General features: G+C 42.0%; 7 protein-coding genes and 2 long non-coding RNA genes across 38 annotated transcripts; 6 read left to right on the plus strand and 3 right to left on the minus strand.

The window, feature by feature from the left end:
- Positions 1-16,962: 16,962 nt before the first annotated feature.
- On the minus strand, positions 16,963-140,771 carry galnt11 (UDP-N-acetyl-alpha-D-galactosamine:polypeptide N-acetylgalactosaminyltransferase 11 (GalNAc-T11)). 7 transcript variants are annotated; one of them, XM_073054941.1, is made up of 15 exons: positions 139,998-140,169; positions 139,340-139,406; positions 138,210-138,348; positions 123,687-123,745; positions 58,053-58,373; positions 46,006-46,129; positions 42,324-42,490; positions 41,385-41,510; positions 39,628-39,877; positions 38,405-38,522; positions 35,241-35,393; positions 33,108-33,332; positions 25,331-25,435; positions 22,069-22,206; positions 16,963-17,578 (listed from the first exon to the last, which is right to left on the minus strand). In XM_073054941.1, the coding sequence occupies exons 5-15, from the start codon at positions 58,333-58,335 to the stop codon at positions 17,447-17,449; spliced, it is 1,821 nt and encodes a 606-aa protein (XP_072911042.1). In that variant the 5' UTR covers positions 58,336-58,373; positions 123,687-123,745; positions 138,210-138,348; positions 139,340-139,406; positions 139,998-140,169; the 3' UTR covers positions 16,963-17,446. The 7 variants fall into 7 exon arrangements, with proteins under 7 accessions (XP_072911042.1, XP_072911041.1, XP_072911043.1 ...); XM_073054940.1 differs by lacking the exon at positions 138,210-138,348; XM_073054942.1 differs by lacking the exon at positions 139,340-139,406 and having other exon boundaries at positions 139,969-140,169.
- On the plus strand, positions 123,912-133,917 carry LOC140732380 (uncharacterized). Of its 2 annotated transcripts, XR_012100065.1 has the most exons (5): positions 123,912-124,166; positions 125,262-125,520; positions 130,556-130,731; positions 131,794-131,858; positions 131,965-133,917. It is a non-coding gene; the product is annotated as an uncharacterized lncRNA (long non-coding RNA). The 2 variants fall into 2 exon arrangements; XR_012100063.1 differs by having other exon boundaries at positions 131,794-133,917.
- LOC140732378 (THAP domain-containing protein 2-like) lies at positions 140,305-175,575 on the plus strand. Of its 7 annotated transcripts, none has more exons than XR_012100060.1 (4): positions 140,305-140,524; positions 161,352-161,544; positions 165,183-166,490; positions 171,484-175,575. XR_012100060.1 is itself a non-coding variant. In XM_073054944.1 (3 exons), exons 1-3 carry the CDS (start codon positions 140,454-140,456, stop codon positions 165,585-165,587), a joined length of 669 nt encoding a protein of 222 aa, XP_072911045.1. In that variant the 5' UTR covers positions 140,305-140,453; the 3' UTR covers positions 165,588-167,871. The 7 variants fall into 7 exon arrangements, 1 of the variants encoding a protein (XP_072911045.1); XR_012100061.1 differs by having other exon boundaries at positions 165,183-166,261; XR_012100059.1 differs by lacking the exon at positions 171,484-175,575 and adding an exon at positions 167,763-167,877.
- Positions 175,576-197,267: 21,692 nt separating this feature from the next.
- On the plus strand, positions 197,268-713,005 carry prkag2a (protein kinase, AMP-activated, gamma 2 non-catalytic subunit a). 8 transcript variants are annotated; one of them, XM_073054948.1, is made up of 16 exons: positions 197,268-197,405; positions 368,911-368,982; positions 422,676-422,952; positions 538,710-538,924; positions 598,597-598,648; positions 614,265-614,371; positions 617,209-617,290; positions 644,756-644,814; positions 670,561-670,606; positions 681,548-681,602; positions 687,064-687,190; positions 690,230-690,395; positions 695,637-695,674; positions 700,828-700,974; positions 704,368-704,461; positions 711,340-713,005. In XM_073054948.1, the coding sequence occupies exons 1-16, from the start codon at positions 197,352-197,354 to the stop codon at positions 711,369-711,371; spliced, it is 1,623 nt and encodes a 540-aa protein (XP_072911049.1). In that variant the 5' UTR covers positions 197,268-197,351; the 3' UTR covers positions 711,372-713,005. The 8 variants fall into 8 exon arrangements, with proteins under 8 accessions (XP_072911049.1, XP_072911047.1, XP_072911048.1 ...); XM_073054946.1 differs by lacking the exon at positions 197,268-197,405 and adding an exon at positions 250,759-251,377 and having other exon boundaries at positions 704,368-704,527; XM_073054947.1 differs by lacking the exon at positions 197,268-197,405 and adding an exon at positions 250,759-251,377 and having other exon boundaries at positions 704,368-704,515.
- On the plus strand, positions 400,104-409,082 carry LOC140732383 (uncharacterized). Its single transcript, XR_012100066.1, has 2 exons — positions 400,104-400,245; positions 408,989-409,082. It is a non-coding gene; the product is annotated as an uncharacterized lncRNA (long non-coding RNA).
- Positions 713,006-735,697: 22,692 nt separating the features above from the next.
- Positions 735,698-830,209, plus strand: rheb (Ras homolog, mTORC1 binding). Its single transcript, XM_073054954.1, has 8 exons — positions 735,698-736,106; positions 765,086-765,157; positions 812,446-812,513; positions 815,050-815,132; positions 817,700-817,756; positions 817,843-817,890; positions 819,368-819,449; positions 828,830-830,209. The coding sequence occupies exons 1-8, from the start codon at positions 736,055-736,057 to the stop codon at positions 828,920-828,922; spliced, it is 555 nt and encodes a 184-aa protein (XP_072911055.1). The 5' UTR covers positions 735,698-736,054; the 3' UTR covers positions 828,923-830,209.
- A 21,563-nt stretch (positions 830,210-851,772) lies between these two features.
- On the plus strand, positions 851,773-878,033 carry LOC140732385 (gamma-crystallin N-like). Of its 2 annotated transcripts, none has more exons than XM_073054956.1 (4): positions 851,773-851,891; positions 870,974-871,222; positions 871,568-871,713; positions 877,816-878,033. In XM_073054956.1, exons 2-4 carry the CDS (start codon positions 871,058-871,060, stop codon positions 877,949-877,951), a joined length of 447 nt encoding a protein of 148 aa, XP_072911057.1. In that variant the 5' UTR covers positions 851,773-851,891; positions 870,974-871,057; the 3' UTR covers positions 877,952-878,033. The 2 variants fall into 2 exon arrangements, with proteins under 2 accessions (XP_072911057.1, XP_072911056.1); XM_073054955.1 differs by lacking the exon at positions 851,773-851,891 and adding an exon at positions 868,510-868,640.
- Positions 878,034-958,114: 80,081 nt separating this feature from the next.
- On the minus strand, positions 958,115-986,102 carry LOC140732388 (NEDD8 ultimate buster 1-like). Of its 2 annotated transcripts, none has more exons than XM_073054969.1 (13): positions 985,988-986,102; positions 984,624-984,722; positions 983,037-983,101; positions 982,272-982,345; positions 980,178-980,309; positions 974,364-974,443; positions 973,485-973,591; positions 971,503-971,689; positions 966,718-966,825; positions 964,723-964,875; positions 963,282-963,392; positions 961,016-961,118; positions 958,115-959,714 (listed from the first exon to the last, which is right to left on the minus strand). In XM_073054969.1, the coding sequence occupies exons 1-13, from the start codon at positions 986,006-986,008 to the stop codon at positions 959,554-959,556; spliced, it is 1,401 nt and encodes a 466-aa protein (XP_072911070.1). In that variant the 5' UTR covers positions 986,009-986,102; the 3' UTR covers positions 958,115-959,553. The 2 variants fall into 2 exon arrangements, with proteins under 2 accessions (XP_072911070.1, XP_072911071.1); XM_073054970.1 differs by lacking the exon at positions 985,988-986,102 and adding an exon at positions 985,297-985,343.
- Positions 986,103-991,845: 5,743 nt separating this feature from the next.
- LOC140732386 (NEDD8 ultimate buster 1-like) lies at positions 991,846-1,035,578 on the minus strand. 8 transcript variants are annotated; one of them, XM_073054959.1, is made up of 15 exons: positions 1,035,418-1,035,578; positions 1,028,154-1,028,286; positions 1,024,652-1,024,810; positions 1,021,489-1,021,556; positions 1,021,025-1,021,095; positions 1,019,546-1,019,728; positions 1,017,194-1,017,273; positions 1,014,148-1,014,254; positions 1,010,923-1,011,109; positions 1,010,629-1,010,736; positions 1,002,565-1,002,717; positions 999,095-999,244; positions 997,459-997,548; positions 996,020-996,191; positions 991,846-993,654 (listed from the first exon to the last, which is right to left on the minus strand). In XM_073054959.1, the coding sequence occupies exons 2-15, from the start codon at positions 1,028,280-1,028,282 to the stop codon at positions 993,491-993,493; spliced, it is 1,821 nt and encodes a 606-aa protein (XP_072911060.1). In that variant the 5' UTR covers positions 1,028,283-1,028,286; positions 1,035,418-1,035,578; the 3' UTR covers positions 991,846-993,490. The 8 variants fall into 8 exon arrangements, with proteins under 8 accessions (XP_072911060.1, XP_072911059.1, XP_072911066.1 ...); XM_073054958.1 differs by having other exon boundaries at positions 1,028,154-1,028,302; XM_073054965.1 differs by lacking the exon at positions 1,035,418-1,035,578 and adding an exon at positions 1,035,189-1,035,267.
- Positions 1,035,579-1,045,340: the final 9,762 nt, after the last annotated feature.

A 1,045,340-nucleotide genomic window follows, 5' to 3' on the forward strand; every position in this document is an offset into this window, starting at 1 on the left:
CTGTCAAATTAGTTTAAACCCTCCCGAACAATTCTAGCCAACTTGTCCACAAGGATATTGGACCCCTCGGGTTCAGGTTCAGGTGTAACTGGGCCACTTTGTACAGGTCGTACCTTACCCAGAAGATCCCAATGATCCATAAATCTGAGTCCCTGCACCAGTTCCTCAACCATGCATTCACCTGCCTAATCATCCTATTTTTACCCCTGCAGGCAGCAAATCAGAGATTACTACCCTGGAGTCTCTGTTTTTCAGCTTTCTACTGAGCTCCCTAAAATCTCTCTTCAGGACCTCATCACCTTGTCATTGCTGCCAATATGCACCAAGACTACTGGCAGCTCACCCTCGCCCTTGATAATGGCACGGACCCGATCTGAGACTACCCTAATTCTGGCACCGGGGAGCCTAATTCTGACTGATGGCAGAGAGGGACTGCCAGAGGCAGGGGGTTGTGCGGGTGCAGATACTCTCAGCCCTGAGACACCAGGCAAGGTCATTTGATTCCAAACAGTTGGTTTAGTGATCATTACAGAGTGTTTCTCTGATGCTTCTTGCTCCCTCTGCTCTCCGTTCCTCTTTTCCCAACCACGATTCCCCTCTCCCTGCTCCCTTCCCACTCTCGGTCCACAATAGAGATCCATTTTAGAATCAGGTTTACCAGCACTCACATGTGTCAGGAAATTTGTTTTTTTGAGCAGCAGTATAGTACCAACACCTAAAATTGCTACAGTACTGTGCAAAAGTTCTGGTCACCGAATTATAGGAAAGATGTCAACAAAATAGAGTACAGAGGAGATTTACTAGAATGTTGCCTGGGTTTCAGCACCTAAGTTACAGAGAAAGGTTGAACAAGTTAGGTCTTTATTCTTTGGAGCGTAGAAGGTTGAGGGGGGACTTGATAGAAGTATTTAAAATTATGAGGGGGATAGATAGAGTTGACGTGGATAGGCTTTGTCCATTGAGAGTAGGGGAGATTCAAACAAGAGGACATGAGTTGAGAGTTAAGGGGCAAAAGTTTAGGGGTAACAAGGGGGGAGCTTCTTTACTTAGAGAGTGGTAGCTGTGTGGAATGAGCTTCCAGTAGAAGTGGTAGAGGCAGGTTCGATATTGTCATTTAAAAAAAAATTGGATAAGTATATGGACAGGAAAGGAATGGAGGGTTATGGGCTGAGAGCAGGTCGGTGGGACTAGGTGAGAGTAAGCGTTCGGCTTGGACTAGAAGGGCCGAGATGGCCTGTTTCTGTGCTGTAATTGTTATCTGGTTATAAACGTCTTAGGCACCCTAACTATATATATAATGTGCTGAAGACTTGCACAGCAGTGTGTGTTCTATAAAAGCCGTATTTAATAAAATAGTTTCTGGCAATCAATCACTTGGAAAGAAAGCAGTCCTCTGAGGTTTCTTTGTGGGGATTGGGTGTGTTAGCAGTTGAGCATTAGGGTTTTGATTCATAGCCTTCAGTGGGCTATTGATGTTCAGCCATGTCTTTTGGTACATGCGTGAAAGGGTTTTCAATTAAAGATTTACTTGGCCAAGGTCTGTGCCATAAATAAAAATGCTATTCATTTAAACTCCTGCCAGTTCCTTCAGTATTTTTCTATATCTTGCTCCTACTTTAGTGGGATTTGTATTGAATTACAACACACTATTAGGATAAAAATTAGCTTTAAACTCACAACATTTAATAAGCTTTACCTTAATGTGTATGTCTGAAATAAAGGTGTAAAATTTTAACCTATTTCACATCATCTCAAAGCAATGGGATTGCACTGTTGTAGGCTTGTAATCTGTTGCTGTCATGGCACAGCAACAAAGTCCAGGCTTAACTAAGTGTTAAATGAAGCTGTGGACTATCAGTCCAGTGACCCGAGTTCAGATCACACCACATGGAGTACAAATTCAGTTAATAATCTGGAATTATTTTTAAAACAAATCATTGTAGATCACAAAACTTCCTTTTGTCTTGAGTTCAGTAATGACCTTCAAGGACAAAAATCTACTACCTCAACCTGGAGCGCACACATCAGACCCATTAATGTGGTTGACTCTTGAAACTCGAGCAAGCCACTCAGTTTAAGGGAAACAAGGCATGGGCTGTGACAGAGTTTTTAAAAAGTGATACCAGCATAAGACCATAAGATACAGAAGCAGGCCATTTGGCCCTTCTTGTCTGTCCTGCCATATCATTATGGCCGATTTATTATCCTTTTCAATCCCATTCTCCTGTTTTTTTCCCTGTAATCTTTGACCCCCTGACTTCGCAGAAACCTATCAACCACCCCTTTATATACACTCAATAACTTGGCCTCCACTACTGTTGGTAGCAATGAATTCCACAGATACGCTTCTTCGGCTGTCCATCAATTTTGATGTTGACTATGCTGAGAGTTTAGTCTCTGCAGGCTCGTTTATGGGCCACAAGACTAGCATTGGATCGGTCGCATTTGTGATTTGACAGGTCTAGCACCAAATGTCTGCGTTCATGACCTGCTTCATATTTCTTCTGCCTTTTCTCAATAGCTGGGATTGACTTCTTGACAATGCAACGCCAACTTCTTCAGTCCAAAGCATCTTTCTCCCAGGTGTTGACATTCATGTCAGTGTTCTTCATTTGGCGCTTGAGTACATCTTTGTAGCGCAGCTTCTGACCACCATGCTTCCTCTTTCCTTCACGTAGCTCGCCACAGAAAACAGCTTTGTGTAAACGATCATCACTCATTCCTGTGACATGACCAGTCCAACGCAGCTGAGAAGCTGTGATGAGCGATTCTGTGCTGACTGTCCCAGCATGTTTGAGCACCTCCACATCTGGTACCCTCTCTTGCCACTTGATGTGCTTCTGATACAATGTCATTGTTTCAGTTGAATAAAGCCAAGATGGTAAAACAGCTGTGTTATACACTTTGACCTTGGTTGCCATTTTAATGTTGTGGTGAGACCAAAGTCACTTCTGCAAAGCACCAAAGACTTTTGTAGCTGATTGAATTCTCCTCTCAACTTCCAGATCTGATGAGTTGGTGCTGGTCACAGCGCTTCCTAAGTATGTGAGAGAGTCAGAACATTTCAGCGCTACCCCATTGATTGATATGACTGGTGGCTGGGTCTCACTTTGACTACACAGAGGAGGCTGGTACAGAAGTTTGGGTTTGGAGACATTGATTCTTAGACCAAAAAGTGGCAGCAAACGAGAAGCGGTCTACAATTTCTTGAATCACATTAACATCAGTAGCAACCAGGGCTGAGTTGTCTGCATACAGAAGCTCTCTGACACACATCTCTCTTGATTTGGTTGAGGCTTTGAGTCTTGACAGCTTGAACAATTTTCCATCTGAGCGAGTCCTGATGTACACACCTTTGTCCAAATTATGATCCATTATTTCCAAAACTGCAGCAAGATATAGTGTGAACAAAGTTGGAGCAAAAACACATCCCTGTTTTATGCCATGGTTGATGGTGAAGGCTTCACTGACGTCTCCTCTGATAGATACTTTGCCAGACACGTTCTCGTGAAACAACTTGATCATCATAACCAGCCATCTGGACAGCCACAAGTTTTGAGCACTTCCCAGAGTGTTTCTCTGTCCACCGTATCAAATGCTTGTGAGAAATCAACAAAGACAATGTATAACAGTTGCTGCTGTTCTACCGCCTTCTCCTGGAGTTGCCTCAAAGTATAAATCATGTCAGTGGTTGCTCTTCCAGCCCTAAAGCCACATTGGCTTTCAGGAAGCACATCTTCTGAGATGATCTTGAGCTGGTCGAGCAGTATCTTCGCCATAATCTTGCCAGCTGTGGACAGAAGGGAGATTACTTGGTGGTTTCCACAAACACTACGGTCGCCTTTCTTCTTGTAGATGGTGACTATCAGCGCATCTTTGAAGTCCTGAGGGAGATATTGATTCTGCCAAGCATTACATAAATTCAACAGTTCAGTCTTCAGAGCAGGGCCACCTTGCTTAGAAACATAGAAAATAGGTGCAGGAGTAGGCCATTCGGCCCTTCAAGCCTGCACCGCCATTCAGTATGATCATGGCCGATCATCCAACTCAGAACCCTGTACCTGCTTTCTCTCCATACCCCCGATCCCTTTAGCCACAAGGGCCGTATCTAACTTCCTCTTAAATATAGCCAATGAACCGGCCTCAACTGTTTCCACTGGCAGGGAATTCCACAGATTCACCACTCTGTGTGAAGAAGTTTTTCCTCATCTCGGTACTAAAAGGCTTCCCCTTTATCCTTAAACTGTGACCCCTCGTTCTGGACTTCCCCAGCATCGGAAACAATCTTCCTGCATCCAGCCTGTCCAATCCCTTTAGAATTTTAAATGTTTCGATAAGATCCCCCCTCAATCTTCTAAATTCCAGTGAGTATAAGCCTAGTCGATCCAGTCTTTCTTCATATGAAAGTCCTGCCATCCCAGGAATCAATCTGGTGAACCTTCTCTGTACTCCCTCTGGCAAGAATGTCTTTCCTCAGATTAGGGGACCAAAACTGCACACAATATTCTAGGTGCAGTCTCACCAAGGCCTTGTACAACTGCAGTAGAACTTCCCTCCTCCTGTACTCAAATCCTTTTGCTATGAATGCCAACATACCATTTGCCTTTTTCACCGCCTGCTGTACCTGCATGCCCACCTTCAATGACTGGTGTACAATGACACCCAGGTCTCGTTGCATCTCCCCTTTTCCTAATTGGCCACCGTTCAGATAATAATCTGTTTTCCTGTTCTTGCAACCAAAGTGGATAACCTCACATTTATCCACATTAAATTGTATCTGCCATGAATTTGCCCACTCACCTAACCCATCCAAGTCACCCTGCATCCTCTTAGCATCCTCCTCACAGCTAACACCGCCGCCCAGCTTCGTGTCATCTGCAAACTTGGAGATGCTGCATTTAATTTCCTTGTCTAAATCATTAATATATATTGTAAACAACTGGGGTCCCAGCACTGAGCCTTGCGGTACCCCACTAGTCACTGCCTGCCATTCTGAAAAGGTCCCGTTTACTCCCACTCTTTGTTTCCTGTCTGCCAACCAATTCTCTATCCACATCAATACCATACCCCCAATACTGTGTGCTTTAAGTTTGCACACTAGTCTCCTGTGTGGGACCTTGTCAAAAGCCTTTTGAAAATCTAAATATACCACATCCACTGGCTCTCCCCTATCCACTCTACTAGTTACATCTTCAAAAAATTCTATAAGATTCGTCGGACATGATTTTCCTTTCACAAATCCATGCTGACTTTGATGATTTCACCTCTTCCCAAATGTGCTGTTATCACATCTTTGATAACCGACTCTAGCATTTTCCCCACCACCGATGTCAGACTAACCGGTCTATAATTCCCCGGTTTCTCTCTCCCTCCTTTTTTAAAAAGTGGGGTTACATTAGCCACCCTCCAATCCTCAGGAACTAATCCAGAATCTAAGGAGTTTTGAAAAATTATCACTAATGCATCCACTATTTCTTGGGCTACTTCCTTAAGCACTCTGGGATGCAGACCATCTGGCCCTGGGGGTTTATCTGCCTTTAATCCCTTCAATTTACCTAACACCACTTCCCTTCTAACATGTATTTCCCTCAGTTCCTCCATCTCACTAGACCCTCGGTCCCTTACAATTTCCAGAAGATTATTTATGTCCTCCTTAGTGAAGACAGAACCAAAGTAGTTATTCAATTGGTCTGCCGTGCCTTTGTTCCCTATGATCAATTCGCCTGTTTCTGACTGTAAAGGCCCTACATTTGTCTTGACCAATCCTTTTCTTTTCATGTATCTATAAAAGCTTTTACAGTCAGCTTTTATGTTCCCTGCCAGCTTTCTCTCATAATCTTTTTTCCCTTTCCTAATTAAGCCCTTTGTCCTCCTCTGCTGGTCTCTGAATTTCTCCCAGTCCTCAGGTGTGCCACTTTTTTTTGCTAATTTATATGTTTCTTCTTTGGACTTGATACTATGCCTAATTTCCCTTGTCAGCCACGGGTGCGGCTTCAGTACATCTGATGGAATGCTGTCTTGTCTGGGTGCTTTACCACTTCTGGTATCTTTTAAAGCCTTATTAAGTTCTGTCATAGTGATGATCCCACATAGCTCTTCTCGTACTGGTCTAGTTTTGAGCCTTTCACATGCATTGTGGTCAGCTGCACCTTGTCGATTTAGAAGGTTACAGAAGTGTTCCCTCCATCGCTCAGTGATGTCTTTCCTGTCAGTGCATAGCTTGCTTCCAGCTGCAGTTTTTACTGGGGCCACTGTATTGCTTCTTGGACCAGAGACTGAGTTATAAGGAAAGATTGAAGAGGTTAGGACATTATTCCTTGGAACGTAGGAGAATGAGGAAGAGGTTGATAGCGGTATACAAAATGATGAAGAGTATCAATAGGGTAATAGTGTAAATGAAGGCAGGCATTTTCCAGTGAGGTTGGTTGGGACTATAACTAGAGGTCATGGGTTTAGGGTCAAAGGTGAAATGTTTAAGGGAACATGAAGGGAACCTTCTTCACTCAAGAGGACTGTAAGTGTGCAGAATGAGCTGCCAGTGCAAGTGGTGCATGTGAGTTCGACTTCAATGTTTAGGAAAAGTTTGGATAGGTACCTGAATAGTAGGGGTATGGCCCAGGAGCAAGATGATGGGTGTAAGCAGTTTAAATGGTTTGGTGCAGACTATATGGGCCAAAGGGCCTGTTTCTGTGCTGTTCTTTTCTATGACTTTAATATACAAAAGATTTCAACCAGATCCTCCCTCATTCTTCTAAACTCCATCAAGTACAAGCCCAGAGCCATTAAACACTCCTCATGTGTTAACCCTTTCATTCCTGGAATCATTCTCATTAACCTCCTCTGGACTTTCTCCAATGTCAGCACATCTTTTAGATAAGTGGCCCAAAGCTGCTTACAGTATTCCAATTGTGGTCTGACCAATGGCTTATAGAGCCTCAGCATTACATCCTTTAATATTCTACTCTTCTAAAAATGCATTTGCTTTTCTTACCAGTGACTCAACCTAAAAATTAACCTTTAGGGAATCCTGCACGACAACTCTGAAGTCCCTTTGCACCTCTGAATTTTGAATTTCCTCCCAATTTACAAGAGTCCACACTTTATTTCTTCTACCAGAGTGCAGTACTGTACACTACCTTATATTCTATCTGACACTTCTTGCCCATTTTCCCAATCTGACGAAGTCCTTCTGCAGCCGCCTTGCTTCCTAACACTACCTGTCCTTCCTTTCTTTGTATTGTCTGCAAACTTGGCCGCAAAGCCATCAATTCCATCATCCAAATCATTGACATATAATGTGGGAAAAAGTGATCCCAACACACCACCTGTCACTGGCAACACACACCAAATGCTGGTGGAACGCAGCAGGCCAGGCGAAACGTTGACAGCGCTTCTCCCTGTAGATGCTGCCTGGCCTGCTGCGTTCCACCGGCATTTTGTGTGTTGCTTGAATTTCCAGCATCTGCAGATTTCCTTGTGTTTACCTGTTACTGGCAGCTAACCAGAAGAGGTCCCCTTTATTCCCTCTCTTTGCCTCCTGCTAGTCAACCAATCTTCTATCCATGCTAGTATCTTTCCTGTAATATCACGGGCTCTTATCTTGTAAAGGAGCCTCGTGTGTCACCTGGTCAAAGCCCTTCTGAAAATCCAAGTAAACAACATCCACTGACTCCCCTTTGTCTATTCTGCCTGTTATTTCCTCAGAGAATTGCAACAGAAATAGAATCAGAAAAGCAGCATAGAAACAGGCTCTTTGGTTCACCTAGTCCATGCCAAACCATTTATACAGCCCACTGCCATTGACCTGCACCACGATTACAGCCCTTTATACCCCTACCATCCATGTATCTATCCAAATTTCTGTCATGTTGAAATTGAGCTCACATGCACCACTTGTGCTGACAGCTCGTTCCACACTCTTACCACCCTCTGAGTGAAGAAGTTTCCCCTCATATTCCCTTTAAACATTTCACCTTTCACCTCTAGTTCTAGTCCCACCCAACATCAGTGGAAAGGCCTGTTTGCATTTACCCTATCTATACCCCTCAGAATTTTTGTGTACCTCCATCAAATCTCCTCTCAATCTTTTACGTTCCGAAGATTTAAGTCCTAACCTATACAATCTTTCATATAACTCAGGCCCTCCAGACCTGGCAACATTCTTGTAAATTTTCTCTGTATTCTTTCAATCTTATTTACATCTTTCCTGTAGGTAACCGAAACAGCAACCGAAATACTCCAAATTAGGCCTCACCAATGTCTTATACTACTTAAATGTATCATACCATTTTCTGTACTCAATGCTTTGATTTACGAAGGCCAATGTGCCAGAAGCTTTCTTTCTGGCCCTATCTACCTGTGATGTCACTTTCAATGAATTATGGACCTCTAGTCCCAGATCCCCTTTGTTCCACCACACTCCTCAGTGCCCTACCATTCACTGTTTAAGACCTACTCTGATAGGTCTTACCAAAGTGCAACACCTGCATTCAATTCCATCTGCTTTTTTTCAGCTGATGCAGATCCCTCTGCAAGCCATAATGGTCTTCCTCACTGTCTACTATACCCCTAATCTTGGTGTCATCAGCAAATTTGCTGATCCGGTTAACCACATTATCATTCAAATCGTTGGCATAGAAAACAAACAGTAACAATCCCTGAAGCATTCTACTAGGTACAGTGGAACAGGCCTCCAATCGGAGAGACAACCACTCTCTGGGTTCTCCTACAAAGGCAATGTCTAATCCATTTACTATCTTATCTTGAATGTCAAGCAACTGAACCTTCTTGGCCAACCTCCCATGCAGGACCTTATCAAATGCCTTGCTGAAATCCATGTGGACAACAGCCAGTGCCTTGCCTTTGTCAACTTTCTCAAAAACTCTATATTGGATATCACGACCTACCACACATGAAGCCATGCTGACTTTGGCTTATTTTATCATGTGCCTCCAAGTACCCTGAGACGTCATCTATGATAATGGACTCCCATCCACTCCATAATGTACTGGTTAGGCATAGGAGTACATTCAGCCAGAGACTCATTCCACCGAGATGTAACACTGAGCGTCATAGGAAGATATTCCTGCCTGTGGCCATCAAACTTTACAACTCCTCCCTCGGAGTGTCAGACACCCTGAGCCAATAGGCTGGTCCTGGACTTATTTCCACTTGGAATAATTTACTTATTATTATTTAATTATTTATGGTTTTATATTGCTATATTTCTACACTATTCTTGGTTGGTGCGGCTGTAACGAAACCCAATTTCCCTCGGGATCAATAAAGTATGTCTGTCTGTCTGTCTGTCTGCATCTTCCCAACCACTGAAGTCAGGCTAACTGGCCTCTCTCCCTTCTTGAAGAGTGAAGTGACATTTGTAATTTTCCACTCCTCTGGAACTATTCCAGAATTTAGTGATTCTTAAAAGATCATTATTAATGCTTCCGCAATCTCTTTCAGAACACTGGGATGTATTCCATCTGATCCAGATGGCTGATCTACCTTCAGACCTTTCAGCTTCCCAAGCTCCTCCTTAGTAATAGCAACTGCCCTCACTTCTACTCCCAACACTCTTGAATTTCTGACATACTGCTGATGTCTTCTGCAGTGAGAACTGATGTAAAGTAATTGTTAAGTTAGTATGCCATTTTTGTCCCCCATTGCTACCTCTCCAGTGTCATTTTCAAGCAGTCTAATATCCCCTCATCTCTCTTTTACTCTATATATTTGAATAATCTTTCAGTATTCTCTTTTGCAGTTTTGTCTATTTCATCTTTTCTCACCTTATGGCTTTTTAATTGCCTTCTGTTGGATTTTAAAAGCTTCCCAATCCTTTAGCATAACAATCTTCTAACATGAGGTGATGCCTCATGATCAGGGGGTTCAAAAGGATTGTTGAGTGATTGTGTTTATGATAGTTGATATTGTCTGTAATAATAGAACTACTTCTTACTAAAGTGCAATCTTGAATTGCCACTGCAAAAAAAAATCTAACCTTGGGATTCTTGAAGTTGTATTTTTAAAAGACAGTAGCTTTTCTCTTGGTAATTATTGCAAGTAAATTTTTACAAGCAGTTCAGTTCTGTTTAAATTTTCTGTCCAATTTGTCAAGAAAATAGGAGACGGTAGATAACACATGAAAAATTGGAAGTATTAAATTTACAAAATAGATGGTAAAAATCCTGGATTTAAGTGTATTCACTCATGAACTTCTTAACATGCTAAACCTGCCTCATATTTTGTTCTTGGTTCAGAATTCCTATGCAAATTACAGCATTTTCCTTAAAATTACATGTATATTTCATTCTTAGCTGCCTTCACTTTTGTTCACTCAAATGACTAGAACCCTTACAAGCTGCACGGGGCAAGTGCCTTCATCATTTGGCTTACAGTGGTTCAAGTCCTCAGTACCATTACTTCACTGTAACTCGGGAAAGGCCAGTCACCCACATCTTCGTTCAGCAGTGTCAGTCATGGCTGTGCAAGATTGAGAGAACCAAGCCAAATGCGATAAAGAGGAGGTGAGTCATTTGCCTCATGGCAAACCGATTACTTTAGAAAGTTAAAGTAGTTTAATTTGTAAATTTTATTTGACTTTCAGTTTCTTACGAGATTAAGTTGCCATTAGTAAAGGAGACAAATGATTGGCTGCAGTGGCAGCAACAGAAACGCGAGATGAAGCCTGAGGAGGGAAATGGGTGTGATGAAAGTACAACTTTGTAATATACATGCTTTTATTTGTAACTTTCACCCATCACATATCAAAGCTACATATTTGTGGTCTGCTGTTTAAGAACACTGAGAAAAGACTTGGCCCCTCCTGTAGTAAAGTAAGCAGGATGCTTGTAATGGCGAAGAAGATGCTATGTTGCAGCAAAGGGCAATCATTTTGAACACCAGGGCAAAGGGTAATACTTATGTACGGACAAACTGATTTTGTGAAAAGGCCTGGGAATCAATTTGGTCTTCTGAAAGCAGGATTGCAGGGGTTGTGCACAGAAGGGGGCTCAGAGCACCTGCGGGTTTGGACATGGGTAAATCACTCACACACCAATGTCCAAATTAAACCATCTGTTATCTTCCTGATAATTTTTCATGACCTCCCATCTCTCTCATTGTCTATGGAACAACAGTGGCAAGGGGATCCCATTTCAAGGTTAAGGCTATTCTGTGCAGATGTTTTGAAAAGATGGCATCAGTAATGTATGCAACATTTTGCAGGTAGCTCACGATACTACCAGATATGTGCTCTCTGAACTACTTTGAACTTCTGAGTAATTTGCAAGCCACCATCTTACTATTGATTTGTGGAAGCAATCAGGTCTTTGAGCACTTTTCTATCCCAAGAGGGCAAATTCTTGGAAATTAAACTGCAAAAGCCTAACAGTTCATTAATTTGGCAATCTACCAACCTGCTACATCAAACCTAGAATTTTGTCAGTCATTAGGAGTTCAACCAAAGTTGAATGTAAAAAAAACCTTTTAATGAAATGCATGATAGATAATGTGTGAAATCTGTGATCTATTTGGCAACAACATATACACTTCAAATTTGTTAGCATATGTTTGAATACTTTTAAGTATCTGTTTGTACACAAGATGTACTTAAATATATAAATAAGTCAAGTGCCAGGATGGTAATTTAAATTAGCTTGGAGGTTCATTTCTTTCCAAGAGCTTTGTGCAAGTGCAGAATTGAATGAGACTAAGTTATTTTGATAAAGATGCTTTCAGAAACTCTTTCTTTGATGTGGGTTGCCTTGAAGGGTGGTCCAGTACTCCACAAGACCATGCAGTTTTAAGATTTAGCTTCCCCTTCCTCGTGGCCAATCTACATGGGGATCAGTGGAAAGAAACTGTTGGTCCACACTGAAATTGATGTTAACTCTGCTGTGACCCCAAGTGCAAATCCTCGATCACAATTGGCAAATGCCTGGAGTCAAGGTTGCCTGATTACTTTTATTTGGTAAATATGAAAAACAGTATAACAGAACTGAGAACAGAATGCCCCAGAAAGAGAAACTAGTCTTGTCCGTTGTGCAGTCCTCAGCATCTCAGATAGGAAACATTTCTTTTTATATATCTATGAAAAGGCCTCTTTTACTCAGTATCTGGTCAAGTAAGTGTAGCAGGTTACCTCAGTTGTGTGGATGTGAGAGAAAACAGAATGAATTCCTGCTTGGTAGCATGAATGACTTGTGTCAGGTCAGTCCTGAATGCAGGAAACTTGCCCATGGCAGATCTGACACTGAGGAGGGGGAAACTAAGGAATTAGCAAGTTTCAAAATGTGCAACCTGGATCCTGCCCGAATTGTAACTCATGAGTTAGGGATAGTCAGTATAATGGATGTGCCAATAAGATCTCATTGATGACTACTTTGGCGATGATCAACAAATTTGCTAGAATCAAACCAAAGGAGATATGAAGGTGGACTACGAAGTGTTTTGATTTTAATGAAACTTTCAGTGGGTCTTAAGAAGAGAGAGAAAGTAGGTTAGTGACCCTTTTGAAGGCATTTAAAAATGCTTAAGAGACAGAAGCTGGAGAATTAAAACCCTTTGAACATAGGATGAAAATTTGAATGCAATGTTCATACTGCAACTACAGTAGGTCATTAATGAAGGGTGAACAGGATTCATGAGGATAGGCTGCTAGAATGGTGTTTTTTTGTATCAGCACAATTATTAGGAAGGATTTCCAAGATAACATATGACTAGTTGTGCTTATGTGACAAAAAGAGTAGATGAGGGATTCAGAATGTTGAGCAGCAGAATAATACTGCAGAGGCAGCTGAAATGATAGTCATGATAATAGTGACAAGGTATTGTTTGAGCACTTTGAACTTAAGGAATTAAATGTATGGACAAGACCATCATTTATTTATTATTTTTTTATTTAGAGATACAGCATATAGACCATTCTGGCCCTTCAAGCCATGCCCCCCCAGCAATCCCTGATTTAACCCTTTAGACTGTGTAAGGAATCTGGAGAACCTGCAGAAAACCCACACATTCCACAGGGAGGATGTACAGACTCCTTACAGATGATGTCAGAATTGAGCTCCAAACTCCAATACCATGAGTTGTAGTAGTGTCACGTTAACACTAGTCTACTGTAACGCCCAGAATCATAATCAGAATCAGGTTTATTATCACCGGCATGTGACACGTAATATGTTAATTTAGCAGCAGCAGTTCAATGCAATACACAATCTAGCAGAAAGAGAGAAAAAAAATAAAAATAGTAATAAATAAACAAGTAAATCAATTGTATATATTTATTGAATAGATTACAAAAAAGTGCAAAAACAGAAATACTCTATATTTTAAAAAATGTGAGGTAGTGTCTAAAGATTCAATGTTCATTTAGGAATCGGATGGCAGAAGGGAAGAAGCTGTTCCTGAATCGCTGAGTGTGTGCCTTCAAGCTTCTGTACCTCCTACTTGATGGTAACAGTGAGAAAAGGGCATGCCCTGGGTGCTGGGGGTCCTTAATAATGGACACTGCCTTTCTGAGACACCACTCACTAAAGATGTCCTGGGTACTTCGTAGGCTAGTACCCAAGATGGAGCTGACTAGATTTACAACCTTCTGCAGCTTCTTTCAGTCCCATGCAGTAGCCCCTCCATCCCAGACAGTGATGCAGCCTGTCAGAATGCTCTCCATGGTACATCTATGGAAGTTTCTTGAGTTTATTTGTTGGCATGCCAAATCTCTTCAAACTCCTAATAAAGTATAGCTGCTGTCTTGCCTTCTTTATAACTACATCAATATGTTGGGACCAGGTTAGATCCTCAGAGATCTTGACACCCAGGAACTTGAAGCTGCTCACTCTCTCCACTTCTGATCCCCCTATGAGGATTGGTATGTGACAAAGCCAAAAATAAAACTAAGTAGTAATAAATGCAAAAGTACAAAGTTCTTCCAGGTTGAGGGCTAAAGACTGAAATAAGAGCTTGATGGTGTTGCTGCTTGAGTCTTGAGTGCTTTCTTCAAAACTGATGCAATGAGATTGGGTTTGGTTGGTACAGTGATGTGAGAGTGTGGGGAGTGTACCCTCTGAAGATACAATTCTAAAGTTGCACGGTTCAAGGGAGTAGTTAAGGGAAAAGAAGTTCATAATTCTAAAGGGAGAGAAGCTGATCAGAACTGGAAGAGCAGAACAGTCTTGATGATAAACTCTGGGAGGTGGGCTCAGTTAAACCATAAAGTTTCAAAGACAAAAGGGAGTGTGGGAATGAAAATGAGATGTGCAAGAGCAGTGCAGGTGCCGGAGGAGTGACAAGGCTGATCAGGATAGGGTATGGTAATAATGGATTGCATTCAGAACGGAGTATGGCTGAGGAGGCTTCAATAATGGCATACAGCTATTACCAATATGCCAAGTTTCCATCAAAGCCAAATTATTGTTCAGTTATGTGTACTACTTCTGAATCAATCCCTCTGAGCCAATGTGACTTCTTTGTACAAAAAAATGAGAAAGACAGAATTTAAAATTGAAGAGGAAATAGCTAACGATTCAGAAAAGCTGAATTTAACTAAACCTTAGAATGCAATGATATTAGTAAATAATCTTTCAAGAATGACTAGCTTCTGGAATAGTTCCGGGGGCTGGAGAATTGGAAAGTCACTCCACTCTTCTAGATGGGAGAGAGGTAGAAGAAAGGAAATTATAGGCCTGTTAGTCTGACCTCTGTCGTTGGGAGGATGTTGGAGTCGATTGTTAAGGATGTAGTTTTGTAGTATTTGGAAGCACATATTAAAATAGGCCATAGAAAACATGGTTTCCTTAAGAGAAAATCTTGCCTGACAAATCTGTTGGAATTAACAAGCGGGATAGACAAAAGAGAATCAGTGAATGTTGTGTACGTGGATTTTCGTAAAGCCTTTGACAAAATGCTGCACGTGAGGCTGCATAACAAGTTAAGAGCCCATGGTGTTACAGGATAGATAGTAGCATTGGCTGTTTGGCAGGAGGCAAAGATTGGGAATAAAGGGAACCTTTTCTAGTTGGCTGCTGGTGACCAGTGATGTTCCACTAGTGTCTGTGTTGGGACCACTTCTTTTAACACTATATGTCAGTGATTTGGATGACAGGGAGTGTTGAGGAAGCAGGGAGACTGCAGAAGGACTTGGACAGATGAGGAGAACGGGCAAAGAAGTGGAAGGTGGAATACAGCAACGGGAAATGTATGGTCATACACTTTGGGAGAAGAAGTAAAAGCATTCTTTTTTCTAAATGGAGAGAATATTCAAAAATCTGAGGCGCAAAGGGTCTTGGGAGACCTTGTGCACAATTCTCTGAAGGTTAATTTGTAGGTTGAGTTGGTGGTGCGGAAGGCAAATGCCATGTTAGTATTCACTTTGAGAGGACTAGAATATAAAAGCAAGGTTGTAATGTTGGGGCTTTATAAGGCACTGGTAAGGCTCACTTGGAGTATTGTGAGCACTTTTAAGCCACTTACCTAAGAAAGGATGTGCTGGACATTGGAGAGGTTTCAGTGGAGGTTCATGAGAATGATTCAGGAATGAAGGTGTTATCATGTGAGTACCAATAGGTGGCTTTGGGCCCGTACTCATGGAATTCTGAAGAATGAAGGAGATCTAACTGAAACCTATCGAATGTTGAAGGGCCTCGATAGAGTTGATGTGGCAGAATGTTTCCTTTGGTGGGGGAGTGTAAGACTGGAAGGCACAGCCTCAGAATAGAGGTGCATCCATTTCGAATGGAGATGAGGAATTTGTTTAGCTAAAGAGTGGTGAATCTGTGGAATTTGTTGTCACAGGCAGCAGTGGAGGCCAAGTCTTTTGGGTATATTTAAGACAGAGGTTCTTAATTAGTCAGAAATGAACCATTACAGGGAAGTAGGCAGTAGATTAGGGCTGAGAGGAAAAAGGCAGAGCAGACTCGATGGGCCAAATGGCCTAATTCTGCAGCTATATCTTATGGTTTTATGTTGGGATGTTTCACCAATGATAGAATCATGAACAAGATGACACCAAAGCACTAACTAAGGTATGCAGAGGGTGGTGTAGCTGAAAATTTCTGCCCTGGCAGGTGATTGGAAGGGGGAATCAAGGTCATAAGCATGTAGGAAAGCAGGGATTGCTATTATGCAGCGTATTGTGAACCTTTGTGCCTGTTTGGAAATCTTGATCTTAAAATATTCTTTTGAATCAGCCCAAGGCTCTGCTGGCAGTAATGAAAATTCTGCCTTTGCTGAGAGGAGGCTCCTGAGATCTGGAAAGTGGCTCATATTTTCAAGGGTCTTCGTGTGAACATTGAATCGTAAGTTTGTGTTGTACTAACAAAGAGCTTGAGAGTCAAGGACCTTTGCCTTCTGAATGTTGAGTTTAAAGTCCATTCTCTATCAACAAGTCCACAATGAATCGGAACTTGACTTCTCAATGTCTGTTGATGCAACTACAGATTAGAGACTGAAGTGACCTTGGTTCTGGAATGCAGATACTGTAGATTGAACAGTTTCCCATAGAGTAGTTTCATTCCTGCAGTTTGTTAGAGGTGAGGTGCAGCATTCATGGAGAAAGCATTTGTGACGCTAAGGTTTCAATAGTAAATTAATGTTACATTCTGGATGGCAATGCAGAACTTGACCTCCTCAGATCAGCTGGGAGAGGGAAAGTAAGTCTGAATTTGGTTTAATTTGAATCAATTTGATGCAGCTCCTTCAATCCCCCTTGTCAAATTAGTAATATCGTATACTTTCAATAGTACATTTAATAACAATTAAATGAAAATGTCTCCAGCCATTTCATACAACAGTATTCCTTTGGTTCTTTCAAGTTATCATTTCAAATAGGCCAGAAAGCTTTGAATAGAGGGTAGGTTGGTGATTATGATTTTAATCTGGATGTCTGTATCAGAACCATCCATACTAAACACTTTAACCTTTTAACTACCACAAGGTTTAGAATATTATTGGATTCACCATGTAATAATAGATGAAAGAGTTCATTTTAATAATGTATAATATAATTACAATTTATACACGTGTCATACATAATACATGATAAAATCTTAATTAAATGGCTCTATGGAAATGTAATTCACATTATATATTGTAAATTGTTTGTGACATTTGTTAAAAACTGATGCAACCCTGTCAATTTTAGAACAATCATATGACTGATGTTTATAAATAATAATTAAAAACTTGATACAGTATTTTAAAACCATTTCAAACTTAGTCATCTCATGATGTCCATAGAATCTGAGGCAAAAATAGAAAAATATTTTGTGGTAAAACTATTATTTTAAATCAATATAATCAACAAAGTGAAACATTTGAGATGAAGATCCTGTCAGGGATTTCCTGACTTTGTGTTGCAACATGAATTTCTAGCTTTTCTTGCTCCTGAGAGATATTTCTCAACAGTGATTCAGTCGTCTTCATAAACCACTTCTGAAAGCCCACTTCTCCGTCAGCTCTCCATTTGCCATTGCTGAGCAGCAGAGCCATCACAGATTGCCATGGCGATGTATCCTTTAATGCTGCCAGGGTTTACCACCTGAAGGCACTGCCCAGCTGAGACTTGGTATATGCGGTTATTTATCTGTAAATTTTAAAGCATTTTCCTGGATTAATTTCACTCCCACATGATGTCAATATAGAGAATAATGAAACTTGCTCACTATACTCTTAGTGATATTGATTGTCCTTACCAAAGGAAGGATTGCAAGAACAGGTGCTCAAAGGGCTGCTTCTACTTACTGTAACTAAGGGATTGTCTGAAGGTAATGGCTACTTAGACCTGAGATGTGATGAACTTCCTACACCATGACCTGCATTATTTGTTCAAGTGGGGTACTGGACACAACAGAATAATGAAACCTCAGGTAAGCATCAATCATGATTTGACAAGGCTTGAGTGCTGCTGAACTTGTGACGCTTGCAGTCTGTGGTGGCAGATAAACTTCCCTGCCACATTGTTTGATCTGTGCAGCAGCTGCAAATTTTTTTTATAATGCTGGTGACATGTTCGGCAGATGGTTCTGGAGAAATGAAATGCTCTGTATGCATGGGAATGCAAAAGGATTTCCACTGTACCTCAGTACTCCCTTCATTTCTGTGGGGACATGTTTACCATGTATTCCCATTTTATGTTCCCTTTGTCCTTGCGTACCACACCATGAGCCTCTTACACCTTATTCTCCACAACTTCCACCGTCTCCAAAGGGATCCTACCACCAAACATAACTTTATCTTACCCAGCTGACCCCCACTCTCCACAGGGATTACTCCCTCCATAATTCTCTTGTCCATTTGACCCTCCCCACTAATTTTCCCTTCTGGTATTTATCTCTGCAAATGGCAGAAGTGCCGCATTCACCTTCTCCCTCACCTCCATCCCGGGTCCCCAACAGTCCTTCCATGTGAGGCAACACTTCACCTGGGAACGTGCTGGGGCCATCTATTGTATCCAGTGCTCCCAGTGCGGCCTCCTCTACATTGGTGAGACCCATCATAAATCGGGGGACAGTTTCATTGAACACCTCTGCTCCATCCACCTACAGTGGAACTTCACGGTGTAATTCCAATATCTATTTCCATTCTGACATATTGGTCCATGGCCTCTTGTGCCTCAATGAAGCTACCCTCAAGGTGGAGGAGCTACACCTTATATTCTGCCTGGGTAACCTCCAACCTGATGGCATAAATATCAATTTCTCCTTACGGTGAAAAAAAAATTTCTATTCCCCACTCAGGCCTCTTACCTCTTCTCACCTGCCTTTCACTGCCCACCCCTGTCCTCACCTATCACCTTCCAGCTAGCCTCCATCCCCTCTTGGCACCCTTGTATTCTGGCATCTTCCCCTTCCTTTCCAGTCCTGAGAAAGGGTCTCAGCCCGAAATGTCAACTATTTGTTCTTTTCCGTGGATGCTGCCCGACCTGCTGAGTTCCTTCAGCATTTTGTGTGTGTTGCTTTGTATTTCCAGCATCTGCAGACTTTCTTGTGATTACGTTTCATTTTCCATTATTAAGATCAAACTGAATGATGACCACCATAAAAGTATTTTCCAATTAACTCATCTACCACCTGCTCATTGCTTGAAATTAAACCCAGAATTGCTGCTGCTCATTGCTGCATATTGGCTTACAATTCCTGATTTTGTTAGAAATTATCTGAGCACTATAGTTTCATGCAGAACCTCCAGTTAATACAGCAATTGAAAGTTCCCATTGTTACCTCTCCAGGGGCTTAAGCACTTGTCAAAATTTTGCCTCACCTTTCCCTCAGTTGCAGATACCTACAGCATGTTAGTCCCTTAGTTTTGCTCAATTAGCCTCATATTATCTCCAATCTATCATCCCTCTCAAAGCTATGATGACGTTACAAATGCAGCCACCCATTCGTTATTTTTTTCATGATCCAGCCATTACTGGCATTTATTCCCTATTGCTCTCGAGAAGGTGGTAGTGAATTAATTAATGCAGATGGTACTGCCACAGCTCTGTTGAGTCAGAAGTTCCATGTTTTAGACTCAACACCAAAGACAAGTTATTTCCAAGACAGGATGGTGTGAGTTTTGGTGGATAACCTGCATGTGGGGATTCTATTTTTCATGACGGCATTGTCCATTTGATGAGAGCAGACACAACTCTGAGAGGCATTTTGGAGTCATCTACATAAGAAATTGAAGTTCTTTTTGTAGATGGCACATATTGCAGGCCCAGTGTGCCAGTGGTGTACAGAATTGAAAGTTTAGGAAGTTGGATGAGCTACCGAGTAGGCTACTTTGTCTTATATTGTGCTATAAGAGTGTTGAAGCCGCATTTCTTAGCTAGGAGAATTTTCTATGGTGCCACAGCTTTTGAATCTGGTCTATTTGAGTCATTGATGAAGCCACACTCAGGTTGGAGGAACAACACCTTATATACTGGCTGGGTAGCCTCCAAACTGATGGCATGAACATTGACTTCTCTAACTTCCATTAAATATGTCCCTCCTCCCCTTCTTACCCCATCCCTGATATATTTAGTTTTTCTCCCCCCTCCTCTTTTTTCCTCTCTCTGCCCATCACTCTGCCAGTTCTCCATCTCCCTCTGGTGCTCCCCTCCCCCTTTCTTTCTCCCTAGGCCTCCCGTCCCATGGTCCTTTCCCTTCTCCAGCTCTGTATCACTTTTGCCAATCACCTTTCAGGCTCTCAGCTTCACCCCACCCCTTCCAGTCTCCTCCTATCATTTTGCATTTCCCCCTCCCCCTCCTACTTTCAAATCTCTTACTATCTTTCCTTTCAGTTAGTCCTGACGAAGGGTCTCGGCCCGAAACATTGACAGTGCTTCTCCCTATAGATGCTGCCTGGCCTGCTGTGTTCCACCAGCATTTTGTGTGTTGTTTGAATTTCCAGCATCTGCAGATTTCCTTGTAGTTGAGTCTCTGATCATTTGGTGAGACTCTGTATATTGAAGATGGTAGTTCCTGCTGCATCAGTTGTTTAGTTTTCTGAGGACTTGTGAATAGAATTTAACCAAGTTGCACTTATTCCAACTTTAGAAGGAAGGTCATCGATGAAGTAAGTGAAAATGGTTGAGCCTAGGACACTACTCTAAGGAATTCCTGCAGGCTGTCCTGGTGGTGAGGTGATTGAATGTCAAGAAACATTTCCCATTGATTTCAATTTTACCAGCATGTCTTAATGTTTTGACATCAGGAACAATCTCCTACTAAATTGAGTATTTTATTCCATTATAAAATTCCATATAGAAACTGAGGGCTTGAGCCAAGTGATCTTGGGTAGACAAACACTATGAGCAAGTTAATGATGAGTAAGTGCTGTTTAATAGCATTATCGACAGGACTTTCCGTAATTTTGCCGGCTGACAGATTTTTAGGAGGGGGTCTCATTAGTCATTTCTGCCTCCTGTGTTATCACTTAATGTCAACATTCCTGATTACTGGGATTAAGTCTAACTGACTAACTGTGGGAAGTGAAACGTAGCAGTGCAAAAGTAAAAACGCTCAAAATGTACTTTTAACATATTATAAAACCCCTTTACACGCATTTTACTATGGAGCTATTTATTTATTTAGAGATACAGCACAGTTCTGGCCAGCAACCCAGCTATTTAACCCTAACCTAATCACCGGCATTTTGTGTGTGTTGTTCACCGGACAATTTACAATGTCCAATTTACCTATTAACCACTGTGTCTTCCTATGGAAGGACTTCCATTGAAAGTGGCATCACAAGTAAATAGGGTCGTAAAGAAAGCCTTTATTAATCAAAGCAGTGAGTACAGGAGATGTTGGTGAGGCCTAATTTGGAGTAGTGTCTGCAGTTTTGGTCACCTACCTACTGGAAAGATATAAACAATGTTGAAAGAGTTCAGAGAAAATTTACAAGAATGTTGCCAGGTCTGGAGGACCTGAATTATAAGAATAGATTAGCACTGTATTGTTTTAGAATGTAGAAGACTGAGAAGAGATTTGATCGAGGTATACAAAACTATGTGTGTTAAATATAGGGTAAATGCAAGTAGGCTTTATCCACTGAGGTTGGGTGGGACTATAACCAGAGGTCATGGATTAAGGGTGAAAGGTGAGAAGTTTAAAGAGAACTTGAGGGGAAACTTATTCACTCAGAGGGTCACGAAAGTGTGGAATGAGCTGCCAGCACAAGTGGTGCTTGTGAGCTTAATTTCAGCATTTAAGAGACGTTTGGATAGGTACATGGATAGTAGGGATATGGAGGGCTCTGGTTCCAGTACAGGTCGATAGAAGTAGGCAGTTTAAATGGTTTTGGCCTGAACTATATTGGCTGAAGGGCCTGTTTCTGAGCTGTACTTCCCAAGATCTCTAAACCAGAGAACATGGAGGAAACATGCAGTCATGGGGAGAACATAAAAATTCCTTACAGACAACTCCGGAATTGAACTCCGAACTCTGAAGCCCCAAGCTGTAATGGCATTGTGCTAACCGCTATATTACTAAGCACCCGGTAAGAATTATGTAATGATTTGTTGCAAGTTTACTTAAACATTAGGCATTGCAATTAATCAAAGATGCTCTAGCACCTCAAAGTAAAAAAAAAACTGCTTACCCCCAAAATCCACTGTTGGGATCCCCCAGACCCATGACATTTCATAAGACGTGGAGAATCTGATTGGTGAGTCTCTGCCATGTCCAAGCAGAGAAGGTTGGCAAGAATTAGTTCGTGTTCTTCATTATAAACCCAAACCTGCAAATACCACCACCGATGAGAATAGTAAATACAAATCAAATACACAAACAGAAACTTGTCTTCTATCGTTCTGTGCTTGAACTCAGCTTCTGAAAATCTTCTGACTTAAAGGGATCATCAGAATCAGGTTTAATATCACCAGCATATGTTGGGAAATTTGTTAATTTACTGGCAGCTGTACAATGATAAATATAGGAAAAAATAAAGGATTTACAGTAAGTATATACATGTGTGTATTAGTTTAATTAAATAGTGCAAAAACAAATAATTTAAAAATGAACTCGCTTTCACGGGTTCAATGTTCATTTCGAAATTGGATGGCGGTTGGGAGGAAGAAGGGAAATAAAAGAGAGATGAGAATGGATATAGGACCGCTAGAAAATGAGGCTGGGGAAATAATAATAGGGGAGAAGGAGATGGCCAATTAACTAAATGAGTATTTTGCATCTGTCTTCACTGTGGAAGACACTAGCAGTGTGCCAGATGTTGAAGGGTGTGAAGGAAGAGAAGTAGGTGCAGTTACTATTACAAGGGAGAAGGTGCTCAAAAAGCTGAAAGACCTAAAGGTACATCAGTCACCTGGACCAGAGGAACTGCACCCTAAGGTTTGGAAAGAGGTAGCAGTAGAGATTGTGGTGGCATTAGAAATGATCTTTCAAAAATCATTGGACTCTGGCATGGTGCCAGAGGACTGGAAAATTACAAATATCATTCCACTCTTTTAAGAAAGGAGGAAGGCAGCATAAAGGAAATTATAGGCCAGTTAGCCTGACCTCAGTGGTTGGGAAGATGTTAGAGTCAACTGTCAAGGATGAGGTAATGAAGTATTTGGTGACACAGGACTAGATAGGACAAACCATGTTGGTTTGCTTAAAGGAAAATCCTGCCTGACGAACCTGTTAGAATTCTTTGATCAGATTACAAGTAGGATAGATGAAAGGGATTCAGTGGATGTTGTATATTTGGACTTTCAGAAGGCTTTTGACAAGGTGCCACACATGAGGCTGCTACCAAGTTAAGAGCCCGTGGTATTACAGGAAAGCAACTAAGATGATTAGAGCATTGGCTGATTGGTAGGAGGCAGTGGGTGGGAATAAAAGGATCCTTGTCTGGTTGGCTGCCAGTGACTAGTGGTGTTCCACAGGGGTCAGTGTTGGGACCACTTCTTTTTATGCTGTATATAAATGATTTAGATGATGGAATAGATGGCTTTGTTGCCAAGATTGCAGATGATATGAAGATTAGTGGAGGGGCAGGTAGTGTTGAGGAAACGGGTAGGCTGCAGAAAGACTTAGACAGATTAGGAGAATGGGCAAGTAAGTGGCAAATGAAATATAATGTTGGAAAACGCATGGTCATGCATTTTGGTAGTAGAAATAAATGTGCAGACTATTTTCTAAATGGGGAGAAAATTCAAAAATCTGCTATGCAAAAGGACTAGGGAATCCTTGTGAAGAACACACTGAAGGTTAACTTGCAGGTTGAGTCAGTGGTGAGGAAGGCAAATGCAATGTTAGCATTCATTTCAAGAGGTCTAGAATACAAGAGCAGAGATGTGATGCTGAGGTTTTTTGAGGCTCTGGTGAGGCCTCACCTTGAATATTTTGAACAGTTTTGGGCTCCTCATCTTAGAAGAGATTTGTTGGCATTGGAGAGGTTCCAGAGGTGGTTCACAAGGATGATTCCAGGAATGAAAGGGTTATCATACAAGGAACATTCAATGTCTCTAGGTCTGTGCTCACTGGAATTTAGAAGGATGAGGGGGGATCTCATTGAAACCTTTTGAATGTTGAAAGGACTAGACAGAGTAAATGTGAAAAGGATGTTTCCCATGGTGGGAGGGTCTAGGACAAGAGGGCACAGCATCAGGATAGAGAGGCACACAAAGTGTATCCAACCAAACAGAGATGCAGAGAAATTTCTTTAGTGAATTTGTGGAATGTGCTGCCAGGTGCAACTGTGGAGACCAGGTCATTGGGTGTATTCAAGCAACACACACAAAATGCTGGTGGAACGCAGCAGGCCAGGTAGCATCTATAGGAAAAAGTACAGTCGATGTTTCGGGCCGAGACCATTCGTCAGGACTAACTGAAAGAACAGATAGTAAGAGATTTGAAAGCGGGAGGGGGAAGGGAGATCTGAAATGATAGAAGACAGGAGGGGGTGGGATGAAGCTAAGAGCTGGAAAGATGATTGGCAAAAGGGATACAGAGCTGGAGAAGGGAGAGGATCATAGGACGGGAGGCCTAGGGAGAAAGAAAGGGGAAAGGGAGCATCAGAGGAAGGTGGAGAGCAGGCAAGGAGTGATTGAGAGGGACAGAGAGAGAAAAAAGGGGGAATTAATGAATAAATAAATAAGGGATGGGTAAGAAGGGGAGGAGGGGCATTAACAGAAGTTAGAGAAATCAATGTTCATGCCATCAGGTTGGAGGATACCCAGACAGAATATAAGGTGTTGTTCCTCCAACCTGAGTGTGGCTTCATCTTGACAATAGAGGAGGCCATGGATAGACATATCGGAATGGGAATGGGACCTGGAATTAAAATGTGTGGCCACTGGGAGATCCTGCTTTCTCCGGCGGACAGAGCGTAGGTGTTCAGCGAAACGGTCTCCCAGTCTGCGTCGGGTAAATAGAAGGCTACACCGGGAGCACCGGACGCAGTATATCACACCAGCCGACTCACAGGTGAAGTGTCGCCTCACCTGGAAGGACTGTCTGGGACCCTGAATGCTGGTGAGGGAGGAAGTGTAAGGGCAGGTGTAGCACTTGTTCCGCTTACAAGGATAAGTACCAGGAGGGAGATCGGTGGGAAGGGATGGGGGGGGGGGGCAATCGAATGGACAAGGCTGTCACGTAGGGAGTGATCCCTGTGGAAAGCAGAAAGGGCAGATAGAAAAATGGAGGGCTCTGTGGGAGGGAAGGGTTACACTGATCTTAGAATAGGCTAAAAGTTCAGCACAACACTGTGGGCCAAAAAGCCTGTACTGTTCTATGTGCTAAGGGTTTACTTATCAAAACAAAATCACAAATTAAATTCAGCATTTTCATCTCCCCAACTTAGTACAGAAAGTCTAAGTGAGCTGGTTATAACCCAAACCCAGTAGGAACAACCTACTCACCTGATCTGGGTCTGATAAGTTGCATTCTTTGACTATCACTATTCCTCCTTTTTGGCTAGGATGGTTCTGAGCACTGATACATTTGGCTGTCTGTAGATGTCTTATCTGTGAAGACAGGCACCAAGTTTGGTCACATCACATCAAAATGGGATTCATCTATCCAATGGTTCCCAGACGTGGCACATAAAATGCTTGCATTCTAATTACTCACACAGATGAGGCTCAGGTTATTGATACATAAGAAAAAGTGGCCCACAAAGTGTATTCAGTTCTACAGGAGGGATCCATTATAATAACAAATAGATTGAGAGCTTTGACTGATATTATCAGCCCTCCCTTGACTGCAATAATACATTCTAATTACTTTTTACATCTAGATATTTCTCCCGAGTTAATTTACAGATTTACAGTGACAGTGGTTCTGGTCTGGTCCAATGAGTATCTTACTTCCTTAAGTCTGACCTGTCAGACGCATATGATAACATGGGGAAGAGGTTACTAGGCTGGCATCTGGCAGTCCAGACCATCCACAAATTACACCACAGCAGCTGGGGAATTTAAATTCAAGTAATTAAATAATATTATAATTAAAAGCTGGTATTACTCATGGCAATCATGAAACTATAGGATTGTTATACGTGGTCCATTCATAACTATTCAAAAGGAAATGTGTCTTACCAAATTCTGACCTCCAAGCCTTAAGAATCACCAATGTGATCGACTCTGACTTTTAACTGCCTCCTCAGTTTGAGGGTAAACACTGGTGGACAATGAATTCTGATGTTCTCAGCAAGATCAGTATCCCCAGAATAAATTCAACAAAAATTCCTTTTGGATTTGAAGAATCCCCTTCTCCTTCCCCTAGCAAATCAAATCAAATCACTGTCATACTCTTTGAATTTAAGAAGCCTCCCAACAGCCACCCACATGTGAGGTTGCTCAGTTCCTACTCTCCACCTTCAGATTCTAACTCCATACCTCTTGAGCTTCCGTCATCGTCTCCTGAGAAATGTCCTGTTATAAGGCTTGGAGGTCTGTTAATGAGTTTCCTTTTATCTATCATAGATGTCAGTTTCCTAACTCAATTGCTATCTGTGATTATCTCTTCAGATACATGTACTAATTACTGTGACATATACATGCCAAAACTAGTTCCTCAGGGTCTCCAATCTCACTTCTCGGATGTTCCTCATGACTTGTTACCACTTTTAAGCAATTTGTGATTTAGATATATATTTATCTCACAGTAGAAATAAATAACTTAATATTTAACTCAAAGTCATACAGCATAGAAATGGCTCCTTCAGCCAAACAAGATGCCTACCTTGGCTAGTCCTATTTGCCTGTGTTTGGCACCTACCCCTTAAACTTTTCCTTTCAATATATGTACTCTTCTAAAAGTCTTTTAAACACTGTAATTGTCCCCACTCTTACCATTTCCTTTGGCAACTTGTTTCATCCCACCACTCTGTGTGGAGAAACTTTTCCCTCAGATTCCCTTTAAATCTTTCTCCTCTCACTTTAAACCTATGTCCTCTAGATTTTAGACTCCCCTGTTCCTGGAAAATTAGTGTATCAGTTTACTCTGTCCATCAAGGTCACCCCTGTGCCTCCTCCATTTCAGGGTAAACAGCCTCACGCTACGCAATCTTTCCTTACAACTCAAATACTCCAGTCATTGTCACGTATCTGCATCTTTCTAGCTTATTGACATCCCTCCCACAGCTAAGCAATTTATCAGCCTCACAGAGGTTGATATGTCAACTTCTACTCTATGTGCACATGCAATGTGAAATGACCCTGTGGATGCTGGCACCAACCCATCCATTTCATTACCAGTTGCTTCAGGATGTGCTAGAGTCAGAAACTAGACCTCAGAAAACCTATTTCACTTTATCAGCTGACAACACAGATGTAGAAGGACACAGACCTAATGCAGGCAAATGATTAGTGTAAAAAGGGCATCATGATCAATATTGACAAGCACCAAAACAGCTCATTTGTGTTGCATGACCCAGCACTCATTTCTATATACTCAGTTTCTTTAGCTGAGTCAAAACCTCAATTTTCCTTCTCACTTGAAAATGCAAACACTTAAGGGAATTTTTCCCCCCACAAAACATTCAAGGAACTTTTGCCTCATCAGCTGCTGTTTCCAGTGTAAAATATTAGCACTAGCTGCAGTGGAAGTGATTGGTGATTCTCCCATCAATCACAGCTAGAGATCATTCTGATGTAGGTGACTGGAATTGATTTTAACCCTACAATTTATGTTACCATCATTGCAACTTAGGGAGCAATCACCCTGTTATTTTTGGAAAATCTCACAATAGTTATGACTACAAGTTCTTGTTCCATTCTATAGATGATTTTCCTGTAGTGCACAGTAGATTGTTCACTGAACCCTCTATATTTCCAATTCACTGGTTAATACAGTCCTGTCACTGCACATTAGATCAATACAGGTTTTGGTTTTAGAGTTTTGGCCAAAAGCAAATTAGTTGAAAGAGCCATGAGTTTCTTTATAACGTGTTTTATTTCAAACACAAGACTCTCACAATCTGTTGAAAATGAAAAGCAATATCAAAGAATGAAAAAAGGAAGCCAGCCATTTTACAATGATATTTTTTATAACTAACTGAGAAAGGGAAATTGATGAGCAGCAGTAATTAACTGAGGTAGAGTGTTTAAAATACTTCCCAAGAGGGATTAATTGGTCTCACAGGTACAGGACAGGTTAGCAGTAAAGCAATATAACCACACTCCAGAGACTGGCAAGTACTGCCACTGGAGCTCGGGAACTTGATTTAAAACTCTACAGATTTTTTTATATATAGATTTTACACTTATTAATATAAACAGTTTCATCCAATTACAATTACAAACTGAAGCAGTTTCACAGAAATGTATCAACATGCTTCATACTTGATACTAGGTATGGTCAACTTGCAAGATTGACTTCAATGTGATAGGTATCCAGTACATGTTAATACAAAACAGTTTAAACTTCCTGTTTCCACCTTGAATACTCTTGCTTTTTACATTGCAGAGTTTTGGTACAGATGCACAGGCATAAACATAGGTTTGTCCAGCAGCCGGGATAAACTTGGGAACAATGCCCACCACATTCATAAAGGCTGAAACATTACTGGACAGGAATAAGGAGAAATGAAAGATTACTCAGGGAACAAATAATTTAATTATGCAAAGGTTACTCACTTCTCTGCAAAGCACTGTAGCCATTTTATTTCTCAAGGGTTCTGAATTAATTCCAATCTTATTACAGCACATTAATTGCCCTTCAGTTAAACTGATTCACAGAAATCGACAGGAAAAAAATGATTGTCAAACACTACTGAATGTTGGTGAACTAACTGTCATAGTCCTATGAAGTTATCACATTTTGGAGAATTGAGCAATAGTTTAACAATGCAGAATTTAGAATACTTTAAGAATGCATTATTTCTGTGAAATTACTGGATGCAAGTTCTATTATTGCATCCATTACTGGACTAAATAATTCTACACTTTTAAACATTTCACATGTCACACTGACAATTGCCACAGTGGAATGTGTTATAGGCGACAGAATATTGAGAAGTATTTCTCCAAGGACAGAGTGAAGGAAACCGGAGTAGGTATAGCCAATATTATCACAGCAGTTATATTCAGCAAGGACCTAACATTTCAGAGACAATTTTCTTTGTTTTTCAAGATTTCTTTTTCACTACTTAAAGCAACACATGTTTTTAAGAAGCTTGTCTCACTGAGTCATTTTGTACCACAAGAATCGCAACCAATAATCTGAGGCAGGAACCGAATTGAAGTTATTGCACTTCAGGTTGCTGGCTTCTGGGGCTTCCAGGCTGTGTTGGTGGATAATGAAAATGAGGTTAGCCAATTGTTCCCTTCAGCATTAAGGAGATGAATACTATCAGGTGTAACTGAGCAAATGGCTTTATCTTTTTTTTTACAGGAATCCAGCTGGCAGGACAGGTTTGTAAATTATAAACACATGAGATTTTACAGAAAATCCAGAGCAACACATACAAACTGCTGGAGGAACTCAGCAGGTCAGGCAGCATCAATAGAGAGGAATAAACTGTCAATGTCAGGACTGGAAAGGAACAAGGTTGGGGGGGGGGGGGGAGAGAAAAGGAAGAGGAGAGACAGCAGAGGGAGGTGATGGGCAGATGAGGAAAAGAGAAGGGGCAGTGGAAACCCAGAATGGATAAAGGGAGAAGGGGGAAGGGAGAGAAAGTTACCAGAAGTTAGAGAACTCTATGTTCACGTCATCAGGTTTGTGGCTACCCAGATGGAATAGGAGTTGTTGCTTCTCCAACCTGAAAGTGCCCTCATCATTGTAGTACAGGAGGCCATGGACCGACATATCAGAGTGGGAAGTAGGTAGCCACCAGAAAATCCCACCTTCCTTTGTTTGACAGAAGGACAGATTGATTTGAGTTGCTCTGTTACTTAAGCAACTGTTTAATATGTTGGTTCCATTTCACTGACTAGCCTCTGGAATAAGATCCATGAACAACAGACCTTCCTAGTCTATACCCACTTCATCAGAGCAGCAGAAATAGTTAAAAAGCTGTTTCTTTCCACCTATAGATCATGGAAATAAAATCAGTTAGGTCCAGGCACTTCTCCGGAAACAGACCCCAGTGACTGAAATACAGTGCAATCAAAATCCAAGGATCATCTAGAGCCCATGATAAGTTGGACACTGGAAATTTTCAAATAATGATTCCAATGCCTAGTACTTCCCAGCAAATTCAATACATTCTATGTTTCAAGTCTTGTACTCTGGCTGGGTCTGCAATGGACTCTAGCTATGGATTCACATAATAAGATCATAAGACACAGGAGGAGGATTGGGCCCTTGATTCTATACCACCATTCCAGAGAGTGGTGAGTGTGTGGAATGCGCTGCTGGCAACAGTGGTGGAGGTGGATACGATAGGGTCTTTTAAGAGAGTCCTGAATAGGTACATGGAGCTTAGAAAAATAGAGGGCTATGGGTAACCCTAGTAATTTCTAGGGTAGGGACATGTTGGGCACAACCTCGTGGGCCGAAGAGCCTGTATTGTGCTGTAGGGTTTCTATGTTTAATGCTTTTCAAAAGCTCCAGCACACACTCTTTCTTAATGTCTATATATTCAAGTGTTTCAGTCTGCTGTAAATCATCCCCACAATTGCCAAGGTCCTTTTCACTGGTGAATACTGAAGCAAAGTATTCATTAAGTACCTCCGCTACCTCCTCTGACTCCATGCACACATTTCGACTATCGCACCTGATTGGTCCTATTCTCACACGACTCATCCTCTTGCTCTTCATGTACTTGTACAATGCCTTGGGGTTTTTCTTAATTTTGCTCGCCAAGTTCTCATGGCCACTTCTTACTCTCCTAATTTCATTCTTAAGCTCCTTCCTGCCAATTTTCTAGAACTCCATCAGTACCTAGTTTCTTAAACTTTCATAAGCATTTCTTTTCTTCTTAACTAGATTTTCCACATCCTTAGTACAGCATGGTTCTTTTACCCTACTATCCTTTCTGTCTCAATAGAACATATCTCTGCAGAACACCATGCAAATGTTCTCTGAACTTTTACCACGTTTCTGCCGTGCATTTCCCTGAGAACATCTGCTTCCAAGTTCCTGCCTAATAGCATCATATTTCCCCCTACCCCAATTAAATGTTTTCCCAAACTGTCTGCTCTTATCCCACTCCACTGCTATGGTAAAGGAGATAAGAGTTATGATCACTACCTCCAAAAAGCTCTGCCACTGAGAGATCTGACACCTGACCAGGTTCATTTCCCCAATACCTGATCAAGAATCTATCAACCTCCACTTCAAATATACCCAATAACTTGGCCTCCACAGCTGCCTATGTCAATGAATTCCACAGATTCACCATCCTCTGGCTATTCCTCCTCATCTCTGTTCTAAAGGGACAGTATTCCTCCCCCCAGTATTGAAAACATCCCCTCCATATCCACTCTATCTAAGCCTTTCAAAATTTTATAGGTTTCAACGAGGGCCCCCTTCATTCTTTTAAACTCCAGCAAGTACAAGCTCAGAGCCATCAAACACTCGTCATATGTTAACCCTTTCATTCCTGGGATCATTCTTGCGCACCTCCTCTGGAACTTCTGCAATGCCAGCACATTATTTTTAGATAAGGAGCTCAAAATACTCTTACGTGCAGTCTGACCAATACAAACCCTGAATATTACAACCTTGCTTTTATATTCTAGTCTTTTTGAAATGAATGCTAACATTGCATTCCCTTTCTTCACTTCTTCACACAGCACAGCACGGTTGTGTAGTGGTTTTGGCGACCCAGGTTTAGTTCCTGCCACTGCCTGTAAGGAGTTTGTACATTCTTCCCATAACCACATGGGTTTCCTCTGGGTGCTCTGGTTTCCTCCCACAGTCCAAACATGTAACAGTTAATTGGTCATTGTAAATTGTCCCATGATTAGGCTAGGATTTGTGACTTGAAGGTCCAGAAATGCCCATTCCATGCTGTATCTCAACAGATAAATTAACAAATAAATAAAGACTTGCACAGTTGATAATGTGCCTGTAACTAGAGCAGATCAGTCACAATTCACTAAAGAGCTCTTTATCTGACCACTCCTGCTGTGACAGAATATGCAGCAAGTTTCCCACTTGAGTGCACCTCAGATTCTACAAATCATCCAACGTTGCAGAGTCATGAGCAAATGCTGTATTTCCATAACGATTTCATAAATACTTAATATTTTATTGCCAGACTTAAAGGTTTAACATTAATTATCACAATTTGTCATTAATGCTTGTCAAGTGTTCATTACATACAACTTCACTTAGGAGGCACTCTCCAAGAATGTGCAACAAGATATGAGGATAATGTGGATACTGAATATCTGAGATGCTGATGGATGGAAATTTCTAGCTTAGTTTGGAGAGCTCCTTGCTTTGTACATGCAAACATAATCAGTTGGAAACCTAGTATCCTTTGGTTGTGGGACTGAGAGGATTCTTCTGTACTGTGATTTCAAGAGGTAGTAATATGCTCTACTCCCATTCTGTTCTACTGTAGAGCATCTCTTACCTAATCTGCAGGACCAGCAAACAGAGGAAATTAAAGGATACTTTTGATAGCTTTCATCTTAGACTGGATACAGTGAAAATGTTGTTTCTGATCAGGATGGAAATTACTATTTTCACCGTCAATTGGGCACTAGTATGAATGATTGAAAGTGATTTTGTGCACATTAACTGGCTTTAATTATCTTCCACCCACTGCATTTCTTGCAAGGGATATCACTCTGCTTTTAAAAGGAAAACCTGCTGTATTTTTCTGTCACAAATTTTTCCAAACAATAATTAACTATTTATTATGGCCACTGTCATAAACCCTGTACTAAATTCATTTATTTGGCTGACAAGACTCCTGTCGATACTCATACTTCAAAATGCAGCCTGGTTTTTTTTATTGTCAAAGATTTTGGTGCAAGTTGCAAACAGCAAGTAATTAAATGCTGTAAATTTTGTGTTAAGATATTGGTTGTGGAAATTCAGGATAATTGGGATGATCATAATACTAGATTACTATAGACACCCATTATGCTGTAACTGAAAAACTTCACAAAAAAAACTGAAAAGTACAACAGAAGGACTAATAATACTCTCTTAGAAGTTCTGAAAACTAACACCAGGATTTTAGAACAGTTTTTCAAAACGTCTTTGTTAATTTGGCACGATGTGACTGAGCCTTACCCTTCCATGCTGAAGAACCTTTGGCCGTTTCAGAGCTCTATTAACCAATACTGGCTGCTGCACTCTGGCTTTTTCATTTGGTCCAAGAACTTGCATCTCTGGGTAGATATTGTCCAAGTACCACTTGAATGATTTGCAACCGAGTCTCTTTCTCAACTGAACACGTTCACTGATGTTACCGTAGCTCTGGGCTATGAGCTCAGGCCGGAGGGCGAAGTATTGTTCCTGAAAATTTTTTTAAAGAAAAGAGTTATGCAGTTAAAATTGAAGATGATTTTTAGATTTTTCTTTAACTTTAGATTTTTCTAAAGCCTCAAGTGATGATGGCGCTAAACAGCGACTCCTTTGCTTGCATCTTTGGAAACTGCTAGCTCTATTTCCATCTTTAATACAGTATCTTTATTTTCCCCTTCAGGATTCTTTTGAAGACCCTGACCTGGAATTACACGCTGACTACGCTTCTTTGCGGGATTGGGACCCGCTCTCGGGGTTTCATAACCGGCTATTGTTCGGCATGCCAAGGGTTCGGCCTAAGAGTTCAACGCGGCTTTGTAGGCCTAGGATCTCGGGGCTCTGGAGATGGGTGGATCTAAAGTTAGTGTCACGGCAGGAGACCCGTGTGTTGTCAGGGGAATCGGAATATCTACAGCTGTGTGCGCAGATCTTTGGGCACAGAGCTCAGAAAAAAAAGTGATGTAACAGACTTTTAACATCGTAAGCCAGCAAGTTGTTTGTTATGTCTCCCTGCTCGCTGTGAAAACAGAGACACCTCTTTCTCCCATATTAGGGGGGGGGCGAGAGAGCCTGTGGTATGTCAAATACTGGATGAAACGCCAAGTCTTTGGGGTATCTGCAAGTCTATGTTTTTGCTGTTGCTTTGCTCACGCTTGAGTGCTTAGTGGCAGGTGTCGATGCTTTTTTAGCTGGTGGATTTAGGGGGGGGGGAATATTGCTTACTGCCACTTATGTGTGGGAGGGAGGGGAGTTGGGGGGAACTTTGGGGTTCTAACATTTAACTGTCATTCACTCTTTGGGGCTCTCCTCTGCTTTTGTGGATGTTTGCGAAGAAAAAGAATTTCAGGATGTATATTGTATACATTTCTCTGTTGTTAAATGTACCTTTGAAACCCTTGAAGTGAAGAAACCCTGACAATTATATAATAGGAGAAGAAAACATCTTGATAGAGATATCGTGAAGATAATTAAATTTACGTAAATTAATCACAGCATTTGATTAAAGTTCAAAGTTCAGGGTAAATTTATTACCAAAGTAAATCTGAAATATGAATCCTGAAACAATCAGACTGTCATAAAGCCATGTGAAGATAATAGTGATAAATTATAGAAGGATACATACAGGCTGGTAGAATAGACAGATGCACGAAAGATGCAGTTAATGAGGAAAAATGTGCGACGATGCATTTCATTTGAGAGAATGAGGCGAGGAAATATAGAATACTGATCTGAAGGAGCAGGAGCCTGAAATATGGGTGCACACATCATTGAAAGTGGCTTCATTAATAAGAGGTTTAGAGTGGGAAAGCGGGGAATTCATGCTGGAGATTTGTGTTCATAGCTGGTCACCCCACTATGGGAAGTACATGAAGATACAGAAGAGATTTATGACGACAGTTTCTGGAATGAAGGATAGTTAGGGAAGGCTGGGTCTGTGTTCTTGGAGAAAGCAGAGGAGTGATTTGATAGTATATGATATGGAATCTGGATAGAGTGATCAGTGGGAGGAGGGGCCATGAACTACGGGTCACAGATACAAAGCAAAGAGAAATGAATTAAATTAAAAATTATTATACAGAAAAAAATCCTCATTTTTAATTTTATATATGTCTGGAATCTGGAAATCCCTGATGGAAGCAGGTTCCAATGTGGTCTTGAGGAGGAAAATGGATAAAATATATTGTGAGGGAAAATATTACAAGCATCAGGGTGTAGACCTGGTAGAGAGCCAGAGTGGATACAGTGAGCTGAATGACCTGCTTTTGTGTTGTAGCCATTATATCAAATGGCCAACAATCTTAAACGGACCAGAAATACTTTTGCTACATCTCAAAGCAACTCATTCTATACATCCAACCTTGATAACTTATCCTTTATATGGTCTATGATATAACATACCTTATACTCATCCATCCAGACATGTGCCAGACGAAGAGAATTGTGCGTCATGGTATCCCGCCCTTTAGGCGAACCATATGGTCGGCGTTTTCGGAAAATATGCCCTACCCTGGAGCATGGAATTATTTCTAGCCGACCACCGCACATCCAAATCTGAACCAAAGGATAATGAGGGAATATTACCAAATTGCACAAAGCAGGAATCACGAGTAACAGACATAACTTAATATTTCTGAAACTAGGAAGGTTTTTAATTTTTCACAATCAAAAACCCCACTCACCCTGGATATTTAACTCTTCTTCCCCCACCCCTCACTCCCTCCAATTAGGCAGAGCCTGAAAGCAACAAGGACAGCTTCTACCCCCACTGTCATAAGACAACTGATTCCATCTCCTGTACAATAAGCTGGACTCTTGACCTCAGAATCTACCTCATTATGACCTTGCACCTTATACTGTCAGTCGGCATGGCACTTTCTCTGTATTTCTAACAGTTTATTCTGCACTCTGTTCTGGTTTTAAACTTGTATTACCTCAATGCACTGTTGTGATAAACTGATCTGTATGAATGGTATGTAAACCAAGTTTCTCACTGTACTCAAGTACATGTGATAATAGCAAACCAATTTACCAATTTGATTTACCGGTTTTGTGGAAGTTCCATTTTAAAGAGTTGACCTGCACATTAACTGCCTGAGCTGCAATAAGATACAGTACTATTGTGAAATCCTTAAATTTATGTATGTTGGTGCCTTACTTGGGGACCAGAGACCAGCTGTGCAGGCCCAATCTACTGGTTTATAATGAAATGCAAATTTCCAAATGGTAATTTCAACAAAATCATTAGGAGTAGCTGACAAGCAGAGGCCAGGTGTTGTAGTACCGAGGGAGGGGAAGGTCTGACCAAGGGATTGCCCGACTCTTTACAAAACTACATTAAAGAGTGAGACAGGTCAGTTATAAAGTTGACTTAAAAACAGGCTGACACAAAATAGAATTCATGTCACGAATGTGAATCATAAGTCCACTTTTTAATTTTGTTTTGTATTTGGTTTCTCCTGCCTTTCAAATTCTTCAAAAAATTTGACGTTAAAACATACTTCCAGTAGGAGCCATTATGATTCAGGTTATTCCATGTCAATTCTACATAGATGTATACACTGAATAAAGGATGGAAATACCATCATCTTTGGAAAAGAAAAAATATAATATTAAAATGCCTTGTGTGATTTCAAGATGCCTCAAAGCTCTTTACTTTCTCCATAGTGAGGTAGGATCAATGCCTGCAGTGAGCTTCCACAACCTGGCATTAACTGGATAACCTACTTTTGCAGTGGTCTTGGGTGGGGGGAATAATTATCCAGAATGCCAGTTCTTCTCTGAAGCACATTTAAAGCTAACTGAAGGTAGACAAGGCCACTTTTTTAACCTAACATGTCCCATGACATTCACCTAGTTGAGCTACAGTTGGGATGCTGATGCTGCAAACTACAAATATTATTACACTGTATTTAAGTTATTTATTTAACACAGCAATTTATCCCTTCTTAGGAAAGTCATCAAATACTCCAAATTCTGACACCAAGCCACATAAGACATATAGACCAGAAGATGCAAAGCTTGGACCAAAAGGTGGATTCTAAGTGAGATCTTTAAAGAAAATGAGAAATTTCAGACGAAGGCCTAAGCAGCCAAAGGCACAGTCACCGTCACCACTGTCAAAGCAGAGGCATGACTGGAAAAGCATAGATTTCTGGGCCGGCTCCAAGACTGCAGACAAGGATATAAGTAGGAACAAAATCTAGGAGGGAACTGAAATCCAAGGATGAGAAATGAGGTGTTGCTCAACCAGGAGCCAACACAAGTCTGCAAGAAAACAGTGATGGGCCAACATGCTAACATACTTGTTGGGAGAAGAGCAGCAATTTTGAAAGAACTTACATTTAAAACAGAAAAAGTGAGACATGTTCACCTGAGTCTATCCTAAAGTAGCAAAGATTAGGGTGAGGGTTTCATCAGAAGATGAGCTGAGTGCAAGGCAGAGCTGTGTGGGTGGAAATGGGCACATTGGCATGATATTTAAATTAAGTTGGAAACTTATCTTACGGCTAAATAAGAGACTGTGATCATGAAGAACCTTATTCAGTTTCCCAAGGATAGAGAGGAAAGTAATGACTGGGAACAAGTGCAATCCCGTGCCGTTGAATGAAAGAGGTACCTTTTTTAAAGGCTGGTATGTGGTCAGCTTTGTGAAACCATTGCATCAAGCTAAGAAACTGAGGATTATCTTTGTCACCCAAGTTCTGGAAGATGGGAATATGGTCTTATGGGGCTGAGAGGGATAATAAATCAGCCATGATGGAATGACAGAGCAGACTCAATGGGTTGAATGGCCTAATCCTGCTCCTATGTCTTTTGGAAACTTGGAGGTTACAAAATATCTCAGGACAGAGGGATCAAAGGTTGCTTTTTGAGCACAGGGATACATTACCTGATGGGAATGAACCTATGAACCAGTAGCAGTATCAGCCAGTATAGATTTCAGGAATGAATGCGTGGATTAAGCAGTTTAGTGGAAATAGGGTGGAATTCCAAGTTGACGTAAAGGGAAAATGATGGGTGTGTAGGGCTAGGATGGGGGGTAGCTTTAAAAGTCTGGCCTGGTACACTGGAGAAAAGATAAAATGCAGCAGAGACAGATGATTGGATCCACACTTCAGAAGCATTTATTCATAAATCTGTTCAAAATCATTTTCTTTGGATCTCAGGGAGCAGGCAGAAAGAGAAGAGACCAATTATTTTAACAGGGGCTTAAGACATCAAAAATGATGCTAGATTGCTAGCTTGGCAGTTGCTGAGGTGAAGGGAGAGCTACTCGGTAGATAGTTGAGATTTTGAAAGTGCAGATGAAAATAAGAGAAGGGGGGCTTGTATTGGGAAAGTATCACAAGGAAGTGATCGTGGAAATACCAATTAAGAATGAGACAGACAAAGGGAGAAATGGGAAAATATTTACAAATAACTAAGCTCTTTATCTGACCAAGATTTGTAGAAAATGTTTACGTATTATCATTTGGAAAGAAATTTATCTCAGTAAATTTGACTATATAAAACAGTGCACTCTACTATATTTTAAAACTGAGGGAAAATTCAAATAGCATTACCCTAAATGAAATTTCCAGATTTTCTCCTCCCCAAATATCCATGCCACTGTCATACTGTCCAAGTTCATAGAAGTAATGCCTGTCCATTGCAAATAATCCTCCTGCCATTGTAGGTGACCTGAGTAGGAAGAATTTGTAAAGAACTTTGTAAATGTATATACCAGTGAATCAGATCTGAATTATCTTTCAGTTTCTAACTCTGTATACACTAACTGCATTTTAATGACATTAGAACATGGTTGTCCCCTGTTCTTTTCCTAAAAATCATCAAATGTGTATTTCCTAGAGAGTATCAGCATGGCTGAACCCCAAAATAAAAAGAACCCTTTTCAACCCGCTGGTTTCTGTATTATGCAACAATATCCCTCTGCTGACAAAGTAGTAACTATTGTCAGATCAGCAGATTACAAGCTACTGAATGCACAGCCATTTATCTTCCTGTGACCCCCAGATCATGCTGGTATTTTCCTCCCACCTGTGGATGTGTTAGGAGAAACTGGGCAAGAAATTGAAGCAGCAGCAAGAAGTAGGAAACAAGGATCTGCTGACAACGGAAGATGGGAGAAAATGTGCACATTTATTGGTGTGAGGGGAAAATAATCAGGAAAGGAGGATGCCAGCCTGCAGGATTTGGGCAGAGGCAGAAAGAATTATAGCAATATTTTACCAAGGAGGTATAGCAAATCAAATGAAAAGATCAGGAAGGTCTGCAGGTTGACATAGATGAGTTCAAAGAAATGGCAGAGGGGTATCAGATACAAAGTGCAAAGAATTATAAAATATTAGGAAATTTAGAGATTATTTTCCGGCATGTTCTGCCTGATGGGATGATAGCATTCAAAAGGAAGTTGAACTTGTGCTTGAAAAGAGGACTTTTATTTTTGCCAGACAGATGCAAAGAGCCAATGGCCATCCTCCATGGACGGGGATCACAGAAAGGAAAGCAGAATTCAGAATACACCCAATGATACAATTCAACAGCACGAAACAATAACAAAAAAGCTGAATGTGAAAATGAAAAGAGAAATAAAGGTTGGTTATCTCCGATACCTTCGCTGGTTGCAAGAGAAATTTTGGTTTAAATTATCAGGCAGTACATTCCCCTTCATAAAGGCAGATTTGCCAGTTGATATTTTCATGAAGGAACCTTTATCCCAGACTGCAAAAAAGTTAAGAAAAACTCGTACATAAAAAGCATACAAGGAATAAAATAGGTTTACTACTTGATTGGTGCTGTTGGTCCCTCCGGTCCATTCAACATTGAGGCAGGCACTGGATCCCACTTGAAATGCAGACCCCAGTTAAACCCTCCCCTCACAATTGGGGAAGAGCTGTAGATTAATGTGTCAGTATTGATGATGTCAATCACTGGGCACACCACAGTCTTGCGATCCTGCATCACGGGAGTCAGCAGGGGTTGCAGCCACAACTCATTCACCTCACAGTGACTGTCAAGAAACACCAGCACATGCCCTATGGAAAGAAAATGCTAAACAATTAGGTGACAGAACTGATTTCAAAGCTAAAACTCGTTTATATTAACACCAAAAAGACAACTCAATTGGTGAATCATTAGTAGGGCCCTTACATTATTTAGAATTTAATTTAAAAAAAGAAAATAATTAGCTCTATCATTATTAATCTTTGGAAGGCCAAGTGAAGTTAATTCAAAAAATCATAAGAAATGCACAGACTTTTATGATATTTAAAAGGGCAGGTCAAAAAAAGCAGTGCAGTAAGAATTTTTTTTAAGGTTTTCTTTGTGACAATAATTTGGTACAGCAATCTGTCTAATCACATTTATTCCAATATTGTACTTTGAATATTGGGAAACAAATCAGGCTTGTACCAAGGTGTCCAGTTGGGTGGGGTGAGGCAAGAAGTGGGTAGGAGGAGCCTGCAATTTTGCCTTAGAAATCTGCTTGTAGAACATGCACCCCAGACTAGCGGGCATGCTCATTTGGTTACCAAGGAATGACTGTGATGAGAAGAATAAGTACAAACTAATTTCCAGTTTTACTCTATTTGAGTTGCTATAAATATATCTCACTATTTTAAGAGCTTTTGTATTTTAATTTAATTATTAACCACAAATTAATTGCATTTTTAATTTTTAACAGCTCTTGTGTTATTCTGTCAACATTAAACCTAGCCTGAAGGCGTGGAATAAATAACTTTCAAGGACGAGATTCTGCAGATGCTAGAAGTCCAAAGCAACACACACAAAATGCTAGAGGAACTTTCAAGGACTTATGGGAATGAGTCGGTACTTGTAAGAATTGGCCCCGAAATAGACTGGGACACACTTATCAGCTGTGAAACCGTTTCTGGCGAAAGGTAGTGTCAGATCCACCGTAGCTTTAAAAAACAGATTTCAACAGCAGTTCACTCAGGCTCTGCAAAAGGTGATCCAGGCATTCAGTTCAATGGAACTGAATGTGCAAGAGGCGAATATAATTTATAACAATACTCTCACGTGATTAAGCTCTGGCAACCTAGACAAACTGCACCACCATTCACCGTAATCTACAATATAATACCACTCTCACAATAAAATGTTCATTAAGTATTACAATGAGGTGGCAGTTAACATTTGCATGATCAGTCTTCTATGGCCTGATTCTATGATGCTCTGACTCAGAGGAGAGATAATGCTTCCTTAAAGCTAATGCTTGCATTATAAAGCAAAAAAAAAAGATTTATACTTCTGTAACCGATATACAGGTTAATGGAGGTTTGCAGAACTCGTGCCAAAGTGTGGGATGACTGGGCAGATCTTTTTTGACTGGTATCAGTAAGATGGGCTCTAACACCTCTTCTGTGTCATAAACATTCTGTGATTATGTACTTCACAGTGGCATGTTATTATGCATTTAGTCAGAACTACAGACCTCCTGCATCATTATCTTTGGAATCCCTTAGTAATCTATTTTAGCACTCCAGCCCATTTTCCCTCCACATGGCAACTGTGTCAGGTTACCTGTTGCATGGGATGCTCCAATCATTCTGCCACGTATCAATCCCTCTCGTTCAGAGTTTCGCACTAGCTTCACTTTTTTGGGTAGACTTTTCCAGATGTAGTTCTCGAGCTCATCTTTCAGATTAACTGGCAAAGCAAATCAGAATGTTAACTTATCTTTTGATGCTGATTCACAAAACCATAAGACACAGGAGCAAAAGTAGGTAATTCAGCCCATTGGGTCTGCTCCACCATTCTATTATAGCTCATTTATTCTCCCTCTCCACCCCATTCTCCTGCCTTCTCCCCATAACCTTTGACACCCTGATTTATCAAGAACCTAATGAACCACTTTAATGATTTGGCCTCCACAGCCATCTGTGGTATTGAATTCTAGAGACTCACTGCACTCTGGCTAAAGAAATTCCTCCTCATCTCTGTTCTAAAGGGACATCCTTCTATTCTGAGGCAGTGTCCTCTGGTCTTAGACTCCCATACTGTAGGAAACATCCTGTCTTTGTCACTCTATCTAGACCTTTTGATATTCAATAGGCTTCACTGAGATTCGCCCCTCATTTTTCTAAACTCCAGCAAGTATAGACCCAGAGCCATCAGAGGCTCCTCATGTGTTAACCCTTTCACTTCCAGGATCATTCTCATGAACTCCTCTGGACACTTCACCTGCTACCAGGTGGTCTTGATACTGTGCATCAAGAGATGAAGCTGCCTTTCAGGAGGTTGACTGCTTTTTGGGGTCTTAACCCTTTCCATATGAAGACATCAACTGCAAATGACTGTGGTGAACAGGTACATGGTTGGAATTCGTGTCCCGTGCTGGTGTCTGGTCTGTCTAATCATGGATTATATCTGCTGATTTTGGAATCTGGTCTAAGAATGATACAAAATTCAGCACAGACCAAGGGAGGGATGAATAGAAGAGAAAAACTGAATAAGACTCACTGAAATCACTGTTGTCATCTACAAGGATAATTTCATGCAGCAAGTTTGCAGGAGAACGATCCAGCACCGTTTGTACTGTCCGCAGTAGAGCTGATAAAGCCTCGTTATAAAAACAGATAATAATGCTGGCAGAAGGCAAATTCACTGGGTAGCTTTTTGCTTTACACCTGATAACAAAAGAGCCATTTAGGGTTAAACCCAAAAGAAGGAAGTCATAAACTTCAAAAAGAAAACTAACTTTGCCAACTAAAATTCTGCAACTTTGGCTTGATTGACCATGTGGCAATAAGGTGGTGTAAATCGCATTAAAACATATTCTAGTGTGGTGATAATTAAATTCTGCAAGTAATGTTTAAATAAATATTCCTCTTGGTGTTAGAGACAATTCTTTTCTTTATAAGATTATGTTCCATATGATAAGTTGATGTATTGTCTACCTGTCTAGATTATGATCTATCAGTGGATACAAATCTAACTCATCCAAACATTCCTCAAAAGACACCCATTATATGTATTAGTCCTGCAGACTTTCTCTGAACTGTTTCTGATGAAATAACATATTTTCCTAAGAATACCGACATGGTCCTTTTGACACACAATAATACTTTGATCTATAATACTGTATTTTTGACTAATGTCTTTTGCCTCAAATCCAGTAAAATTGGAAATTGCATATGTAATGTGCTTTTCAATTGAAAAAGCTCACTGTCCTAATTATTTCTACCATTTACACCTTTTTAATGCAAAGATACTACAATTTCAAGTCCATGAATTTACTGCAGAATACCATCTGATAATCATAGAACCTCACAAACTTTAGATACACCTTTCTGCAAAACAGAACTATCATGCTATATCATCTTCAATATGGTCACTTAGGAAATTCCAAAGAGACTAAAGAGTAGAGCAGAGCTCATGACAATAGGGTTTAATGAGGTTACAAAGATGGATAATATAAAGATGTCAAATCATGGATTATTCAGCTTACTATGTCCATTTTGCCCACAAATGGTGCTATTCATGCTATTCACTTTCCAGGTGTTCATTCTTTATGCCTTGAGAGGTTGGTCAGGCCCAAATCAGCCCCTACCTACGCAAGGACCCAAACCTGGTGCAATTTGCCTATCACCACAATAGGTCTACAGCAGGTGCAACCTCATTGGCTCTCCACTCAGCCTTGGAACACCTAGATAACAGCATTACCTACGTCGGGCTGCTGTTTATTCATTACAGTTCAACGTTCCACATCGTCGTACCCTCAGTTCTAATCAACAAATTCCAAAACCTGGGCCTCTGTGCCTTCCTCTGCAACTGGATCCTTCACTTCCTCACCGAGAGACCAGTTTTTGCGGATTGGAAATAATATTTCCTCCTAACTGATAATCAACACAGACGCACCTCAAGGATGTGTGTTTAGCCTGCTGTTCTACTCTTGCAATACTATGTGGCTAGGCATAGGTCGAACACCATCTATAAACTTGCCAATGACAGAACAATTGTTGGCAAAATTTCAGATGGTGACGAGGAGGCATACAAGAGTGAGATAGATCAGCTAGTTGAGTAGTGAAGCAACAGCAACCTTGCACTCAACATCTGTAAGACCAAAGAATTGATTGTGGACTTCAGGAAGGGGAAGTCAAGAAAACACACACCAGTCATCATCAAGGGATCAGAAGTGGAAAGGGTGAGCAGTTTCAAGTTCCTGAGTAAACATCTCTGAAGATACAATATATCCTGGATCTAACATATTGATGCAATTAAGCAGAAGGCACGGGAGCGGCTATAGGAATTTAAGGAGAATTGGTATGTCACCAGAGACTCTTGCAAATTTCTACAAGCGTGCCATGAAGAGCATTCTATCTAGCTGCGTCTGGTTTGCAGGGGCCACTGCACAGGATCAGAAAAAGCTGCAGAAAGTTGTAAACTCAGTCAGCTCTATCATGGGTACTAGCCTCCCCAGCATCGAGGATATCTTCAAAAGACAACATGTATCCCTAAGGCCCCCATCACCCAGGACATGCCCTCTTCTCATTGCGACCATCAAGGAGAAAGTATAGGAGCCTTAAAGCTCAATGTTTTAGATACAGCTTCCTTACCTCCACCATCAGATATATATATATGTTTGTAAATCTGGCCTGAGCAAAGGATGTTGGGAATGGTGAGGGTGGAGCGCAGTGGAAGAGATGTGGGATAAGCAGCAGAGAAAGAGTGCCAAGGACAGAGAGTGGCACAAGTGCAGACACACCCAACCCTGAGACACTGGCAAGGTCATTTGATTCTAAACAAATGATTTATTGATCATTACAGAACGTCTCTCTCATGCTTCCCGTTCCCTCCCGTCTCCCTTCCCCTTTTCCCAACCATGATTCCCTTCAACTTAGCTCCTTCCCACTTTCAATTCACAATAGAGACCCATATCAGAATCAGGTTTATCATCACTTGCACATGAGGTGAAATGAGTTCTTTTTTGCAGCAGCAGCAGCAATACATAAAACGAGTATAGTACTGTGCAAAGGTCTTAGGCACCCTAGCTATATATATGTGACTTTTGCACAGTACTGTGTGCCAGTGATGTAACTCAAATATGATTAAGTTATCTGCCTCAACCACACTTTTGGGCAATTCAGATGTAGACCCTCATTACTCTTCCAAAAAAAAAACTCAACTCACTAAGAGGTGACTTGATAGAGGTGTACAAGATGACAAGAGACATACATCAAGTGGACAGTCAGAGACTTTCTCCCAGGGTAGCAATGGCTAATACAAGGGTTCATAACTAAGATGTCTTGAGGAAGGTATCGGAGGGATGTCAGAGGTAGGTTTTTTTTGTTTTTATTAAATACACAGTCAGTGGTGGATGTATGGAACGTGCTGCCAGGGTTGGCAGTAGAAGCAGATACATTAGGAACACTAAAAAGACTCTTAGCTAAGACATGGATGAAAGAAAACTGGAGAGTTGTGTGGGAGGAATGGTTAGACTGATCTTGGAATGAATTGAAGGGTCTGTATGGTGTTATGTTCGATGTTCACTAACAGTTCTTCTACCAAATCAATTTATATTGGCGTCCCTTGTTATTGACCGCCATTCCAAGGGAAGTAGATCTTTTCTATTCATTCCAGCCAGCCTTCTTGGAATTGCTTACACTACACTTAATTTTCCATCAGAAAACAATGTAGACCTGGCAACATCCTTGCACCCTCTGTGTTTTATCCTTCCAGAAGTCTAAAGAGAACTCCAGGGGTATCCTAGCTAGTATTTTCTAGCTCCATCCTGCTCTTATCATTCAGAAGTTTTGCATTTACTTATTTCACTACTTTCAGGGATCTATAGACATGCACCCTGCACCAACTTTGCTCAGTTACATGCAGTATTTCAGCATTTACTACGAATAACCTGCCTTTATTGCTCTTCGCAGTTGTAATGGACCTGACGCCTATGGGGATCAGTGTGAATCTGACTAACATGGTGAAAAGGATTAAATAAACCATCACATGCAAGCAGAAGGCCTCTAAAAGAAAAGGGTGATGGACATTTGTCAGCAAGGAAGGCACTGCTAGTATCATGTTCAGAGGAGATGAAGGTACCATGACAGCTTTGAAACTCAGCATTAATATATATCTATACATGCAAATATGAATATGCATCTTTAAGTCGAGTGATAATTAAAGAATAAGAACTTGCTTTGGGTCTCTGGTATCAGGAATATCTCTTCTGTATCCCAAACGATTACTGATGAGCACATTGAAGGCATGTTTCTGGTATCCAGCATTCCGAATCTCCTGATCCACTTCATTGAAAATCATACCTGAAAAAACGTCATTGATATTATTAATATATTCCAGAATACAAAGACAGATTAGTCTGTTTTAACAGACTATAAACTTCAAAGTCAGAAAATCCATCAATCTGGGACTATGCACGTGTCTAAAGCTCTAATCTTATTCTCCACGTTGGCTGATTCCACTCAGCAACTCTCAAGCCCCCAAGCAATGCCGTTAGGTACTGACTGCTAGAGGGAGAGAGAGAAAAGGCAGCAAGGATAAAAGGAGTATTATCTGATTGAAGAGATGTGATGACTCTTGTTATCCAGGCAAATATATAGAGGGAGAAAAAACACAAAATACTGGAGAAACTCAGCAGGCCAGGCAGCATCTATGTTAAAGAGTAAACAGTCGACGTTTCAGGCTAAGACTCTTCATCTGGACTACAAAGGCTCTTGGCCGAAATGTCACCTATTTACTCTCCGAAGGCTCTCAGTCCAAATCATTGACAGTTTACTTTCTTCCATAGATGTTGCCTGGCCTGCTGAGTTCCTTTAGCATTTTGTGTGTATTACTTTGATTTCCAGCACCTGCAGATTTCCTTGTTTGAAATATACAAGGGCCTCAGTTCTTCACAACACACATTATTGATGGTTTAAGGAATAGACTAACTGGGCAGGGGGATGGGAGCCAGAGTGATAGGACTGAGGATGGGGCAGTTGGTATACAAGTAGATGCAGTGTGTAGTGAGACTATGACTTCAGGAAGGGTAAGATGAAAGAACACATACCAATCCTCAGAGGGATCAGAAGTGGAGAGAGTGAGCAGCTTCAAGTTCCTGGATGTCAAGATCTCTGAGGATCTAACCTGGTCCCAACACATTGATGTAGTCATAAAGAAGGCAAGACAACCTTCTATTAAGAGTTTGAAGAGATTTGACATGTTCACAAATACACTCTAAAACCTCTATAGTTGTACCATGGAGAGCATTCTGACAGGCTACATCACTGTCTGGTATGGAGGGAGGGGCTACTGCACAGGACCAAAAGAAGCTGCAGAAGGTTGTAAATCTAGACAGCTCCATTTTGGGCACTAGCCTACAAAGTACCTAAAACATCTTTAGGGAGCGGTGTCTCAGAAAGGCAGTGTCCATTATTAAAGTCCTCCAACACCCAGGACGTGCTCTTTTCTCACTGTTACCATTGGGAAGGAGATACAGAAGCCTGATGGCACACGCTCAGTGAATCAGGAACAGCTTCTTCCCCTCTGCCATCCGATTCCTAAATGGACTTTGAAGCTTTGGACACTACCTCATATTTTTAAATATACAGTATTTCTGCTTTTGCACATTTTTTAATTATTCAATATACGTAATTGATTCACTTATTTATGTTTTATTTTATTTTTTCTCTCTGCTAGATTATGTATTGCATTGAACTGCTGCTGCTAAGTTAACAAATTTCACGTCACATCAGTTCAGTTCAGTTTCAGTTTATTGTCATTTAGAAACCACAAATGCAATGCAGTTAAAAAATGAGACAACGTTCTCCAGAATGATATCACAAAAGCACACGACAAAACAGACTACACCAGAAAATCCACATAACTTTTGGTAATCCCCAAATCCAGAGAGGCTGCTGCGTATTAATATTGCGCTACCATCTTAGCGCGTTCCCTGGAAAGGAGCTCCAAATCCACCAGACAAAACACGACTACCCAGACACACCGAGTCAAGAGACCAACTCTACCACCCAACAAACGAAAAACTAAAGTTACAAGACCTACACAAAACCACATAGTTACATATAGTTATAGTTAACATATAGTTACAACAGTGCAGACAATACCATAATTGATTTTTAAAAAAAGACCATGGGCACAGTAAAAATAGTCCAAAGATGTTAAAAGATTATAAGTTCGAAAGAAACCAGCACACAGTTTGTACAAGTCCTCAGGGTCCCGATAGACTCGTCATCCCACGCAGGCGGCAGAAGGGAGTACCCCTTCTATGGACTTCCACGGCGCCGGACTCAGCCTCGCAGACGCAGCACACAATGAAAGCTCTGGTGATATGCCAGTGATAATAAACTTGATTCTGATTCTGATAGGGCAAAATTAGAGTCAGTTGGAAATGGTGAAGTGTAACATGGGAGCAAAATCAAAGGGGGTAACGTATACAAGAATGGAAGTGTTATATTTGAATAATGCAGTATATTGTATAAAGTAGATGATCTGGTAGTGCAGCTAAAGATTGGCAGGTACGATACTGTAGGCATCAGTTAACCGTGGCTGAAAGAAGATCATAGTTGGGATCTTAACATCCAAGGATACAGATCAAAAGGACTAGTAGTAGGTAGACAGAGATGTGGGGTGGCTCTATTGGTAAAAAAATGAAATTAAGTCTTCAGAAAGAGGTGACATAGGATTGGAGACGTAGAATCCTTGTGGGTAGAGTAAAACTGCAAGGGTAAAAAGAACCTTGATGGGAGTTATATACAGGCCTTCAAACAGTAGCCAAGGTGTGCTATAGATTACAACAGGACATAGAAAAGGGATGTCAAAAGGGCAATGCTACAATATTCATGGGGGATTTCAATCAGCAAACAGATTGGAAAATCAAGTTGGTACTGGATCCCAAGAGATGGAATTTGCAGAATGCCTAAGAGATACCTTTTTAGATCAGTCTGTGGTTGAGTTCACTATGGGAAAGGCAATTCTGGACTTGGTGTTGTCTAATTTGATTAGGGAGCTTAAGGTAAAAAAACCTTTCAGAGACAGTGATCATAATATTACAGAATTCACCCTGCAGTTTTAAAGGGGGAAAGATAAAGTCAGATGTATCAGTATTACAGTGGAGAAAAGGGAATAATAGAGGCTGGAAAAGCTGACGTGAAGGAGATATTTTCAGCGATGATGGTAGAACTGCAATGACTGGAGTTTCTGGGGGTAATTCAGAAGGTGCAGGAGATATACATTCCAAAGATAAAAAAGTATTCTAAAGGGAGAATTAGGCAATCGTAGCTGACAAGTCAAAGAGAGCAAAAAAACGGGGCATATAATATAGCAAAAATTAGTGAGCAGTTAGAAGGTTGGGAAGCCTTTAAAAACAAACAGGGGGTAACAAAAAAAAAAGCCATAAGGAGAGAAAAGAAGAAATATGAAGGCAAACTAGCCAATAATATAAAAAGGGATAAAAGTTTTTTTCAGATATATAAAAAGTAAAGAGAGAAGACTGCTGGAAAATGATGCTGGAGAGTTAGGAACTGGGGACAAAGAAAAGGCATACGAATTTAAAAAATATTATGCATCAGTCTTCACTGTAGAAGACACTAGCAGTATTCCACAAATTCTAGTGTGTGTCAGGGGGAGAAGTGAGTGTAGTTGCTATTACTAGGGATAAGGTGCTTGGGAAAACTGAAAGGTCTGAAGGTAGATAAATCACCCAGACCAGATGGATTACATTCTAGGGTTCTGAAAGAGGTAGCTGCTGAGATTATATAGGCATTAGTAATAACCTTTGAAGAATCAATTCTTGAATGGTTCTGGAGGTCAGGAAAATTGCAAATGGCACTATTTAAGAAAGGAGGTGAGGCAGAAGAAAGGAAATTACTGGCTCATGGATTGGCAGCAGTGATGACTGGCTTCATGGCTGTGGACTCACTTCCATGAACTTCCATTCTGAATGTATTTGCTTACTTTTATTGTTCGCACAATTTCCTTTTTTCTGCACATTGAATGTTTGAAGGTCTTTTTATATAAATGGGTTCTATTGGGTTTCTTTGTTTGGTGGCTGCCTGTAAGGAAATGGATTGTGTATATAGTACACATACTTCGATAATAAATATATTTGAACTTTCATTTTGAATGTTGCAATTATGATGCGATCCTTAGGTTTATTGACTGTGCCTTTAAAAAGAGAGAGCATGTGTGTCACTGATTCAGCGAGAGGGCACCGAGCAGTTCGTGAGTCGCCATGGTGATGGAAGGGCGGAGCTATATGATGGACAGCTGGCATACAGCATGTTTGGGATATATACAAGGTCAGCTGCCGTTCAGACACACGGAAGGCACACAGAGACACCGAAGAAACAGACACTAGATGAGTGCCCATGAAAGAGTGGGTTTTGCTCGCAGTGTGGAAAAGGGGCTGACTTTTGGAAAGCTATCAGTGTGTTTAACCCTTGCCTGGGTCGATAGCTTTACTGCGTGAAGATGGTGCCCTTAGTGTGGTCACAGTCGGTGACTTTAACAGGACTTTGGAGGACAAAGTGGGAAGATCGACGGCATTGGCTTACTTGGAAAAACAATCACCTCTCCTCAATTCTACTCAACTCAATATCACGAACTGAACAGACTTTGTTCCTATACTATTGTAAGACTGTATCATTTACCACCTAAGCTTGAAGTAGTTTAGGGTTTTATATTTCCACACTTATATATGCATAAACTCTGCTAACCTGTTTGATTTATCTGGTTTTATACTACTATATTATGTAGATACTAATAAATAGTGTTTCGTTTATAGCAAAACCAGACTCCAGGTGTGTTCCATTTCTGCTGGTTCTTTTAACCCGTTACGGGGTACATAATACAATGAAAATGAAGATTTGAAGAATGCGATTGTCAAAAGCCATTTACGAAGACAGTCTGCATTACCTGTCTATGCTGATTTTGTTCACTTGATGAATTCTGTCGATAACTATTAGGAACTAATACACAGTTTTACAGTACTGTGTATAAACCCGCTGTTCCTTCGGTCATTATGGGGAACGTGAACTCGCTGCCAAATAAATTGGATGAGCTAGCCTCATTAGTAAGGAATGTTAAAGCATACAAGGAATGCAGTTTAATGTGTTTTTCCGAGACATGGCTGACGGCTAACATCCCGGATGTAAATGTAGAATTACCTGGTTTTACTACGGTAAGATTTGACAGAGATGCCAAAAAGTGTGGGAAGAAGAAAGGAGGGGGACTCGCTGTCTACATTAACGAAAGATGGTGTAACCCCGGGCATGTGAGTACAAAGATCTCCGTTTGTGAAAGAGATATTGAGCTGATCGCCGTGAGTATGAGGCCATATTACCTGCCTCGAGAATTCGCAAGCGTCATTGTTGTGAATGTGTATGTCCCGCCGCGTGCCGACGCAACGGTAGCGTGTGACGTCATCAGCTCCGCTGTTGCTAGGCTGCAGACACAGCACCCTGAGGCACTGGTGATAATTACAGGGGACTTCAACCATGTGACTTTGGACAAGACACTACCTGCTTTCTCCCAGTACGTGGATTGCTACACCAGGGGTAATAGGACTATTGACCTACTGTATGCAAACGTAGAGGAGGCATATAGTGCATCCCCACTGCCTTCATTGGGGAAAGCTGATCACAACCTGGTTTTGTTACAGCCCAGATATAAATCAATTGTGATGAGGCATCCCACTACCACACGCTCTTTTAGGAAGTGGACTCCTGAAGCTGAACAGGCCCTGAGAGACTGCTTCGGTACTACTAACTGGGATGTACTGCAAGGGGGGCTCTGTGGGGGCGTTGAGGAGGTCACTGAATGCACAACGGACTATATTAACTTTTGTGTGGATGCAGTTGTCCCTGTTAGAACTGTTCGCTGCTATCCCAATAATAAGCCCTGGATCACTAGTCACATCAAAGGCCTCCTAAACCAGAAGAAGAGGGCCTTTAAAGATGGTGATCGGTTGGAGCTTAAAAGAGTTCAGAAGGAACTCAGAGTACAGATAAGGGGGGCAAAGGAGCAGTATAGGAGGAAGCTAGAACTAAAGCTGCAGAAAAAAAGCATGAAGGAGGTGTGAGATGGGATGAAGATCATCACCGGATGCGGTGCAAAGCGGGGGGTGAACATAAGTGGAGATGTGGAGAAAGCAAACCAGCTGAACAACTTCTTCAACAGGTTCGACAGCTCAATCTCATCCTCACCGCAGAAATCCACACCAGGCTTACTTCCCTCACAGGAAAATAGCCACTCACAGGAGACCTTGCCCACGCCCAGGATTACGGCTGCACAGGTGGAAGGTCAACTGAGGAAGATCTGTACCAGCAAGGCGGCTGGACCGGATGGAGTTTCCCCACGTGATTACTGTTTCCCCATGTGATTACTGAGGGCCTGTGCTACTGAGCTGGGAGAACCACTACAGCGCATCTTCAACATGAGCCTGGAGCAGAGAAGAGTACCCAGACAGTGGAAGACATCCTGTATTGTCCCGGTACCGAAGAAACCACAACCAAAGGAGTTGAATGACTTCAGACCTGTTGCCTTGACGTCGCACGTGATGAAGACCATGGAGCGGCTGATAATACAGAATCTGAGGCCACAAACCAGGCACGCCCAGGATCCTCTTCAGTTTGCATATAAGGAGAAGGTGGGAGTGGAGGATGCTATCACGTATTTGCTGCACAAATCACTCTCTCACCTAGAGGGGGTCAGTTGTGCTGTGAGGATTACATTCCTTGACTTCTCTAGTGCCTTTAACACCATCCAGCCCAAGATCTTAAGGCACAAACTAACGGAGATGGGAGTAGACTCTCACATGGTGGATTGGATAGTGGACTACTTGACAGATAGACCTCAGTATGTGCGGTTGGGAGACTGTAGGTCTGACACGGTGGTCAGCAGCACAGGGGCGCCGCAGGGAACCGTACTCTCTCCGGTCCTGTTCACCCTGTACACATCAGACTTCCAATATAACTCAGAGTCCTGCCATGTGCAGAAGTTCGCTGATGACACGGCCATAGTGGGGTGTGTCAGGAATGGACAGGAGGAGGAGTATAGGAAACTGATACAGGACTTTGTGATATGGTGCAACTCAAACTACCTGCATCTCAATATCACCAAGACCAAGGAGATGGTGGTAGGCCCCATATGGAGCCAGTGATCATTAATGGAGAACGTGTGGAGCAGGTTAAGACCTACAAGTATCTGGGAGTACAGTTAGACGAGAAGCTTGACTGGACTGCCAACACAGATGCCTTGTGCAGGAAGGCACAGAGTCGAATGTACTTCCTAAGAAGGTTGGCGTCATTCAATGTCTGTAGTGAGATGCTGAAGATGTTCTATAGGTCAGTTGTGGAGAGCGCCCTCTTCTTTGTGGTGGCGTATTGGGGAGGAAGCATTAAGAAGAGGGACGCCTCACGTCTTAATAAGCTGGTAAGGAAGGCGGGCTCTGTCGTGGGCAAAGTACTGGAGAGTTTAACATCGGTAGCTGAGCGAAGGGCGCTGAGTAGGCTACGGTCAATTATGGATAACTCTGAACATCCTCTACATAGCACCATCCAGAGACAGAGAAGCAGTTTCAGTGACAGGTTACTATTGATGCAATGCTCCTCAGACAGGATGAAGAGGTCAATACTCCCCAATGCCATTAGGCTTTACAATTCTACCGCCAGGACTTAAGAACTTTTTAAAAGCTATTATTAATGCTTTTTGAGACGGTGATTTAGATGCATATCATATTTTTTTTTACTGAGTTAAGTATTGTATGTAATTAGTTTTGCTACAACAAGTGTATGGGACATTGGAAAAAAAGTTGAATTTCCCCATGGGGATGAATAAAGTATCTATCTATCTATCTACTGTAATAGTATAGGTAATGTTCTAATTTATTCTGTATTTCATTTAAATACAGAATTGGTTGCTCAGTTAAATGGTGGTTTGACTTCTATACCTTTTTAACTATTTCCCTGAAACTTTGACTAATTAGTGCAGCCTCTTAATTCAACCAAGACGTACTGTTCCCAATGTGTTCCAAGCAATCGGAATCCCCTGTATAACCCAAGTCCCTCGGTGGCATGGCCTGAAGGTTGATCGTGCATGGGATGCTGTCCTGGAGCCATGTTTCTGAAAGAGCAAGCACGCAGTAGTTCTCTATCACACACCAGTGCAGCTGCAGACAAATGCAATCTAGTCAGCAAACACTGAGAGTAGCACCAACGGGACGGATCAGCCCCCAAACCAGCGCACACTTCAGTGTGCCCATCATGCCCGTGCTCCCCCCCACATCACTTCTGGCATCTCCTCCCTCAGGCGGCTGCAACAGGTGACAGACGCCATGGCATAAGGGCCTCATCTGCACAACAACTGAGGCTATACAGTTTTTCCTTATGCTCTTTTTAAACATTTCATCTTTTACTCATGACCTCTAGTTCTAGTCTCACCCAAACCTCAGTGGAAAAAGCCTGCTTACATTAACTCTATCTATACCCCTCCCCATAACTCTGTATACCTCTATCAAAGCTCCTCTCATTCTTCCTACACTCTAGGGAATAAAGTCCTAACCTATTCAACCCTTCCCTGTAACTGTGGACATATTCTCAACCTATCAAAGTTCTTCTTAATTTTATACACCTGTATTTGGTCACAGCAATGCTGTTTTTCACAATTAAAAGAAACTTGGTGTGTTCATCATTTCCTAATATACAGTACTGTGTAAAAGTTTTGGACAAATCTATATAGGTAGGGTGCAGTACTTTTGTGCAGTACTGTATTTATCAACATGGAGCAGAGAGTAAATTTGTAAATGTGGCAGGAGCAAAGGATGTTGAAAATGGTGAGCAGAGTGCCAAAGGAGAGGTGTGGGACAAGTGGCACAGAAGGAGTGACAGGGGTGGCAGGTGGTGAAGGTGCAGACACACCCAACCGAGACACCAGGCAAGGTCATTTGATTCCAAACAATTGATTTACTGATCATTACAGACTATCCTTCTGGTGCTCCCTGCCCCTTTCCCAACCATGATTCCCCTCTCCTTGCCCCTTTCCCACTCTCAGTCCACAATAGAGACCTCTGTCAGAATCAGGTCACTTGAATATATCATTAGATTTCTTCTATTTTGCAGCAGCAATACAGTGCAATATGTATGGTGCAAAAGTCTTAGCCATCCTAGCTATATATATGTGCCTAGGACTTTTGGACAGTACTGTATACCCCTGCACTTCAGGCATCAACCCTTTTCAGTGCTTGAATATCCCTTTGCATAATATGACAACTAAAACCACTATATTACTCTTAGATACAGTCTAGCCAAACTTCGGTAAAAGCTCAGCACAACTTCACCCGTTTTGGCAGCAACTATACACATTTGACTCTGTGGTTCACCACTCTACTGGCAGACAATTTTTGCTCTAAATAGTTGGATACTGTGAACACTCAGAAAAGTCTAAAAGAAAGGAGAAACTACAGGACAAGACAAGACAGTGTCAAGAAAAAACAGTGACAAAAGCAAGTCAGGTAAGCTTACAAACAGATGAATACAGCAAAATGCACAAACTTGTCTATAGATTTTGGGATTTCTCAGAGCAGTTCACAGCCAATGAAGCACCTCTGAAGTTTAGTCACTGGTGTAATGAAGGAAGCAAGATTTTACATTCAACAGCTATGTGATAATTTTCATATAATTTGTTTTTCATCTGGGATAAGTTAGCCTCAGATTTTTTCCTCAGGCTAGGGAAGTCCAAAACTAAAGGGTATAAATGAGAGGGGAAAGATTTAAAAGGGTCCTGAGGGCAGGTTTTTCCCCACACAGAGGGTACTGAATATATGAAATGAGCCACCAGAGGAAGTGGTAGAGGTGGGTATAATGACCATATGTAAAAGTCATTTGGGACAGGTAAATGGATAAGAAAGGTTTAGAGGGATATGGGCCAGATGCAGGCAAATGTGACTAATTCAGTTTGGCTTCAACAAGTTGGGTGGGAGATGCTGTTTTTCATGCCATAACTATAATTATGACTAAATCAAGGCTGAGACATCATGAGAAACAGTATTTTTAAATAATGCAGTCTTTTATAGCCACTGGAGAAAGTTGCTTTAGAAGTTGTTTTAGCTGAGGATTAAAACATCAGCTAATATTCTGTCTTCTAATCAATGGAGTGGAACTGGAACACATAATCACTGACTTGAAGGTGAGTACTTTCAATTGAGCTACTGTCTACTCCAAGATGAAAATGCACTTCAGTCTTAAATTTCTGAACAGCTTTCATCAGCATTATTAATAGGATTTAAATTCTGTCTGCTTTGATATTTTTTATTATTTTATTATTTCATCTATTTTGAAAGTATTTTTAAAACTCATGCAGGAGGGAGCCATGGGATGTTCCTTAAGGGCTAAATTATATTTGGAGTTTAAGTTTTATAAGCATACATAATTCAGAGATAGAATTCTTGCCTATTCAGTCAATAAGCTAAGAATCCTTCCATGATCAGTAACGTAAAATCTTCTAAAGTCCCTTAATACTTTATGAGGGGCATTGATCATATGAGAGGCTGTTTCCCAAGACTAACACGAGGGTGCACAGTTTTAAGGTGCTTGGAAATAGGTACCAAGAGGATGTCAGGGGTAAGTTTCTCACACAAAGAGTGGTGGGTGTGTGGAATGCACTGCTGGCAGCAGTGGTGGAAGCGGATACAATAGGGTCTTTTAAGAGCCTCTCAGATAGGAGCTAGGGAAATTCTAGGCAGTTTCTAGAGTAGGTTACATGGTCGGTACAACATTGTGGGCCGAAGGGCTGTAATGGGCTGTAATGTGCTGTAAATTTCTATGTTCTAATACCTTGTCAAAATATTGTTTTTATAACAATTCTATTCAGTGTATCTTTAATCTTGACATTAGTAGCAGTTGCAATTACAAATCTGCCCAGGAGTTACTGATGACAAAATACCCTGGCCAATATATTTTTAAACATTTTACATTTATAAAATTTGCTATCATAGTTAATTTAGCAAAGTTACACTGCCATTCACCAGTAAAATTCAACCCATTCTAATTGTATAATATCAGCATGGCATAAATTTTTCTCTATGTAGATTCCTTAAGCAAACAGTCTGAAAAGTGTCTCCATAGATTCTAGTCTCCAATGTGCAAAAGCAACAGGGCTTTGCCCCACGGGACACTTGCACCAGCTGCATCACTCTTCCGAGCATAGTTTTGGATTATGGAATGCGCAAGTAACAAATTTCTATCATGAACAGCTGCTTGCAGTGTAAGACTAATGAGTTTCAGTCAAATTAGAGAGTATTTTCAGCAAATTTGTAATCTTTGAGAAGCTGATATTCATCGGTGGATGCCTCTGGAAACAGCCCACAGTGCAGAGCTGTGTTACACAAATGTTTGAGATGAACTTTGACAAAAAACACTAACACTTTCCAGACCTTAGCAAAGAGATTTTTCAAATGGACTATTGGTCTCCTCCCTAGTGCAGATGTCTCAAAGACAAGTGGTGATGAAGAGACTCAGGCTGTGGGTGAAGGATCTGATGAGGAGGCCCTTATTCATCACCAGCCAAACATGGATTTGGTACTTGTTTGAAAGTTTTGATGATAAGCATAATGTTGAGAGAATCATTTAAAAGGATCCACCATCTCCTTTTTCCACATGGCCTCAAGGACATCCTACATAGCCCACTGTCTGAATGACATGGTCAAAGGTGGTCTTGAACAACTTTTTTATGGAGACAGCATGGTCTAGTTGAGGGAACATTCAGCAAGCTGACCCAAAACATTAAATGGTTTCTTTTTCCATAGTTACTGCTAAACTGGCTGAGTTCTTCAAGCGTTTTGTTTTTTTTTGTTTCAGATTCCAACATCTGCAGTTTTGTTCACAAGTGGAAAAATGGATGAATTATTAGACAAAATTTCATCTAGTTTTTCCTGCTTGCCAATTGATTCATGCACAAAAAGTTTTTTTAAAATATCATAGTTAAGGCAGCACAGACAGCACTCCAGAACTACCCTCAGTGTAACTTTGATTAAATCCACCATCAATGTTAATTTATGAACAGCAGAGCAATATTGTGCTTTGCACCTCGGTGTTTAATGGACGCAGACATACTGGGTTGAAGTACTTTATGAAATCAGTTATTTAAGAAAAGGTAATATATTCCAAATGAAATGCAACATTATTAATCTGCTATCTTAAATTACAGTGTCAAACTGAAAGAAATACTCACCCAGTTCTGGGAAGTGTTCTAAGTTTTTCTTTGACTTATTTGGTATATGTTTAAGGAACTGGCTGTTTATTTTGTCTTGGCGCTGGGATTCAAGCAGATGTTTGGATCCTTTGGTAAATCGGGGCTTGAATCTCCACTGTACTTGCTGGCTCCCCGGGAAGGGCACATTTCTGAATGTGTAGCTTTCGTTGCTCAAGTTGAAGTAGATGAAAAGGAGAAGTGTCCAGGTCACGGACGTGAAAAGGCATCCATAGCAGAAATAGCGTAGCGTGACACTGCCCATGGTAGCCGAAGCATTGTTAGAGGCCCATTTTCATTCCTCTGAAACACACAAAGTCAAAGCTGCTTGAGAAGTGAACTGTTGGTGATTATCTGCACAACAGAAACTTCACAAAAGTTCCTCTGGAATAACCAACAAAGCATTACAGATAAAAGATTTATTTTCCAATATAAATACTGCAACCACTGCCAATACAGTATAATGAAACATTGAAAAGCTACAGCACAATACAGGCCCTTCAGCCTACAAAGCTGTGCCAAATCTGCCCCTACCTTAGAACTACCCATAAGTCCTCTATTTTTCTAAGCTCTACGTAGCCATCCAGGAGTCTCTTAAAAGACCCTATCATTTCCGCCTCCACTCCGCCATTGGCAGCCCATTCCACACACTCACCACTCTCTGCATTGAAAACTTACCCCTGACATCTCCTCTGTACCTACTTCCAAGAAAAGGACAGCAACCATCCGAAACAAACATCAATAACCATCTGAATTTGTGTAGCATCTTCTATACAGTTACATACCTCAAACCAACACTGAAAAATAATCAGTTTGCTTGGTGACATGGGTTTTCATGTATATTAGTTGTTAAATAACAAAAAGCCATGTAACATCTTCTCATGCAGCAATACCTTAACATTAATTTCTGAGAGGAGAAAGCTTAGTAGAGACATAACATCCCATTATAACACTGTGCTGGTTACTGGACAAAGTTCATTGGTAAGACTAGCACATTACAGATCAATTATTAACAGTAATTTTTCACAATGAAAATGTTTATTTAACATTTGTAGATACCTGAGGCCCAGGCCTAAACTATCCACTACTACAATGTGCCTATCTGAAAGAAACAGAGGGAAATCTAAGCAGTGAGAGTTATGTAGTCATAGAAAAGTACAGCACAGAAACAGGCCCTTCGACCCTTCTAGTCCATGCTGAACCATTTAAACTGACTAGTCCCATTGACCTCATTGTCCACAGGAATGGTACCGGAGGATTGGAGGGAGGCGAATGTTGTCTCCTTGTTCAAAAATGGTAGTAGGGATAGTCCAGGTAATTATAGACCAATGAGCCTTACATCTGTGGTGGGAAAGCTGTTGGAAAAGATTCTTAGAGATAGGATCTATGGGCATTTACAGAATCATGGTCTGATCAGGGACAGTCAGCATGGCTTTGTGAAGGGCAGATCGTGCCTAACAAGCCTGACAGAATTCTTTGAGGTGACCAGGCATATAGATGAGGGTAATGCAGTGGATGTGATCTACATGGATTTTAGCAAGGCATTTGACAAGGTTCCACACGGTAGGCTTATTCAGAAAGTCAGAAGGCATGGGATCCAGGGAAGTTTGGCCAGATGGATTCAGAATTGGCTTGCCTGCAGAAAGCAAAGGGTCGTGGTGGAGGGAGTACATTCGGATTGGAGGGTTGTGACTAGTGGTGTCCCACAAGGATCGGTTCTGGGACCTCTACTTTTCGTGATTTTTATTAACGACCTGGATGTGGGGGTAGAAGGGTGGGTTGGCAAGTTTGCAGACGACACAAAGGTTGGTGGTGTTGTGAATAGTGTAGAGGATTGCCAAAGATTGCAGAGAGACATTGATAGGATGCAGAAGTGGGCTGAGCAGTGGCAGATGGAGTTCAACTTGGAGAAGTGTGAGGTGGTACACTTTGGAAGGACAAACTCCAAGGCAGAGTACAAAGTAAATGGCAGGATACTTGGTAGTGTGGAGGAGCAGAGGGATCTGGGGGTACGTGTCCACAGATCCCTGAAAGTTGCCTCACAGGTAGATAGGGTAGTTAAGAAAGCTTATGGGGTGTTAGCTTTCATAAGTCGAGGGACAGAGTTTAAGAGACACGATGTAATGATGCAGCTCTATAAAACTCTAGTTAGGCCACACTTGGGAGTACTGTGTCCAGTTCTGGTCGCCTCACTATAAGAAGGATGTGGAAGCATTGGGAAGGGTACAGAGGAGATTCACCAGGATGCTGCCTGGTTTAGAGAGTATGGATTATGATCAGAGATTAAGGGAGCTCGGGTTTTACTCTTTGGAGAGAAGGAGGATGAGAGGAGACATGATAGAGGTGTACAAGATATTAAGAGGAACAGATAGAGTGGACAGCCAGCACCTCTTCCCCAGGGCGCCACTGCTCAATACAAGAGGACATGGCTTTAAGGTAAGGGGAGGTAAGTTCAAGGGGGATATTTGAGGAAGGTTTTTTTTTTTAAACTCACAGGTGGTTGGTGCGTGGAATGCACTGCCTGAGTCAGTGGCGGAGGCAGATAGACTAGTGAAATTTAAGAGACTACCAGACAGGTATATGGAGGAATTTAAGGTGTGGGGTTATATGGGAGGCAGAGTTTAAGGGTCGGCACAACATTGTGGGCCAAAGGGCCTGTACTGTGCTGTACTATTCTATGACCTGCACCTTGACAATAGCTCTCCATACTCCTACTATCCACGTACCTATCCAAACTTCTCTCAAAAGCTGAAATCGAGCTTGCATGCACCATCTGCGCTAGCTGATCATTCCACAATCTCATGACCTTCTGAGTGAAGAGGTTTCCCTGCATGTCCCCTTAAACTTTTCACCCTTCACCCTTACATCATGACCTCTAGTTGTAGGCCCACTCAACCTCAGGAGAAAAAGCCTGCCTGTACTTACCCCATCTATACCCCTCATAATTTTGTATACCTCTATCAATATATTCTCAATCTTCTATGTTCCAAGGAATAAAGTCCTAACTTATTCAAACTGTCTTCAAATTTCAGGTCCTCCAGTCCTGACAAAATCCTTGTAAATTTTCTCTGCACTCTTTCAACCTTATTCACATCTTTCCTGTGGGTAGCTGACCAAAACTGAACATAATACTCCAAATTAGGCTTCACCGATGTTTTATACATTTTCAACATAAAATCCCGTCTCCTGTACTCAATACTTTGATTTATGAAAGCCAATATGCCAAAAACTTTCTTTATGACTCTATATCTACCTGTGACGACACTTTCAATGCATCATGGACATGTATTGCTAGATCCCTTTGCTTTACTGCATTCCTCAGTGCTCTACTGTTCACTGTGCAAGACTGACCCTGGTTGGTCCTACCAAAGTGCAACACCTCATACTTGTCTGCAATAATTTTCATCTGCCATTTTTCACCCCATTTTTCCAGCTGGTGCATATCCCACTGCAGGCTGTAATCATCATCCTCACTGCCACTACTCCCCCAATCTTGGTGTCATCCGCGAAATTGCTGATCCAGTTAACCACATTATCATCCAGACCATCGATATAGATGACAAACAACAATGGAGCCAGCACCTACCCCTGTGGCACACCACTAGTCGCAGGCCTCCAGTCAGAGAGGTATCATCTACTACCATTCTTTGGTTTCTTCCACAAAGCCGATGTATAATCCAATTTACTACCTCATCTTGATTAACAAGCAAATGAATCTTCTTGACCAACCTCCCATGCGGAACCTTGTCAACATGCCTTGCTAAAGTCCATGTAGACAACATCCACTGAACTGCCTTCATCAACTTTCCTGGTAACTTTCTCGAAAAACTCTGTGAGATTGATTAGACATGACCTACCATGCACAAAGCCATGCTGACTGTCCTTAATCAGTTCCTGTCTATCCAAATACTCATACATCAGGTCCATCAGAGAACCTTCCAGTAACTTTCCCACTACTAATGTCAGACTCACTGGCCTACAATTTCCTGGTTTATTTTTAGAGCCTTTCTTAAAGAGTGGAACAACATCATCTATCCTCCTGTCCTCTGGTAGCTCACCTGCCACTAAAGATGATTTAAGTATCTCTGCTAAGGGCCCCTACAATTTCTGCACTTGCCTCCCACAGGGCCCGGCTGAACACCTTGTCAAGCCCCGGGGATTTATCCACCTTAACTTGCCTTAACACAGCAAACACCTCCTCCTCTGTAATCTGATCGGGCCCATGGCCTTGCTGCTGCTTTGTCTTACTACTACAGACTCTGTGTCCGTTTACTGAGTAAATAGAAATGCAGAGTAAATACAGATACAGAGTAAATACGGGTTATTGCTGTGCAGATAGCTCTAAACTAGAAATATTAGTTCATTACCTTTTGTCATCCCAAACTTTGTAAATGAGTTGAAGAGGCAAAAAAACATAGCAACGTCCAATTTCCCTGGCCACCCACTAACCCCACAGAAAATACCTTGCTGTAATTGTAAAACAACTACAGGAGCACTGTGTGGAGTTCAGGTCTCTTTATCTAGGAAAGGATGGACTTGCATTTGACGGAGTGCGGCAAAGGTTCAACAGGCTGACTCCTGGGATAGTGGGACTGCCACGTGAGGTGAGATTCGTTTCACTATCTCTGCATTTACCAGGTATTAATGAATTGTTCAATGCACTTGAAAGTAGTTAATTGTATTAAATGTTTCCAGTTTTAAATGTCTTACCATAGAATCTGCTCTACAAGTTGTACATGTTTACAGTATAAGTTGCTTTCCCATTTTTTTGTAAGGATGTTAATTCTAGGAATGTCCATTTCTTGATGGAATGCTAACAATTTTTCACAAAACTTTTCTCCATCCACATGAGCAAGAGTTGCTCACTTTGCACACTATACAGAATGCGAGAAAACTTGCTGCCCGAATTACAAGGTTTAAAAAAGTTTGCAAAACAAAACTTGAAACTTGCATTCTTACCTATGGGGTGAATGCTGGCAGGAAGAATGGAATCAAACCAGATCACTATATTGGCAGAATATTGCAGGGGGAGAAAGGAAAGAGCTGACTAGGCTATTCTTGTCCAAATTCAATGAGTCAGAGATGGACCAAGCCATAAGACATAGGAGCAGTTAGGCCATTGGGCCCATTGAGTCTGCTCCATCACTCCATTATGGCTGATTTATTACCCCTTTCAACCCCATTCTCCTATAAAGTCATAAGATACAGGATATATCAAAGAGTTGAGAAGGGAAGGAAAGAGAGGCACTGTATGGTGAGCTTACAGAAATATATGCCAGTGAGAGAGAGAAAGAGATGGTATCTAGGCTAAGATAGATGGGAGAAATGGGATGTGTAGGAAAGGAGAAAGTCTACAGTGAGGATATATGAGGGAGGGAGAAAGAAATGTGAGGGAAGGATCATAAGAGATAGCTAGGCCATTCAGCCCAATGAGTCTGTTCACCATTCACTCACAGCTGAAGGGGAAATACTTAAGGGAAAAAGAGGAAATTCTTGAGTTAGAGAGATGGTATGTAAATAAGAAGGAGATTGTGCATCAGGACATATGGACGTGCAGAAAGATGATATATTAGGTACAAACAGGTGATGTGCAGGCAGAAGAGAAATGGTGTTGGTGGTGTAAGATTGTGCACATTGATAGAGCTGTTGTGGAGAGAAAAGAGATGTCCGTAGGGAGAAAGATGGTGCATGTGGGGAGGGGAATTTTTTATAGTTAGGAGAGATGATGTAAAGGAGAGAGAAAGTGTACATTCAGGACCCTTCACAAACCTCTAACTCTCATTCCCCAAAGCCCACACACTCCATCTTTCATCTTTTCCCCTTGAATACACCAGGGAAGGCATGTTAAAAAAAAGCCCTCCCACAAAAAAGCAGCAGGAAATTGGGGGAGGGCCCAAAAAAGAGATCCAAAATCAGCAACTGGGGCTTGGTGTGCACCACATTAGGATCAGGTGGAATGGCTTACTCAATATGGCGGAGATAATTCTCAGTTTATTGAGCTACCAATAAATGTACTGGTGTATTTTAAACACTTCAAATTTTGTAGAAAACAGAAATTCCAGATTATTTAATAATTTTAAAAATGTTTTAATAGAAATAATTAAGTGTATTGATTTTAATTGATTTGTTTTTAAACTATATTAATTTTAATAGCATTTTGTATTTTTGTATCGGTTATTGGCTGACTGTTGCTTAACCAGTTGACAAGGTGATGCAAGCTCACCAATGACACCTGGGACAAAGTTTTATTGGACTGGACATAGTGGAAAACAAATAATTGCACAAAAGGTGGGGGGCGAAAACCAAATGAGAATCGTTGCAGTTTTTCTGTACCACTTGGGATCAACAAGTGTGAGCAAAATAATCAGCAATTAAAGAATTCTGAAAAATAGGTTCAAGTTCAGCTAGACTGATATTTCTTCTTCCCATTTGACCTCCAGGTAGCATGGATATAGGGAGGCTTAACCAACCATATGTTTGCAAACCCACTGAGGTCTGATGTCCCAAGAATGGCTGGTATGAGAAACTAAATAAAATTGCCCTTCGTGGCTCTAACAAGTTTGATGTTGCTGCATTTCTGACCATTGCCATTTCCAGGTCACAGAGCAGCAAGAAACAACAGCTTGAGGCTCACCAAAGTGGACTGGATGGAACTGTCCCATGGGCCAGATCCTGCCAGCCGGCCATATGTTGTGCACCATGAAGTTATGTGAAACACTTGTCAAACCACACAGCACAGGAGGTTACCATTGAGCTTGCTGAGAAATCCAATTAGTTCCACCCCCTTCTGCTTTTTCCTTATAAGTCTATATTTTATTTAGAGTAAATATCCACCACCCTGCTGAAAGTTGCTAATGAATCTGTTTCTAGGTCCTGCACTGAGACAATAACCTACACAATTCTAATTAATTCTCTCACTTTCACCAATTACCTTATGATACAAACTTTTAGAACCTCTATTATTTCTCTGCTAACAATAACAACTTCTATCTCCTTAAGAGTGTTGAGCATTGAGTGAAGCTGCCCAAGGACTAAGCAACCCAGGGAAAAAAACGTAAATTCTTGTTAACACACAGATTCTTGTTTATTAAATAGATCAATCTTATTCCTTATCATTATCTGTTAATAATGAGTCATTAAAAATAATACATTATGATTGGGATTGATTCAGGTAATATGGATACCAACTGTGCTCTGCCTGGAAATAAATTGCCTGACAATTACCTGGCAAGTTTGGAATTAGAAATGCTTTTTTAAAAAAAATCAAAGACACTGCTTACTCAGGTTAAATTGCAAAAGACATGAGGATAAGAGAAACCCAGCCCTGTAGAAATTGTATTTAATATTGATGGAAAAAGCATCTTTAAAGCAAGAAAACAGCCACAGGCAAACAACCGGATGGCAAGTATATTAGGCAAGATTACTAAAAGCATTATTAAAATCTATTATTATATACATGATAGAAGAGAGAAATCTTTGTAAAGATCTTAGGAGAGGAGGCAGAGGGACTTAAGACTTAATGAGGAAATTCCAGCTATACTCCTGAAAGCAAGATCTGCAAAGATGGGACGAAGTAAAAATCCAGGGCAACACCGAAGCACAACTGTTAGCGTGACACTAATACAGCTCAGGTCATCAGAGTTCAATTCCAGTGTCCTCTGTAAAGAATTTGTATGTTCTCATCGTGAACGTGTGGGTTTCCTCTGACTGTCCAAAGATGTACCAGTTGATAGGTTAATTGGTCATTGTAATTTGTTCTGTGATTAGGCTAGGGTTAATTAGGTGGGCTGCTGGACAGTGTGGTTCATTGAGCCAGAAAGGCCTGTTCCCACTGTATCTCGAAATAAAATAAAAATAGAATGCACAAACTGGAGGATCACAGGGCTTCAGAAGATTTCAAGGAAGAGTTGCGCCATCATGTAAAGGTTCAAAGAACAGGTTCAGAGTACTAAAATTCCGGCAACATTGGTCAAGAAATACATCAGTGGTAAATGAACAAGACTTGCTGATGGGCTATGTTGAATGAATGGGGGAGGGTAGATATTGAGAGATCTGGCAGAAAAGATGTATGAAGATATTGCCAGAACAAGAGGGCCCCACTTATAGGAAGAGGAGAATGAGGGGCAATATTACTGACATGTTTAAAAATGTTCTTTTCCCCAGGGTAGGGGAGACGAGATCTAGGGGGCATAGATTTAGGGTAAGGAGTAAGGGACAACCTTTTCACGTCGAAGATGGCGAGTACAGGGAATGAGCTGCCAAAGGAGATGGTTAAGGCAGGTACTATAGTATCATTTAAGAAGTACTCGGAAGGGTAGGACTTAGCGGCATACAGACCAAACACAGGAAATTGGGACTAGACAGGTCAGCATGGACTTGTTCAAGTTCAAGTACAAGTTTGGTGCACTGGCATTCAACCATGCATGTATACATTGCCAAAAGAAATAATGTTTTTCTGGACAAAAGTGCACAAGACAGTAAACACAACTCACAAACACAACATAAAGTAATATTACCACAAATAAATTGTGCATTTACGACACAATCTCAGAAGTAAACAGTATAACTGACACTTCATATGTGATGAGACCAGGGTGGCAGAGAATGCAACAGTTTCACGGCCTGGGGAAAGAAACTGTTTCCTTCCCATCCCATCCCAACAGTTCTTCTCTTAGTGCTACAGCACCTTCTGCCTGATGCTAGTGGTCAAAGAGATTGTTGGGATGGATGGGAGGGATCATTGACATTGCTGAGAGCCCTGTGTACAGGGCTCAGCGGTCCTGATAAATATTTGCTAAGACTACAAGATACTGGAGCAGAATTAGGCCATTTGGCCCATTGGGCCTGCTGCGCCTTTTCATTATGGCTGATCCATTCTTCTTCTCAGCCCCAGTCTCCTGCCTTCCCCTCCATATCCCCTCATCCCCTGACCAATCAAGAATCTATCAATATCTGCCTTAAATATACTTAAACAAAGACTTGGCCTCCACAGCTGCTTGTGGCAAAGGATTCTGCAGATTCACTACTCTCTGATTCAGAAATTCCTCCTCATCTCCATCCTAAAAGGACACCCCTCTATTCTGTGTCCTCGGGCCTTACACACTCCCACCATAGGAAACATTCTCTCCACATCCACTCTATTAAGGCCTTTTAACATTGATAGGTTTCAATGAGGTCATCCCTCATTCTTCTGAATTCCAGTGAATACAGGCCCAGAGTCATCAAACACTCTTCATATGACAAGCCATTTAATAATGGAATCACTCTCCAGTGTCAGCACATCTTTTCTAAAGTAAAGGACCCAAAACCACTCACAATACTCCAAATGGGGTCTCACCAGGGCTTTATAAAGTCTCAACATTAACATCCTTGCTTTTATATTCTAGTCCTCTTGAAATGAATGCCAACATCACATTTGCCTCCCTCACCACAGACTCAACCAGGAAATTAACCTTCAGGGAATCCTGCACAAGGATTCCCAAAAATCCTTTTGTGCCTCAGATTTTTGTATTTTCTCTTCAGTTAGAAAGTCGTCAACCCTTTCATTTCTTCTATTAAAGTGCATTACCATACACTTCCCGACACTGTATTTCATCTGCCACTTCTTTACCCATTCTCCTAATCTGTTAGAGTCTTTTTGTGGCCTATTTCCTCAAAACTACCTGCCCCTCCACCTATCTTCATGTCATTTGCAAACTTTACAACAGAGTCATGAACTCCATCATTCAAATCATTGACTTATACCATAAAAAGAATTGGTCCCAACACAGACCCCTGTGGAACACCACTGGCACCTTGTAAAAAGGCCTTCTGAAAATCCAAGTACACAAAATCAACCAATTCTTCTTTCTCTATCCTGCTGGTTATTTCTTCAATGAATTCCAACAGATTTGTCATGCAAGATTTTCCCTTGTGGAAACCATGCTATGGCCTATTTTATCATGTGCCTCCAAGAACCCTGAAACCACATCCTTAACAATTGATTCCAACATCTTCCCAAACACTAAGGTCGGAACAACTAGCCTACAATTTCCTTTCTTCTGCCGCTCTCTCTTCTTGGAGTGTCATTTGCAATTTTCCAGTTTTCCAGAACCATTTCAGAATCTAGTAATACTTGAAAGATCATTACTAATGCATCCACAATCTCTTCAGCTACCTTGTTCAGATCACTGGGGTGTACACCATCTGGTCCAGGTGACTTATTCACCTTCAGTTTTCTAAGAACCTTTTCTCTAGTAATGGTACCTTCATACACCTCATGACCCCTGATACCTGGAACTTAAAACATAGAATAGTACAGCACATTACAGGCCCTTTGGCCCACAATGTTGTGCTGACCCTCAAACCCTGCCTCACATATAACCCCCCCCCCCTTAAATTCCTCCATATACTTGTCTAGTAGTCTCTTAAACTTCACTAGTGTGTCTGCCTCCACCACTGACTCAGGCAGTGCATTCCATGCACCAACCACTCTCTGAGTGAAAAACATTCCTCTAATATTCCCCTTGAACTTCCCTCCCCTTAACTTAAAGCCATGTCCTCTTGTACTGAGCAGTGGTGCCCTGGGGAAAAGGCACTGGCTGTCCACTCTGTTTATTCCTTTTAATATCTTGTCTACCTCTATCATGTCTTCTCTCATCCTCCTTCTCTCCAAAGAGTAAAACCCGAGCTCCCTTAATCTCTGATCATAATCCATACTCTCTAAACCAGGCAGCATCCTGGTATATCTCCTCTGTACCCTTTCCAATGCTTCCACATCCTTCCTATAGTGAGGCGACCAGAACTGCACACAGTACTCCAAGTGTGGCCTAACTAGAGTTTTATAGAGCTGCATCATTACATCGCGTCTCTTAAACTCTATCCCTCGACTTATGAAAGCTAACACCTCATAAGCTTTCTTAACTACCCTATCTACCTGTGAGGCAACTTTCAGGGATCTGTGGACATGTATCCCCAGATCCCTCTGCTCCTCCACACTACCAAGTATCCTGCCATTTACTTTGTACTCTACCTTAGAGTTTGTCCTTCCAAAGTGTACCACCTCACACTTCTCCAAGTTGAACTCCATCTGCCACTGCTCAGCCCACTTCTGCATCCTATCAATGTCTCTCTGCAATCTTTGACAATCCTCTACACTATCTACAACACCACCAACCTTTGTGTCGTCTGCAAACTTGCCAACCCACCCTTCTACCCCCACATCCAGGTCATTAATAAAAATCATGAGAAGTAGAGGTCCCAGAACCGATCCTTGTGGGACACCACTAGTCACAACCCTCCAATCTGAATGTACTCCCTCCACCACAACCCTCTGCCTTCTGCAGGTAAGCCAATTCTGGATCCACCTGGCCAAACTTCCCTGGATCCCATGCCTTCTGACTTTCTGAATAAGCCTACCATGTGGAACCTTGTCAAATGCCTTACTAAAATCCATGTAGATCACATCCACTGCACTACCCTCATCTATATGCCCGGTCACCTCCTCAAAGAACTCTATCAGGCTTGTTAGGCACGATCTGCCCTTCACAAAGCCATGCTGACTGTCCCTGATCAGACCATGATTCTGTAAATGCCCATAGATCCTATCTCTAAGAATCTTTTCCAACAGCTTTCCCACCACAAACGTAAGGCTCCCTGGTCTATGATTACCTGGACTATCCCTACTACCTTTTTTGAACAAGGGGACAACATTTGCCTCCCTCCAATCCTCCGGTACCATTCCTGTGGACAATGAGGACATAAAAATCCTAGCCAGAAGCTCAGCAATCTCTTCCCTCGCCTCGTGGAGCAGCCTGGGGAATATTCCATCAGGCCCCGGGGACTTATCCGTCCTAATGTATTTTAACAACTCCAACACCTCCTCTCCCTTAATATCAACATGCTCCAGAACATCAACCTCACTCATATTGTCCTCACTGTCATCAAGTTCCCTCTCATTGGTGAATACCGAAGAGAAGTATTCATTGAGGACCTCGCTCACTTCCACAGATTCCAGGCACATCTTCCCACCTTTATCTCTAATCGGTCCTACCTTCACTCCTGTCATGCTTTTGTTCTTCACATAATTGAAGAATGCCTTGGGGTTTTCCTTTACCCTACTCCCCAAGGCCTTCTCATGACCCCTTCTTGCTCTTCTCTGCCCCTTTCCTGCTACCCGATATTCCTCAATAGACCCATCTGATCCTTGCTTCCTAAACCTCATGTATGCTGCCTTCTTCCACCTGACTAGATTTTCCACTTCACTTGTCACCCATGGTTCCTTCACCCTACCATTCTTTATCTTCCTCACCAGGACAAATTTATCCCTAACATCCTGCAAGATATCCCTAAACATTGACCACATGTCCATAGTACATTTCCCTGCAAAAACATCATCCCAATTCACACCCGCAAGTTCTAGCCTTATAGCCTCATAATTTGCCCTTCCCCAATTAAAAATTTTCCTGTCCTCTCTGATTCTATCCATTTCCATGATAATGCTAAAGGTCAGGGAGTGGTGATCACTGTCCCCCAGATGCTCACCCACTGACAGATCTGTGACCTGACCCCATTCGTTACCTAATACTAGATCTAATATGGCATTCCCCCAGTTGGCCTGTCAACATACTGTGACAGGAATCCATCCTGGACACACTTAACAAACTCTGCCCCATCTAAAACCCTTGGAACTAATCAAGTGCCAGTCAATATTAGGGAAGTTAAAGTCACCCATGATAACAACCCTGTTATTCTTGCACCTTTCCAAAATCTGCCTCCCAATCTGCTCCTCGGTATCTCTGCTGCTACCAGGGGGCCTATAGAATACCCCCAGTAGAGTAACTGCTCCCTTCCTGTTCCTGACTTCTACCCATACTGATTCAAGAGAGGATCCTACTACATTACCCACCCTTTCTGCAGCTGTAATATTATCCCTGACCAGTAATGCCACCTCTCCTCCCCTTCCCCCCCCCCCATCCCTTTTAAAGCACTGAAATCCAGGAATATTGAGAATCCATTTCTGCCCTGGTGCCAGCCAAGTCTCCGTAATGGCCACTACATCATAATTCCATGTATGTATCCAAGCTCTCAGTTCATCATCTTTGTTCCTGATGCTTCTTGCATTGAAGTATACACACTTTAGCCCTTCTACCTTTTATTCTGCTGCTCTTTCCTCAAAGCCTCTCTATATGTTAGATCTGGCTTTATCCCATGCACTACTTTCACTGCTCTATCCCTCCGGGTCCCATCCCCCTTGCAAATTAGTTTAAACCCTCCTGAACCATGCTAGCAAACCTACCAGCAAGGATATTGCTCCCCCTCGAGTTCAGGTGCAACCCATCCAATCCAATCTGTACAGGTCTCTGTATTAGGGACATCCACCATACTGCTAGTGTCCTCCACAGTGAAGACTTTTATATCCCATCTTTACCCTCTTAATTACTTTTTTAGTTGCCTTCTGTTGACTTTTAAAAGCTTCCCAATCCTGAGCTTTCCCACTAATTTTTGCTCTATTATATGCCCTCTCTTTGGCTTTTATGTTGGCTTTGACCTCTCATTAGCCATGGTTGTGTCATCTTGCCATCAGAATACTTGTTCCCTTTTGGGATGTATATGTCCTGAGCCTTCGAAATTGCTTCCAGAAATTCCAGCCGCTGATCTGCCATCAGCCCTGCTAGTGTTCTCCAATCAATTCTGGCAAACTCCTCTCCTCTCTCAGGCCTCTGTCATTTCCTTTACTCTACTGTAATACTGATACATCTGACTTTAGCTTCCCCTTCTAAAATTTCAGGGCAAATTCGATCATATTATGACCACGTTCCCCTAAGGGTTCTTTTATCTTAAGCTCTTTAATCAATTTCAGTTCATTACACAACATTCAATGCAGACTATCTGATCCTCTAGTGGGCTCAACCTCGAGCTGCTTTAAAAATTAGGCATCTCATAGGCATTCTAGAAATTCCCCCTCTTGGAATCCCACACCAACCTGATTTTCCCCAATCAACATGCAAATTGAAATCCCCCTTGACTATTATAACATTGACCTTTTCCCATGCATTTTCTACCTCCTATTGTAACTTGTAGATCACATCCTTACTGCTGTTCAAAGATCTATATCTAACTCCCATCAGGGTCTTTTCACCCTTGCAGTTCCTTAGCTCTATTCACAATGATTCAACACCTTCCAACCCTATGTCACCTCTTTCTAATGATTTGATTTCATTTTTTACCAACAGAGCAACGTCACCTCTTCTGCTTTCCTAACTATCCTTTCGTGTATCCTTGTTCATTAAGCTCCCAGCTATAATCTTCTTTCAGCTATGATTCAGTGATGCCTCCTACATCATACATGCTAATGTGTACTTGTGCTACAAGTTCTCTGACCTTATTCCGTATTCTGCATGCATTCAAATATAACATCTTTAGTCCTATATTTACCCTTATCGATTTTTTCCACCTTTTACATTGTAACTCATCCTGTTGACTGCAATTTTACCCTATCATCTTGTTAAGAGTTTCACTGCACATTGCCTCTGTTTGTAAACCAACCTCCTCACCTTCAGCACCATCACTTCAGCTCCCATCCCTGCCAAATCATTTTAAATCTACCTAAACAACTCTAGCCAACCTGCCCACAAGGATATTGGACCCCCTTGGGTTCAGGTGTAACTCATCCCTTTTGTACAGTTCATACCTTCCCCAGAAGAGATCCCAATGATCCATAAATATGAATCATTTCCTACACCAGTTCCTCAGCCATGCATTCAGCTGCCAAACCATCCTATTTTTACCCTCACTGGCATTTGGTACAGGCAGCCACCCAGAGATGATTATTCTGGAGGACCTGTTTCTTAGCTTTCTATCTGGCTCCCTAAAATCTCTCTTCAGAACCTTCTCACCTTGTCTAACTATGTCATTGATGCCAATATGTACCAATACTTCTGGCTGCTCACCCTCGCCCTTGAAGATACCATGGACACAATCAGAGACATCCCTAATCCTGGCACCAGGGAAGCAACATACCACTGGGTGTCTCTATCACATCCACAGAACCTTGTCTCTGTTCCTCTGACTAAAGAGTCTTTTATCAACACTGCAGTCCTCTTCATCTCTCTGCTCTTCGGAGCCACAGCACCAGACTCGGTGTCTGGTCACTTTGGCTTCCCCCCCACTCCCCCACCGGTAGGTCAATAGTATTTAAAGTTATATACTGACTGATAAAAGAGAGAACTCGATGATCCTCTCTGCAATCCTCACAATCCTTTGTAGGGACTTGTGGTCTGATGCCCTGTAATTCCCATACCAGATAGTGATGCAGCTGGTCAGGACACTCTCAAAGGTGCTCCTGTAAAAATTGGTTAGAATGGGGGTGGGGGTGGGGGTTCGGGAGGGGCCTTGTTCACCTCAATCTCCACAGCAAGTGGAGACACTACTGTGTATCCTTGTGGACCAAAAAGGTGATGTTGACGGACCAGGTGAGATCCTCCATTACGTGTGCTCCCAGAAACTCTGTCCTTCTAACTCTATAAGGAAGAGCTCTTTGTCCTGAGAGGAGTAGTCAGCCTTTACCTTCCTAAAATCCAGAATCATCTCTTGACCAAGTTGAGACTCAAGTTGTTGTGTTCACATCTCTTCTCTGTATGTGTTCACAACCACTGCTGTGTCATTAGCAAACTTGATGATTTAGTTTGAACTGTATCTAGAAATGCAGTTATGTGTCAGCAGTGTGAACAACAGCAGGCTGAGCACACAGCCCTGGGGAGTGTTGGTGCTCAGTGTGACTGAGCTATTAATGTTTCTGCCAACACTGACTGACTGTGGTCTTTCTGTCAATAAGTCCAGGATCCAGTTACAGAAACAGGCAATGAGATCCAACGAGGATCTTTTACCCACCAGTTTCTGAACGATGATTGTGTTAAATGCCAAGCTGAAGTTAATAAGTAGTATCCTGGTGTATGAGGTCAGAGTAAGTGCAGAGGCTATATGGCATTGATGATGGCATTCTGAACACGAACTGGAAAGGTTCCAATGTAGCAGGAAAATGGAATTTAATGAGATTTATAACCAGCTACTCAAAGCACTTCATTATTGTTGACATCAGTGCCACTGGATGGTAGGTTACTGTCACCCTCTTTAGCATGAGGATGACGGTGGCCACCTTTAAGCTCGTGAGGACAATGGACTGTCCACAGCAATGCTCAAAATGTCTGTTCAAACCTCTGTATAACTTACCAGGTAGTATATTATCAGGCCTCACAGCCTTATATGGGTTGGCCCCAGATAAGGTCGTTCTTACATCAGCTGTGACCAGACAGAGTGCCTGCTCTTTGAGGGTAAGGCTGGCCTTTTTCCATGCAACAAACCAAGCGTAAAAGTCATTCAGCCGTATCAGGAAGAGATGCGCCACTGTTGTTGACAGCAGGGTGGACTTGTATTCTTTTCATTCAGCCCACCAGAGAGGTGTCTATTATGACCTGCATGCCCTGTACATGTGCTTCATGTCTCTGGTGTCACAGAAATGGATCCACATTCTCTATGAATAATCCTGTTGTCTTCCTGATGGCATGTGAAAGCACAGGTCTTGCTGACCAGAGAACCATCTTGTCTACCTTGCCCCCGCACCCCACCAATCTGAAAGAAGCATCCTAACTTCTCAGCCATACCTGGACTTCTGCTGTCAGCCAAGGCTTCTGACATCACTCACATAGTTGTGTTTAATAACAGTGATGTCCTCTATTAGTTGGGCTGATGCTCCACCATTCTCTAAATAGCTGAATGTGGAGGTACAGAAGCATGGTGGTAATCAGAAGAAGCAGGGACAGCCAGTATTTGTCATATCCAGGATATGGGACAAGAAATTGAATTTAAACAGACAAAGGTAGCAGAATAAAGAAATGTGCACACAAGAGATAGACAAGAATATAAGCAGAAATATGAGACAGATTTTATCATTCTTATTAATCACACACTGGGAGCACATAGTCAATGCAAAATTGTACAGAACAGGTCCATCAAATACTGTCAGGCAGCTTGAGAGTATTTCATTACAAATTCCAGCGATTTTTCAAATATTGTACATCCAGATTCTCTATTCAAAATGTTGAGTTACGGTTCAAGGAATTAAGATTTAAGATAGATCAAGACAGGTTAATTAAATTTTAGATGTTGAAGGTCTAAACACAAACCAGACTACATGTATAATGTAAGACTGAAAGCCCAACTTTTTTCTCAAAGCATTATTTGAGAGAGAAATGTTAAACTTTCTTGGAAAGCTTAATCTTAATTGAAGTAACATCCTCTGAACTACACAGGATGGTTTTCTCCTATGTTATTTTATCGATAAACGCACAGATTCACCAAAACAATCTCCTTTATCTAACAACACACACAAAATGCTGGTGGAACGCAGCAGGCCAGGCAGCATCTATAGGGAAAAGTACAGTCAACGTTTTGGGCCAAGACCCTTCGTCATGACTAACTGAAAGAAAGGATAGTAGTGGATTTGAAAGTGCGAGGGGGAGGGGGAAATCCAAAATGATAGGAGAAGATAGGGGTGGGATGAAGCTAAGAGCTGGAAAGATGATTGGCAAAAGAGACACAGAGCTGGAGAAGGGAAAGGATCATGGGACGGGCCTAGGGAGAAAGAAAGGGGGAGGGGAGCACCAGAGGGAGATGGAGAACAGGCAGAGTGATTGTGAGAGGGGCAGAGAGAGGAAAAAAAAAGGGAGAGAGAAAAAAAAGAGGGGAGATAGATAGATAAAGAAATAAATAAGGGATGGGGTAAGAAGGGGAGGAGGGGCATTAACAGAAGTTAGAGAAATCAATGTTCATGCCATCAGGTTGGAGGCTACCCAGACAGAATATAAGGTGTTGTTCCTCCAACCTGAGTGTGGCTTCATCTTGACAGTAGATGAGGCCATGGATAGACATTTCAGAATGGGAATGGGATGTGGAATTAAAATGTGTGGCCACTGGGAGATCCTGCTTTCTCTGGTGGACAGAGCATAGGTGTTCAGCGAAACAGTCTACCAGTCTGCATCGGGTCTCACCAATATACAAAAGGCCGCACGGGAGCACCGGATGCAGTATATCACACCAGCCCACTCACAGGTGAAATGTCGCCTCACCTGGAAGGACTGTCTGGGGCCCTGAATGGTGGTGAGGGAGGAGGTGTAAGGGCAGGTGTAGCACTTGTTCCACTTACAAGGGTATGTGCGAGGTGGGATATTGGTGGGAAGGGATGGGGGGGGGGGGAACGAATGGATAAGGGAGTCGTGTAGGGAGTGATCCCTGCGGAAAGCAGAAAGGGGGGGAGGGAAAGATGTGCTTGGTAGTGGGATCCCATTGGAGGTGGCAGAAGTTACGGAGAATTATATTTTGGACCCGGAGGCTGGGGAGGGGGGGGGGGGGGTGGTAGTTCAGGACAAGGGAAACCCTATCCCGAGTGGGGTGGCGGGCGGATGGGGTGAGAGCAGATGTGCGTGAAATGGAAGAGATGCGTTTGAGAGCGGAGTTGATGGTGGAGGAAGGGAAGCTCGTTTCTTTAAAAAAAAAGAAAACATCTGCTTCATCCTGGAATGAAAAGCCTCATCCTGAGAGCAGATGCGGTGGAGACAGAGGAATTGCAAGGGGATGGCATTTTTGCAAGAGACAGGGTGGGAAGAGGAATAGTCCAGGTAGCTGTGAGAGTCAGTAGGCTTATAGTAGATATCAGTTGATGAGCCATCTCCAGAGATGGAGACAGAAAGATCAAGAAAGGGGAGGGGTGTTGGAAATGGACCAGGTAAATTTGAGGGCAGAGTGAAAGTTGGAGGCAAAGTTAATGAAGTCAATGAGCTCAACATGCGTGCAGGAGGCAGCACCAATGCAATCGTCGATGTAGCAAAAGAAAAGTGGGGGGCGGATACCCGCATAGGCTTGGAACATGGACTGTTCCACAAAGCCAACAAAAAGGCAGGCATAGCTGGGACCCATACGGGTGCCCATGGCTACATCTTTGGTTTGGAGGAAGTGGGAGGAGCCAAAGGAGAAATTATTGAGAGTAAGGACTAATAGTAAGGAATAATATTCCTCCCACTTCCTCCAATAATGTTGAGTGTATGTCTTCAGGCCCCTGCACCTCCTCCTGGATGGTAAAAATGAGATCAGGACATGTCCTGGATGTTGGGTGTGCTTAATGATGGATGCCACCTTTTTAAGGCATCACCTTTTGAAGATGTCCTCCAAGCTGGGGAGGCTAGTCACCATGATGTAGCTGGTTGAGTATGCAACTTTCTGCAGCTTTTTCCGATCCTGTGCAGTAGCCTTTTCATACCAGATGATGGTGCAACCAGATAGAATGCTCTTCATGGTACATTTGTAGAAATTCACTAGTCTTAGGTGACATACCAAGTGACCTCAAACGCCTACTGAAACATAGCCACGGTCATGCCTTCTTAGTAACTATGTCAATATACTGGACCCAGGAGAGATCTTCAGAGAAGTCAACACACAGGAATACGAAACTGCTCACCTTTCCACTGCAGATCCCTCAATGAGGACTAGTGTGTGAGAATTATGCCATTCAGCCACTCTGCTCCACCATTTCATCGTGCTGATTTATTACCCCCTCTGAACCCCATTCTTCTGTCTTCTTGTAAATTTTTCTGCCATTATAATCAAGAACCAATCAACCTTTAAATATACCCAATGACTCAGCTTCCACAACTGTCTATTGCAATGAATTCCAAAGATTTACCACACTGTGGCTAAAAAAAAAAGTCCTTCTTATCTCTGTTCTATAGGCACATCCTTGTTTTCAGCAGCTGTGCCCTCTTGTCCTAGAATTCCACCACCACAGGAAATATCCACTCAAAATAGGCCTTCCAATATTCAACAGGTTTCAATGAAACCCCCCTTATTCTTCTCAACTCCAGCAAGTACAGGTCCAGAGCCATGAAATGCTCCACATACATGAACCCTTTCATTCAGGAATCATACTAGTAACTCTCCTCTGAAGCCTCTCCAATTCCAGCATATCCTTTCTTAAATAAGGGTTCCAAAACTGTTAACAATACCCAAGCATGGTCTGACCAGTGTCTTTTAAAGCCTCAGCATTACATTCTTGCTTTTATATTCTAGTCCTCTTGTCACGAATGCTAACATTGCATTTGCCTTCTACAAAACCTACTCAACCTGCAGCTTAACCTTTAAGGAATCCTGCAAAAGGACCCACGAAAAGTGGTACCTTTCTGGGTAGATGCTTTTTGTGGGCTCCCCCACTGGAAGGCCGTTCACATGTCAGTCCCATCGGGGGCTGTGTGAGTCTGTGATGACTCCTCTATGTGGTGTGCTCAGCCCCCTGCTCTACTCACTTTTTGTGCAGCTAAGCACAGTTCCAATGTCATATTCAAGTTTGCTGATGACACCAGTGTTGTAGGCTGAATCAAAGGTGGTGGCAATCAGCATATAAGGAGATTGTTTTTATGGCTCCACTCAGCCAGATTTTCAATCTCTTACTCAACTCTTACCAAGAAGCTGATACTGATTTCAGGAGGGAACCAAAGGTCCATAAGCTACACCTCATTGAAGGATCACAGGTGGAGAGGGTCAGCAACTTTAAATTCCTCAGTGTTATCATTTCAGAGGACCTGTCCTGGGACTGGCACTTAAGTGCAATTACAAAGAAAGCACAGCAGTGCCTTTACTTCCTTAAGGGTTTGCGTAGATTTGGCATGACATCTAAAACTTTGTCAAACTTCTATAGATGTGTGGTGGAAAGTATGCTGAATGACTGCATCACAGCCTGGTATGGAAACACCAATGCCCTTGAATGGAAAGTCCTGCAAAATGTAGTGGATACGGCCCAGTCCTTCACGGGTAAAGCCCTCCCCACCACTGAGTACATCAACACAAGGCATTATTGCAGGAAAGCAGTATCCATCATATGGCAATGCTGCACTATTTTCATACAAAATCATGATAAATTCCTAAAATCTGATGACACCTATCTCTTAATGACTAAGGACATGATGGAACACTGGTTTTCATTATCTAAAGACTGAACTTGAGGACTAAAGGAGAGAGAATATGGAAAATTCCAGATCAGATGACAACAGTAGGGGAGATGTCTGAAATTATCCCTTGGAACAGGCATTCCCAACCTTGGATCCACGGACATCTCGGTTAATGGTAGGAGTCCACGGCATAAAAAAATGGCTGGGAACCCATGCTCAAGAGAAATAGTAACAAGGTGCTAAAAAGGGCCGACCAATGGTGTAGTGGTATCAGCACTAGACTTCAAGGCGGATGGTACCGAGTTCAAATCTGGTCGGGTTCCAGCCTGGGGCAATGTGCACAGAAGAAAGGCCTGGCAATCTACTTCCATATCTTGCCATGAAAACCCCATGGACAACTACACTATCAATAGGGTTGCCACAAGTCAATGACGATTCAATGGCACTCAACAACAACAACTAAAAAGACATCACTGAGCAGAGTGGCATTTGACAAATTTGTTTGTTTTTGGGTTGGAAATAACAGATTAGATTATATAAAATCAGTAGATAAATGCATTTGGACTCAAAAATTATTTTTAATAAGTTACACAAGAGCTTATTAAATGGAATAACAGTACAGGGAATGGGAATTATATATTAATATAGACTAAAAATTAGACAACAATAAGAATAAACAGGTCATTTTCAGGTTGGGTACTACTTGGTGATTAGTGCTTATTTCCTTACTGTTTATGATCTATATTGATGATTGATCTTGAGAAAATCAAGAGTAAGAGAGTAAGTAATATTTGCTGGGTGGCAAAACAAATTCTTAGATGGATACAGAATGGCTCCAAAGGATAGCTTAGTGAATATTCAAGGTCATGTCAGACGGAATGTACTGTGGAAAAGTATGAGGTTATTCACTTTGGTCAAAGAAATACAGAAGACTGAAGAGTGAACTGGGAGAGAGAACTGTGTTGATATCCAGAGCAACCTAGATATCTTTGAGCAGAAATCATTCAAAAGTACAATTAGGAAAGCAAATGGCCTTTACTGCAAGAAGCCATGAATGAAAAATGAAATTACATGGAACTCTAATGAAACTACATCTGTAATATTGTCTAAAGTCTGGTCTTTCTAATGAAAAAGTATCCAACAATAGGAAGGCTTATCCTATGAGAGATGAAGTAGACCAGACATACCCTCTCGAGTTTGTGAAGATGAGAAGTGATCTCATTGAAAAGCACACAGTTAATATGGGATTTTATAGAGTTGCTGTTTCCTCTGGCTAGGGTGTCTAAACAGGTCACATTCTCAAAATAAAAGAGGTGGCAATTGACGAATCAGAGGAAGCACTGGAAATCTCAACACAAGAGGGCTGCAGAGTCTCAGTTGCTGAGTACTTTAGCTACTTTAGTGGTTAGTGTGGGAAAATGGCATTAAGGTAGATGATTAACCATGATTATATTGAATGGCAAAGCTGGCAAGAGGAGCCTTGTGGCTCCTCCTGCTTCAGTTTCTTGTGTTCTTAGATTCAAAACTAAGCAACCATTTTACTTTGCCTTGTTTATAACTAGAGTGATGGATCTTAATCCTCCATTACATTTCAAACACTTAAAAATACAATTTTGTGAAATGCAGTAGAATGGCTCTTGTTTGTACATATCAAAAAAAATAAGCAAGGACTTCCTTTTGAGTAAGTAGAACACTACTCTAAGATATTCACAAAGAATTATCCCTCAAAGGAGCTTTCACATGATCAAACTCTAAATACTTTAGCATTTTTGCAACAATAGAATTGGATGTTAGCCTAGCAATCCCTTTATAGAGTGCTCTTCAGAATCTTGAAGCAACTCCAAAGGGCTCTTAGAAGAGCTGGGATTTTTCTTTGCTTCTGTGGAGATAATATTAACTGTTAAATAACCTACAGTAGCAGATGTATCCAGGCAGTGTTAATTGTCCGTCCTGAACTGTCGTTAGGAAGATAATGGTGAGTCACCATCTTGAAGATACTCTCACGTTCTTGTTAGGAAGACAAATAATTTGTTTTGTCCACAATGAAATAAATAGTATATTTACACATAAGAATGGTTTATGACTTGTAAGAAAGCTTGTGAGAGTTAGATGAATTTCTTGGGTCAGAAATACCTATTTTTTAACCTGCTTGGAGCCTGTATTCACATACCCTGGTCAAGTTGGGTTTGGTTTCAGTAAATGATGAGCTCTTTGATCTTGATGAGGGGAGGTGTGGTATGAATAACTCGAATGAATGTCAAAAGAAAGGAATAAATTCTCACTTACTGGGGTTGGATATTGCCTGATACTCCTACAGAGAAGATGTTACATTTACTTATATTCTTAATTGTAAGAGTACACTTAGGATTAAGAGAGTGCAGTAAAGTGTTCACCGTTGGCTCTTAGAATAGTGTGTTCATCATAACAGAAGTTATGCTCTGAGTTTAGAAGGATCTCATGCAAAATATATGCAGGGGTCACATTCTCAAGATAAGGTTTGGACATTCAGTAGAAAGGTAAAATATTTCACCCCAAATAGTAGTGAATCTTTGATATTCTCAATTCAAGATTCAAAAGTGATGTCAAGGAAAGGGTACAGAGGAGATTTACCAGGATGCTGCCTGGTTTAGAGAGTATGGATTATGATCAGAGATTTAGGGAGCTAGGGCTTTACTCTTTGGAGAGAAGGAGGATGAGAGGAGACATGATAGAGGTGTACAAGATTTTAAGAGGAATAGACAGAGTGGACAGCCAGCGCCTCTTCCCCAGGGCACCACTGCTCAGTACAAGAGGACATGGCTTTAAGGTAAGGGGAGGGAAGTTCAAGGGGGATATTAGAGGAAGGTTTTTTTTAAACTCAGAGTGGTTGGTGTGTGGAATGCACAGCTTGAGTCAGTGGTGGAGGCAGATACACTAGTGAAATTTAAGAGACTACTAGACAGGTATATGGAGGAATTTAAGGTGGGGAGTTATATAGGAGGCAGGGTTTGAGGGTCGGCACATCATTGTGGGCCGAAGGGCCTGTAATGTGCTGTACTGTTCTATGTTCTATGTCCAATAGTATTTTGGTTCCTAAAGGAATCAAAAGTTCTGGTTTGAGTGAAAGAAAATGCCTCTTGAGTAAAAGATAAACCTTGGTCTTACTGAATGGTGGAGCAGAAGGAGAGATTGCATTCTTGCTCCTGCTTCTTAAATTCTTGTCGTCAAAATGATTACATTCAGTAAAGAATGCTATCATTCAGAAAACCTGATAGTATTTCAAGGGTCATCAGATGAAATACCTGGCATTGACTGTCATGCAGTCAATCTCCTATTCATTTCTATAAATGTCAAATGATGATTGGAGTAAGGACAGACAGTGGATAACTTCACTCACCTCAACATTGAGATGATCATTGAACAATCCATGGATTCACTTTCAAGGACTGTACAACTTATATTCTCAATATTATTTATTTATTATTAGTAGCAGTAGTATCTTTAGTACTTGTCTTTTGTCACACACTGGTTGTTTGTCAGTCATTGTGTGTAGTTTTTCATTGATTCTATTGTATCTCTTTATTCAATTGTGTATGCCTGCAAGAAAATGAATCCTTGGATAGTATACGGTGACATACATGTACTAATTTATTTTGAACTTTGAGAAATCACATATGGAGGCACAACAATCAATTCATTACTAGCTACCTTTTGAATGCCTATCAACCACGTTTTCACAAAAGATTTTGCTGGAGGATAAAGTCAATAACTATATGCATAGAAATTATAGCAAGCAAAGAATGTCATCAATCAAGTCTGAAAGTTTTATTTAATACTGTTCATAATCATCTGTTAGAAGAAATTATAAACATTGCCAAATCCAAATAAATATCTACAATATAGAACTATAAAACTGCTTACCAGATTTTAAAAATTCAATGGCCATTATACTGGTATTATTCAGAACTTTGTAAATTATCTGCAATCCTGTCACTTTAGTGTTTTCTACTAGAGATTAGAGGTGGTTTTACTAATTGCTTATCTATATTATACATTGACTGTTAATATTCTTTCATTGTGAAGCTTTGCATCTGTTCAATTGCTCTAGGCTCTTGAAATCATATGAAATGTCATACAAGAAAATTACAATTTTCTGTAATTGGCCTTAATGAAATGTGGCTTTCATTGTGCTTTTCCCTTATTCAGTTTCTGATAATTATTTCCAAAATGGTGTAACCCTTTCTCAAAAGGGTTGGGTGACTTGCGTATAGTATAGCTGCAGAGAGTATGTGCTAGAAATACCAGTACTTATATGAAGAGTGTTTAATGGCTCTGGGCTTGTATATGCTGGAGGGAGAATCAGGGGGGATCCTACTGAAAGATATTGAATACGGAAAAGCCTTGATAAAGTGGATGTTTCCCATAGAGAAGTCATCTAGGACCAGAAGGCATAGCCTCAGAATACAAAGGATGCCCCTTTAGAATATAGATGAGGAAAAGTTTCTTTAGCTAGAGGTGGTGAGTCTGTGGAATTCATTGCCAGCGACAACTATGAAGGCCAAGCCATTGGGTATATTTAAAGCAGAGTTTGATAAGTTCTTCATTAGTACGGGTGCCAAAAGTTATGGGAAGAAGGCAGGAGAATGGGGTTGAGGGATAATAAACCAATCATAATGGAATGGTGTATCCTTATAGAAATATAGCTTCTTTACCAATAAAAAAAAAGTATAGGTCTGTTAAATGCCAGACTGTTTAAGCTCAATCTGCTTTTAAGTTAATGTTACAAATTACTCTTGCAAAACTAACATAGCTTGGAATTTTCTGTTTTAGATGAGTAGGTAAGAAGCTGCCTTTTTCACCATTTTAAGGACATATTTGGTACTTATTGCATTAGTGCCTGCAATAATGATGTAGTCGTGCTGCAATGCAATGATACTGTCATACATGGGACAATTTGGTCCACAGGCATCCAATGCATCAGTCTGCACATGCAATCCCTACTGCACGAAAGCCGTATTATTGCCACTGAATGCAGAATTACACTGCTGAAAGAGGTAGAGAATTCAAGTATGTGGTACCTCAGTCAGCAGAATACAATTACAAATGGTAGGTGCAGCTGGTAATAAATCATTCATTTACCAACACAAATCAATCTGATTTCCAAGACACAGGACTCCAAGCAGTGCCTTAATCTATGTACCTGTAAAGAACTTAAAAGTATAGAAAGTGAATAAAAGATGATGTTATATGGTCTATGCAGTAGCAAGGAAGATGTTGCTATATAAAGCAGCATTGTCAATCTTCAAGACAGATTTGGGATGTTGGAAAGTTCACTCATATCTGCTCTAGTACCAAGAAAACATAATTGGTTTCCATTTCTTGCCAGCATTCCAGAGGAAGACAACTACTATAATTGAGTAAACTGCCATTAGCTTCAGACATTCTGAAACACAGTTATGAATTATTAGCATCTAGAACTATATGAACAGCATTTATTTCTGATGGCCCTCCAGTGTGCTGAAGATGACTGAGACTTAAATGAACAAATTCTTGGAATCCTTTGGTAACAAAGTGTTGTCAAGCTTCTCTAGCGTTAAATTATTGCCAAGAAGGGAGTCTGCAGAAGGACTTAGATTAGGAGAATGGGAAAGAAGTAGCTGATGGAGTGTAGAATAGGGAAATGAGTGATCATGCTCGTTGGCAGAAGGAATACAGGCATAACACTATTTTCTAAATGGGGAGAAAATATAGTGGGAGAGTCTAGCTCCAAAGGGCACAGCCTCAGAATAGAAAGATGTCCCAATAGAACAGAGATGAGGAGAAATTTCCTTTGACAAAGGGTGGAGAATCTGTGGAATTCATTGCCACAGACAGCTGTGGAGACCAAGTTAAAGCAGAGGTTGATAGGTTCTTCAATTAGTAAAGGTACCAAAGGTTACGAGGAAAGGACAGGATAATGATGCTGTTTTTGCAAGTAAAAACTCTACAACCATGCTTTTGTCTTTTATGAAACAAACACGATCTCTGCTAAGCAAAGATTCACTGCTTAGCAAAGTTGACTTATCCAACTGAAATGCAAATTCTATTATCATAATTCTTCCACATTTTCACACATTTCATCTATTCATCTTTGAACAGTTGCCGCTGAGTTGAACTGATTTAAAAACTATTTGGTCTGGTGACAGTTGGCAAAATTATTTCTTCTGATTGTATGGGGCTTTCCAGATTTAGCAATGAAACGCTGTATGCAGCACGCAAACCAGCACTACTTTATTGTGAAGTGCTGGCTAACATGTTTTAAAGTGTTTTACATTTCTGAAACTTTTCACGAGGTGACTGAAAATAAGCCAAGTGCTTCTTTGCTTCATCACAGTATATTATCTTCAAATGTTCAAGAAGCCTGAATGATTTCATTGCCTCAGCAGACACATTGGTGGCTGCTTGGTGCTGATACAAATCTATATTCCAGATACTCCACACTATACTGTCTACATTTCTTTTTCATTTGGCCTGCTTCTGCCATCTTCATCATGGATTAACAACCACAGTCAATCATCTACTGTTGTTTAAGTTCAACCTCAAGTGCTGCAATCAATACAGGGGAACGTGACATCATCATAGATCAGGCAAAACCTGCTTCCTGCCTGAAGGTACATAAAAGGAGGGGGGGGTGGTAGTGATATCTCAGTTGGGCTAGAGAAATGCAGTCAAGACTCTTCAAAAGGGCAGAATCTGAACTTTACCCCACTGAATGCCTAATTCACAGGAATTGTGCCACTGCATGATTAGAGTATGGGACGTGTACCAGTTAACACTTTACTACCGTTGTTGTTTCTCTCTGCGCCTTGTGGTGCATCAGGCGACCACCTTGCCATTTCTTTAGCATTTGTCTGTTTTTAACTAGGCTAAGTTGCTAGCTCAACACTCAACCCAGCTCAGTAGCAAGAATCCAGCTGGATTCGAACTCCAGGCCACTCGCCTCAAATTCCAATGCAGATTCTATAAACCACCAGCCAGCAACTGTACTACAGTACTGAATGGAAATAATGTGCAGGCTAGGCCCATAAATACCATGACTTTTTTCAGTTCAGATCTTTCCTGCTATAACTAAAAACAAAAGTGTCACTTTATTCTCTCCCTCTTTTTAATCTCTGCCTCTCCCAGTGTAGAGTGCCATCCTGCTTCAAATTATCCATTGTTCCTGTACCAAAAAAGACCAAGGTGACATGCCTGAACAACTGCAGTCCTGTTGCACTCACCTCAATAATAAGCAAATGCTTTGAGAGGCTGGTCAAGGGCTACATCTGCAGCATACTACCACCCACACTGGACCCCTACAATTCACCTAACGACACAACCGATTGACAGATGACGCAATAGCCACTGCTCTACATACCGTCCTTACACATCTGGTGAAGAAAGAGAATGTGTGAATGCTGTTCTTGGACTACAGTTCAGCATTCAACACCATAGTTCCATCCAGGCTCGACAAGAAGCTCAGAGACCTCGGCCACAACCGTGCCTTATGCAGCTGGATCCTGGATTTCCTGCCAAATCACCAGCAGGTTGTAAGAGTGGGTTCCCTCATCTCCAACACTCTGACTCTCAATACAGGAGCCCCTCAGGGCCGTGTACTGAGTCCCCTCCTTTACTCCCTGTATGCCCATGACTGTTTCGCCACCCTCAGCTCCAATCTACTAATTAAATTTGCCGACAACACTACATTGATTGGTCTTATCTCAAATAATGATGAGGTGGCCTATGGGGAAGAAGTTATCTCTCTGACACAGTGGTGTCCAGAAAACAACCTCTCCCTCAATGTCGCAAAAACAAAGGAGCTGGTTGTGGATTACAGGAGGAATGGAGATGGGCTAACCCCTATTGACATCAATGGATCTGGGGTTGAGAGGATAAACAGCTTCAAGATCCTCAGCATCCACATCACTAAGGACCTCATGTGGTCTGTACACACCAGCTGTGTGGTGAAAAAGGCACAACAGCACCTCTTTCATCTCAGACGGTTGAGGAAGTTTGGTATGGGGCCCCAAATCCTAAGAACTTTCTACAGGGGCACAATTGAGAGCATCCTGGCTGGCTGCATCACCACCTGGTATGGGAACTGTACCTCCCTTAATCACAGGACTCTACAGAGTGTGGTGCAGACAGCCCAGTGCATCTGTAGTTGTGAACTTTCTACTATTCAGGACATTTACAAGGACAGGTGTGTAAAATAGGCCCGTAGGATCATTGGGGACCCAAGCCATCCCAACCACAATCCATTCTAGCTGCTACCATCCGGGAAACGGTACCGCAGCATAAAAGCCAGGACCAACGGGCTCCAAGACAGCTTCTTCCACCAGGCCATCAGACTGATGAACTCACGCTGATTTGAGTGTACTCTATATTACATTGACTGTTCTATTTACTATAAATTATTATAAAGTACTATGATTGCACATTTAGATGGAGACACAACGTAAAGATTTTAACTTATGTATGTGAAGGATGTAAGAAATAAAGTCAATTCAATTTGCTTTTCAACAGCTATAACACACTTCGAACAGTCATAGAGAATGATGGGCTAGCAAGAGATGAGGTGATTATTATAATCAATTATGAGGCACGGAGGATCAAATGCTTATAAATAAGCAAATAATTTCTTAAATTAAACCTGTAATCCCTCAGTTGCCCCCATTGCTTCCAAGCATTCCCCCCCAGTGCCCTCTATCTGTATCGCCTCCCCCTTAGAAACTCCTACTGCTCCCCCCCTGAGGGGGGGGGGCTATATCACCCACTTTTGGAACCACTGGTCTAAAGTGTAACTTATTAAAATTATAATCTTTCATCTCTGCAGGATGACTTTCCTGTCATGGACAGAAAAAAAGGACAAGTTGTGCAGGAAGGTAAGCAACAGAGTGCTCACTTGCCAGCAAAAACATTGCCATTAAATTAGCATTAAAAGCTGACTACGCTTGACGTAAGTAATTTACATTAGGTCAATTTTATGTGTCACATGAACCAAATGAATAAGGCTTGCAACACACTCAAAACCAGTGGAATCAAACAGTTAATTTTAGTTTCATATAAAATAAATGCCTTCTTGGATCTGGCTGTATCCCATAGGACAATTTTTGTACAAAGGCTTCAACAACAGCAGTGCATGAGAAAATCTCTCCTGCAGCAGCACCTCCCACTGAGATCACTGACACTTCATTCCACATGTAGCTGCCAGATTGAGCACCAGCCACTTAACCTTGGCACAGAGTGATGCAATCATCCAGGGAACAATGCTCGCTGATGGCTACTGTAAAAAATGTAAGCGTTAATCAACAGAAAGTGCTTGAAATTTACCTGCGAACCTCTTTTGAAGAAATGAAGTGACTCGTGGCCTTTCTTCTTTTATTGGTAGTGCCGAACAGGAAACACAACAGGTACAACAATGTATGTCTTTAGCCCTAAAACAGCTTGACTATTTTCTTTCCAGAAGCACTGTAACTGGGAAAGGTTTCACTGCTAACGTAATGGTCTTTCTGTAGAAGCAGTGTTTGGGTTATGGCTAGAGATAACGGGTGCTTTGGAATGTGAGCTGGGTCCTTTGTTCAGCTGGAGATGAAGAGGGAAGACGCCGGAGAGAACCAGTCGTAGGATTCGATCCAGTGGGGACTGTAATTCAATGGAGCAAGGTGTCACAGTCAACTGAGGATCGGTGAATATGACTTTTGGAAGAGTTAAACCCCAACTTTGCACATTTGACTTTTAATTATAAAGGGCCCTATTGTTTTTTTTCTTTTCTTTACTAACTCTTTAGTTAAGAATCATAAATATAATTTATTTAATTGACAGCAGTGTGCTGTTATTTCTTGGCACTGTGCTGTAACAGGGCAGCAAATTACACAGTATCCACACAAACCGGGGTCTGGCGTGGGAGAGCCATCTTAATCTCACGGGTCTGGCGGCACCGGAGTGGGTATTCCCCAGACTTACACAGCCAAGGAAACCAGCAAGGTTTCACACATACACTCAGTGGCCACTTTATTAGGTACATGAGGTATTCTAAAGCCACTGAGTGTACGTTTGTAGTCTTCTGCTGCTGCAGCCCATCCTCTCAAGGTCTGATGAGCTGTGCATTCTGTGCTCTTCCGCTAACTACTGTTGTAACGTGTGGTTATCTGAGTTACTGTCGTCTTCCTGCCAGCTTGAACCAGTTAGGCCATGCTTTTCTGATTTATTTTATTAACAAAGCATTTTTGTCCACAGAATTATCTCTCAATGTTTTTTTGTTGTTGCACTGTTCTCAGTAAACCCTAGAGACTGGTGTGTGTGAAAATCCCAAGAAATCAGCAGCTTCAGAGATATTCCTTCATAATAAGTATAATAATAATCATGTTTTGACAATGTCCTTCAACTAAATTAACTTCAATGGGTCGATACAAAATCAGTCCAAATTCTGAAGAAAAAAATTGGAATACCAATTCTTATTTAGGAGTTGCTAATACAGAAACTCCTTTCAGATAGGCAAGATAACTCAATGATTGTAATTGGAGTCTAAAGTTGTAAAAAGTGAAAGAACACAATAAACCATATCTCAGCAAACTATAAAATAATTCAGTTACACCTCTCGTAACTACATGTGACATTTCAAACTACATTTTAATTAGCAAAATACGCATGTAAATAACTGGATTTTGCATCAATTTACTTATTTCTGAAAATCATAGTTGAAAAAGCTGCAAAGCTATCCACCTTATAAAAGAGCATGATAGCAGCTTCCAGATTTCTACATCTAACATCATTACAAATGCAAAAGTTGAGCCAATAGTGACTTCTTAAAAGAAACTGGATAAATATTTAATGGAGGAAAATCTGTAGGGCAATGGTAATAAGTAGTTGGTTTTTGACCAAGCTACTTAAGAGCTTGTCTCCTTTTGTGTCACATCATTCTTTCCTTTCATAAATTCTTGAATACTTACCTTTCTGCTTCCCTGCACTGTTTTCAAAATGTTAGAATTTGATTGCTTGATTTCAAGCCAATATCAGAAGTTTGCCAATTTTTGGATACTTTCTTCCACCAGAGGGAGTAACTATTATCTAACATTTAACATACAAATTCAAATTTATAAAGGGTTTCTGGAAGAAATATGCTGTCCCCAGTGTATTTCTTTCATCAAATAGTAATTCTGGCTTATTTGAGACATGCACTGTAAGCAAGTACAGTGGTTTCCTTTACTTGCAAGTGTAAATAAGCAAGTGTTTTGACAGCAAAATAGTTTTCCCCCTGGCTCTGGCACAGGTAGATGCCTTGTCTGTACTTCTGTATCTGTAGTTTTATTTAGGAAATTTTTGAATTTTTTCTGGCATGATTTTCCTATTTTGCAGCACATTCTTTAGATACTTTTTTTTAAACTGACAGCTTCCAAAAAAAAATCGTGTAACTTTTTTTTTGAAGGCTGCAAAATCTTTAGTGACTTAGCCACCTCAACTGGAAAATATCCTGGCAACTATTTCTGCTACAAGCAAAATGAAACCAAGTGGTATATGCTCAAGTAAAAAATATGATTCCCAGTTTCAGTTTAACACAGTAAATTTCACGGGTGCTAATGAACATTAGAAGCCAAACAGCAAAATTCTGCCTTCTTGGCTTCAACTCCTCTGGTATTTGCTCACTTCAGAATCACAAACACGTGAAAATAGCTAAGTAAAACAATGTCCTTTACTCCAATTATACTTTTTAAATCTATGTGGGAACTTATGTACAGATGAATATTTGCACATTGAGTTATCTTGGTCTCTATTCGTGCCTTATAGTACAAACACTTCCCATTTCCTTCATATACTATGTCTTTTACCCCTTTCTCCTTCATGAAGTTCCCTATTAGTACACCTATGCTAGTAATAAAGTGTATTACATTAGCTTCAGCAATTCCGTGTTGAGAGTTGCAGTCAATTTTGTTTGAATTTCTTCATGAATTTAAAAATCCTTTATTTATGACTGAGCTATTTAGACTCTCAATTTTCTGTGCAATGGAAATAAACATTACGTACTTATTATGTGCTTATGAGTGTAATTTAGTTTTTTTTAAATGGAATGTAACATGTCTAATAGTTTTTTCTATTAATTTCTCAAGGCAATATTATTTCCATTTTTCCAAATGTCCCAAGGGCATCAATGTCAACCATGCAATGACAGACTAGAGTCACATATATGCTTGGTTAACAGGAACAATAAACTTGTTTCCCTGAAGGACATGAGTGAATTCATTGGAATGTTTATGACATTGTTACTTGGCACATTTCTAAAAACTGAGTGATTTCAAAATTTGCCCTGGTATGATCTGGGCTCAACAGTTTGCGGTGCACGTATATTACCATAAACAAAACAAATGACATCTTTCTTGTAATTATTTTGAAAATTAGTTAGATTTGATGAATGGCTGGGAAACTAGAAAAATCCAACAAATCTGGTATTCCCATCGGAAGAACAGTGCCCCTGACTGCACAACAAAAATGCAGGACAGTAATTTGACATTTCAGAATATGCTAAGGCACGACTAGAACAAAACTTCCAATATCCTGTAAATGTTTACCTCATCGATATTTTGTGACCTAAAAATTGTTAAGACAGTTATTTATAACACTATACATGATCAAAACAGTTATTTTACAGACATTATGCCAAATAATTTCAGTGAAGTCCTGTAGCATGTACACCATAAAATGTGAAACTTTGGAAACTAGTGTAATATAATGATTATCAGTCTATCTGATTTTTTGCTTACCTTTGTCATTAAACTGTCATATGAAAGTATTAGAATGGCTACAAAAATGATTAAGCTGAAAAAATGCAGTCATTAAACTGAGTTATTATACCTTTTAATAAGTCAATGATCTGTGAAATTGAAATTGAAAAGCAAAGAACAAGTCAGGTTTATTAACAAAGCATGTAATTTAAAATATATTACCAGCTGCACCAAGTTAAAATATCTGTGACACTTTAGTTTTCATACAAAGGAAAATAACTTTTACTAGCAACAGAGCAACATAACTGCTAATGAATTACTTTAAAATACTTCTTCTTCAGAATCCTCAGCAATTTGATAGCCTTCTGCATTTTTAGCATTTCACTGGAATTTATCCAAGTCTGATCAAAATCTAATTACACATGAGCTTAAACAGAGTGGAAACTAATTTTCTAATGTCTGAGATGACATTTGGGGAGATCATTAGTGAGATACTATTTAAGTAAAACAAAGATTGAAGGCTTAAAAAAAGTGGTAACTAAATTTGGAGTCTATGCATTTTCTTTTCAGATGTAGCTTTTACTTTTATATACAATGCCCATAAAAATACTCCGCCCCCAAAAGTTTTTATGTTATATTGTTTTACAACATTGAATCATAGTGGAGTTAATTTGGATTTTTTTGACACTGATCAACAGAAAAATGCTCTTTTGTCTCAAAGTGAAAGCAGATCAATACTAAGTGATTCAAATTAATTACAAATATAAAGCACAAAACAATTGATTGTATAAGTATTCATCCCCTTTAATATGAAATACCAAATCATCACTGGAGCAGCAATTGGTTTTGGAAGTCAACATAATTAAACGGGGATCACCATTAAGGAGGTTCACAGTTAAGGAGGTTCTACTGATTATAGTAAAAATACACCTGTGTCAGGAAGGTCCAACTGTTGGTGAGTCAGTATCCCGGCAAAAACTACACCATGAAGACAAAAGAACACTCCAAGCAAATCTGCAAAAAGGTTATTGAGAAGCACAAGTCAGGAGATGGATACAAGATAATTTCCAAGACACTGAATATCCCTTGGAGTACAGTTAAGTCGCCCATCAAGAAATGGAAAGAATATGGCATGGCTATAAATTTGCCTAGAGCAGGTCATCCTCAAAAACTGAGTGACCGTGCAAGAAGGGGAATAGTGAGGGAGGCCACCAAGAGATCCATGACAACTCTGGAGGAGTTACAAGCTTCAGTGGCTGAGATAGGAGAGTCTGTGCATACAACAACTGTTCCTCGGGTGCTTCACCAGTCGCAGCTTTATGGGAGAGGGGCAAAGAGAAAGCTACTGTTGAAAAAAAACTCACATGAAATCTCGGCTAGAGTTTGCCAGAAGGCATGTGGGAGACCCTGAAGTCAACTGGAGGAAGGTTCTATGGTTTGAAAATATCAAAATTGATCTTTTTGGCCATCAGACTAAATGCTATGTTTGGCATAAGCCAAATACCACACATCATCAAAAGCACACCATCCCTACCATGAAGCATTGTGGTGGCTGCATCATGCTGTGGGAACACTTCACTGTAGTAGGCCTGGAAGACTTGTGAAGGTAGAGGGTAAAATTAATGCAGCAAAATACAAAGAAATCCTGGAGGAAAATCTGATGCAGTCCGCAAAAGAGCAGCAATTTGGGAGAAGATTTGTTTTCCAGTAAGACGATAACCCCAAGCATAAAGCCAAAGCTACACAAGTGGTTTAAAAGCAACAAAGTTAATGTCCTGGAGTGGCCAAGTCAGAGTCTAGACCTCAATCAAATTGAGAATTTGTGGCTGGACTTGAAAAGTGCTGTTCACTCACGATCCCCATGCAATCTGACAGAGCTTCAGCAATTTTGTAAAGAAAAATACGGGAAAATTGCAGTGCCCAGATGTGCAAAGCTGATAGAGACCTATCCACACAGACTCAAGGCTAATTGCTGCCAAAGGTGCATCTACTAAAAACTAACTTGAAGGGGGGGGGGGGGGGTGAATACTTATGCAATCAATTATTTTACATTTTATATTTGTAACTATTTAGATAACTTTGTAGAGATCAGTTTTCACTTTGACATGAAAGAGTCCTTTTCTGTTGATCAGAGTGGGGGAAAAAAGCCAAATTTAAATCCACTGTGGAATAAATGAGGTGCTCAAGGAATGTAAAGAATGTAAGAAGAATCTTAAAGAAATCAGAAAAGCTAAAAGAAGATACGAGTATGCTTTGGCAAGTAAGGTGAAAATAAATCCGAAGGGTTTCTACAGTTATATTAATAGCAAAAGGATAGTGAGGGATAAAATTGGTCCTTTAGAGAATCAGAGTGGACAGCTATGTGTAGAGCCAAAAGAGATGGGGGAGATTTTGAACAATTTCTTTTCTTCGGTATTCACTAAGGAGAAGGACATTGAATTGTGTAAGGTAAGGGGAATGAGTAGGAAGTTATGGAACCTATGACGACTAAAGAGGAGGATGTACTGGCACTTTTAAGGAATATAAAAGTGGATAAATCTCCGGATCCTGGCAGGATATTCCCTAGGACATTGAGGGAAGTTAGTGTGGAAATAGCTGGGGCTTTGACAGAAATATTTCAAATGTCATTAGAAATGGGGATGGTGCCAGAGGATTGGCATATTGCTCATGTGGTTCCATTGTTTAAAAAGGGTTCTAAGAGTAAACCTAGCAATTATAGATCTGTCAGTTTGACATCAGTAGTGGGTAAATTAATGGAAAGTATTCTTAGAGATAGTATATATAATTATCTGGATAGACAGGGTCTGATTAGGAATAGTCAGCATGGATTTGTGCGTGGAAGGTCATGTTTGACAAATCTTATTGAATTTTTTGAAGAGGTTATGAGGAAAGTTGACGAGGATAAAGCAGTGGATGTTGTCTACATGGACTTCAGTAAGGCCTTGGACAAGGTTCTGCATGGAAGGTTAGTTAGGAAGGTTCGATCGTTTGGTATTAATATTGAAGTAGTAAAATGGATTCAACAGTGGCTGGATGGGAGATGCCAGAGAGTAGTGGTGGATAACTGTTTGTCAGGTTGGAGGCCGGTGACTAGTGGTGTGTCTCAGGGATCTGTACTGGGTCCAATGTTGTTTGTCATTTACATTAATGATCCGGATGATGGGCTGGTAAATTGAATTAGTAAGTATGCAGATAATACTAAGGTAGGTGGCGTTGTGCATAATGAAGTAGGTTTTCAAAGCCCGCAGAGAGATTTAGGCCAGTTAGAAGAGTGGGCTGAACGATGGCAGATGGGAGTTTAATGCTGATAAGCCTGAGGTACTACATTTTGGTAGGAATAATCCAAATAGGACATACATGGTAAATGGTAGGGCATTGAAGAATGCAGTAGAATAGAGTGATCTAGGAATAATGGTGTATAGTTCCCTGAAGGTGGAATCTCATGTGGATAGGGTGGTGAAGAAAGCTTTTGGTATGTTGGCCTTCATAAATCAGAGCATTGAGTATAGGAGTTGGGATGTAATGTTAAAATTGTACAAGGCATTGGTACGGCCGAATTTGGAGTATTGTATACAGTTCTGGTCACCGAATTATAGGAAAGATGTCAACAAAATAGAGAGAGTACAGAGAAGATTTACTAGAATGTTACTTGGGTTTCAGCACCTAAGTTACAGGGAAAGGTTGAACAAGTTAGGTCTTTATTTTCTGGAGCGTAGAAAGTTGAGGGTGGGCTTGATAGAGGTATTTAAAATTATGAGGGGGATAGATTGAATTGATGTGGATATCTTTTTCCATTGAGAGTAGGGGAGATTCAAACAAGAGGATATGATTTGAGAGTTAGGGGGCAAAAGTTTAAAGGTAACACGAGGGGGAATTTATTTACCCAGAGAGGTAGCTGCGTAGAACGAGCTTCCAGTAGAAGTGGTAGAGGCAGGTTCAGTATTGTCAATTAAAGTAAAATTGGATAGGTATATGGACAGGAAAGGAATGGAGGGTTATGGGCTGAGTGCAGGTCAGTGGGACTAGGTGAGAGTAAGCGTTTGGCACGGACTAGAAGAGCCGAGATGGCCTGTTTCCATGCTGTAATTGTTATATGGTTATATGATTCGGTGTTGTAAAACAATAAAACATGGAAACTTCTGGGGGGGTGAGTACTTTTTATGGGCACTGTAGATGTTATCATTTATTTAATATATGTTACATGTGATTGAGTTAAAAACATATAACTGGCTATAAAGTTATTTGAGTTATAGAGAATGAATAATGAAAGATGCTGTTCAAATACAAAGCTTCCCAAATGGTTTCCAGTCTAGCCCCAGTCAGTAATCACAGATTTAAGGAGGGCTCATAACCACAGAAATAATATAATTAACAGGAGGGCCAGAAGAAAGATTGCAATCAATGCCTAAGGAGAAGTAGAAGTAGATTGAAATGCAACATTCAAATGGACTCTGGATGAATATTTGAACAGGAAATCTATTGAATAGTTCTTAGTCTTAATGGTAAGACTCTTGGCAGTGTGGAGGATCAGAAGGATCTTGGGGTCTGAGTCCATAGGACACTCAAAGCTGCTACACAGGTTGTCTCTGTGGTTAAGAAGGCATACGGTGCATTGGACTTCATCAATCATAGGACTGGGTTTAAGAGTCGAGAGGTAATGTTGCAGCTGTATAGGATCCTGGTCAGACCCCACTTGGAGTACTGTGCTCAATACTGGTCGCCTCACTACAGGAAGGATGTGGAAACCATAGAAAGGGTGCAGCGGAGATTTACAAGGATGTTACCTGGATCAGGGAGTATGCCTTATGAGAACAGGTTGTGTGAACGGACTTTTTTCCTTGGAGCGACGGATGATGAGCGGTGACCTGATAGAGGTGTACAAGATAATGAGGGGCACTGATCGTGTGGATAGTCAGAGGCTTTTTCCCAGGGCTGAAATGGCTAGCATGAGAGGGCACAGTTTTAAGGTGCTTGGAAGTAGGTACAGAGGAAATGTCAGGGGTAAGTGTTGTTGTTGTTTTTTTTGTTGTTGTTGTTTTGTTTTTTTACGCAGAGGGTAGTGAGTGCATGGAATGGGCTGCTGGTGGTGGTGGTGGAGACGGAAATGATAGGGTCTTTTAAGAGGCGCCTGGATAGGTACAGGGAGCTTAGAAAAAGAGGGCTATGGGTAAGCCTAGGTAGTTCTAAGGTAAGGACATGTTCAGCACAGCTTTGAGGGCCAAAGGGCCTCTTATTGTGCTGTAGGTTTTCTATGTTTCTATGTCATGTTTCTAGCTCCATAAAATAGCCGCCGTGGGATTGATGGCTCCAAGGACCTCCTTTTGTGTTCTGCTTTTCTAATGTTCACCGACATACAATGGCATGCAGAAGTTTTGGCACCCCCCAGTCAAAATTTCTGTTACTGTGAATAGCTAAGCGACTAAAAGATGAACTGATTTCCAAAAGGCATAAAGTTAAAGATGACATATTTCTTTTATTTCCATCTTTTACAGTTTCAAAGTAACAAAAAAGGAAAAGGGAGCGAAGCAAAAATTTGGGCACCCTGCATGGCAGTACTTAGTAACACCTCCTTTGGCAAGTATCACAGCTTATAAACACTTTCTGTAGCCAGCTAAGAGTCTTTCAATTTTTGTTTGGGGAATTTTCACCCAATCATCCTTGCAAAAGGCTTCTAGTTCTGTGAGATCCTTGGGCCCTCTTGCATGCACTGCTCTTTTGAGGTCTATCCACAGATTCTTGATGATGTTTAGGTCGGGTGACTGAGGGCCATGGCAAAACTTACAGCTTAAGCCTCTTGAGGTAGTCCATTATGGATATTGAGGTGTGTTTAGGATCGTTATCCTGTTGTAGAAGCCATCCTCTTTTCATCTTCGCCAAAATTCAGCGTCAGAAGTTTGCAAAGAACCATCTAAACAAGCCTGATGCATTTTGGAAACAAGTCCTCTGGACTGATGAAGTTAAAATAGAACTTTTTGGCCACAATGAGCAAAGGTATGTTTGGAGAAAAAAGGGTGGTGCAGAATTTCATGAAATATACACCTCTCCAACTGTTAAGCACGGGGGTGGATTGATCATGCTTTGGGCTTGTGTTGCAGCCAGTGGCACGGGGAACATTTACTGGTAGAGGGAAGAATGAATTCAATTAAATACCAGCAAATTCTGGAAGCAAACATCACACTGTCTGTGAAAAAAAACCTGAAAAAGACGATGGCCTCTACAACAGGATAATGATCCTAAACACACCTCAAAATCCAGGATGGATTACCTCAAGAGGCGCAAGCTGAAAGTTTTGCCATGGCCCTCACGGTCCCCTGACCTAAATATCATCAAGAATCTGTGGATAGACCTCAAAAGAGCAGCACATGCAAGACAGCCCAAGAATCTCACAGAACTAGAAGCCTTTTGCAAGGATGATTGGGTGAAAATCCCCCAAACAAGAATTGAAAGACTCTTAGCTGGTTACAGAAAGCATTTACAAGCTATGATACTTGCCAAAGGGGGTGTTACTAAGTGCTGCCAAGCAGGGTGCCCAAACTTTTGTTTTGCCCTCCTCTCCGTTTTTGTTATTTTGAAACTATAAAAGAAGGAAATAAAAAAGTTTTCTTGCTTAAAATATTAAAGAAATGTGTCATCTTTAACTTTATGCCTTTTGGAAATCAGTTCATATTTTACTTGCTTAGCTATTCACAGTAACAGAAATTTTGACTGGGGGTGCCCAAACTTTTGCATCCCACTGTATATTCTTTAAAGGTAACATCCCCACATAGCAATGATGTTCTAAACAAATAACAAATAGAGTCTGTTGATTAGAAAAAAAAACAAGAATGATAAAATACAAATGTTTTCATAAATTGAAAATCCATTTACTCTAATTATCATTTATTATATATATAGTGGGGCTTCATATCAAAAGGGGTTTGCACGTCACGAGACAATAATTTTCTCCAATTTAGCTACCCTAGAAATAAAAAGCTTTTATGCTCAAGTAATGGAAGCTTCTGACCTTTCTGTTTAACATTTCACCATTAACAAACAGGTGGAATGGTACTTAAGTAATTTCTAATCTTTCTGCTCATTAATGCAACTAGTGGGATTTAATGAGAAATCCTATTAAAGGAATCTATTATTTTGAAAACGTTCAAAGTCTAAACTGTTGAATTGAAGTGGAATTTCATAATAACACACAGTTGACAAGTTCCAGTATGTGCCTGTATAGAAGGAACCGCATTGCAGATTTTTGAAGGTATAACACCATTTGATGCTAGATTTCATATAACACCATAGATTTCAGCCTAGTTGAGTGCATAGGAAATATACAGTTTGCAAAATAATCTTAAATGACGTACAAATTAATCCCATTATTAGAGCAGGCTCAGAGATTCCCTGGACCGAGGGCAAGAAGATAGTGAAGGCCCTCTAAATGGTTGCTAACAAAATGTTGGCAGATTAATTTAAAATAAGATAATAACACATATGGATATATAAAATTGTGTACCTTGATAAAAATGCTTTGAGTACTAGAGAGTTTAAGTCACTTCAAAAGCTGTTAGAGCAGCAATAACAAAGATGCTACTTACCAACCCTTCTAAATGCTAAAATAATTGCAGAGCAAGAAACACGCATCTCTTAAACTATATCTGGTATACTGGTTCTGCTAATATATTCGATAGACACACAGACAGCAAACGTTTGCTATTCTGGGGCAAATTCCCCCAGAATGTTTGGTAGTAGATGGCAGTTACCAACAAATACACTGAAGCAACTTCTAAACTCAGACCAAGGTGGAAGAAGGTCAGTACATGGGAAGACCACCACCTGAGATTTCCTTTCCAGGTGACACCTTTGTCTCCCAAAAATCATCATTCCTTTATCATCGTTCATCCATTAAGTGCCATATCATATAACGTAAGCAAACATTGTCATTTGATGATCATGATTGCTCTTGGCAATTTTTTCCAACAGAAGTGGTTTGCCATTGCCTTCTTTTGAGCAGTGTCTTTACAAAACAGGCGACCCCATCCATTTTCAATAGTCTTCAGAAACTGTCCGCCTGGCATCAGTAGTTTCATAACCATGACTTGTGATATGCACCAGTTGCTCATATGACTGTCAGTCACCTGCTCCCATGGCTATACGTGACCTTGATCTGGAGGGCTATGCAGGAGCTACACCTTGCCCAAGGGTGATCTGCAGGTTAATAGATGGAAGAAGCACCTCACACCTCCTTTAGCTGAGACTTATCTCCACCCCACCACTCCTTTATCATCACTGGGTCTAAATCTTATACAGTTGGCCCTCCTTATCCGTAGAGGTTTGGTTCTGGGACCCCCTGCAGATACCAAAAAACCAAGTTATTTAACCAGTCTCAGTGCAGTGGACTTTAGGACCTGCCACCCGCGAGTGCTGCTGAATCCGCAGTGTTTCTGTTCCGTTGATGGAAAATGATCATGATTGAAAATAAAGTGATCAGAAAGAAGTGAAACGCCATCGGTCATTGGAAAAGCGTTGGTCTACAGTCTGTCAACGATCGGAATAATTTTAATAGATAGAAAAGTGAGAATAATGGAGCATGGGAAAGGCCCTGCCCCGATGAAAGCTACAATTGTTACTAAGCAACGCAGTTGTTTAATTTTTGAAATACATACGTTTCTTAAGTGTTTTATATTCATAGAAATGTCCGGAAGCAGCCTGGTCGAGGGAAGTGCCTGGTGTGAAAAGTGCTAGTCTTTGGCTCCAGAGTCTTCGGTGAGGAGACTACGCCAGGCACAATTGCAGAGGGTGAAGACATGACTGCTAAGCTGATTCAGTGTGCTACGTGCATGATGTGGGAGGTCAGGGACACTGATGGTGCCCCCGGCTGCTACAGCTGTGTAAAGTGTGTCCAGATTCAGCTTCTGAAGCAGCATGTTGCAGCACTGAAGAAAGAACTGGATGACCTCAGGTTTATCCACGAAAACGAAGGTTTTCTGGACAGGACCTACAGCGAGGTCGTTACACCGAGGATACTGGAAGAGAGAAAGGGGGCAACGATGAGGAAGGAAAGGATGCTTGAAGTACAGGAGATCCCAGGGGATGTACCTCTCGTAAACAGGTTCACCTTCTTGGAAGCTGTCAGGACAGAAGATTCTGCCAGTCTGAGAGGCGGACAGGTCTGCGAGCCGAAAATTGGTGCAGAAGCAGAGCCGAGGAGTCAGACATCAGGAAGAGCCGTGGTAGTAGGGGATTCCATAGTAAGAGGTACGGAAAGGGGTTTCTGCGGCAACAGGCGAGATTTAAGGATGGTGTGTTGCCTCCCTGGTGCTAGGATCCAGGACATCACGGACCGATTGCAGGGAATCCTCAAGGGTGAAGGTGAACAGCCGGAAGTGGTACTGCATGTACCCATCCATGCATGTACTGCATCCAGCCCAAGATCTTAAGGCACAAACTAACGGAGATGGGAGTAGACTCTCACATGGTGGATTGGATAGTGGACTACTTGACAGATAGACCTCAGTATGTGCGGTTGGGAGACTGTAGGTCTGACACGGTGGTCAGCAGCACAGGGGCGCCGCAGGGAACCGTACTCTCTCCGGTCCTGTTCACCCTGTACACATCAGACTTCCAATATAACTCGGAGTCCTGCCATGTGCAGAAGTTCGCTGATGACACGGCCATAGTGGGGTGTGTCAGGAATGGACAGGAGGAGGAGTATAGGAAACTGATACAGGACTTTGTGATATGGTGCAACTCAAACTACCTGCGTCTCAATATCACTAAGACCAAGGAGATGGTGGTGGACTTTAGGAGATCTAGGCCTCATATGGAGCCAGTGATCATTAATGGAGAATGTGTGGAGCAGGTTAAGACCTACAAGTATCTGGGAGTACAGTTAGACGAGAAGCTAGACTGGACTCCCAACACAGATGCCTTGTGCAGGAAGGCACAGAGTCAACTGTACTTCCTAAGAAGGTTGGCGTCATTCAATGTCTGTAGTGAGATGCTGAAGATGTTCTATAGGTCAGTTGTGGAGAGCGCCCTCTTCTTTGTGGTGGCGTGTTGGGGAGGAAGCATTAAGAAGAGGGACGCCTCACGTCTTAATAAGCTGGTAAGGAAGGCGGGCTCTGTCGTGGGCAAAGTACTCGAGAGTTTAACATTGGTAGCTGAGCGAAGGGCGCTGAGTAGGCTACGGTCAATTATGGATAACTCTGAACATCCTCTACATAGCACCATCCAGAGACAGAGAAGCAGTTTCAGCGACAGGTTACTATCGATGCAATGCTCCTCAGACAGGATGAAGAGGTCAATACTCCCCAATGCCATTAGGCTTTACAATTCTACCGCCAGGACTTAAGAACTTTTTAAAAGCTATTATTAATGCTTTTTGAGATGGTGATTTAGATGTATATCATATTTTTTACTGAGTTAAGTATAGTATGTAATTAGTTTTGCTACAACAAGTGTATGGGACATTGGAAAAAAAGTTGAATTTCCCCATGGGGATGAATAAAGTATCTATCTATCTATCTATGTCGGCACAAATGACATCGGGAAGAAGAGGAAGGACATTCTGCAGCGGGACTTCAGAGAACTCGGAAGAAGGCTGAAAAGCAGAACTTCCAGGGTGGTTATCTCTGGTTTGCTTCCAGTTCCTCGTGCTGGAGAGGGCAGGAACAGGGAGATAATGGATCTGAATGTGTGGCTGAGGAACTGGTGCAGGAAGCAAGGATTTACATTCTTGGACCACTGGGATCTCTTTTGGGGTAGGGATGAATTGTACAAAAGGGACGGGTTGCAGCTTAATAGGCGGGGGACCAGCATTCTAGCAGACAGGTTTGCCACTGCAACACGGATGTGTTTAAACTAAGTAGTGGGGGGGAGGGGATGAACTGGAAATATAAGGATTGAGTTAAAGGGAAAGTGAAAATAAGAAAAGTTAAAAAGGACAACAGAATCAATGGAGTAAAAAGCTCAAGAAGAGATCATACAGTATGGCCAAGTGAAATAGGAATTGATATGAAAGGAGAGGGGCGTACCGAATTAAAAGTATTATATATGAATGTACGAAGTATGAATAAAGTAGATGAACTTGAGACTCAGTTGGAAATTGGCAAGTACGATGTTGTGGGAATAACTGAGACATGGCTTCAAGCTGACAGGGCCTGGGAAATGAATATTCAAGGATATACATCTTATCGAAAGTACAGACTGACTGGCAGAGGGGGTGAGGTGGCTCTGTTAGTGAGGAATGATATTCAGTCCCTTGCGAGGGGGGACATAGAATCAGGGGATGTAGAGTCAGTATGGATAGAACTGAGAAATTCTAAGGGTAGAAAGACCCTAAATGGGAGTCATCTACAGGCCCCCAAACATCAGTCTGGATGTAGGGTGTAAGTTGAATGAAGAGTTAAAATTGGCATGTCGCAAAGGTAATGATACAGTTGTCATGGGGGATTTCAACATGCAGGTAGACTGGGAGAATCAGAATGGTACTGGACCCCAAGAAAGGGAGTTTGTGGAGTGCCTCTGAGATGGATTCTTAGAACAGCTTGTACTGGAGCCTACCAAGGAGAAGACAATTCTAGATTTAGTGTTGTGCAATGAACCGGATTTGATCAGGGACCTCGAGGTAAAGGAACCATTAGGAGGTAGTGACCATAATATGATATGTTTTAACCTACAATTTGAGAAGGAGAAGGGAAAATCGGATGTGTCAGTATTACAGTTGAACAAAGGGAACTATGGAGCTATGAGGGAGGAGCTGGCCAAAGTTCAATGGAACAATACCCTAGCAGGGAAGACAGTGGAACAAAAATGGCAGGTATTTCTGGGAATAATGCAGAAGGTGCAGGATCGGTTCATTCCAAAGAGGAAGAAAGATCCTAAGGGGAGTAAGGGGCGGCCGTGGCTGACGAGGGAAGTAAAGGGCAGTATAAAAATAAAAGAGAAGTATAACATAGCAAAGATGAGCAGGAAACCGGAGGAATGGGAAGCTTTTAAAGAGCAACAGAAGATAACAAAAAAGGCAATACGCCAAGAAAAAATGAGGTACGAAGGTAAACTAGCCAAGAATATAAAGGATAGTAGAAGCTTCTTTAGATATGTGAATAGCAAAAAAATAGTTAAGACCAAAATTGGGCCATTGAAGACAGAAACGGGTGAATTTATTATGGGCAACAAGGAAATGGCAGATGAGTTGAACAGGTACTTTGGATCTGTCTTCACTAGGAAAGACACAAACAATCTCCCAGATGTAATAGTGACCAAAGGAACTAGGGTAAAGGATGAACTGAAGGAAATTTATATTAGGCAAGAAACGGTGTTGGATAGACTGTTGAGTCTGAAGGCTGATAAGTCCCCAGGACCTGATGGTCTGCATCCCAGGGTACTTAAAGAGGTGGCTCTAGAAATCGTGGACGCATTGGTAATCATTTTCCAATGTTCTATAGATTCAGGAACAGTTCCTGCTGATTGGAGGGTGGCTAATATTGTCTCACTTTTCAAGAAAGGAGGGAGAGAAAACAGAGAATTATAGACCGGTTAGCCTGACGTCAGTGGTGGGAAAGATGCTGGAGTCAATTATAAAAGAGGAAATTACGACACATTTGGATAGCAGTAGAAGGATCAGTCCGAGTCAGCATGGATTTATGAAGGGAAAATCATGCTTGACTAATCTTCTGGAGTTTTTTGAGGATGTAACTATGAAAATGGACAAGGGAGAGCCAGTGGATGTAGTGTATCTGGACTTCCAGAAAGCTTTTGATAAAGTCCTACATAGGAGATTAGTGGGCAAAATTAGGGCACATGGTATTGGGGGCAGAATACTGACACGGATTGAAAATTGGCTGGCTGACAGGAAACAAAGAGTAGTGATTAACGGGTCTCTTTCGGAATGGTAGGCTGTGACCAGTGGGGTACCGCAAGGTTCGGTGCTGGGACCGCAGCTGAAGGGATTAAAAGTAACATTAGCAAATTTGCTGATGACACAAAGCTGGGTGGCAGTGTGAAATGTCAGGAGGATGTTATGAGAATGCAGAGCGACTTGGACAGGTTGGGTGAGTGGGCAAATGTATGGCAGATGCAGTTTAATGTGGATAAATGTGAGGTTATCCACTTTGGTGGCAAGAACAGGAAGGCAGATTACTATCTAAATGGAGTCAAGTTAGGAAAAGGGGAAGTACAACGAGATCTAGGTGTTCTTGTACATCAGTCAATGAAAGCAAGTATGCAGGTACAGCAGGCAGTGAAGAAAGCTAATGGCATGCTGGCTTTTATAACAAGAGGAATTGAGTATGGGAGTAAAGAGGTCCTTCTGCAGCTGTACAGGGCCCTGGCGAGACCCCATCTGGAGTATTGTGTGCAGTTTTGGTCTCCAAATTTGAGGAAGGACATTCTTGCTATTGAGGGAGTGCAGCATAGGTTCACAAGGTTAATTCACGGAATGGTGGGACTGTCATATGTTGAAAGATTGGAGCGACTGGGCTTGTATACACTGGAATTTAGAAGGATGAGAGGGTATCTGATTGAAAGATATAAGATTATTAAGGGATTGGACACACTGGAGGCAGGAAGCATGTTCCCGCTGATGGGTGAGTCCAGAACTAGAGGCCACAGTTTAAGAATAAGGGGTAGGCCATTTAGAACAGAGATGCGGAAAAACTTTTTCACCCAAAGAGTGGTGGATATGTGGAATGCTCTGCCCCAGAAGGCAGTGGAGGCCAAGTCTCTGGATGCATTCAAGAGAGAGTTAGATAGAGCTCTTATAGATAGCAGGGTCAAGGGATATGCAGAGAGGGCAGGAACGGGATACTGATTGTGTATGATCAGCCATGATCACAGTGAATGGCGGTGCTGGCTAGAAGGGCCGAATGGCCTATTCCTGCACCTACTGTCTATTGTCTATAAAGGTAAAATATATGCTATATACTAAGACAAATGTTTGACTAACTGACACCAAATAATACCGGATGTACCTGTTCCGAATTACTTATAATACCTAATACAATGTAAATGCTATGTAAAATAGTTGTTATACTGTATTGTTAAGGGAACAATTGTGTGTACATGCTCAAACAACAAGCGCTGGGTTTGTCAAATCTTAAAACACATTTGACTTCATACATTAAAACAAATTGGGAGAAGGAAGGAGGGATGATTATATCTGAGGAAGAATGGACAATAATACGGAGGCATCGATGGAAGTGTACCAGTTCACAGAAATGGAGGGAGTTCGGATGGAAAAACTTGACAAGGTATTTTATTACACCCTCTCAGAAATCCCATTATGATAGTAACCTCCCTGTTTGCTGGAGAAATGGAGGAAATCAAAATGCAAACTATTATCATATTTTCTGGGAATGCCCCATTACCAAAGACTATTGGAGGCCCCACAAGACATCTTTAAATGTGAAATACCCTTAGAGAGTAAGACCATATATTTTGTGTACACACCCCAAGAATATTTGAAAAGAGATAAATATTTAATGAATATACTGTTGGTGGCTGGTAAAAAGACTCTTACTAGGAAATGGTTACCACATGAGAGGCAAACCTTAAATGCAAGGATGGAAATTACAATGGACATTTACAAAATGGAGAAGATAACAGCATCTGTTAATCATAAGCTGGAACAATTTGATTCATACTGGGAAAAATGGTTTAACTACATAATACCTCATAGGCCTGATTTTATCCTCACAAATCAATTAATATGTTATATAAAAAAAGATCACTCCCTACTTGTGCATAGCTTTCGCTTGTTCTTTCTTTCCTCTCTTTTCTACAAGTGTATACCTCAGATAAATATTATGTAGAGATTTGTGGCAAATATGACTATATGATATATATGTACAATATCTGAAATACAGCTTATGGAAATGTTTGTTTGATGATGAACTACAATAAAAAATAAATCAGAAAAAAAAGAAATCCTGGATCAACAGTTCCATGCGAGAAGCACTTACCACACAACAGAGCTTACATTGCCGGTGGCCAACAGGAACTCCAGAAATGCAGCTACGATCTGCACAAAGTCAGCAAGGCAGCGAAACAACAATACAGGGACAAGAATCAGACACCAACAATACACACAGCTTATGGCAAGGTCTGCATACCACTGCAGACTTCAAAGCGAAACGCAGTGGAGTTTCCAACATCGCTACCTCTCTCTCAGATGAGCTAAATTTATTTAACCTTGATTCGATGTTGCCAACACCGAACCCCTGAGGAGAGCCACTGATACGACCTGCAGCTTGGTCATCTCCGAGGCTGTGTTTCCAACAAGTGGCCGGTTGCAAGGCTGCGGGCATCCCAGAGCGGGTATTCAGAATGTGCACAGCACAACTGGCAGGTGTGTTTACAGACATTTTTAACCTTTCCCTCTCCCAGTGAGTGCCGTCCTGCTTCAAAACATCCACCATTATTCCTGTACCTAAAAAGACCAAGGTAACATGTCTGAAAGACTGGCATCCAGTCACATTCACCTTAATAATAAACAAATGTTTTGAGAGGCAGGTCAAGGACTACATCTACAGCCTGCTACCACCCACACTGAACCCCCTACAATTCACCTACCGACACAACCGATCGACAGATGACACAATAGCCACAGCTCTACACACCATCCTTACACATCTGGAGAAGAAAGATGCTTATGTGAGAATGCTGTTCTGGGATGACAGTTCAGCATTCAACACCATAATCATAATTCTCTTCAGGTTCGACAAGAAGCTCAGCGACCTTGCCGTTCACCCTGCCTTCTGTAGCTGGATCGTGGACTTCCTGTCAGATCACAGACAGGTGGTAAGAGTGGGCTCCCTCACCTCTGCCCCTTTGACTCTCAGCACAGGTGCTCAGGACTGCGTACTAAGCCCCCTCCTTTACTCTCTGTATACTGTCGACTCTGTCACCACCCACAGCTCCAATCTGCTAATTTGCTGATGACATGACACTGATTGTGCAAATCTCAAATAATAATAAGGCATCCTACAGAGAAGTCATCACCCTGATATAGCGGTGTAAAGAAAACAACCTCTCCCTCAATGTCGCAAAAACAAAGGAGCTGGTTGTGAACTACAGGAGGAATGGAGGAACAGACTAACCCCTATTGACAACAATGAATCTGGGGTTGAGAGGGTGAACAGCTTTAAGATCTTCAGCATAAACATCACCGAGGATCTCACATATCAGCTGTGTGGTGAAAAAGGCACAACAGCATCTTTCACCTCAAACAGATGAAGAAGTTTGGTATGGCCCTCAAACATTCTACAGGGGCACAACTGAGACCACCCTGACTGGCTGCATCACTGCCCGGTATGGAGACTGTAATCGCAGGACTGCAGAGAGTGGTGCAGACAGCCTAGCGCATCTGTAGATGTGAACTTCCCACTTTTCAGGACATTTACAAAGACAAGTGCGTAAAAAAGGCCTGAAGGATTATTGGGGATCCGAGTTATCCCAACCACAAATTGTTCCAGCCACTACCATCCAGGAAACAGTACCGCAGCATAAAGGCCAGGACCAACAGACTCCAGGACAGCTTCTTCCACTAGGCCATCAAACTGATTAATTTATGCTGACAATTGTATTTCTGTGTTATATTGACTGTCCTGTTATACATACTATTTATAAATCACTATAAATTGCACATTGCACATTTAGAGAGACGTAATATAAAGATTTTACTCATGTACGTGAAGGACGTAAGTAATAAATTCAATAGAGCAGACCAGCAGAATTTCATTTCCTTTCAACAGAAATCTATTACAATGAGGTAGTTTATTTACTAGATTATTTTCAGAACAGTTGCTATGAATCCCAACCTCCTATGTGTTTCAGATACATGGACAATTTAAGACAGCTCCTAGCAGACCTATTTAAGATGTCTATCTCATTATTGATTAATTAAATCTAGGGAAGCTAGAAAGAGTTTCCAAAAGGCAAAGCTCGGTTTGAAAACAGCTAGTTAAATTTTACTTCTTCTCAGACAGTATCTAAGAAAGGGATGATTGGCTTCCTTCCAATTCCAGTTAAATGGCCTCTACACACTCAAGGATTCCCATGATTTGACGAGGATGATATTTTCTTTTAAGGAGGCCCAAAATGGCTGGTTTGTCTATTTGAACAATGGAATTGGCAGTTTTTTTTTAAAAAAAGAACAGCGATGGCATGGATAGTACCTTGCCTCCGCTTTAACGTACAAGATTACCCCATTTCCAAAACATAAAGGAGAGGAGGATTCACTGTTGCTAGATTTGAGGTCTTGATCTTTGAAACACTTTTCCTCAGTCAGTCAAAGGTGATGCTGATGCAATGGAAACAAGAAAATCTTCAAATGTTTCCTTTACTGTCTCACAACTATCTCACTAATCCACATCTTCAGGGTCCAATCCTGAATCTTGATTGACAAGAGCAGTATACTAGGTTCACTGGTAGAAGACTTTTGTCTTCTGAATATTTGTTGTAAAGCCCATTCTCTTATATACTTATGAGGAGTCAACTTGATTGGAACTCTACCTCTTAATGTGCACTTAGCTGAGATCTTTTACTCACAGAAACTGTGACTGAAGTTGGGATGAACCTTGGTTGTAGAGTGGAGTAGACAAAAACTGAATAGTTTCCATTCCTGCTATAGATTAAATCCAGCAGAAGCTTGTTGAAGGCAAGGTGCAGGAAGGAAAATTGAGGGAAAATTTTGTGAGATGATATATCTATCCTTGCTTAACACCATAGTACAGTGAGATTGGGTGAGTGATGAACTCTTTGATCAAAGTCATGGAATTCCATAGCATTTTTTAAAAAGATGTAGATTGGTACTGAATTTGAGGATTGCCAAATTTGAGATAGATTCTTCTCAAAGCTATCTAAAGCACAAATACCCAGGATCCAACCTAATGCAGTCAATACAGCTTATCAAAGACAGAAGTAGCCAGCAAAGATTTTACCATGTGAGATTATGATTTACACAAGGGTCCTTGATTTCATCTCACAGCAAGGTACTCACAACCTCAACCACAGGCCAGAAAGAGGATCAAAAGACTATTCAACAAGCAGACAATAAAAATCCTACTGGAGTACCAAACAACTACTTTAGACATAAATTCATGAATTTATGCCTCACCAGGGTAAAGGAAATCATCAAGAAAGGAGGCTGTGATTGCATTAGAACCATAGAACATTACAGCACAGAAACAGGCCCTTCGGCCCTTCTTGGCTGTGCCAAACTATTTTTCTGCCTAGTCCCACTGACCTGCACCTGGACCATATCCCTCCATACACCTCTTATCCATATACCTGTCCAAGTTTTTCTTAAATGTTAAAAGTGAGCACGCATTTACCACTTCACCTGGCAGCTCATTCCACACTCCCACCACTCTGTGTGAAGAAGCCCCTCCTAATGTTCCCTTTAAACATTTCCCCCTTCACCCTTAACCCATGTCCTCTGGATTTTTTTTCTCCCCTAGTCTCAGTGGAAAAAGCCTGCTATCTATATTCACTCTATCTATACCTATCATAATTTTATATAACTCTATCAAATCTCCCCTCATTCTTCTACGCTCCAGGGAATAAAGTCCTAACCTATTCAATCTTTCTCTGTAACTCAGTTTCTCAAGTCCCAGCAACATCCTTGTAAACCCCTCTCTGCACTCTTTCAACCTTATTAATATCCTTCCAGTAATTCGGTGACCAAAACTGCTCACAATACTCCAAATTCAGCCTCACCAATGCCTTATTAATTATGAAGGAATCTCTATATTGACTGCCACAGGTATCACAAGGATTCTTAACTACTTCCTCCCAGTCACTGAAGAGCATCTCCTATTTACACTACGAATTCCATCTATCAAAAGAATGGACATGATTTTCACTGTGCTTCAAATGCAAGTGTCAAGAACAGCATCAGTTGCTATACGTGACTCTATTGACTTTTTAACCTCAGAGGTGATTTTGTTTCCATCAATGGAGAGGCATTATAACGAATCTGCAAATGTGTCTGTCCTCATCAATTTATTAGCATTCTACATCTGCTACACAATGACATGCAAGCCATGATCCTGACCTTTATATCCCTAGAGTGAAAGGACATACATATGTATCACTGCATTAAATTGTGCACTGTTCATTAATCTATTTTATGGGACGGACGGACGGACGGACGGACGGACGCACGCACGCGCACACGCGCACACACGCACACACACACACACACACTTTCAAATGTTGTGTCCCAATTTAGCTATTCTACAATTTGCACATTAAAGATTATAACTGCTAATATACAGAGCATGTTTTCCAATTATCATCTTTACATCTCACCTTAGTTTACCCAAATACAATTCAAACTGGATTGTAAGTGTGACAACTGAGGCTACATCCACACTAGACCGGATAATTTTGAAAATGCTGGTTTCGCGTAAAAACAATAGGTGTCCACACTATGCGTTTTTGAAAATATCTCTATCCACACTGAAACAGATATTTCGGTGAATCTCCTCCTCCTGCGCATGCGCAGGACACATCTACCGAAAACAAGCAACATGTTTCGTGTTGAATCTTGCCGTAAAAGTGCATGTTTGTGTAGTTACAGACCAAAAAAAACTTAAAACGACGGACAGCTGTTGGCTCTCGCGTAGGAGAACTTAAAACTAAAAAAAAACCAAACACTGGAGCGTACGGCGGCAACCGACAGGGAATTCACAGACAGATTGACCCGACTGAAGACGAACATTGAAAAACTGACCAACTCTGTTGCATTGATAAAGCACCTTGCTAAATGTATAAAACATATCTGCATCAGTGTTATCTTGTATTTCCATATAATGTTACATTAGGCTGCTACACATCTATTGTCAGAGAAGTACTTGCATAAATAGGTAAACCACCTTCATACGAGCAAGGACAGAAAACAGGGCAAAGTGAGTATACTTATTTATTCAGTAAGTTATGGGTCAAAGTATTTGGTGAGTACATCTCTAACTCTTCTGGCTTCAGTCTCTTTGCCGTCTGTTCTGAAATTGTTAGGTTGTGTTCAAGAAAATAATGAAATAGCGCGCAGCCGTCTGACAGCGCTTTCAACAGTCTCCGGTTACCCCGACCACAATGATCTGCCCGAGCAGCGTTTTCAAAAATACCCACGGTGAAAAGCGTTTCTGAAAAGCTCCGGTTTCAGGGGACGAAAACGCCGTTTTAGTGTGGACGGAGGGTAAAAATGAAGACAAAAAGCTTCTGTTACGGATTTATCCGGCGTAGTGTGGGTGTGGCCTGAATGTTAACTGTGAACAACTATGCAGTAGACAAGAGATTCATTCCGTTGCTACAGGTACCGAAGTTCAAGTTGTCTGCAAACCAAATATAAGTAAAGCTCACTAAAATCAGTGGCCAAAAAAAAAATCCAGTGAATACTAGAGGACCTGAAACTTGTTTTTAATGAATCCCAGTAGATTTACCTCTGGCAGGTGGCCAACTGCTCAAGATCAGTGCTTCAAAAGCCAGCTTTCAGACAGTGTCCTCTATGTTTTCATCCATTAAGATTTCCAATTCATTTCATTAAAAGTAATAAATCACAAATTGTGCCTCAGCTAGAGTACCAATTGGGAAAAAGATGTCAAGGTCCAGAAAGAACACAAACGAACCATGTAATACCAAGACTTTCAGTTATGTAGGAAGACTAGAAAAACTGGTACTGTTGTCCACAGGACTGAGAAGGGTAATGGTAAATTTAACAGCAATGTTCAACATTATGTGGGATTTTAATCAAGGAGACAGAAACTCTTTTCACTGGCTCGAGCAGTCATGAACTCGAGTTAACCATTTTCACAGACGAGATGGGCTGAAGGGCCTGTAGCAAAAGAACCACTAATGACAGGAGGAGAGTGTCTATGATCTGGTTGATTGGGTACTGTTAGCAGATTCAATATGAATTTCAAAAGAATTACAATTTAAAAGAGGGAACAAAGAGCAGAACCTTAATGAAACAGGAGATGGCCCTTACAAAGGGCTGTTTTTCAGTTAGATGGTTTAATCAGGAAGCAGCACGGCAACACCGAGGTGAGCACAACGTTTTACCATACAGTTCAATTCCCGCCACTGCCTGCAAGGAGTTTGTACATTCTCCTCATGACTGTATGGGTTTTCTCTGGGGGCTCTGGTTTCTCCCCACAGTCCAAACATGTACCGGTTGGTAATTTAATTGGTCTTTGTAAATTGTCCCATAATTAGGCTCACATTAAATCAGGAGTCTGCTAGGTGGCATAGCTCGAAGGGCCAGTTCCACGCCATACCTCAATAAACGAATTCATAAATAAATAATGGGAGGGAGATTGAATAATCAGCAGATTAAATAGTTTCATTTGGTTAATGGTACGCATAAGAATGGAAAACGGAGCTGCAAATAAACACCACATTATAAACGATTTAAATGATGGGACAGAAACCTACCTATCCAGGTTATTTGTTGATTCAAAGACAGACAGCATTCTAGCCAGAATGGATGGAAGTAATGAAGAAATGCTAAATGACAAGAGCAAACGAGAAAACTGTCGTAAATGGATTTTAAAATAAACAAATATGAGGTCATCTATTTTAAACTCAATGTACTTTCTAAATGGTAAAAAGCTGTAAGTAGTGGAGGCCCAATAATACTCCAGGATCCATGACTTATACATTATGGGAAAATCAAGTCTCGGCCTAAAACATCGAATGTTTATTTCCCTCCACAGAAGCTGCTTGAATGCTGAATTCCTTCAGCATTTCACGTGCGTTGCTCTGGATTGCCAGCATCTGCAGAATCTCATGCCTATGTGTAGGTAACTGATGAATTGCAATAAAAGTGAGTTGAATGTTACAAGTATATAAAGTTTAATTAGACCACAGCTGGAAGTTTCAAATATGTACTCCATTCTTTATGTGCCAAAGAACTATCTTACTTCACTCCTAAAATTCTGGTTCTGGGATTTTGGAATTTTTTTTTTGCAACCAGCATAGAAAAGTACAGCACAGAAACAGGCCCTTCAGCCCATCTAGTCTGTGACGAAATGCTTAATTGCTGGTCCCATTGACCTGCACCCGGACCATAGTCCTCCATACCCCTTCAATCCATGTACCCATCCAAACTTGGAATGATGCGAGGTCATATTTTAATTTTAAATCTGAGGTTGATAAATTTTCATAAATCACCTATGCTTTATAAAGAGTTTTCATTATTTGTAAATTACCATGTTTGCTTTGATCTGACTCACTTAATTAAAAATAAACTTGCTTTGAAATACTGGATGCCTATATTCTAAAGGTTGTTGGTGCATTTAATCAACATCAGTCTGCCAGAGCATTTTGAAGAACTGGGTTGCAATCACTTGGGGAATTAAATGTAGCAACAATTTTTTTTTCCACAGCAGCTATATCATTTCTACGATAGTCTACAATAGCAAGCAGATAAAAAGCTGAAGACATTTATGACTGAAGACATATAGTGACCACAAAACAGCCAGAAAGAGTACACTACAAAAATATCCCTGATGTAGGTTTAGGATGCAGTTACAGCAATCAAGACTATAATGACCAATTAATGACAGCATCATCTGACCCACCCTAGCTTATCACAATAGCAAGGTCCCAACCCACTGGTGGCAAGAGTGCTGGATGTTTCACTGCTGAATTTTTAATGATTGTAGCCTGTCCAATCCCCTCCCATCAATGGCGCCCCTGCCAGAAACAGAATTTTATCTCATTCAGTGCTCAGAGCTGAATGCAATTAATTTTCATCAAAAGCATTGTTGCAAAGAACATCTTAAACCTGCTTGACTTTGGATATTAAAGGAAATTCAAGGCACTTTGTTTAATTTCTTTTATAAACATTCAAAGACAAAGCTGGAAGCTGAAATCCTTAGTTGTTAGGCAATTTAAATATAATCTTATCTCTGAGTCTATCAATGTAGTTATCCTACATCCTAGGCAAATTAGCTTTTTCCATCACTAAATCAACAGAAAGTGACACTATTGAAAATAACCCCTTTAAATCAAGATGAAAGTGACAGTGGAGAAAATTACACAGTGCACAAGCCATTGCTGGATTAATTAAACTGACCAAAAACTTCAGCTGACAGCTTTCAAACTAGAACAGCCAGGTAAATTATGTTTGTAATTTCAAATTATACCTGTCATGCACTGTAAAACTTGAGATATAAGGAGACAGAATTCCATTTTCCTTGAAAATCTGGGTTATAACTCAAAAGAATGAAAAAGACACTACTCAATCTATCTTTGTGAAAAGGCACCGATATAGCCCTAATTACCATAAGAAAGGCATATAGGTTACACTTTTGTTAAGTGTCAGGAAATGTAGCCAATGTTATGAATCTATTAGGTACAATTTTAATTTAGTACTAATTGATCAATTACAGATTAAAGATGGGTTCTATTACTACAAATATTAACTGTCGGGACTGAACCACCTCTTTCCACGTTCTAATCTCCACCACCCAGATTTGAAAAAAAGATATCTAAACAACGCATGCCATTATTAAACTATAATATTTGAAACTGCCACAGTTTCTGGACGATTTATGCCACTATCCTGTTAATTTTCCAAATTTTGCCTCGAAAAGCACATTCATCTTGGCACAAAAGGTTATCAGTAAATTGATGTGATTACTAATCAACGTTCTTTAAAAGAGTGGAGTCTTATTCCCTTAAGAACAAAGAACATTATAGCCCAGTACAGGCCCTTCAGGCCATGATATTGTGCTAACCTTTTTATCTATTCTAAGATCATTCTAAACATTCCCTCCAAGTGTTGGACTAGTCTGGGAAATCTAGAAATTCCTAATATTTAATGAGAATTAATAGATATTAATATAATTCATCTACTTTGAACTCAGAGTTAGAATAACAATGCTTCCTAAAAAGGCAAAATGATTTAGGCAGAGTAGATCTAAAAATATAGAAAACAACCAAAACATTTCATGGGAAATCTGGTATTTATTTCTAAAGAACTGGGATAAAGAAGACAGACTTTAGTCCATTACGTTATGTGGTTATCCAAACTTTAGATTAGAGCAGTGCTGGGATATTGAAAACAATTCTGGGCACCATACAATTTCAAATTCTAATTTTAACATTTTTTCTAACTACCTCTTTTTTTAAAATTCAGATATATTATTTTGTACCTAGCATCATACTGATATTGTCCTCCTTCTCAACCTGTAATTCTGAATATTGCCTCAAAGAAAGACAAAGCAATAATCTGAGCAAAACAAGTCTAGCAATGAGCAAATATCTTTCCTTGATTGTACAGCTGCGTTAAGTAAATATGTACTAACGACATTGAGAAAACCTTCACCAGTAAAGTTTCTCCTGACTTTAATAGCCTACAAACGAGGAAGACAGCATAACAAAGGAGTGTTAACTTGTTAAAGCAAACAATAAAAACATACCAATACAAAATGGAAACAATGACAAAGCAGTATACACTTCTTACCATTTCCTCCAATACCAGGGCCACAGTTTATACCTCAATAAAGCAGGGACTTGTGACTTATCTTTCACCTCCAGACAGTTGTACCAATTATCATTTTGAGTCAAAGCTAACTGGTCTGAATATTTTGGACTATTCAAAACTATTTTACTCACCCTTTTCACTCTCCATAACATCTGAGAAACTAGATAACTATTAGTGAATGGAAAATACTTTTGAAAAAATGTATATTAAAACCAAGCTACTCATTTGTTTTCGATCCAAATACACTATTGATGATACCTGAAAACACCTAGTTTGTAATTGTGCCTAAAACTTTAATGAAAATCTGTTTTTCAAATCTAATGGCACAACTGAATAAAAAGTGACAGTTATTGTGTTAGCATTATTTATTACAAATTTGAGGTAAGCATTTTCTTTACTGTTAGGTATCATTAGTCCACGAATTTATTTGACCAATGACACAGTCCACTCTTTACTGATAATATCAGACAAATGCTGCCAATCATTTTAATTACCATAACAATTAATTGCACAAGACATCGCTTATTAAATTATCCATATTATCTTGGAAATTTCAATGGCAGTTTTGAAGGCTGTGCTGATTTTAGGCAAAGCCAAGTTTCAAGTTGCTGCAATCAGCTATTGTCAATTTGTTATGACTATAGTAATAAGATTTCAAATGCAACAAATGACAATTTAGGAAGGAACATCTACAAAGTGAAGTCGTTTTTTTTACAATATTTTTCTCTTTAAGTTATGAAATTAAGTTTGCTTTAGAAAACACTTCAAAAAACTAAAAAAAATTGTAAAAAAGGAAAATCTTCAATGCAGTATGAAAAGGTTTAATGACTTTAAGGCATATTGATTTAATATTTAAAATAAGAAAGGGAAGCCAAATAGAATGCTATGTATAAATGGATTCAAGGATACCAGAGGATGTTTGCCTAAAACAGCGATTATGGTTTTATTTGCACCCTCCAGCACCATTGAATTTGCATTTCTTCCCCTTGTATTCTCCAGATTGTTGTTTAATAAGACAACTAACAAGGTCAGTGTCTTAGAATAGCATTTTCTGGAGCCAACCAGTGGGCAAGCCATTCTAGACCTGGAATCGTGTACCAAGATAGAATAAATTAATGACTAATTGAGAAGGTGTCCAAAGCTGTAGCAATCATAACACAATTAAATTTTATACTTTGTTTGGGGGAGAGATTTTCAAGGCAATTACAAGGACATAAAAGCTGAGCTCATAGATCATAAAGATTGCTACACTGAACTGGAAATAGGTAAATTGATATGCAGTGGCAAATACTTCTAAGGGGATTTTCAGAATACACAGTGTGTAGTCTAATGAGAAAGGAAGAAAGTCAAAGGGGAGGACCAACCATCCACTGTTAACTAACAAAGCTAGTTGGTATCAAACAAAGCATACACTCAGTGGCCACTTTATTAGGCATGCCTGTATACCTGTTCATTATTACAAATATCAAATCAGCCAATCATGTGGCAGCAACTCAGTGTGTATAAGCATGCACAAATGGTCAAGAGGTTCCGTTGTTGGTTTGACCAAACATCAGAATGGAGAAGAAATGTAATCTAAGTGAATGATTGTTGGTGCCAAACAGGGTGTTTGAGGATCTCAGAAACCGGGATTTCCATACACAACAGTCTCTAGAGTTTACAGAGAATGGTGCAAAAAACAAAAAAAAAAAATCAGTGTGTGGCAGTTCTGTGGGCGAAAATGCCTCGTTAATGAGAGAGGTCAGAAGAATGGCCAGAATGGCTCAAGTTGACAGGAAGGCAACAGTAACTTAAATAACCACGCAGTACAACAGTGGTGTGCAGAAGAGCATCTCTAAATGCATAACCTTGAAGTGATTGGGCTACAGCAGAAGAAGAAAACGAATATACACTCAGTGGCCACTTTATTAGACACAAGAGGTGCCTAATAAAATGGTCACTGAATGTACATTTATGCCAAATATGGCACATATATTGCAAGTCAAAAGACTGGGTAGAATAAAAGACAAGACAAAGAATAACTAAAATATTAAAGAAAAAAAATTAATTATGAGATAAACCTGGCCAGGCATACAAAACAAAACCAGGAGTCACTATTGATGTTTAAAGCAAAGTTCATAAAGTGTAATTAGTTTTGGGAATTAACAATGGAAACTAAGAGATGGCAAATGAATTACTACAGAGGATAGCTGTAAATAAGTGGAAGGGGAGGAGGGGACTCAGGAAATTTACAATGATCAGAGAAGTGGTGGAGCTACGATCTGACCTGTCTCCAGGTCCTCATGCATTTCTTCCTAGCAGCTTTAAAGTAGTGTTTGGTGAGTTATGCATTGCTTTTACATAGAACCATACACCAGAGTTGTGCCAGACTCATTAACTAATTCAGTTTTAATTTTCCAATATTTTCCAGATTGGCGGAAGGTTCCATTAGGTTATAATCTTTCAAATGGAACGTCTTTATTAAAAGGGAAGTGACAGAAATCAATCTGTCCTAGAGAAAATACTTGTAGATATTATTGAAAGCATGATAGTAGATCATTTAGATTCAGGAAAAGTTAGTGATGTGTCTTAGCAGTAAGGACAGAAGAGATGGTTGCTATGTTTTCTGATGGTACACAGACAGATAGAAAAGTGAGAAGAAATATAGAGACTACAAAGTGCTTTTGATACTGAAATAATGAGTTAATGATCTGGCAAATGTAGTTCAGTGAGGGGGAAAAAAACACTTAACCCATGAGGTTTGGGTGGGGGGGGGGGGGGGAGGAGTGAGAGAAACTTTCCCGGCTTTCATGATGAATAAACTCTTCTATGGCTTCCAGCCAGGTACAGGTATCAATTACAACTTCGTTATAAACAATATCTGTACCCGGCTAAAAGCTCAAGAAGAGCTTATTCTTCAGATCCTTATGTGATCTACAAGGGAGCAATCAATTCCATGCTTCTCTATAACTAATAGCAATAATCAGAATGTAACTAGTCGCTATTAGGTCAATAAGTACGCAGTCGAAGTGGAAGATATGGAAATAATACTGTGGCAACCACTAGTCCAGGACAAAGACAGACAAAATGGATTTGATCTTGACTAGACTACTGATGTGAGCAATCATATTGGATGAGAACAGAAGAAATAGTAAAGGTAGTTCCTGGAAACAGGATTTAAGTCATTACTCAACACTGGAGCAAAATAAAATCCTGGGATCACAAAGGAATCCCCAAACCAACACTTGTAAAAAGATTTTTGAAGTCCGAGACTCAGAGGCTTAAAGGAAGCCAAACTTGATCCAGTCCTGAAGAAGGGTCTTGGCTTGAAACGTCAACTGTTTGTTCATTTCTGTGGATGCTGCCTAACCTGCTGGCTCCAGCATTTTGTGTGTGTTGCTCTGGACATCCAGCATCTGCAGAATCTCGCGTCTTGATTCTAATCTCCTTATGTTTTGATGAATAGTAGACTATGCAAGGTGTGAATGTTTGTATATTGTCTTTGCATTTAAGTATTTGAATAAATCCATGTACAATTTTCACCAGTTGTTAGTAGAAAATTTCTAATCTAAATGTGGATGTAACACAGCAAGCTTCAGCATTCTTGGTCCCATTCTCTACGATCTCCTTTAAGAATTCATCAACCTTTTAAAAATCTTCTGTAAACCTAACCCTCCAGACAGATTTTCAGGAACTCCACTTAAAAGGTTTTCTGACTCTGCTGAGCAACAAACTTATATTGTGTTTTGTTTTCTTAAGAAATAGAAACTACTTAAAAGCACCTTTAAAATAATTTATAAACATAACAGTTTAAAAGACCACAAGACCATTACACCATAAGACCATAAGACATAAGAGCAGAATTAAGCCATTGGCCCACCTTTAAACTATTTCAATTCAATATCATGAGATACATGAAACCAAGTACTTAAGATATATACGAGACACAACCCAAAACACCAACTCAAAGAGAACAGAAAACAAAAAGCGGTTAATCTGCAAGTTCAAGGTCTATATAAATAACTATTCTGCTCAATTCCTGAAATGAGACAAAGCAATGAAGTTTAAAAAAATGCAGCACTCATCATTACCCAGAGAAAAACAAAGACAAAGCTTTCTTTATCCCAATATAAATCACTATGGAGACTGTCAGCATGTATTTGCTATGCAAATTTAAAGAATAAAGTTCTAAAATACCTGATTAAATTCCAACAGTGCATTTTAGTTTCCAAAACCGCCATGGACAGTCCCAAACCCAGATGCAAAAGGAAGAGGGTTGTGCATGGGGTAGGAACCACATCTCGTAAAACCCACAGCTACAGAAACACCGACAGAAGCTCCAAAGACCTCATCCCTAGACAGAGGACTCTGGCAAGCTGCTGTCAACAGCCTGTGCTGCAGTAGGGATGGGGCTTAAGTAAATATATCAGTTCCCATTGTGTAACAGTCAGTAACTTAAGGGTTATGCAGAACAGAAATGGGTCCTTTGCCCCATCATGTCCTTGCCAACCTTTCTGATCTCCACTAATCCTATTAGCTTGCATTAGATCCATATGCTTCTCTACCTTACCTTTTTAAAATGTCTATCAAAATGAATCTTAGAAGTACTGATTGTACCCAAGTCCATCACATCACCTGATATCAAGTTCCAATTATAACCACACTTTATGTAAAAAAAAATTCCCCTTGAATCAGTTTAAAACTCTTTCCTCTCACCTCTGCCATCTTCTTTTTGATACACAAGATAACAGCTTTCCCCAGGTTGTGGCAGGAATTGTTTTGTAACCCAGACAGTTTGCAAGTTGGAAATGTAGCTATGAATCTAATTCCCAGGTGGTAGGAGATATCTGCAGCCCTGTAGCAGCTGGTAAATTGATTTCAACAGCCTCACAAAACACTCATTTATGTGCACAAGTTGTTCTCAGTTGGGAATTGGTAACCTGAAGATCTGTACTGGAAATCTGCGGGGAAACCATGCTTCCTATAAGTTTATATACTTCTGAAGTTAATATTTTCCAAATATTAACACCAATCTATTTTCAACTCTTCATACTCACATATCTTACAACTCTATCTTCGAGAAACACCATTTACCTCGGCACAGCACATTACCCTTTCAAAATTCCAGCACAACAAAACCTTGGATAGTTCAAATATAATGTACAACAAGCAGTTTTCAAACATTGCTAATATGAACCCACATCTACAAATACTTTTCCACCAATCACTTCCCAACTTCTTATTTCATCCAATCATATGACTTCACCTACCACTTGCCGAAACGTCAAGTGTACTTTTTTTCCCATAATGCTACCTGACCTGCTGAGTTCCTCCAGCATTTTGTGTGTGTTGCTCTGATTTCCAGCATCTGCAGACTTTCTCTTGTTTGTGACTGATCACCTATCTCCTTCTAGCTTGCCCTCCTTCCTACCCCTCCCCCACCACCATTTTATACTGGCACTTTCCCCCTTCCTCTCCAGTCCTGATTAAGGGCCTTCAACTGAAATGTCAACCGTTTATTCGCTTCCATAGATGCTGCCTGATCTGCAGAGTTCATCCAGAATTTTGGATTTATCTACAAATACCAGTTTAATTCAACAATGAAGACATCAGCGGAAATGACAAATGGGCCAGAACCATTGGATACAACCATCAACTTGTTCTGTTTTTTTCCCTCTCTCCACAGATTCCACTACAGATCTTCTCCAGGTTACCAATTCCCAACTGATGACAACTTGTGCACATAAATGAGTGTTTTGAGAGGCTGTTGAAATCAATTTACCAGCTGCTACAGGGCTGCAGATATCTCCTACCACCTGGGAATTAGATTCATAGCTACATTTCCAACTTACGAGCTGTCCATGTTACAAATAATTCCTGCCACAACCTGGGGAGCGCCTGTAAGTTGTGTTTTCATTTTTGATTCCCATTCCAGCATTATTTTATTTATTGGTCAACCATGCTGCCCTTATCCACAAATCATCACTCAACATGTCCAAACACAATCCATGCTAAAGTAAAAACAAAAAAATGTTTTAAAAAAACACCTACCTAATGGTTCCAAAGTTCCTTTGGAAACATAAACAGTGTTGTCAGTCCAGTTACTCACTATCCCATTCACCTGTCTAACATTCACTCCCTCCAACACCAGCATACAATGGCAGATGTTTACTATCAAGCACTGTAGCAACTGTTAAAGCTGTCAAAAGCACTTCCACCTCAGCCACCACCTAAAAGTAAAAGTTCAGCAGAAGAATCACCTTCAAGCTCCCCTTTAAATTGTGCACCATTCCAAATTGGCATGGCTTTATTCTTGCTCAGCCAAAATCCCTGACAAAACACTTTGGGAGCTCTTCATCACATTAAATAAACTCTTGGTAGTAAATAAGAAAGGCAATAAATGTTATCTATCACTAATGCTCATAACCAAACAAAAAGTCAGAGGTTACCTTCCAACTTTTCTGATCATTCCTGATAATAAATCAAGAATTATTAAAACTGACAAGTTATATCTGAAATATTTATTGTGTTTCTCTATACACAATTGTTCTCTTGATATGAGTAATCCCATAATTTTCTATTTTGATTATGATTTCCAAGTCTTCAACATTTATATAACCTGTGATTTAAAATCCTCACTGCTGATTGAGTGCAGTCATGACAGTAATCAAGCCTAATAATACCAAAATTATCAGTACAGAAGGAGCACTTAAGAACCATCTAAATCAGACGAGCTCATATGATCCGATCCTCAATAACTCACTGGAATATTTATCCCATTAATCAGCAACTGACTAGTTAACCTAGTTAAATGCACTATGTATTGCTGTAATTCACAAACACTCAAACTTTACTGCAACTTTCATAGTTATGAATAGTAATACAGTATTGGGTGAAAAGACCCCACATTCACTCCCCATACCAATTAAGCTAGTCATACATCAATCACTACTACTTTCTTGTCTCTTGGTCACTATCCTGGAAATTCCTTAAAAGTTTACTGCTGTGGCATTACCTCCTACAAAGTAAAACTACGTGATGTATGTGACAAAAAGAGCTCAGAGCTTTTTATGCTTGTTTTGACTGACAGAACATGGGGGCACCATCACATGTAATATATAGTAAATTCTATGTATTGCACTGTACTGCTGCTGTAAAACACTAAGTTTTATGGCATATGTCAGTGATAATAAACCTGATTGTGAAAATGTACTGTAACCTTCGACAAATAAACTTATTTTTTGTTTCTACACACTTTTTAAAATAATTATATATTTTCTCTTGTCCTGCAGATGAATGGTGCAACTCTGGGCCACACAATACTCATTAGTTGCAATTAATTCAGTCCTCTGTGACAGGTTTAATTGCTGGTAACTTTGTTCAGTATAATTGATATAATGATCAGCATAATAGAAGTTGATAAATCTGAGAAAATTTACACAAATTAAGAAAAGAAACAGGTTAAACTAACACTTACCCCTGCTATACATATTGCATTGCTTCATTCCTTCAAAAAGCATTGAATGTCTTTTTCACCTAAAGAAAGAAAAACTGTATTACCAAAATCATCCAAGTATGCTCAAGAATCATTTAAGAAACAGTAAGTATTGTACACAGGATAGTGGTAAAAATTCTAAAAGAATAAAAAATGTCCTAAGTTAGATAAGTCGTTTGTTTGTTTTATTTGGTGGGGATTAAAATTTAAATGATATAGTGTAAATTGTTAACAAGTACGTAATGTATCTAGATGTTTTATACATTTTTTAAAATTATACTGCAGAGATGTGCAAGGAAAATAATTGCTTCATGAGCTAAAGTAAGGCAGAAATTACAGTCACATATTTATTTTTTTAAAGGGCCATTGCTGGACAACTGAAGAACTAGTCATTCAACACCAAAAAAAAGGCTCTTTGGCACAAATGGTCCATGCCAACCATGATATACAGTACTATCCAAGGTAATCCCATTAATGGTTTGGCCTTCTAAACCTTTCCAATCCATGAAACTGTCCAAATGTCTTTTAAAAGTTGTCTTTTAAAAATCTAAGCTACAAGAGAAGAGAGAGCACTCAGTGTTGGGTACACTACTGGAAACAATAATCTGGGCAAATTGTGTGGATTAGTTGGAAGCTAACAGAGAACTATAATATTGTATTCATCGACCAGGGGACCAAATATTCATCCACCATTGAAATGAAAATCAAAAATTTTAGATACTAGAATAGAGGCACACAGCATTTTGTCCTCGATCACCAATTTTTGTCCCCCACCTAGTTCATTCCACCTACTACCCACAGATTTTAACTACCAGATTCCACTCCCCCATCTGACTTATATTGCTACTTCTCCACTAATGGTTCCCATTATCACCTTGCATGCTCAGATTACAGCACTGGTGGTTTTGTGTGTCTACTTATTCTCATCTTCCAACTGCCTCCACCTTCATACTCCTCTCTCCTCACCTGCTCCATCCACCTCTTTTGCCAGCCTCCATATATTATCCACCTCCCTATCTCCAATCTCCATCCTTCCATCTATCATTACTCACCCACACGAAGTACACCAATCTTCCCTCTCCAAACATAGTGTTGATATAGGACTTTGACCCAAAAACATTAACAATTCTTTCTCCTCCCCCCCCCCCCCCCACCCAAGGCTAATTGACCACTGAGTTCCTCCAGTACTTGTTTGTTGCAGATACTGGAAATCTGAAAAACTCACAGATCAGTTTGCATCTGTGCAAAGGGAAACAGTTAACATTACCTTTGTTGCCCTTCAGCCCAGAATGTTAACTGATTATCTTACCACATTTGCTACCTGATTTGCTGAACTTTTAAAATATTTTCTGTTTCTATTTCCCCTCACTTATCTTCCTTTGTTTGGCTAAATGCATTTTCACTTATTTACTCCAAACCTGCATGGATCCAAGTCATGCTTTTGTCTTTTATGGGATACATGGAACAGTCATCATTGGGTGTTAGTCTCTCATTCGTTCGTTATGTGCCACGTCGTATGACCATGACTATGATTGCTCTTGGCAAATTTTTTTACAGAAGCCATTGCCTCTCTTGGACACTGTCTTTACAAGATGGGTGACCCCAGCCTTTACCAATACTCTGCAGAGATAATCTGCCTGGTGTCAACGGTCGCATAACCATGATTTATGACACGCACCAGCTGCTCATACGACCATCCACCACCTGCTCACATGGCTATATATGCCCTTGATCTGGAGGGCTAAGCAGGAGCTACATCTTGCCCAAGGATGACCGGCAGGATAGCGGAGGGAAGGAATACCTTACACCTCCTTTGGTAAACATGCATCTCCACCCCACCACCCTTGTTCCTCTGTCACCTCTTCTGCTCCCCGTTCTCATAAAATAGTCAAGTGTTGACAATCTACGTTTCCAGATTCCATTCTGCTCTTATTTTCAAATGGTCCATTTCTGATTTTTCTCATGTTTTCCTTGACTTTTATCTCAGGGGCACAAGTTAGTTACAAACAATTCTGCAGATGCTGAACATCCAGAGCAACACACACAAAATGCTGGATGAACTCAGCAAGTCAGGCTGCATTTATGCAAAGAATAAACGATCGACATTTTGGGCCAAAACCCTTCTTCAAGACAGGAAAGAAGGGGGCAGATGCCAGAATTAGAAGGTGGGGGGGAGGGGAAAGAGGACTAGCTAGAAAGTGATAGATGAAGTCAGGTGGGTGGGAATGGTAAAGGGCTGGAGAAGAAGGAATCTGATAGGGGAGGAGAGCAGACCATGGGAGAATGGGAAGGAGGGGCTCCAGGGGGAGGCGATAGGTAGGTGAGGAGAAGAGGCAAGAGGCCAGAGTGGGAACAAAAGATGATGGAAGGGGGAGAGAAGTAAAATCACCAGAAGGAGAAATCAATGTCAATACTCGTGCTATCAACCTTGGAATCTACCTTGATGGAGAGTGACAAAAGAGAAGACCATGAACTGACATGTTGGAATGGGAATGGGGGACAAGAATTAACATGGTTGGACATGGTTGAGAAATTTCACTTTTGGTGAAATGTCTTTACATTGGGTCCTAAAATGTTGAGGAGGCCGCATAGGGAGCAATGGATACAATAGACGACCCCCAACAGATTCACAGGTGAAGTTTGCATCATCTGAAACAACTGTTTGGGGTCCTGAATGGAGGTATAACCCTCTCACCGTAGGCTCATAATGAGTTAGCAATACTGTGAATGCAAACTAACAGTAACACTACTCAACAATGCATGGGAATAACGATGAAAAGGTAATTTCCAATATATAAACACATCTAGAGTAAATACTATTTGGGTAAACACAAAATGTAACAGTTTGAGAGTTCCTTTAAGGGAAAGTAGGGCTGTTACTTGTATGAATATTGACACACCCATGCAAATTTACTGCTCGCCAGGAAGCAAAATTTAACTCACACCAGTATAAGCAAGTAGAAATTGTACTGACAAAATATTTTAAACTATAACAAACAAAATAAAGACAAGGGCCCATTACATGTATATTAGCCTACAGTCACAAAATCACTGGAGCCCATTATTGCATAATCAATCTGGTTTGCTTCACTTCATTTGCTCACAGTACCAAACAATTCTGCCTAAAAACACAGTCCAAGCAAAATATAAATAAATATCCACACAATATCAAAGGACAAAGTGTCAGACTTTCTCAAAGGTCATGTGAGAACTAGCTAACTAAAAGTTATCTGCACATTCTCTGTGAGACCAAAGTATGCAAGAAGATTTTCTGATAGCAGTATCTGTTCTTCCGAATAAGTTCATGTTCCTCTGCTATTTTGTTGTCTGTTTCCATTTTCCTTCTTTCTCCTTCTTCCCCCAAAACTCACATGCTCTCTCCAAAAAAATGGCTACCCCTGAATCCCCTAGAATGTTCCAGGGCATCTTATTGGACAAAACATTAACAAGACAAATCCTATTGGCTATTACAACAAGCCTAACTTTATCAGCTGAATTATTATTTTAAGTAAAAAAATAAATACCTGATTGTATAATTAAAGGAATACATTGCATTTTGAGAAAATCTGCAGAAAATAGAACACCTAACAGCATAACGGTATTACTGCAATAAACCAGGTTATTACAGAGGTAAGAGAGGTGAATGGGCAGGTGTAGTATTTCCGCCACTTGCAGTGATATGTGCTAGGAGGGAGATTACTGGGGAGGGACAAATGGACAAGGGAATCACAGAAGGAACGATCCCTGCAGAAAGCAGAGAGTGAGGAGGAGGAGGTAACAATGTGTTTGGTGAAAGGATCATGTTGAAGATAGCGGAAGTTGCAGAGAATGAAGTGCTGGATGACAAGGTTCCATTACAAGAGCACAGCTATATAACTAGGTCTTCCCCAATCCAGTATTATATAACATTCTATTCTCTGAGTTTCTCCGGTGCTGTTACGTGTTCTGATAATGACATTTTTGACTCGAGTAATTCTGAGATGCCTTCGTTTTTCCACAATCTCAACTTCTACTCCATTAAAGCTCCATTTCCTAAATTACTTCATTAGTTTTATTCTTTAAGATTTGTCCCAAATAAACAGTTGCCCCGATTAAACAATAGCCCAATTAATCAGAATCCACTCTATATTCTTATTGTAGTATATAGTAATTTTAAGTATTGTACTGCACTGTTGCCGCAGAATAACATTCGTCAGTGATATTAAACCTGATTCTGATACATTTCCCTCTCCTCTCAGCTTACAACTGAGATTATTCCCTCCATCGTACCAGAGTTCACTCTTCCATTTCCACGAACCCCTATCACCTTCCTGCACAAGGACCCAAAACATTCCTTCCATGTTGAGCAGTGATGCACTTGTACATTTGCTAATTTAGTTAACAACATCCAGTGATCACTTCATAGTTAGCTCTACAGTGGATAACTCCAGATTAGATGACTATTATCCATGGAGTCTGCAAGTATAATTCTGAGTGCTTGCCACTTTAATTCTCCATTCCACTCTCACCTCTGTCTTCTACACCTTTGTAATTGAAGCAAAATATTAAGCTCAAGGCACAACGTCTCATCTATCTAGGCATTTTAGAGCCCTTGCAACCTGCTTTTATTTCAATCTTAATGAAAAATCAACAGGTTCCTTAGACACTGATAATCTTATTATTTCAAGCATTATTTTATTTCAGCAGCTGTGTTCTGTATCTCAGTTTAAAAATGTGTTTCTTTATTCCTGTCCTTATCTATCTCATTCTATTTTACAATTTCTCCAAATAGATTAATTGCAATTAACAAGCCTTCACCAGCTTCTCGCAGATGCACCTGGGTCATTAATTCTGGTTCTGAGGCCAAGAGAAACATCACTGACAAATGTTGTAAAACATGCTGTTTTGTGGCAGCAGTACAGTGTGATATATAAAAAGATTACAATAATAAGAAATAGAAAAATAATAAGTAGTGCAAGAGAGCAAATTAGTAAGGAAGTGTCCATGGGATCGTGGACAATTCAGAAATCTGATGGCAATGATAACAAAGCTATTCCTAAGACACTGAGCGTGTGTCTTCAAGATCCTGTACTTGCTCCCTGATGGTAATGAGACAATGGCATGTTCTAGGTGTTGAGGGCCCTTAATGAAGGTCCTCCATCCTATCACACATTGTTTTATTCTGAAGACCACCTCCCCAGTGTAGCATTTTCTGTGGAATACAATGTACCATCTCCATGTTGTTCAGTTTTTTGAGGTTTTGAAAGAAAAAGTGATTTTGCTGATTTTCACAAAATACTTATTGTACTTAAAGTAGTGCATTATAGGCACTATTTGCTAGTCACCTCTTTTTTTAAGATCAGTATCTAATCTTAGAAAGAATAAATAAGAAATCCAGAAAAACGTATAAAATACTCTTACATACAGATGTTTGTTTCCAAGATAAAATGAAAATGTGCTAGCATAGCGTTACTGTAGAGTGAAGTGTGAACAGCAGAGATATTAATTGGTGTTTCCATCAGCCTGTCTGTCACCGCAATCACTTCGGTGTTTTCAACAATTTTATACATGTGGCAATTCAACAGTAGGTTGTAACTAACTCTAGTTAAAAATATCAATAGTTCATTCTGTACATCAGCATGAGAAGTACAATAAGCATGTTTGACAGAAAGAACTGAGGCTCTGTGCAGCCAATACTTCCTGAGCACACCAAATAGTCTTTTAGATTTCCCACTATCTTTGTCGTCAGCTGACCAAGGATGATCAGATGACCATTCCCTTTCAAGTTTTCACTAAACTATTCAAAATAATCAGGACATAAATAAGAAGCACATAAATCTGCATTAAGCTTCGTCTTTTCTAAAAACCTCACATTCAACAAAGAACATGGAACAGTACAGGTTTCCCCCCGCTATCCAAAGGTAGAGTGTTTGTATGAAAATGTCATAAAGCGAAGAAGCAATTACCATTAGTTTATATGTGAAAAATTTTTGAGCGTTCCCTGACCTAAAAAATAGCCTACCAAATCAAACCAAATAACACATAAAACTTAAAATAACACGAACATATAGTAAAAGCAGGAATGATATGATAAATACACAGCCCATATAAAATAGAAATATTCTATGTACGATGTAGTTTCACTTATCAAAATCGGGAAGACAGCGAGACAAAATTAATGTAGAGAAAAAAAGATTTGGCACGTACACGCATGCGCACACAACTGCCCGCACAAGGTTTCACGGTCATGGTAGTCTTTCTCGGGGTAACACACGTATTACGCAGGCGTCTTTTTTTTGTAAAAGCGAAAATCCTCTTTGGTTAGTGAAAACCGATGCTAATGTAGGTCTTTCGTAACAGTGAGCTGTCGTAAAGCGAACGTTCGAAAAACAGGGGTCACTTGTATAACACGGTATAGGCCTTTCAGAATATGATGTTGTGTCTACCTTTTAACCCACTCCAAGATCAATCTAACCCTTTCCTCCCACATGGCCCTCTATTTTTCTTTGTTGATGTGCCTATCTAGGAAATCATTTTAAATGTCCATAATGTAACTGCCCCTAGCACCACCACCGGGAGTGGCTTCCATGCACTCACCACTCCGTAAAAAGAAACCTACCTCTGATATCTCTCCTATACTTTCTTCTAATTACCTTAAAATGATGGCACCACATAGAAACCATTGCTGCACTGGGAAAAGGCACTGGCTGTCCACTCTATACCTCTTATTATCCTATGCATTTCTAGTAAGTCACCTCTCATCCTCCTTTGCTTCAAAGAGAAAAGCCCTAGCTCACTCAATCTTCCCTCATAAGACATGCTCTCTAATCCAGCCAGCATACTGGTAAATCTCATCTGCATTGTCCCTAAAGCTTCCACATCGTTCCTATAATGAGGCAACCGGAACTAAACACAAGCAACACACACAAAATGCTGGAGGAACTCAGCAGGCCAGGCAGCATCTATGGAAAAGTATACAGTTGACGTTTCGGGCCGAGACCCTTCAACAGGACTGAAGAAAAAAAGGATGAAGAGTCGGAGTAAGAAGGTGAGTGGAGGAGAGGAAAAAAGTCGGTGAGAGGTAAAACCGGGAAGGGAGGGGGAGGGGTGAAGTAAACTGTTAAGTTTATTGGTGAAAGAGATACAGAGCTGCAGAAGAGGGGATCTGATAGGAGAGGACAGAAGGCCATGGAAGAAAGAAAAGGGGAAGGAGCACCAGAGGGAGGTGAAGGGCAGGTAAGGAGATAAGGTAAGAGACAGCAATAGGAATGGGAAATAGTGAAGCAGGGGGGTATTACCAGAAGTTCAAGAAATCAATGTTCATGCCATCAGACTGGAGGCTACCCAGATGGAATACAAGATCCTCCAACCCTGAGGGTGGCCTCCTCTTGGCACACCTTGGCACAAGAGGAGGCCACGACTGATTGTTTGGATAACCCCAGAGATTTTTTTCCCAAGGTTGAAATGGCTAACACAAGGGGGATTTCAGAGGTCAGTTTTAAAGTGCTGGAAGTAGGTAAAAGGGGAATGTCAAAGGTAAGTTTTTCACACAGAGAGTGGTGGGTGAGTGGAATGCATTGCCATTGAAGGTGGTAGAGGCAGATACAATAGGGTCTTTTAAGAGACTCTTAGATAGATACATGGAGCTTAGGAAAATAGAGGGCTATGCGGTAGGATAATTCTCGGCAGTTTCTAGAGTAGGTTGCATGGCCGACACAGCATTGTGGGCTGAAGGGCCTGTAATGTGCTGTAGATTTCTATGTTCTGTGACATGTTGTAAAGGGAAATGGGAAGTGGAATTAAAATGGGTGGCCACTGGGATATCCTGCTTTTTCTGGCAGGCGGAGGATAGGTGCTTGGTGAAGCAGTCTCCCAATCTATGTTGTTTGAGTGTTACACTTTCTCAAAGAAAGCTTGATGGAATAGGCAGGTAATATAGGAAGGAACAGTGTTTTCCTATCACTTACGAGAGGTGATTGATAAGCTTGTGGCCTAAGGTAGAAGGAGTCAATTTTAGAAAACTTAGCACATTTACTTTTCAACATAGTCCTCTCCTACATTTACACACTTAGTCCAGCGGTCATGGAGCATACGGATCCCTTCTTTGCAGGTCGGTGTCTTGGACCTCCAGAAAGTGGACAACAGCAGGGGTGATTGATAAGTTTGTGGCCTAAGGTAGGAGATGAGTTATACAGCTCTTGTTACATGCATGTGCAGTTCAACTCTAAGTGATTGTGCAGAAAGTTTGAAGTTAATAACTTTTGTGGAATTTCTGTTTCAGATAATTGAAAATTGCAAGTAAGCACTGTCTGAGAAAATGGACAACATCGGCCTTCGTGCAGTCATCCGCTACTTTGGTCTCAAGGGCTTATCACCCAAGGAGGTCCAGAAGGACATGGTGGCAACACTAGAGGAGGGTGAAAAAGAAATGTGCTAGGTTTTCTAAAATTGACTCCTTCTACCTTAGGCCACGAACTTATCAATCACCCCTCGTATATATTGTGAGCTTTCTCTGACTCAAGTTATTACAAGGTTCCCAGGTCCTCCTCCTCCATTTTGATCAGTCACAGGTCATGGATTCCTACCTATCCCGTGGTGTCTTGATAAGGTGGAAATGGAGAGGACAAGTGCTCATGTGAGTTAACAATTAGGTATCACTGTTTAAAAGTAAAGAGTCATCTATTTAAGCTTAAAATGAAGCATATCCTTTTCTCTGATACTTTGGAACTCAATTTCTCAAAGGCCTGTCAAACAGTTTTTGATTAATTTAAATGTATTAGGAGATAAAATTGGTGAGGATGTTACAGTTTTTATACCCCCAAAGGACATTTTGGGTGAGCCTTGAACACTTCTGCTATTCTCGTGGTGATATCTTGATAATGATAGAGCTTGATGTTTTCAAAGCTTGCAGAGAGATTTGGACCAGTTGGAGGAATGGGCTGAAAAATGGCAGATGCAGTTTAATGCAGACAAGTGTGAGGTATTGCACTTCGGAAGGTCAAACCAAGGTAGAACATACAAGGTAAATGGTAGGACACTGAGGAGTGCAGTAGAGCAGAGGGATCTGGGAGTACAGATACATAATTCCCTAAAAGTGGAGTCACAGGTGGATAGGGTCATAAAGAGAGCTTTTGGTACATTGGCCTTTATAAATCAAAGTATTGAGTATAAGAGATGGAATGTAATGGTGAGGTTGTATAAGACATTGGTGAGATCGAATTTGGAGTACTGTGTGCAGTTTTGGTCACCTAATTACAGGAAGGATATTAATAAGGTTGAAAGAGTGCAGAGAAGGTTTACAAGGATATTGCCGGGACTTGAGAAACTGAGTTACAGAGAAAGGTTGAATAGGTTAGGACTTTATTCCCTGGAGCATAGGAGAATGAGGGGTGATTTGATAGAGGTGTATAAAATTATGATGGGTATAGATAGAGTGAATGCAAGCAAGCTTTTTCCACTGAGGCTAGGGGTAAAAAAACCCAGAGGTCATAGGTTAAGGGTGAAGGGGGAAAAGTTTAAAGGGAACATTGGGGGGGCTTCTTCACGCAGACTGTGGTAGGAGTGTGGAATGAGCTGCCAGATGAAGTGGTGAATGTGGGCTCACTTTTGACATTTAAGAAAAACTTGGACAGGTACATGGATGAGAGGGGTTTGGAGGAATATGGCCCAGGTGCAGGTCAGTGGGACTAGGCAGAAAAATGGTTCGGCATAGCCAAGAAGGGCCAAAAGGCCTGTTTCTGTGCTGTAATGTTCTATGGTTCTAATGAGGAATATTTGTTTCAGGAGGGTTGATTCAGGCATGTGCAAGTGGAATCTCAATGCTAGAATGTTAGCTTGAAATAGAGCATTCATGTTCACACATTGGATTGCTGGTGGATTGGAAAATCTTAACAGTGATTATTTGTAATAACTTTCCAGTATTTTGAGGTGTCATCTACGTTATCATTAAATACAGTAGACAGGCATCTCCATGATCAGGCTAGCATTAAATTAGTGGATTGCTGGGCAGCGTGACTCACAGCAAGAAGGGCCTACTCCACACTGCATCTCAATAAATAAATGAAAAGATCTGTTGTTTGACAGACCATAAACTTAATGCATAGCTTAAGGTCTCAATCTTTGAATAATGTCTTCTTCAAATAACCAAAGTATGTGCAGGGTGCGAGAGGTAAAGTTGAATTTTATCAGTAATGTTGGCTTTTAACAAAATATCGTTCCCAAGTTGACCAATAATTTCTAGGGTGTTGCCATTAATATTATGCAAGAGTGGGAAGAGGGTGGTGGAGGGAGGGTGGTTATTGTAATATTGAGCAGCAGGTACAAGATGGAAGAGTACATCTGTTTTATAGATGCTCAGTGAAAAGATCCAATCTCACATATGCATCAGTTATTGATGACCTGAGCCTCAGCTTCTGAGTTTGATATATGGATAATTTGTAACAGAATAAATGCCTTCTATTCTTACAAATGCGGCTCTTTTGTCATGGGGAAAGTATTAAAAGCCATATTAAAAGAAATTATAGCAAGGCACTTGAACATACTCAAGATAATTGGGCAAATTTATCAAAGTTTTGTGCAAGACAAGTCAAGTTTGACTACGTTATAATCAGAGAGCCATGGAGTTGTACAACATGGAAATAGGACTTCCAGCCCAACTGGTCCATGCCGGCCAACAAAGTTCCCAACAATTTCTTTTAAAAACAGTTGCGCTGACCAACCATTGCTCCAACCAGGTGTGGCACTTTATGTCAACATTATATAAAATAAAACCCCAGCTGCGTGGCAACAGCTATATGCATGGGAGCTTTTCAGTTACTGCGCTGCTGCACACCTGCACAACTTGGAGGGAACAGTGCCGACCAAGATTCCCATCTAGGCTAGCCTCATTTGCCCACTTTTGGCCCACATTTCTCTAAACCACAGAATGCCAACATTTTTTATGCCATGGACCCTATTAACCGAGGTATCCATGAAGCCCACCCAGGTTGGGAAACCCTGCTCTAAACCCTTCCTAACCATTTACCTGTGTAAGTACCTTTTAAATGTTATTGTACTTGCCTCAACCACTTCCTCTGGCAGGTCATTCCATATACTGACTACTCTTTGGGTGAAAAAGTTGCTCCTCAAGTTGCTACTAAATCTCTCTCCTCTCACCTTAAACCCATGCCCTCGGGCTCTTGATTTCCCAACCCTGAGAAAATGACTGTGTGTATGCACCTTATCTATGCACCAATGAAAAACGTCCCAAGCTGTTCAACCTCTCTCCATAACTCAATCACTCATGTCTGTGCAACATTACTTTAGTTCTTTGAAGTTATACGTGCTGTGGCTAAAAGGAAACCAGTATACGTACTAGCCTTACATTTCCAAAAAACATTTATAAAGGTGGAAAATAGTGTGGGAAGTGTTACGAACGTGCCACAACTCTGAGGGGCCGAAGGGTACAAAGTAGCCCCCTCCTTTTCGAGAATCGCAAGATCGCTATTAATTCGGGCCTGGGGACCCAGGAAATGAGAGACGTTTGGAATGTGTCCTAGCCTCCGCGATACAAAGCCACGGATAACGGCCATTGTCTCTTGGAGACAGAATTATGTACTGAGTACTGTACTATTCATTGAAGCCCTCAGGGAATGACCAAAGTGGGCTGGTTGAGGGATGGCATCATCCCAACCTGATTGACATCTGAGACCCTGTGAGTCAGGATAAAAGAGGGTCTGGGGAACAACCCCTTCAGACGCACCAGGAGAAACGCTAGAAATCCCGTGACAGCGTTTAATAGCGACAGCCGGTGGGGCCCGCGTGCGTCCTTTCCCGTTGCCTGGGATTGGCGGGACTGACCACGGAAGAACGGCTTAGCTAAAAGGAAAAGGACACCCACGACATTTCGAAGGATCGACATCATAAAAAAGGAAAATCTGGCAAGTTCCAAAATCTCTCTCTCTTGACTCCAACCAAAGGCTGCAGCCTGAATGAACTAAAGTGACTTTTATATTTCCATCGGACAATACATTATCCCCTAGACAACGATAGAGCTATTTCTTATTGATTATTATTATACCCGCGCTTTTAGATTTAGTATTGACGACGTATATTATCTGTATGTTTGCATTGATATTATTTTTGTGTATTTTTATCAATAAATACTGTTAAAAATAGGACCATCAGACTTCAACGGACCTCTCGATCTTTGCTGGTAAGTGACCCAGTTACGGGGTACGTAACAGAAATAAGACATTGGCACAGATATACTATTGGCTAGCTACCAGGAAAAAGAGTTGGCATAAATTAGTCTCTAACTAATTGAGAAATGGTAGTTCAAAGATTGATGCTGAGCCTCAACATTTTACTAATTATATAAATGATGTCTGAAGGTACCAATTCTAAGGTTGTTAAAATTATGAACAACATTAAGTTAGAAAGCATGTTATGAAAGAACATAAAAGTGGAAATAGAAAGGTTGTGAGTTTGCAAAGATCTGGTAATTATTGTATGATATGGGAAAATGTGAAATTGTCCATTCTGGCCAGCAAAATAAAGGAAAGCATCACATACAACACGCTGGAGGAACGCAGCAGGTCGGACAGCATCCGTGGAAACGAGCAGTCAACATTTTGGGCCTAGACTGCTCATTTCCACAGATGCTGCCCGACCTGTTGGGTTCCTCCAGCGTGTTGTACATGTTGCTTTGACCACAACATCTGCAGTGTACTTTGTGTACAGGAAAGCATATTGTCTAGAGGCTGAAGGATCTCAGTGACCCAGTGTAAGATTTGCAATAGGCTGACATGCAGGGGTACTATGTAATCCTGAAAATATATATAGTTTAATGCAAAATGAATACAGAACTAAAAAAAACAATGCCTCCATTCAGGAATTGGTAAGAATAAATCCAGAGTCATGCAGTCTTCTCACAGCTACCATCAGGCAGGAGGCACAGAAGCCTGAAGCCCCACCTCATCGGTCCAAGAACCATTCAGCAAACCCTAATCACTGAAGAAGGGTCTCTGCCTGAAACACTGTTTATTCATTTCCAGAGATGCCGCCTGACCTGTTCAGTTCATCCAGCATTTTGTGTGTTACCCTAACCAGTAGTTTAGCAACACTGTGACCACTGTGCACTACATTGGACTTTGCTTTTTTTTGTTCTAATTGAGTTCCCTCCTGTTAAAAATTTCTACTTTATATTTGTCTTTCTTGTAAGTGTTGCTTATTAGATGCTATGGGCCGGTGATGCCATTATGTTTTTCATTGTACTTGTCCATACTGTACATCTGAATCTGATAACACACTCAATTTTGTCTTTGTCTTAGTATGTCGCATTAAACATTGGCCTTCTAATTGCATAAGCAGCTTAGAGGCTTACTGGGCTGACAACAGGAATGGATTGGTTATCTGTTGAGCAAAGGTTGGCAAGTTAGGCTTGCGTTCATGGGAATTTAAAAATGGGTGAAGGGACTTGAATTAAAAACATTCTTAGAGTCCTAACAGAGTGAACATGGATAATGATTCTTCTTGTCAAAGAGTTTAGGAGGAGGAACTACAGTCTAAAAGTAAAAGGGTCACCTATTTTAGCTGAGGACAACTCTCTTTTTGTCCTAGAGGGGTCAAGGTACTTTTGAACTTTCTTCCTTCCAGAATGGTGGAAAAAAAGTCTTTTAATGTTTTATGAATGTTTTAAAGTTAATAGTTGACAGATTCATTATAAGCATGGTAGTGAAAGATTTCTGGCACAGGGATGCAGATTCATGATCTTAGTGAATGGCAGAGCACGTTCATTGAGCCAAGTGAATTTCATGTTCCCAATTAATATGTTTCTATTAAAAAATGTTGCTCTAAATTAAACTAGTACAATTGCAATGCCCCAATGAGTCAGGGAACTGTCATACATTTCTCAGTAAACATCTTGAAATTATTTCTTGTAACTCAGTTAGGTTTAGCTCAAAATAGTCTCCCATGGAAACAATATTCATTTTTGCAAAGTAAAGCAAATGGAGACAGTGGAAATCTCAAAAACAAAGCTGAGTATATTCAGTAGGTCAGGGAGCAGCTGTTGAGAGAGAGAAATTAAAATAACGACTTTTAATCAAAATGTCCGAATTTCCTGATCAAAGATCAACATGAAATGTTAATTTTATATATCCATACAGAAGCTGCCTGACCTATAGATGTATGGTGGAAAGTGCAATGACTGGCTGCATTACAGCCTGGTACAGGAATACCAATGCCTTCGAACGGAAAATCCTACAGAAGTAGTGGATTCGGCTCAGTACATCATGGGTAAAGCCTTCCAAACCATTGAGCACATCTACATGATACGCTGTTGTAGGAAAGCAGAATCCATCAAAGATCCTCAACACCCAGGCCTTGCTATTTTCTTGTTGCTGCCATCAAGTAGAAGGTGCAAGTGCCTCAGGGCTCGCACCACCAGGTTCAAGAACAGTTACTACCCCTCAACCATCAGGCTCTTGAACTAAAGAGGGTAACAACACTCATCTATTGAGATGTTCCCAGAACCAACGATCTCACCTTAAGGACTCTTTATCTTGTTATTTCATGCTCTGATTATTTATTGCTATTTGCATTTGCATAGTTTGTTGTCTTCTATGCGCCTGCTTTTTCATTGCTCCTGCTTACGGTTACTACTCCATAGATTCGCTGAGTGTGCCTACAGAAGAAGAATCACAGGGTTGTATGTGGCAACATGCATCTACTCTGATAATAAATCTTACTTTGAACTATTGAATTTTTCCAGCTATTTTTATTTTTAAGCAATAATTATTTTCTCATTCTTTGATTTTCATGTAGTTTGTCAAATGAGAAGTCTACTGTCCTCAAAAAAAATGTTAATTTTTCTAGTCACAGATTCTCATGAGTCAATCTAAAAGAGATGTGCATGTGCTATACAAATCAACCACGTTCCCTCCCAAAGGAAAAAATTTACATCCTTGTCAGTGTTGCCTCTCACAATAACCCAACAGATTCACTAATTTGCTTAAGACAGATAAGCCACCATTTCTTCTCTACCTCCATTTCACTTGAGAACCCTTTGCTAAAATGACAATCTATGATGAAAAAAAAAACCCCATCTATTAGCATTTCAGACTCAAAGTTTTCAGTATTTGACTTGGATGACTGTTTTAAAAGCCACAGATTAAACCTTTCTACCAACATTAAGTTATTAGTAAATAATGTAGACAGGAAAAAGAGAGAGAATTAAAAAAATTAGGAGTACACCTGTGCCAGATAGAATATTGAATGTGGGGTCTTTCATTTTGGGTTTCAATCAAATAATTAACTTTAAAAAAAGACTATGGATAAGCAAAGGTTTAAGGATCTATACATAGAACCCAAGTGGAAAGTTATAACTGCATTACAAAGACCAAATGAATTTTTGCCTTACCCTCAAGAATACGCCTACAAATCTAAGAGTTAGACGCATTCCTGGAGTACTCTGTTCAATACTGGTAACCATATCAGCAAGGAAGGGACGATCTATGTGATCGTATACACGATCTACATGAGTGTATGTGTGTGTGTACATTGATTAAAGGATATAATAAAATAAATTAATAGCTCAGTTGTACAGAATATGGGACATAGCTTTTGAAAGCTAGAGTTGTCCTGTTAATGGATGGTGTCAGGTAGCATTTCCTTACCCAAATTATAGCGGAAGTGTGTAATTTTTCTGCCACAAAAACAACTAAGGTTGGAATAGTTGTATATCTGAATTAAATTTGTTTAGATTTTGTTAGGAAGGTAAACAATGAAATTAGATAGTTATAAGACAGTTAAAATACAAGGTTGGCAATGACAAAGGGAGGGGAACAAGTCAAAATATAAAACCACAAGCAAACATTTTAGTGCAAAAGTTAAAATTTGGCATAAGTTTAATGATGACTTTATTTTTAAATGTATTTTTTGCCAACAATTGAATTGTGATTGCCTAAAAAGTTTTAAACAAATTTCACTCTTATACTACATTTATGCCTACATCAACTTAAATATTGTTTTAACTTTTAATCCAGCATCAATAAATAACCCTTCCTAGAGAGTCCTGTGACTCAAGGGAGGGTCTACTTTCTGCAAGTTTGCAACAGTATTTTTTAAGCAAATACTATTTGAGAGCATGTCTCGATCGCAACAGAAATAATTTTGAAAGAACTAGCAAACGTTAACAAGGATATATAAACAGGTAACTAAAGATGCAAATACGTAATTCCTTCAAAGTACACATGCAGTGCAAAAAAAACACTAGCCAATGCATTCTGAATCTATAAACACTTGCCATAATTAATATAGCGAATCAAAGGATACGAGATTAGTGCGAGTGAATTGCAACGAGATAATGGATCAGCCATGATGTTATTGAATGGCGGAGCATGTCGGAGAAGCCAAACGGTCCCTTTTAGTGTTCTTCTCCACACATACAGAACCAGCCTTCACCGAGAACGGGACGCAATTTACACTACAACCTCCCCAGCCTCCTGTCTATTTACAGCCAAGGTAAAAACGTCACCCACCTTGCATTGGAATGGCCTTTACCCACTGAGAAGGGAGACGTCTTCCCACGCCGCGCGTTCTGACGTGAACCTCCCCCTTTCCCTCCCCCCGTCGACGGCAAGAGTCTGCTCGCAGATCTGCCATCTTAGTAAAGGAGGTCGGAGAACAGTGGGGGGGGGGCAAAAAGGGCATTTCGGACGCTGTAAAAGCAAACCGTTTTGTGATTGGAATTGGAGGGAAGAGAAAAATTATTTCTCATCCCTCCTGATAATGCCAACCAGTTGCGCGGCCTATGGGTGCACGGCAGTGTACAGGAAGAACACCAACACCAGCTTCCACAGGTAGGAGAGGGCAGGGGGATGGGGGTCGGGCTGGGAGGGAGGAGGTGGTGGGTGGGGAGAAGCGCTTCAGGTGACGGCGGGCGTTGGGGGGCATTAACCATGGGCCTACATTAGTGAGGGAAACCTACCTGCTACCCAGCTGCGTTGAAGTCCCGCCCACTGCCCGGACGCGGCATTTTGTTCTTTTTTAATTATTAATATATATTCTTGTTTTCTTGTCGCCCAATGATGTAGGGGGTGGGGCGGCGGAAGTCCCGGGGCCCGGCGCGTGCCCGCTTCTCGAGCCCGGCGGCTGCCACCATTTCCGCTGCACGGCGGGGACGCGCGGGCTCGACCCCGGCTGTGCCCGTGCCCCTGGTGGGGGCGCGCGGCCTAATGCTGTATGTGAGACATTGCACCTTCAGAATCCTATTTCTCACCCACACGTGTCGCGAATTTTGTTGTTAAGCAGCAGTACATTGCAATCCATGAGAAAAATTACAAATACTAAGTGCATAGTGTAATTGAGGAATAATGACAATTTATACGTAGGGAAGAGAAAATCTGCGGATGCTGGAAATACAAGTAACACACACAATGTTGTAGGGATTCAGCAGGCCAGGCAGCTTCTATGGAAAACAGTACAGGCGACGTTTTAGGCTGAGTCCCTTCAGCAGGACTGGGGGAAAAAAATAACTGGAGTCAGACTAAAAGGGTGGGTGGAGCAACACAAGATGATAGGTGAAACTGGGAGGGGTGAGGAAAAAAGTTGGGAGGCAGACTGGTGAAAGAGACTTGGGGCTGGAGGAGGGAGAATCTAATGGGAGAGGACAGAGGTGGTGGAGGAAAGAAAAAGGGGGAGGAGATGAGGTAAGAGATGGGAATGGGGGTGGGGGGGAGTATTCCAGGAAGTTCAAGAAATCAATGTTCATGCCATCAGGTTGGAGGCAACCCAGATGGAACGTAAGGTGTTGCCTTCTCCAACCTGAATGTGGCTTCATTGCTGGCAGTAGAGGAGGCCATTGACTGACATGTCAGAATGGGAAGTGGAATTAAAATGGGTGGTCACTGGGAAATCCTGCTTTTTCTGGCAGACAGAGCGTAAATGGTCAGCGAAGTGGTCTCCCAATCTGCACTGGGTCTCACCAATATATACAAGAGGTCACACCAGCAGCATCGGATACAATAGATTACCCCAGAAAACTCACAGGTGAAGTGTCACCTCACCTGGAAGGACTGTTTGGGGCCCTGAATGGTAGTGAGGGAGTAGATGTAGGGGCAGGTGTAGCACTTGTTCCACTTGCAAGGATAAGTGCCAAGAGGGAGATCAGTGGGGAGGGATGAATGGACAAGGGAGTCGCATAGGGAGTGATTCCTACGGAAAGCTGAAAGTTGAGGGGGGTGGGAAATAGAAAACCTAGAGCACAGTGCAGGCCCTTTGGCCCACAAAGTTGTGCCGAACATGTCCTGACCTTAGAAATTACTAGGGTTACCCATAGCCCTCTATTTTTCTAAGCTCCATGCACCTATCCAAAAGTCTCTTAAAAGACCCTATCGTATCCGCTTGGTGGTGGGATCCCATTGGAGATGGCGGAATTTACGGATAATTAGGTGCCAGATGTGGAGGCTGGTGGGGTGGTAGGTGAGGGTAAGAGGAATGCTATCCCTGGTGTGGTGGCGGGAGGATAGGGTGAGGGCAGATGTGTGAAGTGGAAGAGATGCAGTTGATGGTAGGGGTAGGGAAACCCCTGTTTTTGAAGGAGGAGGACATCTCCTTCACTCTGGAATGGAAAAACCTCATCCTAAGAGCAGATGCAGCAGAGACGGAGGAATTGAAAGAAGGGGATGGGATTTTTACAAGTAACAGAGTGGAAAGAGCTGTAGTCCAGGTAGCTGTGAGAGTCAGTGGGTTTGAAATAATCATCAGTGGATAAGCTGTCCCAGAGACAGAGAGATCGAGAAAGGGAAGTGAGATGTCAGAAATAGACCAGGTAAATTTGAGGACAGGGTGGAAGTTGGAAGCTAGTTGATGAAATCGACTAGCTCAGCATGGGTGCAGGAAACAGAACAGATGCAGTCATCAATGTAGCATAGAAAAAGTGGGGGAGTGACACCAGTGTAGGCTTGATACATGGACTGTTCCACATAGCCGACAAAAAGACAGGCAAGGCTGGGCCCTATGTGAGTTCCCATATCTACACCTTTTGTTTGACAGAAGTGGGAGGAGCCAAAATAGAAATTATTGACAGTGAGGACAAATTCCGCTAAATAGAGCAGAGTGGTGGTGGAGGGGAACTGGTTGGGTCTGGTGTCCAGAAAGAAACAGAGAGCTTTGAGGCCTTCCTGGTGGGGGATAGAGGTATACAGGGACTGGACATCCATGGTGACAATAAGATGCTCAGGGCCAAAGAATTTGAAATCATTGAAAAGATCAAGAGCAAGTGTTACAGATGTAGGTAGGAAGGGACTGAAGCGAGGTGGATAAAACTGAGTCGATGTGTTCAGATACAAGTTCAGTGGGGCAGGAACAAGCTGAAACAATGGGTCTACCTGGACAGGCAGATCTGTGGATCTTGGCAAATTTATTTATAGAGCATTTTTTCATACAAACAATGTAGTTCATTGTGCTTTACAATGGAATAAAGTGCAAACGTAATAACAAAAGACAAAATGATGTTAGTTAAAAGCAAGGTTAAAGAAATAGGTTTTGAGCTGGCATTTAAAATTGTCAACTGTGTCTGCATCCCTTATAGTTTTAAGTATTGAGTTCCACAGTTTAGGAGTGTAGTTAAAATAAGCTGACCTGCCAGTTTTCTTTTGAGTGAGATTGAGGTAATATTCATGGACCATTCAGAAATCTGATCGCAAAAGGGAAGAAGCTGTAACTAAAACATGGAGTGCAGGTCTTCAGGTTCCTCTACATCCATCCCGACGGTAGCAATGAGAACAGAATATGTCCCAAATGAGACTGACTGAAACTGAGCAATACTGAAGCTGTAACTGGGAAGTATGGGTGTCTTTATTCACAGCAAATCTCCAGGAGAGAGAATCCAGGAAGATTCAAGAGAGTCTCACTCACTTGACTTGATGTTTTGTACTACTACTTCAACACAAAGATAACAATAAACAATTAACTACAGTTCAACTGCCAGAATCACTTACTTTGACATTTTGAAAATAGATAAAATTTACATATTTACAACAGCAGCACATCAAAACCAGCAGAACTCCTTTAAATATTCAATACTGGTGTTGTTCCAAAAGCTTCTGAGTACAAACTGGGGATATCCAAAATATATCCCTTTTGTTATCATGTTGAAAGATGGCTCCATGAATACGTAACTAACCGGAAGGTTGAATGATAAAACAGGCTTGTCCTGAACTGTTCATTATGTGGCAGGGACACTTTTGTCCACTAGCCACAAAATGTCCATTGGAAGTTAAATCGTGTAGTTTTAATTTCCGCAAGACCATAAGACAAGAGCAGAATTAGGCTGTTCAGCCCATCAAGTTTTGCTCCACCATTATATCATGGCTGATTTATTATCCCTCTCAACCCCATTCTCCTGCTTTTTCCCTGTAACATTTGACACCCTTACTAATCAAGAACCCATCAACATCCACTTTAATTATACCTAATAAATTGGCCTTTGTCTGCAGCAATAAATTTCACAGATTCACCACCTTCTGGCTGAAGAAATTCCTTCTCATCTCTGTTCTAAAGAGGCATTCTTCTATTCTGAGACTGTGCCTTCTGGTCCTGGACCCCCTGCTTTAGGAAACATCCTCTCCAGGTCCATTCTATCCAGGTCTTTTAATATTCAGTAGGTTTTGATGAGATCCCCCACCCCCATTCTGCTAAACTCCAGTAAGAACAGGACAGAGCCTTCAAATGCGCTTCGTATGTTAACCCTTATCATTCCAGAGGTAATTCTTGTGAATCTAGACCAATTTCCTGAAGCCTGGCTCTCCTTTCAGTTAGTCCATAATTATGCTTTCCATCACTTTTCACCCTCCAGATAATGATCGCTAACAACATCAACAATTTGGCTCTTGTGTCATATTGTTAGAGCAGGATAGGTTTGATTTATTAATAGTTTCTTTGCCAAAGACAAAGGTTCCTGAATTAATAAATAAAAAGGGAGATTGAAGAGGCAGGGAGATTTTCAGAAAACCTTACAGGGGTAGTGATCAAAACTGCCAAATTGATAAATGGCAAAGATAAAAATAACATAAGACATTAAGAGCAGAGTTAGGCCATTCAGCCCATCAAGTTATCACTGCAAAAATAAGCAATTTACCCAAATGATCCATGTTATTCTCAATGCTCCATGTGCATGCTGTGTATTACCACAGTACTTAATCAAACCTCTGAGTATATCCTGTTCTTTATTTCTTCATGTACTTAATGAACTTTCCCTTGAATCCATTTTTGATATTTATCTAATTATTGAACGATTTCAGATTTTACATTCCACATATACTCTGGGCAAAGTTTTCCCCTAAGTTTTGTTTTAGGTTGTCACTGGATGTCTATAACTTTAAAATGGGTATTTTCCACTAAGTGGGAATATCTGTACCTCTTCCTCTCAAACCTCTTTGTAATGTTAAAGAACTCTATTGATTAGCTCATATTCGTACATGTAAGGAAAAGAGCTCCAGTCTACTCAATCTTTAAAAATGAGGATGGGATTTTAAAATTTAAGAGTTTATGGAACTTGGAACAATGTAGGCTTTTAAAGACTAGATGGGTCAGCGTAAACATCAGAATATGGACCCTTTTGAGGGTCATGGATGTTGTGTCCGAGCTGTCTAGATATGCAAGCAAGGGCAAGACAATGTGGAAAGCAAGCTGTTACCCGTGTAGCAAACTCACACATCTCTAATGAATGTCGGAGACCCATACAGTTTGGCACCACCAGCAACAGAGGAACTGAATTGTCTTTGTTTCTTACATCCTTTATAGATAGATAGATAGATAGATACTTTATTCATCCCCATGGGGAAATTCAACTTTTTTTCCAATGTCCCATACACTTGTTGTAGCAAAACTGATTACATACAATACTTAACTCAGTAAAAAATATGATATGCATCTAAATCACTATCTCAAAAAGCATTAATAATAGCTTTTAAAAAGTTCTTAAGTCCTGGCGGTAGAATTGTAAAGCCTAATGGCATTGGGGAGTATTGACCTCTTCATCCTGTCTGAGGAGCATTGCATCGATAGTAACCTGTCGCTGAAACTGCTTCTCTGTCTCTGGATGGTGCTATGTAGAGGATGTTCAGAGTTATCCATAAATGACCGTAGCCTACTCAGCGCCCTTCGCTCAGCTACCGATGTTAAACTCTCCAGTACTTTGCCCACGACAGAGCCCGCCTTCCTTACCAGCTTATTAAGACGTGAGGCGTCCCTCTTCTTAATGCTTCCTCCCCAACACGCCACCACAAAGAAGAGGGCGCTCTCCACAACTGACCTATAGAACATCTTCAGCATCTCACTACAGACATTGAATGACGCCAACCTTCTTAGGAAGTACAGTCGACTCTGTGCCTTCCTGCACAAGGCATCTGTGTTGGCAGTCCAGTCTAGCTTCTCGTCTAACTGTACTCCCAGATACTTGTAGGTCTTAACCTGCTCCACACATTCTCCATTAATGATCACTGGCTCCATATGAGGCCTAGATCTCCTAAAGTCCACCACCATCTCCTTGGTCTTGGTGATATTGAGACGCAGGTAGTTTGAGTTGCACCATATCACAAAGTCCTGTATCAGTTTCCTATACTCCTCCTCCTGTCCATTCCTGACACACCCCACTATGGCCGTGTCATCAGCGAACTTTTGCACATGGCAGGACTCCGAGTTATATTGGAAGTCTGATGTGTACAGGGTGAACAGGACCGGAGAGAGTACGGTTCCCTGCGGCGCCCCTGTGCTGCTGACCACCGTGTCAGACCTACAGTCTCCCAACCGCACATACTGAGGTCTATCTGTCAAGTAGTCCACTATCCAATCCACCATGTGAGAGTCTACTCCCATCTCCGTTAGTTTGTGCCTTAAGATCTTGGGCTGGATGGTGTTAAAGGCACTAGAGAAGTCAAGGAATGTAATCCTCACAGCACAACTGACCCCATCTAGGTGAGAGAGTGATTTGTGCACTCTTTATATACCCGAGAGTAAAAATTTTTACATTGCATCTCTGTTTAAGTGTGCAATTTTTAATAAATAGTGTGTACAACAGGAAAATGTAACATAGAAATACAGTTGTGTCAGCATGAATTAATCAGTCTGATGGCCCAGTGGAAGAAGCTGTCCTGGAGCCTGTTGGTCCTGGCTGCTTCCTAGATGATAGCAGCTGGAACAGTTTGTGGTTGGAGTGACTTGGGCCCCCAATGATCCTTCAGGCGTTTTTTTTTAAATGCACACCTGTCTTTGTAAATGTCCCGAATAGTGGGAAGTTCACATCTATGGATGTGGTGGGCTGTCTGCACCACTCTCTGCAGGGTCCTGCGATTGAGGGAAGTACAGTTCTAATACCAGGCAGTGATGCAGCCAGTCAGGATGCTCTCAGTTGTGCCCTTATTGCCAGTCAGCATTGAAGTGAAACGTTGTACTGCCTTAGGGACTCCAGCTCCAGATATTTTCCTTGGAATTTACTCCCAAAGATTTCCTCATGAATGGGAATAGCTGCAAGGCAGCAGAGGCTAAAGGTCAGTTTTCCTTCTAGGTGAGATGCGAGCCACAGCTGATGAGCCCCATCAGCCCGAAGCAACTGGTTTTAAGGTACCAATAACCCATCTTTGTCCCTTCTCCTGTCAGTAGAAATGGCTCCATCGAGCTTGGTAGCTAAGCCACATGTGCAGGAGATGCGAGTGACAGCAGCATAGAAACATAGAAAATAGGTGCAGGAGTAGGCCATTCGGCCCTTCGAGCCTGCACCGCCATTCAGTATGATCATGGCTGATCATCCAACTCAGAACCCTGTACCTGCTTTCTCTCCATAACCCCTGATCCCTTTAGCCACGAGGGCCATATCTAACTTCCTCTTAAATATAGCCAATGAACCGACCTCAACAGTTTCCTGTGGCAGAGAATTCCACAGATTCACCACTCTCTGTGTGAAGAAGTTTTTCCTCATCTCGGTCCTAAAAGGCTTCCCCTTTATCCTTAAACTGTGACTCCTCGTTCTGGACTTCCCCAACATCGGAAACAATCTTCCTGCATCTAGCCTATCCAATCCCTTTAGAATTTTATACTTTTCAATAAGATCCCCCCTCAATCTTCTAAATTCCAGTGAGTATAAGCCTAGTCGATCCAGTCTTTCTTCATATGAAAGTCCTGCCATCCCAGGAATCAATCTGGTGAACCTTCTCTGTGCTCCCTCTATGGTAAGAATGTCTTTCCTCAGATTAGGGGACCAAAACTGCACACAATATTCTAGGTGCGGTCTCACCAAGGCCTTGTAGAACCTCCCTGCTCCTGTACTCAAATCCTTTTGCTATGAATGCCAACATACCATTTGCCTTTTCCACCACCTGCTGTACCTGCATGCCCACCTTCAATGACTGGTGTACAATCGGGTCTCATTGCATCTCCCCTTTTCCTAATCGGCCACCGTTCAGATAATAATCTATTTCCCTGTTCTTGCAACCAAAGTGGATAACCTCACATTTATCACATTAAATTGCAACTGCCATGAATTTGCCCACTCACCTAACCTATCCAAGTCACCCTGCATCCTCTTAGCATCGTCCTCACAGCTAACACCGCCGCCCAGCTTCGTGTCATCCGCAAACTTGGAGATGCTGCATTTAATTCCCTCATCTAAATCATTAATATATATTGTAAATAACTGGGGTCCCAGCACTGAGCCTTGCGGTACCCCACTAGTCACTGCCTGCCATTCTGAAAAGATCCCGTTTACTCCCACTCTTTGCTTCCTGTATGCCAACCAATTCTCTATCCACATCAATACCATACCCCCAATACCATGTGCCTTAAGTTTGCACACTAATCTCCTGTGTGGGACCTTGTCAAAAGCCTTTTGAAAATCTAAATATACCACATCCACTGGCTCTCCCCTATCCACTCTACTAGTTACGTCTTCAAAAAATTCTATAAGATTCGTCAGACACGATTTTCCTTTCACAAATCCATGCTGACTTTGTCTGATAATTTCACCTCTTTCCAAATGTGCTGTTATCACATCTTTGATAACCGACTCTAGCATTTTCCCCATCACCAATGTCAGACTAACTGGTCTATAATTCCCCAGTTTCTCTCTCCCTCCTTTTTTAAAAAGTGGGTTTACATTAGCCACCCTCCAATCCTTAGGAACTAATCCAGGATCTAAGGAGTTTTGAAAAATTTTCACTAATGCATCCACTATTTCTTGGGCTACTTCCTTAAGCACTCTGGGATGCAGACCATCTGGCCCTGGGGATTTATCTGCCTTTAATCCCTTCAATTTACCTAACACCATTTCCCTACTAATATGTATTTCCCTCAGTTCCTCCATCTCACTAGACCCTCGGTCCCTTACTATTTCTGGAAGATTATTTATGTCCTCCTTAGTGAAGACAGAACCAAAGTAGTTATTCAATTGGTCTGCCATGTCCTTGTTCCCCATGATCAATTCACCTGTTTCTGACTGTAAAGGACCTACATTTGTCTTGACCAATCTTTTTCTTTTCACGTATCTATAAAAGCTTTTACAGTCAGTTTTTATGTTCCCTGCCAGCTTTCTCTCATAATCTTTTTTCCCTTTCCTAGTTATGCCCTTTGTCCTCCTCTGCTGGTCTCTGAATTTCTCCCAGTCCTCAGGTGTGCCGCTTTTTTTTGCTAATTTATATGTTTCTTCTTTGGACTTGATACTATCCCTAATTTCCCTTATCAGCCACGGGTGCACTACCTTCCCTGGTTTATTCTTTTGCCAAACTGGGATGAACAATTGTTGTAGTTCATCCATGCAATCTTTAAATGCTTGCCATTGCATATCCACCGTCAACCCTTTAAGTATCATTTGCCAGTCTATCTTAGCTAATTCACGTCTCATACCTTCAAAGTTACCCTTCTTTAAGTTAAGAACCTTTGTTTCTTAATTAACTATGTCACTCTCCATCTTAATGAAGAATTCCACCATATTATGGTCACTCTTACCCACTGGGCCTCACACGACAAGATTGCTAACTAACCCTTCCTCATTGCTCAACACCCAGTCTAGAATGGCCTGCTCTCTAGTTGGTTCCTCGACATGTTGGTTCAGAAAACTATCCCGCATACATTCCAAGAAATCCTCTTCCTCAGCACCCTTACCAATTTGGTTCACCCAATCTATATGTAGACTGAAGTCACCCATTACAACTACTGTTCCTTTATTGCATGCATTTCTAATTTCCTGTTTAATGCCATCCCCAACCTCACTACTACTGTTAGGTGGCCTGTACACAACTCCCACCAGTGTTTTCTGCCCCTTAGTGTTATGCAGCTCTACCCATATAGATTCCACAGCCTTCAGGCTAATGTCCTTCCTTTCTATTGAGTTAATCTCCTCTCTAACCAGCAATGCTACCCCAACTCCTTTTCTTTCCTGTCTATCCCTCCTGAATATTGAATATCCCTGGATGTTGAGCTCCCATCCTTGGTCACCCTGGAGCCATGTCTCTGTGATCCCAATTATATCATATTCATTAATAACTAACTGCACATTCAATTCATCCACCTTGTTACGAATTCTCCTCGCATTGACACACAAAGCCTTCAGGCTTGTTTTTACAACACTCTTAGCCCTTATACAATTATGTTGAAAAGTGGCTCTTTTTGCTTTTTGCCCTGGATTTGCCTGCCTGCCACTTTTACTTTTCACCTTACTACTTTTTGCTTCTACCCTCATTTTACACCCCTCTGTCTCTCTGCACGTTCCCATCCCCCTGCCACATTAGTTTAAAGCCTCCTGAACTGCAGTGGCAAACGCTCCCCCTAGGACATTGGTTCCAGTCCAGCCCAGGTGCAGACCATCCTGTTTATACCTGTCCCACCTCCCCTAGAACTGCTTCCAATGCCCCAGAAACTTGAATCCCTCCCCCTTGCACCATTTTTCAAGCCACATATTCAACTGAAATATCCTCCTATTTCTACTCTGACTAGCACATGGCACTGGTAGTAATCCAGAGATTATTACCTTTGTGGTCCTACTTTTTAGTTTATCTCCTAACTCCCTAAATTCACCTTGTAGGATCTCATCCCGTTTTTTAACTATATTGTTGGTACCTATGTGCACCACGACCACTGGCTGTTCACCCTCCCATTCCAGAATGTCCTGCAGCCGCACAGAGACATCCTTGACCCTTGCACCAGGGAGGCAACATACCATCCTGGAGTCTTGTTTGCGGCCTATGGTGGAGGAAGGGAAGCCCCATCCTTTGAAGATGTCAGGATGCTGATAGCCATAGAGGAGTCAAGGGATATGGGGAGAAGGCAGGAATGGGGTACTGATTGTAGATGATCAGCCATGATCACATTGAATGGCGGTGTTGGTTCAAAGGGCCGAATGGCCGACTCCTGCACCTATTGTCTATTGGAGCAGGGATCCATTCACAGACCCAGTACTGTGACGCTGACTTTGTTTGCACCTTGGGATTTGTTACTTGATTAATATCACTGTGTGCACAGTTCAGGCAGAGATCAAAACATCCAGAGAAATCGGGAAACAGGCAGAGTCAATATTCGGATGGACAGAGTACAGATACAAATGCTGGAAATTCACTGGCACAATCTTGCAACAAACAGGTGAAAACACAGGACTGAAATACACTGAGCAGTAAACCGAGAGGCAGATGATAGGTGGAGCACAATGAGACAGGGGTGGCAGCAATACAGGTAATAATGAGAAACAAGTGAGAGATGGAGTAATCAGTGATACAGGGGCTGGAGTAGAGCAGGAATGGGGACAGGAGCACATGGCAATACAAAACCACAGACTGACAGCTGTGGGAAAACACACAAGACAGAGTTCAACTGGAGGTACTGACAGAAGAAGGGGGATGTCCTGGAAAAGAAAGCCTCATACTGGGAGCAGATGCGTTGGAGACAAAGGATCTGAGCTGTTAAGTACCCCGTAACTGGGTGTCTAACCAGCAGAGAAAGAAGAATTCGTTGGAGTCTGGTGGTACTATACTAAAGGTGTTTATTAATAAAAATAAGTAAAACCATTTCAATAATGCAAATATACATATAAAACAAGTTAGCAGTAATAAACCTAAAAGTGTAGGAATAATAATAATAAACAAGCTCTATCGATGTCTAGGGGTAAATAAATTGTGATAGAAAAGTATAAAGTTCAGTTCAGTTCATGAGTGCTGATGTAGTTGTGGTTGTTGTATTGTAATCGTTGGAGAGAAAGAGAGAGAGCGAGCGAGCGAGATGTAACAGCTACAGTCAGGCAAACCTTCCTTTGCTTTCTTAATCCATCGTATCGGTGTGGTAATTCAGTTATGACCTCTCAGTCCTTCTGCTAGACCGTTCTTCTGCGGTGGACTCGTCACTCTGGCATGAGTGGACATACACACAAGTCCCCACTGGCCCTGCTTTAACACCGTGAGCTTTACTGACCGATCTCCTGTACTCCTCAGTACAGCCCTTTTTACTTCCTCATAATCCCTAGACTCATCCATGAACAATGCCGAATACGCTTGCTGAGCCTTCCCCCTTAGTATGCTCTGTACCAGAACAGCCCATTTTCTCTCAGGCCAGTTCTGATTCACAGCCACTTTCTCAAAATGGAGGAAGAACTTATCAACATCCATCTCCTCGAATGGAGGTACCAACTGGATCTCCCGACTAATCTTGAACCCCTCATTTGGGTCTGCCGCCCGGTCTCTTCCCTGCTGTACCTTTAACCTCTCTATTTCCAGCGCATGCTGCCTCTCTTTCTCCCTTTCCTCCATCTGCCTTTCAGCTTTCCTTTCTTCCTCCTCTCTCCTCCATTCAGCTTCCTCTTTTCACCTCACAGCATCCTCTCTTCGCCCTGCAGCTTCTCTCTCTGCTTCCAGCTGCCTCGTCTGAAGTTCATGCTGCCTCTTCTTCTCCTTCTCAACCAACCTTAATTTTTCTATCTCTAACTGAACCGCCCCCTTGGCTGGTTTCCTCTCAGGGAACAGGTCCAATACATCTGGTGTGAACACACCCTTGGATACATAATGCATAACTATTTATCTCTGTATATCCACCTTTCTCATCGACGATTTCACCTCTGGGAGCTCTAATCATTTTGCAACAATCACCAATTCAGCCTTCCTGGCAACCTCTAATGCCCCTGCAGTTGGGTCTTTTAAAAATTTGACAATGTCCATCTCTGTTGGTTTCCTGTCTGTTTAATCTCACAACCAGATCAGATTAGGGACTTTTATCCCGATTCACTGGCCCCCTAATTTGGTAATCAAATCCCGGATGAGCCCCAAATTTGTTACATACCCCGTAACTGGGTGTCCAACCAGCAGAGCAAGAAGAATTCGTTGGAGTCTGGTGGTACTGTACTAAAGGTGTTTATTAATAAAAATAAGCAAAACCATCTCAATGATGCAAATATACATATAAAACAAGTTAGCAGTAATAAACCTAAAAGTGTAGGAATAATAATAATCAATAATAAACAAGCTCTATCGATGTCTAGGGGTAAATAAATTGTCATAGAATATAAAGTTCAGTTCAGTTCATGAGTGCTGATGTAGTTATGGTTGTTGTATTGTAATCGTTGGAGAGAGAGAGAGAGAGAGAGCGAGCGAGCGAGATGTAACAGCTACAGTCAGGCAAACCTTCCTTTGCTTTCTTAATCCGTCGTATCGGTGTGGTCATTCAGTTATGACCTCTCCGTTCTTCTGTGGTGGACTCGTCACTCTGGCATGAGTGGACACACACACGTCCCCACAGGCCCTGCTTTAACACTGTGAGCTTTACTGACCGATCTCCTAGTTCGGTCTCCGAAGCCCCCACCTTTCTTGTGGGTTCCAACACTCAATCAGTGTCCACTGGCGTGTCTAGAGGGTGTCTCTCCAGACCTGTCTTTTTATCCCTACTCACGGGGACTCAGCTATCCATCACTCCTGAATGACTGTGTCCATCAAATAAGGCCACTCCTTCAGTCCACTGAGGAATGTTTATGAGCAAACTATTGTCCTTGCAGCGAAACAATAAATAATTCAAAAAGGAGTCACAATACAGTTAATCAGCAATTTCCCCCTCTCTCTTATCTGTCGCCGATGTTCTTGCTCGTTTTTCCGTCTCTCTTTCTCATGGTCAGCATAGCAACAGTAATAGTTAGTGTTTCTCAGGAGGGGAATGGTTAACTCTGTACCCCATTGTCCATCAGATCTGTTCATCACTCATAACAGAGCAAAGAGAATAGCATTTTTACAGGGAAAGGGTTGGGAGAGATTTAGTCAGGATAGCCATGGGAATCAGTAGTTTTATGAATGATGTCAGTAGACTGTTTGTCTCCTGAGATGGAAACAGAGATCAAGAAAGGAGTGGGGGTGTCAGAAATGGATCAAGGGAAGTTGGAGGCAAAGTTGATGAAGCTGATGAGCTTAGCAAGGGTGCATGAAGCAGCACCGATGCATTGCATAAGAGTTGGAGAGCTTGGAACATGGACTGTTCGATGTAGCCAGTGAAAGGGCAGGCACAGCTGGGGTCTGTGGGAGTAGCCATGGCTAGCCCTTGAGTTTGTAGAAAGTAGAAGGAGCTGAAGAAAAAATTGTTGAGGGTGAGGACCAATTCTTGCAGATGGAGAAGGGTAGTAGTGGAGGGGAACTGGTTGGGTCTTTTGTTGGGAAAGAAACAAAGAGCTTTAAGGCCTTCTTGACAGAGGATAGAAGTTTATAGGGACTGGACATCCATGGTGAAAATGAGGCAGTCAGGGCTAGGAAAGTTGTTGAAGGGATCGAGAGCATGTGAAGTGTCACAGATGTAGGTGGGAAGGGACGGAACCAAGGGGGATAGAATAGAGTCGAGGTTTGTGGGCACGAGCAGGCAGAGACAACAGGCATACCTGGACAGTCATGTTTGTGAATCTTGGGTAGGAGGTAGAAACAGGGTAAGAGAACTGTGAGTTTGGTGGCAGTGAGTGGGAGTCCTTCAGCGTTAATGAGGTTAGTGAAAGTGTCAGAGTCAATCTTCTGATGGTCTGGAGTGGTGATCTTTTCAAGGGGTAAGGAAGAGGAGGTGTCTGAGAGTTGCCGCCTGGCCTCTGCAAAGTAGATGTCAGTTCGCCACACTGCAACAGCAACTCCATTGTCTGCGAGTTTGATGGTAAGGTTGGGATTGGTGTGGGGAGACTGAAGGACAGTGCATTCAGAGGGGGTAAGGTTCGAGGAGGAGAGAGGAGTGTTGAAGTCCAGCCAGCTTCCCAGATTCCCCAGATTACCTGATAAATTCTTGTATTTAAAAAGTTTGTCCAAGTCACTCTTACTTTTCTAATATGCAGAATCCACAAGCTCAGTTTGTGTGATCTCTCCTAATAATATGATCCTTTTAGTCATTCTGGTAAATTTACACTGCAGTTCAGGTAAGGCCACTTTATCTACCCTAAAGTAGTTTGGATGATCTGTCAAGGCTTTGTATACTTCTAGTTAACCTCTACACTCTTGATGCTCCATTCCTTTAAAATATAAAGACCACCATTCCACTGGCTGTTTGATTATTTTCTGCATCACTTCGAACTCCACTGTTGTAATCTTTTACTATTTGTAAGTTATTAAAATCTATCCACGTTATGTACAAAGTTTATGACTGCAATCTTGCCTGCAGTAAAATCTTTGAACCACAACTACTTATGATTTTACCTAGTCAAGTGCTAGAACCTTTTACTTTAAATAGTTAATAGTTCACGGTACCTCAAAAAAATTACAGAAATATCCCCAAGGTGTATAACAACATTTCAATATATTAAATAATCTAGAACAATATGTCATTAGAACAATAAAATATGAATTATCTTACAAAGTAATCTTAGCACATTGTGGTGGTTTAATTCCATTATTAATGTATTAATATGTAAATAAAATATCATTAATATATAATAAGTGGGATCAGGGTGGCATGGTAGTGTAACAGTTAGCACAATGTTTTACAGCGCTAGCTGTAAGAACGGGGTTTGATACCCGCCACTATCTGTAAGGAGTTTATACGTTCTCCCCATGGCTGCATGGGTTTCTCCAAGTGTTCCAGCATCCTCCCACATGCATTTGGGGTTAATAAGTTGCAGCCATGCCATGTTGGTGCCAAAACTGTGGCGATATTTGGGGACTACGCAGCACAATTCCCTCTGCCCCCCAGCACTCCATTCCAGACAGTGATGCAACCAGTCAGTATGCTTTCCATGGTACACGAGAGGTGACCTGATAGAGATGTAGAAGATGATGAGAAGCATTGATTGTGTGGATAGTCAGAGGCTTTTTCCCAGGGCTGAAATGGCTAGCACGAGAGGGCACAGTTCTAAGGTGCTTGGAAGTAGGTACAGAGGAGATGTCAGGGGTAAGTTTTTTTTATGCAGAGAGTGGTGAGTGGGTGGAATGGGCCGCCGGCAACGGATAGGGTCTTTTGAGAGACTACTGGATAGATACATGGATTCCAGAAAAATAGAGGGCTATGGGTAACCCTAGGTAATTTCTAAGTTAAGGACATGTTCGGCACAGCATTGTGGACCAAAGGGCCTGTGTATTATGCTGTAGGTTTTCTATGTTTCTATCTGTCGATCTGTAAAATCGACTCACCATAGATTCTACCACTCGCTTACATTAACGTTGGATTGGACTGTATAATTGTTACTTCCCTTTTAGCTTAACTTTCCTATGCTTGCATGTATTTTTATGTAATCACCTACATACATGTAATTGTTCAGTGAATTTTCCGGTGGTTGTGGTGCAGTTACCTCTGTATTTTTCTGGAAACTTCTTGGTTTCAGTGACGTGTCAAATTACTTGAACTTGCCTATCCTATTGTTTAACTGTTACAATGGAATACAGTCGGCCTTCCTTATCCACAAGTTCCATATGCGTGAATTCAACCAACCGCAGATCGAGAAAACCTGGAAGTTCTCTGTCCAGCACTTGTTGTTCAAGCACGTACAGACTTTTTTTTCTTGTCATTATTCCCTAAACAATGCAGTATAACAACTATTTTACATAGCATTTACATTATATTAGGTATTATAAGTAATCTAGAGATGATTTAAAGTATACAGCAGGATGTGCGTAGGTTATCGTGGATCGGGATCGGAAAAAAATCGGAAGTTCTCTTATTAAGTAAGTCGGAACAGGTACATCCGGTATTATTTAGCATCAGTTAGTCAAACATTTGTCGTATATATTTTACCTTTCTGTGCATATAAAAAACTTAAAACATACGTTTCAGCGCCGGGCTTGGGAACTGAAGTTCCCGAGTTTGATCCAGTGACAGATCGCTCCTGAGTGCGCTCTCCATCCGTGCCTGGTTGATGTGGAGGATCAAAAACCCAAAACCCAATAATTAAACCATTGTGTTGCTTATTGTAGCTTTCATCAGGGCAGGGCCTTTCTCACTTTATCCTTTAAAATTGTTCCGATCTTTGACCGACTGTAGCCTAACGCTTTTCCAATGACCAATGGCGTTTTACCTCTTCATTATTTCCACTTTATTTTCAATTGTGATCGTGATTATTTTTGTGAACAGAAACACTGCAGATTCAGAGCTCCGCCGTCGGGTCCTAATGTCCACCACACTGAGAAAGGTTAAATAAGGTCTAGGGTTCTGCTGGGTCCTAAGGTCCACCGAATTGAGACAGGTTGAATAAGGGACTTGAGCATCTGCATTTTTTGGTATCCACAAGGGGTCCCGGAACCAATGCCTCGCTTATAAGCAGGGCCGACTGTATTCTGTTGTAGTTGGGTATGAGGAGACCATGACTACTTTCTACTCTGATCTTTCCTTTGATTCTCTGCTCTTGAAACACTTGATACGGCCGTAAGCCACGAGTTTTATGCCTCATTCTTGACTTCCAAATAACTTTTGGATTGCAAAGGCATCAGGATCTGACAGTACAGGCAGTTTACAAAGGGCAGCTAATCTAACAACCCATATCCAGCAGCCCAATCAGTGGCCACAGCACAAGGTTTCTCACAGGTTGGCGACGCTTGTTTAAAAGTACAGAAGGGGCCATTGTTGTGAGTAGGCCAGTGGTGAGAGGAGGAGTGTCAGGTTTTGGCTCAAAGGCTTCAGTTCAAAAGAGGCATTGTTTCTGGATAAGCTTTCATTGAGGTTCCCTTTTTTTTCTCGTACTGTACCTAGTGTAGTAAATGGCTGTTATCTGTTCTTTATGCCAGATGTGGAGTCCCGGGAGACCCCGAGTCTCACAGGGAACCTTATCTGCATGAAGAGCATCTGGCTGCAGCTCCTTGAAGACCATGTTGGGGATCTGGAGCAGCAGGTGGTTGACCTTTGGCTTGTACGGGAGAGTGAGGAGATAATTGATCAGAGTATTTGTATACCCCGAAGTTGCAGGGGGCGAGTAGCTGGGTGACTGTCAGGAGAAATGGAAACAGGCAGTTAGAGCAGAGCACCCTAGTGGCTATTCCCCTGAATAATAGGTATACTAATTTGGATATTGTTGAGGGGGATGGTCTCCCAGGGGAACGCCATGGAGACCGGGTTACTGGGACTGAGCATAGTTTTGTGGTGGAGAAAGGAAAAAGGGAGAAGAGGGGAGCAGTAGTGATAGGGGACTCAGTAGTCAGGGGAACAGACAAGAGATTCTGTGGATGTGAACGGGACACCCAAATGGTATGTTGCCTCCCAGGTGCCGGGGTTAGGGATGTCTCAGATCTCATCCACAACATTTTGGAGGGGAAGGGAGAGCAGCCAGATGTCTTGATACATATTGGTACCAATGACTTAGGAAGAAAAAGCAAAAAGGTCCTAAAGAGAGAATTTAGAGAACTAGGTAGAAAGCTGAGTTGCAGGACCTCACGGGTAGTAATTTCTAGATTGCTACCTGTGCCACATGCCAGTGAGGGTAGACATAGAATGATTTGACAAATTAATGCATGGCTGAGAAGCTGGTTCAGGGGACAGGGCTTCAGGTTCTTGGATCATTGGGATCTCTTCTGGGGGAGATATGTTCAAAAGTGATGGTGACCAATATTCTTATGGACAGGTTTGTTAGAGCTGTTGAGGAGTGTTTAAACTAATTTGGCAGGGGGGTGGGAACTGGAGTGAAGGGACTCAGGATAGGATGGATAGCTTAAAAAAAAGCAAAGATAGCCTTCAGTCAGACTGTTAGAAAGGGCAGGCAGATAATAAGACATAATTGCAGCCAGCGGATTGAGTATCAGTGCATAAAGGAGGCAGAATCAAAAAGGGTAGCAAATACAGTGTTATATCTCAATGCACAGACTGTATAAGAAATAAGGTGGATTACCTTGTTGCAGTTTTGTCAGGTATGATGTTGTGGCCATCACTGGATTGTAGCTGAAGGTTGGTTGTAGTTGGGAGCTGAATGTCCATGGTTACACATTGTATCTGAGGGTTAGGAAGGTAGGCAGAGGGGGTGATGTGGCTCTGCTGGTAAGGAATGGCATTAAATAAGTAAAAAGATGTGATATAGGATCGGAAGATGTTGAATCCTTGTGGGTTGAGTTAAAAAACTGCAAGAGTAAATGGACCCTGATGGCAGTTATATACAGGCCTCCCTACAATAGGTGGGATATGGACCACAGTTTACAACAGGAAATCAGAAAGCTGTGTTATAAGGGCAATATTATGATAGTCATGGGAGATTTAAACATGCAGGTCAGTAATGGGAAAATCACGTTGGTAATGGATTTCAAGGGAGTGAGTTTGTTGAATGCCTGCAAGATGGCTTTTTAGAGCAGTTTGTCGTTGACCCTACTGGGGATCAGCTATACTGGTTTGGGTGTTGTGTAATGAACTGGAGGCAATTGGGGAGCTTAAGGTAAATTAACCCTGAGGAGACAGGGTGTGAGGGAAGAGAAGTGAGTGCAGTTACTATTACAAGAGAGAAGGTGCTCAGAAAGCTTAAAGACCTAAGGGTACACAAGTCACCCAGACCAGATGAACTGCACCCTAGGGTTCTGAAAGAAGTAGTGGTAGAGATTAATAAGGCATTAGTAATAATCTTTCAAAGACCATTAGACTTGGGCATAGTGCCAGAGGACTGGAAAATTACAAATATCATTCTACTCTTTAAGAAAGGAGGAAGGCAGCAGAAAGGAAATTATAGACCAGTTAGCTTGACCTCAGTAGTTGGGAAGATGTTGGAGTCAATTATTGATGGAACAGGACAAGATAGGACAAAGTCAGCATGGTTTCCTCAAGGGAAAATCTTGCCTGATCAACCTGTTGGAATTCTTTGAGGAGTTTACAAGTAAGATAGATAAAAGGGATGCAATGAACATTATATATTTGGACTTTCAGAAGGCCTTTGACAAGGTGTCACACATGAGGCTGCTTATCAAGTTAAGAGACCATGGTATTAAAGGAAAATTACTGACATGGTTAGAGCATTGGCTGATTGGTAGAAGGCAATGAGTGAGAAGAAAAGGCTCCTTTTCTGGTTGGCTGCCAGTGACTAGTTGTGTTCCGCAGGGGTTGGTGTTGGGACCACTTCTTTTATATTGTATGTCCATAATTTAGATGATGGAATAGATGGCTTTGTTGCCAAGTTTGCAGATGATATGAAGATTGGTGGAGGATCAGGTAGTATTGAGGAAACAGGAGGCTGCAGAAGAACTTAGATTAGGAGAATGGGCAAGGAAGTGGCAAATGAAATACAATATTGGAAAATGCATGGTCATGCACCTGGTAGTAAAAATAAAGGTACAGACTATTTTCTAAATGGGGAGAAAATCCAAAACTCTTGAGATGCAAAGTGACTTGGGTGTCCTTGTGCAGAACAACCTAAAGGTCGAGTCAATGATGAGGAAGGCAAATTCAATGTTAGCATTCATTTCAAGAGGTCTAGACTACAAGAGCAGGGGTGTGATGCTGAGTCTTTATAGCACCTGAGTATTGTGAACAGTTCTGGGCTTCACATCTAAGAAAAGATGTGCTGGCTTTGGAGAGGGTTCAGAGGAGGTTCACAAGGGTGATTCCGGGAATGAAAGAGTTATCATATGAGGAACATTTGATGGCTCTGGGTCTGTACTCACTGGAATTTAGAAGGGTGAGGGGGAATCTCATTGAAACCTTTCAAATGTTGAAAGGCCTAGACAGAGTAGATGTAGAAATGATGTTTCCCATGGTGGGGGAGTCTAGGACGAGGGTACAACTTCAGGGTCAAGGGATGTCCATTTAAAACAGATACGGAGAAATTTATTTAGTCAATAGGTTGTGAATTTGATACCACAGGCATCTGTGGAGGCCAGGTTGTTGGGTGCATTTAAGGCAGAGCTTGATAGGTTCTTGATTAGACACATAACAAAGGTAACGGGGAGTGGGGCTGGGGGGGGGGGAAGGATCAGCCATGATTGAATGGGGGGGCAGGCTCGATGGACCAAATGGCCTAATTCTGTTCCTCGGTCTTATGGACTTTGAGGTGTGGTAGGAAACTGGAGCACATTGGAAAAAGCTACACAGTCACAGGGAGAACGTGCAATCTCCACACAGACAGCGCCTGAGCTTAGCAATGAACGGGGTCTCTGGTGCTGTAAGATACAGCTCCAGTGTCTGTGCCACCCTATCATGGTTGTTTATTTTTCTCCCTTTCAGTATTTCTAAGAAATTGCATTTTTTAAAATCTTTCCCGAAATTTAGGTCTACAGTTCCCAGTAAGATAACTTTTTACTTTTTATTATTAAGGTTTCCCTCTAACCCCAGGAGACGGATGGAGTGGATACAACTTGTTCGGCGGGAAAACTTCAAGCCAAGCAAACACACTTTCCTTTGCTCCAAACATTTTGAGCAAACCTGCTTTGACCGGACAGGACAGACCAGACGCTTGCGAGAAGATGCCGTCCCTACAATATTTGATTTCCCTCCACATATTCAAAAAGTAAGAGAGGGGTTGCACAGGTGTTCTGATCTCTAACTGATCCCAGGCAGCACTGGGATATGGTCTCACTTTCGGTGTGTATGCTAAATTTGCAACTTAATAATTTATGTCATGAACTTTGCAATTCTTTGGAAGAAGCGGAGCTGAAGTGAGATCATTTTAATAGGAAAGTTGATAACCAGAGAATATAGATCTAAGGGTTGAGGGTAAAAAAAAATCACCCAAAGGATAGTATGGGTTTGAAAGTTGCCACTATAAAAGGGTGTTGGAGGGGCTCCTATTCAATTAAAGAAAGTCTGAACATGTAGGTGAGTATTTGTAATCTACAAACCAGTGGACTGAGAGCTGAGAAATGGGAGTAACCTTATTAGATTTTTCTTAAGCCAACAAATATTCCATTAACTTTTCGTATCCACTTCTGACTCGGTTTACTAGAACTACATTTCAGGCTCAAGGACATAACAAGCAGAAACAGGAACCTCAGCCCCTCTGCCATTCAGATTCAGATTCATTTTTTGCATGTACATCAAAACATACAGTGAATTGTGGTGTTTGCATTAACAACCAACACACCTAGGAATGTATTGGGGGCAAACGCAAATGTCACCACATATTTGTGCACCAACATAGCGTGTCCACAATGCTTGGCAGAGCAACACAGATTAGAACACAACAAGCATCAAAACAGCAATATGAAACCAAGGCACGGTAGTGTAGTGGTTAGCATGATGCTTTACAGTACCAGTGACTTGGGTTCAATTCCTGCTGCTGCCTGTAAGGAATCTGTATGTTCTCCCCATGAATGCATGGTTTTCCTCCAGGTGCTCTGGTTTCCTCCCACATTCCAAAGACGTGCTGGTTGGTAGGTTAATTGGCCATTGTAAATTGTCTCATGATTAGGCTATGGATAAATCAGGGGTTAGGACATTCATTGCTGCCCTAAACATCAGTGGCATAACAGGCATAACTAATTAAATCAGGGATTGCTGGGCAGTGTGGCTCAAGGGGCCAGAAGGGCCTATTCCACACTGCATCTCCATAAAAACATTTTTAAAGGACCCTTTCTTCCTGCCCACTTCCAGACATACACAATCACACCTCCAGGCTTCAGTAATTGGGTTTTGACTTCCAAATGGCCAATCAGCCTTCGGGCTCTGACCTTCAGTATTGACCCCAAACTCCAGCTCCATTCAGTAAAGATCATGGCTGACCTTGTCATGGTTTCTCGTGCCCCACAAACGACCAGGAGACGCAGAAGATTCTTCTTCAAGAAGTATTAAACTTTAATTTGCAAATCAAAGCTGAGACAGTCATTGAGCTAGTCGCTGATTGCCCACCGATCCTTGTACATAGCATTTTTTTTATAGCAATCTCCTGGTTTAGTTGCATTAGCATATCCAATCGGTCTACAGTTGCGTATCACAAGTACATCCGCCACTATTGTTTCTACCCATTGACTTAATCATGTTCTAATCTACATCTCTTAACTACCCCTCATTAACACACCATTGTCTTCCAAATTCTTAAGATTTCATTCTCCTACTAAATTGGATACATGCATAGCATTAGGGACTACATAATCTACATCTCTTAGCTACCTCTCATTAACACACCATTGTCTTCTACATTCTTAAGATTTCATTCTCCTACTAAATTGGATACATGCATAGCAAATAGCAAACTCAGACTACATAATCTACATCAAAACTGACTACATAGTTTTGGTTACACAGCAAACAATGCAACTTTTATACTCCAATAACCTTTAAGCTCTGTACCACGCTCTGTTTAAATCCCATATTCCTTGATTTTATTAGCATTAAGATCTATTGGTCTGTCCAGAAAATAGTAATTGAACCTCAACTCTCTTGCATATGAAAATTCAAGGCTTCACTGGTCTGTCTTCTACTCTCTTGATAAGCTAATCATTTCGACTCCCAGCCAAGGGAATTATCAATTTCACATCTACCCTATCAAACTGCATAATAAATTTATGTGTTTAGTGAGATCAATGACAGACATCTCAATACATTTTTAAAATTGAAATTATCATCAATTTAATTTTTTTAAATTATTGGCATCAGTACTGATTTCTGAAAAGTTTAATGTTACAGAAATAATGTTTTCCTTGTGTCTTATTAGCAAAACTTACTGCTTTTGTAAAAGGAACCAAGTACAGGATGTCAAAGGTAGTATGAAAATGCTGAGAGAAAGCAGATTATAGAGACTACAAAGAAAGGGAGTTAATAGAGAGTCATTGAAACACCAAAACAAGTTTTAACTTAGTTCAGTTTTTTCAGTGTCACACTCGTTATCATTGTAAAAGCTGCTGACTCGTGCTTTCTCTCCTTTATTGCTGCCTTCTCTATCTCTTCCACCTCTCTACGCTCCTGTCGACTTCTCCATCCATTTCTTCTATTGCTCCACTTCCTATGTGTGGTAGTGTAGTGGTTAGCACTTTCTTTTACAGTGTTAGTTGTGAGATCAGGTTTTGTTTCTCGCCTTTGCCTGTAAGGAGCTGAACGTTCTCGCCAGGTGTTCCAGTTTCCTCCCGCATCCGAAGTTAGTTAGCACCAGAAGCATGGCGGTGCTTACGAGCTGCCCAGCAAATCCTGGCTGATTTGATTTGGCATAAATCAATGTATATTTCAAAGCACATGTGACATCTTTAATCTTTTCTTTGTCAACCCCAACCCATGGTTACCTGCCTGTCACAAGTAGGATTAAGAAGTCAAAAGAGTGGAAATTGGAAATGTGATCAGAAAATTCTGAAAAACACTCAGAAGGTCAAGCAGCTTCTGTGGAAAGCGAGAATTAACATTTCAGGTTAGAAGCACATGAGCAGTACGTCAGGTTAGTATTAAGATGCAGAAGGGTTGGGATGGAGTGGAGAGAAAGTTTGTAAATCTGGCTAGAGCAAAGAATGTTGGGAATAGTGAGGTTGGAGTGCCACAAGAGGGGGTTGGGACAGGTGGCAGAGAAGGAATGCCAGTGCAGGGTGTGTGGAAAAGGTGCCAGATACACCCAGCTCTGAGACACCAGGCAAAGCAATTTGATTCCAAGCAATTGATTTGAACATTATAGAATGTCTCTCTGGTGCCTCCTCTCTCTTCCCCTTTTCCCAACCTGTCCCTGCCCCCTTCCCACTCTCTCCACAAAAGAGACCCATATCAGAATCAGGTTTATGATCAGTGACAAATGTAATGAATGTTTTTTTTACAGCAGCAGTACAGCGCAATACATAAAATTATGGAAGTACTGTGCAAAAGTTGCCCTAGCTATTGATATGTGCATATAGTAGGAATTTGCTGCAGTGAGTTGACTTGAGAAGCAACAAAGAGCAACATTCAACAATTATAAAGGATTATATAAAAATAAGTTAAAGGTTAAACTAAGGATTTGGAATAAAAATGTGGGTAAATACATAAATACTAGCATGCATTTACATTGCAACCATGTTTATAATAAGCAGTTTAAAATGTTTAAAGTGTGTTGCAGCGTCTGAGGTACTAAATTAGAGAGGGTGGGTGGGAGCTAACTAGAAAGGTTGATCAGATTAATGGCCTGAGGGGAAGAAATTTTTTAAGTGGCATGAAGTACTAATAGTAATTCTTCTTCTTTTTCTTTTTGTTTTGAAGAAATTAGCAGGCAGAAAGTCCCCCCTGACTTCTGGGGGCATCAGTAACGAACAAACCCCACCCAAGTCCTTCACCAGCTCTGGCAGTAACACTAACATTAGCACAAATACATGTAGTAGTACCAGTACCCAAACCAGCAGCATCAAGGAAGTGTTCCAAGAGCACAGTTACTGTTTGGCAAATCCTGTTGTTGCCAAGAGGAAGATAATCCAGCTACAGGATGAAGTGGATTACCTCAGGCAGCAGATAAAGATCAGCAAGCAGCGGGAACGCCGCGTGGTCAAGAAGTGGAGAGGGGTCAGCAATCTTCTCGTGGAGCTCAGAGAGAAAAACCTTCTGCCTAGTGACAAGGAGCCAGAGCTTATTCAGACCATCTTAAGTGACAAATCGCTTAAAAAGCTATGAGCTGACAGAAATTCACCAGTGCAAATGGTTCTGTGGCCCAGAAAAGGCAGTTTGTTTCATTATCTTTGACTCTAAAGCACAGAAGCAAAATGGTTTTCAGCAGCCTTTCATTCACCAAATTGCAATGCCTGGGTGCTTTTGTTTATTTATTGTTTATCAACAAATCATTCACAAGTGATGCACATTGCATTTGTTGATGTAAAGTGTAACAGTGTTACATGGCACCAGTGTTTGCGTTGGCAATAAATGTCTGCTCAGAAGCACAGTCAGACAGGTGCTTTATCATGGTTTGTCAGAAGGTATTGGACAGTTAAACCATGCTGTGACATTTTTATTCAGCGAACCCTGACAAATAACCAGCTTGAAATGTGCCTTGACACCTCATAACCATTCTGAACTACAGCCTCAAAACCTTTCAGTGATGCATTCGATTTCAATACCAATAGTTCTGTCTGGAAGTGCCCAAGAAGACTTGTGCCAGACAATGGCACACCACAAATACAATTGAGACTTCATTTGATACAGGATTTCTGTGGATAGCAGTAAAAGAGATAAGGTGCTTATTCGACTAACTGGAAAGAACATTTGTCAGTAACTGGTGCTACGCCTGCTATTGTTTGAGCAACAAGAGGATTCCCCGGCAGATGCAGTCTTTTGATGTGCCATCCATGGTGGTAGGTCTTTGGCATTTAATTGCCTCTTTTTATGTTTTTTTTTAGAAAGTGATAAAATATATTTTGATTTACAGGAAATCTAATGGGAACACACCAAGCACTTGTGCCAAATCAGAATTCAAACAGTAAACAGGGGAATCAAAACCTAACATCAGATAATAATCTGTTGTTAACTCTTTTGTGTGACACTGAAGGAACTCGCACTAATGAAGTATTACCGTTCATTGAGGTAAATGAGGTCAATGTGTTCTAATAATGGATTAGTATGGTTTTAGTGAATGTCAAAGAGACACTGCTGGCTAATACAATGAGTCTTGTGTGCCTCACCCTTTCCCAAAGTAATCTTTCAAAATTATGTTGTAATATCTTTCCATAACATACAAAGCCTGCTCCAAATTTCTATCTCTCCCTGTACCTCCCACTAATTTTTCCTTTTATCTATCCCAACCCACATGTCATTTCTTTGTGTGGAATTTCTCTGGCCACGTTGTTTGAATTTCCACTGTTGCTATTTGCAGACCCTCACATTCATTAGAGTCATACAGTATTGAAACAGGGCCACCTAACAGGCCTATCTAAGCTCATCTAAATTGCCCATGTTTGACCCATATCCTTCTAAACCAGGGATTCCTATCCTGGGGTCCATGGGCCCCTTGGTTAATGGTAGGGACACATGGCATAAAATAAAGGTTGGGATGCCTTACTCTAAACCACTCCTATCCACATTCTTATTCAAATCTCTTTTAAATGTCGTTAATGTATTTGCCTCAGTCACTTCCTCTGACAGCATGTCCCATATACTGGTAAAAAAGCTACCCTTCAGGTTCTTTTGTGGGCCGAAGGGCCTGTACTGTGCTGTATTATTCTATGTTCTATGTTCTCATTAAATCTCTCCTCCCTCACCCTAACCTTGGATCTTCAAGTTCTTGATTACACAATCCATGGAAACAGATTCTGTGCATTCACTCTATCTATGCCCCTCATAATTTTATACACCTCTATAAGATCACCCCTCATTCCCCCGTGCTCCAAGTTATAAAGCCCTAGCCTGCTGAATCTCTCTCTCTATAACACAGTCCTTCGAGTCCTTGTAAATCTCCTTTGCACTCTTTCTAGCTTAATGGCATCTTTCCTGTAGCAGGCTGATAAAACTGAGTACAGTGTTCCAAATGTGGCCTCATTAACATTTTATTCAGTTGCAAAGTGACATTCCTACTCCTATCGTCACTGCCCTGACTGATGAAGGCTGGTGTGCCAAAAGCTGCCTTCACCACCCTACCTACCTGCAACACCACTTTCGGGGAATCTATCCTGCCCTTTCCCTTGCACTGTTTTCCTTCTTGTTATTTAATCTTGGCTGCCTTCCACCCCATTACAGACTTCCTTCGTTTTACTCCCATTTCTTCTCCCTACCCATCCCCAACCCAACCACCTGTGTCTCCATCTTAATATCCATTTCTGATAATAGTCCGCCAAATTATTCTTCTGTTTCTCTCAGCAGGAACCACGTAAACTCCTGGGCAGTTCCACTATTTTCTGATATTTATCTCAGATTTTCAAGATCTGCAGTATGTACAGTGCATGCAAGATACAATGCCTATAAAAAGATTTCACCCCCTTGAAAGTTTGTGTGTTTTATTGTCTTACAACATTGAATCACAGTGGTTTTTTGGCTGATCTGGCTTTTTAGACACTGATCAACAGAGAAAGACTCTTCCGTGTGAAAGTGAAAACAGATCTCTACAAAATGATCTAAATTATTACAAATATAAAACACAAAATAACTGATTGTATAATTGATTCAAGGCAGTATTTAGTAGATGCACCTTTGGCAGCAATTACAGCCTTGAGTCAGTGTGGAAAGGTCTCTATTAGCTTTGCACATCTGGACACTAATTTTTCCCCATTCTTTTTTACAAAACTGCTCAAACTCTGTCAGATTGCATGGGGATCATGAATGAACAGCACTTTTCAAGTTTAGCCACAAATTCTCGATTGGATCTGGACTCTGACTTGGCCACTCCAGGACATTAACTTTGTTGTTTTAGGCCATTCTTTTGTAGCTTTGGCTTTATGCTTGGGGTCATTGTCTTGCTGGAAAACAAATCTTCTCCCAAGTCTCAGTTCTCTTGCAGACTGCATCAGGTTTTCCTCCAGGATTTCCCTGTATTTTGCAGCATTCATTTTACCCTCTACCTTCACAAGCCTTTTAGGGCCAGCTGCAGTGAAGCATCCCCACAGCATGTTGCAACCACCACCATGCTTCATGGTAGTGATGGTGTGTTTTTGATGATATGCAGTGTCTGGCTTATACCAAATATAGTGTTTAGTCTGATGACCAAAAAGCTCAATTTTGATTTCATCAGACCATAGAACCTTCTTCCAGCTGACTTCAGAGTCTCCCACCAGCTTTCTGGCAAACTCTTGCCAAGATTTTATGTGAGTTTTTATCAACAGTGTCTTTCTCGTTGTCACTCTTCCATAAAGCTGCGACTGGTGAAGCACCCAGGCAACAGTTGTTGATTGCGCAGTCTCTCCCATCTCAGCCACTAAAGCTTGTAACTCCTCCAGAGTTGACATAGGTCTCTTGGTGGCCTCCCTCACTAGTCCCCTTCTTTCACGGTCACTCAGTTTTTGAGGATGGCCTGCTCTAGGCAGATTTACAGTGTGTGCCATATTCTTTCCATCTCTTGATGATTGACTTAACTGTACTCCAAGGGATATTCAGTGACTTGGAAATTGTCTTGTATCCATTTCCTGACTTGTGTGTTTCAGTAACCTTTTGACAGAGTTGCTTGGAGTATTCTTTTGTCTTCATGGTGTAGCTTTTAACCAGGATACTGACTCTCCAGCAGCTGGCCCTTCTAGATACAGGTGTATTTTTACTACAATCAATTGAAACACCTTGACTGCACATGGTGATCTCCAATTAACTAATTGTGTGACTTTCAAAACCAGGGATGATTTGGTGTGTCAAGGTGCACTTCAGCACAGTACAGACCCTTCAGCCCATGATGTGCTGACCTTTTAACCTGCTCTAAGTTCAATCTAACCCTTCCATCCTCCATGTTTCTTTCATCCGTGTGCTTACTTAAGAGTTTTTTAAATGGCTCCAGTACATCTGCTTCGACCACCACCCCAGGCAGTGTGTTCTATGGACCCATCACTCTCTATGTAATGAACATGTTTCTGACATCAACACTCCCTCGCCCCCCCCCCCCCTATACATTTCTCCAATTACGTTCTTTTGTATTAGCCGTTTCCACCCTGGGGAAAAGCGTTGTGGCAATCCACTCACTCTATGCCTTTTGGTAATACATAAGAGCTGAAAAACACGCATTGACTTATGGAAATAATAGAAAGAATTGAAGAATACTTGGTATTTACTAGTGATAAACAGAATATTAAACTGTAAGAGGACAATGTCTGAGTTATTTAAAATTTTGAATGTGGAATGAAGACCTGAATTCCCTCCTCCACAGAGACAACAGAGGAGTAAAGAATGGAGTGGAGGTTTAAAATTAAGCATCTTGGAATAAGCTGCCGAGTTGCTGTACACGTCCCTGTTTGAGCCATGCAAATCCAAGCTGATGTTTCATTGTCCCACTGAGATCGGCCTGTATCAGCACAGTCATATTCCATGTGCCAAGCCCTGATCACTTCCTCCTGCATTCTGGCTACAACCTCTTGCTGCCTGCCTTCCTGGTCAGACTATTAATCAGGCGGGCTGCCAAGGAGAGAGATGTGGGTGTTGTTGACTATGTCAGTGTAAACCTCTAACCCCTGAACTGTGTGGCTGTAAGGCTATTTCACCAAAAAATGTACTACATTGCAGTGGTTCTGGTGTACACTGCAAGGGAGGATAGTAGAATTCCTCCCTTGAGCAGCATTAATGATCCTTTATTTCTTTGTTTTGCATGTCAGTCTGACAATTATTTAGTCACTATTAGTGACACTTGAAAATCTGGATTTATCTGAATTTGAATTTTCTGTGTTGGTATTCAGACATCTACCCAGTTCAACAATCCATGTTTTGGATACACATCCAGCAATTTAACCACTTATGATCTTGAATCCATTCTAGTCTCACCAAACACTACAACACAAAAACAGGCCCTTTGGCCCATTTAGTCTGTGACAAACAATTATTCTGCCTAGTCTCATCTACTTGCATATGAAACATAGCCCTTCAAACCCCTCCCATCCATGTACCTATCCAAATTTCTCTTAAATATTCAAAACAAAACTGCATCCACTACTCCCACTGGTTCCACACTCTCACCACCCTTTGACTGAAAAAGTACCTCCTCATGTTAAATGTTTCACCTTTAACCCATGACCTATAGTGCGAGTCTCACCCAACCTCAGTGGAAAAAGCCTGCTTGCATTTACCCACCACTCATAATTTTGTATACTGCTATCTAATCTCCCTTCATTCTCCTACATTCCAGGTAATAAAAAGTTCTAATCCATTCAATTTTTCCTCATAATTAAGGTCCTCAAGTCCCAGCAAAATCCTTGTAAATTTTCTCAGCACTCTTTCAATCTGATTGATATCTTGACCAGAACTGCACACAATAATATGATGGTGGTGTTATTATCAAATGATCCTCCATATCTTGAGGAATTTACATTCACCATTCACTTCTCTGTATCCATCATTCAAGCATTGGGCCCCATTATATCTTTGATCAGGTACGTACTCGCAAGGCAGTATAAATTTTACATTCATCATGGACGTGTAAGGGAACATATTTCTGTCATGGTTATTAATGAGTTAATCACCAGGAATGGTTGTTGGAGTTAAATGTGTCTTAACTTTTAAATAAAGATTTTAAGTTGAAAAGAAAGAGGGATTAATTTGGAAAATATCCATCATATACCTAATGATTCAAACTGTGGCACCTATCATTTTCAATTACTACTGGCAACTGCCTGTAAGGAGTTTCTACATTCTCCCCATAACCGTTTGGGTTTCTTCAGGGTGCTCCAGTTTCCTCTCTCAGTCCAAAGTTGGTAGGTTAATTGGTCATTATAAATTATTCTGTGATTAGGCTAGGATTAAATTGGGGGATTGCTGGGTGGTGCGGCTCTAAGGGCTAGAAGGGCCTATTCCGCTCTTTATCTCAATAAATAAATTAATATATTCTCAGTGAGATGTATATTTTTTAACAACAATGATGAGTATCTGAGTCCATTTTTTCTCTCTCTTTCATTTTTAGGGCCTTATTCAGAACTCCAGGAAATTCTGAAATGGCTCCCTCTTCCCTGCAAACTAAAGCCCTGTGACTGCAATTTACTCCCACTTGGCCACACATTAGTGTCTTCCGTTGAGTCTGCTGGCTGTCCAACCGTGTACTACAACTGTTGTAAACATGAAATAAACTGAGTGAGGAAAGAGTCATTGAATGCTGACACCTGGCTATTGACCAATTGGAGAAGGAGAAGTATTCATTGTCACATCAGTAGGTCTCATCAAGGAATGATTATGTTCCCTTCAGGATTCACTTGCAGAACTTATAAAAACAACTGATATAAGCATACTGGCATGGTTAGGTAGCATATTGACAGAATACATATTCAGGAAACCCAATGCAGAATTTTTAATGTCAGTCACATGAGGAGGATGTCAGTTGACTTTTAGGTACTTGCCTGCATCAAGAAGATGAATCATTTCATAAGACATTCAGATACTACATATTGTGGTATTATAGGATCATTGTAACTGGCCTATCAAACATTCAGCTAATTGCATGATGAGTTCAAAAAGCCAGAGACTAATTTCCACCCCAATTCATTATTAAAGAGAAGATGGAATTTACACAATGCTACAGCTGCCCTGAAAATTACAGGTACCGGGGACATGGGACAGGAATAAGGCCATTTAGCCTGTTCCAATTAGTGTACATCTGATCAAATCTTAATGCTGCCCAAGACCTTGGATCACTCTTACCTAACAAAAATATACCAACTGTGCTATTTATTTTTTGTGTTACCCATTGAGTTCCCACTGCCAAAGGAACAAATATAGGATTACAGGTTGAAATAGGTCACAGGTTGGATTTCTGTGGTCTGGTGACTCCCGTGGTCTGATGACTCCCATGGTCTGACATGTTTTGAGTTTATAATACAGATTTGTACTAATCAACTAACTCTACCTAAAACCTAACCAAGATCTAAAGTAAAATTTGTATTAATCCATATTTAATTGACCAGTGCAACTTTAGCAATATCAGCCAAAAGTTTTCCCAGTTGACAGAAACTTAAGTTGACAGACAGTTCTTACAATCTTCCCATTTCCATTGCCCCAACTTTCCCATTATAAAGGTCCTTCTCAGCTATCAAAGGCCCTGCTTGAATGCACGCAAATGAGCGTTTGGGAGACTGGTGGAATGTATGGGGATGGATTTGTTGGCTGCTGCTGGCATCTTCTGCTACCTGGAAAACTGGTTCACAGCTGCCTTGCAACCTTGTGAGTTCATGAACCCTAACGATGACGTGACTGGTCAGGGCAAGATAATCAGGAGAAATTCCTGATCAGCTCCCAAGGGGTCAAGTACTTGTTTGCTGGTATGTTATAAAAGTGTAGCTCATTAATACTAGACAATCTATATTACTTGCAACCTCATGTCCATGAATATTGTTAGCTGCAGGTAAAAACAAAATTCATGCCACACGTTTGTATATTCAAACCAGTTTGCCCAATGCGATTCACAAAATGACACTTTATGAATGTAAAGTTTGTAACATTGAATGTATTTTGAAAGGAGTTTCAATTTAAATTTCAACTACCTGCATGTTGAGAATAAGTGCACCTAATTTAAAGTTTCAAGTCAACCTCCTCTCAGCTCCAACTAATTCAGTATCTCTTTCACCAAATTCAAAAAAAGTTGATTAATAAGTAGCTTGAAGATTCATAATCTTCAGGACCATGAGGCAACAGCTGGGAAGCTAGTTTTAAACAAGAGTCCATTTTTGGTTGCCATGGTCACAAGCCAAATAGTGTCCTTTTGTACTGTAAATGCCCCTGCTATTTTCCAGCCACTACACTGAATAGTCTCTGAAAATCTCTTCCTAATCTACAACTCTCCATTCCCTTTTTTGTTTAAGAATTTACTTATTTCAAGATATTTTGGTCACCTACCTCTCACATTTTAATTCAGTTTTGGTGTTTACTTTCCATGTGCCCGTCTGTGAAATACCTTGTGATTATTTTTCTGCATTACATTCACTCTATAAATAGGGGTGGTAATCATTAATAAGGGGAACTTAATGTCAATAATAGTTTCAATATGCTATACAAACCATTCAAAGATGCATAATGTTTGACAAATGGAGTGCACAAAGTACAGGAAAACATTTGTGATAGTATGTAGCATGTGAGAGCAGATTTGGAAGCTCATAATTCATTTACTCCTGTTTGGGACTTGTTTTGAGATTTATTTCAGTCTGTGTTAGTACAAAAACAAAAAAGGCTGGGAATCTGCTCTCAGACTACCATAACAATAGCTACCAGCAAAGGACAGGATATGGGTCCTTGTTATTAAATGGAATAACTGACTGAACCTTTCCATGTAAGCTGCAGTTTTGTGCACTAATGAATATTACCATCACAAATATTTGAATAGTACAGAACAGGAAGCACTATCTGACCCACACAGACTGCAATAATTCTGTTGAAGGAGTGTACTCCCCTTCATGCCCCTGCGCTGTTTTTACCCCTCAAAGTATTTGTTCAAATAACTTGTAGTAGTTTCTCTCCAGTGTCCTGCAAACAATACATTCTATGTGCTAACCTCTCATTATACATGATGCTTTTCTTCTTATCACCTAATTATTTTGCCAATCACCTTAAACCTGTGCCTCTAATTATAGCCCCTGGCATCAGTTTCTTTCTCTAATCTCTAAGTGTTTCAAGATTTTTGATATCCCTGTCAAATTTCCCCGAGCCTCCTCCATCATATGTTGTGAACAACAGATTTCATGACATATGTCAGTGATAACAAACCTGATTCTGATCCCTAAAGAAACTAATCCTTTATCCCATTAACCATTAAACAAGTGGGCTATAACCATTGGTTTTGGAAAAGACTGCCTCAGTGAGATCACTCTCAGGTTTGATATCTCATATTCTGTCTGGGTAGACTTCAACCTGATGGCATGAACCTTGATTTCTATACTTTCTAGTCATTTCTCTAAACCCCCCCCCCCTTTCTCTTTTTCCATTCCCCATTCTGGCTTCTCTCTTGCCCTTCTCACCTTCCCATTGGTGCCCCTCCCCCTTCACTTTCTCCCATGGTCCACTTTCTTCTATTAGATTCCTTCTTCAGCCCTTTACCTCTTCCGTCTATCACCTCCCAGCTTCTCACATCACCCCTTTCCACACCCACCCACCCACCTTACCTGGCTTCACCTGTCAGCTGCCAGCTTGTGACATTTCCCTTTTCCTCACCTTCTGGCTTCTTTCCCCTAATTCCCAGTCCTGATGAGTGGCCTCGACCCAAAATGACAACTGTTTATTCTTCTCCATAGATGGTACCTGAAATGCTGAGTTCCTCCAGCATTATGTAGGTTGTTCTCGTTTGTGGAAAAGAAACCACCTGTGCTGTTTTTTTTAAAAACTTTACCCTTTTTTTCTTGTGGAATAATGTTTGCAATTGACCAGAGGAAGAATGGTGTGGATGTAACAGGATAGTGATTGCTGTCCCATTGTGTGCTGTTATTCCACAAATCATTTCAGGGGAGAATTCTGGTATGGCATAGATCAAATGTGCCATTTCACAAAGAGACTCTGAAGATGCTGGAAATCCAGAGCAACACACACAAAATGCTGGAGCAACCCATCAAGTCAGGCAGCCTCCACGGAAGGGAATAAACAGTCTGCGTGTCAATCCCAGACCTTTCACCAGGACTCACGAGGATCTGGTGATGGGTCTCGGCCCGAAAGTTCAAATGTTTATTCCCTCTATAGATGCTGCCTGACCTGCAGGGTTCCTCCAGCATTTTGTGTGAGCTTCATAAGGGTGAATGCTTCAATACAAAGGAGAAATAAACAGTGAATCAGACTTAACAACTTGCTCCTTTCAAATTTGTGTGTTTAATTTGTTTACAGTGACTAGACAGTCCAAGGTGCTAGTATTTCAGATTAACTAAAGGAGGTTGAGGAGTACCATCTTTCTAGTCTTGGTTGCAATTGCTTGCAGTCACAGATCCAGGCATGAGACTTAACAAGGATTCTATTTTATTTAATATTGGTGTTCAGAACACTGTGCATTGTGACAAATGCAATAAAGAATACTTTTCCAAAAAAAAAATCAAGCTCATGTTCTTTAATATTTTTAAGTCTTCGTGCTAGTATTTGTGAATATACTTTGGCTCCATTCTGTGATTACAAATTTCAAGCCTGAGCCAAAGAAAATTAAGTATTTGCTTCCCAAACAACCGCATGAGGATGATAAAAAGGTATTGAATAAGTCAGCCAGGAAACTCTTCCCACGCCTAGAAAAGACCAATAAATGATGTTTGTTTTTACTCCTATCAACAACTATGTCACAAGTAAACTATGCTTTGACTTGCTTGTAGCATGATAGCATTCACCAGGCAGTTGTCTATCCAACCCATATGGTGACAAATTGCAGTATTATGATTGTAAATAGTTTAATAATCAATTGGATTCATTCATGTAGTTATCCTTTCGAGGGTAACACACACAAAATGCTGGAGGAACTCAACAGGTCAGGCAGCCTGGAAAATAGAGGAATAAAGAGTTGATATTTTGGGCTAAGACCTTTCATCAGGACTGGAAAGGAAGGGGGAAGATGCTGGAATAAGGTGGGGGGGGGGAATGAAGTACAAGCTGGCAGGTGATTGGTGAAACCTGGTGGGGGGGTGTGAAATGAAGTGAGAAGCTGGGAGGTGATAGGTGGAAAAGGTAAAGGGCTGAAGAAGAAGGAATCTGATAGGAGAGGAGAGTGGACCACAGGAGAAAGGGAAGGAGGAGGGGAACCAACTGGAGATGAAAGGCAAGTGAAGAGAAGTAAGAAGGGAACCAAAATGGGGAATGGAAAAGGAGAGAGTGGAGAATGTATTGGAAGCTGGAGAAATTGATGTTCATGCCATCAGGTTGGAGAGGATAGCCAAACAGAATATGAAGTGTTGTTCCTCCAACCTGAGAGTGGCCTCATTGTGGCAATTGAGGAGAGTCTGGACCAACATGTCGGAATGGGGAGTGGAATTAAAATCGTCGGCCAGTGGGAAACCTGTGAGTGCTTTAGTTTTTGAGATATAGGTATCCCTGCAAAGGCTGTCATTTGTTAACTACCCATGGTTACCCCTCAAAATTGTGATGAACAATCGTGTTAGACTTCTGTTGGTGAAGGGGATGCCACAGTAGTTTTTTCCAGTGAGTTTCAGGAGTCGTAAGCAGCTATAGCGAAAGTACAACTCTGCCATTTACAGTTCCAAGCCCGTCTGAGAGCAGCAGGGTTAAGCATGGGTATAGAAACCCCAACTGATAAAAACTCAATGCTACAAAAATGCCCCCAAAGACCACATCCGTGGGATGGAAGCTCCAAAGACCACATTCTGGGAGAGGAAGGATCTTCGATGGCTGCACGGGGGGACAACTTGAAAGACTGATCCTGGGCGGAGGACTCTGGCAAGCTGCTGTGGGCAGTAATTGGGGTGATGGACTTAAGAAGAAGAACAAGACAGTGATTAATTTTCAAATGAAGAAGTTGTGTGACATGAAGGGAAACTTGCAGAAGTTGACATTCTCTTATGCTTGCTGCCCTCAAGTAGACAGAGATTAATCTTACATAATTGAATTTGTATTTGCATTGGTTATTGGAATACATTTAAGAATCCCTTTAGGAATCCCACTGAAATAATTTATGTACTGGTGCTGCAAAATGGTAAACACAAGAGAACACAACCATCTCAGTAGGTTATAAACACTTCTGTATTGTCTATTAACATAGTACACATGTCTAGACAGGGTAGATATTAAGAAACTTTTCCTCGCGCCAGAAGTATCTAAGACTAGAGGATTTAGGTTCAAGGTGAGGAAGAATTATTTTCACCCAAAGAGTGTTTGAAATCTGGAACACACTGCCTAAGAAGGTGTAGACAGATGTTCCTACAACATTTAGGAGGCATTTAGATGAGCACTTGAATTCCACAGCTTTAATCGGTTATGGACCAAGTATTAGTAAATGGGATTAGGGTAGTCATACATGCACAAAACGGCCCTTCGGCCCACAATGTTTGAAATACGTTGTAGAAAGTTGTGAACTCAGCTCCATCATAGGCACTAGCCTCCCCAGCATCCAGGGAATTTTCAAGAAGTGATGCTTCAAAAAGGCAGCATCCATCATTAAGGAACCCTATCACCCAGGACATGCCTTCTTTTCATTGCTACCATCAGGGAGGAGGTACAGGAGCTCAAAGATACACACTGAACGTTTAAGGAACGTTTTAATCCCCTCCGCCATCAAATTTCTGAATGGACATTTAACACATGAACACTACCTCAGTACTACTTCTTTCTCTTTTTGCACTACATTTTAATTTAACTTCTTTAATATGTATACTTCTCACAGTAATTTACACTTTATATTACTATGTATTGCAATGTACTGCTGCCACAAAACAACAAATTTCACAAGGTAAGCCAGTGATATTAAACCTGATTCTGATTCTGATCATAGAATGTTGGCTATTGGTTCCTGCTGCTGTCCATTAGAAGTTTGTTTATGCTGCCCAAGACTGCATGGGCTTCCTCCAGCTGCTCCAGTTTCCTTCCACATTCCAAAGATGTACAGGCTAGGATTAGGGTTAGTGAGTTGTGGACATGCTATGTTGACACTGGAACTATGGTGACATTTGTGGAGCTAATCTCTTTCTTCGTTATGCTTGAGCCAACCCTCTTTGAGAGCGATCAAAGTTCTATCTTTATAGTCTGATGTACAGCTGAGCCACATAAACAGGAAGGTTCAGTCCCCAGCTTACACTGTTTGTGAATACAGGCACAAGAGACTTTGCGGGTGCTGGAAATTCATAGTGTAGTGTTGGAGACCCTTCATCAGGATTGGAGAGGAAGGAAGAAGATGCCAGAAGAGGGGTGAGGGGAGGGAGTACAAGCCAGAAAGTGATAGGTGAAGCCAGGTGAGGGAGAGGGGATGTAGTGAAAAGCTGGGAGGTGACAGGTGGAAAAGGTAAAGAGTTGAAGAGTAATCAGCAGAAGAGGAGAGTGGGCCATGGGAGAAAGTGAGGAGGAGGGGCACTAGAGGGAGGTAATGGTAGTCCTGTTGAAGGGTTTTGGTCCAAAACATTGACTGTTTATTCCTTTCCATAAATGCTACCTGGCTTGCTGAATTCCTCGAGCATTTTGTATGTGCTACATGTATGTGAATCATCATGAAGTGTTTCGAGGGGCTTGTCATGAGGCATATCAAGACCCTGCTGCCCCCCTCACTGGACCCCCTGCAGTTTGCATACCGTCCCAACCACTCAACAGATGGCGCCATTGCCACCACCCTCCACCTGGCCCTAACCCACCTGGTCAAAAAAGACACATATGTTCGGATGCTGTTCATAGACTTCAGTTCAGCATTCAACACAATCATCCCTCAGAAACTGATTGGAAAGCTGAGCCTACTGGGCCTGAACACCTCCCTCTTCAACTGGATCCTAGACTTCCTGACTGGGAGACTTCAGTCAGTCCGGATCAGGAGCAGCATCTCCAACACCATCACACTGAGCACGGGGGCCCCCCAGGGCTGTGTGCTCAGTCCACTGCTGTTCACTCTGCTGACCCATGACTGTGCTGCAACACACAGCTCGAACCACATCATCAAGTTTACCGATGACACGACCGTGGTGGGTCTCATCAGCAAGAACGATGAGTCAGCTTACAGAGAGGAGGTGCAGCAGCTAACAGACTGGTGCAGAGCCAACAACCTGTCTCTTAATGTGAACAAAACAAAAGAGATGGTTGTTGACTTCAGGAGGGCACAGAGCGACCACCCCCCGCTGAACATCGACGGTTCCTCGATAGAGATCGTTAAGAGCACCAAATTTCTTGGTGTTCACCTGGTGGAGAATCTCACTTGGTCCCTCAACACCAGCTCCATAGCAAAGAAAGCCCAGCAGCGTCTCTACTTTCTGCGAAGGCTGAGGAAAGTCCATCTCCCACCCCCCCCATCCTCATCACATTCTACAGGGGTTGTATTGAGAGCATCCTGAGCAGCTGCATCACTGCCTGGTTCGGAAATTGCACCACCTTGGATCGCAAGACCCTGCAGCGGATAGTGAGGTCAGCTGAGAAGATCATCGGGGTCTCTCTTCCCTCCATCATGGACATTTAATACTACACGCTGCATCTGCAAAGGAAACAGCATTATGAGGGACCCCATGCACCCCTCATACAATCTCTTCTCCCTCCTGCTGTCTGGGAAAAGGCTCCGAAGCATTCGGGCTCTCACGGCCAGACTATGTAACAGTTTCTTCCCCCAAGCTATCAGACTCCTCAATACCCAAAGCCTGGACTGACACCTTGCCCTATTGTCCTGTTTATTATTTATTGTAATGCCTGCACTGTTTTTGTGCACTTTATGTAGTCCTGTGAAGTCTGTAGTCTAGTGTAGCTTTCTCTGTTTTTTTTAACGTAGTTCAGTCTAGTTTTTGTACTGTGCCATGTAACACCATGGTCCTGAAAAACATCTCATTTTTACTATGTACTGTACCAGCAGTTATGGTCGAAATGACAATAAAAGTGACTTGACTTGAATAGAAGTGTGTTTTAATTTACCACTGTATTTTCATCTGCAGAGGGGTGAGGGTGGGAAAGATATTTGAGGATGGAAATCAGTCAGCTTTTTTTTTCCCCTGACCTTCAATGACCAATATTGAAAAGTATGCATTTGGCAAACACAGGGTTTGGCTTGGCCAAGATGCAACCACAAATAGCCTGCCAATATTCACTGACCTGGCAGGCATATGAAAATGTTGGCCTAGCATCTGGAGAAGGATAAAGACCATGAAGAACAACTCAACAATTTCAGGGAGGGAGAAAATAGACAATAAAATCAGTAAGATTGTCATCATTATTGAAGCCTTTCTCCATGGAACAAATAAGAATATAATTTGGAGAACAAACATCTTCCAGCTCTGGTGATTAAAAATTCAGGAACAAGAATTGGCTATCGAGGCCACATATGGGATTTTGACCCAAATGAAAAATCATTATTCTGAATAACAGGAATTATCAGTTAATTGTGAATCTCGATTCTGCCAGCACATCGATTTAAAATTCTATCAAGTAGGCCAAAATCACTGAATTTCATTAAAATCAATGAAATATTGGAAATTTAAAATTGTAACACAACCCGCTAGAGAAGTATGGTGTTGTTGCAGGCTGATGAACTGGTCTATATCTTGAGAGACCAAACATCAGGTCTCAAACGCATCCTTTGCTTGGTAGCTGGAGGAATCCTTTTGAAATCCAGTTTTGATCGACAGTGTGTTTAATATCATAAGATACCTTTTGATCTTGACAGCACCTCTTGGACTTCAAAGAATAGGGGAAACAAACAACTTATAGAATAGATTATTTTACACATTTTCTTCCTAACATGGGAATACTTCTCGAGCTGGTGGGGTGAGGTCCAGAGAGCTCAGCACATAGAAGCACTCACACGGAGGGCATGCCAGCATCTTTACTTTCTTAAAAATTTTCCACCTTGCTTCCTGTAGATACCTGATCTACAGGTATCCTTGCTTCCTGATGGTGGGGAGGGATGTGACATATTCAGCTGAGTCCACTGTTCTCTGCAGTCTCCTGTGTTCCTGTGCATTCAAATCGCTGTACCAGTCTCCCCTACTATGTGAAATATCCTCTCCGTTAACTTACTCCAATCTACTCCTCATCTCGTTTTTCTCCAGTCCTGTTGAAACGTCAACTGCACTCCTTTCCACGGATGCTGCCTGGCCTACTGAGTTCCTCCAGCATTTTGTATGTGTTGCTCTCCATTAATTGTATGGTAACTGGAGCCCCCCCCCCCCCCACACACACACACATACACACAAATGAGTACAGTTACAAGGAGAACAGTCACAGGAAGACAACATCTATCATCAAAGATCCCCACCATCCAGACCATGCCATCTTCTTGCAGTTACCATCAAGCAGGAGACACAGAGATAAAGTCCCACACCACCAGGTTCAAGAACAGCTACTCCCTTTCCCTTCAACCATTTAGTTTTTGAACCAACTGACAAAACCCTAACCATGATTATTTAGCAAGATTATAACCACTTTGCACTACAATACACATTTTTTGTTCAAAATGTGATATTCCTTGTTAAAAAAGTGTATAATATATATGTAATTTATGTTTTCCATGTGAATGCTGCTATGTACTTGTGTTTATGAGAATAATTTTAATTTTGACTTTGACTGAACAAAGCAAATGTAAATTGAATTATCACTTTGGGACCACCTGTATTCAACCCACAGAATTAATCCTGAGCATCCTATTCCCCAGCTTTTGAATTCCCTGCTCCACTCCCATGGCCTATCTGTATGTGGCCTCCTGCAATGTTATGGTTGAGAGACACCACCTCATTTTCTGTCTGGACATGTTGCAGCCTTCTAAGCTGAATGTGAAATTGTCCAACTTTTGGTAACTCGCTCGTCCTGTCTGTCTATGTTGGAACCAGTTAATTCTGTGCATCATTATATTGGTTCAGTTTCTTCTCTATTAGTGAAGTCTGGCCTTGTTAAGAACAGCTTATACAAAGAGACACTATATGCTTCCGCATTTCCTTGTTTTACCCATCCCTCCCTCTTCCCACTCACCTTCTCTGCTACTGAAATCTAACTTGTTTTCTCTTACCCTCTGTTCTGATGAAACGTCACATACCTAAAATATTGTAGAAAGAGAAATAGTTAGAGGTTGTGTCCTGCTAAATGTCTCCAGCATATAACCATATAACAATTACAGCACGGAAACAGGCCATCTCGGCCCTTCTAGTCCATGCCGACGCTTACACTCACCTAGTCCCACTGGCCTGCACTCATAGAAACATAGAAAATAGGTGCAGGAGTAGGCCGTTCAGCCCTTTGAGCCTGCACCGCCATTCAGTATGATCATTGTTGATCATCCAACTCAGAATCCTGTACCTGCTTTCTCTCCATACTCCCTGATCCCTTTAGCCACAAGGGCCATGTTTAACTTCCTCTTAAATATAGCCAATGAGCCAGCCTCAACTGTTTCCTGTGGCAGCGAATTCCACAGATTCACCACTCTCTGTGTGAAGAAGTTTTTCCTCATCTCGGTCCTAAAAGGCTTCCCCTTTATCCTTAAACTGTGACCCCCTCGTTCTGGACTTCCCCAACATCGGAAACAATCTTCCTGCATCTAGCCTGTCCGATCCCTTTAGAATTTTATAAGTTTCAATAAGATCCCCCCTCAATCTTCTAACACTCAGCTCATAACCATCATTCCTTTCCTGTCCGTATACCTATCCAATTTTATTTTAAATGACAATACCGAACCTGCCTCTACTACTTCTACTGGAAGCTCGTTCCACACAGCTACCACTCGCTGAGTAAAGAAATTCCCCCTTGTGTTACCCTTAAACTTTTGCCCCCTAACTCTCAAATCATGTCCTGTTGTTTGAATCTCCCCTACTCTCAATGGAAAAAGCCTATCCATGTCAACTTGATCTATCCCTCTCATTATTTTAAATACCTCTATCAAGTCCCTCCTCAACCTTCTACACTCCAAAGAATAAAGACCTAACTTGTTCAGCCTTTCCCTGTAACTTAGGTGCTGAAACCCAGGTAACATTCTAGTAAATCTTCTCTGTACTCTCTCTATTTTGTTGATATCTTTCCTATAATTCGGTGACCAGAACTGTACACAATACTCCAAATGCGGCCTTACCAATGCCTTGTACAATTTTAACATTACATCCCAACTCCTATACTCAATGCTCTGATTTATAAAGGCCAACATACCAAAAGCTTTCTTCACCACCCTATCCACATGAGATTCCACCTTCAGGGAACTATGCACCATTATTCATAGATCACTCTGTTCTACTGCATTCTTCAATGCCCTACCATTTACCATGTATGTCCTATTGGATTATTCCTACCAAAATGTAGCACCTCATACTTATCAGCAATAAACTTCATCTGCCATCGTTCAGCCCACTCTTCTAACTGGCCTAAATCTCTCTGCGAGCTTTGAAAACCTATTTCATTATCCACAACGCCACCTACCTTAGTGTCATCTGCATACTTACTAATCCAATTTACTACCCCATCATCCAGATCATTAATGTATATGACAAACAACATTGGACCCAATACAGATCCCTGAGGCACACCACTAGTCACCAGTCTCCAACCAGACAAACAGTTATCCACCACTACTCTCTGGCATCTCCCATCCAGCCACTGTTGAATCCATTTTAATTCTTCAATATTAATACCTAATGATTGAACCTTCCAAACTAACCTTCTGTGCTGAAGCTTGTCAAAGGCCTTATTGAAGTCCATATCGACATCATCCACTGCTTTACCCTCATCAACTTTCCTCGTAACCTCTTCAAAAAATTCAATAAGATTTGTCAAACATGACCTTCCACGCACAAATCCATGCTGACTATTCCTAAGTCTATCCAGATAATTATATATACCATCTCTAAGAATACTTTCCATTAATTTACCCACCACTGACATCAAACTGACAGACCTATAATTGCTAGGTTTACTCTTAGAACCCTTTTTAAACAATGGAACCAGGTGAGCAATATGCCAATCCTCTGGCACCATCCCCGTTTCTAATGACATTTGAAATATTTCTGTCAGAGCCCGTGCTATTTCTACACCAACTTCCCTCAAGGTCCTAGGGAATATTCTGTCAGGACCCGGAGATTTATCCACTTTTATATTCCTTAAAGGTGCAGGACTTCCTCCTCTTTAATTGTCATAGTTTCCATAACTTCCCTACTTGTTTCCCTTACCTCATACGATTCAATATCTTTCTCCTTAGTGAATACCAAAGAAAAGAAATTGTTCAAAATCTCCCCCATCTCTTTTGGCTCCACACATAGCTGTCCACTCTGATTCTCTAAGGGACCAATTTTATCCCTCACTATCCTTTTGCTATCAATATATATCAGCATTTTCTGTTTTTATTCACTACACTTGTTTCCATGCTGGATAGGATGTAGTCCGTCATTTGATTCCTGTTGGCTTATTGTCTAAAACAAGGTTGTTTGTCCATCATCGTCGATGAAGACCTCGACACCATTATGATGATGATGGTATCGAGACTAGCACTTGATTTGGATTTAAGTGAGGGAGAGTTGCGCAGCGAGGGGGAGGACAGTGGGGGGGGGGGGGTGCAGTGGCACTGCATAGGATCAAAGTAAGCTGCAGAAAGTTGTGAACTCAGTCAACTCCAAAATGGGCACTAGACTCCCCAGCATCCAGAGCATCTTCAAGGAGCCATGTCTCAAAAAAATGGCCTCCATCATGAAGGCCCTCTTCTCATTGCTACCATCAGAGGCGAAGTACAGGAGCCTCAGAGATTCAGGCAAAGCTTCTTCCCCTTTGCCATTAGATTTCTGATTGTACCCATAAACCTTACCTCACTACTTTTTTCTCTTTTTACACAAATTTAACATTTTAAGTATATACGTATTTACTGTAATGTACAGTTTTTCTTATGTATTGTAATGTACTGTTGCTGCATAACTACAAACTTCACGACATATACTGGTGATATTATACCTGATTCTGATTTTGTTGCTGTTTCTGAAGCTCTGGAATTTTATGGGATGGGATTGCTAGCCCCATGCCCAACCCTCCTCCTTTTGCAATTGGGCTAGGGACCGTCCATGGTGGAGATGCAAGTTATTTGCTCCAAGTGATTTATGCTGTTAACTCTTTTGCTGAACAATGCAAATCATTCTCTTCTATTTCTTTTTGTTTCCATCATCCTAATAGCATTGAAGTTTAGATCAAAACTTGTACTGCAGGACTCTTTGTTCATTGTTCCACATACTGGGTTCTAAATTTAAATGCGCAATGCCCTGATACAGAGAAAACGACATTATAAAGTCAAGCTAACTCCAACACAGTGACTCTTCAGGGTAGTCACATGGGAAAGAGTATTGTCTGTATGAAAGCAAAGAGTGGGGATTAGCTTTATTTGTCCTTTGTACATGGAAACATCGAAACAAACAGTGAAATTCATTGTTTTGTGTCATTGAGCAACACAGCCTAAGGATTGTGCTGGGGGCAGCCCAGACATGTCGCACCAACGTAGCATGCCAACAATAGTAACTGTTATAAATACAGAATAATTGTGTTTTCCCAGCAAATTAAACATTTCCAACAAATGAGACAGATTGTTGTGTTTTTTATTGGAATCTGTATAAACAAATCAGTAAAATAGAAGACACAATACATTGATAAAATCTTCCAGTTTTTGCTATACAAGAACCTAGTTTATAGATTTGTGTGACTAGACTAACTATTGGGTAACAGCCCATCGGAGAATGAGTGAATCTGAGAAAATCTGTTCTTCCAGGCCTTTTCATGTTATTTAGCTAAGATACGCTACCTTTTTTCAGTCATTCAGAAATTATTCTCAAGCTAAATTTCATACCACAATGTGGAATTACAGCCTCCAGCCCCTTGGCTAAGAAAGTATATAAGAGGTTCAGAAGGTTCACAAGTCGATTCCCTACATGTGTTGAGTTGAACATTACTAACCCTTAAATAGAATATTGTTCTTCAACAACAATTGGGTTGCAACAACAAGAGGGAGCAGAAGGAATGTGTGGAGAATAAAATGGATTAGGGTAAGATTAGTACAAAAGTATGTGCAGACTCGGTTGTCTCATGGGCCTTTTCCATACTATGCTCGTCAAAGTTCAAAGTAAATTTATTTTCAAAATGCATATATGTCACCATTTGCAACCTTGAGATTAGTTGTCTTTCAGGCATACACAGTAAATCCAAGAAACACAATAGAATCAATAGGAGGTGAGAGTTGATATTGAACCACTGGAAAATGATGCTGGTGAGGTATTAATGGGGGCCAAAGAAATGGAGATGAACTTAATGAGTATTTTGCATCAGTCTTCACTGTGGAAGTCTTTTGGTATGCTGGCATTTATAAATCAGAGCATTGAGTATAGGAGTTGGGGTGTAATGTACAAGGCATTGATGAGGCTGAATTTGGAGTCTTGTGTACAGTTCTGGTCACCGAATTATAGGGAAGATGTCAAAAAATAGAGCGAGTACAGAGAAGATTTACTAGAATGTTACCTGGGTTTCAGCACCGAAGTTATGGGGAAAGGTTGAACAAGTTAGGCCTTTATTCTTTGGAGCATAGAAGGTTGAGGGGGGACTTGATAGAGGTATTTAAAATTATGAGGGGGATAGATAGAGTTGAGGTGGATAGGCTTTTTCCATTGAGAGTAGGGGAGATTCAAACAAGAGGACATGAGTTGAGAGTCAGGGGGCAAAAGTTTAGGGGTAACACGAGGGGGAATTTCTTTACTCAGAGAGTGGTAGCTGTGTGGAACGAGCTTCCAGTAGAAGTGGTAGAGGCAGGTTCGGTATTGTCATTTAAAGTAAAATTGGATAAGTATATGGACAGGAAAGGAATGGAGGGTTATGGGCTGAGTGCGGGTCAGTGGGACTAGGTGAGAGTAAATGTTCGGCATGGTCTAGAAGGGCCGAGATGGCCTGTTTCCGTGCTGTAATTGTTATATGGTTATAAGTCACTAGCGGTGTGCCAGAGGCCCGTGAGTGTCAGAGAGCAGGAGCGGGTGTCATTGCTATTACAAAGGAAAAAGGCAAACTCAAAGGTCTTAAGGTGGATAAGACACCTAGACCAGATGGACTACATCCCAGTGTCCTGAGAGAGGTTGCTGAAGAAATAATGGATGCATTGGTCATGATCTTTCAAGAATCCCTTGATTCTGGCATGGTTTCAGAAGACTGGAAAATTGCAAATGTTACTCCACTCTTTAAGAAGGGAGGAAGGCAAAAGAAAGGAAATTATAGACCAATTAGCGTAACCTCAATTGTTGCGAAGGTGTTGGAGACTATTATTAAGGATGAGGTATGAGGTTTTGGGGTACTTGGAGACTAATCATAAAATAAGCCAAAGTCAGCATGGTTTCTGTCAAGGGAAATCTTGCCTGACAAATCTGTTAGAGTTCTTTGAGGAAGTAACAAGCAGGGTGAACAAAGGAGAGGCAATGGATGTCATTTACTTGGACTTTCAGAAGGCATTTGATAAGGTGCCACAGATGCGGCTGCTTAACAGGATAAAATCCTATGGCATTACAAGAAAGATACTGGCAGAAAAGTGGCAGATGGAATATAGGGTTGGAAAATGTATGATAATGCATTTTGGTAAAAGGAATAATAGTACAGACAATTATCTAAATGGGGAGAAAATTCAAACATCACAGGTGCAAAGGGACTTGGGAGTCCTCATGCAAGACACCTAGAAGATTAATTTACAGGTTGAGTCTGTTGTAAAGAATGCTAATGTAATATTGGCATTTATTTCAAGGGGAATAGAATATAAAAAACAAGGAGATAATGCTGAAACTTTATAGACACTGGTCAGGCTGCACTTGGAGTATTGTCAACAGTTTTAGGCCCCATATCTGAGAAAGGATGTGTTGTCATTGGAGAGGGTCCAGAGGAGGTTCTCGAGGATGAGTCCAGGAAAGAAGGGGTTAACATATGAGGAGCATTTGGCAGCTTTGGGCCTGTACTCACTGAAATGTAGAAGAATGCGAGAGGATGGGGAATCTCATTGAAACCTACCAAATGTTGAAAGGACTAGATAAGGTGATGTGGAGAGGATGTTTCCTGCCGTGGGTGTATCCAGAACAAGAGGGCACAGCCTCAAATTTGAGGGGCAAACTCTTTTAGAACAGAGGTAAGGTTTAGCCAGAGAGTAGTGAATCTGTTGAATGCTCTGCCACAGACTGCGGTGGACACCAAGTCCATGGGTATATTTAAAGTGGAAGTTGATAGTTTCCTGATTGGTCAGGGCATCAAAGGATATGGCGAGAAGGCAGGTGTATGGGGTTGAGTGGGATCCGGGATCAGCCATGATGGAATGGCAGAGCAGACACGATGGGCTGAATGGCCTAATTCTGTTCCTACGTCTTATGGTCTAACCAATGAGAGACTGCACCCAACAGGACAAACAATCAATGTGCAAAAGACAACAAACTGTGCAAATGAAAGAAAAAATACTAATTAATAAATAAATAAGCAGAAGTTGTCAAGAACAGATGAGGAAGAATGATTGCAAGTGAATCCATTGGTTGTGGGAACAGTTCAGTGATGGGGTGAGTTAAGTTATCCCCATTGATTCAAGAGCCTGATGGGTGTGGGGTAACAACTCTTCCTAAACCTGGTGGTGTGAGGGTACCTTCTTCCTGATGGCAGCAGTGAGAACAGAGCATGGCCGAGGTGTTGGGGGTCCTTGACGAATATATTTCACGATCGTACTCAATCACATTTCCTTTTCTGGCTTCTGATGCAGACAGTGTTGGCAACATGGAGTTTGTGATGAGTTGTCTGCAGATTTTAAAACTGGCTTATTTATACTATTTTTATTGAAGAAATTATTGATGCAAAATTTAGTGTGCACATGTTGTCACTGGGCAAATAAATTGCACAGCACAAGAGTTTTGCGCATGATGGTCATTACAAATAAGAGGGAACATTGACTCTGAATGATTTTGTGGAGACACACTCATCTATGACTTTATATAAAGTCCATGACAACTGTGGTGTATTCATTCACATCCTCCGATGACTCCCTGAATATGGTCCAGTTGAATGACTTGAAGCAATTCCATGGCCACTCCTCTGCCTTCTGCAACCACCTCTTTGTTGTTCTTATCTCAGGAGCCTAGCTCTTTATCTTCTTCCTGGATGCCAGTAGGAGAAGCACAGACAAGTGATCAGACTGAAATGTGATCCAGGTAGGCATTGCTAATTGTAGTATAGCAGTGATCAAGTGGGGTGGGACCCTTGGTGCTGCAGGTTACACTGATGATCATTGGGCAGAGATTTCCTCAAACAAAACTGATTGAAGTCCCAGACTATGATTTGAAATGTGTCGTGGTAGGATGTTTCTTTTTTGGTGACAGCAGCATTGAATAACTTGAGTGCCTGATTAACATTGGCTTTTAGCCGTATGTTAATTGTGGTCAAGAACTCTCTTGGTAAGTAGACGGTCAGCATTTATTCATTAGATGTTCCACATCAGGGGAACAAGAATGTGACATGACTGCTATGGAGTCAATCATAGAATAATACAACATGGAAACAAGCCCTTCGTCTCAACCCATCAGGCCAGTGTTTTTTCCCCAGTGGTTGAATGAAATAAATTTGATTCTTAGCTAAAGTAAGGAATATCATATTTCCTCTTAAGGACTGTATTTTTGACCTGCAATAGTACATCTTAAAATTGATGTCTTCATGGATATAAGTTCACACCCGTTGGGTTGAATGCATCTGCTTCATGGAATGTATAGGTTCAAAACAAATGGAAGTGTTCAAAGGATATACATAATCCTCACACGCAACACGAGTGAATTTGCAGATGCTGGAAATAAATAAAAAACACAAAATGCTGGCAGAACTCAGCAGGCCAGACAGCATCTATGGGAGGAGGTAGTGACGACGTTTTAGGCCGAAACCCTTCATCAGGAGTGAAGTAACTTCACTGATGAAGGGTTTCGGCCCGAAACGTCGTCACTACCTCCTCCCATAGATGCTGTCTGGCCTGCTGAGTTCTGCCAGCATTTTGTGTTTTTTACATAATCCTCACAGATTGTTTGTTCTTTTTTCCATGCAAATTTCTTTATAAAATTGAGGGCTTCTGAGTGACTTGTTACAAGTCTTCAAGATTCAGAAATGGCTTGACAGGACACACACAAAGAAGATGTTCTACATCTAGGGCCATAAATAAGTCACTAACAAATCCAAAGGGAATTCAGAGGGGGAGGATCTCATTACAGCAGGGAATAATTTGGACAGAGAGGCTTTGAAGAGAGAAAACACACAAGAGTAACAGCATTTGTACCTGAACCTGAACTTCCCTTTTTTTTTATACAATAATACTGTAATTATAAAACATTTTTGTAGACCTATTTTTAAAAATTAAATTTTTCAACACCAATAAAACTTTTGCTGGCAATATAAACTCAGTGACCACTTTATTAGGTACACCTGTACACCTGCTCATTAATGTGAATATCTAATCAGCCAATTCTGATAAAGCAACTCAATACATAAAAGCATGCAGACATGGTCAAGCGGTTCAGCTGTCATTCAGACCAAACATCAGAATGGGGAAGAAATATGATCTAAGTGACTATGACCGTGGAATGTTTTTTGGTGATAGATGGGGTGGTTTGAGTATCTCAGAAACTGCTGATCTCCTTGGATTTTCTTGCATAACTCTCCAGAGTTTACAGAGGATGGTACAAATAACAATAAACCTCCAGTGAACAGCAGTTCTGAAGGAGAAAATGCCTTGTCAACGAGAGGTCAGAAGAGAATGGCCAGACTAGTTCAAGCTGACAGGAAGGTGACAGTAACTCATATAACCTCACATTACAGCAGTAATGAACAGCATCTCTGAATGTATAATAAGTCGAACCTTGAAGTGGATGGGCTGCAGCAGCAGAAGGCCATGAACGTACACTTTGCAGCCACTTTATTAGGTACAGGAGATACCTAATAAAGTGGCCATGGAGTGTAATGTGCAATATCAACCATAAATTTTGTTTTAAGAATGAGGCTTTTAAATTCAGATTCAGATTCAGATTCATTTTATTGTCATTTAGAAACCACAAATTCAATGCAGTTAAAAAATGAGATAACGTTCCTCCAGAATGATATCACAAAAGCATATGACAAAACAGACTACACCAGAAAATCCACATAACATTTGGCAATCCCCAATCCAGAGTCCGGAGAGGCTACTGCATATTAATATCGTGCTACCATCTTAGTGCATTCCCCGGAAAGGAGCTCCAAATCCACCAGACAAAACAAGACCAAAAATTAAAGCTACAAGACCTGCTCAAAACCACATAGTTACAACAGTGCAAACAATAGCATAATTGATTTAAAAAAAACAGACCATGGGCACAGTAAAAATAGTCCAAAGATGTTAAAGGCCTATAAGTTCGAAAGAAACCACCACACAGATTCCACAAGTCCTCAAGGTCCCGATTTGACTCGTCAACCCACGCCAGCGGCAGAAGGGAATACCCCCGCTGTGGACATCCACAGCGCTGCCCGACTCAGCCTCGCAGACATAGCACACAGTGAAAGCTCCCATTAACTTGTTCAGATTGTCTTAAAATGTATTAAGCCATTTGCCCCATCATGTCCACATCTCTCAGTATCTCAAGAAGGTGGCATCTATCTTTAAGAACCCCCACCATCCAAACATGCATTCATTTCAATGCTACCGTCAGGGAGAAGGTACAGGAGCTTGAATACACATACTCAATGTTTAGAAATTGCCACTGGATTTCTGAACATGAACCCATGAACCCATGAACAGCACATCTACTTATTTTTCTTTATTCCTTATTGTAAATTATAGTAACTTTTAGGTATTGCACTCTACTACTGCCACAAAACAATCAATTTTATGACAGATGTCAGTGATATTAAACCCAGGTTCTGATTCTGTTGACTCTCAAAGCAACCACATTATAGATAGATAGATAGATAGATAGATAGATACTTTATTCATCCCCATGGGGAAATTCAACTTTTTTTCCAATGTCCCATACACTTGTTGTAGCAAAACTACTTACATACAATACTTAACTCAGTAAAAAAAAATATGATATGCATCTAAATCACTATCTCAAAAAGCATTAATAATAGCTTTTAAAAAGTTCTTAAGTCCTGGCGGTAGAATTGTAAAGCCTAATGGCATTGGGGAGTATTGACCTCTTCATCCTGTCTGAGGAGCATTGCATCGATAGTAACCTGTCGCTGAAACTGCTTCTCTGTCTCTGGATGGTGCTATGTAGAGGATGTTCAGAGTTATCCATAATTGACCGTAGCCTACTCAGCGCCCTTCGCTCAGCTACCGATGTTAAACTCTCCAGTACTGTGCCCTTTCTCTTTTTCTCTTTCTCTGTTTATTTCTTTATATTTAATCTCTCACCTACCCATATTTTCCCAATTCTCTGCCATCTAGGGGCAATGTATAATGGTTAATGAACCTGAGAATGTGCATGTTTGGAATGTGGGATGGGATTGTCACACCACAGGAAGCCCACTCTGTCACAGGGAGAATGTACAACCTCCACTGAGGTCAGGATTGAACCTAACAGCTGGAGTTGTGAGGGAGCAGCAGTACCTGTGATGTCAAATGAGGAACCCCATAGCAGTGAGAATGTGCTAGAAATGGTGCAAGTATTATTTAGACCATAAGACCATAAGATATAGTAGCAGAATTAGGCCATCTGGCCCATCGAGTCTGCTCTGCTATTTCATCATGGCTGATCTAATTTTCATCTCAGCCCCAATTTCCTGCCTTCCCCCATAAGCCTTCATGCCATGACCAATCAAGAATCTATCGCCCTCTGCCTTAAATATACATAAAGACTTGGCCTCCACAGCTGCCTGTGGCAATGAATTCCACAGATTCACCACTCTCTGGCTAAAGAAATTCCTCCTCGTCTCCATTTATTGTCATTATAGTAGCAGAATACCTTTAATTTAGGAATTCAGCTAAACCCATGAGAATATATACTTTACTTTGAATTGCAGGCAAACTTTGTTAGCAAGAGAAAACCTGATGGACTAAATGGCCTAATTCTACTCCTAAAACTTATGGTCTAATTAGATGTAGTAACAAAGGTCAGGAGACACAAAGATCAGACTGGTACAGATGTAAGGATGAGATACCAACCAACAAAACAAGTATTGATGGCAAGGAAACAAATAGCAATGAATAACATTAATGTATAAGAGAGATAAAGATTTGGGGAATTATCTTCACGTTCAGAGATAATAAGGATCATCTTTAAGAGGAACAGAATCATAGAACTCAAACTTTGGATTGACACATGACTAATAACAAGGTAATTAAACATGATTAAAAGGAAATGCTTTAGCAGGGAGCTGTGTCTCTCATAATTCAGACCTTGAACCTGCAAAACAACAGACCGCAGTTAATGATATCTGTGACCTTGTATGAGGGGTGATTGATTAGTTCATGGCCTAAGGTAGAAGGAGTCAATTTTAGAAAACCTCGCACATTTATTTTTCAACATAATCCCCTCCTACATTTACACACTTAGTTCAACAGTCATGGAGCATATGGATCTTGGACCTCCAGAAAGTGTCCACAGATGGGTGATTGATAAGTTCGTGGCCTAAGGTAGAAGGAGATGTGTTATACAGCTCTCGTTACATGCACATGCAGGTTAACTCTTTGAGTGATTATGCAGAAAGTTTGAAGTTAATAACATCTCCTTCTACCTTAGGCCACAAACTTATCAATCACCCCTGATGAATTATTAACTTCAAACTTTCTACATAATCAGTCAGAGTTGAACTGCATGTGCATGTAACGAGAGCTGTATAATTCATCTCCTTCTACCTTAGGCCATGAACTTATCAATCACCCCTTGTACATCTGTGCAAATAGACCATAAGACTTTAAGATATAGGAGTGGGAGTAGGCCATTTGGCCCATTGAGTCTGCTCCGCCATTCAATCATGGGCTGATCCAATTCTTCTAGTCATCTCCATGCCCCTGCTTTCACCCCATAACCTTTGATGCCCTGGCTGATCAAGAACCTATCTATCCCTGCCTTAAATACATCCGATGACTTGGCCTCCATAGCCGCTTGTGGCAACAAATTCCACAGATTTACCACCTTCTGACTAAAGTAATTTCTCCGCATCTCCGTTCTAAAAGGACGTCCTTCAATCCTGAAGTCGTGCCTTCTTGTCTTAGAATCCTCTACCACAGGAAATGACTTTGCCATATCTAATCTGTTCAAGCCTTTTAACATTCAGAATGTTTCTATGAGATCTCCCTTCATTCTCCTGAACTCTAGGGAATACAGCCGAAGAGCTGCCAGGTGTTCCTCATACAATAACTCTTTTATTCCTGGAATCATTCTCGCGAATCTTCTCTGAACCCTCTCCAATGTCAGTATATCCTTTCCAAAATAAGGAGCCCAAAACTGCACACAATACTCCAAGTGTGGTCTCACGAGTGATTTATAGTGCCTCGACATTACATCCCTGCTCTTATATTCTATACCTCTAGAAATGAATGCCAACATTGCATTCGCCCTCTTCACAACCGACTCAACCTGGAGGTTAATTTTTAGGGTGTCTTGTACAAGGATTCCCATGTCCCTTTGTATCTCTGCATTTTGAATTCTCTCCCCATCTAAATAATAGTCCGCCCATTTATTTTTTCCACCAAAGAGCATGACCATACACTTTCCAACATTGTATTTCATTTGCCACTTCTTTGCCCAATCCCCTAAACTATCCAAGTCTCTCTGCAGGCTCTCTGTTTCCTCAACGCTACCCGCTCCTCCACTTACCTTTGTATCATCAGCAAATTTAGCTAGAAATGCTCCCCAACTCTTTAAGCACTACATTGATGACTACATTGGTGCTGCTTCATTCATGCATGCTGAGCTCCTTAACTTCATCAACTTTGCCTCCAGCTTTCACCCTGCCCTTAAATTCATGGTCCATTTCTGACACTTCTTTCCCCCTTCTTGATCTGTCTCCAACTCTGGAGACAAACAGCCTTAAGGCCCTCCGTTGGTTGTGGTAGGCCATGAATGCTACGTCTTAGCTGTCTATGTGATATTCAAGCCAGGGCAATATAATATAGAGAGAGCTAGTTCTTGCCCGTTTAGCAGACTTCCCCTCTCCACACAGCTGATGAATCAAAAGAACGACAAAGATCAATACAGCTTGGCACCAATGGTGTTACGGGAGTTGCCAGTCAGCATTGAACTTAATATAGGACTGTCTTAGGGACTCTAGCTCCAGATATTTCATCAGAGTTTACTACTGAACCCCTCTCCATAAGTGGGTATAGCTGCAAGGCAGTGGAGGTTTAAGATCAAATTTTTTCCTCTCCTATACGAGCTGCCAGCCATGGCTGATGAGCCCCATCTGCCCAAAGTGACAGGTTTTAAGGCACCAGTAACCTTTGCCTCTTCTCCTGTCAATAGAAACAGTTCCATTTTGTTTAGTACCTAAACCACGTGTGAAGGCCAGGAGCTGGACTTGGTTGTCAGAGGCTTTTTGAGACGCACACCGTTGGGAGCATTTAATAGCTCCCACTACCTTCCCCAACCCAGCTATAACAATCTTAAGGAACCACAAACCAGAAACTGCCTACCAACATCTTTTTTAAACTATTAATTCCCACAGCTATCTTAACTATACCTTGTTCCACCCTGTCTCCTGCAAACATGCTATTCACTTTTCTCAGTTCCTCCATCTCCGCTGTATCTGTTCCCAGGATGAGGCTTTCCTCCCCAGAACATCAGAGATGGCCTCCTTCTTCAAAGAACGGTGTTTCCCTTCCTCCACCATTGATGCTGCCCTCAGCTGCATCTCTTCCATTTTCCTGACATCTGCGTTCACCCCTTCTTCCCGCTGCCTTAGGGCTCTTCTTGTCCTCACCTACCACCCGATGAGATTCCGCAGCCGACACATCATTCTTCTCAACTTCTGCCATCCTCAATGGGATCCTACCAGCAGACACACCTTTACTTCCTCCCCACTCTCCGCCTTCCACAGGGATTGCTTGCTCCATGGTTCACTTCTCCATTTGTCCCTCTCCACTAATCTCCCTCCTGGCACATACCCCTGCAAGCAAGAGAAATACTATACCTCCGCATTCACCTCCATCTATGGCCTCAAATAGTCCTTCCAAGTGAGGCAACACTTCACCTGCAAATCTGCTGGAGTCGTTAATCTATCTAATGCAGCCTCCACTACACAGGTGAGATCCAACGCAAATTGAAGGACTGCTTTGTCGAGTACTTCTGCTAAAAAGTGGAATTTCCCGGTGACCAACCATTTTAATTCCTTCCCTCATTCCCATTCTGACATGTCGGTCGATGGTCTCCTCTTCTGCCATGATGAGGCCACCTAAGGGTGGAGGAACACCTAATATTCCTCGCCTTCCTGTATTTTTTTTTTCTCTCACACTCCTCTTTCCCTCTCCGTCTACTCCCCACTCTGGCCTCTTACCTCTTCTCCTCCCTATTAGCTCGCCCTGGGTCCCCTCCTTTTCCCCTTTCTCCCATGGTCCAGTCTCCTCTCCTATCAGATTCCTTCTACTCCCGTCCTTTACCTTTCCCATTCCCACGAACCTGCTGTCACCTATCACCTTCGACCTTGTCCTCCTTCCCGTTCGCCCCACCTTTTAATTCAGGCACCTTCCCCCTCCCTTTCCAGGCCTGATGAAGGGCGAAAACATCGACTGTTTATTCATTTCCACAGACGCCGCGTGACCTGCTGAGTTCCTCCAGCATTTTGTCTGCGTGTTTTTGCCCGTTTTAATTACAGAGTTTGCTAAATAATTGCTAATTTGAGGGAAAGCCATGAAAGGAGGCGGAAAAAAAAACCAAAAATTAGATGAAGGAGAATGTTGTAGAACATAAACCATATAATTTGGTCGAAATGACCAGCTTCAGCATAAAAATTCTCATATATTATTCACCGAAGTAACTTTATAAGGCAATATTTTCAACCATGTTATTCACTATGATCGTTTAAAAAGGATTACAGAGGGATCTCTGAAGACGTTTGACAGCTTTGCGCTGTTGTTATAAGAGCCCCCCTACCTGTGTGTTTGTCTTTTCCCGCCCACGGCCTGAGGGAGCTTTGCGCCTGCGCTCTGGCGCCTCGGACTCTAGCTGTCAGTCAGCAACTATGTAAGAAGACTTGCCAACAAAGAGTTTCAGGATTGCTGTCTCCTTAACGCTCATCATGGAATACAAACGTGGCTCAAAGGGTGTTCTTCTGGAAGGCGACTGCAACCAGGTACGTTCGAAACTTGTGAGGCGTGAAACGGGGATAGTTTTTTTTTTGAGCAGTTGTTGCCTGAGGAAGTGAGTGAGCCACTGTGAGTTCGCTTCGGGTTAATTACGGAGGATGGTTGCAAGTCAGCATTTTTAGGTTAATATCTTTGGGGCACGCATCTGCGGAGTTAGAGCGCCGATGCATTGAGTGCAGGAAGCACCCAGGCGGCACTTGACTCCATCGGTGGGTGAGTCGATCTCATGGAGGATCAAACGAGTGAAAAAAAAACCGAACGGGTGCTGGATCCTGAAGTCTGTTCTCGCAGAATTCGGCAATGCTCTTCACTGCCAGGTCAATAAGTCTTTTAGCGAAGAATAATTTTTACCTCAATCACCAAATGGTGGAAAAAGGATTGTTCTTACATCCATTATCATTCAGTCGCTGTCGACCTCTGTCGTTTCTTCGATGCACTTTAATCTGTAGAAGCATAGTTATCCAATATCTTCACGGCTGAGGGGTCATGGCAAGAGTTAGCCCGTAATTCCTGGCACTGAATAAAGTGGAAAAGGAGGATATTCAGCCTTCCAGCGCCGTGGGGCGATCGCTTCAGTATGGTTGAACCATATAATAACTTCATTTTACCTGCTTTGGCTCATATTCCCCAATATCCACACAAACAAATATATATCTTAGCGTTGGTCATGAAAGCACACATTGTCTGATCATTCAGAGTCTTTTGCAGGAGAAAATTCCAGATTTCTACAGAAAGTTACATGGCATGGTAAATAGTGCACGGCACAACGCTTTACAACACCAGGGACCTGGGTTCAATTATCGACACTGCCTGCGGGGAGTTTGTACGTTCTCCCCATGGATAATGGGGTTTTTCCCACAATCTGAAAACCTTCCAGTTGTAACCTAGGGGTTGCTGAGTGGTGTGGCTGAAGGGCTATTTCACACTTCATCTCAATAAATAAACAAAAGAGTGCTTTTTTCAGGCTGGCAAACTGGTGGGATGTCACAGGGATTCATGCTAGGGCCACAATGATTTGCTATCTAATTGGGGACTTAAATGTCGAGGGCAAGATAAGAGGGAATTTAAGTTGGGATACTGGAAAGTCTCTCATTAAAGCCTTTCATTGTAATATTGTTTACAATCAGATTTTTAAAAATATAGACCAAAAACAAAGAGAGGGAATAATTTTTTTTTGAGGTTGGCAGAATGTGCTTAGTGGAGTATTGTAGGGACGAGTCGCTGTAACAGTTTATATAAGCATTTTGGGTGAGGGGACCAAATATCATGTTTCAGCTTGTTTCAATGTGTGGGGATGAGGATGTAAAGAGACATTAGGAGATTATATTCCTGCTAAGTGAGAGGATAGGGGTGTAGCAGTTGGAATGTGTTGTGGGAAAAATGTGAAGTTGTCCAATTCAGTGCACACACTCAACGATTTAGGAATAGCTTCTTCCCCTCTGCTATCAGATTTCTGAGCATTACCTCACTACTTTTTTTTCTTATTGCACTACTTATTTCATTAATATATATATTATTGTAATTTACAGTTTTTACTATTGTGTATTGCAATGTACTGCTGCTGCATAACAACAAATTTCATGACAATATGCCAGTGATATTACATCTGAGTCTGAGTCAGTGCACAAAACATAATAGATCTCTTTTTTTTAAAAACATGGTGACAGACTGGGAAATGTTGAGTTCAAGCAGACTTAGAACCTGCCTTATTCCTGCCTTAAAAGAGCAACTATTTATTCTGAAATAATGCACTCTTCATTGCAGATACTTGCAGTCTTAGTAGGAAAAACAAACTTGCAGCATCTGTCTTGTTAATCCTCCTAAGATTTTTGTCTTTCATTAAGATGACCTCTCATTCTTCTAAACTGCAATAAGTGTAGACTCAAAATGCTGGAGGAATTCAGCAGGTCAGGCAGCCCATTTGATTTCCTCCAGGATTTTGTGTGTGTTGCTCAGGATCTCTTCTGTTTATGAGTATAGAAAAGACTCACCCTTGCCTACCAACCAGGAATTAATGCAGTCGACCATATCTGTACTAGAGTATGGATAATGGGAAAAACAGAAATAAAAAATCTTAATTTTGATTCACAAATTAGATTAGTGTATGCTGGCAGTTGGTGAAAGCACATCTTATTGGTGAATGCATGAATGGGTGTTGAAGGTGAACCTGTGAGTGGTGGTATCTTCATTATTTCTCATTCTCAAATCCCTGGTCTTTCTTACTGGTACAGATCATGGGTTTGGATATTTTCTACTGTGGGGGAATCTAGCACAGTCTCAGAATAGGAGGATGTCCCTTTAAAACAGAGATGAGAAGGAATTTCTTTAGCCAGATAGTGGTGAATCTGTTGAATTCATTGCCAGTGACAGCTGTGGAGGCCATATCATTTGGTGTATTTAAAGTGGAGGTTGATAAGCTCTTGATTAGTAAGGACATCAAAGGTTAAGGAGAAAAGGCAGTTGAATGGGGTTGAGAGGAATAATAAATCAGCCGTGATGGGATGATGGAGCAGACTCGATGGACCAAATCTGCTGCTATGTCTTATGGAAGGTGCTGTTAAAATACCTTTGGTGAGTGGTTGCAGTGTATTTTGTTGTGGGTGCACACAAGATGTGGTGCAATGATGTTGATAAAGAAAAGTGTGACATGTTAAATAGCCTAAAATTTATAATTGTGTTCAGCCAGAAGTACCAAACAGGTGATCCATCTCAGCTTTCTCCATCACAGAAGCCAGTCTCTAGCCAACTGGATCCTCCCTATATCACATCAAAAAGCTACTGAGAGCACTGGACACAAAGGCCATGGGTCCAGACAACATCCCTGCAGTTATACCAAACACCTGCACTGCAGAACCATAAATACCAGCAGATTCTGCAGATGCTGGAAATCCACAGTAACACACACATAAAATGCTGGAGGATCTCAGCAAGTCAGGCAGCAGCTATAGATGGAAATAAACAGTTGACATTTTGAGCCAAGATTCTTCATCAGGACTGAAAAGCAAGGGGGCAATAGTCAGAATTAGAAAATGGTGGGGAGGGTGCTTGAGAAGTAAGGAGGGAAGAGTTGGAGAGCAGTAGATGGGAGTTCAGTGAGACTCTCTCTCACATCTCCCCTTCTGATATTTCTGCTATATTATTCTGATGATTGAGTTCAAGAGTCACTTGGTAACATTGCAGCTCCGTAAAACTCTGGTTAGACCACATTTGGAGTTTTGTGTTCAGTTCTGGTCACTTCATTCTAGGAAGGATGTGTAGGCTTTAGAGAAGCTGAAGACATGATATTCTAGAATGCTGCCTGGAGAAAAGCTTGTCTCATGAGGAAAGGTTGAGGAGTTAGGGCTTCTCTCTTTGGAGCATAGGAGTATGAGAGGTGACTTGATAGAGGTGTACAAGTTGTTAATAGGCATAGATAGAGTGGACAGCCAGCACCTTGTTCTCCAGAAATATATGTGTCTTTTGCCAAGTTGTTGCATTACAGTTTCAACAGAGCAAGTTGAACATGTTTACCATGTCCATAAAATTAAAAAAAAATCTGATCTTGCTAAATATCAGTCTGCTTATGATGAATGTTATGAACGATGATGCTATCAAAGTTTTTTTCCTTTTTCTTTTTCCAATATTTTTATTAGTTTCTACACAGAAGAATATAGGGTACAAGAAAGTGTATATTAAAGGTAAAAAAACATTTTTTAAAACTACCAATTACATTATATCTGTTCATAATAACAATCTCATTACCCGGTATTCATATAAGTTAATCAATAGTTAATTGAACTAATTTATTACAAAAAAAAGAATCTAACCCCTACCAAGACCGAAGCTGTTCATTAAGGAGAAAAGAAGGTAAAATACCTTCTCATATAATAAAAATCAATAATAGCCATCATCTGAGTTTAAACAACGAATTGAAAGTTTTAAAAGTAATTCAGAAAAGGTCCCCACAATGTTTGAAAGTCTTGATGAGATTCAGAAATTGAACAATGAATCTTCTCTAAATCTAAACATGACATAATGTCACATAACCATTGAGCATGAGTAGGAGGAAAAACATCTTTCCATTTAAACAAAAGCGTCCTCCTAGCGATAAGAGAGCTAAAGGCCAAAATATGTAAATCAGATGCCTTCAGCTTAATATCTTGTCATGCAACAATACCAAATAGAGCTGTCAGAGGATTAGGCTTAAAATTGACTTTAAAAAGTAAGGAAAAAGTTTGAAAAACTTCCTTCCAAGATTTGGACAAGTCAGACAGGCAGACATACTTTATTGAAATGTACATAATTGAGATCTTAAAAAGTCTCTGACTTGTAAATATCTAAAAAAGTGAGTTTTGGGTAAGCTATATTTAGCTGACAATTGCTCAGATTAAAAAAGGTTTCCTCCAACAAACAGATCCCAAAAACATTTAATACCCAACCTGTCACATTCTTTAAAAACTAAATCAGTCATGGAGGGTTTAAAAAAAATAGAATAAATGGGAAAATCTCAGTAAACCAAAGTGTTTTCTAAATTGTATCCAGATCCTCAGAGTATGTTTAACTATTAAATTATCAGTTAGTTTACTTACAGATAAAGGAAGTGAGGATCCAAGAAGAGAAATATTAGAACATTTATTAACAGAGTTAGCATCTAAAGAAACCTGTACAGGACAATCTATACGATTAATATAATATAGCCAAAACGTAAGATATTGTATAGTAACTTCCCAGTAATAAAACCGAAAATTAGGTAAGGCTAAACCTCCAGACTTTTTAGTTCAGTGTTGAGCTGAGTGAAGTTATCTATGCTGGTTCAGGAGCCTGATGATAGATGGGTAATAATTGTACCTGAACCTGATTGTGCACCTCCTGCGTGATGGTAGAAACCCGAGGAGAGCATTGCCTAGATGGTGGGATGAATCCTTGGAGAAAAAGATGTATGTTAATTTGAGTGGATGTAGGAGTTTGAGAGAAGATTTGCAAGGATTGTAAATACATAACCTGGATCAGTAGGGCTGAATGGGCTTTTCCTATAATTCACATCAATGCAAAAACAGAGTTACCATTCTGGATTTTGTATCACAATTTGATAACAAAAGTGATAATCATTCCTAAAAGAAGATAACAAAAGTGCAGATTTTGCTGTGGGAGTATTTAGTTATTTTTAACTGTGGACAAGAGGTAGGGTTCAAAATGTATTCTCAGAACTGAAGGAGTGTTATTTATACACCCACAAGATAAGAACATAACTGACGAAGCCAGTGATTATGGTGTTTATGAACTGAGGAGAAGGTTAAAAGGAAGTCATTTGGTGGATCTGGAGTTACATATAAGCCAAACCAGGACAAAGGGAGTATATTGAGTTCAAGAATCGCAAGGTAATGTTACAGCTAAATAAAACCCTAAAGAGACCACACTTGAAATACCATGTTCTATTCTGGTTGCCTCGTTATAAGAAGGATGTAGAAGCTTTAGAGAGGGTGCAGAGATTTGAGCAAGCTGGGGCTTTCTCTTTGGCACGAAGGAGGATGAGATGTGATTGATAGACGTGTACAAGATGATAGGAGGCATAGATCAAATGGATAGTTGGAGACTTATTTCCAGTGTGGAAATGGCCAATACTGGCGGTCAATGGGAGAGGTGTTAAGGTGATTTGAGAAAAGTATAGGAGGGAAATGAGAGATAGTTCATTACACAGAGATTGTTGAGTGCTTGGGAAGACATACTAGTGGTGGTGGTAGATATATTAGGGGCATTTAGGAGACTTAGATGGACACATGAATTATAGAAAAAATGGAGGGCTATGTAGGAGGAAAGAGTGAGATGGATTTTAAGAAGGCTAAAAGGTCAGAACAATAATGTGGGCTGAAGGGCCTGTACTGTGCGGACTGTTCTAAGTTCTATGTTCTATTTCCTTCCCTGAAGGACATATTCCAGTAGTTTCATGATTGCATTACAGATGTTAATTTTTATTTCCATTTCATTAACTACTTGAATCTGAATTCCCAGCTATCATATTTCAGGCTTCTGGATGTAAACAATCACTGTGCTACTGTAACCTATGTTTTTGGATAATAGTATTATCTAGACATTCAATTCAGGATTTTATGTTGTATTAAAAACAAATCTGAAAAAGGTATTATCATCTTTATCGTCAAATTAAAGTTAAAGTTTATTGTCATCTAACTGTACAGACAGACATACTTTATTGATCCCAAGGGAAATTGGGTTTCATTACATCCGCACCAAGAATAGTAAAGAAATAAGGCAATATAAAACCATAAATAATTAAATAATAATAAGTTAATCATGCCAAGTGGAAATAAGTCCAGGACCAGCCTATTGGCTCTGGGTGTCTGACACTCGGAGGGAGGAGTTGTAAAGTTTGATGGCCACAGGTTGGAATGACTTCCTATGACACTCAGTGTTACATCTCGGTGGAATGAGTCTCTGGCTGAATGTACTCCTGTGCCTAACCAGTACATTATAGAGTGGATGGGAGTCATTGTCCAAGATGGCATGCAACTTGGACAGCATCCTCTTTTCAGACACCACCATCAGAGAGTCCATTACGCTGTTATGTGCTGGGGCAGCAGGCTGAGGGTAGCAGACACCAACAGAATCAACAAACTCATTCGTAAGGCCAGTGATGTTGTGGGGGTGGAACTGGGCTCTCTGATGGTGGTGTGATATATATATGTGTGATATATGTATTGTGAGTGCACTATGGTCATGAGGAATGTTGTTTTACTTGGTTATGTACATGTGCGTATATATATATATATTTATATGTGTATATAACCAAGTAAAACAATATTCCTCATGACCATAGTGCACTCACAATACATATACCACACATAGCACTTAGAACTTAGATGTGCAAAGTGCATGTAGTATGTAACACAGGTAAACAGCTTGATGTCCTGGTCACGAGACCTCAGTGGTGACAGGGTATTCATTAGTTTCACAGCTTGAGGGAACATGCTGTTACCCAGTCTGGCATTCATAGTCCTGATGCTCTGCACCTTTTTAAAAGCCTATGCCTCAAAAAACGGCAGCACCAGTCATTAAGGAACCCTACCACGCAGCAAATGCCCTCTTCTCATTACACCATTAAAGAGGAGTTGCAGGAGCCTGAAGCTATACACTCAAAATTTTAGGAACAGCTTCTTCCTCTCTACCATCAGATTTCTGAACGAACAGTGAACCCATGAACACCACCTCACTATTTTTTCCTCTCTTTTGCAAGTAATGAAGAAAAAAAATTAGCACAGCAGCTGGTTATGTCAGTGGTAGTAGTGGTAATATGTTGAATTTCAGTACTGCGAAAGGAGCTGGTTAAGTCTCTTAAATAATTTGCAGAGGTGTGAAGGTTATGTTTCATTAGGAGTTTGAGGACAATTGGTATGTTACCAAAGACTCTAGCAAATTTCTACAGAGGTACTGTGGAAAGCATTCTAACTGGTTGCGTCACTATCTGTTATGGAGGGGCCACTACACATCTACAGACGGTTGCATACTCAGCCAGCTCCATCAGGGCACTACCCTCCCTGGCATCGAGGACATTTTCAAAAGGCGATGCTTCTAAAACTCGGTGTCAGATGTGGGAGGTCCTGGAGACTCCCAGCCTCCTGGATGGCCATATCTGTACCAGGTGCGTCGAGCTGCAGCTCCTTAGGGACTGGGTTAGTGAACTGGAGATGCAGCTCAATGACCTTTGTCTGGTCAGGGAAAGTGAGGAGGTGATGGAGAGGAGCTGTAGGCAAGTGGTCACACTGGGGCCTCGGGAGGCAGATAAGTGGCTAACAGTCAGGAGAGGGAAGGGCAAGAGTCAGATATTAGAGAGTACCCCTGTGGCTGGCCCCTTAACATTAAGTACTCCTGTTTGAGTACTGTTGGGGAGGGCGGCCTACCTGGGGGAAGCAACAGTGACTGTGCCTCTGGTACAGAGTCTGGCCCTGTGGCTCAGGAGGGTAGGGAAAGGAAGAAGATGGCAGCAATGATAGGGGACTCTATAGTTTGGGGGTCAGTTAGGTGATTCTGTGGACACAGGAAAGAAGCACGGATGGTAGTTTGCCTCCCAGGTGCTAGGGCCTGGGATGTTTCAGATCGTGTCCAAGATATCCTGAAGTGGGAAGGAGAACAGCCAGAGGTCGTGGTACATATTGGTACCAATGACATAGGTAGGAAAAGGGAGGAGGTCCTGAAAACAGACTACAGGGAGTTAGGAAGGAAGCTGAGAAGCAGGACCACAAAGGTAGTAATCTCGGGATTACTGCCTGTGTCACATGACAGTGAGTATAGGAATAGAGTGAGGTGGAGGATAAATGCGTGGCTGAGGGATTGGAGCAGGGGACAGGGATTCAGATTTCTGGATCATTGGGACCTCTTTTGGGGCAGGTGTTACCTGTACAAAAAGGATGGGTTGCACTTGAAACCCAGGGGGACCAATACCCTGGTGGGGAGGTTTGCTAAGGCTATTGAGGAGAGTTTAAACTAGAGTTGCTGGGGGGTGGGAACCAAACTGAGGAGATGGAGGAAAGGGCGGTTGGCTCACAAATAGAGAAATCTTGGAGACAGCGCAAGAGGGAGGATAGGCAGGTGATAGAGAAGGGATGAACTCAGACCGATGGTTTGAGATGTGTCTATTTTAATGCAAGGAGTATTATGAACAAAGCGGATGAGCTTAGAGCATGGATCAGTACTTGGAGCTATGATGTTGTGGCCATTACAGAGACTTGGATGGCTCAAGGGCAGGAATAGTTACTTCTAGTGCCAGGCTTTAGATGTTTCAGAAATGATGGGGAGGGAGGCAAAAGAGGGGGGGTATGGCACTGTTGATCAGAGGTACTGTCAGAAAAGGAGGAAGCCATGGAGGGATTGTCTATGGAGTCTCTGTGGGTGGAAGCTCTGGGTGTTTGTTATAGACCACCCAATAGTAACGGACATCGAGGTGCAGATAGAAGATAGGTACAGAGGAGATGTCAGGGGTAAGTTTTTTACGCAGAGAGTGGTGAGTGTGTGTTATGGGCTGCCGGTGACTGTGGTGGAGGTAGATACAATACGGTCTTTTAAGAGACTGCTGGATAGGTATATGGAGCTTAGAAAAATAGAGGGCTGTGGGAAACCCCAGGTAATGTGCGGCTCAGCATTGTGGGCCGAAGGACCTGTATTGTGTTGTAGGTTTTCTATGTTTCTATAAGTTAATCCTTTCAATCCTGGAATCATTCTCATGAACCTCCTCTGGATCCTTTCCAATGCCAGCACATCCTTTCTTAGGTAAGGGGCCCAACTGTTATTGACTGTACAGAGTCAAATGTATCCATAGTCCTGGTGCTGAGTTGCTGACTAGTCCGAGTTTGTTTCTTGTAGATGGCTGATGATCCTGGATGATGATGGATACAAATGCTGTGCTCTTACTTAAGTTTGTGTGCTCAGTTTCTGTAATTGTCCCATCAGGGTGCTTCTTGACAATGAATTCTGTAAGTCTGGCAGAAGCAAAAACTAGCTGAATTAGACCATAAAACATATAAACATAATTAGGTCATTCGACCCCTCAAGTCTTCTCTGCCATTCCATCAAGCTCGTTCTCCAGCCTTCTCCACATAACCTTTCTTGCCCTTTCTAATCGAGAACCTGTCAACCTTCGCTTTAAATATACCCAATGACTTGGCCTCCACAGCCATCTGCGGCAATGAATTCCACAGATTCAGCACTTTCTGCGAAATAAATTTCTCATCATCTCTGTTCTGAAGGGACGTGCTTCTATTCTGAGGCTGGGCCCTCTGGTCCCAGACTTCGCTATTACAGAAAACTTGGTCTCCATTCATTTTCTATTAACTGGAGGAATTCTTTTGAAATTCAGTTTTGATTGACAAATTCTTTCATGTCGGAAGATACCTTTTGATTTTGTTTGCACATCTTGGACTTTGAATGGTGGGGAAGCAAATAATTTATAGAACAGATCCTTCCTGATGGGGGAATATATCTAGCTGTGAGGGGCTGATGGAGTGAGGTGCAGGGAGCTTGGTGCTGAGCAATATGTTTAGCCCTCACTGAAGCGTGATACAGGCTCTAAAGCATTTCTGTGGCTTTGGGGTTATTGCCTAGAAATTGGTTATCATATGTTAAATATATCCCATACAAAATGCAAATACCCAAGAGGACACCCTGTTTAAGATAAAATCATGATGATCAGAAAATGGTCGCTGATGTTGTGCATAGTTGACAAAATAAAATGCATTGTCAAAGTATGTTTCTATGTATGTTGCCATATACTATCTTGAGGTTCATTTTCCTGCAGACAATTGCAGAAAAATAAAGAAATAAATAGAATTACAAAATCCTATACATAAACAAAGACTCAGCAACCAATGTGCAGAAGAAGACAAATTAGTATGCAAAAAGTATACAATAATACTGAGAATATGAGTTTTAGAGTACTTGAAAGTGAGTCTGTAGTGTTACGAAGGATGAACAGCTCTGATGGGCAGAAGGGTGCAAGATTGCCCATGTCCCCCTCCCCTGGGAGAATCACAAACTGTTACTGTTACCACGCTGCTCATGAGAGAGAATGAGAGAGACACACAGATAAGAGGAAAACAAATTGGAACATCTGCTGCTGATAAGAGAGAGGAGAGGAGCCATTGATTTACTGTTATGTCTTTTGGAGAGGGCTGTTTAATTGGTACCATTCTGTTCATTAAAATTCCTCAGTGGACAGCCGGAGTGGGCTGGTTTGATGGGCTAAGCCATTCAAAACTGATTGACACCTGAGACCCCGTGAGTAGGGATAAAAGTGAGGTCTGGGGAGACACCCCTCAGATGCACCAAGAGACACACTAGTGAGCACTGCTTAAGTGTTGGAACCCACGAGAAAAGTGTGGGGCATCGGAGACCGAACGAAAGATCGGTCAATTTTAACTCTCACAGTGTTTATAGCGAGGCCGGTGGGGGCTTGTGTGTGTATCCACCCTTGCCTGGGTGACGAGTCCACCATAGAAGAACGGTCTAGCTAAAGGACAGAGGGGTCATGCCTGAATGGCCACAACAACATATCGACGGATCAAGAAAATAAAGGAAGGTTTGAATGACTGTAGCTGTCACTGTTTGCTCTCCCTCTCTCTCTCTCCCTCCAACCAACGGTTACAACAAAAGAACCAACTACTACCTCAGCCTACATGAACTGAACTGAACTTTATACTTTCCCATGATAATTCCTTATCCCCTAGACAACGATAGAGCTTGTTTATTATTGATTATTATTATACCCACACTTTTAGGTTTAGTATTGCTAACGTGTATTATCTGTATATTTGCATTGTTGATATTGATTTGTATATTTTACTAATAAACACTGTTTTGAAAATAGTACCAGACTCCAACGGATAGTTCTGTCTTTGCTGGTAAGACACCCAGTTACGGGGTACGTAACAGTAGGTTGTAGAATCAATTTAGATTTGTGGTGAGTGAAATTATCCACATTGGTTCAGAAGCCTGATGGTTGTAGGGTAATAACTGTTCTTTAACCTATAGCTTCTGTACTTTCTACCCTATGGCAATAGCAAGAAGAGAGTATGGCCATGGTGGGGGTCCTTGATGATGAACACTGATTTCTTGCAGCTAAATAGTGAGGAGGGCTGTGCCTGTGATGGACTGGGCTGTATCCACCACTTCCTGTAGTCTTTCCCATTCCTGGACATTGACGTTTCTGTACCCTGATGCAATCAGTTAGGATACTCTTCACTATGCATCTATAGATGTTTGCCATAGATTTTGGTGACATGTTGAATCTATGCAGACTTCTATGAAAATAGATGTGCTTTTGTTCCTTTTTTGTGATGGCACTTGTGTGCTGCTCACAGGAGTTGGATAAAATCTTTGTCCTTACCTTGTAATGTGCTGTTCTGCTGCTGGAAAATACTCTGTGCGTACAGTATATGCCTATGACAATGAACGTGAATTTGAATCAACCTCAAAAGAAGTCTCCACATGTCAGAAACAAAACAACTTTGGACGGAGGTAAAATGAGAGGGGGAAACATTGCAATCTCCATCGTCACTCGCCATGTATTCCTATTCCCCAAATGAGTTTCAATCCATGAGTGACTCCAGAGCTCTTTGAGATGTCCGATTATCAAGAGGCCAGAGAACACAGCACATGTGGCACGTGGTAAATTGAGCTCTGACCAGCCACCAATCCAGACAGCAGAAGTTTGAGTGAAGGGGGTTTCAATCAGGTCACTGACTGAGTAGAAAAAGGCAGCGGTGGATTGTGGTGGCGTAAATTGAGCTCTGACCGGTGACCGATCGGTGTTTAGGGTTAATTAGCAATAGCAAATTAAAGGAAAGAAGGGTCAAGCGCAGCAGCCTTCGTTGCAGCTCCCACCGTCTGAGTGGACAGAGTTAGAGTGGAATTATGGAGGCTTCAGCAAAGAGAGGCTTCATTCAGAGAAAGCAAAGGAAAGTAAAGCTCAAGGTTTTTTTTCCTGCCCTTCTTTATATCTGCTCAGCTAAGACGGTAGAGATGCCAGGCAGGATAGTTAAATGCTCCTCTTGCAGGATGTGGGAAGGTGGGGAGGCCTCCAGTATCCCTAATGACTACATCTACGAGAAGTGCATCCAGCTACAGCTTCTAACAATCCGTGTTAAGGAGTTGGAGCTGGAACTGGATGAACTCTGGATCATTTGGGAGGCTGAGGGGGTGGTAGATAGGACATATAGAGAGTTAATTACACCCAAGGTGCAGGACACAGGAAACTGGGTGACAGTCAGGAAGGGGAAAGGGGTTAACAGCCTGTGCAGAGTACCTCTGTGATCATACTGTCAACAACAGGTGTACCACTTTTGATACTATTTGGGGGGGTGACCTAACAGAGAAAAGTCACAGTGGTTGGGTCTCTGGCACTGTCTGCCTCTGCATCTCAGAAGAGCAGGGTGGAGAAGAGGTACACTGTGGTGAAAGGGGATTCCTTGGTTAGGGCAAGGGACAGGAGGTTTGGTGGATGAGAAAAAGATTCCCGGATGGTATGTTGCCTCCCAGGTGTCAGGGTTCAGGACATCTCGGATTAAGTCCTCTACATTCTTAAATGAACAGCCAGTAGTCATGGTCCATATAGGTACCAATGACATGGGTTAGACGAGTGACTAGGTTCTGCACAGGGAGTTCAGGGAGTTGGATGCTAAGTTAAAGGACAGGACTTCCTGGGTTGTGATCTCAGGATTGCTACACGTGCTAGTGAGGCCAGAACTACAAATATTATACAGTTGCTGAGGAGTTGTGTAGGAGGGAGGCTGAAGATTTTTGGATCATTGGACTCTCTTCCAGGGAAGGTGGGGCCTGTACAGAAGGGACATTTGGCACTTGAACTGGAGGGGGACTAATATCCTAATGCTGCATGGTGGGGTTTAAACTAGAATTGTAGGGGAAAGGGAACCAGAGTGCTAGAACAATTAGTGGAGAGGTTGTAGAGGCAGATGTTGTAAGACCTCAGACAAAGTTATGAATGGAATTATTGATTATGGTGTGACTAGTGTCCTGAGCTGTGTTTGAAGAAGCAAACATTCAAATTCTTCATCATTATCTTGGCAAAACAAGCAAAATATTCTACTATTTAGAATATTTTTGTGTGTGTATATGGTACTCCATCAGTTGTACAAGAAATCGTGTTCCTAATCAAAACGACGAACTACAGAGTTATTATTCAGAGGAATTGATTTTAAAATACTGGTGTCCATTTTGAGAACAGTGATGCACACTTCTGATACTGCAGGCATTACTAATCTTTCACCAGTTTTATGAGATTTTCCACACTTTGTGATGACGAGTGCTCACTGCCTGCAGAGCTATGGTATTTCCTGTGTTCTCATGCCTCATCCTTCTTTTTTGGAAGTGCCTGCTCTACTAACGGCTGGTCAGGTCTCGTGCCTCAAGTCAGGGTGCCACTTACTGCCCCCCACCCCCAAGAATATTCTAATATTTGGCTGACATGGACATCCTGTGCTGAATGCCTTACTTCTGTTAATGTAATTAAATGAATATTGTCTTTTGGATTGCTGCAAAACCAGACAGCAACTTGTTTTTTTCTACTACATCAAGAACTCAGAATCAGGTTTATTATCACTGTCATGTGTCGTGAAATTTGTTAACTTAGCAGCAGCAGTTCAATGCAATACGCGATATAGAAGAGAGAAAAAATAAGTAAATCAATTACAGTATACGTAAACATAAGCTGTAACTGGGAAGTATATAAGTCTTTATTCACAACAAATCTCCAAAAGGATCCAAGAGAGTCTCCCACTGTCTTGACATGATGTTTAATACTTCTTCAACACAGATAGCAATAAACAATTACCTACAGTTTCAACTGCTAGAATCACCAGCTTTAACATTTTGAATATAGATAAATTTATATATTTACCACAGCAGCACATCCCATCCAGCAGAACCACTTTGAATATTCAATACTGGTGTCTGTTCCAAAAGCCCGAGTACAAACAGCAGACACCAAAGTATATCGCTTTTGATTCTCTGTTGATACTTGTTTTTAACTTTTTAACAAAAGAAAATTTCTTCAAAAACTTTTCCATTGTTGATAAAATATACATGGCCATTAGCAATGTCTCATTTTCTCACATAGTTGACTCATCCAGTTGTATCCCAAATTCTGTTTTACGTAGCTCTGTGCAAAGTTGATACTCAATGTCTTCACTCATTTTGTCAATACGACATGGAATTGATTTTAAAATACTGGTGACCATTTGAGAACAGTGATTCACACTTCTGATACTGCAGGTATTAGTAATCTTTCACCAATTGTATGAGATTTTCCACACTTTGCTACCATTTTGGAAATGTAATAACAAGCAATGAGACTACTATCAAAATTATTTTCAGCTTTCTTCACAAATGACTTAAGTGTGTGCAACACTTTTCAAATGCTTCTTTCATCTTCTGGAACCGAGTAATACCATAAGTAGCCTTTTCAGGCTGTCTTTTATGGAAGTGTGTTCCTGCAATCTTTATGGTTTCATGGCTTCATTAGACAGTACAGTATTACAAGTAAGACACATGGGGGCGTCACTGGTCTGACGGGAATGAAATAAAACCATAATCCAGGTATGTAACATTGTATTAACCATATAACAATTACAGCACGGAAACAGGCCATCTCGGCCCTTCTAGTCCATGCCAAACGCTTACTCTCACCTAGTCCAACTGACCCGCATTCAGCCCATAACCCTCCATTCCTTTCCTGTCCATATACCTATCTAATTTTACTTTAAATGACAATACTGAACCTGCCTCTACCACTTCTACTGGAAGCTCGTTCCACACAGCTACCACTCTCTGAGTAAAGAAATCCCCCTCGTGTTACCCTTAAAGTTTTGCCCCCTAACTGTCAACTCATGTCCTCTTGTTTGAATCTCCCCTACTCTCAATGGAAAAAGCGTATCCACGTCAACTCTATCTATCCCCCTCATAATTTTAAATAACTCTATCAAGCCCCCCCTCAACCTTCTACACTCCAAAGAATAAAGACCTAACTTGTTCAGCCTTTCCCTGTAACTTAGGTGCTGAAACCCAGGTAACATTCTAGTAAATCTTCTCTGTACTCTCTCTATTTTGTTGACATCTTTCCTATAATTTGGTGACCAGAATTATACACAATACTCCAAATTCGGCCTTACCAATGCCTTGTACAATTTTAACATTACATCCCAATTCCTATACTCAATGCTCTGATTTATAAAGGCCAACATACCAAAAGCTTTCTTCACCACCCTATCCACATGAGATTCCACCTTCAGGGAACTGTGCACCATTATTCCTAGATCACTCTGTTCTACTGCATTCTTCAATGCCCTACCATTTACCATGTATGTCCTATTTGGATTATTCCTACCAAAATGTAGCACCTCACACTTATCAGCAATAAACTCCATCTGCCATCGTTCAGCCCACTCTTCTAACTGGCCTAAATCTCTCTGCAATCTTTGATAACCTACTTCATTATCCACAACGCCACCTACCTTAGTATCATCTGCATACTTACTAATCCAATTTACTACCCCATCACCCAGATCATTAATGTATATGACAAACAACATTGGACCCAGTACAGATCCCTGAGGCACACCACTAGTCACTGGCCTGCCTCCAACCTGACAAACAGTTATCCACCACTACTCTCTGGCATCTCCCATCCAGCCACTGTTGAATCCATTTTAATACTTCAATATTAATAGATAGATAGATAGATACTTTATTCATCCCCATGGGGAAATTCAACTTTTTTCCAATGTCCCATACACTTGTTGTAGCAAAACTAATTACATACAATACTTAACTCAGTAAAAAAAAATATGATGTGCATCTAAATCACCATCTCAAAAAGCATTAATAATAGCTTTAAAAAGTTCTTAAGTCCTGGCGGTAGAATTGTAAAGCCTAATGGCATTGGGGAGTATTGACCTCTTCATCCTGTCTGAGGAGCATTGGATCGATAGTAACCTGTCGCTGAAACTGCTTCTCTGTCTCTGGATGGTGCTACGTAGAGGATGTTCAGAGTTTTCCATAATTGACCGTAGCCTACTCAGCGCCCTTCGCTCAGCTACCGATGTTATACTCTCCAGTACTTTGCCCACGACAGAGCCCGCCTTCCTTACCAGCTTATTAAGACGTGAGGCGTCCCTCTTCTTAATGCTTAATGCTTCTTAATGCTCTTCTTAATACCCAACGACTGAACCTTCCTAACTAACCTTCCGTGCGGAACCTTGTCAAAGGCCTTACCGAAGTCCATATAGACAACATCCACTGCTTTATCTTTGTCAACTTTCTTCGTAACCTCTTCAAAAAATTCAATAAGTTTTGTCAAACATGACCTTCCATTCACAAATCCATGTTGACTGTTCCTAATCAGACCCTGTCTATCCAGATAATTATATATACCATCTCTAAGAATACTTTCCATTAATTTACCCACCACTGACATCAAACTGACAGGCCTATAATTGCTAGGTTTACTCTTAGAACCCTTTTTAAACAATGGAACCACATGAGCAGTACGCCAATCCTCCGGCACCATCCCCGTTTCTAATGACATTTGAAATATTTCTGTCAGAGCCCCTATTTCTACACTAACCTCCTTCAAAGTCCTAGGGAATATCCTGTCAGGACCCAGAGATTTATCCACTTTTATATTCCTTAAAAGCACCAGTACTTCCTCCTCTTTAATCGTCATAGTTTCCATAACTTCACTACTTGTTTACCTTACCTTATACAATCCAGTATTCTTCTCCTTATTGAATACCGAAGAAAAGAAATTGTTCAAAATCTCCCCCATCTCTTTCGGCGCCACACATAGCTGTCCACTCTTGATTCTCTAAGGGACCAATTTTATCCCTCACTATCCTTTTGCTATTAATATAACTGTAGAAACCCTTCAGATTTATTTTCACCTTACTTGCCAAAGAAACCTCATATCTTCTTTTAGCTTTTCTAATTTCTTTCTTAAGATTCTTCTTACACTCTTTATATTCCTTGAGCACCTCATTTACTCCATGCTGCCTATACTTATTGTAGATATCTCTCTTTTCCCTAACCAAGTTCCCAATATCTCTTGAAAACCATGGCTCTATCAAACTTTTTTAAATAAATTTTTTTAATTAGTTTTTCAAAACATTTTACAAAATTAAAAACCCCAAATCCCAATGAGGAGCATTAATACAGTGCAAAATTAAGCATACAATAACAATATGCTACAAAGGAAGAGAATTTAACAAAAAAGCACCTAAATTAAAGACAAGTGAGCTTAGTGTCCTCCCCAAGCCCCACAACACAAGAAAAAAACAACAACAACTCCAGACCAACCACCACACAATATAGAGAGTATAAGTCAGGACAGTCAAACTCCCAGACTGTGAATACACTTAGCAACAGAGGATAATAATGCCTACTACCAGAAAAAAAAGGGAGCTGAAAGCAAGGGACCGAAAAGAGGAAAAAAAAAGAAAAAAAAAACCCTAGTCAAGAGGAAGGTTATGAAAGTACTCGATAAAAGGTCCCCAGACCTTATGGAACTTTAGATCCGAATTAAGAACTGAATAATGAATTTTTTCGAGGTCCAAGCAGGCCATAATGTCGTTAAGCCATTGCGCATGAGTGGGCGGGGCAACATCTCTCCATCTAAGGAGGATCAAGCGTCTCGCCAGGAGAGAGGCAAAGGATAGTATTCGGCATTTGGTCGGACCCAGACATAAATCTGTCTCGCCCCAAAAACCGAACAGAGCAATTAAGGGGTTAGGTTCTAGGTGCTGATTCAGAATACCCGATAATGTAGTGAAGACATCTTTCCAGAATTTCTCCAAGCTAGGACAGAACCAGTACATATGGATGAGAGAGGCCACGCCCCTCTTGCATTTATCACAGAGCGGACTAATGCTAGGGTAGAATCGAGATAGTTTAGATTTAGACATATGGGCTCTATGAACAATCTTAAACTGTAAAAGGCAATGGCGAGCACAAAGGGAGGTTGAGTTAACTGATTTGAGAACTGAGTCCCAGCTCTCCTCGGATAAGGAGATATTTAAATCCTGCTCCCAGGCCATTTTAATTTTATCCACAGGGGCCCGTCGTAAGGCTGCTAGTTTATCTCGGATAATTGATATTAAACCTTTACCTAGTGGATTAATGGAAAGAAATAGGTCCATAGCATTTTTCGCAGGCATTTCAGGAAAGTTAGGAATTAAAGGAGCAGTAAAGTGTCGGATTTGGAGATATCTGAAAAAGTGAGCGTTAGGCAGGTTGAACTTAACAGAGAGCTGCTGAAAAGAAGCGAAGCGATTATCAATGAAGAGATCTTCAAAATGTCTAATGCCCTTCCTGTACCAAACATGGAATGCTGAATCGTACGTAGTAGGTAAAAAAAGGTGATTATGTGCGACAGGGCTAGAAACGGAAAACCCCTGGAAACCATAGCATTTCCTGAACTGAGCCCATATACGCAAAGTGTGTCTAACAAGAGGATTAGCTATTGATCTGGGCAGACTGCTAGGGAGTGCAGAGTCAAGAAGTGCAGATATAGATAATTCTTTAGTGGAGCTCAACTCCATTGCCACCCAGTTAGGGCACTCGGGTTGACCGTGGAAGAAAGACCAGAAGGCAGCACAACGTATATTAGCTGCCCAGTAATATAAGCGAAAGTTAGGTAAAGCCATGCCACCCTCTTTTTTAGATTTTTGGAGGTGGATTTTATTAATTCTAGAGCGCTTATTCTGCCACAGGTATGACAAAATAATAGAGTCTAAGGAATCAAAAAAAGATTTAGGAATAAAAATTGGGATAGATTGAAATAAGTATAAAAATTTGGGGAGAACATACATTTTAACAACATTAATACGACCTACCAAAGACATAGATAGAGGTGACCATTGTACCAGACTCTGTTTTATAGCATATGAAAGATTGACAAAGTTTTCACGAAAGAGATCTTTAAACTTCCTTGTGACTGTAATTCCAAGATAAGTAAATTGATTATGGACTACTTTAAAAGGGAGATCACGAAATATTAGTTCTTGTGCTTCTTTATTAATTGGGAAAAGTTCACTCTTATGTAAATTGAGTTTATAGCCAGAGATCTGGCTAAACTGGTCAAGAAGTGAAAACATTAGAGGTAAGGATGTAGACGGATTTGAGAGAAAGAGTAATAAGTCATCAGCATAGAGAGAAACTTTATGCTCAACACTCCCTCTCCAAATCCCGGTCAATTCAGGACAATTTCGAAATGCTATCGCCAGAGGTTCTATAGCCAAATCAAAGAGAAAGGGACTTAAGGGGCATCCCTGACAGGTGCCACGTTTGAGATTAAATACTTGGGATTTCTGAAAATTAGTTAGAACAGAAGCAGTAGGACACAGGTACAGCAATTGGATCCAAGAGATGAAAGTTTGGCCGAGGTCAAATTTTTCTAAGACTGCAAAAAGGTAGTTCCACTCTATACGATCAAATGCTTTCTCCGCATCAAGGGAGATAACACATTCAGGAGTCCCAGTTGGAGCTGAGTATAAAATATTAAATAGACGCCGAATGTTAAAAAAAGGGAGACGGTTTTTAATAAAGCCTGTTTGGTCATCAGAGATAATGGAGGGAATAACGGTTTCTAATCTATGAGCCAACACTTTAGCTAAGATCTTTACATCAACATTGAGCAGAGAGATCGGCCTGTACGAGGAACACTCTGTTGGGTCTTTGCCCTTTTTTAAAAGAAGTATAATAGATGCCTCATTGAAAGAGGGTGGCAATTTGCCGTAATTAAACGAGTCAGATAATACTGAAAGTAACTGAGGAGAAAGAAGTGAAGAGAATGATTTATAAAATTCTACAGGGAACCCATCAGGTCCAGGAGATTTCCCTGAGGACAGTGCAGAAATTGCAAAAGATATTTCTTCTGGTGATATAGGCGCATTGAGTTTGGCTTTGAAATCAGATGAAAGTGAGGGGATATTCAGATTCTGTAAAAATTGATCCACAGAGATATTGTCATTCAGAGATTCAGAGGAATAAAGCCGAGAATAAAAATTTTTAAATGCGTCATTAATTTCTAAATGATCCGATGTAAAGTCTCCGTTCTCCTTCCGGATCTTTGTAATATGTTGTTTGGCTTTGGAACGCCTCAGCTGATTGGCTAGGAATTTACCAGACTTATCCCCATGAATGTAAAAGCGACTCTTGCTTTCGAGAAGTTGGTGTTCGACAGGTTGAGTGGACAGAAGGTTAAATTTAGTTTGGAGTTCAATGCGCTTCTTGTATAATTCAGGGTTCTTAGTTTGGGCATATATTTGATCCAAATTTTTAATCTGGTTAATGAGGTCTGCTCGATCTGCACGGGATCTTCTATTGAGATTTGCTGTGTAAGAGATTATTTGACCCCTCAGATATGCTTTCATGGCATCCCAGACAATCTGGGATGGCACTTCAGGTGATGTATTAGTGTTAAAATAAAAGGTTATCTGATCCTTAATAAATTTTACGAAATCATCATCCGATAATAAAGTTGAATCGAACTGCCAGTGTTTATTCCTCTGAGGGAGACCAGGAAAGTTCAGAGAGAGGGTAATTGGGGCATGGTCAGAAATCAGTATACTCTGATAATCACAAGAGTGGGCAAATGGGATAAGTTGGTTATCGAGTAAGAAATAGTCAATTCTAGTGAAGGTATGGTGAACATGTGAGAAAAAAGAATAATCTCTCTCCGTAGGATGGAGGAAACGCCATATATCAGAGATACCAAAATTAGAGAGAAACGATTGAATAGCTAAGGCAGATTTGGTAGGTGATCTGGTAACAGAGGACGATCGGTCCAGTTTAGGATCCAACCAACAGTTGAAGTCACCACCCAGTACAAGAGAGTATGAGTTTAAGTCAGGTAGTGAGGAAAAAAACCGTTCAAAAAAGTTAACATCATCAAAGTTGGGGGCATACAGGTTTGCTAGTGCAACTTTAGTGTTATATAGTTTACCAGAAACAATAATAAAACGGCCATTTGTATCGGATATTTTATTATGGAGTTCAAAAGAAATATTTGAGTTAATAAGAATGGAGACTCCCCTAGCTTTAGCGGCAAAGGATGAATGAAAATGCTGACCCGCCCACTTTGACAGAAGCCGGGAGTTATCAAAACAACGAATATGAGTTTCTTGGAGGAAAGCAATGTCAGCTTTGAGTTGTTTGATATGTGAGAATACCTTCCTCCTTTTAACAGGGTGGTTCAATCCCTTTACATTCCAGCTCACGAATTTAAGTGCACTAGCCATTATCAATTACTAATGCATAAAAGGCAGCAGGCATATAAAAAGTCAAGCAGTACAATAGCAGTCTGGGAGCAGAGATGTAAACATAGATTCATAAAGTCAAAATATAAACATGTCCTGAGCAATAAAGAGAAACAATAAATACAGTGAGTGATGTTGGAACTGGAAAATCACCCCACCCGCACAACCCAAAACTAGACGGCTACCAAAACAAGTAGCTAGCTCTACCAAAAAAATTAACCCAAATACAACTTCCAGATCTGTGTCATTAACAACAGTTCCGTATAAATACTATAGCAAATAGTAACTAGTTTATGCACTAGAAAACATAACTACAGATTAGAACACCTTCTGCAGAAATATAAAACTTAATACAGAGAAAATCGGAAGAAAACCAAAACTAACCTACCCGCGAAAAATTATAGAAGAATAAAGTAAGAGAAAGGGAAAAAATAGGTAAGAAAGAAAAAGAAAAAAGAAGAGGAAGGGGAAAATTATAAATTCAAGACGAGTATTTATCAACCATTTACAGAGAAGGGAGAAAAAAATTCAGAGATTAGAAAAAAGGGGTGAAGAAAAGAAAAAAAAAGATAAAATAAATAAATATTTAAAAAAAGGAAAAATAAATCAGCAATTAAACTGTGAACCAACAAACAGGGAGGCCTTCACTAAAGACTTCGAACCTCCAAAACAAGTTAGGGTTAGTTGTAGAACTCTGTAGGTAAAGTTATACAAGAATAAAAATAGATTACACACACACCAAATCCCGGGAGAGATTGTCAACAGCCCTTAAAGTTTCAATGAATAATGTCTGAGTGATTCAAGTGAAGTTTGAGTCCAGAAAAAGTAATTTTACTACGAGGAGTACTTATCCACCATTTTAGGAGGTCCGATCAGATTCCGAAGATGACTGGATAGCCGGAAGACTTGCCACAAACACTTCAGCTTCCTTCGCTGATTTGAACCACTTGTATTTCCCGGTATTAAGCTTGATTCGTAGATCGGCAGGATTGCGAAGAGAAGGTTTGAAACCACGATCAAAAAGCACTTTCATTGCGCCTTTAAACTCAGCGCGCATCTTTAAGGTCTGGGGTGCAAAATCTTCCACAAAGCGAATGGTTGTATCCTGGAAAGGAAAAGACCCCCTGCGACGCGCCTCTACAATCAGACTGTGTTTTACCTGGTATTGATGGAAACACAAGACTACTGGTTGCGGAAGGGAGCCCAGAATTCCGGGGGGAACGTAAACTCTGTGTGCCCGTTCGAGCTCGGGCAGCTTCGGAAGCAAATCTTTCCCGAATATCTCACAGAGAAACTCGGCGAAAAACTTCACGGTTGATCCCTGTTCAGTCGCCTCTGGCAATCCAAGAATTCTGAGGTTGCATCGCCTGCTGCGATTTTCGAGATCCACCATTTTGGAAAGAAGTTGGTTAGATTTTTCCTCTAAGCTGGAACAGAGAGTCTCCAAGTATCGAACACGACTTTCTAAATCTTCAGAAGTCGAATCGATGCGAGATAAGTGTTCAGCATGTTTGTCCACTTTATCGTTGATCCGATCCAGTTTGTCTTCTAACTGTTTGAAAGCGGTTTTAAATTCCTTTAAAATTTTGTCTCGGAGCTTTCCGAGCGCAGCCAGAGTCTCGTCCGAAGGGGTCATAGCTTCTTTTCTCCCAGATTTAGAACTCTTGCTAGACATTGTAAGTTAGATATATTCACAGGCAAGTAAGAGATACCGAAATAATTCCTAACTAAGGTTTAAAAAATGGAGACATTTAGTGCAAAGATAGCGACAGTAACGGAATAAAAGTTCGGAGCAGCTAAACAATCGCCATCTTACCGGAAGTCGCTCTATCAAACTTTTAACCTTTCCTTTCAACCTAACAGGAACATAAAGATTCTGTGCCCTCAAAATTTCGCCTTTAAATGGCCGCCATTTCTCTATTACATCCTTCCCATAAAACAAATTGGCCCAATCCACTCCTTCTAAATCCTTTCACATCTCCTCAAAGTTAGCCTTTCTCCAATCAAAAATCTCAACCCTGGGTCCAGTCCTATCCTTCTCCATAATTATATTGAAACTAATGGCATTGTGATCACTGGACCCGAAGTGCTCCCCAACACATACCTCCGTCACCTGACCTATTTCATTCCCTAACAGAAGATCCAACACTGCCCCTTCTCTAGTTGGTACCTCTATGTATTGCTGCAAAAAACTATCCTGCACACGTTTTACAAACTCCAAACCATCCATCCCTTTTACAGTATGGGCTTCCCAGTCTATGTGTGGAAAATTAAAATCTCCCACAATCACAACCCTGTGTTTACTACAAATATCTGCTATCTCCTTGCAAATTTGCTCCTCCAATTCTCGCTCCCCATTAGGTGGTCTATAATACACCCCTATAAGTGTTACTACACCTTTCCCATTCCTCAATTCCACCCAAATAGCCTCCCTAGACAAGCCCTCCAATCTATCCTGCCAGAGCACCGCTGTAATATTTTCTCTGACAAGCAACGCAACACCTCCCCCTCTTGTCCCTCCGATTCTATCACACCTGAAGCAATGAAATCCAGGAATATTTAGTTGCCAATCACACCCCTCCTGCAACCCTGTTTCACTAATAGCTACAACATCATATTTCCATGTATCAATCCATGCTCTAAGCTCATCCACCTTTCTTACAATGCTCCTAGCATTAAAATAAATGCATTTAAGAAATTCTCCACCTCTTCCTCTCTGTTTATCTCTAACAGTACAAAGAACTTTACTGTCTTCTTTTTCTTCCTTCTCCCATACATCTGTTCCTACACTCTGGTTCCCCTCCCCCCTCGTATCTAATTTAAATGCACTGGAGCCTCTCTAGCAAACCTACCTGCAAGAATATTTGTCCCCCTCCAATTCAGATGTAAACCGTCCTGCCGGAACAGGTCCCACCTTCCCTGGAAAACTGCCCAATTATCTATAAATCTGAAGCCCTCCCTCCTGCACCATGTCTTCAGCCATGTGTTGATCTGTACTATCTTACTATTTCTAAACCCACCTGCACGTGGCACTGGTAGCAATCCTGAGATTGCTATCCTGGTGGTCCTGTCCTTTAACTTGGCACCTAGCTCCCTAAACTCACCTTTCAGGACCTCCTCACTCTTCCTACCCATGTCATTGGTCCCTACATGGACCATGACATCTGGCTGCTCACCCACCCTCTTGAGAATACTGAGAACTCGATCCGAGATATCACGGACCTTGGCACCAGGGAGGCAATAGACCATCCGGAATTCTTGATCTCTTCCACAGAATCTCCTATCTGTCCCCCTAACTATCGAATCCCCTATCACTACTGCTCTCCTCTTTTCCCTCCTTCCCTTCTGAGCTGAGGGTCCAGTCTCAGTGCCAGAGACACAACCACTGCAACTTGTCCCTGGTGGGTCGTCCCCACCAACAGTATCCAAAACGATATACTTATTGTTGATGGGAACGGTCACAGGGGTGCTCTGCTCTTCCTGTCTATTCCCCTTCCCTCTCCTGACAGTCACCCAACTACCTGTCTCCTGACTCCTAGGGGTGACTATCTCCCTGAAACTCCTGTCTATTTCTGCCTCTGCCTCCCGAATGATCCGAAGGTCATCCAGCTCCAGCTCCAATTCCCTAACATGGTTTGTCAGGAGCTGCAGCTGGATGCACCTTTTGCAGGTGTAGTCATCTGGGACAACAGTGCTCATCCTGACTTCCCACATACTGCAAATGGAGCTCTCAACTGCCCTAACTGCTGCCTCCATTACCTACTCCTAAGCTAATCAGATTAATTAAAGGAGTTTACCCGGCCTTACCTCACCTGGAGTGAAGCTCGTACTCAGCCTCTGCTCACTTTTTAAATTCCTCCGCTGATCTCAGAGGCCGACTTTCACGTGCCTGCGCAGTCTAGCCTCTTTGCTGCGATCAGTTTAAAAAAAACAGCTTCTCTCCGAGCTTCTTTTACCTCTTCCCTCTCCGCCTCTTGCTGCGATTTAAATAACCGTTGAAAACTTCCTCTCCTTTTTAAACCTTTGGTGTGCTACGTCACGCGCCTGCGCAGTCTAGCCTCTTTGCCGCGATCAGTTAAAAAAACAGCTTCTCTCTAAGCTTCTTTTACCTCTTCCCTCTCCGCCTCTTGCTGCGATTTAAATAACCGTTGAAAACTTCCTCTCCTTTTTAAACCTTTGGCGTGCTACGTCACGCGCCTGCGCAGTCTAGCCTCTTTGCCGCGATCAGTTAAAAAAACAGCTTCTCTCTAAGCTTCTTTTACCTCTTCCCTCTCCGCCTCTTGCTGCGATTTAAATAACCGTTGAAAACTTCCTCTCCTTTTTAAACCTTTGGCGTGCTACGTCACGTGCTTGCGCAGTCTAGCCTCTTTGCCGCGATCAGTTAAAAAAACAGCTTCTCTCTAAGCTTCTTTTACCTCTTCCCTCTCCGCCTCTTGCTGCGATTTAAATATTGATGCACTTTCTGTAGTTTCTTTTTCTTATCAGCATTAGAATTCAAGGCTTCACTGCCTTCAGATTAATAGAGAGCACATATTTATCCATCATTAACGAGGTTAAATTAAAATTAAAGTTAACACAAACTGGGAATGCCTATCAGATATTGATGACGGCAGTGAGTTGACACGGATGGAATGATAGTGGCACGCAAAGGAATGGCAAGATGAAGATGATCACAACAGCGAAAATTACATTGACCAGGATTCAGATTGGAATCTTAATGCTAGTCGAGTTAGAGCTACTGTTCGGCAAAGCTACCTTTAAACTATTCCAGTTAGCACAATTGACCAATCGCATAAGGTCTCATAATCCCCGAAGATGGTTCTTGATGTAACACCTGCCCAACAGACTGGTATATGTCTAGGGGAAGAACTCCAGCCACTCTCCAACCCCACCTCCTGTATACACAGATGCTGTGGAAAACAAGTTAATGCAGCGATGCACACACAATATCAAACTCACACCGGATACTATTATAGAATATACTTTAAAGATTTTACTAGAACTAAAAGGTTACTAACAATGCAGTATATATGAAGGAAAAAGGCGCCAAAACTTATCAGAGTTCAGTCAGTTTAGTGCACATCGTTGGAGCTCAACCATCGAACCACTCGACCCCTCGTCGCTTTCCGCCGACCTCCATGACCTTGCACCTGGGACCACCCTGGTGGTCGACCGAGCAGTGCCGCACATGTCCACTTTCCTCAGCGTCCTCTTCACGACTCCTTGAAAAGACCGCGAAAACCCCCCCAGCTCCCAGCCACAAGACAAAATAACATTTCCCCATTGGTTAACAAATGAATACAATCCCAATATCAGCAAGTCTAAAGCTAAACAACTGCGAGAGAAAGCACTTATCATAACAAAGAAGCATTTCTACTCTTAACAAACAGAGAAGCCATTTTGATTAACATACACAGTACATTGTACATTCTCCCCCCACCAGCAAATGTCATGCCCTCATGACATTACCAGAGTTCCCCAAGGCTTCTTGCAACACACAAAACCCAAAACCAGGTGCAGAAAGCAGCGACATAACTACCCAGGGCGGTAGAAATCACACTCGGTTCTCCTGGCACCACATATGTCAACCGCTCCGGGGGGCGCCTACTTCTCTGAGATCTCCGTACCCTTCTGCCGACCCTTCCGCCTCAGACCCCGCGGGGGACACTCCTGTTGGACCCTCCCCCTCCCCCTCACTGGGCTCCCTCTTCACCTGCGAACCCTCTGCCTCGGACACCCCAGGTCTACCTTGACTACACATATGAAGCTGAGGTCACTTTGAACACCTCAAGAAGAATCCTCAGGGTCGACAGGTTCACTGATTGGTTATGTTCCACTCTTTGGTTTGGCCAGCGCTGTATCATTAAATGACCTGTTTTCTATAGATCTGTAGAGAAAGTTGAGAGGGTGTACTTGACATACGAACTGTTAAATTGCATGAACTCATTCCATGCCTGAGTCAAAGGGAATTGTTGGGCACCCTGGTTGCTAATTTATGAATCCCCAATAAGGTCTGTTTGGTTGGTAAGGTCGGATGAGATTGCTGAGGTTCAGACATGTTGCAACGACAAGTGCTCACCGCCTGCAAAGCAATGTTTCTTCCTGTGTTCCAGTGCCTCATCCTTTGGAAGTACCTGCTCTATTAACTGTCGGTCAGGTCTTGTGCTTCAAGTTAGGGTGCTACTTACCACCTCCTACCCCCAAGAAACTTTGAATGCCCCCCCCGACGACTTCTATATTCCCTAACCCTCCTTAGACCACATAACTGTCCCTTTGCGGGGGCAATACCACCCCCCATTGGTAATCACTGGGATAGAGTTTGTCAAATGTGTTCAGTAAAGTTTCCTTCATCAGTACATAGAAGTCCCAGCGAGAGAGTGAGCGACACTGGATCTGCTTTTAGGGAATTAGACAGGGTGGGTGATAAAGGTTTTCATCCAGTGACCACAATGCCATTAGTTTCAAAGTAAAAGTGCAGAAAGATCCAGGTCCGTGGGTTAAGATTCTAAATTGGAGAAAGGCCAATATTGATGGTATTGGAAATGATCTGGCAAATGTAGATTGGGACAGGCAAAGATGCACTTCAATGAAATTTTGAGAGTACAAAGCTTGTATGTCCCTGTCAGAATGAGAGGTATGAATGTGTGGGGAACCTTGGTTTTCTAGAGATGTTGAGGCACTGGCTAAGCGAAAAAGAAAGTGCATAGTAGGTTTCGGCAAGTAGGAACAAATGAGGTGCTTATGGAGTACAAATATTGCAAAAGAACACTTTAAAAATAAATCAGGAAGGCTAAAAGAAGGCATGAAGTTGCTCTAGCAGACAAGGTGAAGGAGAATCCTAAGGAATTCCACAGATATGTTAAGAGCAAAAGGATTGCAAGGGACAAAATTTGTCATCTGGAAGACCAGAATGGGAATCCATGTGTAGAGCCAAACAGATAGGGGAGATCTTAAATGAATTCTTTGCATCTGTATTTACTCAGGAGATGGATACAGACTTTAGAAGTGAGGCAAAGCGGCATCAACTTCATGGACTCTGTACAGATTACAGAGGTGGAAGTGTTTCCTACCCTGAGACAAATTAGGGTGGATAAATCCCAGGGCCTGACAAAGTGTTGCCTTGGTTTCTGTGGCAGGCAAGTGCAGAAATAGTTGGGACCCTAGCAGAGATATTTAAATCATTCTTAGTGACAGAAGAGGTGCCAGTAGATTGGAGGATAGCTAATGTTGTTCTGCTGTTTAAAAAAGGCAACGTAAACCAAGAAATCATAGGCTGGTGAGTCTGATATCAGTTGTGCAAAAGTTATTGGAAGGTATTCTAAGGCACCAGATATATAAGTATTTGGATAGATACAGACTGATTAAGGATAGTCAGCATGACTTCATGCGCGATAGGTCACGTCTGACCAATCTCATGGAGTTTTTCGAGCAAGTTACCAGGAAAGTGGATGAAGGCGAGACAGTGGATGTTGTCTACGTGGACTTTAGTAAAGCATTTGACAAGGTCCCGCATAGAAGGCAGGACAAGAAGCTTCAGTAGCTTGGCATTCAGGATGAGGTAGTTAATTGGTTTTGTGGGAGAAGCCAGAGAGGGTTACCTCTCTAACTGGAGGTCTGTGACTTGTGGTGAGTGACTGGGATTGGTGCTGGGTCTTTTGTTTGTCATCTATGTCAATGATCTGAATGATAATATGGTTAACTGGATCAGCAAATTTACAGATGACTCCCAAGATTGGGGGTGTAGTGGTCAGTGAGGAAGGTTATCATGGCTTGCAGAGATATGCACCAGCTGGAAAAATGGGCCGAAAATGGCGGATAGAATTTAATGCAGACAAGTGCGAGGTTTTGCAGTTTGATAGGATCAACCAGGGTAGGTCTTACAGAGTGAACGGTAGGGCACTGAGGAGTGTGGTAGAACAAAGGGATCTGGGAATACAGGTCCATAATTCATTGAAGGTGGCATCAGGGGTAGAAAGGAAAGCTTTTGGCACATTGGCCTTCATAAATTAATCTATTGAGTACAGGAGATGGTCGTTATATTGAAGTTGTATAAGACATTGGTGAGGCCTAATTTGGAGTGTTGTGTGCAGTTTTGGCCACCTACCTACAGGAAAGGGGTAAACAAGGTTGAAAGAGTGTAGAGAAAATTAACAAGTATATTGCCAGGTCTGGAGGACCTGAGTTCTAAGGAAAGATTGAATAGGTTAAGACTGTATTCTTTAAAATATAGATGATTAAGAGGAGATCTGATAGAGGTTTACAAAATTATGAGGGGTATAGATAGGGGAAATGCAAGTAGGTTGCTTAGGACTACAACTAGAGGTCATGGGTTAAGGGTGAACGGTGGGAAGTTTAAGAGGGACAGGAGGGGAAACTTCTTCACTCAGAGGGTGGAATGAGCTGCCAGTACAAGTGGTGCATGCAAGCTTGATTTCAACACTTATCGGAAGTTTGAATAGGTATGTGGATAGTAGGGGCATGCAGGGCTTTGGTCTCCATGCAGGTCAGTGTGAGTAGACAGTGGGCCAAAGGGTCTGTCTCTGTGTTGTACTTCTCGGTGACTCTATAGAACAATACAGCACAGATGAAGGGGCTTGATGAAGTGTCTTGGCCTGAAATGTTGATTGTTTATTTCTTTCCATAGATGCTGCCTGACCTGCTGAGTTCTGTCAGCATTTTGTGTGTGTTACTCTGGATTTACAGCATCTGCAGAATATCTTGTGTTTAGAGTATAGCACAGTAGAAGCCCTTCAGCCCATAATGTTGTGCCAACCCTTTAACCTACTCTAGGAATCAAAATCAGGTTTGCTATCACCAGCATACTGTGTATAATGAGATCTGTTGTTATGCGGCAGTACATCGTAATACTTAATTGTAAAAACTGTAAATTACACTGAGTACATATGTCTATATTTTAAAAGTTAAATTTAATAAATAGTGCAAAAAGAGGAAAAAAAAGTAGTAAGGCAGTGTTCATGGGTTCAATGTCCATTCAGAAAGCTGATAGCAGAATGGAAGAAGCTGTTCCTGAATTGTTAAGTGTGTGCTTTCAGGCTCTTGAACCTCTTCCCTGATGGTGTCAATGAGAATAGGCCATGTCCTGGGTGATGCAGGTCCTTAATGATGGATGCCACCTTTTTGAGGTATTGCTCCTTGCAGATTTCCTGGATGCTGGACAGGCTATTGCCCAAGATGTAGCTGACTGAGTTTCAAGTTTCTGCAGCTTATTTCAATCCTACGCAGTGCTCCCATGGCCCACCAGACTTGATGCAGCTGGTTAAAATACTCTCCACAGTACATCTGTAGATATTTGCGAGTGTCTTTGCTGACGTAACCAAATGTCCTCAAACTCCTAATGAAATATACCTGCTGTCATACCTTCTTTGTAACTCTATCGATATGCTGAGTCATGGATAAATTCTCAGAGATGTTGACAGCATTAACAAAACACTGGAGGAGTTCAGCAGATCAGGCAGCATCCTCCAGCATTTTGTGTATTAAGATAGGGTGCTTTCTGTAACGTGCCAACAAAAATTGGTGAAGGTCAAGGAAAATGTTTTGAGCTGAGGGAGTCGAGGCGCTAGTGCGCTTTCTTGGCCGTGGTACCTATGCTGCTGAAGCAGGGCAGGCTCTTGGTAATGTTTACTCCCAGGAACGTGACCCACTCAACCATCTCTACTTCAGCACTATTGATGTATTGTGTGCATTGTACCCCTCATGAAGCCAATGAACAGATCTTGTTTTGCTGACATTGAGGGGAAGGTTGTTGTCATATTGCCAGGCTCTATATCTCTTTCCTGTATGCCAACTCATCATTACTTGAGATCTAAGATCATAAGTGGGTTCTATAATAAGGCAGCAAAATGGATGTAGCAATCAGTCATCGGGTTTCTAACATTGTAAGTGTATGCAGCATATAGATATTAGAACAAAACTGATCTCAGTAGAGCTTCTTACTGGATTTTTAGTGAAGATCTTGGTTTGCACCTATGAGCTTCGATTTACTTCATTAAGTATGTTGTGTAACTTGTGAATTCATTTGCTGCATCACAAGTACCAGCTGTACTAAGGTAAATTCCACCTGGGAATGCCTGCTCCCACTGGACATAATTTTGCCCAGAAATAGTTCATTAGCTTTTATCTAACTCAGGCAAAATTAATTTTTAAGTGCAATTTATACATGAGAAACAGGTGCTGATGGATCCAAATTCTCTCTATCATTATTCTGTAGCATAAAATAATTTAAATGCTTGATGTTTTTGTTTATTAAAGATCAGAATCAGGTTTAATACAGTACTTTGCTACTGTATATATAACTAGGGTGCCTGAGTGCCCAACATGGAGCAGAGAGTGAGTTTGTAAATCGGGTGAGAGCGATGGATGTTGGGAATGGCAAGGGTGGGATGTCGCGAGAGGGGTGTGGGACAGGTGGCAGAGAAGGAGTGCTAGGGTGTGGGGGGGGAAGGGGTAGCGCAAGTGCAATGTGCCCAGCTCTGAGATACCAGGCAAGGTTACTCGATTACAAACAACTGGTTTATTGATCATTACAGAATGTCTCTCTGGTGCTTCCCACTCCCTTTCCCTTCCCTCTCCCTTCCCTTCCCCTTTCCCCAACCATGATTCCCCTCTCCCTGTCCCCTTCAGTCCACAGTTTTTTTGTAGCAGCAGTGCAGCACAATACATAAAAAACAAACTATAAATGAGGATAAGAAATACATTTAATTAAATAAATAGTGGAAATAGCAAAAATAGTGAAGTGCTCATGGGTTGGTTCATTGTCCATTCAGAAATCTGATAACGGAGGGGAAGAAGCTATTCCTAAAACATTAAGTATGTGTCTTCAAGCTCCTGTACGTTAGCAATGAGAAGAGGGCATGTCTTGGGTGATGGGGTTTTTTAATATTTCTTGTTGCCTTTTTGAGGCATCATGTTTTGAAGATCTCCTTGATGTTATTGGGGAGGCCAGTGCTCATGATGGAGCTGGCTGAGTTTGCAATTTACTGACTTTGATTTAATGCAATTTAATGAGTCTTGACGAAGGGTCTCGGCCCGACACGTCAACAGTGTTTCTCCTTATAGATGCTGCCTGGCCTGCTGTGTTCCACCAGCATTTTGTGTGTGTTGTTGCAATTTACTGCAGCTTTTTCCGACCCTGTGCAACGGTGATGCAACCAGTTAGAATGCTCTGTATGGCACATCTGTAGAGATTCACTGGAGTCTTTGGTGACACACCAGATCCTATTGGAATATTTCTGAATTTGCAAAGTGTTTTGAAGTAAAGAGTAATGGGAAAAAATGCATAGTGGTGGGTTGCTATGGTAGCTGTTACATAAAGTAGTAATGAGCAGTTAGATAATCTACTTATAGTGAAGCTAACGTTTTAAAAATCAGTTTTTTACACATATGCGGAACCTGATTGATGGTTATTATGCAAATGAATCATGGGGTTGCTATGGATTCATAAATTATTCTGTTTTCTTTAATGAACCAGTTGGGAGGGAACAAAAATTTGGCTTTCTGGGGTAAAGGGGAAAGAAAATGCATCTTAGCCCAAACACAGCTGAATGATGAAAAATTGGGTAGTACCGAAGTAGGCCATCAGTCTATTGGAGACTGAGAGGTAATTTCAGAGACATGGCAGGATCCTGTTTAAAACAGGGCAAAGAGAAAAAGCTTCAAAGCTTCACTGACAGCAGTTTAGTCGCAATCAAAAACATTATATACAGAAAGGTACTGGAAAAAAGGCCAGCGATACCATGAAGGATCCCATCCACCCTGCTCATGCTCTGTTTAGACCATAATATATAGGAGCAGAATTAGGTCATTTGGTCCCAAAACTTTATTCCGTGATGCTGCCTGACCTGCTGAATTCCTCCAGCATTTTGTGTGTGTTGCTTGGATTTCCAGCACCTGAAGATTTTCTCTTGTTTATGCTTCAGCCTGCTTTGCCATTCCATCATGGCTGATTTATTATCCCTCTCAATCCCGTTCTCTTCCCTTTTCCTCATAACCTTTGATGCCCTAACTAATCAAGAACCTATCAATCTCTGCTTTAAGTATACTCAATGACTTGGCCTCTAGTGACATCTGTGGCAATGAATTCGCCAGATTCACTATCCTCTTGCTAAAAAAATTCCTCCTTATCTCTGTTCTAAAAGGATGTCTCTCTGTTCTGAGGCTGTACCCTCTGGTCCAAGACTCCCTCAGTATAGGAAACATACTTCCCACATCCACTCTATCCAGACCTTTCAGTATTTAATAGATTTCAGTGAGATCCACCCTTAAACATCAATACTAATGCTTTATTAATCTCTTCAGCTACCTTTTTCAGAACCTTGGATGTAGTCCATCTGGTTCAGATGACTTATTTACCTTCAGACCTTCCAGTCTCTCAAGCACCTACTTAGTAATAGTAATTACACTCACTTCTTCTCACAACACTCTTGAATTTCTGACATACTGCTAGTGTCTTCCACAGTGTTACAAAATACTTGTTAAGTTCATCTTCCATTACTTTGTCCACAGTTACTACCTCCCCAGCATCAATTTCCAGTGGTTTGATATCCACTCTCACCTCTTTTTTTATTCTTTACATATTTGAAAAATCTTTTGGTATCCTCCTTATGACTTTTTTGTTGCCTTCCTTTTATTTTTGAAAGTGTCCTAATCTTCTAACTTCCCACTAGTTTGTGCAATATTATATGCCTTCTCTTTTTCTTTTATGCTGTCTGACTTCTCTTGTCAGCCATGGTGGCCTCATCTTCCCTTTCAGAATGTTTTCATCTTTGGGATATATCTATCCTGCACCTTCTGAATTCCCCCCAGAAACTCTAGCCATTGCTGTTCTGCTAGTGTTCCCTTCGAATTAACTTTGGCCAGCAACTTTCTGATGCCTCTGTAATTCCCTTTACTCCACTGTATACTGATACATGTGACTTTATCTTCTCCCACTCAAATTACAAGGTAACTTTACAAGGTATCATCACTATCTCCTAAAATTTCCTTTACGTTAAGCTCCCTGAGGAGTTCATCCCACTCCCGTCACGGAAAAGGCTATGCAGCATCCACTCCAGAAGCAGCAGACTCAAAAACAGTTCCTTCCCCTAAGCCAAACACGAGGAAATCTGCAGGTGCTGGAAATTCAAGCAACACACACAAAATGCTGGTGGAATGCAGCAGGCCAGGCAGCATCTATAGGGAGAAGCGCTGTTGACGTTTTGGGCTGAGACCTGCATTTTGTGTGTGTTACTTCCCCTAAGCCGTTAGGCTGATCAACACCCCCGCCCACCCTTCCACACTCCCTCCCACCACTATAATCATAATTTTCTGTCTGTAACCTTATGCACAGTTACTCTTGTACCTAGCATCACTCTATGCACATAAGCTAATCTTATGAATTTATACTTACTGTTTTTCATTGTGTTCCTTATGCTTGTTTTTTTTTGTTGATGCTGCATTGGATCCGGAGTAACTATAATTTTGTTCTCCTTTACACTTGTGTACTGACGAATGACAATAAACAATTTTGAATCTTGAGTATATCATCAAAGGACTGGAGATGCAGATTTAAAATTCTGGGTAAAAGGTACAAGGGGGATGTGAGGGGAAACATTTTTATACATGGAGAGGACTTAAAATTTGGAAGTGTGCTTGAAATAAAGTCAATCAGAAATTTTAAAAGGCAGTAAGGGGAGTCATTTGCAGGTTAAGGGGAAAGGTTGAGCCACGGGATTGATGAGATCTTTCTGTTTGCAGCCACTACAGTGTCAATGGCCTGTTGGTTTGCTCCCCTACCATAATGATTCAAATTTTAAAAATCTCGTATTTTATTTAGAGGTACAGTGTGGAACAGGCTACTCTGGTCCAACGAACTGCGCCATCCAACTACCCACCTTTTTACCCGAGCCTAATTACCGGACAATTTACAATGACCAATTTACCATGCTAATGCTGCTAACAAGCCTTTACACTGTGGGAGGAAACTGGAGCACCCAGAGGAAGCCCACACGGATATGAAGAGAATGCACAAACTCCTTACAGGCAGTAGCGGAATTAAACTCTGAACTCCGATGGCCCAAGCTGTAATAGTGGCGCACGATCCACTAAACCACTGTGACGCCCCAAATTATTCCTCATCATCAGAATCAAAATCAGGTTTACTATCACTGATGTATGCCATGAAGTTTGTTGTTTTGCAACAGCAGTACAATGAAATCCATAAAAACAGTACTATAAGAAATGTAAAAAAATACCTAAGGGCGCAAAAGGAGAGAAAAATAATGACGTAGTGTTCATGGGCTGTTCAGAAATCTGATGGCGGTGGGGAAGAAGCTGTTTCTAAAACACTGAGTGTGCGTCTTCAGGCTCCTGTACCTCCTCCCTGATGGCAGCAATGAGTCTTTCGGTTTGGGCTGTGATGCTTTAAAATAGAAAGCAATGTTGCTTTAGTCTGTTCCACCACCCAAAGCAACTGAATTCCTCTGGAGTCAACAGTTCAAGTTGATTCCAGTGCTGGACTGGAATGGGTTTGACCCCATGCACAGACTTCAATTTGCTTCTGAACAAAAGCATTAGTTGGAATGTCTTTCAGGAGTTCCAACTCCATCTCTGAGCTTCAGCATGTCGACAGGAATAAATTGGATTTATTATCTAAAGACCTCTTGCATTGGGATGACTGCCCTTTTCTTATACTAAGGAAAAACCATGTCCAGAAATGTGGTATTTCTACAGCGTTGAACTTATAATCAATGATCAAGAAACTGTGATTGATCAATAGACCCTTTCATTGTAATGTTAACTGGGACAAAGCATCCAAATCTAATACTAGAGAGCATTCATTTAAGATGAATTGGGGAAAGTACAAAGGAGATGAATGAGACAGATTTTTTTTACATAGAGTGATGGTACCTTGAATGTACTACCAGGACGGTGGTGGATGCAAATATGAAGGAAGAATTTAAGAGGCTCTTGTATAGCAATGTTAATGTGCAGGACATGGAAATGAGTGGGTCATGTGCAGGCAGAAGGGATTAGTTTAGTTGGGCACTGAATTAGTTTCTTAATTAGTTTGGCACAACATCGTGGGCTGAAAGACCTGTTCTTGTGCAGTACTGAACTGATCTACGTTCTTTGATTTGCTTTGTGAATCAGAACTATACACCATCTCTAAGTTTGTGAGGGACACAACTCTTGTTGGCAGAATCAGATAGTGACAAGGAGATGTCCAGGAGTGAGATAGATCGGCTGGTTCAGTGGTGTTGTAAATTTTCACTCGATGTCAGTAAGACCAAGGAATTGATTGTGGACTTCAGGAAGAGGAAGTCGGGAGAACACACACCAGCCCTCATTTAGGGGTTAGCAGTGGAATGGGTGACCAACTTAAAGTTCCTGGGTGTCAGCATCATAGAGAGCCATCCTGGCCCAACATATCAATGCAGTCACAAAGAAGACATGCTAGCCGCTATATTTCATTAGGAGTTTAAGGGGATTCGGTATGTCACCAAAGACTCTTGCAAATTTCTGCAGCTGTACTGTGGAGAGCATGGTGATCGGTTGCATCACCATCTGCTATGTAGGTTCCAATGCACAGCATCAGAAAAAAAACAGAGCACTTTTTCCAGGTGTAATGGTGTGTTGGGCCACTAGAGGGGGATAACCCACTTCAGGAGAAATCAATCATCTTTTATCTTCTTGCCTTGTCTTTGGAGAATAATTAGTTTCTCTGTGTATGTCTGTGGAGAGCCGAGTGGCTTAAATTCTTATAGCCATGCCAATTATTAATTCTAATAGAATACTTTCAGTCTCAAAGAACTATGCTGGCTAACCTAAACTAATCCCTGTTTAATCCTGCTTTAAATAATACTACAGTTGTTTAATTTCCATAAAACAATAACTGGAGATAGACATTGCAAGTTCAAAATTTATTGCCATTCTGAGATAACTGTATAAAATCCTTGGAATTCATCTCGTGAAGGGTTTGCCACTTTCTATTAGAGGGAGATTTACAGAGATTTCATATATAGAATGAAAGAACAGGATATATTTCCTACAACTCATGTACTGAAGCCATTGCCTCTGTTTATTAGCGGGAGATTTACAGGGATTTCATTTATAGGATGGAGGGACGGGATATACAAACAGTGGCCACTTTATTAGGCACACCTATACAACTGCTTGTTAATTCAAATATCTAATCAGCCAATCATGTGGCAGCAACTCAATACATAAAAGCATGCAGACATGGTTAAGAGGTTCACCTGTTATTCAAGCCAAATGTCAGAATGGGGAAGAAGTGTGATTTAGTGACTTTGACTGTGAAATGATGGTTGGCGGCAGGCAGGGTGGTTTGAGTATCTCAGAAACTGCTGAACTCCTGGGATTTTCATGCACAACAGTCTCTAGAGTTTACAGAGAATGGTGCGGAAAACAAAAATCCAATGAGCGTTATTTCTGCGGGTAAAATGCTGTGTTAATAAGAGAGGTCAGAGGAGAACGGCTGACCAGGGGTTCAGCTGACAGGAAGGTGATAGTAACTCAGATAACCACAATTAAAAATAGTACTGTGTGGAAGAGCATCTCTGAACTTACAGCATGTCAAACCTTGAAGTGGATAGGCTACAGTAATGGAGGGCCACAAATACGTATACACTAGTGACTACTTTATTAGGTACAGGAGGTACCTAAAACTAGGTACCTAAAATAAATCACAATGTAAGAGACTAGTCTTCTGTTTCCTCCCCTTGTTCCAGGAAGTGATAAATCTGCTTTAAACGTCACAGTGATAATGCTAATCCGGACAAGATAGCTTCTTAATAAGTCACATGGGATATTGTGGTGATGATCTAGTATTGCTAGTGAGCTATGTGTTCAGCTACTCTCTTAATTCCCATTCACCAAACTGTGGACCAGGGTACTGATTTGGAAAACAATGATTGGAAGTATTATACTATTTCACCGTCTTTATACTCTAGACCTGTCTGGTAATTGCCTAAGTCTCCATCATTCACAGCTGATTAACTCAAACTGTTTGTCCCTCTCCCATCAGGAGGAGGCTGCACAGCATCCACGCCAGGACCACCAGACTCATAAACAGCAAGATTATCAACAACTCTACCCACAAACCCACCCCTCCACACCCCCAACCACCACTGCTTTATCATTTCCTGTCAGAGTCACTTTATGTACAGACAATCCTGTGCCTAGCCTCACTTTATGGACATACATTCTATCTATATATGACGAAGGGTCTCGGTCTGAAACATCGACAGTGCTTCTCCTTATAGATGTTGTCTGGCCTGCTGTGTTCCACCAGCATTTTGTGTGTGTTATTTGTATTTATTGTTCTTTTTAAATTTTTTATCTTTTTTTTGTGCTGCTTCAGATCCAGGGTAACAAATTTTTTGTTCTCCTTTACACTTGTGTACTGGAAATGGCATTAAAAATTTTGAGTCATGAATATATACCTGATTAATTCACAAAATGAAATATTGCTATATCCTGTGACCTTCAAATTTTTATGATTTTATACACATCTGTAAGGTCACCCTTTAACCTCCTACATTTCATGGAATAAAACCTTCGCCTGTCCAAACTCTCTGTATAAATCAAGCTCCCGGGTCCTCATAGCATCCTCATAAATCTTCTCTGCACTTGTTCCAGCTTAATGTGGTCTTCCCTAAAACAGGTAACTGTTTATATAACAACACACACAAAATGCTGGTGGAACACAGCAGGCCAGGCAGCATCTATAGGGAGAAGCGCTGTCGACGTTTCGGGCCAAGACCCTTTGTCAGGACTGTTTATATGTAATTTTTCATTGATTCTATTGTGTATCTTTGTTCTACTGTGAATACATGTAAGAAAGTGAATTTCAGGGTAGTATATGGTGACAATAATAAATTTACTTTGAACTTTGATCATTATATGTCTGAACGGCTCTCCCTGATCTCTTGTACAAATAAGCTTATTGATTTCTCTTTAAACTAAATTCTCTTATCTACCCTTTGGCTCGAAACACTGCAACACACAAGTGAAAGTTTCCATGCAAGAATGTTGAGTAATTATGAACTTCGTAAACTGTTCACGATACTCCAAGTGGTTTGTTATCACATTGCTGGTAGTACAGTTGCAAATTGGGAAGAAATTAATTGCTAAGACAGAGCATTTAAGCTTGGCGCATTCTGCACTGTGCTTAGCAAATGAACCTGAAAAGAGTCCTCTACTGTAATGTACAGCAGATGAACCCATGGACTCTCATAGCTACTTGGACTATACTTCCTCCCACCCTGTTACTTGTAAAAACGATATTCCCTTCTCTCAATTCCTCTGGCTCTGGTGCTGCTCTCAGGATGAGTTTTTTCATTCCAGAACAAAGGAGATGTCCTCCTTCTTCAAAGAAAGGGGCTTCCCTTCCTCCACCATCAATGCTGCTTTCAACCGCATCTCTTCCATTTCACGCACATCTGCTCTCACCCCATAAAAGGGATTGGGGTCCTCTTGTCCTCACCAACCACCCCACCAGCCTCCATATCCAGCACATAATTCTCCACAACTTCCGCCAACTCCCAATGGGATCTCACCACCAAACACATCTTTTCTTCTCCCCCTATTTTCTGCTTTCCGCAGGGATTGCTCCCTACATGACTCGCTTGTCAATTTGTCTGCTGATATCCCTCCTGACACTTTCCTTGTAAGTGGAACAAGTGCTCCACCTGCCCATACACCTCCTCCCCCACTACCATTCAGGGCCCCAAACATTTCTTCCAGGTGTGGCAACACTTCACCTGTGAGTCTCTTGGGGTCATTTACTGTGTCCGGTGCTCCTGGTGTGGCCTCCTATATATCAGTGAGACCCGATGTAGATTGGGAGACTGCTTCACAGATTACCTATGCTCTGTCTGCCAGAAAAAGTGGGATCTCCCAGTGGCCACCCATTTTAATTCCACTTCCCATTTCCATTCTGATATGTCTGTCCATGGTCTCCTCCACCGTAGTGAAGAGGCCACATTCATGTTGGAGGAACAATACCTTATATTCCGTCTGGGTAGCCTCCAATCAGATGGCACGAACATCAATTTCTCAAACTTTAAGTAATGGCCCTCTTCACTATTCCCCATCCCCTCTCCCTCTCTCACCTTATCTCTTTGCCTGCCCATTGCCTCCATCTGGTGCTTCTCCTCCCTTTTCTTTCTTCCATGGCCTTCTATCCTCTGCTATTAACCTCCCTTTCTAGCCCTGTATCTCTTTCACCAATCAAGTTCCCAACTCTTTACTTCACCCCTCCCCCTCCCGGTTTTACCTATCACCTTGTGTTACTCCCTCCCATCTCCCCACCTTTTAACTCTACTCCTCATCTTTCTTTCTCCATCCTGCTGAAGGGTCCCGGCCCAAAACGTCAACTGTACTCTTTTCCACAGATGCTGCCAGGCCCTCTGAGTTCTTCCAGCATTTTGTGTGAGTTGCTTAGATTTCCGGCATCTACAGGTTTTCTCTTATTTGTCACAGAAAATGATGGTGGAACGCAGCAGGCCAGGCAGCATCTATGGAAAAGAGTAAACAGTCAACATTTGGGTAAGACCCTTCATCAGGACTCATGATGAAGGATTCAGCCCAAAACTTCAACTGTTTAGTCTTTTCCATAGATGCCACTTGGCCTCCTGAGTTCCTTTAGCATTTTGTGTGTGTTGCTTCGGTATCTACAATTGTTTTTTTTAACTTTCTGAAGCTTAATTACCTTTTATCAGCTGATATACATTCTCATGCAAGTCAGAATAAGGCACTGATTTAATCAGAATCAGGTTTATTATCACTGGCATATGTTGTGAAATTTGTTGTTCAAAACTGAAAATTTAAGGGTTCATTTGAATACCAGTTTAGTAGATGTTGACTTAATCAATCAGGAAAAGACACAAACTGTTCTATGATTTAATAGTAAATAGAGTAAAGCAAAAATAATCTGGATAAATAGTATGTTAATTTCTTAAGAGACCAGACAATTGTGGTCTTAATTTCTACTGCATATTAATTTAAAATGTGTCTGTACATTACTCTTGCATAGAAACTTACACTTGTTGTTGCAGTGTTTCAAGCCAAGGGGCAGATAAAGTGTGAGAGGCTTTAGTTTAGAGAAAATCAATGAGGCTGTTTGTAGAAGAAGTCAAGGAGAGGCATTCAAACATACAGCATTAAGTTAACAGTAAATTCATAATCAAAGTTTGTATACGTCACCACATGCTACCTGGAGATTCATTTTCTTCAAGCATTCACGGCAGAACAAAAAATATATATTAGAATCAATGAAAACTACACTCAAAGATTGACAACCAATGTGCAAAAGAAGGCAAAATAAATAAATAAGACTGACAACCTGAGTTGTAGAGTCTTTGAAATATAAAAAAAAACAGTTTAAGATGCTAATATCCCTCATGCCAATGGGTTGTGAACACTTGCTCGAGACTGCCTTGATGTTGGGAGTGACCAGGGTTGACATGGAGTTTTTAAGTGGGCACCCTCCTTCCTCAATGTTTCATCGATTAGCCCACTACATCTCCAGAGAACTCAACAATGACTTCTGGTGTCCGAGAGTCACCCCCGTTGTGTCTTCCCACTCTTGATACTATCTTGAAGCCCAGGAGATGTCTTTTGCTTGATTCAGAGCCAATGGCTACTTCTTTCTGCTGCCTCTGATGTGTCTGTGATGGTTTGCCGTAGAGTCTGACCATGGATCCCTAGCTCCCTCAGCAGTTTGATTGTGAATGTGGCTATAAATCCCCTACAATCTACTTCTGCAGGACAAACTTTGGTTTCCCAGCCCCAACACTGAGCTAAAGCTGCTAGATCTGCATAGCATAGCTTCTTGCACTCATATGCTTCAACCACTAAATCCTCCCACGGGACTGTGAGTTCCACAATGTAGATGATCTGTAATGAATTGGACCAGAGAACCCAGTCTGGCATAAGGTTGGTGGTAGCAATTAGCAGTGGAAAGGTGAGATATTTATTGACATCCACCAGCATTTACCAGTCACAGGCCATGTTCATCTGTCCTGTTTCTCGATAAGGAGGGAGATTAGTTGGTCTTTTCCCTCCCTCCTGGATGAATGCTACTGGTGTCAGAACGTTACTCGTTCTAGGGGGCAAGGAGTTTGTTGCTATCCTCTTGTCTTAATTGCCGCTACCAGACTCTCCAAGACCCGTTTGTGATGCCAAGTGTATCTGCCTTGTGTGAGGCTGGTTTTGCAGCTTGTCAGGATATGCTGCAATCGGGCACAGGGCATGTTGGGTCCTCACCGACCACTGGTGGAGGTATTATTTTGTGAGGGAAGCACATCATATGCAGCTCAGATGAGAGAGCTAAGTCTGTGTGCTTCCATCTCTCATATGTCCTTCCAGCTGATTTTCCTCCTCTCAGTGCTTTCCCACTGCTTCCATTGCCCCTGCTTAGCCAGGGAGACAGCCTTTGCACTTCTGTCTCACTCTTCTTATTGCTGCACTTCCTTGACGACCATCTTCCTTCACTCTGGAATTGTGGCCTTGTGCCAGGTGGGTCCACTTGCTGCCAGACCAAAGCTGCCCCTGCCCTTTTGCACTTGCCCCATAATGTCCCTCTGCCTAAGGGCTGCCGTTGCTTGTTGCCCTGCATCAGCTGGGGTCCATTTCCGCTTAGTTTATAAGGTCCATAGCGTACTGATGGTCTTGACACAAAAGTCTTTGAGTGTCATCTGTAGACACATCTTAGAACACTTGAATTCCCCTGTAAGGCCAGTGAAAGGCAGTTGAAGGACTCCTTTACCATTGAGATTGATGTTACTGATACACCTTGGGACACCGAGCCACTTATTTTTGAATGACATAATGGTTCACTTGTGTTTCTTTACAGTTGTTAGTGGGATCTCAGACAGTGAGTGGCCACATTACCTGGGGTAGGAATCCAAACTATAAGCACTGCAGCTTTAGTTTTCCAGGCAGCATGGTCTTGTCGATATTATCCCGACCGTTGGCGATGTGCTACTTTAGTTGCTGCTCTTTGTCCATGAGGCTGGTGTTGTACCATCTACCCAGGCTTTTGATAGACTGTTCAGACACTGTTGGAATTGGGTCATCACCGATGAAGAACATTATGTCTTTCAGTATTCCCTTGACTATGGAGATGCTTCATGACTTGCTGGGTTTGATTTTCATTTTGGTCCGCTTGATGTTTTCCTGCAGCTTTCCAAGTAGTTGAAGTCCAGCACTTACTCTTTCACTGCCTGCCACCCATCTTGAGGCCCTGATGATGACCTCCATGGCCATTATCTAGGCCAAGGTGATATAGTGCAACCTGCCATTGCGCTCATTGCTTGTGGAAGCAGTTCAGAGTAGAAGTGAGTTAAATTATCCACACTGGTTCCTGAAGTTCAGGAGCCTGATGGTAGAGGGGTAATAGTGTTGTATTTGACCCTTCTATTAAATTTGAAAAGACATGGAGACCATTTATTCAATATTTTCATATGATGTAATTTGACCCTGTTCCAAACCTATTTGTTTTTCCGGTTTTGATTATACATATGTTGAGAGGATCGGAGTTGGCGACACTGATGATTTTGTATTTTTTTTAATAGATATTATAAACAGCCCACTATTCATTTTTTTTTCTTTTTTCTTCTTCCTTTTTTTCTGTCTATGTTATTAGGTTGTTAGATTAGTTTTTCTTAGGGTTAAATTTTTTTTCTTTTTCTCTTTTTTTTTACATATAATATGATATACCTAGTTTTGCTTTGTTTATATGATATTTGTATCATTCATGATTTGGGAAGACTTAACTATATTGTAACTATTGCTTGTGTATCCTTTCATGTTCAGTTTAAATTTGTAAGTTTGTAATCCCACTATCTATGTATTAATCTTATCATGTTGATATTATTAATAATAATAAAAAGATTGCAAAAGGTAGAGGGGTAATAACTACTTGTGAACTTGGTAGTGTGGAACCTAAGGCTCCTGTACCTGCTCCTCAATGGCAGAAACCAGACAAGAGCATGGCTTGGATGGTGGTGTCCTTGATAATACTTTCTTGTGGTAGCAGTCCTAGTAGAGATGATGTGGAGGGCTTGGCCTGTGATGGACTGGGTTATATTCCCCACTTTTTGTAGGTTTTTCTGTTCCTGGGCGTTGGTGTTTCCATACCAGGTCATGATGCAATCAGTTGGGATACTCTCCACTGTGCATATATAGAATATTGTCAAAGTTCTACATGACATGCCAAGTCTGTGCAAACCTCTAAGTAGAGGCTATGTCATGCCTTCTAATTCTCTGATATAATATAAAACCAGAGGGTATAGGAACAGAATTAGGCCATTTGGCCTATTGTGTCTGCTCTGCCATTCCATTATAGCTGATTTATTATCCCTACCTCATGCCTTCTCCCCATAACCTTTGACACACTTACTTATCAAAAACCTATCAACTTCTGTTTTAAATATACCTAATGACTTGGCCTCCACAGCCACCTATGGCAATGAATTCCACAGAATCACCACTAAAGAAATTCCTCCTCATCTCAGTTCTAAATGGACATCCCTCTATTCTGAGGCTGTGGCCTCTGGTACTCCCCCACTGTAGGAAACACCCTCTCCACATCCACTCTATCTAGGCCTTTCAGTTTTTGGTAAGTTCTAATGAGATACTGATACACTCTGATGTGATGATACTGGCAAGAGAGATCACAATTAGAGGATGCAGACTGAGGGTATAGAATTAGAGAGGAAATGATCTTGCAATTATAATAGCGCAGCAGGAGGCCATTCAAGGACAGCTTCTATCCCGTGGTTATCAGACACTTTAATGGACTTCTCATATGCTAAAAGATGAACTCCTGGTCTCCCAATCTATCTTCTTGTTCTTCTTATGGCCCTTCTAATAACATTCCTGATTGCTGGGATTAGGAGATTGGGGTGGGGGGGGGTATGGAAATATCTGATGTAGTTAATAACCCCTTTTGCCCTTCAAAATGCATCAGTCAACGAGATGATGAGTGACATAGGCGCAGAATTAGGCTATTCAGCCCATCGAGTCTGCTCTGCCATTCCATCATGGCTGATCCTGGATCCCATCCACCCCATGCACCTGTCTTCTCGCCATATCCTTTGATGCCTTAACTGATCAGTAAACGATTAACTTCTGCCTTAAATGCAGTCTGTGGTAGAGCATTCCAGATTTACTTCTTTCTAGTTAAAAAATAAAATCCTTATCTCTGTTCTAAAAGGCCGCCTCTCAATTTTGAGGCTATTCCCTCTAGTTCTGGATACCCCCACCATAGGAAACATCCTCATCACAACCACCCTATCAAATCCTTTCAATATTTGATAGGTTTCAATAAGATCTCCCCCCCGCATCCTTCTAAATTCTGAATACAGGACTGAACATGTTATATTTGAATGCACACAGTGCATTACTTGGATTCCTGGAGTGCATTACTGGAATGTACGCAGTACCTGGAATAAGGTAGATGACTTTGTAGTGCAATCAGAGATCGGCAATATGATGTCGTGGGCATCACTGAGATACGGCTGAAAGAAGATCATAGCTGAGACCTTGTATTGAAAGGACAAGCAGATAGGCAGAGGGGGTGGGGTGGCTCTGTTGGTAAAGAAATGAAAACAAATCCTTAGACAGAGATGACACAGGATTGGAAGATGTAGAATCCTTGAGAGTGGAGTTAAGAAACCTTGTGGGTTGAGCCCACAAGGTGGAAAGGTAATTCTGGATTAGGTGTTGTGTAATGATGGGTGGCAGGATGGAGATATGTCTGTACCAAAGGAGGAGTAAGGCGTTCCTTCCCTCTGCTAGCCTGCAGGTCATCCTTGGGGAAGGATCACGAGAAGCCATGGGAGCAGGTAGTGGATGGTCATATGAGCAGCTGGTGAATATCACAAGACCTGGTTATGTATTTCAAAGTTTCAAAGTGCATTTACTATCTAAGAATGTATAAATTATACAACCTTGAGATTTGTTTGCTTACAGGCAGTCGCAAAGCAAGGAACCTGAAAGAGCACTGATGCCAGGCAGACAATCTCCAAAGAGTATTGATAATGGCTTGGCTCACTTGTCTTTAAATACACTGCTCAGAAGAAGACAATGGCAAACTATTTCTATCGAAAAAATTTTCCATGAGCGCCTATGTCATACTACACAGCATATAATGATGATGTTGTGTACTGAACCAGTTTGATTAGAAAGCTTAAGGTGAAGGAATTGTTGGAAGGCAGTGATCATACTATGATAGAATTCACTTTGCAGTTTGATAGGGAGAGATAAAGTCAGATGTACCAGCATTATTGTGGAGTGAATGGAATTCCAGGGGCAGGAGAGAGGAGCTGGTCAAACCTCATTGGAAGGGGATACTCATTGGAACAGAGATGATGACAGAGAAGCAATAGCTGGAGTATCTGGGGGCAATTTGGAAGGCATTGGACAGGAGAGATATATCCCAAAGATGAAGAAGTATTCTGAAGGGAAGGATGAGGCAACTGCAGGTGACAAGGGAAGTCAATGACAGCATAACCGCAAAACAGAGCAGAAATTAGTGGAACGTCAGATGATTGCAAAGCTTTTCAAAGCCAACAGAAAGCAACTAAAAAAATGTTAAGGAGAAAAAAGATGAAATATGAAGGTAAGCTAGTCAATAATATAAAAGAGGATACTAAAAGTTTTTTTCAGATATATAAGGAGTAAAAGAGAAGCAGGAGTGTATATTGGACTGTTGGAAAATTACGCTGCAAAGTAGTAATGGGAGACAAAGAAATGGTGGGCGAACTTAATAAGTATTTTGCACCAGTCTTTACTGTGGAAGCTGTGTGCCAAAAATTCAAGAGTGTCAGGAGGCAGAAATAAATGTAGTTGTTGTTACTGAGGAGAAGGTGCTTGGGAAGCTGAAAGGTCTGAAGGTAGATAAGTCACCTGGACCAGATGGACTGCACTGCAGGGTACTGAAAGTGGCGGCTGAAGAGATTGTGGAGGGATTAGTAATGATCTTTCAAGAATCGCTAGATTTTGGAATGGTTCTGGAGGACTGGAAAATTATAAATGTCACTCCACTCTTTAAGAGAGAGGCAGAAGAAAGGAAATGATAGGCTAGTCAGCCTAACTTCAGTGGTTGAGATGTTGGAGTCCATTAGTAAGGATGAGGTTTTGGGGTACTTGGAGGCGCATGATAAAATAGGCTAAATTCAGCATGTTTTCCTTAAGGGTAAATCTGGCCTTACTAATCTGTTGGAATTATTTGAGGAAATAACAGCAGGATAGACAAAGAGTCAGTGGATGTTGTTTACTTGGATTTTTAGAAGGCCTTTGACAAATGCCACACATGAGGTTGCTTAGCAAGATAAGGGCCCATGGTCTTACAGGAAAGATATTAGCATGGATAGAAGATTGGTTGATTGGTGGGAGGCAAACAGTTGGAATAAAGGGGGCCTATTCTGGTCGGCTGCTGGTGATTAATGTTGTTTCGTGGGGTGAGGGGGTATTGGGCTTGCTTCTTTTCACAATATAACCAGTGATATTAATCCTGATTCTGATTCTGGAATTGATGGCTTTGTGGCCAAGTTTGCAAATGATACAAAGATAAATAGAAGGGCAGGTAGTGTTGAGGAAGCAGAGAGTCTGCAGAAGGACTTGGACAGATAGGGAGAATGGACAAAGAAATGGCAGACAGAATATAGTGTAGGGAAATGTATGACCATGTACCTTGATAGTAGGAATAAGGCATAGACTATATTGTAAATGGGGAAAAAATTTAAAAATCTGAGTCCTCATGCACAATTCCCTAAAGGTTAACTTGCAGGTTGAGTCACTAGTAAGGAAGGCAAATGCAATGTTGCTTTATAAGGCATTGGTCAGATCGCACTTGGCATATTGAGCAGTTTTGGGCCCCTTATGTGCTGGCATTGGAGAGGAGGTTCTCATGAACCTCCAGAGGAGGTTCATGAGAATTATTCTGAGAATGAAAGTGTTAATGTATGCGAAGGTTTGAAGGCTCTGGGCCATTACTCATGGGAGTTTAGAAGAATGCTTTGGGATCTCATTGAAACCTATGGAATATTGAAAATTGGATGTGGAGAGAATGTTAGTTATAGTGTTTCCTACAGAGTCTAGGGCATAGTCTCAGAATAGAGGGACATCCCTTTAGACCAGAAATGCAAGCTAATTTCTTTAGCCAGAGGGTGGTGAATCTGGAATTCATTGCCATGGACGGCTGTGGAGGCCAAGTCATTGAGTATATTTAAAGCAGCAGTTGTTAGGTTCTTGGTTGGTCAAGGCATCAAATGTTATGGGGAGAAGGCAGGGCAATGGGCTTGAGAGCAATAGTGAATTAGCTATGATGGAATGGCGGAGCAGACTTGATGGACCAAGTGGCCTAATTTTAAGCCTATGTCTTATGGTTTTATGGTCTTATGATGGATAGTGTTGTCATTCATGCTATTCAGCAGCATCTATTCACCAATAACTTGTTCAAGTTGCTCAGTTTTAGTCTACCCAAGATCACTTGGCTCCAGCCCTCTTACAGCAATAGTTCTTATAGAGTCACAGAACACTACAGCACAGAAACAGGCTATTTGACTCATCCAGTCTGCACTAAACTATTATTCTGCCTAGTCTCATAGACGTGCACCTGGACTAAACTTCTAAATGTTGCAGTTGAACTTGCATCTACTAGTTCTGTTGGCATCTCATTCCACTCTTGCACCATCCTTTGAGTGAAGAGGTTCCCCTTAAATATTTCAACATTCATCTTTCACCCATGATCTCTAGTTCTGGTCTCACCCAACCTCAGTGGAAAAAGTCTGTTTGTATTTACCCTATCTGTACCTCTCATACTTCTTTCAAATCTCCTCTTACTCTCTTATGCTCCAAGAGAAAAAAAAGTCCTAACCTACTCAACCTTTCCATAGAACTCAGATTCTCAAGACCTGGCAACATCCATGTAGATTTTGTCTATACTCTTTAAATATTATTGACATCTGTCCTGTAGGTAGGTGACCAGAACTGTACCCAAGGCTCTAAAATAGATCTCACCAATGTCTTAAGTTTATTTATTTATTGAGTTACAGCGCAGAATTGGCTTTATCATACCTTTGAGCCACACCACCCAGCAACCCATGATTTAATCCTAGCCTAATCACAGGACAATTTACAATTAACCTACTATCCGGTATATCTTTGGACTGTGGGAAGAAACCGTAGCACCTGGAGGAAATTCATTCAGTCATGGGAAGAACATAGGAATTCCTTACAGACAATGGAAAATCTTATCTAACTTCAACATCCCAACTCTGGTACACAGTACTCTGATTTATGAAAGCTGCTATTCACATATATTAAGAAAAGCTCTGATTTTTGTATCAACCGTTGGGAGAACTTGACTCAGTAGTGACTTCTCATCTGGAAAATCAATTTTCCCCTACTGCAAACACGAGGAAATCTGCAGATGCTGGAAATTCAAACAACAACACACACAAAATGCTGGTGGAACACAGCAGGCCAGACAGCATCTATAGGGAGAAGCGCTGTCAACGTTTCGGGCCGAGACCCTTCGTCAGGACTACTTCCCCTACTGCTGTGTGTTTCTTGTTTCTTAATCTATTTTCTGTTCATGTAGCCACAACATCCTTTATTCCATGGCATTAAAGTTGATTACATTTTAAAACATGTTAGGACTGTTACATGGATAAATACGATTTAGAGCAGGGGTTCCCAACCTGGGGTCCATGGATCCCATGGTTAATGGTATGGAGCCATTATATAAAAAAAAACTAGTGGGATATTGGCCAAATGCAGGCAAGCAGCATTAGCTAAGGTAGACAACTTGGTCAGTATGGATGAGTTGAGCCAAAGGAGCCTGTCTTCTGTGCTGCGTAACTCTACAACTCTATGACAAGCCTATTGTGTGGAAACCTAGAGAAGTCTATAATTCTATACCAAACACAATTTGCTCATTTACCCTTGCAAGGTACAGTAGCTAGAATTGATTTACATTTAATAAAGTCTTGGTTGCTTTCTCTAATCAACCCCTAAAATGATATTTACTCAAAATCAGTGATAATCTGACTCCCGTTCACTATTGCATTTGCTATCACCGCAATTCAGAATCAGGGTCATTATTACTGACTTGTATATCGTGAAAAGACATAGAATTACTGCAGGTAACATGACACTATTAAAGCTCGGAGTCGTCAGAGTTTGGAGTTCAATTCCAATGTCATCCATAAGGAATTTGAATGTCCTCCCCGTGAACCCATAGGTTTTTTCCAGGTGCTCTGTTTTCCAAAGGCATACACATTAGTACCGGTAGGTTCTTTTTTCATTGTAAATTGATCCATGATTAGGCTAGGGTTGTATTGGAATTAGTGGGTTGCTCGTAGCACTGCTCAATAGGCTAGGAGGGCCTACTCTGCGTTGTATTGCTAAATAAATAATCAATAAATTGTTGGGGTGGGGCCAAGACTAATAAAGTAGCATTTATGAGTTAATGGACTGTTCAAAATCCAAGGGCAGAGGGGAAAAATCTGTTCCTAAAAAAAAGTGTGAGTCTTCAGACTCCTGTACTTCCACCCTGGTGGTACTAACAAGAAGTGATTGTGTGGGTCCTTGGTGATAGATGCCACCTTCTTAAGGCATCACATATTGAAGATGTCCTCAGTGGTGGGGAGGTTTGTGCCCATGATGGAGCTGGCTCAGTCTACAACCCTCTGGAGCCTCTTTCAAACCTGTGAATTGGAGCCTTCATACCAGGCTGTGACAGAATCACTCAGAATGCCCTCCATTGCACATCTATAGAAATTTGTGTCTTGGTGGCATACCAAATCCTATCAAACTCTTAATGGAGTAGAACTGCTAGCATCCTGCCTGCTGGGTTGTATAAATGTGTTAGACCAGGATAGATTCTCAGAGATGTTGATGCCCAAGAACTTGAAGTTACTCACCCTTTCCACTGCTGAGTCAGCAGTGAGGGCTAGTGTGTATTTTTCTGTCTTCTCCTTCCTAAAGCCCACAATCAGTTCCTTGGTCTTGCTGCCACTGAATGTGAGGTTGTTGTTGCGACACCATTCAACCAGCTGATCTCTCTCACTCCTGTATGCCTCCTTGTCACCACCTGAGATTCTATTAAATATGGTTGTGTCATTTGCAAATTTATAGATGGCATTTGAGCTCTGCCTGGCTCAATAAAAGAATAAACTTTATTGTCTTTGCGCAAGACGAGGTTACGGTGCACGGATCCTTGAGGTGCACCTTGTGTTGATTGTCAGTGAGGCGGTATTTCCATGCAAGTTTGCTGTCTTCCCTTGTCTCTGTTCCCATTGAGCAGAAGATACTAAATACTAAGAGCATGAACCACCAGTCTCAAGGACAGCTTCTATCCCATTTCTCTGTTACTACAAATCAACATTCTGAACTGTTTTCTTTTTACTGCCTTGGTGTAATTATGTCTGGTATGATCTACCTGGATGGCTTTTCACTGTTTATGAGACAATAATAAATCATTAGAATTTCTTCAGCATCTTTTCCACTAGTTGGTCATAGTTCCTGTCCTTGGACATTTTCTCCCCTGACAGCACTGCACAAGACTTCTTCATCCAGACAATAATTAAACTTCCCCTCCTGAAACTCTTCCTTCTCTTCTACTCTCTCCGCCACCCAGTTCTCCAACGGGACATATTCTGGTGGCGGGGGAGAAGCATTCGCCTAGATTTTCTGAAGACGGGGGAGAGTCTGTGATGCGTATTTCGCATCTGCAGTGAAAGGTTAGAGACGCTGGAAGGTTAGAGGGGCGGGGATACAAAGAAAAACACTAGTTCCTCCTCCAGCAGGTTGTGCTTTTTCTTGCACGTTAGTTAAAAGTTTGCTTTTTTCTGCACTCTGTACAATTTAGGATTGGGGATAAGGTTTCCAACTAGCTGTGTTAATGATTATTTATGTAGGAGGTGTGTGGAAGGAATGTGACAGCAAGGTCAGGATCACAAACTGAGCGATGCAAAAAGTTTTATCAAACAGATCTCTGAGAGATGATGGGGAGGGGGGGTGGTGGTGAGATGAGTTGTGCTGGGAGGGGTTGGTAATGGTGGTGAGGGGTGGTGTCCCAGCATTTATGAAACAGTGTTTCAGATTTCTTTAAGGTTATTAAATAACAAGTAGCGCCTCCCATTGATTGCTACACTTCTAACAAATTGTTAAGGATGGCGAGAAGGTGTTACGTAACACGGGGGTCGAAATACTAATGCAGCAGTGTTTGTGTGTTCAGGGAAGGAACGTTCTGGTGGTTTGAAATTGGTTTACAACGTTGCAATCGTCCACCGCCATTTAGTTAAAAACCTACGTTGTGACTTTAAAAGGGATTTTTTTTTTCTTTTGCACATTGCCCACGAGCGTTGAGGTGATGTCGGGAGGGGTTACAGCCGGACTGATTGGGTTGAAGAGGTGTGCCTGAATATTGGGACATGACGGGGCTTGGATAGGTCGACACCAACCTCACCCGTTGTCGAGCGGAGAGTTCATTTCCTGAAACTTTTTTTTCTCTCTCTTTCCTCCCACCGGACTGACGGATGTTTACAGTCGATTTAGACCCAAGTTTCACCAGTTGCAATCTGTGCTCAGACTTCACTGTTACCAGTTGACAGGCGAGCGAATTCGAAAACAGATTAGCTCCTTTAAAACAAAGCTATCTCTCTCTCTTCCCCTCAATGTGCATTTGTTTTTTTTTGGAGAGCCTCTGGATTGGGGACTATACTCACGTGTGCAGTGCGAGGAGATATTAATAAACATCTCGTCGGCGTGGAGTTGGACAGTAGGCACGGAGCTCGCACTGGGCTACGGGTCGCAATCGTGGGCAACTGAGAGCTCCGAGACCATCCGGTTGCTGCAACCCGGATTGGTTTTAGAACTATCGTGGGACTCTCGGAACGGGGGGTGGGAGACAACTTCGGAGTTTCCTCCCTTCGTAACCCCCGCCCCGACCCAAGGGGTGCGCGGTGCAGCTGTCAACAAGGACGCAGGTTCAAGGCTTGGACCGTCCTCTCCGGCCACCAAGACACCTCATGGGAAGCACGGCCCTGGACACCAGCAAAAAGAAAGGGGGGATGAAGAGAAACAAACGGCGCATGTTGCGCCTGAATATCCCGGTAGGTTTCGTGTTGCCGAGCGAGGAAGGGGACTGGGTTGCGAGTCGTGGGTTTTGAGGGCTTAGGCCGGATCTCCATGGGGGCGGGCGGCGCGTCGCTGAAAAAAGGGAAGTTGCTGCGAGATGCTGATTGGGGGAGGACGGTGCGAGAGCAACGCGCCAAACACTGGCCGCTGAAGCCAAAGTCATGTTAAAGGGGGCTTCCGAAACACCTGGCCAAAGTGCTTCACGCCGGACCCAACAGCATCTGTCGGTTTAAGACAAATAGAGCGAGAGGTCCATCAGTGCATAAAACAGACTCCAGGGAACCACATGCTGGCTAGCTACCCTAATCCTTTCGCCGAAAACCAGGGGAAGACAGCAACATTAAAACAGTATTGAAAGGTGCTGAAATTTAGCAAGTGGTGTTTGAGAATAACATAGAGGAAACCTGATAGTTTTCATTTTCTTACAGAAAATTGCAGTCTTAATTCCCTCTAAGTATTTAAAACAACTATCCCCTGGAGGGAAAGGGATATTCTGCCTTGAATACAAAGCCCCTCTTGGGGATGTACAACCTGCTGAGTCCTGTGCAAATCTTAAACGAGAAAATTTCCAGATGCTGGAAATCAAAGAAATACACTCAAAATGCTGGAGGAACTCAGCAGGCCAGGCAGCATCTATGGAAAAGAGTATATAGTAGCGGTTTCAGGCCGAGACCCTTCATCTGTCCTGATCTGTTCCGGCCCAAGACGTTGACTGTTTATTCTTGCTTGGCCTGCTGAGTTCCTCCAGCATTTACTGTGCAAATCTTGGTGGTATGTGGGTGGGAAGGGCTCATCCCTTACGGCTTTCATTTTAATAGCAGATATTTAAACCAAATGCCACTTAAAGTGAGGCAGAGAATAAGCCCAGCATCTCGAGACAACAGGGTTAACACCGTGGCCTTTAGTTTTTTAAAACAATTATTCCTGATGTGTTGCATGATGTAAATTGGGAGGGGGGGGGGTGGAGTAGGAAGCTGGAAAGGAGATGGACAACAGATGGTGTTATTAATTTTCTCTCCAAGATATATCTCCATTCACAGTGGAGGATGTATCATTCTGTTTATGTAGATTTTCACTTCATCAGTGCATCATTGGTTTTCTTTTCATGTATGCTCCATGAGCAATAATATAATGCTGAGACTCTCTAAGGCATTGGATAGAGCACACGGAGTACTGTGAGCTGTTTTGGGTTCCTTATCTAAGAAAGGAATTAGACATCAAGGAATTAGACATCAGGAAACTGACATCAGAGAGGGTCCAGAGGTGGTACATGAGAATTATCCCATGGATGAAAGGGTTAATTTATGAGCCGCTTTGGGCCTGTACTTGCTGGAGTTTAAAAGAATGAGGAGGGAGCTCATTGAGACTTCTCGAATATTGAAAAGCCTACATAGAGTGGAGAGGATGTGCTATAGTGGGGGGAGTCTAGGACCAGAGGGTACAGCCTCAGAATACACAGATGTCCCTTTAGAACAGAAATGAGGCAGAATTTGTTTAGCCAGAGGGTGGTAAATCTCTGGAATTCATTGCCACAGATGGGTGTGGAGGCCAAGTCATTGAATATATTTAAAATGGAGGTTGATGGGTTCTTGATTATTAAGGGCATCAAAGGTTATGGGGAGAAAGCAGGAGAATGGGTTCAAAGGGATAATAAACTAGCCATGAAGGAATGGCGGAGCAGATTTGATGGGCTGAATGGCCTAAATCTTCTACTATGTCTCATAGTCTTGTAAATCTGAGAGGTTTTGCGGCTTCTCTCTGTGCAAAAGGGGAGGGTTGTAGAGCTGTGGCCTTTCCCAGTGGAGCCTGGGTGACAGCTGCACCAAGCTTTAGTGTATCCCTCAACAACAGGTGGTCTTTCGAGACTGTGAGACTGCATATTCTGAAGTGGACAGCTTGCTGTTGCTGACCAGAGGGCAGCCTCTAGAGCTGATAACTCTTCAGTAGCAGTGCATGTTTGTTTCGGTGGGTGTTCACGGGAGCAGCCTATGGAGTGCAGGAAAGCAATACAGCAGGACCTTGGCAGAGGGCAGCACTTCATTTTATTTTTAACAACAATATTTATTTTCACAACCAAATTGTAATTAACTTGTATTCAAAGCTCAAGTCCTAGCCACATCCTCACAAATTTCCTCTGCACTCTTTCCAGCTTAATGGCATTTTTCTTATAGCAGATTGACCAAAAACTGAACACAATATTTGCAAACATGGCCTCACCGATAACTTGTACAACTGCTTTCACGCTTAGTATTCTGCCTGATGAAGGTCATCATGCCAAAAGCCTTCTTCCCCACCCTGTCTGCCTGTGGCACTAGCTCTGGCAACCGTGGACTTGTACTTCTAGGTCACTCTGTTCTACAAGACTCCTGAGGGTCCTACCATTCACTGTGAAAGTCTTATTTTGACTTGTTTTCCCTAAAGAGCAGTATCTCGCACTTCTTTGCCTGCTCATCACTGTCGGTGACACCATCTATTTCACTGTCACTTGCAAACTTACTAAACATACAATGTGCATTCTCACTCTAAATTATTGATAAAGATGACAAATAGCTGCTGTCAGAGATGCAGTGCTGTTTTGGTGACTTCGTGTGACTGATACCTTACTGGTTCATCACTGAAATATTTTCCATATATCATATTTTAAAATTTAAGATAGTCAAAACTGCCTAATGCATCACTGACACCAGCCTACTTGCCATTGAGGACATATATAATGGAAGGGTTCTGGAAATCATGAATGAACGAACCCACCCACCCACTCAGCTCATGGACTGTTTGTCCTCCACTCACTAACCTACCCCAGCACACCTGCACCACCACTATGTACACATCACTCAGTGTCATTTTATGCACATAAATCTGAGTATATAACGGTTACAGTTCTGTGCAAGTCTTAGGCCCATTTTCATAGTACTGTAGTAATTTTATGTATTGGACTGTACTGCTGCCACAAAAAATAACAAATTTAATAGCATACGTGGGTGATGATAAACCTGATTCTAATATGAGTCGCTATTGTCACCAGAGAGTGGGAAAGGGGTAGGAATAGAGGAAGCATAGTTGGGTAAGGGCAAGGGAGAGGGGAGGGAGCAGGAAGCACCAGAGAGACATTCTGTAATGATCATAAAATTCCCACAACTCTCCCGCAATGATCCATTCTCACCGTACCTAACATCCTTTGCTCCCGCCAGATTTACAAAATTCACTTGCCACTTCATGTTGACAAATACAGTACTGTGCAAAAGGCTTAGGCATCCTAGCTGTGCATGTGCCTAAGTCTTTAGCACGGTATTGAACTTGTACATTGTGTTTTATAAATCACTTTAATATGTATACTTATTGTGTTTTCTTTTGTTTTTTATTGTGTTCTTTATGCTTATTGCGTGTTAGGGTTAGTGAGTTGTTAGTGTACTGTGTTGATGCTGGAAGTGTGGTGACACTTGCAGGCTGCTCGCAGCACAACCCTCGGACTTTGGTTGTCGATGCGAAACTGTTCATTTCACTGTGTTTCAATGTACGTTACAAATAAATCCAATCCTTAATCTTTAACTATTCCTAGAGTGAGAACCAGAGAAATATAGAAAAATAGGAAGCAGGAACTGGTCGAGCAGCTGTTTGCACCAGCTCTATTACTCAGAATAATCATGGGTGATCCATTTTTGCAGAGGTTACCTATTTCATATACAGTGGATTTCAGTTAATTGGGCCAGTGGTTAATCGAGGCAGACTCTTATTTGGGACAGCTCTTAAAGAACAAAAACTAATCAAGAAAATAGCCACACAGTAGCATAGTTGTTAGCACAATGCTTTTTAGTGCCAATGACTTAGGGTCAATTCCTGCCACTCTCTGCAAGGAGTTTGTATGTTCTTCCTGTGACTGCATGGGTTTCCCCTGGGTGCTCCGGTTTCTTCCCAGAATCCAGAGAGGTACTGGTGAGCAGATTAATTAGTGATTGTAAATTGTTCTGTGATTAGGCTAGGATAGAATCTGGCATTGCTGGGCAGTGCGGTTCAAAGGGCCTATTCCGCACTACCAACTAGCGGGAGTATTCAAGGACATTTTCAACCTCTCACTGCTATGGGCAGAAATTCCCACTTGCTTTGAAAAAGGCAACAATCATACCAGTGCCTAAGAAGAATAATGTGGGCTGCCTTAATGACTATCGCCTGGTAGCACTCACGTCGACAGTGATGAAATGCTTTGAGAGGTTGGTTATGACTAGAATGAACGTCTGCCTCAGCAAGGACCTGGACCCATTGCAATTTGCCTATTGCCACAATAGATCAACGGCAGATGCAATCTCAATGGCTCTTCACACTGCTTCAGATCACCTGGACAACACAAACACCTATGTTAGGATGCTGTTCATCGACTATAGCTCAGCATTTAATATCATCATTCCCACAATCCTGATTGAGAAGTTGCAGAACCTGGGCCTCTGTACCTCCATCTGCAATTGGATCCTCAACTTCCTAACCAGAAGACAACAGTCTGTGCAGATTGGTGATAACATCCTCCTCGCTGACGGTCAACACTGGCGCACCTCTGGGGTGTGTGCTTAGCCCACTGCTCTACTCTCGATATACACATGACTGTGTGGCTAGACATAGCTCAAATACCATCTACAAATTTGCTGTTGATACAACCATTGTTGGTGGAATCTCAAGTAGTGACAAGAGGGCGTACAGGACTGAGATATGTCAACTAGTGGAACGGTGCCACAACAACCTGGCACTCAATGTCAGTAAGACGAAAGAGCTGATTGTTGTCTTCAGGAAGGGTAAGATGAAGGAACACATACCAATCATCATAGAGGGATCAGTAGTGGAGAGAGTGAGCAGCTTCAAGTTCCTTGGTGTCAAAATCTCTGAGGATCTAACCTGGTCCTAACATATCGATGTAGACATACAGAAGGCAAGACAGCAGCTATACTTTATTAGGAGTTTGAAGAGATCTGGCATGTCAACAAATACTCTTAAAAACTTCTATAGTTGTACCATGGAGAGCATTCTGACAGGCTGCATCACTGTCTGGTATGGAGGGGCTACTGCACAGGACTGAAAGAAGCTGCAGAGGTTGTAAATCTTGTCAGCTCCATCATTGTAGGTATTTGCCTACAAAGTACCTAGGCCATGTTTAGGCAGCAGTGTCTCAAAAAGGCAGTGTCCATTATTAAGGACCTCCAGCAACCAGGGCATGCCCTTTTCTCACTGTTACCATCAGGTAGGAGGTACAGAAGCCTGAAGGCACACACTCAGCAATTCAGGAACAGCTTCTTCCCCTCTGCTATCCGATTCCTAAATGGACATTGAATCTTTGGACACTACCTCACTTTTTTTTAATATACTGTACAGTATTTTTGTTTTTGCACATTTAAACAAATTATTCAATATACATAATTGATTTACTTTATTTATTATGTTTTATTTATTATAATTTTTTTCTCTCTCTGCTAGATTATGTATTGCATTGAACTGCTGTTGCTAAGTTAACAAATTTCATGTCACATGCCGGTGATAATAAACCTGATTCTGATAAACAAGGCGTTTTCCCTCACAGAACTGCCACTGTCTGGATGCTTTTTGTTTTTCGCACCATTCTCTGTAAACTCTAGAGATTGTTGTGCATGAAAATCCCATGAGATCAGTAGTTTCTGATTTACTCAAACTGTCCATCACCAAAAATTATTCCATGGTCAAAGTCACTTACTTAGATCACATTTTTTCTTCCTTGTTCTGAAGTTTTGTTTGAACAACAATTCTTGACCTTGTCTGTGTGCTTTTATGCGTTGAGTTGCTGCCACGTGATTGGCTGATTAGATATTTGCATTAACGAGCAGATGTACCTAATAAAGTAGTCACTGAGTATATGCCATTTGTGTGATAGATCATGCCCAGTTCTCAAATATTTTTCTCTCCTTTTCACTCCCATTCCATGATGATTTCATTTATTGTACTGTTGTTGATTTATTGCTGCCTTTGTATAAGTAACATTGGCTGCAATTCAAAGTCTTTCATTTTGGCTGAAGTACTTTGAGATGTCCTGAAAATTCGAAAGAGGCATCATCAGCATCTCTCACACATTTGTGGTTGGGAACAAACAATATTCTTGGGCCAGATGCCATTTATCCTATGATGATAATGAGGCGGAGGAAATCTGCAGGGTGCAGGCTGCAGTAACAACATATTTATTAGCTCTGGTAGTTACTCGAGATTAGAAAGTAGCAAATATAATTCCAGGTTTAGTTTGTCATGTTTTGTTTAAAACCTGGTAAATAGAACCTGGTCAACAATAACTGGAAAGAAATAATAGAAACTATGCAAGGAAGGAAGTTGCATGAAATTCCGTGCACAAATGACTTGGCAGTATGAATTTTAGAAACTTGAGTTTGATGAATTTTTCACTACTGGGTAAGTCATAAAGTTGCAGCAATATCAAAAGACTTGCAGAAATCCTAACAAAAAAGCTTTGTTAAAATAGAAACAATGGAACTATCAAAAACTGGATTAAAAGATTTGGGCGGTGACTGAATGTGCTGATCTGAATACCATCTTGATCCACATTTGGACTGGATATAGAAACAGGACATTATGCTAGTATTGCCAATGATAGTAGTTGTCCTGTGAAATTATTAAGCCTCAGAACAATTGGCTTCACAAGACCATAAGATATAAAGCAAAGTTTAGCCATATGGCATATCGAGTCTGCTCCATTCAATCATGGCTGATTAATTTCCCTCTTAACACCACTTGCTTTTGGAGACTCTGCAGCTCATGTTCTCAGTATTACCGGTACTTGTTTACTTTTACTTGAAACTATTTGCACGATTTGACCTTTTTTGCTCATTGGATGTTTGTCAGTCTTTGGTTTTTCGTGGCTATTATATATATTTCTTTGCTTTCTTGAGGGTGGCTGCAAAAATATGAATCTCAAGGTTGTATATGGTATAGGTAATTTGATAATAAATGTACATTGAACTTGAATTGTTTCCATGGTATTACTTTACATCTGCCATTTAGGAGCTGATTTATTTATCTAATCATGGTTGGCAAAGGCAATGCTATTAACTTCATAGTTTTTGTCAGGTCTAGAAGCAATTTTCAAGTTGATGGCTTCTAGGTTAAACTATTTGCTTTTCCTCAGCCAGTCATTATTATCCTGAATTTCTGATCAAAGATGGAAGCAATGCTCTCCTATTTAAAGAGGAAGAATTTCTGCATGTAGTTTTAAAATTCTGGTATTTTAGCTGGACAGAAACTTTCATGCCTTGGCTTCCTTGTTCCACAAATAAGCTGTCTGGTTCTACCCCTCCTGTTGGTTCAAAGCATAGCTGGTAAAATACTCTGGTTCAAAGTTCAAAATATCAAAGTAATCTTATTATCAAAGTGCATATATGTCACCATAAACCACTTTGAGATTTATTTTTTTGCAGAAATTTACGATGGGGGGGAGAAATACAATAGAATTTTACAAAAACGACTACATAAAAACTGACGAACATCAATGTACAAAACAAAACAAGCTTTGTAAATGAAAATGAGTACATGTAAATACAATTAGGCTTTTTCCACTGAGGTTGGGTGGGACTACAATCAGAGGTCATGGTCTAAGGGTGAAAGGTGAAAAGTTCCGTTCCATTTCCACAGAGCGAAGATGCCTGTGTGTGTATTTGTTTAACGCGTACTTGATGTTGCACTCCAAGAAGCACACGATAATTCACAAATCAACCAACTGATTCCAGTGGCATGGAAACTACAACGATTGGAGCTGATGGATTTGTTGCAGCCTTCATCCGCCTTCACAGCCGTTGAGTTCAAAGTGACTTTGTCCACCTGCTCCACCGTTGAGGTCTTGGTTGGATTGTTCTTTGTCAGGGACCTCACCCTCGACCTTACCACCATGGATGACCCTACCAGGAGCATAGCTCCAGACGGAATCGCTCTCGGGATCTCAGGACCACACAGGCTTCTCCACCACGTCAAGGTGACAATCCACGGAGAAGTTTCATTGTTTTTGAGAAGTTTGGATAGGTACATGGATGGTAGGGGGATGGAGGGCTGTGGTCCCGGTGCAGGTTGATGGGAGTAGGCAGTTTAAATAGTTCAGCATGGACTAGATGGGCCGAGGGGCCTGTTCCTGTACTGTATGTTTCTATCACTCTACATAAGTTGTAAAGAGTCCTTGAAAGTGAGTCTGTAGATCATAGGATCAGTTAGAGTTTTATCCATTGACTCTGTGCTCACATTCACGTACCCATTTACAATAATCCTACATTAATCTCATTTCCTTTCTCCCCATGTAATCACTCGGGTGATTAACCACCCAACTGTACATCATCAGGATGAGGAAGGAACCAAAAGCACCCTGAGGAAACCCATGTGGTCAACGTACAAGCCGCACACTGAGAGTGTCAGGTGTCAGGATTGAGCCCTCATCGCAGTGGCTGTACAAGCTGTACCAGTTCTGCTGAGTGCCAAGTGTGTCACTCCTCAATGCATGTGAATGTGAGAAGAGCAATTTAGCTAAGACGTTTTCAAGCCACGTTGAATGCCACACATGGTACAGTCTCACTCTGTTGTTACTCTTGACACTGCCATTTTTTTTAATTGGTGGGGGGAAGACATGAGATTTTTTTTTGCTTTAAGTTAAACAGTTAATTAACGTCAAATTAAAAGAAAACTGGAGTAGTAGTGCACTGGGTGTGGGGTGCCGGGAAGGGTGGGGAGAAGCTGTCTTGGGGAAATGTTCTGCCAGCTGTTACCACTGCTGGCTTTTTCCTTTGGGAAGAAATGGCAAACTGTGACCCTGAGTAGATGCATCGAAGCAGCAGTTAATAAAGAGAATGAGTCATCCAACCGATTTTCCTTCACAATCTTTTCAGCAGTCACTCAGTTTATTCAATTATTTTGCTTCTGCATCCCCCACAAGGTCATCATGTTTCAGTGGTCAGCTAAACTGTCTGATTGTAAGTACATTCATTGGCCGCTTTTTTAGGAACATAAGTGTCCACTGAGTGTATGTTCGTGGTCTTCTGCTGCTGTAGCCCATCCACTTACAAGGTTCAACGTGCTGTGCATTCAGAGATGCTCTTCTGTGCACCACTGTTGTAACGTGTGGTTAATTGAGTTACTGTCGCCTTCCTGTCAGCTTGAACCAGCATGGACATTCTCATCTGACCTCTCTGATTATACAAGGTGGTTTTTGTCCACAGAACTGCTGCTCACTGGATTTTTTCTTTGTTATTCACACCATTCTCTGTGAACTCTGGAGACTATTTTACGTGAAAATCGCAGCAGTTTACCACCCCAACTGGCACCAGCATTCTTCCAGTGTCAAAGTCACTTAGGTCACATTTCTTTCCCATGATGTTTGGTCAGCTGAACATCTTGACCATGTCCGCATGCTTTTCAGCACTGAATTGCTGATAATTAGACATTTATGTTACCACATATGTGTACAGGTATACATAATAAAGTGCCGCTGAGTGTATGTTAGTGTTTTCCAGGTATATAATTCACTTTCTTCCAACTCCTTTGTTTCCTTCTACTTGCCATTTCTGTAATCTCCTCCAGCCATACGATCTTCAGAAATTTCCACTTTTGACCTTATGTGCTTTCCAAGAGACAATTTACAATGATCAATCAGCCTACTAACCCACATACCTTTTGGATGTGAGAGAAAGTTGGAGCATTTCTAGGAAATAGTTGTTCCACCTTTGTTGGCCCTGCATCTTGTTTTGCAGTCCTGCTGCTCTGAAGCTTCCTTCTCAAACCTCTCTGCTCATCGCCCATCTCTCATTTAGAAAGACATTGACTAAACACTGGCAACTTATTTAAACTTGATAATAAAGTACATATGTGTCAACATATACAGCTACATATCAAAGTACATATATCACCGTATACAACTTTGAGGTTCATTTTCTTACGGGCATATTCAATAAATCCATAATGGAATCAACTTGGGCATTCAATCAGTGAGCAAAAGACAGCAAACTGTGCAAATAGGAAAGTTAAGCTACCAGAAAAATAACAATTCTATGCCCTAATCCAACATTTGATTGTTCATTCTCAAAATTTCTTGGTTAAGTATCTTAGCAAAGGGCTTTGGGATATTAAAGGTGCTATACAATTGCAAGCCATTGCTGTTCCTGAGTTTAAGCTGCTCTATTATTGCCATATTTTAATGTTTTTTGGAGTTGTACCAGATGCACTATCTGTACATTTGTCTCTTCCCACATTCCCACTGCTCAGTTAAAGTTAACCTTTGTAAGAAAGAATAGGTAACTTTCACTCCCTGAGTCAGGAAGTTTTAGTGTCAGCAGCCCCAGTGCACAATCTAGGCTGTTGTAATGAAGCATGTCTATCATTAATTTGCGTGAGCTGTTGGTATTACTGGCAAGATCAGCATGTATTGCCCATTCCAATAGTCTTCAAAATGACGATAGTGGGCATTCCTTTTCATTGATGACAATCCATGTGTTTTGCAGTGGCACAATAGATGAAAGGTTTGTTTCTATGTTGTATGACTGTACTTCCATGAGTTCTTAGGATGTAGAAAGAGGCCATTCATCCCTTTGAGTAAATACTGGCTCACAGGTCAATGCAGTTATCCCATAATTTTCCTATCATGTTCCCATATTAATTTCAATTCAACCACACACTCTACACATAAGTCAAGTTCCAGTATGTTGCATTTACCAGGTATAAATGTCATGAAAATTAGCTTTTGTTTTTGCAGAAGCAGCACAATGTACCATGAGTTTGACAAGGAGAAATTACATGATCTTAAGCAACACACACAAAATGCTGGAGGGACTTAACAGGCCAGGCAGCATCTATGGAAAAGAGTAAATAGTTGCTGTTTCGGGCTGAGACCCTTCACCAGGACTCCACTCCTGATGAAGGGTCTCAGCCCAAAACGTTGACTGTTTACTCTTTTCCATAGATGCTGCCTGGCCTGCTGAGTTCCTCCAGCATATCTTGTTTGTTGCTTGAATTTCCAGCATCTTTAGATTTTCCCATGTTTATGATCTTAAGTAAACTATACACAACTTCCACGATACCATAAACAAAATAAATTTTAGTGATCAATTAACCTACCAACCCACACACCTTTGAGTTATGGGAGGAATCTACTTCTTCCCATGTAGTCACAGTGAGCACGTGCAAACTCCTTGTAACAAGGAGCGCACAAATTGTTGGAGGAACTCAGGAGGTCAAGCAGCAACTATGGAGAGGAATTAAAAAGTTGACGTTTTGGGCCAAGACCCTTCATCAGGACCTTGTAACAAGCTCTGGAAGTCAAGACAGTATCATTTTTCCGGTGCTGTGAAGCAGTTGTATGCTCCTGAGATCAGTTCTGGCTGAGATGATAAATATGTTCTGACTGCCATCTTAAAAGATTTTGAAGTGGCGAGGAAGTGTCCATGTTATTCTTCGGTCCTCTACTCATACATTTTAAATTCACAATCTATTTGATATATGTACATATATACAGTATACTTAAAGTATTTCACAGGTTTTTTCCCTATGTTATTATGTATTGTGTTATACTGCTGCCGCAAAGTTAACAAATTTCATGACATATGAAATGGCTGGCACGAGAGGTCACAGTTGTTTGCAAGTATGTACAGAGGAGATGTCAGGGGTAAGTTTTTTATGCAGAGAGTGGTGAGTGCGTGGAATGGGCTACCGGCAATGGTGATGGAGGCAGATATGATAGGGTCTTTTAAGAGACTCCTGGATGGGTACACGTAGCTCAGAAAAATGGAGAGCTATGGGTAACCCAAGGTAATTTCTAAGGTAAGGATGCGTTCGGCACAGAATTGTGGGCCGAAGGGCCTGTATTTTGCTGTAGGTCTTCTGTTTCTATATGCCAGTGGTATTAAATAAGATTCTGATTCTGAAATGCAAATCTTTTTTGACTTGTGAGCCTAATATCTCAGACTGTGTTGGTCGTTGACACAAACTACATGTTTCACTGTATGTTTTGATGTACATGTGACAAATAAAGCTAATCTTTAAATCTTCATCTTCCACCAACAGTTTGTGTTTTATTTGTTTTCCAGCATCTGCATCACTATCTTGAAAATGATATTCCCTATTTTCTAATCACTTATTTTGTCTTTAGATGTTGCCACCTCCGGCACTGCCTGCATTTATTGAACATCTCTTGTGACATCATCTGTTTGTTTCAGATTCCTAACTGCTAAGAGGGTAATTGAATCAATCCTCTTGCAGTGGGTGTAGAGTCACATTTAGACTCTTCAAAGAAATATGTAAATAGTGTTCTATTTTTGCCAAGCAGTGGTTTGCCATTGCCACCTTCTGGGCAGTGTCTTTACAAGACGGGTGACCCCAGCCTTTATCAACACTCTTCAGAGATTGTTTACCTGGCGTCAGTGATCGCATAACCTGGATTTGTGATATGCACCAGCTGCTCATACGACCATCCACCACCTTCTCCCATGGCTTCATGTGACCCTGAATGGGGTGGAGGGGGAGGCTAAGCAGGTGCTACACCTTGCCCAAAGATGACCTGCAGGCAAGTGAAGGGAAAGGGTGCCTTACACCTCCTTTGGTAGAGACGTATCTCCACCCTGCCACCCAATGACGGTATAATACCCTGCAAAAAAAAAGTAAAAGTCTGTTTAAAGAGAGAAGCAAACGGAAAGTTTAACATTTTTCCCAGCAGAAAATCAGTGAGTAGAGAATGAATCAAATGGCATAAATTAATTTGGCATAATACTATTACAATGTCAGCAACCTGGGTTCATTTCCTGCCCTTCCGCCATGCTCATCCCCCGCTGTAATGAGCTTGCACAGTACTGTATGTTCTTCCTGTAAGTGCATGGGATTCCTCTGGGTGCTCCAGTTTCTTCCTGCATTCCAGAGATGCTCCGGTTAGTAAGTTAATTGGTCACATGGGTGTAATTGGCCTGCGTGGACTTGAGCTTTTTTACTATGCTGTATTTCTAAATGAAAATTCACCATCAGTCACTTGGAAAATGTGGTTACCAAGTTTGATTGATAGAGGATTTACCCAACTTTCTCCACACTGACTACAAGCCCAGAAATAAAAACCCTAGCTGCTGCTTGAACTGATTGACTGCTCCATAATTTAGTCTTGATGGAATAAAAGGAGATGAATTTTGTTTGTGTCAACCTGAAAAACAAATATCCACTTTCACTTGTGTCAAACAGAATTTGAGGTTAAATGCTGCATTTGTTGATGGATATCACAGACTGACAGGCCTAAATTCTGTTTGTAAGGGATATTTTGGATATTTAAAGTTGGCAGTAACATAGATTTTAAAATCCAATAACAATTTGGAAGCACAGAGAGAATATGGCTGAGTAACATGTAGTAATGCAAAAGATGCATGTTAATTTTAGATTCTCATTTAGAGGGCTAATTTGATCTTGAACTTTTCTTGGATTGACTGCAATTAATCATAGCACAGATTTTTGAATACCATTTATGATATACTGTTGGTTCAGTGTGTGTGAATTCTAGTTGTAAGATTAGCAAACATTTTTATGGCATTTGACTGTTTGTTATGCTTCTGCATCTTGCATGTTCCCATCTCTTATTTGTAGCATTCTAAATGCTAATCTCTTTGCACCTTTAATCTTACTTGCTGCTCATTATGCCACTGGCATTTAGGGCAGCAGTGAAAGTCCTCCATCTCTGGTGGTGTTCAGGGCTTCCTTCATCGTGTCAGCAGCTTCCTCATGGTTTTCACTACTGTCAGTCATGCACGTCCTGGGTGGAGACTCGGGAATACCGTCCTCATTGCTGTTTCTGTAATAATTTTGTTTTACCAGTCAGGGTTGTTAGCCCTGAACTGAATGGAGACTCCTCTTTCTCCCGTATTAGGGAGAGAGCGAGCCTGTGGAATGTCGAATGCTGGGTGAATAAAGTAGTCTGAGGAGTACTGCAAGTCTGTGTCTTTACCGTTGCTTTGCTCACGCTTGAGTGCTCGGTGGCGGGTGCTGATGCTTTTTTTTTGGTCAGTGGGGGGAGGGCAATTGTTGCTTGCTGCCGCTTACACACAGGAGGGAGGGGAGCTGGGGGGGACTTTGGGGTTCTAACATTTAACTATCATTCATTCTTTGGGGGCACTCTTCTGTTTTCATGGATGGTTGCGAAGGAAAAGCATTTGTGGATATATATTATATACATTTCTGACATTAACTTTGACATCCCCGAATCTGGAAGATGGTGGACCACTCTTCGTCTGGCTCTACCCTTTTGGCATGGGTGACCCTACCATGTGCCAAAGCATAAAGCCCCTAACATCAGCCAACATAGCTCTCTGGATCATTGAGGCACTCACACCTCCAAACGATAATAAGATTGTGGTCCTCTTGGAGTTTTGCACCTTTTAAATACAAGTTTAATTGTCATTCAACATTACAGATGTATACAGCTAAATGAAATGGTGTTCCTCTGGGGCCAAGATGCAAAACATAGTTTAAATAATCACACACAGCACACATAGCTACAATAGCACATACAGTCACAAAAAATAATTAGCACAAGTTCCTGAGTGGCAGAACCTGAAGATTGAAGGTGCATGGTATGTTATTCTGGAGCCACATTTCTGCCAGGACAAGTTCTTCAACTTTCGGTCGAGGGCCTGGTCCATGTAACAGCTGAGCACACAGCTCCAACAGGGTCTTGGGATCACAAGAAAAGCGTTGATACACATTTGCACCATATGTTAGACCCAGAGAGACAATTGTGACCAAGCGCGGCATCATCTCACTGGGTTTTAATTTAAAATGATTTAAGGCACATGAGATCCAATTGGATCCAAAATTAGAGTGGTCATAGAAGGAAGTGGGTCATGTTGGAGGAGGGTTATTTAGACTGGAGGCCTGTGACTAGTGATGTTCTGCAGGGGCCTCTTGTTTTGTGATGTATAATAAACTATATGGGTAAAAAAGTGGGTGGCTGTTTACTAAATTTGCAGATGATCCTAAAAAAAAGATAAAGTTATGGATCATGAAGGAGGTTGTCAATGGATAAAAGAGTTTAGCTCAGTTGGAAATATAAGAGGACGAATGGCTGATGGAGTTTAATGTGATGTGTTGAACTTTGAGGGAAAAATATAGAGTAAATAGCAGGATACTTGAAAGCATTGATGTGCAGCGCGATCCTGGAGTGCACATCACTGGAAGTATAAGAACAAGTAGATTGGTACAGAAGGTGAATGGTACATTTGCCTTCATCAGTCGGGGCAGTGAGTGTAAAGGTTTGCAAGCCATGTTGCAGCTACATAAAACTTCAGGCTATGTTTGGAGGATTGTGTGCAGTTCTGGTGTCTGTATTATGGGAAGGATGTGGGGGCTTTGGAGAGGATGCAGAAGAGGTTCCTGGTTTAGAGAATATTGTTTAATAATGAGAGGTTGGACAAAGTTGAAATTGTTTTTCCTGGAGCACCTGAGACTGAGGGGAGCCTGATAGAAATATATAAAATAATGAGGGACATAGCCAGGATTCTTTTTTTTAAAGATGGAAATGTCCAATAATGCAAGGGTGAATTGAAAGTGAGTGGGGTAAAGCTGAAAAATGTATTTACAAGGGGTCGATGTGCCTGAACTATTTTGGTTTTTTTTGTTCGGGAGGAGGGATTTGGGGGTCAATGTGCCTGATCTGTTTTGCTCAGTTTTTGTGCTGGAAGGGTGAATTGGCTGATCCATTTTGTTCATTTTTTTGTTATGTGGGAGGAGGAGTTTTGGGGGTGATGATTGTGATGCCTTTTTTTCCTTTCTTGGTTTTGTGGCTGTCCGAAGAACTGAAGAATTTCAGAGTTGCATACTTTGATAATAAATTAACTTTTGAACCTTTGAAATATTTCATGTATTATTTGTGGTGTCTCTTTTCTCCTTATGATTTCCATTCAATAATCTTCAGCTTATGACTGAGTGCAAATTAAAAAGTATTTGAAGTACAGAAACTTTCAATAATAAAATCAGAAACTGTTAGAAAAGAGCTCAACAGATCAGGCAGGATATGATGAAAGAAAATCAGGTTAACTTTTCATGCCCTGCCATTAGAAGTGTTCTGACAAAAAGACATGGGTGATACCACGGTGGTACAGTGGTGAGTGTAATGCTATTACTGCGACTGAGTTTTGGAATGATTAGGGTTTCAACATTGGAGATCAGATAATTTGCCATTACACTCTTAATGTAAAGCCTCTCTGAGACATCAACAAGAATCGTTCTCTTTCTTCCTGATCTCCTGAGACTTCTGTTTGTGGGGAATTGATCTACCGGTATTTGCAGTATTTTCATATTTCAGTCTTCCAGTCTCTGTACTTCTTTGCTCTTGATTTAAAAACCTGCATCTAAATGGTTCAAAGAAGACTAATCAGTCACAAAAAACACTTTAAAAAAAATGCATTTCATTTCATGGCGATCGCAGAACGTGGCAATGACTTTTCAGTTCATAAAGGATTGTTGCCTGCTTGACGGCTTTGAGCTATTCTGCCAGGTCATTGTGACTTCTTGGCTTGTGATTTCCTGTGCATCTCTTTTAAAATAAATTTGTCAGCAGAAGAATAGCTTGTTTGTGGTAATATTGGGAATTTGCCTAAACAATAGTTGATTGAATGTTATTGTAGTCAGGAGGAAAAAGCAAGTTCAAGAAACAAGTTTCTTGCATAACAAGCAAGATGCATTGCTGAACAGATTGTCTGTTGGCTTTAGAATTTACTTTTTGATTTAGCTAGCCTGTGTCAAGTCCTGGGGGCACAAGAGACCACAGTTGCTGGAATCTGGAGCAACACACGAAACTCTCCAGGATCACAGTAGGGTAGATAGCATCTATGGGAGAAGTGGAGAGTGATATTTGGGTAAGCTTCTTCATCTGGACTGAAAGGTAGAAAGGAAAATAGAGGGGAGACAAGATGACCTGGATTGAAAAAAGTCTGGGTGTTATAGTGGTGGCACTTCTATGGCTGGTGCTGTCCTACAGATTTATCACTATTGTCCTTGCCTACTTTCATTTAGTCTCCAAATTTAGGGATCAACCATCTAAAATGGAAATAAGAAGGAATTTCCATAAATTATATTAAATCCTCTAAACCTCTATACCCCAACTAATATATGCCATGTACCATTAGGCATGTCCATCTTTACAATTTTTCATTTGCAAGTTCAAAGTAAATTTATTATCAAAGTAGATATAAGTTGCAATATACAACTACAGAAGTCATTTTCTTGTGGGCATATTCAATAAATCCATTGTAGAATAATAACCATATTAGAATGAATAAAAGACCGTACCAACTTGGGCATTCAGCCAGTGTGCAAAATACAACAAACTGTGTAAATGCAAAAAGAAAGAATAAAAAAGCAGTACCAATATTAATAATATATAAGCAATAAATATCGAGAACATGAGATGAAGAGTCCTTGAAAGTGAGTCCATAGTTTGTAGGAACGGTTCGGTGATAGGACAAGTGAAGTTGAGCGGTTATCCCCTCTGTTTAAAGAGCCTGATGATTGAGGGGTAGTAACTGTTCCTGAATTTAATGGTGTGAGTCCTGAGGCTCCTGTACCTTCTTCCTGATGGCTGCAGTGAGAAAAAAGCATGTCCTGAGTGGTGGAGGTTCCTGATGATGGAGGCTGCTTTCCTACAACAATAGTCTGCAGTACCTTGTTTTGAGGGTTTGATCTTATAGATAAAGATTTAGTTTTATTTGTCATATGTACATCCAAGAAAACAGTAAAATGCATTTTTTGCATCAAATCAAATCAGCAAGGATTGTGCTGGGCAGCTCACAAATATCACCATGTTTGTGTCACCAACGTAGAATGCCCACAATTCACTAATCCAAACTGTACATCTTTAGATTGTGGCAGGAACCCGGAATACCTTGGAGGAAACACCCATAGTCACAGGGAGAATGTACAAACTCCTTAACTTACAACGGAGGAATAGAACCCCGATCTTTCTGCTGGTGATGTAATAGCTTTAGGCTAATTGTTATACTACCATACCATCCATACTTTGATTATTTGGTGAAGATTAGACAATTGTAATATTGTTTGTAGAATAACTTGCTGGAGGTTCTCAGCGGGTAGAGCAGCATCTATGGGTGGGGAGGGGGAGGAGAGGGAATAGTCAACATTTTTAGTCAAATTTGCATCAGGACTGAGGATGGTAAAGAAAGACAGCTGGTATAAAGAGGAGAGAGAGTGCTGAGGCAGTGTTATAGGATGTTGGCATGTAGAAAGATCTGGATGTCCTTGTCCGTGAAACACAAAGTCATATAAAGATTCAGATAAGTGGAAATTTCCTTTTATTCTTTTGAGTTCAAGGGCCATGGGGTAATGTTACAGTTCTATAAAACCCTGCTTAGACCACACTTGGAGCATTGTTTTCAGTTCCGGTCACCTCATTATAGGAGGGATGTGGAAGTTTTAGAGAGGATGCAGAGGAGATTTGCCAGGCTTCTTCCTGGACTAGAGAGCATTGTCTTATGAGGATAGGTTGAGTGGGCTAGAGCTTTTCTCTTTAGAGTGAAGGAGTATGAGGGGGTGACTTGACAGAGGTGCATAAGGTGATAAGAGGCATAGATTAAGTGGATAGCCAAAGACTTCTTCCCAGAGTGGAAATTGTTAATGCCAGGGGTGTAATTTTAAGATGATTGGAGGAAAGTATAGGAGTGATGTCAAAGGTAAGTTCTGTACACAGTGGTGGGTGCATGGAATGTCCTGCCAGTAGAGGTGAAAGAGGCAGCTACATTAGGAAACTCTTGGATATATATATATGTATGGATGATTTAAAAAAATGGAGGGCTATGTAGGAGGGAAGGGTTAGATTCATTTGAGAGTAGATTAAAAGATCGGCATAACCTTGAGGACTGAAGGGTCTGTACTGTGCTGTGAAGTTCCCTGCCACACCTGATTACTCTGTGATCTCCGTCTCAGAGGCTGCTGTTAGGCTGTCTTTAAAGAGAGTGAACCCTCATAAGGCGGAAGGTCCCAATGGAGTACCTAGTAAGGCTCTGAAATCCTGTGCCAACCAACAAGCGGGAGTATTCAAGGACATTTTCAACCTCTCACTGCAATGGGTGGAAGTTCCCACTTGCTCCAAAAAGGCTATAGTGCCTAAGAAGAATAATAATGACTATTGTCCAGTAGCATTCACATCAACAGTGATGAAATGCTTTGGTCATGACTAGACTGAACTCCTGCCTCAGCAAGGACCTGAACCCATTGCAATTTGCCTACTGCCACAATAGGTCAACGGCAGACGCAATCTCAATGGCTCTCCACGTGGTTTTAGACCACCTGGACAACACAAACACCTACTTCAGGATGCTGTTCATTGACTATAGCTCAACATTTAATACCATCATTCCCACAATCCTGATTGAGAAGTTGCAGAACCTGGGCCTCTGTACCTCCCTCTGCAATTGGATCCTCGACTTCCTAACTGGAAGACCACAGTCTGTGCGGATTGGTAATAACGTATCCTCCTTGCTGATGATCAACACTAGAGCACCTCAGGAGTGTGTGCTTAGCCCACTGCTCTACTCTCTATATACACATGACTGTGTGGCTCGGCATAGCTCAAATACCATCTACAAATTTGCTGATGATACAACCATTGTTGGTAGAATCTCAGATAGTGACGAGAGGTCGTACAGGAGTGAGATATGCCAACTAGTGGAATGGTGCCGCATCAACAACCTGGCACTCAACATCAGTAAAGTGAAAGTGCTGATTGTAGTCTTCAGGAAGGGTAAGATGAAAGAACACATACCAATCCTCATAGAGGGATCAGAAGTGGAGAGAGTGAGCAGCTTCAAGTTCCTGGGTGTCAAGATCTCTGAGGATCCAACCTGGTCCCAACATATTGATGTAGTTATAAAGAAGGCAAGACAGCAGCTGTACTTTATTAGGAGTTTGAAAAGATTTGGCATGTCAACAAATACACTAAAAAAACTCCAAAGTTGTACCATGGAGAGCATTCTGACAGGCTGCATCACTGTCTGGTAACTGCACAGGACCGAAAGAAGCTGCAGAAGGTTGTAAATCTAGTCAGATCCATCTTGGGCACTAGCCTACAAAGTACTCAGGACATCTTTAGGGAACGTTGTCTCAGAAAGGCAGCATCCATTATTAAGGACCTCCAGCACCCAAGGCATGCCCTTTTCTCACTGTTACCATCAGGTAGGAGGTACAGAAGCCTGAAGGCACACACTCAGTGATTCAGGAACAGCTTCTTCCTCTCTGCCATCTGATTCCTAAATGGACATTGAATCTTTGGACATTACCTCACTTTTTTTGATATACAGTATTTCTGTTTTTGCACATTTTAAAAAAATGTTCAATATACATAATTGATAGACATTTTTATTATTATTTTTATTTTATTATTGTTATCTCTACTAGATTATGAATTGCATTGAAATGCTGCTGCTAAATTAACAAATTTCACATCACATGCCGGTGATGATAACTCTGATTCTGTTCTATCTTTTTATTGTGTGAAGTCTCCGTTGGTGGGAGTTGACCATGGATGTTGCTTCCTAGCCGTCTGGGCAGTACACGACCCTGGGCAGTACAATATCAGACATCCCACCTCTCCTGGAAGTTCAGGGAGTCTCCCGCATATTGATAGTGGCTCCCTGATGCCCGCAAATTATATACGATATCCGGAAATCGATTTGTTTTGTGAGAGTGAGAGAGAGAGTGAGAGTGAGAGAGAGAGAGATGCAAAAAAAGAAAATATAAAACATACTTCACCCCAGACTACACTAAAGTGTACCCCTGCCTAATAGGGGTCAAAAATAATGAAATTGCCCTTTTAAGGCTGAGAGAAAGTTATTTAATTCAAAAGAGCCTTGAATCAGAGTTGTGAAGGCTGAGACATCGAATGTGTTCCAGGATGAGATAGGCATATCTCTGGAAAAGCCCAAGGTCATGGAAAGACAGGGTCTACTCAGGCATGAGGAACCAGCTGGAAACCTGATTGGCCTACGTCTGTTCCAATTCTTCGGTTCTTGTGTAACTAACATTAAACTTATTAGGAAATATATTTCCATAATTTAAACCTTACACAAAAATTAACACTTGTGCATAAAAATGGATTTAAAATAAATGTAAAAACACAAAATGCTGGCAGAACTCAGCAGGCCAGACAGCATCTATGGGAGGAGGTAGTGACGATGTTTCGGGCCGAAACCCTTCATCAGGAGTGAAGTAACATGGGCACTTGGCATCAAAAGCTAATGAGTTCTCAGAGTGGAGTTTATAAACCAAGTGCTGGAGGAATTCAGCTGGTCAAGCAGCATCTATGGAGATGAATGAACTGTCAGCATTTCAAATCCTTCATCAAGGCTGGAAAGGAAAGGGGAAGAAGCCAGAATAAGAAAGGAGGGGGGGGGGGGTGGGAAGGAGTCCAGTCTCAAAGGTGATGGGTGAAGTTCGGTGGGTGAGGGAGGGGGATGAAATAAGAAGTTGGAAGGTGACAGGTAGATAAAATAAAGGACTGGAGAAGAAGGAAACAGGTAGCAGAGGAGAGTGTATCATGGAAGAAAGGGAAGGATGAGGGTGAGGAGAAGAGATAAGAAGGAAGCCAGAGTAAGGAATGAAAAAAGAGGGAAGGGGGAATGGAAATATTATCAGAAGATAGAGAAGTTAATGTTCATGCCATCAGGTTGGAGGCTACCTAAACAGAATATGAGGTGTTGTTCCTCCGATCAGAGAGTGGCCTCATTGCAGCAGTAAAGGAGGCCAACATGTCAGAATGGGAATGGGGATTGGAATAACATTGGTTGGCCACTAGGAAATCCTGCTTTTTGCAAATAGAGCAAAGGTGCTAGACAAAGCAGTCCTCCAAACTATGTCGGGTTTCACCAATGTAGAGAATGTTGCTTCAGGAGCACTGGATACAGTTGATGACCCTAGCAGATTCACAGGTGAAGTGCTGTTTGGGTCCTGAATGGAGGTGAAGGATGAAGTGAATGGATAGGTGTAGCACTTCTCTCACTTGCAGGGATAAGTGCAGGAGGGAGATTAATGGAGAAGGATGAATGGACAAGAGAAACAGGGAGGAAGTGATCCCTGCGGAAACTGGAAAGTGGGGAGGAGGTAAAGATGTCTTTGGTGGTAGAATCCGGTTTAAGATGGGATCTTACCATCAAAAGTAATCTCCCTCCTTGCACATACCACCTCTACTCAGGGCCCCAAATAGCAACACTTCTGAAAATGTCGGCTCCTGTTTTCCTCTCCACGAATGCTGCCTGACCTGCTGGGTTCCTCTTATCATTTTGCATGTGTCACTCTGGATTTCCAGCATCTGCAGAATCTCTTGTGTTCATAACCAAGCGGATGGAAAGGGACACACACAACATGCTGGAGGAGCTCAGCAGATCAGACAACATCAATTGAGAGGAAAAATGCGGTCTATGTCTTGGCCCTAAACTACTACTGACATCTCCCCTGTGCTTTTCTCAAATCACCTTAAAATTATGCCCTCTCATATTTGCCATTTCCGACGGGGGGGGGGGTGGGGGGAGGCACTGACTGACTACTCAATCTATTCCTCTTATCGTCTTACACACCTCTGTCAAGTCACCTCTTATTCCCCTCTGCTCCAAAGAGAAAAGCCCTAGTTTGCTCAGCATATCCTCATAAGACATGGTCTTTCATATCAGTCACTTAATGTCAAGCAAGGATAATTGGTCAGACTAGAAATGGTCATTCCCTTGCAGAAAAGTTATTTACCACTTATCAACCCCTGCCTGAATGTTGTGCTAAATGTGTGGAATGTTGTGCTAAAGTGTAATGATGTTGCCTGGTTTAGAGGGCCGGTGAGGTTGGACAAATGTGTGTTGTTTTCTCTGGAGCAGCAGAGGCTGAGGGGAGATCTGATAGAGGTCGATAAAATTATGAGAGGCATAGATAGAGTGGACAGGTAGTATCTTTTTCCCAGGGATGAAATGTCAAATACCGGTTAAGGTGAGAGGAGATAATTTTAAAGCTGATTGGAAGGATATGGACATTTTCTCTGCAGAAGGGATTAGTTTAGCTGGCCATTTGCTTACTAATTTAATTGGTTTGGCACAACATTATGAGCTGATGGGCCCGTTCCTGTGCTGTACTGTTCTGTGTTCTATGACTCTTCAATTGTTGAGGAAATGCAAATGGAAATAAACACAATGCAAAATGATCAGTAAACGTCTTGACTTATGACTTTGCGAATGGAAGGAAGTTCACTCATAAAGCTGTCGTTAATGATTGGGCCTGAGAAACCATTGCAGTCATGTCCTGGGGGTGGGGTGATTCAACTTCATCAATCACAACCATTTTTCCTTGCGTGACACGTGACTCAAACTACTGAGGCATTTTCTCCTTGATGCTGGTCTATTTCACTTTTTCCGGGACCACACCTTCAAGTGCTGCCTTGATGTCAAGGGCAGTCGCCTCACCTCTGGAATTCCAATCTCATGTTTATCTAAACCATGGCCGCATTGAACTCGAGCACCATGTGGTTTTGGCCAATCCCAAAGCAGGCATCAGTGTACAGGTTATTGGTCAGTGCTGCCTGATGAGTGTTTTGACTAATCCAACCATGACTGGGAAAACTGAAGGGGCCTCTCCATGTGCATTGACTGTTACTAATTGGTGTTAAGTATTTATGCATTTTCTCATGTGAAAAGAAAAATCTTGTATGATACCTCACGCAGCCACAAGAAATGGCTTCTATCGTGCTGAACCATTCTGTTGAACAGACTGCTCATGTGTTAAAATAATAACTCCTGATCTCCCCAGTCTACCTTGACATTTATTATTTGTCTACTTTCACGGAGCTTTCTCTGTAAATGGAACACTATATCCTGGAGCCTGTCTTGACTTCTGTGTCCTACCTCGATGTGTTTACTCATGACGTAATAAGTCTAGATGGAAAGGCAAAGCTTTTCACTATATCTCAGTACATAAAAACATATAACGTTATAGCACAGTGCAGGCCCTTCGGCCCACAATGTTGTTGCCAACCTTTAATCTACTTTAAGATCAATTTAACCTATCTAAGATCAATCTAACACAGCCCTCCAGTTTTCTTGCATCCATGTGCTGAAAAGGGTTCTAATGTATCTCCCTCTACCACCATCCCTGGTAGCGTGTCCCACGCATCTATCACTCTGTGTTTTTAAAACAAACTTCTGACATGACACATGACATTGATAAATATCCCAAAGTACCTTGCAGCCAATGAGGCACTTTTGATAGAAAATCCCAATTAAAACATAGAAACAGAGGCAGCTAATTTATGCATAACAAGAGCCCCTGAGCAGCAGTGGGATAAAGAGCTGGTGGTCCATTGTAGTTAAGGAATAAATATTAGCCAAAAGACATTATAACTATCCTTGACTATTAAAAGTTTGCCCTTCTGATTTTGTTTACCCGGAATTGCTTTTGATCCACCTGCCTATGTTACGAAGGACATGAGCACTTTTAACACTGATGCCATCAAGAGGCAAACTCTCGCCCCATTAAGAGACCGAGTAAGTTCATCTGCAATATTCATATACCCAAGTTCTAATTTCTCACTTACAGCTTTCCATACATACAGGAGGTTTTGCAGATGCTGGAAATCTTGAGGAACTCAAGTGTTGGAGGAACTCAGCAGGTCAAGCAGCATCTATGGAGGGGAATAAACAGACAATGTTTCGGGGCTGAGACCCGTCATTAGGGCTGGAAAGGAAGGGGGAAGAAGCCAGGCAGAGGGGAGAGGGAGAGGAGTACAAGCTGGTAGGTGATAGGTGAAGCGAGGTGAGAAGGAAGGTGGATGTGTGGCAAAGGGGGGGGAGGACAAAGTATAAAGCTGGAAGGTGGTAGGTGTCGAAGAGCTGAAGAGAAAGGAATATGACGGAGAAGAGAGTGGGAGAAAGGGAAGCAGGAGAGGCAATCGGCAAATGAGGAGAGAAGGGGCAAAGGGGAGCTAGAATAGGGAATGGAAGGAAAGAGAAGGGGAAGGGTTTAGAAATTACCAGATGTTAGAGAAATCACATTCATTCACTATGATGCTTCTGCACAGTGGTGATGGTGTGTACCATCCACATAATGTAAAAGGCTAGTAAATTCAGCTGGGTGACACCAGCAGTACCAGCTAACCCATGACCTCTATCACCAAGGCAACAGGCACATGACATCACCTCCCCACCCACCACCACCATGTTACACACCATTGTATCGCTGGTCCTTGATTGCTGCTGGATCTGAATCCTGAAACTCCCTGCATTGTTGGGAGTACCTTTACCAAAAGAACTCCAGCTGTATAAGAAGACACGGTAGCATAGTGTAACTCTCTTACAGCGCCAGCAACCGGGGTTCAGTTCTGCTGCTGTCTGTAAGGAATTTGTGCGTTCTCCCCTTTTGACCGTGTTGGTTCCCTCCTACATTCCAAAGATGTACAAGTTGATAGGTTAATTAGTCACACGTGTAATTAGGTGGTGCGGGTTTTTTGGGCCAAAAGGGCTTGTTACTGCTGTATCTCTAAAAAAAAATATTCACAAGCATTTACGGATGGGCATAAATTCTTGTCTTGCCCATATTCTGAAATATGAATTTGGTTGTGTAAGATTATTTCTTCGTACTTGTCATCATAAGGAATGAATAGCTGGCCATTCTGTGTCAGCATGCTTTTAGATTTGGAAAATATGATCTGAGTAATCAATACATTGGCTATTTTAGTTGCTGCGCCCTTGTCAAGTCAGTGATAGCTGATCATTAAGGCTATGAAATCCATTTTCTGTTGAAATATAATGCTTGGTATTTTTTGTTACGGGATCCTCTCATACTTGCATGAGGGAAAATCTGTCTGGGTCACTTGAGGCAAGTGATGGTTATTCCAGAAGGTCAAATGCACCTGGAAAATTGACTCTGGACAGCTGAATATCTTTGGATGTTTTTTAGATAGAATTCCAAAAAAAAACTATTTGACAGAAGGAACACACACAAAATGCTGGTGGAACACAGCAGGCCAGGGAGTATCCATAGGGAGAAGCACTGTCAAAGTTTCGGGCCGAGACCCTTCGTCCTTGTAAGGGAGGCCACCACACATGTCCGGTTAAGATGACACTATCGAACCGTAAGACATAGGAGTAGAATTAGGCCATTCAGTCCATTGAGTCTGCTCCATCATTCCATCATGGCTAATTCTGGATCCCACTCAACCTCATACACCTGCCTTCTCACCATACCCTTTGATGCCCTGATTGAATGGGAAATGGTCAACTTCCACCTTAAATATACGTACAGTCTTAGCCTCCACTGCAGTCAGTGGCAGAGCATTCCACAGATTTACTACTCTCTGGCTAAAAAAATTCCTCCTTACCTCTGTTCTAAAAGGTCGCCCTCAATTTTGAAGCTGTGCCCTCTAGTTCTGGATACCCCACTATAAGAAACATCCTCTGTACATACACTGTATCTAGACCTTTCAACATTGGGTAGGTTTCAATGAGATCCCCACACGTTTTTCTAAAATCCAGTGATTACAGGCCCAAAGCTGCCAAACGCTCCTCATATTTTAATGCCTCCATTCGCAGAATCATCCTCGTGAACCTCCTCTGGACCCTCTCCAATGACAACACATCTTTTCTGAGAAATAGGGTCCCAAACTGTTGACAATACTCCAAGTGCAGCCTGACTAGTGTCTGATAAAGGCTCAGCATTATCTTAAAAACTCAAAGTGCTGGCAGAACTCAGCAGGTCAGACCATAGATGCTGTCTGGCCTGCTGAGTTCTGCCAGCATTTTGTGTTTTTATTTATTTACAGCATCTGCAGATTCACTCGTGTTGCCTCAGCATTATCTTCTTGCTTTTACATTCTATTCCTCTGAAAATAAATGCCAACATTGCATTTGCTGCCTTTACCGCAGTCTCAACCTGTAAATTAACCTTGTGTTTTGCACAAGAATTCCCAAGTCCCTCCACACCTCTGATGCTTGAACCTTCTCCCCATTTAGACAATGGTCCACATTATTGTTCCTTTTATTAAAATGCATTATCATACATTTCCCAACACATATTCCATCTGCCACTTTCTTGCTGGTTCTTCCAATTTGTCTAAGTCCTGCTGTAGTTGTTTTGCTTCCTCAGCACTACCTACCCCTCCACCTATCTTCGTATCATCCGTAAACTTTGCCACAAAGCCATCAATTCCATTATCTAAATCATTGACAAACAATGTGAAAAACAGTGGTCCCAATGCCGACCCCTGAGGAACACCACTAGTCACTGGCAGCCAACCAGAAAAGGCCCCCTTTATTCCCACTCGCTGCCTCTTGCCTGTCAGCCATTCCACTATCCTTGCCAGTATCTTTCCTGTAATGCCATAAGATTTTATCTTGTTATGCAGCCTCATGTGGCACCTTATCAAATACCTTCTGAAAATCCAAGTTAATAATATCTGCTGCCTCTCCTTTGTCTACCCTGCTGGTTACTGTTTCTATTGATGTGACTGTTCAGGACACTTTCAACAGTGCACCTGCAGATTTTTTTCAGAATGTAAAGTGGCAAGCTGAATCTCTTTAATCTCCGGAGAAAGTAGCATGCTTTCCTAATGGTTGCATCCATATGCAGATCCCAGGACAGGTCTTCAGATGTATTAACTCCCATGCATGTACAGCTGCTGACTTCTTCGTTGCCAATCCCCCAACTGTAGACTGGTGCACGTTCACAGAACTGAAGATAAATTTTAGTCCCGTCAAACAAAAGTGATGGAGGAAAATGGATGGGCATTCACTATTCAGAATGAAGTGGTGTCCCTCAAATATCCTTATTAGGGATATATCCTGATGGAAGGGGAAGAGAGCTATGTATTCAAACTTAATGATGACAAGATAAATTGGCGGATTTATAAATATAAGAGATGCTGGAAACCTTGAGTAACACAAAATTGATATCCTAATGAAAGATATCGGCTCAAAACTTCAATTGTTGATTCCCCTCCATAGATGCTGCCTGACATGCTGAGTTCCCCCAGCACTTTATGTGTGCAGGTGGTTTCATAAGTTGCAAGAGGATACAAATAGATGGAGTGAAGCACAGTAAGTGGAGGAAAAACAGTGATGACTTTATTGCAGTGATGATGAAATCCATTCTGGTCCTAAACTGATTCAGATTCAGATCAGATTTTAATTTATTTATCACATGTACTTTGAAACATTCAGTAAAATGCATCACTTGTATCAACAGCCAACTCATCTAAGGATGTGCTGGGGGGGGGCAGCCCACAAGTGTAGCCGCACATTCCCCCACAGAACAACACAGAACACAACAAACAACAAAACAACAACAGCAAAACAAGCCCCTTTTCTCCCACCCACATACAAGTACAGTTCTCCAGGATTCCACCTTCAGTCTCCAGGCATTAGCCATTGGGCTTCGACTTCTGGTCGTTATTTGATCTTCGATCTTGGGTAACAACCCCCACACTAGCCAGTGATTGGACTCCGAAATCAAGATCCTCGTGCCTTCTAGTGTATACTGCTTGCATGGACATCCAATCCCGGGACCCATCAACCTGGGACAGCCCAGCATCCAAAGATGTGCTTCATGATAGAGGTATCTGCATTTATAGCAGAGATGAAGAACTTCTTTAGCTGGAAAGTTGTGAATCTGTGGAATTTGTAGCCTCAAGTGGCTATAGAAGCCAAGTCATTGGGTATATTTAAAGTAAGGGTTGATAGATTCTTGATTAGTCAGGGCATGATGGGATACAAGGAAAAGAAGGGAGGTAGGGGCTGAGAAGAAAATGAATCAGCCATGATGAAATGGCAGAGTAGACTCGATGGGCCAAATGGCCTAATTCTGCTCCATATTTCTGGTCATGATGAGACAGAATCATTACAATATAGTAAAAAAGTTGACATAAAGGCAGTTGAAAGAGGTTTGAAGGATTGAGTATGCTGTTAAAATACCATGGACAGACATATAAAGTAATCTAAAAAATCAAATGGACACAAAAAGTTCAAAGTAAATTTTTCTATCAAGGTACATAAATGTCACCAATATGAGATTCATTTTTCTGCAGGCATACTCAGCAAATCAATAGAATAGTAACCAAAACAGGGTCAATGAAAGATCAACCAGAGACAACAATCTATACAAATGTAAACATATAAACCCCTTTTTACCGGGCATCTCTAAAGTTAGGGTAAGGACCTAATTTAGGCACCCTGTTGCCCTGGCCATAGTCTGGCTGGACTACTGCTAACTGTCTTCTGTTCCAGTTCATTGATTGTTTCCCCCCACTAAGGCTACTCTAAGCCAGCAGTGTGACAAGTTTATCCTTTCCTGGAATCCAATGCATTTGTTAAGCTCACTTTCCCTACTAACAAACCTGAGGAACAGACTCTCTGTAACATGATCTTATCTGACCCAGTTTAGCAATTCTTTATTTATTTGTGGGATATACAGTGGCACTCAAAAGTTTGTGAACCCTGTAGAATCTTCTCTGTTTCTGCATAAATATAGCCTAAAATGTGATCAGATCTTCATATAAGTCCTAAAACTGGATAAAGAGAACCCAATTAAATAAATAACACAAAAAAATTATCCTACAAACAAGAGAAAATTTGCAGATGCTGGAAATCCAAGGAACATGCACAAACTGCTGGAGGACTCTGCAGGCCAGGCAGCGTCCATGGAAAAAAGTACAGTTGACGTTTCTGGCCGAGACTCTTCTACAGGGCTGGAGGAAAAAAAGATGAGGAGTAAGATGAAGTCCTGCTGACACTTGCCTCCCTCTCATCGAGGACATCTTCAAAAGGCAATGGCTCTAGAAGGCAGCATCCATCATTAAGCACCCCCACCACCCAGGATGGTATCAAGGAGGAGCTACACTCAGCATTTTAGGAACAGCTTCTTCTGTCTTATTTCTGAATGGTCCATGAATGCTGCCAAATGGCCTGATTCTCCTATATCTTATGGTCTTATGATATTGTATGCGCTGTGTGATAAATGTTGTGTGGATATACCGTGGTTGGAGGAATATTGTTTTGTTTGGATGTATATATGTGCAGCCAGATGACAATAAGCTTGAGCTAGAATTTTTTGTTTCATATGCGTTATATTGTACCGCTGCCACAAACAACGTATTTTGCAACATATGTCAGTGATAATGTACCTGATTCTGATAACTGAAACCATTGTTGTGGCTAAAGACAGATAATACAGCATCTTTTGATCTCCTCATTGTCCAAGGTCAGGCTGTTCAGTTAACCTTCTTGCCAAGGTCACCTTGGATGTGTTGCATTGTAGCTATCCGTGGAAAGGAGGTTGCTAGATGGTCAGAAGAAGGAGATAATGATGAATCTTTTCAGTCATGGATGGTCAACAATAAACTATTGTTAAACAATGTGGCTGAACTTTCTTAGGAAAATAGAGACCCAAGTAGCTTTTTTTTTCCACTATTAGTTGAATAGGATTTTCATTTAAAACTGTTTAATTTAGGAAGGCATTGGGATGTTGTAGAACAATATGGAGTTCTAGGCAGATGGAGTTCAACCCAGATAAATGTGAGGTGGTTCATTTTGGTAGGTCAGATATGATGGCAGAAGATAGTATTAATGGTAAGACTCTTGGTAGTGTAGAGGATCAGAGGGATCTTGGGGCCTGAGTCCATAAGACACTCAAAGCTGTTGTGCAGGTTGAGTCTGTGGTTAAGAAGGTAAACGTGCATTGGCCTTCATCAACCATGGGATTGAGTTTAGGATCCGAGAGGTAATGTTGCATTTACATAGGACCATGGTCAGACCCCACTTGGAGTACTGTGCTCAGTTCTGGTGACCTCACTACAGGAAGGATGTGGAAGCCATAGAAAGGGTGCAGAGGAGATTTACAAGGATGTTGCCTGGATTGGGGAGCATGCCTAATGAGAGTAGGTTGAGTGAATTCGGCCTTTTCTCCTTGGAGCGAAGGGAGATGAGAGGTGACCTGATAGAGGTGTATAAGATGATGAAAGGCATTGGTTGTGTGGATAGTCAGAGGCTTTCTCCCAAGGCTGATCTGGCTAACATGAGAGGGCACAGTTTTAAAGTGCTTGGAAGTAGGTACAGAGGAGATGTCAGGGGTAATTTTTATATGCAGAGAGTGGTGAGTACGTGGAATGGGCTGCTGGCGACGGTGGTGGAGAGGGATACGATAGGGTCTTTTAAGAGATTCCTGGATAGGTACATGGAGCTTAGAAAAATAGAGGGATAAGGGTAACACTAGGTAATTTCTGAAGTCAGTACATGTTTGGCACAGTGTTGTGGGCTGAAGGGCCTGTATTATGCTATAGGGTTTTCTATGTTTCTGATAGCCTTTACAAAGTTGGAACAATTTTTTTTTCAGCTGGAAGCTGGCGATTTGATGACTCACTAGGATTTGAGACCCCTGGATTGCTGGTCTGGCAACAATCACAGGGCAGGGATTCTGTACCTTTGTGAAATTTTCTGCTTGACACACCACATTCCCTATTGCCCTATTGTTCAGTCGAGCATTTAAGTGAATGTGGGCTTACACTGGGGGTGGGGGGAAGCGTGTGGATTTGGGAATTGGCCAGATTTACTTTACTGTTAACAAAGATGAGGAAGTAAGCATTTTGGCAAGTGGCAGGGGCTGGAGATGAAAGTTTCATTACTTAAAATAAAGTTTTGCCTTTATGGAGTCAGAGAGTAATACAACATGAAACTAGTAAAAATAATACTGAGGACATGAGTTGTAGAGTCCTTGAAAGTAAGTCAGTAGGTTGTGGAAACAATTTACTATTGAGGTGAGTGAAGTTATCCATACTGGTTCAGTATGAAGTTATCCGTACTGAACCATACTGGTTCAGGAGCCTGGTTAATAACTGTTCCTGAACCTAGTGGTGTGGGTCAAAGGCTTCTAAACCTCTTTCCTGATGGCAGCAGTGAGAAGAGAGCATGGCTTTGGATGATAAGGTTCCTTGGTCAGGAGATGGTCCATGACACAGGCTCATGTACACCGATCTCTTTGTCTATATCCTATTAAAAAAATTAAGCAATGTCTTACTCTTGCTGGAAATTGAAGTCCACAAATCTCTACAAACTATTACACTCAAGTTTTACAAAAGCCCTGGTGAAAATGACACAAATCCCTAAGAATAATTTTTTTGAAATTAATCTAATTTTCTTCACTAAATATCTTCACTTGCAACCAATGTAATTTTTCTCGTGCCTGAGACTAAAATTAGCTTTATTTGTCACATTTATGTCAGAACATTGAAACATACAGTGAAGTACGTTGTTTGTGTCAAATAAAAACGATCAAGCATCCATCATTAGACCCAAGCCATGCCCTGTTCTCATTATTACCATCGTGCAGGAAGGGTAGAAGCCTTAGCTCCCACAACACCACCTTCACAAACAGTTATTACCCTACATCCATCAGGCTCCTGAACTGGCATGGATAACTTCAATCACCACTACTCTGAACTGATTCTACAACCTAAACTCAATTTCAAGGGCTGTTTACAGCTCATGTTCACATTATCTTTTTTGTATTTGCACAGTTCGTCTTTTTTTGGCACGTTGGTTGTTTGTCAGTGTTTGTCCGACAAATGGGAAAAACAAAAATTTGTTTCAGATTGGGTGTTGAGCTGAAGTCATGAGACTGGGGGTCAGATCTGAGATGGACTAACAGCGTACAAGTGCCACTCATGGCCTAGTTGGTCGCAGTCTCACCCAGGTCAGAATGTGAAGGATTCCCTTGAGCGTAAAATCCTACAAAAGGTAGTGGATTCGGCCCAGTACATCATGGGTAAAACCTTCCAAACCATTGAGCACATCTACATGAAATATTGCTGTAGAAAAGTAGCATTCATCATCAAAGATCCTCACCAGCCAGGCCATGCTCTTTTCTCACTGCTTTCCATCAGGTAGAAAGTACAGGAGCCTCAGGACTCACACCACCAGGTTCAAGAACAGTTACTACCCCCAACCATCAGACTTTTGAACAAAAGGGGATAACTACACTCACTTAAGGACTTGTTTATCTTGTTATTTCATGCTCGTTATTTCTTGCTATTTATTTATTATCTGCATTTGCACTGTTTGTTTATAGTTTACAGTTCCTGATGTTTACAGTTTATTTATATCTGCATTTGCAGAAAAACATTCTAAACCCCGGGCAAAAAGATAATTTGAAATTCTGGAGAAGCACTGTGAGGTGTCTGTAATGCCAGGGGTGCCACATTTAGGAAGGGATATGAAACAGTGGTCCCCTTTGGAGTTGAACAAAGGAGCAGAAGGGGCTTTGTTTTGATCCAGGCCAGCATTTATCTTTCAAATAACTTATTAAAAGAATGCTCAAGATAATTTGATCATTACCACACTTGTAAATATTTGTGATAACATGCATAATCACTCACCCAAACTCTGAACTGATTCCACAACTTATGGACTCACTTTCAAGGTGTCTGCAGTTCATGTTATCAGAATTAATTAATTAATCAATCAATCATTTATATTTATTTATTGTTTGTTTGTACAGTTTGTCATCATTTGCACATTGGTTGTTTGAAGGAATGGAACCAAATAAAGCAGGAAATGAAGTCTGGTTATCTTTTCTATACCTTTTCATAATACACTCGTGGTTCATAGTCATGTGTCAATTGGAATAAACACTGATTTTTATCTTTGGAACGATAAGGTCTTTGTGGTCTTTTTGTTATCTCAATGCTGTAGGTATAAACCTTATCAGAATTGCACAAAGCTAGAACATTTAATATATTTTGCTTAGTTTAATGTGGATGTGGTATAACTTAAGATTAAGTAGAATAATATAATTGTTCAGCTCCCTCTATTAGAGGCCTGATGAGCACGGATTTCCAACCTTCCTAGTAGACTTTGAGGTGGACAGTGCAGAAACAAAGCACAGCTCCAAAGTACCTGGTTCAGTCCTGACCTCTGGCACTCTCAGTGTGAAGTGCTCCCAACTTGAGGAACAAGTTTAGTTACAATCTACACTCAGAGGCCACTTTATTAGGTACACCTGCTTGTTAATACGATTATCAATCAACCAATCATGTGGCAGCAACTCAATGCATAAAGGCACGCAGACATGGTCAAGAGGTGAAGTTGTTGTTCAGAGCAAACATCAGAATGGAGAAGCAATGTGATCTAATTGACTTGGACTGTGGCATGATTGTTGGTTTCAGTATTTCAGAAACTGCTGACCTCCTGAGATTTTGACACACAGTAGTCTCTAGAGTTTACAGAGAGAGGTGCAAAAACAAAAAAAAAAATCCAGTGAGTGACAGTTCTGTGGGCAAAGACACCTTGCTCAAGAGAGAGGTCAGAAGAGAATGGCTAGACTGGTTCAAGCTGACAGAAAGGGAACGGTAACTCAAGTAACCATGTATTACAATGGTGATGTGCAGAAGAGCATCTCTGAATGCACAACGGGTTGAACCTTGAAGTGAAGGGCCACAGCAGTAGAAGTCAACAAATGTGGGATCAGTGGCCACTTTATTAGGTACAGGACGAATGTAATAAAATGGCCACTAAGTGTACATTTACATGTCTCCATGTGGTGTTAATTCCATGTTCTAGTTTCCCCAGTTTCCTCTTGGATGCCAAAGATCTCAAATAAGTCACTGGTCAATTGTCTGCTGTAGATTAACCCTAGTGTGTGCATCTGTCAAGGAAACACAGGGACAGGTAAACTCGTCTCGGGCTTGCAGCTGGGTATAAGTATTGATTTTAACTGAAGTTTCAATGACAAATTGCCATCTTCATCAGGGATGATGCCTGGGCATGTCTAGTCCAGAGATATTTATAACCCTGTAGTCCATCCCTCCTGATTGGTTAGTCCTCATCCAGTCAGATTTCTGCTCTCCCACCTTGTTTACAGTCCAATTCTAGTTTTGTTTGGAGTGAGCCCTTTGTCTTTGTTAAAATTCTTTTCCTCTAGTTTTATTTCAATGGCTTCTTTTATGAGGTGGTCCCAAAATCCATTGGTGCAGCACAGTAGTTTTGTGCCATCGAAGTCAATCCTATGATTATCGTGAATGCAGTGTTCTGCTACCACCGATTTCTCTGGATAACCCAAACGGATACGCCTCCTATGCTCCTTGATGTGGCTTGGATGAGGGCTAACCAATCAGGAGGGACAGACTACTGGGGTATAAATACCATCAGATTGCACATGCCCAGGCATCATCGCTGATGAAGGTGGCAGAGTTTGTCATTGAAACGTCCATTATAATCGATACCTGTACCTGGCTGGAAACCTGAGAAGTTCATTTCTGATATATGCTGTAGAAGCACTAAGGCCTTTCTCCCAGGGTCAGGTGTTGGGATGAAGGGTTGAGAGAAGGAAAATGGGCTATTGGGCCTTGTTTCTGCACTGTCCAGATCGATGACTGGGAGACTCTGGGAATGAAAGAGTAATCTCTCAGGTAGAACAGGTTCTCCAATGGGAGAAAAATCTTCCTCTCGCTGTTTTTAAAATGAAGTTGTTTTATATTTAGTGCTCTTTGAAAAGTTAAGATTCATCTTCTTTGGGGAAATAAAACTGTTTGATTAGGTAGAGGAAAATACCTAAGACACACTAAGTGAGGAAGAAGATTTGGAAAACAGAATTTTTTCAGAAGACACACATGAAGAATATCGAGCATTACAGTATACTACAGGCCATCTGGCCCACAATGTTCTGCTGACCTTTTAACCTTTTCTGAGATCAACCTAACCCTTCGTTCCCACATCACCCTCCATTTTTCTGTAGCCATGGATGCAATATACGACTTGGACAGAATATTGGACAAAGATTGTAGCAGCTGCTATCTATTAAGTTAGGATTAACCCAAATTATTTAATGAAACTGTGTGTTATAAATTATGTATATTGATATTAAATATTTTATAAAAAGTCTTAAAAGTTCCATAGTAAATAATAAACTTGAGAAACTCTGCAGATACTGGAAATCCAGAGCAATGCACATAAAATGCTGGAGGAACTCAGCAGGTCAGGCAGCATCTATGGACTTGAATAAACAGCCGATGTCCTGAAAAAGGGTCTTGGCACAAGACATTGACAGTTTATTATTTCTGTAAATGCTTCCTGACCTGCTGAGTTCCTCAGAAAAAAATAAGAGAAAATCTGCAGAAGTTGGAAATCCAAGCAACACACACAAAATGCTGGAGGAATTGAGCTGGTCAGGCAGCATCGATGGAAAAGAGTACAGTTGACATTTCAGGCAGAGACTCTTCATCGGGACTGGAGAAAAAAGATGGGGAGTCAGATGAAGTCCTGCTGAAGGGTCTCAGCCCGAAACATCAACTGTACTTTTTTCCATAGATGTTACCTGGCCTGCAGAGTTCCTCCAGCATTTTTTGTCTGTTTCCATAGTAAATAGTTGTCAGCATGCTTCACTTTGCTTTTGAAAATGCATCCACCCTGCACCACACAATTCCTCATAATTTTCTCATTTCCATGGCATCAAGCCAGAGAAATTGGGATGCGTCTCAACTCTTATTCTCAATGCGAAGATCACAAATCTCACATCAAACACACAACAAATCTGAGATTGGCAAACACAGCGGAGAAGACAATGCAAATTAATCACAGTTTCACAGCAACAAAACTGCTGCAAAAATCCAACTTTTGTTCAACATTTTACCAGCTTCGGGATAGCATGCAAATCTTTATCAGGTCTTCAATCTTCCAGCAGTACTTGGAAAGTGCTGGCATGGTGCTGCGCAGCATATTTCCAAGAAATGACACAGTAGGGAGCATTCAGCTCATTGAGACCATTCTGGCTCCCAAAAAAGCAGTCTCCTCAGTGTCATTCCTTTCTCTTTAATTTCTCTGTATTTCCACAATTTATTTCTTTAGAAATCCACCAATTCCTCATTCACACTCAGTGGCCAATTCATTAGGTACCTCCTGTGTGGCCACTGAGTTTACATTTGTTGTCTTCTGCTGCTCTAGCCCATCCACTTCAAGGTTCGGCTTGTTGTGCATTCAGAGATGCTCTTCTGCGCACCGCTATTGTAGTGCGTAGTTAGGTGGGTTACTGTCACCTTCCTGTCAACACGAACCAGTCTGGCCACTTGCCTCTGACCTCTCTCGTTAACAAAGAATTTTTGTCCACAGAGCTGCCGCTCACTGGGTGTTTTTTGTTTCTTGTACCAGTCTGTAAACTCTAAAAACTGTTGTGCATGAAAATCCCAGGAGATCAGGAGTTTCTGAGATACACAAACCACCTGGTCTGGCACTAATAATAATTCCACAGTCAAAGTCACTTAGATCATGCTTCTTCCCCATTCTGATGTTTGGTCTGAACAACAACTGAACCTCGGCAGAAAACAGAGAGTGGGAATAAAGGGATCTTGTACTGACTGGCTGCTGGTTACCAGTGGAGTTCCACACAGGTTGATGTTGAGACCGTTACTTTTTACAATGTATGTCAATGATTTGGACTATGGTATTTAGGGATTTGTGGTTAAATTTGCCAACGATACAAAGATAGGTGGAGGAATGGGTAGTGTTCAGGAAACTGAGAGCCTGCAGAAAGACTTAGATAGTTTAGGGGAATGGGCAAAGAAGTGGCAAATGAAATACAGTGTTGGAAAGTGTATGATCATGCGCTTTGGTGGAAGAAATAAATGGGTGGAATATTATTTAGATGAGGAGAGAATTCAAAATGCAGAGATGCAAAGACACTTGGGAGTCCCTGAGCAAGATACCCTAAAGGTAAAGGTTAACCTGCAGGTTGAGTCGGTTGTGAAGAAGGCGAATGCAATGTTGGCATTCATTTCTAGGGGTATAAGAGCTGGGATGTGATATTGAGGTTCTATAAGGCACTCGTGAGACCACACTTAGAGTATTGTGTGCAGTTTTGGGCTCCTTATTTTGGAAAGGATATACTGAAATTGGAGCGGGTTCAGAGAAGATTTACGAGAATGATTACAGGAACGAAAAGGTTACCGTATGAGGAACATCTGACAGCTATTGGGCTGTATTCTCTGGAGTTCAGAAGAATGAGGGGGGATCTCATAGAAACATTCCAAATGTTAAAAGGCTTGAACGGATTAGATATGGCAAAATTATTTCCCATGTAGGGGATTCTAGGACAAGAGGGCATGACTTCAGGATTGAAGAATGGAGATGCAGAGAAATTACTTTAGTCAGAAGGTGGTAAATCTTTGGAATTTGTCGCCACGAGCGGCTGAGGAGGCCAAGTCATTGGGTGTATGTAAGGCAGAGATAGATAGGTTCTTGGTTAGCCAGGGCATGAAAGGGTATGGGGTGAAAGCAGGGGAGTGGGGATGACTGGATGAAGTGGATCAGGCCATGATTGAATGGCAGAGCAGATTCAATGGGCTGAATGGCCTACTTCTGCTCCTAAATCTTACGGTCTTGACCATGTCTGCATGCTTTTCTACATCGAGTTGCTGCCACATGATTGGCTGATTAAATATTTGCATTAACGAAGTGTACCTAATAGTGGCCACTATATGTATACATTCTGCTACCTAACTACACAAAGGAATAATTTACAGCAGCTAGTGAACTCATCCGTACATGCTTGGGATGTGGGAGGAGACCGTATTGTCCTATAGAAACTCAGATGTTGGGGCCTTCTGGTGGAGACATGTAAACTTCATACAGTCGGCACCAAAGTTGGCTCATCTCCCAATCTTGAACTCCACTGGGGATGGATTGATCCTATGGTCTCCTAGTAGGAATTTCTACTTAAGTCAGGAGTGAATTGTTAAATCACAGTCAGAATCAGGTTTATTATCACTGACATATGTTGTGAAGCTTGTTGTTTCACAGCAGCAGTACAAAGTAATACATGACATCACATAATAAAAAAATCTCTGTACTCGGGAGGCAAGAATACTTATTTTTGGGTACCGACACTAAAATTACTTACAGTGATCCAGCTACAGTTGCATGAAGATTCCTACAGCTGCAGGAAGAATTTGTTACTTGGATGGTCAAGATGGACTCTTGACCTCACAATCTACCTCACTGAAACCTTGTATTTTATTGTCCACCTGCACCACACTATTATTTTGCCTCATACAACTTCAATGCATTGTGGTGATGAGAAGATCTGTATGGATGACAGGCAGAACAAGTTTTTCACTGTACTTTGGTACATGTGACAATAATAAACTAGACTGTAATTTAGTCTTGTCTTCTGTGTCTCTTAAAATGAAGAATGAATTTTAATTTTTTATCTCATCACAAATTCTTTGCCCCATTGACCAAACACCTTCCCTCTAGACACTTCTTTCTATATCCATCAATCTACTTCCAACTCTCACCACCTTTATTTTGTTGACCTACCTCCAACTGCATCTGCCCGTCACCCACACACTCCACAACCAGATCCCCTTCACCTCCTCCCCCCACCCGCTATTCCTATCTACCCATCCCACCTTCCTCATTTGATTCCATAAAACCACAAGACGCAGGATCAGAATTAGGCCATTTGGCCCATCGATTCTTTTCTGCCTTTCCATCATGGCTGATTTATTGCCCCTCTCAACCCTATTCTCCTGTCTTCTCCCCATAACCTTTGACACCCTTAATAATCAAGAACCTATCCATCTCCTCTTTAAATATACCCAATTACTTTGCCTCCCTAGCCTTCTGCAGCAGTGAAATCCACAAATTCTCTACTCTCTGACTGAAAGAATTCCTCCTCATTTCTGTTCTGAAGAGACATCTATCTGTTCTGAGGCTGTCCCCTCTGGTCCTAGACTTCCCACTATGGGAAACATAATCTCCAGATTCACTCTGTCTAGGCATTTCAATATTCAGTAGGTTTCAATGAGGTGCCCCACCTCTATTCCATTCTCCCTTTCTAACATCTGCAGCCCTTTGTTGTCTCTACCTCTCACCTCCCAGCCTCTGTCACTGTTTTCACCCTTCCTTCCTCCATCTGCCAATCAACTCATTCTCACATGAATCCACCCATCCCTTTCCCTTACATCTTGACATGGGCTAACTCCCTTCTACTCTTTAAATTCAGATGAAGGATCTTAACGTAAAATGGCGACTCTCCATTTCCCTCTGCTGATGTACCTGACCTGCTAAGTTCCTCCTACAGCTCAATTTGTATACACATTTCCAAATTCTGCAAATTCTTGTGTCCCTCTTATATTGTCATTTGTGTATAACACATCAAATCTCTTTTGATAGTGAATTTCAACTACTTCCCTCTCTGAGGTGCTGGTTGTGCAGACCAGAGTTTCCAGCATTTCTTGCTTTTACATCAGCATTTAACCTTATTTAATTGAATTCCTCCTTTTATCCTGAGGGTAGTTCTCAAACATATTTCTCCAAGAATTCAAAGTTCAGGAACAGTTATTACCCTCAGCCTTCAGACTCTTGGACCAGAGGGGACAATCATAATCGATTGAAAACGGACATGGGAGCAAGGAGGAACATCTGGAAATCTCCAGGAAGACCTTCTTCGTTGCTGCTGCTGCTGTGAGGTCCGGGTCTCTGCTGAGAAGAACAGTCCTCGGGGTCGCGTTGCTGATGGCAGTTGGCGGAGCCGTCTTAATACACTCGGCAGAGGATGGTGCTCGGAGAAGTTGTGCCGGAGGGGATGGTCGTCGGCTCGGAGGTTCGACGGACTTGGAGTCCGCTGCGGTCAGGTCGCTGTTGGTGTGTGCTGCGTCTGCAAGGCTGGTTTCGACGGAGCTTTCATTGTCTGCTGCGTCTGCGAGGCTGAGTCATGGAAGTCCATAGCAGGGGTATTCCCTTCTGCCGCCGGTGTGGGATGGCGAGTCTGTCGGGACCCTGGGGACTTGTGGAAACTGTGTGGTGATTTCTTTTGAACTTATAGTCCTTTAACATCTTTGGACTATTTTTACTGTGCCCATGATCTGTTTTTTATCAATTATGCTATTGTTTGCACTGTTGTAACTATGTGGTTTTGTGCAGGTCTTGTAGCTTTAGTTTTTGGTCTTGTTTGTCTGGTGGATTTGGAGCTCCTTTCCGGGGAACGTGCTAAGACAGTAGCGCGATATTAATACGCAGCAGCCTCTCCGGACTCTGGATTGGGGATTGCCAAACGTTATGTGGATTTTCTGGTGTAGTCTGTTTTTGTGATATTATTCTGGAGGAATGTTGTCTCATTTGTTAACTGCATTGCATTTGTGGTTTCTACATGACAATAAACTGAATCTGAATCTGAATGGCTTCACTTGCCCATTATTGAACCCATTATCCCACAGCCTATGGCCTAATTTTCAAGGACTCTTCATCTCATGTTCTTGATATTTATTGTTTATTTAATTATTATTATTTCGTTTTGTATTTGCAGTGTGTTGTCTACTGCTCTCTGGTTGAATGCCCAAGTTGGGCAGTCTTTCATTGATTCTGTTATGGTTATTATTTTATTATGGACTTATTGAAGATACCCACAAGACAATGAATCCCGGTGTTGTATATGGTGACGTAGATGTACTTTTGTTCTAAGTTCAAAGTAAATTTATTATCAATGTGCAAAAGAAGGCAAACTGTGCAAATACAAAAAAAAGGAAGAAGTATTGGGAACTAAATAATAAAGTGAGGATTTACCACAAAAGCATACAGATGCCAGAAATCTGACATAGTTAGTCAGTAGGATTGAGGAGAGAGAAACAAGTGACAAATGTTTCAGATCAAGAACCTTGCACCAGGCACTGAAAATAAATGAGGCAAACTTAGGACTAGTTCTCAAACTGAATAATAAGCTTTCAGTCATTTGGAAGAACCTGGATGTCAAGCTTTCAAAAAGGTTTTTATTTTATTCACTGATAGGATGTGAGTGTTCCTGCAAGGCGAAGTATTTATTGGCCAGTCTACTGATGATAGAAAGCCAGGCCATTTCAGCAGGGGGTTAAGGGTCAATCGCATATCCTTAGACCAGCTAAAGAGAGCAAATTACTCTTCGCTGAAGCACAACGATGAAGCAGGTGAGCTTTTGTGCTCCCAAACCACTGGGTTCAGGAATTGTTATTAGCCCTCAACCATCAGGCTCTTGAATCAGTGTGGATAACTTCTTTCAACTCAATACTGAACTGATTCCACAACCTATTGGCTCCCCTTCAAGGACTCTGCATCTCAAATTCTCAATATTTATTTATTTATTTACAGTTTGTCTTCTTTTGCACATTGATTGTCAGTCTTTGTGTATAGTTTTTCATTCATTCTATTGCATTTCTTTGTTCTACTACGAAGACCTGTAAGAAAATGAATCTCATGGTGTATATGGTGACATATACAAACTTCGATAATAAACTTACTTTGACTTTCAACAATCCAGAATTTCAGTGTTATAGTTCTCAATGCTAGCTTTATGTTCCAGATCCATTTATTAACCTCAAAATTTGCTTGTTGCCATGATAGAGTGTGAACTCTTGCCTTGAGATCAGTAGTCCAGATCTCTGAATTCTTTGATGTTTACGTATGCAAGCCCCATGACAATAAATGAAGCACAGCATGGTATGGTATGGTGGTTTGTGCAAAGCTTTACAGTACCAGCGATTAGGGTTCAATTCCTGCAGGTATCTGTAAGGAGATTGCATGCTCCTCTCTGGACCACATGGATTTCCTCCGAGTGCTTCGGCTTCCTCCCACATTCCAAACCACATGCGGTTTGTTGGCACTAGAAGCGTAGCAACAATTGCACCAAGTACACCCTGACACTGTGTTGGTCACTGTGTTTTGATTTACGTGTGACAAATAAAACTAATCACATAAAACACTAGTTAGACCACACTTGGAGTATTGAGTTCAGTTTCTGGTTGCCTCTTTCTAAGAAGGATGTGAAAGCTTTAGAGGGTGCATAGGAGATTTACCAGGATGCTATCTAGATTAGAGAGCATCTTTTATGAGGATCGGTTAAACAAGCTAGGGCTTTTCTTCTTGGAGTGAAGGAGAATAAGAGGTGACAAAAGAGGTGTACAAGATGATACGAGGCATAGATTGAGTAGATTGCCAGAGACTTATTCCCAGGGGGAAAATGGTTAATATCAGGTAGGCATAATTTAAAGGTGATTGGAGGAAAGTATCTGGGGGGGTATTGTCAGAATAAGGTTTTTTTTACACAGAGTGGTGGATGTGTGGATTGCACTGCCAGGGGTGGTAATAGAGGCAAATATTTTAAAGATATTTAAGAAGCTGTTAGATCGGCACATAAAAATAGAGGGCTATGTAGGAGGAAAGGGCTAGATTGATCTTAGAGTAGGTTAAAAGCTTGGCACGTCATGGGCCAAGAAGCCTGTACTGTGTTGAAGTGTTCTATGTTCTCTGGAAGGGTCTGTTTCTGTGCTGTATGACTCTGACTTTTGCTGGATCCTTGGCTTGCAAGATACTACAGGGAAGTGCCAACTGTTAACTGTGAGGGAATTGCTTCTGAACACCCTTGGTAGACCCTGTGTACAGTTCCTCTTTTTCCCTTGTCCATCTCCGTGTTGCCTGTGCTCATCCTCCTTGTCTGTTACTGCCACATGTCTGATTTTTTTTGTAGAAGCCTCTTCATTCTGGTCGAAGTTCATCCCCACCCAGTGCACCACTCCCTGTAGACTTCAACAACTTTAAAGGAAATCTGGAAAACACTAAGCGGTAGCACTATGTGCAGCAGCTAAGTTCAAAGTAGTTAATGATCTTAGTAAACTGAGCTGTTGAGGGATTCTTCCTGTTGTTGTTCAACTCTGGATGATTAGTATTAAGTGTTAGCCGGAACATTAAGTTATAAACTGGACCCACTGATATTATATTCGTCAATGTTACGGTCTGGCTTCTCTGTGTTCAGCCTGAGGATAATGGCTTTGTGCCCTTGCTAAAAATGGGGCAGGGCAGTAGTATAACTGTTACCGTAACACGATTACAGCATCAGTGACCTGGATTCAATTCCACTGCTGTGTGGAAGGAGCTTGTACATTCTCCACATGACCGAGTGAATTTCCTCCGGGTGCTCTGGTTTCCTCTACATTCCAAAGATGTACGGGTTAATTGGTCACATGGGTGTAATTGAGTGGCACAGACTTGAAGATCAAAATAAATTTATCATCAAAGCACATATACTGTATGTCACCATATACTACCCTGAGATTCATTTTCTTGCAGACATTGGCAGTAAATACAAAGAGATACAGTAGAGTCAGTGAAAAACCAGATACAACAAAGGTGGACAAACAACTAATGTGCAAGAGATGACAAACTGCAAATACATAAAAAGGGGAAATAAAGCAATAAACATCGAGAACATGAGTCATAGAGTCCTTAAAAGTGAATGGATAGGTTGTGGAATCAGTTCTGTGTTGGGGTGAGTGAAGTTATCCCCTCTAGTTCAAGAGCCTGATGGTGAGGGTTAATAACTGTTCCTGAATGCAAAGCATGATAATTGCACCAGTATTTGAGGGAGACAGAGCAGATACCCACAGGCCTGCGCTCTTGACGATTCTATTCGCTAGTGTCTGATTGATAGAAAATATGCTGGATTACCTGCATCTACATCTGAACCAATGGGAGATGAGGGACTGCTGCACACTTGTCCTGACAGAAACATGGCTCCAGGACACAATTCCGAACTTGGCCATCCAGCTAGAAGGCCTAGTCTCCTTTTGGGCAGACAGAAATGTTGTGACTTCCGATAAGATCCGCGGAGGAGATCTGTATGTCTACATCAACTACATCAACAGGACTGGAGAAGGGTCTTGGCCCAAAACATCAACTGTACTCTTTTGCATAGATGCTGCCTGGTCTGCTGAGTTCCTCCAGCATTTTGTGTGATGCTTGGATGTCCAGCATCTGTAGACTTTCCCTTGTTTGTGCTTGGACCCTTTCCAGTTCACCTGCCACTCAAACTGGTCCACTCCGTCCTGTCTCACCTGGAAAGTGATACCTCATACTCCAGGATGTTGTTCATCAACTTCAGCTGGGTGTTTAACACGATCATCCCTCAGAGGCTGGTGGGAAAATTGTCCTTGTTGGAACTCACCACATTTTCTGTAACTTGATCATAGACTTCTTGAGGGAAAGACCCCAATCTGTCCAAGTTGGCAGCAACACCTCAAGCTTCATCACGCTGAGCCCAGGGTTGTGTGCTCAGCCCGCTGCTGACTCACGACTACCAGATTCAGCTCAAACCACATCATCAAGTTCGCTGATGATACTACAGTGGTTGGCCTCATCAGTCAGCATACAGAGAGGAGTTAGAGAGGCTTGTCAAATGGTGCAGGAACAACAACCTGAGTCTCAAAGAGGACAAGACAAAAGAGATGATTATGGACTTCAGGAAGGCACAGGTCGACCACTCTCCATTGCACATCAATGGTTCTGCTGTGGAGAGAGTGAAGAGCACAAAATTCCTTGGTGTGCACATAACGAACGATCTAACCTGGACCCACAACACCTCATCACTAGTCCAGAAGGCACAGCAGTGATTACACTTTATGAGGAGACTGAGGTGTGCAAGGCTCCCTGTCTCCATTCTAACTTTCCACGGTGGGGTGGGGGGGTGCATCGTAAGTGTTCTGTTGGACTGCATCATTGTGTGGTAGGGAAGCTGCAAGGCACGTCCCTACAGAGGAGAGTAAAAAACACTGAGAGGATCATCGGGGATGACCTTCTTCCTATTTGTCACATTTACTGGGAGCATTGCTGATGAAGGGCCTGAAGCATTGTTGAGGTACCGTCAGGAAGAAGTACAGGAACATCAGGACTAGGACTGCCAGACTGGGTAACTGCTTCTTCCCACAGGCTGTGTGACTAATGAATACCTTACCACCACCGAGGTCTCATCACTAGGACAACAAACTGTTTACTCTGTTGTTTATTGTTTACCTCTGCTGCACATTGCATGCACTTTGAATTAAATTTTATAACTTATTTATGGTAATATATAATTTTAATGCTATGTGTGATTGTAGTATGTCTTATGGGTCCTTCATGGTCTGGAGGAACTTTGTTTCATTTGGTTGTGAATGTGTACAGTCAGATGGCTCCTGTACCACCCCCTCAGTGGCAGCAGCAAGAAGAAGGGATGGTCTTGATGCTGAGGGTTTCTGATGATGGATGCTTTCCTCCGACATTGCTCCTCATAGATGTGCTCAATGGTGCAGGGGGCTTTACCTGTGATGGTCTGGGCTGTATCCACTAATTTCTGTAGGCTTTTCTGTTCAAGAGCATCGGTGTTTCCATACCAGGCCATGATTTAACCAGTCAGTATGCTTTCCACCGCACATATATAGAATTTTGTCAAAGTTTTAGATGACATGCTGAATATTCACAAACTTCTAAGAAATTAAAGGCACTGCTCTGACTTCTTCCTAATGACTGACATGTGCTGGACCCAGGATAGATGCTGTGAAATAATAAAGCCAAAGAATTTAAAGTTGCTGATCCTTTCCAGCTCTGATCCTCAATGAGGACTGGCTCATGGACCTCTGATTTCCTCCTCCTGCAGTGAATAATCAGCTCTTTGATCTTCCTAACCTAACTGTAAGTCTTTGGGATGTGGAAGGAAACCAGGGCACCCGGAGGAAATCCACGTGGTCACGGAGAGAACTTACATATCCTTACAGACTGTGACGGGAATTAAACTCCAACTGGTGATCACTGTAAAGCGATACACTTCCTGCTATGTTACCAAGCCACACATTCTTCTGCGCCCAGCTGAAGAATGTGTGGTTTAAACTACTCTGGGAAGAGGTGGGTGCTGGTGGAAGGACTGGAATTAGGGCACAGAATAAACAAGAGGGTATGACAGAAGAGGATTAAAGAGTTATGATGTAAAGAAAACCAAATGACTGCCTTCAAGCTGTTGCCTAAAGGGCGTTGTAGATAAGGTTCTCTTGGTGTTGAATGGTTTAGTTAAATCCACAGAGGTGATTCTGATGGCTGATTTTGTTTTGTGTTCTTTTCTTGTTGGCATGGAAAACATCACATCTGTAAGTGATCTTCCTGCACTTCATGTGCCTGTCTAAATGTCTTTTAAAAGCCTACTTGAAGGTCTATACTTCTGTTAAAGCACCACGTCGAATCTCTCTGTTTAGACACAGCAGCATTCTTCTATCTACGAATATTCCATTTATGAAATAATGCCATTAACTCTAGGATATCAGATTCAGGTTCAGGTTCAATATCACTGGCATACGTTGTAAAATTTGTTGTTTTGCAGCAGTAGTACAGTACAATTCATCATAAAGTACAATAAAAAAAGTATATAAAAATTAAATTAAGTAGTGCAAAAAAAGGGAAAAAAAGAGGTACTATGCATGGATTCATTGTTCACTCAGAAATCTGATGGCAGAGGAGAAGAAGCTGTTCCTAAAACACTGAGTATGTGTCTTCAGGCTCCTGCACCACCTCCTTGATGGTAGCAATGAGAAGAGGGCATGTCCTGGGTGATGGGGGTGCTTAATAACGTATACCACTTTTTTGAGGCATCGTCTTTTGAAGGATGTTTGGGAGACTTGTTCCCATGATTGAGATGGCTGAGTTTACAATTTTCTGCAGCTTTTTCTGACCCTGTACAGTGGCCCCACTCCATACCAGACAGTGATGCAGCCAGTCACATCTGCAGAAATTTGCAGGTGTCTTTATATCAATTTTCCTGAAACTCCTAATGAAATGAAGCCACTGTGTGCCTTCTTTGTAATTACACCAATATGTTGGGCCCAGGATAGATCCTCGGAGTTGCTGACACCCAGGAATTTGAAACTGCTCACCCTTTTCACTTACAATCCCTCAATGAGGACTGGTGTGTGTTCCTTTGACTTTCCCTTCCTGAAGTCCACAATCAGTTCTTCGGTCTTACTGACATTGAGGGCAAGGTTTTTGTTGCGACACCACTCAACCACCTGACCTATCTTGCTCCTGTAAGCCTTATCGTCACTATCTGAAATTCTGCCAACAATAGTTGTAGCATCAGCAATTTTACAGATGGTGCTTGAGCTGTGCCTAGCCACAGTCTATATCTTTGAAACGTATCTTTGATTTACGGATCTGTATGAAGTTCCATTTTTTTTTCAATTTATAAAACTTTTGCTTAAGAAAGCCAGATATCCCTTTCATAAAGTGAAAAAAGACTGTAGCCTTTTATTTCCTTCTCCCTTGCATATTTACCCCAATTATCTATAAATCAAATGAATGGGGTAACATAATCCACTCTCAGTACGTACATAAAAATACTGTACCTCTAAATCGGATACTGCATGAATACTTTATATTTGCCTGCTTGATATTATTTGGGCTGAGGATCTGGTTTTGGCCACAGTCAATAAGGTCTTTCTTACTCCACTCATAAGTGTAGTTGATCCTTACCCTCCGTGAATCTTTGTCACTTGTACTGCTCTTACTAAATGGTGATTGTTGACCAGAGTAGCAGCAGTCATGACCATTATACTCTCTGTAAGGGGTGCAGTAGTATAGTGGCTTTTGGGCACATGATCCAGGATCTTCTAGTATTGACCCAGGGATAAAAGTTTGTAGCACTCTTTTGCAGCTGAGGCATTTAAATTTGCTAAAGTATACCAAATTGTAATATCAAACAGTTGTGACAATAACTCCAAATGGCACGATTGTTGAAAGACCCAGAAAGAGAGGATGTTTCCAATAGTGGGAGAATCTAGGTCCAGAAGGCACAGCCTCAGAATAAAGAGACATCCCTTTAGAACCAAGAAGAGGAGGGTTTTTTTTTAGGCAGAGGTTGATGAATCTGTTTGATTCATTGCCTTAGACAGCAAGCCACTGGTTATATTTGAAGTGGAGGTTGATAGGCTCTTGATTAGTCAGGACGTCAAATGGCAGAGCAGACTCGATCGGCCAAATGGTCTAATTCTGCTCCTATGTCTCATGGTCTTATGGGCCAGGCAGCATCTATGGAGGGAAATGGACTGTCGATGTTTGAGGCCGAGATGCTCCTTCATTGACTTCTGGAAGTCTTCTGGCAAACCACCAGTGTTGAAGTGCTTTTAGAAAAAGCAACTGAATTCTTGCCAACAATAATTTGCAATGAATTATCAAAAGAAATTTGCAAATGTTGTATGATTTGTAATTTCTTTCTGACTGGGGTGACTCCAGATTTTATCTTGGCTTGGAAAGTTGTGGGAAATAGATGTTCAGTTGTGTTTAGATCTCAGACAGACAGCATTTCAAAAGTGTTTGGCAATGAAATAAATAGATAAACTGGCAGCTTTTTAATCATAAAGAGAACTGAGAAGTGTCCTTGTATAAAGACTTATTGCCATAGTAACCGAGTGAATGAAGCGGTACTACGAGACGGCAAATCTTCTTGATGTGTTTCTGTGTACATGCAGATAAAGGTGCTTAATTATTTTTTATACAATGTTAAATAAGCCTAATTCCTGCCAATGTTGTAATCAACACTACTTTGTAACCTGGCTGTTTGATTATTCATACTAATTTATTAGGTTGTCATTGCTCTCATCTGAGATCACAGCAACTGGAAGCAACAACATAATATATATCCAGAAATTCCTGGTAATGTGGTTTAATGTTGTCACATGTGCCAAGGTATGATGAAAATCTTCGTGCCATCCACATTTTATCACATTAGTACATTCAGGTAGTAATATGAGGGATGCTGGATATGGTGTTACAGAGAAAAAGCAGTGCAAGCAGACAGTAAGATGCAAGGCCCTCGACAAGGTAGATTGTGAAGTCAAGAGTCTACCATATCATACTGGGAAATCGTTCTGTAATCTTATAACAGTGAGGTAGAAGTTGTTCTTGAGCCTGGTGGTACGTACTTTCATTCTTGTGTATCTTCTGCCTGCTGGGAGAGGGGAGAACAGAGAACATCCAGGCTGGGAGGAGTTTGTAATTATTCTGGATGTTTTACCGAGGCTTTAAGAAGAGTAGACGGAGTCCGTGGAGGGGAGGCTGAATTCCTTGATGTGCTGAGCTGTGCCTACAACTCTCTGCAGTTTCTTGTGGTCATCAGCCACATTTGTCATTACCAAGAAACGCATCCAAATGTGATGCTTTCCATGGTGCATCAATAAAAAATGGGACAGTTGGCACATATTTGTTAGTGGGAGATCCTATCGGAGTAAATTAATTGAGTTTTTTCATTGAACATACCTACTTACTGCCTGTTATGGCACTGGTGCTTAAGGCAACAATAAAGGTCTTCCATCTCTATCTGTCCTTGGTCGCACACAGATATAGAAGCATTCTTCATTGCTGGTTTCATAATAGTTTCTTTAACCATCAGGGTTGTTAGCCTTCAGCTGGTGGCCCTCTATTGGTCTGCCCTCTACCTTTTGACCTTTTTGGCATAGGTGACCCTACCAAGAGCCGATGCACAAGACCCTGACTCTAGCCAGCATAACTCTCCAGGTAACTGAGGCATGCAAACCCGACAAGGTTGTGGTCCTCTTGGAGTATTTTGTTTTCTTTGAAGAGGTAACAAAATATTTTGATCAGTAAAAGATCTATACAGCACAAAAATGCGCCCTTTGGCCCATCTACTCTAATCCCATTTGCCTGCATTAGGTCATTTTCATTCATGACTGCTGTCTGTGTAATGAGTAAGGGAGGGTGTGCCTTCAATGCTTAAGCTAGGGTTAAAGCGGGTGCTGCTAGAAAGCATGGCTCAAAGGGCTTATTCTGCACTGTATCCCAAAAAGTAGATAGATTGCTCAATCAATCAACCATATGATAAAGTTATTGTGGGGCATTCTAAAGGGGAAGGATAAAGAGCCAGAGGTCCTATTTAACATTAATGGCATAGGGAAAGGGGAGAATAAGATCCAGCAATTTTAATCTGCCAATCAACTCCTTAAGTGAAAACACTGAATTACTTCTGGTTGATTTCTCTAACTTCCAGTAATGTTTGCCCCTCCCCCTTTTTTCTTTTTCAATTCCCCATTCTGACTCCCCTTTTATCCCTACTCTTCTCCTTGCCTGCCCATCACTGCCCTCTGATGCCTTTCCTCCTTCCCTTTCATGTATGGTGCACTCACTTCTCCCATCTTCCCTTCTTCTTCAGTCCTTTACCTTTTCCACCTATCACCTCTCAGCTTCTCACTGCATTTGTGTATGTTGCTCTGGATGTCCAGAATCTTTAAAATCCCTTGTGTTTGTGACAGAAAGATCATTTTGCTAGTGATCTTCTGTAGTCAGCAGGAGATGGAAGGGCAAATATGTAAACAAATGTAAAATGTAAAAGCAATGTAAAGTAATTAAGCAATAATAGACCTCCTGACATTAACTGAAATTATCATTGTGTGGAAGGGGGTGGAAGTTTTCTGGTCAGATTATCGGTAAGGTGGTGGCGTGCTTGGACGCAGCAAATGGTGCAAATGCTTGCCCTAAATATTTTTCTTATTTATCACAAGATATTAATAAATCAAAATACTCTAAGTCCAGTTCATTAGCAAGACAACGGCAGAGGAGCTGTGTAGCCACTGGACTAGGCCCTCATACCATGGTGTCGCCTGTAACCACATAACAGTTACAGCATGGAAACAGGTCATCTTGGCCCTTCTTGTCCGTGCCGAACGCTTACTCTCACCTAGTCCCACCGACCTGCACTCAGCCCATAACCCTCCATTCTTTTCCTGTCCATATACCTATCCAATTTTACTTTAAATGACAATATCGAACCTGCCTCTACCACTTCTACTGGAAGCTCATTCCACACAGCTACCACTCTCTGAATAAAGAAGTTCCCCCTCATGTTACCCCCAAACTTTTGCCCCCTAACTCTCAACTCAACTCATGTCCTCTTGTTTGAATCTCCCCTACTCTCAATGGAAAAAGCCTATCCATGTCAACTCTATCAAGTCACCCCTCAACCTTCTATGCTCCAAAGAATAAAGACCTATCTTGTTCAACCTTTCCCTGTAACTTAGGTGCTGAAACCCAGGTAACATGCTAGTAAATCTCCTCTGTACTCTCTCTATTTTATTGACATCTTTCCTATAATTCGGAGACCAGAACTGTACACAATACTCCAAATTTGGCCTCACCAATGCCTTGTACAATTTTAACATTACATCCCAACTCCTGTACTCAATGCTCAGTTTTATAAAGGCCAGCATACCAAAAGCTTTCTTCACCACCCTATCCACATGAGATTCCGCCTTCAGGGAACTATGCACCATTATTCCTAGATCACTCTGTTCTACTGCATTCTTCAATTCCCTACCATTTACCATGTATGTCCTATTTTGATTAGTCCTACCAAAATGTGGCACCTCATACTTATCAGCATTAAACTCCATCTGCCATCTTTCAGCCCACTCTTCTAACTGGCCTAAATCTCTCTGCAAGCTTTGAAATATCCACAATGCCACTTATCTTAGTGTTATCTGCATACTTACTAATTCAATTTACCAGCCCATCATCCAGACCGTTGATGTATATGATGAACAACATTGGACCCAGTACAGATACCTGAGGCACATCACAAGTCACCGGCCTCCAGCCTGACAAACAGTTATCCACACCACTACTCTCTGGCATCTCCCATCCAGCCACTGTTGAATCCATTTTACTACTTCAATATTAATGCCTAACGATTGAACCTTCCTAACTAACCTTCTGTGCGGAACCTTGTCAGAGGCCTTTCTGAAGTCCATATAGACAACATCCACTGCTTTACCCTTGTCAACTTTCCTAGTAACCTCTTCAAAAAATTCAATAAAATTTGTCAAACATGACCTTCCACACACAAGTCCATGTTGACTATTCCTAATCAGACCCTGTCTATCCAGATAATTATATATACCATCTCTAAGAATACTTTCCATTAATTTACCCACCACTGACATCAAAATTACAGGCCTATATTTGCTAGGTTTACTCTTAGAACCCTTTTTAAACAGTGGAACAACATGAGCAATACACCAGTCCTCCGGCACCATCCCCATTTCTAATGACCTTTGAAATATTTCTGTCAGAGCCTCTGCTATTTCTACAGTAACATCCCTCAAGGTCCTAGGGAATATCCTGTCAGGACCCAGAGATTTATCCACTTTTATATTTCTTAAAACCACCAGTACTTCCTCCTCTTTAATCGTCGTAGTTTCCATAACTACCCTACTTGTTTCTCTTACCTTACACAATTCAATACCCTTCTCCTTAGTGAATACTGAAGAAAAGAAATTGTTCAAAATCTCCTGCATCTCTTTTGGCTCCACACATAGCTGTCCACTTTGATTCTCTAAGGGACCAATTTTATCCCTCACAATCCTTTTGCTATTAATATACCTGTAGAAACCCTTTGGATTTATTTTCGTCTTACTTGCCAAAGCAACCTCGTATCTTAGCTTTCCTAATTTCTTTCTTAGGATTCTTTTTACACTCTTTATATTCCTTGAGCACCTCATTTACTCCATGCTGCCTATATTTATTGTAGATATCTCTCTTTTTCCGAACCAAGTTTCCAATATCCCTTGAAAACCATGGCTCTGTCAAACTTTTAACCTTTCCTTTCAACCTAACAGGAACATAAAGATTCTGTACCCTCAAAATTGCACCTTTAAATGACCTCCATTTCTCTATTACATCCTTCCCGTAAAACAAATTGTCCCAATCCACTCCTTCTAAATCCTTTCGCATCTCCTCAAAGTTAGCCTTTCTCCAATCAAAAATCTCAACCCTGGGTCCAGTCCTATCCTTCTCCATAATTATATTGAAACTAATGGTATTGTGATCACTGGACCCGAAGTGCTCCCCAACACATACCTCCGTCACCTGACCTATCTCATTCCCTAACAGGAGATCCAACACTGCCCCTTCTCTAGTTGGTACCTCTATGTATTGCTGCAAAAAACTATCCACACATTTTACAAACTCCAAACCATCCAGCCTTTTTATAGTATGGGCTTCCCAGTCTATGTGTGGAAAATTAAAATCTCCCACAATCACAACCCTGTGCTTACTACAAATATCTGCTATCTCCTTATAAATTTGCTCCTCCAACTATCGTTCCCCATTAGGTGGTCTATAATACACCCCTATAAATGTTACTACACTTTTCCCATTCCTCAATTCCACTCAAATAGTCTCCCTAGATGAGCCCTCTAATCTATCTTGCCAGAGCACCACTGTAATATTTTCTCTGACAAGCAACACAACACCTCCCCCTCTTGTCCCTCCAATTCTATCACACCTGAAGCAACAAAATCCAGGAATATTTAGTTGCCAATCACACCCCTCCTGCAACCATGTTTCCCTAATAGCTACATCATCCTATTTCCAGGTATCAATCCATGCTCTAAGCTCATCCACCTTTCTTGCAATGCTCCTAGCATTAAAGTAAATGTATTTAAGAAATTCTCTACTTCTTATTCTCTGTTTATCACTAATGGTGCAAACAACTTTACTATTTTCATTTTCTTCCTTCTCCCATACATCTGTTCCTACAGTCTGGTTCCCCTCCCCCCTTGCATCTAGTTGAAATTCACTGGAGCCTCTCTAGCAAACCTACCTGCAAGAATATTTGTCCCCCTCCAGTTCAGATGTAAACCGTCCCACCGGAACAGGTCCCACCTTCCCGGGAAAACTGCCCAATTATCTATAAATTATCTATAAATGTCTATAAAATGTCTATAAAAATCTATAAATGGATTGGATAGTGGACTACTTGACAGATAGACCTCAGTATGTGCGGTTGGGAGACTATAGGTCTGACACGGTGGTCAGCAGTACAGGAGCGCCGCAGGGAACCGTACTCTCTCCGGTCCTGTTCACCCTGTACACATCAGACTTCCAATATAACTCGGAGTCCTGCCATGTGCAGAAGTTCGCTGATGACACGGCCATAGTGGGGTGTGTCAGGAATGGACAGGAGGAGGAGTATAGGAAACTGATACAGGACTTTGTGATATGGTGCAACTCAAATTACCTGCGTCTCAATATCACCAAGACCAAGGAGATGGTGGTGGACTTTAGGAGATCTAGGCCTCATATGGAGCCAGTGATCATTAATGGAGAATGTGTGGAGCAGGTTAAGACCTACAAGTATCTGGGAGTACAGTTAGACGAGAAGCTAGACTGGACTGCCAACACAGATGCCTTGTGCAGGAAGGCACAGAGTCGACTGTACTTCCTTAGAAGGTTGGCGTCATTCAATGTCTGTAGTGAGATGCTGAAGATGTTCTATAGGTCAGTTGTGGAGAGCGCCCTCTTCTTTGTGGTGGCGTGTTGGGGAGGAAGCATTAAGAAGAGGGACGCCTCACGTCTTAATAAGCTGGTAAGGAACGCGGGCTCTGTCGTGGGCAAAGTACTGGAGTGTTTAACATCGGTAGCTGAGCGAAGGGCGCTGAGTAGGCTACGGTCAATTATGGAAAACTCTGAACATCCTCTACATAGCACCATCCAAAGACAGAGATGCAGTTTCAGCGACAGGTTACTATCGATGCAATGCTCCTCAGACAGGATGAAGAGGTCAATACTCCCCAATGCCATTAGGCTTTACAATTCAACCGCCAGGACTTAAGAACTTTTTAAAAGCTATTATTAATGCTTTTTGAGATAGTGATTTAGATGCATATCATATTTTTTACTGAGTTAAGTATTGTATGTAATTAGTTTTGCTACAACAAGTGTATGGGACAGTGGAAAAAAAGTTGAATTTCCCCATGGGGATGAATAAAGTATCTATCTATCTATCTAAATCTGAAGTCCTCCCTCCTGCACCATGTCTTCAGCCACATGTTGATCTGTGCTATCTTACTATTTCTAAACCCGCCTGCACGTGGCACTGGTAGCAATCCTGAGATTGCTATCCTGGAAGTCCTGTCCTTTAACTGGATGATCTGAAGTTCATCCAGCTCCAGCTCCAGCTCCAGTTCCTAACACGGTTTGTCAGGAGCTGCAGCTGGATGCACCTTTTACAGGTGTAGTCATCAGGGACAGCTGTGCTCGCCCTGACTTCCCACATACTGCAAACGGAGCACTCAACTGCCCTAACTGCTGCCTCCATTACCTACTCCTAAGGTAATTAAATTAATTGAAGGAACTTACCTGGCCTTACCTCACTTGGAGTGAAGCTCGTCCTCAGCCTCTGCTTGCTTTTAAAATTCTCCTGCTGCCTCACGGGCCGACTTTCATGCGCTTGCGCAGTCCTGCCCCATTCAAACCTCGCCTCTGCCTGTTCTCGCTGAAGCCTGTTGAGCAAAAGCCGTCCCACTCTACCTCAGTCCACTCCGACGATGGCCGCTGTATATGGCGGTCTTTTTTTTAAACCTTTGGCATGCTACGTCACGCGCCTGCGCAGTCTAGCCTCTTTTCCCCGATCAGTTCAAAAAAATGGCTTCTCTCAGAGATGCCTTTACTTCTTCCATCTCCACCTCTTGCTTTGATTTAAAAGACCATTGAAAATTTCCTCTCCTTTTTAAACCTTTGGCGCGCTACGTCACACAACTGCACAGTCTAGCCTTTTTTCCCCGATCAGTTAACGAAAAAACGGCTTCTCTCTGTGATGCCTTCACTTCTTCCCTCTCCGCCTCTTGCTTTGCTCAATGTCTGTAACCCACGGGTCTGCTGGAGGCCAAAGGAGATGGCCTGTCCTGGGGTTGGAGGACTGTGTATGTGTGTGTTTGGGAGGGAGGATAGGGGCTTGTTTTGCTGTTGTTATTTTGTCGCTTGTTGTGTTCTGTGTTGTTAGCCCATAAGACATAGGAGCAGAATTAGGCCATTCAGCCCATCGAGTCTGCTCAGCCATTCCATCATGGCCGATCCTGGATCCGATGCAACCTTATACACCTGCCATCTCCCCATATTCCTTGATCCCCTGACTAATCAGGAATCTGATTGTTCCACTGAGCATTGTGGACATGCTATGTTGGCAGCGGAGTGTATGGTGACACTTGTGGGCTGTCTACAGCACTTCCTTAGGTGCAAACAACATATTTTTCTGTATGTTTCAATGTATGAGTGATAAATAAAAGTGATCTGAATTTTTATAGTGGGTCAAAGAGAGCTGTTTGAGCCCAAGTGCATATATTCAGACGCTCTCAACATAGAGTGAGCACCCAACATTTCAGGAGCAGCTTCTTCCCCTCCGCCATCAGATTTCTGAATGGACAATGAACCCATGAACACTACCTCTATTTTTTTTGCTCTTTTTGCACTATTCACTTAATTTATGTATATATATATATACACACACACACTTTTTCTTTCTGCAATTCATAGTTTTTAAAATTTTTTATGTATTCCATTGTACTGCTGCCACAAAACAGCAAATTTCACGACATATGCTGGTGATAGCAAGCATGAGTCTGAGAGGGAAATAGCACGGAAATGGGCCCATTGACCCACAGAATCCTCACTGACCATGAGGCAGCCATTTCCACTCCTCTGACGTTCAGTCCATTTCTCATTCTCGCCACCTCCTCATTAACTCCTCACAGCTGTTTTACAACTCCTGATGTATGATGGGATATGTACTTCACTTTCGGAGCCAAGCGCAGGAAGTTCATACTTGTGTTCACATGCAGCCCCTGCAGTTTAAACATAACATGAAAATGCTGGTTTGTTTTTTGGTTCTGGGGAATGCGAAGAATTCCATGAAGCAGCTGCTTTGAACAGTTCTTCTGTGCCCATTTGAGAGCACTCTGTAAAAAACTTGAGTTTCCCGCACTCCAAAAGAAGAAAGTCTTGAGCTCGACAGACTGTGTAAACAGTCTGAGAAGCGAGCTCGTGGGCACAGGGCTAATCATCAGTGGCTTTCAAAAGGGCACATCCTTTTCCTAGTATCCTCGAGGGACTGTTTTAAAGTACTTTGAGCAGTTTCAATACAGGATTGTTATTGCTTCTCTCTAAACAAAACTGAATTTGACTGCTTCCATGGTAAGTTCTCACTGAAAATTAGTCGTATGAGTGGCACAACTTGCAAAGTTTTAACTGGTGTTTGTTTCTGATTTTCGTTCTGAAAATCTGAATAGACGGGGCTGTTTGGATGGCACGTTGAGCAGTTCAGCTGGTTTCATGTGGTTTTTGCAGTGTATGTCGAGTCTATATAGTTAATCTGCTAAACTCTTATTATATTTATGTACACATTCTGAATGATCGGCTTTCACATTGTGGCTTGTGATGCAATTGGTCCCATTGACCCCTTTGTTTTGCAATAGTTGCTTTTCTTTTGCTTACTCAAAACAGAGTGAAGTACGCATCCGATAAGTGGATTACTGAAACTTTGTACACACATAGTGGGAACATAACACTCCCAACAACAAATAAAAGTGTCCATGTTGCATAGGCCTACCGCGAAGGTTGTGCAATGCTTTCTGTTTGGTACCAGTCAAGGTTTTTGTTCTAGCTATGAGGTGGGCGTGTGTTTGTAGGGTTGGTGTAATGCCAACGAGCATGTGGTGTGCTGAGTTATTCTATTACAGCGCTCTGTTCAATGTAATGAGCATTCATTTTATGCAGTGGCTTTTGCAGAAATGCAGATTGCCCTGATCTGAAGAGAGTGGGAAAGCACTGAATTCTATTGCCACATGGATCACTGTCTAGAATTTTTAATTTCCTAAGTTAGAAGTCATAGAACACTACAGCACAGAAACAGGTCCTTTGGCCCATTTAATCTATGCAAAAATATTCTTCCTAGTCCCATCGACCTGCACCCGGACCATAGCCCTCTGTACTTCTACCAGCCAGGTACAGTACAGTGCAAAAGGCTTAGACCCATATATGAGCGAGTTTGTAAATCTGGTGGGAGCAAAGGGTTTTGGGAATGGTGAGGGTGGAACACTGTCTGGGACAGGTGGCAAAGAAGAAGTTCCAGGGGCTGGGGCAGACACACCTAGAGATGCCAAATAAGGTCAATTGATTCCAAACTATTTAGCAGCTTACTGATCCTTACAGAATGTCTCTCTGGTGTTTCCCACTCCCTCCCTTCTTCCTTCCCCTTTTCCCAGCCATGATTCCCCTCTCCCTGCCCCCTTTCCACTCTCAGTCCACAATAGAGACCCATATCAGAATCAGGTTTATCATCACTCACGTATGTCATGATTTGTTTTTGTGGCAGTAGTACAGTGCAATACATAAAATTACTACAGCACTGTGTAAAGTCTTAGACACTCTAGCTATGTACACATGCCTAGACTTTTGCACAGTACTGTACCTAAATGCCTCCCACAGTCCAAAAACATACTAGTTAGTAGGTTAATTGGTCATTGTGGATTGTCCTAGGGTTAGATCAGTGGGGTGTTGAGCAGCTCAGCTTGGTGGAGCAGAAGGGTCTGTTACCTTACAGGAGGCCTACAAGTTGTGAAGGTGTCTGAAAGGTTAGACAGATGAAAGATCTTAATCCAGTTGGTTAATTGGTAGGTAAATTGTCCAGTGATTGGGCTAGTGTTAAATCAGGGGTTGCTTGTAGGGCAAATTCTGCACTGTGTCTCAACAAAATAAAATAAAATATTTTTGATAAATTCTATGAGGGAATTCAGAAAGAACTTCTTTAATCATTGTGGGACATGCTACCACATGGAGATTCCAAGCAACGTTGTACTAATGGCCTCAAGGGAAAGCCTGATAAATACATGAGAGAACATGAAAAATCTGGAACAGGAATAAGCCATATGGCCCCTTGACTCTTCTCCATTATTCATTAAAACCCAGAATGGTTCTCTGTCTGCAATACCGTTTTCCATCCAATCCTGATATAACTTCTTTTATTGTGTTCAATGTCCTCAGTCGTGAATAAGTGAGCAGGCAATGTCTCTTAAGGGCAGAGATTCACAATGTTTTCAGCAAAGTTATTTCTCTTCACTTCTACATGGCTGACTCCTTACCCTATGTTGCCTAGTTCCAGGCTCTTCAACTAGGGAAAGCTACTTTTTGGGAATAGCCCCATCTACTCCTGAGTCATTTTGTGTTCCCAAACATTCATAAGAAGCTGCAGGACCTGAGCAGCTCTGACCTGCGGAGTTTCTCCATCATCTCTGCACTTCCAGCATTTGCAGAAACCTCTTGTGTCTATCACAAACGCTGACGGTTTTCTGATGCCTCTTTTAGAAACGGTCAAAAATTTTACAAAAACAAACTAATATTTAATAGCTTTACTTTAAGTAACATAGTGGCTAGTATAACACTTTACAGAGCTTGCGTGCCCAGGTTCGATTCCCACTGCTGTCTGTAAGGAGTTTGAACATTCTCCTTGTGACCACAGGGCTTTCCTCCAGGTGCTCCTGTTTCCTCCCACGTTCCAAAGTTGTACAGGTTTCTAAGTTGTGGGCACGCTGTGTTGGCAGCGGAAGCACGGCAACACTCGCAGGCTGCCCCCAGCACATTCTCAGGATTGTGTTGGTCTTTGAAGTAAACAGCGCATCTCGCTGCTTGTGTCCATGTGGCGGTGTCCGATAATGACCGGAAGCCTGAGCGGGAGCTTTTAAAATGGGGCACTTCCACTTCCTCGATCACAGAGTTCCCGGTCCAACAGTACGAACAACCGTCACAAACTGGGGTATTCCTTGGCCGCAGTGGATCACCATGACGTCTTCTGTGCCCTGTTATGCCCTTCGCTCTGCACGAAGCATTTCAGTACCACCTTCCTAGTCATTGGACCTCGCTGTAGATCTCAACCACACAGTCCGCTGAGACTGACTTCGTATGCTAGGACATCCTACCTCACCAGGGTATGAGGCCTGCTGTCTGTCCTCACCCGGTTTAGCCAGCCTGTCGAAGCACTGTACCAGACTGTGACCGCTGTCGCATGCAAACAGCTACTGGGAGCCACAGGTGAGAGCTGAGTGTCTGCTGGGGGCCAAAGGTGAGTGAGCTGTTCCGGAATGGACACTACAAGCCCCTTCACCAGTGTTATTACCCCTCCATGGACACCACATACACCCCAAGTGTCTGTGAACATGTGACAAATAAAACAAATCTCTATTCTTAAATCACTTCACTGGACACTTGCTCCTTGTTAGCCGTTCCTCTTCAAGTGACAGTTGCCTGGCAATGGTATGGAGAATGTTTCCTTCAGAATGAGTCATAGAGTTATCCAACATTTCACTCGTTTGTCACACAGTGCAGAACAAATACCAGTGTGTGAAGAGATGTACTTGTCATTGTAGTCCAACCTGCTTCATCCATGCTGAAGGTCACACTGCTTCAGAATGTAGCAGCCGAGCATCCAGTAACTCCCAGGGTAGAGAACGATGTTTAGCTGTTGGGCAGTGCTTATCAGTGCAACCTGGAAGGGGAGACACGGTGAACAGGCTGGAGCTCATTCTACCCGGCACCTTCATAGTCTAGCAAAGTGGGCAAGAAGGGAAATGTTTACAGTGATTTATTGCTTCTGTCTGGTTGTTTCAAGACTCCTGAATGGATTCATATTCAGACTCAGATTTATTTATCACATGTACATCAAAACATGCAGTGAAATGTGTCATTTGTGTTAACAACCAGCACAGCCTATGGATGTGCTGGGGGGTGGGGGACAGCCCGCAAGGTGTTGTCACACATTCTAGTCCCAGTATAGTAAGCCCACCATGTGCAGCAGAACAACGCAGAGCACAACAAGAAACTAAACAACAGCAAAACAAGCCCCTTTCTTCCTTTGCTCCCATACATCCACACAGACAGTCCTCCAACCCCAGGACAGGCCTCCAGGCCACCAGTGGACAACGAGCCTCCCACTTCCCAGGTGCACTTCAGACTTGCAGGTTCAGGGCTTCCGGCACTGGGCTTTGACTTCTAGACTTCTGATTGAGCTGCAAGCTTCTATCTTCCATATCAACCCAGGAGTAACCAATGATAAGACCCTGAACTCCAGGCCATGAACACTGGACTCACCAACTCACGTACCAAGGGGGACACTGGCTCTGCCTGGATGGACATCTGATCCTAGGACCCACCAGCCTTGTCCTCATCCATAGCTCTCTCTCTCTCTGGCTATCCATCCCATAGGATGATGATGGTCCTCACAAAAGGAACAGCGTGTGTGTGTGAATGGATTTTAGGTGAGTAGGGGGTTGCACAAGTCTAGACCCACCCTCTCGACATGTGATTGCTAGATGGCCGTTGACCCTACGAGAGGGTTCATATGCCCTTTGACAGGTCTTGATTTTCGTCCTGTAGGTTGTCTAGCCTCCCTCCTCAGCAGGCAAGCATGGGGGTGGGGGGGAGCCGGTTTAGTTGCCGACCACCCGATCAGGCGACAGGTAGTACTGGGTTACATGGTACCAATAGCACTCAGACCAGTGACCTGATAGTCACTTGTTAGCCCAACATCCACAGGTATCCTTTGACATACGTTCACGCCGCTGGGCTAAAACTCTAAAAGTGGACTCTTAATCTGTCAACACACATAAAATGCTGGAGGAACTCAGGTCAGGCAGCATTTATGGAGGTGAATAAACAGTCGATGTTTCAGGTCCTGATTCTTCATCATTTCCAGCATCTGCAGAATCTTTTATGTTGTTGATCTCTCAATCTACTATTTTTTTGGTGATGTTTTTACTTTTATCCTGGCTGATTTGCTTCACTCTGGTATTGTGGTTTCTAAGGTAACTGATCATGGCAAGCACAGACTTTCCACAAATCCATGTTGGAACGAGATGTAGACAGAGAACGGGGTGGTGTGCTCCTGAAACTTCTAACGAGCTTCTGCATTGACTCGGTGCATTTGATACCATCTCACATGTTCTTTCTCCATTTTCAGTGGATTCCCAGAAGTCTATAAGACTGGAAGACATAGGAGCAGAATTAGGCCATTTGGCCCATCAAGTTTGCTCCGCCATTTAATCATGACTGATCCTTTCTCCCCTCCTCAGCCTCACTCCCCGGCCTTCTCCCTGCAACCTTTGTGCTGTGTCCAATCAAGAACCTATCAAGTTCTGCCTTAAATACACCCAATGACCTGGTCTCCACAGATGCCTGTGGTAATAAATTCCTCAAATTCACCACTCTTTGGCTAAAGAAATTTCTTCACATCTCTGTTTTAAATGGATGCCCCTCTATCCTGAGGCTGTGCCCTCTTGTCTTAGACTCCCCCACCATGGGAAACATCCTTTCCACATCTTCTCTGTCTACGCCTTTCAACATTCAAAAGGTTTCAATGACCCAGAGCCATCAAATGGCCCTCGTATGATAACCCTTTCATTCCTGGAACCATCCTGTGAGCCTCCTCTGAACCTTCTCCAAAGCCAGACATCTTTTCTTAGATGAGGAGCCCAAAACTGTTCACAATACTCAATGTGAGGCCTCATTGGTGCCTTATAAAGCTGCAGCATCACGTCGGTGTCCTTGTATTTCAGACCTCTTGAAATGAACGCTAACGTTGCATTTGCTTTCTTCACCATCGACTCAACCTGAAAATTAACATTTAGTGTGTTCTGCATAAAGACTCCCAAATCCTTTTACATCTTAGAGTTTTGGATTTTCTCCCTGTTTGGTAAATAGCTCATCCCCAGGGGAATGGGAACCAGAATAATAGAGCTGAGGATGAGCCAGCCGGTTTACAAGTAGATGATGTGATATGTAATATGAGTGCAAAGCAGGACAATCCAGTGATTGGGTAAAACTGCAGACAGAGCAAAGGGTTAAATTGTACCACAGAGGCAAAAATTCAAAAGGGGAAAGAAAGCTGGAATGAAGGTGCTGTATTTAAATGTGTGTGGCAGTCGAAATAAGTTGGACAATTCGAGATTGGTTGGTATGACATTGTGGCTGAAAGAAGGCCATAGTTGGGAGCTTAACATCAAAGGATATACTCTGTATTGAAAGGACAGACAGGAAGGCTTAGGCGGTAGTGTGGCTCTGATGGTAAGAGATGGAATCACATCTTTAGAAAGAGGTGACATAGGGTTAGAGAATGTCGAATCTTTGTGGATGGAATTAAGAGACTACAAGGGTGAAAAATCATTATGGGAATCATATATAAGACTCTAAATAGTAGCCAAGATGTGGAGTTGAGATTGCAAAGGAAGCTGGAAAAGGCTTGTAATAAGGGTATTGTCACAATTGTAATGGGGGACTTCAATATGCAAAGGGATGGGAAAATCAGGTTGGATCAAAAGAGAGGGAATTTGTTGAATGCCTACAAGATGGCTTTTTAGAGCAGCTTGTGCTTGAGCCTATTCGGGTAAAGGCTATCTTAGATTGGGTGTTGTGTGATAACCCAGATCTTATTAGTCAGCCTAACATAAAGGAACCTTTTGGATGCAGTGATCATAATATGATTGAATTCATACTGCAGTATGAGAGAAGTCACATGTATCTATCACAATGGAATAAAGGGATTTACAGAGGCATGAGAGAGGAGCTTGCCCAGGTGGTTTGGAGGGGGTCACTGGTGGGGATGATGGCAGAACAGAGGTGGCTGAAGTTTCTGGGAATAGTTCAAAGGTCGCAAGATAGATATGTCCCACAGAAGAAGTTCTCAAATGATTTGGGAAGGCAACCGTGGCTGACAAGGAAAGTTAAGTACTGCATGAAAACCAAGGACAGGACATATAAGGTAGCAAAAGTGAGTGGGAAGTTTGTTGATTGGGAAGTGCTTAAAATCCAACAAAAGGCAACTAAAAAAGATATAAGAAGGAAAAAGATGAAATATGAGGGCAAACTAGTCGATAATATAAAGCAGGATACTAAATGTTTTTCCAGTTATATGAAGAATAAAAGGGAGGTGAAAGTTGATATTAGAACGCAGGAAAATGATGCTGGTGAGGTAGTAATAGGGGACAAAGAAATGGGAGATGAACTTAATAAGTACTTTGCTTCAGTCTTTACTGTGGACGAGAGTAGTTGTATGCTAGAGGTCTGTGAGTGTCAGGGAGCAAGAGTAGGTGCCTTTGCTATTACAAAGGAAAAAGTGCTAGGCAAACTGAAGGTCTTAAGGTGGACAAGTCACCAGAACTAGGTGGACCACATCCCAGCATCCCGAAAGAGGTTACAGAAGAGATGACTGATGCATTGCTCATCATCTTTCAAGGATCACTTGATTCTGGCATAGTCCTGGAGGACTGGAAAATTGCAAATGTCATTCCACTTTTTAAGAAAGAAGCAAGACAAAAGAGAGGAAATCATAGGCCAGTTAGCCTAACCTCAGTGATTTGGAAGGTGTTGGAGTACATTATTAAGGACAAGATTTCGCAGTACTTGGGGACTAATGACAAAATAAGTCAAAGTCAGCATGGTTTCTGTCGAGGGAAATCTTGCTTGACAAATCTGTTAGAATTATTTGAGGAAGTAACAAGCAGGGTGGACAAAAATGAGGTAGTAGATGCCATTTACTTAGATTTTCAGAAGACATTTGATAAGGTGCCTCACATGAGGATGCTTAACAAGATAAAATCCTACGGCGTTACAGGAAATAAACTGGCATGGATAGAGGAATGGCTGACAGGCAGGAGGCAGTGAGTGGGAGTAAAGGGGGCCTTTTCTGGTTAGTTGCCAGTGACTAGTGGTGTTCCTCAGGGGTCAGTATTGGGACTGCTACTTTTCAAATTGTTTGTCAGTGATTTAGATACTGAAAATGATGTCTTTGTGGCAAAGTTTGCAGATGATACAAAGATAGGTGGAGGGGTAGGTAGTGCCTAGGAAGCATTGCAATTGCAGCAGGACTTCGATAAATTGGAAGAATGGCAAAAAAGTGGCAGATGGAATACAATGTTGGGAGATGTATGATAATGTGGGTCAGTAGTGCAGACCAAATGTGGAGAAAGTTCAAACAGCAGAGGTCCAAAGGAACTTAGGAGTCGTCATCCAAGACTCCCAGAAGGTTAATTCACAGGTTGTCTGTGGTAAAGAAAGCAAATGCAATGTTGGCATTTGTTTCACGGGGAATAGAATATAAAAACAAGTAGATAATGCTGAGCCTTTATAAGACACTAGTCAGGCCGCATTTGGAGTATTATCAACAGTTTTGGGCCCCATATCTCAGAAAGGATGTATTGTCATTGGAGAGAGTCCAGAGGAGGTTCACAAGGATGATTCTAGGAGTGAAGGGGTTAACATATGAGAAGCATTTGGCAGCTTTTAGCTTGTACTCACTGGAATTTAGAAGAATACCTGGGGATATCATTGAAACCTACTGAATGTTGGAAGGACTAGATAAATTGGATGTAGAGAGGATGTTTCCTCTGGTGGGCGTATCCAGAACTAGAGGGCATAGCCTCAAAATTAAGGGATGACCTTTTAGAACAGAGGTAAGGAGGAATTTTTTAAAGCCAAATAGTGATGAATCTGTGGAATGCTCTGCCACAGACTGCGTTGGTGGTCAAGTTCGTGGGTATATTTAAAGCAGAGGTTGATAGATTCCTGATTGGCCGGGACATCAAGGGATATGGTAAAAGGACAGGTGTATGGGGTTGAATGGGATCCGGGATCAGCCTTAATGAAATGTCAGAGTAGGCTCAATGGGCTGAATAGTCTAATTCTGCTCCGATGTCTTACGGTCTTATAGTCTGCACATTTATTTCTATTATCAAAGTGCATGACCATGTATTTTCCAACATTGTATTTCATTTGCCACTTTCTTGCCCATCCCCCTAATCTATAAGTCATTTTGCAGCCTACCTGTTTCCTCAACACTACCTGCCCCTCCACCAATCTTCATATCATTTGTAAACTTGTCAACAAAGTAATCTATTCCATTGACTGAGTCATTGATATGCACCATAAAAAGAATTGTTTCCTCCACTGATCCCTGAGGAACACCACTAGTCACTGGCAGCTAATCAGACAAGGATGCTTTTATTCCTACTCACTGCCTCCTACCAATCAGCCAATGCACTAACCATGCCGGTAACTTTCCTGTAATAACATAGGCTCTTAACTCGGTAAGCAGCTTTATGTGTGGCACCTTGTCAAAGGCCTTATGAAAGTCCAAATATACAACATCCACTGCATTCCCTTTATCTATCCTACTTGTAATCTCCTCAAAGAATTCCAACAGGTTCGTCAGGCAAAATATTTCCTTAAGGAAGCTATGCTGACTTTGTTCTATCATGTCCTCTGTCACCAAGTACTCCATAGCCTCATCCTTTAACAATTGACTCCAACATCTTCCCAACCATTGAGGTCAGGCTAATTGGTCTCTAATTGGACTCCAATGATTTTTGAAAGATCATTACTAATGCCTCCACAATCTCTACGGCTATCTTTCAGAACCCTAGGGTGCATTCATCTGGTCTGGATGACATATGTACCCTTAGGTCTTTCTTTCTGAGCACCTTCTCTCTTGTAATAGTAACTGCACTCACTTCTCTTCCCTCACACCCTTCAATATCTGGCACACTGCTAGTGTCTTCCACAGTGAAGACTGATGCAAAATATTCATTTTGTTCATCTGCCATCTCCTTGGCCCCCGTTGTTATTTCTCAAGCCTCATTTTCTAGTAATCTTATCTTTTATGTCCCTTTTATCTTTTACATACTTGAAAAAGGTTTTACTATCTACTTTGATATTGTTTGCTAGCTTGCTTTCATATTTTTTCCCTCCTAATGATTATTTTAGTTGTTCTCTGTAGGTTTTTAAAAGCTTCCCAATATTCTGTCTTCCTGCTAATGTTTGTTTTGTTGTATGCCCTCTCTTTTTGCTTTTACATTAGCTGTGACTTCCCTTGTCATTTGACTATTTCTTTGTTGTCACTGCGGATGCTTTCTTCTTCACTCGCACTTTGAGTACATCCGTAACTTACAAAGCTGAAGAAGTTGTGAACCAGCCTCCTTTGCAAGGACTCTGTCCACATTTCTTGCAGCCTTATTAAAGCCACCAACCTAAAAGAGTAAACAGTTGATGTTTTGAGTCCTGATGAAGGGTCTTGGCCCAAAACATCCACTGTTTACTCTTTTCCATAGATGCTGCCTGGCCTGCTGAGTTCCTCCTGCATTTTGTGTGTGTTACCTTGTCACTTGGTATGTTCTGTTTTGCTGTGTTCCATGTTGTTCTGCTGAGCATGGCAGCATGCTATGATGGCACTGGAATGTGCAGTGTGTTGGTGGTTAATACAAGCAACACATTTCATTGCATGTTTTGATGTACATGTGATAAATTAATTTGAATCTGAATCTTTTGATCTCCAGAAAAGTGAAGGATAGAGAATTATTAGGGTGTAGAAGTGAAGTGCAGTGTACAGGAATTGGCACCTTGTTCCAATTATTTAAGGCGTTTAGGGTTAATCCAATCCAGTTCTTTTTCAGTTTACCTTTGCTTTTCTTAGAGTTTATTATTCTTTTTGTTCTCATACCTGCTTTGTCAGCACTGCAGTAAACTACTCTGATAGATTTATTGCATTATGAAAGGAAAATTGTTACCATTCAAAGCATGCATTGTGAAGGAGTGAGCTGAAAGTCCTTGTAATTGGCATGTCACTGTCTAATCTGCTATTGACAATCTTGAGTGTATAATGGAACAATAAATGTAAGACGGTACAAAAACATGAGAAGGGTAGGTGCAATGCCAAAGCAATTTCTAGCAGAGATATTTAATGATATTTGTTGACAAGTTGTAATACTTCCTTTCTAGGTGTATCTGACTGAAGGTCCAAAATTGTTTTCCTTTTCAGATAGATAGGGTTGTAAAGAGAGCTTTTGGCACATTAGCCTTTGTAGATCAAAGTATTCGGTATCAGAATCACCGGCATGTTTTGTGAAATTTGTTGACTTAACAGCAGCAGTTCAATGCAATACAGGTTTCCCCCCGCTATCTGAAGGTAGAGCGTTCCTATGAAACCATTTGTAAGCCAAAATGTCGTAAAGCGAAGAAGCAATTACCATTAATTAATACGGGAAAATTTTTTGAGCGTTCCCAGGACCAAAAGATAACCTACTAAATCATACCAAATAACACATAAAACCTAAAATAACACGAACATATAGTAAAAGCAGGAATTATATGATAAATATATAGCCTATATAAAGTAGAAATATTGTATGTACGGTGTAGTTTCACTTATCAAAATTGGGAAGACAGCGAGCCAAAATCAATATGGAGGAAAAATAATCGGCACATACACGCACGTGCATGTACACGCACACGTACGTACATGCGTACACACGTACACACATGAGCACACAACTGCCCGCACAAGGCTTCACAGTCATGGTAGTCTTTCTCGGGGTAAACACATGTATAAAGCAAGCGTCTTTTTTTCGTAAAAGCGAAAATCCTCTTTGGTTAGCGAAAACAGGTACTAATGTAGGTCTTTCGTAACAGCGACCTGTTGTAAAGTGAACATTTGAAAAACGGGGGCCACCTGTACATAATATAGAAGAAAATAAATAAAGTAATAATAATAATGAATAAGTAAATCAATTACAGTATACTTATATTGAATAGATTAAAAATCATGCAAAAACAGAAATAATAAATAGTAAAAGAATGAGGTAGTGTCCAAGGGCTCAATGTTCATTTAGGAATTGGGGAAGAATCTGTTCCTGAATCACTGAGTGTGTGCCTTCAGGCTTCTGTACTTCCTACCCGATGGTAACAGTGAGAAAAGGGCATGTCCTGGGTGCTGGAGGTCCTTAATAATGGACGCTGCCTTTCTGAGACATCGCTCCCTAAAGATGTTCTGTGTACTTTGTAGGCTAGTACCCAAGATGGAGCCAACTAAATTTACACTCCCCTACAGCTTCTTTCAGTCCATTACCAGACAATGATGTAGCCCGTCAGAATGCTGGGATGTTATGTTAAAGTTGTATAAAATGTAGTTGAGGCCTCATTTGGAGTATTGTGTCCAGTTACATTCATCTGTTCTACAGCAAGGATATCAAAATTGAAAGGGTACATTTTCAAGGGTGTTGCCAGGACTTGAGGACTTGAGTTCTAGGGAAAGGTGGAATAGGTTAGGACTTTATTCCCGAGTGTAGGAGAACGAGGGGAGATTTGATTAGGGTGTACAAATGATGAGAAATATAGGTAGAATAAATACAAACAGGCTTTGTCCACTGTGGTTGGGTAAAACTAGAACTAGAGCTCATGGCTTAAGGGTGAAAGTGAAATGTTCAAGGGGAACCTTCTTCACTCAGAGGGTGATGAGAGTGTGGAATGAGCTGCCAGTGGAAGTGGGTTTAATTTCAATATTTAAGAGAAATTTGGATAGGTATATGATTGGAGAGATATGGAGGACTATGGTCCAGGTCCAGGTCGATGGGACTAGGCAGCATAATAGTTTGGGATGGACTAGATGTGCTGTGGTGTTCTTTGAAAAAACTAGATTTTTGTGTATCCGCACATTCTGGCACCAAAGTACTTTCGCTGATGTTTTCCCTTTTCCCTGTTCACTTTTGATTTGAAATACAACCCAGTGTCATGTTGAATGATGAGTTATGAATCAACTTGAAACGTTTTCTGGACAGAGTATAGAGGGGAGGCTGCTCCTGTTGATGGGGGAAGGCAGTCAAGGACTGGGGGTCCCCGCTATAAGATAAAGGGGAAGAGAACTACCAGTGATGTGAGGAAAGAACTCTTTTTTAAACAAGGTGTGTTGGAATTTGGATTGGAGATGCACTGGAAACAGATTCCACTGCAGCCTTCAATAAAGGATTAGATAAATACAGATTAAGGAAACATGTGCAATACTGTGGGGGTGGGATGGAGTGGGCAATGAGACTGTTGAGGAGCTGTCATGGGCATAATGTCTTTGAAAGCCTCTTTCAGAGCTGTAACCTTCAGTGATAAACACAAGAGGTTCTGCAGATGCTGGAAAGCCAGAGTGACACACAAAATGATGGAGGAACTCAGTAAGCCAGGCAGCATCTATGGAGAGGGATAAAGAGTCAACGAAATTTTGGGCTGAGATCCTTCTTTGGTAACCCTTCAGTGATTCTGTAATTTGTGTCCTGCGAAAGTAAAACCTTTCAGTATCCCACTGTTCATGGCTGAAAGTGACCTAAATCTACATACTTAGTTTTTCCGTATTGCTGCCCCTTTCTTCAGTATCTCAGAACAACTTGGTTATCAAGTTGGTTGCTGTTACCCAGCACACATGTACACCCTGTCTGAATGCCCTACGGCCCCAAACCACATTGTTGACCCCACTCCCCAGCTTACAGACACACTCATCCTGTGCTGGTCACTTATTATTTCTGCTGTTTCACGTATTAATGTGACTTTGTTTTATTATAATAGTGCCAGTAACATTATACTGTCTTACATTAACAGGCATCTCGCACTTTATGTCAGTCTCCAAGCCATGCTACTCAGGGACTTGCTAGAATTATTTTATGGCTATATGTGCTAAGCGTAATGATATGTACTGTAGTTTGAAACTTGGCCCCAAAGGAATGATGTATTGTTTAGTTGTATACATGAGTATGGTTGAATGAAAATAAGCTTGAACTAGAAGTTGAAAAAATATCTAACACCTCAGATGTAACATTAGCAATTGAGTCATCATTGACTGTGGTTTACGGAAGAGAGCTCCCAGCTTCAACCATTCTTGGATTCTCATACAGGGCATGTTGATTCTCCATCTGTGCTGTCTGTTCATTTTAACAGCCTAAAGACTGGGATTAAATTAAGCCTTCATATTTGACTTGTTTATGCCTGGTTGGGCTCTGGCACATAACTAGTGGCCAGCATTGAATTTTTAACTGGAATAAGGATAACGGTGAGGGAAGAAGCTAAATATTTTCCAAGGCCATCTGTAGAAGACCTCATTTATTTAGAGATACAGTGCAGAACAAGCCCTTACGGCCCAAAAGTGTGGCATGGTAGTGTAGTGGAAATTATAGGCTGGTGAATCTGACATCAGTTGTGGGAAAGTTATTGGAAGTTATCTTAGGGACTGGATATACAAGTATTTGGATCGACATGGATAGTCAGTATGGGCCTGTGCATGGTAGGTCAAGTCTAACCAATTGTGGAAAGGGTTTGAAAGTATGAATGACCTGATTCTATTCCAATGAGGACTAAAGAAAGCATATTATGGAGCACTGAAGTTCATTTCTAATTGTATTTTCCTGCATTATGCACTAAATAATTCTAGCTAAGACCTTAGGCATAGGTGTAGGAGGAGGTACACTAAGGCAAAGGGAGAGGAGTGGAGGAACAAAGGGACTTTAAGTGTCCATCGACAGATCTTTGAACCCAGAACGGTGGTTAGAAAGGCAAGTGGCATTTTTTTATTAGCCGAAAAAGAGAATAGAAGAATAATTTGAGTTTATGCTAGAACTAAATTCAACCCCATTTAGACCACAGCATGCATTTAAGTTGAGAGGGGGGTAAGTTTCAAAGGAGATATGATGGATAAGTTTTTTTGTACACAGTGGTGGGAGCCTAGAATACGCTGACTGTGGTGGTAGCAGAGGCAGAAACATTAGAAACTTTTGAGGAAAATGGAAGGATATAGGCATTGTGTAGGCCGAAGAAATTAGTTTAGTTAGTCATTTGATTACTAATTTAATCGGTACAGCTCAACACTGAGGGCCGAAGGTCTGTTCTTGAGTTGTACAGTTCTATGCTGTATGTTGTGTGCTTTGAAAATATATATAGAGATGAACATAGAACACTACAGATCCTTCAGCCCACGATGTACTGGCCTTTCAACTTATTCTACTGATCTTTGACCTCCATAGTTTAAATCCCATAACTTCCTACCTAACAGTACAGTGGGAGCACCTCATAGGAAGGGCTTTAGCAGTGGAAAGAGACAGTCTGACATCACCTTCTCAAGGACATTTGGGGATAAAAGCTCACCTGATCACTGATGTCTGCTTCCCAAAGAATGAATAAATATTTGTGTGGGGGGGGGGGGGAAGAATTGACTTTGAAAACACCTTCTCTGTCACCTGTCACCTTGTACTCAGTCCCCTCCACCAATATTCTGGTTTTTGCCCCTTTTCTCTCCAGTCCTGATGTAGGATCTTAGAGTAAAACGTTGATTATTTATTCATTTCCATAAAACATCAACTATTTATTCCCCTCCATAGATGCTGCCTGACCTGCTGCGGTCCTCCAGCATTTTGTGTGTGTTATCTTTGAAAACTGCTTCAGTTCTAAAAAATGTGAACACTCTGCTACTCTAATTAAAGATTCAAACCTCAAGAGAGTTCTCGGGACTGTTATTAACTTGTCAACATCCGACAAAGTGAGAGCTAAGACAAAATTACAGTGCTGGTAGATTTCAGCTCACCTCATCGGGTGTCATTTATGCCTGAGTCAGACGATTGTAGTGTTGAGTCCCACTATATATATTCTCAAACACATTATTTATGTTGATATTCTATTGCAGTATGTACACTCTGTGGCCACTCTTTTTTTTAAGATATGTCCTGTACCTAATAAAGTGGCCGCTGAGTACATGTTCATGGTCTTCTACTGCTGTGGCCCATTCACTTCAAGGTTCAGCATTTTGTGTGTTCAGAGATGCTCTTCTGCACATCACTGTTGTAACATGTGATTATTTGAGTTACTGTTTTTTTTCCTGTCAGCTTCAACCACTCTGGCCATTCTCCTCTGACCTCTCTCATTGACAAGGCATTTTCACCCACAGAACTGCTGCTCTCTGGATGTTTTTTTTTGGTTTCTGCACCATTCTCTGTAAACTTTAGAGACTGTTGTGTTGAAAATTCCCGGAGATTGGCAGTTTCTGAGATACTCAAACCACCCCATCTGGCGCAAACAATAATTCCATGGTCAAAGTCACTCAGAATTCATTTCTTCCCCATTCTCATGTTTGATCTGAACAACAACCAAACATATCTGCATGCCTTTATGTATTGATTTGCTACCACATGGTTGCCTGTTTAGATACTTACATTACTGAGCAGGTATACCTAATAAAGTGGCCATTGAGTCTATAGTAATTAATTGCTGGTGGCCTAATCTTTGGAATGAGATATTCATCTGAGGTTGCACCTTTTAACATGTCCTTGTGGAAATCGATGTTCTTCCAGTTTGAGTTGGAAAATTTCCCCAGAGCCTTGGATAATGTTTAGCTCTCAAAGGACATCACTAAAACCATATTATCTTATCATTATCTCATTGTTACATTATGTGTAGACCATTGTTGAGTGCAATATTCCACGTTACTTATTACATCAGTGACTGTCAATCAACAGTTGTAAATTGCTTCATAACACACAAAGATACATTATGATTCCAAGTTCTTTTACTGATTTCTGCTGGTTATTCTAAATGACATGTAGATATGAATGAGTTCAAGGTAATAAAATGTACCAAGGTGCCAAACTGTGCAACAGATTATACTGTTCCATGTTTTGCTGTTTCATGCAGCAATCAGTTGTGTACTGCACGATTGTCAGCAGGCAATGAAAGTAAACATCTGTTAGGCTCAGAGCCATAAATGGGGTTAAACAGGTTCACAGGATGACACAAGGTGGCAAATGTTGATTTTGGAGCTTCTGTTTGCATTTTGCGTGAAGAGTTTGGTATGGAAATTTGCACTGATGTTAAGAAATCTGAGACAAAATGAAGTAACGCATCAGGAAATCTACAGAAAATGCACGTGAATCACCCATAGCTAATTAATCACTTGCTGCCTCAGTAAAGCAGCCAGGATCCCACCCACCCTGGACATTCTGTCTTTCCCCTTCCCTCCATCGAGCAGAATATACAAGAGCCTGAAAGCACGTACCACCAGGATAAAGGACAGATTCTACACCATCGGTATAAGACTATTAAATGGTTCCCTAGTACAATAAAATGCACTCTTGACCTCTTTATGATCTTGCACTTTATTGTTTACCTGCACTGCACTTTCTCTGTTGCGGTTATACTTTTATTCTGCATTTATTGTTTTACCTTGTTCTACTCAATGCACTGGGCAATGATTTGATCTGTCAGAACAGTATGCAAGACAAGCTTTTCACTGTATTTTGGTACATGTGACAAAAATAAACCAATTCCAGTTCTAATTTCAACATAGTTAAGTGTGAGGTGATGGTTCTGGTTTGTAGGATGAGCAACCTCTACCGCCTTGGAGAATGACTGTTTAAATTAGAAAATGGGTAGGAAAAATCCAGAAGATGAGATTTACAGTAACGAAACATGTTAATAAAGGCATTAAAGTACCAACAGTGAATGCTATTGGGTTTGCTTAGTGAAGAACAGAATTTAAAAATCCATATATTATAAACTAATAAGGAACCTTGGTGAAGACACTCTTACAATACTGTGTGTGGTTTAGTTCCTCACATTATAAATAAGATATAAAAGCATCTAAGAATGTTGTTCTGAATGATATCAAAGTGAGATGATACCAGTGTTTGGAAAGACAAGACAGGCAGTCATCTTCTGTTTTCTAGAGGACATAAGACTGAAAAACATTGGTTCTTGAATTTCCAAGGCTGATACAGAGAACATTTTCCATTTAGAAACATAGAAACATAGAAAATAGGTGCAGGAGTAGGCCATTCGGCCCTTCGAGCCTGCACCGCCATTCAGTATGATCATGGCTGATCATCCAACTCAGAACCCTGTACCTGCTTTCTCTCCATAACCCCTGATCCCTTTAGCCACAAGGGCCATATCTAACTTCCTCTTAAATATAGCCAGTGAACTGGCCTCAACTGTTTCCTGTGGCAGAGAATTCCACAGATTCACCACTCTCTGTGTGAAGAAGTTTTTCCTCATCTCGGTCCTAAAAGGCTTCCCCTTTAACCTTAAACTGTGACCCCTTGTTCTGGACTTCCCCAACATCAGAAACAATCTTCCTGCATCTAGCCTGTCCAATCCCTTTAGAACTTTATATGTTTCAATAAGATCCCCCCCTCAATCTTCTAAATTCCAGTGAGTATAAGCCTAGTCGATCCAGTCTTTCTTCATATGAAAGTCCTGCCATCCCAGGAATCAATCTGGTGAACCTTCTCTGTGCTCCCTCTATGGCAAGAATGTCTTTCCTCAGATTAGGGGACCAAAACTGCACACAATATTCTAGGTGCGGTCTCACCAAGGCCTTGTACAACTGCAGTAGAACCTCCCTGCTCCTGTACTCAAATCCTTTTGCTATGAATGCCAACATACCATTTGCCTTTTTCACAGCCTGCTATACCTGCATGCCCACCTTCAATGACTGGTGTACAATGACACCCAGGTCTTGTTGCATCTCCCCTTTTCCTAATCGGCCACCGTTCAGATAATAATCTGTTTTCCTGTTCTTGCAACCAAACTGGATAACCTCACATTTATCCACATTAATTGCATCTGCCATGAATTTGCCCACTCACCTAACCTATCCAAGTCACCCCGCATCCTCTTAGCATCCTCCTCACAGCTAACAACGCCGCGCAGCTTCGTGTCATCCGCAAACTTGGAGATGCTGCATTTAATTCCCTCGTCTAAATCAGTAATATATATTGTAAACAACTGGGGTCCCAGCACTGAGCCTTGCGGTACCCCACTAGTCACTGCCTGCCATTCTGAAAAGGTCCCGTTTACTCCCACTCTTTGCTTCCTGTCTGCCAACCAATTCTCTATCCACATCAATACCATACCCCCAATACCGTGTGCTTTAAGTTTGCACACTAATCTCCTGTGTGGGACCTTGTCAAAAGCCTTTTGAAAATCTAAATATACCACATCCACTGGATCCCCCCTATCCACTCTACTAGTTACATCTTCAAAAAATTCTATAAGATTCGTCAGACATGATTTTCCTTTCACAACTCCATGCTGACTTTGTCCGATGATTTCACCTCTTTCCAAATGTGTATCACATCTTTGATAACCGACTCTAGCATTTTCCCCACCACCGATGTCAGACTAACGGGTCTATAATTCCCTGGTTTCTCTCTCCCTCCTTTTTAAAAAAGTGGGATTACATTAGCCACCCTCCAATCCTCAGGAACTAATCCAGAATCTAAGGAGTTTTGAAAAATTATCACTAATGCATCCACTATTTCTTGGGCTACTTCCTTAAGCACTCTGGGATGCAGACCATCTGGCCCTGGGGATTTATCTGCCTTTAATCCCTTCAATTTACCTAACACCACTTCCCTACTAACATGTATTTCCCTCAGTTCCTCCATCTCACTAGACCCTCGGTCCCTTACTATTTCCGGAAGATTATTTATGTCCTCCTTAGTGAAGACAGAACCAAAGTAGTTATTCAATTGGTCTGCCATGCCTTTGTTCCCTATGATCAATTCATCTGTTTCTGACTGTAAAGGACCTACATTTGTCTTGACCAATCTTTTTCTTTTCATGTATCTATAAAAGCTTTTACAGTCAGTTTTTATGTTCCCTGCCAGCTTTCTCTCATAACCTTTTTTCCCTTTCCTAATTAAGCCCTTTGTCCACCTCTGCTGGTCTCTGAATTTCTCCCAGTCCACAGGTGTGCTGCTTTTTTTTGCTAATTTATATGTTTCTTGTTTGGACTTGATACTATCCCTAATTTCCCTTGTCAGCCATGGGTGCACTACCTTCCCTGGTTTATTCTTTTGCCAAACTGGGATGAACAATTGTTGTAGTTCATCCATGCGATTTGCTGAATAGTCTATAACAGGCCCAAAATCTAACAAGGATTTGGGAGAAAATGTGGCATGAGGCTAAGGATAAATCCAGGCATGGATTGCTTGGACCAAAAAAAATTTATTTGTGCCATAATTATTGTGATTGCACACATTTTCTCTTGATCCCTGAATTTGACTGCTGCAATATTGGTCTCTTCAATAGCCAAGGCCATAAGATCTAATATTCCCTTCATAATCCTCCTCTTCTTGCAGCATACACTTATAGATTCAGAAGACAAGTGGTTCTGCAAATCTTGAACACATACAAAATGCTGGTGGAACTCAGCAAGGCAGGCAACATCTATGGAGGGTCCTATGAAGGATCTTGGCCTTAAACATTGGCTGTTCATTCCCTTCCATAATGTTCCAAGACCTGCTGAGATCCTCCAGCATTTTGTGTGTTTTGCTTGTACATTCTGGCCTGCTCAGCATGTTCCAGCAGCTCAGATTGTACCGCAACCTCAGAGACTTCACAACACTAACAACACATTGCATAGGCAAAGGGACTTAAACTGGATGTTCATAGCTACTTCATTTCACTCTATAACAGACATTACCTTTATGCCACCCATTGTACTCCCCTACCTTCTCTGTTTGACCAACTGGCTTTCCTTGTTTCTCAGTTCTGACCTCATTGGAACAGGTCCCCCAAGGTTCCCCTTATATTTTCACCTTTCACCCTTAACACACAACCTCTAGTTCTAATCTCACCCAACATTGTTGGAAAAAAAGCTTGCCTGTATTTACCCTATCTGTATCGCTCAAAATTTTGTATACCTCTATCAAATCACCTCTTACTCTCCTGTGCTCTTGAAAATGAAGTCCTACACTATTCAACCTTTCACTTTAACTAAGGTTCCCAAGTCCCAGTAACATCCTGTAAATGTTCTCTGTAATCTTGTAAGCTTACTGATATTTTTCTTGTAGGTAGGTGATCAGAACTGCATACAAATTTGTGTTAGAAGGGCAGCCAAATGAATGGTTTTCAAAATCTGGAGATAGTAAATGGGCTCCAAAGAGTTTCTGATCCTATCATCATCGTTGTTATGTGCTGTGCCTTATGGCATAGACACATAATGAACTCAAGCAAGTTATTAATATGCACTGTCTAATTCAGAAATTTCTGGATGTTAAAGGAACAGAGGAATTCCAACTGGTTGAGGAATACAGGTAATGCAAGCAAGGTGATGCTTGTCATCATCATCACTATGTGCCATGTTGTATGACATGGGCGATCATGGTCCTATGACCATGATTATTCTTGGCAAATTTTTTCTACAGAAGTGGTTTGCCATTGCCACCTTCTGGGCAGCGTCTTTACAAGATGGGTGACCCCAGCCATTATCAATTTTCTTAAGAGATTGACTGGTGTCAATGGTCGCATAACCAGGAATTGTGTGATCGGGGAAGGGGGTCTAAGCAGGTTAGTGGAAGGAAGGAACATCTTACACCTCCTTTGGTAGAGATGTATTTCCACACAGATACAAGGTGGTGGTCCTATACAAGATAGTATTCCACAGGTTACTGTTCCGCGTGATAATGCATTCAAACATTGTGTGGCTCAATGCGCATACGTAACATTTGACCTTTGTAATTTGAAGAGTTACAGGATATTCTTACTCCTAAATCCTCCTTTTTGCATGTAACTCTTGTTATACAATTAACTATTTGCCTAGAATGACCTTGCTATTGATGAAGATTTCAGTGAGGCCATAATACAAAGGAGCAGAATTAGGATATTTAGCCCATCATGTGGGTTTCACAGGTCAGGCAGAAACCTTTATGGGAACTCAGTTGTTTTCAGAATTAGATTGTGCAAATTCTGGTTCCAGCATTTTATGCTTAATTTTCCTCTTTTGTTCCCATTTCCCTGAGACTTCCTTATAGGTGTAAATAACACGAATCTCCTTCAAAAGTACATTTAATGTCAGAGAAATGTATACAATATACATCCTGATATGTTTTTTCTTCGCAACCATCCACAAATGTGCCCGAAAGAATGTACGACCGTCCATTCTTGGGGTTAGAACCCCAAAGTACCCCCCCCCCCGCGCGTAAGCGGCAGAAAGCAACAACCCCTTTGCCTCTTCATCCTTGAGAGGATAATTATATTCACCCTGTGTTTATTTGATTCAGATTGAGCACAGTATTCCAAAGGTTGCGTGCTTCTCTGTTTAATAATGCATTAAAATAATAAAAGGAGTAATTTGACAATCGTGCATTAGCAAAGTCCCTGAAGATTAATAAAATAATTTCAAAACTTAGAGCTAATGTTTAGAATGCATTATTAAATAAAAAGTAGCAGGCAATTCAGTAATTTCATACTTCAAGGTCTCAAATTGACCACTGTCTCCAAGTTCGTGGGCAGAATGTTAATTTAGCAACGTTGTTATGCTCTCTGCTCCTCAATGAAGCAACCTTTCAGTTTCTTTAGCATTGTGACTGTTTTTTTACGAGGCCGATGCTACCCTGATGCTCAACCCAGTACGGGTGGAAGGTATGCAAGGAGCCGGCTGGATTTGAACCCAGGACCACTCGCCTCGATGTCCGGTGTTGATGCCACTACACCACCGGCTGGCCTCTGGCTAGGTTACTTGCTAATATTTGTTTATAATATTCCCACTAACTGCAGACATTTAGATCTTAAATTGATGCCCTGTAGAAGAGTTTAGACATGATTTAAAAGTGCAAGCTACATTTCTAATTATTTATCACAAACGTATGCAGTTCTTGTGACGTTTGTGGGCTATACGTATGCTTTGAGGAAACTTCTTTGCATTGAGATTTTTTTTTGAAGTTCAAGGTAAATTTATTATCGAAGTACAAATACGTCACCAAAAACTCTCCTGAGATTCACTTTCTTGCAGGCATTCACAGCAGAACAAAGAAATGCTATAGAATTAATGTAAAACTACACACAAAGACTGACAATCTGCAGAATAAGGCAAACTACAAATACAAAGAAAATCATACATAAGTAATTCTGAGACATGAGTTGTAGAGTTCTTGAAAGTGAGTGCATAGGTTGTGGAAGCAGTTGAGTATTGAGGTGAGGTTTTCAGTGGGATACGGGTTTATTGTTGGCAGGTGGGATCAGCGTAGATGGGAGTCTGGGTTGACAAGGACCACATGAGCCAAAGGGCCTGTTCCATTTGTATGACTCTATGACCTAGCATTCTTCTAAATTTCAGGACCATCTCCATGACCCTGGGAGTAAACACCTCCCTCTGCAAATGGATCCTTGACTTCCCGACCAACAGACTGCAGTCCATAAGGATAGACAGCAACACCACCACCATGATTATGCACTCCTGCAAGTTTGCAAATGATACCCATAGGTTGACTAAATTTCAGTCATTCAACTGAAAGCATCTGTTCCATGGGGAACCAAGATTCCCGTCTATGCTGGTCCCATTTGCCAAGGTTTAGCCCATATCCCACTGAAAACCTCACCTCAATGCTGAACTGATTCTGTAACATATGGACTCGCTTTCATGAACTCTACAACTCATGTTCTCAGTGTTACTTATTTACGTATTTGGTTAAGATTTTCTTGTATTTGCAGTTTGTCTTCTGCACATAGGTTGTTTGTCAGTCTTTGTCAGAATCAGAATCAGGTTTATTATCACTGACATGTAAGGTGAAATTTGTTAACCTAGCAGCAGCAGTCCAATGCAATACATAATATAGAAAAGTAAATAAACAAGTTAACAAAATAAAATAATAATAAAAAATAAGTAAATCAATTACACTATTCATATATTGAATAGATTAAAAATCATACAAAAACAGAAATAATATATATTAAAAAAGAGAGGGAGTGTTCAAGGGTTCAATGTCCATTTAGGAATTGGATGGCAGAGGGGAAGAAGCTGTTCCTGAATTGCTTAGTGTGTGCCTTCAGGCTTCTGTACATCCTACCTGATGGTAACAGTGAGAAAAGGGCATGCCCTGGTTGCTGGAGGTCCTTACTAATGGATGCTGCCTTCCTGAGACACCACTCCCTAAAGATGTCCTGGGTACTTTGTAGGTTAGTTCCCAAGATGGATCTGACTAGCTTTACAACCTTCTGCAGTTTCTTTTGGTCCTATGCAGTAGCCCCTCCATACCAGACTGTGATGTGGCCTGTCAGAATGCTGTCTACGGGACAACTATAGAAGTCTTTGTATGTAGTTTTTCATTAATTCTGTAGCATTTCTTTGTTCTACTGTGAATGCCTGCAAACATGAATCTCAGGATACTTTATGGTGTCATATATGTACTGTGATAATAAAATTTACTTTGTACTTTATGCAGTGTAATGAGCTGATCTGTATGAACAGTATGCAAGACAAGCTTTTCATTGAATCTTGGTAGATGCGACAATAATAAATCAATTCCAATTCCAGGAATCACTCCATGGCTAGTGGACTGAGACCAAAACTGCAAACATTTCTCTAAGTGATGTCTCACCAAAGCCCTGTGAAATCAGGGGAGAACATCCCCGTAGTTAAAGGGCCTTGTGATAAATATGTTACTTGGCTTTCAGATTCCTTGCTTCGCCTGCATGTATAGTATGCAGTTAAGATCACAACCACTTCAAAGTTTGCACCACTGGGCCAACTGCACTAAAAGCCTGTGGATCAATAAAATGTCAAAGAAGTGAGAGAGGGAATGAGTTGGCTTGGTGGCAAGGTCATGCCCAGTCAGTGTTCAGTGCTGCACCCTGCCCGTAACCTGAAGAGTAGACTCACCTGGTTTAAGCTTAATTGATTTTTACAGAAGCTCCTGTTTGAGTTTAGTTCATAAGCCATTAAAGCACAATGCCTTTGCTTGATCTATGATCCACTTCTTCTCAGTCCGGATTTTATGTTTATACTTGAGGCTTAAAAGAAGTCTTTATGTCTCCAGGCATCATCTGATCTGGTCGATTGTGATTCCAATGAAGCAGTAAGACGGGAAGGAAGCATTAAAGATTAAAGATAGCATTTATTTGTCACACAGAGAGAGAGAGAGAGAGACACACACACACACACACACACACACACACACACACACACACACACACACACACACACACACACACACACACACACACACACACACACACACACACACACACACACACACACACACACACACACACACACACACACACACACTGTTTGCATCAAATCACATCACTAAGGATTGTGTTGGGTAGCCGGCATGCTTCCTCCAGCACTAATATAGCAAGCCCACTACTTATTAACCCTAACCTGTACGCCATTGGAATTTAGGAGGAATCTGGAGCACCCAGGAGAAACCCACCTGGTTACAATTACTTGCTGATAGTGGCAGGAATTGAACCTCGATTCTACAACCTGTACAATAAAGCATTGTGCTAACCGCCACACCTCCATTTGCCCAGATGTTTAGTTATCATGACTCCTACACTGGGAAGATGTAGTGTTGGGCTCTCGTATGAGTAGGTTCATTCTTTTTAATTCCTTCTCTTCTCCACATCTCATATAATTGTAGAAATGCTGGAATCTGCTGGAAGAACTCAGCGGGTTGAGCAGCATCTGTGCGAGGAAAGGAGGTCCCGGTGGATTGGAAGACAGCAAATGTCATACCACTTTTTAAAAAAGGATGTAGGCAAAAGAAGGGCAACTATAGGCCAGTTAGCTTAACATCTGTAGTCAGGAAAATGCTTAAAACTGTCATTAAGGAAGAAATAGCAGAACATTTAGAAAGGAGTGGTTCCATTAGACAGACACAGCATGGATTCAAAAAGGGCAGGTCCTGTTCAACAAACTTACTGGAGTTATTTGAGGACATAATGAGTGCAGTGGATAGAGGGGAACAGGTGGATGTCGTATACTTGGATTTCTAGAAGGTGTTCGATAAGGAGTGCACAAGAGACTTATAAATAAGATACAGATGCATGGAGTCAGAGGAAGTGTATTAGCATGGATAGTGGATTGGTTAACCAGTAGAAGGCAGGGAGTTGGTATAAATGGGTGTTTCTCCGGTTGGCAGTCGGTGGTGAGTGGGGTGCCTCAGGGGTCGGTGCTGGGCCTGCAGCTATTTACAATTTACATTGATTATTTGGAAGAGGGGACTGAGTGTAGCATAGCAAAGTTTGCAGATGACACTAAACTGAGTGGAAAAGCAAATCGTATAGAGGATGTGGAGACTCTGCAGAGTGATATAGATAGGTTAAGTGAGTGGGCCAAGGTCTGGCAGATGGAATACAACATTGGTAAATGGAAGATCATCCACTTTAGAAGGAATGATAGAAGAGCAAATTATTATTTAAATGGTGAAAGATTGCAGCATGCTGTTGTGCAGAGGGACTTGGGAGTACTTGTGCGTGAATCACAAAAAGTTGGCTTGCAGGTACAACAGGCTATCAAGAAGGCAAACGGAATGTTGGCCTTCATTGCTAGAGGGATTGAATTTAAGAGCAGGGAGGTCATGCTGCAACTATACAGAGTACTAGTGAGGCTGCACCTGGAGTACTGTGTGCAGTTCTGGTCTCCGTACTTGAGGAAGGAGATACTGGCTTTGGAGGCAGTGCAGAGGAGGTTCACCAGGTTGATTCCAGAGATGAAGAGGTTAATCTATGAGAAGAGATTGAGTTGCCTGGGACTATACTCTCTGGAATTCAGAAGAATGAGAGGGGATCTTATAGAAACATAAAAAATTAGATAAGATAGAAGTAGGAAAGTTGTTTCAATTGGTAGATGAGACTAGAACTAGGGAACATTGCCTCAAGATTCAGGGGCGAAGATTTAGGACGGAGACGAGGAGAAACTGTTTTTCCCAGAGAGTGGTGAATCTGTGGAATTCTCTGCCCAGGGATGCAGTTGGGGCTTCTTCAGTAAATATATTTAAGATGCAGTTAGGTAAATATTTACATAGTAGGGCAATTAAGGTTTATCGGGAAAAGGCAGGTAGATGGAGCTGAGTTTACGGACAGATCAGCCATGATCTTATTGAATGGCGGAGCAGGTTCGATGGACTGGATAGTCTACTTTTGTTCCTATTTCTTATGTTCTTATGTTCTAACTGTCAATGTCAATGTTCTGATCGAAAACCTGCATCAGATCCTTTCCTGCACGGATGTTGCTTGGACCCGGTCAATCCTTCCAGCAACTTGTATAGAACATAGAACGTAGAAACCTACAGCACATTACAGGCCCTTCGGCCCACAGTGTTGTGCCGACCATTTCTATTCTAGAAACTGCCTATCGCATAGCCCTCTATTTTTCTAAGCCCTATGTACCTATCTAAGAGGCTCTTAAAAGACCCTATTGTATCCACTTCCACCACCAATGCCAGCAGTGCATTCCACACACCCACCACTCTCTGTGTGAAAGTGAAAGGAAGGTAAGACAGTGTCTGTGTTTCATTAGGAATATGAAGTGATTTGCTTTGTCACCTAAAATACTTGAAAATTTCTACAGATGTACCATGGAGTGCACTCTTGACTGGCTGCATCACCATCTGGTATGTGGGTGCTACTGCACAAGATTGTAGTAAGCTGCAGAGGGTTGTAAAATTAGTAAGCTCTATTATACTAACCTCCATAGTATCCAAGACATCTTCAAGCAGTAGTGCCTTAGGAAGGCAGCTTCGATCATTAAGGACTCCACCACGTAGGGTACGCCATGAGGAAGTAGGTTTAGAAGCCTGAAGAAACCTACACAGCGATTCAGGAACAGCTTCTTCCCCTCTGCCATCTGATTTCTAAATGGACATTGAACCCATCAACACTACCTCAATACTTTTTGATTTCAGTTTTTGAACTATTAATTTTAACTTTATTATTGGATAGACATAATTTGCTGTAATTCAGTTTTTTAAATCATGTAGTGCATGTACTGCTGCTGCAAAGTTAAAGTTCACAACATATGTTGGTGATATTAAAGCTGATCGTGATGGTGCTCTAAACAGAGATGGAATAATAAGCTTGTACATTATAACTAACCTACCCTAAACTAACTTTATCACAACAACCCCACACCAGCTGCAGTCCATCACCATCAACAGCCATCCTCCTTCATCTAACCAACTCCTGCCATACAGTTGGCCAAATCAAGCCATGCCAACTGAACCTGACCTAATCACTTGTATATTTCTCAAAGGTTCATAGAGCACTACAGCAAGGAAACAAGCCATTCAGCCCATCTAGTCTGTGCAGAACTATTCTGCCTAGTCCAATTGACCTGCTTTGGGACCATAGTCCTCCATACCGCTCCCATCCATGCACCTATCCAAATTACTCTTAAATGTTGAAATTGAACCCACATCTACCACCACTGCAGCTTGTTCCACACTCACACCACCCTCTGAGTGAAGAAATTCTCCCCATGTTCCTCTTAAACATTTCACCTTTCACCCTTAACCTATGACCTCCAGTTCTAGTGTCACCCAGTCTCAGTGGAAAAACCCTGCTTGGGTTTATCCTTTCAATACCCCTCATAACTGAGTACACCTCTAAGAAATCTATTAAATCTCCTTTGTGCAAATAGAGTCAAGATTCCAGATTTTTCCAGTACGCAAGTGGAACAAAGTAATTATCAGTCCGGATCTGATGCAGTACAATAAAGAATACCCAATAAGATAACCAGCATAATAATAATAATAAATATAAATACATAGATAGCTTATATAGATAGATTGATTGTATGTCCATAAAGTGATGCTAGGCACAGGAGTGTCTGTGCATAAGGAGGCTGGCAGGAAATGTTATTACAGTGGTGGTTGGGGGTGTGGAGAGGTGGGTTAGTGGGTGGAGGTGTTGATCTGTCTTACTGCTTAAGGAAACTGTTATTGAGTCTGGTGGTCCTGGAGTGGATGCTGCAAAGACTCCTCCCTGATGGGAGTGAGACAAACAGTCCATGAGCAGGGTGGTTGTGATCTTTTACTGGCCCTTTTCAGTGCCCTAGGTGAGAATTCAAAGGAGCAAAGTTTCAGTTCCTCATCCACTCCTTTATTGCGAAGAAAACTTCTCCGCCTATCCACAGCTGCACCAATTTTCATAAACTTTAAACAGAATTTAGTGTTTTATTAATTTTACAACCACTTTATTCTTGCTGATGCAAACGGAAGTTAATTCTCTGGTTTTAGTATTTTTCTTTAGGTTGATGGTACCAACTTTTATGTAATAAAAGCTCAGCACATCAGAAAGTTTGTTAATATTTCATGTCATTATTGTTGCCTTTGGGAGGCAGGGAGATTTTGCAGCTTGAATTGCCATGCTGGCATTACTGTGAGAGGTGATCAATAAAGAGCAAATGAGAGTAAGCGACCTGATCAAAGTTCAAAGAAAATTTATTTATTTATTTTTAATTTTTTTAATTGAGTTTTCAAATGATTACAGAAAGAAGAAAAAAAATTATCAACCTTCCCCCCTCCCCTTAACCCTTCCCCCCCTAACATATCCCTATAGAAGGAAAGAAAAAGAAAGAAAGAAAGAATGCCTGGATATCGGAAGATCCCCACATGCTCCACGGAGTTCATAATAACTTTAGTATATATATTTATTTCTTTCTGCAAATAACCAATTGTTTTATCTTCGGAGCACCTATATATTTAATCCTGTCTTTTGTAAATAAGGGCGCCAAATTTTCAGAAATGTTTCATATTTATCTCTTAAATTATAAGTAATTTTTTCAAGTGGAATATAGCTGGAAATTTCGTTCTTCCAGCGATCTATACTTAAGTATGAATCCGATTTCCAAGTAACTGCAATAGCCTTTTTGGCTACTGCCAATGCAATTTTTATGAATTCTTTCTGATATTTATTCAATTTGGGTTTCGGTTTTATCCCTTCAATATCACCTAATAAAAATAATGTTGGGTTATGTGAAAGTTGTGTTCCAATAATTTGTTCCAGTAAAACTCTTAAATTTGTTCAAAAAGGTTGAATTTTAGAACAAGACCAAGTAGAATGTAAAAAACTACCAATTTCTTGATTACATCGGAAACATTGATCAGATAAATTTGGGTTTTATTTATTTATTTATTTATTTTTTGTGGTGTAATATATAATTGATGTAAAAAATTATATTGCACTAATCTTAACTGGACATATGTTGTATTTGTTATACTATCAAGACATAGCCTTGACCAACTTGTTTCTTCAATTTTAATATTCAAGTCAGTTTCCCATTTTTGTCTTGACTTATGGATTCCTTGTTTAATTGCCTGTTTTTGAATCAAACTATACATACAAGAAATAAATTTTTTAATTTTTCCTTTTTGACTTAAAGTTTCTATTTCATTAAATTTCGGCAATAACATTGTTTGACCCAATTTTTCTCTTAAATAAGCCCTTAATTGGAAATAACAAAAAAGAGTGTTGTTTGATATTTTGTATTTATTCTTTAATTGATCAAATGACATTAATATACCTCCTTCAAAACAATCTCCTATATATCTAATCCCTTTTTGAAACCAGTTGTATAAAAGTTGATTATCCATTGTAAAAGGAATAAGTTTATTTTGAATTAAAGATCTCTTTGCTAATAAAGATTTCCTTATCTCATCATCAACATTTATTTTATTCCATAGATCAGGGGTGTCAAACTCATTTTAGCTCACGGGCCGGATTGAGCAAAATGCAACTTCATGCGGGCCGGATCAGTCGGACGCGTGCGAAGGCAGCTTTCGTTGCCTCCGTTTTTTCAGCCTGCTCTCATGTGTCTCAGTCTCTGCTATAACTACAAAGTGTTTCACTTTACAAATTCCGTTTCTTATGAAGAAGACTGCCGAGCAAGACTGCCGAAAAAACACTAAAAACCCTGAAAACCTGGTACCTGAATAAACTCAGCATTAGCCATAACATACGCCATAGGCGCTTCGATTACTGGGGCCAGCTTTAATAGTAAATAGATATTATCTCGCGGGCCGGATTTGGCCCGCGGGCCTTGAGTTTGACATATATGCCATAGATCAATCAAATGTTTTAATATAGGAGATTCTTTCTTTTCCCGTATCCATTTAGATTCCCATTTATATATAAAATCTTCTGCTGTATTTTCTCCTATTTTATCTAGTTCTATTCTAATCCATGCTGGTTTATCTTTATCAAAAAAAGATGCAATAAATCTAAGTTGATTTGCTTTATAATAATTCTTAAAGTTTGGAAGTTGTAACCCTCCTAGATCAAATTTCCATGTCAATTTTTCCAACGATATTCTTGACATCTTACCTTTCCAAAGGAACTTCCTCACATATTTATTTAACTCTTGAAAAAACTTCTGGGGTAGTTGTATTGGTAGTGATTGGAATAAGTATTGTAATCTAGGGAATATATTCATTTTTACGGCATTTACTCTACCTACTAATGTTATTGGTAATATCATCCATTTATCAAGATCTTCTTGAATTTTTTTCAATAATGGTAAATAATTTAATTTATATAAGTTCTTTATATCATTATCAACTCTTATACCTAAGTATTTTATACCATTTATCGGCCATCTAAATTGAGTTATTAATCGACATTGACTATAATCTCCTTTAGTAAGAGGTAGAATTTCACTTTTATCCCAATTTATTTTGTAGCTTGATATTTTCCCGTATTCTTCCAATCTAGAAGATAATTTACGCAGTGAGTACAATGGGTTTGTTAAATAAAGCAGAACATCGTCAGCAAATAAGTTAATCTTGTATTCCTCCTGGTTAACTCTGAAACCCTTAATATTTGGGTCCATTCTAATTAATTCAGCTAATGGTTCTATCGCCAACACAAATAAAGCAGGTGATAATGGACAACCTTGCCTAGTTGACCTTGTTAACTGAAATGGTGTTGAAATTTGACCATTTGTCACTACTTTAGCTTTGGGATTAGTATTTAAGGTTTTAATCCATTTTATAAAGGATACTCATAATCCATATTTTTCCAATACCTTAAATAAAAAATCCCATTCCAATCTATCAAATGCTTTTTCTGCATCTAAAGCAACTGCCACACTCATTTCCTCCCTCTTTTGTGCCAAATGAATTATGCTAAGTAACCGGGTTACATTATCTGCCGATTGTCTGTTTTTGATAAATCCTGTTTGATCCATATGTATTAATTTTGGTAAGTATTTAGATAATCTGCTAGATAAAATTTTTGCTATTATTTTATAGTCAGTGTTTAACAAAGAAATAGGCCTATATGATGTTGGCTTTAAAAGATCTCTATCTTTTTTTGGCAATACTATTAAGATAGCTGTCGAAAAAGATTCTGGAAGTTTATGCGTTCTTTCCGCTTGATGTATTAACTCCATAAAAGGAGGAATTAGTAAATCTTTAAACTTTTTGTAAAATTCGGGCGGAAAACCATCTTCTCCTGGAGATTTATTACTTTGAAGTGATCCTAGAGCTTCTTCGACCTCTTTTAATGTAAAAGGCATATCTAATCCCTTCTGTTCTTCCGAATTCAATTTTGGAAGAGTTATTTGTGATAAAAACCTTTCTATCTTGACATTATCATTTTGTGATTCTGATTAATACAGTTCGGAATAAAAATTCTTGAAAGTTTCATTAATTTCTAAAGGTTTGTAAGTAATTTTATTTACTCTTGTTCTAATTGCATTTATCGTTTTAGAAGTCTGGTCTGTTTTTAACTGCCAAGCAAGAACCTTATGTGATCTTTCACCTAGTTCATAATATCTCTGTTTAGTTCTCATAATTGCTTTTTCTGTTCGATATGTCTGAAGTGTATTGTAACTTCTTGTTAACAAGTTGTCTTCGTTTTTCTTCTGTCATATATCTTTGAGATTCTTTTTCTAATTTTGTAATCTCTTTTTCCAATTGATCTATTTCTATCATATATTCCTTCTTAATTTTAGAAGTGTAACTTATTATCTGGCCTCTCAAATATGCCTTCATTGCTTTCCACAATATAAATTTATCATCAACTGAATGTGAATTTGTATCTAAAAAAAACTGAATCTGCTCTTTCATAAAATCACAAAAATCTTGATGTTTTAATAATATTGAATTAAATCTCCATCTATAAATCAATTCCTCTTTATCTATCATTATCATTGTCATTATCAAAGGAGAATGATCTGACAATATTCTTGCTCTATTTTCCATATTTTTCACTCTGTTTTGAATATTCGTTGTTAATAGGAAAAAATCTATCCTTGAATAAGTTTTATGTCTATTTGAATAAAATGAATAATCTCTTTCTTTTGGGTTAATTCTTCTCCATATATCAATCAAATTTAAATCTTTCATCAATGATAAAGTTAATTTTGCTACTTTTGATTTTGTAACAACCTTTGTTGATCTATCTAAAACTGGATCTAGACAAAAGTTAAAATCTCCACCTATTAATATTTTGTCATGTGCATCAGCCAAATTCAAAAAGACCTCTTGTATAAATTTTACATCATTTTCATTTGGTGCATAAATATTCATAAGAGTCCATAGTTCTGAAAAAATTTGGCAATGTATAATTATATATCTCCCCGCCGAATCAATTAATACATTTTGTATTTTAATTGGTAAAGTTTTATTAACCAAAATTGCAACTCCTCTCGCCTTTGAGTTAAATGAAGCCGCAATAACATTTCCAGCCTAATCTCTTTTTAATTTCTGATGTTCTATCTCTGTTAAGTGTGTTTCTTGTAAAAAAGCTGTATCTATTTTCATTTTCTTAATGTATGTTAAATTTCTTTTTCTTTTCACCTGTCCATTAAGCTCATTAACATTAAAACTTTAAAAATTCAGTAAATTAGTCATTGTTTTTAATTGGGTTACTCCAATCTATAATAATACCTAATCTTTCAACTTTTGTGGTACCTTGGGGAGTCTTTTTAAAATTCTCCATGTTGCTATGTGTGTCCCCACCGATCATCCAGGCAAAGAAAGAAAGATAGAAGAAAAATAGATTATAAAGAAAAAAACAAAATACCCCCCTACTAATGTTGTGGATAAAAAAAACACAACATTACCCCCCTCTGTTGTACGGGTCATGGCAATCGCCTTGATTACACACGTGAATCCTGTAGCAATCGATCCGAAGCTCTCCCAGCTCCCCCGCAACATAAAAAAGTATATATATGAGAAGAAGAAAAAAAAATTATCACTACTCTCAATTAATATTTCTCAAATTTTTACCTTTCTCCCTATAATTAAGAATATATTTAAATATTTTCTGTCCTTAAATGTCCATCAATTCCATTCACTGTCCCTGTCTTCAACTTTAATCCGTTTCGCTTTGAAATCTTTGTGTGTAGTTAGCGAATATTTGGGAGTTTTTGTGCGAACTCTTCCGCGTCTCGATAATCGGTAAAAAAATTTCTTTTTCCATCCTCCAAAAAAAAGATCAGTGTTGCCGGGTGACGCATTATGAATTTATAACCCTTTTCCCATAAAACTTTTTTTGCTGGGTTAAATTCCTTCTTTCTCTTCAAAAGGCTATAACTTATATCAGGATAGAAAAGAATTGCTTTCCCTTCTATCATCAGTGGCCCGTTTCTCTTTCTGGCACATTGGGCAGCCGCCTTCAGGATCTTTTCTTTATCTTGATATCTTAAGCATTTTATCAAAATTGATCATGGATTTTGATCAACTTGAGGTCTTGATCTTAAGGCTCTGTGAGCCCTTTCAATTTCAATTAACTGAGTTCCTTCTTCCATTTCCAAGTTTTCTGGGATCCATTTTTGAAAAAAATTTATTGGATCTTCTCCTTCTATATCTTCTTTAAGTCCAACAATCTTAATATTGTTTCGTTTGCTAAAATTTTCAAGCATATCCACTTTTTCCAACAACTGTTTTCTTTCTGATGTCCAGGCAGAGATATTATCTTCCATTTTGTTCATTCTTTCAACCATGTCTTCCGTTGTTACTTCCAAGTCTGTAATTCTCTATTCCATTTTGTCCTATCTTTTTATCATTTTGTCAAACATAATCTTCATATTTTTCATATCTTTTTTATTGCTTTTAATGCGTTAAATTTTTCTAATTTACGCATTATTTGCATCAAAGTTTTTTCTATATTTCCAGAAAAACTTTTACCTCCATCTTCGTCTGATTTATCCAGAGAATCTGAATCTACCTCAGATTCACTTTCACTTCCAGTTTCAATCGTAACTGGGATTTGTAGTTCAGGTTGTTCGCGTTTGCGCATGCTGCTTCCTTCACGTTTGCACAATTCTTGTTGGTCTTTTTCTTTAGAAATGGTTGATGTTGCCACAGTTTCCTGTTCTGTATCGCCAGAGGTAAAATGTACTTGAGCCTGCGGTTCTCTCGTAGCGGCGGGCCTTGATTCTGTTCCAACTTGCGTTGTCTTCAAGTTAATAGTTTTCTTCTGCTTCTGTTTATGAGACATAGTTTGAAACAATCCGGAGTAGTTTATAAGTAACTTTTAGAAAGTATTTACTAACTTTTCTTCACTTAAACATTAATTTACTGATTTTTTACGGGAGAGCTGGATTCCCACGTCTCGATCCTACGTCATCATGTGACGTTCCCCCCCCCCCAAAGAAAATTTATTATCAAAGTACACATATGTCACCATATACAACCCTGAGATACATTTTCTTGTGGACACAGTCAATAAATCCATAATAGAATCAATGAAAGACCGCACCAACTTGGGTGTTCAACCAGTGCGCAAAGGACAACAAACTGTACAAAAAGAAAAAAAAGAAATAATAAATAAATAAGCAATAAATATCGAGAACATGAGATGAAGAGCACTTGAAAGAGAGTCCATAGGTTGTGGGAGCATTTCAGTGATGGGACAAGTGAAATTATCCCCACCGGTTCAAGAGCCTGATGGCTGAGGGGTAATAACTGATGGTGTGGTTCCTGAGGTTCCTGTATCTTCTTCCTGATGGCAGCAGCGAGAAGAGAGCATGAAGGGAGAAGAAGCAACAGAGTTTTGTGTTTACCAGCACTGTGACCCACTTCCCTCAGTAAACAGGATTGTGTTGGGGGAGACACCAGCAGCAAGTTTCATTTCCTGTTTACTGCTGACTTGTAAATATTATTTGAAAATTCAGTGAATAATGGGAAACTGTGAGAACAGAACCAAAATAAAATGATTTATGCTTTCTCCTGGGCAAGCGTGATGTCTGTGGAGGTGACACAGCGACGCAGCCAGTAGGGCTGCTGCCTCACAGTGCCAGAGATTTAGGTTCAGTCCTGACCTCTGCAGTCTGTGTGGAGTTTGCATGTTTTCCCTCTGACTGGAGATCTGGTTTCCTCCTACATTCCAAGATGTACAAGTCAGTGAGTTAAATTGCCCCTTGTGTGCAGGTGAGTGATAGGTGCTAAGTTAGTGTGATAGAGCTTGGGACATCAGAGTTTGGAATTCGATTCTGATGTCAGCTGTAAGGAGTTCTCCTTGTGACCACGTGGGCTTTCTCCGAGTACACCATTTAACTCCCACAGTCCAAACACATACTGGTTAGTAGGTTAATTGGTCAGTGTAAATTGTCCCGTGATTAGTCTAGGATTGAATTGGGGGTTGCTGGGTGGTAAGGCTCGAAAAGCAGGAAGGGCCTACTCCATGCTGTATCACAAAATTTCAATAGTTTTACTGACCCACTTAATTGTATTTTGTAAATATACACAAATTTAGAATTTGATGGCTGCAACACACTCAACAAAAGTTGGGACAGAGTTAAAATAAGATTGAAAAGTGCACAGAATATTCAAGTAACACCGGTTTGGAAGACTCCACATTAGGCAGGCTAATTGGTAGCAGGTGAGGGATCATGACTGTGTATAAAAGTAGCGTCCATCAAAGGCTCAGTCTTTGCAAGCACGGATGGGTCGTGGCTCACCCCTTTGTGCCAAAAATTCATGAGAGAATTCAGAGACATCTCAGTGCGTAAAGGGCAAGGTCGGAAACCACTGTTGAATGTGCGTGATCTTCGAGCCCTCAGGCAGCACTGCCTAAGAAACCATCATGCTACTGTGACAATTATAGCCACCTGGGCTCGGGAGTACTTCGGAAAACCATTGTCACTTAACACAGTCCGTTGCTGTATCCAGAAATGCAACTTGAAACTGTATTATGCAAGGAGGAAGCCATACATCAACTCTATGCAGAAACGCCGGCGAGTTCTCTGGGCCCGAGCTCATCTCAGATGGACCAAAAGACTGTGGAACTGTGTGCTGTGGTCAGATGAGTCCACATTTCAGGTAGTTTATAGAAAAAAACGGGCATCGAGTTCTCCGTGCCAAAGATGAAAACGACCATCCTGATTGTTATCAGCGAAAGGTGCAAAAGCCAGCATCTGTGATGGTATGGGGGTGCATCAGTACCCACGGCACAGGTAAGTTGCATGTATGTGAAGTTACCATTGACTCTGAGGCGTATATTAGGATTTTAGAGAGACATATGCTGCCATCAAGGCGACGTCTCTTCCCGGGACGTCCATGCTTATTTCAGCAGGACAATGCCAGACCACTTTCTGCATGGGCTACAACAGCGTGGCTTTGTAGACACAGAGTGCATGTGCTTGACTGGCCTGCTGCCAGTCCAGATCTATCTCCTATTGAAAATGTATGGCGCATCATGAAGAGGAAAATCAGACAACAGAAACCACGGACTGCTGAGCAGCTGAAGTCTTATATCAAGCAAGAATGGACAAAATTTCCAATTGCAAATCTACTACAATTAGTACCCTCAGTTCCAAAACGATTAAAAAGTGTTATTAAAAGGAAAGGTGATGTAACACAATGGTAAACATGCCTCTGTCCCAACTTTTGTTGAGTGTGTTGCAGCCATCGAATTCTAAATTTGTGTATATTTACAAAATACAATTAAGTTGGTCAGTAAAACTATTGAAAATATGTTCTTTGTACTTTTGTCAGTTAAATAAAGGTTCATGTGAATTAACATATCACAGATTTTTGTTTTTATTGCATTTTGGAAAATATCCCAACTTTTCTGGAAATGGGGTTTGTAAATAAATGAAATTAATCTGGAGGGAGTTGCTGAGAATGTGGGAAGACTGAAAATTGGAACTTACACTCAGTCGTCATTTTGTTAGCCACCCCTGTAGACTGGCTCATTAATGCACGTATCTCAGCAGCCAATCATGTGGCAGCAACTCAATGCGTAGAAGCAAGCAGACGTGGTCAAGAGGTTCAGTTGTTGTTCAGTCCAAACATTATAATGGGGAAGAAATGTGATCTAAGTGACTTTGACCATGGGAATGATTTTTGGTGTCAGGCAGGATGGATTCTGCAGTATCAAACTTGATGAGTCAGTTGAATGTCAACTGGTTGTGATAAAGAGGTTAGTGGAGGTCACCAATATATTAGAGACATGACATGGAAACGGGATTTCACCAAATAAGGATTGCAGTTTGATGCTAGATAGATAGATAGGTAGATAGATAGATACTTTATTCATCCCCATGGGGAAATTCAATTTTTTTCCAATGTCCCATACACTTGTTGTAGCAAAACTAATTACATACAATACTTAACTCAGTAAAAAATATGATATGCATCTAAATCACTATCTCAAAAAGCATTAATAATAGCTTTTAAAAAGTTCTTAAGTCCTGGCGGTAGAATTGTAAAGCCTAATGGCATTGGGGAGTATTGACCTCTTCATCCTGTCTGAGGAGCATTGCATCGATAGTAACCTGTCGCTGAAACTGCTTCTCTGTCTCTGGATGGTGCTATGTAGAGGATGTTCAGAGTTTTCCATAATTGACCGTAGCCTACTCAGCGCCCTTCGCTCAGCTACCGATGTTAAACACTCCAGTACTTTGCCCACGACAGAGCCCGCCTTCCTTACCAGCTTATTAAGACGTGAGGCGTCCCTCTTCTTAATGCTTCCTCCCCAACACGCCACCACAAAGAAGAGGGCGCTCTCCACAACTGACCTATAGAACATCTTCAGCATCTCACTACAGACATTGAATGACGCCAACCTTCTAAGGAAGTACAGTCGACTCTGTGCCTTCCTGCACAAGGCATCTGTGTTGGCAGTCCAGTCTAGCTTCTCGTCTAACTGTACTAAATGCATTTAGCATTTAAGAGTTTTAAATTCTTTTTATTTAGGTACAGCAAGGTAACAGGTCCTTCCAGCTCAACGAGCCTGTGCCACCCAATTACATCCATGTGACAAATTAACCTACTAACCAATGTGTTTCTGAATCTGGGAGGAAACCCTGGAGGTCACAGGCAGAACACACATACTCCTTAGAGACAATGGTGGGAATTGAACCCGGGGTGCTGGCATTGTAATGGCATTACGTTAACCGCTGTGCTACAGTGCTGCTCCCTATTATTTTTGTTTTAAATTATGAAAATTTAATATTCCCATTTTATAGGATAAATCTTGTAGCCTACTGATTTATTAATCTTATTGACCAAAAGTAAAAATAAATTTTGATCCTAATTTCATATTCTCAACAAATTTCACAACATATGCCAATGGTGTTAAACCTGATTCTAATTCTGATAATGATTCTCTACTTGATTCCTTTCTTGGGTGTTTTCCATCTCTTTGTTGTGTGCGCTGCCTGGTGATTACATGAATGAACAATTTACTTGTCAAACTGGTACTTTGAAAGAAGGATTTCAAGCATCTTTTCTATTTCTGAAAAGCTTTTTATTTTGTTCTACATAGCTGAGCTTTTGTTATGCCACTGCTATTGTTTCAGGCTGGATTTTGCACATTCAGATTGTTACTCTTGTTCTTTGTGTCCACTCTTGCCTAAGCTTGAAGGAGGTATATCCTTGCCCACCTCATTCACCAGCTTCTCCTTCCAAGTTATCATGAGAACCAGTTTGACTACATACTGGTTGCCAATATCTGCTGGAACAGCCCAGAGAATTGTACGCTCAGTGGCCACTTTATTAACTATAGGAGGTACCTAATAATCTGTATGTTTCTGGTCTTCTGCTGCTGAAACCCATCCACTTCAAGAACCTCTGTCTACTGTCCTGCCCTTTGGTCAACCCCTCAAGAAAACCTAACCAAACTCATAAGATGATTTCCCACCCATCACAAAGTTATGTTTTGTGTGTTCAGAGATGCTCTTTTGCGCATCACTGTTGTATCACATGGTTATTTGAGTTACTGTCGCCTTCCTGTACTCAAGTTGAAAACTTCGTCACCTCCATCATGGGCACTAGCCGCTGTAGTATCCAGGACATCTTCAAAGAGCAATGCCTCAAGAACAGCATCCATCATTAAGGATCCCCATTACCCAGGTCATGGCCTCTTCTCATTGCTACCATCGGTAAGGAGGTACAGGAGCCTGAAGACACACACTCAACAATTCAGGAAGTGTTTCTTCCACCCTGGTATCTGATTTTTGAATGTACGTTGAACCCGTGAACACTACCTCACTACTTTTTAAAAAAATTGTATTACTTATTTAATTTAACTTTTTATATACCTGTAATTCACAGCTTTTTTCTCTATTATTTTTTGCATTGTATGCTACTGCCACAAAGACAGTGAATTTCACAACATATGCCTGTGATATTAAACCTGGTTCTGATTCTCATTCTGTCAGCTTGAACCAGTCTGGCTATTCTCTTCTGTCCACTCTCAATAACAAAGGATTTTCATCCACAGAACTGCCACTCATTGGATGTTTTTTGTATTTCACACCATTCTCTGTAAACCCTAGAGACTGTTGTGCATAAAAGTCCCAGGAGGTCAGCAGTTTTCTGAGATACTCAAACCACCCCATCTGCCACCAGAAGTCATGGTCAAAGTCACTTAGATTGCATTTCTTCCCCATTCTGATATTTGATATGAATAACAACTGAGTCTCTTGACCATGTCTGTAAGCTTTTATGCATTGAGTGGCTGATTAGATATTTGTATAAACAAGCAAGTGTACAGGTGTGTAGTGGACACTGTGCATAGTTGCATTATTTATGTGTGAACTATGATATCTTCTCTGCACAAATTGGTACAGTCCGCATCTTGATGGGTGGGAAATCATCTTATGAATTTGGTTAAGTTTTCTTGAGGAGTTGACCAAAAGGCAGGGCAGTAGACAGAGGTTCTTGACAAGGTTCTGCTGTGATAGGTTGGTCTGGAAGGTTAGAAAAACATTGGATTCAGGGTGAGTTAGCAAACAATACACAAATTGACTTGGTGATAGGAGTAAAAGTGTGCTAATTGAGGACACCTTTGCAGTTTGGAAGTTGGCGATCGGTGGAATGCCACAGTAATCAGTTTTGGGTCCCCTATTGTTTGTTATAAATATGAATAATTTGGCTGCGGAATCTAGGTGGCACGATTCTTAGGTTTACAGATGACACCCAAATTGGTGGGACCATGGACATTTAAAAATAAGGTTGTCTATGGTTTCAACAGGATCTCAATCAGCTGTCAGATTGGGAAAGGGAATGAAAAAGACAGTTGAACTCTGACAAGTGTAATTTGATGCATATTGAGAATTTAAAGCAGGACAGACCATACACAGTGAATTGAAAAGCTCTGGGTAGTGTTGAACAGAGTGACCTCAGAGTGTATGTATGTTGTTCCTTGAGGATTAGAACATTGGGTGATGTGAATGGTTTGTGATGTGCTTGAGTCGAGGTATTGAATTTAAAAAGTGGGATATCATATTAAAGTTGTGCAAGGTGTTGATTGGGCCATGTTTGTGCAGGTCTGGTAGCCTAGAAAGGATGCGGAAAAGACTCACAAGGATATTGCCTGGGTTAGGGGCCTTGAGTCATTTGGTCAGATTGGATAGGCTATGTCATTTTTTTCTCTGAAGCAGAGAAAGCTGAGAGGTAACATGATAAAGGTATATAACATTGGGAGGCATAGAAACATAGTTCAGCACAAGACAGAACTAGGCCATCAAATCTGCTCCACCATTCCATCGTGACTGATTTATTATTCCTCTCAACCCAATTGATCTACGCCACAGAACAAAGCTATTCAGTGTAACAGGATGACAGCAGTTGAACTGGAAAGCCAACAGGCAGCAATAAGTTCACTAATAATCATTGCATTTATACTTGATGCCCCTTGGACTTTGATATGGTGAGGTACATGGACTATTCATATAACCATATAACAATTACAGCACGGAAACAGGCTATCTCGGCCCTTCTAGTCCATGCCGACGCTTACACTCACCTAGTCCCACTGGCCCGCACTCAGCCCATAACCCTCCATTCCTTTCCTGTCCATATACCTATCCAATTTTACTTCAAATGACAATACCGAACCTGCCCCTACCACTTCTACTGGAAGCTCGTTCCACACAGCTACCACTCTCTGAGTAAAGAAATTCCCCCTCATGTTACCCTTAAACTTTTGCCCTCTAACTCTCAAATCATGTCCTCTTGTTTGAATCTCCCCTACTCTCAATGGAAAAAGCCTATCCACGTAACTTGATCTATCCCCCTCATTATTTTAAGTACCTCTATCGTCCCCCCTCAACCTTCTACGCTCCAAAGAATAAAGACCTAACTTGTTCAGCCTTTCCCTGTAACTTAGGTGCTGAAACCCAGGTAACATTCTAGTAAATCTTCTCTGTACTCTCTCTATTTTGTTGATATCTTTCCTATAATTCAGTGACCAGAACAATACACAATACTCCAAATTTGGCCTCACCAATGCCTTGTACAATTTTAACATTACATCCCAACTCCTATACTCAATGCTCTGATTTATAAAGGCCAGCATACCAAAAGCTTTCTTCACCACCCTATCCACATGAGATTCCACCTTCAGGGAACTATGCACCATTATTCCTAGATCACTCTGTTCTACTGCATTCTTCAATGCCCTACCATTTACCATATATGTCCTATTTGGATTATTCCTACCTAAATGTGACACCTCACACTTATCAGCATTAAACTCCATCTGCCATCGTTCAGCCCACTCTTCTAACTGGCCTAAATCTCTCTGCAAGCTTTGAAAACCTATTTCATTATCCACAATGCCACCTACCTTAGTATCATCTGCATACTTACTAATCCAATTTACCAGCCCATCATCGGGATCATTAATGTATATGACAAACAACATTGGACCCAGTACAGATCCCTGAGGCACACCACTAGTCACCGGCCTCCAACCTGACAAACAGTTATCCACCACTACTCTCTGGCATCTCCCATCTAGCCACTATTGAATCCATTTTACTACTTCAATATTAATACCTAACGATCGAACCTTCCTAACTAACCTTCCGTGCGGATGGTTATTCCTAACTGGTTTTGGTCCATGGGTGCAAGGTAACATAGAGAGAAGCAGCAAGGGAAACCCTCTCGTCAGGCCTTTTGAGTTTATTTTAATTTAGAGATACAGCATGGTAACAGGTCTTTATGGCCCATGGAGGCTTTGCTGCACAATAACATCCATGTGACCTATTAACCTACTAATCTATATGTCTTTGTACTGTGGGAGGAACCTGGAGTCCCCAGAGGAAACACACATAGTCACGGGCAGAAAGTACAAACTCCTTACAGACAGCAGCAGAATTGAACCCGGGTTAGTGGCACTGTCATAGCATTACACTACCAGATACCTCCATTTTCTGCATATTCATGTGTCCTCCTAAATGTCACTATTGTATCTGCTTCCAAAAGCTGATGATAATTTATACTGCAGAAGAATCTGAAATTTTAAAAAAAAAACAGAAGATGATGGAAGCACTCAGTTAGTCAGGCAGCACCTGTGGAAAGAGAAACACAGATGACAATTTGAGGAAGAGACATTTCATTAGAAGAGAGAAAGGCAGAATACAAAAGGCTAAGGAGGGAATGGATAGGACAGAGGGAATATCTCTGCGAGGATGGGGTGAGGGTTACTGTGATAAGCTGTTGATAGAAAGAGAGAACCTAAAATAAAGGGTTATAAATAAATAAAGGGTTCTGGTCGCCTCACTATAGGAAGGATGTGGAAACCATAGAAAGGGTGCAGAGGAGATTTTCAAGGATGTTGCCTGGATTGGGGAGCATGCCTTATGAGAATAGGTTGAGTTAACTTGGCCTTTTTTGCTTGGAGTGACAGAGGATGAGAGGTGACCTGATAGAGTTGTATAAGATGATGAGAGGCATTGATCATGTGGATAGTCAGAGGCATTTTCCCAGGGCTGAAATGGCTGGCATGAGAGAGCACAGTTTTAAGGTGCTTGGAAGTAGATACAGAGGAGATATCAGGGGTAAGTTTTTTACGCAGACTGTGGTGAGTGCTTGGAATGGGCTGCTGGCGACGGTGGTGGAGGCAGATACGATAGGGTCTTTCAAGGGACTCCTGGACAGGTACATGGAGCACAGAAAAGTAGAGGGCTATGGGTAACCCTAGGTAATTTCTCAGGTAAGGACATGTTTGGCACAGCTTTGTGGGTCAAAGGGCCTATATTGTGGTGTAGGTTTTCTATGTTTCTATAAAATGCAGGTTATGTGTGGAGGAAATGTCCAGCAGATTTGACGGTGTCAATGAAGAGAGAAAGTGATTGGTCAGCCACAGTGGAACTGTCCAGATTTGATGCAAATAGAGAAATTGAGTTGCCTGAAATTATTGAATTCATTATTGTCTGAAAAATTGCAATGTGCCCAGATCAGAGAGGAAGACGGGGGAGTGGGGGAATCCTAGGGCACAGCCTCAGAATAGAAGAAAGGGGGAATTTCTTTAGCCAGAGGGTGGTAAATCTGTGGAATTCGTTGCCACAGATAGCTGTGTAGGCCAAGTTATTGGGTATATTTAAAGGGGAAGTTGATATTTAAAGGGAGATGTGCTGATCAACTCTGATCATGCCCTGATCAATCAGAGTAACACACACAAAGTGCGAGAGGAACTCAGCAAGTCAGGCAGCATCTGTGGCGAGGAATGGGACATTTCGATCTGAGACGCTTCATCAAGTCTATTCCCTGCTCAGCCAAGTTGACAGATTGCAACCTGGGAAATGTTGGCCCATGAGAGGATGTTGGAGTGGAAGTGCTGCATGCTGGTTGGTTGCAGTATTTAGGAGAAGTTTGTATAGAAATTTGGATGGGAGGGTATGGATGAGTCTATGATCCAGGTGCAGGTCAATGGGACTAGGCAGAATAACAGCTTGATGCAGACCAGGTGCCTCCAACAAGAGAACAACCTTATTGTGATTTGGAGGCTTATGTGCTTCAATGACCCAGAAAGCTATGTTGGCTGGAGTCAGGGATTTATGCTTTGGCTCTTGGTAGGGTCTTCTATGCCAAACAGGTCAAAGGGGAGAGGACAGACTAAGAGTGGTCCAAAAGTTGGGCGTTCAGCTCAGGGCTAATAACCCTGACTGGTAAAACAAAATTCTTATGGAAACAGCAATGAAGAATCCTACATCTGAGTGTGACAGTATTCCCAAGTCTGTACCTGGGACTTGCATGATTGACAGTAGTTAAAACCTTTATTTATTCCCTAAACGCCAGTGGCATAACAGAAGTAAAGGACAGACCAGCTGGGTCAAAGGGCCTGTTTCAGTTCTGCACTGCTTTATGACTCTGTGACTCTTAATTGCAGAGGTTTTTCTAGTGGAGCATTTTCACACTTTGACGTAGAGTGACATTTACAAAGTGATATTTATTAATGTTTCACACTTCTGCATTTGTTGCCAATGACTTGGTAATGTTTTATCAATGATGTATATCCTAATTATGTGAAGCAAATTATTAGCAATTTAAAATAAAGTTTTTGCCTAAATTATCAACAGCTAATTTACCCTAATTTCATTTAAAAAAATTTAATACTGATAATTGTTTTTCAATCATGCCATGTGGGTACCAATACAGTCTCCACAAACTCTGCCAAGTTTAGAGGGAAGACAAGTGAGGCAGCCAGCTGAACCGGCCCATCCCTTGCCTCAACACCCTGACCTTTCCAATCTGGCGCGATGCCTAAATCATTGTCCAATCAGTGAGTTTACTCACTTCGATGTGTTCTGGTGCCTGGACCCCATTGCCTCGATTTGGCCGGGTACTTAAATTTTCATCCAAACATCAGGATCAGTTGCTTTGATATACTCTGTGACCTGGACCCCACCGCCTCAATTTGGCCTGTACCTGACCTTTCCAATTCAACCTGGTGCTTAAATTGATCAAACATTGGGTCTACCTTGCTCTCAGCAACAGGCCCATTGTCTCGCCTTGTCTCGGTTCTGCCACATCGAATTGCCTCTAAGTCCAAAGGGAAGTATAGACTATTGCTTGTGATGATCATTTACCAGAAAAAGAGAGACTAACAAAGTATTTAATTGTTTTCCTTGTTTCATTGGCCACCAGCCAGAAGTCCCTGAGATTCACCAACAGCTTAAAACTTATTTGTCACACGTACATTGAAACATACAGGTTTCCCCTGCTGTCCGAAGGTAGAGCGTTCCTATGAAACCGTTTGTAAGCTGAAATGTCGTAAAGTGAAGAAGCAATTACCATTCATTTATATGGGAAAATTTTTTGAGCGTTCCCAGACCCAAAAAATAACCTACCAAATCATACCAAGTAACACATAAAACCTAAAATGACACGAACATATAGTAAAAGCAGGAATGATATGATAAATATACAGCCTGTATAAAGTAGAAATGTTGTACGTACGGTGTAGTTTCACTTATCATAATGGGGAAGTCAGTGAGCCAAAATCGATTTGGAGAAAAAGAATCGACACGTACACGCACGTACATGTGTATGCACGTACGCGCATACGCATGTACACGCATGCACACACAACTGCCCACACAAGGCTTCACGGTCATGATAGTCTTTCTCGGGGTAAACACATGTGTAAAGCGGGTGTATTTTTTGCGTAAAAGCGAAAACCCTCTTTGGTTAGCGAAAACAGGTACTAATGTAGGTATTTTGTAACAGCGACCTGTCGTAAACGAACGTTTGAAAAAAAGAGGCCACCTGTACAGTGAAATTCATCTTTTGCGTTAATGACCAACACAATCTGAGGATGTGCTGGGGACAGCCTGCAAGTGTCAGTATGCTTCTAGCATCAATATAGCATGCCCACACTTTACCAACCTTAACCCTAACCTGTACATCGTCAGAATGTGGGAGGAAACCGGGCACCTGGAAGAAACCCACATAGCCATGGGAGAACGTATAAGCTCCTTACAGATAGCAGTGGAAATTGAGCCATGATCGCTGGTGCTGTAATAGTGTACACTAACTGCTGCCTTACCATGCTACCCTGCTACCATTCTGAGGTAACTAATACCATCTTTGCCTGGTTTAGTTTCCAATCAGTGAACAAATGCAAAAATGAAGCAGTTGTAACTGATGTGAAAATACTTGGATTTTTTAAAAATCAAATAAAATGTGATGGACATCACATTTCCGAAGGCATGACTTAAATTTTTAAATGTCATTTTTTGGTAGTTGGTTTTATTATGGAGTTCAAAAGGAATATTTGAGTTAATAAGAATGGAAACTCCCCTAGCTTTAGCGGCAAAGGATGAATGAAAATGCTGACCCGCCCACTTTGACAGAAGCCGGGAGTTATCAAAACAACGAATGTGAGTTTCTTGGAGGAAAGCAATGTCAGCCTTGAGTTGTTTAATATGTGAGAATACCTTCCTCCTTTTAACAGGGTGGTTCAATCCCTTTACATTCCAGCTCACGAATTTAAGTGCACTAGCCATTATCAATTACTAATGCATAAAAGGCAGCAGGCATATAAAAAAATCAAGCAGTACAATAGCAGTCTGGGAGCAGAGATGTAAACATAGATTCGTAAGGTCAAAATATAAACATGTCCTAAGCAATAAAGAGATATTGGAACTGGAAAATCCACCCCACCCGCACAACCCAAAACTAGACGGCTACCAAAACAAGTAGCTATCTCTACCAATAAAATTAACCCAAATACAACTTCCAGATCTGTGTCATTAACAACAGTTCCGTATAAATACTATAGCAAATAATAACTAGTTTATGCACTAGAAAACATAACTACAGATTAGAACACCTTATGCAGAAATATACAACTTAATACAGAGAAAATCGGAAGAAAACCAAAACTAACCTACCCGCGAAAAATTATAGAAGAATAAAGTAAGAGAAAGGGGAAAAAAAAGGTAAGAAGGAAAAAGAAAAAAGAAGAGGAAGGGGAAAATTATAAATTCAAGATGAGTATTTATCAACCATTTACAGAGAAGGGAGAGAAAAATTCAGAGATTAGAAAAAAGGGGTGAAGAAAAGAAAAAGATAAAATAGATAAACATTTAAAGCAAAGGAAAAATAAATCAGCAGTTGAACTGTGAACCGACAAACAGGGAGGCCTTCACTAAAGACTTCGAACCTCCAAAACAAGTTAGAATTAGTTGTAGAACTCTGTAGGTAAAGTTATACAAGAATAAAAACAGGTTACACACACACCAAATCCCGGGAGAGATTGTCAACAGCCCTTAAAGTTTCAATGAATAATGTCTGAGTGATTCAAGTGAATTCCAAGTCCAGAGAAAGTAATTTTACTACGAGGAGTACTTATCCACCATTTTAGGAGGTCCGATCAGATTCCGAAGATGACTGGATAGCTGGAAGACTTGCCACAAACGCTTCAGCTTCCTTTGCTGATTTGAACCACTTGAATTCCCCGGTATTAAGCTTGATTCGTAGATCAGCAGGGTTACGAAGGGAAGGTTTGAAACCACGATCAAAAAGCACTTTCATTGCGCCTTTAAACTCAGCGCGCATCTTTAAGGTCTGGGGTGCAAAATCTTCCACAAAGCGAATGGTTGTATCCTGGAAAGAAAAAGAACCTCTGCGACGTGCCTCTACGATCAGACTGTGTTTTACCTGGTATTGATGGAAACACAAGACTACTGGTCGCGGGCGGGAGCCCAGAATTCCGGGGGGAACGTAAACCCTGTGTGCCCGTTCGAGCTCGGGCGGCTTCGGAAGCAAATCTTTCCCGAATAACTCACAGAGAAACTCGGCGAAAAACTTCACGGTCGATCCCTTTTCAATCACCTCTGGTAATCCCAGAATTCTGAGGTTGCATCGCCTGCTATGATTTTCGAGATCCACCATTTTGGAAAGAAGTTTATTAGATTTTTCCTCTAAGCTGGAACAGAGAGTCTCCAAGTATCGAACACGACTTTCTAAATCTTCAGAAGTCGAATCGATGCGAGATAAGTGTTCAGCATGTTTGTCCACTTTATCGTTGATCCGATCCAGTTTGTCTTCTAACTGTTTGAAAGCGGTTTTAAGTTCCTTTAAGATTTCGTCTCGGAGCTTTCCCAGCGCAACCAGCGTCTCGTCCGACGGGGTCATAGTTTCTTTTCTCCCGGATTTAGAACTCTTGCTAGACATTGTAAGTTAGGTATATTCACAGGCAAGTAAGAGATACCGAAATAATTCCTAACTAAGGTTTAAAAAACGGAGACATTTAGTGCAAGGGTAGCGACAGTAACGGAACAAAAGTTCGGAGCAGCTAAACAATCGCCATCTTACCGGAAGTCCAGTAGTTGGTTTTTATTGACCAAATCTAGATGTCATGATATTGTGGTTCCCGTCAAAATGCAGCAAACTGTGTACTTGGTCAAAGATTACTCTAACCCTTGAATGTTTTTTTGTCTAGGATTGATTCTGTTTTCATTATCTCTTACCGGGAGTGTCTTCATTTTTGCGTGGGCTTGTGTTGCCATGAAGGACAAGCTGTTCTGTTACAGAAACAACAAAAGTAATTGTTTGGGTGATCTTTTTTTCCGGTTGAGCAAAGCTTGTTGTCTTTTACTTCTATATTTTAAACCCTGTACATTTCACACAGACCATGATCTCTCTGCGTGTCTCTGCAGTGTTTGAGTAGAGGCGGAGTGTGATTATGCACAGGGCCTTTTGACAGGTATAGTGGGTCTGGAAGGGTTGTGAGACACAGAATCTCAGTACTGCTGACCTGGTGGTTATTCTCTCCAATCACTCCACCCTCGCCGTCATCCTTGAGTGAAAAGGTAATAGGTACTAAACAGGAACAGAAATTAAGTTTACGAAAGAGCAATTAATGCATCTAGGCTCAATTATTTCACGTTTGGACTTTAGTTAATGTACAGCAATGAGACATTAAGTAATCTAATCAAGACCTCAGTGGTGAAAGATGACGCTGCATCACAGCAGCAGGGAAGGCTCTCTGTTGTCTTGCATTCCATACCAGGGGACCTGACCCCGATCTGTTGACCACCGTTCGGTGTCTGCTCATGTATCAACCTCCACATGTTAAGCAAGGTCACACACAGGCATTCTCTGCTAAGGGAATAAACCCTTGGGAGAACATCATGCTCGACTCGTTTGCAAGTTGTGTTTAGCGAGCTCTTTGGCGATAAAGATGAATTGCCAGCGACGTTTCTACAATAGTTCCAATTAAATATGCTACTAGACCTAGAGTCATAGAGCACTACCGCAAAAAACAAGCCCTTCAGCCCATCTTGTCTGCCATTTGCTGTTATTCTGCCTAGTCCCATCGACCCACACCCAGACCATAGCCCTCCATCCATGTACCTATTCACCATTTCTCTTAAATGTTGCAATCAAACCAGCATTCAACATCTCCACTGGTAGCTCTATTCACTCTCACACCACTCTCTGAGTGAAGTTCTCCTTCCCCCCGACCCTCCCCCCAAGTTCGCCATAAGCATTTCACCTTTCACCCTTAACCTATTACTTATTGTCCTACTCTCACCCAACCTAGTCTAGTGGCAATCCTCCTTACAAAGGTCAGGCAGCACACATCCTTGGCAGTAATGAGAATGGACAGAGAAAGATTAAGGATAGGATTTTGTAAAATTAGCTTTGATGTTAAAACATACTGTAGCTTGAGGGGCAGAGTGCTCCTGAGCACACGAGGTTCTGCAGGAAATCCAGAGCAACATTCACAGAGTGCTGGAGGAGCAGCCCTGATGAAGGGTCTCGGCGCAAAACATCGGCTGTTTATTCCTCTCTGTAAATGCTGCCTGTACCTGCTGAGTTCTTCCAGTATTTTGCGTGTGTTACACTTGCTCCTAATTTGTGTGGTCCTTTGAAGTGGCCAATAACAACTCCCAATGGGAAAGGAATTGAAGGTGGAATGAGATATGGAAAAACAAAGGGGTTGAGGAAGAGAGCTCAGGTCAAGGGAATGAATGGCTGAACACTCTGCCTCTGATGGATGAGTAAAAAAGAGGAGATGGGCATGAAGTCTCTCACTGGAGTCTGAAAGGAATATAGTGCAGATTCTGAAAATCATGGGGCTGCATGATAGTGTAGTGGCTAGCACAATGTTTTACAGTACAGGTGATCCGATTTAGTTCTCACCACTGCCTGTAAGGAGTTTGTACACTCTCTCTGTGATCGCATGGTTTTCCTCCCACAGTCCAAAGACATACTGGTAGGTAGGTTAATTGGTCATTGTAAATTTCCCCGCGATTAGACTAGGGTTAAATCGGTTTTGGTGGGTGGCTTGGCTTGAAGGGCTTATGCCGCGCTATATATCAATAAATAAATAAACTGTGCTGGAAATGGGTAACGGGTGAGAAACGGGTATCATATTGGCCAGTGACCAAGAGTCTGTGAGAGGTGAGACCAAGAATTTGCTGAAGAGAACCCTGGTGAGATTGAACAAGGACAAAGATATTAAAATGAAGACAGTTCCAGGCTATGAACATCATCAAACACGGGGTGACGGTGTAATGGATCTTAATGTTACGTGGAGTTACAATGCATATATCAGAGACGTGGAGGAATTGAGGCTTCAAGCTGGTCAATGTGGGAGGCTGTCTCAGATGTGACAGCATAACCCAGCACAAGTGAAACTCATCTAAGCCACATCGCTTGTGTTAACAGGACCGTATTGTCATCAGTTGCTGTTCTAGTTCAAATCTGTTTTCACAGGGAATTCTGAAGGAGACCAGGGCACAGTATGCATTTCCGTTCACACTTCTCTTGCATTTTTTCTCGCATTTCAAATACAAATCTGTGTGTGCATTGCGCTGTGATTCACAGAAGTAAATAAGCAATTCTGTAAAGTCTCATTGCCATGCCTTAGTTCTTATTTGCTGTGTGTGTCGTGACTGTGGCATTTTTGCTTTTCTCCCCCATTGCAAAAGGGTGTGGAAGCAGGTGAAGGATCAGACTAATTTTATTGGTGACTACTGAGGCTACGTGGGCATGAAGTGTAGAGAATAGAAATAATATACTGATGTCGGTGGGTAACTGAGGAGAAATGAAAGCTTACATTGAATAAAGCACTGCTTTAGGATTGAAATGAATTTAAACTCTTCTCAGACCTTGCACATGTCTTCAACCATAAGACGTAAGAGCAGAATTAGGCCATTCAGCCCATCGAGTCTGCTCCACCATTCCATCATGGCCTATATATTTTCCCTCTCATGCCCATTCTCCTTCCTTCTCTCAGTAACCTTTGACTAATCAACAATCTGTCAACCTTTGCTTTAAATGTTCCCAATTACTTATCCTCCACAGCCGTCTGTGGCAATGGTCCCACAGATTCACCACCCTCTGGCTAAAGACATTCCTCCTCATCTCTGTTCTGAAGGGACACTATTTTATTCTGAGGTAGATAGTGAGGTCAAGTATCTGTGATCATATGAGGGAACTGTTCAATAGCTTTATGATAATGGACTAGACGCCGTCCTTGATCCTGTTGGAAAATGCTTTCAGGCCTTTGTATCTTACACCCGATGGGAGGGAGGGGAATAGATAATATCTGGGGTGGGTAGGGTCTTTGATTATGTTGGCTGTTTGACTGAGGCAACAAGAAGTATTGGTAGAATCTGTACAGGGGAGGTTGGTTTCTGTCACGTGCAGAGCTGTGTCCAAAACTCTCTGCAGTGTCTTGTAGTTGCGGGCAGAGCAGTTGCCATACCAGGCCATGATGCATCCTGATAAGATACTTCCTATGCTGCATTGGTAAGGATTGACTGGGACATGCACCATTTCTTTAGCCTCTTGAGGAAGTAGAGATGTTGGTGAGCTTTCTTGTCTGTGGGTCTACATGGTTTTATCAGGACAGGCTGTTGGTGATGTTGCATTTGAAGCTCTCAGCCCCTCTACCATAGCACTGTTAATGTAGGCAGGAGGAGGTGCACCGCCCTGCCCCTTCCTGAAGTCAATGCCCAGCTCCTTTGTGTAGCTGAGATTGAGGGGAAAGTTGCTTTCATCATACCATGTTACTAAGCTCTTTATTTCCTTGTGAACTCTGATTCATTGTTGTTTGAGAACTGTTAAGATGGAGAAGTTATCATTTTCAAAATACAAATTATTTTCTTTGGAATAGGTGATTCGTCATCAATGATTAGATATTTCTTGGGCCATTTTGGAAGCAGGATGTTTGATCCACCACTCATCACTTAGTACAAAGAAGAGGACAAATGGTACATGGTGAATGCCATCTCCTTCTCAGAAATAAATAATTGGACCCTATCAATAGTGATTGGACTTGCATTTCAGATTGAAAGTGATGTTGAGTGAAATTGTGACAGAGATGGTGTACATCTGAGTATCACTCCATCTTGAGCTTCTTTGCTCTGAGTTAAAAGTTGGCTCCAAAGCATCCATTTTACCACAAACCACATGATAGCTGAGCTACTAAAATGCATTAATGGGAATAAATGTTTTAGAAAAGTAAAATGCTGGCACTGTCCAGCAGCCCAGGTAACATCTGGGCACAGAGGTGTACAAAATGCTAAGAGTGGATTGACAGAGATTTTTATTTCCCAGGAGCAGAAAAGACTGATAACCAGGGAGCATAATGGTGATTAGAGGAAAGTAGAGGGGAATATCAGACATACGTTTTTTACACAGAGAATAGTGGGTGCGTGGAAACCTGTCAGGTGGTGGTCAAGGTAGATACATTAGGGGCATTTAAGAAACTCTTAGATAAAGAAAAATGGAGCGCTATGTAGGAGGGAAGGATTAGATTGATCTTAGGGTAGGTTAAATGGTCAGCACAACATCATGGGCTAAAGGGCATGTACTTGATGTCCTAAACAGTGTCAGCATTCCACCACAAATACCTGTTTATGAGAACAGCCCGACCTGCAGATTATCTTCAACATTTTCTGTGTTTTTGTTTCAGATTTTCTCCACCTTCAGTTTTTTTTTTGCTTTTGATATTTGTCATATTTTTGTCCTGTAGCACACCAGCCCACTGCCATGTCTTGCTTGATAGTATCATATAATGACAGTGAACAGAGTATTGCTTAACATATGACAGGAGATCTAGCAGTAAGTGCAATTAAAAGCATATACTCAGTGGGCACTTCATTAGGTATACATGTACTCCTGCTCATTAATGCAAATATAGCAGATTCCAGTTAATTGGGACACAGTCAGGACTAGTACATTTGACCCAATTATATGGTTGCCCCAATTAACCAAAATTTCTTGGAAATAGTGTAAAATTACAAGGGCATTGGTAGGACTGGAGGACCAGTGATGAGTTATAAGGAAGGGCTGAATAGGTTAGGACTTTTTTCCTTGGAACATAGAAGATGAAGAGGAGATTTGATAGAAGTGCATTAGGACCAACCAGGGTAGGTCTTACACAGTGAACAGTAGAACAAAGGGATCTGGGAATACAGAATAATTCACTGAAAGTGGCGTCACAGATAGATAGGGTCGTAAACAAAGCTTTGGCACATTGGCCTGCATGAACCAATGTATTGAGTACAGCTATGTTGAAGTTGTATAGGATGTTGGTGAAAGCTAATTTGGAGCATTGTCCGCAGTTTTGGTCACCTGCCTGCAGGAAAGATGTAAATAAGGTTGAAAGAGTACAGAGAAAATTTGTAAGGATGTTGCTGGATCTGGAGGACCTGAGTTATAAGGAAAGATTGAATAGTTTAGGACCTCAGAGGAGTTTCACAAGAATGATTCTGAGAATGAAAGGTTCATCATATGAGGAATGTTTGATGTCTCTGGGTCTGTACTCGCTAGAATTTAGAAGGATGTTGTGGGGGGTGGAGGGGGAACTCATTGAAACCTTTTGAATGTTGAAAGGCTGAGACAGAGTAGATATAGAAAGGGTATTTCCCATGGTGGGGGAGTCTAGGACAAGAGGGCACAGCTTCAAGATAGAGGGGCATCCATTTAAAACAGATGTGGAGAAATTTATTTAGCCTAAGGGTGGTGAATTTGTGGAATTTGTTACCACAGGCAGCTGTGGAGTATTTAAGGCAGAGATTGATAGGTCCTTGATTTGCCATGGCATCAAAGGTTATGGAGAGAAGGCTGGGGAGTGGGTCTGAGGAGGGAAAAGACAATGATTAGCCATGATTGAATGGGAGAGCAGACTCAATGAGCCAAATGGCCTGATTCTGAGAGGAGATTTGATAGAGATATACAAAATATGAGGATTATTGATAGGGTAAATGCTAGCAGGCTTTTTCTACTGAGGTTGGGTTGGACAGCAACTAAAGTCAAGTCAAGTCAAGTTTAGTCAAGTTTATTGTCATTTTGACCATAGACTGCTGGTACAGTACATAGTAAAAATGAAACAACGTTCCTCCAGGACCCTGGTGCTACATAAAACAACACAAAACTACACTAGACTATCTGAGACAGCACAAGGCTACACTAGACCACGTAAAACAACATAAAAACTGCACTAGACTACAGACCTGCACAGGACTACATAAAGTGCACAAAACAGAGCAGGGCAGTACAATGGTTATTAAACAAGGCAATAGGCACATTAGAGGACAAATTACAATATAATAATAAATGATGTAGATATCAGTCTAGACTTTGAGTATTGAGGAGTCTGATGGCTTGGGGGAAGAAAATGTTGCACAGTCTGGTCATGAGAGCCTGAATGTTTCAGTACCTTTTGCCAGATGGCAAGAGGGAGAAGAGTTTGTGTGAGGGGTGCGTGGGGTCCTTCACAATGCTGTTAGCTTTGTGGGTGCAGCGTGTGGTGTAAATGTAATGGCGGGAAGAGAGACCCCAATGATCTTCCCATGGGTTAAGGGTGAAAGGTGAGAAGTTTAAAGGGAACATGAGGGGAAACTTCTTCTCATAGATAGTCATGAGAGTGTGGAACAAACTGCCAGGGCAAATGATGCATGCAAACTCGATTTCAACCTTTAAAAGAAGTTTGGATAGGTAAATGAGTGGTCGGGGTATGGAGGGTTATGGTCTGGGTGCAGGTGGATGGGAGTAGAGAATTTAAATGGTTGAGCATGGACTAGATGGAATGAATGGCCTGTTTCTGTGCTGCATTTTTCTATGACTCTATGTATGCCACAAACTCAGATGTCATGTTCTGATGTAGTAGAAAATTACGGATGGGTGGTTTTTATTTCCAGGACTGAAACAGAGTTGTAAGGATTTCAAAATTAAAAGAAAAATTGTCAAAAAGGCAAGCACGTCAAATTTGGCTTCATAAGCTGTGGTTCAGAGATTGGGCAAATCACTGCATGATTTGATAAGTCTGTCTGCTGTTTATTTTATCCCTACATTAAATTTAACACTGGTAGCTTTGTTTTCTAAAGCCTTGGGACAAATAGCCTTTGAGGGCTTGAAATGTTTATTGCTCATCCCCAACCTGATGACTGATTATGTCCCAATCTCTTACCTGCCTCCCAGTACAATTTTGAACGCTTGCATAATACCTGTTTTTAGTAGGATTTCTGAGATGCCTACATGTCAGGATTTGGCAAACTGGTGTATTATTGTTACAAGGTGGAATTTAAAGCTTGATTTGCATACCTATCTAAACCCAACCCTCATCATTCTGCTCTCTGTAGCACTCTTCCCACTTTGCAGTTTTACTTAAGTGCATAAAGAATGCAGCTTTGGAAATTATCCACAAAAGAGCCCAGTGTTTCTGATTTCCAATCTGGCTTTTATTTGACATGAGCCTTTAATTTAACAATGCAGAGTAATTCGATGAAGCAATGCAAGGCATTGTGCTTTAGCATTCAACAGCACAATAGTACATTATAGGCATTGTTTACATTATACTGTATATACTCAGTGCCACTTTATTAGTTACCTCCTGTAAACTAATAAATTGGCCACAGAGTGTATGCTTGGGGTCGTTTGCTGCTGTAGCCCATCCACTTCAAGGTTCGGCATGTTGTGCATTCAGAGATGCTCGTCTACACACCAGTGTTGTAACGCATGGTTGTTTGAGTTATTGTCACCTTCCTGTCAGCTTGAACCATTCTGACTATTCTCCTCTGACCTTTCTCATTAACAAGGTGATTTGGCCGATGTTTTTGGTTTTTCGCACCATTCTTTATAAATTCTAGAGACTGTTGAGCATGAAAATCCCAGGAGGTCAGCAATTTCTAAGATACTCAAACCACCCTGTCTGACGCAAATAATCATTCCACGGTCAAAGTCACTTAGATCACATTTCTTCCCCATTCTGATGTTTGGTCTGGACCTCTTGACCATGCCTGTATGCTTTTATGTATTGAGTTACAGCCACATGATTGGCTGGTTAGATATTTACATTAATGAGCAGGTGTACCAAATAAAGTGGCCACTGAGTGTCGTGTGCACTGTTGAAATTGGTGGGTCTGATCTGAGAGTAGCAGTAATGATCTGAATTAATAGGTTCATCAGATTATCTGATTACATCTTGACGCCAGTCCAATTACAATGAGGAGTCTATTTAGGTGGGAATCCACTACTTAAAATCATAAGACATAGGAGCAGAATTAGGCCATTTGGCCTATCGAGTCTTCTCCACTGGCGGATCATGGCTGATTTATTATCCCTCTCAACTCCACTCTACTGCCTTCTCATTGTAACCTTTGACACCCTTGCTAATCAAAAATCCATCAACCTCTGCTTTGAATATACACGATGACTTGGCTTCCACGGGTATCTGTGGCAATGAGTTCCACAGATTCATCACCCAAATTCTTCCACATTTCTGTTCTAAAGGGATATCCTTGTATTCTGAGGTTGTGTCCTCTGGTCCTAGACACCCCCACTACCTAAAGTGAGCATCTTTGGTCCTTGATGTGCACCCTTTTCCTTAACCACACACTCAGTTTATTTTCCTCACCGCTGCCTGGAGCCCAGTAGTTCACAGCCCTGGAATCCAGTTTGGCACAGAATGCTGATTCCTTTCCACCACCCATAACTCCAGCTTCCAGCTTCCATCTCTGTAATGGGGCCATTTGCTGCTCTTGTCACACCTCACCTGCTGCTGAAAGCATCATCCTGCTCTTGGTGGTAGCCTCCAACCTCATGACATGAACATTGACTTCCACCCTCCCCCCCCACCCCATATCCCACTGACCCGATCACTGCTTCTCTTTCCCCATCCCCTCCTCTTGATCTGTCCATCACTTCCACAATGCTCCCTCTAGTTCCTGCCTCCTTCTCTTTATTCTGTGGTCCACTGTCCTATCAGATTCTAGCTTCTAAAGCTCTCTGTCACTTTCACCAATCACCTCCAAACTTCTTACCTTTTTTCCACTCTCCCCCCCCCCCCACCCCACCTGACTGATGTTTCCCCCTCTCACCTGGACCTATCCAGCTCTAGCTTCACCCTTTTTTATACTGGTTATCTCCCCTCTTTCTTTCCAGTCCTGATGGAGGGTGCAACCTGAAATGTCGACGGTCCATTTCCCTCCCCAGATGCTGCCTGACCTGCTGATTTCCTCCTGCATTTTGTGCAGCTACCGTCAACCCTTTGTTACTTTTGGACAAGACTCCTCTTCCCCTTTATATGCTTTCATACTTTAATGGCATTTTAACTTATTTGGCCGAAGGGCATGTTTCCATCCCATGTTTCTGACTTTTATAATTTGCTCCCTTCCTACTCTAACTCACCCCTGAGCTCACTGACCTGCATTGGCTTATATATGAAAACAAAAAGAGGCCAGAAACACTCAGGCAGAATCATTAGCTTTAGCTAACAGGATCTCCTTGAATTTGTCAGTGTTTCGCTTAATATTGTGAGTTTTGCCAGCAATTTCATCAAATACTCCAGTAAGTTTAGACACACCTCCCATCACAGATGTTTTGTATGTTCTTGTCACTGTCTCCCTTTTGCCATCTGTCCATTTCTCATTGTTGTGCTGTGGCAGCTTTAGTTGTTGCTCTGTGACACATGCACTCCGAAGAAGCTTGACTTAATTCTCAGTTTGTTGCTAGGCAACTGAAACCATGCCGTGACTGGAGGTGAGCCCGCTGTTTGTCATTGTCTATACGCATCTTTCTTCTCAACAGGACTGTCTTGAAGTAAATTATGTAACAACATTTCCACAGAGAGTTTGTGTCCTATTGTAAACATGAAATAAAAGAGGAGATGCAAGAAAACACAGATGCTGGACTCCGGAGCAAAAAGGAACTCTGGGCCAGGCAGGGAGTGGACAGCACAGTCCCTTCATCTGGACTGAAAGAGAGAGGGGAGGCAAATGAAAAAAAATAAAGTAAACGAAAATAATGTCCGTCATTGGTTTTGACTGCGATGTCAGCCCCCCACACCCTCTATCCAGACATGCCTTGCATACCAGTGAGTTATATGTGCTACAATTTGTAAGCCCCACTCCTATAGCAACCACATTGAACAATTGAATTGAGGCAGAGATGTGATAGCTGGGCCCATTCCATGGAGGTTTAGTGAGAATAAATAGTGGGCCAATGGGCAACTGGTCTTTTACTAGTGGGATTGGTTGATTATTGTCACATGTACCAAGACGTTTTCATGCCATGTCGGCAGGTCGTACCATACATAATCTTGTTAAAAAATAAAAGGAATGTAGCTACAGAGGAAATGCACAGCAGGTAAACAAATAAAGTGCAAAAGCCAAGCGAGGGAGATTGAGATCAAGAATTCATCTCCAGCATGTAAGAGACTCATTCAAGTGGGATTGAAGCCATCCTTAAATCTGGTTTGGGATACGCTTTCCAAAACTGTGTCCAATCAGTGTTTAATGTGCTTGAAAAATAATTACATTATGCACACATCATAAAATATTCTTATTTTGTGTTTCCATTAAAAGCTTGTTTACTTATTGCTTGTACAGTTTCTTAATTTGAGCATAGTCATGGTCAAACTAAACATTAATTGTATATTCGTGGATACATCTGTGAAGATAGTTGCTGGAAGTTGCTATTTTTGGGGATTTTTTTCTGCATTGAAATATAATCTTAAACTAGAAAATTTGATTTATATATTATTTTATATTGTGTAAAGTAATGTGGATTAATATTTATATGTGTTTTTTATGCTCCTAGGATCTCAGTTCATTTGCTATGCCTTTCCTGGACGGAGATGTGGAATCCTCTGACAAAGATATTTCTCAAAAGGTACGATTACCAGTGTTCCAGTGCCTCCATGCCTAATCATTGAAGAGGTGTCCTTCAGCACCGCAATTTTCACTCAACATTTTATGAACCGCTGAAATAATTTTTTTTAAATGCTGCAAGTACTTAATAGGTCACTGAGAGGGAAATGGCAGTAATGTTTCGCATCAGTGATCTTTCATCAGAACAGGAGAAATGAGAAATGGAATATTTTAAATTATAGAGAAAGGACGGGGTTGGGAGAATGGAAGGAATATCTATAGGGCACAGACTGAGAAAGACTGAATGACACAAATGGTAACATTGCTGGCTGAGAGAGAATGAGAAGGGTTGTTACTTGTAGCTGATCTGTCTGGAAGAGGTATAAATAGAGGCAGATAAACAAATTCAAAGGAGGGAAAACAAAACACTTTTCTCAGTGCAGCATAGCAGTTAACATAATGCTATTACAGCACCATCAATCCTGATTCAATTCCTGCTGCAACCGGTAAGGAGTTAGTACGTTCTTCCCATCACTGCACAGGTTTCTTCTGCATTCTCCAGTTTCTTCCCACAGTCCAAGGAAGAAAAGATTAGGGTTAGTTAGTTGTGGGCACACTATTTTTGCACCAGAAGCGTGGCAACACTTGTGGGCTACTCAGCACAATCCTCTGATTGTGTTGGTCATTGATGCAAATAACACACTTCACTGTATGTTTTGATGTACATGTGACAAATAAAGCTAATCTTTAATTTTAAAAAATGCTGCAGCTGTGAGATAGAAAACATTACAGCTGCTGGAAATCTGAAGTAAAACCGAAAGAAGACCAGACATAATAATGGTGTTCAAGTGGCATGTAGACAGAGACATGAACATGAAGGGAATGGAGGGGATATAGATCATCTACAAGCAGATGGGATTAGTTTAATTTGCCATTATGAAACTAACCACAGACATGATGGGCTGAAGGGCCTGTTCCTGTGCTGTACTGTTCTGTAGTTTATGTTAGCAGTGGAAATACCCATCAGGTCAGGCAGCATGTGTGGAGGGTGAGAACAGTTATGCTTTGTTAACCTGCAAGCTGCCGTATCCATTGATTTTGATTGCTAATTGTTTGTTTATTTAATTATTATTTCATTCTTTTTGTCTTGCACAGTTTTTTTGTCTTTTGCACACTGGTAGGACACCCAAATCAGTGTGGTATTTCACTGATTTCTGTTATGATTATTATTGTATGGATTTATTGAGTATACCTGCATGAAAATTAATCTCAGGGTTGTGACATATATGTAGTTTGGCAATAAATTTGAACTTTTTACACTGCAAAAGTATATTATTAGCTACAAAAGACCAGAATGCTTTGTGGCCCTGAATCATAGAAATATTACAATAGCAGCAGATAATTGTCCAAACCATCAACCTGTCCAAGGAAACTCCTTTATTCTCATTTATGCCTTGTATCGCAAATTGTTTGCTTGGATTAACCTTCATGGCTAACCTCATTCCTGTGGGTCTAAGATCTAACAACGGTCTGAAACTGTTAAATTTGTTGTTGAATCCTGAAGACTTTTAACATAGTTAGTTGGAAGATGAGAAGTTGTTCCTCAGGTTATAATGGAGTTTCATTGAATAGTGTTAGAGGCAAAAGTAGAGTTTTAGACCCCTTCTCATAGCAATCATTCAGATGTCTGTAAAAATTTTATCATGGTTTTAAGTTTAAAAAAACAGACAAAAATGCTAAAGAAACTGCAAGGTTGCACTACAAGGCACAGAGAGGAACAACTAAGTTAAAATAGTTATAAATTAGAATCGGGTTTAATACCAGTAGCATATGTCGTGGAGTTTGTTGTATTGTGGCAGCAGTACATTGCAATACATATTAATAAAAACCTATGAATTACACTAAGAAATATATAACATTTACATTAAATTAGTAGTGAAAAAAGAGTGCAAAATAAAAGTGAGGTAGTGTACATGGGTTCATTGTCCATTCAGAAATCTGATGGCAGAGGGGAAAAGATGTTCCTGAAAAGTTGAGTGTGTGTCTTTGCGCTCTTGTACCTCCTCCTTGATAGCAGCAATAAGAAAAAAGCATGTCCTGCGTGATGGTGGTCCTTATTGATGGATAGCACCTTTTTGAGGCCATTGCCTTTTGAAAATGTCCTCAATGCTGGGGAAGCTAGTGCCCATGATGAAGCTGGCAGAGTTCACAACTTTCTGCAGCTTGTTGATTAGAACTGAGGGTATGATTGTGTTGGGATGCTAAACTGTAATCAATAAGCAGCAGCCTGACATACGCATTGCGATTGCTCAGGTGATCCGAGGCCAATGGAAAACCAGTTAGATTGCATCCTCTGTGGACCTATTGGAGACGTAGACAAATCGCAGCAATCTCATTGTTATACTATTTGAACAAAGATTTGAAGCTTGTTGCAAGACTCCTGTCTGAATAAGGTGTCTTTGTAAACTTCATTTAATGAAAGTAATTATGAACAGTTAACTAGCAATATACTCTTCTGGAATTTATTTTATTATTTGTTATACAGTATAATTTAATTGTGGTAACATTACTCTATGTATTGTGTTGTGCACCTTGGTCCTGAAATATAGAGTGTGTCTCTTCAGGCTCCTGTACCTCCTCCTTGATGGTAGCAATGAGAAGAGAGCATGTCCTGGGTGATGGGAGTTCTTAATGACAGATCCTTAATAATGTGGCATCATCTTTTGAAGGTGTCCTCGATGCTGGGGAGGCTAGTGCCCAAAATGGAGCTGGCTGAGTTTACAACTTTCTGCAGTTTTTTTCCAGTCCTGTGCTGTGCCCCCTCCATACCGGGCAGTGTTGCAATCAACAATCATTCCATGGTCAAAGTCACTTGGGTCACATTTCTTCCCCATTCCGATGATTGGTCTGAACAACAACTGTACCTCTTGACCATGTGTGGACTTTGAGTAGAGAGAAAGTAAAGACTTTAGATATAATGGGAAAGGGTCATTTTAAAGGAAGCATGTGGGGATAATTGATGGAGCCCTAGAGTGGAATTCCCTGGGAGTGACTCTCAATGGTGGAGCAGAAGGTTTGACCAGTAGCAGTGGCTCAGTGTTAGAGTCGGCATGGTGTCTACAGTGAATCAGAATCAAGTTTGTTATCACTTGAGTCAGAAATAAGTTTATTATCAGGTTTATAACGTCATGTTTTGTGGCAGTAGTACAGTGCAAAGCATAAAGCAATTACTATAAATTACAATATGAAATATATAAAAATGTAAGTTGTGCAAAAAGAGAGCAAAATAATTATGTCATTTTCATGGGGTTCATGGACTGTGCAGAAATCGGATGGGGGGTGTGCATTCAGACAGTGTGAAGAGGAGGAATTGGGACGCCTGGGTTTTAGTTGATGAGGCTGCTGGTATAATGACGAGCAGCCACCTTTAAACCACATCACCAGCTAATAACAGCAGCCCAGACTTCAGTTTCCTGTACAAATCTGTTGATGTGAAGGAGAACAGGATTTGTACACAGACCAAACTGATTCTGCTACAACGATCCAGCCGTTTCCTTGGGGCACTGGTACTGATCAACAAATAACTATACCCGTTCATCTTTGACTGCGCAACAAGCATAATTCATTAAGTGCAAAATGTTTCGGAACGCTCTGTGGTTCTGAATCATGGCAGCATTACAGCACAGAGGAAGGTTTTCCAGTCTGTCAACCTCTGCTTATTTCCACTCGCGGCTTGTCAGCTTTACAAAATGACTTGCTTGAGTAATTGGACAAGGTTAGTGACCCTACAACTCATGTTCTCAGTATTATTTATTTATTTTTATTTGCAGCGTTTGTCTTCTTTTGCACATTGGTTGTTTGTCAAACTTATGTGTATGTTGATTCTATTCTATTTCTACGTTCTACTGTAAATACCTGCAAGAAAATGAATCTCAAGATAGTATATGGTGACCTATCAGTATACTGATAATAAATTTACTTTGAACTCATGGTTCACCTCATTGCTGTGGATCTAAGGTCAAATAGAGAAATAGGGCAAAGGTTAAAGGGAAGGAGGAGTAAGGGTGATCATTTTCCTTTCCTGAAGGTCACTAATAATGCAGATCAATTTTAATTTTTAGTAGTTTAATGGATGTTAGCAAAAATGTGAGCTTTTCCTTTATTATTTATTAATTGAATTTAAAATCTCTAGCTCTTTTGATGGGATTTGTGCTGTCTTCATATCAATAGTCCAAACTTCTGCATACTATCGAGTAACATAACCGCTATGCGAGTGTGTCATTTTGTATCATTTTCCCATTAGTTAGACAATTTTTTATTCATGAAAGATGAGCTTGCCAAGACCAGCTGAAATACTAGACGACTGAGGAATGGACTGGAGGGCTTGAGTTATCAGGAGAGAGTGGATAGGCTGTGGATGGTTATCCTTGAAATGAAGGAGTCTGAGGGATGACCTTGGAGAATCAGAATCTGTATATTTCTGTGCCTCATTAATCTGTTAAGGCAAATATCATGTTTTGTAACTCCAAAATATAAAACTAATTGAAAGAAAAACATGGAAACCAGGAGAATGTGTCTTAGTTTTGATTTTACTTTCAGTGAGGCACTTACTTATGACATTGTACCGTAATGGTATATGCCATTTGCCTACTTTTACATATAACCCGTAATGAATTATGTAAACAACAAAGAATGCTTAATCAAACAATATATTTACAATGTTACTCAAATTTACTGATATATGTACATACTCAAGAGCAAAGAAAAGAGTAATGATAAAAAGCCAGAAAAGTCCAAAACAACACACACAAAATACTGGAGGAACTCAGCAAGTCAGGGAGCATCTATGGAGAGGACTAAGCAGTCAAAGCTTTGGGGCAAGACCCTTCATCAGGACTGGAAAGGAAGGGAGAAGCCAGAATAAGAAGGTTGGGGGAGGTGAAAGAGTACAAGCTGGCAGGTGATAGGTGAGACCAGGTGAGGGGAAGGGTGGATGGTGAGGGGGGGATGAAGTAAGACACTTAGAGGTGATAGGTGAAAGAGGTGAAGGACTGAAGGAGAGTGCAGATGTCAAAGGTTCATTTATTATCAAAGTAAACGACTCCAAAATTCTTCAATTATCCAGGTAGCCATGAAAGCAAGAAAGAAAAGAAAGGCAGCACGATCATCAACCCCCAAATCCCTCCTCCCAAGCAAAAAAACAAACAAAATGGATCAGGCACATTGCCCCCAAATCCCCCTCCCCGAACAAAAAACACCTGAGAAGATTATGTGGAAAAACACAGAATATAAAAACTCTAAGACTGAATAAAAGAGTATATAGTCCAAGTCCACATCCAAAATGCAGAAAAAACCTGGGCAACACTCTCCGGGCGTAATGGCAGGCTCTCCCCTCTCCGGTACAGAGCAGCCAATCTAAAGGCAAGCAGCTGACACTCATCCTCTGCATTTGCTTCGATGCTTGAATCTCCCTCATCACTTTAATTGGCAAACAATGGAAGCTTAAATCAGTAAAATGAAGCCAAACATCAGCTTGCAATCTGCGCACTGTGATGTTCGCGCACACTGCCTCTGCCTCCCGGAATCCTCTCAGAGACTGCAGAGTGCTGGAACACCCACGCCATCTCCAAACTTCTGCTCTCACCTTGATGTTCCAGTGCCCAAAGTGAAGTGAGAAAGACAAAATCCTTGAGACATTTTGGTCATGGATAAGAGAGCAATTTTTTGACCAGGCTCAAAACTTGGAGGCAGTTGATATCAAACGCTAACCAAAGTATTTTACGAATAAACTTTATGGAGAAATTCAAGGCAATGTTCTTTTCCACAGTTTTCCTCAAACAAGGTACCATTTTATTTATGTTTCCTCATAATTTTGTTCTTTTATTTGGTTTACTTGCCACAAGTGTGTGCAACCATGCACACAAAACCAAGTCTGCTGTCTGATGATACACACGGGAAAAAATGTTTCCACTTTGGAGTCCAAAGCTCACAGTCATAAATATAAGAGACTCAATAGTAGATGTAGCAGAGAATTTTGGGAGAAATCCTCCTTGACGTAAAAAGTGAAAACATATGAGTGAGACAAGAATCAAAGGTTATAGTAGGTAAAGAGGGATAAGGAGTGATCTGAGGAGCATATAGGCCTATGGGTTTGTAATTGTTTAGTTACTGGGACGATGTTTCTAGGTCAACAGTCCAGGCCTCTGGACATGAAGTTGAAACCCACCATGCCATCTGAAGGATTAATTCTATCTGAATTAAAAAGACCATAAAACCATAAGATATTGGAGCAGAATTAGGCCATTTGGCCCGTCGAGAATCTGTCTTTAAATACACTCAGTAACTTAGCCTCCACAGCCGCCTGTGGCAACAAATACCACAGATTCACCACCATCTGGCTAAGGAAATTCCTCCTCCATTCTAAATGGACATTCCTCTATTCTAAGTTTGTGCCCTCTGGTCCTCGACTCTCCCACTGTAGGAAGCATCCTCTCCACATCCACTCTATCTGGGACTTTCAATATTCAATAGGTTTTAATGAGATCTCCCCCTTGCCCCCACCCCATTCTTCTAAATTCCAGCAAGTACAGGCCCAAAGCAATCAAACGCTCCTCATATGATACACCTTTCAATTCTGGAATCATTTTCATGAACCTCCTTTGAACCTTCTCCTATGTCAGCACATCCTTTCTTAGATATGGTGCCCAAAACTGCTCACAATACTCCAGGTGAGGCCTCACCAATGCCTTACAAAGCCTCAGCATTACATCCTTGTTTTTATACTCTAGAAGCTTGTGTCAAAAATGTTTCAATGAAATAAGCATTGCTGTAAACATACAAAAGATGTGGAGGAACTCAGCAGGTCAGGCAGCATCTACAGAGGGAAATGGACAGTCGACGTCCATTTGTCAGCACTGGAGAATTGTACCACTCTGGCTCTAGCTGTATCTAGACCAAGACCTCTAATGCTGCTGTTAAGTCCTCCTGCTTCTCTTCTGGCTCCTCCTCTTCCCACCCACCCTGGTCTCCTCACTCGTCACTGTAGACATACCACCTTGCTTTGTCTGTCTGGGACTTATAAGACTACCAACAGAGTTGACTGATAACTGCCTCAATTAGGGATGGGTTTGCCGTCAAATATCCTACTGTCTGATTGAATTTAAAGAGAAACAGATGTCCTGGTCAGACATTATTTGTGGTTTCAGATTCATCAACATCCCTGACTCATCCCTGACTGTTAATTGTCCTCTACAGTAGCATACCAAATAACAGAGTTCAGGGGATGATTAACGCTGGACAACAGGTTCAAACATTGCTGATGATGTTCACGTCCCATAAACAAATGAACAAAAAATAGAATAATTAAAGACAGTCAAATGGCCTTTTGTTTGCAATTCTGATTGTAGTGATGTTGTACTCCATGATCTATAGACGCAGACCAGGTCCGTGGATAGAGCTCACTCAAACTCATCTCGCATGCGTACCACAGCAAGCCTCAGAAGGAAAGAGATTTCAAATCCATCATAGTGTGAGCATGAAAGAGAGGCACACTATGGTTGAAAAGTGGAAAAGAGTATGAGGAGGATAAGTTGAGGAGAGGTGACCTTGAACAAAGTTGTTGGGTTTGTGGAGAGTCTGTACCTGTTTACAAGGATTGAACATAGTGACCCTGCAAGAGACATGGAGGCACTAACGTTGAGATGCCTAACGAGAGAAAGTGAGAGAGAGAGAGACTGTTACATGCAGACACCGTCCTCCGCCAGCAACAAGCGAAAGGCTGGGAGATGGTGCCTTCCACACTTATTAATCTTCCTTGGTGCTTTAATCGGTGAATTTGGTGAGAAATGGAAACGATCATGGGCTCTGGCCCTGTCTCGAGGCTGCACACTTTGGTCAAAGCCTCTTGGTACCCCCTCAGAGACACATTGCTCAATCTGCCCGAAAACACACCACCAAAATGTAGATCACAGGCTTCAACAGTAGCAGAGCCACATTTGAAAGAAGTGAGAGTAGTTTTGTGAACCGTTGGGAGGACGTTGCACTTAGCCGTGTTGTTTGCTGGCGCCGTCCTCTTCCGGAATACCTCTTCTGCAACAAATGGAAGCAGCAGTTGACCATTAGACCATAAGACCTGGGAAAATAATTAGACTGTTTGGCTCATTGAGTCGGCTCCACCATTTCATGTGTCCCTCTCAACCCCATTCTCCCCATAAATTTTCACACCCTCAAGGAGGTTTGTCAAAGGTAGGGATAAATCTTTGAAAGGTGTGGGGAATTGAGGGCTATAGGGAACTGGTACAGAGAAGGAATTGAGGCCTCGGACAGATGAAGCATACAAAAACTGATAATTACAAAATATATTAAAAAGACAATTCCACATTCTCAGGACATGTTTGATGTGTAAGTGAATTAAATGTTGTAGTTCCAAGTTACTTGTAGAGCATGGCTTCCCAAACTTTTTTATGCCATGGACCCCTGCCATTACTTGAAGAGTCTGTGGACTCAGGTTGGGAACCCCTGTGTAGAGTTATTTTATTTTCCTGATGCTGTTCAAAGATAATTATGGTCATTGCTTTGAATAAGTGCACAGAAGTCTCTGTTTGTCTGACCCAACAGATGTTCTTGCATCAATGCTATGTTTAAATTTTAGAGCTTCCCACTCAATTCCACAGTGGGTGACTTTCGCCAGAAGAACTGCAATGCTTCGAGCTCAGCTTTGAACTGCAGTCAGCTCAATGCCACTCCAAGCTTCTCAAGAAAATTATGTATTCCTTACCAGGGCTCTCAAATCCCAGAGATGAATGTTTTTGTTTTGAAAGGTGATTAAATGGCAGCATCTCTAATAATCTATTTGCCGCCAAGATTATATGCTTGGGTCTTCGGAACAGGTCTGAATTCATTACCTTCTGACTTGCTGGTGAGAATCGTGAAAATGGAGCCAAGCTGAGATTTGATTATAATGCATGACTGGATTGCTTTTTAAGTAAGGTCACTCTACCACATAAAACACTTTTACTACAGTCATTAGCTCTAATCTTCCTTTATTGGTTTAAGCGCTGAGAGGTTAACTTTTTAATTTGCTCTTGCACATTTAAGAAGGAATCAGAGGTTCACCCTTACGCAATTTCTGTAATTGAAATTCAAGCCATCATTAAGACAAAGCTTAGAATCATAGTGCATTGAAACAGCTTCTTCAGCCCAACTGGTCCATGACAGTAAACCATAAAAAATAGGAGCAGAATTAGGCCATTCAGCCCATCAAGACTTCCACCATTCCATCATGGCTGATTTATTGTCCCTGTCAACACCATTCTGCTGCCTTTTTCCTGTAGGTTTTGACATTCTGACTAAACAAGAAGCTATCAATCACTGTTTTAAATATACTCAGTGACTTGGCCTTCTTTGGCAATGAATGCCACAGATTCACTACCCTCTGGCTCATCTCCTCATCTCTGTTCTAAAGGAATGTCCTTGTATTCTGAGGCTGTTTCTGGAAGGTCCAATTGCCAGTAAGTTAGTATCCTGGCAAAATCTACACCATGGAGACAAACGAGCACTCCAAGCAACTCCATAAAAAGGTTATTGTAAAGCACAAGTCAGGATATGGATGCAAAAAAATTTCCAAGTTACTGAATATCCCTTGGAGTGAGTGCAGTTAAGTCAATCATCAAGAAATGAAAAGAATATGGCACAGCTGTAATTCTTCCTAGAGCAGCCGTCCTCAAAAACTGAGTGACCGTGCAAGAAAGGGAGCAGTGAGGGAGGCCACCAAGAGACCTATGACAGAGGAGTTAGAAGCTTCACTGGCTGAGATGGGAGAGACAATAACTGTTGCCCAGGTACTTCACCAGTCGCAGCTTTATGGGAGAGAGGCAAAGAGAAAGCCACTGTTGAAAAAGCACACATGAAATCTTGGCTAGAGTTTGCCAGAAGTCTCTGAAGTCAGCTGGAAGAAGGTTCTATGGTCTGATGAAACCAAAATTGAGCTTTTTGGTCATCAGACTAAACGCTATGTTTGCAATAAGCCGAACACTGCACATCATCAAAAGCGTACCATCCCTACCGTGAAGCATGGTGGTGGCTGCATCATGCTGTGGGGATGCTTCACTGCAGCAGGCCCTGGAAGGCTTCTGAAGGTAGAGGGTAAAATGAATGCAGCAAAATACAGGGAAATCCTGGAGGAAAACCTGATGCAGTCTGTAAGAGAACTGCCACTTGGGAGAAGATTTGTTATCCAGCAAGACAATGACCCCAAGCATAAAGCCAAAGCTATACAGGTATGGCTTAAAAACAGCAAATATCCTTGAGTGGCCAGACCTCAATCCAATTGAGAATTTGTGGCTGGACTTGAAAAATGCTGTTCACTCATGATCCCCATGCAATCTGACAGAGCTAGAGCAGTTTTGTAAAGAAGAATGGGAATAAATTGTAATGTCCAGATGTGCAAAACTGATAGAGACCTATCCACAGACTCAAGGCTGTAATTGCTGCCAAAGGTGCATCTACTAAGGTCTAATTTGAAGGGTGCGAATACTTATGTAGTCAATTATTTTGTGGTTTATATTTGTAATTAATTTAGATCACTTTGTGGGGATCTGTTGTCACTTTGACATAAAAGAGTCTTTTCCTGTTGATCAGTGTGGAAAAATAAAGCCAAATTAAACCCACTGTGATTCAGTGTTCTATAACAATAAAGCATGAAAACTTCCGGGGGGGAGAGGTGAATACTTTTTTATGGGCACTGTACTTTAGACACATTTTATAGTCTTCGGCACAAACATATAGCCCATTAATAATCCTGTAGTATCTGTATCTAACTTTCTGTTGCAATGTAAAACTTGTGTCAAACATCTGTGAGCAGATTACAGATCAAGTGCTCAATTTCTAATAGTGGATAGTTGATAATCTGCGTGACACAGCAGCGTAGTGGTTAGTGCATTGCTCCCCAGCGCTAGCGATTGCCAATCGGGGGTTCAGTTCTCATCACTTCCTGTGAGGAGTTTGTACATTCTCACTGTGACCGCGTGGGTTTCCTGCAGGTGCCCTGGTTTCCTCCCACTTTGCAAAGACGTATGATTAGGTTTAGTGAGTCAGAGGCATACTATGTTGGCACTGAAAGCATGCCACACTTGCAAGCTGTCTAGCACAATCCTACCTGATTTGATTTGATGTAAATGACACAGTTCACTGTATGTTTTGATGTACAGTACATGTGATTAATCTTTAATCTTTATGTAGCCCTATAACATCCTGTGTCTGACTTTCTGCTGCAATGTAAAACTTGTCAAATTTCTGTGTACACATGACAAATCTAGCACTTAATTTTTTAACAGCAGCTGATTGACAATCTGTGTGAGTCAATCTACAAACCCCATTTCCAGAAAAGTTGGCATATTTTCCAAAATGCAATAACAAAAATCTGTGATATGTTAATTCACGTGAACCTTTATTTAACTGACAAAAGTACAAAGAAAAGATTTTCAATAGTTTTACTGACCAACTTAATTGTATTTTGTAAATATACACAAATTTAGAATTTGATGGCTGCAACACACTCAACAAAAGTTGGGACAGAGGCATGTTTACCATTGTGTTACATCACCTTTCCCTTTAATAACACTTTTTAATCATTTTGGAACTGAGGATACTAATTGTAGTAGATTTGCAATTGGAAATTTTGTCCATTCTTGCTTGATATAAGACTTCAGCTGCTCAACAGTCCGTGCTCTCCGTTGTCTGATTCTCCTCTTCATGATGCGCCATACATTTTCAATAGGAGATAGATCTGGACTGGCAGCAGGCCAGTCAAGCACATGTATGCTGTTGTAGCCCGTGCAGAATGTGGTCTGGCACTGTCTTGCTGAAATAAGCATGGACGTCCCGAGAAGAGACATCGCCTTGATGGCAACATATGTCTCTCTAAAATCCTAATGCACTTTATTAGTTAGTGGTTAGTTTGTTAGATTAGTTTTTCATAGGACAATAATTTTTTTTTCTCTTTTTCTCTTTTTTCTCAACATGATATACCTAGTTTTTTTTGTTGTTGTTTCGTTTATATGATAGTTGTATCATTCATGATTTGGGAAGATTTAGCTATATTGTACTTATTGCTTGTGTATCCTTTTATGTTCATTTTAATTTTGTAATTTTGTAATCCCAATAACTGTATTAATCTTATCATGTTGATATTAATAAAAAGATTGAAAAAGAAAAGAAAGTAAAATCCTAATATACACCTCAGAGTCAATGGTACCTTCACATACATGCAACTCACCCATGCCGTGGGCACTGATGCACCCCCATACCATCACAGATGCTGGCTTTTGCACCTTTCGCTGATAACAATCAGGATGGTCGTTTTCATCTTTGGCACAGAGAACTCAATGCCTGTTTTTTCTGAAAACTAGCTGAAATGTGGACTCATCTAACCACAGCACACGGTTCCACAGTCTTTTGGTCCATCTGAGATGAGTTCGGGCCCAGAGAACTCGCCGGCGTTTCTGCATAGAGTTGATGTATGGCTTCCTCCTTGCGTAATACAGTTGCAAGTTGCATTTCTGGATGCAGCGATGGACTGTGTTAAGTGACAATGGTTTTCCGAAGTACTCCTGAGCCCAGGTGGCTATAATTGTCACAGTAGCATGACGGTTTCTTAGGCAGTGCCACCTGAGGGCTCGAAGATCACGCACATTCAACAGTGATTTCTGACCTTGCCCTTTACGCACTGAGATGTCTCTGAACTCTCTGAATCTTTTCACAATATTATGTACTGTAGATGTTGAAAGACCTAAATTCTCTGCAATCTTGCGTTGGGAAATGTTCCTTTTGAACTGACTAACAATTCTCTCACGAATTTTGGCACAAAGGGGTGAGCCCCGACCCATCCTTGCTTGCAAAGACTGAGCCTTTGATGGACGCTACTTTTATACCCAGTCATGATACCTCACCTGCTACCAATTAGCCTGCTTAGTGTGGAGTCTTCCAAACCGATGTTACTTGAATATTCTGTGCACTTTTCAATCTTATTTTAACTCTGTCCCAACTTTTGTTGAGTGTGTTGCAGCCATCAATTCTAAATTTGTGTATATTTACAAAATACAATTAAGTTGGTCAGTAAAACTATTGAAAATCTTTTCTTTGTACTTTTGTCAGTTAAATAAAGGTTCACGTGAATTAACATATCACAGATTTTTGTTTTTATTGCATTTTGGAAAATATGCCAACTTTTCTGGAAATGGGGTTTGTATGTTTATATTTGCCTTAGACACATGATCCAACAAACCTAATTCTTTTTGACTATTATGAATATATTCATGTGTTATTGTGCAAAATGGATGGGCTTTAATTCAGACAGGTTGGCTTCTGCCGAATTTTCAGGCTGCTTGAGTGGGTAGCTGCTGACCAGATGAATCCCCATAGACCATAAAACATAGGAGTTGCATTAGGCCATTCAGCCTATTGAGTCTGCTGTTAAATTTGATCATGGCTGATTTATTATCTCTCTCAATCCCCTTCTCCTGCCTTTGTTCCGTTACCTTTAACACCGTTAAGGAAAAAGTGCTTGGCACACTTAAAGGTCATGAGGTGGATAAGTCACCTGGACCAGAGAGAGGTTGCTGAAGAGATAATGGATACATTGATATATGATCCTTCAAGAATCGCTTGATTCTGGCATGGTCCTGAAGGACTGGATGATTGCAAATGTCACTCCACTCTTTAAGAAGGGAGGAAGACAAAAGAGGGGAAATTAGAGGCCAGTTAGCCTGACCTCAGTAGTTGGGAAAGTGTTGGAGTCCATTGTTAAGGACGAGATTTTGGGGTACTTGGAGACTAATGATAAAATAAGTCAAAGTCAGCATAGTTTCTGTAAAGGGAAATCTTGCCTGACAAATCTGTTAAAGAGTTCTTCAAGGAAGTAACAAGCAGGGTGGACAAAGGAGAAACACTGGGTGTTATTTACTTAATTTTTCAGAAGGCATTTGATAAGGTGCCTCACATGAGGTTGCTTAATAAGATAAAATCCTATGATGTTTCAGGAAAGATACTGGCATGGATAGCGGAATGGCTGACAGGCAGGAGGCAGCAAGTGGAGATAAAAGGGGCCTTTTCTGGTTGACTGCCAGTGACTAGTGGTGTTCCTCAGGGGTCAGTATTGGGACCACTACTTTTCACATTGTTTGTCAATGATTTGGATAATGGAATTGTTGGCTTTATGGCAAAGTTTGCAGATGATACAAAGAAAAGTGGAGTGGTAGGTAGTGCTGAGGAAGCAATGCAATTGCAGCAGAACTTAGACAAATTGGAAGAATGGGAAAAAAAAGAGGCAGATGGAATACAGGTTGGGAAATGTATGATAATGCATATTGGTAAAAGGAACAATAGTTCAGACTATTATCTAATTGGGGAGAAAATTCAAACATCAGAGGTGCAAAGGGATTTAGGAGTCCTTGTGGAAGACTCCCAGAAGGTTAATTCACAGGTTGAGTCTGTGATAAAGAAAGCAAATGCAATGGTGGCATTTATTTCAAGGGGAATAGAGTATAAAAACAAGGAGATAGTGCTGAAGCTTTATCAGATACTAGTCAGGCTGCACTTGGAGGGTTATCAACAGTTTTGTGCTCCCTATCTCAGAAAAGATGTGCTGTCATAATAGTACAGAGGAGGTTCACGAGGATGATTCTGTGATTGAAAGGCTAACATATGAGGAGCGTTTGGCATCTTTGGGCTGTACTCACTGGAATTTAGAATAATGTTGGGGGATCTCATTGAAACCTATCCAATGTTGAAAGGATTAGATAAGGTGAATGTGGAGAGGATGTTACATCTGGTGGGGGTATTCAGAACTAGAAGACACAGCCTCGAAATTGAGGGGGCATCCTTTTAGAACAGAAGTAAGGAGGAACTTTTTAGCCAAAGAGTGGTGAATCTGTAGAATGCTCTGCCACAGACTCTGGTGGAGGCCAAGTCTGTGGATATATTTAAAGCGGAAGTTGATAGCTTCGTGATTGGTTGGAGCATCAAGGGATATGGTGAGAGGGCAGGTGTATGGGGTTAAATGAGATCTGGGATCAGCCGTGATATATGGTGGAGCAGACTCGATGGGCTGAATGGCCTAATTCTGCCCCTATGTCTTATGGTCTTATGGCCCTGAATAATCAAGAATCTGCTTTAAATATACCAGGTGACTTGGCCTGCTCAGCTTGTCTGTGGCAATGAATTCCTCAGATTCACCACTCTTTGGCTAAAAAGTTAATAAATTCTTCATCTCTGTTTTAAAGGGATATTCTTGTATTCTGAAGCTGTGCCCTCTGGTCATAGACTCCCGCACTATTAGAAACATTCACTCTATCTAGGCCTTTCAATATTCAATATGTTTCACTGAGATTCCACAACCCCACCCCCATATTCTTCCAAACTTCTGTGAGTACAAACTCCAGAGCCATCAATTGCTTCTCATACATTAACCCTTTCATTCCTGGGGTAATTCTTGTGAATCTCCTCTGGACCATAAGGAAAGCCCTTGTGACACTTACATAGCAACGTGAGTTTCAGTGTGTTAAAAATTGAATCAGTGTTGCCTATAAATAGTGGGTATCAGCTAGATGGACCAAACAACTACCTATACTGTGGCTTCAATCTATGATTTATTATGCTTTTTATTTTTTGAGTTTGCTTTCTATTCAAAGCAACCTCCTTTGAAGGGGATATTCAGCCTTAATGCAGTGTGACCTTCACCCTTTGCAGCGCTCTGTCAACAATTCATTCTTTAAATAATGATTGTTGGACATCAAATAGGATTTTACATTTCACCTGAAGAATTCCATTCTGCCTCCACAGTATTTACTTTTAATCATACCGCTAGATGTGGGTGTCAATGCCAAGGGCAGTACATTATTGTCACATCTGAAGGCTCAAAAGAAGATGGGGGTGGATGGTGGGCTGTAATCTTGGACTGCTGTTGTTACTTCCACTACTCAATAGAGATTTCAGGATTCAGAAATTTAAGTTTAAGGACTTGCCAGGAGAGGATAGCGTGTAATTTGGAAGGAAAATGTCATTGCTCAGGGGATCCTATGAGCTTGCTATGTTGTGTATTTAATATTGAAGTAATATTTGAGTGATCTTGTACATATGTTGATTGATTAAGCATATTTGTTCACTTCAATAATTCATTGTGGGTTATATGTATAAATATGTAAATTGCAGACACGTGTGCCTCATTTAAAGTAAGCTCAAAAGTTAGACCCGCATTTTCGGTTACCGATTCTTCCTTTGAATGAGTTTAATGTTTGAAGTTACAAAACATAACCTGCTACCTTTCTCCTCCTTGGTGGTTTGGGAGGTGTTAACAGAATAGCCAGAAGAATCAGTGCAGAAGTACAGGGTGTGTTGATGTCGTAGACCAGGCATGGTCAGAGTTATCTAATCAGCCAATCACGTGGCAGCAATTCAGTGCATAAAAGCATGCAGATGTGGTCAAGAGGTTCATTTGTTGTTCAGACCAAACATCAGAATGGGGAAGAAATATGATCTTAGTGACTTTGACCATGGTGCCAGACATGCTGGTTTGTGTTTTCAAAAACTGCTAATCTCCTAGGATTTTCATGCACAACAGTCTCTGAGTTTACAGAGAATGGTGGAAAAAGCAAAAAAAAAACATCCAGTGAGTTTTAGACTGCCCTACCCTGGGCTAAAGACTATCACCCCTCAAGCTTTTATAAATCTCCACAAGGTCACACCTCAATCCTTATCTGTATAAAAATATTCTAGACAATCCAGCCTCTTCTTAAAACTCAAGTCTAACATTAAACTATTCAAATGAAGGTGGAGTCTAAAATATGGGTGTAACTTTGTCTGTTACTTTTAAATGAGGTGTGCACATATCATGTAGTGTGATGATATATGTTTGCAATGTATTTTTACATATAACCTATAATTATTTAAACAAGCAAGAATGTTTAATCAAACATAAGTCAAATATAACTGAAATATTAAATACACGATACTTACCGTCCCCAGCGACATCTTATAAATTTTTTCAGCAGCCTTTCCAGCTTAATGACTTTGTTCCTTTAGCTGGGTGACCAGAAATGTTTACAGTACTCCAATTCTGATTTCACTGTCTTTTACATTTGCAACGTGATATCCCATCTACTGTCTTCAGTGCCGTGACTGATGAAGGGAAATGTGTCAGATGCCTTCTTCCCCATCCTGTCTACTTATGTTCAGAGTGATGGATGTGGTGAATGAAATGAACTACTTTGACGTGAGTGGTACTGAGTCTATCAAAGCTGTTGAGGTATATTTGCCTGGGCAAGTGGAGAATCCTTGAAATGCTTTATAGAGTTGGCAGTTGAGTTGGTCACTGCAAAACAAAGTCTCTGACGTACTCTTGAGAACACAGTATTTATTTGGCAGTTTCAGACAAGGTTCTGCTCAATAGTGACTTGAAGACGATTAGTGTTGGAAAGGTTAGCCACAATCATGTTGAATGGTGGACCAGACTTGAAGGGCTGAATAGCCTTTTCTACAATTTCATGATGATAATGCCATTTACAATATATCAAGAATTTCTGATGGTCATTGTGTGGCAATTGAATGGGGCAAATGCTACTTGCAACATTCAGTCATGGGTTGACCAAGAAGCCTGGAATTTGCTGCATTCCTGCATTGTCCACTGAATACTGGAGTCATGGAGTGAACATGGAAAGGATGTTTCCTATAGTGGGGGAGTCTAGGACAAGAGGACATAGCCTCAGAATACAGACCAGAGATGAGGAGGAATTTCTTTAGTCAGAGGGTAGTGAACTTGAGAAATTTGTTGCCACAGGCAGCTGTGGAGGCTAAGTCATTGGGTAAACTTAAAGCGGAAGTTGATAAGTTCCTGATTTGTTAGGGCAATAAAGGTTACGGGGAAAAGACAGGAGAATGGGGTTGATCAGGATAATAAATCAGCCATGATCTACTGACTGGCAGAGAAGACTTGATGGGCCAAATGGCCTAATTCTGCTCCTTTGTCTTATGTCCTCAGTAAACATCTGCACATGGTGACGGGAATGGTGATGAAGCAGCTGGAGATGTTTGGACCTGAGGAATCCCTGTGGGCAAATGGGACCAGCTCTCTGACCAATGCAGTGGGCATGAATGAGTTGGACTGAAGGGTCTGTTTACATACCATGTGACATAACAAGCTTGCAGCATAGGCTGCACACATACATTCACACAGATGTAAGATCTATAAAGTATCTTTTCTCTGTTTGATCATTTTATTTTAGTTTGTTTTCTTTGCTCAAATGCTGTTGTGTACTAAACTGACTTGGCACTATTTACAGCTGCTCAAAAGAAAGTGACAGAGACCAATCCATTGCATAAGCCACTGCCAGCCCACAGCTAAACAGACTTAACTCCACAACAGCAACCAGAAGGCAAACTCTGTGGGGTGGAAGAATTTCCCAAGTCCTTGAATCCCATGTCCAACCATTCCCCCCCATCACCACTACCCTTCACCACAACCCGACAACTCCTTTGTGCTATGAGAGCTTTCAGAAAAGCAATGAACATAAAAGGGCAACTTTCTAGTGAAAAGAGAGAGGATTTCAGAGGATCTGTCCTAGGACTAGCCATGCTCTCTTATCGCTGTTGCCATCAGGAAGAAGGTACAGAAATGTTAAGTCCCACATCACCAGGTTTAGGAACAATTATTATACTTCAACCATCAGGCTCCTGAAGCATCATGGATAACTTCACTCGCTTCAACACTGAACTGATTCCACAACACTCACTTTCAACAAATCTGCAACTCTTGTTCTCAGTATTTTTTTATGTATTTACGCAGCTGGTCTTCCTTTGCACGTTGGTCAGTCCTTGTGTGTAGTTCTTCATTGATTCCATTGCATTTCTTTATTCTACTGTGAATGCCTGCAAAAAAATGAATCTCAGGGTAGTATATGTGTTGACATTCACTTACAGTACTCTGCGAAAGTCTTAAGCACATATATATAGCTAGGGTGGAGCAGAGAATGCGTTTGTAATTTGGGCGTAGGATGTTGGGAAAGATGAAAGTGGAGTGCCAAGGGAAGGGTGAGGGATAGATTGCAGAGAAGGAGTGTCTGGGGGGCGGGGGGTGGACCCAGATACACTCGCCCCTGAGATATAAGGCAAGATCATTTGTTTCCAGACAATTGGTTTATTGATCATTACAGGATATCTCTCTGTGCTTCCAACTTCCTTTGCCTTTTCCCAACCATGCTTCCCCTCTCCCTGCCCCCTTCCCACTGTCAGTCCACAATGGAACCAATGTCAGAATCAGGTTTATCATCACTCACAGATGTCAAGAAATTAGGTCTTTTTTTTTGCTGCAGCAGTAGGACAGTACAATACATAAAATTACCACAGTACTGTGCAAAAAAGTATTAGGCACCTCAGCTATATATGTGTGCCTAAGGCTTTTGCACAGTGCCATACTCTGATAATAAATTTGCTTTGAACTTTGATATGTCCTTGATTGTAGATAGGCTGGTTTTTATAGAAACTACAGCAGCCTTGAAATAGGCCCTGGCACTCAGCTCTGCAAAGCACTGTTAATAAGTGCTTTTTCCCCCCAAAGAAGCTATTGATTAATCTGTCAGACAAGCCAGCAGTTTGTTTGCACGAGAGAAAACGATTGGCTATAACTATATTTTAGTGGTAAAACTGGAAGAATCAGATTTGTCTGCAGCCACTGGTGGAATAATCTTCTTGGGTTAAACAAAAGAAAGAGGAGCATCTGGAAACAGCAGCATAACAGCTTGGTACCTGTTGGACAGAATTTCCGGAGTCAGTAGAGCGTTCGGTACTACAAACCCATAATTGTGGTCCAAAAATCCAGAAAATGCCGGAAATATTCAGCATGTCAGGCAACATCTGTGGGAAGAGAAACCGAATTAATGTTTCAAGTTGAAACTCTCCGTTAGACCTGCTGAGTGTTTCTGGTATTTTGTGCCTCGTTTCAGCTTTTTGGCATCTGTAGTTTTTTTTAAATAAAAAGATTTCTATTTAATAGATTGTGGGTTTGCTGTGTTGGTGCTGAAAGCGTAGTAAGACTTGCAGCTGCCCAACACAAAATCCTTGCTGATTTGATTTGACGTAAACAATGTATTTCACTGTATGTTTCAATGCGCATGTAACAAGAAAAGCTTTATTTTCTTTTTTTTTCCGTGTTTATGATCTATGCGAACTTAATTCTGCTCTTACCTGCAACTGTCACCACATACTTTTATTCTCATTGCAAAGTCAAAGTCGATTAACATATGCACAGGTAGCAATGAAAAACTTACTTTCAGCAACGTCACAGGCACCTCGCATCAGATACACAACATTCACATGAAGAGCATGAAATAAGTGTCAATTTTACACAATTTTTGCAAGATTGCAATTGGAACAAAAGAAAATTCCATTGTGGTGTAAAGTGGTCATAGTGTGCGATACTGAGATTGTCTGGGTTACTTTTGTTCTGATTCAGATTTATTTAATACAAGTACTGTAGGTGGTAGGATGGAGATACGTCTCTACCAAAGGAGGTGCACTTGGGCAAGGTTTGGCGCCTTCTTAGCTCCCGATTAGGGTTACGTGAGGCTACGGGAGCAGGTCGTGGATGGTCATACGAGCAGCTGTTGCATATCATAAATCCTGGTTGTGCAACCACTGATTCCAGGCAGACAATCTCTGAAGAGTATTGATAATGGCCGGAGTCACCCGTTTGTAAAGGCACTGCCCAGAAAAAGGCAATAGCAAACTACTTCAGCAGAATAATTTGCCAAGAACATTCATGGTTATGGAAAGACCATGATCGCCCATGTCACACAACAGGGCACGTAACGAATTAACATACAGTGAAATGCAACTTTTGCGCTAACGACAAATACATCCAAGGATTGGGTTACTTGGAGATAAACACTCTCAAAATTGGATCCAGACAAGTATAATGGTAGGAAGACAAATTATACTTAGAGGTTGGAGGAACTTGGGGGGGGGGGGGGGGGGAACCATCATTTCAGGAGCGGGTCACAGAAATAACCAAAGTGGCAGCTTTTGAATGCGTGTATTACAGCAGTTTGATAGATTGGATATCTATACACAAAAATGGGGCAAATATTTAGGTTTCCTGGGGGGGGGGGGGGAATAGTGGTGAATGTGGTGGTGAAGCATATTGCTGTATGGTAGTCTTTTCTGTTATTAGAGGTTATACATTGATATTTATTTCTGCCATGTTTTTATTTTATGGATAATTTTATGTTTTGTAAGCTATGGTTTACATAATTTTAACACTGACTCAAGGGTTTGGGGAAAAAAATTTCTAGAACTAAAATTTGGAAAGAAAATACATCCAAGGACGTATTGGGGGCAGCCCGCAAGTGCCACCATAGCGTGCCAACGTAGCATTCTCAGCCAAAATTCCGGCGCCAACATAGCATACCCACCACGCTCAGCAGAGCAACACAGAACACAACAAAACCGAGCACAACAAGCAACAAAGCAAATCAAGCCTCCCACCCGCATGCACTCACACAGTCTCCTAACCACGGAACATACTGTCTTCTTCAGCACCCAGCCTCCAGCGGACTCACTAGTTCAACTTCCCCAGCAGAATCATGTCTTTTCTCATGTGGTCCTTTCAAAAGCACAGTTCCTAAGCACAACTATGCTTTGGCTGTTCCTTGTGGTTGCAGAAACCTCCAGTTCATCACTCAGTGGTAACGAGGTTTCTTCTGAATTCTGTTCATGCCTGCTTTATATCTATCGTTCCTAGTTCTGAATATCTCTATGCCCATTTCTCTCTCACTTCTTACTCTGCTTGCCGGCAGACTGAAACTGCAGTATTCACTCTGACAACTGCACCCTCACGTCCCTGGAAACATTATCTGTAACAGGGAGTTCTCAACATCCATGGGCAAGTGGTTTCCTCCCCAATGGTCCAGATGCATCTGCTTTTCATAATACTTGTGGGAGCAAGAAATATTTCTTGCATGTTCAAAATTAATACCTGGAAAGTCGAGCAAAAATAATCATGGCAAAATGAGTTGTTTTCTTTTGGAAATTTCTGTTTGACTTCCATTAAGAGGTGCACAGAAGGGGAAGCAATATGTGGGCAAGTATGGATGAGTTGGACCGAAGGGTCTGTTTCCTTCTACTAAGCTATCAGAATAGGTGGTAGAACCATATATTACTGCGAAAATTTAAAAGACATTTGGGCAGGTACTTAGCAAGTCAGGCATCATCTACGGCAGGGGTTCCCAACCTGGGGTCCACAGACCCCTCGGTTAATGATAGGGTCCATGGCATAAAAAGATTGGGAACCTCTGAAAGGAACAAACAGTTGATATTTCAGGTCAAGACCCTTCATCAGGACCGGAAAGGAAGGGTGACGAAATGAGAATCTGGCTCCCTCCCACTTCCTTTCCAGTTCTGATGAATGGTCTTGGCCCAAAGCGTCTATTGATCATCCTTTCCATAGATGCTACCTGACCTGCTGAATTCCTCCAGCATTTTGTATGTGTTACTCTGGATTTCCAACACTTGCAGAATCTCTTGTGTTTATGAGCAGGTACTTATATAGAAATGGCATAGAGCGATCAGGCCAAATGCAGGCAGATGGGATTAGCAGAGATAAACATTACAGTCTGTATGGATGAAGCTGGACAGAGGAATCTGTTCTGTGCTGTGTTCCTGTGTTTCTATAATACCTCATTGTATAATCTAGATTTAAGAGAGTTTACTTGGAGCTTCGTGGCAGTTTATTGGATTGAAGGTTTGCTTTAGCACGAATTGGTACACTGGAAAACAAGTCGTTTATGCCGTGTAGTTACCCCTCTTAATGCTGCAGCATTTGCACTGGGAGTTTAAAACCTTCTTGATTAAATCTACTGATCTGATTTTGAAAAAGGTGGGTTGATGATGAAAGTGATTGGCAGTGGAAATTTTTACACTTGTTCATCACATAAATGTGGATATGGAGCAATTCTAAGTTTATTTTTCAAATCACCTCATTGTCTGAATATTGATGTTTGTTCATATTTACTCAGGCAATAAAATTGTAAAAGATAATAGTACATTAGAAATGAAATAAATATGAATTCAAGATATGATTTTTTTGTCCTTCTGCTGAAAGTTATAAGGAAAAAGCTAAATGTATTTTAAAGATAACAACAGTGTTTCTATAAAATTGAAGTTGTCAAAACAAGGTAAGCAGGTTGTGCACCAGTGTGATTACTTCATAACCCAGTACAGTAAATCTTCTGAAAAGGAGTGTAGTTGTTTGATAAATGGTAGGAGGACCCTGGAAAGTCTGCTTTACAGTGATGCTCCCTTCAAAAGCAAGTAACACAATGAATGACTTTGATAAACATGAAATCCCAACTGGACTTTCGACCAGTAATCTTTCGGGAGTGAATACTCCTAACTCTGGCTTGGTGTTGGATGTTAGACAATCTACACACCTTTTTTTGGAGATCAAAACTTGTTCCTTTTCACACTTCGGGCGGCATTTTTTGCCGTCTCTGTAGCATTTGACTGTTCTTTTTAGAAGCCGAATTGTTAGCTCGACACTCAATCCAGAATGGATGGAAAATGTGCAAGGAGCCAGCTGTGTTCAAACTCAGGACTATTCCCCTCGAAGTTTGGTGCTGATGCTACTGCACCACCAGTCGGCAGAGATCAGAACTTGCTGATAAAATTATGACATTTGGACAGCGTTGTGAAATTCAACACTGGGGAGAGGTGAGGAAGAGAATCTAGTTTATTGCTCACAGAGGGTTGCTGAATGATTTGTGTTGTTTTTTTTCTGGCATCTCACAGGTATCTGTCCCCAGTGTGCTTTTTTGTTGGCATCTATTCCTAACCTGTAATTTTGTATGTTTTTTTTTGCTTTAAAACTATTCTATTAAAATATCAGCTGTAATAAAATCTATTGTCCTCCTTTTCCTGAATACCTCTGTAGTGTCTACAGGTTCCGGGGGAGATGGGATTGAACATAAACTTGGGGAATGGGTCAGGCATTTGGTGTTGACAGAGCCCCCTCCTACCCACCACCCTTGCCTGTGATTGGCCAACCTAGCTCATAAGGCTATAGACCAGATATAAATGTGGACAGAGAAATGACAGCATTTAGTCCAGGCAAGTGTGAGGTGTTGCACTTTAGGAGATCAAATGCAAGGGGAAAGTAGACCCTAAATAACCGGACCTTTAGGAGCAATGAGAGATGTTGTGAAAGGCCATAGCTCCCTGAAAGTGGCAATGCAGGTAGATAAGGGTGGTTAAAAAAAAAGGCATATGGCATGCTTGCCTTCATTGGTCAGGGCTTTGAGTATAAAAGTTAGGAATTCATGTAACAATTGATAATCTATATTTGGAGTATTGTGTGCCATTCAATATTTCCATATTGCAGGACGGATGGCAAGGCTTGGCATATTTTCTCTGGTGCATCAGAGTCTGAGGGCAGAGGGAAAAGCCCTAGTTTGCTCAACCTATTCTCATAAGACATGCTCTGTAATCCAGGCAGCTTCCTTGTAAATCTTCCCTGCTGCCTCTCTAAAGCTTCCAGGCAACCAAAAATGAACAGAGCCAAGTTTCCCTGGATCCTGTGCCTTCTGTTCTTCTGAATAATCCTGCCATGGGGAACCCTATCAAACACATTAATAATATCCATATACACCACATCCACTCCTCATCCTTCATCAATGTGCTTTGTCACATCTGCAAAGAATTTAGTCATGACCTGCCCCTCACAAAGCCATACTGATTATCGCTAATCAGCCTAAGCTTCTCCAAATGTGTGTAAATCCTGCCTCTAACAAACTGCTTCAAAAATTTGCCTGCCATTATAAACTCACTGGTCTATAATTCCCAGGGTCATCCCTATTCCCTTTCTTGAACAAAGGAATAATGTTTGCCACCCTCCAAATGTGTGGTTTTACTCCTGCGGCCAGTGAGGGCAGAAAGATCGTTGCCAGATTACCATCTCTTCCTTCGCTTCCCATAGTAACCTGGCATATATCCCATCTGACACCAGGGTTTTATCTATCCTAGTGCTTTTCAAAGTTCTGGCACACATCCTGTTTCTTAATATCAACATATTTAAGCATATCAGCCTGTTTTATGCTGCCCTCACAAATGTCAAGGTCCCTGTTACTGTGAATACTAAAGCAAAATATTCATCAAGGACCTTCCCTACCTCCTCCGACTCCAAGTGGACGTTTTCCTTTTCTATCCCTGATCGGTCCTAATCTTACTCTAATCCTTCACCCATTCTTCAAATATGTATAGAACACCCTTAATCCTACTTGCCAGGCCATTCTTAAATTCCTTCCTGTCTACCTTCTCAAGAACCCAGACTGATCATTGTTTCCTAAGCTTTAAGTAAGCTTCTTACTTCCTCTAGTCCACTATGGTTCCTTCACCCTACCATACTTTCCCTGTCTCAATGAGACAAACCCACCCAGAATCCCATGCAAATGTTCCTGAAACGACCTCCAGATATTTATTTTGCATTTCTCTGAGTACATCTGTTCCCAATTTATGCTCCCAAGATCCTGCCTAATTACATCGTAATTACCCCTCCTTCGATTAAATACTTTACCATACTGCCTGATCCTACTTTCTTCGAGGCCAGGGAGTTGTGGTCACTGTCACTGAAATGCTCTCTTGCTGAAAAATCTGATGCGACCTGGTCCGTTGCCTAGCACCAGATCGCCACTCATGGGCTTGTCTACATATTGTGTCAGGAGTCCTTTCTAGACAAAATCTTCCCCTTCTAAACCTTTTGCACTAAGGAAGTGCCAATCAATTATAGGAAAGTTGAAGTACCCCATGACAACAACCCTGTTACTTTTGCACCTTTCCTAAATCTGCCTCCTGAGATCTGTTTCTTGGTGTCTGTGTTGCTATTGTGTTGTCTATAGAATACTCCCAGTAGAGTGCTTACTCCCACCCTGTTTCTGACTTCCACCCACACTGACACAGTAGACAATCACTCCAGGATGTCCTCCCTTTCTGCAGCTGTGAATTATGAGTGATAATCCAGAGCCTTTCACTAGTTAAAAATACCCCCTGCAGTGCACACAGCCGCTGGAACAGTAAACTTCTTAATTACTGAATGAATAAATTTATGATTTCTGTCACCTCAAGTTCAAGTTCAAATTTATTGTCGTCTGATCATACGTATATGCAACTAAATGAAACAATGTTCCTCTGGACCATAGTGCACCCATAATATATATATCACAAACAGCCATTAAACTAAATACTGCCACAAAGAAGCTAATAAAATGTAATTCAAAATGCATAGAAGTGTGGAGCGGAGGTAAACAGTAAACAGCTCACTGTTCTAGTGATGAGACCTGGATGGTGGCAGGGTATTCATTAGTCTCACAGCCTGAGGGAAGAAGCTGTTACCCAGTCTGGCAGTCCTAGTCCTGATGCTCCTGTACCTCCTTCCTGATGGCAGTGGGTCAAAGAGATTATAAAATGGGTGGCAGGAACCCTCAACAATGCTTTGAGCCCTTTGTTTACTACACTCCCAGTAAATGTCACAAATAGTGGGGAGGGAGACACTGGTGATCCTGTAATCCCTTTGTCCTGTCAATATTGACACTCATGCGTCTGAGAATGTTGAATTAGTCATTGTGCAATATTTGTAATTAGATTAAAAAGAATGACAGATTATAAAAGTTCATTCCTTTTGGATTCATTTTGACAGTGCACTGTTGACAGAGCAATTTCCCTTTTAAGCTTAATCTTTGTTAGCTGTGGACAAATTAATAACTGTTGTCTGTGGGTATTGCGGTTGAATATTTGAGCACCTAATTAGGGTGGCTGAACAAGCAGTCATTTCAGGAGTGTGATGTACTTTTAAGAGGAGTTTTGAAATGAGTGTTCTTGATGAAGTTGTTAAGTGACTCACTGTTTTCTATGTATTAGGTAAATGTGAAATCATCCTTGTTTGAGACTACTAGCAGAATATAGTCAACAGTGGATTAATCAGTCAAGAGACGAGGTATACAAGCCTGAAGACACACACTCAACATTTTAGGAATATCTTTTCCTTCTCTGCCATCAGACTTCTGAATGGATAATGAACATTACCTGTCTATTTTTTTGCTCTTTTTAGCCCCATTTATTTATTTTCTTTATACATTTCTTATTAGAATTTATAGTATATTTTATGTGTTGCTCTGTACTGCTGCCAGAAAACACCAAATTTCATGACATATGTCAGCAATAATAAACCTGATTCCAATTCTGATCATTTTTTTATTTAGAGTTACAGAATAGTAACAATGAGCCTAATTAACCTACTAACCCGTACACCTTTGGAGTGTGGGAGGAATCTGGAGCATCCGGAGGAAATCCATGTGGTCATGGACAGAACGTGCAAACTCCTTACAGACAGCGTGGGGAATTGAACCCAGGCCACCAACACTGTAGTACCATTATGGTAACCACTACACTATCATGCCGCCCTAAAGTTTGATTTTCTTTAGCACTGTCTGCATGCTGAAGAAAATCAGTTCAAAGTTGTTGCTTTTCTTTGGTTCTTCAACACTTTATCTTTCCCGTCTCTTTGATAACCCATGTTTCCCATGCCATCAGAGAGACTGCCCATGTTAGTGTGGACTTTCATTAATTCTATTATGGTTATTATTCTATTATGGATTTATTGAGTATGCCCACAAGAAAATGAATCTCAGGGTAGTATATGGTGACATAGATGTACTTTTGATTATAAATTTACTTTGAACTTCTTAGTTCTCTGCTTCCAGTGAATTACCTCACACAGAGATGCATCAAATTTCTTCTATCATTAGAATCAGAATCAGGTTTATCACTGATATATGTTGCGAAATTTGTTGTTTTGCAGCAGCAGTACAGTGCAAGGCATAAAAAATACTGTCAATTACAATAAGATAGATGGAAAGAAAAATAAAGAGAGAGAGAGAGAGAGAGAAAGAAAAGAAAGAAGAATGGGTCATGTTAATGGGTTCATGAGCTGTTGAGAAATCTGATGGGAGAAGATTAGCAATGATCTTTCAGAAGTCAATAGATTCTGGCATGGTTCTGGAGGACTGGAAGATTGCAAATGTCAATCCGCTATTTAAGAAGGGGGCAAGGAAGCAAAAAGGAAATTATAGACCTGTTAGCTTGACATCGGTGGTTGGGGAGTTGTTGGAGTCGATTGTCAGGGATGAGGTTACGGAGTACCTGGAGGCATATGACAAGATAGGCAGAACTCAGCACGGTTTCCTTAAAGGAAGATCCTGCCTGACAAACCTATTATAATTTTTTGAGGAAATTACAAGTAGACTAGACAAGGGAGATGCAGTGGATGTTGTGTATTTGGATTTTCTGAAGGCCTTTGACAAGGTGCTGCACCTGAGGCTGCTAAACAAGATAAGAGCCCATGGAATTATGGGAAAGTTACATACGTGGATAGAGCGTTGGTTGATTGACAGAAAATAGAGAGTGGGAATAAAGGGATCCCATTCTGGTTGACTGCTGGTTACCGGTGGTGTTCCACAAGGGTCTGTGTTGGGGCCGCTTCTTTTTACGTTGTATATCAACGATTTGGATTATGGAATAGATGGTTTTGTGGATAAGTTTGCTGATGATACAAAGATAGGTGGAGGGACTGGTAGTGCTGAGGAAACAGAGAGTCTGCAGAGAGGCTTGGATAGATTGGGAGAATGGGCAAAGAAGTGGCAAATGAAATACAATGTTGGAAAGTGTATGGTCATGCACTTTTAACCATATAACAATTACAGCACAGAAACAGGCCATCTCGGCCCTTCTAGTCCGTGCCAAACACTTACTCTCACCTAGTCCCAGCTACCTGCACTCAGCCCATAACCCTCCATTCCTTTCCTGTCCATATACCTATCCAATTTTTTTTTTAAATGACAAAATTGAACCTGCCTCTACCACTTCTACTGGAAGTTCATTCCACACAGCTAACACTCTGAGTAAAGAAGTTCCCCCTCGTGTTACCCCTAAACTTTTACCCCTTAACTCTCAACTCATGTCCTCTTGTTTGAATTTCCCCTTCTCTCAATGGAAAAAGCCTATCCACGTCAACTCTATCTATCCCCCCTCATAATTTTAAATACTTCTATCAAGTCCCCCCTCAACCTTCTACGCTCCAAAGACATTTCTTTTGTAGAAGAAATAAATGGGCAGACATATTTAAATGGGGAAAGAATTCAAAGTTCTGAGATGCAATGGGACTTGGGATCTTTAGTTTTGAGGCATTGCCTTTTGAAGATTTTTAGCCAGAGGGTGGTGAATCTGTGGAATTTGTTGCCACGGGCAGCAGTGGAGGCCAAGTCATTGGGTGTATTTAAGGTGTATTAAGATTGATAGGTATCTGAGTAGCTAGGGCATCAAAGGTTATGGTGAGAAGGCAGGGAAGTGGGAATAAATGGGAGAATGGATCAGCTCATGATAAAATGGTGGAGCAGACTCGGTGGGCCAAATGGCCGACTTCTGCTCCTTTGTCTTATGGTCTTATGGTCTAAGATGCTGTTCCTAAAATGTTGAGTGTTTGTCTTCAGGCTCCTGTACCTCTCCTTGATGGTAGCAATGAAAAGTGATATGTCCTCAAGCCACGAAAATCTGCAGATGCTGGAAATCTGAGCAAACTGCTGGAGAAACTCAGCAGTCCAGGCAGCATCTATGGAATAAAGTATAGTCAACGTTTTGGGTCGAAACCCTTCAGCAGGACTTTTTTCCTTTGATGCTGCCTGGCCTGTTGAGTTCCTTCAGCATTTTGTAGATAAGTCCTTGGTGGTGGGGATCTTTAGTTTTGAGGCATTGCCTTTTGAAGATTTTTAGCCAGAGGGTGGTAAATCTGTGGAATTCGTTGCCCCAGGTGGCTGTGGAGGCCAAGTCATTGGGTATATTTAAGGCAGCATTTGATAGATGCTTGGTTAGTCAGGGCATGAAGAGATACAGGGAGAAAGCAGGAGGTTGGGGCTGAATGGATCAGCCATGATGAAATGATGGAGCAGACTTGATGAGCCAAATGGCCTAATGTCCTTAATGTCTTATTGGTCTTAAATGGTCTTATGTCCTCAATGCTGGGGAGGTTGGTGTCCTTGATGGAGCTGGCTGGGATTACGAGCTTCTGTACCACTCCGCTCTACAGCTTTTAGAACATCAACATGTGGCCTCTAGTTCCCCTTTCTAGTGGGCTGTCTATTAGCCAGCAACTGATTTACAGCTTCAGCTTAACTGTACAGTGTCTCAACGCCCTGCACTGTCAGGTCTGGACTTCCTCGCTAAATAGCCTGTCTCCAGAGAACCTCCAGGCAACGAGGAGGATTGTAATGTATTGACTGGAATTCAGTAAGAGTGCATTAACTACAGGAAGATTACGTAATAGGGCATTAATGGCAGGTGCAGTAAAAGTGTATTAAAAAGTGGTTAAACCTTTTATGTATATCAAGCCAGCAGAGAAGTAAGTAATTCTGTACAGTTAATATGTGAATGGGAATTTGTGAATCACTGAAAAGAAACTTGGAAAGCTTTTAAATCTGGGAAGAGAGTATCCCTGTAAAATAATACACACACGCACACACACAAAATAGTAAGATAATTTTCATAAAAGTAGCTAGAACTGCAATACATTTAATCCATTTTGCTTTCCTTCCTCACCCATCTGGTTCTACACTCAGTGGCCACTTTATCAGGCATCTCATGTACCTAATAAAGTGGCCACTGACTGTATGTTCATGGTCTTCTGCTGCTGTAACCCATCTGCTTCAAGGGTTGATGTGCATTCAGCACACCTCTGTTGTAAAGCGTGGTTATTTGATTTACCGTCGCTTTCCTGTCAGCCGTTCTCCTCTGACCTCCCTCATTAACTAGGCGATTTTGCCTGCAGAGCTACTGCTCAATGGCTGTCTTTTTGTTTATCACACCCTACTCTGTAAGCTCTAGAGACTGTTGTACGTGAAAATCCCAGGAGATCAGCAGTTTCTGAGATGCTCAAACTACCCTGTTTGGCACCGACAATCATTAATCATTCCACGGTCAAAGTCACTTAGATCACATTTCTTCCCCATCCTGATGTTTGGGCTGAGCAGCAATGCCACGGTATTGTAGCAATAAGCACGATGCTATTACAGCTCCGGGCGTTCCAGAATTCAGAGTTCAATTCCAAAGCTGTTCTGTAAGAAGTCTCTGTATTCCTCCCTGTGGAATGTGTGGGTTTTCCCTGGGAGCTCCAGTTTATTCCTACAGTCCAAAGACGTATCGGGTTGGTTACTTGCTCATTGTAAATTGTCCTGTGATTAGATTAAGGTTAATCGGAGTTGTGGATTTGCTGGGGTGGCATGGCTCAAAGGGCTGGAAGGGCCTATTCCATGCTGTATTGCTAAATAAATCAATCAATAAATAAACCAAACCTCTTGACCATGTCTACGTGCATTTTGCATTGAATTGCTGCCACCTGATTAGCTGATTAGATATTTGCGAGAATGAGTAGGTAGGTGTACCTGAGTGTATCTGCCCATCATACACACCCCTCCCTCTCCCAGCCTGGATCCACCTATCAACTCTAGTCTCAACCCTCCCTCTGTTCTCTTTATTGGCTGTCTTCCCTCTATTCTGTCCCGATGCAAGGTCTCAGCCCCAGATGTTAACTGTGCCTCCACAGATGCTGCTTGACCCATTGAGTTCCCACAGTAGTTTGGTTTATTGCTCCAGCATCTCATGGTTCAAAGTAAATTTATTATCAAAGTACATATGTCACCATATACTACCCTGAGATTCATTTTCTTGCATTTATTCACAGTAGAACAAAGCAATACAACAGAATCAATGAAAAACTACACACAAAGACTGACAAACAACCAATGTACAAAAAAAGACAAATTGTGCAAATACGAAAGAAAATAAATAAATAACACTGAGAATATGAGATTCTCAGTGGATATAGACCTTGAAAGTGAGTCTGTAGGTTGTGGAATCAGTTCAATGTTGAGGTAGTGATGTTTTCCACGCTGGCTCAGGAGCCTGACGGTTGAAGGTGATAACTGCAGTGTGTTGTGTGTCCATCTTGCATTACCCTTGTGTTACATATGGACCATCAGTGCTATGCATTGTGCATGAGACACCCCCTTCCTTAACCTTGGACAATTGAGAGTTCAACTGTAGCAAGCTGTACTCTCTGTATTTCTGTCAATGTAAAGAACTCTGTCTGCTAATGCAACAACCTTTGCCCAGCCTCTACCCACAGCTTTTGTTTGCTTTGTGGTCACTCTACAAGACTTCATGCAGCCAACTGTATTAGAACATAGAACATAGAATAGTACAGCACATTACAGGCCCTTCGGCCCACAATGTTGTGCCGACCCTCAAACCCTGCCTCCCATATAACCCCCCACCTTAAATTCCTCCATATACCTGTCTAGTAGTCTCTTAAACTTCACTAGTGTATCTGCCTCCACCACTGACTCAGGCAGTGCATTCCACGCACCAACCACTCTCTATGAGTGAAAAACCTTCCTCTAATATCCCCCTTGAACTTACCTCCCCTTACCTTAAAGCCATGTCCTCTTGTACTGAGCAGTAGTGCCCTGGGGAAGAGGTGCTGGGTGTCCACTCTGTCTATTCCTCTTAATATCTTGTACACCTCTATCATGTCTCCTCTCATCCTCCTTCTCTCCAAAGAGTAAAGCCCTAGCTCCCTTAATCTCTGATCATAATCCATACTCTCTAAACCAGGCAGCATCCTGTTAAATCTCCTCTGTACCCTTTCCAATGCTTCCACATCCTTCCTATACTGAGGCGATGAGAACTGGACACAGTACTCCAAGTGTGGCCTAACTAGAGTTTTATAGAGCTGCATCATTACATCGCGTCTCTTAAACTCTGTCCTTCGACTTATGAAAGCTAACACCCCATAAGCTTTCTTAACTACCCTATCTACCTGTGAGGCAACTTTCAGGGATCTGTGGACATGTACCCCCAGATCCCTCTGCTCCTCCACACTACCAAGTATCCTGCCATTTACTTTGTACTCTACCTTAGAGTTTGTCCTTCCAAAGTGTACCACCTCACACTTCTCCGGTTGAACTCCATCTGCCACTTCTCAGCCCACTTCTGCATCCTATCAATGTCTCTCTGCAATCTTCGACAATCCTCTACACTATCTACAACACCACCAACCTTTGTGTCGTCTGCAAACTTGCCAACCCACCCTTCTACCCCCACAACCAGGTCGTTAATAAAAATCACAAAAAGTAGATTTCCCAGAACAGATCCTTGTGGGACACTACTAGTCACAACCCTCCAATCTGAATGTACTCCCTCCACCACAACCCTCTGCCTTCTGCAGGCAAGCCAATTCTGAATCCACTTGGCCAAACTTCCCTGGATCCCATGCCTTCTGACTTTCTGAATAAGCCTACCATGTGGAACCTTGTCAGATGCCTTACTAAAATCCATGTAGATCACACCCACTGCACTACCCTCATCTATATGCCTGGTCACCTCCTCAAAGAACTCTATCAGGCTTGTTAGGCACGATCTGCCCTTCACAAAGCCATGCTGACTGTCCCTGATCAGACCATGATTCTCTAAATGCCCATAGATCCTATCTCTGAGAATCTTTTCCAACAGCTTTCCCACCACAGATGTAAGGCTCACTGGTCTATAATTACCTGGACTATCCCTACTACCTTTTTTGAACAAGGGGAGAACAATCGCCTCCCTCCAATCCTCCGGTACTATTCCCGTGGACAACGAGGACATAAAGATCCTAGCCAGAGGTTCAGCAATCTCTTCCCGTGCCTCGTGGAGCAGCCTGGGGAATATTCCATCAGGCCCCGGGGACTTATCCGTCCTAATGTATTTTAACAACTCCAACACCTCCTCTCCCTTAATATCAACATGCTCCAGAACATCAACCCCACTCATATTGTCTCCACCGTCATCAAGTTCCCTCTCATTGGTGAATACCGAAGAGAAGTATTCATTGAGGATCTCGCTCACTTCCACAGCCTCCAGGCACATTTTCCCACTTTTATCTCTAATCAGTCCTACCTTCACTCCTGTCATCCTTTTGTTCTTCACATAATTGAAGAATGCCTTGGGGTTTTCCTTTACCCTACTCGCCAAGGCCTTCTCATGCCCCCTTCTTGCTCTTCTCAGCCCCTTCTTAAGCTCCTTTCTTGCTACCCTATATTCCTCAATAGACCCATCTGATCCTTGCTTCCTAAACCTCATGTATGCTGCCTTCTTCCATCTGACTAGATTTTCCACTTCACTTGTCACCCATGGTTCCTTCACCCTACCATTCTTTATCTTCCTCACCGGGACAAATTTATCCCTATCATCCTGCAAGAGATCCTTAAACATCGACCACATGTCCATAGTACATTTCCCTGCAAAAAAATCATCCCAATTTACACCCGCAAGTTCTAGCCTTATAGCCTCATAATTTGCCCTTCCCCAATTTAAAATTTTCCTGTCCTCTCTGATTCTATCCTTTTCCATGATAATGCTAAAGGTCAGGGAGCGGTGATCACTGTCCCCCAGATGCTCACCCACTGAGAGATCTGTGACCTGACCCGGTTCGTTACCTAATACTAGATCTAGTATGGCATTCCCCCAGTCGGCCTATCAACATACTGTGACAGGAATCCATCCTGGACACACTTAACAAACTCTGCCCCATCTAAACCCTTGGAACTAATCAAGTGCCAGTCAATATTAGGGAAGTTAAAGTCACCCATGATAACAACCCTGTTATTTTTGCACCTTTCCAAAATCTACCTCCCAATCTGCTCCTCGGTATCTCTGCTGCTACCAGGGGGCCTATAGAATACCCCCAGTAGAGTAACTGCTCCCTTCCTGTTCCTGACTTCCACCCATACTGACTCAAAAGAGGATCCTGCTACATTACCCACCCTTTCTGCAGCTGTAATATTATCCTTGACCAGTAATGCCACCCCTCCTCCCCTTTTTCCCCCCTCTCTATCCTTTTTAAAGCACTGAAATCCAGGAATACTGAGAATCCATTCCTGCCCTGGTGCCAGCCAAGTCTCTGTAATGGCCACTACATCATAATTCCATGTATGTATCCAAGCTCTCAGTTCATCACCTTTGTTCCTGATGCTTCTTGCATTGAAGTACACACACTTTAGCCCTTCTACCTTACTACCTTTACACCCTTTATTCTGCTTCTCTTTCCTCAAAGCCTCTCTATATGTAAGATCTGGCTTTACTCCATGCACTTCTTCCGCTACTCCATCGCTTCGGGTCCCATCCCCCTTGCAAATTAGTTTAAACCCTCCCGAACCATGCTAGCAAACCTACCAACAAGGATATTGCTCCCCCTCGAGTTCAGGTGCAACCCATCCTATCTGTACAGATCCCACCTTCCCTAGAAGAGATCCCAGTGATCCAAAAATCTAAAACCCTGCCCCCTGCACCAACTCCTCAGCCACGCATTCAACTGCCATCTCCTCCAATTCTTACCATCACTATCACATAGTACTGGCAGCAATCCTGAGAACGCCACCCTTGAGGTCCTGTTCTTCAGCCTTCTGCCTAGTTCCCGAAACTCACACTTCAGGACCTCATCCCTCTTCCTGCCTATGTTGTTGGTACCAACATGTATCACAACTTCTGGTTGCTTTCCCTCTCGTACCAAGATGTCATGCACCCGGTCAGAGACATCCCGGACCCTGGCACCCAGGAGGCAACAAACCATGCGGGTTTCCTTCTCGCGTCCACAAAAACTCCTGTCTGCTCCCCCTGACTATAGAGTCTCCAATGACGACAGCTCTCCTCTTCTCCGTCCCATCCTTCTGCACCACAGGGTCAGACTCAGTGCCAGAGGCCCTGCCACCGTGGCTCACACCTGGTCAGTCGTCCTCACCAACAGCATCCAGGACGGTAAACTTATTATTCAGGGGAATGGCTACAGGGGTGCTCTGCACTACCTGTCTACTCTCCGTCGCTTTACCCCCTCAGACTGTCACCCAACGACCTGCTTCCGGCAGCCTAAGTGTGACTACCTCCCTGTAGCTCTCATCTATGACTGCCTCATTTTCCCTTATGAGTCGAAGGTCATCCAAGGTATTAGTATGCCAACACTGGACTTCGAGTTGAGTGGTCCTGGGTTCGAATACATCCAGTTGCTTGCATGCTTTCCATCTGTGCTGGGTTGAGAGCATCAAGCTAGCAACTTGGCCTCATATAAAGAAACGGACAGAAATGCAAAGAAAAAACAGCAAGGTTGCCGTCCGATGCACCACAAAACGCTGAAAGGAACAACAAGCGTATTGGTAGCTAAAGTAAGTCTACTATTTATGAGAGGAAGGAGAGAGATATTAGAACTACTGTATAACCTTAAACACAAGAACGTCTGCAGATACTGGTAGCTCCAAAGCAACACACACGAAATGCTGGAGGAATTCAGCTGGTCAGGCAGCTCTATGGAAATAAATAAACAGTTGGCGTTTCGGGTCGAGACCCTTCCTCAGGACTGAAAACAAAGGAAGAAGACGCCAGAATAGAAAAGTGGGGAGAGGGGAAGAAGGTCAGCTGGAAAGTGATAGATGAAGCTGGGTGATGGGAATGGAAGCCGTGTGGAAGAAGATGGTGTTGAAGACAAGCTCCCAGGAAGGATAGGTGGCCTATGTGGCCATGCTAACGGGCCTGGGTGAGTACATTGTTGAAGAATTGGAGGGCAGCAGAGATCACAGAGGAGGAACAATGAGGGAGGGTTTCACTGAACATTCATTTAAGTGAAGACTGTAACCTGTTTGCCTGACATCTTTGATAAGAAAAATGCAAGGGTCTACTATTAAAGGTAACAGGAATCTTGGAAAATAACAATGGGGTTGGCAGAGTAAACTTAAAAGCATGAAGGGAAATTGCATTTGATAAAACTGTTAAGGGTGTTTGAGATTGTGACTGACAGAATAACGAGGGAGAGTCAGTTGGGAATAAAATGGTGTTGGTTCATGTAAGTGTGTGTGTTCAATGGTCAGCATGGACTCACTGGATCAAAAGGTCTGCCTCTGTTGTATGAATGTAGTACACAGTACGAACAGTACAGACTAGACAGGACATTAGGCTAAAAGGTATTGTGCTGATCTTGATGCCAATTTACACTAAATGTCCTCCTCCTGTGTATCATCCATATCCCTCCATTCCTTTCATTTACATCTGTCTAAAAGCCTTTTAAACTCCAGCAAACTGCCTGTTTCCATGACTACCCTTTAACCCATTCCAGGCACCTACCACTCTTACATTAAAAAAATTCTTGTCTCTCATTTTGCCTTTTTAAATCTATATTTAGAATTTGATTATTTGTCAATCCTTGTTTATGTATAGTTGTTCATAAATTCGATTGTATTTCCATATTTTCATGTAAATGTCCACAAGAAAATGTATCTGAAGGTAGTAAATGGTAACATATACATACTTAGATAATAAATTTTACTTTGACCTCTCCCCCCCCCACCGCCACCCAAATTTTAAAAGCACATCTTCTGATGTTTGACGTTACTACCCAGTGGAAAGATTCTGACTCTATCCTGTCTCTGCCTCTTAATTGTTTTAAAAACCTCTATCAGGTATCAGGTCTCTCCTCAGCCTCTGATACTCTAAGGCAGTGCTTCCCAACCTGGGGTCCACGGACCCCTCAGTTAATAGCAGTGGTCAATGGCATAGTGGTCCATCCTCTCGAATACCTGCACAACCTTTCTTAGATTAAAAGGCCCAAGATTGCTCACAATATTCCAAGTGTGGTCTGACTAATGCATATAAAGCCTCAGCATTACACCTTGCTTTTGTATTCCAGTACTCTCGAAATAGATGCGAGCATTACATTTGCCTTCCTTACCACTAACTCAACCTGCATATTAACCTTTAGGAAATCCTGTATGAGGACTCTTGGGCCCCTTTGGACCTTGATTTTTGAATTTTTCCCCCTTTAGAAAATAGCCTATCCCTTTATTCCTTCAACCAAAGTGTATGACCATACACTTGCTTTCAGTATATCCAATCTGCCACATTTTTGCTCATTCTTCAAATCTATCTAAATCCTCCTGCAGATTCCCTGCTTCCTCAACACTACTTATCCCTCCACCTATCTTCATATCATCTGCAAACTTGGCCACAAAGCTATCATTATGTTATCCAAATCATTAACAAATAACATGAAAAGAAACAGTTCCAATACACCACTAGTCACCGGCAGTCAACCAGAAAAAGCCTCTTTTAATCCCATTCTTTGCCTTCTGCCAGTCAACAATCTTCTATCCATGCTAGTATGTTTCCTGTAATAGCATGGATTCTTACCTTGTTAAGCAGCCTCATGTGTGGCATGTTGTCAAAGGTCTTCTGAAAATCCAAGTAAACAATATCCATTAATTCTCCTTTGTCTACCCTGCTTGTTATTTCCTCAAAGAATTGCATCAGATTAATTAGGCAAGATTTCCTCTTAAGGGAACCATGCCGAATTTGACCTAATTTATTATACGTCTCCAAGTACCCAAAAATCTCATCCTTCCTAATGGACTCCAACATCTTCCCAACCACTGTAGTCCAGCCAACTGATATATAATTTCCTTTCTTCTGCCTTCCTCCCTTCTTAAAGAGTGGAGTGACATTTGCAATTTTCCATTCCTCCCGAAGCATTCCAAAAACTAGTGATTCTTGAAAGATCATTACTAATGCCTCCACAATCTCTTCAGCCACCTCTTTCAGAATCCTGGGGTGTAGTCCATCTGATGCAGGTGACTTATCTACCTTCAGACCTTTCAGCTTCCCAAGCACCTTCTCCTTAGTAATAGAAGCTACACTCAACTTATGCTCCCTGATACTCTTGAATTTATGCTTACACTCTCTTCACTCAACTCAGGCTTGCTGCATCACCTCTTTCCCCTGCCAGTATTACCTTCTAACTAAGCCCAGTGTTATGTTTAAGCTAAACCAGAAAATAAGAGAAATGTTCAATAGGTCAGTCTGTATCTGTGGAAAGATGAGCTTTATCTGTCTCATGTATATTGAAGCACACAGTAAAATGTGCCTTTTGCATCAATGCCAAACACAGTCCAAGAATGTGCTAGGGCCAGCCTACAAGCTGGTGGTAGCATACCAGGCCCATAGCTTACTAACCTAAACTATATGTCTATGGAACAACAACACACACAAAATGCTGGTGGAACACAGCAGGCCAGGCAGCATCTATAGGGAGAAGCGCTGTCGACTTTTCGGGCCGAGACCCTTCATCAGGTCTGACAGGTCTTCGTCCTGGCGAAGGGTCTCGGCCCGAAATGTTGACAGCGCTTCTCCCTATAGATGCTGCCTGGCCTGCTGTGTTCCACCAGCATTTTGTGTGTGCTGTTGTTTGAATTTCCAGCATCTGCAGATTTCCTCGTGTTTGCTCTATATGTCTATGGAATGTGGGAAGAGACTGGAGAACCTGGAGGAAACCTGCGGGGTCAGGGGAGAATGTACAAACAGTAGCAGGAATCAAATCTTGATTAATGATCGCTGGTGCTATAAACTAACTGCTACACTACTCTAACACTAGCCAGACACTTTATTAAATCTGAGGTGTGAACTCTTTCTCATCCCACAGATGCAGCCTGAGCTGTTGAGTATTCCCTGTGTTTTCCTTTTTTGTTAAGGATTTCCAGTATCTGCAGTTGTTTTTATTTTCATTCATAAGATTCATTGTTACTCTTGTTGAATTTAGATGTTTGTGTACGTGTTTATTATAAGAAACTATCTTTTAAATGTTTCCAAATGCAAGAGGGGATGGATTTAATTGTTCAGTATTATTTATTTATCATAATTATTTTTGTATTGTCATAGTTTGTCTTCTTTCTTCTCCTTTTTCCCCTCTGCCAACCGATTCCTAAACACTACCTCACTTTTTTAATATATATTATTTCAGTTTTTTGCATGATTTTTAATCTATTCAATATATGTATATTGCAATTTATTTATTTATTATTATTATTTTTTTCTTCTAGATTATGCATTGCATTGAACTGCTGCTGCAAAGTTAACAAATTTCACGACACATGCCGCTGATAATAAACTGGATTCTGATCCTGATTCTTTTCACATTGGTTACTTCTTGGTCTTTGTGTGTAGTTTTTCCATTAACTCTTGTTGTATTTCCTTGTTCTACTGTGAATACCTGAAAGAAAATGTATCTCAGGATAGTATATGACGACATGTCCGTACTTTGAGCTGCTGCCACACGATTATACATTGAGTTGCATGCCACGCTGACTAGATATTTGCATTAATGAGCAGGTGCACTGAGACCACCGAGTATATATTTCTCATGTTGTAAATGTTCATGTATAACAACTTGAGGGACATACTGTAGGTTGTTAGCAAAACATACATCTGCGTCCCTTTCTCCTAGTGCAGCTTTATTCATTTCCCACAAGTTAAAAGTACATTATTACCAAAGTATGTATACTATATACAGACTTGAGATTCATCTCAACACAGGCAGTCACAAAAAAGCAATAGAACTCATAAAATACTTCACTATTTTAAATCTCTATTTTATATACCCATGAATGCTTTTATGATTCATTTATTTGCTGAAATTATGCTTTGCAAATTCTCCTGCTGTGACCTTCTGCTCAAGTTTACATTCCAGGGCTTAGGTACCTTGTTTTATGTTTACATTGCTCTGAATTCACAACTTTACCCTTCAAGGCATCTGGAGGAAAGGGGACCGGTATTTTGACAATGCCCACAGATTTACTAACTGCAAGGTATTAGTATGGTCATCTTGCCACACCGGTAGGGTGTGCTGAGTGACAGAGCCTTAAAACAAATGTAGGTTTTAAAGCAGGGCATCAGTATAATATTGTGAAGTACCCATTTAACAATTGGTTAAATACCAAGGTCTGCTGTATGTGTTGCTCAATATTGTTAAAATTGTGCACGGTAGGAATTAATTTGAACTTTTGAACTCTTTGGGCTCAGTATTCCGCCACCCAGCAATTAAATAATTTATTCTTTTGATTTTAGACCCAAGAGTAAATCAGTTGAAATAGGACATGCAAGTATAGATTATATTGATCACAGAGATTTTAAAAATAAATGGTTTAGCGCTATTTTCTCTCAGAAAAGGCTGAGGAATGGCCTGAAAGCAATGAGCACATTCCTTTACGGTGCCACCAATCACTGATTGGGGTTCAATTCCAGCTGCTGCCTTTAAGGAGTTTGTACGTGCCCCCTGTGACTGCGTAGGTTTCGTAAGGATGGTTGGGGCCTCCTCCCACATACCAAAGACGTACAGTTAGTACAGTGAGTTCTAGGTATGCTATAGATCAGTGATTCTCAACTGTTTTTTGGCCATGGCCCATCCTTAGGAGCTCTTCTCAGGTTCCAGGGCCCCCCTTTCAAACAGGGATACAACACGAACAGACAGACAGAAAATCATTTATTGAACACCAAGAAAACTTGAACATTTTGATATACTGGACAAAACTTAAAAAAAGACTGTATGAAATTAAAATCTATCAGGCCTAATGCGGTCCTTGAGCTTGGTGCTTTCTGCAAGTTTCATGATATCGGACTCCAAATTAGATAATGACAGTCGGAGGTCACCTCTTGTTGCGATATCAATTCTATTCCTGGGTTTTGTCAAGGAAGCTACCTTACAGACTCCACTCTCAACCAAATATGTTGGGGGAAAGGCAATAAAAAATCTTTGGGCTTTTTCCCACAGTGCAATAATAAACACTTTTCACAACCTGCCTTAACATATAATATATTCAAACACATAAACTTTGAAGTTACTAGGCTAAAAAAGGCCTAGCAAGACATGCTGATCTTCCGAGAGTGAAGTATGACAATAATGGATGCAAGAACCCTTGATTGAATACGTTGACCCGGTGCAGTCTGAAGTGAGGCTGTGTGGGAGGAACTTAAGCAATGAACCAAGTGCGCCAAATTCAAACGGTGTGTTGGAAAGATATTACAAATAGGAGGGAAACTATTGACTGCAGTGAAGGTTGCTGCTTGTGTATTTCATCGGTTCAGTTACCAGGGCCCCCATAAACACCTGGGGCTCCCCTTCTCACAGTTTTCAGTCAGTGGCCCCTTTCAAATGTGCCAGGGCCCCCAAAGGGCTCATATGGCCCCCGTTGAGAATGGCTGCTATAGATGACACTCATGGGCTGCTCTGCACAATTCTGCTGATTTGATTTGACACAGGTGATGCATTTCACTGTATGTTTTGATGTACATATGACAAATAAAGCTAGTCCTTTTATCTTTATCATATAGCACACTGTGAACAGCAAACTCATATGTCAATGATAATATAACTGATTCTGATTCTGAAGGGTTTGATTAAGAAACAAATCAAGAAGTTGTAACTGAGAAGAATGCACAGTAACGTAGTGGTTAGCACAATGCTTCACAGTACCAGCGATCCGGGTTCAGTTCCCAACGCTGCCTATAAGGAGTTTGTACATTCTCCCTGTGACAGTGTGGGTTTTCTCTGGGTGCTATGGTTTCCTCCCTCTGTTCAAAGATGTATTGGTTGGTAGTTTATTTGGTCATTGTAAATTGCCCTGTGATTAGGCTATGGTTAAAATTGGGAGTGGTTGCTGGGTGGCATGGTTGGGAGGTGTGGTTTGAAGGGCCATAAGGGCCTATTCCACGCTGTATCTCAATCAATCAATCAATCAATCAATAAATAAATAAATATGTACATACAGAAATAAATAAATGTGGAAATAAAACTATCAAACATAAGAAATTAAAAGAGAAACTTGGAAATTCTCAGCAGGTCAGTCAGCATCAATGCAATAGAGGTTTGCATACCTATGCCACCACAGACTCTCAGATTAACATTGACTTATATATGTGTAGATAGAGTGACATCACAAAAACAAATAAAAGTTTTCCCCAATTAGAAACCATGGATGAACAGAGGGGTTCGCCTCCTGTTCAAAGCCAATGATTCAGCCTTCATGTCTGGAGACCAGGAGGCTTACAGCTCAGCCAGGGCCAACCTGAGGAGGGGAATCTCTCAGGCTAAACACATATACAAGCAGAGAATCGAGGAGCATTTCAACTCCTCGGACCCCCGGCACATGTGGCATGGCATACAGGTCATTACAGGCTTTAAACCACCTAATACTGTGCCCCCTTCCAGCTCTGCTTCCCTCCTGATGAGCTCAATTACTTCTACGCTCGCTTTGACCGAGAGAACAAGGAGGTCACCCTCAAAGCGGACCTTCCACCTGGTGAACTGCCTCTCTCACTTTCCACCTCCGATGTTTGCACCATCCTGAGCAGGGTGAATGTACGGAAGGCAGCTGGTCTGGATGGAATACCTGGCCGTGTGCTCAGAGTCTGTGCAGGGCAGTTGGCTGGGGTCTGCACGGACATTTTCAATCTGTCCCTGACCCAGGCAGTTGCCCCACAAGCTTCAAGATCGCCACCATTGTGCCAGTGCTGAAGCATTCCACTGGCACGGGCCTGAATGACTTCCGCCCAGTTGCACTCGCCCCCATCATTGCAAAGTGCTTTGAGAGGCTGGTTCTATCACATCTGAAATCCTGTCTGCCCACTACCCTGGACCCCCATCAATTTGCCTATCGCACCAACAGGTCAACAGAGGATGCCATCTCCATGGCACTTCACTCTGCCCTGACCCACCTGGACAGCCTCAACTCTTACGTCAGAATGCTGTTCGTTGACTTTAGTTTGGCATTCAATACTATGATCTCCTCCAAGCTGATCGCCAAACTTTGCCAGCTTGGTATCAGCTCATCCCTCTGCAATTGGACCTTGGACTTTCTGACTAACAGACCCCAATCTGTTAAGTTAGACAACCTCTCCTCCTCCATTCTCACCCTGAACACCGGCTTGCCTCAAGGCTGTGTGCTGAGCCCTCTTCTAGACTCCTTTTTCACCAATGACTGCGTTCCTGTACCTGGTTCTAACTCCATAATCAAGTTCGCAGACATCACCACGGTAGTTGGCCTGATCAGAGGGATGATGAGACGGCCTACAGGGATGAGGTCCAGCACCTGGCCACGTGTTGTGCCAACAACAACCTGGTCCTTAACATCCAGAAGTCTAAAGAGATCATTGTGGACTTCAGGCGTCCCCATCTACATCAACGGAGTTGTAGTGGAGCGTGTATCAAGCTTCAAATTCTTTGGTGTCCACGTTTCCGAGGATCTCACCTGGTCCCTGAACTCCTACATCCTGATCAAAAAGGCGCAATAGTGTCTTTATTTCCTGTGGAGCATCAAGAAATCTCACCTCTGTTCCAGGATACTGATGGACTTTTACTGCTGTACCATTGAGAGCATACTCACCGACTGCATTTCACTGTGGTATGACAATTGTCCCATATCGGACCGCAAAGCATTCCAGTGGGTGGTGAAAACTGCCCAGAGGATTATCGGCACCCAATTGCCCACCATTGAGAACATCTACCATAAACGCTGCCTGGGCAGGGCGAAAAGCATTATCAAGGATGCATCCCACCCTAACCATAGACTTTTTACTCTCCTCACATCCGGTAAAGGCTACAGGAGCCTCTGCCCCCGCACCAGCAGGCACAGGAAGAGCTTCTTCCCTGAAGCTGTGATGCTGCTGAACCTCACATCACAGCGCTAAGCAGTATTGCACCCAAATTGTACTGACTCAGTACTTTTATATTTGTGTGCTGTAGCACTTACTTTTTATTTGCAGTTATTTTGTAAATAACACTATTCTTTGCATTTCTGGTTAGATGCTAACTGCATTTCATTGGCTTTGTATCTGTACCCGGCACAATGACAATAAAGTTGAATCTAATCTAATCTAAACATGCTATTTTGATGCCGGAAGCTTGGTGACACTTGTGGGTTGCCCAGCACAGTGTCCGCTGATTTGACTTGTTGCAAACAACACATTTCATCGTATGTTTTGATGTTTGTGTGACAAATAAAGCTAAGCTTTGATTCTCTATCATTAAAATGGGTGATTAGCAGTCAGTACAGACTTGGTGGAACAAAGGACTTGTTTCCATGAAGTATCTCACTATGACCTCCAAGAGGACCACAACCTTGTCGTAGGGTTTGGAGGCATGTCTTAGTGATCCAGAGAGCTATGTTGGCTGGAATCAGGGCTTTATGCTTTGGCTCTTGGTAGGGTCACCCATGCCAAACAGGTCAAAGCCAGACTAAGAGTGGTCCACTGGCCTTTCAGGTTTGAAGGTTCAGCTCAGAGCTTACAATCTAGAAGATTATAAGGCTACTAGGAAGGAGCTTAAGAAGGAACTTAGGAGAGCCAAAAGGGGCCATGAGAAGGCCTTGGCGGGCAGAATTAAGGAAAACCCCAAGGCATTCTACAAGTATGTGAAGAGCAAGAGGATAAGACGTGAAAGAATAGGACCTATCAAGTGTGACAGTGGGAAAGTCTGTATGGAACCAGAGGAAATAGCAGAGGTACTTAATGAATACTTTACTTAAGTATTCACTATGGAAAAGGATCTTGGTGATTGTAGTGATGACTTGCAGCAGACTGAAAAGTTTGAGCATGTAGATATTAAGAAAGAGGATGTGCTGGAGCTTTTGGAAAGCATCAAGTTGGATAAGTCGCCGGGACCTGATGAGATGTACCCCAGGCTACTGTGGGAGGCGAGGGAGGAGATTGTTGAGCCTCTGGCGATGATCTTTGCATCATCAATGGGGACGGGAGAGGTTCCAGAGGATTGGAGGATTGCGGATGTTGTTCCTTTATTCAAGAAAGAGAGAAGAGATAGCCTAGGAACTTATAGACCAGTGAGTCTTACCTGAGTGGTTGGTAAGTTGATGGAGAAGATCCTGAGAGCCAGGATTTATGAACATTTGGAGAGGTATAATATGATTAGGAATAGTCAGCATGGCTTTGTCAAGGGCAGGTTGTGCCTTACGTGCCTGATTGAATTTGTTGAGGATGTGACTAAACACATTGATGAAGGAAGAACAGTAGATGTAGTGTATATGGATTTCAGCAAGGCATTTGATAAGGTACCCCATGCAAGGCTTATTGAGAAAGTAGGGAGGCATGGGATCCAAGGGGACATTGCTTTGTGGATCCAGAACTGGCTTGCCCACAGAAGGCAAAGAGTGGTTGTATATGGATCATATTCTGCATGGAGGTCGGTCACCAGTGGAGTGCCTCAGGGATCTGTTCTGGGACCCTTACTCTTCGTGATTTCTATAAATGACGTGGATGAGGAAGTGGAGGGATGGGTTAGTAAGTTTGCTGATGACACAGAGGTTGGAGGTGTTGTGGATAGTGTGGAGGGCTGTCAGAGGTTACAGCGGGACAGTGATAGGATGCAAAACTGGGCTGAAAAGTGGCAGATGGAGTTCAAAAACAGATAAGTATGAAGTGGTTCATTTTGGTTGGTCAAATATGATGGCAGAATATAATATTAATAGTAAGACTCTTGGCAGTGTGGAGGATCAGAGGGATCTTGGGGTCCGAGTCCAAGGGATGCTCAAAGCAGCTGCGCATATTGACTCTGTGGTTAAGAAGGCATATGGTGTATTGGCCTTCATCAATCGTGGAACTGAATTTAGGAGCCGAAAGGTAATGTTCTAGCTATATAGAACCCTGGTCAGACCCCACTTGTGTACTGTGCTCAGTTCTGGTCGCCTCACTACAAGAAGGTTGTGGAAGCCAAAGAAAGGGTGCAGAGGAGATTTACAAGGATGTTGCCTGGATTGAGAAGCATGCCTTATGAGAATAGGTTGAGTGAACTCAGCCTTTTCTCCTTGGAGTGACAGAGGATGAGGTGACCTGATAGAGGTGTATAAGATGATGACAGGCATTGATCGTGTGGATAGTCAGAGGCTTTTTCCCAGGGCTGAAATGGTTGCCACAAGAGGACACAGGTTTAAGGTGCTAGGGAGTAGGTACAGAAGAGATGTCAGGGGTAAGTTTTTTACTCATAGAGTGGTGAGTGCGTGGAGTGTGCTGTCGGCTGTGGATACAATAGGGTCTTTTAAGAGGCTTTTAGATAGGTGCATGGAGCTTAGTGAAATAGAGGACTATAGGTAAGCCTAGTAATTTCTAAGGGACATGTTCAGCACAGCCGAAGGGCCTATATTGTCCTGGAGGTTTTCTATGTTTAATCCTGACTGGTAAAATAAAACTGTTACAGAAACAGCAATGAAGAATCTTTCTACATCTTTGCTGATGACACAAAGATTGGAGATGTAGTGGACAGTGAAGAAGGTTTTCAAAGCTTGCAGAGGGATTTGGACCAGCTGGAAAAATGGGCTGAAAAATGGCAGATGGAGTTTAATACAGACAAGTGTGAGGTATTGCACTTTGGAAGGACAAACCAAGGTAGAACATACAAGGTAAATGGTAGGGCACTGAGGAGTGCAGTAGAACAGAGGGATCTGGGAATACAGATGCAAAATTCCCTAAAAGTGGTGTCACAGGTAGATAGGATCATGAAGAGAGCTTTTGGTACATTGGCCTTTATAAATCAAAGTATTGAGTATAAGAGTTGGAATGTTATGGTGAGGTTGTATAAGACATTGGTGAGACCGAATTTGGAGTATTGGGTGCAGTTTTGGTCACCTAATTACAGGAAGGATATTAATAAGGTTGAAAGAGTGCAGAGAAGGTTTACAAGGATGTTGCCAGGACTTGAGAAACTGAATTGCAGAGAAAGGTTGAATAGGTTAAGACTTTATTCCCTGGAGCATAGAAGAATGAGGGGAGATTTGATAGAGGTATATAAAATTATGATGGGTATAAATAGAGTGAATGTAAGCAGGCTTTTTCCACTGAGGCTAGGGGAGAAAAAAACCAGAGGACATGGGTTAAGGGTGAAGGGGGGAAAGTTTAAAGGGAACATTGGGGGGGGGGGGGGCTTCTTCACACAGAGAGTGGTGGGAGTGTGGAATGAGCTGCCAGATGAAGTAGTAAATGCTGGCTCACTTTTAACATTTAAGAAAAACTTGGACAGGTACATGGATGAGAGGGGTTTGGAGGGATATGGCCCAGGTGCAGGTCAGTGGGACTAGGCAGAAAAATGGTTCGGCACAGCCAAGAAGAGCCAGAAGGCTTGTTTCTGTGCTGTAATGTTCTATGGTTCCATGATTGTATCTGAGTGTGGCGGTATTCCTGAGTCTCCACCCAGAACATGAATGACTGTGAAAACTGATCTACTGACATGATGAGGAAAGCCCTGAACACCACCAGAGACGGAGGACCTTCATTGCTGCCCTTAACACCAGCGATGTAAAGGGCAGTAGGATCTCGCTACATCGCTTTATTGGAATGTTCTTCAATGAAAATGATGACAAAAATCTTGGTCCAAATCATGGGCTTGAAAAGGAGCTATTAGAGGATAGGGAGGCAGAGATGATCATCCAGGCTTAGTGTGAGAAGCCATAATTGTATATTTACATATAGGTTTGGCAAAGAAAGGTAGACTGAGTATCTTGTTTACACTACTGTCTGTCAGCAGAATAGATTAATTTGTGCATTCGCGGTTAACTTAGATACTACTTGCAAAGCCTTCAGTTATGTTTCAATTCCACCTCCTGTACCTAATAAAGTGACCACTGAGTGTATATTCGTGGTTTTCTGCTGCTGTACCCCATCCACTTCAAGGTTTGACATGTGCATTCAGAGATGCTCTTCTGCACACCACTGTTGTACGGTGCGGTTATTTGAGTTACTGCCACTTTCCTGGCAGCTTGAACCAGTCTGGTCATTCTCCTCCGATTTCTCTCATTAACAAGGTGTTTTCACCCACAGAACTGCCACTCACTGGATGTTTGTTTTTGTTCCTCTCACCATTTTCTGTAAACTCTAAAAAAAATCTCAGGGGATCATTAGCTTGAACCAATCTGGCCATTCTCTTCTCACTTTCCCCAATAATAAGGCAATTTCACCCACAGAACTGCCGATTACTGGATGTGGTTTTTTTTTTGGTTTTTTTCACTGTTGTGCATGAAAATCCCAGGAGATCAGCAGTTTCTGACATACTGAAATCACCTTGTCTGGCACCAATAATGGTCAACGTCACTTAGATCACATTTCTTCCCCATTCTGATGTTTGGTCTGAACAGCAACTGCACCTCTTGACCAGGTCTGCATGCTCTAATGCATTGACTTGCTGCCATATGATTGGCTGATTAAGTATTTAGATTAATAAGCAGGTGCACGTAAATAACATGGCTACCGAGTGTGATACCACTCAGCCCCCGACTCTACTAGCTTACACCTATAACTGTGTGGCTAAGTACAACTCCAAAACCATGTTCAAGTTTGCTGATGACACCACTGTTGTGGGCCATATCAAAGTTGGTGATGAATTGGTATATGGGAAGGAGATTGGAAAATTTGGCTGAGTGGTGTAATAACAACAACCTCTCATGGTGTCAATAAGGAACTGATTGTAGATTTCAGGAGAGGGAAACTGGAGGTCCATGAGCCAGTACTCATCGGAGGATCAGAGATGGAGAGGGTCAGTAACTTTAAATACCGGGGTGTCACTTTCTCAGAGGACTTGTCCTGAACCCATAATACAAATGTAATTGCAAAGAAAGCATGATATAACCTCTACTTCCTCAGGAGGCTGCAGAGATTCAGCATGTCATCAAAAACTTTGACAAACTTATATAGATATGTGGTGGAAAGTGCATTAACTGGCTGCATCATGGCCTGGTATCAGAATACCAATGCCTTGGAGCAGAACTCCTACAAAAGTAGTGGATTTGGCCCAGTACGTCACAGGTAAAACCCTCCCAACCACTGAGCATATCTACATGAAACATTGCCGTAGAAAAGCAACGCCTATCATCAAAGATTCTCACCACCCAGGCCATGCTCTTTTCTCGCTGCTGCCATCAGCTAGAAGCTACAAGAGCCTCAGGACTTGCACTACCAGGTTTGAGAACAGTTACTACCCCTCGACCATCAGGCAAAAGAGGATAACGAGACTGATTCTATTTCTGGTGTTCCCACAGTCCATCATCTCATTTTAAGGACTCTTTACGTTTTTATTTCATGCTCTCCTTACTTACTACTATTTATTTATATTTGCATTTGCACAGTTTGTTGCTCATTTGGTGACATGTATGTACTCTGAAAATAAATTTTACTTTGAACTTTGTGCCAGACGTGTGGCTTGATCAGAGCTGGGTGAGTACCACACCAGCAGCAGTCTGATCAGCTGATATCAGACGTGCCCCATGCATGGTGTTATTAATATTTTATCATGTAGAGTAATTGGGCTCTCTCTCTTCAGTTACTGATCTGTACTTTTGGGTTGTGGTTCAGTAGTCTGAGCAGGTAACCGTTGGGATCAATGGTCCCAGGACCTCGTGCAAACGTGTGACTGAGGCTGGCGATTTCGTCAACCTCAGCCTGTCAGGTTTGTGGTACTTTTGTTATAAATGCTATTTGCTTTTTTATTGTTGCACAATTTTTTTTTTCTCTGCACATTGGGTGTTTGAAGGTTTTTTTAAATATAGATTCTTTTGGGTTTCTTGGTTTTGTGTGGCTGCCTGTAAAGAGATGAATGTGAACGTTGTATAATATAGATATACTTTGATTGTAAATGTCATCTGAGCTTTGTGCTATCAGTCTCACAGGAACAGAGCATTAGAGAGGACATGTTCACAGAGAAAAGTCTGTTTTGGAGCTAAGTGATAAGTCACTGAACTACAGTTGTGCTGTTTGGTTCAAGAAATTAATGTTTGAAGGGAAGTAGCTGTTCTTGAACCTAGTAGTGTGGGACTCAGAGTTTCTATACCTCCTGCTCAATGGTAGCTGTGAGAGGAAAGCATAGCCCACATGCTGGTGATCTGTGATGAGAGATAAACACAGGAATTTGCAGATCCTGGAAATCCAGAGCAACACACACAAAATGCTGGAGGAAATCAGCTGGTCAGGCAGCATCTATGGAGGGGAATAAACAGTTAACGTTTTGGGTCGAGACCCTTCAGCAGGAGCCAGAATAAGAAGTGGGTGGAAAAGAATACAAGCTTGCAGGTGATAGATGTTGCTTTCTTGAGGCATTGCTTCTTGTAGATGCTACTAATGGTGGGGGGGGGGGGGGGGAGTATTTGCTGGTGATGTATCAGGCAGGGTCCACTACATTCTGCAGCTTCTTGTGCATTTGAATTGCTGTACCAGACCACCATGCAACCACTCAGGATACTTTCAATAGTAAATCCGTAGATGTTTAAGAGTGTTTGGTAAGTTTTTTTTTCTGAAAATGTATTATAGAGATGGAAGCCACTCGGCCCATCTTATTGATAGATTTCCACTTCTTGGCTCTCCATCCTTAGAAATCAGGAAAATGGTAGCAAGTGGACTTTAGTCCTCTGAGACTGCAGGTTTTCAAACTGAGCTCACTTGTTTATCATTTTTTATGCCTGTCTTTTATAACTTAATGGTAAAGAGAAATTAATGATTAAGTAAATGAGATGAAATAAAATCATGCTCCATAGATAATTGGTAATTGGTTTATTCTTGTCACAAATACTGAGGTACAGAGAGCTTGTTTACATTCCGTCCACACAGATCATGCCACTCCTAAGTACGTCAAGGTAGTTCAATATAAAAACAGAACAGAACAGAGAAATGGTATTGGTCTATTACTGTCACATGAACCAGATGCAATGAAATGCTTGTTTTGCGCTGTTCGTACAGATCAAATTATTACATGGATGCATAAGGTAAAACAATAACAGAATGCAGAATATAGCATAAGCACTACCAAAAAGGTAGAGTGCAGGTTAGCGATAAAGTGCAAGATTATATCGAGGTAGATTGTGAGACCAAGATCCATCTTGTCGTATAAGGAGTTAATTCAAGACTATTAGAAAAGTGGGATAGAAGCTGTCTTTTAGCCTGATGGTACGTGCTTTCAAGCCTTTGTGTTCTCAGCTGAATGGGGTAGAGGAGAAGACAGAATGTCCAGGATGCGTGCCATCTTTGATTAAGCTGGCTGCTTTGCTGAAGCAGTGAGAAGTATAGACAGAGTCCATAGAGGCGAGGTTGCTCTCACCTGTAAATGTTATTCTGTCTGAAAGAGCTGATTGTGGACTTCAGGAAGGGTGAGACGAAGGAACACATACTAATCTGCATAGAGGGATCGGAATGGAGAGAGTGAGCAGTTTCAAGTTCTCGGGTGTGAGGATCGCTGAGGATCTAACCTGGTCCCAACATATTGATGCATTTATAAAGAAGACAAGACAGTGGCTATACTTTTTTAGAAGTTTGAAGCGATTTGGTATGTCACTGTGGAGTGCATTCTGACAGGCTGAATCACTGTCTGGTATGGAGGGGCTACTGCATAGGATCGAAAGAAGCTGCAGAGGGTTATAAGTTTAATCAGCTCCTTCTTGGGTACTAGCCTGCAAAATACCCAGGACTTCTTCAAGGAACGTTGTCTCAGAAAGGCAGTGTCCATTATTAAGGACCTCCAGCACCCGGGGCATGCCCTTTTCTCACTGTTACTATCAGGAAGGAGGTACAGAAGCTTGAAGGTACACACTCAGTGATTCAGGAACAGCTTCTTCCCCTCTGCCATCCGATTCCTAAATGGACATTGAACCCTTGGACACTACCTCACTTTTTTAAAAAAAATAGTATTTCTGTTTTTTGCACGATATTTAATCTGTTCAATATATGTATACTGTATAAAGTATACTGACTAAGATTTATGTATTATTAGTATTATTATTTTTTTCTTCTATCTTATGTATTGCATTGAACTGCTGCTGCTAAGTTAACAAATTTCACGTCACATGCCAGTGATAACAAACCTGATTCTGATTCTGACATGGTTAGAGCTTTGCCTGATTGGTAAGAGGCAGCGAATAGGAATTAAAGGATCCTTTTCTGGTTGGATGCCAGTGACTAGTGGTGTTTTACAGGGGCCGGTATTGGGACTGCTTCTGTACCTCCTCTCTGATGGCAGTAATGAGAAGAGGGCATGTCCTGGCTGAGTGGTGAGATTCCTTAATGATGGATGCTATCCTTTTTGAGGCTAGTGCCCATGATGGAACTAGTTGAGTTTACCTCTATTTTCCAGATCCTGTGCAATGGCCTCTCCATACCAGACGGTGATGCAACCAGTTAGAATGCTCTCCATGGTACAGCTATAGAGATTTGCTAGAGTCTTAGGTGACATACCAAATCTCCCCAAATTGTTAATGAAATATAACTGCTGGTGTGCCTTCTTTTTAATTGCATCAATGTGTTGGGCCCAGGTTCAACCTTCAGAGATGTTGGCACCAGGAGCTTGAAGCTGCTCACCCTTTCCACTGCTGACTCCTCACCGGTGTGTGTTCTCTTGGCTTTCCATTTCTGAAGTCTACAATCAATTCCTCTGGCTCCAAACCCCCTGATCTTTCCAGAGGGTTGGCCCATTTCAGAATTCTTAAAATTACTCATTTCGACCTTTGAACGATTGTTGTCCCTTTCAGTTTTGCAGTTTGTTCTTGTAATATGTGCAACTTCGCTGTAGTCTTGACTGTAATCTGTTCAGGCTCTGCACTGAAGTTTTTTTGTTGTACATTGTTGCTTTTCTCTGCTCTCAGTGTCCTTCAGAAGTGCGTAGAAGAAGTAGAAATGCTTCAGTGTATCATCTCCTCAGTGGACTTTTGTGCTATGATTTGTGCTCCCAGACCTGACTCTTGTGCCTCTCCACAGGGAGAAGACAGTTTCCACTCCTGCGGCAGCCCCTCCAAAGGATTTTTTTCCCGGAATTTTTACCATCGGCCGTCCAGCCCTGTCTCTGCCCCAGTGAGAGTGAAGCAAAGCCCAGGTTCCCCCAAAACGGTCTTCCCTTTTCCCCAAGACTCTTCACCAAGGTCTCCCCGACGAATGAGCTTCAGTGGCATATTTCGCTCGACATCAAAGGATTCCTCTAGCAGCTCAACCTCTACCTCACCCGTCTCAATGAAGTTCTTCTCCAGGTCCAGGAAAGGTAAGACATTATTGTGGATAGACATTGGAATAGGGAACTGGGTGGTGGGATCATATTCCGTCTCCTCTCCTGCACTTTCTTGATCCCTGCTCACAATTCAACTTTTTCTCCTTCACAAATAATTTCAGACCTCTTGTACACCAGCTCTGCTTTTGTCCAGAATAAACTCCGGCTTCTCAATGTTAAAAATTCAAAGAAAATTTATTAACAAAATACGTATATGAACCACATACTACCCTGCGATACATTTTCTTTTAGACGTTCACAGTAGAACAAAGACATACAATAGAGTCAATGAAAAACTAAATGCAAACACTGACAATCTGCGTGCAAATGACAAAGCGTGCAAATACAAAAAAAAGAAATAATAATTAAAAAATGCCAAGAACATTGTAATGTAGAGTCCTTGAGAGTGAGTCCATCTTTTGTAGTAAGATCACAAACAAGAGAAAGTCTACAGAAATTCAGAGCAACACACACAGAATGCTGGAAGAACTCAGCAGGTCGGGCAGCATCTACGGAAAAGAGTAAACAGTTGACTTTTTGGGCTGGGACCCTTCAGCTGGACGTTCCACAGTTTGTAGAATCAGTTTTGAGTTGTGAGTGAAGTTTTCTACGCTGATTCAGGAGCTTGATGGTTGAAGGGTAGTAACTGTTCCTGAACTTGGTGTAATGGGACCTGATGGCAGCATCGATAAGAGAGCATGGCCTGGATGGTGAAGATTCCTTGATGTTACCCCTAAACTTTTGCCCCTTAACTCTCAACTCATGTCCTCTTGTTTGAATCTCCCCTACTCTCAATGCTCCTTGTAGGTAATTCCTTGTATGAACTTTTTACAGTGGAGGTGGGTGATTTCCAGCATGTTAGTACTCCTTATCCTTTTTGTTTTCTATCTTGCCACACAGGCAATCTTCTTCTTTTTCTGAGGTTTTTATGGCAACTGATGAACAGCTTTAAAGTGCATTACTGCCACCTTCTGAACTGGAGTGTGGGTCAGGATATCTAAATCCTATGTGTTTTATGTTAGTATCAACTTCTATAAAAAAGACTTGTGTTTTTAAGGAACAGCACTAAAATAATGATCTTGCGATCCTTTTTGCAAACTATCGTTAATGTTAAATTGTATTTTATTCCGTGAAAACTTTAAAGTCAACCACCCCCTCTCTTGATTATATCTTGGACTCCTCACCAATGCGTGCTCAACCGTTTCTTGCCGATTACAATACTCACATCTTCCATTACTGTGGGGTGGCACGGTAGCATAGTGGTTAGCACAACGCTTTACAGTACCAGTGACACCGTTAATTTCTGCCACTGCCTGTAAGGAGTTTGTACGTTCTCCCCGTGACTGTTTGGGTTTCCTCTGGATGCTTCAGATTCCTCCCACAGTCCAAAGACATACTGGTTTGTAGGTTAATTGCTCATTGTAAATTGTCCCATGATTAAGCCAGGACTAAATTGGGGGTTGCTGGGTGATGTGGCTCAGCGGGGTGGAAGGGCTTACTCCATGCTGTATCTCAATAAATAATTTTTTTTTGGTGTTTCTTCATGAAAAACAATGTACCATTTAACCCTGTGTGTTTAAACCTTAATCTCTATCTTATCACCTTCTCCCTCCTGCTCTTCCTGCATTCCTCAAACATTCCACTACTTTCTGGATATTATAAAGATGTCTTCCTGTTCTGTCTTTATCTCCTTGTTTTCTCCACAGTTGTTTGATTTCACATCTTTCATTTCTCCTTTACTGTAATTTATTTGAATGTCTACTTCTGCTTGTCTAGTTGCCTCCTTTGCTAATTTATTCACTTGCTCGTTCCCTCCAACATGTGCAGGAATCTGCATAAAACATACACAGAGTCCCATCATTTAATTCTGAATAAGCTTTGTATTATCTCATACGCAATGTCTGATCTTGCCTCTGAATGTAAATCTGTTAGACTCCTGATTGTTGTGCTTGAATCAGTCAATAGATAGATAGATAGATAGATACTTTATTCATCCCCATGGGGAAATTCAACTTTTTTCCAATGTCCCATACACTTGTTGTAGCAAAACTAATTACATACAATACTTAACTCAGTAAAAAAATATGATATGCATCTAAATCACTATCTCAAAAAGCATTAATAATAGCTTTTAAAAAGTTCTTAAGTCCTGGCGGTTGAATTGTAAAGCCTAATGGCATTGGGGAGTATTGACCTCTTCATCCTGTCTGAGGAGCATTGCATCGATAGTAACCTGTCGCTGAAACTGCTTCTCTGTCTCTGGATGGTGCTATGTAGAGGATGTTCAGAGTTTTCCATAATTGACCATAGCCTACTCAGCGCCCTTCGCTCAGCTACCGATGTTAAACTCTCCAGTACTTTGCCCACGACAGAGCCCGCCTTCCTTACCAGCTTATTAAGACGTGAGGCGTCCCTCTTCTTAATGCTTCCTCCCCAACACGCCACCATAAAGAAGAGGGCGCTCTCCACAACTGACCTATAGAACATCTTCAGCATCTCACTACAGACATTGAATGACGCCAACCTTCTAAGGAAGTACAGTCGACTCTGTGCCTTCCTGCACAAGGCATCTGTGTTGGCAGTCCTACAACTGTCCTCGGTCTCACTTCCACCGCCCACTGCAAAGCTAATAGAACAGCTGTCATTTCACCTGTATACACTGAGAAATCATCATTTATTCTCACTTGCATTTTAATGTTAAAATCAGGCAATACCAATCCTACCCCAATCTACTATTACCATTTTTTAGCAACTGCTGTCCACTCCTTGTTGCAAGTAGCCTAACCCCTGTGGAATGCTACTAGTCACCGACAACCAACCAATAAAGGCCTTCCTTATTCCCATTCTTTGTCACCTGCCAGTCATCCAATCTTCTATTCATGCTGGTATCTTTCTTGTAATACCATGGGCTCTTAGGTTGTTCAACAGCTTCATGTGCGGCACCTTGTCAAAGTCCTTCCAAAAAGCCAAGTGAACAACATCTATTGACTCCCCTTCGTCTATCCTGCCTGTTGTTTCCTCAAAGTACACTGGTGATGCTGTGTCTGCTTCCTTCAGCTGATCCCTAAATTCTCCCGTCAGGCTCTTTGGTGATACTGTTCCAGGGCTCTCAGGTGCCTGATTCAGTTCCAAAATGAAATGTAGGAAGGACTGCTCTATAGACTGAAAATTTTGTGTGGAGCTGTGCCTCACGGTCTTCAAAGGCTCTTTTCCTTAGTCGTACACAGGCTCCGCTACTCAGGCTGTGGTTGATCTCTGAGCCAGTGTCTGCCTTTGAGGAAAGAATGTTGCCATGGTGGAGAAAGTGGCTTCTGTACCTCCATCCCGATGGCAGCAACAAGAAGAGAGCATGGCCTAGATGGTGGCGTTCCTTGATGAAGGGTGCTGCTTTCTTGTGACACTGCTCCCTGTAGATAGTTCCTTGGAGAAAATTTTTCATTGGAGGTGGGTAATTTCCATGATGTTGGTACTCCATATCATTTTTTTTGCTATCTTGCTACACAGGCAATCATTAGCAACTGCTGTCCACTCCTTGTTGCACGTAGGCATTGGTAGAGAAAGTGAGATCAATGAGATTCTCTGATTCAAGCACAGCAATCAGTACTGTCATTTTTAAAAGGGATCAGGAAAAATTCTTGAACAATATTCACAGGGCTTTAGTAAAACCAGTGATCTATCCCTAAAGCCCTGTGAATATTGTTCAAGAATAGTTCCCGATCCCTTTTAAAAATTATCGTACTTTCTTCTTCTCTTGCCATTTCAGTCACTATGATCCAGTAGGAATTCACTGTCCAAATTAGTTTTCTGCATTGTTCACTCAAACTCTTTTGAACCACTTTAATGATCTTCTCTGTTTTAAAGAGAACAATTCAGTGTTGAGGGAAACTGAGGTTAAATTTAGATTTAGATTTATCTATTAAACACGTGTACGTTGAAACATACAGTGAAGTCTGTTGTTTGTGTTAATAACCAGTGCAATCCGAGGATGTGCTTGGGGACACCGGCAAGTGTCACCACACATTCCAGCACCACAATAACACACCCACCTTGTCCAGCAGCCAACATACAACAGGGATTGCGTGATAGTGTGGTGGTTAGCATAACGCTGTTACAGCACCAGCAACCTGGGTTTCATTCCAGCTGCTAACCTTAAGGAGTTTGTATGTTCTTCCCGAGACCACGTGTGTATATACCTTGTATAGTATATATAGTATATAAACATTGAACAAAGAAACACCACAATGTTATACCGACCTTTTAAGCTACTCTAAGATCAATCTAACCTTTCCCTCCTCCATAGCCCTCCCATTTTTCTATCTAAGATGCCTATCTAAGAGTCTCTTGTATTGTAGGTCTCTTATGTAGCTGCCTCTACCACTACCTTGGTGGTTCCACACACCACCTCTCTGTAAAAACAACTATCTCAGACATCCTCTCTCTACTTCCCTCCAATCACCTTAAAATTATGTCCTCTTGTATTAGCCGTCTCTGTCCTGGGAATAAGTTTCTGGCTATCCACTGGATCTATGCCTCGTATCATCTTGTACACCTCTATCAAGTCACATCTCATCTTCCTTCATTCCAGAGAAAAGACCCAGCTTGATTAACGTATAAACCTATCCATGCTCTTTAATCCATCCTGTAAATCTCTGCACCCTCTCCAAAGCCTCCACATCCTTCCCATAATAAGACGATCAGAACTGAACACAATAACACGATGTTCCAAGTGTGTGTGTGCGTGTGTGTGTGAATAAATCTTAATGATACCATGGAAAACAAAGAAAAAATACTTGTGCTTTTTATTTGAAATATGGAATAAGGATTTGACCGAGAGGTAATCAACTAATGTTCCTTTGACAAGTGAAGAACAGAGTAACTACCCAACTGGTTTGTATTCTTTAGTATTTAGGGTCATAGGAAAGTACAGCACAGAAATAGACCCTTTGGCCCATCTAGTCCATGCTGAACCATTTAAACTGTTTACTCCCATTGACCTGCTCTGGGCCCTCCATACCCCTATCATCCATGTACCTACCCAAACTTTTCTTTGAAAAGCATTGAAATGGAGCTTTGCATGCGCCACTTGTGCTGGCAGTTCATTCCACACTCTCACGACCCTCTGAGTGGAGAAGTTTCCTCCCATGTTCCCCTTAAACTTCTCACCTTTCACCTGACCTCTGGTTGTAGTCCCACCCAACCTCAGTGGGAAGATCCTGCTTGCATTTGAGTTGTTGTCAAGTCATGCCACCCTATGGATAGTGCAGTTGTCCATGGGGTTTTCGTGGCAAGATACAGGAGTAGATTGCCAAGCCTTCCTTCCACGCAGGTACTGACCAGGAACCAGCTGGATTCGAACTCAGGACCATCCACTTTGAAGTCCAGTGCTGATGCCACTACACCACCAGCCGGCCCATAATTATGAGGAGTAAATTATTATTCTGTATACCTCTATCAATCTCCCCTTAATCTTCTATATTCCAAGGATTAAAGTCCTAATCTATTCAATCTTTCCTTATAACTCAGGTCCTCCAGACCTGGCAGCGTCCTTGTTAATTTTCTCTGTACCCTTTCAACCTTATTTACATCTCCCACTCCCATTTATTTCTCACTCATATCTGAGAAAAGTGTTGTTCACTTTGTAACAGAGCATTGTTGCAATTTTTTTTGTACCTTGCTGTAGGTTTGGGCATTGATGGACACTCCACGTCATAGGAGCCTGGGACTTTCAGATACACAGTTGCTTTTGCAGCTCAGCCCTGGTTTCCTGTTTGTTACAGGCTCGTGTTCCACTACTTGGATATGCTGTCAGTGCGCTGAGCAGTTTGTGCCTTGTGACAGTTTGTTTTTAAAGGAGCTTGTTTATAGAATCAAGGCGGTATAGGGAACTAAGTTGTAAGTCAGCTTTGGTCTAATTGATGAAGGTGCAATCAAGAGAATAGCTGATTCCCAAGGTGAACTGGGCTTTGAGGTGACTCGTTTGCCCGTTTTTCCCCAAGATTAGACTCTTCCGGATTCTTGATGCATGCCAATAGGTACCTGAAGATGTTGTCCTCCTATGAGGCATTCATTTTATTAGTAGACCTCAGTGGATTTATTTTTCCTGACACTATACCCCTTTTGGCCGCACTGAAGTTATTATGAAGTAATTATGGAGAACGATAGGACTGGACCCAGGGTTGAGATTTTTGATTGGAGAAAGGCTAACTTTGAGGAGATGCGAAAGGATTTAGAAGGAGTGGATTGGGACAATTTGTTTTATGGGAAGGATCTAATAGAGAAATGGCGGCCATTTAAAGGTGAAATTTTGACGGTACAGAATCTTTATGTTCCTGTTAGGTTGAAAGGAAAGGTTAAAAGTTTGAGAAAGCCATGGTTTTCAAGAAATATTGGAAACTTGGTTCAGAAAAAGAGAGATCTACAATAAATATAGGCAGCATGGAGTAAATGAGGTGCTCGAGGAATATAGAGAATGTAAAAAGAATCTTAAGAAAGAAATTAGAAAAGCTAAAAGAAGATACGAAGTTGCTTTGGTAAGTAAGGTGAAAATAAATCCAAAGGGTTTCTACAGTTATGTTAATAGCAAAAGGATAGTGAGGGATAAGATTGGTCCCTTAGAGAATCAGAGTGGAGAGCTATGTGTGGAGCCAAAAGAGATGCAGGAGATTTTGAACAATTTCTTTTCTCCGGTATTCACTAAGTAGAAGGATATTGAATTGTGCAAGGTAAGGGAAGCAAGTAGGGTAGTTATCAAAACTATGACGATTAAAGAGGAGGAAGTACTGGCGCTTTTAAGGAATATAAAAGTGGATAAATCTCCGGGTCCTGACAAGATATTCCCTAGGACCTTGAGGGAAGTTAGTGTAGAAATAGCAGGGGCTCTGACAGAAATATTTCAAATGTCATTAGAAACGGGGATGGTGCCAGAGGATTGGCGTATTGCTTGTGTTGTTCCATTGTTTAAAAAGGGTTCTAAGAGTAAACCTAGCATTTATAGGCCTGTAAGTTTGATGTCAGTGGTTGGTAAATTAATCGAAAGTATTCTTAGAGATGGTATATATAATTATCTGGATAGATAGGGTCTGATTAGGAACAGTCAACATGGATTTGTGCATGGAAGGTCATGTTCGACAAATCTTATTGAATTTTTTGAAGAGGTTACGAGGAAAGTTGACGAGGATAAAGCAGTGGATGTTGTCTATATGGACTTCAGTAAGGCCTTTGACAAGGTTCCACACGGAAGGTTAGTTAGGAAGTTTCAATCATTAGGTATTAATATTGAAGTAGTAAAATGGATTCAACAGTGGCTGGATGTGAGATGCCAGAGAGTAATGGTGGATAACTGTTTGTCAGATTGGAGGCGAGTGACTAGTGGTGTGCCTCAGGGATCTGTACTGGGTCCAATGTTGTTTGTCATATACATTAATGATCTGGATGATGGGGTGATAAATTGGATTAGTAAGTATGCAGATGATACTAAGATAGGTGGTGTTGTGGATAATGAAGTAGGTTTTCAAAGCTTGCAGAGAGATTTAGGCCAGTTAGAAGAGTGGGCTGAAAGATGGCAGATGGAGTTTAATGCTGATAAATGTGAGGTGCTACATTTTGGTAGGAATAATCAAAATAGGACATATATGGTAAATGGTAGGCCATTGAAGAATGCAGTAGAACAGAGTGAGTGATCTAGGAATAATGGTGCATAGTTCCCTGAAGGTGGAATCTCATGTGGATAGGGTGGTGAAGAAAGCTTTTGGTATGCTGGCCTTTATAAATCAGAGCATTGAGTATAGGAATTGGGATGTAATTTTAAAATTGTACAAGGCATTGATAAGGCCAAATTTGGAGTATTGTTTACAGTTCTGGTCACCGAATTATAGGAAAGATGTCAACAAAACAGAGAGAGTACAGAGAAGATTTACTAGAATGTTACCTGGGTTTCAGCACCTAAGTTACAGGGAAAGGTTGAACAAGTTAGGTCTTTATTCTTTGGAGCATAGAAGGTTGAGGGGGGACTTGATAGAGGTATTTAAAATTATGAGGGGGATAGATAGAGTTGATGTTGATAGGCTTTTTCCATTGAGAGTAGGGGAGATTCAAACAAGAGGACATGAGTTGAGAGTTAAGGGGCAAAAGTTTAGGGGTAACACGAGGGCGAACTTCTTTACTGAGAGAGTGGTAGCTGTGTGGAACGAGCTTCCAGTAGAAGTGGTAGAGGCAGGTTCGATATTGTCATTAAAAAAAAATTGGATAGGTATATGGACAGGAAAGGAATGGAGGGTTATGGGCTGAGTGCAGGTCGATGTGACTAGTTGAGAGTAAGCGTTTGGCACGGACTAGAAGGGCCGAGATGGCCTGTTTCCATGCTGTACTTGTTATATGGTTATAAGTTCTTCCAACAAGCTGGGGCCACACGGTAGTGTAGCATTTCGAGGCGGCACAGCAGCATGGGTCAAGGCAGTGTGGCAGACCAGCGGTTAGCATAGCGCTGTTACAGCACATGTGACCCCGGTTCAATCTCACTGCTGTCTGTGAGGAGTTTGCACCTTCTGCCCGTGACCACATGGGTTTTCTCCACGTGCTCCTTTTCCCTCCTACATCCTGAAGGCGTCTGGTTTAGTAGTTAATTGGTCATATGGGTGTATTTGGGCAGAGTTCTAGCTCATTGGGCCAGAACTGTGTGGTGTCTCTAAAGAAACTAAAAATGAAATAAAAGCTCCAAAGGTTGTGAATGCAAGAGATGCTGAAAGTCCAGAGTAACCAACACAAAATGCTGAAGGAACTCAGCAGATCAGGCTGCATCTATGGAAAGAGATAAGCAGTTGATGTTTTGGGCTAAGGTCATTCATCTGCATTCAAATCCATAATCCAAAGTTTGTGGATTTGAAATCCCTACTTAAATATATCCATATCTGGAACACTCATTTAACCTAAGTACCTTCAAAGAAGCAAGTTAACACAGAAACAAAAGCATTGTACCAATTGTTTTTAGGTTCTCTTGTAACGTGTTCCTGGAATTGCTACATACAGTCGGCCCTCCTTATCTGCGGGGGATTGGTTCCGGGGACCCCCCGCGGATACCAGAAAACGTGGATGCTCAAGTCCCTTATTTAACCTGTCTGAATGTGGTGGTCTTTAGGACCCAGCAGAACCCCGGACCTTATTTAACCTGTTTCTGTGCGGTGGACTTTAGGACCTGGCGCAGCTCTGAATCCGCAGTGTTTCTGTTCACAAAAATAATCACGATCACGATTGAAAATAAAGTGGAAGTAATAAAGCGATCGGAAAGAGGTGAAACGCCATCGGTCATTGGAAAAGCATTAGACTACAGTCGGTCAACGATAGGAACAATTTTAATGGAGCATTTGAAAGGCCCTGCCCCGATGAAAGCTACAATTATTACTAAGCAATGCAGTGGTTTAATTATTGAAATACATACGTTTCTTAAGTGTTTTATATGCATAGAAAGGTAAAATATGTACTATATACTAAGAAAAACGTTTGACTAACTGAGGCTACGTAATACCGGATGTACCTGTTTCGACTTCAAATCTGACTTAAAGACGGACTCAGAAACGGAACTCGTTCATAACCTGGGGACTGCCTGCACTTTTAAATCATCTCTAGATTACTTATAATACGTAATACAATGTACATGTTATGTAAATAGTTGTTATACTGTACTGTTTAGGGAAAAATGACAAGAAAAAATAGGCTGTACATGCTCAAACAACGATTGCTGGAGAGAGAACTAAGGGGTTTTCCTGGTTTTCCGGTTGGTTGACTCCACGAATGCAGAAACCGCGGATAAGGAGGGCCGACTGTACTCTGTGCTGGACTGCACGGATAAGATTATCTCAGTCCATAGAGCACTGGTAGGGGTTGGAAGTGCACCCATTCCTTTTGAAGTCGCATGGGAGTCCCCCACCCATCTTTTCACACAAAATAGACATGAGGAGGTCCTCCGAGTTGATAGTGGGGGTGCCTCCTCTGATACACCCTAAACATCTCAGATCATTCTGTCCCCCTTCCCTCCCTCCACTGATAAAGTTCCACTCTTCTTCCTCTTCCTACACTTGAAGTATTGTGAGAAATTTTGGGCCCCTTATCTAAGAAAGGATGTGTTGTCATTGTAGAAGGTCCAAAGGAGGTTTATGAGAATGATACACACAAAATGCTGGTAGAACACAGCAGACCAGGCAGCATCTATAAGGAGAAGCACTGTCGACATTTCAGGCTGAGACCCTTCGTCAGGACGTCAGGACGAAGGGTCTCGGCCCGAAATGTCGACAGTGCTTCTCCTTATAGATGCTGCCTGGCCTGCTGTGTTCTGCTAGCATTTTGTGTGTGTTGTTTGAATTTCCTGCATCTGCAGATTTCCTGGTGTTTGCTTATGAGAATGATCCTGGGAATGAAAGGGTCAGCATATGAGGAGCATTTGATGGCTCTGGGCTTGTACTTTCTGGAATTTAGAAGAATGAGGGGAGATCTCATTGAAACCTATCAAATATTGAAAGGCCTAGGTAAAATGGACATGGAGAAGATGTTTCCTATAGTGCGGATCTGAGGACACAGCCTCAGAATAGAAGGACAACCCTTTAGAATAGAGATGAAGAGGAATTTCTTTAGCCAGAGGGTAATGAATCTGTGGAATCCATTGCCTCGGGAGGCCAAGTCATTGAGTATATTTAAAGTAGAGATTGATAGGTTCTTGATTGGTAATAGTTACAGGTAGAAGATTGGAGGATGGGGTTGAGAGGGATAAAAAATCTGCTATGATTCAATGGCAGAGCAGACCTAATTTTGTCCCAATGTCTTATGGTCTTCCCAAAATCCTAAACTACCAACAAGAAACCTTTTTAACTTTGACGTTCTTTTTATATTTAAACCCCTTGTGGATTTGGTAGCTGGCCTGGAAATAGAAGCAAAGCTCTGGAGTATCAGAAGTTCTGTCTATCCAAAGTGCTGAGCAGCAACCTAAAAAGAAGAGGACCTACATGTCATATCGGATTCCATTTGGGGTATTTTTACAGCCTTCCCTGGTCTCTAAATTAAACCCTTTCCTCATTTCAAAGCTGTGCAAAAAATCTGGATGGAAAGGAATTTGAAAAAAAGTTAGCTGTTTTATTAATTCCAGTCACCTCACTCTGTCTGAGAATTTTGACTTGTATCGTCTAGTCTTGACTCTGATTACATGGCTAACTTCAGCACGTTTCATCTGAGTTATAGGGGAAGGTTGAATAGGTTAGGACTTTATTCACAGGAGCACAGGAGGATGTGGGGAGATCTTATAGAGGTATACAGAATTATGAGGGGCATAGATAGGATAAATACTTTTTGACCTCAGATTGGGTAAGGCTAGAACTAGAAGTCATAGATTAGGATGAAAGGTGGAATATTTAAGGGGAATCTGAGGGGGGGGGGTGCAAGTTGGAATGAGCTTCCAGCGGAAGTAGTAGATGAGAGTTCAATTGTAACATTTAAGAGGAGTTTGGATTAGTACATGGATGAGAGAGGAATGAAGGCCTATCATCTAGCTGCAGGTAGATAGGAGAAGATTGGGCTGGCGTGGTCTAGATGAGGCATAGGGCCTGTTTCTGTGTGTAGTGCTCTGTGCTGAAGGAAATTGTGTGTTTTGGAGTCATTCCTGGATGAAGCCCATGTGTGATTTTACAGTTTCAGAGAGCAGAGTTTAAGATGTTTAAAATATGAGGTGACAAATGGCTTAATGGAGCAATTTGCCCTAATTGAGACTGGTATCATTCAACATTGCTTCTCTCTTGCAAACAACGTGCCAATTAACAATTTGTAATTAAAACAAGTCACAAGCAGTGATACCCATGCCATCATCTTATCTCTGAAGATAGGGGATCTGCAGTTGTGTATACTGCCTAATGAAGACCTGAAGCCATTCCAGTGATTTATCATATAATCATTGCTGGTCCATTCCTCTGGGGGATCGATGTAGCATTTGGCTCCTGCCTGTCATTGTAACTGAGAAAATTGCTGTTCCCCGGGGAACAGGGCTCTCTGATAGATTCATTACGTCATTTAGAAGCCAATGTGGAACTCCTTTCTAAGGTTGTTATATCTGGACTTGCTTTAGCTAAAATGAGCATTTTAGAATATTAAGATGTTCAAAGACTCAAATGGATTACTGATGTTCTTTGTGGTAGAGAATTTTTCTCTGCTTGGTCAGGGTTATATAGTAGATCCTTAACGTCCTTGGGCAACGGACGAGAGGCATTTACTTGTTTTACCCTATCAATATAATATTAAACTTCCCCCAATAATATTCTTGGTTCCAAGTGAGGGTCTTCCAATTTTTAAATAAATTTTAATGAATTTTTAAATTTTTAATAAATTGCTCTACATAACTGAAGTCTTGTATCCCTGATTCTAACCTAGTGAATCTTTAGGATGTGTGGGCTCAGAATTATTCAATTGCATGTGGTCTGTTGACCAGAAAGTCAAAGATCCAGTTGCTTAGGGAGGTGTTGTGTCCCAGGTCAAGGAGTTTGAAGATGAGTTTATTTGGAACTATGGTATTGAAGGCCATGTCTACTTTATCTCTGCTCACAGGACAAACCGCATCCTGCCATGGTGAACATCTGCTGTAGTTCTCCTATTGCAAATATGTGTTTCCTTAGATAGAGAGAACACACTTTTAAGCAATGCACCCAATGTGGTCTCACCAGGGTCCTTTGCAATTAAGGCTTTATCTTTCTAATTGCCTACTTGTTGAGCCTACATAGAGCACTACAGCACAGAAACAGGCTCTTTAATACATCTTGTCCATGCCGAACTGTTATTCTGCCTAGTAACATTGATCCAGACCTGGACCATAGCCCTCCATACCCCTTCCATCCATGTACTTATCCAAGCTTCTCTTAAATATTGCAATCAAACCCACATTCACTACTTCTGCTGGCAGCTAACCCCACACTCGAACCACTCTCTGAGTGAAGATGTTCCTCTGCAGATTCCCCTAAAATATTTCACCTTTCACCCTTAACCTCCAGTTGTGATCTCACCCTAGCTGAGGGGAAAAAGCCTGTGTGCATTCACTCTCTCTATATACCCCTTACGTATTAACTTTCATTCGTGTACAAGGTCACCAGGTCTCTCTGAATACTGACACTTTTCAATTGCTACTTTCACATCTTTTACAAGACGATGCACGTGAGGCTGCTTAACTAGATTAGAGCCGATTGGATTACCGAAAAGGTACTAGCATGGATAGAAGATTGATCAACTGGCTGGAGGCAAAGAGTAAGAATAGAGAGGGCCTTTTCTGGATGTCTGCCAGTGACTAGTGCTGCAGGGGTCAGTGTCACGACCACTTCAAATCATATGTCAATGATTTGAATGAAGATTTGGCTTGGTGGTCAAGTTTGCAGACGATGCAAAGGTAGGTGGAGGGGTAAGTATTGTTGAGGAAGCAGGATTTTTGCAGAAGGACTTAGACAGATTGGGAGAATGGGCAAATGAATGGAACAGATGGAACACAGTGTCGGAAAGTGTATGGTTGTGCACTGTGGCAGAAGGAATAAAGGTGTGGACTATGTGCTAAATGGGGAGAAAATTCAAAAATGAGAGCTGCAAAGTGACTTGGGGGTCCTCATGCAGGACTCCCTAAAAGCTAACTTGAGTCAGTGGTAAGGATAGCAAATGCAATGTTAGCATTCATTTCGTGAGTACTAGAGTACAAAAGCAAGGATGTAATGCTGAGGCTTTGTAAGCATTGGTCAGACTGCACTTGGAATATTGTGAGCAATTTTGAGGCCCTTATCTGAGAAAAAGTGTGCTGGCATTGAAGAAGGTCAAGAGGAGCTTCCCATGAATGATCCCAGGAATGAAAGGGTTACCATTTGAAGAGCATTTAATGGCTCTGGGCCTGTACTCACTCGAGTTTAGGAGAATGAGTGGTGGGTGGGGGAGGAGGGAAGACCTCACTGAAACCTATGAAATATTGGAAAGCCTAGATAGAGTGTATGTTGAGAGAATGTTTCCAATATTGTGGGAATTTATGACTGGGGCCACAGCCTCAGAATTGAGGCAAGTTCATTTAGAACAGAGACACGGAAAAATTTCTTTAGCCAGAGGGTGGCGAATCTGTGCAATTCATTGCCACAGTCAACTGTGCAGACCAAGTCATTGGGTATATTTACTGTGAAGTGGAGCTTGATAGATTATTGGTTAATTAGTGTGTCAAAGGTTACGGGGAGAAGGCAGGAGAATGGGGTTGAGAGGGTTAATAAATCAGCTGTGATGGAAAGCCTGAGAAGCCTTGATGGGTCGAATGACCTAATTCTGCTCCAATGTTGTTGTCTTAAAGCTAGTCCCTGTAGATTTTTTGTTGTCTTTCCCTAAGTCTAATTATACAAGTTATGTATAATTTATGTTAATTCAAGATAATGTTAATTCATGCTGCAAAAAGCCGATTTTATGGCATTTATACCCAGCATATGTAATACCCACAACAGTAAACTTGAACTTGAAGACTACGTAGTTGCAACACTTATGTTCTTGATGAGGGATGACTTAGGGTTGAGTTTCTTGGCATGCAACACACATGAAATGCTGATGCTGCCTGACCCTCTGAGTTCCTCCAGCGTTTTGTGTGTGTTGCTTTGGATTTCCAGCACCTGCAGATTTTCTCGCATTCATGAATTGGATTTAATATTGGCTTAGTGAGAGAAGCCGGAGAGTGGTAGTAGATGGTTGTCTGTCTGACTGGAGGCCTGTGACTGGCGGTGTGCTGCAGGGATCAGTGCTAGGTCTGTTATTCTTTGCCATGTATATCAACGATCTGGATGATGATGTCTTGTCTTGTCCATACTGCACCAACCGCCACCACTGGCTATAAATGTGCAGGAGCAGTGTGTGGTTAAGTGCCTTGCTCAAGGACACACACGCTGCCTTGGCTGAGGCTCAAACTAACGAACTTCAGATTGCTAGCCCAAAGCCTTAACCACTTGTCCACGTGCCCCACGTAAACTGTATCAGCACATTTGTGAATGACTGGGTATAGTGAACTGGGTATAGTGGACAGTGAGGGAGGCAGTTAAAGCTTGCAGTGTGATCTGGACCAGTGGATAAATGGGCTGAAAATGGAGACAGATGAGTGTGAGGTGTTGCCCTTTGGGAGGACAGAGCAAGGTAGGACTTACACTGTGAGTGGTAGGACACTGAGGAGTGTGGTGGAACATAGGGAGCTGGGAGTGCAAATCCACAGTTCCCTGAAAGTGGCATCAGAGCTAGATAGGGTTGTAAAGAGAGCTTTCGCCACTTGGTGAGACCTAATGTGGAGAACTGTGTACAGACTTAGTCAGCTACTTACAGGAAAGGTATAAATAAGATTGAGAGAGAAAATTTGCAAGGATGTTGGGGATTTGAGGACCTGAATTATAGGGAAAGGATGAGTAGGCTAAGACTTTATTTCCCCTAGATCAAGGGGGCGATTTGATAGAACCTACAAAATTATGAGGGATCTAGATAGAGTAAATGCAAACAAGCTTTTTCCACTGAGCTTGGGTGAGACTGGAGCTAGAGGTCATGGGTTAAGAGTGAAAGGTGAAATGTTTAAGAGGAACATGAGGAAGAACTGCCTCACTCAGAGGGCAGTGAGAGTATAGAACAAGCGGCCAGCGCAAGTGGTGGATAGGGGTACATTTTCAACATTTAAAAGAAATTTGGATAGGCACCTGGATGGGAGGGGGATGGAGGGCTGTGGTCTGGGTGCAGGTTGATGGGAATAGGCGGATTAATGGTGTGGGACAGACTAGATGGGCCGAAGGGCCTGCTTCTGTGTTGTAGTTTTCTATGACTTTAGGACTGTATGGAAGTTTGGATAGGTACACGGATGAGAGCAGTATGGAGGCCTATGATATAGGTACGGGCAGATGGAACTGGGCAGAAAGCCAGGCCACAGCAAACTAGATGGGCCAAAGGGCCTGTTTCTGTGCTGCAGTGCTCTATGACTGTGTCTGTTTAATAAGGTTACCAGGTGTTAGGCGCTCCTCTGACAATGCTGTGGTTTCTCTGTACTTGCCCAGGACAGACAGCCCAACTGTTGAGCTCTGGTTTCTAGAGAGGACTTGGAACCACAATGTGACTCAGATTTGTGAGAGCCACTCACTGAACCACAGCCAAAACTTCAGCGTTTCAGAGAAATAAATTGTCTTGTCTCACGTGGCACAAAGAAAGTGAACGTCTCTGTTGCAAAACTTCTTTTGTCTTTTTTTGCTTAATTATCTATCAGCACTAGGAAGTGCCTTAGGGTGAAAACTTACATAGCTATTCTGTGGGGGTAAATGGGGTCACCAGAGCCAGAGTCAGTGAAGACTAGAAACACACCCCGATGCAGAGTTTGGGCCTAAAGTGTTGACAGTTCCTTCCCCCCTCCCCCCCCCCATGGACACTGCCTGACCCACTGTGCCAATCAAAATTCCCCTGTAATCTTGTCCAGTTTGCCTGCATTTGGTCCATGTCCCTCTCAACCATTCCACTCCATGTCCCTGTCCATGTACCTTGGAAAAGTTGTCAATGTGCCTGCCTTAGCCACTTCCTCTGGCAGTTCATTTCATATACTGCCACCCTCTGGGTGAAAAAGTTTCCCCTCAGGTTCCTGTTGCCCCTCCGACCTAAACCTTCACCCCCTGGTTCTTAATTCCCTGACCCTGCAAAAAATATGTGCTCATTGACCCTCTCTGTCCCCTTCATAATTTAATATACTTTTTTTTTGTTCAGCATGTACAAACTTTTTATCTGCATGTATTAGCTACTTGAGTTTAAATGCTCCCGGATGACATTTGCATCAGCTCACCACTGTGGATACAGCCAGAAACCTCAGCATTTTGTCACCACTCTCTGTTGAATGGGTTGGTGAGGCTTGGAGCAACTGGAGGAAACTGTGAATCATCGGACTTGACAGCTCATGAAGCAGCCCAGCACTTGCCACATAAAGAACCTACCTACTGGGGCAAATAATGCGAGAAGAGGGGTTGCACCTAAGCCAGGGAGCCAGTTGTACACACTGACATCAAACATAATGCTGTATTGACGATTTGAGGGAAGAGGAAGTTTCCAAAGCCACAAGACATCTTCACTTCCTCCCTAAATGCAAAAACAAAAGGCTTCTGGCTTTGCATTTTTATTTTTGCTTGCACTTGAGCTTGTTTTTGCAATCACTGCTATTTGTCACTGCTGCCATCAGGGAGTAGATACAGGAGCCTGAAGACACACCCTCAGTGATTCAGGAACAGCTTTTTCCCCTCATCCATCAGATTTCCGAATGGGCAATGAACGCATCAACACTGCCTCACTAATTTTTTTGTCTCTGTTTTTGCACTATTTACTTGATTTAACAATTAAAATATATATATACTTACTGTAATTTACAGTTTTTATTATTTTGTATTGCAATGTACTGCTGTTGCATAACAGCAAATTTCACAAATATGCCATTGATATTAAACCTGATTCCAGTTCTGATTTTGAATGAACCATAGAACACTACAGCACAGTACAGGCCCTTCAGCCCTCCATGTTGTGCTGACCCATATAATCCTTTAAAAAAGTACTAAACCCACACTACCCCATAACCCTCCATTTTTCTTTCATCCATGTGCCTGTCCAAGAGGCTCTTAAGTACCCCTAATGTTATAGCCTCCACCACCATCCTTGGCAAGTCATTCCAGGCACTCACAACCTTCTGTGTAAAAAAACTTACCCCTGATGTCTTCCCTAAACTTCCCTCCCTTAATTTTGTACATATGCCCTCTGGTGTTTGCTATTGGTGCCCCGGGAAACAGATACTGACTATCCACCCTATCTGTGCTCCTCATAATCTTGTAGACCTCTATCAAATCCCCTCTCATTCTTCTACACTTCAAAGAGAAAAGTCCCAGCTCTGCTAACCTTGCTTCATATGACTTGTTCTCCAATCCAGGCAACATCCTGGTAAATCTCCTCTGCACCCTCTCCATTGCTTCCACATCCTTCCTATAATGAGGTGACCAGAACTGAACACAATACTCTAAGGGCAGTCTCACCAGAGATTTGTAGAGTTGCAACATGACCTGTCAACTCTTGAACTCAATCCCCCTGTTAATGAAGCCTAGCATCCCATAGGCCTTCTTAACTACCCTATCAACCTGTGCAGTGACCTTGAGGGATGTGTGGATTTGAACCCCAAGGTCCCTTTGTTCATCCACATTCTTAAGTAATTGACCATTAATCCTGTACTCAGTCTTCTGATTTGTCCTTCCAAAATGCATCACCTCACACTTGTCCGGATTGAACTCCATCTGCCATTTTTCTGCCCAACTCTGCAACCTGTCCATATCCTCTTGTAACCTTCGACTGCCTATAGCTCCATCCACAACTCCTCCAATCTTCATGTCATCTGCAAACTTACTCACCCATCCTTCCACCTCTACATCCAGGTCATTTATAAAAATCACAAATAGCAGGGGTCCCAGGACAGATCCCTGCAGCACTCCACTAGTCACCGACCTCCAGGCAGAATACTTTCCTTCCACAACTACCCTCTGCTTTCTTTCTTTAAGCCAATTTTTTATCCAAACAGCCAAGGTTCCACTTATCCCATGCCTCATGACTTTCTGGATGAGTCTCTCATGAGGGACCTTGTTAAATGCTTTGCTAAATTCCATGTAGACCACATCCACTGCCCTACCCTCATCAATTTCTTTTGTTACCTCTTCAAAAAACTCAATCAGGCTCATGAGGCACGATCTTCCCTTTACAAAGCCATGTTGACTATCCATGAATAGACTGTACTTCTCCAAATGCTCATAGATCCTATCCTTAAGAATCCTTTCCAGTAGTTTGCATACCACTGACGTAAGACTCATCGGTCTATAGTTCCCAGGTTTCTCCCTATTACCTTTTTTAAACAAGGGAACTACATTTGCCATTCTCCAGTCCTCCAGCATTTCCCCTGCAGCCAAAGAGGATTCAAAGATCATGGCTAATGCTCCTGTGATCTCTTCTCTCAATTCCCACAACAACCTGGGGTGTATCTTATCCGGCCCTGGGGATTTATCAATCTCAATGTTTTTAAGAAGATCCAGCACTTCTTCTTCCCTAATCTCCACATTGTCCAGCACACAGGCCCGCTCTACTTCAACCTCATCCTGATCAAGATCCTTTTCACTTGTGAATACTGAAGCAAAGTATTCATTTAGGACCTCCCCAACCTCCTCCACCTCCAGGCACATGTTGCCCTCTTTATCCTTTAGCGTTCCCACCTTCGTTCTCGTCATTCTCCTATCCTTCACATACATATAGAACACCTTGGGGTTCTCCTTAATTCTACATGCCAAGGCCTTCTCATGCCCCCTTCAAGCTCTCCTAAGTCCTTTCTTTAGCTCCTTCCTGGCTACCCTATATTTCTCATAAGCCCCTCCTACTTCCTGCTTCTTATATCTAACATATGCTTCCTTTTTCCTCTTGACGAGTTGCCTCACATGTTTCCTCAGCCACGGTTCCCTTTCCCTACCATTTTTTCCTTGCCTCAGTGGGACAAACCTATCCTGAAGCCAACTCAAGTGGTCCCTAAACTTCCTCCACATTACTTCTGTGCTTTCCCCTTTGAACATCTGTTTCCAATTTACTCTGGCTAGTTCCTGCCTCATCCCTTCAAAGTTAGCCCTTCCCCAGTTAAGCACTTTACCATTTTGTCTGATTTTATCCCTTTCCATAGCTAAGGGAGTTGTGGTCACTCCCACCAAAATGCTTCCCCACCAAGCGGTCTGTCACCTGACCAGGTTCATTACCCAAAACTAGATCCAGTATAGCCTCTCCTCTCGTCAGCCGGTCCACATACTGTGTGAGGAATCCTTCTTGAACACACCTGAAAAACTCAGCCCCATATGAGGGAAGTTAAAATCACCCATAACTACTACCCTGTATTTCCTGCTCCATTCTAACATCTGCCTGCTTATCTGCTCCTCGGTGTCCCAACGGCTATTTGGGGGCCTATAGACTACTCCCAGCACAGTGATTGATCCCTTCCTATTTCTGACTTCCACCCAGACTGACTCCGTGGACACTCCTTCTGCAGCGTCCTCCCTTTCTATAGCCGTGATACTATCCCTGACCAGCAATACCACTCTCCCCCCTTTTCTACCTCCCATCCTATTCCTTTTAAAACACGTGAACCCCAGGACCTGCATCATCCAATTCTGCACTTACTCCAACCAAGTTTCAGTAACGGCCACAACATCGTAGTTCCACATACTAATCCATGCTCTAAGTTCATCCTCCTTGTTCCTAATACTTGTAGCATTGAAATAGAGACATTTTAAGCCCTTTAAATGGCTACAATTATGTTCTGTCCCCTGCCTGTCCTTCCTCATCAACTCCGAACTCTTAGCATCATGCCCTTGTCCTTCTACCTTAATCCATGCACTCACTTTCTGATTCCCACCCCCCTGCCAAACTAGTTTAAACCTTCCCCAACAGCTCTATCAAACCTGCCCACCAGAATATTGGTCCCCCTGGGATTCAAGTGCAACCCGTCCTTTTTGTACAGGTCACACCTGCCCCAAAAGAGGTCCCAATGATCCAGAAATCTGAATCCCTGCCCCCTGCTCCAATCCCTCAGCCACACATTTATCCTCCACCTCATTCTGTTCCTATTCTCACTGTCGCGTGGCACAGGCAGTAATCCCGAGATTACTACCTTTGAGGTCCTGCTTTTCAACTTCCTTCCTAACTCCCTGTAATCTTCTTTCAGGATCTCTTCCCTTTTCCTACCTATGTCATTGGTACCAATCTGTACCACGACCTCTGGCTGTTCTCCCTCCCACCGCAGGATATCTTGGACGAGATCAGAAACATCCAGGACCCTGGCACCTGGGAGGCAAACTACCATCTAAGTTTCTTTCCTGCGTCCACAGAATCGCTTGTCAGAACCCCTGTCTATAGAGTCCCCTATCACTACTGCCTTCCTCTTCCTTTCCCTACCCTTCTGAGCCACAGGGCCAGACTCTGTGCCAGAGGCACGGCCACTGCCACTTCCCCCAGATAGGCTGTCCCCCCCAACAGTACTCAAACAGGAGTACTTATTGTCAAGGGGTACAGCCACAGGGGTACTCTCTAGTACCTGACTCTTCCCCTTCCCTCTCCTGACTGTTACCCATTTCTCTGTCCCCCGTGGCCCCGGAGTGACCACCTGTCGGTAACTCCTCTCTATCACATCCTCACTCTCCCTGACCAGACGAAGGTCATCGAGCTGCAGCTCCAGTTCCCTAACATGTTCCCTTAGGAGTTGCATCTCGATGCACCGGGTGCAGATGTTGTCGTCCGGGACGCCGGGAGACTCCAGGACCACCCACATCTGACACCGACCACAGAAAACTGGCCTCACACACATACTACCTCCTTTTGCAATCAACAACTGCCTCACCTCTTCCTGTTACCGCCGAAGCCCGTTGAGCCAAAGCCCTTTTTCCCTCTGCTGCCTCTCCCAACGCTGCCTGCTGGATATGGCTGCCTTCTTTTTAAACTGTTCGTGCTCAACTGGCGGACATCACGTGCCTGCGCGGTCTGGCCTCTCTCTTCCCCCAAAATACCCCTTATACCCCTCCAATCACCTTAAAATGATCTCCCCCACCAAAACAGTCAGATTCTAATAAGGTGTTAGATTAGAATAATATTTTCCGTGTAGGAGGAGGGATTTGGGGACCGATGTGCCTGTTCCGTTTTTGTTTTTCCTGCGGGGTGGTGGGATTTTGGGGGTTGATAATCGTGCTGCCTTTCTTGTGTGGTTTCATGGCCGCTCCTAGAACTGAAGAATTTCAGAGGAGTTTAGTTTGATAATAAATGAACTTTTGAAGATGTCACAGGTTCAAAATGTTACCGTTTATCTTTTTATAGGTGTTTTTAAACCTGCAATTCTTCCAGCATTTTCTTTTTTCACTTCAGATTTCCAGAATCAGATATTTAATTTTTAGAAACACAAACACAGGTAAATGCTGGTGGACGTCAGCAGGTCAGGCAGCATCCACGTAGAGGAATAAAAAGGTCAACGTTTCAGGCAAAGACTTCTACCAGGAGTTCCTCCTGCTTTTTATGTGTATTAGTTTTTATCTTTATGAATTTGAATGACATAAATTTGAGCTCGGGCAGATGCGACTAGCTCACTGGGCAGCACAGTAGCATGGGTAAGTTGAACTGAAAGGTCATTCAGTTTCCATGCACGGTGACTCTGTGAACTCACCTGCATATCATAGTGCAGCTGGTAAACTTCCTACACCTCAGTTCCAGTGACCTAGGGTTTGCGTTGTCCCTGTAACCACATAGGCTTTCTCGGTGTGCTTTGGTTTCCTTCTACATCATCTGGTTGTGTTGGAAGGTTAACTTGTGAACACACATTGCCTGGGGCTGTGAGGTGAGAGATAGGATCAGAATCAGAATCGGGTTTGTTATCACCGCCGTGTGATGTGAAATTTGTTATCTTAGCAGCAGCAGTTCAATGCAATACCTAATCTAGCAGAGAGAGAAAAAATAATAAATAAAATAATAATAATAATAAAAATTAAATCAATTACATATATTGAATATGTAACTCTCAGTTCGGCTAGCAACTTAATATAGGGGATGACAGCCCCCTGGCCCGGCCAAACTTAAGAAATGTCGTTTGGGTGGATGCTGCACGATGTGTCCCCTGTTACAAATCAGTACCACAAAATAACAAACTGTACACAATATGCGATTAAACGATTGAGTTTTATAATTCTTGATTTGACTATATGGTTAGTAAAGAAACCAAAAAAGAAAAGGGTCCATTCTCATGAAACAGTCTAATGTGCAAACGTCATGTGTAAACAGAGAGTAGAGCAGTGGGCTAAGCTCACACCCCTGAGGTGTTGATCGTCAGCGAGGAGGATACGTTATCACCAATCTGCACAGCTTGTGGTCTTCTGGTTAGGAAGTCGAGGATCCAATTGCAGACGGAGGTACAGAGGCCCAGGTTCTGCAACTTCTCAATCAGGATCACTGAGGGAGTTGATGTGTAAGTCAGGAGGATGAACTGCGATTGGCGTGAGTGGTGTTTGATGGTCTTGGTGTCAGAGTGATCTTGGGGAACTGAAAAAGCACAGTATGATATAATTGTGGGGATGAGTCTTTCCACTGAGAAATGCAACATGTGAAAGGGTTGAAAATGTACCGTACATAGTGGAATCAGTGTGTGTGTGTGTGTGTGTGTGTGTGTGTGTGTGTGTGTGTGTGTGTGTGTGTGTGTGTGTGTGTGTGTGTGTGTGTGTGTGTGTGTGTGTGTGTGTGTGTGTGTGAGAGTGTGTGTGTGAGTGTGTGTGTGTGTGTGTGTGTGTGTGTGGATTAACTGCTACAACACCCGCCTCTCCAAAATGAATAATAAAGCATGCACAAAATGCCTATGAGCATATACAACACTACAGCATGGTATAGCCCATTTGGCCCATGTTATTGTGTCAAACTTTTAACCTACTGCAAGATCAATCTAATGTTTACCTCGTGCATGGCTCTTCATTTTATGTTCATCCATGTGTTTATCTAAGAGTCTCTTAAAAGTCCCTATGTGTCTGCTTCTGCCGCCACACCTGGCAGTACGTACCATGCTCCCACCACTCTGACATCACCCCTATACTTTTGTCCATATCCCACCATATCTTAAAGTTATTCCCTCTCGTTTTAGCCATTTCTATATTCTACTTTCATATTCATATGTGCTTTGTGCTGTTGGTATTGTGTTTGCACCTTGGCTCTGAAGTGACACTATTTTGTTTGGCTCTATTCATACGTAGTCAGGTATTGTTGAATGACAATTAGACTTTAATTGATTTGAATTGAGTATCTGTTGTAACTTAATGAACTTCCACCCTGGGGAAAGGTGTTTGCTATCCACTGTATCAAGGCTGGATAAATCAGGAAGATACTGTGTGATGCAGCGTCTTTGGGGAGAGAAACAGAGCGAATGCATTGAAGATGTATCAATGAGACTGAGAAAAACTTGGAATCAGGTATGCTTTAACTTAGAGAAGTGAGGAGGAGTGGAGAGAACATAGGGTGGGGAGAGCAAGAGGGGTTCCAGGGAAAGGGATGTGGTCTGGAAACAACAAAGGAGGGAAATGGAGACCAATGTGGATGAAGGAATGGAAATACCATCAGAGAAAGGAACAGAGCTTTCACAAAGGGATGAACTCAGCAGGTCAGGCTGCAACTACTGAAATGAATCAACAGTCGATGTCTTGGGTCAAGACTCTACTGATGAAAGGTCTCAGCCTGAATGTCGAGTGGAGCAGACTCGATGGGCTGAATGGCCTAATTCTGCTCCAATGTCTTATGGATTCGAACCACTCTGGTTATACGTACTTTGTACGGGCTGGACTGGTCTGTGGGTATACAGATGGCTGGAAAGGCCAGTCCACCCTATGGGGCTCTCCACGGCGTGACAAGGTAGTGTAGTGGTTAGCATAATACTTTACTGACCTGGGTTCAATTCCCGCCACTGCCTGTAAGGAGTTTGTACGTTCTCCCCATGACCACGTGGGCTCCCTCCGGGTGTTCTGGTTTCCTCACACAGTCGAAAGACTTACTGTTTGCTGGATTAATTAGTCATTGAAAACTGTCCTAGGCTAGAATTACATCAAAGGATTGTTGGGTGGTTTGGCTCGAAGGGCTAGAAGGACCTATTCTGCACTGTAGCTCTATCAATCAATAAGTAAGTTAGTTCTTCGGCAGTGTTGACAAAAGATGGCAGTCACATTGGTTTGGGGGAGGTCGCTGGCTCGGCTTTTCCTGGCCAGCCTACGCCTCTCTGCTGCGATTGTCCTTCCTGCCTTGTATCACTGCACCCTTACGGAGGGAGGAGCGCCTTTCAAACCGATCCTGGGACGTACGTTCCCACGTGTCTGTGTTGATGCCAAAGTGAAGTTTTCCGGGGGTCTTGGTACCATTTCCGTTGGCCTCCTCGGGAATGCTCATCTTTCGGTAGTTTGCAGTAAAGCAGGCAGCCGATGATCTGGCATACAAGCTACGTGGCCTGCCCAGCGTAACTGAGACTGCATCAGGATGATGTAGATACTGGGCAGGCCTGCTTTGATAAGTAGCTTAGGGATTCTCTCTTGCCGCTTAATGCTGAGGAAAGGTGAAAGGGGAATAGCTTCTTGGTATCTATAGTGACTTTGTGCCCCCTTGTGGTCAAGATTCAAAATTCAGAATAAGTTCAAGTTCAAGTTTAATTGTCACCCAAGCATACGTGAATACTCATGCATACAACCAAATGAAACGGCGTTCCTCTGGGGCCAAGAGGCAAAACACAGAACCAACAGTCACACACAGCACAAGGTACGTAAGTCACATATAAGGTAGAGAGTAACTATATAGTCAGACAAAAAAATATATATATAGCCCAAGTCCCTGAGTGTCGTGTCCTCTAAATTGATGCTGCATGGTGTTATCGGCAAGAACAAGCAGTTCTCAGCAGTCCACTGATGACTATTCGCACGCACGTGTATGTGTGATTTATTTATCACATGGAAATGTTGTGAAAAATGTCATTTGGTTAATAACTAACACACCAGAGGATGTGCTGGGGCAGCCTGCAGTTGTAGCCGCACATTCCAGCTCCAACATAGCATGTCCACAATGTTCAGCAGAACAACGCAGAACACAACAAGTAACAAAATAACAACAGCAAAACAAGCCTCTTTCCTCACTCCCACCCACACGCATAAACAGTCCTTTAATCCCAGGACAGGCCATCTTCTTCAGTCCGTGATTCCAGCAGACTCAGCCTCAGGCCTGCTGACACTGGCTTTGATTCCCCTCACAGACTCAGACTCAGGCCTGCTGACACTGGTCTCTGATTACCCTCACAGACTCAGACTCAGGCCTGCTGATATTGGCTCTGATTCCCCTCACAGACTCAGACTCAGGCCTGCTGACACTGGTCTCTGATTCCCCTCACAGACTCAGCCTCAGGCCTGCTGACACTGGCTTTGATTCCCCTCACAGACTCAGACTCAGGCCTGCTGACACTGGTCTCTGATTTCCCTCACAGACTCAGACTCAGGCCTGCTGACATTGGCTTTGATTCCCCTCACAGACTCAGACTCAGGCCTGCTGACATTGGCTCTATTTTCCCTCACAGACTCAGACTCAGGCCTGCTGACATTGGCTTTGATTCCCCTCACAGACTCAGGCCTGCTGACACTGGCTCTGATTTCCCTCACAGACTCAGACTCAGGCCTGCTGACACTGGCTCTGATTTCCCTCACAGACTCAGACTCAGGCCTGCTGACACTGGCTCTGATTTCCCTCACAGACTCAGGCTCAGGCCTGCTGACACTGGTCTCTGATTTCCCTCACAGACTCAGACTCAGGCCTGCTGACATTGGCTTTGATTCCCCTCCCAGACTCAGGCCTGCTGACATTGGCTCTGATTCCCTTCACAGACTCAGACTCAGACTCAGGCCTGCTGACACTGGCTTTGATTTCCCTCCCAGACTCAGGCCTGCTGACATTGGCTCTGATTCCCTTCACAGACTCAGACTCAGACTCAGGCCTGCTGACACTGGCTTTGATTTCCCTCACAGACTCAGGCTCAGGCCTGCTGACACTGGTCTCTGATTTCCCTCACAGACTCAGACTCAGGCCTGCTGACATTGGCTTTGATTCCCCTCCCAGACTCAGGCCTGCTGACATTGGCTCTGATTCCCTTCACAGACTCAGACTCAGACTCAGGCCTGCTGACACTGGCTTTGATTTCCCTCCCAGACTCAGGCCTGCTGACATTGGCTCTGATTCCCTTCACAGACTCAGACTCAGACTCAGGCCTGCTGACACTGGCTTTGATTTCCCTCACAGACTCAGGCTCAGGCCTGCTGACACTGGTCTCTGATTTCCCTCACAGACTCAGACTCAGGCCTGCTGACATTGGCTTTGATTTCCCTCACAGACTCAGACTCGGGCCTGCTGACATTGGCTTTGATTCCCCTCACAGACTCAGGCCTGCTGACACTGGTCTCTGATTTCCCTCACAGACTCAGGCTCAGGCCTGCTGACACTGGTCTCTGATTTCCCTCACAGACTCAGACTCAGGCCTGCTGACACTGGTCTCTGATTCCCCTCACAGACTCAGGCTCAGGTCTGCTGACATTGGCTCTATTTTCCCTCACAGACTCAGACTGAGGCCTGCTGACACTGGCTCTGATTTCCCTCACAGACTCAGACTCAGGCCTGCTGACACTGGCTCTGATTCCCCTCACAGACTCAGACTCAGGCCTGCTGACACTGGCTCTGATTTCCCTCACAGACTCAGACTCAGGCCTGCTGACACTGGCTCTGATTTCCCTCACAGACTCAGACTCAGGCCTGCTGACACTGGCTCTGATTTCCCTCACAGACTCAGGCTCAGGCCTGCTGACATTGGCTCTATTTTCCCTCACAGACTCAGACTGAGGCCTGCTGACACTGGCTCTGATTTCCCTCACAGACTCAGACTCAGGCCTGCTGACACTGGCTCTGATTCCCCTCACAGACTCAGACTCAGGCCTGCTGACACTGGCTCTGATTCCCCTCACAGACTCAGACTCAGGCCTGCTGACACTGGCTCTGATTTCCCTCACAGACTCAGACTCAGGCCTGCTGACACTGGCTCTGATTTCCCTCACAGACTCAGACTCAGGCCTGCTGACACTGGCTCTGATTCCCCTCACAGACTCAGACTCAGGCCTGCTGACACTGGCTCGGATTTCCCTCACAGACTCGTTAGATCACAAGTTAAATTAGTTTATTTTTGTCACATGCACCGACATATGCTGAAATAATTTGTCTTGCAGGCTGACTGTACACATTATTTCATTACATTGAGGAAACCAATGGAATGGAGAATGAAATGTTACGGTTCTAAGTTTACCACTGTGTTTCAGTGATGGAAGAACAGAATATTTAGCTGGTAGATGGGTCACCAATAACATGGGCTGCTTTTTCCTGGATGGTGTATAACTTTCTAAGTGTTATTGGAGCCGTACTCTCCAGGCAAATTGAACGTCTTCCATCAGATGCCTGATGTGCCTTGCAGATGGTGGATGTGGTTGTGGTATCTACAATACATGAGTTTATAACTCACGTTCTCAGTCACCATGCTGCATGACGTGGGCGATCAAGGTCTTATCCATGATTATTACGGTTCTTGGGAAGTTTTTCTACCGAAGTGGTTTGCCATTGCCTTCTTCTAGGCAGTGTCTTTACAAGACCGGTGACCCCAATTCTCTTCAGAGATTGTCTGCCTGGCGTCAGTGGTCACATAACCAGGACTTCTGATACACACCAACTGTTCATACAACCATCTACCACCCGCTCCCATGGCTTTATTTGACCCTGATCGGGGGGAGGGGGGCTTAGCAGGTGCTGCACCTTGCCCAAGGGTGACCTGCGGGCTAGTGGAGGGAAGGAGCATCTCACACCTCCTTTAGTAGAGATGTATCTCCACCCCGTCACCCAACTGGGAATAGGAAACAAGATGTTCTCAGTAGTATTCTCATTTACACAATTTAGATAGATAGATAGATAGATAGATAGATAGATACTTTATTCATCCCCATGGGGAAATTCAACTTTTTTTCCAATGTCCCATACACTTGTTGTAGCAAAACTAATTACATACAATACTTAACTCAGTAAAAAATATGATATGCATCTAAATCACTATCTCAAAAAGCATTAATAATAGCTTTTAAAAAGTTCTTAAGTCCTGGCGGTAGAATTGTAAAGCCTAATGGCATTGGGGAGTATTGACCTCTTCATCCTGTCTGAGGAGCATTGTATCGATAGTAACCTGTCGCTGAAACTGCTTCTCTGTCTCTGGATGGTGCTATGTAGAGGATGTTCAGAGTTATCCATAATTGACCGTAGCCTACTCAGCGCCCTTCGCTCAGCTACCAATGTTAAACTCTCCAGTACTTTGCCCACGACAGAGCCCGCCTTCCTTACCAGCTTATTAAGACGTGAGGCGTCCCTCTTCTTAATGCTTCCTCCCCAACACGCCACCACAAAGAAGAGGGCGCTCTCCACAACTGACCTATAGAACATCTTCAGCATCTCACTACAGACATTGAATGACGCCAACCTTCTTAGGAAGTACAGTCGACTCTGTGCCTTCCTGCACAAGGCATCTGTGTTGGCAGTCCAGTCTAGCTTCTCGTCTAACTGTACTCCCAGATACTTGTCTTCTTTGTCTTCTTCTGCACCTTGATTGTTTGACACTCCCTCTTTATGTATTGTTTTTCAGAAATTCTATCATATTTCTTTATTTTCCTGTAAATGCCTGCAAGAAAATGAATGTTGAGGCTCTCGTGGTAACATACAGTACACGTGCTTTCCTAGGAATCTCATGCCAGCATAAGAGCATAAGAAATAGGAGCAGGAGTAGGCCATCAGGCCCATTGAGCCTGCCCCACCATTCAATAAGATCTGGCAATGGACTCATCTCCACCTACCTGCCTTTTCCCCATAGCCCTTAATTCCCCTACTATGTAAAAATCTATCCAACCTTGTCTGAAATATATTTATTGAGGCAGCCTCCACTGCTTCACTGGGCAGAGAATTCCACAGATTCACCACTCTCTGGGAAAAGCAGTTCCTCCTCATCTCCATCCTAAATCTACTCCCCTAAATCTTGAGGCGGTGTCACCTAGATTTAGTAATATACATATACATATATAACATATACATTCTTTGATAATACGTTTACTTTGACTTTAACCTTGATATTTGATCTCTAGTCTGCTCTCGTAGCTGTTCTGTTTTTGCCACTGATCCCTGTGAGCGTCAGCTCCTTGACGTTGATAGAAGGGCTTCATTGACCCAGAAGTCAGTGATGGTTGGAGTTGGTTAGTTCCTGGCAGTGAAGTGCCAATGGACACCATTTGTCACTTGTCAACCCAGGGTTGAGTGATATGTTCAGATTCAAAATCCGGTTTATTATCACTGACTTATTTGTTGTTTTGTGGCAGCAGTATAGTACAAGACATAAAAATTGCTGATGTTATAATAGCACAAAGGAAGAATAGTGAAGTAGTGTTCATGGGTCATGAACCGTTCTGGAATCTGATGGCATAGGGCAAGAAGCTGTTTCTAAAAAGTTCAGTGTGCATCTTCAGGCCTCTGTACTTCCTCCCTGATGGTAGTGTTGAGTAGAGGATATGTCCCGGATGGTGAAGGTCCTGCATGATGGAAGCTGCCTTCTTGAAGCACCACCTTTTGGAGATGTCCTCAGTGGTAGGAGGCGTATGCTTGTAATGGAGCTGGCTGAGTTGACTTCACTTTATGAAGGTTTGCAGACATTGTTCAGTCATCAGCGAGTATCATCGCCCTGACTTAATGGTAGCAGGAAGATCATTGTTGAAGCAGCTCAAACTGATTGGGCCTAGGACTCTGCTCTGAGAGATCCCTGTGGTGTCATTCCAGGGCTGTGATGGCTGACCTTTATAGCCATGGCCATCTTTCTTTGTGTCATGTGGAACTCCAGCATAGCAGTGTTTCTCCTCTGCCCTGTTAAATTCAAGATTTGGTAGGGCGTCTTGACCACACACATGGGGAATGTTGCACTGATAACAAGGCCAGTCACACATAACGTATCTCTAGATCTCTGCTCTTTAGACCAAGGCTATGCTGAGGTCCACAGTGCTGCCTTCGAATCCTGGTGACTCCTCAGCGTCAGGGAGCAAATGAGAATCAAGGAACTGCAGCATCTGGAAACAGGAGACTCAATGGGGAGAGACAGCAACCGAGGGAAGAGAAGCAGCTAATGTTTCACATCAAAGGAAATATTTCATACCTTTAAGCAGAAAGCTTAACTTTCCACTGAAGCTGGCCTTTTGAAGCAATCTCTGTTTTTAATTTTCAGTGAGCAAGTTCTGATGAGTAAGTACCAGCCTCAGGAGTGACGGGGCACCTTGATAACACAGCACTACTGCTTGGGGCATCAGAGTTCAATTCCGGTACTGTTCAGAGTTTTTACACCCTACCTGTGAACGCATGGGTTTCCCATGGGTGTTGTGGTTTCATCCCACAGTCCAAAGATGTATCGGTCATTGTACAAGGGGTGATTGATAAGTTTGTGGCCTAAGGTAGAAGGAGTCAATTTTGGAAAACCTAGCACATTTATGTTTCAACATAGGCCCCTTCTACATTTACACACTTAGTCCAGCGGTCGTGGAGCATACGGATCTTGGACCTCCAGAAAGTGTCCACAGCATGGGTGGTTGATAAGTTTGTGGCCTAAGGTAGAAGGAGATGAGTTATACGGCTCTCGTTACATACACATGCAGTTCAACTCTTTGAGTGATTATGCAGAAAGTTTGAAGTTAATAACTCATCTCCTACCTTAGGCCATGAACTTATCAATCACCCCTCATAAATTGTCCCGTGATTGGGTAGGTTTATATAGGTGAGTTGCTGGGTGGTGTGGATCATTGGGCTGGAAGGGCCAGTTCCGTGCACTATTTCTAAATAGATACATACAGATACAGTGTATAGCATCCTGGCTGATAAGCATTTTGCGAACTTCTGAAAAGAACACAAAAGAGAAGTAGAAATGCAAATTTCTTGTGAAATAGCAGTATATCAGCAGAATGTTGTAATGCACAAAAACAAACAGCTTTCTTTTTTTTCTATCCATGTTAACAAGCAAAGTTTTTTCCACAATGGAGTAAGGTTGAAGCATTTTGAGGCAGCAATGGGGTATCGAAAGGGTAAATGTAAGCAGGCTGTTTTCACTGAGGGTGGGTGAGACTAGACTAGAGGTCATAGGTTAAAAATGAAAAGTGAAATATTTAAGGAGGCCCTCTTCAGACAGTGGTAAAGAGTGTGGAACAAGCTGCCAGCCTAAGTGGTAGATGTAGATTCAGTTAAAACATTTAAGAGAAATTTTTATCTGTACATGGATGGGAGAGGTATGGAGGGCTATGATCCAGGTGTGGAACTACGAAGGATAAATTTGGCACTGACTAGGTGGGCCAAAGAGCTTATTTATGTGCTGTAGTGCTCTACGACTCTGAAGTGAATGGTCCGCCTTCACCAAGCTGCAGTTAAATAATTGAACACCAGGGGGAGGTCTTGTTCCATGTTGGTGGGCATTCTAACTGGTAATCTTTGAGCAAGTTTTCTCTGCACTTCATTTGTAATGAATGCTTCAACAGGATTGATGGGAACCACAAAAAGAATTACCTTTATTTGGTGTACAATTATTGTAATGCTGGTGACCATGGATGCAATTAGAATTACGTTCCTTGTTTAAAGGCAAGAAGAGCCCCTGAGGAGAAGTTTTGTTGCTATCCTTCTGGATCACATTTCATAGCTGCCAAGTTATCAGAGGGACTTGTGGAACTTTGGCCATTCTCTTGAGACAGGGGACATGAACTTGGGACTTGAGACGTTATGTTGGTTGGCGTTTCATGTACAGTTCTGGTTGCTGCGCTGCACAGGAAGGATGTGATTAAACTGAAGGTTTCACAGCTGCAGGATAGATTCACAAAAATGTTGCTAGGGCTGGAGGTGAAATTAAAATTCAGAAGGTGAAATGAAGATCAATATCAGATTAATTATCACTGACATACAGTACTCTGAAAAAGTTTTAGGCACACATATATAACTAGGGTGCCTAAGATTTTTGCACAGAGCTCTAGTAATTTTATGTATTGCACTGAACTGTTGTAAAAAAACTAATCATGACATGTGTGAGTGATGATTAAACCTGATTCTGATGTGGGTCTCTATTGTGGATTGAGAGTGAGAAAGCAGCAGGGAGAAGGGAATCATGGTTGGAGAAAGGGGAAGGGAGAAGGATGGGAGCAGGAAGCATCAGAGAGATGTTCTGTAATGAACCGTTAAATAGTTTGGAATCAAATGATGTCGCCTGGCGTATCAGGGCTGGGTGTGTATGCCATCTCTGCCACCTGTCCCTCACCACCCACTCCTTACCCCCCCCCCCCCCCGTGGCGCTGCACCCTCGCCACTCCTAACCTACAGCACAATACAGGCTCTTCAGCCCACAATGCTGAGCGGAACATGTACTTATTTTAGCAATTACCTAGGTTTACCCATAGCCCTCTATTTTGCACCTGCCAAATTTACAAACTCGCTCTCCATTCCACGTTGACAAATACAGTACTGTGCAAAAGTCTTGGGCACTCTGGGTATATATATGTGCCTAAGACTTTTGCACAGTGCTGTACGTTGTGAAATTCCGATATTACACAATTTATTTTTTTTACTGTAATCTGTTGCATTTTTATGTTATGCACTGTATTGCTGCAAAAAAAGCAACGAAGTTGTGCAAAGTTGGAATAGTGTAGTGTTCACGGGTTCATGGATCGTTCAGAAATCTGATAGCAGATGGGAAGAAGCTGTGCCTAAGACACTGAATGTGGGTCTGATGGTAGTAATGTCCTGGATGGTGAGGGTCTTTGATGATGGATACCACATGCTTGAGTGTACAATTAACTGATGCCTTTAAGATTTTAACCCCTGCTTGTGTGTGATATTAAACCTCCACATCTCTATCAGAGAACTCACCAGGCTGAAGTCAAACTGCATTTGGTGAGTTGCAGGAAAGATGAGTTAACTGTGTCTGTCTTGAGAAACAGGACTTGAAGTTGCCTTTATGGCCACTGAAGTGTACGACTTGCACAGGGATCTGATGTGTGGAGGTTTGCCAGAACTCTATGTGATCCATCAGATCTTCCATTAATAGCAAGAGATTACTGCCTGTGCCACGCGACAGTGAGAATAGGAATAGAATGACGTGGAGGATAAATGGTTGGCTGAGAGATTGGAGCAGGGGGCAGGGATTCAGATTTCTGGATCACTGGGACCTCTTTTGGGGCAGGCGTGACCTGTACTAAAAGGATGGGTTGCACTTTAAACCGAGGGGGACCAATATCCTGGCAGGGAGGTTTGCTAAAGCTGTTGGGGAGAGTTTAAACTAGAATTGCTGGGGGGTTGGGGAACAAACTGAAGAGATGGAGGAAGGGGCAGTTGGCTCACAAATAGAGAAAGCTTATAGGCAGTGTAAGAGGGAGGATAGGCAGGTGATAGAGGAGGGATGCACTCAGACCGATGGCTTGAGATGTGTCTATTTTAATGCAAGGAGTATCATAAACAAAGCAGATGAGGTTAGAGAGTGGATCAGTACTTGGTGCTATGATGTTGTAGCCATTACAGAGACTTGGATGGCTCAGGGGCAGGAATGGTTACTTAGAGTGCCGGGCTTTAGATGTTTCAAAAAGGACAGGGAGGGAGGCAAAAGAGGTGGAGGCATGACACTGCTGATCAGAGATAGTGTCACAGCTGCAGAAAAGGAGGAAGTCATGGAGGGATTGTCTACTGAGTCTCTGTAGGTGTAAGTTAGAAACAGGAGGGGGTCAATAACTCTACTGGGTGTTTTTTATAGATCACCCACTTAGTAACAGGGACATCGAGGAGCAGATAGGTAGACAGATTCTGGAATGGTGCAGTAATAACAGAGTTGTCGTGATGGGAGATTTTAATTTCCCCAATGTTGATTGGCATCTTCCCTAGAGCAAGGGGTTTAAATGGGGTGGAGTTTGTCAGGTGTGTTCAGGACGGTTTCCTGTCAGAATGTGTAGATAAGCCTACAAGAGGAGAGGCTGTACTTGATCTGGTCTTGGGAAATGAGCCTGGTCAGGTGTCAGGTCTCTCAGTGGGAGAGCATTTTGTAGATAGTGATCACAATTCTATCTCCTTTATCATAGCATTGTAGAGGGATAGGAGCAGACAAGTTAGGAAAATGTTTAATTGGAGTAAGGGGAAATATGAAGCGATCAGGCAGGAACTTGGAAGCATAAATAGGGAGCAAATGTTCTCAGGGAAATGTATGACAGAAATGTGGCAAATATTCAGGGGATATTTGCCTGGAGTTCTGCATTGGTATGTTCCAATGAGACAGGGAAAGGATGGGTAGGGTACAGGAACCATGGTGTACAAAGGCTGTTGAAAATCTAGTCAAGAAGAAAAGCTTACAAAATGTTCAAAAAACTAGATAATGATAGAGATCTAGAAAATTGTAAGGCTAGCAGGAAGGAGCTTAAGAATGAAATTAAGAGAGACAGAAGAGGCAATGAGAAGGCCTTGGTGAGCAAGATTAAGGAAAACCCCAAGGCATTCTACAAGTATGTGAAGAGCAAGAGGATAAGATGTGAGAGAATAGGACCAATCAAGTGTGACAATGGAAAAGTGTGCATGGAACCGGAGGAGGTATCGGAGGTACTTACTGAATACTTTGCTTCAGTATTCACTACAGATAAGGACCTTGGCAATTGTAGGGATGACTTACAGCAGACCGAAAAGCTTGAGCATATAGACATTAAGAAAGAGGATGTGCTGGAGCTTTTGGAAAGCATCAAGTTGGATAAGTCACTGGAACTGGACTAGATATACCCCAGGCTACTGTAGGAGGTGAGGGAGGAGATTGCTGCGCCTCTGGCAATGATCTTTGCATCATGAATGGGGACGGAAGAGGTTCCGGAGGATTGGAGGGTTGCGGATGTTGTTCCCTTATTCAAGAAGGGGAGTAGAGATAGCCCAGGAAATTACAGACCAGTGAGTCTTACTTCAGTAGTTGTAAGTTGATGGAGAAGATCCTGAGAGGCAGGATTTCTGAACATTTGGAGAGGTACAATATGATTAGGAATAGTCAGCATGGCTTTGTCAAAGGCAGGTTGTGCCTTATGAGCCTGATCGAATTTTTTGAGGATGTGGCTAAACACATTGATGAAGGTAGAGCAGTAGATGTTGTGTATATGGATTTCAGCAAGGCGTCTGATAAGGTACCCCATGCAAAGCTTATTGAGAAAGTAAGGAGGCATGGGATCCAAGGGGACCTTGCTTTGTTGATCCAGGATTGGCTTGCCCACAGAAGGCAAAGTGTGTTTGTAGATGAGTCATATTCTGCATGGAGGTAGGTGACCAGTGGTGTGCCTCAGGGATCTGTTCTGGGAGCCCTTCTCTTCGTGATTTTTATAAATGACTTGGGTGAGGAAGTGGAGGGATGGGTTAGTAAATTTGCTGATGACATCAAAGTTGGGGGTGTTCTGGATAGTGTGGAGGGCAGTCAAAAGTTACAGCGGGACATCAATAGGATGCAAAACTGGCTAAGAAGTGGCAGATGGAGTTCAATCCAGATAAGTGTGAGGTGGTTCATTTTGGTAGGTCAAATGTGATGGCAGAATATAGTATTAATGGTAAGACTCTTGACAGTGTGGAGGATCAGAGGGATCTTGGGGTCCGAGTCCATAGGACACCCAAAGCTGCTATGCAGGTTGACTCTGTGGTTAAGAAGGCATATGGTGCATTGGCCTTCATCAATCGTGGGATTGAGTTTAAGAGCCGAGAGGTAATGTTACAGCTCTATAGGACCCATGGTTGGACCCCACTTGGAGTGCTGTGCTCAGTTCTGGTCACCTCACTACAGGAAGAATGTAGAAACTATAGAAAGGGTGCAGAGGAGATTTTAAAGGATGTTGTCTGGATAGGGAAACTTGCCTTATGAGAATAGGTTGAGTGAACTTGACCTTTTCTCCTTGGAGTGACAGAGGATGAGAGGTGACCTGATAGGGGTGTATAAGATGGTGAGAGGCATTGATCGTATGGGTAGTCAGAGGCTTTTTCCCAGGGCTGAAATGGATATCCGAGTTTTAAAGTGCTTGGAAGTAGGTACAGAGGGGATGACAAGGGTAAGGTTTTTATGCAGAGAGTGGTGAGTGTGTGGAATGGGCTGCCGGCAATGGTGGTGGGGGCAGATATAAAAGGGTCTTTTAAGAGACTTTAGGATAGGTACATGGAGCTTAGAAAAATAGAGGGCTATGCATAACCCTAGGTAATTTCTAAAGTCTGTACATGTTCACAGCTTAGTGGGCCAAAGGGCCTGTATTGTGCTGTAGGTTTTCTATGTTTCTAGAATACAATCAGTGGAATTGTGCAGAACTTCTCACCTGCAGGGTTGCATTCAGTTCTGGTTGCATCATTATGGGAAGGATGTGGGAAATTTAGAGAGCATGCAGAGGAGATTTACCAGGATGCTGCCTGGATTAGAGAGCACGTCTTATGAGGATACGTTAAGCAAGCTTGAGCTCTACTCTTTGGAGTGAAGGTGGATGAGAGGTGACTTGATAGACTTGTAGAAGTAGATAAAAGGCATAGATTGAGTGGATAGGATAGCCAGAGACATTAACCGGGGCAGGAATGTCTAATACAAGGGACATGATATTAATGTGATTGGAGGAAAGTATAGGGGGGATGTCAGAGTTAAGTTCACCACACGGAGGGTGGTGAGTCCATGGAGTGCCTTGCCAGCGGTATTGATAGAGGCAGGTACATTATGGGCAGTAAGGAATACTTACATAGGCACATGGATAAAAGAAAAATGGAGGATTATTAAGGAGGGAAGGATTAGATCGATTACACTGGTTTAAAAGGTCAGCACAAAATCATGTGCTGAAGAGCCTACACTGAGAGTAGTGTTCTACGTTCTAAATTGGTTACACAGGGTGTATACTATATCAGATCGATTGCAAGAATGTAGCAGGTAAGATCGCGCGGTAAATCTATTGGGCCTTCGAGGCGTGGGATGCACTCCCTTTCGAGCACGGGCTTTCCAGTGTGCATGTTTTCGTCTCTGCGGGGCTGGCTGTCACTCCTACACTGTGAGTTGCCCACGTGTACCTTAACTAGCATGACTCAGTAAAAAGGTTTAGTTATCTCACTCTGGCGTCATTCTCGTTCCATGGACAGATGACAAGGAGAAGCCAAAATGCACACAGTAGTCCTGCTGCTCTTGGCTCTGAATATCTATTGTAACCTGTGCTGCATTTGAAAGAGGAATCTCACTCCACTCAACCTTCACATGCTACAGAAAATAAAAACTACCAGTATTTGTAATTACATTTTAATGAGTTTAGGTTTATAAATCTGCGGTATAATTTAGAGGCTGACTAGTTGTCAGAGAAAGCAGTAAAGCCAGACACTTGGGCTTTAAAAGCAAGACTTACATTAAATTTTCTTTACAGTGCTTCCTTCTTTTACTAGCTTAATTTCCTTTAATTTACAAGGGTTATGGCCGCATGATGGTTAGATTTGTGAGTTCAAATCCCACTATGGGAAATGGGGAATTTAAGCTCAAGTAATTAATAGAAATGAAAATAGAAGCTATATCATCATTAATCATTACTATAGAGCTGCTGGATTGTTTTATGCAGTCATTTAGTTCACTGAAATCCCTTTGGCAAGGGGATCTGATGTTGCTCTATCGCTTGGCTCAATATGTCACTTTAGTCCCAAAGCAGTGACTGTAGCAACGAGCAATGTGATTCAGATTCAGATTTTTCTTTATCACGTGTACATCGAAACATAGAGTGAAGTGTGTCGTTTGTGTTTAACAATAACGTGCTGGGGGCAGTCCGTGAGTGTCGGCACACATTCCAGTGCCAACATAGCATGCCCGCAACAGTCAGCAGATCAACACAAGCAACAACAACAGAGCAGAGCGAGAAAACCAGCCCCCTTTCCTGCCCTCCTGCCCACCTAACGCCTCACACACATAGACAGTCTTCCAACCTCAGGGCAGGCTGCCTCCAGGCCCCCAGACACCCAGGCTTGCAGACAATGGGTTCCAACATGACGTCTCTGGCCCAGATTTAAAGACTCGACCTTCAGGCCTCTACCTCCATGCTCACTGACTTTGGACTTTGACCTTTGGCTTTGCTCTCCGTCACTCACTGAACTTTGAGTATCGACCCAGGACTCATAGGTCACGGTTTTGACCTTTGGGCCTCAACTTCAGGATTTGCCAATCATGGTTTTGACCTTTGGGCCTTGACATTCGGACTCACACAGACTACAGACCTTTGACCCCAGTGACCTGAAGGGTGGTCATAGGCACTTGTGATTCCCACCGCCCCTCCGAACAACCATATGGGCCTCTGTTTCCAGTCTCTCCTGACCAGCGGATTGTTAGTTTCCTGAGTACCTGCGTATCTTTGATTGCAGAGTGCTCAGTGGATTGAGCAGCATCTATTGTCAATATTTTGGGTTGAATCTCTGCATCAGGATACCCATTGTGTCCTCATAGTTGTATTAATGAGTAAGCACTGGAGCCGGCCCAGTCATGGTGAACATCATCAAACTTATCTGATGCTTCTGTTAGACCATCGTTTAATTTCTGATCCTTTGTGTTCTTCTGGGAGTCAGAAATGACGAGCAGGCTTAATTACAAGATCTCAGTTTATTTTAGAGTGCAAACAAACATACAATTACTAAGCAAACTAAATAAAGAGCTGAGAAACAATGCTAAAAAGGGAATTAATGCTAAGGGGAGTAAGACAAAGGAATAAAGAGGTACTCTTGAAAATCTTTCACTTTTATAGATAAGGGAAATTCCTTAGATAGGAATGAATTAGTTAATAGGCTACATACACCATACCCTCGTTATATGCGTCTTCAGACTATGCAGATCCACAGTTATGCGAGAAACCTATTTCTACCATTGCCTCCTTATATGCGTCCAAAACTCACAGTTATGCGAGTAGCTCTGCTTTCCCGCCAGTACAAGTCAGGTGCGCGCGCCTCACAGTCTCACTGTTGGGACGAGAAGCACCGCTTTCCCGCCAATACAAGTCAGGTACGCGCGCCTCACAGTCAAACTCCTGCCAGACTCGCACTGGTTTTGGCAAGCTGTGGATGTGCGATCTTGCACTCTTAAACTTTTGTTGGTTTTACCTATGGTGCAGTGATTTTATGCTTGAAATATTTAACTATGCCTCCTAAGCGTCCGATGTCATGTCCTGGGCCATCAGCCGAGCATCAGAGAACCGCTTTAACATTTGAAAAAAAGTTGGAAATTATAAACAGCGCGGCATCAGCTGAAGGTAACACAGCTCTGGGACACTACCGTCGGGAACAGAATCTTGCCTTTAAAGTTCTTCTGTTGCTTGACAATGTTCCAGCCCATCCTAAACATTTGGGCAGCATTCATCGTAATATAACAGTGCGTTTCCGCCGCATAACACAACATCGCTGATTCAACCACTCGACCAAGGTGTGATCCACATTCAAGTTTTTTTACGGCGAACTATCTCTCAGATGCTGCAAGCAACAGGCGATTTTGAAAATCCCAGGAGTTTACCAACGGTGAGGGAATGGTGGAAGTCGAAACACTTGGCACAAATGGCGACGGACACGGACCCAAGTTTAGAACGGAGTCAGCATTTCCGTCGTTCCCTGCTGTCAACCCTTCTTCCCTACAAGCAAATTTATGCTGAAAAACAAAATGCTGCCAAGCAAACAACCCTCACCACTTTCTTCAAACCGGTGTCATCCCCTGCTGCTATTCTGTGAGTCTTCCTTCACCCCTTGCTGTGCTCGATGTCCACCTTATCTGTGTAAAGCTGCCCGACACCACAACAACCACTCATCTCCTGGAACGAACACACCTGCCACAGTTGGTGAGTACTGTACACCCTAGTATGTTAACTTTCTATGATTTATTACATTGAACATTACCTTAAATTGATGAAATATAATACAAATATGCCTTGTGGTATTGCTTTTGCGTCGTATTGGTATGAAAATGTGAATAAATTACAGATAAAGCATTCTTAGGAAGCACTCCGGAACGCATCCCTATTTTCTCCATTTAAATAATTGTTCACATTATGCGATTTCGTATTATGCGTCGGCTGCAAAGACTGTATCCCCCGCATATAATGAGGATAGGTGTAGTTAAAGCAATGACATCATGTGGGTAATGTGCTAATGCTTAGCCAATGAAAAATGAGAAAGGTGATAAACTGTTATTTTAGCTGCCAGTGAGTGTGAAAATACACAACTTTGTTAAAAAGTACAAATCTTACAAAAAGTATTATAGAAAAAAACAGTGGTTTCCATCATTTGTCAAAATCAATACAAAACTGCAGATACATTGAAACAGGCCCTTCAGACCAACTCATTTATGCCATCTATGTCAAGGATCAAAGTTAAATTTATTATCAGAGTATATAAATGTCACCACATACAATCCTGAGATTCTTTATCTGCGGGCATACTTAGCAAATCTATTGAATGGTAACTGTAAACAGGATTAATGGACAACAAACTAGATATAAAAATGGACAAGGGAGAGCCAGTGGATGTAGTGTACCTGGACTTCCAGAAAGCTTTTGATAAAGTCCCACATAGGAGATTAGTGGGCAAAATTAGGGCACATGGTATTGGGGGCAGAGTACTGACATGGATTGAAAATTGGCTGGCTGACAGGAAACAAAGAGTAGTGATTAACGGGTCCCTTTCGGAATGGCAGGCTGTGACCAGTGGGGTACTGCAAGGTTCGGTGCTGGGACCGCAGCTGAAGGGATTAAAAGTAACATTAGCAAATTTGCTGATGAAACAAAGCTGGGTGGCAGTGTGAAATGTCAGGAGGATGTTATGAGAATGCAGGGTGACTTGGACAGGTTGGGTGAGTGGGCAAATGTATGGCAGATGCAGTTTAATGTGGATAAATGTGAGGTTATCCACTTTGGTGGCAAGAACAGGAAGGCAGATTACTATCTAAATGGAGTCAAGTTAGGAAAAGGGGAAGTACAACGAAATCTAGGTGTTTTTGTACATCAGTCAATGAAAGCAAGCATGCAGGTACAGCAGGCAATCTAATGGCATGCTGGCCTTTATAACAAGAGGAATTGAGTATAGGAGTAAAGAGGTCCTTCTGCAGCTGTACAGGGCCCTGGTGAGACCCCACCTGGAGTATTGTGTGCAGTTTTGGTCTCCAAATTTGAGGAAGGACATTCTTGCTATTGAGGGAGTGCAGCGTAGGTTCACAAGGTTAATTCCTGGAATGGCGGGACTGTCATATGTTGAAAGATTGGAGCGACTGGGCTTGTATACACTGGAATTTAGAAGGATGAGAGGGGATCTGATTGAAAGATATAAGATTATTAAGGGATTGGACATGCTGGAGGCAGGAAGCATGTTCCCGCTGATGGGTGAGTCCAGAACTAGAGGCCACAGTTTAAGAATAAGGGGTAGGCCATTTAGAACAGAGATGCGGAAAAACTTTTTCACCCAGAGAGTGGTGGATATGTGGAATGCTCTGCCCCAGAAGGCAGTGGAGGCCAAGTCTCTGGATGCATTCAAGAGAGAGTTAGATAGAGCTCTTATAGATAGCAGGGTCAAGGGATATGGGGAAAGGGCAGGAACGGGGTACTGAATGTGTCTGATCAACCATGATCACAGTGAATGGCGGTGCTGGCTAGAAGGGCCGAATGGCCTACTCCTGCACCTACTGTCTATTGTCTATAGATTTAAATAAATAGTAATATATAATGAGCATGAAGTAACAAGTTAAAAGAGTTCTTAAATGGGTGCAGTTATCCCCTTTTGTTCAAAAGTCTGATGGTCGAGGGGTAGTAACTGTTCTTGAACCTGGTGGTGCAAGTCCTGAGGCTCCTGTACCTTCTGCCTGATGGCAGCAGCGAGAAAAGAGCACAGCCTGGGTGGTGAGAATCTTTGATGATGGATGCTGCTTTTCTACAGCAACGTTTTATGTAGATGTGCTCAATGGTTAGGAGGGTTTTACCTGTGATGTTCTGGACCGAATCCACTACCTTTTATAGGAATTTCTGCTCAATGCATTAGTGTTCCCATACCAGGCAGTAATACAGCCAGACAGCACACTTCCCACCACACATCTATAGAAGTTTGCCAAGGTTTTTGATGACATGCCGAATCTCTGCAGACTTCTTAGGAAGTAGCAGGACTGTCGTGCTTTCTTTGCAATTATATTTATATGGTGAGATAGTGGCACTCAGGAATTTAAAGTTACTGACCCTCTCACCCCTGATCCTGGCTTATGGATCTCTGGCTTTCCTCTGCTGAAGTCTGTGTTTTTGCTGACAGTGAGTGAGAGGTTGTTGTTATTACACCACTCAGCCAAATTTCCAATCTTCCTTCTGTATGTGATTCATTTCCACTGTTGATACAGCCCAAACAGTGCCCTTTTGTCTAAGTTTACACGTTCTCCCTGTGTCTGAATGGTTTTACTATGGTGTTCCAGTTACCTCCCACATCCTAAAGGCGTGACTGTTGTAATATGCCCATTGTGCACGGAGGTGCTGATGAGAATTTGCAGAGATTTCAAAAGCAGGATTAATGTCAGATTAGTAATGTAAATAGATGGTTGATGGTCACCATCAATTTAGTGGGACAAAGGGCCTTTTTTGTTACTGTGTCTGGCTGCCCGAGAAGTCAGGCTGGGTCTCTGCTGAATATCTCATCTGAGAGAGGTGCTTCTAACAGTGTAGCCCTCCCCTCGCTACTATGCTGGAGTGTTCACCTAGTTTCTGGCCTCAAATCCTGGAACTGGGATGTCAGGGGTAAGTTTTTTTTACACAGAGAGTGGTGAGTGTGTGGAATGGGCTGCCAGATATGGGTAACGCTAGGTAATTTCTAAGGTAAGGACATGTTCGGCACAGCATTGTGGGCCAAAGGGCCTGTATTGTGCTGTAGGTTTTGTACGTTTCTATGGATTTGATCTAACAATCTAACAGAGTAGTACTCCCTCGGTACTGTGCTGGACATTGGCCTAGATCCTGCCCTCACATGTCTGGGTCTGGACTTGAACCAGCAGTCTTGTCTCCAGGAGGAGAGGCTTTACAGGAAAAGTGACACACACAAAATGCTGGAGGATCTCAGCAGGTCAGGCAGCATCTATGGGGGGAAATGAACTGTCAACATTTTGATCCAAGACCCTTCAACAGGACATGACACAAAGACTTCTTCCAAATTATCTATATTTGGATGAGTATTTGATGAATAACAAGAAGATAGCCATTTGGCTGACAATACCCTTGCTAGTACCTATGGAGAAATCCCATTAGTTCTATATGCACAATATGCTGGAGAAACTTGGCTGGTCAGGTATCAGTTATGGAGGAAAATGAACAGTCAACATTTCAGCCCAAGACCCACTATCAGGAAGATCTCACACACGAGGAAATCTGCAGATGCTGGAAATATCAGGAAGATCTCAGTAGGTCAGGCAGCATCTACAGAGACGAATGAACAGTCGACGTTTCAGGCTGAGACCCTTCATCAGGACAGGCCGACCAGGCCATATGTTGATCTTTTTGTCGTTTAAGATGCACCTTAATTCCTGCCATTCAAACACCTGTCCTGATGTTTACTATAATGTCCAGTTACATTTTGCATTTGTATCTAAGTTGCTCCCCTACACCCACCCCCATACCCCCGCACACATAACCTCTTTTGTGATCTCTGTGCTTCCTCAGTTCTGCCCCTGAATTTATCATCCTTGGTTCTATAATTTCCTGCCTCCATTGAGGAAATGACCTCTTCATCTTTCTAAGATGTACTTTAAATGCTACAATTTTTGACTCAGTCTGCCCTGATGTTTACAGTAACATCCAGTACATATGAGTTACATTTGTGTGTACATTGCTACTCCATAAGCCTCCCAACCTTTTGGGACTATAACTATAGGGGAAAATATTTAAGACCATAAGATATAGGAGCAGAAGTAGACCATTCGGCCCATCGAGCCTGCTGCGCCATTCAGGCATGGGCTGATCCAATTCTTCCGGTCATCCCCACTCCCCTGCGTTTTCCCCATACCCTTTGATATCCTGGTTAATCAAGGGCCTATCTACCTCTGCCTTAAATAAACACAATGACTTGGCCTACACAGCCATTCGTGGCAACAAATTCCAAAGATTTACCACCCTCTGACTAAAGTAATTTCTCCGCATCTCTGTTCTAAATGGATGTCCTTCAGTCCTGAAGTCATGCCCTCTTGTCCTAGATTCCCCTACCATGGGTTTTCCTGAGGAATTCTCCAAATCTTCCCGGTATGCTGACTGTTTGCATCACGGGCCTGGACAAATGTTCAAGAACAGAAAAACCTACAAAAAGTGGTGGTACAGCTCAGTCCATTACACTAGGTTCCTCCCCACATCTGAGAACATTTACAAGGAGTGCTCCCACACGAAGCCCGCTTCTCACCATTGGCATCGGGCAGAAGGTAGAGAAACCTTAGGTCCCACACCATCAGATTCAGCAACAGTTATTACCCTTCAACCATCAGACTCCTGTACCAACGTGGATAACTTTATTCGCTGTGACTCTGAATTGATTCTATGACCTACAGGCTCACTTTCAAGGAGTCTTTGTTTTTCATAAAATTATACTATATTTTCATTTTTCCTCTAAATGCCTGCAAGTAAATGAATCTCAAGGTAATATATGGTAACTTATCCATATGTAGTTTGATAATAAATTTACTTTGAAAGTTGAAATATATTCTCTGTTACTCTACTGACATCAGATTTTCTTTCTCGACAACTCTTGTCTGTGATTAGTGACGCTGAAGATGAATAAACACGGGTTGTTGTGGGTTAATACCAGTTAGAGAAGCTCAATAACCCTGCTGTTTATTAAACAGGGAAGGCTTGTAGCTGGTAGCCACTGACAGGTGGCCTCTGCTGTGTGACGCCACTATAACCAAACAAAGCCAGCTAATGCCAGAGGGGGAACCTGTTTTCAGGTATCAACTCTCTCAACTGCCTCAACCCATTTACAACATTCCCTCTAAGTTTTGTAAAGCTACGCAGAACAACCATTGCTCTGAGCAGGAAATGTTTACGCAGCCTGAAAACTGTGTGGCACTTTAAATATTTTTTTTAAATACGCAAACTATGAATATTTAAAATGAAAATTGAAAAATTACATACTTTTGATTTTATTTATTAATTGAAGTGTAAATGAAATGCAGTACAACAAAAAATCTTCCACGTTTCGTAAACTTTTTCTTCCTGCATCCAATTCCGGCTGCCCAGCAACAAACGCTACGTGTGTGGGAGCATTTCTGTTACCGCGTGGCCACGAACCCATGCACCTTAGAGGGAACAGTGCTTGACACTGGAGTACTTATTAAAAAACATTTGTTTAGAGATACAGTGTGGTAACAGGTTAGTCTGGCCCCCAATTATACCTATGTGACTAACTAACCTACTAACTGGCTTAATTTTTGGAACGTGGGAAGAAACCAGAGGACCCAGAGGAAACCCACGAGGTCGCAGGAAGAACATACACACTCTTTACAGACAGCAGCGGGAATTGAACCCAGGTCACTGCTGCTGTAATAGTGTTCAAAGTTCAATTTATTATCAAAGTAAATATATGTCAGTGGGAGGAAACAGGGAGAATGTGCCAACTCCTTATAGACAGCAGCAGGAATTGAACCCTAAAAAAATGATTGTTGGCACTGTGAAGCATTACACTAACTGCTACGCTACTGTGCTGCAATATCCTTTGAAGGACAGCGATAAATTATTGGAGAAAAGTCTCCTGTTTTCCTGATGGAGATTCTGCATGTGCAGCTGAGGGAGCAGATGAGCCTTCATTTAGCAGGTCGAATTCCGCTGGAATAAGTCAAAGAGGAGTACAGCGCAGGAACAGGTCCTTCCGCTCATCTAGTCTGTGCTGAAACTATTTAAACTGTCTACTCCTGTTGTCCTGCACCTGGGCCATAGCCTTCCATACCTCCACTGTCCATATACAGTACCTGTCCAAACTTCACTTAATTGTTGAAATTGGGCTCGCATGCACCATTTGTGCTGGCAACTCCTTCCACACTCTCTCAACCCTTAAGTTTCCCTTAAACTTTTCACCTTTAACCCTTAACCCATGACCTCTAGTTGTAGTCTCACCCAATCTCAGTGGAAAAAGCCTGCTTGTATTTACTCTATCTAAACCCCCTCATAATTTTGTATACCTCTTAGCAAATCTCTCAATCTTCTACATTCTAAAGAATACAGTCCTAACCTAGAACCATAGAACACTACAGCACAGTACAGGCCCTTCAGCCCTCCATGTTGTGCTGACTCATATAATCCTTAAAAATAAGTACTAAACCCACACTACCCCATAACCCTCCATTTTTCTTTCATCCATGTGCCGGTCCAAGAGGCTCTTAAATACCCCTAATGTTTCAGCCTCCACCACCATTCCTGGCAAGTCATTCCAGGCACTCACAACCCTCTGCATAAAAAACTTACCCCTGATGTCTCCCCTAAACTTCCCTCCCTTAATTTTGTACATATGCCCTTTGGTGTTTGCTATTGGTGCCCTGGGAAACAGGTACTGACTATCCACCCTATCTATGCCTCTCATAATCTTGTAGACCTCTATCAAGTCCCCTCTCATTCTTCTACGCTCCAAAGAGAAAAGTCCCAGCTCTGCTAACCTTGCTTCATATGACTTGTTCTCCAAACCAGGCAACATCCTGGTAAATCTCCTCTGCACCCTCTCCATCCTCTCCATAGCTTCCACATCCTTCCTATAATGAGGTGACCAGAACTGAACACAATACTCTAAGTGCAGTCTCATCAGAGATTTGTAGAGTTGCAACATGACCTCTCAACTCTTGAACTCAGTCCCCCTGTTAATGAAGCCTAGCATCCCATAGGCCTTCTTAACTACCCTATCAATCTGTGCAGCGACCTTGAGGGATGTATGGATTTGAACCCCAAGGTCCCTTTGTTCATCCACACTCTTAAGTAACTGACCATTAATCCTGTACTCAGTCTTCTGGTTTGTCCTTCCAAAATGCATCACCTCACACTTGTCCGGATTGAACTACATCTGCCATTTTTCTGCCCAACTCTGCAACCTGTCTATATCCTCTTGTAACCTTCGACTACCTATAGCTCCATCCATAACTCCTCCAATCTTCGTGTCATCCGCAAACTTACTCACCCAACCTTCCACCTCTACATCCAGGACATCCAATCCCTCAGCCACACATTTATCCTCCACCTCATTCTATTCCTATTCTCACTGTCGTGTGGCACAGGCAATAATCCTGAGATTACTACCTTTGAGGTCCTGCTTTTCAACTTCCTTCCTAACTCCCTGTAATCTTCTTTCAGGATCTCTTCCCTTTTCCTACCTATGTCATTGGTACCAATCTGTACCACGACCTCTGGCTGTTCTCCCTCCCACCGCAGGATATCTTGGACGCGATCAGAAACATCCCGGGCCCTGGCACCTGGGAGGCAAACTACCATCCAAGTTTCTTTCCTGCGTCCACAGAATTGCCTGTCAGAACCCCTGACTATAGAGTCCCCTATCACTACTGCCTTCCTCTTCCATTCCCTATCCTTCTGAGCCACATGGTCAGACTCTGTGCCAGAGGGACGACCACTGTCGCTTTCCCCAGGTAGGCTGTCCCCCCCCCCCAACAGTACTCAAACAGGAGTGCTTATTGTCAAGGGGTACAGCCGCAGGGGTTCTCTCTAATACTTGACTCTTCCCCTTCCCTCTCCTGACTGTTACCCATTTCTCTGTCCCCCATGGCCCCGGAGTGACCACCTGTCGGTAACTCCTCTCTATCACATCCTCACTCTCCCTGACCAGATGAAGGTCATCGAGCTGCAGCTCCAGTTCCCTAACATGTTCCCTTAGGAGTTGCATCTCGATGCACTGGGTGCAGATGTGGCCATCCGTGACGACAGGGGACTCCTGGACCTCCCACATCTGACACCGACCACAGAAAACTGGCCTCACACACATACTACCTCCTTTTGCAATCAACAACTGCCTCACCTCTTCCCATTACCGCCAAAGCCCATGGAGCCAAAGCCCTTTTTCCCTCTGCTGCCTCTCACTCCACTGCCCGCTCCCAACGCTGCCTGCTGGATATGGCTGCCTTCTTTTTAAACTGTTCGCGCTCAACTGGCGGACATCACGCGCCTGCGCAGTCTGGCCTCTCTCTTCCCCCAAGTACTCAAAAATGTCTTCCCGCTGGAAATCCTTAGGTGCTCTCCCACTGCCTTCTTGTTCCGAATCTTGGCCCATGTGACAATAATAAACACATTGCCGTGTAAAATTCCAAAACAATGTAGACTGACTTCTTTGGTAACAGTTGCCATGGTGGGATTCAGAATGTCTCCAGATCTATAAATAGTCCATAGCTCTCTGGATGCTCTTTCTTAACTACTGCCCTGCTGTATTTTAATGAGGATCTTGATATTTATTGCATACATAACTAGAAACATCCGTTGCATAGAGACCTTATCAAGTTAGTTGATAATTTTAAACAGCTCTATTCAGTATTCCCAGGAGCCACACTGTTAGAATTATAAACTCCGTCCAGCAATTTCATTTTCTAAAAGCCAAGGCTCAAATCTCCGGCAAATTGAATGAGATGCTGCCAACATTCATGCTGTTTGCTTCAAAGAGTTGTCAGTCTCTTTGACAAAAGTAAATCTACTCTTCTTTTGAATTGAGACTGTCGGTATCAATTTAGATCCGCTATTCCACTGTGAGCCAGTACATTCCATTACTGGAATTCTTTCGGTCTCGAAAGAATTGTAGCCATGGTGTTGCATATGTGATTACTGTCTATACTTATCCTCAAGTCCCTGTCAGTGCCAATGTGCCCATTCTGGTTCGATTCTTGTCCACTGATTGGGTAGCTGAGAGACTGGCACCGCTGGTTAATCTGCTGTTGTAGCAGGAACGTGACTCTCCCCATGCTGCTGGGGATAATGGATGTGTGAAGGTAGACCTTTGCTCAAAGTGCATTGTGTTCAACTCTGCTGACTTCCAAACCAGCATTTCAGTAGTCCTGTTATCACACGTTCAGCTCTCCTTTTTACAAGACAGCTAGCCAGCAGTGGAAGCTGAAAGTGAGAGTGACAAGCACTACCCACTACACTACCACACTAGATGCATCAAAACAACCATTTGGCACACTGTGGTGTTACAATCACAGAGAACGTGCACTGCATGTAGACAGGTAAAGTGCAAAGGTCAAGACGAAGTAGACTGAGCGATCAAAGATCTTTTCTTCCCCTGCATGTGTAATTGTTGTGCAGGAAAATCCTCAAGTATAAAACATTCACAAGATTGCTACATTCTACATACTTAGCATAGTTTATAATTCTAATAATATTGCCTGATTTCTCATCTGTCAGAAGTATGTTGAAATGCGATTTTATTTAAAGTGCTCATTAGCCTGCGGGAGTGTAACATTTTACAGTGCCACTGAATCTTCTCGACATTCCTTCATGGCTGATTAATTATCCCTCTCAACCCAATTCTCCTGCCTCCTCCCTGTAACCCTTGAGGCCTTGACTAAATAGAAATATCAACCTCTGCTTTAACTATACTCAGTGACTTGGCCACCACAGTTGTCTGTGACAGCGAATTCCACTGATTCACCACCTTCTGTCTAAAGAAATTTGTCCCCTCTCTGATCTAAATGGATATCCCTCCATGTCCTCTGATCAGACTCCCCCACTATAGAAAACAGCCTTTTATTGATTGATTGATTGATTGACATGCAGAACACAGTAGGCCCTTCCAACCTTTCAGGGTGTGCTGCCCAGCAATCTCCCAGTTTGATTCTAGCCTAATTAAGGGACAATGTACAATGACTAACTAACCTACCAACCAGTATGTCTTTGGACTATGGGAAGAAAGCAAAGCACCCAAGGGAAATGCACATTGTCACGGGGACAACTTACAAACTGCTTATAGGCAGCAACGGGAAATGAACCCAGGTTGCTGGTACTGTAAAGCGTTGTGCTGACCACTATGCTACCATGCCACCCCAATCCTCTCCACATTCCTTCTATCTAAGCCTTTCAATATTTGATAGGGCACTGGCCTATCTCCTTACATGTTAACCCTTTCATTCCCGGAATAATTCTTGTGAATCTCCTCTAGACCCTCTCCAGTGCCAGCACACCTTTTCTTAGATAAGGGCCCAAAACTGCTCACAATTCTCCAAGTGCGGTCTGACCAGTGCTTTAGAAAGCCTTAGCATCACACCCTTGTTCTTATATTCTGGTCCTCTCTTAATGAAAGCTAATATGCCATTTGCCACCAATTCAACCTGCAAATTAACCCTTGAGGAATCCTGCACAAGGACAGCCGAGTCCCTTTGCAGCTTTGATTTTTGAATTTTCTCCCTTTTAGAAAATAGTCTATGTTTTTATTCCTTCTACCAAAGTGCATGACCATACACTTCCCTCCACTGCATTCTATTTGCTACTTTGCCAATTCTCCCAATCTATCCAAGTTCTTCTGTAGACTCATTGCTTCCTCAACAACACCTGCCCTTCCACCTATCGTTTTTATCATCTACAAACTTGGCCACAAACCCATTAATTCTTTCATCTAAATCATTGACATACAGCGTGAAAAGAACTGGTCTCAACACCGACCGCAGCAGTGCACCATTTGTCACCAGTGGCCAAGTAGAAAAGGCCTCCTTCATTTCCACTGTTTGCTTCTTGCTAGTCAGCCAATCTTCTATCCATTCTAGTATCTTTCCTGAAATACCATCAACTCTTATAGCAGCCGCATGTACAGGCCTCCTTGTCAAAAGCCTGAAAATCCAAATCATCCACTGACTCTCTTTTGTCTACTCTGCCTGTTATTTCCTCAAAGATTTCCAACAGATTTGTTAGGCAAGTTTTCCCCTGAAGGAAACCATGCTGACTTTGGCCCATTTTATTATGTGCCTGAAACTTCATCCTTAATAATGGAGTCCAACATCTTCCCAACCACAGATGTCAGAAAAATAAATAAATAAATGATGTGGATTGAACAGCTAGCACAGGAGTGGCTTGTGCTGATGATAAAAACTGATAATAGTAGCCTAAGGTATTTGTGGACTAGGCCACATATGCCTGGCGTTGGACGGATGTCTTTGTGCTTCCAATTTTTTTTTAAAGATTAAGAGTAACATGTGCATCACAACATACAGTGAAATGTATTGTTTGCATTAACAATCAAGACAGCCTGAATCTGTGCCGGCAGCACCAACATTGCATGCACACAACGTACTAGCCCCTAACCGTATATTTTGGACTGTGGGAGGTAACCAGAGCACCTAGGGGAATCCCAGACAGTCACGGGAAGAACATGTGGGCAGCAACAGGAGTAGAACTCTGATCGTTGGCACCGTAGACCGTTATACTAACTGCTACACTGACATGCCACTCCTTCATGCCAACAGTTCTGAATCTGAAGGGTCATGAGAGTCACGCAACCGGAGTTAATGAATGCATTAACAGGAGGAATGATGTAAAGGTCACTTCCTGGAACAAAATAATGCAAATTATCATGGGATTGAAAGGGTTAACATGTGAGGAGCATTTGATGGCTCTGTGTCTATACTCGCCAGAGTTTAGAAGAACAAAGGGGGGAGGTCATTGAAGCCTATCGAATATTGAAAAGTCTAGACAGAGTGGATGTGGTGAAGATTTTCCTATAGTGAGGGATTCTAAGACAGGAGGGCACAGACTCAGAATCAGAATCAGGTTTATTATCACCAGCACGTGTTGTGAAATTTGTTAACTTAGCAGCAGCAGTTCAATGCAATACATAATATAGAAGAAGAAGAAAATATTAAATAAATAGTAAATAAATTACAGTATTCATATGTTGAATAGATTTTAAATTGTGCAACAACAGGAATAATATAAAAAAAAGTGAGGTAGTGTTCATAGGTTCAGTGTTCATTTAGGAGTCACATGGCAGAGGGGAAGAAGCTGTTCCTGAATCGCTGAGTGTGTGCCTTCAGGTTTCTGTACTTTCTACCACCAGAGGGCATGTCCTAGGTGGTGGGGGTCATTGATGACGGAAGCCACTTTTCTGAGGCATCACTCCTTGAAGATGTCTTGGATACTACGGAGGCTAATACCCGAGATGGAGCTGAATGATTTTACAACTTCCTGTAGTTTCTTTTAGCACTGTGCAGTGGTCCTCCCTCCCAAATCAAACAGTGATGCAGCCTGTCAGAATGCTCTCTGCAGTACATCTATAGAAGTTTTCGAGTGTTTTAGTTGACAAACCAAATTTCTTCGAACTCCTAATGAAACTGTCTAACTCCTAATGCCACTGTCTTGCCTTCTTTATAGCTGCATCAATATGTTGAGACCAGGTTAGGTTCTCAGAGATCTTGGCACCTGGGAACTTAAAACTGCTCACTCTCTCCACTTCTGATCCCTCTATTGGTATTGGTATATGTTCCTTCATCTTACCCTTCCTGAAGTCCACAATCAGCTCTTTCGTCTTACTGACGTTGAGTGCCAGGTTGTTGCTGCGACATCACTCCACTAGTTGGTAAACCTCACTTCTGTATGCCCCCTTGTCTCCATCTGAGATTCTACCAACAGTAGTTGTATCATCAGCAAATTGATAGATGGTATTTGAGCTTCCCTTTAGAACAGAAATGAGGAGGAATTCCTTTAGCTCAAGGGCGGTGAATCTGTGGAATTCAATGCCATAGATGTCTGTGGAAGTCATTGGGTACATTTAAAGGAGAAGTTGATAGGTTCTTGATTAGTAAGGGCATTAAAGGTTACGGAGAGAGGGCAGAAAAATGGGATTGAGAGGGGAAAAATCAGCTATGATCAAATGCCGGAGTAGACTTTATGGGCCAAATGACCAAACTCTGCTCCAGTATCTGAGATTCTAGCATACTGGCTCAAAAAACTCTGCAGGATGCATTTTAAAAGCAGTGAGTTTCTTCTAGCCCTGTTGGATGAAGGTGACCTCAACTGATGACAGTTGTCCTTTGTGGATTTATGGCTGTAACCCTAAGTTATAGAAGGAGTAATTGTAGGGGAGGAGTGGTCCCCAACCTAAATTGCTGAAATTGAGGAAGGATTTTTTTAATATCATAGGACATGACCTGGTGATAATAGACCAGGAGCAGCTCAGAGAGATTAACCTACAGAAAGGTGTTATAAAAAGGCCAGGAATATCACAACAGATCCCACCCACCCTCTTCATGGACTGTTTGTCTCATTCCCATCAGGGAAGAGGCTACGCAGCCTTCACACCAGGATTACCAGACTCAAAAACAGTTACTTCCTCCAAGCTGATCAATACCTCCACCCAACCCCCACTGCCACATCACCAAGTGTCACTTTATGTACATACAATCAGTCTGTGGATATAGCAGTTACTTATACATTGTATGTTGTAAGATTGCTTTTGTGTTTATATTTACTGTGTTTTTTAATGTTTCATCTGATCCGGAGTAACAATCATTTTGTGCTCCTGTACTGAAGAAGGATAATAGTCAATCTTGAATCTTGAGTCTTGAAACGGACAAAAAGTGAGGAGCAAAATTTGGCGTTGTTGGAGCTTGACCTCCCTGTTACACCTCTCTGCGATTTGCCTGCATGTTCTGCTCTTCTGTCTCCTGCAAACTAGTTGAGAAACTTGTAGTACATGATCAGTAACGTAATTGTCCATTCTTATTACTTCTGAACTCTACCCATACAGGCAGCCCATCATCCTTACTCACAGATCCAGGCTCGCAAGTGCCCTCTGATATGGCTTAGCAAGTGACTCACCAATTTAACTTCCTGGATATAGCCAACCCAACTGTTGCTGTGGGACTTGACCATGTTTCAGGATCAATCATTGAGACCCTTGTATTTTAGTCAGGTGACCAAAAGCATTATCATCCTACTCTGCTACTGTTAAGCAGATTATATGGAATACACTTACGGATTAAGGCTGCAGGGAATAGCTTTCATGGATTGCACATAATGCTCTTGATCTTAATCTTGCCCCCTGGCAAGGATTTTTTAAAGATTTTAAGATTATTGCAGAAGTCAAAGTCAAGTCTTTCTGTGCAATGCAGAACCACAACCACAGAGAGGGAAAGTTAACATTATATACACACAGTAGCTTTCAGAACTTCGAACACCTCAAATGATTCAGCTTCAGATTTATTTATCACACGTCTATGGAAGCATACAGTCAGAGGTACACCTGTACGCCTCGTTAATGTGACTATCTAATCAGCCAATCATGAGAGAGCAACTCAATGCATAAAAGCATGCAGACATGGTCAAGAGGTTCGGTTGCTGTTCAGACTAGACATTAGAATGGGGAAGAACTGTGATCAAAGTGACTGTGACTATGGAATGATTGCTGGTGCCCGACAGGGTTGTTTGAGTATCTCAGAATCTTCTGCTCACCTGGGATTTTCCTACACAACAGTGTCTCTGGAGTTTAGAGAGACTGCTGTGAAAAACAAAAAAAAAAATCCAATGAGTGACTTTTCTGTGGGCAAAAACGCCTTGTTAATGAGAGAGATCAGAGGGGAATGGCCAGACTGGTTCAAGTTGACAGGAAGGCAAAAGTAACTCAAATAATCACATGTGGTGTGCACAGTGGTGTGCAGAAGAGCATCTCTGAACACACAACCTTGAAGTGAATGGGCTACAGCAGCATAAAACCATGAACGTACCCTCAGTGGCCACCTTATTAGGTACAGGAGGTACTCAATAAAGTGGTCATTGAGTGTACAGTGAGATGCATTGTTTGCTTCACAACCAACAGGTGCTGGGGGCAGCCGGCAAGTGTTGCCACACATTCCAGCACCAACAAAGCTCGGCAGAACAACACAGAACACAGCAGTCAACAAGACAACACCAAAGCAAGCCCCAGTCCTCTCTGCCACCCACATACAAGGACAGTCCTCCGGGCCTGCAGTCTCCAGGTTGTGAGTTCCGGGCTTCCAACTGACTTTTGGGCTTTGATCATGAGCTTTCAACTTACACCTGCCATGTTCCCACAGGCACCAACATGGTAATTACCAAGTTGTTTATTAGAGATAGAACACCATAACAGGTCCTTTGGAATGTGGGAGGAAACCAGAGCACCATGAGGAAACCCATGTGCTCACACAGGTGTAATTGGCTGGTGCGTTCTGTTACTGTGCTGTATCTCTAAATATAGGCGTGCAGACAAATCATAGAGGTGTAAGAGCGAAAATGTGACGGTGGAAGTTGTTTCAGTTCTCTCCATGTCAGCTGGGGCCACCTTAATAAAATAAAATAGGCCTAGAGGGAGTGACATTTTTTAAATGCAACCTGGAGTGCCTTCTGAGCCACTGTGTTACTTGTCCTTCTGGAGAAGGAGAAGTATTGGATCTAATCTGAGGGAATGAAGCTGGGTGAAGCTTTGAAGTGTTTGTAGATGAATGGTGGAAAGGAGATGGTGTAGGATCTAAGCTGTTGAATTGGATGAAGGCTGATTTCAGTATTATAAGACAGGATCTGGTAAAGCTTCTAGCAGGTAAATCCACAACTGACAAAAAGTGAAAAGTAAAACTCACAGACTTGCAGGACCAATGTGTCACTGTAAAGGTGAAAGGTAAGGAAAGTAGGTGTAGAGAAATACTGAGATGTCAAGGGATATTAGGACAAGACAGTTGGGCAGAATCTGCCGGGTAATCAGTGTTCACAAAACCAGTCAAAAATTGAAACAAATCAAATTCAATTTTAATTTTCATTCAACCATTCATGATATATAGCTGAACGAAACAATGTTCCTCTGGGGCCAAGGTACAAAACATACACAGCACATTCAAAATAACGAGCAAAAAAAAAGTCATGCAAAAAAAGCCATGTGTATAACCCAAGTCCCTGAGTGAGATGTCCCGTAAGTTGATGGTACAGTTGCTGGTAGTGTGTAGGCGCATGCAATCCTGCCTGTCACTCCACTGATTGAACACTGGAGGGCAGCACTGATGGGAGAGGCTGGCCCCAATTGAGCTCGGAAGCCAGGCTACATGCCCAGTGACCCCAATGCCAACTCCCCACCCCCCATGCTGCTCAACAACCTGAGTTCCATCAGATTCTGGATTCCAGCATCTGCAGTCTCTCATGTCTCCAAGGAGTATTAGGGTTTGATAAATGGAAATTAACGGAAGCATATGGCAGATATAGAGAGCTAAAGAGAGGCAGAATCTGAAGAGAGAAGAGAAAACACACCCTGAGATTGGCTGTAATCTGGAATGTCAGGAGGTGGTATCAGGTACAACAATCAGAGTCAGCTTTAATATCACAGGCATATGTCATGAAATTTGTTATCGTTGCGGCCGCAGCAAGCTGCAATGCATGATAATACATAGGATGGCAGAGTGGTAGAAGCTGTTCCTGAATCACTGAGTGTGTACCACCTTCCTGATGGTAACAGTGAGAAGAGGGCATGCCCTGGTTGGTGGGAGTCCTTATTGATGGATGCCACCTCCTGCTTCCTGAAGATGTCTTGGATACTATAGAGGCGAGTGCCCATGATGGAGCTGACTAATTTTACAACTCTCTGCAGCTTACTTCGATTCTGTGCAGTACTACCCCGTGCCAGATGGTGATGTTGAATCACCAAGACAATGGACAAAGTGCGGATGAATAAGGATGAGTACAGATGGGTACCTGATTCATCGACTTTCAGCTATCAATCACAGTGTGCAAGAAAATTACTTTGCAGCCAAGGAAAACCTTCTGAACATTGTCCTGAAGAAGGGTCTTGGCCCAATATGTCAACTGTTTATTCCTTTCCATAGATGCTGCCTGACTACTGTGTTCCTCCAGCATTTTGTGTGTGTGGCTTCAGATTTCCAGCATCTGCAGACTTTCTCATGTTCTGAACATAATGTTGTATGAAGGTGTCAAACAGGATAGGAATAACGGGCAAATGGTACATTTCTTTGCTATGATATTCATGATTTTACTGATATTCTTATGGTGGTTCCAGTATTAGACTTGTAATTGGTTGGTCATTGTTACACGTACCGAGATCATTCTGCAGTGCATTAAGATAGAACAAGGTTCTATGACCTTATCTTCTTGAATTTCCTCTCTAAATCCCTTTCTCACTACCTTTAAAAGTTCCCTAAAATCATCTTATCCCTTATCACAATGGTTGGCTTCTTCTTTGACAATATTCTTGCAAAACATTGTGGGTGGGTTGGGTGTTGACTGATTGGTATTTATTACTCTTAGATAAGTTGGTGAGTTGCTAAATTGGTGAATTATTGTTACATTTACTGAGATACTAAAACCAATTTGGCCAGGGGATGGGAACCAGAGTGAAGGGACTCAGTATATGCTGAATGGTAAAAAAACAAAGATTGCATGCAGGCTGACTGTCAGGAAGGGAAGGCAGATGATAGGACAAAATTGCAACCAGCAGGGTGAGTATCAGTACATTATGGATACAGAATCAAAAAGGGTAGCAAATACAGTACTCAAAGTGTTATATCTCAATGCGCAGAGTATAAGAAATAAGGTGGATGATCTTGTTGCACTATTACAGATTGCCAGGTATGGTGCTTATGGCCATCACTGAATCGTGGCTAAAGGATGGTTGTAGTTGGCAGCTGAATGTCCAAGGTTCACCTTATATCAGGCTCCTTTTATCCTTGCAGTTTGGAGGGATATTGGAGAGACAGGAAGATAGGCCGAGGGGGTGGTGTGAAAGAATGGCATCAAATCAGTAGAGAGATGGTGACATAGGTTCAGAAGGTGTTGAAACCTTGTGGGTAGAGTTCAGAAACTGCAAGGATGAAAGAACCCTGATATAAGGCAGTTATATACAGGCCTCCAAACAGTAGCTGGTATGTGGCCCACAGATTACAACGGAAAATAGAAAAGATGTGTCAAAAGTGCAATGTTATCATAGTCATGGAAGATTTTAACATGCAGGTCGATTGGGAAAATCAGGTTGGTAATGGATCTCAAGAGAGTGAGTTTGTTCAATGCCTACAAGATGACTTTAAAGCAGTTTGTCATTGGGTATCAGCTGTACTGGATTGGGTATTATATAATGAAACAGGGGCGATTAGGGAGCTTAAGGTAAAAGAACCTTTAGGAACCAGTGATCACAATATGATTGAGTTCAACTTGAAATTTGATAGTGAGAAAATAAAGTCTGACGTAGCAGTATTTCAGTGGAGTAAAGGGAATTATGAGACAGGAATTTGTCAAAGTAAATTGGAAGGAGTGGCTGGCACGGATGACAGTAGAGCAACAGTGACTTCAGTTTCTGGGAAAAATAAGGAAGGTGCAGGATAGATGTATTCCAAAAACGAAGAAATAATAAATAATAAATGCAGCGATTCAGTTTACTATACACGGTCAGGATAGATCTATAGAGTCTCTCAAAAGCAGAGGTGGAGGAGTATGCCTCATGATCAACTCTTCTTGGTGCACAAATATATCAGTGCTGACCCAATTCTGCTCACCAGACCTGGAATATCTAGCATCCTTTTTACCTATCACAGGAGTTCTCCAGGATAATTTTGGTAGCAGTTTACATTCCACCTCAAGCCAATTTCAGTCAGGCTTTAGATGATCTGAGTAATGGGATGAACTTGCATGAAACAGCACATCCTAACGCCTTTACCATTGTTTTGAGAGATTTTAATCAGGCCAGTCTGAAAAAATCACTAAGCAATTACCATCAACAGATCACTCGCAATACCAAAGGAAACAACACACTGGACCATTGTTACACCACCATCAAGAATACCTACCGTGCTATTCCACGCCTTCACTTCGGGAAGTCTGATCACCTAGCTGCACTTCTACTCCCTGAGTATAGGCAGAGACTGAAGACTGTAGCACCAGTACTGAGGACCAAGAAGGTTTGGACAAGGGAAGCACAGGAGTGCCTAAAGGACTGCTTTGAACCAGTGGACTGGATTGTATTCAGGGATTCATCTTCGAACCTGGATGAGTATGCTGCAACACACACAAAATGCTGGTGGAACGCAGCAGGCCAGGCAACATCTATAGGAAGAAGCACTGTCGACGTTTCAGGCCGACACCCTTCGTCAGGACTAACTGAAAGAAAAGATAGTAAGAGATTTGAAAGTAGGAGGGGGAGGGGGAAATCCGAAATGATAAGAGAAGACAGGAGGGGTTAGGGTGAAGCTATGTCTATCCATGGCCCCATTCCCATTCTGATACGTCTATCCATGGCCTCCTTTACTGTCAAAATGAAGCCACACTCAGTTTGGAGGAACAACACCATATATTCCGTCTGGGTAGCCTCCAACCTGATGGCATGAACATTGATTTCTCTAACGTCTGTTAATGCCCCTCCTCCCCTTCTTACCCCATCCCTGATTTATTTATTTTCCCCCCTCCCTTTTTTTCTCTCTCTGCCTATCACTCATTGCCTGCTCTCCATCTCCCTCTGGTGCTCCTCTCCCCATTTCTTTCTCCCTAGGCCTCCCGTCCCATGGTCCTTTCCCTTCTCCAGCTCTGTATCCCTTTCGCCAATCACCTTTCCAGCTCTTGGCTTCACCCCACCCCCTCCTGTCTTCTCCTATCAGTTTGGATTTCCCCCTCCCCCTCCCCCTCCTACTTTCAAATCTCTTACTATCTTTTCTTTCAGCATTTTGTGTGTGTTGCTTGAATTTCCAGCATCTGCGGATTTCCTCGTGTTTGAGTATGCTGCAGTTGTTACTGACTTCATTTAAACCTGTGTGGATGAGTGTGTGCCTACAAAGGCTTACTGTACATTCCCAAACTTAAAGCTGTGGATGAACCAGGAGGTACGTTGTCTGCTGAAGGCTAGATCTGTGGCATTCAAGTCTGGCGATCCTGGCCTATACCGGAAATCCAGGTATGATCTGCGGAGGGCTATTTCAAGGGCGAAGAGACAATTTCGAACGAGGTTGGAGGCAACATCGGATGCATGGCAACTCTGGCAGGGTCTGCAAGACATTACTTCCAACAAAGCGAAACCCAGCTGCCATGAAATAAGCAAGAATACAAGACTTATTTCCCTTGCTCTTACCATGCCCCCACTAATGTGACTAGTTACCATAAAGTAAATCCAGAACAGATACGTGGCTCGTACAAAGGTGAAACAATAACAATGTCGAACAAAGTGTCACAACCACAAAGAAAGATAACAGCTACAGAGAAGCTGGAGGATGTGTAGATAGGAAAGAGAATTACATAGAAAGAGCAATTAGAATACCCTGCAACCCATTGAGAATTGCAATTAGGAGCATGTGCAATTGGTGAACAATAGTCATCTATCTGAGCGTTACAGACTTTCACTCTGTGAAATTTACATGATTAAGTTCCCTTCCATTTACAGTACCTTCCCCCTCAGGCACGTTGCTCAGCACAGTCAGATTACCGTGAGCAGCAATCACATGTTTCACTTCATGCACGCCAAGAATTCTTGCTTGTCTGCCAAAAAGACAAGATTGCGCATTGGAATCACGTTGGTTTGGGGTGATGTGGGAGTGGGAAGGGGGTGACTGTGCCGTGTGATGTAGACTAGGAAAATCATCTGATGCAAGAATGCATCATTGCTTGGGCACAGTGAAAGGTCGCTGCCTTCAGCTGCTCGGTGCCCAGTCTCCTGACTGTTGGTTCAGCAGCTAGGCAGAGGCTTTAACTGCTAAAATAGTCTTGAGCATCAAGCAATCCGGTCCTGATGCAGTGTTTCGATGCGAAACATTGACAGTTCCTTTCCTCCCACAGATGCTGCTGGACCTGCTGAGTTCCTCCAGTAGATAGTGTGCACTCCTCATTCCAGCATCTGCAGCCCCTTATCAGAATCACTCCTATCATCACTGACATAAGTCGTGAATGTCGTTGTTTTGTGGCTGCAGTACATTGCAGCTATAACAAAATAACGTAAGTTACAATGTATAAGTAAATGGTGAGGTAGCATTCAGGAGTTCATGAGCTGCTCAGAAATCAGATTTCAGAGGGGAAGGGACTGTTCCTAAAGCATTGAGGTAGGAGAAAATAATACCAGATGCAGAAAGTCCACTGCTGCCAGACAATGAAACCAATTCCACTGAGGTCAAGAGTCCATCTTATCCTACAAGATTTCAAACTTCTGCTTGATGGGAGGGGGAAGAAGAGAGAATGTCCAGGCTGGGAAGGGTCTTTGATTATGTTGGCTGCTTTACTTTTTAATTTTGTTTTGTTTTATTGAATACAGCATGGAGTAGGCCCTTCCTGTTCTTCAAGCCGTGCTGTGCAGCAACCCCTGATTTAACTTTAACCCAATCATGAGACAACTTACAATCACCATTTAACTTAACAACCAATACATTTTTGGACGGTGGAAGGAAACCGGAGCACCTGGAGGACACCCACGCAGTCACGGGGAGGATGTATAAACTCCTTATAGGCAGTGGCAGGAATTAAACCTGGGTGACTGGTACTGTAAACCACTAGGTTTATCAAGAGAAAGCCTATGGCTGGTTTTCATGATGTACTGAGCTGAGTTCATAACTCTCTGTAATTTGTTGTGGTCCCGGGCAGACCAGTTGCCATACCAAGCTGAGATACATCCAGAGAGGATGCATCAGCAAACTTGTAGCACAGCACCACAATACTGATCTCAGTGTCCAGTCGGTTGCTTGGCATTATTGAATTTTTTGCTCACTGTAAATAGTAACATTTGTAAAAATCCACAGGATTAAAAGTTATTGAGGTGTAATGCTTTAAACTGAGAAGTCTTTGATAAAGAGACAGTTGGCCTGATGATTTTTTATTATTCCTGTGGATCCAATCTGCAGTTACAGTTGCAATGCAGAGATGTCCTCTAGAGGGCGGCAGTGATGTGAAATGCAGCAATGGCTCCTGGAATGTGAGAACCAATTTCTGTAGTCTCCTTTCGAGTGGCCAAACTGTTTGTTGGTCAAAGGTAAAACATGGAGTTTTACTTTTGGATTTCTATAAAAATTTGTTATTTGAAGGCTAGTGGGGAAATAGCCCAGGATATCATTGTAACATTTCAGCAATATCACAGAAATCCTGTGCGTAAAATGTTAGGACAGTGCTGTGATTGGTTTTTGGAATGGCTAATGTACAAAGATGTTTCTGGAACTCGAGAACCTTGGAACACAATACTAAAGGAAGACATTATCAAAGTTTAGGAAATTATGTATCAGAATCAGGTTTATTATCACTGGCTTGTGTCATGAAATTTGTTAATAGCAGCAGTTCAATGCAATACATGATAATGTAGAAAGAAAGGGGAAATAAATAAATCACAGTGATTATATATGTGTATATTGAATAGATTAAAAATAGTGTAAAAACAGAAATAATATATATATTTTAAAAAGTGAGGTCATGTTCATGGGTTCAATGTCCATTTAGGAATCGCATGGCAGAGGGGAAGAAGCTGTTCCTGAATCGCTGAGTGTGTGCCTTCAGGCTTCTGTACCTCCTTTGTGATGGTAACAATGAGAAGAGGGCATAACCTGGGTGGGGGGGTCATTGATGACGGAAGTCGCTTTTCTGAGGCAACGCTCCTTGAAGATGTCTTGGATACTATGGAGGCTAATACCCGAGATGGAGCTAACTAATTTTACAACTTTCTGTAGTTTCTTTCAGCCCTGTGCAGTGGTCTCCGCTCCCCATATCAGACAGTGATGCAGCCTGTCAGAATGCTCTCCACAGTACATCTATAGAAGTTTTCGAGTGTTTTAGTTGACAAACTAAATTTCTTCAAACTCCTAATGAAATATAGCCATGGTCTTGCCTTCTTTATAGCTGCATTGCTATGTTGGGACCAGGTTAGGTCCTCAAAGATCTTGACACCCAGGAACTTGAAATTATTTGCTCTCTCCACTTCTGATCCCTCTATGAGGATTGGTTTGTGTTCCTTCGTCTTACCCTTCCTGAAGTCCATAATCAGCTCTTTTGTCTTACTGACGTTGAACGTAAGGTTGTTGCTGTGATACCACTCCAGTAATTGGTATATCTCACTCCTGTATGCCCTCTCATCTCCATCTGAGATTCTACCAACAATGGTAGTATAATCAGCAAATTTATAGATAGCATTTGAGCTATGCCTAGCCACATAGTCATGGGTATAGAGAGTAGAGCAGTGGGCTAAGCACACACCCCGAGGTACGCCCATGTTGATTGTCAGCGAGGAGAAGATATTATCACCAATCTTCACAAATTGTGGTCTTCTATTTAGGAAGCTGATGATCCAATTGCAGAGGGAGGTACAGAGGCCCAGGTTCTGAAACTTGTTGATCAGGATTGAGTGAATGATGGTGTTAAACGCTGAGCTATAGTATATGAACACCATAATGGAAGCCTCATTATGGGGGAAGTGCATACTCTCTCCAACCAGGTCAAGTCATATCAAGTCAAATTTATTGTCATTTTTCTATATCTGTGTATATGGTCAAACGAGATAATGTTTCTCTGAACCAGGGTGTAAAGCACTGGTAGTATACATAAGACACATAATAATTTATGGAAGTAAAGATGAAATTTACAGATGGATTAGACAAAAAATAAACAAACTAAAGTGCATGAGTTAAATATTGTAAGATACAGAATAGATTAACAAGTGCAACTTTGAATGCGATGTGGCAGGGAGTTCTGAAGCCTAACGACCTGAGGGAAAAAACTGTTTCCCATCCTGACCGTTCTTGTTTTTATGCATTGGAATCTCCTGCCTGATGGTAAAAACTCTAAGAGGATGCTGGATGGATGGGTGGGATCCTTGATATCACTAAGAATCCTGTGTACACAGCGCTCCTGATAAATGTTCTTGGTGGATGGTAAGGAGACCCAAGGGCTCAGATTTAGATTTATTTATACTGTACAGTGAAATGCATTGTTTGAATTAACAACCAACTCCATCTAAGGATGGACTGGAGACACCCCACAAGTTTGCCCACACATTTTGGCACCAACATAGTATGTCCACCAGCTCAATGGACCAACTCACTTACACGGACAGACTTTCAACCCCAGGACAGGTCACCACCAGACATGCTGACCGAGGGGCTTTGACATTTGAGCCTTGACCTCTGGACTTGGGCCTCTAGCTTCAACTCCAGACTTTGCCAACCTCTGGGTATTGATCCTCAGGACACCAAGCAGCATGAATTTAAAGTAGCAGAATTAGAGGAGATGAGAGAAAAATCTTCTCACCCAAGGGTTGTACGGGTTGGAGAAACACAGCCTGAAGGGGAGCTTAAGGCAAAACTCACCACATTATTGTGGCACTACACAAAAAGTGCTGGAGGAACTCATAGCAACGGTGGTATAGTGATTAGGGTAACACTATTACTGCAGCAGCAGACCAGATTCAATTCCCACCACTGTCTGTAAGGTATTTGTACGTTCTCCCTGTGACCACATGGGTTTCCTGTGGGTGCACTAGTTTCCTCCAACGTTTCAAAGACAGATGCAATTAATAGGTTAATTGGTCACATGGGTTGTAATTGGGTGGCGCAGGCTTATTGGGCTGGAAGGACCTGTTATTCTGCTGCATTTCTAAATAAAATCAATAAATAAACACACCCAAAATGCTGGAGGAACTCAGCAGGTCAGGCAGCATCTATGGAAAGAAATAAACAGTTGTAGCAATGTGCTACACACAGCGCTGAAATAACGACACGTAGTCGGTAAGTTATTTCGAAACTAGTTTATTCAAACTTCGCGGCACTGGCATTTAATCCCTAGCGCCTGCCCTCTCCGGGCAGAAATGACGTCAGGGGTGCATTACCAAAGTCTCCCCCCGCGCGCTGGCTATTTGTGAGCCGGTTCGCCTGCACAGAAAGTGGGTCACCACATAACCACCACCCCACCCCCCCCGCCCCAGAACCGGCGATACACCCCCCAATGTCCACAGTCTGGATCAGCCTCTGTTTGGGAGGTCTGCCTCTGCACCGCGGTGCCTGAACCTCGACCAGCTGCGCCAAGTCCACATGGGCTGGTTTGAGTCGGTCCACCATGAAAACCTCCTCTCTCCCCCCAATGTCCAGAATGTACGTGGACCCGTTGTTGTTGATCACCCTGAACGGCCCCTCGTACAGCCGCTGTAGCGGTGCCCGGTGTCCGCCCCTTCATACAAACACAAACTTACAGTTCTGCAGGTCTTTGGGTACATGGGTCGGGGTCCGTCCATGCTGCGTAGTTGGTACGGGGGCCAGGTTGCCGAGCCTTTCACGTAGTCTGTCCAGGACTGCTGCGGGTTCCTCCTCTTGCCCCCTTGGGGCTGGTATGAACTCTCTCGGGACGGCCAGGGGTGCGCCGTACACCAACTCGGCCGACAAGGCGTGCAGATCCTCTTTGGGCACTGTGCGAATTCCAAGCAGGACCCAGGGAAGCTCGTCCACCCAGTTAGGTCCTCTCAGGCGGGCCATGAGAGCCGACTTCAAGTGACGGTGGAAGCATTCCACTAGTCCGTTTGACTGTGGGTGGTAGGCAGTTGTGTGGTGTAGCTGTGTTCCCAACAGGCTGGCCACAGCCGACCACAGGCTGGAGGTGAACTGGGCGCCTCTGTCGGAGGTAATGTGGGCCGGTACCCCGAAGCATGCTACCCAGGTTGCAATCAGTGGTCGGCCGCAGGAATCGGCAGATGTGTCGGTGAGCGGGACCGCCTCTGGCCACCTCATGAACCTGTCTACCGTAGATAGGAGGTACCGCGTTCCTCGGGACACTGGTAGGAGGCCCACAATATCCACATGAATGTGGTCGAACCTCCGGTCGGTGGGTTCGAACTGCTGCGGCGGGGCTTCAGTGTGCCGCTGCACCTTGGCTGTTTGGCACTGTGCGCATGTTCTGGCCCATTCAGTGAACTGCTTGTGAAGTCCGTGCCACGCGAACTTGCTGGAGACCAGCCGGACGGTTGTCCTGATAGATGGGTGCGCCAAACCGTGTATGGATCGAAAACTCGCCGCCTCCAGGCAGCTGGGACGATGGGGCGAGGTTGGCCGGTAGCCACGTTGCACAGGGGGGTCCTCTCACCTGGGCCTACGAGAAAGTCCTGCAGCTGCAAACCCGAGACTGCGGTCCTGTAGCTGGGCATCTCGTCGTCTGTCTGCTGCGCCTCCGCCAGTGCTGCATAGTCCACCCCCAGGGACAGGGCCTGGACAGCTGGTCTGGAGAGTGCGTCCGCCACGACGTTGCCCTTTCCCGAGACATGCTGGATGTCCGTCGTGTACTCGGAGATGTAGGATTTTGGGCCGACACCCTTTGTCCTGATGCTACCTGACCTGCTGAATTCCTCCACCATTTTGGGTGTGTTGCTCTAGATTTCCAGCATCTGCAGAATCTCTTATATTTATGATTTGCTGGAGGAACTCAGCAGGTCAGGCAGCATCTGTGGAGAGGAACAAATAGTCAACATTTCGGGCTGAAGCTGTTCGTCAGTACTCTGACTTCCAGCATCTCAGAATTTGTGCACCTAGAGTTATACCCTACAGGGATCGAACAAGTATTAGGCAGCTCGGTTTTTTTCCCAGCACGGACAAGGTGGGCCAAATAGTTTCCCATGTTTTAAGTTTTCAATGATTCTAAATACAAGGAAGCATCCAGATATATGCAGCAAGTGGAGTAATATAGGATTAAGATAGAACCTACCACAGGAACCCAGGCAGCTCTGCTGTGCTTTGTGCTCAGCGACACTCGGTAACTGCAGGCTGGATAAGGCCACCTCGGTGTCCCGGGAAGTGCCAGCTCACCCTTTGTAAAGCAAGTAGCAGCAGTAAACACACCTGCAACTCGTCAAATCCCTGACCTAGCTGCAGTTCTTCAGAAATTAAATCAGCATTCCCAGCAGCTTGTTTTGAGTTCACACTGAGTTGCTCACCTGAGTTGAAATTGGAAGAACTTTTGTTTATGCAATATTTCACTAAATCTTGTCAACTGCTTTGTTGAGATCATAGAATCAATGCAATCATACCCACAAATGGTAGTGTTTCTGTGACTATTACTATTCCTATTATTCAGCTGCAAGGTGAGTTCAAACCCCATTTTGGCAACTGGTAGATTAAAATTCAGCTGATAAATACAAGTGCAAACAGCAAGTGATGTTGGCCAGAAGTGAGAATACTCCCCTCAGAAGTACAAAAAGAGGGCGTGATACATCTTCCTCCCTTCAATTAACTACTAAATAAACACATTTATTCCTACTCTTTAGTGATAGAATTCCACAGAATGATTTTTGTAACATAGAACAGGACAGTACAACAGCACAGTACTGTACTGATCCTTTGGCCCAAGACAATGGGCCGCCATTTTTACTCCGAGATCAGTCTAACACTTGCATCCATGTACCCATTTCGGATCCTCCTAAATCTCCTGAGTGCCTCTACCACCATCCTGGCAGCACATTCCACTCTCTGAAAAACCTACTTCTGACAACCCCCTGTACTTTCCTCCATTCACCTTAAAATTACGTCCTCTCGTATTAGCCATTTCCATTCTGGGAAAAGGGCGCTAAATGTTCTCTCAATCTATGCCTCTTATCATCTTGTACACCTCTGTCAAGTCACCTCTCTTCTTCTTTCGCTCCAAAGAGAAAAATACTTGCTTGCTCAAACTATCCTCATAAGATTTGTTCAATAATCCAGGCCTCTTCTCTAAAGCTTCTGCTTCTATATATAGTGAGGTGTCCTGAACTGAACACAATAACCTAATAACTCAGTAACAGATTGCAAGGAGTCATTGGATGGTGCATAGTGGGAGCGAGATTTGAAAAATGCAAGTAGGGTCATTCCAGTCCTTCTGTGTTCCATAGATTCCGAGGAGCCGTTGAAGCAGCACAGAAACAGGTCCTTTGGCCCATCTCATCTGTGCCAAACTATTATTCTGTGTCATTCCATTAACCCACACCCTGACCATAGCCTCCATCCCACTCCCATCCATGTACTTATCCAAATTTCCCTTAAATGTTGAAATAGAAACCGCAATTCTTTCCTATGGCAGTTTGTACCACACTCTCAACGCCCGATGTGTGATGAAGTTCCTGCTTATGTTCCCTTGAAATGTTACTTCTTTCACTCTTCACCCAACCTCAAGCCTACTTGCATTTACCCTGCCTCATCATTTTGTATACCTCTATCAAATCTCCATCCTCATTCTCCTATGCTCCAGGAATAATATCCTAACTTCTTCAATCTTTCCCTATCACTCAGGTTCTCAAATCCCAGCAACATCTTTGTGGATTTTCTCTGCACTCTTTCAAGTTTATTGAGAGCTTTCCTTTAGGAAGATGGCCAGAACTGCACACAATCGTCCAAAATCGGACTCACCAATATCTTACACAACTTCAACAGAACATCCCAACTCCTGCGCTCAATGTTCAATTGTTTCAAAAAAGATTTTATTAAAAAAGAACGAACATAATCAGAATGACAAAACACAGTAGTTAATTTTGGACAGATGTTTCACTCCTCAGGGTGTTCCACTGGGTTTAAGTGGTTGAATATCCGTAAATCGAAAGCAATTCTTGTTACGAGCCTCGGGTGTTTCTTTTTAACATTCCTCAATACCTATTAATTTTTCAGAGAAAAAAAATTGGTGCCTTGTGTTACTGTGTTGACACATGCTGATTCCACACCAAACACTGACAAAAGTAGCCAGCGAACCACAGATTGCTGCGCAGGCAAGAGGTATTTTCACAGAGCTAGGCTTTGAACAACTTGCTGTCAGAGCAGCAAAAGGCTTTGGCTATCTATCACTTGGAGCTTTAATCAAAATAGATGTGATGTCATGCCACAAGGAGGAGCAGCTACGACCAATCATCACCAAGAGTTGTCAACACAGGGAGGTTTCCTTTTACAGTCTAATCCATCCCAGCTATTTTAAAGCCACACCGTCCACAGCTGCACTTGACGATCAGCTGCAGGAGTCTCGTAACTACATTTCTGCATTCACTGTACCTTAGTCAAGCTGAAGAGTTGGAGGTATTGAATCGGATGCCTTCTTCTGCCATCCTGGATGATGCTTGCTTAATGAGGCGCACATAATTTTGTTGGCTGGGATTGGAAAGGAAACATTGCAGAGTTTTTTTTTAAATTAGCACGTTGGCTGTCCTGAATCCCAGCTGCGAAGATCTGCAACTCCTGAGCCAGTGGCCAGCACTTCTTGCCGGGAGTGATCCCGTCATCACCTGAAACCTGGCATGACTGGCTGCCACACCTACCGAGCCCACTGCCACTCATGAAGCGTTTTGGTAGTCTCAGAGGGAGTAAGAGACGCAAGGACCAGGAAGACAGACCAGAGAGATGGCAGTCAGAGCCTCATGGTCTTTTAGGTAAGCATGTAACTGTCGTAGGCTGTGCACCAGAAAGTTTACTACTTCAGGACACAACAATTACTCTGGTTTATCTCTGTCTTTGGGCTCCTCTACTGCCGTGATGAGGCCAGACTCAGGTTGGAGGAGCATAATCTGCTGGGTAACCTCCAACCTGATGGCATGAACATCAATTTCTACAATTTCTGGTCATTTATCCCTCCTCCCTTTTCTCCCTTTCTCCATTCTCCAAACTGGTTGCTCTCTCTCCCCTTCTCTTCTCCTTACCTGCACTCCTTCCCTTTCTTCCATGGGCAACTGTTTTATCCTATCAGATTCCTTATTCTTCAGCACTTTACTTAATCCTCCTATCATGTCCCAACTGCTTACTTCATCCCCCCTCCCCCACCCATCTATCTTCCCCCTCACCTGGTCTCACCTTTCAACTGCCAGCTTGTACTCCTTCCCCTCCCCCACCTTCCTGTTCTGGCTTCTTCCCCCTTCCTTTCCAGATCTTAGCCTGAAACATCGACTGTTTGCTCTCCATAGATGCTGTCTGACTTACTGAGTGTCTCCAGTATTTTGTGTGCATTACTCAAGATTTCCAGCATCAGCAGAATCTCTTGTGTCTCTGTCCACTCATTTTAAAGGGTTGTGAAACCTCCTTAACTCCCCAGCCCTAACATTAATGCAGCATGCAGCGTTACTGGGGAAAAGTCTGTCCACCAAATGCATGGTGAACAGCCCTTTAGGCAACACATTCCTGTAATCCACTGACTGCAATGGAAGCAAATTTCAAAGTACGGTTTCAACACGCCCGTTGGCCAGTATTTGCATGTTTAGCACAAACAACTGTGTTTCTATACATTTAGTTGTTTTAATTTGAAGGACTTTTGATCTGCATTTCCTACTTTGTGGCCCATTCTGAGAATCAGAATCAGGTTTATTATCACTGATATACTGAAGGTCATAAAATGTTTTGCTTTGCGGCAGCAGTACAGAGCAAGACTTTAAACAATGAGTCTAATTTGCAATTGTAAATAAATACTGCGAAAAGAGAGCGTATGAAAGGAACTCCAGAATGCAGAGCTTTAAAAATTCTTTGAAAGTTGTCGACAAGGATCAAGGACCAACTTTATTCACCATGTACACTTACATGTATTAGGAATTTGCTGTGGTGTGTTGGCCAGGGTGCAGCTTGCAACATTCAATAATGATAAACAAAAAAGAATTTCAAAAAAATAAAGTTAAAGGTTAAAGTTTGGATATGGAATAAAATGTGTATAAATACATAAGTACCAGCATATAATTACAATGTGAGCAGCATTATATAAAGTGATTTAAGGTGTTTACCATGCAGTGCACAGTGACGGGTATAATAAATAGAGGGCGGTGAGGTGGCTAACTAGAATGGTTGATGAGATTAACGGCTTGGGTTATCTACAATGGTTTTAACAAGTTCCAATATTGTAGTTAAGGAGCAAATAGACAAAAGGTAGCAAATTGGTAGCTGGCTGTAGCTGGTAAGGCTTCAGAATGGAAAATAGATTCTTTGCTGAAGTTTCTTCATTCACCAATACACCAGATATTTAACCTCCATTCAACTGGCTGCCTCAACCGAGGGGTAAAATTCAAAACAGCTGACCTGTGCACATAATGTCAGGTGCTTTGTAGTGGCCAATTTCAGGGTCATTTCACGAATGGGATCCTGTCCATACTCACTACCCAGGACATGCCCTCTTCTCATGAGGGAGGAAGTACAGGAGCCTAAAGATGCACACTCACCATTTTAGCTACAGCTTCTTTCCCTCTGCTGTCAGATTTCTGAGCAGTCCATGAACCCATGAACACTACCTCACTATTTTCACTTTCTTTTTGCACTACTTGTTTTAAATTGTAACTTATAATAATTTTTTTTAACGTATCACACTCAACTGCTGCCACAAAACGACAAATTTCATGGCATTTGTCAGTGATAATAAACATGATTGGGATTAATGACACAGTGCACAGGAAACTAGTTATCAACTAGTTATTATCTGTGAGTGTGAGTCTCTTAAGTAATCCTCATATTGCAGATCTTAGCAAGCGGAGCTTCCAGTTCTCTGGGGTAAGTTAGGCAACAATGAAATGTGATATCTGAGATTAATGTGCTGGAAGAATATATATTAAATTCACTAAAGTCTTCCGTTTTATCAAAATCAGGTTTAATATAATTGGCATATATTGTGAAACTTAGCGGCAGCAGTACATTGCAATGCTTAATAAAAACTATAAATTACAGTAAGGAATACAGTGCTGTGCAAAAGGCTGAGACACATTTATATAGCTAGGGTGCCCAAAACTTTTGCACAGTGCTGTAGTATTTTTATGCATTGCACTATGGTGCTGCTTCAAAAAAAACCAAATTGTATGACATCTGTGAGTGAAGATAAACCTGATTCTGATATAGGTGGGACAGAGGACAGGAAGGGGGCAGGGAGAAGAGAATCATGGTTGGGAAAAAGAGAAGGGAGGGGAGAGATCAGGAAGCACCAGAGAGACATTCTGTAATGATCAATAAACCAATTGTTTGGAATCAGATGACTTCGCCTGGTGCCTCAGGGTTAAGTGTGTGTGCACCCACGCCAACCCCATCCCGGTACCTACCAGCTGTCTGACAACCCTCTTGTGGCACTCCACTCTTGCCATGCCCAACATCCTTTGCTCTCACCAGATTTACAATCTCGTTCTCTGCTCCAATTTGCACAGTACAATTTGTACATTGACAAATTAAATTAAATAAGTAGTGCAAGAAGAAAGGAAAAAAATAGTGAGGTAATGTACATGGGCTGATTGTCCATTCAGAAGTCAGAAGGTGGTGTGGAAGAAGCTGTTCCTGAAACTTTGAGTGTGTGTCTTTGGGCTCCTGTATCTCTTCCTAGATAGTAGCAATGAGAAGAGGGTGTGTCCTGGCTGATGGGGGGCCTTAATGACAGATGCCGCCTTTTTGAGGCATGGCCTTTTGAAGATGTTCTCGATTCTGGAGAGGCTAGTGCCCATGATGGAGCTGGCTGAGTTTGCAGGTTTCTGTAGGTTCTTCCAATCCTGTGCAGTGGCTCCTCCGTACCAGACAGTGGTGCAACAAGGTTATACAACGCCTCTCGTAACACAATGTTCGAAAGTCCTTCATAGGGAGTGAAATGCTTCAGAACTGTGAAGGAAAATGCTCAACAGTTACCTGAATAGCAAGGTACCACAAACTGCAGTGTGATAATAGGCAGATAGTCCTCTTTCGTTAACACAAAGTGCACTGCAGATGCTGGGGTCAAAGCAACATGTACAACATGCTGGAGAAACTCAGCAGATCGGGCAGCATCCGTGGAAATGAACAGTCAATGTTTCGGGCTGAGACTCTTCGTCAGGACTGACGAAGGGTCTCGGCCCAAAATATTGACTGTTCATTTCCATGAATGCTGCCTGACCTGCTGTGTTCCTCCAGCATGTTGTACGTAGTCCTCTTTTGTTGCTGTATAAGGGATAAACGTTGGCACAGGGCACTGTGGATAATGGCGTAGCATTCTTCAGAAATAGCGCCGCTAAATATATCTAAGACAGGACCATGAGGCCAATAACCAGACAATAACCAGAGGCCACAGTTTAAGAGTAAGGGGTAGGCCATTTAGAACAGAGTTCAGGAAAAACTTTTTCACCCAGAGAGTTGTGGATCTATGGAATGCTCTGCCTCAGAAGGCATTGGAGGCCAATTCTCTGAATGCTTTCAAGAGAGAGTTAGATAGAGCTCTTAAAGATAGCGGTATAAAAAGGACAAGCTACCTTTTAATTAACTAACATTGTAATAAATTAAATACAGAACGAATTAGACCACCACCAATACTACTACAGGGTAAAACTGTATTGGTTTCTAATAGTTATTGATGAAGGAATTCATTCGGTCTGCGCTGATGTGTTCTTTGTTTGACTGTAGATGAACAAAATCTGCACAGACACCTGGTGCAGATAATGGACTATCTTCATAAAATTTTTGATGATTGCATCCAAATCTTCATTTTTATCATAACATTCAAGATAATTGTCATTATCTTCAAATTCTTCATAGTTCCTAACTTAGCTGAGTTTAGCCATAGTTTCTCATGGTAGCATAGTGGTTAGCACAGCACTTTATAGTACAGGTGACCAGGGTTCAATTCCTGCTACTGTCTGTAAGGAGTTTCTGCATTCTCCTCGTGACCATGTGGGTTTCCTCCCATATTTCAAAAACGTACCAATTGGTAGGTTAATTGGTCATTGTAAATTATCCCATGATTAGGCTAGGGTTAAATTGGGGAATTGCTGGGCAGCACAGTTCGAAGTGCTTACTCCGTGCTGTATGTCAGTAAATGTCTGTCTGTCAGTCAGTCAATTAATCAATCAATCAATCAATCAATAAATAGACTGCTGAGTAGCAAAATCTTCATTTTCACTGCCAGCTGTTTCTGGCATCTCCAAGCCTGAATGCTTGAAACTGCAGTGAACAAAGTTGTTCTGAATTGTCTTACTACTTATTTCTTGCCAACTATGAGTGACAAAAATCACTACTCTTTGAATACAAGCATATACAGCTATAGTTATTTGAAAACTTTGCCTCTAAGCATGCTGTAATGTCTACGGTCACACAAGTTCATGCAACTGATGCTAGTTAGAAACTGTTTGGCAACATTCTCCTGTCCCAACTAAGTGGAATAGTGTCCCAGTTATTTTCTTAATTATTCCGTGTTCTGTCCCAACTAAGTGGCTGTACTAATTAACCAATGGCTGAGTGAACCGGAATCCACAATATTTGTTTAAACTTTGATTAACAAAAGCATCAACTACAAGTTTGCCTAATGAGAGATCAAAATTAATTGAAAGGCATTTTGTATAATTCTGTGCAATAGCTTCGTGCATTCAATCTAGAAGCCATCTCTCTACCACCAGTCTCCCAGAACTGGAATCTCCGCTGCACCCAGGATCCTGGGACTGGGGTTCCCCTTCAGCCAAGTCCCAGACCCAATCTCCACTGCGTTTAAGGTCCCTGGACTGGGGTTCCCCTGTATCTAGAGTCCCAGTCCCAGATTCCCAGGACTGGGACCCCCACCCCCCCATCCTTTGTAAAGAGACTGAATTGCCCCATGGCCAATGTCCCAGGACCAGGGTCCTCCTCATTGAGTCCTAAGACTGGAGTATTTCTGTACCCAGGGTTCCGGAACTTAGGTCCCCCCTCACCCAGAGTCCCTGGACTGACTGGGTCCCCCCCCCCCCCCAAATCCACACTGCACCCATTGTCCCCGGACTGCGATCACCACTCCTTGTCAGAAGTCCGTGGAGAGGGTTGCCCCTTCTTGCCCAGAGTCCTGGGACCAGCAGCTCCCTCCCTCATCCAGGGTCCTGAGACTGGGTTCCCTTTGAGCCCAGGGTCTGGGACCAGAGTCCTCACTTCACCCAGTAACCTGGCACAGGGTCCTGCAGTGGCCAGCATTCTTATACAAGTAACTGTAGAGACTGACATCCCTAATGTTGCAGGATGAAGCAAGCTGACAAAACAGTGATGACACAGCAGACACACGTGGCCTTGCCCACAGTCTTGTTTATCACTTATGTATAGAATTGTTTGTTAATTCAAAGACATTCATCGTCAGTGCATTCTGCAATTATTAAATATAGCCCTTCCAATTCTGACCTTTTGATATTCACTGCTGAATTATGATCTCCATGCTCTCAGCTGCCAATTTCCTAATCTTTGGAATATCGTCCTAGATCCCTCTGGATGCTATTGATATTTCCCACTCTAATATGCTTCTTACTGACAAAGGTTTTGGTCACCTGTGCTATTCTCTCCTTTGGCCATTTTTTTTACAATCTTCCTGTGAAGTGCTTTGGGACATACAGAACAGTGCAAATACTGAGTACATAGATATAGCTAGGGTGCCTAAGACTTTTACACAGGAGTGTAGTAACTTTATGTATGCACTGTACTGCTGCCACAAAATGAAACAAATTTCATGACGTGTGAGTGATGATAAATCTGATTCTGATATGGATCTCTATTGTGGACTGAGAGTGGGAAGGGGGCAGGGAGAGGGGAGGGAACAGGAAACACCAGAGAGACATTTTGTAATGATCAATAAACCAATTGTTTGGAATCAAATGACCTTGCCAGGTGTCTCAGGGTTGGGTATGTCGGCACCCGCCCCACCTTCCCCCACTCCTGGCACTGCTCTGCTACCTGTCCCACACCCATCCCGTGTCGCTCCACCCTCACCATTCCCAACATCCTATGCTCTCACCAGAATTACAAACTCGCTCTCCACTCCATGTTGTCAAAATCTTAGGCACCCTAGCTGTATAGATATGTGCCTAATAGATGCTCTTCGGTGCAACACTGTTGTCACTCATTTTTTTTGACTTTCTGTTTCCTTTCTGTGAGCTTGAATCAGTGTAGCCGTTCTTCTTTGACCTCTCTCTTTAATAAGGACTTTTCACCCACAGAATTGCCACTTATCCAATTTTTCCCCCCACTTTTCACATTGTTCTCTGTAAACTCTAGAAAATGTTTTGGGTGAAAATCCAAGGAGATCAGTGGTTTCTGAGATACTCAAACCTACTGTTTTGGCACCAACAATCATTCCACAGTCAAAGTCACTTGACCATATTTCTTCCCTGTTCTGATGTTTGGTCTGAACAACAAGTAAACCTCTGGACCATGTCTGCATGTTTTATGCATTGAGTTGCTGCCCCATGATTGGCTGATTAGATATTTGTATTAACAAGCAGGTATAAAGGTGTAGTTGTAGCTGTTGCTTGGAAATCTGGAAATGAATATTGGAGTTCTTCTGTGGTATGCTAAAAGCTCCTTCTCTACTTCGAGTAGTTATGGGTCAGTGATTCCAAGGAACCTGTGACAAGGAAGTCAAAGGAAATAATTCAGTTAAATGCCTGAAGTACTTACTAAATCATTTCCTCTGACTTCCTAGTAATCTCTTTCAGCTAGAGTTTGGAATAGAGGAACCTAAAGACCCACTGTCCACTGAGCAGCCACATTATTATGTGCACCTGTACACCTGCTCATTAATGCAAATATCTAATCAGCCAGTCACATAGCAGACTTGTTCAAGCTGACAGGATGGTGACGGCAACACAAGCAAGTACACATTACAACAGTGGTGTACAGAAGAGCATCTCCGAATGCACAACACATCGAACCTTGAAGTGGACGGACTATAGCAGTAGAAGACCACAAACTCAGTGACCACTTTGTTAGGTACAGGAGCTATCTTATAAAGTGGACACTGGGTGTATAAAACTTTGGTTATACCACACTTCTATTATCGTGTAAAGTTCTAATTGCCTCATTATAGAAATGTGTTTCATGTGGATAGAGACTTTAATTTCTCATGGGCCTTTTCTGTGTTTGTCAAAGCAACCAGGAGCTTGACTGCATTGAAAATTACAACAAATGCAGTTTGACCTGAGCATTTTTCCACAGTCCACATTGACTCAGCTCTGCAATTCATCTCAGAGATTTGCATTCTCAAAATAGCTTCCTGCAGGAGACAGGGGTCTGGCAAATATCAGCCATGGTCATATTTATTGTAGGGGAGAGAATAGTGAGGGATAGAGAACAGTGCGAAAAGTGAAAAAAAATCAGATGAGCGGCAATTCTGTGGGTGAAAACTTATTAATGAGAGAGGTCGAAGAAGAATGGCTACACTGATTCAAGCTCACAGAAAGGAAACAGAAAGTCAAAACAAAACATGAGTTACAACAGTGTTGCACCGAAGAGCATCTATTAGGCACATATCTATATAGCTAGGGTGCCTAAGATTTTGACAACATGGAGTGCAGAGCGAGTTTGTAGTAAATAGGGATGTGGGTTATGCTAATATGGTAACAGAGAACTGCAGACAAAGCCTAGGAGTAGAGACATGGAATGCAGCAGCAACAACACCCAAGTTTCAGGAACTTCACTAATTATGTTATAGCGTTCACCCATTGTTGAAAATAGAAAGCTGGATTTGCTGTTAGACCTGTGGATAATGAATTTTATTTTATAATCAGGACCTAGTCTGTTACTTAATTAAGTCTTCCTGCAGCCACCTTTTTGTTATCAAAATATATTTTTATTGGTAATTTTGTCAACTGAGAATGTAAAAGCTGTACCTAGTTCATGCTGAGGTAGAACAGATTTGGCTGGTCTCCAGGTGTGTATCAGTTTTTTTTCGTAAATCACCCCTTACTTCAATTACCATCTCCAAGTGGCTTTTCAGTTTAAGTGTATTAAATAAAGGGGTAGTGTTGAGGGGTCAAATGGCCTGCTTTTTTTTTAATGCTCTTGTAATTTCACATCTCATCAAATCCCTCAGCATAACAGTACTGAATGACTTGCCCGGTGTTGTGCCTCGGAGATGAAGATGTGTCATGATTGACAGCGTGCCTTTGGAGTGTCACCTCAAGCTCTCTCAGAGAGTACTATTTATGGAAATGCTTTGCAAAATGCCACTGCTCTGAACTCAGATAGCAGACATTGACACTCAGGAAGAAGAATGACGCTAATCCTCAAAGCAACATTTCAACGAAGTGCAGTGCAGAAGACCGTGAGTGTTAAGCGCTGCAAGGAATAAAAAGCCTTATAGAGCTTCAACTTCCCATTTCATACGATTTGTTTTGGTCAATAAAACAATGGTGAGGCTGTGTCTGAAGTATGGCTTACCCTTTTGCTTACCATGTTGTAGAAAAGAGTCATTAAACTAGAAAGAGTGCAAATAAAATTTATGAGTATGTTGCCAGAACCTGAGGGTCTGAATTATAGGGAAAGGTTCGGCAGGCTAAGGCTTTACTCATTGAGTGTGGGAAACTAAAAGGTGACCTTATAGGAGGGTATAAGATCGTAAGGGTATCAAAAACAAGATAGCATGGGGAAAGATTTAAAAAGAACTTAATGGGCATCTTCTTTATGCAGAGCATGGGAACAAGCTGCCAGAGGAAGTTGTTGAGGCAGGTAGAATAACAACATTTAAGATACTTGGAGAGTTATATGGATAGGAAAGATTTAGAAGGATATCAGATTCAGATCCATTTGTTTATCATTTGCACATCAAAACATATAGTGACATGAGTTGTTTGTGTTAACAAGCAACACAACCTAATGATGTGCTGGGACAGCCCACAAGCGTCACTACACATTCCGACACCAACATAGTTTAACTACAGTGCTGGGTGGAACAACACTGTACAATAAAGCAGAAAACAATGAACCATGAAACAACAGCAAAGCATGCCTTTTTCCTCCCTCCCAATCTCTCCATGTGTGTGCACGCACGCACGTACACACACACACACACACACACACACACACTCACTCCTCCATGAGCCAAAATGGAATTAGTTTTGATTCAGAATGCAAATCAGGTTTATTATCACTGACGTTTGTCGTGAAATTTGTTACTTTGCTCAAAAATTACTATAAGCTACAATAAATAAATAACTTGTGCCAAAGAGAAATGGCAAGGAAGTGAACATGTGCTCATGGACCATTTGGATATCTGATGGCAGAGAGGAAGAAGCTATTCTTAAAACACAGGGTGTGGATCTTCAGGGTCCTTTACCTGCTCCCTGATGGTAGTAATGAGAAGAAGGCATATCCTGGATGGTGAGGGTCCTTAATGATGGATAGCGCCTTCTTGAGGAACCACCTTTGGAAGATGTTCTCAGTGGTAGAGAGGGTGGTGCTCATGATGGAGAATCCCGGTGGAAAGATTAGAGTCTTCGTTAGCATGGATGAGATGGGCGGAAGGGCCTGTTTCTATGCAATAGTACCCTTTGACTCATTCTGCAGATCAGCCTCATCTGTACATCATGAGAATTAATGCATACTTGTGGGTGCAGACCGGTTTAACTTGCCTGACTAGCTGAAGATTGTAAAAGCAATATATTATGATGGAAATGTTTGGTGAGATCAAGGTCAAATCTTTTCTGCAGAAGTAGTGCTGGACTTCCCCTAGGAAATATCTGAATAATTAGACATGATCAATCTTCTCATGTCATGGATGCAATGCTACCTTCAGTAATCACTTTATTAGATACCTCCTGTACCTAATAAAGGTCCAATAAAAAACATACCTGAGTGTATGTTCATGGTCTTATGCTGCTGTAGCCCATCCACTTCAGGGTTTGACATGTTGTGTGTTCAGAGATGCTCATTTATTTTTGCCCTTGTAATTTTGGTTGTATAATTGTGTAAGGTACAGGAGCTTGAGGACCCAAACTCAGTGTATTAAGAACAGCTCCTTCCCCTCTGCCATCAGCTTTCTGAATGGTCAATGAACACTACCTCACAATTCCTCTTTTGCAAGATTTATTTTTGTAACTTCAAGTAGCTTCTGTCTCTTGCACTATCCTGTAGCCACAGAACAACAAATTTCATGACGTGACGCCAGCGATAATAAACCTGATTCTAATTCTGATTTATATTTTGTCTTTGGCAAGTCCCTCACAGCTAAGACTTTGTAAGGGCTCACACTTTTGCTTCATGCCTTCAGGAGCCTTTGGAACAGATGGTTTTGTACACAGCCACTCTGCTTCCAGTATGTGGTATACAGCAGTCTGACAGCTTCCACCAATCACCTACACATTGGCCACTGCAAGTTGTCACCAATGAACCTACCAATCTGCAACTCTTTGTGACCTATAGGAAATCTTGGGCATCCACATGGTCCACGCAGACGGTAGCCTTTCAAGTCACACCCTTTTCAGTGCACATCCATGTCCTAACTTGCTATCCATTTAAAAAAAAAACAATACCTATATTCTAGGATGAGGCCAATAATTTCCATTTGTATAACACTTCTAACAAAACAATCATAGCCACAGCATTTTACCAGGCAAAAACATTGATACCAATCAACATGAGATCTTAATCATCTTGCACAGGATTTAATGAGTACCCTAAAGGAGGGGTAAAAATGGAGTTGAGAGCCAGGAAGGCTTAAGAAGGGAAATTAGGATATTGCCAGGCAAGGACTCGGCCATAAGTGGAGCTGTGATGAAATCTGTGGACACTCAAACTCAAATATCACTCAGTAGGCAAGGTCTTTCTTCTGGGAATATGCAGTGCACAGGGTATCATATTTAGAATCAGAATCAGGTTTAATATCACCAACATGTGTCGTGAAATTTGTTGTTCTGCAACAGTGGTACATTGAAATACATAATAATAAAAACTGTGAATTACAGTAAGAAATATATATATTTAAAAAGTTAAATTAAATAAGTAGTGCAAAAACAGTAAAAATAAGCAATGGGTTAGTGTTCAAGGGTTCAATGTCCATTCAGAAATCTGATGGCAAAGGGGAAGAAGCTGTTTCTGAATCGTTAAGTGTGTGCCTTCAGGCTCCTGTAACTTCTCCCTGATGGTAGCAATTAGGGATTTATTAGGGAATTAGGGTGTTATTGAGCGGTGGCGTTTAGAAGGTCGAGAGATGCACATATTGAACCATGTAAGATGCTGAGAGGATTCCTCCTTAATCGAAATCAGGATAGTTGTGGAATATCGGTTGCACAGTTAAAAATGGATGAAAGACATTTCATTCCCTTAGTGGCATGTGAATCTTTGTACTTCTCTACCCCAAATAACAATGGAGCCTGAATCATTAAATATATGCAAGGTCAAAGCTATTTTTTGACTGTTCAAAAGATGTTCATCCTTGAATACAATACAGTAAGGGCCATGGGGAATGGGTAGGAAAGTGGTCAAGATTATTATAGCCATGATCTTATTGAATGATGAGACAGCATAGCCTGTTCGTCTCTCGTGTTCCTACTTAGTGATTTATCAGGGTCATAAACAAAACTGGATTAAAACTGGAAAATGCTGACAATATTCAGCAGTTCAAGTAATACACCCAATGTTAACTTTATTAGATACTCCTGTACACCTGTTCATTAATCTAATCAGCCAATCATGTGGCAGCAACTCAATGCATAAAATCAGACAGACATGATCAAGAGATTCACCTGTTGTTCAGACAAAACATCAGAATTGGGAAGAAATTTAATCTAAGTGACTTTGACCATGGAATGATAGTTTGTGTCAGACAGGGTGGTTTGAGTATATCAGAAACTGCTAATATCCTGGGATTTTCATGCACAATAGTCTCTAGAGTTTACAGAGAATCATGTCAGAAACCAAAAAAAAAACATCAGATGAGCAGCGACACACACACAATGCTGGAGGAACTCGGCAGGCCAGGCAGCATCTATGGAAAAAAATGCAATCAATGTTTCAGGCCAAAACATCAACTATACTTTTTACCATCGATGCTGCCTGGCCTGCCGAGTTCCTCCAGCATTGTGTGTGTTTTGCTCAGATTTCCTCTTGTTTGTCAGATGAGCAGCAGTTCTGTGAGTGAAATCGCCTTGTTAATGAGAGAGGTCAAAGTAGAACGGCCAGACTTTTTCAAGCTGATAAGATGGCGACAGTAGCTCAAGTAGCCACGCATTTCAGCAGTGGTGTGCAGAAGAGCATCTCTGAATGCATAATACGCCGAGCCTGGAAGTGAATGGGCAATAGCAGCAGGAGACTATGAACATACTCAGGAAGTAGCTAATAAAGTGACTACTGAGTGTATCCGTGCAGTGAGAAATTAAGTTAAAGTTTGAGACTGATGTCCTTACATCAGAGTAGTTCAAGGGTAAATGGAATATTTCCTGTTGGCTTCCATCCTGAACTTGTCTTTTAAGTCCGAGTCCACTGGAAGCTGGAGGCCTGTCCTGGGATTAAAGGACTGCTTATGTGTGTGAGTGAGAGGGAGGGAGGGAGGGATAGGGGCTTGTTTTGCTATTGTTGTTTTGTTGCTTGTTGTATTCTGGGTTGTTCTACTGAGCATTGTGGACATGCTACGTTAGCACCAGAATATGTGGCAACACTCGTGGGCTGCGCAGCACACCCTCAGGTGTGTTGGTTGTTAATGCAAATGACTCATTTCACTGCATGTTTTGAAATTCGTTGGTCGTTATGTGCTCTGTTGTTATATGTAGGTGATCGCGGTCTTTCCACGACCATGATTGTTCTGGGCAAATTTTTCTACTGGAGTGCCTTGCCATTGCCTTCTTCTGGGCAGTGCCTTTACAGGACGGGTGACCTTAGCCATTATCAATATTCTTCAGAGATTGTCTGCCTGCCGTCAGTGATTGCAGAACCAGGACTTGTGATACACACCAGCTGCTCATACGACCATCCACCACCTGCTCCCGTGGCTTCATGTGACCCTGCTCAGGGGCCTAAGCAGGTGCTACACCTTGCCCAAGGGTGACCTCTTTGGCAGAGATGTATCTTCATCCCATCACCCTTGTTTCAAAGTACACATGATAAATAAACTTGAATTTTGAATGATATTCATCACTTTTCTTTTCTATCCTCATGTTTTGGTTGAACCCTTGAAATGCCTTAGACCTGAAGACCGTGGACAAAGAATTGCTTAGCAATATGAGACAGCTAGTTTGATTCAACTAGTTTGAACATGATGGGCCAAATAATCTACTTATGTGATTCTAGGGATCAAATACTGGCCAATACACCCCACCTACACCCGTGATCCTCTTTACCAATTCACCCATTTGCTGTTCTTAACTCTTCCCTTTTCTTCCTCCAGGCATGACAACTAACCACTGACCACAATAAACCCACAACCACTTTCCCTATGCATGTCGCACCCCAGTTCCCAAAAGGGGCCCATTCCATTTCCCATTCTCTTTTAATAAAGAGATGAATTTTGTTGATAGGCAAATGAATTTGTGTGTGGTAAGTTAAATTTGTGTATGTGAGAGGATGAATGTGTGTGTTAGAGTGAATTTGACTGGGGTTAAGCATGACTGACGAGTGTTACGTGAAGTTTCACAGAAAGTTTTATGTAAGCTACCTTGCATAAAACGTTCGTGTATGCATAATACGTATCACTAAATGTAAATTATTTCATAGTAATTTGATACATTCTTCCTTTGAACAATCTGTGGATGGGAGATTAAAGACATCAGGTATTATTTTGGATGAAGGCATCCAATTTAATGTTTAAGTTTTTAGAAATTCTCCCTGCTCAGTCGGGAGGATGGGTTTGATCAGTACCAGCATTAGAGATTTTAATCAGACAATGTAAAGGGTGGTCCAATCCAGAGATTTAAAATGACATAAAGATTCAGTAGGTTTTATTTCTGCAAATTTCAAAACCAGTAGATTTTGTTGCGTGTGTCAGCAGATTATAAGTTGACATTAGAATACGTACACAACGCTGGAAGAACTCAGCAGGTCAGGCAGCATCCGTGAGAAAAGAGTAGCCAACGTTTCAGGCCGAGACCCTTCATCAGGAATGGGGGGGAAGAGAGGGCCGAAGCCCAGTAATAGAGATAGGGGAGGGGGTAGGGCCTAGAGGCACCAGGTGGAAAACCAATCAGAGGAAAGATAAAGGAGGAGGGGGAGGGGATAAGCATGAAAGAACTGTAGAGATAAAGAAGCAGAAAGTTGAAAGGGGAGAGAGGCAGAGAGGGATGGAGGAGGGGGAGGGAGGGGAGGCGCCTCTAGGCCCTACCCCCTCCCCTATCTCTATTACTGGGCTTCGGCCCTCTCTTCCCCCCCCCCCATTCCTGATGAAGGGTCTCGGCCCGAAACGTTGGCTACTCTTTTCTCACGGATGCTGCCTGACCTGCTGAGTTCTTCCAGCGTAGTGTACGTATTCTTTGATCCACAGCATCTGCAGTTGTATTTTTGTGTTTTTATAAGTTGACATTATGTCTGTATAATTTCAGTCTGTATAAGGACTGAAAAGATTGAAAGATCAAGTACTTTACCCCTATTTAAAAATAGGTGAACAATATATATATATAAGGGTGAAGCTTTGATTTGAAAGAAGAAGCATCTGCTAATTATAGAGCGCTGAAAACGAAGGAGGAGGGCTTTCAGGGATTATATAGAGTGTAGAGGTGAAACAGAGGCGGTAACTATACTTACCCCAACACTGAACTGATTCCACACCAATGGACTCACTTTGAATCATGTTCTCGATATTTATTACTAATTTATTTATTATTCTTATTTATTTTTCTCTGCTTTGTGTTACTGTTTGTTGTCTTTTGCACATGGATTGTTTGTTGTGTGCGTTTTCACTGATGCTATTGTGTTTCTTTGCATGTACTGTGAATGCCCGCAAGAGAATGAATCTCAGGGTAGTTATATGGTGACATCTATGTATTTAGATAGTAAATTTACTTTGAATTCTGAACCTTAAATGAGAAAGTAGGAGGGCCAAGAGGGATTATAGACTGTCACTGGCAGATAAGATTCAAAGTTCCAAGTAAATTTATTATCTAAGTACATATACGTCATAGAAACATAGAAAATAGGTGCAGGAGTAGGCCATTCAGCCCTTCGAGCCTACACCGCCATTCAGTATGATCATGGCTGATCATCCAACTCAGAACCCTGTACCTGCTTTCAATCCATACCCCCTGATCCCTTTAGCCACAAGGGCCATATCTAACTTCCTCTTAAATATAGCCAATGAACCGGCCTCAACTGTTTCCTGTGGCAGAGAATTCCACAGATTCACCACTCTCTGTGTGAAGAAGTTTTTCCTCATCTCGGTCCTAAATACATTGCCATATACTACCCTGAGATTCATTTTCTTGTGGGCATACTCAGTAAAATCCATAATAGAATAAGAGCCACAATAGAATCAATGGAAGACCACACCAACTTGGGTGTTCAACCAGTGTGTAAAAACGACAACAGACTGTGCAAATACAAAAAGAAAGAAGTAAGACGGAGAAATAACAAGGGAAAACACCAGAATCCACAATCTATGGACTCACTTTCAGGGCTCTACAGCTCATATTCTCAATATTATTTGTTTGTTTGTTGTTGTTTTTTGTATTTGCACTATATTTCTTCTTTTGCACATTGGTTGTTTGTCAGTCTTTGTCTGCAGTGCTTCATCGATTCTTTTGTGTTTCTTTGTTCTACTGTGAATGCCTGCAATAAAATGAATCTCAGGATAGCAAGTGGTGACATATGTGTTCTTTGATAATAAATTGACTTTGAACTTTGAATAAATTGTTAGTTACAGAGAGAGTGCAGTGCAGGCAAACTATAGGGTATAAGGCCATAGTGAAGTATATTCCAAGGTCAGGGTCCATCTTTTTGTGCTAAGGACTGTTCAATGGTCTTATAACAGCAGGGTAGAAGTTGCCCTTGAGCCTGGTAGTGCATGCTTTCAGGCTTTTGTACCCTTTTTCCACATAACTAAAATCCTCAAAACTAAGAAACATATTGATGAATCGCATCCAAAGTACATTACCTTAAGGAGAAAGACATCACAGTTAGAGATTTCAATTGGGATAGTGGAATTCTAGAGCATGATAAGATTAAGAATGAATTGTGGATGCCTTAGTGGACTTGAAGGTCACAAAATCTTCAGGGCCTAATGAAATGTGTGCCAGACTGCAATGAGAGGAGCTTGCTGGATCCCTGGTAGAGATATTTAAGTATAAGCATTTCTGCAGATGCTGGAAATCTTGAGCAACACACACAAAATGCTGAAGGAACTCAGCAGGTCAGGCAGCATCTGTAGAGAGGAATAAATGGTTGACATTTCAGGCCAAGACCCCTCATCGGGACATTACTGGCCATAGATGAGGTGTCGAATGACTGGGGGACATCAAATATGGTATCTTTTTTGAAAAGGTGCAGCAAGAATAAGGTAGCATTTTACTAAACTGTGAGTTTAATGTCAGTGGTATGAAAATTACTAGGAAGATGGGAGATCCTGTCTGGTGAATTTATGTAAAATTTATGACAAACCGAGAATGTTGGAAACACTGAACAGATTGGGGAGCATCCTTCGTCTCTTGATCTCAATATTATCTGTTTGTTTGTTTATTTATTTATTATTATTGGGGTTTTTTCTTTTTTGGTTGAACACTGAAGTTGGTGCAGTCTTTCATTGATTTGAAGAGGTAAGTGAATGGAAAATGCTGGAAATACTCTGAACATATTTTTAAACTGGAAATAGGCAGACACCGTTAATGGCGAGAGAAACAGGGATAACATCATCCCACTTCATCAAGTGTCTCTGCCCTGAAATAATAACTTAGGCATTCTAGCTCCAACTTCAAAGTTCACAGTAAATTTGTTATCAAAGTACATATATGTCACTCTAAACAACCATGAGATTCATTTACTTGTGGGCATACTCAATAAATCCATAATAAAATAATAACCATAATCAAATCAATGGAAGACTGCACCAACTTCAGTGTTCAACCAGTGTGCAAAAGACTACAAACAGTGTAAATACAAAAAAGAAAAAAAACAATCATAATAAATAAATAATATTGCAATCAGGAGACGAAGGATGCTCCCTAATCTGTTCAGTGTTTCCAACATTCTCGGTTTGTCAGCTAGTACCATTGACTACTGCTTGAAAGGCATTTTTGTTTTGTGTGTTTGCCACCACCAGTGCATAAACATCTCTTGAAGGATAATGTTGGGTGTGTTGAGTAAGTGGAACTTAGTCTTTTTCTAAAACTGTGTAAATAAAAAGACTTCAGATAAAGAGTTTGTTACTAAGCTGCTCTTGGTAGAAATTATGAGGGGTACAGACACAAAGGCAAAATGAGTCACTCTGTTTCATAGGTAGAGCATCTTTATCAAACAAATTTATCTTTTCTGTCACCTTTCCCCCTGTGACAGATCTGCTAGCCATCTCTGGTCACATTACAACATGTGATTAGGTGGCATGAGCTTTGTCTTGTGTCCTACTTTTCCATTAGAGACAGCCAGAGTTCTTCAAATGTACCTGAAGCAGTCAGTATTACATTGACCATTAAGTCTTTTTATGTATTTACAGTATATGTTCAAAGTTCAAAGTAAATTCCTTGTCAAAGTACGTATATGTCATTTTCTTACAGGCATTCACATTAGAACAAAGAAATACAATAGAATCAATTAAAAAATACACACAAATAAAGACTGATAATGTGGAAATGAAGACAAACTGTGCAAACACAAAAACAAACATAATAATAAAAATAATCAGTAAATACATAATACTGGAAACATGAGTTGTAGAGTCCTTGAAAGTGAGTCTGTAGGTTGTGGAATCAGTTCATAGTTGAAGTTTTTATTTAGATTTACCATTTATTGAGATACAACATGGAGTCGGTCCTTCGAGCTACATTGTCCAGCAACCCTCAGTTTAACCCTAGCCAAATCACAGGATAATTTTACAATGACCAATTAACCTACTGATTGGTACATCTTTGGACTAAGAGAGGAAACTGGAACACCGGGAAGTAACCCAGGTGGTCATGGGGAGAACACACAAACTCTTTCCAGACAGCAGCGGGAAACCACTCTGGTTCAGGAGCCTGATGGTTGTAAGATAATAACTGTTCCTGAATCTGGTGGTGTGGGGCCCAAGGATTCTGTACTTCCTACCCCCTTTGTAGGAGAAAGAAGAGAGCATGGCCTGGATGCTGGGGGTCCTTGATAATGTATGCCACTTTCTCATGGCAGTACTCAATGGAAACACTGAGCAGATTAGGGAACATCCTTGGAGTTAGAAAGGCTTAATGTTTGTTTCAAGGAAATTATACACCAGTTGTCCAGATCTCAGTGGTTGGGAAGATGTTGGAGTCAATTGTTAAGGATGAAGTTATGAAGTACTTGGTGACACAAGACAAGATAGGACAAAGTCAGCATGGTTATTTAATGAACCAGAGGCGATTAGGGAGCTTAAGGTAAAAGAAACCTTAGGAGACAGTGATCACAATATGATTGAGTTCAACATAAGATTTGATAGAGAGAAAGTAAAGTCTGATGTAACAGTATTTCAGGGGAGTAAAGGAAATTACAGTGGTATGAGAGAGGAGTGGGCCAAAGTAAATTGGAAGGAGGTGCTGGCAGGGATGAGAGCAGATCAGCAATGGCTTGAGTTTCTGGGGGAAATGAAAAAGGTGCAGGATAGATGTATTCCAAAAACAAAAAATAAATGGGAAAATAGTACAACTGTGGCTGACAAGGGAAGTCAAAGTTAAACAAAGGGCATAAAAGAAACCAAAAATTAGTAGGAAGATAGAGGATTGGGAAGCTTTTAAAACCCAACACTGAGCAACAAAAAAAATCTTTAGGAGGGAAATGATGAAATATGAAAGCAAGCTTGCAAAAATATCAAATTGGATAGTAAAAGCTTTTTCAAGTATGTAAAATATAAAAGAGAGATGGGAGTGGATATAGGACCGCTAGAAATTGAGGCCAGATAAATAATAACAAGGGACAAGGAGATAGCAGATGAATTAAATGAGTTTTTAATATTAAATGAGTTGAGTTCAGTTTCAAATTTGAAAAGGAGAAGCTGGTATCAGATGTATCGATATTTCAGTGGAACATAGGAAATTACAGTGGTATGAGAGAGGAACTGGCCCAAGTTGATTGGAAAAGTAAGTTAGATGGAGGGACGGTAGAGCAGAAGTGGATGAAATTCCTACAAGAAATAAGGGAAGTGCAAGAAAAATATATTCCAAGAAAAAAAAATCATGAATGGAAAATGGCACAAATGTGGCTAACAAGAGAGGTTAAGGCTAAAATAAAAGCAAAAGGGACAGCGTACATGGAAGCAAAAGTTAGTGGGAAAACTGAGGACTGGATGACTTTTAAAAACTTACAGAAGGAAACTAAGGAAGTCATTAGGAAAGAAAAGATAAATTACGAAAGGAAGTTGGCAATTAACATAAAAAGGATACTAAGAGTTTTTTAAATATATGAAGAGTAAAAGAGTAACACGGGTAGATATAGGACCGATTGAAAATGATGCTGGAGAAATTATAATGGGTAACAAAGCGATGGCAGAGGAACTAAATGAGTATTTTGCATCAGTCTTCACAGTGGAAGACATTAGCACCATACCAGAGGTCTCAGGGAATAGAATTAGGTATAGTCAAGATTACTAGAGAGAAAGTGCTTGGGAAGCTAAATGGACTAAGGATAGATAAGTCTCCCGGACCGGATGGATTCTGAAGGAGGTAGCTTTGGAGATTGTGGAGGCATTGGAGATGATCTTCCAGGAATCAATAGACTCTGGCATGGTTCCAGAGGACTGGAAGGTCGCAAATGTGGTTCCGCTGTTTAAGAGAGGAGGGAGGCAGCAAAAAGAAAATTACAGACCTATTGGTCGGACATCGGTAGTTGGAAAGTTATTGGAGTCGATCCTCAAGGACGAGGTTATGAAGCACCTCGAGGTGCATAACAAGGTAGGCCCAAGCCAGCATGGTTTCATGAAAGGAAGATCCTGTCTCACCAACCTATTGGAATTTTTTGAGGTAATCTCAAATAAGATTGACAAGGGAGAGGCTGTGGATGTTGTGTATTTGGATTTTCAAAAGGCCTTCAATAAGGTGCCGCATAAGAGGCTGCTTAATAAGATGAGAGCCCATGGAATTACAGGAAAGATATTGGAATGGGTGGAGCATTGGCTGATAGGCAGAAGGCAAAGGGTGGAAATAAAGGGATCCTATTCTGGTTGGTTGCCGGTTACTAGTGGTATTCCGCAGGGGTCGCTGTTAGGGCCGCTTCTTTTTACACTGTATATTGATGATTTAGATTATGGATTAAATGGTTTTGTAGCTAAGTTTGCGGATGACACCAAGATAGGTGGAGGAGCAGGAAGTGTTGAAGAAATGGAAAGGTTGCAGAGAGACTTGGTCAGTTTAGGAGAGTGGGCAAAGAAATGGCAGATGAGATACAATGTTGAGAAATGTACGGTTGTACATTTTGGAAGAAGAAATAATCGGGCAGATTATTATTTAAATGGGGAGAAAATTTAAAAATCGGAAGTGCAAAGGGACTTGGGGGTCCTAGTGCAGGATACCCTAAAGGTTAACCACCAGGTTGGATCGGCAGTAAGGAAAGCAAATGCTATGTTGGCATTCATTTTAAGAGGAATAGTGTATATAAGAGTAAGCAGGTATTGATGAGGCTGTATGGGGCACTGGTGAGACCTCATTTGGAATACTGTGTGCAGTTTTGGGCCCCCTATCTTAGAAGGGATGTATTGATGTTGGAGAGAGTTCAGAGAAGATTTACGAGGATGATTCCTAGAATGCAGGGGCTAACATATGAGGAGCGTTTGTTGGCTCTTGGTCTGTATTCAGTAGAGTATAGAAGAATGAGAGGGGATCTCATAGAAACATTTCGAATGTTGAAAGGGTTGGACAGAGTAGATGTGGAAAGGCTGTTTCCCTTGGTGGGTGAGTCCAGGACAAGAGGCCACAGTCTTAGAATTAGAGGGTACCCATTTAAAACAGAGATGAGGAGAATTTTTTTTTAGCCAGAGGGTCGTGGATTTATGGAATTTGTTGCCACATATAGCAGTGGAGGCCTGATCATTGAAGGTGTTTAAGGAGGAGATTGATAGGTATCTAATTAGTCCAGGTACCAAGGGATATGGGGAAAATGCCGGAAATTGGAACTAGATGGGAGAATAGTTTAGCTCATGGTGGAATGGCGGAGCAGACTCGATGGGCTGCTCCTTTGTCTTGTGATCTTGTGATTTTACATCAGTCTTCACTGTGGAAGACCCTAGCAGTGTGCCAGATGTTGATGGGTGCAAGGGAAGAGAAGTGAGTGCTGTTACTATTACAAGAAATAAGGTGCTCAAAAAGCTGAAAGATTTAAGGGTACAGAAGTCAACAAACCAGATGAATTGCACTCTAGGGTTCTGAAAGAGCTAGCGGTAGAGATTGTGGAGGTATTAATAATGATATTTCAAAAATCATTTGACTCAGGCATGGTGCCAGGGGACTGGAAAATTGCAAATGTCATTACACTCTCTAAGAGAGGAGGAAGGCAGCAGCAAGGAAATGATACACCAGTTGTCCAAACCTCAGTGGTTGGGAAGATGTTGGAGCCAATTGTTAAGAACGAGGTTATGGAGTACTTGGTGACAAAGGACAAGATAGGAGTAAGTCAGCATGGTTTGCTTAGGGGAAAATCCTGCCTGATGAACCTGTTGGAATACTTTGAGGAGATTACAAGTAGGATAGATGAAGGGGATTCAGTGGATGTTGTATGTTTGGACTTTTAGAAAGCCTTTGACAAGGTGCCACACATGAGGATGTTTACCAAGTTAAGAGTCCATGGTATTACAGGAAAGCTATTGGCTGATTGGTAGGATGCAACGAGTGGGAGTAAACAGGTAGGCTACAAAAGGACTTTGACAGATTAGGAGAATGAGCAAAAAAGTGGCAAATGAAATACAATATTGGAAAATGCATGGTCATGCACTTTAATAATATAAATAAATATGCCAGCTATTTTCTAAGCAGGGAGAAAATCCAAAACTCTGAGATGTAAAGGGATTTAGGATTTCTTGTACAGAACTTGCAGGTTGAGTCGGTGGTGAGGAAGACAAATGTAATGTTAGGATTCATTTCAAGAGGTCTAGAATACAAGAGCAGGGATGTGATGCTGAGACTTTATTAGTAACCAATGTGGCCTTACCTCAAGTATTGTGAACAGTTTGGGGCTCCTCATCTAAGAAAGGATGTGCTGGCTTTGGAGAGGGTTCAGAGGAGGTTCACAAGGATGATTCCAGGAATGAAAGGGTTATCATACGAGGAATGTTTGATGGCTCTGGTCTGTACTCACTGGAATTAAGAAGGAAGAGGGGAGAATTTCATTGAAACCTTCTGAATATTGAAAGGCCTAGACAGAGTAGATGTGGAAAGGATGTTTCCCGTGGTGGAAGAGTCTAGGACAAGAAGGCACAGCCTCAGGATACTAGGGCGTCTATTTAAATCAGATACAGAGAAATTCCTTTTGCCAGAGGGTGGTGAATTTGTGGAACTTGTTACCACAGGCATCTGTGAACGTCAGGCCGTTTGGTGTATTTAAGATGGAGATTGATAGTGTCTTGATTGGCCACAACATCAAAGGTTACAGGGAGTGGCGCTGAGGAGAAAAAAAAGATCAGCTATAATTGGTGGAGCAGACTCAATGGGTCAAATGGCCTAATTCTGCTCCTACGACTAATGGCCTTATCCCTGTTTCTCTCGCCATTAATGACGTCTGCCTATTTCCAGTATAGGAATATATACAGAATATTTCTAGCAATTTGCATTTCCATTTACCTCTTAAAAAAAAATCTTAACTAATTCACCAGACAAGATCTCCCATCAACAAATCCACGTTAAGTATCCCTAATCACTCTGCCTTCTCAAGTGTAGATTAATCCTACCCCTCAGATATTTTGTGTAGATGTGCGTAATGATGGGGAGGGCTGTTATTAATGTGATGTTATTATGCTGCCAGTCATAAAGAGTGTTGGTTGAATTTACTTAATTGAGTTGCAGAGTCTTGGATGGGACTTTTTTCTCTTTGACCTCTGTCTTGGTAATAGATTTTCTCAATCTTTACAACTTTGTTGCATATGTTGCAACTGGATCCTTGACTTCCTGACCAACAGACTGCATTCAGTAAGGATAGGCAGCAACACCACCACCTTGATTATCCTCAACACTGATACCTCCTGAGGCTGTATCCTCAGCCCAATACTCTTCTCCCTGTCGACTCATTAGAGCATGGCCAGATTCTTCTCTAAGGTTATAGGTCATAACTCAAATAGCAATGAGTCAGAGTGCAGGAGGGAGGTGGGGAGCGTAATGACATGGTGTCATGACAACAAGCTTTCGATGTCAGCAAAATAAAAGAGCTGGTTGACTTCAAAAAGTATTTGGGAGGGGGTTTGTGGAGATGTTCATGTTTGTATCAGTGGTGCTGAGGTCAGGAAAGTTGAGAACTTCAAGTTCCTAGGAGACGCATCACTGTTGCCTGTCTTGGTCCAACCACATGGACAGAATAGCCAAGACAGCTCATCTGTGCCTCTACTTCTACAAGAATTTGGTATGTCCTCTTTGACCTTTACCAATTTGTGTTCCAGCAAGCATCCCATCCTGACACATAATGGTTTAGGATGGCAACCGCTCTGCCCGTGACCACAAGAAACTGCAGAGTCACGGATGCACCTTAGCGCATGGCTTCACAGAAACCAGGCTTCCCCCTCCATGTACTCTGTCCAGACTTCTCACTGCCTCAATAAAGCAGCCAGAATAATCAAAGGCTTCACCCACCCTGGACATCCTCTCTCCTCCTTCCTCTTGGGCAGAAGATACAAAAGCCTGAAAGCATGTACTAACAGGTCCAAGGACAGATTCTATCCCACTGTTAGAAGACTATTCAATCGGTCGCTAGTGCAACATGGCAGAATCTTGACCCCTTGATCTTTAGCTCATGACTTTGCTCCTTACTGTTTACCTGCATTACACTTCTTCTGTTACTGTAGCATCTTGTACTGCATTCTGTTATTGTTTTCCCTTCTACTGTGAGTTAGTACGCCTCTCTTTGTCAAGAAAATCGATGAGATAATTATGATTTAAAAATCCTACTTCCACTGCCGGCGTCCAACTGAAAAATGGCAAGTCAGTAATAATGCAGGAAGGAGGATTCAGTAATAATGAGCAGAAAAGTATTTTGTTCTGTTCCTGTGTTCCCTGTGGTCTTCAGGGAAAGAAAGGAGGAAGTTGGAACCATTTAAGCAAGTGCATCATCTTTGTAAAAGTGGATGCCTTGTTAAGCTGTCAATGGGCACTTTGGTTCATTCTGATACCCATTTGTTGGTTCTGTGCTGCTTCACTTGAGAGGAAATGCATGGCTATTCTTCAATGATTCAAAGAACATTTATTATCAAAGTATGTATACAGAATACAACTATGAGATTTTTACTCCCACAAGCACTTTACTCTTCACTGACAGTAGTCCTGTCACTGTGAGATTGTTGTAAAGTTACAACCAATTTACCAGTGTTCTTTCTGGATGGAAATCTGGGATACTGGCAAAGCTGATACCACATTCCTCTGTCCCATTTTCTGTTTTATCTCACTAGCCCCCTCACCCCATCCCCTCCCCCACCCTCATGATCTGCCCGTCACCCACACATTCCTCCTCACCTTCTTACAAACAAGAGAAAACTTGCAGATTCTGAAAAGCCAAGCAACATACACAAAAAGCTGGAGGAGCTCAGCAGAAACTGCTGAGTTCCTTCAGCATCTTGTGTGTGTTCCTCACCTTCTTCCCTTTATTTCATAGTCCTCGTCCGCTCCTATCAGATTCCATAATCTGCAGCCCTTTGTCACTTTCACAAATCACCTCTCCCAGTTCCTTACATCATTCCCACTCTACCCATCCCTCACCTGTCAATCACCTCCCCTCTTATCTGGATCCTCCAATCACTTGCCAGCTTCTGCTCCACCCCACTCTTTTGTACTGGCTGCCTCTCCTCTTTCTTTCCCGTCCTCATGCAGTACCTTGACCTGAAACGTCAACTGTTTGTTCCCCTCCATTGATACTGCCTGGCCCTCGCAGTTAGAGTCATTGATAACTACAGCACAGGATCTAGACCTCCAGTCCCGACAACATCCTTCCAAATTTTCTCTGTCTTCTTTCAATCTTATTTACATCTTTCCTGACCAAAACTGCACACAATACTCCAAATTAGGCCTCACCAACATCTTGAAAACTTCAACATAACATCCCAACTCCAGTACTCTATACTTTGAAGGCCAATACACCAAAAGCTTTCTTTACGACTTGATGTATCTGTGACACCACTTTCAATGACTGATAGCTCTGTATTCCCAGATCCTTTTGTTCTACTGCACTCCTCAGTGCCCTACCACTCACTATGTAAGACCTACCCTAGTTGGTCCTTCTGAAGTGCAACACTTCACATTCGTTTGCATTAAATTCTATCTGCCACTTTTCAGCCCATTTTTCCAGTTCTTAGTGTATTGCTCCAGATTCCCAGCATCTGTAGTCTCTCCAAGTCTTGCATCCTTACATATACGTGTGTACATATGTACATGCAGTAGCCATTTTATTAGGTACCTCTTGTACCTAATAAAGTGGTCACTGAGTGTACCATATGTTCGTGGTCTGCTGCTGCTGCTGCAGCCCATGGTTTGACATGTTGTGTATTCAGAGATGCTCTTCTACACAGCACTGTTGCAACACGTGGTAATTTGAGTTACTGTTACCTTTCTGTCAGCTTGAACCTGTCTGGCCATTCTCTGACCTCTCTCATTATCAAGGCATTTTCACCCTCTGAACTGCTGATCACTGAGTCCTAACGAAGGGTCTCAGCCTGAAACGTCGACAGCGCTTCTCCCTATAGATACTGCCTGGCCTGCTGCATTCCACCAGCATTTTGTGTGTGTTGCTTGAATTTCCAGCATCTGCAGATTTCCTCGTGTTTGCTGATCACTGGATGTTTTTTTTTATTTTTCTCACCATTCTGTGCAATCTTTAGAGATTTTTGTGAGTGAAGATCCCAGGAAATCAGCAGTTTCTGAGATACTCCAACCACCTCATCAACACTCATTTCACGGTCAAAGTCACTTAGCTCACATTTCTTCCCCCTTCTGATGTTTGGTCTGAACCACAGCTAAACCTCTTGACCATGTCTGCATGCTTTTGTGTATTGAGTTGCTGCCACATGATTGGCTGATTAGATATTTGCATTAACGAGCTAGTGTGCAGAGGTTCCTAACAAAGTGACCGCAGCGTGTATAAACAAAATGGCATGGTAGTGTAGTGGTTAGTGCAATCGCTTTACTGCGCTAGCGATCAGGGTTCAACTCCCACAGGTGTCTGTACATTCCCACTGTGACCATGGGGTTTCTCCCAGATGTTCCGGTTGCCTCCCACATTCCAAAGACGTACAGTTAGGATTAGTGGGCATGCTATGTTGGCGCTGGAAGTGGGCTGCCCCAGCACAGTTCTCAGAATGTGTTGCACATTGACAGAAAATGACACATTTCACTATATATTTTGATGACTCGATGTATAAGTGACAAAGCTAATCTTTAATCTTTATCAGTGTGAAAGCAATAAGTAGACAAACCATCTGGATGTGACATCAACAAGATGATCTTAATGATCTGCCAGTGAGCATGTGTCTAATTAAAGTAATTTTTCCTGAAGAAGGGTCTCAGACCGAAACAATAACTCTTTATTCACTTCCATAGACACTGCCTGACTTCCAGCATTTTATGTGCGTTACTTTTCCCTGGTCTGTTAAGCAGACGGCTACAACCCCAAAACACAAGTGGCATTGTATGACAAGATGGCCTTTATAAACCTTCGCTCTTCTTTGGTCTCCAAATGGTGTTGGCAAGCAAACACTGCAATACACAGCTTTTAATGACAGCGTGCCAACCAGCAGTTGTAAGATAACAACAAATTGTCTGTAATGCAGCACCACAAATCATATAGGCCATTGAAATTTGATCAAAGAGGATTGTTGCCAATGTGTTTAGCTAATGTAACACATTCAATATATGATTAGTATTTTAAAAGCTCTGGTTTTGTAATTGCCACAAACCCGCAGAAAATGAGAGAGCAGTATAACTGGCATTCCTACAAGCTCAATGACTCAAGGAAAGTCTTTGCCGATTTTGCCCGTGTTTTCAACGTATGAAACACTGCTTCCCTAGAATAATTAGTTCAGGTTCTGTGAAATGTTTGCCTCCTGCAGATACTCCCATCAGACCTGTTAGTATTCATTGAACACCCCATCAGAAAAATAACAGTGGCAATCTCAGCTCGCAATTTCCAATCGGTACATGGGAGAACTAAAACAATTGTTTTGTGCTGTATATTTCTGTTAATGATTATGAAGTCACTTAGAATGCTTTTTTATATCCTCGGGGATATTTCATATTGCTTTGATATAAGCTGCTGTTAGAATTCCAAAATCCTGTTTCAGCAGATTTTGCAGCTCTGTGAGTCAATGAGTCATACAGCATGGAACCAGGCCCTTCAGCCCATCTCATTGAGGGATGGTGATTGCAAATTAATACAATCTTCATCTGCAAAGGCACATTATCCCTGTTGCATTGGTCGCTAGGTATCCCTCATAAACATTTCTAATAGTATGAATTAATACTATCAGTGTGAAAGTAATAAGCCGACAAATAAGACAAATAAATAAGTTGCTCTGTTTGCGCTTTTAAAAATACTTTTTATTATAACTTCTAGTAACTTTTTTAATGTACTGCACAGTACAGTGTCAGTGATAATGAATCTGATTCTGATTCTGTTTATGGTAGCAGAGCTTTCTGCAATTGTTGACTACACTTCTGAAACATTTTGTTCCCTGCAAAATGCTTTTGGATGTCCCGAGGGGGCTTTAAAGGGAGCTATATGCAAGGCTTTTCTCCATTTCAGTGTATCCAGTTCTCTCTGATGCATTTTATCCAATTTCTATTAAATGTAAAATCTGTGCACCCTCTCCACATGATAGCAAACTCACCCAGCTCCAACATGGACACAAGCCTCCCAGCATTGAGGACATCTTCAAATCACGACCCAACAAAATGGCGACATGCATCATTAAGGACCTCATCACCCAGGATATGCTATCTTCTCATTACCACCACCAAGGAGGGGATATGGGAGCTGGAAGACACACATCCAGCATTTTAGGAACTGCTTCTTCCCCTCCACCATCAGATTTCTGAACAGACAATGAACCCATGAACATCAGCTCACTGTTTTTGCACTACTTATTTAATTTTTAAAATACATTTTTTACATAATTTATAGTTTTTAAAATGTATTCCTTTATACTACTGCCACAAAACAACAAATTTCAGTATTGGTTTTGTCAACGTGGAGCAGAGGGCAATTTTGTAAATCTGTTGGGAGCAAAGGATGTTGGGAATGGCAAGGGTGAAGCACTGCGGAAGGGTTGTAGGACAGGTGGCAGCGAAGAAGTGCCGGGGCAAGGGGGTAGCGCAACTGCAGACACAGCCAGCCCTGAGACACCTGGTTTATTAATCATTAAAAAATGCCACACCTGGTTCTTCCTGCTCCCTCCCCTCTCCCTTTCCCTTTTCCCAACCATGATTCCCCTCTCTCTGCCCCCTTCCCACTCTCAGTCCACAATAGACCCATATCAGAATCAGGTTTGTTATCACTCACATATGTCATGAAATTTGTTTTATTTTGGGGCAGCAGTACAGTGTAATACATAAATTGACTACAGTCTTGTGCAAAAGTCTTAGGCACCATAGCTATATATACTGTATACGGGTCCAACACGTTACAATACTGTATGTCAGTGATATTAAATCTGATGCTGATTCTGAACTCCACATTTTGCACCAATTCCTGACTAAAGCCAACTCTCACCTTCAAAAGGATTTTCTTTCAAGAGAGCACATAGTTAGTTTCTGCTGGAGTACCACAACCTCACCATGGGCGGTCCTGTGCCCAGCTGCGAAAGGAGATGGGTTGGGCATGGGCTATCAACCCCATCGTTAAAAACCCTGAGTTACAGAAATGCCAACAGAAGCTCCAAAGACCTCATCCCGGGCAGAGGAAGGATCTTTGAAGATGGGCTACACTCAGGGACGACTTGAAAGACTAGCCCAGGACAGGGGACTCTGGCAAGTTGCTGTTGGTGGCCTATTCCCCAGTAGGGCTGATGGGCTTCAGGGAAAATGCTGGAGAACTTCATACAGTTTTAGTCCCCTTTCTTGGATTAGAGTGGGGTGGTCAACCTTTTACATTCCATGCATCAATTTTTTCATGCACGACTTCAGATGCGCCGTACAACTTTTGTAACCCCATCGAATTCTTGTAAAAATATGATAATATAGACATATTTAACATTTTACATGATATATTGATTTAATATAAAAACAAGATAAACATTACTTACCTTAATGAGACTTTTAACAAATATATTTTGTCTTCTTTTGATTTCTTTTTTCTTAATCACATATTCTTTCTGTAACTCAGACCCAAGCACTAGCTTCAGTTTTCCTTCTATTTCAGTCTGAAGTTGTGTTTTGTAGTGTCTATTAAGATCATGTCTTCTATTATGTGAGAAAGTGTTTTCACAAACAATGCACAACGGTTTTCCTGATGGACTCGCTATAAATAAGAACTCATTTTCCCACTGTTCATTGAATTCATGCTTACTATCACTTTCTGCTTTTCTTTTGCACTGTGATGGGTAACTGAATGTGCTTAATTTTCGAATAAGTACAAAACTGCAAATGTTCACAAAGAACGAACAAAGCACAACTCCGTAGCACACGAGTGTTAGTTGTAAACTGACTGGCAAAAACCTGCGATGCACCGCTGGTGCAGACCCCCTACTACCTCTAAGCTACTTGAATTCCTGTTATAGATTTTTTTTCCGACAAATCAATTTTTGGTTAATACTTTTTGCACGAGTAGGCTTACTTTTTTATTATTATCGCTGGGGTGCAATGCGCCACTTCTAATTATCCAATGCACCACAGGGTGGCCATCCCTGGATTAGAGTGTAATATTGTGACTTTTCTCTTAGTTTGCTTGTATTTTCATATAATCATCTATTTACATAGAATTTATGTAGCACAACTGTTTCTGTATTTCCTGGAAGCTTTTTTTAAGAGACTACTAGACAGGTGTATGGAGGAATTTAAGGTGGGGGGATATATGGGAGGCAGGGTTTAGGGGTCGGCATAACATTGTGGGCCAAAGGTCCTGTACTGTGCTGTACTATTCAATGTTCTGCAGCAGGTGAATCTGGCTATTTTATAAGTTATTAATTGTTACGGATGTCATTATTTTCTCTAGTCGGAGCTAATTTTGATATAAGGTGACCATGACTTCTTTGTTCTTTATCTTTTTCTTTCTTCATTCTCATTACACTTAATAAGCAGCCACAACCAACAAATTTAAATCCCCGTTCTTGACTTCCAAAGAACTTTTGGATTGCAAAATCACCAAGAATTTACCTTTCACCCTTTACCCGGAATACTGTGCACAGTGTTGGTCACCTTACTGACAAAGGGATGTACTGGCACTGGAGGCAGTCCTGAAGGGATTTACCAGGCTAATTCCTGCAAAATGAGAGATTTCTCATATGAGTGGCTCCAGAAATTGGATCTACATTCATTGGAGATTAGAAGAATGAGCTGTGATTTTATAGGAATAGGTAAGATCTTGTGAGGATATGGCAGGGAAAATTTTGAATGATGAAATGAAGTTGCAAGAACGGGGAGCATTTGTTTGCAAGTGAGGTCCATCAGAACTTCTCTCGGAAGGCAGTGAACCTCTCGGAATTCTTGACACCAGAGGGCTGTGAAGCCGGATCATTGAAGAAGGATAAGAAGGAGGCAGATATATTTTTGAAAGAATGAGGAATGGAGGAATGTGGAGAATTGGCTCAGAAAAGGAATTGAGGCCTGGTGCAGATTAGCCATGATCACATTGAATGCTGGACTAGGTTTGAGGGGCCCTCCAGCCTATCCCTATTCCTATTCTCTTATGTTCTGCTCTACACTTGCAATACAACAGTTGATATTTGAGAATTAGATGACCAAGTGAAGTCTGCCATGTCCTCTTGTGTTCTTGGGGCATGTTGAGGTTTTGTCTGTCTTGCTCATTAAGACCAAAAGAGCCAAGAGCTTCAGATTTTTTTGTGACCAGCTTGACTAGTTACTTTCTGTGCTTCATAGAAGAATTCCTTTCATGCATATCTGTTCTTTTTATGTACTCCAAAGTCTCATACTAACTTTTTTCAAATTACTCCTCGGGGAACAAAAAGTAATTTCAAATAGATCATTCCTCTTTGCTGAAACATGGAATATATAATGGCTCTGTAATGCATTCTATTGACTTAAAGATCAAGTGTTCTAGCCCACGTGAAATTAAGGTACTTACCGGATAATTCTCCATGGACATAGTTAAAGATTCAAGGTTCAAAGTAAATTTATTATCAAATCCCGTATATGTCACATACGCTACTCTAAGATTCATTTTCTTGCAGGCATTCCCAGTAGAACAAAGAAGTACGATAGGATTAATGAAAAAAAACTTATACACAACAAAAACTGATGAACAACCAATGTGTAAAAAAAGACAAACTGTGCAAATACAAGAAAACAAATAATAGAAAGGAAAGGAAGGAGGGAAGAAAGAGTTGACTGTAGAGTTTTTCAGCATTTTGTGTGTGTTGTTTGACTGTCGATGTGTTGTATTTTTCATTGCTTCTGAATAGTGTTTTGATAACCTTCACTGCTGGTGAACATAGGTTAGTGAAATATTGAAAAAAAAATCTGTAGGGCATTAGGATTCCTTGCTGTAAAAGTTTTACAACATACCATTCATTTATTAACTACCAAGTTCAAGAACAGTTACTTCCCTTCAAACATTCTGTTCTCAAACCTAACTGTATGGCCTAATCACTGCATCAGTAAACTGCATTTTGACCTCCTTGCATTAAAATGGAATGTTAGCTCTGTTCTAATAGTGTTTTTCTTGTAATAATTGTGTTTAGTTTATGTTTTTCTTGTGAAAGCATCTGGTCAAGACAGCACTGAACTGCGGTCTCTGTCGAATTTGTGGCTCCGACTAGGTTTTTTTTTAGGTTGGTAGGGATGGTTTTGGGGATAGAGAGGAGAGTTAGGTGTCAGATTCGGGTTTTGGGGTGGGGATGAGGGGGGATTTAGAGGACAGCAGAGAGTCTGCGCCTCTGCTCCGCCCTTTAATGGCCAGCAACGTGGATGTGGTTGGATATCAGGCCGGCAGACCAGTGAGGACATTCGGGGTCCCGTCATCGGTGAATCCATAATTTGAGATTCTTATCCTGGGACCTCATTAGTCATCATTGGTGAGTTCTGGGTCGATACCGAAGATTGAAGGTCAGTCAGAATTCCAGATTGAACCCTGAAGTTCGGTCCAAAGTTCGGGTTGAAGTCCGAAGTTCAGTCAGAAGTCCAGATTGAAGCCGAAAAGCTGATTGAAAGTACAGAAGTCAAGGGCCAATGGGAGCACCGAGTCTGCAAAGCTCTACAAATACTGCCAGGTAAGCTGAAGGCTCGATGTCTGCAAAGCCATGCTGGAGGCTGAAGACAACCTGCTCTGGGGTTGGAGGACTGTGTATATGCATGGCTGGGTGGGAGAATGGAATGGAGCTTCTTTTACTGTTGCTGCTTTGACCTTCATCTGTTCTGTTTTGTTGTGTTCTGTGTTGTTCTGCCGAGCATGGTGGGAATCCTATGTGTGGTGTCACTGGTGGGCTGTCCCTGGTACATCCTTGGATGTGCTGGTTGTTAACACAAGTGACACATTGCACTGTACACTTCGATGTACATGTGATAAATAAACTGAACCTGAACCTAAATCCTACTTAGACAACATTTTGTGCTGCTCAAACAAGTTTCGCATTGACCCTGTGTGTGTATATATTTCTTGTGCATATGACAATAAACTTAAATTTAACTTTGATTTTGACTTTCAAAGTTCAAAGTAAATTTATTATGAAAGTACATATACAGCGCATAAACAGGAAAGGACTAGATCTTTCTTCAAAGTATGTATATGTTATCATATATTCCCCTGAGATTCATTTTCTTGCAGGAATTCACAGTTGAACAAAGTAATACAATAGAATCAATGAAAAACTACACACAAAGACTGACAACCAGTATGCAAAAGAAGCAAACTGTGCAAATAAAAAAAAATTATTATTATTATAATATTGTGTTGTGTATTTGGATTTTCAAAAATCCTTTGATAAGGTGCCGCATAAGAGGCTGTTTAATAAGATGAGAGCCCATGGAATTACAGGAAAGATATTGGAATGGGTGGAGCATTGGCTGATAGGCAGAATGCAAAGGGTGGGAATAAAGGGATCCTATTCTGGTTGGTTGCCAGTTACTAGTAGTGTTCCGCAGGGTTCGCTGTTGGGGCCGCTTCTCTTTACACTGTATATCGATGATTTAGATTATGGATTAAATGGTTTTGTAGCTAAGTTTGCGGATGACACCAAGGTAGGTGGAGGAGCAGGAAGTGTTGAAGAAATGGAAAGGTTGCAGAGAGACTTGGTCAGTTTAGGAGAGTGGGCAAAGAAATGGCAGATGAGATACAATGTTGAGAAATGTACGGTTGTACATTTTGGAAGAAGAAATAATCGGGCAGATTATTATTTAAATGGGGAGAAAATTTAAAAATCGGAAGTGCAAAGGGACTTGGAGGTCCTAGTGCAGGATACCCTAAAGGTTAACCACCAGGTTGGATCGGCAGTAAGGAAAGCAAATGCTATGTTGGCATTTATTTTAAGAGGAATAGTGTATATAAGAGTAAGCAGGTATTGATGAGGCTGTATGGGGCACTGGTGAGACCTCATTTGGAATACTGTGTGCAGTTTTGGGTCCCCTATCTTAGAAGGGATGTATTGATGTTGGAGAGAGTTCAGAGAAGATTTACGAGGATGATTCCCGGAATGAAGGGGCTAACATACAAGGAATCTTTGTTGGCTCTTGGACGGTATTCATTAAAGTATAGAAGAACGAGAGAGGATCTCATAGAAACATTTTGAAAGTTGAAAGGGTTGGACAGAATAGATGTGGAAAGGCTGTTTCCCTTGGTGGGTGAGTCCAGGACAAGAGGCCACAGTCTTAAAATTAGAGGGTACTTATTTAAAACCGATGAGGAGAAATTTTTTTAGCCAGAGGGTCATGGATTTATGGAATTCATTGCCACATACAACTGTGGAGGCCCGATCATTGAGGGTGGTTAAGGAGGAGATTGATAGGTATCTAATTAGTCAGGGTATCAAGGGATATGGGGAAAATGCCAGAAATTGGAACTAGATGGGAGAATAGTTTAGCTCATGGTGGAGTGGTGGAGCAGACTCGATGGGCCAAATGGCCTACTTCTGCTCCTTTGTCTTGTGATCTTGTAATAATCAGTAAATAAATAATATTGAGAACATGAGTTGTAGAGTTTTTAGAAGTGAGTCCATAGGTTGCGGAATCAGTTCAATGTTGAGGTGAGTGGATTTGTCCACTCTGGTTCAGGAGCCTGATAGTTGAAGGGTATAACTGCTTGTGAACCTGGTGGTGTGGGATTTAAGGCTCCTGTACCTCCTGCCTAATGGTAATAGCGAGAAGAGATCATGGCCAGGCTGGTTTGCTGGCAGTGGGGGTGGGGGGGGGGTGGTTCCTTGATGATGGACTTGACTGCTTTCTTATGGTGGAGCTCCTTGTGGGTATGCTAAAATGGTGTGGAGTGCTTGTCCTGTCATGGACTGGGCCGTGTGCACTACGTTTTGTAGGATTTTCCATTTTTGTGCATTTGTGTTTCCATGTTGGGCTATTTCTTCAAAAACGGATAACGGCAGTATCTATGCTAATAATTAAAGCATATTTTAAACTGCAGCTGATGAAAATCTGAAACAAAAGTAGAAAATGTTGTTTATGTTCCTTTTATTTACACCTCCCCTGCACCCTCTAACTTTGCTACTTTATCTAATTCTATTTTCAGTGCCATTGTATGAAGGATAGTGGAGCGCCACAGTAGCATAGCAGTTAGTGCTTGGAACATCGGATTTCAGAATTCAATTCTGGAGTCTCTGTACATCCTCTTTGTGGGGTGTGTAGGTTTTCTCAGGGTGCTCTGGTTTCCTCCCACAGTCCAAAGACATGTTGGATAGGTTAATCGGTCATTGTAAATTGTCCCATGGTTAGGTTAAAGTTAATTTGAGGTTGTTGGGGGTTGCTGGGCAGCACTGCTGGAAGGGCCAGAAGAGTTTATTCTGCACTCCCTCTCTCTAACCTAATAAATAAGTAATATGGTATTTTCAAATCAAATCGAACTTGCTTTGATGGAGCATTTTTGCCTGAAGAAGTCTGAGGATCAGAATGACAACAGAGGCCAGCAGCTGGAACATCAAAAGGCTCAGCAGGGATTTTTATTTGATTAGATTTATTCATTGGAAGTTAGGTTCCATTTCCATTCCTCTCACTGTAGAGGGAGCAATAAATTTACAAACCAGTTCATACTGCCTCCTCTCCATAAATCTCATTTGTTCAGCTTGAGTGCTTTTTAGGAGCTGGCTAGTGGGGAGAAAAAAGAGGTTTTCCCTGGAGAATTTTAAGTTTGCTGAAGTTTCTCCATTGTGCCTGTTTCACAACATTGTTGCTGGCTGCATCACTTACAAATCGCTACCTTTTCTGGACCACGCCTGTCGTACATAATAAGCACTGTAGATTTCTTTCAAGTAAGAGAATTGTATATAGAACATAGAACAATACAGGACAGTACTGACCCCTCATACTATGATGTTGTGCTGACTCCAGCATACATAGCCCTCCAGGTCATTGAGGCATGCAGTCCTCCAAACCATAACAAGGTTGTGGACCTCTTGGAGGACTTTAACGTACGTTATTGATTAAAACTGAGGTTAAATAAACTGATTAAAATGAATCTTGCTTCAATCAAATTTTAACAAAAAAACTTTCCTACAATGGATCCAAAATCCCCATTAATTTTCCCACATATAACTTGGCTATTTATTTAAAATGAAGTCCTGTTGCCGTGATGTAAGATCATTGACCTGAAACTTGTTTCTCTCCTTATAAATAGCTGTCTGACCTGCTGTGAATCTTTAGAATTTTCTGTTTTCTAGCCCCTGTTGCTACTCTTTTTTTACTTACTTCAGGTTCATACACAAATTGGAAAACATTAGATAGGATAGAGAATCGCTGTTCAAATTGTAAAGGGTTTTGAAGGAGTGGTTGAGGAAAAAGATGTTCTGGGAAAGCCATTGGCCGCTGCTGCAAAATATTTTGGAGAAATAATCCCTGTTGAAGTCCATGGAAGTCAAGAACTGAAGATCAAACAAGTTCCTTACAAGTGCGGAAGTCGAGGCCTGAAGCTAAAACCCGTAATCAGCAAATCCTGGGGTCGATATCCAGTCATCAGTGAAGTCTGGAGGGTAAAGCCGAAAATCAAAAAACAGTGAGCCCGGAGATAGAAGATAGGTTCAGACTGGAGGTAGAAGCCTGAAGGGCAAAGACCAAAGGTAGAGGTGTGAGGGAGTTATGAGGTGCCAGCTCGTGCAGGCTGCCCCAGCACACCCTTAGGTGTGTTGGATTTTAACGGAAACGTGACATTTCCCTGTATGTTTCAATTAGGTAGATAGTTACTTTATTGATCCCAAAGGAGATTACACTGCCACAGTAGCATTACAAGTGCACAGATATACAAATACACAAATATTAGAAGTAAGAAAGAATGAAAATTAAATTACCTCAAGCAGTCTAACAGGAGGGGATGATCACTTCCCCGGCTATAGGTTGACTCATTATAGAGCCTACTGGCTGAGGGTAGGAATGACCTTATGTAGATTTCTTTGGAGCAGCACAGTTGTCTTAGTCTTAGATAGAACATGTGAAGGAGAGGCCTGCATACCCCTAAGGACCTCAGTCTCCTCAGGAAGTAGAGGCTACTCTGGCCCTTCTTGTACACGGCCTCTGTGTTGGTGCTCCACTCAAGTCTGTCAACCAGGTGATAAATCTGAAATCCATTTTGAATTTTGGGAATAGGTGGGTGAAAATCGGTGGGCTGAAAGTTTGGTTTCCATATCACTATCAAAGTACTCAAGTTCCCTATCATAAATCATAGAGTTTTAGAGCACTACAGCACAGAAACAGGCCCTATGGCTCAATTAGTCTATGGCAAACTATTATTCTGCCTAGTCCCATCAACCTGCGCCTGGACCACATCCCTCCATATATCTCCCAACCATGTACTTACCCAGATTTCCCTTAAATGTTGAAATCTCAAACCCACATCCACCACTTCCACAGGCAGTTCATTCCACATTTTCACTGCCCTCTGAGTGACAAAAGTTCCCCCTCATATTTCCCCTTAAACATTTCACCTTTCACCCTTAACCCATAACATCTAGTTCTAGTCTCACCCAAACCCAGAGGAAAAAGCCTGCTTGCGTTTACCCTATCTATACCCCTCATAATTTCCTCATTCTCCTATGTTCCAGGGAATAAAGTTCTCCCCTTTTCAAACCTTCCCTATAACTCAGGTCCTCAAGTCCTTGTAGATTTTCTCTGCACTCTTTCAATTTTATTTAGGTGAGAAACCACTTTAACCAGTGGTTCGACAAGTAGCTCTGAGCAACTACTGGTAGTAGCAAACTTTGCCCTGACCAGCACTGTCTTCATCCTGAAAATGATTCGTGTTTTGTGAAATCTGTTTCCTTATTGACCCATCTCCCGGTGTTGGCTCAGCAACTAATTCCATGCGGATGCATTTCCTATTGAAAGCCACTAAACAAATTTCAAGCCTTGCTTTTAGTGGAGTTTCCAGTTAATTCATCAGATAATAACATATGGATTTTATTTTTGACAATGCAGACACGAGCTTCTAATACATTCTGAAAGAGCATTGTTTTATTTTAGCTAGCATTATAAGATAACAGGTTTGTTTGGCAAGCCAATATTTAGATTGCAGCCGTTTGAAAAAAAACCACTCACATGATCACTCAAATGGCTTATATAACCAAAGTAACTCCACTGTACTGTAAATCCAGCTTCTGTCGTGAACCTCTAGTCCAGGAGTACTGAAGATGTTTGCCAGAAAATCTACTAGTAAGAAAACAATTTTGTTTCCTTTATTCTGATTGCCATTGGCACAATATGGTTTCTTCATCTTTGTAACATGAGGACTTCCAATTCAACTTTACACCCAATAGCTAAATATTAAACTCCTTTTATAAAATGTTAAAAACCCTGTTAGCTAATGGTGAATGGTCAGACCTTAAAAGATTTGTTTTAGGGTTGTAACTTTCTAAGTGAGGATCCTAGCTTTGAACTTTCCCACATGAAGCATGTGTCTTAAAGTCATAAAAGAGCAGCATGGTAGTGTAGCAATTAGCGCAGTTGCTTTACAGAACAAGCTGTAAGTTCAGGGTTCAATTCCCACCACTGTCTATAAGGGGTTTGTACTGAATGTTCTCTTTATGACTGTGTGGGTTTCCTCTGGGTGTTCTGGTTTCCTCCCACATTCCAGAGACGTACCGTAGTGTTAGTAAAAGACATGTTATTTTGGCACTGGAAGCATGGCAGCACTTGCTTCAGACACAGCTCAGGTTGTGTGTTGGTCAATGCTGCAAGCAGCACATTTCACTATATGCTTTGATGTACATGTAACAAATAAAGCTAATCTTTAATCTTTAAAACTGTCATTTTGGGAAATTAGAGAATTTGATTTGGGAGGTGCAAGTCAAGCCAAGTTTATAAAGCCCGTCTAGATTGAGGGAATGGACCCAAAATGTCAGCTGCTCATTTTACTTCCATAGATGCTGCCTGATTCACTTATTTCTTCCAGCTCTTTGTGTGTTGTGTTTAAAATTTTCCTGCACGTTTTCAAATCCCTCTGTGACTCTGATCCTGCAGCTGAATTACACGTGCTGTCCCCTTGATTTGAATTATTGATTCCCGTACATTCAGCTTCAGAGTTCCTAAGGTCTGGAATTCACTTCCTAAATCTGTCCACTTCTCTAAACCTGTTCTCCCTTTAGAACACTCCTTCTAACCTATCCTTCATCCAGATTTGTGGTCAATTCTTGCAGTATCTCCTTACTGTATGTTTGCTTCTCATACACACTCTGGAGTACTTTTTGTGAGTGATAGGTGCATAGAAATGAAGACTGATGTTGCATAATGGCATATTTCTGATTATAGATAGTTTATTTTTGACATTGAAATGTGTATTTAACTACTTTGGCCAATGATTTACTGCTGGAGCAACTATTTGCAGTAAGTAGTTAATTATTACAGATACAGCAATGTCACTGGCACCTGGGTCATGAAAATCAGTTGCCAGTTTGCAGTAGGGTAGTTTTGCACAATGGGGGTTTCGATTTGAAGTTTAACTAAACGATTACATGCCTTTATGTAGCTCTTTTAATGCCTAGAAATTGTCCCAAGATGCTTAATAAAAAACATAATCAGAAAAAATTGACATGAATCAAAAGGCTCAGTATGTATTACCTGATGGCATGAACATAGATTCTTTAACTTTCTTCCTTCTCCCCCTTCTCTCTTTTTTCCATTCCCCATCCTGGCCCCCTTCTTACCCCTTCCCTTCTCCTCACCTGAACATTTCCTCCCTCTTTCAGCATCTGCAGACTTTATCGTGTTTATTTCTAGAAGACTGGCAATCATTTATCATACTTCAGTTGTGAACAAATGAGCTTAGAAGTCTGGTTCAAGTTTAATTATTTCTTTAGCTAACACAAATATTCAAAGTCAAGTTGACTTCAGAATTTATCTCCATCCAGATGTGTAATTTGGTTTATGTTTGTCAAGCTGTATGTACCGAGATACAGTTAAAAAAATCTTCCAATATAAGCTCAAGTTCAAGTTTATTGTCATCAACCATACACACGTATACAACTAAATGAAACAGCATTCCTCCAGGGCCAAGGTGCAAAAGACAGCACATCCAATCACACACAGCACATAGAGTTATAATAGCGCATATAGTCACAAAATAATATTAGCACAAGTTCCTGAGTGGCATGACTTGTAGATTGATGATACATGGGATGTTTCCTTGGAGTCACGTTTCTGCAAGAACAACCGCACAGCAGTTCCTCATCTTGTGTGGAGTAAGCTGTAGGCGAAGGCAATCCAGCTTGTCTTCCCAGGAGCGAACACTGGAGAGCAGCACTGTTGAGGAAGTGTAGTGAGACAGATAATAAGGTGCACAATCACAACAGGGTAGATTGTGAGGTCAAGAGAACACCTTATCGCACTAGGGAAACATTCAGTGGTCTTATAATAGAGGGGTAGAAGCTGTCCTTGAACCTGGTCGTACATACTTTCAGGCTTTTCCATCTTCTGCCTAATGAGAGGTGAGGGGGAAGAGAGAATATCCAGGGTGAGTGAGGCCTTTGAGTATGCTGGCTGTTTAACGAGGTAAGAGCCCACAGTAGTACAGGAAAGATGCTAGCATGGATAGAAGGTGGGCTGACTAGCAGGAGAAAAAGAGTGGGAATAAGAGAGCCTTTTTTCTAATTTGCTGCCTGTGACTAGTGGTGTTCTGCAGGGGCTGGTATTGCAGACAATGCAAAGATAGGTGGAGGGGCAGGTAGTGTTGAGGAAGCAGAGGGTCTGCAGAAGAGGTTAGACAGATTGGGAGAATGGGCAAAGAAGTTGAAGATGGAATATGGTGTGGGAAAGTGTATGGTCTTAGTTTTTGGTAGAAGGAGTGAAGGAGTAGATTATTTTCTAAATGGTGGATTTAAAAATCAGAGGTGTAAAGAGACTTGGGAGTCCTTGTGCAGGATTCTCTGAAGTTTAACTTGCAGGTACAGTCAGTGTTAAGGTAGGCAAATGTAATGTTAGCATTAGTTTCGAGAAGACTAGAATATAAGAGCAAGGAAATAATGCAGAGGCTTTATAAGATGTTGGTCAGACCTAACATGGAGTATTGTGAGCCATTTTGTGTCCCTGATCTAAGAAAAGATGTGTTGGTATTGGAGAGGGTCCAGAGGAGGTTCACGAGAATTATTCCAGGAATGAAAGGGTTCACATATATGGAGTGTTTGATGGCTCTGGGCCTATACTTGCAAGAGTTTAGAAGAATGAGTGGGATTGCATTGAAACCTATTGAATACAGTATTGAAAGGTGTAGATAGAATGGATGTGGAGAGGATGTAGTGGGTGAGTTTAGAACTATAGGGTATAGTATCAGAATAGAAGGATAACCCTTTGGAGGAGAGATGAGGAGGAATTCCTTTAGCCAGAGGGTGGTGAATCTGTGGAATTCATTGCCACAGACAGCTATGGAGGCCAAGTCATTGAATATATTTAAATCAGAGATTGATGGGTTTAATAGCTTAGGGCATCAAAGGTTATGGGCACAAGGTAGAAGAATGGGGTTGAAAGGATAACAAGTCAGCCATGATGAAATGATGGGAAGAATGGCCTAATTCTGCTCATTGTGTTATGGTCTTATGGTGTTTCCTGAGGTAGCAAGAAGTATAGACAGAGTTCATGGATAGAGGCTGGTTTCCATGATGTGCTGAGTTGTGTCTACAACTCTGCAGTTTCATGTGGTCCCATGCAGAGCAGTTGCCATACCAAGCTGCAATGCATCCAGCTAGGGTGCTTCCTATGCTGCTCCAATAAAAATTGGTGAGAGAGATAGTGGACTTGCCAAATCTCTCTAGCCCCATGTGGAAGTAGAGGCACTGGTGAGCTTTCTAGGCTGTGGCATCTAGGTGGTCGGACCAGGACAGGCTATTGGCAATGTTCACTCTGAGGATGCTGAAGCTCTCAACCCTTTCTTGACCTCAGCATTGTTGAAGCTCCCCCTCCCCCTCCATTTCCTGAAGTCATGATCAGCTCTCTAATTCTGCTGACTCTGCAGGGAAGGTTATTGTTACGACACCACATCACTAATCTCTTTTTCTCCTTCCTGTATGCCAACTGATCATTATCTGAGATATCACCACTGTGAGATCACTGACCAGTGCCTCCCACAAACGAATAGTGTGCATCAAATGGTGTGGTAACTAAAAACATAAAATGAATGTGTAAATATATAAATAAATTGGTTGAACACCCAAGTTGGTAGTCTTTCATTGATTCTATTAAGGTTATTATTCTATTATGGATTTATTGAGTTAGCCCCCAAGAAAAAAAATCTCAGGGTTGTATATGGCGACGTATATGTACTTGGATAATAAATTTACTTTGAACATTCTGCAAGGTTGAGACACTTGATTATGGCACTGTTTAACTAGTTTAAAAATTGTTTTTTGTTGATTTTTTATCATTTATAAAGTGAAGAAAAGCATTGTTGTTACTTCCGCAAAGTCGAATGAATTTATTGTCATTGTCATATGCACAAATACATCTATGCATAGGTGCTGTGAAAACCTGCTTGTAGCAGCATTACAGGCACAGAGCACCATTTCAGCTGCATTCACAAGAACAACCGTTAGTCATCTGTTCGGAAAGTGGTTCTTCCTGGAACAATAATCTTATGTGCGATTTACTACAGACTTCTTGTCTTTCTTTGTGCGATGTTCTTTTCACAGCCTTCCTGCCAATTCTTTCAAGCCTTGGTTCATTCAACAGTGTTAATTCAATGTCCCAATTAGCTTTTTCATTCCATTGAAAACTTTCTTCACTCAGGGTTACAGTTGCCCTCAGAAATTTGTCAACGTAAGCTCATCATTATTGTAGTAACACATTAATGAATGATAAACATGGTTATCATGATCATTGAAATAAAATTTTGAGCAGGAGGTTATCTTATGTTCCCAACAGGGAAGTAAACCTTACAGAACTGTATAAAGCCCTTTATTCAAAGCTAAAAGTTACTTGCTGACTTTGAAAATCTGTCTTGAACTTAAGTGGACAACTTTACTTAATTTCAGTTGCCAATCATTGAAATGTGCCCTCAAGTAATGGACTCACTTTGAAGGACTCTTCATCTCATGTTCTTGATATTTATTGCTTATTTATTTATTATTATTATCATTATTTCTTTATTTTTGTATTTGCACAGTCTGTTGTATTTTGCACACTGGCTGAACACCCAAGTTGGTACGGTCTTCCGTTGATTCTATTAAAGTTGTTATTCTATTATGGATTTATTGAGTTAGCCCCCAAGAAAAAAAATCTCAGGGTTGTAAACGATGACCAATATGTACTTGGATAATAAATTCACTTTGAACTTTGACATTGTTTGGGTCTGGGTAATACTGACCGGCATTTATTGCCTCATAAGACATAGGAGCAGAATTAGGCTATTCAACCCATCAAGTCTGCTCCATTATTCAGTATTGGCTGATTTATTATCCCACTCAACCCCATTCTCTTGCCTTCTCCCTTACTAATCAAAACTCTTATCAACCTCCTCTCTAAATATACCAAATCACTTGGCTTCTGCAGCTGGCTGTAGCAATGAATTCCATAGATTCACCACCCTCTGGCTAAAGAAATTCCTGTTCAGCTTTGTTCTAAAAGGATATCCCTTCATTGTGAGGGTGGTTTTCTCCCCCCCCAACCCAGTGCTAGAGTCTACCACTACTGGATATATTCTCTCCACATCCACTGTTGCGAGGCCTTTCAATATTCGATCTGTTTCAATGAGATTCCTCCCCCCCCCACCCACTACCTCATTCTTCTCCTCATTTCAGCCCATCAGGTTTATGTCAGCTCACAGATCAAAACCAATTCACTGCCAATTTTCTCTGCAACCTCTCTCCTCCACACTCCCATCAACTGCCTCCAAATTTTGCCAGTCACCCACACACCTGGGACAATGTACAGTGGCCCATTAACCTGCTAACTTGTAAGCATAAGCTTCGCTGGAAACCAAAGCAACACATGCAAAATGCTAGAGAGACTCGGCAGGTCAGGCAGCATCTATGGAAAGGAATAAAGAGAACACATCAGGTCCTGATGAAGGGCCTCGGCCTGAAATATCAACTCTTTAAACCTACCAACCTGCCTGACTTTGAGAAACCAGAATTCACAGGGCACATCCACACGGCCACAGGCATGACCTGGAAGGCATCTGAAGGCATGGTTGAACCTGGGTGTCTGGAGCTGTGAAGCAACAACTCTACCGACTGTGCAGCCAGTTGAGATGTTGATGATGAGCCGCCATCTTGTACTCATGGTCTTTTTTGTGGAAAAAGAAACTTGCACAATGATGTTGGATTGGATTGACTGTTCGAGGATTTAGCAAAATTGAAGGGACAGTAACATACTACAGTGGCAGTGGCAGGTTCAATCTTACCCCTGATGTTCGTACCTTTTCCCCGTGATTGTATGAGATTCCTCCGGGTGCTCTGGTTTCCACCCACCTTCCACAGATATACAAATCAGCTTTAGTGAGTTGTGGGCATGCTATGTTGGCACTGCAAGTGTGGAGATACTTGTGGGCTGCCCCCATCACATATTGACACTGTGTTGGTCATTGATGCAAGCGACATGTTTCACTGTACGTTTGAATGTTTTGATGTACATGTGACAAATAAAGCTAATCTCTAATCTTTGTCTTTTCTTTCATATGCTTGACTTGTGCATTGTGGATGGGGGAAGTCTTTGGAGCATCAGGAGGTACAATCAGTGCGGGGTAGCTAACTTTTGACCTGATTTTAGAGTCATAGGGTAATACAGCACAGGAACAGGCCCTTCGGCCCTCCTGATCCACACTGACCACAGCATCCTCCCTGCTACTCCCAGTTGCCTGTGTTCGGCCTGTAACCCTCCGAGCTTTTCCTTCCATGCACCTAGTAGAGCAGCATCCGTGGGAGAAGAGGAATTATTCACATTTCAGCTTGAAAGGCCACATCAGGAATTGGTGAGATGGCGACAATTCCCTCCTACAGACACTGTCTTTGCTGATCAAGATATGAGTGTCTGCGGCCTCTTGTGTGATATCAATGAGCTTGTGCTGCTCGATAGCACCTAATGACACCTTTCATTACCTTTACGCTAACTGATACGGCGGTAACTGGCAAATTGGATTTATCCTGCTTTTTTGTGTACAGGACATAATGGACAGTTTTCTATTTTATCAGGATGCCAGTGTTCTAAATATCCTGGAACAGATTTGGCTGGAGGCTGAGCTAGTTCTGGAGTTCATGCTTTCAATACTCAGTTTGGACCTTTAGCCTTTGCTGCATCGAATAAACCTGATTCTGATTCTGATGTGATTAATTGTAATTGGAAGATACGTCGACTGTAACCCTTTGCTTGTAGATGTGATTTGTCCTCAGTCTCACAGTAGACGTAGAAGGTTTGGGAGGTGCTGTCAGAGTAACCAATTGTCCTTCTCCTCCACCCAGCCTCGGGACTCTCTACCCCCTCCACGCCGATACAATCAACCAAGCCTGCCTTTCCCCTGGAATCATATAAACAGGAGCCCGAACGCCTGGATGCCCGAGCTCGTTCCTACTCATCTCCACCGGACTCAGGCCAGCGGTTTTCCGTCCCGCTCGCAGCCATGGCACCGCTCAAGCCTCTTGCTCCCATTACCAGCTCCGGTGCTACCTCGAAAACCGTAAGTACCACGTGTTCATTCTGTACCAGCTTGTTCCAGTTTAAACCACTGATTCCTAAACAGGGCAGCAGTAACAGCTCGGAAACCTGAATGCTGTAACATAATTCTGATTTTAATTCAGTCTTGACTGTTTATGCACGGTCCGTCGAAATCCAGAGACAGATTTCTAGGAATACAGATGCCCTCCACAATACGACGTGGGTTTACATTCCTGGAAATGGTCTGTATCGCAAATATCTGTGTGCATCATTTGCGCGTGTGTCAGAAAACGGCAGTGGAATAAAAATGGATTTTGCAGCTAGTTGTGTAATTTCTTACCACACAAGTTCTGTGAGAGTGAATTTTACTCCATGTCTCATATTTATGAATAGAAATGTGTAAATTCTCTAAGGGTGTATTCCTGCTACCCGTAGAGCTGTAATGCAGAAATTGCTTGTACATTGAAGTGCACCACTAAAAAACTAAATAGGAAATAATTGTCTGCCGTATATCCATCTTTGCATCTTCATTTTCTTTTTAAGCCCATCACCCTTACTGAGGCATAGACCACTGACAGAAGTTTTCCAGAGTCCTCTGTCCTGGGTCAGTCTTTCAAGTTGTCCCCAACTTTAGCCCAACGTACAGCTTCTAGGTAAAGATCCTTTGGAGCTTCTGTTGGTGTTTCTGCTCTGGGTTTTATGAGATGGGGTTGCTAACACCGTGCCCAACTCTCCTCTGTTCGCATCTGGGCTTGGGACCGTCCATGGTGAAGTTACCTTCGCATGTAAGTGTGTGCTCTTTGCTGGAAACGTGAGGGGTGTGTTTGCACTGTAACAACGTAACATTGATTGGAACATTCGGCCTGTAGCAGGTGTTGTCACAGTGTTACCAGAGAGGAGTACTGGTAGATATGAAACAGTCTCTTTCTTGGACAAAGTGAGACACAAGCAGGCATTGTGTGGAGACCCTTTCGAAGGAAGAAGCCTGCTTGACCCAACATTACACAACATTTTATATGCTAAAGATCAAAGGACAATTCCATATTTACAATGCATCCACAATGCTTCCTTTGAACTACACACAACCTTCACACCTCTCTTTGCACCCACACTACAGACACCCAAAAGACACCCAAATCATGAATTTAAATCAGCATTGTCTGGTCTTCCGGTTAATTGTGGTTCAGGGTTCTTAGAAACCTATTGTCCAGAGCTGCATTTTAGATTTAATCTATAGTCCATATTCAGATCTGAAGATTGGTGGCTGAAGTAATTTGCTATATGTGCTAACCCCAAAAAAATTCTCTAATAGCAGGACACTGGAGATTCAATGTGTGAATGATATGTTCATAGTCAGATTCAGAATTAGATCTTTTATCACTGATTCATGATGTGAAATTTGTTGTTTTTGTGACAGCAGTATAGTGCAAAGATATAAAATTACTATAGTGCAAAATAAATGAGTAGCAAGTAATTAATGGATTAATGGACCATTCAGAAATCTAATGGCAGAGGAAAGGAAGCTGTTTCTGAAATGTTGAGTTTGGGTCTTCAGGCTCCTGTACATCCTCTCCAATGGTGGTAACAAGAAAAGAGTATGTCCTAAGTAAAAGGGAGACAGCACAAAAATGCAACATAGAATCACAGAGTCCTAGAGCACAGAAACAGGCCCTTCAGCCCATCTAGTCCATGCCAAACTATCATTCTGCCTCATCCCATCTACCTGCACCTGGACGATAGCACTCCACATCACCTCCCACTAATCCAAATTTTTCTTAAATGTTGATATTGAACCTGCGTTCACCACTTCTGCTGGCAGCTATTTCACACTCTCACCACCTTCTGAGAGAAGATGTTCCCCCTCAGGTTCCCCTTAAATACTTCACCCTTCACCCTTAACCTATGACCTCTAGTTATTGTCTTACCCAGCCTCAGTGAAAAAAGCCTGCTTGCATTTACCCTATCTATACCCCTCATAATTTTGTGTACCTCTATCAAATATTCTCTCAATCTCCTACAGTCCAGGGAATAGAGGGCAAACCTTTTCAACCCTTCCTTATAACTCAGGTCTGTGCTGACCATGAACCACTCATTTACGTTAATCCCATTTTTCTATCCTACATCAACATGCCGAGGTTCTACTGCTCACCTGTTCCCAATGGACAGCTGGTACTGGCAAATTAACTACATGCTAACATTAACCTCTTGCATGGGAGGAAACCAGAGTTCCCAGAGGAAACACACACAGTGACAAAGATAAATTTCAGACTCCACTGGCAGCACCAGAGAAGTCCTCAATATATTTTGCTGATGCCTGCAGGGAGTTTTTGATGCTCTCCCCATGACCACATGGGTTTCCTCTAGGTGCTCCAGTTTCCTCCCACAGTCCAAAGATGTACCTATTGGTAGGTTAATTAGTCATTGTAAATTGTCCTGTGATTAGGCGAGGATTACATCGGGGGTTGGTGGACGGTGTGGCTCAAAGGGCCAGAAGGACCTCCTCAGCACTGAATCCCAGTTTAAAAAAAAATTGTGGTGATGTGGAAGGTGCTGCTTTAGAAGACGTACGGCTGAATCTTCTCCATGTCATATGACTTCACTATTCCCTCAAGTTGAAAGCCCAATGTTTGGTTACACGTTCTTTGGATGAATACATGTCTCATCCATCTTCCTACAGCTTCACCCACCCACTTGGTCAGAGCCCTGTCCAGAATGATTGTCTCTCCTCTTCCGCTGAGTTTAGAAAATCATGCAACAGTCTTCCTGAAGTATTTTTATTTTTAAAATTTTTTTTAATTGAATTTTCAAATAGGTTACAGAAAGAAAAAAAATTATCAACCCTTCCCCCCCTCCCCTTAACCCCTCCCCCTAACATATCCCTATAGAAAAAAAAGAGAAGAAAAAAGAAAGAAAGAAAGAATGCCTGGATATCGGAAGATCCTCACATGCTCCATGGAGTTCATAATAGCTTTAATATGTATATTTATTTCTTTCCCCAGATAACCAATAATTTTATCTTCGGAGCACCTATATATTTAATCCTATTTTTTGTAAATAAGGACACCAAATTTTTAGAAATATTTCATATTTATCTCTTAAATTATAAGTAATTTTTTCAAGTGGAATGCAGCTAAAAATTTCATTTTTCCAATGATCTATACTTAAGTATGAATCCGATTTCCAAGTAACTGCAATAGCCTTTTTGGCTACTGCCAATGCAATTTTTATGAATTCTTTCTGATATTTATTCAATTTGGATTTCAATTTTATCCCTTCAATATCGCCTAGTAAAAATAATGTTGGATTATGTGGAAGTTGTATTCCAATAATTTGTTCCAGTAAAACTCGTAAATTTGTCCAAAAAGGTTGAATTTTAAAACAAGACCAAGTAGAGTGTAAAAACGTACCAATTTCTTGATTACACCGAAAACATTGATCAGATGAATTTGAGTTTAATCTATTTATTTTTTGTGGTGTAATATATAATTGATGTAAAAAGTTATATTGTACTAATCTTAGTCGAACATTTATTGTATTTGTCAGACTGTCAAGACATAATCTTGACCAACTTGTTTCATCAATTTTAATATTCAAATCAGTTTCCCATTTTTGTCTTGACTTATGAATTCCTTGTTTAATTGCCTGTTTTTGAATCAAATTATACATACCAGAAATAATTTTTTTAATTTTTCCTTTATGAATTAAAGTTTCTATTTCATTAGGTTTCGGCAATAACATTGTTTGACCCAGTTTATCTCTTAAATAAGCCCTTAATTGGAAATAACAGAAAAGAGTGTTATTTGATATTTTATATTTATTCTTTAATTGGTCAAATGACATTAATATACCTCCTTCAAAACAGTCTCCTATATATCTAATCCCTTTGTGAAACCAGTTATATAAAAGTTGATTATCCATTGTAAAAGGGATAAGTTTATTTTGAATTAAAGGTCTCTTTGCTAATAAAGATTTCTTTATCTCATCATCAACATTTATCTTATTTCATAAATCAATCAAATGTTTTAGTATAGGAGATTCTTTCTTTTCCTGTATCCATTTAGATTCCCATTTATATATAAAATCTTCTGGTATATTTTCTCCTATTTTGTCTAATTCTATTCTAATCTTCATCAAAAAAAGATGCAATAAATCTAAGTTGATTTGCTTTGTAATAATTCTTAAAATTTGGTAATTGTAACCCTCCTAGGTCAAATTTCCGTGTCAATTTTTCCAACGATATTCTTGACATCTTACCTTTCCAAAGGAATTTCCTCACACATTTATTTAACTCTTGAAAAAATTTCTGCAGTAATTGTATTGGTAGTGTTTGGAATAAATATTGTAATCTAGGGAATATATTCATTTTTACAGCATTGACTCTACCTATTAATGTTATTGGTAACATCATCCATTTATCAAGATCCTTTTGAATTTTTTTCAATAAAGGCTAATAATTTAATTTATATAAATTCTTTATATCATTATTCCTGAAGTATTTAGGTTAATTCATCATCATCCGTGTTTATGACATGGGTGATCATGACCATGATTGTTCTTGGCAAAGTTTTCTACAGAAGTGTTTTGCCATTGCCTTCTTCTGGGCAATGTCTTTACAAGATGGGCGAACCCAGCCATAATCAGTACTCTTGCAGAGATTGTCTGCCTGGTGTCAGTGATCACAGAACCAGGACTTGTGATATGCACCGGCTGCTCATACAACCATCCACCACCTGTCCCCTTGGCGTCATGTGACTCTGATCGGGGGGAGGGGGCTAAGCAGGTGCTACACCTTGCCCAAGGGTGAACTGCAGACTAGAAGAGGAAAGGAGCGCCTTACACCTCCTTTGGTAGAGACATATCTCCACCCACCACCCTTTATGTTACTTAGACTAGAAATAAGAAAGTACTTTATTTCTTTATTTTCGTTATTAAGTATTTTATTTTCTATCGCTTCCCACCTACATCTGCAACACTTCCCATGCTCCGAATCAGAACTAGATTTAGTATCACTGGCATATGTCATGAAATTTATTAACATAGAAACATAGAAAATAGATGCAGGAGTAGGCCATTCGGCCCTTCGAGCCTGCACCGCCATTCAGTATGATCATGGCCGATCATCCAACTCAGAACCCTGTACCTGCTTTCTCTCCATACCCCCTGATCCCTTTAGCCACAAGGGCCATATCTAACTTCCTCTTAAATATAGCCAATGAACCAGCCTCAACCATTTCCTATGGCAGAGAATTCCACAGATTCACCACTCTCTGTGTGAAGAAGTTTTTCCTCATCTCGGTCCTAAAAGGCTTCCCCTTTATCCTTAAACTGTGACCCCTCGTTCTGGACTTCCCCAACATCGGAAACGATCTTCCTGCATCTAGCCTGTCCAATCCCTTTAGAATTTTATACGTTTCAATAAGATCCCCCCTCAATCTTCTAAATTCCAGTGAGTATTAACCCTCAATAACTTTCATATTTCTGGCCCTGACCACCTCATTTTCACCACGGATGTCCAGTCCCTATACACTTCTATCCTCTATCATGAAGGCTCAAAGCAATAGACAATAGGTGCAGAAGTAGACCATTCGGCCCTTCGAGCCTGCACCGCCATTCTGAGATCATGGCTGATCATCTACTATCAATAACCGGTTCCTGCCTTGTCCCCATATCCCTTGATTCCCCTATCCATAAGATACCTATCTAGCTCCTTCTTGAAAGCATCCAGAGAATTGGCCTCCACTGCCTTCCGAAGCAGTGCATTGCAGACCCCCACAACTCTCTGGGAGAAAAGTTTTTCCTTAACTCTGTCCTAAATGACCTACCCCTTATTCTCAAACCATGCCCTCTGGTACTGGACTCTCCCAGCATCTGGAACATATTTCCTGCCTCTATCTTGTCCAATCCCTTAATAATCTTATAAGTTGCAATCAGATTCTGCAATCAGAAAAAAATATATAAAAAATAAAATAAAAATTAGGGATGGGGTAAGAAGGGGAGGAGGGGCATTAACAGAAGTTAGTAAAATCAATGTTCATGCCATTAGTTTGGAGGCTACCCAGATGGAATATAAGGTGTTGTTCCTCCAACCTGAGTGTGGCTTCATCTCGACAGTAGAGGAGGCCATGGATAGACATTTCAGAAAGGGAATGGGACATGGAATTAAAATGTGTGGCCACTGGGAAATTCTGCTTCCTCTGGCAAATAGAGCATAGGTGTTCAGTGAAGCGATTTCCCAGTCTGCGTCGGGTCTCACCAATATATAGAAAGCCACACCGGGAGCACCGGACCCTACGCAACTCCCTTGTCCATTTGTCACCCCCATCCCTTCCCACCGATCTCCCTCCCAGCACTTATCCTTGTAAGCGGAACAAGTGCTACACCTGCCCTTACATTTCCTCGCTCACCACCATTCAGGGCACCAGACAGTCCTTCCAGGTGAGGCGACACTTCACCTGTGAGTCTGCTGGGGTGATATACTGTGTCTGGTGCATCCTTCTATTTATTGGTGAGACCTGATGCAGACTGGGAGACCGTTTCACTGAACACCTACGCTCTTCCGCCAGAGGAAGCAGGATCTCCCAGTAGCCACACATTACAATTCCACGTCCCATTCCCATTCCGATATGTCAGTCCACGGCCTCCTCTACTGTCGAGATGAAGCCACACTCAGGTTGGAGGAACAACACCTTATATTCCGACTGGGTAGCCTCCAACCTGATGGCATGAACATTTAGATTTCTCTAAATTCCATTAATGCCCCTCCTCCCCTTCTTACCCCATCCCTAATTTTTTAATTATATTTTTAATTTTTTTTTTCTTTTTCTCTTTCCCTCTCACAATAATAACTCCTTGCCTGTTCTCCATCTTCCTCTGGTGCTCCCCTCCCCCTTTCTTTCTTCCAAGGCCTTCTGTCCTATGATACTCCCCCTTTTCCAGCCTTGTATCCCTTTTGCCAATCAACTTCCCAGCTCTTAGCTTCATCCCTCCCCCTCCTGTCTTCTCCTATCATTTCGGGTCTTCCCCTCCCTCTCCCCCTCCCACTTTCAAATCTCTTACTCTCTCTTTTTTCTGTTAGTCGAGACAAAGGGTCTTGACCCGAAATGTTGACTGTACTTCTTCCTATAGATGCTGTCTGGCCTGCTGTGTTCCACCAGCATTTTGTGTGTGTTGCCTCCCTATCTCACTTCCTTTGTCACCATTGCATCTGTCCCCAGGATGCGGCTTTCCTTTCAACGGCATCAGAAATATCCTCCGTCTTTAAAGAAGGGTGTACATTGAATCTGCCCACACCCGCAACTCCTCCATTTCCAGAACATCTGTGCTCGCCCCATCTTCCCACTGCTTTAACAGTGGCAGAGTTCCTCTTGTTCTTAACTGCCATCCCATGAGCCTCTGTATCCAACACATCATACTCCGCAACTTCTACCATCTCCGAAAGGATCCTTACACCAATCCTTTACCTCCCCCCTCACTCCGCTTTCTGCAGGGATTGCTCCCTCTGTGACCCCCTCCGTCCCTCCCAGCAAGCACTTAACCTCAGCAAGTGGCCAAAGTGCTACACCTACCCAAATGCCTCCCCCCTCACATCTATTCAGGGCCTCAAAGGTCCTTCTAGGTGAGGCAACACTTCACCTGCGAATCCGCTGGGGTTGTCTATTGTATTGAGTGTTTCTGATACGGTCTCCTCTACATTGGCAAGATCCATCATAAATTGTAGGAACACTTCGTTGAACACATCTGCTCCATCTGCCAAAAGTAGAACTATCTGGTGGTCAAACCCTTTAATTCCAATTCCTATTTCTGTCCCAACACATCGGTCCATGGCTTCTTCTTGTGCCATGATAAGACCATGCTCGGGGTGGAGGAGCAGCACTTTATATTCCATATGGGTATCCTTCAACCTGATGGCATGAATATTGATTTCTCCTTCTGGTAAAAAAAATTCCCTCTCCCCCCCTTCCCCTCTTCTTCTATTCTACATTCTGGCCCCTAACTTATTCTCCCCTGCTTATCATCTCCCCTGGGCCCCCTCTTCCTTCTCTTTCTCCTATGGTCCACTCTCCTCTCCTAATAGATTCCTTCCTCTCCAGCCCTTTACCTTTCCTACCCACATGGCATCACCTATCATTGTCTAGCTATCCTACTTCCCCTCTCCCCAATTTTTTATTCTAGCATCTTCCCCCTTCCTTCTCAGTCCTGAAGAAGGGTTTCGGCCTGGAACATCAACTGTTTATTCCTTTCCATAGGTACTTCCTGACCAGCTGAGTTCCTCCAGCATTTTGTGTGTGTTGCTTTATTTCTGTGTTGTAGAGACCATATAAAAATGGCATTGATATAAAATCGGGCCTGGTTATTTCAAGGAAGCAAGAGAAACAATTCTTATGTTTCCTTGAATTGCCCAGATCTAATGCAGCACGGTAGTGTTGTGGTTAGCACAATGTTTTACAGTAACAACGAACCATGTTCAATTCCTGCGTCTGTCTGTAAGGAGTTAGTGCATTCTCTTCTTGACCGTTGGGTTTCCTCAAGTTTCCTCCCATAGTTCAGAGATGCACCAGTTCGTAGGTTAACTGGTCATTATAAATGTTCCCATGATTAGGCGAGGGTTAAATCGGGGGTTGCTGGGCAATGCAGCTCAAAGGGCCAGAAGGGCCTATTCCATGCTGCAGCTAAATAAATAAATAAATTGTTATCCTAATGAACGATAAAATCTGCACCACAGGCAAATTGAGATAAACAGGTTTTAAAAAGTGTATATACACACACACACACACACACACACACACACACACTGCAAATTCTGGCAATCTGAAAACAAAATCAGAACTTAATAGACATACTCTCAGGAGGTCAGGCAACATTGGTGGAGATAGAAAGCCTCAGGTCAATGACCTTTCATTGGAATCTTTTCACCATTCATTGATGGGTTTTGTTAGGAATGGCCAATTAATATCATAGAACCACTGCTGATAAATGGGGTTGTCCATTGTCCATTCATACAGCTTCAAAAAGAGGGCAGACTTTGTATTCCATCTTGGCAGCCTCCAACTTGACAGGATGAGCATTGATTTCTCTAACTTCAGATAACCACTTCCCTTTCTTCCCCTTATCCCACTGGTTCTATCAGTCCACATCTTTATAAAAATAAGAGTCTCTGCAGATGCTGAAAATCATGAGTCACAACACACACACACGCACGCACGCACCATACTTGAGGAACTCAGCTGGACAGGCATTCTCTCTGCATCTGTTCTCTCTGCATCCGGAGAGAAATAATCAGTCAACAACTCAGGCCGAAATTTCCCTCCTCTCCTCTCTTGACCTGGCTCTCGCCCATACTTTCAACCCTACCTCGTTTTCTACCCTTTACTCTATGTGCCACTGTCCTCCCCTATCAGATTCCATTTTCTTCATCCCTTTGTCAGTCCCACCTATCACCAACCAGTTTCTTAGATCATTTCCACCTCCCTCCACCATTGCCCTCACCTGCCTGTCACACCCGCACAACAGAGCCAGCTTTTACTCCACACCTTCACCCCCTCATCTTTATATAACAGCCATCTCTACTCTTTTTTTTCCAGTCCAGATGAAGGGTCTTACCCTGAATTGTCAACTGTCTATTTCCCTCCACAGATGCAGCCTGACCAAACAATTTTTGTGCGTTGCTTTAGTAACTACAACCCTGATTGCAGTTTGAGCTTCCTGCCATCCATAGTTAGCCATTCTTCATCAGACTCCCTGTTCAAAGAAAGATGATGATGATGTTCCTGAACAAACCATGGAAGTTCTGCATTGCCAATGCACACTAATTGGAATTAATGAGTGTGACCTTTTGCTTTTCTCTTTACATGTTTCGATTTACAGTTCCTGTGACCTGGGTTCAATGCCTGCTGCTTTCTGTAAGGAGTTTGTACGTTCTCCCCGTAACCATATGGGTTTCCTCCCAAATTCCTAAGAAGGATGAGTTAGTAAGGGTTGAGAGTTATGGCTGTGCTATGTTGGCACCGGAAGCATGGCAACACATGCGGGCTGCACCCGGGGCATTCCTCAGATCATGGTGTCATTGGCTCAAAATGATGCATTTTACTGTATGTTTCTACTTGTGACAAATTAAGCTAATCTTTAATCGTGGCTGTCTCTTCCTCCAGGCCAGTGGAAGCAAACTTAAGGCAGAGATAGATGATTCTTTGGAGAAAAAGTCTGCAGATGTTGGAAATTTGAAACAGAATCACAGAATTTGAGAAGGAGAAGGGAAAATCGGATGTGTCAGTATTACAGTTGAACAAAGGGAACTATGGAGCTATGAGGGAGGAGCTGGCCAAAGTTCAATGGAACAATACCCTAGCAGGGAAAACAGTGGAACAACAATGGCAGGTATTTCTGGGAATAATGCAGAAGGTGCAGGATCGGTTCATTCCAAAGAGGAAGAAAGATCTTAAGGGGAGTAAGGGGTGTCCGTGGCTGACGAGGGAAGTAAAGGGCAGTATAAAAATAAAAAAGAAGTATAACATAGCAAAGATGAGCTGGAAACCAGAGGACTGGGAAGCTTTTAAAGAGCAACAGAAGATAACAAAAAAGGCAATACGCCAAGAAAAAATGAGGTACGAAGGTAAACTAGCCAAGAATATAAAGGAGGATAGTAAAAGCTTCTTTAGGTATTTGAATAGCAAAAAAATAGTTAAGACCAAAATTGGGCCATTGAAGACAGAAACGGGTGAATTTATTATAGGGAACAAGGAAATGGCAGACGAGTTGAACAGGTATTTTGGATCTGTCTTCACTACGGAAGACACAAACAATCTCCCAGATGTAATAGTAGCCAAAGGAACTAGGATAAAGGATGAACTGAAGGAAATTTATATTAGGCAAGAAACAGTGTTGGATAGACTGTTGAGTCTGAAGGCTGATAAGTCCCCGGGACCTGATGGTCTGCATCCCAGGGTACTTAAAGAGGTGGCTCTAGAAATCGTGGATGCATTGGTAATCATTTTCCAATGTTCGATAGATTCAGGAACAGTTCCTGCTGATTGGAGGGTGGCTAATGTTGTCCTACTTTTCAAGAAAGGAGGGAGAGAGAAAACAGGGAATTATAGACCGGTTAGCCTGACGTCAGTGGTGGGAAAGATGCTGGAGTCAATTAAAAAAGAGGAAATTATGACACATTTGGATAGCAGTAGAAGGATCAGTCCAAGTCAGCATGGATTTATGAAGGGAAAATCATGCTTGACGAATCTTCTGGAGTTTTTTGAGGATGTAACTATGAAAATGGACAAGGGAGAGCCAGTGGATGTAGTGTACCTGGACTTCCAGAAAGCTTTTGATAAAGTCCCACATAGGAGATTAGTGGGCAAAATTAGGGCACATGGTATTGGGGGCAGAGTACTGACATGGATTGAAAATTGGCTGGCTGACAGGAAACAAAGAGTAGTGATTAACGGGTCCCTTTCGGAATGGCAGGCTGTGACCAGTGGGGTACCGCAAGGTTCGGTGCTGGGACCCCAGCTGAAGGGATTAAAAGTAACATTAGCAAATTTGCTGATGAAACAAAGCTGGGTGGCAGTGTGAAATGTCAGGAGGATGTTATGAGAATGCAGGGTGACTTGGACAGGTTGGGTGAGTGGGCAAATGTATGGCAGATGCAGTTTAATGTGGATAAATGTGAGGTTATCCACTTTGGTGGCAAGAACAGGAAGGCAGATTACTATCTAAATGGAGTCAAGTTAGGAAAAGGGGAAGTACAACGAAATCTAGGTGTTTTTGTACATCAGTCAATGAAAGCAAGCATGCAGGTACAGCAGGCAATCTAATGGCATGCTGGCCTTTATAACAAGAGGAATTGAGTATAGGAGTAAAGAGGTCCTTCTGCAGCTGTACAGGGCCCTGGTGAGACCCCACCTGGAGTATTGTGTGCAGTTTTGGTCTCCAAATTTGAGGAAGGACATTCTTGCTATTGAGGGAGTGCAGCGTAGGTTCACAAGGTTAATTCCGGGAATGGCGGGACTGTCATATGTTGAAAGATTGGAGCGACTGGGCTTGTATACACTGGAATTTAGAAGGATGAGAGGAGATCTGATTGAAACATATAAGATTATTAAGGGATTGGACACGCTGGAGACAGGAAGCATGTTCCAGCTGATGGGTGAGTCCAGAACTAGAGGCCACAGTTTAAGAATAAGAGGTAGGCCATTTAGAACAGAGATGCGGAAAAACTTTTTCACCCAGAGAGTGGTGGATATGTGGAATGCTCTGCCCCAGAAGGCAGTGGAGGCCAAGTCTCTGGATGCATTCAAAAGAGAATTAGATAGAGCTCTTATAGATAGCAGGGTCAAGGGATATGGGGAGAGGGCAGGAACGGGGTATTGATTGTGTATGACCAGCCATGATCACAGTGAATGGCGGTGCTGGCTAGAAGGGCTGAATGGCCTACTTCTGCACCTACTGTCTATTGTCTAATACTGGTACATGGGGAGAGTACACAGTGCTGCTGTTTCAGTTCAAAGTCCTTTCACCAGCACTGGGGAACAAGCTTGTTTTAATTTACACAGAGTTATAGGCTTGGAGAGGGAATGCTATATATGTGTGACTCATAAAGCTAATTGTTCTTTTTTTATATTTTTGGCCGTGGAAGGGTGGAGAATAAATTTCTCGAGAACAACTACCTGTAGTTAGAGAGAGAATAGAATATAGACACTGGAATGAAAAACCGTGTGTGTATGAAAAGGGTAAAAAAGATTTCATTACCTGAAATTGATCATTTCTTTACAAACTTTCCTCTAGATCATGAGGGGATTAGGTGCCTAAAGAATCCTTAATATAATAAAAATTCATGTAGAGGGCAGAACAACCATCCTTTAGCTTTTTAAGGGGACAGCAGCTGTTGTGGATGGCGTGAAAAGAAGTTTATTTCCTCTCTGTTAGGATGGAGGTCATCAAACCACCTGGGCTTTGACAAGCTGAAACTTACAAATCAGTGATCTGGTGGCGTAGTTTCCACATGGAAGAGCATAGGTACTCAATGTTTATCTTTAAATAGCTTGTTTATTTTATAGGCTTTTTCCTGTTCACCCAATCAAAAAGGCATTTCCATGTTTTTATGGTCCTGTGCTTGAAAGACTGTTTCCCATCCTTCTGTTTGAGTCAGCAAAACCTTTAGGCTGGAGGCTGACGATGACCTGCCCTAGGTTAAAGGACTGTGTCTGTGCATGGGTTTGAGGGACGAAGGGTGTTTGTTTTGCTGTTGTTTGCTTACTGTGTTCTGCTGAGCATTGTGAACATGCTGTATCGGTGCCAGAATGTGTGGTGACATTTGCAGGCTGCTCCAGCACACCTTTGGGTGTGTTGGTTGTTTACACACACGCCACATTTCACTGTATGAATTGATCATAGGGAACAAAGACATGGCAGACCAATTGAATAACTACTTTGGTTCTGTCTTCACTGAGGAGGACATAAATAATCTTCCGGAAATAGTAAGGGACCGAGGGTCTAGTGAGATGGAGGAACTAAGGGAAATACATGTTAGTAGGGAAGTGGTGTTAGGTAAATTGAAGGGATTAAAGGCAGATAAATCCCCAGGGCCAGATGGTCTTCATCCCAGAGTGCTTAAGGAAGTAGCCCAAGAAATAGTGGATGCATTAGTGATAATTTTTCAAAACTCCTTAGATTCTGGATTAGTTCCTGAGGATTGGAGGGTGGCTAATGTAACCCCACTTTTTAAAAAAGGAGGGAGAGAGAAACCGGGGAATTATAGACCAGTTATAGACCAGTTAGTCTGACATCAGTGGTGGGGAAAATGCTAGAGTCGGTTATCAAAGATGTGATAACAGCACATCTGGAAAGAGGTGAAATCATCGGACAAAGTCAACATGGATTTGTGAAAGGAAAATCATGTCTGATGAATCTTATAGAATTTTTTGAAGATGTAACTAGTAGAGTGGATAGGGGAGAGCCAGTGGATGTGGTATATTTAGATTTTCAAAAGGCTTTTGACAAGGTCCCACCCAGGAGATTAGTGTGCAAACTTAAAGCACATGGTATTGGGGGTATGGTATTGATGTGGATAGAGAATTGGTTGGCAGACAGGAAGCAAAGAGTGGGAGTAAACGGCACTTTTTCAGAATGGCAGGCAGTGACTAGTGGGGTACCGCAAGGCTCAGTGCTGGGACCCCAGTTGTTTACAATATATATTACTGATTTAGACGAGGGAATTAAATGCAGCATCTCCAAGTTTGCGGATGACACGAAGCTGGGCGGCGGTGTTAGCTGTGAGGAGGATGCTAAGAGGATGCAGGGTGACTTAGATAGGTTAGGTGAGTGGGCAAATTCATGGCAGATGCAATTTAATGTGGATAAATGTGAGGTTATCCACTTTGGCTGCAAGAACAGGAAAACAGATTATTTTCTGAACGGTGGCCGATTAGGAAAAGGGGAGATGCAGTGACACCAGTCATTGAAGGTGGGCATGCAGGTACAGCAGGCGGTGAAAAAGGCAAATGGTATGTTGGCATTCATAGCAAAAGGATTTGAGTACAGGAGCAGGGAGGTTCTACTGCAGTTGTACGAGGCCTTGGTGAGACAGCACCTAGAATATTGTGTGCAGTTTTGGTCCCCTAATCTGAGGAAAGACATTCTTGCCATAGAGGGAGTACAGAGAAGGTTCACCAGGTTGATTCCTGGGATGGCAGGACTTTCATATGAAGAAAGACTGGATCGACTAGGCTTATACTCACTGGAATTTAGAAGATTGAGGGGGGATCCTATTGAAACGTATAAAATTCTAAAGGGATTGGACAGGCTAGATGCAGGAAGATTGTTTCCAATGTTGGGGAAGTCCAGAACGAGGGGTCACATTTTAAGGATAAAGGGGAAGCCTTTTAGGACCGAGATGAGGAAAAACTTCTTCACACAAAGAGTGGTGAATCTGTGGAATTCTCTGCCACAGGAAACAGTTGAGGCCGGTTGATTGGCTATATTTAAGAGGAAGTTAGATATGGCCCTTGTGGCTAAAGGGATAAGGGGGTATGGAGAGAAAGCAGGTACAGAGTTCTGAGTTGGATGATCAGCCATGATCATACTGAATGGCGGTGCAGGCTCGAAGGGCCAAATGGCCTACTCCTGCACCTATTTTCTATGTTTCTATGTATGTTACGACAAACATATAATAAGTGGGTACCATGGTAGTATAGCGGTTAGCAAGGCACTATTACAGCTCTCAGGGCGTTACGGAGTTCAGTTCCAGTGCCCTTCTCTAAGGAGTCTCTGTGTGTTCTCTCCATGGAATTTGTTAGTTTTCTCCAGGTTGGTTAATTGATCATTGTAAATTGTCCCGTCACTAGGTTAGGGTTAATTGGGTTTGTCGGGGGGTGGGTTGCTCGAAAGGCCGGAAGGGTCTACTCTGCGCTGTATCACTAAGTAAACAAATAAATTTGAATCTTGAATCTAGTTACATGATAAATCAAACTAAATGAAACTTCTTTGTCGTGTCAAAGATTAATTAACTAAATGAAGACACGATTCATTCTGAAAAAAATCAGACCTAATACTCACTACTGGATGGGTGATTGCAGATTGAAGGGAGGGAGGTGGGGGGGAGAACAGTATTAAGTCCTGTGGTGTGTAATGTGTCTAGCAAGAATTGTTCCTCAAAGGAACATTTGGAAACTCTGGATGGTGGAAAAAGGTGAGAGCAAAGGGCAGCTGCTTAGGCAACACATGGGAGTAGCTGGTAAGTTCCATTGTGTCAAATTGACAGAGATCTGGGTTCAATCCTGACATCCAGTGCTGTCTGCGTGGAGTTTCTACATTCTGCTTGTGACTGGTTGGTGGGGTGGAGATATGTCTCTACCAAAGGAGGTGTAAGGCACTCCTTCCCTCCACTAGCCTCCAGGTCACCCTTGGGCAAGGTGTAGCACCTGCTTAGCCTCCCCCCACTCCCCCATCGACTATGATCATGTGAAGCCTTGGGACCAGGTAGTGGATGGTGGATGAGCAGCTGCTGTATATCACAAATCCTGGTTATGCGACCACTGATGCCAGGCAGACGATCTCTGAAGAGTATTGATGATGGCCGAGATCACCCGTCTTGTAAAGATGTTGGCTAGATGAAGGCAATGGCAAACCACTTCTGTAGAAAAATTGCCAAGAATGGCCATGGATAGACCATGGATCGCTCACGTCAAACAACATGGCATATAATGATGCTTGTGACTGCATGGGCATCTTCTCACCTCCCAAAGATGTGCAGTGGTTGGTAGGTTCATTAGCCATTGTAAATTATCTCCAGTGTGTAAGTAGATGGTGGAACAGGAGTTGAGGAGTGAAGATTGGAGAAGGTTGATGAGTATGGAAGAAAAAAAGTTAGAATATTGTATAGTACAGAAACAGGTTCATTTGTCCAACTCATTCATGCCAACCAAGGTGTCTATCTAAGTTAATCCTATTTGCCTACATTTGGATTTGGCCCATATCCCTATAAATCTTTCCTTTCCATGTTTCTAACCTTTTTTTTGTACCTGCCTCTATCATTTCCTCCGGCAGCCTATTCTATATATGTACCTACCACCCTCTTTGTGGAAAAACCTGCCACTCAGCTCCCTATTAAGTCGTTCCTCTCCCACTTTAAATCATGCCCTCTAGTTTTACACTCTCTTACACTGGAAAATGTGAAACATTGGCTATTTCCCTCCACAGATGCTGCCTGACCCTCTGAGTTCATCCAGCAGCTCATTGATATACAATTTGTGTAAATGCGTTGGCCCAGACTTGGTGGGTCAAAGGGTTTGTGTTTGTACTGCATGGGTGTATGGGCTCTGTATTTGTTTGATAAAAAAAGAGCAGTGGTGGAGAGGGAAGACTTAATATTGAATTTTACCCTTTTACAGGTAACCAGCTATGTTTTTCTCTTCACAATTGGGACTGCATATTTCAGTTTCAATTTGTTCTTTCCTGTCTTTTACCAGCATGGTTGAAGTAATGAAAAAGGGTTTTGGCTTGGAACCTCAACTGTTTGTTAATTTCCAGAGATGCTGCCCAAGTTCCTCCGGCATTTTGTGTGTTTCACTTTTTATTTAAAGTCATTGTTACCTTAACAGCTTTGGGCTCCACCCTTTCACCGTCTGTTTGTAACAAGAGAGCTGGCGGTGAACCCAAGTGCAGAGTAAGGTCTAGAATTAACTCAGACTCAGAAACAAAATAAGCAAATTGACACAAACAAAATCCAAAGGCGAAATCACAAACATTAGTGCTAGAATTGGAACTCTTACGATTGAGCACAGAGTGCTCAGCTCAGGGCATTTAAGTACAGACTTTCCAAGGAGGAATGTGGCAGGCAATAATTGCCTTTCTGAGTCTTAAAGGGACAGTGGCAGCTAACCATACTTAAAGGAATTGGAGCGCGGAAAACTTGATATCTAACACTTATTGGAAAAATTGGTTTATTATTGTCACATGTGCTGATCATACAAGGTGGAACACTTTATTTTGCATGCCATTCATACATATCATTTCATTTACTACAGCACATTGAGGTAGTACAAGGGAAAATGGGCAGCTGTCCTTGAGCTTGGTGGTTTGTGCTTTTCAGGTTTTTGTTTCTTCTGCGTAGTGGGAGGAGGGAGAAGAGAGGAGGTCCTGATGAAGGGTCTCGGCCTAAAAAGTCAACTGTTTACTCTTTTTCATAGATGCTGTGAGGCCTGTTGAGTTCCTTCAGCATTTTGTGTGTGTTGCTCTGGATTTTCAGCATCTGCAGGTTTTCACACATTTGAGAGAACATTCGGGGTGGATGAGGCCTTTGATTCTCTCTGAAACTTGAAACTCGCTTGTTTCCTTGCATTTCCAATTCTGGCGAAAGACCCATTAACTCTCACCCCGCAGGTGGCATTTGACTGGCTGACTGCTTCTGGTCTTATAGTAGCTCAATACTTGTTCAACTAGGAGCTGGGAATGTGAGTCAATGAGGTTTCTGTCAGATCTTATTAAATCACTGAGCACCTCTAGGAGGACGAAGTCACAAGAAAGCAGCATCCATCATCTAGGATCCCCACCATCCAGGCCATGCTCTCTTCTCACTGCTGGCATTGGGGAGGAAGTACAGTTCCCATACAACCAGGTTCAGGAATGGTTTTTATGGCATAATTTTAAGGTGTTTGGAGGGAAGTATAGTAGGGATGTCAAAGATTTCAAGGCAGTTCAAAGGAAAGAGAAATACCTATAAAACTGAAGGGAAACAGATAAAAAATATGTTCATGTGAGATCAGCTTCTGAACAATGGGAAGGTAATATTGTCTTCTCTTCTCATTTTGTTCTAGTGATAATTGGTTTATTATTGTCACATGTACTGAGATACAGTGAAAAGATTCTCTTGCATGCTGTTCATACAGATCAGATTATTACAGTGCACTGAGGTAGTATAAATGCAAGTTCATAATAAGGTAGATTGTGAGATCAAGAGACCATCTTATTGTATAAGAGGGCTTTTAAATAATCTGGTAACAATGGAGTAGAAGCTGTCTTTGAGTTTGGTGGTACGTAGTTTCAAGCTTTTATAACTTCTGTCCAATAGGAGATGGGAGAAGAGCCAATGTCCAGGGTGGGTAGGATCTTTAATTATGTTGCCAGCTTTACTGAGGAAGTGTGAAGCATAGACATAGTCCACGGAGGGGAGGCTGGTTCTTAACATGTCCTTAACTATGTCCACAACACCCTGCAGTGCCTTATTGAATCTGTAATAGTACCTAAGATAAAGGGTGATTTGCTCCTGTTTAAGTTCTCTCTGGGTCCGGACCCAAAGGCAAAGTCACATTTGATTATCCTGAGATATTCACAGACAAAATTTAGTTCGATTAGATATTAGGTGGAACAAAAATTGAGTCCTGCCAGGTTATGGAACTGTTCATGTCTAATTTTGCTTTCTCTGGATAACAAAACACTTGCTTTGAGGAGATTATAAGTAGGATAGATAAAGGGGGTGTAGTGGATGTTGTATATTTGGACTTTCAGAAGGCTTTTGACAAAGTGCCACACATGAGGCTGCTTACCAAGTTAAGAGCCCATGGTATTACAGGAAAGTTACTAACATGGTTAGACCATTGGCTGATTGGTAGGAGGCAGCGAGTGGAAATAAAGGTATCTTTTTCTCGTTGGCTGTCAATGACTAGTGGTGTTCTGCAGGGGTCAGTGTTGGGACCACTTCTATTTATGCAGTACAGTATATAAATGATTTAGATGATGGAATAGATATCTTTGTTGCCAAGTTTGCAGATGATATGAAGATTGGTGGAGGGGCAGGTAGTGTTGAGGAAACAGGTAGGATGCAGAAGGACAATGGGCAAGAAAGTGGCAAATGAAATACAATGTTGGAAAATGGATGGTCATGCACTTTGGTAGTAGAAATAAACATGCGGACTTTCTTCTAAACAGGGAGAAAATCCAGGAACCTGAGATGCAGAGGGACTTGGGAGTCCTTGTGCAGAACACCCTGAAGGTTAACTTGCAGGTTGAGTCGGTGGTGAGGAAGGCAAATACCATGTTAACATTAATTTCAAGAGGCCTAGAATACAAGTATCCTACAAGTATCTGGGAGTACAGTTAGACGAGAAGCTAGACTGGACTGCCAACACAGATGCCTTGTGCAGGAAGGCACAGAGTCGACTGTACTTCCTAAGAAGGTTGGCGTCATTCAATGTCTGTAGTGAGATGCTGAAGATGTTCTATAGGTCAGTTGTGGAGAGCGCCCTCTTCTTTGTGGTGGCGTGTTGGGGAGGAAGCATTAAGAAGAGGGACGCCTCACGTCTTAATAAGCTGGTAAAGAAGGCGGGCTCTGTCGTGGGCAAAGTACTGGAGAGTTTAACATCGGTAGCTGAGCGAAGGGCGCTGAGTAGGCTACGGTCAATTATGGATAACTCTGAACATCCTCTACATAGCACCATCCAGAGACAGAGAAGCAGTTTCAGCGACAGGTTACTATCGATGCAATGCTCCTCAGACAGGATGAAGAGGTCAATACTCCCCAATGCCATCAGGCTTTACAATTCTACCGCCAGGACTTAAGAACTTTTTAAAAGCTATTATTAATGCTTTTTGAGATAGTGATTTAGATGCATATCATAATTTTTTTTTACTGAGTTAAGTATTGTATGTAATCAGTTTTGCTACAACAAGTGTATGGGACATTGGAAAAAAGTTGAATTTCCCCATGGGGATGAATAAAGTATCTATCTATCTATCTATCTACAAGAACAAGGATGTGATGCGGAGGTTTTATAAGTCAGTGGTAAGGCCTCACCTTAGTATTGTGAATTGTTTTGGGCTCCACATCGTAGAAAAGATGTGTTGTCATTGAAGAGGGTTCAGAGGAGGTTCACAAGGATGATTCCAGGAATGAAAGGGTTATCATAGAAGGAACATTTGATGGCTCTGGGTCTGTACTTGCTGGAACTCAGAAGGATGAGGGGAGTCTCATTGAAACATTTTGGATGTTGAAAAGCCTGGACAAAGTAGATGTGGAAAGGATATTTCCCATGGTGGGAGAGTCTAGGACAAGAGGGCACAGTCTCAGGATAGAGGGGTGCACTTTCAAAACAGAGATGTGGAGAAATTTCTTTAGCCAAAGGGTGGTGAATTTGTGGAATTTGTTGCTACATGCAGCTGTGGAGGCCAGGTCATTGGGTATAGGTCATAAGACAGAGATTGATAGGTTCTTGATTGGACATGGCATCAAAGGTTATAGCGAGAAGGCCTGGAACTGGGGTTGTGGAGGAGAAAAAAAAAGGATCAGCCATGATTGAATGGCAGAGCAGACTCACTGGGCCAGATGGCCTAATTCTGCTCCTATGTCCTATGGTCTTATTGTCTATAATTGTCACCTGCCCCTACTTGCTTGCCATATATCCTGAAATAAAGTTCAGGCCTATCAGATTCCTTCTTTTTCATCACTTTTCCTTTTCTACCTATCACCTTCCAGCTTCTTACTTCATTCCCTCTCCCCATCCACCTGACTCCACTTACCACCTTTTACCTTGTACTCCTTCCCCTTCCCCCACCATCTTATTATGACTTATCTCCCCTTCCTTTTCAGTCCCGTTGAAGGGTGTCAGCCCGAAATGTTGACTGTTTATTTATTTCCATAGATGCTGCCTGTCCTGCAGACTTCCTCTAGCATTTTATGTGTGTTGCTCTGGATTTCCAGCACCTGTAGGATTTCTTGTGTTTATGAAATGCAGTTGTAATAAAGGTACCTTAAAATGCAAGTTTCCTCACAGCAGTTTTGATTTCAGTAAGGTATTTGATAAGGTTCCCCTTGCAAGGCTCCTTCAGAAAGTAAGAGGAGACCTTACTTTGTGCATCCAGAATTGGCTTGCTCACAGAAGGCAAAAGGTGGTTGTAGATGGTTTGTTTTCTGCATGGAGGTCGGTGACCAGTGGTATTCCACAGGGATCTGTTCTGGGACCCTTCCTCTTTGTGATTTTTATAAATGACCTGGATGAAGAAGTAGAAGGGTGGATTATTAAGTTTTCTGATGACACAAAGGCTGGGGGTGTTCTGGATAGTCTGGAAGGTTGTCAGAGGTTACAGCGGGACATTGATAGGATGCAGAACTGGGCTGAGAAGTGGCAGGTGGAGTTCAACCCAGATAAGTGTGAAGTGGTTTATTTTGGTAGATCCAATTTGGAGACAGAATATAATATAAATGGTAAGACTCTTGGCAGTGTGGAGGTTCTGAGAGATGTTGGGGTCTGTGTTGATAGGAAATTCAAAGCTGCTACGTAGGTTGACAGTGTTGTTAGGAAGGTGTATGGTGTATTGCCATTCATCAACCATGGGACTGAGTTCAGGAACCGTGAGGTAATGTTACAACTATATAAGACCTTGGTCAGACCTTACTTGGAGTACTGTGCTCAGTTCTGGTCACCTCACACAGGAAGGATGTGGATACTATAGAGAGAGTGCAGAGGAGATTTACAAGAATATTGCCTGGACTGGAGGGCATACCTTATGAGAATAGGTTGAGTGCACTTGGCCTTTTCTCCTTAGAGCGATGGAGGATGAGAGGTGACCTGATAGAGATGTATAAGATGATGAGGTGCGTTGATCATATGGAGAGCCAGAGGCTTTTTCCCAGGGCTGAAATGGCTAACATGAGGGGGCATAGTTTTAAGGTGCTTTGAAATAAGTACTGACAGGATGTCAGAGGTAAGTTTTTCACATAAAGAGTGGTGGGGTGCATGGATGCACTGCCAGTGAAAGTAATAGAGGTAGATACAATAGAGTCTTTTAAAAGCCTCTTAGATAGGTACATGGAGCTTAGAAAAATAGAGGGCTATGCACTAGGGAAATTCTAGGCAGTTTATAGAGTAGGTTACATGGGTGGCACAATATTGTGGGCTGAAGGGCCTGTAATGTGCTATAACATTTCTATGTTTCTATGTAACACAGAGCAGTACCTTGTCTCTGAAGGGAAACCATCTTGTTTTACAAATGTATGTAGCTGTTTTATTCCAGGACTCCACAGAGAGATATAACTGTGCACAAAGCATGTGTCTTTGACTGAGGTTATCTGGCTGAGATGTGTACAAAGTGGCCCCCACTGATTATAATATCATTGTTGATTCCACCTCAATGCCTGGTGTTCTGTACTGAGGGTAGGCAGTGGGGAATTTCCACAAATCCATGCCCTCTGGCTGTATGAGGCCATCATCAAAGCCTCATCAACAAAAGATGGCAGACAGCTGATTGCACTTCGGGACCATTGTGTCTACAGGGAACCCTGAAATGGTGGGCATTTAATGGGAGAAATATTGTGCGCTGCATTTTCCCATAAAGTTGTATACCCGTGTTCTATTTATTTATTTACTTACTTATTTAAAGAATTGGCCCTTTGAGCCACATCACCCATCAATTCCACCCAGCCTATTCTTGGGACAATTTACAATGACCAGTTAACATGGATCTTTGGATTGTGGGAAGGAACAGGAGTGCCTGAGGAAAACCCACACATTCTACAGGGAGGATGTACAAATTCCTTACAGAGGACGCTGGAATTGAAACCCAGACTTCGGCACTCTGAGCTGTAATAGCATCGTGGTAGCTGCTACACTACCATATGTGTGAATTACTATTCAACCGTACATGATACCCATGAATACAGCCAAATGAAACAACGTCCCTCCAGGGCCAAGGTACAAAACATAGTACTAACAGTCACACACAGCACAAGGCACATATGTCACATATAAGATAAGTAAGCAAATCCAGCTTGTCTTCCACGGAGCGAAAACTGAAGTGCAGCAGGGACGGGAGGGGCCAGCTCCAACCAGCATGGATGCCACACTGCACCGTCTCCAGTGTCTCCTCTCCTGGACTGCTGCAACAGACAAGCCTGCAGCTTGACACCTAGTCCTTGCTACAACCCAGATCAAGCAACTGCCCCGCCTTTTGCGCACCGACTCCGATGGCTTTCTGTAGAAAGCAATACCACAGTCCTCAATTCCTGCTTCTCCACCAACAAGCAACTCACTGATGGGGTAGACCAGCCATACTTGAAGTTCTTAACCACATTGTCATAGAAAAGAAGTTTAAAAAAGAAAAAAAAATACCTTTGGTTGGGCCCCAAGTGGCCATTGTGTCTGAACTTACCACCATCTTTCCAGGAGGAACATGGTGCCAAAAGCACTGTGATCTTGCAGTCCCTATGCATTTTTCACTTTTGGACTTGGCACCATTCTTCCCTGGCAAAGGATACTGAAGTGTGTCCTATCTGTCTGTTAATAGTACATGTACATGCAGTGAAATGCACATTTGCTAGGCTTTTCTCTTGGGAATGAATGAGGACGAGAAACTTTTAGTATCCTGCTTTATATTATTGGCTTGTTTTCTCTCAGATTTAATCTTTTCCCTTCTTATAGCTTTTTTAGTTGCCTTTCGTTGGGTTTTAAAAGCTTCCCAATCCTCCAACGTCCCACTCACTTTTGCTACCTTATATGCCCTTTGCTTGGCTTTTATGCAACCCTTGTCAGCCATGGTTGCCTACCCCTTCCATTTGAGAGCTTCCTCTGTGGGACATATCTATCCTGCATCTTGTGAACTATTCCCAGAAACTTCAGCCACCTCTGTTCTGCCATCATTACCGCCAGGATCCTCCTCCAATCCACCTGAGCAAGCCCCTCTCTTATATCTCTGTAATTCCATTTCTTACGCGCGACTTATGCTTCTCCCTCTCAAATTGCACTTTGTTTATCAATCACTGTGCATCAGATGAAGGGTGTGGTAAAATTCCATCATCCCCAGAACATACTGGTTCAATTCTGCAATGCCGTCACAGAGAGCATCCTCACATCAGCCATTACTGTCTGGTTTAGTGCTGCATCCTCTCACAATGTACGAAAACGACAGCGAACTATCATATCAGCAGAAAAGGTCATTGGCTGCCTTCTACCATCACTGTCCAGGACAAAGAAGTGGACAAGAAAAGTCACCCACCCAGTAAACTGCTTTTTCCAAAAGCTCCCTTCTGGAAAGTGCTATTGGCTATTAAAACAAAAACTTAATGCCATCTTTTAAATTTATTCTCTCAGGCAGTTCATCTGATCAAGCATTCTGATTAGCCCCATTCCCCCTCTATTTATTACCACGGTGACTGCACTGCAAACACTTTAAACCACTTTTTATAATGCTGTTTACATTGTAAATGCATTCTGCTATTTATTCCATATCCATACTTTAATTTTTGTATTATTATTCTTTATGAATGTTGTTTTTTGTTGCAAGTTGTATCAACACACCACAACAAATTCCTAATACTAGTAAATAATATATTTGGTGAAAAATTTGAACTTTGATCCTTGAGGGCTGGGTTTTGGTTGGGAGGTGAGTGATAGTTGGTGATGGAGTGGGAGGAAAAGTAAAGCGAACCTGTTATGCATGTCATGACAAGAGCAAGATGAGATATATTGCAGATAAGGCTTTAAAACAACATATATTTTCTCTGAAGAACGTGCAAAAGACACATAGGATTGTAGGATTGTTGTCCACAGGATTTATCTCTTAAAGCAGATAATCAGGTGATCATTACATTACTGTTTGAGAGAGTTTACTGTACACAATTTGATTACTTTGCTTCCTGGAGTAAAACACTGACTGCATTTCAAAAGTACTTCAATGGGACACCTTGAAGGTGTAGAACAGATAATACAAAGGTGCAAGCTTCCACTGTTTTGGAGCCATTAGATATAGGAGCAGAATTAGGTCATTTGACCCATCAAGTCTTCTCCACCATTTCATCATAGCTGATTTATTATCCCTCTGAACCCATTCTCCTGCCTTCTCCCCATAACTTTTGTTGCCCTTACTAATCAAAAACTTATCAACCTCTGCTTTAAATATCCCCAATGACTTGACCTCCACTTGTCTGTGTCAGTGAATTCCAAAGATTCACTACCTTCTGCCTAAAGAAATAATTCATCCTTATCTCTGTTCTAAAGGGATGTCTTTCTATTTAGAGGCTGTGCCCTCTGGTACTAGACTCCCCAAGGAAACACCCTTTCCACTTGGTCTAATCCTTTCAATATTCGATAACCTTCATTGAGATCTCCTTTATTTTTCTAACCTCTAGGGAGTACAGGGCTAGAGCTATCAGACACTCTTCACAACCTTTTCATTCACTCTCAGGAACTTCCATTATATTTATCTTGTAATTGATGTCACAGCAACTTCAGAGTGAGAAAGAGATTTGCATATATTTCCTGAATTGCTCAACCTCATGACATGAAGAAATATCATGTATTCATCAATATGCTGTTACATAGAAACATAGAAAAACTACAGCACAATACAGGCTCTTCGGCCTATAATGCTGTGCTGAACATGTACGTACTTTAGAAATTACCTAGGGTTACCCATACCCATAGCCATTTTTCTAAGCTCCATGTACCTATCTAGGAGTCTCTTAAAAGACCCTATCATATCCACCTCCACGACCATTGCTGGCAGCCCATTCCATGCACTCATCACTCTGCGTAAAAAACTTACCCATGGTTTCTCCTCTGTACCTACTTCCAAGCACCTTAAAACAGTGTCATCTCGTGATAGCCTTTTCAGCCTTGAGGAAAAAGGCTCTGACTATCCACACGATCAATGCCTCTCATCATCTTGTTCACCTCTATCAAGTCACCTCTCATCATCCGTTGCTCCAAGGAGAAAAGGCCAAGTTCACTTAACCTATTCTCATAATGCATGCTCCCCAATCCAGGCAACATCCTTGTAAATCTCCTCTGCACCTTTTGTATGGTTTCCACATCCTTCCTGTAGTGAGGTGTCCAGAACTGAGCACAGTACTCCAAGTGGGGTCTGATCAGGGTCCTATATAGCTGCAACATTACCTCTCGGCCCTTAAACTCAATCCCACGGTTGATGAAGGCCAATGCACCGTATGCCTTCTTAACCACAGAGTCAACCTGTGCAGCAGCTTTAAGTGTCCTATGGACTTGGACCCCAAGATCCTTCTAATCCTCCACACTGACAAGAGTCTTACCATTAATACTATATTCTGTCATCATTTTTGACCTACCAAAAGGAACCACCTTACACTTATCTGGGTTGAACTCCATCTGCCACTTCTCAGCCCAGTTTTGCATCCTATCAATGTCCCACTATAACCTCTGACAGCCCTCCACACTATCCACAACACCCCCAATCTTTGTGCCATCAGCAACTTTACTAACCTATCCCACCACTTCCTCATCCAGGTCTTTTATAAAAATCACAAAGAGAAGGGGTCCCAGAACAGATCCCTGAGGTACACCAGTGGTCACCGGCCTCCATGCAGAATATGACCCGTCTACAACCACTCTTTGCCTTATGTGGGCAAGCCAATTCTGGAACCACAAAGCAATGTCCCCTTGGATCCCATGCCTCCTTACTTTCTCAATAAGTCTTGCATGGTGTACCTTATCAAATGCCTTGCTGAAATCCATATACACTACATCTACTGCTCTACCTTCATCAACGTGTTTAGTCACATCTTCAAAAAAATTCAATCAGGCTCGTAAGCCACGACCTGCCTTTGACAAAGCCATGCTGACTATTCTTAATCATATTATGCCTCTCCAAATATTCATAAATCCTGGCTCTCAGGATCTTTTCCATCAACTTACCAATCACTGAAGTAAGACTCACTGGTCTATAATTTCCTGGGCTATCTCTACTCCCTTTCTTGAATAAGGGAACAACATCTGCAACCCTCCACTCTTCCGGAACCTCCCCTGTCCCTATTGATAATGCGATGATCATCGCCAGAGGCTCAGCAATCTCCTCCCTCACCTCCCACAGTAGCCTGGGGTACATCTCATCTGGTCCCGGAGACTTATTCAATTTGATGCTTTCCAAAAGCTCCAGCACATTCTCTTTCTTAATGTCTACATGCTCAAGCTTTTTAATCTGCTTTAAGTCATCCCTACAATCGCCAAGATTTTTTTCTGTAGTGAATACTGAAGCAAAGTACTCATTAAGTACCTCAGCTATCTACTCCGGTTTCATACACACTTTTCCACTGTCACACTTGATTGTTCCTATTCTCTCATGTTTATCCTCTTGCTCTTCACATACTTGCATCAGACTGCCTGACTAGTCAGATGGTAGTGGGTTATCGTTGATATTTGCTTACTCATGATTAACACACAAAATGCCGGAGTAACTCAGTGGGTCAGGCAGCTTTTGTGGAAGGAATAAAGATTCAACATTTCAGGTTAAGCCCCCTCAGCATGCGTGGAAAGGAATGGTGTCAGAATACAAAGGTGGAGGTGAAGGAGTACAAGCTAGGAAGGTAGGTGGCTGGTGTAGGGGTGATGAACTCAGAATTTGGGAGGTGATAGGTGGAAAACATAAAGGGCTGAAGAAGACGGAATTTGATTGGGCAGGATGGTGGACCATGGGAGAAAGGGAAACAGCAGGGGCACTAGAGGGAGGAAATAGACAGGTGAAGAGAAGAGAAGGGATAAGAGAGGAGCCAGAATGGAGAATGGAAAAGGAGCGAAGGGGGAGGGGGGAGAAATTACTGGAAATGCTCTTGAAATATGATCTCCTTGACAATGTTGAAGATATGGTAGCCAGTTTGTTCACAGGAAGATCCAACAGACCTGACTGTGATAATGACAAAGAGGGCTGTACTTTGATGTGGAGGGATAAAATTTGTCTAGTTATCCAAGGAGGGCCGCCCTACTCTTCAACACTGGACACCTTCTTCTCCATATGAAGAGAGCAGCTGAGTTTGGGAATGATGCTCCACTGGAAGTAAAGGGCCTCTGACAATGAATGGTAACTTTGCTCCAGCATTGCACTGTGACTGTCAGTCTCAATGTGCTCCAGTCTGTGGGTGATGAATGTGTTGGCTTGAGAGGCAGGCAGACCAGATGACCTGTAGGTGTTGGATTAAAGGACTGTTTTGCTGGTTATCTATGCATTCCATGTGACTTCATGTGCAAAATACCAAATCAATTATCACTGCTCTCTATTTCATTTACTTCAGGCAGCAGGAATGTGTTGATCTGTAATTTATGCTGATGGTAAGCTAAGTACAGTGACAAATCCATTTGTTAAATATTAGATAATCAAACTATTAAAGTACCATCTGTGCATGACACTTTGTACTGAGCAGCTTTTTCAGTGAATTGATTTGCAGGATTTTACTGTGCTAATACAGGGCCTGTACATTTGCCCTGATACAAGGAATATTTTAAGATAAATCTCGGCCCAACGTGTGCTTGTAACATCCTTCATAGGCTTTAAATTGATAGCAACCGTTTCTTGTTGAAATCATGTCCATCGTGAATGCAGAATCCGGAATGAGATTAATTATCAGTGATTTGAGAGTGGTGAATCTGTGGAATTCATTGCCACAGGCGGTTGTGGAAGTCAAGTTATTGGGTATATTTAGAGTCATAGAAAAGTACAGCACACAGAAACAGGCTCTTCAGCCCATATAGTCCATGCCTAACCTTTTAAGCTGCTTACTCCCATCGACTTTCACTGGGACCATCACCCTCCGTACCCCTACCATTCACATACCCATCCAAACTTCTCTTAAACGTTGAAATCTAGCTCGCATGCACCACTTTGTTGAGACTACACTCTTATGACCCTTTGAGTGAAGAAGTTTCCCCTCACTTTCCCCTTACAAGCTTTTAACCCTTAATTTCTAGTTGTAGTCCCACCCAACCTCAGTGGAAATAGCCTGCTTGCATTTACCCTATCTATAACCCTCATAATTTCATGTACCTTTATCACATCTCCTCTCAGTCTTCTGTGTTCCAAGGAATAAAGTCCTAACCTTTTCAATTTTTCCATATAAATCAGGTCCTCCAGACCTGGCAACATCCTTATAAATTTTTCTGTACTCTTTAACCGTATTTACATCTTATTTACAAAGCGGAGTTTGATAAGTTCTTGATTAGTAAGGGCATCAAAGGATACAGGGAGAAGGTAGGAGAATTAGGCTGAGTGGGACACTATATCAATCATGGAATGGTGGAGAGACTTGATGGGCCCAATAGCCTTATGGTCTATAATCCTCATTATTTTATATACCTCTGTTAAATCTCTCCTAATGTTCCTACACTTCAGGGAATGACGTCTTAGCCTATTCAGCCTTTTCCTATAACTCAGGTCTTCAAGTTCAAGTTTATTGTCATCTGACTGTACATTTATACAACCAAATGAAACAATCTTCCTCTGGACCATAGTTTATCCACAATACATATATCACACACACCACATAAAACAAATCTTAGCACAAATAAGTTATTAAAATATAATTCAAAACGCATGCGAAGTGCACAGCACAGGTTAACAGTAAACAGCTTACTGTCCTAGTGCCGAGATCTCGATGGTGGTAGGGTATTTATTCGTCTCATAGCTTGAGGGAAGAAGCTGTTACCTAGTCTGGCAGTCCTAGTCCTGATGCTCTTGTACCTCCTTCCTCAAAGATTCAGCTCAAACTGTGTCAACAGGTTTGTAGATGACACAATAGTGGTTGGCCCTATCAGGAACGATGACAAGACGGAGTACAGAGAAGAAGTGGAGTGGCTGGAGGATTGGTGTAAGACTGAAGGTGGAGAAGACTAAGGAAATCATTATGGACTTCAGGAAGGTGCAGATGAATGATGCCCCTCTGCGAATACATGGCTCCTCCATATAGAGAGTTACATGCACTAAGTTCCTGGGAGTTCACATCGTGGATAACCTCACCTGGCCCCTTAATATCACCTCCCTGAGCAAGAAGGCGCAGCAGCGCCTCCATTTCCTAAGAAAATTGAGGCAAGCAAGGCTCCTACCCCCCATTTTAAATGTGTTTTACAGGAGCACCATTGGGAGCATCCTGACAAAGTGCATCTCCATCTGGTATGAGACCAGATGAGTGTTGGACTGGAAGCCCCTACAGCGGACTGAGAACAGCTGAAAGGATCATCGGGGTCTCCCTACCATCCATTGGGGATATTTATCAGGAGCGCTGCATACACTGGGCCCTTAATATTATTAAGGATCCCAACCATCTATCCAGCATTCTCTTTGACTTTCCACCATCAGCCAGGAGACTCCGATGCATAAGAACAAGAATGGTCAAGATGTGAAACACAGAAAATGCTGGAGGAACTCAGCAGGCCAGGCAGCATCTATGGAAAAGAATACAGTCGATGTGCTGCCAAAGGGGCTTGGCCCAAAACATCCATAGATGCTGCCGGGCTTGCTGAGTTCCTCCGGCACTTCGTGTATGTTGTTTGCATTTTCAGCATCTACAGATTTTCTCATTTCAGGATGGAAAACAGTTTCTTCCCTCAGTCCATTAAGCTTCTGAACTCCCAGCCGCATCGTATTCGAGGTGTCAGTGGTTAATCTGCTCCATACCTTACAAAATTTAATTAATGCACTTTAGGTTGTTATTTATGTGTGATTCATCTGCAGGTTTTTTCCTTAACCTCATTAAGTTATCGTGTGTTATGAGTACTACAGTGCTTTACATCTAGGTTCAGAGAAATGTTGTTTCATTTCTATATACAGTGTATAGTTATGTATGTTTTATACATGTATATAGCTAAATGACAATAAACGTGACTTGATTTGACTTGACATTCACAACAGTAACGATGTTTCGTTTGGCTGTATTCATGTATAGTTGAATGACAGTTAAACTTGAACTGAACCATTTGGCAATCCTCTCTACCTCCTCTCTGCATGCCGACTCATCGTTATTGCAGATGAGGCCAACCACTGTTGTATCATCAGTGAACTTGATAATGTGGTTAGAGCTGGATCTGGCAGTGCAGACGTGAGTCAACAACATGAACAGCAGTGGGGCTGAGCACACAGCCCTGGGGGCACCATTGCTCAGCATGATGAAGCATCAGATATTGCTGCGGAGATGCATCAGTTAGATCTCCACAGAACAAGGAGTTGTCTATTGAGTGGCTTAGGGGCCGTGAATAATATGGTGGAGATGGCCCTTTGCCCCACCATGTCAATACTTACCATCAAGATCCAATCTATGCTAATCACAGTTACCAATGTTTGGTCTATAGTCTACAGTAACATGGCAATTCAGGTGTTTATCCAGATGCTGTTTAAATCTTGTGAGAGTACCTGCCTCCCACCTCTCACGTTTGAATTCCAAGAGTCAGATGTCATCTGCCTTCTCCAGCAGCTTTTGCAGCTCTGGGTATTTCTATTAGAGCTGTAGAATCTTACAACATGGAAAAAGGCCTTTCGGCCCAACTCATCCATGCTGACTGCATTGCCCAGCGAGCTAGACCCATCTGTCTGCATTTGGCCCATAGCCCTCAGAACCTCTCTTTTCCATGTATTTAACTAGATAGCTTTTAAATGTTGCAAATGTGCCCACCTCAACCACAATTTCTCATTCCAATTATGCGCCATCTATTGCATGAAGAAGCTGCTCCAGATGTAGTTTTTTAATCTCTCACATTTTAAACCTGTGCCATCTTGTTTTTAGCACCCTATCAATGGAGGGAAAAGCTATGTACTTTCACCCTGTCTGTGCCTCTTATCTGATATATCTCTATCAGTTCATCCCTCAGTCTCCTATATTCCAGGGAACAAAGTCCTAGTCGACTCAGTCTCTGCTTGTAAATAAGCCTCCCAGGTCCAGATAGCATCTGGTGAATCTTTACTGTGCTCTTGATAGTTCTAACAACATTTAACAAGGTGACCAAAAATGTGCACAGTACTCAACAATATCTGATATAATTGCAAGATAGTTTCCCAACTCCTGTACTTAATACCCTGATTGATTAAGGCCAGTGTGCAGAAGGTCTTCTTCAATACTTCATCTGCATGTGACACCACTTTCAAGAGTGTTTAATGTCATTTCCAGTACACAAGTGTAAAGGAGAACAAAGTAATTGTTACTCCGGATCCAATCCAGCACAAAAAGCAAACTCAATTAGATAAAGAGCACAATAATAAAAAAACACAATAGATATGAATAAATAAAATGGTTTATTTATAGAGATTGATCATATGTCCATAAAATGACGCTAGGCACAAGAGGGTCTGTACATAAGGTGACTCTGATAAAGTAGTGGGGGGGGGGGTGTTATGTTGGGGTGGGTTAGTGGGGGAGGTGTGTTGATCAGCCACACTGCTTGGGGGAAGTAATATTTTGTTTCAATCTTGTGGTCCTGGCATGGATGCTACATAGCCTCCTCCTTGATGGGAGTGGAACAGATAGATTGTCCATGAGCAGGGTGGATGAAATCCTTCGTCATGTTTCTGGCACCTTTCTGTATATACTGTAGGTCTTTGATATTGAGTAGGCTGGTGCTGGTGATGTGTTGTAGAGCCTTCCTGTCCACCACACTGTAGTTTCCATACCATGCAGTGATGCAGCATGTTAGGATACTCTCTACTGCACATCTATAGAAGGTCATGAGGTGCATAATCCAGCTTTCTCAGAAAGCTGAGGCATTGGTTATTTTTCCTGACTGCATAGGATGTGTTCTGGGACCATGAGAGGTTATACAAAATGTGCACTTCCAGGAGTTTGAAACTGCTCATGGTTTCCACTGCAGTGCTACCCATATAAAGGAAGGTGTGAGTTCTCCTGAAGTTGATAACCATAAGATATAGGAGCAGAATTAGGCCATTTGGCCCATCAGGTCTGCTCTGCCATTTCATAATGGCTGATCAAAATTTCTACTCAGCCCCAGTCTCCTGCTTTTTCCCCGTATCCCTTCATGCCCTGACTCATCAAGAATGTATGAACCTCTGCTTAAATATACATAAAGACTTGGCCTCCACAGCTGCCTCTGGCAAAGAATTCCACAGAAATTAAAGAATTGCTCCTCATCTCTGTTCTAAAAGGACGCTCCTCAATTCTGAGGCTGTGTCCTCTACTCTTAGATTCTCCCACCATACGAAGCATCCTCTCCACATTCACTCTATCAAGGCCTTTCACCATTCAACAGGTTTCAATGAAGTCACCCCTCATTCTTTTGAATTCTAATGAATACAGATCCAGAGCCATCAGATGATCTTCATATGACAAGCCGTTCAATCCTGAAACCTCCTTTGAACCCTCTCCAGTTTCAGCTCATCCGTTAAAGGGCCCAAACCTGCTCTCAATACTCCAAGTGAGACCTCACCAGTGCTTTATAAAGTTTCAAAATTACATCCTTGCTTTTATATTCTAGTCCTCTGGAAATAAATATTAACATTACATTTGCCTTCCTCACCACAAACTCAAGACTTCCGGACACTATTCCATCTGCCATTTCTTTGCCCATTCTCCTAATCTCCTAATCTGTCTAAATCCTTCTGTGGCCTCTCTACTTCCTGACAACTACCTGCCCCTCCACCTATCTTCATATCTATCATCTGCAAGCTTCGCAACAAAGCCATCAATTCCATCATCTAAATCATTGAAATATAACGCAAAAAGAATCAGTCCCAACAAAGACCCCTATGGAAACTGCTAGTTACCAGCAGCCAGTCAGAAAAGGCTCCATTTACTCCCACTCTTTTCCTCCTGCCAATCAGCCACTGCTTTATCCATGCTAGAATCTTTCCTGTAATACCATGGGCTCGTAGCTCATTAAGCAACCTCATGCGGCACTTTGTCAAAGGCCTTCTGAAAATCCAGGTACACAACATCAACCAACTCTCCTCTGTCTATCCTGCTTGTTCCTTCTTCAAAGAATTCCAACAGATTTGTCAGGCAAGATCTTCCCTTGAGGAAACCATGCTGACTACGGCCTATTTTATCATGTGCCTCCAAGTACCCTGAGAGCTCATCCTTAATAATTGACTCCGACATCTTCGCAATCACTAAGGTCAAACTAACTGGCCTCTAGTTTCCTTTCTTCTGCCTCTGTCCCTTCTTGAAAAGTGGAGTGCCATTTGCAATTTTCCAGTCTTCCAGAACCGTTCCAAAATCTAGTGATTCTTGAAAGATCATTACTAATGCCCCCATGATCTCTTAAGCCACCTGTGTTGAATTCTGGGCTGTACACCATCTGATCTAGGTGACTTATCTACCTTGAGACCTTTCAGTTTCCCAAGAACCTTCTCTCTAGTAATGGAACTTCACACACTTCATGACCCCTGAGACCTGGAATGTTCACCATACCGCTAGTGTCTTCCATTGTGAAGAATGATGCAAAGTACGTGTTCATTTCATCCACTATTTCGTTGTCTCCCATTATTACCTCTCCTGCATCGTTTTCCAGCAGTCCAATATCCACTCACGCCTCTCTTTTTAGTTGATGTACCTGAAGAAACTTTTGGTATCCTCTTTAATATTATTGGCTAGCTTACTTTTGTGTACCATCTTTACCTTTTTAATGACTTTTTTAGTTGCCTTCTGTTGGTTTTTAAAGGCTTCCCAATCCTCTAAATTCCCACTAATCTCTGCTCTGATATATGCCCTCTCTTTGACTTTTATGCCAGCTTTGACTTGACTTGTTAGCCATGGTTGTGTCATCTTGCCTTTAGAATAGACTACCTCCTTTGACTTGTTAGATAGATAGATAGATAGATAGATACTTTATTCATCCCCATGGGGAAATTCAACTTTTTTCCAATGTCCCATACACTTGTTGTAGCAAAACTAATTACATACAATACTTAACTCAGTAAAAAATATGATATGCATCTAAATCACTATCTCAAAAAGCATTAATAATAGCTTTTAAAAAGTTCTTAAGTCCTGGCGGTAGAATTGTAAAGCCTAATGGCATTGGGGAGTATTGACCTCTTCATCCTGTCTGAGGAGCATTGCATCGATAGTAACCTGTCGCTGAAACTGCTTCTCAGAAGAGCAGTGCATGCAAGACGGCCCAAGAATCTCACAGAACTAGAAGCCTTTTGCAAGGAAGAATGGGTGAAAATTACCCAAACAAGAATTGAAGGACTCTTAGCTGGCTACAGAAAGCATTTACAAGCTGTGATACTTGCCAAAGGGGGTGTTACTAAGTACTGACCATGCAGGGTGCCCAAACTTTTGCTTCAGGCCCTTTTCCTTTTTTGTTATTTTGAAACTGTAAAAGATGGAAATAAAAAAGTAATCTTGCTTAAATTATTAAAGAAATGCGTCATCTTTAACTTTATGCATTTTGGAAATCAGGTCATCTTTTACTCGCCTAGCTATTCTCAGTAACAGAAATTTTGACCGGGGTGCTCAAACTTTTGCATGCCACTGTATGTCACCACATACTACCCTGAGATTCATTTTCTTGCAGGCACTTACAGGAAAATAAAGAAAGAAATGCAGTAGATAAATAACAAAGATTGACAAACAACCAATGCTCAAAAGCCAAATTGTGCAAATAATAAAGAAGTAAATAAATAATGCTAGGTTAAGAGTCCTTGAAAGTGTGTCCATAGGCTGTAGAGTTAGTTCAAAATTAAGCTCATTGAGCTGAGTGAAATTATCCATGGTGGTTCAGGAGCCTGATGGTTGTAGGGTAGTAAATGTTTCTGATCTTGGTAATGTAGGACCTAAGGCTTTTGTACCTCCTGCTTGATGGTAGTAGCGAGAACAAAGCATAACCTGGGTGGTGGGGGTACTTGATGATGGATGCTACTTTCGTGTGGCAGCGCTTTTTGTAAATGTGCTCAATAGTGGGGAGAGCTTTTCCTGTGATTGACTGGAAAAGGCAGTATCCACCGCTTTCTGTAGAACTTTTCCATTCCCGGGCATTGGTGTTTCCAAATATGATGGAACCAGTCAGGATTTGCTCCACTGTGCATCTATAGAAGTTGTTAACACTTTAGATGATGTGCTGAATCTACACAAACTTCTAAGAAAGTAGAGGCATTGTCATGCCTTCTTTGTGATGGCATTTACATGCTGATCCCATGACAGATCCTCTGATATGGTAACACCAAGGAATTTAAAGACCAAAAGGCCATAAGATATAGAAGTAGAAGTAACCCATGGTTGATCCATTTCCTTCTCAGGCCCAATCTCCTATCTTTCCCCTGTATCCCTTCATGCCCCATCAAATCAAGAATTTATCAACCTCTGCCTCAAATATGTCGAATGACTTAGCTGCCTGTGACAATGAATAAAGTTACTGATCCTCTCCACCTCCAGTCCCCTCATGAGGACCTCTGGTTTCTTCCTCTTGCAGTCGATAATCACCTTTATAGTTTTGTTGATGTTGAGAGAGATGTTGTTATTATGGAACTATTCAGTCATGTTAACAATCTCCCCAAGGCCCTACCTGGTTCGATCACCCAAAATGCAATACGTCACATTTATCTTAATTGAATGCCATTTACCAATCTTCAGCCTACATACTTAGCTGATTAAGATCCCCCTGTAATTTTTCAAAATCTCCACTAGCTATATTTTAGTATCATCCACAAACTTACTAACTATGCCTTTTACATTGTGTAAGAGGTGCTACATATGTTCCCCTGCACCTTGGTTTGACTCATCTCCATTTTGTAAATTTTCTTATCACACCCATTGAGTCTGTGCTGTCTCACAGAGCAGTCCCACTCCTACACTAATTTTCCTCACCTATTCTTCCTATATTCCCATCAACTATCAGCCACCCATCTAGGTGTGACTATCGTGGCCAATTAACCTTACAGAATCTGGGGGAAAGCTCGTATGGTCACAGGGAGAGGATGTGCAAACTCCAAATCAAACGTCAGGATTGAGCACAGATCACTGAATTTGTGAGGGATTGCACTGTTAGTTGTGTCTCTGGGCCACCCAATAGGACTCTTTCATGCTCTGAAAATGTATAGTAGGATTACACTGGAATGCTTTGAGCTAAAGTCTCTGTGGTGAGACCAGCAACCACTTGATTCAGAATTGCAAATTCTCCCTGGTGAGCCAAGCTGCTACCTAAAGCCAGACATTCAGAACCAGGGAGAAGGTGTGAATGTGTTTTTATTGCAGCAGTCTAATGTCATGAGATAGGTCTGCAGTGACCCAAGGGTAGAATCAGATTGTTATAGAGTCAGCTCTTGGAACCTTTCCCACCCTCAAGCAAGGAAGAAAATTGAAAATGAAATATTAACTAATTGGCTTTTTGTTTTGAATCAGAGTGCAATTTAGTCTGTAGAATTAATTATAAATGTACATCCATTCTGGTTTATTAATTTTTAATCCTAAATTCTTTTGTCTGAAGCCACAATCTCTGGAAATAAAATTCTGACATATGGTACATTATATTCATGAGACTCTAGCAGATTTCTGTGGGTGTACTATGGAGAGCCTTCTTACTTGTTCCATCACTGACTGGTGTGGAGGCTCCATTGCACAGGATCAAAAAAAGCTGCAGAGGTTGTAAGCTCAGCCAGCTCCATCATGGTCACTATCCGCCTCTCCATCAGAGTCTTCTTTGATAGGCAATGCTTCAAGAAAGCAGCATTTATCATTAAGGACCCTCCCAATCCAGGACATGCCCTCACCAAGCACTGAGCTAAACACCCATATGTCCCTCACCTCCAGCCTCAACACTCTGACCTTTCCAATCGGGCCTGGTCCTGCCACCTCAACTCTGTCTTGCCCCAGATCTGCCACTTCGAATCAGCTCCTAGCCTGCCCCAGCACTGGCCAAACATTAGCTTGTTCCATACTCTCGGGCCTGGATCCCACTGCCTTGATTCTGCTTGCCTCATCCCAAGTCTGTCGCTTGGAATCAGCTCCAATTCTGCTCCAACAATGGTCAAATAATTGGCCTATTCCTTGCTCTGGGGCCTGGGCCCCACCGCCGCAATTCGGCCCATATACACCTTGCTGCAACTTCAGTTCAGTTGAAAAATGCCAAGTTGTACAGGCGGTTCAGAAGCTCAACTTGAAAGGGAAGTTATAGGTTATTGATCACAGCGGTCGTTGTCCAGAAAAAGTGTGATTAGTAGAATAGTTAGTAGTTCTGTTTGCTGCTACCAGTAAGTCATCACTGTGCTTCACCAGTGCCATCTTCTCAGACCCATGGGTCTACATATGGAGTCCATGTTGTGATGAGGGACAGAATTAGCATTTCATAAGGATCGAGGCCCAAGGGTCAAATTGGAAGTTGAGGCTTGTTGGCCAGAGCCCGGTTGTCTGTGAATTCTTATGGGTGCACTGGGGTAGTCAAAGCCTCAAAGTCTTCATGCAAGTCCAAATCTGAGTCCCCCAGAGGCTGGAGGCCAAAAGAGGCAGCCTGTCTTGCAGTTAGAAGATTGTGTATGTGTGCAGGTGGGCGGGAGGAGTTTTGTTGTGTTATGAACCCCATAACTGGGTCACTTACCAGCAAAGATAGAGAGGTCCGCTGAAGTCTGATGGTACCATTTTTAAACGTTTTTATTTATAAAGGGGCACAAAAGTAAGGTTAATACAAACATTCAGATAATATACGTCGTCAATACTCAATCTAAAGCACGGGTATAGTAATAATCAACAATTCGAAGTAGCTCTATCGTTTGTCTAGGGGTAAAACTATTGTCCGATGGAAATATAAAAAGTCTCGCCAGTTCATGAAGGCTTTTAACCGTTTGAGGGACCGCTGGGTGTTCACGGGTTGGAGAGAGAAAATAAACTTGCCAGCCTGTTGGACTCAAATCGTGGAATTGGGAACGTGAGTTCCCCGTTGTCAGTTCGGAATCCTTTTTGGGGTTATCAGCCACTCGATTCCCTAGCTAGGGGAACCAAATCACACGTGGCTCCCGAACAGCTTCACGTCCTTACGGGAGCGATGAGCGATGGTGTCCCGTCTGGTGCGTCGCTGGAGTACCGCCTCCTGCAGTCTCCGTTTTATCATGGCTGGCAGATTTGTAAATGTCAATCAAGGTAGGGTGATACAATCCCCACCCCACATTGCCCGAGGGTGTCCATGGCCCTGATAGCTGGCACGTACTATAGAGTTGCAATTCACACAGGTGCCTCTAAGAACAATGGTCAAATCTGTTGCATTGTCTCTCATTTCCGGGGTCCAAGACCTGAATTAATAGCGATCTTGCGATTCTCCGGAAGGAGGGGGCTGGTCCCGCACCCTTCGGCCCCTCAGAGCTGTGGTACATTCATAACAGTTGCTTGTTTGTTCTGTTTTGTTCTGCTGAGCATTGTGGGTGTTCTGTGTTGCCCTCAGCACGCCCTCTGGTGCATTGGCTGTTAATGCAAAACAACACATTCACCATATTGTTTCAATGTATAAATGATAAACTTCAATCTCGAATCTTGAATCTTAAATAGGGTCTTTGAACTGAAAAATTGAGTGTTTCTCTGACCCGCTAAATGTGTTCTGCATTTTCTGTGTTTATTAAAATGCAGCTCTTGTCCTCTAAATATTTTGTTTGTGGAAAACAGTCAAAAGTCACGACAGTGACATCTGCATCCTCCCATTACAAAGTTATTCTTCGTGCCCAACCTCACAGCCCGCCTGCAGCAATTATGTACATTCCTTGGTAGTTGCACACCCTGTCTGCTGTGTCCTCTTGCCTAGAAGCTGAGCCAATTCCTCTGAATAGAGAAAGCAGAGTTGTGTAACAGGTTTCACCCGTGCGGTGAGCCAGAATCGACTGCTGTGGTCAGATGTGGAATATAGCTTAATTTCAGTATGATCATTTATCACTGCCACTAGCTTCTATCAAGATTCTCTGAGTGACCCTGTGAGCTGTGAGTTTAAATCTAGCTCCAAAGACTTCAATGTACAGTCTTTACTAAGACTCCTAGCAGATGATATGTTTACATCTGCTCCTTTCGGGTAATTCGTTTCTGTGTCCTCACTGTGCAAATGATCTGCTTCTGAGTTTGGGGCATGTTGTATAGAAAAAGAATCTTTGGCAATATCTTGAGGGAAATTGATTGAGTTCTTCCCAATATTCTGGTCAGCGTTTAATCTTAAAAGCAACACCTATGGACTTATTGAGTATGCCTGCAAGAAAATGAATCTCAGGGTTTTATATGGTGATGTAAATGTACTTTGATGATAAATTTACTTTGAACTTTGAATACCTGAAGAAAAACACACTGTACTTTTGAAAATGAACTTTAAAAAAAGTAAATTTTCTTCTTTTATTTTCTAGGAAAGTGCTCAGAAATCAAGATAAAAGTGCTTTTCATTGTGAAGTAACACTATTTTCAGTTCCTAACATGGCAACACGTATACAATTTGACACTAAATTTACATTGACTTTGACTTTGTCCTAGATCTTCCTGTTCCTCTTTTTTTAGCTCGAACACTGGGTTCACTTTACCTCCATTCTTAAAACAATAAACATGTCAATTTTTCTCCTTCCTGCCATACTATCACTTACAGTAGACTCACACTTCAAAGTTCACAATGAACAGCAGATCACATCCACCCTGGGTTTTTTTGTGATTGATGGTCTTATATAATCCTTTACTCTTTATAATTGTTGAATGTTGTCTCTTGTTGGATGTCGCGCCCCTGACCAACACACCAAAGCAAATTCCCAATGGGCACTATGGTAGCATAGCAGCTAGCACGACACTACTACAGCTCAGGGCATCAGAGTCTGGAGTTCAATTCCGGCATCCTTCCCAGGGTGCGTGGGTTTCCTCCTGGTGCTCCAGTCCATCCCACAGTCCAGAAATGTTCCAGTTAGTAGGTTAATTGGTCATTGTAAGTTGTCCTGTGGTTAGGCTAGGGTTAAATTGATGCATTGCTGGGTGTCATGGCTCGATGGACTGGAATGGCCTGCTCCACACTGTATCTCTAAAAAAATTAAATGTAAATGTACTGTATATGGCAAATAAAGTGTATCCTTGATCTTTGTGAAGGAAAATTGTTGGGAATAATCAGCCTTTGCTCCTCAGTTGACTTTGTTACATTGAGGTTAGTTTCGTCCCCAGAGGGGAACAGCTTCTGTCCCTCTGACATTAGGACATTAGATTTCTAAATGGACGTTGAATCCATTAACACTACCTCACTACTTGTTTTTCTCTTTTCGCACTACTTACTTAAATATATATATATTTAAGTAAGTATTTAGGTAATTTATGTTTTTTATTATTATGTATTGCAATGTACTGCTGCCACATAACGACAAATTTCATGACACACGCCAGTGATATTAAATCTGACTCTTGATTCAGACCCGAGATGGTTCTCAGCTCGTTTTCTGATTGAAAGAAAATGATGTAAAACTCTTTCACAGTTTTCATTGCTTAACAGATTATTCCTTGCTCTCTTTAGTGTGAATTCCAGTTGTCCTTTTCTTAATGAACTTGCGTGTGGGTGTGGGTTACTAAGCAGTGAAGTGGATAATTAAATTCCGACTGCTACGCATCCTTGTGTGAATGTCAAGTCCATTTTGTTTGTGTCTTTGAATGACTTGTATTTCATTTTGTTCAGCTTACAGTCTGCTTTAAAGGCTCATTGAGGAAAGGATCCCGCAACTTGTTGCACTAGGAAAGTTTAGTTGATTTTTATGTGTGAAGGACACAAACGGAAAGGTAGCACAGTGGTTAGCACAACACTTTGCAGTCCAGGCAACCAGGGTTCATTTCCTGAAGCTGCCTGTAAGGAGATTGTACGTGAATGTATGGGTATCCTGGGCACTCCAGTTTCCACACTTAGTCCAAGAAAATACCAGTTGGTATGTTAATTGGTCATTGTAAATTGTCCCATGATTAGGCTAGGATTAAATTGGGGATTTCTGGGCAATGTGGCTCAAAGGGACAGAAAACCGTGTTCCACACTGTATCTCAATAAATAAATAAATAAATAAATTTGCTGCTTTCATTCTCAATGGGAGGGAGATGATCGGGAGAACTATCAATGACCAGTGTCCACAAAGTGTCACTGGAGCTTTTGGAAAGCATTGAGTTGGATCAGTCACCAGGACTGGATGAGATATACCCCAGGCTACTGTGGGAGCAAGGGAGGAGATTGCTAAGCCTCTGGCAATGATCTTTGCATCATCAATGGGGATGGGAGAGGTTCCGGAGAATTGGAGATTTGCAGATGTTGTTCCCTTATTCAAGAAAGGGAGCAGAGATAGCCCAGGAAATTATAGACCAGTGAGTCTTATTTCAGTGGTTGGTAAGTTGATGGAGAAGATCCGGAGAGGCAGGATTTATGAACATTTAGAGAGGCATAATATGATTAGAAATAGTCAGCATGGCTTTGTCAAAGGCAGGTCGTGCCTTATGAGCCTGATTGAATTTTTTGAGGATGTGACTAAACACATTGATGAAGGTAGAGCAATAGATGTAGTGTATATGGATTTTAGCAAGGCATTTGATAAGGTACCCCATGCAAGGCTTATTGAGAAAGTAAGGAGGCAAGGGATCCAAGGGGACCATGCTTTGTGGATCCAGAACTGGCTTGCCCACAGAAGGCAAAGAGTGGTTGTAGATGGGTCATATTCTTCATGGAGGCTGGTGGCCAGTGGTGTGCCTCAGGGATCTGTTCTGGGACCCCTACTCTTTGTGATTTTTATAAATGACCTGGATGAGAAAGTGGAGGGATGGGTTAGTAAATTTGCTGATGACACAAAGGTTGGTGGTGTTGTGGATAGTATGGAGGGCTGTCAGAGGTTACAGTGGGACATCAATAAGATGCAAAACTGGGCTGAGAAGTGGCAGATGGAGTTCAACCCAGATAATTGTGAGTGATTCATTTTGGTAGGCCAAATATGATGACAGGATATAGCATTAATGGTAAGACTCTTGGAAGTGTGGAAGATCAGAGGGATCTTGGGGTCCAAGTCCATAAGACACTCAAAGCTGCTGCGCAGGTTGACTCTGTAGTTAAGAAGGCATACAGTGCATTGGCCTTCATCAACTATGGAATTGAGTTTAGGAGCCGAGAGGTAATGGTACAGCTATTTAGGACCCTGGTCAGATCCCACTTGGAGTACTGTGCTCAGTTCTGGTCACCTCACTACAGGAAGGATGTGGAAGCCATAGAAAAGGTGCAGAGGAGATTTACAAGGATGTTTCCTGGATTGGGGAGCATGCATTATGAGAATAGGTTGAGTGAACTGGCCTTTTCTCCTTGGAGCAATAGAGGATGAGAGGTGACTGATAGAAGTTTATAAGGTGATGAGAGACATTGATCGTGTGGATAGTCAGAGTGTTTTTCCCAGGGCTGAAATGACCAACATGAGAGGGCAAAGTTTTAAGGTGCTTGGAGGTAGGTACAGAGGAGATGTCAGGGGTCAGTTTTTTTACGCAGAGAGTGGTAGGTGTGTGGAATGGACCGCCGGCGATGGTGGTGGAGGTGGATACGATAGGGTCTTTTAAGAGACTCCTGGATAGGCACATGGAGCTTAGAAAAATAGAAGGCTATGGGTAACCCTAGGTAATTTCTAAAGTAAGTACATGTTCGGCACAGCATTGTGGGCTGAAGGGCCTGTATTGTGCTGTAGGTTTTCTATGTTTTGTATCTGGTCTCTTTGCTTTGCCACCTGGCTACTGGCAGAGTTTTTATTTATCTTGGTTAATGAGTACAATAAGGAAATGAAATATTTCTTACATTATTATAATTTTTCATCCAAAATGAGATCAGCAACATTTCCATAGAATTCACTTATTTACTTGTTTATGAATACTGATACTCGGAATCCTGTGTGGGGTAACTGTGGGCAAGAATTTGGGATTAGCTGAATTCATTCCCATTAGGAAGATTGAGATTAACGATTAGCCTTATTTGTCACATGTACATCGAAGTGTAGAGCGAAATGTGTTGTTTTGTGTCAATGACCAGTGCAATCCAAGAAAGTCCTACTTCCGGTGCCAGCTTCGCATGTCCACAACTCAATAACACTGACCATACATCTTTGGAACGTAGGAGGAAACTGGTGCACCCATGCGGCCATAGGGCAAATGTACAGATTTCTTACAGACAGTGGTGGGAATCGAACCTGATCGGAAATTGCTGGAACTATAAAGTGTTACACGAACTGCTACGCTACCATGCCACCACATTCACGTCAGTGTCTTAAAGCACCCAGGTCCCTGAAAATTGACACTTTATCATCGGCTGCCATTGGTTGTGCCATCACTATCTTCTTCTCCCAGCAGCTTCTGTCACCTGCTGTAGACACAGTGTATGCACATATAGCACAGAAAGAGGACACTCAGCTTGTCGAGTCTGTGCTGACCATCAGCTATCCACATACAATAATCTTACACTGATCCCATCATCTCCTCCCAGCCTCAAGGTTTTACCCCACAACTACGCATGAGGGAAAAATCACAAATAACCCATCAACCTGCACACTTTTTCGCTGTGGGAGGATTCTGAAGCCCACACCGACACCAGAAGGATGTGAAGATTCTGCACTGGAATCTGCAGAGGAGAAAACGTGAACGTTTGTGAACATGACTGATGAGAAGATACACAGCACAGGATCTCCACACACACTCTAAGCTGCTTGAACACAGGAGATAACAGATTGTTTGCTCTGGCTGTTTTAGGAACAGAGTTAATCCATTGTCTACCTGCAGCTCAGATTCAGATTCATTTATCACATGTACAGTGAAGTGCATTATTTGCATTAACAACCAACACAAACAAAGGGATGCAGCTCACTTGTGTTGCCACACATTCCAGCACCAACATAGCATGCCCACAGCGCTCGGCCGAACAACTCAGACACAACAGCACAGAACACAACAAATGACAAAACAACAACAGCATAACAAGACCCCTTTCTTCCACCCACCCTCCTACATACAGGGACCGTCCTCCAACTCCAGACAGCCTCCAGTTTCCAGCCTTTCAGATTTCCGATCGACCCTCAGGCTCTGAGTTACAGTATTAACTCCAGAACTAGACCCATGACAGGACCCCAAACTGCTCTTGGGAAGAAATGGTCAGTGTGGTCTCAAAGGGGCTGTTTCCTCGCTGTGAGTCCCTCTGACCCCATGACTAGTGTGTAGTTACAGTAAGTTGTTAGAAAAGCTAATATAATGTTCTTGTTTATTTCTCAAGGTAGTACCATCACAACATTAGCAACACATTACACAGGCCATGAAGCTGAACTCTTCATTTATTTTCAACCTTTGACCAACATTCTCTTTGTCAAAACGTTGCCCTCCCTTTCTTCTCTCCCAGTTTGATCAGCTTTCTCTCTTTCCCAGTTCTGATGAAGGGTCATTGGCCTTTTTCTCTTTCCACAGATGCTGCCTGACCTGCTGAGTTTTCCAGCATTTTCTTATCTTGCTTGTTTAACTGGCATTTGTTCATCCCATCCAACCCAGATGAGCCATTACCTTGTTGACAGGGTGGATGGAGAGATGTTTCCTCATGGGAGGGTCCAAGAACTAGGGCCATCGTTAAAAAAAATAAGGGGTCTCAGCACCTGTCAACCCAACATCCATCCACAGAGATTGATGACTTTCAACCACAGAGCGCTCCGACCACCAGCTCCTGCCCCGACCTCTAACTCCCCCTTACCCCGTCCCCAAGCTCCCTGTGCTGCCCCCATACCATCCCTGCAAATCTAAAGAGCAACTAAGTCTGAGCCATGATCTTGACAGACATCGTAGTTCAACGCCACCATTTAGAACCTGGCTTTATTAGCCACAATGAACTGTGATACACAGTCAATTAGACATTTTATGTAGAAATTGGATGGTATTCTCATAAATAATTAAAGGTTATGAGACTAAAAATTCAATCCCAGTTGTATTCGAAATGCACTGCGTACCCGTGGTTGCCATTGGAAATTAATCTTGGAGACTCAACATTGTGATGTTGCTGTTATGTGATGCGTTCAGCATTACCAGCTGGCGATGAATTTCTGGGCTGTAGGATTGAGCTGTGCTTCATCAAGATGCAGAGAGGGTATTGTTTTGGTAGCCTACTTACTTTTGCATGTCTAATGGTGCAAATTGTCTGGGTCTAGATAGAAAATTACTACAAATCCAGAGGATAGAATATATGCACACTGGCCACTTTATTAGGTACCCCCTGTCTGTTTATGGTGTACTGCTGTTGTAGCCCATCCATTTCAAAGTTCGATCCGTTGTACATTCTTCAATGTTGTGCGTTCAGAAATGTTCTTCTGCACACCACTGTTGTAATGTGTGCTTGTTTGAGTTACTGTCACCTGTTTGTCAGCTTGAACCAGGCTAGCCATTTCTCTCTGACCTCTCTCATTAACAAAGCATTTTCGCCTTCAGAACTGCCACTCACTGTATAGAAACATAGAAACACAGAAAACCTACAGCACAATACAGGCCCTTTAGTCACAATGCTGTGCCGAACATGTACTTACTTTAGAAATTACCCAGGGTTATCCTTAGCCCTCAATTTTTCTAATCTCCATGTACCTATCCAGGAGTCTCTTAAAAGACCCTATTGTATCGGCCTCTACCACCGTCGCCGGCAGCCCATTTCACGCACTCACCACTCTGCATAAAAAACTTACCCCTGACATCTCCTCTGTACCTACTCCCAAGCACCTTAAATCTGTGCCCTCCCATGTTAGCCATTTCAGCCCTGGGAAAAAGCCTCTGATTACCCACATGATCAATGCCTCTCATCATCTCATACACCTATATCAGGTCACCTCTCAATCTCTGATGCTCCAAGGAGAAAAGGCCGAGTTCACTCAACCTATTCTCATAAGGCATGCTCCCCAATCCAAGCAACATCCTTGTAAATCTCCTCTGCACCCTTTCTATAGTTTCCACATCCTTCCTGTAGTGAAGCGACCAAAACTGAGCACAGTACTCCAAGTGGGGTCTGATCAGGGTCCTATATAGCTGTAACATTACCTCTCGGCCCTTAAACTCGATCCCACGGTTGATGAAGGCCAATACACAGTATGCCTTCTTAACCACAGAGTCAACCTGCATAGCAGCTTTGAGTGCCCTATGGACTTGGACTCCAAGATCCCTCTGATCCTCCACACTGCCAAGAGTCTTACCATTAATACTATATTCTGCCATCATATTTGACCCACCAAAATGAACCACCCCACAACTTATCTGGGTTGAGCCCCATCTGCCACTTCTCAGCCTAGTTTTGCATCCTATCAATGTCCTGCTGTAACCTCTGACAGCTCTCCACACTATCCACAACACCACCAACCTTTGTGCCATCAGCAAATTTACTAACCCATTCCTCCACTTTCTTATCCAGGTCATCTATAAAAATCACAAAGAGAAGGGGTCCCAGAACAGATCCCTGAGGCACACCACTTGTCACCGACCTCCATGCAGAATATGACCCGTCTACAACCACTCTTTGCCTTCTGTGGCAAGCCAGTTTTGGATCCACAAAGCAATGTCCCCTTGGATCCCATGCCTCCTTATTTTCTCAATAAGCCTTGCATGGGGTATCTTATCAAATGCCTTACTGAAATCCATATACACTACATCTACTGCTGTTCCTTCATCAATGTGTTTAGTCACATCTTCAAAACAATTCAATCAGGCTTGTAAGGCATGACCTGCCTTTGACAAAGCTATGCTGACTATTCCTAACCATACTATGCCTATCCAAATGTTCATAAACCCTGCCTCTCAGGATCTTTTCCATAAACTTACCAACCACTGAGGTAAGACTCACTGGTCTATAATTTCCTAGGATATCTCTACTCCGTTTCTTGAATAAGGGAACAACATCTGCAACCCTCCACTCTTCCGGAACCTCTCCTGTCCCCTTTGATGATGCAAAGAATATTGCCAGAGGCTCAGTAATCTCTTTCCTTGCCTCCTCCATTAGCCTGGGGTACATCTTGACTGGTCCCTGAGACATCCAACTTGATGCTTTCCAGAAGCTCCAGCACATTCTCTTTCTTAATGTCTATATGCTCAAGCTTTTCAATCTGCTGTAAGTCATCCCTACAATCGCCAAGATCCTTTTCCGTAGTGAATACTGAAGCAAAGTACTCATTAAGCACCTCAGCTATCTCCTCCGGTTCCATACACACTTTTCCACTGTCACACTTGATTTGCCCTATTTACTCACATCTTATCCTCTTGCTCTTCACATATTTGTAGAATGCCTTGGGGTTTTCCTTAATCCTGCTCTCCAAGGCCTTCCTGTGGCCTCTTCTGGCTCTCCTAATTTCATTCTTAAACTCCTTTCCTGCTACCCTTATAATCTTCTAAACCTCTATCATTACCTCTTTTTTTTGTGTTTCACACCATTTTCTGTAAACTCTAGAGAGTGTTGTGCATGAAAATCCCAGCAAGTCAGCTGTTTCCAAGATACTCAAACTACCCCGTCAAGCACCAACAATCATTCCGTGGTCAGAGTTACTTAGATCACATTTCTTTCCCCATATTTGGTCTGAACAACAACTGAATCTTTCGACCATGTCTGCATGCATTTATGCATTGAGTTGCTGCTACATGATTAGATATTTGGATTAATGAACAAGTGTTCAGGTGTACCTAATAAAGTAGCCACTAAGTGGAGAACTGTACAGTTTAGGAACAGATCCTTCACCCCACAATGTCTGTGCTAACCACACTTTAAACTAATCCCATCTGTCTGCACAAGATCCATATCCCATTATCCCCTGCATGTTTATGAAGTGGACATCTACAAAAGGTGAGGCCTCAACAAGGCGGCATCCTTAATTAAGGACCTTCACCATCCAGGACAAGCCCTCTTCTCATTGTTACCATCAGGGAGAAAGTCCAGGAGCCTGAAGACACACAATCAATGTTTTAGGAATAACTTCTTCCCCACTGATCAGATTTCTGAATGGCCCATGAACCCATGAACACTACCTCACTTTTTGCACTACTCATTTATTCTTGTAATATTTCTTATTGTAATCTATAGTAATTCTTATGCATTGCACTGTACTGCTGCCGCAAAACAACAAATTTCATGACATATTTCAGTGATATTAAACCTGATTCTGGTTATGTTCAAAAAGTTCAAAGTAGATTTATTATCAATGTACATATAGTTTATTATACACTACCTTGAGATCCATTTTCTTGTAGGCACTTACAGGAGAAAGGAATTACAATCGAATTTTACGACAATCAGTGTGCAAAAGAAGACTGGCTGTGCAAGTAGAAATAGTACAGAGAGTATGAGTTGTAAAGAGTCCTTGAAAGTGAGTCAGAAGGCCGTAGGCTCAGTTCCAAGTGCTGTAGTGGTGATTCAAGTTATCCACGTCGGGGGAACCCGATACTGTTCCTCAACCTTGTGGTGTGGGACAAAAGCATAAATGCTTCTAAAGGTTTGCTATTGTATCTGCTTCCCCTAGCAGCATATTCATAATGTGTAAATAAAAAAAAAATATTGCCCTGGAAATCACCTTTAACCATTACCCTTACTTGCATAAGTAAATAGAAACTGTTTACTGCGGTGTAATATCACTGGGTCCAATCTGTATTTGTTTTCACCCTTATTTCCTTCAGTCCTTAATAATGATTGTTGATTCCCCTTCCCCCCCCCCTCCCCTCTTCATCTATTCCCTACTCTGTCCTTTTACTTCTTCTCACTTGCCTATTGCCTACCCCTGAGTACCCTCCTCTGACCCTTTCTCCTATGGTCCACTCTCCTCTGCTACCAGATTCCTTGCTGCCCAGCCCTTTATCTTTCCTACCACCTAGCTTCACCTATCACCTTCGGCTACCTTCCTTCCCGTCCCCCAACCTTTTTATTCTGGCGTCTTGCCCCCCTTCCTTCTCAGTCCTGAAGAAGGGCCTGAAACATTGACTGTTTAATCATTTCCACAGATTGCTGCCTGACCTGTTCAGTTTCTCCACCATTTTATGTGTGTGTTGCAAATGACTGTTGTAGTTTCAATTCAGGACAGTCATTAGCACATCCACCTGCCACTTATCAAGAGGTATTTCGCTTTTCATCATAACAGGATACTTTTCTGAGTAGTGAAATAGGTGATCTTTTTGATTGGCTGGGTGATACCTTGGGCAATGAATTGTCTTCTTTTTAGTATTAGGTTCACTCCGTGTTGCTAATATTGATGTCTCATTTGTCTTGTGATTTGGTAACTTTAAGCATTAAATTCAATCCACATTGCATTCATTTCATTACATGGTGTGAATGTACAGTATTGTTCTATTGCTATATGTTAGTGTAACTTCCAATACAGCAAATCTGCAAGTGGCTTTACCCATAAGAATCTGCCTTTCTGTGATATAAAAATCAGAAAAAAGGACAGTTGCGAGAAATATGTTTTTAAATGCCATTCCCAAATAGAACAGTCAATGTATTAGGTTGTAAGTTAATTTTCAGAGCTTTAGAAATTGTAGAAAATAAAGATTTCCAAAAAGATTTTAATGAAGGACATGACCAGAACTTATGTGACAAAGTGGCTACTTCAGTTTTACATCTATCGCAGTAATTGTCTATGTTAGGAAATATTTTGGATCGTCTCTCCTTTGTTAAATAATAATGGTAAACAATTTTGAATTGAATTAAATAGTGATTAGCACATATCGAAGAAGAATTGACCATTTTCAGAACTCGCAACCAATCTTTGTTAACAAAGATCATATTAAGTTCTCTCTCCCAATCTTGTTTAATCTTTATTGAGAGGTTATCTTTTTGTAGTAAAAATAAATTTTGACATTGACTGTTCTATTTGGAATAGTTCGCATCATATTCAGGGTATTTCATCTTCAGACCAACATGTAATTGCATTTGTTACATCGTTGGCAAGAAGGGCTATTTTATTAAAATGGAAAGATACCTCTGTCCGTACATTAATTCAATGGTTTTCTCAAGTAATGTTATATCTTAGTTTGGAAAAAATTAGAAGTAGAATTTTTGATCTTCGATTTGATTTTGAGAGAAGATGGGGTCTTTTGCCAAATATTATCATTTAATTTGAATTATTTTATATGGTTTCCTTCCAATTTTATTTTATATAAACATGAATTGGCAGTTGATGATTCTTCTTTATATATATATAGATGACGGTAAGTCGTATTGCTCTGGGAGTTGATTACTAATGGGGTTTTTTCTTCTTTTTTTCTTTTTCTTTCTCTTGTAGTTAGTGGGGTTTCTTTTTTTAGGAAGTTGGGGTTCTCTTTTTTCCTTCTTTTATGAAAAATATTTTTTATTATCCTTTTTTGAAAAGTTTTTTTTCTTCAGCTTTCTTAATTGTAAGTATATCAACTTTTTGAAGTTTTGTATCATTTTATAGCTGTAGAAGATTATGTATCAATAAAAAGATTCTAAAAATGAAATAAATGCCATTCCCTCCCTCTGGCACCCTTCTTCATCTCTTTCTGCCATGGTACACTCTCCTCACCTATAAGCGATCTTCTTCTTTAGCTCTTTACTTTTTCCACCTATCACTTCCCAGCTTCTCACTTCACCCCCTCTCCCCCTGCAACTATCCACCTTCCACATCACCTGGTCTCACCTATCACCTTGTATTCCTTTCCCTCCCCCACCTTCTTATTCTGACTTCTTCCCCCTTTCTTTCCAGTCATAATGAAGGGTCGCTACCCAAAATGTCAGCTGTTCATTCCCCTCCACAGATGCTGCCTGACCTGCTGAGTTCCTCCAGCATTTTGTGTGTTGCTCTGGATTTCCGGTATCTGCAGAATCACTTGTGTTCAGAAAAGGCTGGATATATTCTCCATTTCAGGATGCATTGTGGGAAGACAAACGGAACCCATGTTTCAGCTCAAAAACCCTTCATAAAAGGGCATTTGACCTGAAATATTAATTGTTTCTCTTCCCTGAGATGTTGCCTGACCTGCTGACTGTCCTATGAATGAGATGTTGCATTTACTTTAAAACATATCAAATAAACAAGATAAGATATAGCATGCTTCTGAGGAAGGTGACTTAGTTATGACATTGAGTACAGTGGCACTTATCTTCAGTATTTGCAGCATGTTTATTTGGCACGTTAGAATAACTCCAGTGTTTTCCAGCTGGTTATCTTGCTCAGATTGACATGAAGGTTCACTCTATTTTCTTTGTACTTGTTCTCGGTTTGCATTCTGTTCTTGAACCATCCTGCACAGCCCTAATCACTGCCTCAGTATATCAGCACTATTTATGTACATAGTGATACAGTACGCAGTCGGCCCCTCGAGTCCCGCCACCCCAGCAACCCCCGACAAACCCTAACCCAATCACCGGACAACTTACAATGACCAGTTAACCAACCCGGTCCATCATTCGACTGTGGGAGGAAACCGGGGACCTGGGGAAAATCCACACATTCCACTGGGAGGATGTACAGAGACTCCTCAGAGAATGGCACTGGAGTTGAACTCCAAACTCCGGAACGCCCAAAACTGCAAGAGTGTCATGGCTTCCACATGCACCATTTTACACTGCAATTAACTTTGTTTTGTTTCCTTTTATTTTAATTGTGCTCTTTGTTATAGAGTCACACAATACTACAGCACAGCAACTGGTCCTTTGGCCCATCTAGTCCATGCCAAACTGTTATTCTGTCTAGTCCCATTGGCCTACACCTGGACCACAGCCCTCCCTTCCATTCTCTTATTCAATTTTATCTCAAATATTGAAATCAAACCCACATCTACCACTTTCGCAGGCAACTCATTCCACACTCTCACCAGCCTCATTTCACATTATACCTTTATCCCATGACCACTAGTTGTAGTCCCACCCAACCTCAGTGGAAAACGCCTGTTTGCATTTACTGTATATATACCCCTCATAATTATATTTTCCTCTATCAAATCTCTCCTCATTCTCCTCCACTCCAGGGAATAAAGTCTAATGTATTCTACTTTTCTCTTTTACTCAGGTCCTCAAGTTCTGGCAATGTTTTTGTAATTTTCTCTGCACTCTTTCAACCTTATTTACATCTTCCCTGTAGGTAGGTGACCAAAACTGTACACAATATTCAAAATCTGGCCTCACCAATGTTTTATAGAATTTCAACATAACATCCCACCTTCTATACTCATTACATAGATTTATAAAGGCCAATGTGCCAAAAGCTTTCTTTACAGCCCTATCTACCTGTGCTGCCACTTCCAATGAATTATGGATCTGCATTCCCAGATCCCTCTGTTCTACCACAGCCCTGTTTACATTTACCCTATCTATCTCCTCATAATTTTGTATAACTCTATCAAATCTCCCCTCAGTCTCCTACACTCTAGGGAATAAAGTCCTAAATTTAATTCCTGGCAATATCTTTGTAAATTTTCTCTGCACTGTACTGTTTCTCTTGTATAATTCTGTTTTCTTGAGAACATTGTATTTTTGTTTACTTATTTATTGAGAGACAGCACGGAATAGGCCTTTCTGGCCTTTCGAGCCATGCCATCCAGCAACTCCTGATTTAACCGTCGCCTAGTCATGGAACAATTGACAACAACAGTGAGGGGATTGACTGGAAGTCCCTACAAAGGACTATGAGAGTGGTCAAGAGGATCATAGGGGTCTCCCTACCATCCACCAGTGACATTTATCAGGAGCGCTTAGTACTATCACTAAACCCTTGGTATTATCAAGGATCCCACCCAGCCATCCAGCATCCTGTTTGACTTTCTACCATCAGGCAGGAGACTCCGATGCATAAAAACAGAACGATCAGGATGGGAAATGGTTTCTTCCCTCAGGCTGTTAGGCTTCTGAACTCCCTGCTGCATCGTATTCAAGTGTTACTGGTTAATGTTCTGTATCTTACAATATTTAATTTATGCACTTTACTTTGTTTATTTATGTGTAATTCATTTGTAGATTTTATTCTTACTTTCCTAAGTTATTGTGTGTTATGTGTACTACTGTGCTTTACACCCTGGTCCTGAGAAATGTTATCTCCTGTGATGGTATACACATATATAGTTAAATGACAATGAACTTGACTTGACAATTAACCTACCAACTGGTACATCTTTGGACTGTGGGAGGAAACCCACGCAGTGAGGGGAGAAGGTGCAACCTGCTTATAGGAAAGGCAGGAATTGAACTCAGGTTGCCTGTACTGTAAAGTGTGGTGCTAACTACTATGTGTCTGCTATCTAATGCTATGTGCCTGTGAAGCTGCTGCAACTTTTTATTGTACTTGAGCAGATGACAATAAACTCGACTGTGACTTACCACATTAGGAAAAAGGAAGCAGCTGATGGTGGTTCAGTATCTTTGAGATAATTTCTACGTCCAGTCTGCGCTGTGCTCAAGCGAAGTCACAGTCGAGTTTATTGTCATCTGCTCAAGTCCAATAAAAAGTTGCAGCGGCTTCACAGGCACATCATGCTTATCATTCTGACATTTCACACTATCCAGTGCATACAGTATAATAACAGCACACTCTTATCTCAGTCTGACTGCATATTTGATGTGGTGTGTGTCAGAGAAATGCAAGACTATTTCGTTATCTAATACAATGTATGCACTTGTTTCTTGGGGGCACCACCATAGCATAGCATTCAGCATGGTCCTATTGCAGTTCTGGGTTCAATTCATAAGAGCTGTGTATGTTCTTCCCTGTGAATGCATGTTTTTTTAAATTTTATTGAGATACGGCACAGAACAGGCCCTTCTGGCCCTATATACACAGTGCTGTTTGTAAAATGTCCCAGATTAGGCAGGGTTAAAACACGTGGGTTCCTGGGCAGTGCGGCTCGTTGGGTCGAAAGGGCCTGTTCCGCGCTGTCTCTCTAAATTAATTAATTAGACCCTGCATCTAAATCCTCTGAGGTTCAGAATTTATTTCTCGTGTTCTGTCATGAGCTTTTCTTCAAAGGACTGCGTACATGTCCTTTGGTATTGGTGTATTATTGTCAGACAAACAACGATACAGTGAAAAGCTTGTCTTGCGTACTGTTTATACAAATCATGTCATTGCCAACCCAACTGAGCTAGAAAAAGGTGAAGGAAATGACAATGCAGCATAAAGTGTAAAAGGTGCTGAAAGCGTGCAGTGCAGGTAAAGATAACGAGGTAGACTGAGAGGCCAAAAGTCCATTGTACTGTACAAGAGGTCCATTCAAGAGTCTGATAACAGTGGGACAGAAGCTGTCCTTGAACCTGGTGACACGAGCTTTCAGGCTATCACTCCTGAGTACGTAATGAACCATATTTTTAGAACATAGAACAGTACAGTTTGGTTGTGCCAACCATTTAAACTACTCCAAGATCAATCTAACCCTCCCTCCATGTTTCTATCATCTGTGTGCCTATCTAAGAGTCTCTTAAATGTCCCTAATGTATCTGCCTGTACCACCATCCCCTTGCAGTTCATTCCATGCACTCATCACTCTCTGTGTAAAAAAACGTCTCTGACATCCCCCCCTATATTTTCCTCCAATCACATAAAAATCATGCACCCTCAATTTTTCTCTGTCCTGGTAAAAGTTCCCTCGCTGTCCACTCGATCTTTGCCTCTAAATGTTTGTTGATGTAGATTGGATTTGTAATGGGCATTAGCTGCAATTTAATCTACCAAAATGTGTTGTGCTTTACCAATTCCTTTCCTGCCTTTCGATGACATTAGAACAGTTATAACTCGCTCTACTGCTGTTGTGAAAGCTTCACAGAGGAAGCAGTCTTCAGATGTGAAGTTTGTCAGCCTACCTGGTGAAAACTGACCATGAAATTGAGAGTATAGGTGACTGGATGCTGTTCTCTATTGATCTGTTGCAAGTTAGCCAGGTTGCTGCTATTTAGTATTGTAGGTGTGATGTCTGCAGAGCTTCTTCTTAAAGGACACACCACAATGAAAGCTGCATTCCATGTAGAGGGGAGGCTTTCTACTAATTATATAAAATTGTAGTGTGATACAGTACAGAATCAGAACCTTTGGCCAGCTTTATCCATGCAAATCATTGAATGCCTATCTCTCATCCTTGGTCAGTAGCCTTCGAAGTGAATGCAGAGAGTGAGGGTGCAAGATTTTCCCCGTCTCCTCCCCATCAAGTTACCCCTTGTTTTCTCCACCTTTGTCCTTGTCCGCAGCAGTTTTCTCAATTTTCCACTTCCAAGGGTCATTGACCCCCAACTCCAATTCCATGCTCCTCCTCTCCGCAGATGTTGGGTGGCCTTCTGAGTATCTCCAGCATATTCTGATTTTACTTCAGAATCAGTGAAAAACTACAAACCAAGACGGACAAACAACTAATATGCAAGACAAGACAAGCTGTGCATATACAAAAACAAATAAATAAATACTGAGATAGGGAGATAGATAAATAAATAATTCTGAGAACATGAGTTGTAGAGCTCTTCAAAGTGAGTCGATAGGTTGTGGAATCAGTTTAGAGTTGAGGTGAGTAAAGTTATTCACGCTGGTCCAGCATTGATGGTTAAAGGGTGATAACTGTTCCTGAACCTGGTGGTGTGGGTCCTGAGGTTCTTTCACCTCCTTCCTGATGGCAGCAGTGAAAAGAGAGCATGGCCTGGATGGTGGAGTCCTCGATGATGGACGCTGCTTTCCTGTGGCAGTGCCCCTTGTAAGTGGGTAGGGGGGGGATTTTCCTGACACAAACAAGAGAAAATCTGCAGATGCTGGAAATCCAAGCAACACACACGAAATGCTGGAGGAACTTAGCAGGCCGGGCAGCAGCTATGGAAGAGAAAAAGCAGTCCTCCAGTCCTGTTAAAGGGTCTCAGCCTGAAATGTCAACCGTACCTTTTTTCCATAGCTGCTGCCTGGCCTGCTGAATTCCTCCAGTATTTTGTGTGTGTTGCTTGGGTTTTTCTGTGATGAACTGGCCTGTAATCCGTTATTTTCTGTAGGCTTTTCCATTCTTGGGCTTTGGTGCTTCCATACCTGGCCGTGAGGATACGTTGAGCATGTGGCTTGATCCATGCTTTGATGTTTATTGGAATAGGCCCTTCCAGCCATGCTGCACCAGCAACCCCAAATAATTCTAACCTAATCACAAGATGATCAATTAACCTACCTGGTATGTCTTTGGACTGTGGAAGGAAACCTGATCATCTAGGAAAAAACCCACGTATTCCAAGGGAAGGGCATAGAGACCCCTTATAGAATGGCGCCGGAATTGAACTCCAAACTCCAGAATACCCTGTGCACTAATAGCGTCACACTAACTGCTACGCTACCGTGACACACCATGTTACGAAAAGTACTCTTATCATCTGCGTATGTACACAACACAACCAGAACCTGTATGCTTGCACTAAAAATGTTTCTATTTAATGTGGTGTATTTGATTTGCTGCAGTTACATTGTCAGATATAGTATTATCTTATTAGGTGTGCTATCTGTAATCATAGCAATGTCTATACCCAATGGAAGTGAAGCATTATGTTGGATGCCACATCTACCAATTGCAATCGTTACACCCGGTGACAGTGCAGTATTTTCTGTGTTAAATGCATATTGCAACATTTACACACAGTGACAGTACAATACTTTAGATACAAGAGACTGCAGATGATGCAACACAAAAGCAGCAAAGGAACTCAGCAGTCAGGCAGCATCTAGGCAGGGAAATGAACAGTTGACTTTTCCAGTCCACGAGGGGTTTTGACCCAAACGGAGTCTTTGGTGTTACTTTGTTTTGAATGTAGGGTGCACACGTGACAATGCTTGCACTCAATGACAGCACAGTATTTACGCTTTTAATGCAGTGTGCAACCTGCAATTTCTTCACTCAATGACACTGTAATATTTATGTTTGGACTGCAGTATGCACAAATCACAATGCTTGCATCGAGTGACAGTACAGTGGTTATGTTTAATGCTAGGTGCACACATTAAATCTAGCGGCAGTATAATATTTCCTGCTTTGAATTGTCTGGATCCAATGACAGTGATTTATGCATACTGGATGTTCTGTCTGCACGTTATAAATGTCCATAAATGTTGACAATGCACTGCATGGAATGCCCTCTAAATAATTTGCATTGTCTGCACCTAGTGACGGTACAATGTAGAGTACATTCAATGCAGTGCGTGCACTTTGTACCTAGTGGCAGCATATTGTCTGCATTGAATGCTGTACACACACATTGCAGTGTCTATACATGCTGACAGTATACTATTGATAATGCAACATTGAATGCAGTGCGCACACCTTGTGTGGTTGACATCCAGTGACTATAACATTGAATGCAGTGCGCACACATTGCATTGTTGACATCCAGTGACAGTATAACATTGAATGCAGTGCACACGCGTGCATTGTTGACATCCAGTGACAACGTTGAATAGTGTGCACACGTTGCATTGTTGACATCCAGTGACTATAACATTGAATGCAGTGCGCACACGTTGCATTGTTGACATCCAGTGACTATAACATTGAATGCAGTGCGCACACGTTGCATTGTTGACATCCAGTGACTATAACATTGAATGCAGTGCGCACACGTTGCATTGTTGACATCCAGTGACTATAACATTGAATGCAGTGCGCACACGTTGCATTGTTGACATCCAGTGACTATAACATTGAATGCAGTGCGCACACGTTGCATTGTTGACATCCAGTGACTGTAACATTGAATGCAGTGCGCAGACGTTGCATTGTTGACATCCAGTGACTGTAACATTGAATGCAGTGCGCACACGTTGCATTGTTGACATCCAGTGACTGTAACATTGAATGCAGTGCGCACACGTTGCATTGTTGACATCCAGTGACTATAACATTGAATGCAGTGCGCACACGTTGCATTGTTGACATCCAGTGACTATAACATTGAATGCAGTGCGCACACGTTGCATTGTTGACATCCAGTGACTGTAACATTGAATGCAGTGCGCACACGTTGCATTGTTGACATCCAGTGACTATAACATTGAATGCAGTGCGCACACGTTGACTTGCTTCCAGGTGAGCTGCGGCTCGCGCTCATGTTCTGACTGCAGCAAACAGGACCATTCCAGTGTCTCCGTGAATTTGGAGGGGGTGGGTCTTTATATGACTTCCAATCCTATCTTGGTGATACACATTTTAAAGTTGACAAACAAAATAAAGGCAAGATATTTAAAAATAATTCATTCAGAATGAGTTGCTGATAAACCAGCACTTCCACAGAATACTTGTATTTGGGGAACGGGAACTGGACCCCTCCCCGCTGACCTTATTTTCAAAGGCCGGTTGGCAGCAGCAGAACGAGAGGCAGCGCAGTCCGGTGAATCGAGCAGCGCGCCGGGCAGGAAATCGAGCGGATCGCGCGGCGAATCAATCGAGCACCGCGCGGAGCGGAGGCAGTGCGCGGGAGGCCAGGGGCTCGGCGCCCGGCAGCGCCTCTGTCAGAGCGGAGCGGAGCAGCGCAGCGCAGGGCAGGGCAGGGCAAAGCGGATCGCGACCTCGCTGTTAATTCGCATCTTGTGTCTGTGCCCCTCTTCCTGACCCAGGTGCAAGGCTCGGTGGAAGGCATGCTGGAGAAGCTGGAGCTGGACGATGAAGGTGAGAGTCGATTCACGGCCCCGATGTGGGTATCGCCGGCAGCAGGGGCACCTCTCCTGCCCCTGAGCTGGGTGCTGCTTCGATCCACCCTCCTTTGTTCTCTTCCTATTCATTCCCTTCCCTCTTTAATTCACCCCTTTCTTCCTCATTCACTCCATCGCAGTCTCTTTCTCATTCACTCACCCCTCATTGCGTCCTCCCTTCTCGTTCACTCCCTTCCCTTCCACCCTCTCCCCTTCTCCTTAATTACTCCCCCTCATCCTTTCCTCCTAGATCAGCCCCCTCCTCTCCAATCACTCCTTCCCTCCTTAATCCCCTACTCCTCAATCAATCCCTCTTTTCCTTATCTCTTCCCTGATCACTCCCTTTCCTCCCCAGTCACTCCTCCTTGATCCCCTCATCCTCTCCTCCACGATCCTCTCATGTTTCCCCTTCTTGATCCCATCAACCTCAAGCACTCCTTGCCTCTTCAATCACTCGCTCCCCACCTCCTCCTCAGTCTCTTGCTCCCCTCCTCAATCACTTGTTCCCTCCTCATCCCCTCGGTCCACCCTCCTCGTCCCTGCAATCCACCCTCCCTGTCCCCTCGACCCCCATCCCCTCAACCCCCTCCCCTACCTTCTCAACCCCCTGCTGTCCCCTCAGCCCCCCTCCCCTTGTCCCCTCAATGCCCCTCCCCTCCATCCTCTCAAACACCTCCCCTGTCCTCTTGAACCCCTCCCAGTTCTCATGAACCCCCCCACCCCTCCATCCTCTCGATCCCACCTCCTTGTCCCCTTGACACGCCGTTTCATTAACTCCAACCCGTCTTTGTTCAGTCCTCTCCTCCATTCTGCTCCTCCATCAGTCCCTTTCTTCAACTTTTTTCCAAATATTGTGTGTAAGATAAGTGGTTGGCTCAGATTCAGGCCATGTTATTTTAGTTTTTGCCCATATGTAACTCTAAAGTGAACAACCATTTTAAGAGGAAATTGTAGGCATTTGTTCTTCCCTTCCCTCATATAACCCTTCCCTGCCTCTACTCTCACAGTCCCTCTCCCCCCCCCCCCCCCCCCCCCCCCGCACTTTCTTGTGCTTGCTCTCCTTCTCTCTTCTCCTCACCCTTGCTGGCTTCCACCTCCTCACCTCCCTCCACCCACCCACCCACCCCTCATCACTCTTCTGCACCCCAGCCACATTACAAATGTGTGTGTGATATATGGCTGGTGTAAGTTCAATTCAGGCAATTTGAAGTAGTGATCATACATAAACTTAATGTGAGTGGTGTTTGCTGAGGTGCAGTGCATCTGCTTTCCCCCTTTCTTGTAGCTTATATTTTTTGATAATTTCCCTTTTATTTGTTTGTTACTGCATCTGTTCCTCCCATTCATACATTCAGCTGAGTCTGTGTCACTAGGAATATTTAATGAACAAATACAAGGAAATCTGCAGATGCTGGAAATTCAAGCAACACGCACAAAATGCTGGTGGAACGCAGCAGTCAGTTAGTCCTGACGAAGGGTCTCGGCCCGAAATGTGGACAGTGCTTCTCCCTATAGATGCTGCCTGACCTGCTGCGTTCCACCAGCATTTTGTGTGTGTTGCTTGAGTATTTAATGAATACAGTTTTTGATATGTATTATGTTACAGTTTTGCTTCTGAAATACTTTGTCTATGGGTTAGGCAGAAGGATTTAGATTTACTGCTGCTCTTCCGTCTGACTTACTCTGCTGCTTACATTCTGTTAGTAATGCTGTGAAGTGTTGCTAGCCATCACCGTGATTGAGCAAGGGCTGTGAATTCTAATTGGAAGGAAAGGATGTGCTTATGTGTGGTGTAAAATCATTGATGGATTAAAGAACTAATTGTGTGATTTTCTGAAAAGGAGCCTCTTACTTTTTCCCTGAAGCTGAAAAACCAAAGCAGATGACTCATAAGATGTCAGCTAGAACTGCAGTATTTATGAAATGCTAATCTTTCAGAAAAAGGAAAAAACGAGATTTAGAAGTGCCAGATTTAATAGGAAGCCAGAATAATCATTAGCTGTGGGTCAAATGCTGGATAAAACCAGCCAAGACCTTGTCAAAAAATGCAATCTCATTGAAAAGCATGATTCCTGCTTTGCCATGTCCACTTCCTTTTAAGAGGATGGAGACATTTATTTCCTTTCTAAACATAAACCTGCTTTGTTTCTGGCTTAGCTTACATTGTTAAATAAATTTGACATTTTACTGCAAGCCCTAAAAGTCAAAGGAGAAGCTGATACTGGATAAAAATTGGTTTTTGATCAAGATTCCCTTTCAGTTTTGAAGGATTTTTACATATCAAAATTCCCTAAGACTGCTTGTAGGTATTAAGCAAATTCTGTCCAATATACTTCAACTTTAAAATATGTAAGCGGAATACTTGGTAATATCTTTGTGCGTATTTGTGTATAAATATGATTTTACATTCTGTATGGATGTATATATGTACACACACACACACACACACACACACACACACACACACACACACACACACACACACACACACACACACACACACACACACACACACACACACACACACACACACACACACACACACACACACACACACGCACTTTTACATTTATTGGCTTCAATCAGCATAGCTGTCAAGCCTCAGAATGAAGCCATGAATGGGCTAATGAATTACACCAATTCTTCAATAGATTTGACAATTGCCCTCCCGTTCACACCCCACTCAGCACAACAGTCCCGGTGCTGAGGTACCCAATGCTCCCAGCACCAACATCTCCCCTCCTCCCTCCAGTTCAACCTGTAGATGAATAACACAGGCTACCACTGCCTACATTCCATACTTGCCCATACTTGCTCTACCATGCACACCTCCACATACCAACTGCTATCACCCAATCTCCTCCTCCCCGACTCCCACATTGCACCAACTTCCTAGTCATCATGGACTCACCTTTACAGTGAGAAGAACTCTTGGAAAATCATCGGGACCGGATCGTGTGAACCCAAGGTCCTGAATGATTGTGCTGAGCAGCTGTGTGGAGTTCTCCAGCACATTTTCGATCTGAGTCTCAGCCTGGAAAAGATCCCGACTGTGTGGAAAATGTCATTTGTGGTCCCAGTATCCAAGAGGGGCCAACCGAAAATCTTTAATGACTGCCATCCAGTGGCCCTGACCTCACACATCATGAAGACCCTGGAGAGGCTGGTCCTGGCTCACCTCCGACCCCTGGTCAGATCAGCCCTCCATCCCCTGCAGTCTGCCTACCAGGAGCACACTGGAGTCGACGATGCTGAACAGCTTATTCCCATATGGATAAGCAAAGCAGCACTGTGAGGCTTGTGCTTTTTTGATTTCTCAAGTGCCTTCAGTACCATGTATCCCTCATTGCTGGGGGGTGGGGTGGGGGGGGGAATCTTTGTTCAATGCAGATTTGTACTTCCATTGTATCCTGGATAATGGACTACCTGATTGGCAGACCACAGTTTGTGCGGCTTCAGAGCTGTGTGTCGGACATGGCTATAAGCAGCACTGGGCACCACGGGACTGTAGAGGCTCCCTTCCTGTTAATCCTGTATACCTTGGACTGTAGGTACAACACTGAGTTAAGGGTCATCTGCAGAAATTCCCAATGGTTAAGTGTATAAAGGGATGACAGGAGGATGAATACAAGACCCTGATGGAGGACTTCATCAAATGGTGCAAATTGAATCATCTGCAGCTCAATATCAGTTAGACAAAGGATGATGATGGACTTTAGGAAGACTAAGTCTGCATTACTCCCTCATTGTGTGTGTGTATGAGATTTCACAAGTAGAAACATAGAAAACCTACAGCACAATACAGGCCCTTCGGCCCACAAAGCTGTGCCACATATCCTTACCTTAGAAATTACCTAGGGTTACCCATAGATCTCTATTTTTCTGAGCTCCATGTACCTATCCAGGAGTCTCTTAAAAGACCCTACTGTATCCACCTCCACCACGGTCACTGGTAGCCCATTCTGGTACCTGGGAGTGCACCTGGATTGCAAACTTGAAGTGCAACACCAACACAGACGCTGTGTACAAGAATGGTCAGAGTCGCCTCTACTTCCTGAGGAGACTGAGATCCTATGGAGTATGCAGACCTCTCCTTCACATGTTCTACCAGTATGTTGTCACCAGTACAATCTTCTATGCGGTGGTGTGTTGGGGCAAAGGCATCAACACGGGTGATGCCAACTGGCTCAATAAACTGATTGGAAGAGCTGGCTCTTCTGTAAAGCTGGAGTCAAACCGGACACACTGGAGGCTGAGGTAAAAGAAAGGACCCTACGGAAAATCCTGACAATCCTGGACAGTGTTTCTCACCCTTTGCATGTCACCTTGGCTGAACAGAGGAACACTTTTAGTAATAGACTAAGAGAACTGCGCTGCTCCAAAGAGTTCTATATGAGTTCATTCTTACCCTCAGCTGTTACGCTCTATGATGAGTCAACCTGTAGCCAGGGAAGTGATGGCTGCCTCCTGTTGGACTGATTTTTATTCTTTTTTTTACTTCTATTTGTATATTTTTATATCTGTGTACTTATAATGCTACAGTGACAAATTTCCTTTGGGATCAATAAAGTACCTATCTGTCTCTCTAACTGTTACGTATGGATGTACCTGTGTTATTTGTGTGTGTTGTGTGTGTATGATTTTACATGTAATCCTCAGCTAGTAAATATGTGGATGCTTTAACTCTAGCATACTGTGTGCACAGAAAATTAAAAAGCAGTTGGAATGAAAATGTTTACACTGCAACTTGAGTTAATTGTTAACTCAGCTATATTGATCAAGGAAAGAAAATGCCTGAGCACAGCCTTACGGAGCTATTGATTTCTAAAATAACCTGTCTGTGGCTAAGAAACTAAGTGTGCCTGTGTGTTTATTTCACATCTGAAGCTCAATATCAATTCACTTGCTTTCCCTGTCCAAGTGTTGTTTTACATATCGTTAATTTGAAATGTTTGCATCCTTTGTCGTGGCTGTTTACATCATACTCCTCTGTTTAGCTAGTTAGGTCTGCATTAATCTGCTCCAGTCTGTTCCCATCCATCCACAGAATCACCCCAGAAAATAGTCTCTTTCCATTTCTGTACTATTACCCTTAATGCCCCATGTTTCTCATTTACATGTTACTCAACAGCATTATTCAGAAACATTCTGCAGTCATTAACAAAAGAGATTCTGCAGATGCTGGAAATCTTGAGCATCACACACAAAATGCTAAAGGAGCTCAACAAGTCAGGCAGCATCTATGGAGGAGAGTAAAGAGTCAACATTTCGGGCCGAGACCCTTCATCAGGACTGGAAAGGAAGGGGGTTGAAGCCAGAATAAAAGGATAGGGGGAACATAGAATGTACAACAGTACATCACACAGTGTTGTGCCAAACCAGCTAAAAAGCAAATCAAAAGCACCCAACCACTTAATCCGTCCTACCTGCAACATGCCAATGTCCCTCCATCCTCATTACATCCATTTGCTTATCCAGACACTCTTAAAAGCCTCTAATGTATTTGCCTCTACCTCCATACCAGGCATCGACTGAGTAAAAAACATCCTCACATCCCCCTTGATCCTACTTCCACTTACCTTCAATACTTGCCCTCTAGATTTAGACATTTCAACCCTGGGAAACAGATGCTCTCTGTCCATTCTATCTATGCCTGACATAATTTTGAAAACCTCTCTCAGATCTCACCTCAACATCTGGCACTCCAGGGAAAACAACCCAAGTTTATTTCTCCAATCCAGACAGCATCCTGGTAAACCTCTCCTACACCCTCTCCAAAGGCTCAATTCTAACCCTCCTTCCTACAGTGGAGGCAACCAAAACAGGATGCAGTACTCCAGATGTGGCCTAACCATAACTTTATAAAGTTGCAATTTAATCCTCTTAACTTTTGAACTCAATGCTTTGACTAATAAAAACAAGCCTTCTTAACCACCTTATTGACCTGTGTAGCCACTTTCAAGGAGCTAGGAAATTGAATCCCAAGATCTCTCTGCTTAGCAGTGTACTGTCTCCTTGCATTTGCCCTACGAAGCTGCAACACCTTACATTTATCTGGGTTAAACTCCATCTGCCATTTTTCTGCCCATTTCTGCAACTGATCTTTTTCACTCTGTATTCTTTGTCAGCCTTCTACACAACTCTACCAATCTTGGTATCATCCACAAATTTACTAACCCACCTTTCTCATCCAGGTCATTTATACACATCACAAACAGCAGATGTCTCAGCACAGATCCCTGCGGAACACCACTAATTACAGGCCTCCAGTTTGAATAAGTCCCTTTAACCACATCTCACTGTTTTTATGTGCAAACCAGTTCTGAATCCAAACAGCCAATTAGCCATGGACCCCATGCATCTTAATTTTCTGGATTAGTTTCCCGTGAAGGACTTTGTCAAAACACTTCACTGAAATCCATGTAGACAACATCCACTACCCTACCCTCATCAATCTCTCTTGTCACCTTGATTTTAAAAAATCAATCAAGTTGGTAAGGCATAACCTGCCACTCAAATGCTGTCTCTCCCTAATTAGGCCATGGGTTTCCAAATGCTCCTATATCCTATCCCTAAAAATTTTCTCCAGCAGTTTCCTTACAACTGACCTGAGACTCAGTGGACTTTAGTTTCCAGGATTTTCCCTTGTTCCCTTCTCAATAGAGCTACAACATTAACCACTTGCCAGTCCTCCGGTACCTTGCCTTTCGCTAGAGAGGACATTCCAGCAATCTTGTCTCTTGCCTCCTTCAGTAACCTAGGGTAAGCAGAAACTTCCTGCAAATAAAGACCCAAGCAATTGTTTTTTTTGTTCTTGTCATAGACTTCAGTCAGTGACAGTCTCTGTATCAAAATGATGTCATTAAGCTGGACAGGGTGCAAAAAGATCCACAAAGATGTTACTGGGACCATGGAGCTTGAGTTGTAAGAAGAGAGTGGGTAGACTGGGATCTTTATTTCCCCTGAAGTGTAGAAGGCTTAGGGATGACCTAGTAGAAGTTGATAAAATCACAAGAAACTTTAGATAATGTGAATGGTCCCAAGTCTTTTCCCCAGGGTAGTGAAGTTTAAAACTGGAGGGTGTTGGTTTAAGGTAAGAGAGGAAAGTCTTTCACACAGTGGTGGGTATATGGAAAAATATGTCAGAGGAAATGTAGGGCCTGGTACAATGCAATTGCTTAGATACAGTTAGGCAAGAGCCTGCAGAGCCTTTTTCAGTGCTATATAACTCTGACTCTGTGACTATATTCTGAGGCTGCAGGAGACCACTTGTAACCGTGGTCCCCTTTTACCCAAGATGAGCTTCAGGTGACATATCAACATCTACATTCCACCTCCTGCAGTACCGCCATTTGCACAGCTGTTCCAAGCTGACTGCAGAAATTCTCAGCCATGCAATTGTCACCTCTTAAATATATGAGACAAAAACTGATAGACTGGTTGAGAGTTTAAACTGTAGAATGTTGTGAGTTGTTTGGTTCAGTGGACAGAAAACTGCAAATGGAATTTAGTACAGAGAAGTGTGAGTAATGCTTTCAGGGAAGTGCAGTGAGGTAAGGGATTACTCTGTAAGTGGAAGGAAATCATAGGGTATGGAGGAACCTGGGTCCTTGGACCTTATGTTCCATAAATCCTCAAGTGCAAATGGACAAGTCAGTAATGTGTACAGGTGCATTCCTCTGTTGCTGCATTGCAGGAAAGATGTAATTGCACAGGAGAGGATGCAGAGATCTGCATGAGTGTTCAAGATTGAAAAATTGCAGTAAACAGATGAGATCAGCTGCGAATGTTTCCTTTGGAATAAGGGAGGCTGAGGGGAGATTTAATTAAGGCATATAAAAAGGAGGGGCATGGAATAAATTGGAATGACCTGTTTTCATTAAGGGGGAACTAAAAGCCAGTGGCATAGATCTAAAGTAATTTGAAAAAAGAATAGAAAAAGGAATGACAAAACATTTTATCTGGGGTGTGGGAAGAATCTGGGGATTTACAGCGTAAAAACTGGTAAGAGCAAAAACTCATCAGATATGAAGATGATTTGGAATAACGCGCAAAATGCTGCCTGACCTGCTGAGTTTCTCCAGCATTTTGTGGGTGTTCCTCTGGATTTCCAGCATCTCCAGAATCCCTTGTGAAAATGATTTAGATATGCACTTAAAGAGCTAAGATCTGCAGTTCTGATAACTTGGTGCTGGAAGATGAGATGAGATTCCATGGTGTTTTTGATGAATATTGGTGTAGTGGGCCAAATGGCAGCCCCTGTCTCATTACTTTCCTTAGATTTACATAAAATTAAAATTTTTACACTCAGTCTTGAAATGTCTTTCTTTGTTAAGCTGTCTGTAATCTTGAGGCTTAATGGGTTATTAATTGCTATTCATTCTTTGCTCCCAATCCCAGTGATCTATGTTGGTTTCTGCTTGAGTAATGCTCAAGATTTAGAATTTCCAAACTTATTTTCAAATCCCTTTTCTGGTCTTGAGTAACATGGCCAAAACTTCATCTGTTTATTTACCTCCATAGATGTTGCCTGACCCATTGAGTTCCTCCAGCATTTTGTGTTTGCATATGTGTGTTGCTGAAGATTTTCAGCATCTTCAGAATCACAGTGTCTCCTTTTCTAGTATTGTCCCTTCTATCTCCACTGGTGTTGCAGCTTTCTCAACTGTCTGTTCTCTTCCGATTCTGTCCCGATCACGCTCATTAAGTTGTTCCAGCACTGACAGCAATGGCTTCAGTTGCCAATCTTAAACTGCAGAGTTCTACCTTAAACCACAGTGTTTCCCTTATAAGATGCTGTAAAGGCCAGCACATGGGAAGCTTCTGTTTATCTGTCCTAATGTTTCTTTATGTGCCCTGTTATCAAGTTTTGATTACTAGCAGTGCCTCAAGATGGTTAATACATTAAAGATGCTTTGTATATGTCCTCCCAGGTTCTGTTCTGGTGAACTGTTTGTAACCAAACAGTTCACAAACTGGAAATACAGCCGCCCATAATGATATTAAATAAAAACACAGGTCAACTGAGGGCAATGTGTCATAAAACCAGCCTCTTTAACCTGACCATTCAGCTTTCTCAGCTGGAAACCAAGTTCCCACACTGGTGATGCAGCAGTTTTTCACATGATGCCAACTAAGCCCATGTGTGTTAAGAATGTTTCTGAATATCCACCTCTTGACATGAGTCAAGTCAGAAAGCAATTTCTATAAAAGCCACTGAGGCTGCCAGTAAAGTATTAGACAAGAAGTGAATATTACCACTGGCCACCAAGATTGAGCAAACCCGGAGGCTGACTCCAAAATGTCAGAAGATGCCTGCAGCCTGGCAGCACTCGGCAAGTCCAGCCAGTCAGTATACCAAATATTCGTTTGTGTGTACAGGCTTAGGTCAGGTGTTTGTAACCTGGGGAGAACCAATAAATTTATTTATTCATTATTTCAATTGAATTGAGTTGACTTTAATTCTTACTTCCTTCATGTACATGAGGAGTAAAAATCTTTATGTACATTTCCATCAAATATGCAATTATAGTAATTTATAATAAATAGTATGTACAACAGGATAGTCAGTAAACAGAAATACAGTTGTGTCAGCATGAATTAAGCAGTCTGATGGCCGGATGGAAGAAGCTATCACGGAGCCTGTTGGTCCTGGCTTTTATATTGTGGTACCGTTTCCCAGATGGTAGTAGCTGGAACAATTTGTGGTTGGGGTGACCAATGATACTTCAGGCCCTTTTTACACACCTGTCTATGTAAATCTCCTGAATAGTGGGAAGTTCGCATCTGCAGATGTGCTGGGCTGTCCGCACCACTCTCTGCAGAGTCCTTCGATTGACGGAAGTACATTTCCCATACCAGGCAGTGATGCAGACAGTCAGGATGCTCTCAATTGTGCCACTGTAGAAAGTTGTTAGGATTTGGGGGCCCATTCCAAACTTCTTCAACCATCTGAGATGAAAGAGGCGCTGCTGGTATTTACAGACCACGTGAGATCCTTGGTGATGTGTATGCCGAAGAACTTGAAACTGTTCAGCCCCAGATTCATCGATGTCAATAGGGGTGAGCCTGTCTCCGTTCCTCCAGCTCCTTTGTTTTTGCAACATTGAGGGAGAGGTTGTTTTCTTGACACCACTGTGTCAGGGTGATGACTTCTTCTCTGGAGGCTGCCTCGATATTATTTTAGCTTAGGCCAATTTAGCGATGCAGTGCGGAAAAGGCCCACTGAGCCCTGCCATCCCTCAAACCGCCTATTTAATCCTAGCCTAACCACAGGACAATGTACGATGACTGATTAACCTACCAACCAGCATGTCTTTGGACTGTGGGAGGAAACCGGAGCACCCAGAGGAAACCCACACGGTTCACAGGGGAAATGTACAAGTTCCTTACAGATGGCACTGGAATTGTACTTCGAACCCCGGAACACCCAGAGTTGTAGTAGTGCCACATTAACCGGTACCTACTGTGTTGAGAAGTAGAGAACAGGTTTGGAATGATTTGGAATCTAGGCCGTGTAACTTACAATAGGTTTTTGGAAATTAGCTCAAAAGCAAGTTTAGATTGTTATCAAATGAAGTTAATATGTCACAGCATATTAAGTGTACCTCAGGAATTTATTTTCTGTTCTTTTGGTCCTCCCCGATCCTCACCAAAGTAATATGCCAGACTTCTGAATTATCAACTGTTGAAGTTTGTAATTTCAAAGCAGCAGTTTTCATAATGGTGCTTTGAGTATTAAACTCTTTTTCAGTTTTCAGTGCCTGTTCCTGAACTCTGCTAGGAATCTCTTTTTCTCCCCTTTTATTTCTCTGAAGACGCTGACTCATGCTGGGTTAAAGTTTCACAGGCAGTTGGGTGTTTTCCGGTAATTTTATCCAGTTGACGCTTGTGTAAGCTGGTGGAGTACACCACAGCCTTGTCTCTCTTCTCCCTCCTGCTCTGACTGAGTCATATTCCCACAGGGGTTAGGTGCCTCTTCCCCTTCTCGTCCCTATACAGGGTCCCCTGTACCTTGCCATCTGTACCTTTGATCAATACTGCTCTATGTTCTCTCCAGATATTTCCTATTACAGCCAACCTGTCATAATTGACCATTTATTGCCAAAATGGCACAAATCTAAGGCCTGTGGATGACTTTGGGATCAATACCACAATGTAGTACAAAACCCACTCAAGGTTCCTATCCCTTCTAGACTCTAGACCAGGGCTGGGCAACCTTTTAGTCTCTGTGGGCCGGATCACGTATTAATGAGAAGACAGTGAGCCAGATAAATGCCATAAAAAACTTGAAATATGGGAATTATCCATTTAAATACATCTAGTTATGTTTTGCCTGAAATTAATGAATAACGCATGCTAAAAAATCATTTGCGCTTAAGGTTGCGTACCCCTGCTCTGGACTTCCTTGTTCAAAATTATTTAGTGTCATTTCCAGTATACAAGGGTAAAGGAGAAAGAAAAGAATTGTTACTCTGGATCCAATGCAGCACAAAAAAATCCAATAAGGTGAAGAACACAATAATGATAGAAAGAAAACACAGTAAGTATAAGTGCACGTCCATAAAATGGCACAGGAGTGTCTGTACATAAGGTGACTCTAGGAAATTATAAAGTTGGAGGTTCAAGGGTTTGATCAGCCTGACAGCTTGAGGAAAGTAACTGTTTTTGAGTCTGGTGGTCCTGGCATGGATGCTGCGTAGGCTGCTCGCTGATGGGAGTGGAACAACCAGTCCATGAGCAGGGTTGGTGGGATCCTTTGTTACTTTACTGGTCCTTTCCATGTGTCTATCTAAGAGCCTAAGTACCGCTGTCATACAGGCAGTTCCCGAGTTACAAATGTCCAACTTACGAACAACTCGTACTTACGAACGATGGAAGGAGAACACCGTCTGCCATTTTAAGTCAGATCGCGACGCCGTCTGCTATTTTAAGTTGGATTGCGACGCCGTCTGCCATTTTAAGTCAGATCACGACGCCGTCTGCTATTTTAAGTCGGATTACAACGCTGTCCGCCATTTTAAGTCTTTGCCGTTGACACTGTGTTGAGTGTTTAACTTTGTATTTGGCTTAAATTGTTCTTAGTAAGAGTCACCCTGACCACGCCCCCCCCATTTCAGTCGGCTGGTGGCGCAGTGAGATCAGCACCGGGCTGGAGAATGGAGGTTCGTGAGTTCGATCCAGTGACAGACCGCTCCCGTGCCGGGTTGATGTCAAACCAGTGACTCCTGTACCATCCGTGCCGGGTTGATTTCAAGCTTGCAGTTCGACCTCGTAAAAAAAACACAGCCACCTCCAGTTTAAATTCCCATGCGAAATATTGTGGAGGATCAAATACCCAAACCCAGCACAGCCCCCACTTGTCCCTTTTAGCCTGTCTCAATGTGGTGGCCCTTAGGACTCAGTGGACCTTGGGACCCGCCGCCCGCAATGTTTCTGTTCCATTGATGGGAAGCGATCGCGATTGAAAATAAAGTGGAAATAATAAAGTGTTTGGAAAGAGGTGAAACGCCATCGGTCATTGGGAAAGCGTTAGGCTACAGTCGGTCAACAATCAGAACAATTTTAAAGGATAAAGTGAGAATAATGGAGCATTTGAAAGGCCCTGCCCCAATGAAAGCTAGTTATTACTAAGCAACGCAGTGGTTTAATTATTGGAATACATATGTTTCTGAAGTGTTTTATGTGCATAGAAAGGAAAAATATATACTATGTACTAAGACAAACATTTGACTGATGCTAAATAATACCAGATGTACTTGTTCTGACACGTACAAATCCAACTTAAAGACGAACTCAGGAATGGAACTCGTACGTAACCCAGGGACTGCCTGTATTTTTCTCCAATACCACCCTGGCACTGTGTTCCAGGCACCCGCCACTCCGTGTCAAAAAATAACAACTTGCCCCACATGTCTCCTTTGAATTTACCTTAAATGTATGCCATCTGATATTCAACATTTCTACCTGAGATAAAAGATACCAGCTATCTACCCTATCTAGGTATCCCATCAACTTATTTGTCCTTTCAAAGTTTCCTTTAAATTTGTGCAGACTTTGCTTAAATGTTTTGTGCTAATTTTCCTCTTTGGATGCAGAAGTTTAGATCCCAGCAACATCCAGTGTGCTGGAGGAACTTCATGGGTTGAGCAGTGTGTGGGGATTGATTGGAAGGAATTGTTGGGGTCTTGGGTCAAAACCCCTCATCGGGATTAAGAGCAAGAGGAATGAGGCCAGATCCCAAATCTTTGTTCTAGAGTATGTCGTGATTCCATCAGATACAGGAGTCATGCTGATCTTGTTTGCTTTATCTTTATTGAGCAACTGCCAACATATGGAAGTCACAGTACAAAATCTGGCTGCTTGGTTCATCCACTCTGTGCCAGTATTTATGCTTGATATGAGTATGCTTCCATTTTAACAGCAGACCCTTTTCTTTGCTTCTCTTATCCACGTTCTCCTGAAAGGTATCCATATTATTTGTTGAAACTACTCTGTTCAGCAGGGAAAGTTTTAACCATTTCAGAATTCCTTGGCCAGACCATGCTCTCTTCTCCCTGCTGTCATCAGGAAGGAGATACATGAACCTCGGGGCACGCACCACCAGGTTCAGGAGCAGTTATTACCCCTCGAACATCAGGCTCTTGAACCAGAGGAGATAACTTCACTTAACCTCACTCACCCCAACACTGAACTGTTCCCACAGCCTATGGACTCACTTTCAAGGACTCTTCATCTCATGTTCTTGATATTTATTTATTTTTTTTGTATTTACTGTGAATGACTGCAAGAAAATGAATCTCAGGGTTCTATGGTCAGTCTTGCCATGGGCAAATCTGCCTTTTTTAAAGCAAAGAGCAATCCTTTCCCCTGAGCCCCTGCACTGGGATCAGTGCTCCTTTTGCTGTAAACATATTCGTCACAGACAAGGTTGAATTAGAATGAACAAGGTGTACTGCATAGTTTCTGTGTGATAATTTTTTTTAGAGATACAGTGCAAAACAGGCCCTTCTGGCCTAACGAGCCACACTAACCAGCAAATTTAACCCTAGCCAAATCACAGGACAATTTACAATGACCTTAACCCACTAACTGGTATGCCCCTGGAATATGGGAATAAACTGGAGCACCTGGGGAAGCCCACACGCTTACGGGAACTCTGAACTCGGACGCCCCCCAGCTGTAAAAGCGTTGTGCTAACCGTGACATTACCATGGTGCCCAGTTTTCTGTGATCTAAATTTAACAATTCAAATAATCACTTTTACTTGATCCCAAGACAGTAGCTTGTTTGTGTAATTAGAATTGGATTGTTATTACATTCAGAAGTAAACCACAGCCAGCCAGTCCATGTGATAACAAACTCTACATGAGATGTGACAATAATTTGAGATGATTTCTCTTCTCAAGTTCTTTTGTTTCTCCCTCTCCTGATGTTGGAAAGGGTTTCGGCCTGAAACATAAACTGTACTTCTTCCACAGATGCTGCCTGGCCTGCTGTGTTCCTCCAGCATTTTGTATGTGTTGTTCAGATTTCCTGCATCAGCGGATTTTCTCTTGTGTTCTTCCTGATGTTGACATTGCTTCAGTCACAACCCTGCTCTCTGTCCTAATTTTCTTTCCAATTAGGTTGTGTCTCTATTTTGGACTGTTCTGCCATGAAAATGTCAATTTCTACATGGGTATCTCCATTATTTATTCCCTTAATTAACTCTTGTAATGTGAGAAATTCTCCCTTAATAGTAGTTCAATTTACTATAATTTCTTCGCTTAGTCTTAATGTCCTTTCCCCAAAAATCACATTGTTATAAGTTTATTAACAGATCTACAGTTGATGATGACATTCTCATTCTCATCATGGCAAAATCTAATGGTGCCCTTAAATAACTTCCACACAGTTTCCCTATTCCTGTTTTAAGAAAAACTTAGAATGTTTTGCAGCTTTCCTCGGAAGCTATTTGTAATGATAACTTTTGCATCCTCTGAATATCCACAACTATTTTGTTGCCAACAATATGCAGACAAAACATGATAGACAATTATGCACAGTAAGGTCCCATCAACAGCGGTGGTATGAAGTGATTTTGGTTAAAGTTTAAATTTCGAAAGGAGATGTTCACTTACAATATTGTCCATGACCTTGAGCTATCCCAAAACCCTTCGATTTATTATTTTTTTTTAACGTGAAACATATGGAATCCAATTTGCACACAGAAAACGACCATCTAACCTGCTTATTAGTTGGTTGAGATGTGAGTATTGGTTAGAGCACCCAAACTCCATTGCTGTTCTGTAGGAATTTCCGTTATGTCTTGTATCTACCTGAGAAATAGACCAGGTCATGATAACTGACTAAATGGTAATGCTAGAATGTGCATAACCCAGCATTTTTGGTGTAGGATTAAAGTAGAATATGAAAATCACTCTCTTTTCAGTGGGTAGGAAAGAACTGTGTTTGGAACCAATTTGATTTTGTGTTGAGCAGAGAACAAGCACTAATACTTGTTGGCATTCTCATCAGCTGGTCGTGATGTGTAGGTGCTGAATGAAGTTCAATCTCTTGCTCTAACCTTTGTTCTCCTTTTTCTTTAACAGCTGAAGAGTCTGACAGTGATGTTTATATGAGATTTATGAAATCCCACAAGTGCTATGACATCGTTCCCACCAGTTCAAAGCTTGTTGTATTTGATACTTCATTGCAAGTAAGTTCTTAATTAATTTTGAGAGTTTATACAATTGTGTTATCGTGTTCAGTATATAGGACCTCACTGGCATTGTTGACAGTTGTTGAAATATTTTTACTTTGGTGAGATTGTTTTAATAAGGCTCCAATAATAAATGCCAGAATCTTGGGATGTGAATTGAATCTGTAATGGCTATCATTACAATGTACCAGTTACCATTATTGCAAACTCCAAACATCAAAGCAGGTTCATTAGTAGCAATAACAGCAACAACCTGTATTTATGTTGTGCCTTTGATGTTAAAGCGTAATAAGGTGCTTCAAAGAAACACCGCCAAGCAAATAATTAAAGCTGAGTCACACAAGGAGAAAGTAAAGCAGATGAAAGAGCTGGATTTTTAAAAATACATCTTAGAAGGAGGAACAAAAATTAAAAGAGGACACATTTAGAGCAGCACTTCAGAATTTAGACCTTAAGCAGCTAAAGCCTGTCCTGCTCTGGTGAAGGAGTATGAGGCCAGTGCTACATGTTGTTTTGGAGAAATTTTCATTAGTTTTCTTTATTATCAGCCCTTTAGCTTTTCTACCTATCACTTCTCCATTTTTTTACTTCACCCCTCTTCCCCCATTCACCTGGCTTCACTTATTGCCTTCTAGCTATCCTCCTTCCCCTCCTCACCTTCTTATTATTGCTTCTTACCCCTTCCTTCTCTGAAGGGTCCCAGCCAGAAAGGTTGGCTGTTAGTTTCCCTCCATAGATGCTGCCTGACCTGCTGAGTTCTTCCAGCATTTTGTATGCATTAATCTTTATTAGTTGCTGTTTGTTGATTTGGGATGATGTCTGGACTAGAGAGGAACTTGCTAAAAGGACAGGGGTTGTAAATAAAACTGCATATTCTACTGAAGCACACATCAAATGGTTCAAATTATATGTATGTTGTAATATTTTAAGTTATGTGCATTCTTGAGTAAAATGGCTGTAGTACATTGGGTTCCTCAAGATAAAACTTTTTGATGAAGAATGAGTTGTTTATGAGTATATGGAAAAGGTACAGTTGTAAATTCTGGATGACGTGTTGCAGTGGGTTTAGAAGGTTTTTAGGAGGTGCCGAAATCCTTTTTGAGATGGTACAGCAAGACGGTTTGACACGGGTTTCCAACCTTTTTTTATGCCATGGAGCTTTACCATTAACTGAGGTTGGGAACCCCTGATCTAATATCATTCAACAATGGGGAAACATTAATAAAGTATAAATAGAAGTAGATTGTGACTGCCTTAGATACGATAAATAAGGACAGCTGTTCTAATTAGTGGATGACCAAGAGATCTAAAGTTTTAGATCAGAGGTTAGCAAAGAACTCTGGGGAATGATCATTGGGCAGTGCTGAGATCAGTGGATTAATAACTATTGAAGATACAAATTGACAATTCATAATTGCTCTTTCAACACTCAAATATCACTGCATGAAACAAACAAAATGTCACATTGATGGTATTTGCTGGATTACACAAAAACTTTTCAATAGCTATGGAGCCAACACAGATGAGAAGGAATTCCTTTAGCCAGAGGCTAATGAATCAATGGCATTCATTGCTATAGAGGGCTGCAGAGGCCAAGTTACTGGGTATATTTAAAACAGAGGTTAATAGGTTCTTGATTAGTAAGGGTGTCAAAGATTACAAGAAGAAGGCAGAAGAATGGAGTTGAGAGGGATAATAAATCAGCCATGATGGAATGGTGGAGCAGACTTGATGGGCTGAATGGCCTAATTCTGCACCGATGTCTATGTCTTATGGTCTAATAGACTATAAATTCCCAGCAGCAATTTATATGAACATTTGGAAAGGCATTGACAACATTGCATGTACAAACATTTATTGTGTATAAAGCTACAGTGATTAAGGACATTGAGCAAACTGTAAAGTAATTGGGAAGTTTGAGTAATCCAGTTAAGAAGTTATTGAACAGAATCCCACAAGCGTCAGTGATTAGAATTTGTGTAAGTGAGATGTATAATCAAAGCATTTGAATGTTTACCAACGTAATTTCATTGAATAGGACATTAGAGCAGTAGAGCGTAGTGTAGTGATGTCTAGGTAAAATCTTTAAAACTAATTATAATGTACAAAAGTAGAAAGTGACAGAGGAATTGGTAAATTGTTTATTATTGTCTCATGTACGGTTGAAAAAATTTCATTCTGTTCCTACAGATGAATTAATGACAGCAGTCCATTGAGGTAGTACAAAGTAAGATAATAAAGTGTTACAGTTACAGAGAGAGTGCAGCACAGGTAGTCAAAAGGTGCAAGGCTATGATAAGGTATATTGTGAGGTCAAATGTCCATTTCTTTACACTGTAATTGATTTTAAAATATACATCATTCATGATGTGCATAGAGTGAGGATATGGGATTGGAATCTGAGAGATTTGTGGAAAACAGAAATGACCATGAGTGGATGGGTAAAATGAAGCCATTTTGAAAAGTTAAAAAGGGTGTAAATATTCCAGTCAGTACAGCATAACATCATATCTCTAAGAACCAAATATGTGAAAGGCTCATTAGCAAAGTACAGATATTTATCCCAAAGCCCAGATGGTAATTATCTAATTTACTATTTACCCCCATTTTCCTAGGAAGGTAAGACTGAGCAAAATGACTGGACTCTTGTTTAGATTGTTCTGTCAGCATTGAATTTCATGCTGATAGTTATTACACCTTCACTTTACTTCATGTTCCTGTCTATTGGATTTCATTTTCACTCTAATCTTTGACCTGCCTTGTTTAGTTCTGCAAGTTACATTATCTGCTTGATATGGTGTTCTGCATTTTTAATAACTTACTTATTTCTTCAGGTGAAGAAAGCCTTCTTTGCTTTGGTGGCAAATGGCGTTCGAGCGGCACCACTTTGGGAAAGTAAAAAGCAAAGTTTTGTAGGTAAGTAAATGTAGTTGTTGAACCACTGGTGGGTAGATTATTTAAAATATTTTTATATATTTAATGTTACAAAAACAATATGGTACAGATGCTGGGAATACAAACACGAATTGCTGGAAATGCTCTGCAGGTCAGGCAGCAAATGTGGAGAATAAAATCATTAATGTTTTGGATTAGTGACCTTCCATCATAATCTACTAAAGTGCATTTCTGATTATTCAAACAGAAGGCAGTATTATTGTCATTTGAATTGCATTTGGGCAGCTTCTTGAGTAAGCATTTTGCAATTATGACTGTGGCTGAGCATAGCTCCAATGCTGTATTTAAGTTCAGTGACAACACCACTATCGCTGGCCGAATCAAAGATGGCAATGAACCAGCACATAGGAATGATATTGAAAATCTGGCTGAGTGGTGCCACAGCACCAGCCTCTTACCCAATGTCAGCAAGACCAAGGAACTGATTGTTGACTTCAGGAGGGGGAAGCCAGAGTTCCAGGAGCCAGTCATCATCGGCATATCGGAGCTGCAGAGGGTCAGCCCCTTAAATTCCTCAGTGTTATCATTTCAGGGGACTCATCCTGAGCCCAGCACTTAAGTGCAAATGGAAGAAAGCATGGCAGCACCTCTAATTCCTTAACAGTCTGAGAAGATTCGGTATGACGTCTAAATCTTTGACAAACTTCCATAGATGGGTGGAGAGTATATTGACTGGCTGCATCACAGCCTGTTACGGAAGCACCAATGCACTTGAACGGAAAAGCCTACAAAAAATAGTGGATATGGCCCAGTCCAACACTAGTAAAGCCCTCCCCAACATTGAGCATAAAGCAGCATCCATCATTAGGAACCCCACCACCCAGGTCATGCTCTCTTCTCACTGCTGCCATCAGGAAGAAGGTACAGGAGCCTTTGAACACCCACCACCAGGTTCAGAAACTGTTATTACTGCTCAACCATCAGGCTCTTGATCCCGAGGGGATAACCTCACTCCACTTCACTCACCTCATCACTGATCTGTTCCCACAACCTATTGTCTCACTTTCATCTCATGTTCTCAATATATATTGTTTATCTATTTAATTTTATCATTATTTCCTTTTTGTTTATTTATTTTTGTATTCGCACAGCTTGTTATCTTTTGCACATCGGTTGTCCGGCCTGTTGGTGTGGTCTTTCATTGATTCTATTTCTTGTCTGGTAATTTCCATGTTACTGAAAAAGTTGTATTAGAGCAATATAATAGCTTGGCAGAGTGGACGAGGTTGACATTCAAGCGTGACGTCCTCTCTGCGAAAAGTGATTGAGTTATTATGCAGGTAATTTATATGTATCTGTTCTCCATTGTATCTGTTTGGAGAAACACTGAGCTTTTATTGAGATTTTTGTTTTCTCTGCTCTTTAAATAGACTTGGTTTTCAGAATCAATTGACTTTATTTCTTGTGCAATGAACTACTGGGAATCTGTGCTCCCACTTCTCAACTCATTGGCTGAAACAGTGATGTCAATGAAATGTACCAAGGGAATACTGCACATTGGTATTTTTTATATAAATTGACAATCTTCTGCCTGAAGCTGCCAAGGTTTCAATATCAAATCATTCTGGCATTGTCGCTGCCAATTTTACTTCACAGGGCTCTTCTGTGTGGTGATGTTTTCTCCCCATCTCAACATTCTTTGACCTACAGAAATTAGTTTGAGGGGTCTTTTTTCTCCTTTGTGGGTTTTTAAAAACATCATTATATTCACCTTGTGCCAGGACTGGATCTTAGGATGCACTATTTATTTCCTAAAACCAGTGGAAAGGTAAATAAAAGTTAGTTAATAGATTCTTTTAGTTTGAATGATGACCAACCTACATAGGAACATAGAAAATAGGTGCAGGAGTAGGCCTTTCGGCCCTTTGAGCCTGCACCACCATTCAGTATGATCGTGGCTGATCATCCAACTCAGAACCCTGTACCTGCTTTCTCTCCATACCCCCTGATCCCTTTAGCCACAAGGGCCATATCTAACTTCCTCTTAAATATAGCCAATGAACCGGCCTCAACTGTTTCCTGTGGCAGAGAATTCCACAGATTCACCACTCTCTGTGTGAAGAAGTTTTTCCTCATCTCGGTCCTAAAAGGCTTCCCCTTTATCCTTAAAATGTGACCCCTCGTTCTGGACTTCCCCAACATCAGAAACAATCTTCCTGCATCTAGCCTGTCCAATCCCTTTAGAATTTTATACGTTTCAGTAAGATCCCCCCCTCAATCTTCTAAATTCCAGTGAGTATAAGCCTAGTCGATCCAGTCTTTCTTCATATGAAAGTCCTGCCATCCCAGGAATCAATCTGGTGAACCTTCTCTGTACTCCCTCTATGGCAAGAATGTCTTTCCTCAGATTAGGGGACCAAAACTGCACACAATATTCTAGGTGCGGTCTCACCAAGGCCTTGTACAACTGCAGTAGAACCTCCCTGCTCCTGTACTCAAATCCTTTTGCTATGAATGCCAACATACCATTTGCCTTTTTCATTGCCTGCTATACCTGCATGCCCACCTTCAATGACTGGTGTACAATGACACCCAGGTCTTGTTGCATCTCCCCTTTTCCTAATTGGCCACTGTTCAGATAATAACCTGTTTTCCTGTTCTTGCAGCCAAAGTGGATAACCTCACATTTATCCACATTAAATTGCATCTGCCATGAATTTGCCCACTCACCTAAACTATCCAAGTCACCCTGCATCCTCTTAGCATCCTCCTCACAGCTAACACCACCGCCCAGCTTCGTGTCATCCGCAAACTTGGAGATGCTGCATTTAATTCCCTCGTCTAAATCAGTAATATATATTGTAAACAACTGGGGTCCCAGCACTGAGCCTTGCGGTACCCCACTAGTCACTGCCTGCCATTCTGAAAAGGTCCCGTATACTCCCACTCTTTGCTTCCTGTCTGCCAACCAATTCTCTATCCACATCAATACCATACCCCCAATACCGTGTGCTTTAAGTTTGCACACTAATCTCCTGTGTGGGACCTTGTCAAAAGCCTTTTGAAAATCTAAATATACCACATCCACTGGCTTTCCTCTATCCTTTTGAAGTTACATCTTCAAAAAATTCTATAAGATTCGTCAGACATGATTTTCCTTTCACAAATCCATGCTGACTTTGTCCGATGATTTCACCCCTTTCCAAATATGCTGTTATCATATCTTTGATAACTGACTGTAGCATTTTCCCCATCACCGATGTCAGAATAACCGGTCTATAATTCCCCGGTTTCTCTCCCTCCTTTTTTAAAAAGTGGGGTTACATTAGCCACCCTCCAATCCTTAGGAACTAATCCAGAATCTAAGGAGTTTTGAAAAATTATCACTAATGCATCCACTATTTCTTGGGCTACTTCCTTAAGTACTCTGGGATGCAGACCATCTGGCCCTGGGGATTTATCTGCCTTTAATTCCTTCAATTTACCTAACACCACTTCCCTACTAACATGTATTTCCCTCAGTTCCTCCATCTCACTAGATCCTCGGTCCCTTACTATTTCCGGAAGATTATTTATGTCCTCCTTAGTGAAGACAGAACCAAAGTAGTTATTCACTTGGTCTGCCATGTCTTTGTTCCCTATGATCAATTCACCTGTTTCTGACTGTAAAGGACCTACATTTGTCTTGACCAATCTTTTTCTTTTCACGTATCTATGAAAGCGTTTACAGTCAGTTTTTATGTTCCCTGCCAGCTTTCTCTCATAATCTTTTTTCCCTTTCCTAATTAAGCCCTTTGTCCTCCTCTGCTGGTCTCTGAATTTCTCCCAGTCCTCAGGTGTGCCACTTTTTTTTGCTAATTTATATGTTTCTTCTTTGGACTTGATACTATCCCTAATTTCCCTTGTCAGCCACGGGTGCACTACCTTCCCTGGTTTATTCTTCTGCCAAACTGGGATGAACAATTGTTGTAGTTCATCCATGCGATCTTTAAATGCTTCCCATTGCATATCCACCGTCAACCCTTTAAGTATCATTTACCAGTCTATCTTAGCTAATTCACGTCTCATACCTTCAAAGTTACCCTCCTTTAAGTTCAGAACCTTTGTTTCTGAATTAACTATGTCACTCTCCATCTTAATGAAGAATTCCACCATATTGTGTGGATTATACATTGTGTCACATACATTGTGTCAGTGGGATTTGAACGATTTGCAGTGTGTTTTTATTTTAAAATAACTTGTTTTAATTTGAATGCATCTTTCTCTTAAAACTGTCAATGAGCATTACACAATCTACACTATTAATTTGCTATTTTGCACGCCATTTGGAATTCTTGATGAACGGTATCTTGATTTTTAATATCAAAACTAAACATTGTTCTCTGGGCAATCAGATTTCCTTGAGGAGCACAGAATTTACTTCAGATTTCCACACTCTTTGCAATGCCCTCAGTTGGACTAAACTGGGAAGCTTTCCGTGTCACAGATTGGAAGGAAGTGCTATAATTTAGATAAGAGTAAACAGAGATAGTCCATTTAACCATTTATACTGTTTTTGTAGCATGCAAAAACATGCTGGATCCTCTTTGAGATCCATCTTGCTGAATAAGTCTTCCACAAAGTGGTGGTCTTTGTGCCCTGGCTTCTCGGGAGAGACATCACGATTATTGAGTTGTTTACCTGGTGCTTTCGCATTTCATCTGTGGCCAAAGAAAGCAGGGCTGGGGGATTGGGTTTAGTCAGGCACTGGATGGTGTATTGGGATTCAAATTCTGTCTATTGTGTCTTAGATTTATCCACATTACACATCATCTGTTTTTTTACTTGCCTGCTTAATACATGTACAGTATATTTCAATGTAGTCTCTGTCTCCACTTACTTTCCTAGGTTTGATTCTATCCTTGGAAGCTAATAATAATGATGTAAATAGCTGATACCTCTGCGCTGCTCCTCACATAAACACTCCCCACTACTAACAACTTCCCAACCTAAAAATAATGAATCTCTTGACTTCTGGTCAATTCTCTATTTATAAAAATTTACACTTTCTGCTCTGCAATTAGCCAGTGCTTTTGCTTGACCATTTTTATAACATATTTATTGTGTTTTCTGCTTTGATGCCAAATATATAATGTTTGTGTATGTGTTTGCTAGGGCTGAATAGCCTAATTCTGTTCTCATGTCTTGTGGTCGAAGTATTTCATTATCATTTCTCCTGATTCTAACCTCACCTCTGTAAGACTAGTGTTAACTTTATCTGCATTCTTCTAGATCTAGTTTCTTATCTACAAGTTTCCAGGCCATGTTTTCAACAGTGGTAGTAGCAAAATCTCCTTGCTAGTTATTACAAGGCGATTTATTTATGATTTGGAAAAAAAAATGGAAATACCAATCAGATTGTTCGCCTTTCTATTTAAGTTATAAAGGGGACTTTATAAAGGGGTTTTAGTACTCTTGCAGCTGAACAACGCCATGGTTGAGCCACGCCTGAATTTCAGTGTATGTACGGCATGAATTTTTTGGGAATTTAACAAAATTGTCCCCTGGGCCTCTGTGGGAAATGGACTTTTTTTCCCACCCATATCATCAGCTGTGTGGAATTTAAATTTTTGCCCGCTTCTTGACTTTGTTTACCCATGGCATGAGGGTGTTAGTAAAGTCCAGAGGAGAAAGATATGAGCCTGAATGTGATCCACCCAGTCTTAATTGATCTGTATTTTGGGAATTCAGATAAACAGTATCACTCAGAGACTGGGGCAGTGGACAGAATGACTGATAATTAGACTATGTAAAAAGCTTTCTAGGGGAGGCTGATTGTTGAGGGAGTAAGTGTACTGCTGCGTGCTTAGTAATTAAAAAAGTGATTCCTCACCATTAGTGATTTTCAGTAACTGCTTTAAGGTTTCTTTATTTTTTTATTCCATGATGGTTAGAGCATATTTGAATAAAACAAACAGCAAAGGATATATAAAGCAGAGGTTCCCAACTTGGGGCTACAGGCCCTTTGCTGAATGGTATTGGTCCATGGCATAAAAAAGGTTGGGAACCCCTGATAAAAACCCAAATTCCACATGAACCAAGCCTCTATATGGTATATAGTTTTAAGTTTATTGACTAAAATCTTAATTGTTTCCCTCTTCACAGTTGCTGCCTGATCTGCTGATTTCTTCATGTATTTTCTATTTTTGTTTCAGATTTTCACCAAAAAAAAATACTGAATGGTAATTTCTTCATTTGTTCCTTGAGAAAAGCTGCAGAGCTTTTGCCCAAATAACACTATGAAATAGTTATTATGTTACTGAGAAGCCTGGACTATGTAAGCCAGTTCATTCAAATTTTGTGACAATTACATTTCTTTCAGTATAAAATTCTGACTTGCTGTGGTTCTTAACTTAAATCATAGCAATTTTCTTTATACCTGAGCCAATAGCTTTTGAATTGTGCTGTATATCACTCAGAGGCCACTTTATTAGGTACACATCTTGTTAATGCAAATATCTAATCAGCCAATTGTGTGGCAGCAACAATGCATAAAAGCATACAGACATGGTCAAGAAGTTTAGTTGTTCAAAATAGAGAAAAAATGTGATCTAAGTGACTTTGACTGTGGAATGATTGTTGGTGTCAACTTGTTTGAGTATCTCAGAAACCGTTGAACTCCTGGGATTTTCATTTACAACCATAGAGAGCTTACAGACGATGTGAAAAATAAAAAAAAATCCAGTGAGTGGCAATTCTGTGGGTGAAACTACCTTGGTAATGAGAGAGGTCAGAGGAGAATGGCCAGACTGGTTCAAGCTGACAGAAAGGTGACAGTAAATCAAATATCCACATGTTACAATTGTGGTGTGCAGAAGAGCATCTCTGATTGCACATGTCAAACTTTGAAGTGGATGGGTGCAGGAGGTACCTAATAAAGTAGTCACCAAGTGTATACACATGGGATATTAGAAGCAGAAGGATATTTTGGTTAGTTAATCTTTGCTAATCATAATATCATCCAGGAAGTTCCATGCGTACATTCCCACTACCTACACCATCTTTGACTTCGTGCTCCCCCCCCCACCCCATTTTCGCCCATTTCCGTACTCCTTTTTAGTTATTTTCTTTTCGGAGCAAACAAATGTTTTGCTTCCGTTATGTTGTGTGATACTGAGCTGCATGTTCTAACCATTCTTTCAAGAGTGGATATTTCTCTTTGGTGCTCAATTGGGTTTATGAGTCACCGGCTAGTTTTGTAGACTCTTGTGTGGAAAAATTCTGGGTAATCATTACCCGATGCACAAAGATCATCGCTACAGTTGCCAACTCCAGCTGGTAATTTGCAAGGATCTATCGATACAAGTAAATTTAGACAAACTGGTGCAGAACATTTTAAAAAATTGGTTGTTAAGCAGGGAAAAAAGTTTGTTCAAACAGTTGTGTATCCCATACATTTTAGTAGCTTTTCTTAATAGTTTCTACTTTGTACTGCTTTAGCAAGTTGAGGAAATTTCATCTTATGTTCTTATGTTCATTTGCTAAAAAACCTGTCTCTGTGTTCAATGTACTTGCCTTCTCAGTAACATAAGACATTTTGTAAATCTAAAACTAATTGAATTAGAATGAGCTTTTATTTAATATTAGACTGAATTCTAATTAATTAATTGCATTTTTCTGTACTTTGAATATTTGCCAACTAGTGCAGTATTTGATTGTTGCTCAGCATGATCAAAGAATTAAATGCTCAGCTAAATTTTATGGTCTTAATAAATCCTCTAATCAAAGTTCAAAGTAAAATTTATTATCAAGGTATATGCATGTTACCACATGCAACAATGAGATTCTTTTTCTAGCGGGCATACTAGCAAATCTATAGAATAGTAACTATAAACAGGATCAATTAAAGAACAAGAGCATAGAAGACAGCAAACTGCAAATCCAAGTATGAATAAACAGCAATAAATAACAAGAGCATGAAAGAACAAGATAAAGAGTCCTTAAGGTGAGATCACTGGTTGTGGGAATATCTCATTAGATGAGTGTAGTTATCCCGTAGTAACTGTACTTTAACTTGGTAGTACAAGTCCTGAGGCATTTGTACCTTCTACCTGATGGCCCAGGTCGTGAGGATCTCTGATGATGAATGCTGCTTTGCTATGACAGCGTTTCATTTATATATGCTCAGTGGTTGGGAGGGCTTTACCCGTGATGGAATGGGCCAAATCCACTACCTTTTGTAGGATTTTCTTTTCTATACCAGGCCATAATGCAGCCAGACAATACACTTTCCACTACACATCTTTAGAAGTTTGTTATAAGTTTTTAATGTCATGCTGAATCTCCACAGACTCCAAAAGAAGTAGAGGCGTTGTCGTGCTTTCTTTGCAATTACGTTTATATGGTGGGTCCAGGACAGGTCCTCTGAGATAGTGACACCCAGGAATGTAAAGTTACTGAACCTCTGAAGTTTTTGATTAATGGATTGAAGATTATTTGGAATATCTGGACAAACAGAACATACTTGACTCCATAATTCAGTTCAATTATGAGGAGAGACTGGAGAGTTTAGATCTTTTCTGCCTGGAGTGGAGGAGGTTGAACATTCAGATTCAATTACCTATCACACGTAGTTTGAGGCATTCAGTGAAATGCGTTGTTTGAGTTAACAATAAACACAACCTGAGGTTATGCTGGGCCAGCTCACTAGTGTCTCTGAAATCAACATAGCATGCCCACAATGTTCAGCAGAACAACACAGCAACAACAGCAAAACAAGCCCCTTTTCTCCCTCCCAACCACCTACTCGCACACACAGATAGGTTTCCAACACCAGGACAGGCTGCCTCTAGGTCTCCAAATTGATTGAGATGTATAAAATTAATGAGGGGTGTTGATGGGGTAATCCTCAGGAGCCATTTCCCTTTATCAGATGCAGATTAGGCAGAGGAACATGTTTAAGTAAAGGGAGAAGAGATTTAGAGGGGATATGAGGGGGACCATTTTCACGTAGTGAGTGCTAAATACTTGGAATGCACTGATTAAGAGTGATTAAATTCAGGCCACGGACAGCATTTACCAAGAGTCTAGACAAACACTTGAATTGCCTAGGCATAGAAAGTGGGACAGGATCAAAATATAAATACAGGAGATTCTGCTGATCCTAAAAATCTTGAGTAACACACACAAAATGCTGGAGGAACTCTGCAAATCAGGTAGTATCAATGGAGAGAAATAAACCGTTGACATTTCAGCCCGAAATGTTTATTCCCCTCCATAGATACTGCCTGACTTGCCGAGTTCTTCAGTATTTAGTGTTTGTTGCCCTGGGATCAAAACAGAAGGGTGCCCACAGCTTGGAATTAAGTCTCATTTCTTACTCCTGTTTCATATGAAGATCTTCATTCTGTTGCGGCCCACTCCCCTACAGTGTGAGCTTATGAGCTTTCACAAATGGTTGAGCTTTTAATGAACACCTATTTAGAGGAGAATTACTTTCAATATCTTGTTATTGTGGAATATTTTCCATATTAAGAGAAAACATGGGATTTTCAGAAGAATCACTTCACTTGAGTTAATAATATAGTGATATTCTGACACTGCTGGCTGCCCTTGCTGCTTGAAGGATCAAAGATAGCAGAAGTAGAGACTCTCAGAGCTTTCCATCCCGCTAATGGTAGAAACATCCATTTAGAATCTCTTGTATATAGCAAAAGAGTAGTGTGTTAATAGAGGTGTTCAACCATCATCTTGCTGAACAGATTTAATGAGCTATTTGACCTTTTCTTGTTCCTATTTTCTTCCTCTAAGAAAAGGACTACAAAATTAGAAGACCTTGAGCAAAATGAGCTGAAGAATAATTTTTTTCTTTTGCGTTATGATCTTGTGTTGTGAATGAGCCCTGTTATTAAAGGATGTTACAGTATAAGGAATTGATACTGGCTGTACTTACTTTTTTCTTGTGTTATTTTGAAGATCTGTGCCACTGCCTCCCAGCTCCAAGCTCCATCAGTCCCGGTTTAGTTTTCTGATAACAGATGGCCTAGACATAAGGAGGATAGCTTTTTTCACATTCTGACTTAACCAGTATTTGTACCTTCTCTCACTGACCACCTGCGTTTCCTTAGTCTCCTGTGGTTGCCCCCATATCCTAAAGATGTGTTGGTAGGTTAATTGACTACTGATTGTTACCATTTGGTGTAGCCTCATGGCAAAAAGAATCAAAGAGGAGTTCATTCGTGAATGAGTTACAAGGTAAAGGGACAAGAGTGGGAATATGACTAATTAGATTGCTTCTTTTGAAAGTGACCTGGGCCAAATGGCTAGCTTTAATATAAAGAATATTACAACAAAAGTTTTCTTCTTCAGAAGGGCAGCATTCTATTATAGCCACAACTACCTGGGTTTAGTTCCGCTGCTGTCTGCAAGGAGATGGTACATTCTCTTCATGACCATGTAGGTTTCTTCCGGGGACTCTGGTTTCCTCCCACATCCCAAAGTTGTACGTTTTAGCAGATTAATAGGTCACATGGGTGTAATTGAGCAGTGCAGGCTGTTATTGTGCTGTACCTAAAATAAATAAAAATGAATTTGACAGAGCTTTTGCATCTGTGGTACAAGGTTGTAGGACATAGCAACAGAATTAGGCCATTCAGCCTATTTAGTTCACGCTGGCATTCAATCATGGCTGATTTATTATCCCCCTCAAACCCATTCTCCTTTCTCCCCATAATCTTTGACACCCTTACTAATTATAGTCAATTAAATTCATTTAATTAGTAAATATCAGGGGCAGAGTGTCCACAGATTGAAAGCTACAATCAGGATTTGGGAAAGGGGCAAAGAAATGAAATGAATTGGACTACACAGTTGTGATAATGTAGAAGATAAAAGGTTCCTCATGTCTCCAATCTCATTTCATGGTTGATACTTAGCCTTAATTCTCATCTCTAAACCCTTTGATTTAATTTATCCAAAAAATGTTACTCTCTGTCTTGAATACAGTTAATGAACACGCAAACACAAAGAAATCTGCAGATGCTGGAAATTCAAGCAACACACACAAAATGCTGGTGGAACACAGCAGGCCAGGCAGCATCTATAGGAAGAAGTACAGTCGACGTTTCAGGCCAAGACCCTTCGTCAGGACTAACTGAAAGAAAAGATAGTAAAAGATTTGAAAGTAGGAGGGGGAGAGGGGAAATCGGAAAAGATAGGAGAAGACAGGAGGAGGTGGAGTAAAGCTAAGAGCTAGAAAGGTGATTGGCAAGGGATATAGAGCTGGAGAAGGGAAAGGATCATGGGACGGTGATGTACCATCAATAACTCTCGGAGACAGGAGGTGAACGATAGGCTTTTATTAGCAGCAAAAGGGAGCACGGTATCTCGGAGACTGAGGGAGGAGCAGTGCCTCCAATCGCCTTTATACAGGGGTCTGTGGGAGGAGCCACAGGAGCAGTCAGCAAGGGGGCGTGTCCAGACAGGTATACATAGTTTACCACAGACAGGAGGCCAAGAGAAAGAAAGGGAGAGGGGAGCACCAGAGGGAGATAGAAAACAGGCAAAGAGTGATGGGCAGAGAGGGAACAAAAAGGAGAGGGGGAAATAAATAAATCAGGGATGGGGTAAGAAGGAGAGGAGGGACATTAACAAGAGTTAGAGAAATCAATGTTCATGCCATCAGGTTGGAGGCTATCCAGATGGAATATAAGGTGTGGTTCCTCCAACCTGAATGTGGCTTCATCTTGACTGGTCCTATTCTCTCACGTCTTATCCTCTTCCTCTTCACATACTTGTAGAATGCCTTGGGGTTTTCTTTAATCCTGCTCGCCAATACCTTATCATGACCCCTTCTGGCTATCCTAATTTCATTCTTAAGCTCCTTCCTGCTAGCCATATAATCTAGAACTCTATCATTACCTAGTTTTTTGAACCTTTCGTAAGCTCCTTTCTTCTTGACTAGATTTTCAACAGCCTTTGTACACCAAGGTTCCTCTACCCGACCATCCTTTCCCCCTCTCACTGGAACATACCTATGTATAGAAAGAGGATGTGCTGGAGCTTTTGGAAAGCATGAAGTTGGGTAAATCTCAGGGACCAGACAAGATGTACCCCAGACTACTGGGAGAGGCAAGGAACGAGATTGCTGAGCCTCTGGCAATGATCTTCGCAACATCAATGGGGACAGGAGAGGTTCCGGAGGATTGGAGGGTTGGGGATGTTGTTCCCTTATTCAAGAAACGGAGTAGAGATATCAGAGGAAATATTAGATTGGTGAGTCCTCCTTCAGTGGTTGGTAAGTTGATGGAAATGATCCCGAGAGGCAAGATTTATGAACATTTGGAGAGGCATAATATGATAAGGAATAGTCAGCATGTCTTTGTCAAAGGCAGGTCATGCCAAATGAGCCTGTTTGAATTTTTTGAGGATGTGCTAAACATGTTGATAAAGGTAGAACAGTAGATGATGTGCATATGGAGTTCAGCAAGGCATTTGATAAGATACCCCATGCCAGCCTTATTGAGAAAGTCATGAGGCATGGGATCCAAGGGAACCTTGCTTTGTGGATCCAGCATTGGTTTGCCTACAGAAGGCAAAGTGTGGTTGTAGATGGGTTATATTCTGCATGGAATTAGGTGACCAGTGATGTGCCTCAGGGATCTGTTCTGGGAGCCCTTCTCTTCGTGATTTGCGGGCATGCTACGATGGAACTGGAAGTGTGGCGATACTTGTGGTCTGCCCCCAGCACAATTCTCAGACTGAGTTAATCAGTGATGAAAAGGACACTTTTCACTGTATGTTTCGATGTACATGCAACAAATAAAGCTAATCATTATCTTTATTGTTTTGTTAATTGTCCACCCTCTTGCTTCATCAAAATTTTTAAAAACCGGCATTGATACGTGTCCTTCAGCCCAATCAATTCAACCACCCATAAGGACTGATTTGCAAAATTCTTCCATTTTATTATATCTGCTCCATTAAATGGTTCCCTGGTATTATAAGGTGGACTGTTGTCCTCGCCATCTACTTGCAATGCACTTTTTCTGTAGATGTTACACTTTATTCTGCACTCTTATTATTTTACTTTGTACCACCTTTTTTGTAATGAATTAATTTGTATGGATAGTATGTAGGACCTTTTTTTTTCTGTACCTCAATAATATACCAATTTAACACACAACTCCCCAGATCCTACCACTCACCTGAACCTGAGAAACAGTTTACAGTAGGGAATTACTTAATAACCCCCAGGTTGAGTCTTTGGTGAGGAAGGCAAATGGGACATTAGCATTCATTTCAAGAGGACTAGAATATAAAAGAAAGGATGTGATGTTGAGAATTTATAAAGCACTGATGAGACCTCACTTGGAGTATTGTGAGCAGTTTTGGGCCCCTTAGAATGGATGTGCTAAAACTGGAGAGGGTTCAAAGGAGGTTCATGAAAATGATTCCAGGAATAAACAGTCATATAAACAACATTTGATGGCTTTGGGCCTGTATTCACTGGAATTCGGAAGAAAGAGGGACACCCTCATTGAAATTTATCGAATGGTGAAAGGCCTTGATAGAGTGGATGTGGAGAGGATGTTTTCTCTGATGGCAGTGTCTTAAGACCGGAGAACTCAGCCTCAGTATAGAGGGTCGTCCTTTTAGAATGAAGATGAGGAGGAATTTCTTTAGCCAGAGAGTTGTGAAGCTGTGGAATTAATTGCCAGAGGCAGCTGTGGAGGCCAAGTCTTTATGTATATTTAAGGCAGAGTTTGATAGATTCCTGATTGGTTAGGGCATGAAGCGATATGGGGAAGGCAGGAGATTGGGGCTGAGAAAAAATATGGATCAGCCATGAGAAAATAGTGGCACAGACTCAACGGGCCAAATGGCCTAAATATGCTCCTATATCTTATGGTTTTATGGTCTTTGGGTTCTGAGAAGAAACTGCAGCACTTGGATGAAGCCCAAGTAAAACCCACTTGGAGAGCATTGGAGGCCATGATTGTTCTTGGATCACTGGAGTCTTGAGCTAGCAGTCCACCAACCTCATCACTTTCCTACCTAATCACATTTACATTTCTAGATTCAGATTACTTAATATACTGGATTTACAAACCCCATTTCCAGAAAAGTTGGGATATTTTCCAAAATGCAATAAAAACAAAAATCTGTGATATGTTAATTCACGTGAACCTTTATTTAACTGACAAAAGTACAAAGAAAAGATTTTCAATAGTTTTACTGACCAACGTAATTGTATTTTGTAAATATACACAAATTTAGAATTTGATGGCTGCAACACACTCAACGAAAGTTGGGACAGAGTTAAAATAAGATTGAAAAGTGCACAGAATATTCAAGTAACATCGGTTTGGAAGACTCCACATTAAGCAGGCTAATTGGTGGCAGGTGAGGTATCATGACTGGATATAAAAGTAGCGTCCATTGAAGGCTCAGTCTTTGCAAGCAAGGATAGGTCATGGCTCACCCCTTTGTGCCAAAATTCGTGAGAGAATTGTTAGTTCAAAAGGAACATTTCCCAACGCAAGATTGCAGAGAATTTAGGTCTTTCAACATCTACAGTACATAATATTGTGAAAACATTCAGAGACATCTCAGTGCGTAAAGGTCAAGGTCGGAAACCACTGTTGAATGCGCGTGATCTTCGAGCCCTCAGGCGGCACTGCCTAAGAAACCGTCATGCTACTGTGACAATTATAGCCACCTGGGCTGGGGAGTACTTCGGAAAACCATTGTCACTTAACACAGTCCGTCACTGCATCCAGAAATGCAACTTGCAACTGTATTACGCAAGGAGGAAGCCATACATCAACTCTATGCAGAAACGCCGGGGAGTTCTCTGGGCCTGAGCTCATCTCAGATGGATCGAAAGACTGTGGAACCGTGTGCTATGGTCAGATGAGTCCACATTTCAGCTAGTTTTCGGAAAAAACGTGCGTCGTGTTCTCCGTGCCAAAGATGAAAACGACCATCCTGATTGTTATCAGCGAAAGGTGCAAAAGCCAGCATCTGTGATGGTATGGGGGTGCATCAGTGCCCACGGCATGGGTGAGTTGCATGTACGTGAAGTTACCATTGACTCTGAGGCGTAAATTAGGATTTTAGAGAGACATATATGTTGCTATCAAGGCGACATCTCTTCCCGGGACGTCCATGCTTATTTTAGCAGGACAATGCCAGACCACATTCTGCACGGGCTACAACAGCGTGGCTTTGTAGACACAGAGTGCGTGTGCTTGACTGGCCTGCTGCCAGTCCAGATCTATCGCCTATTGAAAATGTATGGCGCATCATGAAGAGGAGAATCAGACAACGGAGACCACGGACCGTTGAGCAGCTGAAGTCTTATATCAAGCAAGAATGGACAAAATTTTCAATTGCAAATCTACTATAATTAGTATCCTCAGTTCCAAAATGATTAAAAAGTGTTATTAAAAGGAAAGGTGATGTAACACAATGGTAAACATGCCTCCGTCCCAACTTTTGTTGAGTGTGTTGCAGCCATCAAATTCTAAATTTGTGTATATTTACAAAATACAATTAAGTTGGTCAGTAAAACTATTGAAAATCTGTTCTTTGTACTTTTGTCAGTTAAATAAAGGTTCACGTGAATTAACATATCACAGATTTTTGTTTTTATTGCATTTTGGAAAATATCCCAACTTTTCTGGAAATGGGGTTTATACTTCTACCCTGATTTCTGCTTAACTTTGTATGGTTTTCCTTGCTTTGGTTGAGTCAAAAAGCTTCAGGATTTCACTGCTTTGTGTCCATCTATTTTTAGACCTTTTCTAAAGTCTTCTTGGGTTTCATTATTTTTCCCAAACGATTAAAGTGCTGAAGTTTTTTATCTACTACATTTCTTGGAAAGGATTCCACAGCATTAATCTTTAATAAGCTTGCATCAATAGTACAGCTAATTTGCGTTAGATGCCTTATGACTCAGTGGCACAAGTGCTAAGCTATGCAGAGCAGTGAGCTCTCTTGTTACATCTGAAGACGCCAATGAGATAAATGTTTTCAAATGGTTTCCATATCTCTAGGCTATGAAATGGAGGGGCAGGGGGAAAGAATAAGCCAGTGGTTCTCCCTTATCTGGACAATTTAGCTCTATAGTCACCACATTGGGGAAAAGCCATTTAGCTGAAGTAGTGAGGTACTGGATAGCTCCCCAGCCTGGGAATCAAGTCCAAGTGCAAGTTTAATTATTCAATCATACATGAATATAGCCAAATGAAACAGTTTTCCTTTGGGGCCAAGATGCAAAACACATTACCTTCAGCACACTGCACATAGCGCATGTGATTACGATTGCAGAAAAACATAGTCACAAAGGAAAATAATAATATAGCCCAAATGGCATGACTGTAGATTGATGGTAAGTTGTCCTGGTCTAACTTGTTCTTCTCCAAGTGAACACCGGAGGGCAGCACCAATGGGAGGGGCCACCCCCAACCCAGTACAGATTCCAGCACGTCCACAGAGGCCTCTGCTCTCTCCTGCAGTTCCTTAGCATCTTCTCCAGACTACTGAGAAAACCGGGCCCGTGGTGTGGGCCCAGTCCTCACCACAACCAAGGCAATGCAGCACCCCCCATCGTCGGATTCACCAATGAACCAGTGAACCAGACTTGCGGTATTCTACATTACTAATGTCTAACAGGGTCTTGCAATCTCAATTAAAACATCCAAGACAATCACTTGCACCACATGCACAACAACGATATGCAGTAAGTCCAATTCCACCACTATAGAGCAACTCGCTGATGGGTTAGTCCTGGAGAACTTGATGTTAGTATCCAGCAGTGACTTGTGATCGTAAAAAAGTAGTAAAGGATGAACAAATACATCTTTGATTGGAGTGGCTGCTGCACCTGAGCATGCCATAATCTTACTGGAAGAGGATTATGATCTGTCCTCTTCTCATTGCTTCCATTCTGGAGGAGATACAGAATCCTGCAGATGTACACTCAAAATTTTAGAAACAGCTTTTTCTCCTCTGCCATCGGATTTCTAAATGCCATCGGGTTCATGTACCCATCAACTTACTTTCTGCCCAGCATGCCTATTGGTATTTAGGATAGCAAGAAATGTCCTCCATCTTGTCTGTCATGCCACTCAGGGACTTGGGCTATATTATTATTTTTTTCTCCCATCTTTTTACTTGTATTATTATTATTATTTTTCTCCATCTCTGTCTGTCTGTCCTTGGCCATCTTTCCAGAAACCAATATTGGCCTTGGTCTTGGCAATGTTCAGGGCTTCCTTCATTGTGCCAGTAGTTGCTTCTTGGTTTTCACTACTGTCAATTATGTGAGTCCAGGGTGGAGACTCAGAATACCGTTGCATTAGATGTAGAAGGATTGCTGTTTCCATAACAGTTTTGTTTGACCAGTCAGAGTTGAAGTCCTGAGGTGACACCCCCGCCACCCCCGCCCAAGCCTAGAAGACTCATAGTCTGGCCTCTACCCTTTGACCTGTGTGGCACGGGAGACCATACCAAGAGTCAAAGCATAAAGCTTTGGCTCTCCGGTCATTGAGGTTCAAAAGTCTCCAAACCATGGCAAGGTTGTGGTCCTCTTGGAGAAACCCATCAACATTATTTCGCTGTCCTTTTTTTTTTGCATTATATATTTCTGATTTAATTCTAACTTGTAATTTTTTTATGACTTCCATAGTATTGAAGCCATAAAACAACAAATTTCATGACATGCAGTTGCAAGAAAAAGTTTGTGAACTCTTTGCAATGACCTAGTTTTAGAAACTTAGAAGACCTACAGTACAATACAGGCCCTTAGGCCCACAAAGCTGTGCCAAACATTACCCATAGCCCTCTATTTTTTCTGAGCTCCATGTACCTGTCCAGGAGTCTCTTAAAAGACCCTATTGCATCCACCTCCACCACTGTCGCCAGCAGCCCATTCTACACACTCACCACACTCTGCATTAAAAAAAACTTACCCCTGACATCTACATCCAAGCACCTTAAAACTGTGCTCTCTTGTGCTAGCCATTTCAGCCCTGGGAAAAAGCCTCTGACTATCCATACAATCAATGCCCCTCATCATCTTACACATCTCTATTAGGTCATCTCTCATCCTCCGTCGCTTCAAGGAAAAAAGGCCGAGTTCACTCAACCTATTCTTAAAAGGCATGCTCCCCAATCAAGGCAACATCCTTGTAAATCTCCTCTGCACCCTTTCTATGGTTTCCACATCCTTCCTATAGTGAGGCGACCAGAACTGAGCACAGTACTCCAAGTGGGGTCTGACCAGGGTCCTATATAGCTGCAACATTACCTCTTGGCTCCTAAACTCAATCCCACAATTGATGAAAGCCAATGCACTGTATGCTTTCTTAACCAGAGTCAACCTGCGCTGCAGCTTTGAGTGACCTATGGACTCGGACCCCAAGATCCCTCTGATCCTCCACATTGCCAGGAGTCTTACCATTAGCACTATGTTCTGCCATCATATTTGACCTACCAAAATGAACCACCTCACACTTATCTGGGTTGAACTCCATCTGCCACTTCTCAGCCCAGTTTTGCATCCTATCAATGTCCCACTGTAACCTCTGACAGCCTTCCACACTATCCAGAACACCTCCAACCTTTGTGTCATCAGCAAATTTACTAACCCATCCCTCCACTTCCTCATCCAGGTCATTTATAAAAATCACAAAGAGTATGGGTCCAAGAACAGATCCCCGAGGCACACCACTGGTCACCGACCTCCATGCAGAATATGACCCGTCTACAACCACTCTTTCTTTGCCTTCTGTGGGCAAGCCAGTTCTGAACCCACAAAGCAATGTCCCCTTGGATCCCATGCCTTTTTACTTTCTCAATAAGCCTTGCATGGGGTACCTTATCAAATGCCTTGCTGAAATCCATATACACTACATCTACCGCTCTACCTTCATCAATGTGTTTAGTCACATCCTCAAAAAATTCAATCAGGCTCGTATGGCACAACCTGCCTTTCACAGAGCCATGCTGACTATTCCTTATCATATTATGCCTCTCCAAGTGTACATAAATGATCTTCAATCATTTATCCCTCTCCAGTACTATGGTAAAGGAGATAGAATTGTGATCACTATCTCCAAAATGCTCTCCCACTAAGATCTGACACCTGACCAGGTTCATTTCCCAATACCAGTTCAAGTAAAGTCTCTCCTCTTGTAGGCTTATCTGCATATTGTGTCAAGAAACCTTTTTGAACACACCTGACAAACTCCACCCCATCTAATCCCCTCACTCTAGGGATATGCCAATCGATATTTGGGAAATTAAAATCTCGCACCACGACATCGCTGTTATTATTACACCTTTCCAGAATCTGTCTTCCTATCTGCTCCTCGATGTCCCTGTTACTATTGGGTGGGTCTACGTATAAAAAAAACACCCAGTAGAGTTATTGACCCCTTCCTGTTCCTAGTTTCCACCCACAGAGACTCCGTAGACAATCCCTCCATCTCTTCCTCCTTTCCTGCAGCCATGACACTATACCTGATCAACAGTGCCATGCCCCCACCTCTTTTGCCTCCTTCCCTTCCTGTCCTTTCTGAAACATCTAAAGCCTGGCACTCGAAGTAACCATTCCTGCCCCTGAGCCATCCAAGTCTCTGTAATGGCCACAACATCATAGCTCCAAGTACTGATCAAAGTTTTCTGCACTAATTACTCATAAAATGTGGACTGATCTTCATCTCAATCACAATAACAGACAAACATAATCTGCCTCAACTAATAACATAGAAACAATTGTTCTTTTCATGTCTTTATTGAACATATTGTTTAATCATTCATTGTACAGGCTGAACAAAGTATGTGAACAGTTGTATTTAATAACTGGTAGAACCTCCTTTAGCAGCAATTACCTCAACCAAATGTTTCCTGAAACTGCTGATCAGACTTGCACAATGGTGAGGAGAAATTTTAGACCATTCTTCCATACAAAACTGTTTCCGTTCATCAATATTTCTGCGATACCTTGCATGAACAGCCCTCTTCAGGTCATGCCACAGCATCGCAATTGGATTAAGGTCTGATCTCTGACTTAGCCATTCTAAAACACAAATATTCTTTTTAAACCATTCTGTTGGTGATTAACTTTCATGTTTCAAATCATAGACTGGTTGCATTATCCAACTTCTAATAAGCTTCAGGTGACAGACTGCTACCCTGACATCCTCCTGTAAAACTTCTTGATATAATTTTGAATTTATTGTTCCCTCAATGATTGATTGCAAGCTGTTCAGGCCCTGAGATAGCAGAACAGCCCCAAACCATGACGCTCCTTCCAGCATGCTTCACAGTTGGGATGAGATTTTGATGTTAGTGTGTGGTACCCTTTTTCCTCCAAACATAGCAATGTGCATTTCTGCAAAAAAGTTCAACTTTTGTGTCAGCCGTCCACAGAACATTGTCCCAGAAGCGCTGTGGAACATCCAGGTGGTGTTTTGCAAACTTGAGATGTGCAGTTTTTTTTTGGAGAATAGTCCTTTCCTCTGTGGTATCCTTCCATGAACACCATTCATGAACCAGACACATGACACATATACCAGAGACTTTAGCAAGTTCCAGGGATTTCTTCAGGTCTTTTGCTGTTATCCTTGGGTTCTTTTTCACCTCCTTCAGCATTGCACATTGTGCTTGTGGTGTGATCTTTGCAGGATACTGACTCCTAGTGGGGTAGTCTCCATTTGTAGACAATTTCTTTTACTGTGGACTGATGAACACTCAAGTCTTTAGAAATGTCTTTTCCAACTTCATGCGTCTCTACAATTCTTCTGAGGTTCTCTGGAAGTTGTTTTGATTGCTGCATGGTGCACATAAACATCTTCCTCAAGAAGAGCAGGTTCTGTGTGTAAACTGACTTTGTGTATGTTTTTATAGGGCAGGGCACCTCTACAACCCACACCTCCAATTTCATCACATTGATTGGAACACCTGACTCCAAAAGAGCTTTTGTAAAAGGCATTACTCCAGAGGTTCATATATTTTTTTGAACTTGGACTGTGATTGTTTAAATGGTGTACAAAGTATTGACGTGGAGCAGTACAATTGTTTGTGTGTTATTATTTTGAGGCAGATTGTTTTTGTCTATTATTGTGACTTAGACAAAGATCGGGCCATATTTTATAAGTAATTAATGCTGGAAACAAGGTAATTGCAAAGGGTCCACAAACTTCCTTTCAACTGTACGTCAGTGATAATAGATTTGGTCCTGATTCTGAGGAGCCAGCATGGCTTTGTGCCTTTCAGAAATTTAGAAGGTCAGAAAAACAGATGAGGTTCAGAAAGTGGATATTGCGTATTTACATTTTATAAGGCCTTTGACAAGTCCTGCATGGTAGATCTGAAAGGTTAAGTCCTTTGGAATCCTGAGAGAGCTGGTTAGGTAGATTCCAAATGGACTTGGAGCTAGGAAGCATAGGTTGGTGGTTGAAGGTTGTTTTTCAGAATGTAGATTGGTAATAAGTGGTGTGCTACAGGGATTGTTGTTGGGATCCATGTCATTCATTATAGCAAAGATTTGTATATAAATGCATGACAAATGTATGTTTGCGATTGATATAGAATTGGCAGTGTGATAGTGAAGAAGGTTATCATAGATAGTAGGTTTTTCAGATTTGGTGAACCGAAATCAGGTTTATTCTCACTCACATATATTGTGAAATTCATTGTTTTGTGGCAGCAGTACAGTGTAACACACAAAAGTGCTGTAAATTACAATAAATAAATAGCACAAAGAAGCAACAGCAAAGTAGTATTCTGGTTTCATGGAAGGATCAGAATCTGATGGGCAAAGGGAAAAAAGTTGAGATGTTCTGTGTGTGTCTTCAGGCTCCTGTACCTTCTCCCTGATGTAGTAATGAAGAACTGGCATGTCCCAGATGGTGAGGGCTGTTAATGATGGAATCTGCCTTCTAGAGGCATTGCCTTTTGAAGATGCCCTTGATAATGGGAGGATTGTGCTAGTAATAGCTGATCTTGATCATTACAGAAGTGAGCCAAAGAGTGGGAAATGGATGTCAGTACAGCTAAGTGTGAGGTGATAGATTTTGGAATTTCAGATCAATATTGGACATAGTCTGGATGGTAAAGCACTTGAGTGTATAATGAATTAGGACCCCATAGTTAATTGAAAATGGCTTCACAGGTAGAGAGGGTGATGTAAAAGGAGTTTATCATGTCGGCCTTCATCTATACAGGCATTGAGTATCAAAGTTGGGAAGCTATGTTGCAAATGTCCAAGTCGTTGGTGAGGCCACGCTTGGGGTACTGTGTACAGTTAGAGGAAAGATGTGCTTAAACTGGAAAGAGCACAAGAAAGTTCTAGGAGGATGCTGCTAGGATGAGAGGTTGTGAGTAAAATGGAGAGATTGGGTTGGCTAGGTCTTTATTCATTGGAATATAGGAGAATGAAGGGAGATCTTAAGGAAGTGTTTAAAGTTGCAAGAGGCAGTTCTTTCCCCAGAGTTGTTGAGTCTAAAAGTAGGGGGCACAGATTTAATATGAGATGGGAAAGGTTAAAAGAGGACCTGAGAGGTTACAGTTTCATGCAGAGGCTGGTGAGTTTATGGAATGATGTGCCAGAGTCAGTGGCTGAGGTGTCATTTAAGAAACAGTTGGATGAGAACGTGAATCAAAGGATCCTGGGGGAATAGGAGAAAAAATGCAGGCAACTGGGATTAGCAGAGTCAATGCAGTGGCTTCATCTGGGAAGTCACTCTGGAGTTGCTGCTCTGGACTCTGGACTTGATTACCCAGAAATCAGAACTCAGGATTCAATCACTCAGAACTCTGAAATCAAAACCAGAAACTTACTTTGTATCAGTCTTTGAGCTAATCCCCCTGCCCCACTCTAACCCACATTCCATTGTCAGTCCCCAAGCAAATCACACAGGCCCACTCTCTCCCAAGAGCCATATGTTGGTACCAAATCATATGACACATCCCCTCACTCTTCCTTTGGCTCTGTATCAGCCCTCAAACTAGTTGCACTAGCCTGCTCTCTCCTCAAAGCCCTTGTGTCAGTCCCAAACACAACCTCAAACTCTCCTTCCAGCCCAAATTAATCCCACAGGTTCACTTTCTCCCTAGACTTTGGTGCAGTCCCCAAACCAATTCCAACACCCCAATCTCTCCCCAAAGCCCTGTTGATCTCAAACCAGCCTAATGCCCTGCTCTCTCTCCCCCCAGTGCCATTTCAGAGCACAAACAAATACCACTGCCCAGCAGTCTTCTCACAGCCCTATGTCAGTCTACAAACTAATCCATGACCCTCTCTTTCACAGCCTGTATGAGTCCCCAAACAAATGCCACTGCCCCACGCTGTCTCCATGGCCCTGCACTGAAATGTCGAGTGTTTATTCACTACCTGATCTGCTGAGTTTTTCCAGCATTTTGTACCTATTGCTCTGGATTTCCAGCATCTGCAGAATCTCTTGTGTTTGTACTTTCAGGTTTTGTTCTGCATTTACTGCTTTATGGAACAGAGCCCATTTTAAATTTCAAACAAGGAAGGATGATAAACTGTCCTAAATAGAAATTGCTTCCCATACCTCAGGAGTCAACAATTTGCAAGCCTTGTTTATGTGAACCATCATGTAGCCCATGACACTAATCCCATTTTCCAGCACTTGGTCTTTAACCTGTCACATGACCATTCAAGAGCTCTTCTAGCTACCTTATAAACATGACAGTACTTATCCTCATCACCTATTCAGGCAACAAGTTTCCAGATTTGCAGCTACCCTCCTGGTGGAAACCACTTTCCTTAGATTCCCTATAACTCTTAAACACTGGTTTTACATGTTTTTCATTATAGGGAAAAGTTTTGCGCTATGCACCTGATCTATAACCCTCATAATTTTCTAAAGAGGGTAGAGCTAGATGAGAGGTTCAGGTTCTTAGGAGTTAAGATGATCCACACTTTCCGCTGGTCTAGCCACATTGATGCCACAGCCAAGAAAATGCGTTAGTTCCTCTACTTTCCCTGAAGGCTCAGGAATTTCAGTGTGCGGCTGATGCGATTTTCACCAGTTTTTGCAGATGTACCATAGAAAGCATCCTATACAGATGCATAAAGGTGTGGCACAGCAATTACTCTGTGCCAGGTCCTCAGCACTGCAGAGAATTATGAACACTACCCCGTCCTTCACACAAACCAGCTTTCCTTCCAGTGAACAACACACACAAATTGCTGCTGTGTTCTACCAGCAATTTGTGTGTGTGTGTTGTTGTTTGAATTTCCAGCATCTGCAGATTTCCTCGTGTTTTTCCTTCCAGTGTCTCTGTCTACACTTCCCAATGCCTTAGGAAAGCAGCCAACATGCTCAAGGAATCCTCCCAGCCCAGCCCAATCATTCTCTCTTCTCCTCTCTCCCAATCAGCAGTTTATAAAAGCTTAAGAGCACAAATCATGGTGTTCAAAGACTGCTTTGTTATCTGACTCTTGAATACACCTCTAATATGTTAATAGATGAAATTTGATCTCGCAATTGACCTCCTCATGTTCAAGTTTAATTGTCAATCAACCATACTCAGGAATATAGCGAAATGAAACAGTGTTCTTCTGAGGCCAAGGTGCAAAACACAGTACCAACAGTCACGCATAGCACATATAATTATAATAGCAGAAAAACATAGCTACATTTTTTTTTAAAAGCTCAAGTCCCTGGGTGTCATGGCCTGTAAATTGATGGTACATGAACGTTGTCCTGTCTGCAGAACAAGCCCATAGCAGTTCCTTATCTTGCAGGAGTACAGCTGCAAACACAATCCAGCTTATCTTCCATCGAACAAAAACTGGAGGGCAGCTCCGAAAGGAGGGGCCAGCACCCAACTCAGCATGGAATCCAGTGGCACATAGCCGGCCCCGGCATCTCCTTCCTCAGCTGTCACAACAGGAAACTCCGAGGCATGAGGGCCTTGTCCATGCAACAGCCAGGGCAAGGCAGTTCCCTGCCTTTGGTCTCGCCAATGAGCCAGTGAATCAGACGTGTAGTATTCTACATTACCAATCTCCAACAGGGTCTTGTGATCACAAAAAATTCATCCAAGGCAATCATTTGCACCATCCGTTGGATGCGTCGCCTCTGACATCCTCTTTCCTGGGTGGCTGAAGCAGGTTGCAATACCGTGCGCAACAAGTCCAGCTCCACCTCTATCCAGCAGTGTCTTGCAATCATACAAAGGTATAAAGGATGAACAATTACACCTTTGTTTAGACCTAGAGAGTGCGCCACCATCTTACTGGCTCTTGTAGATTGCTTACAAACTGCAGTGCACTGCACTTTCTCTACAATTTGTTTTCCTTCTACTGCCTCGACCCACTTATGCATGGAATAATCAATCTGGATGGCAAACAAAATAAAAGCTCTTTATTGTATCTCAGGAAACATGACAATGACAAAAGAACACCAACAAATATCCACCAGTTCATCGCTTCACCAAAAGGACAAATTACTTCAGCTGAGTGGGACTCAAGATCTATATCAAACCACTGCTTTTCCAGGGCACACTCTGGGTCTCCATTCTGTAATGCAGCATTTAACAGAAGTGCCCATGACTGAGTGTCATAGAAAAGTACAGCACAGAAACAGGCCCTTTGTCCCATCTAGTCCATGCCAAAACCACTTAAGCTGCCTACTCCCCTCGACCTGCACCAGGACCATAGCCCTCCATATACCTATCCAAACTTCTCTTAGATGTTGAAATCGAGCTCTCATACACTACTTGTGCTGGCAGCTCATTCCAGCTCATTATTTTTAGTCTTGGCTAATGGCCACAGCCATGCCTACTTTTTCTCCAGTTCTCCTTATTGACATTATGTGGTAAAGTGATACATTAATAAGCAATTATTTACAACAAAATTATTTATAGTAAGGCATCTCTGCGAAGCCTGAAGAGTCAGAAAGCTTTGTCAGCTGTCACTCTGGTGGGTTTTGGATGCTTACCTTCCAGGCTTTAAAGAAAGTGCTTTGAAAGAAAGCCACGCTGGCCAGCGGATCTGTCTTGGATGCCGCCCTCCCTCAGTTGATTGGGAATTTGATTACTAATTGCAGAGGCTGTTAATTGGAAACAATTTCTTGCGCAAGGTGACAGCTTTTCTTTGATATGTTTTCTTGGCCCAGCAGAGGGTGATGGTAGAAATATCCTCACCCTCTCTACCTGAGTTGAACTCGATCTATATCAAACCGCTGCTCTTCTGGGACTGGCTCTGGATCTCAATGAGGTAATGCAGCACTCAATGGAAATGCCCGCCAGCACTTTTTCTCCAGTTTTCCATAAACCCCACTCCACCTCTGTCGTGGGATTGCCCTTGTCTATCAGCAAAAAGTGTGTCCATGTCTACTTTATAAGGTTAACTCCGCCTACCCCTCCAAACATCAGTCTATCACTGAAACTCTTATTTGTGTTAACTGGAGTAGATTTTGCCTTCTTTGCTTTTGTGATCCCTTCAGAATATCTGTTTCATATCATTTCAGAGAAGGATGCTAAAGAGTCCATGGAATGCCAGCTTTGGAGCAATCGTATTCCTGTTCTTACTTTTATTGTAACCAATTCAGTTAAACACATTCCTATCAGTTGCCACCCACCACCCACCACCCACGTATCCTAGGGGCAATTTACAATAATTAATTAATGTGACAACAGCACACTTTTGTGAGGAAATTGGAGCATATGGGGAAATATGTGTGGTTACAGAGAGAGCATACAAATTCAGAGGTCAGAATGGAGTCTGTGTGACAGCCTTGCAGCTTCTTTGCTGAACTGATTACCTCCCAGTCACACTTGGAGAGATGCCTTCTGGAGTAGCATGAATGCAAGGGGGAATGAGTGGCATCAAGAAATGTTGTTTGAGCCTGAAAATAAAAGTCCTGAAGCAACAGTACATTATCAGCTGAATACCGTGATAGATCGGCTTACAAAAAGCATTAAGCTTTCTTCCCACAACCTCAGTGACCCTGGTGCCAAGTAGTGGCTGCTATTCTATTTAAGACTCTTATTTTTATTCAGTGCAGTCAAGCGATGTGAGAAATTGAAAGCTCCAAGGCTTAGAATGAATGTTAATCTGATACTGCAGGAGCTCCTGACTAGGCAAAATAGTGAATACATATTATCCCTGGGTGTAGTAATTAAAGGAGGCTACGTTATATTTGGAAATGTGCAGTTCTGATGTGCTCTACCCGGCCAAGTCAAAGTCTGGAAAAAAAAACTCACTATTCTATTTATCTTGTACCCTGCATAATTAGTTTTTAACCAGTGTTAGGGTTTGATGTTGGTGGCTTTAATAACAATTTAATTATGATGTGTGGCTTCTGAGGGGTGTGTAGTTTTTTCCAGCCTGTAGTCACTCTTAGCAGTGTTTACTGTTTACCTGATCTTAATGAAACAGCTTCCGCACCAGATAACTTGTTTCAGTCATGCTGTGATATCCTGCGACCTCAATTAATATTAATTCTTTCTTTTCTTTAGGAATGTTAACCATAACAGACTTCATAAACATACTGCATAGATACTACAAGTCACCTATGGTGAGTAGTCTGAATTGTTAGCCTTAATTTTTGGGAGCTAGAATCAATAAATTGCATGAAAATACAATCATATTTTATTCATGTTGTCTGGGGTGTCTGAAGGAAATTTCAATCTATTTTGTTCCATTGGAATTGACTTCAATAACCCCCAGTGAAGAAAAAACAATCATTGGGAGTCACTTAATTAATTCAACTTCATAGCAAAGTTGCAACTTGCATTTACAGTATATTCCAAAGTATAAGCCGACACCCCATTTTCAAGGTTAAAAAAGTGACTTTTTCATGTTACCTTTGTATAAGCCAACCCCTTTTGTAGAGGTTTTTGATTTAACCAGAAAAGATCACAAGATCTCACATGCCGGTACTCAGCTTTGCTGGATCCGGAACCGGGAAATTTTGTGAATCAGTACCTGCTAAGAAAACAGGCCTACACATTGTAGAGCATTATAGGCAAATTCTTAATAAATAAATCAGAGAGAAATTTTGGATTAGGTTTCCAATGGAAAAGAATCCTCTGAAATGTAACCCCCGTGAAACCATTTAGCGCCCATTGTAATCTCGTTAAAACATAACACAGGGTGGCGGGATCAGTATGTCTACTCAGTATTGAGTTTGCAACCACCATGTACAAAAGATTAAAACAAATGCAATATGATGCGGGCTTTGAGCTGAAGGTTGTTGATTTAGCTAAAGGAACTAGTAATTCTGCAGCTGCTAAGAAGTTTAGTGGAAACGAGAGAGAGTGGAGAAAGGCAGAGGACACGCTGAGGGAAATGCCAAAGACGAAATGTGCAAACCGCAGGAAACATGCCAGTGGCCAGAACTGGAAGAAAAGGTTTTTGAGTGGGCGTATCACCAGCGATCATTTGGATACATTATTACCAGAGAAATGATTCGAGTTCAAGTGTTGAAATGGGTCGAAAAACACTGTGAGGTCTGCGAAAATTTCAAAGCTACGCGAAGTTGGTGCACCCGATTTATGAATAGACGTGATCTTGTGTTGAGACAAAAAACAAAGATTGCTTAGAAAATTCCCGTGGGGTATTGCTTATGTCCAAAAATGCTGCTGGATGGACGAAGCGGGTTGCTTGAAGTAGGTTAAAGAGGTGTGGCGTCAACGTCCCAAAGGTTTTGGGAAGAAAAAGTCGCTTTTATGGACGTGTTCAAAGCGCACTTATCAGGTGAGACAAAAGTAGCATTGGAAGCTGAAAATACGGACATTGCAGTCATCCCTGATGGTTTGATCTTCATGCTCCAGCCACTAGATGTGAGTTTAAACAAACTATTCAAAGAATTCATGCGTCGACAGTGGAACAAATTTGACTCAAAAACAGCCAATAAATATGACCTGTCTTTCGTGTATTTGTTTTTCCAAAGTTGGCACCCTCTGTATAAGCCAACCCCCTAATTTTAGGACCGAAATTTAGGGCCAAATTCTCAGCTTATACACCGGAATTTACGGTATTATTGAACTTTCATTACAGTGTAAGGCCCCAAGGTGCTTTACAGCAGAGCGAGCAGACAAAAAAACCATGTGTGTGTATAAAGGTATTGTTATTCTGAGAGACCTTGGTGTCCTTGAACACAGATGACTGAAAGCTTATGTAAAAGTAGGCCAAGCAATTAAGAAAGCACACAGTATGTTGGCCTGTATGGTAAGACAATTTGAGAAGAGTAGAGGTGCACTTGAGCATTTCTCCCATTACGTAACACTCTGATGAGACTGCACTCGGAATATAGTGTGGAGGTCTGGTCTCTTTACCTGAAGAAAGATATACTTGTGATTGGAGTGATCAAATCACGTACGTACAGTATCTACACAGTACATAATGTGTGGGTGTGACTGTACTCCCTTGAATTTAGAAGTATGAGATATGATTTCATTGAAACCATACTAAATTATTACACAGCTTGACAGGGTAAAAGCAAGGTTGAAGCTTCCCCCGAATGAGAAAATGGAGAGGGGGGTCGGGAGGCAGAATGAAAGGTCACTATCTCAAAGATGCAAAAAAAACCTTCACCCACAGGATGAGAATTTTTGACTCTACAGAAGGGTTGTGGAGGCTTGGTTGTCAGATTCAGATTGAATTATCACAGCTACATGGAAAGATAGAGTGAAAAGCATCATTTGTGCTAACAACCAAAGAATGCGATAGGGGCAGCCTTCAAGCCTTCAGCCACACATTCCAGCACCAACATCGCATGCCCACAGTGCTTGGCAGAACAACACAGAAAACAACAGCAAAATAAGCTCCTTTCCTCATTCCCAAGTTGACTGACTTTAAATGCAGATCGGAGGCCTGACCTCTAACTCCCCCATATCCCTAAACCCTAACCTGAGCCCTAACTCCCTTTTCTGTCCCCAAAACCATCCCTACGAACTTAAAAAAAAAACAACCAAGCCTGAGCCACAATCTCAGTGGAGACTGCAGCTCGACACTATCTTGACCAGAAGAGTTGGCAGGCAGAGTTTAATATCTACACATCTATCAAGGGATCTGGATTGGTGTAGAAAAATAAAACTGAGATAGAATATGTTCCATGATCTTATAGATGGCAGAATACTCTGACAGAGTTGAACAGCTGTGTCCTGTGTCCTGTTCCTACAAATGCTGTAATCTATGCTATCTAGGAACAAGGCATATTTTAAAAACAAAGCATTCACTGGTGATGATGCCCTTTAAAACAAAAAATCATACGATCGTACTCTTCTGCTGTATCACTCATTTATTTCTTAGGGATTCAAGTAGCCTTGCTTCCATTTTAATTATATGGATAAGAGGTGACAGATAAGGCCAATTGCATTTTCTACCTCGTGGAGAAGGAGTGCCTGAGAGGACATGTGGGTGGGTAGTTTGTGAGGTGCTACACTCCTGTGAATGTGGTACTTCTGTGTGCTTCCAAAAGGAGATTCTCAGTGCTGTCACTCCTCCACTTCCCAGGAATCAATTGCACTTTCTCAAAGTGGATTTGAGCACATATGTGAATCTTTTCCTTTGTCCACCTGGTAATCTCTTTCCATAACAGCTCGGAATAGAACATCTGTTTTGGGAATCTGTGTAAGGCATGGGAACAATGTGGTTATCAGATGCACTATCCCTTGGACATTGCTGCTCCTGTACTGAATGAGCATTTGTGACAGTACTGACAGTCTGCCACTGGGAGCGCACTATAAAGTGGCTGAACTTATTTAAAGCCATAATACTGGGGTGTTTGCCTGAGAGAAGATTCTCGAGTTTGTCTGCTTCCATCGTCAGTGGATTTGGAGTTGTCAAGAATTTATGGATATAGTGCATGTGGTAGTTTTCAAGGAGACTGGCTGTACATAACCCAACCCTCAGATTCATATAGGTGGGCATTAATCACTGGTGCCTGGAAATTTAGTTACAAATTTGAGGCCTTGATCTTTAATCTCCTTTTTCCTTGCCTTGTCAAAAGCTTTGCTGGACTTACAAAGGTGATGGTGAATTTAACTATTGATGTTTGCCTTTCCAGAGATATGGGAAATGGCCCATGTTTTTCAGGGAGAAACTAACTTTTCAGCAGAGACTAGAATACGAAACAAAAAGATGTATAGGATGATAAGAGGCTTAGATAGAGTGGACTCAGCGTCATTTTCCCAGAGTAGAAATGACTACTACGAGAGGTTATACTTGTAAAGTGATTAAAGAAGTACAGGGGGGTGACAGAAGTAGTTTTTTTTTTACACAGAGAGTGGTGGGTGCATGGAACGCCCTGCCAGGGATGATGGTAGAGATAGATATGTTAGGGATGTTTAAGAGACACTTAGGCACGTGGATGAAAGGAAATTGGAGGGCTGTGTTCAAAGTATGTATACTATACAATATACAACCTTGAGTTCATCTTCTTGCAGACAGTCACAAAGCAAAGAAACCCTATGGAACCCATTTTTTAAAAAGACCATAAGACACCTCATGTGTAGGGGAAAAAAATCATGCAAACAGTAAAAGTAAGCAAATAACATTCAGAACAGAAATTCCAGAAAGTGCGTTCACAGCCATGACGGCAGTCACGGCCAATCCAGGAGCCTGTTAGATGCAGGCTACAGCCTCAGTTCAATGCTGAGACAAGTAAATTTTGCAAACAGTGAGTTGAACACTAGCCTGTCCCTTTCCTCTGGCCCCAACACCCTGACCATTTCAATTTACTTGGCACTTAAATCGACCAAACAGCAGGCTGTTCTTCACTCATGAGCCCTGCCCTGCTGCTTCAATAAACTCTCAGGCCCAAAGCCTGCTGCCTTGATTTGGCCTGTACCTGACCTTTCCAATCTGGCCTGTTGTTTAAGTCGGTCAAACATCAGTTTATTCCTCACTCTCAGGCACGGGCCCCACCACCTTGATTTGGCCCATGCACGCCATGCTACAACCATCCTGCGCCTTCGAGACTTCAGTTCACACTGCAAAATTGTCTGGTCGTACAGCCAGTTCAAAAGCTCAGCTCTGAAAGGGAAGTTTGATTGCAGTGATCATTTGTGAGAAAAGGTGTGATTTATAAAGTAATTAATAGTTTTGTTTGCTGTCAGGAAATCATTGTTGTGCTTCATTAGCACCATCTTAAACCAAACTCCTGGATGGGAAGGACTGGATTGATCTTGGAGCAGGTTAAAAGGTCGGCAGAACATTGTGGGCTAAAAGGCCTGTACGATGCCATTCTAAAAACAGAAATGCTGAAAGTGCTCAGTCAGTTAAAGAGTATATTTGGAAAGAGAACCGGTTCATGTTTCAGGTCAGGGATCCTTCCTCAGTACATGCTCTCCTGGGTATTGTCATGACCTTTATTGTCTGTACACAACACTTCATTCAGAGATATTCTTTATGCTGCTCCAATTATTGTTCTCATCAGCTGAAAATCGTTATTGTTTCCCAGCTTAGGAATGTGAATCATTGCTCAGTGTATTTCTTGCTAGGCCACAAGGTTGAGTTGATGTGGAAGAGGCATGGGTAATGCAGCTCAGCAGAATAGGTGGCCTGGATAGATTATGAACTGTAGGTAGAGGAAGGCAAACGGAAAGAAAATGTGTACAGAGGAATGCAAATTAAAGTGGATCTGTATCTGCATTAATATATTGGATGTAACAACATTTTGGAATCAGAGTCATTGGTTTTTCAGTAGAAATCATGGTATATCTGCAGAAGCCAAAGTCATAACTGGGCCTGGATTAAGCGTGGTAATGCAATATTGTGAAGTGAACTGGAGGATCAGGACAGTAATAGAGAAAGAGGAATAATAATACTGATCATAGAGTCACAGAAATTTGAGATGCAGGAATGGGTTATTGTGTCTGTGCTGATATTCAGATTACTTTTATTCCCGGATTCTCTCACTGGTTACATCTTCGAGTGTATCCAGATATTCTTTATGAATGTAACAAGAGTTTCTGTCTGAAGCAACGTATTTTCAGGCCATGAGTTTCAAATTTCTATTTGCATATCTCCAGTTTGGATGAGGGGTCTGGACCTGAAACACTGTGCATTTCTTTCCATTGATGTTTCCTTCCCTGCTGAGTTTCTCCAGCGTTTTGTGTGTTGTTCCAAATTGCAGTTTCTTTCAGTTCTACTCGTTGAGATCTGCTCACTAGTTATTGACCACTCTCCAGGAAATTTGATCCTTCCTTTTCAACCTGTCAGTTAAATCACCTTCAACTCCAAAGGACACTAGTCATTCCTAGTTGGTCTGTTGACTATAATTCTCCAGCTCTGGAGAATTGTTTCTTTTTATTTAGAGCTATCACATGGGTCACTAGGTCAGTATACATCTGAACAGCCTTAACCAAAGGTTTCTAGACTAACCCTTTCCTCGCCCTCACCTCTTTTGTATTCCATGTCTCAGCTGATAAGTGCATGTGTCCAACAAAAATGGGAAAGGAGAAGAGGATAGAAGCGTTCAACAGGTCAGGTGGCATCTGTGGAAAGAGAAATAGTTAACCTTTAAAGTTGAGGATCCTTTATCAGAATTGGTATGTGTCTCGCTTGCTTAGCCACTTTATACCTGTGCCACCACTCTCATGAGTATTCTGCAGCACTTGCATCCTACCATTTATCATTCATAAACACTTCTTTTTATTCTCCACGTTATCTCAGCTCTCTAAATTAGGCAATATCATTATCGTGGAGCCATATCATATGAATTGAATTGGATACAGAGCTGCCATGGCCTCGGTGCCGAAAGGCCTTTTTCCAGTGGCACAAGAGTTCTATAATCGTACCTAATCCATAGTAATCCAGAACTAAGCAAATTAAAGAGGCAGTAGTGATGCTGGGAGTTTGCTGTTGAACTGTGGGAATTCAAAACGCAAATGAAGGATTATTTTGAAGCAAGTTAAGGAGACAGGTATTAACAATATGATCAATGAGGAGCAGTTTTCTTGAAGCTTTGCTGAACAATTCAGCTTTGGCAAAGACACAGTTTATGCACATAAATGGTTTCTGCTGAATTTATAGCACTGAGGCAGAAAATGTGAGAAAAACTGCCCCCAGCATTCTAATTCGTCAAAAGTGATTAAGTAAAAGGGAAAATATAGATATTAGATAGGACTAATCACTTTTGACAAATTAGTGTTGGGGGCTATTTTTCTCACATCTGCTTCACTACTGGTGCATGAACAGGATGTCTGCCAACATTCTGCCAAAGCTGAACTGTTTTGACTTAATTTTATTTAGTGTAGCAATGGCAAAAGGGAACCCTGTGGCAACCAGAATACTGCTAAGAATTCAGGTCATATTCGGGTTAAGCACAAAGGATTGATGATCAGTGATACGGATCAGTAGTGCGAAAAATTAAAATGAGTTAGTAAGGATCTGTGTTTCTGTGATATAAAACTGACAATGAATGAATGAAATTTTATTACGGTCAGTACAAACATAACAAAAAGCATCATTTTCAATGATGATTTCATAAGACAAAATTAAAATAATAAAAATCATTAAAACAGACCGAAAAGGTGTAGGCTGAAGCTACAGCTTATTACGCCTACCCCTCTTATTTATACAAAGACATACTTGGTGTCAATCATCACATCAAAACAAAAAATTTCATAATCTTTTAACACAGTCCAATTTCAAGTATCATTTATTTGCATTACTCCCGTACATTTAAAATCATTTATTTTATATTTGTTCATTAAATTATTTTTAAATAATTTTTTAAACTTGTTAAGTGTGGTGCATGATTTTTAAATTCTCACTACAACTGTTCCATAGATTCACCCCTCTGACTGAAATACAAGGATTTTTTACATTTGTTCTTATCCTTTGTTTTTGAAATGTACATGTTCCTCTCAAATCATGTTGACTTTCTCTCATTTTAAATAATCTTTGGACATTTTGTGGTAACTGGCCATTTTTTACTTTATGCATAACTTTATTATTTTAAAATCTATGAAACCTCTGAATTTTAAAGTGTTTAGTTGAATAAATAGTGGATTGGTTGGCTCATAATAATTTGTCTTATTTACAATTCATATGACTTTCTTTTGGAGTAGAAGAATCGAGTTTGTATTTGTATTGTATGTATTTCCCTGTACCTCTACATAGTAAGTCATGTATGGGACTATAAGTGAATAATGTATACAAAGATTCCTGATTTAAGAAATCTTGCGCTTTGTACAGTATTGCAATAGATTTTGACATTTTTGCTTTGACATAATTTATATGTGGTTTCCAGCTTAATTTATTATCTATTACCACTCCTAAAAAATTTTGTTTCAGATACATTATCAATTTCAACATTATTTATTCTGTTTACTATATGAGTTTGGTACACAGTTTCCAAATATTATGAATTTAGTTTTATTTAGATTCAGTGATAATTTGTTAGTATCAAACCATTTCCTTATCATTTTTAGTTCTTTCTCCACTGTATCCAAATGTTGTTTCAGATGTTCCCCACTACAAAATATAGTTGCATCATTAGCAAATATTATACATTTTAATGTCTGAGAAATCATACATATATCATTTATATACAAAATGAACAGCAATGGATCAAGCACTGAACCTTGTGGAACCCCACAAGTTACCCTCAAAAGTTTTGAATTTGAGTTGTTTATATGTACATACTGATAGCTGTCTTCCAAATAACTACTTAACCAGTCATGTGCCACCCCTTTAATACCATATCTTTCTAATTTTGTTAATAATAATTTAGGTCAGTGGTGTCAAATGTTTTTTTTAGATCAAGGAATATTCCCACTGTGTATTCATTTCTTTCTATAGCGTTTGATATTTCTTCAACAAAACCTATTAATGCTATTGTAGTGGTTCTGTTTTTTCTGAAACCACATTGCTGTTCACAGAGTATATTTTGTTTTGTTATAAAATCATTTAACCTTCTTAAAAGTATTTTTCCAATATTTTGGAAAACTGTGAGAACAAAGAAACTAGTCTATAATTTGAAAATACATGTTTATCTCCAGCTTTGTATATTGGAATGACCTTGGCTATTTTCATTTTATTGGGAAATTTTCCAGCAATCAAAGACTGATTACAGATATGAGTCAGTGGTTTCACAACACAGTCAATAATGTTTTTGATTAAATACATATTATATCCATTCCAATCTGTTGATTTCTTGCTCTTTGATTTATATACTATATCAATTATTTCTTTTTCATCAGTTGCTCTAATAAACACAGTGTAATTGTTTATATTGATAATATTACTATTCACTCCATCTTTATTGCTGGGTTCAGTAATTGATTAGCTAATTTAGTTCCCACATTAACAAAGAAATCATTAAACCTATCTGCAACCAAATTAGTATCCTTTATTACCATATTGTTTGAATTAAAGTAATATGGGTAAATAGTTTATGAAATGAAAATGAGTTTTACGTGTGGTTATGTAGCTGAGAGCAAACCTAACCTTAAAAAGGAGCATTTAATACCTAAAATAAAAGAGAATAAAGCTACCTGAAGGAGTGATAATCAGGGAATACAAAAAAGTAAGCAAAATAGATACATGGAAATACCTTATATCGGGATAGTGCAAGTCTGCAGGATTTGGAATACTTGTTGAGATTGAGAGAATAGTGAAATGTAAAATAATTTTGTCTTGATTTTCACAGAGAAAGTAGTTATTGAGTTGAGAGCAGTATTGAAACTATTTGCTGGAAGGTAATACTAAGGAAATTGGCCATGCATAAATCGTGCAGCACAGTATCATAACGGTCAGTGTAACAACTAAACTCTTCTCACGCTTCCAGCCAGGTACAGATATCGATTATAACCAATGATAAACTCTGCCATCTTCTTCAGGGATGACAGGCATGTCTAGTCCAATAGTAATTATACCCCATATTCTGTCCCTCCTGATTGGTTGGTCCTCATCCATTCAGGTTTCTAATCTCCCACCTTATTTACAATCGAATTCCAGTTCTTACTTAGAGTGAGACCTTCATCTTTGTTAAAATTCTTTTCTTTGAGTATTAACTCAATGGCTTATTTTACCAGGAGATCCCAAAAGACATTAGCAAGGCACAGTAGTTTTGTGCCATCAAAGTCAATCCTATGCCCAGTGCAAATGCGGTGTTTTACTACTGCCGATTTCTCTGCCAGTGACCCAGGTTCAATTCCTGCTGCTGCATGTAAGAAGTTTGTATGTTTTCCTCGTGACTGCATGGGTTTCCTCCGGATGCTCCAGTTTCCTCCCACGTTCCAAAGACCTACAGGTTAATAGGTTAATTAGTCACAAGGGAGTAATTGAGCGGCACCAGATTTTTGAGATGGAAGGGCCTGTTACTGTGCTGTATCGCTAAACAAATTTTTAAATAAATAAACAAAGAGAGATAGAAATTATCAAATAATTTGCATGCAGGAGCATTTTCAAGATTTAGTGTGAAGGAATATTGTGCCAGAGAACTATGGGGTCGATTGCATTTCTGAATAATACTTCCCTAGGTCCGTTGTGCTCATTGTAACTAGTCAAAGTGAGTTACGTTTGTCAGAACTAAGGAATTTATCCATGCATCAGCATGTATGGTTACGACCAGGGGAAAACAGGTCAAATTAAACAGGCGAGCCAAAACTGGTTTCAAATCCTTGAGCTGTTTTATTTTATGTAGAGCAAGCTAAAGGAATAATTAAACCCAAATGTAATGTTGCAAATGAAGTACCTGTCTTTGTATAATGGCTGCAATACTGTATCCCTTCAGGCACCATCCCGGAGTTTGGAATCAAAACGTTGGTTATAATAGATACCTTTACCTGGCTGGAAGCCCAAGAAGAGTTTATTTTCCTGTATCCCTTGTTGAAATTATATCTGCATTTTTTTCTCTCTTAATATTTTTACTAATATTATATAAGTTGTATGGATATAATACAAAATTCATAAGGATACAAGTAATATGAATTACATTTAACTCACAGTAATATGATCACAGTATCCCATATTCCAAATCAATCATGTAGAAAAAAAGATTGAATTATGAAATGAAATAAAGTAGAATAATTGTATTTTATTAAACAAAAATCTACCCCCACTACCAAAATGAGCTGGTTGGTGAAAAAGAAAAGAGGAAAAAAAACCTTACCATATAATATTATAATAATAATGGCTCAGAACCATACTTTAATAACAGTTCAAAGATTATGAAAATATCTCAGAAAGGGTCCCCATAACATTATAAAATCATGTTTAGAATCAAAAATCGAACAACAAATCTTCTCTAGATCAAGGCACAACATAACTTCAGATAGGCATTGAACATGAGTGGGCGGGGCAGCCTCCTTCCACTTGAGCAAGATCGCCCTCCTGGCCATAAGAGACATGAAGGCCAGTACCCGCAAATTAGATGGCTTCAGTTTTGTAATACTATCCTCAACAATACCAAACATGTCAGTCAAGGGATTGGGCTTAAAACTAACATTGAAGAGTACAGAAAAGTTTGAAGCACATCTTTCCAAAATTTTTCAAGGCTCAGACATGTCCAAAACATATGAATTAGTGTGGCCACTCCATTAATACATTTATCATAGTAGGGGGAAATATCTGTGTAGAAACGAGAGAGCTTGTCTTTAGACATATGAACTCTATGTACCACTTTGAATTGTAATAATGAATGACGAGCACATAATGATGAAGAATTAATCAATTTTAAAATAGTCTTCCAGTTCTCTTCAGATATGAGAATCTGTAAATCCTTTTCCCAGTCTCCTTTAATTTTATCTAAAGAGGCCTTTCCAGTCCCAACAGCAGATCATAAATGTGAGATATTGAACTGTTGTCAAAGGGTTTCAGATTAAAAGTTTTATCTATTATATTCTTATCTGGGCTTGTAGGAAATGTATGCAGTTGGGATCTTAAAAAATCTCTAATCCGTAAATATTGGAAAAAAGTGAGTATTAGAAAGGTTAAATTTCGTTGAAAGTTGCGCAAAAGAAGAAAAATTCCCTACATCAAACAAATCCTGAAATCGTTTAATACCCAATCTATCCTATTCTTTAAAAGATAGGTCCATTAAAGGTGGTTTAGAAAAGCAATTAGAAAAGATGGGACTCGAGAGGGAGAATCTCAATAAACCAAAATGTTTTCTAAACTGTAACCAAATCCTCGAAGTACGTTTGACCACCGCATTGTCAGATTATTTAAAGATAGAGGAAGTGAGGATCCAAGTAAAGAAGTAATGGAAAATTTCATAACAAAATTGACTTCCAAAGAAACTCATATAGGGCAATTCTCACGGTTAATGTAATATATCCAGAACATAATATTTCGTATATTAACTGCCCAATAATATAATCTAAAATTCGGTAAGGCAAAGCCTCCATTCTGTTTGGTTTTTAGAAGGTGAACTTTATTTATTTGAGGTTTTTTATTCTTCCATATATAGGAAGAGAGAATTGAATCCAAAGAGTCAAAAAAAGATTTAGAAATTAAAAACAGGCACAGCTTGAAAAAGGTATATAAGTTTAGGTACGATATTCATTTTAATAGAATTAATTCGGCCAATCATTGATAAAGAGAAAGGCGACCAATTAGAAAGTGTTTTTTAACATAATTCAATAAAGTTAAAAAATTTTCCTTAAATAAATCTTTATAATTCTTAGTGATTGTTACTCCTAAATACGTAGATTGTTTTCTTAAAATTTTAAAGGGAAGGTTAATATCGGATGGTATTAAATTGTTTAAAGGAGACAGTTCACTCTTATATAAATTTAATTTATATCCTGAGAACTGACTAAAATTGGTCAGTAAATGGAACATAAATGGTAAAGAGGTTGTAACATTAGATATAAAAAGCAATAAGTCATCAGCATAGAGTGACACTTTATGAATAGTACCTCACCTTAAAATACAAGTAATCTCTTTAGACTCTTGAAAAGCAATTGCTAAGGGTTCTAATGCCAAATCAAAAAGCAGAGGGCTCAAAGGACAACCTTGTCTAGTTCCACATTGAAATTTAAAAGCTTTAGAATTCTGAAGATTAGTAAGAACCAAGTGGAGGGAAATAAAGTAATTTAATCCAATTAATAAAATTAGGTCCAAAATTAAATTTATTTAAGAATGTAAAAGGATAATTCCATTCAACTCAGTCAAAGGCCTTCTCCGCATCCAAAGATATCACACATTTTCCGATATTTCCTTAGATGGAGAATGCATAACATTGAACAAATGCCGTATATTAAAATGGGAATATCAATTTTTATTAAATCCTATCTGATCATCCGAAACTATAGAAGATATAATATTTTCAGGTCTGCGAGCCAACATTTCAGATAAAATTTTAGTATCAAAATTGAGTAAAGAGATAGGTCTATACGAAGAACATTCAGTAGGATTCTTATTCTTTTTGAGAATAAGCGGAATGGAGGCTTCGTAAAAAGACTGCGGTAATCTTCCTACTTTGAAGGAATCTGTAAGGGTAGAACATAAGTGTGGTATAAGCAAGGAGGAAAGAGCCTTATAAAACTCTCCAGAGAAACCATCAGGTCCTGGGGATTTCCCAGAATGCAATTCTCAAATAGCCTGAGCAATTTCCTCCTGGGAAGTGGGTTGATCCAATTGCCTACGGTCATCTATCGAAAGATTAGGAATATTTAATTGATATAAAAAATTATTCATTGCAATATTTTCAGAAACAGGGTCAGAGCTATGTAATTTGGAATAAAATTCCCTAGAAGTGTCATTAATTTCAAAGTGATCAGTTGAAATATCCCCATTAATTTTATGTATTTCTTTAATTTGCCTATAAATGGTTTCAATTGATTAGCCAGTAGTTTACCAGTTTTACCTCTGTGAATATAAAATTGACTTCTATCTTTTAAAAGCTGACTTTCAATTGGATAGGTTAAAAGGAGATCATATTTAGTTTTGGTTTCAATATGTCTCTTGTATGTTTCAGGATCAGGTACCAAAGCATATTTACGATCCAGTTGTTTTAACTGATTAGCTAGTTCGTTTCTCTCTCTGTTAGCTTTTTTAATGATGTTTGCAGTATAAGAAATAACTTGACCCCAGATATATGCTTTAACAGTATCCCATACAATAAGACTAGACATCTCTTCTGGCATATTTTCTTAAAAAAAAAAGAGTAATTTGATTCTTCATAAATTTTAAAAAAGTCCTCATTGGATAACAGAGTTAAATCGCCAAAATCTACTCATAGAGTTAGGGCCAGGAAGATTTAGAGATAGAAGTACATGAGAGTGGTCAGAAATAACAATCTCTTTATATTCGATCGATCGAATCAATGGAATCATTCAACTGTCAATAAAAAATTATCAGTCCTGGTATAAGAATGATGGACATGAGAGAAAAAAGAATACTCCCAGTGCGGCGGATGAAGAAAACACCAAGCATCAACTATACCACATTTAGTTAGAAAGGATTGGATAAACAAAGCTGACTTATTAAGTGTGGCTGGTTTGACGGATGAGTGATCTAATATTGAATCTAACCAGCGGTTAAAATCTCCTCCCATAATGAGAGAATAAGTACACAAATCTGGCAGAAATGAAAATAGGCGTTCAAAAAATCCTGGATCATCTACGTTGAGGGCATATACATTAGCAAAAACAATTAATTTACTGCCTAAGCTCCCTGATACAATGACAAATCAACCATTAGGATCCGAAACAACTTTATGCTGAACAAAGGAAACTGTATTATCTACAAAAATGCAAGTGATCTTGCATTAAACAAAGAATGGAATTGTATACCCTTCCACCGAGTAAAAAAACATAAGTTATCACAGCTGCGTATGTGCATTTCTTGTAAAAAAAAAGGGTGCTTTTAATTTTTTAATATAAGCAAACATTTTGTTCCATTTAATAGGATGATTGAGTCCTTTCACATTCAAGCTAAGTAAGTTAATCTTTCGAACCATTTTAAATACAAATAATCATGTAATTAAAAGGTCTGGCTATAAGTTATTGAAACTAGAAAGCAAATTGTAAGGTAAAGTAATCAAACTGACAATCATATAATCAACCCAACACAGCTCCCAGAAAGAATTAGACCCTAGTCCCTCCCACACCCAAAGCCAGAAGGCTGACCAATAGGCAGTCAGCGAGCTAAGAACTAAGTACCCCCCCCCCCCCCAAAAATCCTATTTACAGAAACTCCGGTCCTTCAAGGTCAATTATGTCCCTACCAAGACACAACATAGAAAGAAAATTAACTCAGTACAGGTTTCCCCTGCTATCCGAAGGTAGAGCGTTCCTATGAAATGGTTCATAAGCCGGAATGTCGTAAAGTGAAGAAGCAATTACCATTTATTTATATGGGGAAAATTTGTGAGCATTCAGACCCAAAAAATAACCTACCAAGTCATGCCAAATAACACATAAAACCTAAAATAACAGTAACATGTAGTAAAAGCAGGAATGATCTGATAAATACACAACCTATATAAAGTAGGAATACTTTTCTGCAATTATTGCAGCAACTATCCACCGTAGCGAAAATCTCACGCAAGTGTTCTTGGCAGAAACACACAGTGCAAGCGCTCTCGGCAGAAGCACTCTTTCCAGTGACCTTTAAGCTATAAAGCTACCGAATAACACATAAAAATACACAGCCTATATAAAGCAGAATTAATGTACGCCCAGTGTAGTTTCACTTACCGGAATCGGGAAGACAGTGAGCACACTGATGATGGTGTGTTAGGCTGACTCGTCGGAAGTTGAGGTGGTGGTACACTGGGGTGTCTTCTCATCGTCGTCTGTTTCCATCAGGGCAGGCAGGTCACCTTCTTCTATGTCTGCCTGCCTCGATGTGGAAGGTCGAGTTTCGTCATCTGCTGAGGCTGATGTGGAAGGCTTGAAAAACGACAGTATGCTTGACTGCTTAGCCTCGCACATTTTTCTATCATATAGTTCTTTGTAAGCACTCAAACCATTCTGCAAATATGCCCTAAACCTACGTATCCTTTCAGAATTAAAATCATACTTTTCTGCAATCATTGCAGCATTGTCAATCGCAGTGAAAATCTCACGCAATTGCTTCATGTTCAGTTCCTGGGTGCTACTGCGTTCAGCTTCAATTGTTATCCTTTCCTCTTTATCAGCTCTTCATCTGTCAGTTCTTGGTCATGGGATGTCAAAACCTCTTCAACATCATCTTCGTCAACTTCCACAAACCCTTAGCCAAACTCACTATATCCTTCGTTCACCGCGATTGAAACACTATGTCTCTGTCTAGTTTTACGCTGTGTAACACCCTTACGTGCTCTTTTAGGCTTTTCCGATACCTTAGAACTCATCTTGCTAACGGATGCACAAAATAAATCAACATAAAGCACAGATGCTCACAGGCACATGTTTAAGCAATGCCGGCTAGAATGCAGTTCCAGGGGAGGAGCTTGGCTGCTCAGGGCATGTGCAGCCTTTTTTCGTAACAGCGAGGTGTCGTAAAGCAAACATTCGAAAAACGGGGGACACCTGCATTCAAAAATATAAAAAGGTCAATTTAAACAAATTCGAAGTAAGCTATATTAAAATAAAGCCTCAAAAAGGGATAAAATAAAGTATTTAAAAAAGGCAGTATATGAACAGCCAAAATGTACGCTTATTGAAACCTTATTTCAGATTCATATTAACAGAAGAAAAAATTGATCAAATATGAAATGTAAGTTTTAGACTTCCACCTTCAAAAACTCTTTTGCATCTTCAACCGACTTTATTCTTCTTTGCATTCCGTTCTTCAAAACAATACTCAGGCTGGAAACCAAAGGGATGGTTTAAATCCTTTATCGTACAATTCTGACATAACTTCTTTGTATTTCATACGTTCAGCCATGACTTCAGGCTTCCACAAATCTGACCTTGTAACGAAGGAAATCGATCATTCCTAGTTGACAGGTGTGGTGAATTAAAAGGTCCTTAATAGGAAATTCATGAAAACTTAGAATGACCAACCTGGGTCTCGCTGCCCACGACAATGGCTTTGAAGTCGTCGAGTGATATGCTCCATCGAGCTTCGGCTTGGAAAAGAATAAAACAGGGAATAGCTGTTTCAGAAAGTTTGCAAAGTACTTCGTAGGGTCAGCACCTTCAATTGATTCTTCAAGACCCAGAATTCGCAAATGATTTCTCCTGTTTCTATTTTCTAGACATAATCCTTTTCATCATTTTTTCATTGGATAAGGATAACCCTTTGTAGAATTTAATTGTATCTTCAACATTCTCTTCAAGTGTTGCCAGTCTTGCAGTATTTTCCTGAATTCAATTCTCATGCTCAATTGAAGTTAGTTGGAATGTATCCAATTTGCCATTAAGTTGGTGAAACTCCTCAGAAAATTCCGATTTTTGCCGTTTAAGGAAGTTGCTGATAGAATCCAAAGTGACTGGGGATTCATCTTCTGTTTCTCTTTCTTTTGCAAAAGCTTTTGTTCTTTTCCCAGTCATAGTAGAGCAGTATTAAAATATTATAATAAGGTTTCAAAAAAAAACTGGTAGGAGACAACCAAGTAAGTAGGGTAGGAGCAATCTAAGACGATGTTACTCCATTGGCTGCCAACATGAGGTACCTTTACCCGGCTGGAAGCCCAGGAAGAGCTTATTTGCCTGTATCCCTTGTTGATATTATATCTGCATTTTATCACAGAGACCTGGTTTTGAAATGTGAGAGTTAATATGTTGTTTAGATTTGGTTTTTAAAAGATGTCTCCATCAAAATAGTTGTCACCCACTCAGACTGTCAGATGAACAGTTTCCCAATACCTGTGAATACCAAGATTAACTAGCAAATTACTTACTCTGTGATCTCAGAAATAAACTACTTCTGATCAGCTCACTAAGTGCACTTTGCATTGATAGTTTTTGGAAGAAAATTGATAAAAATGCCAGTATTTATATAAAAAAAATCCAGCCTAGGTAGGAATATGGCTAGAGCTTCTACAATAAATGTGCAATGAGGCTACTGTATTGAGATTAATAGAACCATGTTTGAAGGAGAAACATGTAGCCATTACTAGCTTGTGTTTTGAGCAATGGAGATTGATGTAGAAAATAATGGCAAGCAACAGTCTGTGAAAAGCAGCCACACAGATAATTGTAAAGCAGAATGAAAGGCTTTGCATAGAGGAGAAAATGTGTTGTTCCTGCTCATTTATTATACACTTGACTGAACTCAAGAAATTGGGAGGATGACATCTAACTTTAATGATGACACCAAGGCCCTGAGTTTCTCTTGCCTTTCTTCCATTGTGCTCATATTGTTGTAAACACAGTTTATTGGAGTACAGCATGGAATAGGCTCTTCCAGCCCTTCGAGCCAAGCCACCCTGGCAATTCCCTGATTTAATCCGAGCCTAATAATGGGGCAATTTACAATGACCAAGTAACCTACCAACTGGTATGTCATTGGACTGTGGGAGGTAACCGGAGCACCTGGAGGAAATGCGTATTGTCACAGGGAGAACATACAAACTCCTTACAGGCAGCAGTGGGAATTGAACCTAGGTCACCTGTACTGTAAAGCGTTGTGCTAACTACTATGCTACTGAGCCTCCCACTGGTATGGTACACTCTGTTTAGGGTTGAGTAAGGACCACAGAGGACAACACAGGAATACATTCACTGTGGAAAAAGTGCATGTTGAGTTCAAAGCTGCAAGGTAGTTTTGCAGCCCTATAAAACTTTGGTTAGATCACACTTGGAATTGTGTTCAGTTCTGGTTGCCTCATTATAGGAAGGATTTGGAAGCTTTAGAGAGGGTAAGAGGAGATTTACCAGGATGCTGCCAGTATTAGAGAACAATTCATATGAAGACAGGTTGAGTTGAGCTTTTCTCTTTGGAGCGAAGGAGGATTAGAGGCTACTTGATGGAAGTATACAAAATGATAAGAGGCAGAAATTGAGTGGAGAGCCAGAGACCTTTTGCCAGGGAAGAAATGCAGGTTGGCACTTCCACTGTATCCTCGATAATAGTCTACCTGACCGGCAGACCACAGTTTGTGTGGCTTCAGAGCTGTGTGTCAGACATGGCTATAAGTAGCACTGGGGCCCCACAGGGGACTGTATTGGCTTCCTTCCTGTTTACCGTGTATACCTTGGACTTGAGATACAACACTGAATCATGTCATCTGCAGAAATTCTCTGATGACTCAGCAATAGTTGGGTGTATAAAAGGAGGATGGGACGATGAGTACAGAGTGCCCTGGTGGAGGACTTTGTCAAATGGTGCAAACTGAATCATCCACAGCTCAACATCAGTAAGACTAAGGAGATGGTGATGGACTTTAGGAAGACTAAGCCTGCACTGCTCCCTGTTAATTATTAGTGGTGAGGACATGGATGTGGTGAGGACCTACAAGTATCTGGGATAACACCTGGATGACAGATTTGAGTGGAGCACGAACACAGAGGTTGTGTACAAGAAGGGCCAAGAGTTTCCTCTACTTCTTGAGGATACTGAGGTCCTTAGGGGTATGCAGGCCACTCCTTTTACGTGTTCTACCAGTCTGTCGCCAACAGTACAGTCTTCTATGCAGTGGTGTGCTGGGACAATGGCATCAACACGGGTGATGCCAACGAGCTCAATAAACTGTTTAGAAAGGCTGGTTCTGTTAAAGGAGTCAAAATGGACATACTGGAGGCTGTGGTAGAACAGAGGACCCAATGGAAAATTCTGGCAATTCTGGACAATGTTTCTCACCCCCTGCATGTCACTTTGGCTGAACAGAGGAGCACTTTTAGTAATAGACTAAGACAACTGTGCTGCTCCAAAGAGCTCTATATGAGGTCATTAGGCTCTACATTGAGTCAACCTATAGCCAGGGAAGTGATGACCTACTCCTATTACACTGTTTGTGGTAACTTATTTTTTATTCTTTCAACTTCTCTTCTAATATTTGTATATCTGTGCATTTGTAATGGTACAGTGACACTGTAATTTCCTTTGGGATCATTAAAGTATTTACCTATATTTTTAAAACATTAATTAAATTGGAATATTTATTCTCAGCCTTAATACCGTATTAATGTACTGTACAGAAACAAGCCCTTTGGCCCATCTTGTCTGTGCCTGTCTACATTAATCCTATTTGCCCACTTTATGTCCATATCCTATACCTACCTAAGCTAAGTACTTGTGCAAATGTCTTTTAAACATTATATCTGCCCCTGCCACCTCTTCTAGCAGTTTTTTCCAGATATTCACTACCCTTCATGTGGAAAAACTTGCCCCCAGATCTCTTCAAAATTCTCCTGTCCACCTTAGGCCTGTGCCTTCTAGATAGATATATAGATACTTCTTAATCCCAAAGGAAATCAGTGTCACAGTAGGATTACACATGCTCAGCTATACAAATATTAGAAGAGAAGAAGGAATAAAAAAGTTACCTTAAAAATAAGGTGTACAAGATTTACAAGTCAAAGATTAGAAGATTTACAAGTTCAAGATAAGGTAGTACATGAATTACCACAATGTTATACAGTAATGGGTGAACATTCACACCATCCGGATAAGAAGTGACGGTAGTATTGCATCGGGTGTGGTAAACAGAGCTTAATAACAGTCTGACAGGAGGTGGGTCATCGCTTCCCCGGCTATAGGTTGATTCATTATAGAGCCTGATGGACAAGGATAAGAATGACCTCATATGGTGCTCTTTGGAGCAGCGCAGTTGTTTTGGTCTATTACTAAAAGAGTTCCTCTGTTCAGCTACAGTGGCATGCAGAGGGCGAGAAACATCCAGAACGGCCAAGGAGGGTCCTTTGTCCTATCACAGTTTCAGTGTGTCCAGTTTGACTCCTGTAACAGAATCAGCTCTAGATCCTGAATTTCACTCCATACGTCATGTCAGAATTTAACTTCCCTGGATTAAATTCCATCTGCCACTGCCATCTTTCACCCTTGGTCCCTTTGTAATTGCATCTGTGTAATGGCTGTTAGCTCATACTTAGAGCTACTCAAATTTTCCCATTTGCTCCCCATGCTAGGTACATTTGTATAAAGGGCTTAAGTGTTGCCACCTTACCATTTTTCTATTTAATGGCTAATTGAATGATGGAGTCGGAGAGTTACACAGCGAAGAAACAGGCCTTTTGGCCCACCATGTTCAAGCCAATTATCAAGTCTACTCTCTAGTAATTCCATTCATTAGCACTTTATGGCCAACTATATTTGTGAACTAGGTTCTTACTATAATTTGCCCCAAGCTACTGTCTTGTGTATTTACATAGAACACTATAGCATTGAACAGACCCTTAAGCCCATGATGTTGTGCTGACCTCTTAACCTACTCTAAACTCAATCTAACCCTTCCCTCCCACATAGCCCTCGATTTTTCTCTCATCCATGTGCCTACCTAAGAGTCTTTTAAATATCCCTATTGAATCTGCCTCTACCATCACCCCTGGCAGCACATTTCACGCTCCCACCACTCTATGGAAAAAAATAGCTCTGACACAACACCCCCCCATACTTTGCTCCAATCACCTTAAAATAAAAGATTCTCTCTAACTTTTTAATATCTCCTCACCTGAACCTTACTCCTCTTCCAACTAATTAATTTTAAACGTCATGTACTGTTCTCGTTATTCAGTTTATTAAGGATCATCAGGTGAAGCTTGTGACAGGTAGCAGCTTTGTTTACCCCCAGTAAACGTGACACTACCCCACAAAATGAAATCCTTTGTTCCAAAACATTCTCTGAGCTGCACGTTGTGAGGTATTGTTCTTCTTCTTGTGACCTCTGGTTGCTTCTGACACATATACTGGGGGCTCTTCATGTCATACTGAATGCTGTTCCTCACTTTGAGCTATTGTGGGCCAGGAATACTTTGAGCACATACTGGAAACTTAGGTCTTCTTGGAATAGAATGCACATTTTGAAGCCTGGTATATTTCTATATAGCTATTGAAATAGGCCATACAAAAAAGCTGGATGAACTCAGCAGGTCGGGCAGCATCCGTTGAAAGAAGCAGTCAGCGTTTTGAATCGAGACCCTTCGTCTTTCAACGGATGCTGCCCGACCTGCTGAGTTCATCCAGCTTTATTGTACGTCTTGATTTGACCACAGCATCTGCAGTGTACTTTGTGTTTACTATTGAAATAGGCCATTTGGCCTATTGTACCTGTTAGCTAACAAAGCAATCCCATTCGCTTGTAACTTGAGTAATTTAGCACACTTGTAAATGCTATTTATCTAATGCTTTGTGCCTGTGATGCTACTGCAAGTTTTTTTTTCATTGCAGCATGATTGGAGGAAAATGTACAGTCAATATTTTGTATCAAGACCCTTCATCTGGAGTTGGTTTTGGAGAGCAGCAATCCAGATGAAGGGTCTCAATTGGAAACATCAAACTTTCCATTTCACTCTGTAAATCTGCCTGATCTGCTGGGATCTTTCCAGCTTTTTGTGTGTTGTCCAGATTCTAACATCCACAGTCCATATCCCTATTCCTTTGTAACCTTATTCTCGGAGATTCTGTAGTTCACCTACATAAAGAGCAGCTTACACTGGCCAGATGAGTTGGAGCAGCAACTGAAATTGCAGAACATTGTGTGAGTCAGCATTTGGTTATTAGCCTGAGGTATCCTTGGCTATTGAATAAATGGAACAAGAAGCTGAGGTCAAGGATGCCAGCCAGGCTGTGGTTTTATTTATATGTACAAAGTTTAAAATTTCCTCAGGTTCTTGCCAACTTCCAAAAAAGTTATTGAATCAGTCCCATTTCCTTTCATTCCTTGTATCCCTGCAATGTATTCCCTCTCAAGTCACCAACTCTCCTTTAATTTTGCTTTTTTTTAAACTAAGGGAGGGTACGTGGGAATTCCCTTCTACATACCAACACCTCCAGTATGTGGGAGGGAATTCGGGTGCCTGGAGGAAATCAGCATTGTCATGGTGATGATGTTCAGTCTCCACCCACATTGTTAAGGAGATCTGGACTGAATGCAAGTCACTGGAGCTATAGTGCCTCCATGCTGGAGATGTTGGCCTTGGAGGTACTATCAATGCTTTCTCCACCAAATGTTCTAAATTCATTTAAAGGATAATCATTTTAATTTCACAGTCCTCTGCTCAGGTGGGATCCCAGCTCGGAGACTCTGATTACACCCATTCAATTCCATTGTATAGGCTACATTATTTCTTTCCTGATGTCAGGTTCCTAATGTACATACTACTCGCCGTGACACCACAGCCAATAAAGCTGACCAGCACTTCTCATTCCTCACAAGGCTAAAGAACATTGGCATGTCCCCTTTGACCCTCTCCGGTTTTTATCAATGCACATTGAAAGACTCTTATCCGGACACATCACAGCTTGGAATGGCAACTACTCTGCCATGACTGGAAGAAACTGCAGTGAGTTGTCGACACACCTCAGTACATCATGGAAACTCTATCTACATTTCATGCTGCCTCAGTAAAGCAACCAGTGTAATTCACATCGACTTTCTTTCTTCTCCCCAATCATATCAGGCAGAAGATACAAAAGCCTGAAAGCGTGCACCACCAGTCTCAAGGACAGTTTCTATCCTGTTGTTGTAGGACTATTGAATGTTTCCCTAGTTCGATAAGAGACTTGACGTCACACTCTACTTTATTGTGACCTTGCACCTTGCTGTCTATCTGCACTGCACTTGCTCTGTAACTGTAACTCTTTATTTGCATTCTGTTTTTGTTTTACTGTGTACTAACTTAATGCATTGTTGTAATGAATTTACCTTGTAAAACAGGTTTTTCCACTGTACCTCGGTTCATGTGACAATAATAAACAGTTTTATCAGTTTCAGAGTTGTACCTCAGCAAGAGATGACCAGGTGGACAGTAGGGACATTGCAAGATGTTCTTGAAGCTTCCCTAAAAAGGTGCAAAATTCTTCACTGACTCATGGAATTCCCTGGTGCATGACTGTTGAAATTCAAGGAGGAATATTTAGGATGTCACTAGAGATCCTGAGTTTCTTCAAGAGCACATAAGACCAGCAAAAAGGCCAAAGTAATACCTCAGCTCCCTAAACATCCACTATCCAGCCCCATTTACTGCCACCTTTTGTACACATGGCAAGGTTTGTCGATTCTACATTGACCTTAGCCGTCAACTTGGAATCTCCAAAAGTCATGGAAGCAAGTCCACCATTGCCTGTTTCCTAAGATTTTTAATCATATTTTAGTTCCTTTCTTAGTTCCATGTGCATATCGTAATCTGACGTAATTAAATATGAATTTTGCTGTTTATCTCACTCAGTTGCCTGAGAATTCTCAATATAATTGTTGGACATTCAAAAGGTTTCAGTAAAGGGTGCTAAATTGTGGTATTGATCTCAGGAGTTGGGTTCACTACCACCATCATACTTTTTCCTCATAAGCTATCCATCACCTCATCAAAGACTGCATGAGACTATGACATAGGAGCAGAATTAGGCTATTCATCCCATAGATCATGGCTGATTTATTATCCCTCTCAACCCCATTCTCCTGCTTTCTTCCCATAAACATTCACATCTTTACTAATCAAGAACTTATCAACCTCCACTTTAAATATACCCAGTGACTTTTCGTCTACAGCCGTCTGTGGCAATTTAATTCCATACATTCACCACCCTCTGGCTGAAGAAATTCCTCTTCATCTCTGTTCTAAAGCAGCTGTGCCCTCTGGTTTTAGACCCGCCCACTACGGTAAACATCTGCATGTCCACTCTATCTAGGCTTTTCAATATTTGATAGATTTCAATGAGATTCCCCCCCCCCCTTTCATTTTTAATTCAAATGATTGACAGATTGGACCAATAACTTTGGTCTGTTTGTTCAATATCACTCATTGCCCTATCAATTGACCAATTTTCTACATACAGTCGGCCCTCCTTATCCGCGGGGGATTGGTTCCAGGACCCCCCCCCCCCCCCCCCGCGGATACCAAAAAACGCGGATGCTCAAGTCCCTTATTTAGCCTGACCAGTGTGGTGATCTTTAGGACCCAGCAGAACCCCGAACCTTATTTAACCTGTCTCAGTACAGTGGACTTTAGGACCTGGCGCAGCTCTGAATCCGCAGTGTTTCTGTTCACGAAAATAATCACAATCACGATTGAAAATAAAGTGGAAGTAATAAAGCGATCGGAAAGAGGTGAAACGCCATCGGTCATTGGAAAAACATTAGGCTACAGTCGGTCAACGATCAGAACAATTTTAATGGAGCATGTGAAAGGCCCTGCCCCAATGAAAGCTACAATTATTACTAAGCAACGCAGTGGTTTCATTATTGAAATACATACATTTCTTAAGTGTTTTATATTCATAGAAAGGTAAAATGTATACTGTATACTAAGACAAACATTTGACTGACACTGAATAATACCGGATGTATCTGTTCCGACTTCAAATCCGACTTAAAGACAGACTCAGGAACGGAACTCGTTCATAGCCCGGGGACTGCCTGTACTCTTAAATCATCTCTAGGTTACTTATAGTTATAGTTATACTTATAGGTCAGTTGTGGAGAGCGCCCTCTTCTTTGTGGTGGCGTGTTGGGGAGGCAGCATTAAGAAGAGGGACGCCTCACGTCTTAATAAGCTGGTAAGGAAGGCGGGCTCTGTCGTGGGCAAAGTACTGAAGAGTATAACATCGGTAGCAGAGCGAAGGGCGCTGAGTAGGCTACGGTCAATTATGGAAAACCCTGAACTTCCTCTACATAGCACCATCCAGAGACAGAGAAGCAGTTTCAGCGACAGGTTGGTATCGATGCAATGCTCCTCAGACAGGATGAAGAGATCAATACTCCCCAATGCCATTCGGCTTTACAATTCAACCGCCAGGAGTAAGATATGTTAAAGTGCCAGGGTTAGGACTCAATGTGTTTAAGTAAACTACTTAAAAACTTTTTAAAAGCTATTATTAATGCTTTTTGAGAGGGTGATTTTAGATGCATATCATACTTTTACTGAGTTAAGTATTGTATGTAATTAGTTTTGCTACAATAAGTGTATGGGACATTGGAAAAAATGTTGAATTTCCCCATGGGGATGAATAAAGTATCTATCTATCTATCTATCTATCTATCTAATACAATGTAAATGCTATGTAAATAGTTGTAGAATAGTGACAAGAAAAAATAGTCTGTACATGCTCAAACAACAAGTGCTGGAGAGAGAACTTCCGGGTTTTCCCGATCTGCGGTTGGTTGAATCCACGCATGCGGAACCTGCAGATAAGGAGGGCCGACTGTAGTCTGCTTTGTTCAGTGTTATGCCCTTGTTCAAGTAGGAGAAAAGATAATTTGATTGACACCTTTGAGAATATTTCACTGATAAACTCTCCTTTTTCCCCATTGTAGGTACAAATCTATGAACTGGAGGAGCATAAGATTGAATCGTGGCGAGGTAAGAATAACATAATTTACTTTTGACTCCCATTAATTTTCTCCCAATGTCACCTAAATGAGCCGTTGTTCTTGTGTGAGCAGTGACAGTGATCTCTTCCAAAAACTCAGGGCTTTTACAGTCAGCTGTTATGCTGCTGTTATTGGCCTGGCTGAAATTTAAGCCAGTTCAGACCTACAAACATGAGCAGAGTTTACTTGTGAACCATGGGGACTGCTTAAAAACCTAATATAGAAACAGTTTTTAGGTTTATTGATAAGTTTAGTTATGTGCTGTCTTCACAGATGTTCTGTGCGGCATTTGTAAGCTACCTATAAGGTACAACTAAATACCTTTTGTGGATCATTTTGTTATCCCTGTTTAAAAGAAGTTTGCCTAACCTGCTATTCCTATCATTTTCAAATTTCAGTCACATTTTGTTGACAAAGAATCTATAATCTCTGTTGAGTAACCTCAGCACTGCACTTTCAACAGTTATAACCCATAGACTGAAAACAGTTAGACTTTGACCTTGCCGAGGGTAGTTAAACTCTGTTCACTTATTTGGTATAAAAACATTGTTTTATCTTTTGAAGAAAAACACAGTATTGCTTAAAATGGTATGGTATGATCCTTCTGAATCTTGCCCTTTGTGTGTGTGAGAGTAAATATGTTCTATTTCTAAGTAATTTCTTTGGCACAGATCATTTTCCTTATTGGAAAATTGAGTGAAATTAAGCATTTGATTTCTCAAATGGTATCAGAAGATGCCATAATTTGACATTAGTATTGGCAATTTATACAACATATGCATTTTAAAGTGGCTCATTTCATATTTCCCCATTGTTGAAGATTATGTTACATTGTTGAAATATTATATTTAATTATTGAAGAAAATTTACCAAATTAAAACTGAATCAGCTGTTGTTCTACAAACTGTTTCTGGCTGCCATTTTCTTTGTGAGGAAATATCTTGGTCTTTAGAACATAGAACAGTGCACTATTGGCCTTTCAGCCCACAATTTTGTGCTTACCTATATAAATTTACTCCACGGTCAATTTAATCCTTCTCCTATAAGGTCCGTAGTCCTCTATTTTTATTTAATCATTGTGCCTATTTAGAAGCCTCTTAAATGTCCCTGTTTAATCTACTAACACTCCAGGCAGTATGTTCCAGGCACCCACCACTCTTTGTGTACATACTTTGAATTAACAAAAAGCCTACCACTGACCTCTCCCCTAAACTTTCCTCCACTCACCGTAAACAGATGTCCTCTGGTATTGGCGATTGCCAGCCTGGAAAAAAGGCACTGCCTTCTATCAAATCAATTCTCATCCTTCACTCCAAAGAATTTTTTTTAGCTATGGTGGGGTTTGGAGGTGAATTTGTGGAATTCATTGCTACAAATGGGTAAGGAGGACAAGTCATTGAGTATATTTAAAGTAGAGGTTGATTAGTAAGAATGTCAAAGATTACGGGAAAAAGGCAGGAGAATAGGTTTAAGAAGGAAAATAAAACAGCCATGATGAAATGGCAGAGCAGATTCAATGGGCTGGGTGGCCTATTGCTGCTCAAATGTATTATGGTCAAAGAGAAAAGGCCTAGCTTACTCAACCTTTCCTCAGAAGACATGTCATCTAATTCAGGCAGCAGCCTGTATTGAAATTGGTTTGGATTTATTATTTAGCTCTTAACTTCTCACAATCAATGTGAATAATTATCCCATTACCCTGTAATTTCCAAGACATGGGGTATTTTGATTTATCTTTACGATTGTAAATGAACACACAAATGCATTACACTTCACCACATAATTGAAACAAGATGCAAGTGCTTTGATCTCCAATCTGATGCTGATCCTGTGTTAAAATTACCAGTCTAAATTATCTGAACCTCAAATTACTGCAGAAGAATTTGTGCCTTTTTTTTAAAAAAAAAGCATTTGCATCTTGTAAAACAAACTTCTTCTACCTTTAGTTCTGTACCTTACCCTTTGCTTATTTACATAATATCCTTGGGAAACCTGGGCAGTATCTTTCCTCTTCTAATAAACAGGGTATCATGAAACTTGACATGTATATTTGCAAATGTAACTTGTCTTAATTCTCTTTCTCTTCCTGTATTTCCTGGGGATGAAACACCAGTGCCCTTGAATGGAAAATCATACAAAAAGTAGTGAATACAGCCCAGTCCATCACTGAGCACATCTACATAGAAAATTGTCACAGGAAAGCAGCATCCCAACACCCAGGTCATGTTCTCTTTTTGCTGCTGCCATCAGCAAAGTGGTTTAGGAGCCTCAGAAACATGAGAAAATCTGCAGATGCTGGAAATACAAAGCTACACACAAATAGCTGGAGGAACTTAACAGGCTGCATTTGTGGAAATGAGTAAATAGTGGAGGTTTCGGACTGAGACCCTTCATCGGGACAGACATAAAGGGATATTTTTCAAGACTCATACCACTAGGTTCAGGAACAGTTATTACCCTCAACCTTCAGGGTCCTGAACCAGTGGGGATACCTCATTTAACTTCACTTGTCCCATCACTGAACTATTCCCACACCTATGAACTTACTTTCAAGGACTTTAATCTCATGTTCTCTATACTTATTGCTTATTTATTTATTTTTTCTCATTTGTATTTGCAGTTTGTTGCCTTTCACACACAGGTTGTTTGTCTACCCTGTTGGATGTGGTCTATCACTGATTCTATAATAGCTCTTGGATTTACTGAGTATGCCCACAGGAGAATGAATCTCAGGGTTGTATATTAAACTTACTTTGAATTTTAATACCAAAGCCAATGTGGCCCGTTACCCTTTGTTAACCTCAGTGAAATATTGGTACTCATCCTAAACCATCCCAGTCCCTCCTCTATTCCAAGCCCCTTTATAATCTTGATCTAACAAAAGTTATTATCAAAGAACATATGTGTCACCGGATACTACCCTGAGGCTCCAAAGGTAGTCATAGCCGAAGGGTGGTAGTGGGGACGAGCTCCCACTGCTAAACAAATGCTCTTCATGGCATGCGTCTCAAACAGCCTCTGACAACCAAGTCCAACTCCTGGCCACGTGTGGCATAGTTCTTATGCCCACCGGCGCTGTTCTCACTGGTAACTACTACACCAGGCAAGAAAGAAAACAAATCGAATAAGACAACTCCCTTCAAGTTGGGATGTTGGAATGTCCTCACAATGATGACTGAACTTGACCAAAACCTCCAGGATATCAAAGAAGCATGAAAAACAGTTGTCATTAACATTGAGCTACTAAGGCTCAAGGTAGGTATAGCTGCCTCACAAGAAACACGTTTGGCGGATTCAGGTACACTGAAGGAAAGGGACTACACATTTTTCTGGCAGGGAAAGAACCAAGACAAGCCCCGCAAGCATGGAGTGGGTTTTGCCATAAGGAACTCCTTGCTGCAAATGGAGGAGCCACCAGAAAATAGATCAGAACGGCTTATGACTCTCCGCCTACACACCAGTCATGGCCCAGTATCTCTCGTCAGTGTGTATGCCCCTACTTTGAACTCCACCTCTGAGGCAAAAGACATGTTCTACAACAAATTAGAAGCTGTTGTTAGGAATATTCCCAGTGATGAGCACCTCGTACTCCTTGGTGATTTCAGTGCCAGGGTGGGAGCTGATAACAATTCCTGGCCGTCTTATCTTGGCCACTTTGGAATTGGCAAAATAAGTGACAATGGACAACGTCTGCTAGAATTCTGCTCCTATCACGGCCTGTGTGTAACTAACTCCTACTTTCAGATGAAGTCACAGTATAAGGTCTCATGGCGACATCCATGGTCTAAACGTTGGCACCAACTAGACATGATCATCACCAAGTGCTCTTTAATCAACTCTGTACTAAACACCCACTCATACCACAGTGTAGACTGCAATACGGATCACACTTCAATATGCTGCAAGATCAAATTACGTCCGAAGGAAATCCACCACTCCAAATAAACTGGAAAACTTTGCATCAACACAACAGAGATGAAACAGTCAGAAAAGTTTGACCAGTTTGCCAAGTCAGTACAGGATGCTATGACGACCTCCTCACAAGGAGACACTGCAACAGAACAATGGTCATACCTTCATGACACCATCCACGAATCAGCACTCTCTATTTTGGAAGAAGGACCACAAAGAGCAGTGACTGGTTTGAGGCAAAGTCCAACATCATGACTCCTGTCATCGAAACCAAGTGTGCAGCTCTCACAGAGTACAAGCGCTCACCATCCGACAAAACACTCCAGGCTCTTTGAGCTGCTAGAAGCAAAGTGCAACAGACTGCAAGGCAGTGTGCAAATGAGTGAAGACACTCAGACAGCAGCTGTGACAGGCAACATCAGATTGATGTATGATGGTACAAAGAAGGCCCTTGGCCCATCGCAGAGCAAGACAGCACCCCTGAAGTCATCCAGCAGAAAAATAATCACCAATAAAAGCAAGCAGATAGAATGCTGGGTAGAATACTACTCTGAGCTCTACTCGGGAAAATGTTGTTGTTAGCTCAGCCACTGATACCATCGGTTCTGTACCAGTCATGGATGAACTTGACTCTGTACCAACCAGTGAGGACCTCAGCGAGGCAATTGATGGTCTGGCCCCAGGGAAAGCTCCTGGCAATAATGGGATTCCTCCAGACCTGACCAAACACCGCAAGAGCTCACTCCTCCAACATTTACACAAGGTCCTCTGTCAGTGCTAGAAGGAAGGAGCCATACCACAGGATATGCGCAACTCCAAAATCGTCACTTTGTACAAGAACAAGGGTGATAGGAGCGACTACAACAACTACAGGGGTACCTCCCTCCTGAGTATTGTCCGCAAAGTCTTTGCTCGTATAGCTCTGGCACGTCTACAAACTCTGGCAGAACGAGTCTACCCTGAGTTCCAATGTGGTTTTCGCGCAAGGAGGTCAACTGTCGATATGATTTTCTCACTGCATCAACTCCAGGAGAAATGCAGGGAACAACAGAAACCCCTCTATGTCACTTTCGACCCTGTCAGCAGGGATGGGCTCTTTCAGATTCTCCTCAAGGTCGGCTGTTCTCCAAAACTCCAAAGTATCATCAAGTCATTCCGTGATGACATGAGGACTACTGTTCAGTACGATGACAGCTCATCAGAACGCTTCGCTATTCGTAGTGGAGTCAAACAAGGATGCGTGTTGGCCCCAACATTATTTGGCATCTTCTTCTCTATGCTATTGAAGCATGCGCTTGGGACATCATCAGAAGGCATCGACGTGCACACCAGGTCTGATGGGCCGCTGTTCAACCCTGCACGCCTGAGAGCAAGAATAAAGGTGCGAAAGATCTTAATATGTGACATGCTCTTTGCCGATGACACTGCTATAACCTCGCACACCAAAAAGCAACTACAAACGCTCATGGACCGCTCCTCTAAGGCATGCAAGGACTTTGGGCTTACCATCAGCCTAAAGAAAACAAATGTCCTTGCTCAGAACGTAGTGGAGACACCAGTCATTACCATCGACAATTATGGTCTAGAAGTGGTCCACGCGTTCATGGGGTCGACCATTAGCAACACACTCTCCCTCGATGCTGAAATCAATAGGCGTATCGGCAAAGCAACATCAATCCTTGCTCGACTCTCCTCGCGGGTCTGGAAGAATCCGAAACTTGCTATAAAGACCAAGACTGCCTTGTACAATGCATGCATTATCAGCACCCTCCTGTATGGTAGCGAGACTTGGACCATCTACTCCAAACAGGAGAAGAAACTCAGTAGTTCTCACCTGTGCAGCCTTCACCACATCCTCGGCATCACCTGGAGAGACAAAGTCCCAAACTCTGAAGTCCTTTCCCGTGCTGGATTTCCCACAATGTTCACGCTTTTAAGACAATGCAGACTGTGCTGGCTGGGCCACATCCATCGTATGAAGGATGGTAGACTGCCAAAGGACATCCTCTACGGAGAACTAGCAACAGGCAAGAGGAATGTTGGTAGACCCCCAGCTTCGCTTCAAGGACCTCTGCAAGCGTGACATGAAAGCCTTAAAAATCAACACAGTGTGCCAGGAGGATACAGCAGATGATCACAACAAATGGCGATGTACTCTTCGGCAACACCTAGAGCAAGGCGAAAGAGTGATCCTGAGTCAGTTTGAGGAGCGGAGAGCACAGCGGACAGTGGACAACAATTCCACAACGCCCTACACATGCAGCAACTGTGGCAGAGCCTATCGTTCCAGGATTGGCCTCAATAGCCACAGTCGGTGCTGCTCGACAAACCAGTGACTACCAGAGGTGCAGTACCCATGGTCGACCACGACCGACAGAGGCCACAGACTACCCTGAGATTCATTTTCTTGCAGGCATTCAAAGTAAATATAAAGAAACACAATAGAATCAATGCAAAACTGCACATAAAGGCGAGCAAACGACCATCGTGCAAATACAGAGGAAAAAAAACAAAATACCAATAAATAAACAAACAATGAAAACGAGCTGTAGAGTCCTTGAAAGTGAGTCCATGGTCTATGAATGTAAGAATGAAAAGGCATTTTACAGTATATTCTTGTTTTTTTTATTATGAATAAGGTTTATTTTGATATTAAAAAATATCAGTGACTTCTATTCCTTTATGTGGCGGGATGTCAAGTGCTTTATTTAGCTGGGTTTAAGGGCACGGTGGGCTGAAGGGCTTGTTTCAATGCTGCACTGTGCAATGTTCTATAACCTGATACAACATTACTTAATCTAACTCTAAAGTGTGTCCAGGTTGAAGCCATCTACTTTTTGGACCCCCCTTCTACCAGTTTTAAAAATTAATTTTCTCTGTAATGGGTACATCTTTGCTGTAGTAACTGTAATAGCATCTTAGCAACTTGTCACAATGTTTTCATTATCTTCTCCTAAGCCCGTAGTTCCCAGAAGGAAAAGAGTATCTGATGAATGGGAATACCACCACAATAATCCCTTCCATATTTTCACCATCTTGATTTGGAAATGTGTCATTGTTCCTTCATTGATGTTTGCGCAAAATCCTCTATCCCAGCAGTTTGAGCGCCTTATCTACCCAGGAGAGATCCCAAAAGGTTTCACCTCTGCCTTATCAAAAAACAGATATAAGGATGCTCAATAAATAACTGCTTTCCTAGAATAATTACATCCCATTAACAGATATGTTGACAACAACAGGACTTGCCCATTCCAATGCACCTTCCATCTTGTCCTCATTAATTTAAGCTTGTCCAAATTCACTATATTCAAAATTCAAAATCTTGCTGACATGGAATATATCATGTAAGCACAGAACAGGCTCTTTAGACCACAATCTTGTGCCAACCTTTTAATCTATTCCAAGATCAATCTAACGCTTCCATCCTTCATAACCCTCTGTTTTTCTATCATCCATTTGCCTATCTAATAGTCTCTTAAATGTCCCTAATGTATCTGCCCCTACCACCCCCACCCTGCTGGTAGTGCATCCAACCAAGAGTAACTCCAATTACTGTACATCAGAGCCTGAGTTTTGAAAATACACTCGTTCTTTGTTCCCAAATTCCTCCTGGGTAATTGCCTCACTGCCATTTTGCTGTTCTCCAGTTGAAAACCTCTAGTCTGATTCTGATCTCCAGCTCGTCCCAGTGTTAATGGACGGCCATTGGCAGGCCTGCTTCTTCTGCCGCCACTGCCTTGAGCTCTGAAATATATAATCACCTCTGTAACAATCTCTTTGACCTCCTACCGTCAGGCAGAAGCTACTGCAGTATAAGAACAAGGACTGTTAGGCTGGGTAACAGTTTTTTTCTGCAGGCTGCGAGACTTCTGAACAACCCAGTACATATTATTAATGATTGTGCCAGCAGCATTATACTGCTGTATATTTAACCATTATGTCATATATGCACTTTATGTCAACTTGCAAATCCACATATTTTTTAAAAATTACCTTTTAATATTGTTGTGTTGTATGTGATATATGGTCCCAGAGGAACATTGTTTTGCTTAGGTGTATACGAATGTACAGTTGAATTACATTAAACTTGAACTTGAGCCTAATGTTCCTTCTGATACCTAATACCTCCTTTTATTCCTGTTGTTAAATTCTATTTTCCGGTTTTGTTTTGAAATGCATGGATCATTTCATTATGCTAAATATATGGTTGTTAATGTGAAATTTGACCTTGGAAGTTATCAAGTGTACACAGCCACATTAGCATGGTATTAGCAACTGTATTTCAACCCAACAGATACAGGAAGGAAATGGGAATTAAAACACAAGTTCTATTACTAATATCCATGTCAAGTTTCGTGATAACATGTTTATTAGGAGAAGGAAGATACTGCATAGCTTTCCCAAGGATATAATGTAAATAAGTAAAAGGAGAGGTGGAGAATTCTCATTTCAAATAAGTTGGCAAGCTCCATGTAGATTTGTCCATCTGTACCATGCTAAGCGCTTCAACTACTCACTGAACTAAGGTGAACAATCATTAAAGCTTTGAGTAGCCATTTGATTTAATTTCCGTGTTTTGGGGAACACTGACATCTTGGAAGAATTTCTGTCGGCTCCGTTGCCTGTCTGGTTTTCATGTTTTCAGAAGTCTGGGCGGCTCAGATTTTGCCTGCCTTTGGCAGGATTTCCAAAAAAAATGACCTGTCCACATCATGCTGTGGTTCTGCGAAATCTTATACAAACCCCATTTCCAGAAAAGTTGGGATATTTTCCAAAATGCAATAAAAACAAAAATCTGTGATATGTTAATTCACATGAACCTTTATTTAACTGACAAAAGTACAAAGAAAAGATTTTCAATAGTTTTACTGACCAACTTAATTGTATTTTGTAAATATACACAAATTTAGAATTTGATGGCTTCAACACACTCAACAAAAGTTGGGACAGAGGCATGTTTACCATTGTGTTACATCACCTTTCCTTTTAATAACACTTTTTAATCGTTTTGGAACTGAGGATACTAATTGTAGTAGATTTGCAATTGGAAATTTTCTCCATTCTTGCTTGATATAAGACTTCAGCTGCTCAACAGTCCGTGGTCTCCGTTGTCTGATTCTCCTCTTCATAATGCGCCATACATTTTCAGTAGGCGATAGATCTGGACTGGCAGCAGCCCAGTCAAGCACACGCACTCTGTGTCTACAAAGCCACGTTGTTGTAGCCCGTGCAGAATGTGGTCTGGCATTGTCCTGCTAAAATAAGTATGGATGTCCCGGGAAGAGACGTCTCCTTGATAGCAACATATATGTCTCTCTAAAATCCTAATTTACGCCTCAGAGTCAATGGTAACTTCACATACATGCAACTCACCCATGCCGTGGGCACTGATGCACCCCCATACCATCACAGATGCTGGCTTTTGCACCTTTCGCTGATAACGATCAAGATGGTCGTTTTCATCTTTGGACGGAGAACTCGACGCCCGTTTTTTCCGAAAACTAGCTGAAATGTGGACTCATCTGACCACAGCACACGGTTCCACAGTCTTTTGGTCCATCTGAGATGAGCTCGGGCCCAGAGAACTCGCTGGCGTTTCTGCATAGAGTTGATGTATGGCTTCCTCCTTGCGTAATACAGTTGCAAGTTGCATTTCTGGATGCAGCGACGGACTGTGTTAAGTGACAATGGTTTTCTGAAGTACTCCTGAGCCCAGGTGGCTATAATTGTCACAGTAGCATGACGGTTTCTTAGGCAGTGTCTCCTGAGGGCTCGAAGATCACGCACATTCAACAGTGGTTTCCGACCTTGCCCTTTACGCACTGAGATGTCTCTGAATTCTCTGAATGTTTTCACAATATTATGTATTGTAGATGTTGAAAGACCTAAATTCTCTGCAATCTTGCGTTGGGAAATGTTCCTTTTGAACTAACAATTCTCTCACGAATTTTGGCACAAAGGGGTGAGCCACGACCTATCCTTGCTTGCAAAGACTGAGCCTTCAATGGACGCTACTTTTATACCCAGTCATGATACCTCACTTGCCACCAATTAGCCTGCTTAATGTGGAGTCTTCCAAACCGGTGTTACTTGAATATTCTGTGCACTTTTCAATCTTATTTTAACTCTGTCCCAACTTTCGTTGAGTGTGTTGCAGCCATCAAATTCTAAATTTGTGTATATTTACAAAATACAATTAAGTTGGCCAGTAAAACTATTGAAAATCTTTTCTTTGTACTTTTGTCAGTTAAATAAAGGTTCACGTGAATTAACATATCACAGATTTTTGTTTTTATTATTGCATTTTGGAAAATATCCCAACCTTTCTGGAAATGGGGTTTGTATGTTTCAATAAGGTCTCAGAATTTTATTGGGTTAACTCTGGTATCTTGTACAACAAAAGCATTGAGACTTCATTGTGAGATGTCCAGAGAAAGAGTATCTATTATTTTGGCAGCTGCTTCTAAGTTCTGCTAGATGTACATCTGCTTTAGGATGAATAGGCAATCGTTCGGATTAAAGAAATAATGCTGTTTCCTTATATCGGGGTTCCCAAACTGAGATAAAAGATTAGGAATCCCTGCCTTATCAGAATCCCACATTGAAAATAAAAAAGTAATTCAGTGGAAATCACTGTTACCAAAGTAGTGAAGGAAAGATTTGCGCCTAACCTGCTTATATGTAATTTTGATTGTCTGGTCCTAAATAACTCAAACTCCAAGGAGCAAAATTTTATCATTTTTTGCTGTCTCTATAGAATGGTCATTTATTTTTTGCTTTTCACCAGGGAATAGCATTATTTCTATCTTGTAAGATGAGATTTCACCTGGCAAACCAGAATTGAGTGGGACTTTAAGAGTGTGAATGCCAGTTAAGCATATTGCAAAAGCATCGATTTACAAAATTCTTCAATAGTGTAGTAAATAATCTTCAGTGTGTTGGTGAACAGTCTAAACTGTTGAACCCCATGACCTGTTTTTGCTGTGAATCTGACAAGTGCTTTGTTTTCTGTCTCCAGAGCTTTATTTACAAGAAACATTTAAGCCTTTAGTGAACATAACACCAGATGCAAGGTATGTAGACCACCTGGCATAATTTGGAACTCGAATGTGGTTGGTTTTGTTTATCTTTACTGTAAATTGTCTAAGTCTCTACCAGTAGAAAAAAGATTGAAGAGCAATGGAGGGTGAGAACTGCAGCTAGAGTCTCTAGAAATCAGAGTTGGCAAACAAAAAGTCAAATACCCTACTTACTTAGAGGAGTGGTGCAAAATAGACCCATCTGGCCCTTAAGAGTTACACAGCCCAGCGATCTCCGACAACCCTGATTTAGATCATTTAGCAGCAGAATTAGGCCACTCAGCTCTGACATTCCATCATGGCTGTTTTATTAACCCTCTCAACCCCATTCTCCTGCCTTCTCCCTGTAATCTTTGCCGCCTGCCTTAATCAACCAAGAACCTATCAAACTCCATTTTAAATATACTCAGTGGCTTGGCTTCCACAACTGTCTGTGGCAATGAATTCCACAGATTCACTGCTCTCTGACTAAAGAAATACCTTCTCATCTCTGTTCTAAATGGATGCCCCTCTATTCTGAAGCTCTACCCTCTGCTACTAGACTGACCCACTATAGGAAATATTCTGTATCTAGGTCTTACAATATTCGATAGGTTTCATTGAGATCTCTCTCCCCCCCCCCCCCCCCATTCATCTAAATTGCAGCAAGTACAGGCCCAGAGCCATCAAACACTCCTCATATGTTAAACCCTTTCATTCCTGAAAACATTCTTGTGAGCCTCCTCTGAACCCTCTCTGGTGCCAGCACACCTTTTCTTAGATAGGACCAAAAACTGCTCACAATACTCCCAAGTGCGGTCTGACCAATGCCGTACAAATTCTCAGCATCACATCCTTGCTCTTATATTCTAGATTCCTCTCAAAATGAAGGCTAATGTTGCATTTCCTTCCTTACCACTAACTCAACCTGCAAGCTAACCTTGAGGGAATCCTGCATTAGGATTCCCAAGTCCCTTTACACCTCTCATTTTTCAATTTTCTCCCCTTTAGAAAATAGTCTAGGCCTTTATTCCTTCAACCAAACTGTGTGACCATACACTTTACTACATTATATTCCATCTGCCACTTCTTTGCCCATTCTCCCAATCTGTCCAAATGCTTCTGCAGACTCCCTGTTTCCTCAACATTACCTGTCCCTCTACCTATCTTTGTATCATCTGCACATTTGGCCACAGAGCCATCAATAATATCATCCAAATCATTGACATATAACATGAAAAGAAGCCATTCCAATACCAACCCTTGTAGGAACATCACTACAATAGTCACCAACAACCAACCAGAATAGGCCCCCTTTATCCCCACTCCTTGCCTCCTGCCAGTCAATCAATCTTCTGTCCATATTGGTATCTTTCCTGTAATACTGTGGTCACCTATCTTGTTAAGCAGTCTCATATGCAGCACCTTGGCAAGGGCCTTCTGAAAATCCAAGGAAACAACATCCACTGACTCACTTTTGTCTGTCCTGCCTTTTATTTCCTCAAAGAATTCCAACAGATTTGTCAGGCAAGATTTCAACTTAAGGAAACTATGCTGTCTTTGGCTTACTTTACAATGTGCCTTGAATACCCCAAATCCTTGTCTTTAGTAATAGATTCCAACATCTTCCCCAACCACTGTAATCAGGCTAACTGGCCTATAATATCCTTTCTTCTGTCTCCCTCTCTTAAAGAGTGATATTTGTAATTTTCCCATCCTCTGGAAGCATTCCACAATCTAGTGATTCTTGAAAGATCATTACTATTGCTTCCACTTTCTTTTCAGCTACCTCTTTCAGGACCCTGGGATGTAGTTCTTCTGGTCCAGGTGACATATCTACCTTAAGACCTTTCAGGTTCCTTAGCACCTTCTTCTTAATAATACTTACTTCTGCCCCTGACACTCTTGAATGTGTGGCTTCTAAAAGCTGCTCAATCTTCAAACTTCCAACTAATTTTTGCTCTATTTTATGCAGTCTCTTTTGCATTTATGTTGGCTTTGGTTTCCCTTGTCAGCCACAGTTGCCTCGTCCTCCTTTTAGAATACTTCATCTTTGGGTTATCTACCCTGTGCCTTCCGAATTGCCCCACAAACTTCACACATTGCTGTTATGCTGTCATCCCTGTTAATGTCCCCTTCCAATCAATTTTGACCAGCTCCTCTCTCATGCCTCTGTAATTCCTTTTACTCCACTGTAATGCTGATACATCTGACTTTAAAGGTTCAAAGGTTCACTTTATTATCAAAGTATGCAGAACACAACTCTGAAATTTGTCTTCTCCAGATAGCTATAGAATACAGAAATCCATAGTAGTTGAAAGACATCAATCCTCCCCCCAACAAAAACCGACAGATCACCCAAGCCTCCAGCTGTGCAAATTGGCAACAAGAAAGAATGGGAGAGAACATGACAAAAACATGGAACTGCAGTCCAATCCATAAATCTCAGAATTTCAATAACATCTTCAAGAGCATCGGGATCCAGTGGACTCATTGCGGTTAACAACTCGAACCAGTGGCCGCCCCCCCCCCCCCCCCCCCCCCCAACCCAAGGGATGTGACTCAATCCAGCAATCTCTCTGAGGGAAGCTACACGAACCAGCAGCCCCTCCAAGGGCAGCAACTCGAACCAACGGCCCCTCCGAGAGCAGCGACTTGAACCCAGTGGCCTCTCTGAGAGACGCTCTATTTCCTCCACATTTGTCTTGATGCTTCAATCGGTGAGAAATGTGGTTGATCCTGGCCATCTTTCTCGTCTCTGAGCTCCTCATGGTAATTCATGCTTGCATTCCTCTTCTGGAGTTTTCTTTGAGATAGCAGAGCGCTAGCTCACTCGATCAAACTGTAAAGTCAAACTATAGGCTGTAAAGTCACGGGCTCCAAAAGTTTCAAAAACAAAATTAAGATAAAAAGAATAAGTAGAAGACTTAGAAAAACTGAAATGATTGACTAACTGGAAGATGTGGCTCGAGGTAGTGTTATTGGCTGGCACCATCTTGACCAGAAGATCTCTCCCTCTCAAACTGCAGGATGAATTCTATCATATGATCACTGACTCCCAAGGGTTCCATTACCTTAAGCTCCTTAATCAAATCTGGGTCAATACATAACACCCAGTCCAGAATTGCCATTCTCCTAGTGGGCTCAACCACAAGCTGCTTAACGGGTCATCTTGTGGGGATTCTACAAATTCCCTCACTTGGTATCCAGCACCAACTTGATTTTCCCAATCTACCTGCATATTGAAAACCCCCACGACTATCATAATATTGCCCTTATTACATGTCTTTTCCCTATTTCCCACAGGAATTCATATCCCACATCCTTACTACTGTTTGGAGGTCTGTATATAACTCCCATCAGGATGATTTTACCATTTCAGTTTCTTAACTTTACCCACAAGAACTCTACATCTTCCAATCATTTGTCACCTCTTTCTGAAGATCTGATTTCATTTTTTTACCAGCAGGGCCACCCCACCCCTTCTGCCTACCTGTCTGTCCTTTCGGTACATGATGTATCCTTGGATGTTTAACTCCCAACTATAATTTTTTTTCAGCCATAACTCAGTAATGTCCACAATATCACACCTGCCAATATCTCTTAACGGTGCTACAAGATCATCTGCCTTATTCCATATACTGTGTGCATTCAAATATAACACCTTCAATTCTGTATTTATTAGACTTTTTGATTTTGCCCGTGTTACACTTCACCTCATCCCACTGACTGCAATGTTGCCTATCATCTGCCTGTCCTTCCTCACAGTCTCACTACACATTACATCAACTCGTATACCAACTGCCCCATCCTTAGCCCTATCACTCTGTTCTCATCCCCCTGCCAATTTAATTTAAACCCCCCGCAACAGTTCTAGCAAATGTACCTGCAAGGATATTGGTCCCCCTTGGGTTCAGGTGTAACACATCCTTTTTGTATTTAAGCCTAATCTAATCATGAAACAGTTTACAATGACCAATGAATCTATCTGGTACATCTTTAGACTATGGGAGGAAACTAGAGGGCCCAGATAAAACCCACACATTCCACAGGTAGACCGCACAGAGTTTCCTTATAGAGGACACAGGGACTGAACTCCGAACTCTGACTCCCTGAGCTGTAATAGTGTTGCACTACCTGCTACACTTCAGTGGCGACCTAAAATATTAAAAGGGATTGGAAGGGTTAAGATGCTTTCTATGTCATGACGTTGCTTTGTCTTTCTCGTTAGTAGTTTGAGTACAAGCTGCTTATGTGGAACTTTTCTCTTCAATTCCCAAAACACTTTTGAAGATACTTACCTCCTATACCTAATAGAGTGGTCACTGATTGCATGTGTGTGGTCTTCTGCTGCTTTTACCCATTGTCTTCAGGGTTTGACATGGTGTGCATTCAGAGAAGCTCTTCTGCACACCACTGTTGTAATGCGTGATTATTTGAGTTACTGTCACCTTCCTGTCAGCTTCAACCAGTCTGACTATTCTCCTCTAACCTTTCTCATTAGCGAGATGATTTGGCCCACAGAACTGCTGCTCACTGAATGTCTTTTGTTTTTCGCACCATTCTCTGTAAATTCTAGAGACCGTTTTGTGTGAAAATCCCAGCAGATCAGCAATTTCTAAGATACTCAAACCACCCTGTTAGGCCTAAAAAATCATTCCACGGTCAAAGTCACTTAGATCACATTTCTTTCCCATTCTGATGTTTGGTCTGAACAACAAATGAACCTCTTGACCATGTCTGCATGCTTTAATGCATTGAGTTGCTGCTACACGATTGTCTGATTAGATATTTGCAGGTATATAGGTGTACCTAGTAAAGTGACCACTGAGTGTATATATTAAAGTCTGCTTATCTGTTTGCCCAGTCCTGAGGAAAGGTCAGTGACCTAAAACACAGGAGAGCTGCTAGGAATCAGTCACACAATTTGTGAATCACTTTGAATCCCTTGGAATTGAAATTCAGTGTTTATTAGACAAATACCAAAACCCTATCTGAAGGTAGAGCGTTCCTATGAAACCATTCATAAGCTGAAATGGCGTAAAGTGAAGAAGCAATTACCATTAATTTATATGGGAAAAATTTTTGAGTGTTCCCAGACCCAAAAAATAACCCACCAAATCATTCCAAATAGCACAGAAAACCTAAAATAACACTAACATATAGTAAAAGCAGGAATGATATGATAAATACACAGCCTATATAAAGTAGAAATAATGTACGTACAATGTAGTTTCACTTACCAGAATCGGGAAGATTGAGCCAAAACCGATTTGTAGGAAAAAATTGGCACGTACATGCATGCACACACACCTGCCCGCACAAAGCTTCACAGTCATGGATGTTACTGAGCACCATTTATTTGTGCTCAGCTTTTTGATGTGGATTCAATAGACTAGAGAGATGTAAACTGACCACTCTCCTTTGCCGGTATCTTGTCATGCTGGTGACACCTTTAATTGCTTTGTCCTTTCAGCCTCTTCGACGCTGTGTATTCGCTCATTAAGAACAAAATTCATCGGTTGCCTGTCATTGACCCTGTCAGCGGAAATGCACTTTATATCCTCACTCATAAAAGGATTCTAAAGTTCTTGCAGCTGTTTGTAAGTATTATCTCCGAAACTATTTCAGTTGTCTGGATATTGATGTGTCAGTGAGGGATTTTTTTTCTCTGATACGTTTGTATGTGCAGTACCTATCGAATATTGAAAGGCCTAGATAGAGTGGATGTGGAGAGGATGTTTCCTGTAGTGAGGGAGTCTAGGAGCAGAGGGCACAACAAAAGACACTTTTTAGAACCGAGATGAGGAGGAATTTCTTCAGCCAGAGAGTGGCGAATCTATGGATATCATTGCCACAGATATCCTGGCTGTAGAGGCCAGGTAAATGGGTATATTTAAAGCCGAGGTTGATAGATTCTTGATTAATAAGTGTGTCAAAGGTTACAGGGAAAAGGCAGGAGAATGGGGTTGAGAGGAATAATGCATCATCTATGATGGAATGGTGGAGCAGACTCGACAAGCCAAATGGCCTAATTCTGCTGCCATGTATTATAGTCTTATTGATGAGAAAATGGCTTATCAAATCACATCTCAACAATTATAATTGAAAATAACCTTTTTTCTTTGCTCATATTAAGAGGATTACCCTTTCCAACTTCATGCCTGGCTTCCTTTTAAAAATTTGTTCTCAATTTTTATAGAGGATAAGACATTATAGCACAATACAGATCCTTTAGTCCACAATGTTGTGCCGACCTTTTAACCTATTCTAAGATCAATCTAATGCTTCCCTCCCACATAGTCCTCCATTTTGCTTTCATTCATGTGTCTATTTGAGAGTCTCTTAAATGTCCCTTATGTATCTCTCTCTACCACCACCACTGGCAGAGCATTCCATTGTGTGTGTGTGTGAGAGAGAGAGAGAGAGAGAGAGTGAGTTACTCCGGACCACAAGGCACTCACAAAGAGTATACTAATTGAGTACTTCTTATCTGAGAACCTCCAAATATGGTTCTTTTCAATGCTGACTTGAGATTACAAATGGAAAATTCCACAAAGCACTGGGAAGGCTCCCAGGCGATGCACAGATCTCTGCACATCACAGACTGTTCTGAGAAGTGGCTTCACATATGTAATCAACAGAGTTTAATGAAAAATAAAGAAACACTGAATAAAGTGAAAAATGAAGATCTCAAACGTGTATTGAAAGAATGGATTTGTCAGCATCGGAGTGAACATATCCTGCTTAACCATATGCTGATCATGAAACAAGCAAAGCTGTATCATGAAAAATTGAAAATTGAAGGTAATTGTGAATATTCAGCTGGCTGCCTACAGAAATTTAAGGACAGGCATGGCATCGAATTTTTAAAGATTTCAAAAATTTTAAAGATAAAGCATTTTCTGATCATGAAGCTGCAGAGAAATTCATTGATGAGTTTGTGGAAATCGTTGCTGTTGGAAAAACCTGAACAAGTCTACAATGCTGATTGTTTTTATACCTTACATAAAACCTTAAAAAAAGTAAAATACGGTTACAATGTATTGTAACCTAATCAAAACACTGCATCGTAGGTGGAGACTGAAAGCTGCCATTGTTGTTGTTCAACAACAGCTGATTCAGATATTCTGAGGCTGCTATGCTGCTTTTGTTACCCTGCACACATTATGTTAATGGCATGTGGTAATTTTTGCTGCTAAGTACATATAAGCAAATGTAAAACAAAGACTACTTACTGCTAGCACATGAATTCAGAGTCAGAAGAGAAGGCGATCCCAAGGTATCTCATTATATATTACAAAATCCAAAATCTGAAACACATCTGAAGCATTTCAGATAAGGGGTACTCAACTTGTGTCACACACAGCACATAAAACTAAATATTACCACAAAAAAAGTTTATAAAATTCAAAGTACATGTAGTGCACAGCACAGGTAAACAGTAAAACACTACAATAAACAGTTAGCTGTCCTACTTTGCTGTCCTACGTAGGCAAGGATTTCAGAAGTCCACTGGAGACCAAATCAGATTTTTAAAAACATTTTTGCTTTTTATATCACTATATTTTTGGTAGTCAATTGAGAAAGCTGTGGTGTTGTGCCTTTTTCTTCAGCTGTTGTGTCTCTCATCTTGTGGACATCCTAGATACAACTGTTGAAATATTATGAGGTACAGGCAGTCCCCAGGTTACGAACGAGTTACATTCCTGAGTCCATCTTTAAGTCGGAACAGGTACATCCAGTATTATTTAGCATCAGTTAGTCAAACGTTTGTCTTAATATATAGTATGTACTTTTCTATGCATATAAAACACTTGAGAAACATATGTATTTCAATAATTAAACCACTGCATTGCTTAATAATAATTGTAGCTTTCACTAGGGCAGGGCCTTTCACATGCTCCATTATTCTCACTTTATCCTTTAAAGTTGTTCCGATCATTGACCGACTGTAGCCTATTTTCAATCGCGATCGTTTTCCATCAACGGAACAGAAAACTGCAGATTTTATGTTCCATCGCTGAGCAGCAGTGAACCGTCTGATTGGCCTATCAGAGTTCTCTTTAGGAATTAGTTGACTTGATCAGCATTTCTGATCTGGCTGTTGTTCACGATTGCACTTAATAAAAAAACTACAGCAACAGCCGTGGGTGGCGGGTCTTGTGCTGCTCCAGGTCCTAAAGTCCACCCACACTGAGGCAGGTTAAATGGGACAAGTGCTGATTGGAAAAGGGGGGGCGGGTGTAAGGGTGAATCTTGTTAAGAAATATTTAAGCCAAATACAAAGTTACACACTCAATACAGTGTTAACGGCAATGACTTAAAATGGCAGACGGTGTTGTGATCCGACTTAAAATGGCCGACGGTGTCCTCCTCCCTCCGTTCATAAGTACGAGTTGTCTGTAAGTCCGACATTTGTAACTCAGGGACTGCCAGTATATTGTTGCAAGATTAAGTTTTTGATTATCCCAAAAGCCAAATAAATCTTCCAGTTGTGTATTTTTCCTCTTACTAAGGGTAAGAACAGATTAAGTAGCTGGCTTGAAATAAGTAAGTGTTAACACTGTTCGTGATTCTGACTAGCTTTGGAAAGAAAAATTAATTTTGGGACTATAAGCTTTTCTTTCCTTCCCCTATAGATCTCTGAGATGCCAAAGCCTGCCTTTATGAAGAAAACACTGGAGGAACTTGGAATTGGAACGTACCTTAATATTGCCTTTATACATCCAAACACTCCTATATACAAGGCGCTGAGTATATTTGTTGACAGGAGAGTTTCAGCATTGCCGGTTGTGGATGAGTCAGGTTTGTGATGGATCTTTTACAAACTTTAAGCTCTGCTAATGATGAATACCATGTTGAACAAAGGCAGGATGTGTCAGGGTCTGTGGTACGGACCAACAAGTAATCCTTTCAGAAAAACAAAATATTATGGATGTTGTAAGTCTGGAAATACTCAGCCAGTCAGGAAGTATCTTGTGGAGAGAGGAATAGAATTGATGTTTCAGGGTGATGACCTATCATTTGAACTGCTATTTATGATGAAAGATTAGACATCCCTTTCATTCTGAAGGACGAGTTACAAATGAAAAGCTTATTTTCACTATCCAGATGCATTTTTATGGTATGTGTTTTTGCTTCTACTTTATGATTTTGTTTATGATACTTGGAACTACATATTTGCATCTTGCTCATGTCCAATGGTAATATTTGAAGAGAAACTGTTACTTGTAAATATTTGATATTGACCCAAGAGATCATGTTGGAAGTTCTGTTTGCAATGGATATTGATTGAGAATAAGTTCTGGCTCCCCACTGCTGGCTGTATGCCCTGCCCTTCACTATCTCTCCTGTTTGGATCTAGCAAGTTGTTTCTGTACTGCACTATTCTATGTCAAAATCAATAGGGTATTCAGCTGCAGACTGAACCTCAGTCAAGGCTGGCCTTGTCACAGAGCACTACAGCACAGAAATAGGCCCTTTGGCCTATCTGCTCTGTGCTGAACCATTATTCTGCCTAGTCCCATCGACCCACACCTGGGCCATAGCCGTACATACGCCTCCCATCCTCGTACTTATCCAAACCTCTCTTAACCTCACATCTACCATTTCTGCTTGCAGCTCATTCCACATTCACATCAGCCTCTGAGTGAAGGAGTTCTCCCTCAGGTTCCACTTAAATATTCCATCTTTCATACTTAACCTAACCTCTAGTTCTCTTTTTAGCCAGGTCACTAGATACTAATCTGAAGCAAGAAACTTGGCAGGCTTTTGTGAAAGGACTGAAGTAGCGAGTAGGAATAAAAGGAGCCTTTTCTGGTTGGCTGTCAGTGACTAGTGGTGTTCGTTAGGGACCGCTACTTTCGCATTGTTTGTCAGTGATTTAGATAACAGAATTGATGGCTTTGTGGTAGTGTTTATGGATGATACAAAGATAAGTGGAGGGGTAGGTAGTGCTGAGGAAGCAATGCGATTGCAGCTGGACTTAGATTGAAAGAATGGGCAAAGAAGTGGCAGATGGAATACAGTGTCGGGAAATGTATGATAATGCATTTTGGAAAAAAGGAACAATAGTGCAGACTATTATCTAAATGGGAAGAAGGTTCAAACATCAGAGGTGCAAAAGGGCTTAGTCCTCATGCAAGGCTCCCAGAAGGTTAATTTACAGGTTGAGTCTGTGTTAAAGAAGGCAAATGCAATATTGACATTTATTTCAAAGGGAATAGAATATAAAAGTTAGGAGATAATGCTGAGCCTTTATAAGTCACTAATCAGGCCACACTTGGAGTATTGCCACAGCTTTGGGCCCCATATCTCAGAAAGATGTGTTGTCATTGGAGAGAGACCAGAGGAGATTCACAAGGATGATTCCGGGAATGAAGGGGTTAACATGTGAGGAGCATTTAGCAGCTTTGGGCTGCACTCATTGGAATTTAGAAGAATGCATGGGGATCTCATTGAAACCTACCAAATGTTAAAAGGACCAGGTAAGGTGGATGTGGAGAAGATGTTTCCCATGAAGTGGGTATCCAGAACTAAAGGGCATAACCTCTAAATTGAGGGGAGACCTATTAGAACGGAGGTAAGGAGGCATTTTTAGCCAGAGAGTAGTGAATCTGTGGAATTCTCTGCCACAGACTGATGGAAGTGAAGTCCTTGGGTATATTTAAGGTGGAAATTGATAGTTTCCTGATCGATCAGGGCATCGAAGGATATGGTGAGAAGGGAGGTGTATGGGGTTGAGTGGGATCCAGGATCAACCGTGATAGAATGGCAGAGCAGACTCGATGGGATGAATGACCTAATTCTGCTCCTATGTCTTAGGGTCTTATGGACTGGAGCCTTTTGTCTCACCCCAACATAATCTAGCTTGAATATCATTCGGGAATGGAACTAGACCATCTTTAGTTTATAATAATTGGTTTGGTAGCAGCAGCCAACTGCATGTTCTTGCTGAGCTGCTGAGGTCAAGCTGAACTTCCATCAAAACCATTGAAAATAATAATTTGTTGTGTTTGACCTTGGTGGTTGCGTCTTGACCTGCAATGCTTGGATAGAACAGCAGGGTTTTCATTTTTTTGTTATTCTGTTATTATTGTGTCAAATATATACCTCGTTTGAATCAGAGAAGCTAAATTAAACAAGACTGAGTAAATACTAATACTAAAATTTTTAAGTTTATTGTCATTTGCAGAAGTATGGTGAGGTAGAAGTACAATGATGTAACAGCATCACAGGCAACGCACAGAATATAAATTATACGACACGGGAAGAGAGAGGGGGAGAGAGACTGCAGAAACAAAACCTTAATACAAACAAAAGTCAGAAAATTCCACGGTAGTTCAAAAGGTGCTCCGTAGTGTTTCATTGCTCAGATAAGGCAATGTGGGTTAGTTCAAGAGTTGGATGGTTGTAGGAAAATAACTGTTTCTGGACCTGGTGATGTGGGACTTCAGGCTTTTGTACTTCTTGCCTGTTGGTAGCAGTGAGAGTGAGTGTGACCTGGATGGAGATTCTTCATGATAAGTACATTTTGAACAATTCAAAGGACAAAATTTTGCTTGAGAGGGTATAACTTCAAAATATGCATACAGGTGGCCCCTGTTTTTCGAATATTCGCTTTACGACAGCTCGCTGTTACGAAAGACCTACATTAGTATCTGTTTTCACTAACCAAAGAGGATTTTCGCTTTTACGGGGAAAAAACGCTCACTTTATACGTGTGTTTACCCTGAGAAAGACTACCATGACCGTGAAGCCTTGTGCAGGCAGTTGTGTGCGCATGCGAGTACATGCTGATTTTTGTTTATCCAAATCGATTCTGGCTTGCTGTCCGACTCTGATAAGTGAAACTACACTGTACATACAATATTTCTACTTTGTATAGGCTGTATATTTATCATATCATTCCTGCTTACACTATATGTTCGTGTTATTTTAGGCTTTATGTGTTATTTGGTATGATTTGGTAGGTTATTTTTTGGGTCTGGGAGCACTCAAAAATTTTTCCCATATAAATTAGTGGTATTTGCTTCTTCGCTTTACGACATTTTGGCAAACAGTTTCATAGTGGGGGAAACCTGTATTCTGAAATGTGGCTAGCCAACTTTCTGTAAGCATGTCCCCATTTGGTGCAAAATTAACACTTCCGTTCAAGCTTGTATTTGTTGAAATAACTGCTTAAATATGACTTGAGACATTTGTTTGCATATAGCCTTTTACATAATTTGAAAACAGATTAGTAGTTCTTTCCACATTGTATCTTGCTATTTCAGCTCCAAAACTTTACAGCCACAGTAAGATTATTGTACTGATCGTGTTCATTAAATAACCTGCTCTGAATTGTTATGTGAAGACTGATTGATCCCTTCAGGAATGTCATTACCTTAGGCAATCCCTCCAGATTGAGGATGATTGCTGAGGCCAATGTGGGACCTGCAGATTCTGCTACATATGTGGCCAAAAGTTGCAGGAGGTTAATTTGTGACCTGGTGTCCTCGTCTAGTTTTCTCTGTGCTCCAGCACATGAATGAGTTGGCTAAGGATTCTTAAGAGTCTTGAGAGTCAATGGGAATGTTCGATCTTTTTTCCAGTAAACAGTACAGTGCAGAAGTCTTAGGCGCAGATGTAGATATAGCTAGGGTGCCTAAGACTTTTGCACAGTACTGCATTTGTCAACGTGGAGTGGAAAGCGAGGTTGTAAATCTGGTGGGAGCAAGTGGTGTTGGGAATGATGAGGCTGGGGTGTGGGACAGGTGGCAGAGAGTGCCGGGGTGGGGAGGGAATTGAGGGTGTAGATACACCCAGCCCTGAGATATCAGGCAAGATCATTTGATTCTGAACAATTGGTTTGATAATCATTACAGAATGACTCTCTGGTGCTTCTTGCTCCTTCCCCTCTCCCTTCCCCTTTTTCAAACCTCTTCCTGCTCCCTGCCCACTCTTAGTCCACAATAGAGAACCATATCAGAACCAGGTATATCATCACTCACATATGTCATGAAATTTGTTTTTTTTTGTGGCAGCAGTACAATGCAGTACATGATATTACTACAGTACTGTTCAAAAATTTTAGGTACCCTAACTATATATGTATGCCTAAGACTTTTGCACACTACTGTACATTGAACACATCTGTATCCACCTGGTAATAGCTTCCATGATAGAGATAGAAGTTGAGCATTTGTTTTGGAAGTAAAATATGACAAAAAAAATAGTAGATATGGGCCCGTCCATCACAGGTAAAGCCCTCTCCACTATTGAGCAGATCTGCACAGAGGACTGTTGCGGGAAAGCAGCATCCATCATCAAGAACCCCCCTCCCCACCCACGCCCACTACTCTGTGAAAAATACCTACCTCTGACATCCTCCTTATACTTTCTTCCAGTCATCTTAAAATTATGCCCTCTCTCTGTCAGCAATTTCTAGCTCAGTGGTTGGGTGGGAAGCCAGTGTATATACATGTGCTGTGGTAAGGGAATTGAAGGAAGCATGACAAACCTTCCCCTCGCCATCCAAACAAAAAGATCTGGAAGGAATTTGTTTTTTTTATGCATTCATCAGTGTCTTGGATTTTGCTGCATTTTGCCTGTCCTGAACTATCTTTTGAGAAAATGGTGGTGAGTCAATATCACGAGCCATTTTCTCATGAAAGTTACTACCAGTGTTGGGTGAAAAGTTCCATGATTTTAATTAATTCAAAAGAAAAATGCTTTGAACGTGTAAGAAAGACTAATCAGTGCCAGAAACAAAAGTAGTACATGTAACATGGACCCCTGACTCTTAAGTTTTTATTGCCCTTCAAAACTACCTGTTGGATTGGTTGATTAATAATCAGAACTACCTGTGTCAGAATTGATTTGAGAAGCATCAGTTACTGTTTGATGTGTAGTAAAAGCATCTTAAAACATGAGGAACATTGGTTCACTGACTATACTTTGAAGGTTATCGATCTATATTGGTGACTTCAGAGATTTTGCAGAGGAAGAGGAGAATTCTGTGTTCTTCATGTCAATCATTTCAACTAATTTATCTTTCTTTTACAGGGAAGGTTGTAGATATTTATTCCAAATTTGATGTTATAGTAAGTACACTTCTTTTTGTATCTTATGTTGTCATTGTGGTAGATTGAATTTTTGAATGCATCTATAATTGCAGCTATTAATCACATTATCAGGCAATAGCTGTGTTATGGCCTTAGATCTGACCTTTAATGTAATACTCATTATGTGCCTGCGTTCTTTATCATTTAAAGGTGACTCATGTAGTTTACTTTGGGCCTGTTGTAATATGTGAGCTCTTGATTAAATAGAGTTGCACAATATATTTCAAAACTCAAGTGCTGTGGTTTAGTTTTGTCAGACTCAGCTGCATTTACAATGACCAATAATGTACAATCACAGCTTTCATCATCCCGTTATAAGCTTGATTACTAAAATTCAAGGCAATTCTCTTAAAATTAGAGAAAATCCCACATGATAAATATTAAACTTTGGCATCAAAAGGGGGGGAGGGGCAAATCGCTGTAAATGCTGGAAATCTGAAATAAAGAACAGCACAAACAGGAAATTATTAGAAAGTCAAGCAGTATCCATGCTGATAGAAGTTAATTAACCCAAGTTATTAATTACATTGTACAGGCCCTTTAGCTCACAATGTGGCCCCAACCTTTTAATCTGCTCTACAATCAATCTAACCTTCCCTGCCTGCACAGCCCATAACCCTCCATTTTTCTTTCATCCATGTACCTATCCAAGAGACTCTTAAATGTCCCTAATGTATCAGCTGCAACCATCACCCATGGCAGCATGTTCCACACGCCCACTACTCTGTGTGAAATACCTACCTCTGACATCCTCTACTTTCCTCCAATCACCTTAAAATTATGCCCTCTCTCTGTCAGCAATTTCTAGCTCAGTGGTTGGGTGGGAAGCCAGTGTATATACATGTGCTGTGGTAAGGGAATTGAAGGAAGCATGACAAACCTTCCCCTCGCCATCCAAACAAAAAGATCTGGAAGGAATTTGTTTTTTTTATGCATTCATCAGTGTTGTAGATTTTGCTACATTTTGCCTGTCCTGAACTATCTTTTGAGAAGGTGGTGGTGAGACAATATCATGAGCCATTTTCGCGTGAAAGTTACTACCAAGTGTTGGGTGAAAAATTCCACGATTTTAATTAATCCATCCTGAATGAATAGTGATGTATTGTATCAGCCTAGTGTGTGTAGTGAAAGGGAGTTCTCCCATACATCTAATAGTGATCACTCTGCAGCAATAAATTCCACAAATGCTCTACTCTATGGCTAAAGAAGTTTTTCCATTGCGGTCTAGCCAATGCCTTACAAAGCTTCAGCATTACACCCTTGCTTTTGTATTCTAGAGCTTTCGTAACGAATACTGATATTGCATCTGTCTTCCTTACCACTGATTCAACCTGCAAGTTAACCTTTAGGGAATCCTACACAAGAACTCCTAAATCCCTCTTCACCTCTGAGTTTTGAATTTTCTGCCCATTTACAAAATAGTCCACACCTTTATTCCTTCCATTAAAGTGCATGACCACACACTTCCCTACATTATACTCCACTTGCCACTTCTTTGCCCATTCCTCCAAACTGTCTGGGTCCTTCTGCAGACACTACTTTTTCCTGAATACTACCTGCCCTTTCACCTATCTTTGTGTCGTCCACAAACTTGGCCACAAAGACAAATCATCTAAATCATTAGCATATAACATGAAAAGAAATGGTCCAAACACCAACCCCCACAGCGCACCACTAGTTGCCAGTGGCCAACCAGAAAATGCCCCCTTTATCTCCACTGTTTGCCTCCTTCTAGTCAGCCAATTTTCTATCATTCTCGCAGCTTTCCCGTAATACCATGGGCTCTTATTTTGTAGCAGCCTCGTGCAGTTCAAAGCCTTCTGAAAATCCAAATCACACATTTATCCAGAGGGCTGAAAACTCAGTAAAGTAGCCAGTAGGGACGACACAGTATTGTAGTGGCTAACGTTATGCTATACAGCGCCACTGACCTGGGTTCAGTTCCTGCTGCTGTCTGTAAGGAGTTAGTACTCCCTGGAATGCTCTGCCACAGAATGTGGTGGAGGCCAATTCCATGGTTATATTTAAAGCGGAAGTTGATAGATTCCTGATTGGTCGGGGCATCAAGGGATGTGGTGAGAGGGCAGGTCTGTGGGGTTGAATGACATCCAGGATCAACCATGATGAAAAAACAGAACAGACGATGGGCTGAATGGCCTAATTCTGCTTCTATGTCTTATGGACATGGCTAGTAGACGCTTGGGGAATTGAGAAGCATCAGGGTCAGTATCAAGAGTATTAGAAGCCTATTTATTTCAGAGGAAATATATACATTTGTAGCAGAAATAGACCTCAAGATGGTTAATAGTATCAACCATTAAATAAAGGAACAGAATTGGTCACTCTTCCAGCTAGTACCTCTTATGATACTATCACTGTGTGCCTCATGGTAACATGGAAACATAGAAAACCTACAGCACAATACAGGCCCTTCGGCCCACAATGCTGTGCCGAACATGTACTTACTTAGAAATTACCTAAGGTTACCCATAGCTCTATATTTTTCTAAACTCCATGTCCCTACCCAGGAGTCTCCTAAAAGACCCTGTCATATCTTTCTCCACCACCATCGCTGGCAGCCCATTCCATGCACTCACCACTCTCTGCATAAAAAAACTTACCAAAGATATCTCCTCTGTACCCACTTCCAAGCACCTTAAAACTGTGCCCTGTTGCATTAGTCATTTCAGCCCTGGGAAAAAGCCTCTGACTATCCACACGATCAATGCCTCTCATCATCTTATACACCTCTATCAGGTCACCTCTCATCCTCCGCTGCTCCAAGGAGAAAAGGCCGAGTTCACTCAACCTATTCTCATAAGGCATGCTCCCCAATCAAGGCAACATCCTTGTAAATCTCCTCTGCACCCTTTCTATGGTTTCCGTGTCCTTCCTGTAGTGAGGTGACCAAAACTGAACACAGTCCTCCAAGTGGGGTCTGACCAGGGTTCTATATAGCTGTAACATTACCTCTCAGCTCTTAAACTCAATCCCATGGTTGATGAAGGCCAATGCACCATATGCCTTCTTAACCACAGAGCAAACCTACACAGCAGCTTTGAGTGTCCTATGGACTCAGACCCCAAGATCTCTTTGATCCTCCACACTCCCAAGAGTCTTACCATTAATACTATATTCTGCCATCATATTTGACCTACCACAATGAAACACCTCACACTTATCTGGGTTGAACTCTATCTGCCACTTCTCAGCCCAGTTTTGCATCCTATCAATGTCCCACTGTAACCTCTGACAGCCCTCCACACTAACCATAACACCCCCAACCTTTGTGTCATATCACTATCTGCTGCACAATAGCAATTTTTTTTATCATCTGTACCATAAAATTAATGAGTTAAGTGTTTAATCCAAATTGAAGGTAGTTTTAAATTGCTTTAAGTTAGTTGATTTATAGACACACTACAGAACGATCAGAATTTGACTGTTCTTGACTTAACAGGCCACTGTTAGCAACACTAAATTTATTTGGAGGAACGTGCCCAATTATTAGTTTATGTAATGTATTATAATTGAGCAATATTAGCAATGATTGTCATTAGATACATCATGCTTGCATTGTATTCTCAAATGTTATTGTAGTTGTGTTTTGTGTACAATAGTTTAAAATTTTCAATTAGTTATAATCACCCTCTGACCTCACTAACTACAGATAAAGATTAGCTTTATTTGTAACATGTACGTCAAAACTTTGTTTTGTGTCAACAGTCCAATGATGTTCTGGGGGTGGTCGTCAAGTGTCGCCACACTTCCAGCGCCAGTATAGCATGCCTGCAACTTACTAATCCTCAATCATGCCTCTTTGCAATATGGGAGCAAACTGGAGCATCTGGAGTAAAGCCATGTGGTCACAGGGTGAACATATAAACATTCTTGCAGACAGCAGCAAGAATTCAACTCAGATCACTGGCACTGTAAACTAACCACTACGTTACTGCGCCACCCACAGCTACCTGATTTTCCTATAAATGTAGTGAGTTTAGGCCGGGATTGTAGATTAGAAGTTAAATCCCATAATTGGTGGTCTGAATTGTGAAGAATATCACCAGTAGTTGCATCCAAAGTTCTGACTAAATTCTTCAGCAGGCTGCTATCTTCGTGGTGAATCCCTCAGTAGAATATTAATAATAGAGGTAGTTAAAGGAAGTTGTTGGGAAGTGAAACTGTTTGGGATAAGATTAAGCTTTTAAGATGTGGTATAAGTAATCTGAATGCTCTTCGTGGAATAAGGTATGGCATGGAAAATAGAGATGGGTGTGCTGAGGCCTAATTAAAACAGATTGATTAGCAAATTCATCAATTACTTATTCATTGTTCAACAACCGCAGCATGAAAGGAAAGTCTTACCAAATGTCATGCAGCATTTCTTTTGTTCATAGCTACATTCATTCCTTTTTGTTTTTAGTTCTCTGATTTAATATCAGAGAATGTTTACAATAGACAACCTGAAGTTCTTACTCACCACAGACATCCTCGAAACAAGAAAAAATTCCCATACAATGAATGACAGAAATACATAAGAAACCCAAAGCCCCCTTCCCCCTCTCATGCACAAGCAGCAGCAAGCAGCATCAATCCTTCCCCCTCCCTTTCACCATCCCATAAATTATTCTAGCATAGAGCATCAGTTTAGATACTTATTATTTTTAGAATTTGGCACCGTGAAAGGCTTTAAAACAAAAAAATGTTACTGGTAACTACCATTCCAACATTTCTTTGCTTTAGGATGATGTCACCCAAAGTCTGAATGTGGGTTTTGTCCAAATTAAGGAAAAGTTATTGAAAGATCTAAATAAAAGTCAGCTGAAAAGATAAGAGCTTCATTTTTCTGAAGGCAGAGTAATGTGGAATGCTCTGCCCCAGAAGGCAGTGGAGGCCAATTCTCTGGATGCTTTCAAGAGAGGGTTAGATAGAGCTCTTATTGATAGCGGGGTCAAGGGATATGGGGAGAGGGCAGGAACGGGGTACTGATTGTGTATGATCAGCCATGATCACAGTGAATGGCGGTGCTGGCTAGAAGGGCCGAATGGCCTACTCCTGCACCTACTGTCTATCGTCTATTGTAAAAATGTAAACATTACATATTAATGGAGGTTATTTTTTCCTGTGCTCAGAATCTTGCTGCTGAAAAGACATACAATAATCTGGACATCACCGTGACACAGGCACTGCGGCACCGCTCACAATATTTTGAAGGGGTTGTGAAGTGTCACAGGCTGGAAGCACTGGAGACAACAGTGGACAGAATAGTTAAAGCTGAGGTAAGAGCATGTTTTGTATACTGTTCACAGAAGCAGACCGTTTGGGCCAGCTGGCCCATGCCAACCAAGTTGTCTATGTGAGCTAGTTCCACTTGCCTGCGTTTATCCCATATCCCTCTAAACCTTTCCTGGCCATGTATCTGCCTAGATGTCTTTTGAATGTTGTAATTGTAAATTGTACTCATCTCCACAGCTTCCTCTGGCAGCTTATTCCATATAACCAATATCTACTGTATGGGAAAAAGTTACTCATCAGGTCCCTTGAGTTTCAGGCTCCCCTCTCCTGGAAAAAAGATCATGACCATTCATCTTATCTGTGTCCCTCAAGATTTTATAAACCTCTTTAAGGTCACTTCTCAGCCTCCTACACTCTAGTGGGAAAAGTCCCAACCTCTCCTTATAACTAAAACCCTCTAGTCCTGGTAACATCCTTGTGAAGCTTTTCTACACTTTCCAGTGTAATGATATCCTTCCTATAGCTGTGTGAACAGAACTTCACACAATAGTCAAAGTGTAGTCTCACCAACTACCTGTACAGTTCCAGTGGAGGCACAAGAGATGCCAAATGCAAGAATGTGATGCAACACGCAATCTGCTGGAAGAACTCAGTAGATTGAGTAGCAAGACAGCTGCACTACAGATTTCTGTGACATAGGTGTTCACACTGCATACAATCTGTCTCCCATTTCCCCCCTCTTAAACTGCTATTCTCCTTTTATGAAGCCTATCCTCAAATATCTTACTCTATGATTGTTTTCAGTCCCTTCAACTATTCCTTGTGCTCAACATTCTTTCTGTTAGCCAAGTAATGAGGATTCTCCTAGATTTCCTAAATTTCCTAGATTTGTTGTTGACTATCTTTCCTCCACACATCTTCAAACTCCTTCATAACCGTAAACATCTCTATATGAGTCATTCTGAAGTTCTGCTTTTAGAAAAGAGCCTCCATCATTTCGATCTTTCTTGATATGTGTAAATGCTGTTACAGTATCTTTTTGCATCTTCTTTAATGGTTTCATAATTAAAGTCAGAAGGTGCTGGAAATATTTACTCAGCAGGTTAAGTTAGCATCTGGAAAGAGAAATAGATCCTTCTTCAGAGAAAGGAAAGTGCAAAAATATGTAGGTTAAGAGAGGGGAAAGGGTGGAAAAAACAGAATCAAGTAAAAGAGCAGGATTATTTCCATTCACAGCTTGTTGGATGAAGTAGCTTGTGGGTACGTGCAGCACACTTCAACATCTAGAGCTGACAAGTGTCGAGTAGTATTTGTAGCCCAAAAGTGACCATTTCCAAAGAAGCAAGTACACTCATCAATCCTTGTCATTCTATGATATTATCTCTGCTGAGCCCCCACCTTCAACATCTTCAGAATGAACGCTGACCAGAAGCTTGACCAACCCAAGCATATAAATATTGTGCTTACTATCGCAAGTCCAAGGCTGGATATTCTGCAGTAAGTGGGCCACCTTCTGAGACCTAAAATCCTTCCACCGTCTATAAACCAAGAAGTCTCAAGGAGCTCAATGTCATCAAGGCCAAAGCAGCCGGTTTGATCCACAACATACTCAGCACCATAAACATTCTTTCTCCCCACTGCCACAGATACAAATGTACTGTGTTTATTGTGCGGTGTACTCTGACAGCATCTTCCAAATCTGCGACCTTTAGTCATAAAAAACAAGAAATCAGCAACGGGGATATCAACACTGGCGAGTTCCTCTCCAAAGTCGCACACCCATCCTGACTGGGAAATATTATTATTGGTCCTGTCCAATAGCGCTCTGGAAGTATATTAGTTGGGCTGCAGGTGTTCAAGGTGAGAGCTGACTATCACCTCAAGGGGTGAGTCATGCCCTAAATATTGGCCTTGCCTACATCCCAAAAATGAATACATTAAAAAACAAGGTTATCCAGGTGAAATAATACTTTTAAGCTGCCCAGTTAATAGATAATAGGGCAATTAGAGATAGAAAAAAATGAGCATGTTACAACTAAGAGGGGTACAACACAGCAGTTAGGCACCTGGAAACTTGTGAACAGTGGTATACTAGAACATTTGATTTTTATACAGTACCGTGCAAATGTCTTAGGCACATACCTGTATGTACTGTAAAAGACCTAGTACTGTGACCTAGCACAGTACTGTGTATTGTTTAAATTAGGAAGATGGTTGAGAAGCAGAATAGAGTACTTAGATTTGTATTAGCTCAGTAGTATTAAGTGTGTTATTTGGTAACTGGAAAGATATAATATGCAGTAGTGTGCAAAAGTCTAAGATACCCTAGCTATATGTACACACACATGCATACAATTTTTGGATGCGAATATAAATTAAATTAATAAGTTAACAAATAACACAAACGGTGGTGGTGGTGTTGTTAGTGTGGGGGATAATCTTGGGTTGTAGGAGGATATTGAACAATCATGGCAGATGGACCTTTGAGAAAACTAGTACAGAGGGACCTTGATGTACAAGCCTAATGATCCCCAAAGACAGCAGTACAGGGTAGTATGATATACAGGTGTAGTAGAAAGAATAAGTTAGAAAGTCAAATAACCTCATGCTGTATTGTCAGTCTCTTGTATTGTTTGATACAATTGGACTTTTATGACACAACAGTTACAAATCTTTCATTTTACCATACAACAATTACTCCTTTTTTTCCATTTACACTAATCACTCAAGTGGTCAAAATGTGGCTAGTAGTAAAATCTTCTGTGTCATGGCAACAGCATTCAATCCTGGAGTATGTGGTTCTTAAAATTGGCAGGCATGAATGTAAAAACGCAAACAAGAGGAAATCTGCAGATGCTGGAAATTCAAGCAACACACACAAAATGCTGGTGGAATGTAGCAGGCCAGGCAGCATCTATAGGAAGAAGTAGAGTCAACGTTTTGGGCCGAGACCTATGACCATAAGCCTATTAAGTCAGTTCTGCCTTTCCATCATGACTGATTTATTTTCTCTCAACCCCATTTACCTGCCTTCACCCTATATGTAATATGTGTTTATTGAATAACATAATTCATAAGCAAATTATGCATAATACAAAATAATTAGTTGTTTACAACAATAAATTATGTTCTGGTGCAGATGTTTGTGGGAATTGCTGAATGTTATCCTTTCTTAAATGTTCAACAATTCCATTAGATTCTCAGCTCTCTGCCTGAGTTGTCACATTTTTGTTAGAATAAGTAATACGTTTAATTTTGGAAAGATTGGTGTTCCACTAGAACTTTAACATTTACCCTATCATTTTAGGCACTGTTGTCTTGGTAACTGGATTATGTTCTGAAATATTTTAACAAAAATGGCTTTGTGATATATTTCATCACAAATCTTTTTTATGACTTAGCCTTTTCACAAACATCTTTCATTTATCTGCTTTCAGGTCCATCGGCTTGTAGTGGTTGATGAGAAAGACAGCATAGTGGGAATCGTCTCACTGTCTGACATTCTGCAGGCTCTTGTTCTCACACCAGCAGGTATAGATGCACAATATTCCTAATCCTCTGGAGTCTGACCTCTCACCCCTTCCTGTAAGCATTCAGGTAGGGTACACCACAGCATGTTGTACCCACTCAAGCTTGCTGAATCAATATTGCCTGCTGAAATCCCTTTGCTGCTGTCTGCTGGTTAGCCTGAACAGCCATTGGCATGGCCAAAATATAGCCGCTGTTGGCCTGTATAATTTTGTTTTTGTCAGCAGAATGAAGGTCAGTTTTAAATGTGAAATGTGTACAATCTCCAGGGGTGATTGATGCATTCAGACTAAAAGGGAATAATACCCTCAAATCTTGCATTTGTAATGTGCAAATATGCACCAATGTTTTTTTCTATCGCAAGGTAATGTGTTATTCTAAATTATTATTAATAAAATGTTCATAATTCTATAACATCTTACATTTATAAATAGCTTAAGAAGAATTGTCTATTAAGCACATGGGCATTGGGAGAGGATTGGAAGGAGACAGTTGCAGCATTTCAAAGGTTTGAAGAGATAGGAAATGAAATCTGGCCATAGTTGGAGAACCAAAGCACTTGGAAGAACATGGAGGCCGTAAAGGACTAGACTACATACCCATTTGAAGATAAAAGTAAAATCCAGAGTTGTTCAGGATACAGAAATAGATGTATACAATAAATGCCAGGGCACTTGGGAGCACTGATATACTGAAGAGATTTACCATGATGTTACCTGGATTAGAGGGTATAAGGCTGGACAAACTTGCTTTGTTTTTAATATGTAACATCAGAAGTTAATGGGTGACCTATAAGCCTATTTTATAGGCTTATAAAATAGTGAGAGGCATAGATGGAGTAGATGGTCAGGGTCTTTTTCACAAGATGGAAATGTCAAATACCAGGGGCATAGCTTTATGTAAGAACAGAAGAGTTTAAAGGAGATTTATGGGGCAAGATTTTATTCTACATAATGGTATATGCTGTCAGGACAGGTAGTGGAAGCAAATTGAACAGCATTATTTAAGAGACATTTACACAGACAAATGAACAGACAGAGAATGGAGAGTTATAGATCTTGTGTAGGCAGATGGGATTAGTCAGGATTAACATCATGTTTGGTACAGACGTAGCAGGCCAACTGTTCTATGTTCTATTTGATTGAGACTCATTTGGCTGTCTGGATGATGTCGTACACCATTGTGTTCTAGATTCAGTGAAGAGGTATAGTCATTAAGTAGCAATAGGTTACAATTTTAATGACACAAGTGGATACAGGCAAGTCCCACAAGATTCCATATTTCTCGGCTAATATTTACTTGGCAGATGTGAAAGATGGCCAATACCATCTGTGCTAGATCTTTTGGCATTAATCTGGAAGAGATTGTGGGTTTTGTGTTTATCCAGTATTATTGTTGGAAATGCAGAGACTGATTTGCACGCACACTGATATATTATTTGGTCATCTACACCACACATCTTAACAGAAATACAGTCAAGCTGTAAAAGCTGGAAAGTACCCTGTCCAGCGGACACATTTAACTGGCATATATGGTGTGGACTGCTTGCATGGAATTACCTTAGAAATATGAATTGCATGTGTCTGTAGAGCAGTGATCTGATACTGCGTTCTGGAGTACTAACATGAAGAAACGCATGGCCAGTGAAGAAGTGTGTGCATTGAATGCCCTGTTTGTATTTTAATTATTGCTCTGCCAAAACTTCAGTGTATGATGATTTGATGACTTCTTGTAAAGATCAGTGCAAGAATTGAAGTTGTGAAATCTGCTTTTACATTCTGATAACAGTGAATAAGACTTCCCCTCCCAACTCTCCCCTTATCACTATAAATTTAGTAATCTAACATCACTTTGTGTGGGTTGTAGTCATTATTTTATGGATCTATTATTTTAGTACAAAGGTCTTTGGGTGATGTACAAAATACTTAACTTACTGCACAAGATTATGCTGGACGGACATAGCTTCTGCCTCTTACTCCCCATACAACCTTACTGACCTTCAATAGACCCTGGAGAACTTGCTCCCACATTTCAGACTATTCCACTGTTTCTAAATGTTCCTGACGATAAGAGACACACAGTTTTAAACAGTTTACAGTTTTAATTTAAAATTAAACAGTTTTAATTTTTTAAAATTGAAATAAAATTTAATCTTTGAAACATTATAATATCTTCACTATCCAAGCCAGCAAGCTCATTTAAATGAACAAACACCAACAACAGAGCTACCTGTAAGGAGTTTGTACGTTCTCCCTGTGACTGCATGTGTTTCCTCCGAGTGCTCTGGTTTGCTCTCCCAAGTCCAAGAGTACCGGTTGGTAGGTTAATTAGTCATTGTAAATTGTTATGCTAGGTTAAATCAAAGGTTGCTGGGCAGCACAGCATGAAGGGCCAGAAAGGTCTATTCTGTGCTGTATCTCAAAAAATAAAACATAAAATGCTGGAGGAACTCTCATCAGGCAGCATCTAAGGAGGGAAATGGGCAATTGACATTTTGGGTTGAGACCTTACTTCAGGACCTGATACAGCAGCAGTCCGTTTTTCTCCATAGGTGCTGCCTGACTTGCTGAGTTCCTCCAGTATTTTGTGTGGTGCTCCAGATTTCCAACATCTGCAGTCTCTCTTACGTCTCCATGCACCAGCCATGGCCGCCAGTCCTCAGCTCACTACCACTAAGCTGTTAACTCAAACTTGATGTGAAGTCCAGCACTAACCCTACAATGTGTCAGCACATTTAAAAGAAAATGGTAAACATTGGAGATTCTGCAGATGCTGGAAATCCAGTGCAACACACACAAAATGCTGGAGGAACTCAGCAAGTCAAATACGTCTTGACTTCTTGCGCCAAGACCCTTCATAAGGACTGTAAAGGAAGGCAAAAGAAGCCAGAGTATGAACATGAGGGAAGAGGAAGAAAGAGAAGCTAGAAGGTGATAGGTGAAGCCAGGTGGGTGGGGGATTAGGGATGAAGTAAGAAGCAATGTGATAGGTTGAAAAGGTAAAGGGCTGGAGAAGAAGGAATCTGATAGGAGAGGAGAGTGGCCACAGGAGAATGGGAAGGAGGAGGTAGGGTGGTGAGAAGAAAACAGAAGTTACCCCTGCACTCTGAGTGTGGCAGTAGAGGAGGCCATAGACCAGCATGTCAGAATGGGAATGGGGATTGCAATTAAAATGGTTGGCCACTGAGAAATCCTGCTTTTTGCACTTGGAGCGATGGTGCTCAATAAAATGGTCCTTCAACTACAGAAGAGGCCTTATCAGGAGCACTGGATATGGTAGACGACTGCAACAGATTCGCAGGTGAAGTGTTGGCCTCACCTGGAAGGCCGCTTGGGGGCCTGAATGGCGGTGAGGGAGAAGGTGAATGGGCAGGTGTAGCATTTCTTCCACTTGCAGGGATGTGACTGGAGTGAGTTAGTAGAGAAGGGTGAATGAACAAGGGAATAACGGAGGAAGCAATTCCTGAAGAAAACAGAGAGTGAAGTGGGGGGGCGGGAGATAAAGATGTGTTTGGTGGTGGGGTCCCATTGAAGATGGCGGGAGTTGCAAAGAATGGTGTGCTGAATGCGGAGGCTCATGGGGTGGTAAGTGAGGAGAGGAGGAACTCTATCCCTTTTAAGGCAGCGGGAAGATGGGGTGAGGGTGAGTGTTCGGAAAATGGAAGAGATGGGGCTGAGGGCAGCGTCAATAGTGGAGGAAGGGAAATACGTTGGGTCAGGTGTCACCAATGTGGAGGAGGCCATGGACTCACATATCAAAGATTCAAAATATGTATAACCCTCTCACCAGGCTCATATGCAAACTTACTCATTAGCTACCTCTGTTAACAGCCACGTGACAGCGGTGAGAGGGCCATCTCTCATAAACAGTATACCTCGAGGGTCGGTATGATACGGGGTTCAACCAAACAGGAACGTCGTGATGTTCCCGTTAAAGAAACTTTGACAAGCAAATGCTGTGAAAATACTGCCCATACACAATTATTGGTTAACAAGAAATAACAGATCTTACACGCATAAAATTGTAAAGAAAGTATATTTACTGATTTCAACTTTATCAAACCGTTATCACGAGAGAGAAAAAAGAAAAAGGCCCATTACAGTTAAACCCATCTAAATGTACATATGACTGTTGGAGCTCATCTCTTCCAAAGCTGGATATAATTGTTACTCATGGCTCTGAACCCACGGTCTGCGCGAAACCCTCTGCCACATTTTTGAACTTCCCTTGAGGACCACCTCAAACAAATTGGCTCTCTCTCAGGAGCATTGGCCCTCCTCCTTGGAACCATTCATCTGCATGAAGCACTTGTGGCAATGGCACAGCATCTTCTCTTCTGTCCCGCTCCGTAGCTCCACCAAGGACCCAAAACCAAACTACAGTCCTTCAGAAAGCTTTTCCCCACAGCTCTGTAGAACCTTCTCTCACATCCCACAGTCCTGATTGGCTGATTCACATTCCTAAGTTGGACAGCATAGGTCCTTATCTTAGCCAAAGCCAAAACACACTTTCCAGCACGGCACACTGCTTTTACAGAAAACTGCTGATATAATCTATCTCACAGCAGACCAGTAACCAGGGCTTTACGTACAGTATGTATGCAGTATACAACCCTGAGATTCGTCTTCCCACAGACAGCTACGAGACAAAGGAACACTATGGAACTCATTCAGACATCAAACACAAAATGTGCAGAGAAAATAGATAAATCACGCAGACAGAAAAAAATCGAGCGATCAACACACAGAGTTGCAGAGTCACATGGTCCAGGAATGTTCAGTTCAGTTCAATTTAGTCCCAGTCAAAACCATGCAAAATAGCAATTAAAAATAGAATAATAAACACATGTAACATGAACTGCAGAGTCCTCTAATGGGTCCAATCCACAAACAGCATCGATCAAACCTTGCCCAAGACCTTAGACTCCTGCACCTTCCTCTGGCAGCAGAGAGGGAAACCAGTCAAACGCAGGGGGGTGGCTCTAAACACCCACCCGTCTTCCGTTCTTGTCCTTGTCAATTTCAGTTTTGCTCGATGCCTTATTGGGTGAGATTGATGAGTAATAGATCCGATCATTGTTTGTGCTCTGCCATTAGGCCACACATTCTGTTCTCAACCTCACTGAATTCCTTCAGAGACAGTGCAAGTACCAGATTGCTCAACTGGCATTATCAAAATGTAAATTAGAGACTCCAATCACACACAGATTAGAGGTAGCAGTACATTGAAAAGAAGTTTCATCAACTGTCTGCAGGATCTCATCATTGGTCACTGGCGCCATCTTGCTGTGATGACAGAATGGGAATTGGAATTGGAATTAAAATAGTTGGTCATGGTAAAATCCAGCTTTTTGCACAAGGAACAAAGGTACTTGACAAAATGGTCCCCCAGTCTATGTTGGGTCTCACCAATGTAGATGAGGCCCATTAAAAATAAATAGTTTATTTTCTAATCATATCCACATTTCTGAGATAAAAGGGGTATTAGATGCTGAACATTTCTAAATAAGAATTAACAATATCCAAACATTGTAACGTCAGATTAGTAATCTATAATCCTGAAAGGTGTATCGTCTTGCTCTTTAATTTCAGATTCAAGATATAGTAGTTTTGCATTTGGAGAATAAAGCAAGAAACGTTCTCCTACATTAGACAAATACAGTTTTATCAATTCAAAGTGATTTTAGATAATGGAGGGGAAAAATAAGTCTTTCCTAATCCTCTTCTACATCCCTCAGACCAATATAGAATAAAGCAATGTGGATTTCTTGCCACGGATAATGGGTATTTTTTGGGTAAATTGATAACAATAAAGAGAAGACTGTTCAATGTTTACTCAGGAAATTGCCAGCTGTAGAAATATTGGTATTATTGCTTATATTTTCAATTTTTAGCAAAAATGGGTAAATGTTAAAAACAGACCATAACTGAATGCTAGAGAAATGGTTTAATAGGAGAAAAATATGTCCTCAATTTGGAATTCTATGGATATGCTTTGGCACATGATAGCCTTCCCAATTTCATTTAAATAGTGATCAGGAAGAAAATGATTTCATTTTCCTGGATTCATTCCTGTTTAAAAAGATGCTGAAGTCTCTCACCACTGTGACTCAAAATGGGAATCTTTTGTTCCTTAAGTAGTATTTGTGTTGACCTTTAAGATGTAGTGCCATATATTCAATAATGTAATGCTAATAAATGATCATGTTCACTACTGTTTTTGTGTACACATTTATGTAAATTACATATAAATTTTGACAGGAGGCAAAACTATATATTTTTTTCCACAGAATTGTGGATGTCTGAAAAATACTGCTGGGATAGTAGTGGAAGCACATACAATAGAGCTGTTTAAGAAGCTCTTAGGCACACGAATATGCAGAGAATGGATGGATGTGAATATTGTATGGGCAGAAGGCATTGGTTTAGTTAGGCATTTAATTACTAGTTTAATTAGTTTGTCACAACATTGTGGGCTGAAGGGCATGTCCCTGTGTTGTAGTGCTCTGTGTTATAGCTAAGTGGGCAATTCTTTAACATTAGAACATAAGAGATATTTGGATCTAATGTGCTCTTGTCAGAATGACCATGAACTTGTTACTGTTTAATGTAGATGATCTTATATGTCAACCACAACAAATATCAAACATATAGTGTTTGCAATACAGCACAATTGGTACCAAGCCAAACAAGTTATCAGATGAACAAAAGCATTTAGAGATTGATTGTAAGAAACATTTTTTTAAAATGATTTTATTGAGTTCTAATTATTAACTGGTTTCCTGATATGGATGAATTTTGTTCTTTATAACCAGTTTTATTGTCTCAGCACTGATTTCTCTTTCAGAAAAGCACATAATGGTTTCTGTTTGTACTTTAAAGGTTCTGTAAGAAAGGAAAGTATTTCAGAATGACAGATGACAATAGAACATGGACGATTGCTGACAAGAATGCTTTGAAGCGTCTTATTCTGTTCTGGGCCAGATGAACACTGACTACGGCAGAGAGGAGAAGGCACGAGATTATGAAATCACAGAAGTGACATGGTTTAATCAAACACTGTAGCTGGATCTGAAAGGCATTTGTGACAATATCTGAAACCAAACACGTGATCTTGCTCACTGAATAGCTATACAGATACAGCTGTAATGTTGTAGCTAAAACTCTGAAAGAATTTATTTTGCAAATAACTATTAGCAACTATACCTAAAGATATTTTTTAATGTGTTGAAGCCATGGCAATTTAAATGGCTATTTATTTCCACAGTTTGTCGATCTGTTTTTCATGACAGGGAGTAGAAGCCGATGTGCTGCGTAGTGGGAATTCTCATGAAAAACTTCAAACTAAGTTTGGACCTGCCATGGCACCACAATCCTCCAACAGGAGCATGCAATGAGAACTGTTAACTGTACTGTACTGTAAATAGGAAGCTATTGAGGGAAAATGTGCCAGAGAAAGGTATATTTTTAGGTGTGTGAAAATGTAAAATTATGTTTGTACAATTGCACATTAAATTTTTTTGTAAATTATATTGTTTTCATATGGCTGCAAAAATGGGGGGTGCTTGGGCAGAGGTGGTGTTGTCTATGTAAATGCACAAAGGCATGAAGATGATGCTATATAGTTTTCCTGCTTGGAAGAGAAGGAAAAAGGGGAAATTTTTGCCACAGTAAACGTTTATAGGGCGCGAGAAGAAAACACTTAAGGCAAAACATTGATAAAGTAATATTGCACTTTAAAGCACAGTCATTCATTGTGTAGCAAATTAACGCAAGTAACAGATAAGGAAGTTTATAGCCCCCCACCTCTCTACCCAACTCACCAACTCTGCTTGCAGATTTGCAGTTACTTATTGGTGGGTAACCAGATCTTTGCACAGATCAAAATGCTAATTTTTTTAAAAAAAAATAACAGTTGGGATAGATGCCATCTCCTGCAAACCTGATACTGATGTGAGGAGGCTACACTTCAAATCTGTTGAGATCTGAGACAACTGAATTGTTTGGTTGATTCTAGAGCCTTGCATTCTCTTCCTTCCACCCTTCCATCACTGCCCCCTCCCCAAAAAATTTTCAAAAAAGAAACATTAATCATTGGTGGTGATTGAGTAATGTCAGTGAGTTCTATACTTTGACAATAATAAGGATTGTATAATAAGTAAATGGATGTGTATGACAAGAATGTCTATGTAGTATCTCGGAATACCTTGCTGAAAACCTTGAAGCTAAAAATGCAGTCCTCCTCTACAACTGATGTGAATAGAGGACCTTTTTAAAAAAAAAATTAGCTCATTCCAGACCAATATTACGTTCTCGGCCTTTTGATCTGGGTTGATGAAGTTAACATCACATTGTTGCAATTTTAAGTGCCATTAAATGATTCAATCTGAAAGTGATGTGAACTGATTCTAAACGTAGCTTATTAAAATATTTCTTGTATTATACTTTGAATGCTGTCCTGCATTACTTCAGTGCATTATCTTATGTATACAGTATTGTACATTGTTAATGTTGAATAAAGAAGGTTTAATTGCCAGGTGCAACTACATAGCATTAGTCTTTTTCTTTCTTCTTCACTTAGAGATGCAGCCAGAATTGGCCCTTCAAGCCATGCCGCCCTTTCAAAACTTGACAACCCCGATTTAACCCTAACCTAATCAGAGGACATTTTGCAATGACCAATTAACCTACCCAGTACATGTTTGGACTGTGGGAGGAAACCCACACATACCACAGGAGAATGTAGATACTCCTTACAGAGGACACTGGAATTGAATTCCAAAACTCTGGCATCCCAAGCTGCAATAGCCTTGCGCTAACTGCTACATCACGGTGGCGCCCAAGCGGTTTAGGTAGTCATTGCCTGACTGATACAGGGTGGGTGCAACTGTGCGCAAAAGTATGTTGTGAATTGACTTCACATTTAGTATAAGTTGGTCAGTACAATATTATAGGTATTGAATTTTTTTTTCCTCGGTGCTTTACTGTTCTATAGTACAAGTGCAAGGAATTATCTATGGAATCTCAGCAAGATGAAGGAATTGGTTGTTGACATCAGAAGGAGTAGTGGACCGCACGACCCTATCTACATCAGTGATGCGCAGGTGGAACAGGTCAAAAGCTTTAAGTTCCTCGGGGTGACTATCACAAATGACCTGACTTGGTCTAACCAAGCAGAGTCCACTGCCAAAAAGACCCACCAGCGCCTTTACTTCCTGAGAAAGCTGAAGAAATTTGGCCTGTCCCCTAAAACCCTCACTAATTTTTATAGGTGCACTGTAGAAAGCATTCTTCTAGGGTGCATCACAACCTGGTATGGAAGTTGTCCTGTCCAAGACCAGAAGAAGCTGCAGAAGATTGTGAACATAGCCCAGCACATCACACAAACCAATCTTCCATCCTTGGACTTACTTTACACCGCACGCTGTCGGAGCAGTACTGCCAGGATAATCAAGGACACGACCCACCCAGCCAACACACTTTTTGTCCCTCTTCCTTCTGGGAGAAGGTTCAGGAGCATAAAGATTCATATGGCCAGATTTGGGAACAGCTTCTTTCCAACTGTGATAAGACTGCTGAACAGATCCTGACCCGGATCTGGGCCATACCTTCCAAATATCCGGACCTGACTTGTACTACCTTACTTTCCCTTTTCTATTTTCTAACTATGATTTATAATTTAAATTTTTATTATATTTACTTCGATTTGCACTTCAGGGAGCGCAAAGCGCAGAATCAAATATCGCTGTGATGATTGTACGCTCTAGTATCAATTGTTTGGTGACAAAGTAAATTTTCCATATCCTTACCTCCTAGATCTATGTCATACCTAATCTTCACCCTCCTGAATACCCTTGCGTAATCTTAATTTTTTAATAGTTATCACTTGTCCCAAAGCTCCTAAACCCAATGTATCTTTCCTTTTTCTTGACCAAAGCCTCAATATTTCTTGTCAGCCAAGGTTCCCTAAACTCGCCAGGCTTACCCTTTACCAAACAAGAGCATGGTGCTTGTACTTCGGATTTATCACTCTTTAGAGACTCGCACTTACCATTTGTTCCTTTCCTTTAAACAGGGTGTCCCAATCAACTTCTGCGAGATCCTACAAATCCCTACAAAATTAGCCCTATTCTAGCTTAGGACTCCAACCTGGAAAATAAAATTGAAGACCTCGGAGCAAATTTGCTCTATCTGGGGGACATCAGCTACAGCTTTGTGTTCTGCTTTACAGAAGCATGGCTCACACCAGGCATTTCAGATGCACACTGCAGCCCAACAGCTTCACTATTTTCTGTGGATACAGGTCTACTAAATCTTTTGAATGCAGAGGCAATGAAATGAAGTATGTTTTATGATTAACTCATCCTGGTGCACAAGCATGGTGGCTCTGTCTTAGTCCTGCTTACTTGACCTGGAACATCTAGCAGACAAATGTATCCATTTTAGACCATGGGATTTAGGAGCAAAATTAGACAGTTTGGCCCATCATGGCTGGTTCAATTTTCCTCTCAGCCCCAATCTCCTGCCTTCTCCCCATATCTCTTCATACCCTGACCAATCAAGAACCTGTCAATCACTGCCTTAAATATACATAAAGTTATTGCCTCCACAGCTGCCTGTGGCAAAAAAATTCCACAGATTCACCACTCTCTGGCTAAAGAAATTCCTCATCTCCGTTCTAAAAGGGTGCCCCTCTATTCTGAGGCTGTGTCCTCTGGTGTTAGATTCTTCTACCATAGGAAACTTCATTTCCATATCTATTTTCATCAAGGCCTTTCACCAGTTGATTGGTTTCAATGAGGTCACCCCTCATTCTTCTGAATTCCAGTGAATACAGGCCCTGATCCTTTCTAAGATAAGAGGCCCAAACCTGCTCACAATACTCCAATTTAGGAGTAGTGCTTTAAGTCTCAGCATTACATCCTTCATTTTATATTCTGGTCCTAAGATTGCATTTGCCTTCCTCACCACAAAATTAACCTGCAAATTATCCGTTATGGGATCCAGCACAAGGACTCCCAGGTCCCTTTGCACCTCAGTCTTTTTTTGTATTTTCCTCTCCATTTAGAAAATAGTCACACTTTTCATCCTTCCTCGTAAGTACATGCCCATACACTTCCCAACACTGTATTCCATCTGCCATTTCTTTGCACAATCTCCTAATCTGTCTAAGTCCTTTTGTAACCTCTCTACTTCCTCAAAACTATTTGCCCCTCCACCTATCTTCATATCATCTGCAAACTCTTCAACAAAGCCATCAATTCCATCATCTAAGTCATTGACATAACATATAAAGAATTGGTCCCAACACAGATCCCTGTGGAACACCACCAGTCACCAGCAGACAACCAGAAAAGACTCCCTTTATTCCCAGTCTTTGCCTCCTGCCAGTTAGCCACTGCTTTATCCATGCTAGAATCTTTCTTGTAATACCAGGGGCTCATAGCTTGTTAAGCAGCCGCATGTATGGCATCTCGGCAAAGACCTTCAGAAAATCCAAATACTGTACACAATGTCAACTGATTCTCCTTCATCTGTCCTATTTGTTACTTCTTCAAAGAAATCCATCAGATTTGTCAGGCAAATTTTTCCCTTGAGGAAACCATGTTGACTACAGCCTATTTTATCATGTGCCTCCAAGTACCCTGAGACCTCATCCTTAATAATTGACTCCAACATCTTACCAACCAATGTCTGACTAACTGCCCTATAGTGTCCTTTCTTCTGTCTCTCTCCCTTCTTGAAGAGTGGAGTGACATTTTTCAATCTTCCAGTCTTCTGGAACAATTATAGGTCTAGTGGTTCTTTATAGATCATTAATAATGCCTACACAATTTCTTCAAGCACCCCTTTCAGAACCCTGGAGTGTACACCATCTGGTCCAGGTGACTTATCTATCTTCAGACCTTTCCAGTTTCCCAAGAACCGTCTCTCTAGCAATGGTATCTTCACACACTTCAAGCCCCCGACACCTGGAACTTACATCATACTGCTAGTGTCTTCCACAGTGAAGGCTGATGCAAAATACTTATTCAGTTCATCCGCCATTTCTTTGACCCCTTTACTACCTTTCCAGCATTGCTTTACAGTAGTCTGATATCCACTCTCATCTCTCTTTTACACTTTATTTATCTGAAAAAAACATTGGTGCCCTCATTTAATATTATTGGCTAACTTAAATATTCCATCTTTCTCATCTTAATGATATTTTTAGTTGGCTTCTGTTGGTTTATAAAAGCTTCATAATCCTCTAACCTCCCACTAATTGTTGCTCTATTATATGCCCTCTCTTTGGCTTTTATGTTGGCTTTGACTCCTCTTGTTAGCCACAGTTGTGTCATCTTGCCTTTAGAATACTTCTTCCCCTTTGGGATGTATATATCCTGTGCCTTCCGAATTGCTTCCAGATATCCCTGCCTGTGTTCTTTTCCAGTCAATTCTGGCCAACTCCTCTCCCATGCCTCTGTAATTCCCTTTACTCCACTGTTATACTGATACATCTAACTTTAGCTTCTCCTCAAATTCCCAGGGTGAATTTGATCAGATTATGATCATTTGTCCCTTAAGGGTTCTTTTACCTTAAGCTCTCTAATCAATTCTGGTCCATTGCACAACACCCAATAGCTGATCCCTTAGTGGGCCCAAACATGAGCTGCTTTGAAAAGCCATCTTGTAGGCACTCTAAAAATTCCCCCTCCTGGAATCAAGCACCAACCTGATTTTCCCAACCTACCTGCATATTGAAATCCACCACCAGCCCCCTTCCACAACTATTGTAACATTGCCATTTTGGCATGCATTTTCCATCTCCCATTGCCATTTGTAGGCTGCATCCTTACTACTGTTTGGGGTTCTGTATCCAGCTCCCATCAGTGTCTTCTTACCCTTGCAGTTCCTTGGCTCCATCCACAATCATTCAACATTTTCTGATCCTGTGTCACCTCTTTCTAATGATTCGATTTCATTTTTTACGGACAGAACAATGCCATCTGGAATGAAGGTGCCACTGCACAGGATCAGAAAAAATCAATCTGTCCTGAGTTGATTTAAATTTTAAGTACTAATACCAAATATTTCCAACAGTTTTGTTGATCGAGGGCTATTGGTCAAGTGCGAGTAAAAGGGATTACAAAACACAGTACCAACAGTCACACACTGCACACAGTACATAGCACTTATAGTTAATATTGTAGCCCCCAAACCAGCACAGCTGCCCTCTGTGCTCACAGAGGCCCCTGCTTTCTCCCACACTGCCTCTGGTGTCTCCTCACCTGCAGCAGGCAACACCCTGGCATAAGGACCTGGTTTGCACAACTACTAAAGCATTACACCTCCCCTGCTGTCGATCTCACCAATGAACGAGACTTGAAGTGTACTACATTACCAGTGTCCAACAGGGTCCTCCTTGTTAATCATCAGAGAAGCTCCGCAAGGTGGACTTCTGGCCAGAGTTTAGCTAATGTGCAACTAGTGCTGGACCACGTCTAAGGCAATGGGCATTGTGTCATGCACATACGACATTATTGTCAATACCAAAGATCTATGGCTAGAGATTGGAGACTGGAGGCCTGTCCTGGGGATGGAGGAGTGCCCACATATATCAGTGGATGGGAAGGAGAAAGGGGCTTGGTTGGTTTGCTGTTGTTTTGATGCTTGTTGTTCGATGTTGTTCTGCCAAGCATTGTGGGCATGCTATGTTGGCAACATGTTCTTAGGTTGTCAGAGTCATAGAATGCTACAATACAGAAACAGACCCTTCAGTCCATCTAGTCTGCGCCAAAATATTCCGCCTCGTCCTATCGACCAGGTTGTGCTGGTTGTTTCAATATACATGCTTTAAATCAATTAATCTGAATCTGAGAGCAAGGAGATTGTTTTGATGACACAGTGTAATCTGTTTTCAGATTACGAGTCTCCAGAACAAATGTTGGTATTTATATAGCACCTTTAATGCTGGAAAATCTCCCAAATGTTTCTTGTGTATGAAATTTCAGTTTCATTGCTGCCTACAGTAGCGTCTTGGTGATAAAGTTATCATGACTATAGAGACATCAGTTTAAGCCCCACAAACTGGAAAATAAACTCTGTAATTTGGAAAAATCACATTAGGAATGATGAAATCAATCACCTGTTGGAAACCTCACCTAGTTCCTTTGGAGAAGGAAATCTGATATAGTTACTTGGTCTAGTATGTATGCGATTCCAGACCAGACTATAAGACATAGGAGCAGAATTAGGCCATTTGGCCCATCGAGTCTGCTCCACCATTCCATCATGGCTGATTCATTAACCCTCTCAATCCCATTCTCCTGCCTTCTCCCCATAACCTTTGATGTCCTGACTAATGATGAACCTGTCAACCTCCACTTTAAATATAGTCAATAACTTGGTCTCCACAGCCATCTGTGTCAATGAATTCCATATATTCACCAGCCTCTGGCTAAAGAAATTCATCTTCATCGCCATTCTAAAGGAGCATCCTTCAGTTTTGAACCTTGCTGCTTCGGTCAAACAGTGAAGGACTAAAACTAGCAGACCAACTTGGGCACCAAAACAGGATACAGCCAAGCCACTCCCGCCCAGTCAACCTTACAAGGCTGACTTCTTAGTTTCTTGGCTATCTGGAGAAGAAGAATTTCAGAGTTGTACACTTAGATAATAAATGAACATTGGAACCTTTGAACATGAAATTAGGAGTTAATAACGAAGAAGGTTACTGTAGATTACAACAGGATTTTGATCAGTCAGGGCAGTGGGCCAAGGAGTGGCAAATGGATTTCAATAGAGCTAAGTGTGAGGCAATGCACTTTATAAAGTCAAACCAGCGTAGGGCTTGTACACTATGAATGGTAAGGTGCTAGAATGTGTAATGAAACAGAGGAGCTGAGGAATACAAGAGCATAGTTTGTCATAGGTAGACAGGCTGGTGAAAAAGGTGTTTAGCATGCAGTGAGTACAGGGGTTGGCACATCATGTTGCAGTTGTATAAAACAGTGGCAAGGTCACACTTAGAGTTCTATGTACAGTTTTGGTCTCCATGTTATGGGAAAGATGTGGTTAACCTGAAAGGAGTGCACATTTACAAGAATGCCATTGGGACTAGAGGGCCTGAATTATAGGGAGAGGTTGCCAGGGCTAGTTCTTTATTACTTGGTATGTAGGAGAATGAGGAATGAGAATAAGTAAGAAGTGCTTAAAGTTATGGGAGGTGTAGATAAAGGTGGATAGTAACAGTCCTTTCTCCAAGTTAGGGGACTCCAGAGCTATGGGCTAGGTTTAGGGCAGGGGTTCCCAATCTTTTTTATGCCTTGGACCAATATCATTAAACAAGGGGTCTGTGGAGCCCAAGTTGTCGAACACTGGTTTAGGGTGAGAGAGGAAAGATTTCAGATGGACCTGAACTTTGCAGAGGGTAGTGAGTGTATGGAGTGAGGTGCCAGAGGAAGTGGTTGAGTCAGGTACGATGCTATTATTTAAGAAGCACTATGAGGACAGGGCTATATGGAACTGGGAGGGCTAAAGGGCCTCATTCAGGGATGTATTGCTCTATGACTCTAGGAAAAAGCAGTCCATTTGATTGGTACTCTAAATATGCATTCAGTCTATCACTGAGGCACAGTGGCTGCAGACTGGACCATCTGCAAAACGCACTACAGTTACAGTTATGACCTCACTTTATTACTTACACCTTTGCACTATTTTTAATTTAACTCTTTAATACCATATATATACTTACTGTAAATGAGCTACTTTGTATTCCCTATATTATCATGTATTGAAATGTACTGCTGCAGCTAACAAATTTCACAACGTACTTCAGTGATATTAAACCCGAGTCTGATTCTGACTCCAACCAGCGACCTCTGCTGGCAGGGGCAAATTCAGCAGGTGCATGAGAACATTATCACAAGCAGATGCCTCTTCAAAGTCACACAATGATTTAGTAATATGCAGTACAGTGTAAACGTTTTAGGAACATATTACCAGAGAGACATTCTGTAATGATCAATAAACCAATTGTTTGGAATGAAATTACCTTGCCTGGTATCTCGAGGCTTGGTGTCTCTGTACCCGCGCCTACATCCACCACCAACTCCCCCCGTACTCCTTCTCTGCCACCTGTCCCACACCCTCCTGCGGCGCTCCACCTCATCATTCCCAACACCCTTTGCTCCTGCCAGGTTTACAAACTCGCTCTCTGCTCCACGTTGACCAGTACAATATTATGCAAATTTCTTAGGCACACTAGCTATATTTATGTGCCTAAGAATTCTCTACAGTACTGTATATACAGACCTTGATCATTTCTAGATCTAAACTTTAGAACGTTGCCCTCAGACAGCACTGTAGGAGCACCTTCATTAGAAGGACAAATCAGTCCATAAGAGCATTTCACCATCACCTTCTCAAGGACTACTAAGGATGTGCAATAAATGCAGCCAGTCAGAAAAGGCTCCCTTTATTCCTACTCTTTGCCTCCTGCCAATCAGCCACTGCTTTATCCATGCTAGAATCTTTCCTGTAATACCATGGGCTCGTAGCTTAAGCAGCTTCATGTGTGGCACCTTGTCAAAGACCTTCTGAAAATCCAAGTACACAACATCAACCTTTGTCTATTCAGCTTGTTATTTCTTCAAAGAATTTCAACAGGTTTGTCAGGCAAAATTTTCCCTTGAGGAAACCAAGCTATGACGTAGTTTATCATGTTCCTCAAAACATCCTGAGACCTCATCCTTAATAATCAACTCCAACATTTTCCCAACCACCTGAGGTCAGACTGTCTATAATTTCCTTTCTTCTGCCTCTCTCCCTTCTTGAAATGTGGAGTGACATTTGCAATTTTCCAGTTTTCTGGAACCATTCCAGAAACCAGTGATTGTTGAAAGATCATTACCAATGCCTCCATGATCTCTTCAGCCACCTCTGTTAAAACTCTGTGGTGTACACCATCTGGTCCAGGTGACTTATCTACCTTGAGATCTTCCAGTTTCCCAAGAACCTTCTATCTAGTAATGGTAACTTCCCTCGCACAATTCATGAACCCCAACACCTGGAACTTCCACCATACTCCTAGTGTCTTCCGCAGTGAAGACGGATGCAAAATACTTATTCAGTTCAACCACCATTTCATTGTCCCACATTACAACCTCACCAGCATTGCTTTCCAACGGTCCAATATCCACTCCCACCTGTTTTATACACTTGATGTATCTGAAGAAACTTTTGGTATCCTCTTTAATATTATTGGCTTACTTACTTTCATATTCCATCTTTACATTCTTCATGACTTTTTGTTGACTTCTGTTGGTTTTTAAAAACTTCCCAATCCCCCAACCTCTCACTAATTTTTGCTCTATTATATGCCTTCTCTTTGGCTTTTATGTTGTAGAAACATAGAAACATAGAAAATAGGTGCAGGAGTAGGCCATTCGGCCCTTCGAGCCTGCACCGCCATTCAGTATGATCATGGCTGATCATCCAACTCAGAACCCTGTACCTGCTTTCTCTCCATACCCCCGATCCCTTTAGCCACAAGAGCCATATCTAACTTCCTCTTAAATATAGCCAATGAACCGGCCTCAACTGTTTCCTGTGGCAGAGAATTCCACAGATTCACCACTCTCTGTGTGAAGAAGTTTTTCCTCATCTCGGTCCTAAAAGGCTTCCCCTTTATCCTTAAACTGTGACCCCTCGTTCTGTACTGTTTTCCTGTTCTTGCAACCAAAGTGGGTAACCTCACATTTATCCACATTAAGTTGCATCTGCCATGAATTTGCCCACTCACCTAACCTATCCAAGTCACCCTGCATCCTCTTAGCATCCTCCTCACAGCTAACACCGCTGCCCAGCTTCGTGTCATCCGCAAACTTGGAGATGCTGCATTTAATTCCCTCGTCTAAATCATTAATATATATTGTAAACAACTGGGGTCCCAGCACTGAGCCTTGCGGTACCCCACTAGTCACTGCCTGCCATTCTGAAAAGGTCCCGTTTACTCCCACTCTTTGCTTCCTGTCTGCCAACCAATTCTCTATCCACATCAATACCATACCCCCAATACCGTGTGCTTTAAGTTTGCACACTAATCTCCTGTGTGGGACCTTGTCAAAAGCCTTTTGAAAATCTAAATATACCACATCCACTGGCTCTCCCCTATCCACTCTACTAGCTACATCTTCAAAAAATTCTATAAGATTCATCAGACTTGATTTTCCTTTCACAAGTCCATGCTGACTTTGTCCGATGATTTCACCTCTTTCCAAATGTGCTGTTATCACATCTTTGATAACCGACTCTAGCATTTTCCCCACCACCGATGTCAGACTAACCGGTCTATAATTCCCCGGTTTCTCTCTCCCTCCTTTTTTAAAAAGTGGGGTTACATTAGCCACCCTCCAATCCTCAGGAACTAATCCAGAATCTAAGGAGTTTTGAAAAATTATCACTAATGCATCCACTATTTCTTGGGCTACTTCCTTAAGCAGTCTGGGATGCAGACCATCTGGCCCAGGGGATTTATCTGCCTTTAATCCCTTTACTATTTCCAGAAGATTATTTATGTCCTCCTTAGTGAAAACAGAATCAAAGTAGTTACTCAATTGGTCTGCCATGTCTTTGTTCCCTATGATCAATTCACCTGTTTCTGACTGTAAAGGACCTACATTTGTCTTGACCAATCTTTTTCTTTTCACGTATCTATAAAAGCTTTTACAGTCAGTTTTTATGTTCCCTGCCAGCTTTCTCTCATAATCTTTTTCCTTTTCCTAATTAAGCCCTTTGTCCTCCTCTGCTGGTCTCTGAATTTCTCCAAGTCCTCAGGTGTGCCGCTTTTTTTTGCTAATTTATATGTTTCTTCTTTGGACTTGATACTATCCCAAATTTCCCTTGTCAGCCACAGGTGCACTACCTTCCCTGGTTTATTCTTTTGCCAAACTGGGATGAACAATTGTTGTAGTTCATCCATGCAATCTTTAAATGCTTGCCATTGCATATCTACCGTCAGCCCTTTAAGTATCATTTGCCAGTCTATCTTAGCTAATTCATATCTCATACCTTCAAAGTTACCCTTCTTTAAGTTCAGAACCTTTGTTTCTGAATTAACTATGTCACTCTCCATCTTAATGAAGATGGTCACTCTTACCCAAGGGGCCTCGCACGACAAGAATGCTAACTAACCCTTCCTCATTGCTCAATACCCAATCAAGAATGGCCTGCTCTCTAGTTGGTTCCTCGACATGTTGGTTCAGAAAACCATCCCGCATACATTCCAAGAAATCCTCTTCCTCAGCACCCTTACCAATTTGGTTCACCCAATCTATATGTAGATTGAAGTCACCCATTATAACTACTGTTCCTTTATTGCACGCATTTCTAATTTCCTGTTTAATGCCATTCCCAACCTCACTACTACTGTTAGGTGGCCTGTACACAACTCCCACCAGCGTTTTCTGCCCCTTAGTGTTATGCAGCTCTACCCATATCAATTCCACATCCTCCAGGCTAATGTCCTTCCTTTCTATTGCGTTAATCTCCTCTCTAACCAGCAATGCTACCCTACCTTCTTTTCTTTCCTGTCTATCCCTCCTGAATATTGAATATCCCTGGATGTTGAGCTCCCATCCTTGGTCACCCTGGAGCCATGTCTCTATGATCCCAACTATATCATATTCATTAATAACTATCTGCACATTCAATTTATCCACCTTGTTACGAATGCTCCTCGCATTGACACACAAAGCCTTCAGGCTTGTTTTTACAACACTTTTAGCCCTTATACAATTATGTTGAAAAGTGGCTCTTTTTGCTTTTTGCCCTGGATTTGCCTGCCTGCCACTTTTACTTTTCACCTTACTACTTTTTGCTTCTACCCTCATTTTACACCCCTCTGTCTCTCTGCACTTGTTCCCATCCCCCTGCCACATTAGTTTAAAGCCGCCTGAACAGCAGTAGCAAACGCTCCCCCTAGGACATTGGTTCCAGTCCAGCCCAGGTGCAGACCGTCCTGTTTATACCAGTCCCACCTCTCCCAGAACTGGTTCCAATGCCCCAGAAATTTGAATCCCTCCCCCTTGCACCATTTTTCAAGCCGCGTATTCATCTGAAATATCCTCCTATTTCTACTCTGACTAGCACGTGGCACTGGTAGTAATCCAGAGATTATTACCTTTGTGGTCCTACTTTTTAGTTTATCTCCTAATTCCCTGAATTCACCTTGTAGGACCTCATCCCATTTTTTACCTATATCGTTGGTACCTATGTGCACCACGACCACTGGCTGTTCACCCTCCCATTCCAGAATGTCCTGCAGCCACTCAGAGACACCCTTGACCCTTGCACCAGGGAGGCAACATACCATCCTGGAGTCTCGTTTGCGGCCGCAGAAACGCCTATCTATTCCCCTTACAATCGAATCCCCTATCACTATAGCTCTCCCACTCCTTTTCCTTCCCTCCTGTGCCGCAGAGCCACCCATGGTGCAATGAACTCAGCTGCTGCTGCCTTCCCCTGATGAGACATCTCCCCCAACAGTATCCAAAACAGTATATCTGTTTAGGAGGGAGATGACCTCAGGGGACTCCTGCACTACCTGCCTACTGCTACGCTGTCTAGTGGCCACCCCTTCCCTTTCTGCCTGTGTAGCCTTTACCTGCGGTGTGGCCAACTCACTGAACGTGCTAATCACGACTTTCTCAGCATTGCAGATGCTCCAGTATGAATCCAATCGCAGCTCCAGATGCTCAATGCGGTCTGCCAAAAGCTGCAGTTGGACACACTTCCTGTACACATAGTCGTCAGGGACACTGGAAGTATCCCTGATTTCCCACATGCTGCAGGATGAACAAACCACGGGGCTGATCTCAGCTGCCATGACCTACCCAATACTTGCCTCAACTTTTGAAATTTTCTCCTTTGAAAGGAACTTACCCGGCCTTACCTCACTTGGAGTGAAGCTCGTCCTCCGCCTCTTCTCGTCGAAGCCTTTCGAGTCAAAGCCTCAAATCTCCACTCCTTCACAGGCCGCTCCGCTTGAGGTAACCCTCTATTTATTTGTTTGAGCTTTTCAAACTGCTTGGTCACCTGACCTCGATCACCCAATCAGCTGCTTTCTGCTGAGTCTGAGCTATTCAAATCTTGATTGTCTAATCAATGGCTTTCTGCTGAGCTATTCAAATCTTGATTGACTTGATTGCACAGTCCAACTGCCAAAACTGCCAGAATCTCTCGAGTCAAAGCCTCAAATCTCCACTCTTTCACTGGCCCACTCACTCACTGGCCGCTTTCCACTTGTCTTTGATTTCTCTTGTTAGCCATGGTTGTGTCATCTTCCCTTTACAATACTTCTTCCCTTTCGGTATGTATATATCGTGAGCCTTCCAAATTGCTTCCAGAAATTTCAGCTGCTGCTCTTCCGTCATTCCTACCAGTGTTCTTCTCCAATCACTTCTGGCATATTCCTCTCCTCTCTCTGTAATTCCCTTCACTCCACTGTAATATTGATACATCTGACTTTAGCTTCTCCTTCTCAAATTTCAGGGTGAATTTGATCAAATTATGATCACTTGTCCCTAAACTCTCTAATCTGGTTCACTGCACAACACCTAATCCAGAAAAGCTGATCATTTAGTGGGCTCAACCACAAGCTGCTCTAAAAAGCCATCTCAGAGGCACTTTGGAAACTCCCCCTCCTGGAATTCAGCTCCAATCTGATTTTTCCAATCTACCTGCATATTGAAGACCCCATGAATATTACAACATTGCCCTTTTGGCATGCATTTTCTATCTCCCATTGTAATTTGTAGACCACATCCTTACTACTGTTTGGGGGTCTGTATACAATTCCCATCAATAAATCTGATGGCGGTGGGGAAGAAGCTGTTTCTGAATCGTTGAGTGTCTTCAGGCTCCTGTACCTCCTGCTTGATGGTAGTGATGAGAAGAGGGCATGTCCTGGGTGATAGATGCTGCCTTTTTGAGGCATCGCCTTTTAAAGGTGACCTCGATGCTGAAGAGGCTAATGCCCACGATGGACTAAGCTTACAATTTTCTGCAGCCTTTTCCGATCCTGTGCAGTGGCCCCTTCATACCAGTGATGCAACCAGCTAGAAGCTGCAGTCCCTCCTACAGAGTAGGAGGCAGCTGGTGGGTCAGCTGTGCAATTTGAGACCGTAAGTCAAAGGAGCAGAATTCGGCCATTCGGCCTATCAAGTCTGCTCCATCATTCCATCATGGCTGATTTATTATCCCTCTTAACCCCATTCTCCTGCCTTCTCCCCATAACCTTTGACACCCTTATTAATCAAGAACCTGTCCACCTCCTCTTTAACATGACCTTTTCATGACTGGGGAATTGCTCTGCTGCTAGAGAGGGGAGACTGCCTTTTTCTCATTGGTGAGATCGCCCTCTTATGGGAGGGAGACTGAGTTTTTATTGCTGGTGAGATCGCTCTGCTACAGAGAGGGAAACTGCCTTTTTATCGCCAGTGAGATCATTCTGTGTGCGGGTGAGGGGAATTTGGTGGTGGTGGTGGGGCATTGGTGTTCCTGTTCTGTATTTATTCACTTTTTGTGCGGGGAGGGGGGATTTAGGGGTTGATGTTCGTGTTCCCATTCTTTTCTTTCTTATTTCATAGCTACCTGGAGAAAAACAATTTCAGAGTTGTATACTTTGATAATATATTAATCTTTGAACCTTAAATATACCCAATGACTTGGCTTCCACAGCTGTTAGTGAGGTGGTGTGTTCTTTCTGCTGTTTATACAGAACATGTTTGTCTTGTGCCTGGTATGAAGATTGATAAAAAAAATTGTGCAGCATAAAAAAGGCTCTTTGAGCCTACCTCTTCCATTTCAACCATGTTGCCTGTCTATGCTGATCATTTCTGCTTGTATTGCACCTGTTTCACACCTCACCTTTCATATCCAAGTACCTGTCCAAATGCCAATATCTGCCTCTACCACCTCCTCTGGCAGCTTGTTCCAGATGACTATCACCCTATGTATTTTTTTTACCTTCCTGGAAGCACAAGGGTTCTACAGATGCTGGAAATCTTGACCAACCTGCACAAAATGCTCGAGGAATTCAGCAAGTCAGGCAGCGTCTATGGAAATGAGTAAACAGTCAACATTCAGGACTGATGAAGGTTCTCGGCTCGAAACACTGAGTTCACTCCTCTCCGTAGATGCTGCCTGACTTGCAGAGTTCTTCTAGCATTTTATGTGCATTTACTTGCTCAGATCTCATTTAAATTTCTCCTCTTTCTCCTGAAACCTTTGTCCCCTAATTGTAAACTCCTCTGCCCTTTCAGACTCTATCTGAATATCCCTCAGAACTTTATAAGTCTCTTTAATGGTGACACGGTAGTGTAATGGTTAGCACAACACTTTACGGTACCAGCGACCCAGGTTCTTTTCCCATCCACTGTCCGTAAGGAATTTGTATGTTCTCTCCGTGACCACATGGGTGTCCTCCAGATGCTCCGGTTCCCTCCCACAGTCCGAAGAGCTGCTAGCTGGTTGGTTAATTCCCATGATTAGGCTAGGGTTAATTGAGGGGTTGGGTGCTGGGGTGGAGATACGTCTCTACCAAGGAGGTGCAAGGCGCTCCTTCCCTCCGCCAGCCTGCAGGTCACCCTTGGGCAAGGTGTAACACCTGCTTAGCCCCCGATCAGGGTCAAGTGAAGCCACAGGAGCAGGTGGTGGATGGTCAAATAGCACATCACAAGTTCTGGCTATACGACCACTGACGCCAGACAGACAATCTCTGAAGAGTGTTGATAATGGCTGGGGTCACCCATCTTGTAAAGACACTGCCCAGAAGAAGGCAATGGCAAACCACTTTGGTAGAAAAATTTGCCAAGAGCAAACAGACCATGATCACCCACGTCATACAATACGACACATAATGAATTAATTATTTCAGGGACTGCTGGGCTGAGTGGCTAAAGGGTTGGCTAAAAACTCTGTACTGAATCTCAATAAGTAAATCAATATAAATGTTTTCTACATTGCAATGAGAATAAAACCAGCCTCTCCAATCTCTCCTTGTAACTACACTCCTCCATTTGGTGAATCGCTTCAGCCCTCTTACACTGTTACCATATCCTTCCTGTAGCTGGTAACCATAACTGTACACAATACTCAAAGTCTGGTTTTGTACAGCTGCAACATACCTTCCCCACTCTGTTACTCAGCCGATGAAGGTAAGCATACAAGATGTCCTTTCCACTCCCCTATTCACCTCTGTCACCACATTCATGGAGGTACAGACGTGCACTTTCTTTGTACATTGGGGGTCTGTAACAAAAATATTTTAAACTTCATTTCTTGTTTTCTGATTCAGCAGCAAGAAGTATCCACAAACACGTGCTAGAGGCTATAAAGTACATTAGAATTATGCAGATATGCAAAAAGGCAGAATTCTTAATGAAATTGAGAAGGAAACAAAATAATATTTATCATCCATAAGACTATAAAGCTGATTAGGCCATTTGGCCCATCAGGTCTGCTCCATCCTAGCTGATTTATTATCTCTCTCCACCCCATTCTCTTACCCTGTCCCTGTAACCTTTAACTGATCAAGAACCCATCAGGCTCTGCTTTAAATATACCCAATACTGTGGCCTCCACAAGTGTCTGTGGCAATGAATTCCACAGATTCAGTACCCTGTGGCTGAAGAAATTTTTCCTCATCTAAGTGGATGTCCCTCTACTTAATGAACTGATCTATACAATGCTGGAGGGAACCACAGACAACCTTTCACCCGGCCTTCTCTCTCTAGCCTAATAATGGTCATGACCCATCCTGAGGGAAGATTCCGACATGCCACTTTTTATACCCTTCAAAAACTATTTACCCTAACTTTTTCAGTAGTAGGAAGTATTTACACCTGCAGAATTATCTTTTCCTTTCCAACCAAACGTGCTTTTCACCATCATCTATTCTGAAGACTGTATTCACCGGGAGTTCTCAAAACATGGACAGGTTCTCTTGTGCTTCTTCAAAACATGCTCACATTCCTGACTAACACTACAGTGGATTCCGGTTCATTGGGCCATCAGTTATTCAGGGTAGCTGTTTATTTGGGACAATGCTTAAAGAACAAAAGCTAATCAAGACAATAGCCAGGATTCCCTTCTCTTATTTGGGACACTATGCCACTTAATTGTGACAGGAAACTGACCATAGTGTCTGTTGCATGTACTTATGTGGCCGTTAGTCACAATACCATGCTTCAAGCTGTTACGAATGAGGAGCAACTCTGATGGGCAGAAGGGTCAAAATCACCCCCCCCCCCCTTTTTGAGAATCACAAAATCGCTATTATTTCGGGTCTGATACCCAGGAAATGAGAGAGATACACAGCATGTCAGTAACACAGGGATACACAAAGGTTGGAATGTCTCCTATTGACAAAGAGAGAGATTACTGCTATTGTCTCTTGAAGATGGAATTGTGTATTGAGTACTGTTCTATTCATTGAAACCCCTCGGGGGCAACCAGAGTGGTCTGGTTGAGGGATTGCATCATCCCAACCTGATTGACACCTGAGACCCCGTGAGTGGGGATAAAAGTAGGGTCTGGGGAACACCCCTCAGACGCACCAGGAGAAACGCTACGAGACCGGTGGGGGCTTGTGTGTGTGTCCACCCTTGCCTGGGTGATGAGTCCTCTATGGAACGGTCTAGCTAAAAGACGGAGGGGTCATACGTGAATGGCCACAAAAACAACGCATTGACGGATCAAGATCGTAAAAGGAAAGTCGGCAAGTTACTCGCTCTCTCTCCAACAATTGCAACACAGTGATCAGCAACTACCGCAGCCTGCATGAACTGAACTGAACTTTATATTTCCATCGGACAATTCATTATCCCCTAGACAACGATAGAGCTTATTTCTTATTGATTATTATTATACCCGCACTTTTAGGTTTAGTATTGATGATGTATATTATCTGTATATTTGCATTGATATTATTTTTGTGTATTTTTACTAATAAATACTGTTAAAAATAGTATCATCAGACTTCAACGGATACTCCTATCTTTGCTGCTAAGATACCCAGTTACGGGGTTCGTAACAAAGCCAAGTTTTTGAATATCGTCAGTCACGTGTGTTTGCGTTCAAAAAGCCGTGATTCTTGTCACTGATATTTGGTGGAATGTAAGCAGTAAGACAATTCAGAACTGTCTTGCTCACTGCTGTTTCAAGCATTCAGGCTTGGAGATGCCAGAAATGGCCAGGAGTGAAAATGAAATGATTTCACCAGATCAACAATGAAGAATTTCAAGACAATCACCTTGAATGTTACAAGAAAAATAAAGATTTGGAGGATGCAATCACTGAAAGCATTGTATGAAGGCAGTGCATTCTCTGCACTAGGTGTCTTCATTGTTTTTGTTCATTTACAGTCAAAAGAATGCAATACGCATGAATTCCTCCATTGGTAATTATTGAACTAAACACAATTTATAGTACTGTAGTACTATTGGCGGTGTTCTAATTTGTTCTGTAATTCACAAATACATAATTTGTTACTTAGTTTGTCTTTTTATACCTTTTTAATTATTTCCATGAAACGTTGGCTAATTTTGGCAGCAGCTTAATTGTACTACAATGTGTCCAAATTAACTAGAATTCACTGAATTTTGATTTACAAACTTCCATCTTGTGTTACACGTTTTAGCAAATATCAAGGAGGGATCAAATTTAACTCATTCCTTACAGGTTCCTAAGATCCCTGCCATTTACTCTATATTTCCTACCAGAATTTGACCTCCCAAAAAACACTACCTCACACTTGTCTGGATTAAATTCCATCTGTCCTACTCAACTTTCCAGGTGTATCCTTAGACAAAGGATTATTATTACTTTATTGTTACTTTATTATTAACGACTCCACCAACTTTCATGGTACCTGTAAACTTATATCACCTACATTCTCATACAAATCATTTATGCATATTACAATCAATAAAAATCCAGGCACTGATCTTTGCAGCACTCTACTTGTTGGAGGTTTTCAGGTAGCGAATACACCTATCCAGCACTATCCTCTGTGTCCAATCATCAAACAAATGTTACATTTCTTTTAGGAGTATTTGAGCATATTCTTGAATCATTTCCTCTATAGCTGGCAGTATCTTGCCCTGATTTTACGACTGACAAACTCACTTTCGAAGACTGTTTACAACTCATGCTCCCAGTATTTTTAAAATTTGCAGTGGTTGTTTGATAGTTATACAAATAAAATGCTGGAAAAACTCAGCAGTTTAGGCCACATCTACGGAGAGGAATAAGCATTTGACATTTCGGGCTGAGACCCTTCAACTGGACTGGAAAGAAAGTGGGAGACAGACAGACATACTTTATTGATCCCGAGGGAAATTGGGTTTTGTTACAGCCGCACCAACCAAGAATAGTGAAGAAATATAGCAATATAAAACCATAAATAATTAAATAATAAGTTAATCATGCCAAGTGGAAATAAGTCCAGGACCAGCCTATTGGCTCAGGGTGTCTGACACTCTGAGGGAGGAGTTGTAAAGTTTGATGGCCACAGGTAGGAATGACTTCCTATGACACTCAGTGTTACATCTTGGTGGAATGAGTCTCTGGCTGAATGTACTCCTGTACCTAACCAGTACATTATGGAATGGATGGGAGTCATTGTCCAAGATGGCATGCAACCTGGACGGCATCCTCTTTTCAGACACCACTGTCAGAGAGTCCAGTTCCACCCCCACAACATCACAGGCCTTACAAATGAGTTTGTTGATTCTGTTGGTGTCTGCTACCCTCAGTCTGCTGAGCCTGCTAGAATAAGAAGTTTGGGGGCAGGGGGGAGGGAGTACGAGCTAGAATGTGATAGGTGAAGTCAGGTGGGTGGGGGAGGGGTTCATTTTATTATCAAAGTATGTATGCAGAATACAACTCTGAGACTTGTCTCTTCTCCAGATAGCCACAGAACACAGAAAACCATACAAGACATCAATAAAAATAAACAAAATCTTGCAAACCTCAAACCCTCCCTTGCACAAAAACTAATAGATCACCCAAACCCCCAGACTGCCAATCCACAAAAAGAAAGAATAGGGAATGAAGTAAGAAGCTGGGAGGTTAGGTGGAAAAGGTAAAGGGCTGGAGAAAACAGAATCTGATAGGAGAGGGAGAAAGGGAAGGTGAGAGGCAGGTGAGAGGAAGAGGTCTTTGTTTAGGTATAGTTTTTCTTAACTTCCATTGTATTTTTTCCTGTAAATTAATCACCATTTTCTTGCAGGCATTAGCGAAGACAATAAATTTACGTTGAACTTTGATGAAGTTTGGAGTAAGTCTCTGTTTCAGGAGTTTGGTGTTGTGCATAACCTACCCTACAGAGTTGACCAAATATAACTCAGGCCTCAGTATTGGGGGCATTGATCTGTCAGAGGATACTACTACGAGTTCATTTCTCCTTCCAGTCAAATTGAACCACCTTGTAGATCTATAGGAAGCATTCACCAGTTCACTACTGTCAAGAGCAGGGATCACATACTTGATAAGGGGTCTTAGCCAAAATGTCGACTAATCGTTTCCCTCTATAAACATTGCCTGATCTGATGAGTTTTTCCAGACTAGAGTGTTGCGACGTTTCTGACAGGTGCTGTGCTAAATATACAGTGTATCGCCAGCAGGGGGCAGTAAACCTTATTAAACTGTTGACATTAAGCTGATGCAGATGTTTTATACATACTGCCAACACCAGGTGGTAACTCTATATAATCACCAATGCCCATTATCTATTACACATGCAGCTTTCAGACCACAGAAATTGCAAATTCTGGGAATGAAAGGCAAGGAGAGTCTGATGGCTCTGGGTCTGTACTTGCTGGCTTTAGAAGAAAGAGCGAGGAACCTTACTGAAACCTTTTGAATATTGAAAGGCCTGGATAGAGCGGATGTGGAGAGTATGTTTCCTGTAGTGGGGGAGACTAGGATCAGAGAGCACAACTTCAGAACATAAGTTCATCCCTTTAGAACAGAAATAAAAAGGAATTTCTTTAGCCAGAGGCTGGTGAATCTGTGGAATTCATTGCCACAGACAGCTGTGCAGGCCAAGTCATTGGGTATATTTAAAGTGGATGTTGATAGATTCTTGTTTAGTAAGGGTGTCAAAGGTCACAGAAAGAAGGCAGAAGAATGGAGTTGAGAGGGATAATAGATCGGCCATGATGGAATGGTAGAGCAGACTCAATGGGCCAAATGGTCTAATTCTGCTCCTATGTTTTATGGTCTTAGTCTAGTTCAATGCACAGTGTAATGATTTGATTTGTATGAACAATAAGGAAAACAAGCTTTTCACTGTCTCTTGGTACCCATGACAATAACAAACCATAACCAAATTTAAATATAACACAGCAGCACATTTCCAATTCTGTAAGATTAAAACTTACACACAAAAAATAAAGTCTTCTCAGGCTTCCAGCTGGGTGCAAAGAAGGCTCATCCTCTCTTTACACAATGATTCAAAATGGCGAATATTGCAGTGAACTTTCCCCCTGTAGAGGTAAGTGAAAAAGGATCTAGTGCTTTCCTGGTGTATATGATGAATAAACTCTTCTTGGTACAGTACCTGGCTGAAAGCCCAAGAATTTATTTCTCATGCATGTCAAGAATGCACGATCCTTACACACGAAAGTTTGTGTACATCTTGAAGGATGAGGCAAGGAAAGAGGTTACATTTGGGAATCATCACAATGCAACAGTGAGGAGGACAACACAGGCAGCACCTAGGTATCAACTACTGGCTGTAGGTTAATCATTTTCATAATGTGCAGCTTAAGCCAATGGGTGTGCGTTGAATGGCATCCAACTATAGAACCAGGGAATAAGACCACTGCCCACAGCCAAATTGAGCCCCCTTCTTCCAATATGTCAACTCACTTTTTAACAGTTAATTAATTTGCACCATTGTTTCCCAAACACAAGAGTTTCTGCAGATACAACGAGAGAAAATCTGCAGATACTGGAAATCCAAGCAACACACACAAAGAGCTGGAGGATCTCAGCACCGGTGGTCATGAATAAACAGTCAACTTTTTGGGCTGAAACACTGCATCAGGACTGGAAAGGAAGGGTGAAAAATAAGAAGGGGGATGTAGAAGGAGAAGCTAGAAGATGGTAGATGAAGCCAGGTGGTTGGGGGAAGGGGGTTGAAGTGAGAAGCTGGGAGGTAAGGGCTGGAGAAAAAGGAATCTGATAGGAGAGGACAGTGGACAATGGGAGAAAGGGAAAGAGGAGGGGCACTGGGGTAGGTGAAGAGAAGTTGCTGGAGAGGGGAATTGAAGAAGACAGAAAAAGTACCGGAAGTTAGGGAAATCAATGTTCATTCCATCAGGCTACCTAGGCGGGTGTTGCTCCCCCACCCTGAGAGTGGCCTCAGCGTGGCACAAGAGGAAACCATGGGCAGTAATGTCGAACCTGGAATGAGAACAAGAATTGAAATGGTTGGATGGAGCTGAGGTGCTCGACAGAACGGTCCACCAACCTAGGCAGGTCTCACCAATGTAGAGGAGAGAGTACTGGATGCAGTAGATGGCCCCAACGGATTCGCAGGACTGTTTGGGGCCCGGATTGGAGGTGAGGGAGGGGGTGATGATGGGGGAGGCACGAATGGACGAGGGAATCACGGAGGGAACGATCCCTCGGAAAGCGTAGCGAGATAGGTAAAGATGTGGTAGGATCCCGTTGAAGATGCATTTTTCCTTCAGATCCATCACTATCTGTTTCACGTCCGAGATTTAGAAAAAGATTCAGCACCTCGTGGAAAAATTGTTTCGTAAAACAATAAACTGAAGCAGGCTACACAATAAACTACGATTCCCAGCAACCAACCCGAGTAACGGAAAACAGGGCGGTATCAGGCTATGACCTCGATTGCAACCATTCATTGAGCAAGTATGCGATAGACGGATTCTCCGGCCAATAGCTAGCTAGCTTTGTGGTCCTGTCGGACGACTGAGCTAGACTGGCAGAGCGAAGCACCATTCCCGAGCAGCCACCGTGAAGCGCGCGAAGAGCAGGGGCGTGGCTGGTTGGCTGCTGGGTTGCCAACCAAACAGCACAACAGCTGGCCGGCCGGGCGGATGATGGATAGCCCACTCCTGCAATGGAAAGGCGAGCACGCCGCCGCCAACGCCCAACGTAACCCAATCGGATAGCGGGCTACGTGAGGCGGGGGCGGTGACATCTGGTGAGGCGGGTTTCCGGTCGAGGCAGGAGGTGGGGGGAAGGGAGAGAGAGCGAGAGCTGTGCGACTCCGAACGCTCCGATACGCATGAGCTCAAAATTGAAAATACTTCAGGCATATATTCCCACATTTACTGCAGGACACCGCCTCATTGGCTTCGGTTCACAAACTTCGCTTGTGCTTTTATTTTTGAAGCCAAAGCGAAACTCCACATCCATGTAGTTTTGCTTTCTGTTGGGGTTCGAAGTTCCTTCCCCTGCTTCGGGGAGATTGGGTTCCGTCGCCGGCCAGAGACCTTTATCTTCCTCTGCTCACCTACCGTAAACTTTTGTTTTTAATTTTGGGGGGCGGGGTTGAGGCGCCGTTGTTAACATGCCACAGCCGAAGTCTCGGAAGGTTGCGATCCTGGGATACAGATCCGTGGGTGAGTAAGGCGCCTGGCACAAGCCCGGGCTCTGCGTTAAGGACAAGTCATCAATCTCTGGCAGAAGTGTGTGTGTGTGTGAGAGAGAGAGAGAGGCGACAGTCCACCGCTGATCGTGGCATCTTTTACGAAAAAAAAAATCCCCTAGCAAAGCTGCTAACTTAATGTCTGCCTTGGAGTGAAATCCAATTTGATCACTGTGTGTGTGTGCTAACCTCGGGTAATGGCTGACCTTCCTCCCTTCCTCAACCTTTTTATTTTGGTATTTGACCGAGTGGTGGTGTGCTACCGGTTCCAGCATGCCAACTCAACTTTATGTAATTTTATTGAGACGCAGTGGCGAATTTTCCTCGGCTCTTTTCCGTTTAAGGTTAACTTCCCCCCCACCGCATCCTGCGTGGTATTGTTTATTTTCATCTTTCTCCTCTTCCCCACCCCCCCTTTCTGTTTTTTTTCCGGCAGTTTCGACTCAGAAAGGAATTCTGTGGGAAAACTAACCCCGTGGAATTCCCGTCCTTAATTACCCTCCCCCTCCCCCCAAGCCGCCAGCTCTTTCACTGCCCGCTATTGTGATACAAACATTGTCAGAGTAAAGGTACTGCACATATTTGCTTGAATTTGTAATTTAAAAATAATAGGCTAAACAAAAGACATGAATCGGAGTTTAATTTCATAATTTGATGAGCCTCTTGGGGGAATGTTTTCTGTGAATGCAAGTTAATGCATGCCTATTTCCAGTATTTGGATTATAGTGTTTTAGTCAATATTTTTAAGCAGTTTTATCTACCCTAGTAATCGTTTTCAATCATATTAAATCCATTTGATGCTGGGAAGGTCAGGTCTGCAGCATTTTGAAATTGTTATGTTTCACAAAGTAAATATGAAACAAGATTTATTTTATACGCTTTCAAGTTTTTTTGATTGTGGTTAGATTAAAATTTGCATGATGTATGTGTGTTCCCTCGACTTCTCCTTCCTGAAGTCCACATCAATTACGTGGTCTTACTGGTGTTGAGTGAAAGGTTGTTGTTTCGATGCTACTTGCCCTGCTGATCTATCTCACTCCTTTACACTTTCTCGTCACCAACTGAAACTCTGCCAACAATAGGTGTGTCATCAGTAAATTTATAGATGCCATTTATAGATAGCTACGCAGTCACGGGTATAGAGAGGGTAGAGTTATGGGCCAAGCATGCATCCTTGAGGTGCGCCAAAGTTGATTGTTAGCAAGGAGGCAATGTTACCATCTGAGGCTCTGCCAATAACAACTTACTAGTATTTTTGTATGAAACTGATCTATCTAGTGAGGATGTGACCTCTTTTTACTGGTTATGTCAGCTGTTATAACAGGATAACGTATGTTCATCAGATATCAATGCTCACATCAGTGAGACACTTTATGCAATGTTAGAACCATTAGTTATAAATTGGAAGTACAGGTGTCCCCCGCTTTACGAATGTTCGCTTTACACCGCTTCGCTTTTTACAAAAGACCTACATTAGTAACCTGTGTTCGTATTACAAAGAGGATTTTCGATTTTATGAAAATTTTTCCCATATAAATTAATGGTTCTTCACTTTACGCCATTTCGGCTTAAGAAAGGTTTCATAGGAATGCTCTACCTTTATAAAGGGGGGGGGGGGAAACACCTGTAACTTGTCTACCAAATTGTTTTTCCCACTAGAAATGTAGTGTGCATTTAAGTGAAAAAAGATCAAGGAAGCTGACATAATACTAAACTCAACCATGAATTAAATCCAATGCATTAGCCTTTCTATATGCAGCTTGATTTGTCCAATTTTTGTATGTTCTAATGGTGAGCTGATAGCCCACTGTATGGGACATTAACTGAATTGGTTCTACTAGAACTGGTTTTGAATGGTTTACACTCAATGATCACTTTATTTGATACCTCCTTTATCTAATAAAGTGGCCACTGAGTGTATGCGTTGTGGTCTTCTGCTGTAGCCCATCCACTTCAAAATTTGAAGTGTTGTGCATTCAGATGCACATCACTGTTGTAACATGTGGTTGTGAGAGTTACCTTCCTGTCAGCTTGAACCCGTCTGCCCATTCTCCTCTGACCTCTCTCATTAACTCTCACTGGATTTATTTTTGTTTTTCTCACCATTCTCTGTAAACTTTAGAAACTAGTGTGTGAAAATCCCAGGAGGTCATTGGCTTTTGAGATACTCAAACCACCCTATCTGACACCAATCACTTGCATCACATTTCTTCTCCATTCTCAAATCAAGTCAAGTCACATTTTATTGTCATTTCAACCATAACTGCTGGTACAGCACATAGTAAAAACGAGACAACATTTTTCAGGACCACGGTGTTACATGACACAGTACAAAAACTAGACTGAACTACGTAAAAAACTACACTAGACTACGGACCTACCCAGGACTGCAAAAAGTGCACAAAACAATGCAGGCATTACAATAAAAAAAACAAGACAGTTTGATGTTTGGTCTAAACAGCAACTGAACCTCTTGACCATGCTTTTATTCATTGAGTTGTTGCCACATGACTGACTTAAATATTTGCATCTTGAGAATTTTTCATTGTATAACAATTATTGTCAGACCTACGTCATATAATTGCCCTTCTCCAAAGATCATCTTCTTGTGGTGGAGGGTCTGGAGCTTAGTTCCTGGTAGGATCAAGGGGGGAGGTTCCAGTCAAAGAGCAATCCAACCAAGACTTCAATGGTGGAGCGGGAGGAAGATGACACGTTGCAACAACAGTGAAGGTGGAGGAAGGCTGCAGTGGTGAAGGGTCTCCAGCTGTTCTGCAAACCATTCCCCTGGACCCTGACCCTGATCTGTCAAGGACTGTGTAGTGGCTGCCCATGCATCAGCCTCCCCATGTTAAACAGTCATCACATAAGTGTTTGCCATTAAGGGAGGAGCCCCTGAGGACCACATAATCAACTGGAGTGATCACACTCAGTACATGCCTAGAGTACATCTGACCAAATGGTTCCAGCTATACCCACACAGCTAAACCTCTCACCATTACTCTACAGATTTATTTCCAAGAATTGCAGAGTTTTATTTTTCAGCATGTTGCTCCATTTTCTTTAAGGTCAATCTATTTTTAATGTTTCTGGATTTTATACCTTTATACTTGGTTGAAAATCCTATTCCACTTGTTCTACTTCATTTTAAATCCCCAGCAATACTCTTCCTTAATCTGTGTGGTATTCTGATGATCGAGTGCTTCTTGAAAAGAACGAATACAGATGTGTAAGGCACATTGTTAAATCTTATAAATGTTTCCATTTCCTCTTTTAATCTTGTGTGGGAGATCCAAAATCATCTGTTTTAAGAAAGTATTGAAAGTTAATCTTAGTAATTGTACACTACGGTGAATTTTTTTTCTGTTGGGATTCAGTTTGTTTATGACCATTCTTGTAATGTTTTTGCTTGGGTTTAGGCTTCTGATGACTCTGGTATTTTTGTTTTTGAATAAAAATTTAATAAAACTGCAGATGCTGGATATCTGAAATAAAAGCAGAAAATGCTAGAAAACGTTCAGGAGGTTGGACAGCTAACATGAAATAAGAAGAACTGAATTTTTCAGGTTGACTGGGATATTTTGTTTTCTTGCCACAGATACTTGTTTTCAGTATGGTTGTTATTTTGCCATAATTGGCATCTACATATCGTCTCTGCAGTCGAGCTGAAGATCTGCAAATGTCTCCTTTGTATTGCAGGATTTGTGTTGCTCATGAAAATAAAGATGTTACTGTTCAGACCTGAAACTGCTTCGCAATCTATAGACTTTGAAAATAGGTCACTCAAAATATTCAGGTTGTATAATGTGTAAGGAAAACTAAGTTGTAATGGTTAAATGATAGAAATATATCGTCATTCATATGCAGTCAATTAAAGCAGTGGTCACGGATTAATGGTATTTCCCCAATCACCTCTGTATGCTGACACTATGCAGCTTTTCTAAAGTTGTTGAACTCTAATTTTTATTTTATTGCATACAGCACAGAATTGGCTCTTTGCTGCCCAGCAATACCCCGATTTAATCCTAGCATAATCACAGGACAACTTAAAATGACTAATTAACCTACCAGTTGGTTTCTCTTTGGACTGTGGGAGGAAGCCAGAACACCCGTAGGAGTCTTTCGCAGTCACAGGGAACAAAGTCCTCACAGGCAGTGGCAGGAGTTGAACCCTGGTTGCCTGTCCGGAAAAGTGTGGTGCTGTGCAGTGGGGAAGCATTGTGCCAGCTTGATGAATTAGTCTCTCTGGGGTAGTGTCGGAAGCCAATGACAGCTTGGCTCAATGTAGGAGTCAGACAAAGAGACGGGATTGAGATCGTGTTTGTTTAAATGGAGCAGTTGAGTGAAGCGTTCATTTGTGTAGACATTTACACCAAATGCATTATACTAAATTGAGGAAGGTTCAAGCAAGTACAAATGTGCCTGGAAGTATTTTGAACTCCTGGTTGTCTTAATGTGTAAACCATGTCTTTCTAGTCAGTGGAACTGGAATTGATTTGTTATTGTCACGTGTACTGAGATACAGTGGAAAAACTTGTCTTACATGCTGTTTGTACAGATCAAATCATTACACAGTGTGTTGCTGTATTCGTAGTGACAGGGAATTTAGATTTTAAAGAACAAAATGATTATTAAAGCAGTAATAAGTGGATTTCCAGGGAGCCACTTGCAGTGATTTTCATGTCCTGGTGCTATCTTGCAGGACATTATGGAGCAGATTAGGATGTTGTGAGGGCCTACTTTCAGAATGCTGAAAAGGCTGCATTTCATGACCAGTGAAGAATGTTGAATATGGAGTCTGCAAAGGTGAAAGACAAGGTGAACTCGTGCTATTGATCTGGATAGGATGGGAAACAGTGACAGTGGAATTGTATTTTCAGTTCTTTAAATATAAACTCTTATTTGAAGGTGTGTACACTGGAGGCGGTGTTATGCTGTTTTAACCATTTAAGTTTGCAACTTCAATGCTAATTTTCTACTCAGGTATTTGGAAATGGTCTTAAAATGTTTTATGCTGATTTCAGTAGGTTATTGACTGGATTGACAATTTAAAAGAGCTTTTCAAGGGTTGTCCGGCAGGCATTGGCTGAGCATGGTTTGTCTATTTTGGTTCCTGGTATTGATTGCCGTTAGCACTCTAATCCTTTATAGAAAAACTTAGTTGTATGCTCTGGCAACTGGGTGAGTAATTGTTATTAGTGTATCTAGTGAAAGACTATTCCATTTTTCCACTAGCCAGAACTGGGCAAGTAATTTCTTGAAGTGGAATGCTAGGATACAAATGCAATGAATGTCATCATTTTCATAATCTATATATCTTAGTTTTCCTTGTATCTAAGGTGTTGTTATCTGTATATGATAGGACAATCACCAGATTTCTCTCCAAAATTAATGGTGGTTATACTCTTTCTCTTCATTACTGCGCCTTGTCCCATAGCCAGACATTCCTACTTGATGGGAGAACGTGATAAACGCAGTCAACAACTTCAAACACTTCTAATTATTAATGAATAGAACTTCTGTTGGAACTGACTCTAGTTTGGTCTTTCTGATATTAATGGAAAATAACCCAATTTGCTTGACAGTAGAAATAGGTTCAGTTGACATTAAATGAATTGCCTCTGTTGTACAACACACTCTCTGAGAGCTTTAATGAAATCTTCCCAAAACTGAAGGGAAATTAAGGTTTATCTATGCATCTGCCCAAAAATGTTCATGACAGTTCTGATTATCTGTGCACTCTTCACACTGTTACTGTCTGGAAGCAGGTACAGAAGCCTGAAGGCACACACTCAACTATTCAGGAACAGTTTCTTCCCCTATTCCATCTGATTTCTGAATGGACGTTGAGCCCATGAACACTACCTTATACTTTTTTCCCCACTAATTTAATTTAACTATTTAATATACTCTGACTAATTCAGTTTTCTTTTTCTCTCTATCATGTATTACATTGTACTGCTGCTGCAAAGTTAACACATTTCACAACATATGCTAGTAATATTAGTCTGATACTGAGTCCTTAATCCTTTTTCTTGTCAATCTCACCCCAGCTTCCTTTCCTCTAGCTGCAAGTCAGTCACATACATTGCTTCTCTCCTGTAATCTCAACTTCCTGCTGTAAACAAAATGATCATGCTAATAGCAGATTTTTAGACTAAATTCAGGTTATGTTTCCTACCTAGTACAGTATCCAGAGGTGTTAAAGGCACATGGTTATTTCTTTACATTAGTTGGGAGATTTGAGTTCAAAAGTCCTGAGATGATCAGTCACAGACCACTGCAGCACAGAAACAGGCCCTTTGGCCCATCTAGTCTGAGCCATTATGTTGCAGCTCTGTAAAACTGGTTAGACCACTTGGAAGTTTTGTGCTTAGTTCTGGTTACTTCATAGGATGGATGTGGAAGCTTTCAAAGAGGTGCAGAGGAGATTTACTGGGTTGCTGACTGGATTGGGAGCATGTAGCTAGGGCCTTTCTCCTTGGAGTAAGAGTATGAGAGGTGATGATAGAGGTTTACAACACAAGAGGCATAGACAACCAGAGGTGTTTTCCCAATGGCATCATTTTAAGGTGACTGGAGGAATGTATAGGAGGGGTAGGTCAGCAGTAGTGTTTTTACACGCTGGGTGTTGCGACACGCTGCCAGCGGTGGGGTTAGAGGCAAATACATTAGGCACATAGATGAAAAAAAATGGAGGACTCCATAGGAGGGAAGGGTTAGATAAGGTAGATTTAGAGGTCAGTACAAAATTGTGGGCTGAATAGCCTGCATTGTGCAGTGATATTCTATGTTCTGTTGTCAAATGCAGCTGTTACACTCTTCGTGATACTCCTGATGTCTGACCCACAATTCCCATCTTGTCAAAAGTCACCCAACTATCACACTCTAGTGGATTCATTGTTTCTACATGTTTCTAGACCAGTGACTCCTACAAACTTGGGTTTGAGGAGCTGAGAATTACTGAAATATAAATTATAGTAGCTGTAACTGAAATTCATTAATCCAAATCTGATTCAGTGCCATGGCATTCTTTCAACGTTACTGAAATGTTAGAATTAAGATGATCCCTGATAATGCCTTTTATGAAGAGAATTCCTTTGCTGACTGGCCTATGTGTGATTTCAGATCCACGTCATTGTGTTTGATTGCTACAGATGCCGGCCTTTGTCTTGATAGGTGTCACTGGCAATTTATGCCACCCTTCAGTTCATCATTTATACTGTCAGTAAAGGCTTTCACAGCTCTTAAACTATGCGCTTTAATGTGAAGGGTTCTGCCTCTCCAGACATTCAGATTTTTTCTCTGCCATTTGGGTGTAAAAGTTTGTTACATCTCTCTAATTATGCAGTTACTCTGCTCTTTGTAATAATTAAAAAATATTTTTTCTATAGAAAATTACTCCAGCTTAAGCGAAGAATGAATTTCTAAAAATGGCGTTTAAAGAAAATTTCTCCCATCTCAGCCACAAAAAAAATTGCAGACACTTTGTACTGACAATATTTATGTAGATATATATCTAAATGACATTTAATTTATCGTTATATTTGCAGTTTAAATGAAAATGCAATCATAATTTAAAACTGAATATGATAATTCTGTGCAGTATTATGAAGTTAAAATAATAATTTGCTTAAAATAGAGCAGTTTATATGTTGACCCATGAGCTTTTAATTTGGAGGTCTATTAACTTCAAATCCTGTACACTTAATTTAGAAATCATGTTGCCCTCAGATTTTGTCTGTTTCCCAAAATGGATCTAATGTTCAGCATATTAATTGACCTTCAAATAAAGCTGGCAATTAAATATGGCAAAATCAATTTAATTTTGTAATGTTCGTGTAGCAGGTCTCTGGTTTAGCAGAATATTTTCTGCAGTGTATAAACCATGTAAAACAATTGATCCATTGTATTCATTGTTGTCAGTAGTATTTGATATTCTGTCATTAAAAGTGTTTATATTTGTTACTTTGGCATGATGATGGATAGAGTGAATGTTTCCAGTACTGGGGGAATCTAGGACCAGAGGGTACAACCTCTGAATAGAAGAGCATCCGTTTAGAACAGCGTTGAGGAAGAAAATTTTTAGCCTGAGTTGTTGAATCATTGCCACAGATGGCTAAGGGTCATTGGGTATATTTAAAGCAGTGATTGAATGGTTCTTTATTGGGGAGGAAGCATCAAAGGTTACAGGGAGAAGGCCGAAGAATGGGGTTGAGAGAGATAATGGATCAGTCAAGTTGGAATTCTTCTTGTTCTTTGAACATGTGTAGCTTCCCCACTTGAAAGAGATTGAATGCGCCTACCCGAAGGTTTTTTAACTGGATTCCACTCAATGACCAAACAACTTTTCCTTTTTCCTCCTTTTGTTTTTCGAAAGTGCGGCAGTTTGATAGTTCCATTAGTTCCATCAGTCATTAGTCTAGTCATTAGTCCTTAGTCATTAGTAATCCGTCATAAGTCATAAGGTGAAAACGCTGGCTGCCTCTCGGACTTTGTAGATGAATTCCGACCTGCACAGTCTCCATTTCTCGAATGGACCATCATGGTCTCCGACCATTATGTTTTCAAACCAGGTGAACCCTCCCAAAGGTCCGTGAGCTCTTCTTAAGCCTCACGCCATTTCTGAGAAGTGCCTGCGGCGATGATCCCTGTGGCGAAGCTAGCGCTAACCCAAACATCGTGACAGCAGTGCTCTTTTCCATGAAACAATCTCTCAAGTTATTTAAAGTTCAGCATCTTACCGCAGATTCCAACGCTGCTCCCAGACTGCCGCTGTGACGCTGCGGGGTCCGCCCAATGTTCCAGGCAGAAGCAGCACTCAAGCAGTAGGTTCCATCCAGTCTTATCAGTGGATTCTTGCTGTTACTTTAAAATATTATTTTTTTTGCCTCTAGGTCCCAATAATTTCTAGAAACTCAAGTTTGACTTGACAGGCAGAACGGCATAATTATGCTCCCATGTCTTATGGTCTTATTTGAACTTGGAGAAATGTAGGTATTTGTTTCAAACTGAAACAGTCATTCTTTATAAGCAGCACCTTGCAATGTATACTGTTAGGGTTCTTAAATCATATGTTCCCTGAATAATTGTTCTGTATGAATTAAGCTTTCCCCTAGTTAACAGAAGGATTGGTACCTAAAATAAATCATTTTGCAAAAAAAAAGTTGTATATCAGGTAGTGGATAGTGTGGAAAGAAGCCAGAACCTAGTCAATCACCTTTTAAAGACGGAATAAATCAAAAGCAAGCTGTCTGTTTTGACAAACTGAAACTTACAAGTCATTCATCCAGTGGCCATTACTGTCAAGTGGAAGAGCACAGGTGTTTGTGTGTTTTCCCCTATTTAAATAGTATGGTTAACAGGCTTCTTTCCTTGTGATTGAGTCAGTGTTACTGGAAAAAAGTGATTTCAAAATGTGTTCCTTGCCTTTCATTGCAACAGATCTTTGTTAAATAATTTAAATGAAGCAAAACAAAACTTTGTTGAGCTGGAGATTTATGTTCACAAACTGTTCTACTACCTTAGTGGGACATAGCAATGTTTCAGAATAATATTATAAATCAGCAAATATTTACTTAGTATAAATAAAGCCGTGGAGTACAGCAATTATTTAATGTGTTTTTGTAACCTTTAGTTTACATTCATATACTCTCTTTATTCCATAGTCAGTAAATACTTTATTCATTATGAAGGCTGCATAGAGCATAGAACAGTACAGGCCCTTTGTCCCAAGATGTTGTACTGAACTTTTAACCTACTCCCAGATCAATCTGTTTGTTCCTGTCCATAGATGCTGCTTGACCTGCTGCATTCCTCCAGCATTATCTGTGTGTTGCTCTAGATTTCCAGCGTCTGAAGAATCTCTTGTGTTTATTAGTTTTTGGGTTGCTGTACAGTTGAATGTTGTGATTTTTTTATGAAAGCAGGGTTTTTACAGCTTAATTGTGGTGGGGCCACATGTTTAAAAAAAAACCCTGCTTGGTCTGAGTGTTCTTGTCACTCTGCTTTGTTTGGCAACCGTGGTTGGTCTTGATTATATCTCTATCGCCATAGGTCAGCTCTAAATGTATTGAGAGCATGTTGTCCTGCAGTCTTGGATCCAGAGCGGAAACAAAAATGCACTGCTGTTGCTGAATACATAATGCTTCACGGGGAAAGCAATGGCGATACACTGCTCAACAGATAAATTCTAACTAATGATAAAACTCAGCAAGTTGCAATTGGTTATACAGGTATATGACTTTACAGTTCCAACAGGGTAATAATAATGCACTGTGGAATATTTAAATAGCTTGCTAACTTCACGTTATAAAATTTATTTTCTGGCCAGGAGCAAAATCATAACATTTGAAATGGCCTTTTGGTGTCTTTAGTACTGTTTCCTCTGAATGTAGCTGTCAGTGCAGCTATAAAGAAGGCAAGACGGTGGACTATATAACACTGAAACTTCTAGAGATGTACCATGGAGCATATTCTGACTGGCTGCATCACTGTTTGATTTGGGGGGGGGGGGGGGTGTGGTGGAGCTACTGCACAGGATCAAAGTAAACTGCAGAGAGATGTAAGATTAGTTAGCTCCATGGACACTAGCCTATGTAGTATCCTAGACGTCTTCAGAAAAGCAGTGTCCATTATTAAGGAACCCCACCACTCAAAGCATGCCCTCTTCTCGTTAGGAAAGAGGTACAGAAGCCTGAAGGCACACACTCAGCAATTCAGGAACAGCTTCTTTCCCTCTGCCATCTGATTTCTGAATGGACATTGAGCCCATGAACACTATGTCACTATTTTTAATTTTGTTTTTGCACTACTTATCTTAATTATTTTATATATACTATAATTTAATTTTTTCTATATTTATATATTGCATTGTACTGCTGCCACTAAGTTAATAAATTTCATGATGTGTTGGTGGTATTAAACCTGATTCTGATTCTGACGTATAGCTCAGCCTATTGAAGCAATTAGGCTGGGCACATTCTTCAGATGGAAAATGCTTAAATGACCTAAAGCAAAGTGTTTGCAGGAATTTGGGAACTGATTAGTCTCTGAATGTGGAATTAGCAAGCAAGTACGTAAGGAAGTTCCACATCTTTGTTCAATGAAGTAAATACCATGGAGTTATAGTACTAAAGGTGCTTCCTTGTTCCTTATTGTTGAAACCAGTAATAGGAAATGCAGCTGTACAATGGTGGGCAAGTTCTTGAATTTGGAGTGGTAACCAAATTTTGAAACTTTTGCTTGGGTTAGGTGTTCTGTAGAAGAAATGAATCTTGCTGTTGGCACATGGGTTTATACTGACCTCATTAGTTTATTTTGAACCAAGCAATTGGTCCTTGTGAAAATGGAAAATTTACTCTGCCATTGAGTGCACAAGTTCCATATGTCTAGTGAGTGCATCCAATCGGTGTGTTATGACAAAAGCTTTCAAGTCTTGAAATCTGAGCTGATCAGTCGGAAGTGAAAATTTGCGACAGTAGTCTTAGTTCAAAGTTGTTGGTCCATAATTTATCATTAAATGGTATTTTCACAAGCATACTATTAACAGTAATTGTGCTTGTCTTCATTGTTAGGATTTTTCAATGTTGTAAACTTTTGAAGCATTTTGTTTTACGACACCACCTCTGTCTTTTTAATCTATTAAAATGAACCTTGATATTTAAGTGCAAATAAATATTTTTATGATCTTTGTAGTGACCTGTACACCAGAGTTCTTCAAATTGTTTCCAAAATTGCTGTAAGTTTGTTAAGACATTAATGGACTAAGCTAAGAACTGAATTGACTTTCTTTCTTACATCTTTCACATACATGAGGAGTAAAAGTCTTTACGTTATGCCTCCATCTAAATGTGCAATGTGCAATCATTGTAATTTATAATAAATAGAACAGTCAGTGTAACAACAATACACTCAAATCAGCGTGATGGCCTGGCGGAAGAAGCTGTCCTGGAGCCTGTTGGTCCTGGCTTTTATGCTGCGGTACCGTTTCCCGGATGGTAGCAGCTGGAATAGACCATGGTTGGTGTGACTTGGGTCCCCAATGATCCTTCGGGCCTTCTTCTCACACCTACCTTTGTAAATGTCCTGGGATCGTGGGAAATTCACAACTACAGATGCACTGGGCTGTCCACACCACTCTCTGCAGAACCCTGCAATTGAGGGAGGTACAGTTCCCATACCAGGCAGTGATGCAGCTAATCAGGATGCTCTCAATTGTACCCCCGTAGAAAGTTCTTAGGATTTGGGTGGCCCATACCAAATTTCCTCAATTGTCTGAGATGAAAGAGGCACTGTTGTGCTTTTTTCACCAAACAGCTGGTTTGTACAGACCACATGAGGTCCTTGGTGATGTGGATGCCGAGGATCTTGAAGCTGTTTACTCTCTCAACTCCAGATCTATTGATGTCAATAGGAGTTGGCCTGTCTCCATTCCTCCTGTAATCCACATTCCTCTGTTTTTGCGACATTGAGGGAGAGGTTGTTTTCTTGACGCCTCTGTGTCAGGGAGGTGACTTCTTCCCTGTTATTGTTTGAGATTAAGCCAATCAGTGTAGTGTCATCAGCAAATTTAATTAGCAGATTAGAGCTGTGGGTGGTGACACAGTTATGGGTATACAGGGAGTAAAGGAGGGGACTTAGAACACAGCCCTGAGTGGCTCCTGTGTTGAGAGTCTGAGGGATGGAGGTGAGAGTGCCCTCTCTTACCAGCTGCGATCTTACAGGAAGTCCAGAATCCAGCTGCACAAGACCGGGTCGAGGCCGAGGTCTCTGAGCTTCCTGCCGAGCTTGGATGGAATTATGGTGTTGAATGCTGAACTGTAATCCAAGAACAGCATTCTCGCATAAGCATCCTTCTCCAGATGTGTGAGGACGGTGTGTAGAGCTGTGGCTATTGCGTCATCTGTCGATCAGTTGTGTTGGTAGGTGAATTGTAGGGCGTCCAGTTTGGATGGTAGCACGCTACAGATGTAGTCCTTGACCAGCTTCTCAAAGCATTTACTTATTATTGAGGTGTTTCCATGTTGAACAACTCTGACTCTGTGCAGGACAAAAAAATCTATTTAATTAATACACATCCACCAGTCAAAACATTAAATTCACCTACCACCAGAAAGTGCCACAGAATGCACTGTCTACAATGTGCACTTGTAATGCTAATTCGACAACACTTTCTAACCCTCACTACAGAGGGCATGGGTAGCAAGTCATGAGCACATCAGGTCAGTTTCCAAGTTGCATCTCATCTTGACCTGGAAAACTTTCCTTCATTGCTGAGTCCAATCCCTAGTGTTTCCTCTTCCAAGCTGCTATTGGAACACCTTCAGCAAAAAGGCCAACTGATCACTACCATCTCAGCTGGAACAGTCATGCACATACTTTACTTGCAAACGCTGCAGTGAAAGAAATAGCATAATGCCTGTTAGAAATGGAGTAGAAAGCACAAAATATTTTTGAAATAGTGAATGATGCTCTGGTAAGAATTCTTTCTACTGAGATTAATGCCTCTATCACAACATAGTATCTTTTGATGAATTAATTAGGCCTACATTATGAGCCAGAGTGAAATGCGTAAGTGCTTTTGGTATGAATTGTTTAATGTATATTTTCATGCTCTGGAATAATAGCTGTGTAATCTGTACATCTAATAAACCAAGCGTCAGTACAACCCTGAAACTGTATTTCTAGATATGATTAAATGTCTGAATGAAAGCTGTTTTTTCACCCAGCATTCTTATCAAGTCTATGTAACAGACACCTTCATCAGAAGCTGGTGTTAGATATTTTCTAATTCAAAACCTCTGACCTTAAAATGGCATGCACATTTGAGTGCATGAAATTTTTAAAAAAGGCTTTTTTCAATGTTTATGCAAAAGGTTGTTAATTTCAGCTACATAGAAGTAATTGCAGAGTATAAACTGCTGCTTTAGGCATTAGCATTAATTATTTTCACAGCATGTTTCAACAAAGTCAAGTTGGGATGTTAGTAGAGAAGGTATTTTGTCTTTGTATTCTACTACATCAGAAATGGTCCAGGTTGGAAATTTTAAAGTTATATTCACAAATCTACTCTATTTTTAATGTCTCCTGTTAGTGTAAATGAAATGCCTGGGAAGTTTAGTGCCCAATAAGCAAGAGGAAAATGCAGAGTAAAGGGCAGCAGCTCTCAAGAGAATCTAAAGGGGTAATAAATTGGTTTATATTGTTGTACATACTGGGGTAGAGTAGAAAAAGGGTTTTAATTTTGGCCATCCATACAGATTTCATTTCAGCAGTGCATTGAGGCCAGACAGGAAAACAATAACAATGTAGAATGTAGTGCTGCAGTTACAGGGAGGGAGTGCAGGCAGACAGCAAGGGCGCAAGACCATGGCCAGGTGAATTGTGAGGTCAAGAGTTCATCTTGCACTAGGGGGCTATTCAGTAGTCTTAAAATAGTGGTATTGAAGCTGTCCTTGAGCCTGGAGGTAGATGCTTTCAGGCTTTTTTATCTTCTGCCTGGTTTTTGTGTGTCTGTGTTTGCTAGGGGTGGGGGTTGCAGTGGCGGGAATGATAGGGTAAGACAGTGGTCCCCAACCACCGGGCTGCGAGGAAATGATATGATTTGTCGATATAAAATGATATGAGTCAGCTGCACCTTTCCTCATTCCCTGTCACGCCCACTGTTGAACTTGAATGCACGCGAGGTCATTACCTACACGAGGACATCAGTCGCCTAAGCGCAATGATACCCTAGCGCCAGGGATCACTGGTTGGTCTTGGGTAACCGGCCGCCTTGCGCAGTGGATGAGAAGTGCCGTTGCTACTGGCCTGCAGCACGGACAGATGGGCGCCGCCTCTAAACCTATTTAGCACACAGAATGTTTGTGGGGAACCCGGTGCTAAAATATTTGCAGACGACCTAATTCAGGCTCAGGGTTTCATAAGTAGCAGAGCAGCTACTTCGCTGCGATCTACTGAAAGTCATCCCTCGAGCTGAACTTTTGTTGGCCGTTCTCTCCGGAGTGCAACCGCCATGGCCCCGGTACGGGGACCTCCGGCCCTTACCTTGGCCTCTCACTGGTGTGTTGCAATGATTTTATATGTTCATACGAGGAAAATTTAGACTGTGTGTTTAATATCCAAACGTTACTTAAAATGTTATGATGCTATTGACTTATTAGTGAGTTATAATTGGCTTATCACTATATTCATGGGAGGAAAATATGCGCTGTGTGTTTAAATTCATTAGATAAACCCTTTTAGAAATGAAATTGAGTGTATTAGCCACTTATAAGTGACTCATAGTTGACTTACCACCTATATTCTGGTTGTGATTAACACCTTCCCCCCCTGCCCCCCCCCCCCGTTCCAGAGATGCATGGTTAGGGTTAGTAATTTGCAGGGATGCTGGAGGTGCAATGTTTGCAGGCTGCCCCCAGCACATATTCAGACTGCTAGTCATTGACGCAAAAGACAAATTTCACTCTGCTTCGATGTGCATGTGACAAATAAAGCTAATCATCATGCTTTATGAAATACTGGTGATAGTATTAAATCCTAGTTTGGTTTCCAGCTGTGATATTTTTACAGCAGGCTGTGGCTTTAAATTAGATTCAATGTTGGCTCAGTGGGAGAAGCCTGAGAGTTGTACATAGTTGCCTTTCCAACTGGAGGCCTGTGGCTAGTGGAGAGTGGCAGAGATTGGTGCTGGGTCCGTTGTTTTTTGTCATCTATATCAACAATCTGGATGATGTGGTTAATTGGATCAGCAAGTTTTGACCATAAGATATAGGAGCAGAATTAGACCTTTTGGCCGATCAAATCTGCTCCGCCATTTTACCTTAGCTGATCTATTTTTCCTCTTAGCCCCGATATCATGCCTCTTCTCCCCAACCCCCCAAGCACTTTATGCCCTGGCCAATCAAGAATCTGTCTTAAATATATAACCATATAACAATTACAGCATGGAAACAGGCCATCTCAGCCCTTCTAGTCCATGCCAAACGTTTACTCTCACCTAGTCCCACCGACCTGCACTCAGCCCATAACCCTCCATTCCTTTCCTGTCCATATACCTATCCAATTTTTTTAAAATGACAATATCGAGCCTGCCTCTACCACTTCTACTGGAAGCTCGTTCCACACAGCTACCACTCTCTGAGTAAAGAAGTTCCCTCTCGTGTTACCCCTAAACTTTTGCCCCTTAACTCTCAACTCGTCCTCTTGTTTGAATCTCCCCTACTGTCAGTGGAAAAAGCCTATCCATGTCAACTCTATCTATCCCCCTCATAATTTTAAATACCTCTATCAAGTCCCCCCTCAACCTTCTACGCGCCAAAGAATAAAGACCTAACTTGTTCAACCTTTCTCTGTAACTTAGGTGCTGAAACCTAGGTAACATTCTAGTAAATCTCCTCTATACTCTCTCTATTTTGTTGACATCTTTCCTATGATTTGGTGCCCAGAACTGTACACAATACTCCAAATTTGGCCTCACCAATGCATTGTACAATTTTAACATTACATCCAATTCCTATACTCAATGCTCTGATTTATAAAGGCCAGCATATTGAAAGCTTTCTTCACCACCCTGTCCACATGAGATTCCACCTTCAGGGAACTATGCACCATTATTCCTAGATCACTCTGTTCTACTGCATTCCTCAGTGCCCTACCATTTACCATGTATGTCCTATTTTGAGTAGTCCTACCAAAATATAGTACCTCACACTTATCAGCATTATACTCCATCTGCCATTGTTCAGCCCACTCTTCTAACTGGCCTAAATCTCTCTGCAAGCTTTGAAAACCTACTTCATTATCCACAATGCCACCTATCTTAGTATCATCTGCATACTTACTAATCCAATTTACCAGCCCATCATCCAGATCATTAATGTATAGGAAAAACAACAGTGGACCCAGTACAGATCCCTGAGGTCCTCAGTGATGTGGATTCCTCGGAACTTAAAGCTGTTTGTCCTGTCAACCCCAGATCCATTGATGTCAATAGGGGTTAGCCTGTCTCCATTCCTCCTGTAATCCACAACCAGCTCTTTTGTTTTTGTGATATTGAGGGAGAGGTTGTTTTCTTGATACCACTCTCTAACTTCTTCCCTGCAGGCCACCTCGTTATTGTTTGAGATTAGGCCAATCAGTATAGTGTCATCTGCAGATTTAATTAGATTAGAGATGTGGGTGGGGACACAGTCATGGGTATACAGATAGTAAAAGAGGGGATTTAGTACGCAGCCCTGGGGGGCTCCTGTGTTGAGAGTCTGAAGGGTAGAGGTGAGGAAGCCCACTCTTACCATCTGCCGGCAATTTGACATGAAGTCCAAGATCCAGCTGCACAAGGCAGGGTCAAGGCCAAGCCTGGATGGAATTATGGTGTTGAATGTCGAACTGTAGAACAGTATTCTCACATAAGCATCCTCCTCCTCCAGTTATGTAAGGACAGTATGTAGAGCAATGGCTTTTACGCGGTCAGTTGAACGGTTGTGTCGGCAGACGAATGGAGGGGGTCCAGTGTGGGTGGTAGCAAGCTGCAGATGTTGTCCTTGACCAGACTCTCAAAGCATTTGCTTATTATTGAGATGAGTGCGACAGGATGCCAGTCGTTCAGGCACGTTACCTTGGTTGTTTTTGGTACAGAGACAATGGTGGATAAATTAAAGCAGAAGGGCACTCTACACTGGGAAAGGGAAGATTAAAGATGTCTGTAAACACACCTGCCAGTTGTGCCGCGCATATCCTGAGTGCTCGCCATCTGGTCCCACAGCCTTGCGACTGTCCACCAGCTGGAAACATCTGCATACCTCAGCCTCAGAGATGACCAGGTTATAGCAGTGGCTTTCCTCAGAGGCTCTCCTTGGCTTTTATGTTGGCTTTGACTTCTCTTGTTAGCCATGATTGTCATCTTTACTTTAGAATACTTCCTCTTTGGGATGTATGTACCCTGTGCCTTCCAAATTGCTTCCAGAAATTCCACCCATTGCTACCTGCCAGTGCTCTTTTCCAGTAAATTCAGGCCAAGTTGTCTCATGCCTCCTGTAATACTGATGGCTCTGACTAGTTTCTCCTTCTCAAATTTCAGGGTGAATTTGATCATATTATGATCACTTGCCCTTCAGGCTCCTTTACCTTAGCTCTCTGATCAATTCTTGAGTACTTAACCTCGGGCTACTCTAAAAAGCTACCTCATCCGCATTCTAGAATTTTCACCTCTTAGAATCCAGTAACAACCTGATTATTTTCCCCAATCTACTTGCATTTTGAAATCCCTCATGACTATTGTAACACCACCATTTTGACATGCATATTCTATCTCCTTTTGTAACTTGTAGATCATATCCTTGTCTATATATAACTCCCATCAGGGTCTTTATACCCATGCAGTTTCTTAGCTCTACCCACAGCCATTCAACACCTTCCAACTCTATATCACCTCTTTCTGGTGATTCAGTTTCATTTTTTACCAACAGAGGAGCCTCTGCCTTCCTGCCTGTCCTTTCAATGCAGTACGCATCCTTGGACATTAAGCTCCCAGTTGTAATCTTCTTTCAGCCATGATTCAGTGATGCCTACTACATTGTACATGCCAATCTGTAACTGTGCTGCAAGTTCATTGACCTCATTCTGTGTTTTGTGTGCATTCAAATACAGCACCTTTAGTCCTGTGTTCACTTTTTCAATTTTATCTACCTTTTACATTGCAGCTCATTCAGTTGACTGCAACTCTACCCTGTCATCAGCCTCTCCTTCCTAGGAGTCTCACCACACATGCCTCTGTTTATAAACCAACTACCTCATTTTCTACGTTATCATTCTGGTTTCCATCCCCCTGCCAAATTAGTTTAAACCCACTTGAACACTTCAGTCAACCTGCCTGCCAGCATATTGGACCCCTTCGGGTTCAGGTGTAACCCGTTCCTTTGTACAGGTCATTCCTTCCCCAGAAGAGATCCTAATAATCCATAAAATCTGAACCCTTGTCCCTTGCACCAGTTCCTCAGCCATGCATTCACTTGCCAAGTCATCCTATTCTTGCCCTTACTGGCATGTGAGACAGGCAGCATTCCAGAGATGACTACCCTGGAGGAACTTAGCAGGCCAGGCAGCATCTATGGAAAAATGTATAGTCAAAGTTTCGGGCTGAAACGCTTTGGCAGGACTACCCTGGAGCTCCTGTTTCTCAGCTTTATGCCTAGTTCCCTAAAGTCTCTCTGCAGGGTCTGCTTGTCTACCTATGTAATTGGTGCCAATATGTACCAAGATTTCTGACTGCTCACCCTCGCCCTTGAGAATATCATGGACGCGATCTGACGCATCCCTGATCTTGACACCAGGGAGGCAACATACCATCTGGATGTCTCTGTTGCGCCCACAGAACTTCATCTCTGCTCCTCTGACTAAGGAATCTTCTATCAAGACTGCAGTCCTCTTCATCTTTCTGCTGTTCTGTGAGCCACAGCACCAGGCTCAGTGCCAGAGACCCGGTCACTGTAGCTACCTCCTGATAGGTCGTCTGTCTTAATTGTGTACACTTAATATTGAGGCAAACGACCACAAGTATACTCTGCACTAGTTGTGCATTTCCTCTCTTTCTCCTGACAGTCACCCAGTTATCTGTCTCTTGTAAGCTAAGGATGACTACCTCCCTGTAACTCTTGTCTGTCATGGAAGCATAGAAAACCTACAGCACAATACAGGCCCTTTGGTCCACAATGCTGTGCTGAACCTATACTTTAGTAACTACCTCAGGTTATCCATAGCCCTCTATTTTTCTAAGCTCCAGAAGCTCCTACCCAGGAGTGTCTTAAAAGACCTATTGTATCTGCCTCCACCACCATTGCAGGCAGCCCATTCCACACACTCACCACTCTTTGCATAAAAAAACTTAACCCCAGACATTCCTTTTCTGTTTTTATAATTTGTAGTCCACATCTTGGCTACTGTTCTGAAGCCTGTATATACAAGTATCTCCCATCAGGGTCTTTGATTATTCCTTATCATATTATGCCTCTCCAAATGTTCATAAATCCTGCCTCTCCATCATCTTACCAACTACTGAAGTAAGACTTGCTGTCTGGTCTGTAATTTCCTGGGCTATCCTTTCTTGAATAAGGGAACAACATCTGCAATCATCTAGAACCTATCCTGTCCCCATTAATGATGAAAAGATCATTGCTAGAGGCTCAACAATCTCCTCCCTCACTTTCCACAGTAGCCTGAGGTGTATCTCGTCCGGTCCTGGTGACTTATCCAACTTGATACTTTCCAAAAGCTCCAGTACATCCTCTTTCTTAATGTCTATATGCTCAAGCTTTTCAATCCACTGTAAGTGATAGCTCCTCCTCATTCTCCCATATGTTGAAGTTCATCAAGCTGCAGTTCCTTAATATGTTCTCTCAGGTGCTGCAACTTGGTGTAATGTGTTCTCACATCCCACACACAGTACAAAACACTGCCCCTGGAACCATTCTGACTATACTGTGCACTAATATAGATGAGGAATGAGCAAATAACGAGAGAGAGTAACTTACTGCGCTTAAGCCCGATGAGCCAAAGCCACTGGCACACTCACAGGAATGGCCGCTGCACTTGCTCTTGAATTATTATTATTTGCCCTTTTAATGAATCCCGCTTGCTGATTGGTTGCTCCTCAATTCAGAAAAAAACTGCTTTCAAAATCTTATTTGCCATCCTGTTTAAAAAGTAGCTCTTTTCATGCATCCCTGGTGTGGATTGTCCAACTCTGAGAAAGCTAGATGGAAGTTGTGCTTTTTAAATCTGGAACGCAAATCTGACTAAAAGGTAATTCTTTTTGTGCTCTGCCGTTTGCGGATTGGTCAATCCTCAAATCAGAAAAACAGCTGCGAAACCCTGCCTTCAAGATCTTGATCGCTACCCTGGTTGTTCAGTTTTGTAGATGACAGCCAGTTTGAGGGAGTAACAGACAGTGAGAAAGGCTTATCAGAGCTTGCAGCAGGATTTGGACCAGTGGGAAAAATTGGGCTGAAAAATGTCAGCTAGAATTTAATGCAGAAAAATGTGAGGTATTGCACTTTAGGAGGACAAACCAGGGTAGGACTTGCAGAGTGAATGGTAGGGTACTGATAAGTGTTGTCGGAAAAAGGGATCTGGGAATACAAAGCCATTCCGTGAAGTAGCGTTGCAAGTGGTTGGGGTTGTTGTGATAGCTTTTAGCACATTGGGCTTCTTAAATCAAGAGTGTTGAGTACAGGAATTGAGATGTTATGTTGACATTGCATAAGAGGCTGGTAAGGCCAAATTTGGAGTATTGTTTGCAGTTCTAGTCAACTGCTTACAGGAATGGTATCAATACGATTGAAGGAGTACAGAGAAAATTAACAAGGATGTTGATTTGACTTGAGGATCTGAGTTATCGGGAAAGGTTGAATCGGTTAGGGCGTTATTCCCTGCAGCACAGGCGAATTAGGGAGAAATTTACAAAATTGAGGGGTATAGATATGATAAGTACATGCATGCATTTTCCCCCCTAGGTTTGGGTGAGAGAAGAACTAGAGGTCTTAAGGGTGAAAGGTGAAATATTTAAGGGGAACCTGAGGGGGAATTTCTTCACTTGGTGGTATGAGCATGGAATGAGCTGCTAGCAGGAGTGTTGCAACAGTTAAGAATTTGGATAGGTAAATGAAGAAGGGCTATAGTGCAGGTAAATGGGACTAGGCAAGCATGGACTAAATGGGCTGAAAGGTTTGTTTTTGTGTAGTGGTGCTCCATAACTATTTGTCTGAAGAACATTACTAAATGTTACAGAAGCCCTGCAGCAATTGGTAGTTTGGAATTTGCTTTGTGCCACTTGCTAAAATCCCAGTAAGACATTGTTTCTATCTTCTCGTTTTAATGCTGTGTGGTGGGAAGTATACAGGACCACATAGTTTAACACATGTCAGCTCATTCCTAAGAACAGACAGCAAATTTAATGTGTAGATATGCCATACTACACTTACTTTGCCAAAGAACCTGCTGGACATGGTCGTTATGTGCACACAGGGACAGCAGAAACAAAGTCTTCATTCTTGTGTGTAAACAATTAATGTCTTTTTTAGGTTGAAATGAAGCATTTTTCAGAGGTCTTTGTCTTCATTGCACATATATACTTAACAGTAAACATTATTACATACCATTCATATAATAGAGAAATACAGCACAGGGCCGGGCCCTTTGGCCCATCAAATCCAGGCTGAAGCCACTTCCATCGACTTGCACTGGGACCATTGCCCTGCGTTCCCCTACTATCCATGTACCTATCTAAACATCTCTTAAGGTTGAAACCGAGCTTGCATGCACCACTTGTGCTGGCAGCTCATTGCATACTCTCACAGCCCTCTGAGGAGAAACGAAGTTTCCCCTCATGTTCCCCTTAAACTTTTCACCCTTAACCCATGACCACTGGTTGTAGTCTCACCCAACCTCAATGGAAATATCTGCTTGCATTTGCCCTATCTATACCACTCATTTTGTACACCTTTGGCAAATCTCTCATTCTTCTATGTTCTAAAGAGTACAGTCCTAACCTATTCAACCTTACCTTATAACTCAGGTCCTCCAGACCCAGCAACGTCCTTGTAGATTTTCTGTGTACTCTTTCAACCTTGTTTGCATCTTTCCTGTAGGTGGGTGACCAAAGCTGCATACAGAACTTCAAATTACACCTCACCAATGTCTTATACAATTTCAACATAACATCCCATCTCCTGTACTCACTACATTGATTTATGAAGGCCAGTGTGCCAAAAGTTTTCTTTACAATCCTTTCTACCTGAGATGCCACTTTCAATGAACTATGGACCTGTATTCCCAAATCGCTTTATTCTACCACACTCCTTAGTGCCGTACTGTTAACTGTGTAAGACATGCACAGATTGGTCCTACTGAAGTGCAAAACCTCACACTTGTCTGCATTAAATTCCATCTGCCATTTTTCAGTCCAGTTTTCCAGTTGATGCAGATCCCTCTGCAAGCCACAAAAGCCTTCCTCACTGTCAACTATGCCTCAATCTTGGTGTCATCTGCAAATTTGCTAATCCAGTTATTATCCACATTATTATCCAGATAATTGATTATAGATGACAAACAGCATGAGACCCAACACTGATCCCTGTGGCACACCACTAGTCACAGGCCTCCAGTCAGAGACACAACCCTCTATTACCACTCTGTGGCGTCTCCCAAGAAGCCAATGTCAAATCCAATGTACTATCTTGTCCTGAGTACCAAGTGACTGAACCTTCTTGACCAGCCTCCCATGCAGGGCCTTGTCAAATGCCCTACTAAAGTCCAAGTAGACAACATCCACTGCCTTGCCTTCATCCACTTTCCTGGTAACTTCCTCGAAAAGCTCTTAAGATTGGTTAGACATGACCTACCATGCACAAAGCCATGCTGACTGTCCTTAATCAGTCCATGTCTATCCAAATACTTATATATCTGGTCTCTTAGAATACATTTCAGTAACTTTTCCACAACTGATGTCAGACTCAGTGGCCTATAATTTCCTGGTTTATGTTTAGAGCCTTTTTAAACAGTGGAACAACATTGACTTTCCTCTAACCCTCTGGTACCCCACTGTCGCTTAGAATTTCAATATCTCTGCTAGAGACCTGACAGTTTCTGCAATTGCCTCCCATAGGTCCAAGGGATCACTTTGTCAGGCCCTGGGGATATATCCATCCTGATTTGTCTCAGGGTAGCAAACACCTCCCCCTCTAATCTATAGAGGGTCTATAGTTGATGCAGCTTTGCTTCACTTTTGTAGACTCTGTGCCCATCTCCTGAGTAAATGCAGAGGAAAAAAAATTCATTTGAGATTTGCTTTGGCTCCACACATGGGTTACCATTCTGGTCTTTCAAAGGACAAATTTTGTCCCTTGCGATCCTTTTCCTCAAAACATACCTGTAGAACTCCTTAGTATTTTCCTTCACCTTGATTGCTAGAGCAACTTCATGCCTTCCTGATTTCTTTCTTAAGTGTTCTCTTGCATTTCTAATACTCCATAAGCTCCTCATATATTCCTACTTGCTTATACCCTGCTATGGGCCTCCTTTTCTCTTAACTAGTACCTCAATATCTGTTGAAAACATAGGCTCATACAAGCACATACAAGCTTTGTACTCAAAATTTCATTTCTTGATAGCCTCCCACTTTCCAAGTACACTGTTGCCAGAAAACAGACTGTCCCAATTCACAAGTGCCAAATAATTTCTGATACAGGTCGACCTTCTATAATCTGGCACCATCGGGACCTGAGGAGTGCCAGATTAGTGAAAATGCAAAATTACAGAAGGATCACATTAAGCAATAGCTAACCACCTCATCGTACCTTTAAAAATCATGTAAATCAATAAAAGTTAGATAATGAAACAAATATTAAATGAGTAGCAAGTGAAATTTTAATGAATATACTGTACAGGCACAGATAAAATAAAGGGTGTAGGTAAATGTACAGGAATTAACCTATACAGAACAGTCGAGCACTTTCGCTTCTAAAGTGAGACGTTTAATATACCTTCAGGCAAAGTTACATGTCTGCAAGTGTGGGGTTGTCAGGATCATCATCTTCCATCTTGAAAAATTTGCTGAAACTGGCACAACAGTTTCTTCAGGAACTGTTGATGATGGTGGTGGCAGCACATCTGGGTGAGCAGAAGCAGAAGTCGGAGAAAGGAGATCTTCTATACGCCACATTTCATGCAACCACCAGGTGGCCGGGGATTCGGCGCTGGGCTCTTCCCTCTTCACTCTCAGTTACTGAGGGAATCTTCGTTAGTTTCTTTTCCTCCGTTCAGTAATATGCTTAAATTCAGCGGGTCGCCATGTCTGACCTGAGGTCGTAAGCAGATGAGAACGGAGTGCTGGCCGGGCGACACCGGAGGGCAGTGCGCGACTGCCAGTGGGGGGTGGAGAAAGCGGACCGACCCAGTGCGCGTCAGCTCGCCTGCCGCTAGCGTATGAGACAGGTGGGTGCCGGGCAGCCGCACCTCATGCAAATGATATTAATAAATGCAGGAATCGCCTGTCTGCGCTTACAAGAGCGCGCCAACACGTGAACAGATCTAGCGCAACCAAAACAATGTGCAGCTGATTGGTACGGTGGCCCGGGAAATTTGAAATTACAGATGCGTGGAAAATTTGGAATCAGTGCCAGATTATTGAAGGGACCAGATTCCAGGTAGTCAGATTAGTGAAGGTCGACCTGTACCATCAAAATTGGCCTTTCCAATTCTGAATCTTAACCTGTGGACTAGTCCTACCTTTTTGCATATTTATTTTGAAGATAATGAGATTGTGGTCACTGGATGCAAAGTGTTCCTCTACATAAATTTGTCACCTGCTTTGTCTCATTCCCCAATGACAGATCCAGTATCACATGCTCTTTTGTTGGGACTTCTACAAACTGATGAAGGAAGTTTTCCTGAACACATGAACCATCTAGTCATTGTACAGTATGGGATTCCCAGACACTATGTCGAAAGTTAAAATCACCTCTTATTACAACCTTGTGTTTCTTGCAATAGTCTGCAATCTCTTTACAAATTTGTTACTCTAAGTCCCTAGGACTGTTGGGTGGTCTGTAATATTGCTCCATTAATGTGGTCATTCCTTTCTTATTTCTCAGTGCTGCCCATGATGCCCATGACACCTCTAGTTGAGTTCTCTAGTCTGTTCTGACTGAGCACGGGCAAGACATTCTCTCTGACTGGTAATGCCACCCTTCCTCCTTTAATCCCTCCCGCTCTGTCACATCGAAAACAGTGGAATATTGAGCTTCGAGTCCTGCCCCTCCTGCAACCAAGTCTCAACAGTGGCTACATCGTAGTTCCAGGTGCCGATCCATGCTCTGAGCTCATCCACCTTTCCCTACAATCCTTGCATTGAAAATATAGCGTGCAAGGTAACAAAAGCAGCTCAAGCATCGGGATATCTAAATCAGTTGTTGAACAGCAAGCAATGGCAGGCTTTCAGTCTCCACCTTCAATGCTGTGTTTTTCTTAAAAGGTTACATTGCTCTGTATTTGTATTTTACTTTTTTAAGGTTTTATGTAAGGTATAAAAGCATTTAGCGTTGTAGACTAGTTCCAGTGTTAGATTTTCATGATCAGCAGACGCTTTAAAATTTTAACGCTGTGCCTTTTCTTAAAAATTTCTGCAACTGGCCTGGTGAATATTCACAGTTAACCACAATTTTCAGTTCGTCATGATAGATCTTAGCATGTTTCAGATCAGCATACTGTTAAGCAGCATGTTTATTGCAACTCTGAATCCATTCTTTCAATATATGAGATCTTCACTTTGCAGTATTTTTCTATTTTCTCATCATTACATATGTAAGGTCACTTCTCAGAGCCATTTGTGATGTGCAGAGACCTGTGCATCACCTGGGAACCTTCCCAGTGCCTTGTAGAATTTTTCAATTTGTGACATGTCAAAAGAATTTGGATTTTGGAGTTTCAATCGGGGTACTCAACCTATACTTCAGAACAGTTCTTAGGAGATGAAGGTAGGAGAGTTTCTGTAGTCTGGAATTTTATTTGTAGTCTGGCACTGATCTGCTTTCAAGGGTGCCAAACTAGAGAGTTTCAACCTTTAGTATTCAGAAGGTTGGGTATTGATTATGAACATTTCCAAATAAATCACTGCAGCCAACAAATTCAGTTAAATGTAAGATTAAAAAGTTGGAATGAAACTGAAAAATTTATTTAAGAAGAGTAAAATATTGTGAATGCTGGAAATAAAACTGAAAAGGCTTATATTCCCCAATTCAGAAAGCTCATTCAATTTCCTCCTCCATGAATATCTGATATGATTCACTAATGCCGTTTAAGGAAGTTAACCTATCAGTCCTGCCTTAGATGTGACTGCAGTTGAAAGCAAAATAGTTGATCTTTAACTCCTATAGGAAATGGTCTAGCAGAATTTTCAGTTGATGGGCAATTTGGGATCAGTAACTGCTGGCCAAGCCAGAGGCTCATTTATTCCTCTAGTGAACAAACAAAATCATTTTCCCACTCTGCATATGTATTTCTTTTTGAACTCGTTCATGGTATGTGTGTATCACAGGCAATATCAGCTTTTATTACACACTCCCAGTTGCTCTTGATAAGTAGGCGGTGAGTCTGCTGTTTGAACCAGTCTTCAGTGCAAAGATACAGCTACAGGATGTTAGGTAAACAATCATAGTGATGTTGCTATGAATTTTGGATGGTACAAATGCCACAGTGTACCAACAGGTGTATAAATGATTAAGGTAAGGTGAAAAGTACAACCAAGTGAGCTAGCTGCTTTTTCTTGGATGCTTTTGAGCTTGTATTTTTCAGGTTGCACTAACTTAGGCAAGTCAAAAGTATTTAATCACAGCCCCAATCTGTGCTTTGCAAGGTCTTTTGATTTTAAGGAATTAGTCACTTGTTGCAGCCCACGTAGGCTCTGAACCGCATTTTAGCTCCATGATTTGTGGCTAGTGTCACTGAGTTTCAGGTCAATGGTGGTGCTTGGAGTATTGCTGTTCAGTGTTAGTTTGAAGGTGTTGGGGTTAAATTGGATTATATTTGAGATGTCCATAGTCTAGAATCAGCATGTAATACTGAACAACATTTGGACCTGGGCTGATCATTTGAAGACACATTTGCATCACCAGTACAGAACCATTCTTATCAGTTGACCACAGTGATGTGTGAACATTTCTTGTTTTGCCCTTAAGTGACTTTCTTCCCCATTTCTGGGACTGAGATGGTTGGCCTATGACAATAGTCTTTCTACCAGGTTAGCCAACAACTAAAGGACAATTTTCTCCTTCAGCTGCTAATTGGAGTAGGACATGATTGCCATGATGGTGGTAAATTCTGTAATGGCTTCTAATTTATAGAAAGCTGTGGGAATATTTGTTGTTTATGCATTAAACACTTGGAAAGCCACTACTGAATACAGTGTTTCCTCAGTAAGTGAAGTTGGTTTTGTTAAGGTTATAATGCAGATGTCAGGCTCACAGGTACTGCAGAGTGTTATGAAATTGAATCTTTCTCACTGATTTCATTTTTCCAAGGACTCATTGATGCAATAAGACTATCTGCATTCTTGATCTCAAATCACCTCATTCCTGATGAATCCCTTCTGCACATTTCAGTTGCATTCTTTAGATGGTGTGACACACAACTGCATACAGCATCCTTGCTGTGACTTAAGTTGTCCCGTAGCCATCCTCTGCTTGCCTTCATTAGATGCAGGATACAAATATCCTATTGCCTCAGCTTGTTGATCTGAAACTTTTCGCCTTCTGCAATTGCTAACTGACTTGGGTATTTTCATCATTTTATATTGTGATAAAGCACAAGTTCTGTTAAGAGATTTTAAAGGTCATTTAAATTGGTTTATATTTACTGCCATAAATAATTGGAAAATGCTTGTCTTTGTCTTATGGAAAGTCGGTGTTAAAATTTAAAAGCTGTGCGGAACAAAATCATCTGAAATAATACCCTAGATGTGAAAGATGCAAACTGTTGTAAGTAACAATTATTGGAAATTCCACATCTCAGCCAAGTTTCTTGGGAGCTGATTATTTGGAAGTAGTTTGAAGATGTGGCAGTTGAACTCAAATTTAAAAAAATAATTACCAAGAGACCATACTTTAAAATCTAGTTTGTTTTCAAGGGTTTATTAGTCCTTGTCATGGACTGTAGGAAATGTACATTAAAAGTGAAAATGACTAGTGTTACTCTTGTGTTGCAGTCAAATTTAATACGTGGCCCTGTAAACCAAAGGATTCACAACTCCAGTAACTTCATTTTAAATATACTTAGTTTGTAATGTGCTGCATTTGGAGGCAAAGGGGTAAACATGGTTGCAGTAGAACTGGATATGAAGTTTTAAAACTTAAATCATTTGGGAAAAATTAGTTTATTCATGTATATTTTTTCCTCTTTGTTTAGGGAAGTCCTCGTTGACTATTCAGTTTGTTGAAGGGCAGTTTGTGGACTCGTATGACCCCACAATAGAAAATAGTAAGTATCATTTTTAATTTATCTAAAGCTATGTTTGACACAATTCTAGGAGTAAATCCTAATGATTAGTAACACGCAAAATACTGGAGGAAGTTAGCAGGTTAGGCAGCATCTATGTAGGCGAATAAACAGCTAATACTTCAGGCTGTTCTTGAACCGAAACTCCTTATTCTTGGCCTGAAACTTGTTCCTCTCCATAGAGAGAAATGTCCTTAATAGTTAGAATGCATTTTCCCAGTCTTCCTCTTGTGCTCCTTGTGTCTGCTGAAAGAAAGCTAGGTTTTGTTTGAATAAGTGAGTGTAAATGGATCGGAACAGAAATGGCTCAACTCGTAACCACTGCTTCCAAAAAAGGTATGCTGTGCATCTTGAAAATACACATAACAATTGCATTGCACTTCCAATGATTAACTTTGACCAATTTATACACAGGCAGTTAGCTTGTAGGCGATAGTATTTTGTGTGCAAATTTCTTGTGTTGCCATTATTAGGTTTTAATTTAAGTATTGGAAGAACATTTCTTTTACTGATGGAATAAAAGGCAGAAGAAGCTTACTCATGGATATTACACTTCCAGAACTTGAATAGAAGGAATAGCAATACAGAAGTGGCGTTGAAGTTAATTTTTCTGCAAGATACATAGAACACAGAATAACATAGAACAGTACAGCACATTACAGGCCCTTCAGCCCACAATGTTGTGCCGACCCTCAAACCCTGCCTCCCATATACCCCTCCCACCCTAAATTCCTCCATATACCTGTCTACTAGTCTCTTAAACTTCACTAGTGTATCTGCCTCCACCACTGACTCAGGCAGTGCATTCCACGCACCAACCAATCTCTGAGTGAAAAACCTTCCTCTAATATCCCCCTTGAACTTCCCTCCCCTTACCTTAAAGCCATGTCCTCTTGTACTGAGCAGTGGTGCCCTGGGGAAGAGGTGCTGGCTGTCCACTCTGTCTATTCCACTTAATATCTTGTACACCTCTATCATGTCTCCTCTCATCCTCCTCCTCTCCAAAGAGTAAAGCCCTAGCTCCCTTAATCTCTGATCATAATCCATACTCTCTAAACCAGGCAGCATCCTGGTAAAACTCCTCTACCCTTTCGAATGCTTCCACATCCTTCCTATAGTGAGGCGACCAGAACTGGACACAGTACTCCCAAGTGTGGTCCAACTAGAGTTTTATAGAGCTGCATCATTACATCGTGTCTCTTAAACTCTGTCCCTCGACTTATGAAAACTAACACCCCATAAGCTTTCTTAACTACCCTATCTACCTGTGAGGCAACTTTCAGGGATCTGTGGACATGTACCCCCAGATCCCTCTGCTCCTCCACACTACCAAGTATCCTGCCACTTACTTTGTACTCTGCCTTGGAGTTTCTCCTTCCAAAGTGTACCACCTCACACTTCTCCGCGTTGAACTCCATCTGCCACTTCTCAGCACACTTCTGCATCCTATCAATGTCTCTCTGCAATATTCAACAATCCTCTACACTATCTACAACACCACCAACCTTTGTGTCATCTGCAAACTTGCCAACCCACCCTTCTATCCCCACATCCAGGTCGTTAATAAAAATCTCGAAAAGTAGAGGTCCCAGAACAGATCCTTGTGGGACACTACTAGTCACAACCCTCCAATCTGAATGTACTCCCTCCACCATGACCTTCTGCAGGCAAGCAAATTCTGAATCCACCTGGCCAAACTTCCCTGGATCCCATGCCTTCTGACTTTCTGAATAAGCCTACCGTGTGGAACCTTGTCAAATGCCTTGCTAAAATCCATGTAGATCATATCCACTGCACTACCCTCATCTATATGCCTGGTCACCTCCTCAAAGAACTCTATCAGGCTTGTTAGGCACGATCTGCCCTTCACAAAGCCATGCTGACTGTCCCTGATCAGACCATGATTCTCTAAATGCCCATAGATCCTGTCTGTAAGAATCTTTTCCAACAGTTTTCCCACCACAGACATGAGGCTCACTGGTCTATAATTACCTGGACTATCCCTACTACCTTTTTTGAACAAGGGGACAACATTGGCCTCCCTCCAATCCTCCGGTACCATTCCCGTGGACAACGAGGACATAAAGATCCTAGCCAAAGGCTCAATAATCTCTTCCCTCACCTCGTGGAGCAGCCTGGGGAATATTCCGTCAGGCCCCGGGGTCTTATCTGTCCTAATGTATTTTAACAACTCCAACACCACCTCTCCCATAATATCAACATGCTCCAGAACATCAACCTCATTCATATTGTCCTCACGGTCGTCAAGTTCCCGGACTACAATCAGTGATCCCGGACCTGGACCACAATGGGACAGCCTGTTACTAGTTGTACTACAAGACATGGATTATATTAAATTTGGGTCTCTGACTTGTGCAGTTTATCTTGACCAGAAATATCAATGCTATTAATCCCCACAGATGTGGTGCTTGACGTGCTGAATACATCATGACGCACATTTCCTTTAAAATGGTAAAATATAATGGGAACAAATTAGAATATTCCTTGATGCTTTGACAGCAGCATATGTTCTTAACAATTCTTCATTCAAAGTCTATTGGGAAGAGCATTTAGCTATTCACTCCTTGTATTTGTGTGTGGGAGTTTGAAATACTTCTCACTTTCCTGTTTAAGTTTAAGGTTGTGTCTCATTTCTGTGTTTCCTTATCAGTGTGGTGTACAATTAAAACTGATAATCTACAATCTTTTGGCACTTGGAGTCCCACTAGCAAGTTACGTGGATGATTGGATATTAACTCCTATAAATAACTAAACATTTTTTTCCCAGTGAATATAAAGGGTATGGGAAATGTACAAGCATTGTGGACCTCAATCTCACCCACAAACCTACTTGTATTTATGACCTCTGTTCTGTGCATTAGTTGCTCTCTAGACCTTTGGGTGTGGCTGTGCTCCTGCTTGTGCTTTGACCTGTCATTGCTTACTCCACAGTTATGAGTGAGACGGGTACTTGAGAACTTCAAAGCAATTATACGCTAGAATAATGAGTATTACTACATTGATAGATATAAAGCTACATATTTTCACTTGCATTTCCTCAATCTCCTGGATATCTGTTTGTATGTTCTCCCCATAACCCCATGGGTTTCATCTGGGTGCGCTGGTTTCATTGAAACGTAGAAAACCTACAGCACAATACAGCCCCTTCGGCCCACAAAGCTGTGCCAAACATGTCCTTGCCTTAGAAATTACCTAGGGTTATCCATAGCTCTCTCTTTTTTTTTAGAGCTCCATGTTTCCTCCCACATTGTAAAGATTTACTGGTTATTAGGTTAATTGGTCATTGTAACTTGTCCTGTGATTAGATTAAGGATAAATTGGGGGATTGCTGAGCAGCATAGCTCGATGGGCTGGGGGTGAGGCCTATTCCACACTGTATCTCGATAAATATAGACGTGGCAAAGGTTTAGTTCCTCTATGCCACAGCCATGTTAACATGGTCTCATGTCACTTCCACTCCCCTTCCCTGTTCTTCTGCTTCAAATATTTCTAATGATCTAAATAATGGGGCACAGAGGGACAACTTTCATCCTGACTGTAGGTGTTGCATGTTCTCCACGCAAATATGTGTGTTCCTCTGGGCAAATTTATTAACAAAGTATGTACAGTATATGTCACCATATACTGCCTTGGGATTCATTTTCTTGAAGGTATTTGCAGAAAAATTAAGAAATTGTGTCTTCTCACCTCCCAAAGGCATGCACATTGGTAGCTTAATTGGCCACTAAGTTCTGTCTAGCTTGTAGGCGAGTAATTGAATCTGTGCATGGGAAGAATAACAAAGATTAATATAGGACTGTACTTTGTATTTTATGACTGATAATAGATGTAAACTTGAATTGCCAAAGCTTTTCCTCATGGAGTTATGTTCCTCATTTTTGAAATGGCCAGTCCCTCTTGTCATCTTTGACCAAAGGGTTGCTTAATAACAAAAACTTAGACCGTAAGACATGGGAACATGTTCTAAGTGGTTGTTGATCTATTCTGAGGTTGTACCTTCTGGTCACAGATTACCCCACTATCGGAGCCATCCTCTCCACTTCCACGCGATCTAAACCTTTCAGTATGCTCCGCATATGTTTCCTTTTCATTCTTGGGATCATTCTCATGAACCTCCTCTGCACTCTCTCTAATGCCAGCACATCTCTTCCAAGACAAGGGACCCAAAACTCCTCCCAGTACTCCCATGTGTGGTTTGACCAATGCCTTCTAAAGCATCGGCATTACATCCTCACTTTTGTCTTCTAGTCCTCTTGAAATGAATGCTAAAATTGCATTTGCCTTCCTTACCACAGACTCAACCTGCAAGTGGCATGAGGACTTCCAAGACCCTTTGCACTTCTGTTTAAAATTTCTCCCTAAACAGTCCACATCTTTGTTCCTTTTACCAAAGTGCATAACCACTGTATTACACTACACTGTATTCCATCTGCAACTTCTTTGCCCATTTTTTTCAAATCTGTCCAAGTCTTTCTGCAAACACCCTGCTGCCTCAGCACTACCTGAACCTCCACCTATAATTGTATCATCCACAAACTTGGCCACAAAACCATCAATTCCTTTATCCAAATCATTGATACAGTGGCTTGCAAAAGTTAGGGCACCCCTGATCAAAATTTCTGTTACTATGAATAGTTAAGTGAGTAGAAGATGAACTGATTTCCAAAAGTCGTAAAGTTAAAGATGAAACATTCTTTTTAACATTTTAAGCAAGATTAGTGTATTATTTTTGTTTTGTACAATTTTAGAGTGAAAAAAAAAAGGAAAGGAGCACCATACAAAATCTTGGGCACCCCAAGAGATCTGAGCTCTCAGATAACTTTTACCAAGGTCTCAGACCTTAATTAGCTTGTTAGGGCTATGGCTTGTTCACAGTCATCGTTAGGAAAGGCCAGGTGACGCAAATTTCAAACCTTTATAAATACCCTGACTCCTCAAACCCTTGTCCCAACAATCAGCAGCCATGGGCTCCTCTAAACAGCTGCCTAGCACTCTGAAAATTAAAATAAATGATGCCCACAAAGCAGCAGAAGGCTATAAGAAGATAAGCTTTTTCAGGTAGCCGTTTCCTGAATTCATAATGTAATTAAGAAATGGCAGTTAACAGGAACAGTGGAGGTCAAGTTGAGATCTGGAAGACCAAGAAAACTTTCCAAGAGAACTGCTTGTAGAAAGGCAAATCAAAACCCCTATTTGACTGCAAAAGGCCTTCAGGAAGATTTAACAGACTCTGGAGTGGTGGTGCACTGTTCTACTGTGCAGCGACACCTGCACAAATATGACCTTCATGGAAGAGTCATCAGCAGAAAACCTTTCCTGTGTCCTCACCACAAAATTCCGCATCAGAAATTTGCAAAGAAACATCTATATAAGCCCGATGCATTTTAGAAACAAGTCCTGTTGACTGAAGTTAAAATAGAACTTTTTGGCTGCAATGAGCAAAGGTATGTTTGGAGAAAAAAGGGTGCAGAATTTCATGAAAAGAACACCTCCCCAACTGTTAAGCACGGGGGTGGATTGATCATGCTTTGGGCTTGTTTTGCAGCCAGTGGCATGGGGAACATTTCACTGGTAGAGGGAAAAATGAATTAAATACCAGCAAATTCTGGAAGCAAACATCACACCGTCTTTTAAAAAAAAAGCTGAAGATGCAAAGAGGATGGCTTCTACAACAGGATAACGATCCTAAGCACACCTCAAAATCCACAACGGACTACCTCAAGAGGCGCAAGCTGAAGGTTTTGCCATGGCCCTCACGGTCCCCTGACCTAAACATCATCGAAAATCTGGATAGACCTCAAAAGAGCAGAGCCCAAGAATCTCACAGAACTAGAAGCCTTTTGCAAGGAAAGATGGGCGAAAATCCCCCAAACAAGAATTGAAAGACTCTTAGCTGGCTACAGAAAGCGTTTACAAGCTGTGATACTTGCCAAAGAGGGTGTTACTAAGTGCTGACCATGCATGGGGTGCCCAAACTTTTGCTTCAAGTCCTTTTCCTTTTTTATTATTTTGAAACTGTAAAAGATGGAAATAAAAATGTAACCTTGCTTAAAATATTAAAGAGATGTGTCATCTTTAACTTCATGCCTTTTGGAAATCAGGTCATCTTTTACTTACTTAGCTATTTATAGTAACAGAAATTTTGACCAGGGGTGCCCCAACTTTTGCATGCCACTGTATGTAATGTGAAGGGAAGTGATCCGACTGCTAACCCCTTCGGTACACCACTTGTCACCGTCAGCCAACTAGAAAAGCCCCCCTTTATTCCCACACTTTTCCTCTTGCCAGTCAGCCAGTGCTGTAATCATACTAGTATCTTTCCTGTAATACTATGGGCTCTTATCTTGATCTTGTTACGCAGTCTCATGTGTGGCACTTTATCAAAAGCCTTCTGAAAATCCAAATAAACAACATCCACTGACTCCTTTGTCCATTTTGTCTGTTATTTAGACATAGAAACATAAAAAACCTATAGCACCATTCAGGCCCTTAGGCCCACAACGCTATGCCAGACATGTACTTTAGAAATTGCCTAGAGTTACCCATAGCCCTCTATTTTTCTAAGCTCCATGTACCTATCCAGGAGTCTTTTAAAAGACCCAGTTGTATCTGCCTCCACCACAGTCACTGGCAGCCTATTCCATGCACTCACTACTCTCTGTGTTTTTTAAAAAAAACTTACCCCTGACATCTAATAGTAATAAGTAATGAGAGCATGAAATAACAAGATAAAGAGACTATTGGTTGTGGGAAAACCAGAAATACATTTCAGCCCTGGGAAAAAGCCTTTGACTATCCACATGATCAGTGCCTCTTATTATCTTATACACCTCTATCAGGACACCTCTCATCCTCCGTCGCTCCAAGGAGAAAGGGCCAGGTTCAACCTATTCATGTAAGGAGGCATGCTCCCCAATCCAGGCAACATCCTTGTAAATCTCCTGTGCACCCTTTTTATTATTTCCACATCCTCCTTGTAGTGAGGTGACCAGAAATGAGAACAAGTGGGGTCTGACCAGGGTCCTATACAGCTGTAACTTGCCTCTCGGCTCTTGAACTCAATCCTACAGTTGATGAAGGCAGATGCTCCGTATGCCTTCTTAACCACAGAGTCAACCTGCGCAGCAGCTTTGAGTGTCCTATGGACACAGACCCCAAGATCCCTCTGATCCTTCACACTGCCAAGAGTCTTACCATTAATACTACATTCTGACATCATATTTGACCTACCAAAATGAGCCACCTCACACTTAATCTGGGTTGAACTCCATCTGCCACTTCACAGCCCAGTTTTGCATCCTATCGATATCCCTCTGTAACCTCTGACAGCCCTCCACATTATCCACAACATCCCCAAACTTTGTGTCATCGGCAAATTTACTTACCTATTCTTCCACTTCCTCATCCAGGTCATTTAGAAAAATCATGAAGAGAAGGGGCTCCAGAACAGATCCTGGAGATACAACACTGGTCACCAACCTCTGTGCAGAATATGACCTGTCTACAACCACTTTTGGCCTTCTGTGGGCAAGCTAATTCTGGACCACAGAGCAAGGTCCGCTTGGATCCCATGCCTCCTTACTTTCTCAATAAGCCTTGCATGGGGTACCTTATCAAATGCCTTGCTGAAATCCATATACACTACATCTACTGCTCTACCTTCATCAATGTGTTTAGTCACATCCTCAAAATTCAATCAGACTCGTAAGGCACAACCTGCCTTTGACAAAAACCATACTGACTATTCCTAATCATATTATGCCTCTCCAAATGTTCATAAATCCTGCCTCTCAGGATCTTCTCCATCAACTTACCAACCACTGAAGTAAGACTCACTAGTTAAGGAATTCCTTAATGAATTCCAACGGATTTGTCAGGCAAGATTTCCCCTTGAAGAAACCTGCTGACTTTGGCCTATTTTATCATGTGCCTCCAAGTACCATGAAACCTCATCCTTAATAGTAGACTCCAGTAGCTTCCCAACCACTGAAGTCAGGCTAACTGAACTATAATTTCCTGTTTTCCTGTCTCCTTAGAGTGGAATTACATTTGCAATTTTCCATTTATGCTTAGCTCTTCAGCTTCCTCTTTCAGAACCTTGGGGTGTAGTCCATTTGGTCCAGGTGACTCCTCTATCTTCAGACTTTTCAGCTTCCCAAGCACCTTCTTTGTAATAATAGCGATGCTACTTCTGCTTCTTGACAGTCTCGCATGTCTAGAATACTGCCACACTGAGGACTGACAAAAATACTTATTCAGTTCGTTTGCCATTTCTTTGTTCCCCATTACTACCTCTCCAGTCATTTTCCAGTGGTCCGACATCCACTCAAGTCTCCCTTTTATTCTACAGTCGGCCCTCCTTATCCGTGGATTCTGCATGCACGGATTCAACCAACCGCGGATCAGGAAAACCTAGAAGTTCTCTCTCCAGCACTTGTTTGGGCATGTACAGACTATTTTTCTTGTCATTATTCCCTAAACAATACAGTATAACAACTATTTACATAGCATTTACATTGTATTAGGTATTATAAGTAATCTAGAAATCACTTTAAAGTACAGGCAGCCCCCAGGTTATGAATGAGTTCTGTTCCGGAGTCCGTCTTTAACTCGGATTTGAAGTCGGAACAGGTACATCCAGTATTATTTAGCATCAGTTAGTCAAACGTTTTTCTTAGTATATAGTACATATTTTACCTTTCTATGCATATAAAACACTTAAGAAATATATGTATTTCAATAATTAAACTACTGCGTTGCTTAGTAATAATTGTAGCTTTCATCAGGGCAGGGCCTTTCACATGCTCCATTAAAATTGTTCTGATTGTTGACCGACTGTAGCCTAACGTTTTTCCAATGACCGATGGTGTTTCACCTCTTTTCGATCGCTTTGTTACTTCCACCTTATTTTCAATTGTGATCGTGATTATTTTCATGAACAGAAACTGCGGATTCAGAGCTACACCGCCAGGTCCTAATGTCCACTGCACTGAGATGTTAAATAAAGTCCAGGGTTCTGCTGGGTCCTAAAGACCACCACACCGAGACAGGTTAAATAAGGGACTTGAGCATCAGCAGGGGGTGTTCTCGGAACCAATCTCCCGCAGATAAGGAGGGCCGACTATTTATATCTGAAATTACTTTTGTTTTCCTCTTCCATTGGCTAGCATACCTTCATACTTCAGCTTTTCTCTTTATGGCTTTTTTAGTTGCCTTCTGATGGTTTTTAAAAGTATCCCAAACCACTTTTTTTCCTATATTATATGCCCCCTCTCTTTTGCTTTTATGCTGTCTTTGACTTCTCTTGTCAACCATGGTGGCCTCATCTGTCCTTTAGAATACTACTTCATCTTTGGGATGCATCTTTCCTGCACCTTCCAAATTGATCCCAGAAACTCCAGCCATTGCTATTCTGCTGTTAACCCTGCTTATGCCCTCTTCCAATCAACTTTGGCCAGCTCCTGTCTCATCCCTCTTCAATTCCTTTCACTCCACTGTAATACTGATACATCCAATTTTACCTTCTCAAACTGCAGGGTGAATTCATCATGTTACGATCACTGTCTCCTAAGAGTATCTGTACCTTGAGGTCTCTTAATTAAATCCAGGTTATTATATAACACCCAGTCCAGAACTGCATTTCCCCAGGTTGGATCAAGAACAAGCTCCTCAAGCCACCTCACAGACATTCTACAAATTCATTCTCTTGGGATCTAGCACCCAACCTGATTTTCCCCAATGTATCTGCATATTGAAATCCTCCAATACTATTGTAACATTGTCCTTTTTGTTTTTGCGTGCCTTTTCTATCTGTTTCTGTAATTTGTAGCCCACATCCTGGCTACTGTTCTGAAGCCTGTACATACGAGTATTTCATTCAGGGTCTTTTTACCCTTGCAGTTTTTCAGCTCTATCTACAAGGATTCTACAACTTCCTATGTCACCCCTTTCTGAGGATTTGATTTCATTTTTTGCCAAAAGCCACCCATCCCCTCTGCCTACCTGCTTATCCTTTTGATATAATGTGTATCCTTGGATGTCAAGCTCCCAGCGATGATCTTCAGTCATGAGTCAGCGATGCCTACAACATCGTACCTGTCAATCTCTGCATACTGCACTTGCTCTGCATACTGCGTTCATTCAAATATAGCATCTTCAGTCATGTATTTATCACTTTTTGATTTTGGCACCCTGTTATACTCTGTTATACTTTGACTCATCCCACTGACTCTTATCATTAAGCCTGTCCTTCCTCAATCTCAATACACACTGCATCTAGTTGTTGCCTCATCCTTAGTCCTATCACGCGTGATTCCTAACCCCCTGCCAGATTAGTTTAAACTCTCCCTAACACTTTAGCAATCTTGCCCAGAAGGATATTGGTACCCTTGGGTTCAGGTTTAACTTGTCCTTTTTCTGCAGGTCATACCTTCCCCAGAAGAGATCCCAATGATTCAGAAATCCAAAACACTGCCCCCTTGACCAGTTCTTCAGCCATACATTCATCTGCCAGATCGTCCATTTTTACCCTCACTGACGTGTTGCACAGGCAACATTCTAGGGATTACCACTCTAGAGGTCCTGTTTCTCAGCTTTCTACCTAACTCTCTATATTCTCTTTTCAGAACCTCCTCCCTTACCAATACGTACCATAGCTTCCAGCTCTTTACCCTCTCTTTAGAATGCTGTGGACCCAATCTGAGACATTCCTAACCTTGGCACCTGGGATAAACATACCATCTGGGTGTCTCTTTCACATCCACAGAATCTGCAGCCTGCTCCTCTAATTATGGAACCCCCTATCACTACTGCACTCCTCTTCAGAGCCACAGAGAGAAAGATTTAGTGGTTTCCCCTGGTAGGTCCACCCCCACACCTCAATGGTATCCAAAGCAGTATACTTATTATTGAGAGGAATATCCATGCAAATACAGGTTTCTCCTGCTATCCGAAGGTAGAGCGTTCCTATGAAACGGTTTGTAAGCTGGAATGTCGTAAAGTGAAGAAGCAATTACCATTTATTTATATGGGAAAAATTTGTGAGCATCCGCAGACCCAAAAAATAACCTACCAAAGCATGCCAAATAACCCAAAACATAAAATAACAGTAATGTATAGTAAAAGCAGGAATGATGTGATAAATACACAATCTATATAAAGTAGAAATACTTTACAGCAATCATTGCAGCACTGTCCATCGTAGCGAAAATCTCACACAATCGCTGTAGGCAGAAGTACCCTCTCCAGTAACCTTTAAGATATAAAGTTACCAAATCATACCAAATAACAAATAAAAATACATAGCCTATATAAAGTAGAAATAATGTACGTCCAGTGTAGTTTCACTTACTGGAATCAGGAAGACAGCGAGCACACTGATGATGGTGCGTTAGGCTGAGTCGTCGGAGGTTGGGGTGGTGGGAGACTGGGGTGTCATCTCATTGCTGTCTGTTTCTATCAGGACAGGCAGGTCACTATCGTCTTCTATGTCTGCCTACCTCGATGTCAAAGGTCGAGGTTCATCGTCTGCTGTGGCTGATGTGGAAGGCTTGAAAAACGACAGTATGCTTGACTGCATAGCCTCGCGCATTTTTCTATCATATAGTTCTTTGTAAGCACTCAAACTATCCTGTAAATATGCCCTAAACCTACGTACCCTTTCGAAATTAAAGTCATACTTTTCTGCAATCATTGCAGCATTGTCAATCGCAGTGAAAATCTCACACAATTGCTTCACGTTCAGTTCCTGGACGACTTCACTTTCAGACCGTTCGCTACTGCGTTTGGTTTCAATTGTTATCCTTTCCTCTTGCAATTGCATAAGCTCCGCATCTGTCAGTTCTTGGTCATGGGATGTCAAAACCTCTTCAACATCATCTTCGTCAACTTCCACAAGCCCAGTCTCCTTAGCCAAACTCACTATGTCCTTACTTTGTTCACCACGATTGAAACATGTCTAGTTCTACGCTAAGTGTAACACCCTTACGAGCTCTTTTAGACTTTTCCGATACTGTACCTTAGAACTCATCTTGCTAACGGATGCACAAAATAAATCGACATAAAGCACAGATGCTCACAGGCACGTGTTTAAGCAATGCCAGCTAAAATGCAGTTCTGGGGAAGGCTCTGCCTTTTCTCGCATGCTGCCTTTTATCCTAACAGTGAAAACACCTGTTAGCGAAAACAGGTAACTAATGTACGTCTTTCATAACAGCGAGGTGTCATAAAGTGAATGTGCAAAAAACGGGACACCTGTACTTTGCACTGGTTAGCTGTTGCCTTTCCTTCTCCAGACAGTCACCCAGGCACTTGTCTCCTGCAACTTAAAGGTGATTACCTTCCTGTAGCTGCTGTCGATCACCACCACATTTTCCTATACTGTATTGGCCGAAGGTTATCTCGCTACACAATTGCAGCTCATTGAATGGTTTATTGTACACAATTTTATTTTTGAATAAAGTATATTTTGTTTAAAAAAAATTGCAGTTCCTTAACAGTCTCTAAGGAGCTGCAGCTCAATGTACTTCATGCAGATGTAGTTATTAGGGAGATTGAAGGTCTCCCAGAGTTCCCACATCTCACACAAGGAACATACCACTAACTCTGGACTCCATCTAGCAATGTTCTACCAGAAGTAAAACTTATTAGTAAGTTTTTATTAATACTAGAAACTTGTTTAGAACTTCCACTTGTGCTTACCAAAGGCTGACCACTCTAACACTGTCCACTCACACAATGATCACTCTTGCTTACACTGTTTTTATTGACCTTTGCCAAGTGCCTAATAGATCGATATGATTGCAGCCTGCTGAAAAATCCCAAAAGCACTTAAGCTCTTTTTAAACCTCACACTGCGTCACCAGCGAACTTTTTGCACTGATTGCAGCCTGCTGAAATTGAGGAATTAAAAGTTTTTCCAGTTGTTATTCGCATAATGACCAACAGTTACATAATTATATGCATATTTTCCACAAATTTGTGGTCCCTTTGTGTCCCATGTCAGAAACAGCATCAAATCTATTCAATTAAAAATGTAATTATGAACCATTTCATACAGAACATAAATTATTGCAGATGGCATTACTAAACAACAGGCAAGAGATAAAAAATTGCATTTTCATTGAAAGTCACTTGCCACATGATTGGTAGGGCTCACCATCAATTACGTTACTGCTGAGGGGATGTGTATTGCACTCAACCGAGATTGAGCTCAAGTCTCAGAGCAGGCCTTGAATTCACAGGCTTTGGCTGCTGAGATAAAAGTACAGCTGATATCCAAATTGGGACATGGTATGTTTACTAAGAACCAGAGGCTGGGTGATAAGACATGATGATGCATACTTTGTCTTTTACTAATGGAGCTATCCAGGAATTCTTGTTCTGAATGTTATTAATGTCTTCATTATTAACTGCATGCTCTGTCATCACCTGGGAGGTTAAAGATACAAAAGGCCAATGATGCCAGCTGCTACTGTTAAATAAATGTAATTAAGAAAATTATTTGCAGAAATAAATTTAAATGACTTAATAAGAGAATTAGTTATTAGAAAATTCTACTCTTCCTGTAGTTCTGTAGGTTCGGAGAAAGGCATACGAGCAATATTAGGCCATTCGACCTTGATCTGCCCTTTTTGATCATGGCTGATTTACTTTCCCCTTCAACCTCATTCTTCCTGTAATCTTTGACACCCTTACTAATGAAGAACCTGTCAACCTCTTTGTATGTATTCAATAATTTGTGCTCCACAGCAGTCTGTGCTAATTCCACAGATACACTATTCTGTAGCTAAGAAAATTCCTCAGTTCTGTTCTGAGTGGCATCCTTTTAATCGGTTTCGAGACTCTCCCACTACTGGAATATTCTCCCCATGTCCACTTCATCTCGACCTTTCAGTATTCAATAGGTTTGAGTGAGATCACCCCTCCACCCCACCCAATCTTTGTAAACTCCAGCGAGTATAAGCCCAGAGACATCCAGTGTTCCTTATCTATTAACCCTTTTCCTAGGATCATTCTCATAAGCAATCTCAGATGCACTCTATTGCCACCACATCCTTCCTTAAATATAGGACCAATGCCTTATAAAGACTCAGCATTATATTCTTGCTTTTTATATTCTAATCCTCTCAGAATGAATGCTAACTATTGCATTTACATTCCTTACTACCAATTCAATCTGCAAGTTAACTTTTAGGGAATCCTGCTCTAAGACTCTCAAGCTGCTCTGCACCTCTGATTTCTGAATTTTCTCCCCATTTAGAGAAATTGCATGCCTTTATTCCTTGTACCAAAGTGTCCCACCATTCAATTCCCTACATGGTATTTCATCTGTTACTTTGCTGATTCTCCCAAAACTGTCTACATCCTTCTGCAGACTCCCCGTTTCCCCAAAACTACCTTCTCATTCACGTTACTTGGTATCATTTGTAAACTAGGCCCCAAAGCCATCAATTCTGTCATCCAGAACAGTAACATCTAGCGGTCCGAACACCAACTCTTTCTAACACCACCTCTTTCTAACACCACTAGACACTTAAAGAAAACAGGCCTCTTTATTTGCACTCTGCCTTTCAGCCTCATGTGCTCCTTTAACATCCACTTTTGTATATGGTTGTTAAAGGTCCTTCCGTTTTCTCCATACTTTCCTCTTGCAATTGATTGCCTACAGTACATCACCTTACCTTATACAGATTAAATGGTAACTGCCATTTATCCTTGAATTTCCAACTGACCTGTATCCTTTGACAAAGTTCTTTGTTATCCATAATTCCATCAATTCTTATGTCATCTGCAAACTCACTAATCTATATTTACATCCAGATTATTGATATATATTGCAAATCAGAGGCCTTAGCACTTCCGCCCCTCTCTTCTAAGACCAAGCTGATTTTTGGATCTAATTTATCAGCTTTTTACCAGGTTAAATTTCGCTTCCATCTATTAAAACTCTTATGATTGTTTTTTTATAAATCCTGCATTTAGTTTTATGTCCATCTCCTTATAGCAGTTATTGCGGAGCAGGCACAATAGGCCGAGTGGCATAATTCTGTTCTTGTGTCTTATTGTCCTAAATTGTGTTCCTGTTTTTAGCTGCTATATCCTGAAATACTGAGTTCATTCTAGTTCATCTGAAAAATAGGACAGCTGTAATCCTAGGCCGCTTCTGCAATTTATATTCGATCTTGTGTAATTAAAACACTATCAACTTTTCTCATGATGGTGCTCATTGTGTCCTAGTCATTGTAAAGTTCACATTGTTATATTTTCACACTTTCATTTTGTTTTTCCACAAGTTGAAAGTTAGTTCCTCATTATGACAAAATCTTGAGCGAGTCGTGGTTAGATTCTTAATCCTGATTATCCTGTAGTCTGACTGTGGATGATCCAGTCTGATCATTGACATTTGTTGTAGCTCTATAAAACTCCAGGGAGCCACATTTGGGGTATTGCTTTCATTTCTGTTTGCCTCATTATAAGAAGGGTGTGGAGGCTTTGGAGAGGGTGATCCCAAGATTAGAGGACTTGTGCTATGAGAGGATGGACAAACTTTAGTTGTTTTCTTTGGGGAGGCAGAGGCTCAGTAAACTTGGAAGTTTATGAGAGGCACAGACAGACTAGACAGCCACTATCTTTCCCCATGATTGAAATGCCTAATACTGGAGGCTCTGCATTTAAGATGAAATGAGGTTCAAAGGAGATGTGTGAGGCAAGTTTTTAACCCAGAAAGTGGCGAGTCCTTGGATTGCACAGCCTACAGTGGTATTAGAGTTAAATATGATGTGTTTTTTAAAAAAGCAAACTTTTGGATAGGCAAACCAATATGCAGAGAATGTTGAGATATGGGCATTATGTATACAGGGTTGCTTAGCATTCAATTGCTAGCTTAATTAGTTTGGCACAACATCATGGGCTGAAGAGCTTGTACTGTGCAGTATTGCTCTATATTAATGAGGTTTTGTTGTAAACTTCTTTCGATCTACCCGATGCAAAGATAACACGTACTACGGTGAAAGTAACTTTAACTCTTTATTAGCAAGTTACTCGAGAGAACCCTCCTTAAGCACTCTCTCTCGGAGGCTGCTTCGAGGGTCTCTCTCTCCTGAAGCAAATACAGTTCTTTTTATATACATGCAGTCACGTACACAGATACATGTGGGTTCACCCCCTTAGTTTCTGCACAGATGAGTATTGTTAACTTTATCAGTCATAAATTGTTCGTATAATAGTTTTAATTGCTACTATGTCTGGATACAGATAGGCACAGGCTTACCATTCAAAGCCTCCTGCACTTGAAAATAGCCACTCTTTAATGCTTATCTTGCAGGTGCCTTAAGGAATACAAGGCAAAATAGGTTTCTCACAGCAATTAATCAAGCAATGATACAAGTTACTCTAAGCAAAACCGAAGTTAAGTGCAAATCGCATACCAAGGATGATGTCACCCTCTCAGTTTATCTTATGAGAAAGCATTTGTGCTTCTATACAACAACACACACAAAATGCTGGTGGAACACAGCAGGCCAGGCAGCATCTATAGGGAGAAGCGCTGTCGACGTTTCGGACCATTCAGGACGAAGGGTCTCGGCCCGAAACGTCGACAGCGCTTCTCCCTATAGATGCTGCCTGGCCTGCTGTGTTCCACCAGCATTTTGTGTGTGTTGTTTGAATTTCCAGCATCTGCAGATTTCCTCGTGCTTCTATACTCTTTTTCTCAAGCTCTTAGCTGCTGTGACCCTTACAAAAGATAGCCAGGGTCACAAGCCTATGAGATGCTAACTTCTTAATATTACAGTTTGAATCTTAAAGCTTGTCTTAATGTAATTTGGGTTAATTGAAAGTGATCAGTTGAAGGTTTTTCTCTGTACAGAACTGTTCTCCCACCAGGAGTTGGTGTTCTTAAGTGTGATGGAGGAAGTAAATTGAAATTCAGTGCAGACTTATCTGAATGCTTGGGGCCGATGTGTTTTGGATTTTGGAATATATGATGAGATAGCTTGTGATTGCCATAATTTCTGACTGAATTTATGGGCTACTGGTAAGCAGTCTGTCTTGCAGTTGTTCATCACACATATGTACTTAAAAGTAAAAATTATAACATGCCATTAATATAATGTGTGCAGGGTCACAAAAGCAGCACAGCAGCATCAGAATATCTGAATCAGCTGTTGAACAACAATAAACAATGGCAGGCTTTCATTCTCCACCTACAATGCATTGTTTTCATTATATACTGTATCCGTGTTTTGCTTTACTTTTATACCTTACATAAAACCTTAAAGATCATCATTGTAGGCTTGTTCTGGTGCTAGATTTTTATCAGTGATGATCTTCACAAACTCATCAATGAATTTCTTTGCAGCTTTGTGATCAGTAAATGCTTTATTTTTAAAACCTTTTAAAATTTAATGTTGTGCCTTTTCTTAAATTTCTGCAAGCAGCCTGCAGGATATTCACAATTACCTTTAAATTTCATTTCTTCTTGATCTTTGTTTCATCATCAGCATATGTTCACCCCAACATTGATGAATCTACTCTTTCAATACACGATTAAGATCTTCATTTTTCACTTTAAGCAGTATTTTTCTATTTTTATTAACTTCTGTTCATTACATATGTGAGGTTACTTCTCAGAGCTGTCTGTGGTACGCAGAGACTTGTGCGTCGTTTGGGAACCTTTCCAGCACCTTGTGGAATTTTCCACTTGTGACATCCTGTTGGCGGTCAAAATTTTTGGATTTGAGGCTTTTTAGATTTTGGATAAGGGGTACTCAACCTGTACACCATTAATTTTTAATGAGTGGTTATTTATATTATGTTCAAGTCAGCCATAATGTCGGGGGACGTCACATGATGACGTAGGATCGAGACGTGGAAATCTAGCTCTCCTGTAAAAAAAAAACCCAGTAAAATAATGTTTAAGTGAAGAAAAGGTAGTAAATACCTTTTAAAAATTACTTATAAACTACTCAGGATTGTCTTCAGATATGCTTCCTAAACAGAAGCAGAAGAAAACTACTATTTTGAAGACAACACAAGTTGGAAAAGAATCAAGGCCGGCCGCCATGAAAGAGCCTCAGGCTCAAGTGCAATTTACCTCCGGCGATACAGAACAGGAAACTGCGGCAACATCAACCGTTTCCAATAAAATAGAGCAACAGGAATTGCGCATGTGTGAAGGAAGGGGCATGTGCAAACACGAGCAACCCAAACTACAAATCCCAGCTATGATCAGAACTGAAAGTGAAAGTGAATATGAGGTGGAATCAGATTCTCTGGATAAATCAGACGAAGATGAAGAGGCAAACAAAGAAGAGCAACAGGAAGAGGTTGGAGGTGATATTGGAGACATAAAAAAAACTTTGGTGCAAATAATGCATAAATTAAAAGCATTAAAAGTAATAAAAAAGATATTAATATGAGGATTATGTTTGATAAAATGATGAAAAGACAGGACAAAATGGACAAGAAAATTAAAAACTTGGAAGAAACAATCGGAGACACCATTGATAGAGTGAATAAAATAGAAGATAATATTTCTGCCTGGACATCAGAAAGAAAACGGTTGTTGGAAAAAGTGGATATACTTGAAAATTTTAGCAGATGAAATAATATTAAGATTGTTGGACTTAAAGAAGGTACAGAGGGAGAGGATCCAATAAACTTTTTTCAAAAATGGATTCCGGAAATTTTGGAAATGGAAGAAGGAACCCAGTTAATTGAAATTGAAAGGGCTCTCAGAGCCTTAAGACCAAGACCTCAAGTTGATCAAAACCCACGATCAATCTTGATAAAATGCTTAAGATATCAAGATAAAGAAAAGATCCTGAAGGCGGCTGCCCAACGTGCCAGAAAGAGAAACAGGCCATTGATGATAGAAGGGAAAATAGTTCTTTTCTATCCTGATACAAGTTATGACCTTTTGAAGAGAAAGAAGGAATTTAACCCAGCGAAAAAAGTTTTATGGGAAAAAGGTTATAAATTTATATTGCGCCACCCGGCAACCCTGGATAATTTTTTTGGATGACGGAAAAAGGTGATTTTTTTTTTTTTTACTGATTATCGGGATGCAGAAGAATTTGCGCAAGAACTCCCAAATATTCGGTAACCACAGCCAAAGATTTAAAAGTGAAATAGATTAAAGATGAAGACAGGGACAGTGAATGGAGTTGATGGATGTTTAAGGACAGAGGAATATTTAAATATATTCTTAATTATATGATACAGGGGGAGAAAGGTAAAAATTTGAGAAATATTAATCGAGAGTAGTGATATTTTTTCCTTTCTTATATATACTTTTTTATGTTACGGGGGAGCTGGGGGAACTTCGGATCGATTGCTATTGGACTCACGTGTGTAATCATGGCGATTGCCATGACCCGTACAACGGAGGGGGGTAATGTGTTTTTTTTTATTCACAACATTAGTAGGGGGGTATTTTGTTTTTTTGTTCTTTTCTTTTATCTTTCTTTCTTTGCCTGGACGATCGGGGGGAGACACAAAACAACATGGAGAATTTAAAAAAGATTCCCCAAGGTACTACGGAAGTTGAAAGGTTAGGTATTACTATAGATTGGAGTAACCCTGTTAAAAATAATGACTAATTTACTGAATTTTTAAAGTTTTAATGTTAATGGGCTTAATGGACCGGTGAAAAAAAAAGAAATTTAACATACATTAAGAAAATGAAAATAGATATAGCTTTTTTACAAGAAACACACTTAACAGAGATAGAACATCAGAAATTAAAGAAAGATTGGGTCGGAAATGTTATTGCAGCTTCATTTAATTCAAAGGTGAGGGGAGTTGCAATTTTGGTTAATAAAACTTTACCAATTAAAATACAAAATGTATTGATTCTGCGGGGAGATATGTAATTATACATTGTCAAATTTTTTCAGAACTATGGACTCTGATGAATATTTATGCACCAAATGAAAATGATGTAAAATTTATACAAGAGGCCTTTTTGAATTTGGCTGACACACATGGCAAAGTATTAATAGGTGGAGATTTTAATTTTTGTCTAGACCCAGTTTTAGATAGATCAACAAAGGTTGTTACAAAATCAAAAGTAGCAAAATTAACTTTATCATTGATGAAAGATTTAAATTTGATATATGGAGAAGAATTAATCCAAAAGAAAGAGATTACTCATTTTATTCAAATAGACATAAAACTTATTCAAGGATAGATTTTTTCCTATTATCAACGAATATTCAAGACAGAGTGGAAAAATATGGATTATAAAGCAAGAATATTGTCAGATCATTCCCCCTTGACAATGACAATGATAATGATGGATAAAGAGGAATCGATTTACAGATGGAGATTTAATTCAATGTTATTAAAACGTCAAGATTTTTGTGATTTCATGAAAAAGCAGATTCAGTTTTTTTAAGATACAAATTTACATTTTGTTGATGATAAATTTATAGTATGGGAAGCAATGAAGGCATATTTGAGAGGCCAGATAATAAGTTATACTTCTAAAATTAAGAAGGAATATATGGTAGAAATAGATCAATTGGAAAAAGAGATTACAAAATTAGAAAAAGAATCTCAACGAAGACAACTTGTTAACAAGAAGTTACAATATAATACACTTCAGACATATCGAACAGAAAAAGCAATTTTGAGAACTAAACAGAGATATTATGAACCAGGTGAAAGATGATTCTTGCTTGGCAGTTAAAAACAGACCAGATTTCCAAAACGATAAATGCAATTAGAACAAGTGTAAATAAAATTACTTATAAACCTTTAGAAATTAATGAAACTTCTAGGAATTTTTATTCTGAACTGTATCAATCAGAATCACAAAATGATAATGTCGAGATAGAAAGGTTTTTTATCACAAATAACTCTTCCAAAATTGAATTCAGAAGAACAGAAGGGATTAGATATGCCTTTTACATTAAAAGAGGTTGAAGAAGCTCTAGGATCACTTCAGAGTAATAAATCCCCAGGAGAAGATGGTTTTCCACCCAAATTTTATAAAAAGTTTAAAGATTTACTAATTCCTCCTTTTATGGAGTTAATATACCAAGCGGAAAGAACGCATAAACTTCCAGAATCTTTTTCGACAGCTATTTTAATAGTATTGCCAAAAAAAGATAGAGATCTTTTAAAACCAACATCATATAGACCTATTTCTTTGTTGAATACTGACTATAAAATAATAGCAAAAATTTTATCTAATTATCTAAATACTTACCAAAATTAATACTTATGGATCAAACAGGATTTATCAAAAATAGACAATCGGCAGATAATGTAACTCGGTTACTTAGCATAATTCATTTGGCACAAAAGAGGGAGGAAATGAGTGTGGCAGTTGCCTTAGATGCAGAAAAAGCATTTGATAGATTGGAATGGGATTTTTTAATTTAAGGTATTAGAAAAATATGGACTAGGAGTATCTTTTATAAAATGGATTAAAACCTTAAATACTAATCCCAAAGCTAAAGTAGTGACAAATGGTCAAATTTCAACATCATTTCAGTTAACAAGGTCAACTAGACAAGGTTGTCCATTATCACCTGCTTTATTTGTGTTGGCGATAGAACCATTAGCTGAATTAATTAGAACGGACCCAGATATTATGGGTTTCAGAGTTAACCAGGAAGAATATAAGATTAATTTATTTGCTGACAATGTTTTGCTTTATTTAACAAACCCATTGTATTCGCTGCGTAAATTATCTTCTAGATTGGAAGAATATGGGAAAATATCAGGCTACAAAATAAATTGGGATAAAAGTGAAATTTACCCCTTACTAAAGGAGATTATAGTCAATGTCGACTCAATTTAGATGGCCAATAATTGGTATAAAATATTTAGGTATAAGAGTTGATAATGATATAAAGAATTTATATAAATTAAATTATTTACCATTATTGAAAAAAATTCAAGAAGTTCATGATAAATGGATGATGTTACCAATAACATTAGTAGGCAGAGTAAATGCTGTAAAAATGAATATATTCCCTAGTTTACAATATTTATTCCAGACACTACCAATACAATTACCGCAGAAGTTTTTTCAAGAGTTAAATAAATGTGTGAGGAAGTTCCTTTGGAAAGGTAAGATGTCAAGAATATCGTTGGAAAAATTGACATGGAACTTTGACCTAGGAGGGTTACAACTTCCAAACTTTAAGAATTATTATAAAGCAAATCAACTTAGATTTATTGCATCTTTTTTTGATGAAGATAAACCGGCATGGATTAGAATAGAACTAGATAAAATAGGAGAAAATACAGCAGAAGATTTTATATATAAATGGGAATCTAAATGGATACGGGAAAAGAAAGAATCTCCTATATTAAAACATTTGATTGATTTATGGGATAAGATAAATGTTGATGATGAGATAAAGAAATCTTTATTAGCAAAGAGACCTTTAATTCAAAATAAACTTATTCCTTTTACAATGGATAACCAACTTTTATACAATTGGTTTCAAAAAGGGATTAGATATATAGGAGATTGTTTTGAAGGAGGTATATTAATGTCATTTGATCAATTAAAGAATAAATACAAAATATCAAACCACTCTTTTTTGTTATTTCCAATTAAGGGCTTATTTAAGAGATAAATTGGGTCAAACAATGTTATTGCCAAAACCTAATGAAATAGAAACTTTAATTCAAAAAGGAAAAATTAAAAAAAATTATTTCTTGTATGTATAGTTTGATTCAAAAACAGGCAATTAAACAAGGAATTCATAAGTCAAGACAAAAATGGGAAACTGATTTGAATATTAAAATTGAAGAAACAAGTTGGTCAAGACTATGTCTTGACAGTATGACAAATGCAACAAATGTCCGGTTAAGATTAGTGCAATATAATTTTTTACATCAATTATATATTACACCCAAATTAATTAAACCCAAAATTATCTGATCAATGTTTCCGATGTAATCGAGAAATTGGTACTTTTTTACACTCTACTTGGTCTTGTTTTAAAATTCAACCTTTTTGGACAAATTTAAGAATTTTATTGGAACACAACTTCCACATAATCCAATATTATTTTTACTAGGCGATATTGAAGGGATAAAACCGAAATCCAAACTGAATAAATAATCAGAAAGAATTTATAAAAATTGCATTGGCAGTAGCCAAAAAGGCTATTGCAGTTACTTGGAAATCGGATTCATACTTAAGTATAGGTCGTTGGAAGAATGAAATTTTTAGCTGCATTCCACTTGAAAAAATTACTTATAATTTAAGAGATAAATATGAAATATTTCTGAAAATTTGGAGCCCTTATTTACAAAAGATAGGATTAAATATATAGGTGCTCCGAAGATAAAATTGTGGGGATCTTCCGATATCCAGGCATTCTTTCTTTCTTTCTTTCTTTCTTTTTTCTTCTCTTTTTTTCCTCTCTTTCTATAGGGATATGTTAGGGGGGAGGGGGGGGAAGGGTTGATAATTTTTTAAATAATTTTTTTTCCTTCTGTAACCTATTTGAAAATTCAATAAAAAAAATTTATTAAAAAAAAGTCAGCCATAATGTCAACATATGAAAGGCTGTAAAGTAGTTGATTTCATATTTGGAGTTGTGGGAAATTATTTAATACTTTTGGTCTCTAAAGATTTAGATTTTGCAGGCTCAGTGAGACTTACAACTAATATAATTGATAAGAGGAGCATAACTAGAGATAGTTCAGCATTTTATTCTCTAGCAGGTGCTGCAGTAATGTTCTTGTTAATTGGATTTCATAGGTACAGAAAAAAAAGTAATGTTACCTCACTATAATTGTACTCTTTGAAATCTTTCTGTCCATGTTAATGACCACATTGGTTCGTGAAGAACTGTTTCAGAATTACTACAGCTTGGTAAATTGTAGCAGTCAGGTATTTTAGTGACAGAATTCTGATAACTTGTCTGTTCAGTGCACCTTTGAGCTTGAATTGGTGTATAGAATTTGCACAGTACATTGTTAATTCTGTAACCAAGCAATCATCCAGGAAAAAATTCATCAAGTACTTAAATCCAACTATATTGCTGAGGGTCAAACTACTTCATCCCTGTTATTTATATTGACATATTTTTTCTGATACATTTGGAAAATGGGCTTGTTTAAATGTGATTTGGATTAAAGTTCAGAGTAAATTTATTATCAAGGTACATGTTTGTTACCAAGTACAGTCGGCCCTTCTTATCCGCGAGGGATTGGTTCCAGGACCCCTCGCGGATACCAAATTCTCGGATGCTCAAGTCCCTTATTCAGCCTGGCTCCGTGTAGTGGACATTAGGACCTGGCGGCAGAGATCTGAATCTACAGTGTTTCTGTTCTCAAAAATAATCACGATTGAAAATAAAGTGGAAATAAAGCGATCGGAAAGAGGTGAAATGCCATCGGTCATTGGAAAAGTGTTAGGCTACATCAGTCAATGATCGGAACAATTTTAAAGGATAAAGTGAGAAAGGCTATGCCCCGATGAAAGCTACAGTTATTACTAAGCAACACAGTGGTTTAATTATTGAGTTTTGAGGTTTTGGGTTTTTGATCTTCCACATCAACCCGGCACGGATGGAGAGCGCGCTTGGAAGTGGTCCGTCACTGGATTGAACTTGGGAACTTCCCGAGCCTGGTGCTGAAACATATGTTCTTAAGTGTTTTATATGCGTAGAAAGGTAAAATATATACTATATACTAAGACAAACATTTGACTAACTGACGCTAAATAATACAGGATGTACCTGTTCCGACTTACTTAGTAAGAGAACTTATGATTTTTTTTCGATCCCGATCCACGATAACCCACGGACATCCTCTGGTATACTTTAAATCATCTCTAGATTACTTATAATACCTAATACAATGTAAATGCTATGTAAAATAGTTGTTATACTGCATTGTTTAGGGAATAATGACAAGAAAAAAGTCTGTACATGCTCGAACAGCAAGTGCTGGAAGAGCACTTCCAGGTATTCGCGGTTGGTTGAATTCGCGGATAAAGAGGGCCGACTGTACAACCCTGAGATTTATTTTCATGCGGGCATACTCAATAAATCCAATAACCATAATAGAATCAATGAATGACCTCACCAACAGGGCAGGCAACTAGGTGTGCAGAAGACAAACTGTAAATCAAAAAGAACAAAACCAAATAATAATAAATGAATAAGCAATAAATATTGGGAACCACCTTCTGGTAGCAGAAGTGAGAGAGAGCATGGCCTAGATGGTGGGTTCTTTGATGGGTGATGCTTTCTTGTGACAGCACTCCATGTAAATGTGCTCTGTGGTGGGTAGGGCTTTGCCCGTGATCAGTTAGGCTGTATCCACTGCTTTTTGTCGGCTCTTGGATCACAGTGTCATTGGATTTGAGACAGTTCATGAAACTGCCTCCATGTTTTGATGATCAAAGTGAGCATAAAAGGTATTGAGCTCACCTGGGAGCAAAGCCTTGTTTTCACTTTGTAGGAGGTGATAGCATTCAAGCCCTGACATAGTAAATAAGTTTGGTCTGGAAATGCCACTTTGCGTATAAGATAGCTTTTTGCAAATCATACCTGTACTCCTTATATTTAACTTGGTCGTTAGACCTGAATCCCGCCGGTCTGGTCCTCAGTAGATTGCAGATCTCATGGTTTATTTGTGGCTTCTGATTAAGGAAGACTGGCTGATTTTGCGAGGACACACTCATTTACGACTGTTTAAAGTCCATGACAACTACGGTATTTTGGTTCAGATCTTCTGAGTCTTCGAATACAGCCCAGTTTATCAGCTGAAAGCAATCCTGTAGTGCTCCTCAGCTTTCATGATCAGTTCTTTGTTGTCCTTATCTCTGGAGTTTTGCAGGTTGGAGGTGAACAGCCAAGTGGGATTTCCTAGATTGCAGTGTAGGCATGGGATAGTAGGCATTCCTAATCATAGTGTAACAGTGGTCAAGTGTGATAGGATCCCTGGTGCTGCCGGTGTTATGTTATTTGGACTATTTGTCATCTTTTGCATACTGGTTGTCAGTTTTAGTTTATGGTTTTTTCATAAATTTTATTGTATTTTATTTTACAGTTAATGTCTGAAAGAAAATGAATCTCAAGGTAAAATAATGTGACATGTACATAGTTTGATAATAATTTACTTTGAACTTTGAATCGGCTGTATTGACCTACTTTGTCGGCATGCAGTGTTGTAGTTTAAGGATGGATGCTTACTCCCAACGAACTGCAGATACATGAAGTCTATTTCTTTACAAAGAATTAATGCTGTACAAAGTAATTGCATTGTGATTAGATGCCTTAGTTAAACAGTGATTTGCCATGTTCTATAGTGTTCTCAAACTCAAGTTTTTTTTAAAAAACTGTTACCTAATTGGGAGCAAGTGAAGACTTAACAGACAATTTTAAGTTTCTGGTCTTTACCAGTCAGTTTTTAACAGAATGAATGTTTCATCTTTTGATGACAGGCTGAAATGTCAAATTGTTACAGCTGTTTTTGTCAGTGTGTTTAACTATGTTGGTTTGTCTTTGAACTCAGAGCTCATGGCATTGGGGGAAGATATTGACATGGATAGAAAACTGGTTGGCAGATAGAAAGCAATGGGTAACAGTGAATGGGTGTTTCTCGGAATGGCAGGTGGTGACTAGTGGGGTGCCACAGGGCTCGGTATTGGGACCACAGCTGTTTACGATTTACATCAACGATTTAGATGAAGGCATTGAGAATAACATCAGCAAGTTTGCTGATGATACTAAACTGGGTGGCAGTGTGACATGTGATGAGGATGTTAGGAGAATTCAGGGTGACTTGGATAGGCTGGGTGAGTGGGCAGATACTTGGCAGATGACGTTTAATGTGAATAAGTGTGAGGTTATCCACTTTGGGAGTAAGAACAGGAAGGCAGATTATTATCTGAACGGTGTAGAGTTAGGTAAGGGAGAAATACAAAGAGATCTAGAGTCGTTGTTCATCAGTCACTGAAGGTGAATGAGCAAGTGCAGCAGGCAGTGAAGAAGGCTAATGGAATGTTGGCCTTTATTACAAAGGGAATTGAGTACAAGAGCAAGGAAATCCTTTTGCATTTGTACTGGGCCCTGGTGAGACCACACCCGGAGTATTGTGTACAGTTTTGGTCTCCAGGGTTAAGGAAGGACATCCTGGCTGTAGAGGAAGTGCAGCGTAGATTCACAAGGTTAATTCCTGGGATGTCCGGACTGTCTTACGCAGAGAGGTTAGAGAGACTGGGCTTGTACACGCTGGAATTAAGGAGATTGAGAGGAGATCTGATTGCAACATATAAGATTATTAAGGAATTGGACAAGATAGAGGCAGGAAATATGTTCCAGATGCTGGGAGAGTCCAGTACCAGAGGGCATGGTTTGAGAATAAGGGGTAGGTCATTTAGGACAGAGTTAAGGAAAAACTTCTTCTCCCAGAGAGTTGTGGGGGTCTGGATTGCACTGCCTCAGAAGGCAGTGGAGGCCAATTCTCTGGATGCTTTCAAGAAGGAGCTAGATAGATATCTTATGGATAGGGGAATCAAGGGATATGGGGACAAGGCAGGAACCGGGTATTGATAGTAGATGATCAGCCATGATCTCAAAATGGCGGTGCAGGCTCAAAGGGCCGAATGGTCTAATTCTGCACCTATTGTCTATTGTCTATTTCACTTCTGAAATCATTCCATATTTGGATTCTGAAAACTTTGCCATGCAAGGGTTAATTTTGCAGCAGGTTCCTTAGTACAATGAACGTAATGTGAAAATGTGAAGCCAAAGATTGTATGCTTTATATGCAGTTGGAGCTATATTTAGCAGCGGCAGATTGCAGAATCGACGTGCGTAAAATGTTGTGCTATCCTTGTCTGTGGGTCAGTTGCTGATTCTGACAGAATTACAATCAGGTTCAAAAGGCACTGTCATTCTGAGTATTTTCTTTCCTTCTGGTATTAAGTGGTAAAACAACTAATGACGCAACCTTGCGTAGCTAAATAGCATCCTTACAAAGAATTAATGTTGCATAAGTAAATACGTTGTACATATGAAGCCCTAGTTAAACAGAATACAATTCTTATTTGACACTGGCTGAGATTTGCCATTCTCAATCTGGCAAATGATGTCAACTACAAACAAACATGTTAATTGGAATAGTTGAAATTTTACTTATTTGCTTCTTCTGGGGCAGGTGGGACCTGTACAAGAGAGATGGGTTACACCTGAACTACAGGGGGACCAATATCCTTGCAGGGATGTTTGTTAGTGCTATTGGGGGGGGGGGGGGTTAAAACTAGATTTGCAGGGGGATGGGAACCAGAGTGCCAGAGCAGATAGTGGAGCGGGGGTGAAAATAAATGATGTTAAAGGTTCATGCAAAGTCACAAATAGAAGGGATGTGTGTGGTGGTAATCTTCTGAGGTGTGTCTATTTCAATGTGAGGAGTATTGTGGGGAAGGCTGACAAGGTGAGGGCGTGGTTTGATATGTGGAATTATGACATTGTAGCCATCAGTGAAACTTGGCTACAGGAGGGGCAGGATTCGCAGCTTAATGTTCCAGGGTTCCGATGTTTCAGACATGATAGAGGCAGAGGGATGAAGGGTGGGGGGTTGGTAGTGGCATTGCTAGTCAGGAAAATGTTACAGCAGTGCTCAGGCAGGACAGATTAGAGGGCTTGTCTACCGAGGCCATATGGGTGGAGCTGAGAAACAGGAAAGGTATGACCACATTAATGGGGTTGTATTATAGACCACCCAATAATCAGTGAGAATTAGAGGAGCAAATCTGCAGAGAGATAGCAGACAACTGCAGAAAACATGAAGTTGTGATAGTAGGGGATTTTAATTTTCTGCATATTGATTGGGACTCCCATACTGTTAAAGGTCTAGACAGGTTAGAGTTTGTAAAATGTGTTCCGGAAAGCTTTCTAAATCAATATATAGAGGTACCGACTAGAGAGGATGTAATATTAGGAAACGAGTTAGGACAGGTGACGGAAGTGTGTGTAGGGGAACACTTTGGTTCCAGTGATCATAACACCATTAGTTTCAACTTGATCATGGATAAAGATAGATCTGGTCGTCGGGTTGAGGTTCCAAACTGGAGAAAGGCCAAATTTGAAGAAATAAGGAAGGATCTAAAAAGCGTGGATTGGGACAGGTTGTTCTCTGGCAAGGATGTCGTTGGTAAGTGGGAGGCCTTCAAAGAAGAAATTTTGAGAGTGCAGAGTTTGTATGTTCAGGATTAAAGGCAAAGTGAATAAGAATAAGGAACAAACACGAGGAAATCTGCAGATGCTGGAAATTCAAACAACAACACACCAGGTCCAACATATAATTCTCCGTATCTTCCGCCACCTCCAACGGGATCTCACTACCAAACACATTTTTCCCTCCCCCCCTTTCTGCTTTTCGCAGGGATCGCTCCCTGCGCGACTCCCTTGTCCACTCGTCCCCCCCCATCCCTTCCCACCGATCTCCCTCCTAGCACTTATCCTTGTAAACGGAACAAGTGCTACACCTGCCCTTACGCTTCCTCCCTCACCACCATTCAGGGCCCCAGACAGTCCTTCCAGGTGAGGCGACACTTCACCTGTGAGTCAGCTGGTGTGGTATACTGCGTCCGGTGCTCCCGATGTGGCCTTTTATATATTGGCGAGACCCGACGCAGACTGGGAGACCGTTTCGTGGAACACCTACGCTCGGTCCGCCAGAAAAAGCAGGATCTCCCAGTGGCCACACATTTTAATTCCACGTCCCATTCCCATTCTGATATGTCTATCCATGGCCTCCTCTATTGTCAAAATGAATCCAAACTCAGGTTGGAGGAACAACACCTTATATACAGGCTGCGTAGCCTCCAACCTGATGACATGAACATTGACTTCTCTAACTTCTGTTAATGCCCCTCCTCCCCTTCTTACCCCATCCCTGACATATTTAGTTGTTTGCCTGTTCTCCATCTCCCTCTGGTGCTCCCCCCCCCCCTTTCTTTTTCCTGAGGCCTCCCGTCCCATGATCCTTTCCCTTCTCCAGCTCTGTATCACTTTCGCCAATCACCTTTCCAGCTCTTAGCTTCATCCCACCCCCTCCGGTCTTCTCCTATCATTTCGCATTTCCCCCTCCCCCCTCTACTTTCAAATCTCTTACTGTCTTTCCTTTTGGTTAGTCCTGACGAAGGGTCTTGGCCCGAAACGTCAACAGCACTTCTCCCTATAGATGCTGCCTGGCCTGCTGTGTTCTAAGAATAAGGAACCTTGGTTCTCTAAGAATATTGGAACTCTGATAAAGAAGAAGAGAGAGATATATGACATGTATAGGAAACAGAGCAAATAAGGTACTTGAGTATAAAAAGTGCAAAAAAAACAAAGAAATCAGGAGGGCTAAAAGAAGACATGAGGTAGCTTTGGCAGTCAAGGTGAAGATAGTCTTCAAGGAGACTAGTGTTGAAATTGCAGATATATTTAAAATGTCAGTATCTATGGGTGAAGTGCTGGAGGATTGGAGAATAGCTCATGTTGTTCTATTGTTTAAAAAAGTCTCTAAAACTAATCTGGGAAATTATAGGCCGGTAAGTTTGACGTTGGTAGTAGGTAAATTATTGGAAGGAGTACTAAGAGATAGGATCTACAAGTATTTAGATAGACAGGGACTTACTAGGGAGAGTCAACACAGCTTTGTGCGTGGTAGGTCATGTTTAACCAATCTATTAGAGTTTTTCGAGGAGGTTACAAGGAAAGTGGATGTTGTCTACATGGACTTCAGTAAGGCCTTTGACAAGTTCCTGCATGGGAGGTTAGTTAGGAAGATTCAGTCGCTAGGTATACATGGTGAGGTAGTAAATTGGATTAGACATTAGCTCAGTGGAAGAAGCCAAAGAGTGGTATTGGAGGATTGCTTCTCTGAGTGGAGGCCTGTGACTAGTGGTGTGCTACAGGGATCAGTGCTGGGTCCATTATTATTTGTCATCTATATCAATGATCTAGATGATAATGTGGTAAATTGGATCAGCAATTGGAGGTGTAGTGGACAGTGAGGAAGGTTTTCAAAGCTTGCAGAGGGATTTGGATCAGCTGGAAAAATGGGCTGAAAAATGGCAGATGGGATTCCGGTAATGTCATCGTCGAGAATGGCAGCTGAAGTCACTAGCTCCTCCAGAAAAACACGTATTAAGCCCCATTATCTCATCAAATATAATATTTTTCAAAAAATATTTGAACTGAAAAGAGGGGCAAGAATGGGGAGAAGAAATGGAAATAAAAAAACAACACTGCGGAGCCTACATCTGAGAGGAGTGCAGCGAGCGGCTCTCCTACCCGACCGCATGCTAGCAAGGCGGCTGCTGGGCCTCGTTCAGGCGAAGCGGCAAATATCTTCGAAATCCTGAAAGAAGTAATGGAGGTCCAGAAAGAAATAAAGCAGCAGCTCTGTGATTTTAAATCAGAGCTCACCAGCGTTAATCAAAAAATAGCGGTGGCAGAGACTCGAATTGAGAAGGTGGAAGATCACGTTCAAAACGTGGAACGGATACTGAGCAAGACAGTAAAAGTAATACATCACCAAGAAGGTAAACTGCTTGACCTGGACGGCAGAAAAATATCAGAATCTACAATGTTCCCGAAGGAGCGGAGGGCTCATCTATGACAGAGTTTGTCGAAAAGTTACTGCAGGACGCGGTGGATATTCCCTCTGCTATGGAGCTGGAAGTCGAGAGAGCCCATCGCGCGTTTGTTCTGAAACCTACCCAGGATAGAAAGCCATGCTCAATAATAATTAAATTCCTTCAGTACAGCACCAAGGCACACATTCTACAAAGGGTCTGGGGTAAGAAAAGAGTGTTTTACGACGATAAATTAATATATTTCGACCAAGATTACCCCCCCCCCCCCTGCGGTCCTGCAGAAACGCAAAGAATACTCTGAAGTAAAGTGAGTACTAAAGCAAAACAAGATTAGATTTCAAACTCCGTACCCTGCTAAACTTCGAGTGTTTTATGACAATGGGACACGGTTGTACCAGACGGTGGAAGAGGTGACTACAGACATGAAGGCCAGAGGGTTGCCCATTAGTGTCACCAAAACGAGGGAAAACCTGACTGAGGAATTATCCCGCTCCGCTTGGGAAATAGTGCGAGAATCGAGAAGGCAGGAGACGGGAGGAGGCCGAGAGAAATATATCAGGAAGAGACCAGGAGTTTCCCAAAGACAGTCCTCACCCCCTTCAGAAGAGCCATAAGGTTTGGCTAACTTTAAAAATTTTGAGAAGCTAAACAGAAGCAAAAGTAGACGGTGATATACCTATCTCGAGAAATACTTATTGTAATGTGGATTTTATATTACTTAGTTGTTATTCTTTATTCGCTCACTTACTCCTTTTTCCCCACCAAAATGAGAATATATATATATATATATATATATGTGTGTATGTAATGTGTGTGTGTATGTGTATATATGTACGTGTGTGTGTGTATGTGTATATATATATATGGAGTACACAGGGAAATCTTTTCTGTGTAATGCATTTGTTCACTGACTTTTATGAATACTGCATTAGGGGCCCTCAACTCACAAGTAGGAGGGGTTATCCCCCACAGCTAGACATTTCTTCTAGCTCAATGCGGGGTCATCTACTAGAGACCTCAGCCTTGGAATCATACGTTAGTTGCCATTTTTGTTGTTGTTTGTGTTTCTTGGTTCTTATTTGTTCAGGGAGTAGATCGATTAAGTTTTATTCTAATTTCAATGGTACATTGACAGATAAATACAGATGGCTAAGGACAAGGTAAAATTCATTTCTTTTACTGTCAGTGGGCTGTTAAATCCAATCAAACATAAGAGAATTTTATTCAATTTGATTCATACTGGGAAAAATGGTTTAACTACATAATGCCTCATAGGCCTGATTTTATTCTCACAAATCAATGAATCTGTTGTAAAAAAAAAAGATCACTCCCTACTTGTACAGTTCTTTCCTTTTGCTTGTTTTTTCTTTCCACTCTTTTCTTATGAGTGTATACCTCAGATAAATATTTTGTGGAGATTTGTGATATATATGATATATAGGTACAATGTCTGAAATACATCTTATGGAAATGTTTGTTTGATGATGAACTTCAATAAAAAAAATAAATTATAAAAAAAGGAAAAATGGCAGATGGAGTTTAATACAGACAAGTGTAAGGTATTGCACTTTGGAAGGAAAAACCAAGATAGAACATACAAGGTAAATAGTAGGGCACTGAGGAGTGCAGTAGAACAGAGGGACCTGGGAATACAGATGCAAAATTCCTTAAAAGTGGTGTCACAGGTAAATAGGGTCGTAAAGAGAGCTTTTGGTACATTGGCCTTTATAAATCAAAGTATTGAGAATAAGAGTTGGAATGTTATGGTGAGGTTGTATAAGGCATTGGTGAGGCCAAATTTGGAGTATTGTGTGCAGTTTTGGTCACCAAATTACAGGAAGGATATTAATAAGATTGAAAGAGTGCTGCAGAGAACGTTTATAAGGATGTTGCTGGGACTTGAGAAGCTGAGTTACAGAGAAATGTTGAATAGGTTAGGACTTTATTCCCTGAAGCGTAGAAGAATGAAGGGTGATTTGATAGAGGTATATAAAATTATGATGGCTATAGATAGAGTGAATGCAAGCAGGCTTTTTCCACTGAGGCTAGGGGAGACAAAAGCCAGAGGACATGGGTTAAGGGTGAAGGAGGAAAAGTTTAAAGGGAACATTGTGGGGGCTTCTTCACACAGAGTGGTGGGAGTGTGGAATGAGCTGCCAGATGAAGTGGTAAATGCGGGCTAATTTTTAACATTTAAGAAAAACTTGGACAGGTACATGGATGAGAGGTGTATGGAGGGATATGGTCCAGGTGCAGGTCAGTGGGACTAGGAAGAAAAATGGTTCGGCACAACCAAGAAGGGCCAAAAGGTCTGTTTCTGTGCTGTAATGTTCTATGATTCTACTTTTAAGTAAATACAGACAGCCTTTAATCGAGTCAGAATAATCAGAATCATGTTTAAGTTCACTGAAATATGTCCACACTTGTATGTTATACAGCCTGGAAACAGGCTTTCAGCACAACTTGACCATGCTGACCAAAGTGTCTACCTGAGCTAGTCCTACTTGCCTGTATTTGGGCTATATCTGTCCAAATCTTTCCTATCCATGTACTTGTCCAGATATCTTAAATGCTACACCTATCTTAACCACATCTCACATCTTATTCCATATACCCACTGCCTTCTGTGTGGAAAAAGTTGCCTCTAAACTTTCCCCCCTCACCTTAAATCTATGCACTCTAGTTCCGGCCTCGCCTGGGAAAAAGACTGCAGCTGCTCTTCCTACTCTCTGCCCCTCATGATATTATAAGTTCCTCTACAGTCACCCACCAGTCTTCACTACTCCAGAAGAAAAGCCCCAGCCTAGAGTCTCTTTAATGACTCCAAGCACTCAGTCCCAGTAACATCTTCAGTTCTGTGGATTCAGTAATGATAGACATGGGTTTGGCAGGCACTGACACAGATTGAGTAAGGAGTGCTAACCAGAGCAGGAAGGTGGATGGTATTAGAGTTGAGCATCCTTTCACCATCTTGGTATAGCTTTCTCCTTTATCTAAAAGGAAATCCAGTCTCTTAATGCCATTCTGAATGTTGTGCTTTCTTGGACTAAGAATTCCTACTGAACTTTTTGAGCTTTGAATGACTTTGAAGTGTTTCCTTTGTCCTGATGATCTCTTACCATCACTGACATTGCCTGTTTTGGGTATCTGCTCACCTGACTGATACCAGTATGTTCAACTGGGTGTAATTGGTATAGCTGGCAAGACCACAAGACATAGGAGCAGATTTAGGCCTTTGTCCCATTGAGTCTGCTCCACCATTCAATCATAGCTGATCCTGTTTTCCCCTCCTCAGCCCCGCTTCCTGGGCTTCTTTCTTTGATATTGTCTCCAGTTAAGCTCTGCCTTAAATACACTCAATGACAGCCTTCACAGCTGTCTGTAGAAACAAATTGCACAAATTCATCACTCTCTGGCTAAAGAAATTTCTCTGCCTCTGTTGTAAATGGACTCTCTCTATCCTGAGGCCATTCCCTCATCCTAGACTCCCCCACCATGGGAAGCATCCTTTCCACATCTACTCTGTCTAGGCCTTTCAATATTTGAAAGGTTTAATTGAGACCCCCGCCCCCCCATCCTTCTAAATTCCAGCGAGTACAGATCCAGAGCCATCAAATATTCTTTGTATGATAACCTTTTCATTCATGGAATCATCGTTGTGAACCTCCTTTGAACCCTCTCCAATGTCAGCATATCTTTTCTAGGATGGGGAGCCTAAACTGTTCACAATACTCAAGGTGAGATCTCACCAGTGCCTTATAAAACCACAGCATCACATCCCTGATCCTGTATTCTAGACCTCTTGCAATGAATGTTAATGTTACATTTGCCTTCCTCGCCACTGACTCTACCTACAAGTTAACTTTTAAGGTGTTCTGCCCAAGGACTCCCAAGTCTCTTTTGCATCTCAGAGTTTTGGATTTTCTCCTCATTTTTATTTCTGCACGTTTATTTCTACTACTAAAGTGCATGACTGTGCATTTTCCAACATTTGTATTTTATTTGCCACCCTTTTGGCCATTCTCCTAATCTGTCTATGTCCTTCTGCAGCCTACTTGTTTCCTCAACAATACCTATCCTCCCACCAGTCTTCATATAATCTGCAAACTTGGCAACAAAGCCATCTATTCCATCATCTAAATCATTGATATAGAGCAGTAAAAAGAAGTGATCCCAACAATGACCCCTGTGGAACACCACTAGTCACTGGCAACCAACCAGAAAAGGATCCTTTTATTCCCACTGGCTGCCTCCTACCAATCAGCCAGTGCTCTAACTATGCCAGTAATTTTCCTGTAATACCATGGTAAGCAACCTCGTGTGGCATCTTGCCAAAGGCCCTCTGAAAGTTCAAATATACAACATCCACTGCATTCCCTTTATTTATCCTATTTGTAATCTCCTCAAAGAATTCCAACAGGTTCATCAGGCAGGATTTTCCCTTAATGAAACCATGCTGACTTTGTTCTATCTTGTCCTGTGTCACCAAGTACTCCATAACCTCAAACTTAACCATTGACTCCAACATCTTCCCAACCACTGAGGTCAGGCTAACTGGTCTATAATTTCCTTTCTACTGCCTTCCTACTCTCTTAATGAGTGGAGTGACATCTGCAAGTCACCAGTCCTCGGACACCATGCTGGAGTCAAATGATTTTTGAAAGATCATTACTAATGCCTTCATAATCTCTATTGCTACCTCTTTCAAAACCCTAGGGTGCAGTTCATCTGGTCCAGGTGACTTGTGTAACCTTGGGTCTTTAAGCTTTTTTTTTAGCACCTTTTCCCTTGTTAAAGTAACTGCACTCAGTTCTCTTTCCTCACACCCTTCAACAAATGGCACACTGCTAGTGTCTTCCACAGTGAAGACTGATGCAAAATACTCATTTAGTTCATCTGCCATCTCCTCGTCCCTGGTTATTTCTCCTGCCTCATTTTCTAGCAGCCTTGTATCCACTTTGATAATGTTTGCTAGCTTGCTTTTATATTTCATCTTTTCCCTCCTAATGATTCTTTTAGTAGCTCTCTGTAGGTTTTTAAAAGCTCCCCAATCCCCTGTTTTCCCATTAATTTTTGCTTTGTTGCATACCCTCTCTTTCGTGTTTACATTATCTTTGACTTCCCTTGTCAGCCACGGTTGTACTGTTTTCCCATTGTATTGCTTTGTTTTTGGAATACATCTATCCTACACCTTCCTCATTTTTCCCATAAACTCAAGCCATTACTGCTCTGCTGTCATCTCTGCCAGCATCTCCTTCCAATTTATTTTGGGCAACTCCTCTCTCATACCACTGTAATTTCCTTTACTCCACTGAGATACTGCTACATCAGACTTTACTTTCTCCCTATCAAATTTCAGATATTGTGATCGCTGTGTCCTAAGGGTTCATTTACCTTAAGCTCCTTAATTGCCTCCAGTTCATTATGTAACACCCAATCCAGTATAGCTGATCCCCCTACTAGGCTCAACAACAAACTGCTGCATCTCATAAGCATTCAAAACAAATCACTCTCTTGAGGTCCATTACCAACCTGATTTTCCCAGTCAACCTGCATGTTGGAATCTCCCATTACAAAGGGGTATCTTTGCCCTTGTGACACGCCATTTCTATTTCCTGTTGAAATCTGTGGTCCACATTCCAGCTACTGTTGGAGCCCTGTATATAACTGCCATCTGGATTGTTTTACCCTTGCAGTTTCTTAACTCAACCCACAGATACAACATCTTCCAATCCTGTGTCAAATCTTTCTGTTGCTTTGATGGCATTCTTTACCAACAGAGCCACACCACCTGCTCTGCCTACCTTCCTAACCCTCCGATATACCGTGTAACCTTGGACATTCAGCTCCCAACTATAAAACATCCTTCAGCCATGATTCAGTGATGACCACAGCATCATATCTGACAATCTCTAACAAGATCATCCACCTTATTTCTTATACTCTGTGCATTGAGATATAACACTTTGAGTACTGTATTTGCCACTGTTTTTGATTCTGCATCCCTATTGCACTGATATTGTCACCCTACTGGCTACAATTTTGTCTGATCATTCGCCTGCCCTTCCTGACAGTCTGACTGCATGCTATCTTTGCTTTTTTTGCCATCTGTCCTGTACTGAATCCCTTCACGCGGTTCCCAACCCCTTGTGAAATTAGTTTAATCCCTCCCCAACAGCTCTAACAAACCAGCCCATGAGACTATTGGTCCCCTTCAGGTTCAGGTGCAACCCATTACTTTTGTACCGGTCATACCACCCTCAGAAGGGATCCCAATGATCGAAGAACCTGAAGCCCTACCCCCTGCACCAACCTTTCTGCCGTGTATGTATCTGACAAATCATCCTGTTTCTACCCTCACTGGTGTGTGGCACAGGCAGCAATCTAGAAGTTACTGCCTGGGAGGTCCTGCTTCTCAACTTTCTGCCTAGCTCTCTAAATTCTCTTTTCAGGACCTCTATGCTTTTTCTTCCTATGTCATTGGTACTAGTATATACCAAGATATCTGGCTGCTCTCCCCTCTCTTCCAAAAAGTTGTGGACGCGATCCAAGATGACCCTGACCCCTATGAGGCAGCATCCCATCTGAGTGTCCTGTTCATGTTCAAAGAATCTCCTGTCTGTCCCCCTGACTGTTGAGTCTCCAGTCACTACCACTCCCCCCTTCTTCCTCTTTCTCTTCTGCACCACAGACCCATGCTCAGTACCATAACCCAGTCTCTGTGACATTCCCCTGTTGACATTTGAACAATTGCTAAAGCTGGCTTGGGGGTTCTTGAATGGATTTGGAAGATTGTGGAAAAAAATGCCATTGGTGATGGGAGGGTCAGAAACATTGACTGCCATATAAACTGCTTGACTTGCTGTGTTCCTCCAGTATTTTGTGTGTTGCTCTAGTTTCCCAGTATGTGAAGAATCTCTTGTTTACATATTGGTGATGTCTCAGCTGAATTGGGGTGCACATTATTTCTGGTTCCCATCTTTTTATCCTGGGGTCACTGCTGCACAGTTGACCATGAGCTTTGTTTTAGGTTGGGAATAATGATCTTTGAATACACATTACAACTCCAGTCAAGGACTAATACCATTAATCAAGGTGTCCATGAGTTCCTTGTTGGCAACCCCTGCTCTACACCATGATGCACTTGGGAATTTGGGAACACGTACACCAGTGTTTAAATCTGCACTGCACCTTGCCAACATTGTAACCCCTTGGAAAAAGCACCAAGCAGAAAACTGGTAAATTTATTGACAGTTTGAGGATAAATAACACAGCTTGTTTGGATTTTGTAGAACATTTGTTTTATCTGTCTATCTAAATGCTAGCATTTAATGTCCAACCCTAATCACTCTTGGAGGGAGTGGTGAGTTACTGCTTTGGATCATCGTTATCTTGTTGAAGATGCTCCTGTAATTCTGTTGGAGAAACTTCCAGGATTTGACCCCATGACAATGTAAATAGGGAGGATGGTGTATGACTTGGATGACCCAGCTGGTGATGTTGATTTCTTCTGCATATCTCTCTGTCTACTTCAGAGGAAAAAAATCTTCTAGTTTGGGAGGAGCAGAGGTAATAAGGCAAAAGTACATCTTTATCAATAGTGCATACTGAAGCCAAAGCACTACAGTAGAGGAAAGAATGCATCTTAAGTGGTGGAGAGAGTGCCAGACAAGCAGGTTGCACTGATCACAGGTGTAGTTGAGTTCCTTGAGTAATTACTGAATTAAATGCATTGAGGCAAGTTGAGAGTGTACCATCACATTTCTGCTGTGCCATTGTAGGTAATGAAAAGACTGATTTGTCAGGAACTGAATTGTGGAGGATACCAAAGTTGAGAGCTTGTCAATGATGACCCAAGTTATTTATGCTGTTCATTTGAAGTGACTGATCGCTCTCCTGACAAGCTCTGTGGTGAGGGTGCTTGATTTCCAGGAACAATACTGTCTTTCTTTGTGGAAGATGTGACTCCATTCACTTGAAAGCTTTCTCGTTAATGGTCTTGGTCTTGTATTTGATACCACCAGTGTGTTTTGCTTCTTAATGTCAAGGCAGGATCACCCTTCTCACTTTTGAAATGCTGTTCTTTGGTCAATATTTGGACTAAGATCTATAACTGAACAATCCTAGATAACGTAAACCTTTTTTGGAGAGGAAATGACATTTGATAGGCCTACTAATGTTGCTTGCAGTCACTTTTCTATCGATTTTAGGCTGGTCAGTCAGTTAGATTTATTATGCTTTGCGTATTTGTACAATATTCCAGTTGTCAACTAAATGCCTTTTCTGTAACTGCTGGTGCAGAATAGTTAGACGCAGAGTTTTGGAGTGCATGTCTTCAATGTGACAATGAGAATGTTGTCTAAATGAAAGCCTTTGCTGTATCCAATGCTGTCAGCCACTTTAAATCATTGTTTATTGAGATACAGTGGAATAGACCCTTCCGGCCCTTTGAGCCATCCTGCCATGCAATTCCCCAACTGAATCCTTGCCTAATCATGGGACAATTTACAATGACCAATTAACCTGCCAGCCAGTACACCTTTGGACTGTGGGAGAAAATCAGAGCACGCAGAGGAAACCCTTACTGGTGGGGGGCGGGGGGAGGCGGAGAGGTTGGTGGGTCTTGCCCTATAACAAGAATTTACAGTCTGGTCTTTACTCCTTTTTGATTTTAGATGGATGAGAATTGATTGCATTCATACCTCATTCAGTGCTTGATACTCTAATGTTGGCTGCTGGGGGCACTGACTCTGGCCATTCAGGTGACCCAAAAGCTGAAGTCTTTGAAATTCAGTACACGAGAGCTCTGGATAGCAGTTTGCAAGACAGGTCTTGAAAGAGTTTTCTGAGAGCAAATGAGTATAGTACAGAAATGGTTTCTTTGGTCTTTCATGTAATGCTGACCATCAACCACCTTTTTACACTAATTCTACATTAATATCGCTTTTTATTCTCCCTCAATCTAAGGAAATTGACTGACATACACCTAGTGCTAGAATGTGATATTATTGTGCAAGGACCAAATAGCCTACAGCTTCTGTTTCTGTTTTTATTGATCTCCTTGCAGAATGGCCCTGCCATTAGAATCATATGCCAGTGCAGCATAATGCTTGTCCAGGTTGTTGCTTTTGTTGCAGAGCAGCTGGCCATCCTACTGCAAAACGTGACTGACTGAGGCTCCAAACAGGCAAAAATCATTCGTTTAAGAATGTAACCAATTTTGGTTACACTTTAACGAAAGTTGCTTGAGGGTTTAGGTACTCTGAATCCGAATAGTGATTTTTATTTATTATATTAGTGGGATTGAATTAGGTAGTGGTGGAGTAAATAAAGAATTGCCTACCATAAAAATTATACTCAGTCTTAAAAGACATTTAATAACGTAGAGCTCCGCCCTTTTGTGTGAATGCCTTTGGAATGGGACCACTCGCCCTAGAAAAAGTCTGCACTGCATCCAGCCATCTCCATTCCTCACACTTCATCCACTTTCTTTCAAATAGCTCAGCATTGAAAGCTTTGATCAATCTGCCTCCACTCCCAGTTTTGGCACTGAATTGCAGATCTGACAATGTGTTATTTTACATTTGTTTCCCCCACCCCCCAGTTACTCTCATACTGTGTCCCACGTCCTTGACCTTGGTGCCAGTCGTCCTGTCTAATCTCATCTGTACCCTTCATGATTTTAGATGCTTCTATGTGCAACCACAGCAGAGTATTTAAAGTACTGTTCCAAGGAGAGAATCGTCAGTTTCCCCAATCTCTCCACATAACTTTTAAGCCCATCATCTGTAGAGTCAATCATTTAATAAATATTTTCTGCCCACTCTCCTGAAGCTGCCTTTGCATCTTTCTACAACTGTGATATTCTGAGCTGCATGCAGTACTCGTGAGCAAATGAGTTTCAGCAAGACTCCTCTTGAACTCTATTCTGCTGCTTAAAGCCCAAGGGCTGCACAATGGCGGCACAACTAAGAGCTGGTTCCAGCAACCCAGACTGATCTGTCCAACTCCCCTACTCACTGTGCTGCCTGTATGAAGCTTGCATGTTCCACGGGGTGGGTGCTCCTGTTGTCTCCTAAATCCGAAAGATGTGGGTTAGTCCCTAAATTGGCCATCATAAATAGCCCCCAGTATGTGAGTGAATTGTTGAATCTGGGAGGAATCAATGAAAATTTGGGGGAAATATGGGATTAATGTTGGTGCAGGGGTTCCCAAACTTTTTATGCCATAGACCCTGACCATTAACAAAGGAGTCTGTGGAACCACTGTGTTAGTGGGAGCAAGTTAGGCTCGATGTCAGGTTCTGTGCAGTATGACTGAGATCTTACAGCCACCTTTTTCCCTAGTCTGTGATGTCAATTTCAATGAACTATGCCTATTTATTCCCTAATCTCTCAGCTTTTGTACCCCTTTTACAATTGAGCCCTCTCATTTTCATGGCCTCTTCTTGTTATTCATTCCAAAATATAATATGTTACATTTATCAGTTTGAACCTTGTCTGTGTACTGCCATCAAGCTATCTCTAGATCCTTGGATGATCGCTGTCATCATAATTTATTGCTCCTCTTAAGTTTTGCGTCATATACTTCAGAGCTGTTTTTGTAGATTGCGCTTTATTGCTTTCCTGTTTGTCTAAAGCAGCCCTTTCTAAGTGTCACACAGACTGCCTGCAGCATATCTAGCTGGACCTGACAATATTCCCCTGACACATGACAATTCAAAACATGCTCTATTTTCCCCTTGAAAGTCCATGGTGAAGGAATACAAGTCAAATCACCTGTGGCATCAGTGTTATTTTTCTTGTTCATCTAATAGGTGTGTTTATAACATCCCTTCAGTATGAGGGTTAAACTTCTGAAGCTACCACAATCTGGTAGAGACCCCCTTTAGTCAATAGAATTGGTGTTCCTGCTGAAGTTCTGCAGGTGTCAGTGAAGTGGAAAATAAAGAAAATTTACCCTAATTCAGATCCAATCAAAATATTTTACTTGAACTTTTCAGGTGCAATAGTGAATTAACTTGACAAAATTAGCGTTGTGCTTTATGTTTGTGGTTTGCAGCTGTATGTGATGTGGTTGTTTGTATCAAAGGGTCTTCTGTCTAACACAGTTTGTGCTCCACCCTGGTTGAGTTATTTGCCTTTTCTTGAAGAATCTTTAACCATTGATTTTTTAAAAACTATCTCAATACATGATGTAGACATACTGCTGAAATGGTAGTTATTTAAAGTAATTTTTTTTTTAAAAACCATGTGCTTTGTGAGAAGATCCTTATCTAATTACAGCACTAATACACGTTAGTTGCTTCATACCCTGATAAATGTCAAAGGCACAGGATTAATCATTCTCATGCAAGGACTTGACCTGAAACTTCAGCCTATGTTTTCTACTTCAGTAGTTGCTGCTTGGCCTATTAAATTCTGTTTTCTCAGATCGATTGTCTCAAGTGAAACAATTAACAAATATAGTTTACGTGTTGGTGAATAGAACAGGAGGTAGCTAGGGCAATGTAAGTACTTGAAAGAGACTTAATTCCTGAATCTAGGCAACTATGTACATGGCTGTCATAACACCAATACAATCTTCAAATTCATGTTGGAAGTTGTTATCATAAATGGTAATTAAAATTTGATGACAGGTGCATCTAAATAACCAGAATCTGACCAGCAGTGAGGCAGTAGTGCAGAAAGAGATGCTGCAGCTTTTCTGGGTTTGCTTGCAATGAGTGTTGGTGCTGTTTCACGAGCTCTCTTTGGAAGCATGGAGAAAAAATCTAAAGGGATAAGGGAGCATGCTTGTTCCCTGTTGTGTAGATGTGTGGGGACTTGGTGAGATTCTGATTATCAGGTAGCTGAAACTTCAAAGTTCATGTGTGACGCAAATCCATGTTCAAAGTCAATTTGTTATCTAAATATGGAGATGTAGCTATATACACTGCGATTAATTTTCTTGTAAGCATTTACAGGAAAATAAAGAAATTATTTATGAAAAACTGCACATGACAGTGACAAATCCAGGTTGCAAAAGATAGCAAATCGTGGCAATAATAAAAATAAATACTGGGAACAATAAGAATGCAGATAATTAACTAATGTATTGTGCTTTCCCTTTCTCCTTTCCTGAGCAGGTTTTTGGTTGGTTGTCTTTATCTGGGCAAGTGCAGTGTGGAACCAGCTCCTGCTTGTTGATCTGGCTCATTACTGCTGCCTATCAGTTCAGTGCATCACCAGCTATTTCCATCCGCTATGCAGATGGCTTTATCTGTGTTCCTTTGGGACTAAATGCTCGCCTGTGACACAGTGCTGACTGTGCTTAACAAATCAGCGTTTTTAATGATTGACTGGAAAATATTATTATTAATAATTTTTGTTATTGTTATTTCATTGCCCTGTTAATGTTACTTGCTTTAATGATCTGTTTGAGCCTTTTATTATTGAAATTGAATAAACTGCATCCCTAATGCCAGAGTAATTTTCAAAATGGCTGAGATCCAGCACCCTTTAACAGAGTATGCTCTCACCGCAGTTCACCACAGCTGAAGGAGAACTACACCTAGGAGAGTGCTAGTCTTTCATGCGACATTTAGGCCAATGTGTACTGTGTTTCAGATGTGAATTAACACTGCTGTTGGAAAAGGGGTGCGGACTTTCAGCTTTTGTATGATGTGCATTTATCTCTGTAGCATTGATAAAAAGCAAGTTAAATGGTTATTCTTTTGCTTTATCAATATATTACTGAATTTCTCAACTTGATAGAAGTAATTACACAAAAGTAAGTCAGACACTTTCAAATTACTTGTCATAACACAGTATGATGCAATGTGGTGAACTAGTTATATTTTTAAACTGATAGGTGTTGCCATAACTGATATAAATGTCATGATCCTTGTTGAGTGCATTGATTAACAATATCATTAATCACACAGCGTGTTTCCTGTGCTTGGGCAGTGGGAAGTTTTTAATGATTTATGAAATATTTAAATAGAGTAAAGAAACATCTATGGAATAACTGAATTTGTTCCCCATTTTATCAACTCTTAATGTTGACGTCAATTTTAGCCATTTTGTATTTGTAACAGTTTTAAAAAGTGTGTTAGCGATTTCATTTGAAATCCTTGAAGCTGCTAAATTAGTGAAGATTGAATGGATTGCTGCTGTGTTAATGCCTTAAACACAAGAGATTTTGCAGATACTGGAAATCCAAAGCGTGTGTGTGTGTTGCTCTTGCGCCTCAACAGCTAGTCGGCACTTCAGGCTGTTTGTTCACCTCCATAGATGCTGTCTGACCTGCTGAGTTCCTCCAACATTTTGTGTGTTGATGCCTTGAGATTTTTACAGAATTTCTAGTAATATTTCAAATGTCTAATTGTTTCATTTAAAATTTTTGACCATCTACAGTTGCAAGAATAAGTTTGAAGAAAACTTTGCAGTTACCTGGTTTTTTGTATTAATTACTCATAAAATGTGGTCTGATCTTCATTTAAGTTACTATAGTAGAAAACACAGTCTACCTAAACTATAACATACAAACAATTGTACTTCTTGTCAATACTGAGTACACCAGTTAAACAATCACAGTCTGGGTTTAAATAAAGTTTGTGAACCTCTGGGGTAATGGCTTCTACAAAAGTTATTTGTGTTCCAATCGGTGAGGTGAAATTGGAGGTGTGGGTTGTAGAGGTGCCCTGACCTATATAAAAAAAGACATACTAAGGCAGGCTACTGACAAAGCCTGTTCTTCTCAAGAAAGATCTGTGTTTATGTGCACCATGCCTCGATCAAAACGACTTTCAGAGGTCCTTGGGAGAAGAATTGCAAAGATGCATGAAGCTGGAAAAGGCTCCAGAAGCATTTCTAAAGACCTGAGTGTTCATCAGTCCACAGTAAAAGTAATTGTCTACAAATTGAGGAAACTCAGTAGTGTTGCTACTCTCCCTTAACAATAGGTATCCTGCAAAGATCACGCCAACAGCACAATGTGCATTGCTGAAGGAAGTGGAAAAAGAACCCAAGGATAACAGCAAAAGACCTGCAGAAATCTCTGGAACTTGCTGAAGTCTCTGTTCATGTGTCCACTATAAGAAAAACACTGAACAAGAATAGTGTTCATGGAAGGACACTATAGAGGAAACCACTGCTCTACAAAACAAAACATTGCTGCACGTCTCAAGTATGTAAGACACCACCTGGATGTTCCTCTACATTTCTGGGACAATGTTTTGTGGACAGATGAGACAAAAGTTGAACTTTTTGGCAGAAATGAACATTGCTATGCTTGGAGGGAAAGGGGGCACTGCCCACCAACATCAAAATCTCATCCCAACTGTGAAGCATGGTGGAAGGAGTGTCATGGTTCGGGACTGCTTTGCTGCCTCAGGGCCTGGGCAGCTCGCAATTGTTGAGGGAACAATGAATTCAAAATTGTATCAAGACATTTTACAGGAGAATGTCAAGGTAGAGTTCTGTCACCTGAAGCTTAATAGAAGTTGGATGATGCAACAGGACAATGATCTGAAGCAACAGAATGGTTTAAAATGAAGAAAATTTGTGTTTTGGAATGGCAAAGCCAGAGCTGGACCCAATTGAATTGCTGTGGTATGACCTGAAGAGGGCTGTTCATGCGAGGTATCCTAGAAATATTGAGGAACTGAAACAGTTATGTATGGAGGAATGGTCTAGAATTCCTCCTCGCCATTTTGCAAGTCTGATCAGCAGCTGCAGGAAACATTTGGTGGAGGTTATTGCTGCTAAGGGACGTTCTATCAGTTATAAAATACAAGGGTTCCCCTTCTTTTTCCAGGCTGTACTGTGAATGATGAAACAATATGTTCAATAAAAACATTAAAAGTACAATTATCTGTGTTATTAATTCATTCAGATTGTGTTTGTGTATTATTGTGACTTATATGAAAATCAAGGGTAGTTATAGCCAAAGGGTGGTAGTGGGGATGAGCTCCCACTACTAAACAAATGCTCTTCATGGCATTCATCTCAAACAGACTTTGACAACCAAGTCCAACTCCTGGCCCTCATGTGTGGCATAGTTCTTATGTCAGGCGGAGCTGTTCTCATTGACAGGAGAAGGGACAAAGGTGAATCACTGGCACCTTAAAACAAGTGACTCCCGGCAGATGGGCTCATTAACCACGGATGGTAGCTCATTTAGGAGAGGGAAAACTCCGATTTCAAACCTCCACTGCCTTGCGGCTATACCCGCTCACGAGAAAGGCTTTAGGAGTAAACCCCGAGGAAAAATCCGGAGTCAGAGTCCCAAAGGGAGCTGACTACTGTACCCAGCACCGGCACGGCAACTCCTGTGATGCTGCTGGCACCAAACTGTATTGACTTTCCTCGTTCGTTTGGACCTGTCATCAGCATGGAGAGGGGAGTCCCAATGCATGGGCAACAGACGGATCTCCATATCAACTCTGCCCTGGCTTGTGCCCTGGAGAACCCATTCCCAGTGACTACCAGAGGCACAGTACCCATGGTTGACCACAACCGATGGAGGCCACACAAATGAAGTTCAGACCACATTTTGAGTAATTAATGCAGAAAACCAAATAATTGTTCAGAAACTTTTTCTTGCAACTGAAACTGTTTTGGAATATTTATTCTTTGTCTTCAACTAAATATGACAGACTGGTTTTAGTAACTACACTCTTTGTTTTTAGCATTTACCAAACTGATCACGGTGAATGGACAAGATTACCACCTGCAGCTTGTGGACACAGCCGGGCAGGTAAGACTGCAGGGAAATAGTTTTACTTGGTATTCTAGTCCGGTTCATGCGGTGTGAGAATTGTATAGCACAGCACAACTTGCTTGAATTGCAAGGTTGTAAAAATAGTTCCATGGTTATTAGGGTAGTTCTTTCAAGTTTTGGGATGCTGTTGGCTTGGGTTTGTCTGGTTGATTGCCTATTTTATTTTCTGATTGTTGTGGCAAAAGGGGTATGTCACTATTTTGTAAGTGGCCTTCAATATTGCCTTCTGTAAATTGAATTGTTGATTCTGTACAGGCTATCAGTTCCTTGAGGATTTTGAATTTGGCCCTCTTCTGTCAGGCGAGTGAATTGACGCTCAGTCTTCTAATGTTCTAATGGCTGTGAAAGAATCAGTTCTGAGTTTTTAGCTTCACTTGCAGGTCAGACTTGGCATTGTCCCTAGTCCTCTACAGACAAACGGCTTGACTGGACCAGCTTAGAGAAGCTAAGTTTCCAGCAGCTGATGGTAAGATGTTGCTAGCATCTGGAGTGGACAGTGCTAAATACAATCATTATTCTTTGGTGTTGTCGTCACCTGTTTGATCAGTATGCTTAGGGTTACAGCTTTATCTTCTTAGCAGCACCTCCTGGCACTCCTGGCATTCATGTTAAATGAGGTTTTTGATTCCAGCAGCTGTTCACACTTGCATCTGTACAAAGGCTAATGAATTTGTACTTCAATTACTTTCAAATTTACTTGTTGGTTACACCTCAGTTTCTGAAATCTTCTGGTCTTGGTCTAAGCATTCTTTTCCCTTGAAGTGTTGCTGCATATTGCTGTTGACGTAAGCAATTTGTAGTTGAAGTAAACTTCAGAAGAGGACAAGGTTTATAATGCCTGTCCTTATTTGGTGAGCCTTAGGATTTTGAAATCACATGTGTTTCTGTCTCTCAGACCAGCTCAAATTGAATTCATTAGCTAGTCGTGTTACCTTTGCTGAGCACTGTCTTGATTTGCTGGCCTAAGATATCACAGGCTCTATACTCAACTAAATATTTGGAAGATCTATTGCAAAATTCTGCATTGTCTGGTTTCCACCTTGCATATAGATTAAGTGGAGGTGGTATTGTGTGCAGGTAATGGCTTCCTATAAATGATTTTGTTTTGGTCTTTTGTTACTTTGGGACAAGAATTGAATGTCGTGGGATGGAAATGGGGAGAGTGAGTTTAGAATGTTAGCAGACATTAAGGGAAGCTTAAAATGCTATTTGTTGGTAAACCTTAATTGTCCATTGTAGTTTAGGATTATCTTTAGCTGTACTGTGCTATTAGTAAATCATTAATGATTTGGATTTGCACCTCCCATTTTCATTGAATTTCTCAGTCTTGTTTCTAACCTCACCAAAATGCTAGGAATACCTTAGTAAAATTTGTAGACGGCAGTTTTGGTCTTTTAATCTCATATCAATTGGCTGTATTCCCATCCAAGAAGTTGAGCACCCGTTTGCAGATCGCCACTCCCTCATTGTAGCTCAAGTTCCATTCTAAGTCCCATTACATATTTGTCTGGGCTTTGCTTTTCCACAACATCACGTGAGATGCAAATTTGGCTTCTTTATTAGCTATACAGCAATATCTTATTATTTCATTTTTTTACTGTGCTGTTCTTCTATGGCTTTTTGTAACTTATTCTGGAAGATCAACCCATTAACCTCCAGAAGCTTTTCCAGCTACCATTTTCTCTCCAAGTTGAATGATGAACTTGTGTATGCTATTTATTCATTCAGTGTTAAGCTGAAAGTCCCATCACCAAAATAGTGCTTAATTTCATTACTTTACCATGAAAACATTAATCTGTTTAACTTGTCCATCTCCCAACCTACAGTGAATCTCACTTCACCGTCAATTATGACCTTCAAAACCTCTTCTTTCCTCCCTTGGCCACCTTGCATGTCACTGCCACTCTTTTAAGCACCTTGGTTGTTTCATCCAGCTCTGCCCATTTTGTCCTGTCTCTACATACATGTTTAATCATGCCATCGACTGTCTGCTAATTATTCTATCTACATTGTTTTAAATTTTGCCTTTGAAAATACTCTTTTATTATTTACCATATTAAAGATGCCATATAAATTAAGATAACCAGGTTATAGGCTATAATTCAGATGCCTCTTGCATTATCTGCAAGGTAAGTGCACAGCAATAGTACAGTACTTTGACCTTAAAACTATTCCAAGATTAGTACAGACATTTTAATTTCCAGCCGCCATTGTATTCATGATAGCATTGTATAATTCCCCCCACGAAAATACTGGAATATTTTGTACAACCTAAATGTACATATGCTTTAGGATACAAACCTAAAATAAATAAAATTAAACTTACTATTAAAGCTTTGTGATTGGTGGTGGCTGACAGCGCATTATGCAGTGAACTTGAATTCTTGTAGAAATCCTTCCTCAGCACAATTACAAGTCATGATTTATACATTGCTTCTGAATCTAAATGTAGGCAATTAAATAGATAGACTCATTGGTCTGACAACCTGATATTTGTCTTTTTAACTATTAGGATGAATACTCCATCTTCCCTCAGACGTATTCCATAGACATTAATGGGTACATTTTGGTGTACTCAGTTACATCTAGCAAAAGGTAAGCATTGCCATTAGTATTCATTTTTAGCTAGTTAGCTGCATTAGTTTGTGATGGCATATTGCTGCTTTAAGGTGGCAATTTGTATGTCACATTATAGTTGTTTCTGCTATTATTCAGCATAATTCAGAAAATGATGGGCTGCTTTTTAATGCAAAAGCCAGAGTGCGTGCTTTTTCAAAAACGCTGGGCAGTGTAGTTGCTGAGTGGTAATGTAGTGATTGCGATAATATTGAACAGCATATTAAAGAATCACTCTTGTAGAATAACATTTGCAAACTCTGAAAAATCTTGGATATCTTAAACCTCTATCTCTTTAACTTCCTTGCATTGTGTGCTCTCTATGTAACTTGCAGTTTCTATTCAGAAGGACAATTTATGGGAGTTAAATGGGAAACTTTCATCTTGGCAGCTTTTTAATTGCTTTCATTACTTATGAACCGGAATAAGTCACTGATTCTGTATATCATTCAACAAGGTCATGGCTGTTCTATCTTAATCCCATTTTTACATCCTTGAATTCTGACTATGATATATGGAAATCTGACTTTACTTCATGCATTCCCCACTATCCAGCCATGCTCTCTTTTCACTACTGCCATCAGGAAGGTGGTGCAGGAGCCTTTGGTCACACACTACCAGATTCAGGATCAGCTGTTACTCTACAACCAGCAGGCTTCTGATCCAGTATGGATAATTTCACCCATCTCAACTCTGATCTCACCACTCAGGCCATGCTCTCTTTTCACTACTGCCATCAGGAAGGTGGTGCAGGAGCCTTCCCACCCCACCAGGTTCAGGATTAGTTATTAGTCTACAACTATCAGGCTCCTAATCCAGTATGAACGACTTTACCCGTCTCAAATCTGATCTGATTCCAAAACTTTCAGACTCACTTTCAAGGCTCTACAGCTCATGTCCTCGGTATTATTTATTTATTGTACCAGTTATCGTATTTTGTACAATGGTTGTCAGTCTATATGTATAGTTTTCATAAATTCAATTCTATTTTCTTATTTTCCTGTAAATGCCTGCAAGCAATGAATCTCAAGGTAGTATATGGTAACATATAGTACTTCGATAATAAATTTACTTTGCCTGACAGAGCCTAAACTTTTGAGTTGATGAATTGAAACATATGAGCCCTAGTGAGGAGAAATGGTTTTTGCCACATATGCATGAAATTTTAGGATTGTTTAAATTTTTTAAAAATCTGCCTGTTTCATCATTCAGGAACGCTGGTTTGCAAGTGGGAGTAGCATTCATTAACTTGAGAATGTAGATTGTGAGATTTACAAATCCATACATTCATTTTAATATGCCCACACAGAATTTCACCAAAAGCACAATTAGTTTTGGGGCTTAATTGTTTTACAAGTTGAGACTTCCAGAATTTTAGTCAAATTACATTCACATATACAGATCTATCTTAAAAGGTATTGTACAGGCCACAATAATAAGCTAAACAGTAACTTCGATGCTTGGGATGCTTGGCTACTATTGAAGGTTGTCAGATTTGCACAACCATGCTGTAGACGATTTGTTTTACAAATCAATTTATGGGTTGGAGCCAAGCAGCTTAAGTTAAACATAGAATGTGAGTTAAGTAAAGTTTGAAGATGAGTTATCTCTAAAACTTGAAGGGAAACTATCCATCAAAAGTAAGGCCTAATCTAAATTTTAAAGTATTGTTAGCTTTGTGCATGTATAATATGCACAGTAGAACTTCTGTCTGTCTGGAATGTGTGTTGTGGTCCGAGCGTTGGTGTAATTGAATCATAATAGGACAATTCAAAGGAATCCAAATTCTGTTCTATTTATCTTGCTAATGTTCTTGTATTAGCTGGGAAAAGATCACTTCATATAGTACAGGTTATTCAAAATGAGTTTTTTAATCATGTTGGATCCTTTGAATCTAATTTGACTAATCTTGAAAAGAAGTTCAATGGGGAGCTTCAATCACAAATCATTTTCTGCAGAAAATCTGCAGATGCTGAAAATCCAAGCAACACACAAATCAGTTGTCAATGAAGCTCTGCATTGAAACACACAAAATGCTGGAGAAGTTCTGCAGGCCAAGCAGCATCTATGGAAAAGAGTAGGACTGAATGCTCTGAGCCCAAAACGTCGACTATTTACTCTTTTCCACAGATGCTGCTGGTCTGTTGAGCTCCTCCAGCATTTTGTATGTTGTTTCAATGCGGAGCTTCATTGACACCTGATTTGTGCCTTTCTGGCATTCAACTGCTAGGTAAGCTTAGTCAACTGATCCTTCTATGCTTATGATAAAGCTACTATGGAACTTAGTTATGTTAAAGGTGGTGAGCTACGAATGTGACATGCCTTTGTTTATGGCAAGTTATATTTCAATGAAATATTCTGAATTTGAGTTGGTAGAATTATTTGAAGCAAATGTTTTCTTTAGTTTCTTCCTTGCATTTTGGGGCTAAGAGTAATTAAAAGGTGATGCAAAATGGTTAACGATAAAGGCCTAAGCATTAATATTTGGCTTTAGGTTTGGTAGGATCGGACCAAGTTGTAATCATTTCATCTTTTAACATTTGCAGTTTTGAGGTGATCAAAGTGATTCATGAAAAATTGTTGGATATGGTGGGGAAGGTTCAGTAAGTAAAATTAAAATTGCAATTTTCAATTTTTTTTCCAGATTTTACTTCTACATTACTCATTGAGTTTGTTTTTTATATTGCAGAATGCCCATTATGTTGGTTGGAAATAAGAAGGATCTACACATGGAAAGGTGGGTGGTTATTTCATATACATTGGGATGTTCAAATGACCCTTGTCAAAATGATATTGATTGGTTTCTATTTAAATTAAAAGATGAATTTAGAAATCCCAAGTCTAACCATTAACTCCACCATGGATGGTCCTAAGCTCAGCTGCAAAAGGAGTTAGATTTGGGCATGGGGCTAGCAGCCTCACTCTGTTGGAAAACCCAGAGCTACAGAAATGGCAACAGAAGCTCCAAAGATCTCATCCCTGGGAGGTAGGATCTCTGCTGAGAAGGTGTATGAAGTTGAGTGGTGAAAGCCACACGTCCATGGAAGCATGAAATGTAAAGACAGTGCAAGTGGTGGCCAAAGTGAAAAACTAACCACTGAGCTGGCACCAAAGCAGAGATTTTTCCAGTTTTTCGATTCTGACCACCAACCAGCCTTCTGGTTATGCAGTAATCAAACCAGAAGATGTCTGCATGGAACATGTTTGTTTAAACATTAACCACACAATTCTTTCAGACATTATAGGTATTAATCTAATCTGCAGGAGCTAGCAACAGGCTTTATTCTCTGCTTTCTGAGCTGGTGTTTCCTTTGCTGCTGAATTTGCCAAGAAATATCACTGATAGCTAAATTATCTCCTAACACTAGGGGAAAAAATGTTTAGCATCAGATGTGTATCTTTTTGATTTAAGTAATACTACCAATGCATATGAACTGCAGAAATTAAATGTGCAGTTATTAGTGATTTTATAAAGTGACAACTGACAAATTGTTGGAAATTAATGCAATGAATTTAACCATAATTTTCAGCTGCACACATTTTGAAGCTATATCTACAATATCTTTCGCTACAGTGGATTATGCTAAGTTTGCAAGTTAATGGAATTTCAATTTTACCTCAACACTATAAATTTCCAAGTGTTTAATTTTTTCTCATGTACCACTCTGATTGTAAAGCTTTTAAACTGTAATATGCACCATTAGAATGATGGGATGATGGGATTTTTTTTTTCAACCTGATAGGAGGTCAAAAATATCCATTCTAGTTGAAGATAACTAACCTGTACTATGTAATTAAAAGTTTAGGATAATTATCTTTCAGAATGGATACTGTTTGACCATCTATCAGGTTGAAATGTAAAAAAAATAGTTGGAGACAGCTGGAGGAAGGGTAGGGTGATAGGAACACAAATCCCAAAGCTAGATGGTGATAATGGGAACCATTATTTTCAGTCCACTAATCACTTACTAGCTGGCACCCCATCGCATCTCTTTCCCCTCTCCTCTTTATTGATTGTCTTCGCCCTCCAGGGCTCCACCTGAAAATCAGTATTTCCTCTCTCTCCCTGCCCTGCTACCCCTGTTCAGCCTGTTGAGTTCCTCCTGCAGATTTTTATTTTCTTTAATTTCTACAGATGGTTTAAAATTATTTTGGAATCTGTTCATTCTGATCCATCAGACAACTGGTATTGATTTTTAAAAAAATGTTTTTAGGGTGATCAGTTACGAAGAAGGGAAGAGTTTAGCAGATTCCTGGAGTGCTGCCTTCATGGAGTCCTCTGCTAAAGAGAATCAGGTAAGAATCTCAAAGTTATGGAGTAATTCAGAGGAGTATGAAGCAATATTGCATTTAAATTGCAAGGTGTTGGTGTGGGCTGCAGTATCCAGAGGTATAGCTAAACCATCGCAGTGTGCTGCTTTGATAAAGTACTTTTAACCTGCAAACTTTGATGGAAATGTGGCAACTTGCTTGTGCATAGCAAACTTCTGCACAAAATTAAAGGGTTTACACATTGGTTCATCAATTAATATTGCCCAAGGCTTTTGAGGAGAGCTGCTTTGTTTTGCAGAATTGATCCTTGTTTGACACTGTCTGAAATACTGCAATTCTGGTTCTAAAATACTCCCTGCTACTGCACTGAAATCCTACTGAATGTCAGAGGAAGCCAAATGGAGAATGTGCTTTAGTTTCTAGCAAGTCCGAATAAGGCAAATAAAGGCTGGGTAGGTTCATTTGTGACTCAGGAAACCTGGAAGACCTTAAACTCAAATATTTAGTATAAGCTCATTGGGCTTCTGTGCAGTATTTATCATTGAGATAGAGGGGCTGACACCTAGAAACAGGTCATTTGTGTTAAAACACATAGTCTAATGAATTATGATCAAAGACCTCACATTCAGAATGCCTTGCATCCTTATGGAGCTTATCAATTTCATCAACTTGGCTACCAACTTTCACCCTGCCCTCAAATTCACGGTCTTTCCTTTTTGATCTCTGTCACCGTCTCCAGGGACAGATTATCTACCAACATCTTTTACAAGCCCACAATTACCTTGACTACATTGCTTCCCACTCATCACTTGTAAGGATGCTGTTCCCTTCTCTCAGTTCCTCCATCTCCATCACATCTGTTCTCATGAGGTTTTCCATTCCAGAGCAACAGAGGTGTCCTCTTCAGAAAATCTGCACTCACCCCATCCCGTCTCCAACATACCAGTGTTAAGCTTCCCCTGGTCCTCACTTAACACCACTTGAACCTCAGCATCCAAAATATTCTTCATATCTTCCACCAGTTCTAATGGGATCCCACCACTAGGCATATTCCCTCTCCCACCTCCCACCCAGATCAGACTCTCCTCAAGTCTCTTATTCACTTTTCCCTCTCTTTCAATCCTCTCCAGCCACTTATTTCTGCAATCATCGCAAGTGTTAGACCTGACCCCTACACCACCACCTTCACCTTCAGTGAGGACCCTAAACAGTCTATCCCGGTGAGGCAGCACCTCATGTATGAATACATTGATGTCATTGCTCTTGGTGCAGTGGCCTCCACATTGGTAAGATCAGACACAGATTAGGAATTTGCTTCCTTTGTTCTGACTGCTAGAACATCCATGATCGCCTATTGGCCAAGCATTTTAAATCCAGTCCCAATTCCACATTGGCAGGTCTCCATGTTGAGACTAGATGCATATTGGATGAATGGCATCAATATTGATTTCTCTAACTTCCAGTATCCACTCTTCTGTCTCTTCCCTCCCATCTGCCCTACCCCAGCCTCACAACCCACCTATCACTCACTCCATCCACTGCCTGCTTCCCTTTATTCCATGGTCCACTGCCCTTAATCTTCAGTCCTTGCTACCTGAGTTTTTCACATTTCCAGTTCACGTCCCCCACCCCAAAACCTCTCTCTTTCCCTCTGAAATAACCTATTACCAGTCTGCTTGTCCTCCTCTGTCTCTCCTTCTTCCCCCCCCCCCCCCCACCCCATAACCCTTTTATTCTGGTTTCTCTTTTTTTCTTGGCCTAAAGAAGGGTTTCAGCCTGAAGTGTCTACTGTTCATTTCCCTCCATTGGTAATGCCTGACTTGCTGAGTTCAGCAATTATTGTTGCTCCAGATTCTAGGAGCTGCAGTCTTTGTGCTCAGTGTACCAAAGAACGGTGATCCCTGTTCTTCTGGAAAGTTTGGAGATGTGAGCTACTTTAAAATACTATTGATTCTGACTTAATTGTTCAATTATTGACAGAAGAAGCAAATGTTAATGGGTTCTTCCAGACCAGTTGCAGGACTCTGTGCTTGATAGATAAGCCACACCAGACCTTCTAACAGATACACCACTCTGAATTCCATCACAGGAAGGAATTTTCAGAGCAGAAAAATGTTCACAGATGTTACCTTGGCAGTAGGGAGTGGTGAGAAGAGAAATTGTACCGCTCTCACTAACTCCTGGGAAATCTTTCCCAGAATAATCAAAGGAGCATTCAATACCAAATAATAAGTGTAAAGTAAGCTTCAGACAATTGAGCTATTCTCTGTAAGAACTGTGGAAGCTGGAGTAAGGCAAGGGTTAACTTAGGCTACGTCCACGCTAGACCAGATAATTTTGAAAACACCGGGTTTTGTGTAAAAACTATTAAGCGTCCACACCAAGCGTTTTTGAAAATACCTCCATCCACATTAAAACAGATATTTGGGTGAATCTCCTCCTACTGGGCATGCGCAGGACACATCTACAGAAAACAAGCGACATGTTTGGTCTTGCTGTGAACGTGTACATTTTTGCAGTTACAGACTAAAAAACTTAAAAGGAAACTGCCAAACCACGAACAGCTGTTGGCTCTCACACAGGAGGACTTAAAACTGAAAAAAACCCACAAATACTGGAGCGTATGGAGGCAACAGACGGAGTTCACAGACAGTATGACCCGGCTGACGACAAACATTAAAAAACTGACTAACTCTGTTGCATTAATAAAGCACCTTGTTAAATGTATAAAACATATCTGCATCAGTGTTACCTTGTATTTCCATACAATGTTACATTAGGCTGTTACACATCTATTGTCAGGGATGTACTTGCATAAATAGGTAAACCACTTTCATACAAGCGAGGACAGAAAACAGGGCAAAGTGAGTATACTTATTTATTCAGTAAATTATGGGTCAAAGTATTTGGTGAGTACATTTCTAACTCTAATGGCTTCAGTCTCAATGCTGTCTGTTCTGAAATTGTTGGTTGCGTTCAAGAAAATAATGAAATGCTGTGTTGCCATCACCATCTGTTCCAGCACGTCATGACAGCGTTTTTAAAAATCTCCAGTTACCCCGTCCACACTACTCTGCCCAATCGGTGTTTTCAAATTTACACACTGGAGGGCGTTTTAGAAAAGCTCAGGTTTCAGTGGAGGAAAATACCGTTTCAGTGTAGATGGAGGGTCAAAACAAAGAGGAAAATCTTCGTTTATAGATTTATGTGGTCTAGTGTGGATGTAGCTGTAATGTTCAGGCAAGGTTAGTGTAGACAGGCCAGGCAAGAAAGGTCTGTGAAGAGTATAGCCTCCCTTTACAGAGCAGAGGACTGGAGACTAGAATGAAACAGAAGGATTCAATGATCAAGTCGTCACTTTTTATTGTCATTTCAACCATAACTGCTGGTACAATACACAGTAAAAACGAGACAACGTTTTTCAGGACCATGGTGTTACATGACACGGTACAAAAACTAGACTGAATTACGTAAAAAAAAACACTACACTAGACGACAGACCTACCCAGGACTGCATAAAGTGCACAAAACAGTGCAGGCATTACAATAAATAATAAACAGGACAATAGGACAAGGTGTCAGTCCAGGCTCTGGGTATTGAGGAGTCTGATAGCTTGAGGGAAGAAACTGTTACATAGTCTGGTCGTGAGAGCCCGAATGCTTTGATGCCTTTTCCCAGACGGCAGGAGGGAGAAAAGTTTGTATGAGGGGTGCGTGGGGTCCTTCATAATGCTGTTTCCTTTGCGGATGCAGTGTGTAGTGTAAATGTCCATAAAGGTGGGAAGATAGACCCCGGTGATCTTCTCAGCTGACCTCACTATCCACTGCAGGGTCTTGCAATCCAAGATGGTGCAATTTCCGAACCAGGCAGTGATGCAGCTGCTCAGGATGCTCTCAGTACAACCCCTGTAGAATGTGATGAGGATGGGGAGTGGGTGATGGACTTCCCTCAGCCTTCGCAGAAAGCAGAGATGCTGCTGTGCTTTCTTTGCTATGGAGCTGGTGTTGAGGGACCAGGTGAGATTCTCCGCCAGGTGAACACCAAGAAATTTGGTGCTCTCAACGATCTCTACTGAGGAGCCGTCGATGTTCAGCGGGGAGTGGTCGCTCTGTGCCCTCCTGAAGTCAACAACTATCTTTTTTGTTTTGTTCACATTTAAAGACAGGTTGTTGGCTCTGCACCAGTCTGTTAGCCGCTGCACCTCCTGTCTGTAAGCTGACTCGTCGTTCTTGCTGATGAGGCCCACCACGGTGGTGTCATCAGCGAACTTGATGACGTGGATCGAGCTGTGTGTTGCCGCACAGTCGTGGGTCAGCAGAGTGAACAGCAGTGGACTGAGCACACAGCCCTGGGGGGGACCCCGTGCTCAGTGTGATGGTGTTGGATCACACCTACTAACTTCAAAGTATCGTCAGTTGTTAGCCTAGTGTTTCTTTTGACTTTTAACACCGTTATGAATGGAATTTTGAGGATACGCAATGGTGCTAAAATCTGTAACTGTTCGTCAGTTCTGGATAAAATTGTCATTTCTCTGTTTGGACTTCAGAACAGTGTGAATGACAGGCCCGTGCTGTTCTTCTTGTGCACAAGGACTCTATCTGTGCCATGCAGTGTGCGATATGTTGTGTGGTGCAGTGGTCCAAAGGAACATTGTTTTGTTAGGTTGTATGTATGTACAGTTAGATGACATTAAATGTGAACTTGAAGTTCATGAAGTATGAATGAGGAATGAGTGTGAGTTTTCAGATCCCAGAACCTCCAAAACTTGGGTGAAACCAAGTGATCCTAGAACTCTGAGGGACCACCAAAGATGTGGGCACAGACCTCCATCCCCAACTAATCTCCAGCACAGCTCTTAAGGTGAATGGTAACCTAAAATTCTCAGATCACTGTACATTCAGCAGCCACGAAGGTCACCTTAAGACAGCTGTTGTGCTTGTCAACACCTAGTGTTGGTGTATTATGTAACATTTCAGCAGAATCATTTATCTCCTCTGGATATTTCAACACACTTCGCAACTGATTAATTACTTGTATTACAACAGTGGAACAATTCTAAAATGTAGGCAAGCAAAGACGTTTAAATGGAGTTCTGTGATTCATTGCCTAAATCTCTCATGACCTATTTCCTCCTCAGCTCTATAGCCAGCACTACCCCCACACCATTTTTTATTTTTATATATTTTATTCAGTGATGCAGCAGGGTAACAGGCCCTTCTGGCCTAACGAGCCCTTGTTGCCCTGTTACACCCATATGACCAATTAACCTACTAACCCCAACATTTTTGGAAACCGGAACACCTGGGGGACACCCATGCAGATAGATACATGGATGGGAGGGGTATGGAGGGCCATGTCATAGTTAAAGAACATTACAGCACAAACAGGCCTTTCAGCCCATCTAGTGCATGCCAAATCATTAGTCTGCCTATTCTCATTGGGTGGCACCCAGACCTTCTATCCATGTGCCTATTCAAATTTCTCTTAAGTGTTGAAATCAAACCTGCATTTACCATTTTCACTGGCAGCTTGTTTCACACTTTCACTAAGTGAAGAAGACCTCCTTCATATTCCTCTCAAACATTTCACCTTTCACCCTTGGCTCATGACCTCTAGTTCCAGTTTTATCCAACCTCAGAGGCCTAATTCTGTTCCTGTGTCTTATGGTCAAACATTCCTGCTAGACCTCTTCAGTTCAGGTGCAAACTGCCCTTTCTCCTATACCAACTCCTTAGCCACATGTTCAACTGTATGATCTTCCTATTTCTGGCCTCACTAGCACATGGCATGGGTAGCAATCCAGAGATCACAACCCTGGAGGTTCCATCCTTAACTTAGCACCCAACTTCCTGAACTCACTTTGTAGGACCTTGTCACCCCTCCTACCCATGTCATGTTAACAACATGGACCATGACCACTGGCTGCTCACACTCCCAGTTAGGATTGCTGTGGACTTGATCCGTAATGTCCCTGACCCTGCATCTAGGAAACAACATACCATTCGGGAATCTTGTTCTCATCCATAGAACCTCCTTTCTGTTCGCCAGACCAATGAATCCCGTAACACTACAGCTTGCCTCTCTTCCCTGATTCCTTTCCCAGCCGTAGAGCCAGATTCGGTGCCAGATACCTGACCTATGTGGCTTTCCTCTACCAGGTCATTAACACCCCTCAACATTATCCAAGTGGTACACCTGTTGTTGAGGGGAGTGGCCATGGGGTGCTCTGCATTGGCTGCCTGTCCTCTCTTCCTCTCCTGACAGTTACTCAGTTACCAGTGTCCTGTACCTTGAGTGTAACTACCACCCCTCACCCTCCCATTGTTCATCCCATTCCAGCTCTGCTTGTTATGATCTGTTAGAAGCAGCAGCTGGATGCACTTCTTAAAGATATAATTGTCAGAAACCCTGGCTGAGTTTGCAGTCCTGTGCAGCTCTTTCTGATCCTGTATGGTGGCTCCTCCAATGCTGCACTACAGGAAGGATGAAGAGTGCAGAATTTCTTGGGAGCTGCTTGGAGTGGAGGCCTGTAGTTATAAAGAGATCAGAGTCTAAAACTAGAGGGTATGGGAATGAGCGGAGCAGCGAGAATTTTTTAAGGAGATCTGAGGGACAGGTTTTTCAGACAGTGGTCATATGGAGTGAGTTGACAGAAGTGGTGATGAAGGCTGTTACAATGATTAAAAATGCAGTTAGGCCGTGACTTGGATAATAAAGGCATATAGAGGGATGTAGGCCTAATGTAGACAAGTAGAATTAGCCTAGATGGGCAGATGGACTGCACAACTGATGATATTGTAAGCATGTAATCAAATCTCTTGTCCATCAGCTTACAGGGAAGGATTAGGCTGCAGAAACTAGAAAAAAAACAATAACCTTCCTTTCAGAAACAGGGTTATTATCACTGTCTTAAACGGTGTAAGATGTGTTGCTTTGCAGCAGTGGGGTGGTACAAAGTCAAAAATTTGCTATAAATTACAAAATAGTGAAAGTAAAAAGAAATAATAAAGTCATGTTCATGAATCTGATGGTGGAGGGGAAGGAGCTGTTCACTGCAACTCTCCTCCTGGCTCAGTGCCATGAGAGTGAGTCTGCAGATTCACTGCAGCTGCACAGGCAGGATTTAAACACCCAGCAATTTGCAGTTAAGCAGTTTAAGGACCATCTCGGTTTAAAGGCAAGCTTTGACTGGCTTCACTTTATATTAAAAGTCATGAAAAAGGATTTATTTAACATGACTCAAAATCAACTCTGGGGTAATCTGAAAAGCCATGAGTTTATGGTATTGAATGAACCTTGACTGTAGAACAGTACAGCCATTTGGCCCACAGTATCGGTTCTGGTCAGCATACCAAAAGTAATTCCACAATGTGTATCTCTATTTCCCTTGCTGTTCATTTGCCTCTTAAATGTTGCTGTCATCACTGCCTTTCATGGTCTTTCATCGCCTCTGGTAGTGTGTTGCAGGCACTGCCCACTCAGTGTGTGTGTGTGTGTTTGTTTTGGGTGGAGGGCACCTTGCCTTGTAGATCTCTTTTTTGTCACCTTAAAGCAGTGGTCCCCAACCACCAGCCCGCAAAGCATATGCTACTGGGCCGCGAGGAAATGATATGATTTGGCGATATGAAACGATACGAGTCAGCTGCACTTTTCCTCATTCCCTGTCACACCCACTGAATGCACGCGAGGTCATCAGTTGCCTAAATGCAGTGATACCCTCGTGCCAGGGATCACTGGTTGGCCTCAGGTAAACAACCGCCTCGCACGGCTGGTGAGAATTGCCATTGCTACTGGCCTGGAGTGCGGACAGATGGGTGTCGCCTCTAAACCTGTTTAGCGCACCAAATGTTCGTGGGGAACCTGGTGCTAAAATATTCGCAGACAATCTAATTCGGGCACAGGGTTTCGTAAGTAGCAGAGCAGCTACCTTGCTGAGATCTACTGAAAGTCATCCCTCCAGCCAAACTTTTGTTGGCCGATAGATCCTACCTACTTACGGGGGGGAGGGTGGCACCCTGTTGCACTCCTCGCTCACTCAGTTGCTCTCTGTGGACTCCGGCCCTGACCTCAGCCGGTTCGCAAGAACATTGTCAATATTGAACTGGTCCATGATGCAAAAAAGGTTGGTGACCCCTGCCTTAAAGCTTTGCTGAGGGAGGATGGAAAATCTCTTAACTGTCCACTTGATCTAGTCTTTCATTGTGATAGTGCCTTATCTCTGACACTCCAGAGAAAACAATACAAGTTTGTCTAATCTTGGAGCTAATAGTTTTTAATTGAGATGATGACCTTTTGTGAACCTCTTCACCCTCCCTAAATCTTTCATGTCTTTCCTATTATAAGAGACTAAGATGTGGACTAGCCAAAATTTTACACAGCACCAGGGTGACTTGTCAACTTGAGTATGAATTATGAGGGAAGTGCTTCTAGACCCAGATTTTGTTCCCTTTTCAAAGTTGGCACATCCCAAGAAATGTATTTGAATTGATTTTTTAAAATAAGGTTTATACTTAACATGATAGATATTTTAAAATTTACCCCTCAACCTCACCTGTTTGTACTGTCTTTAGGGTTACCAATATTGTCTTCCACCTGCCCTAAAATTCCTTTCTCCCTCACTTGTCATAGAGCATACAAACTCCTTACAGACAGCGGTGGAAAATGAGCCCTAATTGGTGATCCTTGGTACTGTAATAGTGTTACGCTAGCCGCTCTGTTAACATGCCATATTTAAAGGGGAACTAGATGGATTTCTGGACATAGAAGGCAGCAGTTGACTTGGGAAGAGGAATTTAATATTAAGATACAGAATGAACCATGATGGTAGAACAGGCTTGAGAGCTGATTGAAGTATTTGCTTTTCTGTTGTGTGTCTTTATTACTAAGGAGTCTAGTGAATGGAATTCAACCTTACAGATACACACAAAGATAAACAGCCCCTCACTTCGCTAAGTAAAATGCCTTGCTGTGAGTGTAAAAAGATTCAACGCTATCTTGGGCTGCAGCCAGGCAGTGATCATTATCTAATTTCTTTATCTAATTCCCCATAAGGTGCTGGTGGTGTAGCTACCATGAAGCCTTCCAGTCTATATTAACGTCCTACGGAATGCGATAGAAGTTGGGCTTGCTGGCGTGTTTCTGCTGGGAGAGAAGCGACTGAGTTGACCGTATTGCTGTGGCTCTTCAAGCATAGACTAAGTTTCATTTAGCAGTTCATTCCCATTTCATAGGTTTCATTTCCCTAAAGGACTAGAGTTCTAACAGTCTGGTAGTTTCACAATCATCATTGTTGATGCTGCCTTATTATTTAATTAACAGCTTCAGCAGTTGGAGGGGAATCCCCCTCATCCCAAGAATACAAATAATCATTGGGAATCTTCAAATGTCTTTTCCTGTCTTTCAGACCACAGTCGAGGTGTTTAAGCGGATAATTATGGAGGCTGAGCGGGCAGATGGAGGGTGTCAGCAAGCCAAATCTTCGTGCTCAGTAATGTGAGCCCCGATGATGACGACGACTCTGAAACTGCTTTACTTGAAGAGGCAAACTGCCACTTTTTCTCCGAATTTAAAAACTCTGCCTTTCTTTTTACCAGTTCTACAGATGGTCAGAGACTTCCTTTTCTTTCCTCACTTATGTTGAATTCTGACCCAATTGCAAATGGCTTCACTTCTGCATTTAAAAAAAAACACTTCAATTCTTACTTTTCGGATTGTATATTGTATTTCTTTACGAGCAATGGATAGTCATTTGCCAGCATTCATTTTCCATGCAGTAGGGATGTCAGTTGGAAGTAGTTGATTGTAAACCAACAAAAAATGCATATTGTTACACTACTATTTACACACAGGCTTGGATATATCAGTGTTCTTCATGTGTTGTATGTAAACTTGTAAATAAAAGTTAGCAGCAAACTGATTTGTTTTTAATACTTGCTGGTAGAAATATACTAGAGTAAAACTTGTGTTTGTACCAGATTCCATGTATTATACAAAGCTATTTTAAAACAATCGAGAAGGGTTTTATGAGCTTGCATTTTGTTCTTGCTTTGAAGGCAGCTCATGGGATCCTAAAGTTGACTGACATCTGCTTTTTGTTTTAACTAGTGTATTTTCTTTGTTTTTAAATCATCTAAACCAGTGAAGGCTACCTTTGTTAATTGAATAGCTTGCTGTGTGCAGATTTCTACTGTGTATTTAAAAGGGTTTTTGATGGTCTAAAAGTTGAGATTGGGGAGGTTTAAAATGCAATGCAACCAATTGTATATATTTGAGAAATTACCATTTACCTGAGTATTTTGTTCCTTCGAAACATAACGTGATTGATTAATGTTGTCGACAATCTGCAGTAGCACAATTGCCTTATAATCTACATTCTAAGCCCATCACCCTACAGTCATTACTTGCATAGGCACCAATGCATAACTCTTCATATGGACTATTTTTGATTTCATTTGTGTTGCATTAGTCAGTGAAAACAAATTAGTTTCTATTTTTCCTGCAAGCTCTACTGAAGGGTTGGTAAAGTCCTATTCAAATCATTTACTAATTTCTAAATACAGGGTAACTTAAAGCGGGGTTTAATCCATGGTAGATGAGATTTGCTCACTGCAGAAATGCAAGTATTTGTGTTAAGTTAAAGTAAGATGAAAATTTAGTTTGTCTTTAGTATAAATTTGTTGTGATTCCCAACTGATCTGTACACTTGGGCAATGCAGTTTACAGCACATGAAAATATTGCTATGATTGGTCAGAAATGCAATAAAAATATTTTACTTTCACCTCACTTGAATGATGACAACTAATTGAGTGGTTTGATTTGGAATTGTCACACTTCAGCTCTAATCTCTCACAATGATCAGATATGAGCAGTTCAGATCAAGAAAGGGAAATCTAAAAATACCGTTCAGAAATCACCAGTTCCTCAAATTGCACCATGCCTATGATTACATGGTTGCTTGTGGCTAGCAACAGAGTCCACATTTCAAGCTGGCATTTAAAAACTCTTGATTTGTGCCCAATTTAAAGGGTAAAGAATTGGTACATTGGCACTTTGCCTCCATGTGGAAGTACAAAAACCCTTTATTAATACGATACACATAGAAAAACAGAAAAATGAGTCAATTGGCATTGTAAGCCTGCTCCACCATTCAATGCCATCGTACTTGATTCTGTATTTAAGTATTGAACTCTCATATCCATCATTAAATATAACCCCAATGTAACTGAGATTATCCAAAGTTTACAGAACTCCACTCAAAATGTTCTCTGACCCATGGGTGTATTGAAGATTTTCCACACAATAGAAAATACTTAGCCATTGACTTCAAATATTAAAATAAATTCCTTGTATGAAAGGCTAAAGTTGGTGTTGCTCAGTCATCCATTCCTCCTTTGGTACCAGCACATGTCTGTGTACACCATCTCCCAAAGCAACCTCCCAAAACTGTGAGCCTTGTTTACCAAGGTAGATAAAGACATCAGGCATGGAAACACTGTTGTGTGCCTATTTCCCTCCCAAGTTGGACACCACTGGGACTTGGAAGTGCATTGATGTTCCCTTATTGCTGGGTCTGAATCTTGGCGTTCCCTATCAGATCACAGTTGTAAAGTGCCTTCCCTAGAAGGACTGCAGTAGTTCAAGTAATCCATCACTTGTACCTTAGGGACCGAGAATGAATAGTGGCTTTGACTGTGATGCCCTTTTCCAGAAAAGAAGAAATCCCTTCAAATGTGCACCTCGGACATTTAAATGTTCGATGCTGATATCCATCTGCCAGCATTGAAAGCTTTCCAGATGAATGTCATCTGTTTTAAAATCTAAACATTTTTCCACGCAAATTTGATGGTGATGGGGAGCCTTTGCTTTGGACTGCTTCAATCCTTCTGGTGAGTGGAACGTTCCCTGGTATTGTTGCGGAGTCTGATAGGCAATGGGGTATCAAGGGATCAAGCCAAAGCATGGAGTCCAGTGGTATGCCACCAGCAATGAAATAGCTGCCATCTGGTGGTTGAAGTGTGCACCTACAGGTGTGACAAAACCAAAATTAAAGGGAGCATGACATAGCAAATTTTAATAATTGCTATAATATTTGGGGGGGGGGGGACGGCAACAGTATTAAGGTGCTAAGTAGTTAATGGTAATTGAACAACCTTTCAGTCAGTACTGTCTTAGTTTGTACATGCAATGAACCAGCTACATTTATGTGCCTTTTATTGTATGGATCAGAAACTTGATTAGGTGTCAGAGATGGTCTTTATGGTCACTTTATCCTATCATAATGGAAACGCAGGTTTTTGTATCTAACTAAATAATAAATATGCTTTGGTTGGGAAAAGTCAATAGTCTGATTTCATTGGATATTTATTTACTATGCAATAAGGAAAAGGAGCAAAGAAAATTATCTGTTTTCAGTGAGTACAACAAAATGGAGGAAGTAGTTTTATACTGGACATTGATATAGGGTACGCACTCAGTGGCCGCTTTACTAGGTACCTCCTGTATGTTCATGGTCAGTGTTGTGCTTTCATAGATGTTTTTCTCACCACTGTTGTAACACGTTATTCAAAGTAAATTTATTATCAAAGTACATGTATGTCACCATATACTAGAACCCTGAGATTAATTTTCTTGTGGGCTTTGTCAACAAAATCTGTAAAAGAATATTAACCATAATAGAATCAATGAAAGACTGCAACAACTTGGTGTACAACCAGTGTGCAAAACACATAAACTCTACAAGTACAAAAATAAAGAAATGATAATAAATAAACAATATTGAGAGCATGAAATGAAGAGTCCTTGAAAGCTAGTCAATAGTTTGTGGGAACATTTCAATGATGGGGCAAATGACATTAATAAAGTTAACACGAGGAAATCTGCAGATGCTGGAAATTCAAGCAACACACACAAAATGCTGGTGGAAAGCAGCAGGCCAGGCAGCATCTATAAGAAGAAGCACTGTCAAAGTTTCAGGCTGAGACCCTTCGTCGACAATGCTTCTTCCTATAGATGCTGCCTGGCTTGCTGCTTTCCACCAGCATTTTGTGTTAATAAAATTATCCCCTTTTGTTCAAGAGCCTGATGGCTGAGGGGTAATAACTGTTCCTAAACCTGGTGGTATGAATCCTCAGTCTCCTGATCCGTCTTGATGGTAGCAGTAAGATGAGCACATGTCCTGGATGGTGGGGGTCCCTGATGATGGATGCTACGTTTCTGCAACAACATTTCATGTAGTTGTGCACAATGGTGTTACCTGTGATGGACAGGACTGTATCCACCACTACTTTTAGGATCTTTTGTTCAAGGGCATTGGTGTTTCCATACCAGGCTGTGATGCAGTCATCAGTATACTCTCCACTACACATCTATAGAAGTTGGTCAAAGTTTCAGATGTTATGCTGAATCTTCACTGCCTTGTTAGCTTGAACCTGTCTGGCCATTCTCCTCTGACCTCTCTCATTAACAAGGAGTTACCAAACGGAGCAAAATCACAGTGGTCAGGTCTGGCACTGAGTCTGCCTCTGTGACTCAGAAGGGGAGGGGGAAGAAGAGGCACGCTGAAGTCATAGGGGATTCATTAATTAAGTAATGGACAGGAGGTTCTGTGGGTGAGAATGAGATTCCTGGATCAAATGTTGCCTCACGGGTGCCAGGGTCCGGGATAACTTGGATCGAGTCCTCAGCATCCTTAAGTGGGAGGGTAAACAGCCAGAAATCGTGATCCATTTAGGCACCAATGACATGGGTAGGATGAATGGCGAGATTCTGCATCAGTAGCTAGGTGCTAAGTTAAGGGGCACGACCTCTAGCATTGTGATCTCAGGGCTGCTACCTGTGCCATGTGATAGTGAGGCTAGAACTAGGAAGATTATACAGTTTAATATGTGGCTAAGGAATTGGTGTAGGAGGGCAGGCATAAGCTTTTTGGATTATTGGGCTTACTTCTAGGGAAAGTGGGACCTGCACAGAAGGGAAGATTTACTCCTGAACAGGAGGAGGACTAATATCCTAGCGGGAAAGTTGGTTACTGCTGCATGGTGGGGTTTGGACTAGAGTTACAGGGGGATGGGAACCAGAATGCCAGAACAGCTAGTGGAGAGGTTGTGGAGGCAGATTTGGTAAGACCTCAAACAAAGTTAGGAATCAAAAAGTTGAGCATGGTGCAACAAAATCGAAAGGGGTGAATACAGGACTGAAGGTGTTGTATCTGAATGCGCGCAGTATAGGGAATAAGGTAGATGAATTTGCAGCACAGTTGCAGATCGGCAGGTATGATGTAAACATCATGGCTGGAAAATTATAGCTGGGAGCTTAATGTCCAAGGTTTCACATTGGATAGGGTAGGCAGAGGGGGCAGTGTTGCTCTGTTGGTAAAAAAAAATGATTCAACAAGATGTTGAATCATTGTGGATAGAGCTAAGGATCTGCAAGGGTAAAAATACCCTGATGGGAATTGTGTACAGACCCCCAAACAGCAGTAAGGATGTGGCCTACAAATTAAAACGGGAGATAGAAAATGCATGCCAAAAGAACAATATTACAATAGTCATGGAGGATTTCTAGAATGCCTAAGAGGTGGCTTTTTAGTGCAGCTCACAGTAGAGCCCACAAGGGGATCAGCTATTCTGGATTAGAAACATAGAAAACCTGCAGCACAATACAGGCCCTTTGGCCCACAAAGTTGTGCCAAACATGTCCCTACCTCAGAAATTACTAGGCTTACCCATATTCCTCTATTTTTCTAAGCTCCATGTACCTACCTAAGAGCCTCTTAAAAGACCCCATCGTATCCGCCTCCACCACCATTGCCAGCAGTCCATTCCACGCACTCACCACTCTCTGAGTAAAAAACTTGCCCCTGACATCTCCTCTGTACCTACTCCCCAGCACCTTAAACCTGTGTCCTCTTGTGGCAACCATTTCAGCCCTGGGATAAATCCTCTGACTATCCACACGATCAATGCCTCTCATCATTTTATACACCTCTATCAGGTGACCACTCATCCTCCATTGCTCCAAGGAGAAAAGGCCGAGTTCACTCAACCTATTCTCATAAGGCATGCTCCCCAATCCAGGCAACATCCTTGTAAGTCTCCTCTGCACCTTTTCTATGGCTTCCACATCCTTCCTGTAGTGAGACAACCCAAACTGAGCACAGTACTCCAAGTGTAGTCTGACCAGGGTCCTAAATATCCTCTCCACATCCACTTAGAACATAGAACAATACAGCACAGTACAGGCCCTTTGGCCCACAATGCTGTGCTGACCCTCAAACCCTGCCTCCCCTATACCCCCCCCCCACCTTAAATTCCTCCATATACCGGTCTAGTAGTCTCTTAAATTTCACTAGTGTATCTGCCTCCACCACTGACTCAGGTAGTGCATTCCATGCACCAACCACTCCCGGAGTAAAAAAAATTGGGTGAATTGATTAGAGAGCTAAGGTAAAAGAACCCACAGGGGAAGTAATCACAATATGACAGAATTCACCCTGAGTTTTGAGAAAGAGAAAATAAAGTCAGATGTATCAGTATTACAGTGGAGTAGAAGGAATTACAGAAGTCATTAAGTAGGTAAACATAGAATAAAGAAGTAAGTTAGCCAATGATATTAAAGAGGATACCAAAAGTTTCTTCAGATAAAGTGTAAAAGAGAGGTGAGTGGATATTGGACCACTGAAAAATAATGCTGGAGTGTAGTAATGAGGGGAAAGGAAATAGCAGATGAACTATTTAAGTACGTATTTTGCATCAGTCTTCACTGCAGAAGGTACTAGCAATATGGTGGAAGTTCCAGGTGTCAGGGGGCATGAAGTGTGTGAAGTTACCATAACTAGACAGAAGGCTCTTGGGAAACTGAAAGGTCTGAAGGTAGATAAGTCACCTGGACCGGATGGTGAACACTCCAGTGTTCCGAAAGAGGTGGCTGAAGAGATAGTGGAGGCATTAATAATGATCTTTCAAAAATCACTAGATTTTGAATGGTTCTGGAAGGCTGGAAAATTGCAAATGTCACTCCACTTTTCAAGAAGGAAGCGAGTTAGAAGAAAGGAGACTATAGGCCAGTTAGTCTGACCTCATTGTTTGGGGAGATGTTGAAGTTGATTATTAAGGATGAGGTCTCAGGGTACCTGGAGGCACATGATAAAATAGGCCCTTGTCAGCATGGTTTCCTCAAGGGAAAATCTTGCCTGAGAAATCTGTTGAAATTTTTTGAAGAAATAACAAGCAGGTTAGACAAAGGAGAATTGGCTGATGTTGTGTACTTGGATTTTCAGAAGGCCTTTGACAAGGTGCACACATGAGGCTGCTTAACAAGCTACAGGCCCATAGTATTACAGGAAATATTCTAGCATGGATAAAGCAGTGGCTGATTGACCGGAGGCAAAGAGTGGGAACAAAGGGAGCTTTTTCTGGCTGGCAGCCGGTGACTGGTGGTGTTCTGTAGGAATCTGTGTTGGGACTGTCTCTTTTTATGTTATATGTCACTGATATGGATGATGGAATTAATGACTTTTTGCAAAGTTTGCAGATGATATGAAGATAGATGGGGGGGTCAGTTAGTTTTGAGAAAGTCGAGAGGCTACTGAAGGACTTAGATTAGGAGAATGGGCAAAGAAATGGCAGATGGAATACAGTGTTGGGAAGTGTATGGTCATGCACCTTGGTAGAAGAAATGAAAGGGTTGATTATTTTCTAAGCGGAGAGAAAATATGAATAACTGAGGTGCAAAGGGGCTTAGGAATCCTTGTGCAGGATTCCCTAAAGGTTTATTTGCAGGTTGAGTCTATCGTGAGGAAGGTGAATGCGATGTTATCATTCATTTCAAGAGGACTAGAATATAAAAGCAAGGATGTAATGTTGAGACTCTCTAAAGCACTGGAGAGGCCTCGTTTGGAGTATTGTGAGCGGTCTTGAGGCCCACATCTTTGAATAGAAACTGGAGAGGGTTCAAAGGAAGTTCACGAAAATGATTCCTGGATTGAATGGCTTGAGGAGTGTTTGATGGCTCTAGGCCTGAATTCACTGGAATTCAGAAGAATGAGGGATGTGGAAAGGATGTTTCCTATGGTGGGAGAGTCTAGGACCAGAGGACGCAGCCTCTCCCACCATAGGAAACACAATTAAGAGCATCCTAACTAGCTGCATCACTGCCTGGTATGGGAACTGTACTTCCCTCAGTCGCAGGACTCTGCAGAGAGTGGTGCGGACAGCCCAGCACATCTGCAGATGTGAACTATGCAGGGCATTTACAGAGACAGGTGTGTAACAAGGGCCTATGTTATATTGACTGTCCTGTTGTACATACTACTTACTACAAATCCCTATAAATTGCACATTGCACATTTAGACGGAGGAGTAACGTAAAGATTTTTATGAAGGATGTAGGTAATAAAGTCAATTCAATTCATTGATGATGGGCACTTGTGCCGTTGATGTAATCAGAACGCTGCCCACTGTACATCTGCAGGAGCTGCTCGAGTCTTCGGTGACAAACTAAATCTCAAATAGCAAGAGCTGCCAGGTGAGGGGGGAGGGTGGGGAAGTAAAGCTGGTAGGTGGATGTGACAAGACAGAACCAGATAGGAGAGGAAGCTGGGGAGGGCAACTAATGGAGGGAGTGCACAATAATTAGAGAGGTGTTGGTTCAGGAATAAGACCATAAGTCATAGGATCAGATTAGGCCATTTGACTCATCAAGTCTGCTCTGCCATTAGATCGAGGCAGATTTATTTTCCTTCTTAACTCCACTCGTGCTTTTTTCCCATAAAATTTGATGCCCTTACTAATCAAGAATCTATCAACCCCCACTTTAAATATGCCAAATGACTCAGCCTCCACTGCTGTCTGTGCCAATTTCACAGATTCATCATCCTCTAAGCAATTCCTTCTCATCCCTGTTCTTCTGTTCTGAGGCTGTGCCCTCTCTGACCCTAGACTCTCCCACTATTGAAAACATCCTCTCTACTTCCACTGTATCTAAGACTTTAAATATTCGGAGATTCCTCCCTCCCATATTCTTTAAAACTCTTGCAAGTACAGACCCAGAGCCATTTCATTACAGACAGACAGACATACTTTATTGATCCAGAGGGAAATTGGGTTTTGTTACAGTCGCACCAACCAAGAATAGTGTAGAAATATAGCAATATAAAAACCATAAATAATTAAATAATAATAAGTAAATTATGCCAAGTGGAAATAAGTCCAGGACCAACCTATTGGTTCAGGGTGTCTGACACTCCAAGGGAGGAGTTGTAAAGTTTGATGGCCACAGGCAGGAATGACTTCCTATGACGCTCAGTGTTGCATCTCGGTGGAATGAGTCTCTGGCTGAACGTACTCCTGTGCCTAACCAGTACATTATGGAGTGGATGGGAGTCATTGTCCAAGATGGCATGCAACTTGGACAGCATCCTCTTTTCAGACACCACCGTCAGAGAGTCCAGTTCCACCCCCACAACATCACTGGCCTTATGAATGAGATTGTTGATTCTGTTGGTGTCTGCTACCCTCAGCCTCCTGTCCCAGCACACAACAGCAAACATGATAGCACTGGCCACCACAGACTTGTAGAACATCCTCAGCATCATCCAGCAGATGTTAAGGGACCTCAGTCTCCTCAGGAAGTAGAGATGGCTCTGACCCTTCTTGTAGACAGCCTCAGTGTTCTTTGACCAGTCCAGTTTATTGTCAATTCGTATCCCCAGGTATTTGTAATCCTCCGCCATGTCCACACTGACCCCTTGGATGGAAACAGGGGTCACCGATGCCTTAGCCCTCCTCAGGTCCACCACCAGCTCCTTAGTCTTTTTCACATTAAGCTGCAGATGATTCTGCTCACACCATGTGACAAAGTTTCCTGTCGTAGCCCTGTATTCAGCCTCATCTTCCTTGCTGATGCATCCAACTATGGCAGAGTCATCAGAAAACTTCTGAAGATGGCAAGACTCTGTGCAGTAGTTGAAGTCCGAGGTGTAGATGGTGAAGAGAAAGGGAGACAGGACAGTCCCCTGTGGAGCCCCAGTGCTGCTGACCACTCTGTCTGACACACAGACATCCATTTGTACTTCTGAAAATCTGTGAATGAGCTTCCAATTAGCCCTGCACTCTTCACTTTTTAATATTTATGGAGTGGATTGTTAATTATAACTTCCTCCTATGGGAGTGAAGAGAATAACTAATGTTACATGCCAGTTTTAACAACTTTACGCACCAGTTTTAAAGGACAAGTGGAGCCTTGTCTGCCGAGCGTGAGATCACGGAGTGAGTTGGGAACAGTTGCTAGTGGATTTTATTTGACAGTTTTAAAAGGCGGGCAGTGTCTGTTGCAACTTGTCTGCGGAGCAGGTGATCGCTTGAGGTATTAGTAAAGACCAACAAAAAGCAAAAAGTAAGTGGAGCAGTTATTGTCTGAGTGGGCCAGTGCTAGAGTGGTGAAGCTTTGGTTCCATTGGCTTCAGTGACAACAGGCAGAAGCTAAGGCTGTTCAGTCTTTTGGAGTCATTTAGCTTAAGTTCTACAAAGTTATAACAAGTGTAGACAGGATGGCAGTGGAATACCACTCCTGTACGATGTGAGATTTAAAGGTACCGAACGGTATCCCTGCTTACTACATCTACAGGAACTGCATCCAGCTTCAGCTGCTGATTGACACAGTCAAGGAGCTGGAGCTGCATGCACTCAGGACCATCTGGGACATGAATAACCTCAGATGAAACTTTACTGAGGTGCTCACACCGAGGGTGCAGGTTTCAGATAGTAGATGAGTGACGGCAAGAAGTGATAGGAGTAACCAGGCAGAGCAGGGTTCCCCCGTGGCCATTCCCCTCAGCAACAAGTATACCCCTTTGAATGCTGCTCGGGGGGTGGAGGGAGATGGCTGACGGGACACGGTGGCCGGCTCTGAGGCTCAGCAGGGAAGGGTAAAGTCAGGCAGAGTGATAGCGGTAGGAGACTCAGGGGGGCAAACAGGAGATTCTGTGGCCGTGAAAGGGAAGCCAGGATGGTGTGTTGCCTCCCAGGTGCTAGGGTTCAAAGTGTCTCAGAGTGGCTGCAGAATATTCTCAAGAGGGAGGGTGAGCAGCCAGAGGTCGTGGTCCACATTGACAACAATGATATAGGTAGAAAGGAAGAAGAGGTCCTGCACAGTTAGGAAAGAGGCTGAAGAACAAGTCCTCCAAGGTACGTACTTACCTACTGCTCTCTACACCGCTGGTGTTTAGCGCAGCAGTGAAGATCTTCCATCTCTAGTGGTGTTCAGGACTTCTTTCATCCTGTCAGTAGTGTCCTCTCGGTTCTCACTACTGTCAGCCATGCAAGTCCAGGGAGGAGACTCAGGAATACCGTCACACTCAGATGTAGAAGGATTCTTCATTGCTGTTTCCGGAACAGTTTTGTTTTATCAGTCGGGGTTGTTGACCCTGAGCTGAACCCTTGAACCTGGAGGACCAGTGAACCACTATTAGTCTGGCCCTACCAAAAGCCAAAGCAGAATGCCAACGTAGCTCTCCAGGTCATTGAGGCATCCAAGCCTCCAAGCCCTACGGCAAGGTTGTCGTGTTCTTGGAGGTCCAAGGTAGTCATCTCTGGGCCACATGCTGGTCAGGGAAGGAATAGGATGATAGTATAGATGTATGGGCAGCTGAGTAACTGGTGCAGGGGACAGGGTTTCAGGTTCTTGGATCATTGGGACCTCTTCCGGGGCAGGAATGACTTGCACAAGAAGGGCAGGTTGCACCTGAACTGGAGGGGAGCCAATATCCAGGAGGTTCTAGTGCTGCTTGGCAGAGTAGGTCAGAACGTGGAGGGATGGAAAGGAAGGTCCGTGTCACAACCAGTAAAACAGACAGGAGCAAAGTAATAGATAAAATGGGACAGATTGTTTGAAGTGCGTATATTTTAACTTAGAACATGGATCAGTAAATGAAACTGTGGTGTGACAATTATAGACACTTGCTTGAGAGAGGAACAAGAATAGGTGCTTAATGTCCCAGGGTTTTGATATTTTAGGAAAGATTGGGCGAGAGGTAAAAGAGGTAGTGGGATTGCTCTACTAATCAGAGACAGTATCACAACTGCACTCAGATGGGACATAATGGAGGGCTCAGCCGTTGAGTCTATATGGGTAGATGCAATCACTCTCTCAGGATTGTACTACAGACCCCCAGTAGCCACCAGGATACTGAGGAACAAATATGCCGGCAGATTAAGGAAAGGTATAAAGACAATAGGATTGTTGTCACGAGGGACTTCAACTTCCCTGATATAAACTGGGATCTTTGAGTGCAAGACATTTAGATGGGGCAGAACCTGTTAGGCGCATCCAGGAAGGTTTCTCAAGTCAATATGCAGATGATCCAACAAGAGGAGGAGCTGTACTGGATCTGGTGTTGGGTAATGAGCCTGGCCAGGTGACCGACCTTTCAGCCGGTGAGCAGTTGGGGAGAAGCAACAACAGCTCCTTAAGTTTTAAGATAGTTATAGATTAAGATAAATATGGACCTTGCAGGAGAGCATTAAACTGAAGCAGGGCAAATTCCGAGAGCTTTAGGCAGGAATGAAGGGGAGTTAATTGGGAAAAGCTCCTTTTTGGGCAAGTCCACGTCTGATACGTGACGAGTGTTTAAAGACCAACTGCACGGAGTCCAGGGCAGGTAGCGTATGTTCCAGTCAGAAGGAAGGACGGGAAGAGAAGGTAAGAGAACCTTGGATGTGGAGAGTGGTGATCAATTTAATCAAGAAGAAAAAGGAAAAGTATGTAAAGCTTAGGAAGCTGAAATCAAACAGATCCCTTGAGGGTTAAAAAGAAGCCAGAAGAGATCTCAAGGAAGAAATTGGGTAAGACAGGAGGGCCCATGAAAAGCCTTTGGCAAGTTGGATTAAAAGGAATCCTAAGGCATTGTATACATATATCAAGAGGAAGAGGATAACTCGCGAGTGGGTAGGACAGATCATAGATAAAGGGAGGAAGAGGATGTGATAAAGAAAAGTAGTAAAGTAGGGCTCTCAGTAACGGTAACTGTTGTGTTGACTGTTCAGGCTAACAAAATGGCTTCTCTGTAATGTTACTTAATGCTGTAATGGGTTTCTGTATCTGGAATGTTTGGGTTATAACTGTAGATAAGGGGGGAAACTAACCAATGGAGAATTGTTATGCTGTCTTGTATGTGTGAGCTGAGCGGGAGTTGGCGTTTTTTTTCAGGAGGCGAGCGAGGAGGGTGGACGTGTGAGCAGCGGACAGCAGTTCCAGGGCTGTGGATACTGTTCACAGACTTCAGTTCAGCATTCAACACAATCATCCCTCAGAAACTGATTGGAAAGCTGAGCCTACTGGGCCTGAACACCTCCCTCTGCAACTGGATCCTAGACTTCTTGACTGGGAGATCTCAGTCAGTCCAGATCGGGAGCAGCATCTCCAACACCATCACACTGAGCACACGGGCTCCCCAGGGTTGCGTGCTCAGTCCACTGCTGTTCACTCTGCTGACCCACGACTGTGCTGCAACACACAGCTCGAACCATATCATCAAGTCGCCGATGACATGACCGTGGTGGGTCCCATCAGCAAGAACAACGAGTCAGCTTACAGAGAGGAGGTGCAGCGGCTAACGGACTGGTGCAGAGCCAACAACCTGTCTCTGAATGTGAACAAAACAAAAGAGATGGTTGTTGTCTTCTGGAGGGCATGGAGCAACCACTCCCTGCTGAACATTGACGGCTCCTTGGTAGAGATCGTTAAGAGCACCAAATTTCTTGGTGTTCACCTGGCGGAGAATCTCACTTGGTCCCTCAACACCAGCTCCATAGCAAAGAAAGCCCAGCAGCGTCTCTACTTTTTGCGAAGGCTGAGGAAAGTCCATCTCCTACCCCCCCATCCTCATCACATTCTACAGGGGTTGTATTGAGAGCATCCTGAGCAGCTGCATCACTGCCTGGTTCGGAAATTGCACCATCTCGGATCACAGGACCCTGCAGCGGATAGTGAGGTCAGCTGAGAAGATCATTGGGGTCTCTCTTCCTGCCATCACGGACATTTACACTACACGCTGCATCCACAAAGCAAACAGCATTATGAAGGACCCCATGCATCCCTCATATAAACTCTTCTCCCTCCTGCCGTCTGGGAAAAGGCTCCGAAGCATTCGGGCTCTCACGACCAGACTATGTAACAGTTTCTTCCCCTAAGCTATCGGACTCTTCAATACCCAGAGTCTGGACTGACACCTTACTGCCCTATTGTCCTGTTTATTATTTATTGTAATGCCTGCACTGTTTTTTTGCACTTTATGCAGTCCTGTGTAGGTCTGTAGTCTACTGTAGCTTTCTCTGTGTTGTTTTTTTACGTAGTTCAGTCTAGTTTTTGTACTGTGTCATGTAACACCATGGTCCTGAAAAACATCTCATTTTTACTGTGTATTGTACCAGCAGTTATGGTCAAAATGACAATAAAAGTGACTTGACTTGATTATGGGCATCGGCGGTTGGGATGGTGCTCGACGGTTCGGAAGGTCGTTGTGGATGGAACCGGAGGCGTGAGCTCCAACGTATTAAAATATTACGTGCATAAACTGATAAACTTACTGATCTGGCGCCTTTAGGTTATCTGTTTCTACTAACCCATCAGTAAGAAATAAAGTTGCAATTATTTCCTTGCCTTTAGTGTATTGTCTGGTATTTGTATTGCAAGCGTGTACTGGGGGGGCATTACTCTGTATTTACACCAAAACATCGCACTATTGGTGGGGTGATGGCGGTTCACCCTAGGCGAATGGGGGTAAATTGGGGGCACAGATGCCACAGCAATAAATAAATAAATATCCAAAACTTGAGATGAAGAGTCTTTGCAAGTGGGCTGAGGGAACACTTGGTAACTGGGTGAATGAAGTTGAGTGAAGTTATTCCCATTGGTTCAAGAGCCTGATGGTTGAGGGGTAATAGCTGTTCCTGAACCTGGTGATGTGAGTCCTGAGGATTCTGTACCTTCTTCCTGATGGCAGCAGAGAGAAGAGAGCGTGGCCTGGGGGGAGGGGGTCCTTGAAGGATGCTGCCTTCCTGTGACGGTGCTTGGTATAGACATGCTCAATGGTGGGGAGGACTTTGCCTAAAATATACTGGACCGTATCCACTACTTTTTGTAGGATTTTTCTGTTCAAGAGCATTGGTGTTTCCATACCAGGCTGTGATGCAGCCAGTCAGTATCCAGTACAAATCTGTCAACATTTTAGATGTCATGCAAAATCTAAGGAAGCAAACCTGATACTGTGCTTTCTTTGTAATGGCGCTTATGCTCTGGACCCAGAAAATGATAACATAGAGGAATTTAAAGTTGAGAACACCCTCCACTTCTGATCCCCCGATGAGGACTGGCTCATGGACCTCTGGTTTAAGACCATAAGGCATAGAATTAGGCCATTTGGCCCATCGAGTCTGCTCTGCCATTTCATCATGGCTGATCCATTTCCCTCTCAACCCATTATTATGTAACGCTTGGTGTATCAGTGACCATTGACATTTCCTGACTAAATTTAAAATTTAAAATTTATATTTAATCCTACCCAATCCCGTTTCCTTCCACTGAAGTATTTGCAGATGAAAGAAACGTCTTTAATCCGTGAGTGATGAGACTATGGATCTATTTTTGGAGTCATATGGTGGGTATGGAAAGGAGAAGGAACAGAGAGGATTAAGTGGAGCTTAACAATCAAAGTGGTCTGCTCAGCCGAACTGCCGTTTACTCTGCTGTATGCACAAAATAATTACACTATTCTGATAAACTGGAGGTAGGGTCGGTCAGTATTGATGTTACATGAAGGAACATTTAGACCCCACCCTTCCCATTCATCCTCCCGAAAAGTTAACTGAATGGCAGGTGTCAGTCATTGCTGACTTCCTGTTTTGTGCTCCTTTCCCTCATCCAGATGCCACTTCCTGACAACTTCTAGACCATAAGGTATAGGAGTAGAATTAGGCCATTTGGCCCATCGAGTCTGCTCCATCATTTCTTCGTGGCTAATCCAGTTTTCCTCTCAGCCCCACATCTGCTCTCAGGATGAAGCTTTTCATTCCAGAACGAAGGAGGTGTCCTCCTTCTTCAAAGAAAGGGGCTTCCCTTCCTCCACCATCAATGCTGCCCGCAATCACATCTCTTTCATTTCATGCACCGTCTGCCCTCACTCTATCCTCCCGCCACCCCACCAAGGATAGGGTTCCTCTTGTCCTCACCTCCTCTCCAGGCTTTGCATCCAGCATGTAATTCTCCGCAACTTCTGCCATCTCCAGTGGGATCCTACCACCAAGCACATCCTCCCCCCCACCCCCGACTTTCTGCTTTCCACAGGGATCGCTCCTTACATGACTCCCTTGTCTGTGTGTCCCTTCCCTCTGATCTCCCTCCTGACACTTATCCTTGCAAGTGGAACAAGTGCTACATCTGCCCCTACACCTCTTCCCTCACTATCATCCAGATGAGGCAACACTTCACCTGTGAGTCTGTTGGGGTCATATACTGTGTCCAGTGCTCCCGGTGTGGCCTCCTGTATATTGGTGAGACTTGACGTAGATTGGGAGACCGCTTCGCCATGGACTTACGCTCAGAAAAAGCAGGATCTCCCAGTGGCCACCCATTTTAATTCAACTTCCCGTTCCCATCCCGATATGCCTATCCATGGTCTCCTCCACTGTTGTGATGAGGCCACACTCAGGTTGGAGGAACAACATCTTATATTCTGTTCCGGTAGCCTCCAACCTGATGGCGTGAACATCAATTCTCAAACTTCAGGTAATTCCCCCCCACTGCCTTCACCTTACCCATCCCCTTTTCCCTCTCTCACCTTATCTCCTTGTCTGCCCACCCATCGCCTCCCTCTGGTACTCCTCCCCCCTTTTCTTTCTTCCAGGGCCTCCTGTCCTCTCCTATCAGACTCCCCCTGTATCTCTTTCACCAATCAACTTCCCAGCTCTGTACTTCATCCACCCCCCTCCAGGTTTCACCTTCAGCCTGGCACTGCTCTCTCCCCTCCCCCATCTTTTAAATCTACTCCTCTGCTTTTTCCCTCCAGTCCTGCCCGGACGTCAACGATACACTTTTCCACGGATGCTGCCTGGCCTGCTGAGTTCCTCCAGCATTTGGTGTGAGTTGCAGGGGATGACTGTGTATTTTAGACAGCGGCAAAAAAGTGCAGAGCCATCAAGTTCCTGCCTTATTTCAGTGTTGAGAACAAATAACGTGAAGTCTGTCACAACAATGGAATATCTGAGTTGGCACCCTTTGGTGTCAGGATTAAAGCTGGCTGTGTTCTTGCTGATCAACATTCGATGCTGACCACAGCAATTGCAGCCGATCTTTCTTCAGAGACTCATGAACAGTTAATGAGAAGGATTTACTCTTCTAGAGCCACTGAATTGTCAGCCAGAGGTGCTCCTTTTCCACAGAGCCGCTGTTTGCAATTAACCTTCCAACAGGCTTGCCCTCCCGGGCCGAGCTGTGCTCTGATTTCTGCTGTAATTTGTTCAATGTACAACTAGTCCATCACTTCTCGCAGGATCGCCACCTTGTCGTGGTGGAGAGACTTGTGGGTTCCTGAGATCCCGAGAGTGGTGCCGTGCGGAACTTCGCCCCTTGGTAGGGTCAGCATGGCGGTAAGTTCGGGGGGGGGGGGCAAGTGTCACGAGGAAGTAGGTTCACGGGCTTGGTGAGTGAGACAGGAGACACCGATTACAAATAAGCACATTAATCATTTACTTACCGACAAACAGTAAAACATTTGACCAAAGGGCTGTTAAGTGTACTGTGGCACGCAACTCCTTTCATTATGGTCTAGTGAAGGAATGAAGAAATAGAGAAAGAAGATTATGGTGCAAGTTAATGAAACGTCAGTGAGGCCACAGCCGGCTGGTTATAGATCGTATTAAATCCCACCTTGATGGGAAAATGGCAAGATGACGTTGGGAACCATGGTGACGTGTTGCAGGAAGCTTACAAAACTTCTAAATATACTTCTTCTGAACTACTCTCAATGAAATCTCCTTTTAAGTAACGTATTTTGAATCATCTTAACAAATTAGCCATCCTAAGTTACACAAACTATGACAGTAAATATTCTTTGACACTTCAAACTCAGCAGGTACTTCATTAAGTTTCCTGAAGTTACACAAACTACAAGACCAAACATTTAAGAGGTACTTTGCTAAGAGTGTGCGTAGGCCCACTTGCTTCTGAAGCATACTTTCCCAAATGCTCTTCAACGATGATGTGAAGATGAGTCCCTGGAGACGAAGGAAAGTCCCTGGAGCACCTGAAACCAGACACTGGTGCCATGACTGTCAAGGCCACCAATGGGAAAGAGCTGCCTCAGGGAACGGCAGAAGCAGCTTTCAACCGACAAGTAAAGTAACCTTTTACATTACAGGGAGGTTCCAAAGAATTTCAGCTAATACCTCAGCAGTGGAGCTGGTGGAAGATGATGACGTGTCACAGAGTATTTTCATTTTCAGTATTCCAGCAGTCCCTTTTTTTAAAAAAAAATTTCGAACAGATTTCCAAGTCTGTATACGGTGTTAGTGGGATTGAGAGGGAAAGTAAATCAGCTGTGATCCAGTGACAGAGCAGATTCGATTACACAGAACACCACAGTTCCTTCTGTGTCATTTCCTTAACTTATAGAAACATTACAGCGCATTACAGGCCCTTCAGCCCACAATGTTGTGCCAGCCATGTAACTGATTCAATAACTCCAAAAGACTGGGAGTAGAGTAAATACTGAAAGGTTTTTATTAGCAGTAAAATGGACCACGTCAATGCTGGATGACTGTGGGAGGAGCAGTGACACAATCGCCTTTATCCAGGGGTCTGTGGGAGGAGCCACAGGAGCAGTCAGCAGAGGACCATGTCCAGACAGGTATACATGGTTTGCCACAGTAACCTACTGTAGAAACGACCTAGAATTACCAAAAGCTCCATGTACTTATCTAAGAGACTCTTAAAAGACCCTATTGTATCTGTTTCTACCACCTTTGGCGGCACCCACTACTCTTGTTCACCTTCTCTGCTTTTCCTACAGGATTCACCTACAGTAACTGTTTTTCCTCTTATCATCTACATTGAGCAAACACAGGCCACTCCACAGTCTTTCTCTAACGAGTCTGCAGACTCTCACTTAGTCCATTCCATCCAGACAAAGTACTTCTCAACGTGTTTAATGCTTTCTGATCCATAATGTACAACATGAGCACCACCAAAGTCTTTTAGAAATTTGGGAGAGGACTTCCACGCACGCACGGGTGCACACACACACACACGCACGCACGCGCGCACATGCACGCACGCGCGCGCACACACACACACTCACACATACACACACGCACGCATGCGCGCACACACACACACTCACTAACACACGCACGCACGCACGCGCACACACACGCACACAGACAGACACACACACACAAGCACGCGCGCGCAAACATGCACACACACGCGCGTGCACACACACAAACTCACAAACGCGCGCACACACGCACATGCACGCACGCACGTGCGCCCACCCAGACACACACACACGCACGCACGCACACGCGCAGAGACAGACACACAGAAACGCGCGAGCGCACGCACACACACACGCACGCACACGCACACATACATGCGCACACACACGCACGCACACACGCCCACACACACACGCGCACGCACACACACGCACACGCACGCACGTGCGCACGCACACACACGCACTCGCGGACTCGCACACACACACACGCGCGCACATACACACGAACACTCACGCACGCACGCACGCTCACATGCGCACACACACACACTCATATACACATGCACACACACACATGCACGCGCACACACGTACACACACACATGCGCGCACACAGGCACGCGCGGACGCGGACGCACACACGCGCACACACACACGTGCGCGCACATACACACACATGCAAGCACACGCGCGCACACACACCCGCACACGCGTACGCACACACACACACACGAGCGTGCACGCGCGCACACACACACAAACACACTCGCACACACACAAGCACGCGCGTGCACGTGAGCAGACACACACACACTCACAATCACACACACAAACATGCAAGCACGCGCGCGCACACACACACACACACTCACACAAACACGCACGCACGCACGCGCGCGCACACACACGCGCACACACACACACGCACGCGCAGACACACACAAACACACACGCACCCACACACATGCGTGCACGCGCGCAGACACACACACACGCATGCACGCGTGCGCACACACATGCACGCGCAGACACACACAAACACACACGCGTGCACACGCACGCACACACACACACACGCACGCGCGCACACACACACGCGCATGCGTGCACACACACACACACACAATACACGGACGCACACGCACACACACACAAACACACACGCACACACACACACAAGCACACGCGCACACACACACGCGCGCACGTGCGCAGACACACACACACTCACAATCACACACACAAACACGCAAGCACGCGCGCGCACACACACACACTCACACAAACACGCGCGCACACACACACGCGCGCACACACACGCTCGCGCAGACACACACAAACACACACGCACTCACACACATGCGTGCACGCGCGCACACACACACACGCATGCACGCGTGCACACACACACACGCACGCGCAGACACACACAAACACACTCGCGTGCACACGCACGCACACACACACATGCACGCGCGCACACACACACACGCACATGCGTGCACACACAAACACACAATACACGGACGCACACGCACACACACACAAACTCACACGCACACACACACACGCGCGCGCACACACACACGCACGCGCAGACACACACAAACACGCACGCGCGCACGCACACACATGCATGCACTCGCACGCACACACACACACGCTCGCGCGCCCATCCAGACACACACACACGCGCCCGCGCCCGCACACACACACAAACACACATGCACGCACGCATGCTCACATGCGCACACACACACACTCACATACACATGCACACACACACACATGCACGCGCACACATGTACACACACACGCGCGCACACACACACGCACGCCCACACACAGAGACACACGCGCGCACACGCACGCGCAGACACACACACGCGTGAGCGCACGCGCACACAAACACACACATACGCACGCGCGCGCACACACACAAACACACACGCAAGCACGCACGCCCAGACGCGCGCACACACACACGCGCACACGCACACACACACACGTGCACGCGCGCACGCACACACACACAATACAAGGACGCACACACACATGCACGCGCACACACACACACGCACATGCAGACACACACAAACACACACGCGCGCACACACACACCCGCACGCGCGCATACACAGACACACACACGCGCACGAGCGCACACACACACACGCACGTGCGCACACTCAAACGCACGCATGCGCGCACACCCAGACACATGCACACACAGACACGCACGCACACACGCGTGCACACACAAACACACGCGCGCGCACACACGCACACGCGGATGCTCACAAACACACACGCATGCACACACACGCATGCACGCACGCCCGCACACGCAGACACACGCGCGCGCACACACGCATGCGCAGACACACACACACGCGAGAGCTCATGCGCACACAAACACACACACATGCATGGGCGCACACATGTATGCACACACACGTAAGCGCGCACACACACACAAACACACACATGCACACAGACACACACGCACGCGCACACACACACTCACACACACATGCACACAGACACACACGCACGCGCACACACACACGCGCACACGTGCACACACACACAGACATGCACGCACGCACGCGCGCACACACACTCACGCACGCACATGTACACACACGCGCACACACTCACGCGTGCACGCGCGCTCACACTCACGCGTGCACGCGCGCTCACAAACAGACGCTCGCGCCCACATAGACACACACACGTGCACGCGTGCACACAAACATGCACGCAAATGCACACACACACAAGCGCACGCGCGCATGCACACACACACACGCACGCACGCACACACAGACACACACGCGCGCACACACGCACGCGCAGTCACACACACACACGCGTGAGCGCATGCGCACACAAACACACACACACACACACACGCACGCACGCACATGCGCAGAGACAGACACACACGCGCGCATACACACACGCGCACACACACACGCGCACACGCACACACACACACGTGCACGCGCGCACGCACACACACACAATACAAGGACGCACACACACATGCACGCGCACACACACACACGCACATGCAGACACACACAAACACACACGCGCGCACACACACACCCGCACGCGCGCATACACAGACACACACACGCGCACGAGCGCACACACACACACGCACGTGCGCACACTCACACGCACGCATGCGCGCACACCCAGACACATGCACACACAGACACGCACGCACACACGCGTGCACACACAAACACACGCGCGCGCACACACGCACACGCGGATGCTCACAAACACACACGCATGCACACACACGCATGCACGCACGCCCGCACACACAGACACACGCGCGCGCACACACGCATGCGCAGACACACACACGCGCGAGAGCTCATGCGCACACAAACACACACACATGCATGGGCGCACACATATATGCACACACACGTACGCGCGCACACACACACAAACACACACATGCACACAGACACACACGCACGCGCACACACACACTCACACACACATGCACACAGACACACACGCACGCGCACACACACACGCGCACACGTGCACACACACACAGACATGCACACACGCACGCGCGCACACACACTCACGCACGCACATGTACACACACGCGCACACACTCACGCGTGCACGCGCGCTCACACTCACGCGTGCACGCACGCTCACAAACAGACGCTCGCGCCCACATAGACACACACACGTGCACGCGTGCACACAAACATGCACGCAAATGCACACACACACAAGCGCACGCGCGCATGCACACACACACACGCACGCACGCACACACAGACACACACGCGCGCACACACGCACGCGCAGTCACACACACACACGCGTGAGCGCATGCGCACACAAACACACACACACACACACACGCACGCACGCACATGCGCAGAGACAGACACACACGCGCGCATACACACACGCGCACACACACACGCGCGCACGTATGCAAGCGCGCGCACACACACAGGCACGCGCAGACACACACAAACACACACGCGCGCACACACACACAGACAGCGGTTTATAATTTCAATAATTGCTCGCCGCTAAATCATCCGTGCGACTCTGCGTTTGGGTCAAGCTTCCTCTACATCTCCTGATGCAGAGGTGTTAAAAGTCGATGGACTACAAGCTAACAACTGATAATACTTTGAAGTTAGTAAAACAATTGTCCCTAAGTTTGTGCGTGTGTGTGTGTTTGCCTCTTTTTGCCTTCTTATCTCTTCTCCAGTAAGTGAAAGTGGCTCCAGGGATCTGCTTTGTGAAGGGGAGCTATGCCCTTCAAATACCCTCCTTGTCTGGGCTGTCTGCACTCTACTTACTCTGTTAACTCCCACCTTGCCACTGGTGAATGAAGAGGGAGAGTGAGCAGGGGGTGAGAAGTGGAATGAGGAGGATGGGGGAGGATAGTGAGTGAGGGCGGTGAAGGTGGGGTGAATGGTAGAGTGAGGAGATGGGCACGATGAGTGGAGTGAATAATGGAGAGAGGAGACGAGTGTGGGGCTCGGCAGATGGACATAGAGGAGGGTTAGGCCGAAGGCTTCGTGTCTGTGTTCTATTGCTCTATAACCAGAATGCAGACTTATCAAAAAAAAAGCGAGATTGCAAATATTGTACAGGGAGAGCAACTTATTCTTGTGCATGAGGTATAAAATAATTTTTATGAGAGTTCAGCAAACAACTAGGAATAGAAATGACACAGTAGTGTTCAGAATCAGGTTTAATATCACCAGCATATGTCGTACAATTTGCTAACTTCATAGTAGCAGTACAATGCAATATATGATAAATATAGAAAAAAACTGAATTACCCGAATATACATATATTAAATAGTTGAATTTTGCTAAATAATGCAAAATACAGAAATTAAAACAAAGTAGTGAGGTAGTGGTGCTCAACGCTCATTTAGAAATTGGATGGCTGTTCCTGAGTCACTTCCGTACCTCCTTCCTGATGGTAACGATGAGAAGAGGCCGTGCCCTGGGAGGTGGGGGCCCTTGAAGATGGAAGCCACTTCTTTTGAGGCACCGCTCTTTGAAGATTATGGCAAAGCGATAGATTCCAGAAATAAGTTGGACAGGGTGTTAGTGAGGCTGCATCTGTATTATTAATTATGGTTCTGTAATTATGCATCTGTAATAATAATTATTATTATTTAAGAAAGTATTCATTAACACTGAAGGTAGTCCAGAAGAGATTTACTCCGTTAACCGCTGTAATGTCAGGATTATCCTATCAGTAATTGGTGAAAATGTTAGATCCATGCGGGTCGATGGGACTGGGCAGCTTAAATGGTTCAGCATGGACTGGATGGGCCAAAGGGTCTGTTTCTGGGCTGTACTTTTCTATGACTATATTCTTTGGAGATTAGAAGAATGGTGGGTGACTATACTGAATGAGACAAGATCCTAATGGGCCACGACAAAGTAGACTTTGTGAATCAAATTAGAGACAAACACTATAGAAACAACCCCCAACTTCACCCCCCACCCCCGGTCCATTGACTGCATGCTGTCCACTCAAGCACTCATTTTTGGAAAAAATGCCACCCTATTATTGCCTCCAAATTGCTATCAGCTTCCAGCCATTCACTTGTATGCTGAACTCCAAGAAGTATTGGTCTCAATTATTCAGTCCACGGTGGGGAGATCGATGGCATGACAAATACGCATGTGTGTGCCTGCCAATTGATTGTTTGCTCAAAACATACACGTGCTTTGGAGTTGATTCTTAGGGACTGCACGTGCTCGCGTTGATCTGCTCCCTCGTGGTCTCCTCTGTAAGCGACTTGTTGTTTTACTATGGCTCAGTACAAAGAACAGTGCTTGTTCGACCACACAATTCTCATCCTCACTCCATGCAGGTTAGGGTCCTAAACTGGAGCAGGGCTAATTTTGGGGGGAAATAGGCAGGATTTAGCAGATGCCGACTGGGAGAGCATGTTTGACGGGAACAAGTGGCCTTTATGAGTCTGATATCAAGATCCGGGGGGTTGATAAAGTCATTGAACACACGGCCCTTCTTCACTGAGTATTGGAATTGGGACATTATGCTGCAGTTTATAATTCATTGGCGAGACTGCCCTTCACAGTAACGTGTACAGTTTTGACCGTTCTGTTATAAGAAAGACTTTGTTAAACTGGAGAGAGCGCAGGAAGGATTTGTGAGGATATTGGCAGGGCTAGAAGGCCGGAGTTAAAGGGAGAAGTTGACCTGGTTAGGTCTTTAGTCATTGTAAAGTAGGAACGAGGTTATAGAATGTTTAAAATGATGGATAAGGTGGCTGGTCACGGTCTTTTCCCCAGTGTAGGGAAGAACAAAGCATGGATTTAGAGTGACTAGAAGACAGTAGAATTAGGGAATTGGCCACCGAGTCTGCTCCGCCCCTCTATCGTGGCCGATTTATTATCCCTTTCAACTCCATCTTCCAGCCTTCTCCCCGGAACCTTTTAGGTTCTTGATATTCAGGAACCTGTTAACCCCTACTTTAAATATACCCAAGGACTCGGCCTCCACAGCCGTCTGTGGCAATAAATTCCATATTTTCATCACCACCTGGCTAGAGAAATTCCTCCTCATCTCTGTTCAAAAGGGGCGTCATTCTGTTCTGAGGACTGTGTCCTTTGGTTCTAGACTCTCTCACTGTTGGAAACATTCTGTCCACGTCCGTTTTATCTAGGTCTTTCAATATCTGATAGGTTTCAATGTGATCATCCCTCAGTCTTCTAAACGTGAGCGGGTACAGACCGAGAGCGATCAATAGCTATATTAACTTTCTCATTGCCAGGAACCTCCTCTTGATCGCCTCCAATGCCATCACATCCCTTCTTAAATAGGGTATCCAAAACAGCTCACAACTCATGCTTCTCAATGTTCTTTCTTACCTATCTATCCATCCATCTAAACTAAATATCTATATGTCTACCTATTTATCTACTAACTATTTTGCTTTTTTCTTTGTTGTCTTTTGCACACGTGGTTGTTTGTCCGTCTTAGCTGTATTCGGCCTTTCGTTGATCCTTCTGTGCCTCTTTATACTTACTGTGAATGCCCACAATAAAGTTAATCTATGTCACCAGTTGTTACCCTGAGATGTATTTACCACTCTCTCAACTGGCAAGTCAACCTTTAGGGAATCCCAAGCCCCTTTGCACCTCTGATTTCTGAATTTGCTTCCCATTTAGAAAATAGTCCATGCCTTTATTCCTTCTTCCAAAATGCATAAACTTACACTTCCCTACACCATATTCCATCTGTCACTTCTTTGCCCATTCTCCCAATCTAAGTCTTCTGCAAAGGAACATTTATTACTGAAGTACTTCCTTAGAAGTTGGCGTCATTCAATGTATCTATCTATCTATCTATCTATCTACATACATGTCACCACACACAACTCTGCAATTCTTTTTTCTGCAGACATGCTCTGTGAATCCATAGAATAGTCACTGTGAGCAGGATCAATGAAAGAACACGAGCATAGAAGACAATAAACTGTTGAAATGCAAATATAAATAAATAGCAATAAATAATGATAGTGTGAAATAACAAGGTAAAGAGTCCTTCAAGTGAGATCATTGGTTGTGGGAAGATCTCAATAGATGGGTGTGATTATCCACTTTTCTTCAAGAGCCTGATGATCGTGGGGTAGTAACTGTTCTTGAACCTGGTGGTGCGAGTCCTGAGGCTCCTGTACCTTCTGCCTGATGGCAGCAGCGAGAAGAGAGCATGGCCTGGGTGGCGAGGATCTCTGATGATGGATGCTGCCTTACTACAAAAGCGTTTCATGTAAATATCCTCAGTGGTTGGGAGGGCTTTACCCGTGATGTACTGGCCTGAATCCACTCACTACCTTCTGTAGGACTTTTCGCTCAAAGGCGTTGGTGTTCTCGTACCAGGTGATAATGCAGCCAGTTGGTACACTTTCCACCCCACATCTACAGAAGTTTGTCAAAGTTTTTTTATGTCATGCCGAATCTTTGCAGACTCCTAAGGAAGTAGAGGCTCTGCCGTGCTTTCTTTGCAATTACGTTTATATGATGGGTCCAGGAGAAGTCTTCTGAGATAGTGACACCCAGGGATTTAAAGTTACTGACTCTCTCCACCTCCAATCCTCCAGTGACCTGGCTCACAGACCTCTGGTTTCCCTCTCCTGTTTCTTGTTCTTGCTGACATTGTGAGAAGTTGTGGCTAATACACCATTCAGCCAAATTTTCAATCACCACCTTTGACACGGCCCACAGCCGTGGTGTCATCAGCAAACTTGTGTATGGTTTGGAGCCGTGCTTAGCCGCACAGTCGTAGATGTAAAGGTGTAAAGAATGTACCTGGTGATATGCTTAAGGCACCTGGTGCTCTCTGTGTAAAATCTCTGAGTCTGAGGCCTCGGTCAGTCAGGGTCGACCATGATGTTGCATCCTCGCTGTCTAGATATACAAGCCTGGCCAGTACAATACGGAGGGCAAGCTGTTGCCCACGTAGCAAGCTCCCCCTCCCCAGCCAGCTGATGAACCGAAAGGAACGGCAGAGACCGGTACAAGCAGGACTGCCTCAGGGACTTCAGCTGCAGGCTTTTCCCCTGAGGTTTACTCTCAGAGCCTTCCCAATGAGTGGGTGAGGCCGCGAGGCGGCAGAGGTTTGAAATCAGAGCTTTCCTTCTCCTAGGTTATCTGCCAACCGCAGATGACGAGCCCCATCTGCCCAAAGTGACTGGTTTCAAGGCGTCAGTAACCTGCCTTTGCCCCTTCTACTGTCGGTCGAAACAGTTGCACCCGGATTAGTAGCTAAGCCACACGTGAAGGCCAGGAGCTGGACTTGGGTTCAGAGGCTCTTCGAGATGCACGCCATTGGAAGCATTTAATAGGCAGTGGGAGCTTGTCCCCATTACCACCCCCGGCTGTAACAACCTTAAGGAACCATCTAAAGTAAAATCTATTTCTGACATATTCCATTAAATGGATGTCCTCTGGTACTGAACATTTCCACCCTGGGAAAAGATGCTGGCTCTCCACGCTCTCAATGCCTCGTATCATCTTATACACCTCTAGCAAGCTGTCTCTCATTTTCTATTGCTCCAGAGAGAAAGGCCCAAACCTGCTCAACATTTCCTCATGAGACATGTTCTCTAATCCAGGCAACATCCAGGAAAAGCTCCCTTGGATTCTAAAGTCATGGAGTCATAGAACACTACAGCAGAGAATCAGACCCTTTGGCCCATCCAGTCCATGCCTAACCATTACCTTGCCTAGTCCTATCATAAGATCACGAGACATATGAGCAGAATTAGACCATTCAGCCCATCGAGTCTGTTCTGCCATTCCATCATGGCTGATCCCTGATCCCACTCAACCCCATACACCTGTCTTCTCGCCATATCCTTTGATGCCCTGACCAATCAGTAAACGATCAACTTCCACCTTAATAATACACAGACTTGGCCTCCACCGCAGTCTGAGGCAGAGCATTCCACAGACTCGCTACTCTCTGGCTAGTTCTCTGGTAACGCCATAGGATCTTATCTTGTTAAGCAGCCGCATGTGAGGCACCTTATCAAACGCCTTCTGAAAATCCAAGTAAATGACATCCACTGCCTCTCCTTTGTTCACCCTGCTTGTTACTTCCTCGAAGAACTCTGACAGATTTGTCAGGCAAGATTTCCCTTTACAGAAACCGTGCTGACTTTGACTTATTTTATCATTAGTCTCCAAGTACCCCCAAAATCTCGTCCTTAACAATGGACTCCAACACTTTCCCATTCACTGAGGTTAGGCTAACTGGCCTCTAATTTCCTTTCTTTTGTCTTCCTTTCTTCTTAAAGAGTGGAGTGACATTTGCAATTCTCCAGTCCTCTGGGATCATGCCACAACCAAGTGATTCTTGAAAGATCATGACCTCATCTGCTACCTCTTCAGCAACCTCTCTCAGGATTCTGGGATGTCATCTGTCTGGTCCAGGTGACTTATCTACCTTAAGACCTTTAGGTTTGCCTAGTTTGTCTTCCTTTGTAATAGCAACAACACTCACACCTGCCCCCTGACACCCACGGGCCTCTGGCACACTGCTAGTGTCTTCCACGGTGAAGAACCGGGAGATGATAGGTGAGAAGCCAGGTGGCTGGGAAAGGAAGATGGGCTGGAGAAGAAGGAATGTGATAGGAGTGGAGAGTGGACCATAGGAGAAAGGGAAGGAGGGGGAGACCCAGTAGAAGTGATAGGCAGGTGAGAAGAGGTAAAAGTCCGGAGTGGGAAATAGGGAAGAGGGTACGGGAAAGGAATTTTTTTTATAGCAGAAGGAGTAATCAATATTCATGCCATCAGGTTGGAAGCGATGCAGATGGAATATAAGGTGTTGCTCCTCCACTCTGAGGGTGGCCTCATCTTGGCACAAGAGGAGGCCATGGATCAAAGTGTCGGAACGGGAATGGGAATTGGAATAAAGGTGTTTGTCCACAGGGAAGTTCTGCTTTTGGCAGATGGAGCAGAGATGCTTGATGAAGTGCCCCCGCCCGCCCCTACTTTATGACAGTTCTCATCAATGTAGAGGGGGCACATCGGGAGCACCAGACATGGTAGATGACCCAGCGGCTGTGCAGGTGAAGTGCTCCTCATTTGGAAGGGCTGTTTGAGGTTCTGAATGGAGGAGAGGGAGGAGGTGAATGGCCAGGTGTAGTGTTTGGCCACTTGCAGGGGTAAGGGCTGGGAGGGACGAACGGACAAGGGAATCGCGGAGGGAGCGATCCCTGCAGATAGCGGAGTGAGGGGGGAGGTAAAGATGTGTTTGGTGGTGGGATCCTTTTGGAGATGGCAGAGGTTGTGGAGAATGATGTGTTGGATGCAGAGGCTCATGGGGTGGTAGGTAAGGACAAGAGGAACTTCACATTGTTGAGGTGGAGGGAAGATGGGGAGAGTGAGGATGCTCGGGAAATAGAGGAAATGTGGGTGAAGGCAGCATCAATGGTAAAGGAACGGAAACCCCGTTCTTTGAAGATAAAATACATCTTAGATGTCCTGGAATGGAAAACTGCATCTTGGGAACAGATGAGGCAGCGACGAAGAAACTGAGGAAAGGCAAAAACATTTTTACAGGAGATGGGGTGGGATAAGGTTTAGTTGAGATAACCGTGGGAATCTGTAGATTTATAAAAGATGTCAGTTGACAGTGTATCTCCAGAGATGGAGAAAGAGAGATTGAGAAAGGGAAGGGAGGTGTCAGAAATGGACTAAGTGCATTTAAGAGCAGGGTGGAAGTTAGAAGCAAAGTTGATGAAATTTACGAGCTCAGCATGGGTGCAGGAAGCAGCACCAGTGCAGCTGTCAGTGTCGTGGAGGAAGACCTGGGGAGGTTTGGAACATGGACTGTTCTACGTAGCCAACAAAGATGCAGGCATAGCTGGGGCCCATGTGGGCATCCATGGCTTCGAGGATGGAGAAAGTGGGAGGAGTAGAAGGGACACCACAATTCACCAGCAGCCAATTAGAAAAGACCCCCTTTATTCCATACACCATAAGACCATAAGATATAGGAGCAGAATTTGCCCATTTGGCTCATTATGTCTGCTCCATCATTTTATCATGGCTGATCCATTTTTCTTCTCAGCCCCAATGTCCTGCCACCCCACCCCCCCGAATCCCTTCATCCCCTGACCAATCAAGAATCCACTCTATTTTCAGGCTGTGTCCTTTGGTCTTAGACACTTCCACCATAGGAAGCACCCTTTCCTCATCCACTCAATCAAGGTCTTTCACCATTCCATAGATTTCAATTAGGTCACCCCTCGTTTTCCTAAATTCCAGTGAGTACAGGCCCAGGCCCATCAAATGCTCTTCATATGACAAACCGTTTAATCCTGGAATCATTTTTGTGAACATCCTTTGCGGACATCCCACCTCTCTCGGGAGTTCCAGGAGTCTCCCGCATATTGATAGTGGCTCCCTGATGCCCGGAAATTATATACAATATCCCGGAAATCGATTTTTTGGACAGCAAGTGAGCAAGAGGGAGGGAGGGAGGGAGGGAGGGGGAGAGAGACAGAGAGAGAAGAGCAAGAGTGAGTGACAGACGTAGCGAGAGCATGACAGAGAGAGCATCCTGATTGGTCTCTCTTTGTGCTAAGTAGACCTATCAGTTTTCTGATCAGTGTGATCAAAGCAGATGCAAGAGGACAGCTCCACTTGGAAGTCCTGGATTATGTCTCAACTAACCTTGAGGGACTGGTGCCAAACTACAAAAGTTTGCCAGTTGATGAGTTCTGGGGGAAGCTGTCCAAAGTAAAATCTGTGAGCACGGGGCAGTTGAGATTCAAAGAGCTCGGCCAGTTGATGAAGCTGCTTTTGGTGCTGCCAGATTCTAATTGTGATGTAGAAAGGGCATTCAGAATGGTGCGTCACATTGAGACAGAATTCAGAAGTCAGCTATCTCACGAAACACTTGTGAATCTGATGTCTTGCAAAATTAACAAATTCATTGACACAGACTGCTATGAGGTTGAGACTTCTGGCAAAATGCTCAAATCTGCCAAGCAAGTCACATCACAGTACAAGGAAAGTTCAAAAAAGAAATAGAAAAGCTATTTGCATTAGCATTTAGCTATCAACATTGAGACTGCCGACAAAATACTCAACAAGGAATATATATATGTGTGTGTGTGTGTGTGTGTGTGTGTGTGTGTGTGTGTGTGTGTGTGTGTGTGTGTGAGTGTGTGTGTGTGAATAGTTTCAATATATGTGGTTGTTGTGTTCTTTCATAATCAAATGTCCTGTATACACACAGCCTTGGAGGTTGACCGGGGGGAGAGGGGTATATGGGGTTGTGGGGGGCGGGGGTGGTGGTGCTACCTCCCTGAAATGAGTTTTTGCAGGGTGGGATGTCTGTCTTTGAATCCTCTCCAGTTTCAGCACAACCTTTCTAACATAAGGGGCTCAAAGCTGCACATAATGCAGTACTACGAGTGAGGCTTCACCAGTGCTTTATAAAACCTCAGCATTACATCCTTGCTTTTATAGTCTAGTCCTCTTGAAATTAATTCTAATGTTGCATTTGTCTGCCTTACCATAGACTCAACCTATAAATTATCCTTTAGGGAATCCTGCACTAGGACTCCCTTTGCGCCTCAGATTTTTAAAATTTTCTCATTTCAAATATAGTCAACCCTTTCATGTCTTCCACCAAGGTGCATGACCATACACTTTCTGACACTATTCCATCTGCCACTTCTTTACCCATTCTCCTAATCTACCTAAGTCCTTCTGCAGCCTCCGTATTTCCTCAAAACCACCTGCTCCTCCACCTAGCTTCATATCGTCTGCAAGCTTTGCAACAAATCATCCAAATCATTGACATTTAACATAAAAAGACTCGGTCCCAACACAGACCGTTGTGGAGCACCACCAGTCACTGGCAGCCAGCCAGAAAAAGCTCCATTTATTTCCAGTCTTTGCCTCCTGCCAATCAGCCACTGCTTTATCCATGCTAGAATCTTTCCTGTAATAGGATGGGCTCGTAACTTGTTAAGCAGCCTCATGTGTGGTACTTTGTCAAAGGCCTTCTGAAAATCCAAATACACAACATCGACAGACTCTTCCTTGTCTGTCCTGCTTGTTATTTCCTCAAAGAAGTCCAACAGATTTGTCAGACAAGACTTTCCCTCGAGGAAATCATGCCGACTAAGACCTATTTCATTATGTTCCTCAGGAAAGTTTTAGATGTCATGCTGAAACTTTGCAAATTACTAAATAAGTAGAGCCATTGCCCTGCTTTCTTCATAACGTCAGCTACGAGCTGCGCCCAGGACAGACCCTCTGAAATGATGGCACTGAGGAATTTGAAGTTCTATCCCCCTCCGTTCCCCTGATGAGGACTGACTCAGGTACTTTAGATTCCTCCTCCTGAAGTTAACAAAGGCAGTGGATGTTGTCTACATGGATTTCATCAAGGCTTTTGACAAGGTCCCACATGGGAGGTTTGTCAAGAAGGTTCAGTCGTTTGGATTTCACTGTGTGGCAGTAAATTGGATTAGTCATTGGATCTGCGGGAGAAGCCGAACTGTGGTAGTAGATGGTTTCCTCTCAGGCTGGAGACCTGTGACCTAGTAATGTGCTGCAAGGATCGGAGCTGGGTCTGTTGTTGTTCGTCATCTATATCAGCAACTTGAATGACACTGTGGTAAACTGGATCAGCAAATTTGCAGATGGCACCAAGAGTGGGGTCCTAGTGGATAGCGAGGAAGACTATCTAAGCTTATGCTGGAATCTAGACCAGCTGGAAAAATGGGTTGAAAAATAGCAGATGGAATTTAATGCAGACAAGTGTGAGGTATTGCACTTTGGAAGGACAAACCAAGGTAGGACTTGCATGGTGAGCAGTAGGGCACACTGAGGAGTGTGGTAGAACAGAGGGACCCAGGAATACAGATCCATAGTTCCTCGAAAGAGGCGTCACGGGTAGATAGGGTTGTAAAGAAAGCTTCTGGCTCACTGGCCTTCATGAATCAATGTTTTGAGCACAGGAGTTGTGATATTATGGTTAAATTGTATTAGACGTTGGTGAGGCCTAATTTGGAGTATTGCATGCAGTTTTGGTCACCACTTGACAGGAAAGTCATAAATAAGATTGAAAAAGTACAGAGAAAATTTACAAGGATGTTGTTAGGACTTGAGGATCTGTGTTATAAGGAAAGTTTGAATAGGTTAGGACTTTATTCCTTAGAACATAGAAGGCTGAGGGGGGATATAATAGAGGTATACAAAATTATGAGAGGTCCAGGTAGGGTAAATGCAAGCAGGCTTTTATCATTGAGGTTGGGTGGGTCTACAACTAGAGGTCATGGGTTAAGGGTGAAAGGTGAAATGCATAAAGGGAACATGAGGGAGATCTTCACTCAGAGGGTGGTGAGAGTGTGGTACGAGTTACCAGTGTAAGGGTGGATTTGATTTCAACATTAAAAAGAAATTTGGATAGGTACATGGATGAGATGGAAGTGAATGCTGGACCATTTCCCCAGCAATACAAACGAGACTAGGAGCAGCTGAATTATGGTTCTACATGGGCTAAACACACATCAAATGAAGAAGTTCTGAGAAGATCCAGGCAGTTAGATCACTCGTACCAACAATAAAAGAAAGACAACTCAGATGAACTAGAAAAACTCAGACTCTCTGGAAAGATTGAGGGGAGCAAACCCAGAGGAAGACCTCGGCTTATGTACATCAAAAGCCCAGCCAGGTGGCTACACATCGAGGAAATGGAAGTCATCCAAAGAACGAGGGATAGACCTGTATGGAAAACCATGGTCACCAACGTCCGCATCGGCTATGGTACCTAGACAGACAGACAGACATGGATGGGAGGGGTACTTAGGGCTATGGTGTAGGTGCAGGTTGCTGGGACTGGGCAGTTTAATGGTTCAGCATGAACTGGGTGAGCCTGTTTCTGTGTCTCTATGACTCCGAGGCTAGACCCTGCTGGGGTAGGAGAGGATTGCAGCAATAGGGACTGAGTCCTGGAGTAGGTTTCGAGGAATGCACAGCATTGTAGGATGAAGGGCCTGTATTGGTCTATTGTGTTCTGTATTTTATGTTCTATGTTCTCACTACCATCTGGCCGAGGACCAGGCATGAAGCTGGCTCAGACTCTGATTTTCTTTGCCTCGACATAGTTCTAACTAAAACCAAGAAGGACAGCTGTCACCACAATCAAAGACCCCAGCCACCCGCCCCAGACCTTCCCTCTTCGCCCCCCTCCCGTCGGGTAGAAGATACAAAAGCCTGAAAGCACATATATGGCGAATGTATGCAGAATTTTTTCCTCCTCATGTTGGGTGAGACTGGAACTAGTGATCATTGGTTTATGGTGAAAGATGAAATGGGGACACCTCTTCTTCCCTTAGTAGGGAGAGGGAGAGCCTGTGGTATGTTGAATTACCGGGTGAACGAGTAGTCTTTGGGGCACTGCAAGTCTGTGTCTTTGCTGATGCTTTGCTGCGCGCTTGAGTGCTCGGTGAGGGGGTGCTGATGCTTTTTAGCTGGTGGGGTGGGGGGCATTGTAGCCTTGCTGCTGTTTGTGCGTGGGAGGGGGTAGCTGGGGGGGGTGCTTTGGGGTTCTAACGTCTGTCATTCGTTCTTTGGGGCACTCTGTTTTCGTGGATGTTTGCGTAGAAAAAAGAACTCCAGGATGTATATTGTATACATTTCTCTGACATTGAAGGTACCCGTTGATTTAACCTGATTCTCTGGCACTGTGAGGCCGAAGTTCTAAGCTCTGTTTCAGAGTCACAGAAACCTTTAAAAGGTGAAGTATTTGAGGGGGCCTCTTCACTCAGAGTGTGAACCAAGCTGCCAGTGGATGTTTTGAGGAATGATTCTTTTAAAAAACCATCTTTATTTATCGGATATATGTACATCGAAACATGACCATCACAGTCTGGGGGTTGTGCGGTGGGGGGGTGGGGGGTGCAGCCTACAAGTGTCACCATGCTTCCAACGCCAACAAAGCTCACTAACCCTTACTCTCACCCGGACGAAACCCACGCGCCCACAAACTCCTTAGAGACATCGACGGGAAGGAAACCTGAAGCTTCTTGGATAGGTATATGGGCGTGAGGGGCTTGGATGGGTACGGTTCTGGCGCAGTTAGATGGGACCAGATGGGCCGAAGGGCCTGTTTCTGTGCTGTCTGCCTCACGGTGCCAGAGACCCAGGTTCAATCCTGACTCCTGGTGCTGACCGTGTGGAGTTTGCAAGTCTCCATGTGGGTTTCCTCCGTGGGATCCATTTTCCTTCTGCATCCCAAACACACACGGCTTGGTAGGGTAATGGCTGCTGTAAGCTGCCCCAAGTGAGCGGTAAAGAGAAGGATTACAGTAAATGTGTGGCTGGTATGAACTTGTTGGGCTGAAGGGCCTCTTTCTTTGCTGCATCCCAGTGACGCTACGAGTCCTTACATTTGCTCCCTCACTGGACCCAGTTTCACCAAACTCCTATCCAGATGCACCACAACTTGCTGCTCTGCCCACGACACAAGGAGCTGCAGTAGCCCAGTCCGTCACATAGGGCAGCCTCCCCTTCATCAACACTTCCTGCTGCTTCAGGAAATCAGCCAACATAACCTAGGACCCCTCCCACACCGGTCACTCCCTCTTCTTCGCTCTCTGCATAAACCATGCACTGCCAGGATCAGCTTCTATCTCTTCATTATAGAGTCATACAGCACAGAACCCATCCTTGCCAACCGAGCTACCCCATTCAATCTAGTCCCATTTGGCCAATAACCTTCTAAGTCTTTTCAATCCATGTACCTGTCCAACTGTATTACATTGTCCCCAACTACTTCCTTTGGCAGCTCTTTCCAGATATGGACCACCCTTGGTAAAAGAGTTACTCCTCAAATTCCTATTAAATCTTCCACTCGCACCTTAACTTATGCCCTTTAGTTCTTGATTCCATAACTCTGGGAAATTCTGAGTGCATTCACCCTATCTACATCCCTCATGATTTTATATACCTCTGAAGAATAAAGTCCTAGCCTGTCCAACTTCTCCCTGTATCTCAGTTCCTCACGTCCTGGCAACTTCCTTGTTAGTTTTTCCTGTGCCCTTTCCAGTTTAGAAACATCTTTCCTATGGCAGGGCAACCATAAAACCAGACGCGTGTGGCCGAACCAGGTCCTGTAGAACCTCTAAGCTTTTGTACTGAGCACCCTGACTGATGAAGGCCAGCATTCCAAGAGATTTCTTCACCAGGCTGCCAGGACCGCTGGTGTCTACAGGATTCCCTGTGAATCTGGAGCAGCGTACATCGGCCAGACGGGATACACGGTGGAAACTTGCATCGTGGCATCTGTTTGGGCTACCCGGAGAAATGTACAGTAGCAGAACACTGCATATGCAATGGCCGCAGGATTGACAAAACTACCGTGCCGTGCCAGTGGGTTTTGGGACCACCTGGTGAAGGAAACCATTGAGATAAAACTAGAGGAAAAGGATTTTAACAAAATCGAAGATCTCATAGAAACATCGAAAACCTACAGCATAATACAGGCTGAACATGTCCCTACCTTAGAAATTACTGGGCTTACCTATAGCCCTCTATTTTACTAAGCTCCATGTACCTACCTAAAAGCCTCTTAAAAGACCCTATCGTATCTGCCTCCACCGCTGTTGCCGGCAGCCCATTCCATGCACTCACCACACTCTGAGTAAAAAACTTACCCCTGACATCTCCTCTGTACATACTCCCCAGCACCTTAAACCTGTGTCCTCTTGTGGCAACCATTTCAGCCCTGGGAAAAAGCCTCTGACTATCCACACGATCAATGCCTCTCATCATCTTGTACACCTCTATCAGGTCACCTCATCATCCGTCGCTCCAAGGAGAAAAGGCCGAGTTCACTCAACCTATTCTCATAAGGCATGCTCCCCAATCCAGGCAACATCCTTGTAAATCTCCTCTGCACCCTTTCTATGGCTTCCACATCCTTCCTGTAGTGAGGCGACCAGAACTGAACACAGTATTCCAAGTGGGGTCTGACCAGGGTCTCTATAGCTGCAACCTCTCGGCTCCTAAATTCAATTCCATGATTGATGAAGGCCAATGCACCGTACGGCTTCTTAACCACAGAGTCAACCTGCGTAGCAGCTTTGAGTGTCCTATGGACTCACACCCCAAGATCCCTCTGATCTTCCACACTGCCAAGGGTCTTACCATTAATACTATATTCTGCCATCATATTTGACCTACCAAAATGGACCACTTCGCACTTATCTGGGTTGAACTCCATTTGCCATTTGTCTCACTCTAAGTAAGAAATGGAATTCAATTGTAAACAAGGTGGGAGAGAGGAAACCTGATTGGATGAGAAATAACCAATCAGGAGGGATGTACTACAGGAGTCTAACTACCACCAGACTAGACATGACTAGGCATCATCCCTGATGAGGATTGCAGAGTTTGTCATCAGAACATCGGTTAAAATTGATACCTGTACCCGGCTGGAAGCCCGAGGAGAGTTTATTCGTTAATGTTTTGAAGATACAAAACATGACACTGTCCCTTTTCATAATTATTCTAAAACTAACAGAGCTATGGTGACTGGTCCCACTGTCACCTCAGCCTCCTGCCACAACCTTTTATGCCAGTTATCAGACTCTTGAACGGACCTGTCATTCATTAACGATGAATCCTTGTGCTCCCATTTTATCTTGTGGTGACCCTTACACTTTACCCATTTAGGGGCACACAATCTCTCTGCAGCTACCCCACTATGTTCTGCACTCTGCTTTCTGTTTACTGCCCTCGATGTACTTATGCCCACAGAACAGAAACCTTTCACCGTATCTCAGTACATGTGACAATAATAAACCAAGACCAACACCAGGCAAAACACGAAGTGCTGGAGGATCTCAGCAAGTCAGGCAGAATCTAAGGAAGGAAATAAACGGTCGTGTTTTGGGCCGAGACTGTTCAACTGGCTATTCCCCTCCATAGATGCTGCCTGGCTTGCTGAGTTCCTCCGCCATTTTAAGCATAGAGTGTACACTCAGTGACCTTTTTATTAGGCACATCTGCTCATTAATGCAAACAACTAATCAGCCAATCATGTGGCAGCAATGCAATCCATAAAAGCATGCAGACGTGGTCAAGAGGTTCAGTTGTTGTTCAGACCAGACATCAGAGTGAGGGAAGAAAATGATCTAAGTGACTTTAGTGGAATGATAGTTGGTGTCAGATTGTTGGTCTGAGTATCTCAGAAACTGCTGGTCTCCCGGGATTTTCACACTCAACAGTTTCTAGAGCTTACAGACAATGGTGTAAAAAAACAAAATACTCCCAGTGAGCAGCAGTTCTGTGGGTAAGTACACCTCGTTAATGAGAAAGCTCGGGAGAAAGTGGCCAGACCGGTTCAAGCTGACAGGAAGACGACAGTAACTGAAATAACCACGCAGTACAACAGTGGTGTGCAGAAGAGCTTCTCTGAATGCACAACCCGTCAGACCTTGAAGTGGATGGGCTACAGCAGCAGAAGATCACGAACGTACACTCAGTGGCCACTGTACTAGGTGTCCAATAATGTGGCCAGTGAGAACAGAATACTACAGCATGGTGTGGACCTCTCAGTCCATGATGTTACACCGACCTTTAAACCTACTCGAGGATCAATCTAATCCTTCCTTCCTACATAGCCCTCTATTTTTCTATCATCTATGTGCCTCTCACATTTTGTGTGTGTGTGTGTTGCTAGAGATTTCCAACATCTCCAGAACCCCTTGTGTTAACACTAATACCAGTATCTTTGTCAACTCCCCCAGGCTAACCTGATCTCAAGGTATTTTGACAAACTGACCCCTGACCCACAAACTCCACCTTGTGAGCATGATAGAGTCATAGAGCACCACAGCAAAGAAATAGGTCCTTTGGCCCATCTAGTCCATGCTGAATTGAATTTCTGCCTGGTCCCATTGACCCACATCTGGACCCTAACCCTTCATACCCCTCCCACCCGTGTAGTTATCCAAACTTCTCTTAAATAATCCTCCCCTGAACACTCACCCCATCAAATTGTGGCACGTCCCCACACCCCACCCCCCCCAACACCAGCTCCTGCCAGCGGATTGACGGCTTTGAATGCAGGACACTAATCCTGGCAAATTCCGGCCCTTTTGTGTGGAAATCCTGTCGCCGTCGCAAAGGCCCTGAGTCAGCTGGATCTTCCCTGAATGGTTTTGTAAGAAAAGCAGATCCTTTTCAGCCCTGCTCTGCAGTTCTATTGATGTGGAACCCTCGCGAGAAATGGATTCTACGCCCCCTGTGAAATATATATATTGGGGTGTCCAACTTTTCCTCGCTGTCCAAAGGGATACTGGCACTTAGGTTGTTTGGAGAGGATCCAGCAGCATGTCACAATATTCTGGCAAGGTGAGTGGCCGAGTATTTGATTTGTTCTCCTCTCCTATCAGATTCCTTCTTCTTCAGCCCTTTATGTTTTCCACCTATCACCTCCCAGCTTCTTACTCCATCTCCCCTCCCCCACCTCACCTGGCTTCCCCTATCACCTGCCAGCTTGTATTCCTTCCCCTCCCCTACATTCTTCTTCTGGCTGTTTGCCCTTCCTTTCCAGTCCTGATGGCGAGTTTCGACCAGAAGCCTCAACTCTTTAAACTAACTCTATGGCATGAACATCAACTTCTCCAACTTCTGGTCATTTTTCCACCTCCCCTTTCCCTTCTTCTTCAATTCCCCCCTCTGGAATGTTTCTTAACTCTTCTCTTCTCCTCACCTGCTTATCATTTCCCCCAGTGACCCTAATACTTTCCGTGGAACACTCTCCTTTCCTGTTAGATTCCTTCTTCTCCAGCCTCTACCCACCTGGCTTCACCTACCACCTTCCAGCTTGCCCTTATTCTGGCACTTGCCCTCTTCTTTTCCAGTCCCGATGAGAGGTCTTGGCCCGAAACGTTGACTGTTTATCCATTTTCATAGATGCTGCCTGGCCTGCTGAGTTCCTCCGGCATTTTGTGTGTGTTGCTCTGGATTTCCAGCATCTGCAGAATTTCTAGTGTATATGATGTGTTGGCCTTCATTAGTTGGGGACTGAGTTCAAGGGCTGTGAGGTAATGTTGCAGCCCTATAAAACTCTGGTTAGATCCCACTTGGAGTATTATACAAGTTTGCTGATGACACCACTGCTGTGGGCCATATCAAAGGTGGTGATAAATTAGCATACAGGAGGGAGATTGAAAATTTAGTCGAGTAGTGTAATAACAACAATCTCTTACTCAATGTTAATAAGACCCAGGAACTGATTGTAGACTTCAGGAGAGGGAAATCAGAGGTTCATGAGCCAGTGCTCTTTGGAGGATTAGAGGTGGAAAGGATTAGTAACTTTAAATTCCTGGATGTCACTATCTCAGAGAACCTGTCCTGGACCCATCATATAAGTATAATTGCAAATAAAGCACAACAGAACCTCTGCTTCATCAGGAGTCTGCGGAGATTCAGCATGACATCAAAGAATCTTGGCAAGCTTCTATAGAAGTCTGGTGGAAGGTGTATTAACTGGCTGCATTATGGCCTGGTATGGGAACACCAATGCCTTTGAGCAGAAAATCCTACAAAAGGTCGTGGATTCATCACGGGTAAAGCCCTCCCAACCACTGAGCACATCTACATGAAACATTGCCATAGAAAAGCAACGTCCACCATCAAAGATCCTCACCACCCAGGCCATGATCTATTCTCGCTGCTGCCATCAGGTAGAAGGTACAGGAGCCTCAGGACTCGCACCACCAGCTTCAAGAACAGTTACTACCCCTCGACCATCAGGCTCTTGGACAAAAGTGGATTCACATTCTATTTCTGGTTTTCCCACAACCAATAGTGTCTTTATCTTGTTATTTCATGCTCTCATTATTTATTGCTATCTATTTATATTTACATTTACGCAGTTTGTTGTTCATTGATCCTGTTTACAGTTACCGTTCTGTGGACTTGCTGAGTATGCCCACAGGAAAATGAATCTCAGGGTTGTACGTGGTGACATGAATGTACTCCGATAATAAATTTTACTTTGAACTGTGCTGTTGTATATTCTATGTCCTCGTGCAAAGAGGTTGCAGTGTTGCTATACTCACGTAGTGGTTAGCTTGGTTCAAGAACAGAATGGTTGAAGGGAAGCAGTTGTTCTTGAACCTAGTCTGATGGTACTTTAATCTTCTGTAACTACTGCCTGATGGTAGCTGCAAGAAGATGGCATGGACCAGTCAGTGGGGATTTTGGTCGTCTCTTAGAGGCAGTGCCTGATGTCATGATGGACGGGAGGGATGTGCCCATGACGTATTGGGCTGAGATGAAGAGGAATTTCTTTAGCCAGAGAGTGGTAACTCTGTAGAATTCATTGACACAGATGGCTGAGGAGGCAAAGTCTTGTGGGTATATTTAAAGCGGAAGTTGATAGTAAGGAATTCAAAGATTACAAGGAAAAGAGAGGAGAAAAGGGATGAAAGGGTTAATAAATTAGCCACCATGGAATGCTGGAGCAGACTAGATGGGCTGAATGGCCTAATTCTGCTCCTGCGTCCTATTGTCTTGCGGAGTCTAATACTCTCTGCAGTTTAATAGATATTCAGGGACTCGGAAACAGTTAGTGGTGCCGAGGTAAAAGATCAGTAAAGAAAGATGCAGCAGATATCAGGGACTTAATGGCCTCTCCCTGCTCCCAGTTTACACACCTGTCTTCTTTCTTTCCTCAGATCATTTTCTATGAGGGGAAATATTTCACCGGCAGGAAGCTGGAGGTGTTTGGAGAATGCGATAATTTCCAGGACCAGGGCTTCATGAACAGAGTGAATTCAATCCGGGTAGAGAGCAGTGCATGGATCTGCTACGATCACCCTGACCTCAAGGGGCACCAGTACATCCTGGAGCGAGGGGACTACCCCGACTTTCACCGGTGGAACGCTCACAATGACCACATGGCCTCCTGCCGGCCTGTCAAGATGGTATGTTAGAACTTCCCCACCTTCTCCATTTTCAGTCCAATAGTCTGTGCCCAATTACTTACCTGTCCAGCCCCATCGACGTGCATCTGAACCATAGTCCTCCTTACTCCTCCCGCCCATGTGCTTACCCAAACCCACATCCACCACTTGTGCTGGAAGCTCATTCCGCACTCTCACCGCCCTCTGAGTGAAGAAGGTTCCCCTCAAACACTTTACCACCCTAACAGGGTGGGCCAAAGGGATTGATTGTTGCTCTTTGTCAAGTCAGGTCCCCAGGAAACAGATGGACCGGGACTTTCCCAAGAGTAACTCACGCTCACCGTTTCTTTCTCTCTGCCTCTTTAGCACGGTGAACATTACAAGATAGAGCTGTTTGAAAACTGCAATTTTAATGGTCAGTGTGTGGAGTTCTGCAACGACTGCCCATTCCTGCAAGGCCAAGGCTGGACCAAAACTTGTGTCAACTCAATCAAGGTCTATGGTGATGGAGCGTGAGTAGATGTCATTATTCCACTTCGTAGCTGAGAACGTGTTCAGTTATAATCAACTCAAGGCGTTGATAAGTGGCATGGATAAAGACAGCATAATTTGGTGAAAGTCATTCGGGTAAATCTTCTTCTTGCTTGTGATAGGATAGAAAGGGTTACCATATGAGGAGCGTTTGATGGCTCTGGGCCTGTAATCGCAGGTGTTCAGAAGAAAGAGGGGGGATCTCATTGAAACCTACTGAATATTGAAAGGCCTAGGTAGAGTGGATGTGGGAGGATGTTTACTGTAGTGGGGAAGTCTAGGACCAGAGGGTACAATCTCAGAATAGAAGGATGTCCCTTTAGAACAGAGCTGAGGAGGAATTTCTTAAGCCAGAGGGTGGTGAGTTTGTGGAATTCATTGCCATAGACAGTCGTGAAGGCCAAATCATTAGGTATATTTAAAGTAGAGTTTGATAGGTTCTATAATAGTAAGGACCTTTGTTATGGGGAGAAGGCAGGAGAATGGGATTGGGAGGGATAATGAATGAGCCATGATGGAATAGCAGAGAGGATTCAATGGCCTGAATGGCCTAATTCTGCTCCTATGCCTTATGGTCTCATGGTGACCGATGCTGGTGCTGGCCAAACAAAGAGAGAGAGAGAACGACAATAGAACAACACTGCCTCTTCATGGAATAATTTGGAACAGAAAGCCGTTCCCGATGTTCTTGCAGGCCAGGTCTCTCAGAGAGCTGCATAATTAACCCTTTCCTCATCTAATCGCCTCAGGAGTCTTCCTTTTGTCATGGGCCAATTTTTAACATCTTCCCCCCGCCCCCCCCCCCCCCATCTCCGCACATTCCCGTTTGATGAAACAATAACCTTGTTTCTTATCCACAAGGCTGTGGGGCAGTTTCAGCCATTTGTTTCTATATCTACTTAGAGCATAGAACATGACAGCACAGCACAGGCCCTTCAGCCCACAATGTTGTGCTGACCGTTTAGCCTGCTCCAAGATCAATCTAACCCTTCCCTCCAGTTTTCTTTCATCCATGTGCCTATCTAAGAGTTTCTTAAATGCCCCTAAACGTATCTAATAATATCTAATTCATCCTTCCTCAGTGCTCTGTCACTCTTAAGACCATAAGACATAGGAGCAGAATTAGGCCATTCGGCCCATCAAGTGCCCTGCCATTCCATCATGGCTGATTTATTATCCCTCTCAATCCTATTTTCCTGCCTTCTCCCCGTTATCTTTGACACCCTTATTAATCAAGAACCTATCAGCCTCCACTTTAAGTATACTCAATGACTTGGCCTCCACAGGTAAATATTCAATTCTCATTCGCAGCTCTCTATCAGATCCTCTTCACCTACCCACTCATGTAGTGCATTCTGGGTCATGAGAACTCACTGAGTAAAAAGAAGCTCTCCTCATTTTCCTCATTCATGTTGTGGGCAGCAGGGAGCCCAGTGGTCAGTGCTAGCAATGGCCATCAGGTTTCAATTCCCACTGCTGTCCATAAGGTATTTGTACGTTCTCCCGTGTTGGTTTCCACACATGTTCCAACGACCTACAAGTTGGGGTTAGTGAGTTGTGGACGTGTGATGTTGACAGCAGGACTGTGGCGACTCTCGAGAGCCGTCTCCAAAACCGTCCTCGGACTGTGTCGGTTGTTGATGCAAACCATGCATTTCATTGTGTGTTTTGATGAATATATGGCAAATAAAGCTAATTTTTCTTTCTTTTTATTTCTTCCCTCCAACACCTCTGACCTTCCTCTGGTCTTTACACCAAGTATCTTAAACCTGTTGGTCACTTGAGCAAAGGGTTTGTGCCTGATATCAGCATCTGCAGTCTCTTGTGTCTGTACAACTGATTACTCACATCTCTATCACTGGAAACACCTCTTGCCCAGTTATTTATTTAAAAAAATTTATTAAGAGATACAGCACGGTACCAGGCCCTTCCTGAGCTGCCCAGTTAAACCCAGGTGACCAACCGACCTACTAACTGGAACATGAGTGGATTGTGGGAGAAAACCCACGTGGTCACGGGGAGAATGGGCAGACTCCTGACTGGAATTGAACACAGGCCACTGGCGCTATCATAGCATTACGCTGCCGTGTCACTTCATCTATTTGATCTTTACCTCTCTCAACTGTAACAGCTCAACTAAATCTCCCCATAAACTTAGAGATGAACAGCATGGAAACTGGTCCACTATCTGTGCCAAACGCCCACTATTCATGCCAAACGCCCACTATCCATGCCAAATGCCCACTATCCATGCCAAATGCCCACTATCTGTGCCAAATGCCCACTATCTGTGCCAAATGCCCACTATCCGTGCCAAACGCCCACTATCTGTGCCAAATGCCCACTATCTGTGCCAAATGCCCACTATCCGTGCCAAACGACCACTATCCATGCCAAATGCCCACTATCTGTACCAACCGCCCACTATCCGTGCCAAACGACCACTATCCATGCCAAATGCCCACTATCTGTGCCAAATGCCCACTATCTGTGCCAAATGCCCACTATCTGTGCCAAATGCCCACTATCCGTGCCAAACGCCCACTATCCATGCCAAATGCCCACTATCCGTGCCAAATGCCCACTATCTGTGCCAAATGCCCACTATCTGTGCCAAATGCCCACTATCCATGCCAAACGCCCACTATCTGTACCAACCGCCCACTATCTGTACCAACCGCCCACTATCCGTGCCAAACGACCACTATCCATGCCAAATGCCCACTATCTGTACCAACCGCCCACTATCCGTGCCAAACGACCACTATCCATGCCAAATGCCCACTATCTGTGCCAAATGCCCACTATCTGTGCCAAATGCCCACTATCCATTCCAAACGCTCACTATCTGTACCAACCGCCCACTATCTGTACCAACCGCCCACTATCTGTACCAACCGCCCACTATCCGTGCCAAACGACCACTATCCATGCCAAATGCCCACTATCTGTACCAACCGCCCACTATCCGTGCCAAACGACCACTATCCATGCCAAATGCCCACTATCTGTACCAACCGCCCACTATCTGTGCCAAATGCCCACTATCTGTGCCAAATACCCACACACTAAACATTCATCAATCCCAGTTTTCGTTCTCCTCGGATTCTCATCGACTCCACCAATACCATCCCTCCACAGTGCCCCATAGTCATACTACACACCTACACATGGATTGATGCTGGTTTATGTCCCAAGATACACTGGGACACATCATCAGTGATGTAACTTGGGGTCATTGGCTGTTTTGTGTCTTTCAATGTCTGAATCAGGCAACCTGGCCATGGTTAATCAGACCCTGGCTTGTGTACCAGCAGTATTGGTCCACGGTCACACCACCCGATCCACAGCCATCTGGAGGCTCGCTCAGCAGCCTCTGTGACTGTCCTGATGGCTTTTTTCTTTGCAGCCCCGGTAATTTCAACGAGAGATTCTGCACAGTGAGCAGCCAGCAAAACCTGTACAAGCTTGCATTGTACCCTCCATCCCTGTCTCCGGCATTGCTTTACCAGCTCCTGATATTTGGCCTTCTTGCGTTCAAACATCTCTTCAATCCAGTCTTCCTAAGGAACTGTCAGTTCTACCATGGCCAGCTGCTTCGAGGTTTCTGAAGGAACTCGGGCCTCAGGGATGACGATGATGATGCGATGCAGTTAAGGAACTTCAGTTGCTTGCCAAGATTGGCTTTCAGTTGCTAGTCAGACGCTGCGGCGAGCAAGCCTGCAGGGGATCTGGGCTGGTCTTCAGCTTTGACAAAGGCTTTCAGGGTTGGCGGAGATGTCTACTGTCGTTAATGGCTGAGTTGGTACTTTCTGCCACTGCCTTCATGGAGCCAGCGGTAGCGGTCTTCTCCCAGGGCTTTTGGGTAGCTGCTAAGGATAATTTACAGTGGTTGAGTTATCTCCCAAACTCTATGTGTTTTTGGGATGTGTGAGGGAAGAAGACACTCGGAGGAAACCTCAGCGGTCACGGTGTGCAAACTTCACACAGACAACAGGACTGAAGCTGCACCATTAAACTCTTAAACAGTACCTGAAGAACCTTCACCTATGCGGATATGACTCAGGGCGGGCAGTACACGAGAAATTCTACAGGCGCTGGAAATCCAAAGCGGGAGGAACTCAACAGGTCGGGCAGCATCTATGCAGATGAACAAACAGTTGATGTTTCGGACCAAGACTTTTTATCAGGACTGGAAAGGAAGGGGGGAAGATGCTAGACTAAAAAGGTGAGGCAGGAGAAGGAGGCTAGCTGGAAGGTGATAGGTGAAGCCAGGAGAGTGGGAAAGATAAAGGGCTGGAGAGGAAGTAATCTGATAGGGAAGAGAAAGGGAAGGAGGAGACCCAGGGAGGTGATAGGCAGATGAGAAGAGGTAAGAGGCCAGTGTGGGGATTAGAAAAAGATGGAAGGGGGAGGAATTTCTTTTTAACTGAAGGAGAAATCGATAGTCATACCATCAAGTTGGAGGCTATCCAGAGGGAATATAAGGTGTTACTCCTCCACTTTGAGGGTGGCCTCATCTTGGCACAAGAGGAGGCCATGGACCGACATGTCATAACGAGAATGAGAATGGGAATTAAAATGTTCGGCCGCCGGGAAGAATGCTTCTGGTGGATGGTGCGGAATGCTCAATGAAGCGGTCTCCCAATTTACGACGGGTCTCACCAATGTGGAGGAGGCCATATTGGGAGCTAACACGGTAAATCCAGTTTTGGTAGTGATGGGACAACAAAGGACTTTTGGGATATACTGTAGCAGTCCTTTCTTAAATACTTCTCCATTAAAACTCTTTGATGCCAAATAGAGTGCCTGCAACACCTGAATGTTTTGTAATGGTTCCATCAATTTCTGTTTCTGTAAAAGACAAATTCCTGCTTCTGTAAGCTTGCACTGTGTATAACTGAGTTATAGGGGAAGAGTGAAACGCTTGGGAATTTATTCCATGGGGCGCAGGAGAATGAGAGGAGGTTTTATAGAGTGAGAGGCATGCGCTGGCACTGAAATGGGTGCCAAGGAGATTTACATACATAGTGCCAGGACAAGAGGATTACAGTTATGAGGTGAGACTCTGTATGTATTGTTTACTTTGGAAAAAAGGAGAACAAGGAAAGATTTAATTGTGCGCAGCGCTATGAGAGGACTAGAGAGATTAAATAGACAAGGTCTATTTCCCTTATCAGAGAGGTCAGTAACTGGGGGTGGGGCAGAGATGTGTAAATCAGCAGAAGGATTAGAGGGGATTTGAGAGAAAAGCTGTTTCATCCAGCAAGCAGTGAGGTTTTGAAATGTACTGAAAGAGTGATAAAGGAGTAAATGATTAAACAGTACCTCGTGAGCCTTAACCTGTGGGTCCGTGATGAAGTGTGGTTTGTAAAATGAGAAGTCCAGTTGTGGAAGTGATGGGTTTCAGGAGCTGGAGAAGGTCATTCTACTCTTCTAAACATGTCCTACCTGTGGCCTGGTTAGAGCGTGGCTGGTCTATACCATGGAGCCATTAACTTGCCTTTACTCCACATTGGAAGAGTACAGCACAGGAAGAGGCCCTTCAGCCCACAGTACCTGTGCTGACCGTGATGCCAAATTAAACTATTGCCACCTGTCTACACATGGTCCATATTTGCCACCCTCCTCCCATAACTTTTAATTCCTTTTCTTTTAGTACTTTGCCAATCTCCTCACTACACGAAGAGCAGATTGCTGACTCAACCCAACTGCCTTTTCAGCAATATTCAAGGGACTTGAGCATTTGTCAACTCAAGGGTTGTTTAAGAAGAGCCACAAGAGATGCTGGAATCTGGAGTAGTAATCAATCTGCCCGAGGATCTGTCAGCTGAGCAGCATGGGTGGGGGGAAAGGAATTGTCGAACATTTCAGCTGAGGTATTTCTTTCCCCCAGTAGATGCTGCTTGACCTGCTGAGTTCCTCCAAGACGGTTTGTTGCTTAAGAGAATCTGCGTCTCTGTTCAAAGGAGAGGCTGATGTTCTAAGGGGAAGAAGGAAAAAGCAGTTAATGCAAAGCGTCCTTGTTACCTGGTGTTTTATTGCCTTTTAATTCTTCACCATTTCTCCTCTCCAACACTCAGCTGGGTTTTGTACGAGGAGCCCAACTACCGGGGGAGGATGTACATCGTGGAACGAGGGTACTACCATTCCCACACAGAGTGGCAAGCACAGAACGGCAACGTCCAGTCCATGAGGAGAGTGGTCAACTACTTTTAGCAAGGGATATTCTTCCATCCATCAGTGATAAACCTCACCGTCTACACGGCAATCTGAAAAATAAATCACACTTTGAAAATAATCCTTTGTGGTCCCGTGGATTCTTTGCCATTTCAGTGATTGGTCAGTAGCTTGGGTTTGGGGGAGGGGGTTTCTTTTCTACAGTCTGGGGGGGGGGGCGAGGTGTCCACTGGTCAGGGATGTGTTTCTCCTGCAGTCTAAGCAAGTGGGCGTTCTCGTACTAGTGGCCATGTTCGGTGCTGGCGAGCAGCCTGCTCGAACTGCTGGGGAAGGGGTCCCCACGGGACTGTTGAGGAGGAAGTTGCAGGACTTAGACCCAGCGAGTTATTTCCAGATCAAGGTGGTGCAGAACCAGATGGGGAGCCCACTAGACACAAGAGATTCTGCAGATGCTGGAAGCCTTGAACACACTAAGTGCTGGAGGAACTCAGCAGGTCAGGAGGGAAATAAAGAGTCAACCCTGTGGGCGGACACCCTTCATCACGACCACCTCAAGGAGATGACCTTAGGGAGATTCAGCCTGGACATTGGCCCTTTGTGGTGACTACTGATGAGCAATCTTACATTAATTCCATTCCCCCTCCCCCAGATTCTACCACCCACCTATACACCAGGGATAATTTACAGTGGGCAATCAACCTAGCAACCCGCATGTATTTGGGATGCGGGAGAGAACCACAACCCACATGGTCACAGGGAGAGTGAGCACTTCTACTGGTTTGGAAGGGCCTCTGTAGAGGAGAAGGAAAAGCTGCAGAGGGTGTAAACTCAGCCAGCTCCATCATGGGCACTAGCCTCCCCACCATCGAGGACATCTTCAAAAGACGATGCTTCAAAAAGGCGACATCCATCACTAAGGACCTCCACCAACTAGACCACACCCTCTTCCCTTTGCTGCCTTCAAGGAGGTGGTAGAAGAGCTTGAAGCCACATGCTCAACATTTCATTTAATTACTGAGATCCAGTGCAGAATAGACCCTTCTGGCCCATCGAACCACACTGCCCAGCAACCTCTGATTTAACCCTAGCCTAATCACAGGACATTTAGGATGGTTCCTTTAGGTGGTAATAGAGACCACTACCTATTAAATGGCGTGCACCCCAAATAGCCTCTGACAACCAAATCCAGCTGTTGGCCTTCATGTCTGGCTTAGCTACTAAGCCCAACGGAACTGTTTCTACTGACAGGAGAAGGGGCACTGGCAGGTTACTGGGCAGATGGGGCTCATCAGCCACGGTTGGCAGCTCAAATAGGAGAAGAAAATCTCTGATCTTAAACCTCCGCTGCCTTGCGGCTATACCCACTCATGAGGAAGGCTTCAGGAGTGAACCCTGAGGGAAAAATCTGGCTGGAAACATCAGTCCCATGTTGAGTTCAACGCTGACTGGCAACTCCTGTGATGCTTCTGGACCAAGCTGTACCGGTCTCCGCCGTTCCTTTCGGTTCATCAGCTAGCTGGGGAGGGAGAGCTTGCTACATGGAGCTTGCTCTCCATATCGTACTGCCCTGGCTTGCGTATCTAGACAGGATGCAATATCCACGCTGACCGACGGAAGCCTCAGACAGAATCACAGGACAATTTACATTGACCAATCAGCTTACCAACCGGTATGTCTGTGGACGTTGAGAGGAAACCGGAGCACCCGGAGGAGATCTACGTGGTCACAGGGAGAACGTACAAACTCCTTACAGGCAGCGGTGGGAATTGAACCCAGGTCACTGGTACTGTAAAGCGTTAGGGTACATGCTGCCGCATGGTAGTGTCGGAACAGCCACTTCCACTCCGCCATCAGACTTCTGAATGAACAATGAACCAATAAATACGATCTCACTATTTTTGCTCGCTTTTGCACTATGTATTTAATTTTCATATATGTATCTTATTGTAATCTGTAGTATATTTTATGTTTTACACTGTACTGCTGCCACAAAACAACACATTTCACGTGATAATAAACCTGATTTTGATTCAGCAGCTAACCCTGTACTCTTGGCCTGTATCCACTGTTGTAACCAGAGTGGACAGTGATACATCATGGGAAATCCAAGCCTATGACAGGCCAAAGGGGATCTTGGAAAACAAGATGGGGCTTGCTTTTGTTGTTTTCCCTAAACGGGTGCCGGACAAAGCATTAACCAATAAAGTTGCAAGTGACTCACGATCTCAAAATAAACACAGTGAACAGAGGCTTACCTCTTCCTGTCAGCTTTAAACTCGTGAGTGAAAGCCAGCATACTCTGGGAAGCCATGGCCACAAGTTTGTGGGAATCAGCCAACAGTCACCACCTTTTTTTCACAGGGCAGAAATGATTAATAGGAGGGGCATAATATTAAGGTGATTGGAGGAAAATATAGGGGGGGTGGGGAATACAGACTCCACTTGGAGTATTGTGAGTAGTTTTGGGCCCCTTATCTAAGGAAAGATGTGCTGGCATCGAAGAGGGTTCAAAGGAGTTTCACGATAATTATCTAAGGAATGAAAGGTATGAGTAATGTTTGATTGCTCTAGGCCTGTACACATGTGAAATTAGAAGAAAGAGATGGGGTATCGTTGAAACCTACTGAACTTTGAAAGGCCCAGAGAGTGGATGTGGAGAGGATATTTCCAAGAGCGAAGGAGTCTCGGACCCTAGACAATGACTTTCTTTAGCCAGAGGGTGGTGAATCTGTGAAATTCATTGCCACAGATGGCTGTGGAGGCCAAGTCAGTGGGTATACTTAAAGCGAAGTTGACAGGCTCTTGGATTAGACAGGGCATCAAAACTGCTGGGAGAAGGCAGGACAATGGCATCTGTGCTGTAGAGCTCTGTAACTCTGTAATGGAACTACTGCCTCACAGTGGTGGAGACCCAGGTCACATACTTCACCTTTCACCCCAAACCAGTGCTCGCTAGTTCCAGTCTCATCCAACATGAGGGGGAAAAGTCTGCATATGTTCCCCACCTTCAGGCTGTTGTATCTTCTGCCTGACGGGAGGAGGGAGAAGAGAGAATGCAGAATCTGAGTCAGCTTCATGCCTAGTCCTCGGCCAGATGGTAGTGAGAACATAGAACATAAAATATAGAACACAATAGACCAATACAGGCCCTTCGGCCCACAACGTTGTGTCAGCCTTGAAACCTACTCTATGATCAATCTAATCCTTTCCTCCTACATAGCCCTCCATGTTTCTGTCATCCATGTGCCTACCTAAGAGTTTCTAAGAGCTTCTTAGTTACTGGGCAGGATAGGTGTAGGACTCGGTCCTATTTCTGCCATCTTCTCCAGCCCCACCAGGATCTTTGCCTTCCAGTTCTAGCACAGAAACAGGCACATCTAATCCGTGCTGAATCATTTAAACTTCCCAATCACAGCAACCTGCACCTACACCATTACCCTAAATACCCCTCCCACCCATGTACCTATCCAAATTTCTTTTAAATGTTGAAATTAAACCTTCATTCACCTCTTGCTCTGGTAACTTGTATCACAATCTCACCCTCTTCTGAGTGAAGCAGATCCCCCTCATATTTCCTTTAAACATTTCACCTTTCGCCCTCAACCCATGACCTCGAGTTGTAGTCCCCACCCAACTTCAGTGGAAAACGCCTGCGTACATTTACCCAATCGATACCCCTCATAAGACCATAAGACATAGGGATAGAATTAGGCCATTTGGACCATTGAGTCTGCTCCACCATTCAATCATGGCTGATCCTTTTTTCCCCTCCTCAGCCCCAGTCACCGACCTTCTCCCCATAACCTTTGATGCAATGTCCAATCAAGAGCCTATCAATCTCTGCCTTAAATACACCCAATGATCTGGCCTCCTCAGCTGCCTGTGGCAATAAATTCCTCAAATTCACCACCCTGGATCATGCATCTCTGTTTTCAAATGGATGCCCTTCTATTCAGAGGCTGTGCCCTCTTGTCCTAGATACCCCCACCATGGGAAACATCCTTTCCACATCTACTCGGTCTAGGCCGTTCATCGTATGATAACTCTTTCATTCTGGGAATCATCCTTGTGAACCTCCTGTGGACCCTCTCCAATGCCAGCACATCTTTTCTTAGATGGGGGGCCCTAAACTGTTCACAATACTCAAGGTGAGGCCTCATCAGTACCTTATAAAGCCTCAGCATCACATCCCTGCTCTGGTATTCTAGACCTCTTGAAATTAATGCTAACATTGCATTTGCTTTCCTCACTACCGACTCAACCTGCAAGTTAACTTTCAGGGTGTTCTGTACAAGGACTCCCAAGTCCCTCTGCATCTTAGAGTTTTGGATTTTCTCCCTGAAAGTGGGCTGCACATTCATCTCTACTACCAAAGTGCATGACCATGCATTTTCCAACCTTGTATTTCATTTGCCACTCTCTCGCCCAATCTCTTAATCTGTCCAAGTCCTTTTGCAGCCTACCTGTTTCCTCAACACTACCTGACCCTCCACCAATCTTCACATCATCTGCAAACTTGGCAACAAAGCCATCTATTCCATCATCCAAATCATTGATATACAGTATAAATAGAAGTGGTCCCAACACCAACCCCTGCAGAACACCACTAGTCACTGGTATTATAATTTTGTACACCTATATCAACTCTCCCCTCATTCTTCTGTGTTCTAGGGAATAAAGTCCTAATCTACTCAACTTACTGTATAACTCAGGTCCTCAAATCCTGGCAACTTCCTTGTAAATTTTCTCTGCACTCTTTCAATATTATTAGCATCTTCCCTATAGATAGTTGACCAAAACTGCACACAATTAGGCCTCACCAACATTTTATACAACTTCAGCGCAATATCCCAACTCCTGTACTGAATACATTGCTTTATGACCAAAAGCTCATTTTACAACTCTATCTACCTGTCACATCACTTTCAAGGAATTATGTATCTGTGTTCCCTGTTCCCTCTGTTCTACTGCACTCCTCAGTGCCTACTCGCTGTGTAGGATCTACCCTGGTTGGTGCTCCCAAAGTGCAATACCTCACACTTGTCTGCTTTAAATTCCATCTGCCATTTTTCGGCCCATTTCTCCAGCTGGTTCAGATTCCAGCATAAGCTCAGATAGTCTTCGCTGTCCATTACACCTCCAGACTTGATGTCATCTGCAAATTTGCTGATCCAGTTTACCACATTATCATCCAGATTGTTGATACAGATGGCAAACAACAGCGGACTCAACGCTGGTCCCTGCAGCACACAGCTAGTCATAGGCCTCCAGTCAGAGAGGCAACTGTCTACTACCACTATCTGGTGTGACCCTCAGTCTTGGCCAGCACATGTTCGTCTAGGGGATGACAAACTTCTGGCCCCGCCAAACTGAGAAATCTCGTTTGTGTGGTTGCTGCGTGATGTGTTGCCCGGTTACAAATCCGCACCACAGAATACCAGACAGTACACCATACGCAATTAACTGATTGAACTTTATAAATCTTCATCTGAGTATAGGGTTAGTAAAGAAAAGAAAAAGAAAAAGGGCTCACTTTAGGAGAAAAGTCAAAAGTGCACCTTGGAGCTCACAAATACCGCCATTCCTCAACCATCGACCTCCTCCGAGCGTTGCCGATCTTCGGACCCTCGCTCCCCATCCACTCCGACCGGTGGTCTCCCAGCGCTCTTCACACGCGTCTTCCTTCTTCTCCCCTCGCCGACCAAAGACCGCGAAAACCTCTCTTCCAGACCCACAAGAAAGAACAACAGCACTTCAAGCCCCTGTTATCTCTAGTCATAACCCAAACATGGCTGCTGCAGAGAAACCATTACATTATCAGCGAAGCCTTACAGCATGTCACACTGGTTTTCCTGTAAAACCAATGTCTAATCCAATTTACTCCCTCATCGTGATTGCCAAATGACTGAACCTTTTTGAGCAATCTCCCACGTGGGACCTTGTCAAAAGCCTTGATAAAGTCCATGTAGACACCATCCACTGCCTTTATTGACTTCAGGAGGAGAAACCAGAGGTTCCTGAGTTAGTCCTCTTCGGCAGAACAGAGCGGGATCAGAGGTGGAGAGGATCAGCAACTTTAAATCCTTTGGTGTTATCACTTCCGAGGACCAGTCTTGGGCTCACCACATAATAGGTCATTATGAAGCACGGAAAGCAGTAACTCTACTTAGAAGTTGGTACGGTATCTAAAACCCTGGCATGGTAGAGAGTGTGGCATCAGAGCCTGGTATGGAAACACCAATGCCCTTGAACAGAAAATCCTCGTCCATTAAAAGGGGACACGAAATGAAAATTACAAGGGATTTTTATGTGCATTAAAAACAAGAGGTTAACCTGCTAGAGGCTAGGACTGTTCAGGGTTAAAGGGGGAGTTTCTGCTTGGAGTATGAGGATGATGGCAAAGTAATAGATGAATACTTTGCACCTGTGGTCACCAAGAAGGTGGACACTGGAAAACTCACCAGTCGTTAAGAAGGGAGGAAATGTAAGGCCAGTTAGCCTGTTCACTAACTGGCAAGATGTTGGGTCCATTATTTAAGATGTGTCAGAGTACTCGCATGATAAAATGTGTCGGAGTACTCGCATGGGGTGCCACAGGGCTCGGTATTGGGACCACAGCTGTTTACCATTTACATCAACGATTTAGATGAAGGCATTGAGAATAACATCAGCAAGTTTGCTGATGATACTAAACTGGGTGGCAGTGTGACATGTGATGAGGATGTTAGGAGAATTCAGGGTGACTTGGATAGGCTGGGTGAGTGGGCAGATACTTGGCAGATGACGTTTAATGTGAATAAGTGTGAGGTTATCCATTTTGGGAGTAAGAACAGGAAAGCAGATTATTATCTGAACGGTGTAGAGTTAGGTAAGGGAGAAATACAAAGAGATCTAGGAGTCCTTGTTCATCAGTCACTGAAGGTGAATGAGCAAGTGCAGCAGGCAGTGAAGAAGGCTAATGGAATGTTGGCCTTTATTACAAAGGGAATTGAGTACAAGAGCAAGGAAATCCTCTTGCATTTGTACTGGGCCCTGGTGAGACCACACCCGGAGTATTGTGTACAGTTTTGGTCTCCAGGGTTAAGGAAGGACATCCTGGCTGTAGAGGAAGTGCAGCGTAGATTCACGAGGTTAATTCCTGGGATGTCTGGACTATCTTACGCAGAGAGGTTAGAAAGACTGGGCTTGTACACGCTGGAATTAAGGAGATTGAGAGGGGATCTGATTGCAACATATAAGATTTTTAAGGGATTGGACAAGATAGAGGCAGGAAATATGTTCCAGATGCTGGGAGAGTCCAGTACCAGAGGGCATGGTTTGAGAATAAGGGGTAGGTCATTTAGGACAGAGTTAAGGAAAAACTTCTTCTCCCAGAGAGTTGTGGGGGTCTGGAATGCACTGCCTGAGAAGGCAGTGGAGGCCAATTCTCTGGATGCTTTCAAGAAGGAGCTAGATAGGTATCTTATGGATAGGGGAATCAAGGGATATGGGGACAAGGCAGGAACTGGGTACTGATAGTAGATGATCAGCCATGATCTCAGAATGGTGGTGCAGGCTCGAAGGGCCGAATGGTCTACTTCTGCACCTATTGTCTATTGTCTATAAAATAGGCTAAAATCAGCATGATTCCCTTAAGGGGAATACTTGCCTGACAGATTTGTTGGAATTCTTTGAGGAAAGAACAGGCAGGATAGACAAAGGAAAGACTGTGGAAACAAGAGAAAGATGCTGGAAATCCAAGCAACGCAACACACACACAATGCTTGGCATCTCAGTCGTGCCGAAGGATCTTGGACCGAAACATTGACTGCTCACTCTTTTCCATAGATGCTGCCTGGCCTGCTGAGTTCACATTTTGTGTGTGTTGCTTGGAGAGTCAGTGGATGTCGTTTCCCCAATTTCCCCTCCGGATCAATGAAGTATGTCTGTCTGTCTGTCTGTTACTTGGATTTTCAGAAGGCCTTTGACAAGATCCGGCACATGTGGCTGTTTAACAAGGTAAGAGCCCACAGTATTACAGGGAGCATTGATAAAAGATTGGCTGACTGGCAGGAGGCAAAGAGTGGGAATCAAGGTGAACTTTTTTTGGTTGGCTGCTGGTGACGAGTGGTTTCGTTCAGCTCCTCCCACTTTCTCCGGATTCAAGCAGTAGCCATGGACACCCACATGGGCCCAGCAATGCCTGCCTCTTCGTCTGCTGTGTAAAACAGTCCATGTTCCAAGCCTCCCCCGCTAATATTGCCCTGGTAACTCTTCCTCCGCTATATTGATGACTGCCTTGGTGCTGCTTCATGCTAAGCTCGTCAATTCATCAACTTCGCCTCTAAACTTCCACTCTGCCCTTAAATTCACCTGGTCTCTTCCTGACACTTCCCTCCTCTTTCTTGATCTCTCTGTCTCCAACTCTGGAGACAGACTGTCAACTGGCATCTTTCATAAACGTACTGATTTCCACAGTTATATCTTCCCACCCTGTCTCCTGTAAACATGCTATTCCCGTTTCTCAGTTTCTTCACCTCTGTTCCCAGGATGCAGCTTTCCGTTCCAGAACATCAGAGATGTCCTCCTTCCACTATTGACGCTGCCTTCACCCGCATCTCCTGCATTTCCCAAACATCCCATCTTTCCCATGTCGCGATAGAGATAGAATTCCTCTTATCCACCCCAAACACCTTCTTCCTCACCTCTATTTGGGGCCCCAAACAGTCCTTCCAGGTGAGTCAACACTTCAGCTGTAAATCTGCTGAGGCTGTCTATTGTCTTCTCTACATTGGTAAGGCCTGTCATAAGTTGGGGGACTGCTTCATCAAACGCCTCTGCTCCCTCTGCCAAAAGTGGAACTTTCTGGTGGCCAAACATTTTATTTCTGATTCCCATTCACTTTCTGACATGTTGGTCCATGGCCTCCTCTTGTGCCATGATGAAGCCACCCTGAGGGTGAAAGAGAAGCATCTTATTCCACCTGGGTAGCCTCCAATCTGATGGCATGAATATTGATTTCTCCTTCTGGTAAAAAATATTCACTCCCCCCCCCCATCTCCCTCTCATTAGATCCTGCATGGGACGCTGGTCAAGTAGGTTCAGTCGAGGTAGTAAATGAATTGGACTTTGGTTTCACAGGAAAAGCCAGAGTAGTAGGAGATGGTTGCCTCTCTGACTGGAGGCCTATGACTAGAGGTTTGCCTCAGGGATCAGTGTTGGGTCCATTGTTGATTGCCCTTCTTAGATCAATCTACTGAGTACAGGAGTTGGGATGTTACATTAAAATTGTAAAAGATGTTGTTAAGGCCTAATTTGGCGTATTGTGTTCAGTTTTGGTCACCTACCTACAGGAAAGATGCAAATAAGATTGAAACAGTGTGGAGAAAATTTACAGGGATATTTCCAGGCTTAAGGACCTGAGTTATAGGGAAAGGTTGAATAGGGACTTTATTCCCTAAAATATAGATCAAGGGGAAATTTGATAGAGGTATGGAAAATTATGAGGGGTATAGATAGGGTAAATGCAAGCAGGCTTTTTTCACTGAGGTTGGGTGAGACTAGAACTAGAGGTCATGGATTAAGGGTGAAAGGTGAAATGATTAAGGGGATCATGAGGGAGAACTTCATCACTCAGGGTGGTGGAACAAGCTGCTGCAGAGATGGTGATGGTGTTGCAAACAATTTTCCAAGGGTCTTGTTTGGATGTTGCTGTGACAGTGTATAGGAGTAACCTGTTGGGACATCTCAGAGGATACCTAACAACTGTTGGGTCTAGAGTCAGATCAGGCGGGACAGGAAATCGCCACCTCATGGCTGAACCAAACTGGCTTTTACCCACTTGTTCCCAAATTCTGGAACAAGAACTTAAATTTCAATGGTGGTGATGTCACACGGCATCGGAATGGAAACCATAGCAACCGTGAGAAGTGTGTCTGGACATCAGAATGGGAACCATGGCAACGGTGCGAAGAGTGTCTGATGTGAGCTGATCAGAACCAATGGACGAGTAAGGAGCAAGTTTGGTTCAAGCTCAGCAAAGAATTGTGAAGCAGACAGGTCCCCAGTGAGTGAGAGAGAGGTGACGGTGGTCAGGGCTGGGGCCCATCCTCTGTCTCCAGAATTCAGTGAGGAGACCAAGCAGTCAGTTGGTTTATGGAATTCACTTCAATACGTAGCAAAAGTGAAGCAGAGTGGAAAAGTGAGGCATCCGAAAGAGTGTGAAAGGAAAACAGTGAAGGAAAGGGAGATTGAGAGGACATAGCAGCGAGGGAGGGAGGGAGGAGAAAATGAGAGAATAAGTATAGAAATAACTTAACGGAATTGAGCGAGTGAGTTCATTTAGAGGGAAGAGGGGATGAGAGTGAGCAGAGAGAGAGGAACGAGTGGACGGAAGAGTAGGGAGAGCAGCCCAGAAGAAAAGAAGGAAATGAGAGCACGGCCCAAGTGAGGGGAGTTAGTGATTGGGAGCCCGCCCGGGTGAGGGGAGTTAGTGAACAGGAGGCAGACAGACAGACAGATGTACTTTATTGATCCCAATGGAAATTGGGTTTCGTTACAGTTGCACCGATCAAGAATAGTGTAGAAATATAGCAATATAAAACCATAAATAATTAAATAATAATAAGTAAATTATTCCAAGTGGAAATAAGTCCAGGACCAGCCTATTGGCTCAGGGTGTCTGACACTCTGAGTGAGGAGTTGTAAAGTTTGATGGCCACAGGCAGGAATGACTTCCTATGACGCTCAGTGTTGCATCTCGGTGGAATGAGTCTCTGGCTGAACGTACTCCTGTGCCTAACCAGTACATTATGGAGTGGATGGGAGTCATTGTCCAAGATGGCATGCAACTTGGACAGCATCCTCTTTTCAGACACCACCGTCAGAGAGTCCAGTTCCACACCCACAACATCACTGGCCTTACGAATGATTTTGTTGATTCTGTTGGTGTCTGCTACCCTCAGCCTGCTGCCCCAGCACACAACAGCAAACATGATAGCACTGGCCACCACAGACTCATAGAACATCCTTAGCATTGTCTGGCAAATGTTAAAGGACCTCAGTCTGCTCAGGAAGTAGAGACGGCTCTGACCCTTCTTGTAGACAGCCTCAGTGTTCTTTGACCAGTCCAGTTTATTGTCCATTCATATCCCCAGGTATTTGTAATCCTCTTCCATGTCCACACTGACCCCTTGGATGGAAACAGGGGTCACCGGTGCCTGAGCCCTCCTCAGGTCCACCACCAGCTCCTTAGTCTTTTTCAGATTAAGCTGCAGATGATTCTGCTCACACCATGTGACAAAGTTTCCCACCGTAGCCCTGTACTCCACCTCATCTCCCTTGCTGATGCATCCAACTATGGCAGAGTCATCAGAAAACTTCTGAAGATGGCAAGACTCTGTGCAGTAGTTGAAGTCCGAGGTGTAGATGGTGAAGAGAAAGGGAGACAGGACAGTCCCCTGTGGAGCCCCAGTGCTGCTGACCACTCTGTCTGACACACAGTGTTGCAAGCGCACGTACTGTGGTCTGCCAGTCAGGTAATCAATAATCCATGACACCAGGGAAGCATCCACCTGCATCGCTGTCAGCTTCTCACCAATATCAATCACCCCTCGTATATTGTGACTGATAATAAATTTACTTTGAAGTTTGAATTTAAGGAAGGCAAATGCAATGTAAGCATTCATTTCACAAGGACTAGAATATAAAAGCAGGGATGTAATGCATTGGTCGGACTGCACTTCAAAGTAATTATCAGAGCACGTGTATGTCATCACTCGAGTGGGGAGTTTGAGGCTTCAGTGCGAGAGAGTGAAAAGCTGCAGGTAGATTTTTTCCCCACTGTTTATTATTGTTTTTCCTTCTTGATATCTGCTCGGTTAGAATCCAGGCAGGATAGTTGAATGTTCCTCTTGCTAGATGTGGGAAGGCCGGGAGACCTCCAGTGTCCCTCTTGACTACACCTGCTAGAAATACATCCAGTTGCAGCCTCTAACAATCCGTGTTAGGAGTTGGAGCTGGAACTGGCTGAACTCCAGATCATTTGGAAGATCGAGGTGGTGATAGAGAGGACATACAGACAGGTAGCTACACCCATGGTGCAGGACACAGGAAACTGGATGACAGTCAGGAAGGAGAAATGGGCTAAACAGCCAGTGCAGAGTACCCCTCAACAACAGTTTAACACTTTGGATACTGTTGGGGAGGATAACCTGGCAGAGGAACGGCACAGCGGATGGATCTCTGGCACTGAGTCTGGCTCTGTGACTCAGAAGGGAAGAGGGGAGAAGAGGCACACTGTGGTGACAGGAGGAACAGACAGGAGGATCTGTCGACGGGAATGAGATTCCTGGATGGTATGTTGCCTCCCAGGTGCCAGGGTCTGGGTTATCTTGGATCGAGTCCTCAGCAGTCTTAAGTAGGAGGGTGAAGAGCCTGCAGTCGTGGACCACGTAGGTACCAATGACATGGGCAAGATGAGTGACGAGGTTCTGCAGTGGGAGTTCAGGGAGTTAGGCGCTAAGTTAAAGGGCAGGATCTCCAGGGTTGTGATCTCAGGATTGCTACCTGTGCCACGGGCTAGTGAGGCCGGAACTAGGAAGATTATACAGTTTAATACATGGCTAAGGAGTTGGTAGAGGAGGGATGGTGCCAGGTTTTTGGATCATTGGGCTCTCTTCCAGGGAAGGTGGGATCTGCACAGAAGAGATGGTTTGCACCTGAACTGGAGGGGACTGATACCCTAGCAGGAAGGTTTGCCAGTACTGCACGGGGGTGGGGGGGGGGGGGTTTAACTGGATTTGTAGGGGAATGGTAACCAAAGCAGGAAGAGTTAGTGGAGAGCTTGTGGAGACAGATATTGTTAAGACCTCAGACAAAGTCAGGCATCAAAAGGTTGAGCATGGTGCGGTTACTGTCCTGAGCTGCATTTACTTTGACGTCTTGTAGGAAAGACGGATGAGCTCAGGGCATGGATCCACACCTGGAATTACGATGTTGTAGCCATTAGTGAGACTTGGCTGCAGGAGGGGCAGGACTGGTGGCTCAATATTCCGGGACTCCGTCGTTTTCGACTCGACAGAGTGGGAGGGATTAAAGGAGGAAGGGTTGTGTAAATAGGGAAAATGTCACGACAGCGTTCAGTCAGGACAGACTGTAGAACTCGTCTAGTGAGGTGTTTTGGGTGCATCTGAAGAAAGAGAAAGGTATGATTATGTTAATAGGTCTACATTACAGACCACACAACAGTCCCCGAGATTTACAGGAGCAAATCTGCAGACAGATCGCAGACAGTTGCAAGAAACGTAAAGGTTGTTATAGTCGGTGATTAACTTGGCACATATTGACTGGGACTCCCAGACTGTAAAAGGACTGGATGGGATAGAGCTTGTCAAATGTGTTCAGGAAAGTTTCCTTTATCAGTATGTAGCAGTCCCAGCCAGGGAACATGTGAGACTTGATCTGTGACAGAAGTTTGTGTAGGGGAACACTTTGCATCTAGCGATCATAATGCCATTAGTTTTAAAGTAAATATGGAAAAGATAGGTCTGCTCCACAGGTTGAGATTCTAAATTGCAGAATCTCTAGAAGATGAGTACGATTATCTATGGTGCAGCCAAATGAGATGCAGGAGATTTGAACTGGACTTTTTGCATCTGTATTTACACGGGAGAGACACAGAGTCGAAAGCAGTGAGGCCAAACAGCAGCAGGTCATGGGCCATATACGGATTACAGAGGAGGATGTGTTCGCTGTCTTGAGGCAAATTAGGGCGGACAAATCTCCAGGGCCTGACAAGGTCTTCCCTCGGATCCTGTGAGAGGCTAGAGCAGAAACTGCAGGAGCCCTAGCAGAGGTATTACCTGGTGGAGGACTTGGTCAAATGGTGCAAGCTGAAACATCTGCAGCTCAACATCAGTAAGACAAAGAAGATGGTGATGGACTTTAGGAAGGCTAAGCCTGCATTGCTCCCTGTTACTATTGGTGGTGAGGACCTACAAGTATCTGGGATAACACCTGGATGACAGACTTGAGTGGAGCACGAACACAGAGGCTGTGTACAAGAAGGGCCAGAGTTGCCTCTACTTCCTGAGGAGACTGAGGTCCTTTGGAGTTTGCAGTCCTCTCCTTCACATGTTCTGTTGTCACCAGTACAATCTTCTATGCGGTGGTGTGCTGGGGCAATGGCATCAACACGGGTGATGCTATCAGGTTCAATAAACTGAATAGAAAGACAGACTTTGTTATCAGAGTCAAACTGGACACACTGGAGGCTGTGGTAGAACAAAGGACCCTCCGGAAATCTTGGCATTTCTGAACAATGTTTCTCACCCTCTGCATGCCACTTCGGCAGAACAGAAGAGTACTTCCAGTCATAGACTAAGACAACTGCGCTGCTCCAAAGAGCATATGAGGTCATTAGGCTCTAAATGAGTCAACCTTACGTGGGGAAGTGATGACCCCCTCCTGCTGGACTGTTTGTGGTAACTTATTTTTTATCCTTTCTTACTGCTCTTCTACTATTGTACATCTGCGCACTTGTAGTGCTACAGTGACACAGTAATTTCCTATCTACCTATTTAAATCTTCCTTTGCGACAGGCGATGTACAGAGAATTGGAGGATAGCTAATATTGTTCTGCTGTTTAAGAAAGGCTCCAAGAATAAACCAGGAAATTATGGGCCAGTGAGCCTGACATAAGTTGTGGGAAAGTTATTCGAAGATGTTCTAATGACTGGATATATGAGTCTTTGGATAGACAGGGACTGATTAGGGATAGTCAGCATAGTTTTGTCCATGGGAGGTCATGTCTAACCAGTCTTATAGAGTTTTGAGGATATTGCCAAGAAAGTTGATGAAGGCAAGGCATTGGATGTTGAATACTGACCCATGACCTACAAATAGAGGTCATGGATTAAGGGTGAAAGGTGAAATGTTTAAGGGGAACATGAGGGAAAACTTCTTCACTCAGAGGGTGGTGAAAGTGTGGAATGAGCTGCCAGCACACGTGGTGGATGTGATTTTGATTTCAATGTTTAAGAGAAGTTTGGATAGGTACATGGTTGGGAGGGGTATGGAGGCTAAGGTCTGGGTGCAGGTCGATGCAAGTAGGCAGATTAACTGGTTTGACACAGGCTACTTTTGGTACAGAAGGGCCTTTTACGGTGATGTAGTTTTTGATGACTCCATGGTTTTTGTTCAAGATCTACAGGACCGTCAGCTCAGCCACAACCAGGACGTGATACATTTGCAATTATTGACCTTAGAGCGGGTGAAAAGGGCAGCATAACACCATGGGCTGAAGTGCCTGCACTGTGCCACTCTGTTCTAAGTTCTGTGTCCTATGATAGCAGGGATTTCCTCCTCAAAGAGGTGATCTCCAATGCCGTGAGCACAGCTGGAATACACAAGGGCTCCGTGATCTACGTTGGGAAGAGGGGCAGGCCAGTGGTACCCGGAATGCAGTTGTACAAATGGTGGTGAGGGCACATTTAGAATACTATGATCAGTTCTGCTCACCTTGCTGCAGGAACGATGTTATGAGGCTGGAAAAAGGGCAGAGAAGATTTACACGGGTGATACTGGGACTCAAGGAACAGGATTATGGAGAGAAGTTGAGCAGGTTGGGACCTCCTTTTAGTGGTAACTTGTTCCCTGTCTCGTTTGTACATTGTTCCTTCTCCTCACTGTACAGTAGCCAAGTGAACTTGGGATTTTTGAGACGGATCATTGTAATTAGTTGGTGAAATATTACAATAAATACATAAATGACAAACGGATGCCAATTTATTAATAACAATAATAACACAATCTTGGTCCAAAACCAATCTGGAAAATTTACAAAGAAAAATAAGAACTGACATGACAGATTCTAGAAAACACTCAATCGCACTTAGATTAACACTATCTAAGACAGAAAGGAGAAGAGGAATATGAGACTTTAAAAATCTACACAACAGTCAGATGAAAGTTCTAAGGATATATTTTCATCAATGAAAACAGGATGCAATTCGGATAAGAAGCACACACCACTAAATTAAATGAAAGCACAACCCAGAAAAATGAAGAAATCATCACTATGGAAGAAAATGTTAATCAATGGAAGAACATGGTCCACTATGGAAAACATCCTCATGATCTGGACAGACTAGATGTCAACAAGGAAGCGTCGAACACCTGGCTGAGGTTGGAGACCTCTTCCCAGAAACAATAGGGTTCTTTGTGGCGATACAGGACCAGGTGGTTAACACAAAAAAAAAATCAAAAATACATAATAAAAGACCAACAAATTCAAGGCGATAAATGTAGAAAATGCCAAGAGAAACCAGGAACAAGCCAACACATTACAGGCTCCTGCAGCAGTTTAACTCAATCTGATTACTTACACAGGCACAATCAAGTGGCAAATGTCATTCACCAAAGTCTTGCTTTAAAGCACAAACTCATAAAGTTTGTTACCTTACTATAATTACAAGCCTGATTCAGTTTTAGGGCCGGAGTCCCACAAATGATATTACGACTGATGCATTATTACAGGTAGGACAATCCATAATAATACAGGATTAACGAGCAAGGACTACTTACTTATAGATACAGCCATTCCAAACACATAACTTACAGAAATCAACAAGTGAAAAACACCACAAATATGCTGAATTAAAAGAGGAAATTGCAAGACTATGGAACATGAACAGGGTATGCATTGTCCCAGTAGTAATATCTACAACTGGTGTCATCCCAAAGTCTCTACACAATAGCATTAAACAATTAGGGCTACACCAACATCTATGTAAATTTTGAGAAAGTCACAATACTAAACACTGATAGAATAGTCCGAAAGTTCCTAACATTTGAGAAATGAATGTGCTTCACTATGCCCGTAGCTCAGCTTTTATCAGCTTGAGCTGAGAAAAAATAAATAATGATGTTAATTTTATATATAGAACACCTTTCATAGAAATGACGTGGTTCAAAGTTCTTTACAATGGGATAAAAGTACAAATATGAAAATAAAATTAAAAAAAATAAACTAAAAAAAAAGACAAAAAGATGTTAGTTAAAAGCAAAGTTAAATGAATAGGTTTTGAGCTGGTGGTTAAATGTGTTAAACTGAGTCTCTAATAGTTTTAGTATTAAATTCCACAGTTTAGGAGCACAGTTCAAAAAAGCTGCCCTGCCAATTATCTTTTGAGGGAGACCGTTTAAGAGTCTGGTGGGAGAAGACCTGAGAGCTCGAGCAGCGTTCAAACGAAAGAGATTCTGTGATGTGCCCCTGTGCCAGACCATTGAGAGCTTTAAAAACAATTGTAAAAGATACAGGAAGCCAGTGCAGAGTAGTTAGAACAGGAGTGATTTGCTCCCTCATCCTGGCTTTGGCTAAAAGTCTAGCAACAGCGTCCTGAATGAGTTGAAGTTCCTCAAATGATTACTTTGGAAGGCCGGTAAAAGTGCATTGCAGTAATCTTAACTGTTCTACATAAAGGTGCTAAATAGTTTTCAGCATCATTACGTGACAGAAACAGATGTGTCTTTGCAATATTTCTCAAGTGTGAAAATGGTGCTGTGGCCCCTTTCCTAATGTGGGATTTAAAATTCAAATCTGAATAAAGGATAACACTCAGGCTTGTTCCTTTTGACTTTACAAGGAGAGTTACGTTCCCAAGTTTATCCAGAAATTTATCCCTCTCGGCTTTGCGACCAAACAAAAGTATTTCAGTAGTTTTAGGAAATTATTCCTGGTCCATTTGCTTATTGCAGCCTTGCAAGAAGTCAGAGAAGATTGGGTGTTGTCATCATCAGGCTCAACCGAGATATAAAATTGTGTGTCGTCTGCATAACTGTGGAGCTGAAGTTTTTGCTCTCCAATGATGTCTCATAATGGGAGCATGTATAAAGAGAAGAGTAGGGACCAAGTCAGCTTCCCTGAGCAACACCAAAAGGTACATTTTACCTCTTAGAAAATCAGTCTCCAGGGCAAAAACATTTCTCTCCAAGATATATGAACAAAACCAATTCAGGACACTACCAAAGAGGTCGACCCAGTTCTCAACGTGATCTAGAAGAATGTTGTAGTCAATTGCGTCGAAGACAACACTTCTGTAGATCCGGAAGAATTAGAACTCAGTGCTGAGCCTAAGGTAGCTGACAATTCTGATGAGGGCCGTCTGTCTGCGGTGGCTTGCTCTAAAACATGACCGAAACATTTCTGGAACAGTGTTCTTATTCAGAAAGCTGTTGAGCTGGTTGAAAATAACTTTCTGAAGAACCTTGCCCAGGTTTAGGCCAATTTCCGGTAATTCCCTCCCCCTCCCTCTCCCCCTATCCCAGGTCCCTCTCTGCCTCTCTCCCCTTTCAACTTTCTGCTTCTTTATCTCTACAGTTCTTTCATGCTTATCCCCTCCCCCTCTCCCCCCTTTATCTTTCCTCTGATTGGTTTTCCACCTGGTGCCTCTAGGTCCTACCCACTCCCCTATCTCTATTACTGGGCTTCGGCCCTCTCTTCCCCCCCATTCCTGATGAAGGGTCTCGGTCCGAAACGTTGGCTACTCTTTTCTCACAGATGCTGCCTGACCTGCTGAGTTCTTCCAGCGTTGTGTTCGTATTCTTTGATCCACAGCATCTGCAGTTGTATTTTTGTATAATCACTTTGCTACTGTGCAAGTTTTAGACACTCAGTGGCCACTTTATTAGATACAGCTGCTTGTTGATGCAAATATCTAATCAGCCAATCATGTGGCAGCAACTCAATGCATATCAGACCAAACATCAGAATGAAGAAGAAATGTGACCTAAGTGACTTTGATTCTCTCTGGTGCCAGATGGGGTGGTCTGAGTATCTCAGAAACTGCCGATCTCCTGGGATTTTAGAAATTATGGAGGACGGTGCGAGAAACAAACAAAAACATCCAGTGAGTGACAGTTCTATGGGGCAAAAACTCTTTGTTAATCAGAGGAGAATGGTCAGACCGGTGCAAGCTGACAGTAACTCAAATAACCACGCATTATACCAGTGCCGTGGATCTCTGAAACTGGAAGTGGATGGGTCAGAGCAGTCACCTCCTCCACCTAATAAAGTAGCCACTGCGAGTATGTTCCAAAATCAAAATGTTACAGGTAACATTGAAAATCTAGCACCAGGACAGAAAATGCTATAAACAGACACCAGGTCCGGCAGCAGTGTGGAACGACAGGTTCAAATGTGGAGTTATGTTGATTGTTTCTGCTCCATACAGGCACTGTTTGACCTGCTTACTGTTTAAAGCATTATTATTTATACTTTCTATCATCTCCCAATTATGTTTGTTGTCAAATGTATTCGGAAAAGTTTCCTTGAGATCGCAGTGAGGGGGGCTGCAACACTGGATCTCCTATTAGGGAATGGGGCAAAACAGGTGGCAAAAGTGTGTGTAGGGGATCTGCTGATCATATTCCATCAGCTTGAAAGCCACTATGGAGAAGGATAGGTCTAAATTGACACTTTGATCGACCAGCCTGTCAGAATACATCACCTCTCTGATGGCCAGTGGAGAGGATGTTTTCCTGCAGTGGGGGAGTCTAGGACCAGAGGGCACAGCCTCAGAATAGAAGGACATTGCTTTAGAAGAGAGATGAGGAGCAATTTCTTTAGCCAGAGGGTGGTGAATCTGTGGAATTTATTGCCTCGGACAGCTGTGGAGGCCAAGTCATTGGCGATGTTTAAAGTGGGGAGCTGATAGGTTCTCGATTAGTAAGTGTGTCAAAGGGAACAGGGGGAAAGCTGGAGAATGGGTTTGAGAGGGATAATATAGGTCGGCAGGTCAGACCCATGCATCTCTTCAGGAACCTGGTGGGGTCACTTGCTGTGACTTTGATCAGAATCCGATTCACTTTTAGCTGCCGCTCCGTTCTGAGTCCGACATCTTGGTCTTGTATTCACGCACAATGGCTTCCTCATCCTCCAGGGACAGGTCGATGTAGTCGTCGATATCGTTAGGTAGGTATTGCAGGATTTCTCTCAATATTTCATCTTCTTCATTACTACTTTGGGCTCCTAATAATTAGGAAATAAATACCTTAAAACCACAAAGATAATCCCAGTGGTCTGATGAAACCACCTTATCTAGTTCTGTAACCCATAGGACACGTGTTTGAAGGCATGCAAATCCCTTTGCTATGCTTACTTTCTCCATATCCATTATTAACAATATTTTAGGAAGCACCTAGGAGCTTTACAGAAGAAACCTCGCGGTACAAGTACACAGTCCCTGAAAGAGATGTCACAGATAGACAGGCTGGTGCAGAAGGCTGGCCTTCCCAAGTCAGGGCATTGAGTATAGAAGTTGGAGGTCATCTTGCAGCTTTACAAGATGTTGGTGAGCCTGCATTTGGAATGCTGCACATATTCGGTTTTCCGCCCTGCTATAGAAAAGATCAGGATGGCGGGTTGGAGATATGACCAAATAATTTTGAATGTTTCATTGGCCTCCATCCATGCAGTCTGTGGTAAGGATGCAACGTTAACGTTAATTTCAAGATAACTAAGTTACATAAGCAAGGATGTAATGCTGAGGCTTTGTAAGGCATTGGTGAGCTGCCACTTGGAGCATTGGGATCAGTTTTGGGCCCTTCTCTAAGAAAGGACGTGCTGGCTTTGGAGAGGGTCATGAGAATGATCTCCGGAATGAAGGGGTTAATGCATGAGGACCGCTTGATGGCTCTGGGCCTGTACCTGCTGGAGGTCAGAGGAGTGAGGTGGGATCTCATCGAAACCTATTGAATTTTGAAAGGACTGGATAGGATCGGAATCAGAATCAGGTTTAATATCACCGGCATGTTTCATGAAATATGTTAACTTTGCAGCTGTGGTACAATGAAATACCATGATAAATATAGGAAAAAACCTGAATTACTCTAAGTATATAGAGATATATATATAACATTTTAAAATTAAGATAACTAGTCAAAAACAGAAACCTTAAAAAAGTAGAGAGGTTGTGTTCAATGTCTATTCAGAAATTGGATGGCAGAGGGCAAGAAGCTGTTCCTGGATCACTGAGTGTGTGTGGATGTGGAGAGGATATTTCCAATAGTGAGCGAGTCTAGGACCAGAGGTGAGGAGAAATTTCTTTACTCAGACGGTGGAGGATCTGTGGAATTCATTGCCACAGACTGCTGTGCAGGCCAAGTCATTGGGTGTACTTAAAGCGCAGTTTGGCATGTTCTTGATTTGTCAGGGCATCAAAGGTTATGGGGAGAAGGCGGCAGAATGGGGTTGAGAGGGTTAATTAATCAGCCATGGTGGAACAGACTCGACGGGCCGAGTGGCCTAATTCTGTACCTTGGTCTTACGGACATACCTGCTGGTGCAGAGGCGGTGGGTGCCGAGGCTGAGGTTCCATCTGCAGGAGGTGACAGACTCGATCCAGCGACAGGCATGGAATTGGCACTGATAGTTGGTTCCTGAACATCATCACAAGACAGAGTGTTTATCTTAATGCATGTCAACGTCACTTTTCATCTGAACCTGTCCACCTTGTCTTGTCAAGAGCTGCTGTTCATTAGCTGGAAGACTGAAGATTGCTCCTGCGTTTATTATGTCTGTCATCTTTGACAGCACATGGTTATATCAGCAGGACCAATACCAATTCCACAGAGATTTATCCCCAGCGTTCTTCAGAAACAATGGGGAGTCCATTGTACCTTAAAACATAGAACAGCACAGCACGGGGCAGGCCATTTGGCCCATAATGTTGTGCTGATCTATACTTTAAAAAATTTTATCATTTAGAGAAACAGGATGGTAGCAGGCCCACTGATCCACACTGCTCAATTACACCCACCTGACCAATTATCCTGATAACCGGTATGTCCGTGGGAGGAAACCCTCGCAGCCAAGGGGAGGATGCACAAACTCCTCACAGACAAGCTCTGCACTTCATTGTTCTTTCTGGAAAACACTATAGGGCTATCGAAACAAATACTTCACAACATCTTAGACATTTTCCTCCCCCGGGCAATTAACCTGATCACCCATTCTAGTTAGTCACCCCTACCCCCTCTATGTGTTTCAGAGGGCTCAGTACAGAGGGGTATTGGGGTCCAGGTCTATAGCTCCCTGAAGGTGGATGCACGTTGATAAACAAGGAGTCTGGCCTTTATTAGTGAAGGCTTTGAGTTAAGCTGCAGTATTATAAAACTCTGATTTGTAACGAGAGAGCTATGGATGGCGGTGAACCCACATGCTGAGTGAGGTCTAGAATTGATCCGGACTCAAAATAAACAAGACAACACCAAAATCACAAAGCGTAGTACTAGAAATGGAACTCCTACCATTGAGCACAGAGTGCTCAGCACGAGGCCCTTAAGAACAGACTATCGATGAAGGAGTGTGGCAGGCAGTAATTGGTGGTCTGAGTCTTAAAGGGACAGCGGCAACTATTCCACGCTCTGGGAGCACCAAAACTTGGATGCCTGCTGCTGTTCATTCAGGACAGCCACATGATTAGGCCACAGCCAGGATTTTGCACTCAATTCTGGCTGCTATGTTAAGGATGTGCAGGCTTTAGAGAGGGTGCAGAAGAGGTTTACCAGGATGCTGCCTGGATTAAAAGGCACATCACGGAAACCAGCCTCCCCGCCATGGGCTCTGTCTGCAATTCCCGCTGTCTTGGAAAACATAAATCAAAGTCCCCTTCCACCCCAGTCATTCTCTCTTCTCCTCTCTTCCATTGGGGAGAAGGTAGGAAAGCTTGAAAACACAGACTAGCAGACTCAAGGACAGCTTCTATCCCACCGTGAGAAGATTACCTCATCAAGGCCCTTGCACCTTGTCTACCTGCACTGCGCTTTCTCTACAATTGTAACATTATATTCTCACTACTGTTTTACCCCTTGTTCTACCCCCGATGGACTGGTATACTGTATGGGAGACATGCAAAACAAAGATTTGCACTGGATTTTGGTATGAAATAATAATAAACCAATTACCAATAACATGGGAGTCCCTGGGCTAGTAGTGAGGTAGCACTTGAGGGAGACACTTTCTAAAACAGGGATTTTACAGAGGCCAACATAGGGTCTTCAGGTTAACATGCATAACTGATTAGCCAGCTCTGAGAAATGAAAGGGTTAATGCATGAAGAGCATTTAGTGGCTCTGGGAGTGTACTCAGTGGAGTTTAGAAGAATGGGACGGGGACCTTATTGGAATTTCAATATCGAATATTGAAAGGCCTAGATAGAGTGGATGTGGAGAAGATCTTCCCTATTGTTGGGGAATTAGGACCAGAGGGCACAAGGATTACAAGGACATCCCTTTAGAACAGAGATGAGGAGGAAATTCTTCAGCCAGAGGGTGATGAATCTGTGGAATTCATTGCCACATCATTGGGTATATTTAAAGCAGAGGTTGATAGGTTCTTGATTAGTCAGGGTGTCAAAGGAGAAGGCAGGAGAATGTGTTGAGATGTATAATAAATCACTCATGATGGAATGGTGGACCAGACCTGTTGGGCTGTTTGCCTTACTACTGCTCTTATGTTATTTTATATTCTTTATTGTAATGGTGTCACAGTCTGTGACGGAATTCCGAGTTTTTATTTTATCTCTTCTGATTGTGTTTTACTTCACCTGGTTTATCTGATCAGGCGACCCATCCCTCTCGGGCGAGCCGTGTTCTGAATTGTCCGTGTCACCGAGCCCTTGGAGTCCTTGCCTTCTTATCTCCGCTGCTCTCTGCTCCTGTTCAAAACCGGGAAGCGAGAAAAGCTTGACTTGCCTGGAGCAGAGTAACCGAGGCAGTGAGGAACGGCTACCCACTGAAGATCACCCATTGCCTTTATTTGTCACACGTACATTGAAACCTACAGTGAAATGCATCGTACGTGTCAACGACCAACACAGTCCGACATTGTGCTGGGGGTAGCCTGTATCTACCATCACCCCTCCTGTATCACCATCGGAATCAGAATCCGGTTTAATTATTGTGGAATTATTTGTTTTGTGGCAGCAGGACAGCGCAATACATAAAATAGATCAGACAGACAGTGGCCACTTTAGTAACTACCTCCCGTACCTAATAAAGTGGCCACTGAGTGTATGTTCGTGGTCTTCTGCCGCTTAGCCCATCCACTTCAATGCTCTCTTCTCACTGCTGCCATCAGGTAGGAGGTACAAGAGCTTCAGGACTTGCACCACCAGGTTCAAGAACAATTAATACCCCTCAGCCTTGAACAGAAGGGGTTAACTGCACTCACTCGCCCCATCATTGAAATGTTGCTACAACCAATGATCTCCCTTTTAAGGGCTCTTTGTCTCATTATCTCATGTTCTTGGTACTTGGAAGAAGAAAGATCTAAATGAATTAGTGGAAAGAGCTGAGGAATGGGACAGAATGCGGAGTGGGGGGGGGATTCGGGTCAATGGATTGATGTTTCAGCTAATAGATTAGGATTAATGGGATGACCTGTTGGATGATTCCATTATGGCATTCCCATTAACACCTGGAAAGGAGTACGAAGATCAATAGATACAGTTTCAAATAGGATGGGTTTCGAAGTCTATAATTAAGAATATTTCCACTAACGGTAAACAAAAAGAATTACGAGGATGTTGCTGGGACTTGAGGACCTGAGTTGTGGGGAAAGGTTGAATAGATTAGGAAAAGAGCGTAGGAGAATGAGGGGAGATTTGACAGAAGCATTCAGAATTATGAGGGGTATAGATAGGGTGAAGCAAGCAGGCTTTTTCCACTCAGGTTGGGTGAGACTAGAACTAGAGGTCATGGGTTAAGGGTGAAAGGTGAAATGTTTAAGGGGAACATGAGGAGGAACTCCCTCACTCAGAGGGTGGTGAGAGTGTGGGACGAGCTGCCAGTGGAAGTGATGGATGTGGGTTTGGTTTCAGCATTTACAAGAGGTTTAGATAGGTACATGGATGGGAGAGCTGTGGTCTGAGTGCAGGCAAATGGAACTAAGCAGAATAGTAGTTTGGCATGGATTAGATGGGCTGAAGGGCCTGTTTCTGAGCTGTACTGCTCTATGACTCTAAGATTACCCCTTGAGGCACCAACCTGTCTCTTTTCTTCAATGTATAATTTGGCCTCCTCAATTTTACCATCCATGGCTCGTAAAGCAAGGCGGGCTTCCCTGGTGCTGTAGCCTTCATTCACAAGGGTGGACACTGAAAGATCGTCCACCAACAGCTGATCCAGCAGCTCTTCTGCCTAAATGTGGAAGGATGCACAACAAGCTCTTTAGGTGGCTCACCAGTATTGATAAAGCATTGAGACTTTGCTGGGCTCAGCACGAGAAACAGCGTAGAACGATTGCACTGCAGAGAGTCCGATTTCTTTTCACCGCACATCCACAGCCATCTTGGTGCTAACATTCTCGGCCCTGTTTTCACATCCTGCCCTGCTCTAACTGACCACTCCACACCACTGTCATCTCTTCCTGCCAAGATCCTGCGGCTGTGTAAGCTCTGAGATTCACTCTCTACCTCTCTCTGCTCCTTTCAGACTTTCTTTGTCCTTTGTTTGCTAAAAGTACTCAGCAGGTCAGGCAGCATCCATGGACAGAAAGACAAAGTTGACATTTCAAAGAAAATAAAACAAGATATACTGCAGATGCTGGAAATCCAAAGCAACACACACAGAATGTTGGATGAACTCAGCAGGTCAGGCAGCATCTATTGAAGGAAATAAACAGTCGATATTTTAGTCCAAAGAAGGGTCTTCGCCTGAATCGTTGATGGTTTATTCATTTCCATAGATGCTGCCTGACCTGCTGAGTTTTTTACTTCAGACCCCTGCATCTACAGGTTTGTTTGCTTCTTAAATTCTTTTCCTGTCATAATAACTTGATATGTGACTCAGCCAAATTTCAATTGCTATTACTTATAAACCAAGGAACTCTTCTGATATTAAAAAGGCTGAATACTGTGAGAAAATAGGTACACTGCATCCATTCTCACCTGCCCCTAACCTTCTTCATTCCTTTAACAAAGAACCTAGAACACTACAGCACAGTACTGTCTCTTAAGCCCATGATGTGGTGCCAGCCTTTTAACCTACTCTAAGATCAATTTAACCCTTCAGTCCTGCAAAGCTCTCCATTTTCTATCATATATGTACATACCTAAGAGTTTCTTAAATGTCCCTAATGTATCTGGCTCTACCACCACTCCTGGCAGGGCGTTCCACACAACTCCCACTCTCTGTGTCTAAAAACGTCCTCTGACATCCTCACTATACCTTCCTCCAATCACCTTAAAATTATGTCCTCTCGTATTATCTTTGATTATCCACGATTTATGCCTCTTATCATCTTGTACACCTTTATAAGTCACCTCTCATCCTCCTTCACTCCACAGAGAAAAGCCCCAGCTCACTCAGCCTATCTCCATAAGACATGCTCTCCAATCCAGGCAGAATCCTCTTAAACCTCCTCTGCATTCTCGCTAATGTTTCCACCTCCTTCCTAGAATGAGGCGACCAGAACTGAACACAATATTCCAAGTAATAGAATAAGAAATAACAAACCAAGTTACACACAGTTCAAGGAGGTTCTCAGGAGCACATTGCAGAAAGTCCTCCCCTTCTTTGTGCTTGGACAAATGTGGTCTAACCAGAGTTTTATAGAGCTACAACATTATCTCATGAATCTTAAACTCAATCCCCCAATTTATGAAGGCTAACACACCATACACCTTCTTAACCACCCTATCAACTTGTGCAACAACTTTATGGGATCAATGGACATGACCTCAAGATCTCTCTGTTCTTTCACACTGCCAATAACCCTGTATTCTATCTTCAGATTTGACCTTCCAAAATGAATCACCTCACACTTCCCTGAGTTGAACTCCACCTGTCACTTCTCCAATATCCTGACATTGTCCAATTGACACCTTATGGCAACCTTCGACACCATCTACACCACCATCAATCTTTGGGTCAAAATGTAAACCCCCCCAACTCCTTCAAGCACCAAGCTCATCACTTGCTTGAATGAGAAAAGAGAAATCTGGGAACTTGACATTTTAACCTGAAACTAAGTGCTTTACCTCGCCAAAGTTCCTCCTGGATTGGGGCAAATCTTTGTTATGGAAGAACCATACTCCCCAAAGCACCTGAAGCCGTAGGTTCAGGATTCTGTGTCTTCCACTCTTGTCCTGTGGAACATAGAACATACAAAAATGTGGAATCTTTGGCCCACAACGTTATGCTGGCCTATGTAAACCTGCTTCGTGATCAATCTAATCCTACATGTCCCTATTGCATCTACCTATACCACCACCTCTGGCAGTTCATCTCAGATACTCACCACTCTCTGTGTAAAGACCTACACCTGACATCTCCCTGAAACTTTCCTACAATCACCTGAAAAGGATGTCTTTAAATATTGGCCACTGCCGCTGCGTACACTCTGTGCTACTTTATTAGGTACACCTGCTCAGTAATGCAAATATTTAATCAGCCAATCATGTGGCAGCAACTCAATGTGTAAAAGCATGCAGACGTGGTCAAGTTGTTGTTCAGACCAGACATCAGAATGGGGAAGAAATGTGATCTAAGTGACTTTGACCGTGGAATGATAGTTAGTGCCACATGTGGTTGTTTGAGGACCTCTGAGACTCCTGATCTCCTGGGATTTTCATGCTCAACAGTCTCTAGAGTTTACAGAGAATGGTGTGGAGAAACACAAATCATCCAGTGAGCCGCAGTTCTGTGGATGAAAGCACCTTGTTAGTGAGCGAGGTCAGGGGAGAATGGCCAGACTGGGTCAAGCTGACAGGAAGGTAACAGTAACTCAAGTAACCACGCGTTACAACGGAGATGTGCAGAAGAGCATCTGTGAACATAAAACAACAACAGAACCTTGAAGTGGATGTGCTACAGCATCAGAAGACCATGAACATACCGGAGGTACCTAATAAAGTAGCCATGTGTGTAGACAGAGTGGGCACCCAGAAGCTGCAACATGGGTACTTAATTCAATTATGTTAGTTATTTCTGGCACACCTGGTTCAAAAAATCCAAACTTGTCAATTATTGAACAGTCAATTTAAAGGTTAAAGATTAACTTTATTTGTCAGACGTATAGGTTAATAGGTTAGTTGAATAGGTTAGGACTTAGAACATAGAAGAATGTTCTAACAAAAACAAAACATAGAACATAGAAGAATAAGGGGAGATTTGATAGAGGTATATAAAATTATGATGGGTATAGATAGAGTGAATGTAAGCACTGAGGCCAGGGGAGAAAAAAACCAGAGGACATGGGTTAAGGGTGAAGGGGGAAAAGTTTAAAGGGAACATTGGGGGGGCTTCTTCACACAGAGAGTGGTGGGAGTGTGGAATGAGCTGCCAGATGAAGTGGTGAATGCAGGCTCACTTTTAACATTTAAGAAAAACTTGGACAGGTACGTGGATGAGAGGGGTATGGAGGGATATGGGCCAGGTGCAGGTCAGTGGGACTAGGCAGAAAAATGGTTCGGCACAACCAAGAAGGGCCAAAAGGCCTGTTTCTGTGCTGTAATGTTCTATGGTTCTATGTTTCTAATCGAAACATACAGAGAAGTGTGTTAATGAGTTAATAAGTGTGTTAATCAATGACCAACACAATCCGAAGATTGTGCTGGGCAGCCTGTAAGTGTTGCTACGCTTCTGGTGCCAACATAGCATGCTAACTAATCGTAACCTGTATGCAATTGGAATGTGGGAGGGAATCAGCACACCCTGGGGAAACCCACATAGACATGAGGAGGAAGTACAGATTCCATACTGAAAGCTGCGGGAATTGAACCCCGACTGCTGGCGCTGTAAGGCTTCACACTACCGTACCATCTACTCTGAATCAGAGACAAAGTGATCTATCAAGCTGTCCAGTTTAGGGTTCAACAGGACCGTTGTCTATGGACCTCATCCAGGTATGTAAATTCCAGAGGTGATGTGAGCGTGATTGACTCTTGACCAAGTACAAACTTCAAGGACAAAACTATCTGATAGTTTCGTACTATAAGACCATAAGACATAGGAGTAAAATCATCCATTCAGCCCATCGAGTCTGCAATGGCATTTCATTGAGCCCTTCTCAACCCCATTCTCTTGCCTTTGCCCCGTAACCTTTGACTCCCTCACTAATCAAGAACCTACCAACCTCCGCTTTAACTATAACTAATGACTCTGCCTCCGTAACTGTCTGTGGCAATGAATCCCACAGATTTACCACCCTCTGGCTAAAGAAATTCCTCTTCATCTCTGTTCTAATGGGACGTCCTTTTATTCCAAGGCTGTGCCCTCTGGTCCTAGACTCCCCCCACTATAGGAAACATCCTCTCCATATCCACTCTACTTGGACCTTTGTTGGAGGTTACATATCTCAACCCTTTGCAGAAGTACAGTACAGTTGACCCCACCATCTTCAGCAACTTCATTTGGGTTCCAAACTAGGTCAACAGCAGGGATGGCCACTAAGGCTGAATCAGGTCAGTACAATTGACTGCTCAGGAAATGGAGCAGGTCAAAGGGTGTAGGCACAGTCGAAAATGTGTCAGATGTGACTGTCCCCAGCAAGTTAAATTCTCAGTTCTCATTAATGGAGTCCCCATCACTAAAACATTGTCTATTGTCTATAACAATGGTAAGGTAAAATTTGTAAATTGGTCAGTTATTGTCACATGTATTGAGGTTGTGATGAAAAACTATACCTGCCATCCATACAGATCAATTCATTACAACAGCGCATTAGGGTAATTTGTATGATGTGGGAAATCTTGGTCTTTTTACAGAAGTGGTTTTCCATTCCCTTCTTCTGGGCAGTGTCTTTACAAGTTGGGTCATTGTCAATACTCTTCAGAGATTGCCTGCCTGGTGTCAGTGGTCACATAACCAGGACTTGTGATCTGCACCGACTGCTCATACGACCGTCCACCACCTGGTCCCATGGCTTCACGTGACCCTGATCGGGGTTGGGGGCTAAGCAGGTGCTACACCTTGCCCAAAGGTGAACTGCAGGCTAGCAAAGGGAAGGACCACCTTTCACTTCCCGTGGTAGAGACGTTTCTCCACTCCGACACCCGAGGTAGTACAAGATCAAACAATAACAGAGTGCAGAATGAAGAGACGCAGGTGCAGAGGAAGTGCAGAGCAGGTAGACAATAAAGTGCAAGATCATAAAGAGGTAGATTGTGAGGTCAGGAGTCCACTGTATTGAATATGGGATGGTTTAATAATCTTATAGAAATGAGATACAAGCTGTCCTTGAATGGTTACGGGGGACTGGAAAATTGCAAATGTCACTCCACTCTTCAAGAAGGGAGAGAGGAAGAAGAAAGGAAATTGTAGGCCAGTTAGTCTGACCTCAGTGGTTGGGAAGATTTGGAGTCTATTAAGGATGAGGTTTCAGGGTACTTGGAGGCACGTGATAAAATAGGCCAAATTCAGCACGGTTTCCCTAAGGGGAATTCTTGCCTGACAAATCTGTTGGAATTCTTTGTGGAAATAAGTGGCAGGACAGACAAAAGAGAATTGATGGACATTGTGTACTTGGACTTGGCTAAGGTGCCTCACATGAGGCTGCTAAACAGGATAAGAACCCATGGTACTACAGGGGAGATACTAGCATGGTTAGAAGATTGGCTGTCTGGCAGGAGGCAAAGAGTGGGTATAAAAAGGGCCTTTTCTGGTAGACTGCTAGTGACTAGTGGCGTTCTGCAGGTTTGGTATTGGGAACGCTTCTTTAAAGAGAAGGTTAATAGGTTCCTGGTTAGTATGGGCATCAATGTTTAAGGGGAGGAGGCAGGAGAATGGGACTGAGAGGGATAATAAATCAGCCGTAATGGAATGCCAGAAGAGACTCGATGGGCAGAATGGTCTAATTCTGCTCCTATATCTTGTGGTCTTATAGACTTGAGCTTGGTGATACATGCTTTCAGGCTTTTGTATCTTCTGCCCAGTTTTGAGGGGGAGGCAGAAACTTTGATGTAAAATGACATAAGATCAGTCACATAATATATGTGGTTATAAAATTAAGTTAGTGTCTAGATGTCTTTCTTGTAGCCCAGAATTATTGCACTATCTAAAAGACACAGTGTAAAGGAGTAGTCTTTACTTACTTGAATGAGGGCAGCCCCTAAAATGCTCAGAATCCTTGAGGCCCTCCAAGACAAACCAGCCCACTTGACTGACAGCTCATCGACAATCCTGAAAGCTCACTTCCTCCACCCTCAATGGACCACTGCCACAACGTTAACACATACAAACCCAGCACCTCCAAACCTCCCATCGCTATCACCAAGGACAAGGGAGACTCCAGATCATAGCACAAGTAATTTCCCTCAATAAAAGAGCTGGACATTGACTTCAGGAATGGGACTTCACGAGAGGGACCTTGCTGGTTCACCGCCACCTACTCCAGGGGCAAATGGGGAAAGGCAGTAAATGCTTGCCTTGCCAGAGGCTACTTTCCCGTAAATGTCTAAATGAAGATCATGGGTGTAGACATCAACCATAGAACACAGAACAGTACAGCACAGGAATCGCCCTTCGGCCTGCAATGTTGTACCAAACCAATTAAATTAGCAATCAAATGGCCAACTAGACTAATCCCTTCTGCCTACACAATGTCCATATCCCTCCATTTCCCTCGCATTCATGTGCCTATCCAAACAATTCCTAATGTATCTGCCTCTCCTGCCACCCCAGGCAGGCATTCCAGGCACCCACCATTCTGTAAAAAAACACTTACCCCTCACATCTCCTTTGAAATTATCTGCTCTCACCTCAAATGCATGCCGCCTGGTATTAGAAGATAGTATTAGTGTGCTTGCAAGGATTAGGATCACCAACCTTTTGTTTTTGAAGACGATGCTGATTTTCTCCAAAGCACTTGTTGAAATATGCCTGGGCACGTTCTAACCTCTCTCTGGTCTCTGCATGAAACTCGATGTTGTTCTGCTGGAGATAGCACCAGGTTATGTCCAGATTCAGCACTCCACAGTTGTCAACACCGTTCAACAGCTCCTCCTTACATCGGCTGTAAGATCAACATGCACATTAAATCAATATGAGGAGGAACATTCTAACCACCCCATCGCCTCATCTCCTGGCGCACGTGGAGTTTAAGCTGAAACAGGGTGGTACGGTTAGCGTAATCGCTTCACAGTGCCAGTGAATACCAATCAGAATTCAAATGGACCCCAGGGCTGCATACGGTAACATGCTATATATGTACTTTGATAATAAAGTTCCTTTGTGCTTTGAATTCCTGCTGCTACCTTTAGGGAGTTTGTATTTTCTCCTCGAGACTGTGTGGGTTTCCTCTGGGTGCTCCATTTTCCTCCCACATTCCAAGTACAGCATAGAAACAGGCCCTTCAGCCCATCTAGGCTATGCCAAAACATTTAAACCACCTACACCTACTGATCTGCATCGGGACCATAGCCCTCCATACCCCTCCCCATCCATGTATCTACCCAAACTTACCTTAAATGTTGAAATCCCAGTCCCGGCAAAATCCTTGTAAATTTTCTCTGCACTCTTTCAACCTTATTTCCACTTTTTCCGTAGGTAAGTGACCAAAACTGCCCACAATACTAGGTAGGCATCACCAATGTCTGATACCAATTCAGCATGACATCCCATCCCGTTCTGGTGCCAGACGCGTGGCGGCACTTGTGGGCTGTCCCCAGCGCAATTCTCCAGCTGTGTTGGATCTTAAAGTACGCATTTCACTGTATGTTTTGGTGTTTTGATATACATGTGACAAATAAAGATAATCTTTTTAAAAAAACTTTCATTTAGACCATAAGATATAGGAGCAGAATTAGGCCATCTGGCCCATTGAGTCTGCTCTGCCATTTCATCATGGCTGATCCAATGTTTCTCTCACAGCCCCAATCTCCTGCCTTATCACCATATCCCCTCATGCCCTAACCAATCAAGAATCTATCAACCTCTGCCTTCAATATACTTAAAGACTTGGCCTCCACAGCCACCTGTAGCAACGAATTCCACAGATTCACTACTCCCTTACAAAAGAAATTCCTCCTCATTTCCATCCTAAAAGGAAGCCCCTCTGTTCTGAGGCTGTGTCCTCTGGTCTTAGACTCTCACACCACAGGAAACAACCTCTCCACATCCACTCTATCAAGGCCTTTCACCATTTGATAGTTTTAAAGGACGTCAGAATGGTTTTAATGCTGGGTACTAATCTCTTGCACCAATCCAGCTGTTGTTAGTCCAATGTTGACCAGCTATCTCTTCAGTCACTTTGGCATCGCTTGTGAGTTCTCCCTGCATCCTCCTCAAGGCCACTCTTTAAGATGCTCCTCCATCTTGGAAGAAGAACTTGGTCACCTCATCTGACATGTACAATAACTGTCCAAATTCCTTCTAAACATCATAGTGTACCCCCATCCACCACTTCACTTTACAGCTTGCTCCGTATACTCATCAAGCTGGGCCCCTCAGGCCCCATTTAAATCTTAAAATGCATACCCTGCAGTTGTGGACTTCCTTATCCCAGGGAAAAGACTGTGGCTGTTCACTTGTCACTGTGGCCCTCATGATCAGCTCTACTTGTCACATGGACATCAAAACCTTTAGCCAGCCGGTGGTTGTGGTGAACTACATATACCTGTCTGGACACGTCCCCTGATGACTGCGCCTGTGGCTCCTCCCACAGACCCCTGTATAAAGGTGATGGAGGTCTGAGCCCGGCCTCTCAGTCTCCAGGATGTAGTATGGTGGTCACTCACTGCTTGTTCCTTCTTCCTGTCAATAAAAGCCGATACCTCGCTTTTACGTCTCAGAGTGAGATATTGATGGTGCATCAGTGGTGTAGTGGTATTCTCACTGAACTTCGAGGCAATTGGTCCCTGGTTCGAATCTGGCTGGACCCTGTGCTGGGCTGAGTGTTGAACTGGCAGCTTGTCCTCGTTAAAAAAACAGCCAAATACTACAGGAACAGCAAAAATGCTGCCCGATGGGCCACGAGGAACAACAACAACATAAAAATATACAGTGAAATGCGTCGTTCAGTCTTCTTTTTGGCTTCTCTTTCATCACTTCTCCTCACTCTCCTATCAACCCCCCCGCCCCGGTGCCTCTCCACTTTCCCTTTCTTCTCCTATCAGATAGCTCCTTCTTCAGCCCTTCACCTTTTCCACCTATCACCTCCTAGCTTCTTACTTTACCCCTCCTCCCCACCCGCCCACCTGGTTTCTCCTATCACCTGCAAGCTTGTACTCCTCCTCCTCTCCTACCTTCTTATTCTGGCTTCCCCCCCCTCCCCCCCTTCTCTTCCAGTCCTGATGAAGGGTCTTGGAGCAAACTGTTAATGTATTGCCAGGAGCCCAGTAGCCAGTGCCCTCTATAGCAGGCGACTGTGTGGTTCAGGAAATGAAATGTGGATCAGTCCGAGTTACAGGACTACAGACTTAGCATTTGAAATGCTTTTCGTACAAAATTGTTTTATGTAGAACCATTATTTTCAGTACCTCCTCCTTAAAGCTGTTCCTCCCTGTAATGGTTTTGTATAATTTGCATCTAAGGTTTGCTGGTCTTGGTAGATCCTGACATAGGATTCCCAGTTCGTACTTTAGCTGTGTCCGCTGAGGATGGGATTTCGTGTAAATCTCCAATTGCTCCTCACAACCTCTTACAAGATCAATGGCTCATCATTTGAAATGGAGATGACAGAAATTACTTGTCACTGTGGGCGGAGAATCTCCACCCCAGAAGTTTGCAGAGGCTGGATCTTTGGAAGTATTTAAACAGGAGGTAGGTAAATACAGTGGATTTGGGCCACTGCTTAATCAGGGCAGCCATTTAGTGGGACAACTCTAAAAGAACAAAGTCTAATCGAGAAAACAGCTGGGATTCTCTTTGTTTATTTGTGACAGAAGACTGTTGCTGAACTGGTTCAAACTAGCTCAAGACGCGTGCACTTGTGTGGCCGTTAGACTGCGCCATACTTAGAGCGAGCAGTTTTTAAATAACATCAGCTGCATGTGTTTGTGCTCAAAAAGCAGTGATATTTGTCACTGATAGTTGGGAGTAGGCAGTTTAATGATTTCAGCATGGACAAGATGGGCTGAAGGGCCTGTTTCTGTGCTGTACTTTCCTAATTAGATCATTGTCCTTTGAACAGATACTCTGTGCATTCAAATACAAAACTTTTAAATCGTTAAAATCTTTAATTGTTCTTTGATTTGGTTGGAAACGGTATAGCTCATTCCTAGACAAAATTGGGGTTCAGTTCTTGCCGATGTCTGTAAGGACTTTGTATGTTTTTCCTCCGGGTGGTCCCATTTCCTCCCACATTCCAAAGATGTTGCGGCCAGTGTTAGTGAACTGTGAGCGTGCGATGTTGGTGCCAGAAACACGACGACACTTGCGGGCTGCCCCAGCACAGCTCCAGATCGTGTTGGTCGTTGATGCAAAAGACGCATTTCTCTGTCTGTTTCGCTGTTTCAACATATACGTGACATTAAAGCTAATCTTTAAAATCTTTAGTCCTAATTTTCACATATTAGAAGGCTAAAGCTGGTTAACTTAAATTAGAACCTTCCACCTTTATAACTCACTACCTTGGTACATGAGAATCATAAAGGATATTTAAATGCAAATTCGATCACCTGAATTCTGTTTCGGCCTGATTTAGAAACCAAAGTGCCTGTGTATAATCACTCTTCTTCATGTTCCATCGACCGACCTCATGCAGAATCAAGGCTGTTAGAAAAACCTATCGCCAAATAAATGCAGAAGTTAAATCAGCAAAATATGGAAAAACTGTCTGCAGGTGTTAGAGTTAGGCGGTTGGAACCGGAATTGGTAAACCGGTTTATTACTGTCTAATGCACCGAGATTCTTGTCTTGCATACAGTTCATACAGATCACATCACTACACTGTGCATTGAGGTACCAGCAGCAAAGTCCCACTCCAGAGGTCAGAGCAGAAGATCTAGGCAGTGGAGGATGGAGGGTCTCCTGAACAGCCTTTGGGCCTGTACTCGATGGAGTTCAGGAGATGACAGGAGGATCTCACTGAGATGTACCGGCTACTGAGAGGTCTGGATAGACTGGATATAGAGAGGATGTTCCCATTAGTAGGAGAGTCTAGGATCTGAGGGCACAGCCTCGGAATAGAGGGACGTGCTTTTCAAACTGATACCCGGAGAAACTTCTTCAGCCAGAGCGTGGTGAATCTGTGGAATTCGTTGCCACGGAGGGTAATGGAGGATGAGAATGATAAGTTCTCGATTGGTAAGGGGGTTAAGGCCAGGGGAAGATGGAGGGAGAATGGAGTTAAATGGCCTATACGTGCTCCTGCATTTCACGTTCTTTATGGGCGTTGTGTTGAAGTCTCTGAAGAATGCGTTCTACTCAGCTCCATTCTGCATCACGCTTCAAAGGAAATGCACAAGCGCCCTTTAAACCAATAAGTTCCTTAGTCTTTAGTAACGCCCCACACATCAGGGCAGAAAGGGTTTAGTGTCTGTTTTTTCAGAATACTTACCGCCCTATCACTTTCAGGGAGATTAACAATTTCTCTTCTGTGGTCTGTTGCGTTGAAGTATGTCCCTTCAAAATCTTTATCTGCAACAGGATCAAAGATGGGTCTCTGAGAAGTCACGCCCACAAATGTGAAACTTAAGTCATTGATGTATCAGGCTTGCATTCTCAGCAATGAGGACACCAGTCTCCTCCTCGAGATCTGCTCCCATAATCCGTGCGTCAGGAACCCAGGGGCCCTCACTTCCAGGAGTCATTTCAGAAAGGGGCGATGCCTCAAAAAGGAAGCACCCATTATTTACCTGTTTATTTATCGAGATACAGCACAAGGTCAACCGGCCTAATTCTGCTCCAACGACTCATGGTCTTATGTCAAGACCCCCACCACGAGGAGGTACAGGAGCCTGAAGACATACACTCAACGTTCTAGGAACAGCTTCTTTGCATCTGTCATCAGTGAATAAGCCCACGTGGTTAGGGGAGAGTGTAGTGACTGCAATGGGCACCAAACCTAATCTTATAGCTGTAACACTATCTGCTACACTACTGCGCAAACATTGTTAATTTGTAAACCTCTATAAAGTCCCCTCTCAGCCCCCCATGTATGTGGGAAAATGTACAAGCGTATCCAGCTTCTCCCCGTAACTCCATAAGACCATATGATACAGGAACAGAACTGGGCCATTTGGCCCATCGAGTCTGCTCCACCATTTCGTCAAGGGGGGTCCAATTTTCCTCTCAGCCCCAATAGAAACATAGAAAACCTACAGCACAATACAGGCCCTTCGGCCCACAAAGCTATGCTGAACATATCCTTAGCTTAGAAATTACTTAGGGCTACCCATAGCCTTCTATTTTCCTAAGCTCCATGCACCAATCTTCAGCCTTCTTCCTGTATCCCCTCATTCCCCTGACCAAACAAGAATCTATCAACCCCTGCCTTAAATATGTTAAAGACTTGGCCTCCACAGCTGCCTGAGGCAAAAAATTCCACAGATTCACCATTCTCTAGCTAAAGAATTTCCTCCTCATCTCCATTCTAAAAGGATGTCCCACTGTTCTGAGGCTGTGTCCTCTGGTCTTAGACTCTCCAACCAGAGGAAACATCCTCTCCACATCCACTCTATCAAGGCCTTCCACCATTCGACAAGCTCCAATGTGGTCACCCCTCATTCTTCTGAATTCGAGTGAATACAGGCCCAGAGCCCCAAATGCTCTTCATATGACAAGCCATTCAATCCTGGAATCATTTTTGTGAACCTCCTTTGAACCCCCCCTCCAGTTTCAGCAATCCGTTCTAAGATAAGGGGCCCAAACGTGCTCCCAATACTCCAAGTGTGGCCTCACCATTACATCCTTGCTTTTATATTCTAGTCCTCTTGAAATGAATGCTAACATTGCATTTGCCTTCCTCACCACAGACTCAACCTGCAAATTAACCTTCAGGGAATCCTGCACGAGGACTCCCAAGACCCTTTGCACCTCAGTTTTTTGTATTTTCTTTCCATTTAGAAAATTGTCAACCCTTTCATTTCTTCTACCAAAGTGCATGACCATACACGTCCTAACACTGTATTCCATCTGTCGTTTCTTTGCCCTTTCTCTTAATCTGTCTGTCCTTCAGTAGCCTCTCTATTCCTCAAAACTACCTACCCCTCTGCCTATCTTCGTATTGTCCGCAAACTTTACAACAAAGCCATCAAATCCATCATCCAAATCACTGACATATAATGTAAAAAGCCTCTGTCCCAACACAGACCCTGTGGAACACCACTCGTCACCAGCAGCCAACAAGAAAAGGCTCCCTTCGTTCCCGCTCTTTGCTTCCTGCCAATCAGCCACTGCTTTATCCATGCTAGAATATTTCCTCAGTATGTAGCCTCGGTGTGGCACCTTGTCAAAGGCCTTCTGAAAATCCAAGTACACAACATCAACCGATTAACCTTTGTCTAACCTGCTTGTTATTTCTTCAAAGAATTCCAACAGATTTGTCAGGCAGGATTTTCCCTGGAACAAATCACGTTGAATATGGCCAATGTTATCATGTGCCTCCAGGTACCTTGAGACATCCTTAATAATCAACTTCAACGTCTTCCCAGCCACTGAGGTCAGACTAACTGGCCCATAGTTTTCTTTCTTCTCCCTCTCTCCCTTCTTGAAGAGTGGAATGATATTTGCAATTTTACAGTCTTCCAGAACCATCCCAGAATCTAATGATTCTTGGAAATTCATGACTCCATCATCTCTTCAGCCACCTTGTTCCAAACTCTAGGGTGTACATCAACTGATCCAGGTGACTTATCTAACTTCAAACCTTTCAGTTTCCCAAGAACCTTCGCTAACTCCCCCGACACCTGGAACTTCATCACACTGCTAGTGTCTTCCACAGTGAACATTGATGCAAAATTCTTTGTCAGTTCATCTGCTATTTCGTTGTCCCCATTACTACCTCTCCAGCATTGTTTTCCAGTGGTCCGATATCCACCCTCTCCTCTCTTTTACACTTTATGTATCTGACAAAACTTTTGGTACCTTCTTAATGACTTTTTCAGTTGCCTTATGTTAGATCTTAAAAACTTCCCAATCCTCTAACTTCCCATTAACTTCTGCTCTATTATTTGCCTTCCCTTTGCTTTTATGTTGGCTTTGACTCCTCTTGTTAGCCAAGGTTGTGTCATTTTCCTTTGGAATACTTCTTCCTCTTTGGGATGTACAGTATATAACCTGTGCCTTCTGAATTGCTTCCAGAAATTCCAGCTATTGCTGCTCTGCCTTCATCCCTGCTAGTGTTCTTTTCCAAATCAATTCTCCCTAATGTCTCTGTAATTCCCTTCACACCACTGTAATACTGATACATCTGACTTTAGCTTCTCCTTCTCAAATTTTAGAGTGGATTTGATCATATTACGATCACTTTCCCGAAGACTTCTTTTACCTTAAACTCTCTAATCAATTCTGGTTCATTGCACAACACCCAATCCAGAATAGCTGATCCTCTAGTGGGCTTAACCATGAGCCGCTCTAAAAAGCCATCTTGTAGGCATTCTAGAAATTTCCCCTCCTGTAATCCAGCACCAACCTGATTTTTCCAATCTACCTGCATATTGAAATCCCCCATTGTCCCTTTGGCATGCATTTTCTATCTCCTGTTGGAATTTGTAGACCACATCCTTACTACTGCTTGGGGGTCTCTATACATCTCCCATCAGGGTCTTTTTACCCTTGCAGATTCTTAGCTCTATCCACAATCATTCAATGCCTGTCGACCCTATGATTTGATTTAATTTTTTTTTACCACCAGAGCAATGCCACCCCCTCTGCCTTCCTGCCTGTCCATTTGATACAATGTGTATCCTTGGACAGTAAGCTCCCACTTATAATCTTTCAGCCATGATTCAGTGATGCCTACAACATCATACCTGTCAGTCTGTAACTGTGCTGCAAGTTCACCTACCTTATTCCGTATACTGTGCAGATTCAGATACAACATCTTCAGTCCTGCATTCACCCTTTTCGATTTTGCCCGCCTTTTACATTGCAACTCATCCTGTTGACTGAAATTTTGCCCCATCAACAGCCTCTCTTCACCACACATTGCCTCTGTTTGTAAACCAGCTACCTCATCTTCTGTACTATTATCCACCTTTCCTACGATATTTCTTGCATTGAAATGAAGGCAGCTCAGGACACTAGTTACTCAACTCTTGCTCAGCTCTTTGATTCCTAACTTTGTCTGACGTCTTACCAACATCTGCCTCCACAGCCTCTCCACGAACTGTTCTGGAATTCTGGTTCCCATTCCCCCTGCAACTCTAGTTTAAACCCCACAGTGCAGCATTAGCAAACCTTCCTGCTAGGATACTGGTCCCTTTCCAGTTCAGGTGCAAACTGTCCCATCTCTACAGGAGAGCCCAATGATCCAAAAATCTTACACTCTCCCTCCTACACCAATTCCTTAATCACATATTAAACTTCCTAGTTCTAGCCTCACTGGCAATCCTGAGATCACAACCCTGGAGGTCCTGCTCTTTAACTTAGCACCTAACTCCCTGAACTCCCTAAACAAAATCTCGTCACTTGTCCTACCCATGTCATTGGAACCTACATGGACCACAACTTCTGGCTGTTCACCCTCCCACCTGAGAATGCTGAGACTTGATCAGAGATAACCCAGACCCTGGCACTCGTGAGGCAATATGCCATCTGGGAATCTCATTCCTGCCCACAGAACCTCCTGTCCATTCCCCTAACTAACAAATCCCCTATCACTGCAGCGTGCCTCTTCTTCCCCCTCCCCTTCTGAGTCACAGAGGCAGACTCAATGTCAGAGACCTGACTACTGGGACTTTTCTGTAAAGTCATTTCTCACACCCCTCCCATCCCGACAGTATCCAAAGTGCCATACCTGTTGTTGAGGGGGATGGCCACAACAATACTCCTTAACCCCTTTCCCCTTCCTGACTGTCACCCAGTTTCCTGTGTCCTGCACCTTGGGTGTAACTACCTCTCTATATGTCCTATCTACCACCCCCTCAGCCTTCCGAATGATCCAGAGGTCATCCAGTTCCAGCTTCAACTCTTACACAGTTTGTTAGAAGCTGAAGCTGGATGCAAGTCTTGCAGTTGTAGTCATCAGGGACACTGGAGGTCTCACTGCCTTCCCACGTCCTGCAAGAGGAGCATTCAACTACCCTGCTTGACATCGCTACCTGGATGAGCAGATATAAAGAAGAGAAGGAAAAAAAACTTGAGCTTTTCTTTCCTTTGCTTTCTCTTGAGTGAAGCCTCTCTTCACTGAAGCCTCGAAGAGTTAAAGCCTCAAGATCACCACTCTGACTCTGTCCACTCAGATGACTGCCACTGTGCTTGACCCTTGCCTCCCTTTAATCTGCTCTTGCTCATCAGTCCCAGATGCAGATTGGTCACTGGTCAAACCTCTGTCATGCTGTTGTGACCTGCTCCTGCCTTTTATCCTCGGACAGTGGGCCTGACTGAAGTCCCCTCCTCTCCAAATTCCAATGTCCAGATTGGCTGCTGGCCAAAGCTCTGTTATCAAACCCTCCATTCCCAGTAACGTCCACATAAATCTATTTTGAAGCCTTCCAGTTTAATAACATATTTCCTATATACAGGGTGACCAGAACTGAACGTATGCTCCAAATGTGGCTTTATCAATGTCCTGCAAAACTATTACATGTCAACCTAACACGTTCGCTCAATGCCCTAACTGATGCCTTGGAGTTAAAGTAATTTTTAACCGAGGCTTTACAAGACATTGGTCAGACTGTGCTCAGAATATTGCGGGCAGTTTTGGGGACCCTCATCTATGGAAGGACATGCTGGCATTGAAGAGGGTTCAGAGGAGATTCATGAGAATTACCCCGGAAATAAAAGGGATAATGTATGAGGAGCATTTGATGGCTCTGGGTCTGTACTCACTGGAATTTAGAAGAAGAAGGGGAAGGGATCTCTTGAAACCCATCAAATATTGAAAGGCCTAGATCGAGTGGATGTGGAGAGGATGTTTCCTATAGTGGGGTTCTCTAGGGCCAGAGGGCACAGACTCAGAATAGAGAGATGTCCATTTAGACAGAGATGAGGTGGAATTTCTTTAGCCAGAGGGTGGCAAATCTGTGGAATTTATCGCCTCAGACAGGTGTGGAGGCCAAATCATTGGGTGTATTTAAAGCGGAGGTTGATTAATCAGGGCATCAAAGGTTACTAGAACATAGAAATCTACAGCACATTACAGGCCCTTCAGCCCACAATGTTGTGCCAACCATGTAACCTACTCTACTACTTCCCTACTGCATAGCCCTCTATTTTTCTAAGCTCTGTGTACCCATCTAAGAATCTCTTAAAAGACCCTATTGTATCCGCCTCCACCACCGTTGTTGGCAGTGCATTCCATTCACCCGCCAGAAGAAGGCAGGAGAATGGGGCTGAGCAGGAAAATAAATCAGTGTTTTGGATTGGCAGAGCAGGCTTGATGGGCTGAATAGCCTAATTCTGCTCTTATATCTTATAGAGATCTTGCAGATGCTGGAAATCCAGAGCAACACACATAAAAATGTTGGAGGAACTCAGCAGGTAAGGGATCATCCATGGAAATGAATGAACAGTCAACGTTTTGGGCTGAGACCCTTCTTCAGGACTGAGAAGAAAGGGGGAAGGTGCCAGAATAAAAAGGTGGTGGGGGGGAGGGGAAGGAAGACTTGCCAGAAGGTGATTGGTGAAGCCAGGCTGGTGGGAAAGGTAAAGGCTGAAGAAGAAGGAATCTGATAGGAGATTCTTGTTATCGTATGGTCTAATTTTGCCAACCACCATATATCTTGGGATATGGGAATGATAGTAGGCAGAAACTCCAGAGCAGAGCCTACACCGCACAGTCAGCATATTGCCTTTAAGATGCTATGCACAGGATGGGTGGCCCGCTCCCACTCTCAGAAGTATGCCATTGGCTATAAAGCGCCTTGAGACACCGTGTCTGGGGAAGACGTAATGCAAAGCTTGCAGAGAGATACTAAGATACTTTCATCTTACAATTGAGAGCATCCTGACTGGCTGCATCACTGCCTGGTATGGGAACCGTACTTCCCGCAATCACAGGACTCTGCAGAGAGTGGTGCGGACAGCCCAGCGTATCTGTAGATGTGAACTTCCCACGATTCAGGACATTTACAAAGACAGGTGCTTAAAAGTGTCAAAATTAAGTACACCTGTATACCTGCTCGTTAATGTAAATATCTAATCAGCCAATCATGTGGCAGCAACTCAATGCATAAAAGCATGCAGACATGGTCAAGAGGTTCAGTTGTTGCCTAGACCAAGCATCAGAATTAGGAAGAAATGTGATCTAAGTCAGTTTGACTGTAGAATGATTGTTGGTGCCAGATGGGGTGGTTTGAGTATCTCAGAAGCTGCTGATCTCCTGGGATTTTCATGCATTTTCTAGAGTTTATAGAGAATGGTATGGTGTGAAAACCAAAAAAAAAAATCCAGTGAGTGGCAGTTCTGTGGGCAAAATGCCTTGTTAATGAGGGAGGTCAGAGGAGAACAGCCTCTGGTTCAAGCTAACAGGAAGACGACAGTAACTGAAATAACAGTGGTGTGCAGAAGAGCATCTCTGAATGCCCAACACGTCAGACCTTGAAGTGGATGGACTACAGCAGCAGAAGACCACGAACGTACACTCAGTGGCCACTCTATTAGGTACAGGAGATATTGAATAAAGTGGCCACTGAGTGGATATGTAATTTGATAATGCATTTACTTTGAAACTTTGAGTGGATTCTTGAATCTGTAATACTCACCTCGTTTTGCCAACAGTTCTGCCCCCTTAATAATTCTGCAGAGAAAGGCCACACACTTTATTTCTTCGTTATTAATCAGAATGAGACGAAAAACCCCTTTATTCTTCACACCTTGTTCACCAAGGGTGTTGTCTGGAGAGGAGCAATGGAAATATTGTTATTGTCCCATGTACCGGGAAAGTGAAAAGCTGGTCTCGCATACTGTTCACACAGATCAGATCATTTCTCTGCACCAAAGTTATACATCGTAAAGCAAAAACAGAATGCAGAATAACGATTCAAGGTACAAGATTGTTTATCGTAATTCTTCAGTGTAAAGGAGAACAAAATGATTGTTACTCTGGATCCGGTGTAGTATAAAAGAATACAATAAGTGTAAAAAAAATAAAAAACACAATAAATATAAAAGCAATCCTTGAAAACACAGTGTACAAGTAACTTGCATGATGTACAAGGTTGCTTGTATGTATATTAGGTGGTGGGGGGTGGGTTAACAAGGTAGATGGTGAAGTCAAGGGTCCATTCAAAATTCTGATAACAATAGGATAGAAGCTGTCCTTGAACCTGCTGGTACGCGTTTTCAGGATTTTGTATCTTCTGTCCAATGGCAGAGGGTGAAGAAAGAATGTCGGGGGTGGGCGGGGTCTTTAACTATTCTGGCTGTTTTACCCAGGCAGTATAATAACAGGAAATCAATAGACCAGTGGTCATCACCAGGATAATGTACAATCCACTCGGTGGCAGGACCCACAAGTGTAATCACCTCTATTCTTAAAGTCGAGTTTATTGTCATTTGCTTAAGTACGTATGCATGGGGAAAAATAAAATACTTGTGGCAGCATCACAGGCACACGGCGTCAAACACACAACATTCAAGTAAATATTATACTAAGGTTAAACAAGAAAGACCGTCATTGGATAAATAACCGAAATCCAAAGTGATCAAAGCGGTCGTACTGTTCCTTGTGATTAGCTTTGTGTCAGTCGGTTCAAGAGCCAAATGGTTGAAGGGAAGTCGCTGTTCCTGAGCTTGGTAGTGTGGGACGTCGGGCTTTTGCACCTCCTGCTCCACGGGAGCTGCGAGAAGATGGCATGGCTCGGATGGTGGGGATCTTTGATCCCCCTTCTTGAGGGGGAGTGGGAAGGTGATAGGCATATGCAGAGGGTGGAGTAGGGGCAAGAGACGGGGTTATGGGGGCTGGCTGGGCGTAGTGCAGCCAGGCTGTAGACTAACCAGGAATCTTTACTCTATTTGTCTTCAGCCTTACCTTGTCGCTGGAGGGGGCCGAGGGCAGACATGCCAGTGTGGGAATAGGGAGAGGAATTAAAATGGCTGTCACCCAAGAGGTCCTGATTGAAACGGCAGACAGAGCGAAGGTGCTCAGTGAAACAGTCGCCCAGTTGGTGTCGAGTCTTGTCAATGTGATGCCCAATTCTCGTTTTATCTTTAACATTGAACAGTATGGCACAGTACAGGCCCTTCAGCCCGTGATGTTGTGCTGACCTTTTAACCTACTATCAAGGCTCAATCTAACCCTTCCCTCCCACATAGCCCTCCATTTTTCTATCATCCATGTGCCTACCTAAGAGTTTCGTAAATGTCCCTAATGTATCTGCTGCAACCCACCACTCTCAGCGTAAAGAATTTACCTCTGACATCTCCCATATGCTCAACTTTGCTCAACCTATCGCAAGCTCCACATTGTCAACACCATCCACATCAGAAACCAGAAAAGGAAATGTGATTGTGCAGGTTCGTGAAATATACTTAACGTGCCAAGGATGTAAAGGGTGACAACCATTTGTCCGCAGTTTAAGTTCCTTTGTGCACTTGAAGCAAAAGATGTGTATGCGCATGTACACGCACAAACCTTAGAGGGAATATTGCCAACACACCACATGTCTTCTTAACAACCCTACCAACTCACACAGCAACTTCTTGGATCTATGGACGTGAATCTCAAGATCCCTCTTTTCCTCCACAACGTTAACAATCCTGCCAGTAACCCAGCATTCTGCCTTCAAGTTCGATCTTCTAAAGTGAATCACTTCGCCCTTTCTGGGTTGAACTTCATCTGCCACTATAAGGCAACTAAAATTTGTACTTACCCAAATTTAATATCTTGCCTTTATATGTCAATTGCATATTTTCTGCTTTGATATTCTGTAAGTTCTTCTCAATTCTGTAAAATGTAATTCAGCTAGTTACAATATAATTAATCACAAAGCATTGTTGTTCGACACAGAACAATTGTGGGAGATCCACCTTCACTTAGCGGAGAGGGATGTGAGCACTGTCCTCTTTACTGGAGATAAGAGCCTCACAAGGTTCATAAAACATTCGGCCCATTGACCCTGCTCTGTCATTCCATCATGGCTGATTTATTATCCCTCTAACCCTATTCTTTGCCCCAAATATCTGATGCCCTGACTAATTGAGAATCTATCAACCTCTGCATTAAATATACCCAATGACTTGGCCCCAACAGCTGTCTGTGAAAATGAATTTCACGGATGCACCACACTCTGGCTAAAGAAATTATTCCTCAACACGATTCTAAAGGGCATCCTTTTATTCTGAGGCTGTGCCCTCTGGTCCTGGACTCTCCCACTATTGGAAGCATCCTCTCCACGTCCACCCTATCTAGACCTTTCAATATTTCATAGGTTTCAATGAGATCCTCCCTCATCTTTCTAAATCCAGCAAGTACAGGCCCAGAGCCATCGAAAGCTCGTATGTTAACCCTTTGATTCCTGGGATCATTCTTGTAAACCTCCTCAGGAGCCTCTCCAACGCCAGCACATAATTTTGTAGATAAGAATCTCATAAATGTCATCCTTTACAATTCTAAAATTGAATATTATGAACTCTTACTTACTCATTACACAGTTTTGCACCTGTGGCATCTCGAGAGATCTTCATCTTCATTTTCTTTTCTTTTCCCTGCAAGGGAAACCTGACTTTAGCCCGTAGAACATAGAACAGTACACACAGGAACATCCCCTTTGGCCTATCTTGTCCGCACCCAATATGATGCCATTGTAAATCAGAGGAAATGGGAGAGGGAGTAATAAAAACACTTTAAATTGGTTTTCACCAAGGAGGAAGACATGGAAGGTGGGAAGATCGGGGAGGGGGGTGTGCTAATGTTCTAGGGCACATTGATGTCAAAAAGGAGGAGAGGTTGGGCATTTCGAAGAACATCAAAGTGAATGTCTCCAGGGCCTGGTGGGATCTATCCAGGGTTATTGAGAGAAACAAGACAGAATTGCTGAAAACTGCAAACAAAATGCTGGAGGAACTCAAACCAGAGAAAATCTGCAGATGCTGGAAATCCAGAGCAACACACACAAAATGCTGGAGGAACTCAGCAGGCCAGGCAGCATCTATGGAGAGGAGCACAGTCAACATTTCAGGCCAAGACCTTTCAGCAGGACTAGAGGGAAAAAAAGGTGAGGGGTAGACTGCCCTGATTGACCAGTCACTACAGGAAGTAGGTAAAAGCTTTGGACAAAACATATGTTAGGCCATATCTGGACTATTGTGTACCATTCTGGCCAGCATGTTATGGGAAGGATGTGAAGGACTTGGAGAGACCGCAGAAGAGGTTCACTGGGATGTTGTCTGCGTCCGAGAGTATGAGCTATGAGTGGAAGCTGGACAACTTTGGATAACTTTTTCTGAACTGCTGAAGGTCAATGGGGCGTAGGGTGACATGACTGTTATGGAAAGTGTAAATATTGTAAAGAGTCAGAATATTTTTTTCCCCAGTGTAGATATGTTACTAAATCGAGGACATAGATTCAAGGTGAGGAGAGAAGTTTAAAGGACATTTACAGGGCAAAATTATTTTAAACACAGAGTGATGGGGTCTGGAACACATTGTCAGGGGAAGAGTGGAATCAGATATGATAGTAACATTTAAAAGCTTATCATATGAGGCAAGATTGAGCACACTGGGGCTTTTCTCTTTGGAGCAAAGGAGGATGAGAGGTGACTTAATGGAGGTGAGAGTGGACAGCCAGTACCTTTTACCCGTTTGAAAATGGCTTACACTAGAGGGCATAATTTTAAGGTGATTGAAGGAAAGTATAGGGGGGAAGCCAGGGGTAGTTTTTTAAATATACGTAGATCACCTTGCTGGGGGCTGGTGCTAAAAGCAGGTACGTTAACGACATTAAAGAGGCACATGGATGAAAGAAGAACAGAGTGCTGTGTGTGAGAGAAGGATTAGATTGATCTTGGGGCGAGTCACAAGTACAGCACAACATAATGGAGGGGCCTGCACTGTGCTGTACTGATGAATAGTCTATGTTCTGTGGTCCTGTGGGTTTCCTGTTCCTCTGGCATAGAGCAGTCCTGGGTCAGAGGGCAAGAGCTTTTTGTTGAGGACTGATCTTACCTGGAGTTGCTTTGGTAACTGGATGCTAAGCTGTAGATCTCCAGAGCTGGTGTCCCCATTCTCTGTGCAATCCATCATATTATTGGCATCCGTGTCTTACTGTGTTGGGAGAGTACAGAAAGTCATTATTGCTGTGAGGTTCACTTTCTTCAGAATATTCACTCTTTCAGAACCGTCGATACTAATGGGTTCCAGGGTCATAGAAATAATCCCGTCGAGCCTGCAGGCACCACCCAGCACCCATTTCGACTAACTTATACTGACTGTGAGCACCTGAGGAAGTCCGAGCAGTAACAGGGAGCAAACTCTGCCAGAGGCTTATAGAAACATAGAAGAACCTACAGCACAATACTGGCCCTTCGGCCCACAAAATTGTGCCGTACATGTCCCAACCTTAGAAATTACTAGGCTTACCTATAGCCCTCTATTTTCCTAAGCTCCATGTACCTATCCAAAGTCTCTTAAAAGACCCTATTGTATCCGCCTCCACCACCGTCGCCGGCAGCCCATTCCACACACTCACCATTCTCTGTGTAAAAACCTTACCCCTGACATCTCTGTACCTACTCCCCAGCACCTTAAACCTGTGTCCTCTTTGTGGTGAACTACATATACCTGTCTGGACGCGCCCCTGATGACTGCTCCTGTGGCTCCTCCCACAGACCCCTGCTGACTGCTCCTGTGGCTCCTCCCACAGACCCCTGTATAAAGGTGATGGAGGCCTGAGCCCGGCCGCTCTGACTCCAGGATGTAGTATGGTGGTCACTCACTGCTCGTTCCTTCTTCCAGTCAATAAAAGCCGATATCTAGCCTTTATGTCTCAGAGTGAGTTATTGATGGTGCATCACTCTTGTGGCAACCATTTCAGGCCTGGGGAAATGCCTCTGACTATCAACACAGGGCACAGGAGCAGGTTGTCTCTTCATTACTGTGATATTTGCAGTGTCACTGCAATGTCTGCGCTGTTCTGGGAATATCTGTACCATCACTGTGATATTTGCAGCGTCACGGTGATATCAGAACCAACACTGATATCTGGACTGTTACTGCAATGCCTGCAGCAACATCAGTGTGATACGACCGCCCCTCCCACAGCAAAGTTCACTGAAACTGCAGTTCAGTGTCAGCTTTCACTTTCACCAGCATTAAGGGGAATTACGAGCGGAAAGCCCCAGCCAACAAACTGAGATAACACCTCTGTAGGGGGTGGGGTGAGAGAGGGAGGGAGGGGGAGATGCACAAATACAGAGGGAAGCACATATTGTGACAAACACACCCAGATATTAAGATCCACAAGCATTCTCTCTCTGTAGGATCACGTTTACCCAATTTACAGCATCACAACTACAAAGTGCAGCTTAACCAAGAAGCTTTGAACATTCACCTCTTCCCGTTCGGAAATAAAATTTCCCCTTATTAACGTTTCTCTGCGTTTCCCATCCTGCTCTGGATGAATCAAATCCCTCCCCCCGCCCCACCCCGACAACCATTTGTTGTTTAAAAGTTATTTTAAATGATTTTGAGAAGTTCAAAATTACTTAAGGATCCACTCTTTGATCTTGACATTGAATTACATACTAAGAACACTTACAGTACACCCTGTGGACCCTTTCTTACTGAAGTGACTATGAACCTGAGCAATTTAGATCACAGTTCAACTTACTGGCTGTCTCCCTTCTGCCATGGTTTGTCAGCTAGACCTGCTACGTCGAAAGACACTTTCCGAGTAAGTGAAACTAAAAGTACACTTCATGCAGTCTTGGGTAGGTCCGTCGTCTAGTGTAGTTTTTTTCTGTGTTGTTTTTACATAGTTCAGTCTAGTTTTTGCACTGTTTCATGTAGCACCATGGTCCTGAAAAACGTTGTCTTGTTTTTACTGTGTACTGTACCAGCAGTTATGGTCGAAATGACAATAAAAGTTGACTTGACTTGAAGATTTTTAACCCACTGTTTTTTTTTCTTTTTGGAATGAACAACTGTTTGCCGTTATGTGCAAAGCAGGTTTCAGACTCATCAGCTCAAGAAGCCAAGGCTTCATGTATTGTTTAACTCTTTTGTAGCCGATTAAGAGATTGGACTAGTTTTATTTGTCACATGTACAGCGAAATGTCGTTTGCATCAACAATACAGCCCAAGGATTGGACTGGGGGGGGGGGGGGGGTGGGGGAGGGTGCTGCCTGCCGGTGTCACTACGCTTCCGGTGCCAACGTGGCATGCCCACAACTTACGAATCCGAACCTGTACATCTCTGGAATGTGGGAGGAAACCATCGTGGTCGCAGGTAGAAATATATGCTCCTTACAGAACTGAAACCAGATTGCTGGCCAGCATTGAAGTGTTGCACTAACTGCTACACTACTGTGTCCAGGATGTGGGACGTCGAAATCCATCAACAGCTGGGGCAAACAAACCTCTGGGAAGGAGACTCACCGGTGTCTCCTTGGATCAGTTTCCAATTTGAGACCCTCCTCATCATCACCTACAACACCACCAGTCTCCATTTCAGATTCAGTTTATTGTCATTTAGAAACCACAAATGCAATGCAGTTAAAAAATGAGACAACGTTCCTCCAGAATGATATCACAAAAGCATATGACAAAACAGACTACACCAGAAAATCCACATAACGTTTGGCAATCCCCAATCCAGAGTCCGGAGAGGCTGCTGCGTATTAATATCACGCTACCGTCTTAGCGCGTTTCCCGGAAAGGAGCTCCAAATCCACCAGACAAACAAGACCAAAAACTAAAGCTACAAGACCTGCACAAAACCACATAGTTACAACGTATAGTTACAACAGTGCAAACAATAGCATAATTGATAAAAACAGACCATGGGCACAGTAAAAATAGTCCAAAGATGTTAAAGGACTATAAGTTCAAAAGAAATCACCACACAGTTTCCACAAGTCCCCAGGGTCCCGAAAGACTCGCCATCCCACGCCGGCAGCAGAAGGGAATACCCCCGCTATGGACTTCCACGGCGCCGCCCGACTCAGCCTCGCAGACGCAGCACACACCGAAAGCGACCTGACCGCAGCGGACTCCGAGTCCATCGAACCTCCGAGCCAACAACCATCCCCTCCGGCACAGCTTCTCCAAGCACCATCTTCTGCTGAGCATATTAAGATGGCCCCGCCAACGGCCATTGGCAATGCGACCCCGAGGACTGGGGGCCTGTTCTTCCCAGCAGAGACCCGGACCGCACAACAGCAACGAAGAAGGTCTTCCTGGAGATTTCCCGATGTTCTTCCGTGCTCCCACATCCGTTTTCAATTGATTATGATTGCGCACGGCACCTCACTTCACAAGTAACAGATAATCAGTTCCGGAGTGGCCGCTGCAAGCTGCGTCGCCATCTTGGAAATAAGCCTCTAGCCTCTCTTGGGTGAAGCTACAACAAATATCTTCCTCTTCACCTACTCATTTCAACATGGGAAAGAAATCTATTCAGTGACCCTCCTCCACCTTTCCCTGGTCTTATCATGCAACCAGAGATGGATCATCTGTCATTTGACCACCTCCTTTGCAGGGCTCCACATCCCAATGAGTGACCACCTTGTTCATCTCTGTTCAGTCAGCAAGCAGAGCTCTGAGTTATTGATTATCTCTCACTCTGCTTGGTTTCCCCAATCCCCACTCCAACCTCTTTGTGGCCTCTTATGCTCAAAGCTCAACCTAACCAGACACAATAGTCCTCCACAAAGTTCAACTACTCCCTCTGTTATCATAGGGCCCCAAGACATGAGGCCATTGATCCTTTGGGGCCTGCTCCTCCATTCCATCATGGCTGGTTATTATCCCTCTCAACCCCATTCTCCTGCCTTCTCTCTAACTATTGACACCCTTAATAATGAAGAACCTATCAACCTCCACTTTAAATATATCCAATGACTTGTCATCCACAACCATCTGTGGCAATGAATTGCATCCTCTGGCTAAAGAAATTCTTCCTCGTTCCTGTTCTTAAGGGACATCCTTCTATTCTGAGGATGTACCCTCTGGTCCTAGATTCCCTACTATAGAACACAATAGACAGCCGGCGACGGTGGTGGAGGCAGATACGATAGGATTTTTTAAGAGACTCCTGGATGGGTACATGGAACTTAGAAAAACAGAGGGCTATGGGTAACCCTAGGTAATTTCTAAAGTAAGTACATGTTCGGCACAACATTCTGGCCAAAGGGCCTGTATTGTGCTTCTACATCTACTTATCACCTCCCCTTGACCAACAATTTCAATGCTCCCGTTATTATTTCACCATTTACTTATCATGATTCCACCTCAGCAGTCCTCTGGGATTCATGTAAGATTAGTGTAAGTGCCTGGTTGATGGGGTGTCCAGGGAAGGGGAGTCCTCTGGTGAAGGAGTTTGTTGTGTCCATTCCAGCGAGGTTCTCTCAGCTTTGGTCTCCACCGGTCACACAGCTCTCACCAGTGCTCAAAGCAATGGCCGCCACAGCACGGGACACCACCTCGTCAGGTGGCCTCATACCCTGGTGAGATAGGGGCATATCCACCATGAAACACCAGCTCTGGCAGACTGGGAAGATGAGAGAACCAATGGCCAGGAAGATGGTACTGCGACGCTCCATGGAGAGTGAAGGGCGTTACAAGGCACAGAAAACCTCCCGGTCATCGGCTGCAACCAAGGAGACCCCGGTCCATACCACTGGACCCGGACCTCTGAGGTGGAGAGAGTGAGAGTGGAACTGCCCCAGTAAAGTGGCTTTTCTCCCCCACACAGATTTCATTTCATTGCGGTGGGCCAAATGGACTCTATCTGTATTGTGTCTCTGTGACTCTTCTGTCTTGAAAATGTAACTTTTCCTTAAACATTTTTCAGTTCTGATTAAAGCCATTCAGCTGAAAGGTTAACTCCCACTCCACACTGGCTGCCTGCCTTAATTGATCCGTCAAGAATTTTCCATTTTCAATTCTGACTTCTCGTATCTGTTGGAAAAGCTGCAGGGAAATTCTGCTTTTTTTTCCCGGGACAACTAAACTTCCTGCTAGGCTGGCAGGAGCCAACACTTTACTGTGAACAAAAGATAAATATGGCCATACGTCAGTGGGTAGACAGCCATTAGGAACTACTAGAAGTGTTTCAGGGGAGAGGTTTCCACACTACTGCATTCAAGTGACATCTTTGGTACAGTAGAATTCATAAATCACTAGGAAAAATTCCAGGAGAGTGAAAATACACTCACAGAATGTGCATCAATTTTTTTCCTTTTCAGCTTTATATTTTTAAACACAATGACGTGGATTGATGTGATGGAAAATTACAATACACATTGAGCACCCCTCGTCTGAAAGTCCAAAATTTTTTGAGGGCTGACATGACGTCACAAATGGAGAACTCCACAGGGTGCTGGGAAGGCTCCCAGGCAATACGCACATCGCAGACTGTTCTGAGAAGTGACCTCACATTTGTAATGAACTGGAGTTAATGAAAATTAGAAAAGCACTGCATAAATGGAAAAATTAAGATCTCGATCATGTATTGAAAGAGTGGATTTGTCAGCGTCAGAATGCACAGACGCTGCCTGACTCTATGCTGATCGTGAAGCAAGCAAATATCTATCTATACTTGTGAATATTCAGCGGGCTGGTCGCAGAAATTTAAAAGGCACCCCATTAAATTTTTAAAGATTTGTGGCGATCTGCTGAACACGAAGCAGCAGCAGAGAAATTCATTGATGAGTTTGCCAAGATAGTTGCTGATGAAAATCTAACATGCCTGAATGGTTGCATCAGTAACTGTATGATGAACATATGTAACAAAGGAATTTACACTGTGCACAAAAGGTTGTCACCCTCTACCTCATTGGCATGTTAAGTATATTTCATAATTGTACACAATCAAGTTTCCTTTTCCAGTTTCTGATGTGGACAGTGTTGACAACTTGGAACTTGCGATGATTTATCTGCAGATTTTAGAACTATTTGGACTATGGGATTAACGGATTTTTGGCTAAATTTGCCGATGATACAAAGAAAGATCAAGGAGCAGGTAGTGTTGAGGAAACAGAGAGCCTGCAGAGAGACTTAGATAGTTTAGGGGAATGGGCAAAGAAGTGGCAAATGAAATACAATATTTGGAAAGTGTATGGTCGTGCACTTTGGTGGAAGAAATAAATGGGCAGACTATTATTTAGATGGGGAGAGCATTCAAAGTGCAGAGATGCAAAGGGACTTGGGAGCCCTTGTGCAGGATACCCTAAAGGTTAACCTTCAGTTTGAGTCAGTGGTGAATGCAATGTTGGCATTCATTTCTAGAGGTATAGAATATAAGAGCAGGGATGTGATATTGAGGCTCTAAGGCACTCGTGAGACCACAGAGTATTATGTGCAGTTTTGGACTCCCTAGTTTGAAAGGATATACCGACATTGGAAAGGGTTCAGAAAAGATTCACAAGAATGATTCCAGGAATGAAAGGGTTCCTGTATGAGGGAGGTCTGACCCTTGAGCTATATTCCCTGGAGTTCAGGGGAATGGGGAGGAGATCTCACAGAAACATTCTGAGTGTTAAAAGGCCTGAACAGATTAGATATGGCAAAGTTATTTCCCATGGTAGGGGAGTCTAGGACAAGACTTCAGGATTGAAGGATGTTCATTTAGAACAGATGCGGAGAAATTACTTCAGTCAGAGGGTGGTAAATCTGTGGAATTTGTTGCCAAGTCACTGGGTGCATTTAAAGCAGAGATAGATAGGTTCTTGATCAGCCAGGGCATCAAAGGGAGAAAGCAGGGGAGTGGGGTATATCTGGAAGAATTGGACTGGCCAATGATTGAATGGCAGAGCAGGCTCAATGGGCCAAATGGCCTACTTCTGCTCCCCTATCTTATGGTCTCATTTACAGTTTTTATTGAAGACATTGTCACTGGGCAAAAACATTGCACAGCACAAGATCTTTGAGCACACTCATTTCAAATTAGAGGGAGCATTACATATGCTGCTATATATTTAGCCTGTAGCAATTAAAAGAGTTTTGTGTTTAGATAAGGGTGCTTAATTTGTATTTAGAGATACAGCAGCAGGCTCCTCTGACTTCAAAAGCCCACACTGACCAATTACCGGTAGCCCAATATCCTCCCACATTCCAGAGACGTGCAGGTTATCAGAGTAGCCAGGGGAAACCAACGTGGTAATGGGGAGAACATAAACTCCTTGCAGACAGACAGCAGTGGGATTTGAACCCAGGTCACTGGCACTGTGCTGCCCTCTGGGACACACCTACCCCACCCCCATGACGAAACTGCCTGTAGGTAGTGCTGCCAAGCACAAAATAGTGAGGAAAGTAGATGCAAAGGCATGTGAGACAAATATTGCAATGGTGGATTTTTACAATGAATTCATCATGGTTCCTGACACATTGCCATCGAGGTTAAAATACATCTGGGCAGCTGGTAAACTTGAGTGGGTCTGTAAATTTTAGGAACACAGCTGGACATAATCCTCAAAGCATTGACAAATTAACATTGTCAAACAACTTTCCCCCTCCAAACAGCTCTAAAATATCAGCACAAAAATCAAAACATGCATTTCTCAGTAATTTTTAAAAAAAAAATTTTTTTTTATTAGTTTTTCAAAACATTTTACAAAATTAAAAACCCCAAATCCCAATGAGGAGCATTAATACAGAGCAAGGTTAAGCATACAATAACAATATGCTACAAAGGAAGAGAATTTAACAAAAAAGCACCTAAATTAAAGACAAGTGAGCTTAGTGTCCTCCCCAAACCCCACAACACAAGAAAAAAAACAGCAATTCCAGACCAACCACCACACAATATAGAGAGTATAAGTCCGGACAGTCAAACTCCCAGACTGTGAATACACTTAGCAACAGAGGATAATAATGCCAGCTACCAGAAAAAAAAAGGGAGCTGAAAGCAAGGGACCGAAAAGAAAAAAAAACCCTAGTCAAGAGGAAGGTTATGAAAGTACTCGATAAAAGGCCCCCAGACCTTATGGAACTTTAAATCCGAATTAAGAACTGAATAATGAATTTTTTCGAGGTCCAAGCAGGCCATAATGTCGTTAAGCCATTGCGCATGAGTGGGCGCGGCAACATCTCTCCATCTAAGGAGGATCAAGCGTCTCGCCAGGAGAGAGGCAAAGGATAGTATTCGGCATTTGGTCGGACCCAGACATAAATCTGTCTCGCCCCAAAAACCGAACAGAGCAATTAAGGGGTTTGGTTCTAGGTGCTGATTCAGAATACCCGATAATGTAGTGAAGACATCTTTCCAGAATTTCTCCAAGCTAGGACAGAGCCAGTACATATGGATAAGAGAGGCCACGCCCCTCTTGCATTTATCACAGAGCGGACTAATGCCAGGGTAGAATCGAGATAGTTTAGATTTAGACATATGGGCTCTATGAACAATCTTAAACTGTAAGAGACAATGGCGAGCACAAAGAGAGGTTGAGTTAACCGATTTGAGAACTGAGTCCCAGCTCTCCTCGGATAAGGAGATATTTAAATCCTGCTCCCAGGCCATTTTAATTTTATCCACAGGGGCCCGTCGTAAGGCTGCTAGTTTATCTTGGATAATTGAAATTAAACCTTTACCTAGTGGATTAATGGAGAGAAATAGGTCCATAGCATTTTTCGCAGGCATTTCAGGAAAGTTAGGAATTAAAGGAGCAGTAAAGTGTCGGATTTGGAGATATCTGAAAAAGTGAGCGTTAGGCAGGTTGAACTTAACAGAGAGCTGTTGAAAAGAAGCGAAGCGGTTATCAATGAAGAGATCTTCAAAATGTCTAATGCCCTTCCTGTACCAAACATGGAATGCTGAATCGAACGTGGTAGGTAAAAAAAGGTGATTATGTGCGACAGGGCTAGAAATGGAAAACCCCTGGAAACCATAGCATTTCCTGAACTGAGCCCATATACGCAAAGTGTGTCTAACCAGAGGATTAGCTATTGATCTGGGCAGACTACTAGGGAGTGTAGAGCCAAGAAGTGCAGATATAGATAATTCTTTAGTGGAGCTCAACTCCATTGCCACCCAGTTAGGGCACTCGGGTTGACCGTGGAAGAAAGACCAGAAGGCAGCACAACGTATATTAGCTGCCCAGTAATATAAGCAAAAGTTAGGTAAAGCCATGCCACCCTCTTTTTTAGATTTTTGGAGGTGGATTTTATTAATTCTAGAGCGCTTATTCTGCCACAGATATGACAAAATAATAGAGTCTAAGGAATCAAAAAAAGATTTAGGAATAAAAATTGGGATAGATTGAAATATGTATAAACATTTGGGGAGAACATACATTTTGACAACATTGATACGACCTACCAAGGACATAGATAGAGGTGACCATTGTACCAGACTCTGTTTTGTAGCATATGAAAGATTGACAAAGTTTTCACGAAAGAGATCTTTAAACTTCCTTGTGACTGTAATTCCAAGATAAGTAAATTGATTATGGACTACTTTAAAAGGGAGATCACGAAATATTAGTTCTTGTGCTTCTTTATTAATTGGGAAAAGTTCACTCTTATGTAAGTTGAGTTTATAGCCAGAGATCTGGCTAAACTGGTCAAGAAGTGAAAACATTAGAGGTAAGGATGTAGACGGATATGAGAGAAAGAGTAGTAAGTCATCAGCATAGAGAGAGACTTTATGCTCAACACCCCCTCTCCAAATCCCGGTCAGTTCAGGACATTTTTGAAATGCTGTCGCCAGAGGTTCTATAGCCAAATCAAAGAGAAAGGGACTTAAGGGGCATCCCTGACGGGTGCCACGTTTGAGATTGAATACTTGGGATTTCTGAAAGTTAGTTAGAACAGAAGCAGTAGGACACAGGTACAGCAATTGGATCCAAGAGATGAAACTTTGGCCGAGGTCAAATTTTTCTAAGACTGCAAAAAGGTAGTTCCACTCTATACGATCAAATGCTTTCTCCGCATCAAGGGAGATAACACATTCAGGAGTCCCAGATGGAACTGAGTATAAAATATTAAATAGACGCCGAATGTTAAAAAAAGGGAGACAGTTTTTAATAAAGCCTGTTTGGTCATCAGAGATAATGGAGGGAATAACGGTTTCTAATCTATGAGCCAACACTTTAGCTAAGATCTTTACATCAACATTGAGCAGAGAGATCGGCCTGTACGAGGAACACTCTGTTGGGTCTTTGCCCTTTTTTAAAAGAAGAATAATAGATGCCTCATTGAAAGAGGGTGGCAATTTGCCGTAATTAAACGAGTCAGATAATACTGAAAGTAACTGAGGAGAAAGAAGTGAGGAGAATGATTTATAAAATTCCACAGGGAACCCATCAGGTCCAGGAGATTTCCCTGAGGACAGTGCAGAAATTGCAAAAGATATTTCTTCTAGTGATATAGGCGCATTAAGTTTGGCTTTGAGATCAGATGAAAGTGAGGGGATATTCAGATTCTGTAAAAATTGATCCACAGAGATATTGTCATTCAGGGATTCAGAGGAATAAAGTCGAGAATAAAAATTTTTAAATGCGTCATTAATTTCTAAATGATCCGATGTAAAGTCTCCGTTCTCCTTCCGGATCTTTGTAATATGTTGTTTGGCTTTAGAACGCCTCAGCTGATTGGCTAGGAATTTACCAGACTTATCCCCATGAATGTAAAAGCAGCTCTTGCTTTTGAGAAGTTGGCGTTCGACAGGTTGAGTGGACAGAAGGTTAAATTTAGTTTGGAGTTCAACGCGCTTCTTGTATAATTCAGGGTTCTTAGTTTGGGCATATAATTGATCCACATCTTTAATCTGGTTAATGAGGTCTGCTCGATCTGCGCGGGATCTTCTATTGAGATTTGCTGTGTAAGAATTATTTGACCCCTCAAATATGCTTTCATGGCATCCCAGACAATCTGGGATGGCACTTCAGGTGATGTATTAGTGTTAAAATAGAAGGTTATCTGGTCTTTAATAAATTTTACGAAATCATCATCCGATAATAAAGTTGAATCGAACCGCCAGTGTTTGTTCCTCTGAGGGAGACCGGGAAAGTTCAGAGAGAGGGTAATTGGGGCATGGTCAGAAATCAGTATACTCTGATAGTCACAAGTGTGGGCAAATGGGATAAGTTGGTTATCGAGTAGGAAATAGTCAATTCTAGTGAAGGTATGGTGAACATGTGAGAAAAAGGAATAATCTCTCTCCGTAGGATGGAGGAAACGCCATATATCAGAGATACCAAAATTAGAGAGAAACGACTGAATAGCTAAGGCAGATTTGGTAGGTGATCTGGTAACAGAGGACGATCGGTCCAGTTTAGGATCCAACCAACAGTTAAAGTCACCACCCAATATAAGAGAGTATGAGTTTAAGTCTGGTAGTGAGGAAAAAAACCGTTCAAAAAAGTTAACATCATCAAAGTTGGGGGCATACAGGTTTGCTAGTGCAACTTTAGTGTTATATAGTTTACCAGAAACAATAATAAAACGGCCATTTGTGTCCGATATTTTATTATGGAGATCAAAAGGAATATTTGAGTTAATAAGAATGGAGACTCCCCTAGCTTTAGCGGCAAAGGATGAATGAAAATGCTGACCCGCCCACTTTGACAGAAGCCGGGAGTTATCAAAACAACGAATGTGAGTTTCTTGGAGGAAAGCAATGTCAGCTTTGAGTTGTTTAATATGTGAGAATACCTTCCTCCTTTTAACAGGGTGGTTCAGTCCCTTTACATTCCAGCTCACAAATTTAAGTGCACTAGCCATTATCAATTACTAATGCATAAAAGGCAGCAGGCATATAAAAAATCAAGCGGTACAATAGCAGTCTGGGAGCAGAGATGTAAACATAGATTCGTAAGGTCAAAATATAAACATGTCCTAAACAATAAAGAGATGTTGGAACTGGAAAATCCACCCCACTCGCACAACCCAAAACTAGACGGCTACCAAAACAAGTAGCTAGCTCTACCAAAAAAATTAACCCAAATACAACTTCCAGATCTGTGTCATTGACAGCAGTTCCGTATAAATGCTATAACGAACAGTAACTAGTTTATGCACTAGAAAACATAACTACAGATTGGAACACCTTCTGCCGAGATATACAACTTAATACAGAGAAAATCAGAAGAAAACCAAAACTAACCTACCCGCGAAATATTACAGAAGAATAAAGTAAGAGAAAGGGAAAAAAAAAGGTAAGAAGGAAGAAGAAAAAAAGAGGAAGGGGAAAATTATAAATTCAAGACGAGTATTTATCAACCGTTTACCGAGAAGGGAGAAAAAAAAATTCAGAGAATGGAAAAAAAGGGGTGAAGAAAAGAAAAAGATAAAATAAATAAATATTTAAAACAGAGGAAAAATAAATCAGCAGTTGAACTGTGAACCGACAAACAGGGAGGCCTTCACTAAAGACTTCAAACCTCCAAAACAAGTTAGAATTAGTTGTAGAACTCTGTAGGTAAAGTTATACAGAGGTAAAAATAGATTACACACACACCAAATCCCGGGAGAGATTGTCAACAGCCTTTAGAGTTTCAGTGAATAATGTCTGAGTGATTCAAGTGAATTCCGAGTCCAGAGAAAGTAATTTTACTACAAGGAGTACTTATCCACCATTTTAGGAAGTCCGATCAGATTCCGAAGATGACTGGATAGCCGGAAGACTTGCCACAAACGCTTCAGCTTCCCTCGCTGATTTGAACCACTTGAATTCCCCGGTATTAAACTTGATTCTTAGGTCAGCAAGATTACGAAAGGAAGGTTTGAAACCACAATCAAAAAGCACTTTCATTGCGCCTTTAAACTCAGTGCGCATCTTTAAGGTCTGGGGTGCAAAATCTTCCACAAAGCGAATGGTTGTATCCTGGAAAGAAAAAGAACCTCTGCGACGTGCCTCCACAATCAGACTGTGTTTTACCTGGTATTGATGGAAACACAAGATTACTGGTCGCGGGCGGGAGCCCAGAATTCCGAGGGGAACGTAAACTCTGTGTGCCCGTTCGAGCTCGGGCGGGTTTGGAAGCAGATCCTTCCCGAATATCTCACAGAGAAACTCGGCGAACAAGTTCACGGTTGACCCCTTCTCAGTTGCCTCTGGTAATCCCAGAACTCTGATGTTGCAGCGTCTGCTGCGATTTTCGAGATCCACCATTTTGGAAAGAAGTTTATTAGATTTTTCCTCTAAGCTGGAACAGAGAGTCTCCAAGTATCGAACCCGACTTTCTAAAGCTTCAGAAGTCGAATTGATGCGAGATAAGTGTTCAGCATGTTTGTCCACTTTATCGTTGATCCGATCCAGTTTCTCTTCTAACTGTTTGAAAGCGGTTTTAATTTCCTTTAAAAAAATTTGTAGGATGACTGAGGAATCTAGTGTTCTTCACTAATTGATCCCTCAGAGCTGCTAAAGGTAAGTGCAGCCATGAAGAGGTGCTGGGGATGGCAAGGGCAAGTACCGGGCCACATCTTCAAACAATAAGGCCCATAGGTTGCAGTAATGGAGCTGAAGGACGGCCCATGTACTACACATGGCAGGATCAGTGTTGTTTCTGCTGCCACTCTGCTCATTTCTGACTGACACAGTAACCAGAAGTGTAAGCCACAACATTTACGTCCATAACATAGAAAACCTACAGCACAATACAGGCCGAACATGTCCTTACCTTAGAAATTACCTTGGGTTACCCTGAGCTCCATGTACCTGCCCAGGAATCTCATAAAAGACCCTATTGTCTGTGCCTCCACCACTGTTGCCGGCAGCCCATTCCACACACTCACCACCATCTGCATAAAAAAAATTACCCCTGACATCTCCTCTGTACCTTCTTCCGAGCACCTTAAAACTGTGCCCTCTCGTGTTAGCCATTTCAGCCCTGGGGAAAAGCCTCTGACCATCCAACTGATCAATGCCTCTCATCATCTTATACACCTTGGCATAGTCAGCAGGATAAGCCCAATCAGGATACAAGCAAGCAGTACACACACAAAATTCTGGAGGAATGATAGAAAAATGGGGGGCTATGTGTGTAGGAGGGAATCGTTAGATTGAAGGGTCTCTAATGTTTTATGAACTCAGGTCAGGCTGCATCTACAGAGGGAAATAAACAGTTGACATTTCGAGCCGAGGAGTTTCTTCCACCTCTTCTTCTGCCCTTCCAACAGCCAGAACACCTTTGTGTGCACAATTACAACAAAACTTTTCCATAGCTACAAGGCACAGGATTAAATTGTGTTTGGAAAAAGGCAGGAATTAACAAGTGATTGTCACAGCATGTTTTTTTTGGGAGACAGCCAGTCTGACCAATTTGAATGAGCTTTTTTTATTATTTTTTTAAAAGTATTCAGTCCCTCTTTATTGATATCAGTTCCAACCAAGTGGTTACCCACTACTTGAAAAAGCAAGCAATGGGCTTATACATTGCTGACAGATACAGACTGAGTTAGACCATGGGGAGATGTATGTCTGTTATCTTTTCTTTTTCTTTTTCAATCTCTTTATTATTATTAATAATATTATGAACAAAATACAATTGATATATTAATAAAGGGATTACAAACATACAAATTCCCATTGCACATGAAAGAATACATAAGCAATGATTACAGTATAAATGAGTTTTCCCAAAACATGGACCATACAGTATATGTATGAACAAGGTAAATCTAGGTATTTCATAATATATGATATAAAAAAAACAGAAAAAAGAAAAAAAATGATTGCAAAATTGACTAAACTACTAATCTAATAGCTAATGAAGAAGAAAGAAGCAAAAAAAGAAGAAAAAAAGAAAAACTAAAAAGGAAAAAAAAAGGGCTGTTTATAATATCTCACAAGAATACATAATCATCAGTGTCGTCAACTCCAATCCTCTCAACATAAATAAGATTAAAGCTGGAAAATCCAATAAGCTTGTAACAGGGTCATATTACATCATATGAAAATATTGAATAAATGGTCTCCATATCTCTTCAAATTTAATAGATGTATCGAATACACCACTTCTAATTTTTTCTAAATTTAAACATAACATAGTTTGAGAAAGCCAATGAAATACAGTGGGAGAATTAATTTCCTTCCAATTCAACAAAATAGATCTTCTAGCCATCAAAGTGAGAAATGCAATCATTCGACAGGCGGAAGAAGATAAATGAAGTGAGTCCATCATCGGTAAACCAAAAATTGTGGTAATAGGATGGGGTTGTAAATCGATGTTCAATACCGCAGAGATAATATCAAAAATATCTTTCCAATATTTTTTCAAAAGCGGACACGACCAAAACATATGAGTTAAAGACGCGATTTCAAATTGACATCTATCACAAATAGGGTTTATATAAGAATAAAAATGAGCTAATTTATCCTTGGACATATGGGCCCTATGTACGACCTTAAATTGTATTAATGAATGTTTGGCACATATAGATGATGTATTAACTAATTGAAGAATTCTATCCCAATTCTCAATAGGAATAATAAGATTAAGCTCTCTTTCCCAATCATTTTTTGTCTTATAAAGGGGCTCTGAATGTATCTTCATAATTATATTATAAAGTTTTGATATATGCCCTTTTTGAAAAGGGTTTAATTCGAACAAACTCTCCAAAGTATCTGAAGAGACAAAATTTGGAAACGTAGGAAGTACCGTACTTAAAAAATGCCTAACCTGTAAATATCTAAAAAAAATGAAATCTAGGCAAATTATATTTATTAGATAATTGCTCAAAAGACATAAAACAATTGTCTGAAAATAAATCAGAAAATCTTAGTAAACCCTTAGTTTTCCAAGCCAAAAAAGCTTGATCTATAATTGAAGGGTGGAAAAAACAATTAGATACAATAGGAATATTTAAAACGAATTGAGTCAACCCGAAAAATTTCCGAAATTGAAACCATATACGTAAGGTATATTTAACTATCGGGTTGTCAATTCGTTTCGGCAATTTAGAAAGAGCAAAAGGGAGGGAAGTCCCTAAAATAGAACCCAGACCATAACCTGGTACCGATTTAATTTCCAAACTCACCCAATGAGGGCCAAAAGAACCATCCCAGTCTTTCAGCCAACATAACAAATATCTAATGTTAACTGCCCAATAATAAAATCTGAAATTGGGTAATGCCAACCCACCTTCCTTCTTTGTCTTCTGTAAGTATGTTTTACCTAACCTGGGATTTTTATTCTGCCATATATATGAGGACATTTTTGAATCAACATTAGTAAAAAAAGATTTCGGAATAAAAATTGGTACCGCTTGAAAAATATATAAAAACTTAGGTAAAATAACCATCTTAATAGCATTAATCCTACCTATCAGAGATAAAGATAATGGTGACCACTTAGTAAACAAGCCTTTAATCTGATCAATTAAGGGTAAAAAATTAAACCTAAATAATTCTTTATGGTTTTTTGTGATTTTAATCCCTAAGTAAATAAAAGAGTCATTAACTAATTTAAAAGGTAAATTTCCATAACTTGGGACCTGTCTATTCAAAGGAAACAATTCACTCTTATTAAGATTTAACTTATACCCAGAAAACTCACTAAATTGAGCCAACAATGATAGAACTGCTGGAATAGATTACTCAGGGTTAGAAATGAATAATAATAAATCATCTGCATGAATGAGCTTTTAAAGTGGTTAGAAAAGTGTATTGATGAGAGCAATGGATAAAGTTGACATCAATTTCAGTAATGCCCGTGACAAGCTTCTACATGTGAAACTGTCCTGATGAAGGTTCTTGATCCAAAACGTCAACCATTTATCCCCTCCATAGATGCTGCCTGACCTGCTGAGTTCCTCCAGCATTTTGTGGCTGTTACTCTTGATTTCCAGCATCTGCAGAATTTCATGTTTGAGAAACTTTTTGACACTTCCCTCCTCTTTCTTGATCTCTCTGTCTCCAACTCTGGAGACAGACTGTCAACTGACATCATTCATAAACGTACTGATTTCCACAGTTATATCTTCCCACCCTATCTCCTGTAAACATGCTATTCCCTTTTCTCAGTTTCTTCACCTCTGTTCCCAGGATGCAGCTTTCCGTTCCAGAACATCAGAGATGTCCTCCTTCCACTATTGACGCTGCCTTCACCTGCATCTCCTGCATTTCCCAAACATCCCATCTTTCCCATGTCGCAATAGAGATAGAATTCCTCTTATCCACCCCAAACACCTTCTTCCTCACCTCTATTCGGGGCCCCAAACAGTCCTTCCAGGTGAGTCAACACTTCAGCTGTAAATCTGCTGAGGCCGTCTATTGTCTTCTCTACATTGGTAAGGCCTGTCATAAGTTGGGGGACTGCTTCATCAAACGCCTCTGCTCCCTCTGCCAAAAGTGGAACTTTCTGGTGGCCAAACATTTTATTTCTGATTCCCATTCACTTTCCGACATGTTGGTCCATGGCCTCCTCTTGTGCCATGATGAAGCCACCCTGAGGGTGAAAGAGAAGCGTCTTATTCCACCTGGGTAGCCTCCAACCTGATGGCATGAATATTGATTTCTCCTTCTGGTAAAAAATATTCACTCCCCCCCCACATCTCCCTCTATTGCCCACTCTGGCCTTTTACCTCTTCTCACCTGCCTATTACCTTCCCTTGGTTCCCCTCTTTCCTATTCTCCTATGGTCCACTCTCCTCTGCTATCAGAGTCCTTCTTCTCCAGTCCTTTACCTTTCCACCCCACCTGACTTTATCTATCACCTTCCACCTGGCCTCCTTCCCCTCTCCCCACCTTCATGTTCTGGCATCCTCTCCCTTCCTTTCCAGACCTGGAGAAGGGACTCGGCCCAAAACATCAACTGTTGATTCATTACCATAGATGCTGCCTGGCCTGCTGAGTTCCTCCAGCAGTTCGTGTGTGTTGCTCTAGATTTCCTGCATCAGCAGACTTCCTCGTGTTCTGCAGGGGTCAGTGTTGGGACCACTCCTTTTCACATTATATGTCAATGATTCACTGCCTGAGTCAGTGGTGGAGGCAGATACACTAGTGAAGTTTAAGAGACTACTAGACAGGTATTTGGAGGAATTTAAGGTGGGGGGTTATATGGGAGGCAGGGTTTGAGGGTTGGCACAACATTGTGGGCCGAAGGACCTGTAATGTGCTGTACTATTCTATGTTCTATGTTCTATGATGCAATTGATGACTTTGTAGCCAAGTTTGTGGATGATGGAGGATCAATGTAGCCTTAAGGAAGTAGGGAATCTGCAGAAGAAGTTAGACAGATTGGGAGAATGGGAGAGAAGTGGCAGGTGGAGTATAGTGTAGGGAAGTGTTTGGTCACAGACTTTGGTAGAAGGAATAAAGGTGTAGACTACTTCTAGATGGGGAGAAAATAGAGAAATCAGAGGTGCAGAGGGAACTCGAGAGTCCTTGTGCAGGATTCTTTAAATGTTAAAGCATTCATTTCAAGAGGACTAGAATATACAAGCAAAGTTGTAACGCTGAATAGAGGGGCATCTGTGGTAAACTATGTGTATACCTGTCTGGACACGCCCCCCCCGCTGACTGCTCCTGTGGCTCCTCCCACAGACCCCTGTATAAAGGTGATCGGAGGCACTGCTCCTCCCTCAGTCTCCAGGATGTTGTGTGGTGGTCTCTTGCTGCTAATCGTGGTCTCTTGCAGCTAATAAAAGCCTATCGTTCGCCTCCCGTCTCCGAGAGTTATTGATGGTGCATCAGCATCCTTTTAGAACAGAATGAGGAGGAATTTCTTTAGCCCGAGAGTGGTGAATCTGTGGAATTTGTTGCAACAGGCAGCTGTGGAGACTAAGCCATTAGGTATATTTAAGGCAGAGGTTGATAGATTCTCGATTAGTCAGGGCAAGGAGGGATTCGAGGGAGAAGGCAGGAGATTAGTATTGAAAAGGAAATGGATCAGCCATGATGAAATGGCGGAGAAGACTCAATAAGCCAAATGGGCTAATTCTGCTCCTGGACAAGAGAATCTGCAGAAGCTAGAATTCCAAGCAAGACACACAAATGCTGGAGAAATTCAGGAGGCCAGGCAGCACCTATGGAAAAGAGTAAAAAGTTGGCTTTTTGGGCCGAGACCCTTCATCAGGCCTGAAACGTTGACCGTTCACTCTTTTCCATAGATGCTGCCTAAAAGCCCTTCAGTCACTGGGACACTGACGAGCAGATAAGTGGCCAGAATTTGGAAAGGCGCAAAAATAACAGGTTGTCATCCTCTTCCCTAATATTGATTGGCAACTCCTAATAGCAAAAGTTGTAGATGGGACAGAGTTTGTTCGGCTTGTCCAGGAAGGCTTCCTCACAGAGTATGTGAACTCTAGGAAATGCCTTACTGGATCTAGTACTAGGTAATGAATGCGGTCAGGTGATAGATTTCTCAGTGGGCGAGCATTTTGGACATAGTGACCACAATTCCCTTTAGCTGTGGACAAAAACGGAAGCAGATGATTGGGGTAAGTATTTAACTTGGAGAGTCCAAATTACGATAGTATTAAACAGGAACTTGGTAGTGTAAATTAGGTATAGAGGTTCTCAGGAAAAGGCACAGCAGAAATGCGTGTTTTTTAGGGAGCAATTACATTGGGTTCTGGATAGGTTTGATCCATTGAGACAGGGAAAGGATGGTAGGAACCAAGAGAGTTGAGACATTTAATCAAGAGGAAGATGGAAGCATACTTGTTAGGGAGCAAACTTCAGACAGGGCTCTTAAGTATGACGAGGTAGCCAGGAAGGATCTAAGGAAGAGACTTTGGAGAGCTAAAAGGAGATTTGAGAATGTCTTGGAGAGTAGGATTAAGGAAAACTCTGAGGTGCTCTACACATAAATGAACAGGAGGATGATTAGAGTGAGGGTGGGACAGATCAGTGATGAAGGGGGAAGCATTTCTGGAGGTGGAGGAGGTCAAGGAGGACTTTAATAAATACTTTACTTCAGTATTCACCAGGGAGCGGCACCTTGTTGAATGTGAGGTCAGTGTAGAACAGGAAAATGTGCTGGAGCATGTTGAGGCTAAGAGAGAGATGGCGTTGCAGCTTCTGAAAAACATTAGGATTGACAAGTCCTTGGGATTGGATGGGATATAACCAAAGCTACTACAGGATGTGAAGGAAGAGATTGTGGGGTCATTGATGATGGTCTCTCCTGTGGAGGAGATGTATTAGAGGATTGGAAGGTGGCAAATGTTGTTCCGTTGTTCAAGAAAAGTTACAGGGACAATGCTAAGAATTATAGACCAGAGAGCCTTACCTTAAACTAATGGAAATGATTAAAAGATTCTTAGAGACAGGATTGATGGGTATTTGGAGAAACTTTGCATTATTGGGGATATTCAATATGGCTTTGAGTGGGGCAGGTCGTGCCTCGTGAGTCAAATTGAGCTTTTCAATGAAGTGACAAAGCAAATTGATGAAGGTAGAACAGTGGATATGGTGTATAGGGATTTAAGTAAGGCATCTGTCAAGATTCCCCCTGGTAGGCCCATCCACAAAGCCGGGAGGCATGGGATACAGGGGGAAATGGTTTTGTGGATTCTGTGGACAGAAGTCCACAGAAGGCAGAGGGTAGTTGTAGATGGAAGATATTCTGCCTGGAGGTCAGTGACCAGTGGTGTTCTGCAGGCATCTGTTCTGAGACGCCTCCTCTTTGTGATTTTTATAAATTACTTGGATGAGTAAGTGGAGGGATGGGCTGCTAAATCTGCAGACGACAAAGATTGGAGTAATGATCTCTCTAAGGAGTGTGCGCACATCTTTTGCTACTGGTGCACAGAGGAATTTAAACTGCGCACAAAAGGTTGTCACCCTCTACCTTGTTGGCATGTTAAATATATTTCACGATCGTACACAATCACATTTCCTTTTCTAGTTTCTGATGTGGATAGTGTTGATAATATGGAGTTTGCGATGACTTGTCTGCAGATTTTAGAACTGGCTTATTTATACAGTTTTTATTGAAGAAATTATTCAGTGCGCACATGTTGTTGTCACTGGGTAAAAAAAATTGCACAGTACAAGATTTTTGAGCACAGTGGTCATTACAAATTAGCGAGACGTTGAATTGGAGGAGTGGATAGTGTAGAAGGTTACAATGGGATATAAACAGGATGGACTGAAAAGTGGCAGATGGAATTCATTATGGAGAAGGGTCAAGTGATTCACTTTGGAAGATTGAACTTAAGGACAGAGTACAAGGCTAATGGCAGAATTCTTAGCAATGTGGAGGAACAGAGGGGCCTTGGGGTCCAAGTCCATAGATTCCTCAAAGTTGCCGTGCAAATTGATAGGGTAGTTAAGAAGGTGTATGGTTTGTTGGCCTTCATTAGCTGCATGATTGAGTTCAAGAGCCATGGGGTAATGTTGCATCTCTGTAAAACTGTGGTTAAACCATACTTCAGAGTATTTTGTTCAGATCTGGTTGCCTCATTATAGGAAAAACATGAAAGCTTTAGAGAGGGAACCAGAGTGTCAGAAGAGATGGCGGAGTGGTTGTGGAGAAAGATGTTGTTAAGCCTACATAAAAGGTCAGGAATCAAAAGATCAAGCATGATGGGACTAACATTCTGAGCTGCATCTACTTCAATGCAAGGAATATCTTAGGAAAGGCAGATGAGCTTAGGGCATGGATCAGCACGTGGAATTATGAAGTTGTAACCATTAGTGAGACTAAGTTGCAGGAGGGACAGGACTGGCAGCTCGGTCTTCCGTGGTTCTGTTGTTTTAGATGTGATAGAATGGGAGGGATTAAAGGTTAGGTTAGCTCTGGTCCTCGGACTGAGATTCGAAATTGGGGAAAGGTCAATTTTGAAGGTGTCAGAAAGAATCTGGCAAGTGTGGATTGGGACAGGCTGTTCTCTGGCAAAAGTGTGCTTGGTAAGTGGGAGGCCTTCAAAAGTGAAATTTTGAGAGGACTGAGCTTGCATGTTCTTGTCAGAATAAAAGGCTTTAAGGAACAGCTTTAAGGAACCGTGGTTTTCAAGTGAAATTGAGTCCCTGGTTAAGAAAAAGGAGGTGCATAGCTGGTATAGGCAGGTAGAAATAAATGATGTACTTGAGGAGTATACAAAATACAAGAGAACACCAGGGTGGGGGGTGTTGTGGATAGAGTGGAGGGCTGTCAGAGGTTACAGTGGGACATTGATAGGATGCAAAACTGGGCTGAGAAGAAGCAGATGGAGTTCAACCCAGATAAAGGTGAAATGGTTTTAAGGTAAATTAGGGTGTATAGATCCCCAGGGCCTGATTCCTTTGGACCCAGTGGGAGGCTACTGCAGAAATTGCAGGGGTCTTAGCTGAGATATTTAGAACATCCTTAGCCAAGGGGGAGGAGATACAGGATTGGATGATAGCTAATGTTGTTTAAGAAAGGCTCTAAGAATAAGCCAGGAACTTATAGGCCGGTGAAAATGACATCAGGAGTAGGAAAGTTATACATACACACACACACACACATATATATGTATATATATATAGTGTGTGTATATATATAAAAATATATATATGTGTGTGTGTGTGTGTGTGTGTGTGTGTGTATGTATGTATTTGGATGGACAGGGACTGATTAGGGATGGTCAACATGGCTTTGTGCGTGGTAGGTCATCTCTAAACAATCTTATAGAGTTTTTTGATGAAGTTACCTGGAAAGTTGATGAAGATAAGGCAGTGGATGTTGTCTATGTGGACTTTAGCAAGATATTTCATTAGATCCTGCATGGGACGCTGGTCAAGTAGGTTCAGTCGAGGTAGTAAATGAATTGGACTTTGGTTTCACAGGAAAAGCCAGAGTAGTAGGAGATGGTTGCCTCTCTGACTGGAGGCCTATGACTAGAGGTTTGCCTCAGGGATCAGTGTTGGGTCCATTGTTGATTGCCCTTCTTAGATCAATCTACTGAGTACAGGAGTTGGGATGTTACATTAAAATTGTAAAAGATGTTGTTAAGGCCTAATTTGGCGTATTGTGTTCAGTTTTGGTCACCTACCTACAGGAAAGATGCAAATAAGATTGAAACAGTGTGGAGAAAATTTACAGGGATATTTCCAGGCTTAAGGACCTGAGTTATAGGGAAAGGTTGAATAGGGACTTTATTCCCTAGAATATAGATCAAGGGGAGATTTGATAGAGGTATGGAAAATTATGAGGGGTATAGATAGGGTAAATGCAAGCAGGCTTTTTTCACTGAGGTTGGGTGAGACTAGAACTAGAGGTCATGGATTAAGGGTGAAAGGTGAAATGATTAAGGGGATCATGAGGGAGAATTTCATCACTCAGGGTGGTGGAACAAGCTGCTGCAGAGATGGTGATGGTGTTGCAAACAATTTTCCAAGGGTCCTGTTTGGAGTTGCTGTGACAGTGTATAGGAGTAACCTGTTGGGACATCTCAGAGGATACCTAACAACTGTTGGGTCTAGAGTCAGATCAGGCGGGACAGGAAATCGCCACCTCATGGCTGAACCAAACTGGCTTTTACCCACTTGTTCCCAAATTCTGGAACAAGAACTTAAATTTCAATGGTGGTGATGTCACACGGCATCGGAATGGAAACCATAGCAACCCTGAGAAGTGTGTCTGGACATCAGAATGGGAACCATGGCAACGGTGCGAAGAGTGTCTGATGTGAGCTGATCAGAACCAATGGACGAGGAAGGAGCAAGTTTGGTTCAAGCACAGCAAAGAATTGTGAAGCAGACAGGTCCCCAGTGAGTGAGAGAGAGGTGACAGTGGTCAGGGCTGGGGCCCATCCTCTGTCTCCAGAATTCAGTGAGGAGACCAAGCAGTCAGTTGGTTTATGGAATTCACTTCAATACGTAGCAAAAGTGAAGCAGTGAGTGGAAAAGTGAGGCATCCGAAAGAGTGTGAAAGGAAAACAGTGAAGGAAAGGGAGATCAAAAGGACATAGCAGCGAGGGAGGGAGGGAGGAGAAAATGAGAGAATAAGTATAGAAATAACTTAACGGAATTGAGCGAGTGAGTTCAGTTAGAGGGAAGAGGGGATGAGAGTGAGCAGAGAGAGAGGAACGAGTGGACGGAAGAGTAGGGAGAGCAGCCCAGAAGAAAAGAAGGAAATGAGAGCACGGCCCAAGTGAGGGGAGTTAGTGAATGGGAGCCCGCCCGGGTGAGGGGAGTTAGTGAACAGGAGGCAGACAGACAGACAGATGTACTTTATTGATCCCGATGGAAATTGGGTTTCGTTACAGTTGCACCGATCAAGAATAGTGTAGAAATATAGCAATATAAAACCATAAATAATTAAATAATAAGTAAATTATTCCAAGTGGAAATAAGTCCAGGACCAGCCTATTGGCTCAGGGTGTCTGACACTCTGAGTGAGGAGTTGTAAAGTTTGATGGCCACAGGCAGGAATGACTTCCTATGACGCTCAGTGTTGCATCTCGGTGGAATGAGTCTCTGGCTGAACGTACTCCTGTGCCTAACCAGTACATTATGGAGTGGATGGGAGACATTGTCCAAGATGGCATGCAACTTGGACAGCATCCTCCTTTCAGACACCACCGTCAGAGAGTCCAGTTCCACCCCCACAACATCACTGGCCTTACGAATGAGTTTGTTGATTCTGTTGGTGTCTGCTACCCTCAGCCTGCTGCCCCAGCACACAACAGCAAACATGATAGCACTGGCCACCACAGACTCGTAGAACATCCTCAGCATTGTCTGGCAAATGTTAAAGGACCTCAGTCTCCTCAGGAAATAGAGACGGCTCTGACCCTTCTTGTAGACAGCCTCAGTGTTCTTTGACCAGTCCAGTTTATTGTCCATTCAAATCCCCAGGTATTTGTAATCCTCTTCCATGTCCACACTGACCCCTTGGATGGAAACAGGGGTCACCGGTACCTTAGCCCTCTTCAGGTCCACCACCAGCTCCTTAGTCTTTTTCACATTAAGCTGCAGATGATTCTGCTCACACCATGTGACAAAGTTTCCCACCGTAGCCCTGTACTCTGCCTCATCTCCCTTGCTGATGCATCCAACTATGGCAGAGTCATCAGAAAACTTCTGAAGATGGCAAGACTCTGTACAGTAGTTGAAGTCCGAGGTGTAGATGGTGAAGAGAAAGGGAAACAGGACAGTCCCCTGTGGAGCCCCAGTGCTGCTGACCACTCTGTCTGACACACAGTGTTGCAAGCGCACGTACTGTGGTCTGCCAGTCAGGTAATCAATAATCCATGACACCAGGGGAGCATCCACCTGCATCACTGTCAGCTTCTCACCAATATCAATCACCCCTCGTATATTGTGACTGATAATAAATTTACTTTGAAGTTTGAATTTAAGGAAGGCAAATGCAATGTAAGCATTCATTTCACAAGGACTAGAATATAAAAGCAGGGATGTAATGCTGAGGTTTTATAAGGCATTGGTCGGACTGCACTTCAAAGTTCAAAGTAATTATCAGAGCACGTGTATGTCATCACTCGAGTGGGGAGATGGAGGCTTCAGTGCGAGAGAGTGAAAAGCTGCAGGTAGATTTTTTCCCCTCTGTTTATTATTGCTTTTCCTTCTTGATATCTACTCGGTTAGAATCCAGGCAGGATAGTTGAACGTTCCTCTTGCTGGATGTGGGAAGGCCGGGAGACCTCCAATGTCCCTCTTGACTACACCTGCTAGAAATACATCCAGCTGCAGCCCCTAACAATCCATGTTAGGAGTTGGAGCTGGAACTGGATGAACTCCAGATCATTTGGAAGATCGAGGTGGTGATAGAGAGGACATACAGACAGGTAGCTACACCCATGGTGCAGGACACAGGAAACTGGATGACAGTCAGGAAGGGGAAATGGGCTAAACAGCCAGTGCAGAGTACCCCTCAACAACAGTTTAACACTTTGGATACTGTTGGGGAGGATAACCTGGCAGAGGAACAGCACAGCGGATGGATCTCTGGCACTGAGTCTGGCTCTGTGACTCAGAAGGGAAGAGGGGAGAAGAAGCACACTGTGGTGACAGGAGGAACAGACAGGAGGATCTGTCGACGGGAATGAGATTCCTGGATGGTATGTTGCCTCCCAGGTGCCAGGGTCTGGGTTATCTTGGATCAAGTCCTCAGCATTCTTAAGTAGGAGGGTGAAGAGCCTGCAGTCGTGGACCACGTAGGTACCAATGACATGGGCAAGATGAGTGACGAGGTTCTGCAGTGGGAGTTCAGGGAGTTAGGCGCTAAGTTAAAGGGCAGGATCTCCAGGGTTGTGATCTCAGGATTGCTACCTGTGCCACGGGCTAGTGAGGCCGGAACTAGGAAGATTATACAGTTTAATACATGGCTAAGGAGTTGGTAGAGGAGGGATGGTGCCAGGTTTTTGGATCATTGGGCTCTCTTCCAGGGAAGGTGGGATCTGCACAGAAGAGATGGTTTGCACCTGAACTGGAGGGGACTGATACCCTAGCAGGAAGGTTTGCCAGTACTGCACGGGGGGTGGGGGGGGGGGTTTAACTGGATTTGTAGGGGAATGGTAACCAAAGCAGGAAGAGTTAGTGGAGAGCTTGTGGAGACAGATATTGTTAAGACCTCAGACAAAGTCAGGCATCAAAAGGTTGAGCATGATGCGGTTACTGTCCTGAGCTGCATTTACTTTGACGTCTTGTAGGAAAGACGGATGAGCTCAGGGCATGGATCCACACCTGGAATTACGATGTTGTAGCCATTAGTGAGACTTGGCTGCAGGAGGGGCAGGACTGGTGGCTCAATATTCCGGGACTCCGTCGTTTTCGACTCGACAGAGTGGGAGGGATTAAAGGAGGAAGGGTTGTGTAAATAGGGAAAATGTCACGACAGCGTTCAGTCAGGACAGACTGTAGAACTCGTCTAGTGAGGTGTTTTGGGTGCATCTGAAGAAAGAGAAAGGTATGATTATGTTAATAGGTCTACATTACAGACCACACAACAGTCCCCGAGATTTACAGGAGCAAATCTGCAGACAGATCGCAGACAGTTGCAAGAAACGTAAAGGTTGTTATAGTCGGTGATTAACTTGGCACATATTGACTGGGACTCCCAGACTGTAAAAGGACTGGATGGGATAGAGCTTGTCAAATGTGTTCAGGAAAGTTTCCTTCATCAGTATGTAGCAGTCCCAGCGAGGGAACATGTGAGACTTGATCTGTGACAGAAGTTTGTGTAGGGGAACACTTTGCATCTAGCGATCATAATGCCATTAGTTTTAAAGTAAATATGGAAAAGATAGGTCTGCTCCACAGGTTGAGATTCTAAATTGCAGAATCTCTAGAAGATGAGTACGATTATCTATGGTGCAGCCAAATGAGATGCAGGAGATTTGAACTGGACTTTTTGCATCTGTATTTACACGGGAGAGACACAGAGTCGAAAGCAGTGAGGCCAAACAGCAGCAGGTCATGGGCCATATACGGATTACAGAGGAGGAGGTGTTCGCTGTCTTGAGGCAAATTAGGGCGGACAAATCTCCAGGGCCTGACAAGGTCTTCCCTCGGATCCTGTGAGAGGCTAGAGCAGAAACTGCAGGAGCCCTAGCAGAGGTATTACCTGGTGGAGGACTTGGTCAAATGGTGCAAGCTGAAACATCTGCAGCTCAACATCAGTAAGACAAAGAAGATGGTGATGGACTTTAGGAAGGCTAAGCCTGCATTGCTCCCTGTTACTATTGGTGGTGAGGACCTACAAGTATCTGGGATAACACCTGGATGACAGACTTGTGTGGAGCACCAACACGGAGGCTGTGTACAAGAAGGGCCAGAGTTGCCTCTACTTCCTGAGGAGACTGAGGTCCTTTGGAGTATACAGGCCTCTCCTTCACATGTTCTGTTGTCACCAGTACAATCTTCTATGCGGTGGTGTGCTGGGGCAATGGCATCAACACGGGTGATGCTATCAGGTTCAATAAACTGAATAGAAAGACAGACTTTGTTATCAGAGTCAAACTGGACACACTGGAGGCTGTGGTAGAACAAAGGACCCTCCGGAAATCTTGGCATTTCTGAACAATGTTTCTTACCCTCTGCATGCCACTTCGGCAGAACAGAAGAGTACTTCCAGTCATAGACTAAGACAACTGCGCTGCTCCAAAGAGCAAATGAGGTCATTAGGCTCTAAATGAGTCAACCTTACGTGGGGAAGTGATGACTCCCTCCTGCTGGACTGTTTGTGGTAACTTATTTTTTATCCTTTCTTACTGCTCTTCTACTATTGTACATCTGCGCACTTGTAGTGCTACAGTGACACAGTAATTTCCTATCTACCTATTTAAATCTTCCTTTGCGACAGGCGATGTACAGAGAATTGGAGGATAGCTAATATTGTTCTGCTGTTTAAGAAAGGCTCCAAGAATAAACCAGGAAATTATGGGCCAGTGAGCCTGACATAAGATGTGGGAAAGTTATTCGAAGATGTTCTAATGACTGGATATATGAGTCTTTGGATAGACAGGGACTGATTAGGGATAGTCAGCATAGTTTTGTCCATGGGAGATCGTGTCTAACCAGTCTTATAGAGTTTTGAGGATATTGCCAAGAAAGTTGATGAAGGCAAGGCATTGGATGTTGAATACTGACCCATGGCCTACAAATAGAGGTCATGGATTAAGGGTGAAAGGTGAAATGTTTAAGGGGAACATGAGGGAAAACTTCTTCATTCAGAGGGTGGTGAAAGTGTGGAACGAGCTGCCAGCACACGTGGTGGATGTGATTTTGATTTCAATGTTTAAGAGAAGTTTGGATAGGTACATGGTTGGGAGGGGTATGGAGGCTAAGGTCTGGGTGCAGGTTGATGCAAGTAGGCAGATTAACTGGTTTGACACAGGCTACTTTTGGTACAGAAGGGCCTTTTACAGTGATGTAGTTTTTGATGACTCCATTGTTTTTGTTCAAGATCTACAGGACCGTCAGCTCAGCCACAACCAGGACGTGATACATTTGCAATTATTGACCTTAGAGCGGGTGAAAAGGGCAGCATAACACCATGGGCTGAAGTGCCTGCACTGTGCCACTCTGTTCTAAGTTCTGTGTCCTATGATAGCAGGGATTTCCTCCTCAAAGAGGTGATCTCCAATGCCGTGAGCACAGCTGGAATACACAAGGGCTCCGTGATCTACGTTGGGAAGAGGGGCAGGCCAGTGGTACCCGGAATGCAGTTGTACAAATGGTGGTGAGGGCACATTTAGAATACTATGATCAGTTCCGCTCACCTTGCTGCAGGAACGATGTTATGAGGCTGGAAAAAGGGCAGAGAAGATTTACACGGGTGATACTGGGACTCAAGGAACAGGATTATGGAGAGAAGTTGAGCAGGTTGGGACCTCCTTTTAGTGGTAACTTGTTCCCTGTCTCGTTTGTACATTGTTCCTTCTCCTCACTGTACAGTAGCCAAGTGAACTTGGGATTTTTTGAGATGGATCATTGTAATTAGTTGGTGAAATATTACAATAAATACATAAATGACAAATGGATGCCAATTTATTAATAACAATAATAACACAATCTTGGTCCAAAACCAATCTGGAAAATTTACAAAGAAAAATAAGAACTGACATGACAGATTCTAGAAAACACTCAATCGCACTTAGATTAACACTATCTAAGACAGAAAGGAGAAGAGGAATATGAGACTTTAAAAATCTACACAACAGTCAGATGAAAGTTCTAAGGATATATTTTCATCAATGAAAACAGGATGCAATTCGGATAAGAAGCACACACCACTAAATTAAATGAAAGCACAACCCAGAAAAATGAAGAAATCATCACTATGGAAGAAAATGTTAATCAATGGAAGAACATGGTCCACTATGGAAAACATCCTCATGATCTGGACAGACTAGATGTCAACAAGGAAGCGTCGAACACCTGGCTGAGGTTGGAGACCTCTTCCCAGAAACAATAGGGTTCTTTGTGGTGATACAGGACCAGGTGGTTAACACAAAAAAAATCAAAAATACATAATAAAAGACCAACAAATTCAAGGCGATAAATGTAGAAAATGCCAAGAGAAACCAGGAACAAGCCAACACATTACAGGCTCCTGCAGCAGTTTAACTCAATCTGATTACTTACACAGGCACAATCAAGTGGCAAATGTCATTCACCAAAGTCTTGCTTTAAAGCACAAACTCATAAAGTTTGTTACCTTACTATAATTACAAGCCTGATTCAGTTTTAGGGCCGGAGTCCCACGAATGATATTACGACTGATGCATTATTACAGGTAGGACAATCCATAATAACCATCTGGACATAATAATACAGGATCAACGAACAAGGACTACTTACTTATAGATATAGCCATTCCAAACACATAACTTACAGAAATCAACAAGTGAAAAACACCACAAATATGCTGAATTAAAAGAGGAAATTGCAAGACTATGGAACATGAACAGGGTATGCATTGTCCCAGTAGTAATATCTACAACTGGTGTCATCCCAAAGTCTCTACACAATAGCATTAAACAATTAGGGCTACACCAATATCTATGTAAATTTTGAGAAAGTCACAATACTAAACACTGATAGAATAGTCCGAAAGTTCCTAACATTTGAGAAATGAATGTGCTTCACTATGCCCGTAGCTCAGCTTTTATCAGCTTGAGCTGAGAAAAAATAAATAATGATGTTAATTTTATATATAGAACACCTTTCATAGAAATGACGTGGTTCAAAGTTCTTTACAATGGGATAAAAGTACAAATATGAAAATAAAATAAAAAAAATAAACTAAAAAAAAGACAAAAAGATGTTAGTTAAAAGCAAAGTTAAATGAATAGGTTTTGAGCTGGTGGTTAAATGTGTTAAACTGAGTCTCTAATAGTTTTAGTATTAAATTCCACAGTTTAGGAGCACAGTTCAAAAAAGCTGCCCTGCCAATTATCTTTTGAGGGAGACCGTTTAAGAGTCTGGTGGGAGAAGACCTGAGAGCTCGAGCAGCGTTCAAACGAAAGAGATTCTGTGATGTGCCCCTGTGCCAGACCATTGAGAGCTTTAAAAACAATTGTAAAAGATACAGGAAGCCAGTGCAGAGTAGTTAGAACAGGAGTGATATGCTCCCTCATCCTGGCTTTGGCTAAAAGTCTAGCAACAGCGTCCTGAATGAGTTGAAGTTCCTCAAATGATTACTTTGGAAGGCCGGTAAAAGTGCATTGCAGTAATCTTAACTGTTCTACATAAAGGTGCTAAATAGTTTTCAACATCATTACGTGACAGAAACAGATGTGTCTTTGCAATATTTCTCAAGTGTGAAAATGGTGCTGTGGCCCCTTTCCTAATGTGGGATTTAAAATTCAAATCTGAATAAAGGATAACACTCAGGCTTGTTCCTTTTGACTTTACAAGGAGAGTTACGTTCCCAAGTTTATCCAGAAATTTATCCCTCTCGGCTTTGCGACCAAACAGAAGTACTTCAGTAGTTTTAGGAAATTATTCCTGGTCCATTTGCTTATTGCAGCCTTGCAAGAAGTCAGAGAAGATTGGGTGTTGTCATCATCAGGCTCAACCGAGATATAAAACTGTGTGTCGTCTGCATAACTGTGGAGCTGAAGTTTTTGCTCTCCAATGATGTCTCATAATGGGAGCATGTATAAAGAGAAGAGTAGGGACCAAGTCAGCTTCCCTGAGCAACACCAAAAGGTACATTTTACCTCTTAGAAAATCAGTCTCCAGGGCAAAAACATTTCTCTCCAAGATATATGAACAAAACCAATTCAGGACACTACCAAAGAGGTCGACCCAGTTCTCAACGTGATCTAGAAGAATGTTGTAGTCAATTGCGTTGAAGACAACACTTCTGTAGATCCGGAAGAATTAGAACTCAGTGCTGAGCCTAAGGTAGCTGACAATTCTGATGAGGGCCGTCTGTCTGCGGTGACTTGCTCTAAAACATGACCGAAACATTTCTGGAACAGTGTTCTTATTCAGAAAGCTGTTGAGTTGGTTGAAAATAACTTTCTGAAGAACCTTGCCCAGGTTTAGGCCAATTTCCGGTAATTCCCTCCACCTCCCTCTCCCCCTATCCCAGGTCCCTCTCTGCCTCTCTCCCCTTTCAACTTTCTGCTTCTTTATCTCTACAGTTCTTTCATGCTTATCCCCTCCCCCTCTTCCCCCTTTATCTTTCCTCTGATTGGTTTTCCACCTGGTGCCTCTAGGCCCTACCCCCTCCCCTATCTCTATTACTGGGCTTCGGCCCTCTCTTCCCCCCCATTCCTGATGAAGGGTCTCGGTCCGAAACGTTGGCTACTCTTTTCTCACAGATGCTGCCTGACCTGCTGAGTTCTTCCAGCGTTGTGTTCGTATTCTTTGATCCACAGCATCTGCAGTTGTATTTTTGTATAATCACTTTGCTACTGTGCAAGTTTTAGACACTCAGTGGCCACTTTATTAGATACAGCTGCTTGTTGATGCAAATATCTAATCAGCCAATCATGTGGCAGCAACTCAATGCATATCAGACCAAACATCAGAATGAAGAAGAAATGTGACCTAAGTGACTTTGATTCTCTCTGGTGCCAGATGGGGTGGTCTGAGTATCTCAGAAACTGCCGATCTCCTGGGATTTTAGAAATTATGGAGGACGGTGCGAGAAACAAACAAAAACATCCAGTGAGTGACAGTTCTATGGGGCAAAAACTCTTTGTTAATCAGAGGAGAATGGTCAGACCGGTGCAAGCTGACAGTAACTCAAATAACCACGCATTATACTAGTGGCGTGCATCTCTGAAACTGGAAGTGGATGGGTCAGAGCAGTCACCTCCTCCACCTAATAAAGTAGCCACTGCGAGTATGTTCCAAAATCAAAATGTTACAGGTAACATTGAAAATCTAGCACCAGGACAGAAAATGCTATAAACAGACACCAGGTCAGGCAGCAGTGTGGAACGACAGGTTCAAATGTGGAGTTATGTTGATTGTTTCTGCTCCATACAGGCGCTGTTTGACCTGCTTACTGTTTAAAGCATTATTATTTATACTTTCTAGCATCTCCCAATTATGTTTGTTGTCAAATGTATTCGGAAAAGTTTCCTTGAGATCGCAGTGAGGGGGGCTGCAACACTGGATCTCCTATTAGGGAATGGGGCAAAACAGGTGGCAAAAGTGTGTGTAGGGGATCTGCTGATCATATTCCATCAGCTTGAAAGCCACTATGGAGAAGGATAGGTCTAAATTGACACTTTGATCGACCAGCCTGTCAGAATACATCACCTCTCTGATGGCCAGTGGAGAGGATGTTTTCCTGCAGTGGGGGAGTCTAGGACCAGAGGGCACAGCCTCAGAATAGAAGGACATTGCTTTAGAAGAGAGATGAGGAGCAATTTCTTTAGCCAGAGGGTGGTGAATCTGTGGAATTTATTGCCTCGGACAGCTGTGGAGGCCAAGTCATTGGTGATGTTTAAAGTGGGGAGCTGATAGGTTCTCGATTAGTAAGTGTGTCAAAGGGAACAGGGGGAAAGCTGGAGAATGGGTTTGAGAGGGATAATATAGGTCGGCAGGTCAGACCCATGCATCTCTTCAGGAACCTGGTGGGGTCACTTGCTGTGACTTTGATCAGAATCCGATTCACTTTTAGCTGCCGCTCCGTTCTGAGTCCGACATCTTGGTCTTGTATTCACGCACAATGGCTTCCTCATCCTCCAGGGACAGGTCGATGTAGTCGTCGATATCGTTAGGTAGGTATTGCAGGATTTCTCTCAATATTTCATCTTCTTCATTACTACTTTGGGCTCCTAATAATTAGGAAATAAATACCTTAAAACCACAAAGATAATCCCAGTGGTCTGATGAAACCACCTTATCTAGTTCTGTAACCCATAGGACACGTGTTTGAAGGCATGCAAATCCCTTTGCTATGCTTACTTTCTCCATATCCATTATTAACAATATTTTAGGAAGCACCTAGGAGCTTTACAGAAGAAACCTCGCGGTACAAGTACACAGTCCCTGAAAGAGATGTCACAGATAGACAGGCTGGTGCAAAAGGCTGGCCTTCCCGAGTCAGGGCATTGAGTATAGAAGTTGGAGGTCATCTTGCAGCTTTACAAGATGTTGGTGAGCCTGCATTTGGAATGCTGCACATATTCGGTTTTCCGCCCTGCTATAGAAAAGATCAGGATGGCGGGTTGGAGATATGACCAAATAATTTTGAATGTTTCATTGGCCTCCATCCATGCAGTCTGTGGTAAGGATGCAACGTTAACGTTAATTTCAAGATAACTAAGTTACATAAGCAAGGATGTAATGCTGAGGCTTTGTAAGGCATTGGTGAGCTGCCACTTGGAGCATTGGGATCAGTTTTGGGCCCTTCTCTAAGAAAGGACGTGCTGGCTTTGGAGAGGGTCATGAGAATGATCTCCGGAATGAAGGGGTTAATGCATGAGGACCGCTTGATGGCTCTGGGCCTGTACCTGCTGGAGGTCAGAGGAGTGAGGTGGGATCTCATCGAAACCTATTGAATTTTGAAAGGACTGGATAGGATCGGAATCAGAATCAGGTTTAATATCACCGGCATGTTTCATGAAATATGTGAACTTTGCAGCTGTGGTACAATGAAATACCATGATAAATATAGGAAAAAACCTGAATTACTCTAAGTATATAGAGATATATATATAACATTTTAAAATTAAGATAACTAGTCAAAAACAGAAACCTTAAAAAAGTAGAGAGGTTGTGTTCAATGTCTATTCAGAAATTGGATGGCAGAGGGCAAGAAGCTGTTCCTGGATCACTGAGTGTGTGTGGATGTGGAGAGGATATTTCCAATAGTGAGCGAGTCTAGGACCAGAGGTGAGGAGAAATTTCTCAGACGGTGGAGGATCTGTGGAATTCATTGCCACAGACTGCTGTGCAGGCCAAGTCATTGGGTATACTTAAAGCGCAGTTTGGCATGTTCTTGATTTGTCAGGGCATCAAAGGTTATGGGGAGAAGGTGGCAGAATGGGGTTGAGAGGGTTAATTAATCAGCCATGGTGGAACAGACTCGACGGGCCGAGTGGCCTAATTCTGTACCTTGGTCTTACGGACATACCTGCTGGTGCAGAGGCGGTGGGTGCCGAGGCTGAGGTTCCATCTGCAGGAGGTGACAGACTCGATCCAGCGACAGGCATGGAATTGGCACTGATAGTTGGTTCCTGAACATCATCACAAGACAGAGTGTTTATCTTAATGCATGTCAACGTCACTTTTCATCTGAACCTGTCCACCTTGTCAAGAGCTGCTGTTCATTAGCTGGAAGACTGAAGATTGCTCCTGCGTTTATTGTGTCTGTCATCTTTGACAGCACATGGTTATATCAGCAGGACCAATACCAATTCCACAGAGATTTATCCCCAGCGTTCTTCAGAAACAATGGGGAGTCCATTGTACCTTAAAACATAGAACAGCACAGCACGGGGCAGGCCATTCGGCCCATAATGTTGTGCTGATCTATACTTTAAAAATTTTTATCATTTAGAGAAACAGGATGGTAGCAGGCCCACTGATCCACACTGCTCAATTACACCCACCTGACCAATTATCCTGATAACCGGTATGTCCGTGGGAGGAAACCCTCGCAGCCAAGGGGAGGATGCACAAACTCCTCACAGACAAGCTCTGCACTTCATTGTTCTTTCTGGAAAACACTATAGGGCTATCGAAACAAATACTTCACAACATCTTAGACATTTTCCTCCCCCGGGCAATTAACCTGATCACCCATTCTAGTTAGTCACCCCTACCCCCTCTATGTGTTTCAGAGGGCTCAGTACAGAGGGGTATTGGGGTCCAGGTCTATAGCTCCCTGAAGGTGGATGCACGTTGATAAACAAGGAGTCTGGCCTTTATTAGTGAAGGCTTTGAGTTAAGCTGCAGTATTATAAAACTCTGATTTGTAACGAGAGAGCTATGGATGGCGGTGAACCCACGTGCTGAGTGAGGTCTAGAATTGATCCGGACTCAAAATAAACAAGACAACACCAAAATCACAAAGCGTAGTACTAGAAATGGAACTCCTACCATTGAGCACAGAGTGCTCAGCACGAGGCCCTTAAGAACAGACTATCGATGAAGGAGTGTGGCAGGCAGTAATTGGTGGTCTGAGTCTTAAAGGGACAGCGGCAACTATTCCACGCTCTGGGAGCACCAAAACTTGGATGCCTGCTGCTGTTCATTCAGGACAGCCACATGATTAGGCCACAGCCAGGATTTTGCACTCAATTCTGGCTGCTATGTTCAGGATGTGCAGGCTTTAGAGAGGGTGCAGAAGAGGTTTACCAGGATGCTGCCTGGATTAAAAGGCACATCACGGAAACCAGCCTCCCCGCCATGGGCTCTGTCTGCAATTCCCGCTGTCTTGGAAAACATAAATCAAAGTCCCCTTCCACCCCAGTCATTCTCTCTTCTCCTCTCTTCCATTGGGGAGAAGGTAGAAAAGCTTGAAAACACAGACTAGCAGACTCAAGGACAGCTTCTATCCCACCGTGAGAAGATTACCTCATCAAGGCCCTTGCACCTTGTCTACCTGCACTGCGCTTTCTCTACAATTGTAACATTATATTCTCACTACTGTTTTACCCCTTGTTCTACCCCCGATGGACTGGTATACTGTATGGGAGACATGCAAAACAAAGATTTGCACTGGATTTTGGTATGAAATAATAATAAACCAATTACCAATAACATAGGAGTCCCTGGGCTAGTAGTGAGGTAGCACTTGAGGGAGACACTTTCTAAAACAGGGATTTTACAGAGGCCAACATAGGGTCTTCAGGTTAACATGCATAACTGATTAGCCAGCTCTGAGAAATGAAAGGGTTAATGCATGAAGAGCATTTAGTGGCTCTGGGAGTGTACTCAGTGGAGTTTAGAAGAATGGGACGGGGACCTTATTGGAATTTCAATATCGAATATTGAAAGGCCTAGATAGAGTGGATGTGGAGAAGATCTTCCCTATTGTTGGGGAATTAGGACCAGAGGGCACAAGGATTACAAGGACATCCCTTTAGAACAGAGATGAGGAGGAAATTCTTCAGCCAGAGGGTGATGAATCTGTGGAATTCATTGCCACATCATTGGGTATATTTAAAGCAGAGGTTGATAGGTTCTTGATTAGTCAGGGTGTCAAAGGAGAAGGCAGGAGAATGTGTTGAGATGTATAATAAATCACTCATGATGGAATGGTGGACCAGACCTGTTGGGCTGTTTGCCTTACTACTGCTCTTATGTTATTTTATATTCTTTATTGTAATGGTGTCACAGTCTGTGATGGAGTTCTGAGTTTTTATTTTATCTCTTCTGATTGTGTTTTACTTCACCTGGTTTATCTGATCAGGCAACCCATCCCTCTCGGGCGAGCCGTGTTCTGAATTGTCCGTGTCACCGGGCCTGTGGAGTCCTTGCCTTCTTATCTCCGCTGCTCTCTGCTCCTGTTCAAAACCGGGAAGCGAGAAAAGCTTTACTTGCCTGGAGCAGAGTAACCGAGGCAGTGAGGAACAGCTACCCACTGAAGATCACCCATTGCCTTTATTTGTCACACGTACATTGAAACCTACAGTGAAATGCATCGTACGTGTCAACGACCAACACAGTCCGACATTGTGCTGGGGGTAGCCCGTATCTACCATCACCCCTCCTGTATCACCATCGGAATCAGAATCCGGTTTAATTATTGTGGAATTATTTGTTTTGTGGCAGCAGGACAGCGCAATACATAAAATAGATCAGACAGACAGTGGCCACTTTAGTAACTACCTCCCGTACCTAATAAAGTGGCCACTGAGTGTATGTTCGTGGTCTTCTGCCGCTTAGCCCATCCACTTCAATGCTCTCTTCTCACTGCTGCCATCAGGTAGGAGGTACAAGAGCTTCAGGACTTGCACCACCAGGTTCAAGAACAATTAATACCCCTCAGCCTTGAACAGAAGGGGTTAACTGCACTCACTCGCCCCATCATTGAAATGTTGCTACAACCAATGATCTCCCTTTTAAGGGCTCTTTGTCTCATTATCTCATGTTCTTGGTACTTGGAAGAAGAAAGATATAAATGAATTAATGGAAAGAGCTGAGGAATGGGACAGAATGCGGAGTGGGGGGGGATTTGGGTCAATGGATTGATGTTTCAGCTAATAGATTAGGATTAATGGGATGACCTGTTGGATGATTCCATTATGGCATTCCCATTAACACCTGGAAAGGAGTACGAAGATCAATAGATACAGTTTCAAATAGGATGGGTTTCGAAGTCTGTAATTAAGAATATTTCCACTAACGGTAAACAAAAAAGAATTATGAGGATGTTGCTGGGACTTGAGGACCTGAGTTGTGGGGAAAGGTTGAATAGATTAGGAAAAGAGCGTAGGAGAATGAGGGGAGATTTGTCAGAAGCATTCAGAATTATGAGGGGTATTGATAGGGTGAAGCAAGCAGGCTTTTTCCACTGAGGTTGGGTGAGACTAGAACTAGAGGTCATGGGTTAAGGGTGAAAGGTGAAATGTTTAAGGGGAACATGAGGAGGAACTCCCTCACTCAGAGGGTGGTGAGAGTGTGGGACGAGCTGCCAGTGTAAGTGATGGATGTGGGTTTGGTTTCAGCATTTACAAGAGGTTTAGATAGGTACATGGATGGGAGAGCTGTGGTCTGAGTGCAGGCAAATGGAACTAAGCAGAATAGTAGTTTGGCATGGATTAGATGGGCTGAAGGGCCTGTTTCTGAGCTGTATTGCTCTATGACTCTAAGATTACCCCTTGAGGCACCAACCTGTCTCTTTTCTTCAATATATAATTTGGCCTCCTCAATTTTACCATCCATGGCTCGTAAAGCAAGGCGGGCTTCCCTGGTGCTGTAGCCTTCATTCACAAGGGTGGACACTGAAAGATCGTCCACCAACAGCTGATCCAGCAGCTCTTCTGCCTAAATGTGGAAGGATGCACAACAAGCTCTTTAGGTGGCTCACCAGTATTGATAAAGCATTGAGACTTTGCTGGGCTCAGCATGAGAAACAGCGTAGAACGATTGCACTGCAGAGAGTTCAATTTCTTTTCACCGCACATCCACAGCCATCTTGGTGCTAACATTCTCGGCCCTGTTTTCACATCCTGCCCTGCTCTAACTGACCACTCCACACCACTGTCATCTCTTCCTGCCAAGATCCTGCGGCTGTGTAAGCTCTGAGATTCACTCTCTACCTCTCTCTGCTCCTTTCAGACTTTCTTTGTCCTTTGTTTGCTAAAAGTACTCAGCAGGTCAGGCAGCATCCATGGACAGAAAGACAAAGTTGACATTTCAAAGAAAATAAAACAAGATATACTGCAGATGCTGGAAATCCAAAGCAACACACACAAAATGTTGGATGAACTCAGCAGGTCAGGCAGCATCTATTGAGGGAAATAAACAGTCGATATTTTAGTCCAAAGAAGGGTCTTCGCCTGAATCGTTGATTGTTTATTCATTTCCATAGATGCTGCCTGACCTGCTGAGTTTTTTACTTCAGACCCCTGCATCTACAGGTTTGTTTGCTTCTTAAATTCTTTTCCTGTCATAATAACTTGATATGTGACTCAGCCAAATTTCAATTGCTATTACTTATAAACCAAGGAACTCTTTTGATATTAAAAAGGCTGAATACTGTGAGAAAATATGTACACTGCATCCATTCTCACCTGCCCCTAACCTTCTTCATTCCTTTAACAAAGAACCTAGAACACTACAGCACAGTACTGTCTCTTCAGCCCATGATGTGGTGCCAGCCTTTTAACCTACTCTAAGATCAATTTAACCCTTCAGTCCTGCAAAGCTCTCCATTTTCTATCATATATGTACATACCTAAGAGTCTCTTAAATGTCCCTAATGTATCTGGCTCTACCACCACTCCTGGCAGGGCGTTCCACACAACTCCCACTCTCTGTGTCTAAAACCGTCCTCTGACATCCTCACTATACCTTCCTCCAATCACCTTAAAATTATGTCCTCTCGTATTATCTTTGGTTATCCACGATTTATGCCTCTTATCATCTTGTACACCTTTATAAGTCACCTCTCATCCTCCTTCACTCCACGGAGAAAAGCCCCAGCTCACTCAGCCTATCTCCATAAGACATGCTCTCCAATCCAGGCAGAATCCTCTTAAACCTCCTCTGCATTCTCGCTAATGTTTCCACCTCCTTCCTAGAATGAGGCGACCAGAACTGAGCACAATATTCCAAATAATAGAATAAGAAATAACAAACCAAGTTACACACAGTTCAAGGAGGTTCTCAGGAGCACATTGCAGAAAGTCCTCCCCTTCTTTGTGCTTGGACAAATGTGGTCTAACCAGAGTTTTATAGAGCTACAACATTATCTCATGAATCTTAAACTCAATCCCCCAATTTATGAAGGCTAACACACCATACACCTTCTTAACCACCCTATCAACTTGTGCGACAACATTATGGGATCAATGGACGTGACCTCAAGATCTCTCTGTTCTTTCACACTGCCAATAACCCTGTATTCTATCTTCAGATTTGACCTTCCAAAATGAAATCACCTCACACTTCCCTGAGTTGAACTCCACCTGTCACTTCTCCAATATCCTGACATTGTCCAATTGACACCTTATGGCAACCTTCGACACCATCTACACCACCATCAATCTTTGGGTCAAAATGTAAACCCCCCCAACTCCTTCAAGCACCAAGCTCATCACTTGCTTGAATGAGAAAAGAGAAATCTGGGAACTTGACATTTTAACCTGAAACTAAGTGCTTTACCTCGCCAAAGTTCCTCCTGGATTGGGGCAAATCTTTGTCATGGAAGAACCATACTCCCCAAAGCACCTGAAGCCGTAGGTTCAGGATTCTGTGTCTTCCACTCTTGTCCTGTGGAACATAGAACATACAAAAATGTGGAATCTTTGGCCCACAACGTTATGCTGGCCTATGTAAACCTGCTTCGTGATCAATCTAATCCTACATGTCCCTATTGCATCTACCTATACCACCACCTCTGGCAGTTCATCTCAGATACTCACCACTCTCTGTGTAAAGACCTACACCTGACATCTCCCTGAAACTTTCCTACAATCACCTGAAAAGGATGTCTTTAAATATTGGCCACTGCCGCTGCGTACACTCTGTGCTACTTTATTAGGTACACCTGCTCAGTAATGCAAATATTTAATCAGCCAATCATGTGGCAGCAACTCAATGTGTAAAAGCATGCAGACGTGGTCAAGTTGTTGTTCAGACCAGACATCAGAATGGGGAAGAAATGTGATCTAAGTGACTTTGACCGTGGAATGATAGTTAGTGCCACATGTGGTTGTTTGAGGACCTCTGAGACTCCTGATCTCCTGGGATTTTCATGCTCAACAGTCTCTAGAGTTTACAGAGAATGGTGTGGAGAAACACAAATCATCCAGTGAGCCGCAGTTCTGTGGATGAAAGCACCTTGTTAGTGAGCGAGGTCAGGGGAGAATGGCCAGACTGGGTCAAGCTGACAGGAAGGTAACAGTAACTCAAGTAACCACGCGTTACAACGGAGATGTGCAGAAGAGCATCTGTGAACATAAAACAACAACAGAACCTTGAAGTGGATGTGCTACAGCATCAGAAGACCATGAACATACCGGAGGTACCTAATAAAGTAGCCATGTGTGTAGACAGAGTGGGCACCCAGAAGCTGCAACATGGGTACTTAATTCAATTATGTTAGTTATTTCTGGCACACCTGGTTCAAAAAATCCAAACTTGTCAATTATTGAACAGTCAATTTAAAGGTTAAAGATTAACTTTATTTGTCAGACGTATAGGTTAATAGGTTAGTTGAATAGGTTAGGACTTAGAACATAGAAGAATGTTCTAACAAAAACAAAACATAGAACATAGAAGAATAAGGGGAGATTTGATAGAGGTATATAAAATTATGATGGGTATAGATAGAGTGAATGTAAGCACTGAGGCCAGGGGAGAAAAAAACCAGAGGACATGGGTTAAGGGTGAAGGGGGAAAAGTTTAAAGGGAACATTGGGGGGGCTTCTTCACACAGAGAGTGGTGGGAGTGTGGAATGAGCTGCCAGATGAAGTGGTGAATGCAGGCTCACTTTTAACATTTAAGAAAAACTTGGACAGGTACGTGGATGAGAGGGGTATGGAGGGATATGGGCCAGGTGCAGGTCAGTGGGACTAGGCAGAAAAATGGTTCGGCACAACCAAGAAGGGCCAAAAGGCCTGTTTCTGTGCTGTAATGTTCTATGGTTCTATGTTTCTAATCGAAACATACAGAGAAGTGTGTTAATGAGTTAATAAGTGTGTTAATCAATGACCAACACAATCCGAAGATTGTGCTGGGCAGCCTGTAAGTGTTGCTACGCTTCTGGTGCCAACATAGCATGCTAACTAATCGTAACCTGTATGCAATTGGAATGTGGGAGGGAATCAGCACACCCTGGGGAAACCCACATAGACATGAGGAGGAAGTACAGATTCCATACTGAAAGCTGCGGGAATTGAACCCCGACTGCTGGCGCTGTAAGGCTTCACACTACCGTACCATCTACTCTGAATCAGAGACAAAGTGATCTATCAAGCTGTCCAGTTTAGGGTTCAACAGGACCGTTGTCTATGGACCTCATCCAGGTATGTAAATTCCAGAGGTGATGTGAGCGTGATTGACTCTTGACCAAGTACAAACTTCAAGGACAAAACTATCTGATAGTTTCGTACTATAAGACCATAAGACATAGGAGTAAAATCATCCATTCAGCCCATCGAGTCTGCAATGGCATTTCATTGAGCCCTTCTCAACCCCATTCTCTTGCCTTTGCCCCGTAACCTTTGACTCCCTCACTAATCAAGAACCTACCAACCTCCGCTTTAACTATAACTAATGACTCTGCCTCCGTAGCTGTCTGTGGCAATGAATCCCACAGATTTACCACCCTCTGGCTAAAGAAATTCCTCTTCATCTCTGTTCTAATGGGACGTCCTTTTATTCCAAGGCTGTGCCCTCTGGTCCTAGACTCCCCCCACTATAGGAAACATCCTCTCCATATCCACTCTACTTGGACCTTTGTTGGAGGTTACATATCTCAACCCTTTGCAGAAGTACAGTACAGTTGACCCCACCATCTTCAGCAACTTCATTTGGGTTCCAAACTAGGTCAACAGCAGGGATGGCCACTAAGGCTGAATCAGGTCAGTACAATTGACTGCTCAGGAAATGGAGCAGGTCAAAGGGTGTAGGCACAGTCGAAAATGTGTCAGATGTGACTGTCCCCAGCAAGTTAAATTCTCAGTTCTCATTAATGGAGTCCCCATCACTAAAACATTGTCGATTGTCTATAACAATGGTAAGGTAAAATTTGTAAATTGGTCAGTTATTGTCACATGTATTGAGGTTGTGATGAAAAACTATACCTGCCATCCATACAGATCAATTCATTACAACAGCGCATTAGGGTAATTTGTATGATGTGGGAAATCTTGGTCTTTTTACAGAAGTGGTTTTCCATTCCCTTCTTCTGGGCAGTGTCTTTACAAGTTGGGTCATTGTCAATACTCTTCAGAGATTGCCTGCCTGGTGTCAGTGGTCACATAACCAGGACTTGTGATCTGCACCGACTGCTCATACGACCGTCCACCACCTGGTCCCATGGCTTCACGTGACCCTGATCGGGGTTGGGGGCTAAGCAGGTGCTACACCTTGCCCAAAGGTAAACTGCAGGTTAGCAAAGGGAAGGACCACCTTTCACTTCCCGTGGTAGAGACGTTTCTCCACTCCGACACCCGAGGTAGTACAAGATCAAACAATAACAGAGTGCAGAATGAAGAGACGCAGGTGCAGAGGAAGTGCAGTGCAGGTAGACAATAAAGTGCAAGGCCATAAAGAGGTAGATTGTGAGGTCAGGAGTCCACTGTATTGAATATGGGATGGTTTAATAATCTTATAGAAATGAGATACAAGCTGTCCTTGAATGGTTATGGGGGACTGGAAAATTGCAAATGTCACTCCACTCTTCAAGAAGGGAGAGAGGAAGAAGAAAGGAAATTGTAGGCCAGTTAGTCTGACCTCAATGGTTGGGAAGATTTGGAGTCTATTAAGGATGAGGTTTCAGGGTACTTGGAGGCACGTGATAAAATAGGCCAAATTCAGCACGGTTTCCCTAAGGGGAATTCTTGCCTGACAAATCTGTTGGAATTCTTTGTGGAAATAAGTGGCAGGACAGACAAAAGAGAATTGGTGGACATTGTGTACTTGAACTTGGCTAAGGTGCCTCACATGAGGCTACTAAACAGGATAAGAACCCATGGTACTACAGGGGAGATACTAGCATGGTTAGAAGATTGGCTGTCTGGCAGGAGGCAAAGAGTGGGTATAAAAAGGGCCTTTTCTGGTAGACTGCTAGTGACTAGTGGCGTTCTGCAGGTTTGGTATTGGGAACGCTTCTTTAAAGAGAAGCTTAATAGGTTCCTGGTTAGTATGGGCATCAAAGTTTAAGGGGAGGAGGCAGGAGAATGGGACTGAGAGGGATAATAAATCAGCCGTAATGGAATGCCAGAAGAGACTCGATGGGCAGAATGGTCTAATTCTGCTCCTATGTCTTGTGGTCTTATAGACTTGAGCTTGGTGATACATGCTTTCAGGCTTTTGTATCTTCTGCCCAGTTTTGAGGGGGAGGCAGAAACTTTGATGTAAAATGACATAAGATCAGTCACATAATATATGTGGTTATAAAATTAAGTTAGTGTCTAGATGTCTTTCTTGTAGCCCAGAATTATTGCACTGTCTAAAAGACACAGTGTAAAGGAGTAGTCTTTACTTACTTGAATGAGGGCAGCCCCTAAAATGCTCAGAATCCTTGAGGCCCTCCAAAACAAACCAGCCCACTTGACTGACAGCTCATCGACAATCCTGAAAGCTCACTTCCTCCACCCTCAATGGACCACTGCCACAACGTTAACACATACAAACCCAGCACCTCCAAACCTCCCATCGCTATCACCAAGGACAAGGGAGACTCCAGATCATAGCACAAGTAATTTCCCTCAATAAAAGAGCTGGACATTGACTTCAGGAATGGGACTTCACGAGAGGGACCTTGCTGGTTCACCGCCACCTACTCCAGGGGCAAATGGGGAAAGGCAGTAAATGCTTGCCTTGCCAGAGGCTACTTTTCCGTAAATGTCTAAATGAAGATCATGGGTGTAGACATCAACCATATAACACAGAACAGTACAGCACAGGAATCGCCCTTCGGCCTGCAATGTTGTACCAAACCAATTAAATTAGCAATCAAATGGCCAACTAGACTAATCCCTTCTGCCTACACAATGTCCATATCCCTCCATTTCCCTCGCATTCATGTGCCTATCCAAACAATTCCTAATGTATCTGCCTCTCCTGCCACCCCAGGCAGGCATTCCAGGCACCCAACATTCTGTCAAAAACACTTACCCCTCACATCTCCTTTGAAATTATCTGCTCTCACCTCAAATGCATGCCGCCTGGTATTAGAAGATAGTATTAGTGTGCTTGCAAGGATTAGGATCACCAACCTTTTGTTTTTGAAGACGATGCTGATTTTCTCCAAAACACTTGTTGAAATATGCCTGGGCACGTTCTAACCTCTCTCTGGCCTCTGCATGACACTGGATGTTGTTCTGCTGGAGATAGCACCAGGTTATGTCCAGATTCAGCACTCCACAGTTGTCAACACCGTTCAACAGTTCCTCCTTACATCGGCTGTAAGATCAACATGCACATCAAATCAATACGAGGAGGAACATTCTAACCACCCATCGCCTCATCTCCTGGCGCACGTGGAGTTTAAGCTGATACAGGGTGGTGCGGTTAGCGTAATCGCTTCACAGTGCCAGTGAATACCAATCAGAATTCAAATGGACCCCAGGGCAGCATACGGTAACATGCTATATATGTACTTTGATAATAAAGTTCCTTTGCGCTTTGAATTCCTGCTGCTACCTTTAGGGAGTTTGTATTTTCTCCTCGAGACTGTGTGGGTTTCCTCTGGGTGCTCCATTTTCCACCCACATTCCAAGTACAGCATAGAAACAGGCCCTTCAGCCCATCTAGTCTATGCCAAAACATTTAAACCACCTACACCTACTGACCTGCATCGGGACCATAGCCCTCCATACCCCTCCCCATCCATGTATCTACCCAAACTTACCTTAAATGTTGAAATCCCAGTCCCGGCAAAATCCTTGTAAATTTTCTCTGCACTCTTTCAACCTTATTTCCACTTTTTCCGTAGGTAAGTGACCAAAACTGCCCACAGTACTAGGTAGGCATCACCAATGTCTGATACCAATTCAGCATGACATCCCATCCCATTTTGGTGCCAGACGCGTGGCGGCACTTATGTAGAACCATTATTTTCAGTACCTCCTCCTTAAAGCTGTTCCTCCCTGTAATGATTTTGTATAATTTGCATCTAAGGTTTGCTGGTCTTGGTAGATCCTGACATAGGATTCCCAGTTCGTACTTTAGCTGTGTCCGCTGAGGATGGGATTTCGTGTAAATCTCCAATTGCTCCTCACAACCTCTTACAAGATCAATGGCTCATCATTTGAAATGGAGATGATAGAAATTACTTGTCACCGTGGGTGGAGAATCTATATGATTCTCCACCCCAGAAGTTTGCAGAGGCTGGATCTTTGGAAGTAGTTAAACAGGAGGTAGGTAAATACAGTGGATTTGGGCCACTGCTTAATCAGGGCAGCCATTTAGTGGGACAACTCTAAAAGAACAAAGTCTAATCGAGAAAACAGCCGGGATTCTCTTTGTTTATTTGTGACAGAAGACTGTTGCTGAACTGGTTCAAACTAGCTCAAGGCACGTGCACTTGTGTGGCCGTTAGACACTGCGCCATACTTAGAGCGAGCAGTTTTTAAATAACATCAGCTGCATGTGTTTGTGCTCAAAAAGCAGTGATATTTGTCACTGATAGTTGGGAGTAGGCAGTTTAATGATTTCAGCATGGACAAGATGGGCTGAAGGGCCTGTTTCTGTGCTGTACTTTCCTAATTAGTTCATTGTCCTTTGAACAGATACTCTGTGCATTCAAATACAAAACTTTTAAATCGTTAAAATCTTTAATTGTTCTTTGATTTGGTTGGAAATGGTATAGCTCATTCCTAGACAAAATTGGGGTTCAGTTCTTGCCGATGTCTGTAAGGACTTTGTATGTTTTTCCTCCGGGTGGTCCCATTTCCTCCCACATTCCAAAGATGTTGCGGCCAGTGTTAGTGAACCGTGAGCGTGCGATGTTGGTGCCAGAAACACAAGCAGGCTGCCCCAGCACAGCTCCAGGTTGATGCAAAAGACGCATTTCTCTGTCTGTTTCGCTGTTTCAACATATACGTGACATTAAAGCTAATCTTTAAAATCTTTAGTCCTAATTTTCACATATTAGAAGGCTAAAGCTGGTTAACTTAAATTAGAACCTTCCACCTTTATAACTCACTACCTTGGTACATGAGAATCATAAAGGATATTTAAATGCAAATTCGATCACCTGAATTCTGTTTCGGCCTGATTTAGAAACCAAAGTGCCTGTGCATAATCACTCTTCTTCATGTTCCATCGACCGACCTCATGCAGAATCAAGGCTGTTAGAAAAACCTATCGCCAAATAAATGCAGAAGTTAAATCAGCAAAATATGGAAAAACTGTCTGCAGGTGTTAGAGTTAGGCGGTTGGAACCGGAATTGGTAAACCGGTTTATTACTGTCTAATGCACCGAGATTCTTGTCTTGCATACAGTTCATACAGATCACATCACTACACTGTGCATTGAGGTACCAGCAGCAAAGTCCCACTCCAGAGGTCAGAGCAGAAGATCTAGGCAGTGGAGGATGGAGTCTCCTGAACAGCCTTTGGGCCTGTACTCGATGGAGTTCAGGAGATGACAGGAGGATCTCACTGAGATGTACCGGCTACTGAGAGGTCTGGATAGACTGGATATAGAGAGGATGTTCCCATTAGTAGGAGAGTCTAGGATCTGAGGGCACAGCCTCGGAATAGAGGGACGTGCTTTTCAAACTGATACCCGTAGAAACTTCTTCAGCCAGAGCGTGGTGAATCTGTGGAATTCGTTGCCACGGAGGGTAATGGAGGATGAGAATGATAAGTTCTCGATTGGTAAGGGGGTTAAGGCCAGGGGAAGATGGAGGGAGAATGGAGTTAAATGGCCTATACGTGCTCCTGCATTTCACGTTCTTTATGGGCGTTGTGTTGAAGTCTCTGAAGAATGCGTTCTACTCAGCTCCATTCTGCATCACGCTTCAAAGGAAATGCACAAGCGCCCTTTAAACCAATAAGTTCCTTAGTCCTTAGTAACGCCCCACACATCAGGGCAGAAAGGGTTTAGTGTGTGTTTTTTCAGAATACTTACCGCCCTGTCACTTTCAGGGAGATTAACAATTTCTCTTCTGTGGTCTGTTGCGTTGAAGTGTGTCCCTTCAAAATCTTTATCTGCAACAGGATCAAAGATGGGTCTCTGAGAAGTCACGCCCACAAATGTGAAACTTAAGTCATTGATGTATCAGGCTTGCATTCTCAGCAATGAGGACACCAGTCTCCTCCTCGAGATCTGCTCCCATAATCCGTGCGTCAGGAACCCAGGGGCCCTCACTTCCAGGAGTCACTCCAGAAAGGGGCGATGCCTCAAAAAGGAAGCACCCATTATTTACCTGTTTATTTATCGAGATACAGCACAAGGTCAACTGGCCTAATTCTGCTCCGACGACTCATGGTCTTATGTCAAGACCCCCACCACGAGGAGGTACAGGAGCCTGAAGACATACACTCAACGTTCTAGGAACAGCTTCTTTGCATCTGTCATCAGTGAATAAGCCCACGTGGTTAGGGGAGAGTGTAGTGACTGCAGTGGGCACCAAACCTAATCTTATAGCTGTAACACTATCTGCTACACTACTGTGCAAACATTGTTAATTTGTAAACCTCTATAAAGTCCCCTCTCAGCCCCCCATGTATGTGGGAAAATGTACAAGCGTATCCAGCTTCTCCCCGTAACTCCATAAGACCATATGATACAGGAACAGAACTGGGCCATTTGGCCCATCGAGTCTGCTCCACCATTTCGTCAAGGGGGGGTCCAATTTTCCTCTCAGCCCCAATAGAAACATAGAAAACCTACAGCACAATACAGGCCCTTCGGCCCACAAAGCTATGATGAACATATCCTTAGCTTAGAAATCACCTAGGGCTACCCATAGCCCTCTATTTTCCTAAGCTCCATGCACCAATCTTCAGCCTTCTTCCTGTATCCCCTCATGCCCTGACCAAACAAGACTCTATCAACCCCTGCCTTAAATCTGTTAAAGACTTGGCCTCCACAGCTGCCTGAGGCAAAAAATTCCACAGATTCACCATCCTCTAGCTAAAGAATTTCCTCCTTATCTCCATTCTAAAAGGATGTCCCACTGTTCTGAGGTTGTGTCCTCTGGTCTTAGACTCTCCATCCAGAGGAAACATCCTCTCTACATCCACTCTATCAAGGCCTTCCACCATTCGACAGGCTCCAATGTGGTCATCCCTCATTCTTCTGAATTCAAGTGAATACAGGCCCAGAGCCCCAAATGCTCTTCATATGACAAGCCATTCAATCCTGGAATCATTTTTGTGAACCTCCTTTGAACCCCCCTTCCAGTTTCAGCAATCCGTTCTAAGATAAGGGGCCCAAATGTGCTCCCAATACTCCAAGTGTGGCCTCACCATTACATCCTTGCTCTTATATTCTAGTCCTCTTGAAATGAATGCTAACATTGCATTTGCCTTCCTCACCACAGACTCAACCTGCAAATTAACCTTCAGGGAATCCTGCACGAGGACTCCCAAGACCCTTTGCACCTCAGTTTTTTGTATTTTCTTTCCATTTATAAAATTGTCAACCCTTTCATTTCTTCTACCAAAGTGCATGACCATACACTTCCTAACACTGTATTCCATCTGTCGTTTCTTTGCCCTTTCTCTTAATCTGTCTGTCCTTCAGTAGCCTCTCTATTCCTCAAAACTACCTACCCCTCTGCCTATCTTCGTATTGTCCGCAAACTTTAAAACAAAGCCATCAAATCCATCATCCAAATCACTGACATATAATGTAAAAAGCCTCTGTCCCAACACAGACCCCTGTGGAACACCACTCGTCACCAGCAGCCAACAAGAAAAGGCTCCCTTCGTTCCCGCTCTTTGCTTCCTGCCAATCAGCCACTGCTTTATCCATGCTAGAATATTGCCTCGGTGTGGCACCTTGTCAAAGGCCTTCTGAAAATCCAAGTACACAACATCAACCGATTAACCTTTGTCTAACCTGCTTGTTATTTCTTCAAAGAATTCCAACAGATTTGTCAGGCAGGATTTTCCCTGGAACAAATCACGTTGAATATGGCCAATGTTATCATGTGCCTCCAGGTACCTCGAGACCTCTCTTCACCACACGTTGCCTCTGTTTGTAAACCAGCTACCTCATCTTCTGTACTATTATCCACCTTTCCTACGATATTTCTTGCATTGAAATAAAGGCAGCTCAGGACACTAGTCACACCGTGCTCAACTCTTTGATTCCTAACTGTGTCTAAGGTTTTATCAACATCTGCCTCCACAGCCTCTCCACGAACTGTTCTGGAATTCTGGTTCCCACCCCCCTGCAACTCTAGTTTAAACCCCACTATGCAGCATTAGCAAACCTTCCTGCTAGGATACTGGTCCCTTTCCAGTTCAGGTGCAAACTGTCCCATCTCTACAGGACCCCTTTCCCTGGAAGAGAGCCCAATGATCCAAAAATCTTACACTCTCCCTCCTACACCAACTCCTTAATCACATATTAAGCTTCCTAGTTCTAGCCTCACTGGCAATCCTGAGATCACAACCCTGGAGGTCCTGCTCTTTAACTTAGCACCTAACTCCCTGAACTCCCTAAACGAAACCTCGTCACTTGTCCTACCCATGTCATTGGAACCTACATGGACCACAACTTCTGGCTGTTCACCCTCCCACCTGAGAATGCTGAGACTTGATCAGAGATAACCCAGACCATGGCACTCGTGGGGCAACATACCATCTGGGAATCTCATTCCTGCCCACAGAACCTCCTGTCCATTCCCCTAACTAACAAATCCCCTATCACTGCAGCGTGCCTCTTCTTCCCCCTCCCCTTCTGAGTCACAGAGGCAGACTCAATGCCAGAGACCTGACCACTGGGACTTTTCTGTAAAGTCATTTCTCACACCCCTCCCATCCCGACAGTATCCAAAGTGCCATACCTGTTGTTGAGGGGGATGGCCACAACGATACTCCTTAACCCCTTTCCCCTTCCTGACTGTCACCCAGTTTCCTGTGTCCTGCACCTTGGGTGTAACTACCTCTCTATATGTCCTATCTGTCACCCCCTCAGCCTTCCGAATGATCCAGAGTTCATCCAGTTCCAGCTTCAACTCTTACACAGTTTGTTAGAAGCTGAAGCTGGATGCAAGTCTTGCAGTTGTAGTCATCAGGGACACTGGAGGTCTCACTGCCTTCCCACGTCCTGCAAGAGGAGCATTCAACTACCCTGCTTGACATCGCTACCTGGATGAGCAGATATAAAGAAGAGAAGGAAAAAAAACTTGAGCTTTTCTTTCCTTTGCTTTCTCTTGAGTGAAGCCTCTCTTCACTGAAGCCTCGAAGAGTTAAAGCCTCAAGATCACCACTCTGACTCTGTCCACTCAGATGACTGCCACTGTGCTTGACCCTTGCCTCCCTTTAATCTGCTCTTGCTCATCAGTCCCAGATGCAGATTGGTCACTGGTCAAACCTCTGTCATGCTGTTGTGACCTGCTCCTGCCTTTTATCCTCAGACAGTGGGCCTGACTGAAGCCCCCTCCTCTCCAAATTCCAATGTCCAGATTGGCTGCTGGCCAAAGCTCTGTTATCAAACCCTCCATTCCCAGTAACGTCCACATAAATCTATTTTGAAGCCTTCCAGTTTAATAACATATTTCCTATATACAGGGTGACCAGAACTGAACGTATGCTCCAAATGTGGCTTTATCAATGTCCTGCAAAACTATTACATGTCAACCTAACACGTTCGCTCAATGCCCTAACTGATGCCTTGGAGTTAAAGTAATTTTTAACCGAGGCTTTACAAGACATTGGTCAGACTGTGCTCAGAATATTGTGGGCAGTTTTGGGGACCCTCATCTATGGAAGGACATGCTGGCATTGAAGAGGGTTCAGAGGAGATTCACGAGAATTACCCCGGAAATAAAAGGGATAATGTATGAGGAGCATTTGATGGCTCTGGGTCTGTACTCACTGGAATTTAGAAGAAGAAGGGGAAGGGATCTCATTGAAACCCATCAAATATTGAAAGGCCTAGATCGAGTGGATGTGGAGAGGATGTTTCCTATAGTGGGGCTCTCTAGGGCCAGAGGGCACAGACTCAGAATAGAGAGATGTCCATTTAGACAGAGATGAGGTGGAATTTCTTTAGCCAGAGGGTGGCAAATCTGTGGAATTTATCGCCTCAGACAGGTGTGGAGGCCAAATCATTGGGTGTATTTAAAGCGGAGGTTGATTAATCAGGGCATCAAAGGTTACTAGAACATAGAAATCTACAGCACATTACAGGCCCTTCAGCCCACAATGTTGTGCCAACCATGTAACCTACTCTACTACTTCCCTACTGCATAGCCCTCTATTTTTCTAAGCTCTGTGTACCTATCTAAGAATCTCTTAAAAGACCCTATTGTATCCGCCTCCTCCACCGTTGTTGGCAGTGCATTCCATTCACCCACCAGAAGAAGGCAGAAGAATGGGGCTGAGCAGGAAAATAAATCAGTGTTTTGGATTGGCAGAGCAGGCTTGATGGGCTGAATAGCCTAATTCTGCTCTTATATCTTATAGAGATCTTGCAGATGCTGGAAATCCAGAGCAACACACATAAAAATGTTGGAGGAACTCAGCAGGTCAGGGAGCATCCATGGAAATGAATGAACAGTCAACGTTTTGGGCTGAGACCCTTCCTCAGGACTGAGAAGAAAGGGGGAAGGTGCCAGAATAAAAAGGTGGGGGGGAGGGGAGGGGAAGGAAGACTTGCCAGAAGGTGATTGGTGAAGCCAGGCTGGTGGGAAAGGTAAAGGCTGAAGAAGAAGGAATCTGATAGGAGATTCTTGTTATCTTATGGTCTAATTTTGCCAACCACCATATATCTTGGGATATGGGAATGATAGTAGGCAGAAACTCCAGAGCAGAGCCTACACCGCACGGTCAGCCTATTGCCTTTAAGATGCTATGCACAGGATGGGTGGCCCGCTCCCACTCTCAGAAGTATGCCATTGGCTATAAAGCGCCTTGAGACACCGTGTCTGGGGAAGACGTAATGCAAAGCTTGTGGAGAGATACTAAGATACTTTTATCTTACAATTGAGAGCATCCTGAGTGGCTGCCTCACTGCCTGGTATGGGAACCGTACTTCCCACAATCGCAGGACTCTGCAGAGAGTGGTGCGGACAGCCCAGCGCATCTGTAGATGTGAACTTCCCACGATTCAGGACAATTACAAAGACAGATGCTTAAAAGTGTCAAAATTAAGTACACCTGTATACCTGCTCGTTAATGTAAATATCTAATCAGCCAATCATGTGGCAGCAACTCAATGCATAAAAGCATGCAGACATGGTCAAGAGGTTCAGTTGTTGCCTAGACCAAGCATCAGAATTAGGAAGGAATGTGATCTAAGTCAGTTTGACTGTAGAATGATTGTTGGTGCCAGATGGGGTGGTTTGAGTATCTCAGAAGCTGCTGATCTCCTGGGATTTTCATGCATTTTCTAGAGTTTATAGAGAATGGTATGGTGTGAAAACCAAAAAAAAAAATCCAGTGAGTGGCAGTTCTGTGGGCAAAATGCCTTGTTAATGAGGGAGGTCAGAGGAGAACGGCCTCTGGTTCAAGCTAACAGGAAGACGACAGTAACTGAAATAACCACGCGTTACAACAGTGGTGTGCAGAAGAGCATCTCTGAATGCCCAACACGTCAGACCTTGAAGTGGATGGACTACAGCAGCAGAAGATCACAAACGTACACTCGGTGGCCACTCTATTAGGTACAGGAGATATTGAATAAAGTGGCCACTGAGTGGATATGTAATTTGATAATGCATTTACTTTGAAACTTTGAGTGGATTCTCGAATCTGTAATACTCACCTCGTTTTGCCAACAGTTCTGCCCCCTTAATAATTCTGGAGACAAAGGCCTCACGCTTTCTTTCTTCGGTATTAATCAGAGCGAGACCAAAAACCCCTTTATTCTTCACACCTTGTTCACCAAGGGTCTTGTCTGGAGAGGAGCAATGGAAATATTGTTATTGTCCCATGTACCGAGAAAGTGAAAAGCTGGTCTCGCTTACTGTTCACACAGATCAGATCATTTCTCCGCACCAAAGTTATACATCGTAAAGCAAAAACAGAATGCAGAATAACGATTCAAGGTACAAGATTGTTTATCGTAATTCTTCAGTGTAAAGGAGAACAAAATGATTGTTACTCTGGATCCGGTGTAGTATAAAAGGATACAATAAGTGTAAAAGAAACACAATAAATATAAAAGCAATCCTTGAAAACACAGTGTACAAGTAACTTGCATGATGTACAAGGTTGCTTGTATGTATATTAGGTGGGGGGGGGGGTGGGTTAACAAGGTAGATGGTGAAGTCAAGCGTCCATTCAAAATTCTGATAACAATAGGATAGAAGCTGTCCTTGAACCTGCTGGTACGCGCTTTCAGGATTTTGTATCTTCTGTCCAATGGCAGAGGGTGAAGAAAGAATGTCGGGGGTGGGCGGGGTCTTTAACTATTCTGGCTGTTTTACCCAGGCAGTATAATAACAGGAAATCAATAATACACCAGGATAATGTACAATCCACTCGGTGGCAGGACCCACAAGTGTAATCACCTCTATTCTTAAAGTCGAGTTTATTGTCATTTGCTTAAGTACGTATGCATGGGGAAAAATAAAATACTTGTGGCAGCATCACAGGCACACGGCGTCAAACACACAACATTCAAGTAAATATTATACTAAGGTTAAACAAGAAAGACCGTCATTGGATAAATAACCGAAATCCAAAGTGATCAAAGCGGTCGTACTGTTCCTTGTGATTAGCTTTGTGTCAGTCAGTTCAAGAGCCAAATGGTTGAAGGGAAGTCGCTGTTTCTGAGCTTGGTAGTGTGGGATGCCGGGCTTTTGCACCTCCTGCTCCACGGGAGCTGCGAGAAGATGGCATGGCTCGGATGGTGGGGATCTTTGATCCCCCTTCTTGAGGGGGAGTGGGAAGGTGATAGGCAGATGCAGAGGGTGGAGTAGGGGCAAGAGACGGGGTTATGGGGGGTGGCTGGGAGTAGTGCAGCCAGGCTGTAGACTAACCAGGAATCTTTACTCTATTTGTCTTCAGCCTTACCTTGTTACTGGAGGGGGCCGAGGGCAGACATGTCAGTGTGGGAATAGGGAGAGGAATTAAAATGGCTGTCACCCAAGAGGTCCTGATTGAAATGGCAGACAGAGCGAAGGTGCTCAGTGAAACAGTCGCCCAGTTGGTGTCGAGACTTGTCAATGTGATGCCCAATTCTCGTTTTATCTTTAACATTGAACAGTATGGCACAGTACAGGCCCTTCAGCCCGTGATGTTGTGCTGACCTTTTAACCTACTATCAAGGCTCAATCTAACCCTTCCCTCCCACATAGCCCTCCATTTTTCTATCATCCATGTGCCTACCTAAGAGTTTTGTAAATGTCCCTATTGTATCTGCTGCAACCCACCACTCTCAGCGTAAAGAATTTACCTCTGACATCTCCCATATGCTCAACTTTGCTCAACCTATCACAAGCTCCACATTGTCAACACCATCCACATCAGAAACCAGAAAAGGAAATGTGATTGTGCAGGTTCGTGAAATATACTTAACGTGCCAACGATGTAAAGGGTGACAACCATTTGTCCGCAGTTTAAGTTCCTTTGTGCACTTGAAGCAAAAGATGTGTACGCGCATGTACACGCACAAACCTTAGAGGGAATATTGCCAACACACCACATGTCTTCTTAATAACCCTACCAACTCACACAGCAACTTCTTGGATCTATGGACGTGAATCTCAAGATCCCTCTTTTCCTCCACAACGTTAACAATCCTGCCAGTAACCCAGCATTCTGCCTTCAAGTTCGATCTTCTAAAGTGAATCACTTCGCCCTTTCTGGGTTGAACTTCATCTGCCACTATAAGGCAACTAAAATTTGTACTTACCCAAATTAAATATCTTGCCTTTATATGTCAATTGCATATTCTCTGCTTTAATATTCTGTAAGTTCTTCTCAATTCTGTAAAATGTAATTCAGCTAGTTACAATATAATTAATCACAAAGCATTGTTGTTCGACACAGAACAATTGTGGGACATCCACCTTCACTTAGCGGAGAGGGATGTGAGCACTTTGTCCTCTTTACTGGAGATAAGAGCCTCACAAGGTTCATAAAACATTCGGCCCATTGACCCTGCTCTGTCATTCCATCATGGCTGATTTATTATCCCTCTAACCCTATTCTTTGTCCCAAATATCTGATGCCCTGACTAATTGAGAATCTATCAACCTCTGCATTAAATATACCCAATGACTTGGCCCCAACAGCTGTCTGTGAAAATGAATTTCATGGATGCACCACACTCTGGCTAAAGAAATTATTCCTCATCACGATTCTAAAGGGCATCCTTCTATCCTGAGGCTGTGCCCTGGACTCTCCCACTATTGGAAGCATCCTCTCCACCATCCACCCTATCTAGACCTTTCAATATTTGATAGGTTTCAATGAGATCCTCCCTCATCTTTCTAAATCCAGCGAGTACAGGCCCAGAGCCATCGAAAGCTCGTATGTTAACCCTTTGATTCCTGGGATCATTCTTGTAAACCTCCTCAGGAGCCTCTCCAACGCCAGCACATAATTTTGTAGATAAGAATCTCATAAATGTCATCCTTTACAATTCTAAAATTAAATATTATGGACTCTTACTTACTCATTACACAGTTTTGCACCTGTGGCATCTCGAGAGATCTTCATCTTCATTTTCTTTTCTTTTCCCTGCAAGGTAAACCTGACTTTAGCCCGTAGAACATAGAACAGTACACACAGGAACATCCCCTTTGGCCTATCTTGTCCGCACCCAATATGATGCCATTGTAAATCAGAGGAAATGGGAGAGGGAGTAATAAAAACACTTTAAATTGGTTTTCGCCAAGGAGGAAGACATGGAAGGTGGGAAGATCGGGGAGGGGGTGTGCTAATGTTCTAGGGCACATTGATGTCAAAAAGGAGGAGAGGTTGGGCATTTCGAAGAACATCAAAGTGAACGTCTCCAGGGCCTGGTGGGATCTATCCAGGGTTATTGAGAGAAACAAGACAGAATTGCTGAAAACTGCAAACAAAATGCTGGAGGAACTCAAACCAGAGAAAATCTGCAGATGCTGGAAATCCAGAGCAACACACACTAAATGCTGGAGGAACTCAAACCAGAGAAATTCTGCAGATGCTGGAAATCCAGAGCAACACACACAAAATGCTGGAGGAACTCAGCAGACCAGGCAGCATCTATGGAGAGGAGTACAGTCAACATTTCAGGCCAAGACCTTTCAGCAGGACTAGAGGGAAAAAAAGGTGAGGGGTAGACTGCCCTGATTGACCAGTCACTACAGGAAGTAGGTAAAAGCTTTGGACAAAACATATGTTAGGCCATATCTGGACTATTGTGTACCATTCTGGCCAGCATGTTATGGGAAGGATGTGAAGGACTTGGAGAGACCGCAGAAGAGGTTCACTGGGATGTTGTCTGCGTCCGAGAGTATGAGCTATGAGGGGAAGCTGGACAACTTTGGATAACTTTTTCTGAACTGCTGAAGGTCAATGGGGCGTAGGGTGACATGACTGTTATGGAAAGTGTAAATATTGTAAAGAGTCAGAATATTTTTTTCCCCAGTGTAGATATGTTACTAAATCGAGGACATAGATTCAAGGTGAGGAGAGAAGTTTAAAGGACATTTACAGGGCAAAATTATTTTAAACACAGAGTGATGGGGTCTGGAACACATTGTCAGGGGAAGAGTGGAATCAGATATGATAGTAACATTTAAAAGCTTATCATATGAGGCAAGATTGAGCACACTGGGGCTTTTCTCTTTGGAGCAAAGGAGGATGAGAGGTGACTTGATGGAGGTGAGAGTGGACAGCCAGTACCTTTTACCCGTTTGAAAATGGCTTACACTAGAGGGCATAATTTTAAGGTAATTGAAGGAAAGTATAGGGGGGATGCCAGAGGTAGTTTTTTAAATATACGTAGATCACCTTGCCGGGGGTGGTGCTAAAAGCAGGTACGTTAACGACATTAAAGAGGCACATGGATGAAAGAAGAACAGAGTGCTGTGTGTGAGAGAAGGATTAGATTGATCTTGGGGCGAGTCACAAGTACAGCACAACATAATGGAGGGGCCTGCACTGTGCTGTACTGATGAATAGTCTATGTTCTGTGGTCCTGTGGGTTTCCTGTTCCTCTGGCATAGAGCAGTCCTGGGTCAGAGGGCAAGAGCTTTTTGTTGATGACTGATCTTACCTGGAGGTGCTTTGGTAACTGGATGCTAAGCTGTAGATCTCCAGAGCTGGTGTCCCCATTCTCTGTGCAATCCATCATATTATTGGCATCCGTGTCTTGCTGTGTTGGGAGAGTACAGAAAGTCATTATTGCTGTGAGGTTCACTTTCTTCAGAATATTCACTCTTTCAGAACCGTCGATACTAATGGGTTCCAGGGTCATAGAAATAATCCCGTCGAGCCTGCAGGCACCACCCAGAACCCATTTCGACTAACTTATACTGACTGTGAGCACCTGAGGAAGTCCGAGCAGTAACAGGGAGCAAACTCTGCCAGAGGCTTATAGAAACATAGAAGAACCTACAGCACAATACTGGCCCTTCGGCCCACAAAATTGTGCCATACATGTCCCAACCTTAGAAATTACTAGGCTTACCTATAGCCCTCTATTTTCCTAAGCTCCATGTACCTATCCAAAGTCTCTTAAAAGACCCTATTGTATCCGCCTCCACCACCGTCGCCGGCAGCCCATTCCACGCACTCACCACTCTCTGTGTAAAAACCTTACCCCTGACATCTCTGTACCTACTCCCCAGCACCTTAAACCTGTGTCCTCTTGTGGCAACCATTTCAGGCCTGGGGAAAAGCCTCTGACTATCCACACAGGGCACAGGAGCAGGTTGTCTCTTCATTACCATGCCTACTTCATCACTGTGATATTTGCAGCGTCACGGTGATATCAGAACCAACACTGATATCTGGACTGTTACTGCAATGCCTGCAGCAACATCAGTGTGATACGACCGCCCCTCCCACAGCAAAGTTCACTGAAACTGCAGTTCAGTGTCAGCTTTCACTTTCACCAGCATTAAGGGGAATTACGAGCGGAAAGCCCCAGCCAACAAGCTGAGATAACACCTCTGTAGGGGGTGGGGTGAGAGAGGGAGGGAGGGGGAGATGCACAAATACAGAGGGAAGCACATATTGTGACAAACACACCCAGATATTAAGATCCACAAGCATTCTCTCTCTGTAGGATCACGTTTACCCAATTTACAGCATCACAACTACAAAGTGCAGCTTAACCAAGAAGCTTTGAACATTCACCTCTTCCCGTTCGGAAATAAAATTTCCCCTTATTAACGTTTCTCTGCGTTTCCCATCCTGCTCTGGATGAATCAAATCCCTCCCCCCGCCTCACCCCGACAACCATTTGTTGTTTAAAAGTTATTTTAAATGATTTTGAGAAGTTCAAAATTACTTAAGGATCCACTCTTTGATCTTGACATTGAATTACATACTAAGAACACTTACAGTACACCCTGTGGACCCTTTCTTACTGAAGTGACTATGAACCTGAGCAATTTAGATCACAGTTCAACTTACTGGCTGTCTCCCTTCTGCCATGGTTTGTCAGCTAGACCTGCTACGTCGAAAGACACTTTCCGAGTAAGTGAAACTAAAAGTACACTTCATGCAGTCTTGGGTAGGTCCGTCGTCTAGTGTAGTTTTTTTCTGTGTTGTTTTTACATAGTTCAGTCTAGTTTTTGCACTGTTTCATGTAACACCATGGTCCTGAAAAACGTTGTCTTGTTTTTACTGTGTACTGTACCAGCAGTTATGGTCGAAATGACAATAAAAGTTGACTTGACTTGAAGATTTTTAACCCACTGTTTTTTTTTCTTTTTGGAATGAAGAACTGTTTGCCGTTATGTGCAAAGCAGGTTTCAGACTCATCAGCTCAAGAAGCCAAGGCTTCATGTATTGTTTAACTCTTTTGTAGCCGATTAAGAGATTGGACTAGTTTTATTTGTCACATGTACAGCGAAATGTCGTTTGCATCAACAATACAGCCCAAGGATTGGACTGGGGGGGGGGGGTGGGAGGGTGCTGCCTGCCGGTGTCACTACGCTTCCGGTGCCAACGTGGCATACCCACAACTTACGAATCCGAACCTGTACATCTCTGGAATGTGGGAGGAAACCATCGTGGTCGCAGGTAGAAATATATGCTCCTTACAGAACTGAAACCAGATTGCTGGCCAGCATTGAAGTGTTGCACTAACTGCTACACTACTGTGTCCAGGATGTGGGACGTCGAAATCCATCAACAGCTGGGGCAAACAAACCTCTGGGAAGGAGACTCACCGGTGTCTCCTTGGATCAGTTTCCAATTTGAGACCCTCCTCATCATCACCTACAACACCACCAGTCTCCACTTCAGATTCAGTTTATTGTCATTTAGAAACCACAAATGCAATGCAGTTAAAAAATGAGACAATGTTCCTCCAGAATGATATCACAAAAGCATATGACAAAACAGACTACACCAGAAAATCCACATAACATTTGGCAATCCCCAATCCAGAGTCCGGAGAGGCTGCTGCGTATTAATATCGCGCTACTGTCTTAGTGCGTTCCCCGGAAAGGAGCTCCAAATCCACCAGACAAACAAGACCAAAAACTAAAGCTACAAGACCTGCACAAAACCACATAGTTACAACGTATAGTTACAACAGTGCAAACAATAGCATAATTGATAAAAACAGACCATGGGCACAGTAAAAACAGTCCAAAAATGTTAAAGGACTATAAGTTCAAAAGAAATCACCACACAGTTTCCACAAGTTCCCAGGGTCCCGACAGACTCGCCATCCCACGCCGGCAGCAGAAGGGAATATCCCCGCTATGGACTTCCACGGCGCCGCCCGACTCAGCCTCGCAGACGCAGCACACACCGAAAGCGACCTGAGTCCGTTGAACCTCCGAGCCGATGACCATCCCCTCCGGCACAGCTTCTCCGAGCACCATCTTCTGCCGAGCATATTAAGATGGCCCCGCCAACGGCAATGCGACCCCGAGGACAGGGGGCCTGTTCTTCCCAGCAGAGTCCCGGACCGCACAGCAGCAACGAAGAAGGTCTTTCTGGAGATTTCCCGATGTTCTTCCATGCTCCCACGTCCGTTTTCAATCGATTATGATTGCGCACGGCACCTCACTTCACAAATAACAGATAATCAGCTCCGGAGTGGCCGCTGCAAGCTGCGTCGCCATCTTGGAAATAAGCCTCTAGCCTCTCTTGGGTGAAGCTACAACAAATATCTTCCTCTTCACCTACTCATTTCAACATGGGAAAGAAATCTATTCAGTGACCCTCCTCCACCTTTCCCTGGTCTTATTATGCAACCAGAGATGGATCATCTGTCATTTGACCACCTCCTTTGCAGGGCTCCACATCCCAATGAGTGACCACCTTGTACATCTCTGTTCAGTCAGCAAGCAGAGCTCTGAGTTATTGATTATCTCTCACTCTGCTTGGTTTCCCCAATCCCCACTCCAACCTCTTTGTGGCCTCTTATGCTCAAAGCTCAACCTAACCAGACACAATAGTCCTCCACAAAGTTCAACTACTCCCTCTGTTATCATAGGGCCCCAAGACATGAGGCCATTGATCCTTTGGGGCCTGCTCCTCCATTCCATCATGGCTGGTTATTATCCCTCTCAACCCCATTCTCCTGCCTTCTCTCTAACTATTGACACCCTTAATAATGAAGAACCTATCAACCTCCACTTTAAATATATCCAATGACTTGTCATCCACAACCATCTGTGGCAATGAATTGCATCCTCTGGCTAAAGAAATTCTTCCTCGTTCCTGTTCTTAAGGGACATCCTTCTATTCTGAGGATGTACCCTCTGGTCCTAGATTCCCTACTATAGAACACAATAGACAGCCGGCGACGGTGGTGGAGGCAGATACGATAGGATTTTTTAAGAGACTCCTGGATGGGTACATGGAACTTAGAAAAACAGAGGGCTATGGGTAACCCTAGGTAATTTCTAAAGTAAGTACATGTTCGGCACAGCATTCTGGCCAAAGGGCCTGTATTGTGCTTCTACATCTACTTATCACCTCCCCTTGACCAACAATTTCAATGCTCCCGTTATTATTTCACCATTTACTTATCATGATTCCACCTCAGCAGTCCTCTGGGATTCATGTAAGATTAGTGTAAGTGCCTGGTTGATGGGGTGTCCAGGGAAGGGGAGTCCTCTGGTGAAGGAGTTTGTTGTGTCCATTCCAGCGAGGTTCTCTCAGCTTTGGTCTCCACCGGTCACGCAGCTCTCACCAGTGCTCAAAGCAATGGCCGCCACAGCACGGGACACCACCTCGTCAGGTGGCCTCATACCCTGGTGAGATAGGGGCACGTCTACCATGAAACGTCAGCTCTGGCAGACTGGGAAGATGAGAGAACCAATGGCCAGGAAGATGGTACTGCGACGCTCCATGGAGAGTGAAGGGTGTTACAAGGCACAGAAAACCTCCCGGTCATCGGCTGCAACCAAGGAGACCCCAGTCCGTACCACTGGACCCGGACCTCTGAGGTGGAGAGAGTGGAACTGCCCCAGTAAAGTGGCTTTTCTCCCCCACACAGATTTCATTTCATTGCGGTGGGCCAAATGGACTCTATCTGTATTGTGTCTCTGTGACTCTTCTGTCTTGAAAATGTAATTTTTTCTTAAACATTTTTCAGTTCTGATTAAAGCCATTCAGCTGAAAGGTTAACTCCCACTCCACACTGGCTGCCTGCCTTAATTGATCCGTCAAGAATTTTCCATTTTCAATTCTGACTTCTCGTATCTGTTGGAAAAGCTGCAGGGAAATTCTGCTTTTTTTTTTCGGGACAACTAAACTTACTGCTAGGCTGGCAGGAGCCAACACTTTACTGTGAACAAAAGATAAATATGGCCATACGTCAGTGGGTAGACAGCCATTAGGAACTACTAGAAGTGTTTCAGGGGAGAGGTTTCCACACTACTGCATTCAAGTGACTTCTTTGGTACAGTAGAATTCATAAATCACTAGGAAAAATTCCAGGAGAGTGAAAATACACTCACAGAATGTGCATCAATTTTTTTCCTTTTCAGCTTTATATTTTTAAACACAATGACGTGGATTGATGTGATGGAGAATTACAATACACATTGAGCACCCCTCGTCTGAAAGTCCAAAATTTTTTGAAGGCTGACATGACGTCACAAATGGAGAACTCCACAGGGTGCTGGGAAGGCTCCCAGGCAATACGCACATCGCAGACTGTTCTGAGAAGTGACCTCACATTTGTAATGAACTGGAGTTAATGAAAATTAGAAAAGCACTGCATAAATGGAAAAATTAAGATCTCGATCATGTATTGAAAGAGTGGATTTGTCAGCGTCAGAATGCACAGACGCTGCCTGACTCTATGCTGATCATAAAGCAAGCAAATATCTATCTATACTTGTGAATATTCAGCGGGCTGGTCGCAGAAATTTAAAAGGCACCCCATTAAATTTTTAAAGATTTGTGGCGATCTGCTGAACACAAAGCAGCAGCAGAGAAATTCATTGATGAGTTTGCCAAGATAGTTGCTGATGAAAATCTAACATGCCTGAATGGTTGCATCAGTAACTGTATGATGAACATATGTAACAAAGGAATTTACACTGTGCACAAAAGGTTGTCACCCTCTACCTCATTGGCATGTTAAGTATATTTCATAATTGTACACAATCACGTTTCCTTTTCCAGTTTCTGATGTGGACAGTGTTGACAACGTGGAACTTGCGATGATTTATCTGCAGATTTTAGAACTATTTGGACTATGGGATTAACGGATTTTTGGCTAAATTTGCCGATGATACAAAGAAAGATCAAGGAGCAGGTAGTGTTGAGGAAACAGAGAGCCTGCAGAGAGACTTAGATAGTTTAGGGGAATGGGCAAAGAAGTGGCAAATGAAATACAATATTGGAAATAAAATATTGGAAAATACAATATGGTCGCGCACTTTGGTGGAAGAAATAAACGGGCAGACTATTATTTAGATGGGGAGAGCATTCAAAGTGCAGAGATGCAAAGGGACTTGGGAGCCCTTGTGCAGGATACCCTAAAGGTTAACCTTCAGGTTGAGTCAGTGGTGAATGCAATGTTGGCATTCATTTCTAGAGGTATAGAATATAAGAGCAGGGATGTGATATTGAGGCTCTAAGGCACTCGTGAGACCACAGAGTATTATGTGCAGTTTTGGACTCCCTAGTTTGAAAGGATATACCGACATTGGAAAGGGTTCAGAAAAGATTCACAAGAATGATTCCAGGAATGAAAGGGTTCCTGTATGAGGGAGGTCTGACCCTTGAGCTATATTCCCTGGAGTTCAGGGGAATGGGGAGGAGATCTCACAGAAACATTCTGAGTGTTAAAAGGCCTGAACAGATTAGATATGGCAAAGTTATTTCCCATGGTAGGGGAGTCTAGGACAAGACTTCAGGATTGAAGGATGTTCATTTAGAACAGATGCGGAGAAATTACTTCAGTCAGAGGGTGGTAAATCTGTGGAATTTGTTGCCAAGTCACTGGGTGCATTTAAAGCAGAGATAGATAGGTTCTTGATCAGCCAGGGCATCAAAGGGAGAAAGCAGGGGAGTGGGGTATATCTGGAAGAATTGGACTGGCCCATGATTGAATGGCAGAGCAGGCCCAATGGGCCAAATGGCCTACTTCTGCTCCCCTATCTTATGGTCTTATTTACAGTTTTTATTGAAGACATTGTCACTGGGCAAAAACATTGCACAGCACAAGATCTTTGAGCACACTCATTTCAAATTAGAGGGAGCATTACATATGCGGCTATATATTTAGCCTGAAGCAATTAAAAGAGTTTTGTGTTTAGATAAGGAGTGCTTAATTTGTATTTAGAGATACAGCAACAGGCTCCTCTGACTTCAAAAGCCCACACTGACCAATTAGCCCAATATCCTCCCACATTCCAGAGACGTGCAGGTTATCAGAGTAGCCAGGGGAAACCAACGTGGTAATGGGGAGAACATAAACTCCTTACAGACAGACAGCAGTGGGATTTGAACCCAGGTCACTGGCACTGTGCTGCCCTCTGGGACACACCTACCCCACCCCCATGACGAAACTGCCTGTAGGTAGTGCTGCCAAGCACAAAATAGTGAGGAAAGTAGATGCAAAGGCATGTGAGACAAATATTGCAATGGTGGATTTTTACAATGAATTCATCATGGTTCCTGACACATTGCCATCGAGGTTAAAATACATCTGGGCAGCTGGTAAACTTGAGTGGGTCTGTAAATTTTAGGAACACGGCTGGACATAATCCTCAAAGCATTGACAAATTAACATTGTCAAACAACTTTCCCCCTCCAAACAGCTCTAAAATATCAGCACAAAAATCAAAACATGCATTTCTCAGTAATTTTATTTCAGAATTTTAAACTCAAATTATGTTCAAAAAATTATACTTCTAAGAATAAAGGCAACTGATTAATCTTTAAGGAAAAAAACAAGATGGTCGTCACTAACAGAAAGAAAATAAAACAGTAAAGAGAGAGGGATCTAAGGTTTGAAGTACAACCACAAATGGATTTGGAAAAAAAAAGTGACACATATGGCCAGGCTGGCAAATTTGATGAGAGTCTGCTAAACAATAATAGATTGTACAAATGAGTGGATGGGAGCCCACGTCCAAGAACTCTCAAAACGCCTGCCTCTGTCAGTGTTTTGCAAGCAGCTCCGATGAAAGGTTAATTCGATTTTACAGTACAATCCAGAAATAAGTGCTAATGAAACATTTCCCTATAAATTCATCTCAGAGTTATTGCTGAAAATTTGACATTGTACACAAATTGCATTCCAGTAATACAAAATACATTTTGTTCAAAAATAAGGTTGCATACAATTTCTATTTTAACTTTTCTGCCAAGTTTAAAGAAGATTTCTACTTTTACAACTTTAAATATCCATCAATTTGCAGCAGTGCCTTTCAAGAACTGCACTCAATTATATTTAATCAACTGATATGGTCCTGCCACTCGAATATAAGCAACTTCAGATGTCTTTTTTTGAAAGAATATGCAGGGACAGTGGCAGAAAGTTTTCAGATACAGCCTTTGGGACAGCAATCACAATCAGGCTACTGAGGAAAGCATGAGACACATGCGCCCCTCAGTACTTGAAGCATATGGTTAAACTCCACATAAACAAGTCCAGGTGCTCCTGTTCATTCTAGGAGTGATGACTTTGCCTTGCAGATCTCCACAGATCAACTTCTGTACGAGGCACAGATAACCCTTGAATATACACGTGGACTGTCTTGTGTATTACGTCTGATTAAAAATACTTAACCTGGAAAATACTATCCTCCATTTGCAGGATGCTGTACTGTCAAACTTAACACTGACTGGTGCATGAAACCAGAGCATTGCATGTCATTAAGTACCCCTGACCAGAGAAAACAATTAATACTGATCCACATCTATTTTGTAATAAGGGTTACGATTAAATGCTGTGCTCTCAGAAACTCAATGACTGCAGCAATTCAGCATTTTCATGGCACTATTCACTGTCTGACTGATTAAATCTAAATGGACAAAAGCATCTTCTGCACCACTAATCTTGATGAGTCAACACTTCAGTATACATGTAACCAAAATCCAAGAGAAGTCATGTGAATGGTAACTGAATTGCCAAAGTCAATCACTCAGTACAAATGGAAGCCACACCAATATCCATTTTACACACCAGTACAGAGTCTGGAAAGGCTCACTGCTGCTAAAGCAGATGTCTGCACTTGCTGCAAAAAGGTGCAAGAGCAAACTGTCAGCTTTACTAATAATTATTCAAAAAAAAAAAGCACATTTGATTAAAAGGACACCAAAAGGCCCTTTTATATATATTTTTAATATAAAAATGAGTTTGGCAGTCAATCATTGACAAAGTTAGAAACTAAAGCTGATGGATTGCCCGAAAGAAGCAAATGTTTGTAAAGGGCATGAGGCACAATTTAGGGACCAAGGTCCAGTACTGATTGCTTTGATGTTTGCCAATTACGAGGTAGATTGCTGTGAACTTTGTAGCCAAGTCTTGTACTTTATAACGACTTCCCTTTCCTCCTCTAGGGTCACATCAAGGTAGTCTTCTTCATGTTCTGGGATATCGGCCAAAACCTCTTCCACAATTTCACGCTCTTTTTGTTTTTCCTCTGACGGATCTAAAAGATGGAAATGAAAAGCACAAGTCTCTTAAAACAGAGCATTGCAACTGTGCCTTGGTTATTTTCCAAACAAAGCTTAAAATCTTCTGGATTTAACTGCAAGGTTAAAAAAAAATCTGTGTTATATTACTGATGCACACACCTCACCAGGACCTTTGTCTGGTTGCTATCAGTAGCCACAGATAAATTTAGAACTAGAACAGTACAGTATAGGCCTTTCAGGCTCGATGTTGTGTCAATTTTTTAACCTACATTAAAGATCAATCTAATCTTTTCCTGCTACAAAGCCCTCCATCTTTCTTTCATCCATTTTCCCAAGAGTCTCTTAAATGTCCCTAATGTTCCACAAACCCACCACTAAGTAAAAGCCTAATATTTGTATATGTAATTACTGCACCTTGGAGGTAAGGGACCATGGGCAATTCATCTGCCAAATGACTCTACCCAAATTCACATAGCAGCAATAAAAATGGCTCCATGAAGGAGGAGGTCAAATCCAAAGTGGTGTTATAGCAGCTGAGTTATGCCAAAACAACATGAAAATAGTGTCATATACAAGTCATTAAATATTTGTTTGGTTGTAAAACACTGGGAAATGCCAAAATAGTGAAAAATGTATAAAAGCAAGCTTACACACTTTCTACGAAATGCATGTAATACTTGCTTGGACAATGCAGGTGACCACAGTGACCCAAGACCACAAAGCATGCACTGGGATTGTTTTCAAGTACGGAATAATTCTCAGGACCAGAGGTTTGAATTGATACAAAATTACAGAAAAGTGCCAGTGACTGGACGGTCAGAGAATAGAGTAGATGAATCAGTGGCTGAGGAACTGGTGCAAGAGAGGGATTCAGGTTCCTGGACCTTTGGGGCATGTTGACCTAAACAAAAGGGACAAGTCGAACTTGAACTTGAGAGAGACCAAAATGGTTCAAAGTAGACTGTCTAAACTACAAATTCAAATGCTTAGTCTTGAGAATTATTCTGTGCTTTAAAACAATTCCAAGACACAAGTGTTCAAAGTGCATGCAAGTATTAAATGTATTCAGTAGAAGTTCTCCTCTCACTGATGGAAATTGAGAATGCAGGATGAGTGCAGAATTGGTACAAATGAATGGTTGATGGTAGATGCAGACCTAGTGGGCTGAATGATCCATTTATGTGCTCTATCATCCTAGGACACCGTGGCATTACAAAATCAGCAACTGCAGATAGTTGAAATATTAATTTAAATAGAAAATTGCTGAAAGTCAACAGGGATCAGGCATAATTTGTGGGTGAGAAAGATGCAACTTTTCAGATTGTTATCAGGATCCATAGTGCACTCAATATTTTACCACAATACCAGTGGTGGATGGATTCAATTTGGGGGTGATTACAAGAACTGAATTAGAGGATTGGAGATAATGAGGGGCTGTAGGAGAGGTTAGGACAGAGAGAAAACAAGGACCAAAATTAGTAAATGGATGTTTTATTGTCACTGAGGTACAGTGAAAAAATATTTTGCATGCTATCAGTACCTTTCATCACATCAGAATATCAATGTAGTACAAGGGGAAAGCAATAATAGAATGTAGAAAGTGTTACAGTTACAGAGAATGTGCAGCACAGGTAGACAATCAGGTGCAAGGCTTTAACAATGTAGACTGAGGTTGGATCCATGTGCCCTCTAGTTCTGGCCACCCCCACCATAGGAAAGATCCTTTTCACATCCACCCCATCTAGTTCTTTCAACATTCGGTAGGTTTCAATGAGATTCCCACGGATTCTTCTAAATTCCAGTGAGTACAGGCCCAACGTTTCCTCATACGTTAACCCCTTCAATCATCCTCGTGAACCTCCTATGCGAGGTAACTGGAATGCTCTGGACTATGGAGCACAGGATTAGTTTATAGAGATGTTAGAGTAGTAGGACTAAGTAATACACATGGATGAGGGATTCCAATAGCAGGTGGACTGAGGCAGCACACGGTGGCACCATAACCTGGATGCATTTTGTGCAGCTCACCTATGGACACAAAAGTACAGTACAGGAACAGGCCCTACTGTCAACATTGGCATTCCAAACTAATTAAATTAGTAATCAAATTCCCAACAAAACAATCTCTTCTGCTTACACAATGTCCTTTCATTTCCTACACATGAATGTGCCTATTAAACACCTCTGTTATATTTATGTTGCAAGTAGCTTGCTTGTTCCCTCTAGTACAAGAGTGACACAATAAAAAACAATTCAATGTTGGTGAAGGGTTTTGGAGGTCATGATCATCATGCCTATTGATCGTTTCTTTCAATACTTTTCCATATTCACCCTCTGCCAAGCATGGTTCAGCTTTGTCAGCCAATGCATCATAATTACCTTCAACCTCCATATCCTCTGGTGACGATGACGATGAAGGGGGTGAATTAAGCAGACTCGAAGGAAGGTAGCCACCGTGACTTATTAATGCCTGAACAGCACGTTCAATATCGCCATTAAATCTCCTCAGGGCGATCTCTGCAGCAGAGTGATCGAAACCCAAGAATGCCACCTATATGTATATTTTTTTGAAAGCAAAGACAGAAGACGTTACCAAATGGATTACTTAAAACTGTTTGCAGTCAGTAATATCAGCAGGATCAGGAATTAAAAATAACTTTCAGATCTTCTCCTGCCCATTTGTGTTTCTATATATCACTTTAATGAAACTGCATTAGAATCAGAATATTAGAGCATTGAACAAGGCAATTTGGCACATTGAATCTACAAGCCCCTAAATAATAGATGATTCTGACCTCTGCTTTCTGTGCTGAGTATGAACTCTCTCTGACTCAGAGTTTCTCCCGGGTACTCCTGTTTACTCCCGTAAAAGGCAGAAATGGCCCTCCAGCCCACCATGTCCATCAGTAACCATACTAATACCATTTAAGAATACTTGGTCCACAGCTTTCTCTTTGTCTTGGTGATTTGAATGTTCATCTAGGTGCTTCTTAAATGTTGATATTTCCTGCCTTTATCACCCTCTTTCGGGAATCAAATCTCAGTGTTGCATACGGTGAGATATGTGCACTTTAATAATAACTTTACTTTCAACTTTGAAGTTGTTGGCATTGTAATAGTGCTACACTAACCACTACACTGTGTCACACACTAGCTCAGTTGTTGACTGGTGATTCCCTCAACTCCAATTCAACATTACTCTGTGGAATAAACATCTAAACAGACGAATCTGCTACTACTTACAGCATACACGCACAAAGCTCTACACTCAAGTAAACTACAGCATTAATGTTACCTTCAATTAAAGTGCCAAGGTTCAAAACCTATCCTGCCTATCAGCATTAATAGGAAAGAGAAAAAAAAACAACTGTGGGAGGTGAAGGAATATCACATTGTGGCTTCTCTTCCCATTATAGCAATGAAAGGATTAAGTTAAAATATGAAATTAAGAGAGAACATGATGCCTACTTCCATGAAAAGGGTCACAAGAAGGTAGTTACAGCATGTAACTGAACCCCAGAAGGGGAAAAATTAACTCGGAGTGGAAACTAGGTAACAGTCACGTGTATATTATATTGTATAGGATTGCTTTTATATTTATTGTGTTCTTTATGTTCATTACATTTTATGTTGCATCTGATCCAGAATAACAATCATTTTGTTCTCCTTTACACTCAGTACTGAAGAACGAACAATGTTGAATCTTGACTAGGAATATGTGATGTGGTTAGAACAGCAACGGCCTATTGCAGATTCAGAAGTAAACAGTAATTCAACTTGCTTGTGCAAATTATACAAAATGGGAAACAGAAACAGACCTGATTAATCATTTCATCAGAGATTTGCACACTGTAACTTGGTCCAGCTTCATCCTCCGCGTAGACATGCTCAGAGCTGTACTGAAGTATCTAAGAAAATACATGGGGAGTTTTGAGGACCCTTCAAAATTTTGCAACACAGATAGCGAAGGGAATCAAACTATCAATGATCGCTGATGCTGTGAAGTAATTATGCTAACAGCCTTGCTACTGTGTCACCATTCACTACATATAACTACGCGCACTACATACACCATTCACTACATACAGCTCCGTGCACTTTGTAGGATGACTGAGGAATCTAGTGTTCTTCACTAATTGATCCCTCAGAGCTGCTAAAGGTAAGTGCAGCCATGAAGAGGTGCTGGGGATGGCAAGGGCAAGTACCGGGCCACATCTTCAAACAATAAGGCCCATAGGTTGCAGTAATGGAGCTGAAGGACGGCCCATGTACTTCACCTGGCAGGATCAGTGTTGTTTCTGCTGCCACTCTGCTCATTTCTGACTGACACAGTAACCAGAAGTGTAAGCCACAACATTTACGTCCATAACATAGAAAACCTACAGCACAATACAGGCCGAACATGTCCTTACCTTAGAAATTACCTTGGGTTACCCATAGCCCTTTGTTTTTCTGAGCTCCATGTACCTGCCCAGGAATCTCATAAAAGACCCTATTGTCTGTGCCTCCACCACTGTTGCCGGCAGCCCATTCCACACACTCACCACCCTCTGCATAAAAAAATTTACCCCTGATATCTCCTCTGTACCATCTTCCAAGCACCTTAAAACTGTGCCCTCTCGTGCTAGCCATTTCAGCCCTGGGGAAAAGCCTCTGACCATCCAACTGATCAATGCCTCTCATCATCTTATACACCTTGGCGTAGTCAGCAGGTTAAGCCCAATCAGGATACAAGCAAGCAGTACACACACAAAATTCTGGAGGAATGTTAGAAAAATGGGGGGCTATGTGTGTAGGAGGGAAATGTTAGATTGAAGGGTCTCTAATGTTTTATGAACTCAGGTCAGGCTGCATCTACAGAGGGAAATAAACAGTTGACATTTCGAGCCGAGGAGTTTCTTCCACCTCTTCTTCTGCCCTTCCAACAGCCAGAACACCTTTGTGTGCACAATTACAACAAAACTTTTCCATAGCTACAAGGCACAGGATTAAATTGTGTTTGGAAAAAGGCAGGAATTAACAAGTGATTGTCACAGCATGTTTTTTTTGGGAGACAGCCAGTCTGACCAATTTGAATGAGCTTTTAAAGTGGTTAGAAAAGTGTATTGATGAGAGCAATGGATAAAGTTGACATCAATTTCAGCAATGCCCGTGACAAGCTTCTACATGTGAAACTGTCCTGATGAAGGTTCTTGATCCAAAACGTCAACCATTTATCCCCTCCATAGATGCTGCCTGACCTGCTGAGTTCCTCCAGCATTTTGTGGCTATTACTCTTGATTTCCAGCATCTGTAGAATTTCATGTTTGTGAAACTTTTCCATGGGATTGATGGCAAGTTGAAACCAGAATTTCTCCAAGCTTTGGACCCAGGTTAGGAAGAAGAACACAGTGCATCTTTTTCCTCCCATGTACGAATGAAATATAGTGTCACAGCACAGTGGGATTGACTGACCTCCATTGCATGTTCCAAGTTATTGTTGGCCGATCGAAATGCTTTGGTAGCAGCTTTTTCTGAGTAGCCCATGGCAATGAGGGAATTTATAGCTTCTTGCTTTCTCCTTTTCCTTTCTGCTCTCTCTTTTCCTCTTATTTCAGCTTTCTCCTGCAAGATTCACAACATACTATCAAACGTCTCATGCCCTTAAGCTAAAACAGAAATTCTTAAAATCAAATTTTGGTCATTCAAAGAAATAAAAATGGAAAAAAGAAAGCATGAATAAAAAAAGAGATAATTGGAGGAAGAGATGCCTATGGAGAGTGGGCCTGGCATGGGGTCTATTCAAACCATGATGATACAGATCTAATATGATGTGGCTAGGTGTAAAGTAATGTTTCCCAGCAGACCTACAGTGGTGCTTTTAATCTATCAATGTGTTTACCCACTTCCCAAGCAAGCGTTAATGTCAGTGGCTAGATAGGCTGAATAAGTACTGTAGCTGATTAGATCTTTAATTTTTCTTGCTGTGCTCATCTAAAGATGAATGGTTCTTATTTGGTCTCATCATATGACTATGTTTCTACTAATCTCCCCATTTTCTCTTTGAGATGATATCAAGGAACAAAGTTATTCACCATATACATTTATGAATTAGGAACTTGCTATGGCGTGTTGGTGCTGCATGGAGCAAAAAATGACAATATTCAATTATAAATAAATATAAAAATAATTTAGTTATTATATACAAATGTTATAAAATTAAATAAAAATAAAGATACCACTATAGTCCCGATCCCATTGTTGCTCTATAGCAATAATTAAATAGAAAATTTATCAACTGTTATCTCCAATAAATGACACTTGATTGATAGTCTAGAATTTTCTGCTTTTATTTTTCATTGTGAATAGACCAACTACCTTGTAGAATAGCAAAGAAGTATGCCAAAGGCACATACAAAATACAGGGTTTGATAGAACCGTATGTCTATCATGCCAGCCAGCTAGGTACGCACTAGCTGTGTCTTTCAGAAGAATGGTTACAGAATGAAGTAAAATGATGCCCAGCCTGTTGAGTCCACATCCATCTTTTCCTAAGCTACTCTGACTGTCATGTAATTTCTCCTCCTTACCAAATATGACCTCAAGGCAAGGATGTAATGTTGAGATTTTATAAAGCACTGGTGAGGCAGTATTGGGCCCCTTATCTTAGAAAGGATGTGCTGAAACTGGAGAGGGTTCAGAGAAGGTTCATGAAAATGATTCCAGGATTGAATAGCTTGTCTGATGAAGAGTGTTTGATGGCTGCAGGCCTGTATTCACTAGAATTCTGAATACAGAATTCTGACCTCATTGAAACCTATCGAATAGTGAAAGGCATTGACAGAGGGGATGTGGAGAGGATGTTTCCTATGGTCGGAGAATCTAAGACCAGAGGACACAGCCTCTGAATAGAGGGTCATCGTTTTAGAACAGAGATGAGGAGGAATTTCTTTAGCCAGACAGTGGTGAATCTGTGGAATTTGTTGCCACAGGCAGCAGTTGAGGCCAATTCTTTATGTCTATTTAAGGCAGAGGTTGATAGATTCTGGATTGGTCAGGGAATGAAGGGATTTGGGGGCGGGGGGGTAAGATGAAGGAGATGCGGCTGAGAGGAAAAATGGATCAGCCATGATGAAATGGTGGAGCAGATTTGATGGGCCAAATGGCCTAATTCTGCTCCCATGTCTTGTGGTCTCAATACATGTTGTGAAATGATCTCTATGCACAGCAAAGCTTTTCCACTGTATCTCATTATAGGGGCCAATAAACTAATTGACTGGTCAGGATGTGGAATGCACAGTAACGAAGCAGATAATACAGAGGGAAAAATAATAATAAAACACAATGTAGACAGAGTAATATTATCAAAGTACGAATATTACCATATACAATCTAAAGATTTATCTTCCTGCAGCCACTTACAGGAAAATAAATGGAACAGAATTTACAAAAAACTATGCATCAAAGATAAACAACGAATGTGCAAAAGACAACAAATTATGCAAATAAATTAAGAATACTGAGAACATATCAACAATCTGGATGATAATGTGGTTAACTGAATCAGCAAATTTTGGGAGGACACCAAGAATAGCAGTGTATTGGACAGCAAGGAAGGCCAAAGTTTGCAGCAGGATCTGGACCAGCTGGAAAAAGGCAGGTGGAATTTAGTAGACAGGTTTGAGGTGTTGCACTTTGAGGACCAACCTGGGTAGGCCTCACACAGTGAGCAGTAGGGCGCTGAGGAGTGCGAGAGAACAAACGCATCTGGGAATACTGGTCCATAATTAATTGAAAGTGGTTTCACAAGTAGAGAGGGCTGTGAAGAAAGCTTTTGGCACATTGGCCTTCACAGATCAAAGTATTGAGTATTGGAGATGGAATGTTATGTTGAAGTTGTACAGATGTCGGTGAGGACTAATTTGGAGTATTGTGTGCAGTTTTAGTCACCTACCTACAGGGAAGATGTAAATAAGGTTGAAAGAGTACAGAAAAAATATACAAGGATGTTGTCAGGAGTGGGTGACTCGAGTGATATGTAAACATTGAATAGGTTAGAACTGTATTTCCTAGAATGTAGAGTATTGATGGGAGATTTGATAGAGGTATACAAAATGATGATGGGTATAGATAGGGTAAATGCAAGAAGGCTTTTTCCACAGAGTCTGGGTGGGCCTATAACTAGAGATCATGGTTTAAGGGTGAAAGATGAAATGTTTACGGGAAACACGAGAGGAAACTTCTTCATTCAGATGGTCATGAGAATGTGGAACAAGCTGCCAGCACAAGTGGTGCATACAAGCTAGATTTCAATATTTAAGAAAAGTTTGGATTGGTGCATGGATAAGAGAGGTATGGAGGGCATTGTCTAGGTATAGGTTGATGGGAGTAGGCAGTTTAAATGGCTTGGCACAGACTAGATGGGCCAAAATGCCTGCTTGTGCTATAGTTTTTGACTGTAGCACGAGTTCTTAAGAGTCTTAAAAGTGAGCCTGTCGATTGTAGAATCAATTCATAGTTGTGGTGTAAAGTTATCCATGCTGGTTCAGGAACCCGGTGGCTGTGGGGTAATAACTGTTTCTGAACTGTTAACGGTTATTGAGAAAGTGTACAGCAGGTAGGCAATAAGGTGCAAGGCCCATGATGAGGCAGACTGTGAGATCATGAGTTTTATTTTTTGTACAAGAGGTCATTCAAGATTGCAATAACAGGGGGATAGAAGCTGCCCTTGAATTCAATAGTGAGAGTTTTATATCTTCTGCTGATGGAAGGAGGGAGAAGAGAGAATGACTAGAGGGTGGGGGGGGGGGGGGGGAAAGAATGTGGTTCTGATGTTGTCCAAGGCAGTGTGAAGTGTAATTTAAACTTCTGAACCAATGACAAACAAGTCAACAATTAGAAACATGCTTGGAAAGACTACTAGAGACTCCTAATATTATAGTTACCTCTCTCCTCTGGTAGATATGCGAGGCAGCCAAGTTGATATCATCATCACAGGCCCGCAAACCTAACCGTGCCTCCTGGGCCGTGAACCCAAGACTCATAAGTTGTACAACCTTTTTATCATCCACAGAGAGCTTCGCCAATAATACTTCTGCCTGAAGAAAGAAAACCAAGAGCTGAATTATGAAAGAGCGTCATTAAACTCGGGATGAGATGATACTTGGGGGAGCAATCAAACTGATGGTGAAAGTTCAAGTTACTGTATTGTCATTCAACCATACATATGATACGATGAACGAAACATCATTCCTCTGAAACCAAGGTGCAAAACATAACACATAGCAACACACAACACATGGTTACAATCCACGTACTTTGAAGGGATGAGGCAGGAACTAGCCAGAGTAAATTAGAAACAGATGTTCAAAGGGGAAAGCACAGAAGTAATGTGGGAGAAGTTTAGGGACCACTTGAGCTGGGTTCAGGATAGGTTTGTCCCACTGAGGCAAGGAAAAAATGGTAGGAAAAGGGAACCGTGTCTGAGGAAACATGTGAGGCAACTAGTCAAGAGAAAAAGGAAGCATATGTTAGATATAAGAAGCAGGAAGTAGGAGGGGCTTATGAGAAATATAGGGAAGCCAGGAAGGAGCTAAAGAAAGGACTTAGGAGAGCTCGAAGGGGGCATGAGAAGGCCTTGGCATGTAGAATTAAGGAGAACCCCAAGGCGTTCTATGCGTATGTGAAGAACAGGAGGATGACGAGAATGAAGGTGGGACCGCTAAAGGATAAAGAGGGCAACATGTCCCTGGAGGCAGAGGAGGTGGGGGAGGTCCTAAGTGATTACTTTGCTTCAGTATTCACAAGTGAAAAGGATCTTGATCAGGATGAGGTCGAAGTAGAGCGGGCCTGTGTGCTGGACAAATGTGGAGATTAAGGAAGATGTGCTGGATCTTCTTAAAAACATTAAGATTGATAAGTCCCCAGGGCCGGATATGATACACCCCAGGTTGTTGTGGGAATTGAGAGAAGAGATCGCAGGAGCTTTAGCTATGATCTTTGAATCCTCTTTGGCTGCAGGGGAAGTGCCGGAGGACTGGAGAATGGCAAATGTAGTTCCCTTGTTTAAAAAAGGTAACAGGGAGAAACCTGGGAACTATGGACTGGTGAGTCTTATGTCGGTGGTATGCAAACTACTGGAAAGGATTCTTAAGGATAGGATCTACAAGCATTTGGAGAAGTGTAGTCTATTCATGGATAGTCAACATGGCTTTGTGAAGGGAAGATCGTGCCTCATGAGCCTGATTGAGTTTTTTGAAGAGGTAACAAAAGAAACTGATGAGGGTAAGGCAGTGGATGTGGTCTACGCAGACTTTAGCAAAGCATTTGACAAGGTCCCTCATGAGAGACTCATCCAGAAAATCACGAGGCATGGGATAAGTGGAACCTTGGCTGTTTGGATAAAAAATTGGCTTAAAGGAAGAAAGCAGAGGGTAGTTGTGGAAGGAAAGTATTCTGCCTGGAGGTTGGTGACTAGTGGAGAGCCACAAGGATCTGTCCTGGGACCCCCGCTATTCGTGATTTTTATAAATGACCTGGATGTAGAGGCGGAAGGATGGGTGAGTAAGTTTGCGGATGACACAGAGATTGGAGGAGTTGTGGATGGAGCTGTAGGTTGTCAAAGGTTACAAGAGGATATAGACAGGCTGCAGAGTTGGGCAGAAAAATGGCAGATGGAGTTCAATCCGGACAAGTGTGAGGTGATGCATTTTGGAAAGAGAAACCAGAAGACTAAGTACAGGATTGATGGTCAGTTACTTAAGAGTGTGGATGAACAAAGGGACCTTGGGGTTCAAATCCATACATCCCCTCAAGGTCGCTGCACAGGTTGATAGGGTAGTTAAGAAGGCCTATGGGATGCTAGGCTTCATTAACAGGGGGATTGAGTTCAAGAGTAGAGAGGTCACGTTGCAACTCTACAAATCTCTGGTGACGCCGCACTTAGGAGTATTGCGTTCAATTCCGGTCACCTCATTATAGGAAGGATGTGGAAGCTATGGAGAAGGTGCAGAGGAGATTTACCAGGATGTTGCCTGGATTGGAGAACAAGTCATATGAAGCAAGGTTAGCAGAGCTGGGACTTTTCTCTTTGGAGCGTAGAAGAATGAGAGGGGACTTGATAGAGGTCTACAAGATTATGAGAGGCATAGATAGGGTGGATAGTCAGTACCTGTTTCCCAGGGCACCAATAGCAAACACCAGAGGGCATATGTACAAAATTAAGGGAGGGAAGTTTAGGGGAGACATCAGGGGTAAGTGTTGTTGGTTTTTTTTTGGTTTTTTTTTTTAACACTGAGTGCCTGGATTGACTTGCCAGGGATGGTGGTGGAGGCTAAAACATTAGGGGTATTTAAGAGCCTCTTGGACAGGCACATGGATGAAAGAAAAATGGAGGATTATGGGGTAGTGTGGGTTTAGTACTTTTTTTTTTTAAGGACTATATGGGTCAGCATAACATGGAGGGCTGAAGGGCCTGTATTGTGCCGTAGTGTTCTAAGGTTCTATGGTACCTGCACACAGATCAGTTACAATCCAGCACAGACACTCACACAGACCACATAGCACAGAGTTATGATCCAGCACAGTCACAAAGTAAAATTAGCACAGGTCCCTGAGTGACATGGGCTGAAGAATTACAGATTAATATAAAGTGCAAGGTGCAGGTTTATGTGAGACAGTATAATGTTACTGTTACTATAATAAAATAAGAGTCTTAAATATATGAAACAGCAGCAAAAGAGGATGCAGTGGCCAGTTCAGGATGAGAGTGTATCTGTGAGTTGGGGTGGGGGGGGGGGGGGGGGAAAGGAGGAGGTGGACATTCAGACATACTGTACATGTGTTGTGGGTGTCAGCATAGTGTAAAGCAAATGGCAATGAGTTAACACATCAACCATTAAAACATTGGCATTTAAATAGCCACACAGCAGGAAAGGCAACATGGCATCTTTTTCATTTAAACTGGTCCACATTTTAAGTTTATTGCATTCAAGGCAGGATTTGGAGCACAGATAATCTATTTCTTCATAAAGATCTAACATTAAAAAGATTAATGTCATATACTCAAGCACAGTAGAGTCCAACAACCTATCATCCAACTCTTTGGAACTCCAGATGGTTCAGTATAGAGCTTAGCAGGTAATGTTTGAAACATTCCCTTTCATTTCAGAGGCCCAGGATGCCACACTCCCCTCTGTCTCACTGGGGCCCGAAGTTCTTGTGCTTCTGTTCGACTCCCCAGATCCCTAAACACTAGAGATTACGTAGATGCTGGAAACGCTGAGACCTGCACGTGTGCACACACAGAGACACAAAATGATGGAGGAACCCAGCATCTGAGGTGGAACCTATGGAAATGAATAAACAGTTGCTGTTTGGGCCCAGTGCCTATATCAAACTGAACCTTGATGAAGGGTCTCAGTCCAAAAATTCAACTGTTTATTCCCCTCCATAGATGCTACCTGACCTGCTGAGCTCATCCAGCATTGTGTGTGTATCCCTAGATCCCTGCTGCCCACACTTTTTAAGTGTATCACCAGGGTCTCATCTAATGTGTACCTTTTAAACTTCAAAGTTCAATGTGGAAATACATAATACTGCAAAAATCCAAAAGTAAAGTTAACAATTCAATAGCATTCAGTAGTTCATAAAATCTGATATTCCGACACCAATAGGCGACAGGAACTGGTCTGTACTCAAAAGAAAAACAGAACAGTTGTACTTAGATGGAACTCGCAGACAATTCTACATGGTGCAGAGTGTATTTGGAATTCCAGACAAACAGAAGTGTGGAATTTAGTGAATGAGTTCTGCTGACAATTTTCTGGATGCTGTCTGCTGCTGTACACTAGGAGACTGAGAGGTGTTTTTATAGAGCATAAAATCACGAGGGGGCATAGATAGCATCAAAGCATTGAAACAAGCCTATCAGCCCAACTGGTCCACAGTGACCAAGATCCCCATCTATGCTAGGTCCAGTTGCTCACATTTGGACCATATTTTTCTAAACCTGGGGTTTCCAACCCTTTTTTATGCCATGGACCCTTACCATTAACCAACAGGTCCGTGGACCCCAGGTTAGGAACACCTGCTCTAAATCTTTCCTATCCATGTATCAGTCAAGTAGCTGTTTAAATGTGTTAATGTAATTGCCCGAACCATTCCATCTGGCAGCTTCTGACCCCCTCTGCATGAAAAAGCTGCCCCACAGAATTTCTCCCCACTCACCTTAAACATACACCCCATCATTTCCCTCTCACCTTAAACCTGTTCCCTCTGGGTCCTGATTCCCCAACTCTGGGGGAGAAAGATTGTGCACACTGAACTTACATACGCCCCTCTTGACTGGAGTGAATGTATGCAGGCCTTTCCTCCAGGTTTGGGAAATCATGATGTAGAGGGCAAAAAGGGGGAAGATATAACGGATCCCTCATTTAATAGTAGGGGTCCATGGCATAAAAAAGCTTGGGAAGCCCTGCCATAGATTACGGTTGCTCTAATCGCTAGAACTTCCCAGCACTAACATCCTCAGTGCCTGGACCACAGATCAATTAGACTTCTCATTTCAATTAGGGTCTACAATTGAGAAAGAATAAGGTACATTAATTCTGGTTTAATAGAAAATGGAGCTTGCAGAAACATACTTCGTTTAATTTTTCATTTCATTTTTCAATCTTTTTATTGATTTTCAAATAAAGAATATATAAATCAGAGGAGGAGTTTAGCAAATAGATAATATAAAAGACAAACAGCAATAATAAAAGCAGAAAGTATATAATGTCAAAATCAAATAGGTAAAATATTATGCTGTTATATATACAATGGTAAAAAAAACCTACAACTCCTCATAGCAATCATAAAAAAAAGATAGGAAATTTTGTTGATAAAGAAAAAAACGCACTAAACTGAAACAAAAAAAGAGAGAAAGAAAAAATAAAAGGAAAGAAAAAGAAAGATTGGGCAGTCCAATTGAGAATAAAATTAGAAAAAAAGAGAGAAAAAAAAAACATCCTTCCAGTCATCTCCGAACCTTCATGGATAAGGATTTTCCCCAAAGAGAATAAAGAAAAATAAATAAATAAAAACAAATCATGTGAAAATATTGAATAAAGGGTCGCCAGACTTGTTCAAAATTAAAGGATGTATCAAATGTCCGGCTTCTAATTTTCTCCAAGTTTAGACATGACGTAATGGAGGAGAGCCAATAAAAAACAGTAGGTGGGTTAGATTCTTTCCAGTGTACCAGAATGGCTCTCCTAGCCAGTAAAGTTGAAAAAGCTATCACATGTTGGGCAGAAGCAGACACTTTGCTTGCTTCCTCTGGAATAATCCCAAAAATTGCTGTAAGTGGATTAGGTTGAACATCCATATCTATAACTTTAGATAATATTCTAAACACATCCCTCCAAAAATTATTTAAACTTACACATGACCAAAACATATGAGTTAAGAGTAGCCACTTCTGCGTTACATCTGTCACAAATATTAGGAATATTATATTAGGAAAAATATGCGCCAATTTATCTTTGGACATATGGGCCCTGTGTACTATCTTAAACTGAATTAAGATATTGCATGCGCAGCAGATGAATTATTGACTAAGTAATAAATTTTACTCCATTGATTATCTGAAAGTGAATGTTGAAGTTCTACTTCCCAGGTGCGTTGAACCCTATCATTAGGCGACATGCGAACATTCATTAACTGTTTATAAATGACAGCTATTAATCATTTTTGAAAAGGTTTAAACTGAAAAATAACATAAGCCAAATTTAAAGAGCAGGCAAAGGGGTAATACTTCGTGTCTTTATGTCTGAACTTTGTGATTCATACTTAGTGTTCTGACACTAAATTTTAAAAAATTCACTTTTAATAGATTTTGAATGTGTCAGTCAAAAGCATTGGAAAAACCCATAACAGTTCGGAAAGATGGCAATTTATCAAATCCTAACACTATCTTCACTATCTTTCCCAGCTTCCGTGCCACCAGGCCTTGTTTTTTTAAGAAAAAAAAGACAAGGGGAAGAAATCAGATGTTACTGACCAGTGCTCAATACCACAACATACTGGTGGCTGATTGTAATTCTTCTGCCAAATTTAGAAGTTCTTTCCCCATCATTAACTTTGGGAGAAACTGGATGAGCTTTCTATGGATGAAGGCAATTGGCCCCAAATTTCAGAAGTAGGGTACAACAGAGCCATTTCACATTCACAATTCTCCTGGGTAACTGAGGGGGAGCTTCTACCCCAATGTAGATTGCTGCTAAATAAAGCAAACATCACTGTGGGATCCAAGGAATGAAAGGGTTAACATACAAGGAGCACCTAATGGCTCTGGGCATGTATTTACTGGAATATAGAAGAACGATGAGTATTGAATACTGAAAGACCTAAATACAGTGGATGTGGAGAGAATGTTTCCAACAGTTGGGGAATCTAGAACCAGGATCAAGGGTGTTTAGAACAGGATGACGAGGAATTTATTTAGCCAGAAGACGACTAATGACAAAATAGATCAAAGTCAGCATGGTTACTGTAAAGGGAAATCTTGCCTGACAAATCTGTTAAGAGTTCTTCGAGGAAGCAACAAGCAGGGTGCAAGGAGAGGCAGTGGATGTCACTCGGATTTTATGAAGGCATTTGATAAGGTGCCACACAAGGCTGCTTAACAAGATAAAACCCTATAGTATTACAGGAAAGGTACTGGCATGGATAGAGGAATGCTGACAGGCAGGAGGCTGCCGGTGACTAGTGGTGTTCCTCAGGGGTCAATATTGGGACCATTACTTTCCATATTGTTTGTCAATGATTTAGGTAATGGAAATTGATGGCTTTGTGGCAAAGTTTGCAGATGATACGAAGATAGGTGGAGGGGTAGGTAGCGCTGAGGAAGCAATGCGATTGCAGCTGGACTCAGACAAATTGGAAGACTGGGCAAAAAAGTGGCAGATGGAATACAGTGTTGGGAAATGTATGATAATGCATTTTAGTAAAAGGAACAATAGTGCAGACTATTATCTAAATGGGGAGAAAATTCAAACATCAGAGGTGCAGCTGGACTTAGGAGTCCTCATGCAAGACTCCCAGAAGGTTAATTTACAGGTTGAATCTGTGGTAAAGGTGGCAAATGCAATGTTGGCATTTATTTCAAGAGGAATAGAATACAAAAGTTAGGAGATAATGTTGAACATGTTGAAGACACTAGACAGGCTGCACTTAGCACTGTATCTCAGAAAGGATGTGTTGTCATTGGAGAGAGTCCAGAGGAGGTTCACAAAGATTATTCCTGGAATGAAGGGGTTAATATATAAGGTGTGTTTAGCGGCTTTGGGCCTGTACTCACTGGAATTTAGAAGAATGCAGGGAGATCTCATTGAAACCTACTGAATATTGAAAGGATGGACGTGGAGAGGATGCTTCCTATGGTGGGGGTATCCAGAACTAGAAGGCATAGCCTCAAAATTGAGGGGTGACCCTTTAGAACAGAGGTAAGGAGGAATTATTTTAGCCAGAGAGTAATAAATGTGTGGAATGCTCTGCCACGGACTGCAGTTGAAGCCAAGCCTGTGGGTATGTTTAAGGCAGAAGTTGATAAGTTTCCTGATCGGTCAGGACACCAAAGGATATGGCAAGAAGGCAGGTGTATGGGGTTGAGTGGGATCCGGGATCAGCCATGATGGAATGGCAGAGCAGACTTAATGGGTTGAATCGCCTAATTCTGCTCCTATGTCTTATGATCAAACTGTGGAATGCATTGCCATAGATAGTTGTGAAAGTCAAGTCACTGGGTATATTTAAAGGAGAGATTGATAGATTCTTGATTAGTAAGGGAGTCAAAGGTTTCAAGTCAATGGCAGGAGAATGGGGTTGAGAGGGATAATAAATCAGCCATGATAGAATGGCAGTGCAGATTTGATGGGCCAAATGGCCTAATTCTGCTCCAATGGCTTATGTCTGATTAAGCAGCAAGTTAATAATTACAAAGAAATGAAGACAGATAAAATCCGCACCTCATTCAGATGATTCCTTGCCTCCTGCAGTTTTCCTTTGTGAAACAACACCACTCCCTGAAGCAGCATCAGCCGCAAGTACAGCACCTGCTCATTGGCAGTGCTGCCCTGCGAAAAAGAATATGGGCACGTAAGCAAGCTAAGAGGTGGTCTTCCCCCAGGCAATGTTTACAAATGTCCTTGTACAATTTTGCCTTAAGCAGTAAATTAAGATAGGCACTGAAGCAATAGATAACTTCTGACAAAGTAGAACAAGATTATCCGACAAGTTTTAAAAATAGATGGAGAATAGACCTTCAGGTTATAAAGTCGCTCCAGATTCTCCCCATAGCAGTTATTCAGCCGAGTTTGGGCTCGTTTTAGTCTCTCTTCTGCATCACGAAGACAGTCGAGCTGCTCCAGCTGAAGAAAACACCACACGATTTCCAGTTGTAGAACTGCATGGTTATCTACGGTGTTCAGGAGCTCAGACCCACATTTTCTAAGATACAAATTCCATATCAATACTTCAAATTACAGGAAAACATTACAGCTGGGGGTAAGTTTGAAGTCTGCTTTGTAAATTACATGTTTACAATGGGAGGGATACTTAACAATTCAATAGCAACTGTAGTTCAAGAGGAAAGTACTTAGGACATGCTTGCATCATAAAAGGCACTATATCACTATATAAACACTTTTCTGTATAAACGTAATACTTCCTGTATCAGGTAACACACAAAATACTGGATGAACGCAGCAAGGCTACGTCCACACTCCACTGGATAATTTTGAAAACGCTGGTTTTGAATAAAAATGATAGCCGTCTACACTATGCGTTTTTAAAAATATCTCAGTCCACATTGAAACAGATATTTTTGCAAATCTCCTCCTACTGTGCATGCACAGGACACATCTACCGAAAACAAGTGACATGTTTGGTGTCGAATCTTGCTGTGAAAGACGGTGCGTGTTTGTTCAGTTACAAACTAGAAAAACTCAAAAGACGGACAGCTGTTGGGTCTCATGCAGGAGGACGTAAAAGTAAAAAAAAACAAATACTGGAGCGTATGGAGGCAACCGACGGAGTTCATGGACAGTGTGACCCGGCTGACAATGAACATTGAAAAACTGATGAACTCTGTTGCATTAATAAAGCCCCTTGTTAAATGTGTATGTTTGCATCAGTATTATCTAGTATTTCCATACAATGTTACATTAGGCTGTTACACATCTATTGTCAGAGAAGTACTTGTATAAATAGGTAAACCACCTTCACACGAACAAGGACAGAAAACAAGGCAAAGTGAGTATACTTATTTATTCAGTAAGTTATGGATCAAAGTATTTGGTGAGTACATTTCTAACTCTTCTGGCTTCAGCCTCGTTGCCGTCTGTTCTGAAATTGTTAGGTTGCGTTTAAGAAAACAATTAAATGGCACGCTGTCGTCACAATCTGTTCCGGCAAGTCACGACAGCGTTTTCAGATTTCTCTGGTTACCCCGTCCACACTGCTTCGGCCAAGTAGCCTTTTCAAAATTACACATCCTGGAGAGCGTTTCTGAAAATCTCTGGTTTCGGGGGACGAAAACGCCGTTTTAGTGTGGATGAAGGGTAAAAATGAAGAGAAAAAGCTTTGGTTATGGATTTATCCGGTTTAGTGTGGACATAGCCCAAGTGAGGCAGCATTTATGTAAAGGAATAAAGAGTTGACATTTCAATTTCAAGCCGACACCATTCATCAGGACTGGAGAGGAAGGGGGAAGAAGCCAGAATAAGATGGGGGGGTGGGGAGGAGGGGAAGGAGTACAAGCTACAGGATGGTAGCTGAAACCAGTTGAGGGGAAAGGTAGGCGGGTGTGAAGTGAGAAGCTGGGAGGTGACAGGTGGAAGAAGGGCTGAAGAAGAAATCGGAGAGAAGGGTGGACCATGGGAGAAAGGGAAGGAGGGTTACCAGAGGGAGATGATATGCAGGTGAAAAGGGGGGACACAAGGGAAACCAGAAGGGGAAATGTTAAAGGGGAGGGGGGGTGGGAAGAAAAAAGAAATTATGGTTAGAGAAATCTATGTTCATACTATCAGGTTGGAGGCTACCCAGATGGAATACATGCTGCTAACATCAGAATCAGATTTATTGTCACTAACATACGTTGTGAAATGTGTTGTTTTGTGACAGCAGTACTGTACAAGACAAAATTACTGCAAGTTACAATATAAAATAGTTAAAAAGAGCATAAGCAAACATTGTGAAAACTAGCAGCAATTGAGCATGAAGTAGGCAAAGAGAAGTATGAAAAAGTGGTGGAATTGGAAAGAAGGAAAAATAGGACTGATAGACAAGGAGAAAAAAAAACACCAACTTCACCCAAAAATAATTGTGTATGGGGGAGCACAATGTGATCAAACAAAAAAAATGCAAGGTGTCTCCAACACTGGTTCTGAAGTAAAACACTAATTTGCTGATTTTAGTAATGAGTTTCTCTCCCCAGTTTAAAATTGTTGACTAGTAAAAATGTCTGTTACTAGAGGACATATATATATGACTTGGGGCAGGGGGGGGGTCATAAATGATACATACAAAGCAAGTTTTTTTGAGTTTTATTTTCTAAACATGGGTGGAGCCTGGAATGCACTGCCAGGAGTGGAGATGGCGGACAGCGTGGAGTATTTAAGTGACTCTTAAACAGGCACATAGCTGCCTGTAAGAAGAATCTCAAGGGTGTATAAAGTATGTACTTAGAACTTTTGAATATGCAGAGAAGGAAGGATATGGTCAATGTCCAGGTAAGAGGAGTTGTTCCTTAGGACTCGTACCACCAGATCACTACCATTGACCATCAGGCTCTTGAACCACTTCACTTGCCCCATCATTGAAATATTCCCACAGCCAATGGACTCACTTTCAAGGACTCTTCATCTCATGTTCTTGATATTTACTGCCGATTTATTTATTATTACTTTCTTTTTGTAATTGCACATTTTGTCGTCTCTTGCAGACTGGCTGAATGAACAAGTTGGTATGGTTTTTTGTTGATTCTATCATGGTTATTGGATTTAGTACACCCGCAAGAAAATGGATCTCAGGGTTGTATATGGTGATGTACGTACGTTGATAATAAGTTTACTTTGAAGTTTGTTCTGCTGAGCATGGGAGGCATACTACATTGGCACTGGAATGTGTGGTGACACTTGCAGGCTGCTTCCAACACATCACTGGATGTGCTGGTTATTAACACAAACAATAAACTTTACTGTATGTTTCGATGGTACATGTGATAAATAAATCTGAATCTGAGTCATTGATTTAATTAAATCAGCATAACAAAGGACCTGTCCTGTGCTGTACTGTTCCATGTTCTCTTGGCAAAGATTGTATCAGGTGCTGCTGCAGATGAAGCACTCATATTGAAATATTCTGGCAGACTCAGGAATACAAGAAAAAAGTTTGTGTGGGCAACAGCTCTGAACGACATAGTTAATGAATCCACAATATTCTTTAATGCCAATCATAATAAAAATGAAATTAAAAGAAATAGTCACCTAAATTCTTCATCTGCATCCAACAGACATAATAGTGCTGATGCATAATCTCTCTTCTTCATGATAGCTCTGCCTTTTTCATGTAATGTCATGGCTAACAAAAGTGCCTAGCAAGAAATGAAACATTTTCTTTCAAAATGTTGAAATGGGGTAACTCTACTTCCCACATCCCATGAGTGACTTGACTAGAAAAGGACATTAGCAGCTTTAAATCCTAAGAATGAGAAAAAACAGACTAAAATGCAAGCATTACATTAAATTATGTTAAAGCCACAGGCAGTCACATCCCTGACTAATATGGATGGAGCTTCTAATGCAAGAGAAAGGATGCAATGCTGAGGTTTTATAAGGCATAGCTCAAACACATCTCTAGTATTGAGAGCAGCTTTGGTCCCAGTACTCAAGGAGGAATGTGCTGACATTGGAGAGTGTCTAGAGGAGATTTACAAGAATGATCCCAGGAATGAAAGGGTAAATGTATGAGGAGCATTTGATGGCTCTGGGCCTGTACTCTCTGAAGTTTGGCGAAGTAAGGGGGGACCTCATTGAAACATAATGAATATTGAAAGGTCTAGAGTGGATGTGCAGAGGACATGCCAAATAGTGGGAATGTCTAAAAGCAGAGGACACAGCCTCAGAATACAATGACATCCCATTGGATAAAGAGATGGAGGAATTTCTTTAGCCAGAGGATGGTGAATGTATGGAATGCATTGCCACAGATAGCTGTGGAGGACAAGTCACTGGGTATACTTAAAGCAGAGTTTGATAGGTTCTTGATTAGTAAAGGTGACAAAATTACGGGAAGAAGGCATGAGAATGGGTTTGAGAAGGACAATAAATCAGCCATGATAGAATGGCAGAGCAGACTTGATGGGCCAAATGTCCTATTAATGTTTCTATGTCTTATGCCACTAAATGCATGTGGAGGAACAGCAGAATTAGATAACTGTCAACTAATCCTCCATTACAGTTTTCCACAAGTGGAGTAAGAAAACTCATCCTGTAGCACTGAGATGCTCTTTAGAACTGATTAGCTTTGATGACCTTCTTTAATAAAAGCAAGAATTAATACTGATGCTTCCTAAAGTGAAAGGAGAGAGATACAGATAATGCTTTGCTCTAGCCCTTTCCTTTTCATAAAAACAATTTATTACCATGAAAGACATCATAATTTGCTATGGAGAACAAAGATAATGTGAAATTCACAATTTATTCTCCCATGTTATCCATCACATGTATTAATTTTAAAAAAGTTACGGGTCATTTCATGAAGGCACAAAAGGTACAGTAGCAAGTACGAAACAGCATCTCGAGAGCACCAATAGCATAAATACATTGAAAGATTTATTAAGCAAACACGAGGAAATCTGCAGATGCTGGGAAGTCAAACAACAACACACACAAAATGCTGGTAGAACACAGCAGGCTAGGCAGCATCTATAGGGAGAAGCGCTGTCGACGTTTCGGGTCGAGACCCTTCATCAGGACTAACCGAAAGGAAAGATAGTAAGAGATTTGAAAGTGGGGGGGGGGGGGGGGGGAGGGGGAAATGTGAAATGATAGGAGTAGACCGGAGGGGGTGGGATGAAGCTAAGAGCTGGAAAGATGATTGGTGAAAGTGATACAGAGCTGGAGAAGGGAAAGGATCATGGGATGGGAAGCCTCAGGAGAAAGAAAGGGGTGGGGGGAGCACCAGAGGGAGATGGTGAACAGGCAAACAACTAAATATGTCAGGGATGGGGTAAGAAGGGGAGGAGGGGCACTAACGGAGGTTAGAGAAGTCAATGTTCATGCCATCAGGTTGGAGGCTACCCAGCCGGTATACAAGGTGTTGTTCCTCCAACCTGAGTTTGGATTCATTTTGACAATAGAGGAGGCCATGGATAGACATATCAGAATGGGAATGGGACGTGGAATTAAAATGTGTGGCCAATGGGAGATCCTGCTTTTTCTGGCGGACCGAGCGTAGGTGTTCCACAAAACGGTCTTCCAGTCTGCGTTGGGTCTCGCCAATATATAAAAGGCAACACCGGGAGCACTGGACGCAGTATACCACACCAGCCGACTCACAGGTGAAGTGTCGCCTCACCTGGAAGGACTGTCTGGGGCCCTGAATGGTGGTGAAGGAGGAAGTGTAAGGACAGGTGTAGCACTTGTTCCGTTTATTTATTACTTCTCCTGTCTCAGGAGAGTGGAAATAAAGATTAATCCCTTATCTATGCTTGGAGAAAGTTGCTTTAGATAATATATGGATAGAATGTAGATAGACTTGTGGTACAAGTTCACAGATCCCTCAAAGTTACCATGCAATTTGACACTGCCGTATGGATTATTGGCATTCAGTAGTTGTTGGAGCGAGTTCAAGAGCTGTGAGGTAGTGTTGCAGCTCTACAAAACTCTGGTTAGACCACACTTGGGAGTACTGTGTTCAGTTCTGGTCACCTCATTATAGGAAGCAAGTGTAAGCTTTAGAGAGTGCAGAAGAGATTTGCCGGGAAGCTAGCTGAATGTCTCATGAGACAAGTTTGAGCAAGCTTGGGTTTTTCCTCTTCAGAGCAAAGGAAGATGAGAGGAGACCTTATAGCAATGAACAGGATAAGAGGCATAAATATAGTGGACAACCAGCACTTCACACCCCACATTTCCCAGGATGGCAATGACTAATGTAAGACACAACTTAAAGGTTATTGGAGCGAAGTAGTGGGGGGGGGGGGCATCAGAGGTAGTTTTCTTGTTTGTACACACAGAGAGGGGCAAGTGCATGGAACACACTGCAGGGGTGATAAAGGCATTTACATTAGGGACATTTAAGAGACTCAAAATAGGAGAGGGGTGCTAAGTGGAAGGAAAGGGTTAAAAGGTCAGCACAACATTGTGTGCCAAAGAATAGTGCAACACAGTATAGGCTCTATGGTTCTTGTGCAGATTGGTTCAGAGATTTCCCATCTACATTGAATCATTTACTCGACATTTAATTGTACAGATAGGATTAGAAAGTCAAGTATGATATTTAGAAACTTATCCATCAGGACAAGCAAAGTACCTTTTTCTCCACAGCTGGAATAGGAATGGGCCTCCCTTTCTGGTCTGCAATTTCTAGATATGGAACGTTACTGTACTCGCCTGGTTGGGGGGGGGGGGGGGAAGAAAGAGATATAAAATCAAGTTAAAGCCAAATTTAATCCAAAATAACTTTGGATAACAAATTTTTTTCAAAAGTGTTGCTTCCTCAGAATGTTTTTTTGTTTATGATAGACTGCTTGAAGATGAACACAAATATAATTTCAGACTACTTGTATCACACAGGTATTTGGAGAAACAACAAATTAACTTTTATTGAATATAATGTGTTTAATTGCATAATGGTGCTGATGCTTTGCAATAGTTCAAGTTAAAAATATTTTGTTAATGATTTTCATTTGTACTCAGTGTCTGAGGCTTCTCGCCTAAGTGTCCAACAATAATTCGCCAGCATTGATGGATTCCAGTTGCCCTGGTATCTTTTCTCCATGACCGCAATGTCCTGGTTAAACCTTTCACCATGCTCGTCACTGACAGCACCAAGATTTGCAGGGAAGAAGTCTAAATGGGAATGCAGAAGATGGGTCTTTAGTGACATATTGCACTTCACGGTTTTTATATGCTTGAAGCATGCTTTCAACCAGCTGCATGTAGTTTGGTGCTCTGTAGATGCTGAGAAAAATTTCAACAACCTCCTTGAATGCCTTCCATGTGATTTTCTCCGGTCCCACTAGAAATTCTTCAAATTGCCTGTCATCGATGACCTATTTGATTTGTGGACCAACAAAAATGCTTTCCTTAATCTTGGAATCAGTTATGTTGGGAAGCATCTGTCTCAAATATCAAAATCCTTCATAGAAGTTTTTGTGACTGGTGATAGCAAGAAGGGTCAGAACCGTCTCTACTTCCTGAGGAGACTGAGGTCCTTTAACATCTGCCGGATGATGCTGAGGATGTTCTACGAGTCTGTGGTGGCCAGTGCTATCATGTTTGCTGTTGTGTGCTGGGGCAGCAGACACCAACAGAATCAACAAACTCATTCGTAAGGCCAGTGATGTTGTGGGGGTGGAACTGGACTCTCTGACGGTCGTGTTAGAAAAGAGGATGCTGTCCAAGTTGCATGCCATCTTGGACAATGTCTCCCATCCACTCTATAATGTACTGGTTAGGCACAGGAGTACGTTCAGCCAGAGACTCATTCCACCGAGATGCAACACTGAGCGTCATAGGAAGTCATTCCTACCTGTGGCCATCAAACTTTACAACTGCTCCCTCGGAGTGTCAGACACCCTGAGCCAATAGGCTGGTCCAGGACTTATTTCCATTTGGAATAATTTACTTATTATTATTTAATTATTTATGGTTTTATATTGCTATATTTCTACACTATTCTTGGTTGGTGCGACTGTAATGAAACCCAATTTCCCTCGGGATCAATAAAGTATATCTGTCTGTCTGCCTTACAGTCCTGAAGCCAATAATTATTACTAAAACCTGTCCTGCCATGCAGCAGCTGTGCTGCTGAAGCACGCCCAAGCATGCCTGGACAAGATAGGAAACTTTCCAGCTTACATTGTAGGCAACATTTTAATTGACTTGAATTATGAATTGAAATAATACACATAAATGATTTCAAAAAATAGTGTGTGATAGGGAAATTTCATGGTGATTTTCATGATCAGTAGCCCAAAATTCATAAGATACACCTAAAGGTATTCAGGAAGCAAAATCTTTGTTGTCCAGTGTAATCACAATTATATAGAAGAGTTAAGAATCAAAGAGCACAACAAACAGGCAGGAGAATGGGGTTGAGAGGGATAATAAATCAGCTATAATGCAATGGAGGAGGAGCTGACACAATATGCTAAATGGCCTAATTCTGCCCCTATGTCTTATGGTCTAAATGGGAAATCAATGTGACTATATCCAATTCAATCCAAATGTACCAGTTGAGGTTGCTGGCTAGATATCAAGATTTCATACCAAACCTATTTAACGCATGGCTGGCATCGCAATGGCATAGAAAAGGATTGAAATGCTGCCTGCTTCCCCAGCCAAGGTCAGAATGACAGTAGAACTGTTTATAACGTTTAAGATAGTGCTTGAATTGACAAACTGAACCAAAATGTCTTCTTCACCAATACCAGTATCAAGAATTAGGCATTTACAGTACTGTGCACAAGTCTTAGGCACCCTAGCTATTTATAATGTAAACAAGACTTTTACACAGTACTGAATCTGCTAATCCATTCAGGTAGAAGGTTAAAAGTAGGGTAACTAAATTTGCAAAGTACTCCTGTTTCAGATGAGAGATCCATTAACACAAGAATGAAGGGCATAAAACACTATTCCAATACTGTATGGGTAAACTCACCATATTGTGACAAAATTTCAGCACCCTTCCTGGTCCTAGATATTTTGGCTTTCCGCTCATCCTGTTCCTTTAGCTCTTCTTGGAAAACCATCTCCTGCTCTTTTGCTTCTTCCTCAGTGACAGTTATTTGCATAACCATAATTAGCGAATTATTTCTCACATTCTGCTCAGCAAGAGATCGATCTGGAAAAACAGTCAGATAGTTTACTAGAAGACCACAGTGATTCTCTTTAGATTTATGTTCAAACACACAGCATTTATGGGTAGGAGACAAAACAGGATTAACTAGCCTCATTTATAGTAAGGAAGCAATGTGGTTATTTGGAGACCTGGAATACTAATCTGGATTTGAATCCTGCCATGGCAACTGGAGAGTTTCATTTCAATAATTAAAACAGAAATATAAAAAACTGTAAATGTGAAACTACTGAACTGTTGTGAACATGATTAATTCAGGGAATGAAGTTGTTTAGGATTCTCATGACCATCTCTTCAAAAGCGACTAGGGAAAAGCATTAGATACCAATTTTGCTAGTTCCATATCCCAAGATGAAATTATTTCCCACAATAGTGTTTCACTGTACCTTAGTTCTAATTATGGTCATTATCTGTTGGTTGCAAGGACCCAATGACAGAGTAGTGCTGGCAAACCTATTCAGAGCATGGACCAAAATTGGCGAGAATCTTTAAAAAATTCTCTTGCACGCCATGGTAATTTTGAGTCAAGATTATTATTCGTTAATGAACCGGTAATAATAATTATGAAATGTTTTTCCTTAATACAGAATGAGTCTGTTGCTCATTTTCATGTATTCATTGTTTTACTATTAATAAAAGTAACGAGACAGATTGAAATGAATGAATCACTTATAAAAACTTAAAAATTAGTATTAATCTTTTAAAAAGAAATCTGAAAAATATTCATGGTGACACAAAACTACCGACAATATTTGTTATTTTATCATTGAATTTCCAATTTTCATTCACAAATGACTGAAGAAAAAAAAGCAGAGCATAGCCAATGGGCAACTGTTTAACATCTAAATACTGATGTATACACCAGGTCCATGAGGATTTTAAACTACATCATTTAACATCACGTGTTTGTGCAACTGTTTTGCTAGTGCCAAGCTGGCGTGAGGTGTGCCCTAAGGAAACATCTCACTGCTCGTGTTGTTAAAAAAAATAATTTGCTGCTTCATTTAGCAGAAAAGATAATTATATGTCTTTTTAATTATGCGTGGAGTTTAAAGAATCGAGGGGCAGCACTGCATGCTGCGTGCCAACAATTTTTTCCACTGTTCCTTAGTTCTAATCATGGTCATTATCTTTGGCTGCAAGGATCCAATGACATAACAGTGGGGCAAATGCATTTCAGAGCATGTACCCAAATCCTGGACAGTTACATACATTAGCATACCATAGGGTTGCTACCCCTGCTGGAGCAGAGCAATAATATTACTATGGTCATCTACTTACCCATTTTAAGAACTTTAGAGTTCATGATAAGTTTTAAATGTCCTTCATTCATTTCTGTTAATTTTGCAATTCTATACAAAAAGGAAAAAATGCAATCATGAAGATTTTTCTTATGACCAGTATACAGGAATAAAATATATTTTTCAAATGCAAGATAGTTCTCTACTCCTAATGCCAGAGTGAGGAATTACAGGCTGGTATCAGGAGTGTACAAACTGGGCATATAAAATACCTGAGTTAGTTTGGTATCGTTAGGATAATGGCTTGTATCTCAAAAATCTCAAAAGCCCGCATCCATCGTAATGGATTTATTGAATCGTGAAGTGTAACACTAGTATTAATAACAGCTAGTAAATGTTAACCTTGTTAGCAATGGCTATGAGGATGATTATTCATATTACATTTTTAAGATAAAGATTGAAATTAACGTTCTCAATGGAAGACTACACAAATGAAAAACATACTCAGCTCTTAGATCAGCTGCTGAAATATTCAGTTTGGTTGTCAGCTTTGTTTTTTCCTTTCGCTTTCCCTGCAATATTAAAAAACAGCCCACTTATTTTTTTAAAATTAAAGGCATATTGCAACCACTGATTATTTTCTAAGAAACAGACCACAATTAGTTTGGAAGGAAACTGGCAACATCTTAAAATGCTTGTGAATGAGTTTACAAGACTGGCTGATTATCTCCTCTCAACCTGTTCTGGATTAGTTTCGAGTTTATTTGCCACACGTACATAGTGAATAGCATCATTTGTATTATCAACCAACAGCAACTGAGGGTACACTGGGGGCAGCCCACAAGTGTCACCACACATTCTGATGTCAACTGGATTACAAGTGAAATAATTCTGCAAAGAAATTACATATAATGTCCACAAACAACAAGGTCATGCTAATGTATTTACAACCAATGAAGAAATAAAAGACTATGTCTTCACAAAAAGACAGAAAATGGTCTTCAAGTAAACATCATTTGATAATACCCTAGAGTCAGGTGACTTGCTTCAAGGCTCTCGTTGGCTTAATCAAATACAATATATTTGAAGTTACTATTACCAGTACTGTGCACTGTGGGTGACACAACAGCACAGAGGTTTGGGGTAGCATAGTAGTGTAACAAGCAACAACCTGGGTTCAGTTCCACTGCTGTCTCAAGGGACTTGATACATTCTCCTCATGATAACATGGGTTTCCTCCCGGTGCTCCATTTTCATCCAAAGGTTAGCAGGTTAATTAGTCACAAGGGTGTAATTAGGTGACATGGGATCATTGGGTTGGAAGGATCTGTTATTGTATTGTATCCACTAAATAAAATAAAAATTTAAATAGAGGAATGCCTTGCATAGAATTACAACTTGTAGTGGTGGCAATTCCATGGTCCATTTACTGTACACCAGAAGACCATAAGATATAGGAGTAGAATTAGGCTTTTTGGCCCATCAAGTCTGCCTTTCATCATAACCGATCCATTTTCCCTCTCAGCCCCATAACCCCTTCATGTCCTGACCAATCAAGACATATAGATATATTCCACAGATTCACCACACTCTAGCAAAACAAATTCCTCCTCATCTCCATTCTGAAAGGCCGCCCCTCTATTCTGAGGTTGTCCCCTCTGGTCCTAGACTCTCCTGCCATAGGAAACATCTCTCATTCCAATGAATGAATGTGATCTCCCTTTCCACTGTGAGTTACCTGGTGTGTAGATGAGTGGTGAAATGTGGGAAGAGTTGATGGAAACGTGGGGAGATTGTGCGTATTTGATTAATTAAAAGGCCTGTTTCTGTCCTGTATAACAAGGCTGAGACATTCCTAAACATTACATGCCATCTACAAAATGGACCATGTGAGGACATGGCAGCATAACATCACACTCTAAATGCACACTATCCTACTTGGAAATATTGTTTTCCATCAAGGACCCTCATCACACAGGCCTTGCTCTCTTCTCGCTCCTGCCATTGGGAAGAATATACAGGAGGCACAGGACTCTCATCAGCAGGTTCGGGAGCAGTTATTACCCCTTACCCTTTAGGCTCTTGAATCAGAGAATAAATTCACTCAACTGCCCTCCCGCATCACTGAACCGTTCCCACAACCTACTTTCAAAAACTCGTCATCTTATGTTCATGATGTTTATTCCTTATTTATCAACCAACTCTGGTTAGGCCTCACCTGGAGTATTACATACAGTTCTGGTTGTCCCACTATAGGAAGGATGTTAAGGTTCTGGAGAGGGTGCAGAAGAGGTTTACCTGGATGCTGTCTGGTTCAGACGGCATGAGCCATCATGAGAATCTGGAATGGCAGAGGCTGAGCAGAGTTCTGAGAGCCATAGAGTAGATAAAGATGGTTGAAATGTCTAATATCAGAGCGCATGTATTGAAGGTGAGAGGAGAAAGGTTCAAGGAGGATGTGATGGGCAAGTTGTTTTTTTTAACAACTCAAAATGGTGGATGCCTGGAATGGGCTGCCTGGTATGGCAGTAGAAGCAAATACATTGGAGGCTTTTAGGAGACATTTGGATGGGCACATGGATGTAAGGAAGATGGAGGGATATGGACGTGGTGTAGGTAGGAGGGATTAGTGTTTGGGTGTTTTTGATTTGCTTTTTAGCTGGTTCAGCACAACACTGTGGGCCAAATGGCCTGTTCCTGTGCTGCAGTGTTCTGTGTATGTTCTATTATCATTATTCATTTGTTATCTCTTTGTATTTGCATAATTATTGTCCTTTACACATCGATTGTTTGTCCGTCCTGTTGGGTGTGGCCTTTCGTTGATTCTACTGTTAATCTTGTATTTACTCTGATTGCCCACAAGAAAATGAATCCTCAGGGTTGTATATGGTGATACATGTTCTTTAATAATAAATTTACTTTGAACTTTACCATCATTGGGGTTAAATCCTTGAACTCTCCACCCTGTATCACTATGACTACTTTCATCAGAAAGTCAGCATAGTTTAACACTAATTTATTATCACCTCTTCAAAGGCAATTGGGAACAGCCAATAAATGCTGGCTTCAGCCATATCTCAAATAAAATTAAGGTATTTTAGCACAACTCTTGTAAACCAAGAGTGAGATACTTGACTTATACAAATATACTTACATAATGACACAAATAGGTGTACTGTCAACTCCTTTTAAAAAGTGAAAAATCTTACAACAGTTCACCATGAACTTAGACATCCACGGTTTTGTTACATTTCTTAATATTTTGCAAACTAATAGCAGCCATATTAAAACAGTTTATTTTTAGACATAGAGCCCATGGCAGCTCATTCCACTCTCATCACCCTCTGAAGAAGCTCCCCTCTCAAGTTCCCCTTTCACCCACAACCTTTGCTTTTAGTCTCACCCAACCTCAGTGGAAAAAGCCTGTGAATGCCTGATGAATGTTGTTTGAAATATGCCCATATTAATAGTCTTACTGCCACAGATTCAATTTAATAAAAGGGTAATAGTCAATTTTCAAAATATTGTTTTCATAAAAGGGCACTAATTTGGCAAACATTCTTGACCTAGAATTTAGTACGTGGTCTGAACAATCAGACAATAAAATATTCTTCAGGTCAAATTTCACTAATATCATTCAATTAGGGAAGAATTATGAGCTGCTTACATTACTAGTGTAATTAATGCGTATTGTTGCGAGTCCAGTGTCTTCGAATGTCTTTTTTGCACTCAAGCCTTGCAGTGCATTGCATCGCAAACCTTCAAGGATACTTTCCACATTCCTAATGTCGATGCACAACTGCAAAGCATATTTCTCAGCCAAAACCTTATTGGGGAAAAGAAAAATGCAGAGATCAGTTTTAAAGTACTTTTTATTCTCTGTAATTGTTCACATCAAAACTTAATCACAAATATACAAAGTTGGGCCAATCACAGCACACAAGCATTTTTCTGCCATATCCATCCTTTATCTGATGAAATACTCAAGTAACCTGTGACCTAGCTTTTATCCATTCTTCTAAGTACTAACTAATTTTCAATTGAATGTTTTTCTTGAAGATACTTGCACTATAATTTTAGGCATTGTAATTTAAATTATATTTACACTCTGCAATAAAAAAACTAGCACCTATTTTAAATACACCATTACTAAAACTGTTTTTTAAAAAAAAAATGCTACAACAGTCCAGCAGATAGATGTAAACTTTGCAACAAAACCATCAATTCCATCATCCATATGATTTTCATACAACTTAAAAAGAATCGGTCTCAATACAGATCCCTGTGGGACACCACTAGTTACTGGCGGTCAGCCAGAAAAAGGTCCCTTTATTCCCACTCTTTGCCTTCTGCCAATCAGCCACTGCTTTATCTACTAGGATCTTCCCTGTAATACCATGGGCTCGTAGCTTGTTAAGCAGCCTCATGTGTGGCACCTTGTCAAAGGCCTTCTGAAAATCCAAGTACACAACATCAACTGATTCCCCCTTGTCTATCTTGCTTGTTATTTCTTCAAAGAATTCCAACAGATTTGTGAAGCAAAATTTTCCCTTGAGGAAACCATGCAGACTATAGCCCATTTTATCATGTGCCTTCAAGTACCCTGAGGTCTCATCCTTAATATTAAGACTCCAACATCTTCCTAACCACTGAGATCAGACTAACTGGCCTATAGTTTGCTTTCTTCTGCTTCTCTACTTTCTTGAAGAGTAAAGTGCCATTTACAATTTTCCAGTCTTCTAAAACCATTCCAGAATCTAGTGATTCTTGAAAGATCATTACAAATGCCTCCACAATCTCTTCAGCCACCTCATTCAGAACTGTGTACACACCATCTGGTCCAGGTGACTTATCTAACTTCAAAGCGTTTAGCTTCCCAACACCCTTTTCACTAGCCATGGTAACTCCACACACTTCATGCCCCCAACATCTGGAACTTCCAACACACTATTAGTGTCTCCACAATGAACTGATGCAAAATACTTATTCAGTTTGTCCACTATTTCATTGTCCCCCGTTACAACCTCTCCAGCATAGTTTTCCAGCAACCCAATATCTACTCTCGCCTTTCTTTTCCACTAACTATCTGAAGAAACTTCTGGTATCTCTTTAATATCATTGGCTAGCCTACTTTCATCTTCCATCTTTACTTTCTTAATGACTTTTTCAGTTGCCTTCTATTGGTTTTTAAAAGCTTCCCAATCCTCTAAAATCCCATTAAATTTTGCTCTATTATACACTCTTTTTGGCTTTTCTGGTGGCTTTGACTTTTCTTGTTAGCCACGGTTGTGTCATCATTCCTTTAGAATACTTCTTCCTCTCTTGGATGTGCAGTACCTTCTGAATTGCCTCCAGAAATTAAAGCCATTGCTGCTCTGCTGTCATCCCTGCCAGTGTACATTTTCGATCAATTCTGGCCAACTCCTCTCACGCCTCCTGTAATTTCATTTACTCCACTGACACATTTGACTTAAGCTTCTTCTCAAATTTTAGGGTGAATTCAATCATATTATGACCGCTTTACTTACTTATTATTATTTTATTTTTTTCTTCTATATTATGTATTGCATTGAACTATTGCTGCTAAGTTAACAAATTTCATGACAGACACCAGTGAGAATAAATTTGATTCTGATTCTTTCCCCTTAAGCTCTCTAATCAATTCCGGTTCATACACAACACCCAATCCAGAATAGCTGATCCCCTAGTGGGGCTCAACCACAAACTGCTCTAAAAAGCCAACTCGTAGGCATTCTAGAAACTCCCCCTCCTGAAATCCATCACCAACCTGATTTTCTCAATCTACCTGCATACTGAAGTCCTCGTGACTATTGTAACATTGCCTTTCTGGTATGCATTTTCTAGCTCCCATTGTAATTTGTAGACCACATCCTTATTACTGTTTGGGGGTCTGTATACAATTCCCATCAGGATCTTTTTACTCTTGCAGTTCCTTAGCTGTATCCACGATTCAACACCTTCTGACCTTATGTCACCTCCTTCTAATGATTTGATTTCATTTTTTACCAACAGAGCAATACCGCCCCTCTGCCTTCCTGCCTATTCTTCTGATACAATGTGTAACCTTGGACATTAAGTACACAGCTATAATCTTTCAGCCATGTTTCAGTGATGCCTACAACATCATATCTGCCAATCTGCAACTCAGCAGCACGTTCATCTACCTTATGTACTCAACAGACTTGCAAGGAGCAAAGTTCAACACTATCCAGGAATAAATACTTAATTCGACCATAAGACGTAGGAGCAGAATTAAGCCAGTTGGCTCATTGAGTCTGATCATGGCCGATTTACTAGCCCTCTTAACCCCATTCTCCTGCCTTCTCCCTTTAACCTTTGACACTGATAATCAAGAACCTCTCTCACCACCCTGCATTCCCTTCAACACGAGCACCATGGCTACAGGTGTATTGCAGTTACTCCAACAGTACCTCTCCAACCTCTGACATCACAGCCCAAGAGGACAGCAGAGTCATATGAACACCACTACCTGTTGGTTTCCTTTGAAAGCATGTACCACCCTGATTTGGAAATATACTCCTTTTCCAGCATTATTGCTCAGTCTAAATTCTATATCATGAACCTAGAATTCTGTTACACAGTCTTCAGCCTACATTGTTATGCTGACATTTTCATCCATTCCAAAATCAATTTAACCCTTCGCCTCTGACATAACCCTCCATTCTTCTATTATCCATGTACCTATCTAAGAGTTTCTCAAGTGGCCCTAATGTATCTGTCTCTACCACTATCCCTGGCAGGGCAATCTGTGTGTCCACCATTCATGGTAAAAATAAATATATGAATAACATTACCTCTGACATCCCCCTTTACTTTCCTCCAATCACCTTAAATTATGCCCCATTGTATTAGCCATTTCCACCCTGGGAAACTGCCTCTGGCTATCCACTCAATCTATGCCCCTTATCATCTTGTACAGCTTTGTCATGTCACGTCTCATTTCCCTGCTTTAACAATTCTTTGGGAATACCTTTACCAGAAGGATTAAACAATTTCTGAAGTGGAATTGCCACCACCTTCAAGTGCAATTGGGGATACATAATAAATGCTGGCAGTTGAGCCCAGCCCTGGATACATCAAAAAAAAGACAATTGCCTCAAATGCTATTGAGTTATCTTGCGCCATACTTTCAGCTCTGGTGCAGCATCTTTATTTTCGGTTGTGTACGGAGGCTCCCAGAGTTTGATCTTTTCATTCTCCAGCAGTGATCTAACTTGGTCCTGGACCACATTCTCTGGTGGGCCGTCAGTCGTCATGCTTCTGGATGAAACACAAACTTACAGAAAAATATAATGCAATTTGATAACCAATACTTACTAATAAAAGCCCCAAAATAAATGTTGGAGAAAAGAGGCCAAAAGGTAGAATAATCTACCAATTTTAATCCTATTTTACTCTAAATACAACTGACATCACAAAAATTCTTTCACAAAGCCAGCAATTAAACTAGTTACAAACAATGATAAATGAACACCTAAATACCAATCTAACTATAATTGTGCAATCTGCAGTTGCCATACATTAAGAATGATAGAGAAAACCATTAAGGTGAAAACACTGTCTGATGGTTTATTAACATCCCTGCGTATATAATGTCTAAACAGATGAAAAAAGGTTATTGAATTAATTTATTCTGGGATGCAACCAGTTAGAATGCTTATCTACACAAAGATCTTATATCACTACATAAGCATTCCACGTTTCCACTCTGAAAACTTAACCATGTAAATTGGAACTGTGAAAGTACAGCAAATTAACTGGCTAAAGTGACAATGTTCCAAATTATCCTCATCAATACAAAATGCTACACATTTCAAAAGAGATATCTCTGGGTTTATGAAATTTATGCTGAGGATTTCAGTATTATGTTTTTGATCACTTTGGTTGTCCATACAGTCATTACTGGACTGCCAACACAGATGCCTTGTGCAGGAAGGCACAGAGTCGACTGTACTTCCTAAGAAGGTTGGCGTCATTCAATGTCTGTAGTGAGATGCTGAAGATGTTCTATAGGTCAGTTGTGGAGAGCGCCCTCTTCTTTGTGGTGGCGTGTTGGGGAGGAAGCATTAAGAAGAGGGACGCCTCACGTCTTAATAAGCTGGTAAGGAAGGCGGGCTCTGTCGTGGGCAAAGTAATGGAGAGTTTAACATCGGTAGCTGAGCGAAGGGCGCTGAGTAGGTTACGGTCAATTATGGATAACTCTGAACATCCTCTACATAGCACCATCCAGAGACAGAGAAGCAGTTTCAGCGACAGGTTACTATCGATGCAATGCTCCTCAGACAGGATGAAGAGGTCAATACTCCCCAATGCCATTAGGCTTTACAATTCTACCGCCAGGACTTAAGAACTTTTTAAAAGCTATTATTAATGCTTTTTGAGATAGTGATTTAGATGCATATCATATTTTTTACTGAGTTAGGTATTGTATGTAATTAGTTTTGCTACAACAAGTGTATGGGACATTGGAAAAAAGTTGAATTTCCCCATGGGGATGAATAAAGTATCTATCTATCTACCTATCTACACAGATCTCTGGCTATTTCAAGTAGCAATGATGAATACATTTCTTTCCACTTTACTCGTTAAATGCATTGAAAACCCATGTAATGACTGGTTAACATTAAATTAAAATTAGATTGACAGATTCTGGGTTCCAGTTTATAAATTACCATGTCAACACCATGCTATGGAGCGGATCAAGTATTCTTAAAAGATACCCGAGAAACATGCAGCTGCCATATTGTGAGCAACTATACAACCCAGTACAAATAAAACCCCTCGGAAACAACTACAATCACTTCTGTCTCTAAATATGCCATTTTTAATCTAAATGCAACTGACATCACAAAAAATCTTTCAAAGCCAGCAATTAAACTACGGTAGTTGCAAACATAAATGCATGGACCAAAGATACATAAGTTTGTATCTTTTGTATACAAAAGTTTGGTTCATGCATTTAGTCACTCGTCTTACTGTCTCCATGTGTTTGATATCAATGTTAAGAAATATTTTAGATGAGGAGATGTACAGGGGAAAATGAGTTTGGCAAAATATGCCTCAGCTTTGGCTGCCTGGTAGAGCTCCAGTGTTGTTTGTTCCTTTCCGTGGCTTGTGGCACATCAGGCAGCAACCTTGCTGTTCTTTAGCATTTTTGTCTATTTTTTTTGATGAGGCTGAGTTGCTAGCTCAACACTCAACTCAGCGTGGATGGAAGGTGTGCAAGGAGCCAGCTGGATTTGAACCTGGGACCACTCGCCTCAAAGTCCGGTACCCAGAGCTGCCAGTGGTGGAGAGATTACATTCTGGGATGAACAGGAGGCCACAACTGCAGGAATGCAGAGATCACACAGAGAAGGTGGGGTGAAAATGTAGAAAAGAGGAATATGAAAAGTGAAAGAAGAAATTTTAAAAACTCAGGTATTGCTTAACCACAACCCAGTGTTTATGCTTATGGTTAATAAGTATAGAGACAAAGAGGACAAAGATCAATTTACAAAATTACTATATAGCTGGGGTTTTCCAAATGTTCACTGCACGATCCAACTCCCACCATCACATGTTCCAGAAAATTTCCACACTCATGGTAGTTTCCATTTTGGGTATTATTGCTAATATTTATTGTAAAGTTAATTAGATTTAGAAAAGAAAAACAACCAGTGGACACTTTAGTGGAAAGTTTCTTTCTTAATAGCTTACATATCAATAAAATCATCAAGCTCACAACTCTGGAGAAAACAACCTCACCAAGATTCAAGAACGCTTAATGTCATTTCCTGTGCACAAGTACAAGGAGAACAAAATGGCTCTGACGCAGCACAAAAAACACCAAAGTGAAAGAACACAATACCAATACTAAAAACAATTTAAAAAAATGACACTAAGCTGTATATAGGTGACTGAGAGAAAATAAAGTAGTGGTGAAGTTAGTGGGTGGAGGTGTTGATTGGCCTTGCCACTTGGGTAAGGTTAACTGTTTTTGAGTCAGCTGGTCCTGTGCAGATGCTACAAAGCCTCCTCCTTGATGGGAGTGGGACAAACAGTCCGTGAGCAGGGTGGGTAGGTTCCTTCATGATGAGACTGGCCCTTTTCCAGCATCTTTCTGTATACATGTCATTGATGGTGGGCAGGCTGGTACCAATGATGTATTGGGCAGTTTTGACTGTTGTAGAGCCTTCCTGAATACCACACTGTAGATTCCCTACAGGGCAGCAAGCTCTCTACTGTGCATCTGTAGAGTGATGTATAAATGAGTGAAGTCCAGCTCTCTTTAGCCTCCTCAGAAAGTAGAGTCATTGGTAGGGTTCCTTGACAGTGTAGAATGTGTTCTAGGACCATGAGAGGTTCTGTGTGATATGCACTAAGAGTTTGAAACCGCTCACAGTTTCCATTGCTGCATCGCTGATGTAAAGGGAGGGGGGCATGAGGGGCGCAAGTTGATAATATAAAAGAAATCAAAACTGCAGATGACTTCGTACCTGTTCTGGCTTTTCAAGATGCCTGACCTTTTTCTTCAGTACTTTCTTGTACTAACACCATTCTTCTTAATTCCATTAATACAGGACCAGAAGATATAGGAGCAGAATTATCCCATTTGGCCCATTAAGTCTGCTCTGCCATTTTATCATGGCTGATCTAATCTTCTTCTCAGCCCCAATCTCCTGCCTTAACCCTACATCCCTTCATGGCTTGACCAATAAAGAATCTATCAACCTCTGTCTTAAATATACATAAAAACTTGGTCTCCACAGCTGCCTGTGGCAAAGAATTCCACAGATTCACCACTCTCCTGCAAAAGAAATTCCTCATCTCTGTTCTAAAAGGACGCCTCTCTATTCTGAGGCTGTGCCTTGTGGTCCACCATAGGAAACATCCTCACCACATCCACTCTGTCAAGGCCTTTCACCATTTGATAGGTTTCAATAAGGACACCCCTCATTATTCTGAATTCCTGTGAATACAGGCCCAGCACCATCAAACTCTCTTCATACGACAAGCCAGTCAATCCTGGAATCATTTTTATGAACCTCCTTTGAACTCTCTCCTGTTTCAGCAATCCTTTCTAAGATAAGGGTCCCAAACCTGTTCCCAATACTCTCAAGTGAGGCCTCACCAGTGCTTTATAAAGTTTCATCGTTACATCTTTGCTTTTATATTCTAGTCCTCTTGAAATGAATGCTAACATCGCATTTGCCTTCCTCACCACAGACTCAACCTGCAAATTAACCTTTATGAAAACCCTCTGCACCTCAGTTTTTTTTCATTTTCTCTCCATTTAGAAAACAGTCAACCCTTTAATTTGTTCTACCCAAGTGCATGACCATACACTACCTGACACTGTATTCCATCTGCCGTTTCATTGTCCATTCTCCGAATCTGCCTAAGTCCTTCTGTAGCTTATCTACTTCCTCAAAACTACCTGCCCCTCCACCTATCTCTTTATCACCTGCAAACTTTGCAACAAAGCCATCAATTTTGTCATATAACATAAAATGATTCAGTCCCATCACAGACCTCTGTAGAACACCACTAGTCACCGGCAACCAGCCAGAAAAGGCTCCCTTTGTTCCCACTCTTTGCCTTCTTCCAATCAGCCACTGCTTTATCCATGCTAGAATCTTTCCTCTAATACCACGGGCTCATAGCTTGTTAGGCAGCCTCATGTGTGGCACCTTGTCAAAGGTATTCTGAAAATCCAAGTACTCAACACCAACCAATTCAAAGTACCCTAAAACCACATCCTTAACAATCGACTCCAACATCTTCCTAACCACTGACGTCAGACTAACTGGCCTATAGTTTCCTTTCTTCTGCCTCCCTGCCTTCTGGAAGAGTGGAGTGGCATTTGCAATTTTTCAGTCTTCTGGAACCATTCCAGAATCTAGTGGTTCTTGAAAGATCATTACTAACACCTCCAAGATGTTTTCAGCTAAAATGTCTTTTTTAATTCAATCTCATTCAAATGAATGTCCTCCTTGGTGGCGCAATAATATCAGCGCCGGACTCCGGAGCGAAGGTTCCTGAGTTCGAATCCAAGACAAGTTGAGTGTCGAGCTAGCAACTTGGCCTCGTAAAAACAAGAATAGCATGCCATGGAAACACCGTCAAAAGATGGTGCCCCGATAACTCCGCTGCCGAGTTAAGGGCTATTCTTCTTCATTCAAGTGTATAATATTTGTACAGGACTTGACATAGATACAAGCCATGTATAGAACAGCAGTCGCAGTTTCCAAATAAGGTGCCTGTAAGTGAGGGTGCATATGTAAAAATCCTTCACATGGAAGCTAGTGATTCCACAGAACCCCCCCCCCCCCCCACCCAACCCCGAGATGCTGAGTTGCTAAGTACCTATAATTAAAACAAAAGACAGATGGACACTTGCCTTCATCAGTCAGGGTATGAGTAAAGGAGCTGGGATGTCGTGTTACAGATGTACAAGACTTTGATAAGCACACATTTAGAGCAGATCTGGCTCCCCTGCTAAAAAGGATGTTATTAAATTGGAGGAGATGCAAATTATATTTGAGAGTTATGTAACCAGGTCTCATGAGGAGACTAACATTAGATTCACTTGGATGCGTTTCCCTGATGTGTGACACTGAGGCTGACCATATGGTAGTTTATAAAACCATGAGGGCACAGATAAGGTGAAGAGCCAAAGTCTTTTCCTCGGGGTAGGAGAGTTCAAAAGTAGAGGGCTAAATTTAATGTCAGAGGTGAAAGATTTAAAAAGGGACCCGAGGGGCAACTTTATTTTCCACAAGAGGATAATGAGTATGTGGAATGAGTTGTCAGAGAAGTGATGGAGGTGGGCACAAATGTGACGTTTAAAGGGGTATTACAGTTACATGAATAGGAAAAGAAATAGGAATAGTTTATATGGATAGAGGCCAAATGCAGGCAAATAGGACTAACTCAGCAAGGCAACTTGGGGTAAAGAGCCTGTTTCTCTGTCTGCATCCTAAAGATAAGTGAATTGCAAGGCTAATTCATCACTGCAAATTGCCTAGGTGCATAGGTGGGTGGTAGAATCAAGGTGTTGGGCACGATACTGAGAAAGAGTTCATGGAATTAGCGGAGAATAAAACGGGGTTAGTGTAAATGGGGATTTGATTTCACTGGGCAGGAGGGTCTGTTTCTGTGGTATATGTCTATGAAAAAAAAACAATAAAGATATCTCCTGTTTCAGTTAGCAAGGCAAATATACAGGCTGGCAAACTCAAAAGTGAAACTCAAAACTGAAACAACTAAACAGGCGGCTCAGTAAACTAACCTCATACTTTAGATGTTTGATAACACAATCCACACAAAACAGTCAACGACGGAAATACACTCCTACACATTCCTCTTCCCTTTTGATTACCTACCTGAAGGGGGCAAAATATTGCAGGTTGAAGCCAGTTTAGAGTGGTCAAACTGGCAATGTTACGTTACAATGCCAGGTTATTTCATCTAAAGTTAACTTGAATTCCAGGAACAATATTGTACTCAATTAGGAAACTCCCTTGAATCGCTATTTCTAGACTAAAATGAAACAGTCGCTCAGACAAAAAGGAGGAAATCTCCGTTCATATCCTATACCAGTAACAGAAACCAAAAGGCATACCGCTGTAAGACAAACTTTGATCATGTATGTACTCACAGCGAACACACTTCAACAGGTGGATCCTGATGAGGGGAGGTTAACTTGAGATAATAACTGTTTCTTTTTTCGTAGGAGTTGCCCAACCAGCTGATCTCCCACACAGGAGATGCCTAATATCTATAATTTCCGGTAATTACTGTCTCCTTTCCCATTCTGGTTACCCTCTCACTCCTCCTCGAGCCTGCCTATCACCTCTCTCTGGTCCTCCTCCTCCTTCCCTTTGCATCAAGGTCCAATGCTGTCTCGTATGATTTTTTTATTTCGCTCTTTACGTCTTCCACCTATCAGCTCCCCGCTCCCCGACCTCCCCTCTGACATCACCTTGTACTTCTTTCCTTCCTATTCTGGCTTCTGTTCCATTCCTGAAGTTGGGTCAAGCCTGGAAACGTCGACTGTTTGCTCCCATCGACAGATGCTACCTAACCCTGGCTTGCTGAGTTCCATCAGCATTTTCTATCAATTCCAGCATCTGCCCCACCAACTGAGTTTCTGACAAAGTGGATTTAGGTCTCTTTACCTCAGTCGTCACCGGTGGAGCTGAAGGCTAGCACTGAAATGCGATACAGTAGCCCGTTCCTACCCGGTCCTAAACGTTCCGCCCCCCTCTGCCCCTCCTCCTCCTCCTCCACCACCACCAGCCGGGGCGGGGCGGGGCTAAGACTATGCCCGGCAGCCCGTACCGGACAGCGCTCTGTAACTTTAAAAAAGACTTCCCATTTCAGGGACGAAGGCCCAAATCGTGTTACCTGCTCACGCCGCAGCAGAAAGGCCTCAAGACGCTATCTCACCGTTGCTCTGACCACACACGTGACCAAAATACGGAAGCCGGACAGGCCGACGTGACGTAAATTCGCGATGCTTGGAGCGGACGCTGAAATCCTGCGGTCAGAGCCGTCATTGCGTCATGGACGCGTTTGAACGGTAAGGGCCGCGAGCGGCTTCATGGCCACGCCCCCTCCGCCGATCCCGCCCATTGCCGGTCTTTACCCGACCAATCCCAGCATCTGGCCCCGCCCATTCTCAGGTTATTGACCCGCCCTCTTCCACCAGCCCTCTGTCCTCCCGAAATAGATTCTGTCTGCTTTAGTCCCTTACCTCTTCGACTTAACACTCCCAGCTTCCTTCTTCATTGGCAACACACACAGAGTGCTGGAGGAACTCAGCAGATCCGTCAGCGTCTATGGACCGAGACCCTTCATCAAGACTGGAAAGGGAGGGGAAAGAAGCCAGACTAGGAAGGAGAGGGGAGGGAAGGGTCTTGGCTCGAAAAGTCGACTGTTTAGTCCTTTCTAGAGATGCTGCCTGACCTGCTGAGCTCCTCCAACATGTTGTGTGTTGCCTTGGATTTCCAGCATCTGCAGATTTTCTCTTGTTTGTTGTTTTCCTTCATTCCCCACCTTCCCCTTCATCCAGGGCACCTGTCAGCGAGTAGTCCTGATGAAGGGACTCAGGACCAAACATTGACTGTTTATTTTCCTCCATAGATGCTGCCTGACCTGCTGAGTTCTAGCACTTTATGCATGTTTCTCCTTATTTTTACTTTTGCTTCATTTCCAGAATCTGCAGTAGTTTGTTCTTATTTTGGACTGTACCTTATTGAAATATATAATTACATATTTCTAGCTAGGGTGCCTAAGACAGAGTACTGTAGTATATTTATGTATTGCATTGTACTGCTGCTGTTGCAGCAAAAAAAAAACCCACATCATAACTTGTAAATGATGATAAATCTGATTTTGATATGGGTGGCTATTGTGGACTGAGAGTGGGAAGGGGGTAGGGAGAGGGGAGGGAAGCACCAGAGAGATAGTCTGTAATGATTAATAAACCAATTGTTTGGAATAAAATGACCTTGCCTGGTGTCTCAGGGCTGGGTGTGTCTGCATCTGTAGCACCCCTCCACCCAGGAATTCCTCTGCCACCCTTCCCACACCTTTCCTCCCTTAATGTTCCACTCTCACTGTTCCCAACATCCTTTGCTCCCGCCAGATTTACAAACTCACTCTCTAGCTATATATACTGTATGTGCCTAAGACTTTTCCACAGTACTGCATTAATCTGAACCCGACAAATATAAATATCACAATTAATAAAATATTAATATAAAATGATCTAGTGCTTTTCTTGTGTATATAATGATTAAGCTCTTCTCTGGCTTCCAGCTGGCTGTACGTATTGATTATAACCAATGTTTCGATGACAAACTCTGCCATCTTCAGGGATGAATATTAATTATAAATATTAATATTCTACATTATAGATAGATCTGTGTATTCCTGTCAGATAGGTTATCAAATCAAATTCAAGTTTAATTACCATACATGAATACAGCTGAATGAAACGGCGCTGCTCCAGGGCCAGGATGCAAAACATACACCGCACGTTCAAGATAGCAAGCAAACATACAGTAAACGCAAAAATAAATAAATATCTTCCGATAGAGCCCACGTCTCTGAGTGGCATGTCCCACAAGCCGATGCTGCAGTTGCCAGTGCATTCTGTATACTAATCTCACTGACGTTAAATCCAGCATTAGCATTATTGATTATTGATCATAATCCCATAATAATAGTTTCTCTTGATAACATTTGATTTGGATCTAACACAAGATGCATTCTTCGATATAGAATTACTCTTTTTTTGGAGCATTTGTTCTCCCTAAGGAATCTTTGTGACATAACTACAGCTTCCTTTCTGAAGTCAGCCTCAGGAAGATACTGAGTGGATCCCATTTATTAATTGGAGCAATGTACCTGTCTGGTAAGTGTGGTAACTTCTACTTTACAAAAAGACCACTCGACAACTTGATGGCCAAAAGAGCATCTTTATCTGGGACGGCAAATGATATTTACAATACAGAGGCTTCCCGGTATCTCGTGCGGCATGAGTGGAGGAACTATATACAATGCATACTGGGAGTGAAAAGAGCGGAAGTAAAGACCCCGCCAACCCCGGATCCCGCCTCTTGCTACAACAGCTTCCCGATTAGTATTAACTTGCTTTTAATAACACTCACATTACAATAGTAAGCCTGCTCCTTCCAAAGATATCTCTGGTACAAAGGTAACTGTATTCCAAAAAGTGTTGAAGTTGTACGCAGTATACATAATTTCATATTTAATGTATTTTGATCTCTACCATGAAATCGTAAATGCACATGTTGAACATTGGTTTGTACCTGTAGAGATCTACAATTACATCGTCATCCCTGCAGGTTTTTGGAAATAAAAATCCTTACGTAACAACATTATCACGTCAGACCAGCCTCTTAAAGTGAAACCTCAACTCGAGTAGATTGTTGTGAATTCTGTACATTCCTCCCAATTATGTTACCCGACACAGGACCCCCCCCCCCCACCCCAGAATTCACTGAAACCGGCATTGTGAGCCTGTCTGGAGTCAGGACGAGCTGCCCAGCTCGGGTCCTGTGTTCCATGGCCGTGAGTGTGTTCCGTGACACACTCACGGCCATGTTGTGACACCAGGGGCATGGTAGCAGAACACTCCGAGTCTTGGTGGGCCAGTTTAAGACAATCTACTGAAATACATTCAGGTTTACCCCTCTCATCTATGATAAAAGTCTTTTCTTCCCGTTCCAAAACAAGCAACGGGCCATTGTAAGGGCACCTGAGGGGGTTGTTGGTGTGTGTCACGGTGAACAAAAACAAGCGAGGTGGTATGTAGGACAACAGGAACCCAAGGGTGCTGTACGCCATGATGGGAGATGGAGTAGGTGAAAAGGAATTGAATTTACTGTGGAGGGTAGAATGCTGTTGAGAGGCTCTCCGGCCGGTCATGGCATCAGGAATGAAATCACCAGGCACTCATCACGGCTGCCTGTATACCAACTCAGACCTGGAGGCTGCAGGTTCTCCTTTGGAGCCGTTCTGAGCCCCAGCAGGACCCACGGGAGACAATCATGCCAACACTCATCGGTCAGGGAATCCCTCAGAGCAGCCTTTAAGGAACGGTGAAACCACTCGCATTGGCCACTGGGCTCCGGGCGATACACCGTGGCGTGATGTAGCCTAACGCTGAGACTCTGGGCCATCGCAGCCCAGAGGATTGAAATGAAGTGGGGACGGTGGTCAGAGGAAATACCAGATGGGGTGCCGAACCAAACAACCCAGGTGCCAATGAAACCATGGGAAGGGGGAAAGAGGAACAACAAGGTTCACATTGACAGGGTCAAAGCGTTGCTCAGGGACCTCAGAAGGTGCCAATGGTACCTGAACATGACGGTTAATTTTTCTCCAGCTAGTACTCCACACGGGCTGCAGTCCAATCATGCATGTCCTTTCTGAGGCTGTGCCAAACAAACTTCAGTGCAACCAGTTTCTCTGAGGGTGTGAGAAGCCACGTATGGAGTCAAAAATAGTCTGTCTCCAGTGTGCGGGCACTACGGGGTGAGGAGGAACCAAAATATGGCACTTTGCTCCCAAACACCGGTAGTTTCAAGCCAGCTGCATTGGCCGACATATTCAATAACTCTGGAATCATGCTGGAGCATCGGGGTCACCAATGTTGGTTTTGCATACAAAACGAAGGGAGCTGTTTTATGTTTAATGAGTCCCATAACACATCTTATTAAACGCCAAAACCCAAACCCAAAAGCACGCTAAAACTCCTCATGTAACAACATCATCACGTCAGACCAGTCTCTTATAGTGAAACCCCAACTCTGTGTGGGTGGTTGTGAATGATGTACATTTCTCCCAGTTATGTTACCCTGAGCCCCTAGTTTACTTGGTAACACTGAGAAATCTAGAGTACTGTCTTGAGCAAACATTTTAATGGATTATCATTTTACCTGCAGAATAAGCAAAGAACTTAACAAACAATACCTGAATATTGGTAGCAATGTTGTAAAGGGCTGGGTAAGGGTCAGATTTGAGTGTCCAGGAGATGTGGTAATAAGCACACAAACACAACAAAGTAACTTAAGCCTACTTTGTTATCACAAAAATAGAAAGCACAAATAAACCACATGAAATGCAACATAGTAAGTCACAAAGATTTCAGTGCTCACGATTCTTAGTCAGCACTTGATTGTTGCTGTTGTCGGGGGAAGTCTGAATTCCCACTCACCCGGGAAGCCACCTTTGGGTCCTAGGCACCAATTACAACTACTGTTCTAGGTGAAATCCAAAGTAACCCAGGGAAATGTACTCCAATAAATATGAGTACCACAGGCATAGAGGGACGCAGAAAGAGAGACAAATTCTTTGATGTTTTCTCACGCCATTAACTCAGTCTGATTTATTTCATTCAAACAATACGTGCTCATTAACACAGTGTTCAGCATACCCTTATAAGTCAATTTTACACTTTAATGGTCAGTCCTTATCCATCAGTCCAGCATTCCTCTAGTTACGAAAGAAAATTAATATTACATATAAGCGATAAGTCCTGTTACATACCGCGTGGATATCTTGTGACTGTCTTATGACTATGATGTAATTAAGTATCTTGTGAGCATGATGTAATTGTCTTGTGATGATGGGGTGATGTAATTTTCCCGCCAGTGTGAGGTCACATGATGTAATTTTCCCGCCGGTGTGTGGTCACATGATGTAATGTTCCAACAGGTATATAAGGGGAACCCCTGCTGTGACAAGGTTAATTTGTGGTTAGCTCATTAATTAGTTTTGCTGCATATTCGTCTCATGACGCAGTTTCATTTTTAAAGTGGAGGTTTTACTTTCTATTGTAAGGAGCAAAAACCATTGTGCCGGCAGTTTCGCCAATCGCTGCCAGTTCTGGTTTGTTGCATCTGTGATTTACCTTTACAGTCGAGTTGGAGAGTGAAGACTTTGCCGAAGTACGGGAACCCGAAGGATTGAGTAAAGTAGGTGTCGTTCGGCGGTTTAATACAGGATCGACCTTATTGAATCTTCGTTCAGAAATAGTGACCTGCATCTGAGATAACCCCTGCAAGATCAGGAAGGCTTGTGCAGTGTTCACCCTCCAGCAAAAAGGTCAGTTCCTTTAAGCCGTTTTATTTCCTTCATCGTGAATCCTTTGGACAAGACATCTCTTGACTGTGATCAGCAGATTCGTCATTTTCTTTGGAGAAATTGTTGTTGTAGTAAAGTCTCTCCTTACTGACTATATAAATCACTTGGACTTTCGAATTTACCACTTTAAGAACTATTGCAGAGTTTGGCTGTTTGTTAAATTGCCATATAGCAGTTAACTTCCGGTTAAGTTAGTCGTTTGTTTACTTTTCACTATTGTTGAGCAGAGTTTAATAAATGTTTATGTTTGTTTATAAAACCTGACTCAATTCTATATTCATTGTTGCCAGTCACATAACAGTCTGAATACAAAAATAATCCATCAAGCCAATTTGACAGGCACTAAGATAAACCTAGCTCTCAAAGTGACCAAAAGACATTTAGTCATTAACAGGCATCATCATGTTAATGGTGCTTGAAACTAAGAAAGAATCCAGCAGTCATCAACAAATATTAGACATTAACAGACCTACAGTGTTTGCCTTGTACAGACTTTCTACAGGTTGTGAGCTCACAAAATTAAATTGTTATTGTGAGCTGTTCAGACATTCATTTAATGTTGTACAAAATTTAATATAACACAAATATTATACAAAACAGAGTCATATTATGCATAAATTTACATAGGAAAACAAAGGTGTTTTTTCTAAGAATGAATGTGCTAGTATTGGAGAGGATTCAGGGGAGAATAATTCTGGGAATGAAAGGGTAAACAAACAAAGAGAGTTTGGCAGCTCTGGACCTGTACTCACCAGTTTAGGAGAATGAACGGGGATCTCATTGAAACTTATCAAACATTGAAAGGCCTACAGTAGCTAGAGTGAACTTGGAGAGAATGTTTCCTAAAGTTGGGAAGTCTAGGATCAGACAACGCAGCCTTGGAATAGAGATGAAGTGGAATTTCATTAATGGAAGGGTTGTGAAACTGTGGAATTCATTGTCCCAGACAGCTGAGGAGACCAGGTCAAACGTTATAGGGAGTAGCTTGGGGAATGGGATTGAGAAGGATAATAAATTAGCCGTGATGGAATGGCGGAGCAGATGTGATAGGCCAAATGGCCCAATTCTGCTCCTATGTCTTATGGTAAAAGCAAAACCAGACTATCAGTAGCAATGTTATACAAAAGCAATTGTATTAACGTTAAAGATGTTGTATGTACTAATTCATTTATTAACTTTCCTGTTTTTAACCTAACTTTAAAATGAAGATAAACTCCTTTGTACTGTTACACCTGTGACTTATCAGACATAGAAATGGTACCCAGCCCCCAATATTCTGCTTCACTGCAAGGTTCTGTAAAATAGCCAACGATTCAGGAACACTCTACAAAGAGAGGTGCATCAGGGAAAGTGTGGTGGGGATAGCTGGAACTTTGAAGACCCTTCTAAAATGGGAGAGATGTGGTGTTTGCAATGAAACTTTCAGGAAGCGGAGAATGGGCTCAGGATGGTGGAGGAAGACTGGAAGGTATGAGCCATGTTGTAGGCTTGGAGGAGGTTATTGAAAGAAGGTAGAGCAAGGTCAAATAGGGCAAGGCTGTTGGATATAATTACATCGCATTTTCTCCACTGAAATAGCTGACCTGATTCCACAACCTATCACGGACTTCAGAACTCACTATTATTTATTTACCATTTTTTAAATTTTATTACATGATTTCCAGTAGTTTTGAGGTGAAGAGTGTAGTAAGGTATTGGGGTCTTCTTTTGCACACTGGTTGTTTGTTAGTCTTTGTTATTTATAATTTTTCATAAAATGTAATTGTTCTTTATTTCCTGTAAATGCCTGTAAAAGAATTTCAAGGTAGTAAATATGGTAAGTAGTTTGATTATAAATTTACCCTGAACTTTGAATTGGTCTGTGAGATTGTTCATCTCCCTCACAATCCTCATCCATATAAAATAACCTCATTCTAATTTTCCCAAGTAACCTGCAGCATTCTTCACCACAAAGCGACTGGAAGATGTTGTGAATGCGTTGAATAACCTAGCTTGCACACCGGAGGGCAGCATATGTAGAGCGAGTCCTTCCCTTCAAATCAAAAGCTAATGTATAGCATGTACAGTATTTAAACAGATTCATAGAACATAGGACAAGTTCATTGACATAGGAGAGATGGAGGACCTTCATTGCTGCCCTAAAACAACCTCTCCCTCAATGTTACAAAAACAGAGGAGCTGGTTGTGGACTACAGGAGGAATGGAGATGGGCTAACCCCTATTGACAACAATGGATCTGAGGTTGAGAGGATAAACAGCTTTAAGTTCATTGGCATCCACATCACCGAGGACCTCACGTGGTCTATACAGACCAGCTGCGTGGTGTAAAAGGCACAACAGCGCCTCTTTCACCTCAGATGGTTGAGGAAGTTTGGTATGGGCCCCCAAATCCTAAGAACTTTCTACAGGGGCACAATTGAGAACACCCTGTCTGGCTGCATCACTGCCTGGTATGGGAACTGTGTCTCCCTTAATCGCAGGATTCTGCAGCCCAGCACATCTGTAGTGGTGAACTTCCCATGCTTCAGCACATTTATAAGGACAGGTGTGTGAAGTAGGCCCGTAGGATCATTGGGGACCCAAGCCATCCCAACCACAATCTATTCCAGCTGTTACCATCCGGGAAACGGTACTGCAGCATAAAAGCCAGGACCAACAGGCTCCGGAACAGCTTCTTCCACCAGGCCATCAGACTGATTAACTCATGCTGATTTGAGTATATTTCTATGTAACATTGACTGTTGTATTTATTATAAATTACTATGATTACACATTCAGACGGAGATGTAATGTAAGGATTTTTACTTCTCATGTATGTGAACAATATAAGAAATAAGGTCAATTCAATTCAATTAAATGCCAGTGGCGTTACAGGCAGTAAGTAAGTATGGAACACAAAAGCTAATGACACAGTACAGGCTGCTTGACCCACGATGTTGTACTGACCTTTTAAAATCAATCTTCCCTGCTACATAGCCCGCCATTTTTCTAATATTCATGTGCTTATATGAGAGATTCTTTTATGTACCTAAGGTTTCTGCCTCTACCACCGTCCTTGGCAGGGCATTCCATGCAGCTACCACTCTCTGTGTAAAGGAAATCTTACCTCTGACATTTCCCCACCTTACTCTCCTCCAATTAACTTAAAATGATGCCCCCTTGGATTAGTCATTTCCATCCTGGGATAAAATCTCTGGCTGTCCACTTAATCTATGCCTCTGTACCATATCAAAAGTTTCCACGTTCTTCCTATAATGAGGCAACTAGAACTGAACACTACATTCCGTGTGGTCTAACCGGGGTTTTTTAGAGCTGCAACATTACCTTGTGTCTCTTGAGACTCTAAGGCAGTTCTATGTTGAGTTCGGCGATGACTGGTAACTCCTACGATGCTGCTGGTGCCAAACTGTATCGGTCTTTGCCGATCCTTTGAGTTCATCAGCTGCGTGGAGAGGGGCAGCTTGCTACACGGACAAGAGCTTGCTCTCCATATTGTCCTGCCCAGGCTCATGTATCTCGTAGACAGTGGGGAAGCAACATCCATGGTTGACCCTGAACAATGGAGGGCCTCACCCTTAAATGAAGCTCCTCTTTCCCCTGACTAATGGCCAACAGCCATACGCCTTTTTTATCACTCTGTAACTTGTGTATTCCCAGATGTTCAATGTGACTGAAGTGTTTTAAATAAGGAGGAAGACATTATGAATGGTGTGCTTATGGGATTGGGATTGGTCTCTGTGATGAAAAATCTATCAGCTATCACCTGAACAGTCTGGTTGTCTCCGTTTTGCATCTTATGTAGAGCAATACCCTTGAATGGGTTCCTTAAGGTTGTTACAGCCCGGGGGCTGTAATGGGGACAAGCTCTCACTACCAAGGCTCCCAGTGGCGTGTGCCTCAAATAGCCCCTGACAACCCAAGTCCAGCTCCTGGCCTTCACGTGTGGCTTAGCTACTAACCCTGGCGGAACCATTTCTACCGACAGGAGAAGAGACTGGGTTACTGGCACCTTAAAACCACTCACTTTGGGCAGATGAGGCTCATCAGACGTGGTTGGTAGCTCATCTAGGAGAAGGAAAGCTCTGATCTCAAAGCCCGGCTGCCTTGTGGCTATGCCCTCTCATGGGGAAGGCTTCAGGAGTAAACCCCAAGGGAAATATCCAGAGCTGGAGTCCCTAAGGCAGCCCTACGTTGTGTTCAACCCTGACTGGCAACTCCTGTGACACCACAGATACCAAACTGTATCAGTTTGTTTGAATTCATCAGCTGCATGGAGAGGGGAAGCCTGATACATGGGCAATAGTTTGCTCTCCACCTTGTACTACCCTGGCTTGCAAAGCATGTAGACCGCTGGGACGCAACACCCATGGTTGACCCTGACCAACCGAGGGCCTCACCCTTAAATGAAGCTCCTCTGCAAGTTAAATGATCTGGCTAGTGGTGTAGTGGCATCCGCACCGGTCCCGGGTTCAAATCCAGCTATCTCCTTGCACGCTTTCCACCGGTCCCGGGTTCAAATCCAGCTATCTCCTTGCACGCTTTCCACCTGTGCTGGGTTGAGCGTTGAGCTAGCAACTCAGCTGTGAAAAACAGACAAAAATGCTAAAGAAATGGCAAGATTGCCAACCGATGCACCACAAGGCATGGAAAGG

This window comes from Hemitrygon akajei, chromosome 8 (assembly GCF_048418815.1).
Source record: "Hemitrygon akajei chromosome 8, sHemAka1.3, whole genome shotgun sequence".
Lineage (NCBI taxonomy): Eukaryota > Metazoa > Chordata > Chondrichthyes > Myliobatiformes > Dasyatidae > Hemitrygon > Hemitrygon akajei.

What these genes read in the sequence shown, in the direction of transcription:
- galnt11 (XM_073054938.1), bottom strand. Translation starts at nt 58,335, where the DNA reads ATGGGCAGTGTCACGCTACGCTATTTCTGCTATGGATGCCTTTTCACG. An exon ending in AGAACACTTCCCAGAACTGG is followed by an intron (nt 46,130 to 58,052) that starts GTGAGTATTTCT and finishes ACGTTTTTTCAG; the next exon opens with GTATGATTTTCAATGAAGTG. An exon ending in AGATGACAACAGTGATTTCA is followed by an intron (nt 41,511 to 42,323) that starts GTGAGTCTTATT and finishes TTGCTTTGCCAG; the next exon opens with TTAATCTGAAAGATGAGCTC.
- LOC140732378 (XM_073054944.1), top strand. Translation starts at nt 140,454, where the DNA reads ATGCCAACCAGTTGCGCGGCCTATGGGTGCACGGCAGTGTACAGGAAG. An exon ending in ACCAACACCAGCTTCCACAG is followed by an intron (nt 140,525 to 161,351) that starts GTAGGAGAGGGC and finishes TTTATTATTAAG; the next exon opens with GTTTCCCTCTAACCCCAGGA. An exon ending in TCCCTCCACATATTCAAAAA is followed by an intron (nt 161,545 to 165,182) that starts GTAAGAGAGGGG and finishes TTTGTTTTGAAG; the next exon opens with AAATTAGCAGGCAGAAAGTC.
- prkag2a (XM_073054945.1), top strand. Translation starts at nt 251,294, where the DNA reads ATGGGAAGCACGGCCCTGGACACCAGCAAAAAGAAAGGGGGGATGAAG. An exon ending in TGTTGCGCCTGAATATCCCG is followed by an intron (nt 251,378 to 368,910) that starts GTAGGTTTCGTG and finishes TTATGCTCCTAG; the next exon opens with GATCTCAGTTCATTTGCTAT. An exon ending in TAAAAAGCAAAGTTTTGTAG is followed by an intron (nt 617,291 to 644,755) that starts GTAAGTAAATGT and finishes TCTTTTCTTTAG; the next exon opens with GAATGTTAACCATAACAGAC.
- rheb (XM_073054954.1), top strand. Translation starts at nt 736,055, where the DNA reads ATGCCACAGCCGAAGTCTCGGAAGGTTGCGATCCTGGGATACAGATCC. An exon ending in TTGTGGACACAGCCGGGCAG is followed by an intron (nt 812,514 to 815,049) that starts GTAAGACTGCAG and finishes TTTAACTATTAG; the next exon opens with GATGAATACTCCATCTTCCC. An exon ending in TCAGTTACATCTAGCAAAAG is followed by an intron (nt 815,133 to 817,699) that starts GTAAGCATTGCC and finishes TAACATTTGCAG; the next exon opens with TTTTGAGGTGATCAAAGTGA.
- LOC140732385 (XM_073054955.1), top strand. Translation starts at nt 868,620, where the DNA reads ATGTCACAATATTCTGGCAAG. An exon ending in TGTCACAATATTCTGGCAAG is followed by an intron (nt 868,641 to 870,973) that starts GTGAGTGGCCGA and finishes TTCTTTCCTCAG; the next exon opens with ATCATTTTCTATGAGGGGAA. An exon ending in AAGGTCTATGGTGATGGAGC is followed by an intron (nt 871,714 to 877,815) that starts GTGAGTAGATGT and finishes TCCAACACTCAG; the next exon opens with CTGGGTTTTGTACGAGGAGC.
- LOC140732388 (XM_073054969.1), bottom strand. Translation starts at nt 986,008, where the DNA reads ATGGCAGAAGGGAGACAGCCA. An exon ending in ATCGTCTTCAAAAACAAAAG is followed by an intron (nt 966,826 to 971,502) that starts GTTGGTGATCCT and finishes TATGTTCCACAG; the next exon opens with GACAAGAGTGGAAGACACAG. An exon ending in TGCCTGATCAGATAAACCAG is followed by an intron (nt 961,119 to 963,281) that starts GTGAAGTAAAAC and finishes GATGATGTTCAG; the next exon opens with GAACCAACTATCAGTGCCAA.
- LOC140732386 (XM_073054957.1), bottom strand. An exon ending in GCAGCTGATCTAAGAGCTGA is followed by an intron (nt 1,021,096 to 1,021,488) that starts GTATGTTTTTCA and finishes CTTTTTGTATAG; the next exon opens with AATTGCAAAATTAACAGAAA. An exon ending in CTCTAAAGTTCTTAAAATGG is followed by an intron (nt 1,019,729 to 1,021,024) that starts GTAAGTAGATGA and finishes CTGTTTTTCCAG; the next exon opens with ATCGATCTCTTGCTGAGCAG.